General features: G+C 44.9%; 2 protein-coding genes and 1 pseudogene across 2 annotated transcripts in view; 1 reads left to right on the forward strand and 2 right to left on the reverse strand.

Moving 5' to 3' along the window:
* Window positions 1–93,844: 93,844 nt before the first annotated feature.
* On the reverse strand, window positions 93,845–913,433 carry nlgn1 (neuroligin 1). Its single transcript, XM_070882308.1, has 6 exons — window positions 913,017–913,433; window positions 824,702–824,761; window positions 821,046–821,195; window positions 105,202–105,387; window positions 101,386–102,175; window positions 93,845–94,670 (listed from the first exon to the last, which is right to left on the reverse strand). Exons 1-6 carry the CDS (start codon window positions 913,135–913,137, stop codon window positions 93,845–93,847), a joined length of 2,133 nt encoding a protein of 710 aa, XP_070738409.1. The 5' UTR covers window positions 913,138–913,433.
* Window positions 913,434–1,107,056: 193,623 nt separating this feature from the next.
* LOC139265921 (spermatogenesis-associated protein 16-like) overlaps window positions 1,107,057–1,153,433 on the forward strand; it is a 281,978-nt gene continuing 235,601 nt past the window's right edge. The window contains exon 1 of the mRNA XM_070883514.1: window positions 1,107,057–1,107,134. The gene's annotated coding sequence lies outside the window, so the exon portion shown is untranslated. The remainder of the gene's footprint in view (window positions 1,107,135–1,153,433) is intronic.
* LOC139266355 (U2 spliceosomal RNA) lies at window positions 1,107,456–1,107,693 on the reverse strand (annotated as a pseudogene).

A 1,153,433-nucleotide genomic window follows, 5' to 3' on the forward strand; every position in this document is an offset into this window, starting at 1 on the left:
ACCAGAATAATTACTCCATGCATAAGATAGGACCCCCAGGATCCTCCTAACAGCCAGTCAAACCAGTCAGATCCTCCTGCTGTCGTGGATAACTTCTTTACTTCCCTTCTTATGTGATCAGCGAGGTTGGCTATGTTTTCTGAATTATCGGGAATGTAAGTGCAACATTCAGCTCCAATTAAGGCACATGTGCCCCCACTTTGTGCTAGTATATAATCTAGGGCCATTCGGTTCTGGAGTACCATTGTGCGTATGGCTACCATTTCAGCCGTTATGCCCTCTATTGCTTCAGCAGTGTCGTTAACTATCTGTTCCAGTACCCTCTCTAGGTTACGTAATTCATCCATGGTGCATCCTATCCCGAATGGGAGCATCATGACCCCAAATAGCCTCTCTACCGGGGTAAGATCTCGTCTTCGTCGACCTGGTGTCTGTACTTCTGCTAAAGTACGTACCCGTCTGACAAAAGGGACCACATATCCCAAATAACAGGACCCCCTCCAGTTCTGAGGCAACCAGGGGTAGGCCTTATGCCCGCACACAAAATAAGTGCCATTGTATGCTGTTAGATTCGATCCCAATCTCTCTCTCAGCCCCCGTCACCACCTAATCTTAGGGTCCCAGTCCTGGCTACTTGTCTGATTCTTCAAACCCTCTATTTCAAAGAACCCCTGGTTTGTTGTTTCGCTGGCTATTATGTTCCACCTGGTGAGGTTAAAGTATTGCGTACAATTGCTATATCCTGCTACAAAACCTGTTTCCTCACCAGTCAGGTCTCTAGTGAAACAAATGTCAGCGGTGGCCCTTCCAACTCCTGAGGTGTTGGTCAAAACCAGGAACGGGGGTCGTACCGACCTATTGTATTCCGGCTGGTACCATCCGTCAAATGCATCCAAAAGGTAACCCCCCAATCTCCACGTTTCTTTATCCCCACTCTGGTTCCAAGTATCATTTACTTCCCCTTTTGTCGCATTACCCACTCCGCTACTTCCGAAATGTTAAGGGAGATTGACCTCAAAGGGGATGCCTCCTTTGTTATGTATGGTGATGTGCGAACATACCCAGCAACTGGAAAAGTTCTCATTTTGCGCATAAACATAAGACATGTACAAAAAGGTATTTACATGTAACTCTCGTTTCGGTCTAGCTAGCAGGCCGGACCTAACACGAACTATGATAATCGCACCGATCGCAATATATAGTTTCATCTTATTACTCTATAATTAACAAATAGTCAAAGGCAAAATGGCCGTATGGCTTGTTTGAAGAATCTCTCGCTGTCAATCTGTAAATAGACAAACAACAACAATTAATACGTGTGCTAAACGGCTGGTTCAAAAACCTTAAGCTGGGTCCGATGCTTCCATTGTCCGTTCCCTTCAACATCGATGCAGGCACAAGTGTCCCTGCTGATTATAACCTCATACGGTCCTATCCATTTTTGGGGCAAACCCCGGTTTTCCCGGGAGGACCCTTACCATAACGCGACTTCCCGCCAACGGGACTTCAGGGAGCTTTGTAAGCTCTGCTTCCGTGTCTCTTTCTTCCTGATTGTCCCTAACTAATTTACGCATCCCTTTTAATTGAGTACTTAGTTCCAAAACATACCGTTTTATTTTGTCTTTTAATGGGCCTACATCGGTCCCCCCTGTTATGATGTTCTCTGGTAATTGCATCGCCCTTCCTGTCATTAGTTCATAAGGGGTTAATCCGGTTGTCCGGTTTGTCATGGCTCTTAACTTCATCAATATAATGGGTAATACTTCTGTCCATATTTTTCCTGATGTTTGCATGGCCTTTGCCAGGGCGTTCTTAAGAGTATGGTTCATGCGTTCTACCATCCCAGAACTCTGCGGGTGGTCGGGGATGTGGAATTTTTGTTTTATGCCCAACAGCTGGCATATTGTTTTTACAATTTTTCCGGTGAAGTGGGTGCCTTGGTCAGAATATCCTTGCCACTGTTGAGGCAGTGCAATCACGTGTGGGGAAAGCTTCCACCCACCGGGTAAATTGATCTATAATCACTAGGCAATATCTTTTTCCATGTGATGGGGGCAAAGGACCTGTGAAATCAATTTGTACATGTTCCCATGGCCCCCATGAACGGAGCTGGTGTCCCATTTTAATTTTAATGGGCCTGCCTGGATTATATTGTGCGCACGTAACGCATCGATGGCAATATTTGGCGATATCACTCCCCATCCCTTTCCACCACCAATCTCTCCCAAGACTCCCGGTCATGGCCTCTCGTCCTGAATGAGACAGGCCATGATGCAACTCCACTAAGGTATTCTGTATGCATTCAGGCGCCATTACCTTGTCGTTTCGTCTCCAAACGTTATCCTTCCCTTGCGTTGCGCCCTGCTTTGTCCACATACCTATTTCTTCCTCAGAAGTGTCCTGGTGTAGTTTCTCAATACTTATCTGTTCGTCTCGGGCCCCAGCTTAATTTTAATGATTTAAAATCATTATCAATGGAGAGTGTTTTTTACCTCTTCAAATTCTTTTTTTTCTCCAATTAAACCAATATCTTTTTCACAGCCGATATCAATTGGTATTTAGTAAGTTATGTCTTTATCCATCGCAAACACCCCTTCTCCCCCATGCTGTCATATAATCGTGTACTACCCCGAATGCATATCTACTGTCCGTATAGATATTAACAATCTTATTTTCCGATAATTCCAGTGCCCGGGTAGGGGCTACCAGTTCTGCCACTTGAGCTGACGACCCCCCATTAATTCACCCTGATTCAACTGTCTCTAGATCCTGGTTAACTACGGCCCATCCGGTACAAGTTAGTCCCTCTACGTATTTTCGTGAGCCGTCCGCAAACAAGGTTTGTTCTGCGGTTTGAAGGGGGGCGTCTTTTATTCTATCCTCTTCCATATCCTCACATACCTCTTCGCAAAAGTGGGATTCCCCCTCATCCATCATACCTTCTGCGGGGTTGTTTCCTACATCCCTAATTATGGTTACCGCTTTGTTGGGTGTTAAGAGGACTGCTTCCCACTTTGCCTGTCTCATATTAGATACGGTTCTCAGTTTTCCTGTGTTTAACATTTCTACCAATGTGTGTTTAGTGTGGAGAATGATGTTTCCAGTCATCACCACAGGCTCGCTTATTTTTTACCGCCCAAGCTGTGCAATCTAGCACGGCTATACATCTGGATAACCCAGTCACTACCGAGCTTTCGGTGGTAGAGTAATAGGCTATAGGTCTCCTTTTATCCCCGTGATCTTGGGTGACCACGGCCATATAGAACCCACCTTCATTGTTACAGTGGATGTGGAAATCCTTACCCATGTCAAGCAGTCCCAATCCAGGTGCGGAGACTAGTTCTGACTTGAGTTTACTATACGCCTGTTCTTGTTCAGGGCCCCACTCTATAAGGTAAGGATTGTGGAGGGGCTGGCCACTATCGGGTGTAATTTGGGGGTGACCTTGTTAAGGGCAGTGTAGTCGATAGTGAGTCTATAACTCCCATCTGGTTTCCCTACCGGCCATGTTGGGGAGTTAGTGGTGCTAACTGTTTCTTTTAAGATACTAGCCCTTTTCTACTAGCCCTTTTACTATTTCTACACCGCTGTTCTAGCTTCAGGTCTTTTAGGGTATTGTCAGTGTGGTTTATGAGGTGGTCCAGGGACTTTAATAGGATCCATCTTCGCCTTTCCAGTATCCAATTTTGTCTGTGCCCAGACCCCGGGCACAGAGGCACATATGTCTCCATACCCTCCAGTCCCGATAAGCCAGTCAGTTTTTGTGGCTGTAGCTACACCTATACTGTCCACATGGTGGGCTATTCCTGGACTAAATTTATGTCTTTCAACCCAATTGCATGTTTTCTTTCGACAAGTAAGTGAGCGTGTCAAATTCTTTTTTTTTTACTACCAGGACCATGTATTTTTATCTTTTACTCAACAAACCTATCCTTTGTGCATTTCCTAGCTCCGTAACTTCTCATCCGAATATATCTACATCTTCGTTTCTAACTTAAAATGTAATACCATAAGGTTCACAGTTTCTTAAACTTCCCACATACAGGACAACACTACGAAGGGTTAAAAAAACATTTCACTCTGTTTGGAAAGAGTGGGTGGAGCTAAAACAGGCAGGCAACTCCACACCTTCCCAAACAGACTTTCATTCATTCCACAGTCAAAATCACTCGAGTACTCTCTTCATTCAAAATAGATACTCACAAAAGTCTCTCTTCATTCAACAAAGCTTATGTCTGGATCCATATGTCACTTAAGATAGTCACTATCAGCTTTTTTTATGGCATTACGTAATTACGCAAGTTACAATTAATGATAGGAATTAATTAATGACCCTGGCAGCCCGCGTTTTACATTCCCTTCCTTACCTTCCATGTTCGCCAGTCTCGGACGTTTCCTTTTGTTTCTATAATACTCACGGCCACGACTATTCTGTGGAGACCCTTTGTCTTCGCAACAAAGCTAGTGTGTTTCCTTACCACCGGAGTTTTCGGCTCTAGGTTGGATCGATCAGTTCCCTTCCGCACCGACCTTATTTACTAAAGGGACAACTCAAACTGGTTAGTCAGCCTCTTCCCGCTATCTGTTTACTCGTATCTTATACACTATCCCGTCGTGCCCGTACACCTCTCTTTTCAGTCTCTAACACCAGATTCCAGATACTGTCTTAAGTGATCACGTCTGATCAGACAGTATCCTGTCGTGACGCCATTTTGTTGTGGAAAAATATTTTCGAGACTGTATAATATATAAAGAGAGGTTTATTAAATCAGAGACAAAGCTTTGGGAGAAGTGTTAAAGACCCCTGTCTTTGAACCAATTCTCAAATTGTTATCTCCAGTGAAGTTCTTTTATCTTACAAATTACGTCACTTTACAACACATGCTTTAGCACTACAAAGCTTTTACTATCGAAGGCTAAGCTTTTGATATAACCCATCCTGCATTGTGACAGGGCAGTATAAACAAGTGCAGGCTTTTGGCACCGGTATAAACAAACATACCCAGCACTTAACTCTCCAGTGTTCATTATCTCACTTTCCTATCTCCATAACTCAAGGCCAGCATACCTTGAAGTCTAACTGTGTTTTTTTTTAAAAACATAATGCATCAGTATTGTCCCTTACAAAATTCATTAAAGGGGAAAATAAAACAAATGTTTGGTCCCGTATACTAGTCAAGTATATGTCCAAAAATCCGCTCCAACACTGATGATCAGAGTTGTGTACATGCAATAAGCAAGGAAAAGTCGCGCAATTGCAATCATGTAAAATGTGTAATTGATGATCAGAATTGTGTACATGCAACAAGCAAGGAAAATTTGCATGATCGCGATCGGCGCTACAGGATATTCATAGAACTGGGAACTCACTTTGGGAGTGGAAGCAAGTCTTCCTCATTCCAAGGGACTGCCTATGATGATGAATAAGTAATGAAATGGTGTGCGATGTAGGATTTCAACTGCACACAGCCAATGCAGCAGGCAAACACCCATCGGGAGCACACAGGTCCAGCGAGCTACCCAATGCTGTAGCCTGCGTCCCTGGGACCAGATTTATGCACCATGGAGAGTAGCCACAAGCAGCCAATACACACGAGCTGCAGAGCAAGCGATCTCAGGAGGGCAACGGCACCGGTATCGATACCCTGTCCCTGATCGGCTCCGCCTCTCAGGCACCCAATGGCACCAACTGCCACGAGCCTGAAAGAGCAAACTGTGCTTAGTCGCAGCCCCCAGACCCCATCGCCACCAAGGCCATACACGAAAACAAAGGGTCACCCGCAACAGCCCTCCCAAAGGGGACTGGGGCCAGCCAGGATCCCAAACCAAACGCCCAGGCTAGCGAGTGTAAAATTTACCAATATTTCGCAAAGATTCCTGGTATCTTTCCCCTGCAGAGGAGAAGAACCCCTTTCTGGACTTTTAAAATGCATTCATGGAGACCACCCCCCCACTCCCTCCCCCGCATTGTTTGGACTCATAGGAAAGGCAATTTAATTTGGAACTATCTACCAGAATGTTTGAAATCCTAAAGTGCACATGGAAGAAACTACGAACTTTAATCAAATTTGGGATTTTTAAAAGATGGACGTTGGGTCAGCAAGAAAAGGGTTGGGGTCCATCTCTAAAGGGCCAGTTTGGACATTGGAGCTAATCAAATTGTCTGGGAACTGTTTGCTCTCGAAAACTTGCCCCTAGAAAACATTAGCATTCAAACAATGGAAGAAACAGTATCACCCCACCCAGAGGATCCAAACGACACATACATCTTCCAACACCTTTTCAACAAGCATAGAAATATCTGGCTCAGGCCAGACTAGCACAATAGACGAGAGCTGATCAACTTCGAAAAGCCTATTAACGCCAGATTAAAACCACGTAATCAAGTTTCAGTTAGCTGGGCTGGACAATCGAAACAAAGAGCTGGGCAAGATTCGGGGGGGGGTAGATAAGAAAGCCTTTTTGGCTTTTTACAAGGAAAAGCTAACGGAACACAGACTCGAACAAGGACATAGACTGGAACACAGACACAGACACAAGCAGCCTGCTTCCTCTACAGTGAAGAAATGGAATAGTGAAGGAAACTACCAGAACTCATCAAGAACTGACCGAGCACGAGGCCCACGAAACGGAAGGTTGTCAGCAACCAAATTGACAACCACTCTACAATCTACTTCTGAACGACCCAACGGGGGAGAAATTACCAAAAGGGACTAACTAAAACTATTCCTAACCAAAGAAAGTGGGTACTTACCCCATACATCCAAAACGCAACTTACCGCATCAACGGACGCACCCCAACCGAAGACTACGCAGTCCGAAGTCCTCTCCTCTGTCCGGGGTGCGGCTCGCCTAGAAGGCCAAGTGCAGCGAACCCCGAAACCACGATTCACCGGCAACTGTCTAAAGGGATTGGTGAGCATAGCCCCTGAACCCTCAGAGCTATAACTTAGTTAGATTGGGGAATTGGGAGCGGGGAGGCTGGGATAACTTGTGTAAATGTATCTGCATTCCCCTCTTTACCCCATTTAGAGTTTAAGCTCTATTCTTTTCCCCACAGGCTGTAATTTGACATTTTATTCTATGTGTTGTACCCCTCAGTGTGTATTGGTATTAATATTGTGTGCGTGTTATTAAAGGTGTGCCTTTTTACTTCTTTTTCAACACAATAAAGCCATACCTGCTTCCTACCTTGAAAACGATTGTCTGTCCAAGTCTGTCACAGTCCCTTCATAATTCCAGTGCCGAGAACCAAGGGTGTGGGAGCGATTCGGAACCGCTCATATAAGGTCAGAAGGGAAAGCTGACCCCCTGAAAACCACCCCTTACACGAGTCAGCAGTTCCCTGTGCACTGCTAGACGACAGCTCCTCAGGGAGCAGTAGTGATCCAGAGCACAAAGAAAGAACAGCGAGGTCACAGGCATCTGTGAGCCTGCCCGATGCTAGGAGCAACGGCAACAGCCCCAAGAGTAGGCAGCTCGAGCCAACCAGGTTCCCACTGCCAGCACTGGGCACCGCGCCGCCACCAGACTGCCTGGACACCATCCAGCAGTTCTGGAACTAGCTTGTCCTTACGCACTGGTTACTGATCCCCAGTACGTATCGATAATGTATCTCACCAGTCCAACATACTTGTCTCACAACTGAACCAGAAATGTAATACAAACTTGTTTTTCTGGACTTGTTTTTCTACACACAAACAGCAACCACCAGCACTCTACTGCCAATGAAACATCAACCACTCACCCAAGATTGAAATGACCCGCCAAGGGTCAACCAGATAGAGTTAAGCCCAGAGCACAGTCAATGCAGAGGCGATTTGCACTAAAGGCTTGGAGGAGAGTGATGTCATGTATCCTACATGGCTACTGTTTGTAATATCACAAGATGTGCCACCAGAGGGCACAGCAGTGGGAGACTTGTAGGTTACCTGTACAGGTGTGCCTGGCCTGGTATAAAAGGCAGGCCACCATGTGTGATCCTCACTCTAGAGTTATCAATAAAGGACCAAGGTCACTACAGTTCAAGTACAAATCATTGCCTCGCGGAGTCATTATCAGAGCATCCAAGGACATAACAGAACTAAAGAAGGAAAGGTTGTTGGGCTGAGCAAAAGCCTTGTCCAAAAGATGTTTTTTAGGAGAGTCTTAAGAAAGGAGAGACAGACAGGTTGGGAGTGATGCTTGGGTGGGAAGGGAATTCCAGAGAGTGGCATAGTGTTATTAATGAAGTGGAGGAAGGAGAGGTGCCATAAGAGGCTGGAGTCAGAAGAATGGAATTTTTATTTGGAGGGGGGTTTAGGGCTAAAAAAACTTACGGAGATGGAGACCAGATCATCATCATCATAGGCAGTCCCTCGAAGCGAGGATGACTTGCTTCCATGCCAAAAAGGGATGAGTTCACAGGTGTTTCAATGAAGGACCTAATATTCCAGATCCCGAACTACAACTTGAAGGGTGGAAGATGCTTGTGCTTGGAACTTTTAATGTGTGGTGGTCGTTGCACACCAGCCACCCCACGGGCTTGACAGAGCTGGGTCTTGGTCCAGTGGCAAGGATAACCCAGGACGACTGGAGAGCAGCTCTGTTGCACGGGCCTAGTGCACACACATATCGCAGTGTGGGCTGGCTCGAGCTGCTCCTGGGCCCTCGCCTCTTCTGGGCCCCAGAGTCACGCCTCTCCTGGGCCCCGGTCACTTCCTTCCACAAACTTTTGCCGCTCCTTCGCCCCTCCTGCTGTGCCTGCCGACACTGCAATCAGTGAACTGACTTCGCAGCCATTGACCTCCTGCAGTAGCACGCGCTGCTCCCTGCAGTGGTATGACCCCGCACGCTGCTCCCTCCAATGGCCCCAGCCTGCTGATGATCTTGCAGGCCGGGACCGCGCCGATTTCCGTGCCGGGCTGCCGCACGCTGTTCCCTCCAATGGAGACCAGATAGAGATACGGTCAATGGTAAATTTTCCAAGAGTCCCCTATAAATGGTTGGCCTGTCGCATGAAAATAGTGGTGCTAGCAGAATTAGGGAATCATATTTGCTATAGACACCCATCAGAAGAATATCAACTGGAACACTTGCATACATGCAATATAAAGGAGGAGAGAGAAAATGGCCTAATCATGTCTCTACATTAAGTGTATGTTCATAAATATCTTTTTACAGTGAATAAGGAAAATTATGATATAAGGGGCACTGAGATGTGAAGTGCAAGAATTAAAAAGTTAAACAGAAACTTGGGAGTGAAAATGAAAATGGCAAATGTGGCAAAAAGAAAAAACAATCTTCAAATATAATGCATATATTTTTTGAGACAATTATAAAGTACTAGCAACTTTTTGAACATAGGAAGATAGGAACATAGGAATTAGGAACAGGAGTAGGCCATCTAGCCCCTCGAGCCTGCTCCGCCATTCAATAAGATCATGGCTGATCTGGTCGTGGACTCAGCTCCACTTACCCGCCCTCTCCCCGTAACCCTTAATTCCCTTATTGCTTAAAAATCTATCTTTGACTTGAAAACATTCAATGAGCCAGCCTCAACTGCTTCCTTGGGCAGAGAATTCCACAGATTCACAACCCTCTGGGAGAAGAAATTCTTTCTCAACTCGGTTTTAAATTGGCTCCTCTGTATTTTGAGGCTGTGCCCCCTAGTTCTAGTCTCCCCCACCAATGGAAGCAGGAATGGGGTACTGAAGTTGCATGTTCAGCCATGAACTCATTGAATGGCGGTGCAGGCTAGAAGGGCCGAATGGCCTACTCCTGCACCTATTTTCTATGTTTCTATGTTTCTCTCTGCCTCTATCTTGTCTATCCCTTTCATGATTTTAAATGTTTCCATAAGATCACCCCTCATCCTTCTGAACTCCAAGGAGTAAAGACCCAGTCTACTCAATCTATCATCATAAGGTAACCCCCTCATTTCTCGAATCAGCCTAGTGAATCGTCTCTGTACCCCTTCCAAAGCTAGTATATCCTTCCTTAAGTAAGGTGACCAAAACTGCACGCAGTACTCCAGGTGCAGCCTCACCAATACCTTATACAGTTGCAGCAACACCTCCCTGCTTTTGTACTCCATCCCTTTCCCAATGAAGGCCAACATTCCATTTGCCTTCCTGATTACCTGCTGCACCTGCAAACTAACCTTTTGGGATTCATGCACAATGACCCCCAGGTCCCGCTGCACCACAGCATGTTGTAATTTCTCCCCATTCAAATAATATTCCTTTTACTGGTTTTTTTTCCAAGGTGGATGACCTCACACTTTCCGACATTGTATTCCATCTGCCAAACCTTAGCCCATTCGCTTAACCTATCCAAATCTCCTTGTAGCCTCTCTGAGTCCTCTACACAACCCGCTTTCCCACTAATCTTAGTGTCATCTGCAAATTTTGTTGCACTACACTCTGTCCCCTCCTCTAGGTCATCCATGTATATTGCAAACAGTTGTGGTCCCAGCACTGATCCCTGTGGCACACCACTAACCACTGATTTCCAACCGGAGAAGGACCCATTTATCCCGACTCTCTGCTTTCTGTTCGCCAGCCACTTCTCTATCCATGCTAATACATTTCCTCTGACTCTGTGTACCTTTATCTTCTGCAGTAACCTTTTGTGTGGCACCTTATCGAATGCCTTTTGGAAATCTAAATACACCACATCCATCGGTACACCTCTATCCACCATGGTCGTTATATCCTCAAAGAATTCCAGTAAGTTAGTTAAACATGATTTCCCTTTCATGAATCCATGCTGCGTCTGCTTGATTGCACCATTCCTATCCAGATGTCCTGCTATTTCTTCCTTAATGATAGTTTCAAGCATTTTCCCCATTACAGATGTTAAACTAACCGGTCGATAGTTACCTGCCTTTTGCCTGCCCACCTTTTTAAACAGAGGCGTTACATTAGCTGCTCTCCAATCCGTTGGTACCTGCCCAGAGTCCAGATAATTTTGGTAGATTATAATGAATGCATCTGCCATAACTTCCGCCATCTCTTAATACCCTGGGATGCATTTCATCAGGACCAGGGGACTTGTCTACCTTCAATCCCATTAGTTTGTCCAGCACTACCTCCCTAGTGATAGTGATCATCTCAAGGACCACCCTTCCCACATTCCTATGACCAGCAATTTTTGGCATGGTTTTTGTGTCTTCCACTGTGAAGATGGAAGCAAAATAATTGTTTAAGGTCTCAGCCATTTCCACATTTCCCATTATTAAATCCCCCTTTTCATCTTCTAAGGGACCAACATTTACTTTAGTCACTCTTTTCCGTTTTATATATCTGTAAAAGCTTTTACTATCTGTTTTTATGTTTTGCGCAAGTTTACCTTCATAATCTATCTTCCCTTTCTTTATTGCTTTTTTAGTCATTCTTTGCTGTTGCTTAAAATCTTCCCAATCCTCTAGTTTCCCACTAACCTTGGCCACCTTATACGCATTGGTCTTTGATTTGATACTTTCCTTTATTTCCTTGGTTATCCACGGCTGGTTATCTCTTCTCTTGCCGCCCTTCTTTTTCACTGGAATATATTTTTGTTGTGCATTTTGAAAGAGCTCCTTAAAAGTCCTCCACTGTTCCTCAATTGTGCCATCATTTAGTCCTTGTTTCCAGTCTACTTTAGCCAACTCTGCCCTCATCCCACTGTAGTCCCCTTTGTTTAAGCATAGTACGCTCGTTTCTGACACAAATTCCTCATCCTCAATCTCTATTACAAATTCAACCATATTGTGATCACTCATTCCGAGAGGATCTTTTACGAGGAGATTGTTTATTTTTCCTGTCTCGTTACACAGGACCAGATCCAAAATGGCTTGCTCCCTTGTAGGCTTTGTTACACACTGTTCTAAGAAACAATCCCGTATGCATTCTATGAATTCCTCCTCCAGGCTACCCCCTGCGATTTGATTTGACAATCGATATGTAGGTTAAAATCCCCCATAACTATTGCCGTTCCTTTTTCACATGCCTCCATTATTCCCTTGATTATTGCCCGCCCCACCATGAAGTTATTATTTGGGGGCCTATAAACTACGCCGACCAGTGACTTTTTCCCCTTACTATCTCTAATCTCCACCCACAATGATTCAACATTTTGTTCATCTGAGCCAATATCATCCCTCACAACTGCCCTGATATCATCCCTTATTAACAGAGCTACCCCACCTCCCTTCCCTTCCTGCCTATCTTTCCGAATCGTCAGATACCCCTGTACGCTTAATTCCCAGTCCTGGCCACTTTGCAACCATGTCTCTGTAATGGCCACCAAATCATACCCATTTGTAATGATTTGTGCCGTCAACTCATTTACTTTATTTCTAATGCTGCGTGCATTTAGGTAGAGTGTTTTCATCATAGTTTTTAAACCAGGATTTTTAGTTTTTACCCCTCCTGCAGCCCTTTTATATTCAGGGGCCCTTTGTTTCTTGCCTTTGGTTTCTTTGCCTTCCACTTTTACTCATCTCTTTTCTGTCTTTTGTTTTTGTCTCCTTTTTGTTTCCCTCTGTCTCCCTGTATTGGTTCCCATCCCCCTGCCATATTAGTTTAACTCCTCACCAACAGCACTAGAAAACACTCCCCCTAGGACATTGGTTCCGTTCCTGCCCAAGTGCAGACCATCCGGTTTGTACTGGTCCCACCTCCCCCAGAACCTGTTCCAATGCCCCACGAATTTGAATCCCTCCCTGCTGCACCACTGCTCAAGCCACGTATTCATCTGTGCTATCCTGCGATTCCTACTCTGACTAGCACGTGGCACTGATAGCAATCCCGAGATTACTACTTTTGAGGTCCTACTTTTTAATTTAACTCCTAGCTCCTTAAATTCGTCTTGTAGGACCTTATCCCTTTTTTTACCTATGTCGTTGGTACCAATGTGCACCACGACAACTGGCTGTTCTCCCTCCCATTTCAGAATGTCCTGCACTCGCTCGGAGACATCCTTGACCCTTGCACCAGGGAGGCAACATACCATCCTGGAGTCTCGATTGCGGCCGCAGAAACGCCTATCTATTCCCCTTATGATTGAATCCCCTATCACTATCGCTCTCCCACTCTTTTTTATGCCCTCCTGTACAACAGAGCCAGCCATGGTGCCATGAACTTGGCTGCTGTTGCTCTCCCCTAATGAGTCATCTCCCTCAACAGCACTCAAAACAGTGTATCTGTTTTGCAGGGGGATGACCAAATGGGACCCCTGCACTACCTTCTTTGTACTACTCTTCCTGCTGGTCTTCCATTCCCTAGCTGGCTGTGGATCCTTCTCATGCGGTAAGACCAACTCACTACACGTGCCACTTATGTCATTCTCAGCATCGTGGATGCTCCAGAGTGAATCCACCCTCAGCTCCAATTCCACAACGCGGTCCATCAGGAGATGGAGGCGGATACACTTCCCGCACACGTAGTCGTCAGGGACACCGGAAGCATCCCTGAGTTCCCACATGGCACAGAAGGAGCATATCACGTGACCGATCTCTCCTACCATGCCTTAACCCCTAGAAAGCCTTAAATTGGTAATAACAATGTTACAGTTTACTTACTGATATAAAAATAAAAAGAAAAGCTACTCACCAATCACCAGCCAATCACTTACCCCATTGGCTGTGACGTCACCTTTTGATTCCTTTCTACTTCTTTTTTGCTTTCTCTCCCGCTGTAGCTGCACCGGTATGCCTTTTATAGGCTGCTCCGACACTGCTCCCACCTCTCGCCAACTGCCGCTGCCTGTGGAACACCCGCTGGGCCTTTTATAGGCCGCTCCGACACTGCTCCCACCTCTCGCCGACTGCCGCTGCCTGTGGAACACCCGCTGGGCCTTTTATAGGCCGCTCCGACACTGCTCCCACCTCTCACTGACTGCCGCTGCCTGTGGAACACCCGCTGGACCTTTTATAGGCCGCTCCGACACTGCTCCCGCCTCTCGCCAACTGCCGCTGACTCTCGAGCTCCCGCTGGGCCTTTTATAGGCCGCTCCGACGCTGCTCCCGCCTCTCGCCAACTGCCGCTGCCTGTGGAACACCCGCTTGGCCTTTATAGGCTGCTCCGACGCTGCTCCCGCCTCTCGCCAACTGCCGCTGCCTGTGGAACACCCGCTGGGCCTTTATAGGCCGCTCCGACACTGCTCCCGCTTCTCACCGACTGCCGCTGTTGATGATGTTGATGACACTGAAGATGTTGATGACTTTGCAGGACATAGTTACCTCAGCAGCTGTGATAGGCATCTTTTAAATCAATTATTTTATGATATAATATTGTTGAAAAACTTCTCTCGCATCATGACCTTCCTCTGCCATCTACAAGTGCTCCACATTGAAGATAATAAATAGATCAGTCAGTAAGAATACGTGGGCTGAGATATTGGAGTCTAAAATAACTACAAAAATTAACTGCAAATATTGAAGCTGTAGGCACAAATTCCCCAGTGCAAAGTGTCTTGGGGATTGTTTAGAAAAAGTATTAAATCCTCCAATCTCAAGCACATGGCAGCAGAAATGAAACTGACTGAACAGTTGGTTTACATTTTGTTAGCAAATGAATACGAAATGTGCTTAATTATATAGTTAATGTAAAACAAAAACAAAAAGGAGGACTTTTCATTGCATTAATTTTTTAATTAAAAACAGAAGATAAATGTGAATCAAACCAAAGCAATGGGTGTGATTTTTGTCTCGCTGCCACCCTGTTTATGCTAAAAACAGAATAGTAGCAGGACCAAAATCACATAAGAAACTGAACCATCGCTGCTGGAGGTCCATCTGTTCTGATTTGAGTGGAAGTCGATCTAGGTGGCCAGAGTTCCTGCTGGAAACAGCTAAGGACCTCAATAATATATAGAAATTGGGGTCAAATGACATTGTCGGAACTCAATGTCATTTTCGTCTTCACTCACATTGCTACCACCAGTTCCTCAACCTGCCCACAAAACATGGGTGGCACAACTGGGAGGTGGCCGTTTCCAGTGGTGTTTGAAGGGATCTTCTTCACCAGCTCTCAGATAAAATGCTGCAACGGTTTGGAAGACTTTTTGCTTGTATTGGATAGTGTTATTTTTGTTACATAAATGATTTTAAAATGCTTCACATAACTTTACATTCTGAACTCCTAAGGGGTGGAATGCAGTTCACATTTTTCCTCACGAGGTCCTTGGACAGTTCCACTCTGGCTAAAGGACAAGAAGGAGGAGGAAGAGGAGCAACAGCAGGAAAGAACAGCTGCAGGGAGACCAGATAGAATGAGACAAGCACACAGAATCCTTACCCTCACAACAGAGTGTATATGCCCATAAGGCAATAAATCAGGGTAGCACTGGGGGAAATAAAAACCAGAGCGTGCCAGGAAGGGACAGAGTGAATAAACATAAAGGTGAATCAGAAAGTGGGGTCAACGTAGGAAAAAATGGTAAAAAACCAAATTTAAAAGCTCTTTATCTGAATGCATGTAGTATTCGTAACAAAATTGATGAGTTGATGGCACAAATAGATACAAATGGGTATGATCTGATAGCCATTACAGAGATGTGGTTGCAAGGTGACCAGGTCTGGGAACTAAATATTCAGGGATTTTTGACAATTCGGAAGGACAGATAGAAAGGAAAAGGAGGTGGGGTAGCATTTAAGATGTTGAATCAGTTTGGGGGAGTTAAGGAATAATAAGGGGAAAAAGTCACTGGTGTGTGTAGTCTATAGGCCCCCTAACAATAGCTACACTGTTGGATGGAGTATAAATCAAGAAATAATGGAGGCTTGTAATGAACGAACGGCAATAAGCATGGGCGATTTTAACCTTCATAGTGTTTGGACAAAGCAAATTGGCCAGGGTAGCCTTGAGGAAGAGTTCATAGAGTGTATCCGGGATAGTTTCCTTGAACAGTACGATGGGAGCAACCAGGAGCAGGCTATCTTAGATCTGGTACTGTGTAATGAGACAGGATTAATAAATGATTTTGTAGTAAAGGATACTCTAGGAATGAGTGACCATAACATGGTTGAATTTCAAATTCAGTTGGAGGGTGAGAAAGTTGGTTCTCAAACCAGGGTCCTAAGCTTAAATAAAGGAGACTACAAAGGTATGAGGGCAGAGTTGGCTAAAGTGGACTGGTAAAATAGATTAAAGTATGGGAAGGTTGATGAGCAGTGGCAAACATTTAAGGAGATATTTCATAACTCACAACATAAATATATCCCAATGGGAAGGAAAGATTGTAAGAGAAGGAATAACCATGCGTGGCTAACTCAGGAAATAAGGGAGGGTATCAAATTGAAAACAAGAGCATACAATGTGGCTAAGATTCATCATCATAGGCAGTCCCTCAAAACGAGGATGACTTGCTTCCATGGCAAAAAAGGATGAGTTCACAGGTGTTTCGAATGAAGGACCCGAACTACATCCTCAAGGGTGGAAGATGTCTGTGCATGGATTTTTTTAATGTGTGGTGGCCGTTGTACACCAGCCACCACACTGGCTTGACAGAGCTAGGTCTTGTTCCAGTGGTAAGGATTACCCAAGGCGACTGGGGACCAGCTCTGCTGCACAGTCCTAGTGCGCACACATATCACAGTGTGGGCTGGCCCGTGCTGCCCCTAGGCCCTTGGCCCCGAACTCATGCCTCCCCTGGGCCCCGATCATGTCCCTCTACAGTCTCTCGTCGCTGCTTCGCCCTGATTTCGCTGCTCCTGCTGTATCTGCCCACGCTCCAATCACCGACCTGGACCTTGATGATGTCACTCTTTCCTGCCATTGCCCTCCTGTACCAGCTTGCGCTGCTCCCTGGAGTAGTACGCCTCCACGCTGCTCCTGGGCCGCTCACCTTCGCAGGTGTTCTCACGCAGGTCGGGGCCTCCACGCTAAGACTAGTGGGAGGCCAGAGGATTGGGAAACTTTTAAAAGCCAGCGAAGAATGCCTAAAATAATTATAGAGTGATGATAGATTATGAAAGTAAACTAGCACGAAATATAAAAACAGATAGTAAGAGTTTCTATAGGTACATAAAATGGAAAAGAGTGGCTAAAGTAAACTAGAGGATGAGACTGGGGAATTAATAATGGGGAACAGGGAAATGGCAGAGATGTTGAAAAAATATTTTGTATCGGTCTTCACGGTAGAATACACTAAAAACATACCAATAGTGGATAATCAAGAATCAAGGGGCTATAGGGAGGGAGGAACTTAATACAATCACTATCACTAATGAAGTAGTACTCGTAAAATAATGGGACTAAAGGAGGACAAATATCCTGGACCAGATGACTTACATCCTATGGTCTTAAAAGAGGTGGCTGCAGAGAGAGTGGATGCATTGGTTGTAATCTACCAAAATTCTCTGGACTCTGGGGCAGTCCCAGCGGATTGGAAAACTGCAAATGTAACGCCCCTATTTAAGCAAGGAGGCAGACAAAAAGCAGGAAAATATAGTCCAGTTAGCCTAACATCTGTCTTTGGGAAAATACTGGAGTCCATTATTAAGGAAGCAGTAGTGGGACATTTGGAAAAGCATAATTCAATCAAACAGAGCCAGCATAGTTTTATGAAAGGGAAATCATGTTTGACAAATTTGCTGGAGTTCTTTGAGGATGTAACGAGTAGGGTGGATAAGGGGGAACCAGTGGATGTGGTGTATTTGGATTTCCAGAAGGCATTCGATAAGGTGCCACATAAAAGGTTAATACACAAGATAAAAGTTCACGGGGTTGGGGGCAATATATTAGCATGGCTAGAGGATTGGCTAACTAACAGAAAACAGAGAATCGGGATAAATGAGTCATTTTCCAGTTGGCAAACAGTGACTGCAGGGATCGGTGCTGGGTCCTCAATTATTTATAATCTATATTAATGACTTGGATGAAGGGACCGTGTGTAATGTAGCTAAGTTTGCTGATGATAGAAAGATGGGTGGGAAAGCAAATTGTGAGGAGGACATAAAAAATCTGCAAAGGGATATCGACAGGCTAAATGAATGAGCAAAAATCTGGCAGATGGAGTATAATGTGGGAAAATGTGATGTTATCCACTTTGGCAGAAAAAATAGAAAAGCAAATTACAATTTAAATGGAGAAAAATTGCAAAGTGTTGCAGTACAGAGGGACCTGGAGGTCGTGCATGAAATACAAAAAGTTAGCATGCAGGTACAGCAAGTAATCAGGAAGGCAAATGGAATGTTGGCCTTTATTGCAAGGGGGATGGAGTATAAAAGCAGAGAAGTCCTGCTACAACTGTACAGGGTATTGGTGAGACCATACCTAGAGTACTGTATACAGTTTTGGTCTCCGTATTTAAGGAGAAGATTCACTAGGTTGAAACCGGAGATGAGGGGGTTGACTTATGAAGATAGGTTGAGTACGTTGGGCCTATACACATTGAAGTTCAGAAGAATGAGAGGTGATCTTATCGAAACATATAAGATAATGAGCGGACTCGACAAGGTGGATGCAGAAAGGATATTTCCATTCATAGGGGAAACTAAAACTAGTGGACATAGTCTCAGAGTAAGGGGTTGCCCATTTAAAACTGAGATGAGGAGGAATTTCTTCTCTCAGCAGGTTGTAAATCTGTGGAATTCTCTGCCCCAGAGAGCTGTGGAGGCTGGGTCATTGAATATATCTAAGGCGGAGACAGACAGATTTTTGAGCGATAAGGGAGTAAAGGATTATGGGGAGCAGGCAGGGAAGTGTAGCTGAGTCCATGATCAGATCAGACACGATCTTATTGAATGGCGGAGCAGGCTCGATGGGCCAAATGGCCTAATCCTGGTCCTATTTCTTATGATCTTAGAACAACATACCCGAGGAGCAGTGCGTAAGGAGATTGCGCTTCTCGAGGGAGGCTGCACCATGTGAAAATTGCTTCATAGGCTCTAGGTCAGCAGAGAGTCAAACGGAGAACAGTTCCATCTCCTGTGAGGACGCCTGCAGCTTACATATGCCATAGGGCTGGTACAGCCAGTAACAGCCGCAAATTGGCCTCCATTTCTTTCATGCATGCTGAAATGCTGATCTGTGGGGATGGCAAACAAGCCACCTCATGCAGCACCACCTTCAACCGCCATCAAAGAGTGACTTGGATGCTGTGCTGCTCCATCAATTGCTCTGCTTTTTGCTTCCAAATTAGTTTCCTTTCTCTTCATTTTTGTCTGTCATTTTCCCCTTCTGCCCTTTGTGTTGGCAAAGGCTGCCAAAGGGTTGAAATACATTTCGAGCCTTTATTAACACTGAGAATTTTTACTCCCATATTGCCATTTACCTTTAGGTGTCCAATTACCTCTATCTAAAGTGCAATTTTTCAATCTACCCACTGTATCTTCCAGCACAAGGCCAAAGCTGCACATGGAACTATGAATAATTATGTTAATGAGCTAGCTGTGGGGAATAGTGCATAATCAGCAAACCATGGTCAGAATGTTACCTGCGCTGCGAGTGTAACTTTGGAGGTGGGTCAGCTGTCAAAATAGCAGTGATTGACAGCGGGGTGGAAGTCTGCTTTCAACCCACCTCCATCTCAGTTTTCCAAGTGTCGGGTCTGCCTGCACTTTGAGACCTGATACCAAGCGATGAGTGAGCCAATTGAAGTCATTAACAGTTTGTTTATAGGTATTTAAAAAGCATTTTACCAGGTACTTATCATTTTCCCAGCTTTTCACGAGGTTCCCAGCGCTTGGAGCGCATGTCAGGTAAGTGTGTTGGGTTCTCAATGACTCTCCATTGCTGTGAATAGTTGACAGCCGCAAAAGTGGTATAAACGCTACTATTTCATTGCTGATCAATTTCCAAACTTAGAAGCTGGAGCCTTCAGGATTTTGAAGACACTGTTCAGCTTCATGGCATTTTCAAGTGTTTGGAGTGTCTATTCCTTGGAGCAACCTCTCTCACCATTGAGAGATCGCTTCTGTCATCTCAACTTCAGCTGCCATCTATTCCATCAGCATCGGTGCCCTTGAAAAAATCTCACCTTGGTTCTCAGAATCAGCCCAACACCAACGAGGCACACCAGCATAACCAAGCACACCAACAATATCATTAACTTTCTCCGCAATTACTTGATGCTGCACAGGACACAGGGTATCAGCACCTGACCACATTTCTGCCCGGGAGGCCAGGTATAGCCTCACCATGCCCAGATTGACTTCACTTGACGCTGTACAGGCTGCCACATGATGCACCAGGTTGGCACATCAACAGCATAAAGCATCCCTACGATGTCCGAGTCATTCCTTTCACACGCAGCATCATTGAGGGTGGGGGTACTGTTATGTCTCACCATTCACTGCAACTCACTAAACCACTTCCAAAGGAGCACACAAATTTGTCTAAGAAGGCAAAGTGTTAAAAATAAAGATTTCGATGTTTGACAACATATCAGCAGAAACTTTACATGAACATTGGCTAAAATACCCAAGTGCTTACACTTGTGTATTGTTAGTTGATATGACCGGACAAAGATGAGGGTGAGTGTGAGGGGTGGCTAGTGAGATGGGGATGTGATAATGTAGATAGAGAAGGATGGGTGGAGGTGCAAGGTAAGTCGGTGTGAGTAAGGATCTGCAAGGGTAGGATGGGGAAGGCAGAGTGATGGGGATGTGATGAGTGGTACAGCAGGATGAGGTTGGGTGTGGCTTTGCAGTAACGTTTCGTGATCTACTGAGGTCATTGAAATGGTTGTGCCACTGCAGCCAGGTCCTCCTGACAACATACCTGCTTGTGCCCTCCTGTACAAAGTGCAACCAGGCTGTGTTGGTGTCCTGGGGCGGTCTCTTCCGCCCATGGAAAGAGATCAGACTTTTTCCAAAAGCATATGAAGGGAGTAATGGGAGACCTTTGTGCAGCCATGCACCTTTGTGCAGTGCATGTCAGTGTGTGCAGTACATGTCAGTGTGTGCAGTGCATGTCAGTGTGTGCAGTACATGTCAGTATGTGCAGTGCATGTCAGTGTGTGCAGTACATGTCAGTATGTGCAGTGCATGTCAGTATGTGCAGTGCATGTCAGTGTGTGCAGTACATGTCAGTGTGTGCAGTACATGTCAGTGTGTGCAGTACATGTCAGTATGTGCAGTGCATGTCAGTGTGTGCAGTACATGTCAGTGTGTGCAGTGCATGTCAGTGTGTGCAGCACCTCAATGAATGTGGGCATGGTTGCTTTAAGGAAACCGGCTGATGATGCATCATCAAATGATGTCATCAGACCTGTTTCCTTTTAATTGGCCGGGAACCTCACAGGGCGGGCTTAACAAGCACAATCAGCGGAAAGTTGTGGGGGAAGCTGACATGGAGCCAGGAGTGGGCTCGCAGCCTGCCCTGGACATTGCCCGCCTCTCTCCCAAACCGGTAATAAAAATCGAGCCCAACACTTCTGGCCAACTTTGCCCTAGTTTCTTGCCATTCTAGTTTGAATTTCATTAAGGCAGGAAAGCCCAGGCTAATGAAAAGTTGGAAAGGCTGTTAGCAGACCTGAACCAAATGCAGAAGTTCACATTTTAGATATTCCAATCAATTGGTGGTGATTGAATGATTCTGATGTTGCTTGATGGCGTTTGCTTGTCTTAACTTTATTAAAAGATAATTTTCCTTTGTCTCTTCCACTCTTTTACACATCAATTTCTTTCATTCTTTCTGTAATCTTCTGGGCAGTTGGTGTTGAGCCCTTCACTTTTGCAGCTGATTGACAGCTTGCTACCAGCAGGAAGATCAGAGCTCAGGCAAACCTGAATTAGAAATCAGAAAGCTGGAAGAGACAGCAGGCTGGATGGAGCAAGATACAGCCAAGGCATAAATCAAAGAGATGGGACCAAATAAAACTGCTAGTAAAAGGATGGGAAAACCAAGGTAGGATGAGATACAGCTGGGAAAGAGATCAAAGAACCAGAATATAGACAGACAAGAGGGAGATAAAAGCGGGAGCATTATAAGACACAACCAAGAGACAAATCAGAGAGCTGGGACAAGGTAGAAAAACATTTATTGATTCCTATCTTTCTCTTTGAAATATCCTCAATGGGCACTTTAAAATGCTATAACTGTCCACGTGCTACAATCTATATTGTTTTAATTTTGTTGGAACTGCACACTAACTGAAGTTCATAATATACACCGGTAAAGTATAGATATTCTAGAGTGATAATATTTAAAGTTACTATAAACATAAGGCACTGATTTATTTGCATTTCAGGCTGTATCATTCAAACGTTTTCACAAGTCATATGATATTTATAGTTCAGATACTTCCCCTTTGCCTGACTACATCTGAAAGCGTGTTTTTGTTTATCGCTACTTTTTAAATTTGTAATTGTCCTGCTCTAATCACCAAACTCAGAATTGCTGAAGATCAGCAAGATGAATCAGGTAAGTGGCTGATAAATAGCCCCAAGATTCAGGATAATTTGCATTCTGCTGGAAGTTCAAAGTTCAATCTCTCGAGCAACCATTTCATCTTTTTACTTGATTTATGTCATGGTAATCATAACTCAGAAGAAGTTAGAATTTTGTAAAATAATATGGGATTTCTTCTTCCGTGCTGATGTGAATTCAGTTATAATATAAACAGGAGTAATTCTTTACATTCATAGTGCTCATTTTATAAATGCGCACTCCTGGTATATAGTTTTTCCCCCGGACATGTAAATCCAGGAAACTGTAGACATAATTCTCACATATTTCTACCCATTGTCGATGGAAAATTATAAGGAGCATGCCCACAATTTCATCCCTAGTGGATGAGGCTTCATGCTGGGAGTGCGCATTTGTAAAATCTGTCCAATTAGGCTTAGAGCCCATACAAAAACAAATGGGTTATTCTGCCGGCTGATAGGATGAACCATACACACCAGAAAGCTCTGAGATTCAATTAACTACTTTAAACTGGGTGAGCTGAGTTTAGCTAGGTTGGTGGTAGGGGTGCTACATATGGGTTAGCGAGCAGAAAATCGACCTGGGTTCCAGCTCGTGATTACTATCCAGCAAACACTCCTGGAAATGCATGTGCGTATATGTCAAGTGAAGTTATGATTGGGCTTGGCAATGTGCTATGGAGGGGAACGAACAGAGAGAAAATTGGCAAGACAGAATTATAACTCTTTAAAACAACTTTGGTACAATTTTGTATAAAATTATAAAATTAAAAAACGGGCGATGTTATGGAGGTGGAAATAGGCGGTCTTAGTTATGCTGCAGATATGTGGTCGAAAGCTCATTTCAGGGTCAAATATGACACCAAGGTTTCGAACAGTCTGGTTCAAATTCAGACAGAAGTTGGGTAGAGGGATGGAATCAGTGGCAAAGGAACGGAATTTGTGGCAGGGAACGAAAACAATGGCTTCAGCCTTCCCAATTGGAGAAAATTTCTGCTCATCCAGAACTGGATGTTGGACAAGCAGTCTGACAATTTAGAGACCATGCAGGGGTCGAGAGAAGTGATGGTGAGGTAGAGCTGGTTGTCATCAGCATACATGTGGAAACTGACGTCGTGTTTTTGGAAGATGTCGCCATGGTTCAATTAAAAATATGTTCAACTGATATTAGATTATATATCCTACAACAACATCAACAATTTGTATTTATATAGCGCCTTTAATGTAGTGAAACATCCCAAGGCACTTCACAGGAGTATTATGAGATTTTTAAAAATTTGACACCGAGCCACATAAGTAGAAATTAGCACAGGTGACCAAAAGATTGATCAAAGAGGTAGGTTTTAAGGAGCGTCCTGAAGGAGGAAAGAGAGGCAGAGAGGTTTAGGCAGGGAGTTCCAGAGCTTGGGGCCTAGGCAACAGAAGGCATGGCCACCAATGGTTGAGCGATTATATTCAGGGATGATCAAGAAGGCAGAATGAGAGAAGTGCAGACATCTTGGGGGGTTGTGGGGCTGGAGGAGATTACAGAGATAGGGAGGGGCGAGGCCGTGGAGGGATTTGAAAATAAGGACGAGAATTTTGAAATCGAGGTGTTGCTTATCCGGAAGCCAATGTAGGTCAGCGAGCGGGGGGGTGATGGTTGAGCGGGACTTGGTGCGAGTTAGGACATGGGCAGCCAAGTTTTGCATCACCTTGAGTTTACGTTGGGTAGAATGTGCGAGGCCAGCCAGGAGTGAGTTGGAATAGTCAAGTCCAGAGGTAACAAAGGCATGGATGTGGGCTTCAGCAGCGGTAAGCTGAGGCAAGGGCAGAGACGGGCAATGTTATGAAGGAAATAGGCGGTCTTAGTTATGTTGCGGATATGTGGTCGAAAGCTCATTTCAGAGTCAAATATGAACCAAGGTTGTGAACAGTCTGGTTCAGCTAGAGACAGAAGTTGGGAAGAGGGATGGAGTCAGTGGTTAAGGAACAGAGTTTGTGGTGGGGACTGAAAACAATGGCTTCGGTCTTCCCAATATTTAATTGGAGAAAATTTCTGCCCCTCCAGAACTAGATGTCAGACAAGCAGTCTGACCATTTAGAGACCATGGAGGGGTCGAGAGAAGTGGTAATGAGGAAGAGCTGGGTGTCATCAGCGTACATGTGGAAACCGATGCTGTGCTTTCGGATGATGTCGCCAAGGGGCAACATGTAGATGAGAAATAGAAGGCCAAGGATAGATCCTTGGGGTCGACAGAGGAACAATGTGGGGGCGGGAAAAGAAGCCGTTGCAGGTGATTCTGTGGCTACGATTAGATAGGTAAGAATGGAATCAGGCGACTGCAATCCCACCCAGCTGAATGACAGTGGAGAGGCGTTGGAAAAGTATAGAGTGACCAACCATGTCAAAAACTGCAGACAAGTCAAGAAAGATGAGGAGAGATAGTTTGCCGTTGTCATAGTCACAAAGGATTTCAATTGTGACTTTGATGAGAGCTATTTCGGAACTGTGGCAGGCGCGGAAACTGGATTGGAGGGATTCAAACATGGAATTGCGAGAAAGATGGGCACGGATTTGGGAGGCGAGAACTTTGGATGGAAAGGGAAGTTGGAGATGGGGCTGTAGTTTACAAGGATGGACGTGTCGAGGATTGTTTTTTTGAGGAGAAGGGTGATGACGGCAGATTTGAGGGAGAGGGGGACAGTAACTGAGGAGAGAAAGCCATTAACAATGTCAGCTAACATGTGAGCCAGAAAAGGAATTTGCATGGTTAGCAGTTTGGTGGAAACAGGGTCAAGGGAACAGGAAGTGGGCATTATAAGAACATAAGAAACAGGAGCAAGAGTAGGCCATACGGCCCGTCGAGCCTTTTCTGCCATTCAATAAGGTCATGGCTAATCTGATCATGGACTCAGCTCCACTTCCCTGCCCGTTTCCCTTAACCCTTTACCGCGTATCGTTTATGAAACTGTCTATTTCTGTCGTAAATTTATTTAATGTCCCAGCTTCCACAGCTCTCTGAGGCAGCGAATTCCACAGATTCACAACCCTCTGAGAGAAGAAATTTCACCTTATTTTAGTTCTAAATGGGCGGTCTCTTATTCTAAGATCATGCCCTCTAGTTCTAGTCTCCCCCACCAGTGGACACATCCTCTCTGCATCTACCTTGTCAAGCCCCCTCCTAATCTTATACGTTTCGATAAGATCACCTCTCATTCTTCTGAATTCCAATGAATAGAGGCCCAACCTACTCAACCTTTCCTCATAAGTCAACCCTCTCATCCCCAGAATCAACCTAGTGAACCTTCTCTGAACTGCCTCCAAAGCAAGTATATCCTTTTGTAAATATGAAAACCAAAACTGCACGCAGTATTCCAGGTGTGGCCTCACCAATACTCTGTACAGCTGTAACAAGACATCCCTGTTTTTATACTCCATCCCCTTTGCAATAAAGGCCAAGAGTCCATTGGCCTTCCTGGTCATTTGCTGTACCTGCATACTATCCTTCTGTGTTTCATGCACAAGTACCCCAGGTCCTGCTGTACTGCAGCACTTTGCAATCTTTCTCCATTTAAATAATAACTTGCTCTTTGATTTTTTTCTGCCAAAGTGCATGACCTCACACTTTCCAATATTATACTCCATCTGCCAAATTTTTGCCGACTCACTTGGCCTGTCTATGTCCTTTTGCAGCTTTTTTATGTCCTCCTCACACATTGCTTTTTCTCCCATCTTTGTATCGTCAGAAAACTTGGCTACATTACACTCAGTCCCTTCTTCCAAGTCATTAATATAGATTGTAAATAGTTGGAGTCCCAGCACTGATCCCTGCTGCACCCCACTCATTACTGATTGCCATCCAGAGAATGAACCATTTATTCCGACTCTCTGTTTTCTGTTTGTTAGCCAATCGTGTATCCATGCTAATATATTACCCCCAACCCCGTGAACTTTTATCTTGTGCAGTAACCTTTTATGTGGCACCTTGTCAAATGCCTTCTGAAAGTCCAAATACACCATATCCACTGGTTCCCCTTTATCCACCCTGTTCATTACATCCTCAAAGAATTCCAGCAAATTTGTCAAACATGACTTCCTCTTCATAAATCCATGCTGACTCTGCCTGACTAAATTTTGCTTTTCCAAATGACCTGTTACTGCTTCTTTAATAATGGACTCCAACATTTTCCCAACGACAGATGTTAGGCTAACTGGTCTATAGTTTCCTGCTTTTTGTCTGCCTCCTTTTTTGAATAAGGGAGTTACATTGCAGTTTTCAATCTGCTGGGACCTCACCAGAATCCATGGAATTTTGGTAAACTACAACCAATGCATCCACTATCCCTGCCGCTACTTCTCTTAAGACCCGAGGATGGAAGCCATCAGGTCCAGGGGATTTATCTGCCTTTAGTCCCATTATCTTACTGAGTACCACCTCCTTAGTGATTGTGATTGTGTTAAGTTCCTCCCCGCCGATAGCCCCTTGACTATCCACTGTTGGAATATTGTTAGTGTCCTCTACCATAAAGACTGATACAAAATACTTGTTTAGAGTTTCTGCATCTCCATGTTCCCCATTACTAACAGGATGAGCTCGGAAAGGTCATCAGGGGAGATCTGAGAGAAACTGGAAAAAGATGTGAGGTCAGGGCTAAGGCAGTGGGGGTCATTAGAGGAAGTTTAGCCCGGTGGGCTAGGGGAAGGAAGGGAAGAGGCAGAGGCGGCTGAAAGGATGTTCTCAATCTTAGAGACAAAGAAGTCCATGAGCTCGTCACACTTATTGTTGGAGGTGAGGGTGGAGACTAGGGAGAGGGCTTTAAAAAGTTGGTTAGCAGTGGAGAATAGAAGCCGGAATTTATTTTTACATTCCAGAATGATTCTGGAATAGTGAGTGATTTTGGCAGATGAGAGCAGGACCCGATAATGCTTTATGTGGTCCAGCCAGATCTGGTGGTGAAAGGCTAAACCAGTTGTCCGCCATATCCGTTCAAGCCTGCATCTCTGGGATTTAAGGGAGCAAATATCAGGGCTGTACAAGGGGGAATGGCCAGGGTGAGAGAGAGTAATTGTTTTAACTGGGACTAGGGCATCAAAGGTGGTGGTGAGGGTGTGATTGAGCAGATCGGTAGCTGCAGAAATGCCATGGTGACTGTAGGGCCAAAGGCTGGACAGTTGGGAGTTCATAAGTGCATTCGTAAGAGAGTTGGGAGAGCGTTTTTTCCAGGGACGGACACAGAAGGAGATGGGGTGGCAGGGTGGGGGGGGGGGGGCGGGTCGGGGCGGTGAAAGGGGGATGTGGGTGGAGAGCGATGCGAGGAAGTGGTCAGAGATGGCCTTATCTGCGCTAGACACGATGGGAGTAGTGAGGCCACGAGAGATGGCAAGGTTGAGGGGTAGGCTGTGCGTATGTGTTGTGGAGTTTATATGGAGGGAGAGATTAAGGGAGGATAGGAGGCTAGTGAATTCAGAGGAGTGAGAGCATGATGAATTGAGATGAAGGTTGAAATCACCGAGGATGAGAAGTCGTTCGGTGTAGAGGCAGAGGGACGAAAGTAGTGAAAAAATAGCGGCAATAAAATGTTTTTGGTACTTGGATGGGCGATAGAGAAGGATAATTTTAAATGAGAGATGAGAGGAGGGAATAGGGCGAGATGCTCGAAGGAGGAGTAAGTGCTGGAGGAGTAGGGGACAGACCGAGGCGTAATTTGCTGATGAGAGCCACACCACCACCACGGCGGTCTGAGCGGAGCAAGTGGTAGAAGATATAGCCAAGCGGGGAGGCTTCATTTAAGGGTAAGATGTCATCGCCCCTCAACAGGTTTCCGTCAGGGCCATGACATTGATGCCATCATCCACAATAAGCTCATGGATGGGAAAGGCCTTGTTCGCAAGCGAACGGAAGTTCTGGAGTGAGATGCGGAGAGGCTTGGTGATGGCGCCCCACTGCTTGCATCCACAGCACTGGGGGGGTGGGGGGGGTGAGTTGGACGGGGAGGGGATTGGCAAAATTAGCCCCCAGTGAGTGCGTTGGGGGGAAACAGTTGTGGTTGCTTCTGGTAAGGAGACAGCGATGAGTGCCTCGATGGGCCCTTCCTATGATGCCAAGAGAGGCACAGAGGGAAGCTGTAAGCTTATCTAGGAGAGAGTCAAGCCTGGGACGGCAGCAGGAGAGTAGGAAGGTCGAAGAGTAATGAAGGATTGGGGTGGGGATTTGGGCGGCCTGAGGATCTGGGAGAGGAGAGATGAAAGGAGGCATGACAACAGGAGAGAACAGTCAGGGAGGGATAAAGAGAAAAGGAAAGAGGGGAAAAGTGGTAAATTATTAAATGGCTCAGGTCCGGAGTGGCAGGAAAAGTGCGTACGCGACTGGACATGGGAAAAACTCAGGTTACATAGGTCGGTGTAGCTCTCTCTCTCTCCTTCTCGCTCTCTATCTCTCTCACTCGCTCTCTCGGTCAGTGTAGCTCTCTCTCTCTCTCTCTCTCTCTCTCTCTCTATCACTCGCTCGGTCGGTGTAGCTCTCGCGCTCTCTCTCGCTCTCTCTCTCTATCGCTCGCTCACTCGGTGTAGCTCTCGCTCTCTCAATGTAGCTCTCTCTCTCTCTCTCTCTCTCTCTATCGCTCGCACGGTCGGTGTAGCTCTCGCTCTCTCTCTCGCTCTCTCTCTCTCTCTCTCTCTCTATCGCTCGCTCACTCGGTGTAGCTCTTGCTCTCTCGGTGTAGCTCTCGCTCTCTCTCTCCCTCTCTCTCTCTCTCTCTCTCCCTCTTGGCCAGTGTAGCTCTCTCTCTCTCTCTCTCTCTCTCCCTCTCCTTCGATCGGTGTAGCGCTCTCTCTCTCTCTCTCTCTCGGTCAGTGTAGCTCTCTCTCTTTTTCTCCCTCGGTTGGTATAGCTCTCCCTCGCTCGCTCTCTCTCTCTCGTTCGCTCTCTCTCTCTCTCACTCTCTCTCTCTCACTCTCTCTCTCGGTCAGTGTAGCTCTTTCTCTCGCTCTCTCTCTCTCTCTCTGTCATGTATTCAACCAGCATTGTAACCCATGTATAATCTGACCTAAGTTGTACACTGTGAGAACAATGACCACTAGGTGGGAGACACTCCTAACCTGGACCTTCAGGCATAAAAGGGGAAGCTCCACCCACCTTCATCACTTGAGTGCTAAGAAATAAAGGACAGGTCACAGACTGACAGACTGACCTCTCAAGCATGGGCCGCGTGTGCATTTATGCTGTATAATAAGGACGTATCAATGGCGACGAGCAACTGGGATTTAAACCACGCGAGCATGGCCACTAGCAGAACAGACGAGAGGTACTGTGTTAAGGAATGGTTGGGACAGAGATTCAACATTGTTAAAGCAACACACAGTTCTCCAGGCAAACAAAGGCAGTCGGGCATGCCCCAACATGTAATCGAACCCAGAGGGGGAGTTCGACAGAGACAATGGCAAGTTGAACGGCGATTCACGCCATTGCAAGGGACAATGCGGCCAGTAATGGGGCCATGAACACCTGTTAATGGCGCACTCAAGGAAAGTCACAGGGGCAGACAGGGATGATCGTCTGGCAAGGAACCTTTTGTTTCCAACAGCCGCTCATGTTGGAGGCGTGGAGGCACACACTCAGCCGGAGTTTGCAGAGATGAGCAAAATACCTGCAGAAATTGCAGAAATGAACGCTGGGGGAAATCGCTGGAAGCTGAAGTTCAGCGAGTTCATGTGGAGCACGTATACAGTTCATACACCAGGACGCCACCAATAATGATGAAAGTGCTCCTCAATGGCATCCCAGTATCAATGGAGCTAGCCATGGGGGCCAGCTAGTCCCTGATGGGTATCAAACAGTTCGAAAAGTCATGGATGTCCAAGGCCAGGAGGCCAAAATTATCGCCGATTGACGCACAGCTACGGACTTACACAAAGCAGATTATTCCGGTGCTAGGCAGCGCCACGGTAGTCGTGACCCCCAAAGATTTGGAGAACAGGTTGCCACTCTGGATTGTCCCAGGGGACAGTCCCGCACTACTGGGGAGGAGTTGGCTTGCTGTCATGAACTGGAAATGGGGTGATGTCAATGCAATTTCCTCTGTGGAGCGAATATCATGCTCACAGATCCTGGACAAATTTGGCTCATTATTTCAACCCGGCATCGGCACTTTCATGGGGGCCAAGTTAGTGATTCACCTAAACGCGGATGCCAGGCCAGTACACCACAAGGCCAGAGCGGTGCCGTACATGATGCGGGAAAAGATATAAGGCGAATTGGACCGCCTGCTGAGGGAAGGCATCATCTCGCCAGTCGAATTCAGTGACTGGGCGAGCCCGATCGTGCCGGTGCTCAAGGCGGATGGGTCGGTCAGGATATGTGGTGATTACAAGGCCACCATCAATCGGGTGTCACTCCAAGACCAGTACCCGCTACTGAGAGCGGAGGACCTCTTTGGGATGCTATCCGGTGGCAAACTTTTTCAAAATTGGACCTGACCTCAGCTTACATGACCCAGGAGCTGGCGACTGAGTCGAAGAAGCTGACCACCATCATGACACACAAGGGGTTGTTTGAGTACAACAGATGTCCGTTCGGGATTCGCTCGGCCGCCGTGATCTTCCAACGAAACACGGAAAGTCTCCTCAAGTCGATTCCATGGACGGTGGTTTTTCAGGACGACATCCTCATCACGGGTTACGATACTGAAGAACACCTCCACAACCTGGAGGAGGTGTTACGCAGACTGGACCGGGTAGGGCTGCAACTGAAAAAGGCGAAGTGCATCTTCCTAGCTCCAGAGGTAGAATTCCTGGGGATGAGGGTAGCAGCAGACGGGATCAGCCCTACTGCGTCCAAGACGGAAGCAATCCAGAGAGCACCCAGACCCCATAACATGACGGAGCTGCGTTCATTCCTGGGGCTCCAGAACTATTTTGGTAACTTTCTTCCCAAATTGAGCACGCTGCTAGAGCCGCTACACGTGCTCCTACGCAAAGGTCGCGAATGGGTCTGGGGGGACAGCCAGGAAAGGGCTTTTAATAGAGCACGCAATTTGTTATGTTCCAATAATCTGTTAACGCTATATGACCCATGTAAGAAACTTGTGTTAACGTGCGATACGTCGTCCTATGGTGTCTGGTGTGTGTTGCAGCATGTCAATGCCAAGGGTCAGTTACAGCCGGTAGCTTATGCCTCCAGAAGTCTATCCCAGGCAGAAAGGGGCTACGGGATGGTAGAAAAGGAGGCGCTCGCATGTGTATATGCGGTAAAGAAAATGCACCAGTACCTGTTTGGCAGGAAATTTGAGCTGGAGACAGATCACAAACCCCTAACGTCCCTTTTGGCCAACAACAAGGCCATAAATGCAAATGCATCGGCCCGCATACAGAGGTGGGCACTCACGTTAGCCGCCTATGACTTTACAATTCGGCACAGACCGGGCACCGAAAACTGCGCCGATGCACTCAGCAGGCTCCCACTAGCCACCACTGAGGGGGCTACCGAGCATGCTGCTGAGATGGTCATGGCTGTTGAAGCTTTCGGAAGCGAAGGCTCACCCCTGACAGCCCGTCAGATTAAAGTCTGGACAAATAGAGACCCGCTATTGTCTCTCGTCAAGAAATGTGTCCTGAATGGGGACTGGGCAGCCACGTACAGGGCATGCCCTGAGAAATTTAAACCATTTCACAGGCGCAGGGATGAACTCTCGATTCAGGCCGATTGCCTACTGTGGGGAAACTACGTAGTCATGCCCCAGATGGGCAGAGAGGTGTTCATCAGAGAACTCCACAATGGGCACCCGGGCATTCTCACGATGAAGGCAATTGCCAGGTCACACGTTTGGTGGCTAGGGATAGACGCAGATCTGGAACTTTGTGTTCGCAGGTGCAACACGTGTGCCTAGCTGGGCAATGCGCCCAGAGAAGCCCCCCTTAGCCCCTGGCCATGGCCCACCAAGCCTTGGTCATGCATCCATGTTGACTACGCAGGTCCTTTCATGGGGAAAATGTTTTTGGTTGTAGTAGACTCCTACTCCAAATGGATCAAGTGTGACATTTTAAATTCAAGCACATCCTCTGCCACGGTAGAAAGTCTATGGGCAATGTTCGCCGCCCATGGTCTACTGGATGTCTTGGTCAGCGACAATGGCCCGTGCTTCACAAGCACTGAATTCCAGGACCTCATGGCAGGCAATGGAATTAACCATGTCAGAACGGCACCGTTCAAGCCAGCCTCAAACGGCCAGGCAGAAGGAGCAATGCAGATAATCAAACAGGGGATGCTCAGAATCCAAGGGGGTTCCCTACAAAGGCGCTTATCATGCCTCCTGTTGGCCTATAGATCCCAACCACACTCGCTCACAGGGGTTCCACCCGCAGAGCTGCTAATGAAAAGGACGCTCAAAACCCGGCTATCCCTTATACACCCCACCATGAAAGAAATTGGCGAGAGCAGGCGCCAGCCACAATATGACTACTATGACAGGAATGCGAGGGCGCGATGTATTGATGTAAATGATCCTGTTTTTGTCCTCAACTATGCTGCAGGGCCCAAATGGCTCGCAGGCACTGTGATTGCCAAAGAGGGGAATAGGATTCTGGTCGTTAACCTTACCAATGGACAAATCTGCTGCAAACACGTGGATCTAACAAAAAGGAGGTTTAGCAACCCCATAGAAGAAGCAGAGGAAGAACACGATGTAGAGTTCACTCCACCACACCGGAACCAAAGGGAGGAGAGCCCAATCACTGTGGGCAGTCTGGATAGGCCTGAGGCACCGCAAACAGCAGACACTCAGGCCAGCGCCCAACAACCGGAGCCCCAACTCAGGCGCTCTACAAGAGAGCGTAAACCACCAGAGAGACTCAACCTGTGATCCCAATAAAACTTTGGGGGAGAGGTGATGTCATGTATTCAACCAGCATTGTAACCCATGTATAATCTGACCTAAGTTGTACACTGTGAGAACAATGACCACTCGGTGGGAGACACTCCTAACCTGGACCTTCAGGTATAAAAGGGGAAACTCCATCCACCTTCATCACTTGAGTGCTAAGAAATAAAGGACAGGTCACAGACTGACCTTCTCTCAAACATGGGCCTTGTGTGCATTTATACTGTATAGTAAGGACGTATCACTCTCTCTCTCTATCGCTCGCTCGGTCGGTGTAGCTCTCGTTGTCTCTCTCGCTCTCTCTCTCTCTCTCTCTATCACTCACTCGCTTGGTGTAGCTCTCGCTCTCTCTCTCCCTCTCTCTCTCTCTTGGTCAGTGTAGCTCTCTCGCTCTCTCTCTCTCTCTCCCTCTCCTTCGATTGGTGTAGCTCTCTCTCGCTCTCTCTCTCTCTCGTTCGTGCTCTCTCTCTCTCTCTCGATCGGTGTAGCTCTCTCTCTCTCTCTCTCTCTCTCACTCTCGTTCGCTCTCTCTCTCTCTCTCTCTCTCTCTCTCTCTTGGTCAGTGTAGCTCTCTCTCTAGCTCTCTCGATCGGTGTAGCTCTCTCTCTCTCTCTCTCTCTCATTCGCTCTCTCTCTCTCGCTGTCTCTCTCTCGATCGGTGTAGCTCTCTCTCTCTCTCTCTCGTTCGCTCTCTCTCTCTCGCTCTCTCTCTCTTGATCAGTGTAGCTCTCTCTTTCTCTCTCTCTCGGTCAGTGTAGCTCGCTCTCCCTCTCTCTCTCTCTCTCTCTCGATCGGTGTAGCTCTCTCTCTCTCTCTCTCTTGGTCAGTGTAGCGCTCTCTCTCTCTCTCTCTCTCTCTCTCTCGCTCTCTCTCTCGATCAGTGTAGCTCTCTCTCTCTCTCTCTCTCGGTCAGTGTAGCTCTCTCTCTCTCTCTCTCTCGGTCAGTGTAGCTCTCTCTCTCTCTCTCTCTCTCTCTCTCTCTCGGTCAGTGTAGCTCGCTCTCGCTCTCTCTCTCTCTCGATCGGTGTAGCTCTCTCTCTCTCTCTCTCGGTCAGTGTAGCTCTCTCTCTCTTTCTCTCTCTCTCGGTCAGTGTGGCTCTCTCTCTTTCTCTCCCTCGGTCGGTGTAGCTCTTTCTCGCTCTCTCTCTCTCTCTGGTTCGCTCTCTCTCTCTCTCTCTCTCTCTCTCAGTCAGTGTAGCTCTCTCTCTCTCGCTCTCTCTCTCTCTCGATCGGTGTAGCTCTCTCTCTCTCTCTCTCTCTCGGTCAGTGTAGCTCACTCTACCTCTCTCTCTCTCTCTTTCAGTCGGTGAGTAGCTCTCTCTCTCTATTCAGGCTGAGACTATTAAGAATCTGTACTAATGGAGCAATGATACTGCAGAAACCAATTGGAGACAAGTCTGAAAAGCAACCCAATTATACAATTGCATATCGAGGGTCAGATTAATTGAGGTAAATTGTCACTTTCAAGTCAGCGTGCTGTTTGTAACAGCATGGAAAATGCCAGTAATATAATCAGAAAATGTACTAAGCATCAGTTTATCCAATTGTCCAATCCAATTTCATAATATACAAGCAACGTTTGATGTCAGGTTGATATGTTAGATAGAAATTGTAGTTGCCATCATAAATGCCTCGTAGCTTGCTTTTAACGTAAAAACATAAGAAGTAGGAGTAGAAGTGAAGTGGGGATTTCGAGCTCTGCTATATTTGTAGGGTTAAGATGGGGTCTCGGGACTCAGATGAACTAACGGGCTGTTTGCAGTGGTCAGCTTTTAGATCACTTAATAGGCAGTTGAATAATGCTAAGAATAACATGTTGACTTTGTAATAACTAATCGGTAAGCTGCATGACTTAGAAATGGAACCACAAGGGGCCTAGGAGGGTAGGAAAGTAGAACAATGGGGCAGAAGTGAACTGTTAACAGGATACCACCTGGCCTGAGCAAAAGTCAGACTAATGACAATAGATTGTGGTCACATCAGTCATATGCTTTTTCCGGTAATGGAGGCGGTACCTTAATGTTACGCGAGCTAGGCATAAAACATAGGTGAGTGATTATGTGACGCGGAAGGAAAGTAACCAATCAGCCACTGTGCATGCGGGCTTTAAACTAATCAAATTGTGCCAAAGGATCATGCACGAGGTTGAACATGTACATTTAAGTGTATAAAAGGTTATTTGAAATTACATATCATTGGATAGTGAACTGGCTAGACCCATAGCAGGTCACCTCCCCACCGGTGCGAATAAAGACTGCTTGAATCTTCGAACACAGACCTGGTGTTGCGTGTTTATTTTAAATACTCCACTACAATTGGCGAAGTCGGCAGGATCTCAAGCGGACAGCGGATACCAGCAGATAGAAGCTATGTCAAAGGCGTGAGTGCATATTTTAATTACCACGCACAGTTAGGACAAGGGCAGACATTTGTCTAGTGTCAGCTGCCTGTGTAACATTGTGATTGATAATTGGTATAGGTTGCAAGTAACGGTCTCACTCGTGAGGAGTATGTAAGGGATGCATCGCTGACAACCAATAAGGTGCAAGTAATGGTCTCACTTGTGAGGAGTAAGTAAGGGACGTACCGCTGACAACCAATAGGTTGCAGGTAACGGTCTCACTCAGGACAAGTAAGGGACGTACCGCTGACAACCAATAGGTTGCAAGTAACGGTCTCACTCAGGACAAGTAAGGGACGTACCGCTGACAACCAATAGGTTGCAAGTAATGGTCTCACTCAGGACAAGTAAGGGACGTACCGCTGACAACCAATAGGTTGCAAGTAATGGTCTCACTCAGGACAAGTAAGGGACGTACCGCTGACAACCAATAGGTTGCAAGTAACGGTCTCACTCAGGACAAGTAAGGGACGTACCTCTGATAACCAATAGCCATGGCAAGTGAAAAACTCGAGTGGGGACCAGAGGGGTCTCTGACACGGTACCTAGCAGACAAAAATCGAAAACTAATTGAAATAATGATTAAACAAAATAGGAAACCAGACGACCCACCCGCTGAACAAAGAAAATGGTGGGAGTCATAAAAGAAACAAAAGGAGGAGAAAGCCCTCATTTTAGTCACACGTATTATAAGTTAAGTAGATGGACTAGACTATTGATTGAAAAGCGACCATATAGCGATAAACCAACAGTAGATATGTTGATGACAGCACCCGTTATGACACACGAAAAGGACGACAATATAGACTGGGGGGTCCTCGACAGAAAGGCAGCTGAGTACAACCAAGACCATGGGGACATACCACCCACTATGAGTAACAATTGCCAGCAGCCCCCATTAATTAGAAACAGTGGGTGTGGTAGGAAAACCCAAAGGTTTAGAGAAAATCCCTTCACCCAGAGGGTGGTTGGGGTCTGGAACTCACTGCCTGAAAGGGTGGTAGAGGCAGAATTCCTCACCACATTTAAAAGGTTCTTGGATATGCACTGAGAGTGTACGGGGATCAGAAATTGAAACTGGTTTAAGGAATAATGGATAGTTATGACTCAATAAAAAGGAGAAAAGGGAAGATCATGTTTCTTTCTTAAAGTTCTGGGGTTTTTCTTTGGTGTTTAAAGTTTTTGGGAAGGCATGTTCCTTTGTGCGGCTATGGATCCTCCCCCTTTTCCAAGTGGCATTGGGAAGTTTAAGATTGGAATTACTGAGGCTAATTAACCTATTAAAAATCAGACTTTCATTATGACCATGATAAAATTCTGGTTGGTGTAAATTGTGTGAAGAGCTTTTAGTTCCGGACATAAAGCATTTCACATCAATAATTGGTCTGGTTTTTAAAAAATTCTGACCAATGTGTAACTGGGGAGAAAAGGATGAAATGCTATTGTTTGCGAAATTGTTTTTCTGAATGTTTATTTTAAGTGTAAAAGCATAGAGACTTTACAAAAGTAAAAGTTTTTTTAAATGGAAAGTTAAACTGAAAAGGCTGCAAGCTGTGGGACTGAAGTTGACATGGATTGATGGTGTCTGTGTTTGTCGGCTTTTGAAACGAAGGAAGTTAACTCTTTCACAAGCAGCTGTAAACTCTGCCTACAAAAGGCCCAGTGGCAGCGAGAGGCGACGGCAGTCGGAGGCGGGAGTTCGTGGCATTGGTGAGGCCTACAAAAGGCCCAGCGGCAGCGAGAGCCGGCGGCAGATCGGAGACGGGAGCTCGAGATGCGGGGAGAGGCCTATAAAGGTGTGTTTGTGCAGCTCCAGCCGAGAGAAAAAGCAAAAAAGAAGTAGCAAGAAATCAAAAGGTGATGTCACAGCCAAAGGGATAACTGATTGGCTGGTGATTGATGAGTAGCTTTTCTTTTTCTTTTTTATATCAGTAAGTAACCTGTTAACAGTGTTGTCACCAAATTAAGTGTATCTAAGGGTTAAATCATGGCAGGAAAGCTCGGTCACGTGATATGCTCCTCCTGTACCATGTCGGAACTCAGGGACACTTCCGGTGTCCCTGATGACTACGTGTGTGGGAAGTGTATCCGCCTCCAGCTCCTGGTGGACCGCATTGCGGAATTGGAGCTGAGGGTGAATTCACTCTGGAGTATCCATGATGCTGAGAATGACGTGAGTAAAACATGTAGCGAGTTGGTCTTACCGCAGGTGAAAGGTTCACAGCCAGATAGGGAATGGAAGACCAGCAGGAAGAGCAGTGCAAGGAAGGTAGTGCAGGGGTCCTCTGCGGTCATCCCCCTGCAAAACAGATACACCGCTTTGAGTACTGTTGAGGGGGATGAGTCATCAGGGGAGGGCAGCAGCAGCCAAGTTCATGGCACCGTGGCTGGCTCTGCTGCACAGGAGGGCAGGAAAAAGAGTGAGAGAGCGATAATGATAGGGGATTCAATTGTCAGGGGAATAAATGGGCGTTTCTGCGGCCGCAACCGAGACTCCAGGATGGTATGTTGCCTCCCTGGTGCAAGGGTCAAGGATGTCTCGGAGCAGGTGCAGGACATTCTGAAAAAGGAGGGTGAACAGCCAGTTGTCATGGTGCACATTGGTACCAACGATATAGGTAAAAAAAGGGTTGCGGTCCTACGAGACGAATTTAAGGAGCTAGGAGCTAAATTAAAAAGTAGGACCTCAAAAGTAGTAATCTCGGGATTGCTACCAATGCCACGTGCTAGTTAGAGTAGGAATTGCAGGATAGCTCAGATGAATACGTGGCTTGAGCAGTGGTGCAGCAAGGAGGGATTCAAATTCCTGGGGCATTGTAACCGGTTCTGGGGGAGGTGGGACCAGTACAAACCAGACGGTCTGCACCTAGGCAGGACCGGAACCAATATCCTAGGGGGAGTGTTTGCTCATGCTGTTGGGGAGGAGTTAAGCTAATATGGAAGGGGAATGGGAACCAATGCAGGGAGACAGAGGGAAACAAAATGGAGACAGAAGCAAAAGACAGAAAGGAAATGAGTAAAAGTGGAGGGCAGAGAAACCCAAGGCAAAAAACAAAAAGGGCCACTGTACAGCAAAATTCTAAAGGGTCAAAGTGTAATAAAAAGGCAAGCCTGAAAGCTCGGTGCCTCAATGCGAGGAGTATTCGGAACCCAGGAGAGGGCTCTGAGCTGTTAGAGTGGGTGAGAGCTCAGATGAACAGGACCCCAAGAAAAAATGCAAAAGGCAGGAGGCAACAGAGCAGAGTAGCATTGGGGTAAGTGTAAACCACAAGGTGATAGGAAGGGACAATATGTATGAATATAAAGGGGCTGCAGGAGGGGTCAGAACTAAAAATCCTGGTTTAAAAACTAGTATTAACGCATGCAGCATTCGAAATAAAGTAAATGAGTTGACGGCACAAATCATTACAAATGGGTATGATTTGGTGGCCATTACAGAAACGTGGTTGCAGGGTGGCCAAGACTGGGAATTAAACGTACAGTGGTATCTGACAATTCGGAAGGATAGACAAGAAGGTGAAAGGAGGTGGGGTAGCTCTGTTAATAAAGGATGATATCAGGGCAGTTGTGAGAGATGATATTGGCTCTAATGAACAAAATGTTGAATCATTGTGGGTGGAGATTAGAGATAGTAAGGGGAAAAAGTCACTGGTAGGCGTAGTTTATAGGCCCCCAAATAATAACTTCACGGTGGGGCGGACAATAATCAAGGGAATAATAGAGGCATGTGAAAAAGGAATGGCAGTAATCATGGGGGATTTTAACCTACATATCGATTGTTCAAATCAAATTGCACGGGGTAGCCTGGAGGAGGAATTCATAGAATGCATACGGGATTGTTTCTTAGAACAGTATGTAACAGAACCTACAAGGGAGCAAGCTATCTTAGATCTGGCCCTGTGTCATGAGACAGGAATAATAAATGATCTCCTAGTAAAAGATCCTCTCGGAATGAGTGATCACAGTATGGTTGAATTTATAATTCAGATTGAGGGTGAGGAAGTAGTGTCTCAAACGAGCATACTATGCTTAAACAAAGGGGACGACAGTGGGATGAGGGCAGAGTTAGCTAAAGTAGACTGGGAACATAGACTAAACGGTGGCACAATTGAGGAACAGTGGAGGACTTTTAAGGAGCTCTTTCATAGTGCTCAACAAAAATATATTCCAGTGAAAAAGAAGGGCGGTAAGAGAAGGGATAACCAGCCGTGGATAACCAAGGAAATAAAGGAGAGTATCAAATTAAAAACCAATGCGTATAAGGTGGCCAAGGTTAATGGGAAACTAGAAGATTGGGAAAATTTTAAACGACAGCAAAGAATGACTAAGAAAGCAATGAAGAAAGGAAAGATAGATTACGAAAGTAAACTTGCGCAAAACATAAAAACAGATAGTAAAAGCTTTTACCGATATATAATAAGGAAAAGAGTGACTAAAGTAAATGTTGGTCCTTTAGAAGATGAGAAGGGGGATTTAGTAATGGGAAATGTGGAAATGGCTGAGACCTTAAACAATTATTTTGCTTCCGTCTTCACAGTGGAAGACACAAAAACCATGCCAAAAATTGCTGGTCACGGGAATGTGGGAAGGGAGGACCTTGAGACAATCACTATCACTAGGGAGGTAGTGCTGGACAGGCTAATGGGACTCAAGGTAGACAAGTCCCCTGGTCCTATGAAATGTATCCCAGGGTATTAAAAGAGATGGCGGAAGTTGTAGCAGTACTACCATTCGTTATAATCTACCAAAATTCTCTGGACTCTGGGGAGGTACCAGCGGATTGGAAAGCAGCTAATGTAACGCCTCTGTTTAAAAAAGGGGGCAGACAAAAGGCAGGTAACTATAGGCTGGTTAGTTTAACATCTGTAGTGGGGAAAATGCTTGAAGCTATCATTAAGGAAGAAATAGCGGGACATCTTGATAGGAATGGTGCAATCAAGCAGACGCAACATGGATTCATGAAGGGGAAATCATGTTCAACTAATTTACTGGAATTCTTTGAGGAAATAACGAGCATGGTGGATAGAGGTGTATCGATGGATGTGGTGTATTTAGATTTCCAAAAGGCATTCGATAAGGTGTCACACAAAAGGTTACTGCTGAAGATCAAGGTACGCGGAGTCAGAGGAAATGTATTAGCATTGATAGAAAATTGGCTGGCTAACAGAAAGCAGAGAGTCGGGATAAATGGGTCCTTTTTGGGTTGGAAATCGGTGGTTAGTGGTATGCCACAGGGATTGGTGCTGGGACCACAACTGTTTACAATATACATAGATGACCTGGAAGAGGGGACAGAGTGTAGTGTAACAAAGTTTGCAGATGACACAAAGATTAGTGGGAAAGCGGGTTGTGTAGAGGACACAGAGAGGCTGCAAAGAGATTTAGATAGGTTAAGCGAATGGGCTAAGGTTGGCAGATGGAATACAATGTCGGAAAATGTGAGGTCATCCACCTTGGGAAAAAAAACAGTAAAAGGGAATATTATTTGAATGGGGAGAAATTACAACATGCTGCAGTGCAGCGGGTCCTGGGGGTCCTTGTGCATGAATCCCAAAAAGTTTGTTTGCAGGTGCAGCAGGTAATCAGGAAGGCCAATGGAATGTTGGCCTTCATTGCGAGAGGGATGGAGTACAAAAGCAGGGAGGTCCTGCTGCAACTGTACAGGGTATTGGTGAGGCCGCACCTGGAGTACTGCGTGCAGTTTTGGTCACCTTACTTAAGGAAGGATATACTAGCTTTGGAGGGGTACAGAGACGATTCACTAGGCTGATTCTGGAGATGAGGGGGTTACCTTATGATGATAGATTGAGTAGACTGGGTCTTTACTCGTTGGAGTTCAGAAGGATGAAGGGTGATCTTATAGAAACATTTAAAATAATGAAAGGAATAGACAAGATAGAGGCAGAGAGATTGTTTCCACTGGTCGGGGAGACTAGAACTAGGGGGCACAGCCTCAAAATACTGGGGAGCCAATTTAAAACCGAGTTGAGAAGGAATTTCTTCTCCCAGAGGGTTGTGAATCTGTGGAATTCTCTGCCCAAGGAAGCAGTTGAAGCTAGCTCATTGAATGTATTCAAATCACAGATAGGTAGATTTTTAACCAATAAGGGAATTAAGGGTTATGGGGAGCGGGCGGGTAAGTGGAGCTGAGTCCACGGCCAGATCAGCCATGATCTTGTTGAATGGTGGAGCAGGCTTGAGGGGCTAGATGGCCTACTCCTGTTCCTAATTCATATGTTCTTATGTTCTTATAATTCAGTGGGCAATACCTTTTGAATATTGGAAATATCCTTAATTTGAAGAAAATATTTGCTCCTGGGGTAGAAGGAATTTTAGGATCATGTTTTAAATTAACCCCTCGGGCTCTTAAGCAGAGCCACCAGAGATTCTCTGTTTCTTTTGTTTTAAGTAGGCGTCCATCGCAATGCTGTTTAAAGGAGTTAGTGGATTGTGCCGAAGGGATCAGGAGGGCACACCACCTACATCTGGTCCCGAGTAAATCTCAGGAGTGGGAGGTGGGGGGGCCAGGTAATGGAACAAAACTATGCCAGGGTGGAAGTTTTGAACTCCGATACAAGGGACTGCATAATATTGTTGATCAAGCTGATCCCATGGTATATGCAGCCCAGTTATGTAGGAGAATTAAATGGTTTTATATTAACCAGATTAAGTTTTTTCAGTTCACCAGCAGGTACTGAGACAAGAAGAAACGGTTATGAACATGGGGAGCTGGATTCGTCCTCTCCAGGGGGTGAGGAAGAAGGGGTGCTTAATGGGATCCCCTAATCAGGCACAGTATGATCCAAATGGAAGTGGACAGGACACAGGAGCTGGAAGATTCTCCTTGGGTCCCAGATGTGGAACCACCTCCTCTCCACAGACATGCCTCGCAAACCCTGTCAATCTCACGAAGTAGTAAGAGGCATATCGTGAATGGTAGAAGTAGGGGCGGCCGAGGGGATAGGATAGGGGTACATTTCCAGTGCCATGGTAATCATACCGCTGTGACCGTCCATTATATCAAGGGGTGCAAGGACGGGAGCACGGTTATACAAGCAGTAGAGTTCAAAAAAGACTCATCCAAAGGCTCCTTCTCCAATGAATAAGCAGATTTGTGGGAAAAGCGAATTGTTTGCCATAAACACATTCCAGGGCCAACAAATGGGTTAATGGTATTCCCAACTCAGATGATATTGTACCATGATGTGCATCACGAAGTGATACCTGTAATATTGAATCTGACCAAAGTGGGACAACCTGGGTGGTGTAAGCCTAAAAAAGCGTGGCTACATGGGGGAATGATCAAGGGATTTTGTCAGAGGACCAGTACAACCTGCACTGAATTCAGGGAGAGTGATGGGCTTGATTGTACCTTTACAAGAATGGTGTTGAGACTATTGGGGAGAATCATAACAGAAGGCGGTGAGGCCTGATTAATATGTTACAACTGGTTTTTGCTAAAATGGGGATAAGCCAGATTATAGAAGGGGAACAAATTATCTTCAATGAAACGACTCGAAGTAATGTATGGATCTTGGTTAGTGGAACAAGCCCAAGGAAACCTGCAGCATATTGCAGATGGAAAGCTCCCTTTCTGGGTAACGGGAGGTCTTGCTCTGATCGAGACCTCAGGCAATGTCCACTTATCAACTTACTAAGACTCTGTGCCAAGTCAGAAGGCTGGTACAGGTTTACCCAGTGGCACGAGTGTAATTTACAGGAATGGAACGACATCACCCTGTTCGAGATAGTATGGTATTACCCAATCATGCCTGAGAAAATTTAGTAGGATACAATGAACACCGGAAATGTAACTTGGTTGGATGGGAAATACATGTGTAGCCCCAGGCCGAATTGGGTATGCTCAAGCTCAGGACATGCTCATTTGCCTCTATAACGTGGTAGAACATGCAGCCTCTGCATGCGAGTTTAATTGGGATTGGATAACATGGAACTGCACCATGAAGGTAATTGCGGAACAGCATTTTCCCGTACGACCTGTATAAAGAGGGAAGGGTGAATATTGTATCGGCACCATACACCGGAAATACCAGTACGGTATCCACATGACTTGTCCCATTGCGATGGAAATGTTTGTTTTACCCCAGTCCAAACTGTGAGACTTGGGGCATGGGTTTCATCAAGTATTTATTTGCGTAGGCAAGTAAATATCACTGTAAGAAAGGAGTTAAAAGAAAGGCAAGTAAATATCACTGTAAGAAAGGAGTTAAAAGTGTAACTGTCAAAGGGAAGATATCATGAATTTTCAAAGTCAATTGGGCCAATTGAGGACCAAGTACAATGGGCATTAAGTGAAATGGGGAACAGAGGGTCACAACGTTGAGGTACATAGGATCGAGATAGTCTGACAATGAATCACGAGACAATGTGTAGTTTTTTTTCTTATCTATTGTCTAACAACAACCGACACACACTATCGGTATGCAACGGGGGTGGTAACTGTTAACACATTTGACATAGCCAGTACAGACCAAGAGGTCCAAGACTTAGCCCAGCACCTGAGAACCCTTTTACTAAGGGGAACCAGTCTGACTTCTCAGTTGTCAGAAACAGGGGATGAGGTCGCCAATGCTGCAAGTCGAGGAGATCCTAGCACCCCATGCTTAGACCATCAATAAGATTACTGCGCGACTACATACCTTAGCCCAAGAAACACATAAAGAACCCGTATGTGCAATGTATGGCACGTGGTTACTGGGGAACATCCAATACAATGTAAACCAGATGAAACAAGGAAAAATACCCGATTGGATAAACATAGAAACATAGAAAAATAGTTGCAGGAGTAGGCCATTCAGCCCTTCGAGCCTGCACCGTCATTCAATAAGATCATGGCTGATCATTCCCTCAGTACCCCTTTCCTGCTTTCTCTCCATACCCCTTGATCCCCTGAGCCGTAAGGGCCATATCTAACTCCCTCTTGAATATATCCAATGAACTGGCATCAACGACTCTCTGCGGCAGGAATTCCACAGGTTAACAACTCTCTGAGTGAAGACGTTTCTCCTCATCTCAGTCCTAAATGGCCTACCCCTTATCCTAAGACTATGTCCATTGGTTCTGGACTTCCCCAACATCGAGAACATTCTTCCTGCATCTAACCTGTCCAGTCCCATCAGAATCTTATATGTTTCTATGAGATCCCCTCTCAACCTTCTAAACTCCATTGAATAAAGTCCCAGTTGATTCAATCTCTCCTCACATGACAGCCCAGTCATTCCTGGAATCAGCCTGGTGAACCTTCGCCGCACTCCCTCAATAGCAAGAACGTCCTTCCTCAGACTAGGAGACCAAAACGGAACACAACATTCCAGGTGAGGCCTCACTAAGGCCCTGTACAACTGCAGTAAGACCTCCCTGCTTCTATATTCAAATCCCCTAGCGATGAAGGCCTTCCTCACTGCTTGCTGTACCTGCGTGCCCACTTTCAGTGACTGATGAACCATGACACCCAGGTCTCATTGCACCTCCCCTTTTCCTAGTCTGCCGCCATTCAGATAATATTCTGCCTTCGTGTTTTTGCCCCCAAAATGGATAACTTCACATTTATCCACATTATACTGCATCTGCCATGCAGTTGCCCACTCACCTAACCTGTCCAAGTCACCATGCAGCCTCTTAGCGTCCTCCTCACAGCTCACACCGCCACCCAGTTTAGTGTCATCTGCAAACTTGGAGATATTACACTCGATTCCTTCATCCAAATCATTAATGTATATTGTAAAGAGCTGGGATCCCAGCACTGAGCCCGGCGGCACTCCACTAGTCACTGCCTGCCATTCTGAAAAGGACCCGTTTATCCCGACTCTCTGCTTCCTGTCTGCCAACCAGTTCTCTATCCACGTAAGTATATTACCCCCAATACCATGTGCTTTGACTTTGCACAACAATCTCTTGTGTGGTACCTTGTCAAAAGCCTTTTGAAAGTCCAAATACCCCACATCCACTGGTTCTCCCTTGTCCACTCTGCTAATTACATCCTCAAAAAATTCCAGAAGATTCGTCAAGCATGATTTCCCTTTCATAAATCCATGCTGACTTGATCCGATCCTGTCACCGCTTTCCAAATGCGCTGCTATTTTGTCCATCATGATCGATTCCAACATTTTCCCCACTACTGATGTCAAGCTAACCGGTCGATAATTACCCGTTTTCTCTCTCCCTATTTTTTTAAAAAGTGGTGTTACATTAGCTAACCTCCAGTCCATGGGAACTGATCCAGAGTCGATAGACTGTTGGAAAATGATCACCAATGCATCCACTATTTCTTGGGCCACTTTCTTGAGCTCTCTGGAATGCAGACTATCAGGCCCCGGGGATTTATCGGCCTTCAATCCCATCAATTTCCCTCACACAATTTCCCGCCTAATAAGGATATCCTTCAGTTCCTCCTTCTCACTAGATCCACTGTCCCTTAGTACCTTTGGAAGGTTATTTGTATCTTCCTTCGTGAAGACAGAATCGATGTATTGGTTCAATTGGTCTGCCAGTTCTTTGTTCCCCATTTTAATTTCACCTGAATCCGACTGCAAGGGACCTACGTTTGTCTTTACTAATCTTTTTCTCTTCACATATTTATAGAAGCTTTTGCAGTCAGTTTTTATATTCCCTGCAAGTTTCCTCTCGTACTCTATTTACCCCCTCCTAATTAAACCCTCAGTCCTCCTCTGTTGAATTCTAAATTTCTCCCAGTCCTCAGGTTTGTTGCTTTTTCTAGCCAACTTACATGCTTCTTCCTTGGCCTTAACAATATCCTTAATTTCCTTTGTTAGCCATGGTTGAGCCACCTTCCCAGTTTTATTTTTACTCCAGACAAGGATGTACATTTGCTGAAGTTCATCCATGTGATCTTTAAATGTTTGCCATTGCTTAATCCACCGTCAACCCTTTTAGTATCGTTTGCCAGTCTATTCTAGCCAATTCATGCCTCATCCCGTCGAAGTTACCTTTCCTTAAGTTAAGGACCCTAGTTTCCGAATTAACTTTGTCACTCTCCATCTTAATAAGGAATTCTACCATATTATGGTCACTTTTCCCCAAGGGGCCTCGCACAACAAGATTTCTAATTAGTCCCTTCTCATTACACATCACCCAGTCTAGGATGGCCAGCTCCCTGGTTGGTTCCTCGACATATTGGTCTAGAAAACCATCCCTAATACACTCCAGGAAATCCTACTCCACCGCATTGCTACCAGCTAGGTTAGCCCAATCAATGTGTAGATTAAAGTCGCCCATGATTACTGCTGTACCTTTATTGCACACATCCCTTATTTCTTGCTTGATGCTTTCCCCAACCTCACTACTACTATTTGGTGGTCTATACACAACACCCACGAGCGTTTTCAGCCCTTTGGTATTCCGCAGCTCCACCCATACCGATTCCACATCATCCAGGCTAATGTCCTTCCTTACAATTGCATTGATTTCATCTTTAACCAGCAACGCCACCCCGCCTCCTTTTCCTTTCTGTCTATCCTTCCTAAATGCTGAATACCCTTGGATGTTGAGTTCCTAGCCTTGGTCCCCCTGGCGCCATGTCTCCGTGATGCTAATCACATCGTATCCGTTAACTGCTATTTGCGCAGTTAATTCATCCACCTTATTCCGAATACTCCTCGCATTGAGGCACAGAGCCTTCAGGCTTGTTTTTTTTAACACACTTTGCCCCTTTACAATTTTGCTGTAATGTGGCCCTTTTTGTTTTTTGCCTTGGGTTTCTCTGCCCTCCACTTTTACTATTCTCCTTTCTATATTTTGCGTCAGCCTCCTTTTTATTTCCCTCTGTCTCCCTGCATAGGTTCCCATCCACTTGCCATATTATATTAACTCCTCCCCAACAGCACTAGCAAACACTCCCCCTAGGATATTGGTTCCGGTCCTGCCCAGGTGCAGACCGTCCGGTTTGTACTGGTCCCACCTCCCCCAGAACCGGTTCCAATGTCCCAGGAATTTGAATCGCTCCTTTCTGCACCACTCCTCAAGCCTCGTATTCATCTGAGCTATCCTGCGCTTCCTACTCTGACTAGCACGTGGCACTGGTAGCAATCCCGAGATTACTACTTTTGAGGTCCTACTTTTTAATTTAGTTCCTAGCTCCCTAAATTCGCCTTGTAGGAACTCATCCCATTTTTTACCAATGTCATAGGTACCTATATGTACCATGACAACTGGCTGTTCACCCTCACTTTTCAGAATGTCCTGCACCCGCTCCGAGACATCCTTGACCCTTGCACCAGTGAGGCAACATACCATCCTGGGGTCTCCGTTGCGGCCACAGAAACGCCTATCTATTCCCCTTACAATTGAATCCCCTATCACTATCGCTCTCCCACTCTTTTTCCTACCCTCCTGTGGAGCAGAGCCAGCCATGGTGCCATGGACTTGGCTGCTGCTACTCCCCCCTGATGCGTCATCCCCCTCAACAGTACTCAAAGTGGTGTATCTGTTTTGCAGGGGGATGACTGCAGGGGATCCCTGCACTACCTTCCTTGCACTGCTCTTTCTGTTGGTCTTCCATTCCCTATCTGGCAGTGGACCCTTTACCTGCGGTAAGACCAACTCACTAAACGTGCTACTCACGCCATTCTCAGCATCGTGGATGCTCCAGAGTGAATCCACCTTCAGTTCCAATTCCACAATGCGGTCCGTCAGGAGCTGGAGGCGGACACATTTCCCGCACACGTAGTCGTCAGCGACACCGGAGGCGTCCCTGATTTCCCACGTTGTACAGGAGGAGCATAACACGTGTCCTGCCATGACTTAACCCTTAGATACACTTAAATTGGCAACGACAATGTTAAAAGTTACTCACTGACATCGAAGAGAAAAAAGAAAAACTACATACCAATCACCAGCCAATCACTTGGCTGTGACGTCACCTTTCTATTTCATTCTACTTCTTTTTTGCCTTTACCCTGTAGCTGCACAAGCTCGCCCCTCCACGCACCTCCTCGACGCTGGGCCCCGGACTCCCTGCTGTGCCTTTTATAGGCCTCTCGCCGAAGTCCCGACTGCCTCTCCACGCCATAAGTAATGAATAGTTGTCCAAATGGACTAAGGATGGTATTACCTTCTGCGATGTTCACAAGACAACACAAGTGTTCTTGTCCCCAAGTAATTGTATTACCAGAGAAGTGAAATTGATAGGTATGGTCCTAGCTATCCCACAGATAGGGGGCGCGGAGGCCAAACCTCTGTGGACAGTACAGAATACAGGCGAGATACATGGTCAATCCCCGGTTTTATTCCACGATATGCCCACTTATGCAGTGAAACTAAGTGGCCCATTCCAAGGGATGCACATCGACGGCGGCACGCAATATTTGGATGTGTTAGTGTGCGCACACCCCATAGAAGGAGGGCATCGTATAGCGTACGGGTTCACTCAAACGGTTAATTGCATGTTGGAAATCAGCCCCCTTAGTCATGGAGGGACTGAGGTGGCAGCCCAGGATGATGGGACATACTGCATATCTACCAAGGAAAATGAGTACAAGCATGGTAATGTCATAGGTGCGATACCACAACCTAATTTCTGTTTTACGCCTAAAGCAGTGGTCAAAATAGGCCATCAATACCTATTCCCACAAAGAGAGGAACATGTCGAGAACATCACTTTAAACAACCCAAGATGGGATGATGAAATGAAACTATGAGATACCAAGTTGGCAAGACATTCCCTGTCTCGAAGAACATTTGATGCAATTGGAAAAGGACACTGAGAAAAGCATAGGGCATTATCATGAGATTTTGGAAGATACCATACAGCATTCGAAGGACATTGAGGAAACCCTGAAGGACACTCAATGGTGGGAACATGTATGGAATTGGGGAATGAATGTGACTATCCATCCCGTGGATTCGTATATTCTCTCACGTATTAGTGGTCGTACAGTTAGGGCTAGCTGTTGGATGGGGAATTGGGTTATGTGTGGCATACAGAAAGAGGCAAAGGAAAAGGAAAGCAAAGGTTTTAATTATGGAACAGTGAAAATTACTAGCTGAGCAACCTGAAATATTCTGAGACATAGGTTATGTCCCGGGTTCCCCAAACCTCGAGATTGATCATCACAGAACAGGGCAGGAACACAGGATGGAGCAAAATTAGGTTGTTATTCTGGGTAGCCAAGTACCAAAAGGGAGGACTAAAGTGGGAAGTTCAAGCTCTGCTATAATTATAGGGTTATTGAAACTACGTATCATTGGACAGTGATCTGGCTAGACCCTCTAGCAGGTCACCTCCCCACTGGTGCGAATAAAGACTGCTTGAACCTTTGAACACAGACCTAGTGTCGAGTGTTTATTTTAAATACTCCACTGCAAGAAGTAAACCATTCGGCCCCTCGAGCCTGCTCCGCCATTCAATATCATGGCTGATCTTTTACCTCAACTCCACTTTCCTGCACTATCCCCGTATCCCTTGATTCCCTTAATATCCAAAAATCTATCGATCTCTGTCTTGAATATACTCAATGACTAAGCCTCCACAGTCCTTTGGGGTAGAGAATTCCAAAGATTCACCACCCTCTGAGTGAAGACATTTCTCCTCATGCCAGTCTTAAATGGCAGATCCCTTATTCTGAGACTGTGATCTCTGGTTCTAAACTACCCAGTCAGGGGAAACATCTACCCTGTCAATCCCTGCAAGGAACGTATATGTTTCAATGAGATCACTTCTCATTCTTCTAAATTCTAGAGAATATAGGCCGAGTCTACTCATTCTCTCCTCATAGGACAATCCCCCCATCCCAGGGATCAGTCTGGTGAACCTTTGTTGCTATTTGGCAAGTATCTCTTAAGGAGACCAAAACTGTACACAATACTCCAGGTGAAGTCTCACTAGGACCCCAGGTAATTGCAGTAAGATGTCTTTACTCTTGTACTCAAATCCTCTTGTAATAAAGACCAATATACCATTTGCTCTCTTAATTGCTTTCTGTACCTGCATGTTAACTTTCAGTGATTTGTGTACAAGGACACCCATGTTCCTCTGAACACCAACATTGCCCAAACTTTCACCATTTAAAAAATACTCTGCTTTTCTATTTTTTCTACTCAAGTGGATAACTTCACATTTCTCCATATTATATTTCATAGAATGACATAGGATATATGACACAGAAGCAAACCATTCGGTCCAACCAGTCCATGCCAGCGTTTACGCACTACTCGAGCCTCCTCCCATCTTTCCTCATCTAAATCTATCAGCATAACCCTCTATTCCCTTCTGCCTCATATGCTTGTTGAGCCTCCCCTTAAATGCATCTATGCTATTCACTTCAACCACTCCCTGTGGTAGTGAGGTCCACATTCTCACCAATCTTTGGGTAAAGAAGTTTCTTCTCAATTCCCTATTGGATTTCTTGGTGACTATCTTATATTGATGGCCTCTAGTTATGCTCGTCTCCACAAGTAGAAACATTGGGGTCAAGTGTCGGCCTATTTTTTTGGAGCAACTAGTTTAGAATGGAGTATCTTAGAAATTGCAATTCTCGGCCTTTAGTTTGCTCCAGTTGTAGTGCGTTAGAACAGTTTCATTTTAAACAGATTTTTTTTCCAAAAGGGGGCGTGTCCGGCCACTTATGCCTGTTTTGCAAGTTTAGGCAGCAAAAACTTACTCCAAACTAACATAGAATGGAGTAAGTGTAGATTTTTGTACGCTCAGAAAAACCTTGCCTACACTTAGAAAATCAGGCGTAGGTTACAAATCAGGCGTAGGGAATGGGGGGGAGGGGGGGGGTAAGGGGGTTTACAAACATTAAACACTTCACTTTTACAAATAAAGAGCCATCATCAATAATAAATGATAAATAAATCAATAAATAAACCAATAAATCAATCCAAATAAATTTAAAAATTAAAAATTAAAATTTTTTTAAAAATCACTCAATAAATAAAAAATTATTTCTACTCACCTGCTGCAGCACCAGGGAGAAGAGGGGGGAGGGTGGGGGAGAAGAGGGGGGGGGGAGAAGAGAAGAAGATGGGGGGAGAAGAGAAGAAGATGGGGGGGAAAGAGAAGAAAATGGGGGGAAGAGAAGAAAATTGGGAGGGGAGAAGAGAGGACGATGGTGGTGGGGGGGAAGAGCGAAGAGGATGAAGTAGCCCCGCACGCAGCCGATGCCGGGCTACTGCTGCCACCGCCGACTCTTCGGGCGGGGCCCGCCCCAGCGAGAGGCCGGGTGGACGGGCCCCGCCGCCAAGGTAAGATGCGCAGGCCACTCTGCCGGGGATAGGGGCGACGTCCCTTCGGCCTGGGATAGGGTCGTCGCCCCGGAGACAGGACGCCGGCAGCTACTGCGCACGCAGCCTCCATTGCGCATGCGCGCAGCTGCCGGCATTGTTTTCGGCGCAGGGCTGTAGCTCCGCCCCCAGCAGCTCCTGCTGCACCGCGCCGAGGTGGAATTGGGCCGACAGCTATCGGAGAATCACGAGGTAAGTATTCAGCGCAATTTTTGTTCTATAAATTAGGCGGGCCTCTCCGATGTGTGCCGTTCTAGCGGGTGGCCAAAACTTGACCCCAATCTCTCTGTATCCACTCTATCAAATCCTTTCATTATTTTAAAGACCTCTATTAGGTCACCCCTCAGCCGATTTCATTCAAGAGAAAAGAGACCCAGCCTGTTCATCCTTTCCTGATATGTATACGCTTGCATTTCTAGTATCTTCCTTGTAAATATTCTCTGCAGTGCGACCAGAACTGTACGCAATACTCCAAGTGTGGTCTAACCAAGATTTGATATAGGTTTAGCGTAACTTCCCTACTTTTCAATTCTAAGGGCTGGAATTTTCATTGGTTTACTGCCCGGTTTGTGGGCGGCATTGGCCATTGTGGGCAATAATCAGGTGAGTGAAAATTCCCTACCTGAATTATGCCGGCGGTTTCGAGGTACCACTGAGGAGCGGACCGCCAGCGGGCACCGACCTGAGATTGCCCTGGCGCGATATTTCGCTGAGTGGTGACCCGTAGGTAAGTTTAAAAAAACTGCCCACGAGGATCAGCGGAGCTAGGTGGTCGGTGAGTACCTCTGCAAGAAAAAGGTTAGTAATTGGTTTTTTACTAATTATTTTAGTAGTGATTTAGTTTTTTGTGGGTTCAATTCTGCCCAGGCCCGTTTTCTGGCGTATTGCCAGAGTTACGGCCGTTTTTCCAGGCCAAAAATGCAGCAGAAATATTTTGCCAAAGTTTCCCTGATATATCATTCAAATTTGGCACCGCACAGCGTGTCCAGTCACCTCGGGGGGGGTGGAGCCTGCACTGAAAAAATGATGCTGCAGCACTCTGCGCATGCGCTACAAAACAAAAATGACCGTTTTTGACGTTATATCAGTGGATGTGCATGCGCAGTACAGCTCCGGGTTGGCAATCGACCATTTTTAAAAAGCCAGTTGTGTAAGAAAGAGTGCTGTGTGAGAGCATTGGAAAAATCTGATCCACAAAAAATACAAGATGCAACGTGGTGCAAAGACCAAGGATTTCTTACAGGATGAAGTGGAGGCACTAGTTACTGTGATGGAGACCAGATGGCAGGAGCTGGACACCAGCAGAGGTCACATAAAAGTTCCACCCAAAGAAATGAAGAAATCCTGGAACCAAGTTGCAGAAGATTACTGTGCAATGGTGACCACCACGAGATCTGGAGGCCAGTGTAAAAAGAAGTGGCAGGACCTTGGTCAAGTAGTTAGTGTAAGTACTGACAAAGCAGCCCTCCAGAAGCTTCTAGGGTTTTCACCACCTCACTGATCTCAGTTACAACTTCTTTGCGGAAATGCAGCCTTCTGACACAGTCTGCATCACTCCGGTGCAAGTACGAATGCCTGTCCCGATATATCCGATGCGGGTAAGGCCTCCTGCCCAGCACACTATGGGCTCTGATGTTCCTCATGTGATGTCGGCGAATCAATTGTCTCCTATGTAGCATGTACCATCATGCAGAAGGCTCGCACAAGGTATGGCATTGTCAGTATTGCCCCATCGTTGAATTTTACCTTTGCAAGAAGCTCAAAACAGCAAGAAGGCAGGCAGGACAGGTTCTTTGTTCTCTTTCCCCAAGATCTGTATGGATGGGCCACACCCAGGTCTTGTGACTTCTCCTCTCTCTTCCCCCCCTCCCCAACTCATTGCAGTCTTGTGACTTCTCCCCTTCTCCCCACCCCGCAATTCATTGTAGTCTTGTGCCGAGTGCAGCAGCCTGCCAATTGGCACCTCCCTCCCCAGACTCAGTGCAGTAGCCTTCCGATCGCCAACACCCTCCCCGGGCTCAATGCAAAAGCCTTCCAATTGCCACCTCCCCCCCACCGGGTTTGTTTTCACGCCGAGCCCCGAGCCCCTGTGTCCAGGTTCGGGGCCGATTCTGACGGCCGATGCTACGATCCCCCTCCAGCCCTGCTTGAAGACGTTCGGTGGTGGCGTGTGAGTAAAATAAAAAGAAAACTTCAGACATCCAAGAAACTTCCATGAACTCCGTTGAAAGGTAAAAATAAGTTGAATTTTATTATGGATATTTCAAGTGTTCGAGACTCCCTCATAAAACTTTGATGAAAAACAATGGCGTTTTTCAGTGCCAATTTTTCAATGTGTGCTGCTTTCTGTTAACTCACCAGAAGGTTGTTCTGGAATGGCCAGATACGCCGACTTGTGATAAAACATTTTTGGGCAAACTGCGAAATATGCTGAAAACTGCCGCAGATATGAGGGGACGCCCCTATGACGTTAAAAAAACTTAACGTGGACAAATCGTAACTAAAGCAGTTACGCCGCGCAGATTCCAGGGGGAACCTTTGAATTAAATACTTACGCCAGAAGAAACAACACAAATGCCCCGGGAAAATTGAGCCCAAAGTGTCTGGGAATGTTTTTTAAATTTTTTAGTTGATGTTTTTTTTTAATTATTTTTATTGTTTTTCTGGTGTTAGGCCCAACCCGCAGCCTCAGGGTTAAATTTTTATCGTTTTTATTTTTCGCTCATTTTGTTTACGAAACGCACAATCGACCCTAAATTGCACTTTATCGCCCAGAATGGGGGTGCAAGGCCCATGTTTTTCGCTCGGCGAATTTTTTTAATTTTTGGGGGAAAGTTTTCGCCGGCAATAATCTTCCCAGTCTTAGCCATCTTTTGGGCAGCGATCGGGTGCTGGTGGGCTGAAAGGAAATTCTTGTACCATACCTCTAGAACTAAACCCTAGTGATTGTTTTGCTTTTTTATTGCTTTGCTAACCTGTGTCGCAAATTTTAGTGATTTATGTATTTGTACTCCGAGATCCCTTTGTTCCTCTACCCAACGTAGACTTGCTCCCTCCAAGTAATAAGTGACCTCCCTATTCTTCCTACCAAAATGCAATAGCTCACATTTATCTGTGCTGAACTTCATTTGCCAATTATATGCCCATTCTGCAAATTTAATGTCCTCCTGTAAGTTGTTGCAGTCCTCCTCAGTATTGGTGTCATCCGCAAATTTAGAAATTGTGGGGTTGAAATTTGGTTGCTAACGCCTGCTGATAACGCTGGTATCGGGTGTTAACTGTGAGTTAGGCGGTTCGGAGAGGCGCTGGGTGCTATTCACACCTGCCGTGAAATTCAGTGGTCATTTTTTAACGGGCATTAAAACATTATGTCCCGCCAGTTAACGCCATGGAAATCATGATGTCAGTACGCGTGCAACGCCTCCTTGATGCCCTTCTCGCCACATTCACTTTTGCCGCCTCACTTAATGGTTGGCGTCGATGTTGGACTGCACTGTGATATCCCTACACCTTACTACAAACTCACATGAGGCGTGTACTACAGACACAGTCACTACGTGACAACCTTTATTCCCCAGGACCAAGGAGTGCTGACCCTGGGTGGGACCTCCCCTTTTATACCTGGAAACCCAGGTGAAGAGTGTCTCCCACAAGTACCCGCCCCTGTTGTCAGGTGTGCATTTCTAGGGTATAAGTACAGTGTACAGGAGTTGCATGAAGGTTCCAGTTACATGAAGGTTACCATTGTATGATGGTTACATACATGACATCACCTCCCCCTTGCGTCTTTTTATGTCAAAGGTTAAGTCTTTCAGGTGGTCGACGCTCTCTCGTGGAGTGCCGCAGTTGGAGCTCTGGTGGCTGAGCCTTGGCATGCGTCTCTGTCACCTGAGGTGATTCCGGCCTGTCCGGGCTGGCCGCAGGGACTGTGGCAGGGACTGTGCATGCTGTGGGCTGTCCTTGTTGCTCGTCCACTGGCAGTGGTGTGGGTGACATCTCATGCTCTTCTTCAGGTTCCTCCGTGTCTATGCTGAACCTTTTCTTTACTTGGTCCAAGTGTTTGCGGCATATCTGCCCATTGTTTAGTCTGACCATGATTACCATATTCCCTTCTTTGCCAATTACTGTGCCCTCAAGCCACTTGGGTTCCAAAGCATGGTTAAGAACAAATACCGGGTCATCCATTTCTATACACCTCCCCCTTGAGTGTCGAACATGGAACTCGGTTTGGGACTGGCGCTTGCCCTCAACAATGTCTGCCAGGGCTGGGTGAATGAGGGACAGCCGCATTTTAAGCTTGCGTTTCATGAGGAGTTCCGCTGGCGGGACTCCCGTGAGTGAGTGCGGGCGGGACTGTAGACCAGCAGGAGGTGCAATAGGCAGTACTGAAGGGAGGGTCCTTGGATGCGTAGCATGCCCTGTTTTATGACTTGGACCGCACTTTCCGCCTGGCCATTGGAAGCCGGCTTGAACGGCGCTGTCCGGACGTGTTTGATACCATTGCCCGACATAAATTCCTGGAATTCATGCCTGGTGAAACATGGGCCATTGTCGCTGACCAGGATGTCCGGCAAGCCGTGGGTCGCGAAAACCGTACGCAGACCCTCCACGGTGATGGATGTCGTGCCGAGTTTAATATGATGCACTCGATCCATTTCGAGTATGCATCGACAACGATCAGAAACATTTTCCCCATGAACGGGCCCGCATAGTCTACGTGAATACGTGACCATGGCCTGATGGGCCAGGGCCTCGGGCTGAGTGGGGCCTCCCTGGGGGCATTGCCCAGCTAGGCACACATCATGCACATGCGAACCCAGTGTTCCAAGTCTGAGTCAATCCCCGGGCACCATACAGGTGACCGGGCAATGGCCTTCATTAACACGATGCCAGGGTGCTCGCTGTGGAGTTCCCTGATGAACGCTTCCCTTCCTTTCTGGGGCATGACTACCCGGCTGCCCCATAGCAGGCAGTCGGCTTGGATGGAGAGCTCATCCTTCCGTCTCTGAAACGGTCTGACCTCCTCGGGGAATGCCCTGTGTGCGGGCACCCAATCCCCAGTCAGAACACATTTCTTTATCATGGATAGGAGGGGGTCTCTGTTGGTCCAGAGTTTGATCTGGCGGGCTGTGATTGGGGAGCCTGCGGTGTCAAAAGCCTCAACGGCCATGTCCATCTCAGCGCTTTGCTCCGATGCCCTCTCAGTGGTGGCCAATGGGAGCCTGCTAAGCGTGTCAGCGCAATTGTCGGTGCCTGGCCGGTGCCGTGTGATGTAGTCATACGCAGCCAGCGTGAGGGCCCAGTGCTGTATGTGAGCTGACGCATTGGCATTGACAGCCTTGCTGTCGGACAACAGGGATGTTAATGGCTTGTGAACCGTTTCTCGCTCGAACAGTCTACTGAAAAGATACGGGTGCATCTCTTTCACACCGTAAACACAAGCGAGTGCTTCCTTTTTGACCATGTCATATCCACGCTCTTCCTGGGAGAGTGACCTGGAGGTACAAGCCACCCGTTGGAATCGGCCGTCATCATTACCCTGCTGCAATACACATCCAACCCCGTAGGATGATGCATCGCACGTTAAAACCAGTTTTTACGGGGTCATACAAAGTCAACAGTTTGTTAAAACACAGCAGGTTCCTCGCCTTATTGAAAGCCCGTTCTTGACAGTCCCCCCAAAGCCATTCACAGCCTTTACGCAGGAGCATGTGTAACGGCTCCAATAATGTGCTTAAGTTCGGCAGAAAGTCCGCGAAATAGTTCAAAAATCCCAAGAATGATCGCAACTCTGATGTGTTGCCGGGCCTGGGCGCCCGGCGGATCGCCTCCGTTTTTGATTCAGTGGGCCAGATCCCGTCTGTGGCAACCCTCCTGCCCAAAAACTCAACCTCTGGGGCCAAAAACACACACTTGGCCTTTTTCAGCTGCAAGCCTACCCGGTCCAGTCGGCGTAGCACCTCCTCCAGGTTGTGGAGGTGTTCCTCGGTGTCTCGACCCATTATAAGGATGTCGCCTTGGAATACGATTGTTTCAGGAATGAATTTGAGCAAGTTTTCCATGTTTCTCTGAAAGATGGCTGCCGCCGAACGAATGCCAAACGGACACCTGTTGTAGATAAATAATCCCTTGTGCGTCGTGATGGTGGTCAGAAGCTTGGATTCTTCAACCAGTTCCTGAGTCATGTGGGCCAAAGTGAGGTCCAGCTTCGTGAACAGCTTGCCACCTGCCAGCATGGCAAAAAGGTCCTCTGCTCTCGGGAGTGGGTATTGGTCTTGCAGCGACACTCGGTTGATGGTGGCTTTGTAGTCGCCACAAATCCTGACCGAGCCATCTGCTTTAAGGACAGGAACGATGGGACTTGCCCAGTCACTGAATTCAACGGCCGAAATTATGCCCTCTCTGAGCAGCCTGTCCAATTCACTTTCAATTTTCTCACGCATCACATACGGCACTGCTCTGGCTTTGTGGTGCACTGGTCTGGTGTCCGGACTGATGCATATCACTACTTTGGTGCCCTGGAACATTCCGACACTGGGTTGAAACAGTGACCCGAATTTTTGTAGGACCTGTGAGCATGAACTTCGCTCCACAGATGAAATGGCGTGCACATCCCCCCATTTCCAATTCATCTCGGCTAGCCAACTCCTCCCCAAGAGCGCGGGGCCATTTCCCAGGACGATCCAGAGTGGCAGCCGGTTCTGTGATCCATTATGTGTTACCACCTAGTTTGCACTGCCTAGCACTGGGATGATCTCTTTGGTGTACGTCCGTAGCTGCGTGTCAATGCGTTCCAGTTTGGGCCTGCTAGCTCATAGTCTCTCAAATTGTTGGGTGCTCAGAAGTGACTGGCTCGCTCCTGTATCCAGCTCCATGTGCACCGGGATGCCATTCAGTAAGACTTTCATCATCATGGGTGGCGTTTTAGTGTATGAGCTGTGGACGTCAGCCACGTGAACCCGCTGAACTTCAGCATCCATGGCTTTTCCCCAGGCATCATCCTGCATTGCAGACCCCTCGTTTTGTTCCTCTGTCTTGCAGATTAGCATCGCCACAACCTTTTTGCACATCCTGGCCAAGTGTCCACTGATGTTACAAATCCTACAGATATATTGCTGAAACCTGCAGCTTTTCGCAGTATGTCTACCCCCGCACCTCCAGCATGAGCTGAGATTGTTGTTAACAAAAGAACTGTTACCAGGCATTCCTCTCTGCTTGTCCATTTGGTTTTTCCTAGGCACTCTGATGGTGGGTGTGAATGGTCCCATCGTGGGACGTATTGTTCCTCATGATGGTGTGAATTGCCGATCCCCTTTCCATTGTCCCTGTTGCGGGCCCACCCTAGAGTCTATTGCTGTCTGGGCGGTTTTGAAATGCCCTTGCCTGCTTGCGGGGTCCCGAGCCGCGTTCACCATGTTAACTCCCTGGTCCATCGCCACGTTGAGACCAGGGCTGCGTGCGTAAATTAGCTTGGTCTCCTCTTCCCCTGCCATGAAGGTCTGAGCTATCAACGCCGCCCCTTCTAAAGTCAAGTCCTTGGTCTCTATGTGCTTCCTGAAAATCCCGGCATGATTAATGCCCTCAATGAAGAAATCCCTTAACATCTCCTCCCTGCAGGCGTCTGTGAATTTACAGAGACTGGTCAAGCGCCACAGGTCCGCAACGAAGTCCGAGATGTTTAGATGTTTTGTCCCTCCAGACGCCGGTGTGTGTAGAACCAGTGCCGGGCCATGTGTACGCTACTCGCCGGCTTGAGATGCTCACTGATCAGCTGGCTGAGCTCTTCAAAGGACTTGTCCACTGGCTTTTGGGGTGTGAGCAGGTCTTTCATCAGCGCATACGTCTGTGTCCCGCAGCTGGTCAGTAGATGCGCCGTCCGCTTGTCAGCCGCTGCCGCTCCCAGCCAGTCCTTCGTGACAAAGCTCTGCTGGAGTCTCTCCAAGAAGTCGTCCCAGTCCTCACCCATACAGTAATGTTCCTCTGTGCTACCGGTGGCCATCCTCGTGGTTCGGTGATTCCCGTTTCTCATCGCCAAATGTGGTGTCCCTGCACCTTACTACAAACTCACACAAAGCATGTACTGCAGACACAGTCATTACTTGACTTTAACATTTATTCCCCAGGACCAAGGAGTGCTGATCCTGGGTGGGACCTCCCCTTTTATACCTGGAAACCCAGGTGAGGAGTGTCTCCCACACTTTCCCCCCCTGTGGTCAGGGTGTGCATTTCTAGGGTATAAGTACAGTGTACATGAGTTGCATGAAGGTTACAGTTACGTGAAGGTTACCGTTGCATGATGGTTACATACATGACATGCACAATGCGGAGAATTGAATCCGGGCGTTATTTAAAGGGAGTTGTAGTTGGGCCTCAGAGGTCTCGGTCAGTGCTGCATTTGATGCTCGCACAGAGAGTAGGGTGTTGGCGTTGTACTGCTGTTGACTCATCAGATTGAGTACTAGTATCTTGGACACATTGGTGGGTTCGATATTGGAAAATTGTGAAAGTTGCATTTCACTGTGACCTCTGCAAAGTTATGGGGGCAGTGATTGCACACCACGTCGTTCTGCGGTGATGACTTGAAAGGCACCGGCTGCAGAGACAGCTTAGGGCAAATGTGGATCATCCCCAGAGGAGACATCTCAGACGGCAGGGCAGGAGACTGTACACACGCAGGCTTTACCGTGTGCATTACTCTTATCTTGAGATGTCTGACGAAGGCTGAGGTTCCGCAAGGAGGCAGACATACTTGGCAGCAGACATTGGCACCAGGACCTCACTGTCAGTGGCAGTGAAAGTGACAGCAGATGCTTCCAGCTCCTTCCAGTCTCTTGTAGCGATATATGCAACATCTCGCAGTTTGTAGTACATTGCTGCATTTGGCAGTTTACTGATGCTCTCTACAGCAAACAAATGGACTACATCAAATTCAGCATGTCCAGGGAAGACCTGGATGAATGCTCCCGTGACTTCGCCAGGATAGCGTGCTTCCCCATGGTACAGGGGGCCATCCATTGTACGCATCTGGCATTGAGGCCCCATCTCACTTGGCTAGCCTCTTCACCTGGCCATCTGCTGAAGACATCGCACCCCACCCTCCAAGCCTCCTTGCATACAAATGGTAACATAAGATTGTGACAAATGAAACACATTTTTATTGACAGAAAACTCCATAGTGTCTGTGAAGAAGCACTAAAGGACACCATCATCCACAGCCAACAATAATTGAAACCAATCCCCTTGAAACATTATCACCACATGCAGGTGCATCTATTCACATTACTTCATCATGAAACAAGGACAGCATCACTGAGCAGCATCACATAATTCTTTATTGGCTCATCCAACTGCTACTATTTACATTAGTTCACATTTGAGCAAGGTCACCATTTCTGGCCACTATCACACACATATTTACTGTCTCCTTCTTAGTGCTTTCCCACCCCTTCTTCCCCCTCCTGGGCCTACTGCTCCTCCTCAATGGGGTGTCAGTGCCTGCAGCAAGGCTGGTAGAAATTCGTTGTGTTGGCATCACTGCCATAGCTGATGGCCGAGCAGGATATTCCACACCACCTCAATCCCTGGAAGGGCCGGCTTCGAATTGCATCACTTCAAGATGGGCGGCAGCACTCTGTGGTGGATGGATTGCAGAGAGTGGCAGGGGCAAGGGCGGAATGATGTTGTCCTGAGAGAGGACATCACGTTCCAACAGGCCCGACACACTGCTACTCCCCTGGGGCAAAGCCTCAGCATCTGGAGCTATCTGACTGAACACATATTGCTGCCGTACTTCACCAACATTAGTGCCCCATGCAACTGATGCAGCCCCAGACACGATGGCAGCAGTCAGTGCCTCCGTGGATTCAAGTTGGCTCTGCATCAGGGCAGACTGTGACTGCAGCACACCACGGAGCTGATTGATGCCACCACGCACTGACGACATGACAGTCTTGCAGGCCTCAATTACTACTGCAATATCAGCCATAGCCTGTGCCACCATGTCTGGTACCCCAAGGTCACTTGAAGCATCCAACATCCATTGGTATCTACCAAGGATGGGCTCGATGGGCTGTTGAGACACAAATGCAATTACTGAGGTGGCCTCCACCACACTCAAAGCAAGTGCATCAACACTCTTGGGCACCCTTGACAAAACACACAGCTGATCACTGTGCATCTGCAATGACTGTCTTGCGACATCCTCTAAGTCGGCCTCATCATCAGAGTGCTGCTGAGCATCACTTAGGAGCACACTCACCCACTGGGGAACTGGCCCCCTGATCTTCCCTCCCCTGTGGCATTGCTGCAGGCCACTGGTTCCCGGAGCATCACCCACCTCCATCTCCCCAACCACACCTTGCGACAAAAAGCTGTTGGCCCTGCTCTGTAAGGATGCTGGATCCTCTGTCACGTCCAGAGGTGTCCTCCGCCTCCTCATTCTCTCCGCCGCCATGGGCAGTGGAAGGCTGACGTGCAGGCCCCTGGCCGTCTGAGTCATCATCTGAAAGCACAAAGCCAGAGGAGAATGGTTACCTGCAGGGGATGGGGCCAGGAGCGGCAAAAGCATTGGAGACTGTCAGTCTCATGGAAGGATTGTGATGTCAGGCCTAAGTGTCTTCCCTGGATGCTGCAAAGGAACTCTGTCATTTATGTAGACCATGTATACTAACTGTATAGTCACATAAGGTGTGCCACCAGAGGGCACTGTGGTGGGAAACCTGAGGGTCACCTGCATAGGTGTGCAGGGCCCAGAATAAAAGGCTGCCCACCATTTTTGTGCCTCACTCTGGAGTAACAATAAATGGGACTAAGGTCACAACAGCTCAAGTACAATACGAGACCTTGTGGAGTCATTCATAAGAGTATTAAAGAAATAACAACTGGCGATGAGATTACGAATTTTCACGCAAAAATAACTAACTTTGATGCATTAGAAAAGTTCTGAGAGGGTGAAGATTGGGAAACCTTTACGTAGCGGCTCGACCAATATTTCGTAGCAAACGACCTGGTAGGCGATGATCTGGCCACGCTGGCAGATAAGCGCAGAGCTATCCTGTTGACTAGTTGTGGGCCCTTGGTCTATATCCTCGTCAGGGACTTGCTTGCACCAGAGAAAACAACGACCAAGTCGTATGAGGAGCTGAAAGTGCTAATTCGGGACCAACAAAAACCGAAGGAGAGCATCCTCATGACCAGGCATCGATTTTATACACACCACCGCCCTGAGGGGCAGGAAATCGCAAAGTATGCTGCCGAACTCAGGGGGCTGGCACGACCGTGTGAATTCGGCGCATCCCTCGCCGATGCGTTGTGGGACGTTTTCGTAATTGGCATCGGTCATGAGGCCCTTCTTCACAGGCTACTGTCTGCCGAAACCACCGTCACTCTGCAGAAGGCCATCAGCATCAGCCAGGCGTTCATGTCCTCAAGCTGCAGCCCCAAGCAGACGATGACTCACTCTCAGGACTCAAACCCGGCAAGTACTGTAAATAGAATGCCGGCTTTCACAGGCAGAACTGTTGAACGTGAATCTGCCCAGGCCAGAGCGTACAGGCCCCCGAGTACTGTAGGAGCAGGGAGGTCTTATTGCAGTTGTACAGAGCCTTGGTGAGGACTCACCGGAATATTGTGTTCAGTTTTGGTCTCCTAATCTGAGGAAGGACTTTCTTGTTACTGAGGGAGTGCAGCGAAAGTTCACCAGACTGATTCCTGGGATGGCAGGGCTGACATATGAGGAAAGGCTCGATCGAATGGACCTGTATTCACTGGAGTTTAGAAGGATGAGAGGGGATCTCATAGAAACAAAGAAACTCTGACGGGACTGGACAGGTTAGATGCAGGAAGAATGTTCCCGATGTTAGGGAAGTCCAGAACCAGGGGACACAGTCTAAGGATTAGGGGTAAGTCATTTAGGACCGAGATGAGGAGAAACTTCTTCACTCAGAGAGTTGTTAACCTGTGGAATTCTTTACCGCAGAGAATTGTTGATGCCAGTTCGTTGGATATATTCAAGTGGGAGTTAGATTTGGCCCTTGTGGCTAAAGAGATCAAGGGGTCTGGAGAGCAAGCAGGAAAGGGGTACTGAGGTGAATGATCAGCTATGATCTTATTGAATGGTAGTGCAGGCTCGAAGGGCCGAATGGCCTACTCCCGCACCTATTTTCTATGTTTCTATGTAACTCAGAGTCCGCCGAGGGGGTGCAAACGTAAGTCGAGTAGCACCATGCTGGCATTGTGGAGGTAATCGCAGGGCTCATCAGTGTCGGTTCAGAGACTATGTGTGCAAAGGCTGCAGCACAAAGGGCCACTTCCAGCAAAAGAGCTGTGATTCACCACGTGTAAGAGGATTCAGCAGATGGCTGTGAATCCAACGCGGATTACGAGGAGATGGCTAGAGAGGCAACTCAGACCCAGGACGAAGTGTATGGAGTATATACCTGCACTACAGATTGTCCTCCAGTGATAATGGAATTCAAGATAAATGGCGTTCCAGTCTTCATGGAAGTGGACACGAGGGTGATTCAGTCAGTAATGAGCCAGGAAGCCTTTGGGAGGCTATGGAACGATCAAGCTGAACAACCCAAGCTTGTCCTGATTCAGGCAAAACTGCGCACCAACACTAAGGAACTGATATCAGTTGTTGGTAGTGTGGATGTAAGTATATCCCATGATGGCGCAGTGCACAATTTACCACTGTGGATTGTTTCAGGTGATAGACCAATGCTACTTGGAAGAAGATGGATGGGGAAGATTCATTGGAACTGGGAAGACTTCATCCCTCCAGCGATTGACATCCCCTGTGCTTAGAGGCAGAGGAAGCTCCCACCTTTGGTTGAACCAGGCAATGGAGAGCAGATCCGCGCAGCCCCCGACTGCGCGGCGATGATCTGGCGGGGACTACCCGAACATACCTTCCCGGTTTCAGTGTCAGGAATCGTGGGTGTCATGTATGTAACCTCTATGTAACACCACTGCAATACTGTATATACTTATGCAATGCACACCTTGACCACAGGGGGTGAACTTGTGGGAGCCACTCCTTATCTGGTCATCCAGGTATATAAAGGGAGGTCCCATGCAGGGTCAACACTTCTTGGTCCTGTGAATAAAGGTTCAGGTCATAGAGTGACCTTGTCCATAGAATGTGCCTCGTGTGGGTTTTGTGCCATTGAGTAAGGACATTATATTGGTGACGAGAAACGGGAATCAACGACCCACGAGAATGGCCACCAGTAGCACAGAGGAATGGTACTGTGTTGGTGAGGACTGGGACGATTTCATTGAGAGGCTCCAGCAAAGCTTTGTCATGAAAGAATGGCTGGGAGATGTAGCAATCGACAAGCGAAGGGCCCATCTGCTGACCAGCTGCGGACCTGAGACTTACGCACTCATGAACGACCTAGTAGCATCCGAAAAGCCGGTGAAAAAAACCTTTGAAGAGCTCAGCAAACTAATCGGTGAGCACCTCAAACTGGCGAGCAGTACACACATGGCCTGACACAGATTCTATATCCACCGACGTCGTGAAGGACAGAACATACCAGACTTCGTTGCGGACCTCCGGCGTTTGGCCAGCCTCTGTAAGTTCACAGACGCCTGCAGCGGGGAGATGTTAAGGGACTTCTTTATTGAGGGCATCGGTCATGCGGTGATTTTCCGAAAGTTAATTGAGACCAAGGACTTGACTTTGGAAGCGGCGGCGTTGATGGCTCAAACTTTCATGGCGGGAGAGGAGGAAACCAAAATAATATACGCGCGCAATTCTGTCTCCAACGTGGCGGGGGATCAGGGAGTCAATATCATAAATGCGACTCAGAGCCCCGCAGGCAGGCAAGGGCAGTTCGATACACCCCGGGCAGCAATAGACCCCAGAGTAGGTTTTCAACAGAGACAATGGCAGGCTGAACGGACATTTACACCATCATAGTGGACAATGCGGTCCGGGATGGGGCCATTGACACCCACTAACAGGGTACTCAAGTGCAGTCAAAGAGACAATCAGCGAGGAATGCCGGGTCATAGCTCCTTTGTTCACAACAATGGGAATCTCAGCTCATGCTGGAGGTGTGCTGGCAAACACTCTGCCAGGACTTGCAGTTTCAACAATTTGTCTGCAGAAATTGCAACCTGAGTGGCCATTTAGCTTGAATGTGCAGGAAGCCTGTAACCAGGCTAATTTACGAGGCAGGGTCTTGGGGCAAATCATTGGAGCTGAAGTTCAACGGGTTCATGTGGCAAACATTCACAGCTCATATACCAAAACGCCACCAATGATGATGAAGGTTTTATTAAACAGCACCCCTGTACACGTGGAGCTGGACATGGGAGCCAACCAGTTACTCATGAGCGTTCAACAATTCGAAAAGCTATGGCCACTCAAAGCCACTAGACCCAAACTAGAATGCATTGAGACACAACTATGGACATATACCAAAGAAATCATTCCAGTACTAGGCAGTGCAATGTTGGCAGTTACACACAATGGATCAGTGAACCGGCTGCCGCTCTGGATTGTCCAGGGCAATGGTCCCGCACTGTTGGGGAGAAGCTGGTTAGCTGAGATGAACTGGAAATGGGGGGATGTGCACGCAATGTCATCTGTGGAGCGAAGTTCGTGCTCACAAGTCCTACAACAATTTGAGTCACTATTCCAACCTGCCGTCGGGACGTTCAAAGGTACCAAAGTAGTGATACGCATCACCCCGGACGCCAGACCAGTGCATCACAAAGCCAGCGCGGTGCCGTATGTGATGCGGGAGAAAATTGAGAGCGAATTGGACCGTTTGCTGGGAGAGGGCATCATCTCGCCCATTGAATTCAGCGACTGGGCGAGCCCCATCGTTCCTGTCCTAAAAGCAGATGGTTCTGTCAGGATCTGTGGTGACTACAAGGCCACTATCAATCGGGTGTCCCTACAAGACCAATACCCGCTCCCGAGAGCGGAGGATCTTTTTGCCACGTTGGCAGGCGGCAAGCTGTTTACCAAGTTGGATCTCACTTCAGCCTACATGACCCAAGAACTGGCCGACGAATCTAAACTACTGACCACCATCACTATGCACAAGGGACTGTTCGTTTACAACAGGTCCCCGCTTGGCATTCGATCAGCGGCCGCGATTTTTCAAAGAAACATGGAAAGCCTGCTCAAATCCATTCCTCGAACAATCGTATTTCAGGATGACATCCTCATCATGGGTCGTGACACCGAGGAACACCTCCACAACCTGGACGAGGTGCTACACTGACTAGACCGGGTAGGCCTGCGACTCAAGAAGTCTAAATGTGTGTTTTTGGCTTCTGAGGTTGAGTTCCTGGGCAGGAGGGTTGCTACAGATGGGATTCGGCCCACTGAATCCAAAACAGAGGCGATTTGACGTGCGCCCAGGCCCGGCAACACATCGGAGTTGCGTTAATTTCTGGGACTCTTGAACTATTTTGGGAACTTTCTGCCGAACTTAAGCACGTTGTTGGAGCCGCTTCACGTGCTCCTGCGTAAGGGTTGTGATTGGTTTTGGGGGGACTGTCAAGAATGGGCTTTCAATCGGGCGCGGAACCTACTTTGTTCAAATAAGCTATTGACCTATACGACCCCTGTAAGAAATTGGTTCCGACATGTGATGCATCGTCCTATGGGGTTGGGTGTGTGTTGCAACAGAGTAACACTGAGGGCCAACTATAACCTGTGGCTTATGCTTCCAGGTCGCTCTCTCAAGCAGAACGGGGATATGGGATGGTTGAGAAGGAGGCACTCGCATGTGTCTATGGTGTAAAAAAAATGCACCAGTACCTTTTTGGCAGGAGGTTCGAATTAGAAACGGACCACAAGCCGTTAACATCCCTGTTGTCAGACGGCAAGGCTGTCAGTGCCAACGCGTCAGCTCGCATACAGCGATGGGCTCTCACGCTGGGTGCTTATGACTACTCCATCCGGCACCGGCCTGGCACCGAAAATTGCGCTGACGCGCTCAGCAGGCTTCCACTGGCCACCACCAAGGGGGCAGCGGAACAAAGCACTGAGATGGTCATAGCCGTTAATGCCTTTGACAGCGCAGGCTCCCCCATCACAGCTTGCCAGGTCAAAATCTGGACAAACAGAGATCCCCTCCTATCTCTGATTGAGAAATGTGTCCTGACTGGGGATTGGGCGCCCGCACACGGAGCATGCCCTGAGGAGGTCAAACTGTTTCACAGGCGGATGGATGAGCTTTCCATCCAAGCCGACTGCCTACTATGGGGCAGCCGGGTAGTCATGCCCCAGAGGGGCAGGGACGCATTCATCAGGGAACTCCATAGCGAGCATCCAGGCGTCGTGCTGATGAAGGCCATTGCCCAGTCACATGTTTGGTGGCCGGGAATTGATTCAGACCTTGAACACTGTGTTCGCAGGTGCACGATATGTGCCCAGCTGGGTAATGCCCCCAGGGAGGCCCCGCTCAGCCCGTGGCCCTGGCCCACCAGGCCATGGTCACATATTCATGTAGATTACGCGGACCCATTCATGGGAAAAATGTTTCTCATTGTGGTAGATGCGTACTCGAAATGGATCGAGTGCATCATTTTGAATTCGTGCACGACATCCACCATTGTGGAGAGTCTACGTGCGGTCTTTGCAATCCACGGCTTACCGAACATCCTTGTTAGCGATAATGGCCCATGTTTCACGAGCTACGAATAATGGGAGTTCATGTCGGGCATTGGCATCAACCATGTCAGGACAGCACCGTTCAAGCCAGCCTCCAATGGCCAGGCGGAATGTGCGGTCCAAATCATAAAACAAGGCATGCTCAGGATTCAAGGATCCTCCCTTCAATGCCACCTATTGCGCCTCCTGCTGGCCTATAGATCCCGACGTACTCGCTCACGGGGGTCCCGCCCGCTGAGCTACTTACGAAACGAACAATCAAAACTCGGTTGTCCCTCATTCACCCAGTCCTGACCAACATAGTTGAGGGCAAGCGCCAGTCCCAAAATGATTACCATGACTGAAATTAAAGGGGGCGATGTATAGAAATAAATGACCCCGTATTTGTCCTCAATCACGCCATGGGGCCCAAATGGCTTGAGGGTACTGTAATAGACAAAGAGGAGAACAGGGTTATCGTGGTTAAACTTAACAATGGGCAGATATGCCGTAAGCATCTGGACCAAGTAAAAAAAAGGTTCAGCATGGACACTGAGGAACCCGAGGAAGATCATGAGATGGTGCTCACACCACCGCCAGTGAACGAGCAACAAGAACATTCAACAGCATGCACAGTCCCAGCGTTCAGCCCGGACAGGCCGTAATCACCACAGGTTACAGACACTCATGCCAAGGCTCAACAACCAGAGCCCCAACTGTGGTGCTCCACGAGGGAGCGTAGACCACCTTGAAAGACTTAGCCTATGATCCCAATAAGACTTTGGGCAGGAGGCGATGTCATGTATGTAACCTCTATGTAACACCACTGCAATACTGTATATACTTAAGTAATGCACACCTTGACCACAGGGGGTGAACTTGTGGGAGACACTCCTTACCTGGTCATCCAGGTATATAAAGGGAGGTCCCACGCAGGGTCATCACTTCTTGGTCCTGTGAATAAAGGTTCAGGTCATAGAGTGACCTTGTCCATAGAATGTGCCTCGTGTGGGTTTTGTGCCATTGAGTAAGGACATTACAGTGAGGAGGAAGATTGGATCCGAGGGCGCCTTCCCAGCTTCAGTGGCAGAATCCCTGGAAAAGAAGATCGCGGCAGTCGACATCATGGACAGGGAAAAGATGGCGTCCAAAACATGAGGTGCAGCGCTAATGGAGCAACGACACGTGGTTCCTCGCAAGAAAGATGCTTGGGGTAAAAGTGGTAAGGCCATTTTAAAGGAGGCCAGCAACTTGCCATTTTTGAATGAACTGCTTGAAATTGGTAACCAATGTAAAAGTCCAGCTGTAATGAGCAAAATGTTGTTGAGTGATTGCAATCAGCCAATGTAGCGGGTGAACACCTAATGGTCGTATACAGGTCCAGCGGGCTACCCAATGCTGTAGCCTGCGTCCCCGGGACCAGAATGATGTATCATAAATTGTCCCCACAACTGACAGAAGTAGACAAGTTGCAGAGTAAACGATTCCCAGAGAGCAGAGGCACCGGTAGCGATACCGTGCCTTAGATCGGTTTAACATTGCAGGCACCCAATGGCATGAACCGCCACGGGCCAGAAACAGTAAACTGCGCCTATGCTCGCAGTCGGCTACCGTCGCCCACCACCCAGGTGGAAAAAGCGAAGCCCACAAACCCACTCGCCACCACGACAAAGCCCAGAAGCGAAGGGTCACCTGCAACGGCTCCTCCAAACCGGACCTGGACCAGCCAGGATCCCAAACTAGAGAGTGCTCACAACGGTGCCCTCAAGGAAAGTGAGTCAGCAGTCCCCTGCGAACTGCTAAACAAGACGAGGCAGCCCCACCGTCGCTTAGCCAAAACGCTCACTCGCTCAGACCTCTTCCTAGGGAGTAGCAGCGACACTGTACAAATGAAAAGGACAGGGAAGTCACAGACACATCAGCTGTCTTTGGGCCTGCCGACACTAGAAGTAACGGCAAGAGCCCTGAGCTCCGGCAACTCGAGCGAAATGAGCTCACCTCGCCCACAGACCCACTAGCATGGGCCGCTGCGCCGCCACCAGATGACCCGGATTTCATCCGGCCGTGCTGGAACTAGACTGTCCTTGTGTACCTGTACTGATATACCTGTACTGCTCATGTAAATGTACCACACAAAAAGAAGCGCAACTGTAATCCACCCAACAAATGTACCAAGATGTAAATGTAAAACCCATGTGATGAACTTGAATGCAACTTGCATGTAACGGGCCATTAGCTCTGTGTGGGGGGGGGAGAATGAAGTAGTCATGGACTCACAACCAGAAACCACGGGGACCTCCACTGGCAACAAATCTCACTACCAACCCATCCAAGCTAGAAGCAACCCTCCAATGGTCAACCAGGAAGAGCAAAGCCCAGGTCACCGTCAATGTACAAGTCAATTTGTATTGAAGACTTGGTGGGAAGTGATGCCATGTATGTGGTTAACAAGGGAAATTAAGAAGAGTGTTAAATCCAAGGAAGAGGCATATAAATTGGTCAGAAAAAGCAGCAAACATGAGGACTGGGAGAAATTTAGAATTCAGCAGAGGAGGACAAAGGGTTTAATTAGGAGGGGGAAAATAGAGTATGAGAGGAAGCTTGCTGGGAACATAAAAATTGACTGCAAAAGCTTCTATAGCTATGTGAAGAGAAAAAGATTAGTGAAGACAAACGTAGGTCCCTTGCAGTCAGGATCAGATAAATTTATAACGGGGAACAAAAAAAGGCAGACCAATTGAACAAATACTTTGGTTCTGCCTTCATGAAGGAAGACATAAATAACCTTCCAGAAATACTAGGGGACCGAGGGTCTAGTGAGAAGTAGGAACTGAAGGAAATCCTTATTAGTCTGGAAATTGTGTTAGGGAAATTGATGGGATTGAAGGCCGATAAATCCCTATTGCCTGATAGTCTGCATTCCAGAGTTCTTAAGGAAGTGGCCCTAGAAATAGTGAATTCATTGGTGATCATTTTTCAGCAGTCTATCGACTCTGGATCAGTTCCTATGGACTGGAGGGTAGCTAATGTAACACCACTTTTTAAGAAAGAAGGGAGAGAGAAAACGGGGAATTATAGACCGGTTAGCCTGACATCAGTAGTGGGGAAAATGTTGGAATCAATTATTAAAGATGAAATAGCAGCGCATTTGGAAAGCAGTGACGGGATCGGTCCAAGTCAGCATGGATTTATGAAAGGGAAATCATGCTTGACAAATCTTCTAGAATTTTTTGAGGATGTAACTAGTAGAGTGCACAGGGGAGAACCAGTGGATGTGGTGTATTTGGACTTTCAAAAGGCTTTTGACAATGTCCCACACAAGAGATTGGTGTGCAAAATTAAAGCACATGGAATTGGAGGTAATGTGTTGACGTGGATAGAGAACTGTTTGGCAGACAGGAAGCAGAGAGTCGGGATAAACGGATCCTTTTCAGAATGGCAGGCAGTGACTAGTGGGGTACTACAGGGCTCAGTGCTGGGATCCCAGCTATTTACAATATACATCAATGATTTAGATGAAGGAATTGAGTGTAATATTTCCAGGTTTGCAGATGACACTAAGCTGGGTGGCGATGTGAGCTGTGAGGAGGATGCTAAGAGGCTGCAGGGTGACTTGGACAGGTTGGGTGAATGGGCAAATGCATGGCAGATGCAGTATAATGTGGATAAATGTGAGGTTATCCACTTTGGTGGCAAAAGCACGAAGGCAGAATGTTATCTATATAGCGGCAGATTAGGAAAAGGGGAGGTGCAACGAGACCTGGGTGTCATGGTTCATCAGTCATTGAAAGTTGGCATGCAGGTACAGCAGGTGGTGAAGAAGGCAAATGGTATGTTGGCCTTCATAGCCAGGGGATTTGAATATAGGAGCAGTGAGGTCTTACTGCAGTTGTACAGGGCTTGGTGAGGCCTCACCTAGAATATTGTGTTCAGTTTTGGTCTCCTAGTCTGAGGAAGAACATTCTTGCTATTGAGGGAGTGCAGTGAAGGTTCACCAGACTGATTCCCGGGATGGCTGGACTGACATATGAGGAAAGACTGGATCGACTGGGCCTGTATTCACTGGAGTTTAGAAGGATGAGAGGGGATCTCATAGAAACATAGAAAATTCTGATGGGGCTGGACAGGTTAGATGCAGGAAGAATGTTCCCGATGTTGGGGAAGTCCAGAACCAGGGGTCACAGTCTAACGATAAGGGGTAAGCCATTTAGGACCGAGATGAAGAGAAACTTCTTCACTCAGAGAGTTGTTAACCTGTGGAAGTCTCTACCGCAGAGAGTTGTTGATGCCAGTTCATTGGATATATTCAAGAGGGAATTAGATATGGCCCTTACGGCTAAAGGGATCAAGGGGTATGGAGAGAAAGCAGGAAAGGGGTACTGAGGTGAATGATCAGTCAATATCTTATTGAATGGTGGTGCAGGCTCAAAGGGCCGAATGGCCTACTCCTGCACCTATTTTCTATGTTTCTATGTTTTTATGTAGACCATGATTACTAACTGTATAGTCACATAAGGTGTGCCACCAGAGGGCATTGCAGTGGGAGACCTGAGGGTCACCTGCATAGGTGTGCAGGGCCCAGAATAAAAGGCTGCCCACCACGCTCGTGCCTCACTCTGGAGTTACAATAAATGGGACTAAGGTCACAACAGTTCAAGTACAATACTAGACCTCGTGGAGTAATTCATAAGAGTATTAAAGACATAACAAACTCAACATACCATCATTGTCGCCAGGGGGTCGGCCTCACCCATCGCATTGGTACCAACTTGAACGGCCATTAGAGAATGGAGTGAGGTCCTGGGGTTCAGATTCCCCTTCTGTAGTCCACATCTGCTCCCTACAGTTGTGGGCAAGCTTGTCCTGTGAAATTATAGGGAACATCTGAGTTAGAGCCCTTCTATCAGTGTGCCCCAAGTGCCTTACATAGTTTAGTAGATGTAACTCTGTGAGAGTCTTCACAGTTCGATGTAACTTCCATTTGCTGTGTGGTCTTGCTGTGGCAATGCTTGAATTAGGAGTCCATTTCCTAACAGTAACGGGGAGGCTACAGTCTTCGAGACGCATATTAAAACTGAGGAGTTTACAACATCGGGGTGGGTCTGCAGAACTGAATGACAAGATTAACAGCGAATGCAGGCCATTGTCGAGGCTTCAAATGGGAACCTTGCATCTGGCCTCACCCACGTAGAACATGGATGCTAAAACACTGCATTGAGCAGAGAGTGCACATTGAGCTCAGAGCTTAGCATGTTGATGGTTCAAATTTAAGATACTCACCCTCACCAGCCGCATCACCTTGTTCCACTTTTGTAGGCATTCAGTGACTATCCTGGCCACTATGTCACTCGCAGAAACTTGCTGTGAGATTTCTCTCCATAGGACTCTTTGAGTTCGTCCTCGCCGGCTCTCCAGGGCTTCAAGGAGCGCATCCAGGGTGACGTCCAATAGGCATGCTGATGAGCTGCTGCTGTTGGGTCTGCCATGCTCAGCTTCTCAGTGAGTGCATTGGAAGGGGATATACCCACGAGGCACTGAGGTGCCCAATCAATGCATCAATTGAATCCAGTTGGTGCCACTATGTCTGTGGCACAGCTCCAAATGCTGCCTAACTCCCGGATGTTGAGCCAATGCTTAACGTCCCAATTAGCGCAGTGTAGCGCCACCAGTTAAGTGTGCAACACCATGATTTTACGCTACTATCAATCTTTAGGCGGCAACACTGAATTTCACGTTTGGGGACCGCGCCTAAAGCGAGGCGTTAAAAATTTCGCTCAACCGGCGACACCGCCTCAAAAATGGCAGTACCGAATTTTGACCCCTGTGTTTCTGATTCCAAAGTCTAAATCATTAAAATAAAGTGTGAAAAACAATAGACCCAGCACTAATCCTTGTGGAATACCATTACCCACCTTTTACCCCTACTTTCTGCTTTCTGTCTTGAAGCCAGCTAGCTATCCATTCTGCTACTTGTCCCCTGACTCGCATCCTCTGACCTTGTTCATCAGTCTATTATGGGGTACCTTTTGAAAATCTAGATAAATTACATCTACTGCATTACCATTATCTATTCTCTCTATTACCTCTTCAAAAATTTCAATGAGCTTGGTCAAGCAAGACTTTCCCTTTTGAAATCCATGCTGACTATTCATTACTATATTTTTGGTATCTAGATGTTCTTCTATTTTCTCCTTTAGTAAGAGTTCCATTATTTTTCCTACCACCAATGTTAAGCTAACTAATCTATAATTCCCTGGACATGTTCTATTCCACTTCTTAAATCTAGGTATTACACTAGCTATCCGCCAGTCCTCTGGCATTACACCTTTTTCTAACGAATTATTAAATATGCTTCTGCTATCTCTTCCTTAGATTCTTTTAAAATGCATGGCTGCAATTCATCTGGACTAGGGGTTATCCTCTTTGAGTTTGATTAGTTAATTTAATGGGGGGGAAATTGCTTTCGGAGGCTTCATTCGGATGAACGCCTCCGACCCGAAAAAAATCTACGAAACTATCTGGTGGTCCCGGATGAACATAGGGTTCCGGTCGGAGGCCTTCATTCGCTGTGCAGGATACAGGAACATGTCCTCCAAATACTTAAGTGTAGCCTGGAATCATGTGACCCTGGACCACCAATCACAATCTAGTATTCTCATTGATAATAATAGGAACTCTGTTTTTACGAGGCTATTCGCTTGCTTTTAACAGGCATAAGAGTTTGCAGGACATTCGCTGGGCAAGAGTTGGGCAAATAGCCCAATGTCTGCCCCGTGGATGTCCTCCCAGCGAGGGTGCATAGGATCTGTCAGAAGAAATGTTGACAGATCGTAAAAGCTGGTTCTCGGCGCATGTGCATTGCGTGCGGAGAATGGGCTTTTGCAAGGCCTCGCCGGGTGTGCGTGCACATCATATGTACCCGGCAAGGCCGCAATTTCCGGCCCAATATATCCCCTCTTTTTATTTTAAATTCACATCTCATTACTAATCTCAACATACAATGTCATGTCCACCTGTTCTATTTCCATTTGCCATGTTCTTGCCCACTCACTCAACCTGTCTATATCCCCTTGAAGCCTCTTTGCAGCCTCCTCACAACTTACATTCCCATCTAGCTTTGTATCATCAGCAAACTTGGATACATTATACTTGGTCCCCACATCTAAGTCATTGATATAGATTGTGAATAGCTGAGGCCGAAGCACTGAACCTTGCGGTACCCCACTATTTACAGTCTGCCAACGTGAAAATGACCCATTTATTCCTACTCTTTGTTTTCTGTCCGTTAGCCAATCCTCAATCCATACTAGTATATTACCCCCAACCACCTTTGAAACATCAAGACCTCATTGCCTCATTTCCTTAACATTTTTAGAAATATATGGGAGAGTAATGGATTATCATGCTAAACTCTGTAGTCCAAATCCTAAGGGAATTTCAATCAATTGTGAAATAGGCAAAACTGGGAGATAGGTAACTCGTGCATTTTTTCTCGCAATTAAGGCAAGTGATTATCCCAAGTAGTTTTTCAACATACCAATAATTTAAAAAAATAAAGATTTCAAGCTCTGTGTTAATATTTGTTTCACAGAATTCATTATTGTAAAAATAATTCAATGAGGCAACAAGGTATTCGTGTTTCAAATACTTAATTGCCCACAATGCTGACTTTCTAGTTTCAACAGGAGAGACAGAGAGATCATAAGAACATAAGAACATAAGAAATAGGAGCAGGAGTAGACCATTTGGCCCGTCGAGCTTGCTCCACCATTCAACCATCAACTACCAAAATTCCCTGGATTCTGGGGCGGTCCCAGCGGATTGGAAAACCACAAATGTAATATCCCTATTTAAAAAAGGAGGCAGACAAAAAGCAGGAAACTATAGACCAGTTAGTCTAACATCTGGCATTGGGAAAATGTTGGAGTCCATTACTAAGGAAGCAGTAGTGGGACATTTGGAAAAGCATAGTTCAAATCAAGCAGAGTCAGCATAGTTTTATGAAAGGGAAATCATGTTTGACAAATTTGCTGGAGTTCTTTGAGGATGTAATGAGCAGGGTGGATAAGGGGGCATCAGTGGATGTGGTGTATTTGGATTTCCAGAAGGCATTCGATAAGGTGCCAGATAAGATGTTACTGCACCAGATAACAGCTCATGGGGTTGGGGGTAATATATTAGCATGGATAGAGGATTGGCTAACTAACAGAAAACAGTGAGTCGGGATAAATGGGTCATTTTCCGGTTGGCAAACAGTGATTAGTGGGGTGCAACTGGGATCGGTGCTGGGTCTTCAATTATTTACAATCTATATTAATCACTTGGACGAAGGGACCGAGTGTAATGTAGCTAAGTTTGCTGAAGATACAAAGATGGGTGGAAAAGCAAATTGTGAGATGACACAAAAAATCTGCAAAGGTTTACAGACAAGCTCAGTGAGTGGGCAAAAATTTGGCAGATGGAGTATAATGTGGGAAAATGTGGCAGAAATAATAGAAAAGCAAATTGTAATTTAAATGGAGAAAAATTGCAGAGTGCTGCAGTACAGAGAGACCTGGGGGTCCTTGAGCATGAAACACAGTGGGCAGACATCAGGCAGAACTGATTTCTGACCAATTTACTGCTCAGATCATTGCCTGTTGTGGGGGCATAACAGACCATGCACCTCACTTGCACTGAATGCAGGCAGTTATACTCTAGTTTCCTGTAAAACTCAGAACACCAGTGTGCATGTGCCAACATCTATATACTGTGTCCTACATAAGTGCATGTGCAGTGCTAATCCAAGGTTTATTTTCATCCAAGCCAGCAAGCAGGAATGGGGTGGTAATGTGATTAAAATAGCAGCACAGTACTTGATACCACAGTACTGACATTGGATCTCTGCCATTTTGGTGGGGGCCTTAAAATGGGTGGCTCAAGCGCCTCCCCCATAAATGGGCAGGAGCATCTTTAGTGCATTCGAATTAGAGGCTTGTTACATCAATAAGACCCTGAAGGAATTTTGAGATACCAAAAGGCGGAGTATGCTCTGCACATGCTCTTTGCTTTGGCACTTGTCGCTGAGTGGTATAATCAGCGGTCCCTAAACAGACCACTGCAGGCCACTTAGAAGAAGTTTCAAAAAAGGTTTATCAATGAATTTTGTGCTCCTCCTGGGCCCACAAAAACTGAGCCCACTGATGTCCAACCCTCCATATTTGCCAGGTCCAGCTCCCCCTTTAACTTCCCTAGAAGGGCAGTGCTCTGCAGTGGAGCCACTGGACTTTGTGCCCCCTTGATCAGCAACCTGCTCCAAATGCACAAGAATCTTGCCGATGGAATGCCAATGAGGCCTGAAAGAGGTCACATGAAAATCTACCCCCTTGTTTTGGAGTAAACTAGAGTTTATCTGGTCTCACAAATGTTGAACATAAGTAATAGGAGCAAGGCTAGGGGCCATTCAGTCCTCTGAGCCAGCTCTGTCATTCAATAAGATCATGGCTGATCTTCTATCTCAACTCCGCCTTCTTGCACTATCCCATTATCCCTTGGTTCCCTTAGTATCCAAAAGTCTATCGATCTCTATCTTGAATGTACGCAATGAGTAGCCCTCCGGGATAGAGAATTCCAAAGATTTACAACGCTTTGCGTGAAGAAATTTCTCTTCATCAGTCCTAAATGGCAAACCCCTTATTCTGAGACTGTGACCACTCCCCAGCCAGGAGAAACATCCTCCCAACATCCACCCTGTTAAACCATTTAAGAATGTTATACGTTTCAATGAGATCATCTCTCATTCTTCTAAATTCTAGGGAATATAGGCCTAGTCTACTCAATCTTACCCATAGAACAACCCCTCCATCCCAGGAATCAGTCTAGTGAATCTTTGTTGCACTCCCGCGAAGGCACGTATATCTTTCCTTATGTAAAGAGACCAAAACTGTACTCCAGGTCTCACCAGGCTCTATATAATTATACTTCAATCCTTTTATAATAAAGGCTAACATACCATTTGCTTTCCTAATTGCTTACTGTACTGGCATGAATCCATTCCCATGAAGAACTGGGGTGGTCCAGACTTACGAAACAGATTGGGTGCTTTTAATGCATGTCACAATTTCAAGAACCATTTTTAGTTTTGGGCAAACTGTTGGCTTCAGCTCTTCTATTGGAACTGGCACAGTGCTTCTCCAAGCTAACTGTTTAGCTGGTGGTCGTCAGGAGATTAGATTAATTGAATCAGAGTGCAATTCAGCAATTCAGATATTCTATATTATGATTTCTGCAACAAATCTACAGCACAACAGGCAGAAATTCATTCCAAAATCACTAGGGTAACATAAACCTAAGTGTGAAGTAATACATCTTCTATTTGAGTCAGGTTTATATTTGTCTCCTCCAATGTTCATCTCCTGGTTTTGCACAAAATATTTTCTAACACTACTTTAAACCTTCTGGAAATACTAGGGGACCGATGGTCTAGTGAGAAGGAGGAACTGAAGGAAATCCTTATTTAGGTGGGAAATTGGGTTAGGGAAATTGATGGGATTGAAGGCCGATAAATCCCTGGGGCCTGATAGTCTGCATCTCAGAGTACTTAAGGAAGTGGCCCTAGAAATAGTGAATGCATTGGTGATCAATTTCCAACAGTCTATCGACTCTGGATCAGTTCCTATGGACTGGAGGGTAGCTAATGTAACACCACTTTTTAAAAAAGGAGGGAGAGAGAAAACGGGTGATTATAGACCGGTTAGCCTGACATCAGTCGTGGGGAAAATGTTGGAATCAGTTATTAAAGATGAAATAGCAGCGCATTTGGAAAGCAGTGACAGGATCGGTCCAAGTCAGCATGGATTTGTGAAGGGGAAATCATGCTTGACAAACCTTCTAGAATTTTTTGAGGATGTAACTAGTAGAGTGGACAAGGGAGAACCAGTGGATGTGGTGTATTTGGACTTTCAAAAGGCTTTTGACAAGGTTCCACACAAGAGATTGGTGTGCAAAATTAAAGCATTGCGGCTAATGTGCTGACATGGATAGAGAACTGGTTGGCAGACAGGAAGCAGAGAGTCGGATAAACAGGTCCTTTTCAGAATGGCAGGCAGTGACTAGTGGGGTGCCGCAGGGCTCAGTGCTGGGACCGCAGCTATTTACAATATACATTAATGATTTGGATGAAGGAATTGAGTGTAATATCTCTAAGTTTGCAGATGACACTAAGCTGGGTGGCGGTGTGAGCTGTGAGGAGGACGCTAAGAGGCTGCAGGGTGGGTGAGTAGGCAGATGCATGGCAGATGCAGTACAATGTGGATAAGTGTGAGGTTATCCACTTTGGGGGCAAAAACACGAAGGCAGAATATTATCTGAATGGCGGCAGATTAGGAAAAGGGGAGGTGCAACGAGATCTGGATGTCATGGTACATCAGTCATTGAAAGATGGCATGCAGCTACAGCAGGTGGTGAAGAAGGCAAATGGTATGTTGGCCTTCATAGTTAGGGGATTTGAGTATAGGAGCAGGGAGGTCTTACTGCAGTTTTACAGGGCCTTGATGAGGCCTCACCTGGAATATTGTGTTCAGTTTTGGTCTCCTAATCTGAAGAAGGATGTTCTTGCTATTGAGGGAGTGCAGCGAAGGTTCACCAGACTGATTCCTGGGATGACAGGACTGACATATGAAGAGAGACTGGATCGACTGGGCCTGTATTCACTGGAGTTTAGAAGTATGAGAGAGTATCTCATAGAAACATATAAAATTCTGACGGGACTGGACAGCTTAGATGCAGGAAGAATGTTCCCGATGTTGGGGAAGTCCAGAACCAGGGGACACAGTCTAAGGATAAGGGGTAAGCCATTTAGGACTGAGATGAGGAGAAACTTCTTCACTCAGAAAGTTGTTAACCTGTGGAATTCCCTACCACAGAGAGTTGTTGATGCCAGTTCATTGGATATATTCAAGAGGGAGTTCGATATGGCACTTACAGCTAAAGGGATCAAGGGGTATGGAGAGAAAGCAGAAAAGGGGTACTGAGGTGAACGATCAGCCATGATCTTATTAAATGGCGGTGCAGGCTCGAAGGGCCAAATGGCCTGCTCCTGCACCTATTTTCTACGTTTCTGTGTTTCTATGTTTAAACATTCCTTTTAATGTTTTAAAAACTTAGATCATGTTCCCTCTCCCACTCAAAAAATATTTTCCGATTGGAAACAATTGGATAAAACAATCAAATGGTTGAAACTGTGATTATGCCATTCTCCACCACCTCTCTTGACCTCTCCACTGCCTCTGTGCTGTCAGATTCTTTGTCTGACATCCAGTCTTAGATAAGCCGTAATTTCTTCCAGTTAAACAATGGACAGACCAAAGCCAATTGCTTTGCTTCCCAGCACTGACTCCATCCCCCTCCCAGTTCCGTCTTAGGCAGAATCAGAATGTTTACAACGTCCTGTTCAACCCCAAACTGTTTTCCAACCCCAAATCTTCTCCATCACAAAGACCGTCTATTTTTACCTCTGTGTCATCACCGGCTTTTGCTGCCAACTTCAGCCTATTTACCACTGAAAACTTCATCCATACCATTGTCACCTCCAGACTTTATTCCTCCAATGTTCTCCTGGCTGGTCGCCCATCCTTCAACCTCTGTAAACTTCAACTGATCTTATCATTATCCTATCCCATATCAAGTCCCAATCTCCCATCACTCCTGTCCTTATTAACTTACATTGGCTCAAGGTCTCAACATTCTTATGTTGGATTTAAATCCCTCCATGTTCTCACACCTCCTTTTCTCTGTAATCTGCTCTAGCTCTACAGCCCTCCCTCTGAGCTCTCTATTCTTCTGACTTCAGCATCCTGTGTATCCTTCCACCCCTCTCTCTTCACCTCACCACTAGTAGCTATGTTTTCAGCTGCTCAGACTCCATACTCTGGAGTTACATCTCTAAACTCTCTGTCCCTCTACCTCTCTATCCTCCCTTAAGACCCACCTTAAACCCACCTCTTTGATCAGGTTTTGGTCACCTTTCCTCAGGCTCAATTTTGCCCAAGCCCGTTTTCTGGCATATTGTCAGAGTTATGCCCGTTTTTCGAGGCCAGAAATGCGCCAAAGTTTCCCCGATGTATAATTCAACTTTGGCGCTGCACAGCTTGTCCAGTCGCCTCGGGGGGTGAAGCCAGCTGTCTGCACCGAAAAAATGATGCTGCACCTGCTGCACATGCGCGACAAAAAAAGTGACATTTTTGACGTTAATCCAATGGCCGAATGCAGCTCCAGGTTGGCAATCGGCCATTTTTAAAGAGCCAGTTGTATGTGTGAGAAGGAGTGCTGTGTGAGAGCATTGGAAAAATCTGATCTGCAGCAATTACAAGATGCAACGCGGTGCAAGGACCAAGAATTTCTTACAGGATGAAGTGGAAGCACTAGTTACTGTGATTGAGACCAGATGGCAGGAGCTGGACACCAGCAGAGGTCACATAAAAGTTCCACCCAAAGAAATGAAGAAACACTGGAACCAAGTTGCAGAAGATTACTGGGCAATGGTGACCACCATGAAATCTGGAGACCAGTGTAAAAAGAAGTGGCAGGACCTTGGTCAAGTAGTTAGTGTAAGAAATATTTTCATTTATTCAATGGAATTGTAATTGTAAATGTGACCAGCTGTATATGTCCCAACCAGCAGAAAGACACCCTCTCTAAAAAATTGCATTTTCATCTTTGCAGAGGAAGGTGGCACATAATAAATGGGAAAGAACTCGAACAGGAGGAGGCCCGGCAAATCTGCAGCCACTGACACCCTTGGAAGAGAGGGTTGCTGCTTTGATGGGTCCTGCCTGGAAAAAAATCAATCAGTACTGCACAAGCTGGGCCGACTCAAGGGAGAGGGTAAGTCCTGCAAATTCCACAGTCTGGCTTTGCTAAATGTTAAACATAGAAACATAGAAAATAGGTGCAGGAGTAGGGCGTTAGGCCCTTCGAGCCTGCATCACCATTCAATAAGATCATGGCTGTTCATTCCCTCAGTACCCCTTTCCTGCATTCGCTCAAACCCCTTGATCCCTTTAGCCGTAAAGGCCATATCTAACTTCCTCTTGAATATATCCAATGAACTGGCATCAACAACTTTCTGCGGCAGGCAATTCCATAGGTTAACAACTTTCTGAGTGAAGAAGTTTCTCCTCATCTCAGTCCTAAATGGCCTACCCCTTATCCTAAGACTGTGTCCCATGGACTTCCCCAACATCGGAAACATTCTTCCCGCATCTAACCTGTCCAGTCCCGTCAGAATCTTATATGTTTCTATGAGATCCCCTCTCATCCTTCTAAACTCCAGTGAATAAAGGCCCAGTTGATCCAGTCTCGCCTCATATGTCAGACCAGCCATCCCGGGAATCAGTCTGGTGAACCTTCGCTGCACTCCCTCAATAGCAAGAACATCCTTCTTCAGATTAGGAGACCAAAACTGAACACAATATTCCAGGTGAGGCCTCACCAAGGCCCTGTACAACCGCAGTCAGACCTCCCTGCTCCTATACTCAAATCCCCTAGCTATGAAGACCAACGTACCATTTGCCTTCTTCACCGCCTGCTGTACCTGCATGCCAACTTTCAATGACTGATGAACCATGACACCCAGGTCTCGTTGCACCTCCCCTTTTCCTAGTCTGCCACCATTCAGATAATATTCTGCCTTCGTGTTTTTGCCTCAAAGTGGACAACCTCACATTTATCCACATTATACTGCATTTGCCATGCTTTTGCCTAACCTGTCCAAGTCACCCTGCAGCCTCTTAGCATCCTCTTCATAGCTCACACCGCCACACAGTTTAGTGTCATCTGCAAACTTGGAGATACTACACTCAATTCCTTCATCTAAATCATTAATGTATATAGTAAAGAGCTGTTGTCCCAGCACTGAGCCCTGCGGCACTCCCCTAGACACTGCCTGCCATTCTGAAAAGAACCTGTTTATTCCAACTCTTTGCTTCCTGTCTACCAACCAGTTCTCTATCCACGTCAGTACATTACCCCCAATACCATGTGCTTTGATTTAAGTACTGCGCGGGCTAGCCATGCTTCGGTTCCTGGGGATGTCTCCATAAGCTACGCTTCGATTGATGCAATGTGCTATCATTCATCGTGATCCTTCAAATCAGCCTGCTGCTTGCGCTGTGTGAGCCCACTCATGCCACCCACCTGGCCCCCTCCTCTGCTGCTAACCATTTGTATGTGTTCTGTTATATTTTGCAGAGCTTGAGACCAACCCTTACGATGCAGAAGAAGATTCATATGAGGATGAGCCTCTCTCAATAACATGATTGAATTTCTTATTAAAATGGAAAGTGAAGTAGTCCAATCCGAAATTAGGGCCCTAAATCTAAACAAAGGAAACTACGAAGGTATGAGGAATGAATTGGCTATGATAGATTGGGAAGATTCATTAAAAGGCATGACGGTAGATAGGCAATGGCTAATATTTAAGGAATGACTGCATGAATTGCAACAGTTATACATTCCTTTCTGGCATTAAAACACAAAAGGAAAAGTGGCCCAACCATGGCTAACAAAAGAAATTAAGGATAATATTAGATCCAAAGAGGAGTTATACAAAGTTGCCAGAAAAAGTAGCAAGCCTGAGGTTTGGGAGCAGATTAGAATTCAGCAAAAAGGACCAAGAGATTGATTAAGAGGGGAAAGATAGAGTATGAGAGTAAACTTGCAAGAAACATAAAAACCGACTGCAAAAGTTTCCACAAGTATGTAAAAAGAAAAACATTAGTGAAGACAAATGTAGGTCCTTTACAGACAGAAATGGGAGAATTTGTAATGGGGAACAAGAAAATGGCAGAACAATTAAATAAATACTTTGGTTCTGTCGTCATGGAAGAGGACACAAATAACATCCCAAAAATGCTAGGGAACCAAGGGTCTAGTAAGCAAGAGGAATTAAAGGAAATGATAATTAGTAAGAAAATAGTGCTGGAAACTAATGGGACTGAAGGCAGATAAATCCCCAGGGCCGGATGATCTGCATCCCAGAGTACTAAAAGAGGTAGCCATGAAAATAGTAGATACATTGGTTGTCATCTTCCAAAATTCGATAGATTATGGAACAGTTCCTGCAGATTGGAGGGTGGCAAATGTAACCCCACTATTTAAAAAAGGAGGGAGATAGAAAACTGGGAACTACAGACCGGTTAGCCAGATATCAGTAGTAGGGAAAATGCTGGAGTCTATTATAAAGGATGTGATAACGGCACACTTAGACAATATCAACGGGATTAAACAAAGTCAACATGGATTTATGAAAGGAAAATCATGTTTGACAAACCCACTGGAGTTTTTTGAGGATGTAATTGATAGAATAGATAAGGGAGAACCAGTGGATGTAGTTTATTTGGATTTTCAGAAGGCCTTTGATAAAGTCCCACATAAGAGATAGTGTGCAAAATTAAAGCACGTAGGATTGGGGCTAATGTATTGGCATGGATTGAAAATTGGTTAACTGACAGGAAAGAGATAGTAGGAGTAAACGGGTCTTTTTCGGGGTGGCGGGCAGTGACTAGTGGGGTACCACAGAGACCAGTGCTTGGGCCTCAGCTATTCACAATATATATAAATGATTTGGATGAGGGAACCAAATGTAATATTTCCAAGTTTGCTGACGACACAAAACTAGATGGGATTGTGATTTGTGAGGAGGATGCAAAGACGCTGCAAGGCGATTTAAATAGGTTGAGTGAGTGGACATACACATGGCAGATGCAATATAACATGGATAAATATGAAGTTATCCACTTTGGTAGGAAAAGGAAAAACATAAGGACAAAGTATTATTTAAATGGTGATGGCTTGGGAAGTGTCAATGTACAGAGGGACCTGGGTGTCCTTGTACACCAGTACACCAGTTATTGAAAGCAAACATGCAGGTGCAGCAAGCAGTTAGGAAGACAAATGGTATGTTGGCCTTCATTACAAGAGGATTTAAGTACAGGAGCAAGGATGTCTTACTCCAGTTATACAGGGCCTTGGTGAGACCGCACCTGGAGTATTGTGTGCAGTTTTGGTCTCCTTACCAAAGAAAGGATATACTTGCCATAGAGGGAGTGCAGCGAAGGTTCACCAGACTGATTCCTGGGATGGCAGGATTGTCGTATGAGGAGAGATTGGTTCAACTAGGCCTGTATTCACTAGAATTTAGAAGAATGAGAGGGGATCGCATTGAAACGTATAAAATTCTGACTGGGTTGGATAGACTGGATGCGGGGAGGATGTTTCCCCTGACTGGGAAGTCTAGAACAAGGGGTTACAGTCTCAGGATACGGGGTAGGAAATTTAGGAACGAGATGAGGAGAAATGTTTTCACTCAGAGGGTGGTGAACCTGTCGAATTCTCGACCACAGAAGGCTGTGAAGGCCAAGTCACTGAATATATTTAAGAGGGAGATAGATAGATTTAAAGGATATACTTGCCATAGAGGGAGTGCAGCGAAGGTTCACCAGACTGATTCCTGGGATGGAAGGACTGTCGTATGAGGAGAGATTGGGTCGACTTGGCCTGCTGTATTCACTAGAATTTAAAAGAATGAGAGGGGATCTCATTGAAATGTATAAAATTCTGACTGTGTTAGATAGACTGGATGTGGGGAGGATGTTTCCCCTGGCTGGGAAGTCTAGAACAAGGGGTCACAGTCTCAGGATTCCGGATAGGAAATTTAGGACCGAGATGAGGAGAAATCTTTTTACTCAGAGGGTGGTGAACCTGTGGAATTCTCTACCACAGAAGGCTGTGGAGGCCAAGAATCACTGAAGATAGATAGATTTCTAGAAACAAAAGGCATCAAGGGGTATGGGGAAAAAGCAGGAATATGGTGAAGAAATAGAGGATCAGCCATGATCATATTGAACGGCGGTGCAGACTCAAATGACCTGCTGCTGCTGCTATTTTCTATGTTTCTATAAAGAGAACATCTTCCGATCCCACCCTCCAGACCAAGAGCAAAAGGGTGAGGGTGAGGGGGAGGGGATGGAGATGGATGAAGCCCCCACTGTTTTACTGATTTGGTGGAGGTGCTGGTGTCGCCCATTGAGGTGACAGCCCCTTCCGTGACTAGTGGTTTGAGTGTTTTGAGTGTTGTTGGGACATTCCATGGTTTCCTAATGTCCGAGGCTGCGATTCCCAGTGGTGTGGTGCAGCGAGGCACACCCAGGGCCCCACCTTCTGAGGCTGTGGGTCCCAATGGTGGGGTGCGATCCACACCCATGGGGAGGAGGGGAAGGAGAGCTCGACCGCGCTCTCCTGAGGTGCGGGATCTAACAGATGTGTTTCAGGTGATGGCAATGAGTGGGGAGAGCATTGACCTTACGCGATCACTCCTGGACACAATCAGTGGGGTGAGTGATGAGGTAGCGGGACTGTCAGGAGAAGTAACAGTAATCTCACAAGAAATTGGAAGATGTCAGTGACCATGAGGGAGGGAATGTCACAGGTAGGTAATGCGCTGTCAGTGAACATCAGGAAAGGAATATCAGAGATGGTGTAAACATTATCACTGAACATGAAGGAGGGAATGTCACAGGTCGTTGAGACAGTTTTGCTCAACATGAGGGAGGGAATGTTGTAGGTTGTTGAGACACTGTCAGGGCGCATGAGGGACGGCATGTTAGAGTTAGCTGCTGCAGTAACGGAACATGTCCAGACCCCGCGCCCATTCACAGAATCAATTGCCACTCCCACTCCAATCCCCACACCAGCTTCTGAAGAACCTCAAGCCGGGCCCTCCATATTGCGTGCTGCCACCACTCGACCCCTCAACAAGTGCGCACTACTCGAGATCTTCGAAAGAATAAGCTTGGTACCAACCCCAGAAACACTGCGCTACCGCCTGTGGGCAGGGGTGGTGGAGTCACCAAGAACAAGCGCGGCAGGCGGTCTTAGAATAAGGTGGAGGAGAGATGGTTGCAGCCTTTCTTTGTTGCTGCTGCTGTTGTTGTTGTTATTAATATTGTTACTGTTGTAACCTTTGTTTCCCAAATTAAAGGATTTTTGTAAGTTATGTAAATTTATAAGTTTAAAAGTTAGCAAGTGATCTTAAAGTTTCTAAGTGATCTTAGAGTAAGTGATTTTAAAATTTGTAAGTGATTGTAACTGAAAACTTCAAAGTTTGATATAAGAATAATTTTATTAAATTTAGATACAAACTGTTTGTTAAACTTTTGAATAAAATATATTTTACATTAAATTGGAATCATTTTCATTATTTGTTCCATTATTAACACAGCAGGCAGGACAGTTTCTTTGTTCTCTCTCCCCAAGGTCTGAATGGTGGACTTCTCTCCACCCACCCCCCCCCCCCCAACTCATTACAGTCTTGTGACTTCTTCCCTTCTCACCCCCTCACCCCCAACTCATTGCAGTCTTGCGACATCTCCCCTTCTCCCCCCCCCAACTCATTACAGTCTTGTGACATCGCCCCTTCTCTCCACCCCCCCCAACTTATTGCAGTCTTGTGACTTCTCCCCTTGTCCCCCTATCCCCCAAACTCATTGCAGTCTTGTGCCTAGTGCAGAAGCCTTCCGATCAACACCTCCCTCCCCGGGCTCAGTGCAGCAGCCTTCTGATCGACACCTCCCTCCCCGGGCTCAGTGCAGCAGCCTTCCGATCAACACCTCCCTCCCCGGGCTCAGTGCAGCAGCCTTCCAATCAACACCTCCCTCCCCGGGCTCAGTGCAGCAGCCTTCTGATCGACACCTCCCTCCCCGGGCTCAGTGCAGCAGCCTTCTGATTGACACCTCCCTCCCCGGGCTCAGTGCAGCAGCCTTCCGATCAACACCTCCCTCCCCGGGCTCAGTGCAGCAGCCTTCCGATCGACACCTCCCTCCCTGGGCTCAATTCAGGAAGCCTCCTGATCGCCACCTCTTGCCCCCACCCCTGCCCCCCCGCCCCCACTCCCCCGGGTTTGTTTTCCAGCCGAGCCCCGATCCCATGTCCGGGCGCGGGGCCGATTCTGACGGCCGACACTACAACTCTCCAGCCCTGCTTGAAGACGTTCGGTGGTGGCGTATGAGTAAAAAAAAAATGAAATCTTCAGAAATCCAAGAAACTTCCATGTATTCTATTGAAAGGTAAAAAAGGTGAACTTTATTATGGATATTTCAAGTGTTAGAGACTCCCTCCAAAAACGTTGTATTTCAGCGCCGATTTTTCAATGTGCGCTGCTTTCTGTTAACTCACCAGAAGGTTTTTGGGAGTCGCCAGGTGCGCCGACCTACGATAAAAAAATTGGGGGCAAACTGCGAAAAACTGGCGCAGACATGAGGGAAAAATTACGTCAAAAAAACCTAGAAAAATTGTAACTAAAGCAGTTATGCTGGCGCAGATTCCAGGGGGAAACTTTGAATTAAATAATTACGCCAGAAAAAACGGCATGCGCCAAAAAAACGGTCCAAATGACCCGGGAAAAATTGAGCCCATAATCTTTTCTCCTTTGCTTCAAAATCTATGTTTTCTCCACAACTCTGTGAAATACCTTAAACGTTCTATAAATAAAGTTGTTGTTGAACAGCAACAACAGAACTCACCTCCACTGTACTGGGGAATTAAGTTCAAATTAAAACTCAATCTGACGTCATGTCCTTTTATCATTATATCCCTATTGTAAAAAAAGTAGGCATCCAGTTTTAATAAAGTAACCAATAGCGTCAAAGTTTGCTATGAAGGACTATGGTTAATATCTAACAAGAATCCTTTATTGGGGCATAACTGTTTCAAAGAGAGAAGCTTCAAATTATTGTTTTTAGAAATTTTATTTGTACAATAATAAAACTATATACAGATATAAACACTGTAAACTGACAGTATAATACGGTACAGAGTTTTAAACTGCACTGATCATCAGGCTCGGCAGCATCAGCAAAGACATTAACATGTAGGACCACCGGCTACACAATAACATTTTTTTTGTAAAAATTTTTTAGGTTTATAATGTGCTCTTAAAGGTGAGAGATGTTGATTCTGGGATTGGGAATTTTTGCATTTTTATCCACTGTTGAATCAGTATCAGCATACACTCCAGGTCAGAGATACAATGGGCGGAACTTCCATCAACCTCCATGCAAAGGAAAATCAGGCTGGGTGTAGAACGAATGGACGATCTGATACCTCCCGTTTTATGCCCCTGCTGAAGTTGGAAGTTAGATATTGAATAGAATTTATGTTACATTGTTCCAACAATGCATTTACTGCACCTGTGTATTTTTTTCATTTCTCTCCACATGTATCCTCAATGGACTCTCTGAGTAACACTGCCAGTCAGTTCTGTAGGCCAGTACCCAAAAGCAAATGAGTTGAGACAGCTCAAAACTAATTTCACTTTAAAACGCAGGAGAGAGAGAGAGAGAGAGAGAGAGAGAGAGCAAGAGCGAGACTTTGATCGTGCCAGTCTGGGAAAGATTCAAATCCAGGTTGTGGAGATAAGTGAGCAGGGTTCTATCTGCCCACACTAGACAGTTCCTGTAAAATAACAACTCTAAAGTAACAGCCATCTGTTATATCTCGAGTTCCTATAATGGATCACGAGTACATTGCAAGGTAGAACCAGGAAGAGTATAGGTTCGATCCATAGTCTATGCTGGGCTGGCAGTGGGAGTGCTGCAAAATTAACCAGGGTTCCTATTCTTGATAACTATCCAATGACTGCTGCTGGCAAATGTGCGTGTGTGTACATGTGATTAGAAGATAAGGCTTGGGTGTGGATGCATTCCATAGTTAAATAGCCTGCTGATACTTGCTGTCTGGACCTTCACAAGAAAAACTGCCACTTGGGCAAAATACCAGAAGGCTGCAGACATCTGCTGAACAATACTCCAGCATAAATCACCATCTTTGTGCAAGGCAGGGAGGATATTGGAAAAATATATTACATCCCAAGTAGAAAATAAAGACATTTTAATGTCAAAACATTCCTTCCTTAAACTTCTGGAAAAGATTTTAGCCTATGTTAAGTGCATATGGTAAAACAGGGGCTCCAATCACAAAGTGGCAAGTGACTAATGAACAATGAGGAACAGCCTGGACAAGTTAAAAATGATAATATTTATTAATTATATGAAAAAATTCTTAAAGTCATGGATGTATAGTCACCTGAGGCTATCAAGCTTTTACAAATAAAATGAATAGGTTGTATCTGCTCGTGCCAAATGGCAGGGAAATGTTTGATAAATAAAAATGACAAAAATCATTGGATGTGCTAGGCTATAAACTTACTAACACAAACAGGCTGTGCATTATATTGTGAACTCTGGCTGTGAAAAGATCCTTAACAAATGATTTTTGTGCACTTTAATAATCAAATGTTTTTGGTGAATGTTCCACAAGAAGAACCACTCAGTCAAATTATCTAATGCTGCTTACATTAAGTAGCAATATTCAAATACAACTTATCACTGGAAAATGAAAAGGGCAAATTACCTCAAACAAACAGCACAAGAAAAACAATTTACAAGCAACAAAGAAGTGTCAGGGCACTTTTGACAGCCTTATTATTTTAATTTCCCCAGTTGTGTCACAATATTCATGTGAAATACACGCATTAAATCTCAGTGACTGTCTTCTTACAACAATTAAAGCTGCAATATGTCATAAGTTCAGTCTGAGTTTATGATAACATTTCATAATTTTAAATGTGAAAATATAACATTTTCCAAATGATGATGAAATCATAATATTGCAGGAAAAAGTTTTATAAGTATTCATTCAGACTTCACACCTTCTCCCAAGAACTCTTTTATCATTGTAAGATTTCATAAATAGCACGTCCATACCGAATGTAAAGGGAATTTCAACTGGTGCCATACTGCATGCCCTCAACTATAAACATCTTTAAACCTTCTACATACATTTTACAGATAACGTCACTGATAGCTGTCAGAGCAGAGTGCTCATCTTCTAATATTTACAAAATATTTAGATTTTTCACACAGTTCTGTTTCTTCTCAAGGAACCTCAGAGCAAGCTTTTTTCTTGTGAACAAAGTATAAAAAAAACTGTTGTTTGCTACAGGGTGATTACAGTGTAAATGATGTCAGCTATCAAGTAGTTTTTGTAATCCACCTTTTTGATGTTTAACACAATAAAAGCCATATGCTATAAAATTACAGCAGTTCCAAGGTAATCAATTTACGGAAAACAGACCATATTTTATTATATTATATATATATTATATATACATATATATATTATATATATAATATATATTATCAACTAAACAATATTACAGAAGGCAGAAATTTCTGTATCCTAATTTTAAATGAATTTTAGTTCACCATTGCATGTTATTATCAAAAGTAAACTTAAGAAAAATGTACGAGGTTACTTTTTTACACAATGGATGAAAACAATTAAATAATTTCTTTTCAAATCACAACCTATTATATGAGAGCCCATTAACCCTAAAATCCAAAGACTTTCTTTTAATTTTTAACATTGAATAAAGTAATTAGCGAGCATTATCTCTTCCCATTACAAATTGTCTCACAAATCCCAAACCTGTTTGATGGATTTTCTTCCAATTGCTCCTTTTTTCAGATTATTAATGAGAAACTTTTGTCAGAAAAACATTTCCAAATCAGTTCTGATTCTTGCGGTTACTAGAAAATACTTTAAATGAACAGCAAATATGTATACAGCATTAAATTATTTATTTTAAGTCTCTTTTAGGTCTATGTGATTTAAAGTGAACCACATAGAATCTGTTACATACTAATTGTACATGTGGAGCAAATGTTCAGAGGAAGGATTTAAATGACTGTAAGACAAAGATATCAGCAATTAATATTTGAAAAAGGGCAAAAGATGAAGTTTACTTAAACATTCTTTCAATTAAATAAAAGAGCTTTTAGGCATGCACAACAAATCAAACAAATGTTGTAAGCCATTCATATCACAGAAAATAAAAATAATTTGGCAAAAGTACTTCTGGCAACATTAATATCCTCTTAAAAAGTGGCAGTGGTGTTACATCTAATCAATGCTACATGGTAACATTATATTGAGCAAGTTGTAAACTTTCAATTCACATAACTAATAGAAACAAGGATAATTAACAATAATGATGTTCTGCCATTTTGTCAAATATCATATGCCAGTATTAGTACAGCATGACTGGCCTCATCTTCATAGTTCTGGATTATTAGAAAGTGTAATATCCTTCTCACTGCATATGCAGTCTTATAAAATCCTATCAAATTGTCCATTAATAAAACTAATTCTGACTCGGCATTTACTGGAACTTTCACTTATTTTGGCATAGGGTCTGGCTCCTCATCAGCCTCTGCATAAACTTAGGGCAAACATTCTCTTGTCAACCACTTCAAAAATACCTCGAGATAAATTACAGCAAACAAGACTTCCCTTACTGCATGGTCTGTTTAATAAATTGGCACTAAATAATGTTAGAAAAGAGAAGGAAATTGATGAAGAAGAATTACAACACTGAAAATTCCCTTTTCTACAATTTATGACTGTGAGTGTTCACTTTAACAATTATTCTAGCACACATTTATACAAAACTACTTTCTTTGATCTTTTTCATTAAAACTACTAAGAACTTATTGTATTGGATTTGCATCAAACTCTTCCTCAGTTTGTGCCATTCGATGAAGGAAGCATTTTTTTTAATACGAATTTGAATGGGGATGCAAAGTATGTCCTTATCACAGCTTACTGAGCAGCACAGTCACCAAGCAGATAAATAATCATGCGTATCGTGCTAAAAATGTCCTGTTCCCATGTTTGCCAAAATTGTGTTGCTAGCACTTTGCAAAAAGCTGTTCATGGCAGTAATTGGTTTATTCTTCTGTCTTACTGAAAGAGAGCAGTCATATCCTTGTGCATGAATATTCTACCCAGAACCTAATAGCAAGTACTTCATGTACATTTCATATGTAAATTTGTACAATGGCATTGTTCCAAAAATAAAATAAACAGAATTTGTGTCATCCTATGAATCTGCTCCTTGTGCATTTGTGTAGTCTTCAATATTCATTTTTTAAATCCTTCTTCATTTGTGTCACACATGCCTAACAGTACAACATTGCTTTTGGCACCAAAGCAAAACGCATAGTTCCAAGTCTTCAGAGAAAAATACTTTTCCATTCCAAACAGAACTGCGATAAATTGCCATCTATGAGAACTTTTAAAATTGATTAGATGGGTCCAAACTTACTTGCCTCTCAGGAATATACCCAACAGTATTGGATACAATTACCAATAGATTGTTTTCTCTTGTTATTTAGTAATGGTCATGCACCATGAACACCAATTTAAATATGATCTTCACTAGCAATCTCACATTTCTTTGAGCTCTTGTTTTCTTAAATTCCTTGCCTGGCTATACCCTGGTTGTTGAATGTGAATGGGGATGAGGATGCGGAAGAGTGTTGTTTTGTCCTCCAGTAAATGTGTTGAATGTGTGGAGAGGCTGCATTCCAGGTAAGGTATTTGGAATCATTGTAATGGTGTTGGGGGTCATTAAAGGTATGTCATCTGGAGATCGCCTCATTGCTAATGTATAATCCGGAGGACAGGCTGTCCGCAGAACAACCTCATGTGGATGGATGGAATCACATTCATGATCGAGATCAGTGTGCTTCATCTGTAGGGACATAATCTCTTCTTCCTGTGCATGAGTCAAGTCATTGGTGGTATTACGTTGAGGGCTGCATCTTCTATGAACATCATGCCTCCTCTTATCCTTCTTATAATACAATGCTGCAAAGGCAAGGATGTTCAAAAACAATAAGGAGGCTCCAACAGCAATAGTAACGCTTAACTCTGTTGAGTAGTCTCTTTGATCAACCAAGAAAGGACCTGCTGAATGTTTCTGGTCATCCTGCTTGACAGTAGGAAAGACTGATGTCACAGGACGTTTGGTGGTAACAGACCACTTCTTTGATGGTCTGTGTGTAATTTCAGAAGGGACTTTAGTTGTTGTAGAAGTATACTGAGAAATGTCATTTAGACTATGTAAATGAGGAACCAACTCCAACCATAAGTTGACTTTATTAGCTCTATAATGCTCTTTAACACGTGGTTTCAGTCCAATGTGAAGATAGAGCTGATCTTTCTGAGAATATCGTGACCAGGCGACTTCTTCAAAACGGTTCGGCTTCGTGTGGATAAATTTAGTATCCTGAGGAACAGGTTGATTTGGGTCACTGTGGGGAATAAATTTGGATTTTATGGATCATGAAGGAATCACGTAAAAAAAAAGATTTTATTCCCCAGACATTCCATTATATGTTTTACACAATAATCATTTTTGAAATGGCTTGCAATAAATATTGCTGTCTATGCTTTAAATAAAGTATTGCTGATGACATATACAGCAATGCTAATATATATTTAACTGTACAGTACAGACCCTCATCACCTTTATAAGGTGAATCTTAAGTATGACAGAAATATCACCTTTTTTGGAAATTCTTTGGCTTACTTCTGTTCAATGCCTATTTCCCAACAGTTCTTTTCAACTTTGTTCAGTACTCAAAGCTAGAATTCCCCATTTTTTTATTTTTAAGAGGCAAATTCAAAGCATTCTAAGAAGAGTTTGCAGTGCATGTACATAACTGCATGGAGCGTGGTAAACAATGTTCCCATTTAGCTGCATGGCTGTGAAATTATCTGAAGCTCCCGCGCATGCTGCTTGCTGGTTTCTCAATGGAAAAACGCACATGTGCAGATGTTTTAAGGGGCCGCGTCCCCCCACTCCCCCCCCCAAAAAAAAATTAGAGGGATCATTGGTGATGAATAAGGTTGGTGAGCTGCAGGCACAACTCGTCACATGGGACTATAATATAGTGGAAAAAGCAGAGACTAGGCTCAAAGAATGGGAGGATTGAGAACTGGCTACAATTTATTCAGGGAAGATACAGAAGGAAAAAAAGGGGGTGGCTGTATTGAGCAAATAAACTATTATAGCACTGAAGAGGATGATGTAGTTGAGGGACCAAAGACAGTTATAACATGACTGGGTGGTGTGCTATAGCTCAATAATAATGGGAAGGAGCTAGAGGAGAAAATTTGCCAGCAAATTACAGAAAGATGCAAGAACTACAGAGTAGTGAAATGGGGGACTTCAATTATCCTAATAGAGACTGGTATAGTAACAATGTAAAGGGCAAGGAATTCCTGAAAAATGTACGAGAGAACATTCTTGATCAGTGTGTTTCTAGCACAAGGAAGGGAACAATGGTGGATCTAATTCTGGGGAATATGTGGCAAGTTGAGCATGTTTCAGTGGGAGAGCATTATGGGAACAGTGACCATAATATCATCAGGTTAAGAATAGTTATGGAAAAGGACAAGTTACAATCAAGTATAAAAATATTTAATTGGAGGGGGGCTAACTTCAGTGAATTGAAAAGGGATCTGGCGCAGGTGGATTGGAATCAAAAGTTGGTAGGCAAAACATTAATTGAACAATGGGAGGCCTTCAAAGAGGAAATGCTTTGGGTACAGAGTAGACACATTCCTACGAGGGGGAAGGGAAGGGCATCCAAAGCTAGAGCTCCCTGGATGACTAAAGGTTAAAATGAGACAGAATAAGGAGACCTATGACAATTACAAAGTTCATAATGCAGTAGAGAACCAAGCTGAATATCAAAAATAAAGAGGAGATCTAAAAAAGGGAATGAGGGGCAAAGAGAGAGTATGAGAATAGATTAGCAGCTAACATAAAAGGGAAACCAAAATTATTTTATAAATAGTAAAAGGGTAGACAAAGGAAGAATGCAGCCGATTAGGGACCAAAAAGGAGATACTCTTGTGGGGGCAGAGGCCATGGCTGAGGTACTAAATGAGTATTTTGCACCTGTCTTCACTAGAGAACAGGATGCTACCAATGTAGCAGTAAAGAAGGAGGCAGTAGCGATATTGGATAGGATAAAAATAGATAAAGAGAATCTATTTAAAAGGTTGGAAGTCCTCAATGTAGAAAAGTCACCCAGTCCTAGTGGGATTCATCCTAGGTTACTGGGGAAAGTAAGGGTGAAAAATGCAGAGCCTCTGGGCACAATCTTCATTGGATATGGGGGTGGTGCCAGAGGACTGGAGGATTGTAAATGTTACATCCTTGTTCAAAAAAGCAGAGGGATATACCTGGCAACTACAGGCCAATCAGCCTAATGTAAGTGGTAGGGAAACTTTTTGAAACAATAATCCAGGACAAAATTAATTGGCATTTGGAAAAGTATGGGCTAATAAATGAAAGTCAGCTCGGATTTGTTAAAGACAAATTTTTGATGGAGTAACGGAAAGGGTTGATGAGGATAATGCTGTTGATGTGCTGTACATGGACTTTTAAAAGATGTTTGACAATTAAAGCCCATGGGATTAAAGGCAGCATGGATACAAAATTGGCCAAGGAATAGAAAGCAGAGAGTAGTGGCGAACGATTGTTTTTCAGACTGGAGGGGAGTATACAGTGGTGCTCCCCATAGGTCGGTGTTAGGACAACTGCTCTTTTCGATATATATTAATGTCCTGGACTTCGGTATAGAGGGGCATCATTTCAAAGTTTGCAGATGATATGAAACTTGGAAATGTAGTAAGTAATGAGGAGGATAGTAAATGTCTTTAGGAGGACATAGACAGACTGATAAAATGGGCAGACACGTGGCGGATGAAATTTAACACAGATAAGTGCAAAATAATTCATTCTGGTAGGAAGAATGAGGATAGGCTCGAAATGGTACAACTCTAAAGTGGATGCAGGAATAGTGGGATCTTGGGTGTACGTACACAAATCTTTGAAGGTGGCAGGACAAGTTGAGAAGGCTGTTAAAAAAGCATATGGGATCCTTGGCTTTAGTAATAGAGGTAGTACAAAAGCAAGGAAGTTATGCTAAAGCTTTATAAAACACTAGTTATGCCTCAGTATTGTGTTCAATTCTGGGCACCACAGTTTAGAAAGGATGTCAATGCCTTGGAGGGTGCAGAAGACATTTACTAGAATGGTACCAGGTTTAAAAACTAGGATGAAAACACTCTACCTAAATGCACGCAGCATTAGAAATAAAGTAAATGAGTTGACGGCACAAATCATTACAAATGGGTATGATTTGGTGGCCATTACAGAGACATGGTTGCAAGGTGGCCAGGACTGGGAATTAAACGTATAGGGGTATCTGACGATTCGGAATGATAGGCAGGAAGGGAAAGGAGGTGGGGTAGCTCTATTAATAAGGGATGATATCAGGGCAGTTATGAGGGATGATATTGGCTCCAATGAACAAAATGTTGAATCATTGTGGGTGGAGATTAGAGATAGTAAGGGGAAAAAGTCACTGATCGGCGTAGTTTATAGGCCCCCAAATAATAACTTCATGGTGGGGCGGGCAATAATCAAGGGAATAATGGAGGCATGTGAAAAAGGAACGGCAGTAGTTATGGGGGATTGTAACCTACATATCGATTGGTCAAATCAAATCGCAAGGGGTAGCCTGGAGGAGGAATTCATAGAATGCATACGGGATTGTTTCTTAGAACAGTATGTAACAGAGCCTACAAGGGAGCAAGCCATTTTGGATCTGGTCCTGTGTAACGAGACAGGAAAAATAAACGATCTCCTCGTAAAAGATCCTCTCGGAATGAGTGATCACAATATGGTTGAATTTGTAATACAGATTGAGGATGAGGAAGTTGTGTCAGAAACGAGCGTACTATGCTTAAACAAAGGGGACTACAGTGGGATGAGGGCAGAGTTGGCTAAAGTAGACTGGAAACAAGGACTAAACGGTGGCACAATTGAGGAACAGTGGAGGACTTTTAAGGAGCTCTTTCATAATGTGCAACAAAAATATATTCCAGTGAAAAAGAAAGGCGGCAAGAGAAGAGATAACCAGCCATGGATAACCAAGGAAATAAAGGAAAGTATCAAATCAAAGACCAATGCGTATAAGGTGGCCAAGGTTAGTGGGAAACTAGAGGATTGGGAAGATTTTAAGCAACAGCAAAGAATGACTAAAAAAGCAATAAAGAAAGGGAAGATAGATTACAAAGGTAAACTTGTGCAAAACATAAAAACAGATAGTAAAAGCTTTTACAGATATATAAAACGGAAAAGAGTGACTAAAGTAAATGTTGGTCCCTTAGAAGATGAAAAGGGGGATTTAATAATGGGAAATGTGGAAATGGCTGAGACCTTAAACAATTATTTTGCTTCCGTCTTCACAGTGGAAGACACAAAAACCATGCCAAAAATTGCTGGTCATAGGAACGTGGGAAGGGAGGACCTTGAGATGATCACTATCACTAGGGAGGTAGTGCTGGACAGACTAATAGGACTAAAGGTAGACAAGTCCCCTGGTCCTGATGAAATGCATCCCAGGGTATTAAAAGAGATGGCGGAAGTTATAACAGATGCATTTGTTATAATCTACCAAAATTCTCTGGACTCTGGGGAGGTACCAGCGGATTGGAGAGCAGCTAATGTAACGCCTCTGTTTAAAAAAGGGGGCAGGCAAAAGGCAGGTAACTATAGGCCGGTTAGTTTAACATCTGTAGTGGGGAAAATGCTTGAAACTATCATTAAGGAAGAAATAGCGGGACATCTGGATAGGAATAGTGCAATCAAGCAGACGCAGCATGGATTCATGAAAGGGAAATCATGTTTAACTAACTTACTGGAATTCTTTGAGGATATAACGAGCATGGTGGATAGAGGTGTACCGATGGATGTGGTGTATTTAGATTTCCAAAAGGCATTCGATAAGGTGCCACACAAAAGGTTACTGCAGAAGATAAATGTACGCGGAGTCAGAGGAAATGTATTAGCATGGATAGAGAATTGGCTGGCGAACAGAAAGCAGAGAGTCGGGATAAATGGGTCCTTTTCCGGTTGGAAATCAGTGGTTAGTGGTGTGCCACAGGGATCAGTGCTGGGACCACAACTGTTTACAATATACATAGATGACCTAGAGGAGGGGACAGAGTGTAGTGCAACAAAATTTGCAAATGACACTAAGATTAGTGGGAAAGCGGGTTGTGTAGAGGACTCAGAGAGGCTGCAAGGAGATTTGGATAGGTAAAGCGAATGGGCTAAGGTTTGGCAGATGGAATACAATGTCGGAAAGTGTGAGGTCATCCACCTTGGGAAAAAAAACAGTAAAAGGGAATATTATTTGAATGGGGAGAAATTACAACATGCTGTGGTGCAGAGGGACCTGGGGGTCCTTGTGCATGAATCCCAAAAGGTTAGTTTGCAGGTGCAGCAGGTAATCAGGAAGGCAAATGGAATGTTGGCCTTCATTGCGAAAGGGATGGAGTACAAAAGCAGGGAGGTGTTGCTGCAACTGTATAAAGTATTTGTAAGGCCGCACCTGGAGTACTGCGTGCAGTTTTGGTCACCTTACGTAAGGAAGGATATACAAGCTTTGGAAGGGGTATAGAGACGATTCACTAGGCTGATTCCAGAAATGAGGGGGTTACCTTATGATGATAGATTGAGTAGACTAGGTCTTTACTCCTTGGAGTTCAGAAGGATGAGGGGTGATCTTATAGAAACATTTAAAATCATGAAAGGGATAGACAAGATAGAGGCAGAGAGGTTGTTTCTATTGGTGGGGGAGTCTAGAACTAGGGGGCACAGCCTCAAAATACGGAGGAGCCAATTTAAAACCGAGTTGAGAAAGAATTTCTTCTCCCAGAGGGTTGTGAATCTGTGGAATTCTCTGCCCAAGGAAGCAGTTGAGGCTGGCTCATTGAATGTTTTCAAGTCAAAGATAGATAGATTTTTAAGCAATAAGGGAATTAAGGGTTACGGGGAGAGGGCGGGTAAGTGGAGCTGAGTCCACGACCAGATCAGCCATGATCTTATTGAATGGCGGAGCAGGCTCGAGGGGCTAGATGGCCTACTCCTGTTCCTAATTCTTATGTTCTTATGTTCTTATGAGGAACTTCAGTTATGTGGAGGGACTGGAGAAGCTGTGGTTGTTCTCCTTGGAGCTAAGCAGGTTAAAAGGAGATTTGATAGAGGTGTTCAAAATCCTAAATGATTTTCATAGAGTAAATAAGGAGAAACTGTTTCCAGTAGCAGAAGAACCAGAGACGACATGAAGAAACATTGTTTTACACAGCGAGTTGTTGTGATCTGGAATGCACCACCTGAAAGATTCAATCGATAATTGGATATATACTTGAAGGGAAAACATTTACAAGGCTATAGGGAAAGAGCAGGGGACTGGATTAATTGGATAATTCTACTAAAGAGCCGGCACAGGCAAGATGGGCCAAATGGCCTCCTTCTGTGCTGTATCATTCTTGATTTTATGATTTGGAATCAATAATATTCATAACAGATAATTAGTTCTGGTAAAAAAAATCCCAATTCAACTTCATTCTGTTTTTGACACATAAACAAAATATTTGCTTATTTTAATATATTTCTGTTCCACTCATACTATAATCTGCCAATCACAATTTCAATATGCTGTACATCTCAATCAGAACTAATAACTAATGTTCCCTATGTTATAGATTTATTCTGGACTTGCTGAGGGTGTATTCAACAGCTGTGGTAGGAATTTCAGTTTGAGAGAAAATAAAGATGGCTCTGCTGGAAAGTTTTTAACAATAATTTGGAAAATATTTAAGAAGTACTTGAAGGGAATGTAGCTTTACCAATTTTGTTTTTACTTACTTTTAGTGAAGCAGATAATTTCAGTAACAGCCGGCAAATTAAATCAGAAAAAATTAACTTAATCTAAATTGAATCAAAACATGATTGCATAGTCTCTCGTTTAAAAGCCAGATAATTAGACAGGGAGGTTGTAAGCAGACAATAGTCTAGATTAGAAATATTTTCAGTATAATATCAAAATTTCTCAATGAACAATCTTTTTTTTACCATTATAGTTTCTACCCATTACTTACCCTGTTTTCGCAAAGTTAGTCCAGTACGTCATCACCACGGCGCTGAGCATGACATCATTTTTAGAAAAATTACAAGGGAACAGTTCAGTAGCACCAATCATTGGGACCCCAAACACATAAGGAATTTCATCTCCATGAGAAGCATCAGCCCAAGCTGGCATCATGTCACTCTGGCAGTGATGATAAAAGGCATAGAAGAAAGTGGGTGAACCAAAGCCTGAGTGAAGGTCAGCTGTAGCTACTGCTGGTGCCACCCACTGATGGTCAGTAAACAAAGCCAACAATGTTTTCCTGCGTGTTTCTGGATTATGTCGATCCGCCCAATCTGTGTACATGAATTTGATGGTCTCCCTCAGGACATCCTTGCCTTCAGGATAACCATATAAGTTATCCACAAAATTAGACACGGCAAAGTCGAAATCACTGGCTGAAACTCCATCCTCATTGTCCACTATGCTTTCAACAAATTTATATCCCTCACCTTGATTCACTCCCAGCATGATATCATAGTTAAGGAATTCACCCTGTTCCATTAGAATCTGAGGATCATCAGGTATAACATCTCCATCAATGACTGGTCCAAAGGCAATATGGTATCTTGCAGGCTGGATGTCTTGTTCAACAAGTTCCTTGTACTGTTTAGAACGTAAGCATTCTATCAAGTCAATGGTATCTATCATGTTGCAGCCAACTTTAGTGGCCAACTGCCTTGCGAACTTTGCTGGCTGATAGCTGACTGCCCAGCTGGACAAAGCAGTACCACTTTGTGCTATTGCTCTTTGAAAGAGTCCTGTGGACAGATATCATAAAGGGTACTAAGACAGTCGTCAAAGTTAATTATAACATGTAATTGTTAGAAATTAATGAGAATTAGTGGTGGCACTTGGTCATCAAAGTGGTTCAAAAGTATTATTTTACATAAATAATTCTCATTACAACTCTTAAAAAGGGGTTCAGAATTCTGTACCATCCAAATTAAATAGACATAGTCCTAGAAAATACCTAAAACTCAGGCTCATCAAGAAAAAAAAATCTTTCCTTTTGATTATCTATATATTTTACAATGCATTTAGCATCTACTTTTTGGATTATTTGGTACATTCATTTTATATTTGGTGATCACTATTAAATCACCAGCTGACATTCGAGCTGCCAAATTCACCAGTTTCAATGGCAATGCTGCTTACTCCAGGAACTGGCCAGCAGAAACTCATAGATTCTACACTATTTAGATATATGTGTTATTTAAATTATAAGAATATAATTCAAACATCATTACCTATGATTTGTTAAACATTTTGTTTCACCAGAGAACACCGCTTCCGATATATATATATACATTTCTGTTCTAACAGTTCTGATGAAGTGTCTGCACACAAAACATTAACCTGTCTTTTCTCTTTACAGGTACTGATGTATTTTCAGCATTTTCTATTTCTATTTCATATTTTATGTAGGATTCTTAAGCATCAGAATATTAAGAAATGGTAAGGCCTATTGCTTACTACATTAAGTAGCAAGCCCATCACCTAATGTATTGCAACAAACAGTTATAGGTGATATCCTGTAAGGTTTCTAGAGTATGTTAACTATTGTGTTATGTACAAATACAGTATTATAAATTATGAAAAGTGATAAAATACTGAAAAGAGTAGGCATGTCTCAATATAGTCCTTCATTAAATAGCTCCAACAACTACTAAAGGAGCTAGAGTTACAAAATTGGTAAGTTATATGGATAACATTTTGGAAAAATCTATTGTGAAATATACTATTATATTATATTATACTTTGGAGCAATAAATGGTAAAACAAAACAATATTTTATGTTAGTCTGTGTATTAGTTACGGCAGTATCTTAATAAAACCCTGGGCTAAGGCAACTGATCTTAAATTTGGTTTGCTGGTGTTACAAGAGAATAGATTCACACATTCTTCTCCCTTAAAGTTTAGCATTTGGTTTAAAAAAAGAATACTCCATAGGAGGACAACTGGGTAACCCAAATCTACAGGGGTACTAAATAGATTTCCAAGAAACACAATGCAATTCTATTTAACTGAAAATGTATTTCAAGTGTAACTTATTGATTGATTTTAAAGTTTAAAATATGAGGAAACCCCATTGCACTTTAAAAAACATTACATTTCCTTCCACAAAGGGCATGTTATAAAATATAGAAAACCAAAAGAATCAGTTTGAATCCTGGGAGCCACCACCAAGTTTAAACACATCAAAGAAGAGAACATTTCAGAAATGTCCTGCTTTTTATGTTTGACTTGCAATCTTAAAATAATTTATTTACATTTACTAGTTTAATTGCGAAATATTTTGAATTCAAGTTCAAATATAGACTATAAAAATAGTTTCATTTCAGAAAAAATATTAATACTAAACTGCTACCTACACTTTAGGAAAAAATGACAAGGCAACTTCAAATCTTTAATCAAATTATTGCACCATATGAGAATGGTTCTATGCACCAGCATGGCAGATGATAATTGAAGGAAGATGAAGTATTCAAAACTTAAAGTGCACAAATTGACCCATGTATCGATGGACTCCCTTTAAAATGCTCCAAGTTGGATCTCAATTCATTAATCAGCTTCAAATAAATAATCAATACATAAAAATGTGATCATGTCAAGTCTTGTCATTTTTGCAGCACTTTCAGCACTGTGCAGACATAAAATATATTTAAGATCATTGAAACAGACAGCAAAGATCCTGAGACAAAAGAATCTATGTTGTTAGTATTTCAAGTTTTCTCTTAAGTATGTTTAGACAAGCCACAAGTACTTTGTAAGCCCCAGTATAACAGGCTTATTTCTCTCCTCTTTTGAGATAGCACCTTCCATAAATCATAAAATAGGAAGAAAATATCGGTGCAATTTTGCCAGACAATCGCAGTACTCTTTCAGGAGATGTTCTCCTGATTCAGTTTGTTTTCCAAAAAGAAAATATAAAGAAATCACACAACAGTAATGACAGTGGACAAACAGAACATAACTGATAGGCAGGCGGTGATCATGCAAAAGGGGGAATGATGTATGTCTGGTGTAAGATGCAGAAAATAAATTTGATGGCCTAATGGATGACAAAGTTTGCCTTCTACCTAAAATCTAATCTACTCTACTAGTGATAGGCATGTGGGGTAAACAGATACTCACGCACATAAACATCTGCTTGTGACCTCGATGCTTTGACAATTTTGGATCATGCATGCAAAACATTCAAACGTTTTTCAGATGACAGCAAGCGGCTCATGCATTCTCAAACAAAAGATTTCTGAACCAGGCACTGAATTTTTTTCCTTCATTTTATTTGAATTCTACAAGTCCAATAACATCACTAGTGCCAGAATGAAAGTAGGAAGCGCAGTGGCACAACAAAAGGACTTTAATATGTCTGCCTGTCGTTAGTAATATAATTTGGCAGCATATATTTCAAGAAGTGGGTTCATTTTGACATACAACCAATTTATAAGAAAGGGAATGAACCAAAAACATCAGTGACTTTGATATGCTGGTGTGCTGTTCAGAAGTCCACTACAAATTTTTTTTGCTGTTGTTTATAAAGATCAACAGGATAGAGAAAGTGTGTCACTCAAAATGTGAGCATGCACATAAGAGTTGACTCAGAATAAAAAAAACATCTAGTGCAGCCAAAAAGTTTGCTCTTTTCTGAGTTTCAGTCAACAATTATATAGAAATATATACAGAGTGTCACATGATACTAATGGCAGTGGCATGCAGACACCAAAATTGTCAAAATTTTCAACCTGCTTAATACCTTTGGTTGAATTGCTCCAACGGTTACCTTCAGAATAATGGGATAAAGTCAACAAATTGACGCAAGAGGCACCAGCGCCTGATCCAAAAACAGTTATTCGTAATGGATCGCCACTGAAGAAAGCTATATTTTCACTAATCCAACGTAATGCTTGTATTTGATCAAGAAGCCCATAATTTCCTTTAGCAGCTTGGTCACCAGTGCTTAAAAATCCTGCAACAATAAAGAATAAGGAAATAAATTTAGGCTAAATAAACAAATAAATGAAAGGAAGTAAACACATTGAGCATTTCTCAGATATACTTTAATTGTTTGTGTCATACTAGCAACATGTTGAGATCTGTTTTCATAGTGTTTGGGATTTTTCAAAAATTCCAAAATCAGTAAATTGCAAAAAAGTTCCAAATAAAGTCAGAGATTTAAACCTGAACCACCTTAAAAATGGTTAGAATTATTTGTTTTCACACAATGGATAATCGTCCTTCCTGCAGTGAGGAACCTTGCCCTCGATTAAGGACTCTCTCACCAATCCCCAAATAGCTCCGTTCATACCAGGATTCATTATGTGGGAAATTATGGGCAAGGACCTACAGCCTGATGTTTGTGCTCATTTTTAACTGACACGAATGTTCATGCGGTACTCTTTATTCCCTATTTTTGCTGTTATTTGCACCAAACGATCACCGTTACCTATATATCCAATTCCATTTATGCTTTTTATCAGATCATACAGCACCCATTTTCAGCAGGACAAAACCTGTAGCTACTGTGAAAATGGCAATGCCTGAAACCCTGTAGTACTGCCACCTCTACTTTCAATCAAAAATAAAATGTGCGTGCTTTAATTATGATTAAATTTATAATTAAAAAAAAATTTGTACTTTGAAAGTTTGAGAAATGAACTATTAGGTCAACAAAAACCATTATTTTCGTGGATCACTATCTTGTGATTGAAATTGGTTTAAAACAATAGCGCAGAATAGGCTCATAACGAGTGTTGTATATCTGTAAAGCATGCATGTTCTGCCACCAGGAAGCGCATCCCTGAAGTCCCAAGGGATCTCTAAGGCCTGTTACTCACTCTGGAGTGTCTTAATAAAGACTGAGGTCCCTGTGTGCAGTCTCATCTGTGTTAGGAACACAATAACTGGCGACGAGTATACGAATCCCACACAAAGATGTAGCAAACTTTGGGCATCCTGGAGAAGTTCTCAGAGGGTGAGGACTGGGAAGCATATGTCGAATGGCTAGACTAGTACTTTGTAGCCAACGAGCTGGACGGAGAAGGAAGTGCTGCAAAAAGGAGAGCGGTCCTCCTCACAGTCTGCGGGGCAGCCTCATGAAGAATCTTCTGGCTCCGGTGAAACCCACAGATAAGTCGTATGAAGAGCTGTGTACACTGGTTCGGGAGCATCTTAACCCGAGAGAGAGCGTGCTGATGGCGAGGTATCAGTTTTACACGTGCCAGCGATCTGAAGGTCAGGAAGTGGCGAGCTACGTCGCCGAGCTAAGGCAACTTGCAAGACAATGTGAGTTTGATGGCTACCTGGAGCAAATGCTCAAAGACTTTTTTGTACTGGGCATTGGCCACGATAGTTTTGACTGCAGAGACACCTACCCTCAGTAAGGCCATTGCGATAGCACAGGCATTTATGTCCACCAGTGATAACACCAAACAAATCTGTCAGTACACAAGTGCTAGCAGTGTTCATAAATTAACTGGAACTGTGTTTGCGAGCAGAAATGTACAGGGCCAAAACCACGAGTCTGCAACTGCCAACAGGCCTCAGGTGAACCAGATGACTCATAGTCTGCAACAAAGGATGAATGCAAGGCAATTCACACCTTGTTGGTGTTATGGAGGCTTCCATTCAGCCTATTCATGCCGCTTCAAAGGGTATGTTTGCAAGAGCTGCGGAACAATGGGGCACCTCTAATGAGCTTGCAGACGAGTTGCAAGCTCTGCAAAATCTGCTAACCACCACGTGGCAGAGGAAGATCGGTCCATGGTGGATCAAAGCAAATTTGAGCCTCAAAGAGAGGAGGCAGATGCTGAAGTACACGGGGTGCACACATTTTCGACGAAATGTCCACCTATAATGCTAAATGTAAAATTGAATGGCTTACCCGTAGCCATGGAACTGGACACTGGCGCTAGCCAATCCATCATGAGTAAAAAGATGTTTGAGAGACTGTGGTGCAACAAGGCACACAGACCAGCCCTGAGCCCCATCCACACCAAACTGAGAACGTACACCAAAGAGCTTATCACTGTCCTGGGCAGCGCCATGGTCAAGGTCACCTACGAGGGCACGGTGCACGAACTGCCACTCTGGATTGTCCCGGGCAATGGCCCCACACTGCTTGGAAGAAGCTGGCTGGGCAAAATCCGCTGGAACTGGGATGACATCCGAGCGCTATCACATGTCGATGAGGCCTCATGTACCCAGATTCTTAACAAATTTCCTTCCCTTTTTGAGCCAGGCATTGGAAACTTTTCCGGGGCGAAGGTGCGGATTCACTTGGTCCCAGAGGCACGACCCATTCACCACAAGGCGCGAGCGATACCTCACATGATGAGAGAGAGAGTGGAAATCAAGCTGGACAGGCTGCAACGCGAGGGCATCATCTCCCCAGTGGAATTCAGCGAGTGGGCCAGCCCGATTGTTCCAGTACTCAAAAGTGATGGCACGTTCAGGATTTGCGGCGATTATAAAGTAAGTATTAATCGTTTCTCACTATAGGACCAATACCCGCTACCTAAGGCAGATGACCTAATTGCGATGCTGGCAGGAGGCAAGACGTGCACCAAGCTCGACCTGACTTCGGCATACACACACATGACGCAGGAGCTGGAGGAGTCTTCGAAGGGCCTCACCTGCATGAACACGCACAAGGGACTGTTCATCTACAACAGATGCTTGTTTGGAATTCGGTCGGCTGCAGCGATCTTCCAGAGAAACATGGAGAGCCTACTCAAGTCGGTACCATGCACGGTGGTTTTTCAGGATGACATATTGGTCACGGGTCGGGACTCCTTCGAGCACCTACAAAATCTGGAGGAGGTCCTCCAGCGACTGGATCGCGTAGGGCTGCGGCTGAAGAGGTCGAAATGTGTCTTCGTGGCAACAGAAGTGGAGTTTTTGGGGAAAAAGATCGCGGTGGACGGCATCCGGCCACAGACGCCAAGACAGAGGCTATCAGGAACGCGCCCTGGCCACATAACGTCACGGAGATGCAGTCGTTCCTGGGACTCCTCAACTATTTTGGTAACTTCCTACCGGGGTTAAGCACCCTCTTAGAGCCCCTACATGTGTTATTGCATAAAGGTGAGAACTGGGTATGGGGAAAAAGCCAAGTAATTGCTTTTGAGAAAGCCAGAAACATTTTATGCTCCAACAAGCTGCTTGTATTGTATAACCCGTGTAAAAGACTTGGGCTAGCATGTGATGCGTCGTCGTACGGAGTCGGGTGTGTATTACAACAAGCTAACGTTGCGGGGAACTTGTCGCTTATGCCTCCAGGAGCTTGTCTAAGGCCAAGAGGGCCTACAACATGATTGAGAAAGAGGCATTAGCGTGTGTGTTCCGGGTAAAGAAAATGCATCAGTACCTGTTTGGCCTCAAATTTGAGCTGGAAACCGATCACAAGCCTGTTCGCTGAAAACAAGGGGATAAATACTAATGCCTCAGCCCGCATACAAAGGTGGGCACTCACGCTATCAGCGTATAACTATACCATCCGCCACAGGCCAGACACCGAGAACTGTGTGGATGCTCTCAGTCGGCTACCATTGCCCACCACGGGGGTGGAAATGGCGCAGCCTGCAAATTTGTTGATGGTGGCGCAGCCCGCTGACTCGTTGATGGTCATGGAAGCATTTGAAAATGATAAATCACCTGTCATGGCCCGCCAGATTAGGACTTGGACCAGCCAAGATCCTCTGCTGTCCCTGGTAAAAAACTGTATACTGCATGAGAACTGGGCCAGCAGCTCTGTTGAAATGCAAGAGCTAATCAAGCTGTTCCAGCGGTGAAAGGATGAGCTGTCCATTCAGGCAGACTGCCTGTTGTGGGGTAACCGCATAGTTCTACCCAAAAAGGGAAGGGAGACGTTCATCTCGGATCTCCACAGCACACACCGGGTATAGTAATGATGAAAGCGATAGCCAGATCCCATGTGTGGTGGCCCGGTATCGACTCTGATTTAGAGGCCTGTGTACGGCAATGCAGCGTGTGTGCTCAGTTGAGCAACACGCCCAGAGAGGCACCACTAAGCTTGTGGTCCTGGCCCCTCAGACCATGGTCGAGGATCCATGTCGACTATGCGGGCCCATTTCTCAGTAAAATGTTCCATGGTGGTGGTGGATGCTTTTTCAAAATGGATTGAATGTGAAATAATGTCGAGAAGCACCGCCACCGCCACCATTGAAAGCCTGAGGGCCATGTTTGCCACCCACGGCATGCCTGACATACTGGTCAGTGACAACAGGCCATGTTTCACCAATGCCGAATTTAAAGAATTCACGACCTGCAATGGAACCAAACCTCGGCCCCGTTTAAACCAGCCTCCAATGAGCAGGCAGAGTGGGCAGTACAAACAATCAAACAGAGCCTCAAACGAGTCACAGAAGGTTCACTCCAAACCCGCCTGTCCCGAGTACTGCTCCGCTACCGCACGAGACCCCACTCGCTCACAGGGGTGCCCCCGGCTGAGCTACTCATGAAAAGGACTCTTAAAACCAGACTCTCACTGGTTCACCCCAACCTGCATGATCAGGTAGCGAGCAGGCAGCAGCAACAAAATGTAAACGATGGTCACGCCACTGTGTCACAGGAAATTGATGTGAATGACCCTGTGTATGTGCTACACTATGGACATGGTCCCAAGTGGATCGCGGGCACGGTGATAGCTAAAGAAGGGAGTAAGGTGTTTGTAGTCAAACTAGACAATGGACAAATTTGCAGAAAGCACCTGGACCAAATGAGACTGTGGTTCACAGACTGCCCTGCACAACCCACAGCAGACACCACCTTTCTCGAGCCCACAACACAGGATCAACGACACCACCCTGGACCAGGAAATCAAACCCATCACGCCCAACAGCCCAGCAAGGCCAGGCTCACCCAGCAGCCCTGCAGGGCCAACAACCCCGATGTTGTGTATCTGTAAAGCATGCACTCCCATGTTCCGCCACCAGGGAGCGCATCCCCTGAAGTCCCAAGGGATCCCAGCATCCCTTGGGAGCACTGTATATAAGCTGGCCCCTAAGGCCTGTTCCTCACTATGGAGTGTCTTAATAAAGTCTGAGGTCACTGTTACTTTAACCTCCCTGTGTACAGTCTCATCTGTGTTAGAAACCCAATAAAGAGTCATCAGCCCATCTCATATCGCACCAAATTTCTTTTCCATTAACTTCAATGGATAAGGAAAATTGGGTGCATGTAAAACAGGCTGCCAATTCACTATAAGCCCGTTTAGCGCCACAGGCATAAACCAGTATCATTCCCTACAATCCTGGTGTTCCTCTGTTATTTATGCAAAAATGTATTGGTTCTCCCAAAGTACAGATATCAGGACTACTTGTACACTATGCATTTCTGAAAGACCACATGGCTTTTAATTTCTAATTTGGGGCACCTTTGGCAGGGCAGGGCTTCCATCCAACAGAGAGATGCCTCCACAATCTTGGCTGACTTTTTGCCCTCGGGGCCATTTGAATGCCAGGAGGTGGGCAGCCCGGTTTGTGTCAGTGGAGTTGTAGCAGAATGAAGGTGAGACTTGCCGTGGCAGGCCTCGGGGTCCTGCAGCAGGAGGGCAAAGGCAGCCGCTGATCTGGCTGAGTTCGTGAAAGGAGCTATATAATTGCAAGTCATTCTTTCTTTCTGGCTGAAGAAAATATATTTATTTTGTGCAAAGTTTTTCTTCCTGGTGATAGAGCCTGTGCGTAGCCATGATCTAAGAGAACTTGAATAAGCTCCTGTGAGGCCCCCTTCCACTGACCACTGAATGCTGGGCACTGGGGCCTAAACGATGGCTCCAGTATCCAGTATCCAAACTGGACAAATGGCAGCAAAGGCTGCAGTCGCCTCACTTTCATGTTATATGCATGCAGGTATGGGCTGGCGCATTTTGTGATACTGGGGCTGTGCTCCAGAAAACGAGTGGGAAAGAGGAGGTTGCTGAGTATATTTCTAGCTCTGTCCACTGGAAAACAGGTGGAATGAGGCCAGAAAGCATTTGTATTTTACAATTTTTGCCAGTGGATTCATTTGGAGGAGGAAATTCCCTATCCACAACAGATTGAAAGTATAAATTTGATACGGACAAAAGTTACTTCTGGCTCCATATTCTCAATCCAAATTATTAAATCAAATAAAAATATTTTAACATTTCCTCAGAACTCGCATTGCTTTTTGCCTGGTCACAATAATCTAGCCCAATATAAAACATGAAGAGAAAAGTAACATTAAGTACAACAAATGTAACTTGCAAAGGCAATATCATGTTTTAAAACAACAATATACATATTATATAGGAGCAATTTATCTACTAATGCTGAAGACAAACAGTCTTCAAGTGATAATCTCTTCTTAAAAATAAAAGGCAAAAAACACCAAACTATTACCACAAATGAAGTGGTTAAAAAATGTCAGTTTGGATCCATGAAATCGCTTCCAAATGAGCAATTGTAGTTTCCTGAATATTTTGTGCAGAGAAATAATAACCAAAGTTACAGGGAAACTGACAATATTCCCTCTGCAGGAAGGAGAAACAATTGTGGTTCTTAAAGATTTGTATAAATGAGATAATTTAAGTCAGTTCAGGATCTCAAATTGGAATCTGATTGCATTCCAAAGTTAAGGGGGTGAAATTCACTAATGCCTCATTTGGGGGCGGTAACATCCGGGAGGTGTGAATCTTAGTGCCAGGCGCAGGAGTCCCGCCTTGCTCGATAAATTTGTGTTACCGCCCCAGCAAGGTGGATCGAGCGCTCAAGCTCTCCCTTCCGGGGACGGTAAAGGAGTGGACAGCTCAGCAGCATTATGTACTTGGCCATGTAGTACTGCTGCATCCAAGGGGCTCGTCCCTCAATTAAAAGGAAGGACCCACGCTGCAGACTCTGCAGAAGGAAAAGGCAGCTACCTGGACCACCGGGAAGTGGGGGTACCGTGCGATCAGCCCGGCACTAGAGTGCCGGGCTGAGTGATCACGCCCACAACCCTGTGAAGAAACCACATGAGGAGTGGCAACAAAAAGTTACGTTTTTTTCTGCACTCGGCCACCTCCCCTTTAATTTTTGGCCAGGTAGTGGCCGGCCGCCCGATACGCGTCCCCTGAAGCTATCGCTGTTATCGGGGGCAAAAGTCAATTTCGGGGCCGGGCGCTAATGGGGCGATGCACATGCGCAGGAAATTGGGGCACAATGTCATAGACCCCTCCGCTAAACTCCTGCCGAATATGGCAGGAGTCGTTGCTAGTGCCAGTGTCGGCATTAAATTAAATTAAAATCAATACTAACAACAGTCCTGGGACATTCTCACAGAATACTGCCATAGTCTAGAATGTTGGCTTTATTTGTGAAAAATAACTGAATATAATACATGTAATGGCGAAGTGCCACATTGGGACTGAACTGAAATGGAATATATAAATCTATTTGATTTAATTCATACTGGGAAATATCCAACATCTCATTTAAGGCTGTTGCACTATAACATTTACATCAGGATACAGTTCTCTTCTCATGCTGCAGATTATTCCTTACTTCACTCCTTCATTCAAGCTTGTCTTTGTACCAATAAATGCAGCAATGGTACTTGAATACAACTTTACTCAAAATGCTTGCAAATACAAGTTTGAAATAAATCACTTTAACAAGTCTAATTCATGTCACATTCCGGAACAAAAATGGACCAGTTGGTGAAATCTACGTTTTATCTAAAACTGATCTCAGCATAAAGGCCTACAGGATATTCTGATGGTGGGACAGCTAGTACTGCAGACCTAGAACAGTCAAGTCAGATATTCCTAGTGATAGATGTTAGAGACATATATTTTGCTAGAATGATTCTCTTTAGATTTCTGGAAACAAATTTTATGCCCATTCGCTTTTATAAAGGGTAGAGAGTCTCAACAAAAACAACTTGTATTTATATAGTGCCTTTAACGTAGTGAAACGTCCCAAGGCGCTTCACAGGATTATTATGAGATACAAGTTTGACACCGAATCACATAAGGAGAAATCAGGGCAGGTGAGGGTCACAGACGTAGGTTTTAAGGACCATCTTGAAGGAGGAAAGAGAGGTAGAGAGACGGAGAGGTTTAGGCAGGAAATTCCAGAGCTTAAGGCCTAGGCAACAAAAACTGAAAAGAATGAATAATCTCTGAAAGTACTACTCCCTCAGTCCGTACATAATTATAATATCAAGGACTGACTTTATTTACTCTAAAGTGTTTAAAACTGCAATGACCCATAAAAAATGATACTTGGTGCCACAAGTCCATTTAATTGAAACATTTTGAACATTTGCAGTCATAAATGTGCTGTCTGCCAACAAACTATTCTACCATATTCCAATTACGATTAATATTAATTTAATATAAAATGAGTGCCTGTACCATGAACATATGAGAAAGCTTAAAATATTTCAGTGGAATCAGTCAGAATAGTTTAAACTTAATGAATGAGTCTAAACATGTGTTTCAGTCATTTGCCATCTGCCTAAAAATAAGGATCCTGATTAAAACAGGAATTCTAAAAACACACCCAAAGTCCTCTGGAGCACACTTAGCCGTATGCTAGAAACATTTTTTAAAAGTTGTATCTATTAGAAGCCTAACTTAGAAAAATAAAATGTAAACTCGTAATATCTTAGTCCTAAAGAAAGTCAAGCATTATTATATATTCCTCAAATTAACTGACGATAGAGGTGTTCACCTACATCTTCTGCAATTCCATATTGGTGTATCTGAATTAAGGAATAATTGGCCTGTGAAGTAATTTATATTCATAGATTAGGTGTCAACTGTGAAGAATTACTGTTTAAATTATAGTGGGCTTCTGGAGCAAAGGCCGATTTTTTAAACGGCAATCTCCTTTCCTTGCCTGGTTTTCAGCTGCAACAAATGCTGCTCAGGGATGTTAATATATCTACTATGCTTTTAACAACAACAGCTTGCATTTATATAGTGCCTTTAATGTAGTTAAATATTCTAAGGTGCTTCCAGGAGTATAATCAAACAAAAACTGACACAGGGCCAATTAAAGTGACATTAGGACATGTTACCAAAAGCTTGGTCAAAGAGGTAGGTTTTAATGAGCATCTTAAAGGAGGAGAGAGAAGTGGAGAGGCAGAGGTGTTTAGGGAAGATACAGCCACCAATGGTGGGGCAAAGGAAGTGGGGAATGCACAAGAGGACAGATTTGGAGGAACACAGTACTTTCAGAGGGTTGTTGGGCTGGAGGAGATTACAGAGATAGGGAGGGGCATGCAGAGTGAGGTAGTCCTCTCAACTGTCTTAAATTACATTTGTTTCTAAATTGTGACGCATTGGTGTTTTTGTGCTGTTGGAACAACAGTGAATTTTGTTAGTAATTTTACAGATTCAATCACCAAATACTCCATTCATTATAAACACAACATTGCTTTTATATACAGAATATTGCTTTGCAACAAGGATAGTTGGCCATCTTATGTTCACTTATATTCAGCTCTGATTAAATCAAATGCAAGTTTTCCCATGTCCTAATTAATTTGCCATACTATAAAGTAATTCTCTTAAATGCAAGTCTGGCTGTATGTTTCTTTTGTCTTGCTTAAACCAATGCACAAGGCAAGGCTCTATGATTGCAGTATTATCGCACTACCAAGCTGCGATTTTGCCGCCCACGGCGAGTCCAATGCAGCTGGGGTCAGCAGTGTATGAGAAATGCGCTCCTAGCTCCAGCCGCCCTTTTGCAGCAATCTTCTGATGATGGAGCTTGTTAAGCCCGCCCTGCGGGGTTCCCGGCCAATCAACGGGAAGCCAGTCTGAAGATGTCATTTGATGACGCGTCATCTGCCGGTTTCCTTAAAGGGATCATGTGCACATTGCTTTGACAATTCTTCTGTCAGTGTTCTGCAGCATTGAGCTGCTGCAAATACTGACAAACACTGCACAGAGGTGCACGGCTGACCCACGCTCTCCCATGACTCCCTCCAGATGCTTATGGAGGGAGTCACAGCACTCAGGTTATCTTCCCCTCCCCTGCGTGGAAGAGACCTCCCCAGGACACCAACGCAGCCTGGTTGCACATTGCACAGGGGCGCACAAGCAGGGATGTCTTCTGGAGGACACGGCTGCAGTGGTGCAACCCTTTCAATGATCTCAGTAGATTTCAAAATGTTACTGCAAATCCACACTCAACATCATCCTGCTGTGCCACTTATCACATCCCCATCACTCTGCCTTCCCTACTCTCCACTTGCACATCCTTCCTCACACCAACTTACCTTGCACCTCCATCCATTCCTCTCTCTCTATCTACATTATCAGTTCCCCATCTCACTTGCCACCCTCACACTCACCCTCATCCTTGTCCAATCATACCAACTAACAACACACAAGTGTAGGCACTTGGGTCTTTTAGCCAATATTCATGTAACGTTTATGTTGATGTATTGTCAAACATTTAAATAATTATTTTCAGCACTTTGCATCCTTGGACAGATTTGTGGGCAACTTTGGAAGTGGCTTTGTGAGTTGTAGTGAATGGTGATGAGTGGGAAAGGAATGGCTTGGGCATTGCAAGGGGTGCTTTATGGAGTTGGTGTGAGGTGGTGCCAACCTGGTATATCATGTGACAGCTAAGGTGTACAGCATCAAATGAAATAAATGTGGCTATGGTGAGGCAATCCCTGGTCTCCCGGACAGCAATGTGGTTGGGTGCTGATGCCCTGTGTCCTGTGCAGCATTAGTTGATTGTGGAGAAGGTTGGTGTTGTTGTTGGTGATGCTGGTGTACTTAATGATGTTGGTGTTGGGGATAATCATGGTGGGATTCTAAGGAACAAGGTGAGATTTTTTGAAGGGCACCGATGCTGCTGGAATAGATGACAGGTGAGGTTGAGATGACAGAAGTGATCTGTCAATGGTGAGAGAGGTTGCTCCAAGGAGGTGACAGTGAATAGAGAGTTCATTGCAAACACTTCCAAACTGCATATAGGTCAAAAGTCTCTTCTAAATCCTGAAGGCTTCAGTTTCTGATATTGGAAAGTGAACAGCTGTGAAATGGTAGCTTTCTGCAGCTGTCAAGTAGCCACGGTAATGGAGAAACACTGAGAACCCAACTCCACTTACCTGGCATGTTCTCTGAGGGATGGCAAACCCTCAAAAGGTTGGTAAAATTGTAAGTGCCTGCTTTGAAACCACTTACGTAGCATTCAACTACCTCCTAACTATCTTAATTAATAGGCCCACCGCTTGCTGTCGGGTCTGCGATCCGCAAGCAGACTTGACAGGTCAGAAACTGACACGGAGGTGGGTTTAGAGTGGGATCCTGACCTGCTGTCAATCAGGGCCATATTGACAGCAGGCCAGCCTCCAAATCTGCACTCGCAGGCCTGGGAATATTCCAGCCCCAGTCTGAGACTTGGGAGAACAGAGTAGGAAATGTAGCTGGCAAGACCTACATTCTAGTGAAAATTGAGACTGGCTTTGAACCACACTCTTCTTGTCAGCTATTTTCATCCATACTCAGATGAATGTGCAGAGTTCCAGTCCTTCGGTGACTATTTTTTAATACTAGCATAGAGCGGCTGGCATGTCTACTTTCTCTCTCATGAGATGAAAAAGACTCAATAATAAGGGGGAAAAATTGCACTCGGGGGCTTCCTTCGAGCGAATGCCGCTGACCTGAAATTTTTTAACGAAAATACCTGGTAGTCCCGGAGGAACGTAGGATTCTAGTCGGAGGTCTGGTTTCGCAGTCCAGCATACGGGAACATGTCTTCCGTATGCATATCCTGGAATCATGGTGGCCTGGACCACCAATCATTATGTAGTATTCTCATTGATAATAATGGGAACTCCGTTTGTACGAGCTCCCATTACTATCAATAAGAATAACCCCCAAAAACAAGAAACACAACACAATAAATAAAAAAAACACCTAACATATTTATAATTAATTGTAATTGAATTAAATGTTTTTGAAAAATATCTATATTTTTAAATTTTTTTGAATGTGCTTTAACAGGATTAAAAATAAACTTACATTAATAGACAGGGTTTTTAATATAAAAATGAGTGATTCAATTTAATTTTTCTATATTTTAAAACTCTTACACTGGTAAAAGTAGGCTATACGCCTGCTTTTACCAGGCATAAGAGTTTGAGGGACATTCGTTGGGCGAAAGTTGGGCAAATAGCCCAATCTCTGACCCGCGGATGTCCTTCCTGCGGGAATGCGTTGGATCGGTCAAAAGAAATTTTGACAGATCGCAAAAGCCGGTTCTCAGCGAGAACCGCCGTTTGTAAGGCCTCTTCGGGGGCATGCGCACACGCACCCGGTGAGGCCGCAATTTTCGGCCCTAAGTTTATAAAGTTCCCAGAGGGCCCAATGGACATCTATACTGGTGTTATGCTCCACACAATGGCTTATCTCCAAGTTAGTCTTTTTTTAAAGAACAGAACTAAAATTGCTGTCCCCTCTATTTTATATCTATTGTTTGTAGGATCTCCAACTGCGATAATTATAACTGGTCATACAGGTTTGTGAAATGATTAGTTAGGCAACACCATTTGCCATGAGCGAACAGTGTAACGTTTTGATTTGTAACATATTACTTGGAAGTACATTGTGGGCAAAATACTCTCTTTGTTGGATACATACTTTTGTTCTCAGCTCTGGTGTAGACCACAGAATTGTCGAGCAAGACTATGTCGGGTGAGTGGGAGGGACAGGTTGATCATCACAGGACTCCTTATTTCCATTGTTAGAAGCTGAGGTGGAGATATTGGTCCTACTCATACGTATTTGGGGGGAAAAATTAGCGTTGATGTTTCATGCCTAATCTCCCTTAGAAGTGTGCTGGTTGTCAAATTGGAACCCGGCAACTTTCAAGTGTCCAGAGGCTCACCTAGGTGCTTTGAATAGGCAAATAAAGGTCACAATGCCTGTTTCACGATCCCGCTCAAAATTTGTCATTAACTGGGCAGAAGATGCACCGTGCATGCTCCAATCAAAGCTAGTTTGTTCAGGTCGACAACAGCGGTCCTAAAGGTAAGTAACATTTTTATACTTTTGTTTCTGACCAGCCACGAGGAAAATGAGTTGGAGCCGCTCAAATTTTCTAAGACCCCAACAGGTGAGCTTCATCAGGATATCTGATTGGCATCCACAGCTTGCCAGTTTTGTGCAGATAAGGCCCGAAGCCCGTTTCCAATAAGGCTCTAGCTGACATCTTCAAACGTGTATTCCAGCTGCAATGCCCATTTGATGCTGATTTCTGGCGCTACACAAATTTCTCTCCCTAACAGTCTCAGTGCAAACAACGATAGAACTTGAAAATTTCACAACACTGTACAAAAAAGTAGAATCCTGGCCTTCAGCAAAAGCAATAGGAAGACAGCCGTTAAATTTCCATTCTTTAAAAATATTGGCCCGGATTTTACGGTGCTTCCGACAGTGTATGTTGTTGGAAACCTTCAGAATGGCCCCGCAAGTCCCGGTTTCCGCATGCGCTGCACATGCGCAAAGACCCGGAACTTGCAATCGTCAAGTTTTGCTTGGACAAATCCACCGCATCCGCTGTAAGTTCACCTTCGCTGGCGCAGAGTTGGGCTATTTGTCTGGCGAATATCCATGAACCCTTACGCTCAGTAAAAGCATAAGGCCTTCTTTTACCAGCATAAGGGTTAAAATAAATGTTAAAATAATTTTTTTTTAATGATTTAAACATTCACTTACATTTAAAATTAGTTTAGATACATTTTGTCCTATTTAAAAATGTTTACATTTATTTTTCAAAAAATTAAATTTTTATTTTAAATGTTTAAATATGGGGTATTTTAATTAATTATTGAACCTGTGATCATTACATTTTATTTAAGTGTTGTGAAATTTTCTTTATTAGGTGAGTTCTATTATGCTTTAGGGGATTCCATACATAAATGGAATCCCCATAAGCATCATAGGAATCCCCCTTTTTGATCAACGTGATCCCAGGGATGCTTGCGAACAACATGCGCCCCTGGGATCCATGGGCCTTTACGCAGGTGTACTGGAGCAGTTTGAAGCTCCGGACATCAGGTAAGTTCATAGTTTTCTTTCGGTTTGGAGGTGTACGCGGGCGGCAAGCCTCCAATTGCAATTTCCAGGCCAATATTTGGCACTGGGAACTTGGGGGATGCAATCAATAAGAATATTGTTCCATATTATATTAACACCCTACTTTTGGATACTTTCCCAATAAAAAGTTATAAAACAAACAATAATACATCTAATCCTAACTACTCCAAAAGCTGTGCATTACACAAAAGATGGTGGTGGATAGATCAGAGTCCTTGGGATTTTACAATTACACCAGCACCCGCTCAAATGGACTCAATTGTGAAGAAATCAGGATAACAAATCTCTCCAAAATGCCATTTATTGTAAAATACTGTATTAAAGTTCACTTGCAAACTGCTCTGTTTTATTGCCACCAGTTTTGGAAGTGCTATTAATATAGCTAATACAGCAGCTGACACACTGCAGCTGACAAGTGGGCTCACACAGGGTTGAAACAGACTAAGCGCTGCTTTTGAAATCAGGTGTGCTTGCATTTATAACAGGTGGTTCCCATTTCCATTTGGGCTCAAGTTTCGGCCTGAGTTGCTCCTATTTTTTTGGAGCAACTAGTTTAGAATGGAGCATCTTAGAAATTGGAACTCTCAGCAATTCGTTTGCTCCAGTTCTAGTGAGTTAGAATAGTTTCATTTTAGAACAAATTTTTTTTCAAAAGGGGTCGTGTCCAGCCACTTACGCCTGTTTTGCAAGTTTAGGCAGTGAAAACTTACTCCAAACTAACTTAGAATGGCATAAGTGTAGATTTTTGTACGCTCAGAAAAACCTTGCCTACCTATACTTATAAATCAGACGTAGGGAACGAGAGATGGGGGCAGAAGCGGGGTTTACAAACATTAAACACTTCACTTTTACAAATAAAGAGCCATCATCAATAATAAATGATAAATAAATCAATAAATCAACCAATAACTCAATCAAAAAAAATTAAAAAATTAAAAATAAAAAAAAAATTAAAAATCAAGAAATAAAAAATGCAGTTTCTACTCACCTCCTGCAGCACCGGGAGCCCTCCAACAGCGTGCTGGGATGGGCCCCCCCAGTGTCTCTCGCTCTGTCTCTGTCATTGACTCTCTCTCTGTCAGTGTCAGTGGCTCTCTGTGTTTCTGACAGCGAGGGGTGGGGGGAGAGACGGGGGAGAGGAGGGGGAAGGAGAGAGGGGGAGGGAGGAGAGGAGGGGGGGAGGGATGGGGGGAGAGGAGTGGGGAGGTTGGGAGGGAGGGGGAGGGGGGAGATAAGGGGGGAGATAAGGGGGGAGAGGAGGGGGAGAGGAGGGGGGAGAGGAGGGGAAAGAGGAGGGGGGAGAGGAGGGGAAAGAGGAGGGGGAGGCAGGGGGAAGAGGAGGGATGGGGAGGCAGGGGGAAGAGGAGGGATGGGGAGGCAGGAGGGAAGAGGAGTGAGGGAGGAGGAGGGGGGAGGGGGAAGCGGGGAGGGAGGGGAGAGGAGTGGAGAGGGAGGGAGAGGGAGGGAGAGGGAGGGGGAGAGGAGGGGGAAGGGAGGGGGAGAGGTGGGGGGGGGCTGAACGGGCCCCGCCGCCGACAACGCAGATGCCTGGCCTCCGCCGAAGACTTTGGGCGGGGCCCACCTCCAGCGAGATGCCGTGCAGGTGGGCTCCGCCGACAACGTGGAGGGAGGGAGTGGGGGACAGGAACGGGGATGAAGGGGAATGGCTGAACGGGGGACGGGGGAGGCTGAACGCGGGGCAGGGGGAGGCTGAATGGGAGGGGGGAGGGGAGCTGAATGGGAGGGATGGAAGCCCGAGTCCCGATCTTCGCCCGGGGAGCCCATTCGGCCAGGGCTAGGGCCGCCGTGCTTCGGGCTCCTCCCACGCAGCCTCGGGGGCAAGGAGCTACTGCACATGCGCGCGCACTCTAGCGCGCATGTGCAGAGGTCCCGGCACTGTTTTCAGCACCGGGACCTGGCTCCGCCCCCGATCTCTTGTGCTGCGCCACACCGAGCATGAAGACATCCTGAGGAGCTCACAGAATCACAAGGTAAGTTTTCGCAGCCCTTTTTATACCTTATGGAGGTTCTTACAGAGGGCAGAAACTTGGGCCCAAAGTAACTGCAGCATCCTAACATTCAAACTATATACAACACAGAACTTAGGCAGACCTGATCACTGCCTTCCTATTATCAGAACTATTTTATTTCACATTAATTAGGAATATAGCTGCTATTTGTACAGTCCTTTTAGGTGATATTTCACACCTACCAGTGAAGATAAAAGTGAAAATGTGTGTGAAAATATAATCTATTAAAAGGGGCGATATAAATTTAAAGAGTAAAAACTGCAAAGATTGGAAATCTGAAATAAAAACAAAATACCAAAAATGTAAAGCAGATCTGCTCACACCTTAAAGGGAAATGGTGGGTTATTGTTAAACCTTCCAATAAAAGTATACACTCAAAACGTTAATCCATTCTTTTCCTTTTCAGATGCTGCGAATCTCCAGCATTATCCAATTTAAAAGGACACTTAATTGAAATGTATTAGGAAAGGTTTTTTTTTTTGGGAAGGGTAAAGAAATAGAGGAACATTTTATTTTTGTTACAATGACATGATGAATAATTTACATGATGCACTCCAAGCTGAGTTATATGGTTGTAACATTTGTTGGCAAGCGGGCCCATTTTATGGCTAACAAAATATATGGAATATCTCAAGAGGTGACATTGATATAAGTTTTCCAAATATTCTTAATATCCAAGAAATATCTGCCGAACTGAGTCAGAATTATGGATTATTTGAACTTGTGAAAGAACAATAATAATGCAGCATTCATCAGTGTGAAATCCTAAGAACACTGGAAAGAAGACATGCTCATATTTTTGTAAGTAGATGTACATGTCTTAAAACTGTTTAAACTACAAGTGTATGTGTAAACACTGGGAGGATCAAAGCCATCATCTTTGGCTGACACAAAATTGTACTCTGACCAAAAATTCCACACCCTCCCTGGCCACAGTCTCAGGCTGAACTGGACTGCTTGCATTTCAGTGTCTATTTGACGATGAGCTGAGTTTCCGACCCCACATCCTCTAAGACACAAAGACTGCCTACTGCTGCTATAGAACCATGAAAGTTTTAGGGCAGAGGGAGGTCTTTTGGCCCATCATATCGGTGCAAACTCTGTATCTTCATCTGTTTCAAATATTTATCAAATTTTGCCTTAGCAGATACAATGGTCTCTGTCTGAACTGCTACCTGTGACAAACAATTCCATGCTCCAAATTTCTCCTAATCTTTGCCTTTGATTTTTTAGATGCTAATTTTAGATTTAATGACCTCTTGTCATTGACTTTCTAGCAGAGGAAATAGTATTTCCCTATTCACTCTATTAAAATGCTTCATCATTTTAAAAGCTTCTGTTAAATCTTCTTTTAGTCCTCTCTTCTCCAGTGGAAACAGACCCAGCATCACACGCATCTCCTTTCTTTCTTTCTACAGCTTTCCATCCCAGGCATCATCCTGGTGAGGCTATGTTGTAAGCCCTCTCTGGCTTTAAAGTCCTTTCTTCCTTCCTTCCTTCCATCGGTAATCCAAAACTGCCTAACAAATGTTAAATTGATCATTACTTATTTCTCTATGCTCCTATTTAGAAAGCCCAAAATTGTACTGACCTTTCTTGTGGCTTTATCTACTTGCATTCACACTTTACGTGACATTGCCTGCCTCTGCCTCTACTTCAGCCTATATGCTGCTGAAATCCTTATCCATAGGAACATAGGAACAGGAGTAGGCCATTCAGCCCGTCGAGCCTGTTCCGCCATTCAATTAGATCTGAATCTTAACTCCAGTTACCGAAGTTGGTTCTATAGTCCTTAATACCCTTGCCTAAAAAAAAATGTATCAATCTCAGTTTTCAAATTTTCAATTGACTTAGCCTCAATAGCTTTTTGGGAGAAAGAGTTCCAGATTTGCACTACACTTTGTATGAAGAAATACTTCTTGTCATCAACCTTGAATGGCCGAGCTCTAATTTTAAGGTTACTTTCTCTTGTTCTGGACTGCCCCATTAAAGGAAATAGTTCGTCTCTATCTACCCTATCAATTCATTTAATCATCTTAAACACCTCAATTAGATCGCTCCTTAATCTTCTATATGCAAGGGAATACAAGCCTAGTCTATCCAATCTGCCCTCATAATTTAACTCCTTTAGTCCCAGATCATTCTGGTGAATCTGTGCTGCACCTCCTCCAAGGTCAAGAAATCCTTCCTGAGGTGTGATGCCCAAAACTGAACCCAGTACTCTAAATGGGGTCTAGTCAGAGCTTTATATAAGTGTAACAAAACTCCCACCCCTTTGTATTCCAGCCCCTTGAGATAAAGGCCAAAATTCCATTAACCTTTTAAATTATTTTTTATGCCTGTCCACTAGCTTTTAGCAATTTCTGTACTTGGGCCCTTAAATCTCAATGCTCCTTCACCATTCGACATTTTGAAAATATTCAGATCTATCTTTCTTAAGTCCAAAGTGGATGACCTCACACCTCCCCACATTAAACTCCATCTGCTGCAGTTTTTCCCACTCACTGGGCCCAAGTTTCCACATGATTCGCGCCTGATTTTTAGGAGCAACTGGTGGAGAACGGACTATTTTAGAAATCGCAATTCTCCACATTTTTTTTTCTGCAGTTCTAGTCAGGTAGAACAGTTCTAGTTTAGAACAGAATTTTTTCTTCAAAAGGGGGCGTGTCCGGCCACTAACGCCTGATTTGAAAGTTTCCACAGTGAAAATGTTCTCCAAACTAAAGTAGAATGGAGCCAGTGAAGATTTTTGTAGAACTGAAAAAACCTGTTCTACACATTAAAAAATCAGGCGCAGGTTACAAATTAGGCGCCCAGAACGAGGTGGGGGCGGGGGGGAGGGAAGTCATTAAATTCGACAATAAATCCTTATTTATACTTCTACAAATATTATACAAATAAATACAACCTGAATAAACATTTATAAGCCACGAAAAGATTAAATAAACCATCTTCCTACCTGTGTGAAAGTGCTTCAGCCAGGGAGAATTCTGCAGCCGTTCGTGCCGCTGAGCGGGAGGGGGAGAGAGAGAGAGAGAGAGGGGGGAGAGAGAGAGGGGGGGGGGGGGAGAGATGGAGAGGGAGGGAGAGGGGAGGGAGGGAGAGAGAGAGGGGGAGGGAGGGGGGGGCGTCGGGTCGGAGAACAGGAGCGCGGGTCAGGTCAGTGGGGGGGGGTCTCGGGGCGGGGGGGGAGCGGGTGTCGGGTGTCGGGGCGGGGTGGGGGGGGAGCGGGTCTCGGGTCTCGGGGTGGGGTGGGGGGGGAGCGGGTGTCGGGTCGGGTCTGGTCAGCGGGGGGGGGGGGGGAGCGAGTGTCGGGTCTGGTCGGGCGGGGAGCAGGAGCTGGCCGTGGGAGGAGCCCCAGTGAGGCCATTGGGCCAGGGCTAGGGGCTGCGTGCTTCGGGCCCCTCCCACACAGTTCGGCGCCTGGAGCTACTGCACTTGCGTGTCGACTGTAGCGCGCATGTGCAGAGGTCCCGGCACTGTTTTCAGCGCCGGGACCTGGCTCCGCCCCCCCACAGCTCGTGCTGGCTGCGCCGAGGGCCAGAGGATCTGTAAGTAGGTGCAGACTACCGAGGATTTTTTAAGCGCCATTTTAGGCGCGAAAAACGGGCGCCCAGCTCGGAAGGGCGCCCGTTTTTTTTCTTGTGGAAACTTGGGCCCACTGAGTCTATCTTCGTCCTTTTGCAAATTTCTGCTCCCGTCAATACTTTTTACTGTGCCACCTAACTTGGTGTCATCAGCAAACATGGATATATGGCTCTCTATTCCTTCATCCAAGTCATCTATAAATATAATGAAAAGCTGAGGCCCCAGTACATAATGCTGGGGGACACCACTATTCAGCTCTCATTATTTATTTATGGTGAGCTCCTAGCCTGGGTAAGACCTTGGGCTGTGGACTTATCAAAAGTTGAGGGTGTGGGATAAGAAACTGCAGTGTCATCAGCCAAAATTTAAAGGTGTGCAACCTTTTTAAAGTTACCTTTCTGCATATGGGGGAAAATTTGTTTTAGCCTTTCCAAAGTTTACGTGTGGAAGATAATTGTCTGGGAAAAACCAAGGCAATGAAAAACAAATGTGCAGGCAAAAAATTGAGTCTTTGAACAACTGATCATGGGTGCATCACCCAAACCCCTATTTAAAGACTGAAAAAGTGAAGATGGTTGCGAGCACGCCACTTCAGTGCACCCTCCCCAGAGGAAAGCAGTGCAACATGCCTGGTAGGTGGTGACAACCAGACTTAACATTGTGTTAGTGACTCAAATGACTTGGGAACAGATGCAGAAGATGGTGCACCTTAAGGGAACTGCCAAGATAAGACCTTGCTGCCTTTATCCTAATTCGCACCATCCCATTCACCCTATCCCATTCCATCATCATCATCATCATCCTGTGCTCGTTAACCTCAATTGGCTCCGAGCTCAGCAATGCCTCAATTTTAAAATTCTCATCCTTGTTTTCAAATTGCTACATGGCCTCGCCCCTCCCTATCTCTGTAATCTCTTCAGCCTACAAACCCCTGAGATCTCTGTGCTCCTCCAATTCTGGCCTCTTGCAGATCTCTGATTTTAATTGCTCCACCATTGGTGGTCACACCTTTAGCTACCTTGGCCCAAAGCTCTGGAATTCTCTTCCTAAACCTCTCCATCTCACTACCTCTCTCCTCCTTTAAGACGTGTCTTAAAACTTACCTCTTGGATCAAGTTTTTAATCACCTGTCCTCATATCACTTTATGTGGCTCTGTGCCAAATTCTGTTTGATAATGCTGATGTGAAGTGTCTTGGGACGAAGGCGCTATATAAATGCAAGATGTTGTTGTTGTACACAACAGTACCATTTACAAGGTGAATGGTCCAAGTATGCATACCTCAAACTGAATCTATTACATTGATATACTCTCTTGCTGGTCCATGCCAAGTCCCTACATAACTTTACAGCTCATTCTTTGCTTCTTGTGATACCAAACTCTAGCATTCAAGCTGGAACTTACACAGCTATAACGGTCTTTATACATAAAATGATTGCAATAAAATTGACACAAAGGATGAGCTTTACACAAAGATCAACACACAGAGTGGACTTCTTGGAAGTAAAATCCCTGAAATTATTGAAATTATTTTAGAGACAACTAGATGCTGTGAATGAAGCCTTCAGGGTTTTATCGGAAGGATGATTGAAAGAGGCAGCTGGGCCAAATGACTGTCCTCATCCATCTTTATCTTGTGATACAAGTGCTCCTTCAACTTGCAACATGCCAAGATTACTCCTCGGATTGTGTTACAAGATACCATATAAGGTAAGGGAGCAGACATAAACCAGACGAGGACTCAGAAAGTAAAAGCCCTCAATTCCCCTGGAGGAAGTCACTTTGGATATTCTTACACATAACAGCATGAAGGAAGTACAGGAATTGAAGACGCAGACTTCTCCCAAGCTCCGAGCCAGTACCAACAGTTCTATGTATGGCTCCCCTTCTCACTCATTCCTACACAGGCCATAACCATAAAAAAATCAGATGCCGTGAGTGGCCTCGGTTGTAACTTGGGGTGGGATCGATATGTTCGGGGGGCCAGACCAAGCAACAAACTTGCATGTCAAGGCCCGCAGAGACTTTGGGAGTGATTTTTGCTGAATACTTTAGACGCTAAAGAGATAAATAAGTGGCCAAGGTGGGGTTTTAATTGAAACGCCGGTTTAGCCCACGTTTAGCACAAGGCGCCATCTTGGTAAAGGAGTTGAAGCCACCGCGAGGAATGGCCGCCTGGAGGTTATTTAAACAGCTGATTGTCACTTAAAATGCCTGCTACCGAACATTAAAGAGGCTACATTGCATTTTGATTGCAAGGGCTTCAACTAATGACCTCGCCTAACAGCGACCAGCTGTATGGGAGTAAACATGGCATTGATGACTATTTCAAGTGCTACTTAAAGTGACACGCACCACTTAAAGAGATACTATCTTATAGTCACTGCTGTGAAGAGGACCTCTGAAACACATCGAGAGACTTTCTGGGACACTTTGTCAGGACTTCCACCAACATTTATTCTGGAAATTCTCTGAGGACATCACCTAAAAAGAGTGAGTGCCATGCTACTCCACCTTACAGGAGTCACCAGGAGTAAGGGAGTGCTCGGTCATGGACATGCTAGTGGTTCCCTTTCATCTGGACGAGACATGGAAGGAGGACAAGAGGCAAGGCCGAGCAGCACATGCTGCTGCAGGAAAAAGGGGCACGAGGGTGAGGTGAGCAAGGCAGTGCCTTTCCCCACTGTGGGTACAACAACAACAACAACTTGTATTTCTATGGCACCTTTAATGTAATAAAATGTCCCAAGGCGCTTCACAGGAGTGTTAGAAGACAAAAATTGGACACCGAGCCACATAAGAAATTAGGGCAGATGACCAAAAGAAGTAGGTTTTATGGACCTTCTTAAAGGAGGAAAGAGAAGTTGAGGGGAGGTGAGATTTAGGGAGGGAATTCCAGAACTTAGGGCCTAGGCAGCTTAAGGCACGGCCAGCGATTATAATCAAGGATGCTCAATGTTATGTATTTAACCCCTTGCAACTTGTATCATGCTACCACCAGAGGGCCTACCTGTTGGAGTCCCAACGGATCCCAGCATCCCTTGGGAGCAGGGTATATAAGCAGGCCACCCACGAGGTACCTGCACTCTGGAGTCTTATTAAAGGAGCTAAGGTCACACTTGCTCATTGTTCACAGTACTCAGTTTCATTCTTTATTATGAACTGGTGACGAGGTAACGAACAACCGCGCGAAAATGCAAAGAACAGTTGGTATCCTGGAGAAGTTCTCAGAAAGGGATGATTGGGAGGCCTTCGTGTAGAGACTCGACCAATACTGTGGCCAACGAGCTGGAAGTGGATGAGAATGCTGCCAAACAAAGGGCGATCCTCCGTCTATGGAGCAACAACCTATGGCCTCATGAAGAATCTCCTAGCTCCGATAAAACCAACAGCTAAATCCTATGGAGAATTGTGTACGCTGGTCCGGGAACACCTAAATGCTAAGAAAAGCGTTTTGATGGCGAGATATTGGTTCTACATGTGTCAACGGTCAGAGGGCCAGGAAGTGGCGAGCGATGTCACCGAACTAAGGCGCCTCGCAGGACATTGCGAATTTGAGGGATTCCTATAACAAATGCTTAGAGACTTTCTTGTACTGGACATTGGCCATGAGGTAATCCTTCGCAAACTGTTGAAACTCCGAATCTAAGTAAAGCCATAACGATAGCGCAGGCATTTATGTCCACCGGCGACAACACCAAACAGATTTCGCAGAGTAAAGAAATTTCGGCCAGTATTGTGCACAAAGTAACGTTGTTTTCAAGCAGGAATAGACATGGCAGAACGTACACGCCAGCTGCTGCTGCACGACCTCAGATGACCCAGAGTCCGCCATCAATCGTTAATGCGAGGCAGTTAACACCTTGTTGGCGCTGTGGAGGTGAGCATCGGCTCCATCAATGCTGCTTCAAGCACTATGCATGCAATGGTTGCAGAACAATGGGACACCTCCAGCGAATGTGCAGGCGAGCTGCAAACCCTGCAAACCACTACGTTGCAGAGGAAGATCGATCCACAGTGGATCAGGCTGAATTGGAGACTCGTACCGAGGAGGCAGAAGTGTACGGGGTACACACATTCACTACGAAATGTCCACCAATAATGTTGAAAGTTGAAATGAATGGAATTTGATTGGTCAAATCAAATCGCACGGGGTAGCCTGGAGGAGGAATTCATAGAATGCATACGGGATTGTTTCTTAGAACAGTATGTTACAGAACCTACAAGGGAGCAAGCTATCTTAGATCTGGTCCTGTGTAATGAGACAGGAATAATAAACGATCTCCTAGTAAAGATCCTCTCGGAATGAGTGATCACAGTATGGTTGAATTTGTAATACAGATTGAGGGTGAGGAAGTAGTGTCTCAAACGAGCGTACTATGCTTAAACAAAGGGGACTACAGTGGGATGAGGGCAGAGTTGGCTAAAGTAGACTGGAAACACAGACTAAACGGTGGCACAATTGAGGAACAGTGGAGGACTTTTAAGGAGCTCTTTCATAGTGCTCAACAAAAATATATTCCAGTGAAAAAGAAGGCCGGTAAGAGAAGGGATAACCAGCCGTGGATAACCAAGGAAATAAAGGAGAGTATCAAATTAAAAACCAACGCGTATAAGGTGGCCAAGGTTAGTGGGAAAATAGAAGAGTGGGAAAATTTTAAACGACAGCAAAGAATGACTAAGAAAGCAAGAAAGAAAAGATAGATTACAAAGGTAAACTTGCGCAAAACATAAAAACGGATAGTAACAGCTTTTACCGATATATAAAATGGAAAAGAGTGACTAAAGTAAATGTTGGTCCCTTAGAAGATGAGAAGGGAGATTTAATAATGGAAAATGTGGAAATGGCTGAGACCGTAAACAATTATTTTGCTTCGGTCTTCACAGTGGAAGACACAAAAACCATGCCAAAAATTGCTGGTCACAGGAATGTGGGAAGGGAGGACCTTGAGACAATCACTATCACTAGGGGGGGGAGTGCTGGACAGACTAATGGGATTCAAGGTAGACAAGTCTCCTGGTCCTGATGAAATGCATCCCAGGGTATTAAAAGAGATGGCAGAAGTTATAGCAGATGCATTCGTTATAATCTACGAAAATTCTCTGGACTCTGGGGAGGTACCAGCGGATTGGAAAGCAGCTAATGTAACGCCTCTGTTTAAAAAAGGGGGCAGCCAAATGCAGGTAACTATTGGCCGGTTAGTTTAACATCTGTAGTGGGGAAAATGCTTGAAACTATCATTAAGGAAGAAATAGCGGGACATCTAGATAGGAATAGTGCAATCAAGCAGACGCAGTATGGATTCATGAAGGGGAAATCATGTTTAACTAATTTACTGGAATGCTTTGAGGATATAACGAGCATGGTGGATAGAGGTGTACCGATGGATGTGGTGTATTTAGATTTCCAAAAGGCATTCGATAAGGTGCCACACAAAAGGTTACTGCAGAAGATAAAGGTACGCGGAGTCAGAGGAAATGTATTTGCATGGATAGAGAATTTGCTGGCGAACAGAAAGCAGAGAGTCGGGATAAATGGGTCCTTTTCGGGTTGGAAATCGGTGGTTAGTGGTGTGCCAAAGGAATCGATGCTGGGACCACAACTGTTTACAATATACATAGATGACCTGGAAGAGGGGACAGAGTGTAGTGTGACAAAATTTGTAGATGACACAAAGATTATTGGGAAAGCGGGTTGTGTAGAAGAGACAGAAAGGCTGCAAAGAGATTTAGATAGGTTAAGCGAATGGGCTAAGGTTTGGCAGATGGAATACAATGTCGGAAAGTGTGAGGTTATCCACCTTGGGAAAAAAAACCAGTAAAAGGGAATATTATTTGAATGGGGAGAAATTACAACATGCTGCGGTGCAGAGGGACCTGGGGGTCCTTGTGCATGAATCCCAAAAAGTTTGTTTGCCGGTGCAGCGGGTAATCAGGAAGGCGAATGGAATGTTGGCCTTCAATGCAAGAGGGATGGAGTACAAAAGCAGGGAGGTCCTTCTGCAACTGTATAGGGTATTGGTGAGGCCGCACCTGGAGTACTGCGTGCAGTTTTGGTCACCTTACTTAAGGAAGGATATACTAGCTTTGGAGGGGGTACAGAGATGATTCACGAGGCTGATTCCGGAGATGAGGGGGTTGCCTTATGATGATAGATTGAGTGGACTGGGTCTTTACTTGTTGGAGTTCAGAAGGATGAGGGGTGATCTTATAGAAACATTTAAAATAATGAAAGGGATAGACAAGATAGAGGCAGAGAGGTTGTTTCTACTGGTCGGGGAGACTAGAACTAGGGGGCACAGCCTCAAAATATGGGGGAGCCAATTTAAAACCGAGTTGAGAAGGAATTTCTTCTCCCAGAGGGTTGTGAATCTGTGGAATTCTCTGCCCAAGGAAGCAGTTGAGGCTAGCTCATTGAATGTATTCAAGTCACAGATAGATAGATTTTTAACCAATAAGGGAATTAAGGGTTACGGGGAGAGGGCGGGTAAGTGGAGCTGAGTCCACGGCCAGATCAGCCATGATCTTGTTAAATGGCGGAGCAGGCTCGAGGGGCTAGATGGCCTACTCCTGTTCCTAATTCTTATGTTCTTATGTTCTTATGAATTCCAGTATCTATGGAACTGGACACGGCTGCGAGTCAGTCCATAATGAGTAAAAGGCTTTCAACAGGCTGTGGGGCGACAAGGCACACAGGCCCAAGCTTAGCCCCATTCACACCAAATTAAGGGCTTACACCAAAGAACTAATCCCTGTAATTGGCAGTGCAGAAGTTAAAGTCTCCTATGATGGAACAATACACGAACTCCCGATGTGGATCGTGCCAGGGGATGGTCCCACTTTGTTTGGCAGAAGCTGGCTGGGAAAAATCCGTTGGAACTGGGATGACATCCGAGCGCTTTCGTCCGTCGACGACGTCTCATGTGCCCAGATTCTGAGCAGGTTTCCATCATTGTTCGAGCCAGGCATTGGAAGCTTCTCGGGGGCGAAAGTGCAGATCCATTTGGTTCCCGGTACGCGACCCATCCACCACAAGGCACGGGCGGTACCATATATGATGCGTGAGAAAGTGGAAATTAAGCTGGACAGGCTGCAGCGAGAAGGCATCATCGCGCCGTTGGAATTCAACGAGTGGGCCAGTTCGATTGTCCCAGTACTTTAAGAGGACAGCACGGTCAGAATTTGTGGGGATTATAAAGTAACGATTAACCGTTTTTCGCAATAGGACCAGTACCCGCTACCCAAGGCAGATGATCTATATGTGACCTTGGCTGGAGGGAAGACATCACCAAGCTGGACCTGACCTCAGCCTACATGACGCAGGAGCTGGAGGAGTCTTCGAAAGGCCTCACCTGCATCAACACGCACAAAGGTCTGTTCATCTATAACAGATGCCCGTTCTGGATTCGGGTCGGCCGCGGCAATCTTCCAACGGAACATGGAGAGCCTGCTAAAGTCGATTCCTCGCACCGTGGTTTTCCAGGATGACATATTGGTTACAGGTCGGGACACCATTGAGCACTTGAAGAATCTGGAAGAGGTTCTTAGTCGGTTGGATCATGTGGGACTCAGGTTGAAACGCTCGAAGTGTGTTTTCCTGGCACAGGAGGTTGAGTTCTTGGGAAGAAGAATCGCAGCAGACAGCATCAGGCCCACTGACGCCAAGATGGAGGCCATCAAGAACGCGCCGAGACCACAGAAACTGACGAAGCTGCGGTCGTTCCTGGGATTCCTTAACTATTTCGGTAATTTCCTACCTCGGTTAAGCACCTTGCTAGAGCCCCTACATGCGCTACTGCGCAAGGGAGACGACTGGGTATGGGGGTATTCACAAGAGACTGCCTTTGAGAAAGCCAGGAATCAGTTGTGTTCAAACAAACTGCTTGTCCTGTATAACCTTTGTAAAGGATTAGTGCTAGCTTGCGATACGTCGTCATACGGGGTCGGTTGTGTGTTCCAACAGGCTAACAAATTGGGGATTTTGCAACCGGTCACTTATGCATCCAGGAGTTTGTCCAAGGCTGAAAGGGCCTACAGCATGATTGAAAAAGAGGCTCTGGCTTGCGTTTACGGGGTAAAGAAAATGCATCAGTACTTATTTGGCCTCAAGTTTGAGCTTGAAACTGACCACTAGCTGCTCATATCGCTGTTCTCTGAGAGCAAAGGGATTAACACCAATGCCTCTGCCCGCATCCAAAGATGAGCGCTCATGCTGTTGGCATACAACTATGTAATCCGCCACAGACCAGGCACAGAGAACTGCGCTGATGCTCTCAGTCGGCTGCCCACTGAAATGGCACAGCCTGCGGACTTGCTCATGGTAATGGATGCATTCAAAAACGAAAAGTCATCCGTTACGGCCCGCCAGGTCAGGACCTGGACCAGCCAGGATCCTTTATTGTCCTTGGTAAAAAAACTGTGTCCTCCATGGGAGCTGGTCCAGCGTCCCAGCAGAGACGCAGGATGCGATTAAGCCATTCCACAGGCGCAAAGATGAAATGTCCCTGCAGGCGGACTGTCTGTTGTGGGGTAACTGCGTGATCTTCCCCAAGAAAGGCAGAGATACGTTCATTTGTGAACTGCACAGCACCCACCCAGGCATTTTAATGATGAAAGCCATAGCCAGATCCCATGTGTGGTGGCCTGGCATCGACTCAGATTTAGAGTCATGCATGCGCCAGTGCAACACTTGCTCTCAGCTGAGCAATGCACCCAGAGAGGCACCGGTAAGTTTGCGGTCGTGGCCTTCCAAACCGTGGTCGAGGATCCACGTGGACTATGTGGGCCCATTTCTAGGCAAAATGTTCTTGGTTGTCGTGGATGCTTACTTAAAATGGATTGAATGTGCAATAATGTCTGTCAGCACGTCCACAGCCACCATTGAGAGCTTACGAGCCATGTTTGCCACGCATGTCCTGCCTGATGTCTTAGTCAGCAACAATGGGCCGTGTTTCACCATTGCTGAATTTAAGGAATTCATGACCTGCTATGGGATCAAGCACGTCACATCTGCCCCGTTTCAGCCCACATCCAATGGCCAGACAGAACGGGCAGTTCAGACCATCAAGCAAAGCTTGAAATGCGTGTCGGTAAGCTCCCTGCAGACCCGACTATCCCGAGTGCTGCTCAGCTACCACACCAGACCCCACTCTCTCACCGGGGTTTCCCCAGCCGAGCTGCTCATGAAAAGGGCACTCAAAACAAGGCTCTCTCTTGTCCATCCTGATCTCCATGATCATGTGGAGGGCAGGTGGAATCAACAAAGTTTGTATCATGACCGCGCAAATGTGTCACGCGATATTGAAGTCAATGACCCTGTGTTTGTACTCAATTATGGACTTAGTCCCAAATGGCACAATGGCACGGTCATAGCCAAAGAGGGGAGTAGGGTGTTTCAAGTCAAATTGGCCAATGGATTAACGTGCAGAAAACATTTGGACCAAATCAAATTGCGGTTCACCAACAGCTACGAACAACATAGAAACATAGAAACATAGAAACAGAAAATAGGTGCAGGAGTAGGCCATTCGGCCCTTCAAGCCTGCACCGCCATTCAATGAGTTCATGGCTGAACATGCAACTTCAGTACCCCATTCCTGCTTTCTCGCCATACCCCTTGATCCCCCTAGTAGTAAGGACTACATCTAACTCCTTTTTGAATATATTTAGTGAATTGGCCTCAACAACTTTCTGTGGTAGAGAATTCCACAGGTTCACCACTCTCTGGGTGAAGAAGTTTCTCCTCATCCCGGTCCTAAATGCCTTACCCCTTATCCTTAGATTGTGACCCCTGGTTCTGGACTTCCCCAACATTGGGAACATTCTTCCTGCATGTAACCTGTCTAAATCCGTCAGAATTTTAAACGTTTCTATGAGATCCCCTCTCATTCTTCTGAACTCCAGAGAATAGAAGTCAAGTTGATCCAATCTTTCTTGATATGTCAGTCGCGCCATCCCGGGAATCAGTCTGGTGAAACCTTCGCTGCACTCCCTCAATAGCAAGAATGTCCTTCCTCAGGTTAGGAGACCAAAACTGTACACAATACTCCAGGTGTGGCCTCACCAAGACCCTGTACAACTGTAGTAACACCTCCCTGCCCCTGTACTCAAATCCCCTCGCTATGAAGGCCATCATGCCATTTGCTTTCTTAACCGCCTGCTGTACCTACATGCCAACCTTCAATGACTGATGTACCATGATACCCAGGTCTCGTTGCACCTCCCCTTTTCCTAGTCTGTCACCATTCAGATAATAGACTGTCTCTCTGTTTTTACAACCAAAGTGGATAACCTCACATTTATCCACATTATACTTCATCTGCCATGCATTTGCCCACTCACCTAACCTATCCAAGTCACTCTGCAGCCTCATAGCATCCTCCTCGCAGCTCACACTGCCACCCAACTCCACAAATTTGGAGATACTACATTTAATCCCCTCGTCTAAATCATTAATGTACAATGTAAACAGCTGGGGCCCCAGCACCTGAAGAAGACACTACCAACTTTGACCTTCCAACACACACACAAATGGCAACCGACATCACGGTTGACCACAAAGCTGAACTCAACATGCCCAGCAGCCCGGCAAGGCCAGCAGCCCAGCAGCCCAGTGAAGAACTAACCAACTCACCCACACCCGCATTTGTACCGAGACGATTGACAAGGGAGCGAAAAGCCCCAGATTGTCTCACCTTGTAAATATGTGGACTATTAACTTTACGAGGGAGAGATGTTGTGTATTTAACCCCTTGCAACCTGTATCACACTACCACCAGAGGGCCTATCTGTTGGAGTCCCAAGGGATCCCAGCATCCCTTGGGAGCACAGTATATAAGCAGGTCATCCACGAGGTACCTGCACTCTGGAGTCTTATTAAAGGAGCTAAGGTCACATTTGCTTATTGTTCACAGTACTCAGTTTCATCCTTTAATATGAAACATTGCTCAAGAGAGCAGAATTAGAGGGGCACAGATATCTCGGGGGGGGGGTTGTGGGGCTGTAGGAGATTACAGAGATGGGGAGGGGCGAGGCAATGGAGGGATTTGAAAACAAGGATGAGAATTTTAAAATCGAGGCATTACTTAACCAGGAGCCAATGTAGGTCGGCGAACACAGGGGTGATGGGTGAAAGGGACTTGGTGCGAGTTAGGACATGGGCAGCAGAGTTTTGGCTGATCTCAAGTTCACGTAAGGTAGAGTGTGGGAGTCCAGCCAGGAGTGCATTGGAATAGTCAAGTCTAGAGGTTACAACGGTATGGATGAGGGTTTCAGCAGCAGATGAACTGAGGCAGGGATGGAGATAGGCAATGTTATGGAAGTGGAAATAGATGGTCTTATTTATGCTGTGGATATGTGGTCGGAAGCTCATTTCAGGGACAAATATGACACCAAGTTTGCGAACAGCCTGGTTCCGCCTCAGACAGATGCTAGGGAGAGGAATAGAGTCAGTGGCCAGGGAACAGAGTTTCTGGCTTCAGTCTTCCCAATATTGGAAAACATTTCTGCTCATCCAGAACTGAATGTTAGACAAGCAGTCTGACAATGTAGAGACCGTGGGGGAGTCAAGACAAGAGGTGGTGAGGTAGAGCTGGGTGTCCTACATGTGGAAACTGATGCTGTGTTTTCAGACGATGTCGCCAAGGGGCAACACATAGATGCTAAATAGGAAGGGACCAAGGATAGATCCTTGGGGGACACCAGAGGTAACGAAGAGGACCCTTTGCAGGTGATTTTCTGGCTAAGGTTAGATAGATAAGAATGGAACCAGGCAAGTGAAGTTCACTCAGCTGGAAGACGCTGGAGAGGTGTTGGAGGAGGAAGATGTGGATCCCCACCAGGACCTCGAATACCACATCCGATAACCTGTGTACCCTCTCCCTCGGTCCCTGAGCCATCCTGCAAAGTGCTGCTGTGTGCCAGTCTGAGCACCCCACAGTTTCAGTGGATGCGAGGAGTGCACATATATTGCCCCATGAAAATTGTGTCTAATCAGCACTTGAGCACTAAACCTGCAGGTTTCTGGTTAGCACGTGCAGGCAAGTTCAAATGATGATAATCATCAATTAGCCTGAAAATTATGTGCTAAATCCGGACTTTCAAATAGGTGTTTCTTATTAGCACAGCACTCATTTAGCATCTGTTTTCACCCTTTGGCCAAAAGAACCCCTTTTAAGTCCCGGGCCTTATTTGCATATTTTGGCTCTGACTCCCAGCAGGAATCACTATCTGGCTGGCAGGAGGCTGCTGCCAGGGTTAAATGAGAAAAGCTGCTTGGTACATGAAGTTTTCCTTAGGATCACATTAGATGGGCCAAAACAGCACCCAATGTAATCCTATTCTAAGCAAATCGATCACCCTCTGCTTATTTTAAATGTATTATATGACATTCTCAGAAATTTAGATCAAGACAACTTTAGCTTTTCCTAAAAAGCTGTGTGGAAGATTGTGCTCAGTATAAAAGTGATGCAGATTTGGCGATCTGGATTTTCACTCAATTTCTTAGCTCCCAATCGTCCATTCCTGTACTACATCACTGGCCATGGTATTTGGACATTCAGGTCTTGAAACTAAAATCAATTCCTTATTTGGAATAAAACATGGATACAGCAAGTTATGCTGTTGTTGAAGGAGAAATAATTAAGGGACAATAATAATTAACAGGTGCTTTTATTTTTATTTATGGGGTGTGGGGGTCACTGGCAAGGCCAGCATTTGTTACCCATCCCTAATTGCCCTTGAGAAGGTGGTGGTGAGCCGGCTTCTTGAACTGCTGCAGTCCGTGTGGTGAAGGTAATCTCACAGTGCTGTTAGTGAGAGAGTTCCAGGATTTTGACCCAGTGTCAATGAAGGAACGGCAATATATTTCCAAGTCAGGATGGTGTGTAACTTGGAGGGGAACACGGGAGTGATGGTGTTTTCACACCCTTGTCCTTCTTGGTGGTAGAGGTTGCGTGTTTGGGAAGTGCTGTCAAAGAAGCATTGGCGAGTTGCTGCAGTACATCTTGTAGATGGTACACACTGCAGCCACGGTGCGCTGGTGGTGGAGGGAGTGATGGTTGAAGGTGGTGGATGGGGTGTCAATCAAGCGGGCTGCTGTGTCCTGGATGGTGTGGAGCTTCTTGGGTGTTGTTGGAGCTGCCCTCATCCAGGCATGTGGAGAGTATTCCATCACACTTCTGACGTGTGACTTGTAGATGGTGGAAAAGCTTTGGGGAGTCAGGAGGTGAGACACTCGCCACAGATTACCCAACCTCTGACCTGCTCTTGTAGCCGCGGTATATATGTGACTAGTCCAGTTAAGTTTCTGGTCAATGGTGACCCCTGGGTTGTTGATGGTGGGGGATTTGGTGATGGTAATGCTGTTGAATGACTTCTCTTGTTGGAGATAGTCATTATCTGGCACTTGTGTTATGCGAATGTTACTTGCCACTTATCAGCCCAAGCCTGAATGTTGTCGAGGTTTTGCTGCATTCGGGTACGGGCAGCTTTATTATCTAAGGAGTTACGAATGGAATTGAACACTGATATAACCTAATAAAATAATGGCCCTGAAATCCTGGTTTCTTCTTCCCGTGGGCATTCGACTAAAAATAGGACAAAAGATGCGCACTTATCTTTTAGTCGAATGCTCACCAGAGATTCCGGATTCGAGCCCTCCTCTTCGTGCGCAATGGAGGGACGTCTGTAGGAGTCACGTGGGCCTGGACACCTAATCACGGTAAAGTATTTTCTCATTCATAGTAATAGTAGTTTTGTAAGTCCGAAACTCCTATTACTATGACTGAGAATCAACCCAAACACCCAAATACCACATTTTTTTTTTAAAACACCTCACATAAATACTTTAGAAATTAAAGTTGATAGAAATGTTTTTGAAAAAAATATATTTGCCGATTTTTAAAAAATGTTTTAATTATGGGTTAAAATAAAATTATCTGAGTGGGAAAGGTTTTTAACATAAATATGTATTTTTAAATTTTATTTTTATATGTTTTTGATATGTTTTAAAACTCTTACGCTGGTAAAAGAAGGCTATGCACCTGCTTTTACCAGGCGCAAGAGTTTTAAGGACATTCGCAGGGCAAGAGATGGGAAAATAGCCCAATCTCTGCCGTGGGAATGTCCTTCGCCCCGAGATGCGTACGATCTGTCAAGCCAGAAACGTGACAGATTGGAAAAGCCAGTTTTCGGCGCACGCGCATTGCACACTGAAAACCAGCTTCTGCGATGCCTTCCCGGGTCCGTACACACTCCGTACGGACCCGGGGAGGCCGGAATTTCAGGGCCAATAATTCTTCACTGCCCGTGTTTCAAGGGGTGAATAATATTTTTTTAACAATGAGCAACAGTAATAGTACTTCCCTGTGCACTTGACATCAATGTATTTTTGTAACATTAGCTGATGAAGCACATTATGTTGTGTTTCTGGTCTTCATTGTACTGTTTGCTAGTCACACCAGCACCACTCCGGAAGAAAGAAAGTAGAAAACTTAAAGAACCTTGTAGAAAGTGTTATGTATGTATGTAAACCTTACCAAAATGTAAGACTTGCCACTAGGGGGCACACCTGTGGGAGACCTAAGGGTCACCTGTGCACCATGGGGCAAGCAGGTATAAAAGGTGATTCACCATGCTGCTTTCTCACTCTGGAGTCTGAATAAAGAGACCAAGGTCACAACAGTTTGAACTTGTGATATCGTCCTGTGAATTTATTCTGAACATAACAGGAAGGACATGAAAGGAAAAGACAGGATACAAAATGAAAAGCAAGTTGAGGGTTCAAAAGCGAGTAAAATAAAAAGAACAAGAGGCAATCTCTGAATGAAAAACTAAGGTGTACATATAAGAATATATCAATTGGACATTTTTTTCAAATATTGAATCAGTCATGGGGGTCTGTTGTAGGTTTATCAGATGGAGGAAGATTCTGCTTGCATTTTAATTCCTTTCCTTTTCTCTGTGCAAAATGTTTAGCACAATTAATGGCTATGTTCTAAACTGAGATATTGAATAAACTTGTATGATTCTAAAACATCAAAATACCTGTTTGTAATTTAAAACAACAGCCATGATTTTAAAATGACAAACATTACACTTCATTTTTCTTTCATCTGAGTATTGTACCCATTGCAAATCCACTCATGAAAACTTAAACCATTGAACCAATTTAAACAAGCTTAAAAATTATTAATAAAACTCCACAACCTGATCAGGCTCCATCTAATCCATGAAGGCAAGGCTTGGGTGTGGGTGGAAAGGGGAGAAGTTAATGACTGAAATACAAATGTAACATCACTACTTTAATTATTATTTTATAGTGTAGGCTTTTGTCGAGCAGAAATCTACAGTTAATTAGCAAGAAACAGTAGTCAGCATGATTTTTATGTTGTGGTTGCATATACACTAAACAGATGTAGGTGGAATAGATTGCATATTTAGGACTATTAATTGGTGCAAGCGAGAGTTAATTTGGTTCCTATCCTACAATTAATCCAACACTGCATTTGTGCATATTGAATTTGATGTATTTTTCATGATAAATAATCAACAAGAACAACTAATTGTACAAAATTGTTGTCAGTTATCCATTCAATTGATTAAAAATGAATCAAATCATTGAAACCACAGCGTGATTTTAACCCTATCCACCGATGTCCTGCTCTCTTCCCGCAGTCTTAACATAGAAACATAGGGCTAGAGTTTCCCCAACCTGTTTTTCTGGCGTCCTCACCCGAGGTGCGCCGTTTTTGTTCACCTCCAAGCGCGCCGAAAAAAGATGTCGGTATTCTAGCCGCTCCCCAGCCTCTGTTCAGTTGTGGCGCAGCATGGCCCAATGGATGGGGAGCAGAGCCAGGTCCCGGCGTTAGAAACAGTGCTGGGACCTCTGCACATGCACGCTAGAGTCTGTGCACATGTGCAGTTGCTCCTGGCAGGCCGTTTCTGCAAACGCGCGCTGCAGGCTTTGTGGGAGGGGCCCGAAGTACGCCGCCCCTAGCACTGGCCGAATGGGCTCCCTCATCGGAAGCCCATGCGTTCCCTAAGGTAGGACTTCTTTTTTTTAATTTATTATTTACTGATTGATTTTGGTGCTTTAGGTGCAGGGTTCCTTCTATTTTTTTTATTTTTTATTTATTGATTGCTTATTATTTTGGTCTCGGTGCTTTAGGTGCAGGGTTCCTTCCATTTTATTTGTTAATTAATTGCTTATTACTTTTTGTGCTTTGTTTGGTGCTTGGTGGTGCTTTAAATGTAGTTACTTGCGCTGATTCCTTAACTCTAGGTAAGATCTTTCTGTGCAGACAAAAGTGGACACATACGCTGCCCTAAGTTAGTTTAGTACAACTTTTTGCTGGCCAAACTTCTAAAACAGGGGTAAGTGGCTGGGAACGCCCCCTTTTGAAAAAAAAACTGAACTGAAAAAAAACCTAACTAACTAGCGCAAATTAAATGGCCAGAATTGCAACTAAATAGACAGTCCAGAAAAATCAAGTTGCTCCAAAAAAAAAGGAGCAACTCCTGGGGAAACTTGGGCCCATACAAACATAGAAATTTACAGCACAGAATGAGGCCATTCCGGCTCATCGTGTCCACGCTGGCCGACAAAGAGCCAAACGGCCCTTGGTCAGCAGCCCTAAAGATGACATATAAACATATGAACAATGACGGAAAGGCAAAGAGCACCCAGCCCAACCTATCCGCCTCACCACAACTGCGCTATCCCTTATACTAAAACATTCTACTCTCCACCCCAACCGGAGCCATGTGATCTCCTGCGAGAGGCAAAAACCAGATAAAACCCAGGCCAATTTAGGGAGAAAAAAATCAGGGAAAATTCCTCTCTGACCCATCCAGGTGATCAAAACTAGTCCAGGAGATCACCCTGGCCATATTCTATTCCCTGCAGTACTTACCATTATATCTGCTTCGTCCAACAAACAACAAAAGTTCATCCAGTCTAACCCCAATTACCAGGTCTAGGTCCGTAACCCTGCAGGTTGCTGCACTTTAAGTGTCCATCCAACCATCTCTTAAAAGTGGTGAGGGTTTCTGCATCCACCACTTTTCCAGGCAGCGAGTTCCAGATCCCCACAACCCTCTGCGTAAAAAAGCCCCCCCCTCAAATCCCCTCTAAACCTTCCACCAACCACCTTAAAACTATGCCCCCTCTTCTGAGCAGGCAGGAAAGCACTCGCCGGAAACCAGTGGGGTCCCTCTTTAAATAATTGGGCCACAATTATGTCATCGAGGCTCGACTGCTGTTTTAACCAATGGCCTGAATGAGGAAGTGGTTGTGGATTTCCCGCCAGGTTAACCTAGCAGAAGAGGAGCCAGGGTCAGAACAGCCCAAAATGGAAAATCTTTCAAACTTTTTTTTTGCTTGCCTTGTGGAGCCAGGATGAGCAGGATTGCTTCTCTGAGCACAAGGAAAGTTTAGGCCTCTCTTGCCCGGTGTCTCCCCTCCCCACTTCCTGATTGCAAGGCACTGCCAAAACCCATTCTCCACGACCTGCCTGAGTGCCAAGGACTGCTGCCCAACTATGCACTCCAGCCCACCGGCCAACTGCTGCGTCCCATCAGTTTCGGACACACAATTTTGGGGGTGGGGCGGGGGGGCCGCATGCAGATGACTCCAAGGAGTTCAAAATGCCTGAGCCTCATGCTGCCGAGGTCAGGACAGTTTCATAGAATCAAGGAAGTTTACGACACAGAAGGAGACCATTTGGCCCATTGTATGCATGCCAATTTATTCCGCCCCGAGTTAAAATTAGGGTTTATAATCCAAATTTATCATTTCTGTCTTTTGGGGTACTTTGTATTCAGCTCACACCTTGATGTACAGCACATTTTAATACTGCTGGAAACATTCACTTCAACTGACTTACCAGAATGTTGTCTAACATTTACACTGACAAACATTTGACATCTGCATCTACTTTCAATTCTTTCCAAGTGAAAATTGTCACAAATAGCAATAATGAGGTTTTATTACAGTAATTTTCCTATGGTTGATTTTTAGCAATTAAACATTTTTTGTAAAACTTTTCTGTGGTACTGCAGTGCCGATTAAATGATTGAACAGGCTTTCCTGCTGGTTTAATTGGATTTCCCTTAGCTGTGTTTGACCCAGAGGGATCCTTGACTGATAATTCTCATTCCCTATACACATTCATTCCACATGGGTGACTCTATATAATAGAATTATCTGTGAAAAAAGATCCTAATGCTTAACCATCGTAGTGCTCCAAGAGCAAGATTATACAACACTTTTGGGATCAGGATAGCTTTTTTAAACAAGTAATTAATACAGCAGAATGTATTTGTAAATATTGCCTCTAGCTATCGGAATTATTCATTTCATGTAGCAAGGATGAAAAGGAAACTTAATAGAATCAATTAGACATTTCAATATAACGCAAGATCATTCTGAACCTTGGCTATCCTGTCCAACACTAATCTTGATCTATTTCTCATTCCCAGTGCAATTTCTTGCTTCCAGATTTTACATAATGCATGGTTTTTGAGATTTTTCTCAAAATCTTCATGCAAAACACGATGTAGTATACATTAATTTTATGAATGAATGCCCACCCCTTATCAAGATTTAGAATCTTTTATACAAATAACCTGTATTACTCTGTAGGATTCTAGAACAAACTTTATTGGATTGAGTGTAAATCCTGTAGAGTTTTTTCTTTCTGAGTGATCCTGTTAGATTAATCTAATTTTGAATTCTTCCGTTAGCTATATGCTGGTTTGAAGCTATACAGGTTAAATTGAGTGACTGGAGTATATTTATTTTCCATTCTGCTCTCTTAGTTTAGCTTGTATTTAACAACTACAGTTAAAATGAAGTCACTGAGTATAAGATATATAACAGATCAGACGTTGAAATTTCTCAAAGCACAGTTCATATATTTTAATAAAATATCAGAAGTTCCAGACATCATCATCTTTTCAACAGTAAATTACAATTATTGAAAATCTATTCAGGTGAATGTCAATCATTCATACTTGGAGCAAACAATTTTCATATCAATATTAGACTGGTTCAAAATTAATTTCTTGGATTTGTACCATTTGCAAAATATCACTAAATAAATATTGTGTGGATTATATTTTTCCCCACACTAGGAATAATGTAAAAACTATATAAGAACATAGAACATAAGAAATAGAACAGGCTATTTCTTATAAGATCATGGCTGATCTGATCATGGACTCAGCTCCACTTCCCCGCCTGCTCCCCATAACCCCTTATCCCCTTATCGTTTAAGAAACTGTCTATTTCTGTCTTAAATTTATTCAATGTCCCAGCTTCCACAGCTCTCTGAGGCAGCGAATTCCATAGATTTACAACCTTCTGAGAGAAGAAATATCTCCTCATCTCATTCCTAAATGGGCGGCCCCTTATTCTAAGATTATGCCCTCTAGTTATAGTCTCCCCCCATCAGTGGAAAGATCATCTCTTTATCCACCTTGTCAAGCCCCCTTACAATCTTATATGTTTCAATAAGATCACCTCTCATTCTTCTGAATTCCAATGAGTAGGGGCCCAACCTACTCAACCTTTCTTCATAAGTGAACCCCCTCATCTCCAGAATCAACCTAGTGAACCTTCTCTGAACTGTCTCCAAAGCAAGTATATCCTTTCATAAATATGGAAACCAAAACTGCACGCAGTATTCCAGGTGTGGCCTCACCAATACCCTGTATAGCTTTAGCAAGACTTCCCTGCTTTTATACTCCATCCCCTTTGCAATAAAGGCCAAGATTCCATTGGCCTTCCTTATCACTTGCTGCATTATCCTTTTGTGTTTCATGCACAATACCCCCAGGCCCCGCTGTACTGCGGCACTTTGCAATCTTTCTCCATTTAAATAATAACTTGCTCTTTGATTTTTTTCTGCCAAAATGCATGACCTCACACTTTCCAACATTATACTCGATCTGCCAAATTTTTGCCCACTCACTTGGCCTGTCCAGGTCCTTTCGCAGATTTTTTGTGTCCTCCTCACACATTGCTTTTCCTCCCATCTTTGTATCATCAGTAAACTTGGCTACGTTACACTCAGTCCCTTGTTCCAAGTCGTTAATATAGATTGTAAATAATTGGGGTCCCAGCACTGATCCCTGCAGCACCCCACTAGTTACTGATTGCCAACCAGAGAATGAACCATTTATCCCGACTCTCTGTTTTCTGTTAGTTAGCCAATCCTCTATCCATGCTAATATATATTACCCCCAACCCCGTGAACTTTTATCTTGTGCAGTAACCTTTTATGTGGCACCTTGTCAAATACCTTCTGGAAGTCCAAATATACCACATCCACCGGTGTCCGTTTATCCACTCTATATCACGCAATGTTTGCACTCCTGCCAGCAATATTTCAGTTTTATCATAATCACTTTTCCAAGCCAGGAGTTTACATTTTGACAAAACTAATCCAAATGCACGAACAGGTGCCAAATTATAAAAATCTGTTTGAAGTGGAATTGATCTGCATATTAATTTTTTAATGATAAAAGCTGTAACAAAGGTCAAGGACAGTTTATGAGTTAAGGTATAAGATTGTTTAATATGTTGCATATTTCAGGAGAAATCATAACACATTCAATTAAGGTAATGCCAATGAGTATATGACAATATTTAGCAACTTCAATGCCAATAGGCAAGTTTGTGCAGAATATAAGCAAACCGTGGCATAAATCTAACCTAATTCTGTACAGCATTGGGACAGTATTACACAGAAATGTGCAACAGCTGCTTCAGACAGTAACTGATTAATGTTGCTGTTCCCATTTTGTGCTCATATTAATCTACTCTGTTCAAAATCCCAGCCAACAACAACTTGTATTTATATAGCACCTTTAACGAAGTGAAACGTCCCAAGGCGTATAATGAGGCAAAATAATTTGACACCAAGCAACATAAGGAGAAATTAGGGCAGGTGACCAAAAGCTTGGCCAAAGAGGCAGGTTTTAAGGAGCGCCTTGAAGGAGGAACGAGAGGTAGAGAGGCGGAGAGGCTTGGCAGAAGCTTGGAGCCGAGACAACAGAAGGCACAGACACCAATGGTTGTGTGATTATAATCAGGGATGCTCAAGAGGGCAGAATTAGAGGAGTGCAGACATCTCGGGGGGTTGTGGAGCTGGAGGAGATTATAGAGATCGGGAAGGGTGAGGCCATGGACGGATTTGAAAGCAAGGATGAGAATTTTCAAATTGAGGCATGGCTTAACCGGGAGCCAATGTAGGTCAGCAAGCACAGGGGTGATGGGTGACTGGGACTTGGTGTGGGTTAAGACACCGGCAGCTGAGTTTTGGATCACCTCTAGTTTACGTAGGGTAGAATACTGTCCCAATGCTTTACAGAATTAGGAGGCCAGCGAGGAGTGCATTGGAATAGTTATGTCTAAAGGTAACAAAGGCATGGATGAGGGCTTCAGCAGCGAATGAGCTGAGACAAGGACAGAGATGGGCGATGTTACAGAGGGAGAAATAGACCGTCTTAGCTATGCTGCAGATATATGGTTGAAAGCTAATTTCAGGGTCAAATATGACACCAAAATTGCGAACAGTCTGGTTTAGCCTCGGACAGAAGTTGGGAAAAGGGATGGAGTCAATGGCCAGGGATCAGAGTTTGTAGCAGGGACCAAAACCAATGGAAAACAAAACCAGGTTCTATCACTGGCATCAAACTTTTTGCAGCATTTTAGCATTCTAGTCAAGGGGATATGCTGATGAATTCAGATAAGTAACCCCTGAAATACCACTTTATTTCCACTGTTGTGAAGATAGCAAATCACAACCAAGACACATTCTAAAAGGTCAGGAGAAAACAAGTTAAGGCCCAGACAAAATCTTTCTTCTTGGACGAAGATTGTATCAATGGTACTCAATTACTAAGGATTAAGGAGTGGTCTACTGATGGCTGAAACAACCATCAGATTCCATCACCAATGTTTTCAGACAAAAAACCCAAAGATTCATCTAAATCCCAACTAGAAGTGAAACCATAGGAAATGTCACATTTTTGCTAAGCTGCACTAATACAAAGGACCTTTTTGTGCGTTTTGTAGGATGAAAAAGTCATACTTTGTTCACTGCTCAAGGTCAATGCTTTTATTGAATTGAAATCCCCACAAATTCATCTCTGTAGTTAACAATAAACTGTTCCAGTATAGAATTGACAATAATGTATTTTTTCATGTCACATGTATAAATGTCAAGTTCCACTGTTTCTGGGACCCAGCCTTTCTCTAGCAGGTTCAGACGACTCCTTGCCAGAGGTACGACAGGAGTTGGGGGAACTGCAATGGAGATCTGGTGCAGTTATGATGTTGAGTCTGAGTTGTATGAAGATCACATTACAATTATACTCCATGTTTTGCTAAATTTATTGTGAAAATAATGCCTAATGTCACCATTGTGTATTTAAGAGAAAAGTCTCAGGGTTAAAAATTACCTTCCATCTGAAATGGGGCGCACCTACCGTTTTTTAGGTGCTCCGTCCGCCCTGTACATTCCGGCGATTTTCAGCTCCTTGGCTTATGTTTCCGGTCAGAGCGGTGTTGGTGTCGGGACAGGGGCGGAAGTGTGGTTGGGTTTGAGTAGCCACCACTAGCGGGTCGGAGTGGCCGATGCTTCAAGTCATCATCGCCGCGCTGCTGACGTCAACATCACAACGTCCCTCCCCTTCAGTTAAAGGGGAAGGCCACTGCAAACTCTGCAGCCACCTTAGTGGAAAACACTGGGCCACAGGGAGGGTTTTGGCCGGGTCAGCGGGCCAAACACGGCCGAACCCATGGGCATAACTGTCGGCCCGACCTGGCAGTCGGCCAACAATAAAAAATAAAATGGAGTCGTTGGCAGTGCAACCTCCCCTTTAAGGACTGCCATGTCACCCAGCCACAAAAAGGGTACCAATAGAAAAAGCTGTCAGTGGCACCGACTGGTGGGAGCATCGCTCCGCAGGACAATTCCGCACGGAGCAATTTCCCGCGGGGCAATTTTCGAAAGGGGGTCACTGCTGGTCGGTAAGGGATTGGTGCGTACACGATGCAGCAGGAAAACGGGCGGGGTGGGTCCCGTGCACTGTTCCAAAACTAAAGGAGGGCAATGCACAAAACGGCGAACCCTCTGTGCCGACCGAATGGTGATTCTTTACTGACCCGATAGAAAGGGGCAATTTCAGCCCTCAGTGTATTTTTACTCATTTGCTCTTGGGATGTGGACAGTGCTGGAAACACTGCATGATTGCTCATTCCCTCCAGAAAATGGTAGTGAGTCTTTTCCTTGAACCATTGTAATCTTTGTGGTAGTGGTGCTCCCAAGGAATTTCATGTCCACTATGGTGGAGCAAGATTTAACACAGTCCAGCATCACAGCCTGCCAGCTGCTACTACGGTGACTGTTTGTGGTGTCACACTGGTTGTGAACCTCTTACATTGTAGCAAAAGAATTAGTAATAGGCAGAACATTTAGCTTATGGTAGTATCAAACATAAACATTTATTTTTAATTGCTGGAAGTACTGAATTGTGGCAACCACAGATACAAAGTTGGGAAATAAGTATTTAAACCCTGATTATATAACCTAATCTGTGAGCAGAAAACGGGCAGGTTCGGCTCTGCCGCCCATTTTATACCCCACCTGATTTTACTGTGCATTGACTTCATTGGGGTGTAAACCGAACTCGCTTATTTCCCGCCAGATGGGTAAGGTTAAAATGGCCCCCTTGGTGTTAAGAGGGTTGTGAATCTGTGGAATTCTCTGCCCAAGGAAGCAGTTGAGGCCAGCTCATTGAATGTATTCAAATCACAGATAGATAGATTTTTAACCAATAAGGGAATTAAGGGCTATGGGGAGCGGGCGGGTAAGTGGAGCTGAGTCCACGGCCAGATCAGCCATGATCTTGTTGAGTGGCGGAGCAGGCTCGAGGGGCTAGATGGCCTACTCCTGTTCCTAATTCTTATGTTCTATGTTCTTATGTACAATCATCCTATTAAATTATTTCCTCTAATCCCATGTTGTCAACACACATCTAATTCTAACTTCAAAAAAGGAACAGTTCTTACAAAAGTTATCTACCAGGGTATGCAAACTGGCCCAATGAACCAACATGCAAGCTTCTTTTCATTGGAACTGATAAAAGCTGACAAGGTAGTTTTGTATGCAATAAGCTCATTTGATTCCATCCTTCCAGATTACTGATTTACTATTACAGCACTAGCTATTTTTCAAGCGAGCTTTTTGTTCTGATCTCAATCACCCATCACCTTCTCTATAAAGAAATACATGGTGCAGAATGTACCACTAATTTCATAACATATTAGTATTAGCATTCTGAATGATCAAAAATATTATTTCTAAATTTTTGGGAGATTATATGGAAGACTAAAACAGTGCTGTTTTTTCTCGAACTGCATCTCTCCTGCAGAGCATTAAAATATGGTGATCACCACAGAAGAGTGAAATTATGAAAATTATGTCATACTTATTCAGAGCCTCACTTTCTTCACATCTAAAACATCCAACAGCAGCTGTACATAAAATTAAAAAATTGCACTTACTGTAAAACATAGAACAGAATTTTCTGTCAAAATCATGGTGAGGCTAATGGTGCTCGCCGTTATTTATGTGCAACTGGTACAACAACTTCAGGCGAAGGGCAGATGTGCAGTTAAATGCGAATATCTAAAAGTTGCTGTCCAAATTGCATCGCTCCTCTATTAACTTGGCGAAAACGGCATCTCAGTATGTATTAACAACTTTGATCATGGCATAGAACGTCATATATCCAAATTTGTCAGTGATAAATTGTCATTGTAGGCAATGTAGATGAAACCATAAAATTACACGAGGATATTGATAGATTAAGTGAATGGGCAAAACTGTGGCAAATGGATTTCAATGTAAACAAATGTGAGGTCACTTTGGACCTAAAAAGGATTTCTAAATGGAGGTTCAAAGAGACTTGGATGACCAGGTACATAAATCATTAAAATGTCATGAACAGGTTTCAGAAAATAATCAAAAAGGCTAATGGCATGATGGCCTTTATATCTGGAGGACTAGAATATAAGGGGGTAGAAGTTATGCTGCAGCTATACAAAACCCTAGTTGGATCACACCTGGAGCAGTTCTAGGCACCACGCCTGAGGAAGAATATTTTGGCCTTGAACGGAGTGCAGTATAGGTTTACCAGAATGATACCCGTACTTCAAGGGTTAAGTTACGAGGAACAATTACACGAATTAGGGTTGTATTCCCTAGAATTTAGAAGGTTAAGGGGTTATCTGATTGAAGTTTTCAAGATATTAAGGGAAGCAGATAGGGTAGATAGAGAGAAATTATTTCCGCTGGATGGCGAGTCTAGGACTAGGGGGCAGAGTCTGAAAATTAGAGCCAGATATTTCAGGAGTGAAATTAGGAAACGCTTCTACACACAAAGGGTGGTAGAAGTTTGGAACTCTCTTCCACAAACGGCAATTGATGCTAGGTCAATTGTTAATTTTAAATCAGAGATTGGAAGCATTTTGTTAATCAAAAGTGTTAAGGGATATGAGTCAAAAGCACATATGGAGTTAGGTCGCAGATCAGCCATGAACTCATTGAATGGCGGAACAGGCTCGAGGGGCTGAGGGCCTACTCCTGTTTCTATGTTCCTATCTCACTATAACCTCACCGTTGACATGTATTGAATGTCATGAAGTTGCTGTATTTGCGTGTTAGATTCGGACTATACCCGTTGCAGATATTTAGGACTTATGCACTCTTTTAACAAAGTGATAATTGTTAATTACTGCCAATCAATCTCTCTGGCATTGAACATTAACTATTACAAGTGTGGAGTCTCATTCCTTCAGGTTTAGAATTTTTGGCAGAGATTTTTAAAAATGTTAAATTAAAATATTTTTGCTTACTTTTCCTTTGTCTATTTTTCTCTCTCTTAATCCAATCTTTCTTTCCCTCTATTTATCTTTCTGATTCTAATTTTAAATTGAATTTGCCCCCTTTAATTCACCTTCCTTCTCAGTCCTTCCACTGTTTATTTCTCAATCCTTAAATCACATTGGTTAAGGAGATACCATGTTGGTTGTCCTGTTCACTCAGGTCTCAGATGCCGCTTCCCTTGCTATCTTTAGCTCACACTCCCAGCAACTTTGTAAGTAAACATTTTTTGAGCTGGAATGTGTAGAAACAAGTCTAACTAGCGAAAGACGGTGTGAGATGCCCTGCTACTACAAAATCTGGCCCAATGTTTTTGAGTTCATACTTTTTTTTCTTAGTTCCCCAAAATCAATTGCTTGAGTAAATTGATTTTTTTTTTTACATTGATAGCCTACCATTCAGTGCTGATACATTGTAAAGTAATATTTTTTGCTGTACAAAAATATTCACCCTTGACTGGCCTTGTGTGATAAGCATGGAAATTATTTTAGTGAAATTGCATGATTTGACAGTATTTCACAACATAAGAAAGCATTTGTATTTAGCCAATATAAAAACAGATTTATTTGAAATGAAACTGAGAAGGTAAGGAATTCAATGAAGGAAGAATTGCTCATTGTTTCCAGCATTTGTAATGTTAAAGAGCACTTTGTTGTGTATTTTTAAACTAGTAGTTAAGCAAACAAGCCAAATGAACCATTACAACATCGAGCATGAAAATATTTAATGACATCAGCTATCATAACTCAGTATGCCTAATTTAAACATTGTGCAACAAAAAAACAAAATATCAGTTAAGATTGGTGCCTCACACTGTTTAAGTTCCAAGTGTAAATTCAAGTTTGGGTGGCACTTTAACCTGACAAGTTCACTTTGTGGATTTAAATATTCATCTGACCGTCTCAGCTCATTGAAAGTGTGACAATGTTTCAAACCACAGAAAACATTGGCATTGTAACTACTTAGTCTGCTGTTTGATCATATCACCTCACCTCAGCCTATTGCAAAGACATGTTGAAGAAAACAATTAAGATAGAGTTAAAGGAGCAAGTTGTGAGGCCTAGATTTTACAAATTAGCATTCTCGGCACAGAGTTTCACACAACATGAATGCATATCGGGAATTGGGGCACGGAGGTCAGCATGTTCCCCATGATTTTCCATCCATTAATTTTAATCTTTCGCAGATGGAAAATTGTGGCACACTGACCTCCATATTTGAGTGGGCTGCAATTTGCAGAGGTCCTAGAATTTGGGAGGTCCGTGAGTCAGGGGGTCTGAGAGTCGGAAGGCCCGGGATCCGTTAGTCGGGAGGCCCAGAGATCCGCGTGTTCGGGAGGCCCGGAGATTCGAGAGTTCGGGAGGTCCGTGAGTCGGAAGGTCCAGAGGTCTGTGAGTTCAGGAGGACCAGAGGTCTGAGAGTTCGGGAGGTGAGGAGCTCACAGCCATCATCCGTCAGGTAAGTGATTGGCTGCTTGATTGGTAAATAGTCTCTCTTTCTCTTTTATAATCGGATAAGTCTAGTTAGAGGGATGGCAGTGCAGCTCAGTCCTGTGGACTGCACATCTTGTGGCATGTGGGAAGTCCTGGACACTTTGTGCAGCCTAGACAACCATGTGTGCAGGAGGTTTCTACAGCTTCAACTACTTGAGCTGGAGTCAATACGGTGTATCTGTGAGGCTGAGAGCTACATGGATAGCACGTTTCAGGAGGTGGTCACTCGGCAGCTTAAAAGCATGCAGGCCGTAGACATGACTCCAGGATGGTATGGTGCCTCCCTGGTGCCAGGGTCAAGGATGTCACAGAGCAGACGCAGGGAATTCTGGGGGGAGAGGGTAAACAGCTAGAGGTCATGGTCCATATCGGGACCAATGACATAGGTAGAAAGAGAGATGAGATCCTGCAGGCAAAATTTAGGGAGTTGGAAGAAAAATTAAGGGGTAGGACCTCAAAAGTAGTACGCCGGATTACTACCGGTGACACGTGCAAATGAGTACAATAGAAGGATAGTGAAGGTGAATGCGTGGCTGGAGAGTTGGTGCAGGAGGGAGGGCTTTAAATTCCTGAGGCATTGGGACCGCTTCTGGGGAGAATGGGACCTGTACAAATCGGATGGGTTGCACCTCGAAGGCGCTGGGACTAATATCCTTGTGGGAGTTTTGCTAGTGCTGTTGGGGAGAGTTTAAACTAGTTTGGCAGGGGGATGGGAACCTGAGAACAAGTTCAATAGGGAAGGAAGTAAAGCAGAAATTTGATAGCAAAAATCTAGAAAGTGAATCTGTAAGACAGAGGACACAAGGGTTAGTAGGTAGCAATCAAGGAAGTCTTCCTGTGCTAAATGATATACACTTCAATGCAAGTATAGCGAATAAGGCGGATAAGCTCAGAGCACAGGTAGACACCTGGGAATATGACATTATAGCCATTACAGAGACATGGCTGAAGGAGGGGCAGGTTTGGCAGCTCAATATATGTGGTTACAGGATTTTTAGACTAGACAGAGAGGAGGGTAAAAAGCAAGGGGTCGTGGTATTGATTAAAGAAACTATTACAGCTGTGAGGAGGGATGATATGTTAGAGGGATCATCAAATGAGGCCATATGGGTCGAACTGAAAAAATAAAAAAGGGGTGATCATACTGCTCGGCGTGTATTATAGACCACCAAACAGTGGGAGGGAGGTAGAAGAGCAAATATGTAGGCAGATTTCTGTGAAATCCAAAAACCATAGGGCAGTAATAGTGGGGGATTTCAACTATCCTAATATTGATTGGGACAAATATAGTGTGAAGGATATAGAGGATACAGAATTCCTAAAATGCATTCAAGAGAACTTTTTTAGTGAGTATGCAACAAGCCCAACACGGGAGGGGCGGTTCTGGATTTAGTTTTGGGGAATGAAGTTGGGCAGGTGGAAGAGCATTTGGGTGCCTGTGACCATAAGTCAATCAGATTCAAGGTAGTTATGGATAAGGCCAAGGATGGACCAGGAATAAAAGTTCCCAAGTGGGGAAAAGCCAACTTTGCTAAGTTGAGATGTGATTTGGCCACAGTGGGCTGGAAACAGCTACTTGAAGGTAAATCAGCATCGGAACAGTGGGAGGCATTCAAGGAGGAGATCTGGAGGGCTCAGGCCAACATGTGCCCTTAAAGAAAATGGTTGGCAAAACAATTCTAGAGCTCCTTGGATGTTTAGAGACTTACAGGGGAGGATAAAGAAAAAAAGGGAAGTCATATACCGATGGCCAAATACTGTAGAATCTCTGGAGAAATATAGAAAGTTCAGAGGTAAAATTAAAAAGGATATTAGGAATGCTAAGAGCGAGCATGAAAAATCCATGGCAAATAAAATCAAGGAAAACCCAAAGATGTTCTATAAATATATTAAGAGCAAGAGGATAACTAAGGGCCTATTAGAGACCATGAGGGTAATCTGTGTGTGGAGGCATGGTTCTTAATAAATACTTTGCGTCTGTTTTCACAAAGGAAAGGCAAAATGCAGATACTGTTATCGAGGAGGAATGTGATATTCTGGATGAAATAAATATAGTGAGAGAGGAAGTAATAAGGAGGTTAGCAGCTTTGAAAGTAGATAAATCCCAGGTCCAGATGAAATGCATCCCAGGCTGTTGAGCGAAGTAAAAGAGGAAATAGCAGGAAATATAATTTTCCAGTCTTTTTTGGATTTGGGCATGCTGCTGAAGGATTGGAGAACTGCTAATGTAATACCCTTGTTTAAGAACGGAGAAAGGGATAGGCCGCATAATTACAGGCTGTCAGCCTAACTTCAGTGGTGGGAAAATTATTGGAAAAAAATCCTGAAGGACAGGATAAATCTATATTTAGAAAAGCAAGGATTAATCAGGGACAGTCAGCATGGATTTTTTAATGGAAGATCGTGTTTGACGAACCGAATTGAATTTTTCGAGGAGGTAACCAGGAGGTTTGATGAAGGTAGTGTGTACGATGTAGTGTATATGGACTTTAGCAAAGCTTTTGATAAGGCCCCATATGGCAGACTGGTCACAAAGGTAAAAGCACATGGGATCCAGGGCAAAGTGGCAAATTGGATCCAAAATTGGCTTCGAGGTCGGAAGCAAAGGGTAATGATTGATGGATGTTTTTGTGACTGGAGGGATGTTTCCAGTGAGATTCCGCAGGACTCAGTACTGGGCCCCTTACTTTTTATGATATACATTAATGATCTAGATTTGAATATAGGGGGTATAATTAAGAAGTTTGCAGATGGCACTGAAATTGGCTGTGTGGTTGATACTGAAGAGGAGAGTCATGGACTGCAGAAGGATATCAATCTACTGGTCAGGCGGGCAGAACAGTGGCAAATGGAATTTAATTTGGAGAATTGCGAGATAATGCACTTGGGGAGGGCCAACAAGGAAGTGTATACACATTAAACAGTAGGTCACTTAGAAATGCAGGTTGTTATATATGTGAACTTGTATTTACTCTGCACAGCCACCAGAGGGCTCTTCCTCTGGAGTCCTAAGAGATCCCACAATTCCTTGGGAGCACAGGTATTTAAGGAGGCTTCACAAGTTGGAGAGGCACTCTGGAGACCTGCAATAAAAGACTAAGGTCACACTTTATTTTGAGCTCACAGTGTTCAGTCTGACTCTTTCTCCATACACAACAACTGGCGACGAGATACAGATAGCGAACCCAAAGATGCAGAGAACAGTGGGTATCCTAGAGAAATTCTCAGAGGGAGATGATTGGGAAACTTTTGTGGAGCGACTCGACCAATACTTTGTGGCCAATGAGCTAGATGGGGAAGAGAGCGCTGCCAAACAAAGGGCGATGCTCCTCACCGTCTGTGAGGCACCAACATATGGCCTCATGAAGAATCTGCTCACTCCAGCGAAACCCACGGAGAAATCGTACGATGATTTGTGCACACTGGTCCGAGAGCATGTGAACCCGAAAAAAAGCGTTCTGATGGCGAGGTACTGGTTCTACACCGACAAAAAGTCTGAAGGCCAGGAAGTGGCAAGTTATGTTGCCGAGCTAAGATGCCTTGCAGGACATTGCGAATTTGAAGGACATTTGGAGCACATGCTCAGACTTTTTCGTACTTGGCATTGGCCACGAAACCATACTTCGCAAACTTTTGACTGTAGAGACCCCAACCTTGAGTAAGGCCATAGCAATAGCTCAGGCGTTCATTGCCACCAGTGACAATACGAAGCAAATCTCTCAGCACACAAGTGCTGCTACAAGTACTGTGAACAAAGTGATGTTTTCGAATCATAACGTACAGGGCAGGTCACACATACCTGCAGCTGTACATGCACAGATGACTCAGCGTCCACCATCAAGGGTGATGAATGCAAGGCCATTAACACCTTGTTGGCGCTGCGGGGGTGATCATCGTTTCCATTCAGGTCGATTCAAAGAGTACGTTTGCAAGGGCTGTGGAACAATGGGACACCTCTAACGAGTGTGCAGGTGAGCTGCAAAGCCTGTCAAACCTGCAAACCACGATGTTGCAGAGGAGGACAGATCCATGGAGGATCACGACGAACCAGAACCTCGGATTGAGGAGGCAGAGGTACATGGGGTGCACACATTCACCACAAATTATCCCCTGGTAATGCTGAATGTTAAACTAAATGGACTCCCAGTGTCAATGGAGCTGGACACGGGCGCGAGCCAGTCCATGAAGGGCAAAAAGACTTTCGAAAGGTTGTGGTGCAACAAGGCCTCAAAACCAGTTTTAACTCCAGTTCGCACGAAACAAAGAACTTACACAAAAGAACTGATTCCAGTAATCGACAGTGCTAGCGTAAAGGTCTCCTATGATGGAGTGGTGCACAAGCTACCACTCTGGGTGGTACCGGGCGATGGTCCCAAGCTGCTCGGCAGGAGCTGGCTGGGAAAGATACGCTGGAACTGGGACGACATCCGAGTGCTATCGCCCGCTGACAACACTTCGTGTGCCCACATCTTAAACAAATTTCCTTCACTGTTCGAACCATCATCGGGAAATTCCAAGCAGCAAAAGTGCAGCTCCATCCATCATAAGGCAAGAGCAGTACCATACATGATGAGAGAAATGGTAGAGATCGAGCTAGACCGGCTGCAACAAGAGGGCATCATTTCACCGATCTAGTTCAGCGAGTGGGGCCAGTCCTATTGTCACAATCCTCAAGGGAGACGGCACCGTCAGAATCTGTGGTGATTACAAAGTAACTATCAATCGTTTCTCCCTGCAGGACCAATACCCACTACTAAAGGCCAACGACCTCTTTGCAATGCTGGCGGGAGGAAAGACGTTCATGAAAGCTGGATCTGACTTCAGCCTACATGACGCAGGAACTGGAGGAATCATCGAAGGCCCTCACCTGCATCACCACACACAAAGGTCTTTTTGTTTATAACAGATGCCCGTTTGGAATCCAATTGGCGGCGGCGATATTCCAGAGAACCATGGAAAGTTTACTGAAGTCAGTCCTGCACACCGTGGTCTTCCAGGACGACATCTTGGTCACAGGTCGGAACATAGTCGAGCATCTGCAGCACCTGGAGGAGGTTCTTAGTTGACTCAACCGCGTGGGGCTCAGGTTAAAACACTTGAAGTGCATTTTCCTGGCGCCTGAAGTGGAGTTCTTGGGAAGGAGGATTGCGGTGGATGGCATCAGGCCCACCAACGCGAGGACGGAGGCAATCGAGAACGCACCGAGGCTTCAGAACGTGACGGAGCTGCGGTCGTTTCTGGGACTTCTGAACTACTTTGGTAACTTCTTACTGGGTCTCAGCACACTGCTAGAACCACTACATGTCTTACTACGAAAAGGGGGCGAATGGGTTTGGGGCAAAAGCCAAGAAAATGCCTTTGTAAAAGCAAGCAAATTGTTATGCTTAAACAAATTGCTTGTGTTGTATGATCCATGTAAGCGTTTGGTAGTAGCATGTGATGTGTCATCATATGGCATCGGGTGTGTATTGCTTATGCATCCAGGAGTCTGTCTAAGGCTGAGAGAGCCTACAGCACGATTGAAAAAGAAGCATTAGCGTGTATCTATGGGGTAAAGAAAATGCATCAATACCTATTTGGGCTAAAATTCGAATTGGAAACTGACCATAAGCCACTTATATGCCTGTTTTCCGAGAGTAAATAGATAAATACCAACGCATCGGCCCGCATCCAGAGATGGGCACTCTCGTTGTCCGCATACAACTACGCCATCCGCCACATGCCAGGCACAGAAAACTGCGCCGATGCTCTCAGTAGGCTGTCATTGCCCACCACGGGGGTGGAAATGGCACAGCCCGCAGATCTAGCCATGGTCATGGAAGCATTTGAGAGTGAGCAATCACCCGTCACTGCCCGGCAGACCAAAACCTGGACAAGTTAGGACCCCTTATTATCTCTAGTCAAAAGCTGTGTGCTTCACGGCAACTGGTCCGTGTCTCAGTGGAAATGCAGGAAGAGATAAAACCGTTCCAGCAGCGCAAAGGTGAAATGTCTATACAGCAGACTGCCTTCTGTGGGGCAATCGAGTAGTGGTCACCAAGAAGGGCAGAGACACCTTCATCAATGACCTCCACAGTATCCACCCAGGCATTGTAATGATGAAAGCGATAGCCAGATCCCATGTGTGGTGGTCCGGTATCGATGCGGACTTCGAGTCCTGCATTCACAGATGTAATACATGCTCGCAGTTAAGCAATGTACCTAGGGAGGCGCCGCTAAGTTTATGGTCTTGGCCCTCCAAACCGTGGTCTAGGGTACACGTCGACTATGCAGGCCCGTTCTTGGGTAAAATGTTCCTTGTGGTTGTAGACACGTACTCCAAGTGGATTGATGTGAAATAATGCCGGCTAGCACGATCGCTGCCACTACTGAAAGCCTGCGGGCCATGTTTGCCACTCACGGCTCACCCGATGTCCTGGTGAGCAACAACGGGCCATGTTTTACCAGTGCTGAGTTCAAAGAATTCATGACCCGTAACGGGATCAAACATGTCACATCTGCCCCGTTTAAACCAGCGTCCAATGGTCAGGCAGAGAGAGCAGTGCAAACCATCAAGCAAGGCTTGAAGAGGATAACTGAAGGCTCACTGCAGACTCGCCTATCCTGAGTCCTGCTTAGCTATCGTACGAGACCCCACTCACTCACTGGGATCCCAACTGCTGAACTGCTCATGCAAAAAGCACTTAAGACAAGGCTCTCGTTAATTGACCCTGATCTACATGAACAGATAGGGAGCAGGCAGCTTTAACAAAGTGCATACCATGATAGCGCAAATGTGTCACGCGAGATTGAAATCAATAATCCTGTATTTGTATTAAATTATGGACAAGGTCCCAAGTGGCTTCCCGGCACTGTCATGGCCAAAGAGGGGAGCAGTGTGTTTCGGGTCAAACTTTCAAATGGACTCATTCACCGGAAACACTTGGACCAAATCAAACTCAGATTTACGGACTATCCTGAGCAACCCATCTTGGACCCTATCTTTTGTGATCCCCCAATATACACACCAGTGGCAACCGGCACCATGGTTGACCACAAAGCAGAACCCATCGTCCACAGCAGCCCAGGAGGGCCCAACACACCAGGCAGCCCAGCAAGGCCAGCTGCACAGCAGCCCAGCGAGGGCCCAACAAATGATTCAACAACATCAGCTTTCACACCGAGACGATCAGGCAAGAAGGGCCCCAGATCGACTCACATTGTAAATAGTTACACGATTGACTTTGGGGGAGTGTTGTTATATATGTGGACTTGTATTTACTCTGTACAGCCACCAGAGGGCCCTTCCCCTGGAGTCCCAAGGGATCCCATAATCCCTTGGGAGCACAGGTGTTTAAGCAGGCGTCACAGGTTGGAGAAGCACTCTGAAGACCTGCAATAAAAGACCAAGGCCACACTTTACTTTGAGCTCAGTGTTCAGTCTGACTCTTTCTCCATACACAACACAAATGAACAAAGAGACCTTGGAGTGCTTGTCCACAGATCCCTAAAAGTAGCAGGCCGGATAGATAAGGTGGTTAAGAAGGCATACGAATGCTTGCCTTTATTGGCCGAGGCATAGAATACAAGAGCAGGGAGGTTATGCTTAAATTGTATAATACACAGGTTAGGCCACAGCTGGAATACTGTGTGCAGCTCTGGTCGCCATATTATAGGAAGGACGTGATTGCACTAGAGAGGGCGCAGAGGAGATTTATGAGAATGCTGCCTGGAATGGAGAATCTTAGCTATGAGGACAGATTAGATAGCCTGGGTTTGTTCTCCTTGGAACAGGGGAGGTTGAGAGGGGACGTCATTGAGGTGTATAACATTTTGAGGGGCCTGAATATAGTGGATAGCAAGGGCCTATTTCCCTTGATGGAAGGGTCAATTACGAGGTGGCATAGGTTTAAGGTGGTTGATGGAAGGTTTAGAGGGGATTTGAGGAGCAGCTTCTTCACGCAGAGGGTTGTGGGGGTCTGGAACTCACGGCCTGTAAGGGTGGTAGTGGCAGAAACCCTCACCATATTTAAAAGATGCTTGGATGGGCACTTGAGGTGCCGTAACTTGCAAGGTTACGGACCGAGAGCTGGTAAGTGGGATTAGACTGGAGAACCTTTTGTTGGCTGGCATAGATACGATGGCAAGTACTTCAGGAAATCTAATACGGCCAGAGTGATCTCCTGCACTAGTTTGGATCGCCTGGATGGGTCGGAGAGGAATTTTCCCAGATTTTTTTCCCCAACTGGCCTGGAATTTTATCTGTTTTTTTACCTCTCCCAGGAGATCGTATGGCTCCGGGTGGGGTGGAGTGTAAAATGTTGCGATATATGGAGTATCGCAGTTGTGGGGGGTGGGATGCTTGGGCCAGATGCTCTTTACCTGTCTGCTATTGTTCATTGTTCATATGTTTATATGTAACCATCAGGGCTGCTGACCAAGGGCCGTGTGGCTCTTTGTCGGCCGGCGCAGACACAATAGGCCGAAATGGCCTCCTTCTGCGCTGTAAATTTCTATGTTTCTGTGTCCAAATTCCCAATATTTACTGCTGCCACTCAAAACTGAGCTAGGAGTGCAAATTCATAAAAACTAGTGGGAATTGAAGGCACTGGGAATTAAAGGTACTGGGAATTAAAGCAGCTTTGGGGAGGATAATAAGGGGATACTATTATATATTTGGCTTGTAGTCTGGTGTCACGTGTGAACATCTTTTTTTCTTCTGATCTCACACAAGTGTTACAAAGGAAGGTAATTACTAATTTATGTAGAGACCTGATCTGAAAGTGAGAAATAGTGAAGAAATAGTCAATACCCAAGTAATTTTTCCTGTTGATTCATAGGCCTAGAAATTTGATTTGGCCGGAAACTGACCTGCGTCACGACAGGCCAAGGCTAACGGCCGCCCGCAAAAAGAGCGCAGGCAGTATTTTGGTGCTGCCTGCTGATTAACATGAGCACAGCGAAGAATCTTTTGTGCAACGCTCTCTTTCCAGTGGTAACCTCAGCAGGGGGTCGAAGGTCATGTCTGAAGGCATAGTTCAGCGTTCTCAGGCAATGCACTGTGTCAGATCATTTGGTGACAGCTTGTGGGTTTTGCTATTAAGTCCACTGATGTCCCTTGTAAGGTTGGAGCATTGTGCATTGTGGCACATTACGAGGCATTTGTTTGTCCATGCCTCCCCTCTTACGTTCGTGGACATTTGTCTGGGTCTTGTGTGGGTTTCACAAATGGGTACCAGACTGCTGGGTACTCCCACCTTCGCTGGCTGCCATAGGTCCACTGAATTTTCACTCAGATGTTTGCTGTGTGGCGGTTTGTGCTCCACCATGGTGCTGGAGGGGGTGAGCGATGAGGATGCACTGTCTTGCAGCAAGCAGTGACAGTGCACTAGCTTGCATATCACATAGGGGTTTCAATCCCTGGTGAGTGGCTTTTAAAGCACGGGCTCAGATCCAGAGGGCCTGTGATGGGAACACCACATAAAGACTGTGGCATATTCAAAAAGGAGTTAGATGAAGTCCTTACTACTCGGGGAATCAAGGGGTATGGTGAGAAAGCAGGAATGGGGTACTGAAATTGCATGTTCAGCCATGAACTCATTGAATGGCGGTGCAGGCTAGAAGGGCCGAATGGCCTACTCCTGCACCTATTTTCTATGTTTCTATGTTTCTATAGATGTTCTTAAACCATTGCATGAGACATCAATGGAATGAAAATTTAAAAAACGGGAACATGAACCTCTTGGTCAGGAGTTCACTGGTGTAAATGGTGCAGAAGAGAGAGTTCAATTACATTTTTAACAATTGACTTTTGAAGAACTCTTGGCGAGAATATGGGGCTAGATTTTCCACTTTTGTGCTTATCGCCCAAAAATGGGCGTTATTTCTTTCATGGGCGGTAAAAAAGGGTTTTCAGATCGGCGGCTTCTCGCCCATTCTCAAAGCAACTAGTCTCCATTTTTAAAAATGGGCGTTACTGCGAGCATTAAATCTCGCTGACCTTCTGCCGCAAAGTGTCGCTGTCCTTAGCAACGGCATGGCACCACTCGATTCCTGCGATTCAGGAGATCAAGGATCATCATGACATGTGCAGAAGAGGACACAGAGAGAAAGGGAACTGTGGTGTGTGCTTGTCTGGCTGTTGTGGAAGGCACGAGGGAGATTCACCAGCAGCAAAAAGCCTACTAAGCACCAAGAACATAGTTGACACCGAGTTTTTGTCCAACAAATAAGATATAACATGGAAGAGATGGTGGAGGACCTGGAGCTGGTAGCCAGAAACACTGGTGGCAGAGGGCTCCCAGTGGTCCCTGAGCGCGGCACTGCAGCCCAAGGTGCCGCACCTCCATTGCAGACCAAACATGAGAGCCAGCAGCAACATCATGCTTCTGGCTCGGAGCACGTTCCCACCTCGGGACCGTCCTCTCCTGTATGCGTCCAAGCAGCGGTTCGGCCGTCATCCCCCCCCGCCAATGAAGCATTGCCTGAGGAGCTCCTCGGCCAGGTGGCTTGGAATCAGGAGGGGAAGATGAAGGGGTAGAGATGGGGAGGAGAAGCGGGGGGGGGGGGGGGGTGGGGGAGGGAAGGTTTGGTTTTTACAGAAATACTGATGATTTGAGACAAATGTTCGGTTTAAATGTTTTTTATTTAACAAAACCTTGTTGCGCATTGGCTCAGATAGCTGCACTGTTATAAGCTGGTGATTCCTTATCAAAGGGTAAAATGACACTTAACTTCAATCAACTTAAACTTTAACTGTCACCAAGATGATGCCCATCATTGATGTATTACTTGCACACCCAGCAGTGTGTCAGCCTTGTAAATAACACCAACGTTCTTTCAGGTAAAGCAATCATTGATGAGCTCCTGACATAAGGCTCTTGCAGCTATCGTGCCACCATGGGCCCTTTCATGTGGTCTACAGGGGGGAGGGTGAGGGCATGGCTTCAGCGTCAGCCTGATTGTCTGGCCCGATGTCAGCGTCTGCCTCCTCTTCCTCTCTCTGGTAAGATGGACTGTCAGACTCATCAGGCAATTCTTGTCCCCTCCTGATAGCCAAGTTGTGCAGCATGGAGCACACCACCACAAATTGAGCTACCTGCTTAGGGTGGTATTGGAGCTTGCCTCCTGAGTGGTCCAGGCATCTAAAGCGCTGCTTCAGCATTCTAATGGTTTTCTCCATGATATTGCGAGTTGCTCTGTGGCTCTCATTGTATCGCCTCTCGGCCTCGGTGTGGGTGTCATGGAGAGGGGGGTCATCAGCCAGGTGGCGAGGCCATATCTTTTGTCACCAAGCATCCAGCATTGACCTTGTGGCTGATTGTTAAACAAATCAGATACAGTGCTCTCAAGCAGGATGTGAGCATCATGGATGCTGCCCGGAAATTAAGCATTCACTGGCCAGTATAATTCGACAACCAGTTGGACATTCAGGAAGTGGAATCTCTTGCATTTCCTGAAAACCTCTGCATCCTGAAAAGGTGCCCGCATCACAATGTGCGTACAGTCTATTGCTCCCTGGAAGTTTACAATTCTGGAGAATCCTAGAGCCCTCTCACTCTGTGCCTCCCTGGTCATAGGGAAACTGATCAAGTCCCTCCTGCATGCGTACAGGACTTCAGTGACCTGTCTAATGCAGCAATGTGTGGCATGTTAAGTAAGTCCGCAAATGTCACCAGCTATGGCCTGAAAAGAACGCGAGGCGTAGAACGACAGTGCCGCGGTGACTTTGACCTCAACAGACAGTGCAGTGCTGATGGTGCTGGCAGGCTGAAGATCTCCCCATATCAGCTGGCATATGTCAGTGATAACCTCTTTGTGGAAGCACAGTCTCAAAAGGCAGGTGGTGTCGGGCAAGTCGAGATAAGAATGCTTCTCCCTGTATTTGCGCGGGGTGTAACGTCTGGTCCTCCTCATCAGTCTGGCACATCTTACATTGGGCACATAATGCTGTACCTTCAGCGATCTGCATGTAATTGGTCACCAAGAGAGGGTGAGAGAGGGCAGGTCCCCATTGCAGTAGCTCTCTGTTTTCCTCCGATTGATCACAAACAAGGAATGTCCCGATGAAGACACCTGTTCAATTCCAATCGGTCACAGTATGGTAAAGATGTGTGTAGAGATGTTCACATCAACTCCAACGATCTGTAGAGTACATCCGAACTACCCCGAGTTTGAAGCACAGCAGCCTTTTAAAGGATGCAACATGGTGTCAATAATGTTGTGATTAGTTCCGGTTAGTTCCACTTTTTCTGGGCATTTTTTGGGACGAGCGATATGTGTGCAAGGTGGTGAAAGTTGTCATGTATGTAGACCATGTATACTAATTATATAGTCACATAAGGTGTGCCACCAAAGGGCACTGCGGTGGGAGACCTGAGGGTCACCTGTATAGGTGTGCAGGGCCCAGTATAAAAAGTTGCCCACCATTCTTGTGCCTCACTCTGGAGTTACAACAAATGGGACTAAGGTCACAACAGCTCAAATACAAAATTAGACCTCGTGGAGTCATTCATAAGAGTATTAAAGACATAACAACTGGCGACGATATTACGAACTTTCATGCAAAAATGACTAACATTGGTGCATTAGAAAAGTTCTCAGAGAGTGAAGATTAGGAAGTCTTTATGGAACGGCTTGACCAATATTTCGTAGCAAACGACCTGGTAGGCGATGATCGAGCCACGCTGGCAGATAAGCGCAGAGCTATCCTGTTGACCAGTTGTGGGCCCGAGGTCTACGGCCTCGTTAGGGACTTGCTTGCACCAGAGAAAACAACATCCAAGTCATACGAGGAGCTGAAAGTGCTAATTCGGGACCAACTCAAACCGAAGGACAGCATCCTCACAGCCAGGCATCGATTTTATACACATCGCCGCCCCGAGGACCAGGAAATCGCGAAGTATGCTGCCAACCTCAGGAGGCAGGCAGGACCCTGTGATTTTGGCGCATCCCTTGCCGATGCTTTGCGGGACATCTTCGTAATTGGCATCGGTCATGAGCCCCTTCTTCACAGGCTACTGTCTGCCAAAACCACCGTCACTCTGCAGAAGGCCATCAGCATCAGCCAGGTGTTCATGACCTCAAGCTGTAGCTCCAAGCAGATGATGACTCACTCTCAGGACTCAAACCCGGCAAGTACTGTAAAAAGAATGGCAGAACTGTTGAACGTGAATCTGCCCAGGGCAGAGCGTACAGGCCCCTGAATCCTTTAACTCAGAGTCCGCCGAAGGGTGCAAAATAAGTCGAGTAGCACCGTGCTGGCATTGCGGAAGTAATCACAGGGCTCATCAGTGTCAGTTCAGAGACTATGTGTGCAAAGGCTGCGGCACAAAGGGCCACTTCCAGCGATTGTGCAAAAGAGCTGTGATTCACCACGTGGAAGAGGAGTCAGCAGATGGCTGTGAATCCAGCACGGATTTCGAGGAGATGGCTAGAGAGGCAACTCAGTCCCAGGACCAAGTGTATGGAGTATATACCTGCACCACAGATTGTCCTCCAGTGATAATGGAAGTCGAGATAAATGGCGTTCCAGTCTTCATGGAAGTGGACACGGGGGCGAGTCAGTCAGTAATGAGCCAGGAAGCCTTTGAGAGGCTATGGAACGATCAAGCTGAATGACCCAAGCTGGTCCCGGTTCAGGCAAAGCTGCGCACCTACACCAAGGAACTGATGTCAGTTGTTGGTAGTGCAGATGTAAGTGTATCCCATGATGGGGCAGTGCACAATTTACCATTGTGGATTGTTTCAGGTGATGGACCAACGCTACTTGGAAGAAGATGGATGGGGAAGATTCCTTGGAACTGGGAAGGCTTCATCCCTCCAGCGATTGACGTCCCCCGTGCTCAAAGGCAGAGCAAGCCCCCCACCTTCAGTTGGACCAGGCACCAGAGAGCAGATCCGCACAGACCCCAAGGCACAGACCGCTCATCACGACTGCGTGGCGATGATCCGGCCGAGACGACCCGAACGCACCTTCCCGGTTTCAGTGGCAGGACTCCTGGGGAGGAAGATTGAATCCAAGGGTGCCTTCCCAGCTTTAGTGGCAGAATCCCTGGGAAAAAAGATCGTGGCAGTCGACATCATGGACAGATAAGAGATGGCGTCCAAACCACGAGGTGCAGCGACACGTGGTTCCATGCAAGGAAGACAATTAGGGTTAAAGTAATAACGCCATTTTAAAGGAGGCCAGCAACCCACCATTTTTAAATGAACTGTTTGAATTTGGTAACCAATGTAAAAGTCCAGCTGTAACGAGCAAAATGTTGTTGAGTGATGTCGGGTGCAAATTGCAATCAACCAATGTAGCGGCTGAACACCTAATGGTCGTATACAGGTCCAGCGGGCTGGTCCAGCGGGCTACCCCATGCGGTAGCCTGCATCCCCGGGACCAGAACGATGTATCATAAAGTGTCCCCACAGCTGACGGAAGTAGACAAGCCACAGAGTAAACGATCCCCGGAGAGCAGAGGCACCGGTAGCGATACCATGCCTTAGATCGGTTTAACATTGCAGGCACCCAATGGCATGAACCGACATGGGCCAGAAACAGTAAACTGCACCTATGCTCGCAGTCGGCTGCCGTCGCCCACCATCCGGGTGGAAAAGGCGCAGCCCACAAACCCACTCGCCACCACGGCAATGCCCAAAAGCGAAGGGTCACCAGCAACGGCTCCTCCGAACAGGACTTGGACCAGCCAGGATTCCAAACTAGAGAGTGCTCACAACGGTGCCTTCAAGCAAAGTGAGTCAGCAGTCCCCTGCGAACTGCTAGACAAGACGAGGCAGCCCCACCGTTGCTTAGACAAAACGCTCACTCGCTCGCACCGCTTCCCAGGGAGCAGCAGCGACACTGTGCAAACGGAAAGGACAGGGAGATCACAAACACATCAGCTGTCTTTTGGCCTGCCTGACACTAGGAGTAACGGCAAGAGCCCTGAGATTCAGCAACTCGAGAAAAATGAGCTCACCTCGCCCACAGACCCACTAGCATGGGGCGTTGCACCGCCACCAGACGACCCGGATCTCATCCGGCCGTGCTAGAACTAGACTGTCCTTGTGTACCTGTACTGATATACCTGCACTGCTCATGTAAATGTACCACACAAAACAAAATACGACTGTAATCCACCCAACAAATGTACGAAGATGTAAATGTAAAACCCATGTGATGCACTTGAATGCAACTTGCATGTAACGGCCATTAGCATGATTTCTGTGTGGGGGTAGAATGGAGTAGTCATGGGCTCACAACCAGAAACCACTGGGATCTCCATTGGCAACAAATCTCACTACCAACCCTCCCAAGCTAGAAATGACCCTCCAATGTTCAACCAGGAAGAGCAAAGTCCAGGTCACCATCAATGTATGAGTCAATTTGCATTAAAGACTTGGGGGGGAAGTGATGTAATGTATGTAGACCATGTATACTAACTGTATAGTCACATAAGGTGTGCCACCAGAGGGCACTGCGGTGGGAGACCTGAGGGTCACCTGCATAGGTGTGCAGGGCCCAGTATAAAAGGCTGCCCACCATGCTTGTGCCTCACCCTGGAGTTACAATAAATGGGACTAAGGTCACAACAGCTCAAGTACAATACTAGACCACATGGAGTCATTCATAAGAATATTAAAGACATAACAAAAGTGATGCTGGGCGATCTCTCTGTGGGGTGAGGGCGGGGGGGAGTTGCTATTTTCGGTAAATATGCTCTTTATGACAAAAAAAAGTGGGCGGGCGGTATTATTGAATCCAGGCGTGAAATCAGTGCAAAAATTAACGCTGGGTGATATTATGGGCGTTGACTTTGCCCGTTCTGATGATTCCACCCAAAAAAAATGGACATAAGAACATAAGAATTAGGAACAGGAGTAAGCCATCTAGCCCCTTGAGCCTGCTCCGCCATTCAATAAGTTCATGGCTGATCTGGTCGTGGACTCAGCTCCACTTACCCGCCCTCTCCCCGTAACTCTGAATTCCCTTATTGCTTAAAAATCTATCTATCTTTGACTTGAAAACATTCAATGAACCAGCCTCAACTGCTTCCTTGGGCAGAGAATTCCACAGATTCACAACCCTCTGGGAGAAGAAATTCTTTCTCAACTCGGTTTTAAATTGGCTCCTCCGTATTTTGAGGCTGTGCCCCCTAGTTCTAGTCTCCCCCACCAATGGAAACAACCTCTCTGCCTCTATCTTGTCTATCCCTTTCATGATTTTAAATGTTTCTATAAGATCACCCCTCATCCTTCTGAACTCCAAGGGGTAAAGACCTAGTCTACTCAATCTATCATCATAAGGTAACCCCCTCATTTCTCGAATCAGCCGAGTGAATCGTCTCTGTACCCCTTCCAAAGCTAGTATATCCTTCCTTAAGTAAGGTGACCAAAACTGCACGCAGTATTCCAGGTGTGGCCTTACCAATACCTTATACAGTTGCAGCAACACCTCCCTGCTTTTGTACTCCATCCCTTTCGCAATGAAGGCCAACATTCCATTTGCCTTCCTGATTACCTGCTGCACCTGCAAACTAACCTTTTGGGATTCATGCACAAGGACCCCCAGGTCCCTCTGCACCACAGCATGTTGTAATTTCTCCCCATTCAAATAATATTCCCTTTTACTGTTTTTTTCCCCAAGGTGGATGACCTCACACTTTCCGACATTGTATTCCATCTGCCAAACCTTAGCCCATTTGCTTCACCTATCCAAATCTCCTTGCAGCCTCTCTGAGTCCTCGACACAACCTGCTTTCCCACTAATCTTAGTGTCATCTGGAAATTTTGTTGCACTACACTCTGTCCCCTCCTCGAGGTCATCTATGTATATTGTAAACAGTTGTGGTCCCAGCACTGATCCCTGTGGCACACCACTAACCACTGATTTCCAACCGGAAAAGGACCCATTTATCCCGACTCTCTGCTTTTTGTTCGCCAGCCAATTCTCTATCCATGCTAATACATTTCCTCTGACTCCACGTACATTTATCTTCTGCAGTAACCTTTTGTGTGGCACCTTATCGAATGCCTTTTGGAAATCTAAATACACCACATCCATCGGTACACCTCTATCCACCATGCTCGTTATATCCTCAAAGCATTCCAGTAAGTTAGTTAAACATGATTTCCCTTTCATGAATCCATGCTGCGTCTGCTTGATTGCACTATTCCTATCCAGATGTCCCGCTATTTCTTCCTTAATGATAGTTTCAAGCATTTTCCCCACTACAGATGTTAAACTAACCGGCCTATAGTTACCTGCCTTTTGCCTGCCCCCTTTTTTAAACAGAGGCATTACATTAGCTGCTCTCCAATCCGCTGGTACCTCCCCAGAGTCCAGAGAACTTTGGTAGATTATAACAAATGCATCTGCTATAACTTCCGCCATCTTTTTTAATACCCTGGGATGCATTTCATCAGGACCAGGGGACTTGTCTACCTTCAGTCCCATTAGTCTGTCCAGCACTACCTCCCTAGTGATAGTGATCATCTCAAGGTCCTCCCTTCTCACGTTCCTATGACCAGCAATTTTTGGCATGGTTTTTGTGTCTTCCACTGTGAAGACGGAAGCAAAATAATTGTTTAAGGTCTCAGCCATTTCCACATTTCCCATTATTAAATCCCCCTTTTCATCTTCTAAGGGACCAACATTTACTTTAGTCACTCTTTTCCGTTTTATATATCTGTAAAAGCTTTTACTATCTGTTTTTATGTTTTGCGCAAGTTTACCTTCGTAATCTATCTTCCCTTTCTTTATTGCTTTTTTAGTCATTCTTTGCTGTTGCTTAAAATCTTCCCAATCCTCTAGTTTCCCACTAACCTTGGCCACCTTATACGCATTGGTCTTTGATTTGATACTTTCCTTTTATTTCCTTGGTTATCCACGGCTGGTTATCTCTTCTCTTGCCGCCCTTCTTTTTCACTGGAATATATTTTTGTTGCGCATTATGAAAGAGCTCCTTAAAAGTCCTCCACTGTTCCTCAATTGTGCCACCGTTTAGTCCTTGTTTCCAGTCTACTTTAGCCAACTCTGCCCTCATCCCACTGTAGTCCCCTTTGTTTAAGCATAGTACACTCGTTTCTGACACAACTTCCTCATCCTCAATCTGTATTACAAATTCAACCATATTGTGATCACTCATTCCGAGAGGATCTTTTATGAGGAGATCATTTATTTTTCCTGTCTCGTTACACAGGACCAGATCCAAAATGGCTTGCTCCCTTGTAGGCTCTGTTACATACTGTTCTAAGAAACAATCCCGTATGCATTCTATGAATTCCTCCTCCAGGCTACCCCCTGCGATTTGATTTGACCAATCGATATGTAGGTTAAAATCCCCCATAACTACTGCCATTCTTTTTTCACATGCCTCCATTATTCCCTTGATTATTGCCCGCCCCACCATTAAATTATTATTTGGGGGCCTATAAACTACGCCCACCAGTGACTTTTTCCCTTTACTATCTCTAATCTCCACCCACAATGATTCAACATTTTGTTCATTGGAGCCAATATCATCCCTCACATATGCCCTGATATCATCCCTTATTAACAGAGCTACCCCACCTCCCTTCCCTTCCTGCCTATCTTTCCGAATCGTCAGATACCCCTGTACGTTTAATTCACAGTCCTGGCCACCTTGCAACCATGTCTCTGTAATGGCCACCAAATCATACCCATTTGTAATGATTTGTGCCGTCAACTCATTTAAATTATTTCTAATGCTGCGTGCATTTAGGTAGAGTGTTTTCATCCTAGTTTTTAAACCATGATCTTTAGTTTTGACCCCTCCTGCAGCCCTTTTATATTCAGTGGCCCTTTTTGTTTCTTGCCTTTGGTTTCTCTGCCCTCCACTTTTACTCATCTCTTTTCTGTCTTTTGTTTTTGTCTCCTTTTTGTTTCCCTCTGTCTCCCTGTATTGGTTCCCATCCCCCTGCCATATTAGTTTAACTCCTCACCAACAGCACTAGCAAACACTCCCCCTAGGACATTGGTTCCGTTCCTGCCCAAGTGCAGACCGTCCGGTTTGTACTGGTCCCACCTCCCCCAGAATCTGTTCCAATGCCCCACGAATTTGAATCCCTCCCTGCTGCACCACTGCTCAAGCCACGTATTCATCTGTGCTTTCCTGCGATTCCTACTCTGACTAGCACGTGGCACTGGTAGCAATCCCGAGATTACTACTTTTGAGGTCCTACTTTTTAATTTAACTCCTAGCTCCTTAAATTCGTCTCGTAGGACCTTATCCCTTTTTTTACCTATGTCGTTGGTACCAATGTGCACCACGACAACTGGCTGTTCTCCCTCCCTTTTCAGAATGTCCTGCACTCGCTCGGAGACATCCTTGACCCTTGCACCAGGGAGGCAACATACCATCCTGGAGTCTCGATTGCGGCTGCAGAAACGCCTATCTATTCCCCTTATGATTGAATCCCCTATCACTATCGCTCTCCCACTCTTTTTTATGCCCTGCTGTACAACAGAGCCAGCCACGGTGCCATGAACTTGGCTGCTGTTGCTCTCCTCTAATTAGTCATCTCCCTCAACAGCACTCAAAACAGTGTATCTGTTTTGCAGGGGGATGACCAGATGGGACCCCTGCACTACCTTCTTTGTACTACTCTTCCTGCTGGTCTTCCATTCCCTAGCTGGCTGTGGATCCTTTTCATGCGGTAAGACCAACTCACTACACGTGCCACTTATGTCATTCTCAGCATCATGGATGCTCCAGAGTGAATCCACCCTCAGCTCCAATTCCGCAACACGGTCCATCAGGAGATGGAGGCGGATACACTTCTTACACATGTAGTCGTCAGGGACACCGGTATTATTTTTTATACACACAGGACGGACGGTATTATTTTTTCCCGACATTAAGCACATGGGGAAAGTAACGCTCACCGATAAGTTTCCGAGAAATGCCCGTCAGTTTCCATTTTGTGGCTAAATGGGCGATATCTGGACGTTATACGTCATTTCAACGGTAAAATGGGTGTCAAGTGGGTGCTAAGCATGCAAAAAAAGTGGAGGTTCTAGCCCATGTGTTCAGCCTTTTAAAAAGACATCCAAACTTTACATCTTATTTTATCAGATCCTAAACCAGAAAACCCAATGTATATCATTTAAGAAAATGCAGCTTTGATTTTTTTCCTGAGATTCTTACAACTGTAATAGAGTATAGTTTATTTTAAAAGTATTACCTCCTGTAATGTTTGACTAATCAGGGGGATGGAAATTTGATGCATCTCATTGAAAGCAGTTTTCACTCCAATTACAAAGTCTGATCTCTCCATAGTTACCAGTTATCCCAGCAGCTGTTTACTGTACGGGTTATAGGCCACTGCCGCTTTCTCCCACCTCTCCGTGCTGTAAATGTTGCATGCACAGCGTGCTTTGTAGAGGATGGCGAGAAGAGCGGTGAGGTCCAAAATGGATGAGCATGCGTCAATTCAGCATTACACGCCATTTGATGTCAAGCTCTTGCTAATTAAAATACTTTCCACAAGCGCTGTAACAGCCTTGCTAAAACCTCCAATTTCTAGGCCCTATTTTCTAGAAGTTAGACTGAAAATCCTGGAACCCATTTGACACCTGCCCCTTTAGGGCCATTGGGCTCAATTTTGGCAGGAGTTGCTCCGCTTTTTTTGGAGTAACTTGGTTTTTCTGGCGTAACTTAAACATCCCCATTTTGCACATTCTATTTGCACCAGTGTAAGTGAGTTAGTTACGATTTTTTTAGTTTCGTTTTTTTTTCTCAACAGGGAACGTTACCAGCCACCTATGCCAGTTCTGCCTATTTAGGCAACTTTGACCAGCTAATAGTTACTCCAAATCTGCTTAGGCCAGCATATGTGGCTGCTTCAGAAAACCCTTGCGGAGAGTTAAGAAATCAGCGCAGATAAGTACATCAGAGGCCATTCGGCCTGGGATAGGGGAAGGAGGCAAGCAGAACTGATAGTGCTCCTGCCTGGATGATTTCTATCAGTTCTCCTGCCCACCCCTAGCCCTGGTCGAGTGAGTTTCAAAAGACTAAAATTTAATTTGGTCACTAATAAAGAAAATTAATGACTAAAGAATGTGAATAGGATCAAACAGTTATTACAGGACATCATATGACAAACTTTGCAAAGTTAATTTACTATACAACAGAAACATTCATGGAATGTTAAACTACAAAAATAAATGCAGTAAATGATAGTTGAATTAAATTGCCCTAATTTCACAACTAATTTAAAGAACTATTTGTTTGCAATGATTATACTGGATCAATTGCACTAGGAGGCCACCTGGCCAGGGCTAGGGGCGGGCAGGCAGGAGAACTGATAGTGCTCCTGCCTGGATGATTTCTATCAGTCCTGGCCGAGTGGTCTCCCGGTGCGATTTCTAGATGATTAAAGCTTCAAATCCACTATTCCTACTCACAGCAACATTTGGCCAGCATCGGGTCCCACACAGCAGCTGCAGCAAGACAGGGAGAGGCTGGGGACGAGGAGCTACTACGCATGCGTGGACACTTCACTGCGCATGTGCAGACGTCCCAGCACTGTTTTTGGCGCAGGATGCTGGCTCCACCCCCGACTCGACTGGCCACGATGCCCGACCATAGGGAGGAGGCCGGACAGCGGCCAAAGTGGGGAGGAATTTTTTCGACGCACTTCTGAACAGAGAAAAGCATCTTCGGTAAGTGTGCCGAAAAAAGGGGTGGGCCAAAATTGAGCCCAAAAAATCCAGCTTAGAATAGAGGTTTAGGTTGATATACAGTAACATTTACATTGCAATCCATCCAAAACTGCAAAAGAATTAAAAAAAACAGCTACTTCTGAAAAGAAAAAAAACTGTACTAAATCTGAAACGAAGATGCAAAGTGCTTCAAAAACAGACAGCAAAATCAGCATCTGAAAACACAGGGTGATTCAAAATGAAAACATATTGGGCTCAAATTTTGGCCTGAGTTGCTCCTATTTTTTTGGAGCAACTAGTTTAGAATGGAGCATCTTAGAAATTGCAATTCTCGGCATTTAGTTTGCTCCTGTTCTAGTGAGTTAGAATAGTTTCATTTTAGAACAGATTTTTTTCCAAAAGGGGGCGTGTCCAGCCATTTACACCTGTTTTGCAAGTTTAGGCAATGAAAACTTACTCCAAACTAACTTAGAATGAAGTAAGTGTAGATTTTTGTATGCTCAGAAAAACCTTGCCTACATTTATAAATCAGGCGTAGGGACTGAGAGATGGCGAGGGGGGAAGGGGGGTTTACAAACATTAAACACTTCACTTTTACAAATAAAGAGCCATCATCAATAATAAATGATGAATAAATCAATAAATCAATCAATAAATCAATTCAAAAAAATTGAAAAATTGAAAAAAAAATCAATCAATAAATAAAAAATTAAGTTTCTAATCACCTACTGCAGTACCGGGAGCTCTCCAACAGCATGCTGAGAAGGCCCCCCACCCCCACCCCCCCCGCAGTGTCTCTCTCTCTGTCAGTATCAGTGGCTCTCTGTGTTTCTGACAGCGAGGGGTGGGGGGAGAGAGGGGGAGGGGGAGGGAGCAGGGGGGAGGAGGAGTGAGGGGGGAGGGAGGGGGAGAGGAGAGGGGAGGGAGGAGGGGGGAGAGGGGGAGGAGGGGGGAGAGGAGGGGGAGGGGGAGGTGGGACGGATGGGGGAGAGAGGGAGAGGAGGGAGGAGGGAGGGAGAGAGAAGGAGGGAGGGAGGGGGGAGAGGATGGGGGAGGGGAGGGGGGATGGAGGGGGAGGAGAGGGAAGGGCTGAACTGAAGGGGGAGGCTGAATGGGAGGGAAGGGCGGGCTGAACGGGAGGGGGGAGCTGAACGGGAGGGAAGGGGTTGCTGAATGGGAGGGGGGTCTGAATGGGAGGGGGGGCTGAATGGGAGGGAAGGGGGACTGAACGGGAGGGGGGGGCTGAACGGGAGGGGGGGGCTGAATGGGAGGGAAGGGGGGGCTGAATGGGAGGGGGTTTGAACGGGAGGTGGGGCTGAACGGGAGGGAGCGGGGGGGGAGGATGAATGAGCCCCGCTGCCGCCAACGCCGACGCAGATGACTTCGGGCGGGGCCCGCCTCCAGCGAGATGCCGGACAGGCAGGTCATGCCGACGATGCAGTTGCCTGGCCGCCGCTGAGAACTTTGGACGGGGCCCACCCCCAGTGAGATGCCGGGCGGGTGGGCCCCACAGACGATGTGGAGGGAGGGAGAGGGGAAGAGGAGGGGGGAGGAAGAGGAACGGCTGAATGGGAGGGGAAGGGTGGCTGAACGGGAGTGGGGGGAGGCTGAATGGGAGGGGGGGAGCTGAATGGGAGGGAGGGAGGTGGGCGGGAGCTGAATGGGAAGGAGGCCCGAGTCCCGATCTTCGCCCCGGGGAGCCCATTTAGCCAGGGCTAGGGCCGCCGTGCTTTGGGCTCCTCCCACGCAGCCTCGGGGGCGAGGAGCTACTACACATGCGCGCGCACTCTAGCGCACATGTGCAGAGGTCCCGGCACTGTTTTCAGCACCGGGACCTGGCTCCGCCCCCGACCTCTTGTGCTGCGCCACCCCGAGCACGAAGACGTCCTGAGGAGCTCAAGAATCACAAGGTAAGTTTTTGCTGCCCTTTTTATTCCAGAAAGTCGGCGTACCTTATGGAGGTGCACCGTTTTTACAGAGGGCGGAAACTTGGGCCCATTATTTTGACTCTTTTGCCTTATGATTCATGTTGATATGCCCTTGAAAATCAATGTTTTATCACCAGATCGTTTACGTTAAATACTGACATAATAAATATTTTTGGTGGATCAGAGAGGATTAATATTTAGTGTTTAAGCTCTGTATTAATTACTTAGTTAATTAACAGAGAACGCCTGCAACGTAAGAATCTGTCTGCCATTTTATCATTGTCAATTTGTAAGAACTAAATAATAATGAAGTTATTAGGTAATAACACTGCTAAAAAAGGCATTAAAAATTGAACTAACTGTAATATGGTGATCACCCAGTTCTGTCTCACATTCGATTCTTTCCTCATTTGCAAAATCCCATTTGCAAACTCACCAATTTGCAAATTGGTCTATCCCACAACCTAATAAACTGGGGAGGCAGGAATACAACTACTGTTACATTAAGCATGAGAGAGCTGGCCAAAATGACCCTAGAGAACAGGCCTGCAATTTCCCGAGTTATGGCTTCCTTATTCCCTCATTTGTTATGTTTTGGAACATCATTTTTTTTAAATTTACGCCTGTTGTGTTGAGATTAACTCCAGAAGACTGTACACTGTAAGCTCAAACTGTTGTGACCTTGGTCTCTTTAATGTAACTCCAGAGTGAGGAAGCAGCATGGTGGACTGCCTTTTATACCTGCTTGCCCAGGGTGTGCAGGTGAATCTTGGGTCTCTCACAGATGCGTCCCCTGGTGGCAAGTCTTACACATTAGTAAAGTTTACATACATAACATTGCCTTTTTGATCTGTACGAATGGTCACCACATTCTAATGAATTCTCCATTTTGAGAAATTAGCTTTTTCCAATATGTTGCCTTAGGGCTGTAGAATACATTGGATACATGTAAAGTCAGAATTTGAAATTCAGTGTCCACCAGCAGCACCAGTGTGAATTCATGCCCTATAGTCATATAAAAAAATAATATAAAACATTCTTCTCTCAGATGTTTGTTTCAAAATATGCATAAAATCAATTAAATGGAATTTAAATTCTATCAACTACTATAAAAAGCTCAATTAGATATGAAATCCTTTTTTCTGACAAGGGCTATGCTTTTTTAAAATTAATTATAGTAATGAGGCTGTGAGATAATTATATATTTTGCAGAAAAATCTCCTCTGTTGAACAAAGAAGTCTAAAAGGCTCTGTCACCAAATGGGATAGGGAAAAGGTAAGGTTTGTAAACAAAGTTTTTATAAATTATTGGCCTAGAAATCCCGGCCTCCCTGGGTCCATACGGAGTGTGTATGGTCCCGGGAAGGCATCGCAAAAGCCGCTTTTCAACGCACAATGCGCGTGTGCTAAAAACCGGCTTTTCCGATCTGTCGAACTCTGGCTTGACAGCTCGTCCGCATCCCCACAGCCAGGACATTCGCATGGGCAAAATTGCGGTATTTACACATATTTACCCAGCGCATGTCCTGCAAACTCTTGTGCCTAATAAAAGCAGGTCACATAGCCTATTTTTACAGGTGTAAGAGTTTTAAAACATACAAAAACATAGTAAAATAACATTTAAAAAACAGATTTTAATGTTAAAAACCCTGCCCACTAAGCTAAATTTATTTTAAACCATAATTTAAAAACTTTATTATACCTCAGAATTTTTTTTTATAAGACATTTATTAACTTTAATTTAAATTAATCTTAAATATGTGGTGTATTTTTTCTATTTTTTATTTTTGTTTTGGGTGTTTGTGGGGGGTATTTCTCAATCATAATAATGAGAACTCCTACCTACAGAGTTCCCATTATTATAAGAATGTAAGAACATATGCAATAGGAGCAGGAGAAAGCCATACGGCCCCTCAAGCCCACTCCGCCACTTAATACGATCATGGCTGATCCGATCATGGACTCAAGTCCACTTCCCTGCCCACTCCCCATAACCCCTTATCACGTGGGCTGTTGACGAGAATTTAGCTATCGTTTTTACACAGCCGATGTTCGGTAAATACCGTATTATTATGCTTTTCATTTTCATAGGCCCAACTGTGTGGCCCATGGAAGATGCATTTGAATACAAACCAGCCCACTATCCGATTGAGTTCGACACCCCTGATCTAAATGAAGGGGTGAACATCTCACAGAAATTCAATTGTGATGTCCCGCTCAGGATTCTTCAGTGGACACTGTGACCGACTGCACAGTCTTCGTGATCACGTCTTCTCATGTTGTCTGCTCCAACCTCCCCCTCCTGAGACTTGACTTTGGGTCGCTGCCAGATAGGCAAGTGATCCAACATTTGTGCATGAGCGAAATGTGTGTGCTGCCTGTGCAGACTCATTTAAGAGCAGAAGTAAGTTTGGATAAGTAGGGTTTTTTGAGAAACACAAAGAAGGCCAAACAAGAAGAAACAAACCCTAATGTTATTTGGAACAAGAAAAAAAGTTTAAAAGGAATAAAACTTGTATTTTTGTTATTTTCCATGGACCTGTCAAAACCTTGCATTACTTCAATATGGGGATAACTGCAGATTTTTTTTTATGAGGACCTCACAATCAATCAAATCTACCCAATACTGTCAGGATGGCTGCTGGGCATCCAAGAGATACCCACTGCAGATGTAGTTCATGAAAAGTTGCCCACTGCCATTACACCCAAGATTATAATAGAAGCCATAGGAGCTGCCAGGATCATCATTGAACACACCAGAGGGATGCTGAAGCAGACATTCAGATGTCTGGATCAGTCGGGGGCTCCCTCCAATATGCCCCAGATAAAAGCTCCTGCATCACTGTGGTGTGCTGCATAACCTCACATTACAGAGAGACTTGAATTTAGAGGAGGCAGAGCAGCAGTTTTCATCGGACAAGGAAGACTGGGGAAGTGTATAGGCAGTGGAAGACGGAGGACCACCTCAATGCCCGGCAACAAGAGATGCGAGGGATGAGTTAATTGCTCAATGATTCCACTATCCTGTTTATTTCCTTGCCCTCAAAACTTACACTAAGCCCCTTTGCTTAACAATCCTTGTTACATCCTTCACCCATCCATTCATCTTGCTTTAAGGAGCATTCAAACCATTCAGACAACTTCTATATTAATGACAATGTAGACTCATATGCTGCTATTTAAACACTGCAGACCAAAGTGCCAAAGTAATCAAAGTAAAAGGCTACTGCTATTCCTCATATTCCTTGAGTTGCTTGTGGTCATTGACTTCTGCACTGTGCCTACTGCTGGGGCAATCTGGCACCATGGTAGGGAAAGGTTGAGGCGGTGCCAAGAGAGAGAGTGAGGCCAACGCCTACTGCTACCATCACACCACTGGCACTCATTTGGGTTTGTGCTCATCATTTCCATTATTCTGCAGGAGAGCAAACTGCAGAAGGTGAGTGACACTTTTGAATCCCCTATCAATTCAGTCCGCCACTCTCTCCAATGTGGAAATATAGCACAGATTTGAGCCCAGAATCTGTATAGCAGCCATTTGAGCTTCCACTAAAGTTGAAAATTGTGCCAACAGTGACTTCTGTTGCTTGGGCCTGGTTCCAGCATCCGTGAAGGTGACCAGATTCCCCAGAGTAGACTACAGAATGCTAATGCCTTATGAGGTGGCGCCACAGAGGCTGGAAGGAGACTTCTCCACATTACCAGGCATAGTGCTGAAACTTTTTGGCAGCCCTTCCAATACCTCATATAACTGCTTGGTGAGACCAGCATATTTATTTTCATCCCTGGGTCTACAAAGTCCTCATCTCTGTCCTCCTCAGCAGAGCTGGAAGAGGACCTCGCCATCTGGTGAGCTGTCTCCTATACGTGCTGCTGCTCCTTGTACTGGTAGTTTCAACACTTGCAGACCACTCTGGCTCATTATCTAACAGATATGGAATGCCAATGTCCTTGCTGGTGCCTAGGAGGGATGGAGCGAGTGACAATGCTTCCATAGGAGGACTGTCCTCTCCCGAAGTGACTTGCTGTGCGTCGTCCTGCTCAGAAGGACCTAGAAGACAGTGAAAAGGGACAAGATAGGGTGACAGATAAAAGTGGGACATTTTTGGTCGAAGGTCTTGAGAATCGAGCTTGAAGTTGTGAAGTTTGCTGCATAGTAACTCAGGTGGATGAAGTGTTACAAATAATATGCAGACACCCTGCTGAGGTAAGCCTCACCTTTCCTGATGCTGCTTACTCTGCCTGGGCCACTGATCTGCTTGGATTAGTGTGATGATGTTGGTGACTCCTCCTTGAATCTTGTTCCTCTCCTTCAGATTATGTGCTGCCTTATCCTGCAGAAAGTGAGTTAGTGAATGGCTGTTGAAGAGGTGTACAGTGTGTTGAATGGTGCTGTTGAAAGAACTGAAGAGATGAAAAGCTGTACTCACCCTTGCTGCTCTTGTGCGGTCATTAAGCCCCTTTTTGCATTGAACCCAGGTCCTGGCGGCGATGCTGGTAGTAGAGATCCTTTCAACCAGACCAATTTCATTATGGCCTTGGATACGCTTTGTGGCTTCTCCTTGCCCTCACTTGCTACACTAGGACCTCCACTGAGGCATCTGAAAAGTGGGTGGCAGCCCTTGACTAATCTATTTTGCCAAAAAGATTTCTAGAGTTGTACAAGCAAAAATGAAAGCTGGAGATGCAGCCTGACTTTAAGACGTGCTGTAACACTTTAAGTAGGAGTTGTGCCTGAAATTGCGCACATCATGTGGGTGTGCTGCCCAATTCGTAACACAATCGGAGGGCAGCCTCTTAATCGTATAAAATTAGATCTGGCCATTAAAATAGGCCTCACGCCGAAAACAACATTTGGGCTTGCTGCCTGCCTCGCCACATGCTCGATATTTGTCATATACTTGCTGTCAGATAAATTGGTACAATTCACAATGGCTTAAATGATAAAAACCTGGTATAGTTTGAATGGTAGGCAGTCCTATGACTTACAGGTAGGGGGGTCAGCAATATAGGCTTCAGTAAACTAAAAAATGTGGGTTTGTGATTTTCTTGTTAGCGCTCTTCCTGCACAATAGTTTACTTATAGCCATCAAACTAAATTTTAGCTTTGTGATTCCCTAGCACTCTGACAATTACTCAATATTTGTAAAACATAATCAAAGCTAAGGACCATGGAATGAGAAACTTACCTGCATCATTGCTCTCACTCCAGTTGTTCCTCTGAATCTCAAGATTTCAGTGCAGACTGTTCAACATAATCATGTGGGAGTGGCAGCACCATTCAGAAGATGATCCATGGTCTTTACATTTTCAAAAAATATTGACAACTAGAAATGTAAACACTTCTGTCGCCCTTTAGTGAATGATAATGCTGTTGGGGCTTATCTGCTTCGAATATATTTTTCCTTAATTTTCCTAAGTAAGGTTATTTTCAAAGGGAGCTACTTATATCTGGGGATTGGCTAGAGAAAGATGGTGCAATATATCTGACTTCATAATCATCCTCATTACAAATATCAAAAAGCAAAATACTTTATTTAAAGATAATATTGGCCTATGGGATGCCTCCGACCAAAAAAAGATCCGAGGCCCAGCTGCACAGCCCAGCACAGAGGCCCACACATTCCAGGAGCATAAGCACTTCCTGGGGCCATGTGACCCGGACCACCAACCACAATGGAGAATTCTCATTGATAGTAATGGGAGCTCTGAGCTTCATAAATGTTTTAGAGAAAACTTATTTTTTTGAAATAAAAAAATGTTTTAATAGTGTTAAAAATAAACTTACCTTCATCGACAGTGTTTTTCATAAAAAATAAGTAATAATTTTTTTCTATCTATTAAAACTCTTACACTGGTAAAAGCAGACCTTACACCAGCTTTTACCAAGCGTAAGAGTTTGGAGGACATTCGCTGGGCAAGAGTTCGGCAAATAGCCCAACTCTCTGTCCCCTGAAGGCCCTTCCCTCGGGGATGCATGCGATCTGTTAAGAGGCATTCTGACAGATTGCAAGTGCCAGGTTCAGATGCATGCGCTTTGTGCGCCTAAACCCGTAACTTGCAGGGCCTCTTTGGGCGGGTGCGCACATCATACGCACCCGGAGAGGCCAGAATTTTAGGGCCAATAAAACAATAGTATGCATGAAACTTAGTTTCGGAAGGAAGTTTATTGTGAACTGTCTTGGATTAGTGAAGGGTTGGATGTGGTGCACTCCAGTGACAAGTTCACTTTTGTTCTTGATGTATATATAGATTTGGACTTACATAGAAACATAGAAAATAGATGGAGGAGTAGGCCATCCAGCCCTTCGAGCCTGCACCACCATTCAATAAGATCATGGCTGATCATCCACCGCAGTACCTCTTTCCTGCTTTCTCTCCAGACCCCTTGATCCCTTTAGCCGTAATGGCCATATCTAACTCCCTCTTGAATATATCCAATGAACTGGCATCAACGACTCTCTGCGGTAGGGAATTCCACAGGTTAACAACTCTCTGAGTGAAGAAGCTGCTCCTCATCTCAGTCCTAAATGGCTTACCCCTTATCCTTAGACTGTGTCCCCTGGTTCTGGACTTCCCCAATATCGGGAACATTCTCCCTGCATCTAACCTGTTCAGTGCAGTCAGAATTTTATATGTTTCTATGAGATCCCCTCTCATCCTTCCAAACTCCAGTGAATAAAGGCCCAGTCAATCCAATCTCTCCTCATATGTCAGTCCAGCCATCCCAGAAATCAGTCTGGTGAACCTTCGCTGCACTCCCTCAATAGTAAGACGTCCTTCCTCAGATTAGGAGACCAAAACTGAACACAATGGGCCCAAGTTTCCACAGGATAAAAAACGGGCGCCCCTCCGAGCTGGGCGCCTGTTTTTCGCGCCTAAAACGGCGCCAGAAAAAAAACGCGCTATTCTGGAGCGTTCTGCAGCTCCTTGTCTGTTTGGCGTGGCGCCCAGGGGGGGCGGATCCTACACTCGCACCGATTTTGTAAGTGGGAGGGGGCGGGTACTATTTAAATTAGTTTTTTTCCTGCCGGAAATGCTGCGCGTGCACGTTGGAGCGTTCGCGCATGCTCAGTGTGAAAAAAAACATTGGCACTCGACCATTTTTGTAGTTCTTTGAAGCTGTTTAATTTTTGAACATTTTTTAATAAAATCACATTGCCATCAGCACTTGCAGCCTTCTCACTGTCTCCTTCCCCTCCCTCCCCTCCCCTGCGCGGCAACAAGCCACTGTCTCCTTCCCCTCCCTCCCCTCTCTCCACGGCAACAAGCCGCTGTTTCCTTCCCCTCCCTCCCCTCTCACCATGGCAACAAGTCGCTGTCTCCTTCCCCTCCCTCCCCTCTCTCCACGGCAACAAGCCGCTGTCTCCTTCCCCTCCCTCCCCTCTCTCCACGGCAACAAGCCGCTGTCTCCTTCCCCTCCCTCCCCTCTCTCGACGGCAACAAGCCGCTGTCTCCTTCCCCTCCCTCCCCTCTCTCCATGGCAACAAGCCGCTGTCTCCTTCCCCTCCCTCCCCTCTCTCCACGGCAACAAGCCACTGTTTCCTTCCCCTCCCTCCCCTCCCCTGCGCGGCAACAAGCCGCTGTCTCCTTCCCCTCTCTCCCCTCCCCTGCGCGGCAACAAGCCGCTGTCTCCTTCCCCTCCCTCCCCTCCCTCCACGGCAACAAACGGCTTTCTCCTCCCCCCACCCCTCCCGCTCAGCAGCACGAATGGCTGCAGAATTCTCCCTGGCTGAAGCACTTTCACACAGGTAGGAAGATGGTTTATTTAATCTATTCTTTGCTTATAAATGTTTATTCAGGTTGGATTTATTTATATAATATTTGTATAAGTATAAATAAGGACTTATTATAGAATTTAATGACTTCCCTTCCCCCCCCCCACCTCGTTCTGGACGCCTAATTTGTAACCTGCGCCTGATTTTTTAATGTGTAGAACAGGTTTTTTCAGTTCTACAAAAATCTTCACTTGCTCCATTCTACTTTAGTTTGGAGTACTTTTTCACTGTGGAAACTTTCAAATCAGGCGTCAGTGGCCGGACACGCCCCCTTTGAAGAAAAAATTCTGTTCCAAAGTAGAACTGTTCTACCTGACTAGAACTGCAGAAAAAAAATGTGGAGAATTGCGATTTCAAAGAAAGTCCGTTCTCCACCAGTTGCTCCTAAAAATCAGGCGCAAATCATGTGGAAACTTGGGCCCAATATTACAGGTGAGGCCTCGCCAAGGCCCTGTACAACTGCAGTAACACTTCCCTGCTTCTATATTCAAATCCCCTAACTATGAAGGCCAACATACCATTTGCCTTCTTCACCGCCTGCTGTACCGGCATGCCAACTTTCAATGACTGATGTACCATGACACCCAGGTCTCGTTGCACCTCCCCTTTTCCTAATCTGCCGCCATTCAGATAATATTCTGTCTTCGTGTTTTTTCCCCCAAAGTGGAGAACTTCACATTTATCCACATTATACTGCATCTGCTATGCATTTGCCCATTCACCTAATCTGTCCAAGTCACCCTGTAGCCTCTTAGCATCCTCCTCACAGCTCACACCGCCACCCAGTTTAGTGTCACCTGCAAACTTGGAGATATTACACTCAATTCCTTCATCCAAATCATTAATGTATATTGTTAAAAGCTGGGGTCCCAGCACTGAGCCCTGCCGCACCCCAATAGTCACTGCCTGCCATTCTGAAAAGGACCTGTTTATCCCGACTCTCTGCTTCCTGTCTGCCAGCCAGTTCTCTATCCACGTCAGTACATTACCCCCAATACCATGTGCTTTAATTTTGCAAACCAATCTCGTGTGAAACCTTGTCAAAAGCCTTTTGAAAATCCAAATACACCACATCCACTGGTTCTCCCTTGTCCACTCTACCAGTTACATCCTCAAAAAATTCTAGAAGATTTGTCAAGCATGATTTCGCTTTCCTAGATCCATGCTGACTTGGACTGATCCTATCACTGCTTTCTAAATGCGCTGATATTTCCTCTTTAATAATTGATTTTCCAACATTTTCCCCACTACTGATGTCAGGCTAACAGGTCTATAATTACCCGTTTTCTCTATCCCTCCTTTTTAAAAAAGTGGTGTTACATTAACTACCCTCCAGTCCATAGGAACTGATCCAGAGTCGATAGACTATTGGAAAATGATCACCAATGCATCCACTATTTCTAGGGCGACTTCCCTAAATACTCTGGGATGCAGACTATCAGGCCCCGGTGATTTATCGGCCTTCAATCCCATCAATTTCCCCAACACAATTTCCCGCCTAATAAGGATATCCTTCAGTTCCTCCTTCTCACGAGACCCTCAGTCCCCTAGTTCTTCCGGAAGGTTATTTGTGTCATCCTTCATGAAGACAGAACCAAAGTATTTGTTCAACTAGTCTGCCATTTCTTTGTTCCCCATTATAAATTCACCTGAATCTGACTGCAAGGGACCTACGTTCGTCTTCACGAATCTTTTTCTCTTCACATATCTATAGCAGCTTTTGCAATCAGTTTTTATGTTCCCGGCAAGCTTATACTCTATTTCCCCCCTCCTAATTAAACCCTTTGTCCTCCTCTGCTGAATCCTAAATTTCTCCCAGTCCTCAGGTTTGCTGCTTTTTCTGGCCAATTTATATGACTCTACCCTGGATTTAACACTATCCTTAACTTTCCTTGTTAGCCACGGTTGAGCAACCTTCCCCATTTTATTTTTGCTCCAGACAGGGATGTACAATTGTTGAAATTCATCCATGTGATCCTTAAATGATTGCCATTGTCTATCCACCGTCAACCCTTTAAGTAGCATTCACCAGTCTATTCTAGCTAATTCATGTCTCATACCATCGAAATTACCTTTCCTTAAGTTCAGGACCCTAGTCTCTGAGTTAACTGTGTCACTCTCCATCTTAATAAAGAATTCTACCATATTATGGTCACTCTTCCCCAAGGGACCTCGCACAACAAGATTGGTAATTAGTCCTTTCTCATTACACATCACCCAGTTTAGGATGGCCAGCCCTCTAGTTGGTTCCTTGACATATTGGTCCAGAAAACCATCCCTAATACACTCCATGAAATCCTCCTCCACCGTATTGCTACCAGTTTGATTAGCCCAATCTATATGTAGATTAAAGTCACCCATGATAACTGCTGTACCTTTATTGCACGCATCCCTAATTTCTTGTTTGATGCTGTCCCCAACCTCGCTACTACTATTTGGTGGACTGTACACAACTCCCACTAGCGTTTTCTGCCCTTTGTTATTCTGCAGCTCCAACCATACAGATTCCACATCATCCAAGCTAATGTCCTTCCTTACTGTTGTGTTAATTTCCTCTTTAACCAGCAATGCTACCCCACCTCCTTTTCCTTTCCGTCTATCCTCCTGAATGTTGAATACTCCTGGATGTTGAGGTCCCAGCCTTGGTCACCCTGGAGCCATATCTCCGTGATGCCAATTATATCATATTCATTAATTGTTGCCTGTGCAGTTAATTCGTCCACCTTAAGTATATATACTTGGATACAATCTCTGCATTTAATGACAACACAAACAGTAAGAGCTTTGGCAAACAGTGAGGAGGACTGTAAAAGATTTGAAGAAGACAAAGGTATTGCATTGCACAACTGGTGGCAGACGTAATTTAATGTAGATAATTATGAGGTAATACATTTTGGGAGGAAAAACAAGGATGGGAGTATATATTTAAGACTCTGAAATCGTGAATGATAAGAGTGATCAAGAGGTTCAAATACATAATTCACTGAAAATGCAAGTGCAGATCGATAAAACCATAAAATGGCCAACAAAATTTTGTTTTTTATAAATAGGGGCTTAGAAAACAAGAATAAAGAAGTAATGATGAATTTATACAAAACATTTGTTAAGCCACAGTTAAACCCATAGAAAGAATACAACGTGGATTCACCAGGATGAGGACAAGGATGGGAAACTACAGTTATGAGGGGAGACTTGAGACACTGGAACAAGAATAGCATAGATGCAATTAAGGGGAAGCTAGAAAAGTACATGAGGGAGAAAGGAATAAAAGGTTATGCTGATAGGGTGAGATGAAATGAGATGGGAGGAGGCTTGAGTAGCATAAACACCGGCGCAGACCTGATGGCCTGTTTCTGTGCTGTAAATTCCATGTAATTCTATGTAATTTAGAATAGAGCAGGGAAGGCTAAAAAGATTTAACAGAGGTTTTTAAAATGATGAAGAGTTTTGATAGAGTAAATAGGGAAAGATTATTTCCTCTGGATGGGGAGTCAGTGACAAGGGTCATTAGTTTAAAATTATTATGAGAGATAGAGATTAGGAGAAATGTCTTTACACAGAGGGCTGTTGGAGCATGGAATGCATTGCCACAGGGAGTGGTTGATGCAGAGACCATTGCTTCTTATAAAGGGATAGTGGATAAATATATAAAGCAAAGAAAAATAAAAGGCGATAGGGAGAAAGTGGGACAGTGGGATTAGTTTAAGGTTCCTCTTACAAACAGCTGGCACAGGCATAATGGGCTGAATGGTGCCCTCCTACGCTGTAAATTTCTATTGTTCTTGCACTTGTGAAGATCATGTAGCTGCAGCAGTAAAAAATATTTCTTGCATTCAAAATTCTCATCCCTGCAAAAAAATTACATGGAGAATGATATCATATACAGAAGGCCTTTGTGGGAGTATGGGTAGACAATTATGGTTGGGATTCACAATCCTTCACCTAATGATTTTTATTTTCAGTGGAACTGGGTTGGGAATCAAGCAAGGGACCTGCTCCACTGGGCCCGTGCCTAATTTTTATAGCCCTCTATTTTTCTGCCGGACTTGATGGTTGACTTACAATACATCCACATATAAATGGGCAGGCATATTGTTATGATAAGCAAATGATGGAAATACAATATCCAATGTATATTCTGGCATTTTTCTATAGAAACGTTGGATACTAGGGACGGCTGTTTGTCTCTAGTGTCCAGAGTTGTTATGGGATTTCAAGAAAGAGAGGACAATTAAAATTTAAAGCCCAGAAATCCTGTGCATTTAACCACAGCACAATCGTTTGTACAGGCTTATCGGCAAATTTTAAAACATTTACATTTTTTGGAACCTAGAAATGAGACTGCAGCAGGCTTCCAATGCCGACCACACTCAACCTCTACTCCACCTCCACTTGGACTCTCTGAGGCCAGAACATTGATTTGGGAACAGCGACTTCTCTTTGTGGTGAGTGGAAGCCCCACCACACCAAAGAGAGTGCAGACTATCCCAGGCCGAAAGGACCCCGCACCGGCCCGCTTCTATCCTGGGCCGGAGGGACCCATGCACCGGCCAGCGGTTCCTGTTCAGCACTTGCGATCTAAACCAGGACATCATCCAAGGTAGAGAAGTTTAATTGATTAGTGTTCCTGCCAATACGAGACACCGAGAATCGGACAACGGGAGTCCGACACACCGGGAACCAAACACCGGGAGTCCGACCCACCATGCCTTTTAGTCTTTCATTTTAGTCTAACATTTTTACTGTTTTAATGTTTCCTTTTAATATTTTAATACGGATTTTTTAAAGCGGTGGGCCTTCTTCCCTCTAGCGACGATCAGGCCTCTCCTCCTTGACGATGGCTGGACCTCAATCAAACCTCGGCCACTTACTATCAAGGGCGCGATTTTGCGCCGAGCATGCGGCCAACATCTCGCCGCAGGCAACTAGGCCTATATAGCAATGCCTGGTCTCCAGTCGTCTTGGACCCCCTTGCCACTGGACCAAAACCTTGCTCAGCGAAGCTTGTGTGATAACTGGTGTGCAACGGCCACCCCACGTTAAAAGAACTAAAGCGCAGACATCTTCCACTCCGTTAACATGAAGTACGGGACCTGGATTGTCAGGACCCTCATGGATAACTCCAACAGCGACAGGCCGACTGTCGCACCAACATAGTTGCCCGGGAACTTAGACACTTAGACATCGACATCGCCGCCCGAAGTGAGACCCAGCGGGCAGGGGAGGGCCAGCTCAAAGAACAAGGTGGAGGTCACACCTTTTTCTGGAAAGGGAAACCAGAGGAAGAATGCCACCTTCACAGAGTTGGCTTCGCCATCAAAAATGAGCTGGTCGGCCGCCTCAAAGACTCCCCCTGCGGGGGTTAACGAACGCCTCATGACTCTTCGACTCATCCTATCCCGGAACCAATGCGCCACAGTCATCAGTGCGTACACCACTACACTCGATGCAACGGATGAGACCAAAGAGAGTTTTTACTCCAGCCTCGAAAAATCCCTGTCCCGCATCCCCGCGGACAACAAATTCATCCTCCAAGGTGACTTCAATGCCAGGGTCGGCAAAGACACAGCCCTCTGGGGGGGGGAGAGGAAAAGCCAACTCCTGTGGTACGCTACTCCTGACAAAATGCCTAGAACATGAACTTCTCATCACTAACACCCTGTTCCGGCAAAGGAACAAATACAAGGCATCATGGCAATACCCTCGCTCCAAACACTGGCACCTCCTCGACTATGTCATCGTCCGAGCCAGGGATCGCAAGGATGTGCACATCATCCGTGCCCTGACAGGAGCTGACGACTGCTGGACCGATCCATCATTGACATCAACATAGCCCCAACGCAGAGGGGGCAGCAGAAGCAGTGCAGCAAAAAAGTCAATGCCGGTATTGTGTTCCTAACACAGATGAGACTGCACACAGGGAGGTTAAAGTAACAGTGACCTCAGTCTTTATTAAGACACTCCAGAGTGAGTAACAGGCCTTAGGGGCCGGCTTATATACGTTGCGCCCAAGGGATGCTGGGATCCCTTGGGACTTCAGTGGATGAGCTCCCTGGTGGCGGAATGTGGGAGTGCATGCTTTACAGATACACAACATCACTCCCCCCGCCGAAAGTCAAAGTGAAAATATTTACAAGGTGAGGTGGTCGGGAGCCTTTCTTTCCCTGGTGGACCGCCTCGGTACAAAAGTCTGTTCTGGTGTGTTGGCTGTGCCCTCGCTGGGCTGGCATGTTATTGGCCCTGCAGGGCTGCTGGGTGAGCCTGGCCTTGCTCGGCTGTTGGGCGTGATGGGTTCAATTTCCTGGTTCGGCGTGGTGTCGTTGATCCTTTGGGTGTGTGTTGTAGGCTCAAAAAAGGTGGTGTCTGCTGTGGGTTGTTCAGGGCAGTCTAGGAACCGCAGCCTTGTTTGGTGTAGGTGCTTTCTGCGAATTTGTCTATTGTCGAGTTTGACAACAAACACCCTACTCCTTTCTTTAGCTATCACCGTGCCTGCGATCCACTTGGAACCACGTCCATAGTTCAGCAAACACACAGGGTCATTCAGATCAATTTCCTGTGACACAGTGGCGCGGCCATCGTTTACATTTTGTTGCTGCCGCCCACTCTCTACCTGATCATGCAGATTGGGGTAAACCAGCGAGAGTCTGGTTTTAAGTGTCCTTTTCATGAGTAGCTCAGCCGGGGGCACCCTTGTGATCAAGTGGGGTCTCGTGCGGTAGCTGAGCAGTACTCGGGACAGGCAGGTTTGGAGTGAGCCTTCTGTGACTCGTTTAAGGCTCTGCTTGATGGTTTGTATTGCCCGCTCTGCCTGCCCATTGGAGGCTGGTTTAAACGGGGCCGAGGTGACATGTTTGATCCCATTGTGGGTCATGAATTCTTTAAATTCGGCACTGGTGAAACATGGCCCGTTGTCACTGACCAGTATGTCGGGCAGGCCGTGGGTGGTAAACATGGCCCTCAGGCTTTCAATGGTGGCAGTGGCGGTGCTTTCCGACATTATTTCACATTCAATCCATTTTGAAAAAGCATCCACCACCACCAGGAACATTTTACCAAGAAACGGGCCCGCATAATTGACATGGATCCTCGACCATAGCCTGTAGGGCCAGGACCACAAACTTAGTGGTGCCTCTCTGGGCGCGTTGATCAACTGAGCACACACGCTGCATTGCCGTACACAGCACTCTAAGTCAGAGTCGATAACGGGCCACCACACGTGGGATCTGGCTATCGCTTTCATCATTACTATACCCGGGTGTGTGCTATGGGGATCCGAGATGAACGTCTCCCTGCCCTTTTTGGGTAGTACTACGCGGTTACCCCACAACAGGCAGTCTGCCTGAATGGGCAGCTCGTCCTTCCGCCGCTGGAATAGCTTGATTAGCTTTTGCATTCCAACGGGGCTGCTGGCCCAGCTCCCATGCAGTACACAGTTTTTTACGAGAGACAGCAAAGGATCTTGGCTGGTCTAAGTCCTAATGTGGCGGGCCATGACAAGTGATTTATCATTTTCAAACGCTTCCATGACCATCAACAAGTCTGCGGACTGCGACACCATCAACAAGTTTGCAGGCTGCGCCATTTCCACCCCCGTGGTGGGCAATGGTAGCCGACTGAGAGCATCCGCACAGTTCTCGGTGCCTGGCCTGTGGCGGATGGTATAGTTATACGCTTATATCGTGAGTGTCCACCTTTGTATGCGGGCTGAGGCATTAGTATTTATCCCCTTGTTTTCAGCGAACAGGGATATGAGGGGCTTGTGATCGGTTTCCAGCTCAAATTTGAGGCCAAACAGGTACTGATGCATTTTCTTTACCCGGTACACACACGCCTCGACAAGCTCCTGGAGGCATAGGCGACAGGTTGCAACTTTCCTGCAATGTTAGCTTGTTGTAATACACACCCGACTCCGTACGACGATGCATCACATGCTAGCACAAGTCTTTTACATGGGTTATACAATACAAGCAGCTTGTTGGAGCATAAAATGTTTCTGGCTTTCTCAAAAGCAATTACATGTTTTTTTTCCCCATACCCAGTTCTCACCTTTACGCAATAACACATGTAGGGGCTCTAAGAGGGTGCTTACCCCAGTAGGAAGTTACCAAAATAGTTGAGGAGTCCAGGAACGACCGCAGCTCCGTGACGTTCTGTGGTCTGGGTGCGTTCCTGACAGCCTCTGTCTTGGCGCCTGTGGGCCAAATGCCGTCCGCCGCGATCTTTCTCCCCAAAAACTCCACTTCTGTTGCCATGAAGACACATTTTGACCTCTTCAGCCGCAGCCCTACGCGATCCAGTCGCTGGAGGACCTCCTCCAGTTTTTGTAGGTGCTCAACAGTGTCCCAACCCGTGACCAATATGTCGTCCTGAAAAACCACCATGCGTGGTACCGACTTGAGTAGGCTCTCCATGTTTCTCTGGAAGAGCGCTGCAGCCGACCGAATTCCAAACGTACATCTGTTGTAGATGAACAGTCCCTTGTGCGTGTTGTTGCCGGTGAGGCCCTTTGAAGACTCCTCCAGCTCTTGCGTCATGTAGGCCGAAGTCAGGTCAAGCTTGGTGAATGTCTTGCCTCCTGCCACCGTTGCAAATAGGTTGTCTGCCTTAGGTAGCGGGTATTGGTCCTGTTGCGAGAAACAATTAATAGTTACTTTATAATCACTGCATATATGACCGTGCCATCACTTGTGAGTACTGGAACAATTGGGCTGGTCCAATCGCTGAATTCCACTGGGGAGATGGTGCCCTCGCGTTGCAGCCTGTCCAGCTCGATTTCCACTCTCTCCCTCATCATGTGAGGTACCACTCGCGACTTGCGGTGAATGGGTCGTGCCTCTGGGACCAAGTTTCCAAGAAAAGTTTCCAATGCCTGGCTCAAAAAGAGAAGGAAATTTGTTAAGAAGCTGGGTACATGAGGCCTCATCGACATATGATAGCGCTCGGATGTCATCCCAGTTCCAGCGGATTTTGCCCAGCCAGCTCCTTCCAAGCAGTGTGGGGCCATTGCCTGGGACAATCCAGATTGGCAGTTCGTGCACCGTGCCCTCGTAGGTGACCTTGACCATGGCGCTGCCCAGGACAGTGATAAGCTCTTTGGTGTGTGTTCTCAGTTTGGTGTGGATGGGACTCAGGGCTGGTCTGAGTGCCTTGTTGCACCACAGTCTCTCAAACATATTTTTACTCATGATGGATTGGCTAGCGCCAGTGTCCAGTTCCATGGCTACGGGTAAGCCATTCAATTTTACATTTATCATTATAGGTGGACATTTCGTCGAAAATGTGTGCAACCCGTGTACTTCAGCATCTGCCTCCTCTCTCTGAGGATTGAAGTTGCTTTGATCCACCATGGACCGATCTTCCTCTGCTATGTGGTGGTTAGCAGGTTTTGCAGAGCTTACAGCTCGTCTGCAAGCTCGTTGGAGGTGTCCCATTGTTCCACAGCTCTTGCAAACATACCCTTTGAAGCGGCATGAATAGGCTGAATGGAAGTCTCCTCAACACCAACAAGGTGTGAATTGCCTTGCATTCATCCTTTGTTGTGGACTCTGAGTGATCTGGGTCACCTGAGGCCTGCTGGCAGTTGCAGACTCGTGGTTTCTGTCCTGTACATTTCTGCTCGCAAACACAGTTCCAGTTAATTTATGAACATTGCTAGCACTTGTGTGCTGAGATATTTGTTTGGTGTTATCACTGGTGGACATAAACGCCTGTGCTATTGCAATGGCCTTACTGAGGGTCGGTGTCTCTACAGTCAAAAGTTTTCATAGGATGGTCTCGTGGCCAATGCCCAGTACAAAAAAGTCTCTGAGCATTTGCTCCAGGTAGCCATCAAACTCACATTGTCCTGCAAGTCGCCTTAGCTCGGCGACGTAGCTCGCCACTTCCTGACCTTCAGATCGCTGGGACGTGGAGAACCAATACCTCGCCATCAGCACGCTCTCCCTCGGGTTAAGATGCTCCCGAACCAGTGTACACAGCTCCTCGTACGACTTATCTGTGGATTTCACCGGAGCCAGAAGATTCTTCATGAGGCTGTAGGTCAGTGCTCCGCAGACCGTGAGGAGGACCGCTCTCCTTTTTGCAGCGCTTCCTTCTCCGTCCAGCTCATTTGCTACAAAGTACTGGTCTAGCCGTTCAACATAGGCTTCCCAGTCCTCACCCTCCGAGAAGTTTTCCAGGTTGCCCACAGTTTGTTACATCTTTACGTTAGATTCGTATACTCGTCGTCAGTTATTGTGTTCCTAACACAGATGAGACTGCACACAGGGAGGTTAAAGTAACAGTGACCTCAGTCTTTATTAAGACACTCCAGAGTGAGTAACAGGCCTTAGGGGCCGGTTTATATACAGTGCTCCCAAGGGATGCTGGGATCCCTTGGGACTTCAGGGGATGCGCTCCCTGATGGCGGAACATGGTTGTGCATGCTTTACAGATACACAACAGCCGGGGCACTTAAAGACCCAGCTGAGAGAGACCTATACACCCAGCGCCTCAAAGCTAACTTGAAGTGCCTTGATGATCCTGAGACGCAGAATGCCCACAGCGCTTGGTCTGCCCTCCAGGCCTCCATAACCAGTGCCTGTGAAGAGACGCTTGGTCACTCAACCAGGAAACACCAGGACTGGTTTGATGAGAATGATCAGGAGATCCAAGAACTAATAGATCGCAAGCGCAGAGCATCTCTGAGCCTTATGCAGCAACCAAACTCGGGAGCTGCAAAGCAACATTACAACCGGCTCAAGGCTGAGGTCCAACAAAAAACCCGGGACCTAAAGAACAGGTGGTGGATGGAGAAAGCACAGGAGATACAACAACTAGCCGACAGCCATGATGTGCGAGGATTCTTCATCGCAGTCAAGGTCACCTATGGTCCAAACTCCCAAGGCCCCACCCCACTACTGGTCAAGAATGGGGAAACACTCATCAACGGCACCGAGGTAATCGGGGCCCGCTGGAAGGAGCACTTTGAAGATCTCCTCAATCGAGACTCTGTCTTTGACTCGAGTATTCTCGACTCCCACTGCAGGCGACCCGCAACCACCTCAGTGAAACCTCAACGTTGCACGAGGTAGGAAAATCCATAAGAGAGCTCAAAAACAACAAGACTATGGGAAAGGATGGAATCCCTGCTGAGGCATTAAAATATGGCGGAGAGGCGCTGTTGGCGCGGATACATGACCTCATCTCTCTCATCTGGAGGGAGGAGAGGATGCCGGGAGATCTCAAAGATGCAGTGATTGTGACCATCTTCAAAAAAGGGGACAAGTCCGACTGCGGCAACTACAGAGGAATCTCCCTGCTATCAGCCACTGAGAAAGTTGTCGCTAGGGTGCTCCTCAACCGCCTTCCCCCTGTGGCCAAGGAGCTCCTCCCTGAGTCACAGTGCGGATTCCGTCCCCTACGGGGCACAACGGACATGATTTTTACAGCGCGACAGCTGCAGGAAAAATGCAGCGAGAAGCGCCAGCCCTTATACATGGCTTTCTTCGACCTTACAAAAAGCCTTTGACACGGTCAACTGCGAGGGTCTAGTTCTCCTCCATTTCGGATGCCCCCAAAAGTTCATTAACATCCTCCGCCTGCTCCACAACTACATGCAGGCCGTGATCCTTACCAACGGATCTATTACAGACCCAATTCACATCCGGACTGGGGTCAAACAGGGCTGTGTCATCGCCCCAACCCTCTTCTCAATTTTCCTTGCTGGCATGCTCCACCTCACAGTCAACAAGCTGGAGTGGAACTAAACTACAGAACCAATGGGAAGCAGTTCAACCTTTGCCGTCTCCGGGCCAGGTCCAAGACCACCCTAACCTCTGTCGTCGAGCTACAGTACGCAGACGACACCTGTGCCTGCGCACACTCGGAGGCTGAACTCCAGGACATTTTCGACGTATTTACCGAGGCGTACGAAAGCATGGGCCTTGCGCTAAACATCCATAAGACAAAGGTCCTCCACCAGCCTGTCCTCGCCACAGAGCATTGCCCCCAGTCATCAAAATCTACGGCACGACGCTGGACAACGTGGACTATTTCCCATACGTCAGGAGCCTCTTATCAACAAAAGCAGACATTGATGAAGAGATTCAACATTGCCTCCAGTGCGCCAGCGCAGCCTTCAGCCACCTGAGGAAAAGAGCGTTCGAAGATGAGACCCTCAAATTTACCACCAAGCTCATGGTCTATAGGGCTGTAATAATACCCGCCCTCCTGTATGGCTCAGAGACATGGACCATGTATAGTAGACACCTCAAGTTGCTGGAGAAATACCACCAACGATGCCTCCGCAAGATCCTACAAATTCTCTAGCAGAACAGATGCACTAACATTAGCGTCCTCAACCAGGCCAACATCTCCAGCACTGAAGCACTGATTACACTTGATCAGCTCTGCTGGGCAGGCCACATCATCCACATGCCAGACACGAGACTCCCGAAGCAAGCGCTCTACTTGGAACTCCTTCATGGCAAACGAGCCAAAGGTGGACAGAGGAAACGTTACAAGGACACCCTCAAAGCCTCCCTGGTAAAGTGCAGCATCCTCACTGACTACTGGGAGTCCCTGGCCGAAGACCGCCCTGGGTGGAGGAGGTGGATCCGGGAGGGTGCTAAGCGCCTCGAGACTCGTCGGCGAGTGCATGTGGAAGACAAGCGCAGGCTGCGGAAGGAACGTGCGGCAAATCTGTAATTTCCTCTCTTACCCTCAACGACTGTCTGTCCCACCTGTGGCAGGGACTGTGGCTCTCGCATTGGACTGTTCAGTCACCTAAGGACTCATTCTAAGAGTGGAAGCAAGTCTTCCTCTCTTCCGAGGGACTGCCTCTGATGATGACACCAAAGAAGCACCCCAATTCAGCAACGGTTGGATATTTCGTCTGTTACATTGGCATAGTGAATGGCCCAGATCAATTATCAAACAAACAATGAATGGATCCAAAAACCAGAGGCACAGTTTTAAAAACTGAGTAAGTCATGATCAACAGGGGAGTGGGGGGGGCGGGGGGGTATGATTAATATTTCCAACTCATAACTCACTCATGCATTCAATGTGCATGAGATCCTTATTTTCCATAACGTATCCTTTGTTCATCTATACTGATCTCTCTTAATGTAAATGTGGTAAAATATTAGCTGCAATTTTTTATTCCTTTAGTAAAATTAATTTTCTTTGTATGGTATTTAATTCTAGTAAAACATTTGTTATTGACAAAGCTGTTATATTAATAAAATCTTGCTTTGATTGATATTTTGACTTTAGGGGGGAGAAATTCGATCGTGCCTCATATGGGCGGCAACCCAGGCGGAGCAGTAATTTTAGCACCTTGAAAAAGTTTGCGCCCTCCACCCAGAAATTCATCAGAATCAGTCGAAGAGCTGACAGGGGCACTAAATCAGCCATTGCACACGACAGCTGGGGAGGCGATAACGAATGTTTGGTTGGTATATTTGGCGGACCCATTGCGTACGCGCGGAACTCTGAGTCAGACCCCGGGAACAGTCTTCAAGTTTCCGCATGTGCAGTTCCAGCTCCACAGGGTCTTCAAAGCGTGAAAATGGAGAAGCAAGGAGGACGCCAGCTATCTACCCGCTTCTGGAGGCAGTGGAGAATCGTTGGAGTGCCCTCCAGCCTGGAGGGGGATGAATACCAATATCTCGGGATTTAACAAGGTTCTGGAGGGAGGTGGCTGAGCACCTTACAGCTCCGAGCGCGGTGCCCAAAACAGCGACCCAATGCCGCAATAGATTCAGCGGTCTTACTACGGTCATCAGGGTGAGTACCCTTTCCATTCACCTTCCAATGCCTTCATATGAACCTCACTCTCTCACACAATGTAAAGACTATGCACTGCCCACCCCTTCTCTATTTCTACCAGGCCATGCTCCTCCTTGCTGAAGCCAGCCTGAGACCTCTCCATCGCCTCACCAGACATGCCCTGTCCATCCAAGTGTCTTGCACCTTCTAGTTCCTTATTCAGCCTGAGCCCACCTACCAGCACCTTTCAACTCTTCATATGCAGTCCCAGTCCTGAGCCTCATACATACTGGTAGTTGCTTGTGCCCCAGACCCACCGTTCACACATCCACTGTGCGATGCCATGCAGGATGAAATGTAGATATGCTCACTTCACCATATTACTTGCGAGTATCCTACTGCAGACACATGTGGAACACCAGCACCGACACAGCCACTAACAACTTTCTGTTTTTGTCATTGCAGTTCAAACTTGCACACAATATGCACGAGCTGCATCGTTGGGGAGAGGGCCAGCCCTACCTCCAGGCCCTGACTGATGAGGAGGAGTGAGTGAGTGCCCGCCCTCATGGATGCTGCAGTCGTGGCGGTGGAGGGCGGGGAGGCAGAATCCCTGCTCGACAGTGACGGCATGTGAATGAGATGGACATTTTGTGTGAGTCCCCTTAGCCTTGAGGCCACATGCCTTGCAAGATGTTGCAACCAAAATAACAAAGCCCTCCCTCCTTCTTGCCTTCCTGCCCCTTCCCAGCTGATAACCACACTTCTATTGCAACCGTACTTTCTGTTGCTTTGTGCTTACAGATGATGAGCCAGAAGAGCACCAGCCTGCCCATCAGCCTACGTCTTCAGATGATGGGGAAGATGAGGAGGAGGAGGAGGTAGAGAGCAGTGTGCCGGGACAGGGCGAGACGTCCACAGTTGCATCGAAGAGGCCGTCTTCCAGGGGTTGGCTGAACCTGAGGCTTCTGGCCCCAGTGACCTGCAGCAATGCCCAGCGCGAGGGGAAGTCGGCCCATGAGTCCTGCTCACAGACAGGCAGATGAGGACCTGGACTTGGAGGCTATGTCCAGGGAGTCAATGCAGATGCACCGCAAGCTCATGGGTGCATTGGTGAGGATCCCTCCGAGCGTGGATGCAATTGCGTTGAACGTGGCAGAGGCCGCCTCAACCTTGGCATTTGCGGTTCGGGGGCCCATCAGGCCCATCCTTGGTTGATTGCAATAGATGCTGGATGCCACAAGTGACCATGGAGTCCAAGACATGATGGCGCGGGCCATGGCTGATGTGGCAGTAGCCTTTGTGCGGCAGGCCGAAACCACACAAACTTGCATTCTGCCATGTCGTCAGTGCGTGCCGGCATCAATGCGCTGTCTGCTCTGATGTAGGGCCAAATTGATGCCATGCAAGCACTGACTGCTGCCATCGTGTCTGGGGCCCCATCAGTCCAATGGAGAGCTAACAGTAGGCCAGCAATCTGCGTTCTGACAGATTGCTCCGGGTGCTGAGGCTCTGCCCCGGGGAGTGGCAGGCCGTTGATTGAGATGGAACATGATGTCCTCTCTCAGGAGGTCATCATTTGGTCTCCCGACACTGCCATTCTGCCTTTACACCTGCTGCAGTCTGCACGCTAGCCATCCCACACTGCTGCTGCCCATTCTCAGGTGGGGCTGTCAGTAGCCGGGCTTTCCAGGCGCAGAGCTGGTCCAGGGCGTCGTGCTAGACCATCTGTCCTGTCTCCCTCAGACACACAGCAGCCCTTAAGTGACCTTGAAGCAGGCACTGTGGACCCATTGAGGAGGAACAGTAGCGAGGGAGGGGAGTGAGGCAGAGGGGTGGGAAATGCTTACGCAAGACCCACTGGTGAAAGGTGTGGCCATGGGTCCTATGTAGAAAAGGTGTAAATGTTATTCATCTGTTGTATTATTTGAAGAGGTGGGTGCCCCATTGTGTTTTCATTGAGGGGAGTGGTATTTTTGGGGTTGTTTGAGGGATGTGTTTCCAATAAAATATAATGTTGAAACATAGAAACATAGAAACATAGAAAGTAGGTGCAAGAGTAGGACATTCGGCCCTTCGAGCCTGCACCACCATTCAATATGATCATGGCTGATCATGCAACTTCAGTACCCCATTCCTGCTTTCTCTCCAAACCCCTTGATCCCTTTAGCCGTAAGGGCCTCATCTAACTCCCTTTTGAATATATCTAACGAACTGGTCTCAACAACTTTCTGTGGTAGAGAATTCCACAGGTTCACAATTCTCTGAGTGAAGAAGTTTCTCCTCATCTCAATCCTAAATGGCTTACCCCTTATCCTTAGACTGTGACCCCTGGTTCTGGACTTCCCCAACATCAGGAACATTCTTCCTGCATCTAACCTGTCCAATCCCGTCAGAATTTTATATGTTTCTATGAGATCTCCTCTCATTCTTCTAAATTCCAGTGAATATAAGCCTGGTCGATCCAGTCTTTCTTCATATGTCAGTCCTGCCATCCTGGGAATCAATCGGGTGAACCTTCATTGCACTCCCTCAATAGCAAGAATGTCCTTCCTCAGATTAGGAGACCAAAACTGCACACAATACTCAAGGTGTGGTCTCACCAAGGCCCTGTACAATTGCAGTAAGACCTCCCTGCTCCTATACTCAAATCCCCTCGCTATGAAGGCCAGCATGCCATTTGCTTTCTTTACTGCCTGCTGTACCTGCATGCCTACCTTCAATGACTGCTGTACCATGACACCCAGGTCTCGTTGCACCTCCTCTTTTACTAATCTGTCACCATTCAGATAATAATCTGCCTTCCTGTTTTTGCCATCAAAGTGGATAACCTCACACTTATCCACATTATACTGCATCTGCCATGCATTTACCCATTCACCTAACCTGTCCAAGTCCCCCTGCAGCCTCCTAGCATCCTCCTCGCAGCTCGCACTGCCACCCAGCTTAGTGTCATCTGCAAACTTGGAGATATTACATTCAATTCCTTCGTCTAAATCATTGATGTATATTGTAAATAGCTGGGGTCCCAGCACTGAACCCTGTGGCACCCTACTAGTCACTGCCTGCCATTCTGAAAAGGACCCGTTTATTTCCACTCTTTGCTTCCTGTCTGCCAACCAGTTCTCGATCCACATCAATACATTACCCCTTATACCATGTGCTTTAATTTTGCGCACTAATATCTTGTGTGGGACCTTGTCAAAAGCCTTTTGAAAGTCCAAATACACCACATCCACCCCTTCAGCCTCTGGTGTATGATTGTTGACTTGTAATGGAGAGGTAGCATTATCATGCCCCAATACATGCTCAATACTAGTTGCATCCCTCAGCTCACTCCATTTAAGCGAAGCATTCCCTCATGAGCTGCCGCTGAATAGCCCTGCCACCGCCAACATTGGCACGCTGCCTCCATCGTGAATGCTGCTGGTCCTCATCGTCTTGCTGTTCATTCGGGGCGTCGACATGCTCCTGGTCCTCCTCCTCCTCATCCTCTTTAGGTGGGCCTCCTTCTCCTCCTTGTCCTCCTGAGGTGGGCCTCCTCCTCCTGCTCGTCCTCCTGAGATGGGCCTGCGATCCCCACTGGCAAGGTCTGGGCCTTCATGATGGCCAAGTTGTGCAGCATGCAGCACACCACAATGAATAATGAGATCTGTTGAGGGGGAGTATTGAAGGCTGCCTCCAGAGTGGTCCAGGCATCGGAATCGCTGTTTCAGCACCCCTATTGTCTGCTCTATGATGTTGCGGGTGGTGGCATGGCTCTCATTGTTGCGTTCCTCCGGCTACAGTGGGGTTGCAGAGGGATGTCATTAGCTAGGTGGCCAAACCATATCCCTCGTTCCCATGCAGCCAGCCTCGGCCTTGCTGTGGTGTTTGAAACAGACGAGGCACAGTGCTCTCCTGCAGGATAAAGGTATCATGTGCGCTTCCAGGATAGCGAACATTGACTGCGAGGATGTGCTGCGTGTGGTCGCACACCAGCAACACATTTAGGGAGCAGTATCCCTTTCTGTTTCTGAAGACCTCTGCGTCCTGGAATAGTGCTTCCAAGGCCACGTGCGTACAGTCAATTGTTCCTTGGATCTTCGGGACGCCCACTATCCTGGCAAACTCGCATGTGCGCTCATCCTGTTTCTCTCTGGTCATCGGGAAGGTAATGAAGTCCATTCGACGGCTGTAGCGAGCCTGTGTGACATCGCTGAGCCGGAGGCATAGAAGGTGAGTGCCACCGTGACCTTCACTGCGACAGTCAGCACAGTCCTGGTGCCGATGTGGGGCTGCAGGTCTTCCTGCAGGAGATGGCATATCTCTGTAACAACCTCCTTTCGGAAGCGCAACTTTCTGACACACTGCTCCTCGGACAGGTCCAGGTATGAGTATAGCTGCTGGTAAAGCCGTGGGGGTAAGGCCTCCTGCCCTGATGTCTGGGGGCTCTTCTCTTCAGCTGTCGACATGGCCAACAGCCCTTCTTTATTCACGACGCCTTGCTAGAGCATGTAGAATGCGATTCTGGCGAACTAGTAATGCCCCCATTAAAGTTTTAGAAATAAGTTTCTCTCAAGTAGTATGTTTGTCTGCCGCTGCAAACTTGGAGGCTCACCCCTGTGCTATGTACAAACGTGGTACTGACTGTGACCTCCGCGGAAGCACTTCCGCAACTCTTTAAGCAGTCACCAGTTAACAACTCTGCAAGCCTGTACCGACTGTTTTTCCAGATGTTGTTCTTGTCGGTCACTAAATGAGGCAGCCGCACCTAATTTACTGACTGGGGCACAAGTGGGGCATTGCACCAGGACTGACGTCAGGATCGCACTGATTGTCAGCAGCCAAGTGCTAATGGTTTGCACTTCGAATGAGCCTCTGATGAACTTTTGGTCAGGGAGCTAAAAGCTCTGCTCCCGGTCGATAATCTCTTATGCTCCCATTAACGGCCCATCTGGCCGCTAACTGAGGCGTTAAACAACCCAAAATCCAGCCTTAGATATGTCTAATTTTTCAAATGTGCATTTCTACTGGAAACATTTATTGGGGAAATCATATGCATGCCCCCCATGATTTTCTGTCCATCAGTTTTAATGGTTGAAAAATCATGGTGAGTACTGTAGGGATTTCCTCCCCTGTCCAATAATTCGAACTGACACTGTATTGGTTAGAGTGATATTTTATGAGTTCCAAACCAGGATTAAAACATGTAAGTGTGTAAGCAGTAGTTAACAACACAGTACAAGAACCGTAATACCCATTTCCGTCCTGGGTAGAGGTTTTGTGCACCGTGCTCTATTCCTCCGATTCTGCTCTGCTTAGCCAAATTTCCTCTCTACAACCAGTCTGCTCACACTGGTCTTTTTATACAGACGTTCACAATATACACAACAGCAGTGTCTGCCAGATAAGCCGACAGCCTTGCTACTCCTCTGATCTGCCCAATCAGCACGTGTCGCTCGTACTCAGCATAGCGCCTGGGTTCCAAGTCTTTAGCTTTGGCCGGTTTCACAAATAACTGAGTCAATTGTCCCAAATAGAAAAAATACTTTGTAGATAATATAAAGGTAAAAAGACAGGTTTTGTCATTTCCCCGTTCCACAATGTTTTGTTAATAACTCTTGCTCAGTAGTAACTGTCAGTATAACAGAATTAACCCTTTTACCCTGATATTTGAACACAGACACTGCACACAATAAAAAGAGAAACAGCACATGATATAAACTTGCACTGCTCCACTGGGTTCCTGATAGGAATGATATTTTTTACTTCGTCCTGGTGCGTAGGCCTCACCTGGTGAGATTGCATATTGTAAATGTCAGCGCTCTGCATACTGTTTTTTGTTAAATATCGAATAACTCCATAAGGCTAAGTATGGTGAGCTAGTTCAGGCATGAGCTTACTCCAGTTTATTTACTCTCAAAGTGAGGATTCAACATGGCTGCCAACATTATATACACGGTTTGCACGAGTTTGCCAGTGACCATTAGGACTCTGACAGTCGCGCCCTCCAGTGGCAGGTAAAACCCAGTTAACATACAAAACATAATTCCCCCAAAGTCCTTGGTACAGGTTGTATTTACAAGCTGAGATGGTCCGGGGCCTTCCGCTCCCTGGTTGATCTTTTCAGTTCGAACCCAAGCTTGGGTAGGTAGTAGGACCAGCATTGCGGAGCAGTCGGTCTGACAGGACTGTCGGGGATGATAGGTTCGTCTTCGTGAATGACACAAGGGTCAACTGATAGTTGGATGTGTGTTGGTTGGTCGATGATGATGTCATCTTCAATTTGTTCTGGGTTGTCTGTGAATTGCAGTTTGGTTTGGTCAATGTGCCTCTTGCACGTCTGGCCATTTAACAGTTTGACTACAAACACGCTGTCCCCCTCAAAACCGTGCCAGCAACCCACTTTGGACCATGACCATAATTCAGGACAAACACAGGGTCATGAACAGCAATGTCACGTGATACAGCTGCGCGATCATGGTACCATTGCTGCTGTTGCCTTGTGGTTTCAACATGATCATTGAGATCCGGGTGTACAAGGGAGAGCCTGGTTTTGAGGCCTCTCTTCATTAACAGCTCGGCAGGAGGGATCCCGGTGAGCGAGTGCGGTCTCGTTCGTTAACTGAGCAGAATGCGGGACAAGCCAGTCTGTAGGGAGCCATGAGTCACGTGTTTTAGGCTCTGCTTAATGGTTTGGACAGCCCGCTCCGCTTGACCGTTAGACGTGGGTTTGAAAGGGGCAGACCTGACATGCTTGATGCCATTCCGGGTCATAAACTCGTGGAACTCCGAAGTGGTGAAACATGGTCCGTTGGCGCTGACAAGGACGTCGGGCAGGCCATGGGTGGCGAACATGGCCTGGAGGCTTTCAATAGTGCTGGATGACATGATTATGCATTCAATCCATTTGGAGTAAGCGTCCACTACCACTAAAAACATTTTGCCAAAAAGGGGCCGGTAAAGTCTATGTGGATCCTTGACCACAGTTTGGATGGCCATGACCACAGACTCAGTGGAGCCTCCACAGGTGCGTTGCTCAGTTGCATGCAAGTGTTGCACTGATGCTCGCATGACTCCAAGTCCGATTCAATGCCGGGCCACCAAACGTGAGACCTGGCAATGGCCTTCATCATGACAATGCCTGGGTGGGTACTGTGTAAATCTCGCACCAAAGTTTCCCTGCCTTTTTTTGGCATAACAACACGATTACCCGACAACAGACAATCAGACTGAATAGACAATTCATCTTTGCAGCAGCTATAAGGCTTAATTTCATCCTGCATTTCCCTGGGAATGGCGGACCAATTTCCATTTAGGACACACCTTTTTACGTTTGACAGTACAGGATCCTGGCTGGTCCAGGTCCTAATTTGGCGAGCCGTGACGGGTGACCCCTCGCTCTCGAAGGAATCCATGACCAGCAGCAAGTCTGCGGGCTGTGACATTTCCACCCCGGTTGTGGGCAATGGTAGCTTGCTAAGTGCATCAGCACAGTTTTCAGTGCCTGGTCTGTGGCGGATGACATAATCATAAGCGGATAATGTCAGTGCCCATCTTTGGATGTGGGACGAGGCATTGGTGTTTATACCTTTGCTCTCAGAAAACAATGAAATGAGCGGCTTATGGTCTGTTTCAAGCTCAATCCGAAGCCCAAACAGGTATTGGTGCATTTTCCTAACCTCATATACGCATACTAAAGCCTTTTTCTCTACCATACTATAGGCTCTTTCAGCCTTAGACAGACTTCTGGATGCGTATGCAACTGGTTGGAATTTGCCTGATACATTGGCTTGCTAGAGCACACAACCGACCCCATATAATGAGGCGTCGCAAGCCAGCACTAACTGCTTACATGGGTCATAGTGTACCAGTAACTTATTGGAACATAGCAGGTGCCAGGCCTTCTCAAAGACTCTGTCTTGAGATTTGCCCCAAACCCAATCGTTACCCTTTCTCAGCAACATGTGCAAGGGCTCTAGAAATGTGCTCAAACTAGGTAGAAAGTTGTCAAAATAGTTGAGAAGACCCAGGAATGAACACAGCTCCGTCACATTCTTCATGGCCTCTGTCTCCGAGTCCGTAGGCGTGATGCCATCTGCTGCAATCTTTCTCCCCAGGAATTCAACTCTGGTGCCATGAAAACGCACTTGAAGCGTTTTAACCTGAGTCCAACTCTGTCCAGGTTGTGCAGGTGTTCGGTGGCATCGCGACTGGTGATCAGGATGTCATCTTGGAACACGACGGTTCTCGGGATGGACTTCAGCAAACTCTCCATGTTTCTCTGAAATATGGCTGCCGCTGAGTGAATTCTGAAAGGGCATCTGTGATATATAAAGAGTCCTTTTGCGTGTTGATGCATATCAGTTTTTTTGAAGATTCGACCAGTTCCTGTGTCATGTAAGCGGAAGTCAGGTCCAATTTGATGAACGATTCCCCCGCTACTAGCATTGCAAATAGGTCGTCAGCCTTGGGTAACGGGTACTGATCCTGTATCGAGACTCGGTTGATCGTTACCTTGTAGTCGCTGCAGATCCTGACCGTACCATCACTTTTCAAGACCTGGACAATTGCCCATTCGACTGGTGATATGATTCCTTCCCGTTGAAGTGTGTCCAGTTTTATCTCGACCTTCTCCCTCATCATGTACGGAACCGCCCGAGCCTTGTGATGGACGGGTCTTGCATCCGGGCCGAGGTGGATCTGTACCTTGGCTCCCGTGAAGTTGCCGATGCCTGGTTCGAACAACGAGGGAAACTTGCTCAGCACTGATAAGGCTTTAATATCGTTCCAGTTCCATTTAATTTTCTCAAGCCAACTCCTATCGAACAACATTTGGCCATTGCCTGGAAGAACCCACAACGATAAATCATGCACAGCTCCATCGTACGATACCTTTGCTGCTGCGCTGCCAATGACTGGTATGAGCTCTTTGGTGTAGGTACGCAGCTTCGCATGGATTGGGCTCAGTTTGGGTCTTTTTGCATTAGTGTCCCACAGTTTTTTGAAAGCCCTCTGGCTCATTATTGGCTGACTCGCATCCGTGTCCAATTCCATGGATACTGGAACCCCATTTAATTTAACTTCCAGCATTATCGGAGGACTTTTGGTAAAAGAATGTACTCCATACATTTCTTCATCCTGTACCTCGGGTTGAGTTGCCTGTGCTGCTTGATCCACGCTGGATCGATCATCCTCAGCCACGTGGTGCGCCACAGCACGCTTGCTCGGTTGCGGACACATTCGATGAAGGTGCCCCATTGTTGCACAGCCTTTGCACACGTATTGCTTGAATCGGCATTGATGGGCCCGATGATAGCCCCCGCAACGCCAACAAGCAAGATTTGATTCACCCCTGATGGTCGTACGAACACGGACGAGTAGGCCCTGCCACATGCAGCTCTGCCTGCAAACGATATTATTTCATGCACAATACTTGTCGGTGAGTTTCGATGCTGGGAAAATATCTGTTTCGAGTTTTCGTCCGTGGACATGTATGCCTGGACGATCGTGATGGCCCTGCTCAGGTCTAGAGATTCAGCAGCCAGCAGCTTTCGAAGGATGAACTCATGGCCATTGCCAAGCACGAAAAAGTCCCGCAGCATTTCTTCCAACGCAGCTCCAAAGTTACACGGCCCAGCGAGACGTTTCAGGTCGGTGACAAATTCCACCACGTCCTGGCCCTCGGAGCGATTGTGCGTATAGAAACTATTGTGTTCCTAACACAGTTAAAGCTGCACACAGGGAGGTTAAAGTAACAGTGACCTCAGTCTTTAATAAGATACTCCAGAGTGAGGAACAGGCCTTAGGGGCCGGCTTATATACAGTGCTCCCAAGGGATGCTGGGATCCCTTGGGACTTCAGGGGATGCACTCCCTGGTGGCGGAACATGGGAGTGCATGCTTTACAGATACACAACATCAGTCTCCCCCGCCAAAGTCAAAGTGAAAACTATTTACAAGGTGAGGCGGTCGGGAGCCTTTCTTTCCTGGTGGACCGCCTCGGTACAATTGTCTGTTCTGGTGTGTTGGCTGTGCCCTCGCTGGGCTCGTGTGTTGTTGGCCCTGCAGGGCTGCAAGGTGAGCCTAGCCTTGCTGGGCTGTTAGGCGTGATGAGTTCGATTTCCTGGTCCGAAGTGGTGTCGTTGATCCTTTGGGTGTGTGTTGTGGGCTCGAGAAAGGTGGGGTCTGCTGTGGGTTGTTTAGGGCAGTCTGTGAACCGCAGCCTTGTTTGGTCCAGGTGCTTTCTGCAAATTTGTCCATTGTCTACTTTGACTACAAACACCCTATTCCCTTCTTTAGCTATCACCGTGCCCGCGATCCACTTGGGACCACGTCCATAGTTTAGCACATAAACAGGGTCATTCAGATCAATTTCCCGTGACAGTGGCGCGACCATCGCTTACATTTTGTTGCTGCCGCCTGCTCTCTACCTGATCATGCAGGTTGGGGTGAACCAGCGAGAATCTGGTTTTAAGTGTCCTTTTCATGAGTAGCTCAGCCGGGGGCACCCCTGTGAGCGAGTGCGGTCTCGTGCGGTAGCTGAGCAGTACTCAGGACAGGCAGGTTTGGAGTGAGCCTTCTGTGATTCGTTTAAGGCTCTGTTTGATGGTTTGTACTGCCCGCTCTGCCTGCCCCTTGGAGGCTGGTTTTAACGGGGCCGGGGTGACATGTTTGATCCCATTGCAGGTCATGAATTCTTTAAATTCAGCACTGGTGAAACATGGCCCGTTGTCACTGACCAGTATGTCAGGCAGGTCGTGGGTGGTAAACATGGCCCTCAGACTTTCAATGGTGGCGGTGGCGGTGCTTCCCGACATTATTTCACATTTAATCCATTTTGAAAAAGCATCCACCACCACCAGGAACATTTTACCGAGAAACAGGCCCGCATAATCGACATGGATCCTCGACCATGGTCTAGAGGGCCAGGACCACAAACTTAGTGGTGTCTCTCTGGGTACGTTGCTCAACTGAGCACATATGCTGCATTGCCGTACACAGCACTCTAAGTCAGAGTCGATACCGGGCCACCACACGTGGGATCTGGCTATCATTTTCATCATTACTATACCCGGGTGTGTGCTGTGAAGATCCGAGATGAACGTCTCCCTGCCCTTTTTTGGTAGCACTACGCGGTTACCCCACAACAGGCAGTCTGCCTGAATGGACAGCTCATCCTTTCGCCGCTGGAACGGCTTGATTGGCTCTTGCATTTCAATGGGGATGCTGGCCCAGCTCCCATGCAGTACACAGTTTTTTACTAGGGACAGCAGAGGATCTTGGCTGGTCCAAGTCCTAATCTGGCGGGCCGTGACAGGTGATTTATCATTTTCAAATGCTTCCATGACCATCAACAAGTCTGTGGGCTGCGCCACCATCAACAAGTTTGCAGGCTGCGCCATTTCCACCCCCATGCTGGGCAATGGTAGCCGACTGAGAGCATCCGCACAGTTCTCGGTGCCTGGCCTGTGGTGGATGGTACAGTTATACGCTAATAGCGCGAGTGTCCATCTTTGTATGTGGGCTGAGGCTTTAGTATTTATCCCCTTGTTTTCAACGAACAGGGATATGAGGGGCTTGTGATCAGTTTCCAGCTCAAATTTGAGGCCAAACAGGTACTGACGCATTTTTTTTACCCCGACCACACACGCTAATGCCTCTTTCTCAATCATGCTATAGGCCCTCTCGGCCTTAGACAAGCTCCTGGAAGCATAGGCGACAGGTTGCAACTTCCCCGCAACGTTAGCTTGTTGTAATACACATCCGACTCCGTACGACGACGCATCACATGCTAGCACAAGTCTTTTACACGGGTTATACATTTCAAGCAGCTTGTTGGAGCATAAAATGTTTCTGGCTTTCTCAAAAGCAATTACTTGTTTTTTTTCCCCATACCCACTTCTCAACTTTGTGCAATAACACATGTAGGTGCTCTAAAAGGCTACGGTAGGAAGTTACCAAAATAGTTGAGGAGTCCCAGGAACGACCGCAGCTCTGTGACGTTCTGTGGCCTGGGCGCGTTCCTGATAGCCTCTATCTTAGCGTCTGTGGGCCGAATGCCATCCGCCGCGATCTTTCTCCCCAAAAACGCCACTTCTGTTGCCATGAAGACGCATTTCGACCTCTTCAGCCGCAGCCCTACCTGATCCAGTTGCTGGAGGACCTCCTCCAAGTTTTGTAGGTGCTCGGCAGTGTCCCGACCTGTGACCAATATGTTGTCCTGAAAGACCAACGTGTGTGGTACCGACTTGAGTAGGCTCTCCATGTTTCTCTGGAAGATCGCTGCTGCCGACCGAATTCCAAACGGGCATCTGTTGTAGATGATCAGACCCTTGTGTGTGTTGATGCAGGTGAGGCCCTTCAAAGACTCCTCTAGCTCCTGCATCATGTAGGCCGAAGTCAGGTCGAGTTTGGTGAACGTTTTGCCTCCTGCCAGCGTCAAAAATAGGTCATCTGCCTTAGGTAGCGGGTATTGATCCTGTAGCAAGAAATGATTAATAGTTACTTTATAATGGCCGTATATCCTGACCGTGCCATCACTTTTGAGTACTGGAACAATTGGGCTGGCCCACTCGCTGAATTCCACTGGAGAGATTATGCCCTCGCGTTGCAGCCTGTCCAGCTCGATTTCCACTCTCTCCCTCATCATGTGAGGTACGGCTCGCGCCTTGTGGTGAATGGGTCGTGCCTCTGGGACCAAGTGGATCCGCACCTTCGCCCCGGAAAAGTTTCCAATGCCTAGCTCAAAAAGGGAAGGAAATTTGTTCAGAACCTGGGTACATGAGGCCTCATCGACATGTGATAACGCTCGGAATGTCATCCCAGTTCCAGCGGATTTTGCCCAGCCAGCTCCTTCCAAGCAGTGTGAGGCCATCGCCCGGGACAATCCAGAGTGGCAGTTCGTGCACCGTGCCCTTGTAGGTGACCTTGACCATGGCGCTGCCCAGGACAGTGATGAGCTCTTTGGTGTACGTTCTCAGTTTTGTGTGGATGGGGCTCAGGGCTGGTCTGAATGCCTTGTTGCACCACAGTCTCTCAAACATCTTTTTACTCATGATGGATTGGCTACGCCAGTGTCCAGTTCCATGGTTATGGGTAAGCCATTCAATTTTACGTTTAGCATTATAGGTGGACATTTCGTCGAAAATGTGTGCACCCTATGTACTTCAGCATCTGCCTTCTCTCTCTGAGGCTCAAAATTGCTTTGATCCACCATGGACCGATCTTCCTGTGCCATGTGATGGTTAGCAGATTTTGCAGAGCTTGCAGCTTGTTTGCAAGCTCGTTGGAGGTGTCCCATTGTTCCACAGCTCTTGCAAACATACCCTTTGAAGCAGCATGAATAGGCTGAATGGAAGCCTCCACAATGCCAACAAGGTGTGAATTGCCTTGCATTTATCCTTTGTTGGGGACTCTGAGTCATCTGGCTCACCTGAGGCCTGCTGGCAGTTGCAGACTCATGGGTTCTACCATGTACATTTCTGCTCGCGAACACAGTTCCAGTGAATTTGTGAACATAGCTAGCACTTGTGTGCTGAGAGATTTGTTTGATGTTATCACTGGTGGACATAAACGCCTGTGCTATCGCAATGGCCTTACTGAGGGTCGGTGTCTCTACAGTCAAAAGTTTTCGTAGGATGGTCTCGTGGCCAATGCCCAGTACAAAAAAGTATCTGAGCATTTGCTCCAGGTAGCCATGAAACTCACATTGTCCTGCAAGTCGCCTTTGCTCGGCGACGTAGCTCGGCACTTCCTGACCTTCAGATCGCTGGCAAGTGCAGAACCGATACCTCGCCATCAGCACGCTCTCCCTCGGGTTAAGATGCTCCCGAACCAGTGTACACAGCTCCTCATATGACTTATCTGTGGGTTTCACCAGAGCCAGAAGATTGTTCAGGAGGCTGTCGGTCGGTGCCCCGCAGACTGTGAGGAGGACCGCTCTCCTTTTTGCAGCGCTTCCTTCTCCGTCCAGCTCGTTGGCTATAAAGTACAGGTATAGCTGTTCGACATAGGCTTCCCAGTCCTCACCCTCCGAGAACTTCTCCAGGAAGCCCACAGTTTGTTGCATCTTTGCGTTGGATTCGTATACTCGTTGCCAGTTATTGTGTTCCTAACACAGATGAGGCTGCACACAGCGAGGTTAAAGTAACAGTGACCTCAGTCTTTAATAAGACACTCCAGAGTGAGGAAGAGGCCTTATATACAGTGCTCCCAAGGGATGCTGGGATCCCTTGGGACTTCAGGGAATGAGCACCCTGGTGGCGGAACATGGGAGTGCATGCTTTACAGATACACAACAGAAATGGTACCTTGCCATGATGATGCTTTGTTTCGGTTTAAAGTGGTTCCAAACCAGCGTACACAATTCATCGTGAGTTTTATCTGTTGGTCGAGTCGGTGAGAGTACAGTCTTGGTAAGGCCATAAATTTTTGACCCACAAACGGTGAGGAGAACCGACCTGTGCTTAATTACACTGTCGGTTCCTTCCAAGCCGTTGGCTACGAAGTACTGGTCGAGGCGATCAGTGAAATCCTCCCAGTCTTCCCCTTCCACGAATCTCTCCAAAATTCCAACAGACATGGTTGTGTGAAAGTTCGTATTTTTAACTCGTCGCCAATTGTTAAGTATCGAATAACTCCACGAGGCTAAGTACGGTGAACTAGTTCAGGCATGAGCTTAGTCCAATTTATTTACTCTCAAAGTGAGGATTCAACATGGCTGTCAACATAATATACACGGCTTGCACGTGTCTGCCAGTGACCATTAAGACTCTGACAGTCGCGCCCTCTGGTGGCAAGTAAATCCCAGTTAACAAACATAACAGTTTTCTTATCAAATGGTCAGAAAATTGCATGCAGCAAATGCTAACATTTCGAATATATGCTCTTGGTAGGCAAGACTCCTTTCTGGAAGGATGTAGTTGGAAAGTTGCTGTTAAAATGTGCTTGCAGTGGGTGAGGCCTGCATTAGGAGCATAAATTCGAAGTATTGCTGTACTTTTTGATTAACGTTGGATTCATTTTGCAACTCTACTTTTAAATGAACCTTCCCAGCCATTTTCTTTCTTTCATATATTCCCAAAAAATAACAGATCCTATGATAGGATGGGAGCACAGAAAAGTAGCCAGAACGGAAAATGTAGGTTGCGCAGTGCAAAGAGGCAATTTTTTTTAGCATCCTATATTTTAACAGTTGCACAGATGCAATACAAATGCAAAGCAAATGTGCATATAATTAACTGTAGACATCACACTATCAAAGTACATTCAGACACTGTTTATAAATAATAAAATAACACTGTTCAGGAATGTCAGTTTTTCATACCTACTATCTCTACCTATTCAGAAAATCTGTTTCTTCACATCACTGCCCAAGTCATTGATTTTTCACAGATTTATTAATGTTTGCTGTGTTATCTCCGTGTTTCAAGAAAACCGGCATGACGACTTTGTTGCTTCTGCTACTGGAATATGTGTAACGATTAACCTCCATCAACCATCACTGACCACAAAGTAAAACCAAATAGTATCCACCCATTAGTTCCAAAACTTTCTGTACACTGACTGACACCCAGCTCTACCTCTCCACCACCTCTCTCAACACTTCCACTGCCATTGTCTTGTCATATTGCTTGTTTGGCATCCAATCCTGGATGAGCCAAAAATGCCTCCAGTTAAATATTGTGAACAGCTAAGCCATTTTCAGGCCACACCACAAACTCCATTCCTTGGCCATTATCTCCGGTTGAACTAAATGGTTTGCCACCGCAGCATCCCTGAACTGAGCTCTCAACTCCATAATTCTCTCCATCACAAAGACAGCCCACTACCTCCTCTGTAACTACCTCCCTTGTCCACTCTACTCAGGGAAATCAGGGATAGCATTAAAGCCAAGGAAGTGGCATACAAATTGGCCAGAAATAGCAGAGAACCCGGGGACTGGGAGAAATTTAGAACTCAGCAGAGGAGGACAAAGGGTTTGATTAGGGCAGGGAAAATGGAGTACGAGAAGAAGCTTGCAGGGAACATTAAGACGGATTGCAAAAGTTTCTATAGATATGTAAAGAGAAAAAGGTTAGTAAAGACAAACGTAGGTCCCCTGCAGTCAGAATCAGGGGAAGTCATAACGGGGAACAAAGAAATGGCGGACCAATTGAACAAGTACTTTGGTTCGGTATTCACTGAGGAGGACACAAACAACCTTCCGGATATAAAAGGGGTCGGAGGGTCTAGTAAGGAGGAGGAACTGAGGGAAATCCTTATTAGTCGGGAAATTGTGTTGGGGAAATTGATGGGATTGAAGGCCGATAAATCCCCAGGGCCTGATGGACTGCATCCCAGAGTACTTAAGGAGGTGGCCTTGGAAATAGTGGATGCATTGACAGTCATTTTCCAACATTCCATTGACTCTGGATCAGTTCCTATGGAGTGGAGGGTAGCCAATGTAACCCCACTTTTTAAAAAAGGAGGGAGAGAGAAAACAGGGAATTACAGACCGGTCAGCCTGACATCGGTAGTGGGTAAAATGATGGAATCAATTATTAAGGATGTCATCGCAGTGCATTTGGAAAGAGGTAATATGATAGGTCCAAGTCAGCATGGATTTGTGAAAGGGAAATCATGCTTGACAAATCTTCTGGAATTTTTTGAGGATGTTTCCAGTAGAGTGGACAAGGGAGAACCAGTTGATGTGGTATATTTGGACTTTCAGAAGGCTTTCGACAAGGTCCCACACAAGAGATTAATGTGCAAAGTTAAAGCACATGGGATTGGGGGTAGTGTGCTGACATGGATTGAGAACTGGTTGTCAGACAGGAAGCAAAGAGTAGGAGTAAATGGGGACTTTTCAGAATGGCAGGCAGTGACTAGTGGGGTACCGCAAGGTTCTGTGCTGGGGCCCCAGCTGTTTACACTGTACATTAATGATTTAGACGAGGGGATTAAATGTAGTATCTCCAAATTTGCAGATGACACTAAGTTGGGTGGCAGTGTGAGCTGCAAGGAGGATTCTATGAGGCTGCAGAGCGACTTGGATAGGCTAGGTGAGTGGGCAAATGCATGGCAGATGAAGTATAATGTGGATAAATGTGAGGTTATCCACTTTGGTGGTAAAAACAGAGAGACAGACTATTATCTGAATGGTGACAGATTAGGAAAAGGGCAGGTGCAAAGAGACCTGGGTGTCATGGTACATCAGTCATTGAAGGTTGGCATGCAGGTACAGCAGGCGGTTAAGAAAGCAAATGGCATGTTGGCCTTCATAGCGAGGGGATTTGAGTACAAGGGCAGGGAGGTGTTGCTACAATTGTACAGGGCCTTGGTGAGGCCACACCTGGAGTATTGTGTACAGTTTTGGTCTCCTAACCTGAGGAAGGACATTCTTGCTATTGAGGGAGTGCAGCGAAGGTTCACCAGACTGATTTCCGGGATGGCGGGACTGACCTATCAAGAAAGACTGGATCAACTGGGCTTGTATTCACTGGAGTTCAGAAGAATGAGAGGGGACCTCATAGAAACGTTTAAAATTCTGACGGGGTTAGACAGGTTAGATGCAGGAAGAATGTTCCCAATGTTGGGGAAGTCCAGAACCAGGGGACACAGTCTAAGGATAAGGGGGAAGCCATTTAGGACCGAGATGAGGAGGAATTTCTTCACCCAGAGAGTGGTGAACCTGTGGAATTCTCTACCACAGAAAGTTGTTGAGGCCAATTCACTAAATATATTCAAAAAGGAGTTAGATGAAGTCCTTACTACTAGGGGAATCAAGGGGTATGGTGAGAAAGCAGGAATGGGGTACTGAAGTTGCATGTTCAGCCATGAACTCATTGAATGGCGGTGCAGGCTAGAAGGGCCGAATGGCCTGCTCCTGCACCTATTTTCTATGTTTCTATGTAACATTGCCCATCTCTGCTTTGCTTCAGCCCACCATCCCTCCTATAAGTAAGATTTTTTTTAAAAAACACCTTTCAAAATTTTCTCCAGTTTATGTATTATGGAAATTCCAATGTTCTCGTCAACAACGCATGGAAGGAGCTCACAGACTTGTTTGTCACAAAGGTTAAGACCATCTGTTCATCTGTCTCTGCCACGTCCCCAATCCCCTTGTCTCCCAAAGCTCCCTTGTGCCCCAGCCTTGAACCTGTAAAGTCCTGACCCTGCAGTACAGACTTACATGAGGCACATGCTGAAGTCGAGGTCACTCTGGACCTGCACCTTTATTTCACAGCTCTCTAGTGCCACACTTGCCTGAGACCTGCCTTTATATACCTGTGTGGAACAGGTATGCAGTGTCTCCTGCAAGTGCACCTCTGGTGGTAAAGTACGCTTGTGGTTACAGGTCATATCTAATTACAGTCATGTATAGCATGGTAAGATACAGTTATATACAGTAGTGTGAGATACATGACAGAACCCATATCTTTCTCTAGTTTCTCCCTTATCTCCTGTTCTTTCTATGTGATTGAGACCCACTTCCTGGCTCCCTTGACCCCATTCCCACTAAATTATTGGCCACTAATGTACTACTAGTGTTTATTTCAGTATCATTCCACACAAGCTAAAAACAGAGAAAAATGGTCGAAAAAGCGAATCTGTGGGCGGTAAAGATTGATTACATAAAAAAATTACATATGCTAGAAATTTGCAACAAAAACAAACAGCTCAATCAGCATCTATGAAAATCAATAACATTTTTGGGACCAGAGTTCTTTAGAGCTAGGGGTTGAATAAAGAACCTCATTTAGTAAGTACACACCATATCTAAGTACTTAAAGATACTGGTTAAATAAACTTAGGGGGAGAAATTTGGTATCGCCACGTTTGGGGGCGGTAACAGTTGGGAGGCACGAGACTTCGCGCCAGGCACTGAAGTCTTGCCCCTCTCAAGACAGTCAGGTTACTGCCCCCGGAAGGAAGTGGAGCGCTAAATCAAGGGCTCCACTTCTTTCCTGGGGCAGGTGCCTCAGCAGCGCTGTGCACTGGGCTGTGCAGTGCTGCCGCGTCCGAGGGGCCCTTCCCTCACTTAAAGGAAAGGGCCCATGCTGCCGACTCGACAGAAGGAAAAGGGACCTACCTGGACCACTATGGAACGGGGGTGCTGCGCGATTAGTTGAGGTGGCTGAGTGAAAAAAAAACTACCCTTTTTGTTGCCGCTCCTGATCTAGTTTTTTCGTGGGATCCTGGCCGTGATAGAAACATAGAAACATAGAAACATAGAAAATAGGTGCAGGAGCAGGCCATTCAGCCCTTCTAGCCTGCACCGCCATTCAATGAGTTCATGGCTGAACATGAAACTTCAGTACCCCCTTCCTGCTTTCTCGCCATAACCCTTGATCCCCCGAGTAGTAAGGACTTCATCTAACTCCCTTTTGAATATATTTAGTGAATTGGCCTCAACTACTTTCTGTGGTAGAGAATTCCACAGGTTCACCACTCTCTGGGTGAAGAAGTTTCTCCTCATCTCGGTCCTAAATGGCTTACCCCTTATCCTCAGATTGTGAACCCCTGGTTCTGGACTTCCCCAACATTGGGAACATTCTTCCTGCATCTAACCTGTCTAAACCCGTCAGAATTTTAAACCTTTCCATGAGGTCCCCTCTCATTCTTCTGAACTCCAGTAAATACAAGCCCAGTTGATCCAGTCTTTCTTGATAGGTCAGTCCCACCATCCCGGGAATCAGTCTGGTGAATCTTCGCTGCACTCCCTCAATAGCAAGAATGTCCTTCCTCAAGTTAGGAGACCAAAACTGTACACAATACTCCAGGTGTGGCCTCACCAAGGCCCTGTACAACTGTAGCAACACCTCCCTGCCCCTGTACTCAAATCCCCTCGCTATGAAGGCCAACATGCCATTTGCTTTCTTAACCGCCTGCTGTACCTGCATGCCAACCTTCAATGACTGATGTACCATGACACCCAGGTCTCGTTGCACCTTCCCTTTTCCTAATCTGTCACCATTCAGATAATAGTCTGTCTCTCTGTTTTTACCACCAAAGTGGATAACCTCACATTTATCCACATTATACTTCATCTGCCACGCATTTGCCCACTCACCTAACCTATCCAAGTCACTCTGAAGCCTAATAGCATCCTCCTCGCAGCTCACACTGCCACCCAACTTAGTGTCATCCGCAAATTTGGAGATACTGCATTTAATCCCCTCGTCTAAATCATTAATGTACAATGTAAGCAGCTGGGGCCCCAGCACAGAACCTTGCGGCACCCCACTAGTCACTGTCTGCCATTCTGAAAAGTACCCGTTTACTCCTACTCTTTGCTTCCTGTCTGACAACCAGTTCTCAATCCACGTCAGCACACTACCCCCAATCCCATGTGCTTTAACTTTGCACATTAATCTCTTGTGTGGGACCTTGTCGAAAGCCTTCTGAAAGTCCAAATATACCACATCAACTGGTTCTCCTTTGTCCACTTTACTGGAAACATCCTCAAAAAATTCCAGAAGATTTGTCAAGCATGATTTCCCTTTTACAAATCCATGCTGACTTGGACCTATCATGTCACCTCTTTCCAAATGCGCTGCTATGACATCCTTAATAATTGATTCCATCATTTTACCCACTACTGAGGTCAGGCTGACCGGTCTATAATTCCCTGTTTTCTCTCTCCCTCCTTTTTTAAAAAGTGGGGTTACATTGGCTACCCTCCACTCGATAGGAACTGATCCAGAGTCAATGGAATGTTGGAAAATGACTGTCAATGCATCTGCTATTTCCAAGGCCACCTCCTTAAGTACTCTGGGATGCAGTCTATCAGGCCCTGGGGATTTATCGGCCTTCAATCCCATCAATTTCCCCAACACAATTTCCCGACTAATAAAGATTTCCCTCAGTTCCCCCTCCTTACTAGACCCTCTGACCCCTTTTATATCCGGAAGGTTGTTTGTGTCCTCCTTAGTGAATACCGAACCAAAGTACTTGTTCAATTGGTCTGCCATTTCTTTGTTCCCCGTTATGACTTCCCCTGATTCTGACTGCAGGGGACCTACGTTTGTCTTTACTAACCTTTTTCTCTTTACATACCTATAGAAACTTTTGCAATCCGCTTTAATGTTCCCTGCAAGCTTCTTCTCGTACTCCATTTTCCCTGCCCTAATCAAACCCTTTGTCCTCCTCTGCTGAGTTCTAAATTTCTCCCATTCCCCGGGTTCGCTGCTATTTCTGGCCAATTTGTATGCCACTTCCTTGGCTTTAATACTATCCCTGATTTCCCTGGATAGCCACGGTTGAGCCACCTTCCCTTTTTTATTTTTACGCCAGATAGGAATGTACAATTGTTGTAATTCATCCATGCGGTCTCTAAATGTCTGCCATTGCCCATCCACAGTCAACCCCCTAAGTATCATTCGCCAATCTATCCTAGCCAATTCACGCCTCATACCTTCAAAGTTACCCTTCTTTAAGTTCTGGACCATGGTCTCTGAATTAACTGTTTCATTCTCCATCCTAATGCAGAATTCCACCATATTATGGTCACTCTTCCCCAAGGGGCCTCGCACAACGGTATTGCTAATTAATCCTCTCTCATTACACAACACCCAGTCTAAGATGGCCTCCCCCCTAGTTGGTTCCTCGACATATTGGTCTAGAAAACCATCCCTTATGCACTCCAGGAAATCCTCCTCCACCGTATTGTTTCCAGTTTGGCTAGCCCAATCTATGTACATATTAAAGTCACCCATTATAACTGCTACACCTTTATTGCATGCACCCCTAATTTCCTGTTTGATGCCCTCCCCAACATCCCTACTACTGTTTGGAGGTCTGTACACAACTCCTACTAACGTTTTTTGCCCTTTGGTGTTCTGCAGCTCTACCTATATAGATTCCACATCATCCAAGCTTCTGATCTAGTTTTTTCGTGGGGTACTGGCCACGATCACTCAGCCCAGCACTCTGCTTGAACGCGATTAGCCTGGCACTCAAGCAGAGTGCGGGGCTGAGTGATCGTGGCCACGACCCCACGAAAAAACTAGATCAGAAGCGGCAACAAAAAGGTAAGGTTTTTTTTCACTTGGTCACCTCACCTTTAAGTTTCACCCCGGTCGCGGCCGTCCGCCCGATACGCATCCCCTGCTGCTGTTAGTGTTATCGCCCAGTGCTGCTGCAGGGGGCAAAAGTCAATTTCAGGGCTGAGGCACTAACGGGGCGAAGCGCATGATGATGACAGCAGATCAGGGCACAACGCTGTAGCACCGCCACTAAACAGTCGTTAACAGCGCTGCGCCCCATCGTTAAATCATTTGTGCCCCGTTGTCAAATCATTTATGCCCCCCGGGGGCACTCACGGGTGGTGCAAATGTACCCAATTTCAACCCCTTACTTTCTTAAATTTGGCCAGTTTCTTTACTCCATTCTTACTTTACTCTTTCACAAATACACTCGCTCACCGTCTTTCAACATATAATTCCGCCTCTGCCTGTACTAATTTATTTATGACGTAGACACAGCTCAATTTTCTCCTGCTTTGATTCGTAAGTTCCATCATCAATCATCAGTCACCCCGGTCTGACGACATAGTGGGCACGTGATGACATGACGTCCAAGGTTGCTGACTGTAAAGATCAGTCTCACCTAATTATAATGATTGAACATTTTATTTATGGAAGAGTTTCCTGAACTGTGGACTCTTCCGAGAACCTTGCTTGCCAGGGGACACAGTACCTAATCTGGGACTGTCCCAGAAAACGGGGTCACCCTATCCTATGACATCAATAGGACTCGATTCAATTTTGAGGTACCAATGGATGAAACGTGACCGCAGATGCTCCATCCATTGGCGCTTGGCTTTGAGCAGCCGAACCAGAAGTCTTAAAGGAACTGCTGCTGACATTTGTTAAGAAGAGGTTTGTAATTGATTTTAATGCTCCAACTGGCCCCTCAAAAATTGACCGCTACCCCGATGCCCAACCTTCTGTGACCTCCCCCGTTAACTGACCTGTGCCAGCTGGGCTCCATGATGGGGCCGCTAGATTTACAGACCCCTCTGATCGGCAAGCTGCTCTAAAAGCCCAAGCAGCCCACCAATGGAATACTAATGAGGCCCAATCATGAAAATGAGTCAAGCATCAGACTGCTTCTATCGGGCGGGCAGCGAGCCCATCCACCCGCTTCTAGTCCGAAAGAAGCAATTGCATGGATTCTATGATTCAGTCGCAAAACAATCATCATTTATTTGACGTTAATATTTTGTGCATTGAATCAAACTATTGTACATGTCTGCTGTCCTGTAACATGAACTCTTGAAGCATTATTAGCATGAAACAGTTTGGTAGGAGACATTCTTAGCCAAGAAATCTCCTTATTCCACATAATTAGGCAGTACTTTCACTGTCTAAAACAGACCTCCAGTGTGACAGTGACATCATTACACAACCAGCATGCCAAATACCCAAGTCTGCACTTCCCATTCACTTCATTGAATTCTAAGCTGGAGCAGTTTTGATTCATTCACTATGTTGTTGCTTTACCAATTCTGTGGAGATTGCAAATAAGAGCATCTAGTCCCTGAATGGAATTTTAAATCAATTTGCTTTCCATTGACAATAACTCGTAAACAGATTTTGTAGATTTCGAGAAGCTACGGCTTTACAACAAACCCAACACTTTAAAGGCATGCTTTGGGCAGAGGCTATGGGCAGGCTGTTATTACCTGCTGTTGGTAAGGAAATTTGAAAGCACAGAGTATGGAGATGCATTACCAAAAAGAGGTATAATATCATGTTGAATGATAGGGACTATGCATGATTCTGCTATAGCTGCAGTGCTATCCGCAGTAATAGGAAAAATAGCAATCAAAATGATCTATTGCTTCAAACCTTAAACAGATTTCTACCTTAAATAAATCACTGAATTTATTAAGTTGAGAACATTTTCTAGGCAAGAGTGCAAAATCTGATGCACCAGAACTGCAAATAAAAAATCCAGGAAAAAAATGAGATGGGAGTATAACATGGGACTACATTATTGCTAGAAATTAATTTGCAGCAGCTTCTGTTTGAACCTTTAACTCATCAGAACAATCTGTATGAATAACACCATACCTACATTTTAATAGATGCAAAATCACATTTAACAGCAATTTCATGTTAAATACACTTTGAGACAAACCACTTGCACAGTAAAAAATATGTTTTAACCCTCTAACTCCCAGATTAAAAAACACACCTTCATAAAAACGGAGGAACAAGAACTAGCCATTAGCCCAATAAGGTTGTCCCTTTCCTTGATCAACCTCATCTACCTCCCTCATCATATTCTTCAATCTCTCCTTTCCAGAAACACATTTAATCATCTTTAAAACCAATTTATGCTGTCACTTTCAATAACCTTCCTTTGTAACTTATTATTTTGGTAAAGCTATACCTGATTTCACTTTTTTCTTCTAACTTGTAACTTGTAACTTGTAACTTGTGTTTCAAGGTATTTGTGGTGAAACATGTGTGCCCTTGGCCACAGTAACCAATTCATCTGGATCAATACTCTCAATTCCCAAAACAGTCTTTAACATTTCAATTCAACCACCTCAAAGTAACTCTCATTTTCCAACTTCCTTAACCTTTTTTATAGCTTAAATTCCATCTCCATGCAGTTAATGTAATAAATAGTGTGAGTAGAGTTGTAAGGATTAAGAAATTATTTTTCCTGATTCCTTACTAAGTGCATGCTAGTGAAGGTGTTACATTGTGAAATCAGATTTGATCAGTTTCTAAGCATATTTATTCCACAGTGTAATAGCAAAGGGATTATTGTGGACTTGAATATCAATCGTTTTACACATTTAAAGTTACTGCAGCTAAAGTATTTATTTATCATATATATTTGCAATTGCTACAACAATTTTTCAAAAATGTAAATATGTATAATTTGTGGGTTCTTCAACAACTTGTAAATTACACTGTATATTCAGAGAATTGTACTTCCAGGTTAGCCACAGCACTTACATTCTTCCTGATTTGGAGAATGGGTATTGAACAGTATCAAGGACACCATCATGCCATTTATTGGTGGAAGGCATATTTGAGAAGTATAATATGAGGCCTCAATATCTTCAACTTCCCCCACACAGCAAGTCCAACTGAGATTCAAGAAAGTGCAAGCATGAACAGAATTCAAATTCCCTAGTCCAGAGACCAATGCCCTATGACAAATTGAGCAGCCACTATCTCTTGTGTGATTCATTAAACAATATTCCACAACCTTTCAGGTCAACATTTAAATTAATTCAATCAAAATTTTGATTGCCTTTTAATACAGATTTGGTGGATGACTGAAGAACAATATGGTTCCGAAAATATTTTCAATGTGAAACACTTTTTCCTCCATGAATATTGCTTAAAAAAGTATATAGGGAGACATTCAAAATCCCTACAGCTCTGATTATAATGGCACCAGAGGTTTGTGATAGAAAAAACCTCCATTTATATAACACAGTTAACATAGAAAAACATCCCAAGGTGCTTCGGCTTTCAGGTGGTCATCTGATTCCAATGCTCCAACTCCCATTATAATTCATTGTGACTCTAATCTGCCTTTTTAAATAATTTAATAGAGGTAAAATCGAATTTGGCCAGGATCGCAAAACAGATAGAATCGTTTTTGCCACCCATTATCAGCACTGTGATGGATGGGGTCATTCACAGTGCTATCAAGTAGCACTTACTCATCAATAACCTGTTCACCGATGCTCAGTTTGGGTTCCGTCAGGACCTCAGACCTCATTACAGCCTTGGTACAAACATGGACAAAAGAGCTGAATTCCAAAGGTGAAGTGAGAGTGACTGCCCTGGACATCAAGGCAGCATTTGACCAAGTGTGGCATTAAGGAGCCCTAGTAAAATTGAAGTCAATGGCCATCAGGGGGAAAGCTCTCCACTAGCTGGAGTCGGACCTAGCACAAAGGAAGATGGTTGTGGTTGTTGGGGACCAATCATCCCAGCCCCATGTCATCGCAGCTGGAGTTCCTCATGGCAGTGTCCTAGGCTGAACCATCTTCAGCTGCTTCATCAATGACCTTCCCTCCATCATAAGGTCAGAGTTGGGGATGTTTACTGATGATTGCACAGTGTTCAGTTCCATTTACAGCTCCTCAGATAATGAAGCAGTCCATGCCCGTGTGCAGCAAGATCTGGACAACATTCAGGCTTGGACTGATAAATGGCAAGTAACATTCGCGCCACAAGTGCCAGGCAATGACTAACTCCATCAAGAGATAATCTATCCACCTCCCCTTGACATTCAATGGCATTACCATTGTCAACTCTTCCTGGGGTCACCATTGACCAGAAACTTAACTGAACCAGCCACATAAATACTGTGGCTACAAGAGCAGGTCAGAGGCTGTAGTGAGTGACTCAACTCCTGATTCCCAAAGCCTTTCCACCATCTATAAGGCACATGTCAGGAGTGTGATGGAATACTCTCCACTTGATTGGATAAGTGCAGCTCCACAAGAAGCTCAACACCAACCAGAACAAAGCAGCCTACTTGATTAGCATCCCATCCGCCACCTTAAACATTCTCACCCTCCACTGGCTACAATGTGTGCCATCTACAAGATGCACTGTAGCCAAGGCTCCTTTGACAGCACCTCCCAAACCCACAACCTCTACCACCCAGAAGGACAAGGGCAGTAGGCGCAGAGGAACACCACCACCTCCAAGATCCCCTCCAAGTCACACACCATCCGGGCTTGGAAATAAATCCCCATTCCTTCATCGTCACTGGGTCAAAATTGAGAAACTCCTTCTCTAACAGCGCCATGAGAATACTCTCACCACACGGACTACAGCTGTTCAAGAAGACGGCTCACCACCACCTTCTCGAGTGCAATTAGGGATGGGCACTAAAAAAAAAGAGTTTATACCCCTGAGAGGTAAGAGCTCTACTTGCCAAAAAAAACCCAGCCATGGATGACCAAAGAGGTAATGGACAGCATAACATAAAATGAGAAAGCAAAGAAAATGCAAAAAATAGCACATTCTAGCAAATGGGAAAGATACAAAGAACAGCAAAGCGTCACATAATAGACAGTAAGAGCTACCAAAAGGGAATATGAAAAGAAACATGCAAGGGATATCAAAATCAACACAAATAATTTTTACAATTATATTTGGAAAAGAGGGTAGTCAGGAGCAATGTTAGCCCTTTAAAAACTGATATTGTCAAGGATAATAAGGAATAAGGAAATGGCGGACATGTTGAATAATTACTTTGTGTCAGTATTTACCAGAAATCCCGAAGAAACTAATATTGAATCAGGGACAGGGACTCATTAAAATTAATGTAATTATAATAACAGTAATGAAGAAAATAATGGCATCAAGAGTGACAAATCCCCAGGACCATATGGTTTCCATCCCAGGGTTTTAAAGAAAGTAGATGAGCACATTGCTGATGCCCTAACTATAATCTTCCAAAGTTCTCTCAATTTAGGACCCATTCCTTTAGAATAGAAAATTGCGCATGTCACTCTGTTATTTAAGAATGCTGAAAGAGGAAAACCAGGGAATTATAGACCAGTTAGCCTAACATCTGTTGTCGGGAAATTGCTAGTCTATAATTAAGGATAGGGTGACTAAGTACCTTGTTTAGTTGATCAGAGAGAGCCAGCATGGATTTGTGAAAGGTAGGTCATGTCTGACAAACCTGATTGAATTTTTTAAGGAGGTGACTAAAGTAGTAGACAGAGGAATGTCAAGGGATGTTACTTATATGGACTTCCAGAAGGCATTTGATAAAGTGCCACATAAGAGACTGTTAACTAATGTAGAAGCCCATGGAATTAAAGGCAAATTACTAACCCGGTTAAGAAATTGGCAGGAGACAGGGAGTAGGGATAATAGGTAGGTACTCAAATTGGCAGGATGCGATTAGTGGTGTCCTGCAGGGATCTGTTTTGGGGCCTCAACTATTCACAATATTTATTAATGAATTAAATGATGGCATAGAAAGCCATATATCCAAATTTGTTGATGACACAAAGATAGGGCAGGCAGGCAGTGTGGATGAAAGCATAAAATTACAAAAGGATATCGATAGATTCAGTGAATGGGCAAAACTGTGGCAAATGTAGCCAATTGTGAGGTCATCCACTTTCGACTTAAAAAGGATAGACCAGGGTACTTTCTAAATGGTGTAAAGCTAAAAACAGAGGCGGTCCAAAGAGACTTAGGCGTCCAGGTACGGATCATATAATGTCATGAACAGGTACAAGAAATAATCAAAAAGGTTAATGGAATGATGGCCATTATAATTAGAGGACTAGAATACAAGGGGGTAGAAGTAATGCTACAGTTATACAAAGCCTTGGTTAGACCTCACCTGGAGTACAGTGAGCGGTTCTGGGTGCCACACCGTAGAAAGGATATATTGGCTTGGAGGGTGTACCAGAATGATACACAGACTACAAGGGTTACATTACAAGGAGATATTACACAAATTATAATGTATTCCCTGGAATTTAAAAGATTAAGAGATGATCTGATCGAAATTTTCAAAATATTAAAGGGAACAGATAGGGTAGAGAGAATAAAACTATTTCTGCTTATTAGAGATTCTAGGATTAGGAAATATAGTCTAAAAATTAGAGCTAGACCTTTCAGGAGTAAAATTATGAAACACTTCAACATACAAAGGGCAGTAGAAGTTTGGAACTCTCTTCCATAAATGACAATATATGCTAGATTAATTGTTAATTTTAAATCTGAGATTGACAGATTTTAGTTAATCAAAAATATTAAGGGATATGGGCCAAAAGGCACAGGTCAGCCATGATCTCATTGAATGGCAGAACAGCTCGAGGGGTTCAGTGGCCTATTCCTGTTCCTATGTTTCTAAAATAAATACTGGGCTTGCCAGCGATGCCCACATCCCATGAATGAATGTTTCTGTTTATAAAGCCAAAAATCCCATATGCCTTTTTTAGCAGCCTTCTCAATTTGTCCTGCCACTTTCAAAGATTTGTGTATGTACACGCCCAGGTCTCTATGTTTCTGCATCCCCTTTAAAATTATACCACTTCACCCACATTACACTTTCAACTTTGCTTTTATGAACATTAACCTCATCAGCAAGATTGTTTTTTTTTCTTGAAGGGAAAATAGCAGTAAAACTGGCATTCAGCCATCCAAATACTTTTTCTGGTGCAAAAATTAATTCCCTAGTTCCTGAGAAGTAAAAATATAATTGTCAGAGATGCTAGAAGAAACCTTGTGGTTGCTGTAGTCATTCAACAATTCACTTACGTAGGTGCTAACATGACCACATATTGCCCAATATCTACATCATACAAATTATTTACAAGATGCCACTGGAGACCAATGTAAAGTTGAGATTATACCTCTAAGAGGCAAATGGAATGAAAATTCTAAATTAAATATAAATCAAGATATTATCTTAAATATTGGCATAGCACTAAACCTGTCATGGGACTGAAACCAAGAAACTCCACAATTTTTGTTTGTGTGTCATTTGTGATAGCACATTAAGATTGCCCCACCCCTTTAATGTCACTGCAGTGCAAAATTATTGCACTATTGTTATGGAGAATAGGGAAAAACAATAGTTTTAATACTGTTTAACGGTGACTCTAATTCACTTAAGACCTAGCAATCTTGTCAGACACAGTGGGAGAATTTTAACATGGATGAGTGGATGGGAATCAGTGTGGGTGGGGTGGTAAATGGCCAAAAATTCAGGAAGCCGGCACTAACCTGCCGAGTTCCGGGTTTTACCCGAGCCGGGACAAGGAGTGGGAAGCCAACCCGCTCCTTGGAGATGGTTGGCATTTTAAATATGTTAAGTAGGCTAGAAGCCTCGGATTTAGCCATATCCCCAGCCCCCCCAAGCATCGCCCCCATCAGACATCCCCCATACAAGACCCTCGAGATTAGGGATTGGACCCACCCCAGGATCAAACCCCCCACCCCACTCGCCCAGGGTCATGCAGCCTGCTCTGGAATGCTCCCCGCCCGACTTGAAGCCAAATCTGTCAATCGGGGTAACTTCCAGGCGGGAAAACTGTCAATGACAAAAGAAACACGCTATAGAGTTAAATCTCCACAGCGTGCAGGGAGACCCAGACCCGGATTTCCTGCGCAGTACAAACCCTGCTCCCAGCGTGTCAGTAAATAAAAATTCCCCCAATTGTTTGCGTATAATGAACACAAAATTGTACCCGTGGTTTTTCATAGAATTCATTATTAAGTTATTTTACATCCAACCATTTTACAAAAATGACAAATGTTTACAACAGTCAGGTCCAAACTCAACTAAAGGTTTGATTGTGAGGATTATAGGCCCTAGAATCATAAAAGATTTCAGTGTCCACTCACCCACTCCCCTGATTTTGAATACAAGATATGGAAGCATGTAACTGTAAACTAGGGAAGGTACTTAACAACCATTTTAATCGTGCTCTCTAAAACTAATTGTAATTCATCACATCACCAACATGCCAAAACAGTATTGTGTGCACATAAAGGAGACAGACGTGCATCCTTCATGCTGCATTTTCATTCCCCAGGTGGACAGAACTTCCTAAAAAAATATAGGGAGACCTGAGAAATCATTGCTTGTAATTCTTTAACCAGTGGGAAAGAAAACTGTTGTAATTTAGTATGAAGATCATTAATCTGTTGTTTCTATTCAATTGAATTTAAGGATTTTAAATCACCAAGGAGAAAATAACCTAGCTTGCCTCAAAGAAGTCAGGACCACTTGAAAATTTGAAATATCTAGGCCAACTGAAAATTTAAACAGCTGAGACAGTCTTTTGAGACCAACTGCCAAACTAATCTTAGTCAAATAATTTCTATGCTTAGAAATGCAAACTTTGACTCTTAATGACCAAACACAAAATTAGGGAGGGGGCAGTTGAATTGGCCATGAAACTGCATCTGTTTCAAGAGAAAAACTGTTGACTGAGGCTAATTTTCATAACTTCTTTATAATTTTATGCATTTAACTCTGCATTTGCTTCTGAACAAGAGGATCCTCCTTGTTATAAGAAATATTAGGAAAAAATAAAATTGCCAAACTGTTTCTCCATTTTTGTTAGAGATTAACCAGTTTTAAATGAAGTTTACCAATTATTTGTCATTGGTTTATAATGTCTCAGGCAGTTATAGCCCTCACATATCACAGATATCTCATTTAGACAATGCTCGATGAAAAGTACAGGCTTTTGATTTTCTTTGTCCAACAGCTTGTAACTGTTAGTATCACGTTACCCTAAAGTTAAAATATGACACCAGTATAAAAACAATACGCTGACATTATTTTAAGACACATTTGTCCTTGCTATTTTCTTCCTTTGCAGACCTACATATCACTATGTGTACTCCTCCAGCATGAAGGACAGGACACCATTGTTCAGCTTGATTCCTTCAGTGCTGGTTGAGTGCTAGTTCTACAGGGCATTTTCTCAATTTAGAACAGTTTACATTGATGGAACTGAATTGAGTTGTTGCTTTCAACTACAATATTTGTGACTTGTGGGTCAAATCATCATTTAAACATTTTCACAAAAGTACACAGTGAAAGGTTATGAAGATAAAATGCTTTTAATTTAAAAAATCCTTGGCAGATGTTAAAAATTAAATGCTGTCCACTGATAAGACATTCAAAGCCAACCTTTCTTCTTTGAACAGGGGTAAGCCACGAAGAAAAGAAAAGCGCATTATTCTCATCTGAAATGCTGCCTGGCCTTGTGGAGATTTGTTAAAGGGACACTGTGACTTTGCTGGAAAGTCATGTCAGACAATTGCACAGTTTAAAATCATTGCAGCCTATTACATCACCAACCATGTCATCATCATCATAGGCGGTCCCTCGAACGAGGATGACTTGCTTCCACGAGAGTTCACAGATGTTTTAATGAAGGACCCGATGTTCCAGTCCTGAACTCCAGTTGAGGGGGTGGATGAAGTCCGTGCGTGGATTTTTTTAACGTGTGGTGACCATTGCACATCAGCCACCCCATGGACTTGCCAGAGCGAGGCCTTTATCCAATGGCAAAGATTAACCAAGATGACTGGAGACCTGCTCTGCTGCATGGACCTAGTGTGCACACATATCTCAGTGTGGGCTGGTCCGAGCTGCCCCTGGGCCCTCGGCTCTTCTGGGCCCCGTACCCTCATTTGCCGTACCTCCACTACAATGTTCCGGGGCCTGGCGCTCCAGCTCTATTTATAGCCCTGACCTGCGGTGGTGTTCTCTCGCAGGTCGGGACGGCCCACGATGTATATTGTGATTAAATAGAACTGTTCTTTTTAATCAAATTTAATCTATTAAAAATGATGATGGGAAACGCAGCTTGAAATAATAATGTGCATTACTTCAAAGTATCTGCTGCACAGCATCCATTCTGAAGTTATCCTAGTGATCTGGTTAGTGTGATAATGCGTGCTTGTATGTGAAACTGAAAATTCTCTCCTGCATGAGACAATGCATGTACAAAAGGTTTTTAAAATGTGCTCACCTTGAAGTGTAGCTATCTCATACTTGCCAGTTTTTTCACTGTACTGTTTAAAGTACGATTCTATCTGAATAAAATAGTCAATAAACAATACAGAGATTCCAACTTGCGGATAATCTTTGAACATGATAGAGGGTTTCACAAAGCAAAAATAAACTGCATCAGGGATAACAGAATGTTGGCTGGAAGGTGTATACAAGGTTATTTCACCTCTGTGCAGTTGCATGCTGCCAATGTGTTAATTTGATTCATTGAATGGCAATGCACATTTGCCATAAACAAAGTAAGTTACTTACATACCTGTATACTTTTGCAGAATTATAGATATCCAACAGAACAGGTTCGAGTAAACACTATCATCTAAACTGATGGTGCTACTGTTCCAGATCCTTGAGATCTGTAGATTATTGTTTCTGTAAATATCCACTGGAGACACTTATTACAACAATAGATGCACAATAAATATGAAAATAAGACGACAAAGGTTATCTGCTCTAACAGATCAATGCTCTGTGTAAACAGTCACGCAAATAGACAGACAGATAAGCGGGTGAAAGACCACTTAAATGCATATTTCCACAACTGTCATTTTGCTGAGCTTTACTTACAGATATAAGGAATTAACCGAACAGCTTCTTTTCAAACGTAATACAACACATTTACTCAGCCTATGCCTAGCCAACAGAACAAATTGGAGGAATTTTAAATTATAATTTGAATTGTTTTTTTTCTTTCTCACTAATCCCAACATACAATGGCATAGAAATTCATCAGCACGCCTGAACTCGAGACCCGAGGCCCAGCAGAACAGCAGGAGAGAGGTTGATCGCAGCCAGTGGGAATGCTGTGAAGCCTGGAACACTCCTGCTCCTCAGGACATCACTTTTCCGAGAGGTCCTAAAATAAATATTAGGCTCCTCACGTACATATGCAAAGGGTCTTAAGCCTGTTTTAGGTGACTGCCTGGGACGCCTAATAAATCGCCTGATCTGATTTCGGGTTAGATATCTTTCAGACATCCTTGGGATGCAAGATGTTGGTTCCCAAAATGGGATTTCAGTCCACTCATTTTACTCATGTAAAACATGTGCAAGAAGGTCCAACATGTACCCCAATATATCTTTCTAATGAACAATTATAACAACATTTGTTTCGCGTACTCTTGTATATGAAGTCTGCAATGTTCAGATCTATCAAATCTAACTTATTTTTGTTTAAAAATAAAACCTATTTTAATACTTCTTACTCCTAAAAATAAATTCAGCTTTATTTGTATAAATAGTTTTGCAACATGTTGCCTTATTTTTAATCAGCAATCTCACTCTTTACATTCCCCCAAGGTTCAAAGCTCTGGTTATATGGCCCAGCAATCAAATGTTGAAATGTGTCATTGGAAAATATTTAAATTTTTTTCAAAATAAAATATAGTGCTTTGGCAGCTCAGTTAATGCACTTCCAAGTGTGTTACTGAGCTGTTCAGACCAGGATGCTCCCATGTTTGAATCCTGGGTGTACTGAATGGCTTATCAAGTCAGGCCAGGGTTGGTAGCACACAAATCGTTTCAGTGTCCCCATGCTACAGAGCGGGGGAAACAAAACTCAGTCGGCATTCCTGGACTTGATTGTTGTCCATTGATTCTGACTAGACAACTCGACTAAAATGACGGTAGGCACGAACACGTCGGAAACGCAGTGGGAAGTGCCTAACCGACAAGCCAGGCGGTCAGGGTTATGATCGGACATTTTTGTACTTTTCTACAAGACATCTGTAATAGAGAAGTGCACAAATCTTTCCGATTTGTTTTGTATTTTGTTCCTTGTAAGTTGAGTGTATTTGTGCTACCTGTTAAAACAATAAAAAGCGGTGCTTTTAATTTTTGAAAAAGAACTTGAATGATCAGAGTATGTTGTGACATACAGTGTGTTTTAGGAGTGTTTGTATCATGAGGGAGAAGTCAACACAGAAATCCTCACTGGTTCTTACCAGTAGCTTTGCCGATGGCGGGATATGGGGGTGACAGCATGAAAGATTAAACAACACAAAAGGAAATCCGTTCCAATGAGGTTTGGAGTCCATGCAATGTTGTTGGTATCAGGATATATGACAATATATGATTTTCGTAAACAGAATAAATTATTGAGTCCTCTCCAAAGAAACATATTCTTGATTCAAGCATAACATTTCAATGTATTAAATTACTTCCTATTTATTCCACTTATATATAATTCCTGATCAAAGCACAACATAAAAAGATACTGCAAGGAAGTACATTCAGTATAAACAACTTCCCAGATTTATATCATCTAAAAAATTGGAGAAAGATGAGGAAGGATACTCAGGGCAAACACAGAAGAAGGAAAACTATTACCTGAAAACCTACACACTAAAGCAAATTATAGATACAGCAGATGGCTAGCATTCAATTAAGGCTGTGGAGTATCCAAAAATAAAAACACTTATATAGAGAAAACATCAATTATCTAGGTTTCAACCACATTGTACATTACAATCATCTTTTGAGGAGCACATTCATAGTAAGTTAAAACAAGCAGCACAGTACTGACTCTACAGAGACTAAAGACAGTCCTCATTATATTGAAGAATTATATTGCACTTGGATTAAAATTGAAGGAGAATCATTTGCACTCACTCAAATCATTCAATTTGAAAATCTAAAGACTATTCTCTTGAGGTTTGCTACTTCACCCATTCTTTTGTATCAAATCCCCAATTTATCCACCTCAGAGCATTTCCAATTAGTGGGAATAACGCTCCATGTAATCAGAGGCTCTGCAAGAGGCAGTCTTATTAAATAGCTGCAGACTCTCTTTGTATACTGGAGAACGGTCAGCACTAGCTGTGGGAATATCTGAATTTTGAACTATTAAGAAAGTCAAAGCCCTTTGGGTCTATTGACCATGTCTCTTGTACTCTGATTTTGGACACAGGCAGGACAGGAAGGGCCATGAAATCTCCTGGAAATCTGTTCTGCTGGATTATTACACCATTTGCTTGCTGGGTGTGAGCCAGACATTTGAGGCACCAGTCCAATGCAGACAGAAGCTTCAATAATGTATTCAAAAGTGGATAAGGGGTGGTGTTCCATTTTCCAGTCCCTGGCCTGTGGGTGTTGCACTCTCAGGAAACCAGGCAGGCATGGGGCCTTGGCATGGTAGGAGCCTTCAATTGAGGGGGCCTTTTAAAGGCTCACAGATTTAAAGGTAATTGTCTTGAAGGCTTGTCTTGCAAATTTTCTCTTTTTACTGCTGGTATATTGGCTTTTATTAATCTTTCTGTCAATTGTTATTAATTATTTGTTTTGTTGTCCCATAGCTCCATTTACCAGTGTTTTATTCCATTGGGGATCTTCTGAGTTGACATATTTAGAGGAAGAACAGGACCCGGGTCAGGATACCAGGCAGGTCAGGTCACCTGAGAAGTGCTCTGTGCCCTTCTGCTGGCACCAATGAAGACAGGTGCAAATAACTTGCTTTGGCAAACATTTAGCTGGTGGAGGCCCTTCTTCTCAAATGAGACAGTGCCAGCAGACTTCTGAAGGCATCACTATAGGATGTAAAGTAAATGCTTAACGAGCTGTTATGCTGAAGGGTTCATCAGAAGTATCCCAATCACACAGCATGTCATTTATTCTGTGGTACTGTGTGAAAGAAGGCTTGCCAGGGTGACCAATAGCCAGCATTGTTTGAATGGTCACACCTACCATGATGTCACCAACCATTTCTGCAGACTCTGGTGCACCTACCTGGAAATGACCCTGAGATTCAGGTTTAAGATTCGTTAAGTTTAGATCATTTAGATGAAAATCAGCTCCCTTATTTCAGGTTGAGCTTTAACTACCTGACCAAGTAATTGTGCAATTAAGATTTCGACTAGGTATAGGATTCAAAGTATACAACAAAAATCTGAAGAATCACAAAGCTATTTTACAATTTCTGTTGTATTTGACTTTTCAATTAAATGGTGGAAGAGAGAACCAGTTGAAGCAACATCCAATGGTTTCTGTTAGCAAACACTGTAGATATAGCAGAGTATTGGACTAAATATTCTATTTAAATAAGCACAACTATTAACATTGAGTACTCTATACTGTACTGATTTTGACCTCAATGTTTGCATAAATGTTTTTTCAAGTCTTTTGTTTTTTTCAATTAGAAATAAACAAAATGTTGGATTCAAACAAATCTTGTATTGTAATGAATCTTCTAACTTCTGCGCTGATTTAGTTCTGAAGTGATAAAACTCATTAATGCATGAAAACTGACTTGCTATACTATCCGAGATAATTGCAGTGACAAATCAAAGGAAAATGAATAAAATTCAAAATTAAGGCTACTGACTGCATTTGTTTAGTAAATGTAGTTATCAAGAAAACATGAGGGGCCAAAATTGCCCTCCGCCTGAAATGGGGTGCATTTATCGCTTTTTTGCGTTCATTACCGCCGCAATGGATACGGCGGTTTTTAGATCAAAATTCAGAGTTTTTGTGGTAAAAAGGAGCGAAGCAGTATTGCAGGCGAAAATAGGCTGTTTGCAGCGGTATGGGTGCGGAGTAGCCTTAGGACCGTGAAATTCAGCTGCTGACCAATTGCTCACAACAGGGCAGCTGCTCCCTGGCCTTCTTAAAGGGCAGGGTTTGCAGCTAGGCCATGAGCACTGAGCTTGGTCTCTGTTGCTTGAGAAGAGATGGTTGATGCGAGACCTTTGAGGAGGTCCAGCCACTTGAGCGATGTGGAGCTCGAAACCCTGCTGGAAGTGTGGAGGGAAGAAGGCCCATTCTCTACCCTCATACAGGCCGACCCACTCGGAGCGTATTTACCAATGCCTGGAGAGAAATTGCTGAGGAGGTATCGGGGACCTCCATTCATCAGCGTACCACCACCCAATGCTGGAAATGGCTCAATGACCTCATTCGAGTGATGAAAGTGAGTATATGTTCCCCCAACTCCTCACCTTACATCTGCGAGACTCTCCTTCACCTTTCTCTTCTTTCTCACCATCACTATATAGTCACTAAAGCACCATTTGATTGCTGAGGCCTGTATATATAGGTGTGCATACTCACAATGGAGGCTCCCCTTTCATGTGAGATTGACAGCTGCATGTAATGGACCCACACTTGCACTAATTGCCGAAGCCGAAGGACACAGCTACTCAGCTCTGCAGGCCAAGGTCGTGCACAACCGTTCCGAGCAAGCGAGAACTGGTGGGGGCAAGGCCGAAACACCGCAGCTGACTGATCTAAAGGAGGATGCAGCGGCTAGTGCGCATGCATGTTGGCTTCCCTGTGGATGTCGGTCGTGCCGATCCCGCTGGGGGCAGCATGGGTAAGTGAAGACCTTTGTCCAATGCCATCTCTCACTGAAAGTGCAATCTGGCAATTGCTTATGCTTGTGCACAAGTTGCTTGCTGCATGGTGCAATGCACCATCTTACCCTGACGGCACCCCTTGTCTCTTTTCTGGCTGCAGATGAGACCCCGAGTGTGAGCCCCAGCGACATAGACACTCTTAAGGCAATTGGCAGCCAGAGTCAGGAGGACACCTTTCAGGCCATGGCAGATATTGCCGGTATGTCCAATGAGGCCAAGGAAGAGGGGTACAGTACTGGCACCACCGCGTCACTGCTTCCTACACTCGCACGCGCCAGCTCAGATACTGGGAGTATGCAGTCGGGTCAGGAAGATTTAGGAGAGGGGTTTGCACTGGGTGATGCACCGGGGCCCAGCGGGCTGCAGCACGGTCAAGGGCCAAGGGAATCTCAGGTGCCATCTCTCCGGGAGGGTGATTTTGCACGCGAGTTCTGCTGCATAGGACTCAGACAAGCCCATCGATGTTGGGGCTTATGAAAAAAGGGTGAAGGCCATGCAATCCCAGCTCTTGGCAGCAATGGAAAGGGTGCCCGAGAGCCTGTCGCAAGTGGTCAGGAGCTTGGAGGAGTCCGCCTCCTGCATTGTGGACAGCTCTGCGCACACCTTGGAGCCCATATTGCCAGTGTGCAGACAATGGTGGACTTCCAGAGTGACCGTGCGGATCCAGCTGTGATGACGCATGCCATGTATGAGGTGACACTGCCATTGCAGCACAGGCACAAGGGAGCCAACGTCTCAGTGCTGTATTGGATAGGATGATGGCTTTGCCCTGGAAGCTCAGAATGTGCTCATGCGCTCTGGGCAACAGGCCATGGAGCGTTTTAGTGCTTCGTCTCTGGTGACATCGAGACTGTTTCTGTTCTCATGCAATCTCAGCTGGATGCCACATGAGCTCTGACTATTGCCATCGCGGCTGGGTCCTCCACGGTCCACCGGGAGCCTTCCGGTGCCACCCCACCCCACCGATCTGTGCTCCGGCAGATTTGTGGGGATGGTGAGATGCTGCCTTGGGGGAGGGGCGCTGGCTCCTCAGACCAGGATCCTGATGTGGTCTCTCAGGATCACAGCAGTCCTGAGCCGAGACCTGCCACTCCACCATTGTTGCTAAGCATGGAATCGCCCCAGCCATATCCGACTGAAGGCACAGAGGAGGATGTGGCCCCGTCTGCAGCTGGCCTTTCCAGGGCCATAGCTGGTTGAGGGCGTCCTATAAGGACATCTGTAGCTTCCCCTCCTGACACAGAGCAGCCTGCCCAGAACCATGATGCAGCCACAGGGGAGACACTGTGGCATAGTGTAAGAATAGATATGCGTAAGAGGGGTTATAAGGAGATGCACAAGGGTGATAATTGATAATGTGTATGTTTTGTGGATCCATTGTTTGGGGTTTAATAAATCTTTATTTTGGTTTGCTATCTCTGTATAGGTCTCTCATTTAACTGTGGGAAATGCTGTGTGAGAGGGCTCATAGGTTTGCCCGTGGAGATGCACAGATGAAGGCTTAAGTCGCATCAGCTTATCCGAAACGCGCAGCAATGAGTCGGCTTTGTGCTTCCCTTGCAGGGTCAACATGGTGATGCTGCCTCCTGTGTGGCTGCCAACCCGCATCCTGGTCCTCCTCCTGTGTCTCCTCCTGCTGCTCCTCATGCGCTTCGGGCTCCTGCACCTCCTGCTCCTGGTCCTCCTCCTCCTCAGGTGGCACTGCTGCCTCGTCTTCCAATGATTAGCAGGTTGTGAAGCATGCAGCACACGACCACAAATATGAAGACCCACTCAGGTGTGTACTGCAGCACACCTCCTGAGCGGTCCAGGCAATGGAACCTCTGTTTCAAGATTACGATGGTGTGTTCGATGAAGGACCTGGTGGCCGAATGACTGTCATTGTAGGCTTGCTGTGCAGCAGTCCTGGGGTTGCGAAGGGGAGTCATCAGCCAAGTGCACAGTGGGTAGCTCTTGTCTTCAAGGAGCCAGCCGTAATCTTGATTAGACCTAGTAAAGATGCCTGGCACACCAGTCTGCCGCAGTATGAAAGAATCGTGGCTGCTGCCAGGATACCGGGCATTAACTGCTATGATTTTGCGGCTGTGGTTGCACACTAACTGTACATTGTAGGAGTGGTATGCCTTGCAGTTTCGGATCATCTCCGGAGCGTTTTCAGGTGTTCTCAGTGCGACATGGGTGCAGTCAATAGACTCCTGAACCCTAAGGAAGTCCGCAATGCACAGGAATCCAGTTTGCTGCTCCAACTGCTTCTCCCTGCTCATAGCAAAGGAGATGTAGTCGCTCCACCTCTTATAGAGAGCATCTGTGACCTAACGTATGGATGTGTGCGCGGCAAACTGCGAGATGTTGGAGATGTCTGCTGTTGCAGCGTGGAAGGATCCAGTGCCATGTAAGTTGAGGGTGATGGTCACCTTGGATGTGACGCTCAGAGCAATCCTCAACCTTGTTGGCGGCTGCAGGACATTTTAGAGCTCCGTGACGACATCCTTGCGGAATCACAGTCTATGGAGATACTGGTCATCAGTGAGGTCCCTGAACGAGAAACCGGCTACCGGTCGACCCTTTGCTGATACGTCTGTGCAGGCGTCTTCTTCTCTTAGCTGCGTCATTACCTTCTCCCTCCTGGTCTAGTTGGTCCTCACCCTCTGCAGGCTGCTGCTGGCCCAGTATCTGGTGCGAGGATTCCGTGAACCTCACCCTCCTCCTGACGGCACGCCCTTGCTGAGGCCCTTCCTGCTGCAGCTCTCTGGGCTGACCTTTCTCGCCATCTCCCTGGCCTTCTGCATGCTGCTCAGCCATGATTGCTGCAGCCCTTGCCCGTTGCCTCTCCAGCCTTTGGACCTGGCGCCACCTTCTCCTACATGCCTACCTGGCACGCACAATGTGCAGGGGGCGTTGGCCTGCCAGCACTGCCCCCATTCCGATCTCCTCCCCAAGCCCAGCCTCCTCAATCACAGTTCCCTGTTGTGGAGGTGGAAGAGCCAGGAGCACTGTCAATCAAGTGTGCTGTCAGCAAAGCTACTCGCAATGCTTTAAAAAGTCAGAGAAAAAGTTGCCGACAAAATTGCTGCTCAACCCAACATACATTTAAACACTGCTGGCAGTCTGCAGCAAGCACTGTGTACTGACACAAAAACCTAACATAGGCACCGTCAAGTGGTGACGAGACTTTTCCAGGTGAATTCCACTTCCGGGGCGGGTCATCGGCAGTGCGTGCTCTGATGACGCACATAAGGAGGCTTCGGCAGCAGCAGGGTGAAAGTGGGGTGAGCAGGCCGGATATGTTCACCGCCAGAAAAACACATGAGGGCAATTTTGCGAACGATGGCCATTCTGCAGAAACTCGGCGGCTATTAGACACAAAAGGCATCAAGGGATATGGGGAAAAAGCGAGAATATGGTGCTGAGATAGTGGATCAGCCATGATCATACTGAATGGCGGTGCAGACTCAACGGGTTGAATGGCCTACTACTGCTCCTATTTTCTACGTTTCTATTCCCCGCTGCTCCGTGGCCGATGCTTTCCGGCAGCCAGAGGCCTTAACGAAAGGGGCAATTTCAGCCCCGGGGTTTGGAAGGAGACACAAAAACCATTTCAAAGCCATCTGGAAATCCCATCTTAAATTAGAAGCAAACTTGACACCAATCAACTCTTGATTAAAGACGCCAGTTTAAATGTTTGGCTTTCAGTTCAGCCATTCCACCACAAATGAAATGTTCAAATTCTGATGGTGAGGGATACATTCATGCAGTGGTTCCTCAATCACAATTATTTACGTTTATGTTAAAGCAATACATTTACTTTGGTAAGTATGATTTAATACAGCTTGAATAATGCTTTCAGTAAAAGCAGTTTTAAATTGAAGTGAGTTTAAAAGTAAATCAGACATTGATCAATTACAAGCATCTGAGGGGGAAATATAATTGAATATAATCTGGTTTTGAGGCGCTAATATCGCCTGGTCGCCTTGTTTAGCGCCGGGATATTTTTAGTGCCGGCGATACTGATATTGATTTTTAGCGCCCTGTGGAGTGGAATGCTAAGGGAAGCGTTCAAGCGTTTCATACTTCTCTTCGGGCACTAAACCAGTAACGCTACTGAAGTTCTGACACTAAATAATGGCATCCTAGCGCTCAAACAGAAGGTGAGCTGGAAAACCTAAAAAAAATGTTTAAATTGCAAATGACCTAATTTGAACATAAGGCACAGCAAAAAAAGTCAAATCAATGCAAATAAAGTTAAATAAAATCTCTAAAACTTACCTGATACACTCATCCCTTTTATTAGCACCTCACGACAACTCTGCAGGCCTGTTTTTTCTTGCGGTAAGGTAGGCAAAAACATTCAAGTAAAAGCCCATGGGATCCAGGGCAAAAGTGGCAAGAGGATCCAAAATTGGCTCAGAGACAGGAAGCAAAGGGTGATAGTTGATGGGTGTTTTTGTGACTGGAAGGTCGTTTCCAGTGGGATTCCGCAGGGCTCAGTATTAGGTCCCTTGTTTTTGTGGTTTATATTAATAATTTAGACTTGAATGTTGGAGTATGATTAAGAAGTTTGCAGATGATACTAAAATTGGTTGTGTGGTTGAAAATGAGAAAGAAAGCTGCAGACTGCAGGAAGATATCAATTAACTAGTCAGGTGGGCAGAACAGTGGCAAATGGAATTCAATCCAGAGAAGTGTAATGCATTTGGGCAGGGCTAACAAGGCAAGGGAATTCACATTAAATGGTAGCCACAGAGAAGGGACCTTATTGGGCATGTCCACAGATCCCTGAAGATAGCAAGCCAGGTAGATAAGGTGATTAAGAAGGCATACGGAATACTTGCCTTTATTAGCCGAGGCATAGAATACAAGAGCAGGGAGGTTATGCTTGAACTGTATAAAACATTAGTTAGGCCACAGCTAGAGTACTGCTTGCAGTTTTGTTCACCACATTTACATGAAAGATTTGATTGTATTAGAGAGGGTACAGAGGAGATTTACGAGGATGCTGCCTGGACTGGAGAATTTAGCTATGAGGAAAGATTGGATAGGCTGGGTTTGTTTTCTTTGGAATAGAGGAGGCTGAGGGGAGAACTGATTGAGGTGTATAAAATTATGAGGAGCCTAGATAGAGTGGATAGGAAGGACCTATTTCCCTTAACAATCAGGGTGCATAGATTTAGATTTAAAGTAATTGGTAGGAGGTTTCCAGAGGATTTGAGAGGAAATGTCTTCACCTAGAGGATGGTGGGGGTCTGGAACTCACTGCCTGAAAGGGTGGTAGGGGCAGAAACCCTCACCACATTTTAAAAGTACTTGGATGTGCACGTGAAGTGCCGCAACCTACAGGGATACGGACCAAGAGCTGTAAAGTGGGATTAGGCTGGATAGCTCTTTGTTGGCCGGCACAGACACGATGGGCCAAAATGGCCTCCTTCCGTGCTGTAAATTTCTATGCTTCTTCTATGATTCTAAGTTGGCTTCTGTGGCACTGCTGGGTGTTTTCACATTGGCGCAACATTCTCTGGCCCCTCGAGAGTGCTAACAGGTGCCGCTAATCTATTCACTTTTTCACCCCTGTTAATTAATCAAGGACTTGTCCAATATTCTGGTTCAATTATACTTCAGTTGATGATATTCCAATGGAAAACAGTAGAAACTAAACAATTATTTCTTCAATGTTGTTGCCCAAGTTTTAAAACTATAATTATTTACTGAAGAAAACAAACTTGAACAAAGGACAAGTATTGAAGTCAGGTGGTCCAAATACAAAAACAAATATGATAGAAACAACCAATTAAAAATATTATGCCACATTATATGACTAAGGGAGTGAATTTCCAAATTGATGTCTTATCGGGATAAGTCACGATTTAACAGTCTCATAAGTCCTATGAAGATGAAAAACATCTGCCCAATTTTATTTGTGTAAATCTATTATTCTTAATGACAGTCACTAGATGCATGTTCATGAAAGAATATACTTGAACATCATGAACTAGTTATATTTACAGCACAGAAGGCAGCCATTCAGCCCATTGCACCATGCTGTTGCTCCAAAAGAGCTATGCACTTAATCCCAGTCACATATCCATTCCCCATATCCTTCTTAAAAATTTATTTTTCACATATATATCAACATCACTTTTAAAAGCCATTATAGATTTTGCTTCCACCATTGGGTATTTGATATCCTAAACAACTCTGTGGGAAACACAAACTTTCTAATCTCTCCCTTCATGCTTTTGATGGTCTTAAATTTATGCCCTCCAGTTATTGACTCCCTGACCAGTAGAAAAAGTTTTCCCAAATTAACTTATTGAAACCTTTCATAACAATGAACATCTTTCGCACATCTCCTCTTAACATTCTTTGTTTTAATTAAAATATTTTCAGTTTCCTTAATATCTCCTCATGACAAAAGTTGCCATCATCTCAGTCAGTTGCTTGACTCCCTCGAGAGCCTTGACATCTTTCCGAATAAAAGACACCCAAAGCTGGATACAATGGCTCAGATCTTGCAGTCAGCGGTGAAAGAATGATGCTCGCCATTCACCTTGCTGACAGCTGCCTGCAAAGTCTTTGCAAGCTTTAGAGTGGAGATTTGATCTGATCTGGCGTCTGATCCAGTGTAGCGCCCTCTACAGGGTATCTGTGGTGTCTGTGAGCAGGTAAAAAAAACAGCAAGGCTCTTCAACCAATCAGATTGAAAAATCCTCACTGAGGCTCGCAAAATCTAATCCAGGAAGTATAACACAGGAAATATAAATTAGATTTAAGTCATGTACACAAAGTGGAATAGAGATTGGGAAAGACAGATGGGATTAAGAGCGAGAGATGAAAGAGGCAGACAGAAAAAGTAAAACAAATGATTTTAATTTAAAAAAAATCTCCAACATTAATTAACTTCTGAAGGAATGAGACTCCACACTTGAAAACATAATTTTTCAGAGCCAGAGAGGTTATTTGGCAGTAATTATCAATTATCGCGCTGTTAAAAATTCACTTACTCCTGAATGCACCAGCCAATGTTACTGCTAATTGTTTTTTCTACTCAGTTCCTTTAAGTGGCTGGGCAGCCCACTACAACATGGATTCACCAGGATGAGAGCAGGAATAGGACATTATGAAGAGAGACTGGAGCTATCGGGATTACATCCACTGGAGCAAAGAAGGTTAAGAGGAGATTTAGTAGATTTTTTTTTAATTATGAAAGGTTTTGATAGAGTGAATAGGAAAACACTAGTGAATGGAGTGCCAGTTATCAGGGGTTAGCAATTCAAGATTGTCACTGAGAGTAAGGAGAGAACTTAAGGATATTTTATGCAGAGGGTTCTTTGAACATGGAATGCTTTGCTACAAGGAATAGTCGAGGCAGAGACCATTGTATCTCATAAAGAAAAATTAGATAAATACTTGAAGCTGAATAAGATAACATGGGCTAAGGGGAGAGCGCAAAGAAGTAGTTAGTTTTGGATTGCTCAAGCAAAACACTGGCACAGACATAATAGGCTCAAATTTCTCCTCATTAAATTTCATCTGATATATATCTGCCCAATCTACTAACCCATCTTCATTCTCCTGAAATTGCACACAGTTCTCTTCACAGTTTACCACATGCGCTATTTTTGTGTTATCTGCAAACATGGATATTGTGCCTATATATGTATGCAATGGTCCTCGCATTTCCCCTGTGGGACACCTATTTTTAGATCCCTTCCCCACTGGGCTAACATGAACGAAGCCATATCAACATCTTAAAAAAAAATTATTTCCTGGGATGTGGGCATCGCTGGCAAGGCCAGTATTTATTGCCCAAGCCTAATTACCCTTGAGATGATGGTTGCGAGCCACATTCTTGAACCGCTGCAGTCCTTGTGGTGAAGATACTCCCACAGTGCTGTTAGGGAGGGAGTGTCAGGATTTTGACCCAGCGACAATGAAGGAATGGAGATAGACTTCCAATTCAGGATGGTGTGTGACTTGGAGGGGAACTTGGAGGTGTCGGTGTTCCCATGCAGCTGCTGCCCTTGTCCTTCTAGGTGTTAAAGGTTGCAGGTTTGGGAGGTGCTGCCGAAGAAGCCTTGGTGAGTTGCTGCAGTGCATCTTGTAGATGGTACACACTGCAGCCATGTTGAAAGGAGGGAATATTTACAGTGGTGGATGGGGTGCCAACCAAGTGGGCTGCTTTGTACTGAATGGTGTCGAGCTTCTTGAGTGTTGTTGGAGCTGCACTCATCCAGACAAGTGGAGAGTATTCGATCACACTCCTGACTTGTGCCTTGTAGATGGTTGAAAAGTTTTGGGGAGTCAGGAGGTGAGCCACTCGCAGCAGAATACCCAGCCTCTGACCTGCTCTTGTTGCCACAGTATTTATGTGGCTGGTCCAGTTAAATTTCTGGTCAATGGTGACCCCCAGGATGTTGATGGTGAGGGATTCGGCGATGGTAATGCCGTTGAATGTCGGGGCAGTGGTTGGACTCTCACTTATTGGAGAGGTTCATTGTCTGGCACTTGTGTGGCGTAAATGTTACTTGCTACTTATCAGCCCAAGCCTGAAAGTCGTCCAGGTCTTGCTGCATTCGGGCATGGATTGCTTCATTATCTGAGGAGTTGCGAATGACACTAAACAATGTGCAGTCACCAGCGAACATCCCCGCTTCTGACCTTATGATAGAGGGAAGATCATTGATGAAGCAGCTGAAGATGGTTGGGCCTAGGACACTGCCCTGAGGAACACCTGGAGCAATATCCTAGGGCTGAGATAATTGACCTCCAACGAACACAACCATCTTCCTTTGTGCTAAGTATGACTCCAGCCAGTGGAGAGTTTTCCCCTTAATTCCCATTGACTTCAGTTTTAGTAGGGCTACTTGATGCCACACTTGGTCAAATGCCACCTTGATGTCAAGGGCAGTCACTCTCACCTCATCTCTGGAATTCAGCTCATTTGTCCATATTTGGAACAAGGCTGTAAACATAGAAACATAGAAAATAGGTGCAGGAGTAGGCCATTCGGCCCTTCGAGCCTGCACCACTATTCAATAAGACCATGGCTGATCATTCACCTCAGTACCGCTTTCCTGCTTTCTCTCCATACCCCTTGATCCCTTTAGCCCTAAGGGCCATATCGAACTCCCTCTTAAATATATCCAACAAACTGGCATCAACAACTCTCTGCGGTAGAGAATTCCACAGGTTAACAACACTCTGAGTGAATAAGTTTCTCCTCATTTCAGTCCTAAATGGTTTACCCCTTATCCTTAGACTGTGTCCCCTAGTTCTGGACTTCCCCAACATCGGGAACATTCTTCCTGCATCTAACCTGTCCAGTCCTGTTAGAAAATTATGTGTTTCTATGAGATCCCCTCTCATCCTTCTAAACTCCAGTGAATACAGGCCCAGTCGATCCAGTCTCTCCTCATATGTCAGTCCTGCTATCCCGGGAATCAGTCTGGTGAACCTTCGCTGCACTCCCTCAATAGCAAGAATGTCCTTCCTCAGTTTAGGAGACCAAAACTGAACACAATATTCCAGGTGAGGCCTTACCAAAGCCCTGTACAACTGCAGTAAGACCTCCCTGCTCCTATACTCAAATCCCCTAGCTATGAAGGCCAACATATCATTTGCCTTCTTCACCGCCTGCTGTAGCTGCATGCCAACTTTCAATGACTGATGTACCATGATACTCAGGTCTCGTTGCACCTCCCCTTTTCCTAATCTGCCGCCATTCCAATAATATTCTGCCTTCGTGTTTTTGCCACCAAAGTGGATAAACTTACATTTATCCACATTATACTGCATCTGCCAAGTATCTGTCCAAGTCAACCTGCAGTCGCTTAGCATCTTCCTCACAGCTCACACCGCCACCCAGCTTAGTGTCATCTGCAAACTTGGAGATATTACACTCAATTCCTTCATCTAAATCATTGATGTATATTGTAAATAGCTGGGGTCCCAGTACTGAGCCCTGCAGCACCCCACTAGTCACTGCCTGCCATTCTGAAAAGGACCCGTTTATCCTGACTCTCTGCTTCCTGTCTGCCAACCAGTTCTCTAACCACTTCAGCACATTACCCCCAATAACATGTGCTTTGATTTTGAACACCAATCTCTTGTGTGGGACCCTATCAAAAGCTTTTTGAAAGTCCAAATACACCACATCCACTGGTTCTCCCTTGTCCACTCTACTAGTTACATCCTCAAAAAATTCCAGAAGATTTGTCAAGTATGATTTTCCTTTCATAAATCCATGCTGACTTGGGCTGATCCCGTCACTGCTTTCCAAATGTGCTATTTCATCTTTATTAATTGACTCCAACATTTTCCCCATTACTGATGTCAGGCTAACCGGTCTATAATTACCCATGTTCTCTCTCTCTCCTTTTTAAAAAAGTGGTGTTACATTAGCTACCCTCCAGTCCATAGGAACTGATCCAGAGTCGAAAGACTGTTGGAAAATGATCACCAATGCATCCACTATTTCTAAGGCCACTTCCTTAAGTACTCTGGGATGCAGACTATCAGGCCCCGGTGATTTATCGGCCTTCAATCCCATCAATTTCCCTATCACAATTTCCCGACTAATAAGGATTTCCTTCAGTTCCTCATTCTCACTAGATCCTCGGTCCCCTAGCATTTCCGAAAGATTATTTGTGTCTTCCTTCGTGAAAACAGAACCAAAGTATTTATTCAATTGGTCTGCCATTTCTTTGTTCCCCATTATAAATTCACCTGATTCTGACTGCAAGGGACCTACGTTTGTCTTCGCTAATCTTTTTCTCTTCACGTATCTATAGAAGCTTTTGCAGTCAGTTTTTATGTTCCCAGCAAGCTTCCTCTCATACTCTATTTTCCCCCTCCTAATTAAACCCTATGTCCTCCTCTGCTGAATACTAAATTTCTCCCAGTCCTCAGGTTTGCTGTTTTTTCTGGCCAATTTATATGCCTCTTCCTTGGATTTAACATTATTTTTAATTTCCCTTGTTAGCCACGGTTGAGCCACCTTCTCCGTTTTATTTTTACTCCAGACAGGGATGTACAATTGTTGAAGTTCATCCATGTGATCTTTAAATGTTTATCATTGCCTATCCACCGTCAACCCTTTAAGTATCATTCGCCAGTCTATTCTAGCCAATTCACATCTCATACCATCAAAGTTACCTTTCCTTAAGTTCAGGACCCTAGTCTCTGAATTAACTGTGTCACTCTCCATCTTAATAAAGAATTCTACCATATTATGGTCACTCTTCCCCAAGGGGCCTCGCACAACAAGATTGCTAATTAGTCTTTTCTCATTACACATCACCCAGTCTAGGATGGTCAGCCCTCTAGTTGGTTCCTCGACATATTGGTCCAGAAAACCATCCCTAATACACTCCAGGAAATCCTCCGTATTGCTACCAGTTTGGTTAGCCCAATCTATATGTAGATTAAAGTTGTCCATGATAACTGCTGTAGCTTTATTGCACTCATCCCTAATTTCTTGTTTGATGCTGTCCCCAACCTCACTACTACTGTTTGGTGGACTGTACACAACTCCCACTAGCGTTTTCTGCCCTTTGGTATGGAGTCAAGTGGTCCTGGCAAAACCAAAACTGGGCATTGGTGAGCAGGTTATTGATGAGTAAATGCCGCTTGATAGCACTGTCGATGACACCTTCCATCATTTTGCTGATGATTGAGAGTAGAGTGAGGGGGTGGTAATTGGCCGGATTAGATTTTTCTGCTTTTTGTGGAGAGGTCATACCTGGGCAGTTTTCCACATTGTCAGATAGATGCCAGTGTTGTAGCTGTACTGTAACAGCTTGGCTAGATGCACGGGTAGTTTTGGAGCACAAGTCTTCAGCACGACAGCCGGAATGGTGTCGGGCCCATAGTCTTTGCTGTATCCAGTGCGCTCAACTGTTTCTTGATATCACGTGGAGTGAATCGAATTGGCTGAAGACTGGCTTCTGTGATGGAGGGGACCTCAGGAGGAGGCCAAAATGGATCATCCATTTGGCATTTCTGGCTGAAGTTGCTTGCAACTGCTTCAACCTTGTCTTTTGCACTCACGTGCTAGGCCCCACCATCATTGAGGATGGGAATATTCATGGAGCCTCCCCCTACCATTAGTTGTTTAATGGTCCACCACCATTCATGACTAGATGTGGCAGGACTGCAGAGCTTTGATCTGATCTGCTGATTGTGGGATCACTTAGCTCTGTTTATTGCATGTTGCTTCCACTGTTTAGCGTGCATGTAGTCCTGTGTTATAGCTTCCCCAGGTTGGTACCTCATTTTTAGGTATGCCTGGTGCTGCTCCTGGCTTGCTCTTCTGGTGCCAAAGTCGATGCTGGGTGGTTCGTCTAGTTTTATTCGTATTCGTGTTTGTCGTAGCGGTTTCTTACAACTGAGTGGCTTGCTAGGCCATTGCAGAAGGCAGTTAAGTGTCAACCACATTGCTGTGGGTCTGGAGTCACATACAGGCCAAACCAGGTGTGGACGGCAGATTTCCTTCCCGAAAGGACATTAGTGAACCAGATGGATTTTTACGGCAATCCGATAGTTTCATGGTAACCATTACTGATGCTAGCTTTTTAATCCAGATTTATTTAATTAACTGAATTTAAATTCCCCAGTCGTGGTGGGATTTAAACTCCCGTCTCTGGATTACTCGTCCAGTAACATTATCACTATGCTACCATTTTCATGTGAATGTCACTAGCATGTCTTAATGAATCCCACTGATTTGAACTGACATGCAAGAAACACAATCCTGCACAGATGCTTCAACTGGATTTAATCCATATTCCAAGAAGCAGTGTGTATTTGTGGATTAAGTCCCTTATGAGTAAAATTTAACTTAATAGCCACATTTTAATATAAAGCAACCTAAAATCCCTCCAAGGCTTAATAGTCAAAGAAAATGTGACAGCAATTGCCCATTTAATGGAAATTAAGGATGTGAATAAACTTTTCTTTTCTTGGATAAGAATGATCGGATTTCTTACAACAGTTCGATAGCTTCTTGGTCACATTTTTTAACCAGTATCAGTTCTTTATTTCCATTATTTTTTTTAAACTGATTTCAAATTTTCAAACTGCTGTGGTGGGATTTGAACTCATGTCCGCTAAATTATTAGTCCCATAATATAACCATTACCTTTCCTTGCCCCATATCCTGGAGGTATGATAAGATGCTGTATAAATGCAAAGTTCCTCCATTCTTATTGTCAATCTTGTTTTAAAAAATATTTTTAGTCTACAGCTCAGATGAGAATTCTGAGGTACTGAGGAAGTGCGACTTTGTTGAAGGCAATGTTCCCTCTAATTTTTTGGGGGTGTGCTGCCCCTTTAAGGGCAGCGCTGTCCATTCAAATTTCCGCACCTTTGCAGGTTTTCTATTGTAAAGCCACAAGCAGCCTGTATGGTATCTCCAGACAGTTGTGCGGCCTCGCAGCTTAATGGGAACATTGGTTGGGGGTGCCTTCTTTCGGTTGAGATGTTAAACCGAGGCCCTGTCTATCCTTTCAGGTGAGTGTAAAAGATCGCACGGCACTATTTGAAGAAGAGTAGAGGACTTCTCTCAATATCCTAGCCAATAATTATCCCTCAAACAAACAGCTAAAACAGATAATTTGGTCATTTATTTCATTGCTGTTTGTGGAAGCTAATACCATATTAGCTTTTCCTACATTATAACATTGCACTTCATTGGCTTTAAGCACTTTGATGTCATAAGGTCATGAAAGATGCTATATAAATGCAAGTCTTTCTTTTCTTTCAAAATGATCCACTTCTAGGCAAATTCCTACTACTTTGTATTTTCAGTTAAGTTCATTGCTCACTGATGCCTGCTTCTCTATTTATATTCAAGGCAAGGAATGGTTTCATGACTATAAAAATACCATGAACAATTTTAGTTTGTTTTTGTATTGGATATTCTTTTTTAAATTTGTATAATTGTTTGCCAAAGTAAAACAAAAAATGGACATACAAGGAGATTTTAGATGTCTCAGTACCATTGTTAGAAATCAAGGGTTCAAAATGTATAAAATTGACACAAAGAATGAAGAATGCTGTGTTTAAATTATTGTTTTGAACTGGAGATGAAATGTCTCCTCAGTCTCCTCAGACTGATTAGAATTGCCAATGTTTTGGTACACTGCTGAGATGTTATAGCATTCTGCACTATAACTAACATTATCTATTGTTTTCAAGTTAAGACTTCAACTTTGTTTATGTATTTTTAAGACAATGTGTTAAACATTTGCTACGTCATAAAGGAGGTAACACTTTGAAGCAAGCAGTTTTCTGGTTTGGCCTCATGGGATCAAAGGCAGGATAGGGACAAAAGAAATAAGACATGAATTTCAAAGAAAGAAACCCTGGGAAAATATAAACAAAGAAAGACACGTGGCCAAGAACCTGAGACATCTTTAGCGCGGGCTTTAACACAAGAATCGAGACAAAGAACTAGAAGCCTTATTGGGTATTAAGTTTTTGGGAAACCTCTATAGGTCAAAAGGTCTTGTCAATATCCCATTTCAGGGCCACCCCTAAAAAGGAGAATAAAAGTAAGCCTCCTCAAAGCTGTCCTCACAAATGGTGTGAGGGGAGAGCAAACAGAAGTTGGGCTGGATGAACATTCTTCAAGAGTGATCCCATGATTTACCGAAGGAAGCTCTAGATGAAGAGAAAGAGGCTGCAAGCCAGAGAACTGCTCACATGCGCCAGCTGTTTGTCTGATCGGATCGGTATCAGCTACTTGTCACGGTCGTATATTTTTGCTGTATAACTAATGTGTTATATTCCATCTTAAAATCTTATTAATACAATTACACAATATACCCACCAGATTGGTTTAAAGTCGACCCTGATTATTAAAGTGACCAGAGATAGCCTTAACTTGGCTATTTCTGATACCATGCAAGATATGTTTTCGTATTCTGTAACGAGTTTTGTTTCTCTTCACTGGTCATGGTCTACTACATTGATAGTATCTTATAATCAATACACAATTACTTTCATCATTATGTTCGGAGCATGAAGGGTTGTTCCATAATATTCCATACCTAAAAAATTGCATTGCAACATGTGTAGCTGATTTAGTAAACTTTGTTTTAACAAAATCATTGTCTATTATTGTGAGGTTGCTCAGTGTAAGACTTTTAAAATAAGTCTTTATAGTTGTGGAAAATGTTTATAATTTTAGTTTTTAAAGTTCACTAATTTCACAAATGAATTTGACGCTGGAGCGTTTTCATTTTAGTTCAATACATTTTTGTCAGAATTTTTTTAATTAATGCTGCAGATGTTTATAAAGATAACAAAATGATTTCTGACTGAGCTGCACCTCTCCCAATCCACAAGCCAGAAAATAAAACTGAGTAAACGTAACCAGGTAGGTCAATGCCATAGGCACCACGCGAGAATCAAGCAGGGGATCAGGAAAAAGTCCAAGGACCGGGAATTTCCTCACAGCTGCACCACTCTGCCTCTGCATCTTTGCCAGAAGTGCACACTTTGGGACGTTTTTCACATTAAATTACTTTATAAACGCATAATGCTGTTGTTTTGCTATGGTATACTGGTAGTAGTAGATGTTTGCAACTGTTCTGTCCCTCAGAGGATATTAGGGGTATCTGAGAGGAAGGCAAGGGATAATGAAAATATTTTGCATTGTGAACATGGAGTGCACTCTCAGTAATGGAACAAGTTGGTGTTGATTTGCTGCCTGATGTCATGAGCTGCAGGCAGCAGGGTGTCCTATGTCCCCTCTTCTCTCTCCTGGTGTCCTCATCATGATCAGAGGATTGGTTGTCTCTACTTTCTTCCTCTTTCCCTTTTACAGATGGAAGGCTCTTTATAATTGCCAAGTTATGGAGGATTCAGCAAGCCATGATTCTTGAAACCCTTGCTGGACTGTACTGTAAGGGTATCCCTGACCTCTCAAGCAACAAAAGCTTGACAAGGATCCTGCTGATCTATTATTCTTGTAGCACTGAATCCTTCATTTTACCTGTTTTCAATCTCTGCACTCAGATGACAGAAAGGAGTCATCAGCTATGTTTGAAGCAAATACCCCTGGTCACCGAACAATAATCCTAACACAATGTTCTGGCTGAGCTATCCTAGAATCTATCCTAGATTGCCTGAGAATAGATAAATCATGGCTATTCCCTGGGTAGCATGCATTAACATGTAGAATGAGGTGGCTTACATTACTCACAATCAGCTGTCTGTGATTGAGATCCTTTCCCGTTGATCAAATTTCACAAGGGGCCTTTATTCCCACGAGGGATCCACTCACTCTAATATGTTGATTGCTGTCTCTGCTTAGTTGGGTCCAAGGGGAAGTTAAACACAGAGGCATGCCTGAACAGAGCATCCATGACCTGTCTGATGCACTGGTACAGCATTGATTCCATATACGACACCCAGCTCTACCTCATCACCAAATCTCTCAACTCTTCCATTGTCTTGAATTTGTCACACTGCTTGTCCGGCACCCAGTATTGGTTGAGCAGAAATTTCCTCCAACTAAATATAGGGAAGACCAAAGCCATTACCTTCAGTCCCGCTACAAACCCTGTTCCCTAGCCACCAACTCCATCTCTCTCCCTGGCAACTGTCTTGAGGTTGAACCAGACCATCCGCAACTTTGGTGTCATATTTCACTCTAAGATGTGCTTCCGACCACCCTTCTGCTCCATCACCAAGACCGCCTACTTCCACCTCTGTAACATCGCCCAACTCCGCCCGGTCGTAGCTCATCTGCTGCTGAAATCCATGCCTTTATTACCTCTAGTCTTGACTATTTCAATGCTTTCCTGGCCAGCCTTCCATCTTCCATAAACTTGAGCTCATCCAGAACTCTGCAGCCCATATCCTAACTTACACCAAGTCCCATTCACCCATCATTCCTGTGCTCGCTGACCTATATTGGCTTCCAGTCATCCTCGTTTTCAAATCCCTCCATGGCCTTGCCCCTCCCTATCTCTGTAACCTCTAGCTCTACAACCCTCTGAGATCTCTGTGCTCCTCCAATTCTGGCCTCTTGTGCATCCTGATTTTAATCACCGCCATTGGCAATCTATGTCTTCAGCTGATTAGGCCCTAAGCTCTGTAATTCTCTCCCTAAACCTCTCTGCTTCTATTCCCTCCTTTAAGTCACTTCTGAAAACCTACCTCTTTAAACAAACTTTTGATGAGCTGTCCTAATATCTCCGTATGTGGCTCGGTGTCTAATTTTGTTTTATAACGCTCCTGCGAAGCGTCTTGGAATTTTTTACTACATTAAAGGCGCTATATAAATGCAAGTTGTTGTTTTTTATCATGCCAGTGGTAGGGTTTGTAAATGGGCTGAAAGTCAGGGGTGACTAAGCTACGTTGCCCGCCTTCAATTACACACATTGGGGCAGACTTCTTGCAGACGACTTAGGATCAAGAGCGGAAAATTGTAGCAACTATTTTTTGTGGCAGAGTTTCAGTGGAAGGTTTCTTGGCTCCATTTTTCTTGTCAGATTGCGTCTGCACTGCACAAACAGCAGGCAATTTCAGCAAGGAAGAGGCAGGCCTTAGCATTGACCATATGGGCAAGTTTCTGAGATATTATAGAGGTATTCTGCCAGCCATGAACACACAATAGCCCCAATTGGTCTTAAATTGTTTTACATTGCAGCCGAGGTCTTGAGAGAGCAAGCTAATTGCACCAATCTCCTGAATTTACTGCATCCAATTTGAGCAGCTGGTCTCCATGTGAACGAGTTGTCAAGTGGCTCCTGATATTTAATGCATGTATAGACTGGCGATGATAATTTGGCCACTGCTCATGCATGAAGTACTGGGTCATGACATCAGCAACAAGCGACATGATGCCCAACATATCCATATAAATATATTACAGGGCGTATACATGCTGACGTCATGACTTACAGGGGACACACTGCCATTGCAGTACTGCATTTATGCAGCCAGTTAGACAAGCAGCAGACAGGAAAACATACTAGAAAAATACACCTTCCTTGCTACAGTCTTATAAAAGCTATTAGATTTAGTTTAATCTTGCTGTCAACTGTGTGAGATTCATGCATAAGATCAATATAATACAACCTCAGAGGCAGGACATTGGAACTTAGACCAGCAGCCTGTCTTTGATGTCAAGCCACTTGCAGCTTTTCCTCGACACAAGAAGGTTTTTTACAGCATTATTTCAGATCCTTCACCATTTTCACTTTGTCCCCAATGTAGTGTACTTTCCCCTGTTTTTCAGCTTTCCAATGCTCATCATATGCTTTTTTTGCTGGAGCAGTTATAGAAAGCATTTTGCACCTTGTTAAATCTGCTATCAGTAAAGTCTACTTACAATTAATTTGAATAAGTAAATTTCAATGAATGATTGAACACTACAATTGATAATTATTTCACTCTTTTAGGGTAAACAGAATAATTTGCACCTAGCTAAGCCTACTATTCTGGTGGGTGCCCACTGTTCAGTTTGATGTGATCAATTTCAATAAAGAAATACATTTTAATAAAGTAACCATCATACACTGAACATAGAATAATTCAACAATGTATCAAATGCTCTATGAAGCGAATATTATTAATCAGCAGCATTAGATTCAATGAAGTAATCTGCTGGATCACTCTTACTGATTTTTAAAATAAGTTTTACCAACAGCATTTCCCTCAGTAAAAGTCTATTTTCCTCATGGCACCTCTTCAAGGCACTCGTTGTCCTATCAATCTACCAATAGTATGCACTGTTGATCTTTCCATCATTCTCTCTGAACAGTCAGAATACTATTCTCCACCAATGATCCAGCTACAAGAATGGAACAGAAGACACTATACACAAATGCAGCCAGGGTCAAGGGTTGCATAGGAGATCACAACATATACAAAGGCACATACTTTGTTTTTGCTACATATATTTCTGACCAGGGATAAGCCAACAGCAAGTTTAGGTAATGGGTTGCTGGTGTGACAAAAGGAGAAAGAGAGACTCAGCTTATGGTTGTTGATTTATTGCATCCAGCCATCTTAATATGCATGTTTCGATGGGCACAAGGTTGTTAGAAATGGGTTAGTGGGAGTACCTGGTCTCAGCCAGACCTGTGTATACCATTGTTTGCAATGGCTAACAAAAAGATGTCAGCCTTGGCTCAGTTGGCAGCACTTTCACCTTTGAGTCAGAATTTTCTGGGTTCAAGTCCCACTCTAGAGACTTGAGCACATAATGCTACACTGCTGGAGGTGCCGTCTTTCGGATGAGATGTTAAACAGAGATGTCGTCAGCAGGACCCTGCCTGCCCTTTCAAGTGGATGTAAAAGGTCCCATGGCACTATTCGAAGAGTAGGGGAGTTCCCTCCAGTGTTCTGATCAACATTTATCCCTCAACCTACATAACTAAAACATATTGGGCCGAAGATTGCGGCCTTGCCGGGTGCATACGATGTACCCGGCGAAGCCTTGCAAAAGCTACTTCTCGGCGCGCATTGCGCATGGGCCGAGAACCGGCTTTTGCGATCTGTCAAAATTTCTTCTAATAGGTTCGCATCCCCACAGGAAGGACATCCGCCTAACTATGTGCCCAATTCTTGCCCAGTAAATGTCTTTCAAACTCTTACGTCTTAGAGCTTTAAGAGTTTTAAAACACAGAAAAATTAAATGTAATCACTCATTTTTATATACAAAACCCTGTCTATTAAGGTAAGTTTATTTTTAACCCTATTAAAACACATTAAAAATATTCAAAAAGATAATTTTTCTAAAACATTAAATTACATTTAATTTCAATTAATTTTAAATGTGAGTTTTTTTTATTTATTGTGTTGTGTTTCTTGTTTTAGGGGGGTTTTCTCATTGATAATAATGGGAGCTCGTAAAAACAGAGTTCCCATTATTATCAATGAAAATAGTAGATAGTGATTGGTGGTCCAGACCCACGTGATTCCAGGCTATACTTATGTATCTTGAAGACATGTTCCCGTATGCTGCACAGTGAATGAAGGCCTCCGACCAGAATCCTACGTTCCTCCGAGACCACCAGGTATTTTCGTAGATTTTTTGGAGGTTGGAGGCGTTCGTCCGAAGGAAGCCTCTGACCGCAATTTTACCCATTATATCTGATCATTTATCTCATGCTGTTTGTGGGAGCATGGTGTATGCAAATTGGCTGCTAACTTCACTACATTACAACATTAACTACACTTCAGATGTATTTCATTAACTATAAACATAGAAACATAGAAAATAAGTGCAGGAGTAGGCCATTCGGCCCTTCGAGCCTGCACCACAATTCAATACGGTCATGGCTGATCATGCAACTTCAGTACCCCATTCCTGCTTTCTCTCCATACCCCTTGATCCCTTTAGCTGTAAGGGCCACATCTAACTCCCTTTTGAATATATCTAACGACTGGCCTCAACAACTTTCTGTGGTAGAGAATTCCACAGGTTCACAATTCTCTGAGTGAAGAAGTTTCTCCTCATCTTGCTCCTAAATGGTTTACCTCTTAGCCTTAGACTGTGACCCCTGGTTCTGGACTTCCCCAACATCGGGAACATTCTTCCTGCATCTAACCTGTCCAATCCCGTCAGAATTTTATATGTTTCTATGAGATCCCCTCTCATTCTTCTAAGCCGAGTCGATCCAGTCTTTCTTCATATGTCAGACCTGCCATCCCGGGAATCAGTCTTTGGGATGTCCTAAGTTTGTGATAGACATTATATAAATGTAAATTCTTTCTTTATGGCATGGGAGCAGAAATCAGTTCCCCAAACCTCCTGATTTTGCTGCTCCTCATTTGAAAAGATGATAGAAATCACGATAGGACAAAATTCCACCGTACTGTCTCTTGTTGGGCTTAGCAAAGACTTCATCTTGTCAGTACCAGTATCAGCTCAAAGTTTAACTTACTGGTGACATATTTGCAGGCCACTTCAGAGATTGGAAATTGCAATATGACCTGCTTTAATTGGACCAAATCGGATTAATTAGTATTCTCATAATTCTAAAAGGACAGAGGGTGTTAAAAAAACAAGCCTAAAGGCTTTGTGTCTTAATGCAAGGAGTATCCGCAATATGGTGGATGAATTAACTGTGCAAATAGATGTTAACAAATATGATGTGATTGGGATTACGGAGACGTGGCTCCAGGATGAGCAGGGCTGGGAACTCAACATCCAGGGGTATTCAACATTCAGGAAGGATAGAATAAAAGGAAAAGGAGGTGGGGTAGCATTGCTGGTTAAAGAGGAGATTAAGGCAATAGTTAGGAAGGACATTAGCTTGGATGATGTGGAATCTATATGGGTAGAGCTGCAGAACACCAAAGGGCAAAAAACGTTAGTGGGAGTTGTGTACAGACCTCCAAACAGTAGTAGTGATGTTGGGGAGGGCATCAAACAGGAAATTAGGGGTGCGTGCAATAAAGGTGCAGCAGTTATAATGGGTGACTTTAATATGCACATAGATTGGGCTAACCAAACTGGAAGCAATACAGTGGAGGAGGATTTTCTGGAGTGCATAAGGGATGGTTTTTTAGACCAATATGTCGAGGAACCAACTAGGGGGGAGGCCATCTTAGACTGGGTATTATGTAATGAGAGAGGATTAATTAGCAATCTCGTTGTGCGAGGCCCCTTGGGGAAGAGTGACCATAATATGGTGGAATTCTGCATTGGGATGGAGAATGAAACAGTTAATTCAGAGACCATGGTCCAGAACTTAAAGAAGGCTAACTTTGAAGGTATGAGGCGTGAATTGGCTGGGATGGATTGGCGAATGATACTTAAGGGGTTGACTGTGGATGGGCAATGGCAGACATTTAGAGACCGCATGGATGAACTACAACAATTGTACATTCCTGTCTGGCATAGAAATAAAAAAGGGAAGGTGGCTCAACCGTGGCTATCAAGGGAAATCAGGGATAGTATTAAAGCCAAGGAAGTGGCATACAAATTGGCCAGAAATAGCAGCGAACCTGGGGACTGGGAGAAATTTAGAACTCAGCAGAGGAGGACAAAGGGTTTGATTAGGGCAGGGAAAATGGAGTATGAGAAGAAGCTTGCAGGGAACATTAAGACGGATTGCAAAAGTTTCTATAGATATGTAAAGAGAAAAAGGTTAGTAAAGACAAACGTAGGTCCCCTGCAGTCAGAATCAGGGGAAGTCATAACGGGGAACAAAGAAATGGCGGACCAATTGAACAAGTACTTTGGTTCGGTATTCACGAAGGAGGACACGAACAACCTTCCGGTTATAAAAGGGGTCGGGGGGTCTAGTAAGGAGGAGGAACTGAGGGAAATCCTTATTAGCCGGGAAATTGTGTTGGGGAAATTGATGGGATTGAAGGCCAATAAATCCCCAGGGCCTGATGGACTGCATCCCAGAGTACTTAAGGAGGTGGCCTTGGAAATAGTGGATGCGTTGACAGTCATTTTCCAACATTCCATTGACTCTGGATCAGTTCCTATGGAGTGGAGGGTAGCCAATGTAACCCCACTTTTTAAAAAAGGAGGGAGAGAGAAAACAGGGAATTATAGACCGGTCAGCCTGACATCGGTAGTGGGTAAAATGATGGAATCAATTATTAAGGATGTCATAGCAGTGCATTTGGAAAGAGGTGACATGATAGGTCCAAGTCAGCATGGATTTGTGAAAGGGAAATCATGCTTGACAAATCTTCTGGAATTTTTTGAGGATGTTTCCAGTAGAGTGGATAAGGGAGAACCAGTTGATGTGGTATATTTGGACTTTCAGAAGGCGTTCGACAAGGTCCCACACAAGAGATTGATGTGCAAAGTTAGAGCACATGGGATTGGGGGTAGTGTACTGACATGGATTGAGAACTGGTTGTCAGACAGGAAGCAAAGAGTAGGAGTAAATGGGTACTTTTCAGAATGGCAGGCAGTGACTAGTGGGGTACCGCAAGGTTCTGTGCTGGGGCCCCAGCTGTTTACACTGTACATTAATGATTTAGATGAGGGGATTAAATGTAGTATCTCCAAATTTGCGGATGACACTAAGTTGGGTGGCAGTGTGAGCTGCGAGGAGGATGCTGTGAGGCTGCAGAGCGACTTGGATAGGTTAGGTGAGTGGGCAAATGCATGGCAGATGAAGTATAATGTGGATAAATGTGAGGTTATCCACTTTGGTGGTAAAAACAGAGAGACAGACTATTATCTGAATGGTGACAGATTAGGAAAAGGGGAGGTGCAATGAGACCTGGGTGTCATGGTACATCAGTCATTGAAGGTTGGCATGCAGGTGCAGCAGGCGGTTAAGAAGCAAATGGCATGTTGGCCTTCATAGCGAGGGGATTTGAGTACAGGGGCAGGGAGGTGTTGCTACAGTTGTACAGGGCCTTGGTGAGGCCACACCTGGAGTATTGTGTACAGTTTTGGTCTCCTAACTTGAGGAAGGACATTCTTGCTATTGAGGGAGTGCAGCGAAGGTTCACCAGACTGATTCCCGGGATGGCGGGACTGACCTATCAAGAAAGACTGGATCAACTGGGCTTGTATTCACTGGAGTTCAGAAGAATGAGAGGGGACCTCATAGAAACATTTAAAATTCTGACGGGGTTAGACAGGTTAGATGCAGGAAGAATGTCCCCAATGTTGGGGAAGTCCAGAACCAGAGGTCACAGTCTAATGATAAGGGGTAAGCCATTTAGGACCGAGATGCGGAAGAACTTCTTCACCCAGAGAGTGGTGAACCTGTGGAATTCTCTACCACAGAAAGTTGTTGAGGCCAATTCACTAAATATATTCAAAAAGGAGTTAGATGAGGTCCTTACTACTAGGGGGATCAAGGGGTATGGCGAGAAAGCAGGAATGGGGTACTGAAGTTGAATGTTCAGCCATGAACTCATTGAATGGCGGTGCAGGCTAGAATGGCCGAATGGCCTACTCCTGCACCTATTTTCTATGTTTCTATGTTTCTATGTTTAATAGCTATGTGTACCAGTTTCTAACTGCTATAATTTATATTGGAAACAGCTGGCCTCTTTAAACAATGGACAACTAATTCTACACACTGCTCTGATCTAAGTACAAGAACATATGAACAGGAGTAGGCCATTCAGCCCCTCAAGCCTGTTCAGCTATTCAATGAGATCATGGCTGATCTGCGATCTAACTCCATATACCCGCCTTTGGCCCATATTCTTAATACCTTTGGTTAACAAAAAGCTATCAATCTCCGATTTAAAATTAACAATTGATCTAGCATCAATTGCCATTTGCGGAAGAGAGTTCCAAACTTCTACCAGCCTTTGGCCGCGATTTCGCCAACCATAGCGGGTCCGGGGTGGCTGGGGTCGGTTGTGGGTTGCGATCCCGCCCCGGCTCCAGCCCGCAAAAGAATCTTCCCCAGAGTGGGCTTGTTAAGCCCGCTTTGCGAGGTTCCCAGCCAATTAAAGGGACCATGACTACATTGATTTTGATTGTTGTTCTGTCAGTGTTCTACAGAATTGAGGTGTTGAAACACTGACAAGCATTGCACAAAGGTGCACGGCTGCACCCAGGCTCTTCCATCCCTCCCTCCAGATGCTTATGGAGGGAGTCACAACACGCAGGGAGGTTCTCTTCCCTTCCAATGGGCGTAAGAGACATCCCCAGGACACCATGCAGCCTGGTTGCACATTGCATAGGAGGGCACAGGCAGGGATGTCTTCAGGAGGTGCTGGCTGCAGTGGCGCAAACCTTTCAATGATCTCAGTAGGTCATGAAACGTTACTGCAAAGCCACACTCAACCTCATCCTGCTGTGCCACTCATCTCATCCCCATCACTCTGCCTTCCCTAAATGACTCCTACACATCCTGACTCACATCAACTTACCTTGCACCTCCCACCACCCCTCTCCCTCTATCTACATTATCACATCCCCATCTCACTAGCCACACCTCACACTCACCCTCCTCCTTGTCCAATCATACCAACTAACAACTCACAAGGGTAGACACTTGGATCTTTTGGCCACTGTTCATGTAGAGTTTCTGCTAATGTGTTGTCAAATATTGAAATCTTTATTTTGAACACTGCATTCTTGGACAGATTTGTGTGAACCTTTGGAAGTAGCTAAGTAAGTTGTAGTGAATGGTGAGCCCTAATGGTACACCCCATAGTGGTGATGAGTGTGAAAGGAATGGCTTGGGCATTGCAGGGATGCTTTATGGTGCTGGTGTAGGGTGATGCCAACCTGGCGCATCATGTGGCAGCCAGGGTGTACAGCATCAAGTTAAGTAAATCTGGCCATGATGAGGCCATCCCTGGCAGCAAAATGGTCAGGTGCTGATGCCCTGTGTCCTGTGCAGCATCAGGTGATTATGGTGAAGGTTGGTGTTGTTGTTGGTAATGCTGATGTGTTTAGTGATGTTAGTGTTATGGCTGATCGAGGTGGGATTCTGAGGGCCAAGGTGAGACTTTTTCAAAGGTACCGATGCTGATGGAATAGATGGCTGCTGAAGTTGACGTGACAGAAGCGATCTGTCAATGGTGAGAGAGGTTGCTCCAAAGAGGTGACAGTTGATAGAGAGTTCACTGCAAACACTTCCAACCTGCATACAGCTTAAAAGTATCTTCCAAATCCTGAAGGCTTCAGCTTCTGAGATTGTAAAGTGAACAGTCATGAATTGGTAGCTTCTGCAACTGTCAACTAGTCAAAGTAATAGAGAGTCACCGAGAACCTGACACACTTACCTGACATGTTCCCTGAGGGATGTGAGCCACATTAAAAAATTGGAAAAATGCTAAGTACCTCGTAAAATTATTTTTAAATACCTATAAAGTACCAATGTTAATTGGCTGGCATGCCGCTTGGTGTCGGGTCTGTGAACCGCAGCCAGACTCGTCACTTTGGAAACTGACAAGGAGGCGGGTTTAGAGCAGGATCCTGCCCCGCTGTCAATCACGGCCATTTTGACAGCAGGCCCACCTCCAAACTCACACTCGCAGGGCTGGTAAGATTTCAGCCTTTTTGTGTAGAAGTGTTTCCTAATTTCATTCCTGAAAGATCTGGCTCTAATTTTTAGACTACGCCTCAGTCCTAGAATCCCCAACAAGCAGAAATAGTTTCTCTCTATCTACCCTATCTGTTCCCCTTAATATCCTGAAAACTTCGATCAGATCACCCAATAACCTTCTAAATTCTAGAGATACAACCCTAATTTGTGTAATCGCTCCTCGTAACTTAACCCTTAAAGTCCAGGTATCATTCTGGTAAACCTACTTTGCACTCCATCCAAGGCCAATATATCCTTCCTATGGTGTGGTCTAACCAGGGTTTTGTGCAGCTGCAGCATAACTTCTACCCCCTAGTCCTCTAGATATGAAGGCCAGCGGGAGTCGGCGAGAGGCCTATAAAGGCCAGCGGGAGCTCGGAGCAGTCAGTCGAGGAGGCGGGAGCTCGGAGCAGCGCGAGTCCGGGGTCGGCGAGAGGCCTATAAAGGCCAGCGGGAGCTCGGAGCAGTCAGTCGAGGAGGCGGGAGCTCGGAGCAGCGCGAGTCCGGGGTCGGCGAGAGGCCTATAAAGGCCAGCGGGAGTCGAGCAGTTCGAGCAGTCAGTCGAGGAGGCGGGAGCTCGGAGCAGCGCGAGTCCGGGGTCGGCGAGAGGCCTATAAAGGCCAGCGGGAGTCGAGCAGTTCGAGCAGTCAGTCGAGGAGGCGGGAGCTCGGAGCAGCGCGAGTCCGGGGTCGGCGAGAGGCGTACCGGTGCAGCTACAGGGAGAAGGCAAAAAAACAAAGGTGACGTCACAGCCTAGGGGGTAAGTGATTGGCTGGTGATTGGTGAGTAGTTTTTCTTTTTCTTCTTATATTGGTCAGTAACTTTTAACATTGTTATTACCAGTTTAAGTGTATCTAAGGGTTAAGTCATGGCAGGAGAGCTCGGTCGGGTGTTATGCTCCTCCTGTACCATGTGGGAACTCAGGGACGCTTCCGGTGTCCCTGACGACTATGTGTGCGGGAAGTGTATCCGCCTCCAGCTCCTGACGGTCCGCGTTACGGAATTGGAGCTGAGGGTGGATTCACTCTGGAGCATCCACGATGCTGAGAATGACGTGAGTATCACGTGTAGTGAGTTGGTCTTACCGCAGGGAAAGGGTCCACAGCCAGATAGGGAATGGAAGACCAGCAGGAAGAGTAGAGCAAGGAAGGTAGTGCAGGGGTCCCCTGCGGTCATCCCCCTGCAAAACAGATACACCGCTTTGGGTACTGTTGAGGGGAATGACTCATCAGGGGAGGGCAGCAGCAGCCAAGTTCATGGCACCGTGGCTGGCTCTGCTGCACAGGAGGGCAAGAAAAAGAGTGGGAGAGCGATAGTGATAGGGGATTCAATTGTGAGGGGAATAGATAGGCGTTTCTGCGGCCGCAACCGAGACTCCAGGATGGTATGTTGCCTCCCTGGTGCAAGGGTCAAGGATGTCTCGGAGCGGGTGCAGGACATTCTGAAATGGGAGGGAGAACAGCCAGTTGTCGTGGTGCACATTGGTACCAACGACATAGGCAAAAAAAGGGATGAGGTCCTACGAAACGAATTTAAGGAGCTAGGAGCTAAATTAAAAAGTAGGACCTCAAAAGTAGTAATCTCGGGATTGCTACCAGTGCCACGTGATAGTCAGAGTAGGAATCGCAGGATAGCGCAGATGAATACGTGGCTTGAGCAGTGGTGCAGCAGGGAGGGATTCAAATTCCTGGGGCATTGGGACCGGTTCTGGGGGAGGTGGGACCAGTACAAACCGGACGGTCTGCACCTGGGCAGGACTGGAACCAATGTCCTCGGGGGAGTGTTTGCTAGTGCTGTTGGGGAGGATTTAAACTAATATGGCAGGGGGATGGGAACCAATGCAGGGAGACAGAGGGAAACAAAAAGGAGCCAAAAGCAAAAGACAGAAAGGAGATGAGGAAAAGTGTAGGGCAGAGAAACCCAAGGCAAAGAACAAAAAGGGCCACTGTACAGCAAAATTCTAAAAGGACAAAGGGTGTTAATAAAACAAGCCTGAAGGCTTTGTGTCTTAATGCAAGGAGTATCCGCAATATGGTGGATGAATTAATTGTGCAAATAGATGTTAACAAATATGATGTGATTGGGATTACGGAGACGTGGCTCCAGGATGATCAGGGCTGGGAACTCAACATTCAGGGGTATTCAACATTCAGGAAGGATAGAATAAAAGGAAAAGGAGGTGGGGTAGCATTGCTGGTTAAAGAGGAGATTAATGCAATAGTTAGGAAAGACATTAGCTTGGATGATGTGGAATCTATATGGGTAGAGCTGCAGAACACCAAAGGGCAAAAAACGTTAGTAGGAGTTGTGTACAGACCTCCAAACAGTAATAGGGATGTTGGGGAGGGCATCAAACAGGAAATTAGGGGTGCATGCAATAAAGGTGTAGCAGTTATAATGGGTGACTTTAATATGCACATAGATTGGGCTAGCCAAACTGGAAGCAATACGGTGGAGGAGGATTTCCTGGAGTGCATAAGGGATGGTTTTCTAGACCAATATGTTGAGGAACCAACTAGGGGGGAGGCCATCTTAGACTGGGTGTTGTGTAATGAGAGAGGATTAATTAGCAATCTCATTGTGCGAGGCCCCTTGGGGAAGAGTGACCATAATATGGTGGAATTCTGCATTAGGATGGAGAATGAAACAGTAATTTCAGAGACCATGGTCCAGAACTTAAAGAAGGGTAACTTTGAAGGTATGAGGCGTGAATTGGCTAGGATAGATTGGCGAATGATACTTAGGGGGTTGACTGTGGATGGGCAATGGCAGACATTTAGAGACCGCATGGATGAAGTACAACAATTGTACATTCCTGTCTGGCGTAAAAATAAAAAGGGGAAGGTGGCTCAACCGTGGCTATCTAGGGAAATCAGGGATAGTATTAAAGCCAAGGAAGTGGCATACAAATTGGCCAGAAATAGCAGCGAACCTGGGGACTGGGAGAAATTTAGAACTCAGCAGAGGAGGACAAAGGGTTTGATTAGGACAGGGAAAATGGAGTACGAGAAGAAGCTTGCAGGGAACATTAAGGCGGATTGCAAAAGTTTCTATAGGTATGTAAAGAGAAAAAGGTTGGTGAAGACAAACGTAGGTCCCCTGCAGTCAGAATCAGGGGAAGTCATAACGGGGAACAAAGAAATGGCGGATCAATTGAACAAGTACTTTGGTTCGGTATTCACTAAGGAGGATACAAACAACCTTCCGGATATAAAAGGGGTCAGAGGGTCTAGTAAGGAAGAGGAACTGAGGGAAATCTTTATTAGTCGGGAAATTGTGTTGGGGAAATTGATGGGATTGAAGGCAGATAAATCCCCAGGGCCTGATGGCCTGCATCCTAGAGTACTTAAGGAGGTGGCCTTGGAAATAGCGGATGCATTGACAGTCATTTTCCAACATTCCATTGACTCTGGATCAGTTCCTATGGAGTGGAGGGTAGCCAATGTAACCCCACTTTTTAAAAAAGGAGGGAGAGAGAAAACAGGGAATTATAGACCGGTCAGCCTGACCTCAGTAGTGGGTAAAATGATGGAATCAATTATTAAGGATGTCATAGCAGTGCATCTGGAAAATGGTGACATGATAGGTCCAAGTCAGCATGGATTTGTGAAAGGGAAATCATGCTTGACAAATCTTCTGGAATTTTTTGAGGATGTTTCCAGTAAAGTGGACAAAGGAGAACCAGTTGATGTGGTATATTTGGACTTTCAGAAGGCTTTCGACAAGGTCCCACACAAGAGATTAATGTGCAAAGTTAAAGCACATGGGATTGGGGGTAGTGTGCTGACGTGGATTGAGAACTGGTTGTCAGACAGGAAGCAAAGAGTAGGAGTAAACGGGTACTTTTCAGAATGGCAGGCAGTGACTAGTGGAGTGCCGCAAGGTTCTGTGCTGGGGCCCCAGCTGTTTACATTGTACATTAATGATTTAGACGAGGGGATTAAATGCAGTATCTCCAAATTTGCGGATGATACTAAGTTGGGTGGCAGTGTGAGCTGCGAGGAGGATGCTATTAGGCTGCAGAGTGACTTGGATAGGTTAGGTGAGTGGGCAAATGCATGGCAGATGAAGTATAATGTGGATAAATGTGAGGTTATCCACTTTGGTGGTAAAAACAGAGAGACAGACTATTATCTGAATGGTGACAGATTAGGAAAAGGGAAGGTGCAACGAGACCTGGGTGTCATGGTACATCAGTCATTGAAGGTTGGCATGCAGGTACAGCAGGCGGTTAAGAAAGCAAATGGCATGTTGGCCTTCATAGCGAGGGGATTTGAATACAGGGGCAGGGAGGTGTTGCTACAGTTGTACAGGGCCTTGGTGAGGCCACACCTGGAGTATTGTGTACAGTTTTGGTCTCCTAACTTGAGGAAGGACATTCTTGCTATTGAGGGAGTGCAGCGAAGGTTCACCAGACTGATTCCCGGGATGGCGGGACTGACCTATCAAGAAAGATTGGATCAATTGGGCTTGTATTCACTGGAGTTCAGAAGAATGAGAGGGGACCTCATAGAAACGTTTAAAATTCTGACGGGTTTAGACAGGTTAGATGCAGAAAGAATGTTCCCAATGTTGGGGAAGTCCAGAACCAGGGGTCACAGTCTGAGGATAAGGGGTAAGCCATTTAGGACCGAGATGAGGAGAAACTTCTTCACCCAGAGAGTGGTGAACCTGTGGAATTCTCTACCACAGAAAGTAGTTGAGGCCAATTCACTAAATATATTCAAAAGGGAGTTAGATGAAGTCCTTACTACTCGGGGGATCAAGGGTTATGGCGAGAAAGCAGGAAGGGGGTACTGAAGTTTCATGTTCAGCCATGAACTCATTAAATGGCGGTGCAGGCTAGAAGGGCTGAATGGCCTGCTCCTGCACCTATTTTCTATGTTTCTATGTTTCTATTCCATTAGCCGTTTTGATTATTTTCTGTACCTATTCATGACATTTTAATGATCTATGTATCTGAATCCCCAAGTTTCTTTGGACATCCATTGTTTTTAGTCTTTCACCATTTAGAAAGTACCCTGTTCAAACCTTTTTAAGTCCAAAGTGGATGACCTCATATTTGTTTACACTGAAATCTATTTGCCACAGTTTTGCCCATTCACGTAATCTATCACTACCCCTTTGTAATTTTATGCTTTCATCTATATTGCTTACAATGCCACCTATCTTTGTGTCATCGGCAAATTTGGATATGTGACTTTCTAAGCCATTACCTAAGTCGTGAATAAATATTGTGAATAGTTGAGGTCCCAACACAGATCCCTACGTGACACCACTAGTCACATCCTGCCAATTTGAGTACCTACCCATTATCTCTACTTTCTGGCTCCTGCTGCTCAGCCAATTCCTAACTAGGTCAATAATTTGAACTCAATTCCATGGGCTTAGAAACAGTCTCTTGTATGGGACTTTATCAAATGCCTTCTGGAAGTCCATATAAATAACATCCATAGAAATTCCCCTGTCCACTACTTTAGTCACTTCTTCAAAGAGTTCAATCAGGTTTGTTAGGCATGACCTTTCTTTCACAAATCCATGCTGGCTATCTCTGATCAACTGAAAATTTTTGAAGTGTTTAGTCATCCTATCCTTAAATATAGACTCTAGCAGTTTCCCGACAGCAGATGTAAGGCTAACTGGTCTATAATTCCCTGAATTCCCTCTCTTGCCATTCTAAAAAAGCGGAGTATCAATTAGAAACTTGACTCCCAAATCATAACAGCAACATTCCTCATGTCTTTTTAAAGGTATTGACATGAAAATCATTTTCAGCTGGAAAAATAATTACAGTTGTGATAGTTATTTGACTTTTATACAATATATACACAAATAATTATCAAATGATTCAACAATCATTGTGCAAATGTGGATTTTTCCTTCAACTAATTTTACTCTCAAGGTGCCATGATTCTGGCAGAAGTAAATCAATTACTTTAGGAAGTGGCTGCAAGGTGACTTGGACAGGTTTGGTGAGTGGGCAAATGCAGTGATGCAGTATAATGTGGATAAGTGTGAGGTTATCCACTTTGGTGGCAAAAACAGGAAGGCAGATTATTATCTGAATGGTGACAGATTAGTAAAAGGGGAGGTGCAACGAGACCTGGGTGTCATGGTACATCAGTCATTGAAAGTAGGCATGCAGGTACAGCAGGCAGTTAAGAAAGCAAATGGCATGTTGGCCGTCAAAGCGAGAGGATTTGAGTATAGGACAGCAAAGGTTCACCAGATTGATTCCCGGGATGGCAGGACTGACAATATGAAGAAAGACTGGATCGACTAGGCTTATATTCACTGGAATTTAGAAGAATGAGAGGGGATCTCATAGAAGCATTTAAAATTCTGCCGGGATTGGACAGGTTAGATGCAGGAAGAATGTTCCCGATGTTGGGGAAGTCCAGAACCAGGAGTCACAGTCTAAGGATAAGGGGTAAGCCATATAGGACCGAGATGAGGAGAAACTTTTTCACCCAGAGAATTGTGAACCTGTGGAATTCTCAACCACAGAAAGTTGTTGTGTTCAGTTCGTTAGATATATTCAAAAGGGAGTTAGATTGGCCCTTACAGCTAAAGGGATCAAGAGGTATGGAGAGAAGGCAGGAGTGGGGTACTGAAGTTGCACGATCAGCCATGATCATATTGAATGGTGATGCAGGCTTGAAGGGCCGATTGGCCTGCTCCTGCACCTATTTTCTAAGTTTCTATGTTTCTATACAGGCTTTTGTCACCAATTTGAAGAGTTACAACTAGTAGCTCACACATATGACTTATAGATTATAGAAAAAAAAACTCAAGTAGAAAAAGTAAAAACCCCTGCAGATTTCTCTTTATTCTGAAGTACATTTGCCATCTTTCAACTACAGAGTGACATTAGAATTATAACAAAATATCAAAGCTCCAACAGAATATGGAAAGGTTTATATTTTTATCTAACCTGAAAGCTTTGACTGTCTTAAATGTAATCTTTTATCTCCCTTTTAACCTAATCAGTAGTTTTGAGGTTGTACACTATATATTTTCATATAGCAGTTTAACCTTCAAATAAAATCCATGAAAGCTCAAATAAAACAACTTTGATTCAGCAGCGTCTCCAGAAGGTCTACTGAGCTGATATGGGAGTATTTGATACAGTAGAGCTTGTTATAATTTGGACTTTTTCACAATATCTTGCTTTCTGCAAAAATTAGCTTCCTTTTGTAAGCCAACCCTCAGGAATTACTAGCTGAACTCCACTTTCAATCCCAAAATATTGTTAAAATGTCATTTTCAGATTACATGGGCTGGATTTTCCTTCACAATCCCACCCATGATCAGGTGAGATAGCAGCGGAATATGGGCAGAAATTGGGCTGCGAGACCTATCTCTTATTCCTTTTCCTGAGCTTCATTTCCCTCTTTCTGCCCCTGCCTGGACTGCCACAGACTAGCCCTTCACCACCCACCATATTTCAATGCCCATTTTCCTGACCCATTTCTCTCCCATCCGCTCCTCTTATTTCTGCTCACTGGGACATGGAGTACAAAAGCGATGAAGTTATGCTAAACCTTTGTAAATCACTGATTAGGTCTCAGCTAGAGTATTGTGACAAATTCTGGGCACTACATTTTGGGAAGGCTGTCAAGGCCTTGGAGAAGACACAGAGGAAATGAACTAAAATGATACCCGAGATGAGGGACTTTTGTTATGTGCAGAGACAAGAAAAGTTGGGATTGTTCTCCTCAGAGCAGAGAAGGTTGAGGGGAGATTTAATAGACGTGTTCAATTTTATGACTGGTTTTGATAGAGTAAATAGGAGAAACTGTTTCCACTGGCATATGGGCCTGCAACCAGAGGACACAGATTTAAGATAACTGGCAAAAGAACCAGAGGGGAGATGAAGCAAATGTTTTTAACACAGTTGTTATGATCTGAATTGTACTGCGTGAAAGAGTGGTGGAAGTCGATTCAATTGTAATTTTCAAAAGGGAATTTGATACATACATAAGAAGGAAATGATTTGCACAGCTATTGGAACAGAGCGGCAGAGTGGGACGAATTAGATAGCTCTTTTATGAGTCAGCACAGTCTAAATGGTCACCTTCTGTGCTGTTAGATTCTAGGATTTTCTGATTCTATGAAAACTGGCGCGGAGATAGGGATTTTGATGGTAATGCTCCCAATGTTGTAAATGGAGGTAGAGGGTCTAGTTGAAACCCAACTCATCCCAATTTGGCTCTGTTACACTCACTTTTGAAGGTCTCAGATGAGAGTCTATAAAAGCAGGAGGTCTCTCCTTTTTTGGGAATCTTCTGGCCCTTTAACAGCCCTGACTGCCTGTTGAGTGCTGTGGCAGAGGTTTCATTGCAGCACTGCTTCATTCTCCTCTTTGGCATAGACGGTCTCCATCTTGGTGGCAAAAATTCTGTGAGGAGCTCATCCTGAATGGCAAACAAGCCCCAACTCAGAAAAATGGGTCGGGCTCAGGGTGGGGTCAGAGGGGTAGGCAGAATTCTCACCCTGCTGCTACTCTGCCCCGAAAGAAGAAAATCCCATCCATAATGTTCAAATTTTATATGTGAAGCGCAATGGTTATCATGAATTTACCGATAACATTCATAAAAAAATTATGTATTTCAGAAGTTTTAATTATGTTGTCAACGTTTCATTTTTTTAAATTGTTCTTAACTATGTCCATTTTTAATCAAAACCAAATAAGCGATATGAAAGTTTTGGTCTGAGTTTTTTTTTCATTTGATGATACAACCCTTCTCTGCATATACCTAGAAAAACAAATATATAATTTCCCTGTCACATTACTGACATTTGCCTTTTTCCATTTCAGGCAGTAAATATTTCAATTGGAAAAAAATGTGCTCATGAACCTTTATAAATATTGATAAAAATAGCAAAAATAGATTTATCTGAGAATTTTTCAGCTGATATTTTTTGACATGCATTTTTTTCAGTATTCACAAAGTGCTAAAATTTGAGATGTTTCATCTATAGGATTTATATAGTGCATAAAAATACATTTGCAGGGCTCCCTGATGATTCAGCTGGTTAGAAATTGAATAGGTGAGTCATGCAGACCAGGAATATCCCTGGTTCAATCAGTGGCCTATGCTGATTTAACTGAGTGTCCCTGGGCTAGGGAACAGAAACTCAACCGGAGTTCTCACTCATTACTATTTAGTGACTGTTTGAAGTGCATCTATACAGATGTTGAGCGAGAATAGGAATGGACTTGGCTATGATTTCTCCTTTGTTAGAAGGCCTCACCTGAATGAAGCAGTCTGGCCCACACATCTCAGGGGTGGGACAGGGTGGACTCCCTGTACTAGTTGGAGGTTGGTAGACCTAGTGAGATGAGATCTATTACCTATTAGCCTCCAGAATTGCAAGTGGATCCCACCAATCCAGGAAAAATGGTAGATTTTTTTATTACTGGCCTTCTTACAAAATGATGGTTAAAAAAACAAAAAAACATCTAGGGGTGGAGGGGATAGTAACCAGACATCTGCCAAGACAGCAGCAGGCACAGAGTTTTTTGCATGTGTGGGCTGGCAAGTGCCCACAATGCATCCGTAGTGGCATGGGCACGCACAAGTCCCATCCAAATGAGGTGTACTCCCACTGACTCAACATATTCCAGTGTTTGCTCTGCACTTGGCTGTATAGGCTTTTGGGGCTGCCCATGACATCACTGAATGCTAGGGATGAACAGGCATCCCTGTTTTATAACATTACTGTGGTGCAAATGAAGGAATATACATCAGATGACATATTTTTGTCATTTGCATATTACTTCAGTAGCGCCACTCATATATGAATGGGTATATTGCAAGTTCCTTGTAATTTCTGTCGGGAAATGCCAGAAGTAGCAGCAAGTAGCATAACGCTCCAAAGTATGTTCCCGTCCACATCGCTCAAAGGAAAATCTACTCCTGCTGAAGTCAGTTCAAGTCATTCTTCTGAGGTGCAGTTGGTTTTTGAGACACGAAAAATTGAAATGTATTAATTTTAGGTCGGCAGTGTTATAGAAACATAGAAACATAGAAAATAAGTGCAGGAGTAGGCCATTCGGCCCTTCTAGCCTGCACCGCCATTCAATGAGTTCATGGCTGAACATTCAACTTCAGTACCCCATTCCTGCTTTCTCGCCATAGCCGCTGATCCCCCTAGTAGTAAGGACCTCATCTAACTCCTTTTTGAATATATTTAGTGAATTGGCCTCAACAACTTTCTGTGGTAGAGAATTCCACAGGTTCACCACTCTCTGGGTGAAGACGTTGCTCCGCATCTCCGTCCTAAATGGCTTACCCCTTATCCTTAGACTGTGACCTCTGGTTCTGGACTTCCCCAACATTGGGAACATTCTTCCTGCATCTAACCTGTCTAACCCCGTCAGAATTTTAAATGTTTCTATGAGGTCCCCTCTCATTCTTCTGAACTCCAGTGAATACAAGCCCAGTTGATCCAGTCTTTCTTGATAGGTCAGTCCCGCCATCCCGGGAATCAGTCTGGTGAACCTTCGCTGCACTCCCTCAATAGCAAGAATGTCCTTCATCAGGTTAGGAGACCAAAACTGTACACAATACTCCAGGTGTGGCCTCACCAATGCCCTGTACAACTGTAGCAACACCTCCCTGCCCCTGTACTCAAATCCCCTTGCTATGAAGGCCAACATGCCATTTGCTTCTTAACCGCCTGCTGCACCTGCATGCCAACCTTCAATGACTGATGTACCATGACACCCAGGTCTCATTGCACCTCCCCTTTTCCTAATCTGTCACCATTCAGATAATAGTCTGTCTCTCTGTTTTTACCACCAAAGTGGATAACCTCACATTTATCCACATTATACTTCATCTGCCATGCATTTGCCCACTCACCTAACCTATCCAAGTCGCTCTGCAGCCTCACAGCATCCTCCTCGCAGCTCACACTGCCACCCAACTTAGTGTCATCCGCAAATTTGGAGATACTACATTTAATCCCCTCATCTAAATCATTAATGTACAGTGTAAACAGCTGGGGCCCCAGCACAGAACCTTGCGGTACCCCACTAGTCACTGCCTGCCATTCTGAAAAGTACCCATTTACTCCTACTCTTTGCTTCCTGTCTGACAACCAGTTCTCAATCCATGTCAGTACACTACCCCCAATCCCATGTGCTCTAACTTTGCACATCAATCTCTTGTGTGGGACCTTGTCGAACGCCTTCTGAAAGTCCAAATATACCACATCAACTGGTTCTCCCTTATCCACTCTAATGGAAACATCCTCAAAAAATTCCAGAAGATTTGTCAAGCATGATTTCCCTTTCACAAATCCATGCTGACTTGGACCTATCATGTCACCTCTTTCCAAATGCACTGCTATGACATCCTTAATAATTGATTCCATCATTTTACCCACTACCGATGTCAGGCTGACCGGTCTATAATTCCCTGTTTTCTCTCTCCCTCCTTTTTTAAAAAGTGGGGTTACATTGGCTACCCTCCACTCCATACGAACTGATCCAGAGTCAATGGAATGTTGGAAAATGACTGTCAACGCATCCACTATTTCCAAGGCCACCTCCTTAAGTACTCTGGGATGCAGTCCATCAGGCCCTGGGGATTTATCGGCCTTCAAACCCATCAATTTCCCCAACACAATTTCCCGGCTAATAAGGATTTCCCTCAGTTCCTCCTCCTTACTAGACCCCCCGACCCCTTTTATAACCGGAAGGTTGTTCGTGTCCTCCTTCGTGAATACCGAACCAAAGTACTTGTTCAATTGGTCCGCCATTTCTTTGTTCCCCGTTATGACTTCCCCTGATTCTGACTGCAGGGGACCTACGTTTGTCTTTACTAACCTTTTTCTCTTTACATATCTATAGAAACTTTTGCAATCCGTCTTAATGTTCCCTGCAAGCTTCTTCTCATACTCCATTTTCCCTGCCCTAATCAAACCCTTTGTCCTCCTCTGCTGAGTTCTAAATTTCTCCCAATCCCCAGGTTCGCTGCTATTTCTGGCCAATTTGTATGCCACTTCCTTGGCTTTAATACTATCCCTGATTTCCCTTGATAGCCACGGTTGAGCCACCTTCCCTTTTTTATTTTTATGCCAGACAGGAATGTACAATTGTTGTAGTTCATCCATGCGGTCTCTAAATGTCTGCCATTGCCCATCCACAGTCAACCCCTTAAGTATCATTCGCCAATCCATCCCAGCCAATTCACGCCTCATACCTTCAAAGTTAGCCTTATTTAAGTTCTGGACCATGGTCTCTGAATTAACTGTTTCATTCTCCATCCCAATGCAGAATTCCACCATATTATGGTCACTCTTCCCCAAGGGGCCTCGCACAACGAGATTGCTAATTAATCCTCTCTCATTACATAACACCCAGTCTAAGATGGCCTCCCCCCTAGTTGGTTCCTCGACATATTGGTCTAAAAAACCATCCCTTATGCACTCCAGGAAATCCTCCTCCACCGTATTGCTTCCAGTTTGGTTAGCCCAATCTATGTGCATATTAAAGTCACCCATTATAACTGCTGCACCTTTATTGCATGCACCCCTAATTTCATGTTTGATGCCCTCCCCAACATCACTACTACTGTTTGGAGGTCTGTACACAACTCCCACTAACGTTTTTTGCCCTTTGGTGTTCTGCAGCTCTACCCATATAGATTCCACATCATCCAAGCTAATGTCCTTCCTAACTATTGCCTTAATCTCCTCCTTAACCAGCAATGCTACCCCACCTCCTTTTCCTTTTATTCTATCCTTCTATGTATGTAAACCTGTAAATATCATATCTAACCACCAGTGGGCTTATCCTCTGGATTCCCAATGGATCCCACAGTCCCTTGGGAGCACCTGTATATAAGAAGGCCTCACAGGCTGGAGAAGCACTTTGAGATCTGTAATAAAGGACTATGGTCACATCTTACTTTGAGCTTGCAGTATCTAATCTGACTCTTTATTCAAGACTTAACAGGTAGACCAAAGGAACTGATGTATCGGCAGAAGATTTCTCCTTAAGCTTAGTGATGGAGAATGCAAATAGGCTGTGAACTGGAATCTCAGAGGGCTGCTGACAGAGGATAACTAAGCCTCAAAGAAAATAGTTTGAACTGCGGAGTTTCCCTCTGGGACTAGCAATGTTTACCTCCATGAAAGTGTATTGACTGTTCTATATAGTGAGAACTTAGGGAAACTTTGGCACTTGCTCCTAAAGAACAGCTGGATCTTTTTCTGTGCATCTTTTATGTTGTGCACTCTCTGTGAATAAACTTGTTTGAACATATGCTCTGGTATGAACCTTCACTTGTTGATTAAGTTTTGACGAGTTGCTGAAATAAAGGCCTAGGAAGTCCTGGATCTCACTTAAACAGAAATTATGTAGAAATTTACTCCGGTTCCTACAACAATGTTGCCGATGGAAATTGACAACCAAATTTGCTGAGAATTGCATTAGCATATGTCGGAACATTTGAGGCCCAAATTAAATATGTAACATATGCCACTTTCCTTCTTTAAGTTTTTTTTTACCTTATTGATGTTATGAAAATTAAAGTTTAAAGCCATCAAACCATCATTTATTCATATTAAGCACAGCATGTTTAAGAAAATGTAACTGTGAAAGTTGTTTGCTTTTTCATCTAACAGGGGCTGAGGGGCTGATGCCATTCAAAGATGTAGAAAATACAGAGCAGGTCTCAGTATGGAGAAATAAAAATAAAATCGCTTAAAACATAAGAACATAAGAAATAGGAGCAGGAGAAGGCTATATGGCCCCTCGAGCCTGCTCCACCATTCAATACGATTATGGCTGATCCGATCATGGACTCAGTTCCACTTCCCTGTCCGTTCTCCATAACCCCTTATTCCCTTATTGTTTAAGAAACTGTCGATTTCTGTCTTAAATTTATTCAATGTCCCAGCTTCCACAGCTCACTGAGGCAGTGAATTCCACAGATCCACAAGCCTCTGAGAGAAGAAATTTCTCAACTCATCTCAGTTTTAAATGGGCAGCCCCTTATTTTTAGATCATGCCCTCTAGTTCTAGTTTCCCCTGTCAGTGGAAACATCCTCTCTGCATCCACCCTGTCAAGCCCCCTCATAATCTTATACGTTTCGATAAGATCACCTCTCATTTTTCTGAATTCCAATGAGTAGAGGCCCAACCTACTCAACCTTTCCTCATAAGTCAACCCCCTCATCTCCGGAATCAACCTTGTGAACCTTCTCTGAACTGTTTCCAAAGCAAGTATATCCTTTCGTAAATATGGAAACCAAAACTGCACGCAGTATTCCAGGTGTGGCCTCACCAATACCCTGTACAACTGTAGCAAGACTTCCCTGCTTTTATCCTCCATCCCCTTTGCAATAAAGACCGATTCCATTGGCCTTCCTGATCACTTGCTGTACCTGCATACTATCCTTTTGTGTTTTATGCACAAGTACCCCCAGGTCCCGCTGTACTGCAGCACTTTGCAATCTTTCTCCATTTAAATAATAACTTGCTCTTTGATTTTTTTTCTGCCAAAGTGCATGACCTCACACTTTCCAACATTATACTCCATCTGCCAATTTTTTGCCCACTCACTTAGCCTGCATATATCTTTTTGCAGATTTTACTATTAAACATTACTATAAAACACCCAAAATAATAACTTTGGATCCTGCTATGCCTAAAGTTGTGGGAGTAAACTGCACTTATTCTGTAGTTATGCTGAAATTCCAGGCCAAAGGTTCTACATTGAGTTTGTCACTGATATATTGTATTTTAAAAGCCTTTCAGGTATAAGCTGCAACTAACGCACTTCAGTGAGAGAAACAGAGTCTTCTGGTGAAAGCTAATGCTTTTCATGAGGCTATCCATTGCTTGGGAAAGGAACATTTCTATTTTTGGAACCAGTGTCAGTATCAAGTACACCAAGTACATCAAATCAGCTGCAGCACTGGCCAAATGCTCTCTCTACTCTGGCCCAATATTATGCCTTGACCCCTAACCTCAGAAAAGCTTCCCCAGAGCACTAGTTTAACATTTTACGTTATTCACACTAGCCATTCTATGGCATCTCAGAGTATGATTGCCAACTTAATGCCAATTAGTACTAAATTATGGACAGTACTATGCTACGAGCTCACACCTAATAGAACTGAGTTGACAATACCTTTCACTAAGTACCATTACGACTTTCAGAAAAAATAAAATTCTTTCACCCCACAAGCATAGAGTTGATTTGAGTCTATACTTCAAAAGTGAAAGCATAGTATTTTAACTCACTTAACTATATATACTTCCACATGTACACTGCTCCACCTCGCCACATCTGTCTCAACAACTGTCTTGTCACTGCTTCTCCGAGTTCCAGTCTTAGATGAGCCACAATTCTCTTCAGTAAAACATTGTGAAGACTAAAGCCATCATCTTTGGCTCTGCCATAAACTCTGCACCCTCACCACCAATCCTATCCCCATCCCTAGCTACTGTCTCAAGTTGAACCAGACTGCAGCCTTGGAGGAAAAACTGATTATCGACCATTTTGAGGCGCTAACATTGCCTGAGCGCTAATTTTAGCACCGGGCGATATTTAGCGCCAGAGGTAGCGATAATGATTTTTAGCATCCTAAGAGTGGAGTGGAGCTCTAAGGGAAGCGTCTCACACTTCTCTTCGGGCGCTAAGCCAGTAGCATTGCTGAAGTTCTGGCGCTAACGTACCAGCATCCTAGCGCTCAAAGAGGTTAGCTGTAAAAGTTCAAAAACATTACAATTTAAATAATTAACACATCAGGAACACCAAATAAAGTAGAGTCAATGCACATAAAGTTAAATAAATTTCTAAAACTTACCTTATGCACTCAACCCTTTCATTAGCGCCCCGGGACAGCTGTAAATGGCAGCTTTTTCTGGTGTGATTCGCACCAGGCGATAAGCCAGGCGATAACACTCAAGTTGGCTTCTGTGGCGCTACCAGGGTGTTGCATACTGGCATAACATTCCCTGGTGCTAAGTATTAGCGCCGCCGCTTAAACCCTATTCAAGTTGGCGAGTGGCGTTAATATCTCTGCGCACAGGCGATAAGCCTTTAACGCCCCAGTAGCGCCCTTCACCAGCGCTAACAGGTGGTGCTATTCTATTCACTTTCTCGCCTTTTGTGTCTAATTCAGCCCTGAGCTGTGTTTCAACCTTATATCCTCTCCATCACACAGACCACCTACTTTCACCTTCATAACATCATTCGCCTCTGCTGTGCCTCAACCCATCTAGCCTGAAATCTTCATCCATGCCTTTGCCATCTCCAGACTCAGCTATTTCAATGCTCTTCTGGCCGGCCTGCCATCCTCCATCCTCTTTAAACTTTAGCTCACTGAAAACTCTGCTGTCTGTATCCTTTCTTGTACCACCAAAATTTAGAAGTGCATGAAAAGCTTTTGTAGCCCGGTTCAAGAATAATGATTATGCCTCATCAGTCTGGTTTCTCTCCAAATTAAATTTTTCATCATACAAACCTTTCTTTTTCAAGTTAGTTTCTTAGAGCAGAAAATTTTCTAGGCGATGGAAAGGCTGGGTCCTACTCAGGGATTGTTTCTGGGTGGAACCAGCATCCGCTCAAAGCATGGCCCATAACCTTGGAGGGGGAGGGAACTGGGCTGGGGCAGAGAGTTCCTACACTGTGAAGTTCCTTGGCTCCAGCTCTCTAAGATTAAGTGACCTGGATGCTGGGATGAATCAGCAGCAGAAGTGAGGGTCCAATCAAAATGCTGCTACAAGTATTCGATGGGCTAACTGTATGGAAATCTGACTAGCTGATAGAACTGGATAGAGTACCCATGTCTCAACAGCTCCATTTTTCAAACCCCTGCTCGACTATCTGGGATGCCGACCACTTCGATGTAAATGAGGTGACCTTAGATATTCTGATGGGGTCAGGTCACTATTAATCCCTCTGCTGCATTTCTGCTGGTGGAGCGAGCCCGAGGATTTTTGGCGTACATGTAACATATTATTGCTTTGAGTTTTTCTCAGAGAACCTTAAATCATTATTTGCCTTCAGTTTCAAGACAACAATGCTTTATTTTTCCTCTGACATAATCTTGTTTTAAAAAGTTAAAATTCTTTGCATGCAGTGTAGTTCTTGCACAGCTGAATAATACATTTTCAGTCTGACTCCAGAATCTCATCAGAAAACTCAAAAGGCAACCAAACTATCAATCACTGTCAGCTGTTACATCTGATTTAGGTAAAAGACTCTTCATCACACAATAAATATGCACAGTTAAAATTCATGCAGACAGCCTAAACCAACAAGGCATTGTTTTTAAATGTAATTAGTATCTTTGAAATATTGCAGACATATATGTAGAAAAGTTTAATTCTTAGTTTGATTTTTCTCATTTATAGTAAATGAATCTTAGTTGTGTAGCTGTCTGCTGTTACTGTCATAAATACATGAAGAAAAGGATAAAATAATTGTTTAGGTTGGGAACAATACAAGTTAATTTTGTCTTTGGAATTCTTGCCATGAATGTGTTTTTTTTCAGAAAATAATTAAAATTGATTTCAAGTCTGACAATGCTGGAATGCCAGATATTGACAATATTATTATTACTGCACTATGCAGCATATTTTTCTGTCCAACTAATTTAGATCTGCAGAAGCTATTTCTAAATCTAAATGAGAGTTTACTTGTGCTTTTCATAGAATAGGAACATAAAATGGTTACAGCACAGGAGGCCATTCAGCCCGTGGAGCTCTTGTCAGCTCTCCGCAAGAGCATTTCAGCTAGTCCCACTGCCCTGCCCATTCCCCATTGCCATAAAACAGGAAAGAACTTGCAATTATATAGTACTTTTCACAATCTCAAGATGTCCCAAGGTGCTTTACAGCCAAAGAAAGCAGATGGGGTCTCATCCAAAAGACGGCAGGGCTGAAGTTCAGCCTCCCGATAAGGCCTGTTACCGCTGGAAAGCGGCGGCCACGCGGCGGTGTTGAATTGTCGCCGATATTTTGTCGAATGGCCGCCGCTCGTAAAATTCTCCTCGATGGCTTTTCCGGTGGTCCCCACTTCCGCCCCACTGCTGCCGAACCCTTCTAAGTGTATCATCAAAGTGCACACCATTGATCTCCGCCCTGCAAACAAAATTCACGCTAAAAAATCTTGCAGCCGTCGCGCGGTGTCCCCAACAGTTCTTTCTGTTGGTGCACTGTGTTTGCAGTGTGTGAAAAATGTCGGTGCGGCCACCATTAAAGCGGAGGGCGCACTGCTGCAGCCGCAATCATATTTTTTTGTCAGCCGACTGCCAGGTAGGCCTGACAATTATGCCGCCAACAGGCATAGAAACATAGAAAATAGGTGCAGGAGTAGGCCATTCGGCCCCTCTAGCCTGCACCACCATTCAATAAGATCATGGCTGATCATTCCCTCAGTACCCCTTTCCTGCTTTCTCTCCATACCCCTTGATCCCTTTAGCCCTAAGGGCCATATCTAACTCCCTCTTGAATATATCCAATGAACTGACATCAACAACTCTCTGTTGCAGGGAATTCCACAGGTTAACAACTCTCTGAGTGAAGAAGTTTCTCCTCATCTCAGTCCTAAATGGCCTACATCTTATCCTAAGACTGTGTCCCCAGGTTCTGGACTACCCCATCATCGGGATCATTCGTCCCGCATCTAACCTGTCCAGTCCCATCAGAATCTTATAAGTTTCTATGAGATCCCCTCTCATCCTTCTAAACTCCAGTGTATAAAGGCCCCGTTAATCCAGTCTCTCCTCATATGTCAGTCCCGCCATCCCGGGAATCAGTCTGGTGAACCTTTGCTGCACTCCCTCAATCGCAAGAACGTCCTTCCTCAGATTAGGAGACCAAAACTGAACACAATATTCCAGGTGAGGCCTCATCAAGGCCCTGTACAACTGCAGTAAGACCTCCCTGCTCTTATACTCAAATCCCCTAGCCATGAAAGCCAACACACCATTTGCCTTCTTCACCGCCTGCTGTATCTGCATGCCAACTTTCAATGACTGATGAACCATGACACCCAGGTCTCGTTGCACCTCCCCTTTCCTAATCTGCCGCCATTCAGATAATATTCTGCCTTTGTGTTTTTGCCCCCAAAATGGATAATCTCACATTTATCCACATTATACTGCATCTGCCATGCATTTGCCCATTCACCCAACCTGTCCAAGTCACCCTGCAGCCTTTTAGCGTCCTCCTCACAGCTCACACCGCCACCCAGTTTAGAGTCATCTGCAAACTTGGAGATATTACACTCAATTCCTTCATCTAAATCATTAATGTATATTGTAAAGAGCTAGGGTCCCAGCACTGAGCCCTGCGGCACCCCACTAGTCACTGCCTGCCATTCTGAAAAGGACCCGTTTATCCCAACTCTCTGCTTCCTGTCTGCCAACCATGTCAATACATTACCCCCAATACCATGTGCTTTGAATTTGCATACCAATCTCTTGTGCAGGACCTTGTCAAAAGCCTTTTGAAAGTCCAAATACACCACATCCACTGGTTCTCCCTTGTCCACTCTACTAGTTACATCCTCAAAAAATTCCAGAAGGTTTGTCAAGCATGATTTCCCCTTCACAAATCCATGCTGACTTGGACCGATCCTGTCACTGCTTTCCAAATGCGCTGCTATTTCATCTTTAATAACTGATTCCAACATTTTCCCCACGACTGATGTCAGGCTAACCGGTCTATAATTACCCGTTTTCTCTCTCCCTCCTTTTTTAAAAAGTGGTGTTACATTAGCTACCCTCCAGTCCATAGGAACTGATCCAGAATCGATAGACTGTTGGAAAATGATCACCAATGCATCCACTATTTCTAGGGCCACTTCCTTAGGTACTCTGGGATGCAGACTATCAGGTCCTGAGGATTTATCGGCCTTCAATCCCATCAATTTCCCTAACACAAGGATATCCTTCAGTTCCTCATTCTCACTCGACCTTCGGTCCCCTAGTATTTCCGCAAGGTTATTTGTGTCTTCCTTCGTGAAAGCAGAACCAAAATATTTGTTTAACTGGTCTGCCATTTCTTTGTTCCCTATATAAATTCACCTGATTCTGACTGCATGGGACCTACGTTTGTTTTCACTAATCTTTTTCTCTCCACTTTTCTATAGAAGCTTTTGCAGTCAGTTTTTATGTTCCCAGCAAGCTTCCTCTCATACTCTATTTTCCCCATCCTAATTAAACCATTTGTCCTCCTCTGCTGTATTACAAAATTCTCCCAGTCCTCAGGTTTGCTGCTTTTTCTGGCCTATTTATATGCCTCTTCCTTGGATTTAACACTATCCTTAATTTCCCTTATTAGCCACGGTTGAGCCACCTTCCCCGTTTTATTTTTACTCCAGACAGGGATGTACAATTGTTGAAATTCATCCATGTGATCTTTAAATGTTTGCCATTGCCTATCCACTGTCAACCCTTTAAGTATCACTCGCCATTCTATTCTAGCTAATTCATGTCTCATACCATCGAAGTTACCTTTCCCCTAGTCTCTGAATTAACTGTGTCACTCCCCATCTTTATAAAGAATTCTACCATATTATGGTCACTCTTCCCCAAGAGGCCTCGCACAACAAGATTGTTAATTAGTCCTTTCTCATTACACATCACCCAGTCTCGGATGGCCAGCCCTCTAGTTAGTTCCTCGACATATTGGTCTAGAAAACCATCCCTAATACACTCCAGGAAATCCTCCTCCACCGCATTGCTACTAGTTTGGTTAGCCCAGTCAATATGTAGATTGAAGTCGCCTATGATAACTGCTGTACCTTTATTGCACGCATCCCTAATTTCTTGTTTGATGCTGTCCCCATCCTCACTACTACTGTTTGGTGGTCTGTACACAACTCCCACTAGCGTTTTCTGCCCTTTGTTATTCCGTAGCTCCACCCATACAGATTCCACATCCAAGCTAATGTCCTTCCTTACTCTTGCATTAATTTCCTCTTTAACCAGCAACGCCACCTCACCTCCTCTTCCTTTCTGTCTATCCTTCCTGAATGTTGAATACCCCTGGATGTTGAGTTCCCAGCCTTTGTCACCCTGGAGCCATGTCTCCGTGATGCCAATTATAAATAATCCGTTAACTGCTATCTGCGCAGTTAATTCGTCCACCTTATTCCGAATACTCCTCGCATTGAGGCACAGAGCCTTCAGGTTTGTCTTTTTAACACACTTTACCCCTTTAGAATTTTGCTGTAATGTTGCCCTTTTTGCTTTTTGCCTTGGGTTTCTCTGCCCTCCACTTTTACTTTTCTTCTTTCTATCTGCCCCCATTCTACTTGCCTCTGTCTCCCTGCATAGATTCCCATGCCCCTGTCATATTAGTTTAACCCCTCCCCATCAGCACTAGCAAACACTCCCCCTAGGACATTGGTTCCCTTCCTGCCCAGGTGCAGACCACTCTTGGGTGCCCGGCCGCTGGCCCGGCCAAAGCCCTCCCTGGTGGCGCAGTGGACCTAATTAAAGTAATCACAGAGCTCGTAGCGGCTTTCTGCTTTAAGTGAAGGGGAGTGACGTGGTGACACGCCAGGGCGTTATCAGTGCTACGCTGATGACTGATAGCAATGTCTGCTGTCCACTTCTGCCCCGCTTATGACCGATTTTCTGTTCTCTGCCCCTTTTCCGCCCCCATTATGATTAACTTCCGCTCCGCTCGAAAAAAAAAGACAAAATGCTGAATTTCACGCAAGAGGCCATCTCATCCACTGTGGCAGTGGAAACATAGGCAAAATGGTAGGTGCGACCCATTTCTGGCGGAGGTGCATTTCTACCTCGGCATCTTTGACAATGAAGTATTCTCTTGGTACTGTCCTGAAATGTCAACCTAGATTGTGTGCTCAAGTCTATGGAGTGGGACTTGAGCCCATAACATTCTGACTCAGAGGAGAGAATGGTACTATTGGGCCAACATGGACACATTGAGGGCAATTTTAACCTAACTCACCTGCTGTGTAACTGACAGGATCAGGTGCAATGCTGGGTTAACACCCTGCCCAATTTTATTCTCTACTGAACAGAGAGTAATATTGGAAGGGGAGTAAAACAGCATTCCACTCGATCTTGTCGATGTCTCTCCTGGCGAGTTAGGTTACAATTACCTCCAATATTCTTGTTAAGTTTACAAAACATCAAGGATGAATTCACAGCAACGTATATTGTTTAAATCCATTGTAGCATTTGATTTCTTCAATATGCATTTATACATATACCTGTATCATTAAAGCCTATTGTAAGCAACAAGTATGTACTCGGAGAATCTTTCAATCATAAGTATATGTTAAAGACTGCACATTTCTTTCTCTCATCAACTGCATACCTCAAAGTTTGCACAAATATACTGCTGGAGTTTAACCAGCTTATAGTACAGGGCACTAGTAATCTTCTGGCTGCTTGTGCAGTTCAGACCACCCTGTTAGGGCATAGGTTTGAAGGGTTAGCTGACACCAAGTGGAAAGAATATCAGTCCACCATCGCAGATCTACCCCTCCAAGTTCCATCAATGAGTGAGAATGGCTGGTTAATCAATAGTGCCCTGGAGTACTGAGGGCCTATAGGTTACTGAGTGTGCGACAGAGAGTTGTTAATTATGAGCGTCTATTGCTAGGCATGTTACTAGGAGCTACTTCAATCCCAAACAGGTGCTAGCTTAACCCCCCTTCCCCTCCAAAAGGAGAATTCACAACTGTGTTTAATCTGCTCAGGTAAATAAATGAGGATTAGTTATTGTAAGTATAATTCTGTAGGAAAATGATAGCAAGGTTTTTTTTTGTACATTTCTGTTCCCTTGGGGGATACCCTATTGCCTCCTTAATAGCTGAGTTGAGATCAGGAGTGCTGTTTTGGGAATTATAGGCATGAATCTATGTTGTACCACTGGGTGTACAGCTTGCTGGTACAATGTAAATTAATATGGTATTGAATTATACCAAAATAAAAATATACTGTTGATTTATTTTCTGCGATTTAATGCCAACACAATGGTTCATTTTTGTACTGTACAGTATTGCAAAGAAAGACTCTATTAGTAAGCAAAGGCTCATTGTACAGTACCACACCAAGGTTGACAGAATTAACAAGAAGGCTAGGTTAATCAGGAAATATTGATTAGATAATCCCAAACTTGGGGTTTAAAAGTCTGAAGATTGTAGAAGGGAAAACTGAGTAGTGGCTGATCTTTTGACACACTATACATGCCTATGCAAGCCAGCTTGGTACCATGCCAAAGGGCCCATCATGCATGTGCAATGTGTTTTACTTTCATGTTGACAGTGATCTTTCATCTCTAGCCGTCTTCAGCAACATGGGGCAAACAGCCTTAATTTTTGGCATACTGTAAGGTCAGTTAATTTAAATAAATTCTATGTACTCTCAGCACCAAACACTAGCTACATGGTGTGTGCATCATTGAGGAGTTCACTTGGAAAATTAAAGGCAAAGGTATCACTTTGGGAGAGGGGGATTATTTTAAACGGTTTAAATTGTAAGCTTTTAATTATTTTCATCTCTTAATATCGATCAGCCTTTCTAAAAGCTGCAGAAAGAAGGCAAAAAAGTAGAAAGGGAGCAAAATATATGGTGGGGCAAAAAAGAGGGAAGAGGGGAACAGTGACAGGCCAAAAGCAGCCCAATTTTCAGACATGAAGCCAAGGCTGTGGGTATGTGATGGACCAGTGCAAACTCTGATCCAGTTTAATGCTTGGCGAAGTGGACGAGCTGCTACATGAGATGAGTGTGAGAAAGGCACCCTCCCCACAAGATGGCAGTGTATCAAGCCTGGCATAAGGTGGTAGGCAGACTGAACCTGAAAACAAGTGTCAAATATCTGCAATATCCAGGATAGAATTTGGGAAAAACCTGGCAAGGAGAAGACTACGTAACAGTACCTGTACAGGACCACGTCCCACATGAACCTGTGGAATTCCCTGCCGCAGAGAGTTGTTGAGTCCAGTTCGTTGGATATATTCAAAAGGGAGTTAGATATGGCCCTTACGGCTAAAGGGATCAGGGGGTATGGAGAGAAAGCAGGAATGGGGTACTGAAGTTGTATGATCAGCCATGATCATATTGAATGGTGGTGCAGGCTCGAAGGGCCGAATGGCCTGATTCTGCACCTATTTTCTATGTTTCTTTGAAATGCTCATCCAAATCAAGTCTTCTGACAAGCTACCAGCTCTTTCATAGCATCTCATTCATATCCATATTTCAACAGGACACATGTTCAAGCTAGAACTGATGGTGGAAAGCCTTGTCACACTCACATCTTCCACAGGTTTCACACATGAAACTACTGTAACAACAACCTGACACTTACTGACACCCAGGATGGGTTTCAGGTTGAACACTTGGCAGCCATCATTGACTCCTTTAACTTTGCGAAATACTGCAGTGCAGTGACTTTGGGCTGTTGTGTCATATTATGCAGTGAGATGAAAGTGCAGGCTGTGCTAAGCAACCCATCAGACACTTTTTTGATCTGCGAGTGGCACATTGGCTGACATTGCAATGCTAGCCAGCTACAAGTGCAGCAGTGGAACAAATAGCTGTGTAGCAGTTTTCCTGCAGATGGCAAAGCTCTGCAACGAGCATCCTGTTGACCCACAGGAAGTTGAAGCAGTTGTCATCGGTCATTACCAGATAGTGTGTCAAGGTCTGCACATGTATACTTGAGCCTACTAATCTCCAGCGCCCTTCTGTCATATTGTACCTAAACCATGAAATACAGTACTTGAGGCACTTTAAAAACAAATTGATCTTGAAAAAAATGATTTCTAAAAATTGTTCTAAAATGCAAAAAAATGTAAAAAATTTAAAAATTAGAAAAAAATCTACAATAAAAATCCGGTATAAACACTGGATTTAAAAAAAATTACATTTGTGCCACTTTAAGAACTCCTGTGTGCTTCCTTTGCTTTCATTCCAAATGGGGTGTGGCAGAAAAATACAAGAAACTCAGCACAACTACCACGTTATGGAGCTATGTGTTATTTTAAATAGTTTTTCACAAAGCCCAAGGCCTTAATGATGCTTGCTTGTGTGTGTGTGCCCTCAGCATGACGAGCATTATTCAGCTCTGTGCTTGGAGTGATACAATGCTACTGGAGCATCGGGATGCCTTATCGGTCCTGTAGGGGTTGGTACATGGAATGTGATTTATTGCAGGATATTCTACAAGGAGCTGATACAAGACGATGATCAAAAGAGCCCAGGTCAAATTTAGAGCTCAAACTATACTACAACAATGAAAAGATATCTAAACACATCAGCCCTAAAATTCACGGGTCCCGGGAAGTACCGTTACTGCCCGTTTGCAGCGGCCATTCTTCAAAATCGAATGGCCGCCGCTTTAGGCTCAACTGGCCGCCCCAACATAGATTTGGCCTGGGAGGTCTTGTGGTGGTGTGGGCCACCATTGACTCTCAGGGCAGTGTGGGGCTTGCGGCACTACTGACGTGCTAAAAATGGGCACCGCTGCTGCTCCGCCCCCGGACCCATTTTCAATGTGAAAAAGCCGACCCTTTAGCTGATGGTGCCCCCGCCAGCTTTAAGGGCTGGTGCAGAGTAGCAGATATCGGAGCCATGGGAGCGGAGAGAGACAAGAACGTAAGATCCAAACCTGAGGATGTTCAGCACAGAATCCGCAATCAAGGGGAGAGAGGGAGGGAGAGAGGGAGAGGGAAAGAGGGTGTGAGAGAGAGAGAGAGAGAGAAGGCGAGGGAGAGGGAAAGAGAGAGGGTGAGAGAGAGAGAGGGAGGGAGAGAGGGTGAGAGAGAGGGAGGGAGAGAGAGAGGGAGAGGGAAAGAGAGAAGGTGAGAGAGAGAGGGAACGAGAGGAAAAGAAAAATAGAGGGAGGGAGAGAGAGAGGAAAGGGAGCAAAAGAGAAAGGAGAAAGAGATAGAAGTGAGGAAAGGGAATGAGAAACAGAATGAGAAAATTTGATTGGGAGAGAGAGAAATAGAGAAAAAGGAATAGAGAAAGAGAAAAGAGGGGAAAAAAAACTATCGAGAGAGAGAGAAATAGAGATCCCGAGATTCACAGAGAGAAAACTGAAATCTCAAATCAGGGACTCAGACTGGAAACGTCGCCCCAGCTCAACATTCCGAACGGTAACAAATGGGAATCTGTTCCCCCCTCAGCCGTCTCCTCCAGGCTAGATCCAAGGTCATCCCATCCTCTGTCAACGAACTACAGCATGCAGATGACGCTTGAGTCTGCGCACACTTGGAGGCCAAACTCCAAGCCATCGTCAACACCTTCACCGAGGCGTACGAAAGCATGGGCCTTACACTAAACATCTGTAAGACAAAGGTCTTTCACCAACCTGACCCCGTCACACAGCACTGCCCCCCAGCAGGTAATCAGGAAGGCAAATGGAATGTTGGCCTTCATTGCGAGAGGGATGGAGTACAAAAGCAGGGAGGTCCTGCTGCAACTGTATAGGGTATTGGTAAGGCCGCACCTGGAGTACTGCGTGCAGTTTTGGTCACCTTACTTAAGGAAGGATATACTGGCTTTGGAGGGGGTATAGAGACGATTCACTAGGCTGATTCCGGAGATGAGGGGATTACCTTATGATGATAGATTGAGTAGACTGGGTCTTTACTCGTTGGAGTTCAGAAGGATGAGGGGTGATCTTATAGAAACATTTAAAATAATGAAAGGGATAGACAAGATAGAGGCGGAAAGGTTGTTTCCACTAGTCAGGGAGACTAGAACTAGGGTGCATAGCCTCAAAATATGGGGGAGCCAATTTAAAACTGAGTTGAGAAGGAATTTCTTCTCCCAGAGGGTTGTGAATCTGTGGAATTCTCTGCCCAAGGAAGCAGCTCATTGAATGTATTCAAGTCACAGATAGATAGATTTTTAACCAATAGGGGAATTAAGGGTTACGGGGAGCGGGCGGGTAAGTGGAGCTGAGTCCACGGCCAGATCAGCCATGATCTTATTGAATGGCGGAGCAGGCTCGAGGGGCTAGATGGCCTACTCCTGTTCCTAATTCTTATGTTCTTATCAAAATCCACGGTGAGGCCTTGGACAACGTGGACCATTTTCCATACCTTGGGAGCCTACTGTCAGCAAGAGCAAACATCGATGACGACGTCCAACACCGCCTTCAGTGTGCCAGCGCGGTCTTCGGTCGCCTGAGGAAGAGAGTTTTTAAAGACTAGGACCTCAAATCTTGCACCAAGCTTATGGTCTACAGGGCAGTAGTGATACCTGCCCTCCTACATGGCTCAGAGATGTGGACTATTTCCAGCAGATACCTCAAAGCAATAGAGAAGTACCACCAGTGCTGCCTCCGCAAGATCCTGCAAATCCATTGGGAGGACAGATGTACCAATGTCAGTGTTCTCGTTCAGGCCAACATCCCCAGCATCGAAGCATTGACCACGCTCGATCAGCTCCGTTGCGCGGGCCACATCGTCCGCATTCCTGACACAAGACTCCCAAAGCAAGGGCTCTTCTCAGAGCTTCGACACGGCAAGCAAGCCCCAGATGGGCAGAGAAAACGTTTGAAGGACACCCTCAAAGCCTCCTTGATAAAGTGCAACATCCCCACCAGCACCTGGGAATCCTTGGCCCAAGACCGCCCAAAGTGGAGGAAGAACATTCAGGAGGGCGCTGAGCACCTTGGGTCTCGCCGCCGAGAGCATGCAGAAACCAAGCGCAGATAGCAGAAGGAGCATACGGCAACCCAGACTCCCCACCCACCCTTTCCTTCAACCACTGTCTACCCCATCTGTGACAGAGACTGTAGGTTCCGCATTATATTGTTCAGCCACCTGAGAACTCACTTTTAGAGTGGAAGCAAGTCATCCTCGACTTCGAGGGACTGCCTATGATGATCTTATGCGTGCCTAACCTGCGACTTCGCCTCAGTGTCTCCCCTGTGGCTGCCTCATGGGTCTGGGAAGCCTCCTGTGTTCCCTGTGTAGAAGCTGAAGATATCCTTCGAGGATGCCCTCGAGCAGATTTGGGTCTGGAAGGGCCAGCTGGAGACTGGTCAACATCCTCCTGGGAGTGGTCATTCTGACTTGGCTTGGGCGAGGCCATGCGTGGAGGCACTGGCAGAGTGACAGGTCTGGGGCCAGGAATGCTGCGAGCCGGAGGGAGTGCATCTTCCGTATCCTGGCCCGAGGAGCCTGAATAACTCACCAGGGGCGGCACAATACCACCACCATCAATCTGAGAGAGCTCAGGTCGGTGCTGTGGCACCCACTGGAAGGTTCCCCGTGGCCCGGGGTGGTCCCATCCACGAAAGCAACACTGAGGTCTCGGGAGGCATCCAGTTGACACTGAATGTGAGCCACAGTCTGAAAGCGACTAGATATGACAGCACTTAGACGCTCTGTCAACTGTTGCAGAGCTGCGGCCATCCTATCCAAAGCAGCACCAATACACTCATTCCCTCGGGCCTGTGCTGCAATGGCAGCTGCCACATCACCCTAAGGAATTTCCCGTGGGAATAACGCCCCAATTAAGACTGCAAACTTTCAGGGTTGAAGGGCTAATAAAACTGGAACATTTTTTTGTGGTCAAAAAGCTGAATTTGGAACCAATAGCCGCCGCAAACTTTGCAGCACTAATCGGGGAATAAAGGCCTCCACACCACCAGCTTTCTGGCTGCATTGAATTTCGACCCCATCATTTTTACAATGTGATCATTTATACATAGATTATTTTTCTATTCAACATTGAAAGAAAACGCTAGTTGACTTGAGTCTGACCCCAAGGAAACAAATTACAACTGTAGCATCAGTGGGAAGCACTTTCATTTTGCATCAATCTTTCAGCTATAGTGTAAATGTAACCTCAATCCAGAGTGAAGCGGACTAAAACTTCCTGGAGGAAGTAATCTCACTCAGTTTTGCCTTGGACTCAGTTCTAGCTTTGACACCCAATTTACACAAGACAAGGACAAAGCAAAACCACTTTGCACCAATGTCAAACTTGCAAGGGTGAATATTTCTCTTTGCTGTGCCTAGAAAATCAGTGATCCTTAGGTGAAGCACAGTTGAAAAAGGAGTGACCCCACTCCATTGCCCGAGGATTTCCTGGGGCTTCGCCAACGATATTAATCAGCAGGATTTCTGGCCTCCCGACTCAGTTTGCTCTTCCTACCTCCTTTGGGTGCCCAGCGGAGTGGTGCCTGAAGAAAGCTGCGGTAAGATGCTGTACCAGGACTCCTGTTGGGATCCTTGTGGCAGTTTGAGAATGAAGGAAAACACCACCCCACCCCCACCTTCACACCAACAACAACACCAGGACAATCTTTCCAGCAGCAACCTGAAGGCCCTTGTAATGGCAGTCAGGAATGAAGCTTTCCAGTGCTCGGCCCAGTCACGGGTGCGCCTCTGCTGGGAGGCCTAGACCATGCAATTGGCCCAGGACAGGAAAATTGTGAGATTCCCCCTTAAAATACGCATCCATAAGAACATAAGAATTAGGAACAGGAGTAGGCCATCTAGCCCCTCGAGCCTGCTCCGCCATTCAATAAGATCATGGCTGATCTGGCCATGGACTCAGCTCCACTTACCCGCCCTCTCCCCGTAACCCTTAATTCCCTTATTGGTTAAAAATAACCAATCCAGCTGCTGATCACTGAGGAAAATTGGCCCTGTGATGTGAATGCACTCTAAGCAATAAAATAGAAATAGTAAGGAGTTAGAATCAGGGCTTAGAGTTGAGAAATAGCTGGTGAGGAGAATTTTAAACATCCCACTCCTACCCAAATTAAATTTTAGTTGTTATGACATGTAATCAAAATGCAGCTTACTAGAGTAATCTTGTTTCTCCCTCATCTTGTTTGCTTCTTTGCAACTAAAATGTAGTTCAATTAAATAGTCTTATAACTTCCCCAGCTAGTTATTTAATTGGAACTTCCACTTGAAATCATGCAGAAACCAGGCTTTGCAACGAGCTCGCAGTCAAAATTTCCAGCAAAGAGTAATTGTCCCTGCATTTCACTTTCAACAATGTTCTTTTACTCCTATTCAGAATTAAGACAACCAAGCCACTTCCTGAGTTTCCCAATTGGAATCCTATCCATTTAAAACATTGCCACAAACACACAAACTCTGACTGTAGATTTATCCAATGCAGGGGAATTTGAATATTATTAGTATGCTGTTCAAATTGCACAACATGCAAATCAACAAACAAGAAATAATTCTCTACCCTTGGGAGCTATGTTTCAGTGATTTTTCCACAGACAACCATAGTTGGGTACTTTTAATTACTTTAAATCATTCATCCTTCAAAGACTACAACATATGTTTGGCATTACTTTCCTACAATGCCTTGAACTATGATTTATCAATAATTCTCTGGTAGCATTGCTCGACTGGGCCTGAGGGCAATGGAATTTGTGATCATTCTGAGAATGTTATAATAACATGTTGAAAAATTCATTGACCTTCACGTATCTACTTCAATCACCATGGTAAAAATAACATAAAAGTGCTTCCACTAGTCTCCAGCTGATTATGAGGGCATGCTGATATGACATATGGTTAAAAAATTGTTACGCTTAGACAAAACAATAGAAAAGCTATGGGCTCAATTTTCCCCAATGCTGTGTTTTGGCATATTGCCAGAGTTACGCCCGTTTTTTTTGGCCCAGACTACTCCAAAAAAATAACTAGCAAGTTTCTCCGTTCTGTTTTTTGAAATTGGCACCGCGCAGCCTGTCCTTTAGCTTTGGGGGTGGACCCTAATGTCTGCGCCGAAAAAATTCTGCGCATGCGTGAAAAAAAAAATACATTTTTGATGTGACTGCTATGGGTGTGCATGCCCAATACAGCTCTCAGTCTGCATTCGGCCAATTTTAAAGATGCAGTTGTGTGTGAGAACTTTATTTCTCATTGGAAAAATCGGAGCTGCAATACAATATGCAACATGGCTCAAGGAGCAAGAAATTCTCACAGGATGAAGTAGAGGCACTAGTTACTGTAATTGAGGCCAGATGGCACGAGCTGGACACCAGCAGCGGTCACATAAAAGTTCCACAAAAGAAATGAAGAAATGCTGGAACCAACTTGCAGATTACTGTGCAATGGTGACCACCCCGAGGTCTGGAGGCCAGTGCAAAAAAAAGTGGTAGGACCTTGGTCAAGTAGTTAATGTAGTAATATTTTCATTTATTCAATGGAATTGCAATTGTAAATGTGACCATCTGTATCTGTCCCACCCAACAGAAAGACACCCTCTCTAAAAAGTTACATTTTCATCTTTGCAGAGGAAGGTGGCAAACAACAAAAGGAAAAGAACTCGAACAAGAGGAGGCCTGGTAAATCTGCACCCACTGACACCCTTGGAAGACAGGGTCACTGCTTTGATGGGTCCTGCCTGGAGAAAATCAACCACCACTGCACAAGCTGAACCCACACTCGAAGGAGAGGGTAAGTCCTGCAAATTCCACAGTCTGGCTTTGCTAAATGTTAAGTACAGTGCGGGCTAGCCATGCTTCGGTTCATGGGGATGTCTCTGTCAGCTACGCTTCGGTTGATGCAATGTGCTATCATTCATTGTGGTCCTTCAAATCAGCCTGCTGCCTGCGCTGTGTGTGCCTTCTCATGACACCCTGCCCCCTCCTCTGTTGCTAACCATTTGTCTGTTCTGTTATATTTTGCAGAACTTGAGGCCAACCGTGACGAGGCTGAACCCGATGCAGAAGAAGATTCAGACGTGGACAAGCCTGAAGAGGAGAATATCTTCCAATTCCACCTTCCAGACCAAGAGCATGGGGGTGAGGGGGAGGGAGAGGATGAAGCCTCCACTGTTGTATTCACTCTGGAGGAGGTGCAGATGCCGCCCATTGAGGTGCCAGGCTCGTTCCTGAGTGGTACGTGTATTGGGACATTCCATGGTTTCTCACAGTCCGAGGCTGGGGATTCCAGTGGGGTGCAGCGAGGCACATCCAGGGCCCCATCGTCCGAGGCTGAGGGTCCCAGTGGGATGCAGTGAGCCACATCCAGGGTGAGGAGGGGAAGGAGAGCTCGACAGCGCTCTGCTGAAGTGCAGGATCAAACAGATGTGGTTCAGATGATAGCAATAGTGCAGAAGCACTGACTTTGCATGGTCGCTCCGAAACACAATCAGTGGTGTGGGTGATGAGGTATTGGGACTGTTGGGAGAAGTAACAACACTCTCACGAGAAATGTAAACACTGTCCGGGCACATGAGGGAGGGAATCTCGCAGGTAGCTAATGCGTTGTCAGTAAACATGAGGGAGGGAATGTTGCAGGTAGTTAAAACACTGTTGGTAAACATGAGGGAGGGAATGATGGAGGTAGTTGAGACACTGTCAGGGCACATGAGGGAGGGAATGTCTGAGTTAGCTGCTGCAATAAAGGAACACGCCGAGACCCCGTGCCCATTGACAAAATCAACTTCCACTCCCACGGCAATCCCCAGAACAGCCTCTGAAGAGGCCGAAGCCGGGCCCTCCACATTACCACCTGACCACGCCCCCCATCAAGAAGCGCGCATTACCTGAGATGTTCGAAAAAATAAGCTTGGTACTAACCCAAGAAACACTGCGCCACTGCCTGCAGACAGGGATGGAGTCAACAAGACCAAGCGCAGCAGACGGTCTTAGAAAAAGGTGGAGGAGAGATGGATGCAGCCTTTCTTTGCTGCTGTTGTTGTTCTTATTATTATTATTGTTGTTACTGTTGTAATTGTGCCGAAGGCCCAGGGGCCGCATGGGCCAGCCCACACTGCATATGTGTGCGCACTAGGTCCGTGCAGCAGAGCAGGTCTCAAGTCATCCTGGTTAATCGTTGCCACTGGATAAAGGCCTAGCTCTGTCAAGCCCATGTGGTGGCTGATGTACAACGGTCACCACACGTTAAAAGAATCCACGCACAGGCATCTTCAATTGGAGTTCAGGATTTGAACATTGGGTCCTTCATTGAAACATCTGTGCACTCATGTGGAAGCAAGTCATCCTCGTTCGAGGGACCGCCTATGATGATGATGATGAACTGTTCTTAAATTAAAAGTTTTTTGTAAGTTATGTAAATTTAAAAGCTTAAAAGTTTGTAAATTATCTTAAAGTCTTTAAGTGATCTTAGAGTTTGTAAGTAATCTTAAAGTTTGTAAGTGATCTTAACTGAAAACTTTAAAGTTTGATACAAAAATATTTTTATTAAAGTTAAGTACAAACAATTGTTTGTTAAACTTTTGAATAAAATACATTTTAAATTATAACTGAATCATTTCCATTATTTGTTCCATTATTAACACCACTTTTTGAATTAAAGTAAAATCCTTCCGATTATTTGTTCCATTAGCACAAAACAACATTGCAGAACAAGTCCAAATGGTCAACATGGTCCATTTGGAATAGTTGCCGCTGAACCTTCAGGCAGCAAAGCGTTCACGGATGAGCTGCTGGTGCAAGACTCGAGAAATCGTTAAAGGGGCACGACAGCTCGCCCTTCTCCGCTGTCGTGCTCGGGTTCAAGTAGTCCTCCTCCTCCTTGTCATCTGCATCTTCCTCCTCCTCATCAGCCACGCTCAGCTCAGGTGGGTCTTCTACTACCAGCTGCTGCTGCCTCATGATGTCTAAGTTATGCAGCATGCAGCACACAACAGTTAACTGACCGACAATCTCAGGGGAATATTGCAAGTAGCCTCGGGAATGGTCCAGGCATCGGAAACGCTGTTTCAAGATGCCAATGGTCCGCTCTATTGTGCTGCGCGTCGCAATGTGTGACATGTTGTATTCCGTCCAGGTTACGCATAGGGGCGTCATGAGCCAGGTGGCGAGGCCGTACCCTTTGTTTGCTAGTGCTATTGGGGAGGGGTTAAACGAATATGGCAGGGGGATGGGAACCTATGTAGGGAGACAGAGGGAAGTAAAATAGGGGCAGAAGCAAAAGATAGAAAGAAGAAAAGTAAAAGTGGAGGGCAGAGAAACCCAAGGCAAAAATCAAAAAGGGCCACATTGCAGCAAAATTCTAAAAGGGCAAAGTGTGTTAAAAAGACAGGCCTGAAGGCTCTGTGCCACAATGCGAGGAGTATGCGTAATAAGGTGGACAAATTAACTGCACAGGCAGCAATTAACTAATATGATATAATTGGCATCACGGAGATGTGGCTCCAAGGTGACCAAGGCTGGGAACTCAACATCCAGGGATATTCAACATTCAGGAAGGATAGACAGAAAGGAAAAGGAGGTGGGGTAGCATTGTTGGTTAAAGAGGAAATTAACGCAATAGTAAGGAAGGACATTAGCTTGGATGATGTGGAATCTATATGGGTGGAGCTGCGGAATACCAAAGGGCAGAAAACGCTAGTGGGAGTTGTGTACAGACCACCAAACAGTAGTAGTAGTGAGGTTGGGGAGAGCATCAAACAAGAAATTAGGGATGTGTGCAATAAAGGTACAGCAGTTATCATGGGCGACTTTAATCTACATATAGATTGGGCTAACCAAACTGGTAGCAATAAGATGGAGGAGGATTTCCTGGCATATATAAGGGATGGTTTTCTGGACCAATATGTCGAGGAACCAACTAGAGGGCTGGCCATCCTAGACGGGGTGATATGTAATGAGAAAGGACTAATTAGCAATCTTGTTGTGCGAGGCCCCTTGGGGAAGAGTGATCATAATATGGTAGAATTCTTTATTAAGATGGAGAGTGACACAGTTAATTCAGAGACTCGGGTCCTGAACTTAAGGAAAGGTAACTTCGATGGTATGAGACATGAATTGGCTAGAATAGACTGGCAAATGATACTTAGAGGGTTGACGGTGGATAGGGAATGGCAAACATTTAAAGATCACATGGATGAATTTCAACAATTGTACATCCCTGTCTGGAATAAAAATAAAACGGGGAAGGTGGCTCAACTGTGGCTAACAAGGGAAATTAAGGATAGTTTTAATTCCAAGGAAGAGGCATATAAATTACCAGAAAAAGCAGCAAACCTGAGGACTGGGAGAAATTTAGAATTCAGCAGAGGAGGACAAAGGGTTTAATTAGAAGGGGGAAAATAGAGTATGAGAGGAAGCTTGACGGGAACATAAAAACAGACTGCAAAAGCTTCTATAGATATGTGAAGAGAAAAAGATTAGTGAAGACAAACGTAGATCCCTTGCAGTTAGATTCAGGTGAATTTATAATGGGGAATAAAGAAATGGTAGACCAGTTGAACAAATACTTTGGTTCTGTCTTCACTAAGGAAGACACAAATAACCTTCCGGAAGTACTAGGGGACCGAGAGTCTAGTGAGAAGGAGGAACTGAAGGATATCCTTATAAAGTGGGAAATTGTGATAGGGAAATTGATGGGATTGAAGGCCGATAAATCCCCGATGCCTGATAGTCTGCATCCCAGAGTGCTTAAGGAAGTGGCCCTAGAAATAGTGGATGCATTGGTGATCATTTTCTAACAGTCTATCGACTCTGGATCAGTTCCTATGGACTGGAGGGTAGCTAATGTAACACCAAGGAGGGAGAGAGAAAACGGGTAATTATAGACTGGTTAGCTTGACATCAGTAGTGGGGAAAATGTTAGAATCAATTATTAAAGATGAAATAACAGCGCATTTGGAAAGCAGTGACAGATCGGTCCAAGTCAACATGGTTTTATGAAAGGGAAATCATACTTGACAAATCTTCTGGAATTTTTTGAGGATGTAACTAGTAGAGTGGACAAGGGAGAACCAGTGGATGTGGTGTATTTGGACTTTCAAAAGGCTTTTGACAAGGTCCCACACAAGAGATTGGTGTGCAAAATCAAAGCACAGGCTATTAGGAGCAATGAACTGACGTGGATAGAGAACTGGTTGGCAGACAGGAAGCAGAGAGTCAGGATAAACGGGTCCTTTTCAGAATTGAAGGCAGTGACTAGTGGGGTGCCGCAGGGCTCAGTGCTGGGACCGCAGCTATTTACAATATACATTAATGATTTGGATGAAGGAATTGAGTGTAATATCTCCAAGTTCGCAGATAACACTAAACTGGGTGGTGGTGTGAGCTGTGAGGAGGACGCTAAGAGGCTGCAGGGTGACTTGGACAGGTTAGGTGAGTGGGCAAATGCATGGCAGATGCAGTATAATGTGGATAAATGTGAGGTTATCCACTTTGGGGGCAAAAACACAAAGGCAGAATATTATCTGAATGGCGACAGGTTAGGAAAAGGTGAGGTGCAACAAGACTTGGGTGTCATGGTACATCAGTCATTGAAAGCTGGCATGGAGGTACAGCAGGCGGTGAAGAAGGCAAATGGTCTGTTGGCCTTCATAGCTCGGGGTTTTGAGTATAGGAGCAGGGAGGTCTTACTGCAGTTGTACATGACCTTGGTGAGGCCTCACCTGGAATATTGTGTTCAGTTTTGGTCTCCTAATCTGAGGAAGGACGTTCTTGCTATTGAGGGAGTGCAGCGAAGGTTCACCAGACAGATTCCCGGGATGGCTGGACTGACACATGAGGAGAGACTGGATCGACTGGGCCGTTATTCACTGGAATTTAGAAAGATGAGAGGGGATCTCAGACAAACATATAAAATTCTGACGGGACTGGACAGGTTAGATGCAGGGAGAATGTTCCCCATGTTGTGGGGTTCCAGAACCAGGGGACAGAGTCTAAGGATAAGGGGTAAGCCATTTAGGACCGAGATGAGGAGAAACTTCTTCACTCAGAGAGTTGTTAACCTGTGGAATTCTCTACCGCAGAGAGTTGTTGATGCCAGTTCGTTGGATATATTCAAGAGGGAGTTAGATATGGCCCTTACGGCTAAAGGGATCAAGGGGTATGGAGAGAAAGCAGGAAAGGGGTACTGAGGTGAATGATCAGCCATGATCTTATTGAATGGTGGTGCAGGCTCGAAGGGCTGAATGGCCTACTCCTGCAACTATTTTCTATGTTTCTTTGACTCCCAGCAGCCGGATCGCATCACCGCATTCACTTTGCTTCCAATTTCCACTTTCCCCTTCCCTTCCTCGATTTCTCTGTCTCCATTTCTGTGATAGGCTAGCGACAAACATCTATTATAAGCTCAATGACTACCATAGCTACCTGGATTACACTTTCTCCCACCCCGCTTCCTGCAAAGACTCTATTCCATTCACCCAGTTTCTCCGTCCCCGCTGCATCTGTTCTGGCGATCCCACCTTTTACAAAAGTCTTTCCAATGTGTCTTCCTTTTTCCTCGACCGAGGATTTCCCTCTACTGTGGTTCACATGGCCCTCGACCATGTCCGTTCCATTTCCCGCACTTCTGCTCTCACCCCTTCCCCTCCCTCCCAGGACCATGATAGGGTTGCCCTTGTCCTCACCTTCCACTCCATCAACCTTCACATTCAACGGATCATCCTCCCCCATTTCCGCCACCTCCAGCGTAATCCCACTACCAAACACATCTTTCCCTCCCCTCCCCTTTCAGCATTCTGAAGGGACCGCTCCCTCCACGATATCCTGATCCGCTCCTCAATCACCCCCAACAGCCCCTCCCTTCCCCACGGCACCTTCTCGTGCATGCGCAGGAGATGCAACACCTGCCCTTTTACCTCCACCCTTCCCACCATCCAGGGCCCCAAACACTCCTTCCATGTGAAACAGCGATTTACTTGTACTTCTTGCAATTTAGGATACTGTATTCACTGCTCACGATGCGGTCTCCTCTCATTGGGGAGACCAAATGCAGATTGGGTGACCCCTTTGCAGAACACCACCACTCAGTCCGTAAGAGTGACCCCGCGCTTCCGGTCGTCTGTCACTTTAATTCACCGCTCCTCTCCCACTGTAATGTCTCCATCCTCAGCTTCATGCACTGTTCCAATGAAGCCCAATGTAAGCTCGAGGAACAGCACCTCATCTTTTGATTAGACACTTTACAGCCTTCTGGACTCAACATCAAGTTCAACAAGTTCAACTATTTTTTCAGGCTGCAGCTGTTTATGATTCTGCCATCCCCATTTGCAACATTTAATCACTCCTGCCTTTGACCCCATTACAGACCGTCCTTTTTGTTTTCTTCCCCTCCCCTCTTTCCCTGCCTCTGCACCTGGTTAAAATCTGTTACATCTCTTTTAACTTTTTCAAGTTCTGACAACGGGTCTCAGACTTGAAACGTTAACTATTTCTCTCTCCCCGGATGTTGCCTGGCCTGCTGAGTGTTTCGAGCATTTTCTGTTTTTGTTTCGGATTCTAGCATCCGCAGAATTTTGATATTCCCTCTGCTCTCTTCATGACCGCGAGTAAATATCGGGGCCCTTGATTCTTATTAAGATGTTAACTTTTCTTTCTCTTTTCAATACTAAGAACATTGATGGTAAATTGCTGAAGGGTGCCTTCGAGGTTTGTGGGGGAAATTCCCGAAAATGGAGTTCAGCAGTTGAACGGAATGCTGGGAAAAGGCTTGTCGCTAATATCAGTTCTCAACTAATTCAAACTACCAGCCAAGCTTTTCGCCACGGAGGTCCCAGATAATTTGGCCATAAAATCTTCTGAGCTAAAGGTCATAAACTAAGTAAAGCCAAAAAAACTTCCTGGTTAATTGCTCCACGAAGGTCTATGTTTGTACTACAGGCATTCCATGCGAGTCGGAGAAACTATTAACCTTAACCCTGGTAACACCTAATTGAAGAAAATATGTTAGCTGTTCCCATTTGTGTGAAAAAAATTCATGAAATGCAAGATTTGTAGTGGGCGGGGATTATAAAAACTGTAGGCACAAAGAGGATAATTCTTGCTTCCCGACGTGCTGGAAGTGGCGGGGAACACAAGGTATACCTTGAGTCTGGGTTTTCCTGAACACTGTGGAGTTAATGAGATTTCTGTCACTGACATGTTTCCCCGCCCGGAAGTCAGCATGATTGACAGTCTTGGCAGGTGGGCGGGGAGCACTCCGGAGGAGATAGGTCTGATACCTGATCCCAGTTGAGGGGGGAGGGGGTTAGATTTTAAGAGGACGTCTAATCTCAAGGGGGGTTTGATCCCCGACCTGGAGGATTTATAACCATTAAAAAGTTTTTAGCGCATGTCCTGTGGTTAGGCTTCTTCCTTGGTAGTTCAGCAGCTTCAAGGTAACCTAACTGAGGATTAGTAAAATAAATTAACTTTGATCCGAACTGGGTTAAATGTAAGGCATCATCGAACCCTAGACCTACATTGGGACTTAAAACCCCAGACAATTCCTTAGTATGAAGTTAGAGAATGAAATTACGAATTTATCTAGTTTCTCAGCGTATATTTGCCAGGATACCAAAACTAAATTTTTATACTAATTCATAGTGTAAGCCAAAAGCATTCTCTATTTTTATTGCAGACTTGCAACATTCACAGAATTATACACTACAGATTTTAGTTGGTTTCATTAATTGTATTTATTAACCAACAGAATAAAAAGTAGCAAATTCTCACAATTATTGAATAAAAATCAAAGCTATTTTTGATTAAAAATTACCTTGTTCATTCAATTTATTCATTTGCAACATACAAAAAGTTCCACCTAAATCCACTCTTGCCTCCAAGTCAGAAGGTTGTGGATTGAAGCCTCAATCCAGAACTATAGCACATAGTCGAGGCTAAAATTTCAGTGCAATACTGAGGGAGTGCTACACCGTTCGAAGTATTATTGGATAAGACATGAAGTCGAGGCTGCCTGTTTTTCTTGTGGTTCAGGTGGGCCTATATGGACCTCCCTTAACTATTTGAACAAGAGCAGAGAGAAGTTAAGTTATCTGTGTAAACATGGTAATGAAGGCACTCAAACCACAAAAGACATTTATTCATTTATTTCAATGATTACTTTTGCTTTAGTGAATCTCCTGTGGCCTTGCTCACGACTAATCAGAAGAAATGATATGTCTTTTGGCTGTGTTTGTTTTAAGAAGCTTAAGGAAGCAAGAGCAACGGATGTTCGTGTAATGTATTTTTTTTGGAGGCTGCAGGGCTACCTTTGGAGCAAGTAAGAGACGAGGGTCCTGAACTTCAGAGACTAGGGTCCTGAACTTAAGGAAAGGTAACTTCGATGGTATGAGACGTGAATTGGCTAGAATAGACTGGCGAATGATACTTAAAGGGTTGACGGTGGATAGGCAATGGCAAACATTTAAAGATCACGTGGATGAACTTCAACAATTATACATCCCTGTCTGGAGTAAAAATAAAACGGGGAAGGTGGCTCAACTATGGCGAACAAGGGAAATCAGGGATAGTGTTAAATCCAAGGAAGAGGCATATAAATTGTCCAGAAAAAGCAGCAAACCGGAGGACTGGTAGAAATTCAGAATCCAGCAGAGGAGGACAAAGTGTTTAATTAGGAGGGGGAAAATAGAGTATGAGAGGGAGCTTGCTGGGAACATAAAAACTGACTGCAAAAGCTTTGAAAGATATGTGAAGAGAAAGAGATTAGTGAAGACAAACATAGATCCCTTGCAGTCAGAATCAGGTGAATTTATAATGGGGAACAGAGAAATGGCAGGCCAATTGAACAAATACTTTGGTTCTGTCTTCACGAAGGAAGACACGAATACACTTCTGGAAATACTAGGGAACCGAGGAGGAACTGAAGGAAATCCATATTAGTCAGGAAATTGTGTTAGGGAAATTGTAGGGACTGAAGGCTGATAAATCCCCGGGGCCTGATAGTCTGCATCCCAGAGTACTTAAGGAAGTGGCCCTAGAAATAGTGGATGCATTGGTGATCATTTTCCAACTCTGGATCAGTTCCTATGGACTGGAGGGTAGCTAATGTAACACCACTTTTTAAAAAAGGAAGGAGAGAGAAAATGGGGAATTATAGGCTGGTTAGACTGACATCGGTAGTGGGGAAAATGTTGGAATCAATTATTAAAGATAAAATAGCAGCACATTTGGAAAGCAGTGACAGGATCGGTCCAAGTCAGCATGGATTTATGAAAGGGAAATCATGCTTGAAAATCTTCTAGAGTTTTGTGAGGATGTAACTAGTAGAGTGGACAAGGGATAACCAGTGGATGTGGTGTATTTGGACTTTCAAAAAGCTTTTGATAAGGTCCCTCACAAGAGATTGTTATGCAAAATTAAGGCACATGGCATTGGGAGTAATGTATTGACGTGGATAGAGAACTGATTGGCAAACAGGAAGCAGAGAGTCAGGATATTGGGGTCCTTTCAGAATGGCAGGCAGTGACAAGTGGGGTGCCGCAGGGCTCAGTGCTGGGACCCCAGCTATTTACAATCTACATCAATGATTTAGATGAAGGAATTGAGTGTAATATCTCCAAGTTTGCAGATGACACTAAGCTGGGCGGCGGTGTGAGCTGTGGGGTGGATGCTAAGAGGCTGCAGGGTGACTTGGACAGGTTAGGTGAGTGGGCAAATGCATGGCAGATGCAGTATAATGTGGATAAATGTGAGATTACCCACTTTGGGGGCAAAAACATGAAGGCAGAATATTATCTGAATGGCGGCAGACTAGGAAAAGAGGTGCAACGAGACCTGGTTGTCATGGTACATCAGTCATTGAAAGCTGGCATGCAGGTACAGCAGGTGGTGAAGAAAGCAAATGGTATGTTGGCCTTCATAGCTGGGAGATTTGAGTATAGGAGCAGGGAGGTCTTACTGCAGTTGTACAGGCCTTGGTGAGGCCTCACCTGGAATATTGTGTTCAGTTTTGGCTCCTAATCTGAGGAAGGACGTTCTTGGTATTGAGGGATTGGAGCGAAGGTTCACCAGACTGATTCCCGGGATGGCAGGACTGACATACGAGGAGAAATTGGATCGATTGGGCCTGTATTCACTGGAGTTTAGAAGAATGAGAGGGGATCTCATAGAAACATATAAAATTCTGACGGGACTGGACAGGTTAGATGCAGGAAGAATGTTCCCGATGTTGGGGAAGTCCAGATCCAGGGTTCACAGTCTAAGGACATGGGATTAGCCATTTAGGACTGAGATGAGGAGAAATCTCTTCACTCAGAGAATTGTGAACCTGTGGAATTCTCCACCGCAGAGAGTTATGATGCCAGTTTGTTCAATATATTCAAGAGGGAGTTAGATATGGCCCTTATGACTAAAGGGATCAAAGGGTATGGAGAGAAAGCAGGAAAGGGGTACTGAGGTGAATGATCAGCCATGATCTTATTGAATGGCGGTGCAGGTTCGAAGGGCTGAATGGCCTACTCCTGCATCTATTTTCTATGTTTCTCTGTTGCTATGAATAGCATGAGTTACTGTTAGTGTTATCCACTGATTTCAATGGACTTGGGTTTGATAGCATTACCAACTCAAGGATTTGAATATATTTGTATAAATAGATAGATTATTATAGATGGATCAATAAATAGAGATAAAAGAGTGACAACATTTGCAACTTTATCTCAGAAATCCATAGTACACTGTCCAAAGTTTAATTTCTCTTTATATTTCTTTGTTGTTACAATACTTTCATCTGCTAACCAAATATGAGATTTAAGTGCACATCCCCCCATTCAAAGTCTGAAGGTCCTAGGCATCCGGGAAATTTTGGGTTGAAGTAGGCTCTTAATTGCTCTGCACAGATTGGGCCAGTTTATTTTCCGAGATTCAGAAAGACTATTGAAAATTACATAAATTTATCTTGAATATTTCTTTGTGTGGGGCATTTTGGGCAGCACAGGCTAGTGTAATAATGGGTCTTGCAATATATTTCTGAAGAGAGAGTTCAAAAGGTAGAATAGATGTAATTTGGAAAACAAATACAACAAAAATGTCAATATACAATTTTAATGATGCCTAAATTTGGACCTCAGGCCTCCTTTACATTATTTGGATGAGCAGCCACTGCCTGTCGCTTCTTCAGATGCAGCTTGCCCACTTTACACAGTTGAGTATCGGGCTGCTTGCCTCACCAGCAATGGCACCAAGGCAAATCTGGAGGGGGGAGGAGGAGGTGGAGTGTGAATGGAGTGTCTACGGGGAGCACTCCTGCTCCTCCCGGCTCCACGGGAATTTTAAAAAATTGTTTGTTTAAACTAATCTTTTGCTGGGAGTTTAAGAATCTCGAAAGATGTAGGCCTGATGCCTGCTCCACTCATCGCAATTCAATTTTGTAGGGGGGTCTAAAATAGGCATTGGGCCCCTCATTTATATATGTAAGGGTCCTATTTTAGGTGGCTGCCAGGGATGTCTGAAAAATGACCCAACCCAACACTTCAGGTGTCTTTGGGCCACAGGATGTTTGTCCCCAAAATTGCCGCATATTGCACCCATTTTATGCCCGCAAAATGGGTGCAACAAGGTCTAATTTCTCCACCATGTATTCTAAAATCCAATGTACTTTTATTTGATTTGTTAACTATAAAGGAAGCTCATTGTCCTTTTCAAGGCTGATGAACAATATCCTGACAGACCGCATTGCGGCACTGGAGCTGCGGGTGGATTCACTCTGGAGCATCCACGATGCTGAGGATGCCGTGAATAGCACGTTTAGTGAGTTGGTCATACCGCAGGTAAAGGTTACACAGACAGATAGGGATTGGGTGGCCAACAGGAAGAGCAGTGGAAGGAAGGTAGTGCAGAGGTCCCCTGCGGTCATCCCCCTCCAAAACAGATACACTGTTTTGGGTAATGTTGGGGGGGATTACTCATCAGGGGAGGGCAGCAGCAGCCAAGTCCATGGCACTATGGGTGGCTCTGCTGCACAGAAGGGCAGGAAAAAGAGTGGGAGAGCTATAGTGATAGGGGATTCTATTGCAAGGGGAATAGATAGACGTTTCTGTGGTTGAAATCAAGACTCCAGGATGGTATGTTGCCTCCCTGGTGCAAGGGTCAAGGAGTGGCTGCAGGATATTTTGGATGGGGAGGGTGAACAGCCAGTTGTCGTGGTGCATATAGGTACCAACGATATAGGTAAAAAAAAGGGATGAAGTCCTACAAGCTGAATTTAGGGAGCTAGGAGTTAAATTAAAAAGTAGGCCCTCAAAAGTAGTAATCTCAGGATTCCTACCAGTGCCACGTGCTAGTCAGAGTAGGAATCGCAGGATAGCTCAGATGAATACGTGGCTTGAGGAGTGGTGCAGAAGGGAGGGATTCAAATTCCTGGGACATTGGAACCGGTTCTGGGGGAGGTGGGACCAGTACAAACCAGACGGTCTGCATCTGGGCAGGACCGGAACCAATGTCCTAGGGGGAGTGTTTGCTTGTGCTGTTGGGAAGGGGTTAAACTAATATGGCAGGGGAATGGGAACTTATGCAGGGAGATAGAGGGAAGTAGAATGGGGGCAGAAGCAAAAGATAGAAAGAATAAAAGTAAAAGTGGAGGGCAAAATCAAAAAGGGCCACATTACAGCAAAATTCTAAAGGGGCAAAGTGTGTTAAAAAGGCTCTGTGTCTCAATGCGAGAAGTATTCGGAATAAAGTGGACAAATTAACTGCACAGGCAGCAATTAATGAATATGATATAATTGGGATTACGGAGACATGGCTCCAGGGTGACCAAGGCTGGGAACTCGATATCCAGGGGTATTCAACATTCGGGAAAGATAGACAGAAAGGAAAAGGAGGTGGGGTAGCGTTGCTGGTTAAAGAGGAAATTAACGCAATAGTAAGGAAGGACATTAGCTTGGATGATGTGGAATCTATATGGGTGGAGCTGCGGAATACCAAGGGGCAGAAAACGCTAGTGGGAGTTGTGTACAGACCACCAAACAGTAGTAGTGAGGTTGGGGACAGCATCAAACAAGAAATTAGGGATGCGTGCAATAAAGGTACAGCAGTTATCATGGGCGACTTTAATCTACATATAGATTCGGCAAACCAAACTGGTAGCAATACGGTGTTGGAGGATTTCCTGGAGTGCATTAGGGATGGTTTTCTAGACCAATATGTCAAGGAACCAACTAGAGGGCTGGCCATCCTAAACTGGTGATGTGTAATGAGAAAGGACTAATTAGCAATCTTATTGTGCAAGGCCCCTTGGGGAAGAGTGACCATAATGTGGTAGAATTCTTTATTAAGATGGGAAGTGACACAGTTAATTCAGAAACTAGGGTCCTGAACTTAAGGAAAGGTAACTTCGATGGTATGAGACGTGAATTGGCTAGAATAGACTGGCAAATGATACTTAAAGCATTTACAGTGGATAGGCAATGGCAAACATTTAAAGATCACATGGATGAACTTCAATAATTGTACATCCCTGTCTGGAGTAAAAATAAAACGGAGAAGGTGGCTCAACCTTGGCTCACAAAGGAAATTAAGGATAGTATTAAAGCCAAGGAAATGGCATACAAATTGGCCAGAAATAGCAGCGAACCTGGGGACTGGGAGAAATTTAGAACTCAGCAGAGGAAGACAAAGGGTTTGATTAGGGCAGGGAAAATGGAGTATGAGAAGAAGCTTGCAGGGAACATTAAGGCGGATTGCAAAAGTTTCTATAGGTATGTAAAGAGAAAAAGGTTAGTAAAGACAAACGTAGGTCCCCTGCAGTCAGAATCAGGGGAAGTCATAACGGGGAACAAAGAAATGGCAGACCAATTGAACAAGTACTTTGGTTCAGTATTCACTAAGGAGGACACAAACAACCTTCCGGATATAAAAGTGGTCAGAGGGTCTAGTAAGGAGGAGGAACTGAGGGAAATCTTTATTAGTCGGGAAATTGTGTTGGGGAAATTGATGGGATTGAAGGCCGATAAATCCCCAGGGCCTGATGGACTGCATCCCAGAGTACTTAAGGAGGTGGCCTTGGAAATAGCGGATGCATTGACAGTCATTTTCCAACATTCCATTGACTCTGGATCAGTTCCTATCGAGTGGAGGGTAGCCAATGTAACCCCACTTTTTAAAAAAGGAGGGAGAGAGAAAGCAGGGAATTATAGACCGGTCAGCCTGACCTCAGTAGTGGGTAAAATGATGGAATCAATTATTAAGGATGTCATAGCAGCGCATTTGGAAAATGGTGACATGATAGGTCCAAGTCAGCATGGATTTGTGAAAGGGAGATCATGCTTGACAAATCTTCTGGAATTTTTTGAGGATGTTTCCAATAAAGTGGACAAAGGAGTACCAGTTGATGTGGTATATTTGGACTTTCAGAAGGCTTTCGACAAGGTCCCACACAGGAGATTAATGTGCAAAGTTAAAGCACATGGGATTGGGGGTAGTGTGCTGATGTGGATTGAGAACTGGTTGTCAGACAGGAAGCAAAGAGTAGGAGTAAATGGGTACTTTTCGGAATGGCAGGCAGTGACTAGTGGGGTACCGCAGGGTTCTGTGCTGGGGCCCCAGTTGTTTACATTGTACATTAATGATTTAGACGAGGGGATTAAATGTAGTATCTCCAAATTTGCGGATGACACTAAGTTGGGTGGCAGTGTGAGCTGTGAGGAGGATGCTATGAGGCTGCAGAGTGACTTGGATAGGTTAGGTGAGTGGGCAAATGCGTGGCAGATGAAGTATAATGTGGATAAATGTGAGGTTATCCACTTTGGTGGTAAAAACAGAGAGACAGACTATTATCTGAATGGTGACAGATTAGGAAAAGGGAAGGTGCAAAGAGACCTGGGTGTCATGGTACATCAGTCATTGAAGGTTGGCATGCAGGTACAGCAGGCGGTTAAGAAAGCAAATGGCATGTTGGCCTTCATAGCGAGGGGATTTGAGTACAGGGGCAGGGAGGTGTTGCTACAGTTGTACAGGGCCTTGGTGAGGCCACACCTGGAGTATTGTGTACAGTTTTGGTCTCCTAACTTGAGGAAGGACATTCTTGCTATTGAGGGAGTGCAGCGAAGATTCACCAGACTGATTCCTGGGATGGTGGGACTGACCTATCAAGAAAGACTGGATCAACTGGGCTTGTATTCACTGGAGTTCAGAAGAGTGAGAGGGGACCTCATAGAAACGTTTAAAATTCTGACGGGTTTGGACAGGTTGGATGCAGGAAGAATGTTCCCAATGTTGGGGAAGTCCAGAACCAGAGGTCACAGTCTAAGGATAAGGGGTAAGCCATTTAGGACCGAGATAAGGAGAAACTTCTTCACACAGAGAGTGGTGAACCTGTGGAATTCTCTACCACAGAAAGTAGTTGAGGCCAATTCACTAAATATATTCAAAAGGGAGTTAGATGAAGTCCTTACTACTCGAGGGATCAAGGGTTATGGCGAGAAAGCAGGAAGGGGGTACTGAAGTTTCATGTTCAGCCATGAACTCATTGAATGGCGGTGCAGGCTAGAAGGGCTGAATGGCCTGCTCCTGCACCTATTTTCTATGTTTCTATGTTTCTATGTTTGCCGGGAACATAAAAACTGACTGTAAAAGCTTCTATAGAAATGTGAAGAGAAAAAGATTAGTAAAGACAAACATAGGTCCCTTGCAGTCAGAGTCAGGTGAATTTATAACGGGGAACAAAGAAATGGCAGACCAGTTGAACAAATATTTTGGTTCTGTCTTCATGAAGGATGACACAAATAACCTTCCGGAAGAACTAGGGGACTGAGGGTCTAGTGCGAAGGAGAAACTGAAGGAAATCCTTATTAGGCGGGAAATTGTGTTCGGAAAATTGATGGGATTGAAGTCCGATAAATCCCCGGGGCCTGATTGTCTGCATCCCAGAGTACTTAAGGAAGTGGCCCTAGAAATAATGGATGCATTGGTGATCATTTTCCAACAGTCAATCAACTCCGGATCAGTTCGTATGGACAGTAGGGTAGCTAATGTAACACCACTTTTTAAAAATGGAGGGAGAGAAAACGGGAAATTATAGACCGGTTAGCCTGACATCAGTAGTGGGAAAAATGTTGGAATCAATTATTAAAGATGAAATGGCAGCGCATTTGGAAAGCAGTGACAGGATCGGTCCAAGTCAGCATGGATTTATGAAGGGAAATCATACTTGACAAATCTTCTGGAATTTTTTGAGGATGTAACTAGTCGAGTGGACAAGGGAGAATCAGTGGATGTGGTGTATTTGGACATTCAAAAGGCTTTTGACAAGGTCCCACACAAGAGATTGGTGTGCAAAATTGAAGCACAGGGTATTGTAATGTATTGTAATGGGAGTAATGTATTGACATGGATAGAGAACTGGTTGGCAGACAGGAAGCAGAGAGTTGGGATAAATGGGTCCTTTTCAAAATGGCAGGCAGTGACTAGTGGGGTGACGCAGGGCTCAGTGTTGGGACCCCAGCTATTTACAATATACATTAATGATACAGATGAAGGAATTGAGTATAATATCTCCAAGTTTGCAGATGACACTAAGCTGGGTGGTGGTGTGAGCTGTGTGGTGGACGCTAAGAGGCTGCAGGGTGACTTGGACAGGTTAGGTGAGTGGGCAAATACATGGCAGATGCAGTATAATGTGAATAAATGTGAGGTTATCCACTTTGGGGGCAAAAACATGAAGGCAGAATATTATCTGAATGGCGGCGGATTAGGAAAAGGGGAGGTGCAACGAGACCTGGGTGTCATGGTACATCAGTCATTGAAAGCTGGCATGCAGGTACAGCAAGTGGTGAAGAAGACAATTGGTATGTTGGCCTTCATAGCTCGGGGTTTTGAGTATAGGAGCAGGGAGGTCTTACTGCAGTTGTACAGGGCCTTAGTGAGGCCTCACCTGGAATATTATGTACAGTTTTGTTCTCCTAATCTGAGGAAGGACATTCTTGCTATTGAGGGAGTGCAGCGAAGGTTCACCAGACTGATTCCTGGGATGGCAGGACTGACATATGAGGAAACACTGGATCGACCGGGCCTGTACTCACTGGAGTTTAAAAGGATGAGAGGGAATCTCATTTTTTTTTTTACATTTTACGATATGCAATACATGTTAAAAGATTTTAAGAGTGCAGGCAGTGCAGGTGGATGGTAATGCAAGGCCTCTTAGAAGACAGAAAATGTTGGAAATACTCAGCAGGTCAGGCAACATCCATGGAGAGAGAAACAGAGTTCACGTGTCAGATCGAGATGCTGCCTGACTTATTGAGTATTTCTAGCATTTTATGTTTTTATTTTGTATTTACACCATCCGCTTGTAGAAGGAAGAGGGAGACTTTGAGGAAGATGCAGAAGAGGAAGAAGAAGAAGAGGAGGCAGAAGGAAGGATGCAACCCAGACAACCCCTTTCTGGCCAGGATATCCGGGATGGAATATTCTGCCTGCAGTACCAGTGACCACAATGCCAATTTGTCCCGTCCTCTGCTACTAACCATCACAGCGTCCTCTTGGTCACAATACTGAAATAAAAGCCACCATAAAGCAAACTTTCCAATCCAACTTTATACATCTATCCACCCAATATAACATGAAGGAAGCAACTAACCACTCTTATGGATTCCCTTGCTGTCTGTCTTGTGTGTACCTTTGCCTATCCTACTGATATCACGCAGTGCTACCCCCCATGGCTGCAGCATGGTTGGTGGAAGGCTGCTGACTTTCAGTGGGGGACTCTGCAAATGGCTTTGCAGGATGATCTTGGGGAGCTGGTGAATGGGAGTGTGAAATTGAGTGACGGTGTTTCTTCTTCATCACTCTCTTCTCCCTCTTCTTGGTAAATTATTGACTGGGCAGGCTATTTCTTGCGTTTGTGAGATGAGGAAGTTGTGGTTAGGGGAGGGCTGGAAAGCAAGAGGTGCATGAGAGAAGGAAGATAACGTATGAGGATACCAACATCTTGTATCCATTCAGCAATGCCGCTGGCCAAGGGCTCAGCCATGACCCTGCCAAGAATGGCCAGTACTGTCTCCTCCAAGGGGATGAGATGAAGCTAGGAATGGGAAGTGTGCCTTGTTGTTAGGTGAGTGGTTGGGGGAGGAGGAGTCATGCATTGAGAAGTGTGTGAGGCTGCTGGTGCAGTTGGTAGGAGATGGCTTTCGAAGATGCATTCACTGACCTTGACCACTGGTTTGAGGTAATGAAGTTTCTTTAGGCACTGGAGCCAGGTTGTGGGGGCGACACTGCTGATGGTGATTCTTCTTTCTGGAGGGCCTCCAGGCCCCTGTGGGTAGAGGGCTGCTCTTGCAGTGTTGACTCCCTGCACAAAGCTGGAGTGCTGCATGGAATACCCTGGCTGCTCCTTCCCTAGCTTGGTAAGCCACTGTGTCGGTGCTGAAGCACTTTTAGCATTTTTTTTTAGGTTCAGAAGGCAATTTAGCTTTAAGAGCTGGAGACTCCCATTTAGGAATTCTTTTTAATGTTATTTTTTTTTCAGAAGACAGTTGAGCTGTAAAGGCTATCAACTGCCTATTTTTACTTTTTTTCATTTCAGTAGGCAGTTCCCCTTTAAGGGACCAAACTGTTTTCTGAAATGACAGCCTTGCTTTAAGAGAAGGCTGTTCTTGCTGCAATGACACCACAGCCATGCTACATTGGGCCTCCTGTCAGGATGAATGCCACCAAAATGGCCTTGCACAGTGAGTTTAGCACTGGGCTAATGTTAATTAGCCACTACCAGTAATTTATGGTCTTGCCAGCACCATCAATTTCAGCGGCCATTAATACCGCGGTGTTTGCAGCGGCACCGGCAGGTTTTTAGTGATGTCGAATTTCTAGGCCAGTGCCTTTACAGGTGGCCACAGACAGGATTTCACATCACACTGGTTAATTTCCTGCAATAGCATTGCAAAATAAATCTAGCGGGGAAAACTAAAAAATACTGTTGTGCATGGATGGTGTACCAAATCCTGTTCAGTGATTTTCTGTTGGAGTAGAATTCAGACCAGCAGTTTGGTTTTAAGACACAGGCTCCATTTTTGAGGTGCTCCAGTGTGCAAAATATATACTCAATGCAAATATAATTTTCACAGTTGATTTCTGCTATATATTATTTACTGTCATAACTTACTCCCATTCAGCTGGCCAAGGCTTTGGAGGATTATTTGGTACAGAACTGGTGAAGAGCATCAAATAATACATTACAATTAATTACTTTGCAAATTGCTTTCCACCCACGCTACCAGAGCAATCTGAGAAACAGCCATAAAGATTTAAAGTAACATATTATTTTGCCTTTAGAGATAAAGAAAAACTTTGTGTAGGTCTGCTAAAAGTGGATGATTGAAACATAAATGAGTAATTTCATGTAGGTGGCATAATACATGTCAGAATATATCGTAACCTCCCAAAAAACAGCTAGAAATGCAAAAAAAAGAAAAACTCTAACCACTGGTAAATCTGAGCTGTTTCTTCAATATTCTATCATAAACATCACCATCAGAATAACGCAATGCTCTAGGATTGCATCTCTCCTCCCCATCTAATACCCACAAGTGAAACAAGTGCAAAACAACAAGTGTTAGAACTCCTTCAAATATCTTCATCATCAACATCAGATTATGTTCTCGGAGACCAATTTACGTTGAAAAAAAGTATCTGCAACATGTTATGCAAACAAATCATTCCAGGCTTCTCTAGAATATACTGTGTGTATGCAAGATCAGATGGAGCTCTGGATTCTAGGGTCCAGGAGCATTGTGCTGAACATCGTAGGATTGATGGGAGTGCGAAGCTGCTCTCATTCGCATCCCATCAAGAAATGACCCATATGCTCTACGGCCTCAATATTAACCCAGATGCACATCAGGAGAGTGGGAAACGCAGAAGTAAGTTCGGCGCATCTGTCAGCGGTATTTTAACTCAGCCAGCTCATTATCATTTTACTTTGAGTTTGACGTCGAGTGCACGGCTGCGGACGTGACGAGGACCCGCATGACGCAAACTCAACTCCAGTAAAGGGTCAATCCAAAGATGGAATTTGGAGGAGTTTGGAGTTGGAAGTAAGAGAGGGCAAGGTTGGATAATGGATTCAGGGCGCTCAAAGATTGTATCCCGCTTCAATGATGCCTCCCTTGATGTACTGCTGGGGGCTGTGAGGAAGTACTGGGAGGATGAAACCTGCTGCTACCACAAAGAAGACATGGCTGGAGGTGGCCCATGAGGTTAGCAGCAGGAGTATTGTGCCATGTTCCTGGATTTAGTGCAGGAAACATTTTACTGACTTAACCAGGTCAGGAAAGGCGAGTACAGTGGCACATTCACCTACATCTTGCTGTGCACATCATCCCACTCCCTCACTTTGCCTTGTCAAGCCTACACCATCACATCACTCCTCACACCCTGTTCACCTTTCAAGCAAACCCATCCTTTTTTCACGATGTACTTCTTCACATCCTCAGCTATCAATCCGCCACTGCCACTCACCTTCATCCTTATGCAATTTCATGCTTCTCCCTGATAATCATCCTCATCAAATACACTGCACCCATCAGGTGAACACATGCCATTACAGTCACTCATAGGTCTGTTCTTTCCCCACTATGGTGATGGAGAGAAATGGAGGTGGTCCTCGACAGATTTCCAAGCTAACAACTGCAGAGGAGGAAGCACTGGAGATCAGTGGTGTTTCGGCATCCCTGGTCATCAGATATGGGGACCACCCTGCTACCTGGTGACAGAATTATTTTTCAGCGACCCACGTCATATAACAGTCAATCATGTTGACTTGATTTCAACAGCGAGTGAAATATGATCATCTTCATAATGAATAGTTGCAACATACTTACCTTACCAGTACTAATCTATATCTTTTCTCTCCACCAAGGTCTTCAGTAAGAAACCTTTGGCGTTGTTACCAATTAGGTTAATTTAAGGGTTAAGTCATGGCAGGAGAGCCCAGACTGGTGTTATGCTCCTCCTGTGCTTTGTGGGAAGTCAGGAACACTGGCAACTACATGTGCTGGAAGTGTATCCAGCTGCAGCTCCTGGTAGACCGCATTGCGGCACTAGAGTTGCGCATGGATTCACTCTGGGGCATCCGCGATGCAGAAGATGTCATGAATAGCACGTTTAGTGAGTTGGTCACACCGCAGGTAAAGGTTACACAACCAGATAGGGAATGGGTGACCATCAGGTGGAGCAGTGGAAGGAAGGTAGTTCAGGGGTCCCCTGCGGTCATCTCTGTCCAAAACAGATACACCACCTTGGGTACTGTTGAGGGAGATGGCTCACCAGGGGAAGGCAGCAGCAGCCAAGTCCATGGCACCAGGGGTGGCTCTCCTGCACAGGAGGGCAGGAAAAAGAGTGGGAGAGCTATAGTGATAGGGGATTCCATGTAAGGGGAATAGATAGGCATTTCTGCAGTTGTAAATGAGACTCCAGCATGGTATGTTGCCTCCCTGGTGCAAAGGTCAAGGATGCCTTGGAGCCACTGCAGCGCATTCTGGAAGCCAGCTGGCGTGGTACATATAGGTAGCAACGATATAGGTAAAATATGAGGTCCTACAAGCTGAATTTAGAGAGCTAAGAATTAAATTAAAAAGTAGGACCTCAAAGGTAGTAATCTCAGGATTGCTACCAGTGCCACGTGCTAGTCAGAGCAAGAATTGTAGGATAGCTCAGATGAATACGTGGCTTGAGGAATGGTGCAAAATGAAGAGTTTCAAATTACTGGGACATTGGAACCAGTTCTAGGGGGAGGTGGGACTAGTACAAACCGGATGGTCTGCACTTGGGCAGGACCGGAACCGATGTCCTAGGCAGAGTGTTTGCTAGTGCTGTTGGGGAGAGTTTAAGCTAAAATGGAGGGGGGGTGGGAATCTATACAGGGAGGCAGAGGGAAGTAAAAAGGGGGCAGAAGCAAAAGGTAGGAAAGAGAAAAGCAAGAAGGCACAGAAATCAAGGACAAAAATCAAAAAGGGCCACATTACAACATTATTCTAAAAGGACAAAGAGTGTTAAAAAAAACAAGCCTGAAGGCTCTGAGTCTCAATGTGAGGAGCATTCGTAATAAGGTGGATGAATTGACTGTGCAGATAGCTGTTAACGGATATGATGTAATTGGGATTACGGAGACATGGCTCCAAGGTAACTAAGGTTGGAAACTCAACATCCAGGGGTATTCAATATTCAGGAAGGACAGACAGGAAGGAAAAGGAGGTGGGATAGCATTACTGATTAAAGAGGAGATTAATGCAAGTGTTAGCATGGGTGATTTGGAATCTATATGGGTAGAGCTGCGAAACACCAAAACGTTAGTGGGAGTTGTATCCAGACCACCAAACAGTAGTAGGGAGGTTGGGGATGGCATCAAACAGGAAATTAGGGATGCGTGCAATAAGGGTACAGCAGTTATCATGGGTGACTTTAATCTACATATTGATTGGGCTAAGCAAACTGGTAGCAATACTATGGAGCAGAATTTACTGGAGTGTATAAGGAATGGTTTTCTAGACCAATATGTCAAGGAACCAACTAGAGAACAGGCCATCCTAGACTGGGTCTTGTATAATGGGAGAGGATTAATTAGCAATCTGATCATGCGGGGCCCCTTGGGAAAGAGTGACCATAATATGGTAGAATTCTTCATTAAGATGGAGAGTGACACAGTTAATTCAGAGACTAGGGTCCTAAACTTAAAGAAAGGAAACTTCGACGGTATGAGACGTGAATTGGCTAGGATAGACTGGCGAATGATACTTAAAGGGTTGACGGTGGATAGACAATGGCAGACTTTTAAGTATCACATGGATGAACCACAACAATTGTACATCCCTGTGTGGCAGAAGGATAAAAAAGGAAAGGTGGCTTAACTGTGGCTAACAAGTGAAATAAGTGAAAGTATTAAATCCAAGGAAGAGGCATATAAATTGGCCAGAAAAAGCAGCAAACCCTGAGGACTGGGAGAAATTTAGAATTCTGCAGAGGAGGACTAAGGGTTTAATTAAGAGGGAGAAAATAGAGCATGAGAGTAAGCTTGCAAGGACATAAAAACTGACTGCAAAAGCTTCGAAAAATATGTGAAGAGAAAAAGATTAGTGAAGACTAATGCAGCTCCCTTGCAGTCAGAATCAGGTGAATTCATAATGGGGAACAAGGAAATGGCAGACCAATTGAACAAATACTTTGGTTCTATCTTCACTAAGGAAGACATAAATAACCTCCCGAAAATACTAGGGGACTGAGGGTCTAGCGAGAAGGGGGAACTGAGGGAAGTCCTCATTAGTCAGGAAATAGTGTTAGGGAAATTGTAGGGACTGAAGGCCGATAAATCCCCAGGGCTTGATAGTCTGCATCCCAGAGTACTTAAGGAAGTGGCCCTAGAAATAATAGATGCATTGGTGGTCATTTTCCAACATTCCATGGAATCTGGTTCAGTTCCTATGGATTGGAGGGTAGCTAATGTAACCCCACTTTTTAAAAAAGGAGTGAGAGAGAAAACAGGGAATTATAGACTGGTTAGCCTGACATGGTGGTGGGGAAAATGCTGGAATCAATTATTAAAGATGTAATAGCAGTGCATTTGGAAAGCAGTGACAGGATCGGTCTAAGTCAGCATGGATTTATGAAAGGGAAATCATGCTTGACAAATCTTCTAGAGTTTTTTGAGGATGTAACTGGTAGAGTGGATAAGGGAGAACCAGTGGATGTGGTGTATTTGGACTTTCAAACGGCTTTTGACAAGGTCCCACACAGATTAAGGCACATGGCATTGAGGGTAATGTACTGACGTGGATAGAGAACTGGTTGGCAGACAGGAAGCAGAGATAAACGGGTCCTTTTCAGAATGGCTGGCAGTGACTAGTGGGGTGCCGCAGGGTTCAGTGCTGGGACCCCAGTTATTTACAATATACATTAATGATTTAGACGAAGGAATTGAATGTAATATCTCCAAGTTTTCAGATGATACTAAGTTGGGTGGCAGTGCGAGCTGTGAGGAGGATGCTAGGAGGCTGCAGGGGGACTTGGACAGATTAGGTGAGTGGGCAAATGCATGGCAGATGCAGTATAATGTGGAAAAGTGTGAGGTTATCCACTTTGGTGGCAAAAACAGGAAGGCAGATTATCTGAATGGTGACAGATTTGTAAAAGGAGAGGTGCAACAAGACCTGGGTGTCATGGTACATCAGTCATTGAAAGTTGGCATGCAGGTACAGCAGGCGGTGAAGAAGGCAAATGGTATGTTGGCCTTCATAGCTCGGGGTTTTGAGTATAGGAGCAGGGAGGTCTTACTGCAGTTGTACAGGGCCTTAGTGAGGCCTCACCTGGAATATTGTGTTCAGTTTTGGTCTCCTAATCTGAGGAAGGACGTTCTTGGTATTGAGGGAGTGCAGCGAAGGTTCACCAGATTGATTCCCGGGAGGGCAGGACTGACATATAAGGAGAGACTGGATCGACTAGGCTTATATTCACTGGAGTTTAGAAGGATGAGAGGGGATCTCATAGAAACATATAAAATTCTGATGGGACTGGACAGGTTAGATGCAGGAAGAATGTTCCCAATGTTGGGGAAGTCCAGAACCAGGGCACATAATCTAAGGATAAGGGGTAAGCCATTTAGTACTGAGATGAGGAGAAACTTCTTCACTCAGAGAGTTGTTAACCTGTGGAATTCCCGATTGCAGCGAGTTGTTGATGCCAGTTCATTGGATATATTCAAGAGGGAGTTAGATATGGCCCTTACGGCTAAATGGTCAAGGGGTATGGAGAGAAAGCAGGAAAGGGGTACTGAGGTGAATGATCAGCCATGATCTTATTGAATGGTGGTGCAGGCTCGAAGAGCCGAATGGCTCTTCCTGCACCTATTTTCTATGTTTCTTTGAGCATGCGACAATTTTTTCTTGCATTGATAGAGTGGCCAACTCCAAGGAACGTCAAATGCTGTAATCAAATGTGTCCATGCACGCATAGAGCATGGCCCTGCACACTCTGTATGCCAACATGTCTGCCACCTTAAATAGGATGACAGATACCTTAGCCTTGGTCTTACAGTGGCGCACTGATCTGCACCAAAGTGCTCTGCAGCAGAGTGGCAACAGTGAAGTGTGGCTGGCCCATGAGAGGGATGCTGGTGAAAGAGGACATGGAAGTGGGCAGAAGTCGTCAGTCAAAAGCATCTCAGCAGTCAGAGCAGGGATCTGAGCAGCCTGCTTCTACCTCAGCTGTGGCCACAGAGATTGCACCATGTAGGAGTGGTAGGAAAAGGAACAGTATAGCTTTGTAATTGCACAAGGGTGTATGACAAAATGTTATGTTGTGTAGTTTCTGTTTTTTAATAGAATCACATAAATTTGCACCACTTTCCCATCTTGCCCATTCTTGGCTGCTGGGTGGCAAGTCATCTTTTAACTTGCTTGATGATGAAGGGAAGACATGAATTGACAGCAACCAATGGGGGATGTGCAAGGGGTAGTTGTTGTTTGCAGGACTGCTGTGTGTCAGTAGCATTGGGAGGTGGTGGGTGGAAAGTGGACATTGGATGTTCTTACATCGATCCAGTGGTGGTAACTATCTGAACCTTGCATTAGTAGGGCATCTCTGGCATCCTGTGGTGCTGTATTGCCCTCATCAGCTTCTTTCTTCTTATTTCCTTCTCCTCCTCCTCATAATTGTCGGCAGACAATCTGTGCTCTGCGCCTTATTTCTCCTGCAGATCCAAACTTTGCTGCTGCACAATGTGGTATCGAGTGCAGCACACCACAGCCATTCTGGAAACCCTGGTTGGTGAGCATTGAAAGGCGCCTCCAGATCTATCTGGGCACCAGAAGCGTATCTTCAGCATGCTGATGGCTTGTTCAATCACACATCTGGTGGTCATATGGCATTCCTTGTAGTACTGTTGGACTTCATTGGTCAGGTTTCTGATGTGTATCAGCAGCCAAGTTTGAAGTGGGTATCCCTTGTTTCCTATCAACCACCCTTTAAGTGTACTTCCTGGTCAAAAGACATCAGGAGGCTTGGAACGCTGAAGGATGAAACCATCATGGCAGTTCCTCCGGAGTCTTGCGCACACCTGCAGAAATATCTTTTTGTGGTTGCACAGCAGCTGCACATTGATAGACAGGAAGCCCTTGCAGTTTACGAACACTCCTGGTTGGTCTGGGGGTGCGCGGATTGCAATGTGTGCGCAGTCGATGGTGCGCTGCACCTGTGGGAAGCCAGCCAGAGATGCAACCCCGATCGTCCGCTCATTCTGACTAGCATCATCACAGATGAAGTTCACATAATTGCCGGCTCTGGCAAACAACCCATCACCTGTCTTACGCATCTCTGGGTCGCCGACTGGGAGATCCTGGATATGCCTTTGGCAGAGCCCTGGAAGAATACGGAGGCAAAATGTTGAAGGCAGTGGTCACTTTGACAGCCACTGGTAATGCATGGCCACCAGATCCAGCAGGGATCAGGTCTTCTTCCAGCAGGCTGCAGATGTATGCCACCACCTGACACGAAAACCTGAGCCTCCTGAAGCACTTCTGTGTCAAGGAAACTCAGCCTCTGCCTGTATACCCTGTGCCTCCTGTGAGCTGTACCTCTCTGCTGTTCCCCTCTCTGCTGTCCAGCTGCAGGTCTCTCAACAACAGGCTGATTTTGCTGCTGGTGCTAGTCATATTGCTTCTCATCCGAAGTACAACCCAAGGCAGCCAATGTGCCACTCATCCTGATGTGACTCAGAAAACTTCCAAGTGTACAAAGTAAACTCTCAGCAAAAGTACTGTGAATAAACCCCTCTCATAAGTTTTAATCAGCTTCCACAAGTACCATTGTGTTTTCACCTGGCTTTCAATTGCGAGTTTCAGGAAGCCCGGGAAACCCATGGATGTGACATTAAACTTAAAATTCTGCTGAAATATCGCTCCAATTGAGCAATTACCATATGTTAATAGGCAACTCACCACTCCCGGGGGCGGGCGGAGGGTGGGGTTGCGTGCAACCAGCCTCATGCACTCGAGTGAAACGTGGAAGTTGGCGGGTTGGAGCTGGCTTCCCGACACGCTCATATTTTTGCCGGATTTAACCCCCACCTACACCCAAACCTACATGCTCCTCCAGGTTAAAATTCCTTGCTATGTGTCTAAAAAAATTTTCTAGGCATTTTAACTGAAGAATTTAATGAAAATAACAGTAAAAAACCTCCACCAATGGATCCAGTTGGTTAAAGCAGTAATTGATCCTTGTAGACCAGAATAATCCCAGATTCAATCGTTGGCTTGTTGGACTGCTAAAATTGGCCGCAGTGGTCCTGGGTCAGAGAGGGGGAAAAAGTCAAGTTTCAATCATTGTCAAACAATCCTTAACTGACGTGCATGTATGCATGTGTTATACCTCTCTCCTTGGAATACAAGTAGAAATAGAGAAAGATCAATCAGCCCCCATACTTTACTGTCATTTAGTTATGCGCAGGAAGCTGGTTGGCAATTTAAATATTTTGATGAGGCTGGCAGCCTCTGATTTAACCTGTTAAAATTCCACTGCAGGCAAGGTTTCCTGTCCAAAACTCTGCCTCCCTCCTCCTCCCCCTCCCCCTCCCTCCCTCCCTCCGCCTATGTAACCCACCCCTGGTGGTTAAAAATATTACCAGATAGCGTTTACTGGAAAATTTAGTGGAACCTATCATTCTTACATAAATCTGTGAATGAATACAATGGCAGTTGAAATTGTTGTGAATTGTCTTGCTTTGAGATGATGGGTGTTGTTCTATGCTTTTAAAATGTCCAGAACAAATGTACTTTACTTGATAAAGGGATCCAAAGAGAGAGAAAGAGAAATGTATCCATAGGCACAATCTAATTTTTATTTCCAAACAAACCAAATGCTTAACAATTTGATTCAGTTTCCTCATATAAAAGATCCATTTGGGATATTCAAACCCACTTCCACAGACTGGATACAATTCACTGGGAGGTGCAGCTGACGGCCTGGACCATTTGAGGGCCAGGTATCATATCATTGAAATAGAATCGGTGAGCATCCCAATGCAGCTTGCTGAATTCAGAATGGTCCAGAGGCCATCCGGCCAGCAGCAGCTCAGTCCTGGTGGGAGGTTAGCAATCGTGGAGTGGTGAGAACCTGGCGTAGCAGCAGCTTAGATTATTTTTGTGGGACTCGGAGGAGCACTCCTGTTCTTCCTGACCAAAAATATATTTTTTGACGTAGCTTTAAGGGCCTCCACTTCTTGGCCAAGTAAATAGACAGTAAAAATGACGTTGGGGGTCCTATCTACATAATAGGACCCCGATGTAAATGCATTCCTGAGGCTCCTGCCTGCATCGGACTAGCACTCCAACCACCTTTTAAGCCAGCGGTGGGAAGATTGTAGCGGGACAAAAAAAATGGTAAGTCTACCACTTTTATTTTTAACTCTGTCCTGTCCTGGGCAGAGAGCATTAAAATCCTCCTTCTCCTGTCTTAAATTCAGGCACAATCACTTTATTCATAAACAACACTTAGATTTTATCACTTCATTGCTTTTAATAAACTTTACCAAGGGCTGGTATTTTTGTTTTTTTAAAGCGGCAGACTTAACACTAGTTTTCACCATCCTCCTATCGCTGGTTTAATAGGCGGTGAGGCGCCCACCTGACTCAGGCAGGAATCTCCTGACTACATTTCCATCGGTGTAATAACACGTAAATAGTTTCCCAAAACCATTTTTATGGCACAGGGTGGAGGGTCAACAGGGCCTATAAGCCAAGAAGCAGAAGCTGTCAAAAATTATTTTTGTGGGGACCACAAACATAATCTAGACCATTGCGCCTCCTTTCCCCTCCCTCCACTCCAAAATCATGAACCCTCCATCCCTGAAACTCTTTTGAGTTTACCTGCAAAAACAAAAACATTAAAACCATGCCACCCGCCTGGGTGACACAGCAGACATTTACAAGGCCCTTTTTTTTTGGGCACTAAAATCAAATTTTCCTTTTTTCCAGTGCCCCCTATAAAAGGAGAGGGGGACACTAAAAGCACCAGCAATTAAAACAAAATAAACTTTAAAACGTAAAATCAAATTAAAATTTGGTTGCCGGGCGTGATGATGCACTCCAGTCCCTCCGGTGCCCACCTCTCGCGGAAGGCCGCGAGCGTACCGGTGGACACCGCGTGCTCCATCTCCAAGGACACCCTGGACCGGATGTAAGAGCGGAAGAGAGGCAGGCAGTCAGGTTGAACGACCCCCTCGACCGCCCGCTGCCTGGACCGGCTGATGGCACCCTTGGCCGTGCCCAGGAGCAGTCCTACGAGGAGGCCTTCGGACCTACCCGCTCCCCTCCGCACAGGGTGCCCAAAGATCAGGAGAGTGGGACTGAAGTGCAGCCAGAATTTCAGGAGCAGCCCCTTCAAATAATAAAACAGGGGCTGCAACCTTGTGCATTCCATAAAAACATGGAACACGGACTCTTCCAGACCGCAGAAATTGCAGGCGGCCTGGGAGTCCGTGAACCGGCTTAAAAATTTGTTGCACGGCACTGCTCCGTGCACCACCCTCCAGGCCAAGTCCCCGATGAATAGTGGGAGGACCCCTGCGTAGAGTGCCCTCCATCGGGGACCCCCACCTCCTCCGGACGGCAAGATGGTACGCCATGGCGTGTCCGGACGGCCGGCGAGGATGGCAAAGTTGAGGGTGTGCAGGAGCAGCCCGTACAGGAAACCCCTCCGCGCGGAACTGAAAGGCACGGAGGGGATTTCCCCGAGGCGGCTCAAGTTGTGAGGCCCTCCATCCCTGATCTTACCTTGCTGTTGGGCATTTGGCCTCCTGATTAGCTGATACTGCTCTAGCCCAAATCCGATGAGCTGCATCAGGACACTCATTTGGGATGGGCATCTCGCCGGTCCTATTTAAATGAAGCCCGGCTCTCAAAATGGTCTGTGCTACCTGCTGTCCCTCCTGGGCAGTCAGCTCACGCATTCCACTGGCCTTATGCCCAAATGATAAAATAGTCTCCGAAGAGATTGAAGCACCACAGAATAGAGATTCATTTATAATTTCACTAAAAATCTTAAACGGCATGTCATGATAATCAGTTTCCTCATAATTCTTGCAGGAGCTCATTGTTTTCATGGTTTTCCTAAAATTAGAAAAATAAAAGTGTGCGGTTATGCAGGTTTAGACTGAGTCTTTAATGTCTTTTATCAGCATGCATCAATTATTGTTGGTGACAGAGGGATGGCAGTCTGAATTCCATTCACCCTGCTCTAGTTTCTTTTAGCTTTTACTTACACAAAGTTGAGGGACCAACAAGATGGGCAAAGGGGCTAGTATTTTATTTTTTATAGGACAGAAGATTGGTACAAATGTGAGGGAGAAATAAATAGTTAAATAGATTGAAAGACATGGGAACAGAGCCAGAAACAGATAGAAAATAAGTAGCAGAGGCAAAGCAGTATTACTGGGCAGAAAGTGGGAGTAACAGTCACTGCGAAATGGACTGGTGGGAAGCAGAGAGAGAGGCTCAATGCATAATGAAGCCCCCTCACCATTATCTGCAATGGTCCTGACTGGGGTTGTTGCCACAGCTATTTGTTTTACTTTCATAGCCCGCTTAGTGTTCAACCATTCAGAAATTTTACCAGCATTTGCAGTAGTAATCCTGACGTAGCTTTTCAAATAAAACCAGTTCAGGGTTGCTGCAGTAGATGCTAGAAGGATTACTCAATGGGTGAACACCTCTGCTGGCCACTAAGTGAAAACTTCTGTGTCGATTGCTGGAATTTCTGAAGAAAAAGCAAAAAGAAATCTCAAAAGTATTATTTTGGTTTATCTTTTTTTCTTCCATGCCTCGCGGCACATGAGGCAACCCATCTCATGCACTGCTTTACATCCAGCAGATCGTGCTCTGGGTCTTTTCTTTAACAAAGTCCCTTTTTAGGTGAACAGATGATTAGCCTGACTCACAAATCCGTGTCAGGAAAACCGTCCAGATGCGATTGGGGGAGGGGGTGGCGGGGTGCGCTCGCCTTTTCACTCCCAACAAACGCAGTTACCCCACTGCACGGCAGCCCAGAGGCTGGCGTTCTAATCTCTTGCTTGCCTCCATTCCCTCGGGTTGTTTGTATTGGGGCCCAAACCCATAACCTTCTGATCCAGAGGTGGGAATGCTACCACTGAGCCAGGAATGCTACCACTGAGCCAAGGCTCATTCCCTATTTTTTTTTTTTAGAGATGTGAAAAATGTTTTCCAAGCCTCATCCGCCTGCTCCACATTCACTCTATACCTGCTTCTCTACCTTTCTCCATACTATTGCTCGTGCTCCCTCTTACAGCAACAGGCAGCACTGTAGAGAAATAACTCACAAGAACATAAACGAGCAGAGAATAATCTTTTTTTAATCTATGCTTTATTGGGCCGTAATTTGCAGCCCCGTGATGGCCGTGCAAGTTCCGGGTTTAGGCATGCGAAGCGCATGCGCGAAAACCCGGAACTTGCGATCTGTCAAGAATTCTCTTGAAGATCCAACGGGAAAAGGGAATCCGCAAGTGGAAGGTTGGGCTATTTGCCCAGCCAATGCCCATGAAATTCTTACGACTGGTAAAGGCAGGCGCAAGGCCTGCTTTTACCAGTGTAAGAATTTAAAAAAACAGGAAAATAAAATGTTATCAATAATTTATTCATTTAAAAACCCGTGAAATAGGTACGTTTATTTTTAGCCCCATTAAAATAAAACATGTAAATTTATTTTTCAAATAATTAAATGTTGTTTTAAATATTTAATAAATGCCATTTTAATTAATCTTAAATATGTGATGTTTTTAATTTTTTTTTGAAGTGTAGCATATTTTGGGGAGTATTCTCAGTCCTACTTACGGGGTTTCTGTACATACGGAATCCCCATAAGCATGAATAGGGATCCCCTTCTGTCATTCGTTGGGCCAGCCCTCATGATCCCAGGGGCACTTGTGAATCACATGCACCCCTGAGATACATTGGCCTCTGCCCGCGGGTACCCAGAGAGCCCCAAGAGTGCAAATCTCCGTACCTCCCAGACCACCAGCTACGCGGGCATTTTATTTGCGAATCAGAGGTATTTCCCCGCGGAAAGCCACCGACCACAAATCCAGCATCGTTATGGTTTTTTTAAATACCTGGTTATCAACAGGAGTAAGGTGTCTAAGTAAAAATAGAGAAAAGTGGATAACCTATGGAACTTGATGGTTCCTGATTTGCTGCAATCATGATTGTCATGCAAGTAAGGATACCAATCAATGATGAATAATGTAGGCTGTTAGGTCAGACAGATGTTCTGGTGTTTGCTTCATGTACTTTTTGAGCAGTCAGGAAATTTGAAAGAATCTTTTCTCGTGAGATTAAATGGGTTGTATAAAGTGATTTATGAAGAAATGGGCTTGGTCTTTTCTTAATCCCTGCTTTCCAATGCTTTTATAAAATAGAGTTCTTTTTTTGACTGGTTAAAAGCACAAAACAACCAGCGAACTCCGATGCAGGAACCCTGGAGTGCTAGTGAACTCAGATGGAAATGCAACAAGGGAAATCAGATAGGCGAACAAAGATTGATTGAAATAAAGCAAAGAATATTAAAAAAACGAAATTAGATATTTTTTAATGAAACCATTCAGTCAACAGTCCTTTCCATGTAGCTAAACTACAAGGAGCTGTAAAGCATGACAATGTGCTAACATTAGGTGCAAAACTAAAAATAGCCTGTTGCATGTGCAAAGCAGACAATTAAAATTTTTAATTATCCCATACAGAGCCATTTTCTTAACTAGACATGTTTTCAAATACAACTTGAAATGCTTCACATTCTTAATTTTGCGCAGAATTGAATCTCACCTGTAATAAACTATATATACCAAATTACATTAACATTTCATTGGTAGATTAAACCACTTTTTGCTTTTAGCGTTATGGTAATAGTTTTGATTATGAATTGATAATTTATAAAATCGATTTCTTACTGTCGTCACTTGAACACTTTCATTAAAGCAAACATCTTTGTGGAAACATTGCAATAAATCTATTTATATTACAAGTGAGGTCACATAGGGGGTCATTTTCACTTTGGGCAAGGGCCGAAATTTGCCAGTTGCAGATCAGCCGGCCATTATAGAGGCGGTCTGATTTTCCTTTCCATTGAATTTTTATGGAATTTTCAAAATGACAGCCAAATACCACTGAAGAACAGGAAAAATCATCTCACAGAAAGTAATAGGGAATGCACTTTTTGTGTTTGATGCCATTTTTTTGCATTTTGGCTGTTAAAGAGACTTTTATATTATTCAATAATTCTCAAGTGCCAGCTTGGTTCAGTGACGGCACTTGCCTCTAAGTCAGAAGGTTGTGGATTTAAACCCCACTGCAAGAATTCAGCACACAATCTAGGCGTAGTGCTGAGGGAGCGCTGCAGTGTCAGAGCCGTCATCTTTTGGAGGAGAAGTTAACCAAAGCCCTCCCAACCTGTGTAGGTGAACATTAAAGATTCTATGGCACTATTTGAAAAAGAGTAGGGGAGTTCTCTTGATGCCCTGGCTACCACTGAACCCTCAAGCAACACAAACGAAACACTAACTAATTATTTATCTAATTTCTGTTGTTTAGGACCTTGCTGTGCATGAGTTGACTGCCATGTTTGCCTACTTTACAACAGTCCTTAGACTTCAAAAATACATTCATTGCTGTAAAGTGCTTCAGGATGTCCTGGCCTAGTAATTGGATAAAGCCTGAAAACGGGCCCAGGCACCTATTTGCCCACGTCATTTCAATGTGGTACAGGCCCCACGCAAAATGCGTTGAACAGGGGGGCCAATATCAGGTGCCGTCTACTGGCCAATAATGTTTGACCAGGGCTCTCTGCACTACTTAAAGGGGAGGTGCTTTGTTGCAGAAGCACCTCATTGTCATTGTGGAGAAAGCCATGGCCCAACAGCCAAGCGAAAGGTCGAGGAGATTTTCTGATGCAGCACTGGAGGCCTGCGGGTTCAAAGATGTCGTGAGGTCCTCTACCCACAGGGGGCAGGAGGCCTTCAAGGAAGAACAGCAGACAGCTGTGGGAGGAGATCACTGAAGTCATCGGTGTGACGAATGTTGTTCCCTGGGACCTGGCCCAGTGCCGCAAATGTTTAATGACCTCTCCTGAGTGGTCAAGGTGAATGAATCCATCTTCAAATGCCATATCCCACCATCTGCACCACAAGCCTCACAACCTGCTCAATGCACCACACCCCCATCACTCATCTACCAACAATCTCTAGCAATCACCATTCATACCTTACAATTAAATCTCCACTTCACTCTCACACACTAACCTCAGCTGCAAGATTCAAACCCACATCTCACACCTTGCACACTCTACCAACTATTCAAGCATGGCAGGCATATCATCCAAACGCATTGCATCACACTCACTGTCACGTGTCCCTTTCTCTTGCAGGCAAATGTGGCTCATAACCACCGGGAGTAGCAACAGATGGGTGGAGGGGAAGCCTGTCTGCAGACCCTAACAGAGCTGGAGGAAGCTGTGCTTGAGATCATTGGAGGGCCATCATAGAGTCCATGGCGAGTGGGGAAGTTGAAAGTGTTGTGTATGGAGAAAGAGTCAGACTGAACACTGTGAGCTCAAAGTAAAGTCTTTTATTGCAGGTCTCCAGAGTGCCTCTCCAACCTGTGAAGCCTTCTTAAATACCTGTACTCCAAAGGGATTATGGGATCCCTTGGGACTCCAGGGAATGAGCCCTCTGGTGGCTGTACAGAGTAAATACAAGTCCACATATATAACAACATTCCCCCCCAAAGTCAACAGTGTAACTATTTACAACATGAGTCGATCTAGGGCCCTTCTTGCCCTGGTTGATCGTCTCCGTGTGAAAGCTGGTGTTGTTGAATCATTTGTTAGGCCCTCGCTGGGCTGCTGTGCAGCTGGCCTTGCTGGGCTGTCTGGTGCGTTGGGCTCTGCAGGGCTGCTGTGGATGATGGGTTCTGCTTCGTGGTCAACCGTGGTGCTGGTTGCCACTGGTGTGTGTGTTGGGGATCAAAAAAGGTAGGGTCCAAGGTGGGTTGCTTGGTCCAAGTGTTTTCCGGTGAATGAGTCCATTGAAAGTTTGACCCGAAACACCTTGCTCCCCACTTTGGCCACGGCAGTGCCGGGAAGCCACTTGGTATCTTGTCCATAATTTAATACAAATACAGAATCATTGACTTCAATCTCGCGTGACACATTTGCGCTATTATTGTATGCACTTTGTTGAAGCCGTCTGCTCTCTACCTGTTCATGTAGATCAGGGTGAACTAACGAGAGCCTTGTCTTAAGTGCTCTTTTCATGAGCAGTTCAGCAGGTGGGATCCCAGTGAATGAATGTGGTCTTGTGTGGTAGCTAAGCAGGACTCGGGATAGGCAAGTCTGCAGTGGGCCTTCAGTTACCCTCTTCAAGCCTTGCTTGATGGTTTGCACTGCTCTCTTTGCCTGACCATTGGACGCTGGTTTAAACGGGGCAGATGTGATATGTTTGATCCCGTTACAGGTCATGAACTTTTTGAACTCAGCACTGGTAAAACATGGCCCGTTGTCGCTCACCAGGACATCGGGTAACCATATGTGACGAACATGGCCCGCAGGCTTTCAGTGGTGACAGCGGACATGCTAGCCGACATTATCTCACATTCAATCCACTTGGAGTACGCGTCTACAACCACAAGGAACATTTTACCCAAGAATGGGCCTGCATAGTCGACGTGTATCCTAGACCACGGTTTGGAGGGCCAAGACCATAAACTTAGCGGTACATTGCTTAACTGCGAGCATGTATTACATCTGTGAACGCAGGACTCTAAGTCTGCATCGATACCGGGCCACCGCACATGGGATCTGGCTATCGCTTTCATCATTACGATGCCTGGGTGGGTACTGTGGAGGTCATTACTGAAGGTGTCTCTGCCCTTCTTGGGGACCACTACTTGATTGCCCCACAGAAGACAGTCTGCCTGTATAGACATTTCACCTTTGCGCCGCTGGAACGCTTCATCTCTTCCTGTGTTTCCACTGGGACACTGGACCAGCTCCCATGAAGCACACAGCTTTTGACTAGAGATAATAAGGGGTCCTGGCTTGTCCAGGATTTGATCTGCCGGGCAGTGATGGATGATTGCTCGCTCTCAAATGCTTCCATGACCATGGCTAGATCTGCAGGCTGCGTCATTTCCACCCCCGTGGTGGGCAATGGCAGCCTACCGAGAGCATCGGCACAGTTTTCTGTGCCTGGCCTGTGCGGATGGCGTAGTTGTATGGGGACAACGTGAGCACCCATCTCTGGATGCGGGCCGATCCGTTGGTATTGATCCCTTTACTCTCGGAATACAGGGATATAAGTGGCTTATGGTTAGTTTCCAATTCGAATTTTAGCCCAAACAGGTATTGATGCATTTTCTTTACCCCATAGACACACGCTAACGCTTCTTTTTCAATCATGCTATAGGCTCTCTCAGCCTTAAACAGACTCCTGGATGCATAAGCAACCGGTTGCAGTTTCCCAAAATCATTAGCTTGTTGCAATACACACCTGACGTCATATGACAACGCATCACATGCTAGTATCAAACGCTTACATGGATCATACAACACAAGCAATTTGTTTGAGCATAACAATTTTCTTGCTTTTACAAAGGCATTTTCTTGGCTTTTGCCCCAAACCCATTCACCCCCTTTTCCTAGTAAGACATGTAGTGGTTCTAGCAGGGTGCTGAGACCCGGTAAGAAGTTACCAAAGTAGTTCAAGAGTCCCAGAAACGACCGCAGCTCCGTCACGTTCTGTGGCCTCGGTACGTTCTTGATTGCCTCCGTCTTTGCGTTGGTGGGCCTGATGCTGTCCGCCGCAATCCTCCTTCCCAGGAACTCCACTTCAGACGCCAGGAAACCGCACTTCGAGCATTTTAACCTGAGCCCCACGCGATTGAGTCGACTAAGAACCTCCTCCAGGTTCTGCAGGTACTCGACTGTGTTCTGACCTGTGAACAAGATGTCGTCCTGGAAGACCATGGTGTGCGGGACAGACTTCAGTAAACTTTCCATGTTTCTCTGGAATATCGCTGCCGCTGATCGGATTCCAAACGGGCATCTGTTATAAACAAAAAGACCTTTGTGCGTGTTGATGCAGGTGAGGGCCTTCGATGATTCCTTCAGTTCCTGCGTCATGTAGGCTAAAGTCAGATCAAGCTTCGTGAACGTCTTTCCTCCCGCCAGCGTTGTAAAGTGGTCGTCAGCTTTTGGTAATGGGTATTGGTCCTACAGGTAGAAACGATTGATAGTTACTTTGTAATCGCCACAGATTCTGACGGTGCCGTCTCCCTTGAGGACTGGGACAATAGGACTGGCCCACTCGCTGGACTCGATCGGTGAAATGATGCCCTCTCATTGCAGCTAGTCTAGCTCGATCTCTACCCTTTCTCTCATCATGTACGGTATTGATCTCGCCTTGGGATGGGTGGGTCACGCCCCCGGAATTAGGTGGATCTGTATTTTTGCTCCTTGGAATTTCCCGATGCCTGGTTCGAACAGCGAAGGAAATTTGTTTAAGAGCTGGGCAAACGAAGTGTCATCAGCGGGTGATAGCGCTTGGACGTCGTCCCAGTTCCAGCGTATCTTTCCCAGCCAACTCCTGCCGAGCAGCGTGGGACCATCGCCCGGTACCACCCAGAGTGGTAGCTTGGGCACCGCTCCATCGTAGGAGACCTTTACGGTCGCACTGCCGATTACAGGAATCAGTTCTTTAGTGTAAGTTCTTAGTCTCGTGCGAACTGGAGTTAAGACTGGCCTTGAGGCCTTATTGCACCACAACCTTTCGAAAGTCTTTTTGCCCATGATGGACTGGCTCGCGTCCATGTCCAGCTCCATTGACACTGGGAGTCCATTTAGTTCAACATTCAGCATTATCGGGGACAGTTCGTGGTGAACGTGTGCACCCCATGTACCTCTGCCTCCTCTATCTGAGGCTCTGGTTCATAGTGATCCTCCGTGGATCTGTCTTCCTCTGCAACGTGGTGGTTTGCAGGTTTAACAGGCTTAGCTGCTCGCCTGCACACTCGTTGGAGGTGTCCCATTGTTCCACAACCCTTACAAATGTATCCTTTGAATCAGCATGAATGGAAACGATGATCACCCCCGCAGTGCCAACAAGGTGTTAATGGCCTTGCACTCATCACCCTTGATGGTGGACTCTGAGACATCTGCGGACGTGTAGCTGCAGGTATGTGTGACCTGCCCTGTATGTTACGATTCGAAAACAACATCACTTTGTTCACAATACTTGTAGCAGCATTTGTGTGCTGAGAGATTTGCTTAGTATTGTCACTAGTGGCAATGAATGCCTGGGCTATCGCTATGCCCTTACTCAAGGTTGGGGTCTCTACAGTCAAAAGCTTGCGAAGTATGGTTTCGTGACCAATGCCAAGTACAAAACAGTCTCTGAGCATGTGCTCCAAATATCCTTCAAATTCGCAATGTCCTGATCGGCGACATAACTCGCCACTTCTTGGCCTTCAGACCTTTTGTAGGTGTAGAACCGGTACCTCACCATCAGAACACTTTCCTTCGGGTTCAAATGCTTTCGGACCAGTGCGCACAAATAGTCGTACGATTTCTCCGTGGGTTTCGCTGGAGTGAGCAGATTCTTCATGAGACCATATGTTGGTGCCTCTTAGATGGTGAGGAGGATCGCTCTACGTTTGGCAGCGTTCTCTTCCCCATTTAGCTCATTGGCCACGAAGTATTGGTCGAGTCGCTCCACAAAAGTTTCCCAATCATCTCCCTCCGAAAATTTCTCCAGGATGCCCACTGTTCTCTGCATCTTCGGGTTCACTATCTGTATCTCGTCGCCAGTTGTTGTGTATGGAGAAAGAGTCAGACTGAACACTGTGAGCTCAAAGTAATGTGTGACCTTAGTCTTTTATTGCAAGTCTCCAGAATGCCTCTGCAACCTGTGAAGCCTCCTTAAATACCTGTGCTCCCAAGGGATTATGGGATCCCTTGGGACTCCGGGGAATGAGCCCTCAGGTGGTTGTACAGAGTAAATACACGTCCACATATATAACAGAAAGCATTGCTGATAATAACAGTATGCTCATACCTAATCCTTCATCTCACAACCCACTTCCCCCTCATCCCACAATCTCATCCAAAATGGCAGATTGTGCATCAAATCGGTGTTGGACACTCACACAGAAGTGGGTGGAAGCTAGGAAGCCACCATTTTTTCTTCCTAATTGGCCTTAACGGCTGGCACAAACAGGTCCAATTTCCAAGCCAAAATGTGCTATATAAATGCAAGTTCTTGCTTTTCATTCTATTTGTAGAACAATTCTGTATTCAGCAATTAAATATAGAAAATCCTCTACGGGTTGCCATAAAATTGTTACCTTGTCAAACCTCTATAATTGCCACCATTGCTTGCACTGTAACAACATATTTGTTTCTATTGTAACCACCAATTCACATATCATTTTTGAGAAATATAACTCTTTAAGTGCTACAGTAACATTTCAGCATCAAAATATAACTGTAACCAGATTACAGTTTTATTCCCAATCTATATTAACGACTTGGAAGAAGGGACTGAGTGTAACGTAGCCAAGTTTGCTGACGATAGAAAGATGGGAGGAAAAGCAATGTGTGAGGAGGACACAAAAAATCTGCAAAAGGACACAGACAGGCTAAGTGAGTGGGCAAAAAATTGGCAGGTGGAGTATAATGTTGGAAAGTACTTTGGCAGAAAAAAAATCAAAGAGCAAGTTATTATTTAAATGGAGAAAGATTGCAAAGTGCCGCAATACAGCGGAACCTGGGAGTACGTGTGCATGAAACACAAAAGGTTAGTATGCAGGTACAGCAAGTGATCAGGAAGGTCAATGGTATCTTGGCCTTTATTGCAAAAGGGATGGAGTATAAAAGCAAGGAAGTCTTGCTACAGCTATATAAGGTATTGATGAAGCCACACCTGGAATATTGCGTGCAGTTTTGGTTTCCATATTTACGAAAGGATATACTTGCTTTGGAGGCAGTTCAGAGAAGGTTCACTAGGTTGATTCCGGGGATGAGGGGGTTGACTTATGAGGAAAGGTTGAGTAGGTTGGGCCTCTACTCATTGGAATTCAGAAGAATGAGAGGTGATCTTATCGAAACGTATAAGATTATGAGGGGGCTTGACAAGGTGGATGCAGAGAGGATGTTTCCACTGATGAGGGAGACTAGAACTAGAGGGCATGATCTTAGAATAAGGGGCCGCTCGTTTAAAACAGAGATGAGGACAAATTTCTTCTCTCAGAGGGTTGTAAATCTGTGAAATTCGCTGCCTCAGAGAGCTGTGGAAGTTGGGACATTGAATAAATTTAAGATAGAAATCGACAGTTTCTTAAATGATAAGGGGATAAGGGGTTATGGGGAGCGGGCAGGGAAGTGGAGCTGAGTCCATGATCAGATCAGCCATGAATGGCGGAGCAGGCTTGAGGGGCCATATGGCCTACTCCTGTTCCTATTTCTTATGTTCTTATGTTTTTAATTAATCAATATGGATTACTTACATGCATTTCTCTACCTCTACTTAAAGCATTCATCATTGGAAAATGCACAGCATCATTTTTACAGATGTACAAACGAGTTGTGCATTTGAAAGCTAAAAAGGTGTTTCAAGCCTCAAAAAGTGTTTCAAACCTCAAAGGGATATATTCTAAGGAGTAGATATACATCTCACAATGATTGAAGATTTGAATTGTATCTTTTTATCTCTATGAGCACTTTTGTGTGGAGCTGTAGCAAAAGAAGCAATGCTTTTAAAATGTTTATATATGTAGATAGTAATTACCATGTCGAAGAGAATCAATGTAGTAAATTTGAAATCACAGCATTATAAAACAAAGGCACAACAAGTAAGTTAACAAATACCAGCTAGCTGCTCAAGAAGCTTAGTATACAACTCAATAAAACATCAGAAAGTAGAGGATCAAATTCTGATTGAGGTTTCAATGTTATTTCTTCTCATTTCCATCTTTTTTCTTCTTTTAAAGGCTAGTGACTGATGTTAGGTTATTTTCCAATAACCCAGTGTCCACCCATGTCGCCAATCTTCATGTGTGAGCTTAGGCAGACAGTATCCCCAATCAAAGTCTGGTGGGGTTTCAGGGCCACTGTCTATACTATGTTAAAATGCTTGTGTTTTCTTATCAATATTTTGCAACCTTCTTACTCAATTTTGACCAGAGGCAGCAAAATATGCCAGATGCCCAAATTTTATTTGTGTTTTTATATTATGACTTACCACAGCAAAGCAAAATAATGGAGAAAGATTGACATATTTTGTTGCATGTGCCAGCATTGATTCTTTCCTTTTATTTTGGTCCTTATCTTTTTTATTCTTTTTGCTTTCATCTATTTTTCTTTCTTTTTCTGTTACTTCCATTTTCTTCTCACTGACATTTTAGGCTTTTCTTATCTCTAAATGCTATTTCTTCCTTCCATTTGTTAATTAGCATTTTTCCTTCCTTCTGTCCTTCATTGTTTTTATGCACACTTCATTTATTTCTGTTCTTTTACATAATTTCCCCTGCCACTACTTTTTCTTTTACACCATCTTTTCTACTTTCTGTTTCTTCTCCTTTCATCTAATCTTTTGCTAACTATTTCTTAATCGTTTTACAATTCTTTCTTGCTCCCTCTCTTTTTATAATGTTTCCTGGATCCCTTTATCGCTCCCTTACCCGGTTTCAGATCTGTAAGAAGCCTCTTTGACCAGCAGCAGCAATTTGTATTACTGCTGCTGTTGAATCTGATAAGCAAAGCTGCAGAGATCAATGCAAACTCAGGAAGGACCACGGGATGAAGATGCAAGTGAACAATGCCTGAATAAAGAGGTCAGCTTCAGTGGTGAAGAAGGAAATTAACTGAGCGAGAGAAGTGGAAACATAGGGAAGGTGTCATGGGTACCTGAGAGGATGTAAAGAAAAATCAGTGAGCAAACATTCAAGAATCTGTAACACTCAGGGCAGCATATAGAATCCAGACACCAACCAATCACAACTGAAAAATATATTAGTATTAGGGTAGCAATCGACAAACAGTTTGTTTTCTTATCCTCTGATCCTCTAACACTATATTGTTAATCTACCATACAAGCTCAATTGCTGATGGTGCTTAGGTCACTACCATACCACCAAGCTACTGACCCTCAGCTGGTAAATGAAGCATGCTACAGTGAGTATCAGTGAAGGCTCTGCCAAGCAAGTGTTGTGTACCTTCAAGTTTCCTGACAGAATCAGACTTATGGCTGTGGTCAACCATAATTGCCATTTTAACAAATGCACCAAGTACTTCAGGAGATTAAAAAAGAGCAATTCTCATGACTTTTTTTAAAGGCAGGAAATCAGCAAAAAAATATTTTGATGAAAAATAGCATTATATAATCATAGAATAGCACAGAACAGAAGGTGGCCATTTGGTCCATCGAGTCTCTGCCGGCTCTTTCGAAGAACAAACCAATTAGTCACATTCCCCCACTCTTACCCTTATGTTTTCTCCTTCAAGTATTTATCCAATTCCATTTTGAAGGCTACTACTGAATCTGTTTCCACCACCCAATCAGGCAGTGCATTCTAAATCCTAGCAAAGTTTTTCCTCCTGTCGCCTCTGTTTCTTTTGCCAATCACCTTAAATCTGTGCCCTCTCATTATCGACCTTTCAGCCATTGGAAACAGTCTCTCTTTATTTACTCTAAATCCTTCGTAATTTTAAACATCTCTCTCAAATCTCCTCTTAGCCTTCTCTGCTCTAAGGAGAGCAACCCCAGCTTCTCCAGTCTACCCACATAACTGTAACCCCTCACCCCTGGAACCATTCTAGTAAATCTCTTCTGTACCTTCGCAAAAGCCTTCACATCCTTTCTAAAGTGTGATGCCCAGAACTGGAATACTCCAGCTGGGGCTGAACTAGTGCTTTATATAGATTTATATCTATTTATATAGAATTATCATAACTTCCTGGCTTTTGTACTCTATGTCTCTATTTATAAAGCCCAGGATACCATATGCTTTATTAACTGCTTTGATAACCTGTCCTCCCACCTTCAAAGATGATGGATAACCTTTTGTTAAAATAATTAGTAGAACTTGGAGGACATTGCTCATGGTTAGTCAGGGAGCTAGAATGCAATTTTTGATGTTTGTTGTAACTTCTACATAGCTTAAGTGCAATAGCAAATTTACTGAAGCAAAATATCTGACAAGTGGCACAAGGTAAAAATATAGCATACCAAACTTACACTGAAAGATACAGGACTAATGGATAAAAGTACAAATACCAGTCAACATTGAAACATTTTAAATTCATGTTGAAGTTCGAGGTCTGTGCGTGTTTCTGCAATGAGTTAAGCGAATATTCTCTTTTGTTCAAAGTAGGCTTCCTGTCTGTACAGGGCGTCTGCAAGCTGATGGGAGCAGTGGGCCCCATGTTGATTCAGGCAAGGGAAACAGCCTTGGTTCCCAAAGAACAAGTTGTTAACTTAAAAAGAATACAGGTTGAACTTCCCTTATTCGGAACTCGTGGGACTTGGCCTGTTCTGGATAAGGCATTTTTCTGGATTAGGGGTGGTCACGTTAAATTGGATGGTACAGGTACTGAGCAAGGAGATATCAGGGCTGGCTGGCTTGGGGCTGGGAGTGCGGCCGAAAGATCATGGGGGGGGCGGGGGGGGGGCGGTGGATCGTGGGGTCAGGCCAGCGATTGTGGGAGTCGGCAGCGAGGAAGGACTTCAATTTGTTCATGTCGGAATGCTGCACATGCGCCACCCGGTGGCCGGGAATGGTTCTGGACGAGGGGTGGTTCTGGATAAGGGAGTTCAGGATAAGGGAGGTTAACCTGTATTGGAATATATTTCTAACTTCATATAATAGATTCGTAGTTCTTGATGAAGTTGCATCAGGGATGGTTTTCCCATCATCTAATGACAAACCATGGTGGTCATTCATCAGGTCTGACTGATGGTCTGTGGATACAAGTCCGAGCTCAATATCAAAGCATCTCAAACAGCCATTGGTACAAACATCAGTCCCTTCAGTGACACAAAAAACCTCTAGCAAATAAACATCATTAGCTCAACATGTTTAATGAATTATAAACTGTAAAATACTGAAAAGATTTTTTTAACCTTGATGTTATTCCGACTGCTCATGGCTCATTGTTGGTATTTGTACGTTTTCTCCCTCATTGCATGTGACGTGGATTAAGAGGGCACACTCTATGAATTGTACTTTCAAAGGAACAGTGTTAAAACTACAGACCCCATATTGTTTATATGCAGAATTTAATCAACTGGAATTGGAAATCCCAGCACCCATGGCCTAGGTGAAATTCCCAACTCTGCAACTGAAGCAAACTCACGCCCAAGTCCCACAAAGAGGTATGCCTGTGTGGGAGAAATATCTTGCAGGCATTTCTGACATAAATGTTTAGTTTATTGTTCTTTTTTAATCTTTATTTCATTGTGAACTTCTTAATATATTTGTTATATCATAAATGTTACCTGAGCTGTAGATACTGATCTGAGTGAAGAAGGAAAATGGCAGCGAAAAACAGCGTGTGGATATTATTTCAGCATTTAATTGGTTTGCTTTTTGGCAGTTGTGGTTTCTGATTGGTAGTTTTGAAAAAAAAGAATGATTTGATTGATTGGATTTGTGGGGGTTGCTGGTTCTTGATTGGTAAGTTTTCCTCCCTGTGCACATTTGAGTGAATAAGTGTCATTAACAGCTAGTGGTTATTTGAGCCAATCAGCTAAGTGTGATGAACACTTTACAAATAAATGTAACACTGGTATAGATTTTTAATTTTGTGTGTATATTAATATACATATATATACATATATATATACATATTGATTGTGCAGTCTGGTATGTAAATCGAGACGTTATGTTGTGATGTAAGTATTAAGTTGGCAGCTGTTCAGTCCAACAAAGGAGTTTGCTCTCTTTTTTGCCTCCCTCCTATTTCTCATATACATGCTGCCCCTTGGCAACATCATCCGAAAACACATCAGGTTCCACATGTACGGTGACGACACCCAGTTCTATCTCATCACCTCTTGTCTTGACTCCTCCACGGTCTCTAAATTGTCAGATTGCTTGTCCAACATCAAGTACTGGATGAGCAGAAATTTCCTCCAACTAAATATTGGGAGGGCCGAAGCCATTGTCTTTGATCCCCGCCTAACCTCTGTTCCCTAGCCACGGATTCCATCCCTCTTCCTGGCAACTGTCTGAAGCTGAACCCAACTGTTCGCAACCTTGGTGTCATATTTGTCCTGAAGATGGACTTCCTGTTATGTATGCAGACTATAGATATACTCTCTGCATAGTCACTGCATAGTTGCATAAGATGGAGACTTGTTACCTGATGTACTGTTAATAAGGTTTACACTGTGTATATACTATGCTGGCACCACTAGAAGGTGCAACTGGTGGAGACTGTTCACTAGAGGGCACTGCGGTGGGAGACCTGAGGGTCACCTGCATAGGTGTGCAGGGCCCAGTATAAAAGGCTGCCCACCATGCTTTTGCCTCACTCTGGAGTTACAAATAAAGGACCAAGGTCACTACAGTTTGAGTACAACGCACTTCCTCGTGGAGTCATTCATAAGTACATTACAGACATAACACTTCCGACCACATATCCGTGCCATCATTAAGACTGCCTACTTCCACCTTCATAACAATGCCCGACTCCACCCCTGCCTCATTTGGTGCAGAAACCCTCATCCATGCCTTTGTTACCTCTAGACGATTCCTCCATAAAATTAAGCTCATCCAAAACTCTGGTGTCCGTATTCTAACTTTCACCAAGTTCCGTTCACCCATCACCCCTGTGCTCGATGACCGACATTGGCCCTCGGTTAAGCAACACCTCGATTTTAAAATTCTCATTCTTGTTTTCAAATACCTCCATGGCCTCACCCCTCCCTATCTCAGTAGGAGATATCTATGCTCCTCCAACTCTAGCTTCTTGCGCATCCTCAATTTTAATTGCTCCACAACCACCTACCCTTTATACATACTGTACGTCACCTGATAATACCTAATAATTTCATGCAAGAATACAACATAATACATCTTTTGGATGAGGCATTAAACCAAGGTCCTGTCTGCTCTCTCAGGTGAACGTAAAAGATCCCATGGCACTATTTCGAAGAAAAGCAGGGGAGTTATCCCTGGTGACCTGGCCAATATTTATCCCTCAATCAACATAACAAAAACAGATTATCTGGTCATTATCAAATTGCTGTATGTGGGAGCTTACTGTGTGCAAATTGGCGCACATTACAACAATTAATCACATTACAACAGTGACTACACTTCAAAAGTACTTCATTGGTTGTAAAGCGTTTTGAGACGTCCAGTGATTGTGAAAGACGCTATATAAATGCAAGTCTTTCTTTCTTTAACAACGAGACATAGAAAACTTACAAATTGGGCAGTTAAGTGGCAAATGAACTTCAACATAGATAAATGTGAGGTGATGTACGTTGGTAGGTAAAATAGAAATATCAGCTACACCTTAGAAAATAAGAAACTGAATGGAGTAGATGAGTAAAGAGATCTAGGGATACAGGTGAACACATCATTAAAAGTAACATTGCAGGTCAGCAAAGCAATTAAAATTGCTAACAAAGAACTGGGACTTATTTCTAGGAGTACAGAATTCAAAAGTAGTGAAGTTATGTATAGGCAGCAGCCTGGCCAGGACACCCTTAGAGTACTGTACACCGTTCTGGTCTCCATACTACTAAAAGAACATAGAAGCACTGGAGATAGTGCTTTTTTTTTTTTACAAGGATGGTATTAGAACTGAGAGGTTACAGCTATCAGGAAAGATAGAACCAGTGGGGATGTTTTCTTCAGGAACGAGAAGACTTAGAGGTGACCTGATAAAGGTCTTTAAAATTATGCATGAGTTCAACAGGGTAGATGTGTTGAGAATGTTTCCACTTTTAGGAGAATCCAAAACTAGGGGCCATAAATACAAGATAGTTACTAATAACTCAAAAGAAGGAGAAATATCTTTACTCAGAGAGTGGAATTCACTATCACGGGAAGTGGTTGAGGCAAATAGTTTAGATGCTTTCAAAAGGAAACTTGATGGGTACAAGAGAGAAAAAGGAATAGAAAGATATGCTGAAAGGCTGAGATGAGGTAAGTAGAATGGGGGGAGACTCATGTGGAGTATAAACACCAGCACAGATTAGTTGGGCCGAATGATCTGTTTCTGTGCTGTTATTCAATGTAATTCAAAATAATTCTATGATATCATTGGCGGCCGTGCCTTCAGCTGCTGAAGCTCTAATTTCGATAATTTCCTCCCTAAACCTCTCCACCTTTCTTTCTTTCTTTAATACACTTCTTAAAACCTATCTCATCTGCCCTAATTTCTCCTTATGTGGCTTGGTGTCAAATTTTGTTTGATAATGCTCCTGTGAAGCACCTTGGGGTGTTTTACTACGTTAAAAGTGTTGTTGAGTTCTGAGGCAAAAATCCTGTCTTTTGTCATTTTAGATGTGGATGGACCTAATGCATACTTCCAGCATTTTTGTTTATGTTATGCCAGAAACCTGAGACTGGCCCGGCAGAAACCCTACCTGGTGGCCCAATGGGCCTAACTAAACCCCATGCAGAGTTCACAGCGGCCATCCCCTTTAACTCAAGAGGAGGGATATTGTGACATGTCAGCACGACAGACTGACATCATCAGCATGGCCACTAGCAGCACAGAAGAGAGGTACTGTGTTGGTGATGATTGGGACGATTTTATTGAGAGACTACAGCAAAGTTTCGTCACTAAGGAATGGCTGGGACAGGATTCGGCCGACAAACGCAGGGCTCATCTCCTGACGGTTTGTGTATCCAGGACATACTCCCTGATGAAGGACCTTCTAGCGCCAGAGAAGCCGGCGGACAAGACTTTTGAAGAGCTCAGTAAGTTGATCGGGGAACACTTTAAACCGGCGAGCAGCATGCACATGGCGAGACACCGGTTTTACACACGCTGGCGGCAAGAAGGGCAAAGCGTTCCAGACTTTGTGGCAGATCTCCGGCGACTGGCGAGCCGATGTAAGTTCCCAGATGCATGCAGAGCGGAGATGCTGCGAGACATTTTTATTGAGGGCATCGAGCATGCTGGGGTTTTCAGGAAACTGATTGAGACCAAAGACTTGACCCTGGAAATGACGGCTTTGATGGCCCAGACATTTATCTCAGTGGAGGAAAAAACCAGAATGATGTTTGACAAAAATTTTGGTTTAAATGCAGCAAATGGACAGGGGGTCAACATTGTTAACGCGGCACACAGTTCTCCAGGCAGACAGGGGCAATTGGACATGGCCGAGCATGTAGTTGAACCCAAACGGGGAATTCAACAGAGACAATGGCTAGCTGAACGGCGATCGCAAGGGACAATGCGGCCAGTAATGGGGCCATCAACACCCGTCAATGGTGCGCTTAAGGACAGTTACAGAGACAGTCAGAGACGATCGACTGGTAATGGACCTTTTGTTTCTCACAACGGTTCATGTTGGAGGTGTGGAGGCAACCCACAGCCAGAGCTTGCAGGTATCAGCAATATACCTGCAGAAACTGCAATGTCAGCAGTCACTTGGCGCGTATGTGCAGGAAGCCTGCAGCCAGGCTGATGTACGAGGAGGACAGGGACAATGTAAGCCCTACGAGGCCAAATGGACACTGGGGGAAATCGATGGAAGCTGAAGTTCAGCGAGTTCATGTGGAGCACATATACAGCTCATACACCAGGATGCCACCGATAATGATGAAAGTGCTCCTCAATAGCATCCCAGTATCAATGGAGCTAGACACAGGGGCCAGCCAGTCCCTGATGAGTATCAAACAGTTCGACCAGTTGTGGGCATCAAAGGCCAGGAGGCCAAAATTATTGCCAATTGACGCACAGCTATGGACATATACAAAGGAGATCATTCCGGTGCTAGGCAGCGCCACGGTAGTCGTGACCCACAAAGATTCGGAGAACAGATTGCCACTCTGGATTGTCCCGGGGGAAGGTCCCGCACTGTTCGGGAGGAGTTGGCTGGCAGTCATGAACTGGAAATGGGGCGATGTCAATGCAATTTCTTTTGTGGAACGAATATCATGCTCACAGGTCCTGGACAAATTTGAGTCACTATTTCAACCCAGCATTGGCACTTTCATGGGGACCAAGGTAGTGATTCACATAAATCTGGACGCCAGGCCAGTACACCACAAGGCCAGAGTGGTGCCGTACGTGATGCGTGAAAAGATAGAAGGCGAATTCGACCGCCTGCTGAGGGAAGGCATCATCTCGCCAGTCGAATTCAGTGACAGTGGTGATTACAAGGCCACCATCAATCGGTTATTACTCCAAGACCAGTACCCGCTACCGAGAGCGGAGGACCTCTTTGTGACGCTATCCGGTGGCAAACTTTTTCAAAATTGGACCTGACCTCAGCTTACATGACCCAAGAGCTGGCAAGTGAGTCGAAGAAGCTGACCACCATCACGACATACAAGGGGTTGTTTGAGTACAACAGATGTCCGTTTGGGATTCGCTCGGCCGCCGCGATCTTTCAACGAAATATGGAAAGCCTCCTCAAGTCGATTCCAAGGACAGTGATTTTTCAAGACGACATCCTCATCACGGGTTGTGATACTGAAGAACACCTCCGCAACCTGGAGGAGGTGCTACGCAGACTGGACCGGATAGGTCTGCGACTGAAAAAGGCAAAGTGCGTCTTCCTAGCTCCAGAGGTAGAATTCCTGGGGATAAGGGTAGCAGCAGACGGAATCAGACCTACTGCGTCCAAAACAGAAGCGATCCAAAGAGCACCCAGACCCCGTAACACGACGGAGCTGCGTTCGTTCCTGGGGCTCCTGAACTATTTTGGTAACTTTCTTCCCAAATTGAGCATGCTGTTAGAGCCGCTACACGTGCTCCTACACAAAGGTCGCGAATGGGTCTGGGGGGACAGCCAGAAAAGGGCTTTTGATAGAGCACAAAATTTGTTATGCTCCAACAATCTGTTAACGCTATATGACCCATGGAAGAAACTCATTTTAATGTGCGACGTGTCGTCCTATGGGGTCTGGTGTGTGTTGCAGTATGTTAATACCAAGGGTCAGTTACAGCCGGTAGCTTATGCCTCCAGAATTCTGTCCCAGGCAGAAATGGGGCTACGGGATGGTAGAAAAGGAAGCGATTGCATATGTATATGCTGTAAAAAAAGTGCACCAGTACCTATTTGGCAGGAAATTTGAGCTGGAGACAGATCACAAACCCCTAACGTCCCTTTTGGCTGACAACAAGGCCATAAATGAAAATGCATCGGCCCGCATACAGAGGTGGGCACTCACGTTGGCCCACAATTCAGCACAGACTGGGCATTGAAAACTGCACCGATGCACTCAGCAGGCTTCCACTAGCCACCACCGAGGGGGCAACCGAGCATGCTGCTGAGATGGTCATGTCTGTTGAAGCTTTCGAAAGCGAAGGCTCACAAGTGACTGCCCGTCAGATTAAAGTCTGGACAAATAGAGACCCGCTACTGTCTTTAGTAAAGAAATGTGTTCTGAATGGGGACTGGGCAGCCACGTACAGGGCATGCCCTGAGGAATTCAAACCATTTCACAGGCGCAAGGATGAACTCTCGATTCAGGCCGATTGCCTACTATGGGAAACCGAGTAGTCATGCCCCAGATGGGCAGAGAGATGTTCATCAGAGAACTCCACAATGTGCACCCGGGCATTGTCATGATGAAGGCAATTGCCAGATCATACGTTTGGTGGCCAGGGCTAGATGCAGACCTGGAACTTTGTGTTTGCAGGTGCAACACGTGTGCCCAGCTGGGCAATGCGCCCAGGGAAGCCCCCCTTTAGCCCCTGGTCCTGGCCCGCCAAGCCATGGTCACGCATCCATGTGGACTACGCAGGTCCTTTCATGGGAAAAATGTTTTTGGTTGTAGTAGACGCCTACTCCAAATGGATCGAGTGTGACATTCTCAATTCAAGCACATCCTCTGCCACGGTAGAAAGTCTACGGGCAATGTTCACCGCCCATGATCTACCGGACATCTTGGTCAGTGGCAATGGCCCGTGCTTTACAAGCATTGAATTCCAGGACTTCATGGCAGGAAATGGTATCAACCATGTCAGAACGGCACCATTCAAGCCGGCCTCAAATGGCCAGGCAGAACGAGCAGTGCAGATAATCAAACAGGGGATGCTCAGAATCCAAGGGGGTTCCCTACAAAGCCGCTTATCACGCCTCCTGTTGGCCGATAGATCCCGACCACACTCGCTCACAGGGGTCCCACCCACAGAGCTGCTAATGAAAAGGACGCTCAAAACCAGGTTATCCCTTATACACCCCACCATGAAAGAAATTGTTGAGAGCAGGCATCAGTCACAATGTGACTACCATGACGGGAATGCGAGGGCGTGATGTATTGATGTCAATGATCCTGTCTTTGTCCTCAACTACGCTGCAGGGCCCAAATGGCTCACAGGCACTGTGATTGCCAAAGAGGGAAATAGGATTCTGGTAGTCAAACTTACCAATGGACAAATCTGCCGCAAACACGTGGATCAAACAAAAAGGAGGTTCAGCAATCCATAGAAGAAGCCGAGGCAGAACACGATGTAGAGTTCACTCCTCCACAGGTGACTGAACACCGGAACCAAGTGAAGGAGAGCCCAGTCACTGTGTGCAGTCCGGGCAGGCCTGAGGCACCGCAAACAGCAGACACTCAGGCCAGCGCCCAACAACCGGAGCCCCAACTCAGGTGCTCTACAAGGGAGCGAAAACCACCAGAGAGACTTAACCTGTGATCCCAATAAGACTTTGGGGGGAAGGTGATGTCATGTATTTAATTGTCATTGTAACCCATGTATAAACTGACCTAAGTTGTACACCGTGAGAACATTGACCATTAGGTGGTGAACTTGTGGGAGACACTCCTAACCTGGACTTTCAGGTATAAAAGGGGAAGCTTCACCCACCTTCATCATTTCAGTGCTGGCTAATAAAGGTTACTGGTCACAGAGTGACCTTCTCTCAAGTATGGGCCTCTTGTGCATTTATACTGTATAATAAGGACATAATAATCCTAAAGGGCTGCAGGAACAGAGAGGCCTGGTGGTATATGTGCACAAATCATTGAAGGTAAAAGGGCATGTTGAGAAACTGGTTACAAAAGCATATGGGATCATGGGCTTCATAAACAGAGGCATAGAGTACAAAAGCAAGGAAGTTATGATGAACCTTTACAAAACACTGGTTCGGCCTCAACTGGAGTATTGTGTCCAATTCTGGGTACTGCATTTTAGGGAGGATGTGAAGGCCTTAGCGAGGGTGCACAAAAGATTTACGAGAACGATTCCAGGGATGAGGGATTTCAGTTACGCGGATAGACTGGAGAAGCTGGGGTTGTTCTCCTTAGAGCAGAGAAGGTTGAGAGGAGATTTGATAGAGGTGTTCAAAATCATGGTGGGTCTGGACAGAGTGGATAAAGAGAAACTTTTCCCATTGGCCGTAGAGTCTAGAACCAGAGGACACAGATTCAAGGTGATTGGCAAAAGAACCAAAGGCGACATAAGGAAAGACTATTTTCTGTAGCGAGTGGTTAGGATCTGGAATACACTGTCTGAGGGGATGGCGGAGGCAGACTCAATCATGGCTTTCAAAACGGAATTGAATAAGTACTTGAAGGGAAAAAAATATTGCAGGACAATGAGGAAAGGGCAAGGGAGTGGGACTAGCTGAAGCGCTCTTGCAGAGAGGCGGCACGGGCTCGAAGGGCCAAATGGCCTCCTTCTGTGCTGTAATTCTATGATTCTATGATTATTTCATCTGATCAGCTTTAACACAGCCCTGTTTAATCTGCAGTTGCAAATAATCATTTGACATGAAGTGGTTTAATTTGATCTCTAGCAATACAAAGCATCCTGCAGACCAGGGTTCAAATCAAATATCATGGAAACCACTGCGGTCAATATTGGTGTCTAGAGGCACTCTCACAATATAAGTTGGGCTCTCGGGAGAGCAACATTTAAATGGAGATCCATGACCTCTGTGCATTACTCTCTGTTTACCTTAGTTGGTTTCTCTCTCCAAATCAATCTTCGTTGGAGGCTTCGTGCATGACCATGATTTTCACAGCTGTGAATGCGCAAATGAGCAAAAGTCTTTTTAGAGAGAAATGGTCTCCTATGAGCTTTTTATCTAAGTGATGCAAATCAATAAATGTGGAGTTTCCAAGGTGAAAATTTGCACATTATACATCAACATAGAAATTTTAACTGCATTTGATTTAGCACGGCACAGAACTTGATAGAGAAGTGGCTCTGCACATATGCATGCTTGAAAATGATGCAAAATATTCTTTAGAGTCAAGCCCGTGGGCACAGAATCAGCTGAATGCAGGAAGTGAGGAAGTGACTAATCCAACTATAGGACACAAGACCGACAGAAATCGGGGTCCATGATGTCACAACTCTGGCAGTCCCTTCCTTTATTTTTGAGTCCTGTAAAATTGCATGTCGACCATTAAGGGCACACGTCAAGATGCAACCACATATTTTTCCCCTATCTCCCTCAAAAGCTGCTGCAAATACAATCTTATACTGTGACCTGGGAATTTCAATTGCAATAACATTTATCATAGTTTCATAGTTGGAATATTATTCAATATGTACAAAGACTGAGTATAAATTCATCTTTGTTTTTCCTGGTATTTCAGTGCTTGGAATGTAATCATTCCAAATATGGTATCACTCTATGCTGCTGCTATAAATTTAAATAGTCTTGTGCTCACACACTAGAACAATTGAAACACGCAAAATAAATGGCAGCAATATTGGCCTCAGGATTTACAGGGAGGTGGAGAGGCGGTGGGGGGGGGGGGGGGGGGTGGGATTTGTGGCAGTTTTGCATTTTTTGTCTCCACTTCCCAGTCACAGCCAGCCAGATTGTGAGACTGGTTGGTTGTCGGGCGGATAGGCCTTTGGCAGTAGGAATAGCTGGGGAGTGGAGAAGAGGAAGGAGGGAAGCGAGGGACCGGAAAGGCCGGGGGGTGGTAGGGGAGACTGAAAGCTGGTGGGGTGGAGATTGGAGGCGGCGGTGGGGGGGGGGTTGACGGGGGGGTGAGAGGGGCTAGTGGAAATCGGAGGCTTGAGGGGGGCATACAGATTGAAAGTAGTTGGGGGGGGAGAAGAAATCAGAAGGGGGAGATCAGAAAGATGGGAAGGGGAAATCGTAAGGGTCGGGGGAGGGGGGAGTTCACAAGAGTGGGGGTAGCTGGGGGAGACCTGAGCCCCAACTGGGCAACGGAGAGAGGGGTGGGAGGTATCGGAACCCCATTGGATTTGATATAAAAACAGAAGGCTACATCTTTAACCATCAGAAGAACTTCTATTACATATAATTTGGAAGACCTATGCAACTCACTTATGACTTTGCTGATGTACAATCATTTCATAAAAATTGCATCTCAGTTAAAGTTGTAAGTGAGGTGGCAAAGTGCACTGGTGCATCAAACATGCTGTGCTATTGCACGTCAGGATCAGACTTGCCAAGTCTCTCACTCGGAGCTGCAGTCACACATTTTGATTTGTGGCATGATAAAGTATGTCACAAAAATAAACATGATTCCACGTGTATAAGTGAGTGAATAAGGCACTCTTACTGGTCATAATTATGGGCCCAAAATTCCACATGGCTGATTTTTGGCGTAGTTGGCGAAGTACGTCCGAATATTTTAGTGCCCAACTGTGCCAAAAAGAAGTTCCAAGTTTCGCCGGAATTAACTTTGAATTTGGAGTGACGCAGATTGATCTTAAGCTCTGTGGGTGGAGCTTAAAGTCTGCGCTGAAAACGGAGGTTGCCAGGGTAACGAGGGACGCACGAAAGGGCTGGGGCTGGAAAGTGAAACATACAAGATGCAGCAAGACATAAGCAATTGTAGAGCCCCAGTGCCACTGCTATCCCAGGCCGAAAGGCCCTCCTTTCCTCTGCTGGTGCCACTGCTATCCCGGGCCGAAAGGACCCCCGTCCCAGATGCTGGTGCAGCTGCTATCCCGGGCCGAAAGCCCCCCCGCTCCCGCCCCCATTGCCGCTCCTATCCCGCGCCAAATGACACCAAAAAACATTCCCTTTTTTCCATGTGAGGGGTGTGGTGTGCCTGCGCACTTTCGGAGCTGCTTCTCAGTAGAAAAATCGGAGCTGCAATAGAAATATGGATCATGGGACAAAGACCAGGAATTTTCTACTAGATGAAACTGAGGCCCTGATTTCTATCATTGAAAGCAGACGGCACGACTTTCAGAACAAAGGCCCAGTTAAAGAAAAGCCAAAAGAAATGAACAATAATGGGACAACTTGGAGATGATTTCTCTGCAGTGGTGACCACCCCAGGAGCGGCAGGCAGTGCAAAAAGAAGTGGCAGGACTTTGGCCAAGTAGTTTGTGTCGGTAATATTTTCATTTATGCACTGGAATTACAATTGTAAATGTGACCATCTGTGTGTGCCACCACAGCAGACCCATTCTCTTAAAAAGTTCTATTTTCATCTTTGCACAATAACAAAGAGCGAAGAGGAGGTTCGGTAAATGTGCACCCACTGACACCCCTGGAAGCGAGGATCACTGGTATGATGATGCTGGCTCTAGAAGGTCAACAACCGTGCACAAGCTGGGCCCAGCTTCCAGAGAGGGGGCAAGTCCTGCAAATTCCACAGTCTGGCTTGACTAAATGTTAAGCACAGCGTGGGCTAGCAACGCTTCGGTTTATGGGATGCACTCTCCGTCAGCTGTGCTTCGGTTTATGCAATGTGCTATCATTCATCGTGGTCTTTCAAATGAGCCTGCGCTTTGTGAGCCTACTCATGCCACCCTGCCCTCTTCCCTGCTGCTAACCGATCGTCTGCTCTGTTATATCTTGCAGAAGTTGCGCCCATCCCTGAGGAAGCACAGAAGAACAATCATTCGCGGAGGAGCCTGACCAGGATGAAGTCTTTAATGCAGAACTTCCACAGGAAGATCAGGACGAGGATGAGCAGGAGGATCAGGGGGAGCGGGAAGGCCCCAATATTGAGACTGTGACACTGAATCTGGAGGAGGTGGTGCTGCACAGGGATGTACCAAGCCCTTTCCGGACTACTACCAGCGACAGGACATTTCATGGTGTCCCACAATCCAAGGTTGCGGGTCCCAGTGGGTTGCAGCGAGCCACACCCAGGCTGAGGAGGGGAAGGAGAACTCAAGAGCACTCTCCTGAAATGCAGGATCCAACAGATGTGGTTCAGCTCATGGCAATGAGTGGGGAGAGCATTGAGCTTACCCAATCACTCCTGGACCCCATGGGTGGGGTGGGTCATGAGATAACGGGATTGTCGTCAGAAATAATAACACTCTCAGGAGAAATGGGAACAGTGTCGGAGCAGATTAGGGAGGGAATGTCGCAGGTAGCTACTGCAATAAGGGAACACGGCCAGTCTCTCATTGGCCAGCGGCGAATGACAGAATCACCTGCTGCCACTCATGCTCCAATCCCCAGACTAACCTCAGTTAGTGTGCCAGTTCATCCATAGGCCGAGGAAGAGGCAGAAGAGGCCCAAGCCGGGCCTTCCACAATGCTGTATCTTAGGTCTGCCCACACTCGCCAACAAGAAATGCGCTGTCCCGGAGACGCTTGAAAAAAGCAGCATGGTTCCAGTGGGAGAAGGCCTGCGCCAGCGGCCAAGGGTAGCAGCAGCAAGGGCAAGCGCGGCCAGCGGTCTTAGAATAAGGGGAGGATAGATGGCTGCAGCTAAAGATTGTTTGCTGCTGTTGTTGTTATTGTTGTTACTGTTGTTCTTATGTTATTGTTATTTAACTGATCTAAATTGAAAAGTTTAAAGTTTGTAATTATGTAACTTTAAAGCTTAAAGTTTGTAAGTGATCTTAATGAAAAAGTTTAAAGTTTTTAACAACAATATTTTTATTAAAGTTAAGTACAAGTGTGAAAATGTTTAATAAATGTAATTCTTTTTTGAATTAAACCAGAACATGAACATTATTCTTTAAATTAACGCAACAGTCAACATGGTGTATGATCAAACGTGCCGCTCAAACTTCATGCAGCAAAGCGTTCAAGGATTAGCCGCTAAGGCAAGACTCTTGCAATGGCTATAGGTGCACGAGGGCCCCCCTCCTCCGCCGTCGTCCTGCGGGTTGAGGTGGTGCCATGGCTTCCTCCTGCTGCTGCTGCTCCTCCTCCTCCTCGTCATCAGTCTGCTCGTCGTCCTCCTTATCCCCTCTCGCCTGAGGTTGCTCTTCAACTTCCAGTGCCTGTTGCCTCATGATAGCTAAGTTGTGCAGCATGTAGCACACGACAGTGAACTGACCGACCATCTCAGGGGCGTATTGCAGGTAGCTCCAAAGTGGTCCAAGCATCGGAAATGCTGCTTTAGTATTCTAATTGTCCTCTCAATGGTGCTGTGTGGTTATGTGGGACATGTTGTACCGATGCTCGGCTTCTGTCGGGTATTGTGTAGGGGGGTCATGAGGCAGGTGGTGAGCCCGTAACCTTTGTCCCGCCAGCAGCCAGCTCTGCCCTTCTGGCTGCTGCTGAAAAATGGCAGATATAGCGCTCTCGCATAAGATGAAAGCATCATGGGTGCTCCCTTAATATCTGACAGCAACTGCCATGATCCAATGCATATCGTCGCAGACCAGGTGGACGTTTAGCGAGTGGAACCCTTTCCTGTTCCTGTAAACCTCTGAAGCGTGCAAAGATGCTCACAAGGCGATGTTGTAAAGTCCTTACTCTACAGCATGAAACCACATGAGGTACATTCTGGGGACAAGGTCACTCTGTGACCTGCTCTCTTTATTTACAGGACTCCAAAGACAATGACCCTGCATGGGACCTCCCTTTTTATACCTGTGTGATCAGGTAAGGAGTGTCTCCCACAAGTTCACCCCTTGTGGTCAAGGTGTGCATCTATGTTGAGTGTATACAGTAATACAGTGGTGTTACATTGTGGTTACATACATGACCTCACCTTCCCCCCCCCCCCCCCAAAGTCTTATTGGGATCATAGGTTTAGTCTTTCAGGTGGTCTACGCTCCCTCGTGGAGCGCTGCAGTTGGGGCTCTGGTTGTTGGACACTGATGTGAGTGTCTGTCACGTGTGGTGATTCCGGCCTGTCCGGGCTGACCGCAGGGACTGTGCATTCTTCTGATTGCTCTTGTTGCTCGTTCACTGGCGGTGTTGTGAAATCCATCTCATGGTCTTCTTCAGGTTCCTCCGTGTCGGTGCTGAACCTTTTATTTACTTGGTCCAGATGCTTACGGCATATCTGACCATTGTTGAGTTTTACCACTATGACCCTTTGTCAATTACAGTGCCCTCAAGCCATTTGGGCCCCATGGCATGATTGAGGACGAATACAGGATCATTTATTTCTATACATTTCCCCCTCGAATTACGGTCATGGTACTCGTTTTGTGACTTGTGCTTGCCCTCAACTATGTCGGTCAGGACTGGGTGAATGAGGGACAACCGAGTTTTGAGTGTCCGTTTCATTAGTAACTCTGCGGGCGGGACCCCCGTGAGCAAGTGCGGTTGGGATCTATAGGCCAGCAGGAGGCGCGACAGGCGGCATTGTAGGGAGGGTCCTTGAATCCTGAGCATCCCTTGCTTAATGATTTGGACCGCACGTACCGCCTGGCCATTGGAGGCTGGGTTGAACGCCGCAGTCCTGACATGGTTGATGCCATTGCCCGACATAAACTCGGAATTCGTAGCTTGTGAAACATGGGCCATTATCACTAACCAGGATGTCCGGCAAAGATCGCGCGTAGGCTTTCCACGGTGGTGGATGACATGTATGAATTCAGAATGATGCACTCGATCCATTTCGAGTACACATCTACCACAATAAGGAACAACATACCCATGAGCGGGCCCGCGTAGTCAACATGAATGCATGACCATGGCCTGGTGGGCCAGGGCCACGGGCTGAGCGGGGCCTCCCTGGGGGCATTGCCCAGCTGGGCACACGTCGTGCACCTCCGAACACAGTGTTCCAGGTCTGAATCAATTCCAGGCCACCAAACGTGTGACCAGGCACTGGCCTTCATCAGCACAATGCCTGGGTGCTCGCTGTGGAGTTCCCTGATGAATGCCTCCCTACCCTTCTGGGGCATAACTACCCGGCTGCCCCATAGTAGGCAGTCGGCTTGGATGGAGAGCTCATCCATCCGTCTGTGGAACGGTCTGACCTCCTCAGAGCATGCTCCGTGTGCGGACGCCCAATCCCCAGTCAGGACACATTTCTTAATCAGGGATAGGAGGGGATCTCTGTTTGTCCAGATTTTGATCTGGTGGGCTGTGGTGGGGGAGCGCTGTCAAAGGCATCGACAGCCATGACCATCTTGGCGCTTTGCTCCGCTGCCCCCTCAATGGTGGCTAGTGGAAGCCTGCTGAGCGCGTCAGCGCAATTTTCAGTGCCGGGCCGGTGCCGGATGGAGTAATCGTAAGCAGCCAGCGTGAGAACCCTTCGCTGTATGCGAGTTGATGCGTTGGCATTGATAGCCTTGCTGTCCAACAACAGGGATGTTAATGGCTTGTGTTCCGTCTCTAATTCAAACTTCCTACCAAAGAGGTACTGATGCATTTTTTTGACACCATAGACACATGCAAGGGCTTCCTTCTCGACCAGCCCATATCCCCGTTCTGCTCGAGAGCGCGACCTGGAGGCATAAGCCACAGGTTGCAGTTGACCCTCAGCATTGCCGTGCTGCAACACGCACCCAATCCCATAGGTCGATGCATCACATGTCAGAACCAATTTTTTTCAGGGGTCGTACAGGGTCAACAACTTGTTTGAACAAAGTAGGTTTCGCTCCCAATCAAAAGCCCGTTCCTGACAGTCCCTCCCAAACCAATCGCAACCCTTACGCAGGAGCACATGTAGCGGCTCCAACAACGTGCTCAAGTTCGGCAGAAAGTTCCCGAAATAGTTGAACAGTCCCAGGAATGAACGCAACTCCGATGTGTTCCAGGGCCTGGGTGCTCGTTGAATCGCCTCTATTTTGGATTCGGTGGGCCGAATCCCATCTGCAGCAACCCTCTTGCCCAGAAACTCAACCTCAGGAGCTAAGAACACACATTTAGACTTCTTGAGTCGCAGGCCTACCCGGTTCAGTCGGCGTAACACCTCCTCCAGGTTGTGGAGGTGTTCCTCGGTGTCTCGACCCGTGATGAGGATGTCGTCCTGGAATACGATCGTTCCAGGAATGGATTTAAGCAGGCTTTCCATGTTTCGTTGAAAAATTGCGGCCGCTGATCGAATGCCAAACGGGCACCTGTTATAAATGAACAGTCCCTTGTGCGTGGTGATGGTGATCAGTAGTTTAGATTCGTCGGCCAGTTCCTGGGTCATATAGGCTGAAGTGAGGTCCAACTTGGTGAACAGCTTGCCGCCTGCCAGCGTGGCAAAGAGGTCCTCTGCTCTCGGGAGAGGGTATTGATCTTGTAGGGACACCCGATTGATGGTGGCCTTGTAGTCGCCACAGATCCTGACAGAGCCATCCTCTTTTAGGACAGGAACGATGGGGCTCGCCCAGTCGCTGAATTCAACAGGCGAGGTAATGCCCTCTCTCAACAGCTGGTCCAATTCGCTCTCGATCTTTTCCCACATCACATACGGCACCGCTCTGGCTTTGTGGTGCACTGGCCTGGCGTCCAGGGTGATGTGTATCACTACCTTAGTGCCTTTGAATGTCCCGACGCCAGGTTGGAATAGTGAATCGAATTGTTGTAGGACGTATGAGCACGAACTTCGCTCCACAGATGGCATTGCATGAACATCCCCCCATTTCCAGTTCATCTCGGCTAACCAGCTCCTCCCCAACAGTGCGGGACCATTGCCTGGGACAATCCAGAGCTGCAGCCGATTCACTAACCCATTGTGTGTGACAGCCAACATTGCACTGCCTAGCACCGGAATGATTTCTTTAGTGTAAGTCCGGAATTGTGTCTCGATACGTGCTAATTTGGGTCTACTGGCTTTAAGTGGCCATGGCTTCTCAAATTGCTGAACTCCCATGAGTGACTGGCTGGTCCCAATGTCCAGCTCCATGTGTACAGGGATACCATTTAATAAAACCCTCATCATCATTGGTGGCATTCTGGTGTATGAACTGTGAATATTCGCCACATAGACCCGTTGAATCTCAGCGCCCATCGATTTGCCCCAAAAGTCATCCTGCCTCAAAGAACCCTCTTCTGGTCCATCCGCCTCATATATTAGTCTGGTTGCAGACTTCCTGCACATTCGAGCTAAATGGCTACTGAGATTGCAGTTCCTGCAGACAAACTGTTGAAATGTGCAAGATCTGACTGAATGTTTTCCCCCACACCTCCAGCATGAGTTAAAGTTTCCATTGTTGGGCACAAAGGGACTATGGCCAGGCATTCCATGCTGACTGTCCCTTTGACTGCTCTTAAGTACCCTATTAGTGGGTGTCAATGGCCCCATCCCGGGTCGCATTGTCCACTATAATGGCATGAATGCCCATTCAGCCTGCCATTGTCTCTGTTAAAGTCCTATTCTGGGGTCTATTGCTGCCTGGGGAATGTCGGACTGCCCCTGGTTGCCTGCGGGGCTCTGAGTCACATTGATGATGTTGACTCCCTGATCCATCGCCGCGTTAGAGGCAGAATTGCGCGTGTATATTATTTTCGTCTCTTCCTCCCCCGCCATGAAAGTTTGAGCCATCAACGCCTCCGCTTCCAAGGTCAAATCATTAGTCTCAATTAATTTGCGGAAAATTCCCGCATGACCGATGACCTCGATAAAGAAGTCCCTTAGCATCTCCCCCCTGCAGGCATCTGTGAACTTAGAGGCTGGCCAAACGTCGGTGGGTGTAGAATCTGTGTCGGGCCATATGTATGCTACTTGCCGGTTTGAGGTGCTCCCAGATCAATTTGGTAAGTTCTTCAAAGGTTTTGTCCGCCGGCTTTTCGGGTGCTAGTATTCCTTCATGAGTGCGTAAGTCTTTGGTCCACAGCTGGTCAAAAGATGAGCCCTTCGCTTGTCGGCCGCTGCATCCCCCAGCCATTCTTTCGTAACAAAGCTTTGCTGAAGCCTCTCGACAAAATCGTCCCAGTCTTCCCCAACACAGTACCTTTCCTCTGTGCTACCGGTGGCATTCTTGTGGGCCGTGAATTCCCATTTCTCGTCGCCAATGTAAAGTCCTTACTCTACAGCATGAAACCACATGAGGCACATTCTGGGGACAAGGTCACTCTGTGACCTGCTCTCTTTATTTACAGGACTCCAAAGACGATGACCCTGCATGGGACCTCCCTTTTTATACCTGTGTGATAAGCTAAGGAGTGTCTCCCACAAGTTCACCCCTTGTGGTCAAGGTGTGCATCTAGGGTGAGTGTATACAGTAATACAGTGGTGCTACATTGTGGTTACATACATGACAGATGTGTGCACAGTCAATCGCACCCTGTACCTTGGGGAAGCCAGTGATCCTCAAGAAGCCCACAGCCCTGTCACGCATTGCCTGAGCGGTCATGGGGAACTTGATGTAGTTGTCCCTGCGGGCATACAGTGCAGCAGACACCTGGCGAATGCAGCTATGTGTAGCATGCTGCGAGATGCAGCATACATCCCCAGTTGATGCCTGAAAGGAGCCAGAGGCATAGAAGGCAAGTGCTGCAGTCACCTTGACTTCTAAGGGTAATGCAGTCCTCTTCACGCTTCTAGGCTGTAGGTCTGCCCTGATAAGTTGGCAGATCTCTGTGATCACCTCCTTCCAAAAGCACAGCCTGCAAATGCAGTCTGCCTCCCTCAGGTGCTGGTATGAGCGCCTCTCCCTGAACACCTGATCCGGATAAAGCCTCCTCACCATCATTCTGTGAGCTCTCTGGTTCCTGTTGTTGTCTTATTAATCTTCTCCCTTGCATAGCCATGATGCAAAACACTCTTACTAAATTAGGCATTGTTGGGATTGTCCCCATTGTTTTTTCTTAGTTGCAAACTAAATGAAACTACTCACAGACAGCACTCATACCTTCCCTCTCCTTGCAAAAGGTTGATGCCCTAGTCCATGTACCACATCCTGGTCTGCGCATGCCCCTGGTGCCGCTGCTATCCCGGGCCAAAAGGCACCCCTGCGCCCGGTGCTGGTGCCGCTGAATTTATCCTGTAGTGTCAAAGCTGATTTTTCTCTCTCCATGAACTTCTATTTTCATAACAGGTGTAAGCATTCCAAGAGCCTAATTTTTTTTAATTGATTTGTCTCTTTGTAAACTCAACCATGACCTCGTGATGTGAATGTAATACGGAGGATGTAATGGGCCAGAAAGATATGGCAGAAAGACTGGTTGTGACATCTCAAAAGCATTCCAGAGGTTCTCCTAATTACACCTGTAGTACAATTCGATAAGATGCCACATATGAGGTTACTGCACAAGATAAAAGTTCATGGGGTTGGGGGTAATGTATTCGGAATATATATGTTCTAACCAGAGGTGCCAAAATTCAGATCAAATTAAGAGTGTTTGGGCTGAATTTTCGCTACCATTCTGCGTCGTTTTTTTGGCCAACGCTGCTTTTTTTTGGAGCAGACTAAAATCTGCAAGTTTCGCCAAAGTTTCTGCGCCATTCTAAAGTACTTATGTCCGAATTTTTTAGTTCCCGATTTTTTGACGTCACTGGGGGTGGAACCTGCCGGGTGCACCATTTCTGGTCATTTAAGCGAGTTTGGCCAAGTACGATTTTTAAAAAAGGGCGTACTGCACCCTGCTGAAAAACCTTACCTACACATAAGAAAATCGTTGCAGAGAAGAGAAAATCGGCAGAGAGAAGACATAATTCTTTTATCGGAGTTGAAGATACGGCCAGGATTGCAGCAGCATCATGTTCTAAATAGTTTTCCTCAGTGGCTTATATGAATTTACAGTCAGAGCCATCAGTACCACTGTTATCCCGGGCCGAATGGTCCCCAATCCCCGGTGCCACTGATATCCCAGGCCGAATGGCCCCCCCACCCCCGGTGCCGCTGCTATCACAGGCCGAATGCCCCCCACCCCCGCCACCACTGATGCCGCTGCTATTCCGGGCTGAATGGCCCCCCACCCCCGGTGCCACTGATATCCCAGGCCGAATGGCCCCTCCACCAACCCTTGATGCCGCTGCTATCCCGGGCCAAATGGCCCCCTCCGACACCTGATGCTGCTGCTATCCTGGGCCGAATGTCCCCCCTCCCCCACTCCTGGTGCTGCTGCTATCCTGGTGCCACCCCCGGTGCCGTGTCTTCAACTCCGTTAAAACAATGACGTCTTCTCTGCACCGATTTTCTCTTCTCTGCACCGATTTTCTTATGTATAGGTAAGGTTTTTCAGCAGGGTGCAATACGCCCTTTTTTAAAAAATCGTACTTGGCCAAACTCGCTTAAATGACCAGAAATGGTGCACCCGGCAGGTTCCACCCCCAGTGACGTCAAAAAATCGGGAACTAAAAAATTCGGACATAAGTACTTTAGGATGGCGCAGAAACTTTGGCGAAACTTGCAGATTTTAGTCTGCTCCAAAAAAAAACAGCGTTGGCCAAAAAAACGACGCAGAATGGTAGCGAAAATTCAGCCCAAACACTCTTAATTTGATTTGAATTTTGGCACCTCTGGTTAGAACATATATGTTTCGAATACATTACCCCCAACCCCATGACCTTTTATCTTGTGCAGTAACCTCATATGTGGCATCTTATCGAATGCCTTCTGGAAATCCAAATACACTACATCCACTGGTTCCCCCTTACCCACCCTGCTCATTACATCCTCAAAGAACTCCAGCAAATTTGTCAAACATGATTTCCCTTTCATAAAACTATGCTCACTCTGCTTAATTGAATTATGCTTTTCCAAGTGTCCCACTACTGCTTCCTTAATAATGGACTCCAGCATTTTCCCAATGACAGATGTTAGGCTAACTGGTCTATAGTTTGCTGCTTTTTGTCTGCCTCCTTTTTTAAATAGGGGCGTTACATTTGCACTCTTCCAATCCACTGGGACCGCCCCAGAATCCAGGGAATTTTGGTAGAACATAACCAATGCATCCACTATCTCTGCAGCCACTTCTTTTAAGACCCTAGGATGTAAGCCATGAGGTCCAAGAGACTTGTCTGCCTTTAGTCCCATTATTTTACTGAGTACTACTTCTTTAGTGATAGTGATTGTATTAAGTTCCTCCCTCCCTACAGACCTTTGATTATCCACTATTGCGATATTTTTGATGTCTTCTACTGTGAAGACCGATATAAAATATTTGTTCAACGTCTCTGCCATTTCCCTGTTCTCCATTATTAATTCTCCAGTCTCATCCTCTAGGGGACCAACATTTACTTTAGCCACTCTTTTCCTTTTTATGTACCTGTAGAAACTCTTACTATCTGTTTTTATATTTCATGCTAGTTTACTTTCATAATTTATCTTCCCACTCTTGATCATTTATTTAGTCATTCTTTGCTGGCTTTTAAAAGTTTCCCAATCCTCTGGCCTCCCACTAGTCTTGGTCACATTGTATGCCCTTGTTTTCAATTTGATACGATCCCTTATTTCCTTAGTTAGCCACGGATGGTTATCTCTTTTCTTACAGTCGTTCCTTCTCATTGGGATATATTTTTGTTGCGAGTTATGAAATATCTCCTTAATTGTCTGCCACTGCTCATCAACCGTCCCATACTTTAATCTATTTTCCCAGTCCACTTTAGCCAACTCTGCCTTCATACCTCTGTAGTCTCCTTTATGTAAGCTTAGGACACTGGTCTGAGATCCAGCTTTCTCACCCTCCATTCGATAAGGTGCCACATAAAAGGTTACGGCACAAGATAAAAGTTCACGGGGTTGGGGGTAATATATTACATGGATAGAGGATTGGCTAACTAACAGAAAACAGAGAGTCGGGATAAATGGGTCATTTTGCGGGTGGCAAACAGTAACTAGTGGGGTGCCGCAGGGATTGGTGCTGGGGCCTCAACTATTTACAATCTATATTAATGACTTGGATGAATGGACCGAGTGTAATGCTGCCAAGTTTGCTGATGATACAAAGATGAGTGGGAAAGCAAATTGTGAGGAGGACACAAACAAATCTGCAAAGGGATATAGACAGGCTAAGTGAGTGGGCAAAAAATTGGCAGATGGAGTATAATGTGAGAAAATGTGAGGTTATTCACTTTGGCAGAAAAAATAGAAAAGCAATTATAATAGAAACGGAGAAAAATTGCAAAGTGCTGCACTACAGAGGGACCTGGGGATCCTTGTGCATGAAACACGAAAAGTGAGTATACAGGTACAACAAGTAATCAGGAAGACAAATGGAATGTTGACCTATATTGCAAGGGGGATAGAGTATAAAAGCCGAGAAGTCCTGCTGCAACTGTACAGGGTATTGGTGAGGCCACACTTAGAGTACTGCATACAGTTTTGATCTCCGTATTTAAGGAAGGATATATCTGCATTGGAGGCTGTTCAGATAAGGTTCACTAGGTTAATTCCGGAGATGGTTCAGTTATGAAGACAGGTTGAGTAGGTTGGGCCTATACTCATTGGAGTTCAGAAGAATGAGACGTGATCTTATTGAAACATATAAGATAATGAGGGGGCTAGACAAGTTGGAGACACTTGGTCCTTTCATCCAAGTCATTAATATAGATTGTAAATAGTTGAGGCCCTAACACCAATCCGTGCAGCACCCCACTAGTTACTGGATGCAGAGAGGATATTTCCACTCATAGGGGAAACTAAAATTAGGGGATATAGTCTCAGCATAAGGGGTCGCCCATTTACAACTGAAATGAGGAGGAATTTCTTCTCTCTGAGGGTTGTAAATCTATGAAATTTTCTGCCCCAGAGAGCTGTGGAGGCTGGGGTCATTGAATATATTTAAGGTGGAGATCGACATGTTTTTGAGCGATAAGGGAATAAAGGGTTATGGGGAGAAGGCAGGGAAGTGGTGCTGAGTTCATGATCAGATCAATCATGATCTTATTAAATGGCGGAGCATGCTCGAAGGGCCAGGTGGCCTACTCCTGCTCCTATTTCTTATGTTCTTATTTTCTTATGTGACTTGCCATCCACTCAGCTGCAAAAATGTGTGTAAACCTAAAAGAGTGAAAATAAATATAAAAAATACATAGCCTAATTGCAGTAATTAAGCAACAGCCTGAGGTCAAGTTTAATTGCTGTCAGTGAGGGAAGTTTGTAAATTGCCAGGTACTTGTAAATGTCCACTCACGATCAATCTTAAGGTTTTCCTCATGAAGGGCAACCAATCTTTAATTGACCTCAGCATGAAATTACTGTCTTTCTCTTTTTTTGGGACTTTTGAAGCTTCGAATGTAGATTTTCCGATGAATAACTATCCATTTTCCATTAGTTTCTTGGCAATGGGAGCAGGAGATGTGACAGGAATATGTTCCGCAGACTCCCGTCAGCACTTCCACTTTGTCGCAAATGATGACAGATGTGAATATTTCAGCCCAGATTTGTGTGGACGTATTAAATGAGTTGTTGATGATGGAAATATGACATCATTAACGCTTTAGCAACTCTGGGTTTCAGGAATCCTGTTGCATCCCTGATGCCCAGCATTGCTTAGAAGGCGGAGGGTGATTTAAAATTTAAGGAGTCACAATGCCGAGTGCAATAGATTGCAATGATTAATTGCAATAGGCAAAGCGGTAAAATTAAAAATAAATAAATAAAAAGATTTTAATGTTTATTTTTTCAATGACGTGGCTGGCCACCCTACAGTGCAGCAAATTCTGCAGTGGCTTGCCTCCCATGACCTGAGGAAAGCTGTCCCGCTGGACTGGAAATATCAGGAACCTGCTGTGGGAATCAGCAGTCAGGGATCGTGGATCGCGGTAGGGAGTCGGCAACCGGCAGTTGGGGATCACGAGGGGAGTCAGGAATTGGCAGTCGGGGATCACGGGGGGAAGTCGGGAATCGGCAGTCGGGAATTGTGGGAGGAGTCGGGAATCGCGGGGGGGGGGTCGGGAATTGGCAGTTGGGGATCGCGGGGGGAGTCGGGAATTGGCGGGGGAAGTCTGCAATCAGCAGTCGGAGGTTGCAGGGGGGTCGGGAATCGGCAGTCAGGATCGCAGATGGGGGGTTGGGGGTTGGCAGTGGAGGATTGGGGATCGTGAGAGGGGTTTCAATGGGGAGGTCAGGTGGAGCATTGGCGGGGCGTCAGCCAAGGATCTGCGGGGTGGGGCAGGGATCGGCGGGGAGGGGGAGAGAGGATCGGTGCTGGCCACTGGAGGATTTTTGCTGGCCTCAGCATCATCGGAGGGATGGGGGGAGGGAGGCCTTATGGTAGGGATCTGAGGCCTTGGAAGGCAATCGGAGGGGGTGGGTTAGGCACCCTGGATCCAGGAGTTAGGTATAAAGCCACTTACCTCCTGGATGCAGCAATCTCTGCCTCGGCTTATCTGCCAAATTTCACGAATTGTGTGGAACCCATTCACATGCAGTTAAATTCAAAACAGAGGTGTAAAAGAGGCTTCCAGCTTCTTTATAATATTTAAATTGACGTAGCACCCTCCTGGGAGCAGGTTGGTTGCCCGCCCCCGTTAAAACCAGAAGTGAGGGATTGGAGGTGGTATCATGTCGGAAATCCTAATTTAAACAATTTAATTGCCCCCATGCCCCAAACCCACCTGTTTCTTTTAGGGGAAAATTCCAGCCTTGATGTCTGACGTGTAATGGACACTCACAATACTTTCATGCATAAAAATAAATATCATCTGTCATTATATATCAAAAACTTGTTCCTAAGAATTCAGAAATTGAAAAATGTTCCAAAATTAGCACAAATGTACACAGTTTTTAATTTCTGCATGTTCTATCAATTTAAATAAATCGACAAAAATACATTGCTGAAAAACCTATTTTTGGTGCATGATTCAACTTGGAGAATGAAATAAATCAGATCAGTGGTAGGAGAAGGCCACCACATTTCTATGGGGATAAATGATTTGTCTTCCTTGCAGGGGTAGTAATCTGGCAGAGCACATTTCGGTCTATTATAGAATCTGTCCAATTTTCATTCCATTGAAATTGGCGAGTTCTATAACAGGTGGGTGATCCATTCTTCCAGATTACTGCCCAAGCAGTTAAGACAAATATTTACCCCACGGTCTTTCATTCTTTTTACTGAACTACACTGTAAATATAAATATACTCCTTAAAATATGTCAGAAATATAGATAATTTTGCAATAAGACAGTCACTGTCAAAATTATCAACTTTATCAAAATTATCAAAACTGGAATGAAATGTAGCAAAATTCAGTCATTTTGCTGTCTTTGTCGCTTTATGTGAAACCCTGATACTGATGTTTGAAAATATTTCCTGTTCAAATTACCCTGATGGAAATAGATATCTAAGACTAGAAAGAGCAGATAGATTGTCATACTTTTTCGGATTTCACTTTATTTTATAGTTGTTGCATAACATTTTGTTTCAGGAATGAACTTGCATCAAAAAAAAGATTTAATTGTCTGTCAGCATGCCTTATGTTGCAGGGACTTTATTTATCGGGGGACCAATTCTCATTATTATTATCATTTTAATTCTCTCGGCTCTCTTCCATCTCTGAGGTGGATGGTTAATTAGCAAGACCTGGCACAGGCAGTGCAGCATTTTCCTTCTGATGAGTCTAATAGGCTATTGATTTTCCACCTTCAAAGAAATCAGGTTCATTTTTACCATTCCATCATGTTATTAGCTGTCAATTATCCTGAATTCTCTGAACTGACAGAATGTCGACACCTCTCTATCTGCCAGTGTCAGCAAATCAACAATCAAGTGAAAGTGCAATTGTCAATTTTTTGCCTCCTGGACAGATTACAATTAATTCCTCTTTACTATAACACCTATAATTCCAATAAATTATTTAACTCAATTGATTCCAAATTTCCATCAAATTGTATAACCGTAATCATTGAAAATCTACAATAGTTTTTATATTTTGTTTTAATTATTTGGCGATGATAACATAGATTGAAATTAATTGTTTAAATAAACGTGCTTATTCCTCTTTGTTTTCAGAAAGAAGAACCCAAAATGCTAACCATTTTTCTGAAATAGCCTTGGAAGGTTTAAATAAAATATATATAATTATCGTTATTTCAATGCAATTTAATTTCACAAGTAAGGACAGCATTGATAATTAAACATCAGCTGGCTTCATGATGCTGTTTTTCTTTAATAAGCAAAATGTGGGAGCAAGCGAAGAACACAAGAGAGAAACAGAACCTGTGCATATCACTAATTGAAAGAAAACTAAAAAATGCAGTTGGAACCTAATACATGACTACAGATAAAATTGAGAAATCTTTTCTAATTTGTATATATCTAGAATTGAGACATCTAGTTCAACCTTAATTGTGTCTTTGTTCCGTTAATTCCATAGGTTCGCTTGTGTTCACAGCTCTAAGAACCTCAGTTTATTGATTTCAAGATCATGTGGTGGCAGAGTTGCTTGTCACTGCATTTGGTCATCTTGGATCACTGGGGTACATTGCAATGAGAATAATCAGGCAGGGAGCATCACAGGGAGCCTAACCTATCTTATTTTCATTCATTCAAATAGTTAGAAAATCAGATGGGCTCTATTACCAGTGTGCAATCCTGCCTGCTTGATTTTCCTCTTTGTGCTGTGCCCAATACACCCAGATGCAGTAATGAAAATTTCTTCTCCAGTTGGGAATCGAAATGTTGACATAAGATCACCTGCCTTTTAAACATGGAATTCATATTGACCAAATAGGGTGGTCATTTACACCATCAAACTAAAAAGTGATAGCAAAGCAAATAATAATGCAAAAGAACTGATACTTGACAAGTAAATTTCATCATCAAGTTACATTGGGCTCAAATTTGCCCAGGAGTTGCGCCGTTTTTTTTTTGGAGCAACTTGATTTTTCTGGAGTATCTTAAAAATCCCCATTTTGCACATTCAATTTGTGCCAGTGTAAGTGAGTTAGTTAGCATTTTTTTAGTTTCGTTTTTTTTTCAAAAGGGGGCATTACCAGCCACCTACGCCCGTTTTGGCCATTTAGGCCATTTAGGACAGCTAATAGTTGCTCCAAACTAACTTAGGCCAGCGTATGTGGCCACACAGAAAATCCTTGCGGAGAGTTAAGAAATCAGCGTAGGGTAGGTACATCTGAGACCATTCGGCCAGAGATAGGGGCGGGAAGCGAAGCGGAGAGGACCTTTCAAAGCACTAAATAAAGCACAACAACATTCAAGAAGCATAAAAACATTCAAGAAGAAATAAAAAAATAAAACTAAGTCCTACCTTCCTATCAAAACTCGGCCCGGGAAGTCAGCGGGCCGGCCAGTGCAGGAGGCCACTTGGCCGGGGATAGGTGTGGGACGACCGGGGAGAGCACAGGGAACTGGCCGCTGATATCCAAGCAGAAAATGACTTCTAAGATAAACTGCCAACCTGCCAAAGGAGACATAGAACTTCTACTTCCACTGGGTATTTCACCTCAGAGATAGATATTCCAGCGGCAATTTCTGGTCAGCTATGGTGTACAGCCGTTCAGCTCATGAGCATTAGCCTTGCTTATATGCTCAAGTCTTGGAATTATTTGGTAATTTTGTAATATGGGCTAACAGTAAACAAGAACTGGATTGAAACTATCCAAAATTATTTCACTTAGGAACCTTGGACTTTCCTCCCATCCATCTGAGCTTATTTTGAACATAATGTGAGACCTGAAAGACAGTGCTCTACCCCAATCAGCCAGGCCCCTCGGCCTGTGATAGGGGTGGGATGCATCAGGTCCCACACTGCAGCACACACACAGAGGCTGGGAGCAGGAACTACTGCACATGCGCGCACACTCCAACATGCATGTGGAGAGCTGCCGGCACTGTTTCTGGCACAGAACCTTTGCTCCACCACCCAAACGACTGGCCACGCCGCACCAAGCCCCGGGAGAGGCAACAGAGTGGCCAAAATCGGGGAAGATTTTTTTCGGCATCGTTTTCAGCCCACAAAGTCGGCGCATCTCTGGTGAGTGCGCCGAAAAAAGGGGTGGGCCAAGTTTGAGCCCATTGAGTGTACAGCACAGAAATAGATCATTTGGCCCAACTGGTGTATGTCAGTGTTTATGCTCCACACAAGCCTCCTCACATCCTACTTATCTAACCATTTCAGTATATTCTTTTATTCCTTTCTCCCTCATGTTCTTATCTCGGTTCCCCTTAATTGCATCTATGCTTGTGGTAGCAGGTTTCACATTCTTACCACTCTTTCAGAATTCCCTATTAGATTTATTAGTAACTATTTCATATTTATGACCTCTAGTTTTGGACTCCCCACAAGTGGAAACATTTTAACATAAGAGCATAAGAAATAGGAATAGGAGTAGGCCATATGGTCCCTCGAGCCTGCTCCGCCATTCAATAAGATCATGGCTGAACTGATCATGGACTCAGCCCCACTTCCCCGCCCGCTCCCCTTAACCCCTTATCGTTTAAGAAACTGTCTATTTCTGTCTTAAATTTATTCAATGTCCCAGCTTCCACAGCTCTCTGAGTCAGCAAATTCCACAGATTTACAACCCTCTGAGAGAAGACATTTTTCCTCATCTCTGTTTTAAATGGGCAGCCCCTTATTCAAAGATCATGCCCTCTAGTTCTCGTCTCCTCCATCAGTAGAAACATCCACTCTGCATCCACCTTGTCAAGCCCCTCATAATCTTATATGTTTCGATAAGATCACCTCTCATTCTTCTGAATTCCAATGAGTAGAGGCCCAACCCACTCAACCTTTCCTCATAAGTCAACCCCCTCATCCCCAGAATCAACCTAGTGAACCTTCTCTGAACTGTCTCCAAAGCAAGTATATCCTTTCGCAAATATGGAAACCAAACTGCACACAGTATTCCAGGTGTGGCCTCACCAATACCTTATATAGCTGTAGCAAGACTTCCCTGTTTTTATACTCCATCCCCTTTGCAATAAAGGCCACGATACCATTGGCCTTCCTGATCACTTGCTGTACCTGCACACTATCCATTTGTGTTTTATGCACAAGTACCCCACATCCCGTTTTACTGCGGCACTTTGCAATCTTTCTTCATTTAAATAATAACTTGCTCTTTGATTTTTTCTGCCTCACACTTTCTGACATTATACTCCATCTGCCAAATTTTTGCCCACTCACTTAGCCTATGTCCTTTTGCAGATTTTTTCTGTCTTCTTTGTATCTTTGTATCATCAGCAAACTTGGCTACGTTACACTCAGTCCCTTCTTCCAAGTCGTTAATATAATTTTAAGTAGTTGGGGTTCCAGAACTGATCCCTGCGGCACCCCACTAGTTACTGGTTGCCAACCAAAGAATTAACCAATTTATCCTGACTCTTTGTTTTCTGTTAGTTAGCCAATTCTCTATCCATGCTAATATATTACCCACAACCTCGTGAACTTTTATCTTGTGCAGTAACCTTTTATGTGGCATCTTGTCAAATGCCTTCTGGAAGTCCAAATACACCACATCAACTGGTTCCTCTTTATCCACCCTGTTCGTTACATCCTCAAAGAACACCAGAAAATTTGTCAAACATGACTTTCCCTTCATAAATCCATGCTGACTCTGCCTGACCAAATTTTGCTTTTCCAAATGTCCTGCTACTGCTTCTTTAATAATGGACTCCAACATTTTCCCAACCACAGATGTTATGCTAACTGGTCTATAGTTTCCTGCTTTTTGTCTGCCTCCTTTTGTAAATAGGACCGTTACATTTGCAATTTTCCAATCTGCTGGGACCTCCCCAGAATCCAGGGAATTTTGGTAAATTTCAACCAATGCATCCACAATCCCTGCCGCTACTTCTCTTAAGACCCTAGGATGCAAGCCATCAGGTCCAGGGGATTTATCTGCCTTTAGTCCCATTATCTTACTGAGTACCACCTCCTTAGTGATTGTGATTGTGTTAAGTTCCTCCTCCCCTATAACCCCTTGACTATCCAGTGTCGGAATATTGTTAGTGTCCTCTACCATGTTGTCAGCAAATTTCTCTATATCTACCCTATCAAACCCTTTCATAAAATTAAAGACCTCCATCAGGTCACCCCTCTTCTGATAAGTATATTGTCTCAGTTCTAGTATCATCCTCATGCATCTTTTTTACACCTTCTCCAATGCCTCTACATCCTTTTTATAATATGCAGACCAGAATGTGCACAGCACTCCAAGTGTGGACCAAGGTTCGATACAAGTTTAACATAACTTCTCTGCTTTTCAATTGTATCCCTCTAAAAAAATGAACCCAAGTGCTTGGTTTTCTTTTTTTATGGCCTTATTAGCCTGCGTCGCTACTTTTAGTAATGTGTGTACCTGTACCCCTAGATCCCTTTGCTCCTTTGCTACATTCAGACTCTTATTATCCAGACAGTATGTGGCCTCCTTATTCTTCCTACCAAAATGTATCATCTCACACGTATCGATATTGAAGTTCATTATCCAATTACACACTCATTAATGTCTTCTGATATTTTGACGCATTCTTCTTTTGTTTTAACTACACCTCCAATTTGGTGTCGTCAGCAAATTTTGAAATTGTACTTCGGATTCCCGAGTCCAAATCATTAAAGTAAATTGTGAACAACAGTGGTCCCAGCACGATCCCTGTGGAACATCACTTCCCACCTTTTGCCAGTCTGTGTGGCTACACTTAACCCACACTCTGTTTGCTGTTTTGTAGCCAGCTTGCAATCCATTCTGCTACCCCAGTCCCCTGTCTCAACATGCTCTGACCTTAGTCATAAGCAATGTTCCCATTCATTTTTTTGAGGTAGATGTTTTTTCCTGTTGAAATGCCTGCGAGCTGGCTGCGCAGGAGGTCCAGAGCAACGTGCAACCTCATGGCCGCACAGCTTAAAGAAAACGTTGGTCATGAGTGTTCTATGCGGTACCTTATCAAAAGCCTTTTGAAAATTCTAATATATTACATCTACTGCACTATTGTTGTCCAATCTTTCTGCTACTTCTTCAAAAAATTCAATAAAGCTTGTCAAGCATGACCTTCCCTTTTGAAATCCATGCTAACCACTCATAGGCCCCAAGTTTCCACATGATTTGCTCCTGATTTTTAGGAGCAACTGGTGGAGAACGGAGTATCTTAGAAATCGCAATTCTCCACATTTAAGTTTTCTGCAGTTCTAGTGAGTTAGAACAGTTTCACTTTTGAACAGAATTTTTTTTTCAAAAGGGGGTGTGTCCGGCCACTGACGCCTGATTTGAAAGTTTCCACAGTGAAAACGTACTCCAAACTAACTTAGAATGGAGCAAGTGAAGATTTTTGTAGGCCTGAAAAAACCTTGTCTACACATTAAAAAATCAGGCGCAGGTTACAAATTAGGCGTCCGGAACGAGGTGGGGGGGGGGGGGGTGGTGGGAAAGGGAAGTCATTACATTCGACAATAAATCCTTAGTTATACTAATACAAATATTATACAAATAATTCCAACCTGAATAAAAATTTATAAGCAAAGAAAAGATTAAATAAACCATGTTCCTACCTGTGTGAAAGTGCTTCAGGCAGGGAGAAGGCTGCAGGAAGCCTCACAAGTTGAGGCAGCCGTTCCCGACGGCAGTGGGAGGGGAGGCAGTAAGGGCCCGACCGACCACAGCGGGGGGCAGGCAGGGAGGAGGCTGCATGAAGCCTCAGAAGTTGAGGCAGCCATTCCCGACGGCAGGGGGTGGGGGAGGCCCCCCTGCCATCGGTCGGGCCCGTCGGGAAACAGCTGCCTCAACTTCTGAGGCTTCCTGCAGCCTTCTCACTGCTGCAAGAAGCCTCAGTGCTGATCATGGAAGGGCAATGTGGTTTTATTAAAAAATGTTAAAAATTGAACAGCTACAAAGAACTACAAAAATGGCCGAGTGCCAATGTTTCCTTCACACTGCGCGTCCGCGAACGCTCCAACGCGCACGCGCAGGGTTGCCGGCACGAAGAAAACTCATTTAAATGGTACCCGCCCCCTCCTACTTACAAAATCGGCGCGAGTGGTAGGCTCCGCCCCCTGGGCGCCGCGCCAAGCTGACATCGAGCTGCAAAGCACTCGAGAATAGCGCGTTTTTTTTCAGGCGCTGTTTTCGGCGCGAAAAATGGGCGCTCAGCTCAGAGGGGCGCCTGTTTTGCCGCGTGTGGAAACTTGGGGCCTTAATTATATTTGCGGTTTCTAGATGTTTTTCCATTACATCTTTGAATAAAAATTCCATTGTCTTTCTTAACATCGACATTGAGCTAACTGCTCTATGTTCCTGGCCTTGTTCTATCTCCCTTTTTAAACATAGGAATAACATTAGCTGCCCGCCAGTCCTCTGCCATTACTTCCTTTTCTAATGAATTGTTAGATATATGTGATAGTGCCTCTGCTATTTCTTCCCTAACTTCTTTTAATATCCACAGATATAATCCATTCGGATTTATCAATTATCTTCCCCCTTTCTATCTTAAATGTTTTTATATCTTTTTTGATCTCTTCTTTGAATGTCATGCCCACTTTGCTAGCTTCCCTGGTACATACTGAGGCAAAGTAACTTCAATATTTCTGCCATTTTGCTATCATTACCTGTGAGTTCATCTTGTGCATCCTTTAATGACCATATTCCTATCATGATTTTTCTTTTGGTGTTTGTGTCTGGAGAATACTTTACTATTTCTTTTTATATTTGTTGATTATTTAATTTGATAGTTCCTTTTTGGTTTCCTAATTGTTTTTTAATCTCTTCATATTCCCTTTTGTCATCCTCCTCTTTATTGTCTATATACTTAGTGTAGGCCTTTTTCTTTAGTTTCAATGGGCTCGATTTTGGCCAGGAGTTGCTCCGTTTTTTTTTTTGAGTAACTTGATTTTTCTGGCGTATCTTAAAAGTCCCCATTTTGCACATTCAATTTGCACCAGTGTAAGTGAATTAGTTATGATTTTTTTAATTTTGTTTTTTTTCTCAAAAGGGGGCGTTACCAGTCACCTACGCCAGTTCTGCCCATTTAGGCAACTTTGGCCAGCTAATAGTTACTCCAAATCTACTTAGGCCAGCGTATGTGGCCACTTCAGAAAACCCTTGTGGAGAGTTAAGAAATCAGCGCAGGTAGGTACATCGGAGGCCATTCGGTCTGGGCTAGGGTGGTCCTGCCCGCCCCTAGCCCTGGCCAAGTGAGTTTCAAAAGACTAAAATTTTATTTGGTCACTAATAAAGAAACTTAATGACTAAAGAATGTGAATAGGATCAAACAGCTATACAGGACATTATATGACAAACTTCGCAAAGTTAATTTACGAAACAGAAGCATTCATGGAAGCTTAAACTACAAAAATAAAAGAAGTGGAGAGGACCTGCAGCTAAAGCACCAAGCCTTACAAACCACCAAACCTTGCAAACAAAAAGTTCTAAGCATTAAATAACAAATAAAAAATTGAAGTAAGTCCTACCTTCATCTTAAAACTCGGCCTGGGAAGGCAGCGGGCCGGCCTGTGCGGGAGGCCACTCAGCCTGGGCGAGGGGCGGGAGTGATCGGCATCGGGATTCAACACGGTATCTGTATTTCACAGGGACAGAGAGAGATGCTGGGCTGCAAATGAACGGGTGGGGTTGGGGGGGGGGGGGCGCGGGTGGGGGGGTGCGGAGGAGAGCAAGTGAACGCGGCATCTGTAGGGAGAGAGAGTGGCTGGTTGCAAATGAACGGGGGGGGGAGGGAGGAGGAGAGCGAGTGAACGTGGCATCTGTGGGGAGAGAGAGAGGCTGGGCCAATTGCCAAATTTCGGCGCTACTGCGCATGTGCGGACATTGCGACCCGACTCCAATGCGCATGTGCAGATGTCCCGGCACTGTTTTCACCCCCGACTCAACTGGCCACACTGCGTGATGGCCGGGGAGAGGCCGGACAGCGGCCAAAGTGGAGAGGAATTTTTTTCGGCGCACTTCTGAATGGAAAACAGCAGCGCATCTCCGGTAAGTGCGCCGAAAAAAGGGGTGCGTCAAAATTGAGCCCAATGATACCCACATCTCTTTATTCATCCATAGTGTTTCATTATTAGCTTCATTGTTCTTGTTTTTTAGCCGAATATATTTCTCCTGACAACAATATTTCCCCCTGCTGTTCTATCTCTTTATCTGTCAATTTTTTCCACTTTATTTTCCCTAGTTCCATTCTCACTCCCTCAAAATTAGCTTGTTTCCAATCTATTAGTTGGTCTACTACTTTGGTCTTTGTCTTACTTATGTCTTTCTCAATTATTTTTTAAAACTCTATTATGTTATGATCGCTATTGCCTAGATGTTCCCCTATGCTTATTTCTCTTCGCTGCTTTGGTTAATTTCCCATTACTAGATCCAGTAGTGATTCCTCTCTTGTTGAGCTTCTTTTGTAATGCATAAGACAGGAGTCCTGAACACACTGTAAAAAGCCTTTTCCCTTTCCCTATCTCTTCTTGCTAGTTTATTATCCTACGTCTTTTACTCATTTTACTCATTTCATAGATTTGCCTACATTTCCCTCCACTATTAGGTGGCCTGCAGATTACCTCTATTAACGTGATTAATCCCTTCTTATCCTCTGTCTCAAGACATATGGATTCTGTTTCTATCTTAATGTTAGGTATGTCCTTTTTCAACTGCTATTAGGTTATCTCTAATTAGCACAGCTACCAACCCACCCTTCTTCCATTCCTATCCTTTCTAAAGATGTTATATCTTGCAATATTTAACTGCTAATCTTGTTTGTCACTAAGCTATCTTTCAGTTATCCCTGCTACATCTAGCTTTTCACTATGAATTATTGCCTCCAATTCCCCTGTTTTGTTTTGGACGTTGTATACATTACTGTACAGGCAATTTAATTTGTTTTTATTAATTGATCCCCTCACTTTATTTTTTAACAGTCATTTTATACTTATGTTCTATAACTCTATCTGTTCCCTGACCATTTATGTTACCCTTATTCTTTACCTTGGTCTGACCTTTACTTTTCATCTCCTATTTCTTTTATCTTCAGGTTTATGTTATTTTCACTAGAGCCCTCCCAAGGTATTACTAGTTTAAAGTTCTATCCACAGCCCTATTTATCTTTCCGCTAGGACACTTGTCCCATTCCGGTTCAGGTGAAGCCTGTCCCAGCGGTACAGCTCCTTACTGTCCCAGTACTGGTGCCAGTGTCCCATGAAATGAAACCAATCCATACCACACCAGTCTTTCAGCTACACATTCACTTTCCTAATCTGTCTATCCCCACGCCAATTAGCACATGATTTGGGTAGTAATCCTGAGATTACCACCTGTAACATCCTAGTTTTTTAAAACTTAGTTCCTAACTTCTGATGTTCGCTCAGCAGGATCTCCTCCCTTTTCTTCCTTATATCATTGGTCCAACCATAGACCACAACAACTAGATTGTCCCCCCTCCCTTTCCAAGGTCCTCTCCAGGGCACATTATTTGACTGTTTCTCTATTTCTATCACCTCCCCCTGAAGTTTTGTAATTGCTTTCATTAAACGTTGTTGGCCCCAAGAAAGAAAGACTTAGATTTATATAGCATCTTTCACGACCAGCTGACGTCTCAAAGCACTTTACCGCCAATGAAGAACTTTTGGAGTGTAATCAGTGTTGTAATGTAGCACCTAGCAGGTGCTCCAAAAATAAATCAAAAATAAATTGAATACTTTTTCTAAAAGTTGTATTTTTAAAAAGCCAATTTCCTAAAAATGTAAAATTGTACCTTAGAAATATTTTTAAAGATATATTCATAGATGCAATGCTCCCCAAAGGGAACTGCACCTTCAGTGAAAGTAAAAGTACACAAAATATCGATGGGATATTGTTGCATTTCTCCATACACCAGAAAATGAACTGTTTCCTTAAATGCTTTGAGAAATTGCTTCAAGAACTGTCAGCCATCATCACCCCACCCTAACAAAGCTTATTCTGACCATTTTAATCTCTCAATCTACCGCCATAGCACTCGCCTGCCCTCTATTTGTAACATCCTTGAAACACATGATTGTCTACTATCTTTCCCATCACTCCCTCTTTGAGTCCCTCCAGCCTACTTCCAACCTATCCAAAGCACGGAGACTTCCCTTGACAAAGTCACCAATGGCACTTTGCTCTCCATGTTCCATTCCTATCTGTTCCTATGTATCTAATTCAACGACAATTTGCATTTACATAGTGCCTTTAACATGGCAAAAGTCCCAAGATGTTTTAAAGAAGCCTAACCAGACAAAAATGGATAATGAGCCAAAGAATTAGGCAGGGTGACTAAAAGAGGTACGTTTTAAAGAGAGACTTACAGGTGGAGAAGGAGGTGGAGAGGTATAGGGAGGGAATTCCATAGCATAGGGCCTAGCAGTATGGCAGCCAATGGTGGGGCAAAGGGAGTGGGGGATGCACAAGAGCCCAGAGTCAAAGGAACGCATAGTTCTCGGAAGATTGTAAGCCTAGAGGAGGTTACAGAAATAGTGAGAGATTTAAACACAAAGATGAACATTTTAAATTTGAGGTGTTGGGGGTTCGGGAGCCAATTTAAGTCAGCAAGCACAGGGGTGATGAGTAAGCGGGACTTGATACAAGATAGAATACAGGTAGTAGAGCTTTAGATGTGCTGAAGTCTATGAAGCTGTAGGATGGGAACCCGACCAGGAGAGCACTGAAATGGGCAATTCTAGAGGTGACAACGGCATGGGTGCGGTTTTCAGCAGTGAGGGATTGAAGCAGGGTTGGAGGCAGGAGATATTACACAGGTGGAAGGAGGTGGTTGTTTGTGATGGAGATATTATCGGGGTTAGCTCTGGGTCAAATAGAACGCCGAGGTTGTTAACAGTCTTGACCAACCTGAGACAGTGGTCGGGGAGGGGTATAGAATCTGTGGAAAAGGAGTGGGTTTGAAAAGTCACCCAATTGAAAACCAAATACAATGCATTCATCTTGTTTAATTCCACTGTTTAGAATAATTCAATTATGATTATACATTGGCTTAATAGGACAAACTGGACATTAATGGTGATTTTTTTTCCTGGGATCCAAAACACAAAATGAGTCCTTGCAAACAACTGATGGCTTATCAGAAAATTGCAGGCAGTGCGTGCACCAGGGATTTTCCAATAATTCATCTGCTGCGTGAGGCACAGAGTCTTGGACAAATTTGCCCTATGACACAGATGAATACAATCTTCAGCAAAAGGATACCTACATAAACTATTACTTGTCAAAATGTCAACATTCCCTTATTCTTGATGCCTCAACATATTATTTCAAGCAAGCAAAAGGTAGCACTCAAATCCTTTAATAATAGTTAGCTGCTTATGTGGATTATAGCTTTGACATCTACTGATAAGTATTTTTTACCTGTCTGTAGTTATTGGAGGTTACAATTGATGCTTATATTGCACATCAATTCAAATCCAATTGTATGCAATTTAGGAAAATACCTGATTAATGGTTATCTGTCTATAACAGCAAAATCAAAGTGATTCAAATATGTTTTTTGTCATCAGCTTTTCCAGAATGGTTATGGTTAAGATTTTAAGATCACTTTGAAGTAGGTTAATAAAAGTACATTCAAATTTAAACTATATCGATCATTTTCAGATGAAAATATGGGTACTACAATTGTTACTGAGGATGTAGAAAATTTGTTCGTGAAAGAAATGCAATTTTGTCATTCATTTGATGTAAAATAAATACTAGATTATGGAACAGTTTTGTTTTAATGTGGTTATTTATGTTTTTAGTTACTGATTATCTAGTTACTATTAATATCAAATCACACCATACTTCCGATAAATACATGACACCCATATAAAATACGGAGTCACGGACTGAGAATATATTTCCAAAATTTACTCTTTATAGCCCTATACCCTGAAATGACCTAGCACATGCATAATATATGAGTGAATGTATAGCTTATTTCCGTAAATTGCACACTGAGGTCAAGTATACTGTGCCATATTATATATTATATATATATATCCCAAATTCACATCCTGAGGTGAAGTACAATGAATGGTTGTACAAATTAATCCCTGTAAACGCAAGCACACAATGCAATCTAGGGATATTGCTAGGCACTGTGCACCTAAAATTCAGGGAGATCCCTGTCGGCAAAAATGCACTGCAGTGTAATTCCTGGCCACTCATGGATCCTGCAGTAAGCTCGGTCCCAAATTTCAGGAATAGGTTCATTCGCATACTTGGGGTGGGCCGACGGCAAAGTAAAAACACATCAGTAGCACTCACCTCAGCGGAGGTCTGGAAAGTGGGAATGGCACAATGCAACAAGTGAGGACAAGGAAGGGCCACTCCAGACACAGAGCAGCCCGACTGTGCAGCTCCCAAAGGATGCGTCAGGCAATCTTTGGAAGGAAATCAATCCTTCCAAGATGATCTACCTGCTCCATCCTGAAATTTCAGGTCTTTATCAGACACATAAGCTTTGCCTGCTCTCAGCAGGCAGTAGTTCCGTTGGACCTATCAGAAGGTGACTGGGTGAAGTTTCGCATGGAAGCTTCGGAACTCCCCAATCACACATCTTTGATGTAGGGGCCAGATTAAAGTTCCATCCACCCATCGCCCGCGCCCCCCGCCCCACTATAATTTTTCTACCTCCACTGAATGGGGTGGAACCGAGTTCTGTCCCATTTTCCTGTACTGTTATCACTTATGCAAGAGTTGGCACCCAAGGCTGGATCTGAAATTCGGCCCCATGGAGATGGATGTAATGGTTTCATAGTATAGACATTTACATCCCATATACTTACGCGCTGTATGGGATATGTCTCACCAACCAATGTCTTGTTTTCATTCCAAGCATGTTCAAAACATCAGAAATAGTCAGTACAAATTAATTATTGTAATAGTGCAATATTTTAATAATGACATTATAAGTGGTTCAAATCCATCATTACACCTGTCTTCAAAAAAGATGTCCTTGGCTAACTATCTATCTCCCATCTCCATTCTTCCTTTCCTATCTATGGGATTCATTGTTACTAAATGGTTCCTGCTTATATACCATGTCCATGTTCAGGATTTCTTATTTGGAACTCTTTCCATTTCTCAAATCATAGCACAGTGTATTCAGGATTTTATTTAACCACTTTTTCTGAATTGTCTGCTCTCCTCAGGTACATCCAGATACACATAAACAGAATGGATTCAACCATCCCCAATCTGAACATACTATAGAATAAACAAGCAATGTAAAATTTAAATGCAATGATTTATTTGTCACATTTACTGTGCGCCATTTTAGGCTCCACACTATGGGAAGGATGTTGAGGCAATAGAGAGGGTGCAAAGGAGATTTATGACTTTAAAAATCATTACTTTTCAGCAGAGGAGATTAAGGGGTGAATTGATAGAAGTGTCTAAAGTTATGAAGGGATGGAGAACGGTAAATAGAAATATACTCTTTCTAGCAGCTGAGAGGAGACATAGATTATAAAGATTAAATGTACTAGATTTAGGACAGAGGGCAGGAGAGAGCTGTGAGACTATGGAATGCACTACTAGTAATAGGTTAGATAAATGGTTGAAGGCGAGGGCAATTAAAGGAACATAGTAACAGAACAGCCATATGGGATTAGGATTGTGGCTTTTGTGGCGGATAAACACCAACAGACTGGTTGGGCCAAATGGTCTCTTTGTGTGTTAGAATCATAGAATGGTTACAGCACAGAAGGAGGCCATTTGGCCCATCGTGCCCATGCTGGCTCTCTGCAAGACCACTTAAGCTAGTCCCACTCCCCTGCCCTCCCCCGTAGCAATTTTCTTTTCTTCAGCTACTTATCCAATTCCCTTTTGAAAGCCACAATTGAATCTGCCTCCACCACCCTTTCAGGCAGAACATTCCAGATCATAACCACTCGCTGTGTACATTTCTTTTCCTTATGTTACCTTTGGTTCTTCTGCCAATCACCTTAAATCTGTGTCCTCTGGTTCTCAACCCTTCTGCCAATGGGAACAGTTTCTCTCTATCTACTCTGTCTTGACCCCTCATGATTTTGAACACCTCTATCAAATCTTCTCTTGACCTTCTCTGTTCTAAGGAGAACAACTCCAGCTTCTCCAGTCTATCCATGTAACTGAAGTCCCTCATCCCTGGAGCCATTCTTGTAAATCTTTTCTTCACTCTGTCTAAGGCCTTCACATCCTTCCTAAAGTGCAGTGCCCAGAACTGGACACAATACTCCAGTTGAGACCGAACCATTATTTTGTACAGGTTCATCATAACTTCCTTGCTTTTGTACTCTATGACTCTATTTATGAAGCCCAGGACCCCATATGCTTATTAAACCACTTTCTCAACCTGCCCTGCCACCTTCAAAGATTTGTGCACTTATACCCTCAGGTCTTTCTGTTCATGCACCCCTTTAGAATTTTACCTTTTAGTTTATATTGCCTACCAAAATGTATCACTTCACACTTTTCTGCGTTAAATTTAATCTGCCACATGTCCGCCCATTCCATCAGCTTGTCTATGTCCTCTTGAGGTCTATCATTATGCTCCTCACTGTTCACTATACTTCCAAGTTTTGCGTCAACTGCAAATTTTGAAATTGTGTCCTGTACATCCACATCTAAATCAGTATTATATATCAAGAAATACAGTGGTCATTGATCCGACCCTTGGGGAATACCACTGACTGTATACCTTCCTCCAGTCCGATAAACAATCGTTCACCACTACTCTCTGTTTCCTGTCACTTAGCCAATTTCGTATCCATGCTGCCATTGTCCCTGTTATTCCATGGGCTTCAACTTTGCTGGCAAGCCTATTATGTGGCACTTTATCAAATGCCTTTGGAAGTCCATGTGCACCATATCAACTGCATTGGCCTCATCAACCCTCTGTCATCTCATCAAAAAATTCAATTAAGTTAGTTAAACATGATTTACCTTTAAAAAATCCATGCTGGCTTTCCTTAATTAATTCACACTTGTCCAAGTGACTGTTAATTTTGTCTCTGATTATCATTTCTCAAAGCTTCCCCGCTATCAAGGTTAAACTGACTTGCCTGTAGTTGCTGGGTTTATCCTTACAATCTTTTTTGAAAAAGGGTGTAACATTTGCAATTCTCCAGTCCTTTGGCACCACCCTCATATCGAAGGAGGATTGGAAGATTATGGCCAGTACCTCTGCAATTTCCACCTTTACTTCCCTCAGCATCCTAGGATGCATCCCATCCAGTCCTGGTGACTTCTACTTTAAGGACAGCCCGTCTTTCTAGTGCCTCCTCTTCATCAATTTGTATCCGATCCAGTAACTCAACTACTTCCTCTTTCACTATGACTTTGGCAGCATCTTCGTCTTTGCTAAAGATAGATGCAAAGTACTCATTTACTACCTCAGTCATCCCCTCTGCCTCCATGCGTAGGTCTCCTTTCTGGTCCCTAATCGCCTCCCCCCCACCCTCCCCACCCCACTCTCTCCTCACACTACCTGTTTACTATTTATATGCTTATAGAAGACTTTTGGATTCCTTTTTAGGTTAGCTGCTAATCTATTTTCATATTCTCACCTTACTTCTCATTTTCTTTTTAACTTTCCCTCTGAATTTTCTATACTCAGCCTAGTTCTCACTTGTATTCTCAACCTGACATCTGCCATATGCTCCCTTTTTCTGCTTCATCTTACTCTCTATCTCTTTCATCCTCCAGGGAACTCTGACTTTAGTTGCCCTACATTTCCTCCTTGTGGGAATGTACATCGACTGTACCCAAACCATCTTCTCTTTAAAGGCAGTCCATTGTTCGTTTACAGTTTTGTCTGCCAATCTTTGATTCCAATTTACCTGGGCCAGATCTGTAAAGTCCTGTCCCTGCAGTACAGACTCACACGAGGCACATGCTGAAGTCAAGGTCACTCATGACCTGCACCTTTATTACACAGCTCTCGAATGCCACACTTGCCTGAGACCTGTCTTTATATACCTGTCTGGGACAGGTATCCAGTATCTCCTGCAAATGCACCCCTGGTGGTAAGGTAAGCTTGTGGTTAAAGGTCATCTCTAGTTACAGTCATGTATAGCATGGTAAGATACAGTTGTGTACAGTAGTGTGAGATACATGACAAGGTCTGTTCTCAACCCACTGAAATTGGCCTTCCTCCAATAAAATCATTTTACTCTAGATTGCTCCCTGTCCTTTTCTGTAGCTAATCTAAACCATGATACCATGATCAATGTTCCCTAAATGTTCCCCTACTGACACTTGTGCCACTTGACCCACCTCATTCCCCAGAACTAGATCCAGCAATGCCTCCTGCCTCGTTGGGCTGGAAACGTACTGATCAAGAAAGTTCACCTAAACACACCAGAAATTCTTCTCCCTCTCTGCCCATTACATTATTACAATCCCAGTTTTATTTTTATTTTAAATATTTTTAATTTTCAACAATAATTAAAATCTCAAGGAATGAGACTCCATGCTTGTAAAAGTAAATTATCAATACCAAAGAGGTAGTTTGGTAGTAATGAAAATTTATGATGTCATTAGAAATTCACTAACACTTAAATAGATAAGCCCGAACTTTTTCTGGCATGTTCAGTGGGTAAGTACCGTAACTTCGCGTCCTTCATGTGTTTAATGCCGAATCTCTAGACAAAGTACTGGTGTAGCAAAGCTTCTGGAGGAGAAGGGCAAATTCCTGATCTCTGTGCTTAACTGCATGTGTGGACATCGGAAGTTGCTGCACTTCATAATAATGGTGAGTGTCGAGAGCCTCACCGTTATTCTTACCGCAAAATCTAGGCCATTATAACTTGACCTTATTGACATTGTAACACTGTATTTGGGATGGATGTGGGCAAAAATTGGGGTGGGTTTGATCAGATTGGGTCCTGGCCCCTTTTCCTACCTGTTGAGATTTTCAAACATTTTGGCGGCAGGCACCATTTGAATCATTCCTACATTTGCATCATTATGACACTCGATGTAAATAATGTTTAAAGAAACAGTCATCATGTTCACATTCACGTCAATGATCAGTTTTCATACAACTTTAATAGCATGCCTTACCTGACTTCTCATAACATGATCTCGTATATTTCCCGATTAGTTTTAGTTTGGCTGAGCTCTGGTCTGTCACTCAATCATTAGCATTAACAACTTGTATTTATATAACACCTTTAATGTAGTGAAACATCCCAAGCCACTTCACAGGAGTGTTATGCAATAAAAATTTGACACCGAGCCACGTAAGTAGAAATTAGCAGAGGGGACCAAAAGCTTGGTCAAAGAGCATCTTGAAGTAGGACAGAGAGGTAGAGAGGCAGAGAGGATTAGACAGGGAGTTCCAGAGCTTGGGGCCTAGGCAAAAGAAGGCCCGGCCACCAATGGTTGAGCAATTATAACCAGAGATGCTTAGGAGGGCAGAATTAGAAGAGCTGTGATGGACTGTGGTGCTTCTTGACAGATTGGAGCCACCATAGGCTGTCTTGCCATTTTCCCACCACCATGTGGCGTTTTCCGATTGGATACAGACAGGAAGAAAGAGAAAGAGAAACAAAGCCAGCAAGCAGGGCAGCAGCATCCATTTTAGCTAGAACTATCTTTAACTTTTGTCAATCAGAAACGGATCTTCTGTATTTGTGAACCTTCCCAGAAATACAGTTATGTAAGTAACTTCTCCTTATCCAATCATTCTGGAATTAGTGTATTTTATCTTTGATGTTCTGTCAGAGATAAGTTATTGCTGTTTTTATTTGATTGTTACTGTTGTATTACAAGGGGCCCAAGTTTCCACAGGATAAAAAACGGGCGCCCCTCCGAGCTGGGCGGCAGAAAAAAAACGCGCTATTCTCGAGCACTTTGCAGCTCCATGTCTGTTTGGCGCGGCGTCCAGGGGGGCGGAGCCTACACTCGCGCCGATTTTGTAAGTGGGAGGGGGCGGGTATTATTTAAATTAGTTTTTTTCCTGCCGGCAATGCTGCGCGTGCGCGTTCGCGCATGCTCAGTGTGAAAAAAACATTGGCACTTGGCCATTTTTGTAGTTCTTTGTAGCTGTTTAATTTTTGAACATTTTTTAATAAAAGCACATTGCCATCAGCACATCAGCATTGAGGCTTCTTGCAGCCTTCTCACTGTCTCCTTCCCCTCCCCACCCTCCAGGGCAACAAACGGCTGTCTCCTTCCCCTTCCTCTCCTCCACGGCGGCAACAAACCGCTGTCTCCTTCCCCTCCCTCCCCTCCGCGGCAACAAACCGCTGTCTCCTTCCCCTCCCTCCCCTCCGCGGCAATGAACTATGGCTGAAGCACTTTCACACAGGTAGGAAGATGGTTTATTTAATCTTTTCTTTGCTTATAAATGTTTATTCAGGTTGGATTTATTTGTATAATATTTGTTGAAGTATAAATAAGGATTTATTGTAGAATTTAATGACTTCCCTTCCCCCCCCCCCCCCACCTCGTTCTGGACGCCTAATTTGTCACCTGCGCCTGATTTTTTTATGTGCAGAACAGGTTTTTTCAGTTCTACAAAAATCTTCACTTGCTCCATTCTACTTTAGTTTGGAGTATGTTTTCACAGTGGAAACTTTGAAATCAGGTGTCAGTGGCCGGACACGCCCCCTTTTGAAGAAAAAATTCTGTTCCAAAGTAGAACTGTTCTACCTCACCAGAACTGCAGAAAAAAAAATGTGGAGAATTGCGATTTCTAAGATAGTCCGTACTCCATCAGTTGCTCCTAAAAATCAGGCGCAAATCATGTGGAAACTTGGGCCCAAGAATTCTAGATCTGTCTTTATTCTTTGCCAATAATTTTACACTGCATTTATTAAAGGATTTGGATTCTGAAGCTCTGACCTTTAGCAAACCTGAGGACTGGAAGAAATTTAGAATCCAGCAGAGGAGGACGAAGGGTTTAATTATGAGGGGGAAAATAGAATACAAGAGAAAGCTTGCAGTGAACATAAAAACTGACTGCAAAAGCTTCTATAGATATGTGAAGAAAAAAAGATTAGTGAAGACTAATGTAGGTCCCTTGCAGTCAGAATCAGATGAATTCATAATGGGGAACAAGGAAATGGCAGTCCAATTGAACAAATACTTTGGTTCTGTCTTCACTAAGGAAGACACGAATAACCTCCTGAAAATAATAGGGGACCGAGGGTCTAGCGAGAAGGAGGAACTGAAGGAAATCTTTATTAGTCTGGAAATTGTGTTCGGGAAATTGATGGGATTGAAGGCCGATAAATCCCCAGGGCCTGATAGTCTGCATCCCAGAGTACTTAAGGAAGTGGCGATAGAAATAGTGGATGCATTGGTGGTCATTTTCCAACATTCTATAGACTCTGGATCAGTTTCTATGGATTGGAGGGTAGCTAATGTAACCCCACTTTTTAAAAAAGAAGGGAGAGAAAACAGGGAATTATAGACTGGTTAGCCTGACATTGGTAGTGGGGAAAATGTTGGAATCAATTCTTAAAGATGTAATATCAGCGCATTTGGAAAGCAGTGACAGGATCGGTCCAAGTCAGCATGGATTTCTGAAAGGGAAATCATGCTTGACAAATCTTATAGAATTTTTTGAGGATGTAACTAGTAGAGTGGACAAGGGAGAACCAGTGGATGTGGTGTATTTGGACTTTCAAAAGGCTTTTGACAAGGTCCCACACAAGAGATTAGTGTGCAAAATTAAAGCACATGGTATTGGGGGTAATGTATTGATGAGCATAGAGAACTGGTTGGCAGACAGGAAGCAAAGAGTAGGAATAAATGGGTCCTTTTCAGAATGGAAGACAATGACTAGTGGGGTACCGCAAGGTTCAGTGCTGGGACCCCAGCTCTTTACAATATACATTAATGATTTAGACGAAGGAATTGAATGTAATAGCTCCAAGTTTGCAGATGACACTAAGCTGGGTGACAGTGAGAGCTGTGAGGAGGATGCTAAGAGGCTGCAGGATGATTTGGACAGATTAGGTGAGTGGGCAAATGCATGGCAGATGCAGTATAATGTAGATAAATGTGAGGTTATCCACTTTGGTGGCAAAAACAGGAAGGCAGAATATTATCTGAATGTTGACAGATTAAGAAAAGGGGAGGTGCAACGAGACCTGAGTGTCATGGTACATCAGTCATTGAATGTTGGCATGCAGGTACAGCAAGCGGTGAAGAAGGCAAATGGCATGTTGGCCTTCATAGCGAGAGGATTTGAGTGTAGGAGCAGGGAGGTCTTACTGCAATTGTACAGGGCCTTGGTAAGGCCACACCTTGAAATATTGTGTATAGTTTTGGTCTCCTAATCTGAGGAAGAACATTCTTGCTATTGAGGGAGTGCAGCGAATGTTCACCAGACTGATTCCCAGGATGGCAGGACTGACATATGAAGAAAGACTGGATCGACTCGGCTTATAGTCACTGGAATTTAGAACAATGAGAGGGGATCTCATGGAAACATATAAAATTCTGACAGGATTGGACAGGTTAGATGCAGGAAGAATGTTCCCAATGTTGGGGAAGTCCAGAACCAGGGTCACAGTCTAAGGATAAGGGGTAAGCCATTTAGGACCGAGATGAGGAGAAACTTCTTCACTCAAAGAATTGTGAACCTGTGGAATTCTGTACCACAGAACGTTGTTGAGGCCAGTTCATTAAATATATTCACTAGGGAGTTAGATGTGGCCCTTACAGCTAAAGGGATATGGAGAGAAAACAGGAATGGAGTACTAAAGTTGCATAATCAGCCATGATCATATTGAATGGTGGTGCAGGCTCGAAGAGCCAAATGGCCTACTCCTGCACATTTTTTCTATGTTTCTATGTTTCTTGGTGGCGTGTTGAAGCTAGCTGGAGAATCAGAGTTATTGCTCGCTGTACGCTACACTGACAGAAACAGTACAGGACCGCAGATATCTTAGGGGGTTGTGGAGCTGGAGGAGATTACAGAGATAAGGAGAGGTGAGGCCATGGAGGAATTTAAAAATAAGGATGAGAATTCTGAAATCGAGGTGTTGCTTAACCGGAAGCCAATGTAGGCCAGCGAGCAGAGGGGTGCTGGATGAGCGGGACTTGGTGCGAGTTAAAACACAGGCAGCCGAGTTTTGGATGACCTCTAGTTTATGTAGGGTCAATCATCTTCATTGGCAGTCCCTCGGAATCGAGGAAGACTTGCTTCCACTCCTGAAGTGAGTTTTTTGGTGGCTGCACAGTCCAATACGAGAGCCAAAGACTCTGTCACAGGTGGGACAGAAATTCGCCGAGGGAAGTGTTGGGTGCCACACGCTCCTTCCGCCGCCTGCACTTGACCTCTTTCGGCGTTGAGATTCGAAGAACTCAACGCCCTCCCTGATGCACTTTCTCCACTTAGGGCGGTCTTTGGCCAGGGACTCCCAGGTGTCAGTGGTGATGTCGCACTTTACCAGGGAGGCTTTGAGGGTGTCCTTGTAACGTTTCTGCTGCCCACCTTTGGTTCGTTTGCCATGAAGGAGCTACGCATAAAGCATTTGCTTAGGGAGTCTCGTGTCTGGCATGCGAACCATGTGGTCTGCCCAGCGAAGCTGATCAAGTGTGGTCAGTGCTTCAATGCTGGGGATGTAAGCCTGGACGAGGACACTAATGTTGGTGTGCCTGCCCTCCCAGGATATTGCAGGATCTTGCAGAGACATCGTTGATGACATATCTCCAGCGACTTGAGGTGTCTTCTGTACATTGTCCATGCCTCTGATCCATTCAGGAGGGTGGGTATTACTACAGCCCTGCAGACCATGAGCTTGGTGGTAGATTTGAGGGCCTGGTCTTCGAACACTCTTTTCCTCAGGTGGCCAAAGGCTGCACTGGCGCACTGGAGGCGGTGTTGAATCTCCGCATCAATGTCTGCTTTTATTGACAAGAGGTTCCCGAGGTATGGGAAATGGTCCATGTTGTCGAGGGCCGCGCCATGAATCTTGATGGCTAGGGGGCAGTGCTGTGCAGCGATGACAGTCTGGTGGAGGACTTTGTCTTCGGGATGTTAAGCGTAAGGCCCATGCTTTCATATGCCTTGGTGAATACATCGACTATATCCTGGAGTTCAGTCTCAGAATGTGAGCAGACGCAGGCGTCGTTCGCACACTGTAGCTCAACGGCAGAGGTTGAGGTGATCTTGGACCTGGCCTGGAGGCGGCGTAGGTTAAACAGCTTCCCACTGGTTCTGTAGTTTAGCTCCACTCCAGCGGGGAGCTTGTTGACTGTGAGGTGGAGCATGGCAGCGAGGAAGATTGAGAAGTGGGTTGGAGCGATGATGCAGCCCTGTTTGACCATGGTCTGGACATGGATTGGGTCTGTAATGGATCCATTGGTAAGGATCACGGCCTGCATGTCGTCGTGGAGCAGGCGAAGGATGTTGACAAACTTTTGAGGGCATCCGAAATGGAGGAGGACACTCTATAGACCCTCATGGTTGACAGTGTCAAAGGCCTTTGTAAGGTCGAAAAAGGCCATGTATAAGGGCTGGTGCTGCTCCCTGCATTTTTCCTGCAGCTGTTGCGCTGCAAAAATCATTATCCGTTGTACCCCGTAGGGGACGAAATCCGCACTGTGATTCCGGGAGGAGCTCCTTGGCCACAGGGAGAAGACGGTTGAGGAGAACTCTAGCGACAACTTTCCCAGTGTCTGATAGCAGGGAGATTCCCCTGTAGTTGCCACAGTCAGATTTGTCCCCCTTTTTTAAAGATGGTCACAATCACTGCATCTCTGAGATGAGCTTATGTAGGGTAGAATGTGGGAGACCAGCCATGAATGCATTGGAATAGTCAAGTCTAGAAGTAACAAAGGCATAGATGAGGGCTTTAGCAGCGGATGAGCTGAGGTAAGGACAGAGACGGGCGATGTTACAGAGGTGGAAATAGGCGGTCTTAGTTATCCTGCGGATATGTGGTCAAAAGTTAATTTCAGGGTCAAATATGACACCAAGGTTGCGAACAGTCTGGTTCAGCTGCAGACAGAAGTTGAGGAGAGGGATGGAGTCAGTGGCTAGGAACGGAGTTTGTGGCGGGGACTGAAAACAATGGCTCCGGTCTTGCCAATATTCAACTGGAGAAAAGTTATACAGTATATGAGCAACATTAGATGATATAGAATTAATTTCATCAGTCAGGTTCAGTTACTCTGAGTTTAATTGCAGTACCTTTCTGCCTCATTAGATTGGGCCCATGCTGCTCTGCTGTACATCTGCATTTGTTTCAAGCATCATAACTGGCACTCTCAAAGATTCAGACTGGCTACTCACATCATCTGCATTGCATTGCTAAATCCATGCTGTAGTTTGGGGTCTGCTGTCTTCGGTTTGTACTTCTGGAGATGAAAACTGGTCCCTTCTCTCAGAACTCTCAATGTTACTTTCCTGACATTGAAACTGAACTGTGCTCACCCTTTCCATTACTCAAAGAAAGGAAATCAGCTTGCATCAGAATAATCTTACATACTCATTTCTGTTCAACTGGTGAGACATTCCTTATTTGTATATTGGGATTCATGTGTTTGCTTCCTAACTACTTGATACACAGTGTATTACCATCAATGTGCCAGCTTCCTCTTTCCTATTTATTAGTAAGAAATACTTGGCTACTTCTAGCGAGGGTCCTTTATCTTTCAATTGTATTACTTCCTTTGACATTGACAGAATTTAGTAGCATTTTTAAAAGGAACTCAGATAGCTTCACAAAGGTTTTGTGTATGTTTTTGATGTATGCACCATTATCTGTAATGCTGACAATCCACAAGACATGACAAAAATATCACATACCCAAATGTAATATAAAATGATGCAAATATTGTTGATTCATGTATATTAAGGTTATAAGCAGAGGTATGTATACTCAGCTTGAGGTCACTTACTCTTGCTGTGAGGATGCTGAGTTCTGATTATACTGCCAAGTGTCTGGTTAGATCCATATTTCTATTCCCTGCTGGATGGTAAATAGTGGCACATGGCTTCTCCACATAATCAATCTCCTACAGCTCGATAATCAACTGACACACAGAATTGGCCCTTCTGTCTGTATGTGTGTGTTCTGGAATCTACATACACAAAAAAATGGACCCACATTTACTGAGCCTTTTGCTTCACAGCATAGGAATGTAGGAAAGTGGGCGAGGTAACATATTGGTTATGTTACTGGACCAGTAATCCAGAGGCCGAGACTAATGATCTGGAGACATCAGTTCAAATCCCACCACAACAGTTGGGAAATTTAAATTCAGTCAATAAATCTGGAATAAAAAGTTAGTATCAGTAACGGTGTCCACAAAACTACCCTTCTGGTTCACTAATGCCCTTTAGGGAAGGATATCTGCCATCCTTACCCGGTCAGGACTGGAACCAGTGTCCTCGGGGGAGAGTTTGTTAGTGCTGTTGGGGAGGGGTTAAACTAATATGGCAGGGGGATGGGAACCTATGCAGGGAGACAGAGGGAAGTAGAATGGGGGCAGAAGCAAAATATAGAAAGAAGAAAAATAAAAGTGGAGGTCAGAGAGACACAAGGCAAAAAGCAAAAAGGGCCACATTACAGCAAAATCCTAAAGGGACAAAGTGTGTTAAAAAGACAAGCCTGAAGGCTCTGTGCCTCAATGCGAGGAGTATTCGGAATAAGGTGGACGAATTAACCGCACAGATAGCAGTTAACGGATATGATATAATTGGCATCACGGAGACATGGCTCCGGGATGACCAAGGCTGGGAACTCAACATCCAGGGGTATTCAACATTTAGGAAGGATAGACAGAAAGGAAAAGGAGGTGGGGTGGCGTTGCTGGTTAAAGAGGAAATTAATGCAATAGTAAGGAAGGACATTAGCTTGGATGATGTGGAATCTGTATGGGTGGAGCTACGGAATACCAAAGGGCAGAAAACGCTAGTGGGAGTTGTGTACAGACCACCAAACAGTAGTAATGAGGATGGAGACAGCATCAAACAAGAAATTAGGGATGCATGCAATAAAGGTACAGCAGTTATCATGGACAACTTCAATCTACATATTGACTGGGCTATCCATACTGGTAGCAATGCGGTCGAGGAGGATTTCCTGGAGTGTATTAGGGATGGTTTTCTAGACCAATATGTCGATGAACCAACTAGAGGGCTGGCCATCCTAGACTGGGTGATATGTAATGAGAAAGGACTAATTAACAATCTTGTTGTGCAAGGCCCCTTGGTGAAGAGTGACCATAATATGGTAGAATTCTTTATTTAGATGGAGAGTGACACAGTTAATTCAGAGACTAGGGTCCTGAACTTGGGGAAAGGTAACTTCGATGGTATGAGACGTGAATTGGCTAGAATAGACTGGCGAGTGATACTTAAAAGGGTTGATGGTGGATAGGCAATGGCAAACATTTAAAGATCATATGGATGAACTTCAACAATTGTACATCCTGTCTGGAGTAAAAATAAAATGGGGAAGGTGGCTCAACCGTGGCTAACAAAGTAAAGTAAGGATAGTGTTAAATCCAAGGAAGAGGCATATAAATTGGCCAGAAAAAGCAGCAAACCTGAGGACTGGGAGAATTTTGTAATACAGCAGAGGAGGACAAAGGGTTTAATCAGGAGGGGGAAAATAGAGTATGAGAGGAAGCTTGCTGGTAACATAAAAACTGACTGCAAAAAGTTTCTAGAGATATGTGAAGAGAAAAAGATTAGTGAAAACAAACGTAGGTCCCTTGCAGTCAGAATCAGGTGAATTTATAATGGGGAACAAAGAAATGGTGGACCAGTTAAACAAATACTTTGGTTCTGTTTTCACAAAGGAAGACACAAATAACCTTCCGGAAATACTAGGGGACCGAGGGTCTAGTGAGAAGGAGGAACTGATGGATATTCTGATAAAGCGGGAAATTGTGTTAGGGAAATTGATGGGATTGAAGCCCGATAAATCCCTGGGGCGTGATAGTCTACATCCCAGAGTACTTAAGGAAGTGGCCCTAGAAATAGTGGATGCATTGGTGATCATTTTCCAACAGTCTGTCAATTCTGGATCAGTTCCTATGGACTGGAGGGTAGCTAATGTAACACCACTGTTTAAAAAAGGAGGGAGAGTGAAAACTAGTAATTATAGACCGGTTAGCCTGACATCAGTAGTGGGGAAAATGTTGGAATCAATTATTAAAGATGAAATATCAGCGCATTTGGAAAGCAGTGACAGGATCGGTCCAAGTCAGCATGGATTTATGAAAAGGAAATCATGCTTGACAAATCTTCTGGAATTTTTTGAGGATGTAACTAGTAGAGTGAACAAGGAGAACCAGTGGATGTGGTGTATTTGGACTTTCAAAAGGCTTTTGACAAGGTCCCACACAAGTGATTGGTGTGCAAAATCAAAGCACATGGTATTAGGGGTAATGTACTGACCTTGATAGAGAACTGGTTGGCAAACAGGATGCAGAGAATCGTGATAAATGGGTCCTTTTCAGACTGGTAGGCAGTGACCAGTGGGGTGCCGCATGGCTCAGTGCTGGGACCCCAGCTCTTTACAATATACATTAATGATTTAGATGAAGGGATTGAGTATAATATCTCCAAATTTGCAGATGACACTAAACTGGGTGGTGGTGTGAGCTCTGAGGAGGACGCTAAAAGGCTGCAGGTTGACTTGGACAGGTTAGGTGAGTGGGTAAATGCATGGCAGATGCAGTATAATGTGGATAAATGTGAGGTTATCCACTTTGGGGGCAAAAACACAAAGGCAGAATATTATCTGAATGGCGGCAGATTAGGAAAGGGGGAGATGCAACGAGACATGGGTGTCATGGTTCATCAGTCATTGAAAGTTGGCATACAGGTACAGCAGGCGGTGAAGAAGGCAAATGGAATGTTGGCCTTCTTAGCTAGGGGATTTGAGTATAGGAGCAGGGAGGTCTTACTGCAGTTGTACAGAGCCTTGGTGAGGCCTCACCTGGAATACTCTGTTCAGTTTTGGTCTGCTAATCTGAGGAAGGATGTTCTTGCTATTGAGGGAGTGCAGCGAAGGTTCACCAGACTGATTCCCGGGATGGCGGGACTGATATATGAGGAGAGATTGGATCAACTGGGCCTTTATACACTGGAGTTTAGAAGGATGAGAGAGGATCTCAATAGAAACGTATAAGATTCTGACGGGACTGGACAGGTTGCGGGAAGAATGTTCCCGATGATGGGGAAGTCCAGAACCAGGGGACACAGTCTTAGGATAAGGGGTAAGCCATTTAGGACTGAGATGAGGAGAAACTTCTTCACTCAGAGAGTTGTTAACCTGTGGAATTCCCTACCGCAGAGAGTTGTTGATGACAGTTCATTGGATATATTCAAGAGGGAGTTAGATATGGCCCTGATGGCTAAAGGGATCAAGGGGTATGGAGAGAAAGCAGGAAAGGGGTACTGAGGGAATGATCAGCCATGGTCTTATTGAATGGTGGTGCAGACTCGAGGGGCCGAATGGCCTATTCCTGCACCTATTTTCTATGTTTCTGTGGTCTGTGACTTCAGACCCACAGCAATATGGTTGACTTTTAACTGTCCTCTGAAATGGCCTAGCAAGCTACTCACCCTGGAATTGACCTCGGCATCGAACATGACAACGGTACACCTAGCCCAGTTAACCCTGCAAAGTCCTCCTCACTAACATCTGGGGATTTTGCCAAAATTGGGAGCACTTTCCCACAGACCAGTCAAGCAACAGCCTGACATCGTCATACTCACAGGATCATACCTTTCAGCCAATGTCCCAGACTCATCCATCACCATCCTATCCCACTGGCAAAACAACCCCACCAGAGATGGTGGTAGTGGTATACAGTAGGGAGAGAGTGGCCCTGGGAGTTCTCAACATTGACTCTTGACCCCATGAAGTCTCATGGTATCAGATAGAAACATAGAGAGAAACATCGAAAGTAGGTGCAGGAGTAGGCCATTCGGCCCTTCGAGCCTGCACCACCATTCAATGAGTTCATGGCTGAACACGCAACTTCAGTACCCCATTCCTGCTTTCTCGCCATATCCCTTGATTCCCCCTAATAGTAAGGACTACATCCAACTCCTTTTTGAATATATTTAGTGAATTGGCCTCAACAACTTTCTGTGGTAGAGAATTCCACAGGTTCACCACTCTCTGGGTGAAGAAGTTTCTCCTCATTTCGGTCCTAAATGGCTTACCCCTTATCCTTAGACTGTGACCCCTGGTTCTGGACTTCCCCAACATTGGGAACATTCTTCCTGCATCTAGCCTGTCTAAACCTGTCAGAATTTTAAACGTTTCTATGAGATCCCCTCTCATTCTTCTGAACTCCAGTGAATACAAGCCCAGTTGATCCAGTCTTTCTTGATATGTCAGTCCCGCCATCCCGGGAATCAGTCTGGTGAACCTTCGCTGCACTCCCTCAATAGCAAGAATGTCCTTCCTCAAGTTAGGAGACCAAAACTGTACACAATACTCCAGGTGTGGCCTCACCAAGGCCCTGTACAACTGTAGTAACACCTCCCTGCCCCTGTACTCAAATCCCCTCGCTATGAAGGCCAACATGCCATTTGCTTTCTTAACCGCCTGCTGTACCTGCATGCCAACCTTCAATGACTGATGTACCATGACACCCAGGTCTCGCTGCACCTCCCCTTTTCCTAATCTGTCACCATTCAGATAATAGTCTGTCTCTGTTTTTACCACCAAAGTGGATAACCTCACATTTATCCACATTTACTTCATCTGCCATGCATTTGCCCACTCGCCTAACCTATCCAAGTCACTCTGCAGCCTCATAGCATCCTCCTCGCAGCTTACACTGCCACCCAACTTAGTGTCATCCGCAAATTTGGAGATACTACACTTAATGCCCTCGTCTAAATCATTAATATACAATGTAAACAGTTGGGGCCCCAGCACAGAACCTTGCGGTACCCCACTAGTCACTGCCTACCATTCTGAAAAGTACCCATTTACTCCTACTCTTTGCTTCCTGTCTGCCAACCAGTTCTCAATCCACGTCAGCACACTACCCCCAATCCCATGTGCTTTAACTTTGCACATTAATCTCTTGTGTGGGACCTCGTCGAAAGCCTTCTGAAAGTCCAAATACACCACATCCACTGGTTCTCCCTTGTCCACTCTACTGGAAACATCCTCAAAAAATTCCAGAAGATTTGTCAAGCATGCTTTGCCTTTCACAAATCCATGCTGACTTGTACCTATTATGTCACCACTTTCCAAATGCGCTGTTTCCATCATTTTTGATTCCATCATTTTGCCCACTACCGATTTAATTCCCTGTTTTCTCTCTCCTTCCTTTTTTAAAAAGTGGGTTTACATTGTAATGTGTGACAAAGTGCGCGGTGTGTGATGTATGACAATGTGCCCGGTGTGTGATGTGTGACAATGTGCTCACCGTGTGATGTGTTACGATATTCATGTGTGATGTGTTACAATATACACGCGTGTGATGTGTTACAGTATACACACGTGTGCTGTGTTACAATATACATGCTGTGTGATGTGTTACAATATACACATGTGGTGTTATAATATACATGCTGTGTGATGTGTTACAGTATACACAACGTGCTGTGTTACAATATGCACATCGTGTGATGTGTTACGATATTCACGTGTGATGTGTTACAATATACACGCGTGTGATGTGTTACAATATACATACATGTGATGTGTTACAATATACCTATGCATGTGATGTGTTGCAATATACACAGGTCGTGTGATGTGTTACAATATACATACGCCGTGTCTTGTGTTACAATATACACATGCCGTGTGATGTGTTACAGTCTATACACGTGTGCTGTGTTACAATATACACGCCATGTGATTTGTTACGATATACACGTGTGATGTGAGACAATATACACTCACGTGTGATGTGTTACAATATACACGCTGTGTGATATGTTACATTATACACACGTGTGCTGTGTTACAATATACATGCCGTGTGATGTGTTACAATATACACGTGTGCTGTGTGACAATATACATGCTGTGTGATGTGTTACAATACACATATATGGTGTTATAATATACATGCTGTGTGATGTGTTACAGTATACACACACGTGCTGTGTAACAATATGCACGTCGTGTGATGTGTTACGATATTCACGTGTGATGTGTTACAATATACACGCGTGTGATGTGTTACAATATACATACATGTGATGTGTTACAGTATACATGCGTATGATGTGTGACAATGGGCGCACTGTGTGATGTGTGAAAATGTGTGCGCCGTGTGATGTGTGACAATGTTTGCGCTGTGTTACAATATACACACGTGTGCTGTATTACAATATACACATGTGTAATATGTTACAATATACACACATGCTGTGTTACAATATACACGCCGTATGATGTGTTACAATATATATGCGTGTGATGTGTGACAAATACATGTTGTATGAGGTGAGCCAACGTGTGTGCTGTGTGTGATGTTACAATATACACACGTGATGTGTGACAATATACACATCATGTGATGTGTGACAATATACACACGTATGGTGTGTGACAATGTGCGCGACGTGTGATATGTGATAATGTACATGTGTGTGATGTGTTACAATATACACACGTGATGTGTGACAATGAGCGCGCCGTATGATGTTTGAAAATGTGCACGGAGTGTGATGTGTGACAATGTGTGTGCTGTGTGCTGTGTTACAATATACACATCTGCTGTGTTGCAACATACACGCGTATGATGTGTTACAATATACACGCCGTGTGATGTGTTACAATATACATGCCATGTGATGTGTTACAGTATACGCATGTGTGCTGTGTTACAATATACATGCCATGTGATGTGTTACGAGATACATGTGTGTGATGTGTTACAATATACACATGTCTGAGTTGTGACAGTGTGCGCCATGTGATTTTATAATATACACATGTGTGATGTGTGACAATGTACACATCATGTGATGTGTGACTATATAAATGTCATGTGTTGTGTTACAATATACACGCCATGTGCTGTGTGACAAGATACAAGCGTGAGATGTGTGACAATGTGCACACTGTGTGATGTGTGACAATATGCATGTGTGTGATGTGTAACAATGTACACGCGTGCCATGTGTTACAATATACATGCCGTGTGATGTGTTACAATATACACGCTTGTGATCTGTTACTATATACACACGCTTGTGATCTGTTACTATATACACACGTGTGGTGTGTTACAATATACACGCTGTGTGATGTGTTACAATACACATACGTGTGCTGAGTTACAATATACACGCCATGTGATGTGTTACAATATGCACACGTGTGACAATGTGCGCGCTGTGTGATGTGTGACAAAGGAGACATCATGTGATGTGTGACAATATACACATCATGTAATGTGTGACAATGTGTGCACCGTGTGATGTGTGACAATGTGGCCAGTGTGTGATGTGTGACAATGTGTGTACCGTGTGATGTGTGACAATGTGACAAGATCAAGGAAATGGGCAAGGAAATCTGCTGATTACCACCTAATGCCCTCCCCTAGCTGATTAATCAGTACTCCTCCATGTTGAACACCACTTGGAAGAAGCACCGAGGGTAGCAAGGGCACAGAACGTACTCTGGGTGGTGGACCTCAAAGCCCATCACCAAGAGTGGCTCGGTAACATCACTACTGACTGAGCTGGCTAAGTCCTGAAGGACATAGCTGCTACACTGGGCGAGGCAGCAGGTGGTGAGAGAACCAACACGAGGGAAAAACCTACTTGACCTTGCCTGCACTAATCTACCCATCACATATGCATCTGTCCATGACAGTATTGGTAGCAGTGACCACCGTATAGTTCTTGTGGAGATGAAGTCTCTTCTTCACACTGAGGACACATTGCGTTGTGTGCCACTACTACTGTGCTAAATGGAATAGATCTAGCAGTTCAAAATTGGGCATCCATGAGGCACTGTGGGCCATCAGCAACAGCAGAATTGTATTCCATCACAATATATAACTTCATGACCTGGTATATCCCTCACTCAAGCCAGGAATCCAACCCTGGTTCAATGAGAAGTGCAGAAGAGCATGCCAGGATCAGCACCAGGCTTATCTAAAAAAATGAGGTACTAACCTGGTGAAGCTACAACACAGGTCTACATGCTTGCCAAATAGCAGAAACAGATTTAAGCATTCCCACAACCAACAGACCAAATCAAAGCTCTGCAGTCCTGCCACATCCAGCTGTGAACGGTGGTGGACAATTATACAAATAATGGGAGGAGGCGGCTCCATGAACATCCCCATCCTCCATGATAGAGGAGCCTGTAATGTATGCATCTGTCCTCCCTTTATTTATTGGGGACTTGGCCTGGAGGGTGTTACACGGAGCAATACCGTTCAATTGGTTTTTAAGTCAGTTCACGGACTCCCAGGCCACCTGCAATTTCTGCGGTCTGGAGGAGTCCGTGTTCCATGCCTATGTTGAATGTGTGAGGTTGCAACCCCTCGTTCAATATTTGAAGGGGCTGCTCCTCAAATTCTGTTTGCACTTCAGTCCCACACTCCTGATCTTTGGGCACTCTGTGCGGAGGGGAGCGGACAGGTCGGAAGGCCTCCTCGTGAGCCTGTTCCTGGGCATGGCCAAGATGGCCATTAACCGGTCCAGGCAGCTGGCAGTCGAGGGGGTCGTTCAGCCCGACTGCCTGCCTCTTTTCCGCGGCTACATCCGAGCCAGGGTGTCCCTGGAGATGGAGCACATGGTGTCCACCGGCACGTTCGCGGCCTTCCGCGAGAGGTGGGCACCGGAGGGACTGGAGTGCATCATCATATCCGGCAACCAAATTTTAATTTGAATTAAGTTTACTGTCAAAAGTTTAATTTGTTTAATGTGTCAGTTTTAGTGCCCCCCTTTAACAAGGGGGCACTTGATTTATGGTTTCAACTTAAAATAGTTGTAGAGCTGTTGAGTTGGGAGTGGCTCCCTGCCTTGTAAGGGCATAACTATTCAGCTGCCCCACATCAGGCAGTCTGCCTGTAGTGAGAGTTCATGCATGCGCCTATGGAAGGGTTTGACCTCCTCGGGGCAGGCATCGCAAGCCTCTGCCCAGTCACCGGTTAGAATGCATCTTTTACCTAGAGATAAAATGGGGTTGCTGGTCGTCCAGGCTCTGATTTGGCGAGCCGTCATGGGCGAACCTGTGGATTCAAAGGCATTGATTACCATGACCATCTCACAGTCCTGTTCGTCGGACCCTTCTGTGGTCGCCAGGGGTAGCCTGCTAAGCGCGTCGGCACAGTTGTCTGTGCCTGGTCTGTGCCTTATCGTGTAGTCGTAAGCCGCCAGCATGAGTGCCCACCGCTGAATGCGCGCCGAGGCATTGGCATTGATTGCCTTGCACTCGGATAATAGGGACGTGAGGGGTTTGTGGTCGGTTTCTAATGCAAACTTGGCCCCGAAAAGGTATTGGTGCATCTTTTTGACACCATACACGCACGCAAGCGCCTCCTTCTCAACCATACCGTACCCGCGCTCTGCCCGCGAAAGTGACCTGGAGGCTTAAGCAACGGGCTGCAATTTACCCGCATCATTAACGTGCTGTAAAACACACCCGACCCCGTACGCTGACGCATCACACGTAAGGACTAACTTTTTACCTGGGTCATAAAAGGCTAAAACACTCTTGGAACATAGAAGGTTGCGTGCCTTATTGAAGGCGCGTTCTTGGGCGTCCCCCCAAAACCAATCGCACCCCTTTCTGAGTAGCACGTGGAGAGGCTCCAGCAGTGTGCTCAAGTTCTGCATAAAGTTCCCAAAGTAATTGAGTAGCCCGAGAAAGGCGCGCAGTTCCGAGACATTCCGGGGCCTGGATGCCAGACGAATCGCTTCGGTTTTGGATTCGGTTGGGCGGATTCCATCAGCGGCAATCCTTCTGCCCAAAAATTCAACCTCAGGCATGAGAAACAGACACTTGGATTTCTTAACTCTTAAGCCTACCCGATCCAATCGACTTAGTACTTCCTCAAGATTGCGGAGTTGAGAGTCGGTGTCCCTGCCTGTGATGAGTATGTCATCTTGAAACACAACCATCCCCGGGCTGGACTCTCCATGTTGCGCTGGAATAAAGCGGCTGCCGACCTGATGCCGAATGGGCATCGATTGTACACAAAAAGGCCTCAATGTGTGTTGATGGTGGTGAATAGCTTAGACTCTTCGGTCAGTTCTTGCGTCATATACGCAGATGTGAGGTCAAGTTTCGAGAAAAGTTTTCCTCCAGCCAACGTGGCAAATAGGTCCTCCGCTCTGGGCAGCGGGTATTGGTCCTGTAGGAAGACTCTGTTTATGGTAGACTTGTAATCCCCACAGATTCGCACGGATCCATCAGGCTTCATGACAGGGACGATGGGGCTTGCCCAGTCGCTAAATTCCACGGGAGAAATTATGCCTTCCCGCAGAAGCCGGTCCAGTTCATTTTCAATCTTTTCCCTCATCATATAAGGCACAGCTCTAGCCTTGTGATGGACCGATCTGGCATTCTGTGTGATGTAGATTCTAACTTTAGCCCCTTTGAAGGTGCCCACACCTGGCTGAAAGAAATGTTCAAAATGGCTTAGAACTGTTGAGCAGGAGGTCCGTTCCTCTGACGACATGGCATGAACATCATCCCATTTCCAATTAAGTTCTGCTAGCCAGCTTCTCCCCAACAGGGCTGGGAGATTCCCGGGGACAATCCACAGGGAAAGTCGGTTCACCATCCCTTTGTGTATGACCGAGAGCATGGCACTGCCAAGGACTGGGACGATTTCTTTAGTATAGGTCCTTAGTTTGGTGTCGATCTTTGTGAGTTTTGGTCTGTTGCTTTTGTGCGGCCACAGCTGTTCAAATTGTTGAATGCTCATGAGGGATTGACTGGCCCCCGTGTCCAGTTCCATGTTGACGGGTATCCCGTTGAGTAGAACCCTCATCATAATTGGAGGCGTCTTGGTGTAAGAACAGTGGACATTGATCGTGTTAACTCGCTGTACCTCGGCGTCCCGTGCACTGTTCCAACCATCTTCTGGTCCGCTTTCCGACCCTTCCAATTCGTATACCAGCCAAGCTGCTGTTTTTCTGCACATGCAAGCCGGATGCCCTGTGTAGTTTCAGTTTCTGCAAACGGCATGCTGAAATCGACACACCCTGGTTGAGTGCCATCCCCCACATCTCCAACACAGACCGTTTCCATTGTTTCCGAAGGATGAGCTGCGTCTGGCTGATCTCCCTTGAGCTTCTCTCAATCTGTTGTTGATTGCTCGCATAGTGGGTTGATGAGGTGTGATCGGCCGTTCATGTGGCCCTTGATTTTGATGGCTTCTGGCGCCACTGTCTGCTGTTGAAGGCCTGCTCTCCTGCCTTTGTCTGTGTGTGGGGATAGCGGTTTGTTTCACAATGTGAACCCCTTGTTCCGATGCCTCGTTGGTTGTGGTACCCGAAGTATAGATCAATCTCGTTTCTTCTTCGCCTGCCAAGAATGCCTGTGCGACCAGTGCTGCTGCCTCTAGAGTCAAGTTCTTAGTCTCTATAAGCTTTCGGAATATGCCTGCGTGGCCTATTTCTTCAATAAAAAAGTCTCTCTGTACTTCTCTCCTTAGTTCATCAGGGAACTCACATGAACTAGCCTGCCTCCGAAGTTCCACCACGAAGTCGGGTATGCTTTGGCCCACACAGCGTCTGTAGTTGTAGAACCTGTGTCTGGCCATGTGTAGGCTGCTCGCTGGCTTCAGGTGGTCTCTCACCATTGTGCTCAACTCCTCAAATGACTTTCTTGCTGGTTTCTCGGGTGCCAGCAGGTCTTTCATTAAAGCGTATGTTTTCGAGCCACAGCTGGTCAAGAGATGGGTTCTTCTCTTGTCTGCCTTATCGTCGTCCAGTCAGTCTTTGTTCACAAAGCTTTGCTGGAGCCTTTCTATAAAGTCATCCCAATTGTCTCCAGCATTGTATTTCTCATCTCAGCTGTTGGTAGCCATTCTGTGGATTCTGTTATCATATAACTCGTCGCCACTGTTAAGTCCTGACTCTAACGTACTGACTTACACGAGACACATGCTGAAGTCAAGGTCACTCAGGACCTGCACCTTTAATTCCAGCTCTCCCAATGCTGTACTTGCCTGAGACCTCCCTTCATATACCTCAGTGGGACAGGTATGGAGTGCCTCCTGCAAGTGCACACCTGGTGGTAAGGTATGCTTATTGTTACAGGTCATATCCAGTTACAGTCATGTATAGCATGGTAAAATACAGTTAGTGGGAGTTGTGTACAGACCTCCAAACAGTAGTAGTGATGTTGGGGAGGGCATCAAACAGGAAATTAGGGGTGCGTGCAATAAAGGTGCAGCAGTTATCATGGGTGACTTTAATATGCACATAGATTGGGCTAACCAAACTGGAAGCAATACGGTGGAGGAGGATTTTCTGGAGTGCATAAGGGATGGTTTTTTAGACCAATATGTCGAGGAACCAACTAGGGGGGGAGGCCATCTTAGACTGGGTGTTATGTAATGAGAGAGGATTAATTAGCAATCTCGTTCTGCGAGGCCCCTTGGGGAAGAGTGACCATAATATGGTGGAATTCTGCATTGGGATGGAGAATGAAACAGTTAATTCAGAGACCATGGTCCAGAACTTAAAGAAGGCTAACTTTGAAGGTATGAGGCGTGAATTGGCTGGGATGGATTGGCGAATGATACTTAAGGGGTTGACTGTGGATGGGCAATGGCAGACATTTAGAGACCGCATGGATGAACTACAACAATTGTACATTCCTGTCTGGCATAGAAATAAAAAAGGGAAGGTGGCTCAACCGTGGCTATCAAGGGAAATCAGGGATAGTATTAAAGCCAAGGAAGTGGCATACAAATTGGCCAGAAATAGCAGCGAACCTGGGGACTGGGAGAAATTTAGAACTCAGCAGAGGAGGACAAAGGGTTTGATTAGGGCAGGGGAAATGGAGTATGAGAAGAAGCTTGCAGGGAACATTAAGACGGATTGCAAAAGTTTCTATAGATATGTAAAGAGAAAAAGGTTAGTAAAGACAAACGTAGGTCCCCTGCAGTCAGAATCAGGGGAAGTCATAACGGGGAACAAAGAAATGGCGGACCAATTGAACAAGTACTTTGGTTCGGTATTCACAAAGGAGGATACGAACAACCTTCCGGTTATAAAAGGGGTCGGGGGGTCTAGTAAGGAGGAGGAACTGAGGGAAATCCTTATTAGCCGGGAAATTGTGTTGGGGAAATTGATGGGATTGAAGGCCGATAAATCCCCAGGGCCTGATGGACTGCATCCCAGAGTACTTAAGGAGGTGGCCTTGGAAATAGTGGATGCGTTGACAGTCATTTTCCAACATTCCATTGACTCTGGATCAGTTCCTATGGAGTGGAGGGTAGCCAATGTAACCCCACTTTTTAAAAAAGGAGGGAGAGAGAAAACAGGAAATTATAGACCGGTCAGCCTGACATCGGTAGTGGGTAAAATGATGGAATCAATTATTAAGGATGTCATAGCAGTGCATTTGGAAAGAGGTGACATGATAGGTCCAAGTCAGCATGGATTTGTGAAAGGGAAATCATGCTTGACAAATCTTCTGGAATTTTTTGAGGATGTTTCCAGTAGAGTGGATAAGGGAGAACCAGTTGATGTGGTATATTTGGACTTTCAGAAGGCGTTCGACAAGGTCCCACACAAGAGATTGATGTGCAAAGTTAGAGCACATGGGATTGGGGGTAGTGTACTGACATGGATTAAGAACTGGTTGTCAGACAGGAAGCAAAGAGTAGGAGTAAATGGGTACTTTTCAGAATGGCAGGCAGTGACTAGTGGGGTACCGCAAGGTTCTGTGCTGGGGCCCCAGCTGTTTACACTGTACATTAATGATTTAGATGAGGGGATTAAATGTAGTATCTCCAAATTTGCGGATGACACTAAGTTGGGTGGCAGTGTGAGCTGCGAGGAGGATGCTGTGAGGCTGCAGAGTGACTTGGATAGGTTAGGTGAGTGGGCAAATGCATGGCAGATGAAGTATAATGTGGATAAATGTGAGGTTATCCACTTTGGTGGTAAAAACAGAGAGACAGACTATTATCTGAATGGTGACAGATTAGGAAAAGGGGAGGTGCAAAGAGACCTGGGTGTCATGGTACATCAGTCATTGAAGGTTGGCATGCAGGTACAGCAGGCGGTTAAGAAAGCAAATGGCACGTTGGCCTTCATAGCGAGGGGATTTGAGTACAGGGGCAGGGAGGTGTTGCTACAGTTGTACAGGGCCTTGGTGAGGCCACACCTGGAGTATTGTGTACAGTTTTGGTCTCCTAACCTGAGGAAGGACATTCTTGCTATTGAGGGAGTGCAGCGAAGGTTCACCAGACTGATTCCCGGGATGGCGGGACTGACCTATCAAGAAAGACTGGATCAACTGGGCTTGTATTCACTGGAGTTCAGAAGAATGAGAGGGGACCTCATAGAAACATTTAAAATTCTGACGGGGTTAGACAGGTTAGATGCAGGAAGAATGTTCCCAATGTTGGGGAAGTCCAGAACCAGAGGTCACAGTCTAAGGATAAGGGGTAAGCCATTTAGGACCGAGATGCGGAGGAACTTCTTCACCCAGAGAGTGGTGAACCTGTGGAATTCTCTACCACAGAAAGCTGTTGAGGCCAATTCACTAAATATATTCAAAAAGGAGTTAGATGAGGTCCTTACTACTAGGGGGATCAAGGGGTATGGCGAGAAAGCAGGAATGGGGTACTGATGTTGAATGTTCAGCCATGAACTCATTGAATGGCGGTGCAGGCTAGAAGGGCCGAATGGCCTACTCCTGCACCTATTTTCTATGTTTCTATGTTTCTATATACAGTAATGTGAGATACATGACAGCACATATGAAGCAAATATGTTACAGAGCCCATGAGTGCAAAAGGCAAGACTGAAGCATTCGCAACCATCTTCAGCAGAGGTGCCGAGTACATAATCCATCTTGGCCTCCACCTGAGGTACCGACCATCAAAGAAGCTAGTCTTCAGCCTATTCAATTCACTCCACATGATATCAAGAAATGGCTGAGCACATTGAATACAGTAAAGACTATGGGCCCGACAACATCATAGATTGGTTACAGCATGGAAGAAGGCCATTCGGCCACTCGAGCCCGTGCTGGTTCCTTGCAAGAGCACCTCAGCTAGTCCGACTCACCCGCCCTTTCCCCATAGATGTTCACATTTTTTTCTTTCAGGTACTTATCCAACTCCCTCTTGATAGTAGTCATTGAGTCTGCCTCCACCACCCTCTCAGGCAGTGCATTCCAGATCCTAACCACTCGCTGCATAAAAAAAGTTTTTTCTTTTGTCGCCTTTGGTTCTTTTGCTATTATCTTAAATCTGTGTCCTCTGGTTCTCGACCCTTCTGCCAATGGGAACAGTTTCTCTCTATCTTCTCTGTCCACACCCCTCATAATTTTGAACACCTCTATCAAATCTTCTCTCGACCTTCTCTGCTTGAAGGAGAACAACCCCAGCTTCTCCAGTCTATCCACGCAACTGAAGTCCGTCATCCCTGGAACCATTCTTGTAAATTCTTTCTATACTCTGTCTAAGGCCTTCACATCCTTCCTAAAGTATTGTGTCCAGAGTTGGACACAATACTCCAGTTGAGGCCGAACCATTGCTTTATAAAGGTTAATCATAATTTCCTCTATACCTCTATTTATGAATTGTACTCTTTACCTCTATTTATGAAGCCCAGGATCCCATAAGTGTTTGTAACTGCTTTCTCAACCTGCCCTGCCACCTTCAACGATTTATGCACATATAACCCCAGGTCTCTCTGTTTGTGCAATCCCTTTAAGATTGTGCCCTTTAGTTTATATTTCCTCTCCTCATTCTTTTTACTAAAATGCGTCAATTTCCGTGTTAAATTTAATCTGCCATGTGTCCGCCCATTCCACCAGCCTGCCTATGTCTCTTGAAGTCTATCACTATCCTCCTCACTATCCTTCCAAGTTTGCGTCATCTGCAAATTTTGAAATTGTGCCCTGTACACCCACTTCCAAATCATTAATATAGATCAAGAAAAACTGTGGTCCTAGAACCAACCCCTGGGGAACACCACTGTATACCTTCCTCCAGTCCGAAAAACAACCATTCACCAATACTCTCTGTTTCCTGTAACTTAGCCAATTTCATATCTGTGCTGCCACTGTCCCTTTTATTCCATGGACTTCAACTTTGCTGGCTCGCCGATTATGTGGCAATTTGACGAACGCCTTTTGGAAATCCATGTGCACCTCGTCAACTGCATTGGCCTCATCAACCCTCTCTGTTACCTCATCAAAAAACTCAATCAAGTTGGTTAAACATGATTTACCTTTAACAAATCCGTGCTGGCTTTCCTTAATTAATCCACACTTGTCCAAGTGACTGTTAATTTTGTCCCTGATTATTGTTTCTAAAAGCTTTCCCAGATTAAACTGACTGGCAACAAATTTTTAAGCCAGTTCACGGACTCCCAGGCCGCCTGCAATTTCTGCGGTCTGGAAGAGTCCGTGTTCCATGTTTTTATGGAATGCACAAGGTTGCAGCCCCTGTTTTATTATTTGAAGGGGCTGCTCCTGAAATTCTGGCTGCACTTCAGTCCCACTCTCCTGATCTTTGGGCACCCTGTGCGGAGGGGAGCGGGTAGGTCCGAAGGCCTCCTCGTAGGACTGCTCCTGGGCACGGCCAAGGGTGCCATCAGCCGGTCCAGGCAGCGGGCGGTCGAGGGGGTCGTTCAACCTGACTGCCTGCCTCTCTTCCGCTCTTACATCCGGTCCAGGGTGTCCTTGGAGATGGAGCACGCGGTGTCCACCGGTACGCTCGCGGCCTTCCGCGAGAGGTGGGCACCGGAGGGACTGGAGTGCATCATCACGCCCGGCAACCAAATTTTAATTTGATTTTACGTTTTAAAGTTTAATTTGTTTTAATTGCCGGTGTTTTTTAGTGTCCCCTTCCCTTTTATAGGGGGCACCGGAAAAATTGTGATTTTAGTGCCCAAAAAAAAAACAAAAAAAAAGAAAAACAGAAAAAAAAAAGGAAAAAAAGGGCCTTGTAAATGTCTGGTGTGTCACCCAGGTCGGGTGGCACAGTTTAATGTTTTATGTTTTGCAGGTAGACTCTAAAAGAGTTTAAACTGACTGGCCTATAGTTGCTGGGTTTATCTTTATATCCTTTTTTGAACAAGGGTGTATCATTTGCAACTCTCCAGGCACAACCCATGTTTCTAAGGAGGATTGGAAGATTATGGCCAGTACCTTCGCGATTTCTTCCTTCACTTCCCTCAGCGTCCGAGAATGCATTCCATCCGGTCCTGGTGACTTATCTACTTTAAGTACATCCAGCCTTTCTAGTACCTCATGTTTATCAATTTTTATCCCATCCAGTATCTCCTCTAACTACACCTTCACTATGTCAATGGCAGCATCTTCTTCCTTGACGAAGACAGATGCAAAGTACTCATTTAGTATCTCTGTCTCCATGCGTAGGTCTCCTTTTTGGTCCCTAATCGGCCCGACCCCACCCCTCCTCTTACTACCCATTTACTCATTTATAAGACTTTTGGATTACCTTTTATGTTAGCTGCCAATCTATTCTCATATCCTCGCTTTGCCCCTCTTATTTTCTTTGTCACTTCTCCTCTGCACTTTCTACATTTAGCCTGTTGTCTCAGATGTATTCTCGACCTGACATCTATTATACGTGTTTTTTTTAACTTCACTTACTCTCCATCTTTTTCGTCAACCAGGGAGCACTGACTTTAGTTGCCTTACATTTCCCCCTTGTGGGAATATCCCTCAACTGTACCCAAATTATTTCCTCTTTAATGGCAGCCCATTCCAGTACAGTTTTACTTACCAATTTGTGATTCTAATTTACCCGGGCCAGATCCATTCTCATCCCACTGAAATTTGCCTTCCTCCAATTAAATATTTTTACTTTAGATTGCGCCCTACCCTTTTTCATAGCTAATCTAAACCTTATGATACTATGATCACTGTACCCTAAATGTTCACCAACTGACAGTGCTCCACTTGACCTACCTCATTCCCCAGAACCAGATCCAGCAATGCCTCCTTTCTTGTTGGGACGGAACCATAATGATCAAGAAAGTTCTCCTGAACAAACTTCAGAAATTCTTCCCCCTCTCTGTCCTTTACACTATTACTATCCCAGTCTTTATTAAGATAGTTAAAGTCCTCCATTATTTCTACTCTATAGTTCTTGCATCTCTCTGGAATTTCTCTGCAAATTTGCTCCTCCATATTTTTCCCATTAGTTTGTGGCCCATAGAATACACATAGTAGTGTATTGGCACCTCTATTATTTCTTAACTCTAACCAAATAGATTCCATCCTTGACCTCTCCAGGACATCCTCTCTGTCCAGCACTGTAACATTCTCCTTAACCAATACTGCCACTCCACTTCCTATCTTTCCTTCCCTTACTTACCTGCACACCCGATAGCCAGGAATATTTAATACTCAATCCTGCCCTTTTTTGAGCCTGGTCTGCGTCATTGCCACAACATCATATTCCCATGTAGCTATTTGTGCCTGCAGCTTACCAATCTTGTTTACTATTCTTCGCACGGTTTTATATATATATAAACTGTAAACCTACCTTAGACCTTCTTTTATTCTTTCTTAATCTGACCTCACCCAATACCTTACTATTTCTTGCTTTAATGCTATCCATCTCTCCCAATCCTTTGTTTCTCCTTTCTAATGCTGCATCTAGGTGCCCATCCCCCTGCCAACTTAGTTTAAACCCTCCCCAGCAGCACTAGCAAACCTCCCCGCGAGGCTATTGCTATCAGCTCTGTTGAGGTGCAACCCATCCGGTCGGTACAGGTCCCACCTCCCCCAGAACAGGCCCCAATGCCCCAGGCATATGAAGCCATCCCTCCTGCACCATCTCTCCAGCCACGCATTCATCTGCTCAAACCTCCTACTTCTAAACTCACTCGCGCGTGGCACTGGGTGTAATCCAGAGATTACCAACTATGAGGTCCTGTTTTTTAATCTATTTCCTAGCTCCCTAAAATCTGCTTGCAGGACCTCATCCCTCTTTCTACCTATGTCGGTGGTACCAATATAGACTACGACCTCTGGCTGTTCACCCTCCCCCCTCACAAAGTTCTGCAGCCGCTTACGAGACATTAACTCTGGCACCAGGGAGGCAACATACCATCCTGGAGTCACATCTGCGGGCACAGTAATGCCTTTCTGTTCCTCTAACTATTGAATGCCCTACCACTATTGCTTTCCCTCTCTTCCTCCTCCCCCTGTACAGCTGAGCTACCCATGGTGCCATGGACTTGGCTCTGACTGTACTCCCCAGAGGAACAATCGCCCCCACCAGTACTCAGAACAAAATACGGGTTGTAGAGCGAGATGACCTCAGGGGACTCCTGCACTAACTGCCTGGTCCTCTTTTTCTGTCTGGCAGTCACCCATTCCCTCTCTGCCTGTGCACACCTTAGCTGTGGGGTAACCACCTCCTGAAAGATGCTATCCATGTAGCTCTCGGCCTCGCGGATGCACCTCAGTGACACCAGCTGCTGCTCAAGCTCTGAAACTCGGAGCTCAAGCTCCTCCAGCTGATGACACTTCTTGCATATGTGGTTGTCCAGGACACATGGCTGATCTGTACCTCAACTCCATTTAACCATCTTTGTTACAGATCCCTTAATAACCTTACCCAATAAAAATCTGTCGATCTCAGTGTTGAAAATTTCAATTGACCCAGAATCCAGTCTTTTGGGGAAACAAGTTCCAGATTTTCACAACCCTCTGAGTGAAATAGTGCTTCCATATTTCATTTCTAAATGGATTAGCACAAATTTTGATATTATGCCCTCTTGTTCTAGATTCCCCCACCAAAGAAAATAGTTTTACTATCTAGCCTATTAAATTCCTTCAGCATTTTAAATACCTCAATTAGATCACCCTCAATCTTTTAAACCCAAGAGAATACATGTTACATTTATACAACCTATCCTCGTGATTTAACCCTTTAAGTCCTGGTATCATTTGGTGAATCTGCGCATACCCCTTCAATATATCTTTCCCAAGGATTGGTGCCCAAAACTGAATGCAGTACTCCTGATGGGGTCTGATCAAGGCACAGTAGAACTGAAGCATCACTTCCTCACTTTTGAATTTCAATTCCCTTGTTATAAGGGCCAACATTCCATTAACCTTTTTGATTATTTTTGTACCTGTGCACTAGATTTTAATGAATTGTGTACATGCACACCTACATCTCTTTGCTCCTCCACGGTTCCTAGTTTCTCACCATTAAGAAAATATTCTGATTTGTCTTTCTCACATCCAAATTGGGTGACCACACACATCTCTTTATTGAACTTGATCTGCCACAGTTTTGTTCACTCACTTAAGTCTTTATAATTACCTGCTCCTATTTTCACAACTTACTGTGTCTTCTAACTTAGTCTCAATCTGCAAACCTGATATACAACTCTCTATTCCTTCATCCAAGTTATTAATATATATTGTGAGGTCGGGAAACTCGGGAGAACGGGTTTCCCGAATGTCCTGCAGAATTTAACTGCAGGGCTCCTTTAAGTGCTGTTCCCTCCCACAGGCAGCCTGATTGACAGGCTGGAGGCCTTTTGTGCAGGAAGCCTGTTTCACAAGGCTGAAGCCGACAAGAGAAGGCAAGTGCATTGGGGGATCTCTCCAGCTAATTTGTTGTATGGGACAGGAGCATCAGTTGGTCTGATGATGGTGTGGGGTTCCGGATTTCAGGGGCTGGAGGGAAATCCGGTGGTGTTCTGGGGGAGCCCATTTGCAAGAGGGGGGTTCTGATTGCAGGGGAGGTGGTCTGGGGGATACCGAATGCAGGGGCGGGGGGGTCCAATGGTGGTCTGGGGAGTCCTGATTGCTGGAGGGGGCAGGGTGTCCGATGATAGTCGGGGGAGGAGAGCAGACAGATCGTGGTCGGGGGTTTACAGGTAAGCTTGTTCGACCTGGGTGAAGCACTACTGCTCCTCCTGGCGCACAAGCAGTGCTGTAAAGACATCTTCCTCATGGATTCAGCCCTTCTCGCCTACTGTCAGCTGCCGAGTTACCCGAGGCTGGGGAAACTTGGCCGCCTGTGGTTAAAGATAGAATGACTGTTAAAATTAAAGCAGGCAGCCTCATTCTAATATTTAAATGACCAAACCCGCTTCCCGCGAGTGGAGTGGTTGCTCGCCCCGTAAAAAAACGGATGTGAGCGAGTTCGGTTCTTGTTCCAGATTCTTGGCATTTTACCAGGCATTTTGTGTACAGTTTTGGTCTCCTAATCTGAGGAAGGCCATTCTTGCTATTGAGGGAGTGCAGCAAAGGTTCACCAGACTTATTTCTGGGATGACAGGACTGACATATGAAGAAAGACTGGATTGACTAGGCTTATATTCACTGGAATTTAGAAGAATGAGAGGGGATCTCATCGAAACGTATAAAATTCTGACGGGATTGGACAGGTTAGATGCAAGAAGAATGTTCCCGACGTTGGGGAAGTCCAGAACCAGGGGTCACAGTCTAAGGATAAGGGGTAAGCCATTTAGGACTGAGATGAGGAGAAAGTTCTTCACTCAAAGAGTTGTGAGCATGTGGAATTCTCTACCACAGAAAGTTGTTGGGGCCAGTTCGTTAGATATATTCAAAAGGGAGTTAGATGTGGCCCTCACAGCTAAAGGGATCAGGGGGTATGGAAAAGCAGGAATGGGGTACTGAAATGCATGATCAGCCATGATCACATTGAATGGTAGTGCAGGCTTGAAGGGCCGAATGGCCTACTCCTGCACCTACTTTCTATGTTTCTACCTTATGACAAGATCCCAACCCACACATTTTTGAAAGTTAAGATTTAGCCATCTGTCTCTGAAGATAGATTCCAGTATCCTTCCCACAACTGATGTTAAATTGATAGATCTATCATTACCTGGTTTCACCTTCCTTCTCTTCTAAAACAATGGAGTGACATTTGCAATTTTCCAATCCAAAGGCATAATTCCTGAATCTAGTGAGCTCTGGAAAGTTATACCTAATACATCTGCAATTTTCTCACCTATTTCTTTTAATTCCCTGGGGTGGAAACCATCAGGTTCTGGAGATTTGTCTTATCTTAAATCCATTTTTTTTCTCTATTACCATATTTTCCTTTTACTTAGTTCTTGCACTTGACTTATTTTAAAGTTCCTTTGAACCACTGATATTTTGTCCTCTTCATCTACTGTGAAAACGGATACGAAGTACTCAGTTAACAAGTCTGCCATTTCCTTATTTTCCATTATAGTTACACGTACATCTATCTTTAATGGGATCATATTCACCTTTACCGGTCTTTCTCTTAATATATTTATAACATTTTTCGCTATTAGCTTTGATATCCTTTTTTTCCATATTCCCCTTTTTGACCTCTCATTACTTTTCTCGTATCCCTGTGTTGCTTTTATAGCTCTACCAGTCCGCTGGATTTCCACTTTGCCTTGTTTTTGTGTGAGTTTTTTCTTTTAGCTTGATACTGCCTCTTACCTCATTTGTTGACCGTAGTTGCTTAACTACACAACTCCAGGATAAGTGATTTGAATTCATTCCAAATTTAAACTCGGTGCATCTTTTATACCCCTCCATATATTCTTTGACATCTTTCTCCTGGCTTGTGCTTGCATAGATGGAACAGTCTCTGCTGGCCCTTATGTCCAGTTTGATTGTGGATCCCTTCCATCTTAAAGTATGAAAGCACCATAAATTGAAACCTCTTCTTCCCTATAGCTCTATCTTTGCTCTAGTGATACAGGGTACTATCCTTAATCTGTACTTTCCCCAGATTGTTAAAAGTCTCACTATTTTCTTCTTCCTGTGCGCTTCCTCAGCCTATCTCTGTAGTCTCTCTGAATGTATCTGCACACCTAGCAATAGTGGTAGCACTCTGCTCTTTGGTTGGGGCCTTGATAGTACACAAGCTATTCAAAACATATTACAGAATAAACAAGCAATGCAAAATTTCAAATGCAAAGCATCACTTATCACATATGAAATAAGTATATTCAACTTGAATATTAGTAGCCTGATGATTTAGGTTAATGTATGTGATTAATTTTCAATTGAGCAAAACATTATCCATAATTGTCATTTTGTACGAGTGCATGGGGTAGAATTAATGCTCCATGTACCCTTTGATATTTAGATATGATCAATCTTCATAAAAACATACTCTAAAAATTGAGATGTAGTAAAAGAGTACTGTCTGAAGTTCTCTCAAACAGATGACAATTAAAGATGATTCCTAACCTTGGCATGAATACATTAATCATTGCTTAAATGATGGACATGCAGAATGAGGTTGTAAGATCTAGTGTGCTGTACAACAACAAGTTGCATTAATATATTACTCCTCATTTAACAGAATGTCTCAGAACGCTTTAGAAGGGGGAGGGATGGATACTGAGCAGGCACTAAACAGGGGCAGGGTTAGACCAAAAGCATAGTCAAACATATAGATTTTTAGGAGATTTTTGAAGGCGGGAAGAGAGCTAGCAAGGCAAAGTGGTTGTGAAGGGGCAGAAGTATAATGGCTAGAAGAGCAGCCTCTGATGGAAGATATGGATTGGGACATACAGCTGCAGAACAGTAATCAAATGTGAGGCTGTGGAAAGATTTGAAAACAAAGACAAAACCTCAGTTGATTCACTAGGGTACTGAGAACCACTGGAGGTGGATATACAAGAAATGAAACCAGCCTAAATATAAACAAAAGAGGAAAGGAGAACATAGGAACGAATAAAGTAAGGGAGGACATTGATGGTTACGAATAAATAGAGTTATAGAACAGGAGTTTAAAAAGATGGTTAAAAATAAAGTGAGAGGAACTGCTATTAAAAATGCGTTAAACTGTCTGTACAACAATGCCGTAATAAAACAGGGCAGCTGGAGGCAATCATGCGTTGCGAGGAACCAAACAGTCAGAATTACATAAAAATCAGGACTGGGAATTGAACATTACAGGATATAACGTATTTAGAAAGGACAAAGAAGAAAAAAGGGGGAGGTAGAGTAGCTGTACTTAATAGGGATAACATAATGGCAGTAGAAAAAAGTGATGCAGCTATGAGCAAGACAGAAATAAAATCCATGTGGATAGAGATAAAAGATAATAAAGAATCAAACACACTAATAGGGCTAGTCTACAGACCACTTAATAGTGGAAGGGAGGTGGAGGAAGAAGTATGCAAACAAATTAGGGAAATTAGTAAAAAACATAGAATAATAATCATGGGGGATTTCAACTACCCCGATATTAATTGGACAGAAGAGGCAAGCAAAGGGGATAAGGAAATGGCGTTCCTACAATGTGTACAGGACTCCTTTCTAACCTAATATGTAAAAAGCCCAACAAGGAAGGATTCTCTATTGGACCTAGTAATGGGGAATGAATCAGAGCAGATGAGAAGTAAAAGTAGGGGAACGTCTAGGCAATAGTGACCATAATATAATACACTTTAAGATAATAACTGAGAAGGACATAAGTATGACAAAAAACAAAGTAATAGATTGGAGAAAAGCTGATTTTGAGGGGCTGAGAATAGAACTTGGGAAAATAAAATGTACAACAATATTGGCAAACAATGACGTAGAACAGCAATGGGAAACATTTAAAACGGTGTTCAACAGAGTCCAGGAAAAATATATACCACGAAAAAAGAACAAGCTAAACACTAATGAGACACCATGGATGAATAAAGCCATAAGAGAAAAATTGAGGGTAAGGAAAGAGACATACATCCTCGCAATGTATGATTGTCTCCAGCAGGTGGGGGCATGATAAGGGAGAATATGAAGAGATTAGGAGTGAAGTTTAAAAAAAACAATTAGGAAGGCAAAGGGGAACTATGAAAATAAATTATCAAGGAACATAAAACAAAATAGTAAAATATTTTACAGATACATAAATAAAAAAGAGGGTCGGAATAGGACCACTAAGGGATGGTCAGAATAATAACACAGCGATAGAGAGATGGCAGAAATATTAAATCATTACTTTGCTTCAGTATTTACCAGGGAGATAGAACAAGTGGACATGACATCGGATGAAAGATTATTAATGAGATAACTGCATTTAAAATAAAAAGAGGAGATATATTAAATAAACTAATCAAACTCAAAGAGGATAACACCACATGTCCGTATGGGTTAAATCCACGCAGTTGAAAAGAATCTAGGGAGGAGATAGCAGAGGCATTACCACACATATTTAATTATTCGTTAGAACAAGGTGTAGTGCCAGAGGACTGGTGAATAGCTAACGTAATACCTATATTTAAGAAAGGAGATGGAACATGTATGAAGGTAGCAGGATGAGTAGATAAGGTGGTTAAAATGGCATACGGGATACTTGTGCCTTTATTAGCTGAGGCATAGAATTTAAGAGCAAAGAGGTTATGTTTGAACTCTATAAAACACGAGTTAGGCCACAGCTAGAGTACTGCGTGCAGTTCTGGTCACCACATTAGAGGAAAGATGTGATTGCATTAGAGAGGGTACAGAGGAGATTTACAAGGATGTTGCCTGGACTGGAGAATTTTAGCTATGAGGAAAGATTGGATAGGCTGGAGTTCTTTTCTTTGGAACAGAGGAGGCTGGGGTGAGTTTTAACTGAGGTGTATAAAATTATCAGGGGCCTAGATAGAGTGGATAGGTAGGACCTATTCCCCTTGACAGAGGGATCAATAACATAGAAAATAGGTGCAGGAGCAGGCCATTCGGCCCTTCGAGGCTGCACCATCATTCAATATGATCATGGCTGATCATGCAACTTCAGTACCCTACTCCTGCCTTCTCTCCATATCCCCTGACCCCGTTAGCCGTAAGGGCTGCTTCTAACTCCCTTTTGAATATATCCAACGAACTGGATTCAGCAACTTTCTGTGGTAGAGAATTCCATAGGTTCACAATTCTCTGGGTGAAAAAGTTTCTCCTCATCTCGGTCCTAGATGGCGTACCCCTTATCCTTCGACTATGACCCCTGGTTCTGGACTTCCCCAATATCGGGAACATTCATCCTGCATCTAACCTGTCCAATCTCGTCAGAATTTTATATGCTTCTATGAGATCCCCTCTCATTCTTCTAAATTCCAGTGAATATAAGCCTAGTCAATCCAGTCTTTCTTCATATGTCAGTCCTGTCATCCCAGAAATCAGTCTGGTGAACCTTCGCTGCACTCCCTCAATAGCAAGAATGTCCTTCCTCAGATTAGGAGACCAAAACTGCACATAATACTCAAGGCACGGTCTCACCAAGGCCCTGTACAACTGCAGTAAGACCTCCCTGCTCCGATACTCAAATCCCCTCGCTATGAAGGCCAACATGCCATTTGCTTTCTTTACTGCCTGCTCTACCTGCATGCCTACTTTCAATGACTGATGAACCATGACACCCAGGTCTCGTTGCACCTCCCCTTTTCCTAATCTGTCACCATTCAGATAATAATCTGCCTTCCTGTTTTTGCCACCAAAGTGTCATTTATCCACATTATACTGCATCCGCCATGCATTTGCCCACTCACCTAACCTGTCCAAGTCATCCTGCAGCCTCTTAGCATCCTCCTCACAGCACACACTGCCACCCAGCTTAGTGTCATCTGAAAACTTGGAGATATTACATTCAATTCCTTTGTCTAAATCATTAATGTATATTGTAAAGAGCTGGGGTTCCAGCACTGAACCTTGCGGTACCCCACTAATCACTGCCTGCCATTCTGAAAAGGACCCGTTTATTCCTACTCTTTGTTTCCTGTCTGCCAACCAGTTCTCTATCCACATCAATACATTACCCCCAATACCATGTGCCTTAATTTTTCACACTAATCTCTTATGTGGGACCTTGTCAAAAGCCTTTTGAAAGTCGAAATACACCACATCCACTGGTTCTCCCTTGTCCACTCTACTAGCTGCATCCTCAAAATATTATAGAAGATTTGTCAAGCATGACTTACCTTTCATAAATCCATGCTGAATTGGACCAATCCTGTCACTGCTTTCCAAATGTGCTGCTATTACATCTTTAATAATTGATTCCAGCATTTTCCCCACTACCGATGTCAGGCTAACCGGTCTATAATTCCATGTTTTCTCTCTCCTTCCTTTTTTAAAAAGTGGGGTTACATTAGCTATCCTCCAATACATAGGAACTGATCCAGAGTCCATGGAATGTTGGAAAATTACCACCAATGCATCTACTATTTCGAGGGCAACTTTCTTAATACTCTGGGATGCAGACTATCAGGCCCTTTATTGGCCTTCAATCCCATCAATTTCCCTAACACCATTTCCTGACTAATAAGGATTTCCCTCAGTTCCCTCAGTTCCTCCTTCTCGCTAGACCCTCGGTCCCCTAGTATTTTCGGGAGGTTATTCGTGTCTTCCTTCGTGAAGACAGAACCAAAGTATTTGTTCAATTGGCATGCCATTTCCTTGTTCATTCTCCATTATGAATTCACCTAATTCTGACTGCAAGGGACCTACATTTGTTTTCACTAATCTTTTTCTCTTCACATATCTATAGAAGCTTTTGCAGTCAGTTTTTATGTTCCCTACAAGCTTACACTCATACTCTATTTTCCCCCTCCTAATTAAACCCTTAGTCCTCCTCTGCTGAATTCTAAATTCTAAAAACCAGGGAGCATAGATTTAAAGTAAGTCGTCGAAGGTTTAGAGGTGATTTGAGAAGAAGTTTTTTCACCTAGCTGGTGCTGGGGGTCTGGAACTCACTGCCTGAAAGGGTGGAGGAGGCAGGAACCCTCATAGCATTTAAAAAGTGAAGGGCCGGATTTTCGCAAAGCCCAGGCGGGAGCCTCGGGTACCTGTTTGCGGCGGCACTTTCAAGTACTGACGTGCAACGATGCAGATTGCGTTTGCGACTGACTTTCGGCACTCTCCCGACCTGTACGCTGTGCCCAGAATAGTGACAGGTCAAACCTGCCGGTGCAGCTCTGCGAGCAGCGGTAAGTATGAAAACCTACAAAAAAGGCAAGTTAAAGTTTTTATTTTTTAATTTATTTTCAGCGATTACTTAGTTAGAATGTTTTGGGGATTTTTTTCCTCTTCCCAAGGCCTCTCTCACAGCGTTCCCGGCCCCGGACTAAAGTTGCCGTAACTCACGTTTTTGTGGCACAAATGAGTGTGCAACGCCTCCCTTACCGATGTAAAGACCGAAAGTTCGGGCTAAAAATGGTAGTGCAGTGAAAAGAGTAAGTTTCATGTATCGCTACCGTTTTCGCTGAAAAACCCTGAAAGCCAAAAATCCGGCCCGATGTGCCTTAACCTACGGACCAAGAGCTGGAAAGTGGGATTAGGCTAGATAGCAAGGCACGGACACAATGGGCCGAATGGCTTCCTTCTGTGCTTTAAATTCCTATGATTCTATGTCCAGGGAACTATAGACCAGTCAGTTTAACATCGGTGCTAGGACAAATAATGGAATTCCCTACTAAAAGAAAAAATAGAAGAACATTATGGGTTGGAAATTGCTCCCGCCCCATTTGGAATTATTCGAATTATTACCGCCTGGCGGGAGTCGGAGGGAATAGGCGGAAAATTCAGCACTTTAACTTTGTCACTACCTCCCAGTGCTTTGGGATGCTGTTTGATGCTGTTTGCGTCGAGAGCGAAGCGGTGTCCATTACCGCCACGTTGAGCACGTGATGACTTGCCACGACGCGCTGATGCATAGCAACATCCCTCCCCTTCACTTAAAGGGGAAGGACACTGCGAGGCCTGGTGAGGCCTCCTTGGCGCCCTCCGGACCACCAGGGAGAGGTTTGGCTCGGCCAGCAGCCCAGCACCCAAGAGGGGATGCCGTGCTGCCTGTTGGTGGCCAGGTTGAACCAATGGCCACCATTGCAGGGCCGTCTGCAGAGTCGGCTGACAATCATAACCAAATGGCGGCCACATTGGTGCACCCTCCCCTTTCATCCAGCCACTGGCAGCTTCTCACCTCGCGAAGCTGTCAGGGGCACTAATCGGTGGCCACGCTCCTGCAGGGCAATTTCCCCTGCCGGGTGTTAAAGGGTCGGCACGTGGCCAACAAGGGGTCTGAGCGCCGGGCAGGGCAGAAAAAACCGCGCCGCCCCCGGCCCGCGAGCAATTGTAGATGGGTCGCACCCTCCGCCTGCCCCCAAACAGTAACACCGCACCATCGTTACCGCCTTGGGCCTTAAAACAGGTGGCAATTTTGGCCAATATATAATAAATATAATAATGAATAGTCTGCATGGATTTCAAAAGGTTGTTTGACCAACCTCATTGAATCTTTTGAAGGGTAATGTAGTAGATGTAATTTTATCCAAATTTTAAAACGCCTTCGATAAGGTACCACATAATAAACTAATGAATAACGTCAGAGACTGCAGGGACAGTGGACATGTAGCAGAATGGATAGCTAGCTAGTTTCAAGATAAAAACCAGAGAGTAGGGGTAAAGGGTAGCTATTCATAGAGGTGGGAAGTGGTGTTCCACAGGAATCAGTGCTGGGACCACTGTTGTTCACAATTTATGTTAATGATTTAGACTTTGGAATCCAAAACACAATTTCTAAATTTGCGAATGACACCAAATTGGGGAGGGAAAGTCAATACTGAGAAGGAGTGCAACAAATTACAGGAAGACATTAATAAACTTACAGAATGGGCATATAATTGGCAAATGAACTTCAACACAGATAAATGTGAGGTATTACATTTTGCCATAAAGAATAGGGAGGTCACTTATTACTTGGAGGGAACAAGCCTGAGTGGGGTAGAGGAGCAAAGAAATCTGAGAGTAAAAATACACAAATCACTAAAAGTAGCGACACAGGTTAATAAGGTCATAAAAAGAGCAAACCAAACTCTAGGGTTTATTTCTAGAGGGACAGAATTATGCTAAACCTGTATCGAACCTCAGTTAGATCACACTTGGAGTACTGTGTACAATTCTGGTTGCCATATTATAAAAAGGATAGAGAGGCACTGGAGAGGGTACAGAGAAGATTTAAAAGGATAATACCATAAATGCGAGGATATACCTATCAGGAAAGGATGAACAGGCTGGATCTCTTTTCTCTTGAAAAGAGAAGCCTGAGGGGTGACCGAATAGAGGTCTTTAAAATTATGAAAGGTTTTGATAGAGTAGATACAGAGAGAATGCTTCCACTTGTGGGGAAGAGCATAACTAGAGGTCATCAATATAAGATGGTCACCAAGAAATCAAATGGGGAATTCAGAAGAAACTTCTTTATCCAGAGAATGTGGAACTCGCTACCACAGGGATTGGTTGAAGCGAATAGTATAGATGCATTTCAGGGGCGGTTAGATAAGCAGATGAGGGAGAAGGCAATAGAGGGTTATGCTGATAGAGTTAGATGATGAAAGACTGGAGGAGGCTCGAGTGGAACATCAATGCTGGCATGGACTGGTTGGGCCGAATGGCCTGTTTCCGTGCTGTATATCCGATGTAATCCTATGTGCGTAAGAGGGCTTAAGCTGTGGAATTTTCATGTCAACCACTTCCACCTATAAGAAAGATGTGTCTTCCTATTTCGGCACAATGAACGATTATGGGCAAAAGGGCAATTTTTGTGCACAATGCTTGAAATGGTATCTTCCAGAGAGTGTAGGAGTTATTTATTTGGTTTGTGCTTGGCCCACAAGAAAGGTGTGCAAATGGGAGAAGAAAATGACCTTCACTTTCCTCCTGAGACTGGCAAACCACCTTCTAGTTTGCAGTCAGGGGCAAGGGACCTGGTAACTGCACTAATTCAGTTAGCAACCTTCCTACATCCAGCTTGTACCTGTACTTTTACTGGAAGTGCATCTACTGCCGTACGACCTCCAACTCTACTGTGACATATAAATTGGCTAGAAAAAGCAACAAACCTGAGTACTGGGAGAAATTTAGAATTCAACAGAGGAGGACTATGGGTTTAATTAAGAAGGGGAAAAAAGAGTACGAGAGGAAGCTTGCAGGGTACATAAAAACTGACTGCAAAAGCTTCTATAAATATGTGAAGAGAAAAAGATTAGTAAAGACAAACATAGGTCCCTTGCAGTCGGATTCAGGTGAATTTATAATGGGGAACAAAGAAATGGCAGAGCAATTGAACCAATACTTCAGTTCTGTCTTCACAAAGGAAGATACAAATAATCTTCCGAATGTACTAGGCGACAGTGGGTCTAGTGAGAATGAGGAACTGAAAGATATCCTTATTAGGCGGGAAATTGTGTTAGGGAAATTGATGGGATTAAAGGCCGATAAATCCCCAGGTCCTGATAGTCTGCATCCCAGAGTACTTAAGGTAGTGACCCTATAGTGGATGCATTGGTGATCATTTTCCAATAATCTATCAACTCTGGATCAATTCCTATGGACTGGAGGGTAGCTAATGTAACGGCACTTTTTAAAAAAGGAGGGAGAGAAAGCGGGTAATTATAGACCGGTTAGCCTGACATCAGTAGTGGGGAAAATGTTGGAATCAATCATTAAGGATGAAATAGCAGCCCATTTGGAAAGCAGTGACAGAGTCGTACCAAGTCACCATGGATTTATGAAAGGGAAATCATGCTTGACGAATCTTCTGGAATTTTTTGAGGATGTAACTAGTAGAGTAGACAAGGGAGAACCAGTGGATGTGGTGTATTTGGACTTTTAAAAGGCTTTTGACAAGGTCCCGCACAAGAGATTGGTGTACAAAATCAAAGCGCATGGTATTGGGGGTACTGACATGGATAGAGAACTGGTTGGCAGACAAGAAGCAGAGAGACGGGATAAACGGGTCCTTTTCAGAATGGCAGGCAGTGACTAGTGGGGTGTCGCAGGGCTCAGTGCTGGGACCCCAGCTCTTTACAATATACATTAACGATTTGGATGAAGAAATAGAGTGTAATATCTCCAAGTTTGCGGATGACACTAAACTGGGTGGCGGTGTGAGCTGTGAGGAGGACGCTAAGAGGCTGCAGAGTGACTTGGACAGATTAGGTGAGTGGGCAAATACATGGCAGATGCAGTATAATGTGGATAAATGTGAGGTTATCCATTTTGGGGGCAAAAGCACGAAGGCAGAATGTTATCTGAATGGCAGCAGACAAGAAAAAGGGGAGGTGCAACGAGACCTGGGTGTCATGGTTCATCAGTCACTGAAAGTGGGCACGCAGGTACAGCAGGCAGTAAAGAAGGCAAATGGTATGTTGGCCTTCATAGCTAGGGGATTTGAATATAGGACCAGGGAGGTCTTACTGCAGTTGTACAGGGCCTTAGTGAGGCCTCACCTGGAATATTGCGTTTAGTTTTGGTCTCCTAGTCTGAGGAAGGACATTCTTGCTATTGAGAGAGTGCAGCGAAGGTTCACCAGACTGATTCCAGGGATGGCTGGGCTGTCATATGAGGAGAGACTGGATCAACTGGGCCTTTATTCACTGCCATTTAGAAGGATGAGAGGGGATCTCATAGAAACATGTAAGATCCTGACGGAACTGGACAGGTTAGGTGCGGGAAGAATGTTCTCGATGTTGGGGAAGTCCAGAACCAGGTGACATAGTCTTAGGATAAGGGATAGGCCATTTAGGACTGAGGTGAAGAGAAACTTTTTCACTCAGAGAGTTGTTGATCTGTGGAATTTCCTGCCACAGAGAGTTGTTGATGCCAGTTCATTGGATATATTCAAGAGGGAGTTAGATATGGCCCTTACGGATAAGGGTATCAAGGGGTATAGAGAGAAAGCAGGAAAGGGGTACTGAAGGAATGATCAGCCATGATCTTATTGAGTGGCGGTGCAGGCTCGAGGGGCCGAATGGCCTACTCCTGCACCTATTTTCTATGTTTCTATGTTTCTATGACATTGTGATCAATTTCTCCACATTTCTATTCCCAATACAACTGGTGCCTTGCTGGATTTTCTGATGTTCTACCAATTGTGCCTTAGGTCAGGCTTCTTACGTAAGCTTATCCTGTGCCTATGGCATTAGAATTAGGAGGAAGGACTCCCATCAGAAAATTTCCTCTATGCTGTCATGGCAGGCTGGCCCATGCATTTAGCTAGCTCAACCCAATTTTTCCCATTATCAGAAAATTGGGGCCCTAATTTTATAATATAGATAATAACATATACTCTGGAGTATGTTCATTTTTTTGGCTCTTTTTTGAATATTGTAGCTGTTTTGGCTATGTTACAAATTCAGGTCTGCCATCAATACTTTCTTGGATTCAGTGGCATTAGTCATCCTATAGACAGTTTGAGCATCTTACTTTTATGAGAGTTGACCTACACTGCCTCATATCTATTTGTGCAGCAGCAGGATCTGGGGCAATAACAATGGAGCCCTCTTGTGACCTGAACCAGATATGTCTTTTGCACATGTATTCTTTCAATCTCTCTGAAGGTGGATCAAGATTAGACTAGACAAAGTTTGGTTTTCAGTTGTAAGCTCCTTTATTCCGCAGTAAGGTGAAACGTAAAGAGCAGTAGGTACAAACAAAGTTGCTTAGTTCAATTTATAATTGTGTAATAATACAAAATAAAGAACATGCAATGCTACCACCACTTCATTGGGTCATCCTAACTTAAACAGAATAATCCTTCTGTATTCCATCCTACAGCCTAATACAAAACCTCTTTACCTGTCTTTCATAATTTTCCATCAACATCTCACTGCCTGACTGACTTTTTGGAGCATGTTTCTTTTTAAAAGCCTGAATCTAGATTAAATGTCAGAGATTTAGGACAGAGAGCAGGTGAAAGTCATGAGTCTGTGGAATGCAGCACCAGAGTTAGTGATTGAAACGTTTAAGAATTGGTTGGATAGGTAGTTAAAGGAAAAGGAAATAAAGGGATATGGCAGCAGGTTGGTACATGGGGTTAGGATTACTGTTGTGTGGAGGATATATACCAACACGGACTGGTTGAACTAAATGGACAGCTGTAATTTTTATGTAATACTGTCCAACACATATGAATGCTATGTTAAAATAAGTCGACTGGCCTCATCATAAGGGGTAAAATAGGGCATTGGCTGGCTATGCTTCTCACCAAGGAATATATGCTTATTATATGTACCTCAAAACATTTTCTCTCTCACAATCTCTATTAATTGCGGCTCTGAAACCCTATCTTCAATCTTCCAAATCCTCTTTCACTACCACTCATGCTCAGAGAACAAACGAGAATGGTGGCATAGTGATTATGTTACTGGACTAATAATCCCGAGGCCAGGACTAATGATCAAAGACACAAGTTCATAAGCTGAGGAATTTAAATTCAATTAAATGTGGAATAAAAAGCCAATCTCAGTAGTGGTGTTGTAAAAACCCATCTGGTTCACTATTATCCTTTAGGAAAGGAAATCTGCTGACCATACCTGGTCTGGCATATATGTGACTCCTGACCCCTAGCAATGTGGTTGCCTCTTAACTGCCCTCTGAAACAGTGTAGCAAGCCACTCTGTTATCAAGAAGGCTGCTCACCACCACCTTCTCAAGGGCAATTAGGGATGGCAAAAATACTTGCTTTGCAGCAACGCCCACATCCCGTGAATGAATAATAAAAATAAAATGTTCTCTGCTAAAAACTACCAAGTTTCACTGGTTCCTCACTCACATGAAACACTTTTCTCTCTTGCCTGATCCCCTTCTGAAAGCTATTCTCCAATGTCATTTCTCAGTATGTTATAACTGTCACCCTGTTTCATTTCTATTAAAGAAAGCGACGAGAACAGAAGATAGCGTTTAGCAATCGGAGGAAGTGAAGGCTCCATTAGTGATCTCAGCCACCTGAAGAGTGGGCCACATTCATCCAAGGAGACCAAATCCTAAGACTGGATTTTCCAGTCCTTTGCGCTCCGGGTTTTGCCCCCCGGGTTTTGCCCCGGAGCAGCGTGAAAGGCGGCGGTGTGGTCTCCAGCGCCCTGCAATGATCCTCCAGTCGGGTTTTGCGGCGACGCTGAGCAGCACCGCCCGGAAGAGCTGAACCCGATGTGCAACGCCCCTGGTTGCAACACAGGCGCGAGTTTTGAGTTTTGCCCGAGCCGTCCACCTGACCTGCGAAATCAGAGCGGTCCAACGATCCCATCGGTGGAGAGGAAGGTAATGGACTCGAAAAGTAAGTGCAATTGTTTTAAAAAAAATGTTTTTGTGCGAGTTGTGTTGCAATGTTTTGGGAATGCTTTTGTGGGTTTTTTTTTTAGGTCCCCCCCCACCCCCGCCCACAGGCCTCTCTCGGAGCGCTCCCTGGCTGGCTGTTTAGCTTGGGAGTTTCCCATCCTCGAGCCAAGAGAGGTGTATAATGCCTCTGTTAGCGCTGCTTCCCCTGATGCAGGGCCCAGATGCCCAAACTTAACAACTAATATGCCAACTATTCCCGGCCACTAACATTCCCGCCCCGCCGCCATTCCCGTCCCAAAAACATAAAAGCCTAAAATGCAGCCCCAAAAGTTTGTGACAGATGAAACCAGTAAGGGGCTATTATAACAAGACTCCTTCCAGAAGGCTGTAAAATAACATCCTTTCAGAAAAGCTGTCACACAATCTTTCCAAGAGCACTCTAACCACATGAAATGCTAGTATTACCACTCCAAGTTTCTTTTGGTCCTTTTTGTATCTTTACAGGATCTTCTCACATCTCCAAAGCTGCCCCCTCCTAGGACTTGCTCGACAAAAGCCCCAGGAAAAGTGGCAATATACCTAGTAGCCCATCAATGCACTTACCCTACCCACTCCCCAACTCAGAGACATGCACCCTGAAAGGTTCAGATAAGCAGAAGAAGGGCATCACAAGTGATGAGTTACAGAGCATGAGTAGACAGGACACAGAGCAGGAACAGATGAAGAAAGAAGAGTAGGAAATCCCTCGTCAGATGTTGAGGTAGCATTTCTTCTCTGCTGTTGAGGTTAGGGAATCAGGGGCTGGATTTTCGGTCTTCTGCTGTTCCTGTTAGCACCCCGGAGGGCGGCAATGGCAGCAGTAAGCACTTCTGAGTGGTCAGCCAGCTTCCAGTGCCCCGCTAGGACATTCTGTGCTGGTTTCGAGGGGGCACGCAGCATTACCGCCTGGAAGTGGCGAGCCGCCCTTGGTTGCAACATAAGAAATAGGATCAGGAATAGGCCATTTGGCCCCTCGAGCCTGCTCCGCCATTTAATAACATCATGTCTGATCTGATCTTCAACTCAGCTCCACTTCCCTGCCCGCTCCACATAATCCTTTACTCCCTTATAGTTCAAAAATCTGTCTCTTTCCACCTTAAATATATTCAATGACCCAACTACCACAGCTCTCTGGGGCAGAGAATTCCACAGATTTACGACCCTCAGAGAAGAAATTCCTCCTCATCTCAATTCTAAATGGGTGACCTCTTATTCTTAAACTATACCCCCTAGTTCTAGATTCCCCCATGAGTGGACACATCCTCTCTGCATCTACCTTGTCAAGCCCCCTCAGTATCTTATATGTTTCAATAAGATCACTCCTCATTCCTCTAAACTCCAATAAGTAAAAGCCCAACCTGTTCAACCTTTCTTCATAAGTCAACCCCTTCATCTCAGGAATCAATCTAGTGAACCTTCTCTGAACAGCCTCCAATGCAAATATATCCCTCCTTAAATAAGGAGACCAAAACTGTACGTAGTACTCTAGGGTTGGTTTCACCAATTCGTTGTACAGTTGTAGTAGGACTTCCCTGCTTTTATACTCTATCCCCTTTGCAATAAAGGTCAACATTCTATTTGCCTTCCTGATTACTAGCTATACCTGCATACTAACTTTTTGTGTCCCATGCACAAGGACCCCCAGGTCACTCTGTACTGCAGCATTTTGTAATCTCACTCCGTTTAAATAAGAATTTTCTTTTTTGTTATTCCTGCCAAAGTGGATAACCTCACACTTGGCCACATTATACTCCATCTGCCAAATGTTTGCCCACTCACTTAGCCTGTCTATATATCCCATTGCAGATTCTTTGTATCCTCCTGACTACTTGCTTTCCCACCCACCTTTGCATCATCAGCAAACTTGGCTACATTACACTCGGTCCCTTCATCCAAGTCATTAATATAGATTGTAAATAGTTAAGGCCCCAGCACTGATCCCAGTTACACCCCACTAGTTACCAATTCCCAACCAGAAAATGACCCATTTATCCAGGCTCTCTATTTTCTGTAAGTTAGCCAATCCTCTATCCATGCTAATATATTGCCCCAAACTCCGTGAGCTCTTATCTTGTGCAGTAACCTTTTATGTGGCATCTTATCAAATGCCTTCCGGAAATCCAAATACACCATATCCACTGGTTCCCCCTTATCCACCCTGCTTGTTACATCTTCAAAGAACTCCAGCAAATTTATCAAACGTGATTTCCCTTTCATAAAACAATGCTGACTCTGCTTGACTGTTTAATGCTTTTCCAAATGTCCTGCTGCTGCTTCCTTAATAATGGACTCCAGCATTTTCCCAACGACAGATGTTAGGCTAACGGATTTACAATCCGCTGGGACCTCTCCAGAATCCAGGGAATTTTGGTAGATTGCAATCAATGCATCCACTATCTCTGCAGCCATTTAGTTTAAGACCCCAGGATGCAGGCCATCAGGTCCAAGAGACTTGTCCACCTTTAGTTCCATTATTTTACTGAATACTTTTTCTTTAGTGATAGTGATTGCTCTCCCCTCTCTATAGCCCCTTCATTATCAATTTTTGGGATGTTTTTAGATGTTTTTACAGTGAAGACCGATACAAAATATTTGTTTAAAATCTCTGCCATTTCCGTGTTCCCCATTATTAATTCCTTAGTCTCATCCTCCAAGGGACCAACGTTTACTTTAGCTAATCTCTTCCTTTTTATATACTTGTCGAAGCTCTTACTATCTGTTTTTATATTTCTTGCTAGTTTACTCTCAAAATCCATCTTCTCTCTTTATTATTTTAGTTGTCCTTTGCTGGTTTTTTAAAAATGTCCTAATCCTCTGGCCTCTCACTAATCTTGGCAACATTGTATGCCATTGCTTTCAATTTAATACCATCCTTTACTTCCTTAGTTAGCCACGGATGGTCCTCCCTTCTCTTAACGTCTTTCCTTTTCACTGGAATATATTTTTGTTGAGAGTCATGAAATATTTCCTTAAATGTCTGCCGCTGCTCATCAACCATCTTACACTTTAATCCATTTTCCCAGTCCACTTTTGCTAACTCTGCCTTCATATCTTTGTAATCGTCTTTATTTAAGATCAGGGCACTAGTTTGAAACCCAACTTTCTCACCCTCCAACTGAATTTGAAATTCAACCATGCTATGATCACTCTTTCCTAGAGGATCCATTAATATGAGATCATTTATTAATCCTGTCTCATTACACAGTACCAGCCTGCGCCCTGGTTGGTTCCACAATGTACTGTTCAAGGAACCCATCCTGGATACACTCTATGAACTCTTCCTCAAGGCTACCTTGGCCAATTGAATTTGTCCAATCAATATGAAGATTAAAATCACCCATGATTTTTGCCGTATCTTTCTTACAAGCCTCCTTTATTTCTCGACTTATACTCTGTGCAACAGTGTAGCTACTGTTAGGGGGCCTATAGACTATGCCCACCAGTGACTTTTTTCCCTTATTATTTCTTATCTCCACCCAAACTGATTCTACATCTTGATCTTCTGAGCCAATATCATTTCTCACTGCTGCACTGATCTCATGTTTATTGACAGAGCTAACCCACCTCCTTTTTCTTTCTGTCTATCCTTCCGAATTATCAAATACCCCTGAATATTCAGTTCCCAGCCTTGGATATCTTGCAACTATGTCTCCATAATGGCTATCAGATCATACCCATTTATATCTATTTGTGCCGTCAACTCATCTACCTTGTTACGAATGCTGTGTGCATTCAGATAAAGGGATTTTAATTTTGTCTTTTTACCATTTTTCCCTGCTTTAACACCACTTTCTGATACATTCTTATTTTTATACATTCTGTCCCTTCCTGTCACACTCTGGTTATTATGCAAACTATGGCTTTTAAGAACTCTTGTGCTCATTACCTGTTTTTCAGACAGTATTTGGGTGCTAAATACAGGAAAACTGTCCCTTATTAGCATACATTTAACACTAGTATGATATTCCTCTATCTACTATTCTAACTGAGGTATTAACCCGTTTACTTAAGATAATGTAGAGAATAATGTTGCATAAACTTGTTATCCATCCTTATGCCAATATTGCAATCAGTAATTTCTAGGCTCTGTTGTCTGAATGAAAACTACATTTAAGAATTAAGAAATTAATTTAACTTCTTTAACACCGCAAAGTATTTTTATCAAGGCTCTGGCAAAAGAGAATCCCATCAAATTTCTTGGCCCTTGTGTGCACACTGTGTACCAGCAGTAAGGATTCCATTGGCTGGAAAGTATGCCTTTTATGTCCAATTCAGGAGATCTTTTTAAGTTCTTAAAAGCCATAGTTTGCAGGTTTGTGTATATTGTATATGATTGAGTATACTTTAGCTTTTTTTTCTATTTCACAATACAGAAGGAAACACTGCAGCTTGACTCTGTAGCTGTGCAATCAGTTATCTTCACATTGCTATTTTAGTTTTATGTTGTAACCGTGTCAAATACAATTGTATGTGCAATATAACACTGTAATGGCACTTCAAGCCAATATGATGGCACTTCGAATGAGCTAAGACACACCTAAATTCCACGATCTCAAGCAGATAGGATTCCATTTCTGTGGTAATACTTGGTTGATCTAAAACTGGTAACAGGGCAAAAGGAACAGCCAGCCAGTAGAGTTGGTGTGAGATCCATCCCATTTCCAGGTCATCCCTCATTTTTATGCATTTGGCATGTGAAATGTGCAAATCATAGGCAGTTCGCTGATTAGTGGGTGGGAAATCAGCTTCTGCTGCAAGTTCTTAATGGCCTGCAGTAACTTAAATTTTTTATGGCCAAAGTACGGGGAGGGCACATTGTGGAGCTGCAAAAAGATGTGTGGAGACAAGAAGAGTTCTAGCAGGTCTCCAAAGTTATCAGATACAGCTGTGGAGATGCTGGTGGAGCAAATTCAGACTAAGAGGAACATCATTTTTCCCATGGTTATTCATAAATCCACAGGAAAGACTTAATTGCATCTCTTTTACGGTTTTATTCATACCCTTAAAAGCTGCTCCTCCCCACAATAGTACTTCTCCCTCCTTGATAAACTTGCTGTTTCCTGCATTCATCAGGCACATCATGGTAATCTGACTTGTACATGGCAAGAGCTGAAAGCCCTTACTACATGCACATATTTACACACTTCCACTCTACTTAAAAGAGCATTTCCCACAAGAGAGAAGCAACCAGTACAGGGGGAGGTCTTGCCAATGTACAGATATTCACCACTATGGAAGAAACTGGCAATGACATTTTGGGATGAGACACATCAATTAGCATTCGAGATGGTGAAGTTAGAAGCCTCTCAAAGCAGGGTTTGTGGGTATCTTCCTTTCCCCTTCTTTTCCTGCAATGATGTCCTCATTCACCTCCGAACATGACAACTTGCTAAGGCCTGGCATGGACATTGACCTTGATTTAACATGTGCTTGCTATGAAAACTGAGACTGCATTTGCAGTTGGCTGCATAGTGATGGAGTATGTCACCGACATCACAACGGAATCCACACCTATCCTGCGAGATCCTCCCTTCCTTTCAAAACTGCAGAGTTCCGTGCAGCACAGCCAGAGAGTGCACCGTGTGCGTATGCGAACCTGGGATCACATGGGGCGGTGCTCCTTTCACTTCCTGGCTCATCACCAATTGCGAATCCAATACTCCCAAAGTGAAATTTTGGGTAAATGGGTAATGCGACCAGTGTGGTGTTTTTTTTTAGCAAAACTTTATGTTGGAAATATCACTATCATACAACGCAAGATCTATTTGTTAGGTTGAAGATGTAATTTTATTTTTTAATTGGTTAAAATAGAAACCCGAGGTGACTTTTGCCAGTGTTTAAGGCATATTGGATAGATCTGAAAAGGGTTTCCTGCAATGCAAAATATAGTAGAAGGTTTTTATTAAGTATATGTTACTAAAATCAACTTACTTCTGAAAGTAACTATATTGAAATTATACATTTTTGTATTAAATGAGTGATGTGGGATATGGAAGTGAAAGTTTACATATGGCCACTTGTAAAAAAAGGGGCTTACATCAGGGGTGCTGTAGATATTCAGAGTCAACAAACTGTATTTTCTACACAAAGAGTTGTTGAGACATTTAGGTCCATGGTTTAATTAAAAAAGTTACACCTATCCAATGGCAGCAAATAATTGAACATATTTACAGCACCAGTTAACAATTTGGATTTAGTGGAATGTGAAATTATGCTAGTTGTCTATTACTTTCATCCCTATATTCTCATTTTGTTCCCTTGTCCCAGTTCTCTTTCTTTCCTTTTATGAATTTTTTTAAAAAGTCACTGCCTTGGTCATCCAATATGTGCATGAAAACATCGCAGTTTGTATAAATTAACTAAATCAACCATCAACGTTAAACTGTTTGGATTAATCAAACTGAAAATGACTGTAAAGATGATGGACAGTTACTGAAACCAGAATACCCTTACACTGTGCAACAGGCTTCCTGTTCCTGTTTGTACGAGACTTTAAAAATATTCAGCATAGGTGGAAAATTAGCCTAACGTTTTGCCAGCACGTTCATTTGTATGAGGAGGTGAAAGATGCAACGAAAACTATGCACAATCAGATCACAAATTCGGGATGTAGAAATATCTAACTTGTGGTCAGTTTCAAAGCTGGTACGCTGTCATACCGACCGCAAATTCAGGGTCTATGGGCCCGAACTTGGTCAAAGCTAAGACACGCCCAAGTGCCGCCCAAGGGACCGCCCAAAGAACCGCCGAGAGACCTGGCAGTACTTTGGCAGGGTGATTCCTCAAAAAGATTTGCAAAGACCGCCCAGCGGCAAAAACTCGACTTACGCCCTGAATGTGGACGGCAGCAGGCGGGAGCTCCCAATCTCGGCGACAAATGCAATCCTCGCCAAAGTGCCACCGAGGATTAAGTCAGGCCTAGGGAGGGGAGGAACACATAGAAATAAAAATTTACACAAAAAAAACCCCACTGGAAAACCTTCAGAGGACCCCATCCACCCGAATCGCTGTAAAAAAATTAAATAAAAGAACTTTACTAACTTTTTTTGCAGGTCTTCATACTTACCATTGAGGTTAGACATGCCTCCACGCAGCGGTCCTTCGCCCTGCTGCCGCCGACTCCTGCCCGGAGGAATCTGGCAGCTCGGCGGGCGGGAGGACACTTACGCGCCTTGTCCGCTAGTGGGCGTCATTGGGTGGTTCCCAGCGGTCCTCCCCTCCCGCTGGCGGGAGGCCTAGAGGAAACTGGCACCGAGGGGAGACTGCCCCAAAAACTTGGTGGCAGCCGGCAGCACCGGGTGGTAAGTCCACCAAGTTCGGGCCTTTTATCTTTTAACCCTTAGCTCGCTTCCCTTTTTCTAGATCCAACAGATGACTCGGACATTTATACCAGGCAGAGTAAAGATGAAAGCCTTGATAATGACGCAATATCACTCATTCTTAGCTTGTGAAGCATCAGCTCATATATCAACATCCCACGTGACTTAGACTGTGCTTTTAGCGGATTCCGTTGAGTGATTCACTTAACACAAGTTAGCAGGAGCAGGTGCAGTTGGTAAAGAAAGCTAGCTAGTTCACGTCCCAAACAATGTTTCCTCTAATTTTTTTTGTAAGTGGTTCCTTTAAATTTGCTAGGCAGTATCTTCCAGCAGCAACAGCTTGTGAGCGGCCTCCGCGGGACCTCCCAATTGATGTGTGGCCACACACCATAGGGGGAACATTGGTCCCAACACTGATGAGCAGCATGCAGCTCAGCCCCATCCCTGCCTGAATCTGTGACACCAGAAATAGCAAGGGAGCAATTAAACTCCTGGCCTTCTGTTTTGTGCTGAAAAATGTTTATCTAGGAGTTGAAATCAGGGTGAGGTTACCAGCACCACCTTATTGAAGCCCAAGGCCCACTTAGTGCCATATTCAGATGGTCCACTAAATAAGCAAGGAGCCCGCCCACAGACGCAAGGCTTCTTAACTATGCAGTCGGGAACCAGAAATCAAGCGACCAGACTACTCCAGGAAATGCCAAATTGTTGCAACCCACAGCTGGGCACTCTCAGTTGATAAAAAAAAGCCCTTTAGTCAGGCACCAAAAACACACAGCGGGTTGACATAAAAGTAGGCATGCCTTTCTATATGCCAATAAAATTCATATTTGCAATGTTTGTGTGCAGGAAGTTTTCTTGTACTTGTTTGTGACCTTGGAGTGTGTTGGCACATTACTAGCAGTTTTGATAGTTGGGCAGATGTTATTGCTTGTAGTGTGGAAGGACTGGGACAGATACTCAAAATGACTATTAATGCATGGCTACAGAGTTTCTTCAGTTGATATTCTCTTTAATAAACCAATGAATAGTTCTGGTGGCAGGCAACTGCTGGACCCCATAGCTTTCTTGGCATCCTCAATGTTATCAGCATCCTTTCTCTCCGTTCCAAGTGCAGTCCTAGTCCTCATTGCAGAGCAATGTTGTGCAGCCTGCAGCACATCATGATGAAATGGAACACTCTGGCTGCGATTTCGCCAACAGTGGTGAGACCGGTGCAGCCGGCATTGGTGCCGTGTGGGGAACACGCTCTCGGCTATATCCCGCCCTCTCAACACAATCTTCCATTGATGGGACTTGTTAAGCCCACCCTGCGAGGTTCCCGGCCAATTAACAGGAAGCAGGTCTGACCATGTCATCTCATGACGCATCATCAGCCAATTTCCTTAAATGTACCATGGCCAACTTTTTTTTGACAGTTGTTCAGTCAGTGTTCTTCAGCACTGACATGCTGCAAACACTGACAAGCACTGCACAAAGGTGCACGGCTGCACCCAGGCTCTCTCATGACTCCCTCCAGATGCTTATGGAGGGAGTCACAGCACATTGTACAGGAGGGCACAAGCCGGGATGTCGTAAGAAGGATGTCAATGATGTAGAACACTGTCTAAGGGGCCGCGTATTTAAAGCTGAGTTGAGGAGGAATTTCTTCTCTCAGAAGGTTGTAAATCTGTGGAATTCTCTGCCCCAGAGAGCTGTGGAAGCTGGATCACTGAATATATTTAAGGCGGAGACAGACAGATTTTTGAGTGATAAGGGAATAAAGGGTTATGGGGAGCGGGCAGGGAAGTGGAACTGAGACCATAAGAGGATTGGCTAACTAACAGAAAACAGAGAGTTGGCAACCAGTAACTAGTGGGGTGCCGCAGAGATCAGTGCTGGGACCCCAACTATTTACAATCTATATAAACGACTTGGAAGAAGGGACAGAGTGTAACGTAGCCAAGTTTGCCTACGATACAAAGATGGGAGGAAAAGCAATGTGTGAGGAGGATACAAAAAATCTGCAAAAGGACAGACAGGCTAAGTGAGTGGGCAAAAATTTGGCAGATGGAGTATAATGTTGGAAAGTGTGAGGTCATGCACTTTGGCAGAAAAAAAAAATCAAAGAGCAAGTTATTATTTAAATGGAGAAAGATTGCAAATGAGCGCAGTACAGCAGGACCTGGGGTTACTTGTGCATGAAACACAAAAGGATACTATGCAGGTACAGCAAGTGATCAGGAAGGCCAATGGAACCTTGGCCTTTATTGCAAAGGGGATGGAGTATAAAAGCAAGGAAGTCTTGCTACAGCTATATAAGGTATTGGTGAGGCCACACATGGAATACTGCGTGCAGTTTTGGTTTCCATATTTATGAAAGGATATACTTGCTTTGGAGGCAGTTCAGAGAAGGTTCACTAGGTTGATTCCAGGGATGAAGGGGCTTGACTTATGAGGAAAGGTTGAATAGGTTGGGCCCCTACTCATTGGAATTCAGAAGAATGAGAGGTGATCTTTTTGAAACGTATAAGATTATGAGAGGGCTTGACAAGGTGGATGCAGAGAGGATGTTTCCACTGATGGGGGAGACTAGAACTAGAGGACATGATCTTAGAATAAGGGGCTGCCCATTTAAAACAGAGATGAGGAGAAATTTCTTCTCTGAGGGTTGTTAATCTGCAGAATTCGCTGCCTCAGAGAGCTGTGGAAGCTGGGACATTGAACAAATTTAAGACAGAAATAGACAGTTTCTTAAACGATAAGACGATATGGGGAGCGGGCGGGGAAGTGAAACTGAGTCCATGATCAGATCAGCCATGATCTTATTAAATGGCAGAGCAGGCTCGAAGGGCTGAATGGCCTACTCCTGCACCTATTTTCTATGTTCTTATCAGATCAGCCATGATCTTTGTAAGAATTCGTCAAAAACATACTTTTGGACTTTACGTTTTGGACATTGCTTGGACACATTTTCTGTTACTGCAGAGGAGCAGAAACAGCATGAAGTGGGACAGGTCCAAATATGTCCCACAGAATTACACATCAGTGGGCAGGAATAGATGGTTGATGGACATGCCCTTTGTCATGCAATCAGTGAGCGATCAACAAAATTGGTCGGTGCTCATGACACAAAGATAGCTTTTCGACCCAGCCAGATCTGTTGGAGCCTTATCGAGGAAATAGCCAGCAACAAAGGAACAGGCCGATTTTGCTCTTTCAGTTGTACTGCCTCAGGCGAAAGGACAATTCAACTTTTGGCGCGAGAAAAAGCATTTTGCAGGTATAAGAGTGGTAGTTTGCAGCCATCTCTCTCTCTCTCTCTCTCTCCCCTCTTCTACGCCTGCTTGCGTCATTCAACGCACAAGGACTGAGCACTCCATCTGGGACGGAGAGAAGAAACACCATCTATGAGCAGAGAGCTTTGCTATTTCAACTGGGAAGCTGACCTTGAGACTGGACTTGAATACCACAGATTAGTACAGAACCAGAAGATACGCCTCATTGGGAGAAGCAATGAGTAAGTCAGAGGGGTAATTGGTGAGCATTTATCCCAGCCCACACATCTTTAAGGCCACCGCATAGTGTAAAAGGGTGTCGTGTGTCCCAACCAAGCTTTAGGGGTTTTAGCAGGGAGGTTTTTGCAAGGATCGTAAGCATACGCACAATTTCTGTGGACAGATTCGGTGGTGCAATTTTGAATCTGGGCAGGGGTGTTTTAGACATAGGTACTTCGCGTTAGGGGCCTGTTCAGATGGGCCAAGGTTGTGTGTTGTATTGTGTTTGTTTTACACCACCAGGTTGTGTTTTTACTGGGTGCAGGTGTGTGCTTTAATTTAAATAAAAGCATTGTGATGGTTGAGACCGAAAGATCTGGCTATAACTGTATTTCTGTTCACCACTATAATTCTGGTGTCTAGAACTGTTGTAAGGGGGGTGATTTGAAACCACCAAGGGCAAAACCACTTACATCTCATTAAATGACGGAGCAGGCTCGAGGGGAAAATTGCCTACACCTGTTCCTATTTCTTATGTTCTTATGTTCGTTCAGGACCTGGCTACAGTGGCGTAAACCTTTCAATGATCTCAGTAGATCACGAAACGTTACTGGAAAGCCATACTCAACCTTATCTTGCTGTGCCACTCATCACATCCCCATCACTGCATTCCCTACCCTACTCTAGCACATCATTACTCACACCAACTTACCTTGCACCTCCACCCATCCCTTTCTCTCTCTAGCTACATTATCACATCCCCATCTCACTAGCCACCCCTCACACTCACCCTCATCCTTGTCCAATCATACCAACTAACAACACACAAGGGTAGGCACTTCTGTGTTTTAGCCAATGTTCATATAGAGTTTCTGCTCATGTGTTGTCAAACATTGAAATCTTTATTTTGAAGACTTTGTGTTCTTTGACAGATTTATGTGCACCTTTGGAAGCGGGTTAGTGAGTTGTAGTGAATGGTCAGACATAAGGGTACCCTGCACAATGGTGATGAGTATGAAAGGAATGGCTTGGGCATTGCAGTGCTGGTGTGGTGTGCTGCCAACCTGGCGCATCATGTGGCAGCAAGTGTGCACAGCATCAAGTGAAGTAAAAGTGGCCATGGTGAGGCCTTCCCTGGCCTCCCGAGCAGCAATGTGGTCAGTTGTTGATGCCCTGTGTCCTGTTCAGCATCAGGTGATTGCGGAGAAGGTTGGTGTTGTTGTTGGTGATGCTGGTGTGTTTAGTGATGTTTGTGTTGGGGCTGATCATGGTGGGATTCTGAGGCCCAAGGTGAGATTTTTTCAAGGGCACAGATGCTGCTGGAATAGATGGCAGGTGAGGTTGAGATGACAGAAGCGATCGGTCAATGGTGAGAGAGGTTGCTCCAAGGAGGTAACAATGAATAGAGAGTTCACTGCAAACACTTCCAAACTGCATGCAGCTCAAAAGTTTCTTCCAAATCCTGAAGGCTTCAGCTTCTGACATTGGAAAGTGAACAGCTGTGAAATGGTAGTTTTTATACCTCTTCTGCAATTTTTATACCACTAGCCAAAGCAATGGAGAGTCACAGGGAACATGACACACTTACCTGGCGTGAAACCCGAGGGACGGCAAACTCATTGAAAACATCGTAAAATGGTAAGTGCCTGGGTAAAATCCTTTTCAATATCTTTAAATTAACTCTTAGGCATCTTAATTAACAGGTCCGCCGCTTGGTGTTGGGTCTGCAATCCATACGCAGACCCAACACTTGAGAAACTGACACGGAGGCGGGTTCAGAGTGGACTTCTGCCCGCTGTCAATCAAGGCCATTTTAACAACGGGCCTGCACTCACAGGGTTGGGAAGATTTCGGCCTCTTTGTGGGCTGTATTGGAGAAAACCATTAGATCTGTCCAAGAATCTAAATTGTTGCTTCAGAACTCCAATGAACTGACTATCAGAGTTTTGGTGCTGAACATGGATGTTTAAGAGGTGCCATGACCAGGCATGCTGGGGATAACCCTTGCCTCCTCGGAGCAAATCTTCAACTTGTTGTGGAGGGTCATAAGAACATAAGAAATAGGAGCAGGAGTAGGCCATTCTTCTGAATTCCAATGTGTATAGGCCCAACTTACTCAACCTATCTTCATAAGTGAACTGCCTCATCTCCACAATCAACCTAGTGAACCTTCTCTAAACAGCCTCCAATGCAAGTACATCCTTCCTTAAATACAGAGACCAAAACTGTATGCAGTACTCCAGGTGTGGCCTTACTAATACCCTGTACAGTTGTACCAGGACCTCCCTGCTTTTATACTCCATCCCCCTTGCAATAAAGGCCAACATTCCATTTGCCTTCCTGATCACTTGCTGTACCTGCATACTAACTTTTTGTGTTTCATGCACAAGGACCCCCAGGTCCCTCTGTCAAATTTTTGCCCACTCACTTAGCCTATCTATATCCCTTTGCAGATTATTTGTGTCCTCCTCACAATTTGCTTTCCCACCCATCTTTGTATCATCTGCAAACTTGGCTACACTACATTCGGTCCTTTCATCCAAGTCATTAATATAGATTGTAAAAAGTTGAGGACCCAGCACCGATCCCTGCGGCACCCCACTTGTCACTGTTTGCCAACTGGAAAATGATCCATTTATCCTGACTCTTTGTTTTTTGTTAGTTAGCCAATCCTCTATCTATGCTAATATATTACCCCCAACCCCATGAGCTTTTATCTTGTGCAGTAACCTCTTATGTGGCACCTTATTGAATGCCTTCTGGAAATCCAAATATACCACATCCACTGGTTTCCCCTTATCCACCCTGCATGTTACATCCTCAAAGAACTCCAGAAAACTTGTCAAACATGATTTCCCTTTCATAAAACCATACTGACTCTGCTTGATTAAATCATGTTTTTCCAAATGTCCAACTACTGCTTCCTTAATAATGGACTCCAGAATTTTCCCAACAACAGATGTTAGGCTAACTGGTCTATAGATTCCTGCTTTTTGTCTGCCTCCTTTTTTAAATAGGGACGTGACATTCACGGTTTTTAAATCCGTTGGGACCGCCCCAGAATCCAGGGAATTTTGGTAGATTACAACCAATGCATCCACTATCTCTGCAGCCACTCCTTTTAAGATGCTGGGATGTAAGCCATCAGGTCCAGGGGACTTGTCCGCCTTTAGTCCCATTATTTTACGAGGTACTACTTCATTAGTGACAGTGATTGTATTAAGTTCCTTCCTCCCTATAGCCCCTTGATTATCCACTATTGGGATGTTTTTAGTGTCTTCGACCATGAAGACCGATACAAAATATTTGTTCAATGTATCTGCCATTTCCCTATTAATTCCCCAGTCTCATCATCTAGGGGACCAACATTTACTTTAGCCACTCTTTTCCTTTTTATGTGCCTATAGAAACTCTTACTATCTGTTTTTATTTTTCGTGCTAGTTTACTTTCATAATCTATCTTCCCTCTCTTTTTTTAGTCATTCTTTGCTGGCTTTAAAAAATTTCCCAATCCTCTGGTCTCCTACTAGTCTTGGCCACATTGTATGCCCTTATTTTCAATTTGATACTGTCCCTTATTTCCTTAGTTAGCCACGGATGGTTATCTCTTCTCTTACAGTCTTTTCTTCTCATTGGGATATATTTTTGTTGCGAGTTATGAGTTAGCTCCTTAAATGTCTGCCACTGCTCATCAACCGTCCCATACTTTAGTCTATTTTCCCAGTCCACTTTACCGATATATAAAAAGGAAAAGAGTGACTAAAGTAAATGTTGGTCCCTTAGAAGATGAGAATGGAGATTTAGTAATGGGAAATGTGGAAATGGCTGAGACCTGAAACAATTATTTTGCTTCGGTCTTCACAGTGGAAGACACAAAAATCATGCCAAAAATTGCTGGTCATGGGAATGTGGGAAGGGAGGACCTTGAGACAATCACTATCACTAGGGAGGTAGTGCTGGACAGGTTAATGGGACTCAAGGTAGACAAGTCCCCTGGTCCTGATGAAATGCATCCCAGGGTATTAAATGAGATGGCAGAAGTTATATCAGATGCATTGGTTATAATCTACCAAAATTCTCTGGACTCTGGGGAGGTACCAGTGGATTGGAAAGCAGCTAATGTAACGCCTCTGTTTAAAAAAGGGGGCAGACAAAAGGCAGGTAACTATAGGCCGGTTAGTTTAACATCTGTAGTTGGGGAAAATGCTTGAAGCTATCATTAAGGAAGAAATAGCAGGACATCTAGATAGGAATAGTGCAATCAAGCAGACGCAACATGGATTCATGAAGGGGAAATCATGCTTAACTAATTTACTGGAATTCTTTGAAGATATAACGAGCATGGTGGATAGAGTGTACTGATGGATGTGGTGTATTTAGATTTCCAAAAGGCATTCGATAAGGTGCCACACAAAAGGTTACTGCAGAAGATAAAGGTACGCGGAGTCAGCTGAAATATATTAGCATGGATAGAGAATTGGCTGGCTAACAGAAAGCAGAGAGTTGGGATAAATGGGTCCTTTTCGGGTTGGAAATCGGTGGTTAGTGGTGTGCCACAAGGATCGGTGCTGGGACCACAACTGTTTACAATATACATAGATGATCTGGAAGCGGGGACAGAGTGTAGTATAACAAAATTTGCAGATGACACAAAGATTAGTGGGGAAGCGGGTTGTGTAGAGGACACCGAGAGGCTGCAAAGAGATTTAGATAGGTTAAGCGAATGGGCTAAGGTTTGGCAGATGGAATACAATGTCGGAAAATGTGAGGTCATCCACCTTGAAAAAAAAAACAGTAAAAGGGAATATTATTTGAATAGGGAGAAATTACAACATGCTGCGGTGCAGAGGGACCTGGGGGTCCTTGTGCATGAATCCCAAAAAGTTAGTTTGCAGGTACAGCAGGTAATCAGGAAGGTGAATGGAATGTTGGCCTTCATTGCAAGAGGGATGGAGTACAAAAGCAGGGAGGTCCTGCTGCAACTGTACAGGGTATTGGTGAGGCCGCAGCTGGAGTACTGCGTGCAGTTTTGGTCACCTTACTTAAGGAAGGATATACTAGCTTTGGAGGGGGTACAGAGTCGATTCACTAGGCTGATTCCGGAGAGAGGTTGTTTCCACTAGTTGGGGAGACTAGAACTAGGGGGCACAGCCTCAAAATAGGGGGAGCCAATTTAAAACCGAGTTGAGAAGGAATTTCTTCTCCCAGAGGGTTGTGAATCTGTGGAATTCTCTGCCCGGGGAAGCAGTTGAGGCTAGCTCATTGAATGTATTCAAATCACAGGTAGATAAATTTTAAACCAATAAGGGAATTAAGGGGTATGGGGAGCGGGCGGGTAAGTGGAGCTGAGTCCACGGCCAGATCAGTCATGATGTTTTTGAATGGCGGAGCAGGCTCGAGGGGCTAGATGGCCTACTCGTGTTCCTAATTCTTATGTTCTTATGTTCTTATGTTTAGCCAACTCTGCACTCATTCCTTTGTAGTCTCCTTTATTTAAGCTTAGGACCCTGGTTTGAGAACCAAATTTCTCACCCTCCAACTGAATTTGAAATTCAACCATGTTATGGACACTCATTTCTAGAGGCTCCTTTACTACAAGATCATTTATTAAACCTGACTCATTACACAGTACCAGATCTAAGATAGCCTGCTCCTGGTTGGTTCCGCATCGTACTGTTCAAGGAAACTATCCTGGATACACTCTATGAACTCTTCCTCAAGGCTACCCGGGCCAATTTGCTTTGTCTAATCAATATGAAGGTTAAAATCGCCCATGATTATTGCCGTTCCTTTATTACAAGCCTCCATTATTTTTTGATTTATACTCCATCCAACAGTGTAGCTATTGTTAGGGGGCCGATAGACTCGGCCCACCAGCGACTTTTTACCTTTATTATTCCTTATCTCCACCTAAACTGATTCAACATCCTGATCTTCTGAGCCAATATCGTTTCTCACTAATGCATTGATCTCATCCTTTATTAACAGTGCTACCCCACCTCCTTTTCCTTTCAGTCTGTCCTTCCGAATTGTTAAATACCCCTGAATATTTATTTCCCAGTCCTTGTCATCTGGGAACCATGTCTCTATAAATGGCTATCAGATCATACGCATTTGTATCCATTTGTGCCGTCAACTCATCTATTTTGTTATGAATACTACGTGCATTTAGACAAAGAGCTTTTAAATTTGCTTTTTTTACCAATTTTTCCTGCTTGTTTCCTCTGTCCTTCAATAGTCAAATATAGAGAAATAGATGCATGACTGGCGCAATATGTGAATCACAGCAGCTTCCAGGAAAGCTGGCAGAACCCTGCATGACTTGCTGATGTTCATTATATACCAGTTGAACATTAATAGAGTGGGAGCCCTTGCGATTCATGAAGCTGGTGTGAAGGAGCCTGCAAGGTGACGTGGGTGCAGTCTGGAATCTCAGCAAACCCTAGATCCTTATCCTGCTCCTTCCAGATGTCAATGGGAAAAGTACTGAATCAACAGGCTTTAGCAAATAAGGATCAGTCACCTGCTTAAACAAACCTGGACTGCAGATTGACTGATGTTACTGATATCCCCTGAGATAGCCTGAAAGGAGCCGGAGGCAAAAAAGTTCAGCGCTGCAGTGACTTTGATTGCAGCAGGCAGTGCTGTGCTAGCTCTGGCAGTTGATTGTAGGTTATCTTGCAGAATGTGATACTACCCTGTCACTTCTTCCCTTGAGAAGCAAAGCTTCCTTTTACATTATTCATCAGAGTGCTACAGGTATGTTCTCCTCAGCCTATAAACTCAGTTAGGAGGGCAAGGGTTTCTGCAAGCATACATTTTGTACTTACTCTCCAGCTGCAGCTCTGTTTCCGCCTCTTCCTCACAGTGAGCGATTCCAAGAAGTATCCCTATGAAGATAATGGCTTAATGATGCAAATCTCTAAATTTTGACAACTTGAATGCCAAATGCCCTTTCACAGCCATTTCATCAGGTAATAGTCTTGGATGAACTGTAAGAAAGATATCCCCAGGCTGTGTAAAGCAGTTCCTGAAATCAGCCCTGATCCATTCAGACTGCTCGACATCTTCTATCGCCCGTGATTAGTGGATGGGCCCACAAACCAGCAATAATAGGTGGGAGTAAATCCTGTTGGATTTTCCGACTGGTATCTTACCATTTTCATGAAGCAGTAAAAAAAATATCAAAATTGGCCCCACTAAGACTTTTATTATTCAAGACGGAATCCGAGATTCGGGAATTTTTAAAATTTGTTTTGAGTGTATAGTATCAAATGTTTGAATTAATTATTAACAGTTTTGAATGGTTTGGAAGGCATGTACCTCTGAGTGGAGGCTGTCATCTTCCAATTCATTGATATGCATGGGCAATTGCACAGCTCCTCAGCTCGCTCAAAAAGATAGCATTAAATCTGGTAGGAATACCACTAACATTATTTTGAATTATTTATTAATAGTTTGCTTCTTATGTCATAATCGGTTTAATAAACATAGGGGTAAATTTTTGTCTTCGCCATCTGGGTGGTAATCTGGCAGAGTGGCTCACCCACCAACTGTAGAACTTGTCCAATTCTAGCAATGAAAATCAGGCAGGTTCTACAAAGGGCAGGCGATCCGCTCTAATAGAGTACCATCCAGGCAGTGAATACAAAATGTACCTCATGAAGTTTTTTTAAGTTAAGTTAAATTCTCTTTTCGGGGATGTTGTGTATCTGTAAAGCATGCACTCCCATGTTCTGCCACCAGGGAGCTCATCCCCTGAAGTCCCAAGGGATCCCAGCATCCCTTGGGAGCACTGTATATAAGCCGACCCCTAAGGCCAGTTCCTCACTCTGGAGTGTCTTATTAAAGACTGAGGTCACTGTTACTTTAACCTCCCTGTGTGCAGTCTCATCTGTGTTAGGAACACAATAACTGGTGACGAGTATACGAATCCAACTCAAAGATGCAGCAAACTGTGGGCATCTTGGAGAAGTTCTCGGAGGGTGAGGACTGGGAAGCCTGTGTCAAATGGCTAGACCAGAACTTTGTAGCCAACGAGCTGGACGGAGAAGGAAGCGCTGCAAAAAGGGGAGTAGTCATCCTCACGACCTACAGCCTCATGAAGAATCTTCTGGCTCCGGTGAAACACACAGATAAGTCGTATGAGGAGCTGTGTACACTGGTTCAGGAGCATCTTAACCCGAGGGAGAGCGTGCTGATGGTGAGGTATCGGTTCTACACGTGCCAGCGATCTGAAGGTCAGGAAGTGGCAAGCTACGTTACCGAGCTAAGGTGACTTGCAGGACAATGTGAGTTCGATGGCTACCTAGAGCAAATGCTCAGAGAATTTTTTGTGCTGGGCATTGGCCACGAGACCATCTTATGAAAACTTTTCACTGTAGAGACACCGACCCTCAGTAAGGCCATTGCGATAGCACAGGGATTTATATCCACCAGTGATAACACCAAACAAATCTCTCAGCACACAAGTGCTAGCAATGTTCATAAATTAACTGGAACTGTGTTTGCAAGCAGAAATGTACAGGGCAGAAACTATGAGTCTGCAACTGCCAGCAGGCCTCAGGTGACCCAGATGTTTCAGAGACCACAACAAAGGATGAATGCAAGGCAATTCACACATTGTTGGCGTTTTGGAGGCTTCCATTCAGCCTATTCATGCTGCTTCAAAGGGTATGTTTGCAAGAGCTGTGGAACAATGGGGCACCACATGGCAGAGGAAGATCGGTCCATGGTGGATCAAAGCAATTTCGAGCCTCAGAGAGAGGAGGTAGATGCTGAAATACATGGGGTGCACACATTTTCGATGAAATGTCCACCTATAATGCTAAACATAAAATTGAATGGCTTACCCGTAGCCATGGAACTGGACACAGGTGCTAACCAATCCATCATGAGTAAAAAGATGTTTGAGAGACTGTGGTGCAACAAGGCATTCAGACCAGCCCTGGGCCCCATCCACACAAAACTGAGAACGTACACCAAAGAGCTTATCACTGTCCTGGGCAGCGCCATGGACAAGGTCACCTACGAGGGCATGGTGCACGAACTGCCACTCTGGATTGTCCCGGGCGATGGCCCCACACTGCTTGGAAGGAGCTGGCTGGGCAAAATCCGCTGGAACTGGGATGACATCCGAGCGCTATCATATGTCGATGAGGCTTCATGTACCCAGGTTCTTAACAAATTTCCTTCTCTTTTTGAGCCAGGTATTGGAAACTTTTCCGGGGCGAAGGTGCGGATCCACTTGGTCCCAGAGGCATGACCCATTCACCACAAGGCGCGAGCGGCCCCTCACATGATGAGGGAGAGAGTGGAAATCGAGCTGGACAGGCTGCAACGCGAGGGCATCATCTCCCCAGTGGAATTCAGCGAGTGGGCCAGCCCGATTGTTCCAGTACTCAAAAGTGATGGCACGTTCAGGATTTGCGGCAATTATAAAGTAACTATTAATCGTTTCTCGCTACAGGACCAATACCCGCTACCTAAGGCAGACCTATTTGCGACGCTGGCAGGAGGCAAGACGTTCACCAAGCTCGAGCTGACTTCGGCCTGCATGACGCAGGAGCTGGAGGAGTCTTCGAAGGGCCTCACCTACATCAACACGCACAAGGGACTGTTCATCTACAACAGATGCCCATTTAGAATTCGGTCAGCTGCAGCAATCTTCCAGAGAAACATGGAGAGCCTACTCAAGTCGGTACCACGCACAGTGGTTTTTCAGGACGACATATTGGTAATGGGTCGGGACACCGTCGAGCACCTACAAAACCTGGAGGAGGTCCGCCAGCGACTGGATCGAGTTGGGCTGTGGCTGAAGAGGTCGAAATGCGTCTTCATGGCAACAGAAGAGGGGATTTTGGGGAGAAAGGTCACGGCGGACGGCATTCGGCCCACAGACGCCAAGACAGAGACTATCAGAATGCGCCCAGGCCACAGAAAGTCACGGAGCTGTGGTCGTTCCTGGGACTCCTCAACTATTTTGGTAACTTCCTACCGGGGTTAAGCACCCTCTTAGAGCCCCTACATGTGTTATTGCATAAAGGTAGAACTGGGTATGGGGAAAAAAAGCAAGTAATTGCTTTTGAGAAAGCCAGAAACATTTTATGCTCCAACAAGTTGCTTGTATTGTATAACCCATGTAAAAGACTTGTGCTTGCATGTGATGCGTCGTCATACAGAGTCGGGTGTCTATTACAACAAGCTAACATTGCGGGGAAATTGAAACCTGTTGCCTATGCTTCCAGGGACTTGTCTAAGGCCGAGAGGGCCCACAGCATGATTGAGAAAGAGGCATTAGCGTGTGTGTTCGGGGTAAAGAAAATGCACCAGTACCTGTTTGGCCTCAAATTTGAGCTGGAAACCGATCACAAGCCCCTCATATCCTTGTTCACTGAAAACAAGGGAATAAATACTAATGCCTCAGCCCACATACAAAGGTGGGCACTCGCGCTATCAGCCTATAACGATACCATCCGCCACAGGCCAGGCACCGAGAGCTGTGCGGATGCTCTCAGTCGGCTACCATTGCCCACCACGGGGGTGGAAATGGCGCATCCTGCAAACTTGTTGATGATGGCGCAGCCCGCAGACTTATTGATGGTCATGGAAGCATTTGAAAATGATAAATCACCTGTCACGGCCCGCCAGATTAGGACTTGGACGAGCCAAGATCCTCTGCTGTCCCTAGTGAAAAACTGTGTACTGCATGGGAGCTGGCCCAGCATCCCCGTTGAAATGCAAGAGCTAATCAAGCCGTTCCAGCGGCAAAAGGACGAGCTGTCCATTCAGGCAGACTGCCTGTTGTGGGGTAACCGCGTAGTGCTACCCAAAAAGGGCAGGGAGGCGTTCATCTCGGACCTCTACTGTACACACCCGGGTATAGTAATGATGAAAGCGATAGCCAGATCCCATGTGTGGTGGCCCGGTATCGACTCTGCCTTAGCTTCCTGTGTGCGGCAATGCAGCGTATGTGCTCAGATGAGCAACATGCCCAGAGAGGCACCACTAAGTTTATGCTCCTGGCCTTCCCGACCATGGTCGAGGATCCATGTCGACTATGCGGGCCCGTTTCTTGGTAAAATGTTCCTGGTGGTGGTGGATGCTTTTTCAAAATGGATTAAATGTGAAATAATGTCGGGAAGCACCGCCACTGCCACCATTGAAAGCCTGAGGGCCATGATTGCCACCCATGGCTTGCCTGACATACTGGTCAGTGACAATGGGCCATGTTTCACCAGTGCCGAATTTAAAGAATTCATGACCCGCAATGGGATCAAACATGTCACCTCGGCCCCGTTTAGACCAGCCTCCAATGAGCAGGCAGAGCAGGCAGTACAAACAATCAAACAGAGCCTTAAATGAGTCACAGAAGGCTCACTCCAAACCCGCCTGTCCCGACTACTGCTCAGCTACTGCACAAAACCCCACTCGCTCACAGGGGTGCCCCCGGCTGAGCTACTTATGAAAAGGACACTTAAAACCAGACTCTCGCTGGTTCACCTCAACCTGCATGATCAGGTAGAGAGCAGGCAGCAGCAACAAAATGTAAACGATGGTCGCACCACTGTGTCACGGGAAATTGATCTGAATGACCCTGTGTATGTGCTAAACTATAGACATGGTCCCAAGTGGATCGCGGGCACGGTGATAGCTAAAGAAGGGAGTAGGGTTTTTGTAGTCAAACTCGACAATGGACAAATTTGCAGAAAGAACCTGGACCAAACGAGGCTGCGATTCACAGACTGCCCTGAACAACCCACAGCAGACACCACCTTTTTCGAGCCCACAACACATAGCCAAAGGATCAACGACACCACGCCGGATCAGGAAATTGAACCCATCATGCCCAACAGCCCAGCAAGGCCAGGCTCACCTAGCAGCCCTGTAGGGCCAACAACACGCCAGCCCAGCGAGGGCACAGCCAACACACCAGAACAGACATTTGTACCGAGGCAGTCCACCAGGGAAAGAAAGGCTCCCGACTGCCTCACCTTGTAAATAGTGGGGGGGAGTGATGTTGTGTATCTGTAAAGCATGCACTACCATGTTCCGCCACTAGGGAGCTGATCCCCTGAAGTCCCAAGGGATCCCAGCATTCCTTGGGAGCACTGTATATAAGCCGGCCCCTAAGGTCTGTTGCTCACTCTGGAGTGTCTTATTAAAGACTGAGGTCACTGTTACTTTAACCTCCCTATGTGCAGTCTCATCTGTGTAAGGAACACAATCGGGAATATCTGAATGTTTTATTGAATCATTCTTTGCAAAGTACTCAACTTAAGAAACAAGTGGGGAAAAATTGATTATAGCCGGTTTTAAGGCGCTAATATTGCCTGGTCGCTAAGTTTAGCACTGGGCGATATTTAGCGCCAGCGATAGCGATATTGATTTTTAGTGTCCTAAGAGTGGAAAGGTGCACTAAGGGTAGCGTTCCACATGAATCTTAGGGTGCTAAGCCGGTAGTGCTACTGATGTTCTGGCGCTATAATACTGGCATCCTAGCGCTCAAAGTGGAGGTTAGCTGGAGCACCTGAAAACTTTTTAAAAATTGCAAGGTAGCTAATTTGCACATTAGGAACACCAAAGAAAGTGAATTTCATGCACATAAAGTGAAATAAAATCTCTAAATCTTACCTGATACAGGCGCTAATGAAAGGGATGAGCGTAACAGCTGTTATTGGCTGCTTTTTCTGGTGAGATTCACAGCAGGCGGTAAGGCAGGCAAAGTCATTGACATTGGCTTTTATGGCGCTACCAGGACGTTGCACACTGCTGCAACATTGCCTGGAGCTAATTATTAGCGCTGCTGCTAAAACCCTAATCAAGTTCGCGAGCACTGTTAATATCGCTGCGCCCGGGCGATAACCCTTTAGCACTCCGGTAGCGCCCCTTGCGAGTGCTAACAGGTAGCGCTAATCTATTCAATTTTAAGCCCAAGAAGTTTATTTGAGAATGTCACTAACAACCTTTCGTTAAAAAAATGAGTCAGCAAGATATGACTTATTTATCTTCCATAATGTATTGTGTGGTATTGATGCAGATACTGTCCTCCAACAACATTTGCAAAGCATTTTACTCAGCCAGTCACTCATCATAACCAGGCTATCACAAGTCCTTGCTATCATCCTCTTCTATTAGATCCTACTTCTCACTTTTCCATGTAGCTGTTCCCATATGTAGTCAAATTTGCCTTGCATGTGGTCTTTTCTTAGCTGGGTCTATTTTTCAACCATATAGCGGGTAACCCAATCCTACCACCTTTTTCTTTCTCGAACACACTTGCTGCCACATGGAGATCACTCTCATTACTTTAGTGCTGGTCACTCTATCTTCCCTGCAGGGACAAACATGCTCATTCTATAATGCAATCCAAAAGCATTTAGCCTCTGCTTCTGTGCCTTCCTCAACACACAGCTCTCAGCACCACACACAACTGTTGAGCAGAAATTAGCCTCATACACTTTCATTTTCTTGTCCTCTGATATGTCTGTCCTCTTTGATAGTGGTTCTCTAATTTGTCAAAAACACCTCCAGCACAAGACGTTTATCTCTGTAGCTCTTACTTACATTTCCCTTATGTTGGGTATTCAACTACCCAGTTATACAAATTTGTCCACCACTTACACTACAATATCAAGATCTTCCTTCATTCTTTTGTGCTTTTTCTTGCACAATGGCATTTTGGGGGGGAATTTGGGAAGCTTGTGCTAAACTTTTACTTTTTCCTTCACGACTGATAAGAACATCAACATCATCTCCATATTTAAAATGTCTTAAAAGGTTCTGCTATATCGACATAGGAGAGGGTGAAACTTCGATTTTTTATAATTTTAACAAACTATCAATTTCTACTAAGTTATTTTCACTTAAGTTATTGACAAAAGCATTTTCATTGTTTTAGTGTCACTATTTCTCCACTGCCTCAATCCAGAGTTAAAAGAATGGTACATAGTAAAACAAAACAAATTGGCCAATGGGTCATGTCCAAAGACAAGTTAGATTTAAGCAGAAATATTTTTACAAGCTTAAGGAAAATAACTCTCATGAGAAGACAGATAGGTATCGAGCTCTGCTGACAAATGTCACTATCAGAGCATCCAAAATAGACAGTGGAGAATATAAGAGTTAGATGTAGTAATAACAACTATATTAGGAAAACCATTAAGGACTATGTTGGTGATGCTGAGTTATCAATAATGCATTGTGGGTTTGATGCTCAAACTGAAAGTGTCAAAGTAGATGAAGATATAGTCCTGAACGTACTGGTATTCATCCGAGGGTCTCAAAGATATGGGAGCTGTATACTGTTAATCTCTTGCTATATATTTAACAGCTCGCTGGATTCTGGGATTTTTCATGGACTGGAGAGAGACCCTTGTGGAGCCTGTTATGTATGAATAAAGAGTCTGATCAGATACTGTGAGTTCAAAGTAAACTGTGACCTTAGTCTTTTATTACAAGTCTCCAGAGTGCCTCTCCAGCTTGTGAGGCCTCCTTAAGTACAGGTGCTCCCAAGGGATTGTGGGATCCCTTGGGACTCCAGGGAATGAGCCCTCTGGTGGTTACACAAGGTACTTACAGGTTTACATATATAACAACACTCCCCCCAAAAGCCAATAGTGTAACTATTTACAAGGTGAGTTGATCTGGGGCCTTTCTTTCCCTGGTTGATCGTCTCGCTGCAAATGCTGGTTTTGGTGAGTCGTTTGTTGGGCCCTCGCTGAGCTGCTGTGCAGCTGGCCTTGCTGGGCTGCCTGGTGTGGTGAGTCCTGCTGGGCTGCTGCAGGTGATGGGTTCTGCTTCGTGGTCAACCGCTGTGTCGGTTGCCACTGGTGTGTGTGTTGGGGGGTCAAAAAAGGTAGGGTCGAATGTGGGTTGCTCTGGATAGTCCGTGAATCTGAGTTTGGTTTGGTCCAAGTGTTTCCTGTAGATGAGTCCATTTGAAAGTTTGACCCAAAACACCCTACTGTCCTCTTTGGCCACAGCAGTGCCGGGAAGCCACTTGGGACCTTGTCTATAGTTCAATACAAATACAGGTTCATTGATTTAAATTTCGCGTGACAAATTTGCGCTATCATGATATGTACTTTGTTGAAGCTGCCTGCTCTCTACCTGCTCGTGTAAATCAGGGTGGACTAACGAGAGCCTTGTTTTAAGTGCCCTTTTCATGAGCAGTTCAGCGGGTGAAATCCCCGTGAGCGAGTGGGGTCCCGTGCGGTAACTAAGCAGGACTCGGGATAGGCGAGTCTGCAGTGAGCCTTCAGTTACCCTCTTCAAGCTTTGCTTGATTGTTTGCACTGCTCTCTCTGCCTGACCATTAGATGCTGGTTTGAACGGGGCAGATGCGACATGTTTGATCCCATTGCGGGTCATGAACTCTTTGAACTCGGCACTGGTGAAACACAGCCCGTTGTCGCTCACAAGGACATCAGGCAGGCCGTGCGTGGCAAACATGGCCTGCAGGCTTTCAGTGGTGGCAGTGGACGTGCTTGCCGACATAATCTCACATTCAATACATTTGGAGTACGCATCTACAACTACTAGGAACATTTTACCCAAGAACTGGCCTGCATAGTCGACATGGACCCTAGACCACGGTTTGGAGGGCCAAGACCATAAACTTAGTGGCGCTTCCCTGGGTGCATTGCTTAACTGTGAACATGTGTTATATTTGTATTTGTGCATTCAGGACTCTAAATCCACTTCGATACCAGGCCACCACACGTGGGATCTGGCTATCTCTTTCATCATTACAATGCCTGGGTGAGCACTGTGGAGATCACGAATGAAAGTATCCCTGCCCTTTTTGGGTACCCCACAGAAGACAGTCTGTTTGTACAGACATTTCACCTTTGCGCGTTGGTATGGCTTTATCTCTTCCTGCATTTCTAATGGGACACTGGACCAGCTCCCGTGAAGCTCACAGTTTTTTTACTAAGGAGAATAGGGGGTCCTGGCTCATCCAAGTTCTAATCTGTCGGGCGGTAACGGGTGATTGCTCACTCTCGAATGCTTTCATTACCATGACTAAATCTGCGGGCTGTGCCACTTCCACCTCCGTGGTAGGCAATGGCAGCCTACTGAGAGCAACGGCACAGTTTTCTGTGCCTGGCCTGTGGCGGATGGCGTAGTTGTATGTGGACAACGTGAGCGCCCATCTCTGGATGCGGGCCGTGCATTCGTATTTATCCCCTTACTTTCAGAAAAGAGGGATATCAGTGGCTTATGATCAGTTTCCAATTCAAATTTGAGCCCAAACAGATATTGATACATTTTCTTTACCCCATAAACACACGCTAACGCTTCTTTTTCAATCATGCTGCAGGCCCTCTCAGCCTTAGACAGACTTCTGGATGCATAAGCAACCGGTTGCAATTGCCCAGATTCATTAGCTTGTTGCAATACACACCCGACACCGTATGACGACGCATTACATGCTAGTACCAAACACTTACATGGATCATACAACACAAGCAATTTGTTTGAGCATAACAGTTTTCTAGCTTTTACAAAGGCATTTTCTTGGCTTTTTCCCCATACCCATTCGTCTCCTTTATGCAGTAAGGTATGCAGTGGTTCTAACAGTGTGCTGAGACCCGGTAAGAAGTTACCAAAGTAGTTCAGGAGTCCTAGAAACGACTGCAGCTCCGTCACTCTGTGGCCTTGGTGCGTTTTCAATTGCGTCCGTCTTCGAATCGGTGGTCCACCCAATTCTTCTCCCCAGGAACTCCACTTCAGGCACCAGGAAAATGCATTTTGAGTGTTTTAACCTGAGCCCCACACGGTTGAGCCCACTAACAACCTCCTCCAGGTTCTGCAGATGCTCGACTATGTCCCGACCTGTGACCAAGATGTCGTCCTGGAAGACCACAGTGCGCGGGACCGACTTCAGTAAGCTTTCCATGTTTCTCTGGAATATCGCCGCAGCTGATTGAATCCCAAACGGGCATCTGTTGTAAATGAAGCGGCCTTTGTGCGTGTTGATGCAGGTGAGGCCTTTTGATGATTGCTCCAACTCCTGCGTCATGTAGGCCGAGGTCAAGTCCAGTTTCGTGAAAGTCTTTCCTCCCGCCAGCGTCGCAAAAAGGTCGTCTGCCTTTGGTCGTGGGTATTGATCCTACAGGGAGAAACAATTGATAGTTACTTTTTAATCACCACAGATTCTGACAGTGCCGTCTCCCTTGAGGACTGGAACAATCGGACTGGCCCGCTCGTTGAACTTGATCGGCGAAATGATGCCCTCTCATTGCAGCCGATCCAGCTCGATCTCCAGCTCTCTCTCATCATGTATGGTACTGCTCTTGCCTTGTGACGGATGGGTCGCGCCCTTGGAATTAGCTGGATCTGGACTTTTGCTCCTTGGAACTTCCCGATGCCTGGTTCGAACAGCAAGGGGAACTTGTTTAAGACTTGGGCACACGAAGTGTCGTTAACGGACGAGAGCGCTCGGACGTTGTCCCAGTTCCAGCGTATCTTCCCCAGCCAGCTCCTGCCGAGCAGTGTGGAGCCATCGCCCGGTACCACCCAGAGTGGTAGCTTGTGCATCGCTCCATCGTAGGAGACCTTTACGGTAGCTCTGCCGATTACGGGAATCAGTTCCTTTGTGTAAGTTCTCAATTTCGTGCGAATGGAGTTAGGACTGGCCTTGAGGCCTTGCTGCACCACAATTTATCGAAAGTCTTTTTTGCTCATAATGGACTGGCTTGCAGCCTTGTCCAGCTCCATTGACACTGAGAATCCATTCAATTCAACCTTCAACATTATTGCGGGACATTTTGTGGTAAATGTGTGCACTCCATATACCTCTGCCTCCTCGGTCTGAGCTCTGGTTCGTCGTGATCCGCTGTGGATCTGTCCTCCTCTGCAACATGGTGGTTTGCAGGATTAGCAGGGTTTGCAGCTCGCCTGCACATACATTGGAGATGTCCCATTGTTCCACAGACCTTGCAAACGTATCCTTTGAAGCAGCATGAATGGAAATGATGATCACCCCCGCAACGTCAACAAGGTGTTAATGGCCTAGCATTCATCACCCTTGATGGTGGACTCTGAGACATCTGTGTACGTACAGATGCAGGCATGTGAGGCCTGCCCTGTACGTTGCGATTCGAAAACAACATTACTTTGTTCACAGTACTAGTAGCAGCACTCGTATGCTGAGACATTTGCTTAGTATTGTCACTGGTGGCAATGAACGCCTGGGCTATCGCTATGGCTTTACTCAAGATTGGGGTCTCTACAGTCAAAAGTTTGTGAAGTATTACTTCATGGCCAATGCCAAGTACAAAGTAGTCCCTGAGCATGTGCTCCAAATGTCCTTCAAATTCGCAATGTCCTGCAAGGCATCTTAGCTCAGCGACATAGCTCGCCACTTCCTGGCCTTCAGACATTTTGTACGTGTAGAACCGGTACCTTGCCATCAGAACGCTTTCCTTCGGGTTCAGATGCTCACGGACCAGTGTGCACAAATCATCATACGATTTCTCTGTGGATTTCACTGGAGCAAGCATATTTTTCATGAGGCCATACGTTGGTGCCCCGCAAATGGTGAGGAGAATCGCCCTTTGTTTGGCAGCATTCGCTTCTCCTTCCAGCTCGTTGGCCACAAAGTATTGGTTGAGTCCCTCCACGGAGGTTTCCCAATCATCTCCCTCCGAAAATTTCTCCAGGATGTCCACTGTTCTCTGCATCATTGGGTTCATCATCTGTTTCTCGTCGCCAGTTGTTATGTATGAATAAAGATTCTGACCAGATACTGTGAGCTCAAAGTAAAGTGTGACCTTAGTCTTTTATTACAGGTCTCCAGAGTGCCTCTCCAGCCTGTGAGGCCTCCTTATGTACAGGTGCTCCCAAGGGATTGTGGGATCCCTGGTGACTCCACGGGATGAGCCCTCTGGTGGTTACACAAGGTATTTACAGGTTTACATATATAACAGAGCCAATATTTAAAGTCAAAATCAGGAAATTATAGGCCCCATAGTTTAACTTCAGTTGTAGGCAAGTTGCTAGAAGAGATCACTCGAGATACTCTATACGACCATCTTGAAACAGAATCTCAACACGGCTTCTGCAAAAGTAGGTATTGCCTGATCAAACCAGTTGAATTTTTTGAGAAAATTACTAGGTTGATGGACGTCGGTGATTTTCCGAAAGCCTTTGACAAAATGCCTCACAAAAGATTACTAAATAAGGCTGAGGCCTATGGAATTGAAGGGCAAATTTTGGATTGGATAAGGAACTGGCTGCATGACAGAAGGCTCTAAAAGGTAACAGTTCTGCCTGGGGACCAATTAGTAGTGGAGTCCCGCAGGGATCGGTATTCGGACCACGACTCTTTAACATCTTCAACGGATGAAGGCATCGGGGAAACTGTCCGCAAGTTCACAGATGATACAAAGCTATATGTAGATGTTACGATGAGATAAATCGATTTGCAGGTGGCTCTAGATGCGATGGGACAATAGATCTATATCGGTCAGATGTCTTTTAATAAATGTAGTGTTATGTACTTGGGTCTGGGTAATGATGAGAATGTACGCATCGTGCAGAATTATGTTTTCAAGGCTGCTGAGTAGGAGGAGGACTTGGATGTTATAATGCATGAATCATTAAAGACCCACAACCAATTCTGCAAGGCTATGGCAAGAGCAAATAGAGTGTTAGAATGTATTGCCAGGATTATTAAATATAAAACAATACTAATCCATTTTTGTATAAGGCGTTGGTCAGGCCTCATCTAGAGTACTGTGTTCAGTTTTGGTCTCCTTACATAGTGGGTGATATAGGGATTTTGAAAAAGGTTCAGAAGTGGGCTAGATTTATACCTAGTTTAAAGCCCTTAGTTGTCCCAAAAAGCTTAGAGAGCTAGGGGCTGAAATTCAGGGTCTCAAAGAGACCGTTAATGCCCATTTGCAGCAGCCATTCTTAAAAATCGAATGGCCTTGGGGCCAATAGGCCAACCCGATCAAAATTCAGGTTGGGGATTTTTCGGCCTGGACCCCATCCTGCCCAAGTAGATGCACCGCCAAATAAAAATAAAATAAATACTACCTATCCATTTTCAACTCGATCTGTCGATCCCCCGCCGTGCAGTGCCCCCGGCAGGTTTTTCTGCCAGTGCAGCCTCTGAAGACTATGAGCAGCCGGCAGTGCAGCCGCCCTTAAAGCCGCAATGCAATCATTTTTGCCAGCCAGTTCCCCAGGTTTGGCCGGGCTGCCAATGGGCAGCCTGGCCACCACTTCTTGGGTGCCAGGCCACTGGCCCGACCGAAACCTTCCCTGGTGGCCCAGTGGCCAAAGTTAAAAAATGATAGAATCTCTCCCCTTTAATGGAGGGGAGAGAGCGTGGTGATGCACACGCGCTGTGACATCACCACGTTGATTGACAGCGGCGGAGGGCCCAATCGACCCATTTTCAGCCAGTCAGCCTAGCTTCGAGTCTAAGGCCCGCCCCCAGTATAATCCATTTCCTGTAGGACTTTGAAAAAAATTCGAAGTCCTGAAAATGGATCTACTCACCGCACCAAGAGTTCCAGCGGTATCAACTAAAAACTCATAGGCACGCCAGCTTTCTGGTGCACCTGAATTCCGACCCCAGAGTTTTTTATTCTGGAAAAGTGTAGACTGCAAGAGGATTTCATTGAGGTTTTTAAGATAATGAAAGGTTTAAATTTGGTACATGCAGACAGGCTATTTGAGCTAGATAGGCTTGGGAGAGCAATGGACATGTGCAAATTACCTAAGCATTGAACTAGTATAGATGTTAGGAGATACTGCTTTTTGCAAAGTATTGTTGACCTCTGGAGCAAGTTGCCAGCACATACAGTGAATGTAGATTTACTACAAACATTCAAAAGGGAGTAGGATGAGTTCCTGAGTGTGGTCAACATAACTTCATATAGAAGATAGGTGGGTATTAGGAGATGTGTCCCACAGTTACTATCATGTCCTGGAACTTTGGGGCTGAGAGAGGAATTTCCCAGAGTTTCTTTTTCTAAATTGGGCTTAAGTTTTTTTCTCCTCTTCCAGATTGCTTGGTTGGTGACCGCATTTTTCTTTCAATCCTCACACATACTTTTGCAGTACCACATCTTTCTAATATGTGTGAAGTGTGAATCAGCTGGTGTGAACCCTATCACTTTAAGGGCAGTAGGAATGTAACAAAGGTTGTGTGAGAATTCTGACAACAGTTTTTTAAGTCACACCATAGAATCTCAACAAATCTTGGATGTATTCTCTACACAAGCTTTCTTAAAATCTACGTAACAGGTCTATATACATTAGGCACATTTCAATTACGCACCTTAATGTGAACATTTGATCAGCACATTCCCGACCTCTTCTAAAACCATATTCCTGTAGTATTCTATTCAGGTGCTCCTGCTTCTTGTTCAGGAGTATTCTGCTAATCACCTTCCCTGTCACATTAAAAAGACTAATGCCTGTGGAATTCTTACAATTTGGATGTCCATCTTTTTGTGCAATGAAATTATTTCTGCCACTTTCCACACCTGAGGTACATTTTTCACAATTAAACTACAATAACAATATCAATATTACATTTGTCTCTTTACATCACTGTGCTAAAAGATGCACATATTTGGAACAAACTTGCATCACAAATGTGAATCGCACTTTTAAAGCAATTTGTCAAATGCTTTTAAAATCTGTCCATTGCTATTGCTTGATTATAAATAATCACCTAGGAGAAAAATTGGCAGAATGGATCACATGCCCATAATGGTCAGTCAATCGTCAGACTGAACAATGGAAACCAAAAAGGCTAATGCTAACTAGCAGCATGAATGCTTTTGCGAAACAAAGCATTCCTTACAAGAAATTAAAGGCTTGGTGTCAAATTTTGTCTGATAACACTGCTGTGAAGTGCTTTGGGTCATTTTGCTACGCTAAAGGTGCTACATAAATGCAAGCTGACGCTGTTGCTGCTGAGGAGGCATGTGGTCAAGGCCAGAGGCTCAGATATAGCTTGTTATTGGACTACAAATGTCACTTCTTATCTAAACGTGTCATTTTCTGTTAAAATGATTTAGAAGTTAGAGGAAATTGCCATCTGGCATGGCTGGGTTTTAATGCATCATTAAATTGAGGTCATCAGGGGTACTAACATGATTGTTTCAGGTCACTGACACCAAAAAGGAGTGAATTCTGCTAACACATGTCACTCAGATTAGTCAACTTTGTTAGTTGGTAGTAGGAGTTCTTTGTCTAGTATGTGTAGAGGGGTGGCTGTGTAAAAGTCAGAAAGTGCATCTCCAACAGAGGAGAGAAATGAAGCATGTAAGATTAATTTGCTCAGGAGCAGAATATCCAAGAGCGAAGGGCAGCACCTCTACACATGGATGTTCATCACTCTTGATGTCTCCAAAGGTTAATACCATCATCCTAGAGGAAAGCAAGACAACCAGGTCATCTATGCCAGTTCATAAGGACATGGTAGTGCAAGTTCTGGAAGTATTGCCAACTATAAGCATATGAGCCCTCATTTCAATTGAGGGTGCAAGCAAGGGACTGGATGGGAGAGTGTAAGGTCTGGGCCATTTTAACTCCCAAATCTAATTTAAATTTACCAGGCCTGCCTCCCACCCAAACCCATTGTCAATGATGTCAGGCTAGTGGGTGGGAATCAGGCAAGCATGGCAGGAGGCTGGGGACCGATGTGACCTGTTGCCAACAGTCAAAGTAAGTGGTGGTGGGATAGGTAGATGATTGTAGTGGCAGAGGGAAGCCCAAGGCTCTAGGTTTCCTTGTGGGTCCTGGAAAACCTCCTCTTGGTTAACAAGGAAACCTTATAAAAGTAAATCATAGAATCACAGAAGTTTACAGCACAGAAGGAGGCCATTTTGGCCCATCGTGTCCATGCCGGCCAACAAGAGGCTATCCAGCCTAATCTCACTTTCCAGCTCTGCAGATTACGGCACTTCAAGTGCACATCCAAGTACTTTTAAAATGTGGTGAGGGTTTCTGGCAGTGAGTGCCAGACCCCCACAACCCTCTCCGTGAAGAAATATCCCCTCAAATCCCCTCTAAACCTTTTACCAATTACTTTAAATTTATGCCCCCTGGTTGTTGACCCCTCTGCTAAGGGAAATAGGCCCTTTCTATTCACTATATCTAGGCCCCTCATAATGGTCTCCCCTCAGCCTCCTCTTTTGCAAGGAAAACAAACCCAGCCTATCCAATCTGTCCTCATAGCTAAAATTCTCCACTCCCGGCAACATCCTCGTAAATCTCCTCTGAACCCTCTCCAGTTGCAATCATGTCCTTCCTGTAACATGGTGATCAGAACTGCACGCAGTACTCCACATGTGGCCTAACCAGTGTTTTATACAGTACAAGCATTAACGCCGCCACCCCCCCCCCCCCCCCCACTCTTATATTCTATGCCTCAGCTAATAAAGGCAAGCATTCTGTATGCCTTCTTAACCACCTTATCTACCTGGCCTACTACCTGCAGAGATCTGTGGGCATGCACTCCAAGGTCCTTTTGTTCCTCTACACTTCTCAGTGTCCTACCATTTAATGTGTATTCCCTTTCAATGTTAGCCCTCCCCAAATGCATTACCTCATACTTCTCCAGATTAAATTCCATTTGCCACTATTCTGCCCACCTGACCAGTTGATTGATATCTTCCTGCAGTCTACAGCTTTCTTCTTCATTATCAACCACACAGCCGATTTTAGTATCATCTGTAAACTTCTTAAATCATACCCCCTATATTCAAGTCTAGATCATTGATGGAAAGGAAAAACAGGTGTTTTGTATAATAGGCGGCCGATCTGCTAACTGCTGAAGTTCCACCCATGGTCTCTACTTAAATCATTAGTCTGGGTAGTACATTCTACAGTCTCACAATCCTCTAAGTAAAAAAAATTCTCCTGCTCTCTGTCCTAAATCTCTTACATTGGATCTTATATCTATGTCCTATTCTTCCAGACCCTCAACCACTGCTTCTATCTACTAGTGCCTCGTAATGTAGGAAACGAGGCAGCCAATTTGCGCACAGCAACCATGATAATGACCAGATAATCTGTTTTTTAGTGATATTTATTGAGGGATAAATATTGTCTAGGACACCGGCCAGGATAACTGCCCTTTTATTCTTCGAAATAGTGCCATGAAATCTTTTACCTCCACCTGAGAGAGCAGACAGGTATAACTTCTCATCCAAAAGTCGGCACCTCCAACAATGCAGCTCTCCCTCAGTACCATACTGTACTGGAGTGTCAGCCTAGATTTTTGTATTCAAATCTCTGGAGTGGGGAGTTGAACTCACGACCTTCTGACTCAGAAGCGAGAGTGCTGCCAACTGATCACATATGGGAAATCACCCCATAATCTCCACTGTACTAATGAAAGCAATTTTTCATGTCTTTCTTTGTATTTGTATTTCCTCATATCAGGCAACATCCAAGTGAATCTGTATTGTACCCATTCTCTTACCTCAACATAATTTCTATAGTGTGGAATTTGGAACTGCATATATTATTTTTACCCATTCTACCATCTTATCGCTATCCCCTTATAGTTTCCTGTGGTCCTCAGAATTATATACCATGCCTCCTATTTTAGCATCATCTGCAAATATGGACATAGCTCCCTCTAGCTCTATATCTAAATTATTAGTCACAGTGAACAGAAGCGGTCAGAGAACAGAACCCTGTGGGACACTGCTAACCATTTTCAGTCACTGAGAAACTGCCCTGAACTCCTATTCTCTTTCTTCCTTGCTTGGCAGGTGTTGGCCTTGGCGAAGCACTCTGAGTCAGAAGGCCATGGGTTCAAGTCAACCCTTCAGAGACTAGTGCACATAATCCAGGCTGATACTTCAGTAAGTATTGATGGAGTGCTGCACTGTTGGAGGTGCCGCCTTTTGGATGATACGTTAAATCAATATTTCCTCGCAGGTGGATGTAGAAAATCCCATGCCACTATTCGAAGAAGAGCAGGAGAGTTCTCCTGGTGCCCTGAAAAATTTTTATCTCTCAATCAACATCACTAGAACAGATCATCTGGTCATGTATTTCAATGCTGTTTGTGGGACCTTGCTGCTCTCAAATTGGCTGCCACGTTTCCATAGATTATAACAGTGACTACATTTCAAAAACAGTACTTAATTGCCTGGAAAGCACTTCAATTGTCTTCAAAGATGCTATATAAATGCATCCTTTCCTTTCTTTAATCCAAATTGCTTCCTTTCCCCAGTTCCAATTCCCTTCATCTTTTCCAAGACTTTCTGAAAGTGAATACCACATCCACTGCATTCCCACCATCCTGTATATCTGAAATCTCTGATAGAATGTAAGAACATAAGAAATAGGAGGAGGAGTAGGTCATTCGGCCCGTCGAGCCTGCTCTACCATTCGGTAAGATTAGGCTCGATTTTCTACCTCAACTCCACTTTCCTGCACTATCCCCATATCCCTTGATTCCCTTAATATCCAAAAATCTATCGATCTCTGTCTTGAATATACTCAACTACTGATCCTCCACAGCCCTCGAATTCCAAAGATTCACCACCCTCTGAGTAAAGAAATTTCCCCTCATCTCAGTCCTAAATGGCCGACCCTTTGTCAATTGTGCTTCCAATTATTTTCTCTTCATCTAGATATTTAGTACTTTCATCGCTAATGATTCCAAAATTATCCTTACCATACATGTTGAACTAACTGGCCTATAATTACCCAGGTTAGCTTTGTCTCCCTTTTTGAAAATGTGTATTACATTGGTTGCTCTTCAGTCCTCCAATACACATCCCACCCGACCTGCGAGAGAACACCATCAGCGGGGATAAAACCAGGAGCACCCCAGGATCCAATGCGGTGCCCACCCGACCTGAGAGAGAACACCATCAATGCCAGGTGGGGACTAAAGCAGGAGCTATCCATCGCAAGGGGGCGGCGCGAGCCGTCCTTGGAGGGCAATGGAATTGAGGAGGGCAACTGGATCGATGTCATCAGAGTCCAGGTAGCCAATTGGAGCGGAATGAGACCAACAGTGGGGTTGGGACCCAGGTGGAGGAGCGGCGATTGAAGGCACGAGGCCAGGAGATTGAGACTGGTGGGGAGCGGCGATCAGAGACGGCGTGGAGTGGAGGTCGGGAGAGGCGGGGAGTGGCGATCGGAGGCAGCATGGAGCGGAGATTGAGATTGGTGGGGAGCGGCGATCGGAGGCGGCGTGGAGTGGAGGTCGGGACCGGCGGGGAGCGGTGATTGGAGGCGACAAAGCCAGGAGGTTGGGACTGGCAGGGAGCGGCGATCGGAGGCGGCGAGGCCAGGAGGTCGAGACCAGCGGGGAGCGGCGATCGGAAGCGGTGAGCAGTGGAGGAACGACAAGGTCGGGGCCCAGGAACAGCAGGGTCGTGGCCCAGGAGTGGTGGGATCGGGGCCCAGGAAAGGCAGGGTCATGGCCCAGAAGCAGCGGGGTCGTGGATCAGGAGCAAGCTGGAGCCCAGCAGCGAGGTCAAGGCCCAGGAGTGACGCAGCATGTACCAGCAACAGGGTCGGGCCCAGGGAAGGGGTAGCACAGGCCAGCAGCAAGGCCGTGAGGCCTACACTGCATCCTATGCATCCAAGGGACAGTAGGAGTATGTGTGTGTACTTGGCCTATGCAGCGGAGCTTGGTCTCCAGTCATCTTGGATCTCCTTGCCACTGGACCAAGACCTTGCTCTGTCTCGCCCGTGTGGTGGCTGGTGTGCAAAAGCCATCCCACATTAAAAGAATTCACACACAAGCATCTTCCAATCTTCAAAATGAAGTTCGGGACCTGGAACGTCAGGTCTCTCATGGAAACACCTGAGAACTCATTTTTTTGGTGTTGAAGCAGGTCCTCCTCGACCCCGAGGGATTGCATAATACTATACTACCATTTTCATCCATTATTTTGATAGTTGTACAATGATAAGGAACAAGTTCACCATCTAGTGCCAGGTTTGCCCTATTTTGATGCTGTTAGTGCTATGAAATGATGGTAAATGAAGATTTAAATGAAATGTTAAATATTCACCGATACCTTTCATTCTGTCAAATAAAATGAATTATTGGCACTCCCGTGCTACGATTCACTTTCAGCTCACTACTGCTAACAATGGGAAACAAATATTTACAGATAAGTTTTGTATATTCACTCAGCGTTTTTTAATATAACAAATGTGAAGTGAAGCAGGTGATGTTCATTTACTCATTTTCACCACATATGTGCACATAAAACCATTTCTTAGATTTTTTTCATTACTGTGAAATACAATAGGCCTTCAAATCAAATGCTGTGGCATAGGTCTAAGTGCTGAGGAGATTTATATTCTTCCACTAACCAAGTTATTATCTGCCAAATCCCCTATATCATTAAGAATGAATCCTTCAATCTGCAGCACAATTTTTCTTCTGAACCTCATTGGGTCACAACTTTCTGTTTGACCTTTGAAGATCTGTGGAAGGACTTCATTTCAACCTTTTAATGATGCATGAATGGCACAAGATATTAAGGTCACTGCATCACCAAGTGGAAGCTCTCCAAACAATGACTAATATATGGCCAGATATGAAACTAAGATGGAGGAGTCAAAATTCCTCCGGAGTTCTGCCGGTCTCCTACCATAACTTTGGTAGGAGACAGGCAGAACACCAGGGCAAACAGCAGAGACCCAGTTGTGCCAGTTCTTCCCCTTACATGGCAAATGAGGACAATGGAGAGCATCCAGGATTGGGGACTCCCTATGCTGGGAGTTCCTGTTCCTTTGGCTCAGTTCCGACTCCAACCGTATCAGTGGAGGCCAGTTGCGAGGTAAGGTGTACTGTCAGATGTAGATCCCTGAAGAACCTGAGAGTTTAAATGTTTATTTACAATTTTTTAGGACCAGCTCCCTTATTCAAGGGAATTTGGCTGCGTGGGGGGCTGACTTTCCAGTCACATGGGGAGGTGGGCACCAGAGATGTGCCCATGGTGAAGCTTCCAACTGTCTGTCAATGTTAATTATGTGCCCTCCTAATTCCCCACAAATTTTGGTGGGGTCAGTGTTAGAGGGTGCCAAAGCAGAAAGTCCTGCCGAAATTGCGTTGAAGAAAGTATTACGAAATGTTTCTTATTGCCAGTGCTGTCTTATGCCCAGTACTGCAATTCAATGTATGATTTGTCATATGTTGGCTGCAATCAGGTTGGGATGTTTTATTTTCAAATCAGACTCCAGTTGCTCTGGATAACTAGTACAAGATAATTAAGTCATTAAATGAGTATCACATGATGCGCTACAGGTAGCTGACTACATCGTGTACATCTTTGGTTTATAATTGTCAATAAATATGGTTTCCTATTATCATTAAATGTTGATACTCAAATCTTTTGTATAATGCAGTTTAACCTTCATTAACCTTTTCAACTCCATAATTAGCTGTGCGCAAATAGGCTGCTGCGTTTCCTACATTACAATGGTGGCTACACTTCAAAAGTACTTCATTGGCTGTAAAGTGCTTTTGGACATCCTGAAGTCATGAATGGTGCTATATAAATGCATATCCGTTGTGCCTCGTCGGGGACGAAATCCGCACTGTGACTCCAGGAGGAGCTCCTCAGCCACAGGGAGAAGACGGTTGAGGAGGACTCTAGCGATGACTTTCCCAGTAGCTGATAACAGGGAGATTCCTCTGTCGTTGCCGCAGTCGGACTTGTCCCCTTTTTTAAAGATGGTCATGATCACTGCATCTCTGAGATCTCCCGGCATGCTCTCCTCCCTCCAGATGAGAGAGATGAGGTCATGTATTCACAACAGTAGTGCCTCTCTGCCATACTTCAGTGCCTCAGCAGGGATTCCATCCGCTCCTGAAGCCTTATTGTTCTTAAGCTATCTTATGGCTTTTTCTACCTCGTGCAGTGTTGTTGGGGTTTTACTGAGGTGGTGGCGAGTAGCTTGCTGCGGGATGGAGTCGAGAACACTCGAGTCAAAGGCAGAGTCTCGGTTGAGGAGATCTTCCAAGTGCTCCTTCCAGTGCGTCCTGACGGCCTTGGTGTCTTTGATGAGTGTTTCCTCGTTCTTGGCCAGCAGTGGGGTGGGGCCTTAGGTGTTTGGACCATAGGTGGCCTTGACTGCGATGAAGAATCCTTGCACATCATGGCTGTCGGCCAGCTGCTGTATCTCCTGTGCTTTCTCCATCCACCACTTGTTCATTAGGTCCTGGGTTTTTTGTTGGACCTCAGCCTTGAGGCCATGATTTTTGCAGCGCAACAGCTGCAGGAAAAATGCAGGGAACAGCACCAGCCCTTATACATGGCCTTCTGCGACCTTATAAAGGCCTTTGACACTGTCAACCACGAGGGTCTATGGAGCGTCCTCCTCCGATTCAGATGCCCCCAAATGTTCGTCACCATTCTCTGTCTGCTCCACGACGACATGCAGGCTGTGATCCTTACCAATGGATCCATTACAGACCCAATCCACGTCCGGACCAGGGTCAAACAGGGCTGCGTCATCGCCCCAACCCTCTTCTCAATCTCCCTCGCTGCCATGCTCCACCTCACAGGCCACAAGCTCCCCGCTGGCGTGGAACTAAACTACAAAACCAGTGGGAACCTGTTCAATCTTTGCCGTCTCCAGGCCAAGTTCAAGACCACCCCAACCTCTGTTGTCGAGCTACAGTACAAGGAAAATGTCTGCGTCTGCGCACTCACAGAGGCTGAACTCCAGGACATAGTCGACGTGTTTACTGAGGCATACGAAAGTATATGCCTTACGTTAAACATCAGTAAGACAAAGGTCCTCCACCAGCCTGTCCTCGCCGCACAGCACTGTCTCCCAGTCACCAAGATCCATGGCGTGGTCCTGGACAATGTGGACCACTTCCCATATCTCAGGAGCCTCCTATCAACAATAGCAGGCATTGACAAGATCCAACACCGCCTCCAGTGCATCAGTGCAGCCTTCGGCCACCTGAGGAAAAGAGTGTTTGAAGACCAGGCCCTCAAATCTGCCACCAAGCTCATGGTCTACAGGGCTGTAGTAATACCCGCCCTTCTGTATGGCTCAGAAACATGGACCATGTACATTAGACACCTCAAGTCGCTGGAGAAATACACCAACGTTGTCTCTGCAAGATCCCCTGGGAGGACAGACGCACCAACATTAGCATCCCCGACCAGGCCAACATCCCCAGCATTGAAGCACTGACTACATTTGATCAGCCCCACTGGGTAGGCCACATAGTTTGAATGCCAGACACGAGACTCCCAAATCAAGCGCTCTACTTGGAACTCCAAAGGTGGGCAGTGAAAACGTTACAAGGACACCCTCAAAGCCTCCCTGATAAAGTGCAACATCCCCACTGACACCTGGGAGTCCCTGACCAAAGACTGCCCTAAGTGGAGGAAGCGCATTCGGGAGGGCGTTGAGCACCTCGAGTCTCATCGCTGAGAGCATGCAGAAATCAAGCGCAGGCAGCGGAAAGAGCGGGTAACAAACCAATCGCACCCACCCCTCCCCTCAACGACTAACTGCCCCACCTGTGACAGAGACTGCGGTTCTTGTATTGGATTGAGCAGCGGTCGCGTGGCGTAATGGATAAGGCGTCTGACTTCCATTATAACTGCGATGTTATCAGAAAATTGCAAGTTCGAGTCCTGCCTCGGTCAACTAACTTGTCGCGTGAAATTTTAGTGTCCCCCTGATCGGGGGGCACTTGATCTAATGTTTATTTGTTTACTCTAAAAGAGTTGTATTGGATTGTACAGCCACCTAAGAACTCATGTTAAGAGTGGAAGCAAGTCTTCCTCGATTCCGAGGAACTGCCTATGATGATGATATATAAATGCAAGTCTTTCTTTCTTATAAGTTTGTTCAGCATTTCAGAAGGGTTATAGGATTTGGCCTTCTGTATAATTACTACATTCTGTTACATGTACTTTTGAAATTGGTATTTGGAGAAGCCAGTTAAACATGTCAAAGGAACTCACCCTGTACCTATAATAACAAGAAAGCTGTTATTGTGGCATAATGCCACGAGAAATATGGCACTAATTATACTGGCAGATGTGAAAACTGTCTAAAGTTTTACATGTTAAATCAATATTATATTTAGAAAATTATATATTCATTCAATTTTTGCTTTCTTTACTTTGGTGAAACAACTAACCTAATAATGGTCAATGTTTAGTCGAGAAAAATAATTATTTTAGTTTATAGTTTCCTCTTCTGATAAAACACCAAAGAAATATTTTTGACACTTCATTGATCAAAGATGCATAAAGACAGAAATGATTTGATATCATACACTATTGATTTACACAAACAGCTGCTTGTCACATTTTGACTTCCATTCCACTTCCTCTTTTTCAGCAAGTGGACCCCATACACTGACATTACTGACAGCAGATGCTCTTCTAGAAGCTGTGAAATTATGTCAGTACATTCCCTACACATGACTGAAATTGTGATATGTTGCAAAGCTAAATGAGATAAAAACTGTGTAACAGTGGAAATGGCAGGAAAGGTGACAAACCAGAATACAGTGTAACTTAAGAAAAGAACAGCTATTTTCTGATCATTCTTATCATTTCTGGTTTCTGATTGATTGGTTAATGATTTTGAAACAGCCTATTTTCTTGACCGTTAAGTGCAAGTGGTTCAAGTGGAGACATATAAGGGCCGAGTTAAAGGGGAAGAAGCAGAGTTAAAAGAGTTGTGGTGAACTTACTGCTATGGTCGTGCTCCAATGTCATAGTCACAAGGGCCTTCGGTTGGGCAGACCAGGTGCCTCAGTACTGTATGCACGTCAACGTCCTAGGATGTGCACACTCCATCCAGTTGTACCAATCAGTAAAGTGGGAAAAGCCCCAAAAAGGTAAGGGAAAAATTAATCATGTGGGGCCAGGAGCAGCAAGAGTGTTCTGGGCTCCACAGAAATAATGTGGGTCATTGTCACCCGGGGCTTCCCACCCATCCTCTGCAATTAGTTCTCGCTCCACCCCAGACCCACCTTCCTGCTGGTTGGGTCGGTCTCTGCGCTGCCCAATATCGTGCCAGCCCCAAGCTGCAGTGAGACGCCTATTCAGGGCACTCAGCTCTCTCGCGGCATGGTAATGAGACCCGGCCCTGGAAATGGACCGGGGTTCCTGCCAGCAGGATCACACATTCTGCTGGCCGGTCGCCTGAGAGTTACAATCTATACCATTAATCTTTAAGATAATCTAATATCTTCACTTTATTACATTTCACTTGAGAGTTTTTATTATTGCTAAAGCCATATAATACCTAACAACGATAAGGCTCTCTACAAATTTACCTATACGAGAAAAGGCAGACAACAATGTTTTCAAAAGCCTCAAATAGAGGTAAATAGAGACAAAATATCACTTAAAAGAGAAGATTAGAATTAAGTTTTTGGAGTGTGTTCAAAAGCCAATAAAAGCTTTGGCATGTCAAAACATTCTATTAATTTGAAATTTTGTTGAATATAACAGTGGAGCATGTTTGCTGTGAAATTCCATATAAGATGCCAAAATTTCAATATGCCAATTAACTTACTATATAATTAAATGAAACAATATATAGGATCTGTATCCCACACACCATTCCCCACATTGGTTGTCAAAAATCTTGCTTCCAGGTTTCTGCCAATACCACCCACTCTCTCATTTTCCATTCCTCCTATTCGGATGTCCTTTGGCTACTCAATACCACTTGGCTGGCCTGATTTAGATCTCCCCAGTCTCCAACCTCACCTCCGACAATAAATGTGAGGAGCTCATGGACTTCTTTGTGTCTGAGATTGAGACCATCCTCTCGGCCTTTTCCCTTCGTTCCCTTAACCCACCGAGCCAAACATCCTCTATCTTCCCCTGCCCTAGCCCTGACCTCACATCTATCTCCAGTTTCTCTATGATTGCCCCTCATGACCTTTCCAAGCTCATTCTATCAATGAGACCCACTTCCCTACTTCCTCGACCCTATTCCCACCAAACTGCTGACCATCCAACTTCCTTTTTTGGATCCCATGTTAGCTGACATTGTTAAGGCTTCGCTCTCCTCAGGTACTGTCCCCTCTCCTCAACTCTGCCGTCATTACCCCTCTCCCTCAAAAAAACAACCCTCAACCCCTCCGTCCTTGCAAACTATTGCCCCATCTCCGACTTCCCTTTCCTCTCCAAAGTCCTTGAATGTGTTGTCACCCCCCCCAAATCCATGCCCATCTTTCCTGCAATTCCATGTTTGAATCCCTCCAATCTGGTTTTCGCGCGTGCCACAGACCGAAACAGCTCGCATCAAAGTCACAAATGACATCCTTTGTGGCTGTGACAAAGGCAAACTATCCCTCCTCAACCTTCTTGACTTTTCTGCAGCTTTTGACACGGTTGACCTCTCCACCCTTCTCCAACACCTCTCCACCGTCGTGCAACTGGGTGGGACTGCACTCGCCTGGTTCCATTCTTATCTATCTAATCGTAGCCAAAGAATCAGCTGCAATGGCTTCTCTTCCTGCCCCCACATCGTTACCTCTGGTGTCCCCCAACGATCTATCCTTGGCCCCGTCCTATTTTTCATCTACCTGTTACTGCCCTTGGCGACATCATCCGAAAACATTGCGTCAGTTTCCACATATACACTGATGACACCCAGCTCTAGCTCATTACCACTTCTCTCGACCCCTCCATGGTCTCTAAATTATCAGACTGCTTGTCTGAAGATTGGGAAGGCCCCCGCCACAAATTCCGTTCCCTAGCTACCGACTTGATCCCTCTCCCTAATTTATGTCTGATGCTGAACCACTCTGTTGGAAACCTTGGTGTAGTATTTGATCCTGACATGAGCTTCCAACCACATATCCGCAGCATAACTAAGACCGCCTATTTCTACCTCTGTAACATTGTCTGTCTCCACTGCTGAAGCCCTCATCTATCCTTTAAGAACATAAGAACATAAGAATTAGGAACAGGAGTAGGCCATCTAGCCCCTCGAGCCTGCTCTGCCATTCAATAAGATTATGGCTGATCTGGCCGTGGACTCAGCTCCACTTACCTGCCCTCTCCCCATAACTCTTAATTCCCTTATTGGTTAAAAATCTATCTATCTGTGACATGAATATATTCAATGAGCTAGCCTCAACTGCTTCCTCGGGCAGAGAATTCCACAGATTCACAACCCTCTGGGAGAAGAAATTCCTTCTCAACTCGGTTTTAAATTGGCTCCCCCGTATTTTGAGGCTGTGCCCCCTAGTTCTAGTCTCCCCTACCAGTGGAAACAACCTTTCTGCCTCGATCTTGTCTATCCCTTTCATTATTTTAAATGTTTCTATAAGATCACCCCTCATCTTTCTGAACTCCAACGAGTAAAGACTCAGTCTACTCAATCTATCATCATAAGGTAACCCCCTCATCTCCGGAATCAGCCAAGTGAATCGTCTCTGTACCCCCTCCAAAGCCAGTATATCCTTCCTTAAGTAAGGAACTGCACGGAGTACTCCAGGTGCAGCCTTACCAATACCCTATACAGTTGCAGCAGGACCTCCCTGCTTTTGTACTCCATCCCTCTCGCAATGAAGGCCAACATTCCATTCGCCTTCCTGATTACCTGCTGCACCTGAAAACTAACTTTTTGGGATTCATGCACCCCCAGGTCCCTCTGCACCTCAGCATGTTGTAATTTCTCCTCATTCAAATAATATTCCCTTTTACTGCTTTTTTTCCCAAGGTGGATGACCTCACACTTTCCGACATTGTATTCCATCTGCCAAACCTCAGCCCATTCGCTTAACCAATCCAAATCTCTTTGCAGCCTCTCTGTGTCCTTTACACAACCCGCTTTCCCACTAATCTTTGTGTCATCTGCAAATTTTGTTACACTACACTCTGTCCCCTTTTCCAGGTCATCTATGTATATTGTAAACAGTTGTGGTCCCAGCACCAATCCCTGTGGCACACCACTAACCACCGATTTCCAACCCGAAAAGGACCCATTTATCTCGACTCTCTGCTTTCTGTTCGCCAGCCAATTCTCTATCCATGCTAATACATTTCCTCTGACTCTGCATACCTCTATCTTCTGCAGTAACCTTTTGTGTGGCGCCTTATCGAATGCCTTTGTTACCTCTAGACTTGACTATGCCAATGCACTCCTGGCTGGCCTCCCACATTCTACCCTATGTAAACTTGAGGTCATCCAAAACTCTGCTGCCCGTGTCATAACTCACACCAAGTCCCATTCACCCATCACCCCTGTGCTCGCAGACCTACATTGTCTCCCAGTTCAGCAACACCTCAATTTCAAAATTCTCATCCTTGTTTTCAAATCCCTCCAGAGAATGACTGTCGATATAACTTTTTGAATTAAGTGGAGGTCTGGTTGGTCTGTTGAAAATCCAGATTTGTTTCATCTCATTTAACCTATTAATTGTGAAGTACAAAAGTAGTTATAAATTAATGAGAATGCATCGGTTTACTGAAAAAAAATCTAAATTATTCTTCGAAGCATGCCAACTCTGTTAGAAATGCACTACGAATTTTGTGCATCAAAATTTAGATTTCCCTTCAAGCTTTTATTTCTCCAATATAAATGAAGGGATATTCTGTAAACTAGCAGTTGAGATACAAAGTCTGTGCAACTACTTGTTTTAGTCTTTAATGAGCTGCTCTTAAAATCTGTGGATCTGTTGAATATGATCATACTTCAATATTCAGAGTTTAAGTCACACCTTTTGCTCACAACAGATCTGAGGGTCTGACTGATGCAATTTTGTACTGGAGAAAACTGGCTGTCTTATTTGACAATAAAGTACAACAATGACAACTTGGAAAAAAGTGGGGATGTCAATGCCAATGAGCTTTCAGAATGTCAGTTTTACAAACAAATTCAGGTTTTTATTTGGACATCCTTTTTCATGAGCAAGTCTGGCTTCCCAAGTCTTTGTTCTTTTGTATTTGAGTGGATACTGATTTTTCTTTTGTGTAAGTAAAATCATGGGTGGAGGAGTAGGAGGGAAATTGTAACGAGAGGCTCAAAGAACATAGAGGTTTAGCATTGATAGTGATTACGGAGATGCCATTAACAAAAGGTTTGAAGAAGCAGTGTGAAAACAATTTGGGAAATAAAAACATGAATCACCAGTTTAGGGTAAAATAGATGTGGGTAGGTTTTGCCTTGCCAAACTAAGAGTAAACTGAATAACTAGAGAACAGAACCAAGTTTGAGTGTGGCTACATTTATACTTGTTGCTATTGATCTGAGACAGCTTTTCAGTGAAGCAAATGTCACAGAAAAACTGATACCCGTTAATAATCCAGCCAAAGGTGCAGATTTAGCCTCTGCCATTCAATTCCACCTCAATGAGTTTTATATTTCAGTCTTTTAATAAAATAGGTTTATTCATAACATTGTAACAGGAGTCCCTCTAAGGTTAAAGAAAGAACACCAGCATTGGAACATAGAAATATACAGGACTGGAAAAGGTAATCTGGCTGGTCCTAGTGTCTTGGAAATAATGGCCCGGATTTTGCGGACTCTGGCAAATAAACGGCGTTGGTGTACATTACGCTCACAGCTGCCCAACAATCTTTTGTGGGCTTTTGAGCAGCAATTTATGGTAATTAAAGATCCATTTCAGTGAGGCGCCTGCTATAGGGGATCTGGGACATGTGTGAGCAGGTGAAGCAGCAGCATGTCTTTTTAACCAATCAGATTGAAGAATACTTACTGAGACACGCAGAGTTGAAACCAGGATGTGTAAGTTAGAATAATTAATTCAATGTAAAATCATGTACAGAAAGAAAAATAGAGGGAAAGAAAGATGGGATTAAGAGAGATAAGAGACAGAAAGAAAAAGTAAAAAAATATGTAATTTTTAATCTAAAGGAATGAGAATCCACACTTGTAAAAGTACATTTTCAGTGCCAGAGAGGTTGTTTGGTAATACAGGCAACTCTCGATTATCCGCACATGGATGCAATGGGAAACCATTGTAACGGCATTTAAAATTCCATGTGTGTGACGTCACTTTGAAACTCATGTTCCTTTCGAATGCTGCCTGTTGAGCCTTGCTTTTAAGCACTCTGCCTTGCCTCAGCTCCCGCTGCTGCTCCCATGCAGTTCCACTGCCTCTGTCGAGCCTGCACCTGCCATGCTGCTTTTAAGCGCTCTGCCTTGCCTCAGCTCCCGCTGTTGCTCGTACACACGTCCACTGCCTCTGTCGAGCCTGCACTTGCCGCGCTGCTTTTAAGCGCTCTGCTTTGCCTCAGCTCCCGCTGCTGTTCGCAAACAGGTTCACTGCCTCTCATAATTCATTAAAATGCCATGAACAGTTACAGGAAGTAATCAACAAGCCTAATGGTCTTTAGATCTCAAGGACTAGAATTCAAGGATTAGAAGATACACTGCAGCTACTGGTTAGAGCACACCTGCAGTACTGTAAACACTAACTGTAATGTCAACTCGCTCTAACGGAGAAATCGTTTACCCGGCATAGCCCAAACCCCGAGGGACCCGAATAATTGAGAGTTGCCTGTAATTAAGGGTTATGCTGTTAAAAATTCACTTACACCTGAATGGACAAGCCCTAACCTTTACTGGTATGTTTAGTGGGTATCTAGCAGGTAAATACTGCAATTTCACACCCTTCATGTGTTTTATTGCCGAATCTCTCGGCGAGGTACAGAAATAGTGAAGCTTGGGGAGGAGCAGGGAAACTCCTGATTTCTGCGTTTTATTACAAGTGCGGATGCCGGAAGTTGTCTCCGATTTATTTCATAAAAATGGTGAGTCCAGACAGCCTCACGTTATTTCTACCGCAAAATCTGGGCCATTATATCTTTTGATACCACCGATTTTTCACAAGGTACTTAACTAGCTCTCTCGTGAATGTACTTAGAGAACCAACCTCCACTGCCTCCTCTCAGCATTCAATTCCATACATACACCACCTTCTTCATAAAAGAATTAAATCTAAACTACCTATTCCCCTCAAAGCAGGGAAGTCTTGCTACAGCTATATAAAGTATTGGTGAGGCCACACCTGGAATACTGCGTGCAGTTTTGGTTTCCATATTTACGAAAGGATATACTTGCTTTGGAGGCAGTTCAGAGAAGGTTCACTAGGTTGATTCTGGGGATGAGGGGGTTGACTTATGAGGAAAGGTTGAGTAGGTTGGGCCCCTACTCATTGGAATTCAGAAGAATGAGAGGTGATCTTATCGAAACGTATAAGATTATGAGGGGGCTTGACAAGGTGGATACAGAGAGAATGTTTCCACTGATAGGGGAGACTAGAGCTAGAGCGCATGATCTTAGAATAAGGGGCCACCTATTTAAAACAGAGATGAGGAGAAATTTCTTCTCTGAGGGTTGTTAATCTGTGGAATTCGCAGCCTCAGAGAGCTGTGGAAGCTGGGACATTGAATAAATTTAAGCCAGAAATCGACAGTTTCTTAAACAATAAGTGGATAAGGGGTTATGGGAAGCGGGTGGGGAAGTGAAGTTGAGTCCATGATCAGATCAGCCATGATCTTATTGAATGACAGAGCAGGCTCGAGGGGCCGTATGGCCTACTCCTGCTCCTATTTCTTATGTTCTTCTGTTCTCTTCTAAGCTTAAGGGTGTGCCAGCTTGTATCAATAACCAGGCAGACTAATTTCATCTTTCAAAAACTGCTCTTACTTCACCCCCACTATTGCTGAAACACATCTATGCCTTTATTCATGTCCAGACTCAAAACCTCAATGTCCCTTTCATTGGCCTCCTGAGTTCCACCTTACATAAATTCCAACTGATCCAGAACTCTGCTGTCTGCAACCTATCCTACAGATAATGCTGGTTACCTAGCACCACAATCCTTGACATCTTCTATTATCTAACCATCTCACAAGAACATAAGAAATAGCAGCATGAGTTGCCTGAGGCTTGAGTAACCCGACTAGCCAGAGTTAAATTTGTAATAGTAGTGAAATCTGAGGCACATTTCTGCTGGGATACCATCACAGGTAACCTGCCCAGTAAATTTCAGCCGGGAGGAGGGGCGATTTTCTCCACCAACTCCCCCTACATCAAGGGGACGTGACTAGAGGCATCCCCAGACTATGCCACATTAAATTCCACTCGTTGTACATTTTGGGTTAAAGATGCAGTACAGTTACAACTCACTGACTTTCTCCATTTGAACTGATTTGCTGTCCTTTACCCCGCAGTAAAATAAAAGCTTTTCTAAATAAAAGCTTTTCTATTCCTTACAGATTGAAAAACAAATTCAAAATGCAGAAAAAGAAGCCCATCACACCATGTATCAGATTCCACTTTCATCTTACCCATGAGTGAATGCATGTTATCCACAAATGTTAGATAAAAATGATAATTAAAGCTTCCCCATGTAGGATCATCTATTTACCTATTTATCAAAAGTAATGTTAAAAAACAAAGTTTCAAAGTACTATTCATTTAACAACACAACGGGGGGAAATTTTAACCCACAAAAATGGGTGGGTTGGGGTTGGGTGGAGTTAGAAAATTGAATCCTGACCCCCAACCCGCCTCAAATCTGCCCACTTCCGGTTTTAATGAAGGCAGAATGGGGTGTGGGCAACCAACCTGCTCCCAGAAGGTGGGTCGTCCATTTAAATATTATAATGAGGCTGGTGTGCCTCAGATTTCACTACTATTACAAATTTAACTCTGGCTAGTCGGGTTACTCAAGCCTCAGGCAACCTGCCAGCTAAAGTAAGGTGTGGACTGCTGGATCCAAGAGGTAAATGCCTTTACATTTACTGCCTGAATCAAGCATCCCTGCCTCACCCACCCCAGCGATCGGAGACGCCCCTCTCCCATGATGCCTCTGATCCCCCCTACTATGAGGTCTCCAAATCCTGCGATGCCTCCAATCCATCCCTCCCACCCCCCGCAATCCCGAGGCCTCCGATCCTCCCCACAAGGGGTCCAATTGCCTTCCTTGACTCCCCTGTCTGGCCCTGATGCACAATCCTTCCCTCTCCCCCACTACTCTGTCCCCGATGCTAAACCTCCCGCCCCCCACCACGATACTCTGGCCCCGATCCTTCTCTCGCCCCTGATCCTCCATCCCCGACCTTTCCCTCCCCCACTCGATCCTGCAGCCCTGATCCTGCCCCCCTCCCCCCATCCTTTCTCCCACCCCCGATCCTATCCTCCGTGTTTCTCTGGCCCCAATCCTTCCCTCGCCCCCAATCTTCCATCCTTGATCCTTCCCCCCTCTCCGATCCTTCCCTCCCTGATCCTACGGCCCCAATTCTTCCCTCTCCCTGATCTTCCATCCAGGATCCTTCCCTCTATCCCCACCATCTCGGTCCTTCCCTTCTTCTCGATCCATCCCTCCCTGCCAATCCACTCTTCCCCACCCTGATCCTCCTCTGGCCTCTCCCAATCCTTCCCTCTCTCCTCTCTGTTAGTGTTGCAGGCCTACCCAACCGGTAGAAAACAGACCTTTGAAATGCTAATCAGGTCCTATCGTTAAATTAAGCAATGCCTGCGGGACACCCGGGTTTCACGACCGCTTCATAAACCACCCCCCTCCCGATTAAAATGATGGTCCATATTTCTAAAATGCTAGCATTAGGGCTTTTGATAGCAGCACCAATCACAAGCTCCACCAACCAGCTGTGAATACTAGTTCAGGAGGGTGAAATACTAGAACTAGACTGAGTATATTTAAATCAATAGCTAAACAGGAATGAAACTTTCATTATGTTCCTGTGTTTAATCACTTACACTCTTTAGTTGGCAGTTCCCTGGTGTCTACTGACGTATTTGATGCATTGCTAAACTCTATATGATCAACTAGTTTAAATTTGTTTTGATATAAAAATACTAAAGACATGAATTGCACTACTTCCATTCTATAATTACAATTTGATTCCAATTTCAAGCCAATTAAGTTCAGAGTTTTTCTTCACTGCTGTTAATAGGATCCAAATTGCAAATGTCTGGGAAGTGTTTGGTGCAACAATGCATTGTCAGAGTACCTTCAACACTGTTGTCATCAAATTATGGAAGGAAACTAAAATAATGGATATAATTAGGGAGGAGAAAAATGGACTAGCCTTGAAATGTCAATCAGTAACTGTTTAATCTCAATGTGGATTAATGAATGAAAATGAAAGAAAATCAATCAGTTTAAAATCATGCTCCCCAGGAAACTCAATCATTAACAACATTTTTTTTCTAAATGAATTTGATGAATTGAATATTAACTTTACATAATAAAACAGCAGTATTTATTTTGGATCTATTTTCAGTTAGAATTTGGAGTCATGTTATTCACTTGGTTGCACTATTAATTGCATGCATCTCCCTTTTTATTGCCCACAAGCTAATTTCTGAACCCAATCTGTAACCATTTTTTCATTGTAATTACTGACTAGTAATTAACAACAATCACTGTGACCTTGTCTGAAAACATTTGTATGAATTTTTGGTACATAAAGAGAGAATTTGCACTGTTTACTGAACAGCCATGAATAATGATGCAACCAAAAGTGCTGTTCCAAAACAATGCAAATTTTCTACAAGGCTCTTTCAGGATCTAAGCCCATGTTAACAGTGCTGGTCCTCTTGTTCGCATCCACTGCTTGCAATACTGTCACAAAATTGTAGCTGAGGAATTGTGGTCATTCATCACAATTAATTTCAGCAAGAGATAATCCCAAACATTTTAGCATTCATTCAAAACTGTCAGCTGCAGTTGATGCAGCAATGTTACAAAGCTGCTTCAACTAATCTCTTTTCTTAGCAACAGTCAGTCTTGACCTTGGTATACTACAACAGTAAGCCAGTTTCAATTAATTTGTTTCCTCAAAATTGATTTCTAATGTGATTAACTCATATAAGGGGCATGTTGTTGACCAAAGATACCATGTGAAAAATGTAATCCTTATAGTGTAGGTACTACTTAACATTGCTGTCTGTTTTAGAATAGCTGAGTCAAGTTATACTGGCCCCAATTTTCCCTAAAGAAGAAAAATGGCGTTAACTTACCTAGACGCCTTTTTTCTTCGGCCCCTCAGCGCTGAAAATAAAAATGCATAGTTTCCTCACCACATGCGCGCCCTGTGGCGACGGCGCTCCCGATCCAACACTGCAGGGTGGAGCCTCCAATATGCGCTGAAACGGCACAACGCATACGATAGAAAACATTTTTTTTAACCCACTGTATGCGCAGTAGAAAGTATTAAAAAAACAGCATGTGTGGGGACTGTGTGGATCACCATTGAGAATCCATTGGTGACAGAGGTAGATTCTCAAGTAGGAAATATAGCTTCATTCACAAGATGGCTGCAATAGAAGGGCACAGAGAAGGCGAAAGGGCCAAGGACAGAGAAGGGGAAACCGTAATGGCAAAGAGATTTCGCGCGGATGAAATTGAGCGCCTGGTAGACTTAATCGAGAGTAGATGGGGAGTTCTTGAGAACAAGGGGAGCTTTGGAAAAATAAGCTTAAACCATCTGCACTCGCAAAAGTTTGGGATCAGGTCGCAGTCGAGTTTATTGCAATGTCCATGACTCCGAGAACTGGTGCGCAGCTGAAAAAGAAATGGCAGGACCTCGGACAAGCAGTGACTGTAAGTAATATGTTAAACTTACATTTATTTGGGCTTTAAAATATATGTATATTTATGCACTGCAATAACATCTGTAAATGTGATCCATGGGTGTGTGTGTGTGTGTGCACGCCGTGTGTTCAGAAGGACCCTCTTTTAAAAAGTTCCATTTTCATCTTTGCAGAAGATGGTGTCACAGATCAACCAAGAATGGTCACAAACTAACAGCTGAGGAGCAGAGGATAGTGTCAATGATTAAATGCCACAGAAGAAGACCAACAATCAATGCGCAATCTGGGCCCAGTTTTCCATTAGAGGATAAGCCCTGCAAATTGCACAGTCTGGGTTGACTAAATGTTACGTCATGCGTGTGCTTCCTACACTTCTCCTTCCTCAATGCTGCTAACCAAGCATCTATTTTTTGTTTCACAGAGGTTGAGCATCAAGAGGAGACAGAAAGTGCACCTCAAGTTGAAGGAGTGAATGTTCAAGAAAATGCCACGCCAGATATTCCAACTCTGATGGGCAGCAAGAAGTCATAGACAATGAGATGGTTACCCTGGATTTGGAGGTGCTGAACCCCTTGAGGATTCCAAGCCCTTTCATGAGCGAATCAAGCAAGAGGACTTTTCTAGGTGTGACGTCTGAGGCTGCGGGTACAAGTGTGTCGCAGCAAGCCACACCTCCAAGACGTCATAAGAGGGAGAACTCCAGACGTGATGCAGAAACACTGGACTCTGAGAACTTAGGACATCTTGTGGGGACGAACGGGGAGAACATCCAACAATCTCGATTGCTTCTGGAAGCCTTTGTTGGGGTGAGGGCAGAGTTGGGGGGATTGTCATTACAGGTTGAAAGACTTTCGGGATGGTTGAACGAGGTTGTATCGGCAATAGGGGGGCTCACCCAGGCTGTCCATAATGCGAGGAGCACTTTCCACTCTACACCAAATTCAAGAGTTGATCCTGAGGATGAGGGTGACTATGAAGAGGAACCGGAGCATTCCACTATGACACATTTTGGCTCTGTCCCTGTTGTAGCCCAGCATCAAGAAATGCCACACTGGAAAAGAAACAGATTGCACCTGGGGGTACGGGGGGGTCAAGGAAGCAGAAGTCTGCAACTACAGGCACGCGCAGGGGTAACGGCATCTACTGGGGCAAGATTGGTACACAGCGCTAAAGAAGAGGATAGATGTCTTGTTTGTTTTTTGGTTGCTTTAGTTGATTGTTCTTTGTAAAGTTTGCCACACTTCTGAATAAAGTTTCTAAAGTTATGAACGTTTAAACATAAGTAAAGTCAAGCTAATTACAACTGTGCTGTACAAATGTTTAATAAACATTTTACTTTTGGACTTTAAACCTGAGTTCTGCACTTCATTTTTTAATGCTGCACTAATAAATATTACAGGATAACCGGACTGAAAATGTAAAATGGCCTCACCCCTTGCAACCTATTGGTTTAAATGATACAGGGGCAGGTTCCAGTACTAAGGTGTTCATGGATCCTGCCTTGCTCTGGGTCACTGATGCATGCAACGAAGTACCATGGTGCATATATCAGTGACCCTCATCCAGTCTGGATCCATGAACAACTTAGTATTATTGTCCATCTAAGGACACCAACACACCCAAACTCCATTAAAATATACAAGATTTGTGGTGGGAATATTTAATAACCATTATGTAATTTCCACCTAAGCACTCCAACACTCCTTTGAAACATAAAAGACTTGTGGTGGTAACATTTAATATAAGTTATATATTTTCCACTTAAGCACTCCAACACTCCATAAAAACCTAAAAGATTTGTGGTGGGATTATTTTTTATTCAATGTAATGTTCCACCTTTAATAGAGATCACTGCTGCTTGCCTTTGATCCTGGAGTGTCTTGCACTGTCCTTTGTGTGCAGACCTTCGGCCTGGGCTAGCAGTGGGCCGCATGGGAAGAGGACCTTCGGCCAGGGGCGAGCAGCGGCTCTATTCGACGTCCAGGAGAGTGGGGAGAAGGCTGTACTGGATCCCCAAAGAAGAAGAGGCTTGGTATGATGATTCTTCATTTTTGGAACTTTATGATGTTTTCCCTCAACTATTTGGAGTATTTTGGGCCATGAGGACATCGATGTAAAAAGGTAAAGTTTTTAAAATTTTTTTGCCATCATTCTTTTTTCATCGCAGGAGCATCAGTATGGGTAAGTTATATTTATTTTTTATTTTATACCTGCTTATAGTTAACATTTGTTTTTTAAATTACCATAAAAGTTTAATTGTACGATAAATTGAAGTCCCTTCGGCCAGGGATAGCAGCTGCCGAGCGCAGATTCTCCAACTGCATGTAAGGGTTTTTCCTACGGTGTTTCTAGGGTCTGTGTGCCGGTTTAAACAATTTTGTTGGTTAGGAAAGTTTGCCTTATATGAAGAAATGGCACAGAACCTTCTTTTACAGGTACACTAGCGGCAGAATTTTTGGCGCCAAACGTTCTGGTGCTGGTAGTAGACGATGGCGTCCCAACACTGGGGAATCTTTGGACTGAGCTTTGGCGCCAAAAAATTCACTGGGCGCCGAAAAAACAGCGCCCAGTGAGGGGCAAAATTGGGGCCACTGTCTGCTCAAATTGCCTTCCAGTCTGGGAAAGCAGTGTTCTGAGCATGTATACTTAAATTAATGTGTAATGCTTTACTAATTGGCCTCCAACTGCAGGTGGTACATCTAATATTGGGAAAAGAGTTAAGAAAAATTATAGCCCATAACCAATCTGATATTAGGGCTATCTTCTCTACAAATATTTTGGTACAAGATCTTGAGGTGTGGCACTTAATGAAGCTACCTGGAGTTTCATATTGACCAAGAATTCATAAGTAAAGCACTATCTTATCAGTAGGTTAAGTAGGTACTTATTTTCGATGCTGAATTGGTGCAGAGTGATTCAATGATCAGAATGAACAAAATGCATGACAGAAAAGCAGTTTTGAAATCAGAGAAACACATGGCAAGGCAAAGTGTATTGTGTAGAGAATACTAGGGGAAAGGAGCATGATGGCTGAATGAGTGGCTGTTGGATCAGAGGGTAGAAGGGCAAGTCTGGTGTTAGAAGAGCACAGACAGACGCAAATACATTAGGCAGGAGGAGATTATTGAGGTAGGGTGGAGTGAGGCCAGGGATAAATAAGAGTGACACAGAGCACTAATAGAGCTTGAACAGCATGGGGGTGATGGGAATATGGCACTTTGAGTGGGTGAAGACATCAGCTATTGTGTTTTAGCTATGTTGAAGCTTGTATAGGGTTGATGCAGACAGGTCAGCTAAAAGAGTATTGAACAAGTCAAACTTTGACATGATGAAGGCATGAAATAGAGTTTTTGCAGCAGAAGGAATAAGATAGGAATGATATTGCAGAACTGGAAGATATTATTTTGGTATTGGAATGGATTATAGGGAGGAAGACAAGCTTGTCGCAAAACAGGATTTAAAAAAAAATTGTTCCTGGGGTGTGGGCGTCACTGGCAAGTCCAGCGTTTATTGCCTATCCCTAATTGCCCTTGAGATGGTGGTGGTGAGCTACCTTCTTGAACCACTGCAGTCCTTGCAGTGAAGGTACTCCCATAGTGCAGTTAAGGAGAGAGTTCCAGGATTTTGGCCCAGCGACGATGAAGGAGCAGTGATATATTTCCAAGTCAGGATGGTGTGTAACTTTGTGGGGAACTTGCAGGTGATGGTGTTCCCATGCGCCTGCTGCCCTTGTAGGTGGTAGAGGTTGCGGGTTTGGGAGGTGTTGCCGAAGAAGCCTTGGCAAGTTGCTGCAGTGCATCTTGTAGATAGTACATACAGCAACCACAGTGCGCACAGTGGTGGAGGGAGTGAATGTCTAAGGCGGTGGATGGGTGCCAATCAAGTGGGCTGCTTTGTTCTGGATGGTGTCAAGCTTCTTGAGCATTGTTGGAGCTACACCCATCCAGACAAGTGGAGAGTATTCCATCAGACTCCTGACTTATGCATTGTAGATGGTGGAAAGGCTTTAGGGAGTCAGGAGGTGAGACACTTGCCACAGTATACCCAGCCTCTGACCCATTCTTGTTGCCACAATATTTATGTGGCTGGTCCAGTTAAGTTTCTGGTCAATGGTGACCCCCAAGATGTTGATGGTGGGGGATGTGGCAATGGTAATGCCGGCAATGGTAATGTCATGGGGGGGGGGGTAGTTAAACTCTCTCGTTTGGATGTTTATTGCTTGGCACTTGTGTGACACAAATGTTATTTGCCACTAATCAGCCCAAGCCTGAATGTGATCCAGGTCTTGCTTCATTATCTGAGGAGTTGGGCATGGAACTGAACACTGTGCAATCATCAGCGACCATCCCCACTTCTGACCTTATGATGGAGGGAATGTCATTGATGAAGCAGCTAAAGATGGTTGGGCCTAGGACACTGCCTGAGGAATTCCTGCAGTGATGTCCTGGAGCTGAGATTATTGACCTCCAACAACCACAACCATCTTCCTTTGTGCTAGGTATGACTCCAGCCAGTGAAGAGTTTTCTCCCTAATTGCCATTGACTTTTATTTTACTAGGGCTCCTTGATGTCACACTCAGTCAAATGCTGCCTTGATATCAAGAGCAGTCACTCTCACCTCACCTCTGCAATTCAGCTACATTTCCCATTTTTGGACCAAGGTTATAATGAAAGAAAGACCTGCATTTATATAGCACGTTTCACAACCACTGGATGTCCCAAAGCACTTAACAGACAATGAAGTACTTCATAGTAGTCACTGTTGTAATGTAGGAAATGCGGCAACCAATTTGCGCACAGCCAGGTCCCACAAACAGCAATGTTATAATGACCTGACCATCTGTTTTTATTACATTATTTGAGGAATAAATATTGGCCAGGACACCGAGGATAACTCCCCTACTCTTCTTCAAAATAGTGTCATGGGATCTTTTATGTCCACCTGAGAGAGCAGACGAAGCCTCGGTTTAACGTCTCATCCAAAAGATGGCATGTCCAACAGTGCAGCACATCCTCAGTACTGCAGTAGAGTGTCAGCCCAGATTTTTGTGCTCAAGTTCCTGGAGTGGGACTTGAACCCACAACCTTCTGCCTCAGAGACCAACTGAGCCACAGCTGACAATAATGAAGTCTGGAGTCGAGTGGTCCTGGCGAAACCCAAACTTTTCATCGATGATCAGGTTATTGGTAAGTGCCGCTTGATAGCACTGTCGACGACACCTTCCATGAGAGTAGACTGGTGGGGCGCTAATTGGCCGGATTGGATTTGTCCTGCTTTTTGTAGACAGGACATACCTGGGCAGCTTTCCACATTGTTGGGTCGATACCAGTGTTGTAGCTGTACTGGAACAACTTGGCTAGAGCATGGCTAGTTCAGGATGCCAAGCTTGCATACTTCCTGACTCACCTTGCGATCTCAGCCAGGAAGTTGATAGACTAGAGGCCAGCAGTTCATACTTACTGATGGACGCCATAGAAGATGGACTTAGTTTTGGTGACATTTAGTTATTATTATAATTTGTGACTTATAAATTGGTGTATTTTAAGAGATTACTGCTTAGCTATGTTTGAGTTTGCACTGGGTAGAGTACAACTCCAAGCTACGCTTAAAACTGCTGAGGATGGATTTCTTGGGCACGGTATAAACTTAGGTCCCAAAATTTGATGCTGTTCCAATATTTTCTCACTTACAAACAAAGAGTAACATTTACAAACTAAATGGAAAGACATTATGCCCTACATCTCGAAAGCAATTATTTATCAGCAGTACATTTCAGATTGCAATTTTTATCACCAATTTTTGCAGAAGAAACAATTCCAAGCCCTTTTATCTGAAAATAACTACAAATCAATTCAATGGGGGAAATTGATCTTGGGCGATAACGCAAAATGGGTGATAGCGAATTGGCAGCCACACAATTTTCTTTTCTATAGCCTATTTTGCATTTTAACCAAGACCAATTTTACCCCCAATATCTCAGAAAAAGAGGATTTATCAGCATCGCATTTAAAAAGACTTAAAAGCTTAAGTTTGCCTGGAAAATGTATCAAAATATTTGAATGAAACATATTATTCTTCTATAAATTTTATTTGCATGTGAATTGCACCTTGAATCTCATTGCAATACAAAAGGAAAATCAATAGCAAAATTACACAGGAAAGCAGAAATAGAAGAAAATGACAAGATAATTGAATTTTGCAAACAAGATTGTGATGCATTTGATTTTGAAGTCCTATTGTGAAGGTGTCAAAGTTGAAATAAGTCAATAAGATAATAGCAAGTATATTAATTTGCGTGTATTATATATATATAAACCACTAGAATTTCACTGCTGAGGTTTATAACCTCACCGAAGCTTGTAATTACACCTGAATATCCAATATTCTCCATTTGAATTGGCATAAAGTATCAAGTTTGGTCAATTGTTCAATTACTTCATCAGTTACAATACTAATTACTCGGTAATAATCCACAACAAAGCACGTAAAATGAAACATCAGTCATTCCACAAAATTACTATAAACCCCAGAATATAAATCGCATTGGAATAAAAGAAAATTTCTATTTTCATGGTCACCATTTTGTAATTGTGTAAGAAGTAGCATATCATATATGCTAATATGTTGTGGCATTTCATTTGGAATGGCACAGAAAAAGGTGGCTGGGGAGAAGTGCTGTTGTATTCATGTCCTGATACAAGGATGGCAATTCGTTTTTCCAGATTTGGGAAAAAAAAATCCTGATTTCAGGATTCCAGCCCCCTTCCTCCGAGGGTGGATTCCACTTGTACACATCTGAAAGCTAGTACACCAACTCTCACTTGGCGTACCTACATCTGGTGCTGACTGAGCGTACAAAGTCAACTGGAAGTGCCTGGAATAGGCAGGGGCCTGGTGCAACCGATTTCTGTCCTTTCCTGCTAGCTTCTGCTGGGCTCTCGCTGGAGATATGGTGGCAGTCAGGATGATCCCTCAAGGAAATCTTGCACCATGTCATTTAGCTTCCCAACATGTCTAAGTACAGCTTTGTTAAAATTTGACAGTACTGCGATTATAAGCAACACATTTAAAAGTACTGTGATTATACTGCGATTACAAGTCTATCATTGCTAGGTGATGAAAAGATGATGAATGCAGCCTGTGGTGATCAAAGGATTAAGTTAAATACAGAGAGCAGCAGCAGATTTCCTTAAATGCACTTATGTTGAATGAGATAGTACTGAGTCAGTTTAAATATAATGCTAAATAAATTTTGTTATAAAACTCCAAAGAAAAGTAATCAAATACAAAATAAAACTGCACCTGCTGCTTACCTTGGTTTCAAAAATCATAGGATTATAAAAAAATGTTTTCTTTGAAATATGTTTTTAATATCCTGCACAATTATAATGGTATAATTTAACTAATACCTTCTTCAAAATTCCCTGTACTAAACTATGATGAAACACTATACATTCTCAACAATTGACTAAACTCAATTGTTTAGAATAAAGTGGAAATCTATTACATCAGAGCATATTCCCAGCCTTTTCAAACCAGATCAACTATTAAAATTAGCATTGTGTTTAATTCTCTAAACCGGTAATACAAAATTGTGCTTTTCAAAATCTATACAGACTTTGTACAGCTGCTATATTTCAATGGAATTTTAATGAAAATGCATCAATTTATACATAAAAATATATAACTCAAAAACAAGTTATATGAATGTTTAAATTGTGGTTATAATTTGGAAGTGGGTTCACAAGAGGGGTAATTTTCTGACTTTGAGCTCTTGACAGTGGGCCTTGACCATCATTGTTGGAAAATCATGTGCACACTCGCTGCTGGTAATTGACAATGTTTCCTAATTGTAAAATTACCTCTAAAATCTTTTCAGAATCTTTTTAATTAAATGAATGAGCATTACAGCATTGTTTTATACAAGATATTCAGTGTTCAAATAACACAACAAAAATACACTTTTCAAGCTCACGTAATTTTGCGTCATTGGGGTGTTAACATAACTAATGCTTTTAATGCACACGAATAGTAAAGCATGAAGATGCAAGAAACAATAAGGTCACGGAGCTTTGAGTTCATTTCAGGTATAATCCACATTTATATAGCATTTTCACTGAAATGTCCCTGTATTGTACTGCTAGCATGTAAATCTCCTTGGATCTATACTACACGGGCGATTTGGGAGACTTACCAGACGACGGCCCACTCTGTTCCTGCAGTTTTAAATTTTAATCTACTCTTCTGAGCTGGTGGCAAGGACACCCGCCTGAAACCAGTGTGGTCCTACTTTAAATATGCAAGTTGCATTCCTCTGACACCACAGGTTTGAGTGCAAAGGTTCTTGTGGCTTTCCGGTAAGGTGAAGCTAACTGGAAGAGGAGTGGTAGCCAGAAGAGGCCTAAACAGAATAGTCTTTTTACCTCTGCACTCTACAAGGAATGTTTAGGCCTCCCCTGTCCCAGACACCTTCAACCCGATCACGTGACTCTTCCGAAACCCCTTCCACATGACTTACCGGACTGATCCTTCAGTATGAGCCTCAATTTTGTGATCGGGCATATGACTGACCAGACGTTGGGCAGTGCACCAAGTGGACATCCCAAATATCTAGGCTGCGATTTCGCCGGTGCTCAGTGGGCGGGACTGGGGTCAAGTTGACCTGGAAATTGACAAAGATTGACAGCAAGCCGGGGCGACCTGTCAACCCGTCGCCACGCGCCTTTCCCAATTGTTAGGTCTGCCTGCGCTAAGCAGACCTGACCGGCAGCAGCGGGTGAGGCAATTAATCCAATTATTGGCTTGTTAAGAAGCTCTCAACAGCGATATTTTACTCATCTTTTGACGTTAACAACTCGCCCATGGATTTCACGCTGCTCCTGGACCCTGTCTGTTCATCTGAGATGGAGGTTGAGTGGCGATTGAAGCAGATGATTGGTGACAGCATTAAAACTTGTATAAAACCTCACAAGTTACACTTGCATGCTTTCCAAACCCAGATACTCTTTGGTTTCTCACCTTGCAAGACAGATTGTGCTTTATGCAGGCTGCAAGTCTTTGTAGCAAACTCTCTAGCCAGGCTCACCTCATTGTAGCAACCTCTCTCACCTTTGACAGAGTGCCTCTGTCATCTCACCTTCAACTGGTATCTACTCCATCAGGATGGGAACCATTTACACTGTCACCTTGGCCCTCAGAATCTGACCACAATGAACCCCAACACCAGCATCACCAGGCACACCAGCAGCACCAACAATACCAACCTTCTCCGCAATCACCTGATGCTGCACAGGACAGAGGGCATCAACACCTGACCACATTGTTATCCGGGATGCCAGGGTTGGCCTCGCCATGGCCATACTTCACTTACTGCACACCCTAGCTGCCATATGAAGCGCTAAATTCACACCACCCCACATCAACACCATAAAGCATCCCTACAATGCCCAAGCCATTCCTTTCACACTTATCACCAGTGCGGGGGCTACCGTTATGTCTCACCATTCACTACAACTCACTAAGCCACTTCCAAAGGTGCACACAAATCTGTTGATGGGGATGTGATAATGAGAGAGTGAGATGGGTGGAGGTGCAAGGTAAGTTGGTGTGAGTAAGGACGTGTAGGAGTAGGGTAGGAAACGCATAATGATGGGGATGTGATGAGTGGCACAGCAGGATGAGTGTGGCTTTGCAATAACATTTAGTGATCTATTGAGATCATTGAAAGGTTTGTGCCACTGCAGCCTGGTCCTCCTGACAACATCCCTGCTTGTGCCCTCCTGTGCTATGTGCAACCAGGCTGCATGGTGTCCTGGGGAGGTCTCTACCACCCATTGGAAAGGAAGAAAACATCCCTGCATGTTTTGATCTCTCCATAAGCATATGGAGGGAGTCATGGGAGAGCATGTGTGCAGCTCTGCACCTCTGTGCAGTGCTTGTCAGTGTTTGCAGCACTTCAATGCTGCAGAACACTGACAGAATAACTATCAAAATCAATGTGGACATGGTCCCTTTAAGGAAACTGGCTGAAGACATGTCATCAAGTGATGTCATCAGACCCGCTTCCTTTTATTTGGCCAGGAACCTTGTTGGGCAGGCTTAACAAGCCCAATCAGGGGAAAGTCTTGTGGGAGACCGGGATGGAGACAGCAGTGGAGTCGGGACCGGTCTCGCCGAGGTAGGCAAAATCACAGCCTTGGTTTCTTTGGGCAAATGGACAAAATTGATTAAAATGTGTGTATGATGTCATCATGTCATTATTAAATTAATATGCGACCACAAAATGGTGGGTGCTTCCTGCACTGCTTTATGGAACAATTGGCGAATCGCAATGAGGTCAAAATGGATATAGATCTGGTATTACGGATTCTCATTTATGAACTGTTACTTTGTGCCCAAAAAACAGACCTCCCCAAATGAAAAATTAAATGATTTATTTGGTTACATCTGAAATTTTTGTCTCTATTTAATTACAGTGACTGCGTTTCAGGTTTTTAAAATTTCTCTTGCAAGAGCACTCATTTATTTGGAACAGAAGGATGCTATGACATTATTTTGCAAAGAACAATGAATAAATGATGCCATGGAGACTCACATCCCGGTAAGAAGCCCTTGACACATTCATTCAAGTAATGAAACTAATTTTTTTTTGAGGGGGGGCGGCGGTGGGCAGGGGGAATATGATTTACACAATGTGAATCAATTATAGGGTAGATTTTGCCTCGGCTGCATGGTTGCACAGGCACAACATGGGTGCAGACAAATTGGTAAATTGGGTGAGTAGGCATTTGGCATGATTTCAGCCCAATTCTAGCTGCCCATAATTTTCTGATCAGCCTCATTTTGAGGACAAGAATGCTTATGCATAACTGTTGGCAGTAGCTTTATTAAGATCCCAGAATTAATTAAAAATATTGAAATTAATACTTTTCACAATTTCCCGCTTTTGTGCTGGTTCAAACTTTCTGCCTTGGAAATCTATTTTGAATGGATGCAAGGGAAGCTCCATATGCAATGCAGCTCTTAAAGGCAAACAGGCTGTGCATGTTATTTTAGTCATCATTTATACAGTATCTTTTTCAAACGGTTTTTATTGCAGATTTTTACAATATTTATGACATTATAAATATGTATATTTAAAATCATTTTGGGGGACAATTTTTATTCACTCACTGCAAGATGTTTAATTAGAAACATTCCCCACAAAATAGTGCGTTATTGTCTGCTAAGTTACTGGAAAGTAGAAAGGGAAGCATAGGATTACATAGGATATATGACACAGAAACAGGCCATTCAGCTCAACTAGTCCATGCTGCCGTTTATGCTCAATTCGAGCCTCCTCCTGTCTTTCCTCATCGAACTCTATTCCCTTCTCCCTCATATACTTGTCTAGCCTCCCCTTAAATGCATCTATACTATTCGCTTCAACCACTCCCTGTGGTAACGAGTTCCACATTCTCACTACTCTTTGGGTAAAGGATTTACTTCTGAATTCCCTATTGGATTTCTTGGTGACTATCTTATATTGATGGCCTCTAGTTATGCTCTTCTCCACAAGTGGAAACATTCTCTCTGTATCCACTCTATCAAAACTTTTCATAATTTTAAAGACCTCTATTCGGTCACCCCTCAGGCTTCTCTTTTCAAGAGAAAAGAGATCCAGCCTGTTCATCCTTTCCTGATAGGTATATCCTCACATTTATGGTATTACTCTTTTAAACATTCTCTGTACCCTCTCCAGTGCCTCTATATCCTTTTTATAATATGCTGACCAGAACTGTTGCAGTACTCTGTGGTCTAACCAAGGTTCGATACAGATTTAGCATAACTTCCCTACTTTTCAATTCTATGGGCTCAATTTTACCCAGTATTTGCGCCTTTTTTTTGGAGTAGGCTGCTTTTTCTGGCCTAACTTAAAAATCCCCAGTTTCCCCAATCAATTTGCACCAATGTAACTCAGTTAGTTACGTTTTTTTTAGGTAAGTTTATTTTTCCTCAAAAGGGGGTGTTACCAGCCACCTACATCAATTCTGGCCATTTAGGCAACTTTGGCCAGCTAATAGTTACTACATTTCTACTTAGGCCAGTGTATTTGGCCTCTCGAGAAAATCCTTGCGAGAGTTAAAGAAATGGGCGCAGGTAAGTACATCAGAGGCCATTCGGCCTAGGCTAGGGGCGGGAAGCTGAGCGGAACTGGACCGGCACGAAATCGGGGGCCACAGAGTGGCGGGAAAATACCGGAGAGGCTCAGGGTGAAGGGAGCAAGCTGGCAGGCATGAAATCGGGGGCCACAGAGCGGCGTGAAGGCACCGGAGAGGTTCAGCGGGGGAGGGTACTCACCACAGCTGACCAGGAAGGCACCTCACTCTGAGCTCTACTGCACATGCGCAGCCATTTCAGCGACGTCAAGAACGTCAGTTTTTTCCCCTGCGCATGCGCAGAAGGTCCAGCTCCTTTTTCCAGTGCAGACCGCAGGCTCCACCCGTCGAGGCAACAGGCCACGTTGCGCAGCTTCAGAGTTGTTATGTATTAATGCTTGGGGGTCACCAGACACCAGAGGGCGCCACGGTCAGAGGTCATCGGGCTGTATGCATGTGGCATCTGTGCTTGGTCCCCTGTATATAAGCTGTGTGTCTTTGTCAAGCTGGCACTCTTGGGCTGGAATAAAGATGGATCAGGTTGCACCTGAGTGAGTTTACAGTAACCAGACTCTTGAGTCATTACAATTGGCGACGAGGTAATTTAAGAACCTTCGCATGCACAATGGGCACTGTTGGAATCCTGGAGAGATTCGTGGAGGGGCGAGGATTGGGCGGATTTTGTCGACTGCCTGGATCAGTATTTTGTGGCCAATGGCATGGAGGCAGAGGCCTACGCAGTTAAGCACAGGGCAGTTCTCCTCACCGTTTGTGGTCTGAAAATTTACGCCTCATGAAGCATCTTCTCTCGCCTGTACGTCCGGCAGAAAAAGGGTACGAGGAATTGTGTACGTTGGTGGGTAACCATCTGAAGCCAAAAGAGGGGATCATCATATCACGTTACTGTTTCTACACGCATGTTCGTGCTGAGGGCCAGGGCGTGTCGGGATATGTCGCCGACCTGTGACGTCTTGCTGAGCCGTGTAAGTTCGAGAACATGCTGGAAGACATGCTGCGTGACGCCTTCGTGATAGGCATCAACTATGATGCGATCCTCAGGAAGCTGTTGGCTGCAGAGACGCTGGATTTGAAAAAGGCCATCGCAAATGCCCAGGCATGCATGATGATGGATGATAATTTGAGGCAGATATCATCAACGAGTCGGAGTTCCACGGCAAGTATTGTAAACAAGATGGCGGCGTCTTCGGGCAGAGCTGCTTACGTGAAACCTGCCACTGCTCAGAGCCCGCCTATTGGTTCGAACCAGATTTCACCCTGTTGGCGTTGTGGGGGCAATCATCGGCCTCATCAGTGTCGGTTTAGACAATACTCATGTAATGGGTGTTCAAAAGTGGGGCATCTTCACAGGATGTGTCCACAATGGAGCAGGCGTGGTGCAACTCACCATGTGGTTGATGAGGACCAGTTCAGTGATGGCCCCGATACACAACCCGAGGAGGAAGTGAATTCATTTCTGAGCAAGTGCAAGCCGATAGTCGTTAATGTGAAGCTGAATGGCGTGCCTGTATGAATGGAGCTGGACACGGGTGCGAGCCAGTTGACAATGAGCCAAAGGACCTTCGACAAGTTGTGGGACACTAAGGCTGCAAAACCAAAGCTGACTCCAGTCAATGCCAGGTTGCGTACTTACACTAAGGAACTCATACTGGTGCTCGGCAGTACAGCAATCGAGGTGTCATATGATGGTGTGGTTCACAAGCTACCATTATGGATCGTCCCAGGTTATGGTCCAACGCTGTTCGGAAGGAATTGGCTTGAGAAAATCAAGCTGAACTGTAATGATGTCAAGATGTTGTCCTCAGTGGATGATACTTCGTGTGCTCAAGTATTGAAAAAGTTTCCCTCTTTGTTTGAACCGGGCTTTGGCAATTTTATGGGAGCCAAGGTGCAGATTCACCTGGACTCCAATGCAAGGCCTGCCTATCACAAAGTTCATGATGAGGGAGAAGGCTGAAATTGAGCTTGACAGACTCTAGCATGAAGGGATCATATCATCAGTTGAGTTTAATGAGTGGGCTAGTCCCATTGCTCCTGTGTTGAAGAGTGATGGCACTGTCAGGATTTGTAGAGACTACAAGATTACGATTAACCGATTTTTGAAACAGGATCAGTATCCATTACTGACGGCTGATGACCTGTTCGCCATGCTAGCTGGTGGAAAGTCGTTCACGAAACTGGTTCTGACATCGGCCTATATGACCCAGGAGCTTGTTGACATTTTGAAGAAACTCACCTGTATCAACACTCATAAAGGACTGTTCAAGTACAAAAGGTGTCCTTTTGGGATTCGTTCGGCTGCAGCCATATTTCAGAGGAATATGGAGAGTTTACTGCAGTCCTTTCCTAGAACTGTCATGTTTCAAGATGACATTCTGGTCACAGGTCGTGACACTGCTGAACATCTGAACAATCTTGAAGAAGTCCTACAGCGTCTGGACAAAGTGGGACTCTGGTTGAAACGCTCAAAATGTGTATTCATGGCACCTGAAGTCGAATTCCTCGGGAGGAAGATCGCTGCTGATGGCATCAGGCCCACTGATTCGAAAACCGAGGCCATCAAAAATACACCCAGGCTTCAGAATGTGACGGAGCTGCGTTCGTTCCTTGGGCTACTCAACTACTTTGGTAATTTCTTACCCAGATTGAGCACTTTACTAGAGCCACTGCATGTGTTACTAAGAAAAGGCAACAACTGGGTCTGGGATGTGTCTCAAGATGTGGCCTTTGAGAAAGCCAAGAATCTGCTCTGTTCAAACAAGTTGCTTGTTCATTATGATCCGTGTAAGCATCTTGTATTGGCCTGTGATGCTTCATCATATGGGGTTGGCTACATACTCCAACAAGCAAATGAATCGGGCAAGCTACAACCTATTGCGTATGCTTCGAGAAGTCTGTCTAAAGTGGAAAGAGCTTACAGTATGGTAGAGAAAGAAGCTTTGGCCTGTGTGTATGGGGTAAAAAAAAAATGCACCAATATCTGTTTGGTCTTTGTTTTGAACTAGAAACGGATCACAAGCCACTCATTTCATTGTTTGCAGAAAACAAAGGTATTAATGCCAATGCATCATCCCATATTCAAAGATGGGTGCCTATGATTACTTCATCCGTCATAGACCCGGTACTGAGAATTGTGCTGATGCACTGAGTCGTCTGCCCTTACCCACAACTGAGATGGAGACGCCTCAACCTGCAGATCTACTGTTAGTAATGGATGCTTTTGAGAGTGAAGGAACTCCTGTCACTGCTGAACAAGTTAGGATCTGGACCAGCCATGACCTTATTTTATCGGTTGTGAAACGGTGTATACTCAGTGGTGATTGGTCTGCCATACCTATGGAGATGCATGAGGAGACCAAACCTTACAACCGTCGCAAGGGTGAGCTGTCCATTTATTCAGACTGTTTACTGTGGGGTAATCGTGTAATCATGCCTAAGGTAGAGAAAAATTTGTACGTGAACTTCATAGCACTCATCCTGGTATTGTCATGATGAAGTCCATTGCTAGGTCTCATGTATGGTGGCCTAGAGTTGACTCTGGTCTGGAATCATGCGTGCATCAGTGCACTACTTGCACGCTCCTAATTAAAGTACCAGTGGAATCTCCGCTGAGTCTTTGATTGTGGCCATCCAAACCATGGTCGAGGATCCACATTGATTATGCGGGCCTGTTCCTAGGAAAGATGTTTTTTGTCATAGTGAATGCATCTTCCAAGTGGATAGTGTGTTATTATGTCATCCAGCATGTCTACAGATACCATTGAGAGCCTTCGTATCATGTTTGCTACTCATGGTTTGCCTGACATTGTTGGTGAGCGACAACGGATCTTGCTTCACAAGTCTTGAGTTCCAGGAGTTCATGAAACTCAATGGCAACAGACATGTGAGATCAGCTCCATTCAAGCCTGCTTCTAATGCTCAAGCAGAGCATGCCGTTCAAACAATCAAGCAAAGTATGAAACGTGTAACTCAGGGTTCACTGCAGAGACAGTTGTCATGTATATAGAAACATAGAAAATAGGTGCAGGAGTAGGCCATTCGGCCCTTCGAGCCTGCACCATCATTCAATGAGTTCATGGCTGAACATTGCAACTTCAGTACCCCATTCCTGCTTTCTCGCCATACCCCTTGATCCCCCTAGTAGTAAGGACTACATCTAACTCCTTTTTGAATATATTTAGTGAATTGGCCTCAACAACTTTCTGTGGTAGAGAATTCCACAGGTTCACCACTCTCTGGGTGAAGAAGTTTCTCCTCATTTCGGTCCTAAATAGCTTATCCCTTATCCTTAGACTGTGACCCCTGGTTCTGGACTTCCCCAACATTGGGAACATTCTTCCTGCATCTAACCTGTCTAAACCCATCAGAATTTTAAACGTTTCTATGAGATCCCCTCTCATTCTTCTGAACTCCAATGAATATAAGCCCAATTGATCCAGTCTTTCTTGATATGTCAGTCCCGCCATCCCGGGAATCAGTCTGGTGAACCTTCGCTGCACTCCTTCAAGAGCAAGAATGTCCTTCCTCAAGTTAGGAGACCAAAACTGTACACAATACTCCAGGTGTGGCCTCACCAAGGCCCTGTACAACTGTAGTAACACCTCCCTGTCCCTGTACTCAAATCCCCTCGCTATGAAGGCCAACATGCCATTTGCTTTCTTAACCGCCTGCTGTACCTGCATGCCAATCTTCAATGACTGATGTACCATGACACTCAGGTCTCGTTGCACCTCCCCTTTTCCTAATCTGTCACCATTTAGATAATAGTCTGTCTCTCTGTTTTTACCACCAAAGTGGATAACCTTATATTTATCCACATTATACTTCATCTGCCATGCATTTTCCCACTCGCCTAACCTATCCAAGTCACTCTGCAGCCTCATAGCATCCTCCTCGCAGCTCACACTGCCACCCAACTTAGTGTCATCCGCAAATTTGGAGATACTACATTTAATCCCCTCGTCTAAATCATTAATGTACAATGTAAACAGCTGGGGCCCCAGCACAGAACCTTGCGGTACCCCACTAGTCACTGCCTGCCATTCTGAAAAGTCCCCATTTACTCCTACTCTTTGCTTCCTGTCTGCCAACCAGTTCTCAATCCACATCAGCACACCACCCCCAATGCCATGTGCTTTAACTTTGCACATTAATCTCTTGTGTGGGACTTGTCGAAAGCCTTCTGAAAGTCCAAATACACCACATCAACTGGTTCTCCCTTGTCCACTCTACTGGAAACATCCTCAAAAAATTCCAGAAGATTTGTCAAGCATGATTTCCCTTTCACAAATCCATGCTGACTTGGACCTATCATGTCACATCTTTCCAAATGTGCTCCTATGACATCCTTAATAATTGATTCCATCATTTTACCCACCACCGATGTCAGGCTGACTGGTCTATAATTCCCTGTTTTCTCTCTCCCTCCTTTTTTAAAAAGTGGGGTTACATTGTCTACCCTCCACTCGATAGGAACTGATCCAGAGTCAATGGAATGTTGGAAAATGACTGTCAATGCATCCGCTATTTCCAAGGCCACCTCCTTAAGTACTCTGGGATGCAGACCATCAGGCCCTGGGGATTTATCGGCCTTCATTCCCATCAATTTCCCCAACACAATTTCCTGACTAATAAGGATTTCCCTCAGTTCCTCCTTCTTACTAGACCCTCTGACTCCTTTTATATCCGGAAGGTTGTTTGTGTCCTCCTTAGTGAATACCGAACCAAAGTACTTGTTCAATTGGTCTGCCATTTCTTTGTTCCCTGTTATGACTTCCCCTGATTCTGACTGCAGGGGACCTACATTTGTCTTTACTAACCTTTTTCTCTGTACATATCTATAGAAGCTTTTGCAGTCCATTTTAATGTTCCCTGCAAGCTTCCTCTCATACTCTATTTTCCCTACCCTAATCAAACGCTTTGTCCTCCTCTGCTGAGTTCTAAATTTCTCCCAGTCCCCTGGATCGCTGCTATTTCTGGCCAATTTGTATGCCACTTCCTTGGCTTTAATATTATCCCTGATTTCCCTTGATAGCCACGGTTGAGCTACCTTCCCTTTTTTATTTTTACGCCAGACAGGGATGTACAATTGTTGTAGTTCATCCATGCTGTCTCTAAATGTCTGCCATTGCCCATCCACTGTCAACCCCTTAAGTATCATTTGCCAATCTATCCTAGCCAATTCACGCCTCATACCTTCAAAGTTACCCTTCTTTAAGTTCTGGACCTTGGTCTCTGAAGTAACTGTTTCATTCTCCATCCTAATGTAGAATTCCACCATATTATGGTCACTCTTCCCCAAGGGGCGTCGCACAATGAGATTGCTAATTAATCCTCTCTCATTACACAAGACCCAGTCTAAGATGGCTTCCCCCCCTAGTTGGTTCCTCGACATATTGGTCTAGAAAACCATCCCTTATGCACTCCAGGAAATCCTCCTCCATCGTATTGCTCAGTTACAGGTCAAGACCTCATACGCTTACTGGGGTTCCTCCTGCTGAACTATTGATGAAGAGAAATCTCAAGACCAGGCTTTCTCTTGTTCATCCTGATTTGAATGATCATGTTGAAAACAGACGTCAAAGTCAGCAATGGTGTCATGATCGTGTTGCCGTGTCATGTGACAGCTCGGTCAACGATCCGGTTTATGTACTGAACTATGGTCAAGGTCCAAAGTGGATCGCCAGCACTGTTACAGTCAAGGAAGGTAAAGAGTGTTTATTGTCGTGCTCAAGAATGGGCAAACATGCAGGAAACACCTTAACAAGGTTAAACTGCGGCATACGAATGAACTGGAACCTTGTGAGGAAGATGTAGTCAGTGACCAACCAACCATTGTTCACTCATCAGAGGACTTTGCTGACATTATTGACTTTGAACCTTCAGTCTCTGATATGGTCATGATCACGCCCATCAGATTGGCTACTCAGCCCTCAGTCTCAATGGACTCAGAACGGTCGCCCAGAGCCAAAGTTGAACTGAGACGACCAACTCATGAGAGGAAAGCCCCAGACCGTTTTAATTTGTAAAAAGACTGTTGCTAAGATTTTAAAAGGGGGATGTTGTTATGTATTAATGCTTGGGGATCACCAGACATGGATCAGGTTGCACCTGAGTGAGTTTACAGTAACCAGATTCTTGAGTCAATACAAGATTAGAGACCAAACATTTAGAGATTTCTTTTCTGGAGCACCTATTTACCTAATTAAGCGCCCAACTCAGGCAATATGTCAGAAAACAGGCTCAGGGAAAATTGAGCAGTAAGCCTCTAGAAATAACCCTTAGTGTTTGGTTTGCTTTTTTATGGCCTTGCTAACCTGTGTCACAACTTTTAGTGATTTGTGTAGTTGTTATCCGAGATCCAGTAGTCTGCGATTCGGCTATCAGAATAATGGAGACAGTTAAAGAAATGTAAAAGCAGTGATCTAGGCCTGCACATTTGCAATCTACAATTGGCGGCTGTGCTTTCAGCTATCTAGGCTCTAAGCTCTGGAATTCCCTTCCCAAACCTCTCTGTTTCTCTCTCCTCCTTTATGATGCTCTTTAAAACCTACCACGTTGACCATGCTTTACATCTCAACGCCGCGAGCGTGAAGAGGTCAAGCACAGGCAGCAGAAGATGCGTGCGGCAAATCAGTTCCACCGCCCCCCCTCCCCCGACAAATGTCTGTCCCACGTGACCGGGTCTGTGGCTCTCGTATTGGACTGTTCAGCCACCAAAGGACTCACTTTAGGAGCAAATCTTCCTCGATTCCGAGGGACTGCCTATGATAATATCTCTTTATGTGGCGTGATGTCAAATTTTGTCTGCTTATGCTCCTGAGAAACACCTTGGGACGTTTAACTACGTTAAAGGCGATTATATAAATGGAAGTTGTTGTTGTGGGGCTCCATATAAAAGCAAAGCCCAGCATACCAATGTAGACTAGCTGAATGTGAAGGTGAGAAAGTGATGCATAGTAACTCTCTTCCCAAAACTGACTGAAATGCTGCTCACAAATATGATGGGCCATTAATGTGATCCATGTTCACCACTTTGGAGACACAAGCACATAAAATTTTTTAATGGGGTTACCTGCAAACGTAGAACCTGCTAATAGAGACACCAGAACAGAGAAGGTAAGTTAATACTTCAGGTGCAAACCTTGATTGGATAGGCTGGGGTTGATTTCTTTGGAACAGAGGTGACTGAGGGTCAGATTTAATTGAGGTGTATTAAATTATAAGAGGCCTGGATAGGAAGGACCTATTTCCCTCAGCAGAGAGGTCAATAATCAGGGGGCGTGAATTTAAAGTAATTGGTAGAAGGATTAGAGGGGAGTTGAGGAGAACTGTTTTCACCCAGAGGGTGGTGGGGGTCTGGAACTCACTGCTTGAAAGGGTGGTTGAGGCAGGAACCCACATTGCATTTAAAAAGTACTTGGATCTGCACTTGAAGTGCCATTACCTACAGGGCTACAGACCCACAACAGTGGTCCCAGCACTACCCACCTTCTGCCACCTATCTTTTACCCCTATTCTCTACTTTCTGTCTTGAAGCCAGCTAGCTATCCATTCTGCTGCTTGTCCCCTGACTCCGCATTCCCTGACCTTGTTCATCAGTCTATAATGGGGTACCTTATCAAAGTTCTTTTGAAAATCTAGATAAATTACATCTACTGCATTATCAGTGTCTGCTCTCTCTGTTACCTCTTCAAAAAATTCAATGAGGTTGGACAAGCAACACTTACCCTTTTGAAATCCATGCTGACTATTGATTATTATATTTTTGGTTTCTAGATTTTCTTCTATTTTCTCCTTTAGTAGGGATTCCATTATTATGCGCTTACAGAACTTAAACAGATGAAAAGAAAAAACACATGAAAAAGTAGTCTTCAACTTTAATAGAAGCTCAGGGAATCACAAGTTATCTAGTTGCAAGGTGATGAGGCCTGTGGCAGGTTGCAAGTGCAGGTAAAGTTAATAATGGTTGACGCAGTACAAAGTGAAAAAAGGCATGCCAGGGAGATCAGCAGACACCAATGTTGAACTGCCCAGACCTGCCATATATTCAGACCCTGGCATACCTACTTAGCAATGATTGTGAGGAGCTGGTTCTGTCAGCTCCAGGTCAGCACACAGCCATTGCAGATCTGCTGCAAAGATACCTGCAGCCAATCTGCACCACAGTTAAGGCACTGCCAGTGACAGTCAAGGTTGCTTCTTGCATCACTTTATTTGCCCTGCCTTCTGCTGGGTATGCTGCACTGCTGTCCTCTGGGGAGGGTGCCTCACAATACCATGCCCACTTTATGGAGCAATACAGGTTTAACCTCCCTTATCCAGAACCCTCGAGACCTGGCCTGTTCCGGATAAGAGATTTTACCAGACGAGGGGTTATCATGTTAAATTGGATGGTACAGGTACTGAGCAAGGGGATATCGGGGCTGGCTGGCTTGAGGCTGGGAGTGTGGCAGACAGATCATGGGGGGGGGGGGGGTGGAGGGCGGTAGATCGCAGGGTCAGGCCAGCGATTGTGGGAGTTGGCAGCGAGGAAGGACTTAAATTTGTTCAATTTGTTCATGTCGGAGTTCTGCGCATGCGCCACCCGGTGGCCGGGAATGGTTCCGGACGAGGGGTGGTTCTGGATAAGGGAGTTCTGGATAAAGGAAGTTCAACCTGTACCTTCATTTTGCCAGTCATCAAATACGGGTTCAGGTTCTAAACTGCTCCATCGCTTTGCTGCAGACTTGGTTTTCGGTCTCTAGATTTATTTTGCTAACAACTAGGTTTTTCCAGCCACTTTCTTTGCACTAAAATGCGAGAAAATATAACAGAAACATTTACAAGGCAAATAAAATAGTCCAAGGGCTGGATTTCCGCCGACTTTGTGACCAGGTTTTTGCCGCGATTTAACACTCTGTGGCGAAAACCCGGTCGGTGGGATCTTCGGGCACCTTTTTGCGGCGGCGCTTCCATGTACCACCGGGGAGAGGTGCGCCGACATGAAACACCGCGGATTGCGTTACCGTCGTACTTTCGGCATTCTCCGCCATGCCCAGAATATCAACAGGGCTAAACCTGTCGGTGCAGCCCTGCCAGCAGCGGTAAGTATGAAGACTTGCAAAAAAGTTAAAGTTTTTATTTTTTAATTCTTTTTCAGCTAATTAGTAGGTAAGGGTTTTGTGAATGTTTTGTGAATGTTATTTGAAAATTTTTTTCAATTTTTTTTGTTTTGTTTTTCCCCCCCTCCTACAGTCTTGCAGTGCTACCGACCTCTGACTAAAGTTGCCGAAACTCGTGGTTTGCACATGAATCAACGTGTAACACTGATTTACCGGCACAGACATAAAAGCCGAAAGTTAGGCCGAAAAATGGTGGTGCAGCGAAAACGGTAATTTTGCCATAAAACTGAAATTCAAGCCCGATATCCTTTAAGTGGCAGCATCCCTTTAATTTTCATAGCAGTCCTCATCGCCATCTTGGTGAGCTCTCAACGCTAAATCTAATTTGGGTGGAGAGCTTACTATTAATAAATAATGAGGGTCAACCTCAAAAAAATTTTCCCCAGGTTCTGGATGCCTCTTTCTGCCAGCCCAATAATGTCAACTGGTGATTCATCATCTGCATTAACCAGCCTCAGTTCAAAGCTGACCTGGGAGTGGTGAAGCTGTGTGACAAAATGGCACAGTCTGACAGTGAGTGTAGTCAGCGCAGTGTCGACACGGGCCCTGAAGTCAAAGCCTGCCCAGAATCTGCCAATAAACTGGCAATCTCAATCTGTATCTAACCAATGCTGTACTTGCCCTGGGAGTGTTTGATGGGACAGTGTAGAGGGAGCTTCACTCTGTATCTAACCCATATTGTACTTGCCCTGGGAACGTTTGATGAGATAGTATAGAGGGAGCTTTACTCTGTATCTAATCTGTGCTGTACCTGCCCTGGGAGTATTGGATGGGACAATGTAGAGGGAGCTTTACACTGTATCTAACCCATGTTGTACCCGCCCTGGGAATGTCTGGGTGCAATGGATGTTGAAAAGGGAAGGGAGGAGCCAAAGATTGTCTATTTCCCAACATTGAGATCTGTAAACTTGGGCAGAAACAAAAATCTCAAATGTTTTCTCATTTCCTTCCTACGAGTCGGAAAGGGCTGGAGAGCGTTGAGTTTTTTTTAATCCACCAGATTTGACCCAAAGTCGTGGCCCATGGCGAGCTCTTGTGTTGTGATCTGCTCCCTGTGTGGCTGCCAAGTGTGATGCTGTCCTCTGTATTGTGTTCCTAACACAGATGAGACTGCACACAGGGAGGTTAAAGTAACAGTGACCTCAGTCTTTATTAAGGCACTCCAGATTGAGGAACAGGCCTTAGGGGCCGGCTTATATACAGTGCTCCTAAGGAATGCTGGGATCACTTGGGACTTCAGGGGATGCGCTCCCTGGTGGCGGAACATGCGAATGCATGCTTTACAGACACACAACATCACTCCCCCCAAAGTCAAAGTGAAAACTATTAACAAAGTGAGGCGGTCGGGAGCCTTTCTTTCCCTGGTGGACTGCCTCGGTACAAATGTCTGTTCTGGTGTGTTGGCTGTGCCCTCGCCGGGCTGGCGTGTTGTTGGCCCTGCAGGGCTGCTGGTGAGCCTGGCCTTGCTGGGCTGTTGGGCGTGATGGGTTCAATTTCCTGGTCCGAAGTGGTGTTGTTGATCCTTTGGGTGTGTGTTGTGGGCTCGAAAAAGGTGGTGTTTGCTGTGGGTTGTTCAGGGCAGTCTGTGAACCGCAGCCTCGTTTGGTCCAGGTGCTTTCTGCAAATTTGTCCATTGTCTAGTTTGACTACAAACACCCTACTCCCTTCTTTAGCTATCACCATCCCCGCAATCCACTTGGGACCATGTCCATAGTGTAGCACATATACAGGGTCATTCAGATCAATTTCCTGTGACACAATGGCGCGACCATCGTTTACATTTTGTTGCTGCCGCCTGCTCTCTACCTGATCATGCAGTTTGGGGAGAACCCGCGAGAATCTGGTTTTAAGTGTCCTTTTCATGAGTAGTTCAGCCGGAGGCACCCCTGTGAGTGATTGGGGTCTCGTGCGGTAGCTGAGCAGTACTCGGGACAGGCGGGTTTGGGTGAATCTTCTGTGACTCATTTAACGCTCTGATTGATTGTTTGTACTGCCCGCTTTGCCTGCCCATTGGAGGCTGGTTTAAACGGGGCCGAGGTGATCCCATTGCGAGTCATGAATTCTTTAAATTCGGCACTGGTGAAACATGGCCTGTTGTCACTGACCAGTATGTCGGGCAGGCCGTGGGTGGCAAACATGGCCCTCAAGCTTTCAATGGTGGTGGTAGCGGTGCTTCCCGACATTATTTCACATTCAATCCATTTTGAAAAAACATCCACCACCACCAGGAACATTTTACCGAGAAATGGGCCCACATAATCGACATGGATCCTCGACTATGGTCTGGAGGGCCAGGACCACAAACTTAGTGGTGCCTCTCTGGGCACGTTGCTCAACTGAGCACACACGCTGCATTGCCGTACGCTAAGTCAGAGTCGATACCGGGCCACCACACGTGGGATCTGGCTAGCGCTTTCATCATTACTATACCCGGGTGTGTGCTGTGGAGATCCGAGATTAACGTTTCCCTGCCCTTTTTGGGTAGCACTACGCGGTTACCCCACAACAGGCAGTCAGCCTGAATGGACAGTTCGTCCTTTCACCGCTGGAACGGCTTGATTAGCTTTTGCATTTCAACGGGGTTGCTGGCCCAGCTCCCATGCAACACACAGTTTTTTACTAGGGACAGCAGAGGATCTTGGCTGGTCCAAGTCCTAATCTGGCGGGCCGTGACAGGTGATTTATCATTTTCAAACGCTTCCATGACCATCACCAAATCTGCGGGCTGCGCACCATCAACAAGTTTGCAGGTTGCGCCATTTCTACCCCCGTGGTTGGCAATGGTAGCCGACTGAGAGCATCCGCACAGTTCTCGGTGCCTGGCCTTTGGCGGATGGTATAGTTATACGCTGATAGCGCGAGTGCCCACCTTTGTATGCGGGCTGAGGCATTAGTATTTATCCCTTTGTTTTCAGCGAACAGGGATATGAGGGGCTTGTGATCGGTTTCCAGCTCAGATTTGAGGCCAAAAAGTTACTGATGCATTTTCTACCCCGAACACACACGCACACTAATGCCTCTTTCTCAATCATGCTGTAGGCCCTTTCGGCCTTAGACAAGTTCCTGGAGGCATAGGCGACAGGTTGCAACTTCCCCGCAACGTTAGCTTGTTGTAATACACACCCGATTCCATACGACGATGTATCACATACTAGCACAAGTCTTTTACACGGGTTATACAATACAAGCAGCTTGTTGGAGCATAAAATGTTTCTGGCTTTCTCAAAAGCAATTACTTGGTTTTTTCCCCATACCCAGTTCTCACCTTGATGCAATAACACACGTAGGGGCTCTAAAAGGGTGCTTAACCCTGGTAGGAAGTTACCAAAATAGTTGAGGAGTCCCAGGAACGAACCACAGCTCCATGACGTTCTGTGGCCTGGGTGCGTTCCTGATAGCCTCTATCTTGGCATCTGTGGGCTGAATGCCGTCCGCCGCGATCTTTCTCCCCAAAAACTCCACTTCTGTTGCCATGAAGATGCATTTCGATCTCTTCAGCCACAGCCCTACGCGATCCAGTTGCTGGAGGACCCCCTCCAGGTTTTGTAGGTGCTCGGCGGTGTCCCGACCCATGACCAATATGTCGTCCTGAAAAACCACCGTGCATGGTACCGACTTGAGTAGGCTCTCCATGTTTCTCTGGAAGATTGCTGCAGCCGACTGAATTCCAAATGGGCATCTGTTGTAGATGAACAGTCCCTTGTGCGTGTTGATGCAGGTCAGGCCCTTCGAAGACTCCTCCAGCTTCTGCGTCATGTAGGCCGAAGTCAGCTCGAGCTTGGTGAACGTTTTGCCTCCTGCCAGCGTCGCAAATAGATTGTCTGCCTTAGGTAGCGGGTATTGGTCCTGTAGCGAGAAACGATGAATAGTTACTTTATAATCGCTGCAAATCCTGACCGTGCCATCACTTTTGAGTACTGGAATAAATCGGGCTGGCCCACTCGCTGAATTCCACTGGGGAGATGATGCCCTCGCGTTGCAGTCTGTCCAGCTCGATTTCCACTCTCTCCCTCATCATGTGAGGTACCGCTCGCGCCTTGTGGTGAATGGGTCGTGCCTCTGGGACCAAGTGGATCCGCACCTTCGCCCCGGAAAAGTTTCCAATGCCTGGCTCAAAGAGCGAAGGAAATTTGTTAAGAACCTGGGAACATGAGGCCACATCGACATGTGATAGCGCTCGGATGTCATCCCAGTTCCAGCGGATTTTGCCCAGCCAGCTCCTTCCAAGAAGTGTGGGGCCATCGCCCAGGACAATCCAGAGTGGCTGTTCGTGCACCGTGCCCTCGTAGGTGACCTTGACCATTGCGCTGCCCGGGACAGTGATGAGCTCTTTGGTGTACATTCTCAGTTTCGTGTGGATGGGGCTCAGGGCTGGTTTAAGTGCTTTGTTGCACCACAGTCTCTCAAATATCTTTTTACTCATGATGGATTGGCTGGCGCCAGTGTCCAGTTCCATGGCTACGGGTAAGCCATTCAATTTTATATTTAGCATTATCGGTGGACATTTCGTCAAATGTGTGCACCCCGTGTACTTCAGCATCTGCCTCCTCTCTCTGAGGCTCGAAATTGCTTTGATCCACCATGGACCGATCTTCCTCTGCCACATGGTGGTTAGCAGGTTTTGCAGAGCTTGCAACTCGTCTGCAAGCTCATTGGAGGTGCCCCATTGTTCCACAGCTCTTGCAAACATACCCTTTGAAGCGGCATGAATAAGCTGAATGGAAGCCTCCACAACGCCAACAAGGCGTGAATCGCCTTGCATTCATCCTTTATTGCGGACTCTGAGTCATCTGGGTCACCTGAGGCCTGCTGGCAGTTGCAGACTCATGGGTTCTGCCCTGACATTTCTGCTCGCAAACACAATTCCAGTTAATTTATGAACATTGCTAGCACTTGTGTGCTGAAAGATTTGTTTGGTGTTATCACTGGTGGACTGAAACGCCTGTGCTATTGCAATGGCCTTACTGAGGGTCGGTGTCTCTACAGTCAAAAGTTTTCGTAGGATGGTCTCGTGGCCAATGCCCAGTAAAAAAAATCTCTGAGCATCTGCTCCAGGTAAGCATCAAACTCACATTGTCCTGCAAATCGCCTTAGCTCGGCGTCGTAGCTCGCCATTTCCCGACCTTCAGATTGCTGACATGTGTCGAACCGATACCTCGCCATCAGCACACTCTCCGTCGGGTTAAGATGCTCCCGAACCAGTGTACGCAGCTCCTCATACGACTTATCTGTGGGTTTCACCGGAGCCAGAAGATTGTTCAGGAAGCTGTAGGTTGGTGCCCCACAGATTATGAGGAGGACCGCTCTCCTTTTTGCAGCGCTTCCTTCTCCGTCCATCTCGTTGGCTCCAAAGTACTGGTCTAGCCACTCTACATAGGCTTCCCAGTCCTCACCCTCCGAGAACTTCTCCAGGATGCCCACAGTTTGCTGCATCTTTGCGTTGGATTCGTATACTTGTCACCAGTTATTGTGTTCCTCACACAGATGAGACTGCACACAGGGAGTTTAAAGTAACAGTGACCTCAGTCTTTATTAAGACACTTCAGAGTGAGGTACAGGCCTTCGGGCCGGCATATATACTGTGCTCCCAAGGGATGCTGGGATCCCTTGGGACTTCAGGGGATTCACTCCCTGGTGACAGAACATGGGAATGCATGGTTTACAGATACACAACACTCTACTTCCCCCATCCAACACTCAGGCGTTGCTCTGCTTGACATTTGGCGTGGTCTCCACTTGGCTACATTAGGAAGTGAGTAGAGCAGGGATCGAACCTCTGTTTGTGCCTTATCCCTTGAATGTGACAATTTTGCTCAAGTTGTACGGGCCAGGAAGATGCCCAGTTTGATCTCTGGTCCCTCAGCACCAAACCTCCACCCTCCTGTGCGAGTGTGCTGACCTTTGTTGTTCAGCCTGTGTCACGCCTGTCCCCAGGCTATGTGTAAACTCACAATTGAGTGACACCAGGAAGTTGCTACACTTGGCTCAGTGCCCTTGCAGGGCGGGGCAGGGGGCGGCTGAAATCAGCCAATGTTACTACAAAAAGGATATTGAGACAATGAAGACGATGCAAAAAAGATTTACAAGGATAATACCAGAACTGAGAGCTGAGAGGCTATACCTACAAGGAAAGATTGAACAGGCTGGGGCTCTTTTCTCTCGAATAGAGAAAGCTGAGGGGTGACCTGATAGAGGTCTTTAAGATTATGAAAGGGTTTGAGAGGGTAGTTGTAGAGAGGATGTTTCCACTTGTGGGAGAAACCAGGACTAGGGGGCAAATATATGATAGTCACTAATAAATTCAATAGGGAATTCAGGAGAAACCTCTTTACCCAGAGAGTGGTGAGAATGTGGAACTTGCAACCACATGGACTGGTTGAGGCGAATAGCATAGATGCATTTATAGTGAAGGTAGATAAACACATAAGGGAGAAAGGAATAGATTATGTTGGTAGAGTATTGTAAGGGGATAAAGATGTCACCAAAGTGGAAGTAGACAGACAAATGGTCACTAAAATGGATACTGAAGGTAATGAAATATCTGACAGATAAAATGGTCCAGGTTAAAGGGCTTATCAGTATTAGGAGGTTGTGAGGATTCGGAAGTTCCACCACCTCACGGAAGGGATTGTAATATATTGTCTATTGACAGATTGTATGTAAAACTCGCTTATGTATGTAAAACTCGCTAACTTATAACACTCGCTTACACATGGGTTTTTGGAGCAAGGCTAAGAAGCAAAGCTTGATGGTAAATGAACCATCCACTGTGTTGACCTTTAGTACAGACTGCTAGAAAATGGAAACTTAGATATTCAGTACAGAGAAACACCTACCAAGGACAGTCGGGAGTAAGCTGTCTGGAAACATAGGTTGTAGCAGCAGCTGCACCCATGGGAACGAGATAGTTTTGACTGGAGTTCTTGGGAAGGGTATCAGAAACCAGGTGCATGGAAACGAGTTAGCAAACCCTGGGAAACAAGGTTAATCAACACGTCATGAGGAACTGAGGCAAAGTTGACATTGCTGACCAATGCATTCCAGAAGGTTGACATGTGATGGGAGATGGACAGGTTGGGAAACCACTCAGCAGCCAGTCTGTTAAGGGTCTACAAATCAATGAAGCTCCACTGAGAAGCTGAAGGCCAATAGAAGTTTTGTAGGAGAGTCGCACACCTCGAAAAACTGTATAAATGTGCATGTAGAAACCCTTGTATTTTGAAGGTTCATTCCTGAACTCTTCCTCTGCATGCTTGAATAAAGACCGGTTGAACCGAGGTTTTGTCTGAGTGATTCCGTTGTCGCTATATGGACGGGTGTCGACTCCTTATATCAGGGAGTCCACTTTGAAGAAGAGAAGTCTTCTTTTTACCCCAACAAGCTAGATGAAGAAGGGTGGGAGGAGGCTCATTTGGAGCACAAATACAGCATAGGCCACTCGTGCTGTAAAATTTATGTAAAAAAAGAGCAGTGTCCACTGTGGCTCAATGAATAATTGGTCCTTATATATTTTAGCAGCCAGATACTGAGTGCTCATTTGAAATGGGGTGGAGTATAGGCTGCTCAATGGGTGCCCATCTTGGTTCCTCCTAATGCTCAAAGGGTCTCTTTTCTTTTCAAAGCAGAAGGCTGTGCATTAACAGAACACTTCCCTTCCCCGGGCTTTCTCACTGACTGCAAAGCCCTCCCAAAACTCCCCAATCAATCTACCTGACTGTTATGGACCATTTCTGCCGACTGAAATCTTGCTCCTGCTCATCAGTCTCAATGTCATCCCCACCGGCTTCGGGCAGGACATCAAAATTTAAAATAGCGCGTGCCTTGAGCTGGCGATGTCATAAATGCTTTCCACACATGGCTCACTCCTTCCCCAGGTTAAAATTTTGGCTAAAATGTTGCAAAGATTACCCATTACAGGAGCATATGAATTAAGCTTCAATTGAGCTATGATGAAAACAAGTGAAGCAAAGTATAAGGGTACTATTTTCTTTAAATATTGTATTAACATAAGCTCATTGGAGACATTTAACATTACTTATGGGATATAACTCAAGAGTTCCTACATGTTTTACAGCTATTTATATAATTTAGCTTAGTTTTTAAAATAAATTACGCTAAGAAGCTACATATTTCTAAGGAGTCGGGAAAGACTTCTGTTCCATGTCCATAAACTTCAATTTTCTTTTCTTTTACTGAGGTGCTTTTTTAATAATGAGTTATTTAAAACAATAAACATAGCTTACACTGAGAACAAATGCTGAGTTAGAGTTTCATATCAGGATCTGTGACTGCCCAAGTCATACTATGTCCTTTGCCCAAGTGGCTATTCTTCATTTGTGAACCTGGACAGAGTTTTGATAAGCTATTCACCTCTAGGAACCATCATAGTCAAACTCAATCTTGTTCTTACTTAATATTCGTGTATCCATCAAAACATAAAAACAAAAATCCACATTGTTTTTTCTCCTTCCTAGTCTAAGGTGTTGAATCAAATTGTTGTATCTCAAGGCACTTTAGCCAAGACCAACCCAACTGTACAAACCAGTGTTGAACCTGGGAATTTCCTGCTCTGTAGGGCACAGTATCACACTACAAGGCACATTTATCCACTCAGTCAGTGGAAAGTTCAAGTTATGAATTATTGAAAAAAACTGTAAACACCACTGCACAGGGTATTTAACTAATTACATCAAATTTATAGTCTGAGAGAGCCTTTAACTGGTGAGTTATTTCTGTGGATGCCTTATTTTCTGATATAATCCTTACCACCTATCCCTGAAGTCAAAGTAAACTTGTTTCTGTTGTTTACTCCTCACCTGAGTTAATCATCAAAAAGTTAGAAATCTGCTTGGCAGAGACTTAATTTTAGATCCCATGATTCATTTACATGTTGCAATTCATTCTACATAATCGCTCTTTTTAGAAATTTTGGACATTAAACATTCTTACATGGCTCTCAGTTTACCAAAGGGAGCTGGGGTTTAGCATGCTGCAATTACAAAAACCAATGGGGAACAGCAATGTTAAATTTGTTTGCAGCATGCAAATCATTGATAACAGCATTTACTCCTGCTGTACTAGCATCAGTCTGATACTATGGATAAGACTTCCTCTCAGAGTACACCGTCATACCGCCTTTGTAATTGACAGCAAGTTCTGGATGTCCATCACGAACTTGTGATCTGTCAAGTTTCGACTTGACAGGTTATCCGCTGTGACTCTCAAATCCTCATTGCTGCCTCAGAATTGAGCTAATTGCCCACCACCTGTGCAGGAAAATGTTACAGCTGGTGCAAACAGGCACAGGAGCCTGCTTTCACAGCGTAAGAGAAGGTGGGGGGGGGCGCAGGGGGATATGGGTGAAGCATCAAAACAGCCGATTGAGTGCTCGAAAAGAGATCCATGTTTATTTTACCATATGCTTTGCTGAAATGGTATGTATTACAGCATATCAGGACAATGAAGTTCAATGAATGGATTTGACTGCATGTCATGATCAACTTCCTCAGAACTCCAAGATTTAAGTTAAATTAAGCAGGGCTGTCGTTTCAGTTCAATTAATTGAAGATTGAAAAAAAAATGCATTTCCATATTTGGGTGATGAGGTGCTGAGCTTAACCAGGGATAAATAGACCATGTCCACTTGATTATTATGGATTACCACTGTTATTCCTTGAGCCAGATAAATAGTGTAATGTGTGAATTTAAAATTTGATTGATGTTGGGCATCGGAGATTTTTGTTTCCTGATTGGCGCACTGCCCCATATGATCCTAGGTATGCTTACGCACAACTCCGCAGCCAAACAACGCAAGTTTCCGAAGTGGGCCTCAAAACTGGTAAGTGTGGATTTCTTTCGAAGGTCAGTGACATACGTCTTAGCAATTTCAGGGCCATTATATATTATACAATACTAATACAGAACACTTTGATAGTTCCAGATCTACCAGTTTTTTGGGCTGAAAATTTGGCAGCAATGGTACATAAGCATACCATGCGCATTGCCATCTATAGATATAGATGGCACCAGTATCTCACTGAATAAGTAGCAATTTTTCATTCAAACATAATCAGCCACTATTAATGCCAGTGCTAATAGCAAGTATAAAATTGTACCTTATATCAAATGCCAATGAATTTGTTAGAAACATACACATGGAAAACAGATGGAAAGACACTGTTTCAGGATCTTCAAATCTGAGTAGATGGAACGTATTAAAAGTAATTATTAAATGTACCAAGCTAAAGATGGATTTCTAATGCATGGCCATATAGATAAGGTAAGCAGTGAAATAATCAAGAGGCTAATAATCTTCAATAAACATTTTGGTGTCTTGACATTTTGTTTCATTTCACAGAATTATGAATAATTCATTAAAATTCCTGATATATCACTGTAAATTTCCCACATTATTTTTCACATGTATTCAGTGGATTTTAGGATTATTCAGAGCACTGGTCTTTATCATGTGCCAAACAGCATCAATGTGATACAATCAGAACACTGCAATGATTCACCTTCTTCTATTGTACTGCTTTATAAGTATTGTTTTGAGGTTATCACATTGCATTCAATCTTAAAATAAAGTTTATGTATTCGTCCCTTGCTGAGTTCAGAAACATGAACATTTTTGTGTTTCCTTTAACTATCCTCTATGTTAATCTTTTGTGTAAACATATTTTACATTTATTGACTTAGAAGAAAATACTGTAAAGCATTAATTGCAGAAAAAACATGCAGTTTCAGTCGATAAAAGCCTCCAACCTCAAGATCACAGTATTTTTCACGGCATCACAGAAATGGAAAAAGTAAAAAAAACTGCACTTTAGAATCTTTAGTCGAAGATAGACGAGCAGTACAACGTTTAGGGAAATTACAGGGACCTTAGACAGTTTGGTTGGTTTGGAAGTGAATCATGCATGTCAAAAAAAGCAGGTCCAGTTAACTTTCAATTGAGCCATTCTTCATTATGGGAAAAATTCCAATTTCAAATGTTAATTGCATCCACAACATTCAACTAAATACTTCCTTCAACTGTGTAAAAACATATTCTATGAGCTAGAATATACAAAATATGATTAGTTAAAAAAATCGTCCTTTCAATCCTTCATCACAACTATGTTTTCTCCATCAGACAGAAGAGGCAGTTTGGATTGTAGACTTCTCCCTGACTGTTATCACAGCTGCTGTGTAAATGGTCAGAAGTTCTTCTGCAAGGTCACTTATTCCCATCCCATAGGACACTGTGCCCTGCTGCTCCATTCAACAGGGCAACAGAGATCAGGAGAAAATAATCCAATTAGAGTAAGAAAATTTTAACTTTAGTTAAGACTGGGATTTGACCTCATTGGAGCTGGTTACCCATCAGCAATGGAGTATATAGTTAAAATGAACACAAAGTTAAAATTATTGTACCTGTGTATGCTATACAATTTGCACCAAACCTATTCCCATTATAACATAAATTAGCACAAAAATAATTAACCAGAATTTTAACCTTGCTCCTCCTGGATCCACAATAGAAGTAAAAACAACTTAACTGTTTGGGTCTCTTTCGGCCCAGAATTCTCTGCTACAACAGCTTTCCTGCTCAGGCCACCAGTTAAAATTGCAGTCGGCACCCGATGGCATCATCGAACCACAGTCTCATATTTAAATAAGGACCATGTCGGCTGGTTTCAAGTGGGTGTCCTTGCCGTCTGCTCAGAGAAGCAGGTTAAAATTCAAGATAACGAGAAGACATCGGTAGGTTGTTAGCCAGCCAATTTTAACTCCCCACGCCTCTGGTTTCAGCCTAACAAAATAGAGCTTAAATTCTGTGTCATTGGATGTGCTACATTGTACATTTTGAGAACAATGGCCTAAGGCTTTTAATATTTCCCCCCCCCCTACACAAGTATGTTAATCCAGCGTAACAATAACCTACGTCGTAGTGCTTTAATGATCTATTCCCTTTATGAGCCCAAGGGTTCAACAATTTTTTTCAATGAGAAGTTCTTTATGCTTCTGTGAACATACCAATTTTGAGCAAATTAAAGTTAAATACTTAACGTTTGCTGTACTACATTTTATTAGTTTATTTTTTTTATTCAGTAGCACTTCTGCAGCTATATGGTAAGGGTGTTACACTGTAATGTTCAATATAATGCAATTATGTTGGGCACACAGATAAGAATACACAATATATACAAACTAAAAGCCAAAGGGTAGTTGGTACGTGCTACAGGCAGGCAAACTAATCTGTAGTTCAAAAAGAATGTTTACATCAGCAGGTAGTAAAATGCATTCCTTTGAATACGGTAAGGTCAAGAAACCTATTCACACAATATTTAATATGCTGCTTGTGAAATACTCCTTAGTATTAAAATATTCTGTTTTTTCCAACAAAAGGTTAATGAATACAGCTGAACCATAGCTTTAGAAAAATGAGTTTTAAAGACTTAAATGTCATTAACAATGACAAACAGCATTCTATTTATGTAGCTGATTTTGTGCTTAAAGGGTTGTTGCAGAAATGAACTAATGAAAAAGACTGTGTTGACCTTGTTTCATGTGTTAATCGAGATCACAGTGCAGATCACAATGCAGATCATAGGGCAGTTTTGTGTTTCTGCAACTCCCCACCAAGATAGCACAATCAAAAATTACCTTATGATACATTTCATGTTTTTCTACTTTCTCAGTTCATAAATATCACAGTTGCTGTTAAGCTGAACTAATGCCGGACCAAGGTGAGGCCAGCTTCAATGGGTCCCATTTATTCTTTTGAGTTTTATATCTGACAACTGAAAAGTTTTAATGTAAAATAATCTAACTTCCTCTTTTACTTCCCTTAGCTTTCATTTTTACTTAAAGAAAAAACTTCCACAAAAAGCTGATTTAAATTGTCTCTAATGGATTTATTATGATGATCACAGCCAAATACTTCCTGCACTTGGTTTTAGGAAATTAGTTTTTAATCCTTGCGCTCCAACACAATTAAAATGTTCAGGGTTGGTTTTGTGCTTCAGTCCAAGCCAGTAATTGATTCAAAAGGTCAGGATTTATATCCAGGATCGAGAAGGAAACTTTTCAGCATCGTAACAACTGAAGATAGGCCTACTGCATAAAACATCATGACAGTACGGCAGAATGGGTCTTGCTTGATGGAGCATCTGGTCTTTTCCTGTTTGGCATTTTCATATGTTTGTATGTAACAGCCACTGTATATGTCACCCAAGCATATAATTTGAATGAGCTGAAATGAGTCTTCAGTACACTGCTTTCCCACAGAGAAAATTGGGAATTTGACCCTTTAGGTGCAGTGTTTATGTAGGTAGTATTCTAAATTTAAAATACTTCTCAGAGCACTGTTTTTCTTTAGGTTAAAGATAATAATTCAGACAATTACGGGAGAGTTCAGAAGTGATTTAAAGCCTCTTAAAATAAAATTCCAAGTTGGTTTTCATCAATGAAAGGAAAATTCTCATTCAAGTACCTGCAAAATCAAACTGTAATCCAATTAAGGCAAAGAATTAAAAAGAATTTGTGAAATAATTTTGTCTAATAACTAACATCTTGTAAGTTTTGTATGATATCCAGTGTATTATACTCATTGATCAACCCATTTTGTAGTCCACAAATAAAAACCTAATTACAAATCATGTGTGCGATCCACAAGAGTAAGCATTCCATTCCAAATTCATTTCAGAAACAGCCTGCTTCTATTAATATTATGAATAAAGATGAAAATCTCTCATTTTTAGAATCTTACACATCAAAGAAAGCAGACATTTAAAAAAAATCAATGTAGGACTGGTTTGAACTTGTCACAATGACCGATGGAAAATTGGCCACAAACATCTTCCTATGCTTGCTAATGTTCCATAGCAACATTTTCTCATGACAACTTTAAAAACATCCCCGTATATTATCAACATGGCAGCTTCTGAGTTTAGTGGTGCATTCAGTTAGAGTACCTCATACTGGTAGTACCACTGAGACAACAATCCTTATGCAAACAGTATTTTGTTCTGCTGTCAGAATACAAGGCCTTCTTTAATCTCTTGCAGGACCTTATTTAACCTCTGTAACAGTATGCAAGTTACAAATTGCATTCGGAAAGGCACAATGTTTTACTTTTTATACAATATTTAAATAGGATCACGGAGGTTTGCAATATTCATGTATATTTGGTAATAATTTACTCAAATTGCATACTTCTGTTTACACACCATCTGGAGCATCCTCGTTATTTGATAACAAGAATGGTATTGCCTTTCAACTCTTTCTACTGACAATGTTATATGATGCAAGAAGACGCCAATGAAAGAGAAGATAAAAAAGGAATAACTTAAACAATGTTCAACAGCAGTAACGAGTTAACAAATAGCAAGCTGCCATCTCTGTAAAACGATTGGGACTTGTCAACATCTAACCTTATCTTTGGGAGTTACTTATGGATAAGCCTCTTTTATATTGTCGCTCTATCAGTGAGGGAGCATGTAATAATGCATATTATATTAGTTTGTAGTATTTCATTGAATCTTGCATGGAGAGGTTACTGCATCTTTTAGGTAATGGTACTTAGTTCTGTGGTAGTGATGAGTAAAAGGACTCTTAAAGAATTTAATATAAATCGAGGTCAGCTTGGAACTCGTAAAATCCTTAGTCACTTGGTTCCGTGACACAATCAAACCTAGGCTCACTGCCAAATTTCCTCTTTGCAAGTTTTTTTTTAATAATAAATCTCAAAACTATCAAAGTTCTTTTTTATTATTTTATTGCCTTCTTCAAGCTTCAATATGCTAACATTTTGCCTCTGAAGTCATGCTCTTTCTTACCTGGTACCTGATTAGTTCAATACTGACCTATCTGTATATTAAGCAACATTTACTTGATTTGTTGTGTTATCCATATGGAGCTCCAATTTATTAATTGGGATTAGGCCTAATTTTCAATATTTACAGTTTGAGTGGTAAGTGGCATTTATTTCTTATTCTTTATATTATATAGCATCTGAGAATCATTAATATTAAAGTAATGTTAGGGAAAAATCTATATTCACGGAATGTTGTTTTAATTAACAGAAGTGAGAGGGCCACAATGGGAAAGCTGCAACATTCCAGTATAGGTTTGCCAACCTTCCTGGATTGTCCAAGAATCTCTCGGAATTGAGGGTTGCTCTCCCAGGCACTGCTGCTAGCAATCCGGGATAAAAGCATTTTATCCCTTTGTGCCTCAGCCGCCTCTGTTGAAGTGATGCACACAAGCGTCCGTTGCTACTGCAGGCCCTACTGTGGGTACTGTTCAGGGTTTTTCATTCTAGTTCTGCACTTTTCAGGTCCAAAAGTGAAATGGCGGCTATATTGAAGTTCTTCAATCCCTACAAGTAGGCAATAAGCCTTGGGCGGGAGCTAGTTTATCGCAGCAGCCGCATGTGGAGACACAATAGGATGACTGCAGGATACCGGATGCTGGGTGCAGAGTCCGTGGCGCCTGTGCAGAACCAACTGGAGCTCAGCCGAAGCCACCTGATCGCCATCTTGGTGATGGAGAGTGCAGCAGAAAACATCAGTTTTACCTTATCACTTAGTGTAAGCAAATCTGCAAAGTCTCTTTAATTATTTATTTCGCTGTTTAAAAATAAACGCAGCTCCATATGTTTAAGTGACTTTGCAACTACAGGTTGAACCTCTCTTATCCGGCACCACCCCTCATCTGGCACCATTCCTGGCCGCTCCGACATGAACAAATTGAAGTCCTTCTTCGCTGCCGACTCCTGCAATCGCTGGCCCCGCGATCCACCGCCTCCCCCCCACATGATCTCTCTCCCCCCGCACTCCAAACCCCAAGCCAACCAGCCCCGATATCCCCTTGCCCAGTACCTGTAGCATCCAATTTAACATGACCTCCCCTCATCTGGCAAAATCCCTTATCCGGCACAGGCCAGGTCCCGAGGGTGCCGGATAAGAGAGGTTTAACCTGCAGTCATTGTTCACAAGTGTCATTTCCATCATAAAATTTCAAACAATGCCAGAGGATCTTAAACAAAGTTCACCAGGTACAGATGAGCCCATTTATCTCATCTAGCTTGCCGCATCCATAGAAATTTGCATTTCATCCATCACAATCTCTATTCATCTATCAAATGATTCCAGTGAATTTGCTACTTCCACCCTACCTAAATGACTATTCCACAGATCATCAAGTTTAGAATCGACATTTGAATCTGTAAGAAGGGGGTGAGGGAGCTTGTTAACTTCAACATTGGTCTAAATTTAAACTCTCTGAGAATAGCTGCAGAAAAAACAACCTAAACTAAAAATAATTTGGATTCTTGGCCTCGATTGGGTTATGATATTATCCTCAAGGGTCGTCAAAAAAGTGTTACTGGTAACATGGTCGACCTAGTCAGCAGATAGATATTGTAATGTATGCACCTGTGAGTATGCTCACAGGTTTGTAGAGATGTTGCCCCACATCGGGGGGCACTTGAACTAATGTTTATTTTTGTCCCCATAAAGAGTTGTAGAGATGTTGCATTGTGAGTGGCTTAGCCAGTCACGTGATGTTCACAAGACTCAATGGGCCCAAGTTTCCACAAGAAAAAAAACAGGCGCTCCTCTGAGCTGGGTGCCCGTTTTTCGCGCCTAAAACGGCGCTTAAAAAAATCCTCGGTATTCTGCACCTACTTACAGGTCCTCTGGCCCTCGGCGCAGCCAGCACAAGCTGTGGGGGGGCGGAGCCAGGTCCCGGCGCTGAAAACAGTGCCGGGACCTCTGCACATGCGCGCTACAGTCGGCACGCAAGTGCAGTAGCTCCAGGCGCCGAACTGTGTGGGAGGGGCCCGAAGCACGCAGCCCCTAGCCCTGGCACAATGGCCTAACTGGGCTCCTCCCACGGCCAGCTCCTGCTCCCCGCCTGACCAGACCCGACACTCGCTCCCACCGCCCCCGCACCCCCCCGCCGACCCGACACCCGCTCCCCCCCCCCCGACTGACCCGACCCGACACCCGCTCCCCCCCCCCCGCCAACCAGACCCGACCCGACACCCGCTCCCCCCCCCCCGACTGACCCGACCCGACACCCGCTCCCCCCCCCCCGACTGACCCGACCCGACACCCGCTCCCCCCCCCCCGACTGACCCGACCCGACACTCGCTCCCCCCCCCCCCCGACTGACCCGACCCGACACCCGCTCCCCCCCCCCCCCCCCCCCGCCAACCAGACCCGACCCGACACCCGCTCCCCCCCACCGGACTCGAGACCCGCTCCCCCCCCCCGACTGACCCGACCCGCGCTCCTGTTCCCCGACCCGACGCCCCCCCCTCTCTCTCTCTCCCTCCCTCCCTCCCTCCCCTCTCTCTCTCCCTCCCTCCCCTCTCTCTCTCTCCCCTCTCTCCCCCTCCCCCTCCCTCTCTCTCCCTCCCTCTCTCTCCCTCCCTCTCCCTCCCCCGCTCAGCGGCACGAACGGCTGCAGAATTCTCCCTGGCTGAAGCACTTTCACACAGGTAGGAAGATGGTTTATTTAATCTTTTCTTGGCTTATAAATGTTTATTCAGGTTGGATTTATTTGTATAATATTTGTAGAAGTATAAATAAGGATTTATTGTCGAATTTAATGAGTTCCCTTCCCCCCGCCCCTCCCCCCCACCTCGTTCTGGACGCCTAATTTGTAACCTGCGCCTGATTTTTTAATGTGTAGAACAGGTTTTTTCAGTTCTACAAAAATCTTCACTGGCTCCATTCTACTTTAGTTTGGAGTACATTTTCACTGTGGAAACTTTCAAATCAGGCGTCAGTGGCCAGACACGCCCCCTTTTGAAGAAAAAATTCTGTTCTAAACTAGAACTGTTCTACCTGACTAGAACTGCAGAAAAAAAAATGTGGAGAATGCGATTTCTAAAATAGTCCGTTCTCCACCAGTTGTTCCTAAAAATCAGGCGCGAATCATGTGGAAACTTGGGCCCATTAAAACCCCAGTCAGTTGAGTCTAGGTCATCTCTGGTGAGGTATGCAGTTGTGAGCCGAGTGGATGAACAAGCGTAAGAAATCGTGAACTGGAAGAAATAACTCGAGACCAAAAGTCTCTTCAGACTGGTCTTATAATTGAAGGATTCATTCCATTTCATAGGTTAAATGGTCCTGACAATATTCCATACCAGGCCCACCCCTAAAAAACCCAAAAAAAGACCTAGAAGGCGTTTCAGGGCAGACAGTGAAGATAAGAACTGTTTGTGCCACCAGCCGTATGTCTATTATGTCTATCCCGATTGTGTGTTGTGTTTGACTATATTTGAACTACTACTCCTTAAAATAAAATGCCTTATGGCTCGTAACACCCTTTGGATATCTGTGTGTGACCTGTGATCCTAATCTTACACTGGTAATGTGTAATGTGATTGTTAAACCTTTGTTAATAAACCAAAATAGTTCTTAACAGCAATGTGTTGCTGTGAATTCTTAAGCAAAGAACCCATGAAGCAAATACATTACAGATATCAGCATTGCAGAATCTCAGATTTACTCGCCCCAGCATATTTGTACTCTCTCCTCCACTATTAAATGTCAAGTGATCAAACTTCTGGGAAAATGTCCAACCAGAGTTGGCAATCCTATTCCAATATCACCAAGCTGCTTCAATCTGGCTATTTTGACTCAACCCTGATAGGCTATCTTAAAATGTTGTATGCTCTCTCTGGAGCAAGTGAATGACAGGGCAAAAAGCAGTCAGATAGTGCACTACAATTGGTCCCTAAAGGTGCCTGTATAAGGACCAAGAAAGCTGTAGGACAAAACAGAATCAAAAAAAGAACAAAGTAACAGTATATAAAAGAGGGATTCCACCAAGAGAGAATCCAGCAGCAGCATGCTGATAGAGAAAACAAATTTTTCCAACGCAGTAATCTGAATGGTTTCACGTTGGTTTTTCGGAAATTGAAACAAAACACAACAACTTGTATTTATATAGCGCTGTTAATGTAGTAAAATGTCCCAAGGCGCTCCAAAGTGCGGTATCAAACAAAATGTGACACTGAGCCACATAAGGAGATATTAGGGCAGACTTGGTCAAAGAGGTAGGTTTTAAGGAGTGTCTTAAATGAGGAAAGAGAGGTAGAGGCGTAGAGGTTTAGGGAGGGAATTCCAGAGCTTAGGGCCTTGGCAGCTGAAGGCACAGCCGCCACTGGTAGAGTGATTAAGATCGGGGATGCTCAGGAGGTCAGAATTGGAGCAAAGCAGATATCTCAGAGGGTTGTAGGGCTGGAGGTGATTACAGAGGTAGGGAGGGGGCGAGACCATGGAGGGATTTTGAAAACAAGGATGAGAATTTTAAAATTGAGCATTGCTTAATCAGGAGCCAAAGTAAGTCAACAAACACAGAGGTGATGGGTGAATGGGATTTGGTGAGAGTTAGGACATGGGCAGCAGAGTTTTGGATCACGCCAAGTTTACGTAAGGTGGAGTGTGGGAGGCCAACCAGGAGTGCATTATAATAGTCATGTCTCGAGGTAACAAAGGCACGGATGAGGGTTTCAGCAGCAGATAAGCTGAGACAGGGGTGGAATCAGGTGATGTTACGAAGGTGGAAACACTCAGTTCTATAACAGGTAACTTATCTGCTTCTATGTTTTTTTAATATCAGTTTGCAAATAAAACTAGTAACATGCTGAACATCAATAATTACCAAAATTATCCTTTATTGTTAGCTAAGTATTTAAGATATTTAAAACTAAAGGAAATAAAAAAGCTGGTATCAGTGAAACAAAAGGAGACCATGAAGCTATACGATTGTCATATTAAACCCAACTGGTTCACTATTGTATGTTAGGGAAGAAAATCTGCCACCCTTACCTGTCCTAGCCTATATATGACTCTACTCCTACACCAAAGTAGTTGGGGGCTGAAGTGGATAGTCCGTGAAAACAGGCGCGGGGATTGCGATGGGCGATTAATCTGTGCCTGTTGTTTGAAATGCAGGCAGCATGTCATCGTCATGCTGCCTGCTCATTAGCATTATTTCTACATGCAGCCAGTGCTAACTGCTCTGTTGATTGGCTGCACGCATCAGCAGGGGGCCCAAAATCGTAACTTCCTAGCACTACTTAAAGCTAACCTGCACCTCTTAAAAGGGAGGTGCAGTGTGGCTGGAGCAGGTGCTTGGAGTTGTCCAGGAAGTGAATGCGACCTGGGAAACAGTGAAGAATGGCACAACAGGGGACAGAGCCAGTTCAAAGGTTTTCCAACTTGGCATTGGGCTTTGCGCATTGCTTGGAGCCCATTATTTCCAGCATGGAACTAACTGGTGGCCAACTCCATGAGCACACTTGTGGAACCAACCATGATATAGTATCTGATGGCCAGTATCTCAGCTTCCATTGCAGCACAAGCAGCTTCCACCAAAAGTCTTGAGTGCTGCAGTGGAAGCTCAGACAGAAGTCATGCAAGCTCAGACTGCTCTCATGCAAGCTCAGCTTGCTGCCATGCAAGCTCATACTACTGCCATCATGGCTGCAGGTACCAATGTTCAAAGAGGCTTGTCCTACCAGTTTTGCACTCTGTCCTCCAACAGATTACTAGGATTGCAGAGGCACAAACCTGCTGTTCTCTCTCAAAATGATAGCATTCGTGCTCCCACTCCTGCCACTCAGCCAATCAGTCCAGGCTGCTGCCACCCATGCAGAGATGGTGCAGTCTGAAGCTGGACTTTCTATGCCCAGAGCTACTTCTGCATCCAGTCAATGGCACCCTGGACCATGGGGAAGCCTGCATTCCTAGCAAACCCTCATGCTTGCTCTGCCTGCTGGCCGCTAGCAAGAAAGAATGAAATGTACTTAGCGCTTTTTGAATCGAGAGCCTCAGTGACCTCCCTTATGCAACAGTGGATGGAAAACTGCAAGATGTTGCAATTATCTCCAGCTCCAGCCTGGAAGGAGCCATATGCAGAAATTTTATCACCACAGTCACCTTCACAGCCACTGGGAATGCAGTCCTTACCTTGCTCTGAGGTTGGAGTTGTGGCTGCAGCAGGTGGTAGATTTCAGTGAGGATGTCCTTACTGAAACACAGATGTCTCACACATAGTTCCTCGCTGAGGAATTGCTCCCTGACACCCTCCATGGATATCGCCTCCGGTTGAGAGCCCTTCTCCCCCTACTTTTTCTCCCTCTTAAAGCAGCTTGTCCTGCTCTGCGTGGCCTCAGCTCATTCTGCCATACATATTCTATTCCAAGGGGAAGGCCTACTAGTGCACCCATGTCTTGGAGCAACTGGTTTCTGCAGAAGCCTTGTAGTCAGCAAAAAGTACTTCAGCAGCTCCCACACCACTCGCTGTAGACTTTTGCAACTTGAAACAACTATGGAAAACACCAAGCACACTTGTAAAATTGTAGCAACAGCCAGAAGAAATAAAACAGCAACTAACCTGTAAGAAGTTGATGATCCCTTTAAATACCATTAGTGAGGGGGGTCCTTCAAGTTGCTTAACATATGTTCAGCTGTACGAGGTTGAGAGAGGACATCGGCTGGAGCGTAGAGCTCCAAAATAGCAGCGCTGACATCATATCAGCATTGCACATTGATTGACGTCATGATCTGCCTGCGCTGCACACGCCTGGTGGACATTAGTTGTGTGTGCGTGCTAACACCTTCACTAATATGGCGTACGGTGTGATTCACAGAAGTGTGCATGTGTTCAGCGGATGCCATTTTGATCCCTGAACGGCACCCGAAGCACCCAAATAACGGATACTACTGAGCTAAATTTCACGCTCGTTCACTCTTAACTGCCCAGAAAGCCACTTAGTTAAAGGAAACTAGGTAATAAATGCCAGCGATGGCCATATCTCAAGAATGAATTAAAAAAAATTACAGGTGCTTCAAAATAAAAATAAAACAAATCCAAAAGTGAAACAAATCCATATAACTGTCTTTCACAGTATAATCCCTTATTATATCAATCGTATAAAGAGGTCAACTTCCGTGTACAATAATTGTGGATTAGCTGAAAGAGGATTTATAATTCCAGTAATTGTTTCTTTATACCCATCTGAGTAAGACTAAGTGTCAGCAACTGGAAGTATTGCAGCCTGTGGAGAAAGAACGTGCATTTATATAGTGTCTTTCATGTCCTCAGGATATCCCAAAGTCTCCGCAAGATCCTGCAAATCACCTGGGAGGACAGGCGCACCAACATTAGTGTTGTCGTCCAGGCTAACATCTCCAGCATTGAAGCACTGACCACACTCGATCAGCTTCACTGGACAGGCCACATGGCTCACATGCCAGACACGAGACTCCCTAAGCAAATGCTCTATGCGGAGCTCCTTCACGGCAAATGAGCCAAAGGTGGGCAGCGGAAACATTACAAGGACACCCTCAAAGCCTCCCTGGTAAAGTACGACATCACCACTGACACCTGGGAGTCCTTGGCAGAAGACTGCCCTAGGTGGAGAAAGTGCATCCGAGAGGGCGTTGAACTCTTCGAATCTCAACGGCGAGAGCGTGAAGAGGTCAAGTGCAGGCAGCGGAAGAAGCGTGCGGCAAACCAGTTCCACCCAACCCTTCCCTCGACGAATGTCTGTCCCACCTGTGACAGAGTCTGTGGCTCTCGTATTGGACAGTTCAGCCACCAAAGAACTCACTTCAGGAGTGGAAGCAAGTCTTCCTTGATTCCGAGGAACTGCCTGTGATGACAACCAATTAATTACTTTTGATGCTATGTAGGCAAATGCAGCAGCCAATTTGTGTGCCAGATCCCAAAAAGATAATGAGATAAACATTTTTTTTTATAGTTTTAGCTGAGGGAGTACACCTTCACTCTTGTTCAAATAGTGCCTGGGATCTTTTACATCTACAGGCGGTAGAAGCTTTACTTTAATCTCTCATTTGAAGACTGGCATCTCTGATAATGCGGTACTCCGTCACTGCACTGAAAAAATCAGGGTAGATTGGGTGCTCAAGTCCTACTTTGAATATTAGAGTCAAATCATTAACCCGTCTTCATGTTGTGCCAAGCATGTACTTATGTAATGGTAAACTTAAATTTTATCATGAAGATTAACAATAAAATGAAAAAAACATATATATTTATTAAGAATTCAGGTTTTGGTTTGCTTTTACGATGGAGAAAGTGTTGTCAATGATGGTGCAGGAATGAAGAAATATTTCCGTGGGCCAACCATACAATTATCTTTGGAAAAATGTAGTTTGTTTGCATTGGAGCATTCCCTGTTTTTAAATTGTTATCCTTTATAAACCACTGATTACTTTCCCGTAGTAGGAAGGAAGGAATATTCATTCAGGAGCCACCACGGAGACTGAAGCTGACTTTATGGGGGAGACTTTCACCTTCATTTTCGGCGGTTTTCTCAGCGGTACAGCTGTTTTTGGGAGAGAAACCGCTCGGCGAAAGTTTCCCCCTCACTTTTTAAATGGAACCGCCCACATCTCGAAACGCCCGCCGGGAACAAACTGCCAACGTGCACCGCCGAGAAAATCGCCAGGGCATCAGTTTGGCCTCAACGGAAGCCCGTCCAGATCGCCAAGGGAACCGCCTTGTGAAAACAGCTTAAACAGGGCGGTAGGTGAATACTCTGCAAAGAAAGGCAAGTTAAAGGTTCTTTATTCATTTGTTTTTAATTGTAAAATGACGATTAACTGTAAAACTATCTTGAGAATGTTTTTTTAGCTTTTTATTTCTTTTTTTAGTGAAATTTTTTTTTAAAGTCTTCTCCCCTCCCTAGCAGCCTCGGAGTAAATTTTTAAAAACATTTTAGGAACCGCCCATTTCACCTAGTTTTGCCTTTACCCGCTGAGAGACCGCCGAGAATATTGGTGCAAGATCCATTTTCTCACCTGAATTATGGAAATTCTTGCCAGCGTTAGTTACAAAATGTTTGTGGTTTTTCTGGGCTGACAATCGAGTGTTCAGGGGCTCTTGGAAAAGTCTAGCCCATTATTCCTTTGAATTTATAACCAACACACAATGTTTGTTAAAGTATAGGGATTATTCCATGTGGCTGCTTTTTAAAAATCCTCTAAAGAAACATGTGAATCTATAAGAATTCTGACATTCATTATGGGCAGTGCCAACATTTGGTTGCAGGGTCATCATTAAGATTAGTGGTGCCATTTGCCCTGGAGTTCTGACAGATTAATGGGAAGATGACATTTGTTTTGAATTAATCAGAGCGATTTGTGCCTCTGATAAAACAACTGTTGAAGAGCATTTCAACCTTGGCCACATGTTAACTTCCTTGCAGATTGGTGGATTTGGTAGGGGTTTGGAAGCAGGTCACTTGCTCACTTTTTTAGCTGGGGAATAATGTCTAGCAAGGGAGATAATAAGGAGGTGGGAAAAAAATGTTTAGTAAAAGTTCAGCGTTTGTAGATTCATTACATTCACTATCAATCTACAACAAACAAAGGCCCAACTGTCTCCTTCTGACCTTCACCTGCACCACCATCACTGAGACTCCTGTTATATATGTATACTTGTATTTACTCTGTACAGCCACCAGAGGGCTCATCTACTGGAGTCCCAAGGAATCCTATAATCCCTTGGGAGCACAGGTATTTAAGGAAGCTTCAGAGGTTGGAGAGGCACTCTGGAGACCTACAAGAAAAGATTAAGTTCACACTTTACTTTGAGTTCACAGCATTCAATCTGACTCTTTCTCCATACACAACAACTGGCGACGAGATACAGATAGCGAACCCAAAGACGCAGAGAACAGTGGGCATCCTGGAGAAATTCTCAGAGGGAGATGATTGGGAAATTTTGTGGAGCAACTCGACCAATACTTCGTGGCCAATGAGCTAGATGGGGAAGACAGTGCTGCCAAACGAAGGGCGATCCTCCTCACCGTCTGTGGGGCACCAACGTATGGCCTCATGAAGAATCTGCTCACTCCAACGAAACCCACGGAGAAATCGTACGACGATTTGTGCACACTGGTCCGAGAGCATTTGAACCCGAAGGAAAGCGTTCTGATGGCGAGGTACCGGTTCGACACCGACAAAAGGTCTGAAGCCAGGAAATTACGTGTTATGTCGCCGAGCTAAGACGCCTTGCAGAACATTGTGAATTTGAAGGACATTTGGAGCACATGCTCAGAGACTTTTTCATGCTTGACATCGGCCACAAAACCATACTTCGCAAGCTTTTGACTGTAGAGACCCCAACCTTGAGTAAGGCCATAGTGATAGCCCAGGCTTTCATTGCCACCAGTGACAATACGAAGCAAATCTCTCAGCACACAAGTGCTGCTACAAGTACTGTGAACAAAGTGATTTTGTTTTCGAATCATAACATACAGGGCAGGTCACACATACCTGCAGCTACACATCCGCAGATGTCTCAGAGACCACCATCAAAGGTGATGAATGCAAGGCCATTAACACCTTGCTGGCGCTGCGGGGGTGATCATCGTTTCCATTCATGCCGATTCAAAGAGTATGTTTGCAAGAGCTGTGGAACAATGAGACACCTCCAACGAGTGTGCAGGTGAGCTGCAAAGCCTGTTAAACCTGCAAACAACTATGTTGCAGAGGAGGACAGATCCACGGAGGATCACGATGAACCAGAGCCTCAGGTCGAGGAGGCAGAGGTACATGGGGTGCAAACATTCACGAATTGTCCCCCTATAATGCTGAATGTTGAACTAAATGGACTCCCGGTATCAATGGAGCTGGACACGGGTGCGAGCCAGTCCATCATGGGCAAAAATACTTTTGAAAGGTTGTGGTACAACAAGGCCTCAAGGTCAGTCTTAACTCCAGTTCGCACGAAACTAAGAACTTACATGAAAGAGCTGATTCCCGTAAATCGGCAGTGCTACCGTAAAGGTCTCCTACGATGGAGCGGTGCACAAGCTACCACTCTGGGTGGTACCGAGCGATGGTCCCACGCTGCTTGGCAGGAGCTGGCTGGGAAAGATACGCTGGAACTGGGACGATGTCCGAGCGCTATCACCCGCAGATGACACTTTGTGTGCCCAGGTCTTAAACAAATTTCCTTCGGTGTTCGAACCAGGCATCGGGAAATTCCAAGGAGCAAAAGTGCAGATTCACCTAATTCCGGGGGCGCGACCCATCCATCACAAGGCGAGAGCAGTACCGTACATGATGAGAGAAAAGGTAGAGATCGAGCTAGACCGGCTGCAAAGAAAGGGCATAATTTCCCCGATTGAGTTCAACGAGTGGGCCAGTCCTATCGTCCCAGTCCTCAAGGGAGACGGCACCATCAGAATCTGTGGCGATTACAACGTAACAATCAATCGTTTCTCCCTGCAGGACCAATGCCCACTACCAAAGGCCGACAGCCTCTTTGCAACGCTGGTGGGAGGAAAGACCTTCACGAAGCTGGATCTGACTTCAGCCTACATGACGCAGGAACTGGAGGAATCATCGAAGGCACTCACCTGCATCAATACGCACAAAGGTCCTTTTGTTCATAACAGATGTCCGTTTGGAATCCGATCGTCGGCGGTGATATTCCAGAGAAACATGGAAAGCTTACTGAAGTCGGTCCCGCACACTGTGGTCTTCCAGGATGACATCTTGGTCACAGGTCGGAACACAGTCGAGCAACTGCAGAACCTGGAGGAGGTTCTTCGTCGACTCAACCGCGTGGGGCTCAGGATAAAACGCTCGAAGTGCGTTTTCCTGGCGCCTGAAGTGGAGTTCCTGGGAAGGAAGATTGCGGCGGACGGCATCAGGTCCACCAATGCGAAGATGGAGGCAATTGAGAACGCACCAAGGCCACAGAATGTGACAGAGCTGCGGTCATTTCTGGGACTCCTGAACTATTTTGGTAACTTCCTACCGGGACTCAGCACACTGTTAGAACCACTGCATGTCTTACTATGAAAAGGGGATGAATGGGTTTGGGCAAAAGCCAAGACAATGCCTTTGTAAAAGCGAGAAAATTGTTATGCTCAAACAAATTGCTTGTGTTGTATGATCCATGTAAGCGTTTGGTACTAGCATGTGATGCATCGTCATATGGCATCTGCTGTGTATTGCAACAAGCTAATGATTTCGGGAAACTGCAACCGGTTGCTTATGCATCCAGGAGTCTGTTTAAGGCTGAGAGAGCCTACAGCATGATTGAGAAAGAAGCATTAGCGTGTGTCTATGGGGTATAGAAAATGCATCAATGCCTGTTTGGGCTAAAATTCAAATTGGAAACTGACCATAAGCCACTTACATCCCTGTTCTCCGAGAGTAAAGAGATAAATACCAAAGCATCGGCCTGCATCCAGAGATGGGTGCTCACGTTGTCCACATACAACTACGCCATCTACCACAGGCCAGGCACAGAAAACTGCGCCGATGCTCTCAGTAGGCTGCCATTGCCCACCACGGGGGTGGAAATGGCGCAGCCCGCAGATCTAGCCATGGTTATGGAAGCATTTGAGAGTGAGCAATCACCCATCACTGCCCGACAGATCAAAACCTGGACAAGCCAGGACCCCTTATTATCTCTAGTCAAAAGCTGTGTGCTTCACGGCAGCTGGTCCAGTGTCCCAGTGGAAATGCAGGAAGAGATAAAGCTGTTCCAGCGCGCAAAGATGAAATGTCTATACAAGCAGACTACCTTCTGTGGGGCAATTGAGTAGTGGTCCCCAAGAAGGGCAGAGACACCTTCATCAATGATCTCCACAGTACCCACCTAGGCATCGTAATGATGAAAGCGATAGCCAGATCCCACATGTGGTGGCCCGGTATCGATGCGAACTTAGAGTCCTGCGTTCACAGATGTAATACGTGCTTGCAGTTAAGCAATGTACCCAGGGAGGCGCCGCTAAGTTTATGGTCTTGGCCCTTCAAACCGTGGTCTAGGGTACACGTCGACTATGCAGGCCCGTTCTTGGGTAAAATGTTCCTTGTGGTTGTAGACGCATACTCCAAATGGATTGAATGTGAGATAATGTCAGCTAGCACGTCCGCTGCCACTACTGAAAGCCTGCGGGCCAAGTTTGCCACACACAGCCTACCCAATGTCCTTGTAAGCGACAACGGGCCATGTTTTACCAGTGCTGAGTTCAAAGAATTCATGACCCGTAACGGGATCAAACATGTCACATCTGCCCCATTTAAACCAGTGTCCAATGGTCAGACAGAGAGAGCAGTGCAAACCATCTAGCAAGGCTTGAAGAGGGGAACTGAAGGCTCACTGCAGACTCGCCTATCCCAAGTCCTGCTTAGCTACCGCACGAGACCCCACTCACTCACTGGGATCCACCTGCTGAACTGCTCATGAAAAGAGCACTTAAGACAAGGCTCTCGTTAGTTCACACTGATCTACATGAACAGGTAGAGAGTAGGCGGCTTCAACAAAGTGCATACCATGATAGCGCAAATGTGTCATGCGAGATTGAAGTCAATGATCCTGTATTTGTATTAAATTATGGACAAGGTCCCAAGTGGCTTCCTGGCACTGCCGTGGCCAACGAGGGGAGCAGGGTGTTTCGGGTCAAACTTTCAAATGGACTAATTCACCAGAAACACTTGGACCAAATCAAACTCAGATTCATGGACTAACCTGAGCATCCCACCTTGGACCCTACCTTTCTTGATCCCCCAACATACACACCAGTGGCAACCGGCACCACGGTTGGCCACGAAGCAGAACCCATTATCCACAGCAGCCCAGCAGGGCCCAACACACCAGGCAGCTCAGCAAGGCCAGCTGCACAGCAGCCCAGCGAGGGCCCAACAAATGATTCAAAAACACCAGCTTTCACACCGAGACGATCAACCAGGGCAAGAAGGGCCCCAGATCGACTCATATTGTAAATAGTTACACTATTGACTTTGGGGGAGGGGGGGGCGGCGGGTGGGGAAGTGTAATTTATACATTAAAAAACCTGTGATATTAAGGTAAGTTTATTTTTTGTCCTTTAAAAAATGTAAATTTGTCAAAAAGTTAAATGTTTTAAATATTTAATTTAATGCCATTTTAATTAATTTTAAATATGTGATTTAAAGAAAATTATTTGAATTGTAGAGATTTTTGGGGGTATATGTATACTTGTATTTACTCTGTACAGCCACTGGAGGGCTTATCCCCTGGAGTCCCAAGGGATCCCATAATCCCTTGAGAGCACAGGTATTTAAGGAGGCTTCACAGGTTGGAGAGGCACTCTGGAGACCTGCAATAAAAGACAAAGGTCACACTTTATTTTGAGCTCACAGTGTTCAGTCTGACTCTTTCTCCATACAACAACTCCCACCATCAACGAAGCAGAACCCATTATCCATTGATCAGAATATCAACAACATATCTACAGGAGCAGGGCAGAGACTGGAAACTCTGTGACGAGTACTCTTGACCATGTGAAACCTCTCCACCATGTACAAGGCTCAAGTCAGGGTATGATAGGCTCACCAAATGCCTGGATGGGTCTAGTTGCAAAAACACTCAAGAAGCTTGATACCATTAAGCATTGAGCAGCCTGCTTGATCGGTGTTCCTGCCAGTGGATTCAATAACCACTCCCTCAACAGTGCACTGTAGATGTCAACAGTAGATCTGCCTGAGGCAATCCTGCTGAAATTTCCTGGTCTCCTCTTCATGAACAAAATCTCCACCGTTGACCTCCACTCTGGCACCAACATCCAAGATGTGCCCAGTGCTAGGGCAGAATTTCAGATTCATTTGCCCTGATAATAACTCCCAGGCATATGCAGAGCAGGGGAGGTGCAATATCGGGTGCGAAATCCAGAAGAAGTCACGGTGCGTCGGTTTGTGTAATTTCAACTAAGCCTCCTCATTGTACCATCCACACCATCCGTATTACATCCGGGTTTGGTGGACAATGCACAACAGCGAGTGTGGTGCGGACTTGCATGACACAATCTCAACTGGAACATTTAAAGAGCCATGGATGGAATTTGGAGGGTTTAGGAGTTATAACAAAGTGAGGGTGAAAGGCTGTAATGGATTCAGGATGGTCAAGGGCTGCACCAAGATTTAATGATGTATCCCTTGATGTGCTGCTGGGTGCAATGAAGAGCCAGAGAGAGATAAGTTTCCCCAGCAACGGGAGGAAGAAACCTTCAAATTGCTCATTAAAGCAGCAAAGAAGGTGTGGCTGCAGGTGGCGAAGGAGGTCAGTACAGGAAGTCTTTAATGACGGAATCAGATCAGGAAAGGTGAGTACAGTTGCACATTCACCTCTATCCTGAAGTGCACAGCACCAGCTCCCCCCCCCCCTCCCCCACTCTGCTTGTCAGGCCTACTCCATCATATAAATCCTCACACTCACTTACCTTTCAAGTGCACCGATCACTTTCTTTCTATGCACATCCTCAGATCCCCATCAATCTACTCACCATGATCCTTATGCAATTTGATACCTCTTCCTGATACTCTCCCTCACCAAATGCATTGGATCCATCCGGTGAACACATGCCATTACAATCATTCATTGGTCTTGTCATGTATGTAGACCATGTATACTAACTGTATAGTCACATAAGATGTGCCACCAGAGGGCACTGCGGTAGGAGACCTGAGGGTCATCTGCATAGATGTGCGGAGCCCAGTATAAAAGGCTGCCCACCATGCTTGTGCCTCACTCTGGAGTTACAATAAATGGGATTAAGGTCACAACAGCTCGCTCATGTACAATACTAGACCCCGTGGAGTCATTCATAAAAGTATTAAAGACATAACAACTGGCGACGAGATTACGAACTTTCACGCAAAAATGACTAACGGTGCATTAGAAAAGTTCTCAAGAGGGTGAAGATTGGGAAGCGTTTACGGAGCGGCTTAACCAATATTTTGTCGCAAACGACCTGGTTGACGATGATCCGGCCACACTGGCAGATAAGCGCAGAGCTATTCTGTTGACCAGTTGTGGGCCCACAGTTTACGGCCTCGTCAGAGACTTGCTTGCACCAGAGAAAATGACGACCAAGTCATACGAGGAGCTGAAAGTGCTAATTCGGGTTCAACTCAAACCGAAGGAGAGCATCCTCATGGCCAGTCATCGATTTTATACACACCGCCGCCCCGAGGGCCAGGACATCGCGAAGTACGCTGCCGACCTCAGGAGGCTGGCAGGACCGTGTGAATTCAGCGCATCCCTTGCCAATGCGTTGCGGGATGTCTTCATAATTGGCATCAGTCATGAGGCCCTTCTTCACAGGCTACTGTCTGCCAAAACCACCATCACTCTGCAGATGGCTACCAGCATCAGCCAGGCGTTCATGACCTCAAGCTGCAGCCCCAAGCAGATGATGACTCACTCTCAGGACTCAAACCCGGCAAGTACTGTAAATAGAATGGCGCCTTTCACAGGCAGAACTGTTGAACGTGAATCTGCCCAGGGCAGAGCGTACAGGCCCCCGAGTCCTTGAACTCAGGTTTGCACCCCTCGGCGGATTCTAAGTCGAGTAGCACCGTGCTGGCGTTGCGGAGGTAATCACAGGCTCATCAGTGTCTGTTCAGAGACTATGTGTGCAAAGGCTTCACCTCCAGTGAATGTGCAAAAGAACTGTGACTCACCACATGGAAGAGGAGTCAGCAGGTGGCTGTGAATCCAGCGTGGATTATGAGGAGATGGCTAGAGAGGCAGCTCAGTCCCAGGACCAAGTGTATGGAGTATATTCCTGCACCATAGATTGTCCTCCAGTGATAATGGATGTCGAGATAAATGGCGTTCCAGTCTTCATGGAAGTGGTCACGGGGGCGAGTCCATCAGTAATGAGCCAGGAAGCCTTTGAGAGGCTATGGAACGATCAAGCTGAACGATCCAAGCTGGTCCCGGTTCAGGCAAAGCTGCGCACCTACACTAAGGAACTGATATCAGATGTTGGTAGTGCGGATGCAAGTGTATCCCATGATGGCGCAGTAAACAATTTACCATTGTGGATTGTTTCAGGTGATGGACCAAAGCTACTTGGAAGAAGATGGATGGGGAAGATTCATTGGAACTGGGAAGACTTCATCCCTCCAACGATCGCCGTCCCCCGTGCTCAGAGGCAGAACAAGCCCCCACCTTCGGTTGGACCAGGCACCGGAGAGCAGTTCCACGCAACCCCCGAGGCACAGACCGTTCCGGCCGAGACGACCCGAACGCAGCTTCCCGGTTTCAGTGGCAGGACTCCTGGGGAGGGAGATTGGATCCGAGGACGCCTTCCCAGCTTCAGTGGCAGAATCCCTGGGAAAGAAGATCGTGGCAGTCAACATCATGGACAGGGAAAAGATGGTGTCCAAACCACGAGGTGCAGCGCTAATGGAGTAACGACATGTGGTTCCACGCAAGGAAGACGATTGGGGTAAAAGTAGTAAGGCCATTTTAAAGGAGGCCAACAACCCACCATTTTTGAATGAACTGCTTGAAATTAGTAACCAATGTAAAAATCCAGCTGTAATGAGCAAAATGTTGTTGAGCGGATGTCGGGTGCAAATTGTAAGCAGCCAATGTGGCGGGTGAACACCTAACGGTCGTATACAGGTTCAGCGGGCTACTCAATGCTGTAGCCTGCATCTCCAGGACCAGAACGATGTATCATAAAGTGTCCCCACAGCTGACAGAAGTGGACAAGCCACAGAGTAAACGATTCCCGGAGAGCAGAGGCACCGGTAGCGATACCTTGCCTCAGATCAGTTTAACATTGCAGGCACCTGATGGCATGAACCGCCACGGGCCAGAAACATTAAACTGCGCCTATGCTCGCAGTCGACTACCGTCGTCCACCACCCGGGTGGAAAAGGCGCAGCCCCAACGATGTCCTCAAGGAAAGCGAGTGAGCAGTCCCCTGCAAACTGCTACACAAGATGAGGCAGCTCCACCATCGCTTAGATGAAATGCTCACTCACTCAGACCAATTCCCAGGAAGCAGCAGTGACACTGTGTAAACAAAAAACACAGGGAAGTCACAGACACATCAGCTGTCTTTGGGCCTGCCCGACACTAGGAGTAACGGCAAGAGCCCTGAGCTCTGGCAACTCGAGCAAAATGAGCTCACCTTGCCCACAGACCCACTAGCATGGGCCGCTGCACCGCCACCAGACGACCCGGATCTCATCCGGCCGTGCTGGAACTAGACTGTCCTTGTGTACCTGTACTGATATACCTGTACTGCTCATGTAAATGTACCACACAAAAAGAAACGCAACTGCAATCCACCCAACAAATGTACCAAGATGTAAATGTAAAACCCATGTGATGAACTTGAATGCAACTTGCATGTAACAGGCTATTAGCATGATCGTTGTGTGGGGGGGAGAATGGAGTAGTCATGGACTCAAAACCAGATACCATGGGGACCTCCACTGGCAACAAATCTCATTACCAACCCACCCAAGTTAGAAGCGACCCTCCAATGGTCAACCAGGAAGAGCAAAGCCCAGGTCACCATCGATGTACGAGTCAATTTGCATTAAAGACTTGGGGGAAGTGATGTCATGTATGTAGACTATGTATACTAACTGTATAGTCACATAAGGTGTGCTACCAGAGGGCACTGTGGTGGGAGACCTGAGGGTCACCTGCATAGGTGTGCAAGGCCCAGTATAAAAGGCTGCCCACCATGCTTGTGCCTCACTCTGGAGTTACAATAAATGGGACTAAGGTCACAACAGCTCAAGTACAATACTAGACCTCGTGGAGTCATTCATAAGAGTATTAAAGACATAACAGGTCTGTTCTTTCCCCTGTTGCAGAAGAGAGCACAGAACACTAGGGAGAGAGAGAGGACTGGAGGTGATCCTCCACAAATTTCCCAGTTGATACTGCACAGGAGGAAGTATTGGAGATCAGTGGCACTCTTGACCATCAGAGATGGAGAGATTGGGACCTCCCAGTTACCTGGTGACAGAAATAAATATTTGCAACCCGTTTGTTACAGCACTCAGTCATGTTCACTTCAAGTCAGCAGTGAGTGAAATATGATCATCTTCATAATGCTAAGTTGCAACATTCTTATCTTGCCAGTATTAATATCTTTTTTCTCTGCCAGGGCCTTCATACATACAACAGCAGTTGGGGGACCTCTCAAACGACGAGTCTTCAGAACAGCTGACTCTTTCGGAGGGTGCACTGTCACAGGACTCATGCTTACCATGCACCAGTACATATGTTCACACTTTGGTGGGTCCACTTAGGCAGTTAGTTGGGTTTTCCCGTGGTGACTCACAGTTCACAAATGAACATGAGCAGACAGTGGTGACAGCTGTGAAGAGTCTGCGTGGAGGGCGCAGCCCTCTTCAATCTTTGCTCAGCTGGGAACAGATGAAAAGGATAATCATTGAGGAGCAGGAAAAAATCTGCAACATACTGGCAAGTCTTCCATGCACACTGACCACGATTGAAAAGACAATGGAGGGGTCCCGCTCAAGCATGAATGGGTTGATGTTGCAGGGCATTGCAAGGACGTCTTCATCCATGGATAGACAGGCCAACTCCGTGGAACATCAGTCGTGGCAATCAAATGAGCCCATGCAGGCCTTGATCAGGGCCGTGCAAACTCTGGATGCCAACATGCCTGGCACCTTAAATAGGATGACAGACTCCTTAAGCCTTGGCCTTCCAGTGCATCACTGATCTGCAACAAGCTGCTATCCAGCAAAGTGGTAGGAGTGAAGTATGGCTGTCCCAAGAGAGGGATGATGGCGAAAGGAGACATGGAAGTGGGGACTCCACTCAAAGCACTCTCACGTCTCACCCATTGCCACCCCTCAGCCAGCATCTGAAGCTACCTCTTTCCTGGTGGCTCAGTCTGTACTTGCACAGGTGCATGTGGAGCAGTCTTTGGCAGGGCTCTCCCAGGCTTCAACACCCAGAGGTCATCGGCCAAGAGCATTGTAATAGTTTGAGCAGGGATCTGAGCAGCCTGCCTCTACCTGTGCTGAAGTCACAGGGGTTGCACCATGTAGGAGTGGTAGGAAAAGAGAAAAGTTTTGTTGTTCAACAAGGTTACGCACATAGACCAAATGTTATGTTGTTAAGTTTCCATTGTTTAGTAGAATTAAATGCATTTTATTACTTTGCATCACTCTTCAGTGTTGCCCATACTTAGTTGCTGGGTGGCAAGTCACCTTTTTAGTTGCTTATTGATGAATGGAAAAACATGAATTGACGGGGACCAATGAGTGGATGTGCAATAATGGACTGTTTTGTGTCAGTGGGATTGAATGTGATTGTTACATTGGTCAAGTGAACCTTACAGCTATAAGGGAATCCGTGGCATCCTGGCAGAATTGTGAGCAGCTTGTGCTGTGTTGCGGGTGCCATCATGATCCTCTGCCTCGTCCTCTTCTCCTCTTTGTGGAATCGTTCACAGACAAAGTGCATTGAATGCCTTGTTCTTCTTGCAGTTCCAATCCTTTGTCTCCCATCAGCCACCCGAAGATCGAAGCCATTGTTTTTGGTCCCCATCACTAATTCCGTTCCCTAGCCACTGACTCCATTCCTCTCCGTAACATCTGTCTGAGGCTGAACCACACTATTCGCAACCTTGGTGTCATTTTTGACCCTGAAAATAGAGTACGAGAGGAAGCTTGCAGGGAACATTAAGACGGACTGCAAAAGTTTCTATAGATATGTAAAGAAAAAAAGGTGAGTAAAGACAAATGTAGGTCCTCTGCAGTCAGAATCAGGGGAAGTCATAACGGGGAACAAAGAAGTGGCAGACCAATTGAACAAGTACTTTGGTTCGGTATTCACTAAGGAGGACACAAACAACCTTCCGGATATAAAAGGGGCCAGAGGGTCTAGTAAGAAGGAGGAACTGAGGGAAATCCTTATTAGTTGGGAAATTGTATTGGGGAAATTGATGGGATTGAAGGCCGATAAATCCCCAGGGCCTGATGGACTGCATCCCAGAGTACTTAAGGAGGTGGCCTTGGAAATAGCGGATGCATTGACAGTCATTTTCCAACATTCCATAGGCTCTGGATCAGTTCCTATGGAGTGGAGGGTAGCCAATGTAACCCCACTTTTAAAAAAAGGAGGGAAAGAGAAAACGGAATTATAGACCGGTCAGCCTGACATCGGTAGTGGGTAAAATGATGGAATCAATTATTAAGGATGTCATAGCAGTGCATTTGGAAAGAGGTGACATGATAGGTCCAAGTCAGCATGGATTTGTGAAAGGGAAATCATGCTTGACAAATCTTCTGGAATTTTTTGAGGATGTTTCCAGTAGAGTGGACAAGGGAGAACCAGTTGATGTGGTGTATTTGGACTTTCAGGCTTTCGACAAATCCCACACAAGAGATTCATGTGCAAAGTTAAAGCACATGGTATTAGGGGTAGTGTGGTGACGTGGATTGAGAACTGGTTGGCAGACAGGAAGCAAAGCGTAGGAGTAAATGGGTACTTTTCAGAATGGCAGGCAGTGACTAGTGGGGTACCGCAAGGTTCTGTGCTGGGGCCCCAGCTGTTTACATTGTACATTAATGATTTAGATGAGGGGATTAAATGTAGTATCTCCAAATTTGCGGATGACACTAAGTTGGGTGGCAGTGTGAGCTGCGAGGAGGATGCTATGAAGCTGCAGAGTGACTTGGATAGGTTAGGTGAGTGGGCAAATGCATGGCAGATGAAGTATAATGTGGATAAATGTGAGGTTATCCACTTTGGTGGTAAAAACAGAGAGACAGACTATTATCTGAATGGTGACAGATTAGGAAAAGGGGAGGTGCAACGAGACCTGGGTGTCATGGTACATCAGTCATTGAAGGTTGGCATGCAGGTACAGCAGGCGGTTAAGAAAGCAAATGGCATGTTGGCCTTCATAGCGAGGGGATTTGAGTACAGGGGCAGGGAGGTGTTACTACAGTTGTACAGGGCCTTGGTGAGGCCACACCTGGAGTATTGTGTACAGTTTTGGTCTCCTAACTTGAGGAAGGACATTCTTGCTCTTGAGGGAGTGCAGCGAAGGTTCACCAGACTGATTCCCGGGATGGCGGGACTGACATATCAAGAAAGACTGGATCAACTGGGCTTGTATTCACTGGAGTTCAGAAGAATGAGAGGGAATCTCATAGAAACGTTTAAAATTCTGATGGGTTCAGACAGATTAGATGCAGGAAGAATGTTCCCAATGTTGGCGAAGTCCAGAACCAGGGGTCACAGTCTAAGGATAAGGGGTAAGCCATTTAGGACCGAGATGAGGAGAAACTTCTTCACCCAGAGAGTGCTGAACCTGTGGAATTCTCTACCACAGAAAGTTGTTGAGGCCAATTCACTAAATATATTCAAAATGGAGTTAGATGTAGTCCTTACTACTTAGGGGATCAAGGAGTATGGCGAGAAAGCAGGAATGAGATACTGAAGTTGAATGTTCAGCCATGAACTCATTGAATGGCGGTGCAGGCTTGAAGGGCCGAATAGCCTACTCCTGCACCTATTTTCTATGTTTCTAAATGAGCTTCCAACCATATCTCAAGGCATAACTAAGACCCCTATTTCCACCTCCGTATTTGCAAACTGATATTAAAAAAAACATAGAAGCAGATAAGTTATATGCTGTAGACCTGAGTGTTTCTACCTCCGTAACATCACCCGACTCCATCCCTGCCTCAGCTCATCCACTGCTGAAACCTCTAGACTTGACTATTCCAACACAATCCTGGCTGGCCTCCCATATTCTATCCTACGTAAAGTCGAGGTCATCCCAAACTCGGCTGCCCGTGTCCTAACTCGTACCAACTCCCATTCACCCATCACTCCTGTGCTTGCTGACCTGACCTACATTGGCTCCCGGTTAAGCAATGCTTCAATTTCAAATTTATCATCCTTGTTTTCAAATCCCTCCATGGCCTCGCCTCCCCTCACTATCTCTGCAATCTCCGACAGCCCCACAACCCCGGAGCATCCCTGATTATAATCGCTCAAGCACTGTTGGCCATGCCTTCTGTTGCCTGGGCACTAAGCTCTGTAATTCCCTGCCTAAACCGCTCCGCCTCTCTACCTCTCTTTTCTCCTTTAAGACGCTCCTTAAAACCTACCTCTTTGACTCTGCCCTAATTTCTCCATATGTAGCCCAGTGTCAAATTTTGTCTAAAACTACTGTTGTGAAGCGCCTTATGATGTTTTACTACGTTAAAGGTGCGACATTAATGCAAGTTGTTGTTGTTGCTTGCAGGTCCAAAGAGGTTGGGGAGCTTGGACTGCCGCAGAATGACAGGTTCATGGAAGCTCCCCGGGAATCTAGCACATAACTGCATGAACCTTTTCTTGTGGTTGCACACCAGCTGCAATTTGATCAAATGGAATCCCTTGTGGTTGACAAATATTCCTGATTGATCTAGTTGTGTGCAGATTGCCATGCATGTGTTGTGGATAATGTCCTGCACCTGTGGAAGCCAGCCAGAGATGCAAATCCGAGTGCCCGCTCATTTTTGACTAGTGTCATCACAGGTGAAATTGACATAATTGCCGGCTTAGGCAGACAATCTATCAGTCATCTGCCTTATGCAGCCGACTGGAAAATCCTGGATATGTCTCTGATAGCTCCCCAGAAGGACCAGAAACAAAAAAGCTGAGGGCAATTGTCACTTTCACAGCCACTGGTAATACGTGGCTACCAGGACCAGCAGGTCTTCTTCTCGGAGGCTGTAGATTCTGCCACCACCTAATGTGATAACCTCAGCTTCCGGAAGCACTGCTCTTTCAAGAGGTCAAGGAAGCTGAACCTCGCCCTGTACACCCTTTGGGTTGTGCCTCCAGCAACACCTCTGCTGCTCCACTCTCTGCTGCTGCTCCACTCTCTGCTGACTACCTTTGGGTTTCTCCACAACAGGCTGTTACTGCTGATCATGGCCATCTTGCACTTCAACCGAGATCCAATCTAAGGCAGCTATGGTGCCTCCCATCCTGATTTTGAGTGTCTCAATACCTCCCAAGTCCACAAATTAGCCTCTCAACTCAGGAACCCTCAACAAACCCTTTCGCTGTTGGTGGTAAAAAAGCAGTTGTGAGCACTCAGTATTTATTGGTGTCCATATTCGTGACTTTTAATTAGACCCATCAATTGCCGTACAATCTTCTCGCCTTCCTTTCAATGGCGAGTTTCAGGAAGCTCGGGAAATCTGTGCATGTGATGTTAACGTTAAATACTGGTCAAAAGTGGCTCATTTTTAAAAAGTGGCTTCCAGACATGCTGACATTTTTACTGATTTTAACAATTTTCCCGAACCCCAACATACACACTCTTTACTATTAAAATTTCCCCCATTGCATGTTTAAAGGGCTTGTATTTTTTATTTTTCAACAAAACTATTCAAATTAAATAGTAGCTTCATACCACTGGATGTTGCTTTTTGCCACAGTTTCTCCTGCACAACCTGACCTTGTGATCCAAACTCTCTCAAATCAACTGTCGTCAATTCTGAATGCAAACTGTTTCTGAACTGTGAACTGCAGTCGGTCAACTAAAATATATTTAAATGGCTACCCTGGCAGGGTAGCAGCAGTATCATTTTCTCTTTTCTTAATATGATTTTAATTGTCAGATGGCTGGTGGTAAACTCTACACCAAACAATGCAAAAAAGGTATGCGTTTTATAGTCTATTTAAAAGTAGTACCAAGAAAGATTCTTGTGGGAATTTTAACTCCCTCTGCCCAGCAGAAAGCAGGTGTGGGGGGGGGGGGGGGGCGGGGGGGCGGCGGGGGGAGCACAGTAATGCCCATTCCGTTTCCGTTTCTGCAATTTTAAAATGTCTCATTTTTTCAGATGCATGAGGCTCCTGCCTGACTCAGATGGGAGCCCCATCCATTTATGTAAATTAGAGTCCTGTTATGCTAGTAGGGCACCAACATAATCTCTACTCTGAATTTAGCATGGCCCCCACATCGGCAGCCCTGATAGCTGAAATCTCAGCAGCTGAACGACTAGGCCTATCCAGGTAAGCTTTAAACTTTCATTTGTGGGGCCAGGATAAAGAGGAGTACTCCTATAGGCCTTACAAGGAAAGTGTAGGCCTCCCATTCGCAGATTACCACTCCTTTGCAAAGTGCCCAGAACCTCCTGTCCCCTATCTCCGCATTTAATTTGTGTGTGTCTCAAAGCAGCAAATGTAGCTTGAGATGTACCAAAAGAAAGTGAAGCATATGGTTAGTTATGTAAAACAAAACTGTTACTCAAATTTAGAATTAAATTAAAGCCACTTTACTGGAATATAATCTGTTCTATCCATTTCTGGTTTCATTGTAGGTGAAATCACATTTAAACCATTTTGCCATTTTTTTCTCCCTTGGCTACTGCATTTTTGGAATTATGCAGCAGTCAAACCAAATATGATCAAGACTTTTTAAAAGTTGAAGTCCATTATCCATGAAAGTGATTTTCAAACACCATGGAAAATATTATTTTACCGTTCATAAACTCCCACCCATCTGATTTTTGCTATAACAACACTACAAACAATGATTTAAGTATTTCCAATCAAGCCATTTCAGAGTCCTTTATCAAAAAAAAATTAAGTAAGTGATGTAGCAAATATCAATAGTGTATATTGGCTTGCTAGCAAAATAATTACATCCTATCTCTGCTAACTATTGGCTGCCATTTGGGATTTTTCAATATTGCTAATGAATGATGCATGGAAGTGTCAATTTTTCTTACATTATCCATTTATTCTGTTAACATCCTAAATTATTTCTTTCTTGGCAATTCCCAACATGAACAAACTGAGGCAAATTAAAATATTAAAACGCACTGCCGCTTATGAACATGGGAAAGGACCAATGAAGTATCCTAATTGGCAGAGGGTTGTTTAAAATCACCCTAAAAAAATCAGTTTCTTTCAGAACCTGTCATTATTCTGGACTGCTCTGCATCAAAGCTACTGTTATTTAGAGACACAGAGAGAGCAATTGAAAATAAATGTAACTGGAACTGTGAGCATTGCTCACAAAAATTCGCACAATAGGTGTCAGTGGAGGAGGATGCGTGAATTATATAAAAATAGTCAAAATGTCAGGGGAATCAATTGCACTTGCAATCAGTCCTGCATTGCAAAAGGGTTTAATTTAAAACCATAACACTATTTTTCCAGTGCTAGGTACACTTCCATGTGTTTTAAAATGTAGAACTTGTACAAACATTATCTGTTAAAAAAAAGTGACACAGAAGAACATCGTTGTGAGCAAAAACACTGAACAATTTAAATTTTTTATATTAATGATAAACCATGGAATTTTCAAATGGATCCTAATTTTTTGGAAAGGTTTCAAAATGCCAGAAAATCAATATATTCAGGAGATTCATCAAAATATGGTGTATTTTAAAATTGCCTGTTGAACTTAGAAATAACAATGGCCTGGAACTTGCGGTAGTATTAACGACGAGGCTGTCAGCAACTTCTGGCATCCGCACATGAGCAGTTAAACGTGGAAATTTGGAAGTTGCTGTCAGTGATACCCTGCTCCTCCACAGGGTACGCTATTTCAGTCTTGCAGATGGAATCATTAGAAATCACTGATCTGTCGTGAACTTCAACTATTTACACACTATTCTCACTGTAAAAACGAGTGAAAATGCTAAGCTTTGTTCAATCAGGAGTAATTGAGTTTTTAACAGTGTAGTAAGTCATAATTACTGCTGAACAACCTCTCTGGCCCTGAAAAGCTAATTTTACAAGTGTGGCATCTCATTCCCACAGAAGAACATTTAAAAATTGTAGAATTTTAATAAAATATATATTTTTGCATTTTTTGTTAATATTTATGTTTCTCCCTTACCCCATGTATATGTCCCAATCATTATTTATTTTTCTGTACAATGTTTTAAATGTGATTATATTCCCTGCTTTTTACTTCCTGCTTTGCTGTTTGTGAGAATTTTTGAATCTGATTGGTTGATCAGCCTGTCTGCTGCCTGCCCTGTTGCTGAATGCCACAGATCCCCAAGGATTCAGCTATACCAAAGACTAGAAGCTGGGTTTATAACTTTTAAAAAGGAAGTTCCAGAGCTGAGGGCCCAAACAGCTAAAGGCACGGCCACCAATGGTTGAGCAATTAAAATATGGGATGTTCAAAAGGGCAGAATTTGAGGAGCACAGACAGTTTGTAGGGTTGTGAGGCTGAAAAAGATTACAGAGATAGAGAGGGGCAAGGCCATGGGGTGATTTGTAAACAAGAATCAAAATTTTGAAATCGAGGCGTTGTTTAACTGGGAGTCAATGTAGGACAGAAAGCACAGGGGTGATGGGTGATCATAACTTGGTGCAAATTAGGAGACGGGCTGCAGAGTTTTGGATGACCTCAAATTTACGTAGAGTAGAATGTGGGAGGCCAGCCAGGAGTGAGTTGGAGTAGTCACGTTTAGAGGTAATAAAGGCATGAATGAGGGTTTCAGCAGCAGAAGAGATGAGGCAGGGGAGTCGGCGGGCAATATTATGGTGATGGAAAAAGGCAGTTTTAGTTATGCCGTGGATATGTAGCTGGAAACTCATTTCAGGGTCAAACATGATACCTAGGTTGCGAACAGTCTTGTTTACCCTCAGATTGATGCCAGGGAGAGGGATGGAGTCAATGGTTAGGGAACACAGTTTGTGGCGGGGACCGAAGATAATGGCTTCGGTCTTCCCAATATTTAATTGGAGAAAATTTCTGCTCATCCAGTACTGGATGTCGGACAAGCAATCTGACAATTTAGATACCAAGCAGGGGTCGAGAGAAATGGTGGTGAGGCAGTGTTGGGTGTTGTCCGTGTACATGTGGAAACTGACTCCGTGTTTTTGGATGATATCATCAAGGGGCAACATATAGATGAGAAATAAAAGGGGGCCAAGGACAGATCCTTGGGAGACACTAGAACTAACAATGCGGGAGTGGGAAGAGAAGCCATTCCAGCAGATTTTCTGGTTTTGATTAGACAGATAAGAAAGGAACCATGCAAGTACAGTCCCACCTAGCTGGATGATGCTGGAGAGGTGTTGGAGGAGGATGGAGTGGTCAACTGTGTCAAAGGCTGCAGACAGGTCCAGCAGGATGAGGAGGGATAGTTTACCTTTGTCACACTCACAAAGGATGTCATTTGTAACTTCGATAAGAGCTATTTTGGTACTGTGGTAGGGGTGAAAACCAGATTGAAGGGATTTAAACATTGAATTCATAGAAAGATGGTCACATATTTGGGACACAACAATATGTTCAAGTACTTTGGACAAGAAATGGAGGTTGGAGATGGGGCGATAGCTCGCAAGCAAAGTAGGGTCAAGGATTTATTTTTTGAAGAGAAGGGTGATGACAGCAGATTTGAAGGAGAGGTGAACAGTACCTGAGGAGAGAGAACAGTTAACAATGTTGGCTAACATGGGAGCCAAAAAAGAAAGTTGGTTGGAAATATAGATCAATGATTTAGACTTCAATGTAGGGCGCATGATTAAGATAGTACAAAAATTGGCCATGTGGTTGAAAGTGAGGAAGAAAACTGTAGACTGCAGGAAGATATCAATGGACTGGTCAGGTGGGCAGAAAAGTGGGAAATGGAATTCAATCCAGAGAAGTGTGAGGTAATGTATTTAGGGAGGGCGAACAAGGCTAGGGAATACACAATAAATGGTAGGATACTGAGAAGTGCAGAGTAACAGAGGAACCTTGGAGTGCATGTCCACAGATCCCTGAAGGTAGCAGGATAGGAAGATAAGGTTGTTAAGAAGGCATACGGGATACTTTCCTTTATTAGCCGAAGAATACAATACAAAAACAGGGAGATTATGTTAGAACTGTATAAAACACAAGTACTGCATACAGTTCTGGTCACCACAAGATGTAATTACACGAGGGAGGGTACAGAGGAGATTTACGTTGATGTTGCCAGGACAGGAGAATTTTAGGTATGAGAAAAGACTGGAAAGGCTGGGGTTGTTTTCTTGCAATAGAGGAGGCAGGGGAGATTTCATTGAGGTGCATAAAATTATGAGTGGCCTAGATAGGGTGGATAGAAAGGACCTATTTCCCTTAACAAAGATGTCAATAACTAGGGGGCATAGATTTAAAGTAATTGGAAGAATGATTAGAGGGAAGTTGGGGGGAAGTTTTTCACCCAGAGAGTGGTGGGGGTCTGGAACTCACTGCCTGAAAGGGTGGAAGAGACAGAAACTCTTACTGCATTTAATAAGTACTTGGATATGCACTTGAAGTGCTGTAACCTACAAGGGTATGGACCAAGAGCTGGAAAATGCAATTGGGCTAGATCGCTCTTTTTCGGCCGGCACAGAAACGATGGCCCGAATGGCCTCCTTCTGTGCCCTAAGCTTATATGATTCTATATTCTGAAAGATTACATCCTCAGAGCATGGGCAGGCATATTCTAATGAGGTTACATCACTGGACACTATTTACAGCAGCACTTAACAGCTATGCAGTATTGCTAAGGGCGGTGGAATGGCTGAAAATGTAAAGAGCCAAGCCAAGATGAGAAATGGATTGCCAGTTCTACTTCAGCAAATCACTGGAACCTGGGGCAAAAAGCCAAATGACCAGCCTGTCTGATTCTTTAAGCTGTTGTAGGCATCCATCTAAGAACATAAGAACATAAGAAATAGGAACAGGATAGGCCATACGGCCCCTCGAGCCTGCTCCGCCATTCAATAAGATCATGGCTGATCTGATCATGGACTCAGCTCCACTTCCCCGCCCACTCCCTATAACCACTTATTGCCTTATCGTTTAAGAAAGTGTCTATTTATGTCTTAAATTTATTCAATGTCCCAGCTTCCACAGCTCTCTGTGGCAGCGAATTCCACAGATTTACAACCCTCTGAGAGAAGAAATTTCTCCTCATCTCTATTTTAAATGGGCGGCCCCTTATTCTAAGATCATGCCCTCTAGTTCTAGTCTCCCCAATCAGTTGAAACATCCTCTCTGCATCCACCTTGTCAAGCCCCCTCATAATCTTATTCGTTTCGATAAGATCACCTCTCATTCTTCTGAATTCCAATGAGTAGAGGTCCAACCTACTCAACCTTTCCTCATAATTCAACCCCCTCATCCCCAGAATCAACCTAGCGAACCTTCTCTGAACTGCCTCCAAAGCAAGTATATCCTTTCATAAATATGGAAACCAAAACTGCACGCAGTATTCCAGGTGTGGCCTCACCAATACTTTATATAGCTGTAGCAAGACTTCCCTGCTTTATACTCCATTCCCTTTGCAATAAAGGCCAAGATACCAAGGCCTTCCTGATCACTTGCTGTACCTGCATACTATCCTTTTGTGCTTCATGCACGTACCCCCAGGTCCCGCTGTACTGCAGCGCTTTGCAATTTTTTTCCGTTTAAATATTGCTCTTTGATTTTTTTTCCTGCCAAAGTACATGACCTCACACTTTCCAACATTATACTCCATCTGTCAAATTTTTGCCCACTCACTTAGCCTGTCTATGTCCTTTTGCAGAGTTTTTGTGTCCTCCTCACACATTGCTTTTCCTCCCATCTTTGTATCATCAGCAAACTTGGCTACGTTACTCTCAGTCCCTTCTTCCAAGTCGTTAATTGTAAATAGTTGGGGTACCAGCACTGATCTCTGCGGCACCCCACTAGTTACTGGTTGCCAACCAGAGAATGAACCATTTATCCTGACTCTCTGCTATCTGTTAGTTAGCCAATCCTCTACCCATACTAATATATTAAACCCAACACCGTGAACTTTTATCTTGTGCAGTAACCTTTTATGTGGCACCTTGTCAAATGCCTTCTGGAAGTCCAAATACACCACATCCACTGGTTCCCCTTTATCCACCCTATTCGTTACATCCTCAAAGAACTCCAACAAATTTGTCAAACATGACTTCCCCATCATAAATAAAACTAAAAATCATGGTTTAAAAACTAGTATTAAAAGAGTCTACCGAAATGCACGCAGCATTCGAAATAAAGTAAATGAGTTGACGGCACAAATCATTACAAATGGGTATGATTTGGTGGCCATTACAGAAACGTGGTTGCAGGGTGGCCAAGACTGGGAATTAAATATACAGGTATCTGACAATTCGGAAAGATAGACAAGAAGGGAAAGGAGGTGGGGTAGCTCTGTTAATAAAGGATGATATCAGGGAAGTTGTGAGAGATGATATTGGCTCTAATGAACAAAATGTTGAATCATTGAGAGTGGAGATTAGAGATAGTAAGGGGAAAAAGTCACTGGTGGGCGTAGTTTATAGGCCCCCAAATAATAACTTCACGGTGGGGCGGACAATAATCAAGGGAATAATGGAGGCATGTGAAAAAGGAACGGCAGTAATCATGGGGGATTTGAACCTACATATCGATTGGTCAAATCAAATCGCACGGGGTAGACTGGAGGAGGAATTCATAGAATGCATACGGGATTGTTTCTTAGAACAGTATGTTACAGAACCTACAAGGGAGCAAGCTATCTTAGATCTGGTCCTGTATAATGAGTCAGGAATAATAAACGATCTCCTAGTAAAAGATCCTTTCGGAATGAGTGATCACAGTATGGTTGAATTTGTAATACAGATTGAGGGTGAGGAAGTAGTGTCTCAAACGAGCGTATTATGCTTAAACAAAGGGGACTACAGTGGGATGAGGGCAGAGTTGGCTAAAGTAGTCTGGGAAGATAGACTAAACGGTGGCACAATTGAGGAACAGTGGAGGACTTTTAAGGAGCTCTTTCATAGTGCTCAACAAAAATATATTCCAGTGAAAAAGAAGGGCGGTAAGAGAAGGGATAACCAGCCGTGGATAACCAAGGAAATAAAGGAGAGTATCAAATTAAAAACCAATGCGTATAAGGTGGCCAAGGTTAGTGGGAAACTAGAAGATTGGGAAAATTATAAACGACAGCAAAGAATGACTAAGAAAGCAATAAAGAAAGGAAAGATAGATTACGAAAGTAAACTTGCGCAAAACATAAAAACAGATAGTAAAAGCTTTTACCGATATATAAAACGGAAGAGAGTGACTAAAGTAAATGTTGGTCCCGAAGAAGATGAGAAGGGGGATTTAATAATGGGAAATGTGGAAATGGCTGAGACCTTAAACAATTATTTTGATTCGGTCTTCACAGTGGAAGACACAAAAACCATGCCAAAAATTGCTCGTCACGGGAATGTGGGAAGGGAGGACCGTGAGACAATCATTATCACTAGCGGGGTAGTGCTGGACAGGCTAATTGGACTCGAGGTAGACAAGTCCCCTGGGCCTGATGAAATGCATCCCAGGGTATTAAAAGAGATGGCGGAAGTTATAGCAGATGCATTCGTTATAATCTACCAAAATTCTCTGGACTCTGGGGAGGTACCAGCAGATTGGAAAGCAGCTAATGTAACGCCTCTGTTTAAAAAAGGGGGCAGACAAAAGGCAGGTAACTATAGGCCGGTTTGTTTAACATCTGTAGTGGGGAAAATGCTTGAAGCTATCATTAAGGAAGAAATAGCGGGACATCTAGATAGGAATAGTGCAATCAAGCAGACGCAACATGGATTCATGAAGGGGAAATCATGTTTAACTAATTTACTGGAATTCTTTGAGGATATCACGAGCATGGTGGATAGAGGTGTACCGATGGATGTGATGTATTTAGATTTCCAAAAGGCATTCGTTAAGGTGCCACACAAAAGGTTACTGCAGAAGATAAAGGTACGCGGAGTCAGAGGAAATGTATTAGCATGGATCGAGAATTAGCTGGCTAACAGAAAACAGAGAGTCGGGATAAATGGGTCCTTTTCGGGTTGGAAATTGGTGGTTAGTGGTGTGCCACAGGTGCTGGGACCACAACTGTTTACAATATACATAGATGACCTGGAAGAGGGGACACAGAGTGTAGTGTAACAAAATTTGCAGATGACACAAAGATTCGTGGGAAAGCGGGTTGTGTAGAGGACAGAGAGAGGCTGCAAAGAGATTTAGATAGGTCAAGCGAATGGGCTAAGGTTTGGCAGATGGAATACAATGTCGGAAACTGTCATCCACCTTGGAAAAAAAAACAGTAAAAGGGAATATTATTTGAATGGGGAGAAATTACAACATGCTGCGGTGCAGAGGGACCTGGGGTCCTTGTGCATGAATCCCAAAAAGTTAGTTTGCAGGTGCAGCAGGTAATCAGGAAGGCGAATGGAATGTTGGCCTTCATTGCGAGAGGGAAGAAGTACAAAAGCAGGGAGGTCCTGCTGCAACTGTACAGAGTATTGGTGAGGCCGCACCTGGAGTACTGCGTGCAGTTTTGGTCACCTTACTTAAGGAAGGATATACTAGCCTTGGAGGGGGTACAGAGACGATTCACGAGGCTGATTCCGGAGATGAGGGGGTTATCTTATGATGATAGATTGAGTAGACTGGGTCTTTACTTGGAGTTCAGAAGGATGAGGGGTCTTATAGAAACATTTAAAATAATGAAAGGGAGAGACAAGATAGAGGCAGAGAGGTTGTTTCCACTGGTCGGGGAGACTAGAACTAGGGGGCACAGCCTCAAAATACGGGGGAGCCAATTTAAAACCGAGTTGAGAAATAATTTCTTCTCCCAGAGGGTTGTGAATCTGTGGAATTCTGTGCCCAAGGAAGCAGTTAAGGTTAGCTCATTGAATGTATTCAAATCACAGATAGATAGATTTTTAACCAATAAGAGAATTAAGGGTTAAGGGGAGCGGGCGGGTAAGTGGAGCTGAGTCCACGGCCAGATCAGCCATGATCTTTTTGAACGGCGGAGCAGGCTCGAGGGGCTAGATGGCCTACTCCTGTTCCTAATTCTTATGTTCTTATGTTCTTATGTAAATCCATGCTGACTCTGCCTGACTGAATTTTGCTTCTCCAAATGTCCTGCTACTGCTTCTTTAATAATGGACTCCAACATTTTCCCAACCACAGATGTTAGGCTAACTGGTCTATAGTTTCCTGCTTTTTGTCTGCCTCCTTTTTTAAATAGGTGCGTTACATTGTATCAGTGCCCATGTCCTACCTGTCCTCCCTGGTCCCACCCCCAGCAGTGAGTTTACAAGCGCTGGTGGGAAAACTGTTGTAAACCTGCCCAAAAAATTGACATAGGACTGAACCTGGAAATTTTACCAGAGTCAGTAGTGGGTCAGTCAGGCAAGAACAAAGCATGCCCTGCCATGCTTATGCCACATACTGGATGAGGGAAAAAAATGTGGCCACCTTCAATAGAGCTCCAAGGCAATTCATTGAAGCCAAGGAAGAAAACTGTCATGTATGTACATTCTGTTTGTAGCCACGAGATGGCGTCATTGTTGGAGACCACTAAGCAGCACAAACATGGTGCTGCTCAGGTATAAAAGGCCAGCCATTTTGTGAGTCAGGCATTTTGGGCCTAAATAAAGCAGAGCCAAGGTTCTACCTTGCTTAGTTAAACAGTATTCAGTTTGAACCTTTATTGCAAAAGTAACATTTGGCGACAAGAATACAAGAACCTTTGTTTGCAAAATGAGCACGATTGGATTTTTAGAGCGATTCGTGGAGGGAGAAGATTGGGCAGACTTTGTGAGCTGTTTGAACCAGTACTTCGTGGCCAACAAAATGAAGGGGGTCGACGATGCAGATCGGCGCCGGGCCGTGTTCCTCACTGTGTGTGGTTCAAAGATCTACAGTCTGATAAAGAATCTACTCATACCTAGTGATCCAACAGAGAAAACGTATGAGGAGTTGTGTACATTGGTGCGGGAGCACCACAAGCCAGACGACGGCATCATCATCTCGAGATAGAGGTTTTATACACACGTTCGATTGGAGGGCCAGAGCGCGGTGGAATTCGTTGCCGACCTGAGACGTCTAGCAGGACCATGCAAGTTCGGGACAATGTTGGCAGATGTGCTGCGGGACTTCTTTGTAATCAGTATCAAGCACGAGATGATCCTGCGCAAACGTCTGGCGGTGGAAGAGTTGGATTTAAAAAGGGCCATCCAGATCACTCAATCATGTATGACGATGGACAGGAGTCTAAAGCAGATAGCGGTGAAGAACTGAACCTCAGCAAGTACTATAAATGCGATTGATTCGGCGTTCGGCAGAGCGGTACATGGCAGTGCCTATCCAGCTGCATTCGCGAAACCTGTGGCTGCCCAAAGTCCGCCAACGGGAATGTATCCGACTTCTCCATGTTGGCATTGTGGGGGAAATCATCAGCACCAGCAGTGCCAATTTAAGCAATATAGTTACAAAGACTGTCTGAGAGTGGGGCATCTTCACCACAAGTGTCCGCAGATGAGCAAGCGAGCTGCGACACACCACGTGGAGGATGAGAATCAGACTAGCGTGGATCCAAATATGCAATCCTAGATGCCAGAGGAGGAAGTGCATAGATTGTACTCCTTCATAACCAAGAGTAAACCAATTTTGATTAATGTGAAGTTTAACGGAATACCGGTATCGATGGAGTTGAACACAGGGGCGAGTCGATCGATCATGAACGAGAGGACACTTAATAAGCTGTGGGATACTAAGACTGAGAGGTCCAGACTGAGCCCTGTTAACGTCAAGCTGCGCACGTACACCAAAGAACTGATAAAGGTGATTGGCAGTGCACAAATTAACGTGTCATATAATGGTGCGGTTCACGAGTTACAGCTGTGGATTGTTCCAGGCAATGGCCCAACGCTGCTCGGCAGGAGCTGTTGGAGAAAATCAAATGCGACTGGAACAACATAAAGGCGTTGTCATCGGAGGAAGATACATGTGCCTAAGTATTGAGCAAGTTCCCCTCACTGTTCGAACCGGGTATTGGCAACTTCACGTGGACTCAGATGCAAGACCTGTCCATCATAAAGCTCAAGCAGTGCCGTATATGATGAGGGAGAAGGTCGAAATTGAACTGGACACACTCCACGTGAAGGGTTCATATCACCAGTCAAATTTAATGAATGGGCCAGCCCCATTGTTCCTGTGCTGAAAAGTGATGGCATAGTCAGAATCTGTGGAGACTACAAGGCTACGATCAACAGGGTTTCGAAACAAGATCAGTACCCGTTATCGAAGGCTGATGACTTGTTTGTGACGCTAGCCAGAGGGAAGTCATTCACAAAACTGGACTTGACATCGGCCTATATGACACAGGAGTTGGTCGAGATGTCGAAGAGACTTACCTGCATTAACACACACAAAGGACTGTTTATTTACCACAGGTGCCCTTTCGGAATTCACTCGGCTGCAGCAATATTCCAGAGGAATATGGAGTCTACTGAAGTCCGTTCCCAGAACCGTCGTGTTCCAAGATGACATCCTGATCACCGGTCATGACTCCAAGAAACATCTGAACAACCTGGAAGAGGTTCTACTGCATTTAGATAGAGTGGGACTCAGACTGAAACGCTCGAAGTACGTCTTTCATGGCACCGGAGGTCGAATTCGTCGGGAGGATAATCGCCGCTGATGGCATCAGATATCCTGACGTGAAAACCAAGGCCATCAAGAATGCACCCAAGCCGCAGAATGTGGTGGAACTGCGTTCGTTCCTGGGTCTACTTAACTACTTTGGTAACTTCCTACCTAAATTGAGTACCTTAATGAACCACTGCACATGTTATTGAGAAAAGGCAACAACTGAGTGTGGGGCGCATCGCAAGACAGAGCTTTCAAGAAAGTCACCAATCTGCTTTGCTCGAACAAGCTACTGGTACATTATGACCCATGTAATCGTTTAGTTTTGGCCTGTGACGCATTGTCATATGGAATTGGTTGCGTACTCCAACAAGCCAATGAGTTGGGGAAATTTCAACCTGTCGCGTATGCATCCAAAAGTTTGTCTAAAGCATAAAAAGCCTACAGCATGGTCGAAAAAGAAGCTTTAGCGTGTCTGTACAATGATAAAAAGATGCACCAATACCTGTTTGGTCTAAGGTTCTAATTGGAGATTGATCACAAGCCGCTCATTCCATTGTTTTCCGAGAGCAAAGATATCAATACCAACGATTCATCCCGCATCCAAAGGTGGCCGCTGACATTATCTGCCTATGGTTATGTATTTCGCCACAGACCTGGCACAGAAAATTGTGCCGATGCTTTGAGCTGGTTGCCATTGCCCACACCGGAGGTGGAAACGCCACAATCAGCGGATCTAATATTAATCATAGATGCTTTTGAGAGTAAAGGAACCCTTGTCACAGCTCAACAAGTTAAGACCTGGACCAGCCAGGACCCGATTTTATCAGTGGGAAAGGGTTAAATCCTCAAAGGGGATTGGTCTGCCATACCTAAGCAAATGTGCGAGGAGGCCAAACCGTACATTCGTCACAAGGACGAACTGTCTATTCAAGCAGATTGCATATTGTGGGGCAATCGCGTTGTAATGCCCAAGAAAGGGAGAGAGAAGTTTGTGCGTGAGTTACACAGCACACATCCTGGTATAGTGATGATGAAGGCCATCACCAGGTCCCATGTATGGTGGCCAGGAATTGATTCTGAGCTGGAAGCATGCGTGCATCAGTGCAACACTTGCATGCAGCTCAGCAAAGCACCAGCGGAATCACTGCTGAGTCTGTGGTCATGGCCATCCAAACCTTGGTCCAGGATCCATGTAGATTTTGCAGATCCCTTCCTGGGCAAGATGTTTTTAGTGGTGGTGGACACTTATTCGAAGTGGATAGAATGCATAATCATGTCATCCAGCAGGTCCACAGCAACCATAGAGAATCTCAATGCCATGTTCGCAACACATGGTCTGCTTGACATAGTGGTGAGCGACAATGGTTCGTGCTTCACCAGTCAGGAGTTTCAGGAGTGTGTGAAACTTAATGGCATAAAACATGTAACCGTTCAAGCCTGCGTCCAACGGGTAAGCTGAACGTGCAGTACAGATTATCAAGCAAAGCATGAGGAGAGTAACTCAAAGGTCACTGTAGACCTGCTTGTCCTGCATACTGCTGAGTTACAGGACAAGACCCCACACACTCACAGGGGTCTTGCCTGCTGAACTCATGATGAAAAGATGTCTTAAGACCAAGCTATCTCTGGATTTAAATAATCATGTTGAATACAGAAGACAAAGTCAACAAGGGTACCATGATCACGCAACTGTGTCACACGAGATTTTTGTAAATGATCGTGTATATGTATTGAACTATGGTCAGGGTCCCAAATGGATCACTGGTACGGTCATGGCCAAGGAGGACAACAGAGTATTCGTTATTAAGCTCAAGAATGGGCAAACTTGCAGGAAACACATGGATCAGACAAAGCTGAGGCACACAGACGAGCCAGAACAGTCGGATGAAGAAACTATCGATGATTAACCAACCTACCAATAGTCTTCAGAGGACTCAAGGGTCATCAGTGAACCTGGAATTTCCATCACGAACCTGTTCAATCAAAGTGGACTTGCAATTCCTGACATGGTCATTGCCACCCCCAACAAGTCAGTCATCCAGCCATCAGCCACAACAGACCCTGCACACTCACCCAAGGCTGGAATCGAACTGAGACAGTCAACCCGGGAGCGCAAAGCACTGGACCATCTCAACCTATGAAAGACTGTGATAAGATCTCAGAGGAGGGTATTGTCATGTTTGTACATTCTGTTTGTAGCCACCAGATGGTGTCATTGTTGGAGGCCACTGAGCAGCACGCACATGGTGCTGCTCAGGTATAAAAGGCCAGCCATTTTGAGAGTCAGGCACTTTGGGCCTAAATAAAACAGAGCCAAGGTTGTACCTTGCTTAGTTAAACAGTACTCAGTTTGATCCTTTTTTGCACACATAACAAAAACATCATGAAGAAAATCCATTTAATGAAGCTACAGCTAATATTTGTTACTTTCATGCCCTCTATGAATGTCCAAGAATGGAACTTGAGAACAGAATTGAACAAAAAGAGGGATAACAGCGATGGTTGGAGGTAGATGATGTGGGCAAGTGGAATAGGAAGATGAAATAGCAGCTTCACTGAACAGTAAGCAATTGAGACAAATGGCGTCAAACTGTCAAGAGTGGCAGAGTTGGACCCCGAAAGATTAGCTAATACCTAAGGAACAAGAACTTCTATTTTATGCACAATCTAGAAGTCTCTCTGCAATGGTCACTTCAATCATGGATCCACTGTAACTCAAGTTGAAGTTTACCATTCATTCTTTTTATTTAAATTTCATTCAAAGGCTTCAAATTTTATGTTGGTTGTTATTGTGGAGAACGCTTCCTCTGTGTACTACATGTAATAAAGTTGTAAATGGGTTGATGATACCCTCACACACAGTGAAGAGATGTGATCTTCCCTAAATGTTTTCTTTTAATCAATATAAATATTTTAATCATTTCCTCCTTATATGAATAATATAAGGAATGTAGTAATTGATTTCAGGAAGGCTGAAGATGGCCTGTTCAAATATGAACTGTAAATATTGAGTAGTTTTTACACACCAGCATTTTCACTGTTTTCTAGAAAGTTACTTCATTCATTGTTTGTGTTTTATGAATTTGTACAAAGGATACTGGAACTTCTAGCAGGTATCCTTTACCTTTTCTTTTTCGTGCCCCTGTGAAGTTCTTAGATTTAGCAGGAGGAGTGGCAAAACATCTTTTTTAGTCAGCCAACATTCAGGAGACATATTTGAGAACAGCTCCTAGCACATGAAGTCGCAACTAAATGGACCTCACCACAACAGCATTGAAACGTAGAGAAATGACTGTTAGTCTGTTGCCATTGGAAACTCAGTCTGTTTGCCCTTTTCCATTTTGTCTTGGGAATAAAACTAAGAATATATTGTCAAATAATTAAATATGTATTTTTGCATATAAACCTGGATTATAAATGAGATGGATGATTTGTAGTGTTAGTGTAGTACTAAGAATTGCAAGATTTAAATGCAACACAGCATAACAAGGCCTGCCTTTGAAAATATGAATCATCCTGACCATCTACTGTGGCAACTCTTGATTCAATATTAAATGCAAACCTTATATGTTTATTCTCAGAAATGATGGAAATGGAAGGTTCTTTATTTTGCTGACAATCAAATACCTTGGATTAGCTAAAATATGAAAAATGTTTTCTTTTATACCTTGATCAAGATTATTTACATTCTTTTATGCAGTCCTGCATGATACGATGTTGCTGTTAATAAGAATTCATATTTCTGTAGTCCTTAAAAACATACCATTACCAAACAAATTTAGTTGTACAGGTAATACAGATTTTATATAGATATTTTATAACATTGCTTCAGAATACATTTCTTGATTTATTTCCAAGTAAAATACAAGTCAGCAAACAATGAGGTAATGGTTTAACAGTGTTTCCAATGGCAACTAGATGCCATTCAGTTCCCTTCTGCTTTTGTGATTATGCTGAAGCAGCTGGTGGTATGCACAAATTCCCTTTGTTTATCCTTAATTAAAGATTTTTATTATTTCACATTAAAGATAAATTGGGAAGAATATGCAAGCAAGAGGAAAACCTTGATGAAGCAGAAGCGACAAACCATAGATGTGTTCCTGTGACTCAAGACATAACTATATGCCATTCCTTATATTCAGTTCCCATTCTGTTCCTTTATCTGGCCTATATATTCTCTCCCTCCCATTTGACTGCACGCCGTGCCTCATACTCACGTCCTATCATTTCAGCCATAATAGCATGATGGTTCCAGCCCCAAACTTAGAGGCGACCTGATAAGAACATAAGAAATAGGAACCGGAGTAGGCTATACAGCCCCTCGAGCCTGCTCTGCCATTCAATAAGATCATGGCTGATCTGATCATGGACACAGCTCCACTTCCCTGCCTGCTCCCCATAACCACTTATCCCCTTATCGTTTAAGAAACTGTTGATTTCTGTCTTAAATTTATTCAATGTCCCAGCTTCCACAGCTCTCTGAGGCAGCGAATTCCACAGATTTACAACCCTCTGAGAGAAGAAATTTCTCCTCATCTCTGTTTTAAATGGACGGCCCCTTATTCTAAGAGTATGCCCTCTAGTTCTAGTCTCCCCTATCAGTGGAAACATCCTCTCTGCATCCACCTTGTCAAGCCCCCTCGTAATCTTATACGTTTTGATAAGATCACCTCTCATTCGTCTGAATTCCGATGAGTAGAGGCCCAACCTACTCAACCTTTCCTCATAAGTCAACCCCCTCAACCCCAGAATCAACTTAGTGAACCTTCTCTGAACTGCCTCCAAAGCAAGTATATCCTTTCGTAAATATGGAAACCAAAACTGCATGCAGTATTCCAGGTGTGGCCTCACCAATATCTTATATAGCTGTAGCAAAACTTCCCTGTTTTTATACTCCATTCCCTTTGCAATAATGGCCAAGATACCATTGGCCTTCCTGATCATTTGCTGCACCTGCATACTATCCTTTTGTGTTTCATGCACAAGTACCCCCAGGTCCCGCTGTACTGCGGCACTTTGCAATCTTTCTCCATTTAAATAATAACTTGCTCTTTGATTTTTTCTGCCAAAGGGCATGACCTCACACTTTCCAACATTATATTCCATCTGTCAAATTTTTGCCCACTCACTTAGCTTGACTATGTCCTTTTGCAGATTTTTTGTGTCCTCCTCACACATTGCTTTTCCTCCCATCTTTGTATCATCAGCAAACTTGGCTACTGTTATGTATTGATGTGTGTATCGTCCTGGTACCTTAAATGTAATGTAAGCACAATGCTACACCACAGAGGGCGCTGTGGTGGGAAACCTGGAAGTACCTGCAACAGGCACTTTAAAAGGCTGACCACCACACCTGAGAGGCACTCTGGAGCTGAACAATAAAGGACGAAGGTCACAGCCGTTAGATTTACACTAGACCGTGTGGAGTCAGTGATTTGTGTGCTACATACGCCACAGCTACGTTACACTCAGTCCCTTCTTCCAAGTCGTTAATATAGATTGTAAATAGTTGGGATCCCAGCACTGATCCCTGCGGTACTCCACTAGTTACTGGTTTCCAACTAGAGAATGAACCATTTATCCCGACTCTCTGTTCTCTGTTAGTTAACCAATCCTCTACCCATACTAATATATTACCCCCAACCCCGTGAACTTTTATCTTGTGCAGTAACCTTTTATGTGGCACCTTGTCAAATGCCTTCTGGAAGTCCAAATACACCACATCCACTGGTTCACCTTTAGCCACCCTGTTCATTACATCCTCAAAGAACTCCAGCAAATTTGTCAAACATGACTTCCCCTTTATAAATCCATGCTGACTCTGCTTGACCAAATTTTGCTTATCCAAATGTCCTGCTACTGCTTTTCTAAATGTCCTGCTACTGTCAATTCCTCCAGGCTCTGAAATGCAAGGATGTTCTGGATGGCCTCCTCTTAGGGATTTGTGGGTCTTGTCAGTTCAGATTTGCTCATTTAATTTTATGTCATCTTGTGATGCAAGCAGTAGTCCAAAGATGCTGTACACTGAAGGACGATTGTGGCAAATATATGCCCAACCTGAAGCCAACCTGTGTTTCAGTAAATAACACACAATTGAGCTGCGGACATCAGTTGGGCGTCCCCAGGTGAATTGGATTACAATTTTGGTCCCAAGTGGGCAGGGGGATCGGCGATCGGCGATCGGGAGGGGAGTGGCAACTATCATCGGCATTGCAGTGGAACCGGGAAGGGTACCTGCAACAGGCAAGGGCCCCAGATGCCTCTTTTTCTGCCTTTACCATTATGTCAGGCAGCGCACTTCCAGTGTTAAATGTTCGAGGGTACACCACCAGCTGTGTTGGATGCTTAGGGGTCAACCAGTTTTTAGACCAATGGCACCAAAATACATGAGCTACGATCCTAGTAGTTGAGCCAAGATTGCACCCATGTCCTCTAGTGAGTATGCAGGGTCAGTGGGAGGACAGCTGATCAATTATCCATAAGCCCCACACTGGTTGAAACTCCAATGCTTGCTTCATTTGGGTGGGGGGGGGGGCGGGGGCGGGGTCCATACGTTTTTTGCACTCCTTTGTAAGAGGTCCAATGTTTTTTTTAAATGAAAATCTTATTTCTGGGAGTGGGTCAGGCCAGTTTCCAGACCTGGACCCCTCCCAGCAAGGCCCATTTACAGCCTTTTAAAAGTCAGTATGCGTTATTTCACTGGGCATATCAGACTCCAACCTTCCAACAGGCTTATAAGTCAGAGCTGAGGAAACTCCTCATCTGGGAGTCCTTGCCTCCCCCCCCACCCCCCACCCTGCCCTGCCGCCATTGCATCATTGGTCTTGTAAGTGTGGGCGGAGTTTCCACCTCTTATAAGGCTACATGAGAAGTTCCAGTGTAGGCTGGAACCTGGCATATCCGAGCTCTTCATCTGAACTCCCACTGGAGATGTAGTGGGGGTGCACCAGAGTGGTTGAGCAATTTCAGCCACAGTATATCAACTCAAAGGATTGATTAGTTCTGAATCAGTTGTTTTCCGAGAGGCAGTGATGTACAATTTAAGTTTGTGAATGAGTAACTTTTCTATTAATTGTTTTTGGTGAATGTGAAACTTGAAGCAGTCAACAGATTGTGTGCACTGTGGACAATGAGATGCTTTCTAACACCCTACAGACATGCTGGGCAATTCTTCATAACCCGTGGACATGTTGGACACATACTAGACATAAAATCTGTAATTATATAGATAGATGTGGGTACAGGTTTTCTCAAAGTCAAAGATTACACCCACATCACCTCAGTGATAGTTTTACGATCGGACAATAAAGGATATGTAGAGAATTCCAGTGAGATGAAGCAAGGTAATATTTTCTCTCTATTGCCCTTCACTTTCTTTGTCTTGCCTTCTACTTCCTCTCTAGCATCTTGCACTGTCTCATCCTGCCCATCTCAAAATCAGTTATTTGTATGTAAATTTACATAGCCTGAGTCAAATTATATATTGTACACATATTGCTATAAAATTAAATTTTTCACTACACTGTATAAATACAGTGGGCAGGGCTTCCAACTTCAGCAGGGTGTAAAACAGGCAGCGGCAGATCAGCTGCCCATTATATACTCCACCTGATTTTCCTTTCCATTGAAGTCAATTGGTTGGGGTATATACCTGGCGATCGATTGTCTACCTCTGCTTATGTTGAAAGTTCCTTCCCGTGCGTCATGACCAGCAGGGACACGTGATTAATATTTATAATAGCTGACCACATTTTATTTTGACACCCAGACTGTCAATAAACATTTTCAATGGAGTGCATGTACAAAAAGCTTTGAGGGTGGCAGGACAAGGTTAGAAGGCTTTTAGAAAAGCATATGGGATCCTTGGCTTTATTAATAGAGGGATAGAATACAAAAGCACAGAAGTTAAGCTAAACCTTTATAAAACACTGGTTAGATCTCAGCTGGAGTATTGTGCCCAATTCTGGGCACCACTCTTTAGGAAGAATGTCAAGGCCTAGAATGGTACCAGAGATGAGTGATTTCAGTTATGTGGAGAGACTGGAGAAGCTGGGTTTGTTCCCCTTAGAGCAGAGAAGATTAAGAGATTTTACAGAGGTGTTCAAAATAATTATTCGTTTTGATAGCGTAAGTGAAGAGAAACTGTTTCCAGTGGCAGAAGGGTTGGTAATAAGAGGACACAGATTTAAGATGATTGGCAAAAGAACCAGAGGTAACATGAAGACATTCTTTTTCTTTAAACACAGCGAGCTATGATGATCTGAAATGCACTGTCTGAAAGGGTGGTGGAAGCACATTCAATAGTAACATTCAAAAGAAAATTGGATAAATATTTAAAGGAAAACCAATTATAGGGCTATGGGGGAAAAGCAGGGAGTGGTATAGGCACAATCAGCCGAATGGCCCCCTTCTGTGCTGTATCATTCTTCGATTCTATGAAATCTTACAAGAGATCTGAATTCTAATAAATTCCCCAGTTTAGTTATGCCTGCACAGGTTTTAGAAATTTTCCTACGTTCACAATCACTTTTTGATGTGGTTTTGGTCTCTCAAATATCTTTATTAATGCAGGTCTGTTAAATTATCATGTGCTAAAAAGTGACACATATGCATTTCATGTTTTTCATTGTTAATTAATATATCATATAACCCGCCATATGTACCTTGTGCGCAATATCCACATTTTTAAAATGGGAATGCACTAATTTGCATTTTTATTCAAAAGAAAAAGTGCTTTTGCAGTTGGGAGTTCACTCTAAAATCAAAGTTTTAATTAAGATCAAATAGTTGAATTGCTGTAAATGAACTATTACTTCATGCAGTAAATCATACAGTCTGCTTATTTAAAAACTGTATTTATCTTTTAACTCTAAATTCGTGTAACATTACATTTCTTAGTAATAATGATGCATTTAAGAGTTAAATTTTTAAATTGGTAGATGAAATATCTTATCAAAAGACCTTGGTCCTGAATTTGCACCTCTAACGCTGATCTTGCCAGAGTATATATTGTCAGTGGGAGGGCAGCTCATCTGCATTGGGCCAGTGGGCGCCCACACCACTACAGGCAAATCTCAGGTGCCTGCCAGCCCCATGTTACCAGAAACCATGGGGCTTGCTGCTATCCCAGGTGCGGGGACGGGTGCCCGTATTTTCTCTCACCAAGAAACAATGTATGGACCTCTTTCAGCACCCTTTATAAGAGGGCCGATAACATTTTTTCTTCGGGGGTCGAGGCCACTTCTCTGACCTCCTCACTCCCTTTCAGTGGAGCCCATTTGTACCCTTCTGGAGTCAGGTACACCTCATTGCACTCCAAATACACTGGCCTCCAAATATGTACCGAGCTCCATTAGGGCCAGGAACACACAGCATAGGGAGTCCCTACCCTCAACTCTGCCACTTCTGCATCAGTGCTCTTCCTTGCGGTGGGCAGAAGCTTTGCCCCCCAACAAGGCCACTGGAAACTTCTATGCACGATGCACATGGGTCTCAGAAGAGTCTCCAGCCACTCTACCAGAGCGATTAATATCAATTTGGGGCTCTTTACTCTTTCATAGTTCTGAAATATGGCTACTGAAAGATCAATTAATTGAAAGAAAGACTTGCAGTTATATAGCGCCTTTCATGACCACCGGACGCCTCAAAGCGCTTTACAGCTAATGAAGTACAGTCACTGTTGTAATGTGGGACAAGTTGCACACAGCAAGCTTCCACAAACAGCAATGTGACAATGACCAGATAATCTGTTCTTGTAATGTTGATTGAGGGATAAATATTGGCCAGAACATGGGGGATAACTCCCCTGCTCTTCTTCAAAATAATACCTTGGGATCTTTTACGTCCACCTGAGAGTCAGCCAATATTTTTGTGCTCATGTACCTGGAATGGGACTTGAACCCACAAACTTCTGACTCAGAAGCGAGGGTGCTACCAACTGAGCAACAGAAGCATACAAATTGATTTCTATTCCATGTAATAAATAAACACGCATTGCCATACAAAAGTTGATGAAATATTGCCATTTTTTCATTTTGGTGGATTTTATCCTGTTTTCTATTATTGACTGAAAAAGCCTTCACTTTTCAAAAGAATTTGTGATGCCCATGGCAGCACAGCATTTTAAAATCATTGAGAAAGGTTCCCTGTTTTTATATTTTCCATTATAAACAAGAAATAAAATCCTTTAGGGAACACATCAGATAAAATTGTTGAAATGTTTCAATGAATTTTTCATGTAAAAAAGGCCCTTGAAGACGAAGAACGAAACCTGCTCATTATATTCCTGCACTGCTTTACACAACACCGCAGCCCCTGCTGAAATAAATTTTAAATGAGATGACTGAACAATGCAAGATCTATCTAGCCACCTCTTCATTTCCAACCAAAAGCAAATTATTCATAATCCAAGGTTTAGCTTAAAAAAACACGTAGCTAAAAAGCAGCAGGGTGACACGTTACATCATAATTTTCCAGATAAAAAGGGCAATAAATGAGTAGCCAATACTCATCAACAGCAGGAGGTGCAATTTATTAAAACCTCCCTTCAATAGGAACATTGGACACAATAATTGATGCAACAACCCAAGACATTATTAATGCTAATTCTAGATTTATTTAGTAGTCAGCATGAAGAAAAATGTGCCTTTTGTTTTAAATGTCAAATGTTATGGCACTGGATAGATTACAGTACATGAAGTGAATGTTGATAAATTCTCATCCTGGTGCAATTTACTGTCAGGTACTAGACCTAACTTCCATAGGCTATTACAAAACAAAACGTCAAACATGAAGACATGTTAACATTAATGGTTCAAATCTGGACATATATGCCATGACATCTTATTAGTAAATTACATGGGGGTTAATTTTAACTTTTATCACTGGTTGATGGAAGTTAAACTTACCCCCAATCAGTTTAATGCCATGTTGTTTTAATAATGTTCTAAATTAATTTCCACATTTCTTCTAAATTTGTGCAGTTCTGATAAAATGCCATGTACCATTTAATAGGCAATGTGCACATCTAAAAAACAATTTAATTTAAAAAAAGACGGAGCAATTATACTGAGAGGCAGGATTGGTTCATGCGGGAAGATGCAGGGCGCACGGAAAGCTCATATGCCAGTGCTGCTTGAGACCCGGAGAAATTTTAACTCCCGGGCCTCGTTTTCATGGCTTTTATCAGACTCCATGTGGGAATCACTGCCTGGCGGGCAGGCTGGAGCAGGAATTTGGGCGGCAGGAGGTTGCTGCTCCTACTGGCTCACAAGGAAACAATTTTTTTTAAACTTACCTGGGCCTCATCTGGTCCTTGATCCAGCAGATTTGGCATGCTGGACAAGTCACTATTGCTACCCAGCTCAGGCCTCAGGTTTATATTACAACTGCGCCACAATGACATAATCAGGGCCCAATCAGCATATTTAAAAAAGGACCCTGCTGGCTTTGGGAAGTTCCAGATGCTACCTACAATATAAAATTGCAGTCGGCCAAATTTTGACGGGAAGATCCTCACTCCATTTTAATTGCCCATTCCCATAGGGTTTCCACCAGGCAGTGTTAGGGGGGGGGGGTGTTTACATGTCTGAGTAAACCAAAAATAGTAAGCTTATAGAAAATTATAGATAAATAACCAGTTTCCATACTTGTAAAGTTAATAATTACACTACAACAACAACTTGTATTTCTATAGCACCTTTAACTTAATGAAACATCCCAAGGCGCTTCACTGGAGTATTATGAGATTAAAAAATTCGACACCGAGTCGCGTAAGTAGAAATTAGCGCAGGTAACCAAAAGCTTGGTCAAACAGGTAAGTTTTAAGGAATGTCTTGAAAGAGGAAAGAAAAGTAGAGCTGCGGAGAGGTTTAGGCAGGGAGTTCCAGAGCTTGGGGCCAAGGCAACAGAAGGCACGGCCATCAATGGTTGAGCGATTATAATCAGGAATGCTCAAGAGGGCAGAATTAGAGGAGCGCAGACATCTCAGGGGGTTGTGGGGCTGGAGGAGATAAGAGAGATTGGGAGGGGCAAGGCCATGGAGGGATTTGAAAATAAGGATGAGAATTTTGAAATCGAGGCGTTGCTTAACTGGAAGACAATGTAGCTCAGCGAGCACAGGGGTGATGGGTGAGTGGGACTTGGTGCAACTTAGGATACGGGCAGCCGAGTCTGCGTAGGATAGAATGTGGGAAGCCAACGAGGAGTGCATTGGAATAGTCAAGTCTAGAGGTAACAAAGGCATGGACGAGGGCTTCAGCAGCGGATGAGCTGAGGCAAGGGCAGAGATGTGCGATGTTACGGAAGTGGAAATAGGCGGTCTTAGTTATGCTGTGGATAAGTGGATGAAAGCTCATTTCAGGGTCACATATGACACCAAGGTTACGAACAATCTGGTTCAGCCTCAAACAGAAGTTGGGGAGAGGGTTAAGTCAGTGGCTAGGGAATGGAGTTTGTGGGGGGAGACCAAAATCAATGGCTTCAGTCCTCCCAATATTCAATTGGAGAACATTTCTGCTCATCCAGAACTGGATGTCGGACAAGCAGTCTGACAATTTATAGACCTTGGAGGGTTTGAGTGAAATGGTAGTGTGGTAGAGCTGGGTGTCATAAGAACATAAGAAATAGGAGCAGGAGTAGGCCATTTGGCCCCTCGAGCCTGCTCCGCCATTCATGGCTGATCTGATCATGGACTCGGCTTCACTTCCCTGCCCGCTCCCCATAACTCTTTATTTCCTTTTCGCTCAAAAATCTGTCTATCTCCGCCTTAAATATATTAAATAACCAAGCCTCCACAGCTCGCTGGGACAGAGAATTCCATAGATTAACAACCGTCTGAGTGAAGACATTTCTCCTCGTCTCAGTTTTAAATGGGCGGCCCCTTATTCTAAGACGATGTCTCCTGGTTTTAGTTTCCCCGATGAGTGACAATATCCTCTCTGCATCCATCTGGAATGGAAGACCAGCAGAAAGAGCAGTGCAAGAAAGATAGTGCAGGGGTCCCCTGTGGTCATCCCCCTGCAAAACAGATACACTGCTTTGAGTACTGTTGGGGAGGATGACTCATCAGGGGAGGGCAGCAGCAGCCAAGTTCATGGCACCGTAGGTGGCTCTGCTGCAAAGGAGGGCAGGAAAAAGAGTGGGAGCGCGATAGTGATAGGGGGTTCGATGGTGAGGGGAATAGATAGGCGTTTCTGCGGACGCAACCGAGACTCCAGGATGGTATGTTGCCTCCCTGGTGCAAGGGTCAAGGATGTCTCGGAGCGGGTGCAGGACATTCTGAAATGGGAGGGAGAACAGCCAGTTGTCGTGGTGCACATTGGTACCAACGACATAGGTAAAAAAAGGGATGAGGTCCTACGAAAAGAATTTAAGGAGCTAGGAGCTAAATTAAAAAGTAGGACCTCAAAAGTAGTAATCTCGGGATTGCTACCAGTGCCACGTGCTAGTCAGAGTAGGAATCGCAGGATAGCGCAGATGAATACATGGCTTGAGCAGTGGTGCAGCAGGGAGGGATTCAAATTCTTGGGGCATTGGAACCGGTTCTGGGGGAGGTGGGACCAGTACAAACCGGACGGTCTGCACCTGGGCAGATCCGGAACCAATGTCCTAGGGGGAGTGTTTGCTAGTGCTGTTGGGGAGGAGTTAAACTAATATTGCAGGGGGATGGGAACCTATGCAGGGAGACAGAGGAAGACAAAAATGAGGCAAAAGCAAAAGACAGAAAGGAGATGAGGAAAAGTGGAGGGCAGAGAAACCCAAGGCAAAGAAAAAAAAGGGCCACTGTACAGCAAAATTCTAGAAGGACAAAGGGTGTTAAAAAAGCAAGCCTGAAGGCTTTGTGTCTTAATGCAAGGAGTATCCGCAATAAGGTGGATGAATTAACTGTGCAAATAGATGTTAACAAATATGATGTGATTGGGATTACGGAGACGTGGCTCCAGGATGATCAGGGCTGGGAACTCAACATCCAGGGGTATTCAACATTCAGGAAGGATAGAATAAAAGGAAAAGGAGGTGGGGTAGCATTGCTGGTTAAAGAGGAGATTAATGCAATAGTTAGGAAAGACATTAGCTTGGATGATGTGGAATCTATATGGGTAGAGCTGCAGAACACTAAAGGGCAAAAAACGTTAGTGGGAGTTGTGTACAGACCTCCAAACAGTAGTAGTGATGTTGGGGAGGGCATCAAACAGGAAATTAGGAGTGCATGCAATAAAGGTGCAGCAGTTATAATGGGTGACTTTAATATGCACATAGATTGGGCTAGCCAAACTGGAAGCAATACGGTGGAGGAGGATTTCCTGGAATGCATAAGGGATGGTTTTCTAGACCAATATGTCGAGGAACCAACTAGGGGGGAGGCCATCTTAGACTGGGTGTTGTGTAATGAGAGAGGATTAATTAGCAATCTCATTGTGCGAGGCCCCTTGGGGAAGAGTGACCATAATATGGTGGAATTCTGCATGAGGATGGAGAATGAAACAGTTAATTCAGAGACCATGGTCCAGAACTTAAAGAAGGGTAACTTTGAAGGTATGAGGCATGAATTGGCTAAGATAGATTGGCTAATGATACTTAAGGGGTTGACTGTGGATGGGCAATGGCAGACATTTAGAGACCGCATGGATGAATTACAACAATTGTACATTCCTGTCTGGCGTAAAAATAAAAAAGGGAAGGTGGCTCAACCGTGGCTATCTAGGGAAATCAGGGATAGTATTAAAGCCAAGGAAATGGCATACAAATTGGCCAGAAATAGCAGCGAACCTGGGGACTGGGAGAAATTTAGAACTCAGCAGAGGAGGACAAAGGGTTTGATTAGGGCAGGGAAAATGGAGTACGAGAAGAAGCTTGCAGGGAACATTAAGGCGGATTGCAAAAGTTTCTATAGGTATGTAAAGAGAAAAAGGTTAGTAAAGACAAACGTAGGTCCCCTGCAGTCAGAATCAGGGGAAGTCATAACGGGGAACAAAGAAATGGCAGACCAATTGAACAAGTACTTTGGTTCAGTATTCACTTAGGAGGACACAAACAACCTTCCGGATATAAAAGTGGTCAGAGGGTCTATTAAGGAGGAGGAACTGAGGGAAATCTTTATTAATCGGGAAATTGTGTTGGGGAAATTGATGGGATTGAAGGCCGATAAATCCCCAGGGCCTGATGGACTGCATCCCAGAGTACTTAAGGAGGTGGCCTTGGAAATAGCGGATGCATTGACAGTCATTTTCCAACATTCTATTGACTCTAGATCAGTTCCTATCGAGTGGAGGGTAGCCAATGTAACCCCACTTTTTAAAAAAGGAGGGAGAGAGAAAGCAGGGAATTATAGACCGGTCAGCCTGACCTCAGTAGTGGGTAAAATGATGGAATCAATTATTAAGGATGTCATAGCAGCGCATTTGGAAAATGGTGACATGATAGGTCCAAGTCAGCATGGATTTGTGAAAGGGAGATCATGCTTGACAAATCTTCTGGAATTTTTTGAGGATGTTTCCAATAAAGTGGACAAAGGAGTACCAGTTGATGTGGTATATTTGGACTTTCAGAAGGCTTTCGACAAGGTCCCACACAGGAGATTAATGTGCAAAGTTAAAGCACATGGGATTGGGGGTAGTGTGCTGACGTGGATTGAGAACTGGTTGTCAGACAGGAAGCAAAGAGTAGGAGTAAATGGGTACTTTTCGGAATGGCAGGCAGTGACTAGTGGGGTACCGCAAGGTTCTGTGCTGGGGCCCCAGCTGTTTACATTGTACATTAATGATTTAGACGAGGGGATTAAATGTAGTATCTCCAAATTTGCGGATGACACTAAGTTGGGTGGCAGTGTGAGCTGCGAGAAGGATGCTATGAGGCTACAGAGTGACTTGGATAGGTTAGGTGAGTGGGCAAATGCGTGGCAGATGAAGTATAATGTGGATAAATGTGAGGTTATCCACTTTGGTGGTAAAAACAGAGAGACAGACTATTATCTGAATGGTGACAGATTAGGAAAAGGGAAGGTGCAACGAGACCTGGGTGTCATGGTACATCAGTCATTGCAGGTTGGCATGCAGGTACAGCAGGCGGTTAAGAAAGCAAATGGCATGTTGGCCTTCATAGCGAGGGGATTTGAGTACAGGGGCAGGGAGGTGTTGCTACAGTTGTACAGGGCCTTGGTGAGGCCACACCTGGAGTATTGTGTACAGTTTTGGTCTCCTAACTTGAGGAAGGACATTCTTGCTATTGAGGGAGTGCAGCGAAGATTCACCAGACTGATTCCCGGGATGGTGGGACTGACCTATCAAGAAAGACTGGATCAACTGGGCTTGTATTCACTGGAGTTCAGAAGAGTGAGAGGGGACCTCATAGAAACGTTTAAAATTCTGATGGGTTTGGACAGGTTGGATGCAGGAAGAATGTTCCCAATGTTGGGGAAGTCCAGAACCAGGGGTCACAGTCTAAGGATAAGGGGTAAGCCATTTAGGACCGAGATAAGGAGAAACTTCTTCACCCAGAGAGTGGTGAACCTGTGGAATTCTCTACCACAGGAAGTAGTTGAGGCCAATTCACTAAATATATTCAAAAGGGAGTTAGATGAAGTCCTTACTACTCGGGGGATCAAGGGGTATGGTGTGAAAGCAGGAAGTGGGTACTGAAGTTTCATGTTCAGCCATGAACTCATTGAATGGCGGTGCAGGCTAGAAGGGCTGAATGGCCTGCTCCTGCACCTATTTTCTATGTTTCTATGTTTCTATGTTTGTCGAGTCCCCTCATTATCTTATAAGTTCAATAGATCACCTCTCATTCTTCTGAACTCCAATGTGTATAGGCCCAACCTACTCAACCTATCCTCAAAAGTCAACCTCCTCATCACCAGAATCAACCTAGTGAACCTTCTCTGAACAGACTCCAATGCAAGTATATCCTTCCTTAAATACGGAGACCAAAACTGTACACAGTACTCCAGGTGTGGCCTCACCAATACCCTGTACCACTGTAACAGGACTCCTCTGCTTTTATACTCTTATCCCTCTCTGTAAAGCATGTACTCCCATGTTCCGCCACCAGGGAGTGCATCCCCTGAAGTCCCAAGGGATCCCTGCATCCCTTGGGAGCACTGTATCTAGCCGGCCCCGAAGGCCGGTTACTCATTCTGGAGTGTCTTAATAAAGACTGAGGTCACTGTTACTTTATCCTCCCTGTGTGCAGTCTCATCTGTGTTAGAAACACAATAACTGGCAACGAGTATACGAATCCAATGCAAAGATGTAGCAAACTGTGGGCATCCTGGAGAAGTTCTCGGAGGATGAGGACTGGGAAGCCTATGTCGAACGGCTAAACTAGTACTTTGTAGCCAACGAGCTGGACGGAGAAGGAAGCGCTGCAAAAAGGAGAGCGGTCCTCCTCACGTTCTGCGGGGCACCGACCTACAGCCTCATGAAGAATCTTCTGGCTCCAGTGAAACCCACAGATAAGTCATATGAGGAGCTGTGTACACTGGTTCGGGAGCATCTTAACCCGAGGGAGGGCATGCTGATGGCGAGGTATCGGTTCTACGCATGCCAGCGACCTGAAGGTCAGGAAGCGGTGAGCTATGTCGCCGAGCTAAGGCGACTTGCAGGACCATGTGAGTTTGATGGCTACTTGGAGCAAATGCTCAGAGACATTTTTACACTGGGCATTGGCCATGAGACCATCCTACGAAAATCTTTGACTATAGAGACACCGACCCTCAGTAAGGCCATTGCGATTGCACAGGCGTTTATGTCCACCAGTGATAACACCAAACAAATCTCTCAGCACACATGTGCTAACAATATTCATAAATTAAATGGAACTGTGTTTGCGAGCAGAAATGTATAGGGCAGAAACCACGAGTCTGCAACTGCCAGCAGGCCTCAGGTGACCCAGATGACTCAAGAGTCCGCAACAAAGGATGAAGGCAAGGCAATTCAAACACTGTTGGCATTGTGGAGGCTTCCATTCAGCCTATTCATGCCGCTTCAAAGGCTATGTTTGCAAGAGCTGTGGAACAATGGGGCACCTCCAACGAGCTTGCAGATGAGCTGCAAGCTTTGCAAAACCTGCTAACCACCACGTGGCAAAGGAAGATTGGTCCATGGTGGATCAAAGCAATTTCGAGCCTCAGAGAGAGGAGGTAGATGCTGAAGTACACGGGGTGCACACATTTTCGATGAAATGTCCACCTAAACGTAAAATTGAATGGCTTATCCGTAGCCATAGAGCTGGACACAGGCGCTAGCCAATCCATCATGAGTAAAAAGATGTTTGAGAGACTGTGGTGCAACAAGGCATTCAGACCAGCCCCTTCCATACAAAACTGAGAACGTACACCAAAGAGCTTATCACTGTCTTGGGCAGCGCCAAGGTCAAGATCACCTACGAGGGCACGGTGCACGAACTGCCACTTTGGAATGTCCCGGGCGATGGCCCCACACTACTTGGAAGGAGCTGGCAGGACAAAATCCGTTGGAACTGGGATGACATCCGAGCGCTATCACATGTCGATGAGGCCTCATGTACCCAGGTTCTTAACAAATTTCCTTCCCTTTTTGAGCCAGGCATTGGAAACTTTTCCTGGGCAAAGGTGCGGATCCACTTGGTCCCAGAGGCACGACTCATTCACCACAAGGCGCAAGCGGTACCTCACATGATGAGGGAGAGAGTGGAAATTGAGCTGGACAGGCTGCAATGCGAAGGCATCATCTCCCCAGTGGAATTCAGCGAGTGGGCCAGCCCAATTGTTCCAGTACTCAAAAGTGATGGCACGGTCAGGATTTGCGGCGATTATAAAGTAACTATTAATCGTTTCTCGCTACAGGAGCAATACCCATGACCTAAGGCAGACAACCTATTTGCGACGCTGGCAGGAGGCAAGACGTTCACCAAGTTCGAGCTGACATCGGCCTACTTGACGCAGGAGCTGGAGGAGTCTTCGAAGGGCCTCACCTGCATCAACACGCACAAGGGACTGTTCATCTACAACAGATGCCCGTTTGGAATTCGGTCAATTGCAGCGATCTTCCAGAGAAACATGGGGAGCCTACTCAAGTCGGTACCACGCACAGTGGTTTTTCAGGATGACATATTAGTCACGGGTCGGGACACCGTCGAGCACTGACAAAACCTGGAGGAGGTCCTCCAGCGACTGGATCGAGTAGAGCTGCAGCTGAAGAGGTCGAAATGCATCTTCCTGGCAACAGAAGTGGAGTTTTTGGGGAGAAAGGTCGCGGCGGATGGCATTCGGCCCACAGACGCCAAGACAGAGGCTATCAGGAACGTGCCCAGGCCACAGAACGTCACGGAGCTGTGGTCGTTCCTGGGACTCTTCAACTATTTTGGTAACTTCCTACTGGGGTTAAGCACCTTCTTTGAGCCCCTACATGTGTTATTGCATAAAGGTGAGAACTGGGTATGGGGAAAAAAACTAATTGCTTTTGAGAAAGCCAGAAACATTTTATGGTCCAACAAGCTGCTTGTATTGTACAACCCGTGTAAAAGACTTATGCTAGCATGTGATGCGTCGTCGTACAAAATCGGGTGTGTATTACAACAAGCTAACATTGTGGGGAAGTTGAAACCTGTTGCCGATGCATCCAGGGGCTTGTCTAAGGCCGAGTGGGCCTACAGCATGATTGAGAAAGAGGCATTAGCGTGTGTGTTCGGGGTAAAGAAAATGCATTAGTACCTGTTTGGCCTCAAATTTGAGTTGGAAACCGATCACAAGCCCCTCATATGTTCACCGAAAACAAGGGGATAAATACTAATGCCTCAGCCCACATACAAAGGTGGGCACTCACGCTATCAGCCTATAACGATACCATCCGCCACAGGCCAGGCACCGAGAACTGTGCGGATGCTCTCAGTCGGCTACCATTGCCCACCACGGGGGTGGAAATGGCGCATTCTGCAAACTTGTTGATGGTGGCGCAGCCCGCAGACTTATTGATGGTCATGGAAGCATTTGAAAATGATAAATCATGTGTCACGGCCCGCCAGATTAGGACATGGACCAGCCAAGATCCTCTGCTCTCCCTAGTGAAAAACTGTGTACTGTATGGGAGCTGAGCCAGCGTCCCTGTTGAAATGGAAGAGCTAATCAAGCCGTTCCAGCGGCGAAAGGACGAGCTGTCCATTCAGGCAGACTGCCTGTTGTGGGGTAACCACGTAGTGCTACCCAAAAAGGGCAGGGAGACATTCATCTCGGACCTCCACAACACACACCCGGGTATAGTAATGATGAAAGCGATAGCCAGATCCCATGTGTGGTGGCCCGGTATCGACTCTGCCTTAGCTTCCTGTGTGCGGCAATGCAGCGTATGTGCTCAGATGAGCAACGTGCCCAGAGAGGCACCACTAAGTTTGTGGTCCTGGCCTTCCCGACCATGGTCGAAGATCCATGTTGACTATGCGGGCCCGTTTCTCGGTAAAATGTTCCTGGTGGTGGTGGATGCTTTTTCAAAATGGATTAAATGTGAAATAATGTCGGAAAGCACTGCCACCGCCACCATTGAAAGCCTGAGGGCCATGTTTACCACCCATGGCCTGCCTGACATACTGGTCAGTGACAACGGGCCATGTTTCACCAGTGCCGAATTTAAAGAATTCATGACCCGCAATGGGATCAAACATGTCAACTCGGCCCCGTTTAAACCAGCCTCCAATGGGCAGGCAGAGCGGACAGTACAAACAATCAAACAGAGCCTTAAACGAGTCATAGAAGGCTCACTCCAAACCTGCCTGTCCCAACTACTGCTCAGCTACCGCACAAAATCCCACTCGCTCACAGGGGTGCCCCTGGCTGAGCTACTCATGAAAAGGACACTTAAAACCAGACTCTCGCTGGTTCACCCCAACCTGCATGATCAGGTAGAGAGCAGGCAGCAGCAACAAAATGTAAACGATGGTCGCGCCACTTTGTCACGGGAAATTGATCTGAATGACCCTATGTATGTGCTAAACTATAGACATGGTCCCAAGTGGATCGCGGGCACGGTGATAGCTAAAGAAGGGAGTAGGGTTTTTGTAGTCAAACTAGACAATGGACAAATTTGCAGAAAGAACCTGGATCAAACGAGGCTGCGATTCACAGACTGACCTGAACAACCCATAGCAGACACCACCTTTTTCGAGCCCACAACACATACCCAAAGGATCAATGATACCATGCCGGACCAGGAAATTGAACCCATCACGCCCAACAGCCCAGCAAGGCCAGGCTCACTGAGCAGCCCTGCAGGGCCAACAACACGCCAGCCCAGCGAGGGCACAGCCAACACACCAGAACAGACATTTGTACTGAGGCAGTCCACCAGGGAAAGAAAGGCTCCCGACCGCCTCACCTTGTAAATAGTAGGGGGGAGTGATGGGCAGTCTCATCTGTGTTAGGAACACAATAACTGGTGACGAGTATACGAATCCAATGCAAAGATGTAGCAAACTGTGGGCATCCTGGAGAAGTTCTCGGAGGGTGAGGACTGGGAAGCCTATGTCGAACGGCTAGACTAGTACTTTGTAGCCAATGAGCTGGACGGAGAAGGAAGCGCTGCAAAAAGGAGAGCGGTCCTCCTCACGGTCTGCGGGGCACCGACCTACAGCCTCATGAAGAATCTTCTGACTCTGGTGAAACACACAGATAAGTCGTATGAGGAGCTGTGTACACTGGTTCGGGAGCATCCTAACCCGAGGGAGAGCATGCTGATGGCGAGGTATCGGTTCTGCACGTGCCAGCGATCTGAAGGTCAGGAAGTGGCAAGCTATGTCGCCGAGCTAAGGCGACTTGCAGGACAATGTGAATTCGATGGCTACTTGGAGCAAATGCTCAAAGAATATTTTGTACTGGGCATTGGCCACGAGACCATCTTATGAAAACCTTTCACTGTAGAGACCACGACCCTCAATAAGGCCATTGCGATAGCACGGGCGTTTATGTCCACCAGTGATAACACCAAACAAATCTCTCAGCACACAAGTGCTAGCAATGTTCATAAATTAACTGGAACTGTGTTTGTGAGCAGAAATGTACAGGGTAGAAACCATGAGTCTGCAACTGCCAGCAGGCCTCAGGTGACCCAGATGTTTCAGCGTCCACAACAAAGGATGAATGCAAGGCAATTCACACCTTGTCGGCGTTGTGGAGGCTTCCATTCAGCCCATTCATGCTGCTTCAAACAGTATGTTTGCAAGAGCTGTGGAACAATGGGGCACCTCCAGACGAGCTGCAAGCTCTGCAAAACCTTCTAACCACCATGTGGCAGAGGAAGATCGGTCCATGGTGGATCAAAGCAATTTCGAGCCTCAGAGAGGAGGCAGATGCTGAAGTACACAGGGTGCATACATTTTCGACGAAATGTCCACCTATAATGCTAAATGTAAAATTGAATGGCTTACCCGTAGTCATGGAACTGGACACTGGCGCTAGCCAATCCATCATGAGTGAAAAGATGTTTGAGTGACTGTGGTGCAACAAGGCACTCAGACCAGCCCTGAGCCCCATCCACACGAAACTGAGAACATACACCAAAGAGCTCATCACTGTCCTGGGCAGCGCCATGGTCAAGGTCACCTACGGGGCACGGTGCACGAATGCCACTCTGGATTGTCCCGGGCGATGGCCCCACACTGCTTGGAAAGAGCTGGCTGGGCAAAATCCGCTGGAACTGGGATGACATCCGAGCGCTATCACATGTCGATGAGGCCTCATATACCCAGGTTCTGAACAAATTTCCTTCCCTTTTTGAGCCAGGCATTAGAAACTTTTCCTAGGCGAAGGTGCGGATCCACTTGGTCCCAGAGGCACGACCCATTCACCACAAGGCGCGAGCGGTACCTCACATGATGAGGGAGAGAGTGGAAATCGAGCTGGACAGGCTGCAATGCGAGGGCATCATCTCCCCAGTGGAATTCAGCGAGTGGGCCAGCCCAATTGTTCCAGTACTCAAAAGTGATGGCACGGTCAGGATTTGCGGCGATTATAAAGTAACTATTAATCGTTTCTCGCTACAGGAGCAATACCCATGACCTAAGGCAGACAACCTATTTGCGATGCTGGCCGAAGGCAAGACATTCACCAAGCTCAAGCTCACTTCGGCTTACATGGCGCAGGAGATGGAGGAGTCTTCGAAGGGCTTCACCTACTTCAACACGCACAAGGGACTGTTCATCTACTCTGGATCAGTTTCTATGGACTGGAGGGTTGCTAATGTCACACCACTTTTTAAAAAAGGAGGGAGAGAAAATGGGTAAATATAGACCAGTTAGCCTGACGTCAGTCGTGGGGAAAATGTTGGAATCAATCATTAAGGATGAAATAGCAGCACATTTGGAAAGCAGTGATAGGATTGGTCCAAGTCAGCGTGGATTTATGAAGGGGAAATCATGCTTGACAAATCTTCTGGAATTTTTTGAGGATGTAACCAGTAGAGTGGACAGGGGACAACCAGTGGATGTGGTATATTTGGACTTTCAAAAGGCTTTTGACAAGGTCCCACACAAGAGATTGGTGTGCAAAATCAAAGCACATGGTATTGGGGGTAATGTACTGACGTAGATAGAGAACTGGTTGGCAGACAGGAAGCAGAGAGTCGGGATTAACAGGTCCTTTTCAGAATGGCAGGCAGTGACTAGTGGAGTGCCACAGGGCTCAGTGCTGGGACCCCTGCTATTTACAATATATATTAATGATTTGGATGATGGAATTGAGTGTAACATCTCCAAGTTTGCAGATGACACTAAACTGGGTGGCGGTGTGAGCTGTGAGGAGGACGCTAAGAGGCTGCAGGGTGATTTGGACAGATTAGGCGAGTGGGCAAATACATGGCAGATGCAGTATAATGTGGATAAATGTGAGGTTATCCACTTTGGGGGCAAAAACACGAAGGCAGAATATTATCTGAATGGCGGCAGATTAAGAAAAGAGGAGGTGCAGCGAGACCTGGGTGTCATGGTTCATCAGTCATTGAAGGTTGGCATGCAGGTACAGCAGGCGGTGAAGAAGGCAAATGGTATGTTGGCCTTCATAGCAAGGGGATTTGAGTATAGGAGCAGGGAAGTCTTACCGCAGTTGTACTGGGCCTTGGTGAGGCCCCACCTGGAACATTGTGTTCAGTTTTGGTCTCCTAATCTGAGGAAGGAAGTTCTTCCTATTGAGGGAGTGCAGCGGAGGTTCACCAGACTGATTCCTGGGATGGCTGGACAGTCATATGAGGAGAGACTGGATCGACCGGGCCTGTATTCACTGGAGTTTAAAAGGATGAGAGGGGATCTCATAGAAACTTATAAAATTCTGACGGGACTGGACAGGTTAGATGCAGGAAGAATGTTCCCGATGTTGGGGAAGTCCAGAACCAGGGACATAGTCGTAGGATAAGGGGTAAACCATTGAGGACTGAGATGAGGAGGAACTTCTTCACTCAGAGAGTTCTTAACCTATAGAATTCCCTACCGCAGAGAGTTGTTGATGCCAGTTCATTGGATATATTCAAGAGGGAGTTAGATATGGCCCTTGCAGCTGAAGGGATCAAGGGGTACGGAGAGAAAGCAGGAACGGGGTACTGAAGGAATGATCAGCCATGATCTTACTGAATGGTGGTGCAGGCTCGAAGGGCCGGATGGTCTGCTCCTGCACCTATTTTCTATGTTTCTAACAGATGCCCGTTTGGAATTCGGTCAGCTGCAGCGATCTTCCAGAGAAACATTGAGAGCCCACTCAAGTCAGTACCACGCACGGTGGTTTTTCAGGACGACATATTGGTCACGGGTTGGGACACCGTCGAGCACCTACAAAACCTGGAGGAGGTTCTCCAGCGACTGGATCGAGTAGGGCTGTGGCTGAAGAGGTCGAAATGCATCTTCATGGCAACAGAAGTGGAGTTTTTGGGGAGAAAGACCGCGGCGGTCGGCATTCGGCCCACAGACACCAATACAGAGGCTATCAGGAACGCGCCCAGGCCACAGAACCTCATGGAGCTGCGGTCGTTCCTGAAACTCCTCAACTATTTTGGGAACTTCCTACCGGGGTTAAGCACTCTTTTAGAGCCCCTGCATGTGTTATTGCATAAAGGTGAGAACTGGGTATGGGGGAAAAAAAAACAAGTAATTGCTTGTGACAAAGCCAGAAACATTTTATGCTTCAACAAGCTGCTTGTATTGTATAACCCGTGTAAAAGACTTGTGCTAGCATGTGATGCGTCGTCGTACAGAGTCGGGTGTGTATTACAACAAGCGAACGTTGCGGAGAAGTTGCAACCTGTCGGCTATGCCTCCAGGAGCTTGTCTAAGGCTGAGAGGGCCTATAGCATGATTGAGAAAGAGGCATTAGCGTGTGTGGTCGGGGTAAAAAAAATGCATCAGTACCTGTTTGGCCTCAAATTTGAGCTGGAAACCGATCACAAGCCCCTCATATCCCTGTTCGCTGAAAACAAGGGGATAAATACTAATGCCTCAGCCCGCATACAAAGGTCGGCACTCGCGCTATCAGCGTATAACTATACCATCCGCCACAGGCCAGGCACTGAGAACTGTGCGGATGCTCTCAGTCGGCTACCATTGCCCACCACGGGGGTGGAAATTGCGCAGCCTGCAAACTTGTTGATGGTGGCGCAGCCCGCAGGCTTGTTGATGGTCATGGAAGCGTTTGAAAATGATAAATCACCTGTCACGGCCCGCCAGATTAGGACTTGGACCAGCCAAGAACCTCTGCTGTTCCCAGTAAAAAACTGTGTACTGCATGGGAGCTGGGCCAGCATCCCCATTAAAATGCAAGAGCTAATCAAGCCGTTCCAGCGGCGAAAGGACTGCCTGTTGTAGGGTAACCGCGTAGTGCTACCCAAAAAGGGCAGGGAGATGTTTATCTCGGATCTCCACAGCACACACCCAGGTATAGTAATGATGAAAGCGATAGCCAGATCCCTCGTGTGGTGGCCCGGTATCGACTCTGACTTAGAGTCCTGTGTACGGCAATGTAGCGTGTGTGCTCAGTTGAGCAATGCGCCCAGAGAGGCACCACTAAGTTTGTGGTCCCGACCCTCCAGATCATGGTCAAGGATCCATGGCGACTACTGCGGGCCTGTTTCTCGGTAAAATGTTCCTGGTGGTGGTGGATGTTTTTTCAAAATGGATTGAACGTGAAATAATGTCAGAAAGCACAGCCGCCGCCACCATTGAAAGCCTGAGGGCCATGTTTGCCACCCACGGCCTGCCTGACATACTGGTCAGTGACAACGGGCCATGTTTCACCAGTGCCAAATTTAAAGAATTCATGACCCGCAATGGGATCAAATATGTCACCTCGGCCTCATTTAAACCAACCTCCAATGGGCAGGCAGAACAGGCAGTACAAACAATCAAACAGAGCCTTAAACGAGTCACAGAAGGCTCACTCCAAACCTGCCTGTCCCGAGTCCTGCTCAGCTACCGCACGAGACCCCACTCGCTCACGGCTGCCTCCGGCTGAGCTACTCATGAAAAGGACACTTACAGTTGTACAGGGCCTTGGTGAGGCCACACCTGGAGTTTTGTGTACAGTTTTGGAGTTTTGTGTACAGTTTTGGTCTCCTAACTTGAGGAAGGACATTTTTGCTATTGAGGGAGTGCAGCGAAGGTTCACCAGACTGATTCCCGGGATGGCGGGACTGACATATCAAGAAAGACTGGATCAACTGGGCTTATATTCAGTGGAGTTCAGAAGAATGAGAGGGAATCTCATAGAAACGTTTAAAATTCTGACGGGTTTCGACAGGTTAGATGCAGGAAGAATGTTCCCAATGTTGGGGAAGTCCAGAACCAGGGGTCACAGTCTAAGGATAAGGGATAAGCCATTTTGGACCGAGATGAGGAGAAACTTCTTCACCCAGAGAGTGGTGAACCTGTGGAATTCTCTACCACAGAAAGTTGTTGAGGCCAATTCATTAAATATATTCAAAAAGGAGTTAGATGTGGTCCTTACTACTCGGGGGATCAAGGGATTTGGCGAGAAAGCAGGAATGAGGTACTGAAGTTGCATGTTCAGCCATGAACTCATTGAATGGCGGTGCAGGCTCGAAGGGCCAAATGGCCTACTCCTGCATCTATTTTCTATGTTTCTATGTTTAAAACCAGACTCTCGCTGGTTCACCCCAACCTGCATGATCAGGTAGAGAGCGGCAACAAAATGTAAATGATGGTCGCACCACTGTGTCACGGGAAATTGATCTGAATGACCCTGTGTATGTGCTAAACTATGGACATGGTTCCAAGTGGATCGCGGGTATGGTGATAGCTAAAGAAGGGAGTAGGGTGTTTGTAGTCAAACTAGACAATGGACAAATTTGCAGAAAGCACCTGAACCAAATGACTGCGGTTCACAGACTGCCCTGAACAACCCACAGCAGGCACCACCTTTTTCGAGCCCACAACACACACCCAAAGGATCAACGACACCATCCCGGACCAGGAAATTGAACCCAACAGCCCAGCAAGGCCAGGCTCACCCAGCAGCCCTGCAGGGCCAACAACAACTGAGGGAATGATCAGCCATGATCTTACTGAATGGCGGTACAGGCTCGAAGGGCTGAATGGCCTACTCCTGCACCTATTTTCTATGTTTCTAACACTTCACCCCAGCGAGGGCACAGCCAACACACCAGAACAGACATTTGTATAGAGGCGGTCCACCAGGGAAAGAAAGGCACCCGACCGCCTCACCTTTTAAATAGTTTTCACTTTGACTTTGGCGGGGGAGTGATGTTGTGTATCTGTAAAGCATGCACTCCCATATTCCGCCACCAGGGAGTGCATCCCCTGAAGTCCCAAGGGATCCCAGCATCCCTTGGGAGCACTGTATATAAGCCGGCCCCCAAGGCCTGTTCCTCACTCTGGAGTGTCTTAATAAAGACTCAGGTCAATGTTACTTTAACCTCCCTGTGTGCAGTCTCATCTGTGTTAGGATCACAATAAAAACTGTGTGCAGTATTCCAGATGTGGCCTCACAAATATCCTGTACAATTGTAGCAGGACTTCTCAGCTTTTATACTCTGTCCCCCTTGCAATAAAGGCCAACGTTCCATTTGCTTCCTGATTACTTGCTGTACCTGCATACTAACCTTTTGTGTTTCATGCACAAAGACCCTGAGGTTTTTTTGTACTGCAGCACTTTGCAATTTTTCTCCATTTAAATTATAATTTGCTTTTCTAGTATTTTTGTCAAAGTGGATAATCTCACATTTTCCCACATTATACTCCATGTGCCAAATTTTTGCCCACTCACTTAGCCTGTCTATATCAGTTTGCAGATTTTTTGTGTCCTTCTCACAGTTTTCTTTCCCACCCATCTTTGTATCATCAGCAAACTTGGCTACATTACACTCAATCGCTTCATCCAAGTCATTTAGATTGTAAATAGTTGAGGACACAGCAGCGATCCCTGAGGCACCCCACTAGTCACTGTTTGCCAACCGGAAAATGACCCATTTATCCCGATTCTCTGTTTTCTGTTAGTTAGCCAATCCTCGATCCATGTTAATATATCACCCACAACCCCGTGAGCTTTTATTGTGTGCAGTAACCTCTTATGTGGCACCTTATCGAATGCCTTCTGGAAATCCAAATTCATCAGCGTACATGTGGAAACTGACGCTGTGTTTTTGAATGATGTCACCAAGAGGCAACATGTAAATGAGAAATAGGAGGGGGCCAAGGATAGATCCTTGGGGGATACAGAGATAAAGATGAGGGAGAGGGAAGAGAAGCCATTGCAGGTGATTCTCTGGCTACGTTTAACTAGATAAGAATGGAACCAGGCAAGTGCAGTCCCACCCAGCTGGATGATGGTGGAGAGGTGTTGGAGAAGGATAGAGTGGTCAACCATGTCAAAGGCTGCAGACAAGTTAAGAAGGTCGAGGAGGGATAGTTGCCTTTGTCATAGTCACAACAACAAAATCCGTAGAGTAACAGACAGCGTGGATAATTATAAGATGGTATTTCATCTGAGTTCAAATATAAATTGTAAATGCAGAGATTTTTAGAATTTAGAGATTGAGGGGTAGAATTTCGGTATTGCCCCATTTACGGGCAGTAACTGAGGAAACGCGGGACTTCCTGCGCCCGGTGTGGAAGTCCCGCTCCGGCGGTGAAATTGGGGTTAGCACCCTCGAGAGGAAGTGGAGCTTAATGTTGAGCGCTCCACTTCCTCTCAAGGCGGAACTGGGGCGGTACGCGTGCTAATTCTTCAGCGCTACACGGCCATGTAGAGCTAACATGAACAAAGGGCCCTCCTTTTCCGTTAAAGCGGAGGGAACGCTGCGAGCTCTGCAGTGGGGCAAGGATGCAGGGTGCAGTGGCTGCAGCCCGGCACAGAAGCGGAGTGCCGGGCTGCACCATCACGGCACAGATCCCGCGAAATGGACAACGAAAGTCCAGACTGGTAAGTCGGCATGGAAATAAAAATGGCGCCACGCACCTTCCCTTTATTTTTCGCCCCGCGAGCTGAGTGCGGCCCAGTTCGCGACCCGCAAAGCTGGCGCTGACATCACCCGCGGCAGCCTCACGGGGTGCTACCCAATTTCCACCACGGGGCAAAAAACGGGTCGCTGTGCACGGCAATGATGCTATCAGCGCCGGCGCAGGGGCCCGGGGTTTTACCGGTTTGCGCCTCCGCTAACTCATGTGCAATTCCGCGGGAGGTGGTAGTGCTAACGGGAGGCGCAAACGATGCAAATTTCTCCCCCTGAATCTAAATCTACTTACATATTGGTTAATTGTAATGTGGAAATTTTATTGAGTTTTGGGACCATTTTTGAGCTGGTACTTGTTGTGAAATACTGACATCAGCAGTCAATACATTCTATCTCACTGAAGTGTGATGACATTACAGGGTTAATGATTGCAGCATCGTCATAAATATTTCTAAAGAAATAATCTACAGTTCATTACTAGGTTATTCTATGCTCAATATTTGTGCCCATTATTTATTATGTATTTCAAGGGTAGAGTAATTACTACAAATCAAAATAAATGCTAAAGATGTCATGCGTGCAAATTTATAAAGTGGACTGTTTTTTAAAATGTACTTGTCAAAAACATAAGATAGTTAATTTATAATAAAGCCAGTGATAAGATATGAATAACCTACTGCTGCTATTTGATGAGGTTGAACTTCTGTACTCCAGAGCATATCAGGTAAATGTTATGAGTTAGCCTTCCTGACACAGTGCAATACTCAATTGGAAGGCAGAACAGATAACTGGGTGTAGAGGTTAGTGTACAATTCATGGCCCTCCCATTATCTCATCAAGATGCTGAGAATGACGTGAATAGCACGTTTAGCGAGTTGGTCACACCGCAGGTAAAGGGTACTCAGCTAGATAGTAAATTGGTGACCAGCAGGAAGAGCAGTGTAAGGAATATAGTTCAGGGGTCCCCTGCGGTCATCCCCCTGCAAAACAGATACACCGCTTTGGGTACTGTTGAGGGGGATGACTCATCAGGGGAGGGCAGCAGCAGCCAAGTTCATGGCACCGTGAGTGGCTCTGCTGCACAGGAGGGCAGGAAAAAGAATGCGAGAGCAAAAGTGATAGGGGATTCAATTGTAAGGGGAATAGATAAGCGTTTCTGCGGCCGCAATCGAGACTCCAGGATGGTATGTTGCCTCCCTGGTGCAAGGGTCAAGGATGTCTCGGAGCGGGTGCAGGACATTCTGAAAAGAGAGGGTGAACAGCCAGTTGTCGTTGTACACATAGGTACCAACGATAAAGGTAAAAAACGGGTTGAGGTCCTACGAGACGAATTTAGGGAGCTAGGAGTTAAATTAAAAAGTAGGACCTCAAAAGTATAATCTCAGGATTGCTATCTGTGCCACATGCTAGTCAGAGTAGGAATCGCAGGATAGCTCAGATGAATAGGTGGCTTGAGGAGTGGTGCAGAAGGGAGCGATTCAAATTCCTGGGGCATTGGAACAGGTTCTGGGAGAGGTGGGACCAGTACAAACCAGACGGTCTACACCTGGGCAGGACCGGAACAAATGTCCAAGGGGGAGTGTTTGCTAGTGCTGTTGGGGAGGAGTTAAACTAATTTGGCAGGGGGATGGGAACCTATGCAGGGAGGCAGAGGGAAATAAAAGGGAGACAGAGGCAAAAGATAGAAAGGAGAATAGTAAAAGTGGAGGGCAGAGAATCCCAAGGCAAAAAACAAACAGGGCCACGTTACAACAAAATTCTAAAGGGACAAGGTGTGTTAAAAAGACAAGCCTGAAGGCTCTGTGTCTTAATGCAAGGAGTATCCGTAATAAGGTGGATGAATTAACTGAGACATGGCTCCAGGATCATCAGTGCTGGGAACTCAACATCCAGGGGTATTCAACATTCAGGAAGGATAGAATAAAAGGAAAAAGAGGTGGAGTAGCATTGCTGGTTAAAGAGGAGATTAATGCAATAGTTAGGAAGGACATTAGCTTGGCTGATGTGGAATCTTATGGGTAGCGCTGCAGAACACCAAAGGGCAAAAGACGTTAGTGGGAGTTGTGTACAGACCTCCAAACAGTAGTAGTGATGTTGGGGAGGGCATCAAACAGGAAATTAGGGGTGCATGCAATAAAGGTGCAGCAGTTATCATGGGTGACTTTAATATGCATATAGATTGGGCTAGCCAAACTGGAAGCAATATGGTGGAGGAGGATTTCCTGGACTGTATAAGGGATGGTTTTCTAGACCAATATGTCAAGGAACCAACTAGGGGGGAGGCCATCTTAGACTGGGTGTTGTGCAATGAGAGAGGATTAATTAGCAATCTCGTTGTACGAGGCACTTTGGGGAAGAGTGACCATAATATGGTGGAATTCTGCATTAGGATGGAGAATGAAACAGTTAATTCAGAGACCATGGTCCAGAACTTAAAGAAGGGTAACTTTGAAGATATGAGGCGTGAATTGGCTAGGATAGATTGGCGAATGATACTTAAGGGATTGACTGTGGATGTGCAATGGCAGACATTTAGAGACCGCATGGATGAACGACAACAATTGTACATCCCTGTCTGGCGTAAAAATAAAAAAAGGGAAGGTGGCTCAACCGTGGCTATCAAGGGAAATCAGGGATAGTATTAAAGCCAAGGAAGTGGCATACAAATTGGCCAGAAATAGCAGCGAACCCGGGGACTGGGAGAAATTTAGAACTCAGCAGAGGAGGACAAAGGGTTTGATTAGGGCAGGGAAAATAGAGTACGAGAGGAAGCTTGCAGGGAACATTAAGACGGACTGCAAAAGCTTCTATAGATATGTAAAGAGAAAAAGGTTAGTAAAGACAAACGTAGGTCCCCTGCAGTCAGAATCAGGGGAAGTCATAACAGGGAACAAAGAAATGGCAGACCAATTGAACAAGTACTTTGGTTCGGTATTCACTAAGGAGGACACAAACAACATTCCAGATTTTAAAGGGGTCAGAGGGTCTAGTAAGAAGGAGGAACTGAGGGAAATCCTTATTAATCGGGAAATTGTGTTGGGGAAATTGATGGGATTGAAGGCCAATAAATCCCCAGGGCCTGATGGTCTGCATCCCAGAGTACTTAAGGAGGTGGCCTTGGAAATAGCGGATGCATTGACAGTCATTTTCCAACATTCCATAGACTCTGGATCAGTTCCTATCGAGTGGAGGGTAGCCAATGTAACCCCACTTTTTAAAAAAGGATTGAGAGAGAAAACAGGGAATTATAGACCGGTCAGCCTGACATCGGTACTGGGTAAAATGATGGAATCAATCATTAAGGATGTGATAGCAGCGCATTTGGAAAGAGGTGACATGATAGGTCCAAGTCAGCATGGATTTGTGAAAGGGAAATCATGCTTGACAAATCTTCTAGAATTTTTTGAGGATGTTTCCAGTAGAGTGGACAAGGGAGAACCAGTTGATGTGGTGTATTTGGACTTTCAGAAGGCTTCCCACACAAGAGATTAATGTGCAAAGTTAAAGCACATGGAATTGGGGGTAGTGTGTTGACGTGGATTGAGAACTGGTTGGCAGACAGGAAACAAAGAGTAGGAATAAATGGGTACTTTTCAGAATGGCAGGCAGTGACTAGTGGGGTACCGCAAGGTTCTGTGCTGGGGCCACAGCTGTTTACATTGTACATTAATGATTTAGACGAGGGGATTAAATGCAGTATCTCCAAATTTGCGGATGACACTAAGTTGAGTGGCAGTGTGAGCTGCGAGGAGGATGCTATGAGGCTGCAGAATGACTTGGATAGGTTAGGCGAGTGGGCAAATGCATGGCAGATGAAGTATAATGTGGATAAATGTGAGGTTATCCACTTTGGTGGTAAAAACAGAGAGACAGACTATTATCTGAATGGTGACAGATTAGGAAAGGGGAGGTGCAATGAGACCTGGGTGTCATGGTACATCAGTCATTGAAGGTTGGCATGCAGGTACAGCAGGCGGTTAAGAAAGCAAATGGAATGTTGTCCTTCATAGCGAGGGGATTTGAGTACAGGGGCAGGGAGGTGTTACTACAGTTGTTCAGGGCCTTGGTGAGGCCACACCTGGAGTATTGTGTATCGTTTTGGTCTCCTAACTTGAGGAAGGACATTCTTGCTATTGAGGGAGTGCAGCGAAGGTTCACCAGACTGATTTCCGGGATGGCGGGACTGACATATCAAGAAAGACTGGATCAACTGGGCTTGTATTCACTGGAGTTCAGAAAAATGAGAGGGGATCTCATAGAAACGTTTAAAATTCTGACGGGTTTCGACAGGTTAGAGGCAGGAAGAATGTTCCCAATGTTGGGGAAGTCCAGAACCAGGGGTCACAGTCTAAGGATAAGGGGTAAGCCATTTAGGACCGAGATGAGGAGAAACTTCTTCACCCAGGGAGTGGTGAACCTGTGGAATTCTCTACCACAGAAAGTTGTTGAGGCCAATTCACTAAATATATTCAAAAAGGAGTTAGATGTAGTCCTTACTACTAGGGGGATCAAGGGGTATGTCGAGAAAGCAGGAATGGGGTACTGAAGTTGCATGTTCAGCCATGAACTCATTGAATGGCGGTGCAGGCTTGAAGGGCCGAATGCCTACTCCTGCACCTATTTTCTATGTTTCTAAGAGGACAGTGAATTAGATGCATTGATCTCCATACCTGATCGTCTTCTTGTCAGGTGAGGTTCTGCACTGGCAGCACTAACTCAGAAAATTTATCCCATAATCTCACAATTGGCTTTCAGGATTGCAAAACAAATAGTGACAAAATATCTTCAGTTCTCAATTTGTGTTCACGGTTATATTGGCATCATAATGGAGTTCAATGCAAGTATCTGTAAGCCAATTATTTTGAAGATTAATATTTGTAAATTATGAAATCAGCATGATCTGAAATTCGAGACTAACTTTTTCTGATTCATCAACAACTTGCATTTCTATAGCACCTTCAATATAAGGAAACATCGCAAACACACTTTAGAGGTGTTGGGGTGGGGGCAGGGAGGAACAGACAGGTAGCCTATGGGAACTTACGTGCTGTTGCGTCATCACTAATTTGTTTCCGGTGTAAATGCAGTCTTGAAGTGCGAGAATAACAGGATGTGCCAGTTCTTCAGGAATCAAATACCCTGATTCCTGTAAGAATCTTCAACAAATAAGCATTTAAATGCACTTTTCGTGCACAGGTGAAGTTGACACAATGTGAATAAGTCCAAGCAACCTTGTTATAAGCATGAAGATTACCTCCTCAGAGCTGATGGGCTGGTGGGACTGATACTAACCTGATGTGCTTGTGAGGCTGTTAGAAGGACTAAGGCATGGAGCACTCACATTTCTTCTAAAACTCTGAGACCCACTGTGCATTTGCATACGCAATGGTGCTTCCAGTTTCAAATTACATCTGGGATATGCGTGAACTAGCACTATTTTTGTCATGTATCTCACACTACTGTACATAACTGTATCTTACCATGCTATACATGACTGTAACTAGAGATGATCTGTAACCACAAGCTTACCTTATCACCATGGGTGCACTTGCAGGAGACACTGGATACCTGTTCTACACAGGTATATAAAGACAGGTCTCAGGCAAGTGTGGCATTGGAGAGCTGTGTAATAAAGGTGCAGGTCCTGAGTGACCTTGACTTCAGCATGTGCCTCGTGTGAGTCTGTACTGCAGGGACAGGACTTTACAGTGGTGACGAGTTACGCGATTACAGAATCCACAGATTGGCGACCAACAGCTCAGATGAAGAATACTGGAGATAATTGGGAGGACTTTATAGAAAGGCTCCAGCAAAGCTTTGTAACCAAAGTCTGGTTAGGTGACGATAAGGCAGACAAGAGAAGAGCCCATCTCTTGACCAGCTGTGGCTCAAAAACATACACCTTAATGAAGGACCTGCTGGTACCCGAGAAACCAGCAAGCAAGTCATTTGAAGAGTTGAGTACACTGGTAAGAGACCACCTGAAGCCAGCGAGCAGCCTACACATGGCCAGACACAGGTTCTGCAACTACAGACGCAATGTGGGCCAGAGCATACCCGACTTCGTGGCGGAATTTCAGAGGTTGGCTAGCTTATGTGAGTTCTCCGATGAACTGAGGAGAGAAGTACTGAGAGACTTTTTTACTGAAGGAATAGGCCACGCAGGCATATTCTGAAAGCTCAGAGACCAAGAACTTGACCCTAGAGGCAGCAGCACTGGTTGCACAGACATTCTTGGCGGGTACGACAACTAACATAAGAACATAACATAAGAACAGAAGAATTAGGAACAGGAGTAGGCCATCTAGCCCCTCGAGCCTGCTCCGCCATTCAATAAGATCATGGCTGATCTGGCCGTGGACTCAGCTCCACTTACCTGCCCTCTCCCCATAACCCTTAATTCCCTTATTGGTTAAAAATCTATCTATCTGTGATTTGAATACATTCAATGAGCTCGCCTCAACTGCTTCCTTGGGCAGAGAATTCCACAGATTCACAACCCTCTTGGAGAAGAAATTCCTTCTCAACTCGGTTTTAAATTGGCTCCCCTGTATTTTGAGGCTGTGCCCCCTAGTTCTAGTCTCCCCGACCACTGGAAACAACCTCTCTGCCTCTATCTTGTCTATCTCTTTCATTATTTTAAATGTTTCTATAAGATCACCCCTCATCCTTCTGAACTCCAACGAGTAAAGACCCAGTCTACTCAATCTATCATCATAAAGTAACCCCCTCATCTCCGGAATCAGCCTAGTGAATCGTCTCTGTACCCCTCCAAAGCTAGTATATCCTTCCTTAAGTAAGGTGACCAAAACTGCACGTAGTACTCCAGGTGCGGCCTCACCAATACCCTGTACAGTTGCAGCAGGACCTCCCTGCTTTTGTACTCCATCCCTCTTGCAATGAAGGCCAACATTCCATTCGCCTTCCTGATTACCTGCTGCACCTGAAAACTAACTTTTTGGTATTCATGCACAAGGACCCCAGGTCCCTCTGCACCGCAGCATGTTGTAATTTCTCCCCATTCAAATAATATTCCCTTTTACTGTTTTTTTTCCCCAAGGTGGATCACCTCACATTTTCTGACATTGTATTCCATCTGCCAAACCTTAGCCCATTCGCTTAACCTATCTAAATCTCTTTGCAGCCTCTCTGTGTCCTCTACACAACCCGCTTTCCCACTAATCTTTGTGTCATCTGCAAATTTTGTTACACTACACTCTGTCCCCTCTTCCAGGTCATCTATGTATATTGTAAACAGTTATGGTCCCAGCACCGATCCCTGTGGCACACCACTAACCACCGATTTCCAATCCGAAAAGGACCCATTTATCCCGACTCTCTGCTTTCTGTTAGCCAGCCAATTCTCGATCCATGCTAATACATTTCCTCTGACTCCGCGTACCTTTATCTTCTGCAGTAACTTTTTGTGTGGCACCTTATCGAATGCCTTTTGAAAATCTAAATACACCACATCCATTGGTACACCTCTATCCACCATGCTCGTTCTATCCTCAAAGAATTCCAGTAAATTAGTTAAACATGATTTCCCCTTCATGAATCCATGTTGCGTCTGCTTGATTGCATTATTCCTATCTAGATGTCCCGCTATTTCTTCCTTAATGATAGCTTCAAGCATTTTCCCCACTACAGATGTTAAACTAACCGGCCTATAGTTACCTGCCTTTTGTCTGCCCCCCTTTTTAAACAGAGGCGTTACATTAGCTGCTTTCCAATCCGATGGTACCTCCCCAGAGTCCAGAGAATTTTGTTAGATTATAATGAATGCATCTGCTATAATTTCCGCCATCTCTTTTAATACTCTGGGATGCATTAGATCAGGACCAGGGAACTTGTCTACCTTGACTTCCATTAGCCTGTCCAGCATTACCCCCCTAGTGATAGTGATTATCTCAAGGTCCTCCCTTCCCACATTCCCGTGACCAGTAATTTCTGGCATGGCTTTTATGTCTTCCACTGTGAAGACCGAAGCAAAATAATTGTTTAATGTCTCAGCCACTTCCACATTTCCCATTATTAAATCCCCCTTCTCATCTTCTAAGGGACCAACATTTACTTTAGTCACTCTTTTCCGTTTTATATATCGGTAAAAGCTTTTACTATCTGTTTTTATGTTTTGCGCAAGTTTACTTTCGTAATCTATCTTTCCTTTCTTTATTGCTTTCTTAGTCATTCTTTGCTGTCGTTTAAAATTTTCCCAATCTTCTAATTTCCCACGAACCTTGGCCACCTTATACGCATTGGTTTTTAATTTGATACTCTCCTTTATTTCCTTGGTTATCTACGGCTGGTTATCCCTTCTCTTACCGCCCTTCTTTTTCACTGGAATATATTTTTGTTGAGCACTATGAAAGAGCTCCTTAAAAGTCCTCCACTGTTCCTCAATTGTGCCACCGTTTATCCTGTGTTCCCAGTCTACTTTAGCTAACTCTGCCCTCATCCCACTGTAGTCCCCTTTGTTTAAGCATAATACGCTCGTTTGAGACACTACTTCCTCACCCTTAATCTGTATTATAAATTCAACCATACTGTGATCACTCATTCCGAGAAGATCTTTTCCGAGGAGATCATTTATTATTCTTGTCTCATTACACAGGACCAGATCTAAGATAGCTTGCTACCTTGTAGGTTCTGTAACATACTGTTCTAAGAAACAATCCCTAATGCATTCTATGAATTCCTCCTCAAGGCTACCCCATGCAATTTGATTTGGCCAATCGATATGTAGGTTTAAATCCCCCATGATTACTGCCGTTCCTTTTTCACATGCCTCCATTATTCCCTTGATTAATGTCCGCCCCACCGTGAAGTTATTATTTGGGGGCCTATAAACTACGCCCACCAGTGACTTTTTCCCCTTACTATCTCTAATCTCTACCCACAATGATTCAACATTTTGTTCATTAGAGCCAATATCATCTCTCACAACTGCCCTGATATCATCTTTTATTAACAGAGCTACCCCACCTCCTTTCCCTTCTTGTCTATCTTTCCGAATTGTCAGATACCCCTATATGTTTAATTTCCAGTCTTGGCCACCCTGCAACCACGTTTCTGTAATGGCCACCAAATCATACCCATTTGTAATGATTTGTGCCGTCAACTCATTTACTTTGTTTCGAATGCTGCGTGCGTTTTGGTAAAGTGTTTTAATACTAGTTTTTAAACCATGATTTTTAGTTTTGACCCCTCCTGCAGCCCCTTTATATTCATACATATTGTCCCTTCCTATCACCTAACGAACCATTGGAACAAGGGGTTCACAGCGTGAAACAAGCCGCTACCCCCACACACAGACAAAGGCAGGAGAGCAGGCCCTCAACAGCAGGCAGTGGCGCCAGAAGTCATCAAGGGCCACATGAACGGCCGTTCACACCTCATCAACTCACAATGCGAGCAATCAACTACAAACTGAGAGAAGCTCAAGAGAGATCAGCCAGACACAGCTCATCCTTTGGAAAAAATGGAAGCGGTCAGTGCTGGAGATGTGGGGGAAGGCACTCATCAAGGGGGTGTCGATTTCAGCATGCCGTTTGCAGAAACTGCAACTATACAGCTGTTTTTCTGCACACCTGGCCTGCATGTGCAGAAAAATGGCAGCTCGGCTGGTATACAAATCGGAAGGGTCGGAAAGCGGACCAGAAGACGGTGGGGATAGTACCTGGGACACCGAGGTACAATGGGTCAACATGATCAATGGCCACTGCTCTTACAACAAGACGCCTCCAATAATGATGAGGGTCCTATTCAACAGGATACCTGTCAACATGGAGCTGGATACGGGAGCGAGTCAATCTCTCATGAGCGCTCAACAATTTGAACAGCTGTGGCCGCACAAAAGCAACAGACCAAAACTCACAAGGATCGACACCAAATTAAGGACCTATACCAAAGAAATCGTCCCAGTCCTCGGCAGCACCATGCTCTCTGTCACACACAAAGGGACAGTGAACCGACTTCCCCTGTGGATTGTCCCCGGAGATCTCTCAACACTGCTGGGGAGAAGCTGGCTGGCAAAACTAAATTGGAAATGGGATGATATTCACGCCATGTCGTAAGAGGAACGGACCTCCTGCTCAACAGTTCTAAGTCATTTTGAACATCTCTTTCAGCCAGGTGTGGGCACCTTCAAAGGGGCTAAAGTCAAAATCTACATCACACAGGATGCCAGACCGGTCCATCACAAGGCTAGAGCTGTGCCCTATGTGATGAGGGAAAAGATTGAACATGAATTGGACAGGCTTCTGCGGGATGGCATTATCTCACCCGTGGAATTTAGCGACTGGGCGAGTCCCATCGTCCCAGTCATGAAGCCTGATGGATCCGTACGAATCTGTGGGGATTACAAATCGACCATAAACAGAGTCTCCCTACAGGACCAATACCCACTGCCCAGAGCGGAGGACCTATTTGCCACATTGGCTGGAGGAAAATTTTTCTCAAAACTAGATCTCACATCTGCGTATATGACGCAAGAACTGACCGAAGAGTCTAAGCTACTCATCACCATCAACACACATCGAGGCCTTTTCATGTGCAATCGATGCCCATTCGGTATCAGGTCAGCAGCTGCTATATTCCAGTGCAACATGGAGTGTCTGCTCAAGTCCATCCCGGGGACGGTTGTATTTCAAGACGACATACTTATCACGGGCAGGGACACCGACTCCCATCTCCGCAATTTGGAGGAAGTACTAAAGCGGTTGGATCGGGTAGGCCTAAGAGTTAAGAAATCCAAATGCCTGTTTCTCGCGCCCGAGGTTGAATTTTGGAATCCACCCAACAGAGTCCAAAACCGAAGCAATTCACCTGGCACCCAGGCCCCGGAATGTCTTGGATCTGCGCGCCTTTCTCGGGCTACTCAAATACTTTGGGAACTTTATGCAGAACTTAAGCATGCTGCTGGAGCCTCTCCACATGCTACTCAGAAAGGGGTGCGATTGGTTTTGGGGGGACGTCCAGGAACGTGCCTTCAATAAGGCACGCAACCTTCTGTGTTCCAACAGTGTTTTGGCTTTCTTTGATCCAGGTAAAAAGCTAGTTCTCACATGTGATGCGTCAGCATATGGGATCGGGTGCGTTTTACAACATGTCAATGGTGCAGGTAAATTACAACCCATAGCTTATGCCTCCAGGTCACTTTCGCGGGCGGAGCGCGGGTACGGAATGGTGGAGAAGGAGGTGCTAGCGTGCGTGTATGGTGTCAAAAAGATGCACCAATACCTTTTCGGGGCCAAGTTCGCATTCGAAACTGACCACAAGCCCCTCACGCCCCTACTAGCCGAGAGCAAGGCAATAAACGGCAACGCCTCAGCGCGCATTCAACGGTGGGCACTCATGCTGGTGTCTTACGACTACACCATAAGGCACAGACCAGGCACAGACAACTGTGCCGACGTGCTTAGCAGGCTACCCCTGGCGACCACGGAAGGGTCTGACGAATAGGACTGTGAGATAGTCATGGCAATCAATGCCTTTGAGTCCACAGGTTCGCCCATGACGGCTCGCCAAATTAGAGCCTGGACGACCAGCGACCCCACGTTATCCTTAGTAAAAAGATGTGTCCTAACCGGTGACTGGGCAGAGGCTCGCGATGCCTGCCCCGAGGAGATCAAACCTTTCCATAGGCGCATGCATGAGCTGTCACTACAAGCGGACTGCCTGATGTGGGGCAGCTGAGTAGTTATGTCTCTGCGAGGCAGAGAGGCATTTGTCCGGAAGCTCCACCGCGGCACCTGGGGATTGTTCTCATGAAGGCCATAGCCAGATCCCACGTCTGGTGGCCTGGCATTGACGCGGACTTGGAGCTCTGCGTCCGACGGTGCACCATTTGTGCCCAACTCAGTAATGCCCCCAGGGAGGCCACCCTGAGCCCCTGGCCCTGGCCCACCAAACCGTGGTCGCGGGTGCACGTAGACTATGCGGGCCCATTCATGGGCAAAATGTTCTCGTAGTTGTAGATGCATTTTCAAAGTGGATCGAAGACAGGTCTCAGGCAAGTGTGGCATTGGAGAGCTGTGTAATAAAGGTGCGGGTCCTGAGTGACCTTGACTTCAGCATGTGCCTCATGTGAGTCTGTACTGCAGGGACAGGACTTTACAATTTTAATGTTGCGACATTAACGGTCACTCCTTTTAGGTCTTCTTAAATTTGTAATTTTAATATTATCATTTCCAAAAATGAATTGATAACACGTGCACAAGTGGTTAAAATATACCTGTTTTGCTGCTTGGACATTTAAAAAAAGATTCTCACACATAGATGTCAGCCTTGGCTCAGTGCTAGTACTCTCACCTCTGAGTCAAGAAGGTTGTACCCACTCCAGAGACGCAAGCATATAATATAGGCTGATACTCCAGTGCAGTACAGAGGGGGCACTGCACTGTTAAAGGTGGTTTTTCAAATGAGGCATTAAATTGAGGCCCGGTCTGTACTTTCAAGTGGATGGAAAAGATCCATGGCATTTTTTGAAGAAGAGCAGGGGACTCACCGAGTGTTCTGGACAACATTTATTCCTCAATTGCTAAAATAGATTATTTATTCATTCATCTCATTTATATTTGTGGGACCATGCTGTGTACAAATTGGCTGCCACTTTTATTCTATATTACAACAGTGACTACAGTTCAAAAGTACTTTAATTGCTGTGAAGCGCTTTGGTGTGTCCTGAGATTGTGAAAGCCGCTATATAAATATGAGTTCTTTCTTCTTTCACATTGATAACCAATTTAGTTATTAAGCTTACCTACCGAAGGTGAGACGCTTTCAGCAAGACTGCAAAAAGGAATAAAAGGCAGGTCTAAAGTAAAGAGTGCAAAACCATTAAAAAGTTTTTCAAATGAAAATATTAAAAACCTGGAATTGCTGTAAAAATACATTCTTTTTTTATAAACATTTGAATCTGGAAATGATTTACATGGTTGAATTTAAGTTCCCATAATTAAATAGCACCAATAAGTAAGAAAAAACACTTGCTGAAATATTAGGAGGAATTTAAACCCCCCAAAAATTAGAAGGTTGGGGTTAAGGGAGAGGTTAAAGTGTTAAAAACTGAAACCTGACCCCCAACCTGCCCACATCCGGTTTTATGAGGTGAGACTGGGGGCGGACAACCAATCTGCTTCTCGGAAGCGGGTCTCCTATTTAAATATTATAATGAGGCTGGCATGTCTCATGGTGATCCACCATTACAAATTTAACTCTGGCTGGTTGGGTTTCCCAGGTCTCGGGGAACCTGCCAGCTAAAGCAAGGCAAGGTCTGTTAGATCCAGAAGATACATGTCTTTTCATTTTCCTCCTGGATCCACCATTCCTGCCTCACCATCTCCCACGATCAGACATCCACCCACACCCCCTAAAGGCCTTCGATCCTCCCCCCCCAGGGGAGGGTGGGGAGATCAGGGGCCTCCAATTCCCCCATGAGGCCCCCGATCTCCCCACATCGAGGTCTCCAATCCACATTCGCCTTCTGGCCTCCACCCTCCAGCCCCAATGCTCTTCCGGCTCCCAAATCCTGAATCCCGAACCACCCCCTGTCCCCTGATACTTCTCTGGCTCCTGGTGCTCTTCTGAGTCGGGAGTCCTGACTTCCTGACCCTTCCCCCCCTGCATCACTGATGCTCCTCCAGCAGCTGAGTCCTGAACCACCCACCCCGCAATGCTCCTCCAGTCCCTGGTGCTCCCTTGGCTCCTGAATCCCAACCAACCCCTCCCCATACTCCACCTTTACCTACAATGTGTTTTGAAGTAGCTTTACTGTAAATTGTAAAACTGTTGATATTACAATTGACCCTTGTTCATTTTGAAAAACTTTCATGCATAGAGCAAAGATAATAGATTATTCACAGAAAATAGAATTCATTGGCAAACAACTAAGATGTTGATGGACAGCGAGCAAAAATAGGGTTGGAAACATTGCCTATGTTCTAGAATAAAATGCTATAAGACGTGCTCAACTGTCATCAGAAAAAAGGATAAGAGAAATAAAAACTTTCAATCTGGGTGCACATATCCATAAATCTATTCTTGATTTGCCAGATACATACAAACACAATCCATCTTCAATATTTAGATTCATGGCTGCCCATAAAAATAGTGTAAGATATTACAATAGCAGGCACCTAAAGCATGGATGCATATCAAGCATCACCCATATTATTGGACGCAGAATCTGTCACTGAATCAAGCATAATGTGCCAAAATACGAATATATTTGATGCTCATGACTCATTTTCTGGATTCAAGTTTCAGGAAAACGGGGCCTGACACCTGTTATGCTTGTTCTCCACCCCATTTATGTTTCCCCAGAATTTCTGAGGCTTCCCTAGGGTGGAGAAGCTGGGCCTGTGTTTGCAATAGGCACAAGCCCATTGCTCACATGTAAATGAGACCGAAGTGAATGTTCCTGGCCTTTCACCTCTATTTCCTGTTGTAACTGCCCAAGAAGCTGGTGCTGAGCTTGTCCCTAGATTGCTCTCAGGCTGAAGGGTCCAATAGCAAGCAAAAGAAGACTCTCAAGACAAGTTCTAAACTGTCCCACTGCATCTTCAACCTTGGGACTTTCTGGCTATTGCACTCCAATTTCTCTCATGTGTTTGCTAATTCCTGCTGGGGGCGGACCTGCGTCGAAAGTATGCCCAGGCCACGGTTATGTCCCAAGACATCAAAAATGTGGATAGGAACAGTACCAGAATGGGAGGAAGCCAGAAAAATTGGCACCGTAATACTGCTTTACTTAAATGAGGTAACCTCTGCTTAATACAACCATGAGGCATGAGCAGTGCTCGATAGGTTGAGCGCCTGTATGAAATTGGCGCTATTGTGGAGGCCTGTTGCCTTGAATGGACTCCTTGTTGTTAAAGGTACATTGATATTATTACCGTATCTCTTAGCAACTCATTGCTCCTGCACTATTTCAGATAAGGAAATAGTTGAGATTTGTTAGAGCATTCCTGAAAGCCACTTTAAAACCGTACCATATCTTTTGTCAGTCACTGTATAACTGTGCAGGAATATTTCTCCCAGTTCCACATTAAAACCACGGTCACTGCCCGCCACAGCTCGTTTGCCTCCTGATCGCTGCTTCTTCTGATCGTCGCCTTTTCTGATACCCCCCCTCCACCTTCCAAGACCTATCCTGGAAGATGGGCAGCAGCCCAAAATTAAAATTGGTTCATGCCAGCAGGCGCCTGCAGCTTGCGGGTCTAATGTCAATGAGACCCGAGGCCCAATATCGGCCTGCTGGCATGAACCAATTTCTAGGCCATTATTTACCAGAGCCAGCAATTTCAACACTTTTTCTGTGGAAGGCAGCACTTGAATTCCAACAAGTGTTGTGCATAATTGAATACAATTATGTGGACAAACTTGCCCTTAACTAAAACATAAATGGAAATTCATCAATGCAGAAGTGGTCAGTAATCACAATAGAATCGTGTGCATGAATGTACATTTCCCTGGCAGCTTCCACCATTCGTTATTGATGCAGCAGTCAATGAAGCCAACCTTATTTAAAGAGCCAAGAAAATTCCAGGGATCACATTCAGGAAAAGGAAGCATTTGCTCTGTAGCCATGGTTCATCAGTGCAGCTTGCAAGACCAGAGCTCAGGGAGGTACAATATAGCTCATGAATCCATGATGGGATACACCTTTAGGATCCTCAAACGATGCTTCAGTTGCTCTGGCCATTCTCAGTGAGCTCTACAGTATAGCCCAATCATAGTCTGTAAGATTATTGTTTATCTGTTGTGTTCTTCACAACTTGCCTGCAAAGTGATTTAATGAAGGAGCTGTTAGGAGAAGAAAGGCAGCATGAAACTGAAGAAGACAAGGCTGCTCATGGGAGAATTGTCTTTTGAAAGAACTGCTCAGATTGCAGTCAGCAAACAGGATCTGAGAATGCAACCTTATTTCTCCCGAACGACTTGAATCAAGTTCATATGGAATGAACTAACAGTACACGGACTAATTACAGTCAATGCAATTTCTAATAACCCATACATTATATGGTGCTGCTGTGTTCAATTGGTTCTCCTCATGGCTTTTACTTTCTACTTCCTAACCATGTGCCCCTTCTAAGAATTAGCATGGTGGGAAGACGAAGTGAGGTGGATGACTGCAGGGTGTCCATAGCTTGCCTCTCAGGATGGAGGTGGCTTAGTGCTTTTATGCGTTGGGTCAGTAGATGGCCTTGTACCTGCAGGTATCACAGTGGACTTGTATGATCAGGAACATACCAACAATCATTTCAATGGATTGGCAGGGTGGTCGGAAGTGGCAATGCCTTGTGAAACATCTCCATCATCCTTTCTAACTCCTGCCAATTCCCTGCTGCTAGGCACTTCCTCAACATGACCAGAGATGAGGCAGTTGAAGCCTTGTGTTATGACTTTTTCAATTTGATTCCTCAATGTACTGAATCCAAAAAAGACAAAATACTGTAGATTGAAGATAAAGATCTACATAGCTTCAATCAAAACATTGGTGAGAAATGTTCAGCCTGAGCTCAAAATCTCAGTCAAGGTGTTCTGGTGCAGAGAACCATGGAATGGCCACATTCCCATGGTGCTCTGCAGCTTGGTTAGGTGGTTATGTAGTACCAGTACTGTGCAGATGCAGGTTGTGCACTTCTCTGTACATGGGCTGTGTTACACAATTTCAAATGACTCCTTGAAGTGCTGTTGTTGAGCTACAAATGAATGTTTGTAGATTGTGAGGTCCAAGTCATTGGGTGATTGAGTTTGTGAGGTCCAAGTCATTGGGTACAGCATCTGAAGGACACCTTGAGCTGGCTTCATTTTGTAACCAGTAGTTCCCCTTAAAAGTGTACAACATTTTAGGGTGCTGGAACAGGAAGTTGCACACCTGAACTTGGCACATAATGCACGATACATTGGGACTGCTGAGAAAGTATATTAATGAGCTCATCTTACATCATCGAGTGAGGTAAGCCTCTTAGCATGCAAACACCCAACATGCTGTGTTCCTGGTGCTATTGTACAAGGGCTCAGTCCCATAAATAAATTTCCAAAATTAAATATGGTAATGCATTGTGTTTGGAGGTTACCACATCCCCTCATCATTCAAAGGGATTATGACTATACAGTGCTGCCGAAATGTAAGCTGTGCACAACGATGATGGTACTGATTATTACTGTTACATGGGCCGTGATTTTCCCTATCTCAGCAGATCCGGGGCAGGTGACGTCGGTGACGGTCCCGGCCTCGCTGCTGCTCCAATTCGGCCTTCGACATGACTTTCCCCTGATTGGGCTTGTTAAGCCTGCCCAGCGAGTTTCCTAGCCAATTGAAGGAAGCGGGTCTGATGACATAATTTGATGACGCATCATCAGCCGGTTTCCTTAAAGGGACCATGCGCAAACTTAGCTTGACATTTGTGCTGTCAGTGTTCTCCAGCATTGCGGTGCTGCAAACACTGACAAGCACTGCACAGAGATGCAAGGCCGCACCCAGCTCTCCCATGATTCTCTCCAAATGTTTATAGAGGAAGTCACAGCATGCAGAGAGGTTCTCTTCCCTTCTAATGGGCAGAAGAAACCTCCCCAGGAGACCGATGCAGCCTGATTGCACGCTGCACAGGAGGGCACAAGCAGGGATGTCATTAGGAGGACCTGGCTGCAGTGGCGCAAACCTTTCAATGATTTCAGTAGATCACAAAACGTTACTGCAAAGTCATACTTAACCTCATCCTGCTGTGCCTCTCACCACATCCCCATCACTCTGTCTTCCCTACCCTACTCCTGCACATCCTTACTCACACCAACTTACTTTGCAACTCCATCCATTCCTCTCTGTCTACATTATTACATCCCTATCTCACTAGCCACCCGTCACACTCACCCTCATCCTTGTCCAATCATACCAACTAACAACACACAAGGGTAGTCAATGTTCATGTGACAATTCTGTTAATGTGATGTCAAACATTGAAATCTTTATTTTCAACACTTTGCGTTCTTGGACAGATTTGTGTGCACCTTTGGAAATGGCTTAGTGAGTTGCAGTGAATGGTGAGACATAATGGTACTCCAGCAATGCTGATGACTGTGAAAGGAATGGCTTGGGGATTGTAGGGTGCTTTAAGTTGTTGGTGTGGGGTGGTGCCAACCTGGCGCATCATGTGGCAGTCAGGGTGTGCAGTGTCAAGTAAAGTAAATCTGGCCATGGTGAGGCCATCCCTGGCATCCTGGGCAGCAATGTGGTCTGGTGCTGATGCCCTCTGACCTGTGCAATATCAGATGATTGGTGTGGTTTTTGGTGCTGCTGGTGTGCCTGGTGATTGTGTTGGGGCTGATCGTGGTCAGATTCTGAGGACCAAGGTGAGACAGTATAAAGTGCACCCATGCTGATGGAATAGATGGCAGGTGAAGTAAAGATGACAGAAGCAAAATGTCCATGGTTGTAGAGGTACTGAGGTCAGATTGGATGGAGGCTTGTGTAAAGATTTGTAGCATTCTGAATCTGTAGTGGATGCAGTTTAGAGAAGCTAGTGGTTAATCAGCTAGGAGTTTTGACTTGACATTTGAAGCTGTCAACTCATCAGCTGAATCAATGGATGCTGACCTCCTGTCTCAGCTTCACAGACGAGGTCTAGGCACAGCGGGAAACCAGTGGGCGATCTGTCAAATTCAAAACTCTAGGAAAAAAACATTGTTAGGTGGCTGTAAACAAGCCACAAATGATTTGAATTGGATCCCCCACTGCTGCCTGTCGGTCTGCTCAGCGCTGGTAGACCGGACATCGGGAAATGCACGTGTGCGTGTTTTGACAGCGGGTTCCCGACCCGGTGTCAATCATTTTAAATTTCACAGCTGACCTGCCACCCATCCTGTCCTTTGAGCGCTGGCAAAATCATGGCCATTCTCTTTTTTTTTTAAAAAGAGACATTTTTAGCATTCTTCTGTTTGCAATGAGACTGCAGCCTAGTTATTGACCTCAGTGCAAATTATGTGATGAAATGGCCTTAAAATTATAAATTGAAGGATGGTCTCTTCCATGCTGGGGATGTCCTACATCATATGTGTAAGTCATGTAACTTGTTTCAATACTTAATACACTGGGATGGATTTTAACGCAAAGTGCGTTTCTGGTAGGAAACCAATTCAACGGACAAGTAGGAGGCCACAGCGATTTTAACTATTTAAATACCATCAATCCACTTCCCATCCAGAACAGGCATGAAGAAGGCACAGAATGGATGCTGGCAGGTGAAAATCGGGCGGGCTTTGGCTGCCTGCCGACTTCCAGTTAAGTGGTGGGAAGTGGGTTTTTGGAGACATTCGCAGACGGAAAGGGAGAGAGTCCAGAGCAGCGGAGGGCTCAAATATAATTGTGGGACTCCGAGGAGCACTCCTGTTCTTCCTGGCCCCACAAAGGAAAGATTTAGACTTACCAAAAGGGCTTCTCTGTCTTCAGACCAGCTGCTGACCTGCTTCTGCTGAACAGAAAAGCTGCAATGGTTTCCCTGCTCAGGTCTCGATTAAGAATTGCATTGGGTCCCATTAACTCATTAGAACCTTAATTTTCATAAATTTATTAGGCTCCCTTCTGCTTTGGGCAAATGCCTCATTCGCCTGCAAATTCCTGCAGTCAAGTAACCTGCTTCTTTTTAAATGCCCACCCTCGGTTTCTGCCAGGTGTTTAGGGTTATAATTGACCCCACTGAAAATTGTGCATGTTTTGGTGAAAGGAGTGGATTTGAAAGGCCAATGATAAACATTTTAATATTTCTCAAGGGTGAAGTTGTTTTCTGGTAGACGAAGCAGAGACTTATCCACATGTTTAATCCCAAAAAATAGAGAAGGAAAAAACGCTTGAAATATTTTGAAGCACTTTAGCAATGCAATACTGAGATAAGTGCAAATGAAGAAATGAGGTCTGGAGAACACAGAATTTCAGACAAATGGAAGTCAAATAGTCTGTTTTTTTGCTCTTTGTTACTATGGTAACCAAAGCACTATAATAATCACCCCAAATAGTTGCACAAATGATGGATAGTGTAATAAATACAAGACAAAGGCTAAGGATATTAGTGCAGTGACAAAATTGTTTATTAATTCTGAGGGAAGCATTGGCACAATTTACAGAAAACTGCACCAAAGCAAAACAGACTGAATTACAATTTTTGGATTTTACATTAGGTATTCCCTCAAGTTTGGTATCAGCAGTCACTCCTGTAAGATAACTTGTGTTCCCTACGATTCAGAGTACATATTTTACTGCCCAATATCTAGATAAATAAGAGCATGATCCAGAGACCATAACACAGAACCCTTGTTGCCTATACAGACTATTGTAATATATATATCAGGTGTATTGTGTCTTCATGGAAGGTGGGCTGAAAAATAATCTGTCGAGACAAGGGACTATTGCAAACCAACAAACTTGTATATTTCACATAACATAATGCGCCTGAAATTCCAGCCTCATGCGCCAAAAACCGGTTTTCCGATCCAACGCATCTTCGGGAAAAGGACATTTGCATGGGTGAGATTGTGCTATTTGCCCATCTCTTGCCCAGCGAATGTCCTTAAAACTCTTGTGCCTGGTAAAAGCAGGCGCATAGCCTACCTTTACCAGTGTAAGAGTTTTAAAACATATGAAAAACATAAAAGTAAAATTTAAAAACACATTTTTATGTTAAAAAACCTGTCCACTAAGCTAAGTTTATTTTAAACCCTAATTACAAAACTTAATAAAGAATCTGAAAACTATATATTTTTTCTAACACATTTATTAACTTTAATTTAAATTAATGTTAAATATGTGGTGTGTTTTTTACATTTTTTATTTGTGTTTGGGTGTTTGGCGGGGGGTGGGGGGGGTTCTCATTCATACTAATGAGAATTTCTACTTACAGAGTTCCCATTATTATGAATGAGAATACTTTACCATGATTGGCTGTCCAGTGCCACGTGACTCCAGCTTCTCCCTGCGCATCTCCAAGACGTGAACACGCTCCGATGCACAAGAAGAGGAGGTCTTAGACTGGGATCGCTGGAGGGCACAGGAGCAAAAGGTAGGTGCGGATCTTTCTTCCTATTTTCAGGCGAGCGCCCACGGGAAGCCCGGCACCGGGATTTCAGGCCCATTATTTCCTTACTGATGCCCTAGGCAAAGGATTGGCCACCCATTATACATCATGCCTGATGGATGGATGTGTAACAGGTGGCTGATCCGCTACTGATAGCTTTCTATAAAACAAGCATATGAAAAGTTTAAGCAATCCAGTTTACACAATGAAAGAGTAAATTCTACCCAGATTTCTGAGATGAACTTATGTTTTGCAGCCAAAGGAATTTTGTTACACTGTTCAAGGTGTTGAAATTTATTATTCCATACCACACAATCCAATGAATATTGAAAAATTGAGAAAGATACTTTTCAGTTTATTTAAGGTAGCAATTCCTGATTACAGTAGAAGCAATTTTAACACTGGTGCAAACCAGGCAGATGGGCAGTTAAAATCACCCAAGTGACTTACACTCCGCAGTCCCACTCTCATCCTGTATCCTTTGATTTTAACCTGCTCTTCTGAGCAGACTGGAAGGATACCCACCAGACGTTGGCAGGGTCCTTTAAATATGCAGATCGCGCTCCGATTATGTCATCAGGGCCCGTCTGTAATTTTAACCAGAGGCCTGCACGGGGAAGTCGTTGTGGCTTTCCCACCAGACCAAAAAGGCGGGGCGAAGAGAAATCAGGACCAGTAGACGCGCAAAGAGATAAGTATTTTTATTTTATTTTTTGTACTTTCTTGTGGTGCCAGGAGGCTTCCTGGAAACCCTTCCCCATGACCTATGCAAGAGCCAGGGACTTTACCTTCAGTCTCTGGTGGCGACTTCCTGGCACTTGACATTGCATTTCTGCTCAGCAGTTAGCTCCTACTTTCTTCAGGATCCATGCGAGAATATGACAGATTAGGGCCAAGGTGTTAAAATCTCCCGGGTTATCACCTTGCAAATACCCTCCTGAAGTTAAAGTTGGGGCAAGTGGTTCTTTATAACACTAAGGAGTCATGTGTGAAAATCTACAGTATTTTGTAATTATTAATATTAACATGCATTAGTATTATTATTACCATTAAGTCTCTGTAACTTTTGAAAAAGAGCTGAAATCTTATACTTGGGAACTTGTGGTTGGCCTATTTATCAGGCCATTTTAATTAAGCTAAACCCACCTGCATGATTTAAATATATAGGTTTAGAAATTTGACCACACGGCAGCCATTTCTCGGGGACGATACGATCTCCAAAGCTTCCAATATGGCAGGCAGGAAGCGCACGCTCATTATGAATCGGAAGTGTACCACCCGCCATATTGATGCAGGCGAAACAAATAGTCATGCAGGGCCCACACCTGAAACAAGCAAGGCCTATGCCTGTTTGGAGTCCCTTCTGCAATATTGGACTGCCTTGAATACAACGAGCACCAGGAAAATTAGGTCTCCATGTGGCCTAAAAGGTGGACTTTAAAGATATCATTCCAGACCGCAACCAATAAGGTTCGTGTTTAAAATATACACTCCTGAATCTGAAGCCGGTAAGATTAAGGCACAACTGGGTATATATTTTTTGTTACTACTGTTATTGAACAAATAAAACATGGAACTTGTGGTATATATGAACTGACTTTTCCCTTTCATATTAGCAGTTAAAGAAAATATGGCTGTACGATACAAAATAGAAAAATATATGATACAATAACAAAACTGTGACTGCCTAAACTTATTTTTACTTCACACTGAGCAGCTCTCATAAAAATGTTAAATTTATTGAAACCTTAGTTGAACATTAATTTTGTACAGAGACAACAGAAAATAAAATGCATTTCCTATTTAACTGACAAATTGAAAAATAAACTAATGAAGAAATACTAATTTTCTGTCTTAAATTATTCACTTTTCTTTCCATTTAATTCCAGTATGTTTCTCTGCTGTTTCTGGTCAGAACATTGCAATGTTTTATTTAGGCTATGTGGATTGCTATTACAATTTTTTCCTACTAAAAATGATCAGTAATTGGTGGCTAATCAACCCTGCATAAAATCTACTCCTATAATAACTGTTCCATTACTTAAATTAATGCATCATGACAGGGAATGAGATTTATACAGAGTTACAAGTTTCTAGTAATACAAGTAATTCTGAAGCGGGAAACAAATAACCATGGCAACTAGGTGGACTAAATAAGCACAAACACTACAACTACAGCAATAAGAAATAACAGGAAGCATTAAATAGAAATTATTTTTGATTTTTAACAATTTAATGATTTTAAAACTTTTCTGTAAATTTTATTCAGACTTGTGTTTATTTTAGGTGGTTCCTGATGGCTTAGTGGATCAATCTAGTGAGTAGTTAAGTCATACAGATAAGTTCCAGATTTGATCCTGGTTTCCGCTGAGTTGGTTAATTGCAGCCAGTTGACAATGCTACAATTGGTCTCCAACACTTGAATTACCAAAGGTGAAATTTCCAAGAGTTCTTGTTCCAGATCATGGGCGGTTCTGGACTTGGTTTTGGGGAATGAAGAGGGGCAGGTGGAAGGGGTATCAATGGGAGAGCATTTTGGTGCGAGTGATCATAATTCAGTAAGATTTAGGGTAGTTATGGAAAAGGACAAAGGTGGACCAGGAATAAAAGTTCTCAATTGGGGTAAATCCAATTTTGCTGAGCTGAGATGGGATTTGGTCAAAGTGGACTGGAAACGGCTATTTGATGGTAAATCAGTGTCAGAGCAGTGGGAAGCATTCAAGGAGGAAATTCTGAGGGTAAAGAGCAAGTATGTTCTGTTTAAAAAAAAGGTGGAGCTAACAAATCTAGAGCCCTCTGGATGTCAAGGGACATACAGGGTAAGATAAAGAAAAAAAGGGAAGCTTATGACAGATACCAAGAACTCAATACTGCACAAACTCTAGAGGAGTATAAGAAGTGCAGGTTTGCAATTAAAAAAATATATCAGGAAAGCAAAGAGAGAGCATGAAAGAATGTTGGCAAGTAAAATCAGGGAAAACCCAAAGATGTTTTATAAATACATTAAGAGCAAGAGGAGAACTAGAGAAAGAATGGGGCCTCTTGGAGACCATAAAGGAAATCTGTGTGTGGAGGCAGAAGACATGGGTATGATTCGTAATGAGAGGGGCAATGCAGACTTTGCAATGAGGGAGGAGTGTGAAATATTAGATGACACAAACATAATGAGAGAGGAAGTATTAAGGGGCTTAGCAACTTTGAAAGTGGATAAATCCCCAGGCCTGGAAGAAATGTATCCCAGGCTATGGAGAGAAACAAAAGAGGAAATAGCAGAGATCCTGACCATTATTTTCCAGTCATCTCTGGCTACAGGTGTGGTGCCAGAGGACTGGTGGACTGCTAATGTTGTACCTTTGTTTAAAAAGGGAGAAAGGGATAGACCGAGTAATTACAGGCCAGTCAGCCTAATCTCAGTGGTGGGAAAATTATTGGAAAAAATCTCGAGGGACAGGATAAATCTTCATTTGGAAAGACATGGATTAAACAAGGACAGTCAGCACGGATTTGTTAAGGGAAGGTTGTGTCTGACTAACTTGACTGAATTTTTGAAGGAGGTATCCAGGAGGGTCAATGAGGCTAGTGCGTATAATGTAGTGTATATGTATTTTAGTAAAGCTTCTGATAAGGTCCCACATGGCAGACTGGTCACAAAAGTAAAAGCTCATGGGATCCATTCGGTTCCTTGCTTTTTGTGGTATCAATGACTTGGATTTGAATGTTGGGGGTATGATTAAGAAGTTTGCAGATTACACTAAAATAGGCTGTGCGGTTGATAATGAAGAAGAAAGCTGTGAACTGCAGGAAGATATCAATGTACTGGTCAGGTGGGCAGAACAGTGGCAAATGGGGAGGTCCAACAAGGCAAAGGAATACACATTAAATGATACAACACTGAAAAATGTAGAAGAGCAAGGGGACCTTGGAGTGCACGTCCACAGATTCCTGAAGGTAGCAGGCCAGGTCGATAAGGTGGTTAAGAAGGCATATGGAATACTTGCCTTCATTAGTCGAGGTAAAAAGTAGGACCTCAAAAATAGTAATCTCAGGACTGATACCAGTGTCACGTGCAAGTTAGAGTGGGAATCGCAGGATAGCTCAGATGAATACGTGGCTTGAGCAATGATGCAGAAGGAAGGGATTCAAATTCCTGTTCTGGGGGAGGTGGGACCAGTTCTGGGGGAGGTGGGACCAATACAAATCGGACGGTCTGCACCTGGGCAGGACCGGAACCAATGTCCTAGGGGGAGTGTTTGCTAGTGCTGTTGGGGAGGAGTTAAACTAATATGGCAGGGGGATGGGAACCTATGCAGGGAGACAGAGGGAAATAAAATGGAGTCAGAAGCAAAAGATAGAAAGAAGAATAGTAAAAGTGGAGGGCAGAGAAACCCAAGGCAAAAAACAAAAAGGGCCACATTACAGCAAAATTCTAAAGGGGCAAAGTGTGTTAAAAAGACAAGCCTGAAGGTTCTGTGCCTCAATGTGAGGAGTATTGGGAATAAGGTGGACGAATTAACTGCGCAGATAGAAGTTCACGGGTATAATGTCATTGGCATCACGGAGACATGGCTCCAGGGTGACCAAGGCTGGGAACTCAACATCCAAGGGTATTCAGCATTTGGGAAGGATAGACAGAAAGGAAAAGGAGGCAGGGTGGCGTTGCTGGTTAAAAAGGAAATTAATGCAATAGTAAGGAGGGACATTAGCCTGGAAGATGTGGAATCGGTAAAGATGGAGCTGCGGAATTCCAAAGGGCAGTAAACGCTAGTGGGAGTTGTGTACAGACCACCAAACAGGAGGAGGATTTCCTGGAGTGTATTAGGGATGGTTTTCTTGACCAATATGTCGAGGAACCAACTAGAGAGCTGGCCATCCTAGACTGGGTGATGTGTAATGAGAAGGGACTAATTAGCAATCTTGTTGTGCGAGGCCCCTTGGGGAAGAGTGACCATAATATGGTAGAATTCTTTATTAAGATGGAGAGTGACACAATTAATTCAGAAACTAGGGTCCTGAACTTAAGGAAAGGTAACTTCAACGGTATGAGGGGTGAATTGACTAAAATAGACTGGTAAAGGATACTTAAAGGGTTAACGGTGGATAAGCGATGGCAAACATTTAAAGGTCACATGGATGAACTTCAGCAATTGTACATCCCTGTCTGGAGTAAAAATGAAATGGGGAAGGTGGCTCAACCATGGCTAACAAGGAAAATTAAGGATAGTGTTAAAGCCAAGGAAGAGGCATATAATTTGGCTCGAAAAAGCAACAAACCTGAGGACTGGGAGAAATTTAGAATTCAACAGAGGAAGACTAAGGGTTTATTAAGAGGGGGAAAATAAGAGTATGAGAGGAAGCTTGCTGGGAACATAAAAACTGACTGCAAAAGCTTCTATAAATATGTGAAGAGAAAAAGATTAGTGAAGACAAACATAGGTCCTTTGCAGTCGGATTCGGGTGAATTTATAATGGGGAACAAAGAAATGGCAGACCAATTGAATAAATACTTTGGTTCTGTCTTCAAGAAGGAAGACACAAATAACCTTCCGATTGTACTAGGGGACAATAGGTCCAGTGAGAAGGAGGAACTGAAGGATATCCTTATTAGGCAGGAAACTGTGTTAGGGAAACTGATGGGATTGAAGGCCAATAAATCCCTGGGGCCTGATAGTCTGCATCCCAGAGTACTTAAAAAAGTGGCCCTAGAAATAGTGGATGCATTGGTGATCATTTTCCAACAGTCTATCGACTCTGGATCAGTTCCTGTGGACTGGAGGGTAGCTAATGTAACACCACTTTTTTAAAAAGGAGGGAGAGAAAACGGGTAATTATAGACCAGTTAGCCGGACATCAGTAGTGGGGAAAATGTTGGAATCAATTATTAAGGATGAAATAGCAGCGCATTTGGAAAGCAGGGACAGGATCGGACCAAGTCAGCATGGATTTATGAAAGGGAAATCATGCTTGACGAATCTTCTGGAATTTTTTGAGGATGTAACTAGCAGAGTGGACAAGGGAGAACCAGTGGATGTGGTGTATTTAGACTTTCAAAAAGCTTTTGACAAGGTCCCGCACAAGAGATTGGTGTTCAAAATCAAAGCGCATGGTATTGGGAGTAATGTACAGACGTGGATAGAGAACTGGTTGACAGAAGGAAGCAGAGAATCGGGATAAACGGGTCCTTTTCAGAATGGCAGGCAGTGACAAGTGGAGTGCCACAGGACTCAGTGCTGAGTCCCCAGCTCTTTACAATATACATTAACGATTTAGACGAAGGAATTGAATGTAATATCTCCAAGTTTGCAGATGACACTAAACTGGGTGGCGGTGTGAGCTGTGAGGAGGACGCTAAGAGGCTATAGGGTGACTTGGACAGGTTAGGTGAGTGGACAAATGCATGGCAGATGCAATATAATGTGGATAAATGTGAGGTTATCCATTTTGGGGGCAAAAACACAAAGGCAGAATATTATCTGAATGGCGGCAGATTAGGAAAAGGGGAGGTGCAACGAGACCTGGGTGTCATGGTTCATCAGTCACTGAAAGTGGGCATGCAGGTACAGTAGGCAGTGAAGAAGGCAAATGGTATGTTGGCCTTCATAGCTAGGGGATTTGAATATAGGAGCAGAGATGTCTTACTGCAGTTGTACAGGGCCTTAGTGAGGCCTCACCTGGAATATTGTGTACAGTTTTGGTCTCCTAATCTGAGGATGTTCTTGCTATTGAGGGAGTGCAGCGAAGGTTCAACAGACTGATTCCAGGGATGGCTGGACTGTCATATGAGGAGAGATTGGATCAACTGGGCCTTTATTCACTTGGGTTTAGAAGGATGAGAGGGGATCTCATAGAAACGTATAAGATTCTGACGGATCTGGACAGGTTAAGGGGATCAAGGGGTATGGAGAGAAAGTAGGAAAGGGGTACTGAGGGAATGATCAGCCATGATCTTATTGAATGGCGGTGCAGGCTTGAAGGGCCAAATGGCCTACTTCTGCACCTATTTTCTATGTTTCTATGTTTTTATGTATGGAATACAAGAGCGAGAAGGTTATGCTTGAACTGCATAAAACACTGGTTTGGCCACAGCTGGAGTACTGTGTGCAGTTCTGGTTACCACATTACAGGAAAGATGTGATTGCACTGGAATGGGTGCAGAGGAGACTTACAAGAATGTTGTCTGGATTGGAAAATTTTAGCTATGAGGAAAGATTGGAGATGCTGGGTCTGTTTTCTTTGGAACAGAGGAGGCTGAGGGGAGACCTGATTGAGGCCTGGATAGAGTGGATAGGAAGGACATGTTTCCCTTGGCAGAGGGGTTAACAACCAGGGGGCATAGATTTAAAGTAATTGGGGGGAGGTTTAGAGGAGATATGAGGAGAAATTTCTTCACCAGAGGGTGGTGTGGTTCTGGAACTCACTGCCTGAAAGGGTGTTAGAGGCAGAAACCCTCACCACATTTAAAAGATACTTTGATGTGCACTTAAAGTGCCATAATCTACAGGGCTATGGACCAAGAGCTGGAAAGTGGGATTCGACTGGATAGCTCTTGGTCGGCCGGCGCGGACACGATGGGCGATGGGAAATAGCCTCCTTCCGTACTGTAAATTTTTATGATTCTATGATTCTATCATTATCCAGTGACCCTTGCTATATATGTGCAAGTGACATCACAACCGAGTCAGGATCAGGCTCTGCTGTGATGTCTCCTATCATCATGTTTTCAAAACTGTTAATGTTCACACAGGAATAATGGCCAATTGTGTAAGTTACTCAAGGGTCACTTGGCTGTTATGTTTGCATAAACACTCAAAATTGGAGTGGTAATAACTAGCTGGTTTTATTTGTAGGTCCATTAGAATATTCCATCAAAGAATAACAAAGTAATAAAGGAGAATATCATTTCTATAAGGTTCTTACTCCCGTATCTTTGGCAACTATGAAACAGGACTCAAGAAAGGAGTAAATGACTTCAGAAGAAAAGAGAGAAAATTGGTGGAGAAAAAAGTTGGTGAGGCTAAAGAAAAAAATAAAACAATTTTTTACTTCATCCATGCCCTACTCTGTGAAGCAGCACATTTGCTGCACCTCTGGTGATCTAGAAAATGTGCATTTTTTAGATCACAAGTGGTACAGAAATTGCACTAAAGAGCTAGGACCTGGACTTACCCTCTCAATTCCTGCATGGCAAATGTTCACATTTAGCTACGGCTCTCAAATGTCCAATGGCAGAGAAGAAAAAATAGAGGCTATGCTAACTTGTAATAAGGCTTGTAATAAAGGAACGGCAATAATCATGGGTAATTTAAACATTCATATTGATTGGACAAAGCAAATTGGCCAGGGTAGCCTTGAAGAAGAATTCATAGACTGTATCCAGGATAGTTTCCTTGAACAGTACGTTGCGGAACCAACCAGGGAGCAGGCTATCTTAGATCTAGTAATGTGTAATGAGGCAGGATTAATAAATGATCTCATAGTAAAAGATGAGTGACCATAACATGGTTGAATTTGAAATTAATTTGGAGGATGAGAAAGTTGGTTCTCAAACCAGGGTCCTAAGCTTAAATAAAGGAGATTACAAAGGTATGAGGGAGGAGTTGGCTAAAGTGGATTGGGAAAATAGACCAAAGTATGGGACGGTTGATTAGCACTGGCAGACATTTAAGGAGATATTTCATAACTCTCAACAAAAATATATCCCAATGAGAAGGAAAGACTGTAAATGAAGGGATAAGCATCCGTGGCTAACTAAGGAAATAACGGAGGGTATCAAATTGAAAACAAAGGCATACAATGTGGCCAAGATTAGTGAGAGGCCAGAGGATTGGACAATTTTCAAAAGCCAGCAGAGAACGACTAAAAAAATGATTACGAGGAGGAAAATAGATTATGAAAGTAAACTAGCACGAAATATAAAAACAGATAGTAAGAGCTTCTACTGGTACATAAAAAGGAAAAGAGTGGCGAAAGTATATGTTGGTCCTCTGGAGGATGAGACTGGGGAATTAATAATGGAGAACCGGGAAATGTATCGGTCTTCACGGTGGAAGACACTAAAACCTTCCCAATAGTGGATAATCAAGGGGTTACAGGGAGGGAAAAACTTAATACAATCACTATCACTAATGAAGTAGTACTTGGTAAAATAATGGGACTAAAGGCGGACAAGTCCTCTGGACCTGATGGCTTACATCCTAGGGTCTTAAAAGAAGTGGCTGCAGAGATAGTGGATGCATTGGTTGTAATCTACCAAAATTCCTTGGATTCTGTGTCGGTCCCAGCGGATTGGAAAACCGCAAATGTAATGACCCTATTTAAAAAAGGAGGCAGACAAAAAGCAAGAAATTATAGACCAGTTAGCCTAACATCTAACCTTGGGAAAATGCTGGAGTCCGTTATTAAGGAAGCAGTAGCGGGACATTTGGAAAAGCATAATTCAATCAAGCAGAGTCAGCATGGTTTTATGAAAGGGAAATCCTGTTTGACAAATCTGCTGGAGTTCTTTCAGGATGTAATGAGCAGGGTGGATAAGGTGGATAAGGTGGATAAGGTGGATAAGGTGGATAAGGTGGATAAGGTGGATAAGGTGGATAAGGTGGATAAGGTGGATAAGGTGGATAAGTGGATGTGGTTTATTTGGATTTCCAGAAGCTATTCGATAAGGTGTCACATAAGAGGTTACTGCAGAAGATAAAAGCTCATGGGATTGGGGATAATATATTAGCATGGATAGAGGATTGGCTAAGTAACAGAAAACAGAGAGTTGGGATAAATGGGTCATTTGCCAGTTGGCAAACAGTGACTAGTGGGGTGCCGCAGGGATCGGTGCTGGGTCCTCAACAATTTACAATCTATATTAATGACTTGGATGAAGGGACCGAGTGTAATGAGGCCAAGTTTGCTGATGATACAAAGATGGGTGGGAAAGCAAATTTTGAGGAGAACACAAAAAATCTGCAAAGAGATATAGACAGGCTAAGTGAGTGGGCAAATATTTGGCAGATGGAGTATAATGTGGGAAAATGTGAGGTTATCCACTTTGGCAGAAATAATGGAAAAGAAAATTATAGTTTAAATGGAGAAAAATTGCCAAGTGCTGCAGTACAGAGACACCTGGGGGTCCTTGTGCATGAAACACAAAAAGTTAGTGTGCAGGTACAGCAAGCAATCAGGAAGGCAAATGGAATGTTGGCCTTTATTGCAAGGGGGATGGAGGATCAAAGCAGAGAAGTCCTGCTACAACTGTACAGGGTATTGGTGAGACTTGGGGTACTGAGAACAGTTTTGGTCTCTGGATATACTTGCATTGGAGGCTGTTCGGAGAAGGTTCACTAGGTTGATTCCAGAAATGAGGGGGTTGACTTATGAGGATAGGTTGAGTAGGTTGGGCCTATACACATTGGAGTTCAGAAGAATGAGAGGTGATCTTATTGAAGCTGATAAGATAATGAGGGGGCTTGACAAGGTAGATGCAGAGAGGATATTTCCACTCACAGGGAAACTAAAAATAGGTGACTAAGTGACATAGAATAAGGGGCTGTCCATTTAAAACTGAGCTGAGGTGAAATTTCTTCGCTCAGGTGGTTGTAAATCTATGGAATTCTCTGCCCCAGGGAGCTGTGGAGGTTGGGCCATTGAATATATTTAAGGCGGAGATAGACAGATTTTTGAGCGATAAGGGAGTAAAGGGTTATGGGGAGCAGGCAGTGAAGTGGAGCTGGTCTCCTAATCTGAGGAAGGATATTCTTATTATTGAGGGAGTGCAGCGAAGGTTCACCAGACTGATTCCCAGGATGACAGGGCTGACATATGAAGAAAGATTGGATTGACTAGGTTTATATTCAATGGAATTTAGAAGAATGAGTGGGGATCTCATATAAACATATAAAATTCTGATGGGATTGGACAGATTAGATGCAGGACAAATGTTCCCGATGTTGGGGAAGTCCAGAACCAGGGGTCACAGTCTAAGGATGAAGGGTAAGCCGTTTAGGACTGAGATGAGGAGAAACTTCTTCGCTCAGAGAGTTGTGAGCATGTGGAATTCTCTACCACAGAAAAGTTGTTGAGGCCAGTTCGTTAGATATATTCAAAAGGGAGTTAGATGTGGCCCTTACAGCTATAGGGATCAAGGGGTATGGAGAGAAAGCAGGAATGGGGTACTGAAGTGCATGATCAGCCATGATCATATTGAATGGTGGTGCAGACTCGAAGGGCCGAATGGCCTACTCCTGCACCTATTTTCTACGTTTCTATGTTTCTATAATCAAATCAACCATGATCTTATTGAATGGCGGAGCAGGCTTGAGGGGCCAAATGGCCTACTCCTGCTCCTATTTCTTATGTTCTTATGTTCTTAACTCAGGCTATTTCAATGACTGGTTTTGAAGCCTGCATTGAGTTATCCTGCTAATTCTCAGTTCAGCCATTGTGCAGACTACAGGATCCAATGGAGAGAAAATGATTAAAACATAAGGAAACTCCATTTCCATCAAAATAAACCAATACATTTCTGTTAAATCAGCCAGGATTCTGTGTTACATATTCAGCCCTTTCTAGCCTGCACCGCCATTCAATGAGTTCATGGCTGAACATTCAACTTCAGTACCCCATTCCTGCTTTCTCGCCATACCCCTTGAACCCCCGAGTAGTAAGGACTTCATCTAACTCCCTTTTGAATATATTTAGTGAATTGGCCTCAGCTACTTTCTGTGGTAGAGAATTCCACAGGTTCACCACTCTCTGGGTGAAGAAGTTTCTCCTCATCTCGGTCCTAAATGGCTTACCCCTTATCCTTAGACTGTGACCACTGGTTCTGGACTTCCCCAACATTGGGAACATTCTTCCTGCATCTAACCTGTCTAAACCCGTCAGAATTTTAAACGTTTCTATGAGGTCCCCTCTCATTCTTCTGAACTCCAGTGAATACAAGCCCAGTTGATCCAGTCTTTCTTGATAGGTCAGTCCCACCATCCTGGGAATCAGTCTGGTGAATCTTCGCTGCACTCCCTCAATAGCAAGAATGTCCTTCCTCAAGTTAGGAGACCAAAACTGTATCACAAAAACTAGACATTAAGTCATGACTTCACTGCAGACTTTTACCTGAAATTACCTTCGACAAAGAAAATAGTGTCCCCAAAGGCAATATTTCTCGACAACAGCCGTACTTGGTTCAAAACACTTAAAGAATTTTATATTTCAAATTTAGCAGGGGTCTGAAAATTTAACTTTGTAATTTTAAACATCTCGGTTATCCAAAAATTACCTTTCATTCGGAGTATTTGAGATAAATGAAATTCCATTACATACATGAAGAGTCTCCTTGTGTATCTCTCTGGGACTTCTCATTTTTCAGTTTATTTCATCCAAGAGGATAGTTTCATGCCTTTTTCTATTCATCATATTGGAGATTCACTACTGAAAGTTTTCTACTGCTCTGTTGTTGTTGATGCTTCCATATGGCATCATTGTAAACTTACATTAAAATCCCTTTAATGTGAACTTTACTTCCAATTTACATTTATCTAAGTAAGCTTAGTTCCTTCCTTCTCCAACGCCTCTCCACCGTCGTCCAGCTGGGTGCGACTGCAGTTGCCTGGTTCCATTCTTATCTATCTAATCATAGCCAGAGAATCACCTGCCCCACATTGGTATCTCTGGTGTCCCCCAAGGATCTATCTTTTGGCCCCTCCTATTTCTCATCTACATGTTGCCCCTTGGTGACATCATCCAAAAACACAGCGTCAGTTTTCACATGTACGCTGATGACACCCAGCAATACCTCACCACCACTTCTCTTGACCCCCTCCACGGTCTCTAAATTGTCAGACTGCTTGTCTGACATCCAGTTCTAGATGAGCAGAAATTTTCTCCAATTGAATATTGGGTAGACCAAGGCCATTGTTTTCGGTCTCCGGCACAAACTCCGTTCCGCCCTTGCCTCAGCTCATCCACTGCTGAAGCCCACATCCATGCCTTTGTTACCACTAGACCTGACCAATCCAACGCACTCCTGGCTGGCCTCTCACATTCTACCCTACGTAAACTAGAGGTGATCCAAAACTCGGCTGCTCGTGTCCTAACTCGCTCCAAGTTCCACTCACTCATCACCCCTGACCTACATTGGCTCCCGGTTAAGCAATGCCTCGATTTCAAAATTCTCACCCTGGTTTTCAAATCCCACCAGGGACTCGCCCCTCCCTATCTCTGTAATCTCCTTCAGCCTCACAATCCCCTCCCCCCCACCCCCCAGATGTCTGCACTCCTCTAATTCTGCCCTCTTGAGCATCCCTGATTATAATCGCTCAACTATTGGTGGCCGTGCCTTCAGCTGCCTAGGCCTTAAGCTCTCGAATTCCCTGACTAAACCTCTCCGCCTCTCTACCTCTCTTTCCTCTTTCAAGCATTCCTTAAAACCTACCTCTTTGACCAAGGTTTTGGTCTCCTGCCCTAATTTCTTTTAATGTGGCTGCTCATCACCTACCAGCAGCAATGGAAAAGTGAAAAGCAGATTTTGTCTCATAATACTCCTGTGAAGTGCCTTGCAATGTTTCATTATTTTAAAGGGGCTATATAAATATAAGTAGTTGTTGTTGTGGCAGTTTGATCTTTTGTGCTGTTAGACACAATCTCCTTGCTGCCTGCACTAAATTCATACTTGCTCTCCAAAATGGCATTGTATCAGTGAACTTATCCACCCCCCAACCCATTTTAAAAGTGTATTTGACCCTTTTCTTTAGATCCTCTGTATATTACACCATTACTCAGTCAGAAGAATGGGCATATAGCCACCTCTGAGATCAATGCCACTTTTGAGGCAGCTACAAAGAGGTGCTTGAGCACATTTAATATGATCTGACAACTGATATTCTCTCCTTCACATCAGGGAAATGCTTTGTCTCTGATCCTTGCCATCTACAGTACAAGAATGGGGATATGCCACTTCTGAAATGTAGGTAGAATCATGCTCTTTCATGCTGTGGCACAGAATACTGGCATATAAATATGATATTATCAAGCATTTCAGAACATGTATAATATAAATAGGTGAAGTTCACCTCTTCCTGCATCAGTCATCTTGGATCGTCTCCAATTATAATAACTAATTTTGTTCCAATATGTGGAAAGTTTTATGTACTGAGCTGGAAAGTGGGTTCCCAAATCATTTCATGTAGGACACATATCCAGTCTGGCTGGGATGAAACCCACGCCCTAGAGGTGAAGTGACAATGTTGTAACCAATTGTGCTGCACAGTTCTTGCAGTATTGACATTATTAAAGTCATTGGACATTTATAAGAAGTTTGTGATCTTACACAAGCCACCAATACAAGTTGCAAAACATTGGGGAGGCAGTACCCTGAAGGGAAGGGAAAGAAATGGAAAATGGAGGCAATTTATTGTGTGCCACTTGAAAATAGTACATGATGCAGTAGGACCTAAAAGTGAAACAAAAATATAACTGAAGTGGAGGAAGAGAAAATACACTTTCTAAGAAATAAAAATATTTTTTTGCTTTCCTTTTCTCCATTCCATTTCTCCCTTCTTCTTATCCTGAAGGCGCTGGCTCCTTGGTCACTAGTAGTTTCGTAGTCCTCCAGTACCTTACCTAAATAGTCATTCTTTATTTGTGAGCCTAGACAATGAGGGGTAGATGTACCTCATGGTTAAAGCTATCTCCTGGAATTTCCCAGAATTCTATTTTCCCTGAATTGGCCTCGGATTTTCTTTTTAATCTGCTTTTTGCCTCTCCATTGCTGCTGGTAGATGATGAGCATTGAGGGTCACGTTGCCTAGTTGCAATATGACTGATTGGGACAGACTCAGTGGACCAGCTGGACTTTTTCTTATTCATATGTTCATATGTTTATATTTAGATGCACGGGTCCTGACAGCTCCGCCTGGCTCCTATTGTCATCCAATGTTCATACACCTGCACCTTCCAATGGGGACCATGGGATAGTTATCAACAACTGGAATCCTGGTTCAGGATTACTGAGATCAATAGTAATGCTCCTACTACTGCCCTAGCTGAGTTCAGTGAGCTCAGGACAGATCAGGAATTGTACCATAAACTTTCTGGCCTGTATTAGTCAGCAATTCAGTTTTTATCAATGAGCCATCAAGGAAACTCAAGATTCTATTCTTCAAGAACAATGAAACATGGTTCTTTGCTGTTTCCACAAAACAACTGTGCAATTAAAATCTAAAGAAAATACTTATATTACTATTGCACTAATTTAATACAGGTCTATTAAAAATTGTTGTTCGTGTAACACTGACTTAGTCATGTAATTCACATTTTTTTCCAGTAAACACAGGAACCTAGAACTAATAAATGGGCGAATTACTGGAATACATTATATTGAAAATTAGGGGTTTTCCATTGCTGCATGAAAACAAATGTCATTCAATGAGAGGTGCTTTCACAACTGCGGAGGCGCTCTATTGTGCCTTTCAACATACACCAACACATACTCCTTCAGTAGCAAAACACTAGGCCTTTACTGAAGAGAAATCAGTCAGAACCAGTCAACAGAAACAGCCTCCAGTCACATGATCTCCAAGAACTCATGTTGCCTTAGCAACTGGACTATGATGAATTACCCGATTTCTGCTAAGTATTCTGTTCACGTAGATGTCCTGCAAGGTGCTTGCTTGAAGCGCTTTCATTTGTAGCCAATTCCTAATGGAACTTATTTGTTTGCTGCTATGACACTTGAGTCTTGCCATGATACTAGGAACATTTTATTTTCCTGCATTAAAATATTTAAATCCTACAAGCAATTTAATTAAGAAGCATCTATGTGTCTGAAAGCCTTGCATTTGCTTTTCAACAGATATCATTTATTGTGGTAAGACATTGTCTCTACATGTGAGCTAGCATCCCAGAAAAAAACAAGAGTGGCCTTTCTTTGACAGGCTACTGCCTCCTATAGTGTCTTTATTGTTAATGATCAGACCAAGTCCAGCAATGCTGGCATTGCTGAGAGAGACTGATTCTAATGGTAGCATTTGTCAAACACAGTGACTCTAAAACATGAAAACTGAGGGTAAACATTATGATGTTTTAGGATCTGTAAAGATTTTGACATAACTGGTGATGATACAGCAGGGATGGAATTATTACACATTTTAAAAATACTCCATATGATAAATTATAATTAGAAAAATGTTGAGGGTTGAAAATAAAGTTTTATTTTTACAATTCAAATTGTAATAATCATCACAGTTAAATCTCTAGCAAGAGTGCATTTTGATGCCTTTTTAACTGAAAACAAGACTACTGAGTTGGTTTGAGCTTACAGTGATGCATGCAGCAAGGTCAGAAGAAGAAATTGATTGCTGGGATAGATGATGCATCTGACAGCAGTACTGAATCCGTTTCCCCAACAATCCCTTGTCATTCTGTCAGTAGGTAGGACTTCTTACTGATTTTGTATGATATAAATTATTGTGCTAATACTGTCAGAAAAGTTTCAGATCATTCTTGTCTCCCAACAGGAAATTTATTTAAACGAATTTGAAACACCAGAAAAATACTTTAAGTATGACATAATAATTTGATAGGTGTGTAGAAACAGGAAACTTAATTTTTTAATTTAAATTTATTTGCTTATTATAGGGGGAGATTTTAATTTCGCTACCGCCCCATATTTCAGTGTGAATGGGGTGACAGCAAGACAAAAACTTGAGCCCTTACTGCTCACTTGTTGCCTGAGCCCCAGCCAATGCAATTTTGGAGTGAGCCATGATTTAGGCGGCCAGCGCTTCCACCGATAACAGGCAAGATATATTTAAATTGGGGTCCTAAAATACATTTAGGATTCTGATGTAATTTTGAGCATAGAGTAGCCCAACCTTAAAGGGACCACTGGAGATCTCCTCGAAAAAAGCATGTATGTTTTTTTTTTAAAGCCAATTTTCGCCATGCCCACTGCCAGTCCCTTGAATGCGCCCCTCCCTGTCACATGATTCTGCCAGCTTGGCTCCATGTAGGAATCACCAGATTATCCAACCACCAGCGCCCCCCACCATCCCCACCCCACCCTCCCCCAACCACCCCAGATTGGCAAGATGCTTCTCAACATTCATTTAGCACTGGCAGCTCACTGATGGTATTTTATTGAGGGCAGATAATCAAAATCGATCAGGCCTCCCACTGGTGACATCAGGAGGGTGGTGCAGTCACCTTGCTCAATGCCCATCTCCTGTATGCTTAAGACAAAAATCGTCCCCATAGTTTCTTATTACAGAAACAGAGGGAAAGTAGTGGTAAATGGGATAGCAAAAATGAATTATGAGGTTCAGATGAGGAAGGATTGCCGTGATTAGTGTATGTATAAGTATTACCTGGTATGAACCTATTTACCTGCCTGCAGCCCTTTTTATTTTACTATAGTTGTAATTTTCAATGTTCACAGTGATCTTGCTCACCATATCATGCCAATGATTTTCTGTTATATGCTTCCAGCTGATGAGGCTCCCCACCACCAGTGTATACTTAGATAACTGTCACCTGTATTTACATTGGAGGATACCCTGTTTACACTTTTGACAATATTAAGTTAGATTTTTGTTTGGACTATCATCAGTTTTTGTTTAAATCGTGACTTTCTGTGAATATGTAACATTTGATGAATGAAACAGATGCAGTTTCTCTCGATCTTTAGGAAAATAAAAATATATCTATATTAGTTAGTAGTAAATAAAACAGCATTCAGATGTAACCACAGCAACCAGAACTCTGTCTTTCTGTGAACATGATCAGAACTGGCTGGTGAGAGGATTTGCAATCATTAATATGCCCAATCAGATATTGTAATTCCATTCTAAAAATGCTGTGATGTCAAAATGCAACATTTGCTTCTGATACCTGTATTCGTCAGTAGCAAATATTTCTAGCAGATGGTGTTTTTGTTTAAAAGTTTGTTTCATTCAGTACAAAGCAGAATTATATACCACTGAAAGAATAACTGTAAAATGGGCTTATTTATTGGGAGTGTCAAGAAAATACTGCGCCACACATTGCTGGAAATTAAAAGGACAATCAGCTGACTGCAGTACAATACTATAAGGTATAAATAAATAGTATAGGACAAAAATACAAAAATACCAACTTACGGTCTAATTCCCATAGAGTCTAACAAATTTCAGCGGTAGATGACAGTGATACTCCATCCCATGGTGCCAAATTATTAATCCTGTAATTTCCCCATATTAGAATCAAAGGTAGAAAATTTAGAATTCTATACATTCCTTAGAAGTGCTGCTCCACCTTCCCTTGCACTGGTACATACAATTTGGGAAAGGTCCAAGTGCATGCTCCCGTAAAAAATGTTGCATTCTTGCATCAAAAATGATTTGTTCTGGTTAAATTTAAACATTTGAATTTCACAATTCATAGATTTTTAATTTAAAAAAACAATTAGAGAAACATTGGTGGCATTTAAATTTATCCATATTCAAATGATCAAGCAAAGCTTCCAGAACAATTACTCTGCCTTGACAAGGTACCCTTCCCTCATCTAACCCCCATATTTCAGAAGAACGCTTCCTCCTCCAATCTGATTTATTGGGAGACCAGGATTTCTCACTTGCAACCTGCAGCAAAAAATCTGCTCAGGAGTGAAGCAGCAATGTTAGTTACAAACTGCAGCGAGCACCAGCAGTGAAAGGATTACCAGACAGTGGAGTGTCAGTAAATTCCCACCGAGATTCCTTGTGACAGTTGATTTGCTGCCTCAGGAATTAAAAGCAGCATCTATGTACACGATACAGTGTGTACAGTTGGTTATGGTTCTGCTCACCTGGGCCATAGATGGGAAAATGGAGAAAGGATTATCTAATAATTCCTTTGTGCGTGTTTTAGTGTCAGCCAAGAATATATTGGCATGAATCTGGAATTAGAATCTAAAATTATGGCAAGTACAGGAGGAATTTGAAAAAGTGAATACAGGAGGCAAAGAGAGGTTATGAGAAAAGAGTAGAAGGCAACATTAAATTGAACCCTAAACTTTTTATAAACATATAAAGTGTAAGCGGTTTGCTAGGGAAAAAGTTGGGCCTATTAAGGACCCAAAGGGAAATCTTCATGTACAGGCAGAGGAAATAGCAAAAGTATTCAATGAGTATTTTGCATCTGTCTTCACAAAGGAAGCGAATGATGTGAAAGTTACACTAAAAGAGAGGGAAGTTATGGACAGGATAATAATGGATAGAGAAGATGTACTAAAAAGATTAGTATTACTGAAAGGTGTAAGTCACCTGATCCAAATGGAAAGCATCCTAGGTTGCTGAAAGAAGCAAAGGTAGAAATAGCAGAAGCATTGGTCAAAATATTTCAACCCTCATTGGACACAGTGATAGATTTGCTAATGTTATACCACTATTCAAGAAAAGGGAGAGGGATAAACCAGGAAATTACAGGCCAGTTGACCTAACATTGGTGGTGGGGAAGTTATAGGAAACTATCAGGGACAAAATAAACTCTCCATTGGAAAGGCATAGGTTAATCAAGGGCAACCAGCGACGATGTGTTAAAGGTAAATTGTGCCTAACTAACTTGATTGAATTATTTGATGTGGTAACAGAGAAGGTTGATCAAGGTAGTGTAGTAGATGTATATATGGAATTTCGGAAGGCATTCCACACAGGTTTATTAAGATGATAGAAACCCATAGAATTAAGGTGAAAGTGGCAGTATGGATACAAAATTGGCTCAGTGACAGGAAGCAAAGGGTGGTGGTGGATGGACGGTTTCCAGTCTTGTTCCCTAAGGTTCAGTTTTGGGTCCATTACAGTTTGCCATTTTTATAAATGACCTAGACTCAGGTATAGGGAGCAGCATTATAAAGTTTGCAGATGAGTTTATAAAGTGGGTATGATTTTTAATGAATACTTTGCATCTGTTTTCATAAAAGAGAGGGGCGATGCAGACTTTGCAATGAGGGAGGAGGAGTGTGAAATATTAAACGAGATAAATATAGTGAGAAAGGGAGTATTAAGGGGCTTAGCAGCTTTGAAAGTGGATAAATCCCTATCCAAGGCTGTTAAGAGAAGCAAAAGAGGAAATAGCAGATGCTCTGACCGTCATTTTCCAGTCCTCTCTGGCTACAGGTGTGGTGTCAGATAACTGGAGGACTGCTAATATTGTACCTTTGTTTAAGAAGGGAAAAAGGGTTAGACCGAGTAATTACAGGCCAGTCAGCCTAACCTCAGTGGTGGGAAAATTTCTGGGAAAAAATCCAGAGGGACAGGATAAATCTTCATTTGGAAAGACACAGATTAATCAAGGACAGTCAGCATGGATTTGTTAAAGGAAGGTCATGTCTGACGAACGTGATTGAATTTTTCGAGGAGGTAACCAGGAGGGTCGATGAGGGCAGTGCGTATGAGGTAGTGTATATGGATTTGAGCAAAGCTTTTGATAAGGCCCCACGTGGCAGACTGGTCACAAAAATAAAAGCCCATGGGATCCAGGGCAAAATGCAAGTTGGATCCAAAATTGGCTCAGACATAGGAAGCAAAGGGTAATGGTTGATGGAAGTTTTTGCGACTGGAAGGCTGTATCCAGTGGGGTTCTGCAGGGCTCAGTGCTGGGTCCCTTGCTTTTTGTGGTATATATCAATGACTTGGACTTGAATGTTGGGGGTATGATTAAGAAGTTTGCAGATGACACAAAAATAGGCTGTGTGGTTGATAATGAAGAAGAAAGCTGCAGACTGCAGGAAGATATCAATGTACTGGTCAGGTGGGTGTAACAGTGGCAAATGGAATTCAATCCAGATTAAGTGTGAGGTAATGCATTTGGGGAGTTCTAACAAGGCAAGGGAATACACATTAAATGGTACGACGCTGAAAAGTATAGAGGAACAAAGGGACCTTGGTGTGCACGTCCACAGATCCCTTCCGGGAGCAGGCCTAGTAGATAAGGTGGTTATGAAGGCTTATGGAATTCTTGACTTTATTAGTCGAGGCATGGAATACAAGAGCAAGGAGGTTATGCTTGAACTGTATAAAACACTGGTTAGGCCGCAGCTGGAGTACTGTGTATATTTCTGGTCACATTACAGGAAAGGGTGCAGAGGAGATTTACAAGAATGTTGCCTGGACTGGAAAATTTTGGCTATGAGGAAAGATTGTAGATGCTGTGTCTGTTTTGTTTGGAACAGAGGAGGCTGAGGGGAGACTTAATTGAGCTGTATAAAATTATGAGGGGCCTGGATAGAGTGGATAGGAAGGACGTGTTTCCCTTGGCAGAGGGGTCAACAACCAGGGGACATAGATTTAAAGTAATTGGGGGGAGTTTGAGAGAAAATATGAGGGGAAATTTCTTCATCCAGAGGGTAGTGGTGATCTGAAACTCACTGCCTGAAAGGGTGGTAGAGCCAGAAACCCTCACCACATTTAAAAAATACTTGGAGTGCCGTAACCTATAGAGCTACGGACCAAGAGTTAGAAAGTGTGATTAGGCTGGATAGTTCTTGGTCGGCCGGTGTGGACATGATGGGCCGGAATGACCTCCTTCCATGCTGTAAGCTTCTATGATTCTATGATTCTATGAGGGACTTCAGTTATGAGGAGAGATTGGAAATGTTAGGGCTGTTTTCCTTGGACTCGAGAAGGTTAAGAAGTCACCTTATAGAGATTTGCATGATGATGAGAGATTTTGAGTAAATAGGGAAAACAATATTCTCTCTGGCACATGAGTCAATATCTCGAGGACATAGATTCAAAATCATTGGAAAAAGATCTGGAGGGGAAATGAGGAGAATTCTTTTCACTCAGAGTTGTCCGGATCTGGAACACTTTCCTGAAAGGTGGTCGAAGCTGATTCCATAAATAATTTTGAAAGGAATTTGGACAGGCACTTGAGAATGAGGAACTTGCAGGGTTACAGACTAAAAGCGGGTATGTGGGACTAAGCATGGCAGCTCTTTCAAAGAGCCAGCACAGGCACGATGAGCTGAATGGCCTCCTTCTGAGCTGTGCTTCTAAGATTCTATGCATCTAGGAACAGATTGAGAGTCTCATAGGCTGGGGAAATTGTCTGTTGTGTTGGGTGCATGGATGTCATGACTTTAAGTGAAAAGGGAAAATAAAATTTAAATGCAAAAAATAACGCACATAAAATTTTTAGGTTCAGAAATGGTCGATGCAAACCCATCCCTTTTTTGCAGATTAAACTCTATCAGCCTTGTCACCACTGGTTAAATTTACCTGTCCTGCGCTCAAGGACAGTGTGAATCAGAGAATCAGCTCATACAGCACATATCATTTGTCTATAAAGAGAACTGATTTAAAAATTCACAGTTCAAATTATGTGATCAGGTTACAGAATCTTGACATCTGTGATACTCACAAAGTAAAACTTCTAGGAAATGGAATGAATCATGAATTCCAACTGCATTAATTGTACAGGATAAGAGAAATTTGCTTTACTGCAAATTCCAATATAGTAACACTCAAAAGTTGAGAAACCATAAAGTTTTACGCTCAAGTTTCCAAATATATGCTGATGACACTCAGCTCTATCTCACCACCACCTATCTTGACCCCTCCATTGTCTCTGATTTGTCACACTACTTGTCCGATATCCAATTTTGGATGCCAGTAATTTACTCCAACTAAATATTGGGAAGACCGAAGCCATTGGTCTCGAAATTCGTGGGACAGCGCTTATTCAGAGGATTATAGGCACCATGCGAACTTCATGCTGCCTGCTCATTTCCATGATTGTGGTGCTCAGCCCAGCGTTGACACACTGCTGAGTGGCTGAATGGCTAGCACCACTTAAAGCTAGCCTGCACTAATTAAAGACAGTCTGCACCTCTTAAAGAGGATGTGCATTCTTCCTGCAGCAGCTCATTGAACCGACTGGGTGCGCAGGAACATCAACGAATGATGTCACAACAGGGGAGAGAGCATGCACAAAGGTTTTCGGATGCAGCACTAGAGACTTTGGTGCAAGAGGTGGATAGGAGGAGAGAGGTCCTGTTTCCACAGTGGGCCAGGAGACCCTCCAGGTAAAATCACAAATGGCAACGGGAGCAGAAAGCCATAGCTGTCAATGCCAGTAGTGTAGCTCCGAGGATCTGGCTGCAGTGCAGGAACAGGTTTAATGACTTCACATGAGTAGTCAAGGTCAGTTAATTCATCTTTAAATGCCAAATCCCACCAGCCGCATCACTAGCCTCACAATGCACCACATCCTCATCACTCACCTACCAACAATCTTTACCAAAAATACCCCACATTCATAGCTGTACCTCACCCTCACACACTTACCACTGCTGCAAGTGTCATATCCACATCTTACAACTTGCACACAGCGCCAGCTAATCAGTGTAGCACAAGCAGAAGCCACCCAACGTTTGAGTGCTGCAGTGGAAGCTCAGACTTATTTCATGCAAGCCCAGGCTGCTCTCATGCAGGCTCAGATTGCTGCCACCAAGCTCAGACTGCTGCCACCGTGGCTGCGTTTATTAGTGTGGAAAGGGGCTTACAGGGTGTAACAGTCCAGCAATCTGTCCTCCAACAGATGGCTAGGAATGCTGACACACCGCCCAGGAGGAGTGGCAGTGGCTCTGTGGAGCACGTACCTGCAGTCCTCTCTCAGGATGACAGCATTTATCCTCCCACGACTGCCAGTCCGCCAGTGCCCTTGATGTTACCAGTCAGATAGCCAGCTAAGGCTGCTGCCTCCCATGCCGAGGTTGTGCAATCCGCAGCTGGGTCTTGGAGGCCCAGAGCTGCTCAAGGTCATCCTGCGAGGCCATCTAGTCACCCCTACTGAAAGTCAGCAGCCTTCCACCAGCCATGCTGCAACCATTGAGGTAGCACTTCATAGGAGCACTAGGTCATTGAAGATAGGCACTAAGGGAATGCACAAGGCTGATTAGTTGACTTTGTAATGTAATATTGGATGGATTGGTGTATAAATTTGGATAGGAATGGGGAATTCACTGTGTCTGACTAACTTGATTGAATTTTTTGAGGAGGTAACAGGGAGGGTCGATGAGGTTAGTGCGTTTCATGTAGTGTATATGGATTTTAGCAAGGCTTTTGATAAGGTCGCACATGGCAGATTGGTCACGAAAGTAAAATCCTATGGGATCAGGGACAAAGTGACAAGTTGGATCCAAAATTAGCTCAAAGGCAGGAAGCAAAAGGTAATGGTTGATGGGTGTTTTTGTGACTGGAAGGCTGTCTCCAGTGGGGTTCTGCATGGCTCACTACTAGGTCCCTTGCTTTTTGTGGTATACATTAATGATCTAGACTTGAATATAGGGGGTATGATACGAAAATCGGCTGTGTGCTTGATAATGAAGAAGAAAGCTGTAGACTGCAGGAAGATATTAATCAACTGGTCAGGTGGGCAAAACAGTGGCAAATGGAATTCAATCCCGGAAAAGTGTCAGGTAATGCATTTGGGGAGGTCTAACAAGGCAAGGGAATACATATTAAATGGTAGGACACTGAAGTGTAGAGGAACAAAGGGACCTGGGAGTACATGTCCACAGATCCCTGAAGGTAGCGGACCAGGTGGATAAGGTGGTTAAGAAGGCATACGGAATACTTGCCTTTATTAGCCGAGGCATAGAATACAAGAGCGGGGGGGTGGTTATGCTTGAACTGTATAAAACACTAGTTAGGCCACAGCTAGAGTACTGCATGCAATTCTGGTCACATTATTACAGAAAGGATGTGATTGCACTGGAGAGGGTACAGAGGAGATTTACAAGGATGTTGCCGGGAGTGAAGAATCTTAGCTATGAGGACAGATTGGATAGGCTGGGTTTGTTTTCCTTGGAACAGGGGAGGCTGAGGGGAGATTTAATTGAGGTGTGTAAAATTATGAGGGGCATTGATATAGTGGAAAGAAAGGGCCTAGTTCCCTTAGCAGAGGGGTCAACAACCAGGGGGCATAAATTCAAAGTAATTGGATGAAGGTTTAGAGGGGATTTGAGGGGAAATTTCTTCACCCAGAGGGCTGTGGGAGTCTGGAACTCACTGCCTGAAAGGGTGATAGAGGCAGAAACCCTCACCATATTTAAAAAGTACTTTGATGTGCACGTGAAGTGCTGTAACCTGTAGGGCTACAGACCTAGAGCTGAAAGTGGGATTAGGCTAGATAGCCTCTTGTTGGCCGGCAGGACACAATGGGCCAAAATGGCCTCTTTCTGTACTGTAAATTTCTATGATTCTATGATTCTACATTCTGTCGATTGTACATATTTGTGGCACATGCTGGCATCCAGTGTGGCATGCAACAGAGGAGTTTGCGCATGGCCCAAATGTCATTTTCATCACAAAACTGCACCCATAGCGCCGAAAAATCATGTGCCATGGAGCCGAATTTTCCGTTCATTGTCTATGGTCCCCGCCACAAACTCTTTCCCTAACCACCGTTTCCATCCCAGGCAACTATTTGAAGCTGAGCCGGACCATATGAGACCTTGATGTTGTGTTTGACCCGGAGATGAGCTTCCGACACATATCCGCTCTATTATCAAGACTGCCTACTTCCAGCTCTGTAATATTGCCCGACTCTGACACTGCCTTAGCTCATCTGCTACTGAAACCCTCATTTATGCCTTGACTATTCCAATGCTCCCCTGGCCGGCCTACCATCTTCCAGCCTACATAAACTAGTACTCATCCAAAACTTTGCTGCCCATATCTGAACTCTCATCAAGACTCATTCACCCATCACCTCTGTGCTTGCTGACCTACACTGGCTCTCAGTCTGACATTGGCTCCATTTTTAAATCTTCATCCTTCTTTTCAAATCCCTCCATGGCCTCGCCCCTACCTATCTATGTAACTGCCTCCAGCCCTACAAACCTTCAAGATCTCTGCGCTCCTCTAATTCTTGTGTATCCCGATTTTAGTCGCTCCACCATTGGTGGCCATGCTTTCAGCTGCCTTGGCCCTAAACTCTGGAATTCCCTCCCTAAACCTCTCTGCCTCTCTTTCCTCCTTTAAGATGCTCCTTAAAACTTACTTCTTTGACCAAGCTTTTGGTCATTCATCCTGATATCTCCTTTTGTGGCTTAGTGTCAAAAATGTTTTTAATATAACACTCTTGTTTAAATGCTTTGGGTGTTTTGCTATGTTAAAGGCACTATATAAATGCAAGTTGTTGTTCTTGAAGATTTAGATCATGAACTCAATTACTCAAAGGGTTACTCTCTTGTAAATTGCAATAGTTTGCGTATTGGCCTGTACTTAGTAGCTGCACCCAAGGTTACATTTATTTTTGTGGTTGACAAAATTTCACACAACTGAAAACAAAAATCACATTATGTGCATTTGAAGACATCAGTTAAGTGGGTGAGGAGTGCTCTAATAACGTCATGGGACCATCAGGCAATCAGATGTATTTTAAAACTTTAAGCTGCAAGGCAACTGCTGACACTTCTTCATAATGAAATCTTGACAAACCTTTTAGAGGGCTATTTCTGTACTTTTGAATATCAACGCATGTCGATTAAGTTAAAGAGAAAAGAAAGGATATGGAGAATAGTCTTGTGCCTCAAACTACTCTGCCACTTCATAAAGAAATATATAAACTTAAAAACTTTTCTTACCAACAGGGAGATGCTTACTCTATTCTCCCTTCCTGTTTGGTCACTTGGGGACATTACCAACAGGGGGCATCTTAACAACGATCCAAAGGACACAGTAGGGCTGTGACTTCAGACCAGTCTGAGAGCCATTCCAGAGCTGTTGCACTCTAATTCTGCATTACCAACCTATAGTCTGAATTCTCATGTTCCCACAACTCTGGAGTTGGTTGACAGGGAGGAGGACCTGATTTTGAGGTCACTCTCTGGAAAACCATCAATCAAAATTCTGATGTGTGCTTCAGAGGGTAAAGATTCTGGGTCCCCACCAGTGTCGAGGTACCTTGCTCCCTACCAGTGCATTTATAAAAATGTCAAGTATATTGCCTGCAATTTTCTAAAACACTATGGGTACCTTGTCTCTGAGACCGACTTAGAAATATAAGTCTAAATTTTTCCATGTAATAAAATCTACTCCCCTACACTTTTCTTTAATTAAACTTAATGAGGTGTAAGTTGAAATGAATCAAAATTATTGTTGCAATGAGTTTGAATAAGGGGTAACATTTCCATGGCGTTCTCCCGATCTCCTGTCGTAGCTTTGGCAGAAACCTTTGAGAAATAGCATAAATTACCATATTTAGCCATTTACATTGTTTCTCTGGAGGCTCCTCTGATCTTCCACCAATGTTATGCTGGGAGATCAGGAGAACCTTCACAGAAATTCCATGCTAATTAATGTGGTCTTGTACATCAATAGTGGTAAAGAGCAGGAAATGGAGCCCAAAGTAACAAATGAAATAATATCTTGGGCCCGAAATGCCAATATGTTTTGGTGCAAATTGGGTGTAGCTGTGACATGGGTGGCTGAAATTTGGGACATAAGTAAGCACCACCAGAGTTAAACCCATTCTAAAATGCACATTAAAATCTGGTGGAATTGGCTAATGGCAGAAGATGCCTTACCTCCAAAGTGGTGCATGTCTGCAAATGGCAGGATAATAAGGGCAGAAGCTGCTGTCCCAGAAATTCTGCCATTTTACCTGACTTAAATTAAGCCTGTATATAAGAGAGAAAAGTTACCTTCATGATTTGTCTAACCAGGAAATGGTTGAGCTCACAAGCTTTGAATGCCAACAAACTTTGCAAAAATAGCAACTTTAACTGAAGCCACCAGAAAAATCTTTTTACCAGCTGTGCCCGATTTCCGCTAACGAGTCATTAGTTGCACCCCCTGATGTTCTGCAGAGTTGAAACCGCCAGAATGTTGCAGTTCATTTCATTTGCATTTCCACTGGAGGAATTTCAGCGCAAATCCTGTGAACAATGGGAGTTATGTGCTGGGGGGTTGGAAATTAGAGTGCAGCTATGCTTGGCTGAAGATTACAGCTAGGGAAGTAGAAAAATGTTTGGCTCACTGAGTTCACTGTCAAGAAATTGCACTGGATGACTAATGTGTCATTTAAATCTATTATTCAACACCTCTTACAGACGGATATGGTACAGACAGCCATTAAAAGGGCAAAGGGCATTGGAAGGAGGAAAAAAAGAACAGAGTACAATTTCAGTGAGACCGACTTTCAAACATGCCTCAAGGACAATGAGTGTAGGAAAGAGCACCTGCTGGGTCCCCATGAGAGTAGGCTACAAAAAATGTTTCTTGTGCTCTGTAGTGGGAAGGGACAGTGGTGATGAGTGCCAACTCTCAGAATTGCAGACCACTGCCACACAAAGTTCAATGACTTGACCAGAGAAGGCAAAGTAACAGATCAGCCACTCTCCCTCTTCTTCCTTGTGCATCCTGAGCACAGAAACCTATTCACACTCTAAAAATAACAGCTGTACAGCTAACCCTTCATTGTACACTTCAGTTCAAGAGGGCACTAATTAGGGATCTTTTACAATGTCACCATCTTCACTTCCATTTACTTCCATGCAGAACCTTAAAATCCTTTCCTCTACTTTAACCGGGTGATACCAACAGTTTGCCACTATAAGACGTTCAATGTGGTCGGAAACCTGCTCTGATTTAAAATTTACCCAAGGTATTTCTTTCAGAAGCAAATCCGTTATTGGATTAGAGCAAAAAGCAATGTTTTGAAGTAAATAACTGAAATAAGAGATTTTTGAAGGAGAACGAAGTTACTTCACTCATAAGCAAGTTGTATAATGTGGCAGATAAATACAGGTGAAGATTCAAAAATCCAGAGTTCCGGAATCCGGACCGATCGGTGGCAGGATCGTCCGGAATCCGTAAAATGTTCCGGAATCCGGATTGCTGACCTCGGGCCCCGCCGCTGCTCGCCTCGCCCCCGCTGCCCTTACCTCACCACTGCTTACCTCGTTCCGCTGGCCGCTGCTGCCTTTACCTCGGGGTCTCCTAGCCGGCCTAGTCGAACACTTTCTCCGCGACAGGGCCGGCTGGCCCGAACAGCTCCTCGGCGGGGCCCTACCTGAATATCTTCGCTTCGGTGGGGCCGGACCAAACACCTCTTCTTCGATGGGGCCCCGCCCAAACAGCTCCTGCACGACGGCCCGCGCCCGAACACCATCTCTGCGGCGGGCCCCGACCGAACACCTCCTGTATGGCAGGGCCCATCCAAACAACTGCTCCACGGCGGGGTCCTGCCCAAACACCTCCTGTATGGCAGGGCCCTTCCAAACACCACCTTTTCGGCGGGCCCTGACCGAGCACTTTCTGTATGGCAGGGCTCGTCCGAACAACTCCTCCACAGCGGGGCCCCAACCAAACACCTCCTGCACGGCAGTGCCCCGCTCAAACACCTCCTCTACAGCAGGGCCTGTCCGAACAACTCCTCTACGGCGGGGCCCCAACCAAACACTTCCTGCACAGCAGGTATCCCACCCGAACAGCTCCTGCATGACGGCCCACGCCCGAACACCACTTCTTCCGCGGGGCCCACCCGAGCACCTCCTGCACGGCGGGGCCCACCCGAACACCTCCTGCACGGCGGGGCCTGCCCGAGCATCTCCTCCACGGCGGGGCCCACCCGAACACCTCCTGCACGGCGGGGCCTGCCCGAGCATCTCCTCTTCAGTGGGGCCCACCCGAACACCTCCTCTTCGGCAGGGCCCGCCGGCCCGAACGGCTCCTCAGCGGGGCCCCACCCAACGACCTTGTTTACGGGGTCAGTGGCCCGAACAGCTCCTCGGCGGGACCCCCCCCCCCCCCGCCACTCCTGCTTTTTGACATTCCAAAATCCGGAAATACCCGAACCTGGGCTCGGATATTTCTGGATTTGTGGCATCAGAAAGACGATCGAAAGTCCAGAAAAGCCCGGAATCCAGGACGGTCTCGGTCTCGTGGGTTCCGGATTCTCGACGCTGCACCTGTACTACAAATTTTACGTATATGGGCTCCTATTTTCCACTTGCTGGATTTTTGGTGCTCACACATGTTAACGTACGATTTTTTTGTGTCTACGTATGCGCCAGGAAACAAAATCGGGACTTTCGCCAAAGAAATATTTGAATTTGGCGCAGTGCTCTCCCAAGTTAGTCTGGGGGGGGGGGGGGGGGGGGCGGAGCTTCAAGTCTGCGCTAAAAAATCTCTTGGCATGTGCCAAAAGCTGAAGTTGCCAGGGCAACCAGAGACGCTAAAGCAAGCTGAAGCCCGCTCCCCCGAAAAGTCTGCTAATTCACCGCTGCCGATGGGAGGAAAAGCAATGTGTGAGGAGGACACAAAAAATCTGCAAAAGGATATAGACAGGCTAAGTGAGTGGGCAAAAATTTGGCAGATGGAGTATAATGTTAGAAAGTGTGAGGTCATGCACTTTGGCAGAAAAAAATGAAAGAACAAGTTATTATTTAAATGGAGAAAAATTACAAAGTGCAGCAGTACAGCAGGACCTGGGGGTCCTGGTGCATGAAACACAAAAGATTAGTATGCGGGTACAGCAAGTGATCAGGAAGGCCAATTAAATCTTGGCCTTTATTGCAAAGAGGATAGAGTATAAAAGCAGGGAAGTCTTGCTACAGTTATACAGGGTATTGGTGAGGCCACATCTGAATACTGCGTGCAGTTTCGGTTTCCATATTTACAAAAGGATATATTTGCTTTGGAGGCAGTTCAGAGAAAGTTCACTAGATTGATTCCGGAGGTGAAGGAGTTGACTTATGAGGAAAGGTTAATGATGTTGAGCCTCTACTCATTCGAATTCAGAAGAATGAGAGGTGATCTTATCGAAACGTATAAGATTATGAGGGGGCTTGACAGATGCAGAGAGGATGTTTCCACTGATAAGGGAGACTAGAACTAGGGGGCATAATCTTAGAATAAGGGGCCACCCATTTAAAACTGAGATAAGGAGGAATTTCTTCCCTCAGCGAGTTGTAAATCTGTGGAATTCGCTGCCTCAGAGAGCTGTGGAAGCCAAGACAATGAATAAATTTAAGACAGAGATAGACAGTTTCTTAATCGATAAGGGATTAAGGGTTATGGGGAGCGGGCGGGGAAGTGGAGTCCATGATCGGATCAGCCATGATCGCATTAAATGGCGGAGCAGGCTCAAGGAGCCATATGGCCTCCTCCTGCTCCTATTTCTTATGTTCTTATGAAAGTGCCACAAAAGGACCTCTACCCCTGGCTGGATCGGCTGTCACTGCTCCCCACCAGCTGGACCCGTGGCCACCGCTCCCCCCGGCTGGATCTGCTACCACCATTCCCCCCTGACTGGAGCTGTGGCCACCGCTTCCCGCCCCGCTGGCTGGACCTGCTGCAATCCCAGGCCGAAAGGACTGCTCCCCACCGGCTGGAACCACTGCAATCCCGGGCTGAATGGCCCTCCCGCTCCCGAACTTCAACTCGCAGGGAGAGCGGGGGGGGCGGGGAGCCATTCGGCTCGGGATTGCAGCGGTTCCAGCCGGCGGGGAGCAGTCCTTTTGGCCTAGGATTGCAGCAGGGGAGCAATCCTTTCAGCCTGGAAATCTTCTTCCCTTGCTCCAAAAAGAGTTCCCTGTAAAAAAAAAAGGTATTTTATTGTGTATTCTTATTGCCGCGCTCCTGTCCTCTTGTGCACCGCGCTGGTTCCTTAAGTTAGCGTATGTTTTTTTTGTGGGGCTTTTGGGTAGTGTGTGCCGCGCTGAAAAAAATTGTGGATGGCAAAATCGATTAAGTCCACAAAAACAGCGCAGATCCGTTTTGACTCGGATTGTGCCAAAAAATTTTAAACTGCCACACATGGTTGGTGCTGGTGCCCAAACGTTGGCGAAAGTTGGAAAGTGAGTATTTCACACCAAAAAACGTTTGGACGCCAAAAAATGGTGCACAATCATAACGAAAATTGAGGCTTTAGGACCTTTATTTTTCAGTTTCAGCAAAAGATGCATTATTTGTACTTCATTACATGTGATAAATTCCTGCAAGTAAGTTACTGCATTACAGTGATAGGTGAACCACTGTTAGTTTTACGCTGAAGTGGTCTGTTGGAAACAGAAAACAGCATTACAGAACCTAGACACCTGTGCGCAACCTCAAGGATTAAGTAATATTAATTGAAATCTGTTAATGATAATAAAGCTTGTTCCAGGTGTGACTGGTGCATCAGTGGAGTGTATCATTTCAGCCGACCCCTCAACCCATGTTAATTGACATTTTTGAAAAATTTATGCAATAAAAATGTTTGCCACAATGTTAAAGCAATACATGTTTTGGCAATATTAGGAACATGGGGCCCACATTCGGCCAGGAGTTGCTCCGTTTTTTTGGAGTGACTTGATTTTTTTTGGAATATCTTAAAATCGCAATTCTGCATATTTAATTTGCGCCAGTGTAAGTGAGTTAGGATTTTTTTAGTTTCGTTTTTTTTTCAAAAGCAGGTGTTACCAGCCACCTATGCCTGTTTTGGCCATTTAAGCTAGTTTGGACAGTTAATAATTACTCCAAACTAATTAGGCCAGTGTATGTGGCCACTTGTGGCCGCACAGAAAAACCTTGTGGAGATTTAAGAAATCAGCGCAGGTAAGTACATTTAAAGCACCAAGCACTAAACAAAGCACAAAAATAAGCATTCAATAACAAATAAAAAATACAAGGAAGCTGGGAGGACCTGCACCTAGCACCAAGGCTTACAAAGCACTAAACAAAGCACAAAAAGTAATCAGCAATTAATTAACAAATAAAAAAATAGAAGGAACCCTGCACCTAAAGCACCAAGACCAAAGTAATAAGCAACCAATCAACAACAAATAAAAAGGTCGGCGAATTGGCAAGGTCCCGAGGTCGGCGAGTCGGCGGGGCCCTGAGGTCGGTGAGCTACATGTGTGCAGCTTTCACTCGCTGCTCCGCCGTTTCTGAACAGCCTCAATCCCGGGGGATGCTGCGCTGCTCCGCTCCGCTTCCCGCTGGCCGACACTCCGAGTCCTGCATTATTGGTGAGGAGTAGTCACCTGGAGAAGTCCTTGTGGATTTAGTTGTCAACAGTTCTTTCTCACTGTGTAGATCTGCTCCCGGTAATATACCCTCAACCTCCTACTGACTGCAACTCAATTTGCATGCATGTGCAGTTGAAACTCAGAGAAAGCTCAGAATCTCTTTAGTGAACTTCTCAAGAGATCTCGTGCAACCCAGAAAGCAAAATGAAAAATGGACCACATAATCAATAAATAAGTAAATAAATAAACAAATTAAAAATAGAAGTCCTACCTTCAGCGAGCCCCCGATGAGGGAGCCCGTTCAGCCAGGGATAGCGGCAGCGTGCTTCGGGTCCCTCCCACAGAGCCTGCAGAGCACATGCAGAGATTCTGGGGACGAGGAGCTACTGCACATGCGTGCACGCTCGAGCGCGTATGTGCAGAGGTCCCGGCACTGTTTTCAGCGCCAGGACCTGGCACTGCCCCCGAATCCAGTGGCCACGCTGTGCCACCATCGAGGAGAGGCTGGGGAGTGGCCAAACTCGGCCTAAAGATTTTTGGTGCCCTAATCGGTATACAAAAACGGCACACCTCTGATGAGTGTGCCAGAAATCTCTACTGGCCAAATCTGGGCCCATAGGAACAGGAATCGGCCATTCAGCCTTTCGAGTCTGTTCTGCCATTTAATTACATCATGGATGATCTGTATCTTAATTCCATCTTCCTGCCTTGGTTCCTCAACTCTTAATACTCTTGCCTAATCTCAATCAATCTCAACTTTGAAATTTTCAATTGAGCTAGCAGCTCAACAGTTTTTTGGGGATGAGAGTTCCAGATTTCCACTAAGTTTTGTCCAAAGTAGTTTTAAATATCAGGTCTGCTACTTACAAAGCAGTTAAGCGGTGCAAAAATTACTGACAGACTTAAAGTAGCACTGTAATCCAACCACCTGCCCCCACTCCCTAACCCCATTTAAATAAATTAATAGATTATTGCGCTGGAAGTTTATTGCTGGGGTTATTTCACTTAACAAAAAGACAACATAATTCACTCATGTTTCCCGTGCTCGTCAATGGGCTACTTGTACTTTTAAATAAAAGAACCTTTGGGTACAGTATCTTATATGTACATGTAAGCTAATCCAAATAAAGTGGAACATGCTTAAAAACTGATGTTTAAGAGGACATCATTTTTGTGAAGGTGACAGATGTTTTAACAGTTAATAGCAATGGTGCATATGTATCACAACATTAAAGAGTTTTCATTGCAACAGACCAATCTTAAAATTATTCAATGGGACAAACATTGTTGTTAATAAAAAGAGAGTAAAAGAGCAGTTTTGGTAACCTTCAGGTCAGTTCATGAACAAAAAAGCTATGAACATAAAGGTTTAAAGTAAAAGCAGCTAATACAAAAATACAGCTGAAAGTTGTTACAAAACCAATTATGCTTTGTTTTGTTCTAATAAGACATTCCTGTTCTCAGTAAAAAACCGTGAAGCAATATAAAAAAGCTGTTGGAATTTTTTTCCTGAGACATTAGCAAGCAGTAGAATGAAAATCTGCAGGTTAAGCCAGGATCACACCCATCAGTGCCCTCTAGCGCTGACCCCGCTGGAGTTTGTGGAGTTGGTGGGAGGATATCTAATGTAAATGGGGCCAATGGGGTGCATCTCCAGCACCCACTAGTCCTATGCAGCCTGAAAATCTGCTGTCTCTCAACCACTGTGGGAGGGGAGGGGAAGTACGGTAGGGAAGGGGTGCCCAGACCTTCGTTCTACCCAGAGACCTCAGCCACATCCTCTCCGCTCTCTATGTAAAGGGGCTTATCTAAAAATGAAGTCCCAGAAATTCCCTACATTATCGCCACGAGTTAGCGCTGCAATCCTGGTGAAAAATGAGGGCCGCAATGCTAATGTCCTTCTCTGGCACAGGACTCGGCGGCTGCCACTTTGGTGAGGACGCACTGGAGATGCAAATATTGAGATTGTGATGTTAGTCGGCCCTTCGATCTTAGCACTGAGTTTAGCACTGGGTCCTTAGCTCGCTCTGAAAAGCAGACAAAGATGCGGTCAGCACTTCTTAAAGGAGCAAACACGTCTTTCAGGTAAGTTTGCATTTAAGCTTTTGGACTGGATTTTTAAAATTTTATTGAAGTAGTGGCTTGGTGCAATACATGTCAAAAGTAATGCAAATGGCCTTGCTGCTCAACCTTGAGGAGTTGGTGGCTGGGAGAGTCAAATCGAGTAATGATGTTTCTTTTTCTTCTGCACTCTCCTCTCCCTCTTCTTGGACAATCACTGACTGGCCAGGCTGCATTTGTTGGGTGTGTGAAATGAGGAAGGCACAAGGGTGGAGTTGTGGTGATGGGAGGACGGGAAAACATGCTAGAAGGAGGATAAATTATGAGGATTTAAGCACCTTGGAATGTTTTACTTCGTTAAAGGCACTATATAAATAAAAGTTATTATTATTAGGATACCAGCATCTTGTATCCTTTTAGCCCTGCTGCTGGCCAAGGGCTCAGCCATGCCCTTGCCAAGAATGGCCAGCTCCGTCTCCTCAAGTGGGTGAGGCTAGGAATGGGAGGTGTGCCTCGTATTTGGTGCAGATTGTTGGTAGGTGAGTGTTGGTAGGTGGAATGTTGGTCTTTATTGCAGGGGAGATGGAATATAGAAGCAGAGAATTCCTGCTGCAACTGTACAGGGTATTGGTGAGGCTACACCTGGAGTACTGCATACAGTTTTGGTCTCCGTATTTAAGGAAGGATATATTTGCATTGGAGGCTGTTCAGAGAAGGCTCACTAGGTTGATTTTCGGAGATGAGGGGGTTGACTTATGAAGATAGGTTGAGCCTATACACATTGGAGTTCAGAAAAATGAGAGGTGATCTTATTGAAACTTCTAAGATAATGAGGGGGCTCAACAAGGTGGATGCAGAGAGGATATTTCCACATAGGCGAAACTAAAACTAGGGGACATAGTCTTAGAATAAAGGCCACCCATTTAAAACTGAGATGAGGAGAAATTTCTTCTCTCGGAGGGTTGTAAATCTATGGAATTCTCTGCCCCAGAGAGCTGTAGAGGCTGGGTCATTTAATATATTTAAGGTGGAGATAGACAGATTTTTGAGCAATAGGGGAGCAAAGGATTATGGGGAGCGGGCAGGGAAGTGGAACTGAGTCCATGACTCATGGTTCGAGGGGCCAAATGGCCTACTCCTGCTCTTATTTCTTTTTATGTGAGTGATTGGGGGTGGGTAGGGAGTTATGCATTGAGAAGTGTGTGAGGCTAGTTGTGTAGTTGGTAGCAGATGGCTTTTGAAGATGCATTTACTGACCTTGATCACTGGTCTAAGATCATGAAGCTTTTTTGGATACTGGTGCCCGGTCGTAGGGAAACAATGCTGGCAGTGACAACCTTGGTGATGTGGTCCACATTGTTCTTTCTGGAGGGCCTCGTGACCCCTGTGGGTAGAGGACCTCTCTTGCAGTGTTCATCCCCTTCTCAAAGCTGGAGTGCTAAGTGGGAGATCCTGGGTGCCCCTTCCCTGGCTGAGCCATTTGTGTTAGTGCTGAAGCACTTTTAGCATTTTTTTTAGGTCCAGAAGGCTTTTCAGCCTAAAGAGCTGAAGACTCCCATTTGGGAATTCATTTTAATGTTAATTTTTATTTCAGAAGGCAGTTGAGCTGTAAGGGTTAAAAACTGCCAATTTTTACATGATTTTTATTTTTTAATTTCAGAAGGCAGCTCCCCTTTAAGCGACAGAACTGCTTTCTGAAATGACAGCCTTGCTTTAAAAAAAGGCTGTTCTTGCTACAATGATGCCAAGGCCATGCTACATTGGGCCTCCTGCCAGGACAAATGGACTTGCACAGTGGGTTTTGCGCTGGGCTAATGTTAAATAGACAAATGCCAATTTACCGGTCTTGCCAATGGCATCAATTTTGGCGGCCAATAATACCGGCCCGTGGTAGCACCACCAAATTTTTATCGATGCCAAATTTCTAGGCCTAAACCTTTCTCTGTGGGTCCAAGCTTCTCACTTGCCTGGATCTCACCCAGTGGGACCCACTTACATCTTTCTGGAGGAAGGTAGGCCTCATTTCACTCAGTGTACTGACGTGCAGTCCAACATTTGCTCCTGACTGAGCTGGAGAAACGGGAACTCTCAGCATAAGGAGTCTCCATCCCAGATTGTGTTTTGGGGCCACCTCCTTGGCACCATTTGTCTTTCAAAGGACGGGTTGGGTTATGGCATGAGTCTGGCATAACCTCCAAGGACTTTCAGGGCAATAGTATATATGCAATGGATATCACATTGTTTCCATTCTCCCCTATGTATTACAATTTTGCTGTGTCAAATCTGAGTATGCCCCTTTACCTCACTGAAAAATGAATTAAAATCTTCCCTACAGTGAATTGAAGTTAAGTCATCAAAAAGATGATTCTATCTGTCATGGCGTAACTGCAACATCAACAACTTTATCAAATGCTATCATGTCTGGCTGATCCCCTTTTAAAAGGTTATGTACAAAAAGTGAAATGAAAGAATAATTGACGAGGATGAGTGACTGGAGTGATAAGAAAGTTGAGGATAAGTTATTGAATCTTACTACTGTGTTGGAGTGTTAATGAGTTTTTATCATCTGAGTTTGGCACTCAGTATTTAAAAAAGACTTTGATGTAGATTCTAATTATGCAAAGGATACACAACAGAGAGTAATCCAGCCACCAACTCTAATTAGTGAAATTACTGTTATACAGAATAGATACAGTTGGGACAAGGAGAGATGGTCCCTTAAGTGATGTTCTAAAACTAATCTTCATCAGTATTTAATTTTTGGGAAAATAGTATATTCATTACTTTAATCTATAAAATTTCACATTTGAGAAAATGGGCTCCATTTTACACCTCAGAATACAAACCCCACAAAATGCCTAAAGTCACAAAGCACAATACAAGCATTTTCCACTAAATGTTGAGACAGCCTACAGCTTGAGGGGATAGTGACATTTATCATTCATCTTTATTTCCAATTTTGTCCACGAGAGAGAAACATATGCTCCTTAAAGATAAAGGGCTAGACTTTCCACTTTTGTGCAGATTGCCCAAAAATGGGCATTATTTCCAGCGTTGGCATTTAATATGGGTTTTGAAATCGGCAGATTATTGCCCATTTTCAAAATCCCAACTTTCCATTTTATAAAATGGGCATTACGGCGAGCGATCTGAAATGGGCGTTAGCATTAAATATTTTGACCTTCCACCGTAATCTATCGGCGTCCATAGCAACGCCATGGCAATGGTCATTTCCCACGTTTCAGGAGGTCAGGGGTCATCAATACATGCGCAGATGAGGAGAGAGAGAGAGGGAGCAGAGAGGAATTGAAAGCGTGTGTGGATGTGTTGTGAGATTGTTTGGCCCTTGTGGGATATAGGAAAGAGATTTAGCAGCAGTAAAAAGAATTGAGAGCTCAAATAAAGTTGTTTGGACAGAGATTTTGGCAAAAAAAATGGAAGGCATGGAGGAGACGACACACCATGATGTGGAGGTTGAGGACACTGGCGAAAGCAGTGAGGTGGGAGAGGAGCTAGAAGTGGGAGGATGAAAAAGAGCTCGGAGATTCTCCGACAAGGCAAATGCCTCCCTCCTGCAGGAGGTCGAGTCAACCTGGGGTGGGCGTGGGAAGCCCACCCCAAAGGTTTACCAGAAGATATGGGCCGACATAGCCGAGGTGGTTTCATCGGAAACAAACGAGGTGCATGAGGGCAACCAGTGCCGCAAGTGCTGCAAAGACTTTGTCGGTTATGCCAAAGTATTACATTTATTTACATTTACTTATATATTTATATAATTTGAGTTGTAAGTGTAATGAATGATTAAAATCAGATGTGATGACTTGCACTTATACCGGAAATGTTTTACTCAAAGCCTGCGTTTACGGTGTACGTCTTTAGGTAAATAATGATATTTATCATAATAATCATGATTACATCTGTCGGTTATGTGTTGTATCAGTCTCTGTGACAGTACCTAGCAATGATATAACACAACTATCTTATGCCATGTCGTGCTGTTGTTACCTTTTGCAGAAGAAGCTTTTGAAGAATAGGGCTGAGCAACGGCGCACGGGTGGGGGGCCACCAGTCATCAGCGAGCGGACCGACATCGAGGAGCAGGCCTTGGCACTAGTGGGAGCCACCCAGGTCGGCCACGCAACCAGCAGCAGAATCTGATGTGATTCCACGCGAGTAAGGTATACACTATTGCGTGATGTAAACTCAATAGATGCCACACCTACTCATATCCAAAAAATGATATATGATAGATGAAATGATACATATGATGTGATACATAAAAACTGGCTGCAAAAGCTTCTATAGATATGTGAAGAGAAAAAGATTAGTGAAAACAAACGTAGATCCCTTGCAGTCAGATTCAGGTGAATTTATAATGGGGAACAAAGACATGGAGGACCAGTTAAACAAATACTTTGGTTCTGTTTTCACGAAGGAAGACACAAATAACCTTCCGGAAATCTAGGGGACCGAGGGTCTCATGAGAAGGAGGAACTGAAGGATATTCTTATAAAGCGGGAAATTGTGTTCGGGAAATTGATGGGATTGAAGCCCAATAAATCCCCGGGGCCTGATAGTCTGCATCCTAGAGTACTTAAGGAAATGGCCATAGAAATAGTGGATGCATTGGTGATCATTTTCCAACGGTCTATGGACTGGAGGGTAGCTAATGTAACACCACTGTTTAAAAAAGGAGGGAGAGAGAAAATGGATAATTATACATCATACATCAGTCGTGTGGAAAATGTTGGAATCAATTATTAAAGATGAAATAACAACGCATTTGGAAAGCAGTGACAGGATCAGTCCAAGTCAGCATGGATTTATGAAAGGGAAATTATACTTGACAAATCTTCTGGAATTTTTTGAAGATGTAACTAATAGGGGGAACAAGGGAGAACCAGTGGATGTGGTGTATTTGGACTTTCAAAAGTCTTTTGACAAGGTCCCACACAAGAGATGGTGTGCAAAATCAAAGCACATGGTATTGGGGGTAATGTACTGACGTGGATAGAGAACTGGTTGGCAGACAGGAAGCAGAGAGTCGGGATAAACGGGTTCTTTTCAAAATGGCAGGCAGTGACTAGTGGGGTGCCGCAGGGCTCAGTGCTGGGACCCCAGCTCTTTACAATATACATTAATGATTTAGATGAAGGAATTGAGTGTAATATCTCCAAGTTTGCAGATGACACTAAACTGGCTGGCGGTGTGAGCTTTGAGGAGGACGCTAAAAGGCTGCAGGGTGACTTGGACAGGTTAGGTGAGTGGGCAAATGCATGGCAGATGCAGTATAATGTGGATAAATGTGAGGTTATCCACTTTGGGGACAAAAACACAAAGGCAGAATATTATCTGAATGGTGGCAGATTAGGAAAGGGGGAGGTGCAACAAGACCTGGGTGTCTTGGTTCATCAGTCCTTGAAAGTTGGCATACAGGTACAGCAGGCGGTGAAGAAGGCAAATGGTATGTTGGCCTTCATAGCTAGGGGATTTGAGTATAGGAGCAGGGAGGTCTTACTGCAGTTGTACAGGGCCTTGGTGAGGCATCACCTGGAATATTGTGTTCAGTTTTGGTCTCCTAATCTGAGGAAGGACATTCTTGCTCTTGAGGGAGTGCAGCGAAGGTTCACCAGACTGATTCCCGGGATGGCAGGACTGACATATGAGGAGAGACTGGATCAACTGGGCCTTTATACACTGGAGTTTAGAAGGATGAGAGGGGATCTCATAGAAACGTATAAGATTCTGATGGGACTGGACAGGTTAGATGCGGGAAGAATGTTCCCGATGATGGGGAAGTCCAGAACCAGGGGACAAAGTCTTTGGATAAGGGATAGGCCATTTAGGACTGAGATGAGGACAGAGAGTTGTTAATCTGTGGAATTCCCGACCACAGAGAGTTGTTGATGCCAGTTCATTGGATATATTCAAGAGGGAGTTAGATATGGCCCTTATGGCTAAAGGGATCAAGGGGTATGGAGAGAAAGCAGGAAAGGGTTACTGAGGGAATGATCAGCCATGATCTTCTTGAATGGTGGTGCAGACTCGAGGGGCCGAATGGCCTACTCCTGCACCTATTTTCTACGTTTCTATGTTTCTATGATTGATAAAAGTGTTCTCTAAATAATGATGGCCTCATGAAAATTATTGTGATCCAGAATTTGGTCATGGTCATGAAATGTGCTGTATGTGATGATTTTGATAGCGGCAGTGCTTTTGTTGTGCATATGCTGTGTGTAGCATTTGAAATGTAACTCTCGCACCCGTTTCTCCTCCAATAACCTCATTTATGTTTTGTAGCTCAGCCAGCAGCGCGGCCCCATGCAACACCACCGAGCCAAGAAGCTGCGGGCCCGGCGTCGGACTCGCCGGGGGATCATCAATCTGGTGCTGAGGAGTCCCGAAACTCGCCCGTGGAGCTGCAGAATGCCTTCTCCACTGATGAGAGTGTCGACTTCGAGGAGACTGCATCGACAAGCTTCATAAGCCATGCAACACCGATGACATCTAGTGCTCCTACGGCCATGCCCTCCTCCACCGTGGAGGTAGCGGCCCCAAGCACCTTGCCGCAAGGCACCTCAAGTGTCTCCATTATGGCATGGACCCCACGGAGATTGGTTCAACGCAGTGGGACTGCTCCACGAGTGGCAAATCTGAGCGGGGACATGGTACACTTGTCCAGGAGTGTTGACATAAGTCAGCAGATCCTACAATCGCACCAGCTGGCCAGCATGTCCACCGCCATGACTGAGTACGTGCCGTGGATGGCGGAGGCCCTGGAGGTGATAGCCAGGAACACTGGTGCCAGAGGGCTACCAGTGGTCCCAGAGCGCGGCACTGCACCCCAAGGTGCCACACCACACCAACACATGCGAGCCAAGAGGAAGATCTTGCTTCTGGCTCGGAGGATGTTCCCTCCTGGGGACCGTCCACTCCTGTATCCGGCCAACCACCGGTTCTGCCATCATCCCCACCAATGAAGCAGCACCTGAGGAGCAGTTCGGCAAGGTGGCTTGGAGTCGGGAGGGGGAGGGGAAGGAGTAGAGTGAGGGAGGAGAAGCGGGGGGGAAACAAAAGTAAGGTGCATGGCCGCAGGAGTTGTATTGGTCACACTATTTTTATGTTGTTGCTATTTTGTTGGGAGGTTCCTTGCATTAGTGTTCTATGTTGATGAAGTGCTGTTGGAAATGGGAAACATTTAATGAATTATATAAATGTTATAAATTTGTTGTGGGGTGGGGGTGGGGTAGTGTGTTTTTTACAGTTATAATTATGATTTTATACAAATGTTCTCATTAAATGTTTTTTATTTCACATAACCTTGTTACGCATTGTCTCAGATAGCTGCACCATTACACACTGGTGATTCCTTAACATGAAAGGGGATAATTCAATGTCACTGGAATCAACTTAAACTTTAACTGTCACCAGGGTAATGCACACTATTCATTTATGAGTTGCGGACACAGCAGTCTTGCAACCTTGTAAATACCTTTGACGTAAGAGTCTTGCAGCTATGTAGCTACCACGGGCCCTTTCCTGGGGTCCAGAGAGGGGCGGGGGCAGAGTTTCGTCATCAGTCTGATTGTCTGCCCTGAGGTCAGCGACCACCTCCTCATTCTCCTCTTCCTCTCTCTCCTGAGGTGGACCGGCAGTCCCTTCTGGCAATTCTTGTCCCCTCCTGATAGCCAAGTTGTGCAGCATGCAGCACATCACCACGAATTGAGCTACCTACTCTGGTATTGTAACTCGCCTCCTGAGTGGTCCAGACATCTAAAGTGCTGCTTAAGTACTCCAATGGTATTCTCGACGATATTGCTCTCGTTATATCGCTTCTCTGCTTCTGTCAGAATGGCCTACTCCTGCACCTATTTTCTACGTTTCTATGTTTCTATGATTGATAAAAGTGTTCTCTAAATAATGATGGCCTCATGAAAATTATTGTGATCCAGAATTTGGTCATGGTCATGAAATGTGCTGTATGTGATGATTTTGATAGCGGCAGTGCTTTTGTTGTGCATATGCTGTGTGTAGCATTTGAAATGAGGAGATGGTCGCTGACCTCAGGGCAGACAATCAGACTGATGACGAAACTCTGCCCCCGCCCCTCTCTAGACCCCAGGAAAGGGCCCGTGGTAGCTACATAGCTGCAAGACTCTTACGTCAAAGGTATTTACAAGGTTGCAAGACTGCTGTGTCTGCAACTCATAAATGAATAGTGTGCATTACCCTGGGTGTTACGCAGGGGGCGAGGCCATATCCTTTGCCACCAAGCTTTCAGTATTGACCTTGTGGCTGACTGGTAAACATGTCAGATACAGCGCTCTCATGCAGGATGTGAGCCTCATGGATGCTGCCCGGAAATTTTGCATTTTGTGCCATAATAATTTGCTGGTGGTCGACAACGAGTTGCACATTCAGAGAGTGGAATCCCTTTTGGTTCCGAAAAACTTCTGCATCCTGAAAACTTGCCCGCATGGCGATGTGCATAGAGTCTATTGCTCTCTGCACCTTGGGGAAGTTTGCAATCCTGGAGAATCCAAGAGCCCTCTCAGTCTGTGCCTCCCTGGTCATAGGGAAGCTGATAAAGTCCATCCTGCGTGCGTAAAGGGCTTCAGTCACCTGTTGAATGCAGCAATGTGTGGCATGCTGAGATATAGTGCAAATGTCGCCAGCTGAGGCCTGAAAGGAACCCGATGCATTGAAGGAAAGTGCTGCAGTGACCTTGACCTCAACGGACAGTGTGGTCCTGATGGTACTGGCAGGCTGTTCATCTCCCCTGATGGGCTGGCATATCTCACTGATAACCTCTTTACGGAAGCGCAGTCTCCTAAGGCACGTGTTATCGGACACATTCAAGTAAGACTGCTTCTCCCTGTAAGTGCGTGGGATTTAAGTTCTCATTCTCCTCACCAGTCTGCCACCTCTTTGATTGGGCACATAATGCTCTTGAATATACCTTCTTCCATTTCTAGTCTGCAACATGTGCGTAGTCATCAAGACAAGCTGAGAAATTATAGACCCCATTACAATAACAATCAGTATTATACCTATTGTTCAAAAACAATAAATTTACTTTCTAAGACACTTAAAATACATTCGAATCGACCACAGATGCTCAAATCACCTTAAAATAACTCTGCAGTATATCAAAACTCCCCAGAAGTGGAAGCAGCCTTTTATATGAACCGACCTCCGATTTACAAAATTGCGACCATACCGCAGGTGAGAGCATCTTTTTCTCAGTGTTTTTTCCGGCAAATTATATTTTCGGCGTGAAGGGGTTAAAAATCATTAGTATTTATAAAACGTCTGTGGGTAAGCTTAAGTTGAGCATGGGACCATAAGTATAACTCTCGAGAAGGGAGTATTTGGCAGATGTCTTAGCATAGACAGAATTACACGAGATAACGATAAACACCAAAGGACAAATAGATCTGGGAAAAAGTACTTTCACAGGAATTGTTTAATCTTAGAAAAGTAATGATGTAGCAGTTAACTGATCAGATAAAAGGCGCACAAGGGATGTAACGAAGCTTGCTGTCAATATAATTGTATTAACCAATTAATATTTGTAATCATAGTAGTTAGCCAAAACTTTGTGATGTGGCAGGGAAACAACAAATGGAAAGCTTCCGCATGGAACTTCATGATTTTGTATGTACTTTGACTGTATAAAAACAGTAACCCGACGATTGTTCGAAGAGAACGGCTGGTTTGGGTCACCGAGTTACTGAACTCATGTAGAAGCTGTCTCTCCCTCGATCGAGTACTTTATAATAAAGGATTCTTTTCTCTAAAACGGACATGTGTTGAGTATCTTTGTAATACTCCACTACAATTGGCGCTGCGAGCAGGGTACCTACGGGAAACCGACAGACAGGCGTTTACAGAAGCATCACAAGTGAATATATTTAAACTACCACTCATAATCCGATGTAAGCTGTTACGAAACGTGTCTGTTGCCCTGGGTACCTAAATCTGTAAAAAGTCTGTTGTGGTGCAAAAGACTTGGGGGTAATTTAAATGTGCTGTATATCCGTCACTATATAATCAAAGTGAGAAACCGGTAATGGTTGCAGACTCTAAGTTTAAGGAACCAGATTAGGGAGGCAATCAGTATTGTTAGTCCAACCAGACATTAGAGGTGTCCAACAGTTCAGGGAATCCGGTGAAGGGGTAGATGCGCCTAAATGTGAGATTATAAGGTATTGATGGGATTGTAGAATCCAGGGAGGGACAATCAGTATCTAAGAATAGTTTAAATCGATAGGAAAATATCAGTGGGGCCATAGACTCTGAGTTTAAGGGAAACCAAGCAGAGGGACGGGTGATATCTGATACAGTCAAACCGATTAATAATGACTATGTTAAGTGACAGGTGGAATCCTAAAATAGAGCCGGCCAAACAGAAATTATGGTGGGAGAAACAGAAAAATAAGAAAACAGCCAAAGCAGGATTAATGGTAATAAGTCAGTGCCTACAATTATGGAGTTTAAGAGTAGAAGTGAGTAGTTTGAGAATGACACCCACCAAACAGAGCCTGAAGAAGAAAAACAAGGAAACCAGGAAAAAAAAAGAAAATAAGCTTTGTTAAATGAAAAGTTGGTGGGAGTTAATGAATTTTTCATTTGTCTGAAAGCCTGTTTTTTTTTAAAAAGAAAAATGGTGTAGCTGTTTGTTTTAGCTCCACCCACTTTTTCAGAAAGAGAGTTGAAAGTTTTTAACCCTTTGTAGTGTTGTCCTAGATGTGGGAAGTTTTAAGAAAGTGTGAACCTAGAATTCAATTACATTTTAAGTTAGAAACGCGAGTGCGGATTTATTTTGATTATGATTTATGGAGCGATGAAATACAGGAAACCAGACAATCCTGGCCAGAATTCCTACCCATGATACGAATGAGGTTACACGCAAATCGAACGACAGGATTAACCCCCTATGAGCTAATGATTGGATGAGTAATGAAGTTACCCGAGGGGATAGTTACAGGAGGGGCAGAATTAGGGCCATTGCGAGATAGAATCAGAAGTATGTGATGGAATTGAGTGAGCACTTAAAAGGTATGCGACAGGAGGTCCGAGAAAGACAGAGGAGGACACAGACGATGGGACAAATTCCTCAGCTATAATCCCCGAGATGGGGACTAAGGTAATGGTTAAGGAAATGGCAGATAAACCAGGATTTGCACCTAGGTGGAGCGGACCATATGAGGTGGTAATCAGTGGTGACACATGTGCATCTATAAATATGAAAGGTGGGGGGCCGGTGGAAACATTGGTCCCAGCTGAAAGAATATAAGGATATGGCTGATGGCAGAACCTAAGATACTCCTGGTAATCTACTCCTTAAAATACGCCTTAGGGTATAAGGAATGGAGGGACGCATTGATAGATGGACTTTTCGGGTGACTGGGATTAATATTTTCAATACTGGGGTACTTGCCATAATGAAATGGATCTGGGAAAGGTCACATGTCTGGAGAAATGGTGCAAATGATCCAGTAGAAGTAGAAATGGTAAGAATCTAACTAAAAACCTGGAATATCCAGGATGTGTTTTATCAACAGAATATATATAAGCATGATCACCACCGCCCTTATGATTCTACATCATCATCATCATAGGCAGTCCCTCGGAATTGAGGAAGACTTGCTTCCACTCCTGAAGTGAGTTCTTTGGTGGCTGAACAGTCCAATAAGAGAGCCACAGACTCTGTCACAGGTGGGACAGACAGTCGCCGAGGGAAGGGGTGGGTGGGACTAGTTTGCTACATGCTCCTTCCGCTGCCTGTGCTTGACCTCTTCACGCTCTCGATGTTGAGACTCAAAGTGCTCAACGCCCTCCCGGATGCACTTTCTCTACTTAGGGCGGTCTTTGGCCAAGGGACTCCCAGGTGTCAGTGATGATGTCGCACTTTATCAGGGAGGCTTTGAGTGATCCTACAAGGACAAGCTACAAAGCTGCCCCTTGGGGGCCCAGAAGCATATACCCACACCGGAGGATACAACAACTACGTAAAACAGCCCCTAGGGGGCAGCATCCGAGTGTCAGGAGCGTTTATCTTGAAGCCACAAGATAAGTGGGTAACAAAATGTTACCTGAATATTGTAAACCAGGGGAATTAACCTCGGGAAAGCGCATGGTAGTTAAACCTGGAACAGAAGTAATAGTACATTGTCTGGACCCAAACAGGGACACAGTCTTAGAGCCGGCCTCATTAAAAGCGATAGAATGGGTCATATGTCAGGAAGAGAAAAAGTGTTCAGGTCCAGCAGTGATATTTATTGGCAAAAACCTATAGTCATGACCCCAGGACCAAAAACACTCCCACCAATTACTTGCCACCTCTTTACTGAAGGTCCGCCCGGAGGGTTGGTGACGAGATCGGAGGGAATCTTGTTATTTGACAATGTACAGCATGAAATGTAACCTGTGATCATAAATTTAACAGCCCTATACCTGCCAGAAAAGTTTAGCCCCAAGACTAAAGCACTGTACACACAGTTGCTAGACACAATCCCGAGAAAAGCTAGTGACATATCAGGAGCAAGGGAGTATCACAAGCAGCTGAGACACAAAGGAGGAAGACAGAGGATATCTATATGGAATGACATACTAACTGGAGTAAATACAGGGACCTCGCTAGTAAATGCACTAGATATTCAGGCGATCCAAGCAGGAGTAAATAGTTTAAGGGGAACGATGGAGGTATTAATGAGGAAAAAGGCTGGGATACGGATAGAATCTTCAGAGTTAGGATCTAAAACATCCAAAATACTGCTAGAGGGTATATCCGTATTGGAAGGCCATGTACGAACAATTCATGAGCTAAATAAGCAAGAACGAGAGGACAATGCCGAGGATAGGAAAAGAGACACATGTCATGCCTGTGGGAGATGGATGATCAGTCAGGTGAGACACAACATGGATCAGATACAAACCGGGCGAGTTCCAGATTGGATAAATAGCATCCAGTTGAAAGAAATGGCACAGCACACTGGGCCATTAGATGCCTGCACCCTGAAAGGAATGACTAGAATGACTAAGGTGTATGCGGTTACAGGAGGATGTAAGGGGAAACAAATCCCTATGGTAGGGATAATACTAATGATCCCCGTAATAAACCAAGGCTCATCTTCAATATGAAAACATAGGGATAATACGAGGGGAAGAGTACATCCGCCATTCCCCAATGGACTAGTATACGATCAAAAAGAATGGAAAGATAAGGGAATATCTTTATCTGGGTGCTGGAGAGAAGGAAGCCTAACTATATGCCATCACCCAGTGGGAGACGGGAGCAAGGATAGCTGAGGGTTTGACAATACTACGGAAGGAAGTGTCATTGAAATAAGCCCTGCCCGAACCGAACCCATACATTACGCCTATCAAGGACGAGGAGAATATTGTGTGGTAACCAGCCTGGGAACTTACGATTATGGAGGGTTAACTTGTAACATTACAATGCCTAAGTTTTGCTCTACTCCCAGAGTGTCGGTGGCAGAGGGAAGAGCACAAATGACGTATATACACGCCAGGAAGACAATGACATTAAATATAAGCGATGAGATTAAGCAAAATATTGATGATTACATGGAAGAACAAGCACCACTAATTCCCCTGTAACTTGAAGATTTAACTGAGCTCAAAAGACCATTAAGAAATAACATTAAAAGATATTCTGAGCTAAAGGTTAAAAGCAAAGAACTGGACAGTGAAATAAAGGATAACCTGAAAAACCCACCTTGGTACTTGAGATTATGGAATTGGGGAATGAATGTTGAAATACATCCGTGGATTAGGATTCTTTCACATACCTAGTGGCAGTACAGATAATAATAGCCTTGAGTTGGTTGGTGATGTTATGTAATAAGTGCAAAAGACAGAAGAGGTATACCCGAGCAAAGCTACAAGCTAGGGATCAGGCCAAATTATTGCAGAATGAATACCTGATATGATTTGTGGGTGCTCCCAACCTATTGCCGGATCACCGAGACCGGGGTGGAGTATATATGAATCAGACAAGGTGAATAATTGGTCATGTTGGGTTAAATTAACCATATGACCAAAGTGGGGATTGAAGGGCTTAAAAATCATTAGCATTTCTAAAAACTTTGTGGTTAGAGCGTGGGACCATAACGTATAACTCGCGAGAAGGGAGTATTTGACAGATGTCCTAGCATAGACAGAATTACACGAGATAACGATAAACACCCCAACATTGTCTGTCTATTAACAGAAGATTTAGTCAAGGACAAATAGGTCTGGGAAAAAGTACTGTCACAGGAATTGCTTAACCTTAGAAAAGTAATGATGTAGCACATAACTGATCAGATAAAAGGCGCACAGGGGAGGTAACGAAGCTTGCTGTCAATATAATTGTATAAACCAATTAATATTTGTAATCATAGTAGTTAGGCGAAACTTTGTGATGCGGCAGGGAAACAACAAATGGAAAGCTTCCACGCGGAACTTCATGATTTTGTATGTATTTTGACTGTATACAAACAGTAACCCGATGATTGTTCGAAGAGAATGGCTGGTTTGGGTCACCGAGTTACTGAACTCAATCGAGTACTTTATAATAAACGATTCTTTTCTCCAAAATAGACTTGCGTTGAGTATCTTTGCAATACTGCACTACACGGCGATTATGTGGGCGAGGTGCTGAAAGTAATGCTCGGTGATATCATGGGCATCAGTTTCGCCCACTGTGATCGTTACAGCAGGAAAAAGTGGGCAGGTGGTATTATTATTTCTCAGTGTTAGTTACAGCCGAAAGGGCGATATCTGAGCATTATACCACATCTCAGCATTAAAATGGACATTAAGTGGGTGTATTTTTGCAAAAAAAGTGGAAAGTAGCCCAATGAATGTTTATCTTGAAATTGTATATTAACAAAAATCCTTTGAGCTGCTTGCAGTGTTATTCAGACTGGTTCTTCTCAGCAACCTAGGCATCAATGTACTTCCACTTCATCTTAATATAAAAATCCCTCAGCCTCATGTTTGCTGTGAGCTATTAACATTTTGGAAGTGAGCACACAATTGAAGGATCGTATGCGAGAAAGACTGAAAAGTCTGGCCAAGACCCGCAAGCAGAAGGAGCACTATATAGTAAAGCAAATAATTACTTCCTGATGATTCATTTGATTTATTTGATGACAGTTGGTTAGTAAGCAGTGGGAATACGATTGTGTGCCATTGTAATTGTTATCATTTATGAAGTCACACTGCCTGGCTCGCATTCCAAGGAAAAATAGTGCCAGCAAAAAAACAAGCACACATAACAAAAACCCAACAAATAATAAAGCTACAAGTATGGTAGATTCAATTATGTCAGTGAAACAATATCTTGGGAGCATTTCTTGTAGCCTATTGTAATCTCTTCTCATTACTGTCACTTAACTGATCGAGAATTGTTGTACACTCAGAGTTTCTACATGACATCACTAAAGTAGCCGTTTTGGTTTGCCCTTTAAAAGCTGTAAAGCTGTAAAGGCTAGGGATATGCCCATCCTTCTACGACCCAATTATCTCAGTATCTAAAAGCAAGTTTATGACTTCAACCCGCACAAAACATATATTGCACATTTCAAAATTCAGAACACAACTATGCCATTTCCATCACAAATATTTCACAAAAAACATATTTTCACCCTGATGCAATCTGCTAGATCCTGGTCAGTTTACATTTTGAATTTTTAAAAGGAAAAAGAAAGAAGTTGCATTTATTCAGTACAATTCACGACCTCAAGATGTCTCAAAGCACTTCACAGCCAATGGAGTACTCTTGAAGTGTAATGTTGCACTGTTGCAATGTAGGGAAAAGCGGTAGCCAATTTGTGTAAAGTCCCACAAACAGCAATGGAATAAATTACCAAATAATCTGCTTGGGTGATATTGGTTGAGGGAGAAACGTTGGCCAGGACTCCAACCTTCAAATAGTGTCATGACGTCTAAAAGGGATAATGGGGCCTTGATTTAACATCTCATTGAAAACCTAGTGCCTATGACTGCACTCCATCATTACTTCTCTGGAGTAGATACTGAGCAGCCTAGATTATGTTGAGTAGGGCTTAAAACCACAGCCTTCTGACTCAGGTGAGAGTGCGACCTCTGAGCCAAGGCTGACAAATGTTAGTCCCCAAATCTTTGAGCTCAGGTTCAATAAATGTATTGTTCTCCGCACAAGTACATATGGAATATTAAACTATTGGAGCACCACTTTTTGTGGCAATTAAGAATGGGAAAACATGGCCTTGCAAGCATTATCCACATTCCATGAACAAAGTAGAAAAATACAACATCTGATATGTAATCACAGATTGCATACCATAAAAAACTCAATGCTTATATTACATAACAAAATCATTAATAAATACATTTCATGCTAATATAATACTAATTCATTTCATAAATAATGAAATAACTTTAGATTGCCATTCTTCTTCAAAAGAACATTGTTAAAAATCGAACACAGTCCATAAGCTTTATTTGAGTTAATAAAGAGTTCTCTCAGGATTTTTCAAAAAAGCATTCATCAAACATTAACGTTTTAGCATGATTTAGGCAATTTTTTTAGAAAATATGAAAGGTCTCTGGCAGTGAGAGGGAAAGGAGGAAGGTTCTGGGTTCAATCGCGATTGAGGGGAGGGGTAGAGGAAGGCTCCGGGCTCAAGGTAGGTGGAGGAAGGCTTGGGGCTCGATTGGGAGAAGGGGTTGGAGGAAGGCTCTGGGCTCGATCACGATCGAAGGGAGGGGTGATGGATGGCTCTGGGCAACCCATCCTCAATGATGGTGGAGCCCGGCACGTGAATGCAAAAGACAAGGCTGAAGGATTTGCAACAATCTTCAGCCAGAATTGCTGAGTGGATAATCCATCTCGGCATTCTCCTGAGGTCCCCACCATCACTGAAGCCAGTCTTCAGCCAATTCAATTCACTCCATGTGATATCAAGAAACGGCCAAGTGCACTGGATAAAGGCTGTGGGACCTGACAACATTGCGGCTGTAGTGCTGAAGACTTGTGCTCCAGAGCTAGCCGCGCCTCTAGCTAAGCTGTTGTTCCAGTACAGCTACAACACTGGCACCTATCCGAGAAAGTGGGAAATTGCCAAGGTATCTCCTAGCCACTAAAAGTAGGACAAATAGAATCTAGCCAAATACGCCCTATTAGTCTACTCTTAATCATCTGCAAAGTGATGGAAGGGATTGTCGACAGTACTATCAAGCGACACTTACTCACCAATAACCTACTCACCGATGCTCAGTTTGGGTTCTGCAGGATCACTCGGCTCCAGACCTCATTACAGCTTTGGTCAAAATGGACAAAAGAGGTGAGGTGAGAGTCACTGTCATTGACATCAAGGTAGCATTTGATTGAGTGTGACATCAAGGAGCCCTAGTAAAATTGAAGTCAACGGGAACCAGGGGGAAACTGGTTGGAGTCATACCTAGCACAAAGGAAGATGGTTGTGCAGTTGGAGGCCAATCATCTCAGCCCCAGGAAATTGCTGCAGGAGCTCTTCAGGGCAGTGTCCCAGGCCTAACCATCTTCAGCTGCTTCATCAATGACCTTCCCTCCAACATAAGGTCAGAAGTGGCGATGTTCGTTGATGATTGCACAGTATTCAGTTCCATTCGCAACTCCTCAGCTAATGAAGCAGTCTGTGCCCACATGCAGCAAGACTTGGACAACATTCAGGCTTAGGCTGATAAGTGGCAAGTAATATTCATGTCACACAAGTGCCAGGCAATAATCATCTCCAACATGAGAGAGTCTAACCATCTCCTCTTGACATTCAACAGCATTACCATTGTTGAATCCCCCACCATCAACATCCTGGGGGTCACCATTGATCAGAAACTTAACTGAACCAGCCACATAAATATTGTGGCTACAAGAGAAGTTTTGAGGCTGGGTATTCTGCAGTGAGTGACTCACCCCCTGACTCCCCAAAGCCTGGCCACCACCTAAAATGCACAGGTCAAGAGTGTGATAGAATACTCTCCACTTGCCTGGATGAGTGCAGCTCCAACAACACGCAAGAAGCTCAACACCATCCAGAATAAAGCAGCCTGTTTGTTTGGCACCCCACCCACCAACTTAAACATTCAGTCCCTCCACCACCGGTGCACCATGGCTGCAGTGTGCATCATCTACACGATGCACTGCAGAAACTTGCCAAGCCTTCTTCGACAGCGCCTCCCAAACCCGTGACCTCTACTACCTAGAAGGACAAGGGCAACAGGCGCAAGGGAATCACTCCCTCCATGTTCCCCTCCAAATCACACACCATCCCGACTTGGAAAAAATCACCGTTCCTTCGTCGTCACTGGGTCAAAATCTGAGAACTCTCTACCTAACAGCACTGTGGGAGTACCTTCACCACACAGACTGGAGCGGTTTAAGAAGGCGTCTCACTACCACCTTCTCAAGGGCAATTAGGGATGGGCAATAAATCCTGGCAATGCCAGTGATGTCGAAATCACGTGATTTTTTTTTTATAAAGTGTTTGGTTGGTTTCAAATAATCTTTAATTGAGTATAGGTTCACAACACGAAACTGTTTATGATTCATTCAGCGTGCTACTGCATTAGCAGTCGGAGAGGACATAAGGAAATAGAAAATTGCAAAACCATATGTGGGAAAATGGAAAATAGCAAAGCAGCATGAATTGATTAGCAGAATCTGCGTGTAGTCTGGTCAAAACAGCTTAGATTTTCCACGCTGGTGGTAGACGACCATTTGGTTATCACCAGTGTTAAAATAACTGCAATTAGGAAATCTAGGCTCAAAAAAGTGCAGCTAGCATCTAGCTCTGTATGTGTATCAATGAATGCTGAAGCTTTATCTTTAAGCTGGGGCTTGTTGGCTCCTTATTAAACTCATCTACTTAGTGCTACATTTCATTTTCACCAATACACCTGACAGGTAGTAGTGCATGCATGCCAAGTGTAAACATGTTAAGCTGATAATCAGCATTTCCACAATCTCAGGAGACTTGGACCTGGGATCACTGTATCACTCATGTGGAGAGGAGTACACACTAAAACTTCCATGTTGATAAAGCTTCTGCTTGAACTTTGTGGCTGGCACAGCAAAAGGTTTTTAAATGTTACACATAACTGTTACATGTTGTGCCACAGTTGGTTCCCAGTGCCATTAGTCTGAGATGGAAGATTCACCAGGTTGCCAGTGCCAGTCGTAAAAAGATCAAATTGCAGGCTATAAGCTCTTAACATGGATTTCAGCCTCTAACCTGCAGAGCTAGTTTTCCAATCAACAGCAAGATTCACAGAGTTTATAAGCCCTGTCCCCTTAAGAATTCCTCTATTTTAAGGGAAATTTACTACATACAAAAACCCCAAATTAGATGCAGTTAAAGTAATTTGAATTTAATTTTTTGTTATATAAAGCAACAAAAACAAAGCATAAACTAATGTTTTCTGAGGTAACTTTGAAAACAAACTGGTACTATGTACCATCTGATCTCCCACAAATATAGTTGGTAATTACAGTAAGAGAGAGACAAAGAAACAGATGAAGGAACATAAACAGCAAGTGGAGAAAGAATCGTTCTTTATGTTTTGTAATATATTCTAACTTATTGCCACAGTTGTCTTACATGTGTATTTGTGTTGTTTTCATAAGTAATGATTGTTTAAATACACAGTAGCAAGTTCTGAGAGCACCGTCTTATTATGCCAGTATGGAGGAAGGTTCTGACTAAAAGTCTGACTTGAACATCTATATTTAAGTATATATATATATTTAAGTATACTTCAGCAACTCTAAATATTATTGCAGAGATATTTGTTAAAGAAGGAAAATGGAAACTCATTTAATCTTTTCTTAAGTCTTATGTATTTCTTGGTGTTCTGTATAAAAACCCCACATCTTAAACATATGGATTGTAACGGTAAAGAATTGCTCCCCCATATTACATGTGGAGATGCACTAAAATACCGATGACACTTATTCATTTATCTACCTGCGGTGGGCAAGGAAAACACTATCGGGGTGATTTTCTGACCACGCCTCCAACAAGCGGCCTGAATCATTTGGTGCACATTACAGAAATTCAGGAGTGTGCTGGGCATCATTTTTCAACTATTTAAATTAATGGTTAGAAAATAGTGGGAAGCACATGTCTGAATTTTTCAGGACCTCCACTGAAAATGTGAAGTCAAAAAATTACCTCATTTATTTTCATGAACCAATGAAAAACACGTTTCACTGGGTTAGAATTTCCTATCAGCCCACCAGCACCCGATCGCTGCCCAAATGACCGCTAAGACTGGGAAAAATTTCCCCGAAAAATAAAAAAATATACTGAGCGAAAAACATGGGCCTTGCACCCCCATTCTGGCCAAAAAAGTGCAATTTAGGGTCAATTGGGCGGTTCGTAAACAAAATGGGCGAAAAATTTAAAAATCAATAAAAATGTATCCCAAGGCTGCGGGTTGGGCCTAACACCAGAAAAACAATAAAAACAATTTTTCAAAAAACATCAACTAAAAAAAAATCAAAAAAATATTCCCAAGACACTTTAAAAATAAATCACCACAACACATTTTTAAAATAATTAGTAAAAAACCAATGACTAACCTTTTTCTTGAAGAGCTACTCACCTACCGACCAGAGCCGCTGATCCTCGTGGGCGGTTTTTTAAAACTTGCCTACGGGTCACCGCTCAGGGCGATCTCAGGATGGTGCACGCCGGCTCCCCAGTGGTACCTCGAAACTGCCAGCGTAACTTAGGTAAGGAAATTTTCTCTCACCTAATTACCGCCTACAATGGCCAATACCGCCTAAAAACCGGGTGGTAAGCCATAGGAAATTCTAGCCCACTGTCCTTAGCGAGATTCATTACGACATTCTCAGTGAGATTTGTATCTCCTCCATTTCCAAAATCCAGAACCTAATAGTGTAAACTTTGACTCACTAAGACCAATATCAGTCAATATATGCGTACACATACCTAATCTCCTATGATAATGCCCTTGTTAAATCAGATGATACCTTGTTTTATAGGGTCAAGACCATTGTGCCACGAAATGCGCAATGTATTCTACTGCTAAGGTAATCGGTGACCGTTTAAGGTTACAACATCCAATTGCTGTTAAGTAAACTGATGAATTAATAAAGATGTATATTAAAGGCTGAAAACTTTCTGACTCTAGTATTTTCTTTTCCTGGAGATATATTTTGTACACTCCAAATGAGTACAGTTGTTTTTTCATATTTTGATGTACAGAATTTTGCAGACAGTGTGCGATATGTGAAGTGTGACAGGTGTGTGAAGTGTATCCTAGCTATATCATTTTAGATTATTTTAATACATACATAAACATCTCTCTAGGTACTTGTATCTCACTGCTTTCAGCATTACAGTTACATGTGCATTATTGAAAAGAAAAATGCTTGACGTCGATGGCCCTTCACCATTGACCCGAAACGTTAACTCTGCTTCCTCTCCACAGATGCTGCCTGACCTGCTGAGATTTCCAGCATTTTCTGTTTTTATTCCAGATTCCAGCATCTGCAGTATTTTGCTTTTGTAATAGAATATAATGGTGTCACTAGTTTAAAGGTTTCTTTTCATTAGCATCTAAGGATTGACAAAAAAACTCTCTTTCAGGATGTACATGGTGATGCAGCTGACACAAAAGATGCTAGCTGCAACCATTTTCTTCAAGCCACTGGAGGCCCTGCTAGACTTCATTACTTTGCCAAACCTCTGATTAAAAAGTGTTCTGATCATTAACATAAATTTTGAACTAGGGCTTTAAATAATCTGACTATGTCTGTGTCTTGTAAATTAGCCTTACACGCCTATTTTTGTAAGCTAAAAACCAGAATTATGCTGGAAGAGAATATGGTCTTCATTGATATGATGACAAAAGAGATAGAGAGTAAGATGAAGCAGAAAAAGAACGCGTATGACAGATGTCAGGTCAAGAATACATCTAAGAATCAGACTGAATATAGAAAGTTTTGAGGAGAAGTGAAAAAGAAAATAAGAGGGGCAGAGAGGGTATGAGAATAGAATGGCAGCCAACATAAGAGGTAATCCAAAAGTCTTCCATAGGCATATAAATAGTAAACGGGTAGTAAGAGGGGTGGATTAGGGACCAAAAAGGAGAGCTACGCATGGAGGCAGAGGGCATGGCTGAGGTACTAAATAAGTACTCTGCATCTGTCTTCACTAAGGAAGAAGATGCTGTCATAGACATAGTGAAGGAGCAGGTAGAGGAGATACTGGATGGGATAAGAATTGATAAAGATGAGGTACTAGAAAGGATGGCTGTACTTAAAATAGATACATCACCAGGACTGATGGGATGCATCCGAGGACGCTGAAGGAAGTGAAGAAAGAAATCGCAGAGGTACTGACCATAATCTTCCAATCCTCCTTAGAAACAGGGATGGTGCCAGAAGACTGGAGAATTGCAAATGTTACACCCTTGTTCAAAAATGTATGTAAAGATAAACCCAGCACTATAGGCCAGGGAAGCTTTTAGAAACAATAATCAGGGACAAAATTAACAGTGACATAGGCCCCGAACTTGGTGGAAGCTAAGTTCTGCCCAAGTGCCGCCCAAAGGACCGCTGAGAACCTGGCGGTACTTTGGGTGGAACTTTCGCAAAAAAGTTCTGGAAAGTCTGCCCGGTGGCAAAAAAATAACTTATGCTATGAATCTGGGCAGCAGCGGGCGGGAGATCCCAATCTCGTCGGCAAATGCAATCCTTGGCAAAGTACCGCCGAGGATTGAGTCAGGCCCAGGGAGGGGGGAACTGATAAAAATTAAAATTTCCATAAAATAAAATAAAACACTGGAAAACCTTCGCTGGAAAATGAATAAAGAAAAGAAGTTTACTAACCTTTTTTTTGCAGGTCTTCATACTTACCGTTGAGGTTAGACCTGCCTCCATGCAGCGGTCCTTTCCCCTGCTGCAGCAGACTCCCATCCGGACCAAACTGGCAGCTCAGTGGGCAGGAGGACACTTGCGTGAGTTGCGCACCAGCAGATGTCAGCAGGCGGTCCCCAGCAGTCTTCCCTCCTCGTCAGCAGGAGACCTCCACCAAACTCGCTTGGAGGGGAGACCACCCAGAAAACTTGGCAGCAGTGGGCGGTGAGTCCACCAAGTTCGGCCCCTTGGACAAGTGTGGATTAATTAAGGAAAGCCAGCACAGATTTCTTAAAGGCAAATCGGGTTTAACCAACTTGATTGAGCTTTTTGATGAGGTAACAGAAAGGGTTGATGAGGGCAATGCGGTTGATGTGGTGCATATGGATTTCCAAAAGGCTTGCGACAAAGTGCCACATAATAGGCTTGCCAGCAATGTTGAAGCCCATGGAATAAAAGGGACAGTGGCAGAATGGATAAAAAATTGACTAAGTGACAGGAAACAGAAAGTAGTGATAGACGGTTGTTTTTCAGACCGGAGGAAGGTATACAGTGGTGCTCCCCAGGGGTCGGTACTAGGATTACTGCTTTTCTTGATATATATTAATGACTTTTATGTGGGTGTACAGGGCATAATTTCAAAATTTGCAGATGGCACAAAACCTGGAAGTATAGTGAACAGTGAGGAGGATAGTGATAGACTTCAAGAAGACATAGACAGGCTGGTGGAATGGGTGGACACGTGGCAGATGAAATTAACACATAAAAGTGCGGTGATACATTTTTGTAGAAAGAATGAGGAAAGGAAATATAAACTAAAGGGTAAAATCCTAAAGGGGTGCATGAACAGAGAGACCTAGGGCTATATCTGCAGGTGACAGAGCAGGTTGAGAAAGCTATTAAAAAAGCTTACGGGATCCTGGGCTTCATGAAGAGAGGTATAGAGTACAAAAGCGTGGAAATTAAGATGAACCTGTATAAAACACTATTTCAGCCACAACTGCAGTATTGTGTCCAATTCTGGGCACTGTATTTTAGGGAGGATGTGAAGGTTTTGGAGAGGGTGCAGAAAAGATTTACGAGAATGATTCCAGGGATGCGGGACTTCAGTTACGTGGATAGACTGGAGAAGCTGGGGTTGTTCTTCTTAGAACAGAGAAGGTTGAGAGGAGATTTGATGGAGGTGTTCAAAATCCTGAGGGGTCTGGACCGATGAGATCGAGTGAAGCTGTTACCATTGGCAGAAGGGTCAATAACTAGAGGACACAAATTTAAGGTGATTGGCAAAAGAACCAAAGGCGACATAAGAAAAAATCTTTTTACACAGCGAGTGGTTAGAATCTGGAATGCATTGCCTGAGGGAGTGGTGGAGGCAGACTCAATCACTGCTTTCAAAAGAAAAGAAATTGCAGGGCTACGGGGAAAGGGCGTGGGAGTGGGACTAGCTGAAGTGCTCTTGCAGAGAGCCAGCACGGGTTTGACGGACTGAATGACCTTCTTCTGTGTTGTAACCTGTTATGTATTAATGCTTGGGGGTGTGTCAAGCTCAATTTCATCATTCTCCCTCATCAGTGTTGGTTTAGACAATACTTATGCAATGGATGTTTGAAAGTGGGGCATTTTCACAGGATGTGTCCACAACGGAGCAAGCGTGGTGCGGCTCACCACGTGGTTGATGAGGACCAGTTCAGTGATGGCCCAGATACGCAACCCGAGGAGGAAGTGAATGGACTGTAATTGTTCTTGAGCAAGAGCCAGCCGACAGTCGTTAATGTGAAGCTGAATGGCGTGCCTGTATCAATGGAGCTGGACACAGATGCAAGCCAGTCGATAATGAGCCAAAGCTGTGGGACACTAAGGCTGCGAAACCGAAGTTGAATCCAGTCAATGCCAGGTTGCGTACTTACACTAAGGAACTCATACTGGTGCTTGGCAGTGCAGTAATCAAGGTGTCATATGACGGTGTGGTTCACGAGCTACCATGATGGATCGTCCCAGGTAATCGGCCAATGCTGTTCGGCAGGAATTGGCTCGAGAAAATCAAGTTGAACTGGAATGATGTCAAGATGTTGTCCTCAGTGGATGATACTTTGTGTGCTCAAGTATTGAAAAAGTTTGCTTCTTTGTTTGAAGCAGTCATTGGTAATTTTATGGGAGCCAAGGTACATATTCACCTGGACTCCAATGCAAGGCCTGTCTACCACAAAGCTCGAGTTATTCCGTACATGATGAGGAAGAAGGTTGAAATTGAGCTTGACATAACCATTGTATGATTATTATATTATCAATATACAAGGAAAAGTATCAATGCACTTTTAGTGTCTTCTGCTGCTAATCTTCCGCTGCTAAACTGATTTACTTATGGTTTGTGGAAGAAACTGAAATAATAACAGAGGGCATTGTCTGCTGATGTCACAAACTCTCATGCTTTCCCTCTAAATCATTTCTGTAACCACTGAAACAGTGGCTTACAGCTACAGCCTTAAATGCAGCCAACATTTTTTACAGTGAAGTATATTATATACACACACATACACACTTTATGTACACAATTGGATGCAATGAGAATGGTAAATGGAATTCTTTCACATTTTCTTTTTCATTTAGAAAGTAATGATAATATGAGAAGGGGTTATTTTTATCTGAGCTAAACATGCACGTAGCATTTCCCAATCCGTTAGATCCAACAATCTAGTTAGTAATGGAATAGGTGGCTAGACTAAAACACAATCTTTCAAAGTTAATACAAAAATCCATATCTAGCTGTATGACCTATCCAGTACAATTTATTCTTAATGATGAATAAAGAACTCATATAAAATTCCATTCTGACTATGTGCTTACGATTTAAAAGTGACACTTATAGCATACTGAAACCCAACATTGATTAGAAATAGTAAATGGAAAGAAATCTCAGTACTAAAGAGAAAAATGTTTTTATTCATAAGTACCAAAAATACACCAGAATCAGAGGTCTCAATAACACAGCACAAAAACTGATGATAATGAAATAGTTCAGAATATTTGTAATGAATGTATCAACTGTAGTTATATCGGGGGGAGGGTGGGGGGAGAATAATAACTGCCGGTGGTTTTCGGCGGGCTGCACACCTGCGCAACGTCCGTGTGAGACCCAGACAATTTTAACGGCCAGGCCTCATTTGAATATGATTGGCAGACTGCCCACGTCAGTGATGGCCAGCCTGTCCACTGGACGGCAGCATTTCCTGCAGACCGTCCACTCACTATTTAAAGTGTGAATGCACCTCTTCAAGGGTGGTTGCATTCAAGTCATTAAAATTTCTGGCTGGCTTTGTGCAAAGGCTGGACAACTGCAAAATGAGTCATATTAGAGCACCAAGGTTCTCGGCTGTGGAGGTGCTAGTTGAGGAGGTGAGGGCTTGAAGGGTGGTACACTTCCCAGCTGATGCCAGCTAAAGAAGCAAGGTAAGTACAGGTCTTTTTATCTCCATTTCTCTACAGTCCTCCCCCTCAGCACTCTATACCACATGCTTGTCCATCAATTTTAAGGAGACAATGTACCAATTCTCTTTCTCATTCTAATTACTCACCTATTGCTTGCTGCCCTCACAAAAGGCTCCAATATTATTCTGTCTTGACCAGATCGCAAATGCTCAATATTGCACTGCTCTGATGAATGCTTTTTTCAATTCACAGTCGCTTTCTTTCCATTGATCACCTTTCCCAGCCTGCTCACAAATTGCTGCTTGTCACACTTAGGATCCAAACTATAGGAATAAACCCCACACATGTGTACATTCCTTTTCAATAGCCACTCACTGACTCTCCTCCCATTTCTTCAGGACAACATGGCTTACAATAAAAGACTGAGGAGTAAAACCGGGGAGGACCAGCAAACATCCAGGTCCTCACCCAAATGAAGCTGGCAGCCATGGATATCGTTGAGCCATTCTGAATGAAGAGGATCGGCAATGGCAATGTTAGGGGCTGCACTTAGCAGGGTGTCTGCCTATTACTTGTACTCTTTTCTTGACCTCAAGAATTATTCGTTCAAGAAGTTTGACAACTTTATACTCATAGTGATAAGAATATAAGAAATAAGAGCAGCGTAGGCCAAATGACCCCTTGAGCCTGCTCCGCCATTCAATACGATAATGGCTGAACTTCTACAACAACTCCACTTTCCCGCCTCTAAGAGAAAATTGGCATTAGGGGTATAAGCGAAATAAGGTTTAAAGTGCCGGCTTCTACACTGGCTCAGCAAAAGGGACAGAAGGTCTGTGGCTGATCTCACATTCTAACATATTCCAGCACCAAGGACCCAGAGGCCTCTGATTCAACATTGATGTACCAAAACACTAGATAACATTAAGGTGCGTCCAGTCCGACAAGGTAAGACTCTATGAAAAGTCTCTAAACAGACTTTTAGGTGCGATGTACGATTAGCAAATTCTAGCCCAATGAGGTCATCCCAGTTAAGGTCTAAAGGTTGCCTTGAGATCTTGGTCTGTCAATCCAAAATATTACTAATAAGGTCATCCAATTAGGGATCGAGGAAGATCGTACCGGGGGTAGGTGAAGGGATCTATGAAATGTATAAATGTTGTTCAATTTTGCTATTCAGGGAACATCTCCACTCACTGGCGGCTGTGATGAGAAGTGTTCCCAGATATCCGTAATTAAAGATCGTTATACTTTGCCATCTGTCTCCGTCTAATACTTCGAGGGCTGCTACGCAGGTTGGTTCAAGCGTCGACTCTTTATATCAAAGGGCCCGCTCGTGGGAAGAGAAGCCTTCACATTTTCCCCTTCAATTTGGCACTGCGAGCAGGGTACAAGAACTTCCCGAACGGAACAATGATCCAGCTGTTGGGGTGAGTATGTTTAATTTACCACCTTCAAGTTAGAGCTGTGGCATTGTAAACCAGGAGGGAAAGACATCTGTACAAAGAACTATCTGTAGTGTGCCCCGGAGGGATGGAGACAGAAGACAGGGACGATCTAGGGGTGGAAGGGGGTTAAAAGGCATACTCTGATACTCGCGTGTGTAGAAAGCGTGGTAGTGCGACGGTACGACGCAAGGCAAGACATATGGACGAGACCTATTGACCCAAGTGGTATGAGCGCACGGCGCAGGGACGAGACATACTGACCTGGAAGCGTGGCAGTACAGGTGTACGGCGCAAAAGGAAGACATATAGACGACGTCCCCGCAGAGACGAGACATATTTATCCAGAAGCGTGGCAATACGAGTGTACGGCGCCAAGGGGAGACATATAGATGATGTCCTGCATCCCAAACACGAATTAAAGGGAATGCCCAAGACCCCTACACCTTCCCCAAAGTAAGATGGGTAACCCAGCTAGTAAAAAGGTGAATAAAACCAATGAGGGAACAGAAACCCAGGCCAGCAAAAAAAAGGAAGAATGTAACTGTGGACCAAAAGGGTCTCTACTAAATTTGCTGGACAAAAAATATGCAACATTAATGGAAGAAATGAAATGGAAAGGGTGGCAGTCCACCGATACCCCCGATAGACAGAAAAAACGGTGGGATAGTCAGACCAAACACAAGGTTGAAATGGCCCAAGTAATTATCCTTACCTGTTACCGGGAATAGGTAAAAGAAATAGATACCCACACTGAATTGATTCAGGAATTAAAAATTAAAATAATGGAATTAGGAAAGGCTGTAAAGGAGAACAGACAAACCCTACAGTGCGCATCAGCAACACCCGACCCAAAAATAACCCCCCCAATACCTCAAATATACCCCTCCCTGAAAGAGGTACAGGCAGGGGAGCCCCAAGATAACAACGGGACCCAGGAAGGGCCCCCGGCATATGATAGGTACGTGCAGGCAGCTCCCATTCGTACTACCACCGTCCCTGCACACGGGCAGCAATCCATTCACGTCACCATACAAGAAGTTCCCCTCACCCCGCATGAGAGACAGACACTGCTAAAAGATTTACCCACCCCCAAATCAAATAGCAGAAATACAGAATTCTGGCAAAAGGTTGAGGAAATGTTCGATGCACATAATCTAACCCTAGGAGACGCACACAGTCTGGTAAAGGCCAAAACCGGTAATGTAAACTGGCAAAGGGCTACCCAAGCTGTGCAAAACGGCAACTGGATGATGATGGGAAACCTGATGTGAACTAAGGCACAGCGGATACTCGACCTCAAGCATGGGATGGATGAATGTTGGGGACCAATAAGAACTAACTGGAGCAGGATATTAAAAGTAATCCAAAAACCGAACGAAACTGTAGGGGAATATGGAGAGCAGAAATGGCTCAAGAACAAGGACCACTCCCCTGCTAACAACCCTGATAAAGAGGACGCGGCATTTTAAGAATGTTTAAGGATGGACTTGGGGAGGCGCATCAAAAAATAATTAAGCTGGGATTCAAGATAGGAGATGATTATGATGAAATCTTAGAATGGGCACAAAACGTGGAGGAATTAAAGGCCGAGCAAAAGGAAAAGGTAGCCAAGATAGTGGCGGCAGCATTAGTGAAGGGAGAAAAGGAAGATGGGGGAACCTCCGCGCAGCCCCCTTCACGTGTTACACATGTCATCAGGACGGACATTTTAGCAGAGATTGCTCACAATGGGAGACTGAAAAAGGGACAGATAGACCCAGGTGCCGTAATTGCAACAAACTGGGACACGTAGCAAAAAGATGCTGGGCAGCGGGAGGCGGGCCAGCAGGAAAGGGTCCCCAGCAAACCAGAAAACAGACAGGGACGCCCATCACGCGTGAGGAACTGATGGAAATTCTCCAACAAACAACATTGCCAGCCCCATCTCCTCCAGAGCCACCCTCTAATGAGGAGCTCATCAACTTACTTAAATTGGCCAATACCCACTCGGGGTTACTGGTCCCCGAGGGAAGGTTGGGGCGGCCAACGCTAGATCCCCGTATGTTTATTAGTGCAGCGTTAGCAGGCCGGCAGTGCAACATGCTAGTGGACACAGGAGCATCGGTATCCATAACTAATCTAGACCTCCCTCTTACAAGAACCACGATTAATATTGAAGGCATAGGAGGAGAATCCAAGAAAGCGACATTAAGCGAAGTAGTACTATTAGAGATACAGGGAATAATGATACCCACCCCAATTTTGGTGCTGCCCTAACCCGGAAGGCACCATACTAGAGATAGACACCCTGAGCGAAGTAGGGGCACTTATAGACCCCCAGCGTAATCGGATAATGTGGGGAGAGAAACATCAGACCCAACAGAAGTTTGATTATATGGGACATCAGCAGCAGCGAGTAGCAAGGATTGTCCCAATACAGCCCGAGTGGAAAACAAAGGGCGTGTGGGGCAGTGTATGCTGACTATATCCGGCTCTGTGGGCACAGCACAAGCAAGATTGCAGGCTGGCCCGAGTTGACCTGGTCAAGATTCCCGGGCCGGAACTTAATTGCCCACAGACAATATCCTTTAAAACCCGAGGCTGAAGCAGTCACCCACCAAATAGTGCAAGAAATAGAAGCACAAGGGGTGGTAAAGCTTGTAACTGCCACCACTAATTCACAAATGTGCCGGTAAAGAAACCCGACGGAACCTACAGGTTCACTGTCGACTATACAGCCCTGAACAAGGTCACCCCACGGGAACATCCGATTGTGGCGAGCCCATCCACTATTTTCAACGGTCTGAACCCAGAACATAAAATCTTTACTGTACTCGACATAGCGAACGGATTCTGGGCTATACCTTTGGATTAGGAGTCACAGAAGAAGTTTGCCTTCACTGTAAAGGGGAAACAGTATACCTGGACCAGGGTGTCGCAAGGGTTTCACAATTGCCCGGGCATATTCCACCGGGCATTGTCAGGAATCCTGGAACCCCTGGACGTAGGAGAGCGAAGCACTGTATGTGGACGATATTCTTATTGCTTCAGGTACTGAGCAACAACACATGTTGGCCCTAACTACAGTATTAGGGGCCTTACAGTGCTCGGGGTTGAAGGCAAATCCTAGGAAAGCCCAGGTGGGAAAGGAGGAGGTTATGTACTTGGGATACGTAGTAGTCCAAGGGACTAGACGGATGCCCGTAGATCGGAAGGAGGCTATTAGACCAATGCCTAAACCAGGAACGGTAAAGGGGGTCCGACAGGTACTGGGACAATTTAACTATTGCTGGAACTTTATTTCGGAGTATGCGGAGATGGCCCAACCGATATAGGACTTAGTAAAAGGAGGAAGGCCCTCCCAGGAGCCCATCGACTGGAGTAACCCCCAGGAGACGGCGTTTATACAACTGAAGCAAGCCCTTATGAGTGCACCCTCCTTGGGATTGCCGGATCAGAATAGACCCTTCCACCTGTATATGTACCATAGTGAGACCCATTACAATGCAGTGGTAACCCAGAAACACGGGGATAGACAAAGGCCCGTGGCATACTATTCCACGAAACAAGGACCGGTGGCCGCAGGGCTGTCCCAATGTGTCGAGCTCTCGATTGTGCGGCATGGGCCATGAGGGCCAGCGAGCCTATAGTGATGACCAAGCAGGTCATCTTACACACACCACATACCCTCGTGGGATTACCTAACATAGGAAGGTCAAGAACCATATCCGACGCATGCCGCACCAATTGGGAAGCGATGCTTTTACCCCCAAACGGCGGCATGACTATAATAAAGGACAATGGGAATAATCCCGCAGGATGAATAGTCACCGAAGGTAAAGAACACCAGTGTGATCTCATGGGAAATGAGGGGGAAGGGAGTCACATTAGCGAAACCCCGCTTGAAAAGGCAGATATAGACCTCTATGTGGATGGATCCCGTCGATATGTAGACGGAATCCCACGAACAGGATGGCAGTGGTGGACAACAATGGACAAGTCAGGAAAAGGGAACCCTTACAGGGAAACCTATCGGCTCAGGTAGTGGAATTGGTAGCATTAAAATTAGCAGTAGGGAAAAGGGTCAACATATACACTGATAGCCGTTACGCCTTTGAGGTGGTACATGATTATATGACTGCTTGGAAGAGGCGGGGGTACGTGACATCAGGAGGAGGACCCATTAGGCACAAAGAGATAGTTAAGGAATTGGTAGAAGCATCCCTCCTCCCTCAGGAATGTGCAGTCATAAAAATTAAAGCGCATCTAAAGATCACGACAAGCACCAGCAGGGAAATGCCTGGGCAGAAGAAGTTGCCAAACAGGCAGCCGAATTAGATATGACTAGTAATGCCCCGATTGGCTCATGTATTACCCAAACGGAGGAAGTAAACATATTCAAGATACAGGGAGAATCCACCCCGCAAGAAACAGAAGGGTGGGAACAGAACGGAGCTAAAAAGGGTGGCGGATGGTGTTTGGAGGAAAAATGACAATGTAGTGGCCCCGGAATGTATCCAACAGAACCGATTGAGTCTCTACCATGGATACACCCATACCGGTAGGACCGGCATGATGAACTCCATGTCACGATGTTGGTGGTGGAAAGGAGTGGGTAGAGACATAGAAAACCATTGTAGGAAATGTATAACAAATGCTAAACACAATCCGGGGAAAAAGATAAAGGTCCAGCTGGGACACCAAACTCGCCCAAAGGGACTCTGGGAAGCCTTACAAATAGACTTTACTGGGCCACTGCCTAGCCAAAGGGGAAAAATGTACTGTCTGGTAATAATAGACCTATTTACAAAATGGGTAGAAGCCTTCGCCATTAGAAACTGCACCGCTGATACAGTAGCTAAGATCCTGGCCGGGGAAATAATACCCAGGTGGGGAATGCCACTACAGTTGGACTCAGACCAGGGTACACACTTTACGGGAAAAATCATGAAGCAAGCTTGCGCCCTGTTAGGGATTAAACAAAAATTCCACATCCAATACCACCCCGAGTCTTCTGGATTGGTTGAGCAAATGAATAGGACCTTAAAAATAGCACTGGCTAAGGCAATCGAGGAGACCGGACAGGGGTGGGTTGAGTTACTACCACGAATCCTAAGGAAATTAAGAGCTATCCCTAACCGGACTTCCGGACTGACCCTCTTTGAACTAATGACAGGAAGAGCCATGACGCTGCCAGAAGTGCTGGTTACTGGAAGTAATGACAGAGTCCTACAAGGATAAGATACAGAGGTTCGTGATGGAACTCTGTAAACAATCACATGAATTATGAGCACAAGCCAGTGACCAATAAATTATTAGGGATCGAGAAAGGGACACGAAGGAACAAAGGGTTCAGGTACCTCAAATAGGGAGCCGGGTCATGGGAAAGATGAATCCTGAAAGACCCGGATTCTCACCAAAATGGACCGGACCCCACCAGGTGATTATGGTTAGTGACAATGTGCTTGCATAGATATAGGTGTTGGCAAATGGAAACACTGGACCCAATTGAAACGATTTAGATCCTAACCAACCGGTGGCCACCGGAAAACGTTGTGCTTTACCTCCTTGGAGCCGGAACATCCACTAATGAAGAAAGTAACGGACCTCAAGGCCTATATTATAAGATGTCGGAAAACGTTAGCTGTGATCCCGATTCAAAAACCCTAATGGTGGTACTCAGCACAACGGTAGATTTAATTGTAGCATTGGACTAACGGGCATAACACAACTTAACAGAGATTCCAACTGACAGTGGGGGTGGAACAATAACAAGGGCATAACATTAGCAGTAAATGAGACCGCAGTATGCTTCATGTTAGAAGAAGAATGAAGAAGTTGCACTCGTAGGGAGGGGATACAGATAAGGTGCACGCCCGTCTTCACTCAATTCTCGGGAATGCCATGACAAGGGGATACCAGGTGGAAGATATGTCCGACCTCCACTGGTCCGTACCCACGGGTATGGACCAGTGGTGTTGGGACATCCTTGTCCAAGATAGACTCCCTACCACTGCCCCGACAACCACCCTGGGGACAACAACTCTTCCCAGCACAACCATGCAAGCTCCCCCCATATGCCCGTCCATAAAGACCGGAGCCAAAGGGGGGCTCGTAATAAAGGAATCTAAGGAAAGGATGTATTTTGGGGTGCGTCAGCGCCTACTTACGGTAGTCCTAAACCTAATGGATATGATCCTTCCTAGCTTCTGTGGAAATGAAACTATAAGTCTATACCAGAACCTGGCACAACGAATCCTCGAAGGCCCGCAATCCACTACCTTGAGATTTAATGTCAGAAAGGGAACAGAACAAAATCGAACGAAAAGGGGAATACTGGAAACACTAGTCACAGGTTATGTGGCGGGGGGTGCGACGATGAATTCCATAGACCTGTAAGCAATAGACGACCGGGTTAACATCTTAATGTAAATCTTAAGGGGTTTATTGGGGGGGGAAAATAGATAGCCAAGCCCTACAAGCACAGTTGGGAGATGGCGCGTCGGGGAACTGTTACAAGTGGCCCACACATTACAGGAACATGCCAAGACCATAAATTTGATCCACGCAATGGGGAACGATCTAAGTAAACGATTACAAGCTGAGATAGCTTGCTCCAGGTATGGGGCCTGGATACTGAGTGAGGTACAATGTAACCTGGAGCAACTCCAGAATGGGTACATACCAGATTGGATCCCGAACGGCATATTTAATAATTGAACTCTAGACTAAAACATGAACAACACGTGCGAGGTACGGAAAATAGTCACGCATGGGTGCCAAAATTTAGATGTATTACTGGACATGTGAATATGATTGGATTCGTGTTATCAATACCACAGTATAACGTAACAAAGGGAGACCCCTTATACCAAACCAACAATATCGGTGAAGTAAAAAACCGAACACGGTTGCGTTACCATCAACCCTTCAGACAGGTGATTAAAATTAACAATAGTACCAAAGGCACTGACATAACTGACTGCTATAAAAATAACCAAGTGGTTTTATGTCGAGGTACTCTAAGAATGATGGATGATGATTGCGGATTCCACCAAACAAGCGGATGCATGCTGAGTATTACTCCTCTCGAATGCGATTCCGTAACAATCGCTGCTCCACAAGGGAATGGAGATTGGTGCGTGAGCACAGGAGCAGCCAAACTGACGATTTGGCTGAGCAATCACCCCCTGTATCATCACCAACCCTAACTTCTGTTTCAGGCCCATGGGAAAAATAGACATAATTGGATACCGCATACATCCTGAGACACCGGAAATTATCCACGGAACGGTCACGGATACCCTCCGAGAAGGGTACAAGGAGGCGGTATGGGAATCGCAAGGAAAACAGATATCCGAGATAAGTGAGGAACAATTACAATTGGTGCAAGGAATCCAAAACCAAAGACGACAGTATATCCGGCTGATGGAAGAAATAGACAACCTACAAGAGACAATAACGCGATGCTGGCCGACCAGCCTTGGTACTCAAAACTGTGGAACATTGGACTTAATATTCAAATCCACCCATGGATAAGGATTATATCACATGCAGTAATACAGGGCCTGGTCCTGATGGTACTGGCAGGGTTAACTTGTGCACAAATTAAACAAGGCAAACAACACATTAGGGCACGCACTATGATTAAGACAATAAGGGACGAAAATTTAAGCAGTCCTGCAGGAAGGACTTACCTTATCTAGCCTGCGGGAGGTCACAGGAGGTCCTGAAGTTTGGGAGATGGTCACCCAGGCGAACAGACATATCTGGAACTTGCCCACAGGGAAGTAGTTTCCGGGGAATATGGCCTACTTGGCGTATAGCCAAGGGCCAAAGGGAGGAATTGTTAGAGAAAATTGGCATTAGGGGTATAAGCGAAATAAGGTTTAAAGTGTCGGCTTCTACATTAGCTCAGCAAAAGGGGCAGAAGGTCTGTGGCTGATCTCACATTCTAACATATTCCAGCACCAAGAGGCCTCTGATTCAACACTGATGTACCAAAACAATGGATAACATTAAGGTACGTCCAGTCTGACAAGATAAGAATCTATGAAAAGACTCTAAACAGACTTTTAGGCGCTACGTACGATCAGCAAATTCTAGCCCAATGAGGTCATCCCAGTTAAGGTCTAAAGGTTGCCTTGAGATCTTGGTCTGTCAATCCAAAATATTACTAATAAGGTAACCCAATTAGAGATCGAGGGAGGTCGTACTGGGGGGACGGGGGGTGGGGGGGGATGGGAGGCGAAGGGATCTATGAAATGTATAAATGATGTACAATTTTGCTATTCAGGGAACATCTCCACTCACAGGCTGCTGTGATGAGAATTGTTCCCGGACGTCCGTAATTAAAGATCATTATACCTTGCCATCCGTCTCCGTCTAATACTTCGAGGGCTGTTACGCGGGTTGGGATGAGAGTCGACCCTTTATATCAAAGGGCCCGCTCGTGGGAAGAGAAGCCTTCCCATTTTCCTCTTCACCGCCCTATCCCCATATCCCTTGATTCCCTTAGTGCCCAAAAGTTTATCAATCTCAGTCTTGAATATACTCACCGATTGAGCATCCGCATCCCTCTGGGGTAGAAAGTTCCAAAGATTCACAACGCTGTGAATGAAGAAAACTCACCTCATTTCAATCCTAAATGGCCGACCCCTTATCCTGAGACTATGACCCCCTAGGTTCTAGACTCTCTAGCCACGGGAAATGGCAACTATTTGTTACTCTTGTCCCTTAATCCTTTATCTAGGTCCTTCTCAAAACCATGGCTTGGTAGAAGAGGACTTGGAGGAGGACTATCCTCCTGCAGAAACATCATCACTTGCTCCATCCCTGCTAAGTACCCATATAGATATTGGTACCCTGGGTGAGTTAATGAGTTAGAGGGCTGTACGCTTGATGAAGCATCAGCACAAGTCAGCAAGCACACAATGTAATAGGAACCACAGCCCAGGAGATGGTTCACCACATGGCAAGCTCAGTTCCAAGCTGAGGGGGACAGAGATGTTGATGTTAAAAGAAAGTTGCTTTCCTCACACATACAATTGTATGATGGGTTGGAAAACTTGCCAAGGAGTTGCCCAACCATGTCTAAAAGTTTGCAGGAGTCTGCTTTCAACTTGTGTGGCATTCTGTCGCAGGGCATCAGCACTCTTCAGTCTACCATGGAGCATTTGGTCGCTTTTGACCCTCACACCAATAGTCTGTATCACCAGCTCTTGCTACTTTATTACAAGCTCAGAACTTCTGCTAGTCAGCCTCTGGGCTATAGCACCTGCAACACCTTGGAAAGGCTGGTGGACCTCATGGATAGGGGCTTTAATCGTGTTGCTGATTTCCTGCAGTCTGCTGTCCCACACATCAGTGGAAGTGATGATTTGCAGTCCTATGGGAGTGTCTGTAGCATAATAGGAGTAGCACATGTTGCCCTTTATCAGGATTAAAGCATGTCTGCTCCCTCATCACCCCCTCAATCGATTATGGTCCCAGAAAACCAGCTCACAGCCCACAGAGAGTCTCCCGCATTGTGGTTTGGTGCTGCATGTGGTGCAATGTCACTGTGCAAAGATGAATGCACATGGAGTAAGAACAGCAGGAGGACTTTCCTCATTTGACAGAGACAAGGAAGGAGCAGAAGAGGAAATGCAAAGACACCAGCTTTCAGCCATAGATGCTCGAGATCAGCTCATTGTCCAGCATTTTGCTTGATCTACTAATTCCCCTCAAATCTTCTCCAACCTCAACATTGATGGTCCCCAGTACTTCCTCTACTCGTCCTTCCAACCTGCAATAAAGCAGAGATGCTACACTCTGTAGCCAGGCCCTGTCAAGGCTAAGCCCTCACAGTTTGCCAACATAAGAATCTCAAAAGGTCCCCACTTGAGCAACAGCAGCGTTGCACCAACCAGCACTTCATAGGACTGTTATGATAATTTTTTTAAGAACGAAAAGTAGTACGGGTTCATAAATGGATAACAAATTATGTTAAGACTAATGGACTCAATTTTTCCCAAAGCTTTTTTTTGGTGTACTTGAAGAGTTACGCCCGATGTTTTGGTGCCCAAGTACGGCAAAAAAAAATGTTTGAAGTTTCCCATTGGATTTCTTCATTTTGGCGTGGCCTAACCTATCCTTTAGTTTTGGGGGTGGAGCCTTGATCTGCGCCAAAATGATCGGGCTGCCATGGTAACCAGGGACACAATGCGAGCTGAGGCTGCAAAGTGAAGCATACAGCCAGCTCCCAACACATTAGAAGAATTGAAAAACACACAACAGCAACTTCGTTCTCTCTCTCTCTCTCTCTCTCGTGTGTGAACCGGGGACCGAGAATGGGTCCGGACCGGGAGAATGGGGACCTAGAATGGGACCGGACAGCCTTCGGGCAGGGTTGGAGGTAAGTTGCTGCTATGTGTTTTTCAATTCTTTTAGTTTGTGTCCGGGCACCTGCTGCGCTGATTTCCTTGCTTGCGGCAATTTATTTAACTCTCCGCAAGGGTTTTCTGGAGAGGCCACAAACATAAGAACATAAGAACATAAGAATTAGGAACAGGAGTAGGCCATCTAGTCCCTCGAGCCTGCTCCGCCATTCAAAAAGATCATGGCTGATCTGGCCGTGGACTCAGCTCCACTTACCCACCTGCTCCCCGTAACCCTTAATTCCCTTATTGGTTAAAAATCTATCTATCTGACATTCAATGAGCTAGCCTCAACTGCTTCCTTGGGCAGAGAATTCCACAGATTCACAACCCTCTGGGAGAAAAAATTCCTTCTCAACTCGGTTTTAAATTGGCTCCCCCATATTTTGAGGCTGTGCCCTCTAGTTCTAGTCTCCCTGACCAGTGGAAACAACCTCTCTGCCTCTATCTTGTCTATCCCTTTCATTATTTTAAATGTTTCTATAAGATCACCCCTCATCCTTCTGAACTCCAACAAGTAAAGACCCAGTCTACTCAATCTATCATCATAAGGTAACCTCCTCATAACGAGCATGGTGGATAGAGGTGTACCGATGGATGTGGTGTATTTAGATTTCCAAAAGGCATTCGATAAAGTGCCACACAAAAGGTTACCGCAGAAGATAAGGGTACACGGAGTCAGAGGAAATGTATTAGCATGGATAGAGAATTGGCTGGCTAACAGAAAGCAGAGAGTCGGGATAAATGGGTCCTTTTTGGGTTGGAAATCGGTGGTTAGTGGTGTGCTACAGGGATCGGTGCTGGGACCACAACTGTTTACAATATACATAGATGACCTGGAAGAGGGGACAGAGTGTAGTGTAACAAAATTTGCAGATGACACAAAGATTAGTGGGAAAGCGGGTTGTGTAGAGGACACAGAGAGGCTGCAAAGAGATTTAGATAGGTTAAGCGAATGGGCTAAGGTTTGGCAGATGGAATACAATGTCGGAAAGTGTAAGGTCATCCACCTTGGGGAAAAAAAAACAGTAAAAGGGAATATTATTTGAATGGGGAGAAATTACAACATGCTGCGGTGCAGAGGGACCTGGGGGTCCTTGTGCATGAATCCCAAAAAGTTAGTTTGCAGGTGCAGCAGGTAATCAGGAAGGCGAATGGAATGTTGGCCTTCATTGTGAGAGGGATGGAGTACAAAAGCAGGGAGGTCCTTCTGCAACTGTATAGGGTATTGGTGAGGCCGCACCTGGAGTACTGCATGCAGTTTTGGTCACCTTACTTAAGGAAGGATATACTAGCTTTGGAGGGGGTACAGAGATGATTCACGAGGCTGATTCCAGAGATGAGGGGGTTACCTTATGATGATAGATTGAGTAGACTGGGTCTTTACTCGTTGGAGTTCAGAAGGATGAGGGGGGATCTTATAGAAACATTTAAAATAATGAAAGGGATAGACAAGATAGAGGCAGAGAGGTTGTTTCCACTGGTCAGGGAGAATAGAACTAGGGGGTACAACCTCAAAATACGGTGCAGCCAGTTTAAAACCGAGTTGAGAAGGAATTTTTTCTCCCAGAGGGTTGTGAATCTGTGGAATTCTCTACCCAAGGAAGCAGTTGAGGCTAGCTCATTGAATGTATTCAAGTCACAGATAGATAGATGTTTAACCAATAAGGGAATTAAGGGTAACGGGGTGCGGGCGGGTAAGTGGAGCTGAGTCCACGGCCAGATCAGCCATGATCTTGTTGAATGGCGGAGCAGGCTCGAGGGGCTAGATGGCCTACTCCTGTTCCTAATTCTTATGTTCTTATGTTCATCTCCGGAATCAGCCTAGTGAATCATCTCTGTACTCCCTCCAAAGCTAGTATATCCTTCCTTAAGTAAGGTGACCAAAACTGCATGCAGTACTCCAGGTGCGGCCTCACCAATACCCTGTACAGTTGCAGCAGGACCTCCCTGCTTTTGTACTCCATCCCTCTTGCAATGAAGGCCAACATTCCATTTGCCTTCCTGATTACCTGCTGCACCTGCAAACTAACTTTTTGGGATTCAATCGCTGGCCATGGGTCCTCCCACTATTCATCGGGGACTTGGCCTGGAGGGTGGTGCACGGAGCAGTGCCGTGCAACAAATTTTTAAGCCGGTTCACGGACTCCCAGGCCGCCTGCAATTTCTGCGGTCTGGAGGAGTCCGTGTTCCATGTTTTTATGGAGTGCACAAGGTTGCAGCCCCTGTTCCATTATTTGAAGGGGCTGCTCCTGAAATTCTGGCTGCACTTCAGTCCCACTCTCCTGATCTTTGGGCACCCTGTGCGGAGGGGAGCGGGTAGGTCCGAAGGCCTCCGCGTAGGACTGCTCCTGGGCACGGCCAAGGGTGCCATCAGCCGGTCCAGGCAGCGGGCGGTCGAGGGGGTCGTTCAACCTGACTGCCTGCCTCTCTTCCGCTCTTACATCCGGTCCAGGGTGTCCTTGGAGATGGAGCACGCGGTGTCCACCGGTACGCTCGCGGCCTTCCGCGAGAGGTGGGCACCGGAGGGACTGGAGTGCATCATCACGCCCGGCAACCAAATTTTAATTTGATTTTACGTTTTAAAGGTAATTTGTTTTAATTGCCGGTGCTTTTAGTGTCCCCTTCCCTTTTATAGGGGGCACTGGGGAAAAATTGTGATTTTAGTGCCCAAAAAAAAAGAAAGAAAAACACAAAAAAAAAACACAAAAAAAGGGGGAAAAAAAAAAAAGGGCCTTGTAAATGTCTGGAGTGTCACCCAGGTCGGGTGGCACCGTTTAATGTTTTATGTTTTCGCAGGTAAACTCAAAAGAGTTTCAATCGCTGGCCAAACTTCCATAAATGACCAGAATTAGTGCAGTTGGCTGGTTATGCCCCCTTTGGCTGAAAAAAAAAGTGACCTAAAAAAATATCATAACTAACTGAGTTACACTAGTGCAAATTGATTGGGGAAACCCTAGTTTTTCAACTTAGGCCAAAAAGAGCAGCCTGCTCCAAAAAAACCGGAGTAAATCACTGGGGAAAACTGAGCCCATTATAAAGACATAGGAAAAGGAGTAGCCCATTAAACCACTCGAACCTGTTCAGTCATTCAATTGGATCATGGCTGATCTGTATCCTAATTCCATCTACCTGCCTTGGTTCGCTAACCCTTAATACCCTTGCCTAACAAAAATCTGTTAATCTCCGTTTTAAAATTATCAATTGATCTAACTTCAGCAGCTTTTTGTGGGAGAGAATTCCAGATTTCCACTACCCTTTGTCTGAAGAAATGCTTCCTGACATAACCGCTGAATAGCCTAGCTCTAATTTTAAAGTTTTTCTGGACTCCTTTATCATCTTAAACACTGCACTCACATCACCCCTTTATCTTCTGTACTCAAGATAATACAAACCTAGTCTATGCAACCTGTCCTCATAATTAAACCCATATTACTCTGTTAGCAATATTGCCTGTAATTTTTTTGGTGCGCAGGCCATTTAACTGGCTGCAAATTTTTTTTTTGGTCTCATAATACTCCTGTGAAGCACCTTGGGATGTTTCACTATGTTAAAGGCGCTATATAAATACAAGTTGTTGTTGTTGCATGGCCATTCAAGTGCGGTTATTTACATTGAAAAGCCCATGAGCATCCAGACCATGGCCGTGCAGCTTAGTGGGAACATTGACTGTTAGCCATTAAAACATTCACCTTTTTAAATTTTCAAATTTGTCTGCAGTGTGGTTTCATAGCAGGATATTACCTTGCAATGTTAAAATGTCATGTATATGATAGTTGCCTCAAAGGTTTGAGGTGATAAAAAATGGGAACTCAAGTGACAGTTAACAGGCCCAAAACTAAGATGCAAAATATAATTTCACTTTAGAAATAGTTTAAGGCACACAGTAACATTTCAGTAACAACCATACTGCATGGGATGGGGAGAACAGATCTCTCAACAAGTAAGTTCATTCTCTCTTTTCAAAATAATTTCTAGCAGCAAAGGCCATTTTTTTCTCAGTCACCAATTTTCTCCACTTTCAAGGCATCATTCCTTGCTAGGGTAGTTTCACAGGTGTTAGGTGCCTTCTGTTACCGCACCCACATGGTCATTCTTCACGTGTCAGCTTTGGCAGAGTGTCAACAGGCTATTTGATTACAGGGATCATCACAGGCAATCCTGATCCTGATCCTATCGCTTCCAAAAGGAGTTGATGGATAGTCATCAGGCACTGCAACCCTGGGCCATTTTCTGTCTCAACCAAGGATGTCAAAGCCAATTGCAGAAACTCCACTACTAACCCAACTGAGATCAACAAACAGCACAAAAATAAAGACTGAACTTGGCACCTTCCTGGTTCATCTACTGACTGTATAAATTCACTGAGCTCACCCGCAAAGGCTTTAATAATATTTATGTTCTCCTGCATTTATACTGTCTGCAGCTATGTTGCCAAGCCTCCGCAAAGTGATTTTAGGTGTGCATTAACACAAAGGTGGCAGATCCTGATCTGACCTCCATGTGCACTAATGTAAAGAAATGCAGGACTCCTTCCAGGAAGTCACATCAGAACTTTTGGTTTTCACACAATGTAAATTATAACTCCAGTCTGGTGTAAAGCCAGTTTAAAAATCTTTTAGACCTTTTGGGATCTTTATAAACTTGGTAAGAAGTCTTGTTAATATTGAGAAAGTGAAAAATGCCAACCACGTTCTCTCAACACAAAATGGCCATTATGGGACCCAATCTCTAAATGCAGGAACATAAATATTATTAAGGCCTTTGCAGTGAGCTCAGTGAATTTATACAGTCAGTAGATGAGCCAGGAAGGTGCCAAGTTCAGTCCTTATTTTTGTGCTGTTAGCTGATCTCGGTTGGGTTGGTAGTGGAGTTGCTGCAATTGTCCTTGACGTCCTTGGTTTAGACAGTAAATGGCCCAGGGTTGCAGTGCATAAAGTACTCCCCTGCAGGGATGCCATTAGAACCACACCATTGCATAGGGCAAGCCAGTCAGGGATCTTGAGCGAATCCAGTGATAAATTTAAGGATTGCGGTAAATCAATCATTCGTAACTTCACACCTTTAGTGGCCACTTAGTTAACTGTGACAACTGCAACAATTGAAAAGAATAAATGTTTATTCAGTCAGCCTGCTCTATGAACACCCTTGTGTTTGTTTCTGCTCATGACTGTCAGGATGTGCATAGCATCAAAATAAACAGAATCAATTGCTCTTTAAACCAATCATCATCATCATCATCATCTGTAACGATGCTAATAGGACAGTCGACATTACACTCTGTTGTATGGACATGCCTGTTCAGTGTGTGATGTCTGTAACACTGTTATGCCACATTGAATGTACCCTTGTACTGTACACACCTTACCGGTACACCAGAGGGTGCTGTTGCTGGAGACCCAGGGGTTGCCTGCACACAGCAGGTAACCCAGCATAAAAGGAAACACACAACTTGTTGTCTGCACTCAGGAGATGCTAATAAAGGACTGCACAGTTTAAGTGCCATACCCTGCCTCGTGGAGTCATTACTAAAAGGTGCCTACATACACTACAACTGGCGACGGGAATACGAGATCACGAACTACACGCTCAACATGTCTAACCTCAGCCATTTACAGAGGGGGAAGATTGGGACGTTTTTGTGGAAAGATTGGAACACATCTTTATAGCTAACGACCAGGATGGGAACACACTACCGAACAAACGCAGGGCCATCCTGCTTAGCAGTTGTGGGCCCACCATCGATGGTCTCGTCAGAGACTTACTAGCCCCGGAGAAGACAACCACCAAGAGCTATGAAGAACTTGTAACAATCATACAGGAACAACTAAAACCGAAAGAAAGCATCCTCACAGCCAGGCACCGGTTCTACACTTATCGGCGACCTGAGGGCCAAGAAATTGCCAAGTATGCTGCACACCTAAGAAGACTAGCTGCACTGTGAGAGTTTGGCGACCAGCTTAAAGAAGCACTAAGGGACATATTTGTCATCGGAATCGGCCACGAAGGCCTCCTACACAAATTGCTCTCGGCTGACATCAGAAAGCAATTCAAGTGAGCCAGGCTACATGGTTTCGGCCAGCAACCCCAGGCGAAAACTGACCCAGGACTCTAAACCGGCGAGAGCAGTGCACCGCATGGGTACTTCTAAAGGCAGAAATGCTGCCCCGAGTCCCGCAACCCTGATTCCATCATATGGGACAAACCGGATGGCCTCATGCTGGCGCTGTAGAGGAAACCACAGGGCCCACCAATGCCACTACAAAGACTATGCATGCAAAGGCTGCAAAGAGAAAGGGCACCTTCAGAGAATGAGCAGAAAAGGCTGTACTCACTGTGTCTCTGATGAGTTGGCTAATCATCCGGGCTCCGACACAGATGAAGATGAAGCTGCTCAAACCCTGGAAGAAGAGTATGGAATCTTTACCTGCACCACCGAAAGTTCTCCGTGGATTTTGGAAGTGGACATCAAAGGGGTCCCAGTCTCCATGGAGATCGACACAGAGGCGAGCCAAAAGACCTTTGAAAAAATTTGGAGGAATCCTGCCACTCGACCAAAACAGTCTCCTGTCCAGGCAAAGCTGCTCACCTATACCAAAGGTAAAATCCAAATCATTGGCAGTGTAGATGTCCAGGTCTCCCAGGGTGGCGTGTTGAACAAACTCCCCCTGTGGATTGTAGCCGGCGACGGTTCCACGCTGCTGGGCAGGAATTAGATGAACCGGGTCCACATCAGGCGAAGTGGTGCTGTGGAAGAGCACCACAGCCTACCTGCAGCAAGACCACAAAATGGCTGCAGCACCACAAGCAGCAGACCTGTAATCAAAATGGCCTCCTCCATGCCACGAGTCAACATGGAGGAGCATCATGTGACATCGAGCGGCCAATCGAATTTGAAGGCTCCCTTAAAGGAGACCGGTAACCAAAGAAATTTAAAGGGGAATTTCCAACTATTTGAGTACATGGACTTTAAAGCTAAAGATGCAATTAAAGGGTGCAAGTATGAAAATATATGCAATGTAACCATGAATTGTGATGCTGGTTTAACTAATGTGACTAATGAGATGAATGCAGGTGTCAGTAAGGTTAAGAACAAGTTCATTATGCGTAACAGTAATGAGAGAGATTGTAAAATGTCTAATGTAACCATGTCTGTTGAAACCAGGACACCCAAAAGTGATGCAAGTGCTAGAATGTATAATGCAGGCTCGACTTTGTGTGATCAGAGCCAAGGTGTCAAGTATACCGGTAGGATACTGCCAAAGGACATTGGGTCCTATAGGGACCATGCTGATGCCAATGGAATCCCCCTGTGGGAGACCCCCAGGTCCAGCAGGCTACCTGACCATGTAGCCTGGACCTTTGGAACGAATGTGATGCCCCTTGCAGGACACACACACAGGCAGTGAGAGCAGACCCACTACAGGGACAGTGGTCAATGGGCAGCCCAGCCACCACCAATGGCAACCTGCACCAGACCAGCCCTACAACCCCTGGCCATCAGGGCCAACACCAGGAGCATGAGGCCAATACCCTCCAGCTTCCCTGGCAAACCCTGGGATGACCTGACCCTCATCCCCATTGGTGGACAAGAAGCCCATCCAGTCTTGTGGCCCTGCCCACCACCCCACAACTACCCACATCACAGAGTATACACACCACCCACTGCTGCTGTGGCTACCTCCCCGAGGGATCCCACAACAGTGATGCCCACTTGGTTTGTGTGTGAGGGAGGGGAAACGTACGAGGCCAGCCTCAAGCACAGGGGTCACACCTGGCAACCACACAACCCTCACCACAACCCCCCATAGTCCACCACTGATCACCTCCCCTGGTCATGACAATAAGTATATGAAAAATGCTCAGGGGGGAGTATTGTTGTGTAGGCATGCCTGTTCACTGTGTGATGTCTGCAACACTGTTATGCCACATTGAATGTATCCTTATACTGTACACACCTTACCGGTACACCAGAGGGTGCTGTTGCTGGAGACCCAGGGGTTGCCTGCACACGGCAGGTAACCCAGTATAAAAGAGAACACACAGCTTGTTGTCTGCACTCAGGAGCTGCTAATAAAGGACTGCAGGTCTGCACAGTTTAAGTGCCATACCCTGCCTCGTGGAGTCATTACTAAAGGTGCCTACATACACTACGCACTCCTTTTCCTCTGATGAAGGGTTAAGCATAAATTGCATAATAAGACAATCATACCCTAGTTGCACACGGAAGCAAAAATGACACTGAAAAGATAAACACTTGGTATTTACTGCAAGCTCACGTCGGTTATCGCCCCAAAGTCTGAGCAATGAAGAGCCTGAGCCTGCAGATATTGAAACTGTATCCAAAGCAAACAGAAGTATTGAATTGCAATCTGACACCGTATAAAATGTTGCAACTGAAGATACCGATACACCTTCAGCAATAACCTCATATATTGATGTACAATTTGATGATCTAGTGTTATGACCAAACAAGATAACCAACAGCAATACAAGATTGTAAAACGAGGTCTGAAACAGGATATGGATACACAAAACAATTAAAAAAAATCTCTGTGCTGCTTCACCAAGGAAAATTACTACATCCATATGAAGAACGGTAAAATAATCCTTTGATCATGGCTCGTTTAGTCTGCTTCTTTCAGACAAGATATTTTGCTTTTGCTACATTGTGTTTTGAGAACGTGGCAGTGTAATCTCAGGCCACGGTTTCAATGCCTGGTACCAAATATTGCAAATATTACAGGAAGGTGAGCATTTAGTACCGTACATGTATAATATGGAAAGATAGCAGAACGTGAACTCGGGAGAAAATAGCAGCAAAACTACTATGGACCAGGCCAATATGGAACTGATTTTGCGAGAACAGCAGTACAGGGAGTCTGTTTTGACAATACTTCACACTATTGTTTGTCATCTTGGGAGAACAGCTTGAACCTCATAACGGAAACCTCTTGACCATATTGATTTGCTAGCAAGGTTCGATCCAATATTGACAAAGAGGAGATTTTTGACCATTATCTGAGCAGGGATATTCAGAATGAATTGATTGAGCTGATTTGATTAAGTCTGAAGGGCATGATTTCCAAACAAGTTCATACTGCAACATATTTTGCCGTGATTATGGACTGTATTCCAGATGTTAGTCACAACGAACAACTGTATTTGATTTTGTGATTAGTACCTGTAAGATATGCATTAGTGTATTTGTAACAGAGGATTTTGTCATTTCTCACTGCTCAGGACATCAGTGGCCCCACTAGGTCAGCTCAACAAGCTGAATATTGATATCACAGACTGCAGAAGATAATCTTCTAACAACAGAGGAAAATGAAAGACAAGCCAGCAGGAGATAAATAAAAATAGTACTGGATAACAAGGTGGCGGCTTTAATTAGGACGTGCTTGTTTGTACGGCAAAAATGTCTACCATACTCCACCCTTTGTTTATGATTGGTCCCCTTGGAGGATAAGCCACACCCTGAAGTTTCACAGGAATGCGCAACTGCAACCGTCCATTTCAAGGTCTCACTAACTTTGCAAATTGTAACTTGATCCACTTTGACTTCCTGAAGCGACAGAGGACAGAGCTCCCCAGAAGACAGAAAGGGCCAGCCGAAGTGCCTTCCCCCAGTCCTAAGTGCATGCCTTCCCCAGCCGAAGTGCCTTACCCCAGTTGAAGTACATCCTTCCCCCAGCCAAAGTATCTCAACCCAGTGCAAGTGCATCCTTCCCACACCCCCAACCCCATCATAGATGGAGCAGCCATTGTTAACAGGTTTACTGCGTAAGAAGTGAATAGTGACAGTGTCATGACTTCTGGATATCATCCACTCCAATGATGTCCATTGTAGGGGGTTGGAAAAAGTGATCCGTCTTCCCGGAGTTCCTTCTCTCTCCTCTGATCCCCTCCTCACCCATGCCTCTCTCCCCCAGTCTCTCTCCCCCTCACCAGCCTCTCTCACTCTCCCCACAGCCTCTGTTTCTCTCACCCAATCTCTGTCTCTCTCTACCCCCAGTCTCTCTCCGTCCCCCGCCGCCTGTCTGCTCACTGCCGCCGCGGGCCCTCTCGACACCACGGCTACCACTCTCGACTGCTCGCCAGTCCTCTCGGTCCCAGTCCCACCGCTATCGGCCCCACGGCCGCCGCTCTCGGCACCACGGCCGCCGCTCTCGGCACCACGGCCGCCGCTCTCGGCACCACGGCCACCGCTCTGGGCACCACGGCCACCGCTCTGGGCACCACGGCCACCGCTCTGGGCACCACGGCCGCTCTGGGCACCACGGCCGCTCTCGGCACCACGGCCGCCGCTCTCGGCACCACGGCCGCCGCTCTCGGCACCACGGCCGCCGCTCTCGGCACCACGGCCGCCGCTCTCGGCACCACGGCCACTCTGGGCACCACGGCCGCCGCTCTCGGCACCACGGCCACCGCTCTCGGCACCACGGCCACCGCTCTCGGCACCACGGCCGCCGCTCTCGGCACCACGGCCGCCGCTCTCGGCACCACGGCCGCCGCTCTCGGCACCACGGCCACCGCTCTGGGCACCACGGCCGCCGCTCTCGGCACCACGGCCGCCGCTCTCGGCACCACGGCCGCCGCTCTGGGCACCACGGCCGCCGCTCTGGGCACCACGGCCGCCGCTCTGGGCACCACGGCCGCCGCTCTCGGCACCACGGCCGCCGCTCTGGGCACCACGGCCGCTCTCGGCACCACGGCCGCCGCTCTCGGCACCACGGCCGCCGCTCTCGGCACCACGGCCACCGCTCTGGGCACCACGGCCGCCGCTCTCGGCACCACGGCCACTCTGGGCACCACGGCCGCCGCTCTCGGCACCACGGCCACCGCTCTCGGCACCACGGCCACCGCTCTGGGCACCACGGCCGCTCTGGGCACCACGGCCGCTCTCGGCACCACGGCCGCCGCTCTCGGCACCACGGCCACCGCTCTGGGCACCACGGCCGCCGCTCTCGGCACCACGGCCGCCGCTCTGGGCACCACGGCCGCCGCTCTGGGCACCACGGCCACCGCTCTCGGCACCACGGCCACCGCTCTGGGCACCACGGCCGCCGCTCTCGGCACCACGGCCGCCGCTCTCGGCACCACGGCCGCTCTCGGCCCCATGGCTGCCGCTCTGGGCACCACGGCCGCTGCTCTGGGCACCACGGCCGCCGCTCTCGGCACCACGGCCGCTCTCGGCCCTATGGCTACCGCTCTGGGCACCACGGCCGCCACTCTTGGCCCCATGGCTGCCGCTCTGGGCACCACGGCCGCCGCTCTGGGCACCACAGCCGCTGCTCTGGGCACCACGGCCGCTCTCGGCCCCATGGCCGCCGCTCTGGGCACCACGGCCGCCGCTCTGGGCACCACGGCCGCCGCTCTGGGCACCACGGCCGCCGCTCTCGGCCCCATGGCTGCCGCTCTGGGCACCACGGCCGCCGCTCTGGGCACCACGGCCGCCGCTCTCGGCACCACGGCCGCTCTAGGCCCTATGGCTGCTGCTCTGGGCACCACGGCCGCCGCTCTTGGCACCACGGCCGCTCTCGGCCCCATGGCGGCTGCTCTGAGCACCACGGCCACTGCTCTCGGCGTCTGCTCTCAGCCCCATGGCTGCCGCTCTGGGCACCACGGCCGCCGCTCTGGCCGTCTGCTCTTGGCCCCACGGCCGCTGCTCTCGGCCGCCTGAGAGGGGGAGTAGCGAGTCGGGGGATGGGTGGGATAGGGTCGGGGCCTAGCGAGTCCTTAGGAAATCGGCGGCAGAAGAGAGTTGGGGCCTCAGCGGAGTCTCAGGTCTCAGGTCCTGCTTCTCGGTACCACGTAAAGGGAATAATTCGGGGCTGTGGCGGGGCGGGGGGGGGGGGGCAGGGCTTGTCACATGTCTGTCAAAAAAGTGCAGCGCGGGCATGGGGAGGTGGGGGCGGGCCTGGACAGATGCATATCTGGCAAAAAAAGTGCAGTACAAATAGTTACTACCCGTTAATCGCACCTTTGGGGCAGCCAGTGTCTGAATCCGGTTCTTCTGGACGGTGCTAAATCATCAGTTTTTCAGCATCCTTCAGCGCATCTAGATACTGTTTAGTTCCACTTCTCATTGCTGGTCTATATTTAGGTAGCATGTCACACAAGTTACTCTGAAAGATAAAAGCTGCATAGATAGTGCAAAGGTGCTCTGCTATCAACTAAAGGAATTGGTGAGTGCCCTCAATGCCCTTGCCATTTATGCAGTCAAGAAGATAGATGGTGTGACTGCATCAGTAGGACAGAGTCTTGTAAAAGAGATTGGCTTATAGCGCTTAATTCTGTACCTGATCATATGGTACAATGTCTTTTGCTAGATTAATCATGCAAGCGAGGTCCTTCAAAGCAGTATCAGTGTTGTCAGGAATAAGGTAGAAGTTGCATGAAATTATCTGCAGGCATTCAGAGAACAAAGACTCACATCCATAAAGATTGATGTACAAGAAATAGCAGAACAGATAGGAACAGTAATGTGACTCCCTCAAGAAAGACAAAGACAAAAGAGGCACATCTTCAACTATGAGGCACTTGACTCTCCAAAAACACTCAAATCATTTTGAAGGGACTTCTTCCTATATTAAACATAGTGTTTTCTCACCTCACCGAATGGTTTAGTCGGGTTGTATGGTTTTATGCTCTATTTGGTTTTACGTATACTGCAAAGAAAAGGTTATCAAAGACGGTATCCTAGAAGTGCAATGCAATAATCTGATGCTCACAACAGACGATATTTATCCATCTAATCAAACACTTAAAATTTGTGCAGCCATTGACATTTTTCCAATAAAGCTTTTCTCAACACCACTTGAGGAGGAATTTCTTCTCTCAGAGGGTTGTGAATCTTTGGAATTCTCTACCCCAGGGAGCTGTGGTGTCTGGGTCATTGAATATATTTAAGGTGGAGATAGACAGAATTTTGAATGATAACGAAATCAAGGGTTATGGGGAGCGGACGGGGAAGTGGAGTTGAGGCCAGGATCAGATTAGCCATGATCTTACTGAATGGCGGGTTCCCCCTTTTTGATTGGTTGGGCTGGCCCACGTGATCCCAGGGGCACATGCACTCCTGGGATACATCGGCCTTTGTGCATGTGTAGAGGCCCAAGAGCGCAAGTGTTCGAACTTCCGGAACCATCAGGTAGGTTCGGACTTTTCTTGCAGTTTGGAGCCATTCGTCCGTGGGAAGCCTCTGACTGCAAATTCAGACCCCATGCGTTATGAAGCCGTTGTGTGCCACATTTTCAGATTGTCATTAGCAGCCATATAATGACATTGTGATTGATAATTTGACTTTTGATATTGATTTAACTTTTTATTGGTTTTGATAAATACAAATTGTATTCCATTCTAATGCCTGGAATCAGTGCGCTCTTTAAAACTTTATCATATCCAGACATTGTAGAGCAGCAATCAACAAAACAAACAGAATATAGTTGTGCAATCAGTACAATTGAGGTCTAAAGACATCATGCTGAAGCTCATTGTACTCCGTTCAGGCCTCACCTTGAATATTATGTTCAGTTCTGTTCACCGAGGGACAAGAGAATCATCAAAGTCTTGGAAATGGTGGGGAGAAGAGCAAGGAGGCTACTCCCCAATGTCAGAGGACTGAGTTATGAGGAAAGGTTAGGAAAATGTTGGGCTCTTTAGCACTGAAAGGAAGCATATATGAGGGGACCGTATAGAGTTACACTATAAGTAGAAGAGAAAAAGTTAGTCATAAGCACTATTTCTAGTTAAACCATAACTGCAGGACAAGTGGACATAGGTAAAAGGCAGGTAAAAAGCAAGTTCAGGATTGATATCAGAAAGCATTTCTTCATAGAGACAGTTGGATGATGTGATGGAGGCATTGTAGTTTTCTGGATTAGGTAAAGTGCCTTGCTCATTGGTATTTATATTAAACCAGCATGAAATGAGGTGCCTTTCTTTCTTATACTTTTGACATATTGAAGCGTAATGGCTGAATAACTAGCTCATTTGCTGTAATAGAGGGCAGAAGGTTGGTTAGTACACCAGACATTTTATTTTTGTAGATATTAGAAATATCAAGTCATTTTCTTCCAGGTATAATGGAACCTTGATTACCTGTTTTAATTGATTACATGCACATGGAAGAAAATGGAAATTGTTAGATCATCAAAGTTCTGCTAGAATGAGGAGTGCATTGATCAGCTGTTCTACAAATATTTTGTGTTATTTCTTTGTACTCATCAGGGTGAGGGACGTTAGTACTAGGAACTCTTCCAATTTCAGGCACCCAGTATCAACATCAAACATGGTCAGCTCTGATATAGCACAGCCAGAAGCAGAGTAAAGCTCTCTCGACTCTGCCCCAACAATATGCCTCAGCCCAACCTCAGAAGGACACTCCCTACTTAACAGTGTGATATGGGAAATGGAAAAAAATATCAGCCATCCTCTGACCTCTCTGATTGATAGACGTTTATCCTTTCAAACTAGGCTTGACATAGATCCTGAACCTGAGTTGAAAAATCAGTGTCTAAACCAGACCACTATCCAGTTCCCCCTTTTCAAATCTTTTAAGTTATTCCTGAGCTGATGAAATATTTTTAAAAGAAACAGAAGGCAATGAGAGCTATATACAAGAAAGTCCTCATGAACAGCTGATCCTGGTCTTTCGAATCCTTTTCTTCCAGCAATCTCACCCAACTGTTATTATTGTCCTTCAATTCCTTTTACACACTACTGAACAATGAATCAGAACTGCATCCACACGATCTAGTCCCAATGCTTCTGCTTGTCCTCTTTGGTCCACCAGAGACAATTGTTTAATTTGTCCTAGCACTCATCCGCATGCAACATCAGTGTTCAGATTATTGGTAGCATAGGTGAAACAGTAAAAGAAAAACATTAAATTGTAAGGTGCTTTATAAAACATTATAAAGCACCTTACCTCGATTCTCAGAAAACATCAATGCATCTCACATATAATTAATTACTTCTAAATGGAGTTATTGTCATGTAGGCAAATATGACAGAGATTTTACCCCACACAGTGAGGTCCTCCAACTGGAAGCCAGATGAATAATTAGTTAATTTGCTGTAATCGAGGGCAGAATGTTGGTGAGAACATCAGAACTCCCTTGTTTTCTTTTGAATAGTGCCATGGTTTAAAAAAAAACACACACCTAAACCAAGTCTCAGTTTATCTCAGACACTAGACCCATCTTTTATTACTTTACTTGTCCCATTACCACCACCTTTTATCTTGCACCCTCATCCCTTCAGTAATTGAATCACTCCTGTCTTCCACCCTATCACAGACCTTCCCATCTTTCCCTGCCTCTGTATTTGCTTCGAAATTGGTACATCTCAAACTTCTTCCAGTTCTGATGAAAGGTCCTCAACCTGAAATGTTAACACTATTTCTCTCTCCACAGATGCTGCCTAGCCTGCTGAGTATATCTAGCATTTATCGTTTTATTTCAGATTCCCAGCATCCACAGTATTTTGCTTTAGTCTCAGTTTATCATCTCACCTAAAGGGTGGAAGTTCTGACAATGTAACATTCCCTCAGTACTGTAGCGGGGCATAAGTCCAAATGATGGGCTCAATTTCTTGAGGCAGGGGATTTGAATGCACATTCTTTTGACTCAAGCAAAAGTGAAATGCTGCTACTAAATAGTTTTAATTAAAGAGTTGCTAATGATCTGTGCTGAAAAGGAGACTAATGATCAATGGTTTTAGTTAAAGAACTGCTGAAAGATCTGTGCTACATGCCCTGCAAGATCAAAAGATCTGTGCACAGATTTTTTTCATTAACTAGCCCTTGAACTAAAACCATTGCTCATTAGCAGCCCTTTAGCTACTGATGATCAGCAATTCTTTAACTAAAGCCATTGTTTCACCTGTACTACTGTTAATCTGCACCCACTCTGTACAACTCTTTTTGGTTGTAAACAATTAAACAACGAAATCAAGTGCCCCCCTGATTAAAGGGGGAGGACACTCCAAATATTTTTCAAGTGCCCTTTTTTTTTGGTCACCGAGAGGCAAATTATACAAGTGCCCCCTGACTCGGGGGACACTTAAAAACCCGGCAATAAAACAAATAGAACTTTAAAACATATAAAATCAAATTAAAATTTGGTTGCCGGGGGTGATGATGCACTCCAGTCCCTCCGGCGCCCACCTCTTCCAGAAGGCCGCGAGTGTACCGGTGGACACCGCGTGCTCCATCTCCAAGGACACCCTGGCGCGGATGTAAGCAGGCAGGCAGGCTGAATGACCCCCTCGACCATCTGCTACTTGGACCGGCTGTTGACACCCTTGGCCGTGCCCAGGAGCAGTCCTACGAGGAGGCCTTCGGACCTATCCGCTCCCTTACGCACAGGGTGCCCAAAGATCAGGAGAGTGGGACTGAAGTGCAAACAGAATTTGAGGAGCAGCCCCTTTAAATAATGGAACAGGGGCTGTAACCTCGCACATTCAATAAAAACATGGAACACGGACTCTTCCAGGCCGCAGAAATTGCAGGCGGCCTGGGAGCCCGTGAACCGACTTAAAGATTTGTTGCACGGGACTGCTCCGTGCACCACCCTCCAGGCCAAGTCCCCGATAAATAGTGGAAGGACTCCCGCGTAGCGTGCACTCCATTGGCGACCCCCGCCTCCTCCGGACAGCAAGATGGTGCGCCATTGTGTGTCCGGACCGCAGATGAGGATGGCAAGGTGGAGAGTGTGCAGGAGCAGCCCGTACAGGAAACCCCTCTGCGCAGAACTGAAAGGCACGGAAGGGATTCCCCAGAGGCGGCTCAAGTTGAGGCGCCGGCTCCCGAGGGAGGTTTCGGGGTTTGGCGCCGATGAGGAATTCCGTCCAGACGGGGGTCAGTTCGGACGGGATCTCCCCACGTGCTTGAGCCTCCTCGACACACCTAACTGAGTCAGGGCCCAGAGCTGCCCACTCTGTACATGCAGATAAGCATTGGCTCAGATGAAATAATTATCTCTGAACTGCATAACAATCAAAGCTAACCCGATAATGGTTAAAATCACTCCTTAACTGTTATTCCCGACTACACTGAAGGTTCTCTCTGATACGCAAGAATGTGGATAACAAATGGTCGAGGTTCCACATTCTCGATCGTTTGCTTAAATCTACATGGCCATAGATTTCAAATGAAAGCATTTCTAAATGGTTCTTTTATTCTCTTGTCATTATCTTCTATTCAAACTGTAGTGTATTTGCTTCATGGGTTCTTTGCTTAAGAATTCATAGCTACACATTTGCTATAAATAACTAGCTGGTTTATTAACAAAGGTTTAACAATCAAACTGAGCACGGCCAGTTCATCCACCAGACTCACACCTCCACACCTCATTGTGGAGAACCTGAACTCAATTAACTGAGGTTTTATTGAGTCTTGTGAACATCGTGTGACTGGCTAAGCCACTCACAGTGCAACAGCTCCACAAGCCTGTGAGCATGCTCAAAAGGTGCATACATTTCACAAATGACCAACAACAACAACTTGTATTTATACAACGTCTTTAACATAGTAAAACATCCCAAGGCACTTCTCACAGGAGTGTTATCAAACAATATTTGACACGGAGCCAGGTAAGGAGCTATTGGGGCAGACGTTCCAGGTTGCCTGGTTTAATCCTCATTAGTGGGCTGTAGCTATGTCCCAGTGTCCTTACTAGAAACAAAAAAAAACTGTTGTTAATACATAGCAGGTTCATGAGTATCTGTAAAGAGAGAAGTCAGATTGATAGTTCGGGTGTAGCCTTCCATCAAAATTGATGAAAGGGTGTACCCAAAATGTCAATCTGTCTTTTCTCTTTACATATACTCATGGGCCAGTTATGTTTTTACAGCATTTTCTGTTTTTGTTTAAGATTGCCAGCATTTACAATTTATTTCTTTTTTGTTCCCTATTAGCAGTAATGCCAACTCTCGTGAATTAATCACGAGACATGTGATTTTTTAATGAAATTTATCCTATCATGCGATTCAACTGTGAAAGTCATGATTTTTTTCCTACTTTATTCATCTTTGTTACGTCTCCTGGTGATTGGCTGCTCTGGGACACGTGGATTAGGTCAGACTGGGTTCCGTTGGAAAATTTCAGGAGGTCCGCGAGTTGGTTTGTCCCATTACTTAGTCTGTTTTTTTTCACATCAGTTGTCTCCCCTGTTCTCCTGAGGATTGAGATAATTTGGAATAGTCTCAGACTGTCATGCTTTCTCACTGTTCTGTTGGACACCATGTTTTGTAAGGTGGTTAGGAGAGTTCACTGGCCTGTACAGATTTATCTTGGTTAAGTTTTTTTTAATTGCTTCTATGTTCAGCCCACTCACTGCTTTTAACTATTAAATAAAAAAGAGGAAGCTAGAACTTCTTGAAGCCTAAGCTGAGGGATTTTAGTGAAGTTTTCAGAACATAAGAACATAAGAAATAGGAGCAGGAGTAGGCCATACGGCCCCGCGAGCCTGCTGCATCATTTAAGACAATCATGGCTGATCCGATCATAGACTCAGGTCCACTTCCCTGCCTGCTCCCCATAACCCCTTATTTCTTTATCGGTTAATACTGTCTATCTCTGTCTTAAATATATTCAATGACCCAGCTTCCACAGCTCTCTGAAGCAGTGAATTCCACAGATTTACAACCTTCTGAGAGAAGAAATTCCTCCTCATCGCAGTTTTAAATGGGCGGCCCCTTATTCTAAGATTAAGCTCCCTAGTTCTCGTCTCCCCTATCGGTGGAAACATCCTCTCTGCATCCACCTTGTCAAGCCCCCTCATAATCTTATACATTTCGATAAGATCACCTCTCATTCTTCTGAATTCCAATGAGTAGAGGCCCAACCTACTCAACCTTTCCTCATAAGGCAACACCCTCATCTCCGTAATCAACCTAGTGAACCTTCTCTGAAATGCCTCCAAAGCAAGTATATCCTTTCTTAAATATGGAAACCAAAACTGCACGCAGTATTCCAGGTGTGGCCTCACCAATACCCTGTATAACTGTAGCAAGACTTAACTGCTTTTATACTCCATCCCCTTTGCAATAAAGGCTAAGATTCCATTGGCCTTCCTGATCACTTGCTGTATCTGCATACAAACCTTTTGTATTTCATGCACCAGGACCCCCAGGATCCGCAGTACCGCAGCACTGTGCAATTTTTCTCCATTTAAATAATAATTTGCTCATGGATATTTTTCTGTCAAGGCTCACACTTTCCAACATTATGCTCCATCTGCCAAATTTTTACCCACTCACTTAGCCTGTCTATGGCCTTTTGCAGTTTTTTTGTGTCCTCCTCACACATTGCTTTTCCTCCCATTTTTGTATCGTCAGCAAACTTGGCTACATTACACTCGGTCCCTTCTTCCAAGTCATTAATATAGATTGTAAATAGTTGGGGGTCCCAGCACTGATCCCTGTGGCACCCCACTAGTTACTGATTGCCAACCTGAGAATGAACCATTTATCCATACTCTCTGTTTTCTGAAGTTAGCCAATCCTCTATCCATGCTAATATATTACCCCCAACCCTGTGAACTTTTACCTTGTGCAGTAACCTTTTATGTGGCACCTTGTCAAATGCCTTCTGGAAATCCAAATACACCACATCCACTGGTTCCCCTTTATCCACCTTGTTCGTTACATGCCACCCAAGCTCAGATCTGGTAACTCAGCATAGGCCAGGATTCGAACCCATACACCTTTTAGCTCTTACATTAGGTAAAACAAAAATAATAATAAATATATAAGCTTAATTGCATAACTAATTTTTATAGAGAAAAAAATACTCATTGTGTTACATGTGTTGCATTTTTTTTAATAACATGGGAGGGAGGCCTTAGAAGAAGCCTGAGGATCAATAGAAATCTGTCGTCGGGTCACATCTGCATTCTTGGGGCGAGCTGTCAACACTACTTGCACCTACATGCTTTAGCGAAGATATCAATGCCAGCATCAAACCTCAGGCAAGTCTCAGGAGAAAGCTTGGAGTGGCCTCTGGAGGGGAGAGGGCGGGGCGGTTGTAATGCATTTTCAGATGCAGTGATATTGTTTCTATAAAATGTCTTATCCTGTTAGAGATTAAATAAAGCCACTAATGAGGTTTATACACCAACTGTCAATCTATATTGGTTTATTTTGAAAGAAATAGCAGCTCATGATTTCTGTGTCAAATCTCATGATTTTTAAGAATTTGCCTCCTGATTTATGAGCCAGTGGTTTTGGCAATACTGTATTAGTAAGCTGCATGTGGGTATTTAAAGTATCAACTGACAAACTGTAAGTGAACAATTATGTAACAATCCCCCCCCCCCCGCAGAGCCAGCAATCTGTGTAATCTGCCAAATCATTGAAACTGACGAAAACTTCAGAAAGTACACTGTTAAATTCCCCACTGAAAGTCAGAATCAAAGGGATTCAGTGTAACTGGGGTTTTGACAGCGTTATTACAGCTAAAACAAATGTTAGGAGTCTGGAAAACTCATTTTAATTTTGTGCTGTGTAAAATTTGGCCATTTTAATAAAAATTAAAACATTAAAGACATTTTTCAAAAATGTTTTACTTTTTTTTTAAGTTTGTCCATCTTTATTTCAGGTTTGCCTTTTCCCCATGTGAGAGCCCCAATTTTTTGTTTGCTCTCTCTAACTATTTTAAAAAGTTAGAATTTTCTCACTTCTGTGTTCATTGTCTGTGAGAATTCTGCCTTTTGATTGACTGTTCAGACAGCCTGTTGACGTCACAGCAGTTCAAACAATGGGATTCCCACTACGCCTTTGCTTCGCTGCTGACCGCAAATTCCGGCCCATTAATGCTGCATCTGAACCAATAACAATACTGATTTCAACATTTATTTCTTACAGCTGATCAGCTCTGTATGTACATGCGAATCTGAGAGAGAGGGACAGGGGATTGGCTATGAGGCCAGATTTTGTATTTTCTATATTTACTAGAAATTCAGATTTGGTATAAGTTATACTGAATATTCTATACTATCAAGTTGTGCTGGAATTGGAAAAGATTTACATAGTATTTACAGTACTGAAACAGACCATTTGGCCCAACAGGTCTATGCCAGTGTTTATGCTCCACACGAGCACTCTATCAAAAATTTTGCAGGTGACACCAGTTTGGACTTGCTGTCATTTTCCAGGAATTATTTCTTCTTTATCTCTGAAATTTTGACCCTAAAAATTTTCATTCTTACTGTCATGTTATCCTCCATTAACTTCGACATTAAAAATGATAGATATGAAAAGCAGGTGGAATTAGTCGAGGTCGCACTTGGAATACTGTGTCTAGTTTTTGGCCCCTCACATGGTGGGTGATATTGAGGCTTTAGAGAGGATGCAGAGGAGGGCCACTAGACTAATTCCCAGTCTAAAGCATCTTAATTATCAAGATAGGCTAAAAGAACTGGGTCTCTATACTTGAGAGAAGTGTAGACTTATGGGGGGATCTGATTGAGGTTTATAAGATAATGAATGGAATAGATTGTGTTCCAGCTGACAGTTTGTTCCAATAAGTTAGGGAAGTATAGGGATCACAATTTTAAGTTGTACAAGGCTAGATCTAGAGGTGGTTCTTTTCTCAGAGAATAGTGGACCTCTGGAACAGTCTTGTGCGGTGGACAAGGACTCGCTGAATTCCTTCAAGCAAGAGCTGGATTTGTTTCTGGCTGGGATGGAGATCATCTCTTACAGAAGGTAGGTACTGCAGGGAATTCAGAGCCAGAGTGATCTCCTGGACTAGTTTCGATTGCCTAGATGGGTTGGAGAGGAATTTCCTAGATATTTTTTCCCAAATTGGCAAGGGTTTTTAATCTTTTTTTGCCTCTCCCAAGAGATCCCATGGTTTCGGGTACAGTGGAGTGTATATGTTTTCAGAATTAGTTCAAAAGAACACAGAAATTCAAATCATTAGTATCTTTGTTTATAATTCAATGTTAATCTTAAAGTGGCACAGGGGACAAAATTCAACTCTTAGAAATCAGGATTGCAATACAATAATCTGTTTTTAAGCTCAAAAAAATTTGAAGACAAACCACAGTAAGCTTTGGATATTATGTTGTAGAGCTTCCACTTTGGGTGCAATGGGGAAATTGCACCCAAAATACACTTGAAATTGCACTGGTTAGTTTAGGCTTCAAGTTTCAACGAAAATGTATAATCACAAACAAAAAATCTTCCACGAACCAGCACAATCGAGCAGTATAATTGAACATAATTGTTTTTTTTTCCATTAAAAAGTATTCCATGATGTATTTAAGAGTGGTAACCTAGTGCAATATTATTATGACTGAAAACGGGGTTTATTGGCAAAAATAAGCATTTGAGAATTACTTAAAAAACTATACTGAACCATTTAATAATTTCACTGCAATGATAGTGGATTTTAGTCAGCCAAAATCTCAGTTATGCCGCCTACTTGCACTGCTGTCAAGTAAGGAAGGCAGAGCTCAAATGTATACACATAGGGCTAATTATTGATCTCAGTTTCTTACTATAGCAAATACTTTTTATATGAAAAAACTTTTAAAACGTGTTGACTGGTGCCTGTACACCTAAGAAAATGAATTAAATTTGAAGCGCCTTTCCGAGCCAGCGCAATTGCTGGAATCTCGCAATTTCAACCCGGGCCATTTTTGTGGGCGGGGGCTGATTCGGGCGAATTGAATCTTGAACCAGCACAAAAGATTGTGGAAAACATGAATGCAAGTGGTTTGGGCATAACTCACGTTAAAAACTCCCCGATTTTTTGCACTGGTTCGGTCGAATCCTCCCAGATTGCTCTGATATAACTGGTGGAAACACAACCCCTACATGTGTTGTGATTTAGTGTGTTGGATGGGTGTGTCCTAAATGGCGGTGGATTTTAGTCGTCAAAAATCCAAAATCTGGCACTGATCTTAGTTATGCTGCCTACTTGCACTGCTGTCAAGTATGGAAGGCAGAGTTCAAATGTATACACGTAGGGCTAATTATTGATCTCCAACTGCTGTTGAGATTTCTAATTTTTAAGGAGAACGGACATGATAGTCAGCACTTTTCAACTTCCACAAATTCAATAGTGATACACTGACCACAGGTTTTTTGTTAACTAGCTGAAGAAATTGTGTATGCACTGGCCACAGTTATATGGCAGCTGAATATCACTGCACGACCACCTACTAAGTTCTGTTGTTACTAGTGCCAAAGTTTGCATTTCTGAAAAATAAGCAGTCATACAGCACATTTGATAGTAGTGTGGGTGTAAAAAAAACAAGCCCCACCAACTCCAAGCTAAACTACAGAACCAGTGCGAAGTTGTTTAACCTACGCCACCTCCAGACCAGGTCCAAGACCACCCAAACCTCTGTCGTTGAACTGCAGTACTGGACGACGCCTGCGTCTGTGCACATTCGGAGATTAAACTCCAGGATATAGTTGATGTATTCACTGGGCATATGAAAGCATGGGCCTTACGCTTAACATCCGTAAGACAAAGGTCCTACACCAGCTTGTTCTCGCCGCATAGCACTGCCGCCCAGTCATCAAGATTCACAGTGCGGCTCTTGACAATGTGGACTACTTCCCATACCTCGGGAACCTCTTGTCAACAAAGGCAGACATTGATGCTGAGATTCAACATCGCCTCCAGTGCAGCCTTCGGCTGCCTGAGGAAAAGATTGTTCAAAGACCAAGCCCTCAAACCTACCACCAAGCTCATGGTCTATAGGGCTGTAGTAATTCCTGCCTTCTTGTATGGATCAGAGGCATGGACGACTTACAGAAGACACATCAAGTCGCTGGAGATATATCGCTAACGATGTCTCCGCAAGACCCTGCAAATCCCCTGGGAGGACAGATGCACCAACATCAGTGTCCTTGCCCAGGGAAGCAACATACCATCCTGGAGTCTCGATTGCGGCCGCAGAAACGCTTATCTATTCCCCTTATGATTGAATCCCCTATCACTATCGCTCTCCCATTCTTTTTTATGCCCTCCTGTACAACAGAGCCTACAAGGGAGCAAGCCATTTTGGATCTGGTCCTGTGTAACGAGACAGGAAAAATAAACAATCTCCGCGTAAAAGATCTTCTCGGAATGAGTGATCACAATATGGTTGAATTTGTAATACAGATTGAGGATGAGGAAGTTGTGTCAGAAACGAGCGTACTATGCTTAAACAAAGGGGACTACAGTGGGATGAGGGCAGAGTTGGCTAAAGTAGACTGGAAACAAGGACTAAACGGTGGCACAATTGAGGAACAGTGGAGGACTTTTAAGGAGCTCTTTCATAATGCGCAACAAAAATATATTCCAGTGAAAAAGAAGGGCGGCAAGAGAAGAGATAACCAGCCATGGATAACCAAGGAAATAAAGGAAAGTATCAAATCAAAGACCAATGCGTATAAGGTGGCCAAGGTTAGTGGGAAACTAAAGGATTGGGAAAATTTTAACCAAAGCAAAGAATGACTAAAAAAACAATAAAGAAAGGGAAGATAGATTACGAAGGTAAACTTGCGCAAAAGATAAAAACAGATAGTAAAAGCTTTTACAGATATATAAAATGGAAAAGAGTGACTAAAGTAAATGTTGGTCCCTTAGAAGATGAAAAGGGGGATTTAATAATGGGAAATGTAGAAATGGCTGAGACCTTAAACAATTATTTTGCTTCCGTCTTCACAGTGGAAGACACAAAAACCATGCCAAAAATTGCTGGTCATAGGAACGTGGGAAGGGAGGACCTTGAGATGATCACTATCACTAGGGAGGTAGTGCTGGACAGACTAATGGGACTGAAGGTAGACAAGTCCCCTGGTCCTGATGAAATGCATCCCAGGGTATTAAGAGATGGCGGAAGTTATAGCAGATGCATTTGTTATAATCTACCAAAATTCTCTGGACTCTGGGGAGGTACCAGCGGATTGGAGAGCAGCTAATGTAACGCCTCTGTTTAAAAAAGGGGGCAGGCAAAAGGCAGGTAACTATAGGCCGGTTAGTTTAACATCTGTAGTGGGGAAAATGCTTGAAACTATCATTAAGGAAGAAATAGCGGGACATCTGGATAGGAATGGTGCAATCAATCAGACGCAGCATGGATTCATGAAAGGGAAATCATGTTTAACTAACTTACTGGAATTCTTTGAGGATATAACGAGCATGGTGGATTGAGGTGTACCGATGGATGTGGTATATTTAGATTTCCAAAAGGCATTCGATAAGGTGCCACACAAAAGGTTACTGCAGAAGATAAAGGTATGTCTAGTCAGAGGAAATGTATTAGCATGGATAGAGAATTGGCTGGCGAACAGAAAGCAGAGAGTCGGGATAAATGGGTCCTTTTCCGGTTGGAAATCAGTGGTTAGTGGTGTGCCACAGGGATCGGTACTGGGACCACAACTCTTTACAATATATATAGATGACCTGGAAGAGGGGACAGAGTGTAGTGCAACAAAATTTGCAGATGACACGAAGATTAGTGGGAAAGCAGGTTGTGTTGAGGACTCAGAGAGGCTGCAAGGAGATTTGGATAGGTTAAGCAAATGGGCTAAGGTTTGGCAGATGGAATACAATGTCGGAAAGTGTGAGGTCATCCACCTTGGGAAAAAAAACAGTAAAAGGGAATATTATTTGAATGGGGAGAAATTACAACATGCTGCGGTGCAGAGGGACCTGGGGGTCCTTGTGCATGAATCCCAAAAGGTTAGTTTGCAGGTGCAGCAGGTAATCAGGAAGGCAAATGGAATGTTGGCCTTCATTGCGAAAGGGATGGAGTACAAAAGCAGGGAGGTGTTGCTGCAACTGTATAAGGTATTGGTAAGGCCGCACCTGGAGTACTGTGTGCAGTTTTGGTCACCTTACTTAAGGAAGGATATACTAGCTTTGGAAGGGGTACAGAGACGATTCACTAGGCTGATTCCAGAAATGAGGGGGTTAACTTATGATGATAGATTGAGTATACTGGGTCTTTACTCCTTGGAGTTCAGAAGGATGAGGGGTGATCTTATAGAAACATTTAAAATCATGAAAGGGATAGACAAGATAGAGGCAGAGAGGTTGTTTCCATTGGTGGGGGAGACTAGAACTAGGGGGCACAGCCTCAAAATACGGAGGAGCCAATTTAAAACCGAGTTGAGAAAGAATTTCTTCTCCCAGAGGGTTGTGAATCTGTGGAATTCTCTGCCCAAGGAAGCAGTTGAGGCTAGCTCATTGAATGTTTTCAAGTCAAAGATAGATAGATTTTTAAGCAATAAGGGAATTAAGGGTTACGGGGAGAGGGCGGGTAAGTGGAGCTGAATCCACGACCAGATCAGCCATGATCTTATTGAATGGCAGAGCAGGCTCGAGGGGCTAGATGGCCTACTCCTGTTCCTAATTCTTATGTTCTTATGTTCTTATGTTCTAACATCCCCAGCATTGAAGCACTAACCACACTAGATCAGCTTCGCTGGGCAGGTCACTTAGTTCACATGCCAGACACGAGACTCCCTAAGCAACTGTTATATGCAGAGCTCCTTCATGGCAAACAAGCCAAAGGTGGGAAGTGGAAACATTACAAGGACACCCTCGAAGCCTCCCTGGTGAAGTGCGACATCACCACTGACGCCTGGGAGACCCTGGCCGAAGACCGCCCTAAGTGGAGAAAATGCATCCGGGAGGGCATTGAGCTCTTCAAACCTCAACGCTGCGAGCGTGAAGAGGTCAGACGCAGGCAGCGGAAGGAGCGTGTGATAAATCAGTGCCACCCCCCCCTACCCCCGACGAATATCTGTCCCACCTGTGACAGGGTCTGTGGGTCTCGCATTGGACTGTTCAGCCACCAAAGGACTCACTTTAGGAATGGAAGCAAGTCTTCCTCGATTCCAAGGGACTGCTTATGATGGTGATGAGGACATAAGGTATGTCAGTTTTATTAATATCAAGCGCATTTAAGTGTGGGAAATATATGTTGCAGATTTCACAAAATATCTGCAGAATTGATCAAATTCTCCACAGATTTTCATTGGCCTTGCCTATGAGTAATGATTTCCACGAGTAGTTTAAATTAACTAGTACCTTTAAATAATTGTAGTCTTTGTAACAATGGCCCGTAATTTGCAGCCCCTACGGGTGCACGTAGGGGCTGCGCAAGTTCTGGGTTTAGGCATACGCTAATGAGAATAAGGAACTGAAAGAAATTAGTAATGGTAAAAAAAAATTACTGGAGAAATTAATGGGACTGAAAGCCGATAAATCCCCTGGACCAAATGGCCTACATCCTAGGGTTTTGAAAAGAGGTGGCTACAGCGATAGTGGATGCATTGGTTGTCATCTTTCAAAATTCCATAGATTCTAGAAAGGTTTCTGCGGATTTGAAGGCAGCAAATGTAACCCCACTATTTAAAAAAGGAGGAAGAGAAAAAACAGGGAACTACAGACCAGTTAACTTGACATCAGTAGTAGGGAAAATGCTAGAATCTATTACTAAGGACGTGATAACAGAGCACTTAGAAAATAATAATAGGATTGGGCAGAGTCAAAACGGATTTATGAAAGGGAAATCATGTTTGACAAATCCGTTCATTTTTTGAGGTTGTAACTAGCAGAATAGATAAGGGGAAACCAATGGATGTAGTGTATTTGGATTTTCAGGAGACATTCAATAAGGTGCCACACAAGAGGTTATTAAACAAAATTAGGGCTCATGAGATTGGGGGTAATATACCAGCATGGATTAAGAATTGGTAAACAGAGAGTAGGAATGAACAGGTCATTTTTGGGTTAACAGACTGTAACTGGTGGGGTACCACAAGGATCGGTGCTTGGGTCTCAGCTATTGACAACCTATATCAATGTTTTGGATGAGGGGACCGAATGTAAAATATCCAAGTTTGCTGATGATACAAAACTAGGTAGAATGTAAGTTGTGAGGAGGATGCAAAGAGACTTCAAGGGGATATAGACAGGCTAAGTGAGTGGGCAAGAACATGCCAAATGGAATATAATGTGGAGAAATGTGAAGTTATCCACTTTGGTATGAAAAATAGAATAGCAAGAGTATTTTTTAAATGGTGAGAGATTGGGAAATGTTGGTGTTCAGAGGGACATGGGTGTCCTTGTACACGAATCACTGAAAATTAACATGCAGGTGCAGCAAGCAATTAAGAAAGTAAATGGTATTTTGGCCTTTATTACAAGAGGATTTGAGTATAAATGCAAAGATGTTTTTCTGCAATTATATAGGGCCCTGGTGAGGCCACACCTGGAGAATTGTGTGCAGTTTTGGTCTCCTTACCTAAGGAAGGATATATTTGCCATAGAGGAAGTGCAACAAAGGTTCACCAGACTGATTCCTGGGATGGGGGAACTGTGCTGTGAGGAGAGATTGAGTAGACTAGGCCTATATTCTCTAGCATTTAGAAGAATGGGAGGTGATCTCATTGAAACATACAAAATTCTTACAGGGCTTGACAAGGTAGATATAGGAAGGATGTTTCCCCTGGCTGGGGAGTCTAGAACCATTGGACACAGTCTCAGAATAACGGGTCGGCCATTTAGGACTGAGATGAGGAGAAGTTTTTTGACTCAGAGTGTGGTGAATCTTCGGAATTCTCTACCCCAGAGAGCTGTGGATGTTCAGTCGTTGAGTATGTTCAAGACAGAGATTGATAGATCTTTGAATATTAAGGGAATAAAGGAATATGGGGATAATGCAGGAAAGTGGAGTTGAGGTAGAAGATCAACCATGATTTTATTGAATGGCGGAGCAGGCTTGAGGGGCCGAATGGTCTACTCCTGCTCTTATTTCTTATGTTTTTATGTTTTTAGGCACTAAAACCCAGAACTTGCGATCTGACAAATCCAAAGCATCCTCAGGAAAATGGCATCCGCGGGCGGAGAGTTGGGCTTTCTGCCCAGTGAATGCCCAGTGAATGCCCATGAAATTCTTAGGCCTGCTTTTACTTGTGTAAGAGTTTTAAAAAACAGAAATATAAAATTTTTATCAATAATTTATACATTTAAAAACCTGTGAAATAATGTAAGTTTATTTTTAGCCCCTTTAAAACATGTAAAAAAAAATTTTTTTTAATTAAATTTTTGTTTGAAATATTTAATTAAATGCCATTTTAATTAATTTTAAATACGTGATTTTTAAAAATTTATTTGAAGTGTAGAGATATTTTTGGGGCGATTTCCATTCATACTTATGGGGTTTCCATACATACGGAATCCCCATGAGCATGAATGGGGATTCCCTTCCGTCACTCGTTGGACCAGCCCACGTGATCCCAGGGGCGCTTGCGAACTGCGTGCATCCTGGGATACATGGGCCTCTTCCAGCAGTTACCCAGAGAGGCCCAGGACCATGAATCTCTGTACCTCCTGGACCACCAGGCATGTAGGCATTTTATTTGAGGATTGGAGACATTTCCTCGCGGGAAGCCTCCAATCGCAAATTCAGGGCAAATAAATTGGAGTTGCTGAATAAGATGCATAAAATATGGAATGTTCTACATTGCTAATATAACCTGAATTAAATTTGTTAAATACAGTTATATTTTTAGATACATGCAAAAATAAAACCAAAGACTTTAGAGAAATGATGCAGTCCCACAGTTCATTTTTTGTAAAAACTCAGCTTTGCCATCAGACAATTTCAGTCTCAAGGGACTACCATTGAATAGATAATCAAAAGCACTTCACCTCAATAGGATAGATTTCAATCAATCTACAGCTGGATTGCACGTTCTTTGCTATATAATGGAAAAGAGGCTCGGATACTACATCAGCATAACTCAATAATATTAATGTCACTGTCAGTGACCACAGGATTTATAAGATTCTGCTTCTTTATTTTCATTTGTTGACCCTACTTTGATGGCTGGATTGGTTTCAACAGCATGGCATTAAAGCAGAATGATGCACTGCAGACTTGGAATTTACTCAGAGAATGATCCAAAAGGATCAGAAATGGATCCATTTGGATCATTCATCATCCAAATGGATCAGAAATCCATTATCACAAAACAGGTTCTCCACTCTTTTTAAAAAAAAACAATTTTCATATATAGTGCGACCACCCCCCACCCCCACCACAATAGTAAGAAGCCTGAACCATATCCATGGTTGGACCTCATTTTAATTTGATCAGCAACTTGCCGACAGCTCCTCAACGGAAGTAAGAGAGAAGTATGCACTTAAGGGGAGGGGACAATCATGGGGCAAAGCGGAGGGAGCACAACTGCACCAGTCAGAAAGTCAGAAGACTTTCATGGGACCAGGAGGAGTATTCATGCTCCTTCTGGCCCCAGAAAAATCAGTGCCACAATTTTTTTTCAGTGTTTTTGCACCAGCAAAGAAAACATGCTCCACTCAGTAGAACACCAAAATTGTATTAGGGTCCTACAAACGGATTAGAACCCACCCCGATTTGAAGCCTGTTTCAGATCGAAACACTGCCAGACACAGAGTCCCACTCAAAAATTGATTCAGATAGGTCTCAGGCTGCCATTGGGCAGCAATTGTTAAACATTTGTTTGCCTATTGTCCCGTTTCTCTGCATGAATGGTGCGATTAGACGAAAATCACCCCCAATATCTTTCTCACAGCAGAATCCCTTGTTCCGTGTACTTAGCCAAGTGCAAAGTTATGTTGAAACACTTACACATAACAGCACCAATCATCTTCTGGCACGGGCTGGGAGCAATATGGATGCAGTCCGCCAGAAGTGTGTTATGCCCTGGAAGACACTGCAATACCTGAATTTCCTGGTGGCCCTCATCAACATGAAAAAGCTGGACATCAGGCACTGCTGAAATGCTCTGCTGGGAAAGGAAAATCTACAGCGATACAGACCTTAAAGGCAGCACCACCATTGAATAAGTATGTATAGTTATAAAGTCCCATGGGAGAGGCGGGTCTTTGCAGGAAATGAGTCAGGATTTTTATCTGGACACGTTTAGGTGACTTGTACTAAGTTTTTGCATGTAAGTGGTCTTTAAGTTAATTTAAAGGTTCTGTCCCCTGTGAATGGGTTTGTGCTGCTGTGTCACACTTGGGATGGCAGCAACATGATAAGCAGGAGTCTGCTTTGGAAGGAGGTGGTGAGAGGGCAGTACCACTGTGTCAAGCAGTAGGTGGAAGATCAGGAGAAACCAGTGTGGGTATGAAGACTGAATGTGGGAATAGGAGGAGGATTCTGGATTAACCTTCAGGCGTCTCATTTTTAATTTCAGATAGCATGGAACACATAAAGGAAAGCAGCTGTTAGTGGCTCAGGAGAGCACCAGGCAAGTGACTTCAGCAGCTGTCAAAGGGGCTTGTGGTCATTTCCACTAGTGTGCCTCCAAATAAGCCATCTCACAAAAAAGGAGGAGGTTGGTGCTGTTATGTATGCAACACCTTGTAACCAGCATTCTACCACCACCAGAGGGCGCATCTGTTGGAGTCCCAAGGGATCCCAGCATCCCTTGGGAGCACTGCATATAAGCAAGCCTCCCATGCTGTGTCAGAATAAAGAGACTAAGGTCACACTTACTCAAGTCTATAGTATTCAGTCACATTGCTTTATTTGAGACATAACAGGTACAGTACTGAACAAGGTCTCTATCACAAAAAGTATAATATACTAATTGCATTCAGCAACATGTCCTAAAGCAGAAATAAAGACCTATCTTCATAATCAGCCTGTCCCTTAACACTCATAGCGGATAATTTGGACTTTGGGTGACAGTGCAACATAGGCAATGTCAATTCAGCCACTCATTATACATCTCTCCTGATTTTCATTTCTATTAGAGAAATTCAAGTACAAAGCCCTCTGACATTCATTTTAATGAAGTTGACATGCCCTCTCCAGGTGCAGTCAGGTTCCAGAAATACCAGAGGGAATTCGGATGTAGTGCTATTCAGGAGTAAAATGTGAATAGAGGACAAGAATCCATTTTTCTTCTGTATTTCAACCATTTTTAGAGCACTGGAAAACCAACCATACATTGCACCTAGGCAGCTTGATCCCTTTTTATCAAACAGTGGATTTTAGACAGGGTAACCAAACTTTCAGTATATTTTATATTGCAGGTTTAATACATTCAGCCCAAAACAATGGACTGAATATATTTATCCAGGAACATAAAATATGCTGAAAGTTCTGGTCAATATAAAGCTTCTCCCCATCCCCCACCTATTTATTAAACTATTTTGTAATGTATGAAATTCAATTTGGTTTTCAAATTACAAAATGAAAGACATCCAGGATTGATGTCATTTAAAGTGGAGAAAAGGCAATTTTGTATTTGTGCATTAATTAAGGTTTAATAGTGCCTATAAGGTTTAATAGTGCCTATAGAGCATAACATTTGATAGGTTCAAATGACATCATACAAGGCTCAAATTGTCTATGACCATCACTGAATCATAAAATAAGATTACAACACAGAAATCATTCCCATATAAATGAAGGATTTGACCAATATTTTTAAAATTTATATTATTGCATTTGTGGGATGGTTTATTTAGTCTTGGATCCTTTTTTGCCAGCAGCAAGTGTAACAATACACAACTGCAGCCAATGTACTCACTGTATACCTGTTATTGGTGCAAGATTAACAGTTCTGACAACAATGTTGCAAATTTAATGATTTGCAATAATTTGCAACTGATTCCTGATTGTATGACTAGTTTATATAAAATATATAATACTTTTTTGTACACTAGTCGGTTGGTTTTTGTTCCTAGTGACCAGTCGTGCTCAAAAGGCGTGAAGGCCGGAGGCCAATTCTCCAACCCATGATTACTTTAAACAAAACTCTCAATTGGGAGTGCAGAAACGGCCCTTAGATTGAATAACAAGATTTAGCTGGACATCGACCCATCTGCTTTCAATGCTACTTCACGTTTGTACTGCACAAATCCGAAGGAATAAAGTCCTTCTACAGATATGTGTCATCTTTTTGCACGGCCTCCAATGCTGTGTACATGTGCAGAATAACATTTTCTGGAAGGTTGCATTCCTTGCTTTGAGCTTTCATTGCAGCAGTTCTGGACAGAATTCTGCTATCAGTAATGAATTGGTGGTCTGCCACCAGATTTTCTGATGCCTCCCTGGAGCTTCTGATGGCGGAGGTCAGAGCAAGGAAAGAAATACTGTTTTTCACCACTGGGAAGAAAATGGCCATGCTCAATATCCAGCAGACTGTGGTGAAGTACCCAGCACTACTGAGGAACAGCAGCAGGTACTGGGGGCAGGGACAGCCCAGGAGACGGTCCACCAGAGTGCAAGATTTTCTCTCAGCTCTGTTGAGGAGGATAGAGATGAGCACTTCAGGTGCCCAGCCTTTAAGAGAAAACAGCTTGCCACACATAAGCAGTTATATGAGGTATTGAAAAGCCTGCCAAAGAATTTCAGCATTGACTGAAAGTATGGCGGAGTCAATTTCTAGCTTGTGTGTTGTCATTTCACATGGCATCATTACTCTGCAGTTGAATATAGAACACGTGGCCACCTCCAAGGTCGCTACAGCTGGGCCCTCACCATTAAGGGTCTATGTTACCAGCATTTGCAGCTTTGGTGCAAGCTCAAACAGCTGTCATCCAGCGGACCGCATTGATAGGGACTTTCAAGGCATCACTGGTCTCCTGTCCCGCAAATCAATGGGAATGATGAGCCACAGCCCCATAGGAGTAGCAGTGGTGCTATGTGAGCAGCACGCCTTGAACAGAAGAAATTAGAGCAGGAGCAGGCCAGTCGGCCCCTCGAACTTGCTCCGCCATTCAATAAGATCATGGCTGATCTTCTACCTCAACTCCACTTTCCTGCATTATCCCCATATCCCTTGATTCATTTACTATCCAAAAATCTATCGATTTCTGTCTTGAATATACTCAATGACTGAGCCTCCACAGCCCTCTGACGTAGAGGATTCCATAGATTCATCACACTCTGAGTGAAGAAATCTCTCCTCACCTCAGTCCCAAATGGTTGACCCCTTTTTCTGAGACTATGATCCCTGGTTATCGACTTCCCAGCCAGGGGAAACATCCTCCCTGCATCTACCCTGTCAAGCCCTGTAAGAATTTTGTGTTTCAATGAGATCACCTCTCATTCTTCTAAACTCTAGAGAATATAGGTCTAGTCTACTCAATCCCTCCTTTTACGACAATTCCCCCATCCCAGGAAACAGTCTGGTGAACCTTTGTTGCACACCCTCTATGGCAAGTATATCCTTCCTTAGGTAAAGAGACCAAAACTGTACACAATACTCCAGGTGTGGTCTCACCAGGGCCTTATATAATTGCTGTAAGATGTCTTTACATTTATACTCAAATCCTCTTGTAATAAAGGCCCACATACCATTTACTTTCTTAATTGCTTGCTGTACCTTCATGTTAACTTTTATTGATTTGTATACAAGGCCATCCAGGTCCCTCTGAACACTAACATTATCCAATCTCTCACCATTTAAAAAATATTTTGCTTTTCTATTTTTCCTACCAAAGTGGATAACTGCACATTTCTCCACAATATATTACATTTGCCATGTTCTTGCCCACTCACTTAGCCTGCCTATATCCCCTTGAAGCCTCTCTGCATCCTCCTCACAACTTACATTCCCACCTAGCTTTGTATCATCAGCAAACTTGGATATACAGGTATTACATTCAGTCCCCTCATCCAAATCATAGATATATATTGTGAATAGCTGAGGCCCAAGCACAGACTGCCAACCCGAAAATGACCCGTTTATTCCTACTCTCTGTTTTCTGTCCGTTTACTAATCCATGCTCGTATATTACCCCTAATTTTGTTTAATAATCTCTTGTGTGGCACCTTATTGAATGTCTTCTGAAAATCCAAATACACCACATCCATTGGTTTCCCCTTATCTATTCTGCTAGTTACAACCTAAAACAACTGTAACAGATTGCTCTCTCTGAGGTTTACTCATTTGTCATCCTCTTGTACAATTCCCACTCTGGTGCCAGAAAGTCAGCTAGGCCAGACTACCCCCTGCAACAGTCTACAACCGGGCGCTCACAGGCTCTAGCACCCAGACATCACCAGCCACAAACATCTCCAGGGTCCCAAGATTCGCAAAGTTGAATGCAGCCTTCAGAATGCATTCAAATAAAGCTAGCAGTGTAAAGGAAAGAGAGTTCATCCAGATTTTCAGACAGTCTAGTAAGGGTTGCACTTCAGTCCACAGATCAAGGAAAGTATTTTCCTCATTCAAAAGCCATATTTTATTGTTTCAAACACTTAAAAAATCCCCTTTATCCTATTAGGTATCGCTATAAAATGTTCAAAACCTTTAACAAAACGTTCCCAATTTTAACATCAAAACCTTGCCGCTCTTCAAATTGGGTGAAATTCAATAAATTCCTGGCTGGCTGCCAGGGGTACTATTTCTTTGAATTGCAATAACTTTGAAATTGCCCATTTAGTTACCACTTAATTTCATATAACTTTCTATCATCAAAATCTCATTTCCTTTCAAAATTGTGTGCCAGCAAATACGATCCAAGATTTATCAATACAATATACACTGATGTACTAAGTGTCATTTCTTTACTATTGCAATTTGATGGATTAGATAAGTAATCAGTTTCTGATATCATCTGACACAACTGGTTGATGGAAACTTGCAATTCACAGCCATTTTACACCCTAAAGCAGTTGCTAATGATAATTCTTGAAAAGGCTTCTCAGCAGGATAATAGTTTGAAACACATCTAAAACTGCTGTACACTGCCAGTTTCAAATTCATTTGAAAAGAGGAATAAAAAGATAAAAGGTAAAAGGACAAGGAAAAAACGACACCTTGGGGGAGAAATTCGGTCGCGCCTCTGTTGCGGCGTTAATGCAGGCGGAGCGGTACTTTTAGCGCCTTGAAAACATTTGCGCCTCCTGCCCAGAAATTCGTCACAATCGGTCGAGGAGCTGACAGGGCAATAAATCAGCCGTGGCACACCAGAGCTGGGGGGCGATAACGAAAGTTTGGTCAGTACTTTTTGCAGACCTATTGCGCATGCGCGGAACTCTGAATTAGATCCCGGGAAAAGCCAACTCTTAAAGGTGCGACAAATCAAGTATGAACATGCACAGTTCAAGATTCTCACTCACCTGAAAGTGGGAGGATGGATGCGCAGGCAGGCAGGCAAACAACGAGTGCACCGCTTCTCGGCAGCAGTCCTTGAGGCGCTGCTGGAGGCCACAGAATGGCGCCAAAATGCCCTGCCGACTGGAAGGGGACGAAGTCCATCCCCCAGAGCATTTAGGAGGCTGTGGAGGGAGGTCACACAGCACGGTTCTGCCCGCAACATGGTGCAGAGGACCTCGACTCAATGTCGGAAGAAATTCAATGACCGGACTAGCGTCGTTAGGGTGAATAGCCGTTACATTATCTTTGTAATGCCTTCATGTGAGCCTTACTGCTTCACACTACCCACACTTTCTCTATGTATGCCAGGCCATGGTCCTCATTGCTATAGACACCGTCAAAGCTTTCTATAGACTCGCCAGACATGCCCCGCTCATCCAAGCATCTCTCACCTTCTAGCTCCCGACTCAGCCTGAGGATACCAACAACATCTTTTAACGTTCCATATGTGGTCACAGGCCATCAGCCTCATACTTACTCGTAGCTCTTGGTGCCCAGACCCCACCTTATATACATCCACTGTGAGCTGCCACGCAGGCTGAGATGCAAACATTCACACCTAGTAACATCAGTAGCGAGTCACTTACTATAGACAAATGTTGCATACCAGTAGGTATAGACCCAATGACAACACCTTGTTTTGCTCATTGCAGGCCAAGCTCGCCCACAACAGGTGAGGATGGGAGGAGGGGAGCTCAACTTCCAGGACCTCACCGTCATAGAGGAGCGAGTGTCTGCCCTCACGGGCCCACCAGTTGCACCAGCTGGAGAGGCAGAGCCCCCGCAGGATACTGACAGTTTGTCAATGAGATGTCGTTTTCGGTAACAGCCCTGACCCTTGATTCATCATGCCTTACAACATGTATCTGCAAAATAATTATGCCCCTTCCTTCTTGCCTTCCTGCCCCCTCCTCCAATTGCTACCTACACTTGTGTTGCTTTGTGCTTACAGATGATGAACCAAATGAGCCACAACCTGCCCGTCAGCCAGCGTTCTCACACGAAGGGGAGGATGAGGATGATGTCGAGACGTCTGTGACGACTGACTGGGATCTAACCCCAGTGCCCATGAGTGGGGACACCACCAACTTCCGGGGCTTTACGGATGCTGACACTCCTGGACACAGTGGCCTGCAGCAACGCGCTCCACGAGGGGAAGTTTGGGGACCAGCTTTCTGGAGGGTGTCGGCCCAGGAGTCCTGCTCACAGTCAGGTAGATGAGGACCTGGATTGGGTGGCTCTGTCCAGGGATTCATTGCAGATGCACCGTAAGATTATGGGTGCATTGGGAAGTGTGCCATGGAGCGTGGATGTACTTGCTGGGAGTGTGGCGGAAGCCGCCTCCAGCATGGCCCATGCCTCTCAGCAATCCAGAGACCATCACTGCCCGTCTAAATGGGAAACAGCCTCAATGAGCGACAATGGGATCCCAGAGGTGATAGCGCGTGCCATGGTTGACATGGCGGCAGCCATGATATCACAGGCCGAAGCCACGCAACATTTTCGTGATGTCATGCAGACATTGGCTGCTGGCATGCAATCTCAGACTGCAGCAGTTGAAGCACAGACTGTATCATTTCAGGCACTCCCTGCGTTTATGCAGTCTCAGAGTGCTGCTATGCAAACAGTATCTCTCTGACTTCCCGACAGTTGGACGGGGAACAGATGGTGCCACAGCAGGTCAGCAATCAGTGCTCTGGCACCACCCTGGAGGAGTGTCAGTGTGTCGCAGGATATGGAAGGTGCTGTTCTTCCTCATGATGACAGCATTCCGGCTCCCGCCACTGCCAGTCTGCCTTTACACCCAACACAGCCTGTATCCCAGCCATCCCACACTGCTGCCGCCCATTCTGAGGCGCTGCAGTCAGCAGTCGGGCCTCCCATGCCCACAGCTGATTCAGGGCGTCCTCCTAGGCCATCTGTCCTGTGCTCCTCAGATACACAGCAGCCCTGAAGTGGCCTTGCTGCAGGCACTGAGGAACCATTGAGGAGCAGTAGGCAAGGGAGGACGGTGTGACAGAGGGGTGGGAAATGCCAATGGAAAACCCACTGATGAAAGATGTCCCCATGGATCCCATGTACATAATAGTATCAATGTTATTCCTCTATTGTATAAATTGAAGGGGCGGGTGCTCAATTTTGTATTATTTGAGGGTGTGGTGTTTTAATGAAAAAGTCCAGGTCTGATGTTTATTTTTTTTCTTCAAAGGGGCAGGTGCTCCATGTTGATTTATTTGAAGGTATGGGGTTTTTGGGGATGTTACAGTTGTGTGTTAAATAAAGTGTAACTTAGACCATCTCCTTCAGCCTCTGGTGTATGACTGTGGGCTTATAATGGAGATACGGCATTAATGTGGCACAATGCGCAATCATTATTAGCTGCATTGCTCAGCTCACTCCATTTAAGCGAAGCACGCTCTCTTATGAGCCGCCTCCGAATAGCCCTGCCGCCGCCAACATTGACAGGCTGCCTCCTCCATGACTGCTCCTGGTCCTCGTCGTCTTGCTGGGCATTTGGGGCGTCGGCACACTCCTGTCCCTGTTCCTCCTCCCCCTCCTTCTCTTCCTCCTGAGGTGGGCCTGCGATCTCCATTGGCAAGGCCTGGGCCCTCATGATAGCCAAGTTGTGCAACATGCAGCACACCACAATGAATAGTGAAACCTATTGCGAGGAGTATTGAAGGCTGCTTCCAGAGCGGTCCAGGCATCAGAATGGCTGCTTCAGCAGCCCAATTGTCTGCTCTATGATGTTATGGGTGGCGGCATAGCTCTCGCTGTAGCAGTCCTCCGGCTCTGTGGTGGGGTTGTGGAGGGGGGTCAGTAGCCATGTGGCCAGGCCATATCCCTTCTCCCAAGCAGCCAGCCTCAGCCTTCCTGCGGTGGCTGAAACAGTCATGGCTGGAGGATAAACGCATCATGTGCGCGCCCAGGATACCGAGCATTGACTGTGAGGATGCGTTGCGTGTGGTCACACACCAGCTGCACATTTAGGGAGTAGTATCCCTTTTTGATTCTGAATACCTCTGCATTCTGGAATGATGCTAGCAAGGCCATGTGCATGCAGTCAATTAACTCCTTGCCCCCTGGGAAGCTCATTCTCCTGGCAAACCTGTGTCATGCTCCTCCTGTGCTATGTTGGAAATCAGGGACACTTCCAATGTCCCTGACTACTATGTGTGCGGGAAGTGTATCCAGCTGCATTGCAGCACTGGAGCTGCGCATGGATTCACTCTGGAGCATCCGTGATGCTCAGGATGATGTGAATAGCACGTTTAGTGAGTTGGTCACACCGCAGGTAAAGGTTACAAAGGCAGATAGGGAATGGGTGACCATAAGGCAGAGCAAGAGTAGGAAGGTAGTGCAGGGGTCCCCGCGGTCATCTCCCTCCAAAACAGATATACCACTTTTGATACTATTGGGGGTGATGGCTCATCGGGGAAGGCAGCAGCAGCCAAGTTCATGGCACCATGAGTGGCTCTGCTGCACAGGAGGGCAGGAAAAAGAGTGGGAGAGCAATAGTGGGAGGGGATTCTATTGTAAAGGGAATAGATAGGCGTTTTTGCGGCCGCAATCGAGACTCCGGGATGGTATGGTGCCTCCCTGGTGCAAGGGTCAAGGATGTCTCGGAGCGGCTGCAGGACATTCTGGAGGGGGAGGGTGAACAGCCAGTTGTCATGGTGCATATAGGTAAAAAAACATGGTGAGGTCCTACAAGCTGAATTTAGGGAGCTAGGAGTTAAATTAAAAAGTAAGACTTCAAAGGTAGTAATCTCAGGATTGCTACCAGTGCCATGTGCTAGTCAGAGTAGAACTAGCAGGATAGTTAAGATGAATATGTAGCTTGAGGAATGGTGCTAGAGAGAGGGATTCAAATTCCTGGGACATTGGAATTGGTTCTGGGGGAGGCGAGACCAGTACAAACCGGACGGTCTGCACCTGGGCAGGACCGGAACTTATGTCCTAGGGGAAGAGTTTTCTAATGCTGTTGGGAAAGTTTAAACTAATATGGCAGGGGGATGGGAATCTATGCAGGGAGACAGAGGGAAGTAAAATGGGGACAGAAGCGAAAGGTAGAAAGGAGATAAGGAAAAGTGGAGGACAGAGAAATCAAAGGCAAAAATCAAAAAGGGCCACATTACAACATAATTCTAAAGGGACAAAGAGTGTTTAAACAAACAAGCCTGAATGCTCTGTGTCTCAATGCAAGGAGCATTCGTAATAAGGTGGATGAATTAACTGCGCAGATAGCTGTTAACGGATATGATGTAATTGGGATTACAGAGACATGGCTCCAGGGTGACCAAGGCTGGGAACTCAACATCCAATGGTATTCAATATTCAGGAAGGATAGACAGAAAGGAAAAGGAGGTGGGGTAGCATTGCTGGTTAAAGAGGAGATTAACGCAATAGTAAGCAAGAACATTAGCTTGGATGATGTGGAATCTGTATGGGTAGAACTGCAGAACACCAAAAGGCAGAAAACGCTAGTGGGAGTTGTTTACAGACCACCAAACAGGAGTAGTGAGGTTGGGGATGGCATAAAACAGGAAATTAGGGATGCGTGCAATAAAGGTACAAGCAGTAATCATGGGTGACTTTAATCTACATATAGATTGAGCTAACCAAACTGGTAGCAATACGGTGGAGGAGGATTTCCTGGAGTGTATAAGGGATGGTTTTCTAGACCAATAGGTTGAGGAACCAACTAGAGAGCTGGCCATCCTAGACTGGGTGTTGTGTAATGAGAGAGAATTAATTAGCAATCTTGTTGTTCGAGGCCCCTTGGGGAAGAGTGACCATAAAATGGTAGAATTCTTCATTCAGATGGAGAGTGACAGTTAATTCAGAGACTAGGATCCTGAACTTAAAGAAAGGTAACTTCGATGGTAAGAGACGTGAATTAGCTAGGATAGACTGGCGAATGATACTTAAAGGGTTGACGGTGGATAGGCAATGGCAGACATTTAAAGATCACATGGATGAACTTCAACAATTGTACATCCCTGCCTGGCGTAAAAATAAAACGGGGAAGGTGGCTCAACCGTGGCTAACAAGGGGAATTTGGAATAGTGTTAAATTCAAGGAAGAGGCATTTAAATTGCCCAGAAAAAGCAGCTAACCTGAGGACTAGGCAAAATTTAGAATTCAGCAGAGGAAGACAAAGGGTTTAATTAGGAAGGGGAAAATAGAGTGTGAGAGTAAGCTTGCAGGGAACATAAAAACTGACTTGCAAAACTATAGATATGTGAAGAGAAAAAGATTAGTGAAGACAAAAGTAGGTCCCTTGCAGTCAGAATCAGGTGAATTTATAATGCGGAACAAAGAAATGGCAGACCAATTGAACAAATACTTTGGTTCTGTCTTCACTAAGGAAGACACAAATAACCTTCTGGAAATACTAGGGGACCGAGGGTCTAGTGAGAAGGAGGAACTGAAGGAAATCCTAATTAGTCAGGAAATTGTGTTAGGGAAATTGATGAGATTGAAGGCCGATAAAACCCCGGGGCCTGATAGTCTGCATCCCAGAGTAATTAAGGAAGTGGCCCTAGAAATAGTGGATGCATTGGTGGTCATTATCCAACATTCTCTAGACTCTGGATCAGTTCCTATGGACTGGACGGTAGCTAATGTAACCCTACTTTTTTTTAAAAGAATGGGAGAAAACAGGGAATTATAGACCGGTTAGCCTGACATTGGTAGTGGGGAAAATGTTGGAATCAATTATTAAAAATGTAATAGCTGTGCATTTGGAAAGCAGTGACAGGATCGGTCCAAGTCAGCATGGATTTATGAAAGGGAAATCATGCTTGACAAATCTTCTGGAATTTTATGATGATGTAACTAGTAGAGTGGACAAGGGAGAACCAGTGGATGTGGTGTATTTGGACTTTCAAAAGGCTTTTGACAAGATCCCACACAAAAGATTAGTGTGCAAAATTAAAGCACATGGTATTAGGGGTAATGTATTGACGTGGATAGAGAACTGGTTGGCAGATAGGAAGCAAAGAGTAGGAATAAATGGATCCTTTTCAGAATGGCAGGCAGTGACTAGTGGGGTGCCGCAAGGTTCAGGGCTGGGACCCCAGCTATTTACAATATACATCAATGATTTAGACGAAGGAATTGAATGTAATATCTCCAAGTTTGCAGATGACACTAAGCTAGGTGACAGTGTAAGCTGTGAGAAGAATGCCGAGAGGCTGCAGGGTGACTTGGACAGGTTAAGTGAGTGGGCAAATGCATGGCAGATGCAGTATAATGTCGATAAATGTGAGGTTATCCACTTTGGTGGCAAAAACAGGAAGGCAGAATATTATCTGAATGTTGACAGATTAAGAAAAGGGAGGTGCAACGAGACTTGGGTGTCATGGTACATCAGTCATTGAAGGTTGGCATGCAGGTACAGCAGGCGGTGAAGAAGGCAAATAGCATGTTGGCCTTCATAGCGAGAGGATTTGAGTATGGGAGCAGGGAGGTCTTACTGCAATTGTACATGGCCTTGGTGAGGTCACACCTTGAATATTGTGTACAGTTTTGGTCTCCTAATCTGAGGAAGGACATTCTTGCTATTGAGGCAGTGCAGCGAAGGTTCACCAGACTGATTCCCAGGATGGCAGAACTTACATATGAACAAAGACTGGATCGATTTGACTTATATTCACTGGAATTTAGAAGAATGAGACGGGATCTCATAGAAACATATCAAATTCTGACCGGATTGTACAGGTTAGATGCAGGAAGAATGTTCACGATGTTGGGGAAGTCCAGAACCAGGGGTCACAGTGTGAAGATGAGTGGTAAGCTATTTAGGACCGAGGTGAAGAAAAACTTCTTCACTCAGAGAATTGTGAACCTGTGGAATTCTCTACCACAGAAAGTTGTTGAGGCCAGTTGTGGCCCTTATGGCTAAAGGGATCAAGGGGTATGGACAGAAAGCAGGAATGGGGTACTGAAGTTGCATGATCAGCCATGATCATATTGAATGGTGGTGCAGGCTCGCAGGCCCGAATGGCCTACTCCTGCACCTATTTTCAATGTTTCTGTGTTTCTATGCATGCTCATGCTGTTTCTCCATGGTCATCGGGAATGTAATGAAGTCCATTCGACGGGTGTAGAAAGCCAGTGTGACATCACGGATGCAGCGATGCGCTGCGAATTGAGAGATGCTGCATATGTCCCCTGATGCAGCCTGGAAGGAGTTGGAGGCATAGAAGGTGAGTGCCACTGTGACCTTCACTGCGACGGGCAGCGCAGTCCTTGTGCCGATGTGAGGCAGCAGATCTGCCTGCAGGAGATGGCATATCTCTGTAACGACCTCCTTTCGGAAGCGCAGCCTTCTGGCACACTGCTCCTCGGACAGGTCCAGGTATGAGCGTTGCCGCCGGTAAAGCCGTGGGAGGTAAGGCCTCCTGCCTCAATGGCTAGGGGCTCTTCTCCTTCAGCCTCTAACATGGCCAACAGCCCTTCTCTCTTCATAACGTCTTGTTAGAGCATGTAGATTGCGATGCTGGCGAACTAGTATGCCCCCAACAAAGTTTTAGAAATTACTTTTTCTCAAGCTGAACTTTTGTCTGTCTGCCGTTACAAACTCAGAGGCTCACCACCGTGCTCTGTGTAAACGTTGCACTGACTGTGATCTCCGATGGAAACGATTCCTCATCCCTTTAAGTAGCCACTAGTTAATGACTCTGCAAGCCTGTACCAACTATTTTTCCAAACGTTGTTATTGGCAGGCGCTCAATGAGGCGCATGCATCGAATTTGGTGACTGGGGCGCAAGCGTGCACGTTGCACCAGGATGACGTCATGATCAGAGTGATCATCAGCAGCCAGGTGCTAATGGTTTGCACTACCGGTGAGCCTCTAATGAATTTTCTGTTGGGGCGCTAAAGCTACGGAACCAATTGCTAAGCTTTGAATGCTCGCCCCCTCTGGCCATTAACTGAGGCTATAGATGACCGAAAATCCAACCCCTTGAGTTTTATCTCTTCATCCTTCCAACATTTTACCTTTTTCTTTTTATGCTTCTTTTCAAAAAATTCTGGATTTGGCAGCATATTGCCTCTTTTTGAGGAGTCCCTTTAGGTGTTAATAATATTTACAAGTAAGGGAACGGGCTAGATTTTCCACTTTTGTGCTTATCGCCCAAAAATGGGTGTTATTTCCAGCGTGGGTGGTAATAATGGGTTTTCAGATCGCCGGTTTCTCGCCCATTCTCAAAGCACCTAGTCTCCATTTTTGAAAACGGGCATAACCGCGAGCGATATGAAATGGGCGGTAGTGTTAAACCTTGCTGACTTCTGCCGTAAAGTGTCACCGTCCTTAGCAACGGCATGGCAACGCGTGATTCAGGAGGTCAAGATTCATCAACACATGGGCAGAAGAGGAGACAGAGAGAGAGGGAGCTCAGAGAGACTGAAGGCGTGTGTGACTGTGGTGTGTGCTTGTTTGGCTGTTGTGGGAGGCACAAGGGAGATTCACCAGCAGCAAAAAGTCTACTAAGCACCAAGATAGAACATGGGAGGGATGGTGGAGGCCCTGGAGCTGGCAGAGGGCTCCCAGTGGTCCCGGAGCGCAGCACTGCAGCCCAAGGTGCTACACCCTCATTGCCAACCACACGAGAGCCAGCAACAACATCTTGCTTCTGGCTCGGAGCACGTTCCCACCTCGGGACCGTCTTCTCCCGTATCCGTCCAAGCAGCGTTTCGGCCGTGATCCCCTCCCCCTCAATGAAGCATTGCCTGAGGAGCTCCTCGGCCAGGCGGCTTGGAGTCAGGAGGGGAAGGGGTAGAGGTGGGGAGGAGAAGCGGGGGGGTGGGGGGGGGGGGGCTGGTTTTTACAGAAATACTGATGATTTCAGATTAATGTTCAGTTTAAATGTTTTTTATTTAACAAATCTTGTTGCGCATTGGCTCAGATAGCTGCACTGTTACACGCTGGCGATTCCTTATCAAAAGGTATAATTACACTTAACTTCAATCAACTTAAACTGTCACCAAGGTGATGCCCACCATTGATGCATCACCTGCACACCCAGCAGTGTGTCAGCCTTGTAAATAACACCAACATTCTTTCATCGATCATTGATGAGCTCCTGATGTAAGGCTCTTGCAGCTATCATGCCACCACGGGCCCTTTCATGCAGTCTACAGGGGGGCGGGGGCATGGCTTCAGCATCAGCCTGATTGTCTGGGCCGATGTCAGCGTCCACCTCCTTGTCCTCCTCTTCCTCTCTCTGGTGAGGTGGACTGTCAGACTCATCAGGCAATTCTTGTCCCCTCCTGATAACCAAGTTGTGTAGCATGGAGCACACCACCACGAATTGAGCTACCTGCTCAGGGTGATATTGGAGCTCGCCTCCTGAGTGGTCCAGACATCGAAAGCATTGCTTCAGCACTCCAATGGTTTTCGCCACGATATTGTGAGTGGCTCTGTGGCCCTCGTTGTATCACCTCTCTGCTTCGGTGTGGGTGTTATGCAGGGGGGTCATCAGCCAGGTGGCGAGACCATATCCTTTGTCACCAAGCATCCAGCATTGATCTTGTGGCTGATTGTTAAACAAATCAGATACAAAGCTCTCATGCAGGATGGAGCACCATGGATGCTGCTCGTAATTGAGCATTCACTGCTAGTATAATTTGCTGGTGGTCGACAATGAATTGGACATTCAGGGAGTGGAATCCCTTGCGGTTCCTGAAAACCTCTGCATCCTGAAAAGGTGCCCGCATCGCGATGTGCGTACAGTCTATTGCTCCCTGCACCTTGGGGAAGTTTGCAATTCTGGAGAATCCTAGAGCTCTCACTCTGTGCCTCCCTGGTCATAGGGAAGCTGATCAAGTCTCTCCTGCATGCATACAATGCTTCAGTGACCTGTCTAATGCAGTAATTTATGGTATGCTGAGAAAGTCCGCAAATGTCTCCAGCTGTGGCCTGAAAAGATCCCGAGGCATAGAACGACAGTGCCATGGTGACTTTGACCTCGACAGACAGTGTAGAAATGATGGTGCTGGTAGGCTGCAGATCTCCCCTTATCAGCTGGCATACCTCAGTGATAACCTCTTTGTGAAAGCGCAGTCTCCGAAGGCAGATGATGTCAGGCAAGTCGAGGTAAAACTGCTTCTCCCTGTACTTGCAGTGGGTGTAATGTCTGGTTCTCCTCATCAGTCTGGCATGTGTTACATTGGGCACATAATGCAGTGGAGCTTACCTTCAGCGATCTCGAGTCTGCATGTAATTGGTCATCAAGAAAGGGTGAGTAAGGACAGGCCCCATTGCAGTAGCTCTCTGTTTTCCACCGATTGGTCACAAAGAATGACGAAGACACCTATTCAATTCCAATCGGGCACAGTATGGTCAAGATGTTTGTACAGTGTTCACATCAAAGCCAACGACTTCCAGAGTACATCCGAACTCCCCCGAGGTTGAAGCACAGCAGCCTTTTAAAGGATGCGACATGTGATGTAAAACATGGTATCCATAACGCTGTGATTAGTTCCGGTTAGTTCCACTTTTTCTGGGCGTATTTTGGGCGAGCGATATTATGAGTAACATGTGTGCGAGGTGGTGAAAGTGACACTGGGCGATCTCATGGCTGCTAGTTCCGGTAAATATGCTCTTTACGACAAAAAAAAGTGGGCGGGCAGTATTATTGAATCTCGGCGTTGAATCAGTGCGGAAATTAACGCTGGGCGATATTATGGCCGTTGATTTCGCCCATTCTGATGATTCCGTCCAAAAAAAGTGGGCAGGCAGTATTATCCTTTCCCGGCGTTACACACATGGGGAAAGTAACGCTCAGCGATAAGTTTCTGAAAAATGCCCGTCAGTTTCCATTTTGTGACTAAATGGGCGATATCTGGGCGTTATACATCATTTCAGCAGTAAAATGGGCGTTAAGCATGCAAAAAAAGTGGAGGTTCTAGCCCAACTGTTTACATGGAAGCTCTGCCAGTTATTTAGAGATTCTTGTGTATTTCTCTTCATTTTATAGTCTTTTGTCAGATTACTTTTTCAGACCACTATTTAAAGTTAACCTGAGAAAGCAATTATATCGCTTCTCTCAGATTTCTGGCTGCAAGAAAAAAAAGTTTGTCATCTGAAAGTGAATTTCTTTCTCACCTCCAGCTCCCAACATTTCTTTTCCCATTAGAAACATTTTGTCACCCTCCGCTTCATTGTTATTACCACGATCAGTGGTCCTCTGAACTTTCCATTCCTAAGCCACTCTCTTTCCAGCTTTAAAACCTTTTGAAAAAGCTATCATTTTGAAATAGCTTTTGGTCACCTTGTCTGACTCTCCTACTGTGTTTTGGTGTCTCTTTCTTTATCTGTTAAGTTCAGAATAACTCCACAAGACTGTGTTGTAAGCTCAAACCATTGTGACCTTGGTCGCTTTAATGTAACTCCAAAGTGATGAAGCAGCATGGTGGATTGCCTTTTATACCTGCTTACCCAGGGTGCATAGGTGACCCTTAGGTCTCCCACAGGTGTGTCCCCTGGTGGCAAGTCTTACACATTGGTGAGGTTTGCATACATAACATCATTCCCCCCAAAAGTCTTATGTACAGGTTATTTACAGGTTGAGGCGATCTGGCGCTCTGCGTTCCCGGGTCGATCGCCTGAGTTGAAGTCCTGGCATGGATGAGTTCGTCGGATCATTGCTGCACGGCAGCGTGGCTGGTCTGAGCGGACTGTCGGGCATGGTGGGTTCATCCTCGTAGTTGACAACACGTGTTGTGTGTTGGTGGATCATAGATGGTAAAGTCGTCTTCAAACTGTTCTTGGTTGTCAGTGAATCGCAGTTTGGTCTGATCCAAGTGCTTTCTGCCCATTCAACAGTTTAACAACACTCTATTCCTCTCCTTGGTGCTAGCAATGCATTTGGGACCATGATCGTAATTGAGAACAAACACAGGATCATTAATTGCAATGTCACATGATACAGCCGCGTGATCGTAGTACACATTATGCCTGTGCCGCCGGGTTTCTACATGATCATTGAGATCCAGGTGGACTAAGGAGAGCCTTGTTTTGAGTGCTCTCTTCGTTAACAATTCTGCAGGGGAACCCCGGTGAGTGGGGGCACGTCCGGTAGCTGAGCAAAACCTGAGATAACTGGCTCTGCAAGGAGCCGTCCGTTACGCATTTCAAGCTCTGCTTGATGGTTTGGACTGCCCGTTCCACTCGACCACTGGATGTGGGCTTAAATGGGGCAGACCTGACATGCTTAATGCCATTGCAGGTCATGAACTCGTTGAATTCCGAGCTGGTGAAACACAGTCCATTGTCACTAACCGTGGGTGGCGAACATGGCCTTGAGGCTTTCAACGATGGCAGTGGACGTACATGATGACATTATTATACATTCAATCCATTTAGAGTAAACGTCCAATGCTACTCGAAACATCTTTCCTAGAAAAGGGCTAGCAAAATCTACGTAGACCCTAGACCACGGTATAGAGGGCCATGACCACATGGCTTTGTGGGGCCTCCCTGGATGCATTGCTCAACTGTGAGCAAGTGTTGCATTGGTGTACGCATGACTCCAAGTTGGAGTCAATGCCGGGCCACCAAATGTGTGACCTGGCGATAGCCTTCATCATGACTATGCCTGGGTGGGTACTGTGTAGGTCACGTATAAACGTTTCCCTGCCTTTTTTTGGCAAAACTACACGATTCCCCCATAGGAGACAATACGATTGGATGGACAATTCATTCTTACGTCGGTAGAACAGCTTAATTTCATCTTGCAATTTCCCCGGGAACCGCCGACCAGCTCACATTAAGGATGCAGCTTTTTACTAGTGATAGCACAGGGTCTTGACTAGTCCAGGTCCTGATCTGACGAGCCGTGATGGGTGACCCCTCGCTCTCAAAAGCATCCATTACCAGAAGCAAGTCTGCGGGTTGCGCCATTTCCACCCCGGTGGTGGGCAAAGGTAGCCAACTGAGGGCGTCAGCGCAGTTCTCAGTGCCTGGTCTGTGGCGGATTACAGAGTCATACGCAGACATCTTTGCATGCGGGACGAAGCATTGGTGTTGATATCTTTGCTTTCTGAGAGCAGTGAAGTAAGCGGTTTGTGGTCGGTTGAGCTCGAACCGGAGACCAAATAGGTATTGGTGCATTTTCTTAACTCTGTATACACATGCTAACGCTTCTTTCTCAACCATACTGTAGGCTCTTTCAGCCTTGGATAAACTTCTGGATGCATATGCAACCAGTTGCAGTTTGCCTGACACATTTGTTTGCTGTAACACACAACCGACCCCGTACAAGCTAGTACTAAATGTTGACATGGGTCATATAATAGAGCATAGCAAGTTTCTGGCCTTATTAAAGGCTGTCTCTTGAGATTTACCCCAAACCCAGTCATCACCCTTGCATAGCAATAAATGCAAGGGTTCCAGCAAAATGCTCAACCCCGGTAGAAAGTTACCAAAATAGTTGAGGAGTCCCAGGAATGAACGCAGCTCCGTGACATTGTGTGGTCTGGGTGCATTCTTGATGGCCTCCGTCTTGGAGTCCGTGGGTCTGATGCCGTCTGCCGCAATCTTTCTCCCCAGAAATTCGACCTCTGGCATCAGGAAAACACACTTGGAGTGTTTCAGCCTGAGTCCCACTCTGTCGAGTTGCTTTAGAACCTCTTCCAGGTTGTGCAAATGTTCAGTGGTGTTGCGACCAGTGCTCAAGATGTTGTCTTGGAACACCACGGTGCATGGAACCGATTTCAGCAGACTTTCCATGTTCCGAGCGAATCCCAAAGGAGCATCTGTGGTACACGAACAGTCCTTTGTGCGTGTTGATGTACATCAATTTCTTTGACGGTTCAGCCAGCTCCTGTGTCATGTAAGCAGAGGTTAGATCTAGCTTGGTAAATGACTTTCCCCCTGCTAGCATTGCGAATAGGTCCTCCGCTTTAGCTCGTGGGTACTGGTCCTGTAATGAGACTCGGTTGATTGTTACCTTGTAGTCCCCGCAGATTCTGACCGTCCCATCACTCTTTAGCACTGGCACGATTGGACTGGCCCACTTGTTGAACTCGACTGACGACATGATTCCCTCACGTTGAAGTCTGTCCAGCTCGATATCGACTTTCTCTTGTATCATATATGGGACTGCTCGGGCCTTGTATGGGACTGCTCGGGCCTTGTGATGAATGGGCCGTGCCCCAGGAACAAGATGGATCTGCACCTTGGCGCCTGTGAAGTTGCCAATGCCTGGCTCAAATAACACCGGGAATTTGTTTAGTACCTGGGCGCATGAGGCGTCATCCACCGAAGACAGTGCTTTGATGTTGTCCTAGCTCCATCGATTCTTTCCTAGCCAGCTTCTGCCGAACAGCGTTGGGCCATCGCCTGATACAATCCATAGTGGTAAATCATGCACCATTCCGTCATACGATACTTTCACTGCCGCACTGCTGAGAACAGGTATGAGTTCTTTGGTGTAAGTGCGCAGTGTTGTGTGAATTGGGCTCAGTTTTGGCCTCTGTGCCTTGTTGCCCCACAGTTTCTCAAAAGCCTTCTGACTCATGATTGATTGACTCACCCCCATGTCCAATTCCATGGAGACTGGAATGCCATTCAGTTTAACTTTTAACATTATCGGAGGGCTTTTGGTGGTGAAGGTGTGTATCCCATACACTTCCTCTTTATCCTCAAGTTGAGTTGTCTCTCCTGCTCGTTCAGCGTGACCTGCGCTAGATCGGTCGTCTTCTGCTGACTCTGCCACATAGTGAGTCAGAGGACATTTACACATTCGCTAGAGGTGCCCTATTATTCCACAGCCCTTGCACACATAGTGCTTGAATCGACATTGATGGGCTCTATGACTGCCCCCGCAGCGCCAACATGGTGTTAATGGATACGCATTCACACCCCACAGTGGCCTCTGAGTCACCCTAGGCCTGGCCTCTGTGGTCATGTCGGCCCTGCCATTAACAGTTCTGCCTGCCGAAGGCATTATTTTATGCACAGTACTTGCCGGTGAGCTTCAATACTGTGAGGATATCTGTTTCGTGTTGTCGCTCGTGGATATGAAAGCCTGGGCTATTGTGATGGCCTTGCTCAGATCTAGGGATTCGGCAGACAGCAGTTTGCGAAGAATGACCTCGTGGCCAATTCCAAGCACGAGAAAGTCCTGCAACATTTCCAAAGATCCGGCAAATTCACGCTGTCCCGCAAGGCGTCTTAGGTCGGCGACAAAGCTCGCCACGTTCTGGCCCTCGGAGCGATGGTGTGTGTAAAAATGATACCTGGCCATTAGGATGCTCTCCTTCAGCTTGAGGTGTTCCCAAACCAGCGTGCACAGCTCTGTGTAAGTCTTGTCCGTTGGTTTGACCGGTGCCAGCAGATTTTTGATGAGGCCAATATCGAAGACCCACATACGGTGAGGACAATCGCCCTGTGCTTGACCGCTGTCTCAGCCGTGTCCAGCTCATTGGCCATGAAGTACTGGTTGAGACGCTCAACGAAGACCTCCCAATCATCACCATCAACAAACCTTGCAAGAATACCAACGGCAGTCATTACCGCGTGAAAGTTCGTGAGCTGTAACTCGTCGCCAGTTGTTAAGTTCAGAATAACGCCACAAGACTGTGTTGTAAGCTCAAACCATTGTGACCTTGGTCTCTAATGTAACTCCAAAGTGAGGAAACAGCATGGTGGATTGCCTTGTATACCTGCTTGCCCAGGGTGCACAGGTGACCCTTAGGTCTCCCACCAGTGTGCCCCCTGGTGACAAGTCTTATACATTAGTGAGGTTTGCATACATAACATTATCTTTTTTATTTAATTTATTTATTCTCCCACGCACCCCCATGGGATGTTTTCTATTTTTAAGGCACTATATAAATGCAATGAGTCAGCCTTGCCTTAGTGGTAGTTTCAACCTCAGAAGGAGTGGGTTCAAGCCCATTACAGAGACTTATGCACATAATCTAGGCTGCATTTCAGTGCATAACTTAGGGAGGGCAGCACTGTTGGAGGTGCTGTCGTTTGGATGAGAATTTAAACCTAGGCCCCATTTGCTCTTTGAGATGGACATAAAACATCCCATGGCATAATTAAAATAGGAGCTTGGGAGTTCTCCCTGTATCCTTTACAATATTTATTCCTCAATCAACAGCAGATTATCTGGTCATTTATCTCATTGCTGTTTGTAGAATCTTGTTGTGTGCCTACTCCTGTTCTTATGTTCCTATGTTTCCATTTGTCTTTGCAACCAGGTGGTATGATTTAACTAAAGTACACATATAAATATGAAATTTGTTTAGTTTCAAAGCTACTGGTCAAGAGTAAACTATGCCACTAATATGCATATACATACATATGTGTTACCACAGAAGTTTACATCACAGAAGAAAGCCATTTGGGCTATCATGTATGTGCTGGCTCTTTGCAAAGCAATCCAAAACTAATGCCACTGCCTTGCTTGCTCGCTATAGCCTTGTATCTTGTCTGTTTCAAATATTTATCCAATGTTCCCTTAAAAAATGCAATGGTCTCTGACTCAATCATTCCCTGTTGCATAGCATTCTATGCTCCAATAACCCTCTGTGCAAAGAATTTTCTCCTAACTACTCCCCTCACACTTAGTGATATTTTAAAATTGATGAGTTTTTGTCACCTATTTCCCAACCAGAGGAAATAGTATGTTATTCAAAAAGTCTTCATTGTCTAAAAAAATCCCTCTTAAATCCCTTCTTAGTATTCTCTACTCCAGTGAAAATAGTTCTAGTGTCTCAGGTTTTTCCTCATAACTATAGTTTCCCATCCCGACAGCTTCCTGGTGAATTTACACTCTCGATGGCTGCCATTTCCTTTCCATAATGAGACACCCAAAATTTGGACACTGTAAAATGTTTGCTATAAATTCATCATTACTTATTTACACTTGTACTTTATGTCCCTATTAATAAAACCAAAGTTCTATTGACATTTTTACAGTGTGATCAATGTGCATTCACACTTTCAAGGAATTATATATTCAAACCTCCTAGGTTTCTTTGTTCATCCACACCCTTCAAAGTCTTTCCATTCAGTTTATACTCCCATTCTTTGTTATTTTCTCCCAAAATGTATTACCTCACACATCCACATTAAATTGCTTCTGCCACCTGTCTACCCATTCTGCAAATCTGTTTATATCTTCTTTAATCGTTTACAATCTTCCTCGCTGTTTAGCTACTTTTGTGTCATCAGTAAATTTTGAGATTATGTTCCCTATACCCAAGTCCAAATTTTCTATCTGTACATGAAGAACAGGAGTGGATCCAGCATTGACTCCGAATGTACACTGAAGATCCTGAGAATAATAGCTTTCCTCATAGCTGGTGTGGGGTTATAAAATGGGAGAATGAGAAATACTAAAAAAGAACAAAAATGTAATAATACAAATAGAAGAACTCCCTTTTCCACTGCCAGGGACATAGGTCATAATTAGGTTCAAATAATAATTAATTGAAGTGCAGCATACTACAAATGGAAGAGGTGCTGCTCTTCAGAGACCAATTTCCTAAGATTTTGCCCTGTCGTACAGCAGAAGTGCCTCCCATTGATGAACGAATGTGTTCCTATCCATATCAATTGGCTTCACGAAAAGCAATCTATGGATACTATGCTCAAATGTTGCCATATTTGGCACTTGGTGCAACTGCGTAAATGCTCATATTTAATGGCAAATATGAGATATGCATTTGATAAAACTTGCACACAAAACATTTAATACTGAAAATTAGATTATGATAAATATAAAGAATTATGACAATAATGAAACAAGGTGAATTTGTAATTAAATTGTCTTACAATAAAATAAGTGCCTTTTGGTGTTGAATACTCCATCGTGGTGGTAATGCTATTAATTCTTAATACTGTACTAAGGTTGCTTGGTAATTCTAACACTCAAACTGACTGGTTTTCTGTAAATAAGTCTGTGCAATCTTGATAGCACTGTTGTTGACTTGCAGGGGCACTATGATACAGACAGCAGTGAACAGATATTGATAATATCAGGGTTTGTAAAATTATTACATTAATTGCGGCACAGGACCTGGGCAACCGAGGACACCCTGCCCATATTCTCTGAAAAACGGGAGAGGGCGGGGAGGGGCAGCTGGGTTTGCCATGAGCACCCTGGGTCAACTTTAATAACTTTAATGTAACAACACTGACAAAATTCATAAGGCTAGATTTTCCATTTCCTACCATTACCGCCCATATCGCGACGGTAATCGGGCCTTATGAACTTATCGAATTTTCAATACCGCCTGATTACACCGAGATCAAAAGCCGCTAGTTTCGGCTTTTCTTCCCCGACGGTAGCAGTAGCGGTAGTGAGCGGTATACATCCTTCGTGTAAGGTCGGCTTCTGTTGCAACGGCCATACTGCGCATGCGTGGTTTTTTTCCCGCATTTTGGGGGGGGTCAGGGGTCAGCCCATGTATGCGCAGTTGAGGAAGAGAGGGATAAAAAGAGAGAGGGGGAGGAAAAATCGTTTACAAGTAGCCTGTTTAGAAATCCTTTGAGAACTATTATATTGCATACTATAGCTCGTGTGCTAAATATTATATTGCATATTATATTAAAAATATACCCTTATCAGAAATAAATAATATTACTATTAAAAAAAATTATAAGGAAGATCAGTTGATGGTCGAGGTCGAGGCAAAGGTAGGAGGGAGGAAGAGGGCAAAAAGGTTTACCGTGGATGCCAAAGCTGCCTTGGTCCACGAAGTGGAGGCACGTTGGGACCAATTGACCTGGGGTGGTCGTGGCAAACCCAGCCCCCCCCATTTATCAGAGAATAAGGGCAGAGATTGCCGAGGCGGTGTCCTCGATTGCCCAGGTCCATCGGGGGCCAGTCCAATGCCGCAAGCGCTGGAGTGACCTTGTTTCTGCCGTGAGAGTAATAACTTTAATCATGCACTGACTCATTACTTAAAATGTAAAACTGCCATATTGTGATTTTGTAATGCTTGGTAAACTTGGTGCTACATATTATTACTATAAACGATGTTATTATATTGTTTTCCTGTAATTAATAAGATGTGTTCATCTTGCATCACTTGCATGCTAATGGTGCATTGATGGAACAGTGTTGAAAGGCATTGGGGTGGGTAATTGTGGATGTCTATCTGTGTGCTGCATCACTTGCATGCTAACGGTGCATTAATGGGAGAGTGTTGAAAGGCATTGGGGGTTCTAGTACCTGAGCAATTATCTTGTCATTTTTTCAGAAAAATAATCGCTTTCAACAGAGGCGAGCATCAGCGCACCAGAGCAGGTCCTGCAGAGCTGGAAGAGCTCACGGACCTGGGGAGTGGGCCACAGCCCTCACAGGGCCACATGATCACTCGGCCACCCATGGGGATGCAGATCCGGTGTTGGCGCCCTGTAAGTCACGCATAATCCCCGGGCCGTGCATAGTCATGTGAACATAATGTATAAATGATGCGAAGTGATGTAATATAATGCTGGGACCATCATGAAATATTATTATAATGCCATGCAGTCTCTGTAAATTCTGTTCATGTTCATTGCATGTAGTGTCTCTCGGTGATATATAATGTTGCCCCTCTTCATATGTCTGCACAATGTAAGCATTAAAATGTCACCTTGACCCTCCCTCCCTCCCTTGCCCTTCTGCTTACCTCTTTTGTTATGTTTTCTAGCTGACCAGGAGCATGCAGTGCCGATTGTCGTACTCCTTAGCGGAGACGACACCGAAGAGCAGGAGGAGGAGGATGATGAAGAAAACATCCGGCTGTCTGACCCACCCCAGGATGCACCGTTGAAAGTGGAAGTAGAAGAAGGGAGTCAGCAACTGAAGGGTCCTTCATTCCTGTGACCACCTCTTCCTCAGTCGAATCCACATTTCATGGATTCAGTGCCGAGGATGTGCCGGGACCAAGCGGTGTGCAGCAGGGCACACCGAGTGGTACAGCCCCCATGCCTAATCAGCGGAGGTTGATTCGGCAGAGGAGCATGCTCGAAGACAGGCAGACGTCGACCTGGACACTGTTGCGCTGTCTAGGGTGAGTGTCGACATAGGTCGAGAGCTCCTCCAGGCAATAGGTGAACTAGCCGGAAACATTGCAGCGCAATCCACATGCCAATCGGAGGACATGGCAGCGCTGATTGCAGTAATGTGGCTGGAATCGGTGTACGACACTGAACACCAAGGTGTCGTACCACCACTACCGACAGCACATGGGAGTCAGGAGCATGGCAATACTTCTGCCTCCGAAGATGGGTCGTCAGACCCTCCATCTTCTCCAGATTCCCCACACCTGGCGCTGCCATCGTCATCCCCCTACAGCAACAGTGCTCGGGGCTCCCTGCTGCACAATGCACTGGTCGCAACTTGGTCAGGAGCAGGGGTGGGGTGATGCGATGCCAAAAAACATTTGGGGGTGAGGTGGGGGAGGTTGAGGCGGTTGTTTATTCAAAAAATGTTAATGAAAAATTGTTTACTGTTTGTGGTACATTGTGGGTGTTTTTTAATGAAAAATTGTATACTGTTTAGAGCGTTGTGGATTTAATGTTCAATGTTTAATTTTTTCAATCTTGTAAAATTTTTAAAAATTTGTTTCAAATTTATTTTTAAACTGAATTATTTGTTATTTATTCATTTATTTGACAAAAATCATTTTTCAAATATATTACATTTTATTGAACTTAATAATTATTGTGCAGTGTCTCACTCACTTTTACAAAATGAGGGTTCAACAATCAATATAAGGGCTGCAAACAATGGCCATTTTAAGGTTTAAACTTAACTCTTAAACGTTCAAGCAAAGCATTCATTTATGAGCTGCTGATGTAACAGTTTTGTTGCAGCATAACTACCACGGGGCTTCTCCTGCGGTGTAGGGATGGGTGGTGTCATGGGTTCATCGCCAGACACCTCCTCGTTCTCCTTGACCTCCTCTTCGTCCCCTTCCTCTTTCACTTCTTCCTCTGCCTCGTCCACTCTGTCCTGAGGTGGTCCTGCAGTCCCCTGTGGCATTGCCTGTCCCCTTCTGATTGGCAAGTTGTGCCACATGCAACACACCACAATGAACGCGACCTGCTCAGGGTGGTATTGTAGACTGCCTCCAGAGTGGCCCAGGCATCTGAAGCGCTGCTTCAGCACTCTGATTGTCTTTTCGATGATATTGCGTGTGGCTATGTGGCTGTTATTGTATCGATGCTCGGCATCTGTCTGAGGCTTACAGAGGGGGTCAAGAGAAAGGTGGCGACGCCGTATTCTTTGTCACCAACATCAAGCATTGACATTGTGGCTGACTCGTAAAGAAGTTGGAGACCGTGCTCTCATGCAAGATGTGTGCATCATGAATGCTCCCCAGAAAATTGGCATTTACTGCCATGATTATTTGCTTGTGGTCAACAACGATCTGCACAATCAGTGAGTGGAATCCTGTTCGGTTTCGAAACACCTCTGCATTCTCTAAAGGTGCTCGCAGGATGATATGCATACAGCTTATTGTACCCTGGCCCTTAGGGAAGTTTGCTATTCTCAAGAAACCCAAAGCCTTCTCACTCTGTGAATCCCTGGTCATTGCGAAGTTTATAAAATCAAACCTGTGTACGTAAAGTGCTTCTGTCACCTGCCAAATGCAGCAATGTGTGGTGTGCTGAGATGCGCAGCAAATGTCGCCAGTTGATGCTTGAAAGGAGCCTGATGCATAGAAGGAAAGTGCCACAGTCACCTTAACCTCAAGTGCAGTCCTGATGGTGCTGGTAGTTGCAGATCTCCCTTAATTAGCTGGCATATCTCATTGTAGACCTTCTTTCAGAAGCGCAGCCTTCTAACGCACGCTTTATCGGACAGGTCCAGGTATGACCGCTTATCCCTGAAAATGCGTTGGGTGTAAGGTCTCATCCTCCTCAGCAGTCTGCCACCTCGTTGATTAGGCACATAATGCTTTTCAATAAACCTTCTTCCAGCTGTATTCTGCAACATGTAATTAGTTAGCCATATTGGCTGAGAAATTGCAGGACCCATTCCTTTAAAAGTCCTCTAAACTGTCAAAAATTGTTCAACTTTCCTTCAACAACCAAAAAATTAAGCCAGTTACTCTACTTTACCCTCAGATTATAAGCATTCATTTCAAACACCCTTAAAATGCACTCATGAATGATTTTAATGCTACCTAGAAGTAGAAGCAGCCTTTTCTTCAAAGACGTCCGTTTTAAAACATGGCATTCATACCGCTGGGTTGTCAGGTAAGTGCTACTTTTTCAGGAAAATGCCAGCATTAATTTGGGTGGGATTTCGTCAAAATGCCAAAATTAGTGCCTGGCGGTAATATGGGAGGTATTTGGACAGTGCACATTGAAGTGCATGGAAAATTACCTACAACTGATGGGCGGTTCCATTTACCGCTGGCGGTAATAGGCTGCCGAAAATACCGTCGGCGGTATGTGGGTGGTAAGTGGGCACTAGTTTCCACAAAAAGCTAATAATAATAGACGGCAATGGTCTAAAAAATGGAAAATGGGCAGTAATATGGGCGGTAAATAGGCGGAATGTTGCTGAAAGTCAAGCCCATACTTCTTGACAATTTACAACATTACAATCTGGCAGGTGTAGTGGTCTAAGGTAACCTCTGGAGCAGAGCTCAGTCTCTTGCAAATAAATATTGTCGACTCAAACATTCCCTTTCCTCTCATTCTGTTCTACTGTGGAATGTTTGCACCATTGCAACTCATTACTACAGCAGCAATTGCAGTCTTTGTTCTTTCTGCAGTATTTGCTGGGAATTATGTATTTTGATTTTGAACCAATACACAAAGGTTGCAAACCAACTAAAATGCCATGACTTCCAGCTTTCTCATAAAAACAAAGACAATGAATTTGTCACAAGTAACATTTTTCCATAGCAGTGGCACTTGATGACAATAGTATGGCAAGAGACCGACCAAACTATTAAAATGTATTAAATTATTTCAAAGCATTGAATTTTCTCTCAACTCTGTATAATGGTCATTTACTGTTAAATCAGTAATGGCTGTGAATCATTATAACTATAATAGAGATTTGAGCAGTTTGAACCTAATATTGATTGCAGCAGTTATGCAGCTACATTGTCCAGGGCCCCAAACGCTCCTTCCAGGTGAAACAGCGATTTACTTGTACTTCTTTCAATTTACTATACTGTATTTGCTGCTCATGATGTGGTCTCTTCTACATTGGGGAGACCAAATGCAGATTGGGTGACCGCTTTGCAGAACACCTCCATTCAGTCCGTAAGCATGACCCCAAGTATAACGAGTAAGGCAGAGGAGTTGAGAGTATGATATTATAGCTATTACAGAGGCGTGGCTAAAAGAGGGGCAGGTATGGCAGCTCAACATTCCTGGTCACTGGATGTTCAGATGGGATAGAGAGGGGGTAAAAAGGGAGGAGGGGTCATGGTACTGATAAAAGAAACTATTACAGCTGTGAGGAGGGATGATATGTGAGAGGGATCATCAAACGAGGCAATATGGGTTGAACTGAAAAACAGAAAAGGGGCGATCACACTACTGGGAGTGTACTATAGAACCCCAAACAGTGAGAGGGAGATAGAAGAGCAAATATGTGGCAAATTTCTGAGAAGTGCAAAAACTAGAGGGCAGTAATAGTCGGGGATTTCTACTATCCTAATATTAACTTGGACAAATTTAGTGTGAAGGGTATAGAGGGTGCGGAATTCCTAAAATGCATTCAAGTGAACTTTTTTAGCCAGTATGTAGCAAGCCCAACACAGGAGGGAACGGTTCTGGATTTCGTTTTAGGGAATGAAGCTGGGCAGGTGGAAGGGGTATCAGTAGGAGAACATTTAGGTGCTAGTGACCATAATTCAGTCAGATTTAAGGTAGTTATGGAAAAGGACAAGGATAGACCTGGAATAAAAGTTTTAAATTGGGGAAAAGCCAACTTTGCTAAGCTGAGAAGTGATTTGGCCATAGTGGACTGGAACAGCTACTTGAAGGTACATCAGTGTCAGAGCAGTGGGAGGCATTTAAGGAGGAGATCCTGAGGGTTCAGGCCAAATATGTGCCCTTAAAGAAAAAAAGGGGGGGGAACTAACAAATATAGAGTGCCCTGGATGTCGAGGGACATACAGGATAGGGTAAAGAAAAAAAAGGGAGGCTTATGACAGATACCGAGGACTAAATACTGCAGAATCTCTAGAAGAGTATAGAAAGTCCAGGGGTGAAATTAAAAAGGATATTAGGAAAGCAAAGAGAGAGCATGAAAAATTCTTGACAAGTAAAATCAAGGAAAACCCAAAGATGTTTTATAAATATATTAAGAGCAAGAGGATAACTAAAGAAAGGTGTTATGTATGCAATAACTCAATAGACTGAATACTGTAAACTCTGAACAGGTACAGACCTGGCAATACTTTATTAGGGCCGAAAGTGGTTACATTACAAGATGGCTGACCTTTTATACCTGGACCGCACACACTTGCGCACAGCCCAATGACCTCCAACAGTGGCACCACCTGGTGGCTAGTAAACCCAAGCATACAAGCAAATATCCCCCTTTAAGATATTAGTAACAGTCTTTTTACAAATTGAGACGGTCCGGGGCTTTCCGCTCCCAAGTTGAACATTTCAGTTCAACTCCAGCCTTGGGCGAGCGCTCTGAGTCTGTTATGACTGGGGGCTGGATAGCCGATCTGATGGGAGTGGCAATAACCATATCAGGGATTGAAAGTCCAGATTCATTGACCATGTCAGGGATTGAAAGTCCAGGTTCATTGATGAGAGTGGAGTCCGCTGATGACCGAGGGTAGGTTGGTTGGTCGCTGATTGTGTCTTCCTCAGACTGTTCCGGTTCATCCGTGTGCCGCAGCTTTATCTGATCGACATGTTTCCTGCATGTTTGCCCATTCTTGAACTTAACGATAAACACTCTATTACCCTCCTTGGCCATAACAGTACCGACGATCCATTTGGGACTTTGACCATAATTCAGTACATACACAGGATCATTGATAGAAATGTCACGTGACACAATAGCGCGATCATGATACCCTTGCTGACTTTGATGTCTGTATTCAACACGATTATTCAAGTCAGGGTGGACAAGACAGAGCCTGGGCTTGAGACCTCTCTTCATCAATAGTTCAGCAGGGGAGACCCCGGTAAGCGTATGGGGTCTTGTCCTGTAACTATGCAATATACGTGACAAGCGAGTTTGCAGTGAACCTTGAGTTACACAATTTCATACTCTGCTTGATGGTTTGGACCGCACGTTCTGCTTATCCATTGGATGCGGGTTTGAATGGTGCTGACCTCACATGTTTGATACCACTGAGTTTCATGAATTCTAGAAATTCCATACTGGTGAAGCAAGATCCGTTGTTGCTTATAACGATGTCAGGCAGACCATGCATAGCAAACATGACACGAAGGCTCTCAATGGAACCTGTGGATGTGTTGGATGACATGATTGTACACTCTATCTACTTGGAATAAGCATCCACCGCAACTAAAAGCATCTTTCCCCGGAAGGGACCTGCAAAGTCGATGTGGATCCTGAACTATGGTTTAGATAGTCACGACCACAGACTCAGTGGTGATTCCGCTGGTGCTTTACTAAGCTGCATGCAAGTGTTGCACTGATGCACACATGATCCCAGATCAGAGTCAATTCCAGGCCACCATACATGAAACCTGGCAATGGCTTTCATCATGACAATACCGGGATGCGGCTATGTAGATCATGCACAAATTTCTCTCCGCCTTCCTTGGGCATAACAACACGATTACCCCACAGTATACAATCTGATTGAATGGATAGTTCGTCTTTGCAATGGATGTAAGGTTTGATCACCTCACACATTTGCTTGGGTATGGCAGACCAATCACCACTAAGGATACAACGTTTCACAACTGATAATATCGGGTTCTGGCTGATCCAGGTCTTAACTTGTTGAGCCGTGACAGGGGTTCCTTCACTTTCAAAAGCATCCATAACTAACAGTAGGTCTGCCGGTTGTGGCGTTTCCACCTCTGGTGTGGGCAACGACAGATGGCTCAATGCATTGGCACAATTCTCAGTGCCATTTTTATGGTGAATGACATAATCACAGGCAGATAATGTTAGCGCCCACCTCTGGATGCAGGACGATGCATTGGTATTAATACCTTTGTTTTCTGAAAACAATGAAATGAGTAGCTTGTGATCTGTTTCCAGTTCAAACTGAAGACCAAACAGGTACTGATGCATCTTTTTAACCCCATATGCACAGGCTAGTGCTTCTTTCTCTAACATGCTGTAGGCTCTTTCCCCCTTTGACAAACTTTTTGAAGCATATGCAACAGGTTGTAAATTGCCCGACTCATTCGCTTGTTGGAGCACGCAACCAACTCCATATGACAAAGCATCACAGGCCAATACTAGACGCTTACACGGATCATGATGTACCAGCAGCTTGTTAGAGCAAAGCAGATTAGTAGCTTTCTCAAAAGCTCTATCTTGAGACGCCCCCCCCAACCCAGTTGTCGCTTTTTCTCAGCAGCATGTGCAGTGGCTCAAATAAGGTGCTCAATATAGGTAAGAAATTACCAAAGTGGTTGAGTAGACCAAGGAACGAACACAGCTCCGTCACATTCTGAGGCTTGGGTGCATTTTTGATGGCCTTGGTTTTTGAGTCTGTAGGCCTGATACTGTCAGCAGCAATTTTCCTCCCCAGGAATTTGACTTCCGGTGCCATGAAGATGCACTTCGAGCATTTCAGTCTGAGTCCCACTTTGTCCAGACGATGTAGAACCTCTTCCAGATTGTTCAGATGTTCGGCGGAGTCACGACCTGTAACCAGTATGTCATCTTGGAACACGACGGTTCTGGGGACGGACTTCAGTAGACTCTCCATGTTCCTCTAAAATATGGCTGCAGCCGAGCGAATTCCAAAAGGGCACCTGTTGTCGATAAACAATCCTTCATGTGTGTTGATGAATGTAAGTTTCTTCGACGTGTCAACCAGCTCCTGTGTCATGTAGGCTGACGTCAGATCCAGTTTTGTGAATGACTTCCCTCCGGCTAGTGTTGCAAACAGGTCATCAGCCTTCGGTAACGGGTATTGATCCTGTTTTGAAACTCGGTTGATCGGAACCTTATAGTCTCCACAAATCCTGACAGTGCCATCACTTTTTGACACGGTAACAATGGGGCTGGCCCATTCATTAAATTCGACCAGTGATATGATCACTTCACGCTGGAGTCTGTCCAATTCGATTTTGACCTTCTCCCTCATCATGTATGGAACTGCCCGAGCTTTATGATGGACGGGTCTTGCATCAGAGTCCACATAGATCTGCACCTTGGCTCCCGTGAAATTGCCGATGCCTGGTTCAAACAGCGAGGGGAACTTGTTCAGCACTTGAGTACATGGAGTATCCTCCTCCGACGCCAATGTTTTGATCTCGTTCCAGTTCCATTTGATTTTTTTCTAACCAGTTCCTGCCGAACAGCGTTGGACCATTGTCTGGAACAATCCATAACGGTAAATCGTGAACCGCACCATCATACGACACCTTGATTACTGCACTGCCAATCACCATTATGAGTTCTTTCGTGTACGTATGCAACTTGGCATTGACTGGACTCAGCTTAGACCTCACAGCCTTAGTATCCCACAGCCTATCGAATGTCCTCTGGCTCATTATTTATTGATTGACTCGCACCCGTGTCCAATTCCATCGATGCCGGCACACCATTAAGTTTTACATTAATCATTATCGGTTGACTCTATTTTAGGAACGAATACAGTCCATACACTTCCTCCTCTGGTATCTCGGATTGCATATCCGGATCCGTGCTATACTGGTCATCATCCTCCCCATGGTGTGTTGCAGCATGCTTGCTCAGTTGCGCACTGGAGATGCCCCACTCTCGAACAGCCTTTATAAATATACTGTTTAAACCGACACTGATGATGCCGATTATTTCCCCCACAACGCCAACATGGTGATATCAGATTCATTCCCATTGGCGGACTTTGAGCAGCCACAAGCTTCACGTACACAGTCAGGTAGGCCCTGCCATATGCAGCTCTGCCAAACGATGATACTATCTTGTTTACAGTACTTGCCGAGTTCCGATTTTTCAATGATATCTGCTTTAAGCTTTTGTCCATCGTCATGCATGATTGGGCAATCGTGATGGCCTTGCTCAAATCCAGCATCTCCGCCAGTAGCTTACGCAAGATCACCTCGTGGTTGATGCTGATTACAAAGAAGTTCCGCAGCATGTCTGCCAAAGCAGTTTTGAACTGACACGGTCCAGCTAGACGTCTTAGGTCGGCAACGATTTCCGATACATCCTGGCCCTCAGAAAGAACGTGAGTATAGAATCGATATCTTGAGATGATGATGCCTTCATCTGGTTTGAGATGGTCACGTACCAGAGCACACAATGTTTCATAGTCCTTGTCCGTTAGACTTAAGTTCGAGAGGAGATTCTTTATGAGTCCATAGATTTTCGGACTGCAAACCGTGAGGAGGACTGCCCAGCGCTGAACTGTGTCTGCCTCTTTCTCCATTTTGTTGGCCACGAAGTACTGGTTCAAGCGGGCTGCAAAGTCTACCCAATCTTCTCCCTCCACAAATCGCTTCAGAATTCCAATTGTGCTAATTTTTGCATGCGAAGGTTCTTGTTACCTCATCGCCAAATGTTGTGCAAGTAATAACTCAATAGACTGAATACTGTAAACTCCGAACAGGTACAAACCTGGCTCTACTTTATTAGGGCCCAAAGTGGTTACATTACAAGATGGCTGGCCTTTTATACCTGGGCCGCACACACGTGCGCACAGCCCAATGACCTCCGACAGTGGCGCCACCTGGTGGCTAGTAAACCCAAGCGTACATACATGACAAAAGGGTAGGGCCTATTAGAGACCATGAAGGTAATCTGTGTGTGGAGGTGGAAGATGTGGGTATGGTTCTTAATGAATACTTTGCGTCTATTTTGACAAAAAAGAGAGGGGCTATGCAGAAATTACTAGATGAAATAAACATAGTGAGAGAGGAAGTATTAAGGGGTTTAGCAGCTTTGAAAGTGGATAAATCCCCAGGCCCAGATGAAATGTATCCCAGGCTGCTAAGTGAAGCAAAAGAGGAAATAGCAAAGGCTTTGACGATCATTTTCCAATCCACTCCGGCTTCAGGTGTGGTGCCAGAGGATTGGAGGACTGCTAATGTGATACCTTTGTTTAAGAAGGGAGGAAGGGATAGACCGAGTAATTACAGGCCAGTCAGCCTAACCTCAGTGGTGGGAAAATTATTGGAAAAAATCCTGAAGAACAGGATAAATCTTCACTTAGAAAGACACGGACAGTCAGCATAGATTTGTTAAGGGAAGGATGTGTCTGACTAACTTGATTGAATTTTTCGAGGAGGTAACCAGGAAGGTCGATGAAGGCAAAGTGTATGATGTAGTGTATATGGATTTTAGCAAAGTTTTTGATAAGGTCCCACATGGCAGACTGGTCACAAAAGTAAAAGCCCCTGGAATCCAGGGCAAAGTGGCAAGTTGAATCCAAAATTGGCTCGGAGGCAGGAAGCAAAGGGTAATGGTTGATGGGTGTTTTTGCGACTGGAAGGATGTTTCCAGTGGGATTCCACAGGGATCAGTACTAGGTCCCTTGCTTTTTGTGATATACATCAATGATCTAGACTTGCATATAGGGGGTATTTAAGAAGTTTGCAAATGATACTAAAATCGGCTTTGTGGTTAATAATGAAGAAAGCTGCGGACTGCAGGAAGATATCAATCAACTGGTCAGGTGGGCAGAACAGTGACAAATGGAATTTAATCCAGAGAAGTGTGAGATAATGCATTTTGGAAGGACTAACAAGGAAATGGAATACACATTAAATGGTAGGATATTGAGAAATGTAGAGGAACAAAGGGATCTTGGAGTGCATGTCCACAGATCCCTGAAAGTAGCAGGCCAGGTTGATAAGGTGGTTAAGAAGGCATACAGAATACTTGTATTCTATGCCTCGGCTAATAAAGGCAAGAGCAGGGGGGATACACTAGAACTGTATAAAACACTGATTAGGCCACAGCTGGAGTACTGCATGCAGTTCTAGTCACCGCATTACAGGAAGGATGTGATTGCACCGGAGAGGGTACAGAGGAGATTTAAGAGGATGTTGCCGGGAGTGGAGAATCTAAGCTATGAGGAAAGATTAGATAGGCTGGATTTGTTTTCACTGTAACAGATGAGGCTGAGGGGTGACCTCATTGAAGTGTATAAAATTATGAGGGGCCTAGATATAGTGGATAGAAAGGGCCTTTTTCCCTTCGTAGAGGGGTCAACAACCAGGGGGCATAAATTTAAAGTAATTGGTAGAAGGTTTAAAAGGGATTTGAGGGAAAATTTCTTCATGCAGAGGGTTGTGGGGTCTGGAACTCACTGCCTGAAAGGGTGGTAGAGGCAGAAACACTCACCACATTTAAAAAGAATTTGGATGTGGACCTGAAGTAACCGGCAGGGTTATGGACCTAGAGTTGGAAAGTAAGATTAGACTGGATAGCCTCTTGTTGGCCGGCATGGACATGATGGGCCGAAATAGCTTCTTTCCATGCTGTAAACTTCTATGGGCTAGACTTTCCACTTTCAGGCTAAGGCCGAAAAAAATGGGCCTTGTTCCAGCGATGCGGGACCTATCGCCCGTGCTGATCGCCAGCTCAAGGCCCATTTTCTTTTTTGCGATTTTCCACTCGGCCTTAGCCCAGTGATATCAAATGGGTGATGTCATTTCTCGGCGATCTCCTGATCGGCCAAAGAAAACGGAAGTGAATGAAAAAAAAAGCTTCCCTAGCAATGCATTACTGCGCATGTGCAGGTTGATTTTTTTTTCAGGTTGATGCTTCTTCCCGCGTTTTGAGAGGTCAAGGGTCTTCACACATGCTCAGAAGCTCTGGGTGGGTCTGGGAGAGAGCGAGAGAGAGAGGAGAAAGGAAGCAGGTCAGAAAGTCTTATCCAAATTACAGATAAATTTAAAGAATGGAGGGAGGTGCAGGAAAGAGAAGGGCCAAACCCTTCAGCGCATAGGCAAATGAGGCCCTCATAAATGCTGTCAGCTCCAGGTGGGAGGATCTGACACGGGGTGGGCAGGGGAAACCTCCACCCTGTGCATATCGAAGGAATTGGTCCAAAATAGCCAACGCAGTCACATCGGCCTCCAATGAAACGCGCACACCGGACCAGTGCCGCAAACAGTGGAACAGCCCACTGGCAGCTGCGAGAGTAGTTGAAATTTATATTTATGAATTATTTAATGATCTAAATAGTAACTAGAATCTGTAATGTTATTGGGTTACATTTAAGCATAACTAAATTTTACGCAACCCAGCATAAAGTTAAATGTTCACTTGTTCACTTGTTATCATTACTTAACTGTTCCCTTTCCATTCTTTCTGAAATGGTCACTTGTTGGCATGACTGAAATGGTCACTTGTTGGCATGACTGAAATGGTCACTTGTTGGCATGACTGAAATGGTCACTTGTTGTCATCACTGAGATGGTCAATTGTTGTCATGACTGAAATGGTCAATTGTTATCATGACTGAAATGGTCACTTGTTGGCATGACTGAAATGGTCACTTGTTGTCATCACTGAAATGGTCACTTGTTGTCATCACTGAAATGGTCACTTGTTGTCATCACTGAAATGGTCAATTGTTAGCGTGACTAAAATGGTCACTTGTTATCATTACTTAAATGGCCACTTGTTCTGTAAAATGTTCATTTCTTCTTCTTGTAACGTTTTGGGGATTTTGAGGGAAGGGTGGGTTGGTGTGGGGGGTGGTGGGTTGGAGGGAGGGTGTTGTTCATTAGTTCTTTGTTTGTTAATAAAAAAAAATTTCTACAACTTTTGAACCTTCTCTCTTACTTACATAAGTTTTACAACGTACAGTTCTTCATGCAGATTTGTTTGTTTATTCTGTTTCCCCATGGAATATCATTAAATAACTTCACTATGTAAAAGCTATTTAATAAATAATTCCAATATATGCATAAATAAGGTGATAATACCTATTTATATTCCTTGTCCCAAATTTCTGAGTACAATTTGCATCAATTTTACTCTCTAAATAACTCAGAACAATTCTCCACCCTTCCTCGGAGGCTACAAATGGCATCCGTAGTGCCCATTTCCCTCTCTAAGGCCCTGAAAAGCAACTATTTTTGAGCCTTGCATCGGCTCAGCGAAGTGCATGCTAAGTGCTGAAACTTGGGATGGGCCTTGTGTGGGCAATCATTTGGGCGATCATCTCAGCAATCAAAGTGGGAACTAGGGGGCCTATTTTTCCGGCGATATTTTGGGCCTAGTTTCCACTTTTTGCTCAAAATGGGCGATAGAGGTCCATTTTGGGCCATAGATGGGCCTTAGATGGGCGATGTGGTGGAAAGTCTAGCCCTATGATTCTTCCGGTCATCTGTCACTTTAATTCTCCGCTCCACTCCCACTCCGACCTCGGCCTCTTACACTGTTCAAATGAAACTCAACGCAAGCTCGAGGAACAGCACTTCATCTTTTTTCTAGGCACTTTACAGCCTTCTGGACTCAAACATAGAGTTCAACAATTTCAAACCATAACCTCTGCCCCTATTTTTTTCTTTTTTTGGTTTTTTTCTCTTTCCCACGGCAGCTATTATGATTCTACAATCTCCATTTACAACCTATCTAGCCTCATCTGTTGTTTCTTAACATCCCATTACCATCTCCTTTTGCCTTACACCATCATCTCTTTTATCTCTTAATCTCTTCCGCCTTCCAACCTATCACAGACTTCCTTTTCATTCTCTCCACACCGCGCCCCCCCCCCACCCCACCCCACCACCACTACACTTGCTTAAAAACCTGTTACATCTCTAACCTTTTCCATTCTGACGAAAGGTCATCAAGCTGAAACGCTAACTCAGTTTCTCTCCTCATAGATGCTACCTGACTTGTTGAGTATTTCCAACATTTTCTGTTTTTAACTCAGATTTTGTGTTTTAGTATGTTGGTGGTTCCAGTATGTAAAAATGAAACGATACTAGCTCTTCTTCATTTCAGTCAGAAGTAAACGCTGATTGTTTTTAGCGTTAAATGTTCGCTATGTAAACATCTGAAAATATATATAACCAAAACTCCACATGAACCTCTGGATACTGAATATTCAATAGCACTTAGCACTCCATTTCAATCTTTAAAGAATGGGAAACAACATGAGCATTCCAGACAGTAGGGCTCACTGGCTTTGGTATGGAAATAAACTCTCTGACTCAGAGCACTGTAGAATTAACATAACAGTAATAGAAAAACCCTGAGACGAGTTTAAAGCAGTGGACTGGAAAAACATTGGCCTTGAGGCTCAAAAATAAACTGGTTTGATGGACCATTTTCAAATCATGCAAAACTTTAACAGGGTGTTAAAGCTTCAATTTATAACCAACTTCGTTCTATGTGCAAAGATTTAATGTAGTTTTATTAAGGAAAATGCCATTTACAACATGCCAACAGCGTGCTTAAACAATCCGGGCAGTCATAATATTTATCATTAGAATATTGTTCAGGGGGTTCAGTAATATGTGAGCTGAGACTTTGGCAAAGGGGATTTAAAATAAATTCAGCTTTAGAATCAATGGTGCATACAAGGCAACCATTTAAAATTATTTCAATTTTGTATATCTGGCAGTACGTTATGAAGTTATAACACACAATGAATCAATATGTCTATTATAATTAAGAGGAGTGAAGTTCAAGCTGATTTTTTTTAATGTTTGCCCAAACTATAAGAGTACATTATACTCTTGAATATACCCTCCACAATTTTAAAAGTGCAAATATATATTACATATTCCCCATTTGAGGTCTTGTTAACATTTTTCCTTTTTTCTACCCTATGATCATCAGGTTCTGCTGTATCGTTTTGTGTCCTTGGTATTAATGGCAGGAATATTCTCCGGAGTTCTTCTGATCGGCCCCCACAACTTCAGCAGATGATCAGTGCAAACCCTCTTTGCGTGATTTACCCAGGCTAATCTTCAGCCAAAGTTACAGCAGCCAATAGGGAGAACCCCCAAGGTAATTTCCGGCATTTAAGACGAAGAAATGCTGACCTAGATCAAGTGACTTTACTGAAAAATGAACTGTGCAGCCTGGCCATGTGACCAGAAAGATGTGTTTTATTGAAAAATAACCACTTTGTTTTTTTATTAGGTTTCTATAAATTGTATTTACATTGTAAAAACAAAACAAGTGTAAGTTGTAACGCTTTAGCTCCCATTACTCTTACTAAAAACTTACTAGGTTCCTGAAATACTACTGGAAAAAGCTACAATCATTTCGAATTACACATCCAGGAGGCACTGTACCTTACACACACGGGGTAATTTTGACTTTGGGCGATAGTATAAAATGGGCATAAATGGAAGATTGGGAAATAAACAGCAGAGCGAAAAGAAGGGTGAATTCAATGTCAAATCAGGTACAGAAAGAGAAATAAAGAGAGAGAAAGAAAGATTGGATTAAGAGAGAGAAAAAAAATACATTAAAAAATTGTAAAGAAAAAGTTTAAATTGAAAATTTCCCTTTTTTAAAAATTCCCCGAAAAATTCAAAATCTGAAAGAATAAGACTCTACACTTGTAATAATTACTTTTCAGTGCTAGAGAGGTTGATTTTTTTCTATTCCTTGGATGTGGACATCGCTGGCAAAGCCAGCATTTATTGCCCATTCTTAATTGTCCTTGAGAAGGTGGTGGCAAGCTGCCTTCTTGAACCGCTGCAGTCTGTGTGGTTCCAGGATTTTGACCCAGCGACGATGAAGAAACGGTGCTATATTTCCAAGTCAGGTTGGTGTGTAACTTGGAGGGGAACTTGCAGGTGATGGTGTTCACATGAGCCTGCTGTCCTTGTCCTTCTAGGTGGTAGAGGTCTCAGGATTGGGAGATACTGCCGAAGAAGCCTTGGCGAGTTGCTGAAGTGCACCTTGTACTTGGTACACACTGCAACCATGGTGGACCGGTGATGGAGGGAGTGAATGTTTAACATAGTGGATGGGATGCCGATCAAGTGGGCTGCTTTGTCCTGGATGGTGTCGAGCTTCTTGAGTGTTGTTGGAGCTGCACTCTTCCAGGAAAGTGGAAAGTATGCCATCAAACTCCTGACCTTCGCCTTGTAGATGGTGGAAAGGCTTTGGAGTCAAGAGGTGGGACACTCGCCGCAGAATACTCAGCCTATGACCAGCTCTTATGGCTTCGAATTCAATTGAAACAATTTGGGTATTAGTTTGGATACACTTCTGGATTGAAAGGAGGGAAAACCTGGCTTGCCTTATCCCACAGATATTTCTATGTTTCAGATCTAGTCCCAATAAGATTGCAAAAACAGAGTACAGACCTCTAATCTAACACTAAATCTTATACTGTCTAACCTGAAATATAATCCGTTAATATTCACTACCACAGCCCAAGACTGCAGCTCATTCAATACCTGGTCTTAAGACCATTCTTCCTGGTATTTTCCAAATGGCTTTCCACATGTAGGCCTGGATTTTGCCGGCGCTCAGACGGCGGGTTCGACGGCAGATCCACTGATAAAATATGAAAGATTGACAGTGGATCGACAGCCCGCTGAGAACCTGCCTTCATGTCAGTTTCCCAAGTGCCAGGTCTGCCTGCGCTTTACAGACCCAACAGTAAGCGGCGGGTGAGCCAATTGAAGTAGTTAAGAGCTTGTTAAAAGATACTTATACAGCATTTTACCATCCACTTACCATTTTTCCAGCTTTCTCACCAGGTAAGTAGGTCAGGTTTTCAATGACTCTCCATTCTTCTGAAAAGGTGACAGCTGCAAAAGTGACATTAAAAACTAGTATTTCACAGCTGTTCACTTTCCAATCTTAGATGCTGGAGCCTCCAGGGTTTCTAAGACACTTTTGCGCTTTATGCAATTTGGATTAAACTCTCTATCCACTGCCAACTCCTTGGAACAACCTACCTCACCAATGACAGATCGCTTCTGTCATCTCAACTTCAACTGTCATCTATTCCAGCAGCATCAGTGCCCTTGAAAAAAATCTCACCATGGTCCTCAGAATCCCACCACGATCATCCCCAATACCGTCATCAACAACACCACCAACCTTTTCCACCATTACCTGATGCTGCACAGGACACAGGGCATCAACACCCTACCACATTTCTGCCCGGGAGGCCAGGGATTACCTCACCATGGCCACATTTACTTTACTTGACACTGTACACCCTGGCTGCCAGGCAGCCATCCGTTGGCATCACCCCACACCAGCACCATAAAGCATCCCTGCAATGCTCAAGCCATTCCTTTCACACACCAGCATTGCGGGGGGTATCCTTATGTCTCACCATTCACTACAACTCATTAAGCCACTTCCAAAGGTGCACACAAATCTGTCCAAAAGGCAAAGTGTTCAAAATAAAGATGTCAATGTTTGACAATATATTAGCAGAAACTCTACATGAACATTGGCTAAAAGACCCAGGTCCCTACCCTTGTGTGTTGTTAGGTGGTATGATTGGACGTGAGGGTGAGTGTGAGAGGTGGCTAGCAAGATGGGGATGTGATAATGTAGATAGAGAGAGGGATGAGTGGAGGTGCAAGGTAAATTGGTGTGAGTAAGGATGTGCAGGAGGAGGGTAGGGAAGGCAGAGTGATGGGGATGTGATGAGTGGCACAGTAGGATAAGGTTGAGCGTGGCTTTGCAATAATGTTTTGTAATCTAGTGAGATCATTGAAAGGTTTGCGCCACTGCAGCCAGGTCCTCCTGATGACATCCCTGCCTGTGCCCTCCTGTGCATTGTGCAACCAGGGTGCGTTGGTGTCCAGGGGAGGTTTCTTCTGCCCATGGGAAGGGAAGAGAACCTCCCTACATGCTGTGACTCTGTCCATAAGCATCTGGAGGGAGTCGCAGGAGAGCCTGCGTGCAGCCGTGCACCTTTGTGCCATGCTTGTCAGTGTTTGCAGAACACTGACAGTACAACTGTCAAAATAAATCTGGACATGGACCCTTTAAGGAAACTGGCTGATGACAGGTCATCAGACCTGTTTCCCTTTAATTGGCTGTGAACCTCACATAGCGGGCTTAACACATTGGGAAGGTCATGGGGGTCATCGGCATGGAGCCAAGAGTGGGATCGCAGTCCGCCACCTACCTCGGCCGCACTGATCCCGCTTCAGTAGGCGAAATCGTGGCCATAGTGTGCATTATAAGAGACTCAATATGTCAACTGCAGGGATCCCCCTTTTTAATGCCTGCTCTCGTTACGAAATTTCTTATCTAAGTTACATTGGTCTTTCAAAAGGTTTGTTTTAGTCCATCTAAGTCCTGAACAATCTCTTGAATTTAAAAAGAATTGTTACAATTTGTTAAATATTCAGTAAATTGAATTGTTAAATTAATAAAATAGCAGAGAAATAAAATAAATACAATTTTTTTTAATTTAAAATTTGCCATTCTATTAGGCCTGGGACTGGAATACACTATCATTATAATGTAATGGTCCTAAAATTCAGGTCGGAGGCTTCCTTCGGACCTGGTGGTCCCAGAGGCACCTTAGATTGCGGTCGGAGGCCTTCTCTTTCCATGCATTGGGGCGTGTCCACATCTTCCAGGTACGCACGGAGAAACTGGAGTCACATGGGCGTGGACAACCAATCACAGTGCAGTATTCTCATTTATAGCAATAGGAACTCCGTATCTCCGAGTTCTCATTGCTATTAATGAGAAAAAATCCCAAAACACCCAAACACAACACACAACAAACAAAAAAAAAACTCACAATTCCAAAACCAATTGAAATGAAAGTTAATCAATGTTTTATTAAAAAAATGCTTTGGATTTCTTGTTTATGTCTTTTAATAGGATCCAAAATAAACTTAGCTTAATGAACAGGATCCCCACTCTAAAAATGTGTAGTTAAATTTAATTTTTATGTGTTTTAAAACTCTTATGCTGGTAAAAGTATGCTCTGCACCTGCTTTTACTAGGCGTAAAAGTTTTAAGGGCATTCGCTGGGCAAGAAATGGGCAAATAGTCCAATCTCACTCACGCAAATGTTCTTGCTGCGGGGATGCGGAGGATCTGTCAAGAGCATTGCGCACCGTAAACTGACTTTTGTGAGGCCTCATCGGGTCCGTACACACTCTGTACGGACCTGGCGAGGCCGGAATTTTAGCTCCAATATGTAAAAACATACTTTTTACACATGATATTATAAAATCTACCAGGTATCATATGTTGGACATAAATTACGGGGCCAATAATTTGGCCAGCATTGCTACTGCATGCATCTGTTTACAATGAGCCACATAAAACAAGGTCAGGCCATTTGAATATTTTTCTGGTGCTGAAATGTGCTGGAAGTGCCAGGATCGTACTGTCAGACCGTAGCAGCCATTGAAGTAGTTGGCCACTTGTGTGCAGCGCACTTTATGGCTTGCGGAGTAAGGCAAGAAGGTGGGGTGAGGCGAAAAGGACAGGGATACCCAAACATTTATTTTAATATTGATGGTGACATTCCGTTCAGTGCCTGTTCTAAACCTGCTGCTCAGGTGCTCCACCTACATTATGAGGAAAGTGCCTCATTTACATTAACATTGGAGGCCTAATGGGCTTCATGTACAATTTGTGTGCAGGCTGCCAGCCTCCTGTGCATTTGCTTCCTTCACAGACTCGCTACTTCCTGGGAGGGAGCAGGGACGGCTGTCAGCGGGCGGGTAACTGAGAAATACAGATAACGCGGAGTTCCTGCCGAATTTAGAATTATTTTGCTCAGTTACCCGGCCGGCAGCCGGCTAGATTGAATGCTGGTTGGCAGGCGAGAAAGTCTGCAGGGCAACTGAGAAGATTGGGGATTGTTGGGGGTTGGGGGGGCGCTCGGAGTGTGGCAGAGAGGGAGAGATCGTGGGGGGTTGAGAGAGATGGCGGGGGTTTGGGAGAGATGGCGGTGTAAGAATAAAAGTGTTTAGTAATGATAAAATTGATTCTGTATATATATATATATATATATGTTAAAAGTGTAGATTATATGGAAAGGCTGCAGTGTTAAAAGAAACAGTGTTAAAAGCATGGCTTTGAAACTCATCAAACTAGAAAAGTTGTTAATTGGAAAGCATTAACCTAATCAAGGAATGGCACCAGCCCTCCAGGCAGACACATGTATGAGGAGAAGCCAATCAGGAATGGCCCTCGAAATAATACCCAATCCTGAGGCTTTCTGAGAAACAATGGACGTAAGGGGCATAATAATCCAAGCAAAGATGATTGCTGGGTCTCTCTTCTCCTTTGCACACGGCAAAAGCAGGAACCTCCCTTCACAGTAGAAGCAAGGACGAATGCTATGTGCTTGTGCTTTGCCAGAGGGAAGTAAAGTATATCATTTTTATTGAAACATCATTGTATCTGTTGTAACGAAGTAGATCTGTAGGATAGCTGAGGACTGCTGTTTCTCTGATAAATGTGCATGTGTGTGTGTTTAATAAGTTATTCCAAATTATTTTAAAAGAATTGGTCTTGCTGTCAATTTAATGCCAGAGATTTAGAAATCTTACAAAATTGGGGGCTGGTCCGGGATCTGGTGAGACAGCTTTTGATCATTCTTTTGAACAATTGGAAATCTCGGGAGTAGCGATTCCAACTTGTGTTCCAAAGTGTAAACTATAAACTTTTAAACGGATCGGGAAAAGTTGCATCTTAAGGAGCAATCGTCTCGATAGTTGGAACTGTTTAAGTGGGGACCCACCAGTAGTTAAATTCAAAAGGCACAGGATGAAAGGATCGGTCATGTACAAAAAAACAGCAAAAGATATACAGCTAACCTATAAGAAGAAAGTATACAAAAAGGTACCCTTAAATGACCTACAAGAGTTGCCAGCACAGGCACCGTACTTCTGTAAGGGCCAACATGTATCTTTTGGGGAGCTCATGGCATTTATCCAAGAGAAAGTAAATCAAGGAGAGCTAAGGCCAAAACGGGTAAACGGTCTCTTGGCATTCTGTGCAAATTACTGTGCTCAGTGAGATGAGGAAATAATGAGGCAGGATGCAAAAGAGATTCAAAATTTAAGGGATACAAGATTTAAAAGACCAAAGGGCAAAAGTGACACAAGATTGTAAAGAATCGTAAGTAAAAGATGTTCAACTAAACAAAAAATAAATTCAAAATATAAAAGAGCAAAAGGAAGAAAGCCTTCAATTTATTCGGCAGTTAAAGGAGGGAGAAATACAGCATTTAAGACAAGAAATTGATCGATTAAACCACAGTATTAGGCAATTAGAAAGAGGGGTTGAACAGGCAGCTTCATTACTACAGCAACAAAGACTCTCAAATTTAAATGCCATAGCAGCCGTCGTTGAAGCATAGAAACATAGAAAATAGGTGCAGGAGTAGGCCATTCGACCCTTCGAGCCTGCACCACCATTCAATAAGATCATGGCTGATCATCACCTCAGTACCCCTTTCCTGCTTTCTCTTCATACCCCTTGATCCCTTTCGTCGTAAGGGCCATATCTAACTCCCTCTTGAATATATCCAACGGCCTGGCATCAACAACTCTCTGCGATAGAGAATTCCACAGGTTAACAACTCTCTGAGTGAAGAAGTTTCTCCTCATCTCGGTCCTAAATGGCTTACCCCTTATCCTTAGACTGTGTCCCCTGGTTCTGGACTTCCTCAACATTGGGAACATTTTTCCTGCATCTTTCCTGCGTCAGTATTTTATATGTTTCTATGAGATCCCCTCTCATTCTTCGAAACTCCAGTAAATACAGGCCCAGTCGATCCAGTCTCTCCTCATATGTCAGTCCTGCCATCCCGGGAATCAGTCTGGTGAACCTTCGCTGCACTCCCTCAAGAGCAAGAATGTCCTTCCTCAGATTAGGAGACCAAAACTGAACACAATATTCCAGGTGAGGCCTCACCAAGGCCCTGTACAACTGCAGTAAGACCTCCCTGCTCCTATACTCAAATCCCCTAGCTATGAAGGCCAACATGCCATTTGCCTTCTTCACCGCCTGCTGCATGCCAACTTTCAATGACTGATGTACCATGACACTCAGGTCTCGTTGCACCTCCCGTTTTCCTAATCTGCCGCCATTCAGATAATATTCTACCTTCATGTTTTTGCCACCAAAGGGATCACCTCACATTTATCCACATTATACAGCATCTGCCATGCATTTGCCCACTCACTTAACCTGTCCAAGTCACCCTGCAGCCTCTTGGCATCCTCCTCGCAGCTCACACCGCCACCCAGCTTAGTGTCATCTGCAAACTTGGAGATATTATACTCAATTCCATCATCTAAATCATTGATGTATATTGTAAATAGCTGGGGTCCCAGCACTGAGCCCTGCGGCACCCCACTAGTCACTGCCTGCCATTCTGAAAAGGACCTGTTTATCCCGACTCTTTACTGAATGAAAACAAATTAGAGTTATAAAAATATAAATTGGAAAACTTGGGGCTCCGGCAAGAGGTACAAGATGCTAGCGGGGCATTAAGGGAAGTAATTAAGAAGCCACATAGGGAGGCAGATCACTCCCGGTGCCAACTAGAAATAGCAAGGCTAAAAAGTAAGCTAGGGGAGCAGCAAACCCCGGTATCCGCAGTAATATGGGGAGCCATAACAGAGACAACGGAAGGAGACAAGTGGGAGACAGATTGGGAAGAGGAAGGCAGTCAGTATAATCCCCAGGAGTGTGGTGCAGGATGGGATACCTTGGAGACACAGAACCAACCGTAGCAGTAGTAACTACTTCCTTACGACGTAATGCGTATGGTCACATCACCAGTAACAATAGCGACTCACGGCCCATACCTGGTGCTGATGCCACGGCAGGTAGCCACAAGTTGGGGCCCATTAATGATGAGGACGACCCATGGGGAGTTAACAGGAGGTGGGCAAATTTCAGGAAGAGTCACCTCGAGTTAGAAGAGAGAGACACGAGTTCTCCTCTTGGCCTGTTCCACTTCTCTAAAACATAATTTGCCAGCCTGGCACAGTGACCGATGCACTCATGACCGAGATCCTAAACCATTTATGGATCCAAAACTTAAACTTAGTGGCTCTGCTTAATCAGACCAAGCAGCGCCCAGAAGAGACCCCAAGAACCTTCAGTAATCATCTGTACGATATCTATGAGCATACCCAGAACCAGAGACCTGCAAATGCTGCAATAGGAAAGAATTAGGAACAATTTAAATCGATCTTCCTGATCCAACTCCACTATTTAGTTAAAACCACCCTGGGCATAGCCATGAGGCCCACCAATCAGTGGACAGATATAGAGACCAGTGCTCAAATTGCCTGGGGGTTGGTACAAGACCAGTTAAAAGTGCAATCACCACCCACTGCAAATAAACCAGTGTCAACGGTAGAGGGATAGAAACATAGAAACATACTAAATAGGTGCAGGAGAAGGCCATTGAGCCTGCACCACCATTCAATATAATCATGGCGGATTATGCCACTTTAGTACTCCATTCCTGCTTTCTCTCCATACCCCTTGATCCCTTTATCCGTAAAGGCCACATCTAACTCCCTTTTGAATATATCTAATGAACTGGCCTCAACAACTTTCTGTGGTAGAGAATTCCACATGCTCACAACTCTCTGAGTGAAGAAGTTTCTCCTCATCTCGGTCCTAAATGGCTTACCCCTTATCCTTAAACTGTGACCCCTGGTTCTGGACTTCCCCAACATTGGGAACATTCTTCCTGCATCTAACCTGTCCAATCTCGTCAGAATTTTATGTTTCTATGACATCCTCTCTGATTCTTCTAAATTCCAGTGAATATAAGCCTAGTCGATCCAGTCTTTCTTCATATGTCAGTCCTGCCATCCCGGGAATCAGTCTGGTGAACCTTCGCTGCACTCGCTCAATAGCAAGAATGTCCGTCCTCAGATTAGGAGACCAAAACTGAACACAATATTCAAGGTGTGGCCTCACCAAGACCCTGTACAACTGCAGTAAGACCTCCCTGTTCCTATAACTCAAATCCTCTCGCAATGAAGGCCACAAGCCATTTACCTTCTTCACCGCCTGCAGTACCTGCATGCCAACTTTCAATGACTGATGTACCATGATATCCAAGATCTCGTTGCACCTCCCTTTTCCTGATCTGTCACCATTCAGATAATATTCCGCCTTCCTGTTTTTGCCACCAAAGTGGATAACCTCACATTTATCCACATTATACTGCATCTGCCATGCACTTGCCCACTCACCTAACCTGTCCAAGTCACCCTGCAGCCTCTTGGCATCCTCCTCGCAGCTCACACCGCCACCCAGCTTAGTGTCATCTGCAAACTTGGAGATATTATACTCAATTCCTTCATCTAAATCATTGATGTATATTGTAAATAGCTGGGGTCGCAGCACTGAGCCCTGCGGCACCCCACTAGTCACTGCCTGCCATTCTGAAAAGGACCCGTTTATCCCGACTCTCTACTGAATGAAAACAAATTAGAGTTATAAAAATATAAATTGGAAAACTTGGGGCTCCGGCAAGAGGTACAAGATGCTAGCGGGGCATTAAGGGAAGTAATTATGAAGCCACATAGGGAGGTAGATCACTCCCGGTGCCAACTAGAAATAACAAGGCTAAAAAGTAAGCTAGGGGAGCAGCAGACCCCGGTATCCGCAGTAATATGGGGAGCCATAACAGAGACAATGGAAGGAGACAAGTGGGAGACAGATTGGGAAGAGGAAGGCAGTCAGTATAATCCCCAGGAGGGTGGTGCAGGATAGGATACCTTGGAGACACAGAACCAACCGTAGCAGTAGTAACCACTTCCTTACAACGTAATGTGTATGGTTACATCACCAGTAACAATAGCAACTCATAGCCCATACCTGGTGCTGATGCCACGGCGGGTAGCCACAAGTTGGGGCCCATTAATGATGGGGACGACCCACTGGGAGTTAACAGGAGGTGAGCAGATTTCAGGAAAAGTCACCCCGAGTTAGGAGAGACACGAGTTCTCCTCTTAGCCTGTTCCACTTCTCTAAAAGATAATTTGCCAGACGCAGTCCGCCAGCCTGGCACAGTGACCGATGCACTCATGACCGAGATCCTAAACCATTTAGGGATCCAAAACTTAAACTTAGTGGCTCTGCTGAATCAGACCAAGCAGCGCCCAGAAGAGAGCCCTAGAGCCTTCAGTAATCATCTGTACGATATCTATGAGCGTACCCAGAACCAGGGACCTGCAAATGCTGCAATAGGAAAGAATTAGAAACAATTTAAATCGATCTTCCTGACCCAACTCCACTCTTTAGTTAAAACCACCCTGGACATAGCCATGAGGCCCACCAATCAGTGGACAGATATAGAGACCAGTGCTCAAATTGCCTGGGGGGTGGTACAAGACCAGTTAAAAGTGCAATCACCACCCACTGCAAATAAACCAGTGTCAACGGTAGAGGGAGAGAAACATAGGGCCCAAGTTTCCACACGCACCTAGAACGGCGCAGTCCCGACCTGGACGCCCATTTTTCGCGCCACAAAGTGCGCCTAAAAAAATCCTCCGTATTCTCCACCTACCTGCAGGTCCTCTGGCCCTCGGCGCAGCCAGCACGAGCTGTGGGGGGACGGAGCCAGGTGCCTGCGCTGAAAACAGTGTCGGGACCTCTGCACATGCGCGCTACAGTGGGCACGCAAGTGCAGTAGCTCCAGGCGCCTGAAGCACGCAGCCCCTAGCCCTGGCCGAATGGTCTCACTGGGGCTGCGTGAATAAGGCTCCTCCCACAGCCAGCTCCTGCTTCCCCCTCCCCACCCCCCGACCAGACCCCACCCCCGCCTCCGGACCCGACCCAACCCCACCCCCGACCCGACCCCCCCCCCCAACTGGACCCGACCCGACCCGCGCTCCTGCTCCCGCTCCCCCCCAACTGGACCCGACCCGACCCGCGCTCCTGCTCCTGCTCCGCCCCCCCCCCCCGTGACCCGACCCGACCCGCGCTCCTGCTCCCACTCCGCCCCCCCCCCCCCCTCGGACTGGACCCGACCCGCGCTCCTGCTCCCTCTCCCCCGCCCCCCCCGACTGGACCCGACCCGACTTCCCGCCCCCCGACCCGACACGCGCTCCTGCTCCCACCCCCCCCCCGACTGGACCCGACCAGCGCTCCTGCTCCCGCTCCCCCGCCTGGACCCGACCCGTGCTCCTGCTCCCGCTCCCCCCCCCCCGACTGGATCCGACCTGACCTCCCCCTCCCTCTCTCTCTCTCCCTCCCCCTCCCTCTCTCTCCCCCCCCTCTCCCCCCCCGCCCCCTCTCTCTCTCTCTCCCTCCCTCTCTCTCCCTCCCTCTCTCTCTCTCCCTCCCTCCCCCCCCTCGAACCGAACCGACCCGACGCCACCTACCTGTAAATCTGGTGCTGGGGACGGGCCCTGCCCAAAGTCTCGGGCCGGCCCGTTCAGCCTTCGGTCCCGAAAGGCCTGCCTGAAGCACTTTCACACAGGTAGGAAGATGGTTTATTTAATCTTTTCTTGGCTTATAAATGTTTATTCAGGTTGGATTTATTTGTATAATATTTGTATCAGTATAAATAAGGATTTATTGTAGAATTTAATGACTTCCCTTCCCCTCCCCCCCCCCCCCCCACCTCGTTCTGGACGCCTAATTTGTAACCTGCGCCTGATTTTTTAATGTGTAGAACAGGTTTTTTCAGTTCTACAAAAATCTTCACTTGCTCCATTCTAAGTTAGTTTGGAGTACGTTTTCACTGTGGAAACTTTGAAATCAGGCGTCAGTGGCCGGACACGCCCCCTTTTGAAGAAAAAATTCTGTTCCAAAGTGGAACTGTTCTACCTGACTAGAACTGCAGAAAAAAAATGTGGAGAATTGTGATTTCTAAAATAGTCCGTTCTCCACCAGTTGCTCCTAAAAATCAGGCGCAAATCATGTGGAAACTTGGGCCCATAGAAACATACAAAATAGGTGCAGAAGGCCATTCAGCCCTTTGAGCCTGCACCACCATTCAATACGATCATGGCGGATCATGCCACTTTAGTACTCCATTCCTGCTTTCTCTCCATCCCCCTTGAGTCCTTTATCCGTAAAGGCCACATCTAACTCCCTTTTGAATATATCTAACGAACTGGCCTCAACAACTTTCTGTGGTAGAGAATTCCACATGCTCACAACTCTCTGAGCGAAGACGTTTCTCCTCATCTCGGTCTTAAATGGCTTACCCCTTATCCTTAGACTGTGACCCCTGGTTCTGGACTTCCCCAACATTGGGAACATTCTTCCTGTATCTAACCTGTCCAATCTCGTCAGAATTTTATGTTTCAATGAGATCCTCTCTCATTCTTCTAAATTCCAGTGAATATAAGCCTAGTCGATCCAGTCTTTCTTCATATGTCAGTCCTGCCATCCCGGGAATCAGTCTGGTGAACCTTCGCTGCACTCGCTCAATAGCAAGAATGTCCGTCCTCAGATTAGGAGACCAAAACTGTACACAATATTCAAGGTGTGGCCTCACCAAGGCCCTTGTACAACTGCAGCAAGACCTCCCTGCTCCTATACTCAAATCCTCTCGCAATGAAGGCCACATGACATTTACCTTCTTCACCGCCTGCAGTACCTGCATGGCAACTTTCAATGACTGATGTACCATGATACCCAGGTCTCGTTGCACCTCCCTTTTCATGATCTGTCACCATTCAGATAATATTGCGCCTTCCTGTTTTTGCCACCAAAGTGGATAACCTCACATTTATCTACATTATACTGCATCTGCCATGCATTTGCCCACTCATCTAAGCTGTCCAAATCACCCTGCAGCCTCTTACCATCCTCCTCACAGCTCACACTGCCGCCCAGCTTAGTGTCATCTGCAAACTTGGAGATATTACATTCAATTCCTTTGTCTAAATCATTAATGTATATTCTAAATAGCTGGGGTCCCAGCACTGAACCTTGTGGTACCCCACTAATCACTGCCTGCCATTCTGAAAAAGACCCGTTTATTCCTACTCTTTGCTTCTTGTCTGCCAACCAGTTCTCTATCCACATCAATACATTTCCGCCAATACCATGTGCTTTAATTTTGCACACTAATCTTTTGTGTGGCACCTTGTCAAAAGCCTTTTGGAAGTCCAAATACACCTCATCCACTGATTCTCCCTTGTCCACTCTACTAGTTACATCTTCAAAAAATTCGAGAAGGTTTTGTCAAGCATGAGTTCCCTTTCATAAATCCATGCTGACTTGGACCAATCCTATCACTGCTTTCCAAATGTGCTGCTATTTCATCCTTAATGATTGATTCCAACATTTTCCCCACTACTGATGTCAGGCTAACTGGTCTATAATTACCCGTTTTTTCTCTCCCTCCTTTTTTAAAAAGTGGTGTTACATTAGCTACCCTCCAATCCATAGGAACTGATCCAGAGTCTATAGAATGTTGGAAAATGACCACCAATGCATCCACTATTTCTAGGGCCACTTGCTTAAGTACTCTGGGATGCAGACTATCAGGACCTGGTGATTTATCGGCCTTCAATCCCATCAATTTTCCTAACACAATTTCCTGATTAATAAGGATTTGCTTCAGTTCCTCCTTCTCGCTAGACACTCGGTCCCCTAGTATTTCCGGAACGTTATTTGTATCTTCCTTAGTGAAGACAGAACCAAAGTATTTGTTCAATTGGTCTGCTATTCCTTTGTTCCCCATTATAAATTCACCTGATTCTGACTGCAAGGAACCTACATTTGTCTTCACTAATCTTTTTCTCTTCACATATCTATAGAAGCTTTTGCAGTCAGTTTTTATGTTCCTTGCATGCTTACTCTCATATTCTATTTTCTCCCTTCTAATTAAACCCTTTGTCCTCCTCTGCTGAATTCTAAATTTATCCCAGTCCTCAGGTTTGCTGCTTTTTCTGGCCAATTTATATGCATGTTCCTAATTTCCCTTGTTAGCCATGGTTGAGCCACCTTCCCCGTTGTATTTTTATGCCAGACAGGGATGTACAATTGTTGAAGTTCATCCATGTGATCTTTAAATGTCTGCCATTGCCTATCCACCATCAACCCTTTAAGTACCATTCACCAGTCTATCCTAGCCAATTCACGTCTCATACGATCGAAGTTACCTTTCTTTAAGTTCAGGACCCTAGTCTCTGAATTAACTGTCACTCTCCATCTTAATGAAGAATTCTACCATATTATGGTCACTCTTCCCCAAGGGGCCTCACACAACAAGATTGCTAATTAATCCTCTCTCATTACACAACACTCAGTCTAGGATGGCCAGCTCTCTAGTTGGTTCCTCGACATATCGGTCTAGAAAACCTCCTCCAGGAAATCCTCCTCCACAGTATTGCTCCCAGTTTGGTTAGCCCAATCGATATGTAGATCAAAGTCACCCATGATAACTGCTTGTACCTTTATTGCACGCATCCCTAATTTCCTGTTTGATGCCATCCCCAACCTCACTACTCCTGTTTGGTGGTCTGTACACAACTCCCACTAGCATTTTCTGACCTTTGGTGTTCCGCAGCTCTACCCATACAGATTCCACATCATCCAAGCTAATGTCCTTCCTTACTATTGCGTTAATCTCCTCTTTAACCAGCAACGCTACCCCACCTTCTTTTCCTTTCTGTCTATCCTTCCTGAACATTGAATATCGCTGGATGTTGAGTTCCCAGCCTTGGTCACCCTGGAGCCATGTCTCCATAATCTCAATTACATCATATCCATTAACAGTTATTGCACAGTTAATTCATCCATCTTATTATGAATGCTCCTCGCATTGAGACACAGTGCCTTCAGGCTTGTTTTTTTAAAACTCCTTGTCCTTTTAGAATTATGTTGTAATGTGGCCCTTTTTGATTTTTGCCTTTGACTTCTCTGCCCTCCACTTTTCCATATCTCGTTTCTATGTTTTGCTTCTGTCCCCATTTTACTTTCCTCTGTCTCCCTGCATAAATTCCCATCCCGCTGCCATTTAGTTTAAACCCTCCCCAACAACACTAGCAAACACTCCCCCTAGGACATAGGTTCTGGTGCTGCCGAGGTGCAGACCGTCCAGTTTGTACTGGTCCCACCTCCCCCAGAACCGGTTCCAATGTCCCAGGAATTTGAATTCCTCCCTTTTGCACCATTGCTCAAGCCACGTATTCATCTTAACTATTCTGCTATTTCTACTCTGACTAGCACGTGGCACTGGTAGCAATCCTGAGATTACTACCTTTGAGGTCCTACTTTTTAATTTACCTCCTAGCTCCTTAAATTCAGCTTGTAGGACCTCATCCCATTTTTTATCTAGGTGTTACCTCTTTAAGGGACAGTGTTTTAATTGTAAGAAGGTAGGCCACCTAACAAAAGACTGCAGCAGACCTAGACAGGCACTGGACCATGGTGCAATGCAGAGATACCTCTCAAGAGACGAATCCAAACCCTCTGGGATGGATCAATGATTGGACCAGTTGATAACCCTCAGACAAATCCAAATTGCGACGGCAGGGGGATGCAAAATCACACGCAATCAGCGATACACAATCATTAGAGAGACCCCTTCAAGGATCCACCCTATGATGTGGTTTGGCCCTCAAAGATTGGTCATAAGTGGGATTCCTACATGATGGTAGCAGGAGATCAGTAGTCCTTGTTGTCTTAAAAGGGGGGCCGGCAGCAGATTATGCTTATCGATACTGGCTCAGCTATACCATCATCCACACCCCATACCCTGAAAGCCATGCAGCGGCGGGCAAGGGTTTTATCACCCTTAAAGGGTTTAATGTTGATACAACCACCGTGCATACAGGGAAGGCCACTGAACTTCAGTTGGGAGGCCTCACCTGTAAGGTCCCAGCACCAATGCTGATGACCCCCAACGGAAAGGAAATTGTAGGGACTGAGGTGTTGGATCAATGTGGCGCGGTGATAGATTATAATCGGGACTGTGTTTGGATGGAATTGAGAGATAATGTGAGAGTGATATGAGAGAGAGATGCTCACTCGGTTTTTGCTATTCAAAAGCCATCTGAGTATGACCTCCGGGAAGCGAAAATGAAGCTGTGGCAAAACTAATTCCGGAACACCGAGCGGTGTTCGCCACTTGCAAGCATGACTGTGGAAAAATGACAGGCGAAGAGTCTATTGAGGGACACCCGCCCCACTCATTCACTAAACAGCATCCCATCCCAAGTTAGAGCCACCCTTACATCCAAGACACCATAAAATCCCTAGTTGAGCAAGATGTTGTTAGGACAGGCACTTTCACGACCAATTCACCCACATGGCCGGTTAAAAAGCCTGATAGCAACTGGCGACTGACTATTGATTACAGAAAGTTAAATGCTATAACCATCATCATAGGCAGTCCCTCGAAATCGAGGAAGACTTGCTTCCACTCTAAAAGTGAGTTCTCAAGTGACTGTTCAGTCCAATACGGGAATTACAAATTTCTATCACAAGTGGGACAGACAATTGTTTAAGGAAAGGGTGGGTGGAGAGTCTGGTTTGCTGCACGCTCCTTCCGCTGCCTGCGTTTGTTTTCTGCATACTCTCGGTGACGAGACTCAATGTGCTAATCGCCCTCCTGAATGCTCTTCCTCCACTTAGGGTGGTCTTTGGCCAGGAATTCCCAGGTGTCGGTGGGGATGTTGCACTTTATCAAGGAGGCTTTGAGGGTGTCCTTGAAACATTTCCTCTGCCCACCTGGGGCTCGCTTGCTGTGTCGGAATTCCGAGTAGAGCGATTGCTTTGGGAGTCTTGTGTCGGGCATGCGGACAATGTGACCCGCTCAACGGAGCTGGTCACCAGCCTGCTCACCGGTAGTAAGAGAAACTCCCACCATATTATCTCAAATTCCTGTTGGTTCCTCGACCCTTGACATCGCCAATGGATTCTGGAGTATCCCTGTTCAAGTTAAAGACCAGTACAAATTTGCGTTCAAATTTGAGGACCAGAGCTACACCTGGACATGCTTGCCTCAGGGGTTCCACAATGCCCTGACAATTTTTCACAAAAGAATGGCTGCAATTTTAAAAGACTTTTCCCGCCCTACCTGCTTGCTGCAGTACATAGACGACCTACTGCTGGCAACCGACAGCATGGAGGAGCATCTGTCCATTTTGCACAAACTTTTGGCATTGTTGGCTCAGGCAGGACTAAAGAAGAATCCCCATAAGGCTCAATTAGTAAAAGAATGGGTCACCTTTCTAGGAGTGTCCATTTCTCCAGAGGGATCGCCCCCCTCCAACTCTCACAAGGTGGAGATAATACATCGACTGCCATTACCCACTTCCAAAACAGTCCTACAATCATTCTTGGGTCTAGTGGGGTACCAAAGGAACTTTGTCCCAGACTTTGCAGAGTGCACAAAGCCCCTGTATGATTTGATAAAACTGCAGGTTGAAGACATACGCCCGGCATGGACTGATGCTCACATCCAGTCCATGGCGAAATTAAAAACTGCAGTGATACAAGTCGCATGTCTGATCCCTCCCGATCCCACGCAGCCTTTTAATTTAGAGGTCGGGGCCACTGAACAAAGCTTCACTGCAGTTCTGTGCCAAACACGAGCTGATCGACTACAGCCAATTGCATATGCATCTTGAATCCTGCAGGGGGTAGAAAAGACGTATACTGCATGCGAGCGCCACCTACTGGCTGTCTACTGGGTTACATGCTTCAATCCTGCACAGCGGACACACACCTCTGAAACTACTGATGAAACCTGGAGATTCACTAGTTTCCTCACAGCACCTCAGCAAATGGACATTGGAATTTATGGAGAGAGACATTGATACCATGTCCAAACCCACCACATTGCTGCCACAATTTCTGATCTATGATCATGAATGTCCGTTACCCCTGATTAACTTTGAGATCCATCCTGAGCAGAAAGAGCCCAGACAGGGTGCCCCAGATATCTACATCGATAGGTCCTCATATCACATTGAGGGATCCCCCCACACCAGGTATGCTGTGGTATTGCCAGAACGAACCATCCAGTGAAGATGCAACAGTCTTCACAATATGCAGAAATCGCCACACTTCTAACCACTGTGACGGAAACCTCAGATAGACCTGTAAATATTTGGTCAGATAGTGTCTATGCTGTAAATATCATGCGCTCCTGACCCCTATACCACAAAAATGACTATTGTACGATAGACGGTAATCCCCTTTAATGGAAGGGAGGGGGGCGTTGAAGTGCATCATTGCCCCAGTAGTTCCCCAGGACCACCCCTACAGGAAGCGAAGCGCGGGAGATTGCACTCCGCTTCCTTTCAGCAGCAGTAAGGGCAATTCCGAGTCAGGGATAGGACTTGTGCGCCGGGCGCTAAAAGTCCCAGCCGCGGAAGGTTACCGCCCCCAATTGGGGCACGGGGCACTTTCGCCCCAATAAGTCTTACTGCAATTATATAGGACTTTGGTGAGACCACACCTGGAGTAACGTGAACAGTTTTGGTCTTCTTACCGTAGGGACTAAAGGCAGATAAATCCCCTGAACTTGATGGTTTGCATCCTTGATGGTCTGAAGAGAAGTAACGGCAGGGAAGTTGTCATGGTGCACATTGGTACCAACGATATAGGTAAAAAAAAGGATGAGGTCCTACGAGACGAATTTAAGGAGCTAGGAGCCAAATTAAAAAGTAGGACCTCAAAAGTAGTAATCTCGGGATTGCTACCAGTGCCATGTGCAAGTCAGAGTAGGAATCGCAGGATAGCTCAGATGAATATGTGGCTTGAGCAGTGGTGCAGCAGGGAGGGATTCAAATTACTGGGGCATTGGAACCAGTTCTGGGAGAGGTGGGACCAGTACAAACCACACGGTCTGCACCTAGGCAGGACCGGAACCAATGTCCGAGGGTGTGTGTTTGCTAGTGCTGTTGGGGAGGAGTTAAACTAATATGACAGGGGGATGGGAACCAATGCAGGGAGACAGAGGGAAACAAAATGGAGACAGAAGCAAAAGACAGAAAGGAGATGAGTAAAAGTGGAGGGCAGAGAAACCCAAGGCAAAAAACAATAAGGGCCACTGTATAGCAAAATTCTAAAGGGTCAAAGTGTAATAAAAAGGCAAGCCTGAAAGTTCTGTGCCTCAATGCGAGAAGTATTCGGAACCCAGGAGAGGGCTCTGAGCTAGTTAAAGTGGGTGAGAGCTCAGATGAACAGGACCCCAAGAAAGAATGCAAAAGGCAGGAGGCAACAGAGCAGAGTAGCACTGGCGTAAGTGTAAACCACAAGGTGATAGGAAGGGACAATATGTATGAAAATAAAGGGCTGCAGGAGGGGTCAAAACTAAAAATCATGGTTTAAAAACTAGTATTAAAACACTCTACCGAAACGCACGCAGCATTCGAAATAAAGTAAATGAGTTGACGGCACAAATCATGACAAATGGGTATGATTTGGTGGCCATTACAGAAACGTGGTTGCAGGGTGGCCAAGACTGCGAATTAAACATACAGGGGTATCTGACAATTCGGAAAGATAGACAAGAAGGGAAAGGAGGTGGGGTAGCTCTGTTAATAAAGGATGATATCAGGGCAGTTGTGAGAGATGATATTGGCTCTAATGAACAAAATGTTGAACCATTGTGGGTGGAGATTAGAGATAGTAAGGGGAAAAAGTCACTGGTGGGCGTAGTTTATAGGCCCCCAAATAATAACTTCACGGTGGGGCATACAATAATCAAGGGAATAATGGAGGCATGTGAAAAAGGAACGTCAGTAATCATGGGGGATTTTAACCTACATATCGATTGGTCAAATCAAATCGCACGGGGTAGCCTTGAGGAGGAATTCATAGAAAGCATATGGGATTGTTTCTTAGAACAGTATGTTACAGAACCTACAAGGGAGCAAGCTATCTTAGATCTGGTCCTGTGTAATGAGACAGGAATAATAAACGATCTCCTAGAAAAAGATCCTCTCGGAATGAGTAATCACAGTATGGTTGAATTTGTAATAGAGATTGAGGGTGAGGAAGTAGTGTCTCAAACGAGCATACTATGCTTAAACAAAGGGGACTACAGTGGGATGAGGGCAGAGTTGGCTAAAGTAGACTGGGAACACAGACTAAACGGTGGCACAATTGAGGAATAGTGGAGGACTTTTAAGGAGCTCTTTCATAGTGCTCAACAAAAATATATTCCAGTGAAAAAGAAGGGCGGTAAGAGAAGGGATAACCAGCTGTGGATAACCAAGGAAATAAAGGAGAGTATCAAATTAAAAACCAATGCATAGAAGGTGGCCAAGGTTAGTGGGAAACTAGAATATTGGGAAAATTTTAAACGACAGCAAAGAATGACTAAGAAAGCAATAAAGAAAGGAAAGATAGATTACGAAAGTAAACTCGTGCAAAACATAAAAACAGATAGTAAAAGCTTTTACAGATATATAAAATGGAAAAGAGTGACTAAAGTAAATGTTGGTCCCTTAGAAGATGAAAAGGGGGATTTAATAATGGGAAATGTGGACATTATTTTGCTTCCGTCTTCACAGTGGAAGACACAAAAACCATGCCAAAAATTACTGGTCACGGGAATGTGGGAAGGGAGGACCTTGAGATAATCACTATCACTAGAGGGGTAATGCTGGACAGGCGAATAGGACTCAAGGTAGACAAGTCCCCTGGTCCTGATGAAATGCATCCCAGGGTATTAAAAGAGATGGCGGAAGTTACAGCAGATGCATTCGTTATAATCTAACAAAATTCTCTGGACTCTGGGGAGGTACCATCGGATTGGAAAGCAACTAATGTAACGCCTCTGTTTAAAAAAGGGGGCAGACAAAAGGCAGGTAACTATAGGCCGGTTAGTTTAACATCTGTAGTGGGGAAAATGCTTGAAGTTATCATTAAGGAAGAAATAGCAGGACATCTAGATAGGAATAGTGCGATCAAGCAGACGCAACATGGATTCATGTTTAACTAATTTACTGGAAATCTTTGAGGATATAACAAGCATGGTGGATAGAGGTGTACTGATGGATGTGGTGTATTTAGATTTCCAAAAAGCATTCGATAAGGTGCCACACAAAAGGTTACTGCAGAAGATAAAGGTACGCGGAGTCAGAGGAAATGTATTAGCATGGATCGAGAATTGGCTGGCTAACAGAAAGCAGAGAGTTGGGATAAATGGGTCCTTTTCGGGTTGGAAATCAGTGGTTCGTGGTGTGCCACAGGGATCGGTGCTGGGACCACAACTGTTTACAATATACATAGATGACCTGGAAGAGGGGACAGAGTGTAGTGTAACAAAATTTGCAGATGACACAAAGATTAGTGGGAAAGCAGGTTGTGTAGAGGACACAGAGAGGCTGCAAAGAGATTTAGATAGGTTAAGCGAATGGGCTAAGGTTTGGCAGATGGAATACAATGTCAGAAAATGTGAGGTCATTCACCTTGGGAAAAAAAAACAGTAAAAGGGAATATTATTTGAATGGGGAGAAATTACAACATGCTGCGGTGCAGAGAGACCTGGGGGTCCTTGTGCATGAATCCCAAAAAGTTAGTTTGCAGGCGCAGCAGGTAATCAGGAAGGCGAATGGAATGTTGGCCTTCATTGCGAGAGGGATGGAATAGAAAAGCAGGGAGGTCCTACTGCAACTGTACAGGGTACTGGTGAGGCTGCACCTGGAGTACTGCGTGCAGTTTTGGTCACCTTACTTAAGGAAGGATATACTAGCTTTGGAGGGGGTACAGAGACGATTCACTAGGCTGATTCCGGAGATGATGGGGTTACCTTATGATGATAGATTGAGTAGACTGGGTCTTTACTCGTTGGAGTTCAGAAGGATGAGGGGTGATCTTATGGAAACATTTAAAATAATAAAAGGGATAGACAAGATAGAGGCAGAGAGGTTGTTTCCACTGGTCGCGGAGACTAGAACTAGGGGGCACACCCTCAAAATATGGGGGAGCCAATTTAAAACCGAGTTGAGAAGGAATTTCTTCTCCCAGAGGGTTGTGAATCTGTGGAATTCTCTGCCCAAGGAAGCAGTTGAGGCTAGCTCATTGAATGTATTCCAATCACAGATGGATAGATTTTTAACCAATAAGGGAATTAAGGGTTATGGGGAGCGGGTGGGTAAGTGGAGCTGAGTCCATGGCCAGATCAGCCATGATCTTGTTGAATGGCGGAGCAAGCTCGAGGGGCTAGATGGCCTACTCCTGTTCCTAATTCTTATGTTCTTATGATTGTGGATGCATTGGTTGTAATTTACCAAAATTCCCTGGATTCTGGAGAGGTCCCAGCAGATTGAAAAACTGCAAATGTAATGGCCCTATTCAAAAAAGGAGGCAGGCAGAAAGCAGGAAACTATAGACCAGTTAGCCTAACACCTGTCGTTGGGAAAATGTTGGAGTCCATTAATTAAAGAAGCAGTAACTGGACATGTGGAAAAGCAAAATTTGGTCAGGCAGAGTCAGCATGGATTTATGAAGAGGAAGTCATGTTTGACAAATTTGCTGGAATTCTTTGAGGATGTAACGAACAGGGTGGATAAAGGGGAACCAGTGGATGTGGTGTATTTGGACTTCCAGAGGCATTTGACAAGGTGCCACACAAAAGGTTACTGCACAAGATAAAAGTTCACAGGGTCGGGGGTAATATATTAGCATGGATAGAAGATTGGCTAACAAACAGAAAACAGAGAGTCGGGATAAATGGTTCATTCTCTGGTTGGCACTCAGTAACGAGTGGGATGCTGCAGGGATCAGTGCTGGGACCCCAACTATTTACAATCTTTATTAACAACTTGGAAGAAGGGACTGAGTGTAACGTAGCCAAGTTTGCTGACGATACAAAGATTGGAGGAAAAGCAATGTGCGAGGAGGTCATAAAAAAGCTGTAAAAGGACATAGACAGGCTAAGTGAGTGGGCAAAAAATTGTCAGATGGAGTATAATGTTGGAAAGTGTGAGGTCATGCACTTTGGCTGAAAAAAAATCAAAGAGCAAGTTATTATTTAAATGGAGAAAGATTGCAAAGTGCCGCAGTACAGCGGGACCTGGGGGTACTTGTGCATGAAACACAAAAGGATAGTATGCAGGTACAGCAAGTGATCAGGAAGGCCAATGGAATCTTGGCCTTTATTGCAAAGGGGATAGAGTAGAAAAGCAGGAAAGTCTTGTTGCAGCTGTACAGGGTATTGTTGAGGCCACACCTGGAATACTGCGTGCAGCTTTGGTTTCCATATTTACGAAAGGATATACTTGCTTTGGAGGCAGTTCAGAGAAGGTTCACTGGTTGATTCCGTGGATGAGGGGCTTGACTTATGAGGAAAGGTTGAGTAGGTTGGGCCTCTACTCATTGGAATTCAGAAGAATGAGAAGTGATCTTATCGAAACATATAAGATTATGAGGGGACTTGACAAGGTGGATGCAGAGAGGATGTTTCCACTGTGGGGAGACTAGAACTAGAGGGCATGATCTTAGAATAAGGGGCTGCCCATTTAGAACTGAGATGAGGAGAAATTTCTTATCCCAGAGGGTTGTGAATCTGTGGAATTCACTGCCTCAGAGAGCTGTGGAAGCTGGGACATTAAATACATTTAAGACAGAAATAGGCAGTTTCTTAAACGATAAGTGGATAAGGGGTTATGGGGAGCAGGCAGGGAAGTGGAGCTGAGTCCATGATCAGATCAGCCATGATCTTATTGAATGGCAGAGCAGGCTCGAGGGGCCGCATGGCCTACTCCTGTTCCTATTTCTTATGTTCTTATGAAGGATATACTTGCCTTAGAGGGAGTGCAACGAAGGTTCACAAGATTGATTCCTGGGATGGGGGGATTGTCCTATGAGGAGACATTGAGTAGAGTAGGCCTATATTTTCTAGAGTTTAGAAGAATGAGGTAACCTCATTGAAACGTATCAAATTCTTAAGGGGATTGACAAGGTAGATGCTGGGAGGATGTTTCCTTTGCCTGGGTTGTGCAGAAATAGGGGTCATAGGCACAAATTTTTCCCAATGGAAAAAAAAAGCCTTAATTTACTTGGACGCCCGGTTTCTTTAGGCCCCTCAGCGCTGAAAATAAAAAATCATATTTTCTCCACCATGTGCGCACCCTCTGGCGCCAGCAGTATCCGATTCAGCTCTCCTGGGCAGAGCCTCCAATGTGTGCTGAAATGGCACAGCGCATGCGAGCAAAAAAAAATTCTGAACCACCTCGCACAAATTTTTTAAAAATGCGCAAACAAAAGACCTATCTGCATATGCGCAGTACAAAGTATTAAAAAAAAAACAGCACATGTGGGGACTGTTGTGTATCTGTAAAGCATGCACTCTCATGTCCCGCCACCAGGGAGCTCATCCACTGAAGTCCCAAGGGATCCCAGCATCCCTTGGGAGCACTGTATATAAGCCGGCCCCTAAGGCCAGTTCCTCACTCTGGAGTGTCTTATTAAAGACTGAGGTCACTGTTTCTTTAACCTCCCTGTGTGTAGCCTCATCTGTGTTAGGAACACAATAACTGGCGACGAGAATACGAATCCAACGCAAAGATGCAGCAAACTGTGGGCATCCTGGAGAAATTCTCGGAGGGTGAGGACTGGGAAGCCTATGTCGAACGGCTAGACCAGTACTTAGTAGCCAACGAGCTGGACGGAGAAGGAAGCGCTGCAAAAAGGAGAGCGGTTCTCCTCACAGCCTGCGGGGCAGCGACCTACAGCCTCATAAACAATCTTCTGGCTCCGGTGAAACCTACAGATAAAGCGTATGAGGAGCTGTACCCGAGGGAGAGCACGCTGATGGCGAGGTATCGGTTCTACACGTACCAGCGATTTGAAGGTCAGGAAGTGGCGAGCTACGTCGCCGAGCTGAGGAGACTTGCAGGACAATGTGAGTTTGATGGCTACCTGGAGCAAATGCTCAGAGACTTTTTTGTACTGGGCATTGGCCACGAGACCATCCTACGAAAACTTTTGACTGTAGAGACACTGACCCTCAGTAAGGCCATTGCAATAGCACAGGCGTTTATGTCCACCAGTGATAACACCAAACAAATCTTTCAGCACACAAGTGCTAGCAATGTTCATAAATTAACTGGAGCTGTGTTTGCGAGCAGAAATGTACAGGGCAGAACCCTCGAGTCTGCAACTGCCAGTAGGCCTCAGGTGACCCAGATGACTCAGAGTCCCCAACAAAGGATGAATGCAAGGCAATTCACACCTTGTTGGCGTTGTGGAGGCTTCCATTCAGTCTATTCATGCTACTTCAAAGGGTATGTTTGCAAGAGCTGTGGAACAATGAGGCACATCCAACGAGCTTGCAAATGAACTGCAAGCTCTGAAAAACCTGCTAACCACCACGTGGCAGAGGAAGACCGGTCCATGGTGGATCAAAGCAATTTCAAGTGTCAGAAAGAGGAGGCAGATGCTGAAGTACACGGGGTGGATACATTTTCGATGAACTGTCCACCTATAATGCGAAACATAAAATTGAATGGCTTACCTGTATCCATGGAACTGGACGTTGGCGCTAGCCAATCCATCATGTGTAAAAAGATGTTTGAGGGAGACTGTGGAGCAGGCATTCAGACCAGCCCTGAGCCCTATCCACACAAAACTGAGAACGTTCACCAAAGAGCTGATCACTGACCTGGCCAGCACCATGGTCAAGGTCACCTACGAGGGCACGGTGCACGAACTGCCACTCTGGATTGTCCTGGGCGATGGCCCCACACTGCTTGGAAGGAGCTGGCTGGGCAAAATCCGCTGGAACTGGGATGACATCCAAGCGCTATCACATGTCGATGAGGCCTCATGTACCCAGGTTCTTAACAAATTTCCTTCCATTTATGAGCCAGGCATTGGAAACTTTTCCAGGGCGAAGGTGCGGATCCACTTGATCCCAGAGGCACGACCCATTCACCACAAGGCGTGAGCGGTACCTCACATGATGAGGGAGAGAGTGGAAATTGAGCTGGACAGGCTGCAACGTGAGGGCATCATCTCCCCAAGTGGAATTCAGTGAGTGGGCCAGCCCGATTGTTCCAGTACTCAAAAGTGATGGCACGGTCAGGATTTGCGGTGATTATAAAGTAACTATTAATCGTTTCTCGCTACAGAAGCAATACCCGCTACTTAAGGCAGACGACCTATTTGTGACGCTGGCAGGAGGCAAGACGTTCACCAAGCTTGACCTGACTTCGGCTTACATAACGCAGGAGCTGGAGGAGTCTTCGAAGGGCCTCATCTGCATCAATACGTACAAGGGACTGTACATCTACATCAGATGCCCTTTTGGAATTCAGTCGGCTGCAGTGAACTGCCAGAGAAACATGGAGAGCCTACTCAAGTCGGTACCACCCATGGTGGTCTTTCAGGACGACATATTGGTCACGGGTCGGGTCATCGCTGAACACCTACAAAACCTGGAGGAGGTCCTCCAGTGACTGGATCACGTAGGGCTGCAGCTGAAGAGGTCGAAATGAGTCTTCATGGCAACAGAAGTGGAGTTTTGGGGGAGAAAGATCGCGGCGGATGGCATTCGGCCCACTGACGCCAAGACAGAGGCTATCAGGAACGTGCCCAGACCACAGAACGTCACGGAGCTGCGGTCGTTCCTGGGACTCCTCAACTATTTTGGTAACTTCCTACCGGGGTTAAGCACCCTTTTAGAGCCCCTATATGTGTTATTGCGCAAAGGTGAGAACTGGGTATGGGAAAAAAAACAAGTAGTTGCTTTTGAGAAAGCCAGAAACATTTTATGCTCCAACAAGCTGCTTGTATTGTATAACCCATGTAAAAGACTTGTGCTAGCACGTGACGCATCAACGTACGGAGTCGGGTGTGTATTACAACAAGCTAACGTTGCGGGGAAGTTGCAACCAGTCACCTATGCTTCCAGGAGCTTGTCTAAGGCCGAGAGGGCCTACAGCATGATTGAGAAAGAGGCATTAGCATGTGTGTTCGGGGTAAAGAAAATGCATCAGTACCTGTTTGGCCTCAAATTTGGGCTGGAAACCAATCACAAGCCCCTCACATCCCTGTTCACTGAAAACAAGGGGATAAATACTAATACCTCAGCCCGCATACAAAGGTGGGCACTCGCGCTATCAGCGTATAACTATACCATCCGCCACAGGCCAGGCACCAAGGACTGCGTGGATGCCCTCAGTCGGCTACCATTGCCCACCACGGGGGTGGAAATGGTGCAGCCCACAAACTTGTTGATTGTCATGGAAGCGTTTGAAAATGATAAATCACCTGTCAGAGCCCGCCAGATTAGGACTTGGACCAGCCAAGATCCTCTGCTGTCCCTAGTAAAAAAACTATGTACTGCATGGGATCTCGACCAGCATCCCCGTTGAAATGCAAGAGCCAATAAAGCCGTTCCAGCGGCGAAAGGACAAGCTGTCCATTCAGGCAGACAGCCTGTTGTGGGGTAACTGCGAAGTGCTACCAAAAAACGGCAGGGAGACATTCATATCGGATCTCCACAGCACACAACCAGGTATAGTAATGATGAAAGCGATAGCCAGATCCCATGTGTGGTGGCCCGGTATCGACTCTGACTTAAGAGTCCTGTGTACGGCAATGCAGCGTATGTGCTCAGTTGAGCAACGCGCCCAGAGAGGCACCACCAAGTTTGTGGTCCTGGCCCTCCAGACCATGGTCGAGGATCCATGTCGATTATGCGGGCCCGTTTCTCGGTAAAATGTTCCTGGTGGTGGTGGATGCTTTTTCAAAATAGATTGAATGTGAAATAATGTCGGGAAGCACCGCCACCATTGAAAGCCTGAGGGCCATGTTTGCCAACCACGGCCTGCCTGACATACTGGTCGGTGACAACGGGCCATGTTTCACCAGTGCCGAATTTAAAGAATTCATGACCCGCAGTAGGATCAAACATGTCACCTCAGCCCCGTTTAAACCAGCCTCCAGTGGGCAGGCAGAGCGGGCAGTACAAACAATCAAACAGAGCCTTATACGAGTCACAGAAGGCTCACTCCAAACCTGCCTGTCCCAAGTACTGCTCAGCTACCACACGAGACTCCACTCGCTCACAGGGGTGCCCCCAGCTGAGCTACTCATGAAAAGGACACTTAAAACCAGACTCTCGCTGGTTCACCCCAACCTGCATGATCAGGTTGAGAGCAGGCAGCAGCAACAAAATGTAAACGATGGTCACGCCACTGTGTCATGGGAAATTGATCTGAATGACCCTGTGTATGTGCTAAACTATGGACATGGTCCCAAGTGGATCGTGGGCACAGTGATAGCTAAAGAAGGGAGTAGGGTGTTTGTAGTCAAACTAGACAATGGACAAATTTGCAGAAAGAACCTGGACTAAACGAGGCTGCGGTTCACAGACTGCCCTGAACAACCCACAGCAGACACCACCCTTTTCGAGCCCACAACACACACCCAAAGGATCAACGACACCACGCCGAACCAGGAAATCGAACCCATCACGCCCAACAGCCCAGCAAGGCCAGGCTCACCTAGCAGCCCTACAGGGCCAACAACACTCCAGCCCAGCGAGGGCACAGCCAACACATCAGAACAGACAATTGTACCGAGGTGGTCCACCAGGGAAAGAAAGGCTCCCAACCGTCTCACCTTGTAAATAGTTTTCATTTTGACTTTGGGTGGGGAGTGATGTTGTGCATCTGTAAAGCATGCACTCCCATGTTCCGCAACCAGGGAGCTCATCCCCTGAAGTCCCAAGGAATCCCAGCATCCCTTGGGAGCACTGTATACAAGCCGGCCCCTAAGGCCTGTTCCTCACTCTGGAGTGTCTTATTAAAGACTAAGGTCACTGTTACTTTAACCTCCCTGTGTGCAGCCTCATCTGTGTTAGGAACACAATAGGGACTGTGTGGATCACCATTGAGAATCCATTGGTGGCAGAGGTAGTTTTGCAGGTAGGAAATACAGCTTAGTTCACGAGATGGCTGCAATGGAAGGGCGCTGCGAAAGCTCCAGGACGGAGAAGTGGAAACTGTAATGGCGAAGAGATTTTGTGCGGATGAAATTGAGCGCCTGGTAGACTTAATTGAGAGTAAATGGGGAGTTCTTGAGATCAAGGGGTGCGTCGGAAAAAATAAGCTTAAACCATCTGCACTTGCAAAAATTTGGGACCAGGTCGCAGTCGAGTTTAATGGAATGTCCATGACCCTGAGAACTGGTGCGCAGCTAAAAAAGAAGTGGCAGGACCTCGGAGAAGCAGTGACTGTAAGTAATACGTTAAACTTACATTTATTTGGGCTTTAAAATATATGTATATTTATGCACTGCAATGACATCTGTAAATGTGATCCATGTGCGTGTGTGTGTGTGTGCGCGCACGTGTTCATAAGAACCCTCCCTTTAAAAAGTTGCATTTGCATCTTTGCAGAAGATGGTGTTACAGATCAACCATGAACGGTCACAAACTGGAGGACATCCGCCAAGTAGGCTCCAACTAATAGCCCTGGAGCAGAGGATAGCGCCAATGATTAAATGCCACAGGAGAAGACCAACAATTAATGCGGAAGCTTGGCTCAGTTTTCCATTAGAGGGTAAGCCCTGCAAATTGCACAGTTTGAGTTGGCTGAATATTACGTACTGTGTGTGCTTCCTATGCTTCTCCTTCCTCAATGCTACTAACCAAGCATCTATCTTTTGTTTGCCAGAGGTTAAACATCAGGAGGAGACCGAAGGTGCACCTGAAGTTGAAGGCGAGAATGTTCAAGAAAACGGCACGTCAGATTATTACAACACAGGACAATGAAGGGCAACAATAAGTCATGGACGACAAGATGGTCACCCTGGATTTGGAGGTGCTGAACCCCTCAAGGATTCCAAGTCCTTTCATGAGCGAATCAAGCAAGAGGACTTTTCTAGGTGTGATGTCTAAGGCTACGGGTACAAGTGTGTCACAGCAAGCCACATCTGCGAGACGTCGTAGGGGGGCGAACTCCATACCTGCTCCACTGGACTCTGAGAACTTAGGACATCTTGTAGGGATGAGCGGGAAGAACATCGAGCAATCTCGATTGCTCCTGGAAGTCGTTGATGGGGTGAGGGCAGAGTTGGCGGGACTGTCCTTACAGGTTGAAAGACTTTCAGAACATTTGGACGAGATTGTATCGGCAATAGGGGGGCTCACACAGGCTGTCCTTAATGCGAGGAGCGCTTTCCACTCTACACCAAATTCAAAGGTTGATCCTGAGGATGAGGTTGACGACGACGAAGTACCTGGGCATTCCGCCATGACGCATTTTGGCTCTGTCCCTGTTGTGGTCCAGCATCAAGAAACACCACGCCGGAAAAGGAAAATACACCTGTGGGTACGGGGAGGCAAGGAAGCAGAAGTCTGCAACTACGGGCATGCGCAGGCGTGGCGGCATCTACTGGGCAGGATTGTGCACAGTGCTAATGAAGAGGATAGAATAATTGTTTGTTTTTTGGTTGATTTCGTTGATTGTTGTTTGTAAAGTTTGTCTCGGCTCTGAATAAAGTTTTTAATGTTTTCAAGATTTAAACATAAGTCACGCTAATCACAACTGTGTTGTACAAATGTTTAATAAACATTTTAATTTTGGACTTTTAACCTGACTCCTGCATTTCATTTTTAAATGCTGCACTAATAAATATTGCAGGATAACCAGACTGAAAATGTAAAATGGCATCACCCCTTGCAACCTATTGGTTTAAATGATACAGGGGCAGTTTCCAGTACTAAGGTGTTCATGGATCCTGCCTTGTTCTGGGTCACTGATGCATGCAACGAAGTACCATGGTGCACATATCAGTGACCCTTATCCAGTGTGGATCCAAGAACAACGTAGTCTTATTGTCCACCTAAACACTCCAACACACCCAAACTCCAGTTAAACATTCAAAATTTGTGGTGGGAATATTTAAGAAATGTAAGGTTATGTTCATCTAAGCACTCCAACATTCCTTTAAAACTTAAAAGATTGGTGGAAGGAATATTTGATAGCCATTATGTGATGTCTACCTAAGCACTTCAACAATCCCTTGAAACATAAAAAATTTCTGGTGGTAACATTTAATATAAATTATATATTTTCCACTTAAAAACTCCAACACTCCATAAAAACCTAAAAGATTTGTGGTGGGATTATGTTTTTTTTTTTCAATTTAAAATTCCACCTTTAATCGAGATCACCACTGCTTGCCTTTGAGCCTGGAGTGTCTTGCACTGTCCTTTGTATGCAGACCTTCAGCCTGGGATAGCAGCGGGCCGCATGGGAAGAGGACATTCGGCCAGGGGTGAACAGTGGCTCCATTCGACGTCCAGGAGAGTGGGGAGAAGATTGTTCTGCATTTCAGAAGATGATGATGTTTGGTATGCTGATTATACATTTTTTCAACTTGTTAATGTTTTCCTTGAACTATTTGGATTATTTTGGGCCATGAAGACATCGATGGAAAAAGGTACGGATTTTTGTTTTGCCATCATTCTTTTTTCATCGCAGGATCATCAGTATGGGTAAGTTTTTATTTATTTTATACTTATACCTGCTTATAATTTAAATTTGGTCTTTAACTCACCTTAGAGTTTAATTGTAAACTAAATGGAAGTCCCTTCGGCCAGGGATAGCAGCGGGCCAGCACGGATTCTCTAACTGCAGGTAGGGATTTTTCTTACAATATTTCTAGGGTCTTTGCGCCGGTTTAAAAAATGTTGTGGGTCTGGAAAACTTGTCTCATGTGGAAAAATGGCGCGGAACCTTCTTTTACAGGTACACCAGTGCCAGAATGTATGGCGCCAAACATTCTGCGCTGGTACTAGATGCCGTGCCCCAAAAATGGGAAATATTTGTACTGAGCTTTGGTGCCAAAACAATTCACTGGGCGCCAAAAAAACAGCGCCCAGTGATGGGCAAAATTGGGGCCATGGTCTCAGAATAAGGGGTTGGCCATTTAGGACTGAGATGAGGAGAAATTTCTTCACTCAAAGGATTGTGAATCTTTGGAATTCTCTACCCGAGGGCTGTGGATGCTGTCTTGAGGGGGGTTATGCTTGAACTGTATAAAACACTAGTTAGGCCACAGCTAGAGTACTGTGTACAGTCCTGGTCACCACATTGCAGGAAAGATATGATTGCACTGGAGAGGGTGCAGAGGAGGTTTACGAGGATGCTCCCTTTACTGGAGAATTTTAACTATGAGGAAAGATTCGATAGGCTGGGTTTGTTTTCTTGGAAAAGAGGAGGCTGAGGAGAGACCTTATTGAGGTGTATAAAATTATGAGGGGCCAAGATAGAGTGGCTAGGAAGGACTTAGTTCCCTTAGCAGAGGGGTCAACAACCAGGGGGAATAGATTTTAAGTAATTGTTAGGAGGTTTAGAGGGGATTTGAGGGGAACTTTTTCACCCAAAGGGTGGTGGGGGTCTGGAACTTACTGCCTGAAAGGGTGGTAGTGGCAGAAACCCTCATCACATTTAAAACGTGCTTGGATGTGCACTTGAAGTGCCGTAACCTACAAAAGCTAGAAATTGGGATTAGGCTGGATAGTTCTTTGTCGGCTGACGCGTACATAATGGGCCGAAATGGCCACCCTCCGTGCTGTAAATTTCTATGATTCTATGAATATACTATATTGAGTATATTCAAGACGGAGATCGATAGACGTTTGAATACTAAGGAAATCAAGGGATATGGGAATAGTGGGGAAGGTGGGGTGTTGAGGTAGGAGATCAGCCATGATCTTATTGAATGGCGGGGCAGGCTTGAAGGGCCAAATGGTCTTCTCCTGCTATTTTTTATGTTCTAGAGAGCAACCTGCATAATGCCTTTCATACCCTGGGGCTGAAATGCAGGCTGCTATTCATAGATCCAAGCCCCAGTGGATTGGATACAGCTGGAACAGATCTGTCAGAGGCTGCTGTGTCTGAGGACAGCAGCACATACCAGGCATGTAGCCTTCCTCCTAACAGCATCATGCCATTGGGTACATAGGAGGCAAGACCAAGCTGACAAAAAATAAGCTCCAGAGATGCAGCCAGTAGCGGTTCCCTCCCAAGAGCAAGCTCCCATGAGAGGAGAGCCATCTCAGTTCTATGTATATGTAGTACAAGATCAGGCAGCTCTTCTCACGATACTAGTCATCAGATTGCATCTAGACGCACTAGAATCGACGAAAGAAAGGCATTTTCAGACACCCAGTGAAAATGCACTGACAGGAAAGAGTAGGTTGGCTCCCATTAACATTGAAAAAGAAAAAAGAACCTGCATTTATAGAGCGTCTTTCATAACCCCAGTACATTCCAAAGCGCTTTACAGCCAATTAAGTACTTTTGAACTGTAGTCAAAGAAAAATGTGCACATGTGCTATGCTTTTTTATTTATGGAACTTATAGTTATACAGGAAAGGGTACATTTATTTTGTGCATGCTTATTCAATGATATGCTGTCATGATACTTATGGATGAGGAAGACCATTCAGCCCGTCTTAATTCATCTGTTCAGAACAACCTTGCATTCCCCCCCCTCCCCTCCACCGCCCCCACCTCATTGCTGCATCTAATTGTTTCTTAAATGATTCCAGGATTTTCACTCTAACACTCTGACCAGAAGTTAATCCCATGTCTTTGTTGTTTCTCTACATCCAAAACTGGACCCATGGTGTGATTCGATCTGCGCATTGTTCAGTTGGATCACAACTTCCTGTGACTTGTATTCTATTGTTCTGGCTATGTAGCTCAACATTCTATTGACTTGTTGACTGTTGCTCTGTAGTGGCTCATTTTGTTGAGCATTGAGTCTATTAAGACTCCTAGGTTCTCTTTCAACTTCATCTTTAGCTATTTCAATACCTAAGTATGCATCTCGCCTATTTTTCACTACTTTATATGCTTAGCTGCCATTTTTCACCTACTCATTTTGTTCAGTTAATTCTGTAGATTCTCAACTGCCTCCTTCAATTCAACTACAACTCCTAGTTTGGTATCATCTGCAAATGTCTTTTGAAGTACACAATGTTGTAGGGTTTCCACAGTCGACTTGGGTTGTCATTTCCATATATAAATCAAGGATGTTGGTCAAACAGGATCTCCACTGTCTAAAGCCACTTTAGCTACTGTTTACTAGATTGTAATTGTAAAGATAATCCTTAAGTTTATTTCTGATAATTGATAACATTATTTTAACACAGAATTTAGGTAAGATGAATGGGCCTTTAGTTGCCTGTATTTCTTTTGTCACATCCTTCTTGAATATGGGCGCCACATTCACCTGTTTCCAATCTACTGGTACTTTCCCAGTGTCCACTGACTCACACAAAATGATTATGGGTGCTTTACAAATCTTGTTACTAATGGCCCCACAGCAATGTGTGTGTTATCTATTTAACTCTACACTTTGGGAAAGCCAACAACCCTCTACAAATGGCCATATCTCACTGCTGCCTTGCTGTGATGCCAAATACTCTCCAGCTCTACTGATGATGAATACATGCCCAGGTAGCACACTGGCTGATATTACACAGATTCACTAGGGGTTGCCTGAAGTCACCCAGTGCCCTAAAAGATGAGTGTGGTTGTGACCTTCACAGCCACAGACAGAGCAGTGGAAGCAGATGGTTATTTCTGCAGTTACAGTAACTAGCACAACTCCCTTGTAGCCTCTCGCACTCTTCTAATACACATCCTCTCACTAAGCTGTTCTTAGGACTGCTGTTACCTGTATATTCTTCATGTAGATAATATCGTGTTGTGTGCATCCTCCTTAAACGTTGTCTCACTCTTCTTTTCTCCATCCTCTCCTGCTCCTGCTCCGTAACAATAATGGCATACAAAGGTATGCCCATAGGGAATGCCACACACCTGCTCCTGAGAAGCTCTCACTGGGGAAGTGGGTCAAAATATCCCAGTGATCTCACATTCAGCTGTAGTAATCACTACTCAAACCTTCAGCAGTGTTCAGGCTCAAACATTCCTCACTTCCAGCAATCTCAGCTGATTCCAATAATAGGTTTGCCTTGTATTTCTTATTCTAATTCATCCCGTACACTGCAAGAACAAATACAGGATATTTGAGGCTGCAGCTTCACTGGCCTTCATTTTAATATATTCAAATCAGTTGCGTAGGGACTCAGCGGCTGGATCACGGAAGCGGCGAATTCCATTAAAAAATTCGGGAACTTTGTTTTTGGGGCAAAAAATAGATAGAAACGGCTTTCACTACAACTTGCTGACCAGTAAAGCACATCGCCCCGGTTGTAAGCCCTATATACTCCAAAAATGGTGTCGGAGGATAAATTTTGGAGGTTCCGCGTCTAGTGGAGAATTGTGAATCATATGTGGAGGTCAGTGTGTGTGATTCACGGTACTCCTGATGATTCATTTCAATTATCCAAAAATTGAAAGTGCCACGAATCAAATGGGTTGAGTTCTGCATCTTATTCTCTAATTCACACTCCCATCAAGCGAGGCTCTGTACTCTACCCTCAAGTTCCACCATGCATATTGTTCCTGTGGATGGAGCGAGCAATTCATGTAACTATGCAATAATTGCATTACTTCATGTGTGCATCTTGAGGAGCATAGGTAGAATTAGAGCGTTACATTTTCACAAGAGAAAATAAATGGTGGATTTCAAGATCAGAATCCATTTTGAATTAAAATCTGATTTTGTGGGTCAAGCTATTTTTGCACCAAAAATTGCTGCAAGATGGAAACGCCGTGCACCCTCTACACGGCATCTGATATCTGAGTGAACAAGGCAAACAACCGTGTAATTCCTTAACCAATCAGATTGAAGGATTCTGAAATTACCAGCACAAAGACTGACAAGGAACTGTAAATTAGAGGTGGTGAATTCAATGTCAAATCAGGTACAGAGAGATAAATATAGTGAGGGTACTTAGACTTGAAATTACTTGACTTAACTTTCTGTTTACTTCGATCTACCATGCAAGTACAGGAACTTCACATGGCTCAATGGGAAGCCAGACTGTGAGATGCTGTTTTCGCAAAGCTAACGGCAGTGCAGCGCATCCCCGTCAGCAACTTTTCGATTTCCGCATTTAATTGTGCATCTGCCCTCGCCTGAAGTTGCTGAGGCATCTGCACATAAATAATAGCAAGTACTATTAATCTCGCTGTTATTTTCAGAGCAATTTTTGGGCCATTATTTGTTGGTCTCCAAATTAGCTTGTGATAAGATTTTTGTTGCATTACAATATTTTTTTCCCAAGAGCAGCAAGATTTTTTTCCTCTTTTTCCCAGATTTCTCCTCTACTTGACCTCTCATCATCCTTTTCCAAGTTTTCTTTCACTTCATTTTGTTTAATTTAAGAACCAGCTTGGCTTTGTTGAAACTGCTAAGCACAGGTTTTATATCATAAGAGTCTTAATATTGATTGAAAAAGTATCTAATGATATTTATCTCAGAATCATCAGTTCATTTTTTTTTAACCAACAAAAGAAATTTATACAGGATGAGTTCATCTGGTCTGGTTTCTTTCAGAACATTAGTTATCTAATCAGTGAATATAATTGTTTTTATTATTTCAATTTCTGCCAGAAAATTCCTTATATATTCATGTTTTATATTATGATACATTTTTGGTGCAGCAGATTTTGTGGCCTGCTGTTGAGATTCTCTTTCTGTGGTGCTGGAGGCAGAAAAATATGCTGCAATTTCTGTATTATTTTGCATGCTCCATTTTAAATTCTTGTGTCTGTATTTCTGGATCATTGTAACATTGGATTTTGTAATATAATGGCTGATTTTAACTCTACCCACCCAGCAGGAAGCAGGGCAGTTAAGATGACTGCAGTTAATCTACCCCACCAATCATGCTGCCTTCCCGTGGGTTGCAATTTTAATCTGCAGGAGAGGGACACCTGCTGGTTGAAACTAAGGGGAAGAGTTTTAGACTATCCATCAGGCAGAAATGGGGTGGTTGTGCCCCAAAAATGATGCGGTATGACTAATCCTCCCATTCCCACTGATGGGTGTGGCAGAAGTTCTCCTCCCAAGGGCCTTCCTTGCTGGAGTGCCTGCATGAGTCAGGCGGTAGGCCCTTTAAATGTGTAAATCAGATTCTTATGACATACATAGGACCCCAATTGCCATTTTAGGACTCAACAGGGCGAAGCATGTGTCATGCTTCAGCCGGAGGAGCCCAGAAGGTAAGTTTTAATTTATTTTTGTGAGGCCGAGGATTAGGAGTGCTTCTCCGAGCTCGAAAAAAATAATTTGGGTCTCTTCCTCACCACGAGAAAGGACACCCCTTGGACCTATTTCTTCCTGGGCCCAAAGGCCGGCCAGGCCACCTGTAATTGTGGCAGTCCAGAGTTGGAGGACTGCCTCAGGGCACTCGTTTTCCACCCAGTGGTCTTGTGTTAATAAGGCCCAGCACTCAAAGAGTCTCCAAATAATTACTCATGGAAAACAAACTTGGATTTTTAAAATCTTTCTACCCGAATAGTCATTTAGTTCTCTAATGAGTGGTTGAAGATTTGATATGTTTTCTCTTTTGATCTTCGAGACAATGACATTTGAAATTGAATTCCTCAATCAAAGCATCTACTATCTTTGCAGCCACCTCTTTTAGAATCCTTTTATTGGCCTTGGAAGGAGTTCACAAGAATGTTACCAGGGCTCCAAAGATTAAATTATAAGGAGAGGTTACATAAACCAGGCTTGTATTTCCTGCAATGTAGAAGAGTAAGGGGTGATTTGATTGAAGTTTTTAGGATTTTGAAAGGAGTTGATAGCATAGATAGAGAGAAACCTTTTCTGCTGGTGGGGTCATCAAGAAAAAGGGAACATAACCTTAAAATCAGAGCCAGGCCATTCAAGAGTGAAGTTAGGAAACCTTTCTTCACACAAAGGATGGTAGAAGTGTGGAACTCTCCCACAAAAAGCAGTAGATTCTAGTTCAATTATTAATCTCAAATCCGAGATCAAAACATTTTTGCTAGTCAAGAGTATTCCTATGTTCGTAACTGGTCGAAGTGATGATTTGCCAACGAGATCTTAATCCTGGTGCCCAGAATTCCGACCTGAAACAAGCTGGAGGTTCATACATATATGCTAATCGACGTATGTTAGGAGCTCAGATATCATTTTTGACTCTGGCCATCTGAGTACCTGGACCATGAATTTCTGCTCCCACCTACCAACCATGGGCAGTCTAGGTCAGGAGACGGCCATTTGCAGTGAAAATTAAAGGAATCCTCAGCAACAGTTAGGGTAAGCTGGATGATGGTTTGAAAGACAGTTTTATGGAAGTCGCTTGTGGATATTCAACTTTAATAGCTTCTAATTGAACGTATTTGCTGCTGTAAGTTCTGCACACAAGATGCCTTCTGCTCTGAAATGCTGTTCGTTTTCAATCCTAATGCTTGTATGCTTCTCCTTTCAGGTGCTACCGGCCCTTCACATTTGGCCGCACCACCAATTTTCTGCCTTCAGATCGGCAAGTTGCCTGTTGGGGAGCACGTTTCGCTCTGGCAGCTCACTGACTACATTGTGATGAGGACCCAGGACAAAAATGCATTAGGGTCCCATGCTGACTCCTCTGTGCGGCTGCCGTGTATGCCCTGCTTACTGCCTGCTCGAATAGCACTCAAAATGAAAATCATCTGGTAATCTTTAAGCATTACTGTAGCCTAACTGTCTTGCTGGTCTGTTTTAAAATATCACACAGCTCTGCAGCTTTTGGCTGAGAGACTCAAATTCTCACTAGATTCTCAGACTAACTACTCACTAAAGACTAATACTAAGATAAAACAGGTTTCACATAGAAATACAACCCAACTTCCTTTGAACTATACAAAACAAAAACAATGAGGCACTGCATCTCTCATAATTACATTTAATCAAAGAACTATTTAGCAATATTGGGCCCAAGTTTCCACATGATTTGCGCCTGATTTTTAGGAGCAACTGGTGGAGAACGGACTATCTTAGAAATCGCAATTCTCCACATTTTTTTTTCTGCAGTTCTAGTCAGGTAGAACAGTTCTACTTTGGAACAGAATTTTTTCTTCAAAAGGGGGCGTGTCCGGCCACTGACGCCTGATTTCAAAGTTTCCACAGTGAAAACGTACTCCAAACTAAAGTAGAATGGAGCAAGTGAAGATTTATGTAGAACTGAAAAAACCTGTTCTACACATTAAAAAATCAGGCGCAGGTTACAAATTAGGCATCCGGAACGAGGTGGGGGGGGAAGGGAAGTCATTAAATTCTATAATAAATCCTTATTTATACTGATACAAATATTATACAAATAAATCCAACCTGAATAAACATTTATAAGCAAAGAAAAGATTAAATAAACCATCTTCCTACCTGTGTGAAAGTGCTTCAGGCAGGCCTTTCGGGACCGAAGGCTGAACGGGCCGGCCCGAGACTTCGGGCAGGGCCCGTCCCCAGCACCAGATTTACAGGTAGGTGGCGTTGGGTTGGGTCGGGTCAGGGAGGTTCGTTTCGGGTCCGGAGGGGGGGGGGGGGGGGAGAGAGAGAGAGGGGGGGGGGAGAGGGAGGGAGGGAGAGGGAGGGGGGGAGGGGTGGAGGGAGGGAGGGAGAGGGATGGGGGGTGGGAGGGAGAGGGAGGGGGGGAGGTCAGGTCAGATCCAGTCCGGGAGCGGGAGTCGGGTCGGGTCCAGTGGGGGGGGATCGGGTCGGGTCGGGGGGCGGGAGCGCGGGTCGGGTCCAGTCGGGGGGTTGGGGAGCGGAAACAGGAGCGCGGGTCGGGTTGGGTCCAGTCGGGGAGGCGGGGAGCGGGAACAGGAGCGCGGGTCGGGTCGGGTCGGGTCCAGTCGGGGGGGCGGGGAGCGGGAACAGGAGCGCGGGTCGGGTCGGGTCCAGTCGGGGAGGCGGGGAGCGGGAACAGGAGCGCGGGTCGGGTCGGGTCCAGTCGGGGAGGCGGGGAGCGGGAACAGGAGCGCGGGTCGGGTCGGGTCCAGTCGGGGAGGCGGGGAGCGGGAACAGGAGCGCGGGTCGGGTCGGGTCGGGTCCAGTCGGGGGGGCGGGGAGCGGGAACAGGAACGCGGGTCGGGTCAGGTCCAGTCAGGGGGGCGGGGAGCGGGAACAGGAGCGCGGGTCGGGTCCAGTCGGGGGGGCGGGGAGCGGGAACAGGAGCGCGGGTCGGGTCGGGTCGGGTCCAGTCGGGGGGGGGGGGGGGGAGCGGAGTGGGAACAGGAGCTCGGGTCGGGTCGGGTCGGGGGCGGGGGGGGAGCGGGTGTCGGGTCTGGTCCGGAGGCAGGTGGGGACGGGGAGCGGGTGTCGGGTCTGGTCGGGGGCGGGGAAGCAGGAGCTGGCCGTGGGAGGAGCCTTATTCACGCAGCCCCAGTGAGGCCATTCAGCCAGGGCTAGGGGCTGCGTGCTTCTGGCCCCTCCCACACAGTTCGGCGCCTGGAGCTACTGCACTTGCGTGCCCACTGTAGCGCGCATGTGCAGAGGTCCCGGCACTGTTTTCAGCGCAGGGACCTGGCTCCGCTCCCCCCACAGCTTGTGCTGGCTGCGCCGAGGGCCAGAGGACCTGCAGGTCGGTGGAGAATACGGAGGATTTTTTTAGGCGCACTTTGTGGCGTGAAAAACGGGCATCCAGGTCGGGGCTGTGCCGTTCTAGGTGCGTGTGGAAACTTGGGCCCATTGTATGGATATCAAAAATGTTTGTAATTGCATTTCAATAGGTCAATTAACAAACTGGAGATGAATAAACATCTATGAAGTCCTTTTTCTGCGTTAATGGTGCTGTATAGATAAACCATTGCGCCGGAATTTTTGCTGGGTAATAACAGCAAATTAACAGCGTTCGCTGTTATTACCGCTTTGGAACTGATTGCAACTTCAGGATGTAGTGCATGCGCATCTAAACGCAGAAATCCTGAAGTTGTGTCAGTCATTCATTCTGACACTGGCTGCATTGTGGACCACTCTTCCCTTCCACCACCACCCCCCCACCACCATCACCATCACCTCATAGCCACAATCAGTGTAATCAGTGAAATCAGTAAAGTCATTGAAATCAGTGAAACTGACGAAAACCTGGGCTTTTCCGTGGTAATATCACTGTTAAATATCCCATTAAATGTTAGGCCTTGTTTTAACAAGGGGTTTTAACAATGTATTGACCATAACCTTGAAAAACTCATTTTAATTTTGTGGAGTGTCAAATTTTTTAGTATGGTAAAAATTACAATTTTGAAGAAATTTTTAAAAAATTATATATTTTTTTCAGTTTGTTCATATTTATTTCAGGTTTACCTTATCCCCATGTGAGACCCCAAATCTTTGTTTTGCTCTCTAACATTTTTTTAAAAGTCAGGATAAAAGCAGCTTCTTCATTTCCTGGTTGTGCGTGAACAAACTGGAAGTAGTTGCGCAGTTCATGTTTTTTTTGTTTCGTGTCGCCGGACTTCTCAAAATGAGGAATAAAGAAGCAGATTTTGAAAATTCTGTTAGAACCGTTAATTTTAAATAAAATTCAAACTGAGTTTTTTTTAAACATTGTTTGTCTTTTGAGACAGCAGTTTGTAAACTGGCAAAATCACCAGCTACATTAATCAAACTATAGTAACATTAATGCAACAAAGTTAAATTAATCCAACCACAGTAACATTAATGAAACTTTATTAGTGATGTGTTTCAGCACTTCTCAGCTCCTCCGTCTGTCATGGTGAACGTTACTTTTTCATTTGCGAATATTCAAAATGAACAGATTCTTAAGGAACAGCACCTCATCTTTCATTTAGACACTTTACAGCCTTCTGGATTCAACATCGAGTTCGACAATTTCAGACCATAACCTCTATCCATATTTTGTTCCCTTTCTTCCTTTTTTTAAACGCTCTCCGATCTTATGTATTTTTCTTTCTGTTTCCCATGGCAGCTGGTAATTATTCCGCCATTCACACCCTATCTAGACTAATCTTTTTCTAACTTCTGCCATTACCATCTCAAGTCGGCCCATCATCCCTTTTGTCTCTCAAATTTCTCCTGTCTCTCACCCTATCGCAGACCTCCCCCTTTCAGTGCTCCTTAAGAATCTGTTCATTTCGAACAATTGCTAGTTCTGATGAAGGGTCATCGACCTGAAATGTTAATTCTGTTTCTCTCTCCACAGATGCTGCCTGACCCGCTGAGATTTCCAGCATTTTCTGTTTTTTATTTCAGATTCCAGCATCCGCAGTATTTTGCTTTTGTGTTACTTTTTCAAATTTGGGATCTGACAACTTCCAAATCATTGGCAGTAGTCACTCCCTGTCTGTGAGAATTCTGCAATTTGATTGGCTGCTTAGACAGCTTGTTGACATCACAGCACAGAGAGCTGGGGATTCCCATCATAATGCACTGAAATCACTTACATGTCAAAAAAGGCAAACTTATCACAGAAATCGCGAGATATTTGTGGGCAGTTTTCTTTGGGGCCAACGGTAAATGGCTTCGCTTTGCCGCGGACCGCAAATTCCAGACCAATTTGTTTGCTTCGGAAACGAGCAGGTTGTAGAGCCCTCTCTAGCTAACTTGTCTGTGCTGAGCCAATGGTTTCTGTTGCAAAATGCTTAGCGTAACCTTGGGTGTTAACCCTTTTACATTGTTTCTAGCAATACAAAATACAAGTTAAACATTCAACACAGACAAAAAGTACACTTTAATGACATGCTTTATTGGAAATTATAAGAATTGATGTGCACCAACTATCTGATATGACAAGCTGGGGCACATGGTACAACATTCAAATTTACCAGCTAACCAGAAATTAACTACTTTCCGCCCAAGATACAAACTTGCCAATTTGCAACAATGGTTTCCATTTATACAGCATATTTAAAAATACAGCATCATTAATATATAAAAACATCCCAAGGCTCTTCACAGAGGCGTAATTTAAAAAAATGGTGTATTCATCGCCAGATCATCATCATTGCTTTCTCTGCTTTCTGGCTACATTTGGTTCTTTGAAACATAGAAACATAGAAACATAGAAAATAGGTGCAGGAGTAGGCCATTCGGCCCTTCGAGCCTGCACCACCATTCAATGAGTTCACGGCTGAACATGTAACTTCAGTACCCCATTCCTGCTTTCTCACCATACCCCTTGATTCCCCTAGTAGCAAGGACTACATCTAACTCCTTTTTGAATATATTTAGTGAATTGGCCTCAACAACTTTCTGTGGTAAGAGAATTCCACAGGTTCACAACTCTCTGGGTGAAGAAGTTTCTCCTCATCTTGGTCCTAAATGGCTTACCCCTTATCCTTAGACTGTGACCCCTGGTTCTGACTTCCCCAACATTGGGAACATTCTTCCTGCATCTAACCTGTCTAAACCCGTCAGAATTTTAAACGTTTCTATGAGATCCCCTCTCATTCTTCTGAACTCCAGTGAATACAAGCCCAGTTAATCCAGTCTTTCTTGATATGTCAGTCCCGCCATCCCGGGAATCAGTCTGGTGAACCTTCGCTGCACTCCCTCAATAGCAAGAATGTCCTTCCTCAAGTTAGGAGACCAAAACTGTACACAATACTCCAGGTGTGGCCTCACCAAGGCCCTGTACAACTGTAGTAACACCTCCCTGTCCCCGTACTCAAATCCTCTCGCTCTGAAGGCCAACATGCCATTTGCTTTCTTAACCGCCTGCTGTACCTGCATGTCAACCTTCAATGACGAACGTACCATGACACCCAAGTCTCGTTGCACCTCCCCTTTTCCTAATCTGTCACCATTCAGATAATAGTCTGTCTCTCTGTTTTTACCACCAAAGTGGATAACCTCACATTTATCCACATTATACTTCATCTGCCATGCATTTGCCCACTCACCTAACCTATCCAAATCACTCTGCAGCCTCATAGCATCCTCCTCGCAGCTCACACTGCCACCCAACTTAGTGTCATCCGCAAATTTGGAGACACTACATTTAATCCCCTCGTCTAAATCATTAATGTACAATGTAAACAGCTGGGGCCCCAGCACAGAACCTTGCGGTACCCCACTAGTCACTGCCTGCCATTCTGAAAAGTACCCATTTACTCCTACTCTTTGCTTCCTGTCTGCCAACCAGTTCTCAATCCATGTCAGCACACTACCCCCAATCCCATGTGCTTTAACTTTGCACATTAATCTCTTGTGTGGAACCTTGTCAAAAGCCTTCTGAAAGTCCAAATATACCACATCAACTGGTTCTCCCTTGTCCACTCTACTGGAAACATTCTCAAAAAATTCCAGAAGATTTGTCAAGCATGATTTCCCTTTCACAAATCCATGCTGACTTGGACCTATCATGTCACCTCTTTGTATTATTCTTTCCTGCCCCATTGATTAGCTCATGTGTCATTCATTTTTAGGACTTATTTATTTGATTTAAACTCAAGTAATACTTTAATGGTGTGAGGAATTAATGTAGACTATTTTGAATAACTCACAAAACTACTCCCATTTGACCTAAAAATATAATTGTGAGCAATTTGAGAAAGTTTAATAAGATGTTCTATTCATGGGCCCAAATTTGGCCAGGAGTTGCTCAGTGTTTTTTGGAGCAACTTGATTTTTCTGGAGCATCTTAAAAATCCCCATTCTGCACATTTAATTTGCGCCAGTGTAAGTGAGTTAGTTAGGATTTTTTTTAGTTTAGTTTTTTTTTACCTATGCGTGTTTTGGCCATTTAAACCAGTTTGGACAGCTAATAGTTGCTCCAAACTAACTTAGGCCAGTGTATGTGGCCACTTGTGATCGCACAGAAAACCCTTGCACAGAGTTAAGAAATCAGTGCAGGTAGCCAGAGATGGGGGGGCGGAAGGGAAGGGAAGCATAGAGGACCTTGCAAAGCACAAAACACCTTCACAACAACATTAAAGAAGCATAAAAACCCATCAATAATAAATTAAAAATTAAAAATAAAACATAAGTCCTATCTTCCTAACTTGGCCCCCCCGAGGGACTTGACTTCTCTGAGGGACTGGACTGCTCTCCGAGGGACTGGACTTCTCTCCGAGGGAAAACTTAATCAGTGTTGGGTCATCATGATTTGATATGTGCCCACACAAAATGCAACGTTCTCTCCACACTGTTTCCTGCTGGCCCATTTTTTATCGGGAGGTGCTATTGAAGATTACCGGGTCTTCCCTTTAGCCAGGGATAGAGGCGGCGAACATCGGGTCGTCCCTTCAACCAGAGATGGGGCGGTGGCATTGGGTCCTGCTTACAGCCTGCAGGACGAGCTGGGAGGGCGAGGAGCTGCTGCGCATGCGCGCAGACTCCACTGCGCATGCGCGCAGCTGTCGGCACTGTTTTCGGCACAGGGCTGTAGCTCCGCCCCCCCACCACTCCATGAGAAATGCTGCGCCAGGACCCGGGACACACAGCAGAGTGGCCAGAATTGTTAGTAAGTTTTATGGCACCGTTTTGAGCGCACAAAGTCGGCGCATTTTGGGAGAGTGCACCGGAAAAAGGGGTTGGAGAAATTTGGGCCCAATAATTCTAAAAGCCCAGTTTTGAATGAAAAAATTAAAGCATGTTATGTCATGCTCATCTATTAGATTTGCTTGATACTGTGTTGTAATTTTAAATTACATTCAATTCTTTTTAACATTTAATGTGCATTTTTAGTACAGCCACTACCTGTTTTGTAGCACAGTATAAAAGTGTGAGCTACAGAGTAAATTATGTTGCAGCAATAATTAGCAACCACTTGGTCCCTATATGATTCTTTTATGCACTGAGTTAACTAACAGTTTGTGTCTGTGGTTATTCATTTAATTACTGGTTTTTGGCCCAGCAGTAATTGGTAATGGTACGATGCATTTGAGGGGAAATGATGCCGATTATGGGGTGCGTCAGCTCAGAAAGTACACCAGCAATAAAATCTTTGTTAAGTGAGAAGAAATAGTGCACAGATTTTAATCTGTGCAGGCAAAAATTGTTCCAATCTCAAGAGGTACACAATAATTTTATAATTTTCTTTAGAACTACATTTAAAGGACTACTATCATCATCACAGATGGTCCCTCAAATGAGGATGACTTGCAATCACACCAAAAGGGATGATTCACAGATGTTTCAATGGAGGACTCTATATTCCAGTCCTGAACTCCAGGGGTGGAAGATGCCTGTGCGTGGATTTTTTTAACGTGTGGTGGCCGTTGCACATCAGCCTCCACACGAGCTTGACAGACACAAACACCCACCGACACACACACACACCCACCCCCCGACACACACACATACACACCCTCCACCCCCGACACACACACATACACACCCTCCATCCTCCAACACACACAAACACACACCCCCCCGTCCCCGACACACACACACACACACAACCCCGACACACACACACACACACCCAACACACACACACCCTCCACCCCCGACACACACACACACCCCCACCCCGACACACACACGCACCCCCCCCCACCCCGCCGCCGACACCCCGTCCCACGGCACCCCCTGCCCCCGCCGACACATCCCCCGGACACACACACCCCGCCCCTGACACACACACGCACCTCCCCCACAACACAGACACCCCCGACAGGCAACCACCCGACACCCCCCCCTCCGACACCGACACACACACACACATGCCCCACCAGACACCCTCCCCGTTGACACCCACTAGACACCCGCCGACACACACAAATAGACACCCCCCGACACACACACAACCCCCCCCAACACACACACACACCCCCAACACACACCCACACATAACCCCCCACCGATACACACACACACACACACACATAACCCCCCCCCCCGACACACACACACACACATACACGACAGCCCCCAACACCCCCCGACACACACCCCCCCGACACACACATACCCTACCCCCCGACGACACACAGATACTCTCCTCCCCCGCCAACACCCACACCCCCCCTTCCCCCGCCGATTCCACCCCAACACACCCCCGACACGCACACACACACCCCCAACCCCCGACACACACTGGAGTGTATTAGGGATGGTTTTCTAGACCAATATTTCAAGGAACCAACCAGAGAGCTAGCCATCCTAGACTGGGTGATGTGTAATGAGAAGGGACTAATTAGCAATCTTGTTGTGCGAGGCCCCTTGGGGAAGAGTGACCATAATATGGTAGAATTCTTTATTAAGATGGAGAGCGACACCGTTAATTCAGAAACTAGGGTCCTGAACTTAAGGAAAGGTAACTTTGATGGTATGAGGTGCGAATTGGCTAGATTAGACTGGCAAATGATACTTAAAGGGTTGACGGTGGATAGGCAATGGCAAACTTTTAAAGATCATATGGACAAAGTTCAACAATTGTACATTCCTGTCTGGAGTAAAAATAAAACGGGGAAGTTGGCTCAACAGTGGCTAACAAGGGAAATTAAGGATAGTGTTAAATCCAAGGAAGAAGCATACAAATTAGCCAGAAAAGTAGCAAGCCAGAGGAGTGGGAGAAATTTAGAATACAGCAGAGGAGGACAAAGGGTTCAATTAAGAGGGGGAAAATAGTGTACGAGAGGAAGCTTGCCGGAAACATAAAATATGACTGCAAAAGCTTCGATAGATATGTGAAGAGAAAAAGATTAATGAAGACAAACGTAGGTCCCTTGCAGTCGGATTCGGGTGAATTTATAATGGGGAACAAAGAAATGGCAGACCAATTGAACAAGTACTTTGGTTCTGTCTTCACAAAGGAAGACACAAATAACCTTCCAGATGTACTAGGGGTCCGAAGGTCTCGTGAGAAGGAGGAACTGAAGGATATCCTTATTAAGCAGGAAATTGTGTTAGGGAAATTGACGGGATTGAAGGCCGATAAATCCCCAGGGCCTAATAGTCTACATCCCAGAGTACTTAAGGAAGTGGGCCGAGAAATAGTGGATGCATTGGTGATAATTTTCCAACAGTCTATCAACTCTGGATCAGTTCCTATGGACTGGAGGGTTGCTAATATAACACTACTTTTTAAAAAAGGAGGGAGAGAAACGGGTAATTATAGACCTGTTAGCCTGACATCAGTAGTGGAGAAAATGTTAGAATCAATCATTAAGGATGAAATAGTAGCACATTTGGAAAGCAGTGATAGGATTGGTCCAAGTCAGCATGGATTTATGAAGGGGAAATCATGCTTGACAAATCTTCTGGAATTTTTTGAGGATGTAACTAGTAGCGTGGACAGGGGAGAACCAGTCGATGTGGTGTATTTGGACTTTCAAAAGGCTTTTGACAAGGTCCCACACAAGAGATTGGTGTGCAAAATCAAAGCACATGGTATTGGGGGTAATGTACTGACGTGGATAGAGAACTGGTTGGCAGACAAGAAGCAGAGAGTCGGGATTAATGGGTCCTTTTCAGAATGGCAGGCAATGACTAGTGGAGTGCCACAGAGCTCAGTGCTGGGACCTCAGCTCTTTACAATATATATTAATGATTTAGATGATGGAATTGAGTGTAATAGCTCCAAAGTTTGCAGATGACACTAAACTGGGTGGCGGTGTAAGCTGTGAGGAGGACGCTAAGAGGCTGCAGGGTGATTTGGACAGGTTAGGCGAGTGGGCAAATACATAGCAGATGCAGTATAATGTGGATAAATGTGAGGTTATCCACTTTGGTGGCAAAAACACGAAGGCAGAATATTATCTGAATGGTGGCAGATTAGGAAAAGGGAGGTGCAACGAGACTTGGGTGTCATGGTTCATCAGTCATTGAAGGTTGGCATGCAGGTACAGCAGGCGGTAAAGAAGGCAAATGGTATGTTGGCCTTCATAGCAAGGGGATTTGAGTATAGGAGCAGGGAAGTCTTACTGCAGTTGTACAGGGCCTTGGTGAAGCCCCACCTGGAATATTGTGTTCAGTTTTGGTCTCCTAATCTGAGGAAGGACATTCTTGCTATTGAGGGAGTGCAGCGAAGGTTCACCAGACTGATTCCCGGGATGGCAGGACTGTCATATGAGGAGAGACTGGATCGACTGGGCCTGTATTCACTGGAGTTTAGAAGGATGAGAGGGGATCTCATAGAAACTTATGAAATTCTGACGGGACTGGACAGGTTAGATGCAGGAAGAATGTTCCCGATGTTGGGGAAGTCCAGAACCAGGGGACACAGTCTAAGGATAAGGGGTAAACCATTTAGGACTGAGATGAGGAGGAACTTCTTCACTCAGAGTTGTTAACCTGTGGAATTCCCTACCGCAGAGAGTTGTTGATGCCAGTTCATTGGATATATTCAAGAGGGAGTTAGATATGGCCCTTGCGGCTCAAGGGATCAAGGGGTATGGAGAGAAAGCAGGAACGGGGTACTGAAGGAATGATCAGCCATGATCCTATCGAATGGTGGTGCAGGCTCGAAGGGCCAGATGGCCTACTCCTGCACCTATTTTCTATGTTTCTATGTTTCTACACACACACACACCCCCCCCGACACACACACACACACCCTACCAGACACCCTCCCCCGACACCCCCGCCGACACCTCCCCCCCGCCCGACACACACACATAGACACCTCCCTGACACACACACACATACACACCCTGACACACACACACACACACACACACACACACACTCCCCCCAACACACACACCCTCCCCGACACGCACACACACACACCCCCGACACACACACATATACACACACTCCTCGGCACACACACATACACACACTCCCCGACACACACACACATACACACACTCCCCGACACACACACACACATACACACTCCCCGACACACACACACACACATACACACACCCCGACACACACACACCTCCCCCGACACACACACTCACATCCCCGACACACACACTCACACACCCTGATACACACACACCCACACACCCTGATACACACACACCCCCAACACACACCCCGACACACAGACACACACCCGACATACACAACACACACACACACCCAACACACACACCCCCTTCCGACACACATACACACACCCCGACACCCCCGACACACACCCCGACACACACACACACAAACACACACACCTCCCGACACGCACACATCCCCACACCGACACACACACACACACACACACACACACAAACCCCCCTAACACACACACCCCCGAGACACACGACCGCCGCCCCCCCCCCCCCCCCGGAAACGGACACTCCCCCCTGACACACACACACGCCACCAGACACCCTCCCCCCCCAACACACACACCCCCGACACACACCTCGCCGACACACACACACAGACACCCCCCCCGACACACACACACACACACTCCCGACACACCCTCCCCCCGACAACCCCCCCGACACACACATACACACCACCACCCGCCCCGACACCCCACCCTTCCCCCCCGGCATACACACACATACAACCCCCGACACACGCTCACCCCCCTCCCCCGCCGACACCCATACACACCCCTCCCCCGCCGACACCACCCCCCAACGCACACACACCCCCCCCCAACACACATAGACACACACCCCCCGACACACACATACAACCCCCCACCCGACACACACATACAACCCCCACCAACACACACACACACATACACCCCCCCCGACACACACACACACACACACACACACACACAGCCCCTGACACCCACCCCCCCCGATACACACACACACACACACCACAGTCGCCCACCCCCCATGTCACAGCCCCCCCTGGCACACACACACACACAACTACCCCCCCCCGATGACACACACACACACCCCTCTCCTGCCGACATCCCCCCCCCGACAACCCCCCGACACACACACACACACAAACGCACCCGACACACATACACACACCCCCCGACACACACACCAAGCCCCCGACACACACACAACCACCCCCCCGACATACACACACACACACACACACCCCCCGACACACACACACACACACACACCCCCCGACACACACACACACACACTCCCCCCCCGACACACACACACTCCCCCCCGACACACACACACACACTCCCACCTGACACACACACACACACACTCCCCCCGACACACACGCACACAACAACCCAACACACACACACAACACCCCCGACACACACATCCGACACACACACCCACCCACCACCCCCGCCAACACACGCACGTCACCCGCCCCCCCCTCCCGCCGACACCCCGTCTCATGACACCCACCCCCACCCCATCCCCCGGACACACACACAGATCCCGCCCTTGACACAGACACCCCCGACACACACCACCCCCGACAGGCGACCACCTCACACACACACACCACCAGACACACACACCCCCAACACACACACATAGACACCCCCCGACACACACACACACAGCCCCTCTCTGACACACACACACACCCCTGACACACACACACACACACATACCCCCTCCCCGACACACACACACACACACACACACACACACCGACACACACACACACACACCCCCGATACACACATACACAGCCCCCCCCGACACACACACACACAGCCCCCCCGACACACACACACCCTCCCCGACACACACACCCTCCCGACACACACACATACCCACCCGACACACACACACACACACACACACACCCGAACCCCCACCCCACTGACACACACACCCACACCCCCCCGACACCACCCCCGCCCGACACACACACATGAACACACATACCCCCACCCCGGACAGAACACAGATACCCCCCTCCCCCACCGACACCCACCCTACTCCGCCGACTCCCCACCCGCCCACACACACACACACCCCCGACACACACACACACACCCCGACACACACACACATAACCCACCCGACACACACACGCACGCACACAGACACACCCAGTCACCGTTCCCCTCCCCCCCGGACACACCCCTACCCCGACACCCTCCCGACACACACACACACACACATCTCCCCCAACACACACACACCCTCCCCGAAGACACACACCACCCCCCCGACACACCCATACCCCCACCCCCGACACACACACACACACACACACACCCCCAACACACACACTATCACCCCCCGACACACACACACAGCCCCCCCTGTCACACACACACATTCACACACCCAGACACACACGCCCTCTGGACACACACACACACACCCGACACACACACATCTCCACCGACAAACACACACACATCCCGACTCTCACACACCTCCGCCCGACACACATACACACACACACACCACCACCTGCCCCGACACCCCACCCTCCCCTCCGGCACACATACACATACATCCCCCGACACACACTCATCCCCCTCCCCGCCGACACCCATACACACCCCTCCCCCGCCGACACCCATACACCCGCCTCCCCCGCCGACACCACTCCCCTACACACACGCACACACACACCCCCAACACACACACACACACCCCCCGACACACACACACACACACACACACACTTCCCCCCGACACACACATACACCCCCCACCGACACACACACACACATACCCCACCCCCCCCCCCGACACACACACACACAGCCCCCGACACCCACCCCCCGACACACACACACACACACCACAGCGCCCCCCCCCCCCCATGACACCGCCCCCCTGGCACACACACACACGCACACACACACACCTTACCCCCCCCCAATGACACACACACACACACCCCTCCCCTGCCGACACCACCCCCCGACAACCCCCCAACACACACACACAAACGCACCCGACACACATACACACATCCCCCAACACACACACACCCCCGATACACACACACACACCCCCGATACACACACACACCCCGATACACACACACACACCCACACACACCACAGCCCCCCCCCCCCCCCACCATATGACACCCCCACCCGACACCCACCCCCCCCCCCGACACACACACATACACACCACAGCCCCCCTCCCGGCACACACACCCCCCTCCCCTGCCGACACCACCCCCCCGACAACCCCCCAACACACACACAATCCCGACACACACACACATTCCGACACACACACACATTCCCGACACACATCTCTCTCCGACACACACATACCTCCCCACCGACACGCACACACAACCCTGACACACACCACCCCGACACACACACACACCACCCCGACACACACACACACACACACACCCCCGCCCAATACACACATACACACACACCCCCCTCCCCCTCCCACCCCACCGACACCCTCCCAACACACCCCCCTCAGACACACACACACACCCCCGACACCCCCCCCGCCCGACACACATACACATACCCCCCCCCAACGACACACACACATCCCCCCTCCCCCACCGACACCTACACATCCCCCCTCTGCCACCGACACCCCCCCGACATGCCTCCCCCCGACACACACACCCCCCAACACAAACACACACAAAAACCGCTGACACACACACACATCCCCGACACACACACACACAACTCCCCCGACACACACACTCCCCCCAACAGACACACATACCCCGACACACACACACACACACACCCCTCACCGACTCACACACACACACCCCGTTCCCCGACGCACACACACACACACCCACCTCCGACGCACACACACACACCCGCGGCACACACACCCTCCCCCCCGACACACACACACCCCCGACAGCCCGCCCTCCTCGACACACACACACAGAGGTAAGGAAAAAGTGACTCCCCTCGACATCATAGCAGCATTCTACCAATTGCGGCTCCAACCACGCCTAGTAAAACTGTAGTCATTGGGGATCAGAGGGAGAACTCTCTCGTGGCTGGATTCGTACTTGGCATAAAGGAAGATTGTTGTGGTTATTGGAGGCCAATTATCTCAGCCCCAGGACATCGCTGCAGGATTTCCTCAGGGCAGTGTGCTAGGCCAAACAGATGCATCATCACTCACCACCTCTCTATCATAAGGTCTGATAATGAAGCAGTTCATGCCTAATTATTATGTTTTTATGTTGTCCATGTGTAGTGATTGCATTGTAGGCATCCCTCCTGCACCTCCGGTTAACTCCTGACTTTAATGAACACTAATTTCCTTCCCCTAACTCTCCTGGAAAAAAAGTGAAGTTGCGATTTTAGAGCCCTCAATTCCCTTCAATCTCCCTTTCAATCGAGCTCCTTTTTGAAAATGCCAATTGACCGTGAAATAACCCTCACTGGGAATCCATTCCTCACCTGTAGTGTAAAATGTTTTTGATCTTTAGCCTTGAATGGAAGTTTGTGAACTCTGTGCTGTGTTTAGTGCATTTTAGCATTTTGCAATGCTCAAGTACTTGAGGTGTTGCCTCCCAGCAAAGGACTATTATACCCAAAAGGAGAATGTTGTAATAATCTATTGCTCTCATTTATAATAGAAACATTTTGCAATATGAGCAAATTGGGATGGTAGGTAGGGAGCCCTCTATTCAGCAACATTCACTGCGAAATAGCATAAATGATGTAGAGCAGCATAAGTTGCTGTACCAGACAGTTTGCAGGTGACTTTTGTGGCACAATTAAGAAAACAGACCTTTAGAGCACAAGCATAATATGTTCTCTATGCGAGCAGAGATCATGCCAGCACAGCAACGGAAAATAGAGGCCATCAACTGTGCATCAATCAGTAACCTTTGGAAATGAGCCCATGGATGTACTACTGAGAATAAACTACAAGTCACATTTATTTAAAGATTGAGAACCTAATAAACTGGTGTTACACAGCTGAATGGGTATAAGAAAAGATGTTGTGAAGAGGTATTAAGAAAATTGAAATGGAATAGAGGAGCAAATGGGCAAATTTTTGTCCACCACTTGGCTGGAATCTGGCAGGGTGGATCGCCCGCCCACAATAGAAGCCCCCACCCCTGATTTTCATTCCACTGAAATTATGAAAATTTACCCCAATAAGATCAAACAATACATGAAAACCAGGAAACAAAGAGTAAAAAGGAAAACCACTGGAATTAAACAGTTGCGTGGGTGGGGATCCAGGCAGGTGGACAAACCTTGGCCATGCAAGACCCAGGAGATTTCAGCTGCAAGGCTACAGTCAGGAGGCCTAAACCATTATCAGGTTCAGACCTGATTTAAATTTTACCGGCAAGCTGCAGCAGATCCCCATTTGGTGCAGCGGAACTTCGGCATGGAGTTGACAGGCAGGTAAGGCCTGCTTTTAGGCCCTGGTTCAGTTGATAGCACTCTCGCCTCTGAGTCAGAAGGTTGTGAGTTCGAGTCCCACTCGAGAGACCTGAGCACAAAATTCTAGGCTGACACGCCAGTGCAGTACTGAGGGAGTGCTGCACTGTCGGAGGTGCTGGCTTTCGGATGCGACGTTAAACCTAGGCACTGTCTGCTCTCTCAGGTGGATTTAAAGTATTCCATTGGAACTATTTTGAAGAAGAGCAGGGGAGTTATCCCCGGTGTCCTGGCCAATATTCATCCATCAATCAACATCACTAAAACAGATTATCTGGTCATTATTACATTGCTTTTGTGGGAGCTTGCCATGTGCAAATTGGCTGCCACGTTTCCTACATTACAACAGTATCTACTCTTCAAAATGTACTTCATTGGCTGTAAAGCACTTTGGGATGTCCGGTGGTCATGAAAGGTGCTTTATAAATGCAAGTCTTTCTTTCTTTAAGGATAGCAGATTCAGGGGTGAGGAGGAGAACTGGCTGGCAGCAAGATGGAATATTTTTGTGGGGTCAGGAGGAGCCACAAAAATCTTCATAAAAGAAAGCAAAACCTACCTTTTCCAAACAGCTTCCAAATGGTTCAAGGTCTGAAAAAACAGGGACGAGTATTCACTTTCCACATCTTGCCCATTTCTCCATAGAAATTGCAATCATGGTCCTACAATTGACATAGGATTTCGATGTGCATATTTAAACAGGAGGGTGTACTGGGCACCCATGTGTAATAATTGAATCAGGTAGGCAAATAGCTGTACAAGTTCCTCAGGTTTTCCTCTCCCAGTCGCCTGTTTCTTTTGGTGAGAAACATGCATCTGGCAGTTGAAAATTATCCCCAATAACTCTGGGAGGATTCAAATGCAGTAACTATATAGTGAAAACTTAAAGTACTCTTACTGATTAGCTTAAGCTTTCAATACTTCAAGTAAGGTACTTGATTGAAAACTCTTAACGATTTGAATCACTTCCATTGTAAATCCAAATCAAGGAGGTTAAGCCATAGTCTTAATTGAAAGAGGTTAAGTCATCAACTTCAATTAAGTCAGAGGCTTTGGAGGACTTTGTGGCACAATGCCCAAATACTCAAACCTCTGTAATTAAAGCCATACACCAACGCAAACTAGTTGAATTTAGGGTTATTATCATTATGTGTTCTGAACCAATTAATTTTTATCCCGCTACTTGCTGCATTATTAATTTAAAAACTCTGTGTAAGAGTTGATACGTGGTTAATCTGTTCCTGATAGTTGCTAGCATGTTTGGAACAACTGGTGTTAATGAAACTGAATTGCCTCAAGATGACAGACAGCATCACTGATGTACATCCATCTGGAGAGAACTAAAAATTGAAGTTTTAGAAATACCTTTATGTTCAAAACATCCATGAAGGACCATTACATTGGACTCAATTTTCCCGGGTCATTTGTGCTGTTTTTTTGGCGTCCGACATTTTTTTTTTGGCGTATTTATTTTTTTCAAAGTTTCCCTCATGTCTGCGCCGGTTTTTATAATTTTTTGCAGTTTGGCCAAAATGTTTTCCTCCCAGGTCAGCGTATCTGGCCACTCCCGTAATAGCTTCTGGGTACTTAAGAAAACCAGCGCACATTGATAAATCGGCGCTGAAAGATGCCATTGTTTATAATTCAAAGATTTTGGAAGGAGTCAAGAACACTGTAAAAATCAATAATAAAGTTCAACTTTTTTTTACCTGTCAATGTAGTAAATGGAAGTTTGTTGGATTTCAGAAGTCTTCTCTTTTTTTACTCACTCACACGCCACCACCGAACATCTTGAAGCAGGGCTGGAGGGTCGTAGCTTTGGTCAGCAGAATCAGCCCCGCGCCCAGTCACAGGGGCTCGGGACTCGGCTAGAGAACAAGCCCGGGGGGGGGGTGGAGGAGAGGAGAGAGAGAGGTGCCGATCGGAAGGCTTATGCATTGAGCCCGGGGAGCGAGGAGTCGTTCGGAAGGCTTCTGCAGACTGAGCCTGTGGAGCGAGGTACCAAGTGGAAGGCTTATGCAGACTGAGCCGGGGGAGGGAGGTGCCGATCGGAAGCTTTCTGCACTGAGCCTGGGGAGTGAGGTGCCGATCAGAAGGCTTCTGAAGACTGCAATGAGTGGGGGGTGGGGGGGGTGGGGGTGGGGGCAGGGTTAGGGGCCGAGAGAGAAAAGGGGAGAAGTCACAAGACTGCAATTAGTTAGGGGGTGGGTGAGAGAGAGAGAAGTCACAAGGCCTTGGGTGTGGTCTATCAATACAGACTTTGGGGAGAGAGAGAACTGTGAACCCGTCCTGCCGCTTTCCTGCCATTTTGAGCTTCTCTCAAAAGGTAAAATTTAAGTATGGGGGCAATACTGACAATGCTATACCTTGTGTGAGCCTTCTGCATCATGGTGCTACATAGGAGACAATTGATTCAATGTCATCGCATCAGGAACATCAGAGCCCGTAGGGTGCTGGGCAGGAGGCCTTACCCACCTCGGATATATCGAGACAGGCATTTATACCGCCACCTGAGTGATGCAGACTGTGTCCGAAGGCTGCGTTTCCGCAAAGAAGTTGTAACAGAGATCTGTGAGTTGGTCAAAGCAGTCCTGCAACCTAGAAGCATCAGGAGGACTGCTTTGTCAGCTGCACTTTCATGGAGTGGAAGCCGTTTCTGTTCCTCCAAAGGTGCTCGCAAGGCATGTGGGTACAATCAATGCAGCCCTGTACCTTTGGGACAGCAATCCTGGAGAAGCCCACAGCCCTGTCATGCATTGCTTGGCTGGTTATGGGGAACTTTATGAAGTCATTCCTCCGCGCATATGGTGCAGCTGTCACCTGGCGAATGCAGACATGTGTTGCATGTTGAGAGATGGCGCACACATCCCTAGTTGTAGCAACAGGAACAGAAAAGGCTTCCACTCCATTAATGTGCAGCTCGTGTGTGACGACATGCATCACATCAAGTCAGTTGATGCAAGATTCTATGCGAGAGCATTATATCTGCCATGTTTCAACAGCTGCCAGAGGAGCAGAGCTGACTACTGGGAGACAAAGGATACAGCCTCGCCACCTGGCTCATGGCGCCCCTACGCGTAACCTGGACGGAAGCTGACCGTGAATACAACAGGTCGCACATTGCGATGCGCAGCATCATAGAGAGGACCATTGGCATCTTGAAATGGCATTTTTGATGCCTGGATCATTCCAGAGGCTACTTGCTGTACTCCCCTGAGATTGTCGGTCAGTGCACTGTTGAATGCTGCTTGCTGCATAACTTAGTCATCATGAGGCAGCAACACCTGGTTGTGGAAGACCCACCTGCAGTGAGACTGGCTGATGATAATGATGCAGAAGATGCAGATGATGAGCAGGGGGAGGATGACGAGGACGAAGAAGCCATGCAAATGCCTGAGGCCGGAGCACCTTTAACGATTGCTCGAGCCTTGTGCCAGCAGCTCATCTGTGAACGCTTTACTGTTGCCTGAGGGCTCAGTGACATCTATTCCACATGGATCATGTTTACTGTTTGGACCTGTTCTGTAATGCTCTGTTGTGTGAATGGAACAAATGAAGGAAATTATTCTTGTTTACTTCAAAAGTTATTTTAATAATCAAACAAATAATGAAATGATTCTTCTTGAGTTCCAAAAGTTGTGTTAAGAATGGAACAAATAATGGAAATGATTCAGTTTTAATGTAAAATATAGTTTATTCAAAAGTTTAACAAACAGTTCTTTTGTACTTAACTTTAATAAAATTGTTCTTGTATCAAACTTTACTTTAAGATTACTCTTTAAGGTCACTTAAAAACTTTCAGATTACTTACAAACTTTTAAACTTGTAAATTTACATAACTTACAAAAAACTTTTAATTTGGGAACAGTTACAGCAGTATCAACAATAACAACAACAGCAGCAAAGAAAAAGGCTGCACCCATCTCTCCTCCACCTTATTCTAAGACCGCCCGCTGCGCTTGGTCTTGGAGACTCCACCATCCTTGCCCACAGGCGGGGGCGCAGTGTTTCTGGGGTTGGTACCAAGCTTATTCTTTCTAAGATCTCAGGCAGTGCGCACCTGTTGGGGGGGGCGGGGGGGAGGGGGGCGTCAGCGGCAGGCGGCAAGTTGGAGGGCCCAGCTTTGGGCTCTTCAGAGGCTGGTGTGGGGGTTGGAGTGGGAGTGGCAGTTGATTCTGTCAATGGTGCAGGGTCTGGTCATGTTCACTTATTACAGCAGCTAACTCCAACATCCTGTCCCTCATGCGCCCTGACAGTGTCTCAACGACCTGCAACATTCCCTCCTTCATGTTGAGCAAAACTGTTGAACTACCTGCAACATTCCCTCCATCATGGTCAGTGACAGTGTTTGCACTATCTCTGACATTCCCTCCCTCATGGTCACTATTCCCTCACTGATGATCCCAGACATCGTTCCCATTCCTCGTGTCATTGCTGTTACTTCTCTCGACAGTCCCGCTACCTCATCACTCACCCCACTGATGGCGTCCAGGAGTGATCGGGTATGGTCAATACTCTCCGCACTCAATGGCATCATCTGAACCACATCTGTTAAATCCTGCACCTCAGGAAAGCGTGGTCAAGCTCTCCTTCCCCTCCTCCCCATGGGTGTGGCTCGCACCCCAACACTGGGACCCACAGCCTGGGATGGTGGGACCCTGGGTGTGCCTCGCTGCACCACACCGCTGGGACCTGCAACCTCGGAAGGTGGGAAACCATGGAATGTTCCACCAGCACTCGAACTACTAGTCATGGAAGGGGCTGTCACCGCAATGAGCGGCACCTCCTCCAAAGTCAGTAAAACAGTGGAGACTTCATCCAGCTCCATCCCCTCCCCCTCCTCCTCATATGTTCTTGGTCTGCAAGGTTGGATTCGAAGGTGTTATCCTGTTCAGGCTGGTCCTTGTCTGAATTTTCTTCTACATTGTCAGCCTCAAGTTCTGTAGAACACAGACAAAAGGTTAGCAGCAGAGGAGGGGCAGGGTGGGTGGCATGAGTAGGCTCACACAGTGCAGGCCAGTCTGCAGGCTGATTTGAAGGACCACGATGAATGATAGCACATTGCATCAACCAAAGCGTAGCTGACGGAGACATCCCCAAGAACCGAAGCATAGCTAGCCCGCGCAGTACTTAACATTTATCAAAGCCAGACTATGGAATTTGCAGGATTTACCCTCTCCCTTGAGTGTGGTGCAGTGGTGATTGCTTTTCTCCAGGCAGGACCCATCAAAGCAGCGACCCTCTCTTCCAAAGGTGTCAGTAGCAGCAGATTTGACGGGTCTCCTCCTGTTCGGGTTCATTCTCGTTTGTTCTGTGCCACTTTCCTCTGCAAAGATAAAAACATAACTTTTAGAGAGGGTGTCTTTCTGCTGGGTGGGACATATACAGCTGGTCACATTTACAATTGCAATTCCATTGAATAAATGAAAATATTACTTACACTAACTACTTGACCAAGGTCTTGCCACTTCTTTTTACACTGGCCTCCAGATCTCGTGGTGGTCACCATTGTGCAGTAATCTTCTGCAACTTGGTTCCAGCATTTCTTCATTTCTTTGGGTGGAACTTTTATGTGATCTCTGCTGGTGTCCAGCTCCTGCCATCTGTTCTCAATCACAGTAACTAGTGCCTCTACATCATCCTTGGTCCTTGCACCGCGTTGCATCTTGTACTTCTGCAGCTGCGATTTTTCCAATGCTCTCACGCAGTACTTGTAACAGACGCAACTGGCTCTTTAAAAATGGCCGATTGCCAACTCGGACCTGTACTGCGCATCTGCGTCCATTGCAACGATGTCAGAAACCTAACTTTTTTTTCCCCGTGCATGCGCAGAAGGTGCGGCATCGTTTTTTGTCGCAGACAGCAGGCTCAACCCCCTGAGACGACTGGACACGCTGCGCGGCGTCAAATTCGAATTATAGATCGGGGAAACTTTGCCAAATTATTTCCGGCACATTTCTGGCCTAGAAAAACGGGCGTAACTCTGGCAATACGCCAGAAAACGGGCTTGGGCAAAATTGAGCCCATAGAAAGCACTCTTTATAAAGTAGAATAGAGCAATTTTGTTGTACAGGGTGTACTCTTTTCATTCTACCTTTAGTGTGTTTACAAGACCTCATGGGATAGAAGTATATATTTTTATGTATTTCATAATTATAATTTCAGAATTATTCTTTTAGCACACATCAACATTTTTAATCAAAATATACATTTTTGAACTTTGAGATTTTGTGAAACATGGGGCCCAAGTTTCCACAAGAAAAAAAACGGGCGCCCCTCCGAGCTGGGCGCCCGTTTTTCGCGCCTAAAACAGCGCCTAAAAAGATCCTCGGTATTCTCCACCGACTTACAGGTCCTGTGGCACTTGGCGCAGCTGGCACGAGCTGTGGGGGGGGCGGAGCCAGGTCCCTGCGCTGAAAACAGTGCCGGGACCTCTGCACATGCGCGCTACAGTTGGCACGCAAGTGCAGTAGCTCCAGGCGCCGAACTGTGTGGGAGGGGCCCGAAGCACGCAGCCCCTAGCCCTGGCTGAATGGCCTCACTAGGGCTGCGTGAATGAGGCTCCTCCCACGGCCAGCTCCTGCTCCCCCCCCGACCAGACCCGACACTCGCTCCCCCCCCCCCGCCCCGACCCGAGACCCGCTCCCACCCCTGCCCCGACCGAGACCCGAGACCCGCTCCCCCCCGCCCCGACCGAGACCCGAGACCCGCTCTCCCCCCCCGACCCGACACCCGCTCCCCCCCCAACCCGACACCCGCTTCCCCCCCCGACCCGACACCCGCTCCCCCCCCGACCCGACACCCGCTCCCCCGACCCGACACCCGCTCCCCGACCCCCCCCCCCGCTCTCTTCCCTCCCCTCCCTCTCTCCCCTCTCTCCTCTCCCTCCCTCTCTCCTCTCCCTTCCCTCTCTCCTCTCTCCTCCCCTCCCCCCCTCCCCTCCATCCTCTCTCCTCCCCTCCCCTCCCCTCCCTCCCCTCCCCTCCCCTCCCTTCCCTCTCCTCTCCTTCCCTCCCTCTCTCCCTCCTCTCTCTCCCCTCTCCCTCTCTCTCTCTCTCTCTCCCTCCCTCTCTCGCTCAGCGGCACGAACAGCTGCAGAATTCTCCCTGGCTGAAGCACTTTCACACAGGTAGGAAGATGGTTTATTTAATCTTTTCTTGGCTTATAAATGTTTATTCAGGTTGGATTTATTTGTATAATATTTGTAGAAGTATAAATAAGGATTTATTGTCAAATTTAATGAGTTCCCTTCCCCCCACCTCGTTCTGGACGCCTAATTTGTAACCTGCGCCTGATTTTTTAATGTGTAGAACAGGTTTTTTCAGTTCTACAAAAATCTTCACTGGCACCATTTTACTTTAGTTTGGAGTACATTTTCACTGTGGAAACTTTCAAATCAGGCGTCAGTGGCCGGACACGCCCCCTTTTGAAGAAAAAATTCTGTTCTAAACTAGAACTGTTCTACCTGACTAGAACTGCAGAAAAAAAAATGTGGAGAATTGCGATTTCTAAAATAGTCCGTTCTCCACCAGTTGCTTCTAAAAATCAGGCGTGAATCATGTGGAAACTTGGGCCCATGGTAACTACATTAGTGTTGAAAGAAAGTACTTGCATAGAGAAATTCTTTCATCTATAGTTAATTTTTTTAAGTGTTTAAATCTTCTGCCTTTAAGGAGAAATTTGATTTTTAAAACTTATTACCACAGCCTGATGGACATCTGCCATTTAGATTCTCAAACTAAGCCCAGGGAAATTCTCCTAATATCAGCTACAGACCTAGTGAGATGATCCACAAGGTCCAGCAGTGATCAGCATGATTTTCAGCATTGTTGACATTGACTAGTCTAAAACTGCAGCGCTTTTAGGATGCTTTGATAGGCAACATCATGTAAATAGAACATAGTTGCAAAACAAAAATTGGATTTTGAAAAACAAAAATAATTTAAAAAAATCTAAACATTTTAAAAGATTATGGGCTAAAAATTAGATAGCGGTAAAAACCTGCTGGTGCCACTGGCCGTCTCAAATGGTGGCACTGGCATGACCAAAAAATTGGCGCTGGTGTCTAATTAAGATTTGTCCTGGCAGGAGGTCCCATTGTAGCGTGGCCATAGCATTATTGCAGCAAGAACAGCCTGTTCTAAAAGCGAGGCTGTCTATTCAAAAAGCAGTTCAGTCTCTTAAATGAGAAAAATTAAAATCATATAAAAACAGGCAGTTTATAGTCCTTACAGCTCAACTGCCTTCTGAAAAAAAATTTAGATTAAAAAGAATTCCCAAATGGGATCCTTCAGCTCTTAAAGCTGAATTACCTTCCTCACCTAAACAAAATGGGAAAAATGTTTCAGCAAGCCAGGGAAGGGGCAGCCAGGGTCTCACACGCAGTACTCCAGCTTTGTGCAGGAGATCAACCCACAGTACGAGAGGGCCTCTATCCACAGGGGTCAGGAGACCCTCCAAAAAGAAAGATGTACGACCAGATTACCAAGGCCGTAATTGCCAATAGTGTTGCCCCCACGACCTGGCTCCAGTGTCCAAAGAAGCTTCATGTCCTCAGACCAGTGGTCAAGATCAGTAAAGGCAACTTCAAAAGCCGTCTCCTACCAACTGCACCACTAGCCTCACACACTGCTTATTGCCCGCCCTTGCACCCGCCCAATCACTCACCTACCAAAAATTCTACTAAACACGAGGTACACCTCCCAATCCTAGCTTCACCTCACACCCTTGGAGGAGACAGTGCTGGCCATTCTTTGTACAGCATGGTTGAGTCCTTGGCCAGTGGTGGGGCTGAAAGAATACAAGATGATGGTATCCTCATATGTTATCCTCCTTCTCACATGCACCTCCTGCTTTCCCACCTTCTCCTCACCACGTTGTGCCTTTTTCATTTCACACACCCAAGAAATGCAGCCTGTCTGGCCAGTGGATGACCAAGGAGAGTGTACACCGTCGAGGACACAATAATTTCAGGGCTATTGTATTTCTTACTTTTGTTACATTTGTATATTAACTTCATTCAAAAAGAGCATTGTACTTCAAAGAAAAGTTATAAGATATAAAAATATTACTTCACAGAGCAGGGTGTTGCCACTTCAGTCAGATTATGGAAAGGGCTTAAACAAATCCATTAGCTGCACTTAGTCCCATCAGCACAGTATTTATTGTTTATCCAAAAATTTGCCTTCTTAGGAGATGGCATAATTCTTCAAATTTGGAAAATTGTGAATCCTTCGCACAAAAAGAATGAAATTTCACTCATGAACGTGTACATCATGAACTTGGGGCAGTTCCTGGATATATTGGGATTCCGTCTCATTTACTGTTGCCCTTTAAATCCCAATGATAAGAGGACTATGGAAGATGTACAGCCAGCCTACCCATCCTCCACCACATCAAGCAAATATGTCTGGCAAGTTCCCAGGCTATCAGAGGAATACCACCTTTAAAAGCCCTCAGCATAACAATGGCTGAGGACTTGTCTAAGTCCCAATGAGGTTCCCAAGAGGCCCAAGCCTTCACTATGTAATGTAATTGATTATTTATCTTCCACAAGAAGCCAGCTTAATCCATTTTCAGCAGAAGACAGGAAGAACAAGAATTTCTTCAAGCTTGAACGGTTGAACTGAAGAACAAAAAAGGAGTGATCACACTGCTGGAAGTACACTATAGACCCCCAAACAGTCAGAGGGAGATAGAAGAGCAAATATGTAGGCAAATTTCTGAGAAGTGCAAAAACTATAGGGCAGTGATAGTAGGAGATTTCAACTACCCTAATATTAACTGGGATAAAATTAGTGTGAATTGTATAGAGGGTGCAGAATTCCTAAAATGCATTCAGGAATTTTTTTTTTAGCCAGTATGTAACAAGCCCAACAAGGGAGGGGGCAATTCTTGGTATATATGTAAACTTGTATATACTCTGTATAGCCACCAGACGGCTCATCCCCTGGAGTCCGAAGGGATCCCATAATCCCTTGGGAGCACAGTTATTTAAGGAGGCTTCACAGGTTGAAGAGGCACTCTGGAGACCTGCAATAAAAGGCTAAGGTCACACTTTACTTTGAGCTCAAAGTGTTCAGTCTGACTCTTTCTCCATACATAACAACTGGCAATGAGATACAGATAACGAACCCAAAGATGCAGAGAACAGTGAGCATCCTGGAGAAATTCTCAGAGGGAGATGATTGGGAAACCTTTGTGGAGCGACTCGACCCATACTTCATAGCCAACAAGCTGAATGGAGAAGAGAACGCTACAAACGAAGGGCGATTCTCCTCACCGTCTGTGGGGCACCAACATTTGGCCTCATGAAAAATCTGCTTACTCCAGCGAAACCCACGGAGAAATCGTACGATGATTTGTGCACACTGGTCCGAGAGCATTTGAACCCGAAGGAAAGCGTTCTGATGGCGATGTACCAGTTCTACACCTACAAGAGGTCTGAAGGCCAGGAAGTGGCGAGTTATGTCGCCGAACTTAGACGCCTTGCAGGACATTGCGAATTTGAAGGACATTTGGAACACATGCTCAGAGACTTTTTCATACTTGGCATTGGCCACGAAACCATACTTCGCAAACTTCTGACTGTAGAGACCCCAACCTTGAGTAAGGCCATAGTGATAGCCCAGGCTTTCATTGCCACCAGTGACAATATGAAGCAAATCTCTCAGCACACAAGTGCTGCTACAAGTACTGTGAACAAAGTGATGTTGTTTTCAAATTGCAACGTACAGGGCAGGTCACACATACCTGCAGCTGCACGTCCGCAGATGTCTCAGAGTCCATCATCAAGGGTGATGAATGCAAGGCCATTAACACCTTGTTGGCGCTGCGGGGATGATCATCGTTTCCATTCATGCCATTTCAAAGGGTACATTTGCAAAGGCTGTGGAACAATGGGACACCTCCAACCTATGTGCAGGCGAGCTACAAATCCTGTTAATCTTGCAAACCACCATGTTGCAGAGGAGGACAGATCCACGGAGGATCACGACGAACCAGAGCCTCAGACCAATGAGGCAGAGGTACATGGGGTGCACACATTCACCACAAAGTGTCCCCCGATAATGCTGAATGTTGAACTAAATGGATTCCCGATGTCAATGGAGCTGGACACCGGCGTGAGCCAGTCCATCATGGGCAAAAAGACTTTCAAAAGATTGTGGTACAGCAAGGCCTCAAGGCCGGTTAGTTCATACGAAACTAAGAACTTACACAAAAGAATTGATTCCCGTAATCGGCAGTGCTACCGTAAAGGTCTCCTACGATGGCGCGGTGCACAAGCTACCACTCTGGGTGGTACCGGGCGATGGTCCCATGCTGCTCGGCAGGAGCTGGCTGGGAAAGATACGCTGAAACTGGGACGACGTCCGAGTGCTATCGGCTGCCGACGACACTTTGTGTGCCCAGGTCTTAAACAAGTTCCCTTCTCTGTTCGAACCAGGCATCGGGAAATTCCAAGGAGCAAAAGTGCAGATCCACCTAATTCCGGGGGCGCGACCCATCCATCACAAGGTGAGAGCAGTATGATACATAATGAGAGAAAGGGTAGAGATCGAGCTCGACCGGCTGCAACGAGAGGGCATCATTTCACCGATCGAGTTCAACGAGTGGGTCAACCCGATCATTCCTGTCCTCAAGGGAGACGGCACCGTCAGAATCTATGGCGATTACAAAGTAACTATCAATCGTTTCTCCTTGCAGAACCAATATCCACTACCAAAGGCCGACGACCTCTTTGCAACGCTGGCAGGAGGAAAGACGTTCACGAAGCTGGATTTGACTTCAGCCTACATGATGCAGAAACTGGAGGAATCATCGAAGGGCCTCACCTGCATCAACACGCACAAAGGTCTTTTCATTTATAACAGGTGCCCATTTGGAATCCGATCAGCGGTGGCGATATTCCAGAGAAACATGGAATGCTTACTGAAGTCGGTCCCACGCACCGTGGTCTTCCAGGACAACATCTTGGTCATAGGTCGGGACACAGTCGAGCATCTGCAGAACCTGGAGGAGGTTCTTAGTCGACTCAACCACATGGGGCTCAGGTTAAAACGCTCGAAATGCGTTTTCCTGGCACCTGAAGTGGACTTCTTGGGGAGGAGGATCGTGGCAGACGGCATCAGCTCACCGATTCGAAGACGGAGGCAATCGAGAACGCACCAAGGCCACAGAACGTGACGGAGCTGCGCTTGTTTCTAGGACTCCTGAACTACTTTGGTAGTTTCTTACCGGGTCTCAGTACACTGTTAGAACCACTGCGTAAAGCGGACGAATGGGTTTGGGGCAAAAGCCAAGAAAATGCCTTTGTAAAAGCTAGAAAATTGTTATGCTCAAACAAATTGCTTGTGTTGTATGATCCATGTAAGCGTTTGGTACTAGCATGTGATGCGTCGTCATATGACGTCGGGTGTGTATTACAACAAGCTAATGATTTTGGGAGACTGCACCTGGTTGCTTACGCATCCAGGAGTCTGTCTAAGGCTGAGAGAGCCGACAGCATGATTGAAAAACAAGCGTTAGCATGTGTCTATGGGGTAAAGAAAATGCATCAATATCTGTTTGAGCTAAAATTCGAATTGGAAACTGACCATAAGCCACTCATATCTCTGTTTTTCGAGAGTAAAGATATAAATACCAACGCATCGGCCTGCATCCAGAGATGGGCGCTCATGTTGTCCGCATACAACTATGCCATCCGCCATAGGCCAGGCACAGAAAACTGCGCCGATCCTCTCAGTAGGCTGCCATTGCCCACCATGGGGGTGGAAATGGCGCAGCCCGCAGATTTAGCCATGGTTATGGAAGCATTTAAGAGTGAGCAATCACCCATCACTGCCCGGCAGATCAAAACCTGGACGAGCCAGGACCCCTTATTGTCAAAAGCTGTGTGCTTCACGGGAGCTGGTCCAGTGTCCCAGTGGAAATGCAGGAAGAGATAAAGCCGTTCCAGTGGCGCAAAGATGAAATGTCTATACAGGCAGACTGCCTTCTGTGGGGCAATCGAGTAGTGACTCCCAAGAAGGGCAGAGACACCTTCATCAGTGGCCTCCACAGTACCCACCCAGGCATCATAATGATGAAAGTGATAGCCAGATCCCACGTGTGGTGGCCCGGTATCAATGCGGACTTAGAGTCCGGCATTCACAGATGTAATACATGCTCGCAGTTAAGCAATGTACCCAGGGAGGCGCCGCTAAGTTTATGATCTTGGCCCTCCAAATCGTGGTCTAGGGTACGCATCGACTATGCAGGCCCGTTCTTGGGTAAAATGTTCCTTGTGGTTGTAGATGCATACTCCAAGTGGATTGAATGTGAGATAATGTTGGTTAACACGTCCGCTGCCACGACTGAAACCCTGATGGCCATGTTTGCCACACACGGCCTACCCAATGTCCTGGATGAGTGACAACGGGCCATGTTTTACCAATGCTGAGTCCAAAGAATTCATGACCCGTAACAGGATCAAACATGTCACATCTGCCCCATTTAAACCAGCGTCCAACGGTCAGGCAGAGAGAGCAGTGCAAACCATCAAGCAGGGCTTGAAGAGGGCAACGGAAGGCTCACTGCAGACTTGCCTATCCTGAGTCCTGCTTAGCTACCGCACAAGATCCCACTCACTCGCTGGGATCCAACCTGCTGAACTGCTCATGAAAAGAGCACATAAGACAAGGCTCTCATTAGTTCACCCTGATCTACATGAACAGCTAGTGAGCAGGCGGCTTCAACAAAGTACATACCATGATAGCGCAAATGTGTCACACGAGATTGAAATCAATGATCTTGTTTTTGTATTGAATTATGGACAAGATCCCAAGTGGCTTCCCGGCACTGTCATGGCCAAAGAGGGGAGCAGGGTGTTTCGGGTCAAACTTTCAAATGGACTGATTCACTGGAAACACTTGGACCAAATCAAATTCAGATTCACGGACTATCCTGAGCAACCCACCTTGGACCCTACTTTCTTTGACCCCCCCCAACATACACACCAGTGGCAACCGGCACCATGGTTGGCCACGAAGCAGAACCCATCATCCACAGCAGCCCAGCAGGACCCACCACACCAGCCAAACCAGCAAGGCCAGCTGCACAGCAGCTCAGCGAGGGCCCAACAATTGATTCAACAATACCAGCTTTCACACCGAGACGATCAACCAGGGCAAGAAGGGCCCCAGATCGACTCAGATTGTAAATAGTTACACTTTTGACTTTGAGGGGGGGAGAGGGTTGTTATATATGTAAACTTGCATATACTCTGTATAGCCACCAGACGGCTCGTCCCCTGGAGTCCCAAGCGATCCCATAATCCCTTGGGAGCACAGGTATTTAAGGAGGCCTCACAGGTTGGAGAGGCACTCTGGAGACCTGCAATAAAAGACTAAGGTCACACTTTACTTTGAGCTCACAGTGTTCAGTCTGACTCTTTCTCCATACATAATTCTGGACTCAGTTTTAGGGAATGAAGCTCAGCAGGTAGAAGGGGTATTCGTGGGATAGCATTTTGGTGCTAGTGATCATAATTTAGTTAGATTTAGGCTAGTTATGGAAAAGGACAAAAAAATAGAACAGGAATAAGTGTTCTCAATTGGGAAAAAGCCAATGTTGTTGAGCTGAGACGGGATATGGAAAAAAGCGGACTGGAAACGGGTACTTCAAGGTAAATCAGTGACAGAGCAGTGGAAGGCATTCAAGGAAGAGATCCTGAGGGTTCAGAGCAAGTATGTTCCCTTAAAGAAAAAGGACGGGACTAACAAATCTGGAGCCCCCTAGATGTCAAGGGACATACAAAGTAGGATAAAGGAAAAAAAGGAGGCTTATGACAAATGTCGAGGGCTCAATACTGAAGAAACTCTCGACAAGTAAAGTGCAGGGGTGCAATTAAAAAGTAAATTAGCAAAGCAAAGAAAGAGCATGAAAAAATATTGGCAAGTAAAATCAAGGAAAAACAAAAGATGTTTATATTGTGTTCCCAACACAGATGAGACTGCACACAGGGAGGTTAAAGTAACAGTGACCTCAGTCTTTATTAAGACACTCCAGAGTGAGGAACAGGCCTTAGGGGCTGGCTTATATACAGTGCTCCCAAAGGATGCTGGGATCCCTTGGGACTTCAGGGGATGCGTCCCTGGTGGCGGAACATGCGAGTGCATGCTTTACAGATACACAACATCACTCCCTCCCAAAGTCAAAGTGAAAACTATTTACAAGGTGAGGCGGTCGGGAGCTTTTCTTTCCCTGGTGGACCGCCTCGGTACAAACGTCTGTTCTGGTGTGTTGGCTGTGCCCTCGCTGGGCTGGCATGTTGTTGGCCCTGCAGAGATGCTGGGTGAGCCTGGCCTTGCTGGGCTGTTGGGCGTGATGGGTTCGATTTCCTGGTCCAGGATGGTGTTGTTGATCCTTTGGGTGTGTGTTGTGGGCTCGAACAAGGTGGTGTCTGCTGTGGGTTGTTCAGGGCAGTCTGTGAACCGCAGCCTCGTTTGGTCCAGGTGCTTTCTGCAAATTTGTCCATTGTCTAGTTTGACTACAAATACCCTACTCCCTTCTTTAGCTATCACCGTGCCCGCGATCCACTTGGGACCATGTCCATAGTTTAGCACATACACAGGGTCATTCAGATCAATTTCCCGTGACACAGTGGCGCGACCATCGTTTACATTTTGTTGCTGCCGCCTGCTCTCTATCTGATCATGCAGGTTGGGGTGAACCCGCGAGCAGTACTCGGGACAGGCGGGTTTGGAGTGAGCCTTCTGTGACTCATTTAAGGCTCTGTTTGATTGTTTGTACTACCCGCTCTGCCTGCCCATTGGAGGCTGGTTTAAACGGGGCCGAGGCAACATGTTTGATCCTATTGCAGGTCATGAATTCTTTAAATTCGGCACTGATGAAACATGGCCCGTTGTCATTGACCAGTATGTCAGGCAGGCCGTAGGTGGCAAACATGGCCCTCAGGCTTTCAATGGTGGCGGTGGCGGTCCTTCCCGACTATTTCACATTCAAGCCATTTTGAAAAAGCATCCACCACCACCAGGAACATTTTACCGAGAAACGGGCCCGCATAGTCGACATGGATCCTCGCCCATGGTCTGGAGGGCCAGGACCACAAACTTAGTGGTGCCTCTCTGGGCGCGTTGCTCAACTGAGCACATACGCTGCATTGCCGTACACAGGACTCTAAGTCAGAGTCGATACCGGGCCACCACACATGGGATCTGGCTATCGCTTTCATCATTACTATACCCGGGTGTGTGCTGTGGAGATCCGAGAAGAACGTCTCCCTGCCCTTTTTGGGTAGCACTACGCGGTTACCCCACAACAGGCAGTCTGCCTGAATGGACAGCTCGTCCTTTTGCCACTGGAATGGCTTGATTAGTTCTTGCATTTCAACGGGGATCCTGGCCCAGCTCCCATGCAGCACACATTTTTTTACTAGGGACAGCAGAGGATCTTGGCTGGTCCAAGTTCTAATCTGGTGGGCCATGACATGTGATTTATCATTTTCAAACGCTTTCATGACCATCAACAAGTCTGCGGGCTGCACCGCCATCAACAAGTTTGCAGGCTGCGCCATTTCCACCCCTGTGGTGGGCAATGGTAGCCGACTGAGAGCATCCGCACAGTTCTCGGTGCCTGGCCTGTGGCGGATGGTATAGTTATACGCCGATGGCGCGAGTGCCCACCTTTGTATGCGGGCTGAGGCATTCGTATTTATCCCCTTTTTTCAGCGAATAGGGATATGAGGGACATGTGATTGGTTTACAGCTCAAATTTGAGGCCAAACAGGTACTGATGCATTTTCTTTACCCCGTTTCTTTAAGAAACCCTCACCATATTTAAAAAGTGCCTGGATGTGCACGTGAAGTGTCGTAATCTATAGGGCTACGGACCAAGAGCTGGAAAATGGGATTAGGCTGGCTAGCTCTTTGTCGGCTAGCACGGACATGATGGGCCGAAATGGCTTCCTTCCGAGCTGTAAATTTCTCTGATTCTAAGTTTTTGCTGAGCCTCCTCTCTGCCAGCAGAATGACATGTTGTTACTCCAACATAGTGGCGAGTCATTCAGGACAGATACCACTGTATTCATGTCGGCGCGAAATGCCCGCCCAGTTATATAAATGGCCCTCTCGCCAGAAATTGGAATGTGGTCACCAGAAAATGGCATTGGCAGATAGAGGTTCCACTCCGCTGCATTTGCGCCAGTAAAGCAGACCCCCAGGAATCTCAGGATCTCCCTGCCTACATCTGTGTACATTAAATGGTGTATTCATGCAAAACTATGAAAAACTTGCTTGCCAAATTTTATATCAGCAAGTTTACAAAATCAAATGAAAATGGTAGAAATACAAACTTAAAAAAAAGTTAAATAATTCACTGCTAATGTACAACTTTGAAGGTGTGCTGTCATACTTTCAAATAGTTGTCAGGCATGTTGAGTTCCTGGAACAGACGGATCTGAAAAATGGTTACACAGACACCACATTGGCTGCTAGAAAAGTTAGCACAGCAGCAGATGTGATATTGTTTGCAGCCCAAACTGTTCTCGGACTGTTATCACATTTTAAGAAGCTTTAAAAGTAATAAGCTTTATAAAAAAGCACTTGCGAAATTTTCCACCTCAGGTGTCTGGCGCATGTCAGGATATTCTACACACTCTACCTGTAACTCTGTGAGCATTAATTTAAATGATCAAAGATTCCTGGGATATTTCAGGACTGCTGAAGTGAAAAATACTGGATTAGGACACCGAAACTTAAATCCCAACCTTGATTGTTGACTCAGCACTAGTAGGACAGTGTGCCCAGGTATTGATTGGGCTAACAAATAGAGTGGAAAAAGAAAAGGGAATGGGTGATCGGAGAAGAAATAAAAGAAAAAGGAAATTAGGTATCTATGTTATGGAGTAACAGTACCAACAAGCGAGAGGAGAATTACAACAGTGAGAATAGATAAATTGAGAATATTATTAATTATGTTGTAATTGTCAATCCATGTGAGGCAAGCTGAAGTGTTAAGCCTAGAAAATGATATTATGTTGAACAAAATACCATGCCATCAATGAAAGTGGCTCCATTTCTCAGAATCACTAAAAGCTTGGTATTTTGGGTTCTATAACAATGTGCATTATATATACTTTTGCTGCAGAGGCAGTAACATGGAGATTAGCCAAAGTGCTTTTTTTTGTGTCGTTTTTTCTGATAGAAATACCTACATGATTCTGTAAAATTATCTCCAGTCAGTTCTTTAGTAGCAGTCTCAATGTAAAGCTCGCTGTCTTTTTGCTCCCTTTGCCCCATGTTCAAATTTTGAGGTGGGGGCAAGCCTCAGTCACAGCTTCCCTTCAGGGAGCAGAGGCTCTTTTGGTTTAGTGAGGGTCAAGTGTGGGTGAGCAAATGTTGCCTGCCTGTTGAGGTCAAGTATTGTACAACTCCATGCAAATCCATGGTCTCCTTGAAACTTGGTGCCTTGTCCATGGCGGGTCTTCCCTGATGTGTTGTATCCGGGTTTGGAGATTGTCCGTCGCATTCTCGGGTGTCATGGGTGTAGAGAATGGGGAGTTGTATTGTTTTGGAGGGCATCTGGTGGTCTGCAGGCTTCCCTCGCCTGGTCACAGCTACGTTCTGGTTGACCTTTTTTGAATTGGGGAATATCTGGGTGGTGACCCTGAGCACTTTCCAGGCTTCAGGTCTTTGTGGGTTGCTGAGGTGAATATTGTGAAAATTAAATTCCTGCTATCCTTTCATTTGCACTAGTCTCTCCTCGCAGATACCAACAGGAGCTTGGTGTTCTGATTTAGGATTTGACCCACAGGGACAAGAGGTTTGGGAGGATTCAGGGTCGCCACTCAAATATTCCCTGATCCAAAATAGTTACTAAGGTCAGCCAGAATGGGTTTGTGGTTTGGAGAGGGAAGTTTGCAGATTGCCAGATGCCTTCTGGAGCGATGCTGCTCTTTGTTTTTTGCACATGTGGCTCTTGAGATTGTGATGGACACCCTCTAGATTTTGAGATAGTGTATCAGGGAAGACTTGCTGTGGACAAAACATCAAGGGGCCGAAATTGCCCTCTGCCCGAAACGGGGCACACCCCGATATCAAAGTGTTTCCTCCGCCCCAATGCATGGGGCGGACAATCCAGAGAAATTCAGGTCTTTGTTGGTTTATTTGGAGTGGAGCGGAAGTGGTCTCATCATCGGGGCGGAAGTGCGGACAGGCCAGATTGGGCGTCGTCATCGGGGCGGAAGTGCGGGCGGATCGAAGTGGCTGTCAGCGCGACACAGACGTCCCGCATCACATTGACACGTCAAAACCTCCTCCCCCTGCAGTTAAATGGGAGGGCCACTGCAAACTCTGCAGCCACTTTAGTTTCAAACACAGGGCCACCAGGGAGGATTTCGCTCAGCCTAGCGGCCCGGTACCCAAGAGGGGGTGACGGGCAGCCTGTTGGTAGCCCAGCCGAACCTGTGGCCACCATTGTCGGGCCGACCTGGCAGTCGGTTGACAATTAATATAAAATGGTGGCCACAGCAGTGCACCCTCCCCTTTAAGGGCGGACGCGCCACCCAGCCACAAGAAGGTTCCCATCGGGAAAAGCTGTTGGGGGTACCGACTGGCGGCGCCGCCGCTCCCGTGGGGCAATTTCTCGCGGGGCAATTTCCGAAAGGGTGTTGTCATTGGTCGGTAAAGGGTCTGCACGTTCATGACGAGGCGGGAAAATGGGCGGGGCAGTCCCGTACACCGTTCCAAAAATAAAGGTGGCCAATTTACAAAATGGCGACTCCTCCGCTCTGACCGCCTCTAATGGAAAGGGGCAATTTTGGCCCCCAAGTTTCAAGTTTAACCGGGAAGCAGCCCTTTCTAAATCCTCCAGATATACAAAAGTCAAATAGGATAAACCAGTATTTATAGAATGCGAGTTGCCTGAGCTTGGTCGACCACATTGCTAAGGCTAGAAGCCAGAATGGGTTGTAGTTTGAATAGCCCTTTAAGGGATAGGCCAAGTTAGCAACTAAGCATCATAACTAAGTATAAATTAAGTATTGTCAGTGTCCTCGATCAGACCAACATCTCCAGCATCGAAGCACTGACCACACTCGACTAGTTCCATTGGGCGGGTCACATTGTCCGCATGCCAGACACAAGACTCCCAAAGCAATCGCTCTACTCGGAACTCCTACTAGGCAAGCGAGCCCCAGGTAGGCAGAGGAAACGTTTCAAAGACACCCTCAAAGCCTCCTTGATAAACTGCAGCATCCCCACCGACACCTGGGAGTCCCTGGTCAAAGACCGCCCTAAGTGGAGGAAGAGCATCCGGGAGGGTGCTGAGCACCTCGAGTCTCGTCGCCGAGAGCATGCAGAAAACAAGCACAGGCAGCAGAAGGAGGGTGCAGCAAACCAGACTCGCCACCCACCCTTTCCTCCAACAACTGTCTGTCCCACCTGCGACAGAGACTGTGATTCCCGAATTGGACTGTACCTGAGAACTCACTTTTGGAGTGGGTGGAATCAAGTCTTCCTCGATTTCGAGGGACTGCCTATGATGATGATCATAAATGTTTTCCAGACGCCAAGCTACTTGCATGGAAGGCTACAGAAGATTGGCTAGTACAGCCTCCATCACTTATAGTTGGCACTAACACGATTTGACTGTTATAAATGGTGAAACGCTGATTCATTATTTAAAAACTGGTCAGTGTCTCATGTTGAAACCAACCGCAGCACACAAGAACAGGAGTTGGCCATTCAGCGCCTCGAGCCTGTTCCGTCATTCAGTTAGATCGCGGTAGATTTCTATCTTAACTCTATCTACCCACCTTGGTTCCGTAACTTTTAATATCCTTGCCTTATAAAAATCTAGCACTCAGTTTTTACATTTTCAATTGACTTAGCCTCAGTGGCTTTATGAAGGAAGAGAGTTTCAGATTTCCACAACCCTTTGTGGGAAGAAGTGCTTCCTGACATCGCATCTGAACGGCCTAGCTCTGATTGTCAGGTTACGCCCCCCTTGTTCTGGGCTCCCATACCAGAAGAAATCTACCCTATCAACTCCTTTAATCATCTTAAATACCTCACAGAGTGGTTAGAGTGTGGAACTCGCTACCACAGGAAATGATTGAAGCAAATAGTTTACATACTTTCAAAAGGAAACTAGGCAAGTACATGATAGAAAAGAAAATTGAAAGATATGCTGAAAGGCTGAGATGAGGTAGAAGCAATGGAAGGAGCCGATAACAACTTGTATTTATATAGCGACTTTAACATAGTAAAACATCCCAACGCGCTTCACTGGAGTGTTTTAAGACAAAAACACTAGCACAGACTAGTTGGGCAGAATGGCCTGTTTCTGTGCTGTATATTCTATGTAAAGCTAAGGCTGTAATGCCGTTTCTTTGACTAGGGAGACAACAAAGTCAAAGACTTGAGACTGTTCATTTTGCTGTGATTAAGAACCAAAAATTCAGTTCCGACCTCACCCTCTTACAATTGCTATTCTGTTCAATCTTTTAACATCATTCTTTTGCTGCTCCACCAGCTTTGTACCAAATAGTACTTACACATTTGATTGTTAAGATTACAGCACACAACTTCTCATCCAGAATTAAAAAAGGAAGCACTTAACTTTACATCACATACTTAACATTATGCTGCATATTACACAGCCGCTGGCTGATTTCAAGGGTTATTGCACAAAAGTTTAAAAAAATGGTTTACAATGTGTGACAAAGATTTCCTCTTAAGTGATAGAACACTCAACTTTTATCCACATAATTTACTTATTCAAATGATCACCAGATTTTTACAATCAATAAATGTTTGTAGCTCCAGTACAAATACAGATTATGCATGGCTACTTTTACAATAAACAATAGATTAAATGTTGAACTACATTTTTAACTGTACTTTTGATAGCATCAAACACGTTAAGCTAGAAATAGCAAGGGCACATATAATGTACATTGCACATACATTTTATCCTGACAAAATGTCTCAACCCCAAGCTCAAGAGAACAGTCCCTTTGCATTGCTGAGTTGCCTATTTATTGCCACTCAGAGCTTGATGGATGAGCCAGCAACAATTATGCCAATTTTGAAGCTAAATGTTCAGCCAACCAAATGCCACCACCACCTCCAAATTCCTCTCCAAAGTCCAACACCATCCTGACTTGGAAATATATCACGATTCCTTCATTATCACTGGCTCAAAATCCTGGAACTCCCTACCAAACAACATGTGGGAGTATCTTCACCACTCGCACTGCAGCGGTTCAAGAAGGCGACTCACCATCACCTTCTTGGACAACCAGGAATAGGCAATAAGTGCTGGCCTTGCCAGCAACGCCCACATCCCATGAATGAATAATAATAAAATTCAATTTATATCCATTAGGAACCAATTATTTCAGTTGGGAGGAACTGTTGCAGTCTTCAGAAAGAAGACGTCAACCCACCTGATTAGTCTGGATTAAAAGAGAAGGAGGAAAGTGTTTGAATACATTGCACTGCTCATTGCCTATGACTTTCACTTCATCCATGTGAATTACTATTAACTTCACTATGGTAATATTGCGGTTGCACTTAGCGAAAATCCAGGAATTTTACCAGATATCTCACATTTCATCAAATCAATAGTACATTTGGAATATATTTTAACCACAGAAATCAGACGTGTACCACAAAAGATACAGATACTATTTACCCAAGGCTTTAAAAAAATAATGAACCTGAATTAAAAAGCATGGTCTTACCTAAAACGCCAAGCCGGTAGTTGACAGTGATGACTATGACATTGCCATAACTTGCCAGTACACTTCCATCAAATATATTTCCCGTGCCTTCCATATATGATCCACCATGGATAAACACCATAACAGGTTTGGGTCCACTATCCCGAATATCTGAAAAATGACACACAGTTCAAAAGGTTTAGAACCAGCAGAGGTGGTACTGTGAGAACAGTACTCATTTTATAATAATGATCGATTTAAGTGTTGCATAATAAAAATAAGTTTATTTGATGCAGTAAGCAAATGTTTTTAGTTAATTGCTTCACTGGCAAGAATATGTTTAAATAATAATTTGTTTATGCTGGATTACTGCAGATTTTAGGGGCTAACGAGACTCAACTCAAATGCCCCTAATTGAAGAGGCAGTGCAATTAGGCTACTCCGAGCTAGAAATAACTCTAGTAAAAAAATTGCACTATTTGGAATTGGACCGGATTTCACCAGAGGACAGGAATGAGTCTGAACAACTTTCTGCTATTGTGATCATGTTTATTAGAGATCAGATAAGATCCTTATTGCACACAGAATATATGGCAATGATATGAAGACATCAAGTTGCCTGATTGCAGAACAAACTTTTCCAATCTACCCACCTGCTGCTGAAGGCTTCGTTAACAGTAATTTGTTCATAAGCACTTTATATTAATATCAGTTGCTTCATAAACCAACTAATAAAGTTTAGGTGAATTTCTCCACACATTAAGGGTGCAAGGATCCTGCTAACAATTAACAGTCGGTGACTTTAAATGCAGATTAAAATGTAAACCAAATAATCAAGTTTATTTTATTTGCAGCAATAATATTCCAAACAAATTAGAATAGGTCAAATATTTACTGAAATAATATTGATTATAATTTGCAAATTATTATAATTCTGCATTAATTATAAAAGGGATATCAATAATGCAATATGGTAACTATTCTTTTTCAGTAATTTCATCAAAAGGTTTCTGTTTAAGGTTAGGTATGTCAATATAATGTAGATACCTGTTGCTCACTTGATAACAGCTACCAAAATTACACTTTACTACAAATGTCTCTACATGTACAGTGGAGCATTGATTGCTATCCACAATTCAGATAAATTAAAATAAAGTAAAGTCTATGTAATCAATTATTCAAAGGAATATAAGTATGACTGGATGTATTGGATTCATTTGATGTTCTTTGTAATATCTTTAAAGGCAAGAACATTCATAAATTAGTTCTACTAGTACCCTGTAGCACTAAGTTTTTGCACTCTGCTTTATGGGTGGAGCCATGAATAAGCAAAACATTACTTTATAATTTTGTGGCTGTAATGATCCAATTTTGATTGAAGTGTACAGCAAGACCACAGTGACAATGTAATAATAATTTTACAGTAACTTTTTATTTAAAAAAAGCAAATGAGAAAATATAAACAACAACTTTCATTTCTATAGCATGCTTCACTTCTGGAAACAAGTGCTTAACATGAAAAGGAAGAAAAAATAGTGAACATTAGGCAGAAGGAAAGTGTGGAGAAGGTTGAGGGATGCCAAATAGAGACTGAAGTGAAAAGTTTTGAGGAGCATTTTAAAAAGGAGAAATATGGCAAGGCAGAGGAAACTGGGCTGGGAGTTCCTGGGTAGGAGTGTAGTGGCTGAAAGAGCGGCTACCAATGGTGGAGTGGAACTCAAGCAGAAACCCAATATTAGAGAAGTGAGGGTTACATACAGGGATATAAAGCAGGTGAATAAACTGCCAAGTTAGCTGGGGGCATGCTTGCAAGGATCTGAAAACGTAGATAGGAATTCTGAACTGAGCTCATTGGTACACGGGTTTCTAGTGGGGCTTAGAGAAAATGGGGATGATGGTAGTAGGAAATATTGCTCAGGTGAGGAAGCATTTTCAATGAATTAAGATTGTAATAGGTTGAGGCATGAAGGCCAGCTAAGAGAACATTAGAGAAGTCAATCCTTACAGTGATGAATTGATCAACTAGTGTTCTGGTGGTAGGCAGAGGGGCAGTTTGGTGGTGGGAGAGATACGGATAGAGGCAGGCAGTGTCGTAGAGGTGAAAGAAAGCAGCCTTGTTAATGGGCTGGTTGCGAGAAAGAAACCCCTCAATTGGATCAAGCAGTACACAAAAGGGTCCATTCATCCTGACTCAGCCTGAGTCATGAGGCTGACACAGCCAAGACCAGAGGCGTATAGCTACTGGCAGAAGTGTAAAAGAATGGCGTTGATTTTTCCTAACATTGAAGTGGAGGAAATTTTGGCTCATTGGGTTTTGATATCAGACAAATAACTGGAGAATGTAGCAAGTTACTTTGGATTTACGGATGAAGCGGAGAGGTAGAGTTGGGTTTCATCACCATATACATGAAAATTGACTCCACGCTACCATGATTTGGCCAAGGGAATCATGATGAATAGTGAAGACCAAGAACAGACTTCAGAGGTAAAACAGTGGTGATTATGCAGGCAAAGAAGAAATAATTCGAAGCAATGTAGAGTCTGCATTGCGACAGTTATGAGGGAATCAGGAGAGAGCTGGATGGCAGAGGAGAGATATTGGAAGAGGATGGAATTATCAATGGTGCCAAAGGTGACAGAAAGTTTGAGGAGAGACAAAAAATAGCGAGGATAGACTCTTATTCCTGATGGGATAATGGCATGAGAAGATGTGTAGCTTCCTTTAATTTTTTTTTAAACTTGCCAATATTCCCTTCCTATTTTGAAAGCCAGGATACATTTCCACAGATGTGATCACTTCATGATACCTCACTTGAATGGCCACTGATAGTGAGTGTTGACAGTGTTTTTAACCATTTGGGGCATCACAATTGAAACATAACATCAGGTTTATCAGTAGTAAAAACCTGTGTGATGGTGTGATCTACATACAGTATCTAATCTTAATGCAGATACGCTATGTAGGGGCATGGTGCAGCACTGATACAAGCCAGAACTACAATTAAATTGGAATTTACATATTTAAAATCTTCTGCAAAGAAAGGCAGCAACATTTATTATATTATCATGGCACAAAACATGTGCTTCTTAGTATTACATTAGAAGTATATATAACATTGGTCCTTGCCCAAATCCACACTCCATTCTCTCCAACAAATCCCATACATATGCAAAAACCTTTGCTTGAGAAGCATTTAAATTTGAATCTATTAGGCATTTGTGAAGAACAATGCTTCACAGATACATAAATCGATAACATGTATATGTGGCTATGACATTTAAGGAAAGACCAAATGTACCTGGCTTGTTTTTTAGTATCTGCAAAAAGCAAATAATTAGAAGGCATGCATTAATGCTAACATTTCTCTGATATTTTAAGTCAAATTATTTCTGTGCTGATATGATGTTTGAAACACCTACATATAGGTCAACAAAAATGTGAGCTTAAAAAGATTTCAATATGTTTTGTGGAGACATTAAAAAAATTGCTCGTCAAATACTGTGGAATCATTTTAAAACATTCAAATAAAAAATGATAAAATATGTCAATAATAAACAATAAGACAAAAAGGCTGACAATAAAGTGCTAAAAATCTGCACTTTAAAAATGTACTTTAGAAGGAGGAAAAAATTTAGACGGTCGTTGTCATGCATACTGGTTTGGCGGCAAAAAATACCTTCATCTTCTACGCCATCATTATCACCTAAATCATCAGCCTGTTTCTTTGCAAGGGGACCTAGGATTAAAAATGAAGAAAATGGAGGAAAAAAGAGAATTCAAGAACATACATGACTGCAGAAAATCTAGAAAATATCGTTTTAAAACATTTCTTGAAAAATTGAAATGTAAAATTGCATTTGTTTAAAAAGTAGCAACAGCACAAAATATAAAAATCCTAAAACGCATTTCATATATAAGAAGGGATTTTTAAGTTACAGCAAAAGCTTTTCAATCACTTTGTATAGAAAGAATGATGTACCAATTACAAAAGGTAAAACTGTATCGGTATACCCACCATTTCAAGAAAAGAGAAAAAAGACTTAAAACTCCTTTGTTAATGACTAAACTGAACAACCCATTATACAGGTTGCAATATCAAAAGTGCCAAGTCCCTTTTAGATTGATCAAATATTTTTCAGAGGTTTCATTCAGATATTAGACTATTTTGCTCTTGAATATCTTTTGAATGCAGATCACAAAATACAAAATAGAAAAATCTGCAAAATTGATGTATCAAGAGATAAAAACTGTGGAATGCAATGCAAAAAGAATGTTCAAAGTCAGCAATTTCAATGAATTCATCATAAATGAACTTGGGCAGGAATATTTTTCAGTCTATTATCTACGTTCGACATACCCTAAAATATTGTTTCCTCTACATTATACCATACCATAAACTTACACTGCAACCATTCGGATTTAACTTAGGAGTGAAATGATTGGCAGATTTTATCAACTATAAAGCACAAGGAGGCAACGAATTGATATAAACTTGGTGTTAATAAAATGTCAACCAAAATTCTTAAAACAAAATAATTTGTACATTTTCTAGAAGTATGCAAAGTATCAGCATTTAAAATGAGATACCAATATAATATCTAATTATATGGTGTATGGGTTGAGTATCAGTGACAGCAGCTGTCAATCTGGATTTTTAAATCTTGCTTGGCTCATTTAACAAGTAGCATACTTTTATAACTTTAAATCATAGAATTGTACCATAATGTAAACTGAAATATTTTTAATTTCATCCCTTTGTTTCAATAAGCACTTCTAGACATTGTCTACATAAAAAAATAAGTAGCAGAAAGTTGAAACTTATGGTGGAAGCTCATTTCCTACTGTAGAAGAACACATATTTTGTATTATTTAGAGGTGCAAGAAAAATATTTCTAAACATTTGTGCAGCCAAAACAGGATAAAATACTAGACATCACTAACAAGCATTCCAATGTCATGCGAGCTCCAGTGGGAACAATCACAGGGTGTCCAGAATTGCAGTACAGTTAACACCAATCTTACACAAGATCCTTCGAACAGCAGAGAATTTAACTGCTCATGCTCGCTTAGAATGTCAATGGTTTCTGCATGCATTAAAAGGTAGCACAATTAGGAACAATGAACATGGATGATAAGATAATTCAATGAGCACAAATCTTAAAAATGCAGATCAGGAATTTTATATATTCCTCTTGACGAAGCTTTCTACACATTTTTAATTTGCTGTCATTCTAGAATCTGAACTTTGAGCCTTGCATGGTACCCATAAGAAAATACAACATTGCTATCCTTTGCCTTCTTATTTATGAAAAGAGTTTTATAAACACTTTATTTCAGTGCAAGTGAACACTTAAAAGAATGATTAGATGCATCACATTCAAGATCCTGGACAAATATGATCAGTTTTAGAAGCGCCATGTGCAGTGGCTCAAATGATTGTTTTATCTAGTAGCAATATTTTCTGCCAAATAAATTATTTTGATATTTTTTAACAATAATACAAAGTTAAAGCAATCAAGATTCTTCATACAGCAAATGAAAATAAAACAAATTCTTGCTAATGATTTTAAATGAGGTAAATGATGAAAAAAAATGCCTAAAACTGGGGGAAAGATTTGCCTGACAATGCTTTGGGCACTACCATTTCTCTGAACTTTGTATTCAGTATACAGCACAGTGACTAGCCTGACTATCACTTTTTCGAAAGGCCTCTAAGGAGTATGGTTGAGAGTTCTGGCAGTTTCATCTCTTTCCAACTATTCAAGATTCTGTATTGCAAATTCAAAATCTGATAGCCTCAGCTCTGCAGTGGTATGGCTGAAAGTAAATGAGGAAACATTTCCCATAGTGCAGTAAGTTGGGGAGAAAATTGCATTGTCTGAAAATTGCTGGGGCCTTCCAGCAATGTCTTGAATTTAAAATCACAGTTGACTTCCTGAAGGAATACTTAGCGTTATCAGTACATGTAAAATTGAAAATTTAATCTTCATAAAACAACAAAACCCCATACTTTTGTACAAGTATATATTTTTTAAAGAAATCAAAATGTGAAAGTACTGTATTTAAAATACTTTTCAGCTTGACTTACTTTGCAGTCATGTTAAGATGCAATAACAATGTATACAGTCCTGCCAATTTACATTAAATCAGGTATCATATTTGTTGAGTTCCTACCCTGCCCCATTTTGCAAGTTATTTTCCCCATTCAATCTTTAGTTATGTTACGACTAATAATTATCAACAGCTCAGCAATATATCTGATGCTCAATATCTGTTACACAGAATTCTGCACAGACTTCACTGCATTTGCCCATTCTCTTTCACGTGTGTTTTGGACAGAACTGCTGGGACTGCTCCCCAACACATCCCCAAAGTTCTTCAACAACATTAAAGGGGGGGAGGAGAAGCACTCCATTCCTATTATATAAATGAAAATGCTACCAAATACATTCTTACAGTGTCTAATGTGGTAGATGCATCTGCAAAATGCACCTTTTGAACTCATCCATAAATATACCCACATTAAACCTAGAAAAATATATTTTCAGGTGTACCCTGTATACGTATCTTAAAAAAAGAATACTTTCAGGATTTGTGCCCTATAAATTTCAACACAAAACAATCCACCAAAAGAAACATAAATTAAACCTAAGGGACTACAGGCAACACATGCAAGCCATATACAATACTCAAAACAAGAGATACATTGCTGGTTACTTATGAGTAAACAATTCATCAACTCATCAAAATACTTTTACCACATCAGTATACAAATTTAGTAGTCTGAAATAAATTGATAATATTTGCAGAACTGAAAAAACATCAGCAAGAAAATGTAATCCTTTTCCTACAAACCATTCACATCGACATTTATATTGTGTTATTACAATAATAAATATAGCCTTGTTACTTCATTAAAAACACGTACAATTATTTAACACACTCCAAATAGCTAAAAAAATGGATATCACTGAAGTTCGTGGAACTGCGCATCACAGTATTTGTGGTAGATAAGGGATAGAATACAGAATAGGCAGACACTGGAATAGTAACTAAGCTAAATCTGGACTATTTCCTTTCAAGTCTTCAAAGCAGACTTATTGGTCCAAAAACTGCTGGAAAAATAATGACAAGTTCACAGCGCCCACCATTATTAGTGCATAAAACCCCCCAACAATTTGTGGTGAGGAAAAGATAGGCCATGAATTGCAAATGGCCACAAATTGCTGGACGATTTGCTGTTAGCCTCTCAAAAATGAGAACTCCTCGTCAATCTCTTCATGATTGTCAGAAAATTCCTGGATTTGTGCCATAAATATAAATTAATCTTGTAAGATCCCTGTTAATGTCATGATTTATGGCTCTGATATGAAACTCAACCTTGGAGGCCAGTAGGGGAATAATTTAAACTATGTAGTCTCACTTCTGCAGGTAGTAAATTGTTCATGGAGGTTGTTTTAAATATTTTTTTTTTCTAAATTTCTTACTTTTCCTTTCTGTCTCTTTTTTTTATCTCTTTCTCTTAATCCAGTCTTTCTTTCCCTATCTTTATTGCTCTTTCTAATTTGACTCGAATTCACCTTCTCCATCATTTCCTCTTGTTTCTTTCTCTATCTTTAAATTTCATTGGTTATGAAGATAGACCATTGGACGTTCGGGAGGTCACAGATGTGCTGTTAACCTTGCCATGTCATTACCAATCCACATTTCCAACAATTTTTGGCACAAAATACAATCTGAAGGGTGAGGAAAATATCCAAATCAGGTGCTCGCTGTGCCACTCCAGCAATTTCTGGGACAATGTGATAGGCATACTTGGCAACAATGTAACTTCTGACACCAGAACTAGGGAATGCATTAGGTGTGTTAAATGGTTGATTTGAAGCACAAAAATATCTGCTGCAAAAAGAGCATGAACAATTACAAATTTAAATCAACCTGCTTCTATGCAAGGTTGACTTTATTTGACTACTGACTCAATTAAAGAAAAATTGTGATTGTCAGAATCAATTTCAGTCTGTAAAAATATAGGTTTGAACCCTTTAAAAGTTTTAAAAGCAAATTAAAATGATGTTTCTAAAGTTGTAATAAGCAAGCAGGCAAAATGAAACCAATGTCAAACACAAGAAATTGGCAGACTGGGGCACTACACTAAAGAATATCAGTTAGACTGTAGATTTCTACATGCATTCCATTATGTTTTGACATTCTATTAACATTTACAGCCTAGCATATCAATACAGAGCTGTGAGACTTTAGAATGGCATTTTTGGAGTTAGAAGAGGGGTTCTAGAGGAATATGAGGAATTGAAGCAGAAATTTAACAATTGTAGCAATGAATTTTACGACTACCTTAGAAGATATGAAAAGGAAGTATAACTTTACGAGATAAAACAAAAATAAAATGACAAAATTACAATCACAATGGCTGAACAAGGCTAAGAATTATATTATTTGAAAATATATACTTGGAAAAGAGATGCTGATGAACATTGAGAATAATACAAGAGGGTAAAAAGGAAAATTGAGAGGTAAACTGTTAACAGGAGCAACGGAAATGTTTTGTGATCGGAGATGTTAATAAGAGTGTTAAAGACCAGATATGCGAGTAGAAATTCTGTTGCGCTAATGCACCTGCAGAAATGTGGCAGGGTAGAACTTCCACCTATTCCTTTGACCTGCCACTGACCCCTTCCCAAATCCAAGGGACAGGATTATTTAAATAACTAGATGCCCATACCTGAAGCAGTATAACAGGGCCACTCAACACATGGGGGCAGCTGAACTTGGGGTGGCATCCTGCGACTTTGAGAAGGGGAATCTGAAACCCAGATTGGGCCAAAGATAACATTTTTCTTAAATTTACCCTTAGAGAACACAGTGTCCACTCACTTGCTGGAGCTTTCATTACACCCAGAATGCGACCTATATCTCTAAGCAGGCACAGGTTGCACTGGCCGTATGAGGGATGCTTTAATCAGAATTCCTCAGAAAGCCTGAGAAGATTCCCTTTGACACATTGCCAAAGTTCAACAACTTAAAAGGATGGGCAGAATAAGCGTCAAAGCCACGGATCATAAATTTGCTATATAGCCTTAAACCCATAGACGTTTACACCAGCGAAGGAGGTAATTTGGCTCATCATGTCTGTGCCAGCTCTTTACTGAAACAATCCATAACTAATCGTATAGCCTTGTATTTTCCTCAGTTTCAAATATTTATAAATTTTCTCTTAAAAGATGTAATGATCCCAGTCTCAACTACTCCCTGTGGCATCAATTGTGTTCCAACCACATTCTGTGTGAAGACATTTCTGCTAACTTCCCTCTTCATTCTCCTGGTGATAATTTTTAAATTTGAGTGAAGAAATACGAAGGGATATCGTACAAATCTTGGTGTGCATTGTAGGCCACCAAACAGTGGAGATGAGCTAAAAGTGAAAATCTGCAGATAGTTTCAGAGAGCTATGGAAGAACAATAATATTGGCGATTCCAAGATAGACTGGAATAACAGGAAATGCAAGTGATCAAAGTGATCAGAATGTATCCAGGACTGCTTCCTAAATCAGTATGTTTCTCATACAAAAATGAAAGAAGCATTGGCTGATTTAGTACTGGAATATTAAGTGGAACAAATAATTAAATGGGTTGTAAGACTAGAAAAACAATTGAGTAATAGTGACCATAATATAATTAGATTACATACAAGAATAGAAAAGGATAATGAAGAGTCAAAGATAGACTGGAAAAAGGCAAAGTTCAGTGAGATAAAAGTGGATCTGGCCCAAATTAACTGGGAAAAAAAATTAACTTAAGAGGGGCAGCGATCTTGCAGATTCAAATTTTGTTCCAAATTAAACTCTTTTGCCCCTGTTGGAATTGAGATATGTTCTTTCAGAGATACAGTAGTTAGAAATATTTAGGAAGGGGCTGCAATTGAGATTATGAAAGTCATATTAAATGAATTCCTCACAAATTAAGGCTGTGAATAAATTCCAGACTAAGCCAAATCAAGCCCAAGATTTTCTTGGCAATGTGCATCATCCATGGAGGTTAGTTAGACATGTGTTATAAAGCTACTCAAAAAGTTAAATCTCTAGAGCTCTGCTTTGGAACCTCACTCAGAAATGAGACATTCCTGGGATGAAAAATGGGAACATTCACACCAGCACACGAAGGATGTTCTTCCGAGGCTAGAGGATAGAGGTTGGCCTCGTGCTGATTTTTGTCAGCAAACACAGGTATGCTGATTGAGCCCTCAAAAGGCTGAGTGGCAGCATTTCACACTAACGTATGGTATGTATGCATAACTCATATGGAGGAGAGTATTCTTTATACTATAATTTTTCTTGATATCAACAAACGATATGACTAATGCAAACAGACTGACAGCATGTAAATGTGCCTGTACAAATTAAATGGATGAACTAAGGAATGGCAAATTGATTTTACTGCAGATAAATGTGGATTAGTCCACACTGGATTATTAAACATGAAACACATTATGAATAGATAGCTATTAACAAAATTGGAAAAGGATAAATTGATGAAAGTGTGATTATTCACCATTCACTAAAACTACGACTTACATCAACTATACTTTTAGCACTTTAAGGATTTATATCATGTCGCTTGTCAGTCTTTTTTGTCTAATGAAAACAAGTTGAGTTATGTAAGCTCTTCTTCATAATTTAGTATTTTAATTCCCAGAAGTTTTGAACTATCAAAGTCCTTTTAAAGGTAGAGTGCCTAAAACTGCTCAGAATGGTTCAATTTACTCTCACCATTGATTTATACAAGGTTCCAAAAACTTGCTTTGACTTATGGCCAAGATTAACAATTTAATTGGTTGAATGGTTTTCTCACATTCTGTACTTTCATACATTAAGCTGTCAATGCAGAGACACTGCTTGAATCAGTTTTAGAATGCACCATTATGGTTATGTGTGATGACTACCTGTAGTCACATATTGTTTTTATCACTGCAGATAATTATGAAGTTGGTAAAGAATAGAAACAGATCATCAGGCATGTAGTAATTTCAAGTAGCTAGGGCAACTCAAAACAAACCAAATCTTTATTTTCTGTGAACTGAAACTGTTCTTTAACCAAAGCGCTGAGTTTCTTGATTTATTTCTATCCACAATTAGAACTTTTTTTTCCCTTTTCCATCCAAAGCAACTCTGTGACTTTAATATATTTTCAAATATTTACTTTTTGCGCACTTAGTTACTTAATAAAATTGACTTTCAGATTATGGCACAGGATGTTTTGTTCAAAATAATAACAAGAAAATCAGGACATTTTACGACTGGATTTTTGTTAAAACCACGACATGAATATAATGATTACACTGATTCCTAGAATAGAGTAGAATAGTATCACATAGTTTATATTGTGTTCCTAACACATATGAGATTGCACATAGGGAGGTTAAAGTAACAGTGACCTCAGTCTTTATTAAGACACTCCAGAGTGAGGAACAGGCCTTAGGGGCCGGCTTATATAGTGCTCCCAAGGGACGCTGGGATCACTTGGGACTTCAGGGATGCACTCCCTGGTGGCGGAACATGGGAGCGCATGATTTACAGACACACACCATCACTCCCCCGCAAAGTCAAAGTGACAACTATTTACAAGGCGAGGCGGTCGGGAGCCTTTCTTTCCTTTGTGGACTGCCTCGGTACAAATGTCTGTTCTGGTGTGTTGGCTGTGCCCTCGCTGGGCTGGCGTGTTGTTGGCCCTGCAGGGCTGCTGGGTGAGCCTGGCCTTGCTGGGCTGTTGGGCGTGATGGGTTTGATTTCCTGGTCCAGGGTGGTGTCGTTGATCCTTTGAGTGTGTGTTGTGGGCTCGAAAAAGGTGGTGTCTGCTGTGGGTTGTTCAGGGCAGTCTGTGAACCGCAGCCTCGTTTGGTCCAGGTGCTTTCTGCAAATTTGTCCATTGTCTAGTTTGACTACAAACACCCTATTCCCTTCATCCTGTGCCATAATCTGAAAGTCAATTTTATTAAGTAACGAGTTTTTAACACGGGTTATACAATGCAAACAGCTTGTTGGAGCATAAGATGTTTCTGGCTTTCTCAAAAGCAATTACTTGTTTTTTTCCTCATGCCCATTTCTCACCTTTATGCAATTACACATGTAAGGGCTCTGAGAGGGTGCTTAACCAAAATAGTTGAGGAGTCCCAGGAACGACCGCAGCTCCGTGACATTCTGTGGCTGGTCGCGTTCCTGATAGTCTCTGTTTTGGCGTCTGTGGGCTGAATGCCGTCCACCGCGATCTTTCTCCCTAAAAACTCCACTTCTGTTGCCATGAAGACGCATTTCGACCTCTTCAGCCGCAGCCCTACGCGATCCAGTCGCCGGAGGACCTCCTCCATGTTTTGTAGATGCTCGACAGTGTCCCGATCCTTGACCAATATGTCGTCCTGAAAAACCACCGTGTGTGGTACCGACTTGAGTAGGCTCTCCATGTTTCTCTGGAAGATCGCTATCGCCGATCGAATTCCAAACGGGCATCTGTTGTAGATGAACAGTCCCTTGTGCGTGTTGATGCAGGTGAGGCCCTTCGAAGACTCCTCTAGCTCCTGCCGAAGTCAAGTCAAGCTTGGTGAATGTCTTGCCTCCTGCCAGCATCGCAAATAGGTCATCTGCCTTCGGTAGCGGGTATTTGTCCTGTAGCGAGAGACAATTAATGGTTACTTTTTAATTGCCGCAAATCCTGACCGTGCCATCACTTTTGAGTACTGGAACAATCGGGCTGGCCCACTCGCTGAATTTCGCTGGGGAGATGATGCCCTCGTATCGCCGCCTGACCAACTCGATTCCACTCTCTCCCTCATTATGTGAGGTAACGCTCGCGCCTTGTGGTGAATGGGTCGTGCCTCTGGGACCAAGTGAATCCGCACCTTCGCCTCAGAAAAGTTTCCAATGCCTGGCTCAAAAAGGAAAGGAAATTTGTTAAGAACCTGGGTACATGAGGCCTCATCGACATGTGATAGCGTTTGGATGTCATCCCAGTTCCAGCGGATTTTGCCCAGCCAGCTCCTTCCAAGCAGTGTGGGGCCATCGCCCGGGACAATCCAGAGTGGCAGTTCGTGCACCATGCCCTCGTAGGTGACCTTGACCATGGCGCTGCCCAGGACAGTGATAAGCTCTTTGGTGTACGTTCTCAGTTTCGTGTGGATGGGGCTCAGGGTTGGTCTGAGTGCCTTGTTGCACCACAGTCTCTCAAACATCTTTTTACTCATGATGGATTGGCTAGCGCCAGTGTCCAGTTCCATGGCTACAGGTAAACCATTCAATTTTACATTCAGCATTTTAAGTGGCCATTTCGTCGAAAATGTGTGCACCCTGTGCACTTCAGCATCTGCCTCCTCTCTCTGAGGCTCAAAATTGTTTTGATCCACCATGGACCGATCTTCCTCTGCCACGTGGTGGTTTAGCAGGTTTTGCAGAGCTTGCAGCTCGTCTGAAAGCTCGTTGGAGGTGTCCCATTGTTCCACAGCTCTTGCAAACCTATCCTTTGAAGCAGCATGAATAGGCTGAATGGGCGCCTCCACAACGCCAACAAGGTGTGAATTGCCTTGCATTCATCCTTTGTTGCGGACTCGGAGTCATCTGGGACACCTGAGGCCTGCTGGCAGTTGCAGACTCGTGGTTTCTGCCCTCTACATTTCTGCTCGCAAACACAGTTCCAGTTAATTAATGAACATTGCTAGCACTTGTGTGCTGCGAGATTTGTTTGGTGTTATCACTGGTGGACATCGACGCCTATGCTATCGCAATGGCCTTACTGAGGGTCGGTGTCTCTCCAGTCAAAAGTTTTCGTAGGATGGCCTCGTGGCCAATGCCCAGTACAAAAAAGTCTCTGAGCATTTGCTCCAGGTAGCCATCAAACTCACATTGTCCTGCAAGTTGCCTTAGCTCAGCGACGTAGTTTGCCACTTCCTGACCTTCAGATCGCTGGCACATGTAGAACCGATACCTCGCCATCAGCACTCTCTCCCTTGGGTTAAGATGCTCCTGAACCAGTGTACACAGCTCCTCATATGACTTATCTGTGGGTTTCACCGGAGTCAGAAGATTCTTCATGAGGCTGTAAGTCGGTGCCCCGCAGACCATGAGGAGGACCGCTCTCCTTTTTGCAGCGCTTCCTTCTCCGTTCAGCTCGTTGGCTACAAAGTACTGGTCTAGCCGTTCGACATAGGCTTCCCAGTCCTCACCCTTCGAGAACTTCTCCAGGATGCCCACAGTTTTCTGCATCTTTGCGTTGGATTCGTATACTCATCGCCAGTTATTGTGTTCCTAACACAGATGAGACTGCACACAGGGAGATTAAAATAACAGTGACCCCAGTCTTTATTAAAACACTCCAGCATGAGGAACAGGCCTTAGGGGCAGGCTTATATACAGTGCTCCCAAGGGATGCTGGGATCCCTTGGGACTTCAAGGGATGCACTCCCTGGTGGCGGAACATGGAAATGCATGCTTTACAGATACACAACAGTTTATGTAGACAGAACAGACACTGATGAAGACTGTTTTTTTATGGCCTAAAACTAACATTATAATTCCATATTTTATTCATATATTCTATTGATTGAGTGACATCTCAGGTCAGGCAACAAAGACTGAAATGTCAAATGTTACATAATCATTGTTTAAATAAACAATTACAAATAAAAATGTATTATCTCTCAGCTCAGGAACTTCAACTTCAACCAGAAAATTGAACTTTGAATCCAAATGTCAATGAAATTTATCTATAGGGTTGGGGGAGTGGGTGCAAACTCTTACAATAAGTTTGAGGTTGGAAAGAAGAGAAGAGAAAGGGTGAATTCTGGCCAGGGCAGGATATTCTCTCTGCCATATTTGCTTAAGCAGGCCTCCCAGGAGGATGACCAATCTTTGACACTGACAGTGTATGCAGAGATATCTGTGGGCTAACCTGTCTAATTGTTCTAATCAAGAAGGATTATGTTGTTATAAATGAAGGATGGAAATAAAGCAAGAAGGTTTGCTTGTTGTAAAAGTCATCAGGAAAACAAATCTTCTTTTTCATTTGAATTTAAATACATAGTACAAATTCATGGTAATTCATGTACTAACAATAAAAACTCCATGTACATTATAAGATGACTAAATCAACTCTAAACAATGTGGCATACTGGAGAAGGAAAATATTTTTCTTAGATTACAAAGTCAACCCTTTAAAACCTAGTAATCAATTTACCCACTTTGATAATCACCGTCCTTTTAAAGTGTTTTTAAATAGCCTGCTGTCTGTGTTCATTGTCTTTTTCATGAAAGATAAACTTTAGGAAATCACAGGGATTTGTACTGGGAGGATCTGACTCTAAATGCAGTTTGCACGGAACAACAAACAAAGTTCCATGTAATCAAACAATCAAAAGCATGATTGTATACATTTATAACCTCTTTATTTATTTAAAAAATCATGCATCTGTGTGCACTTCCTGTTAAGAATTTATAATGAGAAATAAAAGTTATGTCAACATTTATAATGGAAACTGCCCATGACTTGGAAGAAGGGACCAAGTGTAATGTAGCCAAGTTTGTTGACGATACAAGGATGGGAGGAAAAGCAATGTGTGAGGAGGACACAAAAAATCTGCAAAAGGACAGACAGGCTAAGTGAGTGGGAAAAAAATTTTGCAGACAGAGTAAAATATTGGAAAGTGTGAGGTTGTGCACTTTGGCAGAAAAAATCAAAGAGCAAGTTATTATTTAAATGGAGATAAATTGCAAAGTGCTGCAGTACAGCAGGACCTGGGTTATTTGTGCATGAAACTCAAAAGGTTAGTATGCAGGTACAGCAAGTGATCAGGAAGGCCAATGGAATCATGGTCTTTATTGCAAAGGGGATGGAATATAAGAACATAAGAACATAAGAAATAGGAACAGGAGTAGGCCATACGGCCCCTGGAGCCTGCTACGCCATTCAATAAGATCATGATCTGATCATGGACTTAGCTCCACTTCCCTGCCCGCTCCCCATAACCCCTTATCCCCTTATCATTTAAGAAACAGTCTATTTCTGCCTTAAATTTATTCAATGTCCCAGCTTCCACAGCTCTCTGAGGCAGCGAATTCCACAGATTTACAACCCTCTGAGAGAAGAAATTTCTCTTCGTCTGTGTTTTAAATGGGCGGCCCCTTATTCTAAGATCGTGCCCTCTAGCTCTAGTCTCCCCCATCAGTGGAAACATCCTCTCTGTGTCCACCTTGTCAAGCCCCCTCATAATCTTATACGTTTCGATAAGATCACCTTTCATTCTTCTGAATTCCAATGAGTAGAGGCCCAACCTACTCAACCTTTCCTCATAAGTCAAGCCCCTCATCCCCGGAATCAACCTAGTGAACCTTCTCTGAACTGCCTCCAAAGCAAGTATATCCTTTCGTAAATATGGAAACCAAAATTGCACGCAGTATTCCAGGTGTGGCCTCACCAATACCTTATATAGCTGTAAGACTTCCCTGCTTTTATACTCCATCCCCTTTGCAATAAAGGCCAAGGTACCATTGGCCTTCCTGATCACTTACTGTACCTGCATACTATCCTTTTGTGTTTCATGCACAAGTACGCCCAGGTCCCGCTGTACTGCAGCACTTTGCAATCTTTCTCCATTTAAATAATAACTTGCTCTTTGATTTTTTTCTGCCAAAGTGCATGACCTCACACTTTCCAACATTATACTCCATCTGCCAAATTTTTTCCCACTCACTTAGCCTGTCTATGTCCTTTTGCAGATTTTTTATGTCCTCTTTACACATTGCTTTTCCTCCCATCTTTGTATCATCAGCAAACTTGGCTACATTACACTCAGTCCCTTCTTCCAAGTCGTTAATATAGATTGTAAATAGTTGGAAATCTTGCTACAATTATACAGAGTATTGGTGAGGCCACACATGGAATACTGCGTACAATTTTAGTTTCCATATTTAAGAAAGGATATACTTGCTTTGGAGGCAGTTCAGAGAAGGTTCACCAGGTTAATTCCGGAGATCAGGGGGTTGACTTATGAGGAAAGGTTGAGTAGGTTGGGAATATACTCATTGGAATTCAGAAGAATGAGAGGTGATCTTATTGAAACGTATAAGATAATGAGGGGGCGTGACAAGTTGGATGCAGAGAGGATGTTTCCACTGATAGGGGAGGCTAGAACTAGGGGGCATAATCTTAGAATAAGGGGCCGCCCATTTAAAACAGAGATGAGGGGGAATTTCTTCTCTCAGAGGGTTGTAAATCTGTGGAATTCGCTGTGGAAGCTGGGTCATTGAATTAATTTAAGACAGAGATAGACAGTTTCCTAACCAATAAGGGAATAAGGGTTATGGGGAGTGGGCAGGGAAGTGGACCTGAGTCCATGATCAGATCAGCCATGATCGTATTAAATGGCAGAGCAGGCTCAAGGGGCCGTATGGCCTACTCCTGCTCCTATTTCTTATGTTCTAAACAGGTCAGGCTGCAATTACACCCTGCTGCCAGTGGAGTCAGTGCCACTACTGGTGGAAGGCTATAATTGCAGCATGAAAAGTTTACATAGGTTTCCATTATAAATATGGATATAGGAATATAGCACAGAACTATAAAAATAACAGAATACATGACTTTAAAATTGAGACTGAATTACAGTTGTGCACCCTAGTCCAATTATCCGATGCCCTCTAACCCCGCTTTGGGGCCAAGTTTCGGCCTGAGTTGCTCCTGTTTTTTTGGAGCAACTGGTTTTGAATGGAGTATCTTAGAAATTTGAATTCTTGGAATTTAGTTTGCTCCAGTTCTCATCAGTTAGAACAGTTTCACTTTGGAACAGAATTTTTTTTCAAAAGGGGGCGTGTCCAGCCACTTACGCCTGTTTTCAAAGTTTAGGCAGTGAAAACTTACTCCAAACTAACTTAGAATGGAGTAAGTGAAGATTTTTGTACGTTCGAAAAAACCTTGTCTACACTTTAGAAAATCAGGCGTAGGTTACAAATTAGGCGTAGGGAATTGGGGGGGGGGGGTTTAAAGGGAAGTTTACAAACATTAAACACTTCAATTTTACAAATAAAGAGCCATCATCAATAATAAATGATAAATACATCAATAAATCAACCAATAAATCAATTAAAAAAATTAATAAAAAATTTAAAAATTTTTAAAAATCAATAAATAAAACATTTTCTAATTACCGACTGCAGCACCGGGAGGCTTCCAACAGCGTGCTGGGACAGCCCCCCCCCCCCCCCCAGTGTGTCTCTGTCAGTGTCTCTATCTCTCTGTCTGTCTGTGTGTGTGTCTCTCTCACTCTCTGTCTGTCAGTGTCTGTGTTTCTGACAGCGAGGGGAGGGGGAGAAGGGGGGTGGGGGTGGGGGGGGAGGGGGCGAAAGGAGAGAGGAGGGAGGGAGGGAAGGAGAGAGGAGGGAGGGAGGGAGGGAAGGAGAGAGGAGGGAGGGAGGGAGGGAAGGAGAGAGGAGGGAGGGAAGGAGAGAGGAGGGAGGGAGGGAGGGAAGGAGAGAGGAGGGAGGGAGGGAGGGAATGAGAGAGGAGGGAAGGAGAGAGGAGGGAGGGAGGGAGGGGGGAAGGAGAGAGGAGGGAGGGAGTGAAGGAGAGAGGAGGGAGGGAGGGAAGGAGAGAGGAGGGAGGGAAGGAAAGAGGAGGGAGGGAGGGAGGGAAGGAGAGAGAAGGGAGGGAGGGAAGGAGAGAGGAGGGAGGGAGGGAAGGAGAGAGGAGGGAGGGAGGGAGGGAAGGAGAGAGGAGGGAAGGAGAGAGGAGGGAGGGAGGGAGGGGGGAAGGAGAGAGGAGGGAGGGAGTGAAGGAGAGAGGGAGGGAGGGAGGGAGGGAAGGAGTGAGGAGGGAAGGAGAGAGGAGGGAGGGGGGGGAAGAAGAGAGGAGGGAGGGAGGGAAGGAGAGAGGAGGGAGGGAAGGAGAGAGGAGGGAGGGAAGGAGAGAGGAGGGAAGGAGAGAGGGGGAGGGAGGGAGGGAAGGAGAGAGGAGGGAAGGAGAGAGAAGCGGGAGGGAGGGAAGGAGAGAGGAAGGAGGGAGGGAGGGAAGGAGAGAGGAGGGAGGGAGGGAAGGAGGAGGGAGGAGAGAGGGAAGGAGAGAGGAGAGGAGAGAGGTGGGAGGGAGGGAAGGAAAGAGGAGGGAGGGAGGGAAGGAGAGAGGAGGGAGGGAGGGAGGGAAGGAGAGAGGGGGGGAGAGAAGGAGGCTGAACGGCCAGGCCCAAGACCTCGGGCTAGATTTACAGGTAGGATGCGTCGGGTCTCGGGTGGGGGGTGGGGGGGGGGGAGAAGAGTCGCGGCGGTCCGGGGGGGAGAGAGTCGCGGAGGTCCGGGGGGGGAGCGGAGGTTGGATCGCTGGGGGGGGGGGGGGGGAGCGGGGGGGGTCAGGTCGGGTCGGGTCCGGTCCGGTCGGGTGGGAGAAGCCTTATGCATGCAGCCCCAGTGAGGCCATTCGGCCAGGGCTAGGGGCTGGGTGCTTCCCGCGCATGTACAGAGGTCCCGGCACTGTTTTCAGCACAGGGACCTGGCTCCGCCCCCTACAGCTCGTGCTGCACCGCGCGCAGCTCCAGAGGGCCTCCAGGGAGCCGGAGAATAGGTATGTTTTTTTTAGGCGCCCTTTCTGGCGCGAAAAACGGGCGTCCAGGTCCGGGCTGCGCCATTTTAGGCACAGCCCGAAACTTGGGCCCTTTGCATGGAGACTAGAATCATAGAAGAGAATGGTTACAGCACAGGAGACCATTTGGCCCATCAAGCCTTTGCTGGTTCTCTGCAAGAGCACTTCAGTTAGCCCTACACCCCTGCCCTTTTCCCGTAGCCCTGCAATATGCTTTTCATACAGGTACTTATCCAATTCCCTTTTCAAAGCCACAATTGAATCTGCCTCCACCATCCTTTCAGGTAGTGCATTCCAGATCATAACCACTCGCTGCGTAAAAATAAGATTTTCCTCACTTTGCCTTTGGTTCTTTTGCCAATCACCTTAAATCCGAGTCCTCTGGTTCTCAACCGTTCCGCCAATGGGAACAGCTTCTCTGTCTCGACCCCTCATGATTTTGAATACCTCTATTAAATCTCCTCTCAACCATCTCTGCTGTAAGGAGAACAACCCCAGCTTCTCCAGTCTATCCATGTAACTGAAGTCCCTCATCCCTGGAACCATTCTTGTAAATCTTATCTGCACCCTCTCTAAGGCCTTCATATCCTTTCTAAAGTGTGGTGCCCAGAATTGAGCACAATACTCCAGTTGAGGCCAAATCAGCATTTTATAAAGGTTCATCGTAACTTTCTCGCTTTTAAGAACATAAGAAATAGGAGCAGGAGTAAACCCTATGGCCCCTCGAGCCTGCTCCGTCATTCAGTAAGATCATGGCTGATCATTGACCTCAACTCCACTTTACCACCCGATCTACATAATCCCTTGATTCCCCTAGACTCTAAAAATCTATCTATCTCAGCTTTGAATATATTCAGAGACTCAGCATCCACAGCCCTCTGGGGCAGAGAATTCCAAAGATTCACAACCCTCTGAGTGAAGAAATTCCTCTTCATCTCTGTCTTAAATGGCCTACCCCTTATCCTGAGACTCTGCATGGCTCAGTAAAGATTCTTCAATCTGATTGGTTAAGGAGATACACATTTGCTTGCCCAGTTGACACAGGTACCAGCACTGATCCTTGCGGCACCCCACTACTTACAGCCTGCCAACCTGAAAATAACCCATTTATCCCTACTCTTTGTTTTCTGTCCATTAACCAATCCTCTATCCATGCCAATACATTACCTCCAATCCCATGAGGCCTTATCTTGTGTAGTAACCTTTTATGAGGCACCTTATCAAATGCCTTTTGGAAATCCAAGTATACTACATCCACTGATTCCCCATTATCTAGATCTACATCCTCAAAAAACTCATAAATTTGTCAAACATGATTTCCCTTTCAAAAAACCATGTTGACTCTGCCTAATCATGTTATGATTATCTAAGTGCCCTGATACCACTTCCTTAAGAATGGATTCCAGCATTTTCCTGATGACTGATGTCAGGCTAACTGGCCTGCAGTTCCCTGTTTTCTCTCTCCCTCCTTTCTTGAATAGCGGTGTTACATTTGCTACCTTCCAATCCTCTGGGACAGTTCTAGAATCTCAGGAATTTTGAAACATGAAAAGCAAGGCAGCCACCATCTCTGCAGCCACCTCTTTTAGAACCCTAGGATGTAAGGCATCAGGTCCAAGGGATTTGTCAGCTTTTAGTCCCATTAGTTTCTCTAATGCTTTTTCTCTACTTATATTGATTACATTAAGTTCCTCACCCTCATTAGACACTTGTTTCCCCACCATTTTAGGTATGCTTTTTGCATCAGCAGATCTATGCCGGTGTTTATGTTCCACGTGAGTATACTGAAACTTCCTGGTTCAGACTCGGCACGGCTCAATAAGGATTCTTCAATCTGATTGGTTAAGGAGATACACATTTGCTTGCCCAGTTGACACAGGTATCAGCCCCCTGTGGAGGGCGCTCTGCCAAAATAGCTTTCTAATCCCAGCAAGTACCGGTGGAAAAATCCATAGAAAGCATGTGGGCAAGTGCAAGTGGAGTGAACGGCTGGCGCTATTCGTTCGCAGCTGACTGCAAAATCCAGGCCATTAGTTGAAGTCCATAATACAGTACAAATCACCTTATAACATTCTATAATTCTTGAAATTAAATATATTCCAAGTAAGGATAAACCGAGTCACTATTACTTTGGTAGTGTAGCTATTTGTTTTGGTAGTGATTTGCAATGTTAGAATTAATACATTTTGAATACCAATTTGTGTACATATTAAAAGACTATTAATTCTTCAATTTGTCTAGACATAGGCAGTGGTTATACCTTTTGAAAAGTCAGATTGGCTTTTCGTTCATTCATATAGACTGTTGCTTCCACCAATTTATTAGACTGCATTGTACTCTTAGGATGTTTATCAGTAGTGAAAATGATCAGGCTATTTCTCAGTTAAATATGTTCACCTAAGGATGGGTGAATTTAATACAGTACATAAAGCTATCATTCTGGCTCACTGTCAGAGTAATTTTTCAGTGAGTGCTTCCGGACAGCTTTGATGGGTGAGGGTATTAATTACAGTTGACTGCGCTCTATTATTGTTTGTTTTTGTCATGCACACTGTTTGGCAAATGTCACAGATGTGTTTTTAAAGCACAGAGGTCAATAGTGGCCTATTTTATTTCAGGGATAAAAAAAACCAAGAGTATTGTCATCAACCATCTGCCACATAATTTACTAAATAAATTTAATTTTCAGAACCTTTTCTGGACTTCAATAAGACCACAGTTAGACACAATATAATGCACACTTGTTTGCAGCAGTTACAGGTTTACCACCCAACATCTGTAATTAAACATATAAATGCTTGCCAGGCAGGCTGTTGCCATTGTCATATGTACATCTGGCCTTTCGTTATGAGCAAGGCGTGCTGATCCGGACACTTGGACTGGGAACTAGAGCTGCAGGGCTTTTTTTTTTAATTACTATTTTAGAAAAAGTTGCACAGAATATAATTTTTAAATCTATTTATAGATGACATAAAATATACACTTTGCAATTACACATTTCATACAGCTGATCACAAATAAATTTGTATGACGCTTGAGCGATCAGGTTAATTTGGACTTCTGCATAAGCTTAGAGTGTCACAAATTTAGGTTCTTTACTTTAGAATACTGAATTTTAAATTCATGAAGCAAACAAAAAGCAGTTGTCATTCACACACTTTTACAAAAAAAAATCATAATGATGTTATTACCCGAGGAATATATGCGCAAGAATTACAATCATATTAGCTTCTTGACAACACACTTCTGAGGACCTATGCTGAGGAGCTTGAGTAGAGACACAAGCACACCTACAATGAGGCTGCACCACTCTTTTCCAATAGGCTATTAGTGTTCAGACTGACATATCACAGAATCATAGAAATTTACAGCTCGGAAGGAGGCTATTTCGGCCTATTATATCCGTGCTGGCCGACCAGGAGCTATCCAGCCTAATCCCACTTTCCAGCTCTCGGTCCATAGCCCTGTGGGTTACGACACTTCAAGTGCGCATCCAAGTACTTTTTAAAATGTGGTGAGGGTTTCTGACTCTATCACCCTTTCAGGCGGTGAGTTCCAGACCCCCACCACCTTCTGGGTAAAGAAATTTCCCCTCATATCTCCTCTATACCTCCCCCCAATTACTTTAAATTTGGTTGTTGACCCCTCTGCCAAATGAAACAGGTCCTTCCTATTCTCACTATCCAGGCCCCTCATAATTTTATACACCTCAATCAAGTCTCCCCGCAGCCTCATCTGTTCCAAAGAAAACAGACCCAGCATCTCCAATCTTTCCTCGTAGCCAACATTCTCCAGTTCAGTCCATCTCTCTCAGGATTCTTCTTGAAAACTAAATATTTCATTTTTTTAATGTGGGGAGCTAGGAGGAGCAGTAGTGCTCCCGGCTCTCCACAGTCATTGCGATAGCTACCCCACCCCACATCCCATAGCCCTCTCCAACTCCCCTCGTGGGACTAATCTGAGGACCACTGCCAGCAAGGCAGGCAGCCCTAAATCTGAATACAGGTCATTTGAATTTTTACTGCTATGAATAACTTTTGATCACTAATATTTTCAATAGATTCCAAGGTAAATAATTAAGCTGATTCACAAAAGCAGAAATATTTATTGACTTCCATGACCTTACCAAATATATGATGCAACTTACAGAATTTTTTTTAGGCAGTTAGTGTTTGGTATATAGCATAATAACACTGCAAACATTTGATTGTTGCTATGTTTTACAATTCTAAATTTGTGAAACTATATTCGAACCTTGAGGTGGTTGCAATTTTTACAGTTTTCAATTGCATAACAACCATAATCCCATACTTCAAATTAATAGAAAAATAATCCACAAAATTGAAATATTAATTTGTTAAACATAGCACAGTAAAAGACTGAATTATTACAGATTCAAACGGCAGTGGTGGATGACAAAGTAAAATATGAAAAAGACAATAGGTGAATAATTAGATGGCAAATAAACTAAGCATTATTTTAATATATTTGCGGTTACTGCATCACAAAAATCTGTAATCAATGCCTATTAAGGAATGTTACGACTAAAGTGTAGGAGTGAAAAAATTCAAAATAGAATTAAAGCAGCAGTTGGACAAATATAAATATGCTGCAGTAAGTCAAATGTGAGTAAAACCCCTTATGCAGCACAAGAAACAGATTCCATTTGTTCAAGGTTGTCATAGCAATTCTTCCACAATAATGATAAACTATATCAACATTACTTTGATTTTACTTCATATTTAAATAACTTTCCAATGTCACAAGTTGTCAATATATATGTTCAAGACCTATTAAAAAACAAAACACAACTTCTGTTATATTCAGTATAATTATAATTTGATAATAAATTCAATACTTTATGATTTTATTCATTCTATCTTAATTTGTGATGGCTCTGTGCTCTGGGGATGTCAATGCTAAGCACTGAGAAATAGAACAATTACTACAAATGTCAATTATCAACCACTCTCAGGTCAGATATATCATAGGTTAGACACAGAGCAGGATTCCCTCTATTTAGTCCTAATGATGTACCTTAATCTAAACCTCCATTCAGCAGCTCCAACTAAACCAGTATGACACATTTCCAGCACAAGTCATCCTTATATAGTAGTCATAATAAGCCTGCCAATTCGTGCTGAACTATGGGCAGTTTTGAACAGTCAATTCACATTCAGTTGAGAATAATCCAACTTCAGAGAAGAGAAATTTCATTCCGTCTGACTGGATTAGATTCAAACCTAGGTCCCAAGGAACAATAGGAGTGATTCCTCACTCCCAATGAAGAGTTGCGGTCACAGAAAGCATATGTAGAGCAGTGGAGCCTACAGTGTTATAGCTCTAACTTCAACCCACAGTGCTGAGAGTGCCGCTTTCCTGCTGGGGGCGTGGGATTGCAAAATCAATCCAAAATGCTAACCCACTGCCCACGTAGCCCCCACTAAAATAAGATTTAAGGATTCAAACAATTCAGATGTTTTAAATAATAATGAAAATGCACAGTAAATCAAGCAGGAGAAAAAATCATCCTGTTATTTAATAGCAATTCACATTGGCATTTAATAATTAGAATGTTTTTTGATAGTCCATGACTAGGAGAGTAGTTTCTTGCTATATATGTTGGCCAATGAGAACTAAATAACCATTGTACAGTAAGGATGTCGTTAGTGACATGATGTCTTTTGTGCTAAATTGCACCACTGCATTTGGAAATCAAATGTCACTCTATCGATGCTCATTAGGGTGAGGGATGACAGCTCCAGAGAGCTGAGCACATTTCTTTCTCCTTGGATTGTGTCACAGAGCAAATATCTCCATTTTCCACATGTTCAACCGAAGCACCTTCGAAATAGATGCAATAGGGATAGTTCTAGAAACATAGAAAATAGGTGCAGGAGTAGGCCTGTCGGCCCTTCGAGCCTGCACCACCATTCAATAAGATCATGGCTGATCAGTTACCTCAGTACCCCTTTCCTGCTTTCTCTTCATAACCCTTAATCCCTTTAGCCGTAAGGGCCATATCTAACTCCCTCTTGAATACATCCAATGAACTGGCATCAACACCTCTCTGCGGTAGGGAATTCCACAGGTTAACAACTCTCTGAGTGAAGAAGTTTCTCCTCATCTCAGTCCTAAATGGCCTACCCTTTATCCTAAGACCGTGTCCCCTGGTTCTGGACTTCCCCAACATCGGGAACATTCTTCCCGCATCTAACCTGTCCCGTCCCGTCAGAATCTTATACGTTTCTATGAGATCCCCTCTCATCCTTCTAAACTCTAGTGTATAAAGGCCCAGTTGATCCAGTCTCTCCTCATATGTCAGTCCAGCCATCCCTGGAATCAGTCTGGTGAACCTTCGCTGCACTCCCTCAATAGCAAGAATGTCCTTCCTCAGATTAGATCAAAACTGAACACAATATTCCAGGTGAGGCCTCACCAAGGCCCTGTACAATTGCAGTAAGACCTCCCTGCTCCTATACTCAAATCCCCTAGCTATGAAGGCCAACATGCCATTTGCCTTCTTCACCGCCTGCTGTACCTGCATGCCAACTTTCAATGACTGATGTACCATGACACCCAGGTCTCGTTGCACCTCCCCTTTTCCTAATCTGCCACCATTCAGATAATATTCTGCCTTCGTGTTTTTACCACCAAAGTGGATAACCTCACATTTATCCACATTATACAGAATCTGCCATGCATTTGCCCACTCACCTAGCCTGTCCAAATCACCCTGCAGCCTCTTAGCATCCTCCTCACAGCTCACACCACCACCCAGTTTAGTGTCATCTGCAAACTTAGAGATATTACACTCAATTACTTCATCTAAATCATTAATGTATAATATAAAGAGCTGGGGTGCCAGCACTGAGCCGTGCAGCATTCCACTAGTCACTGCCTCCCATTCCGAAAAGGAGCCATTTATCCCGACTCTCTGCTTCCTGTCTGCCAACCAATTCTCTATCCACGCCAGTACATTACCCCCAATACCATGTGCTTTGATTTTGCACACCAGTCTCTTATGTGGGACCTTGTCAAAGGCCTTTTGAAAGTCCAAATACACCACATCCACGGGTTCTCCCTTGCCCACTCTACTAGTTACATCCTCAAAAAATTCCAGAAGATTTGTCAAGCATGATTTCCCTTTCACAAATCCATGCTGACTTGGACCAATCCTGTCACTGCTTTCCAAATGCGCTGCTATTTCATCCTTAATAATTGATTCCAACATTTTCCCCACCACTGATGTCAGGCTACCCGGTCTATAATTATCTGTTTTCTCTCTCCCTCCTTTTTTAAAAAGTGGTGTTACATTAGCTACCCTCCAGTCCATAGGAACTGATCCATAGTCGATACACTGTTGGAAAATGATCACCAATGCATACACTATTTCTAGGGCCACTTCCTTAAGTACTCTGGGATGCAGACAATCAGGCCCCGGGGATTTATCGGCCTTCAATCCCAGCAATTTCCCCAACACAATTTCCTGCCTAATTAGGATATCCTTCAATTCCTCCTTCTCACTTGACCCTCTAGGTTGCGTCATCTTTCTGAAGATTAGATGGTGGTTACCTAAAATCATTTACCCTGTTATTTTGACAAGTGACAGGGGGCTTTTATCATCTACAGCAGTATAATAGAGCTGATCACTACTCAGGTCTGGTTAACAGAAGATTTCGTCAAATCTACAAAACATATGGGTCTCAAATCATTCATAATTGTGCATATAAAATGACAACTTTTAAAATTTAGTTTGTACTTCTTACCTTGCTCCCCACTCCCCAATAAATTTTAAAATTTACTCTCTACTAGTTCTATATATTTTCCAAAGATATGTGCCATTCTCCACAGTGGAAGATATGCAGCCTGCTCCCAGTCCTCAGCAAATGTCAGTCTGAATCAGACACTAAGAGACATAGAACTGCAATGCAGTTTGACTTGCCTTCCCATTTTTCTTTCTTCCCTCCAGTGGAAGTGCTTTGTTTCCCCTTGGAAACCTCCCAATGAATCACCAGACCTGAAAGAACTGAACTTCATTTATCATGAATTTTAGCCCACCAGAATTGTATCATTCCCTGCCTCACATCAACAACATTTGTGCCCAAGAGAAAAAGAAAACCTGTGTGTTGGTTCCTGTCTCAGTACCAAGATTCCTGATATTAATGCAGTATCCTAAATTGTTTCTTCTATCTACACCATGTAGGTCAAAGGCATACCTTAACAAGATTTCTATAAATAGGAGTTGCTGTGGTAGACAAAATGACTGAATGAAACAACCAACCAAACACAAATAACTTTGATGTGAGGAATTCAAATGTTTAAATATTTTCAGTCTATTTAAATCTCCCCAACAAGTTCAGTTTTATGTCAGGCAGCATTGAAATTTAAAAACAGTAATTTTAGACAATACAGTATGCGGTAGAAATTGGTCCTCATTGCACCCATTTTCCAGGCAGAAAACAGGGGCAAAAAGGATCACTATCTGGGCACAACATCCCAAATCCAATTTGTGACTGCAATAAGGTTGCCGCCATATTCGTAAAGGTGACTTTGTTAGGCTTGTTGAATATACTAAGAAGGGCCTTACACCTGTTTCAGAAACCTTTCAGGAAATTTGTTGGCTCTGAGCAGTACACAGTGGAGGAAAAATTGCCCCTTTTTTATAGTCCCATTAGCGCCTCCGGGGGGCGCTAACGGGGCGGAGAAGACTTTTCACCTGGGGAAGGGAGGTTCTACCTGCTCCTGGGAAATTGCCCGGGAGTTTGTGGTGGTGCTGCCATGGCATCGCCATGCCCCGCGGTTAGCACACCGGCCCGCTGCGCAACCAGCAATAATGTAATCGACATGCACGGCAACTTCTCATCGTCTCATGCTGACCCCTTAACACGGGAAATTGCCAGGCGGGCCGCAAAGCTGGCATGAACGGATGTCAACGCCAGCTTCGCGACGCGAAGCTGGGCGACATCTACTCTCAGGGTGCTCCTTAAAGGAGAGGGCGCCAGAGCTCCAGGCAGGCATCTTTTTTCATTGCCAACTCTCGGGTCGGCTTGACGATGGCGGCTCTAGCGCGGTCCGGGCTGCCATTGTGCAGCCCGGCCCTCCGTTTTGGGTGCTGGGCTGCAGGCCCGGTCCCATGTTGCCCTGATGGCCTAGTGGAGGCCATCAGAGGCCTTGCAAAGTGCGCAGCAGCCCATCCCTTTAATCAAAGCTTCTCTCACTGCCCCAGTAGCACCCCGGTAACCACCTCCAAAGGAAAAGGAGCGCGCGAGAAAGTCCCAGCCGCAAATGGTTACCACCCCCAATTGGGGCGCTGGGCAATTTCTTATCAATAAAACCTACATTTAATAAAATTGTTGATGTGTGCTATAAATAAGAATTATATAACAACTATCTTGCGAATTCAAAGATCAGAAATGCCATAAAACTACAAAGCAAATTTCTGAAGTAAACAAGAATATCACATTTGATTGGATTGAATTGAATGTTATGGACTTGTTCCATATTTCTATAATCAGAAACCAGCAAATGCCCAAGAAAAGAGCGTTGCAGCTTTGCTAACAGCTCAAGAAAAGTATAACACAAGCAAATGTGAAATATTTGCAACAAAACCTAGTAAGGTTCTTTGTAGACACATAATGCAAGGGAAGTATCATTCTTGGTACTTATTTGAAGCTCTGCATGAAGGTCAAAAACATGATTGCAGACAAACCCATGTTCTGCAGAAAGGCATCAATGCTCATTACTGCGTCAGTCTGAAAACCTCTCAGCAATCTCTGACCTTCAACCTTTCATCTCTCACACTATTTAAGTACTAAGGGCCGGAATTTGTGGTAGGTGATAATGGCGAACTAACAGCGTTCGCTGTTATTACCCTTTTGAAACTGAACGCAACTTCAGAATGTAGTGCATGTTGAATGTACTTGTTATTCATGCTGCAGTTTTTGTGCAATGGCTTTTGTGCAATGTTATCTGCAACCAAAGGACAACCAGGAGTGATTTGCAAAGAAACAACCAAAACAAATTGCTTTGTATCAAATCCAAAGCATCTTCCTGTATCAACTTTTTTGGAGATTACAATGATGTTACTTTATCAGAATGTCTAAAATGCAAAGAACTTGAGAAAAACAAGGGAAATTCATTATGAAGGCGAGAAAGAAAGTCAAATACCATTCCAGAATGGAATGTGTTTGTTCAGAATCCACAAATAAAGTAGAAATAGTCAACTACATAAGAGAGTCATTTTGTCATGCAGAACATCCAACAGGACAAGTTATCATAGGAGTTTTTAAGGACTGTGGGCACGCGGTTCAGATCTTCTTTACTAATGTCAACATGGTGATGATCTTCAACTTTTCATCTCTCATGCTGCTGAAGTGCTATGGGCCGAAATTTGTGGTGGGTAATAATGGCGAACTAATAGCGTTCACTGTTATTACCCCTTTGAAACTGACCGCAACTTCAGGATGTAACACATGTGCATCTAAATGCGTAAATCCTGACGTTGGGGTCAAACATTCAGTGCTCTGACACTGGCTGCATTGTGCCCCCGCTTCCATCACTACCATCCCCACCATAGCCAGCAAATTGACAAAAACTTTGGCTTTGCCATGGTAATATTGCTTTTAAAGACCCATTAAATATTAGGCCTTGTTGGATTAGGTGTAACTGGGGTTTTAACAGCGTGTTGACTGCTAAATAATCATTCTGGCTCTGAAAAATGATTTTTAATTTTGTGGTGTGTCAAATTTCTCCATTATGATAAAAATTACAATTTGTAAGAAACTTATGAAAAAAAAGTTTTAAACATTTGTTCATGATTATTTTAGATTCTACCTTATCCCCATGTGAGAACCCCAATCATTGTTTTGCTCTCTGTTACATTTTTAAAAAGTCAGGTTCTCATTTCCTGCTTCCCTGTCTGTGAGAATTCTGCATTGCAATTGGCTGCTGAGACAGCTTGTTGACATCACAGCAGATCGCATTAGGGATTCCCTACTATAGAGTGTTGTACTCTCTTGCACGTTGAAATAGCCAAACTTCTAGCCACAGAGATCACGAGATCTTTGTGGGCAGCTTTCTTCAGGGACAGCGGTGAGCGCCTTTGTTTCTCCACGGACTGTAAATTCCGGGTCATTGTTTTCCTACTGTGGCAATATATAATGACATGCGCAAATCTCACTCTGTCAAGAGCTGCAGCTGGAAACCGACCTTCATCACTCCATAACACAAGATGTTGGGAGTATTGCTCACACTCATGATTTTACTTTAATTGAACATTTAAATTCACAGTATATATATAAATAATTAGAAGGGAGATTCCTCCCTCCATCAAGACTAGGAGCAACTGAAGCACAATGGAGTGGCCATATGGTCGGTAAGAGGGGTTTAAACAGCATGTGAGATCAGGGTTAGACTTTGGTGAGTATAATCACAAATTGTTAAAAACTATCAACTACCCATGATAATGTTTTGGGTTTATATTTAACCAAAATTAAGTTAAAGATAGTAGTGATCCATAACAGAGATTAATAAGTTTTAGTCATTGTTTCAGGCATTTCCACTTCTATGCAGCTATCTGAAAAGTTATTTTATTTTACTTTACTGATTGTATGAAAAAACATCCAGATATTATTCCGCAGCTATTTTGTGGGTTTTTTCTACAAAGACCACAACTGTCTTAAAAAAAATCAGGAATCTTAATTTGTTTCAAATTGTACTCAGATAGAATGCAAAGAAACTGACTTGTGATGTCAGTGGTACAAAAATGAAAAGTGTAAGAAGATAATTGTATTCATTCTATAAAGTCATCATAACAGGTAAATAAAGTACAAGGTTTTCTTGTTATTTTTACAAAATTATTATATTGGCAATTTATAAGCTAGGTTTCACTGTCAGATTTATTGCCTACATCAACCAGCTCGCTGAAAGAGTAAGATTTACATAGCACTTAAAATAGCCCAAAGTGATCAGCCAAGAAAACTGTGGATTCTGAACCAGCCAATGGCATTGTAAATGCAAATACCATTCATCCTCTTGAACATTCTTACACTCTTTTGAAGTTCTCTACAATTCACTTTTTGTATAGCTACATTTTTCTGTAAAAACCTCTGCAATTCTTTCACAAATGTTTCACTCACCCATTAATCCTGTCCTTACTGACCTACATTGACTCCCAGTCTTCCTTTCATAATAATCTGTGTTTAAATCCTGTCATGGCCTTTCCCCATCCCATCTCAGTAACCTCCTGCAAAGCCCCTCCTAAATTCTCTGTTCTTCTTACTCTAGCCTCTTCTGCATCCCCCCTCACTGAAATTCCCTTCCTAAACCACTCTGCCTTTCCACCTTCTGCTCACCCTTTAAGTTCCTCTTTAAAACCCACCTCTTTGACCAAGCTTTTGGTCTCCCCTCCTTCTTGGCTCAGTGTCCATTTTGTGATTACACCTCTGCGAAGCAGTTTCAACCATTTTCTATGTTAAAGCTGCCATAGAAATGTAAAATGTTTCTTTCCTTACCAGCCACATTTACTTACTGCCATGCAATTCTATTTCCATGTGAATATGCTCGTTCCGTCATAATTAATGACATTGATTTCTCATTTGTATTGTGCTCCAGTTCACACAATAATAATGCCCAACCACATAAAAGTACACTTGTTATCCATACATTCAGATTCTCCAGGTTTAATGTTACGCACAACATCAATAGGCTCTTATTGAGGCTCATCTTTAGGAGCCAAGCAATTATGTAGCTGTTTCTACTTATGCCAAAAGTAATAATAATCTTCCCTCGTTTCTCCAATATTTGTCAAATATCTGCCTTGAGAAGAACTGATGTAACACCTCTTTTGTGAAGATCACCATGACTAAATTAGAACCCAGCTAAATCTTTGACAGAATTATACAGCACAGAATCATACGGCACAGAAGGAGGCTATTTGGCCCATTATGCCTACACTTTAACGTGCTATCTAATTAGTCTCACTCCCCTGCTCTTTCCCCATAGACATGCACATCTTTCCTTTTCAACTATATATTCAATTCCCTTTTGAAACTTACTATTGAATCTTCTTCCACCACCTTTTCAGGCAGTGCATTCCAGATCATAACAACTCGCTGCGTAAAAAAATTCTATTCTCATCTGACCTTTGGTTCTTTTGCCAATTTACCTTAAATCTGTTTCCTCTGGTAACTAACCCTCCTGCCACTGGTAACAGTTTCTCCTTATTTACTCTATCAAAACCATTCATAATTTTAACACCTCAATTAAATCTTCCCTTAATCTTCTCTGTTCTAATGAGAACAATCCCAGCTTCTCTAGTCTCTCCACAAAACTGAAGTCTTTCATCCCTGATACCTGGACATCCTTCCTAAAATGTGATGCCCAGAATTTGACACAATATTACAGCTGAGGCCTAACCAGTGATTTATAAAGGTTTAGAATAACTTATGTGCTTTTTTACTCTATGCCTCTATTTATAAAGCCCAGGATCCCATAATGTTTTTAACAACCTAATCAACTTGTCCTGCCACCTTCAAAGATTTGTATATGTGCACCCTCTTTAAAATTGTACCTTTTAGCTTATTTTGGCTCTGCACATTCTTCCTTCCAAAATACATCACGTCACACTTCTCTGTATTAAATTTCATTTGTCATGTGTTTGCCGATCTTAGCAGTCTGTCTTTTTCCTCCTGAAGTTTGCTACTATCCTCCTCACTGTTTACTACATTTCTGAGTTTTGTGTCATGTGCCATGTGCTTGGGTTCCCGAGAAGACATGAGCCACATGCTCAGAGCATACCCTCGTTCCCTAGTAGCCAGCTTGAAGGTGTCCTGACTGCTGCCAGAAAACCAGTACAGGCCTGCATGATGCACTGTTGTCACCTACCATTAGCACAGTGAGAGACTGGAATCCCTTCCTGTTGTGTAGGCATGCCTGTTCACTGTGTGATGTCTGTAACACTGTCATGCCACATTGAATGTACCCTTGTACTGCACACACCTTACCGGTACACTAGAGGGTGCTGTTACTGGAGACCCAGGGGTTGACTGTACACGGCAAGTAACCCAGTATAAAAAGGAACACACAGCTTGTTGTCGGCACTCAGGAGCTGCTAATAAAGGACTACAGGTCTGCACAGTTTAAGTACCATACCCTGCCTCGTGGAGTCATTACTAAAGGTGCCTACATACACTACAACTGGCTATGGGAATACGGGATCACGAACTACACGCTCAACATGTCTAACCTCAGCAACTTTCAGCATTTTACAGAGGGGGAAGATTGGGATGCCTTTGTGGAAAGATTGGAATACTTCTTTATAGCCAACGACCTGGATGGGGACACACCGGCCACACTACCGAACAAACGCAAGGCCATCCTTCTTAGCAGTTGTGGGCCCACCATCTATGGTCTCGTCAGAGACTTACTAGCCCCGGAGAAGACAACCACCAAGAGCTATGAGGAACTTGTAACAATCATACAGGAACAACTAAAACCGAAAGAAGGCATCCTCACAGCCAGGCACCGGTTCTACACTTATCGGCGACCTGAGGGCCAAGAAATTGCCAAGTATGCTGCACACCTAAGAAGACTAGCTGCACCGTGTGAGTTTGGCGACCAGCTTAATGAAGCACTAAGGGACATATTTATCATCGGAATCAGCCACGAAGGCCTCCTACACAAATTGCTCTCAGCTGACATCATGGTCACCCTGCAGAAAGCAATTCAAATGAGCCAGGCCTACAAGGTTTCGGCCAGCGACTCCAGGCGAATACTGACCCAGGACTCTAAACCGGCGAGCGCAGTGCACCGCATGGACACTTCTAAAGGCAGAAATGCTGCCCCGAGTCTCGCAACCCTGAGTCCGCCACATGGGGCAAACCGGATGGCCCCGTGCTGGTGCTGTGGAGGAAACCACAGGGCCCACCAGTGCCGCTACAAAGACTATGCATGCAAAGGCTGCAAAGAGAAAGGGCACCTTCAGAGAATGTGCAGAAAAGGCTGTACTCACTGTGTCTCTGATGAGTTGGCTAATCATTGGGGCTCCAACACAGATGAAGATGAAGCTGCTCACACCCTGGAATAAGAGTATGGAATCTTTACCTGCTCCACCGGAAGTTCTCCGTGGATGATGGCAGTGGACATTGACAGAGTCCCAGTCTCCATGGAGATCGACACAGGGGCGAGCCAGTCTGTGATGAGCCAAAAGACTTTAGAAAAAATTTGGAGGAATTCTGCCACGTGACCAAACTGTCTCCTGTCCAGGCAAAGCTGCTCATCTATACCAAAGGTAAAATCCAAATCGTTGGAGATGTCCAGGTCTCCCAGGGCGGCATGTTGCACAAACTCCCCCTGTGGATTGTAGCCGGCGACGGTCCCACACTGCTGGGCAGGAATTGGATGAACCGGGTCCACATCAGGCGAAGTGGTGCTGTGGAAGAAAAGAGCACCACAGCCTGCCTGCAGCAAGACCACAGAATGACTGCAGCACCACAAGCATGTGGAAGAAACGAGCACCACAGCCTGCCTGCAACAAAACCACAAAATGGCTGCAGCACCACAAGAATGTGGAAGAAAAGAGCACCACAAAATGGCTGCAGCACACCAAGCAGCAGACCTGCATTCAAAATGGCCTCCTCCATGCCACGAGTCAACATGGAGGAGCATCATGTGACATCGAGCGGCCAATCGGATTTGAAAGCTCCCTTAAAGAAGACCGGTAACCAAAACAATTTAAAGGGGAAGTTCCAACTATTTGAGTATACGGACTTTAAAGCTAAAGATGCAATTAAAGGGTGCAAGTATGAAAATGTATGCAATGTAACCATGAATTGTGATGCTGGTTTAACTAATGTGACTAATGAGATGAATGCAGGTGTCAGTAAGGTTACGAACAAGTTTATTATGCTTAACAATAATGATCGAGATTGTGAAATGCATAATGTAACCACGTCTGTTGAAACCAGGACACCCAAAAGTGATGCAAGTGCTAGAATGTATAATGCAGGCTCGACTATGTGTGATCAGAGCCAAAGTGTCAAGTATACTGGTAGGACACTGCCAAAGGACATTGGGTCCTACAGGGACCATGCTAATGCCAATGGAATCCCCCTGTGGGAGACCCCCAGGTCCAGCAGGCTACCTGACCATGTAGCCTGGACCTTTGGAACGAATGTGATGCCCCTTGCAGGACACACACACAGGCAGTGGGAGCAGATCCACTACAGGGACAGTGATCAATGGGCAGCCCAGCCACCACCAATGGCAACCGGCACCAGACCAGCCCTACAGCCCCTGGCCACCAGGGCCAACACCAGAAGCATGAGGCCAATACCCTCCAGCTTCCCTGGCAAACCCTGGGATGACCTGACCCTCATCCCCATTGGTGGACAAGGAGCCCACCTAGTCTTGTGGCCCTGCCCACCACCCCACAACAACCCACGTCACAGTGTAAACACACGAACCACTGCTGCCGTGACAACCTCCCCGAGGGATCCCACAACAGTGACACCCACTTGGTTTGTGTGTGAGGGAGGGGAAACGTACGAGGCCGCCTCAAGCACAGGGGTCACACCTCTCAACCACACAACCCTCACCACAACCTCCCATAGCCCACCACTGATCACCTCCCCTGGTCATGATAACTAGGATATGAAAAATGCTCAGGGGGGAGTATTGTTGTGTAGGCATGCCTGTTCACTGTGTGATGTCTGTAACACTGTCATGCAACACTGAATGTACCCTTGTACTGTACACACCTTACCGGTACACCAAAGGGTGCTGTTGCTGGAGACCCAGGGGTTGCCTGCACACGGCTGGTAACCCAGTATAAAAAGGAACACACAGCTTGTTGTCGGCACTCAGGAGCTGCTCAGAAAGGACTGCAGGTCTGCACAGTTTAAGTACCATAACCTGCCTCGTGGAGTCATTACTAAAGGTGCCTACATGCACTACACTTCCTATTGACATAGATGCCCGGGTCTTGACACGGAACATGGAAGGAGATGTGGTTACAGTCAAGTATTCCTTGCACTCATGGGAAACTGTAATCCTGGTGAAGACCTTAGCTCTCTCATCTTGCTTCACTTGCTCCATCGGGAAAGGAGATTAAGTCGTTGCTCATCGAATAGAGCGCCTCACTGATATCACTGATGCAGTAGCACAGTGTACTGAGTGATGACACTGATGCATCCTAGAATGAACCTGTGGTATAAAAATTCAGGGCGACTATGCCCTTGACAGCCACAAGCAGTACTGTCAATGCACTGGTTTGGGGCTTGAGTTCATGCTGCAACAGGCGACACAGCTCTGTGGCTGCTTCCCTTGTGAAACGGAGGCACCTGATGCACTGCTCCTCACTGAGGTTGAGGTATGGCAATCAGTTCCTAAATTTCCATGTATTGTAGGACTTCCTGAGGCCTCCCCTCCTTTTCCCTCTTCTTGCAGCAAATTTAGGTTTGTAGACTCTGCCTTGCTGGTCCCCATCTGGCAATTCCAATGGCAGACCCAGCAGAACACCAATGACAGTAGTAACTGCGCAGAATCATAAAGATAATATAGCTGCTACACCTCCAAAAGTAGATTAAAGATGTTTTAAAGTACTGTAATTCAGCTAAAACTGGCTCAACAAGCCTGAACTAACTGGAGACTTAGCTTAATGCAGGTGAGGATCCCTTTAAATTGCTTCTTGACTGTTCTCACCATGATTTACGAGGCGGGTTTAAGAACTGACAAATCAGATGCTGACACAAACCAATTTCCCACTGGGTCCTAAATCAGTAATAATATTTTAATTGGCTCCACATTTAATTTAGGCAGACCGAACGCCTAAGGAGTGCCCACAGCAATATGGTGACCAATGCACTTCTGGTGAGTTTCACTCGTGTACGATCTACTCAACAAATTGGTATGTTGTGGCCCCATTTCGCGCCTATAAAACAGGCAAAGCAAAGTCCAATTTCGATCCCTTAGACTTTTACACTATTAGTGATCCTGCATGGGTATTAAAACTCTGATCCCGGTCCGGATGTGGATTGAGTCTGTAATGGATCCGTTGGTAAGGATCATGGCCTGCATGTTGTCGTGGAGCAGGCGGAGGAAGTTGACGAACTTTGGGGGCATCCGAAACAGGGGAGAATGCTCCATAGACCCTTGCAGTTGACAGTGTCAAAGGCCTTTGTAAGGTCAAAGAAGGCCATGTATAAGGGCTGGCGCTGTTCCCTGCATTTTTCCTGCAGCTGTGGCGCTGCAAAAATCATGTCCGTTGTGCCCCATAGGGGACGAAATCCACACTGTGACTCCGGGAGTAGCTCCTCGGCCACAGGGAGAAGACGGTTGAGGAGGACTCTAGTGATAACTTTCCCAGTGTCCCGGGCAAACAGGGCTGTGTCATCGCTCCAACCCTCTTCTCAATCTTCCTTGCTTCCATGCTCCACCTCACAGTCAACAAGCTCCCCGCTGGGGTGGAACTAAACTACAGAGCCAGTGGGAACCTGTTCAATCTTCGCGGTCTCCAGGCCAGGTCCAAGACCACCCCAACCTCTGTCGTCGAGCTACAGTACGCGGACGACGCCTGCGTCTGCGCATATGCGGAGGCTGAACGACAGGACATAGTCGACACATTTACTGAGGCGTACGAAAGCATGGGCCTTACGCTAAACATCCGTAAGACAAAGGTCCTCCACCAGCCTGCCCTCGCCGCACAGCACTGCCCCCCAGTCATCAAGATCCACAGCGCGGCCCTGGACAACGTGGACCATTTCCCATACCTCGGGAGCCTCTTATCAACAAGAGCAGACATTGACAACGAGATTCAACACCGCTGCCAGTGCACCAGTGCAGCCTTCGGCCGCCTGAGGAAAAGTATGTTCGAAGAGCCAGGCCCTCAAATCTGCCACCAAGTTCGTGGTCTTGAGAGCTGTAGTAATACCCGCCCTCCTGTATGGTTCAGAGACATGGACCATGTACAGTAGACACCTCAAGTTGTGGAGAAATACCACCAACGATGTCTCTGCAAGATCCTACAAATCTCCTGGGAGGACACACTCACCAACATGAGTGTACTTGACCAGGCCAACATCCCCAGCATTGAAGCACTGACCACACTTGATCAGCTCCGCTGGGCAGGCTACACTGTCCGCACGCCAGACACGAGATTCCCAAAGCAAGCGCTCTACTCGGATCTCCTTCACGGAAAATGAGCCAAAGGTGGGCAGAGGAAATGTTACAAGGACACCCTCAAAGCCTCCCTGATAAAATGTAACATCCCCACCGACACCTGGGAGTCCCTGGCCAAAGACTGCCCTAAGTGGAGGAAGTGCATCCGGGAGGGCGCTGAGCACCTCAAGTCTCATCGTCAAGAGCATGCAGAAATCAAGCGCAGGCAGTGGAAAGAGCGTGCGGAAAATCTGTCCCACCCTCCCTTACCCTCAACGACTATCTGTCCCACCCGTGACAGGGACTGTGGCTCCTTGTATTGGACTGTTCAGCCACCTAAGAACTCATTTTAAGAGTGGTAGCAAGTCTTCCTCGATTCCGAGGGACTGCCTATGATGATGATGATGATAAAACTCTGGCTCATTTGTAAAGAATGGCTTGTAATAAATATTTTCTACAAGTTCCCACATTATCCTTTTAACGGTATGCAGATCAATTTCTAAAAGCCTGACAAAATGACAAGCTACCGAGGCCAATGCAAAGTACTATGGTCTAATGATCTTGTAGCCCTTATATTCTTTTCAAATCTAGTGAACACTGTTCCCTAGTAAATCCCACTCAGAGAACTGACAATGTACTATGTTTCTATGGTATCGGTCATTACCTCTCACATATTTATTCAGTTGCGGCTTGCAACAAATAAGGATAGAACTTTATGTTATTACTCTGGTAGGCCAACCAAACAACATTTTATCAAATCTAGTATTAAAAACTGGGCAAAAAAGGTAGCAAGTAGCTGCTTCAAAACATTGTGCATTCCCTTAGGGTTACATAGTTGATTCCTTACAATCCCAGAAAATTTTGTTTATCACAAAAATCATATATGTACTGAATTAATATTTTGGCAGAATTTGCATTTTATTATGGATTATTTCAGATAAAAACTCAAAAATATATTTTGATACGAGCAATAAATTTCAAGCAGAATATGTATATCACCTGTGTGATGTATGCTCACCATTCTAATATTAAGGCAGTTATCACACAAGGACAAAACGTGTACCATTAGTGATGCTGTATTCATTTGACTGTATTGTTATTTTCTCCAGTCAGGTGTTTATTGCTTATCTGAGTAGTGAAAATAATGATAGCTTTCAATAAATAAACGTCAATATTTAAATCGGAATTTTACCAATTACTCGACTTGTGTTTAAAACAAATCATATCAATCTAATTTCCAAAAAAAAGAAAATATTTTAATTCTAGAAGTTTTCCACAGCTGAACAGTGGTATGAGTTTAGAAACTCATCCACGGCTCCAAAATGAGGCCCAGACTATTTTAACTCCTGAGAATCATTTAAACCCCATTGCGTGACATCCCACTCATTCCTGGCAGGAACCGGCTGAGTACAGATCTTTGTATTTCCTCTTCTCTCAACAAAACCTGCCAACACTCCTATCATTTCCACCACCACCACTCAATAATTCCTCTCCTCCATCACATCCTTTAGCATCCAATCACAAGGACACACTGCATCGTTTCTCTTCCTCATTCAAAATTCAGTCACCTCTTCCTACCACTCAATAACACCATTCTTTTTTCACATGCAGACCAGCAATTCCTTTCAGGACTCCATCCTCACTTTACATTCATCACCTCATCATCCTAATTCTATCTTCCTTCTTATTCATCTATCAGCAGATGCACTATATGCAGAAGCCCTAAACAAGTCCATTTTCTTCTTCAAGAACCACTCACTAACTCTTGCCCACTGTTTCTGAAGGACAAAAATAGTACATAATGAGGAAGGAGAGGAATTAGGGGAGGAACACCTGACATCATAGCCCTTCCCAAAAGGAGCAGGAAGCCTGGGAGATTTGTGGCCCAGCAAAAGCTTTGAGCATCATGGAAGGCAAGGCTGGTGGTATAAGACATAAGAAACAGGACCAGGAGTAGGCCATACGGCCCCTCGAGCCTGCTCTGCCATTCAATAAGATCATGGCTGATCTGATCTTGGCCTCAACTCCACTTTCCTGCATGTTCCCCAAAACCCTCGAGCCCCCTATAGTTCAAGAATCTGTCTAGCTCAGCCTTGAATATATTCAATAATTCAGCTTCCACAGCTCTCTGGGGTAGAGAATTCCAAAGATTCATGACCCTCAGAGAAGAAATTCCTCCTCATCTCCGTCTTAAATGGGCAACCCTTTATTCTGAAATTAAGCCCCCTAGTTCTAGATTCCCCCATGGGGGGAAATATCTCAGCATTTACCCTGTCAAGCCCCCTCAGGATCTTATGGGACCAAAATTGGTGAAACACAAGTTCCGCCTGTTTTTTGCTGGTGCGTCTTTTTTACCGCCTGGTTCTGCTGGGGCTGAGTAGGTGGGAATTTCATCCCACTTTTCTCGGTGGTAAGCGGAGTGGAGTGCAGTGGACGGAGTGCGGCGGAGGAGGCCTTTTGACTTGGGAATCTTCGGCTTCCGAGTTTTGCGCACGCACATGCAGCTGTCAAGCTCCACCCCGCCCCGAGAGACACCAACCAGAGACCAGAGACTGCCGGCCTGAGATCGCTGTGTGGGAGAAAGAGATCGCTGCGGTGAGGAGGGTGGGGGGAGAGATTGTTGTACGGGGAGGAGAGATCGCTGTGTGGGGGGGGGAAGGGAAAGAGATCGCTGGGAGGGGGGTGAGAGAGACTGGGGGGTGAGAGAGACTGGGGGGTTGAGAGAGAGACACAGAGACTGGGGGATGTGAGAGAGAGAGCGACTTGGGGGTGGGAGAGAATGGGGGTGAGAGAGAGAGAGAGAGAGACTGGGGGATTGGGAGACACTGCGGGTGAGAAAGAGAGAGAGACTGGGGGCGGAGAGAGAGAGAGAGAGAGAGACTGGGGTGTGGGAGAGACTGGGTGATGAGAGAGACTGAGGTGTCGGAGAGACTGGGTGTGAGAGAGGCTGGGTGTGAGAGAGAGACGAATAAAATGTTTATTATAGTTCATTAATAAAAGAGTAAATAAGCTTTATTAGACCATTTATATTATTGCCTAACACTAGAAAATACATCAAACTGTGGAGAACTATAAAGATCTGTGTAATATCAAACAAATCTGTCAGCTCTGTGTACATACAGCCCACTTAAGATCCACTTAAAAGCATCTTCTCCAGGATGGTATGCAGTTCCGGCAGTACTTCGATGGTATGTCATGAATTTTGCACTTTTGGCCGGTATATCGGCAGTCTGCATGGGCGGGTGGTATGTCAATGATGAATTTTACGCTGGGCAGTATGTAGGTATTTTTTTCAACAAAATTGCATTTTTGGGCGGAAAGCGGGCGGTCGTGGGTGGTATGTCAATGAATTTCAGGCCCCATATATTTCAAAACTCCAATGAGTACAGGCCCAACCTGTTCAACATTTCCACAGAAGACAACCCCTCCATCCCAGGAATCAACCTAGTGAACCTTCTCTGAAATTCCTTCAATGCAAGTATATCCTTCCTTAAATATGGAGACCAAAACTGTACGCCGTACTCTCGATGTGGTTTCACCAATACCCTGTACAGTTGTAGCAAGACTTCCCTACTTTTATACTCCATCCCCCTTGCAATAAAGGCCAACATTCTATTTGCCTTGCTAATTACTTGCTGTACCTGCATACTAACTTTTTGTGTTTCATGCACAAGGACCCCCAGGTCCCTCTGTAGCGCAGCATTCTGTAGTCTTTCTCCATTTAAGTAATATTTTGCTTTTCTATTCTCCTACCAAGTGGATAACCTCACATTTTACCACATTATACTCCATCTGCCAAATTTTTGCCCACTCACTTAAACAATCTGTATCTCTTTGCAGGTGTGACCTCCTCACAACTTGTTTTCCCAACTATCTTTGTATTGTCAGCAAATATGGCTACAATACATTCATTCCTTTCATCCAAGTCATTAATATAGATTGTAAATAGCTGAAACCTCAGCACTGATCCCTGTGGCACCCCACTAGTTAGTTTGCCAACCTGAAAATTACCCATTTATCCCGACTCTCTGTTTTCTGTTTGTTAGCCAATCCTCTATCTATGCTAATATATTACCCCCAACACCATGAGCTCTTATCTTGTGTAGTAACCTTTTATGTGACACCTTATTGAATGCCTTTTGGAAATCCAATTACACTATACCTACTGGTTCCCCATTATCCACCCTGCTCGTTACATCCTCAAAGAACTCTGATAAATCTGTCAAACACAATTTCGATTTCATAAAACCATGCTGACTCTACTTGATTGTACACTGTATTATGATTTTCTAAATGTCCTGCTGCTACTTCCTTAATAACGGATTCCAGCATTTTCCCAATGACAGTTGTTCAGCTAATTGGCCTATAATTTCCTGCTTTATATCTCCCTCCTTTCTTAAATAGGGGCGTTACATTTGCGATTTTCCAATCCGCTGGGACCTTTCCAGAATCTAGGGAATATTAGGCATCCACTATCTCTGCCGTCACTTCTTTTAAGACCCTAGGATGCAGGCCATCAGGATCAGGGAACTTGCCAGCCTTTAGTCCCATTAGGTTGCCTAGTACTTTTTCTCTTGTGATATTGATTGTTTTTAATTATTGGGATGCTTTTAGTGTCTTCTACCATGAAGACAGAATATTTGTTTAAAATTTCTGCCATTTCCTTATTTCCCATTATTACTTCCCCAGTCTCATCCTCTAAGGGACCAACATTTACTTTAGCTATTCTCTTCCTTTTTATATTCTTGTAGAAGCTCTTACTGTCTGTTTTTATATTTCTTGCTAGTTTACTCTCAATCGATTTTCTCCCTCTTTATTATTTTTTAGTCATCCTTCGCTGGTTTCTAAACTTTTTTCAATCTTCTGGCCTTCTACTAATCTTGGCAACATTGTATGCCTTTTCTTTCAATTTGATACCATCCTTAACTTCTTTAGTTAGCCACGGATGGTTTATTCTTCTGGTAGAGTCTTTCGCAATGGAATGTATCTTTGTTGAGAATTATGAAAAATCCTCTAATTAAGTATGCCTGAGCAGGGTGTCTGCATATCACTTGCAACCCTTCATTCATCTCACCAAATTGAACAGTCAGATTGACATCAAGTTGCATTCTGAAGATTGTAAGTTGCTAATGTCCAGCCTGGCAGTGCCATGACAACTCTTGCTATTTCTTTATCCTCCAGGAGGAGATACACCATCACCAGCTCCATCCCTCCAAAGCACCAACATAGATTGACACACATATGTTAGATAGTGAGTTAGAGAGGTCAGTACCTGATGGAACCCATCAGGTGAGCAGCAGCAGGTACTGATAGCTGGGACAGCCCAGGACAGTGGCTTGCCAGAGGACAAGGTCTTCTCCAAGCTCTGCTGTGCAAGGTAGAGATAAAGTCCTCAGGGCCCAGCTATAAAAAGAAAACAGCTTACCTCACACAAGCAGTTACACAATATATTGAAAAGCCTGACATCATGGCTGAAAGTATGGCGGAGTCTACTTCCAGTCGTTGTGGTGTCATCTCGCATGGTATCAATGCTCTGCATTCTACCTTGGAGATTGTGTCCACTATTGGGAATGCTGCAGCCTCGTCCACACAACAGGAGTCAATGTTAACAGTCTGTGCAATTTTGGTGGAAGCTCAAATGGCTGCCATGCAGGCTCTGGGTTCTACATTGGAGAGACAGGTGTCCATCTTGGAAAATGGTGAAAATTGTTTTGGATAATAGTATATACTGATATTGTCAGTGTCACTTCTGTGGATTTTATTCATCAACAACAGCATATCATGTAGGTCTCTGCCTGCTTCCAGCCGTAACCTGTACACTTTTATATTGTGACAAAAGCTTCTATAGATATGTGAAGAGAAAAAGATTAGTGAAGACTAATTTGCAGTCAGAATCAGGTGAATTCATAATGGGGAACAAGGAAATGGCAGACCAATTGAACAAATACTTTGGTTCTGTCTTCACTAAGGAAGACACAAATAACCTCCCGAAAATACTAGGGGACCGAGGGTCTAGCGAGAAGGAGGAACTGAGGGAAATCTTTTAGTCAGGAAATGATGTTAGGGAAATTGATGGGATTGAAGGCCGATAAATCCCCAGGACCTGATAGTCTGCATCCCAGAGTATTAAGGAGGTGGCCTTGGAAATAGCAGATGCATTGACAGTGATTTTCCAACATTCCATAGACTCTGAATCAGTTCCTATAGATTGGAGGGTAGCTAATGTAACCCCACTTTTTAAAAAAGGAGGGAGAGAGAAAACAGGGAATTATAGATCGGTTAGCCTGACATCGGTAGTGGGGAAAATGCTGGAATCAATTATTAAAGATGTAATAGCAGCGCATTTGGAAAGCAGTAACAGGATCGGTCCAAGTCAGCATGGATTTATGAAAGGGAAATCATGCTTGACAAATCTTCTAGAATTTTTTGAGGATGTAACTATTAAAGTGCATAAGGGAGAACCAGTGGATGTGGTGTATTTGGACTTTCAAAAGGCTTTTGACAAGGTCCCACACAAGAGATTAGTGTGCAAAATTAAGGCACATGGAATTGGGGGTAATGTATTGATGTGGATAGAGAACTGGTTGACAGACAGGAAGCAAAGAGTGGAAATAAATGGCAGGCAGTGACTAGTGGGGTACCGCAAGGTTCAGTGCTGTGACCCCAGCTATTTACAATATATATTAATGATTTAGACGAAGGAATTGAATGTAATTATCTCCAAGTTTGCAGATGACACTAAGCTGGGTGGCAGTGTGAGCTGTGAGGAGGATGCTAAAGGCTGCAGGGTGACTTGGACAGGTTAGGTGAGTGGGCAAATGCATGGCAGATGCAGTATAATGTGGATAAATGTGAGGTTATCCACTTTGGTGGCAAAAACATGAAGGCAGATTATGATCTGAATGGTGACAGATTAGTAAAAGGGGAGGTGCAACGACACCTGGGTGTCAAGGTAAATCAGTCATTGAAAGTAGGCATGCAGGTATAGCAGGCAGTTAAGAAGGCAAATGGCATGTTGGCCTTCATAGCGAGAGAATTTGAGTATAGGAGCAGGGAGGTCTTGCTGCAGTCGTACAGGGCCTTGGTGAGACCACACCTTGAGTATTGTGTGTAATTTTGGTCTCCTAATCTGAGGAAGGACAATTCTTGCTATTGAGAGAGTGCAGTGAAGGTTCACCAAACTGATTCCCGGGATGGCGTGACTGACATATGAAGAAAGACTGGATCGACTCGGCTTATATTTGTAAAGTCCTTACTCTACAGTATGAAACCACACGAGGCACATTCTGGGGACAAGGTCACTCTGTGACCTTAACTTTTTATTCACAGGACTCCAAAGACAATGACACTGCATGGGACCTCCCTTTTTATACCTGTGTGATCAGGTAAGGAGTGTCTCCCACAAGTTCACCCCTTGTGGTCAAGGTGTGCATCTAGGTTGAGTGTATACAGTAATATAGTGGTGTTACATTGTGGTTACATACATGACATCACCTCCCCCTCAAAGTCTTATTGGGATCACAGGTTTAGTCTTTCAGGTGGTCTACGCTCCTTCGTGGAGCACCGCAGTTGGGGCTCTGGTTGTTGGACACTGACGTGAGTGTCTGTCACCTATGGTGATTCCAGCCTGTCCGGGCTGACCGCAGGGACTGTGCATTCTTCTGATTGCTCTTGTTGCTCGTTCACTGGCGGTGTTGTGAGCTCCATCTCATGGTCTTCTTCAGGCTCCTCCGTGTCGATGCTGAACCTTTTTTTTACTTGGTCCAGATGCTTACGGCATATCTGACCATTGTTGAGTTTTACCACGATGACCCTATTCCCCTCATGTCAATTACAGTGCCCTCAAGCCATTTGGGCACCATGGTGTGATTGAGGACGAATACAGGATCATTTATTTTCTATACATCTCCCCCTCGAATTACGGTCATGGTATTCGTTTTGTGACTTGCGCTTGCCCTCAACTATGTCGGTCAGGACTGGGTGAATGAGGGACAACCGAGTTTTGAGTGTCTGTTTCATTAGTAGCTCTGCGGGCGGGACCCCCGTGAGCGAGTGCGGTCGGGATCTATAGACCAGCAGGAGACGCGATAGACGGCATTGTAAGGAGGGTCCTTAAATCCTGAGCATACCTTGCTTCATGATTTGGACCGCACATTCCGCCTGGCCATTGGAGGCTGGCTTGAACGGCGCAGTCCTGACGTGGTTTATGCCATTGCCCGATATAATCTCTCGGAATTCGTAGCTTGTGAAACATGGGCTATTATCACTAACCAGGATGTCCGGCAAGCCATGGGTTGCAAAGATCGCACGTAGGCTTTCCACGGTGGTGGATGACGTGCATGAACTCAGAATGATGCACTCGATCAATTTCGAGTACGCTTCTACCACAATAAGGAACATCTTACCCATGAACGGGCCTGAGTAGTCAACATGTATGCGTGACCATGGCCTAGTGGGCCAGGGCCACGGGCTGAGCGGGGCCTCCCTGGGGGCATTACCCAGCTGGGCACACGTCATGCACCTGCGAACACAGTGTAACAGGTCTGAATCAATTCCAGGCCACCAAACGTGTGACCGGGCAATGGCCTTCATCAGCACAATGCCTGGGCGCTCGCTGTGGAGTTCCCTGATGAATGCCTCCCTGCCCTTCTGGGGCATAACTACCCGGCTGCCCCATAGTAGGCAGTCAGCTTGGATGGAGAGCTCATCCATCCATCTGTGGAACGGTCTGACCTCCTCAGGGCACGCTCCGTGTGCGGGCGCCCAATCCCCAGTCAGGACACATTTCTTAATCAGGGATAGGAGGGGACCTCTGTTTGTCCAGATTTTGATCTGGCGGGCTGTGATGGGGGAAGCCTGCACTGTCAAAGGCATCGACAGCCATGACCATCTCGGCGCTTTGCTCCGCTGCCCCCTCAGTGGTGGCCAGTGGAAGTCTGCTGAGCGCGTCAGCGCAATTTTCAGTGCCGGGCCGGTGCTGTGGAGTAGTCATAAGCAGCCAGCGTGAGAGCCCATCGCTGTATGCGAGCTGATGCGCTGGCATTGATAGCCTTGCTGTTTGACAACAGGGATGTTAATGGCGTGTGGTCCGTCTCTATTTCAAACTTCCTACCAAAGAGGTACTGATGCATTTTTTTTTACACCATAGACACATGCAAGCGCTTCATAAGAACATAAGAACATAAGGTTCCTTCTCGGCCATCCCATATCCCCATTCTGCTTGAGAGGGCGACCTGGAGGCATAAGTCACAGGTTGTAGTTGACCCTCAGCATTGCCCTGCTGCAACACACACCCAACCCCATAGGACGATGCATCACATGTCAGAACCAATTTTTTACAGGGGTCGTACAGGGCCAACAACTTGTTTGAACAAAGTAGGTTTCGCGCCCGATCAAAAGCCCGTTCCTGACAGTCCCCCCAAAACCAATCGCAACCCTTATGCAGGAGCACGTGTCTCGGCTCCAACAACGTGATCAAGTTCGGCAGAAAGTTCCCGAAATAGTTCAAGAGTCCCAGGAATGAACACAACTCCAATGTGTTGCAGGGCCTGGGTGCTCGTCGAATCGCCTCTGTTTTGGATTCGGTGGGCCGAATCCCATCTGCAGCAACCCTCCTGCCCAGAAACTCAACCTCAGGAGCTAAGAACACACATTTAGACTTCTTGAGTCACAGGTCGACCTGGTCCAGTCAGCGTAGCACCTCCTCCAGGTTGTGGAGGTGTTCCTCGGTGTCTCGACCCGTGATAAGGATGTCGTCCTGGAATACAATCATTCCGGGAATGGATGCAAGCAGGCTTTCCATGTTTCTTTGAAATATCGCGGCCGCTGATTGAATGCCAAACGGGCACCTGTTATAAACGAACAGTCCCTTGTGCGTGGTGATGGTGGTCAATAGTTTAGATTCGTCGGCCAGTTCCTGGATCACATAGGCTGAAGTGAGGTCCAACTTGGTGAACAGCTTGGCGCCTGCCAGCGTGGCGAAGAGGTCTTCCGTCTTCCACTCTCGGGAACGGGTATTGATCTTGTAGGGACACTCGATTGATGGTGGCCTTGTAGTCGCCACAGATCCTGACAGAGCCATCCACTTTTAGGACGGGAACGATGGGACTCGCCCAGTTGCTGAATTCAAAAGGCGAGATGATGCCCTCTCTCAACAGCCGGTCCAATTCGCTCTCGATCTTTTCCCACATCACATACGGCACCGCTCTGGCTTTGTGGTGCACTGGCCTGGCGTCCGGGGTGATGTGTATCACTACTTTGTGCCTGTGAAAGTCCCAACGCCAGGTTGGAATGGTGAATTGAATTGTTGTAGGACTTGTGAGCACGAACTGCTCTCCACAAATGACATTGCATGAACATCCCCCCATTTCCAGTTCACCTCGACTAACCAGCTCCTCCCCAACAGAGTGGGACCATTGCCCGGGACAATCCAGAGTGGCAGCCACTGTGTGTGACAGCCAACATTGCACTGCCTAGCACCGGAATGATTTATTTAGTGTAAGTCCGTAATTGTGTCTCAATACGTGCTAATTTGGGTCTACTGGCTTTAAGTGGCCATGGCTTCTCAAATTGCTGAACACCCATGAGTGACTGGCTGGCCCCAGTGTCCAGCTCCATGTGTACTGGGATACCATTTAATAAAACCCTCATCATTGGTGCCGTTTTGGTGTATGAACTGTGAATATTCGCCACATGGACCCGCTGAACTTCGGCGTCCATCGATTTGCCCCAAAGGTCATCCTGCCTCAAAGAACCCTCTTCTAGTCGATCCGCCTCATATATTAGTCTGCACATTCGAGCTAAGTGACCACTGAGATTGCAGTTCCTGCAGACAAACTGTTGAAATCTGCAAGATCTAGCTGAGTGTTTTCCCCCACACCTCCAGCATGAGTTAAAGTTTCCATTGTTGGGAACAAAGGCATTCCGTGCTGACTACCCCTTTGACTGCTCTTAAGTACCCTATTGGTGGGTGTCAATGGCCCCATCCCGGGCCGCATTGTCCACTGTGATGGCGTGAATGTCCGTTCAGCCTTCCATTGTCTCTGTTGAAGTCCTACTCTGGGGTCTATTGCTGTCTGGGGAATGTCGGACTGCCCCTGCCTGCCTGCGGGGCTCTGAGTCACATTGATGATGTTGACTCCCTGATCCATCGCCATGTTAGAGGCAGAATTGCGCGCGTACATTATTTTCATCTCTTCCTCCCCCGCCATGAAAGTCTGAGCTATCAATGCTGCCGCTTCCAAGGTCAAATCCTTGGTCTCAATTAATTTGCGGAAAATTCCCGCATGACCGAAGTCCTCGATAAAGAAGTCCCTTAGCATCTCCCCCCTGCAGGCATCTGTGAACTTACAGAGGCTGGCCAAACACCGGAGGTCCGCTACGAAGTCCGGTATGCTCGGCCCTTCACGATGTCGGTGGGTGTAGAATGTGTGTCGGGCCATATGTATGCTACTCGCCGGTTTGAGGTGCTCCCCGATCAATTTGCTAAGTTCTTCAAAGGTTTTGTCCACCGGCTTTTCGGGTGCTAGTAAGTCCTTCATGAGCGCGTAAGTCTTTGGTCTGCAGCTGGTCAAATGATGAGCCCTTCGCTTGCCGGCCGCTGCATCCCCCAGTCATTCTTTCATAACAAAGCTTTGCTGAAGCCTCTCGACAAAATCGTCACAGTCTTCCCCAACACAGTACCGTTCCTCTGTGCTCGTGGGTCATGAATTCCCGTTTCTCGTCGCCAATGTAAAGTCCTTACTGTACAGTATGAAACCACACGAGGCACATTCTGGGGACAAGGTCACTCTGTGACCTTAACTCTTTATTCACAGGACTCCAAAGACGATGACCCTGCATGGGACCTCCCTTTTTATATCTGTGCGATCAGGTAAGGAGTGTCTCCCACAAGTTGTGGTCAAGGTGTGCATCTAGGTTGAGTGTATACAGTAATACAGTGGTGTTACATTGTGGTTACATACATGACAATATTCACTAGAATTTAGAAGTATGAGAGGGTATCTCATAGAAGCATCTAAAATTCTGACGGGATTAGACAGGTTAGATGTAGGAAGAATGTTCCCGATGTTGGGGAAGTCCAGAAACAGGGGTCACAGTCTAAGGATAAGGGGTAAGCCATATAGGACCGAGATGAGGAGAAACTTTTTCACCCAGTTGAGTCCAGTTTGTTGGATATATTCAAAAGGGAGTTAGATGTGGCCCTTCTGGCTAAAGGGATCGGGGGTATGGAGAGAAGGCAGGAGTAGAGTACTGAAGTTGCATGATCAGCCATGATCATATTGAATGGTGGTGCAGGCTCGAAGGGCCGAATGGCCTACTTCTGCACTTATTTTCTGTGTTTCTATGACAATCCCCCATCCTGGCCTCTGATATATTGAGCAATTTGTGGTGCACATAAAACATCTTTCTTTTAAAGGCTGGGATCCTGAAGTCTGCATTTCTGTCCTCTTCAACAGAGCTCGGAGGCGAGCATGCCCTCCGCTGAGCTGGTGTCTGGATTGTAACTTCCACCTGCACTTTCTCCTGCTTATCAGTTCTTGGTGAAGCATCCAGTGCAGACCACTTTAACTCACATTCTGTAGCACATGGCTGCAGATTTCTGTGCTGGTGCTTGGAAGGGTGAGAATGAGTGACGCACATCTTCAGGAGTGTTCTCTGCCACAGCGTGTGCAATAGCAAGGCCCAAGATGCCCAAGGGATCTAGAAAGAAGGGAGATACACAAAGGTTAGCATGTAGTGGCAACAGTCAGCAATAGCAATTGAGTGGCAGCAAAAATGCAGCACTAAGTCCTTTCTCTATGAATTGTGTTGATGATTTGTGTGAACATGTGCATCAAAGCATTCTCCATTCTGTTGTGTGTGTGAACTTTTTCTGCAAGAAGAATGGAAGTGGGTTAGTATTTGGCCTGTTGGAAGAGTTCTGAAGATGGGAGAGATAGCTTCGCATAGTGTGCATGATAAGAGGAAATAACAGCAAGTGCGAGCAAGAGAGGGAAGTCGTTTTGAGAACAATAGCAGCTTCTGAGTTTGCAAGTGCAAGCCGAAGGATGTGTAGTGAAATATTCCATTGTGATTGGGGAGAGATATGGGAAGTAGGGGAAGGTCGCATTGCTAGTGTTGGGGATAAAGTAGGGTGGTGTAGGGTGGTGTAGGGTTGTGCAGAGAGAGATGTAAAGGGGAGGCTTACCTTGGTAGTCCTAGTGAAGTCCTTCCTGCAATGTTGCCATGTCCTTGATATAATGTTGCTAGAATTGACATGCTCTGCCACCATTCTCTATTGTTGTTGACTTATTTGCCTGGGCACATGGTGTCCATTAGAGGGGAAGAGGAGTTTCTTCCTTTTTCTCACTTGCTCTATGGACACCTCCTTGGCAGCAGAAGATCCGAGGGCAAAATAATTTTGCCAGTGGTTTCAGAAAATCAATTGCCACTAGTCAGCACTTAAAAGTAGCAGCAACCCAGCTGGATTTTCTCCTCTCCCAATTAGTGCCGGCAGCTCACCAATTACATTTAAATGAGGCCTGACTAGAAAAATGGATAAAGCCTCCCACCACCATCATTGGGTGGGTGGAGTAGTTGTTCTGCCCACCACCCGCTCGATCTGTGCTCTACACCAAAATTGCCCCCTATAATCTAACAAGGGTGAACATCTTGCTTTTAGCATTTGGATATATAAATACTGTACAAGCATTCATTACTGAAATATTGAACAACAGATGAACAGAATAGTGCACACAAAGATAATTCAATGTCAAGACTAAAATCAAAAAACTCATTACAAACAAGATGTAGCATAAAATACCCTTCAGAGTTTGAAAAGAAATGAAACAAGAAGCATGCAGTGGCCGCAAAAGTGAAAAGGGGCTCTTCAATTTACATTTATTTGAATAAATACCTAGCCTGCTAATTGTTCAGTTACTATTTCCCATTTATTCGTTCATGGGATGTTGGCGTCGGTGGCAAGGCCAGCATTTATTGCCAATCTCTACTTGCCCTTGAGAAGGTGGTGGTGAGCCACCTTCTTCAACTGCTGCAGCCTGTGTCTTGAAGGCACTTCCACAGTGCTATTACGGAGGGAGTTCCAGGAATTTGACCCAACGACGATGAAGGAACAGCAATATACTTTCAAGTCAGGACGGTGTGTAACTTGGAGAGGAACTTGCAGATGATGGTGTTATCATGCACCTGCTGCCCTTGTCCTTCTAGGTGGTAGAGGTCACGGGTTTTGGAGGTGCTGTCGAAGAAGCCTTGTCGAGTTGCTGCAGTGTATCTTGTAGATGGTACAAACTGCAGCCACGGTGTGCCGGTGGTGAAGGGAGTGAATGTTTAACGTGGTGGATAGGGTGCCAATCAAACGAGCTGCTTTGTCCCGGATGGTGTCAAGATTCTTGAGTGTCACTGGAGCTGCACTTATCCAGGCAAGTGGAGAGTATTCCATCACACTCCTGACTTGTGCCTTGTAGATGGTGGAAAGGCTTTGAGGTGTCAGGAGATGAGACATTCACCACAGAATACCCAGCAGCCTCTGACCTGCTCTTGTTGCCACAGTATTTATGTGGCTGGACCAGTTGAGTTTCCGGTCAATGGTGACCCCCAGGATGTTGATGGTGGGGTATTCCGCGATGGCAATCTCACTTGTTGGAGATAATTATTGCCTGGCACTTATGTAGTGTGAATGTTATTTGCCTCTTATCAGCCCAAGCCGGAATGTCATCCAGATCTTGTTGCATGCAGGCATGGACTGCTTCATTATTTGAAAAATTGCGAATGGCCCTGAATACTGGGCAGTCATCAACGAACATCCCCACTTCTGACCTGGCCTGGTGGAACCTAAACTGGGCATCGGTGAGCAGGTTATTGGTGAGTAAGTGCCACTTGATAGCACTATCGATGATACCTTCCATCACTTCACTGATGATTGAGAGTAGACTGATGGGGCGGTAATTTAATCGATTGGATTTGTCCTGCTTTTTGTGGACAGGATATACCTGGGCAATCTTCCACTTTCTCGGGTAGATTCCAACTGTAGGTGTACAGCTTGTTTAGAGGTGCGGCTAGTTCTGGAGCATAAGTCATCAGCATGACAGTCAGGATGTTGTCGGGGCCCATAGCCTTTGCTTTACTATTTCATACCAATGTGTGTGTTTTAATATTCCTTTATTAAAAACTCTATCCTAAACATGGATGGATCCACTTGGATGAGAAAGTATACTTTCAAACTCTGAAGGGAATTTTATGCTACATCTTCTATCAGTAATAACGCTAAAGAGAGTTAAACTATACAGCGTATTCTGGGAACACATTGGGACAGATTTTTCAACTAGCAGTGAACGAATGGCGCCAACCATTCATTGCACATAGACTTGCCCACAGTTTTTACGAATATTTCATGCAAAATCATGTACAGAAAGAGAAATGAAGAAAAGGAAAGAAATATGGGATTACAAGGGAGGGATAATAGAGACAGAAAGAAAAAAGTTAAAACAATTATTTAAATTCAATTTTTTTAAATCTCCAACAATAAGTAAAAGCTCAAGGAATGAGACTCCCCACTTGTAAAAGTTAATTTTTAGAGAGGTTGTTTAGCAATATTTAAGACTTATCACAGCGTTAAAAATTTAATTACCCTGGAATGGACAAGCCCTACCTTTTTCTGGCAAGTTTAATGTGCATCAATCACGCAAGTACAGCAACGTTACACTGTTCCATGTAATTCAATGCAGAGTCTCTTAGCAAGCTACTGTCATTGCGCAGCTTCTGGAGGAGCAGGGCAATTCATACAGCAACTTCCTGATTTCCACATTTAACTGCACATATGGGTTTGCTGGCGGTTGCTGTCTGAGTTACACTATAATAATGGTGAATGTTGATAACCTCATTGATATTTATACCACAAAATCCGGACCATTATGCATCAGCAAAAAAGAGCATATAAAAAAGGAATTCAGATATTTTGTCTCTCAGACCTTGCCAAGTTAGCATTACGTCTGTCTAAACATGCAACCTCATCAAATTCTCATTTCTCGTCTGTTACAAGGTTTATTGTTTACTTCCCTATAAGTTGGGACTTTGCAAAAGTAGAGGAAAGTTTTCAGGCAAATATTTGGACCTGTTGGATGTATATTAAGGTGTGTAGCTGGGCTTTAGTAATGCAGACACCATGCATGACATTAAAAAAAACAGAAGTATCAATACACCTGTAAAAAGGTGTATTTTTTGTTGTTTCCCCATAGATTTATTGTAAACTCTAGTGTTCATTAGGCTAAATGTCTATATTTTTAACATGTCAATTTCATTGTACATTACAATAGGGCACAGAGTGAATTTTTCAGCAAATACCATTATTGACTTTGATGCTCAACATTCTTCAAAATCTGTTTTCAAGACTTAAATAAATTGTTTTAAGTAAACCAGGCAAATTCTTTAATACATGTAAGGCAAAGTTCTGAAATGACTAATTTTATTTAAGTGATGCAAAGTGTTTTAAAAGTGGTGTTTACTTCAAAATAAATAAAGGTTCATCAAACTATTTTTAAATTAGATGGTGACAAAGGGATATAGACAGGCTAAGTGAGTGGGCAAAAATCTGGCAGATGGAGTATAATGTGGCAAAATGTGAGGCTATCCACTTTTGCAGAAATAATAGAAAAACAAATTATAATTTAAATGGAGAAAAGTTGCAAAGTACTACAGTACAGAGAGACCTGGGGATCCTTGTGCATGAAACACAACAAGTTAGTATGCAGGTAAAGCAAATAATCAAGAAGGCAAATGGAATGTTGGCTTTTATTGCAAGAGGGATAGAGTATAAAAGCAGAGAAGTCCTGCTACAGCTGTACAGGGTATTGGTGAGGCCACACCTGGAGTACTGCGTACAGTTTTGGGCTCTGTATTTAAGGAAGGATATACTTGCATTGGAGGCTGTTCAAAGAAGGTTTACTAGGTTGATTCAGGAGATGAGGGGGTTGACTTATGAAGGTAGGTTGAGTAGGTTGGGCCTATACACATTGGAGTTCAGAAGAATGAGAGGTGATCTTATTGAAACTTATAAGATAATGAGGGGGCTAGACAAGGTGGATGCAGGGAGGATATGTCCACTCATAGGGGAAACTAAAATGAGGGGACATAGTCTTAGAATAAGGGGCTGCTCATTTAAAACTGAGATGAGGAAAAATGTCTTCTCTCAGAGGGTTGTAAATCTATGGAATTCTCTGCCCCAGAGAGCTGTGGAGGCTGGGTCATTGAGTATATTTAAGGCTGAGATGGACAGATTTTTGAGCGGTAAGAGAATAAGGGGTTATGGGGAGCAGGCAGGGAAGTGGAGCTGAGTCCATGATCAGATCAGCCATGATCTTATTGAATGGTGGAGCAGGCTCGAGGGGCCAAATAGGCTACTCCTGCTCCTATTTCTTATCTTCTTATTTAATAGAATGTTTCACATAACATTATACAGAAAGGGTTTCAAAGGACACCCAAAAAGTAAGACATTGTACTATTGCTACTGCATTAATAATGGTTCCATTTCTCATTGAACACAAGAACATAAGAAACAGGAGCAGGAGTAGGACAAAGGCCTCTCAAACCTGCTCCGCCATTCAATAAGATCATGGCTGATCTGATCTTAGCTTCAACTCCACTTTCCTGCCTGTTCTCCATAACCCTCGTAATTTGCTTCCATTTACATTGAAAGGCTCTTGAAATTACTGCTGCCACTTCTGGGGCTTCACACTCACTGAATAACCTACTATGACCACTTTTAGACTGCCACACAGCCTCAGATAGATTCGCACCTTCAATATCATACAGGTTGCTTAATTATTAGTGATGTGATTGACAAATAAAGCAAGACCTTCCAAGTTGAGTATTTAACATAGAAACATAGAAACATAGAAAATAGGTACTGTAGTAGGCCATTCGGCCCTTCAAGCCTGCACCACCATTCAATAAGATCATGGCTGATCATTCACCTCAGTACCCTTTCCTATTTTCTCTCCATACCTCTTGATCCCTTTAGCCGTAAGGACCATATCTAACTCCCTCTTAAATATATCCAATGAACTGGCATCAACAACTCTCTGCGGTAGAGAATTCCACAGGTTAACAACTCTCTGAGTGAAGAAGTTTCTCCTCATCTCAGTCCTAAATAGCTTACCCCTTATCCTTAGACTATGTCCCCTGGTTCTGGACTTCCCCAACATCGGGAACATTCTTCCTGCATCTAACCTGTTCAGTCCCATCAGAATTTTATATGTTTCTATGAGATCCCCTCTCATCCTTCTAAACTCCAGTGACTACAGGCCCAGTCGATCCAGTCTCTCCTCGTATGTCAATCCTGCCATCCCGGGAATCAGTCTGGTGAACCTTCGCTGCACTCCCTCAATAGCAAGAACGTCCTTCCTCAGATTAGGAGACCAAAACTGAACACAATATTCCAGGTGAGGCCTCACTAAGGCCGTGTACAACTACAGTAAGACCTCCCTGCTCCTATACTCAAATCCCCTAGCTATGAAGGCCAACATACCATTTGTCTTCTTCACCGCCTGTCGTACCTGCATGCCAACGTTCAATGACTGATGTACCATGCCACCCAGGTCTCGTTGCACCTCCCCTTTTCCTAATCTGCCGCCATTCAGATAATATTCTGCCTTGTGTTTTTGCCACCAAAGTGGATAACCTCACATTTATCCACATTATACTGCATCTGCCACGCGTTTGCCCACTCACCTAACCTGTCCAAATCACCCTGCAGCCTTTTGGCGTCATCCTTACAGTTCACACCACCAACCCAGTTTAGTGTCATCTGCAAACTTGGAGATATTACACTCAATTCCCTCATCCAAATCTTTAATGTATATTGTAAAGAGCTGGGGTCCCAGCACTGAGCCCTGTGGCACCCCACTAGTCACTGCCTGCCATTCTGAAAAGGACCCGTTTATCCCGTCTCTCTGCTTCCTGTCTGCCAACCAGTTCTCTATCCTCGTCAGTACATTACCCCCAATACCATGTGCTTTAATTTTGCACACCAATCTCTTGGGACCTTGTCAAAGAGCATTAAAAATAATCAAAATGGCTTGAAATGCCTAAAAGTGTAAGTTACCCTCATTTATGCCATTAAAGTATCAATATATAGTATTCCAGACTATTTACAATATCAGTACTTAAGCTTCTATTTACATTGTTACTGCAGGGTGGAGAAGACAAGATAACCAAACAAAAACAGGCTAATTGTGAGTTCATATGATAGAGTCACTGAGGAGATTGGATGCAAGGCAAAGGTTGGCACCCACTGGCAAGAAACACACAGGGTTATGGATTGTTATAACAGTGTCAGAACGCAGGACTGCTTTTAGTAAAATATAAAACTGAACCTGTGGTTCCTGCTACATGATTCTGTATTAGTTTTATAACGGCATATAATTTTGTGTTTCTAATCAAGTTTTTAAGAATCTTACAATGAGGAACACATCTTTAACATAAAATGTCCCAAGGTGCTTCAAACATTATCAGGAGGATGCTGTACCAGGAAAGGAGACAGCAGTAGGGGTGACCAAATGGGTTTTGAGGAAGTTTTTGAAGGAAGAGAAGTAGAGGAAATTCCTGAGAGTAGGATCCAGATGGCTGAAGACTGCCACCATCGATGGACAAAAGGATAAATTTAACCTAACCCACCCAGATGGTAAACTGACTGGATCGGATTATGTTCAAAAGAGGAAACAATAACATTTGAAATAGATCACATTTCATATATGAATGCATGTTCATTTTCTCAACTTTCACAACTCTAAAGAAAGACCTGTATTTTGTGGTACCTTATCACATGTCGCAAATCACTTCATAACTAACAAATTAATTTTGGCATGCATTATGTAGCTGTATTTAAAAAATCTTAAAGAATATCTGAATATATACAACCCATACTATTCTGAAAGATGCATTCAGTGCTGCATCAATTCTCCAACCCCAGTACAAAGTGCAGGATTAAAATAACTCCCTTTACCCCAATCAACGAAATGTAGAAATCTATCCAGTAGGAGATACCCTGATTAGATCACTCATTTTTAGCTATACTGAAATCCGTCAATTTTCTTATCACCCATCACCAAGGTGCTGTTCAAAAAGCCACAATTAGTTCTATAAAGTACTATTTATTCGAGTAGTTTAAGTACACTTATAATTGTATTTTTTACTTCAGTGATTTTAATAAGGAATTTAATACATGTGCCTGGAAATTACTGTGAGCCACATCACCATATCAAAGTGTAATGCATTCCAAACAAATTCCTCTCTGCAATTTTAATGTCTTTAATGCCTCTGTTAAAATAGTGGAGAGGGAATCTAAATGGAAGCACATAAAGCATTTGTATGAAAACATTGCTGACAATTTCTGAGCTGGTCAACAAAATTTGGTAAGTACTGTATTCATATTTTGGCATAATTCATTAATTTTATTTATGGGAGGTTGGACTTTTCCACTTTTAAGATTAAATCAAGTTGTATTACACATTAAAAGACTATAACGTGAACCTGAACAGCTAAAGGAAGAACATTCAAAAATAAATTGTATATTTCCAAAATGAGTAAGTTTCATTTCTCTGAAACAACATTTAAGAATGTAAAGTCAAAAACCCAAAAGATGATTGATAAGCAGCATATTTAATCAAATCATAAGCAGTCATATATATTTATAACACACTGGGCTAATAGAACTCTAAATTCAATAAAGTAAAATGAGAAATGTCAAATGCACTCTATAGTACTAGTGACCCTATTAAATGATAAACCTAATTAAGCTTCAGGGGGAAAAAAGTCAAGACTATATAAAATAAAGGGAGCTTCCTGCAGCAAAGATTGGACCACTAAGAATTAGTCTTCTGTCCATAATTAGACATGTGGAAATTAAAATATCTCCATATTTAACGAGAAATTTCATTTATACTTAGTTTAAAAATTATGTTAACACCTAGAGACTTAAGGGCAAGAATTTCACTGACTTTGCGACCATGTTTTTGCTGCGATTTGACACTCCGCGGCGAAAACCCGGTCGGCGGAATCTTCGAGCACCTTTTTGCGGCAGCGCTTTCATGTACCACTGGGGAGAGGTGTACCAACATGAAGCGACGTGCAGTGCCGTGGATTGCGTTACCGACATAATTTCGTCACTCTCCACCATGCCCAGAATACCGACAGGGTCAAACCTGCGGTGCAGCCCTGCCAACAGTGGTAAGTATGAACACCTGCAAAAAAGGTAAGTTAAAGTTTCTATTTTAAAATTATTTTTCAGCAATTTAGTAGGTAAGGGTTTTGTAAATGTTTTTTGGATGATTTTTGCAAATTTATTTTTGTTTTGTTCCCCCCAAGGTCTCGTAGCGCTACCGGCCTCGGATTAAAGTTGCCGAAATTCGCGGTTTGTACCGTGAATCCTCATGCAACGGCAGGTTTACAAGTAAAGGCCGAAATTTAAGCCTAAAAAGGTAGCACAACGAAAACGGTAATTTTGGCGTAAAACTACGGTTTTCGCCGACAACCGTAAAGCTAGCCTTTGAGCTATTCCATTGGAGTATTCAAAGAGCAGGAAATTCACCAGGTGTCCGAATCAACATTCCACCTTTAACAGTCATCACCAAGAGCAGATTAACTGGTCTCTTTTATTTTGTTGTTGTTTGTGGAATCTTGCTATATGCAAAATAGCAGCCATGTTTGCAATATATTGGGCCGAAAATTGCGCCTCGACGGATGCGTACAAAGTGCGCATGCACCCGGCAAGGCCTCGCAAAAACTGGTTCTCGAGGCACGATACGCATGTGCCGAAAATCGGCTTTTCCGATCTGTCAAAATTTCTTCGGACAGATTCTACACATCTATTTGCCCAACCTATGCCCAGTGAATGTCCTTCAAACCTATACGCCTGGTAAAAGCAGGTGCATAGCTTACTTTTACCAGCGTAACAGTTTTAAAACATAGACATTTAAATTAAATTTAATCATTCATTTTTATGTTAAAAACCCTGTCCATTAATACAAGTTTATTTTTAAAACTATTGAAACATTTCTTTCTTAAATTCCCCAAAATATATTTTTTCTAAAACATTTAATTTCTATTAATTTTAAATGTGTGAGGTGTTTTTTAAATTTATGTGCTGTGTTTCTTCTTTTAGGAGTTATTCTCATTGATAGTAATGGGAACTCGTACAAACGGAATTCCCATTATTATCAATGCGAATACTACCCAATGATTGGTGTTCCAGGTCCACGTGATTGCAATATAGACGTCCGTACGTGGAAGACAGATCCCCATATGCAGTGCAGTGAATGAAGGCCTCAGACAGGAATCCTACGTTTCTCCAAGACCAACAGGTAGTTTAGTAGATTTTTTTCGGGTCGGATGCTTTCGTACGAAGGAAGCCTCCAACCGCAATTTTCCATCTAATATGTTACTCCGTTAGACATGAGCACAGAATTTCCTGGTAACGGCTCCCTTTGGCCTTATTTTTACTATCTTGCTATTATATTGTTTTTAGTGAATCTTTAGGGTTAGAGACAAATACGTTTAAGTCGTGACCCCTGTTAATCTCCAATTGCCACTAACTATGGAAGAGACCAAATTTGACAGCGAGCACCGACCGAGACTTTAATAAAAGACGAAGATGTCAGAATAAATAGCCTGCGTTGGCCATTGATGATTATGTGACTGTTCAGATTAGATTTAAATGTCATAATTAAGTGCCACCTATTTCAAAACATAACTTCTCCAAGAAACATTTATTAATATCAAACTGAACACTTTAAACACCCAATTGTCAAAAGACAAAATTGTCAACTTTGGCAGGGGAGGTTTTAAAATGGAAAGCAAAATTGAGCTGGTCCGCTACTGCCTGTTTTATGCCCCCACTGAAGTTGAAAGTTTTGCTTAAAGTGTCCACATATTTGTGTTCATTCACAAAGGGTCAAGATATACTTTATTGCTTAATATATACAAAGACATTTGTATTTTGGGGTTTTGTTTAAATCAGTTGAAAAAAAAGACATTAAAGTTGCCAGCATTAAAATACTCAAAACTGATTTAACTGTGTGAAAAAAATGGGAAACAATGGGGAGGACTTTTTCCATACAGATTAGTTCATATATTATTGTTCCTCTCCAGACTTACAATTGGTCTGTGTTGTGCCCAATTTCTACACACTAAATGAGTGTTCGGATATGAATTTTGTGCAGTGGTATCCCACACTCAATCCTCCTGGAAATGCTACCAAATCGGAAGCTGCCAACTTTCAGTGTCCAAGGTATCCAAGTGTTAGGAAATAAGTGTTAGGCCCGTGGAATAGGCTAACCAGCAACCCAATGCCCATTTTCAGACTTCACTCCCAAATTTAGCAGAAACTGAGCCTTAATGCGGAGTCAGCAGTAACAGGAGCATCCCGACTCCAAAAGTATTGTGGGCCACTGTTGATCGAGGCTCATTCCCCTCCCCCGCCATCCCCAATCCAGTTCCCACTCCCCTGGACCTACCTGCAGGATGACTCGGTGTCTGAATTGGACAATTTTGCAAAGATCCTGATTGGCAAGCTGGATTTATGGAAATGGGATCCAATGCCCATTTTGGAGCAATCATTGAGCTGATTTCTTTGGCGCATAACCAATTTTGTGGCCTCAAGCATATATATGATGCTATGTAAAAGTGGGGTGAAAAACATACATGCCTAGAATTTCCTTAATGTGACTTACATTTTCTATTGCTCCTTTAAGAAAAACGTTGTATCTGCCAATGACCTGTAGAGGGAATTAGTTACATGCAAGTTTCCTGGGTATGATCATTTACATACCCATTGATGTAAAACCCGTGTAAAATGGATGGAAGTAGTTCAACCATCAGGAACCTTCTGTGCAGCCTTTTAAAAGCATATTCAGCAACACTCTGGAGGACAATCAAGTAAGACAGGAACAGTGTTTCACTCTTTGATTTTTCTCTCAAATACTTCACTGCATGTCCTACCAAGATTTTGATTATACCTGGACAGAGTTATGACCACTCAACTGTTATACGTGCCCAGAAGGCAGCAGGGAAGAACACAGAAATTCATTGATGCAGACTTCCAAGCCCTACTCAAGCAGATTGAAGACATGAGGTACAGACCTCAAGGTGTGTGTATCACCAAGCCTGCCAGGACTGTTATGGCTGTCAGGAAAGAGGTGCCGACCATCTCCCATGATTCTGGCCCTCAGATGGCACTTAGAAGGAACATTAGAATAAGTGAGAGAAAGGCACATGTAGGCACTCAGGGAAAGCATGATGTTAGGAAAGAGTAGGGTAACTATTTGCACTTGGGCATTATTGTATTAAAATAGACCGTGCACTTTCGTTGTGCTCTGTTATTCATGGAGACTGCATCATAGAGGAAAGGGAGCACTTATTTACTCAGGTGATGATTATTGGTATTGAGGACTGATGTGTTTTCATGTGATAGGGTGGATATTGATTTGATGGGATATCTCTCTTCTCAAGTGGTGGAGGAAAAGGTCAGGCTGTTCAGATAGACTAAGTCACAAAGAGAAGACTTCTGACAGCATTTGCCCCCTCGTGGCCCTTGGAGCGGTCAGTAAGGACTCTTTAGTGGATGTCATCCTGATGTTATGCTCTCTGAAATTCAGGATCCTCTGGAGCTAGTGTTTCCACTTCAGCCATGTCAAATTGCAGGCTTTTCTGGCCGGCAAAGTGGTGACGGGCACAGCAATCACAATTCTGGAGAACATATCTGGCACATACTGCATACTGCACCTGACTTGTTCAAAGTGCTTTCAGAACCCCAAATGATCCTCTCAATCACCAGCCTGAAACTGTACACACCTATTGCACCGCTTCTCTGCTTCGGTTTGGAGTACTCAGATTGGGGTCATCAGTTATGGCAGCAAATGTCGCCCAGAAACCATTCGCTGATATGGTTTTCTACCTTGACGAGGTTAGGAAAGGTGAACGCATCGTGGCAGCTTTCTGCATGTCTCATGTTGGCATCAAGGATCTTCCAAGTGGTGTCATGAACTATCAGCACATTCACATGGAGTGGAATCCCTTCCTGTTTATAAGTGATCGTGTGCCTTGTGGGTGCCTTCAATGCGACATGGGTGCAATCAATGACACCCTAGACCTTTGGGAAGGCACCAACCCATAGAACTGTATGGTCTTTTATCCCTGCTGCCTCTCTATGATGCCAAAGCTGTGAAGTGCGTTGTTCAGTTTGCATGCCTATCATGCTCCCTTGCTTATGTTGCACAGATCCCCAAGGGAGCTGTGAAAGTTAAGGCAGTGGTCACCTTCATAGCTACAGAGAGCAGTGCAGGAAGGTGATCAAGGCTGGAGGTCAGAGACGCCATGATGCAGCTTTTATGAAGTGAATTATTGTGTTGCAGAGCTCTACAGAGATGTCCTCGTAGCAGCCATGTTTCCTGTAAGTTCTTTGGGGAGGTAATATCTGGTGGGCTGTGTTCTACTGGCATGGTGCCCAACTCTCCTCTCTAACCTGTGCTGCTCTTACTCCTCCATAATAGCATAGAATGGAATGCCCAGGGAAACGCCATTCCTGCTCCTGAGTTGCTCCTACTGCAGGGATGGTGGGAGGGGCATGTTAGAAAATCTTCAGGTAGCCATACCCAGTGATATTTTCAAACTGTTGGAATCACTAACCAAACTTTCCAGACTTTTAAAGCTTGCAAACTCTTCATTTCCATTTTGATCAGGTGATACAGACAGCAGCCGTGCCTCTTATATACGAGTCTAACTTACCTTGGGTGAAATAGCTGGCAAAATCAGGAAACAAGCATCTGCAACACCACTGGCCGACAGGCAGTTATATGAAAATTAGACAATCAGACATTCAACAGGCCAATCATGGAAAAGCTCACAAAAGAAGGAAACTTGGGGGTAGTGTTTTAAAAGGCACACTAGCAAAATTTACACCTTAATTTCCTCAGTAACAAAGGTACTGTACTGTTTCAGCCCCACGAATGCACTGAAAACATTCATTCTCCCCCACAGACTGTTCAATTCATATATTAAATAATTTGTGTATCAGGGAGGCTGTTCTCTTCATGGTTCAAAGTTATTGCAACATAAAGAAACATAGAAACATTGGGCCCAAGTTAGGTGCGCCGACTTTTTAAGAACACAAACAGCACCTATTATTTACCTTCGTTTTCTCCCTGCAGTCCAGTCGATCCAGGCGCTTGGTGTAGCGCAGCAGAACGCATGGAGGGCGGAGCCAGGTCCCGGCGCTGAAAACAGTGCCCGGACCTCTGCGTCTGCGCGCATATGCTATAGCTCCTCGTAGCCCGAATCTCTGCAGGTTGTGTGGGAGGGGCCCGTAGCATGCCACCCCTAGCCCTGGATGAATGGGCTCCCCCAATGCCGCGTTCATGTGAGCAGACTCCCAATGGCCCTAGCAGCATTATTTCAATGGCTGTGCCTATGTGTGGGTGCACGCTTTGATTTAAAGTATCTTGAATATTTTATGACAAGATTGGGATCTTTACAGCATAACTTGCCGAAGGCATTATTGTCAACCAGCAAATCAAACGCAGGAGATGCTCGGCAACAGGGTTAATGTGCGTGTGATGCATTCAGAGAGCAGGGACAGCTTCATGCAGCGTGTGAAAGCAAAGGAACAGGCCAAGAGGGGGCGAGGCAGATGAGGACCTGGCTTGAGCTGAATTACCAAGCTGGCTGAGGCCAGAAAAGCAACCTTTGAACGAACCAAGACAAACAACCAACAACTGCTGGCCCCAATCCAATATCGGTTCGTGGCATTATTTTGTTGACCAAATCGAATACATTTCATGTGTGTATGTGTCTCTCACTATCTCAAAAAATCCAACCTTCCCCCTCCCCCCCCCCGTTAAGATGCCACATTCACCACCCACCACCCCTAGCCCCCGCCCCCCCCCCCCAGCCTGCCGCGTTTAGCCTTCTCCCACCCTTCCCCACCCCCCCCCCACCCCCTTCAGATGCCGTGTTCTCCCTCCCCTATCCCAGGCTGAAGGGACTCCTGCACGGCCAGTCGCTGCCGAGTTTAGTTGAAGATAGGATTTACTTCAGTTCTTTATTATTTAATTTAATTATTTACTTCAGTTCTTTATTTTTTTATTGAATGCATATTACTTTTTGTACTTTATTTGGTACTTGATGGTGCTTTCAATGTAGTTACTTGTGCCGATTCCTTAACTCTAGGGATGGTTTTTCTGTGCGGACAGAAGTGGCAACATACGCTGGCCTAAGTTAGTTTGGAGCAACTATTTGCTGGCCAAACTCGCTTAAATGGCCAAAACAGGCATAAGTGGCTGGGAATGCCCCCTTTTGAAAAAAAAACTAAACTTAAAAAAAAACTTAACTAACTCACTTACACTGGTGCAAATTAAATGGCCAGAATTGCAACTAAAAAGGTACTCCAAAAAAATCAAGTTGCTCCAAAAAAAACGGAGCAACGCCTGGGGAAATTTGGGCCCATAGAAACATATGAATTTACAGCGCAGAAGGAGGCCATTTTGGGCCATCGTGTCAGTGCCAGCCGACAAAGAGCCGCACAGACCTTGGTCAGCAGCCCTAAAGGTTACATACAAATCTATGAACAATGACGGAAAGGCAAAGCGCACCCAGCCCAAACCAGTGCGCCTCACACAACTGCGACACCCCTTATACTGAAACATACTACACTCCACCCCAACCGGAGCCATGTGATCTCCTGGGAGAAGCAAAAACCAGATAAAAACCCAGGCCAATTTAGGGAGAAAAAAATCTGGGAAAATTACTCTCCAACCCGTACAGGCAATCGAAACTAGTCCAGGAGATCACCCTGGCCGTATTCTATTCCCTGCAGTACTTACCATTATATCCGCGCTGTCCAACAAAAGATCATCCGGTCTAATCCCAATTACCAGCTCTAGGTCCGTAACCCTGCAGGTTACTGCACTTTAAGTGCTCATCCAAACATCTCTTAAAAGTGATGAGGGTTTCTGCATCCACCACTCTTCCAGGCAGCGAATTCCAGATTCCAAAAGCCTCTGCGTAAAGAAGCCCCCCTCAAATCCCCTCTAAACCTTCCACCAAACAACTTAAAACTATGTGGCCTCATAATAGACCCCTCCACCAATGGAAATAGACCCTTACTATCCACTATGTCTAGGCCCCTCAATATTTTGTATACCTCAATAAGGTCTCCACTCAACCTCCTCTGTTCCAATGAGAACAAACCCAGCCTATCCAATCTGTCCTCATAACTAAGATTCTCCATTCCAGGCAACATCCTAGTAAATCTCCTCTGCACCCTCTCTAGTGCAATCACATCCTTCCTATAAAACGGCGACCAGAACTGCATGCAGTACTCCAGCTGTGGCCTAATCAAAGTATTATACAATTTAAGCATAACCTCCCTGCTCTTATATTCTATGCCTCGGCCAATAAAGGCAAGCATTCTGTATGCCTTCTTAACCACCTTATCCACCTAACCTGCTACTTTCAGGTTTCTGTGGGAGAGGAGGAGAAATTGGGGAGCGCCCGTTTGGGATGCTAACCTTTTAAGAAATTCAGTGTTTGCACTCCAGGAAGGAAGTGGAAGGCTAAATCAAGCGCTCTACTTCCTTCTTTGAGTGCAATCGGCAGCAAGCGGGGTGCTAGCTGTGCAGTGCTGCACATTGGGCTGTGCAGCACTACCATGTTGAATAGTGGACCTCTCTTCCAGTATTGACCCACTGCACAAAATTGGTGTGCTGTGTGTGGGACCCCGAGTGCCCTTTTCCAGGCCTGTTGAGCCATGAGTGTTGGTGCTGAAGCACTTTTAGCATTTTTTATGTGCAGAAGGCAGTTCAGCTTTAAGAGCTGAAGCCTGCCTAGTTTGGAATGATTTTTTATCTATTGTTTTCAGAAGGCAGTGGAGCTTTAAGGGCTAGAGAATGCCATACTTTTGAATGATTTTTAAGTTTTATTTCAGAATGCAGTTCACCTTAAGGGCTCGTGACTATTTTCAAAAATGACAGCCATGCTCTAAGAGCCTCGCTCCAGCAACGTGACATTGGGCCTCCTGCCTGAAGTAGTGCATTCGTCGCTGGGCTATGCGCTAAAATCATTCAAATCAGTAAGCAGCACCAAAATAACATGCTGCCTGCACTTTTTAAATGGCCGTGAGGAAATCTCGCCCCATAATGCCACCGCCCAATTTCGAGCCTTATCAAATTTCTAGGCCACTAACTGCGCAAGATGGTTCATTCTACCATTTAAAAAAAGTGCAAAGTTTCAAAATTAGAGGGGATATATTTGGCAAAATGTGCTGTGCCTCTTCCTATATAAAAGGCAAGTCTAATTTTGCAACAATAGTAACTCATTTAACTACATTCAAGATAGTCTCTCTATAGGGTTCTTTTAACAAACTGATGTAATTAGCAACTGTCAAGAATTGCTCAGAATTCTTGTATCCTTTGTTACATTTAGGCTGATACACATTAATTGACTTTTGACTGAGTGCTGTAGATGATCACAAGAGATTCCTCTCATTATCTTTTAATATATGCACCCTGCAAGCTATCAAAGGAACCTATACTAGAAGCAGATTCCAAAATCATTTTTTTTTAAATAGTGCAGTAAATCAATCATTAATGTCCAGTAAATAGCAATGCCTGTAACCTTGAACTTTTTAAATCCAAACTGCCCTAGTTAACTTAGGATGCAACATCTGACGTGCACTAAAGCAATTTTGATGAATTTTAACTCTACAATTCAAGACCAAACAAATATTGTATACTTATCAAAGTGCTGATAGTCATGAAGGTGCAATTACAAGTGCATTCCTCATATTCTTTTGTGGAGATTTTATGCACTTGAGACCTAATTCAAGTCCTTTTGAGTCCTTCTGAATGCCCCAAACATTTATTAGAGTAACAATCAATCCTGGAGAAAACCAAACACCTTCTCTAGTTGCAGAGTGCCTCCAGTGGGAACTGAAGACTTACTACAAATAATTTCTTCTGTGGTCCATTTGGCCTTGTGGGACCTCTCTGCTTCAGAAGGGTGGATTGAGTTGGGCTGGGGAAGGTACCAGCGCCATACTCTGGACCTGCAAATGACTCCATCCCCAGGAATTTGAACAAAGTTTCTGGCCTGGAAAAGGATGGGCGAGTCAGCCTAGGAATTTCCAGGCCATTATTTTACAAGAAACTTGCACTTAGCTAGATTTTAGAACTTAATAAATAATGAAGCGCTTCATTAGCCTTTGGGCAGGTTAGAAGATGCAAATAGTAACAACTTGTATTTATATAGCACCTTTAACATAGTAAAATGTCCCAAGGCACTTCAGAGAAGTGTTATAAGTCAAAACAAATAAAATTGACACCGAACCACACAAGAAGAAATTATGACAGAAAAGAGATAGGTTTTAAGGAGCGTTTTGAAGGAGGAAAGAGATAGAGAGGCAGAGAGGTTTAGGGAGGGAGTTCCAGAGCTTAGGGCCCAGGCAGCTGACGGCACAGCCATCAATGGTTGAACAGTTATAATCAGGGATGCTCAAGAGGGCAGAATTTGAGGAGTGCAGACATCTCGGGGGGTTGTGAGGGTCAAGAAGATTACAGAGATAGGGAGGGGTTAGGCCATGGAGGGATTTGTAAACGAGGATGCGAATTTTGAAATCGAGGCATTGCTTAACCATGAACCAATGTAGGTCAGCGAGCACAGGGGTGATGGATGAGCGGGACTAGGTGTGAATTAGGACACGGGCTGCCGAGTTTTGGATGACCTCATGTTTCCATAGGGTAGAATGTGGAGGCCAGACAGGAGTGCGTTATAGTAGTCAAGTCTAGAGGTAACAAAGACATTGATGAGGGTTTCAGCGGCAGATGAGCTGAGGCAGCGGTGGAGAGGGGCAATATTACGGAGGTGGAAATAGTCAGTTTTAGTTTCCGCGGATATGTGGCCAGCAGCTCAGTTCAGGGTCAAATGAGATACCCAAGTTGCGAACAGTCTGGTTGAGCTTCAGACAGATACTAGGGAGAGGAATGGAGTCGGTGGCTAGGGAACTCAATTTGTGGCAGGGAACAAAGACAATGGCTTCAGTCTTCCCAATATTTAATTGGATAAAATTTCTGCTCATCAAGGACTGGATGTCAGACAAGCAGTCTGACAATTTAAGAGACCATGGAGGGGTTGAGCGAAGTGGTGGTGAGGTAGAGCTGGGTGTCAACAGCGTACATGTGGAAACTGACGCAGTGTTTCTGGATGATGTCGCCAAGGGGCAGTATATAGATGAGAAATAGGAGGGGGCCAAGGATAGATCTTGGAGGACACCAGAGGTAACCACTAGTATGCTCGTAGTGTATGATCAGTCATAAAAAAATCTCAACATTAACTCTGACTAAAAACAAAGTGGATATTTATGGAAACTTTCTCTTGATAAGAGATGACTGTGCAGTGATTTCATATTACGAGATTATGAATGTGAATTCAAGATTTTTTTCCTGCCAATGCATGAAATTCAAGAACAAGGGGCCATAGTTTCAAATTTAAAATAACAAAAGCAACTGGAAAATTTGTTCATTTTTTTCAGTAAAAGTATGATAAACATGTATAACAGACTACCAACAAGGGCGGTGGAACGAGTATCTATGACAGGGTTCAAAAAGGGACTAGACAAGCTCCTGTCAGGGAACAGGATTCAAGGTTATTAAATTAGGAATGCACCAAGTTTATTAAGATAAGCTTGTGGGAAGCTGAATGCATAGGCTAAACAGACCAATGGTTTCCTTCTACCTGGAAACTGTTTCTATAGTACTATTAGAAACAAAAGCCACGATTTTGCCAACCGAGGCGGCTGGGTTCAATGGCAGGTTGCGACCCTGCTCCTGGCTCCAGCCTGCACTGTGTAAAGAATCTTCCCCAGATTGGGCTTGTTAAGCCTGCCCTGCGAAGTTCCCCGCCAATTAAAAGGAAGCGGGTCTGATGACGTCATTTGATGACATGTCATCAGCCGATTTCCTTAAAAGGACCATGGCCACATTGATTTTGACAGTTGTTCTGTCAACGTTCTGCAGCATTGAGGTGCTACAAACACTGACAAGCACTGCACAAAGGTGCACGGCTGCAGCCACTCAAGGAGGTTCTCTTCCCAGAACACCAACACAGCCTAGTTGCACATTGCACAGGAGGGCACAAGCAGGGATGTCATCAGGAGGACCTGGCTGCAATGGCGCAAACCTTTCAATGATCTCACTAGATCACAAAAGGTTACTGCAGTGCTACACTCAACCTCATCCTGCTGTGCCACTCATTACATCTCCATCACTCTGCCTTCCCTACCCCTGCACATCCTTACTCACACCAACTTACCTTGCCCCTCCACCTATCCCTCTCTATCTACATTATCACATCCCCATCTCACTAGTCACACCTCAGAATTTTTTCCACCACCGAGGTTACGCTCACTGGCCTATAATTACTCGGTCTATCCCTTTCTCTTTTTAAACAAAGGTACAACATCAGCAGTCCTCCAATCCTCTGGCACCACACCTGTGGCCAGAGTGGATTGGAAAATGATGGTCAGAGCATCTGCTATTTCCTCATTTGCTTCTCTTAACAGCCTGGGATACATTTCATGCAGGCCTGGGGATTTATCCACTTTCAAAGCTGCCAAGTCGCTTAATACTTCTTCTCTCATTATGTTTATTTCAGCTAATATTTCTCACTCCTCCTCCCTGATTGCAATGTCTGTATCGCCCTTTCTTTTGTGAAAACAGACACAAAGTATTCATTAAGAACCATACCCACGTCTTCCACCTCCACACACAGACTACCTTCATGGTCTAATAGACCCTACTCGTTCTTTAATTATCCTCTTGCACATAATGTAATTCTAAAACATCTTTGGGTTTTCCTTGATTTTACTTGCCAATATTTTTTCTTGCTCTCTCTTTGCTTTCCTAATTTCTTTTTTAATTGCACCCCTGCACTTTCTATACTCCTTTAAGTTTACATGGTATTGAGACCTCGGTATCTGTCATAAACCTCCTTTTTTTTCTTTATCCTACCCTTTATGTCCCTTGACATCCAGGGGGCTCTCGGTTTATTAGTCCCACCCTTTTTCTTCAAGGGAATACACTTGCTCTGAATTCTCTGGATCTCCTCCTTGAATGCCTCGCACTGCTCTTCATTCCTAGAATTGCCCCCTCCCTTTTTGGGCTTGTTACATACTGGCTCAAAAAGTTCTCCTGATTGCATTTTAGGAATTCCGCACCCTCTATACCTTTCATATTAATTTTATCCCAGTTAATATTAGGGTAGTTGAAATCCCCTACTATTACTGCCCTATAGTTTTTGCACTTCTCAGAAATTTGCCTACATATTTGCTCTTTTATCTCCCTCAGACTGTTTGGAGGTCTATAGTACACTCCCAGCAGTGTGATTGCCTCTTTTCTTCAATTTAACCCATATGGCCTCATTTGATAATCCTTCTATCATATCATCCTTCCTCACAACTGTAATTGTTTTGTTAATCAATACTGCGACCCCCTCCTTTTTTACCTCCATCTGAAAACCCTGAAACCAGGAATGTTGAGCTGCCATACCTGCTCTTTGTTCAGCCATGTCTCAGTAATAGCTATATCATACTTCCAAGTGTCCATCTGTGCTCTCAGTTCAGCTGCCTTATTGCCTATACTCCTTGCATTGAAGTATATACCATTTAGCACTGCCAAACTCCCTTGTTGTCTATTTTCTAGCCCTTGTTTCCTCTGTCTTCCAAATTCACTTTCTTCTTTTCTGTTTCAGTTTTGCTTCTCTCCTTTCTGAATCAATTGTCAGGTTCCCATCCCCCTGCCAAGCTAGTGTAAACCCTCCCGAACTAGCAAACGCCCCCTGAGGACATTATTCTCAGCTCTGTTGAGGTACAACCCGTTTGGCTCGTGCAGATCCCACCTCCCCCAGAAACGGTCCCAATACCTCAGGAATCTAAAGCCCTCCCTCCTGCACCATCTCTCCAGCCACACATTCATCTGCTTTATCCACCCATTTCTGTACTCACTAGCACATGGCACTGGGAGTAATCTGGAGGTCCTGCTTTTAAATCTCTCTCCTAGCTCCCTAAAATCTGCCTGCAGGACCTCATCCCTATTTCTAGCTATGTCATATGGACCATGACTTCTGGCTATTCACCCCCTCCCCCCAGAATGCCCTGCAGCCAAACAGTGACATCCTTGACCCTGGCACCAGGGAGGCAACATACCATCCTGGAGTCACGTCTGCGGCCGCAGAATTGCCTGTCTGCTCCCCTATCGAATCCCCGACCACTATTGATCTTCCATTCTTCTTTCTCCCCCCCTGTGCAGCTGGGCCACCCGTGGTGCCGTGGACTTGGCTCTGACTGCACTCCCCAGAGGATCCATCACCCCCACCAGTACTCAGAACAAAAGGTTGGAGAGCGAGATGCACTCAATGGACTCCTGCACTACCTGTCTGGTCTTCCTCTTCTGTCTGGCAGTCACCCATTCCCACTCTGAGTGCACACTCTTAAGCTGCCAGGTAGCCACCTCTAGAAACGTGTTATCCACGAAGTTCTCAGCCTCACTGATATACCGCAGTGACTCCAGCTGCTGCTCAAGCTCCGAAACCCGGAGCTCGAGTTGCTGTAGCTGGCGACATTTTCTGCACATGTGGACATCCAGGCTATAAGAAACGTCCAGGACTTCCCTCATGGCACAGGATTTTATACCACTTCTGCAGCTGTCAACTAGTCAAAGCAACAGAGAGTCATTGAGAACCTGACACACTTACCTCACGTGTTCCCCGAGGGACGTGAACCTTGTAAAAAACTTGGAAAAATGGGAAGTACCTGGTAAAATTATTTTTAAATACCTTTAAAGTACCTCTTAATGATGTTAATTGGCTGACCCGCCACTGAATGTCAGGTCTGTGAACCGCAGCCAGATCCGTCACTTTGGAAACTTACAAGGAGGAGCGTTCAGAGCGGGATCCTGCCCCGCTGTCAATCACGGCCATTTTGACAGCGGGTACGCCTCCAAGCCCACACTCGCAGGGCTGGTAAGATTCCGGCCAAATAGTGGAAAAGTCTAATGCAATCTTGACCCACTTAATGTAGGTATTTCATTTTATAAAGTCCAAGTTTTAATGGAATACAAGGGCACAGTCATTAGTCTTCTTGCAATTTCATAATCATCTATTTTATATTTTCAACATTCACAGTGGAAATCAAAATTATACATGCAATGGAGTGACTAGAAGGGGGTTAGCATTATCAAAGATTGCTGAAAGGTCTGCAGCAGCAGCTGTAATGACTGTTGGCTGCGGGGCCTTCTGCTTGCTGTCCAAAAAGGCTCACTCACCATTGGCACTAGTCCACTTGGGGCTCATTAAGCAGATATTTAGAAAGATGAGGTGGGATGAATGGTGAGGCTACTCTCATCTCATTTTCATGTGATTACAATGGGCTGGGTTTTGCGGGGGGCTCGGGGGCGCAATCGGTGGTGGGTCGGGTAGGAAAGTGTTTTTTCCCCAGCAGGTTGGGACCTGGCCGCAATGCCCATTTCCCCGATGTCAGGTCTATCGGCGCTGAACAGACCACACATGCAGTGGCAAATTCACAGCAGGGGATCCAATTCAGTTAATTAGTGGCTTTTTTATAGCCACTTAATAATGAATTTCAGCTCACCTTCTACATTTGACAGCTCGCCTACAGAGTCCACACTGGTCGTGGACCACATCTGTGAAGCTGAGGTGGAAGTTCAGTGGAAATAGGAGCAGGAGTAGACCATTCGGCCTCTCGAGCCTGCTCCGCCATACTATATCATGGCTGATCTGATCTTGGGCTCAGCTCCACTTCCCTGCCCGTTCCCCATAACCCTTCACTTCCATATCTTTCAAAAATCTGTCTATCTCCACCTTAAATATATTCAATGACCCAGCCTCCACAGCTCTCTGGGGCAGAGAATTCCACAGATTTATGACCCTCTGAAAAAAGAAATTCCTCCTCTTCTCAGTTCTAAATGGGCGACCCCTTATTCTTATACTATGCCCCCTAGTTCTCGATTCCCCCACGTGGAAACATCCTCTCTGCATCTACCTTGTCGAGCCCCCTCAGTATCTTATAGGTTTCAATAAGATCCCCTCTCATTCTTCTAAACTCCAATGAGTATAGGCCCAACCTACTCAACCTTTCTTCATAAATCAACCCCCTCATCTCAGGAATCAACCTCATGAACCTTCTCTGAACTGCCTCCAATGCAAGTATATCCATCTTTAAATAAGGAGACCAAAATGGTACGCAATACTCCAGGTGTGGTCTCACCAGTACCCTGTACATTTGCAGCAGTACTTCCCTGCTTTTATACTCCATCCTCCTTGCAATAAAGGCCAACATTCCATTTGCCTTCCTGATTACTTGCTGTACTTGCACACTAACTTTTTGTGTTTCATGCACAAGGACCCCCAGATCCCTCTGTACTGCAGAGGGATTCACTGAATCAGCTGTTGAGTTAACAGCTTCAAATGTACAGGAAAGGCTCCCACCTTACAGAGCTATCTTCCCTCAGCCACACTGCATTTCATCATGCTGCAAGTTGATCTATCCGGTTTGAGCCCATTACCTCTCTCACCATTGACAGATCTCTTCGGTCATCTCTACTTAATCTGCTATCTATTCCATCAGCATGGGTGGCCTTTATGCTCTCCCACCTTGGTCCTCAGAATCCCACCATAATCATCCCAACACCAGCAGCACCAACACCACCAACCTTCTCTGCAATCACCTGATGCTGCACAGAACACAGGGCATCAGCACCCAACCACATTGCTGCCTGGGAGGCCAGGGATGGCCTCACCATTGCCAGATTTACTTTACTTGTTGCTGTACACATGAAGCGCCAGGTTGGAACCATCCCACACCAATACCATAAAGCATCCCTATAATGTCCAAGTTATTCCTTTCACACTCATTACCATTGCAGGGGTACTGTTATGCCTCACCATTCACTGCAACTCATTAAACTACTTACAAAGATGCACGCAGATCTGTCCAAGAATGGAAAGTGTTGAAAATAAAGGTTTCACTGTTTGACACCACATTAACAGAAACTTTACATGAACATTGCATAAAACTCCCAAGTGCCTAGTCTTGTGTGTTAGTTGGTGATTGCACTAGGATGAGGGGGAAGGTGAGGGGTGGCTAGTGAGATGGGGATGTGATAATGTAGATAGAGAGGGATGGGTGGAGGTGCAAGGTAAGTTGATGTAAGTATGTGCAGGAGTAGGGTAGGAAAGACAGAGTGATGGGAATGTGATGAAAGGCACAGCGGGATGTGGTTGAGTTTGGCTCTGTACTAACGTTTTGTGATCTAATGAGATAATTGAAACATTTGCGGCACTGCACCCAGGTCCTCCTGACCACATCCCCTGCTTGTGCCCTCCTCTGCAATGTGCAACCAAGCTGTATTAATCTCCTGGTGCGATCTCTTCCGCCCATGGGAAGGGAAGAGGACCTCCCTGCATGCTGTGACTCACACCATAGGCATATGAAGGGAGTCATGGGAGAGCCAGGGTGCAGCTCTACGCCTCTGCAGTGCTCGTCAGTGTTTGCAGCACCTCAATGCTGTAAGAATGCTGACAGCACAATTGTCAAAATAATGTTGGCCATGGTCCCTTTAAGGAAACTGGCTGATGACACATCATCAAATGACATCACCAGACCCGCTTCCTCTAATTGACTGGCAAACACGCTCGGCGGGCTAAACAAACCCAATCTAGGGAAATTCATTTCAGTGACCGAGATGGAGACAACAGCAGGGTCAGGACCCACCACAGACCCACCGAGGTTAGTAAAATCATGGCCAATGTTTGTGCACGTACTAGACACAAGTATCATAATACCCCAACCCCTCGAGAAAAACCCTAGAAATGTCTGCAATGTAAATCGGGTTGAGACCCAGCATTGCAGGTCTCTATCCCTTTTTCCTCTGGTTTGCATTCAGAAATTAACCTCAATGTGTCAAGGCCAATAGTGCAATCTGATAAATATCTCTGCTGGTGAGGCTGGATCTATATTTACACTAGTTATCCAGTTGGCCTCACCTGAGGATCACATCTCACTGCTGGGTAGGACATATGCTTTATGAGATCAGGTACTGAAAAGAAAAATAATGCATGGATCGACTTTTGTCAAAAACAATAAATTGGTCGAGAAACATTCAGCTTGTAGAATATACAGATTTGAGGGCTCCATAACTGAGTCCTACTTCCAGATGATGTGCACAGTTTAGATTTCATAGCATTTCTATCACACCTCAAAGCAAATCTGATAAAATATGTGCTGGACAATTGTGTATGTCACCAGCTTGGACTACTATAATTTAACATGGGTTACGCTTGAAATTTGAAAAATATTCGGGTGTAAATTCTGCTAGTGTGCCTTTTAAAACATTACTCCCAAGTTTTCTTCTGCTTTCAATGCAAACAAATCTACGGCTGTTCATAAAATTTGACAATTCTTCAAACTACATCACTATAACATTAAAAAACCTATCCTTATTTTATAAACTACATTTACTTGCACAGAAATGATCTCAAAACATTTAAACTCACTGCTGGGAGTTTTGCACTGGTCATGCTGGTTTCAATAAAATGTTGGGTTCAAATCACAGAGCTCCCTTGTTCTATCAAGTTGTCCAAAACTCTACTGCCTGCATCTATTCTCCAATACAATGACTTCAAAACACTTGTTCTTGTTTATAAATGTCCCCATATACACACAGCTCCTCTGCAATCTTCTGTAGCCATGTATCATAGCTTTCAGCTTCTGCTCTTCCAAATCCAGCCTACTGTGCATTTCCCCCTTTCCTCATTCCATCATCGGTGCGCCTTCCGTTATCATGGCTCTGAAATTCTCATCCTAAATCTCTCTGACTTGCTAAAGCCTCCTATTTCTTCATCCACATCTTTATTCATCTTTTTAACTCTTCCAACTCCTGCTCAGTGTCTGTCTCCCATCCTTTGTGAAGCACTTCGGTATATTTTGGTATGTTAAAAATGCCAAGTGTTATAAGTAACTCCTATATGCATTTGTATTCCTGAATGTTTAGCCATAGATTTTTATTACATTATTTTTACATCCTATTCATGGATTAGGAATTTCCTCAGAAATGCTTCCACTCAGCCACCATAACTTTACTACACTTCCAGCAAGGTTATGGCAGTGGAGTGGGAGCAACTCCAAGGAAATTCCCAGCCAATGTGTTTGTGTTGCAGGTTTCTAATGTGTAGGTAACAAAGAGCTCTTTTACACGGCTTCTTTTCAGATGGGTGTATATGGTTGCTTTTTCCTTAGTGCTTATTGAGGTGAGGAATGTTGGCACTGGGAATTGGAACACTGGGGAATGAAGCATTCTCACGACCTACTGTGTCACCTATGTCTTGTCTCCATGTCGGAGCCAGCAACACCCACATTCCAAGAATGAAAAAAGCCCAGGTTGGCTTGCGACAAAAACTATTAATTATTATAAACAAAGTGCATTTGTTGTTTATTTATATCTTGACTATAATAGTAAATGTCCTTTATATTTTCTTACTCTTTACAGAGGCATATTTTAGCAATAATAGCCCTAGTGGAGTATAGTGGAGTACCTGATTACAGGCAGTTTAATTGAACAATGATACATGCTATACTAGTTCTAAAATTTAAAAATTCTCTCTCTTTTTCACATATGTATGACACGTATATATATTATATATTTCACTTAAGTATTATGCAGAGTAGTTTTGAAAATTTGGGTTTGTTTGTAACCTTCAGTTGTATCAGAGCCTAATAGCAACTTCATTAATGGTACTCTGACTTCATTGTCAATTCTAGTTTATATAAAAACTATTAAAGTCACGACAGTACTGGCATTTCACACTCTTGTTGCCATCCCCTATTGAAATATCATAACTATTCCTCCCCTAATTGCAAGGTCATAAGCGATTCTCAATTGGAATTCATTACCAACCAATTAAATTCATGGAGACCCCATGACCAATAAAAACATATGAAAAACAGAAACAAGTACAGCAAATACAACTCATTGTGACAAAAAAAATTTGAGCTTACAACCAAGCACCCACGGTAGCCAACAGTGTATAGGCTTTCGACATGGAGGTAGCACTTTGAGACTGCACAAAGGATGCGACAACCAGAGGTTACTGCCTTTATAGCCCTGCAGCTTAAATTATCTGCTAATATTATTTGTAAAATGTTAATACAATATTAGAATAGAATGAGACAATATATTGGATTATGATCATTGGATTAAGATCATCTGTAACTTCTTCAATAACCAACCTGTACCATCTACATCTCAAAAAAGTAGCAATTTTATTTTTGGGAGAACTACAATAATTTCATTTTTATTTGTGATTTATCAGCAGGAAGCTAATAGGAAAAACAAACCAAGCCCTCAAAGAATTTATATTGCAAACATTTGTTCCAGCTGTCATGCTGTATAATCATTTCACTTATCCACTTGTTTTAACAACATTGTATATAAGGTAATATCTCATTTGCCAGAAAAATCAATTAGTGTTAAGAATGAACTAATTTTAACAAATGCCCCCAAATTATGTAAGCAAGAATGCAGAGAAAAGGTATATGGAGAAGCTACCTAAACAGTGCAAATTAGTCCTTGTTATCATATCATGATAAAGACAAATGATTTGTCACAAGATAAAATCTAAAAAAATCATGGGACGATTGTTAGGGAAATTGTGGGTCTGACACTTCAACTGCACACAGCGAGTCTGGTTGTAGGCGAACTACAATTTCATTCACCAGAATTGGAATCGAAAAAAGAGCATCAAGAGGGAACTGAGGGGAAAGCTCACAATTATATCAAAGTCTCGAATTCAGGGTGGACTGTACACAGTCATAATAGGTTACTGAAACCCAGATGCAGGAGGAAAATGGAGTTAGAAACCAGAACAGGAACAAGATGAGGTAGAAACCGGCAGCCAGAATGGAGACAACTGGACAAACTCTTTTTTTCTTAATTACAGTACCCAAGGTAAATGTTGAAAATCATGGATATCACACCATGGCAACTTAAATGCCCTAATCATGATCATGCCTTTTTCTATTTTGTGCAGTCATTTTGTGGATCATCTTCTAAATACAACAGTGAGTGCAAACACCCCGATAAAAGTGTGAAAATAATGATATTTCTAAGTTATTTTAGGTTACAGAGATACAGGGGAGAATTTCAGTCGCGCCTCTGTTGCAGCGTTAAAGAGGCGGAGCGGTACTTTTAGCACCCTGAAAAAGTTTGCGCCTTCCATCCAGAAATTCGTCAGAATCGGTCAAAAAGCTGACAGGGGTGACAAATCAGCTGTTGCACACCAGAGCTGAGAGCGGGGGGGGGGGGGGGGTGATAACAAACGTTCGGTTGGTACATTTTGCAGACTTATTGCACATGCGCAGAACTCCGAATCAGCTCCCGGGAAAAGCCGAGTCTTAAAGGCGCGGCACAGTAATGCACCCATTAAAGTTTTCAAAATCACTTGTTTTCAATCTGTACTGTTATGTCTGTCTGCCGCTGCAAATTCGGAGGCTCACGCACCGTGCTCTGTGTAAACATTGCACTGACTGTAACCTCCGAGGGAAGCGCTTCCTCATCGCTTTAAGTAGCCACCAGTTAACGACTCTGCAAGCCTGTACCGACTGTTTTTCCAGGCATTGTTATTGGCGGGCGCTCAATGAGGCGCACGCACCGAATTTAGCGACCGGGGCGCAAACCCGTGCACGTTGCACCAGAAATATGTCATGATTGGAGTGATCGCCAGCAGCCAGGCGCTAATGGTTTGTGCCCCCGGTGAGTCTCTAATGAATTTTCCGTCGGGGCGCTAAAAGCTGTGCGCCTGGTCGCTAAGCTCTAACGCTTGCATTAACGCCCCCTCTGGTCACTAACTGAGGCTATAGACAACTGAAAATCCAGCCCACTATCATTTAAGTGACAGTAAATCTATCTGTAATGTTAGTGAGTAGCCAACTTAATTAATAGTGTAATTTCAGATCCTGGAAGGTGAAGAATCTACAGCCCATTTATGTTTTCACTGCATTTTTGAATGTTTTCCTGCAAAATTTCTGTAAATATGGAAGTGTCACAAAGCAATAAGTAGAACTTTTTTAATTGATTAGAAGTATGAGACATTTCATTTATAGCAAATTGACCTCATTCCAAGGCTCGAAAATAATTCAGCCGTAGTTTTCACTCTTGGATGCAATCCAATGGCCCTGTTGGAAACTGTGTAGATGTTATATGAGCTCAGAAGCAAATTTGTCCATAAGTAGTCTTTAGGGGGAGAAATTTGCATGGTTTGCGACTGCCGATAGCTCCTGCAGCGCATAAACCATTTCTTGTCCGGAAGGGGCGGGGTGGAGGGGGGAGGGATGGAAGAGAGCGGGACGCTGCCTGCTCCCTCGAAATTGCACGGGAGTTAACGGAGGCGCAAAACCGGTAGCTCCGCGCCCCACCGGTACCTCCCTGGGCCGCTGCGCCTCCAGCGATGATGTCCCCACCGTGCACAGTGCCTGTTTTCGCTCCGCAACGGAAATTCGCCAGCACCCCATGAGGCCATCGCGGGCAATGTCAGCTTCAGCCTCACAGGTCGTGAACTGAGCCACACACCGCTGACGGGGCTATTGTGTATGCATGCCTGTTTACTGTGTGATATCTGTAATACTGTTATGCCACATTGAATGTAGCCTTAAGATTGGAACACTTCTTTATAGCCAACAACCTGGACGGGGACACACCGGCTACACTACCGAACAAACGCAGGGCCATCCTGCTTAGCAGTTGTGGGCCCACCATCTACGGTCTCGTCAGTGACTTACTAGCTCTGGAGAAGACAACCACCAGTGCTGCTACAAAGACTATGCATGCAAAGGCTGCAAAGAGAAAGGGCACCTTCAGAGAATGTGCAGAAAAGGCTGTACTCACCGCGTCTCTGATGAGTTGGCTGATCACCGGGGCTCCGACACAGATGAAGATGAAGCTGCTCACACCCTGGAATAAGAGTATGGAATCTTTACCTGCTCCACCGGAAGATCTCCATGGATGATGGAAGTGGATATCGATGGGGTCCCAGTCTCCATGGAGATCGACACAGGGGCGAGCCAGTCTGTGATGAGCTAAATGACCTTTGAAAAAATTTGGATGAATCCTGTCACTCGACCAAAACTGTTTCCTGTCCAGGCAAAGCTGCTCACCTATACCAAAGGTAAAATCCAAATCGTTTGCAGTGTAGACGTCCAGGACTCCCAGGGCGGCGTGTTGAACAAACTCCCCCTGTGGATTGTAGCCAGCGACGGTCCCATGCTGCTGGGCAGGAATTGGATGAACCTGGTCCACAACAGGCAAAGTGGCCCTATGGAAGAAAAGACCACCACAGCCCTCCTGCAAGAAAGCCAGGAAATGGCTGCAGCACCAGCAGCACAAGGAGAAACACTTGTAATCAAATGGCTGCCGCCATGCCACAAGTGAGCATGGAGGAGCATCACATGACACCGAGCGGCCAATTGGATTTGAAGGCTCCCTTAAAGGAAACCGGTAACCAAAGAAATTTAAAGGGGAAGTTACAACTATTTGAGTACACGGACTTTAAAGCTAAAGATGCAATTAAAGGGTGCAAGTATGAAAATGAATGCAATGTAACAATGAATTGTGATGCTGGTTTAACTAATGTGACTAATGATATGAATGCAGGTGTCAGTAAGGTTAAGAACAAGTTTATTATGCTTAACAATAATGATAGAGATTGTGAAATGCCTAATGTAACCATGCCTGTTGAAACCAGGACACCCAAAAGTGATGCAAATGCTAGAATGTATTAATGTAGGCTCGACTATGTGTGATCAGAGCCAAGGTGTCATGTATACCGGTAGGACACTGCCAAAGGACATTGGGTCCTACGGGGGCCATGCTGATGCCAATGGAATCCCCCTGTGGAGACCCCCAGGTCTAGCAGGCTACCTGACCATGTAGCCTGGACCTTTGGAGCGAATGTGATGCCCCTTGCAGGTCACACACACAGGCAGCGGGAGCAGATCCACTACAGAGACAGTGGTCAATGGGCAGCCCAGCCACCACCAATGGCAACCTGCACCAGACCAGACCTACAGCCACCAGGGCCAACACCAGGAGCATGAGGCCAATACCCTCCAGCTTCCCTGGCAAACCCTGGGATGACCTGACCCTCAAGGAGCCCACCCAGTCTTGTGGCCCTGCCCACCATCCCACAACTACCCACATCACAGTGTAAACACGCCACCCACTGCTGCCTTGGCTACCTCCCCGAGGGATCCCACAACAGTGATGCCCACTTGGTTTGTGTGTGAGGGAGGGGAAACGTACGAGGCCAGCCTCAAGCACAGGGGTCACACCTGGCAACCACAAAACCCTCACCACAACCCCCCATAGCCCACCACTGATCACCTCCCCTGGTCATGACAATAAGGATATGAAAAATGCTCAGGGGGGAGTATTGTTGTGTATGCATGCCTGTTTACTGTGTGATGTCTGTAACACTGTTATGCCACATTGAATGTACCCTTATATTGTACACACCTCACCGGTACACCAGCGGGTGCTGCTGGAGACCTAGGGGTTGCCTGCACACGGCAGGTAACCCAGTACAAAAGGGAACTCACAGCTTGTTGTCGGCACTCAGGAACTGCAAATAAAGGACTACAGGTCTACACAGTTTAAGTATCATACCCTGCCTCATGGAGTCATTACTAACGGTGCCTACATATACTACAGGGGCGAATTTTAATGGGGAGGTGCATGCCGCCATTTTGCGCTGCCCTCTGACCTACTGGTCTAGACTCGGAGTGCATTTTCGTGGGGTCCATGGGTCGATCGTGGGGTCCCTGCAGCTATAGCACCCTTCATCCCCAGTGACCGGGTGGCCCTGCAGAGCTTGCAGCATCCATCTCCTTTAACGGAAGAGGAGGGCCCAGTGTCGACATCCACCCGGGTAGTGCCCTAAGAGGAAGTGGAGTACCCAACATTGCGCTCCACCTCCTGTCAGGGGCAGTAAACCCAATTTTGATTCCAGGACGGGACTTATGCAACGGGCACAGAATGTCCGGCCTCGGACATGTTGCCGCCCTCAAACAGGGCGATACGCAATTTCGGCTCATTTGTCTTACACAAGAAGAATGGCTATTTTGGCAAGGTACTAAAGGGCTATCAGAACCTATGGAATTATACCTCAGTAAAGTCATTAAATTTGTGGTCAGAGGCGTTCGCCACAGCCCCTGAAGAAATCTTGCGATCTCTGTGCGGAAAGGTTTTTCAACATGCAATTCAGATCAGTGCAGTATAATGAGAATCCCTAATGCAATGCTGCTGTGACGTCTGTGAGGTTAACAAACCGTCTAAATTACAATGCAGAATCTCACAGATAGGGAACCAGTAAGTGAAGAAATTGCTTTTATGCAAACTTTTTACAAAGATTGGGGCTCTCACATAGGGAAAAGGTAAACCTGAAATAAATATGAAAAAACTTTTAAAAATATATTTTTTTTTAAGTTTCTTTAAAATTGTAATTTTTAACTTAGTGGACAAATTTGACACTCCACAGGTCCTTAACATTTGTTTGACAGTCAAAACATTGTTAAAACCCCAGTTACACCTAATCCAACAAGGGCTGACTTTTAATGGGATATTTAACAGCGACATTACTGTGGAAAAGCCTACGTTTTCATCAGTTTCACTGACTGCTGGCTTCGGCGGGGGGGGAGGGGTAGGCGCTGCAGCACAGCCAATGTCGGCAGTAATAGACTGACCTCACCTTCAGGATTTCTGCATTTAGATGCTCATGTGCTACATCCTGAAGTTGTGGTCAGTAATAACAGCCGACAGTGTTAGTTCGCCGTAATTACCCACCACAAATTCAGAGGCATTGTTTTCAGGGAAAATTTTAGGAGGTGTGGGAGTAGAAGAACCATTAGGTGGTCAGATGGCATAGCATCTTAGTGCAGCAACAGGCTCAGGTGTAAAGTGGAAAGACAACGGTTTGGGCCCTCAACTTCCATAAGCCAAATTCAAAATCTTAACATTAGGTGGGGGTAGGCATAAAGAATAGGGAGAATTGTTCCTCACATGAATACAAGGACATTTGGTGAGAATTACACAATGTTAAACCCCAGTGTCACAGCAATATAGAAAGAGACCTGGGAGGAAGGTACCGGTCTTCTCTCTAAGTGGAGCAACATTTGGGGGTGCTTTTCCAGTATTCTCTCAGTGTCCCTGTTAGATATATCTGATATATAGATGTATCTCCCACCTCGAAGCTGCAAATTCGCTTTTTTCGCTTTCTCTGCTTTATTTATAATACTATGCCCAGTGCTTATCTGAACTTCCCTTTGGCATTCCTTCTGAGCTTGAACTTCAAATACACCCTCCTAAATGCTCTTCTTCCTCCCTACATCACACATCACAAGTTGAAATTATAACGCATAACGCAGAATTGTACTTGTTTTTTTCTTTAAAACTGTGGAACCTCTTGGCCCTGAAAATCCAGGGACTGGGGAGTTAATCCCTGCAATTATGCCGGGATCACACCTACCGTGCAACTCTGCCACTGACCCCACTGAAGTAGTCTGTAAAAGCAGGCTTTTTGACAGTGTGGAAGTGCCCCAATCCGAGCCTAGACTCTGCTGTTAGGCCCCACTTGCACCCTTTAGGAGGCCAGTACACCTAATCTCACTGGGAATGCCAGCCTCCAGCCATATATTGGTTCCCAATGAGATTGAGAAAGCAGGAAATCCCAGCATAGGATATTCCAACAACAACTTGTATTTACATAGCACCTTTAACGTAGTAAAATGCTCCAAGGCATTTCTCAGGGGCATTATAAAACAAAATTTGACACCGAGCCACACAAGGAGACATTAGGACAGATGAAAGAAGGAGGTTTTACGGGGCGTCTTAAAGAAGGAAAGAGAGGAAGAGATGCAGAGAGGTTTAGGGAGGAAATTCCAGAGCTTGGAGCCTTGGCAGCTGAAGACATGACCATCAATGGTCGAGCGATTAAAATTGGGTATGCTCAAGAGGCCAGAACTGAAAGAGCGCAGATATCTCGGAGGTTGTGGGGCTGGAGGAGATTACATAGATAGGGAGGGGGCAAGACCATGGAGCGAATTGAAAAAAGGATGAGAATTTTAAAATTGAGACATTGCTTAACTCGGAGCTAATCTAGGTCAGCGAGCACAGGGGTGATAGGTGAACAGAACTTGGTAGAAGTTAGGACATGGGTAGCTGAGTTTTGGATGACCATGAGATTACATAGGGTAGAACATGGGAGTTCGGCCAGGAGAGCGTTGGAATAGTGAAGTCTAGAGGTAACAAGTCATGGATGAGGGTTTCAGCGACAGATGAGCTGAGGCAGAGGTGGAGTCGGATGATATTACTGAGGTGGAAATAGGCGGTCTTAGTGATGGCATGAATATGCAGTTGAAAGCCCACCTCGGGGTCAAATATGACACCAAGGTTGCGAACAGTCAGCGTCAGACAGTTGCCTGGGGGAGGGATGGAGTTGGTTGCTAGGGAATGGTGTTCATGGCGGGGATCAAAGATAATGGCTTCGGTCTTCCCAAAATTTCTGCCCACCTAGTACTGAATGTCAGACAAGCTGTCTGACAATTTAGAGATAGTGGAGGGGTTGAGAGAGATGACGGTGAGGTCGAGCTGGGTATTGTTAGCGTACATATGGAAAGTGATGCCATGTTTTTGGATGATGTCACCGAGGGCCAGCATTTAGATAAGAAATAGGAGGGGGGGGCAAGGTTAGATCCTTGGGCGATACCAATGGTAACGATGCAGGAGCGGGAAGAGAATCCATTACAGGTGATTCTCTGGCTACGATTAGGTAGATAAGAATGGTACCAGGCATAGTCCCACCCAGCCGGATGACAGTGGAGAGGCATGGAGGATGACCAAACATAAGAAATAGGAGGGGGGGGGGGCAAGGTTAGATCCTTGGGAAACATCGGCATGGGTTTGGGAGGCAACAACACGTTCAAGGACTTTGGAGGAAAGGGAGGTTGGAGATGGGGCGATAGTTTGCAAGGACAGAGGGGATAAGGGTTGATTTTTTGAGAGGGGTGATGATGGCAGATTTGAAAGAGAGGGGGACAGTACCTGAGGAGAGAGAACCATTAAAAACATCAACTATTCATAGAAACATAAAAACATAGAAAATAGGAGCAGTAGTAGGCCATTCGGCCCTTCGAGTTTGCACCGCCATTCAATATGATCATGACTGATCCTCTATCTCAACACCATATTCCCGCTTTTTCCCCATACCCCTTGATGCCTTTTGTTTCTAAAAATCTATCTATCTCCCTCTTAAATATATTCAGTGACTTGGCCTCCAAAGCCATCTGTGGTAGAGAATTCGACAGGTTCACTACCCTCTGAGTGAAAAAATGTCTCCTCATCTCGGTCCTAAATTTCCGACCCCATATCCTGAGAATGTGACCCCTTGTTCTAGACTTCCCAGCCAGGGGAAACATCCTCCCCACATCCAGTCTATCCAACCCAATCAGAATTTTATACATTTCAATGAGATCCCCTCTCATTCTTCTAAACTCTAGTAAATACAGGTCTAGTCAACCCAATCTCTCCTCATACGACAGTCCTGCCATCCCAGGAATCAGTCTGGTGAACCTTTACTGCACTCCCTCTATGGCAAGTATATCCTTTCTTAGGTAAGGAGATCAAAACTGCACACAATACTCCAGGTGCGGTCTCACCAAGGCCCTGTATAACTGTAGTAAGACATCCTTGCTCCTGTACTCAAATCCTCTTGCAATGAAGGCCAACATACCATTTGCCTTCCTAACTGCTTGCTGCACCTGCATGTTTGTTTTCAATGACTGGTGTACAAGAACACCCAGGTCCCTCTGTACATCGACACTTCCCAAGCCATCACTTTTAAATAATACTTTGTCCTTATGTTTTTCCTACCAAAGTGGATAACTTCACATTTATCCACATTATACTGCATCTGCCATGTGTATGCCCACTCACTCAACCTATCTAAATCGTCTTGCAACGTCTTTGCATCCTCCTCACAACTCACAATGCCACCTAGTTTTGTGTCATCAGCAAACTTGGAAATATTACATTTGGTTCCCTCATCCAAATCATTTATATATATTGTGAATAGCTGGGGCCCAAGCACTGATCCCTGTGGTACCCCACTAGTCACTTCCCTCCACCCCGAAAAAGACCCGTTTATTCCTACTCTCTGTTTCCTGTCAGTTAACCAATTGTCAATCCATGCCAATACATTACCCCCAATCCTATGTGCTTTAATTTTGCACATTAACCTCTTATGTGGGACTTTATCAAAGGCCTTCTGAAAATCCAAATACACTACATCCACTGGTTCTCCCTTATCTATTTTGTCAGTTACAACTTTAAAAAACTCCAACAGGTTTGTCAAACATAACTTTCCTTTCATAAATCCATGTTGACTTTGTTTAATCCCGTTGAAAATGTGTCGCTATCACATCCTTTATAATAGACTCCAGCATTTTCCCTACTACTGATGTCAGGCTAACCGGTTTGTAGTTCCCCGTTTTCTCTCCCCCTCCTTTTTTAAATAGTGGGGTTACATTTGCCACCCTCCAATCTGCAGGAACTGATCCATAATCTATAGAATTTTGGAAGATGACAACCAATGCATCTACCAATTCCATGGCTACTTCTTTTAGTACACTGGGATGCAGATCATCAGGCCCTGGGGATTTATCTGCCTTCAGTCCCATTAGTTTCCGGCACTATTTTCTTACTAATTATCATTTCCTTTAGTTCCTCTTGCTCACTAGACTCTTGGTTCCCTAGCATTTCTGGGATGTTATTTGTGTCCTCTTCGGTGAAGACAGAATCGAAGTATTTATTTAATTGTTCTGCCATTTCCTTGTTCCCCATTACAAATTCTCCTGTTTCTGTCTGTAAAGGACCTACATTTGTCTTCACTAATCTTTTTCTTTTTACATACTTGTAGAAACCTTTGCTGTCAGTTTTTATGTTCCTTGCAAGTTTACTCTCATACTCTATTTTTCCCCTCTTAATCAATCTCTTGGTCCTTTTTTGCTGAATTATAAACTGCTCCCAATCCTCAGGCTTGCTACTTTTTCTGGCAACTTTGTATAACTCCTCTTTGGATCTAATACTATCCTTAATTTATTTTGTTAGCCATGGTTGGGCCACTTTTCCTTTTGTGTTTTAACGCCAGAAAGGAATGTATAACTGTTGCAATTCATGCATTCATTCCTTAAATATTAGCCATTGCCTATCCACCATCATGCCTTTTAATGAATCTTCCCAATCTATCATCGCCAATTTATTCCTCATACCTTCGTAGTTTCCTTTGTTTAGATTTAGGACCCTGGTTTCGGATTGAGCTACTTCACTTTCCATCTTAATAAGAAATTCAATCATGTTATGGTCACTCGTCCCTAAAGGACCCCGCACAACAAGACTGTTAATGAATCCCCTCTCATTGCACAGTACCCAATCTAGGATAGCCTGTTCCCTATTAAGCTCCTCAACATACTGGTCTAAAAAAAATCTCATGCACACTCGAGGCATTCATCTGCCACAGTATTATTACTAATTTGGTTTGGCCAGTCTATATGTAGATTAAAGTCACCTGCGATTACTGTAGTACCCTTGCTACATGCATCTCTAATTTCCTGTTTGATGCCATCCCCTACACTACCACTACTGTTTGGAGGCCTGCAGACAACTCCCACCAATGTTTTCTGCCCCTTGGTGCTCCTTAGCTCCACCCAGACTGATTCTACATCTTGATTTTCTGAGCCAATATCCTTTCTCACTATTGCTTTGATTCCCACCCTTTTCATGCCAGTTGCTTTGTTTGGGGGGAGGGAGGGGTGGGAGGGGGAAAGGGTCTTCCCAAACAGACAAGCACATTTGGAACCCTTAACTTCCTCCTATAGTCTTCCGGCTTTTAAAATCCAAACTCATCTCACTTGATTACTACTTCTTTATTTAGCTATTCTTCCCTTTTAGTCTTTGCAATTTTGGTGGTATTCTGCACTAAAGACCACAGCTCTTCCTCTCAATCACGCAACAAAAAGAGCTTGCAGGCTTGCTGGGGTGATGTGACATGGGCTGAAATACATCCATATTTTATAATGAACATCAAAACCACGCGCTGAAATATTATAAATGAAAAGCAAAACATTTGAAGATGCCAGATTTTGTTTTAAAATAGAGATCTTCGAATGAATAGAAATAAAAACAATTTTTTCCCCCCAAAATTTAGCAGTGACAAATTGACCTTTGTAAAATGGTGCACCACAACTTTTTTACCTCTTCACAGAGAAAATTTTTATTTGACTTTTCCTTCGCATCAGTAGAAAAGACTAGTGAATGGTAAAAAGAACATGAATAAATATTTTAAGATGAGATAACTTAAGAGAACCTTGCTTGTAGGCTCTCTGACTGGTTACTGTAGCAGAAAGCTTCAGTTCTGCTGGCAAGGCTTGTTATTTTACTATCCCTTTGTGCTACTCCTATTTTATCCACTATTCAAACTACTGTTAATTCAAAGTCACCAGGATAATTTGAGTTCAAACTGAGCTAAACAAAAACCTCCAGTGCTATTTTATTCCAACAGCTTAATTTGAATTAATAGATATTTCAACATTTTTATGCAAAAAAATAACAGTAGACTATGTTGAAATTCTACTTGCTCCAACTTTGCAGCGAAAAGTAGCATGAGCAGCTATGGACCTGAACCTCGTCCTTTTATCAAAAACTAAAAACTGTGGATTTCTTTACATCTACATTCAAATCCTTTCACTGCACTATATCTACGCTTTTAATGAGGCTGGTTTGCTTACATGTTGATGCCACTGTATTCATAGTTTCTTCTGAAATATTTGATGAATGTCATATTGTAATGATAAGAGAACACAATCAACACTTGGCAGAAAAGTTTAATGGCTCTGAATTTCCTCGGACTTTCTGCCATTATGCTGCCGTAACTTAATTGGAAGTGTGGCGGAAACCCCTTTTACACGTGCAAACATGCGCAGCGCCAGCAAGTCCAAGGGCAATATCTTTTGTAATCCCTAGACTTCTTGACAAGTCACTGCCAATAAGCACTGAAATAATACCAGTAATAAAAAAATCACAAATGCCAAGCAAAAAACTAAATTGGACAAGTTAAATTGTGTAGTTGATGGTAACACAAACTACTGCACATGGAAGATATCTTCACCATGGAGTAGTTTGCTATAGTAGCATTTACAAGACTTAAGTCATATGTTTTAGCATATTTAGCCATTGTAAAGTGTAGCCTCTGACGGAATAAAATATTTTATGGCAAACATAAACCGTTGAAATCTTAAGAGTCTGTCAATCGTAGCATATATAAATAACAGATAAAGTACATGACAAGGTGTGGTGTAAATATAAGGTTTCATGTCGTCAAGGTAGCCAAATGAAAGACGGAATGATCATATAAAAGTTATGTTCTGCTTTATTAGTGCTGCCCTTTAAGCAAGTTGAAATCCATGCTTTCTGATGTGCGCATTAATGTCATAAATTACATGACATTTGCTGACCTTTGGCTTAAAGTATCAGTGGTGGTCTCTGGATGAGAAGTACAACCTCTTCTGCTCCAAGCTTTATACATACCTCCTTTTCTACATATTTTCTTGCCGGGTTTTCTGGCACATTCCTTCGATATTCTTTTTACTGAAAAATGAATAAAAGACTAAAAAATAACATGAGCTCCGTCACAGACAGTAGGAGCATGCAACACCACCAACTGACTTAAAATTGTCCTTTCTACAAAGACAGGCTTCCAACTCATTGTGTCTGCACACACAATGGGCAAATTATGCACCTTTTCTTAAGTCAGTGAGAGGGGGATTGAGAACCAATATCCACCTCGATGGTCGTGCCATAGGGGGGAAAATGAGTGGGGTCGAGATACAAATCTGATGCATAGGGAAAGCTTCATGCATATACACATATATATATATATATACACACACACAAACCACAGCATGCAAACATTATGTCATGCTTCCTAAAACAAAGTAAGATATAACATTTAGTAAAGATTAAAATTAGATCTCCCTGTTTCTTATGGCTTACACTCACCATCTTCAGTAGGCACGTATATGTTTAGAAAGAGGCAATCTTCATTCTGTTCTTGGACATAAGAGGCAATTACTTCCAAGTTGGCTGTAAACCACACTGGAAGCATAACATCTGGCAACATACCATGTATATTTTGGGGACAAACTGGTGCAAAATGGGTGGCATTTCGGATTTCTGACCAAGAAGAAGGGGGCTCAGGGGGCTGGAAGCGGCGTTCTCCTGTTGGTGAAGCAGCATATGGTATGCCAAGATACTGGATTACTGGACCTAAGATTTCATTACTCAGTTCTTTTTTAATCCCCCTCAGTCTGCCATAATTGGTGTTCACCACTGGGTAGGTGTCATCTAGTTTCTGGCAGAGCACCAGGTTGCCCTTTAATGTAAATCCCAGTATCCAAAGAAGGAAGGTAATATCAAATCCCATTCGCACTGGATGAATCATCACCACCCTCAATATGCAGTTAAGCCATGGTGGCCTCTCTTGGTGAAGTGGCATGGTCTACAATGGGTCTCCACAAATATAGAAACAAAAATCCTGCTTGATATCTGGATGAAATCTCAGCAAACTACAAGGTGTTGTTTATAGAGTCCCAAGGCAAATCTCAAAGCTTTCTATATCAGAAATATTTCCCCATGGATTTCATACTTGAAGATCACCTTCATTTGATGCTATTTTTCAGTCAACATCCTAAAATTTCTTTTTTGTGCCAACATGAAGAAATTGATTGCCCACGGTGAATTTCGTTTGATAAATCAACTATAGATATCAGGATATTTGTGACCTGTAAAATATAAATAATATTGTACGTATCAAAATACATTCCAAAGCTTTAACATTTCATATTTTTAATTTCACATTTATTCTTTTACATACACAAAAAGATTCTAAGTATATTTAATTTAAAAAAAAAGAACTCTTCCCTCTGACTTTCCAGTTTTCGTCAAATTACTGTCGCTGACATCAGCAAACTTCCATATGACAATGGTCTGTTTTCTATTTTAAAAGAGATGTTGGCACCTATATTACAATAGTGGACAGAGGAATGTTATATTTTAAGTATTCATCCACTAATATCAACAAGAGTAATTCCCAGCTTTTGCTTTTTAGCAAGCAACCTCGTTTGGCTAGGCTGATGGTCTGAGATTTGTACATATGTCGTATTCAATTCTGTTCCATTGATAGCATGTAGAATCTGTGCTAGTAGTAGAACAAAACAATCAAGTATTCTAGCTCACCCACAAAAACAGGAGTAATCTACTCTAGTGTAAATGTCCATCTAGTTACATGGCTGAAAGTTGCCAAAAATTATTCCCAGCTGCATCGTGTTCATAAATCGCAGGTGGCATGGATACTTGAATCCATGATGGTTTGTGTGAGAAGGAAGACCTGTATTGTTTGTTTTTGTATGATTCCTCAACAATAGTGATGTGAAAGTTTAAGTGGAATATCTTATCTAGAAATACTGCAAAAAGATTTTCTTACATTAGAAAAATTTCCCACAAATTTATTTTGCTAGATTTTTAAAATTTTAATCTGTAATATGAACTATGATTATATATCAATGTATATTTTAGCACATTTAATAATTGAATACAATAAAAGAATTTACAGAGAATTGTTACAGTTTCAAGACTTTTAATACCATCTTCTTTCTCAAAGATTCAACTGGCATTTCCCATAAGCAGACCATTGTCCTTGCAAAAGTGCATACCAGAGTTTCAACAGTTATGTGCAATGGATTAACATAATTTAGCACTCCACTACTCAATTCTCTTTGAAGTGGTGACTATTACCTCCTCGACAAGAGATTTACTAAATGACTAAAAACTTAATTGCAAACAAATAACAATATGAAGCATAACAAAAGGGGTGATTTTTCAGTGCAGCGTCTCACCTTCTGGGATATCAGAAAATTATGGGCAAACTCCCAATTTTCTGCTCATTAATTTTAATGATGAAAATCGTGGGAAGCGACCTCCCAACATGTGCTTCTGATGGGCAAAGCTCACTGCCAGAAATGCATTTCATAAAATTGTCTCATAAAAGTACAGTGTACATATAACATAACTTCAATTAGAATGTATATAGAGTTGGTTACACTTTGTAAGCACAGCTTCTGATTTAGTTTAATTCTTCAGTCTATTTGATAAAATTATTGATACTATAATATGAACTCTTCTCATTACTAACTCAACCCAATTTTTTTTGTAGAAGATAGTTCATAATCATTCCAGACAAATTTCTCCTTTATAGTCTTGAAGTTTCTGTTTTTCTGTTGTTAACTCAATAGGGGTCAAAACTAATCTTCTGTTTTTCCGATCAAATCAAAAAATATCTCACGCACCTTTCTGAATAATGCAGGAGATTGCTGCGTCAAATTAAATAATTCACAAATAAACACAATTAAACAAATTTAATCATATGTTAAAAACACTATTCCATCTACTCAGATAAAAAAGTGTACAAGTCAAGTAAGTTTGTTAATTCATTTAATCAAAGTCTTCCCAATGGAATAACTAGTACTTTCACTCTCAGGGATACCCTGTTATTTGACAAAGAAAACATCTCCAATTTAAATTGGAGGGTAATTGAGGAGAACATTTTTCACCCAGAGGGTGGTGGGGGTCTGGAGCTCACTGCCAAAAAGGGTGGTAGAGGCAGGAACCCTGATCACATTTTTAAAATACTTGGATATGCACTTGAAGTGCCATAACCTACAGGTCTACAGACTAAGAGCTGGAAAGTGGGATTAGGCTGGATAGCTCTTTTTCAGTCGGCACGGACACGATGGGGCGAATGGCCTCCCTCTGTGCTGTCAATTTTTATGATTCAATGATTCTTAAATCAAGGAACCCATTAGCTCTTCTCCCGCCCCCACCCCAACCCCATAGGGATGTGTTTTTCAAGGAGCCCACCAATGCCTCATCATCGACCATTAACCTGTGATATCATTTTTATAGAGATAAAGGGCAACAATGTCTGGCCACAGAGGCCTCACAAAACAGTGTGCGCACCACTTGCAATTTTCCATCCATCAGAAAATTTCACTCAAGCTGTCTACAGTACCACACTCAATTATTGCATTTCTTATGACAATAAGAAGTACTCAAGTAAAGACCAGGCTCTTTTCCTGAGACACTGATCTTTCTCAGCATGGTTCTGGTACACTCGTCTGAGGGATCCCTGTGAATCTCCAGGTGTAACAAGGACTGGCTACATAGAATCTGCACATAGCACCTCCTTCAGCTGTATGAATGCAACCTCACAGCTGTGAGACTCGTCCGCTTCTCTGCTTGATTCAGAAGCAGTTTTCAGGTGAGATCTATTAACATAGTGGCTGTTTGATATGAAGTTGTGGTAATAGCCTGCTGTCCAGGGGAAATTCCATATCTTCATCATTGAATGGGACCATTGTAAGCAGACAACAACTTTCAACTGGTTTTCTCCAAAACACTTCTTCGGGTACAGTACCTCAGTAACAATGACATGACACTTGTCAGCTTTATCTGTTTATCCCGCCTTTGTAACCTTACAGTACACTTGAAAAAAAAATGAACTTACATTTAGATAATGTCTTTCACTTCCCCGTGATGTTCAAAGTGCTTTAGAGCCAACTGATTTATTTTGTAGAGTGGCAAATACAGCAGCCAATTTGTGCATGTCAACGTCCCACAAACAGCAATGAGATAAATGACACATTAAAACTGTTTTTGATTGAGGGATAACTGTTGGTCAGAACAGTGCCATGGGATCTTTTACATCTACCCTAACAGGTATACGAGACCTCAGTTCAATGTCTTATCCAAAAGATGATACCTCCAACAATACAGCACTCCCTCAGTATGGCATTGAGGTTGCAGAATCTATGTTGAAGTCTTGGATCAGGACTTGAACTTACAACCTTCTGACTCAAGAGAAGTGAATACTACCACTGAGCCAAGACTGAGCGGGGATATGGACAAAGAGTTCATCCCACGCCTAGGTAAAAATGTCAAAGTTGTTGTATATGCCACTGCAGGATCCGTGAACCAACTGAATGTGACTGGAGCATTTTTCATCCATATGGGCATGGTCATAAACACATACGGTTATGTATGCAACACCTTGTAACCAGCGTTCTATCGACACCAGAGGGCGCAGCTGTTGGAGTCCCAAGGGATCCCAGCATCCTTTGGGAGCACTGCATATAAGCAGGCCTCCCATGCTGTGTCAGCACTCTGGAGTCAGAATAAAGTCACACTTACTCAAGTCTATAGTACTCAGTCACGTTGCTTTATTTGAGATATAACAACTGGCGACGAGTAATAGATAACGAACCATCACGCGAAAATGCAGAGAACTGTTGGTATCCTGGAGAAATTCTCAGAAGGTGACGATTGGGAAGCCTTCGTGGAGCGACTCGACCAATACTTCGTGGCCAATGAGCTGGAAGGGAATGAGAACGCTGCCAAACGAAGGGCAATGCTCCTCACCGACTGCGGGGCAACAACCTATGGCCTCATGAAGAATCTTCTTGCTCCGGTGAAACCAACAACCAAATCGTATGAAGAACTGTGTACGCTGGTCCGGGAGCACCTAAATCCGAAGGAGAGCGTTCTGATGGCAAGGTATCAATTTTATACATGTCAACGGTCTGAAGGCCAGGAAGTGGCGAGCTACGTCGCCAAACTAAGGCGCCTTGCAGGACATTGCAAATTCGGTGGATTCCTGGATCAAATGCTAAGAGACTTTTTTGTGCTTGGCATTGGCCATGAGGTTATCCTTCGCAAACTGTTGACTGTTGAAACACCGAACCTGAGCAAAGCCATAACGATAGCATTTACGTCCACCAGCGATAACACCAAACAAATTTCGCAGCAAAAGCTGCATCAGCAAGTACTATATACAAAGTAACGTCGTTTTCAGGCAGGAGTGCATATGGCAGAACATACATGCCTGCAGCTGCATGACCTCAGATGACTCAGAGTTCACCATCAAGTGTGAATGTGAGGCAATTAACACCTTGTTGGTGCTGCAGAGGTGATCATCGAGCCCATCAATGCCGTTTCAAACACTATGCATGTAAAGGCTGTGGAACAATGGGACACCTCCAGCGAAAGTGCAGACGAGCTGTAAACCCTGCAAACCAACACATTGCAGAGGAAGACCGATCCATGGTGGATCAAACTGAACGAGAAACTCGAACCAAGGAGGCAGACGTGTACAGGGTACACACCTTCACCACGAAATGTCCACCGAGCATGTTAAAAGTTGAACTGAACGGAATTCCAGTATTCATGGAATTGGACACTGGTGCGAGTCAATCATGAGCAAAAAGGCCTTTGAGAGGCTGTGGTGCAACAAGGCACAAAGGCCCAAGCTGAGCCCTATTCATACCAAGCTGAGAACTTACACTTAAGAGCTGATCCCTGTAACTGGCAGTGCAGTAGTAAAAGTCTCCTATGATAGAACGGTGCACGAATTACCACTATGGATTGTACCAGGAGATGGCTCCACACTGTTCGGCAGAAGCTGGCTGGGAAAAATCCGCTGCAACTGGGACAACATCCGAGCACTTGCGTCTGTCGACGCGCCTAATGTGCCTAGGTTTTAAGCAAGTTCGCATCGTTGTTTGAGCCAGGCATCGGAAATTTCTCTGGGGCGAAGGTGCAGATCCACTTGGTTCGCGGTACATGACCCATCCACCACAAGGCACGTGCGGTGCCATACATAATGCAAAAGAAAGTGGAGATCGAGCTGTACAGGCTGCAACAAGAGGGCATCATCGCACCGGTTGAGTTCAACGAGTGGGCCAGTCCGATTGTTCCGGTTCTCAAGGGCGATGGCACGGTCAGAATTTGTGGGGACTATTAAGTAACGATTAACCGTTTTTCACTGCAGGACCAGTACCCGCTACCCAAGGCAGACGACCTAGTTGCGACACAGGCAGGAGGAAAGACATTCACCAAGTTGGACCTGACTTCGGCCTACATGACGCAGGAGCTGGTGGAATCTTCGAAAGGCCTCACCTGCATCAACACGCACAAAGGTCTGTTCATCTACAATAGATGCCCGTTTGGGATTCGATCGGCCGCAGCTATTTTTCAAAGGAACATGGAGAGTCTGCTAAAGTTGGTTCTGCACACTGTGGTTTTCCAGGTCGACATTGATCACAGGTCGGGACACCATCGAACACTTGTGGAACCTGGAAGAGGTTCTAAGTCGGCTAGATCATGGGGGACTCAGGTTGAAACGCTTGAAGTGTGTTTTCCTGGCACCAGAGGCTGAGTTCTTAAGGAGAAGGATCGCGGCAGACGGCATCAGACTCACTGACGCCAAGACGAAAGCTATCAAGAACGCGCCGAGACCACAGAACGTGATGGAGCTGCGGTCATTCCTGGGACTCCTCAATTATTTTGGTAATTTCCTACCCGGATTAAGCACCTTGCTAGAACCTCAACATGTGTTGCTACGCAAGGGAGATGACCGGGTATGGGGGAAATCACAAGGGACTGCTTTTGAGAAATCCAGAAATCTGTTAGGCTCCAACAAACTGCTTGTTCTGTATGACCCATGTAAAAGTTTAGTGCTAGCTTGCAATACGTCTTCGTACGGGGTCGGGTGTATGTTACAACAAGCAAATGAATCGGGAACATTGCAACCGGTCGCTTATGCATCCAGGAGTTTGTCCAAGGCCGAAAAAGCCTACAGCATGATTGAAAAAGAAGTTCTGGCATGCGTTTATGGGGTGAAAAAAATGCACCAGTATCTGTTTGGGCTTAAGTTCGAGTTAGAAACTGACCATAAGCCACTCATATCACTATTCTCAGAGAGCAAAGGTATTAATACCAATGCCTCTACTCGCATCCAAAGATGGGCGCTCACGCTGTCTGCATATAACTATGTAATTCACCACAGGCGAATCTATAACTGCGCTGATGCTCTCAGTCGGCTACCATTGCCCACCACCAGGGTGGAAATGGCACAGCCTGCAGACTTGCTCTTGGTGATGGATGCATTTGAAAATGAAAAGTCACCCTTTACGGCCCGCCAGATCAGGACCTGGACCAGCCAGGATCCTTTACTGTCCCTTGTAAAAAACTGTGTCCTCCCTGGGAGCTGGTCCAGCGTCCCAGCGGAGATGCATGAAGAGATCAAGCCGTTCCAGCGGCGCAAAGACGAAATGTCCATACAGGTGGACTGTCTTTTGTGGGGTAATCGTGTGTTTTTGCCGAAGAAAGGCAGGGAAACATTCATACGCGACCTACACAGTACCCACCCAGGCATAGTAATGATGAAAGCTATAGCCAGATCCCATGTGTGGTGGCCTGGCATCAACTCAGATTTGGAGTGTTGTGTGCGCCAATGCAACACTTGCTCTCAACTGAGCAATGCACCCAGGGAGGCACCGCTAAGTTTGTGGTCATGGCCCTCCAAACCATGGTCTAGGATCCACGTTGACTTCGCTGGCCCGTTTCTAGGCAAAATGTTTTTGGTTGTTGTGGATGCTTATTCAAAATGGATTGAGTGTGTAATAATGTCTGTAAGCATGTCCACCGTCACCATCGAAAGCCTACGAGCCATGTTTGTCACGCATGACCTGCCTGATGTCCTTGTCAGCGACAATGGGCCATGCTTCACCAGCACTGAATTCAAGGAATTCATGAACCGCAATGGGATCAAGCACGTCACATCTGCCCCGTTCAAGCCCGCATCTAATGGCCAGGCAGAACGGGCAGTCCAAACCATCAAGCAAAGTTTGAAATGCGTGTCGGAAGGTTCCCTGCATACCCGCCTATCCCGAGTCCTGCTCAGCTACCGCACAAGACCCCACTCACTCACCGGGGTTCCCCCTTCCGAGCTGCTCATGAAAAGGGCACTCAAAACAAGGCTCTCTCTTGTCCACCCTGATTTCCATGATCATGTCAAGGGCAGGCAGCATCAACAAAGCATGTACCATGATCGCGCAAATTTGTCAATGACCCTGTATTTGTACTCAACTATGGACATGGTCCCAAATGGCTTGCTGGCACTGTCGTAGCCAAAGAAGGGAGTAGGGTGTTTGAGGTCAAACTTGCAAATGGACTAACTTGCAGAAAGCATTTGGACCAAACTAAACTGCGATTCACAGACAGCCACGAGCAACCTGAAGAGGATACCACCAACTTCGACCCTCCGATACACACACAAGTAGCAATCGACATCATGGTTGACCACGAAGCTGAACTCATCATCCCCAGCAGCCCAGCAAGACCAGCTGCGCAGCAGCCCAGCGAAGGCCCAGCCAACTTACCTGCACCTGTGTTTGTACCGAGACGATCGACTAGGGAGCGGAAAGCACCAGATCGTCTCACCCTGTAAATAAGTGTACTATTGACTTTGGTGGGGCGGGCGAAGTAATGTTATGTTATGTATGCAACACCTTGTAACCAGCATTCTACCGCCACCAGAGGGTGCATCTGTTGGAGTCCCAAGGGATCCCAGCATCGCTTGGGAGCACTGCATATAAGCAGGCCTCCCAAGCTGTGCCAGCACTCTGAAGTCAGAATAAAGAGACTAAGTTCACACTTACAAGTCTACAGTACTCAGTCACATTGCTTTATTTGAGACATAACACATACAACTTGGACTCTTGGACTTCCAGCACATAAAAGCACCAGTTATTATCCTTTCGTCAGTTCGAGAGCCATGAGGTCCGTAGTAGCATTAGCTTTGTAAGAATACCCTCCATCTAGTCATTAAGGCCCCAAGTTTCCACATGATTTGCTCCTGATTTTTAGGAGCAACTGGTGTAGAACGAAGTATCTTAGAAATCGGAATTCTCGTCATTTAGTTTGCTCCAGTTCTAGTCAGTTAGAACAGTTTCACTTTGGAACAGAATTTTTTTTTCAAAAGGGGGCGTGTCCGGCCACTTACGCCTGATTTCAAAGTTTCGTGAGTGAAAACTTACTCCAAACTAACTTAGAATGGAGTAAGTGAAGGTTTTTGTACGCTCGAAAAAACCTTGTCTACACTTTAGAAAATCAGGTGTAGGTTACAAATCAGGCGTAGGGAATGGTATGGGGGGTGTTTAAAGGGAAGTTTACAAACATTAAACATCAGTTTTACAAATAAAGAGCCATCATCAATAATAAATGATAAATACATCAATAAATCAACCAATAAATCAATCAAAAAAAATATATATTTTTTTTAAATCAATAAATAAAACATTTTCTACTTACCGACTGCAGCACTGAGAGCCCTACAACAGCGTGCTGGGATGCCCCCCTCAGTGTGTCTCTGTCAGTGTCTCTATCTCTCTGTCTGTCTGTGTCTCTCATTCTCTGTCTGTCAGTGTCTGTGTTTCTGACAGCGAGGGGAGGGGGAGGAGGGGGGTAGAGGGAGAGGGGGGGAGCAGAGGGAGGGAAGGGGTAGAAGGGGGAGGGATGGGGGAGAAGGGGAGAAGGGGGGAGAAGGGGGGAGAAGGGGGAGGGGGTGAGAAGGGGATAAAGGGGAGAAGGGGAGAAAGGAGATGGGGGGAAAGGAGATGGTGGGGAAAGGAGATGGGGGGGGAGAGAATGAGATTGGGGGGAGGGGGGGAGAAGGGGGAGAAAGGAGATGGGGGGAAAGGAGATGGGGGAAAGGAGATGGGGGAGAGAAGGAGATTGGGGGGGGGGAGAAGGGGATAAAGGGGAGAAGGGGGAGAAAGGAGATGGGTGGGGAAAGGAGATGGGGGGGGAGAAGGAGATTGGGGGGGGAGAAGGAGATTGGGGGGGAGAAGGAGATTGGGGGGGAAGGAGATTGGGGGGGAAAGGAGATTGGGGGGGGGAAGGAGATTGGGGGGGTGCAGGGGAAGGAGAAGGGGGAGGGAGGCTGAACGGGCCAGGACCGAGACTTCGGGCAGGGCCCGTCCCCAGCACCATTTTTACAGGTAGATGGCATTGGGTCGGGTCGGGGGGATGGTGGGAGGGAGGTCGGTTCGGTTCGGGTCGGGGGGAGGGAGAGGGAGGTCAGGTCGGGTGGAGGGAGGTCAGGTCGGATCCAGTCCGGAGGCGGGGGGGGAGCGGGTGTCGGGTCCGGTCCGGGGGCAGGGGCGGAGCGGGTGTCGGGTCCGGTCCAGGAACGGGTGTCGGGTCCAGTCCGGGGGCGGGGGGGGAGCGGGTATCGGGTCCGGTCCGGGGGCGGGGGCGGGGGGCGGGAACCGGGAGTCGAGTCAGGTCAGGAGGAAGCAGGAGCTGGCCGTGAGAGGAGCCTTATTCACGCAGCCCCAGTGAGGCCATTCGGCCATGGCTAGGGGCTGCGTGCTTTGGGCCCCTCCCACACAGTTTCGGGCGCCTGGAGCTACTGCACTTGCGTGCCCACTGTAGCGTGCATGTGCAGAGGTCCCGGCACTGTTTTCAGCGCAGGGACCTGGCTCTGCCCCCTACAACTCCTGCTGTGCTGCGCTGAGGGCCAGAGGACCTGCAGGGAGGTGGAGAATACGGAGGATTTTTTTAGGCGCACTTTGTGGCGCGAAAAACGGGCGTCCAGGTCGGGACTGCGCCGTTCGAGGCGCGGCTCGAAACTTGGGCCCTATGTACCTACAAGCTGCTGTCAGGTCACTTGATTTTCTTCAATCAGCACACAAGCATGTAAAAGAAGGACTTGCATTTTTATAGTGCCTTACACTACCTCAGGATGTCCCAAGGTGCATTACAGTCAATGAAGTACTTTTGAAGTGTAGTCACTGTTGTAATGTAGGAAACCATAATACGTTCCTGATACTGCACTACGATTTCCACTTGTCTATTTCAGCGCAAGTTTTTGTAGAATTCAAGATTCCTCCAGACCACAAGCTTTTGGGTGAACTTCTCCAGGTTGTTTCCAAGTTCCTGCTTTTAACTCTATAGGTGTGAAAACCAATGGTATTTGATAGTTCTCAGATGCTTTTTCTGAAAACAAATAGTATCTCAAGCAGCTTTTTGATTAACAAAGGAGAATACTGCAACAAATCAAATACTTTGTGCATAAATATAATTCAATTTCATGGTTATATAAAAAGAAAATACAATTTTGACTACTGCTGTTTGACCCACAATTGACAAAAATAAGTCCAACAGGTTTATTAGTTAATTGCATCAAGATCTTCACGGTGGCACAATGTCACATCAGCCCCAGCTGTCCAAATCAAAGAGCTTATCTGCAATTTAAATTAAGGAACCAGTCTCCTCAAATACCATTATACTGTTGAAATCAAGGAAACAAACAATGCAGATTTTGTTACTGAGGACCCTATTTGGAGGGAGACTAAAATAATTGCCCTCCTGAAGCAGGGGAAGAATGGTTGTGAAGCCTCCAGCTACCGCCTGATCTCTTTATTTTGTACTTGTTATAAAGTGCTGGAGAGGCTACTACTCCACAGACTAGCCCCATCATCAAGCCAACCATCCCTAAGGAGCAAGCAGGCTTCTGGTGCAGCCGTAACTGCATTGACCAAGTGGTAGCTTTAACAATACATTGAAGCAGGCTTCCAGCACCAGCTCAAGACTGCCGAAGCATTTGTGGACCAGTCAGCAGCATATGACACAATATGGAAGCATGGAGTGCATTTCAAGCTCTCCACCATTTTACCCTCAGAACGATTCATTTTCTCAACTCCATGCTTAGCAACCGACACTTCCAGGCACCCAGAAGAACAATTATAGGGCATTGAACAATGGACTCCCACAGGGTTCTGTCCTGGCACCCATGTTATTCAACGTTTACACCAGTGATCTGCCCGAAACAGAGTTCCGCAAGTTTGTATATGTTGATGACATTGCCTTGGCCACGCAAAACACAAATCTGGCCATCACCAAAGAGACCCTGACCAGGGATTTACAGAGGATGGAAGCTTACTTCCGCTAATGGTGACTCCGGCCAAACCCGCAAAAGACTGTCAGCTCGACATTCCACCTCAACACCCATCAAACAAACCAAGCTTTGAAAGTCTCCTTTTGCGGCGCAGAGGTAAACCATGCCAAAAAATCCTCCTATTTAAGATTCACGCTTGATCACACCTTGTCATATAGACAACATCTCCAGAACCTTGGGAAGAAACTGAAGAGTAGGGTCAACTTGATCCAGAAACTCGCCGGATCCACATGGGGAGCAGACGCTCAAACACTCCGTGCGGCAGCACTCGCTCTGGTGTACTCCACAGCAGGGCATGTCGAGTCCGTTGATGTCCAGCTGAATTCTACGATAAGAATTATCACCAGTACGCTTTTATCGACACCAACGCCTTGGCTGCCCGTGCTTGCAAACATTGCACCACCACACCTACGCCACGAATTATGCAGTCTCCAGAGAATACACCCACTACACCAGCAAAGACATGCCAGTCCAGGCCGACTTGAAAAACCTACCACCTACCCATCTCAAATCTAGAAGGCTACTTTGGACCGTCGCTGAAGCCCTTCAGTGATCATTGATGACCGATGGAGAAATGCTTGGAAGTAATTCGACATACGGAATGGATTCCTTATAGAGGACCCCACAGTACACCCTGCAGGATAAAACCTTCCTCGCAAACAGTGGACAAATAGCAACCACCTCAGAACTGGTCATGGTAGATGCTACCACCTTCTCCATAGGTGGAAGATTAAAACATCCCCATCATGCAAAAGTGGAGCTCCTAATCAGACCCTGGAGCACATCATTGAGCACAGCCCTCAGAGGAAATTTTCAGGCAGCCGACAAGATATCCATGCTATTATACTGGAAGCTTTGGCCTGGATATTGACGTTTGATTTGCTTTGCTACCATCATACGAAAGAGGAGGAACAGAAGAAGAATGTCAGCACTTTTTCACACTGAGCCAACCGGCAGGTCAGGCCTGAGAAATCCCACGGAGCCACAAAAATGTCAGTGGTGAGCTGAAATTTTTTTTGTTTCCCAGGAGGAGTACGCCAACGGCTGACCTGCACCTCAACTCCATTTACCCACCTTTGCTCTAAGTACCTAAAAACTTTTACCCAACAAAAAACTAGCGATCTCAGTCATGAAAATTTCAATTGACCCATCAATCCGCAACCTTTTGAGGAGAGTTTTCCAGATTTCTACTACCTTCTGTGTGTAAAAGTGCTTCTGATTTCATTCCTAAATGGCTTAGCTCTAATTTTAATGCCCTCTTGTTCTGGGTTTCCCATTAGAGGAAATAGTTTCTCTGTATCTGCCCTATGGAATTCCCTTAATCATTTTGCACATGGAGTTCAATGTGGAGAAATGTAAGGTGGATCCAAGTTGGATCCAAGAAACACAAATTGGAATATTTTGTTAATGGCGAGAGACTAGGTACTGTGGAGAATTAAAGGGATTTGGGTGTCCATGTGCACAGGTCAGAAAAAAACAAGTGCTAAGATTTAGTGAAAGAGGCTAATAGAATGTTAGCCTTTTATCTCAAGAGGACTGCAATTCAAAAGTGAGGACATGATGCTTCAGATGTGCATAGCATTGGTCAGACCCCGTCTGGAGTACTCTGTTCACTTCCAGACACCGAACCTCAGGAAGGATATATTGGCCTTGGAAGGGGTACAGTGAAGATTCACTTGAGCTTAAAGGGTTAAATTGTGAGGACAGATTGCATACCTTGATTTATATTTCCCCGAGTTTAAAAGATTGAGGGGTGATCTAATTTTTGTTAAGTAGAGTATCAAAGGATATGGAATAAATGTAGGTCAATGGAGTTGAGGTACACGTCAACCATGATCTAATTGAATGGTGGAACAGGCTCAAGAGGCAGCAAGGCCTGCGCTCCTCTGTTCCCATCTGCCATAGCTTTGACCACTTACTTAGTCTGTCTATGTCTTTTTAGAACTTTTTGCTCCCATCCACACAACTTACTGTGCCTCCTAACAAAACTGTTAAGAAATATTTAATATATGTAAATACATATAACAATATTTAAATTTTAAAGAAAAATTATTTAAACTTCGCAAATGAAATTTCAAAATCATTTATTTAAATGTATTTTTCTTACTTAAAATTAATCATTTAGGGTAGACTATTTCATACGCGGCACTTATTCTTTTCGGTTGGTGTTTGGGAAAGTAAGTTGTGAGGAGGACGCAAATAATCTACAAAGGGATATAGATAGGCTCAGTGGCCCCAAATTTCGTCCCGCAGCGAAAACGGCGCGCCTCCGAGCTGGGCGCCTGTTTTCCGCACTGAAAACTGCGCTTAAAAAACAGTCCGATATTCTCGAGCTCCTTGGAGCTCGATGTCTGCTTGGCGCGGCGCGCTCTTCGCAGCAGGGGGCGGAGCCTAACACTCGCGCCGATTTTCTAAGTCGCAGGGGGCGGGTACAATTTAAATTAGCCTTCGTGGTGCCAGCAACCCTGCGCGTGCGCGTTGGAGTGTGCGCGCATGCGCAGTCTCAAACAAACATTGGCACTCGGCCATTTTTAAAAGGACAGCCAAAAGTGAAGATTTGTTTCTTGGACCCACTGACGCCGCCCCATAAGCATGGCCGAACGGCCTAAAGGATCTCGATCAGCTACGTGTGTCCTGTGTTCTTTCTTCGGCTCCCGGCCAGCCACTGACGCCGCTGCTATCTCATGGCCGAATGGCCTCATGTCCGTCCTTCCGCTCCTGATTCTTCGGCTGCCTTAGAGCCACTAACGCCTCCCCATAAGCGTGGCCGAACGGCCTAAAGAATCTTAAATCAGCTGTGTGTGTCCTGTGTTCATTCTTCGGCTCCCGGCCAGCCACTGACGCCGCTGCAATCCCATGGCCGAATGGCCTCAAGTCCGTCAGGGTGCTGCATCTTCACGAGGAATGAAGGCCTGCCTCAAGCTCAGCTCGAAGGCTGCTTCCCGCCTACCGCTGCCGTAGAGACACTGACGCCACACCCCTGCCTGTCTCCAACATGAAAGGCCTGCCTGAAGCACAGCAGCTCAAATGCTGCTGCTGTTTCACACAGGTAGGAAAATGGTTTATTTAATATTTTCTTTGCTTATACATTTTTATTCAGGTTTGATTTATTTGTATAATATTTGTATAAGTATAACTAAGGATTGATTGTAGAATTTAATGACTTCCCTTCCCCCCTCCCCCTCCCCACCTCGTTCCCTACGCCTAATTTGTAACCTACGCCTGATTTTCAAAAGTGTAGACAAGGTTTTTTCGAGCGTACAAAAATCTTCACTTACTCCATTCTAAGTTAGTTTGGAGTAAGTTTTCACTCACGAAACTTTGAAAACAGGTGTAAGTGGCCGGACACGCCCCCTTTTGAAAAAAGAATTCTGTTCCAAAGTGAAACTGTTCTAACTGACTCGAACTGGAGCAAACTAAATGGCGAGAATTCCAATTTATAAGATACTCTGTTCGACACCAGTTGCTCCTAAAAATCAGGAGCAAATCATGGCGAAACTTGGGGCCAGTGAGTGGACAAAAATTTGGCAGATGGACTATAATGTGGGTAAATGTGAGGTTATCCACTTTGGTAGGTGAAATAAAAAAGCAAATTATTATTTAAGTGGGGAGCTATTACAAAATGCTGTAGTGTAGAGGGATCTGGGGGTTCTTGTACATGAAATGCAAAAAGTTAGCATACAGGTACAGCAAGCAATCAGGAAGGCAAATGGAATGCTGGCCTTTATTGCAAGGGGAATGGAGTATAAAAGTAGGGAAGTCCTGCTCCAACTGTACAGGGCATTGGTAAGACCACACCTAGAGTACTGCGTACAGTTTTGGTCTCCTTATTTCAGGAAGGATATACTTGCATTGAAGGTAGTTCAGAGAAGGTTTATGAGGTTGATTCCTGAGACAGAGGTTGTCATATGAAGAAAGATTGAGAGGTGATATTATTGAAACATATAAGATTCTCATGGGTCTTGACAGGGTAGATGCAGCGAGGATGTTTCCCCTCATGGGGGAATCTAGAACTAGGGGGCATACTTTCAGAATAAGGGGTCGCTCATTTAAAACAGAAATGAGGAGGAATCTTTGGAAATATTTCCTGAAAACCGGACTTTTAAGCTGTACATATCTTTTTCAAACATGAATCGAAAAAATACACAAACCGACGCGGCGCGGTCTCGAGGTTGCCAGATTCAGGCCATCGGATGTAATGCTCCGAAATCCGGAAATACAAGTTGTACCTCTCCAGTCTGGGACAGTCTAATCCGGAAACATCCGTGGTTCGGCATTAGTTGGGCCTGAGAGAGAGAAGAGTTTATTTTTTTTAAGTTTTGATTGGCTGGAGCGTCTGTCAATCAGTGAGCGTGTTCGGTGATTGGCTGGAATGGATGCCAATCGAATTGTCGATTCAAACTTGGTAATCAAGAGGGAGAGGGAGGTCAGAACTTGCCCTGGATTGGAGGTACAGTCGAGACTGAATGGGCCCAGACTGCATATCTTCACTGCTGCAAAGTAGAAGAGGCTTCAAAGTTGTTAAAGCAGCTTTAAGTTTTTTAGTAAAACATGATAGTGGGCAAAGACATTCAGGCGTGTGTTCGGGACCGAGGCCATTCCGTTTTTTCCGGATTTCGGAGAAGAAATCCAACGTCCTGAATCCGGAAACCTCTGGGCCGAGTTTCAGATATTTCCAGATTTCGGAGAAAAAATCCAACGTCCTGAATCCGGAAACACTTGGGACGACTTTTGGGTATTTCTGGATTTCAGAGAAGAAAATCCGATGACCTAAATCCGGAAACCTCATGGATGATTTTCGGGTATTTCCGGACTTCGGAGACAATCCAACATCCCGAATCCGAAAACCCTTGGCCGAGTTTTGGATATTTCCGGATTTTGGAGACAATCCGAAGTCCCGAATCCGGAAATCCTTGGGCCGACTTTAATGCAGTTGGACCTCTCTGGTCCGGCACCCTCGGGACTTGACCAGTGCCGGAACAGAGAATTTTCCGAACCATGGGAGGTCACACTTACCTGTCAACAGTCCCTGAGTTCCTAGTGTGTGTGTGTGTGCTGGCAGCCTGTGGGCGGCTCCCTCAGCCGATCGCACTCACTGATTGACAGCCATTCTAGCCGATCGCCGAACACACGTCTAAATGTCTTTGTCCACTGTCATGTTTTACTAAGAAAATTAAAGCTGCTTTAACAACTTTGAAGCCTCTTCTACTTTGCAGCAGTGCAGATATGCACAGTATGAGCCCATTCAGCCTCGACTATACCTTCAGTCCAAGGCAAGTTCTGACCTCCCTCTCCCTCTTGATTACCAAGTTTGAATGGAGTATCGACACAATTCAATTGACAGCCATTCCAGCCGATCGCCAAACACACTCACTGATTGACAGCCACTCCAGCCAATCAAAACTTTTTTTCTGATAAACCCTCCTCTCCCTCAGGCCCAACTAATGCCGAACCATGGATGTTTCCGGATTAGAGTTTCCCGGACTGGAAAGCTACATCCTGTATTTCCGGATTTTGGAGCATTACCGGCCAGGCCAGGTCAGGCCACACCACGCTGGTTTGCTTATTTTTTGGATCGATGTTTAAAAAATGTATGTACAGCTTAAAAGTCCAGTTTTCGGGAAATATTTCCGGATTCTGGACAACGACTCTTGCAATCTGCACAATATCCAGTTTTTGGACAATTCAAGTTTTTAGAACTCTGGATTTTGGACATTCTACCTGTATATGAGACACTGGCTCCAAAAGCACAAGGCAGTAAATGTCACAAGGCCAAGGCGATGCAGACAGCAATCTTCTGATGAAGATCATAAGGCTCTGTGGCAATTACTCGAATAAGGAGCTATTTTGTTCAACTATATTATCCATAATTCACTGAGACCAAAGCCTAAAAATAGCTGTCAGTGAGATTAGCATATAAATGCTTTATGGGTTTGTATGGTTTTCTTCTGTTCACTATTTAATCGTGGCGTTAACCCACTTAAAATAGATGTTAATGTATCATACAAAGAAATTTCAAATGCATATGCTAACTGTTCATCCACTTATGTCACCAGCAGCAAATTCTAGTCTTAAAAAGTCAAGTCATATAGCAAGAAAAAATTTTAACGAGTCAGAAAACAAGCAGATTAGTTTGTTCATAACAAATTACTACAATGTACAAGATTCAATATTATAGTTGTTTCCTTTCCAGCTTAGTAGGGTATATTCTCTGTTATGAAGTAATGCACACATTATAAAATATGTGTGTATACCCAAGAAGTCAATTCAAAAAATACTGGAAAATGCAACAATTTTGCAAGACTGGCAAAATTGGGATTGTGCTTGACTATGGTATGGGCAAACCCATGTCAGCTGCAAGGAAATCCGGCCTCACCAAACTTTTCGATGCTAGCCCCTCCACTTCATTACAATAGGCTCCAACCACATGGAAAAAAATATGCATGGATTTGGGCCAGGAGTGAGACTGGCTGCCCTTGGCAAAATCTGACCAGCCACTTTCTCTTTAAGGGTTGCTGCTGGGCTTGAAAGGGGAGACAAATTTTAGGTCTGCATACTAACTCTTTGATGTGAGACAATGTGGCTGAAAGGAGAAATCTGGGCAACAGTGTCCCCTTAATTGATAATGCCGAGGAGGTCCAGTTGCAAGAGGTGGAGCAAAGGAAGATGCCTTTTTCTGAATCAAAGACCAACCTCCTGTGAAGATGGAAGTTCAAGCTGCATGGAAGGAAGTGGCTGATAGAGTGAATGCAGTTTCCCAGGTCTGTTGTACCTGGGAACAAATAAGGAACAAGTTTTCTGGTGTCCAGAGGAATGTCAAAGTTGTTAAGTATGGAAGAACTCCACAAGACTGAGTACTGTGAGCTAAAACTGCTGTGACCTTAGTATCTTTAACACAACTCCAGAGTGCCTAAGCAGGATGGCAGACAACCTTTTATACTCCCTTGCATGAGGTGTGCAGGTGACTCTTGGGCCTCCAACAGTTGCGCCCTCTGGAAGCAAGTCTTACACAGTTACAATGTTTACATTCATAACATCACTCCTCCCCCCAAAGTCTTTGATACAAATTATTTACAAGTTGAGACGATCCGGGGCCTTACGCTCCCTGGTTGATCGTCTGAGTTCAAACCCTGGCATGGGTGAGTTGGTCGGACCATTGCTGCACTGCGGCGCGGCTGGTCTGACAGGACTGCTGGGAATGGTGGGTCCATCCTCTTGATTGACAGCAAGGTCAATTGCTGGTTGGGTGAGTGTTGGTGGATCGATGATGGTGATGTCCTCTTCAGGTTGTTCCTGGTTGTCGGTGAACCACAGTTTGGTCTGAGCTAAAGGCTTTCTGCACGTTTGTCCATTCAATAGTTTGACTATAAACACTCTATTCCCTTCCTTGGCCAAGACAGTGCCAGCGACTCATAAGGACAAACACAGGGTCATTAACATCCATGTCACGCGATACAGCCGCGCGATCGTGGTACATGTTTTGCCGGTGACACCAGGTTTCCACGTGATCATTTAGATCCGGGTGGACTAGGAAGAGCCTAGTTTTGCGTGCTCTCTTCACTAACAATTCTGCAGGGGAACCCCAGTGAGCAAGTGGGGTCATGTCTGGTAGCTGAGCAGAACCCGAGATAAGCTCTGCTTGATAGTTTGGACTGCCCGTTCCGCTTGACTGTTGGATGCAAGATTAAACGGGGCAGACCTGACATGCTTGATGCCACTGCGGGTCATAAACTCGTTGAATTCCAAGCTGGTGAAACACAGTCCATTGTCACTGACAAGGATGCGGGCAAACCATGGGTGGCGAACATAGCCCAGAGGCTTTCAATGGTGGCAGTGGATGTGCTGGATGACATGATTACGCATTCAATCCATTTAGAGTAAGCGTCCACTACAACTAAAAACATCTTTCTATGAAAGGGGCCAGCAAAATCTATGTGGATCCTGGACCACAGTTTGGAGGGCCATGATGCATTGAAGGCTCCCTTGGTGCATTGCTCAATTGTGAGCACGTGTTGCACTGGTGTACGCATGACTCTAAGTCCGAGTCAATGCCGGGCCACCAAACATGCGACCTGGCTATAGCCTTCATCATGACTATGCCTGGGTGGGTATTGTGTAGGTCACGTATAAATATTTCCCTGCCTTTTTTTGGCGAAACCACGCAATTACCCCATAAGAGACAATCCGACTGATGGGCATTTCATCTTTGCATCGGTGAAGCAGCTTAATTTCATCTTGCATTTCCCCGGGAACGGCCGACCAGCTCCCATTGAGAGTGCAACTTTTTACAAGTGATAGCACAGGATCCTCGCTGGTCCAGGTCCTGATCTGGTGAGCAGTGACGGGTGACCCCTCGCTCCCAAAAGCATCCATGACCAGAAGCAAGTCTGCGGGCTGTGCCATTTCCACCCCGGTAGTGGGCAATGATAGCCGACTGAGGGCATCAGCACAGTTCTCCGTGCCTGGTCTGTGGTGGATAACATAATCATAGGCAGACAATGTTAGTGCCCATCTTTGGATGCGGGACGAAGCATTGCTATTTATACCTTTGCTTTCTGCAATGCGCGGTTTGTGGTCGGTTTCAAGCTCAAACCGAAGTCCAAATAGGTATTGGTGCATTTTCTTAACCCCATATACACATGCTAATGCCTTTTTCTCGACCATACTGCAGGCTCTTTTCGCCTTAGACAGACTTCTAGACGCGTATGCAACCAGTTGAAGTTTGCCCGATACATTGGTTTGCTGTAACACATGGCCGACCCCATACGAAGATGCATCACAAGCTAGCACTAATTGTTTATGGGTCATACAGTACAAGTAACTTATTAGAACAAAGTAGGCTTCTGGCCTTCTCAAAGGCTGTCTCTTGAGATTTACCCCAAACCCAGTCATCACCCTTACATAGCTACATGTGCAACGGTTCCAGAAAAGTGCTTAACCTGGGTAGAAAGTTACCGAAATAGTTGAGCAGTCCCAGGAACGAACGCAGCTCCATCACATTCTGTGGTCTGGGTGCATTCTTGATGGCCTATGTCTTTGAGTCCATGGGTCTGATGCCGTCTGCCGCAATCTTTCTCCCCAAAAATTCGACCTCTGGCACCAGGAAAACAAACTTGCAACGTTTCTGGTGCTCCCCACTCTCTCTCCTGTGACAGTTGGAACTGGTGCTCTCCACTCTCCCGTCCTGTGACAGTTGGAACTGGTGCTCTCCACTCTCCCGTTGGTGTAGGAGGGAGGGCTTTAATTTCCTGAACAATTGGGACTGCTTCTGGGGTAGGTGGGACCTGTACAAGTCGGACAGGTTACACCTCAACAGAGACGGGACCAATGTTCTCGCGGGTGGTTTTGATAGTACGGTTGGGAGGGCTTTAAACTAGCTTGGCAGGGGGATGGGAACCCAGGAAAGGGCTCTGAGCTAGTAAGAGTGGGTGAGAGCTCAGATGAACAGAACCCCAAGAAAGAATGCAAAAGGCAGGAGGCAACAGAGCAGAGTAGCACTGGGGTAAGTGTAAACCACAAGGTGATAGGAAGGGACAATATGTAGGAATATAAAAGGGGCTGCAGGAAGGGTCAAAATTAAAAATCATGGTTTAAAAACTAGTATTAAAACACTTTACCTAAACGCACGCAGCATTCGAAACAAAGCAAATGAGTTGACGGCACAAATCATTACAAATGGGTATGATTTGGTGGCCATTACTGAAACGTGGTTGCAGGGTGGCCAAGACTGGGAATTAAACATACAGGGGTATCTGACAATTCGGAAAGATAGACAAGAAGGAAAAGGAGGTGGGTAGTTCTGTTAATAAAGGATGATATCAGGGCAGTTGTGAGAGACGATATTGGCTCTAATGAACAAAATGTTGAATCGTTGTGGGTGGAGATTAGAGATAGTAAGGGGAAAAAGTCACTGGTGGGCGTAGTTTATAGGCACCCAAATAATAACTTCATGGTGGGGCGGAAAATAATCAGGGGAATAATGGAGGCATGTGAAAAAGGAACAGCAGTAATCATGGGGGATTTTAAGCTACATATCGATTGGTCAAATCAAATCGCACGGGGTAGCCTTGAGGAGGAATTCATAGAATGCATATGGGATTGTTTCTTAGAACAGTATGTTACAGAACCTACAAGGGAGCAAGCTATCTTAGATCTGGTCCTGTGTAATCAGACAGGAATAATAAACGATCTCCTGGTCAAAGATCTTCTCGGAATGAGTGATCACAGTATGGTTGAATTTGTAATACAGATTGAGGGTGAGGAAGTAGTGTCTCCAGCGAGCGTACTATGCTTAAACAAAGGGAACTACAGTGGGATGAGGGCAGAGTTGGCTAAAGTAGACTGGGAACACAGACTAAGCGGTGGCACAATTGAGGAACAGTGGAGGACTTTTAAGGAGCTCTTTCATAGTGCTCAACAAAAATATATTCCAGTGAAAAAGGGCGGTAAGGGAAAGGATAACCAGCCGTGGATAACCAAGGAAATAAAGGAGAGTATCAAATTAAAAACCAATGCGTATAAGGTGGCCAAGGTTAGTGGGAAACTAGAAGATTGGGAACATTTTAAACGACAGCAAAGAATGACTAAGAAAGCAATAAAGAAAGGAAAGATAGATTACGAAAGTAAACTTGCGCAAAACATAAAAACAGATAGTAAAAGCTTTTACCAATATATAAAATGGAAAAGAGTGACTAAAGTAAATGTTGGTCCCTTAGAAGATGAGAAGGGGGATTTAATAATGGGAAATGTGGAAATGGCTGACACCTTAAACAATTATTTTGCTTCAGTCTTCACAGTGGAAGACACAAAAACCATGCCAAAAATTGCTGGTCACGGGAATGTGGGAAGGGAGGACCTTGAGACAATCACTATCACTAGGGAGGTAGTGCTGGACAGGCTAATGGGACTCAAGGTAGACAAGTCCCCTGGTCCTGATGAAATGCATCCCAGGGTATTAAAAGAGATGGCAGAAGTTATAGCAGATGCATTCGTTATAATCTACCAAAATTCTCTGGACTCTGGGGAGGTACCATCGGATTGGAAAGCAACTAATGTAACGCCTCTGTTTAAAAAAGGGGGCAGACAAAAGGCAGGTAACTTTAGGCCGGTTAGTTTAACATCTGTAGTGGGGAAAATGCTTGAAGCTATCATTAAAGAAGAAATAGCGGGACATCTAGGAATAGTGCAATCAAGCAAACGAAACATGGATTCATGAAGGGGAAATCATGTGTAACTAATTTACTGAAATTCTTTGAGGATATAACGAGCATGGTGGATAGAGGTGAACTGATGGATGTGGTGCATTTAGATTTCCAAAAGGCATTCGATAAGGTGCCACACAAAAGGTTACTGCAGAAGATAAAGGTACGCGGAATCAGAGGAAATGCATTAGCATGGATAGAGAATTGGCTGACGAACAGAAAGCAGAGAGTCGGGATAAATGGGTCCTTTTCAGGTTGGAAATCGGTGGTTAGTGATGTGCCACAGGGATCAGTGCTGGGACCACAACTGTTTACAATATACATAGATGACCTGGAAGAGGGGACAGAGTGTAGTGTAACAAAATTTGCAGATGACACAAAGATTAGTGGGAAAGCGGGTTGTGTTGAGGACAGAGAGAGGCTGCAAAGAGATTTAGATAGGTTAAGTGAATGGGCTAAGGTTTGGCAGATGGAATACAATGTCGGAAAGTGTGAGGTCATCCACCTTGGGAAAAAAAAACAGTAAAAGGGAATATTATTTGAATGGGGAGAAATTACAACATGCTGTGGTGCAGAGGGACCTGGGGGTCCTTGTGCATGAAACTCTTTTTGGAGTTTATCTGCAAAACAAAAAACATTAAACTGTGCCACCCGACCTGGGTGACACACCAGACATTTACAAGGTCCTTTTTTTTTTTCCCCCCTTTTTTTGGTTTTTATTTTGTGTTTTTCATTTTTCGGGGTTTTTTTTGGGCACTAAAATCACAATTTTTCCCCAGTGCCCCCTATAAAAGGGAAGGGGGACACTAAAAGCACCGGCAATTAAAACAAATTAGACTTTAAAACGTAAAATTAAATTAAAATTTGGTTGCCGGGCGTGATGATGCACTCCAGTCCCTCCGGTGCCCACCTCTCGCGGAAGGCCGCGAGCGTACCGGTGGACACCGCGTGCTCCATCTCCAAGGACACCCTGGACCGGATGTAAGAGCGGAAGAGAGGCAGGCAGTCAGGTTGAACGACCCCCTCGACCGCCCGCTGCCTGGACCGGCTGATGGCACCCTTGGCCGTGCCCAGGAGCAGTCCTACGAGGAGGCCTTCGGACCTACCCGCTCCCCTCCGCACAGGGTGCCCAAAGATCAGGATAGTGGGACTGAAGTGCAGCCAGAATTTCAGGAGCAGCCCCTTCAAATAATGGAACAGGGGCTGCAACCTCGTGCATTCCATAAAAACATGGAACATGGACTCTTCCAGACCGCATAAATTGCAGGCGGCCTGGGAGTCCGTGAACCGACTTAAAAATTTGTTGCACGGCACTGCTCCGTGCACCACCCTCCAGGCCAAGTCCCCGATGAATAGTGGGAGGACCCCTGCGTAGAGTGCCCTCCATCGGGGTCCCCCGCCTCCTCTGGACGGCAGGATGGTACGCCATGGCGTGTCCGGACGGCAGGCGAGGATGGCAAAGTTGAGAGTGTGCAGGAGCAGCCCGTACAAGAATGCCAAAAAGTTAGTTTGCAGGTGCAGCAGGTAATCAGGAAGGCGAATGGAATGTTGACCTTCATTGCGAGAGGGATGGAATACAAAAGCAGGGAGGTCCTGCTGCAACTGTACAGGGTATTGGTGAGGCCGCACCTGGAGTACTGCGTGCAGTTTTGGTCACCTTACTTAAGGAAGGATATACTAGCTTTGGAGGGGGTACAGAGACGATTCACTAGGCTGATTCCGGAGATGAGGGGGTTATCTTATGATGATAGATTGAGTAGACTGGGTCTTTACTCGTTGGAGTTCAGAAGGATGAGGGATGATCTTATAGAAACATTTAAAATAATGAAAGGGATAGACAAGATAGAGGCAGAGAGGTTGTTTCCACTGGTCGGGGAGACTAGAACTAGGGGACACAGCCTCAAAATACGGGGGAGCCAATTTAAAACCGAGTTGAGAAGAAATTTCTTCTCCCAGAGGGTTGTGAATCTGTGGAATTCTCTGCCCAAGGAAGCAGTTGAGGCTAGCTCATTGAATGTATTCAAATCACAGATGGATAGATTTTTAACCAATAAGGGAATTAAGGGTTATGGGGAGCGGGCGGGTAAGTGGAGCTGAGTCTACGGCTAGATCAGCCATGATCTTGTTGAATGGCGGAGCAGGCTCGAGGGGCTAGATGGCCTACTCCTGTTCCTAATTCTTATGTTCTTACGGCTAAGGGGATCAAGGGCCATGGAGAGAAAGCAGGAAATGGGTACTGAGGGAATGATCAGTCATGATCTTATTGAATGGTGGTGCAGGCTCGAAGGGCCAAATGGCCCACTCCTGCACCTATTTTCTATGTTTCTATGTTTTAGCTTGAGTCCAACTCTAGTTGACTTAGAACCTCTTCCAGGTTGTGCAGGTGTTCGGTGATGTCACGACCGGTGATCAGGATGTCATCTTGAAACACAACTGTGCGCGGAACCGATTTCAGCAGACTCTCCATGTTCCTCTGGAAGATGGCAGCAGCTGAGCGAATCCCAAAAGGGCACCTGTGGTATATAAACAGTCGTTGATGCACGTCAATCTTTTCGAAGATTCAGCCAGCTCCTGTGTCATGTAGGCGGAGGTTAGGTCCAACTTGGTGAACGACTTCCCTCCTACTAACATTGCGAACAGGTCATCCACCTTGGGTAGGGGGTACTGGTCTTGTAACGAGAATCAGTTGATCGTTACCTTGTAGTCTCCATAGATTCTGACCGTGCCATCACTTTTCAACACTGAAACAATCGGAATGGCCCACTCGCTGAACTCGATTGGCGATATGATTCCCTCTCATTGAAGTCTGTCCAGTTCGATCGCGACTTTCTCCCTCATCATGTACTGAACTGCGCGAGCCTTGTGATGAACAGGCCTTGCACCGGGGACTAGATGGAACCGCACCTTGGCACCTGTGAAGTTGCCGATGCCTAGTTCAAATAGCAATGGAAACTTGCTCAGCACTTGGGCACACGAAGCATCACCCACTGAAGATAGTGCTTTGATGTCATCCCAGTTCCATCGAACATTCTATAGACTCTGGGTCAGTTCCTATGGATTAGAGGGTAGCTAATATATCCCCACTTTTAAAAAAAGGAGGGAGAGAAAACAGGGAATTATAGACCGGTTAGCCTGACATCGGTAGTGGGGAAAATGTTGGAATCAATTATTAAAGATGTAATAGCAGCGCATTTGGAAAGCAGTGACAGGATCAGTCCAAATTATGAAAGGGAAATGATACTTGACAAATCTAGAATTTTTTGAGGATGTAACTAGTAGAGAGGACAAGGGAGAACCAGTGGATGTGGTGTATTTGGATTTTCAAAAGGCTTTTGACAAGGTCCCACACAAGAGATTAGTGTGCAAAATTAAAGCACGTGATATTGGGGGTAATGTATTGATGTGGATAGAGAATTGGTTGGCAGACAGGAAGCAAAGAGTAGGAATAAATGGGTCCTTTTCAGAATGGAAGGCAGTGACTAGTGGGGTACCGCAAGGTTCAGTGCTGGGACCCCAGCTATTTACAATATACATTAATGATTTAGACAAAGAAATTGAATATAATATCTCCAAGTTTGCAGATGACACTAAGCTGGGTGGCAGTGTGAGCTGTGAGGAGGATGCTAAGAGGCTGCAGGGTGACTTGGACAGGTTAGGTGAGTGGGCAAATGCATGGCAGATGCAGTATAATGTAGATAAATGTGAGGTTATCCACTTTGGTGGCAAAAACAGGAAGGCAAAATATTATCTGAATGGTGACAGATTAGGAAAAGGGGAGGTGTAACGAGACCTAGGTGTCATGGTACATCAGTCATTGAAAGCTGGCATGCAGGTATAGCAGGCGGTGAAGAAGGCAAATGGTATGTTGGCTTTCACAGCGAGAGGATTTGAGTATAGGAGCAGGGAGGTCTTACTGCAGTTGTGCAGGGTCTTGATGAGGCCACACCTTGAATATTGTGTAATCTGAGGAAGGACATTCTTGCTATTGAGAGAGTTCAGCAAAGGTTCACCAGACTGATTCCCGGGATGGCAGGACTGACATATGAAGAAAGACTGGATCGACTAGGCTTATATTCACTGGAATTTAGAAGAATGAGGGGATCTCATCGAAACATATAAAATTCTGACGGGATTGGACAGGTTAGATGCAGGAAGAATGTTCCCGATGTTGGGGAAGTCCAGAACCATGGGTCACAGTCTAAGGATAAGGGGTAAGCCATTTAGGGCCGAGATGAGGAGAAACATCTTCACTCAGAGAATTGTGAACCTATGGAATTCTCTACCACAGAAAGTTGTTGAGGCCAGTTCGTTAGATATATTCGAAAGGGAGTTAGATGCGGTTCTTACGGCTAAAGGGATCAAGGGGTATGGAGAGGAAGCAGGAATGGGTACTGAAGTTGCATGATCAGCCATGATCATATTGAATGGTGGTGCAGGCTCGAATGGCCGGATGGCCTACTCGTGCACGTATTTTCTATGTTTCTAAATTTCTATGAATCTTTCCCAGCCAGCTTTTGCTAAATAGCGTTGGGCCATCGCCTGGTACAATCCACAGTGATAAATCATGCGCAGCTCCATCATACGATACCTTAACTGCCACACAACCAATGACTGGTATGAGCTCTTTGGTGTAGGTGCACAGCTTTGTCTGAATTGGGCTCAGTTTGGGCCTTTGTGCCTTGTTGCCCCACAGTTTCAAAAGCCTACTGGCTCATAATTGACTGACTCGACCTGTGTCCAACTCCATTGATACCGGAATACCGTTCAATTTGACCTTCAGCATGATAGGAGGGCTCTTGGTGATGAAGGTGTGTACCCCATACACTTCTTCCTTGGGTTGAGTTGCCTCTCTTGTTTGTTCTGCCTGATCCGGATCAATCATTCTCTGCCAACTCTGCCACATTTGCTGGAGGTGCCCCATTGTTTCACAGCCTTTGCACACGTAGTGCTTGAAACGACATTGATGGGCTCGATAATTATCCCTGCAGCGCCAATATGGTGCTCGTGGATTTGTATTCACACCCGATGGCGGACTCTGCGTCATTCTAGGTCTTGCAGCTGCAGACGTGTAGGCTCTGCCATATGCAATTCTGCCTGCTAGCGACGTTATTTTATGCACAGTATTGCCAGTGAGCTTCGATGTTGGAAAGATATCTGTCTGGTATTATCGCTCGTGAATATAAATGACTGTACTATCGTGATGGCCTTGCTCAGGTCTAGGATTCGGTGGACAGCAGCTTGCGATGACCTCGTGGCCGATGCCAAGCACAAAAAAGTCCCATAACATTTCCCCCAAAAATCCAGCAAATTCGCAAGTTCCTGCAAGGCGTCTCAGGTCGCCAATATAACTCGCCACTTCTTGGCCCTCGGAGCGGTGGTGCATGTAGAAGCAATACCTAGCCATTAAGACACTCTCCTTCGGCTTGAGGTGGTTCCGAACCAGCGTACACATCTCTGTATATGTCTTCTCCGCTGGTTTCTCCGGTGCTAGCAGATTCTTGATGAGGCCGAATATTGTGGACCCACACACGGTGAAGAGAATCGCCCTGCGCTTGATCGTTTTATCGTCCCCATCCAGCTCGTTGGCTACGAAGTACTGGTCGAGACGCTCAATGAAGGCTTCCCAATCATCACCTTCTACAAATCTCTCTAAAATACCAACGGCATCCATGACCACGTGAAAGTTCAGAATCTGTTACTCATCACCAATTGTTAAGTATGGAAAAGTTCCACAAGATTGAGTACTGTGAGCTAAAACTGATGTGACCTTAGTCTCTTTAATACAACTCCAGAGTGCCTAAGCAGCATGCCAGACAACCTTTTATACTCCCTTGCATGAGATGTGCAGGTGACCATTGGGCTTCTAACAGTTGCGCCCTCTGGTGACAAGTCTTACACAGTTGCAATGTTTACATACATAACAAAAGTAAGTGTATCATCCTTTGCATATATGTTTGTTCGTCATCAATGGAAGATTTGGCATAGAAATGTTTCTGCCTTGCACCCTCAGAAAGATGGCAAATGGAAACATGCCCCCCTTTACACAATACTCCTGCATACAACAAAAGATGGAGTGTAGGGCACGGTAATATCTTACACATAGCAATTTAAAGTTTTCAGTACTGCCAGTAGAAACATCATGTTAGTTCACTCACAAAGTTTGAGAAAGACTTGGATTTATATAGCACCTATGACGGCCACCAGATGTCTCAAAGCACTTTACAGCCAATGAATTACTAGGTTGGAGATGGTCTGTGCACAAAAGTATTGTTTGGGGTGCTCAGGGAGTTCCTATCATCTACTTTCCTGTGTTCTGCTTACAAGCCAAGTCTGCGCACAGCCACTGGAAAAGGACCAGAGCTATCTATCAATAAGCAGCTGATACAGTATGAGGCGATTGCCCTTGTGCTTTTCTCAACGATGCAGTGGACAGGATTAGTGAGGGCAATTTTAAAGGCATGCGGTAACCAGCCAGCAATTATCCTCCATTTATTTTGCTCAATCTACACTTAGTTTCTTAATCCTCTCTACAGCTGCATAATACACAAAATAATTTATGATCATACCTTTCTTTGAAGACATTATCTTTGGGATTCATTCCAAATCTTTTCCCTTTTGTCTTCCTGTAGGTTCTTTACAAGTGCCATTGAGGTCTCTCTCACACCACAGCAGGTTGCATCAAACACTGCACTGCCCCTAGTGTCAGCATGTCTCCTAGCATATGACTGCAGTGCTGCAGAATGGATTTACAAAAACGCAGAGCACCACAGAGCGCATGATATCTTCAACTTCTGCAGGGGAGCCCCAAAATACAGAGACGTAGGGCGAAACAGCTTTCTATCAATAGTAGTGACTAGTTCCATGAGTTACACGAGTCTGTCACTGGAAGACTGAATAGATTGAGAGATTGTTTGGAAAGAGCAGTGATGTCAGGCTTCACCTACAACAGAAAGCCCCTATGGACTACCTTTATGCAGGTCACTGATCCTCTAGCTAGCGTGCCCAGCACTGAACTGGTTCTCTGTCAAGGTGATTGCATATCTTCCCACTCAAGCCAGGCCCCTCAAAGAACTGAGGAAATGCTTGACGTTTGATAAGTATTGGTAGCCAATGCATTGTTGGATGTGGCCCAAGCACAACAGTGACAACATTTATATAGCACCTTTAACATATAAAGCCTTCTAAGGCACTTCACAGATATACATATATCTGTGAAGTGCCAAGGCAAGAAAGAAGTTACAAGGGACTCAATTTTCCCCAGTGATTTGCGCCTTTTTTTGGCGCGCGCCGCTTTTTTTGGCCTAAATTTTAAAATCCAAGTTTCCCTAAAGATTGTGCACCAGCGTAAGCCAGTTAATTACGATTTTTTTAGGTTCGTTTTTTTTCGCAAAAGTACAATTTAATCATGGGGGCAATATTGACATGATGCAAGCCTTCTGCATGATGGTGCTGCGAAGGAGACAATTGATTCGACGTCATCGCATGAGGAACCGCAGAGCACATAGGGTGATGGGCAGGAGGCTTTACCCACGTCGTTAAATCGAGACAGGCATTCGTATCTGCACCTGAGTGATGCAGACTGTGTCAGAAGGCTGCGTTTCCGCAAAGAATTTCTAACAGAGATTTGTGAGTTAGTAAAAGCAGACCTGCAACCTAAAATCATCAGGAGGACTGCTTTGTCAGTTGAAGTGAAGGTTACAGCTGCACTTTCATTCTATGCATTTGGATCGCTCCAGGCCACAACTGGGGATTTCTCAACATACAATACATATCTGCATTCGGCAGGTGACTGCTGCACTATATGCCCGAAGGAATGACTACATAAAATTCCCCATGACCATCCAGGCAATGCATGAAAGAGCTGTGGGCTTCTCCAGGATTGCGGACTTCCCAAAGGTAGAGGGCTGCATTGATTGTACCCATATCACCTTGCGAGCACCTTTGGAGGATTCCGAGATGTACAGGAACAGAAAAGGCTTCCACTCCGTGAATGTGCAGCTCGAGTGTGACGACATGCATCGCACCATGTTAGTTGATGCAAGATACCCTGGGAGCACCCATGATGTGTTCATCCTATGCGAGAGCACTATATCTGCCATGTTTCAGCAGCAGCCAGAAGGGCAGAGCTAGCTACTGGGAGACAAAGGGTATGGCCTCGCCACCTGGCTCATGATGCCCCTACGCGTAACCCGGACGAAAGCTGACTGAGAATACAACATGTCGCACATTGCAACGTGCAGCATAATAGAGAGGACCATTGGCATCGTGAAACAGCTTTTCTAATGCCTGGACCATTCCGGAGGCTACTTGTAATACTGAGATTGTCGGTCAGTTCACTGTTGTGTGCTGCATGCTGCATAACTTAGCCATCATGAGGCAGCAGCAGCTGGTAACAGAAGAACCACCTGAGGTGAGAATGGCCAATGATGATGAGGAAGATGCAGATGACGAGGAGGAGGAGGACAAGGACGAGGAAGCCATGCAACAACCTGAACCCGGAGCACGATGGTGGAGGAGGGCGTGCCGTCGTGCCTCTTTAACGATTGCTCGAGTCTTGCATCAGCAGTTCATCAGTGAACGCTTTGCTGCCTGAAGGCTTAGCGGCAACTATTCCACATGGACCATGTTTACTGTTTGGACCTGTTCCGTAATGTTGTGTTGTGTTAATGGAACAAATGATGGAAATGATTCTTGTTTGCTTCAAAAAGTTGTGTTAATAATGGAACAAATAATGGAAATGGTTCAGTTATAATTTAAAATATATTTTATTCAAAAGTTTAACAAACATTTGTTTGTACTTAACTTAACTTTAATATTTTAATAAAAATATTCTTGTATCAAACTTTAAAATTTTCAGTTAAGACCAATTACAAACTTTAAGATCACTTACAAACTTTTAGACTTGTAAATTTACATAACTTACAAAAAACATTTAATTTGGGAACAGTTACATCAGTAACAACAATAATAACAACAGCAGCAAAGAAAAGCTGCACCCATCTCTCCTCCACCTGCGCTTGGTCTTGGTGACACCAACCCTGCCCGCAGGCGGTGGCGCAGCGTTTCTCGGGTTGGTACCAAGCTTATTCTTGGGTAATGCACACTTCTTGATGGGAAGGGCGGGGGAAGCAGGCGGTAATGTGGAAGGCCCAGCTTGGGCCTCTTCAGAGGCTGGTCTGGGGATTGAAATGGAAGTGGCAGTTGATTCTGTCAATGGGCACAAGGTCTGGGCATGTTCCCTTATTGCAGCAGCTAACTCCAACATTCCCTCCTTCGTGTGCCCTAACAGTGTTTCAAGTACCTGAAACATTCCCTCCCTCATGTTCGCCGATAGTGTCTCAGCTACCTGTGACATGCCCTCCCTCATGTTGAGCAACAGTGTGTCAATTACATGTGACATTCCCTCCCTCATGTGTATCGACACTGTTTCCGCTGACTGAGACAATCCCTCCCTCATGTTCCCGGACAGTGTTCCCATTTCTCGTGAGAGTGTTGTTACTTCTCCTGACAGTCCCGATACCTCATCACCCACCCCACTGATGGTGTCCAGAAGTGATCGAGTAATGTCAATGCTCTCTGCACTCATTGCCATCATCTGAACCACATCTGTTAGATCCTGCACCTCGGGAGAGCATTGTCGAGCTCTCCTTCCCCTCCTCACCCTGGGTGTGGCATGCTGCATCCCACTGGGACCCGCAGCCTTGGACGGTGGGGCACTGGGTGTACCTTGCTGCATCCCACTGGGATCCACAGCCTGGGACGGTGGGGCTCTGGGTGCGCCTCGCTGCACCTCACTGGACCGCAGCCTCGGACGGTGGGAAACTATGGAATGTCCCACCAACACTCATACCACTCAGGGAAGGGGCTGGCACCTCCAGGTGAGTACAACATCCATCCCCTCCCCCTCCCCCTCACCCCCATGGTTTGGAAGATGTTCTCCTCGTCAGGCTCGTCCGCTTCTGAATCTTCTTCTGCATCGGCTTCAGCCTTGTCAGGGCTGGCCTCAAGTTCTGCAAAATATAACACAACAGACAAATGACAGGGTGGCATGAGTAGGTTCACATAGCGCAGGCAGCAGGCTGATATGAAGGACCGCGATGAATGATAGCACATTGCATCAGCCGAAGCGTAGCTGACAGAGACATCCCCATGAACCGAAGGTTGGCTAGCCCGCGCAGTACTTAACATTTAGCAAAGCCAGACTGCGGAATTTGCAGGACTTACCCTCTCCCTCGAGTGTGGGCCCAGCTTGTGCAGTACTGATTGCTTTTCTCCAGGCAGGACCCATTAAAGCAGTGACCCTCTCTTCCAAGGGTGTCAGTGGCTGCAGATTTGCTGGGCCTCCTCCTGTTCAAGTTCTTTCTCATTTGTTGTGTACCACCTTCCTCTGCAAAGATGAAAATATAACTTTTTAGGGAGGGTGTCTTTCTGCTGGGTGAGACACATACAGATGGTCACATTTACAATTGCAATTCCATTGAATAAATGAAAATATTACTTACACTAACTACTTGACCAAGGTCCAGCCACTTCTTTTTGCATTGGCCTCTAGACCTCGGAGTGGTCACCATTGCACAGTAATCTTCTGCAAGTTGGTTCCAGCGTTTCTTCATTTCTTTTGGTGGAACTTTTATATGACCTCTGCTGGTGTCCAATTTGTGCCATCTGGCCTCAATTACAGTAACCACTTCATCCTGTAAGAAATTCTTGGTCCTTGCGCTGCGTTTCATCTTGTATTGCAGTTCCGATTTTTTTCAATCAGAATTAAAATTCTCACACACAACTGGCTCTCTAAAAATGGCCGAATGCAGACCGGGAGCTGTACTGGGCATGCGCGCCTATAGGATATCCAATGACCCACATTTTTTTTTCTCGCGCATGCGCAGAAGGGGGTCGGGGAGCATTGTTTTTTTCGGCGCAGACATTAGGCTCCATCCCCCGAAGCTACAGGACAGGCTGCGCAGCGCCAATTTCAAAAAATAGAATGGAGAAACTTGCTATTTTTGGGGGGTGGGCGGGGCCAAGAAAAACGGGCGTAACTCTGGCAATACGTCAAAAAACGGCACTGAGGAAAATTGAGCCCATGGAGAGGTGGCCAAAAGTTTGTTCAAAAAGATAGGTTTTTCACAGTGGCAAAATGGAGGAGTTGGGAGGGAATCCCAAAGAACAACCTATATGGTTGAAGGCTCTGCCCCTATTAGTGAGAGAAAGGTTGGGGATACCCAATAGACTGGAGTCAGAGGAACAGAGAGTTTGGTGGGATACAGGGCTGAAGGAGATTGCAGAGATAGAGTGGGATGAAGCCATGGATGGGTTTAAAGATGGAGATGTTAAACTTGAGGCATCGGGGTATAGGCCAGTGAGGATGGAGGTGATAACTACGCAGCATTTCAGTATGGGACATGATTATGTGCAGTAGATTTTTGTACATGTTGGAGATTATGGTGGATGGAGGATGGAAAGCTAGTAAGGAGAGTTCCAGATTAAATCAAGTCTGCAATTGACAAAGAGATGTACAAGAGTTTTAGCAGCAATGGGGTGGAGATGGGCATTGTTGTGGAATTGGAAGTAAGCAGTCCTTGTGTTGGACACTACTCCTGCATGATCTATAAATGTGTGGGTTATTGGATATTGATGGGAGAAACCAGAATGTCCGAGGTGTCATTGAAACAGAGGATTTTGTCCCTTCACGTATTGGTCCTTCATGCAGCATTCCTATGGGAATCCCATCTTCCCAAATGGGTCAGCTGCAACTTGCTATGCTACAGCAATTGCCAAGACTTCAAAAAGGCAGAAGTAGCCAAGGAAATAAAAGTACACAAGATGAGTCTTCTTTCGTATGGTAGTAGAAAAGCAAATCAAATATCAGCATCAAAGTCAGATATCCAGGCCAAAGCTTCCGGTGTAATAGCGTGGATTTCTTGTAGGCTGCCTGTGAATTTTCTCTGAGGGCAATACATAATGATGTGCTCCAGGGTCTGATTAGGAGCACCACAGTCGCATGATGTGGATGCTTTAATTTTCCATGTATGGAGAAGTTGGCAGCATCTACCATGACCAGTTGTGAGGTGGTTGGTGGTTGTCCACTGTTTGGAGGAAGGTTTGATCCTTCAGATTGTACTGTGGGGTCCTCTGTAAGGAATCCATTCCGTATGTCACAGTTCTTCCAAGCAATTTCGCCATCGGTCATCAAGGCTGAGGGAAGCTTGCTGAAGAGTTTCAGCAACGGTCCAAAATGGCCTTCTAGATCTGAGACAAGTAGGTTGTTCAAGTCACCTGGATCGGCATATCTTCGCTGGTGTAGCGGTTTATTCTCTGGAGACTGCATATTCGTAGCATTGGTGTGATGGTGCAATGTTTGCAAGCACGGGCAGCCTAGGTGTTGGTGTCGATAAAAGCATACCGGTGATAATTCTCACAGTAGAATTCAGCTGGACATCAACGGATTGACATGCAGACTTGATAGCCATGCCAGAGAGCAGTACTATGTGTAGAGTACACCAGGGTGAGTGCTGCCGTATACAGAGTTTGAGCATCTTCTCCCCATGTAGATCTGGTGAGTTTCTGGATCAAGTTTACCCTACTCTTTAGTTTCTTCCTAAGGTTCTGGAGATGCTGTCTATACGACGGGGTGCAATCGAGTGTGACTCCTAAATAGGAAGGGTTTTTGGAGTAGTTTATCTCTGCACCACAAAAGGAGACTTTCGAAGCATGGTTTGCTTGATGGATTTTGAGGTGGAATGTCAAGAGGAAGGGCTTTTGCAGGTTTGGCTGAAGTTGCCATTGGAGGAAGTAGGTCTCCACCCTCTAAATCAATGGTCAAGGTCTCATCAGTGATGGACATATTCATGTTTTGCGTGGCCAAAGCAATGTCATCGGCATATATGAACTTGCGGGGCTCTGTTTCGGGCAGGTCACTGGTGTAAACATTGAATAACTCAGGTGCCAGGATGGAACTCTATGGGAGTCCATTGTTTAATGATCTATAATCTGCTCTTCCGGGTGCCGGTGCACAGACAGAATCACGGTTGCTAAGCATTGAGTTGAGAAGATGGATCATTGTTCTACAGGGTAAAAATGGTGGAGAGCTTGAAGAGCAGTCCATGCTTCCATATGGTGTCATACGGTGACAGGGCCACGAATGCTACGGCGGTCTTGAGCTGGTGCTGGAACCCTGCTTCAATGTGCGTTGTTAAAGTTACCACTGGGTGCTCCTTAGGGATAGTTGGCTCAATGATGGGGACTAGTCTGTGGAGCAATAGCCCCTCCAATACTTTATAACAAGTGCAAAGTAAAGAGATCAACTTGACGGGGCAAACTCCAGCTGTAAACACAGGACGGCCATCATAGCGGAGGCCACTGCATACCACTTGTTACAAACATCAAAGGCTCCAGTGGACAAAGAAATTTGACACCAGGGGAAGCAGCAGCTTTCGACAAACTTGATGGTGGCACCAAGATCGTCAACTACGTCTGATCCATTTACTTTGGACAAACTAAACGCAGCCCTGTCGACAACCAAATCTGGAAAAGCTGCTGGGCCAGATTGTGTTTACCCAGAATTCTTAAAAGCACTGAGACCCAAAGCGAAGAAATGGTCGAGCTCCTTATTCTCTGAGGTACTGGCAACCAGTAAATTTCCATCTATTTGGAGGGAGACTAAAATAATTGCCATCCTGAAATGGGAAGAATGCTTGTGAAGCCTCCAGCTATCGCCCGATCTCCTTACTTTGCACGAGATGAGTAATGCAATGATGAGAAATGTTTCCAGCCAAAAACTGCTGTAAACAGTACACCAACAATCTTGCTTTAAGAACTCATTCCAGAAAAACTGACTGGTGCAGAGGGTTCAATACTGGACTTTCAGCTCCGGCTCAAATGCAATCCAGAAAACAGAGTCGGGATAAATGGTTCACTCTGGCTGGCAACCAGTAACTAGTTGAAGTGCCACAGGGATCAGTGCTGGGATCCCAACTATTTACAATCTATATTAACAACTTGAAAGAAGGGACTGAGTGTAACATAGCCAAGTTTGCTGATGATACAAAGATGGGAGGAAAAGCATTATGTGAGGAGAAGACAAAGAATCTGCAAAAGGACATAGGCAGGCCAAGTGAGTCGGCAAAAATTTGGCAGATGGTGTAAAATGTTGGAAAATGCGAGGTCATGCACTTTGGCAGAAAAAAATCAAAGAGCAAGTTATTATTTAAATGGAGAAAGATTGCAAAATGCTGCAGTACAGCAGGACCTGGGGGTACTTGTGCATGAAACACAAAAGGATAGTATGCAGGTACATCAAGTGATCAGGAAGGCCAATGGAATCTTGGCCTTTATTGCAAAGGGTATAGAGTGTAAAAGCAGGGAAGTCTTGCTACAGCTATACAGGGTATTGGTGAGGCCACACCTGGAATACTGCGTGCAGTTTTGGTTTCCATATTTACGAAAGGATATATTTGCTTTGGAGGCAGTTCAGAGAAAGTTCACTAAGTTGATTCTGGAGATGAGGGGATTGATTTATGAGGAAAGGTTGAGTTGGTTGGGCCTCTACTCATTGGAATTCAGAAGAATGAGAGGTGATCTTATCGAAACGTATAAGATTAAAAGGGGGCTTGACAAGGTGGATGCAGAGAGAATATTTCCACTGATAGGGGAGATTAGAACTAGAGGACATGATGAGAATAAGGGGCCGCCCATTTAAAACTGAGATGAGGAGAAATTTCTTCTCTGAGGGTTGTAAATCTGTGGAATTCGCTGCCTCAGAGAGCTGTGGAAGCTGGGACATTGGATAAATTTAAGACAGAAATAGACAGTTTCTTAAACAATAAGGGGATAAAGGGTTATGGGGAGCGGGCAGGGAGGTGGAGCTGAGTCCATGATCAGATCATCCATGATCTTATTGAACGGCGGAGCAGGCTCGAGGGGCCATATGGCCTACTCCTGCTCCTATTTCTTATGTTCTTATGTTCAGACTGATGGAATGAGAGAGTCTTCTGTCTTGCTGGCTGTTAGGGTCCTTTGTGAAATGAGTATGGACAGTTTCAATCTAATTTCCAAAACACAAAATTGTCCTTAATTTAGCATGCATCTTATGTATAAATGTCACTTTAGATGGGACATGGAAAAGAGAAAAAGAAAAATGTCACAGGTACTCTAAGCTTTGGGTTAGGACAGAATGGAGGGAGCTTTATTCTGCATCTAGCTATGCAATGCCTAACCTCAGCACGCTTACAAAGTATTTACAGCACAGAAATCCCATCAACATATCCTTCTATTCTTTTCTTCCTCATGTGCTCATCTAGTTTCCTCTTGAATACATACATTTATGCTCTTCGTCTCAACTACTCCCTGTGGTATTCTAACCATTCTCTGGGGAAAGTAGGGGTAATTCTCTTGAATTACCTATTGGATTTATTAGTAATTATCTTACATCTGTGGCGCCTAGTTGTGGCTTTACCCACAAGTGGAACCATCTTCTCTATGTCTACCCTATCAAGCCCTTTCATAATCTTGAAAACCTCTATTAGGTCATCCCTCAGTCTTCTCTTTTCTACAGAAAAGAGCCCCAGCCGCTTCAATTTATCTCGCTAGGTCTAGCCTCTCAGTTCTGGTATAATTCTAGTAAATCTTATTTGCACCTTCTCCAGTACCTCGATATCCTTTTATAATATGGAGATCAGAACTGTTCACACTATTTCATGTTTGGTCTAACTAAGGATCTGTATATGGTTAACATAACTTCACTGCTTTTCAATTCTATCGCTCTGGAAATGAAACCCAGTGCTTGGTTTGCTTTTTTATGGCCTTATTAACCTGTGTCGCTACCTTTAGTGATTTGTGTACCTGTACCCCCAGATCCCCCTGTTCTTCTACCCCATTTAGACACTTATTTTCAAAGGAGTATGTGGCCTTCTTATTCTTCCTACCAAGATGTATTACTTCGCATTTATCTATATTCAAGTTCATTTGCCAATTACACACCCATTCTGCAAGTTTATTAATGTCTTCCTGTATTTTGTTGCAGTCCTCCTCGATATTAACTACAACTCCCAATTTGGTGTCATCTGCAAATTTTAAAATTGTACTTCTGATTCCCAAGTCCAAATCATTTATATAAATGGTGAACAGCAGTAGTCCCAGCACTGATCCTTGTGTAACACCACTTCCCACCATTTGCCAATGAGTAACTACCTTTAACCCTTACTCTCTGTTTACTGTTTTGTCGCCAGCTTGCTATCCATTCTGCTATTTGTCCCCTGATTCCACATATTCCTTGTCATGAGTCTATTCTGCGGTACCTTATCGAAGGCTTTTTGGAAATTCAAATATATTATGTCTCCATTACCCTTATCTACTCTTTCTGTTACTTCTTCGAAGGATTCAATAAGGTTGGTCAAGCATGACCTTCCCTTTTCGAATAAATGCTGACTGCTCTTTATTATATTGTCGATTTCCAGATACTTTTATATTACATCTTTGATTAAGGATTCCATTATCTTTCCTACTACTGACATTAAGCTAATTGGTCTGTAGTTCTCTGGGCATGTCCTATCTCCCTTTTTTATATAGGAATAACATTAGCCGTCCGGCAGTCTTCTGGAACTATTGCTCTTTCCAGTGAATTTTTATATACATGTAATACCGCCTCTGCTATCTCTTCCCCAACTTCTTTTATATGCAATACATCTGGATCAGGGATCTTATCCTCTCGAAGTTTGATTAGTTTATCAATTATCTTCCCCCTTTCTATCTTAAATGTCTTTATATTTTTTTGAACTCTTCTTCTAGTGTCAAGTTCACCATGTTAACTTCCCTGGAACTTGTTGACAGTATGATACTTCGATGTTGCAGGTAAGAAACTACAGCGCTTTTGTAATATTAAAAGTAGCTTTTTTACATCACCAAAAGATTATTTTGTCAATTTTCTCCCCTCTTGCACTACTAAAGGAATCAGTCCGAGCTGGGATACATGCACTTGGCACCTTCCAGTAGCCTATCCAAATGACTATTCTTTTACGTTAGTCTAGTGAGTGTTGACAGGTTATTCAACTCTGGGGCTTTCACAGCCAAGTCCAATCCAGTTCTCAGTCTTCATCCACCCATCTGTAATGTATGCAGCTATGAGTATGCTCACAGGCTGTTAGAGCTGTTGAGTGATGAGTGGCTTAGCCAGTCACGTGATGTTCACAAGACTCAAAAAAACCCGAGCCAGTTGGGTTCAGGTGGTCCACGATGAGGTAGGTGGTTGTGAGCCTGGTGGATGAACTGGTAATGTGTAGTGTGATTGTTAAACCTTTGCTAATAAACCAACTAATTCTGAACATAAGAACAGAAGAAATAGGAGCAGGTGTAGGCCTAAACGGCCCCTCGAGCCTGCTCCGCCATTTAATATGATCATGGCTGATCCGATCATGGACTCAGGTCCACTCCCTGCCCGTTCCCCATAACCCCTTATCCCCTTATCAGTTAAGAAACTGTCTATCTCGGTCTTAAATTTATTCAATGACCCAGCTTCCACAGCTCTCTGAGGCAGTAAATTCCACAGATTTACAACCCTCAGAGAAGAAATTTCTCCTCATCTCAGTTTTAAATGGGCAGCCCCTTATTCTCATCATGTCCTCAAGTTCTAGTCTCCCCTATCAGTGGAAACGTTCTCTCCCGCATCCACCTTGTCAAGCCCCCTCATAATCTTATATGTTTCGATAAGATCACCTCTCATTCTTCTGAATTCCAATGAGTAGAGGCTCAAACTATTCAACCTTTCCTCATAAGTCAACCCCCTCATCTCCAGAATCAACATGGTTAACCTTCTCTGAACTGCCTCCAAAGCAAGTATATCCTTTCTTAACTATGAAAACCAAAACTGCACGCAGTATTCTAGGTGTGGCCTCACCAATATCCTGTATAACTGTAGCAAGACTTCCCTGCTTTTATACTCCATCTCTTTTGCTATGAATTCTTAAGGAAAGAACCCATGAAGTAAATACATTACAAAATGGCGATGATTATGGGAATTTCATGAAGAAATTTTTGGTGGAATTTCCTTTTATGAGAAGGCAAATGTAAGTGGAGCACAGCAAGGGGATATATCGGCAGCGTGATTCCTGAATGAGATTCTGGTAGTACCATTATTTTTTGTGAGTACTGAACAGTGTTGAACTGAAAAAAAGAGCTTGTGGAAAGCCATTTAGAGTCATTGAAAAGCAATTCAAGATTATTGAGATTGATTAAGCTATTAAGCTAATAAGGCAATATGGATGTGTCAGTAATTTGGGAGCCTTTGACAGGAATAAGGAATTATTTAGATCCTACAATGAAAGACTGCAAATGTTTTTTTTATAGCTAATGAGGTCAATGAAGCCCCAGAAGATGTGGCAAATTCACAAATAAGGATCAAGCAGTGCACGGGAGGATGAAAGCTATTCCATCAGACATGATTGGTGCAGAGAATTATGGTATCTTAGTGAATTTGTTAACCCCGAGAAAGGTTAAGGATGCTTCATTCTCAGACATACTACAGACATTGGAGAAGCATTTTGATCCATGGCTTTTAGAAATAGCGGAAACAAAAGACCTGATGAAACCATCAGTGAATACATTGTTGCCATAAGAAAATGATCCCTACACTGCAATTTTGGAGGATTCCTAGATAGGGCTCTTCAAGATAAATTTGTGTGTGGACTAACAGATGAATGCACCCAATCAAATTTGTTAGGTATGGATGATCTTTCTTTTGAGAAAGCTTGCAAGATATCCATCTCCAAGGAGATGGCAGAGAAAAATATGACGGAATTTCACCCATTATCGGCAGTAGTAGCAGTTCGCAGTCTGCTGTAGAAACGCAGAAGAGGGTGAGCCCTAGACGGAGGGAGAGTTATGAAACCAAGAAGAATAGATGTCATAGGTGTAATGGCAACCATACCGCACAACAATGTCAGTTCAAGTGGACAAGATGCTACCGATGCCAAGTATGGGGACACATTGCACCCACATGTAAATCCAAGGACAGGCCCAACAATAATCAAAGACTTCACTGGGTGGAAATCGATCAGAACAGTGTAGGTTTTGGTGTATATGCAGTGAAGGGCAAGGCAGTACATTCCTTACGTCAGGATTTCAGAATGTTAGTACTGATTAATAATCGATGGATTAATATGACAATAGCGACAGCGGCTGATTGCTCAATAATGAGTCAGGATGTAGTACAAGAATTTCAGGGGCATACCACTAAAGGCTAGCTCAGCAGAGCTGAAAACATATTCAGGGTAAAAACTGCAGATGCTTGGACAAACGGAGTGTATAGTACAATACCAGGGGCAACAAGCAAGATTACATATTATTATAGCGAAATAACATAAATCAATTGGCTGTCACTTATCGGCAAAGATTAGCTAAGAGTGCTTTGTTTGGATTGGTACAGCGTCTGTAGTTCAGAAATGGTTACGTCGCGGCTAGATACTCTGCTGGAGAAATATGCTAACATGGTTGAGGACTCATACGAGGACATCAAGGGATGCAATGCACATATTCAGATTAGGTCGGATGTCAAACCTATTTTTTGTAGACCAAGGCCGGTACCATGTGCATTAAAATCGCAGGTTGAGTGAGAGCTTGATAAGTTGGAGAAAAATTGAGATTTAGTGAAGACTGATAGTAGTGACAGGGCCACCCCATTCATGGTAGTTCTGAAGGCAGACAAATCGGTACAGCTCTGAGGGGATTATAAAATTACCCTGAATCGAGCAGTTGATGATGAACAGTACCCTTTACCAACATCATAGGACCTGTATGCAGAACTGGCGGAAGTCAAAGTCTTCATAAAACTGGATCTCTCCCACGCCTATGCTCAACTCAACTTTGACAAGGATAGTCAGCAGTATATGACAGTAAACACATACAAAGGTTTATATTCATACATTAAATTTCCCTATGGTATAAATTCCTCACCAAAGATATTTCAGGATACCATGGATCAGATCTTACAGGGAATAAATCACTATTTGTGCAATCAAGATGATGTGTTCATATGCACCAGCACTGGGAGGGAAAATCTGGAAATCTTGAAAGTATTCAGATGGTTCAATTACCATAATCTGAAGCTGAAGAGGAGTAAATGTGCATTCATATAGCGTGAGGTGGTTTATCTAGGATTGTGGGTTGATAAAAATTGTCTCCAACCAGTTAAGGAGAAAGTGCAAGCCATCATGATGGCTCCAGAACCAAAAAACTGTACTGAATTATAATCCTTTTTAGGCATGGTCCAATATTATGCTAGTTTTCTTCCTGAACTAGCAATGTGCTCGCACCACTCCATTATTTATTAAAGAAAGGGGTGTGTGGGATATGGGACAAAGAGCAACAGAATGCATATGGCACATGCAAGCGACACTTGAGCAGTAGTGCTCTTATCCTCCATTATAATAACTCGTGAACTAAGACTAGCATGTGATGCCTCTGAGTATGGTGTGGGAGCAGTGATCAGTCCTGTTATGAATGATGCACAGGAAATACCGGTTGCCTTTGCATCACGTACGCTCAACAAAAGCAAACAGAATTATGCCCAGATTGAGAAAGAGGCTTTGGCAATTATATTTGGTATTAAAAAGTTTCACCAGTTTCTTTTGGGTCGCCAATTCATGCTGGTAATCGATCATAAATGGTTATTAGCTATCCTAGGCCCAAAGGCGGCAATTCTATCTATGGTAGCTTCCAGGATGCAAAGATGGGCTATTTTATTGTCTCAGTATGATTACAAAATCGAGTATCGTACGTCAAAGCAGAATGCAGTGGCGATGCCCTTTCAAGGTTGCCTCATGAAGATTCTAAAATTGGCCGTGAACAGTCAATCTTCACTCTAGATGTCATTGATGATGACTTTCTGGTCACCACCTCTGTTATTGCAGAGTTCTCACGAAAAGTTGCCATATTACAGCGTGCCTATGAGCACACCCTGAGAGGATGGTCTGAAGATCAGGCGCATTTAGATGGGGGGGATAACGCCCTTTTATCATCGTCGGCACGAATTACCATGTGAGCAGGGATGTCTAAAATTGGGCCTGAGAGTAATTATTCCCAGTGCACTACGGGCCAAAGTCTTGACGGAACTTCACAGTGAGCATACGGCCATCATAGGCATGAAAGCGGTGGCCCAAAGTTTTGTTTATTGGTCTGGGTTGGATAAAGACTTAGAAGTATTGGTAAGTAAGAAATGTCATTATCATTCCGGTACTAAAGAGCAGTGCTTTCAGAAGGGTGATCAAGTCAGATTTCTCCATCCGATGAAAAGGGCAAGTCCACGCAATTGGTACAATTATTCGGGCATGTGGCACCAAGCAATACTTGATCAAAATTAAAGGTTCATGTGGTTCAAATGTTTCTAGCAAGTGATGCACCTTCAGTACCACGAGTAGATAATTATGAGCATGACTTGGACGATGATCACAGTGAGTGGTAGGTCCAAGTACTTAAATGGACAGAATGGTCACAATGTCCATATCCTCACCAGCTCCGATGCAGCCGACTGAAGGTGGATCCTGCGGGGGGACAATCTCAGAGAGTCAGTATCTTCCGAGTGGGGGAGGTGGAGTTGGGGGTTCAGTTGAGAAGATCAACGAGGAAACGCAAACCAACTAGACAGGATATTGAAAACTGGGAATATCAAGATCTTAGGAAGAAAGCTAACACTAGAACTGATGAAAAGGTTCCAAGGAAACTCAAGAGGACACAGGAAGATAGAGGTCAGGAATCTTAGGTTACACGCCATGAAACCAGAAATTCCCCAAGGTGGTTTCCGGAGTCAAATAAGAATATAGAAAATGGGCATAGCCAGCCAACTGCAAAGAAATGGAGCGGGAGGAAGCTAAAAGCTTACAACGAGATACTCAGGCTTAGCAGTCGAATTTGTAAAATTGTAATCATGGTAAGTAATCTTTTGAAATATAGTATAAATACCTTGCTTCTAAAATAAAAGGGAAGCAGTGTAATGTATGCACCTGTGAGTATGCTCATAGGCTGGTAGAACTGCTGAGTTTTGAGTGGCTTAGCGAGTCACGTGATTTTACAAGACTCAATAAAACCCCAGCCAATTGGGTTCAGGGGTCCACAATGAGGCAGGTGGTTGTGAGCCTGGTGGATGAACGGGTAATGTGTGGTGTGATTGTTAACCTTTTGCTAATAAACCAACCAGTTCTTAATAAAAATGTGTTGCTATGAATTCTTAAGCAAAAAACCCATGAAGTAAATACATTACACCACTCTTTGGGGTACATTACACCATCCATGTGTATTTTCTAGCAGGTGCATTTTCTAATAGGAGCCCCAGCTAATGTTACCATCAATAGCCAAGACACTAAAGCCAAATGCAGCATCTTATCACCTCAGCTAACATCAACTAACTCTGCACAGACAAGGAATTTAAGACAGGAAGCTATATTCTGTATGGTTCAACTGTCCATTTTAATTGCCAATGGAGCCATCGAGGAACTCAAAGGATTTGTAATAATTTTTGTATAATCCTCATTTTTCATCAATTTTTCAGGTTTTCTCGGTTTGTTCCACAGGCTCATTGATTGATAATTTTTTTTTCAAATAAAACTACAACTTTGATTTCACTCTGGGTAGAATTTAATTACATGCATAATAACCTAGCAACGATAACTGTCATTGCAGTTTTATCTCCCAATCATAGTTTTACATGGATCACAGATCTTACACATATGTCAAAAATATTAGCTACCATTTTTCTATGTTGATTAGATGGATTTAAAGATATACAGGTATTTAAAAAGGTATATGCAGGTATATAAAAAGGAAGAGAGTAGCTAAAATAAGCATTGGTCCCTTGGCGGATGAGACAAAGGAATTAATAATGGAGAACAGGGAAATGGCAGAGACTTTGAACGAATATTTTTGATCAGTCTTCACTGTAGAAGACACTAAAAACATCCCAAAAATAGATAATCAAGGGGCTATAGGGAGAGGGGAACTTAAAACAATCAGTATCACTGAAGAAAAAGTACTCGACAAAATAATGGGACTAAAGTTAGACAAGTCCCCTGGACCTAATGGCCTGCATCCTAAGGTCTTTAAAGAGGCGGCTTCAGAGATAGTGGATGCATTGGTTGCAATCTATCAAACTTCCCTGGATTCTGGAGAGGTCCCAGCGGATTGGAAATTCGCAAATGTAACGCCCCTATTTTAAAAAGGAGGGAGACAGAAAGCAATAAACTATAGACCAGTTAGCCTAACATCTGATGTTGGGAAAATGCTGGAGTCCATTATTAAGGAAGCAGTAGCAGGATATTTGGAAAAGCATAATTCAATCAAGCAGAGTCAGCATGATTTTATGAAAGGGAAATCATGTTTGATAAATTTGCTGGAGTTCTTTGAGGATTTAACGAGCAGGGTGGATATGGGGGAACCAGTGGATGTGGAGTATTTGGATTTCCAGAAGGCATTCGATAAGGTGCCACATAAAAGGTTACTGCACAAGATAAAAGTTCAGGGGGTTAGGGGTAATATATTAGCATGGATAGAGGATTGGCTAACTAACAGAAAACAGAGAGTCGGGATAAATGGGTCAATTTCCAGATGGGAAACGGTAACGAGTGGGGTGCCACAGGGATCGGTGCTGGGGCCTCAACTGTTTACAATCTATATTAATGACTTGGATGAAGGGACCGAGTGTAATGTAGCCAATTTTTCTGATGATACAAAAATGGGTGGGAAAGCAAGTTGTGAGGAGGACACAACAAATCTGCAAATGGACTGGCTAAGTGAATGGGCAAATATTTGGCAGATGGAGTATAATGTGGGAAAGTGCAAGGTTATCCACTTTGGCAAGAAAAATAAAAAAGTTAATTATTATTTAAATGGAGAGAGATTGCAAAATGCTGCCGTACAGAGGGACCTGGGGGTCCTTATGCATGAAACACAAAAAGTTAGTATGCAAGTACAGCAAGTAGTCAGGAAGGAAAATGGAATGTTGGCCTTTATTGCAAGGGGGATGGAGTATTAAAGCAGGGAAGTCCTGTGTTCACTTTTGGTCTCCTTATTTAAGGAAGGTTACACTTGCACTGGAGGCAGTTCTGAGAAGGTTCACTGGGTTGATTCCTGAGATGAAGGGGTTGACATATGAAGAAAGGTTGAGCAGGGCCTATACTCGTTGAGAGTTAAAAAAAATGAGAGGTGATCTTATTGAAACATATAAGATACTGAGGGGGTTCGACAAGGTAGATGCAGAGAGGATGTTTCCACTCGTGGGGGAATGTAGAACCAGGGGGCATAGTTTAAGAATAAGGGGTCACCCATTTAGAACTGAGATGAGGAGGAGTTTCTTCTCTGAGAGTCATAAATCTGTGGAATTCTCTGCCCCAGAGAGCTGTGGAGGCTGAGTCACTGAATATATTTCATCATCGTAGGCAGTCCCTCAGAATCGAGGAAGACTTGCTTCCACTCTTAACATGAGTTCTTAGGTGGCTGTATAGTCCAATATGAGAACCACAGTCTCTGTCACAGGTGGGTTAAATAGTCGTTGAGGGAAGGGGTGGATGGGACTGATTTGCCGCACGTTCTTTCCGCTGCCTGCGCTTGATTTCTGCATGCTCTCGGCAACGAGACTTGAGGAGCTCAGCGCCCTCCTGGATGCATTTCCTCTACTTAGGGCGGTCTTTGGCTAGGGAGTCCTAGGTGTCAGTGGGGATGCCGCACTTTATCCGGGAGGATTTGAGGGTGTCCTTGTAACGTTTCCGCTGCCCACCTTTGGCTCGTTTGCCGTGAAGGAGTTCTGAGTAGAGCGCTTGCTTTGAGAGTCTCGTGTCTGGCATGCGAACAATGTGGCCTGCCCAGCGGAGCTTTAATGTGGTTAGTGCTTCAATGCTGGGGGTTGTTGGCCTGGATGAGGAAGCTAACGTTGGTATGTCTTTCCTCCCATGGGATTTGTAGGATCTTGCGGAGACATCGTTGGTGGTATTTCTCCAGAGACCTGAGGTGTCTGCTGTACATGGTCCATGTTTCTGAACCATACAGGAGGGCGGGTATTATTACAGCCCTGTAGACCATGAACTTGGTGTCAGTTTTGAGGGCCTGGTCTTCAAATACTCTTTTCCTCAGGCGGCCGAAGGCTGCACTGGCGCTCTGGAGGCGGTGTTGGATCTCGTCGTCAATGCCTGCTCTTGTTGATAGGTGGCTCCCAAGATAAGGGAAGTGGTCCACGTTGTCCAGGGCTGCGCGTGGATCTTGATGACTGGGGGGCAGTGCTGTGTGTCGAGGACAGGCTGGTGGAGGATCTTTGTCTTACTGATGTTTAGCGTAAGGCCCATGCTTTCCAACACCTCAGTAAATACGTTGACTATGTCCTGGAGTTCAGCCTCTATGTGTGCGCAGACGCAGGCGTCGTCCACATGGAGCTCGACGGCAGAGGTTGGGGTGGTCTTGGATCTGGCTTGGAGACAGTGAAGGTTGAACAGGTTCCCACTGGTTCTGTAGTTTAGTTCCACTCCAGCGGGTAGCTTGTTGACTGTGAGGTGGAGCATGGCAGTGAGGAAGATTGAGAAGAGGGTTGGGGCGATGACGCAACCCTGCTTGACCCCGGTTCAGATGTGGATGGGATCTGTGATGGATCCGTTGGTAAGGGTCACGGCCTGCATGTCATCATGGAGCAGGCGGAGGATGGTGATGTACTTTTGGGGGCATCCAAAACAGAGGAGGACGCTCCATAGACCCTCGCGGTTGACAGTATCAAAGGTCTTTGGAAGGTTGAAGAAGGCCATGTATAAGGGCTGGCGCAATTCTCTGCATTTTTCCTGCAGCTGTCACGCTGCAAAAATCATATTCATTGTGCCCCGTAGAGGATGAAATCCGCACTACGACTCCGGGAGGAGCTCCTCGGCCACGGGGAGAAGACGGTTAGGGAGGACTCTAGCGATGACTTTTCCAGTGGCTGATTGCAGGGAGATTCCTCTGTAGTTGCCGCAATTGGACTTGTCCCCTTTTTTTTAAAGATGGTCACGATCACTGCATCTCTAAGATCTCCCGGCATGCTCGCCTCCCTCCAGATGGGAGAGATGAGGTCATGTATTCGCGCCTCTCCGCCATACTTCAGTGCCTCAGCAGGGATTCCATTCGCTCCTGTAGCCTTGTTGTTTTTTAGCTGTCTTATGGCTTTTTCTACCTCGTGCAGTGTTGGGATCTCACTGAGATGATGGCGGGTAGCATGCTGCGGAATGGAGTCAAGAAAAACACGAATCAAAGGCAGAGTATCGATTGAGGAGATCTTCAAAGTGCTCCTTCCAGCGGGCCCTGGCTGCCTCGGTGTCTTGATGAGTGTTTCCCCATTCTTGGCCAGCAGTGGGGTGAGGCCTTGGGTGTTTGGGCCATAGGTGGCCTTGACTGCGATGAAGAATCCTCGCACATCGTGGCTGTTGGCCAGCTGCTGTATCTCCTGTGCTTTCTCCATCCACCACCTGTTCTTTAGGTCCCGGGTTTTTTGTTGGACTTCAGCCTCGATTCGTCTGTAATGCTGCTTTGCTGCTCCCGAGTTGGATGGTTGTTTATGGCTCAGAAATGCCCTGTGCTTGCGATCTATTAGCTCTTGAATCTCCTGATCATTCTCATCAAACCAGTCCTGGTGTTTCCTGATTGAGTGACCGAGCGTCTCTTTGCAGGCACTGGTTATGGAGGCCTGGAGGGCAGACCAAGCGCTATGGACATTCTGTGTCTCGGGGTCATCAAGGCACGCCAGGTTAGCTGTGAGGCGCTGACTGTATAGGGCTCTCTTAGCTAGGTCCTTAAGCGCCCTGGCATTGACTTTTTTCGGTACTGCTTCTGATGCCCCCTCCGCTTTGGGGCTATGTTGGATCGGATTAGGCGGTGGTCCGTCCAGCGGTCGTTAGCTCCTGTCATGGCACAGGTGATGCGCACATCCTTGCGATCCCTGGCTTGGACGATGACATCGTCGAACAGGTGCCAGTGCTTGGAGCGAGGATGTTGCCACGATGCTTTGTATTTGTCCCTCTGGCGGAACAAGGTGTTGGTGATGACAAGTTCATGCTCTAGACATTTTGTCAGGAGTAGGGTACCACTGGAATTGGCTTTCCCTACCCCACTCTCTGCCAATCACGCCTCCCCAGAGGTCTGTATCCTTGCCGACCCTGGCGTTGAAGTCGCTGAGGAGGATCAGTTTGTCGCCTGCGGGGACACAGGTCAGGGATTTTTCGAGGTTGGAGTAAAAACCCTCTTTGGCCTCATCTGTTGCATCGAGTGTTGGGGCATGCGCACTGATGACTGTGGTGCATTGGTTCCAGGATAGGGTGAGTCGAAGAGTCATGAGGCGTTCGTTAGCCCTGCAGGGGGAGTCTTTGAGGCAGTCGACCAGCTCATTTTTGATGACGAAACCGACTCTGTGGAGGCGCCGTTCTTCCTCTCGTTTTCCTTTCCAGAAGAAGGTATAACCTCCATCTTGATCCTTGAGCTGGCCTTCCCCTGCCCGCCGGGTCTCGCTTAGGGTGGCGATGTCGATATCAAAGCATCTAAGTTCCCGGGCAACTATACCGGTGCGGCGTTCCGGTCTGTCACTGCTGGGGTTGTCCATGAGGGTCCTGATGTTCCAGGTCCCGAACTTCATGTTAACGGAGTGGAAGATGCCTGTGCGTGAGTTCTTTTACGTGAGGTAGTCATTGCACACCGGCTACCACACGGGCTTAGCTGCACACGGTCTTGGTCCAGTGACAAGGGGGTCCAAGATGACTGGAGACCAGGCACTGCTGAATGGGCCTAGTTGCCTATAGCAAGCTGTTGGCCGCAGGCTCGGCGCTCGGTAGTGCCCTTGATGGTAGGTGGTACAAAGCTTGGTTGGGGGCAGGCATTGGGAGAGTCAGTGGCCTATTGGGGTTCAGAGTGGGAGGGCAGGGGGGGTCACAGTCATGTTACTCACCACATGCTGGAGGAGGAGAGGAGACCACATCATCAGTGGAGGAGAGGTCCAGTCGTCGTTGAAGGATGGGCGGGGGGGGGGTGGGGGGGCGGGGGAGGCCAGCCGACCCGGCCACTGTCGAGAAGGAGGTCACCTGTCGCCACAGGAGGTCCCGCCGTCCGTCGTGGAGGAGAGGCCCATCTGCCGCTGCTAGAGGTGTTCCAATCACCGCTGGAGGAGGAGGGGGGTGTGGAGGACCGATAGCTAGGCCCAGCCGCCCAGTCGCTGCAGGAGGTCCAGCCGCGTCGAGTCGCCGCAGGAGGCCCAGCCGGGAGGCTCAAGTCGCGCCGAGTCACCTGATGTCTAGCTCGCCGGGCGCCGTTGACGGTCGGGGATCGGGTGGAGCAGCTGGAACGACGTAGACGGAGGAGGAAGAGGTCGTCGAGGGTCGGGGGCGGGGGGAGGTCCTGGTCGATGCTGCAGGAGGCACGGATGTCCGAGTCGCCGATGGGTGGTTTGGGGCGAAGCCTGAGGTAGGCCTGGATTTTGGGATTCACAGGGTTAGGGTTTAAGACAGGGATTTATGCACCCCCTATTAGGGTCTGTTAGGGCTAGGGGGACTTTAGACATTGGGAAGGGGGAGGTTGAGGGAGAATAGTTGTCGGATGGCAGGGTAAAGTGGATTCAGCAGGGGAGCTCCCTACGGAACTGCCACCCTGGCGGCCATCTTGTAGACAGCATTAAGGTGGCGATAGACAGGTTTTTGAACGATAAGGGAGTGAAGGGTTATGGGGAGCGGGCATGAAAGTGGAGCTGAGTCCATGATCAGATCAGCCATGATCTTAATAAATGGGGGAGCAGGCTCGAGGGGCCAAATGTCCTGCTCCTGCTTCTATTTCTTATGTTCTTATGTTCTTATTTGATATAGAGATAGCACGGTCACATACAGAATACTGCTACATTTCTATTTCTCCAGAATATAGTTGTAAAACCTTTGGGGGCCACAGGGATAATGTCTACTTTCTGCTCGCAAGAATAAACGTTTTTTGTTTCGTCAGGAGTTTGCACGTTACTACAAACAATGACGAAATACTGCATCTGTTAGTTTGCCTTCATCTATTGATGTTCTAGGCTTCATTACCTGCTCTGATTTTAAAATGGAACACCCTCTTTTCCTTTGTTGCTAAAGCGGCCTGCAAGAAGCTCAACTTCCAAATTCATGCTAAAAACCTCTGCCTCTCAACAACACTTAGCCTACTGCAAGGCTCAAGTATGTCTCAGATTTGAAAATTGCTTCCGTATCCAAGAAGGATCTTTCAATACGTTTCTTGCATTCCTGAACAAGATAGAAGGAAAAATCTTCAAATAGGTGACCTTTATCTCACAGATCGCCTCCAACCCTCTCTCTCTGCTGAAGCATTTCTTGTCTCTTTTTTTTGATATTACCATGTCCAGCGCTCCTCTGAACTCTCCCCTCTTGATAGAAATAAGTTGTATTATATAGGTGTAAAGTGTTATATATACAGACTATAGATATACTCTCTGTGTAGTCACTGTACAGTTGCATAAGATGAAGACTTGTTACCTGATGTACTATCAATAAGGTTTATACTGTGTATATACTATGCTGGCACCACTAGAGGGTGCAACTGATGGAAACCAGGGTTTCCTGCCCCTGTGGCAGAGGCTGTCCACCGGAGGGCATTGCGGTGGGAGACCTGAGGGCCATCTGCATAGGTGTGCAGGGCCCAGTATAAAAGGCTGCCCAAAGTGCTTGTGCCTCACTCTGGAGTTACGAATAAAGGACCACGGTCATTACAGTTTGAGTACAACACATTATCTCGTGAAGTCATTCATAAGTGCATTACAGACGTAACAACTGGCGATGAGAATACTGACTTTCACGCGATTATGGCTACCTTTGGCACACCAAAAAACTTCACAGAGGGTGATAATTGGGATGCCTTCATAGAAAGACGTGAGCAATATTTCGTGGCAAACGACATGGCAGGGGAGATGGACATATTGGCGGAGAAGCGCAAGGCTATACTGCTGACCAGTTATGGGCCCGAGGTCTACTGCCTCGTCAGGGACTTGCTGGCACCCACGAAGGCCAAGGATAAGACATATGATGAGCTGACTGAACTAATTCGCAACTAACTAAAACCATTCTCACGGCCAGATTCTACACTCCCGCAGACCTGAGGGCCAGGAGATTGCAAAATATGCTGCCGACCTCAGGAGACTTGTGGCACCAGGTGATTTCGGCACATACCTCAACAAAGCATTGCAAGACATCTTCGTTATGGGAATTGGCCACGAGGGCCTCCTTCACAAGCTATTAGCTGCTGACACCACAGTCAACCTGCAGAAGGCCATCAGCATCAGTCAGGTGTTCATGACCTCGACCTGCAGCACAAAGCAAATCATTCATCCTGTGGACTCAAACCCGGCAAGTAGTGTACACAGAATGGTGCTCTTCCCGGGGCAGAGAGCACAGACCTCAGGGTACCAGAACTCAGAGTCCGCCGAAGGGTGCTAATCGAGTAGCACCATGCTGGCGTTGCAAAGGAAACCACAGGGCTCACCATAGAAACATAGCAAATAGGTGCAGGAGTAAGCCATTCGGCCCTTCAATGAGTTCATGGCTGAACATGCAACTTCAGTACCCCATTCCTGCTTTCTCGCCATACCCCTTGATCCCTTTAGCTGTAAGCGCTGTATCTAACTCCCTCTTGAATATATCCAATGAACTGGCATCAACAACTCTCTGCGGTAGAGAATTCCACAGGTTAACCACCCTCTGAGTGAAGAAGTTTCTCCTCACCTCAGTCCTAAATGGCTTACCCCTTATCCTTAGACTATGTCTCCTGGTTCTGGACTTCCCCAACATTGGGAACATTCTTCCTGCATCTAACCTGTCTAAACCCGTCAGAATTTTAAACGTTTCTATGAGATCCCCTCTCATTCTTCTGAACTCCAGTGAATACAAGCCCAGTTGATCCAGTCTTTCTTGATATGTCAGTCCTGCCATCCCGCGAATCAGTCTGGTGAACCTTCGCTGCACTCCCTCAATTGCAAGAATTGTCCTTCCTCAAGTTAGGAGACCAAAACTGCACACAATACTCCAGGTGTGGCCTCACCAAGGCCCTGTACAACTGTAGTAACACCTCCCTGCCCCTGTACTCAAATCCTCTCGCTATGAATGCCAACATGCCATTTGCTTTCTTAACCGCCTGCTGTACCTGCATGCCAACCTTCAATGACTGATGTACCATGACACCCAGGTCTCATTGCACCTCCCCTTTTCCTAATCTGTCACCATTCAGATAATAGTCTGTCTCTCTGTTTTTACAACCAAAGTGGATAACCTCACATTTATCCACATTATACTTCATCTGCCATACATTTGCCCACTCACCTAACCTATCCAAGTCACTCTGCAGCCTCATAGCATCCTCCTCACAGCTCACACTGCCACCCAACTTAGTGTCATCCGCAAATTTGGAGATACTACATTTAATCTCCTCGTCTGAATCATTAATGTACAATGTAAACAGCTGAGCCCCAGCACAGAACCTTGCGGTACCCCACTAGTCACTGCCTGCCATTCTGAAAAGTACCCATTTACTCCTACTCTTTGCTTCCTGTCTGACAACCAGTTCTCAATCCACGTCAGCACACTATCCCCAATCCCAAGTGCTTTAACTTTGCACACTAATCTCTTGTGTGGGACCTTGTCGAAAGCCTTCTGAAAGTCCAAATACACCACATCAACTGATTCTCTCTTGTCCACTCTACTGGAAACATCCTCAAAAAATTCCAGAAGATTTGTCAAGCATGATTTCCCTTTCACAAATCCATGCTGTCTTGGATCTAGCATGTCACCTCTTTCCAAATGCGCTGCTATGACATCCTTAATAATTGATTCCATCATTTTACCCACTACCGATGTCAGGCTGACCGGTCTATAATTCCCTATTTACTCTCTCCCTCCTTTTTTAAAAAGTTGGGTTACATTGGCTACCCTCCACTCCATAGGAACTGATCCAGAGTCTATGGAATGTTGGAAAATCACTGTCAATGCATCTGCTATTTCCAAGGCCACCTCCTTAAGTACTCTGGGATGCAAACCATCAGGCCCTGGGGATTTATCAGCCTTTAATCCCATCAATTTTCCCAACACAATTTCCTGACTAATAAGAATTTCCTTCAGTTCCTCCTTCTTACTAGACCCTCTGACTCCTTTTATATCCGGAAGGTTGTTTGTGTCCTCCTTTGTGAATACCGAACCAAAGTACTTGTTCAATTGGTCTGCCACCAGTGTCGATTTGCTGAGTACGTATGCAAAGCCTGTAACATGAAGGGCCACCTCCAGCGTATGTGTAAAAGAAATACGACTCACCGTCTAGCAGAGGAGTTGGTAGATGACTTTCAATCCAGGGGGGAGTATGATGATTTGGCCAGAAAGGCAGCTCAGCCCCAAGAAGAAGTGTATGGAGTGTATACCTGCACCACCGATTGTCCTCCAGTGAAGATGGAAGTCGAGATAAACAGCGTTCTAGTCTTCATGGAAGTGGACACGGGAGCAAGCCAGTCAGTGATGCCTTTGAGAGGCTATGGAATGAAAAACGACCCGAGCTGGTTCCAGTACAGAAAAAGTTGCGCACCTACACCAAGGAGCTGATCCCAGTCTTGGTAGTGCAGATATAAGTGTAATCCATAATGGCGTGGTGCACAAGTTATCTCTGTGGATTGTTGCAGGTGATGGACCAACGCTACTCGGAAGAAGGTAGATGGGGAAAATCCAGTGGAAATGGGAAGACCTCTTCACTCCAGCAATCGATGTCCCCTGTTCTCAGAGGCGGAGCAAAACCTCACCTTCGCTTGGGCTAGGCACCAGAGAACAGACCAGCGCAGCACATGAGGCACAGACCGTCCATCATGACTGTGTGGCAATGATCCGACCGGAACCACCTAAAAGTACCTTCCTGGCTCCAGCGGCAGGACTCCTGGGGAGGAAGATCAAATTCACAGGCACTCTTCCAGCTTTGGTGGCAGAATTGCGGGAGAGAAGGATCAAGGCAGTCAACCACGAGGACAGAGGCAAGATGGTGTCCCTGCTGCAGCGAGGTGCAGCGTGGCTGGAAAAAAAATGGCCGCAGCCATATCATGAGGTGCAATGCTGAGGGACCAACATGTGGTGTCTAACAAAGAATTTGATTGGGGTAAAGCCAGCAAAGTAGACCTGCAACCAACTGACCTTAAAGAGACATTGTATGCATGGCAATCAATGTAACGAACCGATTAAGATTGTGAACAAGATAGAAACATAGAAACATAGAAAATAGGTGCAGGAGTAGGCCATTCGGCCCTTCTAGCCTGCACCGCCATTCAATGAGTTCATGGCTGAACATTCAACTTCAGTACCCCATTCCTGCTTTCTCGCCATACCCCTTGATCCCCCTAGTAGTAAGGACCTCATCTAACTCCTTTTTGAATATATTTAGTGAATTGGCCTCAACAACTTTCTGTGGTAGAGAATTCCACAGGTTCACCACTCTCTGGGTGAAGAAGTTCCTCCGCATCTCGGTCCTAAATGGCTGACCCCTTATCCTTAGACTGTGACCTCTGGTTCTGGACTTCCCCAACATTGGGAACATTCTTCCTGCATCTAACCTGTCTAACCCCGTCAGAATTTTAAATGTTTCTATGAGGTCCCCTCTCATTCTTCTGAACTCCAGTGAATACAAGCCCAGTTGATCCAGTCTTTCTTGATAGGTCAGTCCCGCCATCCCGGGAATCAGTCTGGTGAACCTTCGCTGCACTCCCTCAATAGCAAGAATGTCCTTCCTCAGGTTAGGAGACCAAAACTGTACACAATACTCCAGGTGTGGCCTCACCAATGCCCTGTACAACTGTAGCAACACCTCCCTGCCCCTGTACTCAAATCCCCTTGCTATGAAGGCCAACATGCCATTTGCTTTCTTAACCGCCTGCTGCACCTGCATGCCAACCTTCAATGACTGATGTACCATGACACCCAGGTCTCTTTGCACCTCCCCTTTTCATAATCTGTCACCATTCAGATAATAGTCTGTCTCTCTGTTTTTACCACCAAAGTGGATAACCTCACATTTATCCACATTATACTTCATCTGCCATGCATTTGCCCACTCACCTAACCTATCCAAGTCGCTCTGCAGCCTCACAGCATCCTCCTCGCAGCTCACATTGCCACCCAACTTAGTGTCATCCGCAAATTTGGAGATACTACATTTAATCCCCTCATCTAAATCATTAATGTACAGTGTAAACAGCTGGGGCCCCAGCACAGAACCTTGCGGTACCCCACTAGTCACTGCCTGCCATTCTGAAAAGTACCCATTTACTCCTACTCTTTGCTTCCTGTCTGACAACCAGTTCTCAATCCATGTCAGTACACTACCCCCAATCCCATGTGCTCTAACTTTGCACATCAATCTCTTGTGTGGGACCTTGTCGAACGCCTTCTGAAAGTCCAAATACACCACATCAACTGGTTCTCCCTTATCCACTCTACTGGAAACATCCTCAAAAAATTCCAGAAGATTTGTCAAGCATGATTTCCCTTTCACAAATCCATGCTGACTTGGACCTATCATGTCACCTCTTCCCAAATGCACTGCTATGACATCCTTAATAATTGATTCCATCATTTTACCCACTACCGATGTCAGGCTGACCGGTCTATAATTCCCTGTTTTCTCTCTCCCTCCTTTTTTAAAAAGTGGGGTTACATTGGCTACCCTCCACTCCATAGGAACTGATCCAGAGTCAATTGAATGTTGGAAAATGACTGTCAACGCATCCACTATTTCCAAGGCCACCTCCTTAAGTACTCTGGGATGCAGTCCATCAGGCCCTGGGGATTTATCGGCCTTCAATCCCATCAATTTCTCCAACACAATTTCCCGGCTAATAAGGATTTCCCTCAGTTCCTCCTCCTTACTAGACCCCCCGACCCCTTTTATAACCGGAAGGTTGTTCGTGTCCTCCTTCGTGAATACCGAACCAAAGTACTTGTTCAATTGGTCCGCCATTTCTTTGTTCCCCGTTATGACTTCCCCTGATTCTGACTGCAGGGGACCTACGTTTGTCTTTACTAACCTTTTTCTCTTTACATATCTATAGAAACTTTTGCAATCCGTCTTAATGTTCCCTGCAAGCTTCTTCTCATACTCCATTTTCCCTGCCCTAATCAAATGTTTGCGAGATGTCGGTACTATTCCTAATGTAAAGAACAAAATGTTGTTGTGAGATGTCGGGAATAGAGTATCCCCAAAAGTAGCAAGCGAGCGAGTTCGGGAGGGTAAAGACGCTGATCCTGATACCCTGCCCCAGATCTATCCCACGCTGCAGACACCCGATGGCACTATTTGCCACGGATCTGGAAACGAAAACGGCGCCAATACGCGCAGTCGGCCGCCGTTGCCCACCACCAGAGTGGAAACGGCACAGCCCCCAGACCCAGTCGCTACCTCAGCCATGTCCGGGAGCGAAAGGTCAGAACCAACGAGTTCCCCAAACGGGACCTGGAACAGCCAGGTTCCCAACACCGTTAGAGAGCAGGCAGAAGATTCTGCAGTCCTCAAAGGAGGACAGGGAGGCCACACACATCTGTGGCTCTGCCCACCACTAAGCAACGGCAAAGGCCCTGAGTCCTGGCTAGGTGAGCGAACCAAGCCCACCGTGCTAGCAGGGGGCGCAGCGCCGCTATCAGACTACGAGGACCCCGTCTGGTTGCTTTGGAACCTGCGTCCTTGCACACCTGTACTGCTACCTCAGTACTTACCATGACTGAACCATGAATGCAATCTACCCAATCCTGGCGCACGACTGCAAAACATAACGAATGTAAGTCACTGAACCAAGATGTCACAATACAAACTGTAACTTCCTTTCTTTGTACTTGCACTGTGTTTGATCCTGTATGTTAATGTAACGGGCCTGCTGCATGATCTCGCTGTGGGTGGGGAGGAAATGGATGTATGTAGTCATGGACACACACATGGATCACACCCAGAACCCATTGGAGCCTCCACTGCATCATCGAACCATCCAAACTAGTAACCACTACCCAACGTTGTGGCAAAATGATTTGGGGGTTAACAGGGAGAAAGCCAAGCCAAAGTGCAAGGGCTATTGGCACTTAAGTCTGGGGAGAGTTAAGCCAGAGCACACAGTGCAAAGGTAATCTGCACAAAGGACTTGGGGGAGAATGATGTTATATATGCAGACTATAGATATAGTCTCTGTGTTCTCACTGTAAGTTGCATAAGATGGAGACTTGTTACCTGATATACTATCAATAAGGTTTATACTGTGTATATACTATACTGGCACCACTAGAGGGTGCAACTGGTGGAGACCGGGGTTTCCTGCCCTTGTGGCAGAGGCTGTCCTCCAGAAGGCACTGCGGTGGGAGACCTGAGAGTCACCTGCATAGGTGTGCAGGGCCCAGTATAAAAGGCTGCCCACCACGCTTGTGCCTCACTCTGGAGTTACGAATAAAGGACCAAGGTCACTACAATTTGAGTACAACACATTGCCTCGTAGAGTCATTCATAAGTGCGTTACAGACAAAACATAAGGATCACAAGCAGTGTCCCCCGTAATGTTTTTTGATCCACTTCAAAAGTCCGCGCCAGCATGGTTTTTACTGATGCTAAAAGCCAGTTCACCTGCTGTGCGGGACCCTGGAGCGCTATGGAACCACACAGCTTATAGGGAACACAGACTCCCACAACTACGTTGATGACACTTCTTCCCACCCCGCTTCCTATAAGGATTCTATTCCATCCTCCCAGTCCCTCCATCTTCTTCGCACCTGTTGTGACGATGACACCTTCCATACCAATGCTTCCAATATGTCTTCCTTTTTCCTCAACCGAGGAATCCCTTTGGGTGACAGGGTCCTTGACTGTGTCCGTTACATTTCCCACACTTCTGCTCTTACCCTTCCCTTCCTTCCCAGAAACACGATAGGGTTCCCCTGGTTCTCACCTTCCAACCCACTATCCTCCACATTGAATGGATCATCCTCCACGATTTCTGCCACCTCCTGCATGATGCCACCACCAAATATATCTTCCCCTCCTCTCCCTTTCAGCATTCTAAAGGGACTGTTCCCTCAACGAGACCCTGTTCTACTCTTCAATTACCCCCAACACCCACTCCCCTTCCCACAGCACGTTTCTGTGCAGGCGCAGGAGATAAGAACATAAGAAATAGGAGCAGGTGTAGGCCATTTGGCCCCTCGAGCCTGCTCCACTGTTCAATAAGATCATGGCTGATCTGATCCTGGTATCAACTCCACTTCCCTGCCCACTCCCAGAACCCTCGACTTCCTTATCTTTTGAAAATCTATCTATCTCCACCTTAAATATATTCAATGACCCAGCCTCCACAGCTCTCTGAGGTAGAGAATTCCAAAGATTCACGACCCTCTTAGAGAAGAAATTCCTCCTCATTTCCATTTTAAATGGGCCACCCCTATTTCTAAAACTATGCCCCCTAGTTCTAGATTCCCCCACGTGGGGAAACATCCTCTCTGCATCTACCCTGTCAAGCCCCCTCAGAATCTTATACGTTTCAATAAGATCACCTCTAAGTCTTCTAAACTCCAATGAGTATAGGCCCAACCTGCTCAACCTTTCTTCATATGACAACCCCGTCATCTCAGGAATCAACCTTGTGAACCTTCTCAGAACTGCCTCCAGTTCAAGTATATCTTTCCTTAAATAAGGAGACCAAAACTGTACGCAGTACTCCAGATGTGGTCTTACCAACTCCCTGTACAATTGTAGCAGAACTTACCTACTTTTATACTCCATCCTCCTTGCAATAAAGGCCAACATACCATTTGCCTTCCTAATTACTTGCTGTACCTGCATGTTAACTTTTTATGTTTCATGTACAAGGACCCCCAGATCCCTCTGTACCACTGCTTTTTGTTATCTCTCCCCATTTAAATAATGGGGCAGAAATCCCGGCCTTCCCGGGTCTGTACGGAGTGTATACGGACCCGGGAACGCATTGTAAAAGCCGATTTTCCGATCTGTCTCGCTCTCCCTACAGCCAGGACATTCGCATGGTCAAGATTGCGGTACTTACCCATCTCTTGCCCAGCAAATGTCCTGAAAGCTCTTGCGCCTGGTAAAAGCTGGCGCATAGCCTACTTTTACCAGCATAAGAGTTTTAAAACATACAAAAACATATAAAAATAAAATTTTTAAAACACATTTTTATGTTAAAAGCCCCGCCCACTAGGGTAAGTTTAAGGTAAGTTTAAGGAAAAGAAAGGTAACTTTGATGGTATGAGACGTGAATTGGCTAGGATAGACTGGCGAATGATACTTAAAGGGTTGATGGTAGATAGGTAATGGCAGACATTTAACGATCACATGAATGAACTACAACAATTGTACATCCCTGTCTGGAGTAAAAATAAAACGGGGAAGGTGGCTCAACCGTGGCTAACAAGGGAAATTAGGAATAGTGTTAAATCCAAGGAAGAGGCATATAAATTGGCCAGAAAAAGCAGCAAACCTGAGGACTGGGAGAAATTTAGAATTCAGCAGAGGAGGACTAAGGGTTTAAATAGGAGGGGGAAAATAGAGTATGAGAATAAGCTTGCAGGGAACATTAGAAACTGACAGCAAAAGCTTCTATAGATATGTGAAGAGAAAAAGATTAGTGAAGACGAATGTAGGTTCCTTACAGTCAGAATCAGGTGAACTCATAATGGGGAACAAGGAAATGGCAGACCAATTGAACAAATACTTTAGTTCTGTCTTCACTAAGGAAGACACAATAACCTCCCGAAAATACTAGGGGACCGAGTGTCTAGCGAGAAGGAGAAACTGAGGGAACTGAGGGAAATCCTTATTAGTCAGGAAATGGAGTTAGGGAAATTGATGAGATTGAAGGCCGATAAATCCCCAGGGCCTGATAGCCTGCATCCCAGAGTACTTAAGGAAGTGGCCCTAGAAATAGTAGATGCTTTGGTGGTCATTTTCCAACATTCCATGAACTCTAGATCAGTTCCAATGGATTGGAGGGTAGCTAATGTAACCCCACTTTTTTAAAAAAGGAGGGGGAGAAAACAGGGAATTATAGACCAGTTAGCCTGACATTGGTAGTGGAGAAAATGCTGGAATTAATTATTAAAGATGCAACAGCAGCGCATTTGGAAAGCAGTGACAGAATCGGTCCAAGTCAGCATGGATTTATGGAAGGGAAATTATGCTTGACAAATGTTCTAGAATTTTTTTGAGGATGTAACTAGTAGAGTGGATAAGGGAGAACCAGTGGATGTGGTGTATATGGACTTTCAAAAGGCTTTTGACAAGGTCCCACACAAGAGATTAGTGTGCAATTAATGGGATTGGTGGTAATGTATTGACATGGATAGAGAACTGGTTGGCAGACAGGAAGCAGAGAGTGGGAATAAATGGCAGTGACGAGTGGGGTACCGCAAGGTTCAGTGCTGGGACCCCAGCTATTTACAATATATATTCATGATTTAGACAAAGGAATTGATTGTAATATCTCCAAGTTTGCAGATGATACTAAGCTGGGTGGCAGTGTGAGCTGTGAGGAGGATGCTAAGAGGCTGCAGGGTGACTTGGACAGGTTAGGTGAGTGGGAAAATGCAAGGCAGATGCAGTATAATGTGGATAAGTGTGAGATTATCCACTTTGATGGCAAAAACAGGAAGGCAGATTATTATCTGAATGGAGACAGATTAGTAAAAGGAGAGGTGCAACGAGACCTGGGTGTCATGGTACATCAGTCATTGAAAGTAGGTATGCAGTAAAGCAGGCAGTTAAGAAAGCAAATGGCATGTTGGCCTTCATAGCGAGAGGATTTGAGTATAGGAGCAGGGAGGTCTTGCTGCAGTTGTACAGGGCCTTGGTGAGACCACACCTTGAGTACTATGTGCAGTTTTGGTCTCCTAATCTGAGGAAGGACATTCTTGCTATTGTGGGATGCAGCGAAGGTTCACCAGACTGATTCCCCGGATGGCAGGTCTGACATATGAAAAAAGATTGGATCGACTCGGCTTATATTCACTGGAATTTAGAAGAATGAGAGGGGATCTCATAGAAGCATATAAAATTCTGGCGGGATTGGACAGGTTAGAATCAGGAAGAATGTTCCCAATGTTGGGGAAGTCCAGAACCAGGGGTCACAATCTAAGGATAAGGGGTAAGCCATATAGGACTGAGATGAGGAGAAACTTTTTCACCCAGAGAATTGCGAACCTATGGAATTCTCTACCACAGAAAGTTGTTGAATCCAGTTCATTGGATATATTCAGAAGGGAGTTAGATGTGGCCCTATGGCTAAAGGGATCAGGGTATATGGAGAGAAGACAGGAGTGCGGTACTGAAGTTGCATGATCAGCCACGATCATATTGAATGGTGGTGCAGGCTTGAAGGGCTGAATGGCCTGCTCCTGCACCTATTTTCTATGTTTCTATGTTTATTTTTAACCCGAATTACAAAACTTTAAAAATCAAAAAAAAATTTTTTTTTTCGAAGACAATTATTAACTTTAATTTCAATTAATTTTAATTATGTGAGCTGTGTTTTTTATTTTTTATTATGGTGTTTAGTGTGTATGTTTTTTCTCATGAAAGCAATGAAAACTTGTAGATACGAAGTTCTCATTGCTATTAATGAGAATATTTTACCTGATTGGTTGTGCAGTCACAACTGCACCGTTTGCATTGGAGGATGGGAGCCGCTCTGCAGCGCAGGAAGAGAAGGCCTCCCCACCGGAATCCCAGGCGCCTCCGGGACCACCAGGTAAATTAGTGAAAATTCTCCAGTCGGAGGCGTTCATTCGAAAGAAGCCTCCGACCGGAATTTCAGAGCCAATAATTTGTTTTTTATTTTTCCTACCAAAGTGGATAATTTCACATTTTCCCACATTATACTCCATCCGCCAAATGTTTTCCCACTCACTGAGTCTATCTATATCTCTTTGTAGATTCTTTGCGTTCTCCTCACAACTTGCTTTCCCACCTATCTTTGTATCATCAGCAAATTTGGCTACATTACACTCGGTGCCTTCATCCAAGTCATTAATATAAATTGTAAATAGTTGAGGCCTCAGCACTGATCCCTGTGGCACCCCACTAGTTACAGTTTGCCAACCTGAAAATGACCCATTTATCCCGACTCTCTGCTTTCTGTTCGTCAATCCTCTATCCACGCTAATATATTACCCTGAACCCCGTGAGCTCTTAGCTTGTGCAATAACCTTTTATGTGGCACCTTATCGAATGCTTTCTGGAAATCCAAATACGACATCTACTGGTTCACCTTTATCCACCCGGCTCGTTACATTCTCAAAAAACTCCAGCAAATTTGTCAAACATGATTTCCCTTTCATAAAATCATGCTGACTCTACTTGACTGCATTATGATTTTCTAAAAGTCCTGCTTGACAGCATTATGATTTTCTAAAAGTCCTGGAAAATGATGGGCTCCAGCATTTCCCCAATGACAGATTTTAGGCTAACTGGTCTCTAGTTTCTTGCATTCTGTCTCCCTCCTTTCTTAAACAGGGGTGTTACATTTTCGGTTTTGCAGTCCGCTGGCACTTCTCCAGAATACAGGGAATTTTGGTAGAATACAACCAATGCATCCACTATCTCTGCAACCACCTCTTTTAAGATCCTAGGATACAGGCCATCAGGTCCAGGGGACTTGTCCACCTTTAGTCCCATTAGTTTACTGAATACTTTTTATTTAGTGATAGTGATTGTTTTAAGTTCCTCCCTCCCTATAGCCCCTTGATTATCCATTTTTGGGCGGCAATTTGTGTCTTCTACCATGAAGACAGATTCAAAATATTTCCCTGTTTCCCATTATTAATTCCCCAGTCTCATCCTCTAAAGGACCTACATTTACTTTAGCTACCCGTTTTCTTTTTATATATCTGTAGAAGCTCTTACTGTTTATTTTTATATTTCTTGCTAGTTTACTCTCATAAGCTATCTTCTCTCTATCATTTTTTTCAGTCATTCCTTGCTGGTTTCTAAAAATGTCCCACTCCTCTGGCCTTGCACTGTTCTTCGCAACATTGTGTGCCTTTGCTTTCAATTTGATACCATCCTTTACTTCCTTAGTTAGCCACGGATGGTTCATCCTTCTCAGAGTCTTTCTTTCACAATGGAATATATTTTTGCTGAGAGTTATGAAATATCTCCTGAAATGTTTGCCACGGCTCATCTACCATCTTACCCTTTAATCTATTTTCTCAGTCCACTTTAACCAGCTCTGCCTTCATATCTTTGTCATTACCTTTATTTAAGTTCAGGACACTAGTTTGAGAACTGCCTTTCTCACCCTCAAACTGAATTTGAAATTTGAACTTCTACCATGCTATGATCACTCTTCCCCAGAGGATCTTTCACTACGAGATCATTAATTAATCCAACACCTGCTCTTTTGCCACCTCCCTTCCCATCGGCCAATGAGAGCCAAAGACAACTTCCACGTGAAACAGCGATTTACTTGTATTTCTTTCAATTTAATATACCGTATTTGATTCTCACAATGTGGTCTCCTCTACATTGGGGAGACCAAACACAGATTGGGTGATCTCTTTGTGGAACACCTCCGTTCAGTTCACAAGCGTGTCCCTGAGCATCTGATTGCCTGACATTTTAATTCCCTGCTCCACTCCCACTCTGACCTCAGTCTCCTACATTGTTCTAATGAAGCTCACGGAAGCTCAAGGACCAGCACCTCATCTTTCTATTAGACACTTTACAGCATTCTGGGTTCAACATAGAGTTCAACAATGTCAGATCATGATCACCACCCTTATTTTTTAGTAAAGCAGCTGTTGGTAATGATTCTGCTATTGCCATTTACACCTCTTCTAGACCTATCTTTTGTCTCTTTCCTTGTCCCATCATTTAATTTAATCTCTCCTGCCTTCCACCATATCACAGACCTTCCCTTTTGTTCTTTTCTCCCCCCTTTCCCTACCTCTGTACTTGCTTGAAATCTGGTGGCTATCCTTTTCCAGTTTTGATGAAAGGTCATCGACTTGAAGTGTTAACTTTGTTTCTGTCTCCACAGATGCTGCCTAGCTGCTGAGTATTTCCAGCATTTGCTGTTTTTATTTTGTATTATATAGTGCCTTATCACATCTTTCAGAAATGTCTAAAAGCGCTTCTCATGGAATGAATTATATTGTGCAGTTACTGTTTTTGTGTGGGTCAAACAAAAACAAAAACAAAAATAGCAGTCATTTTGTGAAAGGTCTCAAAGAGCATTAAGACGAATGACCAGTTAATGAGATACAAATTGGTATGCATTGCATCCGTTCAGGCATAAAACGGCTTCATAGCAATTTAGCAATGGGCCAACTAGCGCTCAATCTGCACAGGCATTCGGCCCACCGCTACATTCATCGGGCCCAATTTTCTAGGCATTCCAGGCAGCCACTTAAAATATGTTAGGCCCTTAGCATATGTAAATGAGGGGCTTAATGCCTGTTAATAGGCCCCTTGCTGAAATTAGTTTAGGATGAGCGTAGCAGGTGTCAAGATTGCCATGCTCAGAATACTACAGCTATCCCAGAGACTGCCAACAAAGGGTGTGTTTTTTTTTAATAATCTTTTTATTAAACCTTCCTGTGGAACAGAAAGAGTAGGACCATTCCTCCGACTCCACAGTTGTCGCTATTGGGTCATCCCCCAGCCTGCTCCAACCCCTCCCAGGACTTCCTCAAGGAACAATACCGCCAAGGCAGGTGGCCCAAAATTGATTATTCCCATCAGCCGAGCTGCCTGCGAAACGCACCAGAAGCTCATCCTGAATGTGAAGAGGAGGCCTCAGGACCAATACCTGGTGATGCTCAGTTAGGGCACGCGCTGCCTCTGCAGTGCTGAGTTTAGGCCTGAAAACGGGCCGAGACGAGAATCTACCCCAATCTGTGACTTTTATTCATTCCTGAACTAGAAATACACCATCCTACATGTTCTTCCTCTGCCCAGCATGCTCATTATGTTGAATCAAGACTTCATCTATTTTCTCCCACTTCAAATCATTCTTTTTCAAGAACTTGAAACTGAAATTCCTTCCTATCCTCAATTATCCCTTCCTCCTACATGCTTAAAGTTTTAAAAGCCAAACTAACCGATTTGCCTATTTTTTTCTTCTAGTCTTTTTAACTTTCATTATTTTCTAAACAATTGGCCTTAATTCTTCATCTAGCATTAAAAAGATGAAATGATGATTCAGAAATGTCATCAAAACTGTATTTCTGAGAATGTGATATATTACGCATGTGGTGATTGATAAATAGAAGGGATCGGATAGGGGAAAATGTGTGGCAAACTAAGGGGTTTAGAGTGCATGTGCATAAATGCACAGAGAGTGTTAAATAAGGTTGGTGAGCTGAAGGCACAAGTAGCCACATGGGATTATGATATAGTGGCAATAACGGAAACCTGGCTAAAGTAAGGAGAGGAATGAGCACTTGATATTCCTGGCTACAATGTAGTCCATGGGATTAAAGGGGCAGTGGCTGTGTGTATACAAAATTGCCTAAAAGACAGAAAGCTAGAGAGTAGTGGTCAATGATTGTTTTTCAGACTGGAGGGATATGTGCAGTGGTGTTCCCCCAGCATTCGTCGTTGGGACCAATGCTCTTTTTAATATATATTAAATGACTTGGACTTAAGTATTCAGGGCATAATTTCAAAGTTTGCAGATTTCACAAAAGTCGATAATGTAGTAAACAGTGAGCAGGATAGTAACAGACTTCAGGAAGATATGGACAGACTGGTGAAGTATTCATGGCAGATGAAATTTAACTTGGAGACGTGATTAATTTTGGTAAGAAGGATGGGGAGAGGCAATATAAACAAACTGGTACAATTTTTCAAAAGATGTGCCAGGAACAGAGACACCTGGGGATGTACGTACACCCAAGTCTTTGACGGTGCCAGGATAAGTTGAGAAAGCTGATAAAAAGTTACACGAGATCTTTGGCTTTATAAATAGAGGCATAGAGTACAAAAGCAAGGAAGTTATGCTAAACTTTTAGAAAACACTGGTTAGGCCATAGCTGGAATATTGTGGTCAATTCTGGGCACCACACTTCAGGGAGGATGTCAAGGCCTTAGAGAGGGTGCAGAGGAGATATAGTAGAATGGTACCAGGGAGAGCAGAGAAGGTTACAGGAAGATTTGATAGAGGTGTTCAAAATCTTGAAGGGCTTTGATAGAGCAAATAAGAAAAAACTGTTCCCAGTGGCAGAAGGCTCAGAAATCAGAGGACACAGATTTAAAATAATTGGCAAAAGAACCAGAGGCGACATGAGGAAAACCAATTTTATGTAGTGAGTGGTTATGATCTGGAATGCACAACCTGAAAGGGTGGTAGAAGCAGATTCAATAATAACTTTCAAAAGGTAATTGGATAAACATTTAGGGGGAGAAATTGGCCAGCCTTGCGCATGTTTTGGGAAAAGATACTTACCAAAATTGGCCAAGGTTAACGAATGGTGGTTTCGAAATATCGGCAAAAAGCGGATTGACCACGTGCAACGCCAAAAAAAAACGCACCGCTTAAAATTGGCCGTTCGGTGAACCCATACTCAGGATAAAAAAAAATGCCTGAGAAAAGCCTGCGTTGAAGCCCCAGAAACAGTGGTAGGTATGAAGACCTACAAAAAAGGTAAGCTGAAGTTTTTATTTTTTAATTCTTTTTCAGCGATTCATTAGTTAAGTGTATAGTGAATGTTTTCTGATTGTTTCTTTTTTTCTTTTTTAATTTTTTTGAATGTTTTCTCCCCTCTCGGTGATAGGCCTCAGGCTAAAGTTGACGAGGGCCACGGTTTCTACCGCAAATCCTCGTGCAACACTGATTTTTACCGCTGGGTGCATTTTTTTTGCCAATTTTACCTCCTTAAAAAATGGCAAAGTTTTTAGTGGTATTTTTTCCGTAAAATAATGGGGAAAAAACAACAGCCAAAAACTGAATTTCTATCTTATAAAAAGGAAAAACTTGCTGGGCTATGGGAAAGGAGCAGGGGAGTGGAACTAATTGGATAGCTCTTTCAAACAGCCGGCACAGGCACAATGGACCCAATAGCCTCCTTTTGTGCTGTACCATTCTATGATTCTACGATAAGTTTACATGTGCGGGATGCATCGACTTTTCTTTAACTTGTCTCTTCATTGCCCATGATCGGTTATTAGTCAATCTAATATTAAGGAAACATGTGGCCCATGGTCACTGATAAACTTAGACATATTCAAGGTTACTGCATCAGTAAGTCATTTAAGAATTTACATATGCTACAAATATTGCTGTGAAACTTCTATCCACATCAGCAAGGTCAGAAAATCAGGACAAAATCAATGTGGAGGGTTCACATGACCTTTGGAAGGCAGTAATAGTATAGCAATGTAGTAAATGGTATAATCTTCACATATCAATATCATAACTGGAGCATGATAATCCATACAATTAATATGTAAAATAATGTTATTTTGATTTAGTCTTGGGTAATTTCTGCTAAGATCTTAAATAATCAATAGTTACTCCTACGTTCTTATAGTTGTCATAAGTATTGGTAAATTTCTGTATTTACTAATTTTGTTTTTTGTTGATTCCTCCCTGTGAGGCTGAAGACTGTTTTAGAATTGAGAGATTTTTTTCTTTCAGTGAGCTAAAACTCAATAGCACATGTTGACACCACCCAATGAAATATCCAAGCACTGATCTACTAAATTTCAGCTTCACTTCAGTTAATATGCCTGGATGTTGTGCTCTCAGGTTTTTTTTTATATTCATTCACGGGATGTGGGCATCATCTGGCAAGGCCAACATTTATTGCCAATCCCTAGTTGCCATAGTAACTCATTCTATTTATTTCATTTAATGAAAGTTCTACTACATTATGAATAACGTTTATGAACATAATTTAATTTTTTTGAAAGATGTCAAATTTCTCCTTCAATGGTCAAGTCTCTGTTTTTCTCCTTTCTATTTGGTTATTTTCTACTTTCTTTATTCGCCACGCATATTCTACAAAACATTTCTTCCCCCACAAAAAAATCTGTTCTATCACATTGCATCAAAAGTTTTTCTGAGATAGAGCTAGCATGACAGATCCTCACTCCAAAATATATATTCCTAAAAATAATAAAGCAAAAAGCAAAATACTGCAGATGCTGGAAATCTGAAATAAGAACAGCAAATGATTGAAACACTCAGCAGGCCAGGCAGAATTTGTGGAGAGAAACATAAGGTTAAGGTTTCAGCTCGATGACCTTTCATCAGAACCAGTTCTGACCTGAAACGTTAACGTAAATTTTTCTCGCTACAGCTGCTATCTGACCTGCCAAGTGTTTCCAGCATTTTCTATTTTATTCCTAAAAATAATCTGACGCTATAACATACAAAAAGTATAATTAATTTAAAATAAATCACAAAATGAACAATAAACTTCCTATCCCAACTACTAAGTTCTCTGGTTTCCACTACCACATGAAAAGTTAATAGACTCAATCTCAGGTACACCTTTCTCTGCTAGCAAAGTCAACTATATATGCCCACATCCCTTTATACTGTACTAGGAACTGACCCAATGTCCTAAGGCTCAATATAAGGAGCACCTGCATATGTGCAGCAGACCAAAGGCAAGCACGTGTAACAAATATGTCCTTTTCAAACTTCTGATGGAAGGAACCACACCCCCCTTGCTTCCAGCTGCGACTTTCAGCTTGTTGCCTGATCTTCCTCTCATTCCCACTGCAAGACATCACTGGAGGAAATGGAAGCAATTGTAAATTGCGATTATAGGAATATAATTGGTTGAGATTGCGCAAGTTACAGAAAAAAATAAGAGGGGTTTAAAAAAAAAATTAATTCACAAGATGCAAGTATCATTAGCAAGGCCGACATTTATTGCCCATCCCTAATTGCTCTGGAGAAGTGCTGAGCCGCCTTCTTGAACCGCTGCAGTCCGTGTGGTGTTAGGAAGGAAGTTCCAGGATTCTGGCCCAGCTGCGATGAAGGAACGCCGATATATTTGCAAGTCGGGATGGTATGTGACTTAGACAGGAACTTGGAGGTATTGATGTTCCCATGTGCTTGCGGCCTTTGTCCTTCTAGGTAGTAGAGGTCTTGGTTTGAGAGATGCTATCAAAGAGGCCTTGGTAAGATGCTGCAGTGCATCTTGTAGATGGTACACACTGCAGCCAAGGTGCGCCAGTGCTGGAGGGAGTGAATGTTTAAGATGATGGATGGGGTGCCAATCAAGTGGGCTGCTTTGTCCTAGATGGTGTCGAGCTTCTTGAGTATTATTGGAGCTGCAGTCATCCAGGCAAGTGGAGAGTATTCCATCACACTCCTGACTTGTGCTTTGTAGATGGTGGAAAAGCTTTAGGGAGTCAGGTGGTGAGTCACTCACCACAGAATACCCAGCCTCTGACCTGCTCGTGTAGCCACAGTATTTCTGTGGCTGGTCCAGTTAAGTCAGAGGAGGAGTGAGTTCCGGGAACGTCGAGGCTTATAAAGGCCAGCGGGAGTTCGTGGTCGGAGAGCTAGTCAGAGGAGGAGCGAGTTCCGAATATGTCGAGGCCTATAAAGGCCAACGGAAGTTCGTGGTCGGAGAGCTAGTCGGAGGAGGAGCGCGTTCCGGGGACATCGAGGCCTATAAAGGCCAGTGGGAGTTCGTGGTCAGAGAGCTAGGAGGAGGAGGAGCGCGTTCCGGGGACGTCGAGGCCTATAAAGGCCAGCGGGAGTTCGTGGTCGGAGAGCTAGTCAGAGGAGGAGCGAGTTCCGGGGACGTCGAGGCCTATAAAGGCCAGTGGGAGTTTGTGGTCGGAGAGCTAGTCGGAGGAGGAGCGAGTTCAGGGGACGTCGAGGCCTATAAAGGCCAGCGGGAGTTCGTGGTCGGAGAGCTAATCGGAGGAGGAGCGAGCTCCGGAGACATTGAGGCCTATAAAGGCCAACGGAAGTTCGTGGTCGGAGAGCTAGTCGGAGGAGGAGCGCGTTCCGAGGACGTCGAGGCCTATAAAAGCCAGCAGGAGTTCGTGGTCGGAGAGCTAGTCGGAGGAGGAGCGAGTTCCGGGGACGTCAAGGCCTATAAAGGCCAGCGGGAGTTCGTGGTCAAAGAGCTAGTCGGAGGAGGAGCGAGTTCCGGGGAATTCGAGGCCTACCGGTGCAGCTACAGGGAGAAGGCAAAAAGAAGTAGAAAGAAATCGAAAGGTGACGTCACAGCCAAGGGGGTAAGTGATTGGTAAGTAGCTTTTCTTTTTCTTTCTTTATCAGTAAGTAACCTTTAGCATTGTTGTTGCCCAATTAAGTTAACCAAGGGTTAAGTCATGACAGGAGAACTCGGACACGTGTTATGCTCCTCCTGTACTATGTGGGAAGTCAGAGATGCTTCCGGTGTCCCTGACGACTGCGTGTGCAGGAAGTGCATCCGCCTGCAGATCCTGACAGACCGCATTGTGGTACTGGAGCTGCAGGTGGATGAACTCTGGAGCATCCACGATGCTGAGAATGACGTGAATAGCACGTTTAGCGAGTTGCTCACATCGCAGGTAAAGGGTACACACCCAGAAGGTAGTGCAGGGGTCCCCTGCGGTCATCCCCCTGCAAAACAGATACACCGTTTTGGGTACTGTTGGGGGGGGATGACTCATCAGGGGAAGGTGGCAGCAGCCAAGTTCATGGCACCATGGGTGGCTCTGCTGCACAGGAGGGCAGGAAAAAGAGTGGGAGAGCGATAGTGATAGGGGATTCAATTGTAAGGGGGATAGGCGTTTCTGCGGCCGCAACTGAGACTCCAGGATGGTATGTTGCCTCCCTGGTGCAAGGGTCAAGGATGTCTCGGAGTGGGTGCAAGACATTCTGAAAATGGAGGGTGAACAGCCAGTTGTTGTGGTGCATATAGGTACCAACGATATATGTAAAAAACGGGGTAAGGTCCGATGACACGAATTGAGGGAGCTAGGAGCTAAATTAAAAAGTAGGACCTCAAAAGTAGTAATCTCAGGATTGCTACCAGTGCCATGTGCTCGTCAGAGTAGGAATCGCAGGATAGCTCAAATGAATATGTGACTTGAGGAGTGGTGCAGAAGGGAGGGATTCAAATTCCTGGGGCATTGGAACCGGTTCTGGGGGAGGTGGGACCAGTACAAACCGGATGGTCTGCACCTGGGCAGGACCAGAACCAATGTCCTAGGGGGAGTGTTTGCTAGTGCTGTTGGGGAGGAGTTAAACTAATATGGCAGCGGGATGGGAACCTGTGCAGGGAGACAAAGGGAAATAAAAGGGAGATAGAGGCAAAAGTTAGAAAGGAGAATAGTAAAGGTGGAGGGCAGAGAAACACAAGGCAAAAAACAAAAAGGGCCACATTACAGCAAAATTCTAAAGGGGCAAAGTGTGTTAAAAAGACAAGCCTGAAGGCTCTGTGCCTCAATGCGAGGAGTATTCAGAATAAGGTGGACGAATTAACTGCGCAGATAGCAGTTAATGGATATGATGTAATTGGCATCAGGGAGATATGGCTCCAGGGTGACCAAGGCTGGGAACTCAACATCCAGGGGTATTCAACATTTAGGAAGGATAGACAGAAAGGAAAGGAGGCGGGGTGGCGTTGCTGGTTAAAGAGGAAATTAATGCAATAGTAAGGAAGGACATTGGCTTGGATGATGTGGAATCGGTATGGGTGGAGCTACGGAATACCAAAGGGCAGAAAACGCTGGTGGGAGTTGTGTACAGGCCACCAAACAGTAGCAGTGAGGTTGGGGACAGCATCAAACAAGAAATAAGGGATGTGTGCAATAAAGGTACAGCAGTTATCATGGGCGACTTTAATTTGGGCTAACCAAACTGATAGCAATACGGTGGAGGAGGATTTCCTGGAGTGTATTACGGATGATTTTCTTGACCAATATGTTGAGGAACCAACTAGAGAGCTGGCCATCCTAGACTGGGTGATGTATAATGAGAAGGGACTAATTAGCAATCTTGTTGTGCGAGGCCCCTTGGAGAAGAGTGACCATAATATGGTAGAATTCTTTATTAAGATGGAGAGTGACACAGTTAATTCAGAAACTAGGGTCCTGAACTTAAGGAAAGCTAACTTCGACGGTATGAGGCATGAATTGGTTAGAATAGACTGGCAAATGATACTTAAAGGGTTGACGGTGGATAGGCAATGGCAAACATTTATAGATCACATGGGTGAACTTTAACAATTGTACATCCCTGTCTGGAGTAAAAATAAAACAGGTAAGGTGCCTCAACCGTGGCTAACAAGGATAGTGTTAGATCCAAGGAAGAGGCATATAAATTGGCCAGAAAAAGCAGCAAACCTGAGGACTGGGAGAAATTTAGAATTCAGCAAAGGAGGACAAAGGATTTAATTAGGAGGGAGAAAATAGAGTACAAGAGGAAGCTTGCCGGGAACATAAAAACTGACTGCAAAAGCTTCTGTAGATATGTGAAGAGAAAAAGATTAGTGAAGACAAACGTAGGTCCCTTGCAGTCGGTTTCGGGTGAATTTATAATGGGGAACAAAGAAATGGCAGACCAATTGAACAAATACTTTGGTTCTGTCTTCACGAAGGAAGACACAAATAACCTTCCGGATGTACTAGGGAACCGAGGGTCTAGTGAGAAGGAGGAACTGAAGGATATCCTTATTAGGCGGGAAATTGTGTTGGGGAAATTGATGGGATTGAAGGCCGATAAATCCTCGGGGCCTGATTGTCTACATCCCAGAGTACTTAAGGAAGTGGCCCTAGAAATAGTGGATGCATTGGTGATCATTTTCCAACAGTCTATCGACTCTGGATCAGTTCCTATGGACTGGAGGGTAGCTAATGTAACACCACTTTTAAAAAAAGGAGGGAGAGAGAAAATGGGTAATTATAGACTGGTTAGCCTTATTATAAATTCACCCAAATCCGACTGCAAGGGACCTACGTTTGTCTTCACTAATCTTTTTCTCTTCAGTTCTGGGGCTGTGATGATTGACTTCAAACCACCACAACCATCTTCCTTTCTGCTAGGTATGACTCCAGTCAGTGGAGAGTTTTCCCTCCCCAATTCCCATTGACTTCAGTTTTACTAGGGCTCCTTGATACAACACTTGGCCAAATGCATGCTGCCTTGATGCCAAGACAGTCAATCTCATCTCACTTCTGGAATTCAGCTCTTTTGTCCATGTTTGGACCAAGGTTGTAATGAGGTCTGGAGCAGAGTGGTCCTGGCGGAACCCAAACTGAACATCGGTGAGCAGGTTATTGTTAAGTGCCAATTGACAGCAATGTCGACGACAGTGCGATCACTTAGCCTTGTCTATAGCATGCTGCTTTCGCTGTTTAGCATGCATGTAGTCCTGTGTTGCAGCTTCCCCAGGTTGACACCTCATTTTTAGATATGGTGCTGCTCCTGGCATGCTCTTCTACACTCATTGAAACATGATTGGTCCCCTGGCTTGGTGGGAATGGCAGAGTGAGGGATTTGCCAGGCCATGTGGTTACAGATTGCAGTGGAATACAATGCCACTGCTGCTGGTGATCCACAGTGCTTCATGGATGCCCAGTTTTGAGCTGTTAGATCTGTTCTGAATCTATCCAATTTAGCACTGTGGTAGTGCCACACAACACGACAGAGGGTGTCCACAGTGTGAAGACGGGACATCTGTTTCCACAAAGACTGTGCAGTGGTCACTCCTATCAATAGTGTCATAGACTGATGCATCTGTGATAGGTAGGTTGCAGAGGATGAGGTCAGGTAGGTTTCGTTTCCCACTCACCTCCCGTGTTTGTCTCTCACCACCTACCACAGGCCCAGTCTGGCAGCTATGTCCTTCAGGACTCGGTCAACTTGGTCCGTAGTGGTGCTACTGAGCCTTTCGATGATAGACATTAAAGTCCCCCACCCAAGGTACATTCTGTGCTCTTGTGTCCTCAGTGCATCTTCCAAGTGGTGTCCAACATGGAGGAGTACCGATTCATCAGCTGAGGGAGGGTGGTAGGTGGTAATCAGCAGGAGGTTTCCTTGCTCATGTTTGACCTGATGCCATGAGACTTCATGGGGTCCGGAAACAATTTCGAGGACTCCCAGAGCTACTCCCTCCTGACTGTATACTACTATGCTGCCACCTCTGGTGGGTCTGTCTTGTCGGTGAGACAGGACATACCAAGGCATGGTAATGGAGGAGTCTGGGACATTGGCTGAAAGGTATGATTCTGTGAGTATGACTATATTAGGCTGCTGCTTGACTAGTCCGTGGGACAGCTCTCCCAATTTTTGCGCAATTCCCCAGATGTTAGTGAGGTGGACTTTGCAGGGTCAACTGGGCTGGGTGTGCCTTTGTTGTGTCCGAATCCAGTGTGTAGGTTGATGCTGGATGGTCCATCCTATTTAATATGGAGAAATAAAAGAGGCAACAGAAACACAATAAGAGATAAGAGAGGGAAAGCGGGAGTGTAATAAACACAAGAAAAGACTTCCAGACACCAGTAGAAAGACCCAAAGTAACAGTGAAAAACACAAAAAGGTTAGAGACACAGGTGACTTCAGACCAGATCTTCCAGGAAAGCCTCAAATCTCTAGTCAAAAAACACAATGATCTACAAGCAGCACCAGCAGAATAGTCTCACCTCAGTCTCATAGGCCAAAAGACCATCCCTTGGTATTCCATGCCTACTTCATCCACCTAACAGATAAATGAAGCTCTTGAACAACTACAACAGCTCAATGAGAAATCAAGCAACCCCAGCAGTTCACTATAAGCAACATATACAGAACACAGCTCTCCATACCCCATCGAGCCATGAGCAACACTACAGAAGATATACTAGCCATTATTAAAAGATGTTTTGTGATTGCTAAATCCATTTTCCATATTAACCTAATTGTACATATAGGTTCATTATAAGGCTATTTAAGTACTTTCAACGCTTCCACAGGAAGCAGATCATACAGGAATGAAATATATATATAATCCCAAGAATAAAAAAAAGGTAAAAATGTGAAAACACTTTACAATTTTCATTCAATAAGTCTGCTGTGGAGGCTGCTGTGCTTAATTCTCATTTTTGTTGCCTGCAATTAAGTAGTGCTGTTGTTCAATAGGTAGCAATCATGGAACTAGACTGAGCGCTAACGCATATGTACTGCAATAAATACATGCATAGATCGGGATACAATAAAGCTTTTAAGTACGAGCATCGCTTTTATTATTCAACTAAAAGGTTGCCCCTAATTTTCAAATCGAGCAATGCAGGCGTTTCTAACACTCTTAACAAAGGCACCTATGATTAATTACACCCGAGGAACAATATTTAACACTTTCTCTTTTTCGGAAAGACCCATCAGGCACTCTAATTAATTCATGAACAATCAACTTATTTTCTTTGGAAACGTCGGGTTATCGGCTAAAACGCCACCATTATAATTAATTCCGTGGCAGCACAGATTGATATTACCTGAAAACAGTGTAGCAGTGTACTTATGTTGGGGGGTTTAAATACGATGTGAAAGGAATTTAATAATTTGTTTCAACAACAGACAACAAACTTTAAAATTACAAAACCTGTGTTTTAGGTCGTATTTTACTGAATTTTAAAACGAGACGCACGTTCAGCTCTATAACGATAACCCTTAGTTACACTATTTTCTTGCAAAAATGCAATACACCACCTCAATTAGAACATCAGGTGCACTTGTTAAAATGTTTGTAAAGCTGCGTAACAATTTGTTATAAACAAACAAAGAAATTGGAAAATAAAAGAATTTAATGTCATAATATTTGCATATTGTTTCAAATAAGGCCGAATTAAAGCTAGACTATTTCAGTCATTTGATTTGGTGCAATTATTCTGAACACCATATGCAATGTTTGCATATTTTGTGACATCATGCCCTACTTGGATATGTAATGAAAGCTCAAACTCCTCTTAATTATAAGTCAATTAATATCAAGTAATTTGTACGGTTCATTTTAATTAAAGCTGCTGGAAATTGATTTCGTTCCGCCAATGATACACTCGACAAAGGTGTTCTGCAATTTATAGTGAAAAATAATAAAATGATTTGCTAAACCACTGCTCAACATCGACAAAACAGATAATGTATAGGATATACGCATACAAATTGCTACTTTAACATTTGCGATTTGAAAATGCAACGTTATGGCAGCAATCTTCTCGTTTTCTGTAAATGAAACTGTTTCTGAGCACATATCTCCCAAATCGGCAACTGACTTACATACTAACAAGTATGATTTTTTTCATAGCTACCCACTGGACATTATACGTATATGTCACGTATACTTAAAATAATAATCCAAAATTATTTACCAGCGCCAGAGCTCCTATAATCTGTGGGCTTGCCAATCGGTTGATATTTATTAGCTATTCACGTACATGATGTGAAAAAAAACATGCGACTTGAAGAATCTTCCTTGCTTTTTCCCTTCTCACTCTAATCGACGGCACGATGCACTCGGCACTTGCAGCTGCGATACGATTCAGCTCTCTGCTGTTCAGAGGCTACATACCAAAATGTGTCGAATTTGTAATAGTTTTCCCATTCACCTCCATTAAAACCCAGCAATCGTGCAACTCTATCTCGTCGGAGTAATCCTAACCACAAGGAATTCAGTGGCGTTTTCACTTGGATTGCTGGAAACCTATTTTTTGCCGACTTCCTCTGTGGTTTCCATCCTTAGCAAAGGAGATCTGAAGGAATTTAAGGTCTTTGCGCTATAAACCTTTCACGGATCGGATGCATTTCGCGAAGAGCCTCCGAGATCTGTTTTCGGTGATGAGCTTTTTGACACAGGTTTTACCGTTCAGCTGCACTTCAAAACGGCGCACAGATACACCTAGCGGCGATCACATGACTTACACCTCCTTACTCTGCCATTTTCTAGAGAATACCTTCACTTTTTTGCATCACAATATTGGAATTCTGATAGTTTTGTTTTGAATCCTTGGCTCCAAGACATTCAAAAATAGTGTTGTTCATAAAGTCCTAAAAGAAGCTAGATATAGCCTCCTCTGAAAACTTCAGAGAAGTCCACCATTTTGGACCTCCTCAACACTGTAAGCCAAACATTGTTTTTAGAAAAAAGTAAAATAACTAGTTTTTTGACTTATAATGGGAGTTATGAAAAAAGCAGTATTCAAAGTCTCAGGATTAGGCTTGGCAGCATGCGTCAGCCAGCTAGGAAGAAGCAGATTAGATACATCAATGTGTGGCTTGATATATGGCTAGTGGAATAAGGAAGAAGGAAGCTTTACAGATGGGATAGGATTTACCTAAACCAAACCAGTATCTTTACTCAGAAACTAAATAGAGTTGCGGTGTGAGGATTTAAATTTGTATGTGAAGGAGGACTAAGAGGATAATAATAACTTAACCCACTCGGTGGGACACTGATGGGATCAGATTAACTGCCTGTTTTACACCCCACCTAATTTTACTTTTCCAATGAAGTCAATGGAAAGTAAAATGGGGTGGTGTGTGAAATCGGTGGTTGATCCAATCCAATCAGGTGATTCAAGTTAAAATTTCCCCCAAATATTAGAGTATATGGAGGAGGAATTAAGACTCATTATAGGTCCAGAATTTGCGGTGGGTAATAAAACAGCAATCGCTGTTATTACCCCTTTGAAACTGACCACAACTTTAGAATGTAGCACATGCACATCCTAATGCGAAAATCCTGAAATTGCAGTCAGTCATTCACTGCTTCATCACAGGCTGCATGTAACCATCTCCCCACCCCATAGCCAGCAATCAGTGAAATCAGGGAAACGGACGAAAACTTGGGCTTTTCCGCGGTAATATCACTGTTAAATACCCCATTAAAGTTAGGCATTGTTGGATTAGGTGTAACTGGGGTTTTAACAGCATACTCACTGCTACACAAATGTTATGGCCCAGAAAAATGTATTTTAGTTTTGTGGAGTATCAAATTTCTCCATAATTATAAAAATTACAATTTTTAAGTAACTTTAAATAAAATATTTTTAAAATTTTGTTCATACTTATTTCAGGTTTACCTTTCACCTATGTGAGAGTCCCGATCTTTGCTTTGCTTTCGCTTAACATTTTTTTAAAGTGGGGATAAAAGCAACTTCTTCACTTCCGGGTTCCCTGTCTGAGAATTTTGCATTCTGATTGGCTGCTTAGACAGCCTGTTGACATCACAGCAGATCGTACTGTGGGATTCCCACTACACTACAATGATCTTTTTTTGGAGCCAGTGGCAAACGCTTTTGTCTCGCCACTGACCACAAATTACAGGCCATAGTTAAGGGGAAAAGCAGTCTAAAATAGTAAGCTTCGGGGTTATGGAAGGACACATTAGAGCAGATAGAAGAGAGCTTAAGGAGCAGGAAAGTGAAGAAAATACAAAAAATTAGAAGGGAAAAGAATATGAAAAAGTATTAGGCAGGATTGCAGTGTTTATATCAAATGTGCAATGTACAGGTATTAGAAATAAAGTCAGGGAACCAGCGGCTCTGTCATGTTTCAGAATGTTTGTCTGTTTCTTCATTGAAAGATTGATTTTTATATTTTGCTTTTTTTAAAAAAACAATGTAAAACTGAGATAAAAGGTTAAAATGGCAGTGAGACAATCATTGAAGTTGTTTCACCAAACCCAAAGACAGAAGTAATTGGTTTGCCTATCTCGGTAATAATTGCTTAGAGAAGTGCCAGTTCCCATGCACTCAGCAGATGTTATCTGGCATAGGCCCTCCCCTCTAGAAATATGACAGACCAAAAAGTGGAAAATATTTAAATACACGATGAATGAGTTAAAGGCTAAATACATTCCAACTAAGAGTAAGGGGGGTAACATCAAATATAGGGGTTCCATGAATAAATAGAAAAATTCGAACAAAAATGAGATTTTAAAAAGAGCCATACTATAATTATAAATGGAATAGTATAGACTAAAACTGTAATAAATATAAAAGCTATAGAAAAGATACAGAAAGAGACTAATGGGGAAATAAAAGACTATCGGCCAACATAAAGGGAGATAGAAAAATTGTTCATAAGCTCTTGAAGTGTAAAAGGAAAGTCAGAGAACGTATGAAACCATTTAGGGACAAAAGGGAGCATTATGTACTTGACAGGGAGGGAATAGTAGAGCTACTTTTTCATATCAATTTTTATCAAGTCGTGTCAGTAGGGATGTGGGAGTATCTGAGAAGGATGTGGAAGAGTCACTACTGGAGATAAATATTCAAAAGGGAACTGTATTCAAAAAAAGCTGGGAAACTATAGGCAATTAGTATTACTTCATTTATGGAAAGCTTCTAAAGCATAATTTTATAAACCTGAGCCTCCAATGAGAGCAGGGATTGGGAATCTCACCTGCCAGCACCACACATCAGAAATGTAGGCAAGTGCTGCCCACAATTTTGTGACCAAGAGGCTCCAGATTGGTAGCATGGTCTTGTAAAGTTATTCCCACTACATTCCACAACACGGGATGGAATTAGTGTACACTGTAACATTATTTTAATAAGGTGGTGCTTAATTTTGTTGATTTTTTTAGAGGAAATTACAGAGTACATAAAAGGCATGTGGTGGATGTTATATATGTAGATTTTGAGAAGGCATTTGATAAGGCATCACATAAGAAACTTGTTATGAAAATGTAGCTACATAGTCAGATGGATAGTTAGGGGACAGAAAGCAAAGAGTAGCAGTAAATTAATGATCATTAGATTGATAGGATATGGGTGGCAATGTTTCCCAAGGATCTGTGTTGATACTACTATAGTTTTTGATTTATATAAATGATTTGGACATAGGAATAATATTGGGGTTTCTCTATGCTCCAAATTAGGGGGCATAGCAAACAGCAAGGAAGAATGAAGACGAAGAAAGATTAGCAGAATGGGCAGGTATAGGGCAAATAATTTATGAAGTAGCACATTGTGAAAAAAGTGAAAGAAAGCATATTATAATTGTAAACATTTTGAAATAGAATGGGGGGGGGGGTGGAATTTGAGAAATCTAGTAATGTAACTACGTAGATCTTTGAAGGTAGGAAGAAAATGCCAAAAGAAGCAATTGGGTTTTATACATAGGAGCATTGAATATAAAAACAATATATTGATTGGTTAAGCCACAGTCTGAATATTGAATGCTGTTCTGGATACCTCATTATAGGAAGGATAGTAGAGCCAATCAAAGGATATGGCAATCATTCACAAGAATGAAACCTAGACGGGGAAGTAATAGCTTAGAGAAATTCAGAACTTAAAAACGTAAAAATTACAAATGCTGGAAATCTGAAACAAAAATAGAACCTGAAAAGACATAATCTGTCTTCTCCCTCTACAGATGCTGACTGAACGTTTGTATAGTTTCCAGCATTTTCTACTTTTATTTTTGAAAAAAATAGACCTTTATCCTACAGTGCTATTAAGACACAGATTAAAACATCATTTAAAAGGGAATTAGATGTATTTGAAAGGGAAAGTATAGAAGGATACAAAAAAGGGCAGGGAAATTAGATAACCTTCAAAGAGGGCCCATAGAGGAGTATATGAATGAAACTGTGACATGTATAAACACTGCTGAGGAATGGGATGACAAACTTGGCCAGGTGAGTAAGGAACGGAGCGAGTTTAGCTTATTGATGAAGTGGAGATGAATGAGAGAATGGTTTAGCTGAAGCATATTATACAGTAATATTAATAGACATTTTGAAAAAAAGTCCCCTCCGATAGGTAGTAGTCACCTGATCTGACTAAATTCTGTTAGTCCAGTTTTAACTCGTGTTACATAGTCTTATGTTATGTGTGTATAATATGCAGTGACAATCAAGCTGCTAACTATGATAATTGTCCGTTATAGTAATTTTTTAAGACAAATAATAATTAAGTTGCTAAATGATAAATACAAATAAATCAGTGGCTAACTTCACCATTCCCCCTGCATGCAGACAATCATTTTGAACTTTATGCAATGCTGCACATAAACTCTTAAAAGCAAATTTTTAAATACTTTTTGGGAAAGTTTTGTTCCAGTCCTGCTGGAAATAGGGGAATATGATCCATGGATGCAAATTCAAAAAGAAGATAGGATGTAATATTGGATTTATATTCTATAGGTTTTGTTTAATTACTTTTTGGGGGCACGGAAAACTTTTGGAAAATTTGAAGATTCATCTGTGGTTATTCATCTCCCTCTAGAGGTTAAACAAAGTTGGAGAAAGTCTGGCAACAGAACTTTTACATGATCTGTCGGAAAGAGTGGACTCAGCTGGCCAGAAAGCTCTTTCTTATTTCCAACTTCTTTATGATAGTGTGAATGACAGTGGTCACAAAATTGCTGTCATATTAACTTTAAACATTCAGTATAATTGCAAGCCAAAAAAATTCCAGAGTTGACTGACCCTCCAGATGCTGCATTGAGTAGTGCTAGAAGAGAATGATGTCCTAAGCAAATCAAAAATAGCCGTTAAAGGAACCTACAACAAAAATACAAACCTTGAAAATAAGGATTAAAGAAATTTGGCTATGAAACTGGCTATGATACATTATCATCTTCAAACTCATGATGATATTAGCTCTGGCCTCACAAAATTATAAGCTTTGTCTTCATCCAAGAGGTTGGCCCCTTAAAACCATCACAAGCGGATGAATTCACATGTTTGGTGATTTCATTGTTTTTAAAAACAGCATAAAAAGGATGGATATTTGCAACCGTGTCCAACAGTTTGACAAGGTCTTCAACCATAATTCAGCAGGAGTGGGTTAAATTGACACTAATTATATCATCCATAACCATGGAATAATTACACATTTGCTCCATTTAGTGTTCCAGTGTGAAAGGATGCTCCATTTAGTGTTAAAGTGTGAGAATATGCTCTATTCAGTGTTCCAGTGTGAAAATATGGTTCAATTTAGTTGCCATGTTCTGTATTTGATGTTTTTCTGTCTTGTCTTGTTTCTCAAGGTTTCTATGCCATTATAGTAGCAGAAATATATCCTTCTCAACAGCAAAAAAAGCATTGCCATTTCCTAGGGCCTATGTACAAGATTGAAGTTGCACAATAAAGAATACCTTATAACCTGCATAGCTTTGAGGATGATGGCATAAGTGACAGTGACATTCATCTTTAATGTCAAATTATTAGGGTGGATTTGCTGATCCAAAAAGGATAGTAAAACAAATAAAAAGCTGTGGATTTTGCCTGTTGTTTTCCATGCAAGTTCCCAGTTTTAGCAGTGTATGATTATTGGAAGGAGGCAATCAGATCTCATTAGCAGAAGCAGCGCTTCTGGGAGGAGGTAATCTGCTGAGCCTCAGCCAGGGGACAGAAGAAAAGATGGAGAAAAAAAATAAAGGGAGTTTAAAACAGATGAACAGAAAAAAACACATAACTGTTGCCACACTCTTGCTGTTTTAGAATCTCACCTGAAAAGCCAGCTTTGAAACAGGTTAAGAAGTTATTGGCTAAATTATGTACTCAAGGTCACAACTGCAATAAGCAAGATTTTGCACAGCCTTCTGTATCCATTATACTTATAGCTACATACACAACCAAGTATCAGTGAAACAGCTGGCTATGTGAGTCTCAATAATTTTAAACATAAAAATCAGATATAAAATTTTGGTAATGTCATGACCCAGCAGAGTACTTGGGGTGACACTTGTTGCTACCCAGAAATACAACACACAACTTTGTCACACAATGCCTCCCAAGAAAATGACCAGAAAGGTTAGAAATGCCTTCCTCAAACTCAAGGCCGTGACCTAGAAGATGCCACTTCCACCTCGTGGCTTCCTCATCCAAGAATTGCCTTTTGAACCCAACAACTATGAGGGCTCCACCAAATATATCTTCTTCAGTCTTCAAACAAGGTCTGCATCCCCCCAAAAATGAGGGGAGTACAAGATCTTTACTACGTTCACAACAACTAGCAATGTTACATGTGATCCATTATTTCTTCAGTTGTTTATGATTCCCAACCAAAATACCATCATTGGGACCAACAAAAATCAATTGGTGTTGGTAGGAATTCCAAATTAAATATTGAGGTTGCCTTCCAACCAACCTTTAGGATCTGCTCAAATTGGAACTTCATCATCTTAAGAGCTAAGTGTTGGTCCCAAATTCACTTAAGTTTCAGTATCCTGCTGACAGTCCCATTGAGTGCACGCCAAATGAGTTACCTGCCTGCTCCTCTCCTACACCAATACCATCAGTACCAGCTTATCCCATGCCGTACTCCCCCTCAAAACCAAAACAACAGGATCCAAAATACTCCTCCCGTAGAGATGAAGTCTCATCAGAAGATCCTGCAGCCAGAGTTCAAATGCATATACCTTCCTTCTTTGGGCTGTACTGCCTACTCTATGCCACACACTCAATGTCTTTGATTGCCCAATTCTATACCAGCAACAGTAACAGTACCAATTGTTTGTCATGCCAACCACAGTGGACCAGGTCCCACATCTCAAACTAGTATTAGATTCAGCTCTTTGAGACAACCAGTCAGAGATTATGTTACAGACCAAATACTGCAACTTCTAAGGTCTCCTTTTGTTTGGTGTCCATTTTCTTCTCCTCTCCATAAAAAATTCAGATATCCCTCCACCATGAGGAGAGTTATATAAATGCAACTTCTTGTTGTTGCCAATCAACTACCCCTTGCATTGAATCATCCTTGGTTCTTGAGCACAAACCACATCCAAGAGCCAGGACTGATCCTCAGCAATAAAAAAAGATTATATAAGCTGTCCTAACCTCATGGTCAAAATCAAAAAAACTCAAAAAACTGATGACAATCCAGACTACGGATTAGCTCCACAATGCAAACAAAGAGGCAGAACATTAAGAACTTGTATTCAAATGATGGCATCCATGTTCTCAAAACATTCCAGTGTTTCACAGCCAATTTAGTTACTTTTGAGGTGTAGTCATTGTCGTAATGTAGGGAGACACAGCAGCCAATTTACACAGAACAAGGTCCCACAAGTAGCAATGAGATAAGTGACCACATTGTCTGTTTTAAGAATATTAGTTAAGGGATAAATGTTGGGTAGGACACCAAGAAAACTCCTCAGCTCTTCTTCAACTAGGACCATGGGATCTATATTGCAACACTTCCACTGTTCTGCACTGAAGTGTCAGCCTAGATTATGTCCTCACATCTCTGGAATAGGGCTTGAAACCATGATCTTTTGACTCAGGAAGAATACTATTACTGAGCCAAAGCTGATTCTTAAGCATTTCTTTATCAAATAATAATACTCCCTTATCTAATAAAAATTGGATAAGAGAGTTGGAGTTCTTCATCCCCATAGGTGATGAAAAGGCAATGCAGGCCCAAATAACATATACCTGGAGAGAGAATGGGAAATGACAGCAAAAATAGACAGGTTCAATTATCTCATTCCTGTAGATTCTTGGAGCCCTCTTAGAAGTGGACAGCAGGGTAAACCAGTCCACAAGAACTTGCTCCATGCTCACTGACACATGTTATACTAGGGCCTTTGTTGTAAGAGTCCCTAACTTCCAGACTAAGGAGCTAATAATGTCCATGTGCAGGTTAAGCATGAACTAAATCTTCAGGGACTCTTATCGACCTGTCCTGAATTCCTTCAGAAACTCAAGTTTCATCAAATGTGATTGAAGGTAATCCAGTTTTACTTGGATTTTCAAGAAGTGTTTGATAAAGTTCCTCATGTGAGACTATTAAGAAAGGTTAAGGCTCACAGAGAATTGCTGAATAAGATGTAAATTGAAAATGCTCTGCCTGAGAAAAATGCATCATGTTCTGGAATTTCCGCTGCTCACGATATTTGTGAATTTTGATATTCCTGATAACACAAAGCAATAGATAGATTATGAGTAGAAAGGAAATTGATAATCTTCAGAAAGTCTCAGACCAATTATGTAGATTGAGATATAGTATATGGATTTTAATGTTATAAATGTAGAATAAATATAAGAACAGTTAACAATAATCATATGTATAGCATGAAAGGATTTTATTTTGAAGAAACGCGTAACTTTAGTTAGAAAACCATGTACACCACACACCAGAATTTATGTGATGCACTGTTAACAGGTGAGGTTGGCCACCGAGGCTTGAAGTTGGAAAATTACCCCCATGAGGCATTCTTGGTAAATCACTTGATAGAGAAGATTCTAATTGGAGAACTGGTTCTTGTTTTTTATTCTTGTTACCCATTTTCCCCAAAGCAGTTTCAAAATGTATTGCTGACAACCACTGGCAGAGGCAGAGGCAGAAAAAGGATTTGGAAGTGATAACTGATCCTACACTTAAAGGGTCAGTGTGAGGCAGTTATGAATAAGATAGATCAGTTACTATTAGGCTGCAGAGTGACTTGGATAGGTTAGGTGAGTGGGCAAATGCATGGCAGATGAAGTATAATGTGGATAAATGTGAGGTTATCCACTTTGGTGGTAAAAACAGAGAGACAGACTATTATCTGAATGGTGACAGATTAGGAAAAGGGAAGGTGCAACGAGACCTGGGTGTCATGGTACATCAGTCATTGAAGGTTAGCATGCAGGTACAGCAGGCGGTTAAGAAAGCAAATGGCATGTTGGCCTTCATAGCGAGGGGATTTGAATACAGGGGCAGGGAGGTGTTGCTACAGTTGCACAGGGCCTTGGTGAGGCCACACCTGGAGTATTGTGTACAGTTTTGGTCTCCTAACTTGAGGAAGGACATTCTTGCTATTGAGGGAGTGCAGCGAAGGTTCACCAGACTGATTCCCGGGATGGCGGGACTGACCTATCAAGAAAGATTGGATCAACTGGGCTTGTATTCACTGGAGTTCAGAAGAATGAGAGGGGACCTCATAGAAACGTTTAAAATTCTGACGGGTTTAGACAGGTTAGATGCAGAAAGAATGTTCCCAATGTTGGGGAAGTCCAGAACCAGGGGTCACAGTCTGAGGATAAGGGGTAAGCCATTTAGGACCGAGATGAGGAGAAACTTCTTCACCCAGAGAGTGGTGAACCTGTGGAATTCTCTACCACAGAAAGTAGTTGAGGCCAATTCACTAAATATATTCAAAAGGGAGTTAGATGAAGTCCTTACTACTCGGGGGATCAAGGGTTATGGCGAGAAAGCAGGAAGGGGGTACTGAAGTTTCATGTTCAGCCATGAACTCATTGAATGGCGGTGAAGGCTAGAAGGGCTGAATGGCCTGCTCCTGCACCTATTTTCTATGTTTCTATGTTTCTATGTTACTGGATTACATCTGGAGAGCATTGGATTCTGATTCAAAATGAGTTAAACTGACATTGTACAGATCAAGACTGAGGCCAATTCTGGAATATGATAGTTCTTGACACCTCACCACAAAAAGAATACAGACAGGATTCAGAGAAGATTGACCACAATGATTCAAGATGTTAAGGTACTTATTGTGGTGTACCCGCACCGTACTACAAACTCACACGAGGCATGTACTGCAGACAAAGTCACTACGTGACCTTAACCTTTATTCCCAGGACCAAGGAGTGCTGACCCTGGGTGGGACCTCCCCTTTTATACCTGGAAACCCAGGTGAGGAGTGTCTCCCACAAGTTCACCCCCTGTGGTCAGGGTGTGCATTTCTAGGGGAAAAGTACAGTGTACAAGAGTTGCATGAAGGTTACCGTTACATGAAGATTACCGTTGCATGATGGTTACATACATGACATCACCTCCCCCCTTACGGCTTTTTGTGTCAAAGGTTGAGTCTTTCAGGTGGTCGACGCTCTCTCGTGGAGCGCTGCAGTTGTGGTTCTGGTGGCTGAGCCTCAGCATGCGTCTCTGTCATCTGACATGATTCCGGCCGGTCCGGACTGGCTGCAGGAACTGTGCACACTGTGGATTGTCCTCGTTGATCGTCCACTGGCAGTGGTGTGGGTGACATCTCATGCTCTTCTTCAGTTTCCTCCGTGTCTATGCTGAACCTTTTCTTTACTTGGTCGAAGTGTTTGCGGCATATCTGCCCATTGTTTAGTCTGACCACTATGACCCTATTCCCTTCTTTGCCAATTACTGTGCCCTCAAGACACTTGGGTCCCAAAGCATGGTCAACCACAAATACCGGGTCATCCATTTCTAATACACCTCCCCCTTGCGTTTCGATCATGGAATTCGGTTTGGGACTGGTGCTTGCCCTCAACAATGTCTGGGTGAATGAGTGAATGAGGGACAGCCACGTTGTAAGTGTGCGTTTCATGAGGAATCCCACTGTCGGGACTCCCGTGAGCGAGTGCAGGCGGGATCTGTAGGCCAGCAGGAGGCGCGATAGGCGGTACTGAAGGGAGGGTCCTTGGATGCATAGCATGCCTTGTTTTATGACTTGGATCGCATGTTCCACCTGGCCATTGGAAGCCGGCTTGAACGGCGCTGTCCAGACGTGTTTGATACCATTGCCCGACAAAAACTCCTGGAATTCATGGCTGGTGAAACACGGGCCATTGTAGCTGACCAGGATGTCCGGCAAGCTGTGGGTCGCGAAAACCGTACGCAGATTCTCCATGGTGATAGACACATAGAAAATAGGTGCAGGAGTAGGCTATTCGGCCCTTCGAGCCTGCACTGCCATTCAATGAGATCATGGCTGAACATGCAATTTCAGTACCCCATTCCTGCTATAGAAACTGATTTTTAAATGGTGAGCTCAAACCTTTGTGAGGGACATCTGGAAATAATGACCTAATGCAGGGGACCGCTTGTCTTAACTTCTGGAAGGCTGCATCAGCTACCCAGTGTCGAAATCTCGACTCCCGATAAACGACTCAGACACCTTCAGCTCCGGCAGAAGTTTCTTTAATTTACTTGCTAGCAAGGGAAAGGTCACACTCAGTCAATGGCTAAGTGAACACCTCCGCAATGGTACAATTTCACGAGATATTTATACAGTAAAACCCAAGTTATGGCCTCTTCCTGTGTATTGGCTCTGTCTCGCAGTCAGTGAATACAGATAAAAAGTTAATTACTACATCCTTGTCCTGACATGGTTTCCAGATATTTCCTTTTGTCAGGGTTATTAGTTGGTCAGCCGGCCATTACTCGATGCGAGTGTGGTAATGAGCTATTACCTGCCTTGCATTGTGTCAGGATGGTCCAGTTTCCTGGTCAGTTATCTTTTTGCATCAAATGGATGAGATCGCTACAAGAGATAATGGCTGGTGGTTTTAGTACTGTCAAAAGGGGGGGGTGAAGTGGAATTGGTATAAATGGATGTCGTACACGAGTTTAATATGATGCACTCGAACCATTTCGAGTATGCATCGACAACGATCAGAAACATTTTCCTCATGAACGGGCCCACATAGTCTACGTGAATACGTGACCATGGCCTGGTGGGCCAGGGCCACGGGCTGAGTGGGGCCTCCCTGGGGACACTGTCCAGCTGGGCACACGTCATGCACCTGAGAACCCAGTGTTCCAGGTCTGAGTCAATCCCCGGCCACCATGAATGTGACCGGGCAATGGCCTTCATTAACACGATGCCAGGGTGCTCGCTGTGGAGTGCCCTGATGAACGCTTCCCTGCCTTTCTGGGGCATGACTACCCGGCTGCCCCATAGCAGGCAGTCGGCTTGGATGGAGAGCTCATCCACCCTTCTCTGAAACGGTCTGACCTCCTCGGGGCACGCCCTGTGTGCGGGCGCCCAATCCCCAGTCAGGACACATTTCTTTATCATGGATAGGAAAAGGTCTCTGTTGGTCCAGAGTTTGATCTGCCGTGCTGTGATGGGGGAGCCTGCAGTGTCAAAAGCCTCAACGGCCATGACCATCTCAGCGCTTTGCTCCGCTGCCCCTCAGTGGTGGCCAGTGGGAGCCTGCTGAGCGCATCAGCGCAATTTTCGGTGCCTAGCCGGTGCCGTATGGTGTAGTCATACGCAGCCAGTGTGAGAGCCCATCGCTGTATGCGAGCTGACGCATTGGCGTTGACAGCCTTGCTGTCGGACAACAGGGATGTTAACGGCTTGTGGTCCATCTCTAGCTCGAACCGTCTACCGAAAAGGTACTGGTACATCTTTTTCACACCGTAAACACAAGCGAGTGCTTCCTTTTCGACCATGCCGTATCCATGCTCTGCCTGGGAGAGTGACCTGGAGGCATAAGCCACCGGTTGGAGTCAATCATCGTCATTACCCTGCTGCAACACACACCCAACCCCGTAGGACGATGCATCGCACATTAAAACCTGTTTTTTACAGGGGTCATACAAAGTCAACAGTTTGTGAGAACACAGCAGGTTCCTCGCCTTATTGAAAGCCCGTTCTTGACAGTCCCCCCAAAGCCATTCACAACCTTTACACAGGAGCATGTGTAACGGCTCCAACAATGTGCTTTAAGTTCGGCAGAAAGTTCCCGAAATAGTTCAAAAGTCCCAGGAATGATCGCAACTCCGACGTGTTGCCGGGCCTGGGTGCCCAGCAGATCGCCTTCGTTTTTGATTCAATGGGCCGGATCCCGTCTGCAGCAACCCTCCTGCCCAAAAACTCAACCTCTGGGCGCCAAAAACACACACTTGGCCTTTTTCAGCCACAAGCCTACCTGGTCCAGTCGGCGTAGCACCTCCTCCAGGTTGTGGAGGTGTTCCTCGCTGTCTCGACCCATTATAAGGATATCGTCTTTGAATACGATTGTGCCAGGAATGGATTTGAGCAAGCTTTCCATGTTCCGCTGAAAGATAGCTACCGCCGAACGAGTGCCAAACGGACACCTGTTGTAGATAAATAATCCCTTGTGCATCGTGATGGTGGTCAGAAGCTTGGACTCTTCAGCCAGTTCCTGAGTCATGTAGGCCGAAGTGAGGTCCAGCTTCGTGAACAGCTTGCCACCTTCCAGCGTGGCAAAGAGATCCTCCGCTCTCGGGAGCGGGTATTGGTCTTGCAGTGACACTTGGTTGATGGTAACTTTGTAGTCGCCACAAATCCTGACCGAGCCATCTGCTTTAAGGACAGGAACGATGGGACTTGCCCAGTCGCTGAATTAAATGGCCGAAATTATGCCCTCTCTGAGCAGCCTGTCCAATTCACTTTCAATTTTCTTACGCATCACATACGGCACCGCTCTGGCTTTGTGGTGCACTGGTCTGGCGTCCAGAGTGATGCGTATCACTACTTTAGTGCCCTTGAACGTTCCGACACTGGGTTGAAACAGTGACCAGAATTTTTGTAGGACCTGTGAGCATGAACTTCGCTCCACAGATGAAATGGCGTGCACATCCCCCCATTTCCAATTCATCTCGGCTAGCCAACTCCTCCCCAAGAGCGCGGGGCCATTTCCCGGGATGATCCAGTGTGGCAGCCGATTCTGTGATACATTATGTGTTACCACCAAGTTTGCACTGCTAAGCACTGGGATGATCTCTTTGGTGTACGTCCGTAGCTGCGTGTCAATGCATTCCAGTTTGGGCCTGCTAGCTCTGTGTGGCCATAGTCTCTCAAATTGTTGGGCGCTCATAAGTGACTGGCTAGCTCCCGTATCCAGCTCCATGCGCCCTGGGATGCCATTCAATAAAACTTTCATCATCATGGGTGACGTTTTAGTGTATGAGCTGTGGACGTCAGCCACGTGAACCCGCTGAACTTCAGCATCCATGGTTTTTCCCCAGGCATCATCCTGCATTGCAGACCCCTCGTCTGGTTCCTCTGTCTCACAGATTAGTCTCGCCACAGCCTTTTTGCACATCCTGGCCAAGTGTCCACTGACGTTACAAATTGCTGGAACCTGCAGCTTTTCGCAGTATGTCTACCCCCGCATCTCTGGCATGAGCTGAGATTGTTGATAACAAAGGGACTGTTACTAGGCATTCCTCTCTGATTGCCCATTTGGTTGTTTCTAAGCACTCTGATGGTGGGTGTTAATGGTCCCATCGCGGGACACATTGTTCCTCGTGATGGCGTGAATTGCCGATCCCCTTTCCATTGTCCCTGTTGCGGGCCCACCCTAGAGTCTGTTGCTGCCTGGGCGGTTTCGAAAGGCCCTTGCCTGCCTGCGGGGACCCTAGCCGCATTCACAATGTTAACTCCCTGGTCCATCGCCACGTTGGGACCAGGGCTGCGCGCGTAAATTAGCTTGGTCTCCTCTTCCCCTGCCATGAAGGTCTGAGCTATCAACGCCGCCCCTTCTAAAGTCAAGTCCTTGGCCTCTATGAGTTTCCTGAAAATCCCGGCATGATTAATGCCCTCAATGAAAAATTCCCTTAACATCTCCCCCCTGCAGGCATCTGTGAACTTACAGAGACTGGCCTAGCACCGCAAGTCCGCAACGAAGTCCGAGATGTATTGTCCCTCCAGACGCTGGTGTGTGTAGAACCGATGCCGGGCCATGTGTATGCTACTCGCCGGCTTGAGGTGCTCACTGATTAGCTGAGCTCTTCAAAGGACTTGTCCGCTGGCTTTTGGGGTGCGAGCAGGTCTTTCATCAGCGCATACGTCTGTGGTCCGCAGCTGGTCAGTAGATGCGCCCTCCGCTTGTCAGCCGCTGTCGCTCCCAGCCAGTCCTTCGTGACAAAGCTCTGCTGGAGTCTTTCCACGAAGTCGTCCAAGTCCTCACCCACACAGTAACGTTCCCCTGTGCTACCATTGGCCATCCTCGTGGTTCGGTGATTCCCGTTTCTCATCGCCAAATGTGGTTTCCTCGCACCGTACTACAAACTCACACGAGGCATGTATGCAGACACAGTCACTACGTGACCTTAACCTTTATTCCCAGGACCAAGGAGTGCTGACCCTGGATGGGACCTCCCGTTTTATACCTGGAAACCCAGGTGAGGAGTGTCTCCCACAAGTTCACCCCCTGTGGTCAGGGTGTGCAATTCTAGGGTATAAGTACAGTGTACAGGAGTTGCATGAAGGTTATCGTTACATGAAGATTACCATTGCGTGATGGTTACATACATGACACTTATAAAGGTAAGGTATCTAAGGGAAGTTATATATAAAAGCTCAAGCAACTCAACTTATTTTCACTGGAGAAAATAAGTGGCCATGTCTTTAAGTTAATGAAACATACAGATACATTTATAAGTAAGCAAGTCATTTAACTTTAAACTTGTTTGGAGGTGGGAGAGTAGGAATAAAGGAATAGTTCTCTGATTGGTGAGATGTGACAAGAGGTGCTCCTCAGGGATCTGTACTACGACCTCAGCTTTTCACCATTTTTTTTATTCATTCACAGGATGCGAGTGTCGCTAACGAGGCCAGCATTTATTGCCCATCCCTAATTGCCTTGAAGAGATGAAAGTAGCCACCTTCCTGAATTGCTGCAGTCCATATGGTGAAGGTACTACAGTGCTGTTATGTAGTGAGTTCCTGTATTTTGACCCACCGACGATGAAGGAACAGCAATATATTTCCAAGTCCGGATGGTGACTTGGAGGTGGTGCTGTTCCCCTGTGCCTGTTGCCCTTGTCCTTCTACATGGTAGAGGTTGCAGTTTTGGGAGGTGCTGTCAAAGAAGCCTTGGTGAGTTGCAGCGGTGCATCTTGTATTAATGACTTAGATGAAGGAAAAGCAAGTTGTATATCTGGTTTGCAGATGACATTAACTTATGATGCACAGCAGGTTATGTACATGGGAGCAGGAAGTTATAAAGGGACATTTCCATATTAAGTGAGTGGTTAAAATTATGGCAGATGGTGTTCAATATGGGGAAGTGTGAGGCCATCCATCTTGGATCTGAGAAAGACAAATCAGAATATTTTCTTAATGGAGATAGACTAGGGACTGTGAAGGAGCAAAGGGAATGAGATGTCCCTGTACACAAACTAGTGCACAGGTACAAAAAGTAATCATAAAGGCTAATGGAATGTTAGCCTTTATCTCAAGGGAATTAGATACAAAAGTGAGGAAGCAATGCGTCAGTTGTACAGAGCCTTGGTTAGACCCCATCTGGAGTACTGTTCAATTTTGGGGACCGAATTTCAGGATATATTAGCCTTGAAAGGGGTACAGTGCAGATTCAACAAAACTTGTATTTATATAGCGCCTTTAACATAGTGAAACGTCCCAAGGTGCTTCACAGGAGTATTGTGCGATAAAAATTTGACATCGAGCCGCATAAGTAGAAATTAGTTCAGGTGACCAAAAGCTTGGACAAAGAGGTACGTTTGAAGAAGCGTCTTGAAGGAGGAAAGAGAGGTAGAGAGACAGAAGTTTAGGCAGGAGTTTCCAGAGCTTGGGGCCTCGGCAATAGAAGGCACAGCCACCAATGGTTGAGCAATTACAATCACGGATGCTCAGAAGGGCAGAATTAGAGGAGCTCAGACATCTCTGGGGATTGTGAGGCTGGAGAAGATTACAGATATAGGGAGGGCCGAGGCCATGGAGGGATTTGAAAATAAGGATTATATTTTGAAATCGAGGTGTTGCTTAACCGGAAGCCAATGGAGGTCAGCGAGCACATGGGTGATGGGTGAGCAGGAATTGGTGCGAGTTAGGATTCGGGCAGCCGAGTTTTGGATCACCTCTAGTTTACATAGGGTAGAATGTGGGTGGGCAGCCAGGAGTGCATTGGAGTAGTCATGTCTCGAGATAACAAAGGCATGGATGAGGGCTTCAGCAGCGGATGAGCTGAGACAAGGGCAGAGACAGGTGATATTACGAAGGTGGAAATAGACAGTCTTAGTTATGCTGTGGATATGTGGTCGAAAGCTCATTTCAGGGTCAAATAGAAACATAGAAACATAGAAAATAGGTGCAGGAGTAGGCCATTCGGACCTTCGAGCCTGCACCGCCATTCAATGAGTTCATGGCTGAACATGCAACTTCAGTACCCCATTTCTGCTTTCGCCACACCCCTTGATCCCCGTAGTAGTAAAGACTACATCTAACTCCTTTTTGAATATATTTAGTGAATTGGCTTCAACAACTTTCTGTGGTAGAGAATTCCACAGGTTCACCACTCTCTGGGTGAAGAAGTTTCTCCTCATCTCGGTCCTAAACGGCTTACCCCTTATCCTTAGATTGTGACCCCTGGTTCTGGACTTCCCCAACATTGGGAACATTCTTCCTGCATCTAACCTGTCTAAACCCGTCAGAATTTTAAACGTTTCTATGCGATCCCCTCTCATTCTTCTGAACTCCAGTGAATACAAGCCCAGTTGATCCAGTCTTTCTTGATATGTCAGTCCCGCCATCCTGCGAATCAGTCTGGTGAACCTTCGCTGCACTCCCTCAATAGCAAGAATGTCCTTCCTCAAGGTAGGAGACCAAAACTGTACACAATACTCCAGGTGTGGCCTCACCAAGGCACTGTACAACTGTAGTAACACCTCCATGCCCCTGTACTCAAATCCCCTCGCTATGAATGCCAACATGCCATTTGCTTTCTTAACCGCCTGCTGTACCTGCATGCCAACCTTCAATGACTGATGTACCATAACACCCAGGTCTCGTTGCACCTCCCCTTTTCCTGGTCTGTCACCATTCAGATAATAGTCTGTCTCTCTGTTTTTACTACCAAAGTGGATAACCTCACATTTATCCACATTATACTTCATCTGCCATACATTTGCCCACTCACCTAACCTATCCAAGTCATTCTGCAGCCTCATAGCATCCTCCTCACAGCTCACACTGCCACCCAACTTAGTGTCATCTGCAAATTTGGAGATACTACATTTAATCCCCTTGTCTAAATCATTAATGTACAATGTAAACAGCTGGGGCCCCAGCACAGAACCTTGCGGTACCCCACTAGTCACTGCCTGCCATTCTGAAAAGTACCCATTTACTCCTACTCTTTGCTTCCTGTCTGCCAACCAGTTCTCAATCCATGTCAGCACACTACCCCTAATCCCATGTGCTTTAACTTTGCACATTAATCTCTTGTGTGGGACTTTGTCGAAAGCCTTCTGAAAGTCCAAATATACCACATCAACTGGTTCCCCCTCGTCCACTCTATTGGAAACATCCTCGAAAAATTCCAGAAGTTTTGTCAAGCATGATTTCACTTTCACAAATCCATGCTGACTTGGACCTATCATGTCACCTCTTTCCAAATGCGCTGCTATCACATCCTTAATAATTGATGCCATCATTTTACCCACTACCGATGTCAGGCTGACCGGTCTATAATTCCCTGTTTTCTCTTTCCCTCCTTTTAAAAAAATTGGGGTTACATTGGCTACCTCTGGAGAAAATTTCTGCTCATCCAGAACTGGATGTCGGACAAGCAGTCTGACAATTTAGAGACCATGGAGGGGTCGAGAGAAGTGGTAGTGAGGTCGAGCTGGATGTTATCAGCGTACATGTGGAAACTGACGCTGTGTTTCCAGATGATGTTGCCAAGGGGCAACATGTAGGTGAGAAATAGGATAGATCCTTGGGGGACACCAGAGGTAACAATGCGCGGAGGGAAAGAGAAGTCATTGAAGGTGATTCTCTGACTATGATTAGATAGATAAGAATAAACCAGAATGTTATCAAGTCTTAAAGGGTTAAGTTATAAGGATAGCTTGCATAAACTTGGCTTGTACTCCCTTTACTTTAGAAGGTTAAGGGGTGATCTAATCAAAGTGTTCAAAAAAAAAGAGTAGATACAGAGAAACTACTTCCTTTGGTTAAGGAATCCAGAACAAGGGGGCATAATCTTAAAATTAGAGGTAGGCAATATCAGAGTGAAATCAGGAAGTATTTTTTTCCACCAAAGGTTAGTGGAAATCAGGAACACTCACTCCTAAAAGGCTATGGATGCTGGGTGAATTGACCTTTTGAAGACTGAGATCAATAGATATTTGTTGGTGAAGGGTCTCAAGGGATATGTAACAAAGGTAGGTAAATGGAGTTGAGGTACAGATGAGCCATGATCTAATGGAATGGCGGAAGGCTCAAGGGGATGAATGGGTGACTGCTGTTCCTATGTAAACATAAAGCATTTCCTTTACTTGCTCTTAGTTCTGTGAAATCTCTTCAGTGACAAATGAGACTTTAATAAATGTAGGCAGTGCCGAGTTATTAAGTATTGTAGGATATTTCCCACCTGGCCAAGGGATATGTTGGTCTTCAGGCCCTTTCATTTGCTCTCAAAAAATGCTATGGTATTTGTTGTACCATAATAATTGTACAGTAAACGAATATCATCCCTAGTGTGCATTCCTAGATATGGTGTGACATTTGCAATTTTCCAATTCAAAAGCACAATTCCTCAGTTTAGAGAGTTTTGAAAATTATGACTAATACAGTTGCAATTTCCTAACCTATTTAATTCAATACCCTGAGATGGAAACCATTAGGACCTAGAGATTTGTCTATTTTAAGTCTTGTTATTTTTTTCAATACCATTCTTTACTTATATTAAATCCATTAACTTCTTCTCCTTAACATATTTTTAGGACCATTAGTATTTGTCCTCTTCCTCCACTGTGAAAACAGATGCAAAGTAGTCAAAGTACAAGTTTGCTGTTTCCGTTTTAGCCAGAAGTCTTACATGCATCCATCTTTAATGGGCGCACATTTCTTTTTACCACTCTCTTTCTCTTAGTATGTTTATAAAAATGTTGCTATTAACTTTGATATCCCTTTCACCTTTATATCCCTTTAATTTTTTTATAGCTCTCCCAGTCTGCTGGATTTCCACTTTTCCTTGCATATCCTTACATCTGACCCAGATAATTACAGACTAATTGGTGGTGGTTGGGGGGGGGGGGGGGGGGCGGGGGTGGGGGTTGACTTCTGCCAAAACAGGCGTGAAGTTGGTGGAGCAGCCTTTACAACCATTGGCAGCAGGTATCGAGAGTCCAGAACCATTTTTGGTTCAGGCCTCATTTGGATGCAGCTGGTGAGCTGTGGGTGAAAAACAGACACTCCATTGCAGCTTGCTAGTTGTAGGAGTGTGATAAGTTGGCTGTCTGAGCGGGGAAGCCGGTCACAGGATAGAGGGGTGAGCACAAGCCAATAATGGGTTGCAGTATTTTAATGAAGCCAGAAGAGCACGCCTAAAATTCCTGGGTCTTTTGTGGGGCAGACACCAGTGATTCATTTAAAGACTGCTGGTTAGGTTCTCACCACCCGATATCTGGAAATTGCAAATAGCATCCTGCCACCAACATACGACCCGGATGTGGACATGCAAGCAGTTTTCCACCAGAAACAGCCAGACGTATTGCGCCCCATTTACAGGCCTGCCTGAAAATTGCATCATGCGAGCCTTATGTCCATAGAGCCAGCTGCCTGTTTTTAGGGTGAGAATTGTGTGGTCAGCAGTTGAGAATTACCCCATAGGCTTTACATCGAGTCTGGGCAAAATAACAAAATATATTAAGGGGTAGCTTAATGGAAACCTCTTTAGAAATAGCTTAATAAGTAGTCAGCATGAATTTATAAGATGTGCCCATAGTGCTGTAAGCACCCACCAAAAATATTTAAATAAGGAAGCCTCACCCTGATGCCGCATACTCGGCTAGGGTCAGAATTGAAGGCTCCTGACTGGCAGATCCCAGTATTTACCCTGCCATCAAAGGCCTGTGGATATTGGGGCCTTATAGAAGAAAGAGCTTGCATTTAAATAGCGGCTTTCATGACCTCAGGACATCTCAAAGCACTTTGCATCAATGAAGTACTTTTGAAGTGTAATCACTGTGTTAATCTAGGATTAATGTAGCAACCAGTTTGCACACAGCAAGGACTCACAAACAGCGATGTGATAATGATCAGAATTTGTTTTTTAGTGACGTTGGTTGAAGAAAAATTATTGGCCACGACACTGGGGAGAAATGCCCTGAACTTATTCAAAATAGTGCCATTTGATCTTCTACATCCACCTGAGGGGGCAGACGGAACTTTGGTTTAACGTCACATCTGAAAGACAGCGCCTCCGACAGTGCAGCACTCCCCCAGTACTGCTCTGGAGTGTCAGACTGAATTATGGGCTCAGGTCTCTGGAGTGGGACTTGAACCCATGACTGACTGACTCAGTTGAGGTCTACAAAGGTTATGTTAAGGCTCTATAATCGAAAACTGCGTGCAATTCTGGTGATCACATTTTAAAAAAGTAAATACCTGCAGAGAACAACTCAAATCATCCAACTGTAAATGAAATGAGCATGGAGGAAAGATTTGAGAACTTAAGTTTTACTGCAGAGAGGGAAGGATGTTATGGGGCAATCTCAGATAAAATAAGCGGTCATTTCCTGACTTTACAGTTCTGTAAGGAAGCTTCACCTGGTGGTAGTTCATATCTGAAATGTGGACATGTGTTGCACATGATTTTCTGACCATTTAAATTAAAATTCAGAAAATAATGCTCAGTGCATGTCCAAATTTCCAGTGGTTAAGGCTCCCCACCTGCAGCACAAAGTTAGATAATTAATAATACAGAAAATCTGAACTCAGGATATTACTTTAAGACCAGTTGTGCCAATACAAAAGGACATATATTTTAAAGAATTAAAAAGTAAATTGCAAAACAGATTGGAGAAAAATTAATTTACTCAAAGTGTGTTAAATATTTAAAGTAATCTACCAGATAAGGTATTGGAGGGAAACACATTAGGGGAGTTCAAAATGCTGTTAGATGTTAGGCTGGGTGTGTTAAAATAGCAGAGGCTATGCACAGTGAGTCGAATTACCTTTTCTCATTTCTGGCATTTTCTTACGTTCTTAGAACATTAATATTTGATAGGTAAACTTCAAGTCTGGCCCAAATTACTCTGATGCTGGAGTACTTCACTAAATGAATGCTATAACTCATCTATCTATATCTCCCCATCTAGTTAGTTTCCATAGGATTTCTTTGAACATTTCCGAGATCTGCTTGTTAAAATTTAAAATTCCTATTGCTACCAGCTGTTAAAAGTGCTACACATGTAATTTTTTTTGCTAACTGTACAGACTTTTATTTGATAATAAAGAATTAAATGTAATCAGTAATACCGGCATTTTACAGTTACGAATGTTAACGGATTATTCAGTCCTGTTTTGGGAGAAAGAGGAACTCTGCCTTAAATGTACACAACTGAAGAATGGCAAATATTTGTTCATTACAGGGCAATATTTGAGTCACAGGGTTCGAATAATTTCATTCGTTCATGGGATGTGGGAGTCGTTGGCATGACCAGCATTTATTGCCCATCCCTGATGGCCCTTGAGAAGATGGTGGTGAGCCGCCTTCTTGAACCACTGCAGTGTGGTGAAGGTATTCTCATAGTGCTGTTAGGGAGAGATTCCCATGATTTTGACCCAGTTACAATGAAGGAACGGAGATATACTTCTAAGTCAGGATGGTGTGTGACTTGGTGGTGTTCCCATGCGCCTGCTGCCCTTGTCCTTCTAGGCGGGTTTGGAAGGTGCTGCCGAAGAAGCATTGGTGAGATGCTGCAGTGCATCTCGTAGATGGTACACACTGCAGCCACGTTATGTCAGTGGGGGAGGGAGTGAATGTTGAAGGTGGTGGTTGGGGTGCCAATCAAGCGGGCTGCTTTGTCCTGGATGGTGTCGAGCTTCTTGATTGTTGTTGGAGCTGCACTCATCCAGGCAAGCGGAGAGTATTCCATCACACTCCTGACTTGTAACTTGTAGATGGTGGAAAGGCTTTGGGGAATCAGGAGGTGAGACACTCGCTGCAGAATACCCAGCCTCTGACCTGCTCTTGTTGCCACAGTATTTATGTGGCTGGTCAGTTAAGTTTCTGGTCAATGGTGGTGTTTGGCAATGGTAATGCTGTTGAATGTCAAGAGTCAGTGGTTAGACTCTCGCTTGTTATTACCTGGGACTTTTGTGGCGTGAATGTTACTTGCCACTTATCAGCCCAGACTTGAAGACTTCATGGGATCCGGAGTCAATGTTGTGGAATCCCAAGGCCACTCCCTCCCGACTGTGTACCATTGTGCCACCACCTCGGGTGGATCTGCCCTGCCAGTGGGACAGGACATACCCAGGGATGAGGATGGAGGAATCTGGGACATTGGCTGCAAGGTATGATTCTGTGAGTATGACTATGTCAGGCTGTTGCTTGACCAGTCTGTGGGACAGCTCTCCCAATTTTGGCACAAGTCCCCAGATGTTGGTGAGAAGAACTTTGCAGGATCGACTGGGCTGGGTGTGCCATTGTCGTGTCTGTAACCGGTGCAGAGATCAATGCCAAGTGGTCCGTCTGGTTTTATCCTTCTTATTGTTTTTCATAGCGGTTGAGTGGCTTGCTAGGCCATTTGAGAAGGCAGTTAAGAGTCAATCACATTGCTGTGGGTCTGGAATCACATATAGGCCAGACCAGGTAAGGATGGTAGATTTCCTTCCCTAAAGGACATTAGTGAACCAGATGGAGTTTTACGACCATTACTGATCCTAGCTTTTTATTCAATTAACTGAATTTAAATTACCCAGTTGCCGTGGTGGGTTTCGAACTCACGTCTCTGGATCATTAGTCCAGGCCTCTGGATTACTAGTCCAGTGATGTTACCACTATGCTACCTTTCCCACTAAGATGCAGATAGGGCAATTTATCAACCTGAATTGGATATTTCTCCATTCTCATTTTCTCAGATTTTCTCTTGATGCTATTTAAAATATATATATATGCATTTCATAAACCTGCTCAATATTGTAAGCCTGACTGGCAAATTGGAAATGATGGTTCAATTGTAGTATTATCCTGTAATTATTCATTATGTTACAACTTATTAGGTAATGCCTGACAAGAGAACTCCTTTTTCAATAGAGCAATAATTCTAGATATTTTGTGATTATTCAAAATTTTACTTGTTTGCTTAGGCAAGGCTGTCTCTTGAACAATCTTGCTCTCCCAAAAACTCTAACTTCTCCCAGTAGATTGTCTCCTCACACAATTTTTTACTTCCAACTGCCCCAGATCTATCCCAAAGCTTGCATTAACAGAGCATAAAATCCTGCCTGCCTAAACAGTTCTAACATTGTTCATTAATATCTGGAGTACATTTTCAGAGTTGCCATGAACATACAACTTGCATTTATTTAGAGATGCCTTGAATTTTTCTGAAAAGGTCACGACCAGAAAGGAGTTGCATGTTTCCAACATTTCAGAATAGGCTTCTTTGAAATAACACCCATACTTAAATAGTGTGCTGCTCAATCAGAATGCTGTATAGAATTATCACTTAGAAAAAGCTCATGTCAAGATTTTCAAGGATTTATATATTTTGCACTTTATACATATCTAGGAGTAGAGTTTCCGCTCGGTCCAGCACAATTCAACAGAAACTGGCCATATCAGTGCAAAAGCTTGAGGAATTTCAAATGCAAATGACCTCCAGTGCAAATTGAACTTCCACGATCTTTTGCATTGGTTCAGAAAGCATCGTGCTGGAAGCCAGACCCACCTACAAAATTGGTCACACTCCCAGATCGAATTAATTAACATGGCTAATTGTGTCCATTTGCGGACCTTTGAGGAGGCTCTTAAAATTAAGCTTTTCTGGGGGCACAAGGGCACGAATAGGCACCTTTTAAAAGCTTTTAAATATTGAAAAGATGTAATGTGCTAAGAAACTAACTAATATACACCAATGAAACTGGTAAATGGTTCTTTATAGTTTTTTTTTGTCATTTAGAATTGGGTTACTCGCAGGTGATGGATTAGACACTCTTATTAAAACGTGCTTATTTTTTGTGATAAACCCATTTTCAGCTGTGTTAATTAAACTGCAACAGGTTACCACTCAAATATCAAGGAATATTTTTTAAACTCAAGGGGAAAAGAATTGTGTTTTAAAACGCTGCCCGATTTGCACTGGTTCATGGAAGATTGTGCGTTTATGGTTATGCAAGTGACTGGAAACTTGAACCATAACTTCACTTCGGAAAACTAGCGCAATTTTAAGTGCAATTTGCCAAAGCGGAAACTCTACCCCTAGTCTTTAAAATACATTAATAAAAATGATAGAACGTTGTTCAAACATAAAGGTTTTGTATTTAATTATATTTAGCCAAAAAGTATTTAAATTTCATTCCAGGTGGCCAATGATCATTAATAGTGGATTTTGCAGAAGGCGCCGCAGCCAACAAAGTAAATAGTTGTACGTGCACTGGTATCAAAAACCTATCATACAAGTTCATTTACTATTTCACACTCTGAAATACAGAGCAACACATAGCTTTGTAACTCAATTTTAATTAAGCGTACATATATATGTATTAATGAACAACAAATGAATCCTGGGAACAGCATTCTGACATTAACAACATTTAGGCTTGCATGCTTCCTCAAAGATAATTATTTCTGAAGAAATTTAAGTTTAAAAATCATAATAAGAATTACAGTAATTTGAATAACTATTACCCCTTCATGTGCAATTTTCAAAATGCCATATTTTGAATGGACTGTGATACTTACAAAAACACATCATGGTAACAGGTTCCGCTCTTGACCTCTGCATAGTAATTAGCAATTAAAAGTAAATTCTACAGGTTTCTTTGAACTTAGAATTCATTGACCCCGAACTTGGTGAAAGCTAAGTTCCGCCCAAGTACTGCTGAGATCCTGACAGTACTTTGGGCGAAAGTTTCATGAAAAAGTCCTGGAAAGACCACCCGGCGGCAAAAAAGGGACTTATGCCTTGAATCTGGGCGGCAGCGGGCGGGAGCTCCCATTCTCGGCGGCAAATGCAATCCTTGGCAAAGTACCGCTGAGGATTGAGTCGGGCCCAGGGAGGTGGGGGGGAAATAGATAAAATTTTAAATTTCCAAAAAATAAAAAAAAACACTAGAAAACCCATCCACCTGAATCGCTGCAAAAAAAATTAAGAAAAGTCTACTAACCCTATTTTTGCAGGTCTTCTTACTTACCGTTGAGATTAGACCTGCCTCCACGCGGCAGTCCTTTCCCCTGCTGCAGCGGATGACCGCCCGGACCAAACTGGCAGCTCAGCAGGCGGGAGGGAGGACACTTGCACACCAGCAGACGGTCCCCAACGGTCTTCCCTCCCCGCCGGCGGGAGGCCTCCACCAAACTCACTCAGAGGGGAGACCGCCCAGAAAACTTGGCAGCAGCAGATGGTAAGTCCACCAATTTCGGCCCCATTTTAACTGTGGATATTGCCATTAGCTGTCTGCACTATACAGAGTCTTGGTACCCATTCCTTGCCTTTTATTGTAGAAAGACTTCTCCACAACATTTCTTACCTGACCAACAGGTTCTAAATGTGGAAGTACCCTAACTGAATATTGCTGATTAAAGAAATGCTTAGCTTTCTTGTCAGCCAGCTTTACCAAGTTTTAACTTGCCCATTTTTATTTTTTATTTTTGTCCAATGTAGAAACCATAATTTTAATCTTCCTATCATTAACAGTGCTGGGCTATTCCATGCAGCTACTGTAATATAGGTGGACTTGTATTTACTCTGTACAGCCACCAGAGAGCTCATCTCCTGGAGTCCCAAGGGATCCCATAATCCCTTGGGAGCACAGGTATTTAAGGAGGCTTCACAGGTTGGAGAGGCACTCTGGAGATCTGCAATAAAAGACTAAGTTCACACTTTACTTTGAGCTCACAGTGTTCAGTCTGACTCTTTCTCCATACACAACTGGTGATGAGATACAGATAGCGAACCCAAAGATGCAGAGAACAGTGGGCATCCTGGAGAATTCGGAGGGAGATGATCGGGAAACTTTTGTGGAGCGACTTGACTAATACTTCGTGGCCAATGAGCTAAATGGGGAAGAGAGCGCTGACAAACGAAGGGTGATCCTCCTCACCGTATGGCCTCATGAAGAATCTGCTCACTCCAGCCAAACCCACAGAGAAATCATGCGACAATTTGTGCACACTGGTCCGAGAGCATTTGAACCCAAAGAATGCGTTCTGATGGCGAGGTACCGGTTCTACACCTACAAAACGTCTGAAGGCCAGGAAGTGGTGACGTGCCACCAGTGACAATACGAAGCAAATCTCTCAGCACACAAGTGCTGCTACAAGTACTGTGAACAAAGTGATGTTGTTTTCGAATCGTAACATACAGGGCAGGTCACACATACCTGCAGCTGCACGTCCGCAGATGACTCAGAGTCCACCATCAAGGGCAAGGTCATTAACACCTTGTTGACGCTGGTGGGGGGGAGGAGGGATGATCATCGTTTCCATTCATGCCGATTCAAAGAGTACATTTGCAAGGGCTGTGGAACAATGGGACACCTCCAACGAGTGTGCAGGTGAGTGGCAAAGTCTGTTAAACCTGCAAAGCAACATGTTGCAGAGGAGGACAGATCCATGGAGGATCACAATGGACCAAAGCTTCAGATAGAGGAGGCAGAGGTACATGGGGTGCACACATTCACCATGAATTGTCCCCCGATAATGCTGAATGTTGAACGAAATGGACTCCCAGTGTCAATAGAGCTGGACACGGGTGCGAGCCAGTCCATCATGGGCAAAAAGACTTTCGAAAGGTTGTGGTGCAACAAGGCCTCAAGGCCAGTCTTAACTCCAGTTCGCACGAAACTAAGAACTTATACGAAAGAACTGATTCCTGTAATCAGCAGTGCTACCATAAAGGTCTCCCACGATGGAGCGGTGCACAAGCTACTACTCTGGGTGGTACCGGGTGATGGTCCCACGCTGCTTGGCAGGAGCTGGCTGAGAAAGATACGCTGGAACTGGGACGAGGTCTGAGCACTATCACCCACTGACGACACTTCGTGTGCCCAGGTCTTAAACAAATTTCCTTCGCTGTTCGAACCAGGCATTGGGAAATTCCAAGGAGCAAAAATGCAGATTCACCTAATTTCGGGGGCGCGACCCATCCATCGCAAGATGAGAGCAGTACCGTACATGATGAGAGAAAGGGTAGAGAACAAGCTAGACCGGCTGCAAAGAGAGGGCATCATTTCACCGATCGAGTTCAGCGAGTGGGCCAGTCCTATTGTCCCAGTCCTCAAGGGAGACGGCAGCATCAGAATCTGTGACGATTACAAAGTAACTATCAATCGTTTCTCCCTGTAGGACCAATACCCACTACCAAAGGCCGACAACGTCTTTGCAACGCTGGTGGGAGGAAAGACGTTCACGAAGCTGGATCTGACTTCAGCCTACATGACGCAGGAACTGGAGGAATCATCGAAGGCTCTCACCTGCATCAACACGCACAAGGGCCTTTTTGTTTATAACAGATGCCCATTTGGAATCCGATCAGCAGCGGCGATATTCCAGAGAAACATGGAAAATTTACTGAAGTCGGTCCCACATACCGTGGTCTTCCAGGACGACATCTTGGTCACAAGTCGGAACACAGTCAAGCACCTGCAGAACCTGGAGGAGGTTCTTAGTCGACTCAACCGCGTGGGGCTCAGGTTAAAACACTCGAAGTGCATTTTCCTGGCACCTAAAGTGGAATTCGTGGGAAGGAGGATTGCGGCGGACAGCATCAGGCCCACTAACGCGAAGACGGAGGCAATCAAGAACGCATCGAGGTCACAGAACGTGACGGAGCTGCCGTCGTTTCTGGGACTCTTGAACTACTTTGGTAACTTCTTACCAGGTTTCAGCACACTGCTAGAACCGTTGTATGTCTTACTACGAAAAGGGGCAAATGGTTTGGGGCAAAAGTCAAGAAAATGCCTTTGTAAAAGCGAGAAAATTGTTATGCTCAAACAAATTGCTTGTGTTGTATGATCCATGTAAGCGTTTGGTACTAGCATATGATGCGCCGTCATACAGCGTCGGGTGTGTATTGCAACATGCTAATGATTTCAGGAAACTGCAACCGGTTGCTTATGCATCCAGGGGTCTGTCTAAGGCTGAGAGAGTCTGCAGCATGATTGAGAAAGAAGCGTTATCGTGTGTCTATGGGGTAAAGAAAATGCATTAATACCTGTTTGGGCTAAAATTCGAATTGGAAACTGACCATAAGCCACTTATATCCCTGTTCTCCGAGAGTAAAGGGATAAATACCAATGCATCGGCCCGCATCCAGAGATGGGCGCTCACATTGTCCGCATGCAACTACGCCATCCGCCATAGGCCAGGCACAGAAAACTGCGCCGATGCTCTCAATAGGCTGCCATTGCCCACCACGGGGGTGGAAATGGCACAGCCCGCAGATCTAGCCATGGTTATCGGAGCATTTGAGAGTGAGCAATTACCCATCACTGCCCAGCAGATCAAAACCTGGACAAGCCAGGACCCCTTATTATCTCTAGTCAAAAGCTGTGCGCTTCATGGGAGCTGGTCCAGTGTCCCAGTGGAAATGCAGGAAGAGATAAAGCCGTTCCAGCTGCGCAAAGATGAAATGTCTACATAGGCAGACTGCCTTTTGTGAGGCAATCGAGTAGTGGTCCCCAAGCAGGGCAGAGACACCTTCATCAGTGACCTCCACAGTACTCACCCAGGCATTGTAATGATGAAAGCGATAGCCAGACCCCACGTGTGGTGGCCCGGTATCGATGCGGACTTAGAGTCCTGCGTTCACAGATGTAATACGTGCTCGCAGTTAAGCAATGTACCTAGGGAGGCGCCGCTAAGTTTATGTTCTTGGCCCTCCAAACCATGGTCTATGGTACACATTGACTATGCAGGCCCATTCTTGGGTAAAATGTTCCTTGTGGTTGTAGACGCGTACTCCAAGTGGATTGAATGTGAGATAATGTCGGCTAGCACGTCTGCTACCACGACTGAAAGTCTGCGGGCCATGTTTGCCACACACGGCTTACCCGATGTCCTGATGAACGACAACGAGCCATGCTTTACCAGTGCTGAGTTCAAAGAATTCATGACCCGTAACGGGATCAAACATGTCACATCTGCCCCATTTAAACCAGCGTCCAATGGTCAGGCAGAGAGAGCAGTGCAAACTATCAAGCAAGGCTTGAAGAGGGTAACTGAAGGCTCACAGCAGACTCGCCTATCCTGAGTCCTGCTTAGTTACCGCACAAGACCCCACTGACTCACTGGGATCCCACCTGCTGAACAGCTCATGAAAAGAGCACTTAAGACAAGGCTCTCGTTAGTTCACCCTGATCTACATGAACAGGTAGAGAGCAGGCGGCTTCAACAAAGTGCATACCATGATAGCGCAAATGTGTCACGTGAGATTGAAATCAATGATCCTGTATTTGCATTAAATTATGGACAAGGTCCCAAGTGGCTTCCCGGCATTGTCGTGGCCAGAGAGGGGAGCAGGGTGTTTCGGGTCAAACTTTCAAATGGACTCATTCACCGGAAACACTTGGACCAAATCAAACTGAGATTCGCGGACAATCCTGAGCAACCCACCTTGGACCCTACCTTTTTTGATCCCCTAACATACACACCAGTAGCAACCGGCACCACGGTTGACCACAAAGCAGAACCCATCATCCACAGCAGCCCTGCAGGGCCCAACACACCAGGCAGCCCAGCAAGGCCAGCTGCACAGCAGCCCAGCGAGGGCCCAACAAATGATTCAACAACACCAGCTTTCACACCGAGACGATCAACCAGGGCAAGAAGGGCCCCAGATCGACTCACATTGTAAATAGTTACACTATTGACTTTGGGGGCTGGGGGGGGGGAATGTTGTTATATATGTGGACTTGTATTTATTCTGTACAACTACCAGAGGGCTCATTCCCTGGAGTCCAAGGGATCCCGTAATCCCTTGGGAGCACAGGTATTTAAGGAAGCTTCACAGGTTGGAGAGGCACTCTGGGACCTGCAATAAAAGACTAAGGTCACACTTTACTTTGAGCCCACAGTGTTCAGTCTGACTCTTTCTCCATACACAACAGCTACAATTAATGCTGCACTGTTAATAATTTAAAGGGCTCTAACCCAGCCGAATCTCGAAGATCTCCTTCAAGCTTAAAGATCTACAAGACACTCACAATTTTGGCATACCTTCTTTCTGCTTCTGTCAATAATCAGGAGCAAAACACAAGTAAAAGCTTATCTCCATATTGCTGCAGTTAAGCAATTCTCAAACCATAAATGCTTGCACCTGCACGCACAAGTGTAGGCATGAGAAAACATTAGCACTAGTGCTGTTGGTATCATTTCCAAAGTTTCTCAAATGCGTGTTACTGGGCGTGTTTCCAAACCTATGTGCCTTCAGTAAGTCAGTCACATAACAGAGTACATAACAGATGACAACTCCAGCAGAAAGCTACTTAAGTAGTTTATCATCCTTAAAACTTCACATAACACAGCAATGTTCTTGGGGAAGAAAGTTCCCCAACAGCCTTAACTTTATACAGATCCAGTTAAACACTGATCAAGTGTTCTATGTAGTTTTCGTTTGTCTCTGTTCAATTTCAATATCAATTCTAGAATAGTGTTCAGTATAGTCTTCAAATCCACATTATGGATTGTAGCTAATCCTCCAAACACAAGTATTTGATCCATAACAACTACAGTACCTTCCAATTCCTTCCACAGTCCATAAATTGTGCAGAAATATTTCTGCTGTTGACATCATTCCAAATGGGGTTTGGCAGAAACAAAATCTACTGAATGAGGATGAACAGAAGAATTATAAGAACATAAGAATTAGGAGCAGGAGTAGGCCATTCGGCTCCTCAAGTCTGCACCGCCATTCAATGAGATCATGGCTGATCTTCTACCTTAACTCTACTTTCTTGCACTATCTTTGTGATAGAGAATTCCAAAGATTCACCACCCTCTTAGTAAAGAAGTTTCTCATCTCAGTCCTAAATGGCCGACCCCTTATTCAGAGACTGTGACCCCTGGTCTAGACTCCACAGCCAGAGGAAACATCCTCCCTGCATCTACCCTGTCAAGCCCTGTAAGCATCAAACAAAACAAAAAAATACACAAGGTCCAGCCACTTATGTGGCAATATCCTTCCATGGAGGAAGAATGAATATTTCTCATTTCATAGCTTTATTCTATCTTTTCAGATTCATACAGATCCAGACTTTTCCATTCCTCATGGCAAGTACAGAAAATATAACATGGAAACAGGTTGGTTGGCCCGATCAGTCCACATTTGTGTTTTTCCTCTGTGCGAGCAGTAGTCCTATTCTAACATTCCCTTTTTTCCCTTTCTTTCAATTACCACTCTGAGCTATTCTTAAATGTTGACATGATCTCTATTGCAATCAATGGCTTTGGTAAAGCATTCCACAGCCTCACAATCTATTGTTTAAAAAGATTTTGCCTGCTCACTATCCTAAATCTCTTCTGTTTAATCTTATATCTATGTATCCTCATTCTCGACCCTTCAGTCACTGGAACCAGTCAGTTTATACCTACTCTGTCCCATTGCTTCATAATTTTAAACACCTCCATCAAATTACCCCTTAATCTCCTCTGTTCAGATGATATCAGCCCGTTTCATTCTCTTTAATTTGCCTTTCACTTCATAAAGTATTGTGAATGGGATGTATCCATGTTGTGAGGAGTAGACCATTCTTCAACACAATCTGAAGAGGTTTTCACTTCCACAGCCCAATATCAACAAACATACACCTGTTCATTTTTTCCATTCTTGATTTCAGATTTGGGCCATGATTTCACCTCCCGAGGCGGGATCAGTGCGGCCGAGGTCGGTGGCGGACTGCGACCCCGCTCCTGGCTCCATGCCAGCTTCTCCCACGACTTTCCACTGATGGGGCTTGTTAAGCCCGCCCTGCGAGGTTCCTGGCCAATTAAAATGAAGTGGGTCTGATGACGTCATTTGATGATGCATCATCAGCTGGGTTCCTTAAAGGGACTAAGTCCAAATTGATTTTGATAGTTGTGCTGTCAGTGTTTTATAGCATTGAGCTGCTGCAAACACTGATAAGCATTGCACAAAGGTGCACGGCTGCACACAGGCTCTCCCATGACTCCCTCCCTCCGGGAGTCACAGCACACAGGGAGGTTCTCTTCCCTTCCAATGGGCGGAAAAGACCTCCCAAGGATATCAATATAGCCTGGTTGCACATTGCACAGGAGGGCACAAGCAGGGATGTCGTCAGGAGGACCTGGCTGCAGTGGCGCAAACCTTTCAATTGTCTCAGTAGATCACACAAGGTTACTGCAAAGCCACAATCAACCTCATCCTGCTGTGCCACTCATCACATCCCCATTACTCTGCCTTCCCTACTCTATTCCCGCACATCCTTACTCACACCAACTTACCTTGCACCTGCACCCATCCCCCTCTCTCTATCTATATGATCACATCCCCATCTCATTAGCCACCCCTTGCACTCACCTTCATCCTTGTCCAATCATACCACCTAACAACACACAAGGGTCGGGACTTGAGTCTTTTAGCCAATGTTCATGAAGAGTTTCTGCTAATGTGTTATCAAACATTGAAATCTTTATTTTAAACACTTTGAGTTCTTGGACAGATTTGTGTGCACCTTAGGAAGTGGCTTAGTGAGTTGTAGTGAATGGTGAGACATAAGGGTACCCCCCGCAATGCTAATTAGTGTGAAAGGAATGGCTTGGGCTTTATGGTGTTGATGTGGGATGATGCCAATCTGGTGCATCATGTGGCAGCCAGCGTTTACAGCATCAAATGAAGTAAATGTGGCCATGGTGAGGCCATCCCTGGCCTCAAGTGCAGCAATGTGGCCAGGTGCTGATGCCCTGGTGCCGAAATTGCCCACTGCCCAAAATGAGTCGCACCTATCGTTTTCGATGTGTTCCATCCACCCCAATGCACGGGGCAGCCAATTGGGAGAAATTCAGCACTTCGTGGTGTTTTTTGAAGCGCGACAGAAGTGGCCTCATTATCGGGGCGGAAGTGAGGGCGGGCCGGAGTGGCCGCCACTAGCGGGATGGAAGTGGGGGCGGGTGGAGTGGCCGATGCTGCAAGCCATCACAAAGTCCCTCCCCATCAGTTAAAAGGGAGGGCCATTGTGAACTCTGCAGCCACTTTAGTGGCAAACAGTGGGCCGGGCCAGTGGCCTAGCACCTAAGAGGAGGTGCCAGGCTGCCTGGCCGAACCCGCGGCCATAATTATCAGCCACACCTGGCAGTTGGCAGCACCACCTCCCCTTTAAGGGCGGACGTGCTGCCAAGCCACAGAAAGGGTACAGACAGCAATAGCTGTCGGGGGCACCAACTGGCGGCGCCGCAACTCCCGCGGGGAAATTCTGTAAAGGGGCAATTTCACATGCAACAATTTTGGGAAGGGGTCACCACCGGTCGTTAAGGGGTTGCCGCATGCACAAAGCAGCAGGAAATCGGGCGGAGCGGTCGCCTACACCGCTCCAAAAATAAAGGAGAGCAATGTTCAAAATGGCTGGAACTCGTGGCCAGTCCGCACCTAGCCGTGGTCGCCGCTTTCAGGCGGCCACGGGCCTTATAGAAAGTGCCAATTTCAGCCCCCGTGTGCCATGCAGTATCAGGTGATTGCAGAGAAGGTTGGTGTTGTTGTTGGCGCTGCTGGTGTGCTTGGTGATGGTGGTGTTTGAGCTGATCGTGGTAGGATTCTGAGGACCAAAATGAGATTTTTTAAAGGGCACCGATGCTGATGGAATAGATGGCAGCTGAAGTTGAGATAAGAACATAAGAACATAAGAATTAGGAACAGGAGTAGGCCATCTAGCCCCTCGAGCCTGCTCCGCCATTCAACAAGATCATGGCTGATGTGGCCAAGGACTCAGTTCCACTTACCCGCCTGCTCCCCATAACCCTTAATTCCCTTATTGGTTAAAAATCTATCTATCTGTGATTTGAATACATTCATACATGACAGAAGCGATCGGTCAATGATGAGATAGGTTGTTCCAAGAAGATGACAGTGGTTCGAGAGTTTACTACAAACTCTTCCAAACTGTATAAAGCTCAAAGGTGACTTCCAAATCCTGAAGGCTCCAGTTTCTAAGATTGGAAAGTGAACAGGTGTGAAATGGTAGTTTTTATACCACTTTTGCACAGGTCACCTTTTCAGAAGAATGGAGACATTGAAAACCTGTCCTACTTACCTGAGTTGATCCCCAAGCACCAGGAACCTGGTGAAAAAATGCTATGTAGATGGTAAAATGCTGTTTAAGTATCTTTTAACAAGCACTTAACTATTTCAATTGGTTCACCTGCCGCTTAGTGTCGGGTCTGTAAAGTTCAGACAGAGGCGGCACTTGGAAAATTGACATGGAGGCAGGTTCACAGCGGGCTGTTGATCCACTGTCAATCTTTCATATTTTGACAGCGGACCTGCCTTTGAACCCGTCCTCTGAGCGCTGGCAAAATCCAGGCCCTAGTTTGCATGCTGGTCCTCGGTGTAGCAGATTATTAACATGTAACCCATAAACAATAGAATTTTTACACTTGCAGGCTCCCAAATTCCTGGGTTTCTAATGAAACAGAAGTGTAGCAAGGTGAGAATTATGTTCATCAAAATCCAAGGAGGCTGACCCCATCAGAAATCCTGGGGTAAGCTACTTTCCTGCAAGAACGCGAGTCCTGCCAGCAGGAAGCCAGATTCATGAAAGGGGTGGATCAATGAATTCATGCACAGGCATCTTTCCCCCTTCAAAATGAAGTTTGAGGCCTGGAAGGTCAGGACCCTCATGGACAACCCCAACAGCGACAGACCGGAACATAGCACTGTTATCATTGCCCAGGAACTCAGATGTTTCGACATAGACATCGCCGCCCTATGTGAGACCCGGTGGGCAGAGGAAGGCCAGCTCAAAGAACAAGGTGGTAGACACACCTTCTTCTGGAAAAGTAAACCAGAAGAAGAACGCCACCTCCATGGGGTAGGCTTCGCAATAAAAAATTAGTTTGTTGGCCGTCTCAGAGACTCCCCTAACGGAATAAACGAATGCTTCATGACTCTTCGGCTCACCCTAGCCCAGTACCAATGCGCTACAGTCTTCAACGCGTACGCCCCAGCACTGGAAGCTACAGACGAGACCAAAGAAGAATTCTATTCCAGCCTTGAACAATCCCTGGCCCGAGTCCCAACGGGCGACAAGCTGATTCTCCTCAGCGACTTTAACGTCAGAGTTGGAAAGGACACAAATCTCTGGGGAGATGTGATCATAAGAACATAAGAACATAAGAATTAGGAACAGGAGTAGGCCATCTAGCCCCTCGAGCCTGCTCCGCCATTCAATAAGATCATGGCTGATCTGGTCGTGGACTCAGCTCCACTTACCCGCCCTCTCCCCGTAACCCTTAATTCCCTTATTGGTTAAAAATCTATCTATCTTTGACTTGAAAACATTCAATGAGCTAGCCTCAACTGCTCCCTTGGGCAGAGAATTCCACAGATTCACAACCCTCTGGGAGAAGAAATTCTTTCTCAACTCGGTTTTAAATTGGCTCCTCCGTATTTTGAGGCTGTACCCCCTAGTTCTAGTCTCCCCTACCAATGGAAACAACCTCTCTGCCTCTATCTTGTCTATCCCTTTCATGATTTTAAATGTTTCTATAAGATCACCCCTCATCCTTCTGAACTCCAAGGAGTAAAGACCCAGTCTACTCAATCTATCATGAGGTAACCCCCTCATTTCTGGAATCAGCCTAGTGAATCGTCTCTGTACCCCTTCCAAAGCTAGTATATCCTTCCTTAAGTAAGGTGACCTGGTGCGGCCTTACCAATACCTTATACAGTTGCAGCAAGACCTCCCTGCTTTTGTACTCCATCCCTCTCGCAATGAAGGCCAACATTCCATTTGCCTTCCTGATTACCTGCTGCTCCTGCAAACTAACCTTTTGGGATTCACGCACAAGGACCCCCAGGTCCCTCTGCACCACAGCATGTTGTAATTTCTTCCCATTCAAATAATATTCCCTTTTACTGTTTTTTTTCCCAAGGTGGATGACCTCACACTTTCCGACATTGTATTCCATCTGCCAAACCTTAGCCCATTCGCTTAACCTATCCAAACCTCCTTGCAGCCTCTCTGAGTCCTCTGCACAACCCGCTTTCCCACTAATTTAGAGTCATCTGCAAATTTTGTTGCACTACACTCTGTCCCCTCTTCTAGGTCATTTATGTATATTGTAAACAGTTGTGGTCCCAGCACTGATCCCTGTGGCACACCACTATCCATCGATTTCCAACCGGAAAAGGACCCATTCATCCCGACTCTCTGCTTTCTGTTCGCCAGCCAATTCTCTATCCATCCTAATACATTTCCTCTGACTCCGCGTACCTTTATCTTCTGCAGTAACCTTTTGTGTGGCACCTTATCGAATGCCTTTTGGAAATCTAAATACACCACATCCATCGGTACACCTCTATCCACCATGCTCGTTATATCCTCAAAGAATTCCAGTAAGTTAGTTAAACATGATTTCCCCTTTATGAATCCATGCTGCGTCTGCTCGATTGCACAATTCCTATCCAGATGTCCCGCTATTTCTTCCTTAATGATAGTTTCAAGCATTTTCCCCACTACAGATGTTAAACTAACTGGCCTAGAGTTACCTGCCGTTTGCCTGCCCCCTTTTTTAAACAGAGGCGTTACATTAGCTGCTTTCCAATCCGCTGGTACCTCCCCAGAGTCCAGAGAATTTTGGTAGATTATAACGAATGCATCTGCTATAACTTCCGCCATCTCTTTTAATACCCTGGGATGCATTTCATCAGGACCAGGGGATTTGTCTTCCTTCAGTCCCATTAGCCTGTCCAGCACTACCCCCTTAGTGATAGTGATTGTCTCAAGGTCCTCCCTTCCCACATTCCTGTGGCCTGCAAATTTTGGCATGGTTTTTGTGTCTTCCACTGTGAAGACGGAAGCAAAATAATTGTTTAAGGTCTCAGCCATTTCCACATTTCCCATTATTAAATCCCCCTTTTCATCTTCTAAGGGACCAACATTTACTTTAGTCACTCTTTTCCGTTTTATATATCTGTAAAAGCTTTTACTATCTGTTTTTATGTTTTGCGCAAGTTTACCTTCGTAATCTATCTTCCCTTTCTTTATTGCTTTTTTAGTCATTCTTTGCTGCTGCTTAAAATTTTCCCAATCCTCTAGTTTCCCACTAACCTTGGCCACCTTATACGCGTTGGTCTTTGATTTGATACTTTCCTTTATTTCCTTGGTTATCCACGGCTGGTTATCCCTTCTCCTGCCGCCCTTATATTTCACTGGAATATAATTTTGTTGCACACTATGAAAGAGCTCCTTAAAAGTCGTCCACTGTTCCTCAATTGTGTCACCGTTTAGTCCTTGTTTCCAGTCTACTTCAGCCAAATCTGCCCTCATCCCACTGTAGTCCCCTTTGTTTAAGCATAGTACGCTCGTTTCTGACACAACTTCCTCATCCTCAATCTGTATTACAAATTCAACCATATTGTGATCACTCATTCCGAGAGGATCTTTTACGAGGAGATCGTTTATTTTTCCTGTCTCATTACACAGGACCAGATCTAAGATGGCTTGCTCCCTTGTAGGTTCTGTTACATACTGTTCTAAGAAACAATCCCGTATGCATTCTATGAATTCCTCTTCCAGGCTACCCCGTGCGATTTTATTTGACCAATCGATATGTATGTTAAAATCCCCCATGACTACTGCCGTTCCTTTTTCACATGCCTCCATTATTCCCTTGATTATTGCCCGCCCCACCTTGAAGTTATTATTTGGAGGCCTATAAACTATGCCGACCAGTGACTTTTTCCCCTTACTATCTCTAATCTCCATCCACAATGATTCAACATTTTGTTCATTGGAGCCAATATCATCCCGCACAACTGCCCTGATATCATCTTTTATTAACAGAGCTACCCCACCTCCTTTCCCTTCTTGCCTACCTTTCTGAATCGTCAGATACCCCTGTTTGTTTAATTCCCAGTCTTGGCCACCTTGCAACCATGTTTCTGTAATGGCCACCAAATCATACCCATTTGTAATGATTTGTGCCGTCTACTCATTTACTTTATTTCGAATGCTGCTTGCATTTAGGTAGAGTGTTTTCATCCTAGTTTTTAAACCATGATTTTTAGTTTTGACCCCTCCTGCAGCCCTTTTATATTCAGTGGCCCTTTTTGTTTCTTGCCTTTGGTTTCTCTGCCCTCCACTTTTACTCATCTCTTTTCTGTCTTTTGTTTTTGAGAGGGGGTAGGGAAAACAAACTCCAATGGCACCCTCCTCCTGACGAAATGCATAGAACATGGCTTTGTCATAATCAACACCTTGTTCCATCAGAAAGACAAATATAAGGCTTCATGGCAACACCCTCGCTCCAAGCATCAGCATCTGCTGGACTACGTCATCGTCCGAGTGAGGGACTGCAAGGGTGTGCGCATCACCGTCTCCATGACAGGAGACGATGACTACTGGACGGACCACCGCCTATTCCACTCTGTCATCATCATCAATGTAGCCCTAAAACAGCGACAGCAACAGAAACAATACCGCAGGAAAATCACAACGCTGGAGCACTCAAAGACCCTGCAAAGAAAGCCCTATGCAGCCAGCGCCTCACTGCCAACCTAACGACTCCCAATGACCCAGAGATGCAGAGGGATAGACTTTCCACAAGGCCCTCACTGCCCAGAAAATACCGCTAAGCTTCATCAGTTAACGTCGGCGAAAGTTTCCACTAATTAGGTCATTAAAGCCGCCCGGCGAGAAAATGGTTCTTACACCAAGATTCTCGGCAGTTTCTGGGCGGTTACAGCTGAAAATAGTGAGAACGGGCGGTTCTTAAAAATATTTTTAAAATTTACTCCGAGGCTGCAGTTGGGCCGAGAGGAAGAAAAACTCAAAACATATTTTCTCATTTAAACAAAAAATAAAAAGTTATAAAACATTCTCAAGACACTTTTTAACGTAATCGGCATTTTAGAATTTTTAAAATTATAAAAAACTTTAACATACCTTTGCAGGGTACTCACCTACCGCCCTGTTTCAGGCAGCTTTTCATGAGCGGTTTTCTCGGCAGTGTGTACAGGTCCTCCGTTGAGGCCAAACTTAGATCCTGGACAGTTTTCTCGGCAGTGCATGTGGGCGGTTTGCTACATGGTCGTCTTTTCAAAATGTGGGCGGAACGCTTTAAAATAAAAAAAGGAAACTTTCGCCGGGCGGTTTTTCGTCAAAAAACAGCTGTACCACGGAGAAAACCACCGAAAATGAAGGCGAAATGAACCCAGAGGTTCTACAGCGCCTGGTCTGCCGTCAAGGCCTCCATAATTAGGCACAAGCGCAAGACATTTCTGAATCTAAAATAGCAACCCAACACAAGAGCAAGGAAGCAGCTCGACAGACTGCTGAAGGTCAAGGTCCAACAAAAAACCCGCGACCTAAAAAACAGATGGCGGTTGGAGAAAGCACAGGTGATCCAGCAGTTAGCCGACAACCTTGATGTGCATGGATTCTTCAGCGCAGTGAAGACCACCTACGGCCCAAGCACCCAAGGCCCTACCCCACTCTTGGCCAAGAACGGTGAGGTATTCATCAAGAACAGAGAAACATAGAAACATAGAAAATAGGTGCAGGAGTAGGCCATTCGGCCCTTCGAGCCTGCACCACCATATAGTAAGATCATGGCTGATCATTCACCTCAGTACCACTTTCCTGCTTTCTCTCCATATCCCTTGATCCCTTTAGCCGTAAGCGCTGTATCTAACTCCCTCTTGAATATATCCAATGAACTGGCATCGACAACTCTCTGCAGTAGAGAATTTCACAGGTTAACAACTCTCTGAGTGAAGAAGTTTCTCCTCACCTCAGTCCTAAATGGCTTACCCCTTATCCTTAGACTATGTCCCCTGGTTCTGGACTTCCCCAACATCGGGAACATTCTTCCTGCATCTAAGCTGTCCAGTCCCGTCAGAATTTTATACGTTTCTATGTGATCCCCTCTCATCCTTCTAAACTCCAGTGAATACAAGCCCAGATGATCCAGTCTCTCCTCATATGTCAGTCCTGCCATCCCGAGAATCAGTCTGGTGAACCTTCGCTGCACTCTCTCAATAGCAAGAATGTCCTTCCTCAGATTAGGAGACCAAAACTAACACAATATTCCAGGTGAGGCCTCACCAAGGCCCTGTACAACAGCAGTAAGACCTCCCTGCTCCTATACTCAAATCCCCTAGCAATGAAGGCCAACATACCATTTGCCTTCTTCACCGCCTGCTGTACCTGCATGCCAACTTTCAATGACTGATGTACCATGACATTCAGGTCTCGTTGCACCTCCCCTTTTCCTAATCTGCCGCCATTCAGATAATATTCTGCCTTTGATCTTTTGCCACCAAAGTGGATAACGTCACATTTATCCACTTTATATTGCATCTGCCATGCATTTGCCCACTCACCTAACCTGTCCAAGTCACCCTGCAGCCTCTTAATATCCTCCTCACAGCTCACACCACCACCCAGCTTAGTCACATCTGCAAACTTGAAGATATTACACTTAATTCCTTCATCTAAATCATTGATATATCTTGTAAATAGCTGGGGTCCCAGCACTGAGCCCTGCGGCATCCCACTAGTCACTGCCTGCCATTGTGAAAAGAACCAGTTTATCCCGACTCTCTGCTTCTTGTCTGCCAACCAGTTCTCTATCCACGTCAGTATATTACCCCCAATACCATGTGCTTTAATTTTGCACACCAATCTCGTGTGGGACCTTGTCAAAAGCCTTTTGAAAGTCCAAATACACCACATCCACTGGTTCTCTCTTGTCCACTCTACTAGTTACATCCTCAAAAAATTGTAGTAGATTTGTCAAGCATAATTTCCCTTTCATAAATCCATGCTGACTTGAACCGATCCTGTCACCGCTTTCCAAATGCGCTGCTATTTCATCTTTAATAATTGATTCCAACATTTTCCCCACTACTGATGTCAGGCTAACCAGTCTGTAATTACCCGTTTTCTCTCTCCCACCTTTTTTAAAAAGTGGTGTTACATTAGCTACCCTCCAGTCCATAGGAACTGATCCAGAGTCGATAGACTGTTGGAAAATGATCACCAATGCATCCACTATTTCTAGGGCCACTTCCTTAAGTACTCTGGGATGCAGACTATCAGGCCCTGGGGATTTATCGACCTTCAATCCCATCAATTTTCCTAAGACAATTTCCGCCTAATTAGGGTTTCCTTCTCACTAGACCCTTGGTTCCCTCGTATTTCCGGAAGGTTATTTGTGTCTTCCTTCGTGAAGACAGAACCAAAGTATTTGTTCAATTGGTCTGCCATTTCTTTGTTCCCCGTTATAAATTCACCTGACTCTGACTGCAAGGGACCTACGTTTGTCTTCACTAATCTTTTTCTCTTCACATATCTATAGAAGCTTTTGCAGTCAGTTTTTGTGTTCCCAGCAAGCTTCCTCATATTCTATTTTCCCCCTCCTAATTAAACCCTTTGTCCTCCTCTGCTGAATTCTAAGTTTCTCCCAGTCCTCAGGTTTGCTGCTTTTTCTGGCCAATTTATATGCCTCTTCCTTGGATTTAACACTATCCTAATTTCCCTTGTTAGCCACGGTTGAGCCACTTTCCCCGTTTTATTTTTACTCCAGACAGGGATGTACAATTGTTGAAGTTCATCCATGTGATCTTTAAATGTTTGCCATTGTCTATCCACCGTCAACCCTTTAAGTATCATTTGCCAGTCTATTCTAGCCAATTCACGTCTCATACCATCGAAGTTACCTTTCCTTAAGTTCAGGATCCTAGTCTCTGAATTAACTGTGTCACTCTCCATCTTAATAAAGAATTCTACCATATTATGGTCACTCTTTTCGAAGAGACAGTCAGTGCCCGCTGCAAGGAGCATTTTGAAGATCTCCTTAACGAAGACTCTGTCTTCGACGCGAGTGTCCTCGACTCCATCCCACAGCATACTACACACCACCATCTCAGCGCAAACCCAGCCCGGCACGAGGTAGAAAAGGATATCCATCAGCTGAAGAATAACAAGGCAACAGGAGCAGATAGAATTCCTGCTGAAGTACTAAAGCATGGCCGACTAGCACTATTGGCATGAATACACGACTTGGAAGGAGAAGAGCTCAGGCATGCCGTAATTGTGACCATCTTCAAAAAAGGGGACAACGTCGACTGCGGTAACTACAGGGGAATCTCCCTGCTGTCGGCCACAGGGAAAGTCATCGCAAGAATTCTCCTCAATTGTCTTCTCCCTGTGGCTGAAGAGCTCCTCCCAAAATCGCAATGCGGATTCCATCCACTAAGGGGTACAACGGACATGATCTTTACCGTGCAACAACTACAAGAGAAATGCAGGGAACAGCACCAACCCTTGTACATGGCTGCTTTTGACCTCACAAAGGCTTTTGACACTGTCAAGCGTGACAGATTATGGAGCGTCCTCCTCCGTTTCGGCTCCCCTCAAAAGTTTGTCACCATCCTTCGTCTGCTCCATGATGACATGCAAGCCATGATCCTGACCAATGGATTCACCACCGACCCAATCCGCATCTGGGCCGGGGTCAAGCAAGGCTGCGCCAACGCTCTTTTCGATCTTCCTTGCTGCAATGCTTCATCTCACCCTAAGCAAAGCTCCCTGCTGGAGTGGAGCTAAATTATAAAACAAATGGGAATCTGTTCAACCTCCGCCACCTTCAGGCCAGATCCAAGGTCGTCCCATCCTCTGTCATTGAACTACAGTACGCAGATGATGGTTGCGTCTGCGCACACTCGGAGGCCGAACTCCAAGCCATCGTCAAGACCTTCACCGAGGTGTACGAGAGAATAGGCCTTACACTAAACATCCGTAAGACAAAGATCCTCTACCAACCTGACCCCGCCACACAGCACTGCCCCCCCGATTATCAAAATGCACGACGAGGCCTTGGACAACATGGACCATTTTCCATAATTCGGGAGTCTACGGTCAGCAAGAGCAGACATTGATGACGAGATTCAACACTTCCATCAGTGCGCTAGTGCAGCCTTTGATCGCCTGAGCAAGAGAGTGTTTGAAAACCAGGACCTCAAGCTTATGGTCTGCAGGGCAGTAGTGATACCCACCCTCCTATATGGCTCAGAGATGTGGACTATATACAGCAGACACCTCAAAACGCTGGAGAAGTACCACCAGCGCTGCCTCCGCAAGATCCTGCAAATCCACTGGCAGGATAAACGCACCAATGTCAGTGTTCTCGCTCAGGCCAACATACGCAGCATTGAAGCATTGACCACGCTCGATCAGCTCCGTTGGGTGGGCCACATCGTCTGCATGCCCGACACGAGACTCCCAAAGCAAGCGCTTTACGCGGAGCTGTGACATGGCAAGCGAGCTCCAGGTGGGCAGAGGAAATGCTTCAAGGACACCCTCAAAGCTTCCTTGAAAAAGTGCAACATCCCCACCGGCACCTGGGAATCCCTGGCCCAAGACCGCTCAAAGTGGAGGCAAAGCATCTGGAAAGGCGCCAAACACCTCGAGTCTCTTCGCTGGGAGCAAGCTGAAGCCAAGTGTAAACAGCGGCAGGAGCGTACGACAACCCAAGCACTCCACCCACCCATTCCTTCAACCACCGTCTGCCCCACTTGTGACAGAGACTGTAGGTCCCACATTGGACTCATTAGTCACCTGAGAACTCATTTTTAGTGTGTAAGCAAGTCATCCTCAACTCTGAGGGACTGCATAAGAGAGAGGTATCAATGAAACAACATAGTAAGTCAAAGGACTGCTTACAGTTAAAAGGCTGAAAGGGAGTGAAATGACTGTTAAAGGGAAAGGGAGTGCATCGAATTTCTCACAGCTGGAAATGGAAGCACAGCTGTCCTAAATTAGAGAATGGAGGGATGCTGCTGTTGGAGGACCAATAAAGAATTCTCCATATGCAACATCATAAGTCATTTAGAAGGAGATTGCTGTGTTTGGGACCTCCACTACCCCACAGAGCCCCTTGGTGTTGGAAGAGGTTTAATTATCTCACAAGGTAATTATTGCCAGATGAATAACAGGGCAGCTAAGGTGAATCACAGAGAAGCAAATGGATATTTTCTATAATATCCCATGCAATAGTCAAGCAATGCTCTTTGAGGTATCACATGCTATCATGTTCCATGTCGCAATCCATATCAGTTGGCAGCACTCGTGTAAATTGTCTCACATCCTGTAATACATGCTAACATACTGTAGTCACTTAGCATAGGTCCCTTCCACCTATGATTAGTACCATCCATTCCATGAATCCTGACAGATTGTGACTGCAGTATTTGAAGACTGCGACAAGTAATTAATACAATGCATTCCTCTTGCAGAAGACAGCACACAATACTCGGGAATGCCATGTCATGGGAGGAAAGAAGTACACAAATCCGCCAGTTAACACCACATGAAGAGGAAGCAATGGCTTCATTCCTGACCTGGCAGTGGGGTATGGCGATGTGGCAGGCACTATGCTGGGAATCCCTGGCCCAAGACCGCTCAAAGTGGAGGCAAAGCATTCAGTGGGTCTGTAAGAAAAGTATACCATTTCTTATTTAATGTTTCTAAATATTCTTCAATCTTTCTACCAACTGTCAAATCATAAGAGGGCCACAAAGAAACCAATTAAGATAGAATGCTGCTCAAGTAGATCAATGTTATCGGTACTGTTTATTTCCTCAGAGTCTGGAAGCCATGAGATTGCTGAGAAGGATACTGAAGAGCAAGACACTGCAATCCCCTATACCTTTGTCAACACTGGCGACCATACACCCATCCTTTCTCTTGCACTCAGCAGCTCAGAGACACTCACTCAACCGGTTCAAATAGTGCAGATGAGAAACTGACATGTGGTGAGACAGAATACAGATTCGACCTCCCAAATCCGGAGTTCTAAAATCCGGATTGTTCCAAAATCCAGACATTGCACTGATCTGTGGAGGCGTTGTCCGAAATCCGGAAAATGTTCTGAAATCCGGAAAGTTTTTTCATAACAGTAAATAATCTCTCCCCCCACCCCCCCTCCCCCACCCCCGCCCATGCACAGACACACACGTTATTTACTGTTGTGAAAATAAACTATTTGGCTCAGCGGTGACCCGTAGTTAGAAAAAAAACACAGGGGAAAAACCTGCGTTGCAGCCCTTGGAACCGTAGTAAGTATGAAGACCTACAGTAGGTAAGTTAAAGTTTTTCTTTTTTAATTCTTTTGCAGCGATTTGATACAAAAGGATCTTGTGAATGTTTTGAGATTTTTTATTTTTTGGAAAAAGTTTTTTTGGTGTTTTCCCCCCTCCCTAGGCCTTGGAATCATAGCGGAGTCATAGCGGTATTTTTGGCGGAAAAATACCTATATGACCAAAAATGGAATTTCTAGCCCAATATGCCAGGTGGAAAAATATTAGCTTTGTAGTTCCAGCTCACTCATACCCAAAGATACAGTTGTCCAGACAATCATCTCAGTTGCTCAAAATGCCAAAGCATTTTACAGAATGTTCTGGTACACAGAACGCATTTAGTAAAACGGTACAGATTCATTGAATAAAAGTTGCTCAGGGGCAGTTTTAATGCCATATTGCATCGTCTGACAGCTGCTTGCTATTACTCCAGGCTGCTGTAGGCAGCCAGCAGTAGATTTCGGTCCCTGTGCTCCCCACATTCTGCCGTGACATTGCACTTTGTGCAAAATAAAAATGAATGTGAATATATCCTGTCGTTCTCCAATGTTGCTGTCATTTGTTTTATTTAGGGGACAGGTACCGCTGTTCCAAAACCCGGAAATACCCAAACCTCGGCCCGGGCGTTTCCGGATTCGGGACATCGGAAATATGTTCCGAAATCCAGAACAGCCTAGGTCCCGAGGTTTCCGAATTTGAGAGGTCAAACCTGTACATACAAACATACCCACTGCCAGACACAGTAGTCCTCAGCTACAATATACCCAAGATTTTTCTCCTGGCTTGCTTGCAGGAGTAGCCGGGAGATTAATCTTGAATTCCGAGGGGCTCCAGGCCAATCCGGGAGGGTTGGCAAAACTTCCAGCTAGAGTTGGACTCACTCAATAGTCATGGACAGTACATGATTAAATGGCCAGTTAAAGGGCCACTCACCTACAATTAGATAGATCGCTGGAATCCTTTGGGACACATCTTTGGGTGCACTCTCATTTTTGGCTGAAAAATCACTATTGTTTGATGTTGCTACAACACCTTCAGGAAGCTTAGGGTATTACTGACTACTGCAGAAGATGGGAATCATCTTGGCCACTCCATTCATAGCTGGAGGAACAGCAGCAGCAATAGGGAGAGGACCTCATGGAATTGCAAAGAGTTCACAGAGGAGGAGGGTAACCAGCAGACATTCTTACATGCTCATAAGGTCTATAGGCCCCAAGTTGCCTACCTCCAGTTTTCTGTGGAAAAATGTGTTAGGAGGCTGCATTTCTGCAGGAAAGCTATCACAGACTAAAGCAACTTCTTCCAGGCAAGATTTCCAAAGTTCGTAGTTGCACATATAAAAAATAATTAAAAACCTTGCAACACTCTGAAGGGTTAAAATAAAATCATGATTGACTCCAGTAACCATCTGTTGTTAACCATGCTGAATGATGCAAATATCCAACTGAGTAAATTCAAATCAACTCAAAAACCAGTTCCATTCACAGTGTTCCGAAAAACTAACAACCACCACAAAACCAATCAAATCACACCAACGTTTTTAAATCTATCATTTGCAAGCCAACAAGTATCAAAAAGAGCAAGCAAATAAGTCAAATGTTTGCTCTATCTTCTTTTAAAAGCACAAACAATTCTCAAAGAAATCTATCAACTTAGTAATAAATGTAACTATTAAGAATCTTGCTTCCAGCAAGCCACACTTCCAAAGCGTCACACATCTGTAAGCCAAAAAATCTTGATCAACTATCCCAATGAAATGTATGAACAGATCAAAAAGTAGTTAAAACCTGAGCAAGGAAATCCGTTTTTTTTCCACAACTAACATTCACCAACCAGCAATTGCTGCAAAACTTAACAGATTGCTCAAAATTTTTCACAGGTTTTTGTCCCTTTCTTTCTTCAACAAGGTACCCACTGCACAAAAAACTGCACAATTCTGAAAAAAATAACTAAATGTATTCATAAAATTTGGAAATGCTTGCAAGAACTGTCCTCTAATTGGGCCTGCCCTGGTTTCTGAAATTGTGACAAACTGTGTGTGGGTGTGTGTTATAAATCATGTGGCAAGAGATTAATCATGGAATTGCAGTTTGCATTCAGCTCTTGTGAAACTACAATACAAGTTAATGGAAAAAGAAATTGGGTAGTGTAAAACAGGATGCCGGCGTGCTATTGCCTGTTATGTCTGTCAACCGTACTAGTGTGTAAGACTTGCCACCAGGGGGGGCGCACCTTTGGGAGACCCAAGGGTCACCTGCACATCACGGGCAAGCAGGTATAAAAGGCAGTCCACCATGCTGCTTCCTCACTCTGGAGGTACATTAAAGAGACCAAGGTCACAACAGTTTGAGCTTACAGTATACAGTCTTGTGGAGTAATTCTGAACATAACAATTGGCGACGAGTAACAGATCACGAAATTTCACGCGGTTATGGCTGCCATTGGTATTCTTGAGAGATTTGTTGAGGGTGATAATTGGGAAGCCTTTGTACTTCGTGTAGACCAGTACTTCGTGGCCAACGTGCTGGATACGGAAGAGACCGCGGTCAAGCGCAGGGCGATTCTCCTCGCCGTTTGTGCATCCCCGATATATGGCCTCATCAAAAATCTGCTAGCACCGATGAAACCAATGGAGAAGATATATGCAGAGTTGTGCACGCTGGTTCAGGAACACCTCAAGCCAAAGGAGAGCATCTTAATGGCCAGATATCGCTTTTACATGCACCATCACTCCGAGGACCAGAATGTGGCGAGCTATATCGCCAACCTAAGATGCCTTGTGGGACCGTGCGTATTTGCTGGAATTTTGGGGCAAATGTTGCGGAATGTTCTCGTGCTTGGAATCGGCCATGAGGTCATTCTTCGCAAACTGCTGTCTGCCGAATCCCTAGATCTGAGCATAGCCATCATGATAGCCCAGGCTTTCATGTCCACGAACGATAACACTAAACAGATATCTTTCCAGACTGTATCGAAGCTCACCGGCAAGTACTGTGCATAAAATAATGCCTTCAGCAGGCAGAACTGTACATGGCAGGGCCTACACGCCTGCAGAGGCCAGACCTAGGATGACTCAGAGTCCGCTGTGAGGCGTGAATGCGAATCCATTAACACCATGTTGGTGCTGCGGGGGTAATCAGCGGGCCCATCAATGTCGATTCAAACTCTACATGTGCAAAGGCTGCGGAACAATGGGGCACTTGCAGCGAATGTGCAAACGTGCTGCTATTCACCACGTGGCAGAGTCGGAGAAGATGAACAATCCGGCGCGGATCACACTGAATGAGTAAGAGAGGCAACTCAACCCAAGGCTGAAGAGGAAGTGTATGGGTTACACACCTTCACCACCAAAAGCCCTACGATAATGTTGAAAGTCAAATTAAACGGCATTCCAGTTTCCATGGAATTAGACATGGGAGCGAGTCAGTCAATTATGAGCCAGAAGGCTTTTGAGAAACTGTGGGGCAACAAGGCACAAAGAGCTCATACCAGTCATTGGCACTGTGGCAGTGAAGGTATCGTACAATGGAACTGTGCATGATTTATCACTATGGATTGTACCAGGCGATGGCCCAACACTGTTCAGCAGAAGCTGGCTAGGAAAGATCCGATGGAATTGGGACGACATCAAAGCACTGTCTTTGGTGGATGACGCATCGGCGCCCAAGTGCTAAGCAAATTCCCATCGTTATTTAAGCCAGGCATCGGCAATTTCACAAGCGCCAAAAGGGCAGATCCATCTAGTCCCGTTCGACCCGTTCATCGCAAGGCCCGAGCGGTTCCATATATGATGCGAGAGAAAGACTTCAACAAGAGGGGATCATATCGCCAGTCGAATTCAACAAGTGGGTCAGTCCAATTGTTCCGGTGTTGAAAAGCAATGGGACGGTCAGAATCTGCGGGGACTACAAGGTAACGATCAACCAAGTCTCGTTACAGGACCAGTACTCACTACCCAAAGCGGATGACCTGTTCGCAATGCTAGCAGGGGGGGAAGTCGTTCACCAAGCTGGATCTAACTTCCACTTACATGACACAGGAGCTGGCTGAACCCTCGAAAAAATTGACGTGCATCAACACACACAAAGGACTGTTCATATACCACAGATGCCCTTTTGGGATTCACTCGGCTGCGGCCATCTTCCAGAGGAACATGGAGAGTCTGCTGAAATCGGTTCCGCACACCATGGTGTTTCAAGACGACATCCTGATCACGGGTCACAACACCACCGAAGACTTGCACAACCTGGAAGAGGTTCTGAAGCAACCGGACAGAGTGGGACTCAGGCTGAAATGCTCCAAGTGTGTTTTCCTGGCGCCAGAGGTCGAATTTCTGGGGAGAAAGACTGCGGCAGATGGCATCAGATCTACCCAGACTCCAAGACGGAGGCCATCAAGAATGCACCCAGACCACAGAATGTGATGGAGCTGCGTTCGTTTCTGGGACTCCTCAACTATTTTGGTAACTTTCTACCGGGGTTGAGCACTTTGCTAGAACCCTTGCATTCATTGCTACACGCAAGGGTGACAACTGGGTTTGGGGTAAATCTCAAGAGACAGCCTTTAATAAGGCCAGAAACCTGCTATGTTCTAACAAGTTACTTGCATTGTATGACCCGTGTAAACGTTTAGTACGAACTTGTGATGCATCTTCGTACGGGGTCGGTTGTGTGTTACAGCAAGCAAATGTGTCAGGCAAACTGCAACCGGTTGCATATGCGTCCAGAAGTTTATCTAAGGCTGAAAGAGCCTACAGTATGGTTGAGAAAGAAGCATTAGCATGCGTGTTCGGGGTTAAGAAAATCTACCAATTCCTATTTCGACTCCGGTTCGAGCTCGAAACCGACCACAAACCGTTCATTTCGCTGTTCTCAGAAAGCAAAGGTATTAACACCAATGCTTCGTCCCACATCCAAAGATGGGCACTAACGTTATCTGCATATGACTATGTAATCCGCCACAGACCAGGCACTGAGAACCCGCAGACTTGCTTCTGGTAATGGATGCTTTTGAGTGCAATGGGTCACTGGTCATGGCTCGCCAGATCAGGATCTGAACTAGCCAGGACCCTGTGCTATCACTAGTAAAATGCTGCATCCTTAATGGAAGCTGGTCGGCAGTTCCCGGGGAAAAGCAAGACGAAATTAAGCCACTTTATCGATGCAAGGATAAATGTCCATCCATTTGGATTGTCTCCTATGGGGGAATCACGTAGTTTTGCCAAAAAAAGGCAGGTAAACGTTTATACGCGATCTACACAGTACCCACCCAGGCATAGTCATGATGAAGGCTATTGCCAGGTCGCAAGTTTGGTGGCCCGACATTGACTCAGAATTGGAGTCATGCGTACACCAATGTAACACTTGCTTACAGTTGAGCAATGCACCAAGAGAGGCCCCACTGAGTCTGTGGTCATGGTTCTCCAAACCATGGTCCAGGGTCTACGTAGATTTCGCTGACCCCTTTCAAGGAAAGATGTTCCTAATAGCAGTGAACGCTTATGGATCGAATGTATAATAATGTCATCATGTACGTCCACTGCCACCATTGAAAGCCTCAGGGCCATGTTCGCCACCCATGGTTTGCCAGACGTCCTTGTTAGTGACAATGGACCATGTTTCACCAGCTCGGAATTCAACGAGTTCATGACCTGCAATGGCATCAAGCATGTCAGGTCTTCCCCGTTTAAGCCCGCATCCAATGGTCAAGCGGAACAGGCAGTCCAAACTATCAAGCAGAGCTTGAACTGCGTGACGGACGGTTCCCTGCAGACTCGATTATCTCGGATTCGGCTCAGTTACTGGACACGACCCCATTTGCTTACTGGTGTTCCCCCTGCAGAATTGTTAATGAAGAAAGCACTCAAAACCAGACTCTCCTTAGTCCACCCGATCTCAATGATCATGTAGAAACCCAGCGTCATCAGCATGACGTGTACCACGATCGCGCGATTGTATCGCGTGATATTGAGGTCAATGACCCTGTATTTGTTATTAATTATGGTCATGGTCCCAAATGGGTTGCTGGCACTGTTTTAGTCAAGGAGGGGACTAGAATGTTTGTTGACAAACTTTTGAGTGGACAAACGCGCAGAAAGCATTTGGATCAGACCAAACTGCGATTCACTGACAACCAAGAAAAGTTTGAAGAGGAAATTACCATCATTGATCGACCAACACACACCCAACCAGCAATCGACCTCACGGTCAACCACGAGGATGAACCCACCATACCCGACAGTCCGATCAGACCAGCCGCGCTGCAGTGCAGCAATGATCAGACCAACTCACCCATGCCAGGACTTCAACTCAGGTGATCAACCTGGGAACGTAGAGCTCCAAATCGCCTCAACTTGTAAACAACTTGTATCTAAGACTTGGGGGGGGGGGGAGTGATGTTATGTATGTAAACCGTACTAGTGTGTAAGACTTGCCACCAGGGGGCGCACCTGTGGGAGGCCCAAGGGTCACCTGCACATCACGGGCAAGCAGTATAAAAGGCAGTCCACCATGCTGCTTCCTCTGGAGGTACATTAAAGAGACCAAGGTCACAACAGTTTGAGCTTACAGTATACAGTCTTGTGGAGTTATTCTGAACATAACACTGCCCAAGTCAAATTTCATCCCCAGTATGCAGAGTCTCAGATGTACAAAAAAAAGATGTACAGAGATAAGACGACAAGGCAAAGGGGGGGGGGGGTTGGGGGAAGAGAGAGAGAAGGAAGGGCAGAGAGAAGAGAGAAAGACAGACAGAGAGACACACAAGGACAGAGAGATAGAGATGTAGGTAAATCCCAGAGATGCAAATAAATGTGTAAGAGGTAGTGAGAGAAGAGGAAGCTAAAATGAATGGCAGAGAAACGAAAATACAGGCTGGACAGAAAAAACTTGGAGGGTGAGAAAAAAGTAAAGAGACACTTGCAAGAGAGAGACACACAATCTTTAAAAAGTCTGTGAGCAGTGCCACAAGAGATCAATAATAGATGTATTATTTTGTCAACAATTCCCAATTGAACAAGAGGAAAACACAATTCTAAATGCATTTCACATTTTAGCCGTTTGAAATGTATGAATTAGTTGCAGTAAATTGTATCAAATTAGTTCTATTAATCATAGAAAACTCAACATTACCAATGATGAATGTTATATTGTTGTTTAATAACTTCAAATTTACAGTGGTAAATTATGTTTATTATTAAATACTAGGATCCTTGAAGTGTAATTGAAGAGGTGATCGCTGGAGAAGATGAAATATTGTAATATGATTAGAAATTAATATTTTAATTGGAGTCTGAGTGAGATATTGGACTATTTCTGAAATTGTAAGAATCTTATTCTATTTCCACTATTTAATTAAGAGTGACACGTCCGATGGCTTTGATCATCCTGGAAAGCAAAAGCAACCATCCTCTACACAACCAATTGCCTTCTCCGACCACCCTCATCTCAGGCACAATATGTGATGAACTTATGGGTTTTCAATGTTCAAAATCAAGGGCATTGCTGTGCTGCAACTTCTTTCTCCAACCCCTCATCCTCGCTCCCTCCTCCCCACCCATCATCCCTCCCTTATTCCAGTTACTTCTCTGTCTCCCTCCATTGTTAAACTTATCTCTTCCATGAAATCCACCATCATTTAACACCTTCCTTACCACCGAGTTACTATTCTCAATTCTGCAATATCAATGCATAGGTCCCAGAAACTATTTTATGGGCTTACAATGTGGAGTAGCTACGGTGGACGCTCTGCTCAGGAAAATCTGGCTGGCAAGTAGTGATGGGCTTTACTGTACATGTAAAAATTATTTTTGTGAGGCCAGGAGGAGAAGTGCTCCTTTAGGCCCACAAAGAAAGTTTTGCCCACTGCTGCTCCGGGTTCTTTTTTGTGTTTGCATAACCCACTCCGCCCCCACCCCACCCTGATGGCTTACCTGACTGCAGGCCGGCCATGAGGGAGGTTCCATGAATATCCTCATCCTCAAAGATGGCGAGCCCAGCAGGCAACTGAAAAAGACAAGGCTGATGCATTTGCAACCATCTTCAGTCAGAAGTGCCGAGTGGATGATCCATCTTTGCCTCCTCCCGAGCTCTCCATCACAGAAGCCAGTTTTCAGCCAATTCGATTCACTCCATGTGATATCAAGAAATGGCTGAGTGTACTGGATACAGCAAACACTATGGGCCCCAAAAACACCCCGGCTGTTGTGCTGAAGACCTGTGCTCCAGAACTAGCTGGGTCTCTAGCTAAGCTATTCAAGTACAGCTACAACAATGGCATCTACCGAACAATGTGGAAAACTGCCCAGATATGTCCTGTCCACAAAAAGCAGGACAAATCCAATCCGGCCAATTACTGCCCCATCAATCTACTCATCAGCAAAATGATGGAAGGCATCGTATGTATTGCTATCAAACGGCACTTATTCACCAAAAACCGACTCACCGATGCTCAGTTTGGGTTCTGCCAGAACCACTCAGCTCCAGACCTCATACCTTGGTCCAAACATGGACAAAATAGCTGAATGCTGGCAACATTTTAGAGTGTGGTATCAAGGAGCCCTAGTAAAATTGAAGTCAATGGGAATCAGGAGGAAAACTCTCCATTGGCTGGAGTCATACCTAACACAAAGGAAGATGGTTGTGGTTGTTGGAGGTCAATCATCTCAGCCCCAGGAATTGGAGCTGCAGGAGTTCCTTAGGGCAGTGTCCCAGGTCCAACCATCTTCAGCTACTTCATCAATGACCTTCCCTCCATCACAAGGTCAGAAGTAGGGATGTTTGCTGATGTTCAGAGTGTTCAGTTCCATTCGCAATTCCTCAGATAATGAAGCAGTCCATGCCTGCATTCAACAAGTCCTAAATGACATTCAGCTTGGGCTGATAAGTGCAAGTAACATTTGTGCCACGCAAGAGCCAGGCAATGACCATCTCCATCAAGAGAGTTTAACCATCGCCCCTTGACATTCAACAGTATTACAATCTGCAAATCCCCCACCAACATCCTGGGGGCCACCATTGACCAGAAACCTAACTGGACCAGCCACATAAAAACTGTAGCCAGACGAGCAGATCAGAGGCAAGTGTCCCACCTTCTGACTCCCCAAAGCCTTTCCACCATCTACATGGCAACTTGACCAGCCACATAAAAACTGTGGCCAGATGAACATGTGTTAGCAAGCATGTGCAGAGCTCTCCTCTGGACAGCAAAATTCAAGTTTCACCCAGGCAGTCTTCTTCTTCTTTCGTATGGTGGTAGCAAAACAAATCAAACGTCAATATCCAAGTTGGATATACAGGCCAAAGCTTCCAGTCGAACAGCATGGATATCCCGCAGGCTGCCTACAAATTTCCTCCGAGGGCAGTGCTCAAATATGTGCTCCAGGGTCTGATCAGGCGCTCCATAGTCCCAGGCAGTATAACACGGGTGAACAAAAAGCAAATGCTGCTGATGCTGGAAGTCTGAAGCAAAAACAGAAAATGTTGGGCAAACTCCGCCAGGCAGCATCTGTGCAGAGAACAGAGAGGTTAACGTTTCAGATATGGACCCTAACTATATAAATGAAATTTGAACTGCAGCCACCTGTCTCCGACTAGTTAACTGTATTCAAAAAGTACTTCTGACATTGGCTTGTTGAGAGGAGACTATAACACCTATAACATGCCTTTCTATAGCAGAGTCTATACCGGAAACATGTCTTTTTCTTTTCAGATACTAATCTGCTTTTGAACATCTTGCATGTTTATTTCAGTTTTCCAGTATTTGCAACTTTTTTCTTTTTATCTGTTCCATAAGGGCTCACATTCTATTTGTAAAAGCCAAAAAAAAACCTGTGTTCCTTCTGTGATCAGCAGTCTACTAACAAACTGTTATTTTCAGAAATTCCCTGATGTAAAGTCGCATGATCCCACTATTTTGGTTGCAGGTGGTTAATTATGGCGAAGACCAAGCATATTCACAATTTTTTAATTAAAATAGATATTTCCAGTATCCACTGTCTTTGTTCCTGTATTGAAAGCAAGAGCTTGCTCAAAGGCTTCACCTGCAAACTGCAGAATAAGAATTTGTGCAAATAAACTTAACCGCACATGTAGCTAGTGATTTTAGGTGTTGGCTACACTGGTCCAGTTTACGGGTTTTATATTCCTAATCAAACAAAAATATAGCAATAACTGTAAAAGACTAATGTAAAACAATGCTTTTTTTCAGTCATGGATTCGCAAACATAGCTATGGTATAATAACTATTGCCTCCAAATGCAGAAGTAGCTCCATATTTTTGTTGTAATTTGTTTATTTTAGGTTATAGGATGTATTCAAAATCAAGTACAGTATTCTTGATGTAAAATGTTAAGAATGTTGCATGCCCATGCTCAAATTATAGCATTAATATACTTAATGATGTCTTATGTAACAAGTCATAGGGCTGGATTTGGGGCTTTTTGGATTTTGGGGCATTAATCGCGGCGGGGCGTTAAAGTTAGTGCCTGAAAATAGTTTACACCTTCGACTGCAAGTTTCGGCAAAAATGTAAATTGGAGGAGTGTTGGCGTTAAGTCAGGGTGTTACACAACGGACTTTGTGCGCTTGAGCTGAAACTTGCGGCGGTAAAGAAGTTTCATTGTTGTTTACTGCCTTGCAACATAGTATATTTTATGGTTTTATTTTGGTGGGGGGAGTTTTTGTGACTTTGTTGCAGTAAAATTTATGGCTCATCATTTGCCACTGGTGTCTTGTGCATCATTCCCACGTTCACCGGAGATGTGCCTTTATGGAGGCACACATCGTGTCCAGTATTGGATCTATCCCTCAGTTTCCTCCATTTAGGAGAGCCAATCCATTATGAGTTGGTGACGTGCAACTCTTGGTCTGGCAGCATCTCCTCGCTGCCTCCCCATGGATGGATTTGCTATCCAATGGGGGCCTCTCCAGGCTCCTCTTCGTCGTTCTTCTCCTCCGGAAGTGGGCATCCAATCCTCACTGGCAATGCCTGGCCCCTCATGATGGCCAAGCTATGCAACATGCAGCACAACACTATGAATTCGGATTCCTGTCGAGGGGAGTATTGAAGGCTGCCTCCAGAGCGGTGCAGGTATCGGTCTACCTGTAGGAGATGGCATATCTCTGTCAGCACTTATTTTGGAAGCGCAGCCTTCTCACACACTGCTCCTCAGAGAGCTGGAGGTCTGAGCGTTAGTGCCTATAAACTCATGAGGGATAAGCCCACCTCCCCAGATGTCTTCAACTTCTCCGCATCCATTGGCTGACATGGCCAAGAGCACTTCTTCAAGCTTGACACAACTTGGCAATAACATGGAGCACGATACTCTGGCAAACGAGTAATGCCCCCATTAAACTTTCTCACTGAAGTTTTAAGGGCACAGCAATGGCAGATAAAAGTGAAGTGTGTAAGTGGGAGCTTCACGCAGCGTTATGTGCGCAACCGTTGTAGTCAATATGACCTGCGATGTAGGATCCTCATCCCTCCATTTAAAAATGCTGCCAATACCGCCTGCCGCACCCTGGGACCACCTGGTTTTTTCAGGCGTTTCCTGGGGCGGGCGTTAAATGAGCCGTTAAGGCCAAAAGTTCCATCCGGGGCGCTAACACAGCGTTGCACGACAATTGACGTCATCATCACAGTAAAAATGGAGGGCGGGCGATAAGTTTTTGTGCCGGCGCAAACCCATAGCCGAATCTTCCGGCTGGGCGCTAAATCCTGAACGCTCGGCAGAACGTCCAAAAACAGCATTTAACACCCCGCCGGGGCGCTAACCGAAGCGCAAATCAATTGAAAATCCAGCCCATACAGCGTTAAATCCATTTGACAATTTTCTTTGTTGTTGTCTTATGAGAATCCTGGGAAGTCTCTATCTTTATATTCTCTTACTAACTTAGCGGAACTAAATCAGATGATTCTATCATTAATTGCAGTTTAAAGATTTCATTAAGTTATTGCTCCACTAATAATCATACTTGTAAACTCTGTTGTAATATGCCCTGGGTCGACATGATTAGATTTAAAATAGAAGAAACTGAAGTGCTGGGCCTTGCTTGGCCAAATGAAAGATAGTCAACAGCCTGCCTGGCACACAAACAGCAGACCACTAGCCTGGGAAGCAAGGTCAGATATGACTGCCACTGTATTGGAATGTTATGATATCTGCAGGGAAGTAAAAAAATGTCAACAGCAAAGACGCCATATCTCTACACATGGAGACATGTTCAGTTTGTGTTGCCATAGCTACCCCAGATAAGAGTCTTGATGGTCAAAAACAGATGATGTCAGGGTGCCATGAGATGAATGCCTGACAGGGGCAGGCGGGATCATTATCTACATGGCATCCCTGTAATTGGACAGGAGGTTTCCGGTGTAAGTTAATGATTAGGTTAACTGCTCCCCATAGGCATTGCTGGGAAGAAGTAGTATAAGACAGGGTCCCTCAAACGCTGGAATTTTCCAGGGTGTCAGCGGGTGGGATTGGTAGCGGGTCAGGTGGGAAAGTGTGTTTTTTTTTAAAACAGCGAGTCGTGAACCCGCTATCAACCTACCGCAACGCACTTTTCCCAATGTTGGGTCCATCTGCGCTGAGCAGACCCGACAGGTGACCCAATTAAACTCATTACCATCTAGTTGACAGATCATTAACAGGCTTTTTAAAACTTATATTTTCACTTTAACTTCATGGCCACGGGAACCAAGCTGTTCGGGAGTTCAGTGGCCATTGCTCCAGCTGATTACTTGACAGTTTCAAATGTACAGTAAAAGCTCCCACCTGACAGATCTTTACTTTCCACAGCCACAAACTGTTTCTCAGTCCATTTCCAGCCCAGATTCTGTAGCTTTCCACTTCCCAATCTCCATGATTCCTATTTTCTATGTTTCTATGTTTCTATTCACTCTAACCTAATTGGAAGAACTCTCTCACCATTGACAGAATGCTTGTCATCTCGACTTCACGTGCCATCTATTCCATCAACATGGGTGCCTTTTATACTGTTTCACCCTGCTCCTCAGAATCCCACCACGATCAGCCCCAACACCAGCAGCACCAGCAGCACCAACCTTCTCTGCAATCATCTGATGCTGCACAGGACAGAGGGCATCAGTACCCAAGCACATTGCTCCCTGGGAGGCCAGGGATGATCTCACCATGGACACATTTACTTCACTTGAAACTGTACACCCTGGCTACCACATGATGCACCAGGTTGGTACCACCCCCACACCAACACCATAAAGCATCCCTGCAATACCCACGCCATTCTTTTCACAGTCATCAACGTTGCAGGTATACCGTTATGGCTCACCATTCACTGCAGCTCACCAAGACTCTTCCAAAGTTGCACACAAATCTGTCCAAGAACAGAATGTGTTGAAAATAAAGGTTTCAATGTTTGAGAGCACATTAACAGAAACTTTACATGATCATCATCATAGGCAGTCCCTCGGAATCGAGGAGGACTTGCTTCCACTCCCTAAGTGAGTTCTTTGATGGCTGAACAGTCCGATACGGGAGCCACAGACCCTGTTACAGGTGGGACAGACATTCGTCGGGGGAAGGGGTCGGTAGGGCTAGTTTGCCGTGCGCTCCTTCCGCTGCCTGCGCCTGACCTCTTCATGCTCCTTGCGTCGAGACTCAAAGAGCTCCACGCCCTCCCGGATGGACTTTCTCCACCTTGGGCGGTCTGCAGCCAGGGTCTCCCAGGTGTCATTGGTGCTGTCGCACTTTATCAGGGAGGCTTTGAGGGTGTCCTTATAATGTTTCCGTTGTCCTCCTTTGGCTCGTTCACCATGAAGGAGCTCCGCATAAAGCATTTGCTTAGGGAGTCTCGTATCTGGCATCCATACTATGTGGCCTGCCCAGTGTGGTCAGTGCTTCAATACTGGGGATGTTAGCCTGGTCGAGGACACTGATGTTGGTGCACATATCCCCACAGGAGATTTGCAGGATCTTGCGGAGACATCGTTAGTGATATATCTCCAGCGACTTGAAGTGCCTTCTATACATCGTCCATGCCTCAGACCCATACAGGAGGGCGGGTATTACTACAGCCCTATAGACCATGAGTTTGGTGGTAGATTTGAGGGCCTCGTCTTCAAACACTCTTTTTCGCAGGCGGCCATAAGCTGCGCTGGTGCACTGGAGGCGATGCTGAATCTCCGCATCAATGTCTGCCTTTGTTGATAAGAGGCTCCCGAGATATGGGAAATGGTCCACATTGTCTAGGGCAGCGCCATAGATCTTGATGATTGGAGGGCAGTGCTGTGCGGCGATGACAGGCTGATGAAGGACCTTTGACTTATGGATGCTAAGCATTAAGGCCCATACTTTCATATGCTTCAGTGAATACATTGACTATATCCTGGAGTTCAGCCTCTGAAAGTGCACAGATGCAGGCATCGTCCAATTACTGCAGCTCAATGACAGAGGTTGGAGTGATCTTGGACCTGGCCTGGAGGCGGCGTAGGTTAAACAGCTTCCCACTGGTTCTGTAGTTTAATTCCACTCCAGCGGAGAGCTTGTTGATTGTGAGGTGGAGCATGGAGGTGAGGAAGATTGAGAAGGGGGTTGGGGCGATGACGCAGCCCTGTTTGACCCCGGTCCGGACGTGGATTGGGTCTGTAATGGATCCGTTGGTAAGGATCACGGACTGCATGTCATCGTGAAGCAGGTGAAGGATGTTGACAAACTTTTGGGGGCATCCAAAACGGAGGAGAACGTTCCATAGACCCTCATGGTTGACAGTGTCAAAGGCCTTTGTAAGATCGAAAAAGGCCATGTGTAAGGGCTGGCGCTGCTCCCTGCATTTTTCCTGCAAGTAGCGTGCTGCAAAGATCATGTCTGTTGTGCCCCGTAGGGAACGAAATCCACAATGTGATTCCGGGAGGAGCTCCTCGGCCACAAGGAGAAGACAATTGAGGAGAACTCGAGCAACAACGTTCCCAGTGGCTGAAAACAGGGAGATTCCCCTGTAGTTGTCGCAGTCAGACTTGTCCCCCTTTTTAAAAATGGTCACAATCACTGCATTTCTGAGATCCCCCGGCATGCTCTCCTCCCTCCAAATGAGAGAGATGAGATCATGTATCCGCCATATTTTAGCGCCTCAGCAGGGATTCCATCCACACCCGTAGCTTTGTTATTCTTAAGCTGTTTTATGGCTTTACCAACCTCATGCAACATTGGAGTTTCACTGAGTTGGTGGCGGGTGGCATGCTGTGGGATGGAATCGAGAACACTCGAGTCAAAGGCAAGGTCTTGATTGAGGAGATCATCAAAGTGCTCCTTCCATCGGGCCCTGACAGCCTCGGTGTCCTTGATGAAGGTTTCCCCGTTCTTGGCCAGGAGTGGGGTGGAGCCTTGGGAGTTTGGACCATAGGTGGCCTTAACTGCAGTGAAAAATCCTCGCATATCGTGGCTGTCGGCCAGTTGTTGTATCTCCTGTGCTTTCTCCATCCACCACCTGTTCTTTAGGTCCCAAGTTTTTTGTTGGACCTGAGCCTTGAGCCGTCTGTAATGTTGTTTTGCAGCTCCCAAGTTGGGCTGTTGCTTGAGGCTCAGAAATGCTTTGCGCTTGCGATCTATTAGTTCTTCGATCTCCTGATCATTTTCATCAAACCAGTCCTGATGTTTTCTGGTTAAGTGACAAGTGTCTCTTCACAGGCACTAGTCATAGAGGCCTGGAGGGCAGACCAAACGCTATGGGGATTCAGCATCTCAGGGTCATCAAGGCACGCCAGATTGGCTGAGGCGCTGGCTTAATAGGGTTCTCTTAGCTGGGTCTCTAGGTGCCCCGGCATTAACTTTTTTGCAGAGCTGCTTCTGCTGTCCTCTCTGCTTTGGGGCAATGTTAATGTTGATGATGGATCGGATTAGGCAGTGGTCCGTCCAGCAGTTGTCAGCTACTGTCATAGCACGGGTGATGCGCACATCCTTGCGATCCCTGGCTCGGACGATGACATAGTCAAGCAGGTGCCAGTGTTTGGAGCGAGGGTGTTGCCATGATGCCTTGTATTTGTTCCTCTGATGGAACAGCGTGTTGGTAATGAGGAGTTCATGTTCTAGACATTTTGTCAGGAGTGGGATACCGCTGGAATTGACTTTCCCTACCCCCTCTCTGCCAATCATGCCTCCCCAGAGGGCTGTGTCTTTGCCAAACCTGGCATTAAAATCACCCAGGAGGATCAATTTGTCGCCCATGGGGACACGGGACAAGGATGTCTCGAGGTTGGAATAAAAACCCTCTTTAGCCTCATCCATTGCATCGAGTGTGGGGGCGTACGCACTGATGACTGTGGCACATTGGTTCTGAGATAGGGTGATATGGAGAGTCATTGTTTGTTGACCCCACAGGGGGGGTTTTTGAGGTCGTCCACCCGCTCATTCTTGATGGCAAAGCCGGCTCCATGAAGGCTGCGTTCTGCCTCTAGTTTCCCTTTCCAGAAGAAGGTGTAACCTCCACCATGTTCCTTCAACTGGCCTTCCCCTGCCCGCCGGGTCTCGCTTAGGATGGCGATGTCAATGTCAAAACGTCTGAGTTCCCGGGCAACTATGGCGGTGCGGCGTTCCAGCCTGTTGCTCTTGTGATTGTCCATGAGGGTCCTGATGTTCCAGGTCCCGAATTTCATACTGACGGAGTGGAAGATGCCTGTGCGTGAGTTCTGTTAACGTGGGGTGGTCGCTGCACACCGGCAACCATACAGGCTTAGCTGAACAAGGTCTTGGTCCAGTGACAAGGGGGGCCAAGACAACTGGAGACCAGGCACAGCTCGATAAGTCTAGTTGCCTTCAGCGAAGTGTTGGCCGCAAGCTCGGCGCCGGGTAGCGCCATTGATGGTAGATGGCCCGAGGCTAGGTTGGGGGGCAGGCATTAGGAAGGTGACTTCCAAAGTTATTTTAAAAGATTAAAAGTTGATAAAGTTTCCCAATTTATTTCAAAAGTTTCTAAGATATGTTAAAACATTTTAAGAAATTTCTAAGAATTGTTAAAATTGAGATGTAAGTCAATAATAGATTATAAAAGTTTCCCCAATTTAAAACATTTCTAAAAGTTGTTAAGAGTCAAAGATATAAGTTAATAATAGATGTTTAAACGTATTTTGGTTAAGAGTCTAAAATGTAAGTTTTAAAAGTTCTCCTAAATTGTTTAGTAAGTTTAAAAGTTGGCTAAAAGTTTAAAAATTAATTAAAAGTTGGTTAGGAGTATAAGACGACGCCGCGCCTCGGTCCCTTCAGTCGGTTCGGCGCCGGCCTCGGAGTCCCTTTGGCGGATTGAAAGCTGGCCTTGGAGTCCCTTTGGCCAGCCCCACGTCCTCGAGTTCCTTTGGCAGGTCGTCCCGGAGTCCCCTCGGCCGGCCAAACGCCCTCCGAATCCGGTGCTCCTCCTGAGCCGGGTGGCTGTGGACCAAGCGCTTCTCCTGGGCCGGGTGGCTGGCTGGCTGGAAGATGCTGCGCTGTACCGAGCCGGAGCCATTCTTTGTGATGTGAAGACGATGTGCAAACATCAGCAGAGACCCTTTGGTCCGGGCCGGTGCAGAGTCCCTTCAGCCAGAGACAGAAGCGGCCGGTGCAGAGTCCCTTCGACTGGGGACAGAAGCGACTTTACATGAACACTGGATAAAACACCCGAGTGACTACCCTTGTCTATTGTTAGATGGTATGCTGCAGCGCATCTTAAAGATGATATTCACTGCAGCCACGATGCGCCTGTGGTGGAGGGAGTGAATGCTGAAGGTGGTGGCTGGAGTGCCAATCAAGCGGGCTGCTTTGTCCTGGTTGGTGTCAAGCTTCTTGAGTATTGTTGGAACTGCACTCAACCAGGCAAGTGGAGAGTATGCCATCACACTCCTGACTTGTGCCTTGTAGATGGTGGAAAGGTTTTGGGGAGTCAGGAGATGAGACACTGGCCACAAAATACCCAGTGTCTGACCCGCTCTTGTTGCCACATTACTTATGTGGCTGATCCAGTTAAGTTTCTGGTTGATGGTTTGACCCCCAGGATGTTGATGGTGATGCGAATGTTACTTGCCACTTATCAGCCCAAGCCTGAATGTTGTTCAGGTCTTGCTGCATGCGGGCATGGACTGCTTCATTTTCTGAGGGGTTGCGAATGGAACTGAACACTGTGTAATCATCAGCGAACATCATCACTTCTGACCTTATGATGGAGTGAAAGTCATTGATGAAGCAGCTGAAGATGGTTGGGCCCATCCATTCTTGTGACTTCCACTGCAATGTGCAACCAGGCTGTGTTGGTCTCCTGGGAAGGTCTCTTCCGCCCATCGGAATGGAACAGGATCTCCCTGCGTGCTGTGACTGTCTCTATAAGGGAGTCATGGGAGAACGTGGGTGCAGCGCAGCGCAGCACCTATGTGCAGTCATTGTCAGTGTTTGCAGCACTTCACTGTTGTACAACACGGACAATACAGAGTCAAAATAAAGGACACCAGCTGATGACCCGTCATGAATGACGTGACCAGAGCCACTGCTTCTAATTGGAGTGGGAAACCGCGCTGGGCGGGCTTAACAAGTCCTGTCAAGGTAAAATCATTCCCTCGGCGGGATGGAGCCAGCAGTGGGTCAGAACTGCCACCGAGATCACCCGCCCCGGACCCGCCGAGGTGAGCAAAATCCCGGCCTTCGGTTGGAGTGGCATTCGGCAAGAAGCTAGGGAACATCCACCAGGCGAGCCAAGGAGGAATTCAGGATGGCGGAGGACCCACACGCGTCACACCAGGTGGACTAGCGAGCCTCGAGACCAAGACCGATGGGGGTGGCCCCCTGGAGATCCTCAGGGCATAACGGGTCATGTAAACATTGATTGCGTCTTGTTTAATTAGATGCTGTAATATATCACCGAATAAAAGATAATTACTGTCACCAATATTGGTCAAGTCCAATCTTTTGGAACTTAGAAGTGAAAGGGTTAATTTCCACAGACCCAGAAACTGAAAAGTCATTTGTTTTTTGGCGTTTCAAAACCAGCACAAATAGTTAGAGATGTTAAAAACGTGTTCTTCTATCTGCACTGCCACCTACAGATTGTTTGAAATGGTTTGCAAGATTTCTGTTTTGCTTATTTTATTGACATCTCACTTTCAAATGCTTGGTTCGGCGAATTTATGGACTTAAATCAGATCATCATCTAACCCATTTACGCAATTTAACAGTAAATTAAAATGCCAGCGATGCTTCTATTTTCATGCATGTGTCCATCATCATTCCTGTTAACGATGGTATGGATTTCGGTAGGAGATATTTACGGTGATGTAAAATTCTGTAATATATTCTGGAACAGGAAAATAATTCAAGGTCGTGATTTTTACTTTTGTTATAATTAGCCTATCAAGCGTACGAATTTATTAACTGGAGATTTACGATACACACTGTCCGTGAATTTTGCCTGAAGAGAACATACAAGGTTCAATCTTTTAAAACAGGTTAACCACTGCATCTTGGCAACCTCTCATTTATGGCAATATTTTTAAAAAGCTGGCTTCGTTGTATAAATACGTCGCTGTATTTAATTTTCAAAAACCTACAGGCGAAATTCAGAAATTGGCAGTTAATCTACGCGAAAAATTTGCTCTTAAAGCTGCCGTCTACATGCTATAAATTTATACATAAAAATATGGTCTGTAAGTTAAGTCCCATGCTATGCGAAAGCAATTACCCGCATGATCGCATAGCTGGTCATTGTATAGCAATCAGTTTCAGGACTAGGTGAGGCCGACAGTCAACGCGTTGTGGAAATCTTCACCTCGAAGGAAGAATTGCTTCAGTGTAATAATTAGGCATTTTCTGCGAGGCCGGCACGTTTTATTTCGCATTAGAAACGCATGTTTTATAACACCATCCGCTGATCTTTCCGTGGTGCTAAAATATGGACATTTTGGCATCCGCCAACGGCATGCACGACAGAGCCAGCGTTAAGCCACGATCAGCGAGAAAGTGAAGTGAAAAGAAATGCAAAAGATAAGAAAAACATAGAAACTGGGAAAGTGGAACATTGAACACAGATGCGTTACTTTTAGATGCGTTACTTTTATATGCAAGATAGAAGTTGCAAATATACTCCTGACTGATCTATTCTGACTTCGCCATAAATAATTCATTTTGATCCTCAAGTCTCGATGACGGCTTTCAAGATCAAACACTGTTCCCTTGAACGTTGCAAATATTCCCAATCTATACCGGCATTTTCCGTTACAACACCATGAAACTTGCAAGTGGAAAGTTCCCGAGAGTATATGTATTTATGTACGTTAATCAGCGGTGATCACAGTTATTTAAAAATCGTGGCTGCTTCTCCGCGTCTTTTGAAATGAAATTGCACTGTTCTCTTCAGACGCATGGTAGCGTTATATCCAATATCATGGCCAATCGGAAGGGAAAGTTAAAACCTGCAATCCACGGCAAAAAAGATTTTCGGTCACCAGTGCTTACCACAAACAAAGTTTCAAGATTTGCTCGAGCACTGAAACAGTTTGACATGCGGTTTTATGTTAACGAATCAAGACACTCACCTTTCAATTTTTTTTTCCTGTCACTTAGCGCTGCTTTGCCCACGCGTTATTTATCTCCCCGTCTCTCAAAATATTTAAGTGTATTCCGATAAAATACACACAACTACTACAGAAATCCAGCAACAATATCCTATCGTTAAAACAAAGGGTTTGGATGTTGCTATCTTCCGTTCCCTGCTTACGTGCATCCCACATCAATCGGCATCGGAAAGCCTTAAGAAATCCAATGGCGGACTGGAGCTATTCGATTCTGAATTACGTCTTGTTTTTTCAATAATAGCCATACATTCATTCCTTCCCCGATATTGTCATTCGTTCCCCGATATTGTTTCCATTTTCAGATGTATTTATTACAGATCCAAAGTCACTTGGAGTTGCCGACACGGAAATCTTAATACCCCCACACACCTATAGTAAAAAGACCGAAAAGTAAGGGGTAGTCTTCCTCAAAAAATGTACGGTGCGTTACTGTACAAGTACCCTTTCCTCGGATGAATAGTGCTTATCCAAGTCAAGCGTTGCAAATTATGCACCTAGCGGAGTTGAATACATCTCAAATCCGGTTTCAGTAGATGCATAAACATTGGGAATATTTAGGTACTCTGCTAAACGTCAGAACTGACGTCAGCGTCAGAAACGTAGCAACACATTTTTATCGATAATTCGAGGATGTTCCGGGTTTGAACTAAATAACTTTTCTGGTGGCTTTTATTTCTTCGGCAAACCACTTTCTCCAATGGCATTATACTATTGAACTTAATTCTTCTTAAAAATATTATTTTTCAATTTTAACTTCACATCAACAAATGGCTAACAAACAATAACGCCGTTTTCTCAAGTAACTGAGACTGTTTTCTGGACAATGGAATGGTTTGAAAAAGACAGCCTCACCATAACAGTGTGGGCAGCATGGGATTAATTAAGATGTGGAAGCAGCATTGGAAATAATTTTAAATAGATGGTGAGGAAGAAGTGGAGGGAGGTAACTGGATCCCATAATAGCCATAAAAGTGGATGTTAGGCAACAAATGTCTATGAAGACAATTTAGGGAGAAATACTGAATCCAGCTTCCAGCAAGAGGCAGTCACCAGAAACATAAGGAGTTGACAAATCTTCATTAATTTTATACATGATTGTAAGCAGCATTAGTAACAAAATACAGTTTTAGAAGTAGGAAATTACAATACAATAGGAGTAACAGAAATGTGGTTTACCCTAGTAAATAGAGACAAATAAAGCATGAAAGAGTATAACACAGAAGGGTACAGAAGTTGGGGTACAATTATATACATTAGGAACACCCAGAAGGCAATGGAAATAGATCCCGTGGAAAAGAAAAATCTACTAAACAAGTTACTTCGGCAGAATATGTCGAATGAAACGGTAGCAAAACCAACACTAGAAGGTTTCCTGCAGACTGTCAAGGCAAAATAAGGAAGAGGATTTGTGAAAAAGGGAAAGTTACAAAAATGGGGAGTTTTTAACCAACTGAATATAAATTTGAAAGGGCCATGTGGTTTAGAGCCTGAATAGCAAAAGTAATGCATGATTTCTTCAAGATCTAGTGAATCTGAGAAGCCACGAATAGCAGCTCTTAGCTTGAATTGGTAATGGTTAATGATCCAGACAACCAACAAAGATGGTGTCATAATGCCCTTGAGGAATAGCTATCACAACATAATAAAATTCAATATAATCTTGGATTCAACACCGCTAAAGACCAATACCCAGGTATACAATTCTAGAATGGCCAACTTCAAGCATATGAGGGAACATATAACATATAGGTGGACTGAGAGAAACCTCAAATAAGGATAAATGGAAACACATACTCGGAAGCTTGCAGGATAAATATATATTAAGGGCTAACAAGTCACAAATTTAATTAATGTGACCGTAGATGGATTAACAAGACAATCTAAAATGAAATAACAAATATCACCAAGTTTCCAGGGAGAAAGGTCCATTGGGAATAGTCATAAGCATATTAAAAGAGTGGCAGAAGTTTCAGCCATGCCTCCATTGGTAGCACCCTTGCTTCTGAGTCAGAAGGTTGTGCGTTCAAATCCCACTCCAGCGACTTATGCACAAAAATCTAGGCTGACACTCCAGTGCAGTACCGAGGGAGTGCTGCACTGTTGGAAGTGCCGTCTTTCGGATGAGACATTAAATATAGCCAATATACTAAATTATTTCCTTTAATTAATCACTATAATAACATACCCTCTATTAATAGGAATACTCCAGAGTTACAGATTCAACATCGATGACAAGGAGGTTCTAGACAAAGTTAAAAGTCTCAAAATAAATTGGTATTTACCTCAGGGCACAGAGAGACTAGGGAAAATATTCTGAAATGCTGACTACATGGCAGTCCCACAGGATTAGGAACAAAGTAGGATAGTTCCCATATTCCAACAAAGGGATTAATCTAATGCAGGAAAGGCCCATTAATATACATTGATAACTTGAAAATAGAATAAATTATTAGGAGGAAATTCGATAATTACTTATGTAATAATCTAGCAAACAACCAACGTGGTTTCAGAAGAGAAGATTCTGCATGATTGGCTTTTTTTGAAGTAACATCCAAAGTGAACTGTTGAAAATCATATGACATGTTTTTCAGAAAGTCTTTGGTACAATCCCTCATTAAAGGTAGTTACAGAAATTGAAAGCTGCAGGAATTCAAGCCAACACCTACTAAGTGAAAAGGAACCAGCTAAAACAAGGACAACAACAGTTCCCTAATATGGGAGCGATGTTGGGGACCGAGGTACTGAATGGAGTGTCCCAGGGATTCACCTGGAACCTCTACTGTTCTATTCGACAGCAATGAACTGGACTCAGAAACTATGAACCAATTAGTTAAAGTGGTGGAGAGGCTAGGTTAGCTGAATGGGTTGGGGGGTGGGGGTGCAGGGAGAGCTGAATGAGGGGGGGGTGGTGGAGAGCTGAATGAGAGGGGGCAAGGGAGAGCTGAAAGGGGGGAGCAAGCTAAATCAGGGGGGAGGAAGCTGAATGGGGGGGGGGAAGAGCTGAATGGGGGGGCGGAGGAGAGTTGAAAGGCCGCGAGGAAGCTGAATCGGAAAAGGGAAGCTGAAAGGGGAAGAGCGGAATGGGTGGGGGGGGAAGAGCTCAATGGGTGGGGAGCTCAATGGGGGGGGAGCAGAATAGGGGGGAAGCAGAATGGAGGGAAGCAGAATGGAGGAAGCAGAATGGGGTGGAGAAGCAGAATGGGGGGGAGAAACAGAATTTGGGGGAGGGAGAAGCAGAATGGGCTGAGCAGAATGGGGGGAGAGCTGAATGGGGGGGAGAAGCAGAATGGGGGAAAGGGAGAAGCAGAATGGGGGAGCAGAATGGGAGGAGAGCTGAATGGGGCGGGAGAAGCTGAATGGGGCGGGAGAAGCTGAATGGGGCGGGGAGTTGAATGGGGGAGCTGAATAGAGGGGGAAGCAGAATGGGGAGGGGGAAGCTAAATGGGGGGAGCTGAATGGGGGGGAAGCTGAATGGGGGGAAGCAGAATGGTGGGGGGAAGCATTGAATGAGGGAGAAGTGTTGACTAGGGTGGGGGAAAGATCTGAATGGGGAAGAGCTGAATGGGGGGGAGCTCGATGGGGGGTGGGCTTGATGGGGGAGGGGAGCTCGATGGTGAGGGGGAGCTCGATGGTGGGGGGGAGCTCGATGGGGGAGGGGATCTCGATGGGGGAGGGGGGGGCTCGATGGTGGGGGGGAGCTCGATGGGAGGAACTTAATGGGGAGGGCATAGCTGAATGGGGTGGTTACCTGAATGTTTTTTTTTTAGCTGAATGAGTGTGTTTGTTGAACATTGGAGAAATCTGAATGCGGGGGAGGGGGGGAGATAAACTGAATGGGTGAGTGGAGGAAGCAGATTTTGGAGGGGGGGAAGCTGAATGCGGGGAAAGCTGAATGTGGTGGGGGGGGGGAAGATGAATGCGGGGGGGGGGTGTTAGTGGAGCTGAATGCAGGGGGGTGGGCAGCTGAATGTGACGGGAGAGAAGCTGAATGTGAGGGAGGGGGGAAGCTGAAAGCTGGCTGGGGGAAGCTGAATGCGGGGGGGTGAGGAAGCTTAATGCGGGAGGGGGGTGGCGAGGAAGCTGAATGCAGAGGGGGAGGAAGCTGAATGCGGGGCAAAGTGGGGGGAGATGAAGCTGAATGCGGGTGGTCGAGGAGAAGCTGAATACGGGGGCGGGGTGGGTGTAGCTGAATGAGGGGGAAGGGTAGCTAAATGGCTGGGGTGCGTAGCTGAACGGGGGATGTAGTTGAACGGGGTGGGGGGGGCTGCTAGCTGAAAGGGAGTGTAGCTGAATGGGGGGGGGCATTTGCAAAATGGGGGGGGGAAGGAAGTTGAATGCGGAGGTGGAAAGAAGCTGAATGCGGAGGGGGGAGGAAGCTGAATGCAGGTGCGGGGGGGAGGAAGCTGAATGCGGGGCGAAGGGGGGAGTTGAATGTGGGGGGGGCAAAGCTGAATGGGGAGAGCAGAGTGGGGAGGTAGCTGAATGGGGGGAGCAGAATGGGGGGTAGTTGAATGGGGAGAGCAGAATAGGGGGAAGCAGAATGTGGGGGGAAGCTCAATGAGGGGGAGCTCAATGGGGAAGGAACTCGATGGGGGGGGCGAAGCAGAATGGGGGTAAGCAGAATGGGGGTGAGCTCAATGGGGAGGAGAAGCAGAATGTGGAAGAGCTCGATGGAGGGGGTCTTGATCAGGGGAGGGAGAAGCAGAATGGGGGGGGGGGAGGAGCAGAAAGGGGGGGAGAAGCAGAATGGGGAGAGCTGAATGGGATGGGAGCTCAATGGGGAGGGGGAGCTCGATGGGGGGAAGTACAATGGGGGCATAGCTGAATGGGGGGAGAGTTGAATGCGGGGTAGGGGGAAATCAGAATGGGGGTAAGCAGAATGTGGGGGTAGCAAAATGGAGTGTGTAGCAGAATAGGGGGGAGAAACAGAATGGGGGAAGAATCAGAATGGGGGAAACAGAATTGGGGAGGCAAGCTGAATGGGGGAGCGCTGAATGGGGGAGAGAGGAGCTGAATGGGGGGAGCTGAATGGGGGCGAGAGTAGCTGAATGGAGGGGAGCTCGATGGGGAGGGGAACTCAATGGTGGGGAGCTCGATGGGGGGGAAAGTATAATGGGGGGCATAGCTGAATGGGGAGGAGAGTTGAACATGGGTTGGGGGGGAAGCAAAATGGGGGGAAGCAGAATGGGGGGGCAGCAGAATTGGGAGGGAGCAGAATGGAAGTTGGAGAAGCAGAATGGGGTTTGGAGAAGCAGAATGGGGAGAGAAAAGCAGAATGGGGGAAAGCAGAATGGGGGAAGAGGAACTGCATGGAGGGAGCTGATTGGGAGGAAGCAGAATGGGGGGGGAGTGCTGAATGGGTGGGAGGGAAGAGCTGAATGGGGAGGATTTGAATGGGGGGTTGCTGAATGGGGGCGAGCTGAATTGGGGGGGAGCTGAATGCAGGGGGGGAATGGAGCTGAATGCGGGGGGGGGGAGAAGCTAAATGCAGAGGGGGGAAGCTGAATGTGGCGGGGAAGCTGAATGCGGGGGAGGGGGGGAAGCTGAAAGCTGGGGGCGGGGGAGCTGAATGGGGAGGGGAGGGGGCGAGGAAGCTTAAGGCGGTGGTGGGAGGAAGCTGAATGTAGAGGGGGGATCATACCCATTTGTATCTATTTGTGCCATCAACTCATCTATTTTGTTACGAATGCTATGTGCATTTAGTCAAAGATCTTTTAAATTTGTTTATTTTACAATTTTTTCTTGCTTGTTTAATCTGTCTTTCAAATTCCCTTTCTACATTTTTGCTTTCCAGCTTTACTCCCCTCCCTACTGAATCTATTCTCAGGTTCCGATCCCCCTGCCAAGCTGGGTTAAACCCTGCCCAACAACACTAGCAACCCCCCCACGAGGATATTGGTCCCGGTTCTGTTGAGGTGCAATCCGTCCGGCTTGTACAGGTCTCATCTCCCACAGAAGCAGTCCCAATGCCTCAGGAAGCCCTCCCTCCTGCATCATCTCTTCGGTCACGCATTCGTCTGCTCAATCCTCCTATTTCTGTACTCACGAACTCATGGCACCTGGAGTGATCTGGAGATTACTACCTTTGAGGTCCTGCTTTTTAATCTCTCTCCTAGCTCCTTAAACTCTGCCTGCAGGACCTCATCCCGCTTTCTACCTATGTCATTGGTACCGATATGGACCACGACCTCTGGGTGTTCACCCCCTCCCCCCAGAATGGGACACCCGGAAATCGTGAAAGGTGGTCTATAAATGAAAGTCTTTCTTTTACCTAAGTCGACAGAATTTATTTGATCAGTAACAATATATGGTTAAAACATTTCAGTAGGCATTTGCTGAGAATACTATGTTACAATAGTGCTAGGTGTATTGGATACAATAGTAATCATTTAACAGTAAGTACCACCACAATCGGTAGTCACCAATAGAAATCCACATGGAGGAGAAAGTACAAATACTTACGGGATATTCATTATTAAAAATTCATTATTTACAGGGCTTTTTCTATAGCCATCTTTCTGAGGTGATATAATTCAAGCAAAAATCATGCATTTTATGTTCAAAACACAATTGTATTCCCACTTTACCAATCTCACAGAGCCAGTCACATATAGGGCTAGAACCTTGACTTTTTTTGCCTGCATAACGCCCACTTAATGCCCATTTTATCGCTAAAATGACATATAACGCCCGGATAGAGCCCATTTTGGCACAAAATGGAAATTGACGGGCTTTTTTAGGAGACTTATCACCAAGCGCTTTTTTCCCAATGGGCTTGACGCCAAGAAAAAATATTACTGCTCGCCCACTTTTTGGGGGCGGAATCAGCAGGATGGGCGAATTCAACGCCCATATCGCCCAATGTTACTTTCCGTACGGAAATAACGCCGAAATTCAATATTAGCGCCTGGTGACTGTTTTTTGTCATAAAGAGCAATTTTCATCAAACTAGCAGCCATGGAGATCACCCATCATCAATTTCACCACCTTGCACACGTTGCCCACAATATCGCTCGCTCAAAAAACCGCCCACAAAAAGTGGAACTAACCGGGACGAATCACAGCATTATGGATGCCATGTTGTAGATCGCATGTCGCCTCCTTTAAAAGGTGCTGTGCTTCAACCTCGGCGGAGTTCGGATGTACTCTGCAGGTCGTTGGAGTTGATGTGAACATCTCTGAAAACATCTTGACCACACTGTGACTGATTGGAATTGAAGAGGTGTGCTTGTCAGGACATTCCTTGTTTGTGTGCAATCGGTGGCAAACAGAGAGCTGCTGCAATGGGGCCTATCCTTTCTCACCTTCTCTTGGTGATCAAATACATGCAGCAGAGTCGACATCACCGAAGGAATGCTGCACTGCATTATGTGCCCAGTGTACGAAGTGACAGACAGATGAAGAGGACCAGACGTTACATCCCCCCGCAAGTACAAGGAGAAGCATTCTTACCTTGACTTGCCCGACACCACCTGCCTTCGGAGACTGTGCTTCCACAAAGAGGTTATCACTGAGGTATTCCAGCTTATAAGGGCAGACCTACAGCCTGCCAGCACCATCAGAACTGCATTGTCCGTCGAGGTCAAAGTCACCGCAGCACTGTCGTTCTATGCTTCGGGTTCTTTTCAGGCCACAGCTGATGACATTTGCGGACTTTCTCAGCATGCCATACATTGCTGCCTTAAACAGGTCACTGAAGCCCTGTACGCACACAGGAGGGACTTGATCAGCTTCCCTATGACCAGGGTGGCACAGAGTGAGAGGGCTCTAGGTTTCTCCAGAATTGCAAACTTCCCCAAGGTGCAGGGAGCAATAGACTGTACTCACATCGCAATGCGGGCACCTTTTCAGGATGCTGATGTTTTCAGGAACCGCAAGGAATTCCACTCACTGAATGTCCAGCTGGTTGTCGACCACCAGCAAATTATACTGGCAGTGAACGCTCAATTTCCAGGCGCACATCCTGCGTGAGAGCACTGTATCTGACTTGTTTAACAATGAGCCACAAGGTCAATGCTGGATGCTTGGGGACAAAGGATATGGCCTCGTCACCTGGCTGATGACCCCCCTGCGTGACACCCACACCGAGGCAAAGAGACGATACAATGAGAGCCACAGAGCAACTCACAATATCGTGGAGAAAACCATTGGAGTGCTGAAGCAGCGCTTCAGATGCCTGGACCACTCAGGAGGCGAGCTCCAATACTACCCTGAGCAGGTAGCTCAATTTGTGGTTGTTTGCTCCATGCTGCACAACTTGGCTATCAGGAGGGGACAAGAATTGCCTGATGAGTCTGACAGTTCACCTCACCAGAGGAAGAGAAGGATGAGGAGGCGGACGCTGACATTGGCCCAGACAATCAGGCTGATGCTGAAGCCATGCCCCTCCCCCCTGTAGACCGCATGAAAGGGCCAATGATGGCACGATAGCTGCAACAGCCTTATGTCAGGAGCTCATCAATGATCACTTTGCCTGAAAGAACAATAGTGTTATTTCCAAGGCTGACACACTGCTGATGTGCAGGTCATACATCAATGGTATGCATCACCTTGGCGACAGTTAAAGTTTATGTTGATTGAAGTTAAGTGTGATTATACCCTTTGATGGTAATGAATCACCAGCATGTAATGGTGCAGCCATCTGAGCCAATGTGCTGCAAGGTATTGTTAAATAAGAAACATTTAAACCGAACATTAGTCTGAAATCATCAGTATTTCTGTGCAAACCGACCCTCGCCCGCCCCCACCACCCCCCCACCCCACCTTCTCCTCCCTACCTCTACCCCTTCCCCTTCCCCTCCTGACTCCAAGCCGCCTGGCCGAGGTGCTCTTCAGGCGATTCTTCACTGGCGGGTGGAGGGGGGGTGGTGATGGCTGAGGCGCTGCTTGGACGGATACGGGAGAGGACGGTCTCGAGGTGGGAGCGTGCTCTGAGCCATAAGCAAGATGTTGCATCTGGCTCTCATGTGTAGTTGGCAATGGGGATGCATCACCTTGGGGTGCATTGCGGTGAATCAGAACCACTGGGAGCCCTCTGCCACCAGTGTTCCTGGCTACCAGCTCCAGGGTCTCCGCCATCCCTTCCATTTTATATGTTACTTGTTGGACAAAAACACGATGCCAACTATGTTCTTGATGCTTAGTGGGCTTTTTGCTGCTGGTGAATCTCCGTCATGCCTCCCACAACAGCCAAACAAGCACACACCACAGCCTTTTTACCGCCCATGCCGGAAATAACGCCCATTTTTGGTCGATAAGCACAAAAGTGGGGGTTCTAGCCCATAGTGTTTCCCCACCATTTTCAGCTGATAATTAGCTAATTATAACAATGACTTTTTTGGTAACTAACTGTAGTCAGTCACTTAGTTTGCAGTTACAACAAAATCATGAATTATTCAGCATCGACAACATCACACGTCAACTGCGTGCAGTATCTTGGCCGTTGACATCCTCAATGATAAACTATGCTTGGAAAAATAGGGACCAAACAGAATAAAATTGTTCCATCAAATCCAAATTTATATTTAATTAAAATAACAAACAAAAGTGATTTTAAGGCAGTAGTTGTGCATCTTGGAGGTTTAGATGAATGCTATAAATGGTGAGATGACTGACCTGAAAACACCTAGAACCTCCACTTTTTTTGCATGCTTAATGCCCACTTAACACCCATTTTACTGCTGAAATGACATATAACGCCCATATATCACCCATTTTGGCACAAAATGGAAACTGACGGACTTTTTTAGGAGATTTATCGCCGAGCGTTATTTTCCCCATGTGCTTAACACCGGGAAAAAATATTACCACCCGCCCACTTTCTTTGGGCAGAATCAGCAGAATAGGCAAAATCAACGCCCATAATATCGCCCAGCGTTACTTTCCGCACGGAATTAATGCTGAGATTCAATATGAACGCCCCCCCACTGTTTTTTGTTGTAAAGAGCATATTTACCCAAACTAGCGGCCATGGAGATCGGCCATTGTCAATTTCACCACCTCACACACATATCGCCCAGAACATCGCTCGCTCAAAAAAACGCACACAAAAAGTGGAACTAACTGGAACGAACGCCAGCGGTGTGGCTGGCATTTGTTAAATCCCACTTTTACATGAGGAGCTGATATCAGAAAGATTTGCCTGAAAGAGCGCTGATGTGAGTGACAACACTGACACACTGCTGTGTGCTTGCAGCTCAGACATCAATGGTGTCCATCACCTTGGTGCCAGTTAAAGCTTACGTTGATTGATATTAAGTTGTATTTAACATTTTCATGGTAAGAAATCACCATTGTGTAATGGTCCAGCTATCTGAGACAATGCGCAACAAGGTTATGTTCAATAAGAAAAGTTTAATACCAACATTGGTCTGAAATCATAAGTATCACAGCCAATAACAGCCAACCCCCGCCCACACCCCACTTTTTCCACGATTGACATAAATCACATGTTCAACATGTCCAGCAACACAGAATACAAAGGCAAAGCAGGAGCGTGGTCCCCAGCCCCCATACATTGCAACAAATTGCATACACCCAGATGGAGATATAGCACAGCCATCACCTGCGCACATGCACCTCACTTTCCTTCCCCCCTCTCCTTCTCCCCACTTCTACCCCTTCTCCTCCTCGTTCCATGGCGCCTGGCCAAGGAGCTCCTGAGGCGATGCATCATTGGGGGGGATGAAGGCAGATGTGGTGGTTGCACGTATGGGAGCAGTGGGTGCTGAGGGAGCAACATTCTTTGATGCAGAAGCAGGATCTTGGTCCTTGCTCTCATCTGTCTTTCACAGTGGTGGTGCGGAACCTTGGGGTGGAGTGCCGCGCTCGGGGATCACTGGGAGACTGTGGCAGCAGTGTTCCTGGCTATCACATCCAGGGATTCCGCCATGTGCAGAATGTACTCAGCCATGGTGGCCAGTTGTCGGGATATGCCCCCCAATACTTCGATGAGCTGGTCACCAATGTCCACAGTCCTCCTGGACAACTGTACCATCTCTCCGCTGTCATGTAGCACTCATGGAACAGACCTGCCATGTCCATGACGCCTCCGCAGGGTCGGCGCCGTCCTGGGGACAAATGGGGTGCTCTGTGGAGAGGTGCTTGGAGGTGGGAATGACCGAAGGACCACTAGATGGCCTTGGGGTGGAATGGCTTCTGGAGCGTGGTGATGCAGGTTCTTCGAAGTCCGCGCTCTCATCCGTTGAGAACAGACCCAGCGGATTGACGGGCGAGAATCGGAGCTCCCCAGCACCAGATGTAGTAGGATCATCCGCCGACTCCTGCCCCGCGCCCCCACCTTCTGGCCTCTGTGGTCTTGTCTAGGGCCGCGCTGCTTTCTGAGCTGCAAAACACAAATGAGGTTATTAGAGGAGAAGGGGGTGCTAGGGTGACAAGGTTAGTCCAGTGCTACACACAGCATATGCACGACAAAAGCACCACCACTATCAAAATCATCACAGACATCACATTTCATGACCATCAACACATTGTGCATTGCAATGATTTTCATTAGGCCAACATTATTTCTATGACACTTTTAGAGATCATCTATCATATATGATTGTTCGGATATGAGTGGGTGTGGCATCTATAGACATTACATCACACAATGGTGTAAGCTTTATTCACGTGGTATCACTTCAGGGTCTGCAGATGCGTCCGTGGCTGTCCGGGGGTGCTTCCCCACGAGTGCGAGCACTTGCTCCTCCATCTCTGTGATGTTGCTGGGAACTGGTGGCCCCCCACCCGTTCGCCTCTGCATGGACCTCATCGTCGATAGCTTCCTGTAAAAGGTGACAGGATGACATGGCATGACATCATTGCGTGATATCATTGCTAGGTACTGCCACAGAGACTGATACAACACATAATAATCATGATTACATCTGTCGGTTATGATTATTATCATTCTTTACCTAAAGACGTACACCGTGACCGCAGGCTTTGAGTAAAACATTCCCGGTAAAAGTGCAAGAGCTCACATCTGCTGATAGTCACTCATGATGGTTACAAATCAAATTATATAAACACAGAAATACATGTAAATCAATGTAATACTTACTCTTGCAGATCCCACAAGGTCATTCCATCGTTTGCGGCATTGGTTGCCCTCACACATCTCATTGGTTGCTGACGAGACTACCTCTGCTATCTCGGTCCATATCCTCTGGTAGGACTTTGGGGTGGGCTTCCCACGTCCTCCCTGTGTCAAATCATTCCAGGGTAACTCGACCTCCTGAGGGAGGGAGGCATTTGCATCGTCCGAGAACCTCCTGGCTCTTGCGGCCTCCAATGTGCTCCTCTCCCACCTCACTGCTCTCTCCAGCATCAGTCTCCACAGCGTGCTGTGATGCCTCCTCCTCTGTCTCCATTATAGGGCAAATTTGGTCAAATATGTGGCTGGTAACAGCTAATTTTTGTTTGCCTACTTGCTGTGAAGCTCTAAAGTCTCCCTCCTTCCTCCCAAAGCAGCCACACCACACCCAGCCATGCCTTCAGTCCCTCTGAGCGCCTTCTCTCTCTGTCTCCTCTTCTGCGCATGTCATGGTGACCCTTGACCTCCAGAATCGCGGGAATTGAGCGTTGGCATGCCGTTGTTAAGGACGGCCACACTTTAAGACAGAAGGTAAAAAAAATTAATGCTACCGCCCATTTTATATCACTCGCGGTAACGCCCATTTTCATCAATGTAAACTCGGTGTTTTGAGAATGGGCGAGAAGCCAGCGATCTGAAAACGCTTTTTTATTTGCCCACGTCGGAAATAACATCCATTTTTGGGTGGTAAGCACAAAAGTGGAGGTTCTAGCCCTTAGGGTTAGACTTTGCATTATTCTCCAGATTGCCCAAAGTGGGCGATATTTCCAGCATTAGCGTTTATATTGTTTTTGTGATCACCAGAATATCACCCATTTTCAAACCTGCTAGTTTCCACTTTATAATTTTGGCACGAGCTGTAGCGATGTGAAATGGGTGTTAATGTTTTTTTCAGTCGTGCAAGGCCAGCGTCCATAGCAACGGTCTTTTCCCGCGCTCAGGTTAGGGGTCATCTGTGCAGATGAGAGTGAAAATGAAATAGCATGTGTGTTGTGTTATGTAATATTATTACATATCTGTCAGTAATCTTCAATCTGTTTTGTCTGTAAAAGTACCTACCAATGATCTTATGCCATGCCATCCTGTTGTCACCTTTGCAGAAGTAACTTTCGAAGAATAGTGCCGAGCAGCGGAGCACGGGTGGCAGCCAAGCAGACCTTTGCGCCCTCACAGATCTTCAGGAGCGGGCGCTGGCACTGGTGGGTGTCCACAACCGGTCGGCCATCCAAGCAGCATTGGAACCCGTTCTCATGCCATGTGAGTAAAGTATAAACCATTGGGTGATGTAAAGTAAATTAATGCCATTCATTTCTGTATAATATATGATTGATGATATGATATATATGATTGATGCAATGTTATGTAATGTTATGTAATTAATGATGGGATCATGAAAATCATTGTAATGCCATGCAGATTTTATACTATCATGAAGTTAATTAAATGTGATGTCTATCAGTATTTTTATAGCAGTAGTGTTGCTCTCATGCATATGCATGTGTAGCATTTGCATTCCCACGTAACCCTAGAATGCCCTTCTCTAATTACCTCATTGATGTTTTCTAGCTCAGCTGAGAGTACAGCGGGCCTTGCAGGAACCGCAGGCGCCCCAGGATCCTGCAATTGTAATCGTGTCTGCGAGCGAGGAGGCACGTGTGTCGCCCGTCCTGCTGCAGGTCCTCCTCTCCAGTGAGGACTGTGAAGAGGTGGAGGAGGAGCCTGCAGCACTATCCACAAGTGTTCCTGCGGCCATGTCCTCTTCAACTGAGGAGGTAGCGGGGCCAAGCGCTTTGACTCAGGGCACCCCGAGTGGTTCCATGCCGGCGCCGACCCCACGGAGGTTGAATCAGCGCAGTCAGACTGCTCCAAGACTGGCGAATCTTAGTGTGGACATGGTGAACTTGTCCAGGACAAGCGTCGACATTGGTCGGGAGCACCGCCAGGCAATGGGCGGTTTATCTGGCCAGGTTGCCACTGTCCGCGATTGTCAATGAAAAGATGACATGGATAGCGGTGGCCCTGGAAAGAATAGCCGGGAACACAGATGCCAGAGGGCTATCAGTGGTCCCGGAATCCGGCACTGCACCCCAAGGTACCACACCCCTCTTGCTGGAGACACATGCAAGTTAGGAGGAAGCTCTTGCTTCTGGCTCGGAGGACGTTTCCTCGGAAACCTTCTCTCCATCAACTGCCCAATCAATGGATCTGCCGTCACCGCCCCCCACCCCCCACCGAATCAGCACTCGAGGTGCACTGCAGCAAAGTGACTTAGAGTTGGTAGGGGGAGGGGAAGAGGAAAGGAAGGGCATGGCCACAGGTAGGAATGTAGGGAGGGAGGGAGTGTTCTTCTACTATTGTTAATTTTAAATAATTTGTTGCCTGTTGGATGGGTGGGTTGGTTATTGGGGTGGTAGTTTGAATTGTTTAAATTGTTTGTTGTTGTTGTTGTTGTTGAATTTTTCATTGCTGGGTTGGGTTGCGGGAGGAGGGGTGCATGCGTGTGTATTAAAATCGTTGTTGTAGTTGTTGTTGTTTATAAAATGTACTGTTATGTATGAATATTTCAAATTTGGGGTGGGGATGGGGGGGTACTGTTGTGTTGTGTTCTGTTTGTTAATAAAAATAATTTCTTAAGTTAAATAAAACTTAAATAAAAGCCATCTTGGATCTGGTCCTGTGTAACGAGACAGGAAAAATAAATGATCTCATAAAAGATCCTCTTGGAATGAGTGATCACAATATGGTTGAATTTGTAATACAGATTGAGGATGAGGAAGTTGTGTCAGAAAGGAGCGTACTATGCTTAAACAAAGGGGACGACAGTGGAATGAGGGCAGAGTTGGCTAAAGTAGACTGGAAACAAGGACTAAACGATGGCACAATTGAGGAACAGTGGAGGACTTTTAAGGAGCTCTTTCATAGTGCGCAACAAAAATATATTCCAGTGAAAAAGAAGGGCGGCAAGAGAAGGGATAACCAGCCGTGGATAACCAAGGAAATAAAGGAAAGTATCAAATCAAAGACCAATGCGTATAAGGTGGCCAAGGTTAGTGGGAAACTAGAGGATTGGGAAAATTTTAAGCAACAGCAAAGAATGACTAAAAAAGCAATAAAGAAAGGGAAGATAGATTACGAAGGTAAACTTGCGCAAAACATAAAAACAGATAGTAAAAGCTTTTACAGATATATAAAACGGAAAAGAGTGACTAAAGTAAATGTTGGTCCCTTAGAAGATGAAAAGGGGGATTTAATAATGGGAAATGTGGAAATGGCTGAGACCTTAAACAATTATTTTGCTTCCGTCCTCACAGTGGAAGACACAAAAACCATGCCAAAATTTGCAGGCCACAGGAATGTGGGAAGGGAGGACCTTGAGATGATCACTATCACTAGGGTGGTAGTGCTGGACATGCTAATGGGAATGAAGGTAGACAAGTCCCCTGGTCCTGATGAAATGCATCCCAGGGTATTAAAAGAGATGGCGGAAGTTATAGCAGATGCATTCGTTCTAATCGACCAAAATTCTCTGGACTCTGGGGAGGTACCAGCGGATTGGAGAGCAGCTAATGTAACGCCTCTGTTTAAAAAGGGGGGCAGGCAAAAGGCAGGTAACTATAGGCCGGTTAGTTTAACATCTGTAGTGGGGAAAATGCTTGAAACTATCATTAAGGAAGAAATAGCGGGACATCTGGATAGGAATAGTGCAATCAAGCAGACGCAGCATGGATTCATGAAAGGGAAATCATGTTTAACTAACTTACTGGAATTCTTTGAGGATATAACGAGCATGGTGGATTGAGGTGTACCGATGGATGTGGTGTATTTAGATTTCCAAAAGGCATTCGATAAGGTGCCACACAAAAGGTTACTGCAGACGATAAATGTACGCGGAGTCCGAGGAAATGTATTAGGATGGATAGAGAATTGGCTGGCGAACAGAAAGCAGAGAGTCGGGATAAATGGGTCCTTTTCCGGTTGGAAATCAGTGGTTAGTGGTGTGCCACAGAGATCAGTGCTGGGACCACAACTGTTTACAATATACATATATGACCTAGAAGAGGGGACAGAGTGTAGTGCAACAAAATTTGCAGATGACACTAAGATTAGTGGGAAAGTGGGTTGTGTAGAGGACTCAGAGAGGCTGCAAGGAGATTTGGATAGGTTAAGCGAATGGGCTAAGGTTTGGCAGATGGAATACAATGTCGGAAAGCGTGAGGTCATCCACCTTGGGAAAAAAAACAGTAAAAGGGAATATTATTTGAATGGGGAGAAATTACAACATGCTGTGGTGCAGAGGGACCAGGGGGTCCTTGTGCATGAATCTCAAAAGGTTAGTTTGCAGGTGCAGCAGGTAATCAGGAAGGCAAATGGAATGTTGGCCTTCATTGCGAAAGGGATGGAGTACAAAAGCAGGGAGGTCTTGCTGCAACTGTATAAGGTATTGGTGAGGCCGCACCTGGAGTACTGCGTGCAGTTTTGGTCACCTTACTTAAGGAAGGATATACTAGCTTTGGAAGGGGTACAGAGATGATTCACTAGGCTGATTCCAGAAATGAGGGGGTTACCTTATGATGATAGATTGAGTAGACTGGATCTTTACTCCTTGGAGTTCAGAAGGATGATCTTATAGAAACATTTAAAATCATGAAAGGGATAGACAAGATAGAGGCAGAGAGGTTGTTTCCACTGGTCGGGGAGACTAGAACTAGGGGGCACAGCCTCAAAATACGGAGGAGCCAATTTAAAACCGAGTTGAGAAAGAATTTCTTCTCCCAGAGGGTTGTGAATCTGTGGAATTCTCTGCCCAAGGAAGCTGTTGAGGCTAGTTCATTGAATGTTTTCAAGTCAAAGATAGATAGATTTTTAACCAATAAGGGAATTAAGGGTTACGGGGAGAGGGCGGGTAAGTGGAGCTGAGTCCACGACCAGATCAGCCATGATCTTATTGAATGGCGGAGCAGGCTCGAGGGGCTAGATGGCCTACTCCTGTTCCTAATTCTTATGTTCTTATGTTCTTAAAACATTTTTTAATGTTACTAAACATTGTTGCGCATTGCTTTCAGATAGCAGTAATGTTAAGGATATATAAACACTGGCAAGGCCAGGCCATGAAAGGCAAACATTAAACGTAACGTAAATCAACTGTAACTGTCGCCAATGTAATGCAAACTGTTCATTTATGAGCTGCAGACACAACAATCTTGCAGCTGCGTAACTACCACCAACATTATTTCAAGCAAGGCATTCATTTATGAGCTGCTGGTGCAACAGTCTTGCAGCTGCGTAACCATCACTGGCCCTTTTCTGCAGTCTAGAGCGGGGCGGGGCATGGTTTCAACGTTAGCCTGATTGTCTTTTCCGAGGTCATCATCCACCTCCTCTTCCGTCTCTCCTCTCTCCTGAGGTGGACCAGCAGTCCCATCTGGCAATTCTTGTCTTCTCCTGATAGCCAAGTTATGCAGCATGCAGCAAACTACAATGAATTGAGCGACCTGCTCAGGGTGGTATTGTAATTCACCTCATGAGTGGTCCAGACATCTGAAATACTGCTTAAGCAATCCAATTGTATTTTTGACGATACTGCATGTGGCTATGTGGCTTTCGTTGTATCGCTTCTCAGCTTCTGTCTGGGGTTTATTGTCATGTATGTACATGCTGTTTGTAGCCACCAGATGGTGTCATTGTTAGAGGCCACTGAGCAGCACGCACATGGTGCTGCTCTGGTATAAAAGGCCAGCCATTTTGTGAGTCAGACCTTTTGGGCCCAAATAAAGCAGAAGCAAGGTTGCACCTTGCTTCGTTAAACAGTACTCAATTTGAACCTTTATTGCATACATAACATTTGGTGACGAGAATACAAGAACCTTTGTTTGCAAAACGAGCACGATTGGATTTTTAGAGCGATATATGGAGGGAGAAGATTGGGCAGACTTTGTGAGCCGTTTGAACCAGTACTTCGTGGCCAACAAAATGAAGGGGGTCGACGATGCAGATCGGCGCCGGGCCGTGTTCCTCACTGTGTGTGGTTCAAAGATCTACAGTCTGATAAAGAATCTACTCATACCTAGTGATCCAACAGAGAAAACGTACGAGGAGTTGTGTACATTGGTATGGGAGCACCTCAAGCCAGATGACAGCATCATCATTGCGAGATACAGGTTTTATACTCACGTTCGATCGGAGGGCCAGAGCGCGGCGGAATTCGTTGCCGACCTGAGAAGTCTAGCAGGACCGTACAAGTTTGGGATGGTGTTGGCAGACATGCTGCGGGACTTCTTTGTTATCAATATCAACCACGAGGTGATCCTGCGCAAACTTCTGGCGGTGGAGGAGTTGGATTTAAAAAGGGCCATCCAGATCGCTCAATCATGTATGACGACAGACAGGAGTTTAAAGCAAATATCGGTGAAGAACCGAACCTCAACAAGTACTGAAAATGCGATTGATTCGGCGTCCGGCAGAGCAGCACATGGCAGGGCCTATCCGGCTGAGTTCGCGAATGATTCGGCGTTCGGCAGAGTGGCACATGGCAGTGCCTATCCGGCTGCGTTCGCAAAAGCTGTGGCTGCCCAAAGTCCGCCAACGGGAATGTATCCGACTTCTCAGTGTTGGCATTATGAGGGAAATCATTGGCATCAGCAGTGCCAATTTAAGCAATATAGTTGCAACAGCTTTGAGAGTGGGGCATCTCCAGCGCAAGTGTCCGCAGATGAGCAAGCGAGCTGCGACACACCATGTGGAGGATGAGAGTCAGACTAGCGTGGATCCGGATATGCAATCCAAGATGCCAGAGGAGGAAGTGTATGGACTGTACTCTTTCATAACCAAGTGTAAACCAATTTTGATTAATGTGAAGTTTAACAGGATACCAGTATTGATGGAACTGGACATGGGCGAGTCAATTGATCATGAACGAGATGACCTTCATTAAGCTGTGGGATACTAAGACTGTGAGGCCCAGGCTGAGCCCTGTTAACACCAAGCTGCACACGTACACCAAAGAACTGATTGGCAGTGCACAAAATAAACAAGTTACCACTGTGGATTGTTCCAGGCAATGGCCCAGCACTGCTCGGCAGGAGCTGGTTGGAGAACATCAGATGCGACTGGAATGACATAAAGGCATTGTCGTCGGAGGAATATACTTATGCCCAAGTATTGAGCAAGTTCCCCTCACTGTTCGAACCGGGTATCAGCAACTTCACAGGAGCCAAGGTGCAGATGACTCAGATGCAAGACCCGTCCATCATAAAGCTCGGGCAGTGCCGTATATGATGAGGGAGAAGGTCGAAATTGAACTGGACAGACTCCAGCATGAAGGGATCATATCATCGGGCGAATTTGATGAATGGGCCAGCCCCATTGTTCCTGTGCTGAAAAGAGATGGCACAGACAGAATCTGTGGAGGCTACAAGGCTACGATCAACAGGGTTTTGAAACAAGATCAGTACCCGTTACTGAAGGCCGATGATTTGTTTGCGACGCTAGCCGGAGGGAAGTCGTTCACAAAACTGGACTTGACATCGCCTATATGACGCAGGAGTTGGTCGAGACATCAAAGAGACTTACGTGCATTAACACGCACAAAGGACAGTTTATTTACCACAGGTGCCTGTTTGGAATTCGCTCGGCTGCAGCAATATTCCAGAGGAATATGGAAAGTCTACTGAAGTCCATTCCCAGAACCGTCGTATTCCAAGATGACATCCTGATCACCGGTCGTGACTCCAAAGAACATCTGAACAACCTGGAAGAGGTTCTACTGCGTTTGGACAGAGTGAGACTCAGACTTAGAGGCTCAAAGTGCATCTTCATGGCACCGGAGGTCGAATTCCTCTGGAGGAAAATCACCGCTGATGGCATAAGACCTACTGACGTGAAAACCAAAGCCATCAAGAATGCACCCAAGCCGCAGAACGTGACGGAGCTGCGTTCGTTCCTGGATCTACTCAACTACTTTGCTAACTTCCTACCTAAATTGAGCACCTTACTTGAACCACTGCACATGCTATTGAGAAAAGGCAACAACTGGGTGTGGGGCGAGACAGAGCTTTCGGAGAAAGCCACCAATCTTGCTTTGCTCGAACAAGCTGCTGGTACATTGTGACCCATGTAAACGTTTAGTTTTGGCCTGTGACGCATCGTCATATGGAATTGGTTGCGTGTTACAACAAGCCAATGCATGGGGGAAACGTCAACCTGTCGCGTATGCATCCAAAAGATTGTCTAAAGCAGAAAGAGCCTACAGTATGGTAGAAAAAGAAACTTTAGCGTGTGTGTACGGTGTTAAAAAGATGCATCAATATCTGTTCGGTCTGAGGTTTGAATTAGAGACCGATCACAAGCCGCTCATTTTGTTGTTTTCCGAGAGCAAAGGTATCAATACCAACGCTTCATCCCGCATCCAAAGGTGGGCGCTGACAGTATGATTATGTCATTTACCACAGATCTGGCACAGAGAATTGTGCCGATGCTTTGAGCCGATTGCCGTTGCCCACACTGGAGGTGGAAATGCCACAACCGGCAGATTTAATGTTAATCATGGATGCTTTTGAGAGTGAAGGTACCCATCATGGCTCAACAAGTTAAGACCTGGACCAGCCAGGACCCAATATTATTGGTGGTAAAGGGTTGCATCCTCAAAGGGGATTGGTCTGCCATACCTAAGCAAATGTGCGAGGAGGCCAAACTGTACATTCGTCGCAAGGACGAATTGTCTATTCAAGCAGATTGCATATTGTGGGGCAATCAAGTTGTAATGCCCAAGAAAGAGAGAGAGAAGTTTGTGCGTGAGTTACACAGCACACATCCTGGTATAGTGATGATGAAGGCCACGTCTCACGAATGGTGGCCAGGAATTGATTCTGAGCTGGAAGCATGCGTGCATCAGAGCAACACCTGCATGCAGCTCAACAAAGCACCAGCGGAATCGCCGCAGAGTCTGTGGTCATGGCCATCCAAACCTTGGTCCAGGATCCATGTAGACTTTGCAGGTCCCTTCCTGGGCAACATGTTTTTAGTGGTGGTGAGTGCTTCTTCAAAGTGGATAGAATGCATAATCATGTCATTCAGTACCTCCACGGCAACCATAGAGAATCTCAATGTCATGTTCGCGACACATGGTCTGACTGTCAAAGTGGTGAGCGACAATGGGTCATGTTTCACCAGTCAGGAGTTTCAGGAGTTTGTAAAACTTAACGGCATAAAACATGTAAGGTCAGCACCGTTCAAGCCTGCGTCCAACGGGTAAGCAGAACGTGCAGTACAAATTATCAAGCAAAGCATGAGAGTAACCCGAGGGTCACTGCAGACCCGCTTGTCTTACATACTGCTGAGTTACAGGACAAGACCCCCACACACTCACAGGGCTCTTGCCTGCTGAACTCATGACGAAAAGAGGTCTTAAGACCAGGTTATCTCTTGTACACCCAGATTTAAGTAATCATGTTGAATACAGAAGACAGAGTCAACAGGGGTACCATGATCGCGCTACTGTGTCACGTGAGATTTCTGTTAATGATCCTGTATATGTGTTGAATTATGGTCAGGGTCCCAAATGGTTCGCTGGTATGGTCATGGCCAAGGAGGGCAACAAAGTATTTGTTATTAAGCTCAAGAATGGGAAAACTTGCAGGAAACACATGGATCAAACAAAGCTGAGGCACACAGACAAGACAGAGCAGTCGGACGAAGAAACCGTCGACGACCAACCAACCTATCAGCAGCCTTCAGTGGACTCAAGGGTCATCAGTGAACCCGGAATTTGCATCACGGACCTGTTCAATAAAAATGGACTTGCAATTCCTGACATGGCCACTACCACCCCCAACAAGTCAGCCATCCAGCCACCAGCCACAACAGACTCCGTACAATCACCCAAGGCCAAAATTGAACTGAGACGGTCAACCGTAAGTTTGTGCGTGAGTTACCTGGTATAGTGATGATGAAGGCCATCGCCACATCCCATGTATGGTGGCCAGGAATTGATGATTCTGAGCTAGAAGCTTGCGTGCATCAGTGCAACACCTGCATGCAGCTCAACAAAGCACCCGTGGAATCACCGCAGAATCTGTGGTCATGGCCATCCAAACCTTGGTCCAGGATCCATGTAGATTTTGCAGGTCCCTTCCTGGGCAAGATGTTTTTAGTGGTGGTGGATGCTTCTTCGAAGTAGATAGAATGCATAATCATGTCATCCAGTACCTCCACGGCAACCATAGAGAATCTCAATGTCATGTTCGTGTAAAGCACCGGACCGTCTCAACCTGTGAAATGCTGTGATAAGATCTCAGAGGAGAGTATTGTCATGTATGTACATGCTGTTTGTAGCCACCAGATGGTGTCATTGTTGGAGGCCACTGAGCAGCACGCACACGGTGCTGCTCTGGTATAAAAGACCAGCCATTTTGTGAGTCAGACCTTTTGGGCCCAAATAAAGCAGAAGCAAGGTCGGACTTTGTTTAGTTAAACAGTACTCAGTTTGAACCTTTATTACATACATAACACTTATGCAGGGGGATCATCAGCCAGCTGATAAGGCCATATCCTTTATCACCCAGCATCCAATGGTGACCTTGTGGCTGACTCTTGAACAGGTCAGAGACAGTGCTCTCACACAAGATGTGCACATCATGGTAGCTGCCTGGAAATTTTGCATTTACTGTCATGATTATCTGCTTGTGGTCGACAACGAGTTACACATTCAGGGAGTAGAATTCCTTTCAGTTCCGCAAAACCTCTGCATCCTGAAAAGGTGCTTGCATGGCGATGTGCATGCAGTCTATTGCTCCCTGCACCTTGGGGAAGTTTGCTATTCTCGAGAAGCCTTGAGCCCTCTCAATCTGTGCCTCCCTGGTCATAGGGAAGCTTATAAAGTCCATCTTTCAAGCGTAAAGGGCTTCAATTACCTGTCGAATGCAGCAATGTGTGGCGTGCTGAGAGACAGCACAAATGTCGCCAGCTGAGGCCTGAAAGGAGCCCGATGCATAGAAGGAAAATGCCGTAGTACCCTTGACCTCAACGGACAGTGCAGTCCTGATGGTGCTGTTAGGCTGCAGATCCCACTTAATGAGCTGGCATATCTCACTGAAGACCCCTTTACGGAAGTGCAGTCTCCGAAGGCATGTGTTCTCGGACAAGTTCAGGTATGACCGCTTATCCCTGTAAGTGTGTCGGATGTAATTTCTTCTCCTCCTCATCAGTCTGCCACCTCTTTGATTGGGCACATAATGCTCTTCAATATACCTTCTCCCATCTCTCGCCTGCAGCATGTGAGTAGTCATCAATACTGGCTGAGAAATTACAGGCCCCGTTACAATTACTTTTCTATGTATTCTTCAGAAATAATAAATTATCCTCCTAGAACATAAAAAATTCAAATCGACTACAAAATGATACGATGGTTCTTCAGATTTTAAAATCACCTTAAAAAAACTCACAGAGTAAATCAAAACGCCCCAGAACTTGAAGCAGCCTTTTATATGAAAAGTCCTCCAATTTACAAAATGGTTTCCATACCGCTGGGTTAAGGTCAGGTGAGTGCAGGTTTTTTTCAGCGTTTTTTGGGGGCAAGTGATCTTTTTGTTGATATATGGGCGAGATGCCGAAAGTAAACCTCGCCGATATTCTGGGCAGTTTCTGGGCATTAGTTTCCTTTAAAAACTGTATTCTGGGCAGTTATTGCAGATGTCATAATTTTGAAAAAAATATGGGCGAGCAGTTTAACTAATTCTTGGCGTTAACTTGATGCTGAAACTAACGCTGGCGATAAATGGCCGATAAATAGATATTAGTTTCCATTTTTAGGGAAAATGGGCGATAAATGGGTGTTATACATCATCTCAGCGGTTAAATGGGCGGTAGCGAGGCGAAACTGATGGAAAGTCTAGCCCTTAGACATTAAATATACGTTACCTAAGCTAAAAAAGACTTTCAAATAATTTATGTAACAACTTTACTTACTTGCTCCACGTGAAGGTTGTCTCAGACTTGCAATGCGTGCCACTTGAGTCAACAACCTTCTGGTACTTCATCCAATGGTCATTCTTCATGCTTGAACCTGGGCAGTGAGTGCTAGTAAGCAATTTGATTGGAGGGAGCATTAAAGTAAAGCCAATCTTTTCTATTTTCGATATCCATTCCAAAAGTGAGTTCTCAGGTGACTGAACAGTCCAATAAGGGAATTACAGTCTCTGTCACAGGTAGAACAGTCATTGGAGGAAAGGGTGGATGGGAAGTCTGGTTTACTGCACGCTCCTTCCGCTGCCTGCACTTGTTTTCTGCATGCTCTCGGCGACGAGACTCGAAGAGCTCAGCGCCCTCGCGGATGCTCTTCCTCCACTTAGGGCGGTCTTTGGCCAGGGACTCTCAGGTATCGGTGGGGATGTTGCACTTTATCAAGGAGGCTTTGAGGATGTCCTCGAAACGTTTCCTTTGCCCACCTGGGGCTCGCTTGCCATGTAGGTGTTCGGAGTAGAGTGCTTGCTTTGGGAGTCTCGTGTCAGGCATGCGAACAATGTGGCCCACCAAACGGAGCTGGTCGAGTGTGGTCAGTGCTTCGATGCTGGGGATGTTGGCCTGATCAAGAACACTGACATTGGTGCATCTGTCCTCCCAGGGGATTTGCAGGATCTTACGGCGGCATCGCTGGTGGTATTTCTCCAGCAATTTGAGGTGTCTACTGTATATGATCCACGTCTCTGAGCCATAAAGGAGGGCGGGTATCACGACAGCTCTGTAGACCATAAGCTCGGTTCCAGCTTTAAAGGTCTGATCTTCGAACACTCTCTTCCTCAGGCGGCCAAAGGCTGCACTGGCGCACTGGAGGCAGTGTTGAACCTTGTCGTCTATGTCTGCCCTTGCTGATAATAGGCTCCCCAGGTATGGAAAGTGGTCCACGTTGTCCAGGGCCGTGCCGTGGATCTTGATGACTGGGGGGGCAGTGCTGTGTAGTGGGGTCAGGTTGGTAGAGGATCTTTGTCTTACAGAGGTTTAGTGTAAGGCCTATGCTTTCGTATGCCTCGGTGAAGATGTTGACGATGACTTGGAGTTCAGCCTCTGAATGTGCGCAGACGCAAGCATCGTCCGCGTAATGTAGTTCGTCGACTGCATCATCGTCCGCGTACTGTAGCCGAGATCAGTTAACTCCTCGTCGGATGGCTGTGTATCATGCCTGGGAATGCACCAGGTCACAAAGGGAAGCACCTGGGCGATCTTTCTTCGTGCACGAGAACAACTTATTTGAGAACAAAGAAGAAATAGAATTTCACCTTTATTTTCATTAAATATTTTGCATTGTCTTGAAATTCCTGGGGTAGAATTTCCATGGGGGTTATTCCGACCTGCTGCTGTATCATCAGCAGAAACCATGGAGAAGTGGTGTAAACTCTGGAATTTTTGCTACTCTCCTGTGTAATTCAGTAGTCAGGAAGGGCATGCTTTGGCGGCTAGGAACCGGAGCTTGTGGAGGGGGTCGAAGACAATTGCTTTGATCTTTCCAATATTGAAAGTATGAAAACATGTACCTGCCCAGTGATTTCCTGAGGTTTAAAGAGTAAATACGTAGTCCCAAAAAATAGTCCCAATGACTAGTCAGTATCTTTGAGGGTTTCACTATTAAAGCTGGGTTCTACTGGTTCAAGATGGACTGCCTATGATGATGATGATGATGATGATGTCCAGTGTATCGCTCCCCGGGTGACCTTCCAGATGACGCACCTTGTTTGTCGGAGGTCTTGCATTGATGTGGGTGCAGATCCATTGATGGTTTTTGTTTCCCATTCACTTTATTGCATTTTTCTTGTTTTTTTGTGTCTCGTGGCCACTGCTCCCTGGACGGCCTGGCTGGTGTGCAGCTTTCTGTGCGTTGAGTGGTGCGTGCAGGGCCGGGTGCTGGGACTCGGCTGAGCGGCCTGCCGGCTGTGTGCACGGTCCCAGCCGGTTCGGGGGGGTCTGCCGCGGTGGGAACTGGGAGCGGGGGTGGGCCATTCGGCCCCTCGAGCCTGCTCTGCCGTTCGGTAGGATCATGGCTGGTCTTCTACCTCAACTCCACTCTCTAGAGTTTAGTAGAATGAGAGGTGATCTCATTGAAACATACAAAATTCTTACAGGGCTTGACAACAACCTTCCGGATATAAAAGGGGTCAGTGGGTCTAGTAAGAAGGAGGAACTGAGGGAAATCTTTATTAGTTGGTAAATTGTGTTGGGGAAATTGATGGGATTGAAGGCCGATAAATCCCCAGGGCCTGATGGTCTGCATCCCAGAGTACTTAAGGAGGTGGCCTTGGAAATAGCGGCTGCACTGACAGTGATTTTCCAACATTCCATAGACTCTGAATCAGTTCCGAAAGAGTGGAGGGTAGCCAATGTAACCCCACTTTTTAAAAAAGGAGAGAGAAAACAGGGAATTATCGGTAGTGGGTAAAATGATGGAATCAATTATTAAGGATGTCATAGCAGCGCATTTGGAAAGAGGTGACATGATAGGTCCAAGTCAGCATGGATTTGTGAAAGGGAAATCATGCTTGACAAATCTTCTGGGATTTTTTGAGGATGTTTCCAGTAGAGTGGACAAGGGAGAACCAGTTGATGTGGTATATTTGGACTTTCAGAAGGCTTTCGACAAGGCCCCACACAAGAGATTAATGTGCAAAGTTAAAGCACATGGGATTGGGGGTAGTGTGCTGACATGGATTCAGAACTGGTTGTCAGACAGGAAGCAAAGAGTAGGAGTAAATGGGTACTTTTCAGAATGGCAGGCAGTGACTAGTGGGGTACCGCAAGGTTCTGTGCTGGGGCCCCAGCTGTTTACATTGTATATTAATGATTTAGACAAGGGGATTAAATGTAGTATCTCCAAATTTGCGGATGACACTAAGTTGGGTGAAAAGTGTGAGCTGCGATGAGGATGCTATGAGGCTGCAGAGTGACTTGGATAGGTTAGGTGAGTGGGAAAATGCATGACAGATGAAGTATAATGTGGATAAATGTGAGGTTATCCACTTTGGTGGTAAAAACAGAGAGACAGACTATTATCTGAATGGTGACAGATTATGAAAAGGGGAGGTGCAACGAGACTTGGGTGTCATGGTACATCAGTCATTGAAGGTTGGCATGCAGGTACAGCAGGCGGTTAAGAAAGCAAATGGCATGTTGGCCTTCATAGCGAGGGGATTTGAGTACAGGGGCAGGGAGGTGTTACTACAGTTGTACAAGGCCTTGGTGAGGCCACACCTGGAGTACAGTTTTGGTCTCCTGACTTGAGGAAGGACATTCTTACTATTGAGGGAGTGCAGCGAAGGTTCACCAGACTGATTCCCAGGATGATGGGACTGACATATCAAGAAAGACTGGATCAACTGGACTTGTATTCACTGGAGTTCAGAAGAATGAGAGGGGATCTCATAGAAACGCTTAAAATTCTGACGGGTTTAGACAGGTTAGATGCAGGAAGAATGTTCCCAATGTTGGGGAAGTCCAGAACCAGGGGTCACAGTCTAAGGATAAGGGGTAAGCCATTTAGGACCGAGATGAGGAGAAACTTCTTCACCCAGAGAGTGGTGAACCTGTGGAATTCTCTACCACAGAAAGTTGTTGAGGCCAATTCACTAAATATATTCAAAAAGGAGTTAGATGTAGTCCTTACTACTAGGGGGATCAAGGGGTATGGCGAGAAAGCAGGAATGGGGTACTGAAGTTGCATGTTCAGCCATGAACTCATTGAATGGCGGTGCAGGCTCGAGGGGCCAAATGGCCGCCTACTGCACCTATTTTCTATGTTTTTATGACAGGGTAGATGTAGGGAGAATGTTTGCTCTGGCTGGGGAGTCTGGAACCAGGGGTCATTGTCTCAGAATAAGGGGTTGGCCATTTAGGACTGAGATGAGGAGAAACGTCTTCACTCAGAGGGTGGTGAATCTTTGGAATTCTCTACCCCAGAGGACTGTGGAGGCTCAGTCTTTAAGTATATTCAAGACAGCGATCGATTTACGGATGACACTAAGTTGGGTGGCAGTGTGAGCTGTGAGGAGGATGCTATGAGGCTGCAGAGTGACTTGGATAGGTTAGGTAAGTGGGCAAATGCATGGCAGATGAAGTATAATGTGGATAAATGTGAGGTTATCCACTTTGGTGGTAAAAACAGAGAGACAGACTATTATCTGAATGGTGACAGATTAGGAAAAGGGGAGGTGCAACGAGACCTGGGTGTCATGGTACATCAGTCATTGAAGGTTGGCATGCAGGTACAGCAGGCGGTTAAGAAAGAAAATGGCTTGTTGGCCTTCATAGCGAGGGGATTTGAGTACAGGGGCAGGGAGGTATTGCTACAGTTGTACAGGGCCTTGGTGAGGCCACACCTGGAGTATTGTGTACAGTTTTGGTCTCCTAACTTGAGGAAGGACATTCTTGCTATTGAGGGAGTGCAGCGAAGGTTCACCAGACTGATTCCCGGGATGGTGGGACTGACATATCAAGAAAGACTGGATCAACTTGGCTTGTATTCACTGGAGTTCAGAAGAATGAGAGGGGATCTCATAGAAACGTTTAAAATTCTGACGGGTTTAGACAGGTTAGATGCAGGAAGAATGTTCCCAATGTTGGGGAAGTCCAGAACCAGGGGTCACAGTCTAAGGATAAGGGGCAAGCCATTTAGGACTGAGATGAGGAGAAACTTCTTCACCCAGAGAGTGGTGAACCTGTGGAATTCTCTACCACAGAAAGCTGTTGAGGCCAATTCACTAAATATATTCAAAAAGGAGTTAGATATAGTCCTTACTACTAGGGGGATCAAGGGGTATGGCGAGAAAGTGTAAATGTAGATTCTTTTCTCTCAATCTGGTTGAATAAAATTACTGAGTCGAATACCTATTGTGCTTTCAACAAAGCAGTCTTTATTTTACCGGCCGGCGAGACTTATCAGACAGAAGATATACTCTCTCGATAGAGCGTACACACTTCCTATGGATAAGTGAAGTTACATCGTAAAGCGACAACAGTTATACATTTTTGAAAATAGATAACAAGATACAATTAGATTGACATTCTAATTCAGCCACTCATTAGTCAATCTATATGGGATGTTTTTACGAAAGCTCAAGCATTGCCTCTGAATGTTACAACTTTACTGGCGTGACTACTAACTGAGACCTTGCAATTCTGCAGATTTATCCATATATTCATTTCATGTTACAATTTATATTGGCAGGATTAGTAACTCAAAACCTTGAGAAAGCCTATTAATTGTGCTGATGTTGTATTATTTGCAATCTGACATTCTCTTAGTTATTTTTCCATGGCTTATACATTTTCATATATCCAGTTCACTTTACTGTCTTTTAATTCCATATATCCTGTTCATATATCCACATTCCCTCCTTTTATCATTCTATGATAACATTTAGGATCATTCTAAGAGTATTGCATTCATCCGTTCACACTCCATTTCCAGAATCATATTATTGTTGAGTAGTTCTTTAGTAGATGTAGATTCTTTAGTTTGTTGGATCATAACCCGGGAACCCTTGACCACAAGAGGGTTTGCTAACCTTGCCATCATTACTTTACAGCAGAGGTTAAGGCAACCAACAATCAAACAACAGGTAATTATTATTACGATGAGAACAATTGCCCCATGCATTAGATAAGATCTCCAAGACCCACCTAAAAGCCAATCAGACCTGCTAGGTTCTTTTGCTGGTGTGGATAACTTCTTCACCTCCCTCCTTATGTGATCAGCAAGATTGGTTATCTTTTCTGAACTATCAGGAATGTAAGTGCAACATTCAGATCCTATCAGGGCACACGTTCCCCCTTTCTCAGCTAACAGGTAATCGAGGGCCATTCGGTTTTGTAATGCTACGGTCCTTATTGCTACCATTTCAGCTGTGATGCCCTCCAGAGCTTCAGCAGTATGGTTAGCTACCTGTTCCAATATCGTTTCTAAGTTCTGTACTTCGTCCATGAGACGTCTTATCCCGATTGGGAACACCAGGACCCCAAAGAACTTGTCGGCGGGGGTGATGGCTCACTTATATCGGCTGGAGGCATGTGCTTCCGCCAGGGTACGTACTTGTCGCACAAATGGCACCACATATCCCATATAGCAGGACCCTGTCCATCGCCTGGGCAACCAAGGATATGCCTTATGACCGCACACGAAATACATGCCATTAAAAGCTGCTTCCTGATATATTGCCTCCGGGTCCCAGGACTGGGCCCACAAACTTCCACCTGTGTTATTCGGATTGTGAGAGTGGATGGTGACTCATGCACCTGTGGTGAGGTTGAGACTGTGTGGGCAATTGCTGTACCCTACGATATGTCCCTTGTTACTGGTGTCATTTCGAATTAGACATATGCCCCCTGTTGGCCTCCCAATCCCTGAGATCTTGGTCAGAGCTATGAATGGGGGTTCCTTTTCACGGTTGTAGGTTGGTTGGTACCATCCCTGGAATGTACTAATGGGATCTCCAATACTCTCCCACTTGGTGACCTCCCCGTGTTTGTTCAGGTGGTAACGGTATGATACTCCTCCTGGTCTCCGTGATCCCTCTTTTGACCCGCCTTTCATCATTCGTACTTGTATTGGCCCCCCTCCTCTTATTATAGTTTGGCTCTGAATCCATCTGACAGTCTCAATTAGGGTCAGTGGAACGGTGCGCAAAGGAATTCCCCCTTTGGAATGTATAGGGATATGTGAACACACCCAGCATCTAGAAAAGTGCCCTTTTTGCGCATAAACATAAGACATATACAAAAAGGTGTTTACATGGAGCTCTCGTCTTTGTCTCCCCTCCCATGCGCCAAAACTGCCATATATCCATGCTATTATACAGACTGTGGCAAACAGACATAGTTTCATCTTAAAGCTCAGAATTTTGCTGATTATAAAGTTCGGTTCTCCCGTCTCTCTTCTTAGGTCACCGTCGGTGTAGCTGACTGTCTATCACTACGGGTAAAAGTTCAAACTGGTCTACGTTACAATTAGGATGTCAACTGCCTTGTTCAGCTATGGAGAAGAGGAAATCTGGAACAGAAACAGGAATTAGAATAACCAGCAAAATAGGTTTGTTAAAGGGTGATGAGCTTGCAGTGGTGCAGGTGAACCCAGGCATTTTTTCCCTCAACCTTAGCTGCAGTAGCGGTAGTGAGTAACACCTGAAAAGGCCCCTCCCATCGCAGCTCCAATCCCTTTCGAATCCATTTCTTAATCAAGACATACTTCCCTGGGACCACGAGGGATGATTCGGGTAAGACTGGGAAGTCAAGGTGAGCCCCTCGAACCTGGTTGTGGGCTACTCGCAGAGCCTGAGTTAAGGAAAGAATGTATGTGGTCATCTCCTCAGTCATGTGGTGGAACTGGACAGTGGAGGGGACATTCTGATTCCAAGGGGTTCTTAGGGGTTTACCATAAATGACTTCAGCGGGGGTCAGCCTAGTCTTAACAGTTGGAGTAGTGCGTATCTGGAATAGGGCTATGGGAAGGAGTTTAAGCCAATTTAGTCCAGTTGATGCTACCAGTTTTGCAAGTTTGGTTTTAAGAGTTTGATTAGCACGTTCAACTAATCCCGCAGCTTGGGGTCGGTAGGCGCAATGCAGCTGCTGGTTAATGTGCATCTGGGAGCAGAATTCTTTGTTGACTTGGCCAATAAAGTGAGGGCCATTATCAGAACTCAGTCGAGCAGGGATACCATATCTAGGAACAATTTCCCTCATTAACACTTTAACAACAGTTTGAGCTTTATTGTCCAGGGTAGGATAAGCTTCGATCCATTTGCTGAATACATCCACTATTACTAGCACATATTTGTAACACTGAACCCTTTGCAACTCAATGTAGTCCAACTGCAAGGTCTCAAAGGGACCTTCTGGTAAGGGCGTCTTACCCCAATCACAGGGAACTTCCTTCCCTGGATTATGCTGTTGGCAAACAAGGCAATGACTACTAGTGTTCTGGGCCAACGCCTGAAGTCTTGGGTGCCACCAAGTAGCCAAAAGCGTATCACTTGTCGCCCTTGCTCCACAATGAGTAGCAAAATGCAGACATTCTATAACCCATGAGGCCAACTCGTCAGACATGCAAGTCTGTTCCGCGGGAGTGGTCCAGAGTTTAGAGACATTGTCATAGGTACATCCATAATCTTTCCACAACAGTTTATATTTTTCAGGAGCGTCCTCCTGTGCTTTAATAACATCTTGGATGGTTGGCATTGGTTTTTCCGAGGCTAACTTATCCTTTGTAGGGTTTTTAGTTTGACTCATCATTCTAGGCACTACCATCCGTTGTCCATGAGAGGCCTGTTTGGCCTCTTGGTCAGCACAACGATTCCCTATATCAACCAGAGAATTTCCGGTAGTGTGGGCGGTACATTTGACAATGGCAATGCGTTTGGGGAACATGAGGGCTTGCAACAAATCAGATACTAGCTGTTTATGAGATATCTCATTCCCATTTGAAGTTAGGAATCCCCTATTCTTCCATAATTGTCCGAAATCATGGGCTACTCCAAAGGCATACCCAGAGTCGGTATAGATATTAACCTTGAGGTCTTTAGCCAAGATACAGGCTCGGGTAAGGGCAAATAGTTCAGCTTGTTGGGTGGAATAGGCGGTCTCAAAGGCGGCAGATTCCACGATCTGATTCTCCTGGTTTACTATAGCGTATCCAGAATTTCGTCTGCCTTCTGGGTCAATGGAAGAACTTCCGTCTACATACATAGTACAGTCTGGATCTTCCATTGGTACATCACTAAATCCTCTCTGACTGATGTGGCCTCCTGAATTAAAGATAAACAATCATGACTGGGTTCTTCCTCATCTTGGGGTGGCTCGGTAAGAAAACAGGCTGAATTGATGGCAGTACAGTGCCGAAAGGTCAGCCTTGGATTATTTAGTAGGTAGATCTCATATCTACTTTGCCTGGCCATGGTAAGATGTTGAGTCTGCAGTTGACCCAAGAGGACAGCTACGGAGTGAGAGGTATATACAACAATATCCTGCTGAAGTGTAAGGTTGGCGGCAGATTGTAGGCTATTGTAGATAGCAGTTAATATTTGAATACGTACAGGGTGTCCCAAGGCAACGGGGTCTATTTTAGAAGAGTAGTAAGCAACAGGCCTATGTTTATCCCCGTGTTTCTGAGTTAAGACAGCATTAGCACAATCTTTCATGATCGTACAATACAGTTGAAAGGGACAGTCGTAGAGGGGCCGTCCCAAAGCCGGAGCTTGCAGCAGGGCTGTTTTTAGTTCCTTAAAGGCTTGGATGTCTGTGGTTTCTATTTTAAAGCTGCCTTCCTTGGTAGTGTACGGTGTGAGTTGCTTGGTCATCAGGGCAGCATTAGGAATCCAGGATCTACAGTAATTTATCATCCCCAACCACTGCCGCATTTGTCTAGCCGTGCTAGGGACTGAAAACTGGCAGATGGGTTTGATTCGACATGCCTCCAAGGCTCGGTGGGTGCCTGATAAAATGATCCCAAGAAATTTGACTTGAGACTGGCCAATTTTGATCTTTGATGGGGATACTATGTATCCCAGGGAGGACAAGTAATTCAATAACTGATTAGCATCCTCTCTATTACTTGGTTCATCTACGCTGGATACCAGTAAATCATCCACATACTGAATTAAAGTAGATCCCTTAGTCAGCATGAGAGATTGTAACTGTTTCTGCAGGCACCTTGAGAATAAGGTTGGGGAGTGGATGAACCCTTGGGGAAGTCTAGTCCAGGTATATTGCTGTCCCTGGTAAGTGAAGGCAAATAGGTACTGACTCGCCTGGGCTAGCGGTAAAGCGAAGAAGGCGTGTTGGAGGTCTATTATTGTGAAGATCTTGGCGTCTGCTGGGATTAAAGACAGTATCTGTGCTGGGTTGGGAACCAGAGCGTGCAGGGGCTGGACGATAGCATTGATAGCTCGAAGGTCTTGGACTAAACGGTATTCGTTTGGTCTGCCTGGCTTAGGCACTGCCAGTATAGGAGTATTACACAGGGACTGGCATCGGACCAAAATCCCCTGTTCCATTAGCCCCTTAATCAGTCGGTGGATACTCGGTATTGCCTGTGATTTCAGTAGGTACTGTCGGATAGAGGGCCAGTCCACATTGCCCTTCACTGGGATCTCAATCGGATCAATGGGAGTACAACCCACATGGGAGGGGTCCTCTGCCCACACATGAGGATCCACATAGTCAGGTATGTCAGAGCCAGATGCTGTAGAGTTGTTAAGACCTTCTCGGGGTCCCCATGAAATTGGACTGTTCGGCCATGTTTTACGATTTGCACATCCCGGCTGGTAGGGTCAGCCTCATCTATGGCCTTGCATACCATAACTCCAAAATCTTTAGCATGGTGAGGGGCTAATACTTCACGAGCAATATGCGGTGCCATTGTTAGGGGCTGTTTCCACAGATTCTTATCCATTTCCACAAAATCTGCCTCTCCTTCCGGTCCAGTCACTCTAGCCCTTAATAGAATTCTCTTCACTTCCCCTTCGTGATCCTGATAAAAGTTCTGCAGGTCCTGATTCTTTCCGCTGGGATTGTATGCTAGGGTTACGTGATAGGATGCCTGCGGCAGGTCCAGAGACCACCACTGAGGGGTTCTAGTGGTATAATACTGCCGCTTAAGGGTTCCCTGTTTTACAATAATCCCATCATCTCCACACTCCAAATGCAACTGGAATTTGCAGAGGAGGTCTCTAGCCATCAAGTTACAGCACCAGATTGGTAGTGATGACAAATCGATGTTCTACCGATTCTTCCTGGTAACCCACTTTAACCGGTTCTGACACCGGGAATGTCAAGATTTGTCCCAGGAATCCTGAAAGTTCCTGTGTTTCAGTAGAGGCAGGGAGTTTAAGCTTTGATTGTACAGAAGACATGAAAGCTCCCGTATCTAAGAAAAAGGGTTGCCACTCATTCAGAATTTTTAACAATATCATTGGTTCGTCGTCCGGGGAGGATCCCTGCACAATCAAGCTGCGTAGTCAATCGGAGGACAATTGACCAAAGGGGTTGTTCTGGGAGAAGTTGGTGTAAGATCCTCGTCCTGTTCCCCCCTTGCCCCCCTCCTCTTCCTCCTCTTCCTTTTCCATGCTGACGGTAGGGTCAAATTTTTATACCAATGTCCTTCCTGCCCACAATTAAAACAGTCAATTCCTCTTACCCAGTCCCGGCCTCTTCCCATACCATGCCGGGGACAATAGGGAGGTTTATTAGCAGGGCTCGGCCCGTTTGGTTGTTTAGTATAACCGTATCCTTGCTTATCCATCCAATCCTGTATGCAACACTGCGGTTCTATTGGTCCTTCCACCCGAGATGGCTCTTCCTTTCTAGTCACGTATTCAGTCTTGACCCGGGTTGGGGGCGCACCTCCCCCCTCCCCTTTCTTTTCCTGCCAATAATATCTAACCGCCCTTTCCATCTGGGCTTTACTGTTATCTGCCCAATTCATATTATTTGTCCGGATAGCGTGAGCAATCGAATAGGGCAGGCACTGAAGTTGGATAGCGCAGAATTGAGGAGAATCCTCTCCTGCCCTGAAGGCATTATCTCCTGATTGACTCCCGTCTATTTCAATAAATCTTTCCATAAATTCATCGGCAGTTTCTTCACGCTTGGGTTTAGTTTCTAATACTGCGGCCATACTGATGGGCTTCTGAAGGGTCGTGGTGAGAGCATTAAAGATAGCGTTTCGGCGATCCTGGATATCGTTCGGGTGAGCAACCAACAATGCATCATGAGTAGCACGTCCTAGGTGAGTTAGAAATCGGGTGTGTTCAGTTGGGCTCAAGGTTTGCTTTACCAAGGCCCACAGGTCCCTTGATTCTGCATTATAAACTGAAATAGTTGTTCGAAGATAATCTATAAATTTGATAGGTTCTTTTTTTCGATCTGGTATGCTGGCCATAAGGGCCATAATTTCGTTTGGTTTCCAGGGCACATAGACATCTATAGTGGGGTGGTCTGCAGCTTGTTGTGCATCAGGGTTTGGCATTGGTCTGACAGGGAATTGGTGTCGGGACTTTGGGATCTTGGAAATCATTTCTAGGTCGGAGGATGTTTCGGAGCTGTCTGACTGCTTGACAGTTCTGCGTCTCGATTGGCGGGGGTGTTTGCTATGTCTTTCACAACTTGGACTGGTAGATTGACTTGAAGATTTACGGGACTGTCTGTGATATCGAGATATAGTTCTGCCCTTTCGAGTGTGAGATCTGGTCCTTTCGGCTATATTGCTTGTGAACTGGGGATCCGAATCGCTATCAGAGGATGAGGAATCAGTTTGGGTTTGTTGCTTTGTTGGTATGGGGTTATTTTTAACTCCTCTCGCCGGAGTGTAAGGTGGAGAGTGTTGGGAAGAGGACTGGAGCAAGGGGCCAGGGGGTGCGGGAGGCGCCGTTGGGCGCTGAGTCAGTGACCACTCATCAATTTCATCATCAGCCTCGGTTAACACAAAGCCAGCCATTTGACTACGTAGTCGTTCAATACCTTTCTCAGAGGTCCCAGAGGATCTCTTAGTAAGTTTCTCGTGCGCGCATTCTTTTTTTAAGACGTCTACAGTTTTAACATGTGTTCCCTCTGTCAATGAGAGTCCTAATTTAATAGCATTTATTTGCCAACAGAAGTGATGCATCTTTTAATTTTTGACAATAGTGTCGCCATGTTGCAATTAAATTTTTGTCCCCTTTTCCTCGTCCCCTTCTCCAAATTAATCCCTGTGCTTTTTTTGCTACCTCTACGCTTCTAGTGCCACCTAGAGGCCACTGGTCATCTCCTAATAATTTGTTCAGGGCTCCTGATAATTTTCTAGTCTTCAGCTCTTTCAGGGAATTCCTCACATAACTTTTGTAGCGGACTATCCGCATCCGTTGTTTTATCCAACTGATTACCCATTTTCACGCTGCCCCTCGTATTTAAACTGACTCCAATTACCGTGTCGTTACGCGTTCGCGTCGTCGTGCGATTTGAACAAACTTAAAATAAACACAGACTTTACTAAAACTAACACTGACTTCCGCGTCGCCCCGTGGTTCACGTCGCCGCGCGATTTGAAGCACTTAAAATAAACAGACTTTACTAAAACTAACACTGACTTCCACGTCGCCCCGCGGTTCGCGTCACCGTGCGATTTGAAACATTTAAAATAAACACGGACTTCCGCGTCGCCCCGCAGTTCGCGTCGCCGCGCGATTTAACAAACTTAAAATAAACACAGACTTACTGAAACCAGCACTGACTTCGGCATCACCCCGCGGTTCGCGTTGCTGCGCGTTCGCGTCGGCCCACGTTCACTCTGCCGCGCGCTCGCACCGCCACACGTCCCATGTCGCTACGCGTTTCACGCTGCTGCGCGTCTGCGTCGGCCTACGTTCACTCTGCCGCGCGCTCGCGCCGCCGCACGTCCCACGCCACTGCGCGTTCGCGCCGCCGCGCGCTTATCTAGCCCTACCTTTCGAGTTGCTGCATGATTTAAATCCAATCAGTGCCTAGACGGGCCAAGTGATATACGAGGTCGACGTCACACCTGACTTGAACACCTATCCTCTATTTAATTCCCCATAAGCCTTACTTAATTCCCTGTGAGCCTAATTTTCTAAATTTTATTTCTTATGAGCCTTAATTAATTTCTTTTAGTCTCCAAATTTCCCTATCCTTTCGCGTCACTGCGCAGTTTAAATCCAATCAGTGCCTAGACGGGCCAAGTGATATACAAGGTCGACGTCACACCTGACTTGAACACTTATTTCCTAAAGTTTAAATTCAATCAGTGCCTCGACGGGCCAAGTGATATACAAGGTCGACGTCACACCTGACTTGAACACTTATTTCTAAATTTAGAAGGTATTCGCCAGATTGTTATGGATTTCGTTCAGACACTACCTGAGAACCAGCGAGTGGCTAAACTTTTCTCAGACTTTTGAAACCGGGGGAAACTGGAACAGTATTGAAATCATACTCACTCCAGTGGCCACTTTCCGCTCGTCTCGTCCAAGGCTAGTCTGGCTCTTAATTTGCAAGTTTTCGGCAGTCGTCCGTTGAGATCCCACTTCTGACACCAAATGTAAATGTAGATTCTTTTCTCTCAATCTGGTTGAATAAAATTACTGAGTCGAATACCTATTGTGCTTTCAACAAAGCAGTCTTTATTTTACCGGCCGGCGAGACTTATCAGACAGAAGATATACTCTCTCGATAGAACGTACACACTTCCTATGGATAAGTGAAGTTACATCGTAAAGCGACAACAGTTATACATTTTTGAAAATAGATAACAAGATACAATTAGATTGACATTCTAATTCAGCCACTCATTAGTCAATCTATATGGGATGTTTTTACGAAAGCTCAAGCATTGCCTCTGAATGTTACAACTTTACTGGCGTGACTACTAACTGAGACCTTGCAATTCTGCAGATTTATCCATATATTCATTTTATGTTACAATTTATATTGGCAGGATTAGTAACTCAAAACCTTGAGAAAGCCTGTTAATTGTGCTGATGTTGTATTATTTGCAATCTGACATTCTCTTAGTTATTTTTCCATGGCTTATACATTTTCATATATCCAGTTCACTTTACTGTCTTTTAATTCCATATATCCCGTTCATATATCCACAAAAGCAGGAATGGGGTACTGAGGTTGCATGTTCAGCCATGAACTCATTGAATGGCGGTGCAGGCTTGAAGGGCCGAATGGCCTACTCCTGCACCTATTTTATATGTTTCTATGTAAGATTGTTGTGAAGATAACTTGCCTTTTTTTTAACATTTTAGGTCTTTTTTCCATTTTATTGGTGCTTTTGTTTAATCTTTTGCTTTTTGGGGTCACTTTTTTTACATTGTATCATTTGGAGAGCTTAAAACTAATTGAATGTAATGCAATGAGCATTCATTTGGGAATTCCTCACCCTCGGACTTTGAGAATGAGGATTTGCAGGAAAATGGCTGAATCCGAGACACCCTGCATAGACCCTCTGTTCCCCAAGTAGTGGCTAGCGATTCTGCCTCAGTTACTTGGAAATGCACTTGCCATAACCTACAAAGCCACGGACCAAGAGCTGGAAAGTGGGATTAGGCTGCATAGCTCTTTGTCGGCCAGCACCAACACGATGAGCCAAATGATCTCCTTCTATGCTGTAAATTTATATGATTCTATGGGGCCGAAATTCAGTGCAGTCAGAAAGTTGGTGGTGGTAAGGCTTTTTTTCCCCGATTAGCACCGCAAATTTTGCGGCGGCCATTGGATCCATATTCAGCTTTTTGACCAAAAAGTGTTCCACTCTTATATTTTTAGCCCTTCAAACCTGAAAGTTTGCAGTCTTAATTGGGGCGTTATTCCCACGGGAAATTCACTCTTAGGGTGATATGGCCGCTGCCATTGCAGTACAGGCGCGAGGGAACGAGCTTATTGGTGCTGCTTTGCAGAGGATGGCTGCGGCTCTGTAAGAGTCGACGGAGCGTCTAAGTGCTGTCATATCTGGTGGCTTTCAGACTGTGGCTGCTCGCATGCAGTCTCAGCTAGATGCCCCCCGAGACCTCAGTGTTGCTTTCGCGGCTAGGTCCACAATGGGCCATGGGAGACCTTCCAGTGTGACGGCACAGTACCGCTGAGCTCCCTCAGATTGGTGGTTGTTATGTTCAGAATAACTCCACAAGACTGCGTTGTAAGCTCAAACTATTGTGACCTTGGTCTCTGTCATGTATGTAACCTTTATGTAACAACACTGCAATACTGTATATACGTAAGAAATGCACACCTTGACCACAGGGGGTAAACTTGTGGGAGACACTCCTCACCTGGTCATCCAGGTATATAAACATACATACATAAGAATTAGGAAAAGGAGTAGGGCATCTAGCCCCTCGAGCCTGCTCCGTCACTCAACAAGATCATGGCTGATCTGGCCGTGGACTCAGCTCCATTTACCCGCCCGCTCCCCATAACCCTTAATTCCCTTATTGATTAAAAATCTATTTATCTGTGGATTTGAATACATTCAATGAGCGAGCCTCAACTGCTTCCCTGGGCAGAGAATTCCACAGATTCACAACCCTCTGGGAGAAGAAATTCCTTCTCAACTCGGTTTTCAATTGGTTCCCCGTATTTTGAGGCTGTGCCCCCTAGTTCTAGTCCCCCCGACCAGTGGAAACAACCTCTCTGCCTCTATCTTGTCTATCCCTTTCATTATTTTAAATGTTTCTATAAGATCATCCCTCATCCTTCTGAACTCCAACGAGTAAAGACCCAGTCTACTCAATCTATCATCATAAGGTAACCCCCTCATCTCTGGAATCAGCCGAGTGAATTGTCTCTGTACCCCCTCCAAAGCTAGTATATCCTTCCTTAAGTAAAGTGACCAAAACTGCACGCAGTACTCCAGGTGCGGCCTCACCAATACCCTGTACAGTTGCAGCAGGACCTCCCTGCTTTTGTACTCCATCCCTCTCGCAATGAAGGCTAACATTCCATTCACCTTCCTGATTACCTGCTGCACCTGCAAACTAACTTTTTGGGATTCATGCACAAGGACCCCCAGGTCCCTCTGCACCGCAGCATGTTGTAATTTCTCCCCATTCAAATAATATTCCCTTTTACTGTTTTTTTTTCCAAGATGGATGACCTCCGACATTGTATTCCATCTGCCAAACCTTAGCCCATTCGCTTAACCTATCTAAATCTCTTTGCAGCCTCTCTGTGTCCTCCACACAACCCGCTTTCCCACTAATCTTTGTGTCATTTGCAAATTTTGTTGCACTACACTCTGTCCCCTCTTCCAGGTCATCTACGTATATTGTAAACAGTTATGGTCCCAGCACCGATCCCTGTGGCACACCACTAACCACCGATTTCCAACCCGAAAAGGACCCATTTATCCCGACTCTCTGCTTTCTGTTAGCCAGCCAATTCTCGATCCATGCTAATACATTTCCTCTGACTCCGCGTACCTTTATCTTTTGCAGTAACCTTTTGTGTGGCACCTTATCGAATGCCTTTTGGGAATCTAAATACACCACATCCATCAGTACACCTCTATCCACCATGCTCGTTATATCCTCAAAGAATTCCAGTAAATTAGTTAAACATGATTTCCCCTTCATGAATCCATGTTGCATCTGCTTGATTGCACTATTCCTATCTAGATGTCCCGCTATTTCTTCCTTAATGATAGCTTCAAGCATTTTCCCCACTACAGATGTTAAACTAACCGGCCTATAGTTACCTGCCTTTTGTCTGCCCCCTTTTTTAAATTGTGTAAGGACTTTACAGTCTCTTTAATGTAACTCCAAAGTGAGGAAGCAGCTTGGTGGATTGCCTTTTATACCTGCTTGCCCAGGGTGCACAGGTGACCCTTAGGTCTCCCACAGGTGTGCCCCCGGTGGTAAGTCTTACACATTGGTGAGGTTTGCATACATAACATCACTCCCCCCCCCCCCAAGTCTTATGTACAAGTTATTTACAGGTTGAGGCGATCTGGCGCTCTGCGTTTCTGGGTCGATCGCCTGAGTTGAAATCCTGGCATGGGTGAGTTGGTTGGATTATTGCTGCACGGCAGCATGGACTGTCAGGCATGGTGGGTTCATCCTTGTGGTTGACAGCAAGGTTGATTGCTGGTTGGGTGTGTGTTGGTGGATCATAGGTGATAAAGTATTCTTCAAATTGTTGTTGGTTGTCAATGAATCGCAGTTTGGTCTGATGCAAGTGCTTTCTGCACATTTTCCCATTCAACAGTTTATCAACAAACACTCTATTCCCCTCCTTGGCTAAAACAGTGCTAGCAATCCATTTGGGACCATGACCGTAATTGAGAACAAACACAGGATCATTAATCTCAATGTCACATGATACAGCCGCCGATCGTGGTACATATTATGCCGGTGCCGCCGGGTTTCTACATGATCATTGAGATCCGGGAGGACTAAGGAGAGCCTGGTTTTGAGTGCTCTCTTTATTAACAATTCTGCAGGGGAAACCCTGGTGAGCGAATGGGGAAGCGTCCGGTAGCTGAGCAGGACCTGAAATAACCGGGTCTGCAAGGAGCCGTCCGTTACACATTTCAAGCTCTGCTTGATGGTTTGGACTGCCCGTTCCACTTAACCATTGGATGCGGGCTTAAATGGGGCAGACCTGACATGCTTAATGCCATTGCGGGTCATGAACTCATTGAATTCCAAGCTGGTGAAACACGGTCCATTGTCACTAACAAGGACATCGGGTAAACCATGGGTGGCGAACATGGCCCTGAGGCTTTCAATGGTGGCAGTGGACGTACATGATGACATTATTATACATTCAATCCATTTAGAGTAAGCATCCACTGCTACTAGAAACATCTTTCCAAGAAAAGGGCCAGCAAAATCTACGTGGACTCTGGACCACGGTTTGGAGGGCCATGACCACAGGCTCAGTGGGGCCTCCCTTGGTGCATTGCTCAACTGTGAGCAAGTGTTGCATTGGTGTACGCATGACTTCAATTCGGAGTCAATGCCGGGCCACCAAACATGCGACCTGGCGATAGCCTTCATCATGACTATGCCTGGGTGGGTAGTGTGTCCGTTGTGTATAAACGTTTCCCTGCCTTTTTTTGGCAAAACCAAGTGATTTTCCGATAGGAGACAATCCAATTGGATGGACAATTCATCCTTACGTCAGCGGAATGGCTTAATTTTATCATACATTTCCTCGGGAACCGCCCACCAGCTCCCATTAAGGATGCAGCTTTTTTACTAGTGATAGCACAGGGTCTTGGCTAGTCCAGGTCCTGATCTGGTGAGCCATGACGGGTGACCCCTCGCTCTCAAAAGCATCCATTTGAATGGGGAGAAATGGGGACCCAAGTCTGTGGGTTGCGCCATTTCCCAGTGGTGGGCAATGGTAGCCGACTGAAGGGGTCAGCGCAGTTCTCAGTGCCTGGTGTGTGGCAGATTACATAGTCATTCGCAGACAATGTTAGTGCTCATCTTTGAATGCGGGACGAAGCATTAGTGTTGATACCTTTGCTTTCTGAGAGCAGTGAAGTAAGCGGTTTGTGGTTGGTTTCGAGCTCGAACCGGAGTCCAAATAGGTATTGGTGCATTTTCTTAACCCCGTATACACATGCTAACGCTTCTTTCTCAATCATACTGTAGGTTCTTTCAGCCTTGGATAAACTTCTGGATGCATATGCAATCGGTTGCAGTTTGCCTGACACATTTGCTTGCTGTAACACCCAACCGACCCCGTACGACCTCGTATCACAAGCTAGTACTAAACGTTTACATGGGTCATACAATACAAGTAACTTGTTAGAGCATAGCAGATTTCTGTCCTTATTAAAGGCTGTCTCTTGAGATTTACCCCAAACCCAGTCATCACCCTTGCGTAGCAATAAATGCAAGGGTCCCAGCAAAGTGTTCAACCCCAGTAGAAAGTTACCAAAATAGTTGAGGAGGCCCAGGAACGAACGCAGCTCCGTCACATTCTGTGGTCTGGATGCATTCTTGATGGCCTCCGTCTTGGAGTCCGTGGGTCTGATGCCGTCTGCCGCAATCTTTCTCCCCAGAAATTTGACCTCTGGCGCCAGGAAAACACACTTGAAGCATTTCAGCCTGAGTCCCACTCTGTCTAGGTTGTGCAAGTGTTCGGTGGTGTTACGACCAGTGATCAAGACGTCGTCTTAGAACATCACGATGCATGGAACCGATTTCAGCAGACTCTCCATGTTCCTCTGGAAGATGGCCGCAGCCGAGCGAATCACCAAAGGGGCATCTGTGGTAAATGAACAGTCCTTTGTGCATGTTGATGCACGTCAATTTCTTTTACAGTTCAGCCAGCTCCTGTGTCATGTAAGCAGAAGTTAGATCTAGCTTTTCCCCCTGCTAACGTTGCGAATAGGTCCTCCGCTTTAGATAGTGGGTACTCGTCCTGTAACGAGACTCGGTTGATTGTTACCTTGTAGTCCCCGCAGATTCTGACTGTCCCATCGCTCTTTAGCACCGGCACGATTGGACTGGCCCACTCACTGAACTCGACTGGCTATATGATTTCCTCTTGTTGAAGTCTGTCGAGCTTGAACTCAACTTTCTCTCGCATCATGTATGGGACTGTTCGGGCCTTGTGATGAATGGGCCATGCCCCAGGAACAAGATGGATCTGCACCTTGGCGCCTGTGAAGTTGCTGATGCCTGGCTCAAATAACGCCGGGAATTTGTTTAGCACCTGGGCGCACGAGGCATCATCCACTGAAGACAGTGCTTTGATGTCGTCCCAGTTCCATAGGATCGTTCCTAGCCAGCTTCTGCCGAACAGCGTTGGGCCATTGCCTGGTACAATCCATAGTGGTAAATCATGCACCATTCCGTCATACGATACTTTCACTGCCGCATTGCCGATAACAGGTATGAGTTCTCTGATGTAAGTGCACAGCGTTGTATGAATTGGGCTCAGTTTTGGCCTCTGTGCCTTGTTGCCCCACAGTTTCTCAAAAGCCTTCTGGCTCATGATTAATTGACTCGTCCCCGTGTCCAATTCCATGGAGACTGGAATGCCGGTAAGTTTAACTTTTAACATTATCGGAGGGCTTTTGGTGGTGAAGGCGTGTACCCCGTACACTTACTCTTCATCCTCAGGTTGAGTAGCCTCTCCTGCTTGTTCAGCGTGATCCGCAATAGATCGGTCATCCTCTGCTGACTCTGCCACGTGGTGAGTCAGAGGTCATTTGCACATTCGCTGGAGGTGCCTCATTGTTCCACAGCCCTTGCACACATAGTGCTGGAATCAACATTGATGGGCTCTATGACTGCCCCCGCAGCGCCAACATGGTGTTAATGGATATGCATTCACATCCCACAGCGGCCTCTGAGTCACCCTAGGCCTGGTTTCTGCAGTCGTGTATGCCCTGCCATGTACAGTTCTGCCTGTTGAAGGCGTTATTTTATGCACAGTACTTGCCGGTGAGCTTCGATGCTGTGAAGATATCTGTGTCGTATTGTCGCTCGTGGATATGAAAACCTGGGCTATCGTGATGGCCTTGCTCAGATCTAGGGATTCGGCAGACAGCAGTTTGCGAAGAATGACCTCGTGGCTGATTCCAAGCATGAAGAAGTCCCACAACATTTCCCCCAAGATTCGGCAAATTCGCACTGTTCCGCAAGGCGTCTTAGGTCGGCGACAAAGCTCGCCACGTTCTGTCCCTCGGAGCGATGGTATGTGTAAAAGCGATACCTGGCCATTAGGATGCTCTCCTTCGGCTTGAGGTGTTCCTGAACCAGCGTGCACAGCTCTGTGTAAGTCTTGTTGGTTTGACCGGTGCCAGCAGATTTTTGACGAGGCCATATATCGAAGACCCACATATGGTGAGGAGAATCGCCCTGCGCTTGACTGCCATCTCAGCCGTGTCCAGCTCGTTGGCCACAAAGGACTGGTCGAGACGCTCAACAAAGGCTTCACAATCATCACCCTCAACAAATCTCTCAAGAATACCAATGGCAGCCATTACCGCGTGAAAGTTCGTGATCTGTAACTGATCGCCAATTGTTATGTCCAGAATAACTCCACAAGACTGTGTTGTAAGCTCAAACCATTGTGACCTTAGTCTTTTTAATGTAACTCCAAAGTGAGGAAGCAGCATGGTGGATTGCTTTTTATACCTGCTTGCCCAGGGTGCACAGGTGACCCTTAGGTTTCCCACAGGTGTGCCCCCTGGTGGTAAGTCTTACATATTGGTGAGGTTTCCATACATTGCAGTGGTGGTGGTATTGTGCCACCCCTGGTGAGTTATTTAGGCTCCTCGGGCCAGGATACGGATGATGCACTCCCTCCGGCTCGCAGCATTCCTGGCCCCAGACCTGTCACTCTGCCAGTGCCTCCATGCATGGCCTCGCCCGAGCCAAGTCACACTGAATCCCCCCAGGAAGGTGTTAACCAGTCTCCTGCCAGCCCTTCCAGGCCCAAAGCTGCTGAAGGGCGTCCTGGAAGGACATCTGCAGCTTCCACACAGGGAACACAGCAGCCTTCCCAGACCCATGAGGCTGCCAAAGGGGAGACACTGAGACAGTCACAGGTTAGGCACGCTTATGATTATCATAGGCAATCCCTCGAAGTCGAGGATGACTTGCTTCCACTCTAAGGTGGCTGAACAGTCCAATGCGGGACCTACAGCCTCTGTCACAGGTGGGGTAGATAGCGGTTGAAGGAAAGGGTGGGTGGGGAGTCTGGGTTGCCGCATGCTCCTTCCGCTGTCTGCACTTGATTTCTGCATGCTCTCTGCGACGAGATTTGAGGTGCTCAGCGCCCTCCCGGATGCTCTTCCCCCACTTTGGGTGGTCTTCGGCCAGGGATTCAGAGTTGCCAGTGGGGATGTTGCACTTTATCAAGGAAGCTTTGAGGGTGTCCTTGAAGCATTTCCTCTGCCCACCTAGGGCTTGCTTGCCATGTCGAGGCTCCAAGAAGAGCGCTTGCTTTGGGAGTCTTGTGTCAGGCATGCGGACAATGTGGCCCGCATAGCGGAGCTGATCGAGCGTGGTCAATGCTTCCATGCTGGGGATGTTGGCCTGGGCGAGAACACTGACGTTGGTGCAATTGTCCTCCCAATGGATTTACAGGTTCTTGCGGAGGCAGCATTGGAGGCAGCTTTGAGGTGTCTGCTGGAAATAGTCCATGTCTCTGAGCCATATAGGAGGGCGGGTATCATTACTGCCCTGTAGACCATAAGCTTGGTGCCAGATTTGAGGTCCGAGTCTTCAAAAACTCTTCCTCAGGCGACCGAAGGCTGAGCTGCCACACTGAAGGCGGTGTTGGACGTCGTCATCGATGTCTGCCCTTGCTGATAGTAGGCTCCCGAGGTATGGAAAATGGTCCACGTTGTCCAAGGCTTCACGATGGATTTTGATAACCGGGGGGGCAGTGCTGTGTGGCGGGGTCAGGTTGGTGGAGGACCTTTGTCTTACGGATGCTTTTGTACGCTTCGTGGCTTGGAGTTTGTCCTCCAAGTGTGCGCAGACACATTGTCTACATACTGTGGTTCAATGCCAGAGGATGGGACGACCTTGGATCTAGCCTGGAGGCGGATCAGATTCCCATTTGTTATGGCTTGGAATGCTGAGCTGGGGCCACGTTTTCAGTCTGAGCTCCTGGATTGAGTTTTCAGTTTTCTCTGTGAATTCTCTATTTCTCTCTCTCGTTTTTTTTTCCCCTTTTCTCTTTCTCTATTCCTATTTCTCTCTCCTAATCAAATGTTCTCATTCTCTTTTATCTTTTGCTCCCTTTCCTCTTTCTCTCTCCCTCCCCCACCCCCCGATTCTGTGCTGAACACCTCCGGACCATTGAAGAGGCTCCTGGACTTGTTGCTGATCACTACGGAGCTGGCTCCGGGATCTCCCCCAGATGATCTCAAACCGGACTTCTCTGTGAGACCGACTTATTACTTCGAGGACTCTTGGGAGCTTTCGACCCATCCTGAGGTTTGGATCTTACCTTCTTGTCTCTCTCCGCTCCCACGGCTCCGAGATCTCTGCCACTCCACCGTCAGCTGAAGGGCCGGCTTTTTCACGCTGAAAATGGGTCCGGTAGCGGTGCGCACCTTTACAGCGTCACTACTGCCGCAAACCCCACACTGCTGCACCCGGGCCGAATTTTTTTTTTGAAATTCGTAGCCAATCGTTCCAATTCTTTATGTCGGGGCCAGTTGAGGTCAAAGCAGCAGCCTCAATTGGCCGTAACGGTCCCGAATTTCGGGGCCTATGTGTCTGCAACACCTATCTTTATCAGAATGGCCTATCTGTTGGGGTCGAAATTGTAGTCACAATGTGCTATCTTGTTCTACAAGCACAACATTTGTCTTGAAATGTTGGAAGTTTAAACAATGACAAAAGTCCAGAACACATGCCAAACTGAGTGTCAGTAAGTGACATGAAGTCACGCAGTGAGGCAAATTGACGTTTGATGTCCGGGAAGATGCAAGTTTGGCAAAGCTTTCATTTGTTCATTGCATCTTGAAGGTGTGTCGTGCTGAGCTAGGGGTATGCGTGAGCTGCAATGAAAGAGATGTTTTGTAAAAATGAATTGGTTCTTTCCTCGTACTCTATACCCTTATTTATATACAGAGTGACTATTGACACGGCCAAATGTGTCCGTTGTTAAAGGTCCAGTTGAATAATTTGCATGTTCTTTTGCCGCATCAAGTTTCTGCTCTCAAAATTTCCTTTCGCATCATAAAAGAAAACTCACCCACTTTGAAGAGAATCTGTAAATATTTGCGAAAACAAATTGCATACCGGTCTAAGTCAGTCTCTCGATTCTAAATGGGGGGTGGGGGGAGCTGTTTGAAAACAACCGCAAAACCAAAAACAATCTAAAATTGGAGAAGTAAACCTAACACCATCCCTGAGCAAGCGGCGCCACCCAGGGAGAGAGGGGGGAACGGGCGCGCGGCTGCGTCACCAACTGTTTGCATTCAAACCCCGCCAGGAAGCGGCGCACGCGCCAGAATCCACGGTCAAATACTTCGCCACAATAACCACTTGTGTAAGGGAAACTCATGGTTCCGAGCTTTACAAGTAAGTAAACGCTACAGATGTAAAGGCAATGTTTGGAAAATATCACCATTCCAAATATTAATCTGTTGTCTGAGCGCAAACATTGAGAGCTAGCTGTGCAAACATTGTTATGTCCAACAGGCCCCAGTGTGTGTGCGCGCGCGCGCGCGCGCTCTTCATTTATATTGATATAAATATGCTTCACGCTGTGAAGAAAGATCTACAATCAATGGTATTTTTTTTTCTCTCGTAGCCAATCTTTCGTCAAATCACAAACGCCAGAGGTCACCTTGCACACATCAAGGATCACTCTGCGCCAATGCTCTTAGCCAAAAGGCCGAGAGCCACTGCACCATTCCTGGAAGTACTGCAATACCAGGTTCGTGCCATGGAGGTGGATGGGTCAGCAACCCCACACACCTCCATGGAGGTGGATGGGTCAATCCACCCCACCCACCTCCTATTTCCAAAAAGCATAGGAGAACCACCTTCCTGATCCAGGGAGAACCACTTTGGGGTCATGGTTACTCCCCTGTCAGGTCAGTTACGCATGATCTTAGCCAAAAGGCCGAGAAGCGATGGTATGCCAACTGGGGGATCTATCAGGTGTGGTGCATGATTGCATTAATGATGTCTGCTTTTCATTTTTTTTCACATCAATGAACAATTGTAATGTAGAGATAGATATGGGCCACCATTTTTATTGGTCATTTGGGTTCCCACTGTTCAACATCTTACCTGGTGGCTTCAAGACATCATTTATGCTTCAGCCTGTAATGTGTAGCTCATGCTGTATTTAAAGTAGATAAGTCACCAGGACTGGATGGGGTGCGTCCTAGGACACAGAGCAAAATGAAGAAAGAAATCTCGGAGGTAATGGCCATAATCTTCCAATCCTTCTTAGAAACGGGGGTGGTGCCAGAGGACTGGAGAATTGCAAATGTTACACCCTTGTACAAAAAAGATAAACCCAGCAACTATAGGCTGATCAATTTAACCTTGGTACATAAGAACATAAGAAATAGTAACAGGAGTAGGCCATATGGCCCCTCGAGCCTACTCCACCATTCAATAAGATCATGGTTGATCTGATCATGGACTCACCTCCACTGCCCTGCCTGCTCTCCATAACCCCTTATCCCTTTATCGTTTAAGAAACTGTCTATTTCTGTCTTAAATTTATTTAATGTCCCAGCTTCCACAGCTCTCTGAGGCAGCGAATTCCACAGATTTACAACCCTCTGGAAGAAGAAATTTCTCCTCATCTCAGTTTTAAATGGGTGTCCCCCTTATTCTAAGATCATGCCTTCTAGTTCTAGTCTCCCCCATCAGTGGAAACATCCTCTCTGCATCCACCTTGTCAAGCCCCCTCATAATCTTATACGTTTCGATAAGATCACCTCTCATTCTTCTGAATTCCAATGAGTAGAGGCCCAACCTACTCAACCTTTCCTCATAAGTCAACCCCCTCATCTCCGAAATCAACCTAGTGAACCTTCTCTGAACTGCCTCCAAAGCAAGTTTTTCCTTTCATAAATATGGAAACCAAAACTGCATGCAGTATTCCAGGTGTGGCCTCACCAATACCCTGTATAGCTCTTGCAAGACTTCCCTGCTTTTATACTCCATCCCCTTTGCATTAAAGGCCAAGATTCCACTGGCCTTCCTGATCACTTGCTGTACCTGCATACTATCCTTTTGTGTTTCATGCACAAGTGCCCCCAGGTCCTGCTGTACTGCAGCACTTTGCAATCTTTCTCCATTTAAATAATAACTTGCTCTTTGATTTTTTTTCTGCCAAAGTGCATGACCTCACACTTTGCAACATTATACTCCATCTGCCAAATTTTTGCCCACCCACTTAGCCTGTCTATGTCCTTTTGCAGATTTTTTGTGGGATAGTGGGGAAGCTTTTAGAAACAATACTCAGGGACAAAATTAATAGTCAACTGGACAAGTGTTTGACGTGGTGGACATGGATTTCCAAAAGGCTAAGTGACAGGAAACAGAGATTAGTAGTGAACGGTTGTTTTTCAAACTGGAGGAAGGTATACAGTGGTGTTCTCCGTGGTCGGCACTAGGACCACTGCTTTTCTTGATATATATTAATGACTTGGATGTTGGTGTACAGGGCACAATATCAAAATTTGCAGATGACTCAAAACTTGAAAGTATAGTGAACAGTGAGGAGGATAGTGATAGACTTCAAGAGGACATTGACAGGCTGGTGGAATGGGCAGACATGTGGCAGATGAAATTTAATGCAGAAAAGTGTGAAGTGATACATTTTGGTAGAAAGAATGAGAGGCAATATAAACTAAAGGGTATAATCCTAAAGGGGGTGCATGAACAGAGAGACCTATATGTACACAAATCATTGAAGGTTTCAGGGCTGGTTGAGAAAGCCATTAAAAAAGCTTATGGGATCCTGGGCTTCACGTACAGAGTACAAAAGCATGCAAATTAATGAACCTGTATAAAACACTGGTTCGGCCTCAACTGAAGTATTCTGTTAATTCTGGGACTGCACTTTCGGAAGGATGTGAAGGCCTTAGAGAGGATGCAGAAAAGATTTATGAGAATGATTCCAGGGATGAGGGTCTTCAGTTAATGTGGATAGACTGGAGAAGGTAGGGTTGTTCTCCTTAGAGCAGAGAAAATTGAGAGGAGAATCGATAGAGGTGTTTAAAATAATGAGGGGTCTGGACAGTGTAATGTATATAATGACTTGAAAGACTCGTTACTATAAACTCACTTGGGTGCAAACCTGGTACAACTTTATTCGCGCCCAAAGTGTGCACATGACATGGTACTCACTCTTATACGCACGTACAGCCCGATGAGCTCCAACAGTGGCGCCCCCTGGTATCTTATGACCCCAAGCATCAATACATAACAACATCCCCCTTCAAGATCTTAGTATCAGTCTCTTTACAAATTAAGACAGTTTGGGTCTTTTCGCTCATGAGTTGATCATCTCAGTTCAACTCCAGTTCTGGCCGAGCGTTCTGAGTCAGTTATGACTGGAGGCTGAGTAACTGATTTGATGGGAGTGGTAATGACTCTATCAGAAACTGAAAATCCAGATTCAGTAATGACAGCAGGCTCCTCTGATGAATGAACATTGATTGGTTGGTCACTGACTGCATCTTCCTCAACCAGTTCCACAGTTTTAGCTGATCAACATGTTTCCTGCATGTTTGCCCATTCTTGAGCACGACAATAAACACTCCGTTACCCTCTTTGGCCATAACAGTACCGGCGATCCACTTTGGACCTTGACCATAATTCAGCACATAAACTGGATTGTTGACAGAAATGTCACGTGACACAGCAGCATGATCATGGTACCATTGCTGATTTTGACGTCTGTTTTCAACGTGATCATTCAAATCAGGATGGACAAGAGAAAGCTTGGTCTTGAGACTTCTCTTCAGTAGTTCAGCAGGGGAGACCTCAGTAAGGTCTTGTCCTGCAACTAAGCAATATACATGACAAACGAGTCTGCAGTGAACCCTGAGTCTCACATTTCATGCTTTGCTTGATCGTTTAAACCGCACGCTCTGCTTGACCATTAGACGCAGGTTTGAATGGAGCAGACCTTACATGTCTGATACCGTTGAGTTTCATGAACTCCTGAAACTCAAGACTTGTGAAGCAAGATCTGTTATCGCTCACAACAATGTCAAGCAAACCATGAGTCGCAAACATGACATGAAGGCTCTCAATAGTAGCTGTGGGTGTACTAGATAACATAATAATACACTCTATCCACTTTGAATATGCATCCAGCACAACAAAAAACATCTTTCCCAGGAAAGGGCCCGCAAAATCGATGTATATCCTCGACCATGGTTTAGATGGCCATGACCAAAGACTCAGCGAAGATTCCACTGGTACTTTACTTAGCTGCATGGAAGTGTTGCACTGATGCACACATGATTCCAGATCAGAGTCAATTCCAGGCCACTAAACATGAGCCCTGGCAATGGCTTTCATCATGACGATACCAGGATGAGTGCTGTGTAGTTCACATACAAATTTTTCTCTGCCTTTCTTAGGCATAACAACACAATTGCCCCACAGTAGACAATCTGACTGAATGGATAGTTCATCTTTGCGACGGTTGTAAGGTTTGGTCTCATCACACATTTCCATAGGTATTGCAGACCAATCACCACTGGGGACACAATGTTTCACAACCGATAAAATAGGATCATGGCTGGTCCAGATCCTCACTTGTTGAGCAGTGACAGGAGTTCCTTCACTCTCAAAAGCATCCATTACTAACAGTAGATCTGCAGGTTGAGGCGTCTCCACTTCAGGTGTGGGCAATGGCAGACGACTCAGTGCATCAGCACAATTCTCAGTGCCAGGTCTATGACGAATAACATAATCATAGGCAGACAATGTCAACACCCACCTCTGGATACGGGACGATTCATTGGTATTAATACATTTGTTTTCCGAAAACAATGAAATGAGTGGCTTGTGATCTGTTTCGAGTTCAAAACGAAGACCAAACAGGTACTGATGCATCTTTTTGACCCCATACACACAGGACAAAGCTTCTTTTTCTACAATGCTGTAAGCTCTTTCCGCCTTTGACAAACTTTTCGAAGCATGCGCAACAGGTTGTAGCTTACCCGACTCATTTGCTTGTTGGAGTACATAGCCAACCCCATATGATGAAGCATCACAAGCCAATACAAGATGCTTACATGGATCATAGTGAACAAGCAGTTTGTTCGAACAGAGCAGATTTTTGGCTTTCTCAAAAGCTCTATCTTGAGATACACCCCAGACCCAGTTGTCGCCTTTTCTGAGCAGCATGTGCAGTGCCTCTAATAAAGTGCTCAATCTGGGTAAGAAATTACGGAAGTAGTTGAGTAGCCCAAGGAATGAACGCAGCTCCGTCACATTCTGAGGTCTAGGTGCATTTTTGATGGCCTTAGTTTTCGAATCAGTAGCAATCTTCCTCCCCAGGAATTCAACTTCAGGTGCCATGAAGACACACTTTGAACGTTTCAGCCTGAGTCCCACTTTGTCCAGACGATGTAGGACTTCTTCAAGATTGTTCAGATGTGACCTGTGACCAGAATGTCATCTTGAAACACGATAGTTCTAGGAACAGACTTCAGTAGACACTCCATGTTCCTCTGAAATATGGCCGAATGGATTCCAAAAGGACACTTGTTGTAGACAAATAGTTCTTTATGGGTGTTGATGCAGGTGAGTTTCTTCGAAGTGTCGACAAGCTCCTGTGTCATATAGGCCGACGTCAGATCCAGTTTAATGAATGACTTTCCACCAGCTAGCATGGCAAACAGGTCATCAGTCTTTGGTAGCGGATACTGATCCTGTTTCGAAAATCAGTTAATCGTAACCTTGTAGTCTCCACAGATCCTGACAGTACCATCACTCTTTAACACAGGAACGATAGGACTGGCCCATTTGTTAAATTCGACCAGTGATATGACCACTTCACGTTGGAGTCTGTCAAGCTCAATTTCGACCTTCTCCCTCATCATGTACGAAACAGACCGAGCTTTATGATAGACAGGTCTTGCACCTTAGCTCCAGTAAAATTGCCAATGCCCGGTTCAAACAAAGAAGAAAACTTCTTCAGCATTTGAGCACACGAAGTGTCATCCACCGAGGACAACGCTTTGATATCATTCCAGTTCCACTTGATGTTCAGCCATGAACTCATTGAATGGCGGTGCAGGCTAGAAGGGCCGAATGGCCTACTCCTGCACCTATTTTCTATGTTTCTATGTTTCTCGAGCCAATTTCTGCCGAACAGTATTGGACCATTGCCTGAGACGATCCATAATGGTAAATCATGAATCACAACATCATGCGACACCTTGACTACTGCACTGCCAATCACCAGTATAAGTTCCTTAGTGTAAGTACGCAACTTGGCATTGACTGGACTCAGCTTAGGTTTCACAGCCTCAGTGTCCCACAGCTTGTCAAATGTCCTTTGGCTCATTATCGACTGACTCGCACCCGTGTCCAGTTCCATTAATACAGGCACAGCATTCAGCTTCACATTAACCATTTTCGGTTGGCTCTTTGTCAGGAACGAATACAGGCTGTACACTTCCTCGGTATCTTGGGTTGCATATTTGGGCCAGCACTGGACTGGTCATCATCATCAATGTGATGAGCAGCAGCACGCTTGCTCAGTTGTGGGCACATTCGCTGAAGATGCCCCACTTTCGAACAGCCTTTACAGATGTACTGTTTAAATTGACACTGATGAGGCCGATGATGGCCCCAAAACGCCAACAGGGTGAAATTGGATTCATACCAGTTGGCGGACTTTGAGCAGCTACAGGTTTCACATAAGCAGTCGAGTAGGCCCTGCCATAAGCAGCCCTGCCATAAGCAGCTCTGCCAGACGACGACACAATCTTGCTTACAGTACTTGCCGTGGAGCTCCAACTCTTTAATGATATCTGCCTTCAATTATCATCAGTCACCATGCATGCCTGGGCAGTCACGATGGCCATGGCTCAAATTCAGCGTTTCAACAGCCAATAATTTTCGAAGGATCACATCATGGTTGATGCCCATCACGAAGAAATCTCGCAGCATGCCTTCCAACACATTTCCGAACTTACACGGCTCAGCCAGGCGACTTAGGTTGGCAGCGAATCCCGACACATCCTGCCCTCAGCACGAGTATGTGTGTAGAAGCGATAGCTTGAGATGATGATCCCCTCTTTTGGCTTGAGATGTTCACGTACCAGAGCGCATAAATCCCCATACTCTTTGTCCGTTGGACGTGTAGGCGAGAGAAGATTCTTTATGAGGCCATAAATTTTTGGACCACAAACAGTGAGGAAAACCGTTCTGCGCCTAACTGCGTCACCAGCTTCCTCCATTTTCTTGGCCACGAAATACTGATCCAGGCGGTCGATAAAATCCGTCCAATCCTCGCCATCCATGAATCTCTCCAGATTTCCAACGGTGCCGTTGTGCATGCGAAGGTTCTTAAGTTACCTCATTGCCAAATGTAATGTATATAATGACTCAAAAGACTCGTTAGTCTAAACTCACTCCGGTGTAAACCTGGTTCAACTTCATTTGCATCCAAAGTGTGCACAACATGGTACTCGCTCTTATATACCAAGGTCCGCGCACACGCGCGTACAGTCCGATGACCTCCAACAGTTGTGCCCCCTGGTGTCTAGTGACTGCAAGCATCAATACATAACAGACACAGTAGATAGAGAGAAACTGTTCCCATTGACAGAAGGGTCGAGAACCAGAGGACACAGATTTAAGGTCCTTGGCAAAAGAACCAAAGACGACGTAAGAAAAAACATTTTTACGCAGCGAGTGGTTAGGATCTGGAATGCATTGCCTGAAAGGATGGTGGAGGCAGACTCAATCACGGCTTTCAAAAGGGTGTTGGATGTGTACCTGAAAGAAAAAAAATTGCAGGGCTATAGAGAAAGGGTGGGGGAGCGGGACTAGCTGGGGTGCTCTTGCAGAGAGCCGGCACAAGCTCAATGGGCCAAATGGTCGTCTTCCGTGCTGTAACCATTCTATAATTCATCCACAGCCCTTTGGAGTAGGGAATCACAAAGACTTACAACCATCTGAGTGAAGAAATTCTTCCTCATCTCAGTCTTAAATGGCCGACTCCTTAATCTGAGACTTCCCCCTAATTCGAGACACTCCTGAGGGGAAACAACCTCTCAGCATATACCCTGTCAATCCCCTTCAGTATCTTGTATGTTTCAATGAGATTACCTCTCATTCTTCTAAACTCCAGAGGGTATAGGCCCAATCTACTTAATCTCTCCTTATGGGACAACTCTCTCATCCCAGGGATAAATCTAGTGAACCTTTGTTGCATCGCCTCTAAGGCAAGTTTATCCTTCCTCAGGTAAGGAGACCAAGATTGTGCACAGTACTCCAGGTGCGGTCTCACCAAAACTCTATACAATTGTAGTAAGACTTCCTTACTCTTGTACTCCAACCCCCTTGCAATAAAGGTCAACATGTTATTTGCCTTCCTAATTGCTTGCTGTACCTGCTAACTTTATGTTTCCTGTACGAGGACACCTAAATCTCTCTGAACACCAACATTTAATAGTTCCTCACCATTTAAAAAATATTCTGTTTTTCTATTCTTCCTACCAAATTGAATAACCTCACATTTCCCTACATTATACTCTATCTGCTACCATACTGCCCACTCACTTAACCTGTCTATATCCCCTTGCAAGCTCTTTGTGTACGCCTCACAGGTTACTTGCCCACCGAGCTTCGTATCGTCAGCAAACTTGGATACATTGCACTCGGTCCCTTCATCTTAGTCATTAATATAGATTGTAAATTGCTGAGACCCAAGCACTGATCTCTGCGGCACCCCACTCGTTACAGCCTGCCAACCGAAAAATGAACCATTTATCCCTACTCTCTGTTATCTGTCTGTTAACCAATCCTCAATCCATACTAATATGTTACCCCCAACCCCATGAGTCCTTGCCTAGCACCTTTTATGTGGCACCTTATTGAATGCCTTTTGGAAATCCAAATAAACTGCATCCACGGTTCCCTTTCATGTACCTTGCTAGTTACATCCTCGAAAAACTCTAGTAAATTTCTTAAACACGATTTCCCCTTCATAAAACCATGTTGACTCTGCCTAATCATATTATGATTTTCTAAATGCCCTGTTGGCACTTCCTTGATAATGGAGTCCAGCATTTTCCCAACGACTGATTATCAGCCTAACTGCCCTGTAGTTCTGCATTTTCTATCTCCCTCCTTTCCTGAATAGCAGGGTTACATTTTCTACCTTCCAATCTGGTGGGACCGTTCTAGAAGCTAGGGAATTTTGAATGATCACAACCAATGTATCCACTATCTCTGCAGTCACCCTAGGATATAGGCCATCAGGTCCAGGGGATTTATCAGCTTTTAGTCCCATTAGTTTCTCAAGTCCCATTAGTTTTGCTACTGATATTAATTACTTAAGTTCCTCACTCTTAATAGCCCTTTGGTTTCCCACTATTTTTGGTATGCTTTTCATGTCTTCTGCTGTGAAGACAAATACAAAATATTTGTTCAAAATTTCTGCCATTTCCTTATTCCAAATTATAATTTCACCTGTCTCAGCCTCTATAAAGGACCAACGCTTATTTTTGCTACTCTTCCTTTTTACATACTTGTAGAAACTCTTACAATCTATTTTTATATTTCTTGCTAGTTTACTCTCATTCTATTTTCTCCCTTTTTATCAATTTTTTGGTCATCTTTTGCTGGTTTCTAAAATTTCCCAATCCTCAGGCTTACTACTATTCTTCACAACATTATATGCCTCTTTTAATCTAATACCTGTACTATCCTTAACTTCTTTAGTTAGCCACGGATGGATCACTTTCCCGTGGAGTTTTTATTTCTCAATGGAATGTATATTCATTGAGAATTTTGGAATATTTATTTAAACTTTTGGACTTTGAATTTGCAACCGACATATTTTTCAAACTACATTTAAAAAATTATATCACAATCCGCATCAACCACACCTTAGGCTTTACAATATTTTACTTTGACATTTTGTATCACACTTATCCCTTATTGGCTGAAATTTCATAGAAACATAGAAAATAGGTGCAGGAGTAGGCCATTCGGCCCTTCGAGCCTGCACCACCATTCAATAAGATCATGACTGATCATTCCCTCAGTACCTCTTTCCTGCTTTCTCTCCATACCCCTTGATCCCCTTAGCCGTAAGGGCCATATCTAACTCCCTCTTGAATATATCCAATGAACTGTCATCAACAACTCTCTGCAGCAGGGAATTCCACAGGTTAACAACTCTCTGAGCGAAGAAGTTTCTCCTCATCTCAGTCCGAAATGGCCTACCCCTTATCCTAAGACTGTGTCCCCTGGTTCTGGACTTCCCCAACGTCGGAAACATTCTACCCGCATCTAACCTGTCCCATCATGTCAGAATTTTATATGTTTCTATGAGATCCCCTCTCATCCTTCTAAATTCCAATGTATAAAGGCCCAGTTGATCCATTCGCTCCTCATATGTCAGTCCTGCCATCCCAGGAATCAGTCTGGTGAACCTTTGCAGCACCCCCCTCAGAACGTCCTTCCTCAGATTAGGAGACCAAAACTGTACACAATATTCCAGGTGAGGCCTCACCAAGGCCCTGTACAACTGCAGTAAGACCTCCCTGTTCCTATTCTCAAATCCCCTAGCTATGAAGGCCAACATACCATTTGCCTTCTTCACCACCTGCTGTACCTGTATGCCAACTTTCAATGACTGATGAACCATGACACCCAGGTCTCGTTGCACCTCCCCTTTTCCTAATCTGCCGCCATTCAGATAATATTCTGTCTTTGCGTTTTTGCCCCAAAAGTGAATAACCTCACATTTATCCACATTATACTGCATCTGCCATGCATTTGCCCACTCACTTAACCTGTCCAAGTCACTCTGCAGCCTCTTAGCTCCCCCCTCACAGCTCACACCACCACCCAGTTTAGTGTCATCTGCAAACTTGGAGATATTACACTCAATTCCTTCATCTAAATCATTGATGTATATTGTAAAGAGCTGGGTTCCCAGCACTGAGCTCTGCGGCACTCCACTCGTCAGTGCCTGCCATTTTGAAAAGGACCCGTTTATCCCGACTCTCTGCTTCCTGTCTGCCAACCAGTTCTCTATCCGTGTCAGTATATTACACCCAATACCATGTGCTTTGATTTTGCACACCGATCTCTTGTGTGGGATCTTGTCAAAAGCCTTTTGAAAGTCCAAATACACCACATCCACTGGTTCTCCCTTATCCACTCTACCAGTTACATTCTCAAAAAATTCCAGAAGATTTGTCAAGCATGATTCCCCTTCATAAATCCATGCTGACTTGGACCGATCCTGTCACTGCTTTCTTTATATTTATAAAACAGCAACAAATCCCAACTGAAAAGAAATGTACCAATCAGCAAGCAGGATTGACAACCACCAATGAAACAAGAAACTAAGGCTTAATTTTTCCTTCTGTTTTCTGCCTATTTTGTAGCAGATTCAGAGTGGATACTGGAGGAAAATTGGGTTTTCTAACACCTTGCACCAATACCTATTAGTTTTTAAAAAAAACCTTGTTCCAGTTTTCTTCTGCCTGGATTCCACTACATGCAACTTATATTTAAATAATGTACTGATGTGTACCTTTAGATTCCCATTCTCTACCTCCATATCCCACCCCCAAAGATTAATACCTATACAAACAAGGTGTTGCTGGTTACTAGACAGGCAGAAGTACTATTAAAGATCACCTTAGGATACTTACTTGAACAAACTTTGAAAATGAAGAATCTTTTTTATGAGGTGGGGTGTCTCATTCCAGTTTGCTAATTGCTACTGTTGCTATGGAGATTAAGTTTTGGAACCCTCAGACAAAAAGCAAATGCCACAAGCCCCCACCCACAGGTACGCGTATCACTATTCACGTGCCCAGTTAGTCATATTTCAGTCTCTCCAATAGACAAAGCATCAGAAGGCTCTGTTTCCCTCGTAGAATAGAAGAATGGTTAAAGCACAGGAGGCGGCTATTCGGCCCGTCGAACCCATGCCGGCTCTCTGCAAGAGCATTTCAGCTAGTCCTATTCCTCTGCCCTTCCCCATAGCCCTGCAATTTTTTTTCCTTCAGGTACTTATCCCATTCCCTTTTGAAAGCCAAGATTGAATCTGCCTCCACCACCCATTCCAGATTCCAGATCCTAACCACTCACTGCGTAAAAAAGTTTTCCCTCATGACTTTGGTTCTTCTGTCAATCACCTTAAATCTGTGTCCTCTGGTTCTCATGAGGCAACTGTGCGACCTGCTTGCTCCGTACCCAGCGCCAACCTCCACCACAAGCTCAACATTGCCACTTAACTTCTATGTAATGGGCTCCTTTCATCTGGGACAAAGGAAACATCAGACAGTCAGCTGTTCACTTATGTATGAAGGTCACGGATGCATTGCGTGAGCTGTACAATTCATCACCTTTCCAACGGACCTATCACATCAGTGTGAGACAGTGGTGAACTTTTACCAAATGGCAGAATTTCCTCTCTTGAGAGGTACAATGGACTGCACCCAGGTTGTCATTTGTGTCCCATTTCAGAACATCATCTTATTGAACAGGAAAGGGTTTCATTCACTCAGTGTCCAACAAGTGTGCAATCTGAACCACCTTATACACGTAAATGCATGCTATGTAGGCAGCTTTTATTTTATGCTCAACATAACCCCCACGTTAAATAAAAAGGAAAAACTACAAATGCTAGAAATCTGAAATAAAAAGCAGGAAATTTATAGCAAGTCAATCAGCATCTGTAGAGAGAAAAGACTGGCATGACTTGTCAACTGTTGGCCCTTCATCAGATTGATGACCAAGAGATAAAAATGCATTTTTGCAAGTCTGGTAAAAGAGAGAGAAAATTGTGGGGGAGGGGGTGGGATGAATTTACGGCTGGTGTCTGGATGGCAGATTAGGGATCAGGGCTACCCTCTGCAGCATTGACGAATAAACGCAGATTGCTCCCATGTTCGGTACAACAAAGGTCACTACCATCAAGCATTGTAATGACACCGACTATAGGAATTCTGAAGGATCATTTCAGTATCCTTGCCAGATATGGGAGAGCACCGCAATCCAATCCAGACATGGTATCTCACTTCATCATTCTTTGTTGTATTCTACACAATTTAAGCCTTTGAATGCTGTTTGTGGGATCTTGCTCTGTGCAAATTGATTGCTGTGCTCCCTACATTACAACAGTAACTACAATTCAAAAGTACGTCATTGGCTCCAAATCACTTTGGGACGTCCTGAGATCGGGAAATAATGCAGGTCTTTTTTGTGGAACCGTACTCTACAACTGGAGTCACTTGATTCAGAAGAGAAGGATAAACATTGGACAGGGAGAGATGCTTGACATTTCACCAGAAGTCATTAACTGTGTATTTGTGATCCCTCCTGCAATATGTCTGCACGTATCCTTCACACTCGGTGAGTGCATTTTAATGTTATATTTTTGAGGAAGAGTTGCATGCAGTTCAATAATGCACTAGTATGAGATGAACAATAATAGCATTATTTATTTAGTCAGTGACATCAATGAGCTATTTTTATTCTACAGGTGCAGCGTCCAGAATCCGGAACCCTCGGGACCGAGGCTGTTCCGGATTCCACGTTTTTCCGGACTTTTGGACTGTCTTTCTGACGTCTGCGAATCCAGAAACACCCGAGCCCAGGTTCGGATATTTCTGGATTTCGAATGTCAGAAAGGGGGTGGGGAGGGCGTGCTCGCCGAAGAGCTGTTCGGCTGAGCCCCGTCGATGAGGTCGTCGGGCGGGGCCCAGCCGCCAAGGAGTTGTTCAGGCGGGCCACACCGCCGAGGAAGTGTTCGGGCGGGGCCTCACCACCGAGGAAGTGTTTGGGAGCGCCCCACCGCCGAGGAAGTGTTTGGATGGGACTAGTGTTCGGACGGGCCCCGCCGCCGAGGAAATGCTCGGGCGGGGCCTCACCACCGATGAAGTGTTCGGGAGCGCCCCGCTGCCGAGGAAGTGTTTGGGTGGGGCTAGTGTTCGGACGGGCCCCGCCGTCGAGGAAGTGTTCGGGCGGGCCCCACTGAAGAGGAGCTGGTTGGGTGGTCCCGGCCGAGGAGGAATTGTTCGGGCCACCAGCCCCACTGAAGAGGAGCTGGTCGGGCGGTCCCCGCCAAAGAGGAGCTGGTCAGGCAGGCCCCGCCGCGGTGGAGCTATTCGGGCCGGCCAGCCCCGTTGCAGAGGAGGTGTTCGGGCGGGCCGGCGAGGAGGCCCTGAAGTAAGGGCAGCGGTGGTGAGGTAAAAGCAGCAGCGGCGAGGGGCGATGAAGCGAGGCCCGAGGTCAGGCAGCAGCAGGACCTCGAGTCGACAGGGTCGGCGGGTCCAGATTCCGGAACACTTTATGGATTCCAGACGACCCTGCCACCAATCGGTCTGTAGTCCGGATTCCGGAACATTCCAGATTCCGGAACTCCAAATTTTGGACGCTGCACCTGTATCTGTTGCCTGTAACTGAACATGGAATCATGCAATCCATAATTTAAAAAAATTCATTCTTGGGATATGGGAAATGCTGGCGAGGCCGACATTTATTGCCCGTCCCTAGTTGCCCTGAGAAGATGGTAATGGGCCTTCTACTTGAACCTACACAGTTTGTAACAATTTGATACTGTGAGGGACTTACTGGGCCACTTCAGAGGGCAGTTAAGAGTCGGCCATGTTGGTGTGGGACTGGAGTCACATATAGGACAGATTGGGTAAGAACGGCAATTTTCCTTCCTTAAAAGATATTAGTGAACCAGTTGGGTAACAGAGTACCAGTTGGAGGCAGGAGAAGACCTTCACTCATCCAGCCCACCTATCCAGTGTAGTCCTTTGGTGCATCTCTAATAACGCTGAATCCCATTTGTTGATAACAACCTGTTTAGTTCCTTCTTGAACCTCATTAAAGTTTCTTGTTCCATTATCCCGTGCTTTTACAATTGTCCAGCCGTTTGATTTAGGTGCGTGCCATGGTTCAGTGGTAGCACATAATCTAGGCTGACAGTCCAGTGCAGTGCTAGGGGGGTTGCTGTATTATCAAGGGTGCCGTGTTTCGGATGGGATGTTGAAACAGGGGCCCCCTCTGCTCGCTCAGGTGGGCTTGGGGATCCCGTGGTGCTGTTTAGAAGAGGAGCAGGGGGGTTGTCCCTGGTGTTTTGGCCAGTGTTTATCCCTCGACCAACATCACTAAAACAGATGATCTGATCATTATCACATAATTGTTTGTGGGAGCTTGCTGTGCGTAGGTTGGCTGCTGCGTTTCCTACATTGCAGCAGCGATTGCACTTTAGGAGAGTGTTTCATTTGCTGTAAGGTTCTCTGGGACGTCCTGACATTGTAAAAGATATATAAATACAAATTCGTCATGCATCACTGAGAAATTGGAGGGCATAACTCAAAATTGCGAGGTGCTATTATTTATCTTGTATCAACATTGGAAAGTTGGTCTTTGCTAAATTTAGCACCAACCTTGCAGGTGGTCCTTCATCCTTCAACATTGTCCTTGTAATGACCAGACCCTAAACTATTCACCCATTTTGGCAGCAGCAAATGCTTTAGGAACACAGGAACGGGAGTAGGCCATTCAGCCCCTCGAGCATGGGTGATCTGCAACCTAACTCCATATATCCACCTTTGGCCCATATCCCTTAATACCTTTGGTTAACAAAGTTATCAATCCCCTATTTAAAATTAATTATTATAGCATCAATTGTCATTTGCAGAAGAGAGTTCCAAATTTCTACCACCCTTTGTATGTAGAAGTATTTCCTAATTTCACTTCTGAAAGGTCTAGCTTTAATTTTTAGACTATTCCCCCTAGTCCTGGAATCCCCAACCAGTAGAAATAGTATCTCCATTTCTCCATCTATCCTATCTGTTCCCCTTAATATCTTGAATAATTTGATTAGATCACCCCTTAGCCTTCTAAACTCTAGGAAATACAATCCTAACTTGTGTAATCTCTCCTAATTTAACCGTTGAAGTCTGGGTATCATTCTGGTAAACCTACACTTCACTCCATCCAAAGCCAAGATATCCTTCCTCGGGTGTGATGCAGCATAACTTCTACCGATTGGATCTCACACTGCAATATCTTTACTTAAAAAAAAATCAATTTGTTTGTGTGTATAGGTATGTATAGGTGTATAGGCATGTTTGCCTATCAAGCACCATAGCTCACGTTTATACAGTCAGTCTTGCCCTTTCAGGAAAAAAAAAGCAGAGCAGGCTCGAGGGGCCATATGGCCTACTCCTGCTCCTAATTCTATGAAAGATGATGGGGGAATAAAACCGTAATTTATTGTTGGGAGCAGGAAAAGAAACAAAAAGGAGAATAAATCTCAGGATTATCATCCAGGGTCAATTGCTACCTTGCAGAAGCAGCTGGCTTGACATCTGTTAAGAAGATGGATTGAAGCTTATAGTCAGCAGCTGTCCAGTGAAGGTGGGATGTTATTTGTGTCCATTGCTTCTTTCTTAATACCCTGTACCTGTATTACTATTTGGCATCTCGTTCTACTCCATGAAGTACCTTGGGGCATTAACGATGTGAAGAGTGCGTTATAAATACACGTTATCTTGCGAGTATCCTGTAGCTAAACTGGGAAGGTGGTTCCTAAAATAGTAATTCTCAATTATGACTGAAAATGAAAGTTATTTAAATATCTGGATAGTGAAGTGTTAATACTGTGCTGATTGGTTGTGATTTGTAAAACCTGTGTTTGAAAGAAGGTCCAATTATTTCTTGTGAAACCATGTGGTAATGAGAGTTTGGGAGCTAAGTACTTCCAAAATAAAGCCTATTACATCCCAAGTTAAATTACTATGCGATTAATATGCAGCCTTTCTGTTTGTTAAACTGTTTAGACCCATTTGTGCCTCTAGTCAGTGTATGTTTTGGTGCCACCCATAATTATCAATACTGTTCTTATTTTATATTCTCGTGATATATGAATGGCGTAAGTCACACAACTCGGGTTGCCAACTCTGGTTGGACATATTCCTGGAACTTTCATCACGTGACCTCCTGCCTCCAACCACCTTTTTCTTCGTCTCTGATATTTTTATAAATAAATGAAAGTGGTCAAAGGAAATGGGAAAAAAACATTGTTTTCTTTAATGCCCTGTTGATTTTTCTCCCGGGTTTGCTCACAGCAGCATCCAGGAGATTAAATTCCTGGAGACTAAAGGACAATCCTGGAGAGTTGGAAGCGCAACACACAACTCTGCATCTCAGTACATGGTTGAGTAAGGATGCCAGTCTTGTCTTGTTTCCCCCACTCAATTCTTAACCCCCCACCCTTCCCTACTAGTATTTTTTTGTACCAATTCACAACTTTGTTGTTTAATCAGACTTTGGACGAGTTCCTTGATGTGGCCTGGCACATTGAAAGTGCCACTGGTGCTTTAGTGACTCATTGAGCCAAATCCAGTTTTTACTGAGAGAGGATTTGATGATTTAGTCACTGGAACATTGGATATAGAATTCCATCCAGATATAATTCCATCAAATGTAATTTTCAGAAGGGAACTGGATGTATATATGAAAAGGAATAATTTGCCGGGCTATGGGGCAAGAGCAGGGGAGTGGGACGATAGTATTTGGATAACTCTTTCAAAGAGCCGGCACATACATGGGCTGAATGGCCTGCTTCTGTGCTGTATGATTTGCATTGCTTGTCACAGAGTCATCACCCTCTGGAACAAAATTGTGCAATATGTGATGAGGGTGGGGTCCTCACTTCTTTAAAGGGGAACTTGGCAAGTTCCTGAAAGGACATTGCCAATTACAGTGAGTTAGTGGTTAGTTTAGATTGTGATGTGTTGGGAGCAACAAATCTCTCAGGGAGTTGGAGAGCAATTGGCCAGAGGTTTTTCCTGAATTGGCCACGTTTCTTTTTCTGTTCCAAACGATAGCATTATGGGAGGTGGGACGACAGATTGCGAAGTAATACTGCCTACTGGATGGGGTGAGCTTGAAGGGCCTGATTGCCTTTATCTTCTTGTATATTTCTGTTGTGCAGACTGGGGATTGAATCTGGGTCCTGGCTTGGTATGTGTCTCAAAGTTCACCCACAGTCAGTAGCTGAACCCATTGGAAAAATCTTCCCTTTCTGTTTATTGCTATGATCTGCGAAATACACAGTAAGTTTCTTTATTTTCATTCCACGTTTTTTTCCAGTTGAAACAACATGAATTGTAATATACGAAACATGACGGTCAGGAAAAGACTCTCTGGTCCATCCAGCCAGTCCCACACAGCTGTGATACCTTGTCCATCACAATATATAGATTTCACACCCCACCCAAGACCATGTGATCTCCTGGAAGCGGCAAGTAACCAGTCATAAAAACCCAGGCCAATTTAGGAGGAAAAAATCTGGGAAATTCCTCTCCGACCCCCTCAGGCGACCGAAACTTGTCCAGGAGATCATTCTGATAAGTGCATGCATTCTAAGATGATTTTCTACTTCTACTCTGCTGACATCAACCGAACACTGGCCTCGGAGCCTAGTCTCCAACAATCTCCTGTCCAGCTCTGTACCAGCAGCCATAACCCCTACATTTAGCGATGACTTGAAACCGGTTGGCGGGTTGTCGAGAGTTCCCACTTCTGTATTGTTCCAGCTTGAACAAAAACTGTTCCCAATCTTTTCTTTAAAGTGCTAAGTGTGACAACACCCTTTCATTTGCTGGAAGCTGATGCCATTCCTTTAGCCTGTGGCATGCTCAGTGGATTTGAATTTATTTACTGAGCCAGCAATGATTTGAATATGGATCTAATTATCGTGATGCATTGGCACAATTTGTGTATGGAAAATATCTTAAAGCATGACCTCTCTTTTAAGACATTTTGTTAGATGTTCTAACTTTGGAGGGCACACCCACCTGATTTTACCCTCCCTCCCTGGCTCCCATGCAGTGTTAACTTTTAGCATATCCCAGACCTCAGTTTGTTAACACCCAAAGATAACCTAGAACGAGGAAAAGAAACCAAACACTCCCCACAAGAGACAACCAGGTGGGTGGAAAATGCTGTGTCACTTGAAGAATGAAGAGGAGCCTACAAGGGAGCAGCTGACAAAGGAGCTGATCTTCATTCGGGCATTCTGCACACACACCAGCAGAGCAAAGAGGATGGAGGTACTTGTATGGGAACAGAGGCTTAAGCGACCAGGACAGACACAATAAAGTGAGCATTTTGCATTAATGGCACACTGCTGGTATACCCTAATCTGATGGGCATTCCATCTCAACGGACAGGCCATCAATCAGAAGCTTGCAGAATCCAAATCCAGATCCTGACGGTTCAGCTTACTGCTTGTATCTGGCGTTGGTGCCTGTTATGTATGTAACTATGTAATACTTGTCACCAGAGGACGCGACTAAGGGAGTCCTAATGGTCACTTGTACACACATGCAGGGCCAGTATAAAAGGTTGGCTGCCATGTTGTTTAGGCACTCGGGAGTTGTAATAAAGAAGACTAAGGTCACACTAAGTTTAGCTCACAGTACTCAACCTCATGGAGTTCTTCTATACATAATAATTGGTGACGAGTAACAGAATTCAAACCTTCACGCAACCATGGCTGCCGTTGGAATATTAGAGAGATTCGTAGAAGGTGATGATTGAGAAGCCTTCGTCGAGAGTCTCGACCAGTACTTCGTGGCCAACGAGCTGGAAGGAGACACTAACACGGTCAAGCGCAGGGCGGTTCTCCTCACCGTCTGTGGGCCTAAAATATACGGCCTCATCAAGAATCTGCTCGCACCGACAAAACCAACGGAGAAGGAATATACAGAGTTGTGCATGCTGGTTCGGGACCATCTCAAGCCGAAGGAGAGTATCCTCATGGCCAGATATCGTTTTTACACGTACCATTGCTCCAGGAGCCAGGACGTGCCGAATTATGTGGCCAACCTGAGATGCCTTGCGGGACCTTGCGATTTTGGAGCTGCTTTGGGGCAAATGCTGCGGGACTTTTTCGTGTTGGGCATCAGCAACGACGTCATTCTTCAAAAGCTGCTAGCTACCGAAACCCTAGACCTGAGCAGGGCCATCACGATCGGCCAGGCATGCATGGCCACGGAAATTAACATCGAAGCTCACCGGCAAGTACTGTGCATAAATTGACGTCGCTAGTAGGCCGAACTGCATATGGCAAGGCCTATACGTCTGCGGCTGCAAGACCTGTGATGACTCAGAGTCCGCCATCGGGGGTGAATGTGAATCCATTAGCACTGTGTTGGCGCTGCGGGGGTGATCATCGGGCCCATTGATGTCGATTCAAGCACTACGTATGCAAAGGCTGCGCAACGATGGTGCAGCTCCAGCTCATGTGCAAACGTGCTGCGACATACCACGTGGCAGAGGATGATCGATCCGGTGCGGATCACGCAGCACAGGCAACTCAACCCGAGGAACAAGTGTACAGGGTACATACCTTCACCACCAAGAACCCTCCTATAATGCTGAAAGTCAACTTAAATGAAGTTCCAGTATCCATGAATTGGACACGGGTGCGAGTCAGTCAATAATGAGCCAGAAGGCTTTCGAGAAACTGTGGGGCAATAAAGCACAAAGACCCAAACTGAGCCCAATTAATGCAAAGCTGCGTACCTACATCAAAGAGCTCATTCCAGTCATTGTAAGTGCGGCAGTGAAGGTATCGTATGATGGAGCTGTGCATGACCTATCATTGTGGATTGTTCCAGGCAATGGCCCAATGCTGTTTGGCAGAAGCTGGCTAGAAAAGATTAGATGGAATTGGAACGACATCAAAGCACTATCTTCAGTGGATGACGCCTCGTGTGCTCAAGTGCTGAGTAAGTTTCCCTCGCCATTCGAACCAGGCATTGGCAACTTCACAGGAGCCAAGGTACAGATCCATCTAGGCCCCGATGCATGGCCCATCCATCAAAAGGCACGGGCGGTTCCGTACATGATGGGGGAGAAAGTCGAGATCGAACTGGACAGACTCCAACGCGAAGGAATCATATCGCCAGTTGAGTTCAACGAATGGGCCAGTCCAGTTGTTCCCATGTTGAAAAGCATGGCACGGTCAGAATCTGCAGAGACTACAAGGTAACGATTAACCAAGTCTCACTACAGGACCAGTACCTGCTGCCCAAGGCGGATGACCTGTTCACAACGTTAGCGGGGAGGAAGTCATTCACCATGTTGGACCTAACCTCCGCCTACATGACACAGGAGCTGGCTGAATCTTCGAAAAGACTGACATGCATCAACACACACAAAGGGCTGTTTATATAACACGTGCCCTTTCGGGATTCGCTTGGATGTAACCATTTTCCAGAGAAACATGGAGAGTTTGCTGAAATCTGTTCCGCGCACCGCTGTGTTTCAAGACGACATCCTGATCACTGGTCGTGACACCATCGAACATCTACACAACCTGGAAGAGGTTCTAAGTCACCTAGACAGAATGGGGCTCAGGCTGAAAAGCTCCAAGTGTGTTTTACTGGCGCCAGAAGTCGAATTTTTGGGGAGAAAGATTGCAGCAGATGGCATCAGGCCCACAGACTCAAAGACAGAGGCCATCAAGAATGCACCCAGACCACTGAATGTGATGGAGCTGCGTTCGTCCCTGGGACTCCTCAACTATTTCGGTAACTTTCTACCCAGGCTGAGCATGTTGTTAGAGCCTTTGCACATGTTGCTACGTAAGGTTTGGGGCAAATCTCAAGTCACAGCCTTTGAGAAGGCCAGGAACCTGCTATGTTCAAATAAGTTACTTGTAATCTATGACCCATGTAAATGTTTAGTGCTAGCTTGTGACGCCTCATCATACGGGGTCGGATGTGTGTTACAGCAAGCCAATGTATCGGGCAACCTCCAACCGGTTGCATACGCATCTAGAAGTCTATCCAAGGCTGAGAGAGCCTATAGTATGGTCGAGAAAGAAGCGTTAGCATGTGTATATGGGGTTAAGAAAATGCACCAATACCTATTTGGACTTTGGTTTGAGCTTGAAACTGACCACAAGCCACTCATTTAGCTGTTTTCAGAGAGCAAAGGTATAAATACCAATGCTTCGTCCCGCATCCAAAGATGGGCACTAACATTATCCGCTTATGACTATGTTATCCGCCACAGACCAGGCACTGAAAACTGTGCCGATGCTCTCAGCCGGCTACCATTACCCACCACTGGGGTTGAAATGGCGCAGCCTGCAGACTTGCTACTGGTCATGGATGCTTTTGAGAGCGAGGCGTCGCCCGTCACAGCTCACCAGATCAGGCCCTGGACCAGCCAGGATCCTGTGTTATCATTAGTAAAGAGTTGCATCCTAAATGGGAACTGGTCAGCCGTTCCCGGGGAAATGCAAGATGAAATTAAGCCGTTTCACTGACGCAAAGATGAAATGTCCATCCAGTCGGATTGTCTCTTATGGGGTAATCGCATGGTTTTCCCAAAAAAAGGCAGCGAAACATTTATACGCGACTTACACAATACCCACCCAGGCATTGTCATGATGAAGGCAATTGCCAGGTCGCATGTTTGGTGGCCTGGCATTGACTCGGACTTGGAGTTATGCGTGCATCAGTGCAACACTTGCTCGCAACTGAGCAATGCACCAGGGGACGTTCCAGTGAGTCTGTGGTCATGGCCCTCCAAACCGTGGTCCAGGATCCAAGTAGATTTTGCCGGCCCCTTTCTAGGAAAAATGTTTTTAGTAGTTGTGGACGCTTACTCCAAATGGATTGAATGCGTAATCATGTCATCCAGCATGTCCACAGCCACCATTGAAAGCCTCCGGGCCATGTTCGCCACCCATGGCTTGCCTGATGTCCTTGTCAACGACAGTGGACCGTGTTTCACCAGCTTGGAATTCAACGAGTTTATGACCCGCAATGACAGCAAGCATGTCAGGTCTGCTCCGTTTAAGCCCGCATCTGTAGCATCCTGTAGATCAGGCAACCCTGAGCAACACAATCTAGAACCAAAAGAACGAAAGACCGTCCAGCCTCCGCCCTGACTGTTTGAGGTCCTCGAGAAGATTGATGATCGTCCAGTGATGCGAGTAAGTCAATCGATCTGGTAAACACCGCACCTCCCCCCACCCCCCCCCCCTCCCCCTCCACCAAGTCCTGAAGATGTTCTGGACTACTTCAGTCGTTCACTCGTTATGGTGAACGACAGAGGGGCTGAGTGTGCCAACTGTTGTGTTGTCCACCTCGGCCAAATGTGGCACCAAGAGTGTCACCCCGTCGCTCAAGCACCAACGGGAAGCAACGCATCATCTTGACAGAGGGACCCAGCAAGGAGTCTCACCCTGTTTTTTGACTTACCAGACTACTGTCATATTACCTGTCTGTAGACACATTGACTTAACCCGCACCAAGTCTGAAAGTGGAAAATGTTCTATTATACCGTTCACACCCCGACCCTGTTGAAATGCCAAGTCAATGCACTGGCTTATGTTGAAGCATTATCTGAAGAGATTGATGGCTGGAGCACCAATATCTGGAGAACACTGTGCTCCCAGGACCACCAGCTCTAGATCAGATGCTGTGACAAAGGAGACCTGTAGAAACATTACTGGCAAAGTGATAGTCGTCCAGAAGGCTCAACTGGAGAAATATCCCCAAAAGTTGAGCCTTCTGGATGACTATCACTCACTCCCAGTGTGGATGGTGGAAGACCATGATATCACCTGCCAGTATGCCCACTAGGAGACGGTTCCTCTGATGGTCAAACCAAACCATGTTGTGAAAAACATGGAGGCTCAAGATGCAAATGCAGAGAATACTCACTACTTCTGGTCCTGGACCCAAGTGTCCAAGTGATCCACTTCCACAGAGAAATACTGGAAATGGCCCACGCACCCAACTCTGTTGTGGGCTATCAAGGAATGATCATTGCTTGGGCAGGTGGAACTGGATAGGGTCTCAAAGGTTACTTGTTGCGAACTACCTGCATTCCAAGTCCTAATCTGGAATGATGTGCTAGCTTAGTACGTACAAAGAACTTTGTGTTCTGGATAAAGCCTTGAAAAGGCTGGTGGAGGTGAATGAATTGGTGATGATGAGTAGATTGGATTGGATTGATGGTGAGTGGATTGGTGGTGATGAATGAATTGGTGGAGGTGAGTGGATTAGTGGATCGGCAGTGAGTGGATTGAAACAGATTTGTGGTGGTGAGCGGATTGGTCGTGGTGAGTGGATTGGTGATGATAAAGGGATTGGTGGAGGAGAGTGGATTGGTGATGTTAGTGGATAGGTGGTGATTGGAATGGTGGTGATGAATGTAAGGAACCTATGAATGGGGTGGGCTAAGCTACAAAGTGAGCAAAGCCCCCCACGCTTGTGTGCTGATTCAGGAATGCCTGAAGGTTCTGCTGCAGCAGCTCCTCCACTTGCTCGCCAAAGAAGCCCTCAACACCAATGGGCATCTGAAGTACCTAAAGTATCCCCAGGGTGCGAGGCCAATCTAAGTGGCGATGCAAGATCCAGTGGACAATAGATCCTGCTCCTACATTGAGGTCACCCACACAGACTGCTGCTGCAGTAGATGCTCTCTGAAGGTGGTCTTCTGTGGCAGGGATTGCTCCCTCAACTCACCTGCTGGTAAGTAAAACCAGCCCCAGGGAAGTTGGTGGCAGGGAATTCGAGATATGCACCAAACCCTATGGGAAAGTCCGAAAGACTCACTTGTACCACACGGCTTCTGGAACAGGACTAGTTTCCTTGGCGGTTCCCTTTCTTCTGATGCTTTCATGACTGAAGTTCGGCAACTATACCAGCGAACCTTAAGTTGTGAGGCAGGGTGATGGAGGCACTATGGACGCTGTCTACCTTGGCCATAACTGGGGACCGTGTATCAAGTCTACCCCTCCAAACTTCCCTGGAAATTGGTAGGAGGAATCCAACAAAGGTCAATACCTGAGGCCTTTGCAAGACCCCAAGTAAAGGCTCAACCCCCACAAGTGAAGGGACTTCTGGAATTCAAGTTTCAGACTCGAAGTCACCCTTGTGTTAAATACATGGAAAAGCCTCAATGCATGGAAGTCATACTCCCAACTTGACTTCCTAAGCTCACGCACCCTCCCTGGGAGTGCCTCTCGGGTTTTGTAGGGAGTGGCGGAAGGTGGGTCCACAGTGGTGGGTGGGAGATCTATAAATAGCGAACAGAGATCTGCGACTGCCCCCACCAAAATGGAAATCACCCGCAACATAGGTGACCCTGAGTGGGGTCGAGACCCCCGAGGGTGGTGCCCCCAAATGAGCTGGTGTCAACTGGAGACCAATGTCCCGGGGCTGGGTTGGTGTCATCAGAGGGACAATGGATGCCACTGGTGAAGGACACACCAACAGTAGCTGGCGGCGCTTGGAGGAACCAGCCTGATTCTGGCACCAGTAGGCACGGTACCTCAGGACCAGCTGGTGCCAGAGGAGGACTCTTCCTCTTTATCCTGGGAGGTCTCGGTACAAGTTGGTACCGGGGCTTCACCCGATGTTGTGGACTGGGATGGTGTTGACTGGTTGGCCGAGTGGCCTTAACCAGCCTGTCCCACGCTACACCATCGAGGCAACAACTGGAACATCCCCCCCCCTTGAGATTTTCTTGTTTAGTCCCAAGGTGGACCACCGGCGACATCGGTTGGGGATGACTGTATGGACTGGGCCCTATCCAGCGCTAGTGCAATTAACTCTGAGCAGTGCCGAATTGAGCCTGGAGTTGGAGCAGGGTTGGTGCTTGATGCCGATGCAAGGACGTGAGTGCTGGACGTGAAGGACCAGCTCAGGGGAGAATAAGGGAGAGGGGCGGGAGAAATTTTTGAATGAACAATACAAATAGATGTTGGAATAAGTCTAGACAGAGCTGGTATTGATGACAGACCTGGTGGGCTGGGAAAGAAATGCGCAGAAGGGAGAGAGTTGGTTTAACACCACCTCCAGTCATTGGCTGCACATGTAGATGGATCTGTTATTCGGAAATGAGAACACAGAGGGATGGCTGCTTCCTCCTTTGTGGCATCTCTGCTGGCATTGATTTTATTTTGGTCAGGATGTGCTCTCTCTTGTGTGTGAACCACTTGTCTTTGTAGTTTTGTTACTCACAAATTTAGTCCGTGGGTAGTTTGATAAAACCGCCCATGTCATGTATCCTACATAGCTACTGTTGGTACTATCTCAAGGTGTGCCACCAGAGGGCACAGCAGTGGGAGACTCGTAGGTTACCTGTACAGGTGTGCCTGGCCTAGTATAAAAGGCAGACCACCAGGTGTGATCCTCACTCTGGAGTTAACTAATAAAGGACCAAGGACACTACAGTTCAAGTACAACGCACTGCCTCGTGGAGTCATTGTTAGAGCATCTAAGGACACAACAGCCCATTTCCTCTCATTCGTCCTGACACAAACCATGTACCTGTGGCAGAAGAAGAAATTACACAAAACTCACCAGATTGCAACAAGGACAACTACAGGCATTTTATAGTACCCCTCGTATAGTAAACCATATAACCTGTAAAAGTATTTATCTAATTCCCTTTAAAAAGTGAACACCTGGGCCAGGTCGAACTGTGTGGGCAGGTACCAAGCTCGATCAATGCAGCTCCAGTGGCATTATTGCCCAGGAGGAACATCCAATCACTAAGTGTCCACTTGGGGCCCCCAGTAAATATCAGTAACCACACTCCAGGCCTCGGCCTACCTGTGGGTAAAGTCACAGGGGATCTGGCAGTGACAAGTCGAACTCTCGACCCTGTTGTGCCTCAGTGTTACAGGATCTGTTCAAATGTTTACACAGTAGAATCCCCTTGATCTGCCCAATGGGCCAAATGATGATTGTAGCCCTCTGCCCATTCCAGCCCATGCCCCATCTACTGCTGTTCCATTACAGCACAGAATGGCACCGCTTGGATTGTCCACCTGTGCCCAGTGTAAGCTCTTCAACTGATCCCACCTAATCCTTACCATTCCCTGTCTCCTCTTGCACTCTTTCCATTTCTTCAATTTCCCCGCCCTACATTCTTCGAGCCTCAACCCTAAGCTCTTAGTACTGGTGAACGCTTTGGGTAGCTGATTATTCAGTTGTTCTCTCTCCCTGTCAGCCTCTTCCCTTATTTAGTCCCATTCATTCAGTCCCAAAACTGCACTCTGAGTGGGACACTGCTCAACACCAATCAGCGGTTTCAAAAGGGATGCTCTTGACTGTTTAATTGGTCAGTTCAGCTGAGCTGTCCCACAACCTATCCCAAGTTCCAGGACAAGCTGATGAGAACAACCAGTGTGTACTGACCTGGTTTCAGTTTGCAAGATTTAAGCCTTTATATCTGAGCGGTCACTACAGTGGATTTTGCTGTTACTCACTCTGACTTTCACAGGGAATGATACAAGTTGGATCTGCAGGTCTAAACAAACCTTCTACAGCAACAACTCTTCCGAGTGTCAGCTGGTTAGCGATATGCCCTATCTGTCAGATCCTTCATGCACAGCCGGGGTTTCAGAGACACGGCACTCTGCCCCCGAGTTGGCTGTGCTGCGGACGAGACTGTTATCCATCTCCTTTGGGACTGCCCTTTGCAAGGCAGGTCTGGAAGGAGATCAGTGGTTACTGTCGAGGTTCATCCCAAGCAGCTCTGTAACACAGGACTCTGTGCTCTGCGGACTGTTCCCAGGGATGCACACCGAGACAGACGTCATCTGCTGCTGGAGAGCCATCAACTCGGTGAAAGACGCACTTTGGTCTTCCCGAAACTTGCTGGTCTTCCAGAGTAAGGAGATATCCACAGCCGAGTGTTGCAGACTGGCGCAATCCAAGGTCCAGGAGTACGTGCTGAGGGACGCACTAAAGATTAGTGCAGTCACCACAAAGGCACGATGGGAAAGAGCCACAGTTTAAGGCCCTTCCGCCACGCTAAACCCAGGGGATGGAATCAGATCCCCCTCGGGCTGCATTTGTTAATCTGCTTGTATACATAGAGTACCATGTACTGAAAAACACCTGTGTTGTGCCATGTATAATGAAAGTCTCTGCACTGTTTAGTAACTTGTAAAGAAATGTAAATGTATCCCCATCCGGTCCGTGTACTGCATTCATCTGCATAGTGCTACATGTAATGTGATTAGTGATCGGTATTGAAATGTATCCTGGAATCTAAGGTAAACCTGTTCTCATCTGCTCCATGTAATACCCTCATTTGCACAGTATTACATGTAATGTGATTTACGGATTGTACTAAACTGTACCTTGAAATGAAATGCACGCTAGTGCATTGTATGGAACTGCTGTCAGCGTCCAAACGAATTGTATGGAATTGCTGACCACAAGGTACTGAGCTATTTTCCAGTGTATTGTGAAAATTTTATATGAATAAAGTATATTTTTGAAAAAAAAAGATATTTCCATTCTTCACGTTTTTCACAAAGCAAAGTTGTTCAGGTCTTCTCGCCAACCACATTCACTCCTAGAATGATCAGCCAGTTAGTCACAGTCAGCGTGTAAATTCCTGGATTCTTTTACCTCAATCTGGTTCAGTAAAATTACTGAGTCGAATACCTCTTGTGCTTTGAACAAAGCAGTCTTTATTACCGGCCAGTAAGACCTATCAGACAGAAGATATACTCTCTGGATAGAGCGTACACACTCCCTATGGATAGGTGAAGTTACATCGTAAAGCGTCAACAGTTATACAGTTTTGAAATCAGATAACAAAATACAATTAGATTGACATTCTAACTCAGCCACTCATTAGTCAATCTATATGAGATGTTCTTCTTGAAAGCTCAAGCATTGCCTCTAAATGTTTCAATCTAGTGGTGTGACTATTAGCTGAGACCTTGCAATTCTGCAGATTTATTTCATGTTACAATTAGATGTTATTGGCAGGATTTAGTGACTTGAAACCTTGAGAAAGACTGTTAGCTATGCTGATGTTGCACTATTTGCAATCTGACATTCTCCCAGCTATTCTTCCATGGCTTATACATTTTCATATATCCCGTTTACTTTACTGTCCTTAATTCCATATATTCCGTTCAGATATCCACATCCCTCCTTTTATCATTCTATGATAACATTTAGGATCATTCTAGGAGTATTAAACCTGCTAAGTTCTTTTGCTGGTGTGGATAACTTCTTCACCTCCCTCCTTATGTGATCGGCAAGGTGGGTTATGTTTTCTGAACTATCAGGAATGTAAGTGCAACATTCAGATCCTATCAGGGCACACGTTCCCCCTTTCTCAACTAACAGGTAATCGAGGGCCATTCGGTTTTGTAATGCTACGGTCCTTATCACTACCATTTCAGCTGTGATGCCCTCCAGAGCCATAACAGTGCGGTTAGCTACCTGTTCCAATATCGTTTCTTTGAATCCATCTCACAGTCTCAGTTAGGGTCGGTAGAACGGTGCGCAAAGGAATTCCCCCTTTGGAATGTATAGGGATATGTGAACACACCCAGCATCTAGTGAAGTGCCCTTTTTCCGCATAAACGTAAGGCATATACAAAAAGGTGTTTACATGGAGCTCTCGCCTTTGTCTTCCTTCCCGTGCGCCAAATCTGTCATATATCAACACTATTATGCAGACAGTGGCACACAGACACAGTCTCATCTTATAAATAGTCCAATTATTTAGCTGATAAAAAGAGTTCTGTTTTCCCGTTTCCCTTCTTCAGGTCTCCGTCAGTGTATTTGGCTGTCTTACGGGTAAAAGTTCAAACTGATCCTCCTTCGACTGCCTTGTTCAGCTATGGGGAAGAGGAGATCTGGAACAGAAACAGGAATTAGACTAACCAGCAAAATTTGTTTAAATGGTGATGAGCTTGCAGTGGTGCAGGTGAACCCAGGCACTTTTCCCCTCAACCTTGGCTGCAGTGGGGGTAGTGAGTGACACCTAAAAAGGCCCCTCCCATTGTGGCTCTAAGCCCTTCCGAATCCATACTTCCCTGGTGCCACGAGGGACAATTCGGGTAAAACTGGGAGGTCGAGGTGAGCATCTTGAACCTGGTTGTGAACTAGTCGCAGAGCCTGAGTCAGAGAAAGAACATAGGTGGTCATCAGTCGAGCTGAGATCTCATATCTAGGAACAATTTCCCTCATTAACACCTTAACAACAGTTTGAGTCTTATTATCCAGGTTAGGATAGGCTTCAATCCATCTGCCAAACACATCTACTATTACTAACACATATTTGTAACACTGAACTTTTTGCAACTCAATGTAGTCCAAACTCAAAGGGACCTTCGGGTAGGGGCGTTTTACCCCAATCACAGGGGACTCCCTTCCCTGGATTATGTTGCTGGCCAACCAGGCAACGACTACTGATGTTCTGGGTGAGCGCCTGGAGTCTAGGGTGCCACCAAGTAGCCAAAAGTGTGTCACTCGTGGTCCTTGCTCCACAATGAGTAGCAAAATGCATATATTCAATAACCCATAGAGCCAACTTGTCAGACATGCAAGTCTGTTCCGCGGGAGTGGTCCAGAGTTTAGAAACATTGTCATAAGTACATGCATAATATTTCCACAACAGTTTATCTTTTTCAGGAGCGTCCTCCTGTGCTTTTATAACATCTTGGATGGTTGGCATTGGTTTTTCCGAGGCTAACTTATCCTTCGCAGGATTTTTAGTCTGACTCATAATTTTGGGCACTACCATCTGTTGGTCACGAGAGGCCTGTTTGGCCTCTTGGTCAGGACAATGATTCCCTATATCAACCAGAGAATTTCCGGTAGTATGGGCGGTACATTTGACAATGGCAATGCGTTTGGGGAACATGAGGGCTTGCAACAAATCAGATACTAACTGTTTATGAGATATCTCATTCCCCTGTGAGGTTAGGAATCCCCTATTTTTCCATAATTGTCCGAAATCATGGACCACCCCAAAGACATACCTAGAGTCGGTATAGATATTGACTTTGAGATCTTTGGCCAAGATACAGGCTCGGGTGAGGGCGAATAGTTCAGCTTGTTGAGCAGAATAGGCGGTTTCAAAAGCGGCAGATTCCAAGACCTGATTCTCCTGGTTTACTATGGCGTATCCTGAGATTCGTGTATCTTCTGGATTAATAGAAGTACTTCCGTCAACATACATAAACAATCATGACTGGGTTCTTCCTCATCTTGGGGTGGCTCAGTAAGAAAACAGGCCGGATTAATTGCAGTACAGTGCCGAAAGATCAGTTTAGGATTGCCTGTGATTTCAGTGGGTTCTGTCGGATTGCCCTGCACTGGGATCTCAATCGGATCAATGGGAGTATAACCCACTTGGGAGGGGTTCTCTGCCCACACATGAGGATCCACATAGTCAGGTATGCCGGAGCCAGTATGATGCTGTAGAGTCCTTAAGACCTTCTCGGGGTCCCCATGAAATTGGACTGTTCGGCCATGTTTTACAATTTGCACATCCCGGCTGGTAGGGTCAGCCTCATCTATGGCCTTGCGTACCATAACTCCCAAATCTTTAGCATGGTGAGGGGCTAATACTCCACGAGCAATATACAGTGCCATTGTTAGGGGCTGTTTCCACAGATTCTTATCCACTTCCACAAAATCTGCCTCTCTTTCCAGTCCAGTCACTCTAGCCCTTAATAGAATTCCCTTCACTTCCCCTTCGTGATCCTGATAAAAGTTCTACAGGTCCTGATTCTTTCCACTGGGATCGTATGCTAGGGTCACGTGATAGGGTGCCTGCGGCAGGTCCAGAGACCACCACTGAGGGGTTCTAGTGGTATAATACTGCCGCTTAAGGGTTTCCTGTTTTACAATAATCCCATCATCTCCACACTCCAAATGCAACTGGAATTTGCAAAGGAGGTCTCTAGCCATCAAGTTACAGTCCAGATTGGTTGTGATAACAACTCGATGTTCCACCGATTCTTCCTGGTAACCCATTTTAACCGGTTCTGACACTGGGAATGTCGAGATTTGTCCCAGGAATCCTGAAAGTTCCTGTGTTTCAGTAGAGGCAGGGAGTTTAAGCTTTGATTGTACAGAAGACATGAAGGCTCCCGTATCTATCAAAAAGGGTTGCCACTCATTCAGAATGGGTTCGTCGTCCGGGGAGGATCCCTGCACAATCAAGCTGTGTAGTCAATTGGGGGACAATTGACCAAAGGGGTTGTTTCTGGGAGAAGTTAGTGTAAGATCCTCCTCTCTCCCCTTGCCCCCCTCCTCTTCCTCCTCTTCCTTTTCCATGCTGACGGTAGGGGCAATTTTTATTCCAATGTCCTTCCTGCCCACAATTAAAACAGTCAATTCCTCTTACCCAGTCCCGGCCTCTTCCCATACCATGCCGGGGACAATAGGGAGGTTTATTAGCAGGGCTCGGGCCGTTTGGTTGTTTAGTATAACCGTATCCTTGCTTATCCATCCAATCCTGTATGCAACACTACGGTTCTATTGATCCTTCCTCCCGAGATGGCTCTTCCTTTCTAGTCACGTATTCAGTCTTGACCCGGGTTGGGGGCGCACCTCCCCCCTCCCCTTTCTTTTCCTGCCAATAATATCTAACTGTCCTCTCCATCTGTCCGGATAACGTGAGCAATCAAATAGTTGTTTGAAGATCACAGACATCTATAGAGAGGTGGTCTGCAGCTTGTTGTGCATCAGGGTTTGGCATTGGTCTGACAGGGAATTGGTGTCGGGACTTTGGGATCTTGGAAATCATTTCTAGGCCGGAGGATGTTTCAGAGCTGTCTGACTGCTTGACAGTTCTGTGTCTCGATCGGCGGGGGTGTTTGCTATGTCTTTCACAACTTGGACTGGTAGGTTGACTAGAAGATTTACGGGACTGTTTGTGATGTCGATATATAGTTCTGCCCTTTCGAGTGTGAGATCTGGTCCTTTCGGCTATATTGCTTGTAAACTGGGGATCCGAATCGCTATTAGAGGATGAGGAGTCAGTTCGGGTTAGTTGCTTTGGTGGTATGGGGTTATTTTTAACTCCTCTCGCCGGAGTGTAAGGTGGAGGGTGTTGGGAAGAGGACTGGAGCAAGGGGTCAGGGGGTGCGGGAGTCGCCGTTGGGCGCTGAGTCAGTGACCACTCATCAATTTCATCATCAGCCTCGGTTAACACAATGCCAGCCATTTTAACTCGTAATTGGTCAATACCTTTCTCAGAGGTCCCAGAGGATCTCTTAGTAAGTTTCTCGTGCGCACATTCTCTTTTTTTTTAAGACATCTACAGTTTTAACATGTGTTCCCTCTGTCAATGCAAGTCCTAATTTAATAGCATTTGTTTGCCAACTTGACAGAAGTGATGCATCTTTTAATTAATTTTTTTTAACAATCCCTGTGCTTTTTTACTACCTCTACGCTTCTAGTGCCACCTAGAGGCCATTGATCATCTCCCAATAATTTGTTCAGGGCTCCTGATAATTTTCTAAAGTCTTCAGCTCTTTCAGGGAATTCCTCACATAACTTTTGTAGCGGACTATCCGCATCCGTTGTTTTATCCAACTGATTACCCATTTTCACACTGCCCCTCGTATTACCGTGTCGTTACGCGTTCGTGTCGTCGTGCAATTTAAACAAACTTAAAAATAGACACAGACTTTACAGAAACTAACACTGACTTTAACTAACTCCAAATAAACAAACTTTACTAATGCTAACACTTACCCGCATCGCCGCGCGGTTCACGTCGCCGCGCGATTTAGGATACTTAAAACTCCCACGTCGCCCCGCAGTTCACGTCGCCGCGCAATCCGCGTTGCCTCGCAGTTCACGTCGCCACGCAATCCGCATCGACCCGTGGCTCGCGTCGCCACGCGAGTTAAGATACTTAAAACTTTAAAAGATAAACAAGGACTTCTAACACTTACCCGCGACGCCGCGCGGTTCGCGTCGCCGCGCGATTTCAATACAAGATAGACAAAGACTTCTAACACTTACCCGCGTCACCGCGCGGTTCGCGTCGCCGCGTGATTTAAATACTTAAAACTCTAAACACTTAAGACTTACAAAGACTTACTGACATTAGCACTGACTTTCGCGATTCGCGTTGCTGCGCCTCTGCGTCACTACGTGTCGACGTCACTGTGCGTCTACGTCACTGCGCGTTTGCGTCACTACGCATTAGTGTCGCTGCGCGTTCGCGTCGTTTGCGCGTCTGCGCCGCTGCGCGTTCGCGTCGGCCCTACCTTCCGAGTTGCTGCGGGTTTTTAAATTCAATCAGAGCCTAGACGGGCCAAGTGATATACAAGGTCGACGTCGTACCTGAGTTGAACACCTATTTCTAAATTTAATTCCCCATTTTATTCCCTGTGAGCCTAATTTTCTAAATTTGATTTCTTATGAGCCTTAATTAATTTCTTTTAGTCTCCAAATTTCCCTATCCTTTCGCGTTACTGCGCAGTTTAAATTCAATCAGTCAATGAAAGCCCTAATTTAATGGAGTTTTTCTGCCAACTGGACAGGAGTGATTTATTTTTTTTTACTGCAGTGGAATTTTTTCATAATTTAAAATCTCAGAACATTTTTTTCTTTCAGCACCTATTTAGTACGTTACTTTTTTTTTCATGACTAGAGAGAAGTCTGGCACGTAGGCTGTGGACTGCTTTTCGTTATCTCAATTGTTCCAGCCTCAAGGTCGTGTTATTTAATATAATTTTTTTTTTTAAATCCTTTTGAATCCATCTCAGTTGTTTTGCTGTGCCTTCTCTGAATGTTTTCTTTCAACAAGTTTTTCTTTTTTTTTAACCACCGGGACCATGTAATTTTTTTCTTTTTTTTTTAACAAACCTATCCTTTGTGCATTTCCTGGTACTGGTGAACGCTTTGGGTAGCTGATTATTCAGTTGTTCTCTCTCCCTGTCAGCCTCTTCCCTTATTTAGTCCCATTCATTCAGTCCCAAAACTGCACTCTGAGTGGGACACTGCTCAACACCAATCAGCGGTTTCAAAAGGGATGCTCTTGACTGTTTAATTGGTCAGTTCAGCTGAGCTGTCCCACAACCTATCCCAAGTTCCAGGACAAGCTGATGAGAACAACCAGTGTGTACTGACCTGGTTTCAGTTTGCAAGATTTAAGCCTTTATATCTGAGCGGTCACTACAGTGGATTTTGCTGTTACTCACTCTGACTTTCACAGGGAATGATACAAGTTGGATCTGCAGGTCTAAACAAACCTTCTACAGCAACAACTCTTCCGAGTGTCAGCTGGTTAGCGATATGCCCTATCTGTCAGATCCTTCATGCACAGCCGGGGTTTCAGAGACACGGCACTCTGCCCCCGAGTTGGCTGTGCTGCGGACGAGACTGTTATCCATCTCCTTTGGGACTGCCCTTTGCAAGGCAGGTCTGGAAGGAGATCAGTGGTTACTGTCGAGGTTCATCCCAAGCAGCTCTGTAACACAGGACTCTGTGCTCTGCGGACTGTTCCCAGGGATGCACACCGAGACAGACGTCATCTGCTGCTGGAGAGCCATCAACTCGGTGAAAGACGCACTTTGGTCTTCCCGAAACTTGCTGGTCTTCCAGAGTAAGGAGATATCCACAGCCGAGTGTTGCAGACTGGCGCAATCCAAGGTCCAGGAGTACGTGCTGAGGGACGCACTAAAGATTAGTGCAGTCACCACAAAGGCACGATGGGAAAGAGCCACAGTTTAAGGCCCTTCCGCCACGCTAAACCCAGGGGATGGAATCAGATCCCCCTCGGGCTGCATTTGTTAATCTGCTTGTATACATAGAGTACCATGTACTGAAAAACACCTGTGTTGTGCCATGTATAATGAAAGTCTCTGCACTGTTTAGTAACTTGTAAAGAAATGTAAATGTATCCCCATCCGGTCCGTGTACTGCATTCATCTGCATAGTGCTACATGTAATGTGATTAGTGATCGGTATTGAAATGTATCCTGGAATCTAAGGTAAACCTGTTCTCATCTGCTCCATGTAATACCCTCATTTGCACAGTATTACATGTAATGTGATTTACGGATTGTACTAAACTGTACCTTGAAATGAAATGCACGCTAGTGCATTGTATGGAACTGCTGTCAGCGTCCAAACGAATTGTATGGAATTGCTGACCACAAGGTACTGAGCTATTTTCCAGTGTATTGTGAAAATTTTATATGAATAAAGTATATTTTTGAAAAAAAAAGATATTTCCATTCTTCACGTTTTTCACAAAGCAAAGTTGTTCAGGTCTTCTCGCCAACCACATTCACTCCTAGAATGATCAGCCAGTTAGTCACAGTCAGCGTGTAAATTCCTGGATTCTTTTACCTCAATCTGGTTCAGTAAAATTACTGAGTCGAATACCTCTTGTGCTTTGAACAAAGCAGTCTTTATTACCGGCCAGTAAGACCTATCAGACAGAAGATATACTCTCTGGATAGAGCGTACACACTCCCTATGGATAGGTGAAGTTACATCGTAAAGCGTCAACAGTTATACAGTTTTGAAATCAGATAACAAAATACAATTAGATTGACATTCTAACTCAGCCACTCATTAGTCAATCTATATGAGATGTTCTTCTTGAAAGCTCAAGCATTGCCTCTAAATGTTTCAATCTAGTGGTGTGACTATTAGCTGAGACCTTGCAATTCTGCAGATTTATTTCATGTTACAATTAGATGTTATTGGCAGGATTTAGTGACTTGAAACCTTGAGAAAGACTGTTAGCTATGCTGATGTTGCACTATTTGCAATCTGACATTCTCCCAGCTATTCTTCCATGGCTTATACATTTTCATATATCCCGTTTACTGTCCTTAATTCCATATATTCCGTTCAGATATCCACAAGCGCAGCTCCCTTTCCTTCACTTAAATTGCCTCAAATTGATGCAGTTTACAAACCTGTTGTGACGTCTAATCTCAGTGGGATGGGCCATGTGAGGGTCAGGCTCATGCTGTGATGTCATGGTTTGACCTGTCCAATTAAAGGAGTCTCACCTTGAAACCATGTTCAGCAAAAACATTGGGCTTTATTTAAGTTATAATGACTTGAATGCAATAACAGGTTTTCATGTGGTTACAAACCGGAGAACAGGGTGTGCGGGCAATGGGCAATGATGCGGGTGGTTTGCCTTCTCTGTGCCTCCTTCAATTGGTGGAGGTTGATCCCAGCACTCCAATGTCCACCTGAAATGGCGCTTGTGTTTCATGGGTTTGGAGCACTGTAGAACTGGGCCCTCAGGTCATCGGTGGTGCCCGATACCATTGATCAGGAGCCACTGATGCTGCTTTGGTGTGAAGGAAATGGGGGAGCTACTCAGTGGTGGGGGAGCTTTAGATGAAGCTAAATCCAAATCCTGCTGGGCTCTACATGTTGTTGGAGCCAAAGCTTTTCAACAAGTTCTTGCCCTGTTAATACGGATTCTTTTTCCCTCAATCTGTTTCAGCGAATACACTGACACGCGAACACCTCTTTGCCTTTTCTGTAAAAGACCTTTATTGAAGATTCGCAGGCCGGGACTTGTCAAGACAAAGGGACACTCTCAATCAGAGCCTGTTTACCTTCCCCTGGACAAGCCCTTTTCAGCGCGAAAAGCACAGTAGATATACATTTTCAAAACAGAACACATTTGATTAGCACTTGGTCTATCCAATCCCTTTCTGCCTCCCCCCCGAGTACGTCCAATGGCAGGCAAGAAAGTCTCCCAATTAGGGCTGGTGTCAGGTCAGGTTAGTTATAGCTTTGCTACACTGTCTTCCCTTATCAGTAAAGAACCCAATTAGTTTCCCTTCCTCCTTATCAGTAGAAGCTATTACTTTTCCCTTCCTATCTAGGATTGCTTTCTTTCTTTGTGCTGCCTTGCGGCTTTCTCATGACCCGTGTCTAACCTCAACTTCAACTCTTGGTAACCCCTTTTTTTTCTGTTGATTCTGCAGTTGTCTGCATCTTGGCATTTCTTTAGCTATTTTCCCATGATTCCCTATCTCCATCCTTTTGCCACATTCTCTATCCATCTACCATATTCGCAACCCTTCTTTACACATTCTCAGCCCGAGAGAAAGGCCACAGGAGTTGGACAGTTCTGTTAATGCCTATTACGTACCTGCAAATAGCTGGGGGTAAATATCTGCTTGGGACTTCAGAGTAGGGCCCAGAAAACATTTATAACTATTGCTCACCCTCCAGACTATCCCAAACAAAGCTATGGGAGATCTATCAATGATAAGTAGTTGTCTACATTTACAGATCAGGGAGTGAGCATCAAACTCAAGGACTGTGAGGAGCTGGTCAGTGAGGAGCGGAGAGTGGGGCTCAGTAACCATCAGTAACCAAGTTCCAGGCCACAACCAACTATAAGCAACGCCATGGAAGATCTATCATTAGCAAAATGAATTATTCCACCCAACTGTGCACCAGTATTACTGTATCTGATAAACTGTTCATATTGCTCGTTATGACTTTTAGTAATGATGATATCAGGTAAACAGGTTAAGGCAAACCTTTCAAAGTTCACAACCTTCTGTCTAATCTCCTGGTTGATGATGATTCAATTGTGTTCTCTTCACAAAGCAAAACTGTTCAGATGTTCTAGCCGACCACATTAACTCCGAGACAGATCAGCCATGTTATATTAATACAGCTCCCTTTCCTTTACTTAAACTGGTTGCGCAACCTCCTACCTTAAATTGACCCAGTTTACAAACCTATTGTAATGTCTGATCTCAGAGTGATGGGCAATGTGAGGGTCAGGCTTGGCCTGTGATGTCATGGTTTAACCTGCCCAGTTAAAAGGGCCTCACCTTGAAACCATATTTGTTAAAAAAAAACCTTTGGGCTTTACTTAGGCTGCAATGATTTGTTTCACGAGAATGAAATAACAGGTTTTTATGGTTGCGATCCAGAGCACAGGATGCGCGGGCAATGGACAGTGATGGGATTGTTTATCTTTTACCAATTATGTTAAGTAATTGTATACATTTAAAACAACAGGAGTAGGCCATTCATAAGAACATAAGAACATAAGAATTAGGAACAGGAGTAGGCCATCGAGCCCCTCGAGCCTGCTCGTTATGACTGTTCCACCATTCAATTAGAGCATGGTTGACCTTTGGAGTATGTTAACTCCATATACCCGACTTGGTTCCCCATCAAATTGGGGAAACGCTAACTTTGCTAACTTTGCTAAGTTGAGAAGTGATTTGGCCACAGTGGACTGGAAACAGCTACTTGTAGGTAAATCAGTGTCGGAACAGCGGGAAGCATTCAAGGAGGAGATCCGGAAGGCTTAGGCCAAACATGTGCCCTTTAAGAAAAAAGATGGGAATAACAATTCTAGAGCCCCCTGGATGTCTAGAGACTCACTACAGATACTGCTATCGAGGAGGAGTGTGAAATTCTGGATGAAATAAACATAGTGAGAGAGGAGGTATTAAAGGATTTAGCAACTTTGAAAGTATATAAGTCCCCAGGCCCAGATGAAATGGATCTCAGGCTGATGAGCAAAGTAAAAGAGAAAATAGCAGAGGCCTTGACCATCAGTTTCCAGTCCTCTTTGGATTTGGGCATGGTGCCGGGGGACTGGAGGACTGCTAATGCGGTACCCTTGTTTAAGAAGGGAGAAAGGGATAGGCCCAGTAATTACAGGCCTGTCAGCCTAACCTCAGTGGTGGGAAAATCATTGGAAAAAATCCTGAAAGACAGGATGAATCTACATGTAGAAAGGCAAGGATTAATTAGAGAGAGTCAGCACAGATTTGTTGAGGGAAGATCATGTTTGACTAACCTGATTGAATTTTTCGAGGAGGTAACTAGGAGGGTTGATGAGGGTAGTGCGTACGATGTAGTGTATATGGACTTTAGCAAAGTTTTTGATAAGGTCCCAAATGGTAGACTGGTCACAAAGGTCAAAGCGCATGGGATCCAGGGCAAAGTGGCAAGTTGGATCCAAAATTGGCTTAGAGGTAGGAAGCGCAAATAGTAATGGATAATGGATGTTTTTGTGACTGGAAAGATGTTTCCAGTGGGGTTCCACAGGGCTCAGTACTGGGTCCCCTACTTTTTGTGGTATAGAGGTGCAGCGCCTAAAATCCGGAACCCTCGAGACCGAGGCCATTATGGATTTCGGGCTTTTCTGGATTTCGATTTGTTTTCTGATGTCACAAATCCGGAAACACCCGAGCCCAGGTTGGGCTTTTCTGGATTTTGGAACATCAGAAAGGGTGGGGGGGGATTCCTGCTGAAGAGCTGTTCGGGCCATCCTGCCCCGCCGAGGAGAATGTCGTCAGGCAAGCCCCACCAAGGATGTCGTCGCCGGGCGGGCCCCGCCAAGGATGTCGTCGGGCGGGCAGGTCCCACCAAGGATGTCGTTGGGCGGACCCCACCAAAGAGGTTGTCAGTGGGCTCCCGCTGAAGTTGTTGTCGGGCGGGTGGGCACCCGCCGAAGTTGTTGTTGGGCGGGTGGGCCCCCACTGAGATTGTTGTCGGGAGGGTTCCGGCAAGGATGTTGTCGGGCAGGCGGGCTCTGCCAAGGATGTCATTGGGCGGGTCAGCCCCACCAAGGATGTTGTCGGGCGCGCCCTGCCAAGGAAACTGTCAGTGGACCCCGCCGAGGTTGTTGTCGGGTGGGCCCCTGCCGAGGTTGTTGTCGGGTGGGTGGGCCCCCGCCAAGGTTGTTGTTGGGCGGGCGGGCCGGCCCTGCCGAGGTTGTTGTCGGGTGGGCCGGACGCGTCGAGGATGTCGTCGCCGGGTGGGCCCCACCGAGGAGGTGTTTGGAGGGCCTCGTCAAGGATGTTGTTGGGCAGACTGACGAGGAGGCCTCGAGATAAGGGCAGTGGCGGCGAGGCGAGCGGCGGCGAGGCCCCGAGGTCAGCAGGGTCGTCTGGTCCGGATTCCGGAGCATTTTGCGGATTCCGGACGACCTTGCCTTGCCACTGCTCGGTCCAGATTTCGAAACATTCTGGAACTCCGGATTCTCGACGCTGCACCTGTACATCAATGATCTAGATTTGAATATAGGGAGTATGATTAAGAAGTTTTCAGATGATACTAACATTGGCTGTGTGGTTGATAATGAAGAGGAGAGTCATAGACTGCAAGAGGATATCAATCTACTGGTCAGGTGGGCAGAACAGTGACAAATAGAATTTAATTCGGAGGTAATGCACTTGGGGAGGGCTAATAAGGAAAGGGTACACAAGTTAAATGGTAGGCCACTTAGAAGTGTAGATGAACAAAGGGACCTTGGAGTGCTTGTCCACAGATCCTGAAAGTAGCAGGCCAGGTGGATAAGGTGGTTAAGAAGGCATACGGAATGCTTGCCTTTATTGGCTGAGGCATAGAATACAAGAGCAGGGCGGTTATGCTTAACTGGTTCGGGCACAGTTGGAATACTGCGTGCAATTCTGGTCACCGTATTATGGGAAGAACGTGATTACACTAGAGAGGGTGCAGAGGAGATTTACTAGAATGCTGCCTGGAATGGAGAATCTTAGCTGTGAGGACAGATTGGATAGGCTGGGTTTGTTCTCATTGGAACGGAGGAGGCTGAGAGGAGACCTCATTGAGGTGTATAAAATTTTGAGGGGCCTGGGTATAGTGGATAGCAAGGGCCTATTTCCCTTGGTGGCGGGGTCAATTACTTTAAGGTGGTTGATGGAAGGTTTAGAGGGGATTTGAGGGGAAGCTTCTTCATGCAAAGGGTAGTGAGGGTCTGAAACTCACTGCCTGGAAGGGTGGTGGATGCAGAAACCCTCACCACATTTAAAAGGTGCTTGGATGGGCACTTGACGTGCCGTAACCTGCAGGATTACGGATTTAGAGCTGGTAAGTGGGATTAGACTGGATAACCTTTTATTGGCTGGTGCAGATACAATGGTAAGCACTGCAGGGAATCGAATACGGCCAGGGTGATCTGGACTAGTTTCAATCGCTTGGATGCGTTTGAGAGGAATTTTCCCAGAATTTTTTCCCCATTTGGCTGGGTTATCTTTTTTTGCCTCTCCCAGGAGATCGCATAGCTCTGGTGGGGGTGGAGTGTAGAATGTTGCGGGCCGAATGCTCTTTACCTTTCCGTCATTGTTCATTGTTCATGGGTTTATTGTCATGTATGTAGACCATGTATACTAACTGTATAGTCACATAAGGTGTGCCACCAGAGGGCACTGCGGTGGGAGACCTGAGGGTCACCTGCATAGGTGTGCAGGGCCCAGTATAAAAGGCTGCACACCATGCTTATGCCTCACTCTGGCGTAACAATAAATGGGACTAAGGTCACAACAACTCAAGTACAATACTAGACCTCGTGGAGTCATTCATAAGAGTATTAAAGACATAACAACTGGCAACGAGATTACAAACTTTCATGCAAAAATGACTAACGTTGGTGCATCAGAAAAGTTCTCTGAGGGTGAAGATTGGGAAGCCTTTATGGAGCGGCTCGACCAATATTTCGTAGCAAACGAGCTGGTAGGTGATGATCCGGCCACACTGGCAGATAAGCGCAGAGCTATCCTGTTGACCAGTTGTGGGCCCGGGATCGGCAGCCTCGTCAGGGACTTGCTTGCACCAAAGAAAACAACGACCAAGTCACACGAGGAGCTGAAAGTGCTACTTCGGGACCAACTCAAAATGAAGGAGAACATCCTCATGGCCATGCATCGATTTTATACACACTGCCGCCCTGAGGGCCAGGAAATCGCAAAGTACCCTGCCTGCCGAACTCAGGAGGCTGTCAGGACCGTGTGAATTCGGCGCATCCCTCGCCGATGCGTTGCGGGACGTCTTCGTAATTGGCATCGGTCATGAGGCCCTTCTTCACAGGCTACCGTCTGCCGAAACCACCGTCACTCTGCAGAAGGCCATCAGCATCAGCCAGGAGTTCATGACCTCAAGCTGCAGCTCCAAGCAGATGATGACTCACTCTCAGGACTCAAACCCAGCAAGTACTGTAAATAGAATAGCGTCTTTCACAAGCAGAACTGTTGAACGTGAATCTGCCCAGGGCAGAGCGTACAGGCCCCCCGAGTCCTTGAACTCAGACTCCGCCGAGGGGTGCAAATGTAAGTCGAGTAGCACTGTGCTGGTGTTGCGGAGGTAATCACACTGCTCATCAGTGTCGGTTCAGAGACTATACGTGCAAAGGCTGCAGCACAAAGGGCCACCTCCAGCGAATGTGCAAAAGAGCTGTGACTCACCACGTGGAAGAGGAGTCAGCAGATGGCTGTGAATCCAGCACGGATTACGAGGAGATGGCTAGAGAGGCAGCTCAGTCCCAGGACGAAGTGTATGGAGTATAAGCCTGCATCACAGATGGTCCTCCAGTGATAATGGAAGTCGAGATAAATGGTGTTCCAGTCTTCATGGAAGTGGACACGGGGGCGAGTCAGTCAATAATGAACCAGGAATCCTCTGAGAGGCTATGGAACGATCAAGCTGAACGACCCAAGCTGGTCCCGGTTCAGGCAAAGCTGCGCACCTACACCAAGGAACTGATATCAGTTGTTGGTAGTGCGGATGTAAGCGTATCCCATGATGGCGCGGTGCACAATTTACCATTGTGGATTGTTTCAGGTGATGGACCAATGCTACTTGGAAGAAGATTGATGGGGAAGATTCATTGGAACTGAGAGGACTTCATCCCTCCAGCGACTGACGTCCCCGTGTCCCCACCTTCGGTTGGACCAGGCATCGGAGAGCAGTTCCACGCAGCCCCTGAGGCACAGACCGCTCATCACGACTGCGTGGCGATGATCCGGCCGAGACGACCCGAATGCACCTTCCCGGTTTCAGTGGCAGGACTTCTGGGGAGGAAGATTGGATCCGAGGGCGCCTTCCCAGATTCAGTGGCAGAATCCCTGGGAAAGAAGATCGCGACAGTTGACATCATGGACAGGGAAAAGATGGCGCCGAAACCACGAGGTGCAGCGCTAATGGAGCAAAGACATGTGGTTCCACGCAAGGAAGACGATTGGGGTAAAAGTAGTAAGGCCATTTTAAAGGAAGCCAGCACCCATTTTTGAATGAACTGCTTGAAATTGGTAACCAATGTAAAAGTCCAGCTGTAACGAGTAAAATGTTGTTGAGCGATGCCGGGTGCAAATTACAATCAGCCAATGTAGCGGGCGAACACCTAACGGTCAAATGCAGGTTCAGCGGGCTATCCAATGCTGCATCCTGTGTCCCCGGGACCAGAATGATGTATCATAAAGTGTCCCTACAGCTGACAGAAGTCGACAAGTCGCAGAGTAAACGATTCCCGGCGAGCAGAGGCACCGGTAGCAATACCCTGCCTCAGATCGGTTTAACATTGCAGGCACCCGATGGCATGAACCGCCACGGGCCAGAAACAGTAAACTGCGCCTATGCTCGCAGTCGGCTACTGTCACCCATCACCCGGATGGAAAAGGCGAAGTCCACAAAACCACTCGCCACCACGGCACTGCCCAAGAGTGAAGGGTCACCCGCAACGGCTCCTCCGAACGGGACCTAGACCAGCCAGGATCCCAAACTAGAGAGTGCTCACAACGGTGCCCTCAAGGAAAGCGAGTCAGCAGTCCCCTGCGAACTGCTAGACAAGACGAGGCAGCCCCACCGTCGCTTAGACAAAACGCTCACTCGCTCAGACCGCTTCCCAGGGAGCAGCAGCGACACTGTGCAAACGAAAAGGATAGGGAGGTCACAGACACATCAGCTGTCTTTGGGCCTGCCCGACACTAGGAATAACGGCAAGAGCCCTGAGCTCCGGCAACTTGAGCAAAATGAGCTCACCTCACCCACAGACCCACTAGCAAGGGGCGCTGTGCCGCCAGCAGATGACTCGGATCTCACCCGGCCATGCTGGAACTCGACTGTCCTTGTGTATCTGTACTGATATACCTGTACTGCTCATGTAAATGTACCATACAAAAAGAAACGCAACTGTAATCCACCCAACAAATGTACCAAGATGTAAATGTAAAACTCATGTGATGAACTTGAATGCAACTTGCATGTAACGGGCCATTAGCTCTGTGTGGGGGGGGAGAATGGAGTAGTCATGGACTCATAACCAGAAACCACAGGGACCTCCACTGGCAGCAAATCTCACTACCAACCCATCCAAGCTAGAAGCGACCCTCCAATGATCAACCAGGAAGAGCAAAGCCCAGGTCACTGTCAATGTACGAGTCAATTTGCATTAAAGACTTGGGGGGGAAGTGATATCATGTATGTAGACCATGTATACTAACTGTATAGTCACATAAGGTATGCCACCAGAGGGCACTGCGGTGGGAGACCTGAAGGTCACCTGCATAGGTGTGCAGGGCCCAGAATAAAAGTCTGCCCACCATGCTTGTGCCTCACTCTGGAGTTACAATAAATGGGACTAAGGTCACAACACCTCAAGTACAATACTAGACCTCATGTCATAAGAGTATTAAAGACATAACATTTATATGTAACCTTCAGGGCTGCTGACCGAGGGCCGTGTGGCTCTTTGTCGGTCGGTGCAGACACGATGGGCCAAAATGGCCTCCTTCTGCACTGTAGATTTGAATGTTTCTATCCCTTAATACTCTTCCCTAACAAAAATCTACTAATCTCATTTTTGAAGTATTCAATTGACCCCCAGCCTCAGTAGATTTGCGGGAGAGAGTTCCAGATTTCCACTAGCCTTTGGGTGAAGAAGTGCATCCTGACATCATCCCTGACCAAGCTAGATCTAATTTTAAGATCATGCCCCTTTACTCTGGACCTTCCCGCCAGAAGAAATAGTTTTTAATCGATCTACCCTACCAACTCTTTGATCATCTTAAACGACTCAATTATATCACCATTTAATATTCTATACTCGAGGGAATACAAGCCTGGTCTATGCAACCTGTCTCATAATTTAACTCTCTGGAAGTCCACATAGATAACTTCCATAGACTCGCCCTTGTCCATGTTAGTGACTTCCTCCAAAAGGTTATTAGATTAGTCAGACATGACCCACCCTTCACAATTCCATGCTGACTCTCATTGACTACTTATGAGCAATGGCATGGGAGATCTTCCAGTAATAAGCAGTTGTCTACATTTACAGATCAGGGAGTGAGCACCAAACTCAAGGGCTGGGTGGAGCACAGTGTGGTACCTGAGAGTGGTGGTCAGTATCCATCAATAACTAGGCTCCAGGCCTCAGACTAACTGCGAGCAACTCCATGGAAGATCTACCAATAACAATGAACTATTCCATCCGACTGTGCACCAATATTATTGTATTTGTTAAACTGTTCATATTGCTCCTTGCGACTTTCACTAATAATACAAGATCAACAGATTAAGACAAACCTTTCAAAGTTCATGACCTTCTGTTCATTCTGCTGACTGATGATGTTTTATTTGTTTGTGTTCCCTTCACAAAGCAAAGCTGTTCTGATGTTCTAGCCAACCACATTCACTCCTAGATAGACCAGCAAGTTAGTCACAGTCAGTGCAGCTCACTTTCCTTTGCTTAAAGTTGTGCAGCCTCCTGCCTCAAATTTACTCAGTTTACAAAGCTATTGCAATGTCTGACCTCAATGTGATGGGCACATTGAAATCAGTCCTAATTGGATGGACTTTCCACTGCATCTCCGCCCGGCTTCTCGGCGGTATTAACATAGAAACATAGAAATAAGTGCAGGAGTAGGCCATTCATACAACTTCAGTACCCCATTCCTGATTTCTCTCCATACCCCTTGATCCCTTTAGCCGTATGGGCCATATCTAACTCCCTTTTGAATATATTTAATGAACTGGCCTCAACAACTTTCTGTGGTAGAGAACTCCACAGGTTCAAAATTCTCTGAGTGAA

This window comes from Pristiophorus japonicus, chromosome 6, assembly GCF_044704955.1.
Source record: "Pristiophorus japonicus isolate sPriJap1 chromosome 6, sPriJap1.hap1, whole genome shotgun sequence".
Lineage (NCBI taxonomy): Eukaryota > Metazoa > Chordata > Chondrichthyes > Pristiophoridae > Pristiophorus > Pristiophorus japonicus.

Bases quoted from the DNA above. Each gene is read 5' to 3' on its own strand.
- nlgn1 (XM_070882308.1), bottom strand. From the start codon at position 913,137: ATGTTGCCAGATGTTATGCTTCCAGTGTGGTTTACAGCCAACTTGGAA. The intron at 824,762-913,016 runs GTGAGTGTAAGC...TTTTAATCCTAG, and splicing joins ATACGTGCCTACTGAAGATG to GTCCCCTTGCAAAGAAACAG. The intron at 105,388-821,045 runs GTAAGACCATGC...TTATTGTTGCAG, and splicing joins CTACCGGCTTGGCGTTTTAG to GATTTTTAAGCACTGGTGAC.